Genomic DNA, 1,153,433 nt, shown 5'->3' on the forward strand with positions numbered 1-1,153,433 from the left:
TTTTAATTAAAATATTCTAATTTTCCAATGCTTAATAATCCAAAGAATTGAATAAAAATGTAAACTAATGTAAATACAATATCACTTTCCAGATTTTTATGTGGGTTAGGAGGACTAATCATGGATGGAAGCATAGTACAGTTGTAAATAGCTTGGAAGAATTGTTTCAAGCCAATTTTGCCTTTTGGAAATTCGGAGAGGGGTATTTATCAACAAAGAATTTTAAGAAGACTGAATGGTTGAATATTTGATTAAATTTTAGAGAAATTTGAGATTTTGAAGTGAAAGAAGGAATAAATAACTTGGTATAGAGACCTTGGGAACAGAGAACTGAAAACCAGATGAGGAATTTGGGAGGAAGTAATAGGTACTGGAAGTAATTTAAAAGAAAAATCAAGTGAGAATCATTGGGAATAATTACCTCAGAACTTTAAGAGCAAAGGATGGAGAAGTTTGTTCGTGAAAATTCAGTAGACAGAGTCCCTTAGCCTCTCCAGGTACACTTTAGATACTTCACTTTGAATAAATTTAATGTAAAGGAAAAGGTTAGTTTTGGATTTCAGACATAAAAGTATAGAAGCTGTTAAGGAATAAAAAGCCAGTTTTGAATTGATGGGATGATAGTAGGGTAGGGCAAGGGAATAAGGGGGAAAAATACCCAAAAGATGGATTGCAGGATAAACTGCTCTCTTTGAAATTAGGGTTGAAATCAGTGAAATTTATCAGTGCTTCAAGCCAGCACAAGCAAATTAATATGAAGTTATATGTCTGAAATTTCTTTTATTATGCAACTAGAAATTAGACACTGCCTCAGTCTATGGAAAATAGTGGATTTTAGAAGAAGATGTAAAAAAGATATCAAAAAAAGTAAAAGAATTGTAAGACTTGAGAAAAGATAAAAGGTGACGGGTTTAGGGATATAGTCTTTGGCAGGATGCCGTCCTCATTTCCCAGGTGAAGGCAGTTAGTATTTAATATAACCCAATGAGGAGCTTTATGCTTGGAGCCCACCAGAAAGAGTGTATCTTGTTATTTTTCCAAGTCATGTGCATGCCAGGAGGAGGTTTAGAATGGGACAGGTTTAGGATCTGAAAGTAAATGACGAGAAATAGAACCATGGTTGTGTAGAACAAAATAACTACTGCAGATTGATACAACTGGGTATCCTGAAAGCCTCTGTCCTTTCAACAGAAAGATTTATCCATCATTTCTCCCTGTCTCTTCCTTTTTGAAGACTTAATCACTCCATACTCAGCCAGAAATCAAAAGCAGGTTAATTAGGAAGCTAATGCAATTTAAACTTCACTGTTGCTCGCTTGGATGGGCCATGTGTCACATGGTTGTACATTTGTATAAAACTTAGAATAATAAAATATTTTAGTAGCTACCCATTAAGATTGTTAACTATTTCCACTCAATCTCCCCCTTTGCACCACTTTCTCTCATGTCAAGTTGTGTTGAATAGCCACAGACAGTTTGGGGAACCAGTTAGGAGGACGGTTTGTATTGGTGTTGCTTAGTTGGGTTGAGTGTGATATACTTATGCTGCTTCTAGGGATTTCTATGTAGAGTTAAGTTGCTAGCCTTCCTGAAATAGAAATGGCTTTAAGGAACACAGTGTGCCAACTCTCTGGGCATGTCATTCAGAAGTGCAGGTCTAAAGGTTGAATAACAATATAAATGTGTCCTGAATCACCTGCTACATGAATCACACAGTTGAGATGATGCACAAGGATTGAAATGTATGAATCTAGAAGTGGCAACTGTACAAAATTTTAAATGGGAGAGTCAGCTCTTACTGAAGTCCAACCAAAACCAAAGTTCTTCCCGCCAAGAAAAAATTTGATAATGCCACATAAACAATTATATCATACATACTTTTGTCTTTCGATAGTAATTTTTGAAATAGAATTTCTCAGAATTTTTGTGTTTTTGTACTTGTACTTCTGCCTTACACAGCAAAATACATATTCACATGGAGTCTCATGTTTTTAATCCTCACAGCTCTCAGTAATAAAAACAAATCAATCAACTGTGTTAGAGGAAAGACAATGTTATCTTTCCATTCTCCTTTAAAAAAATCCTTAGAAAAGTCAATGTCATACAAAAAGGCAATCAAATAGTTTGTAGCTAAAAACATAGAAGGCTACAGAAATGTATCAAATTCAAACGTTACATTTTTGAATGTTGTGATGTTCATTGTAGTTATTAATCTTTAAAATACTTAATTTTTGGTTTCTTTCCTTATTCTAAATAAATATTTATTTCATGTTTAACTTGCGTTTCCTTTCTTAATGAAGGCTTTCCAAGTCATACAAGCTTGAGATCCCATATAGAGACCTGCTGGAAATACCAAGAACAAATTTAAAAACCAAGATGTGGTGTTTGCCACCCAGAAATATGCATCTCAGACAAGGCATAGGCTGATAAACACACTGTTACAAGACAGAGTGAGTAACAGAAAAAAGGCTTGTGAAAAATTCTCTAGTTACCATCAATGACCAACTCAAGTAAAATGCTCGGATTTCAGCCTCTGATGGTGTGTTGGTGGTAGAGTCTGGAGTAATTTGATAGAATTTTTCACATCAGCTGCTCAATGCACTAAGTAAGCCCTGAATTACATTTGTTCATCCAGGCAATCGGCAAATTTCCTCTGAAGCTGAGTTGCAAGATAAATCCTAGCTTATGGCTCATGTGCCTTTCCTCTTCTCTTCTAGTATCACCAGCATGTGGTTCCCTCTCTGAGAGTTCCTTGTTCTGGATTATTGGCCATTCAGAGATTCAGATGGCCTCCAGGGTGTGCTGGGAGGGAGAACTCTGAAAGAACCTGAGCCAAGTCTGGAAAAGTAGATTGAGATTTAGAGGGTCTTAAAAACCATCTAGGTTCTGGCTTCAGAAATCCTATCTGACTACAGGAAGCAGAGTGAATCCTGGCAGTGAGACCATTCTGAAATGCTATCAGCTTAATTCATCTGGTGACATCATATTATAGAGGCAGGCCTCTCCTTGGAACCAGATGCAGCCATGCTTGCCTGGAAGCCATTGGCAGACTCAGACTAGCGCAATCATCCAAGACCAGTATTCCAAGGCCAGTCAGAAAATATTTACTGCATACCTAATACATGCCAATCACTGGGCCAAATGCTGAAGGTGAAAGATGAAAAAGAGAAGGATACTCCCTGTAAACAAAGCATTTACATTGGAGTGAGGACAATAGAAAACATATTAAAGTGGTATCAATAAAATACTATACACTGTCTGAGTACTACAGGACCTGGGGAGACAGAATGAGCCTCTTCCAGGGACTCAAGGAAAGCTATTCGGAGAAATTTGCTATGTATCTGGTTAGTGCCTTTTCCGTTTTTAAGATTCAAATTAAGTAGATGGCTTTTTCTAAGTGTATGGAACTGAATGGCTTAAAAATTAAAGCAAGGTGATGTGTTTGTTGGACTACTTATTTTCTTTATTGTAAAGTATATAGTTGGGTGATGTAGAAGGCATAGTTGGAAAAGTAAGAGGAGGCTTGTGAGATTGACTTTGGCTATGGTCCTCAGACCATTGTTTCTTTCTTTGTTTTTTTGGCTGTACTGTGGTATAAACTCAGGGACTCATGCTTCTAGGCAGCCACCATTTGAGCCATACTCCAGCCCTTTTGCTTCAGTTAATTTTGGGATAGTGTCTTGTGTTTTTGCCAGGAGTTGGCCTGGACTACGATCCTCCTACCTACAACCTCCTGCATTGCTGGAATCACAAGTGCATACCACCACACTCTGCTTACAGAGCGAGATGAGGTCTCACTAACATCTTTCCCAGACTAGCCTTGAACCATGATCCTTTTGATCTCTGCCTCCTGAGTAGCTGGAATTACAGGTGTTAGGCAGCACTCCCAGACCATCCACTTTTTCTTTAAGTATGATCCAAGGATGATCTATGTCAAAAGTATCCAAGTATACATATATTTTCAGATTATAAGCCCTACATCATCCTTATTGATGCCAACCTTTTGTTAAAGATGTCCAAAGAATCCCAATGTTAACAAGTTCCTTAGGAGATTCTTATATGTACCCTAAGTTTAAGGGTAACTAGTTATGAAATGGGAATCCACAAAGGGATTTTAGAGAAAGAAGGGATATTATATGATTGTCATTTTACATTGATGCATCTGGATACAATATGGAAGACAGAACTAATTGGTGGGTATTTACCACAGCAAAACCAATTGGGATGCTATTGCATTCAACTTGTCAAGGAATGCTGAAGGCCTGAGCTAGAGGAATGGAATACAAAAAAAGAAGAAAATCATTCAAAAAATACTTTAGACATGAAGATGGGAAGAATATTTCAGAGACTGTGAAAACTGGTTGGTTGTGGAATGGTGGTTGTGATGGAGAAGAAGGAGGTAATGATGGCTTGGATGAATGATGGATGGTGGGGTACTTCTCTAATTCTGTATCTGGAAAAAGAACAAGATGGCAGCTAAGATGCCAGGTTGAGTTTTAGTTGGAGATGCGGTATCTGTCAGCCATTTCTTTGTATTTCAATTAAATGCTTCAATTGAATTCAAGCAATTGAATATTCACTTCTAAAGTTCCAATTTGAGACAGATTTCACTCACCATCAGACAAGTTACACATGAAGAATCCATATTTGTGGATGGTTTGGTGCTAACAAACCTAGAAAAATATGCCTCAAAAAGGGGGCCCTGAATGCTATTAAAAGATATTTATTTGTCCACAGGAGAATTAAAGATTTCTCCATACATTCTTAGATGTATTTAGTGTTGGAACTTGATTTGTAAGGACCAAGGATCTGATGTTGTGATTTATGCTGCTATTGTTTCTTTACCTTGTAAATGTCCACAAAGCATCCATAGGTAGAAAATTCCTCACTGTAGTGATGAAGGTGTGGGAACCAAATGCTTTATTAATTCAAACATTAAGAAGGTAGGATTCTCATTCAAGTTTTTCTTTGTTTTATTATTTTTGATAAAGAAGAGGTTTGCTTATCATTAATTCACCTCCATAGTGTCCTTCTTGGGTCTTGATGGTATATACTTTTCTTATCAAACATTGTTATGGATTTTGAGTTTTAATATTTCCATTCAGAATGTTTGAAAATAACATCTTGAGAAGACACAGTGTAGAATGTTCCCTTCCTCTGGAAAAAGGTTATATGATTCCATGAATGGTTTTAGCCACAGGTACTTATACAATCACACCTAGGAATATGTAAGTATTTAAATAATGACAAACCAATTGAATTTATAAATAAAAACTAGAGGTACACATGCCCAGGGAATGACCACACAACATGAAGAAGCAGCAAGCCCAGGAAAGAGACTTGGAACGGACACTTTTGTCAGTGAAAACCAAGTTTGGTAGTACTTTGATATTGGATTTCTAGCTTTAAAACTATGATAAAGCAAATCTCTCTCTTTTTTTTAAGCTGCTCAGTGTGTAGTACTTTGTTATGGCAGCCCTCAGAAACTAATATAGCAGGTAAAAAGCTAAAACAAAGAGTTAAAAAATTGGAAAGAAAAAGATTAACATAGTTTCTAAGGTGAAACTCTTTTCTCAAGAACTAGCCTTATTTCTAAAATGGTTGAATGTTTGACAGAGCTCTTCATAGAGCCCAGAAACTTCAAGCTTATTATTAAAATAACACCATTTTAGTGTGAAGTTCAAAGAGATCTAAGAGTGGAACTGGAGCATGGCCTTTACCAACTCCTCATCTTTTTCCAAAATGATATTATTGATTATAATCAGGAAGTTAATGGATAGCCTCATGAATTAATCTGCTACTCTAAAACAATAATATTCAATCATGAGGCTTAAGACTATACATCTTCTGGGACTGCTGATAAGGACATAAAGATTCGTGGATATACTGGGTAGTTGTCTTGAAAGGGATTAAGACAACCTGACTTATTTTCCTATAGTGTGTGTGTGTGTGTGTGTGTTGGTTTGGGTTTTTGGGGGGTATTTTTTTTAGGGAGTTGGAAAGGAGTTGTCCAAGATCAGATCAGTGTGTACTTTATGCTTCCTCATTCTTTTGTTACCCCACAACTTCCATTACTTAGAACAAAAAGTAATAATAATGCATTAGAACAGATTCCACATTATTCAAAGTCAGTTTGGAATCTTGAATTCTCTTCCTGGCAAGTAATTTCTAGAGGTTTATTGATAATATGTAGTATGTCCAGAGAAAGTCATGCAAAATGATGAGGAACTGAGGGTAGGTGAAAGCAGCTGATACTTGATTAGAAATATATGGAACACTCTCTAGTGGATGAAGGTATCAGTTTAATTTTTGGCTCTTGAGGAAATTGTTAGGCCCAATAGGTGGACCTTGTAGAATGTTGATTTCATTTTAGCCCAAAAACTTCTAGTGTACTTTTTAAGCACTTAAGGACCAGAAGGCTGATTGATGGGTGAAGTAACTTCATGGTTACAAGGGTTTCTGTTCTCACTTTACCTCTTATTAGCTGTGTGACCTAGTCAAGTCACTTAACTTCTCTTAGCCTTAGTACACCCATCATAATTGCATTAATGCTTGCACCTACTTCACTGCGTATGAGACAAAATTGTGTATGCAAACTGATAAGGAAACTGACGCTAAGATCATGGTTGAACATACTTGGTCTCAAAGTTCATCAATGCTTCTTCCAGGTTTTAATCCTAGTTACTCAGGAGGCAGAGATCAGTAGGACTGTGGTTTGAAGCCAGCTCCAACAAATAGTTTGCAAGACCCTATCTTGAAAGAACCCGTTACAGAAAAAGGCTGGTGGAGTGGCTCAAGGTGTAGGCCCTGAGTTCAAGCCCCAGTACTGCAAAAACAAAAATAAAACAAAACAGAAAAGACCTAGTGTGTATGACTTCATTATGCTGTTGTGTCTAAAGATCTTTCCAATAAAGAAAAAGGGAAAGGAAGTATAAATGGGGGGGGAGTAAGGTGAGCACATTGAAAGAGAAAGACGTTGGTCCCACTGTTTGCCTTGTTTGTCCACATAGTTAATGAAATGATTTTCTCAATCAAGCTATAAGCCTGTTTAAATAGCAAAAGAAGCTAGTTCTTGTCCTTTACCCCCACCCCCTCTGCTTCTTCATTTATCACTTTCCAATCACTAGCAGGGAGTTCCTCATGCACAACTGGAACACTCTGATGGGAGCCATTTCTCATTCATTCTTTGCCCTTCTCTGTCACTTAAACTCATGGAAGGCTATTTTTGAAGGCACAGCTCTGATTGGTCTCATTGCAAAGTTAAAAGAATACTACACTCAGAATCTAATTCTGCTTTTTAATTTTTATGGTAAAATATTAAAACTTAGAAGCAAACTGAAAGGATAAGACCAAGTGGTCTGAATCAAAGCTGATCATTCTCAGAGAGATCCCCAGGGATAATTTAAAATGGTCATCCTCTGATATCACCATCATCCCTGAGTCTTTCTGAGCTAGCCCATTCAGAGAGGGTTGTACTTTGACTTTTTCTAAAATATGTTAAATACCCATTGCTTTCAGTGATCTTGAAATAAACATGATAACAAGCTATCTGTTTCTACTTTTTAAATAGGTTTGTGTCTAGGAGGTACTGGGAACAATATGAGCTCTTTAATTAAAGGTGCTTGTCATCATTAACAAACAATAAGAAAGACTTTGAAAAGTTCTTCCAGATAGTCACTTGAAAATGTCATAAAAGTATAGTCTGGGTAACGCTACTATGCCTTGAGAGTGATTCTGTTGTACTTTGTATACATTACATTATTTCATCCTATGACAAGTCAACAAGGCTGACATTACCATAGCCATTCCAAAGGTGAGGAAATGAGGTACACAGAGCTTCCCAAGCGAATACAGCATGAAACATCTAAAACTTGTTTTATATGTACTTTATGAATCACATGTACCTCCCCAAATGATGAAAGAACATAGAAGAAATTGAAGCAAGGTTCACGATGTATCTCTTCTTATTACATGAGTTTACTTTTATCCATCTTGAGCAAATTGTGAAATGTCACCATCAGTATCGTATAGACTTGTGATTCACAAGAGCTCAGCTTTTTCAGTAAAATTAGAAGAAACCATGATTTTCAAATAAGTGTATGTGCATTAAGAAAAAACTATGAGGTGATTTTAGATGTGGATGCTAATTTCAAAATATTAGTTATTATTTCCAACTCAAGTACTTAAAATGCTTGAATACTATATATTCATATAGATTTTGTCAATGTGTTAGAGCAGAGTTGAGACCTGTTTGTGCATGCTAAGCTTATTACATGTGTGCACTTATCATTCAACTTATATGTACACTGAAAACAGTACATATGTAGTATATTTTTGAAGGAACTGAGCCCCTACAATTGTTAACTGTGCATGAAATGTAATGGGAGATATGAATGGTATAGATCTGACTGCTCCTCTTTAGGAGCTATTCTTTGCTTTTTTGGGGAAGAGAGAAGAATTAGGAAAGAAATACATTCATTCCTCAGGCCTCCCTTCTCCAAACACATTCCATTCAATCTCTTCAACTGGCTGGAATATCCTCTCTGCCCCCACCCTGTAACCTTCCCAATGCAGTGGGAAAGTCGGTGGGTAATTGGGTCCAGATTGAAGGTATTTAAATATTCATGAGGCTGGCAGGGGCCTGGGAGGGGGCGACTGTCTAGATGGGGGTAGGGGCTACAGGAAGTGATTAGTCATTGAGAGCTAGTGAACAATTCTGAGAAAGAGACAGAGAGAGAGAGAAGAAAAAGATAAAGATATAAAGATTGGGAGGGGGTTGGAGAACGAGAAGAGGGACAAGGAGAGAGAAGAGGAGAGGAGAGGAGGATTAGGAGGACGACGAGGAGAGGAGAAGAGAGAGAGAGGAGAGAGACAGGGAGAGAGAGAGAGAGAGAGAGAGAGAGAGAGAGAGAGAGAGAGAGAGAGAGAGCATGTGCGATGAGCAATAGCTGTGGACCTTACAGTTGCTGCTAACTGCCCTGGTGTGTGTGTGTGAGGGAGAGAGAGAGAGGGAGGGAGGGAGAGAGAGTGAGCGCGCTAGCGCGAGAGAGCGAGTGAGCAAGCGAGCAGAAAAGAGGTGGAGAGGGGGGGAATAGAAAGAGAGAGGAGGAAAGGAGAGAAGGCAGGAAGAAGGCAAGGGAGGATACAACCATGCTGTGCTGTATGAGAAGAACCAAACAGGTAGAGCTAAAGATTTTTACTTCTTGCTGTTGTGAAATTTCCAGAGTACAATATTTCCCTGTAAAGGCAGAAAAAAAAATATTTTAACTGCTTCTGCTCTGGCATGGTGCTCGCGTTTCCTTAGCATATGGTAACTGATGGTTGCATCCCAGCTTTTATTCTTTTCTGTCTTTCATGCTTTGGTTTTGGAATGTTGCTACTAATTAGAGTGAGGGTAGAAAAATATGCCCATTTGGCTAGAAATAGGGTTGCTTTTTGCCTATTAGTAAATGCTCAGCGTTAGGTCTCTGCTTTTGAGGGTGTGGATGTGGAAAGGGGTGTGGGGAAGAAGATGTGGGTTCTACCTACAAGATAGGGAAGCGATCCTTTATATTATTTGCAAAAAAGCGTGGTTGAGGGAATAATATTCAGGTTGAGCATTGCCTGTTCTGTCGCACAATTTTCTCACATGTGCTGTGGAAGATGCCTTATTTCTTACATGCATGAGCTCCAAAAAGAGGAACAGGTATTTATAGAAAAACATGTGAAGATTTTCTTCATTTATTTTTTCCACGAATGAATGAAACTGATTTGGAAGAATTTTTTTTTAAGGGATCCTAAAGGCAACTGGGACTGGAGGAGAAATTGAATGTGTAGAAGGGGAAAATTCCCTTCCTAAAATCAGTAGCTGATTGTGCACCAGCTGGTCGGAGGAGAGGGTGGACCACGCCCCTACGAGCTTTGAGCTTGGATGGGATGGGCAAGATGAGCTGGGTATTACCTGTTGGAAACCAGGTCTTTTCTCTTTTTCCCTTTCCCTTGCTTCTTTCCTTGCATTATCCGTGACCAGAGATGTGTTAACATCCTGTATAATAAGCACGGTGACTCATTTTCATCAGGAAGAGGGACACATCCAAGATTAGCAAGAATCAGAATCCCCTCCTTCCCTCCCCTACTGCCTAGATTTTTCTTCCATTTCAAATTGCTCAATTATTTCTTGAAAGACGTTTAGAAACTTGATTGGGGTGAGGATGGGGAGGAATGACGAGTTCGGTATTCCGCAGTAACAGGCAGAACAGTGACAGGCTCCAAACAAGCTTTCAAACATTTCTTGGAACACGTTTGAGTGATTTTGGCAAAGGTTAAGAAGGAAAATGGGTGTGGAAAATAGGTGAGTGAGCTTGTGTGTGTGTGTGTATCCATGGCAGGGTGTGTGTAGGGGGCGATCTTGGTCAAAGAAGCCCTCTGCAGAGTGATTGCCTTAGGGGTGGGGTGCAAGAGATCAGATTTGGGCATTATTCCTGTGCAGGTATTGGAGATTGGGCAATTTGTAATACACTCCCTGCATTCGGAGGGAGTGGAGAAGAGTGGAGAAGAAACAGTCTTCCAGCCTTGCACATTTAGCCAGCGCCCTGGAGGGAGGGGTGGGGAGTGAGGATGGAGGAGAAGGAAGAGGAGGAGGAGGAAGAGAAACAGAAGCAGAATATCAGAGCAGTGGGTGGAGAAGCAAGGCAAAAATGAATGAATGAATGAATAAAGTAGCAGACATCCTTGGTTATGTGGAGATGTTGGAGGAAAGTCAGCAAAGGGGGAGTGGGCAGAGAGGTGGGGGCTATCTGCAGCATTTCTCTAAACTGTTCTTTGGTTCCAGAGATTGATGCTTCCACAGAATCTTTTTTAAAACTAGGACATTTCCTCTCCTTGTCTTCCTTCATTTTAATATATAAATGTAATAGATACAGGTGTCTGCGTCAAGCATACTGTCAAAGAAAGGTTACCCCACTGGTGAGTTGGGGAAATAAAATTTAGGAAGGTGGAGCCCTAAGGAAGCCAATGCTATTCATTTAAAAGGCTTTAATTTTGGAAAGAAAAAAAAAAACTGGTTTACAACTTGTTCCCACCCTATTTATTTATATACATACAAGTCTATACATGTCTCCTTTGATAAAGAAAACTAAACATGCTTTTTGGATAGCAAATGGGGGCTAAAGGAATTCCCTTCCCAAAATGAAGACAGCTGCCTTCACTCTGGCTCTATCTCACTGACAGCCCTAAGCATTCACTGTGATGTGTGAAGTGATGAAGATGAAATTGTGTGTTTAGTGAGTTTAGAAATCTGCACGTCAGTGTGTAGACCATGGCATACTTCATATGCAACAGTCATGCATGTGCTCTGTATGGTTTCCACATGCCTTCCTATGTTTTAGCATCATTCATATGCAAAAGGAGAAAATGAAACATAAAAATGCTTCTTTGGGCCCATATGTTTTATGTGCACTTACGTGTGAAATGGCCATGTGTCCTATATTACACTGCTCTATATCATTCAAATTTTATTTAAGATACAATTAAATCAGGCAGAAGGAGTTGGTGTATTCAGGGCGTGGGCTCACACTGCACTGACTGGCATTTATATAGTGTGAATACTTCAGGCTCACACAGGTTTCCTGCTTGTGGGTGGAATGATCTTCTAATCATTCGTGCAGAATTCCCTGGTGTCCATCCTTCTTCTGACATGTATTTTTTCATCCTAGTCCTTAACCGGGAATAAAATAAGGGCAAATAAAACCTGCAAAGGTCTAAACTCTGCCACACCCATGAAATCCAGCAGAAACGTGGGAAGGGGGTGGAGGGCTTGCACTTCCTTCCTTTTCCACTTGAGCAGCATAAAGAAGCAATCTTGGATTTCTAACTTGTAATACATTGTCAATGGGTGAGAAGAAAGCATAAATGATCTATATTAGCCATTAGTTACCATTATAGGTTATTACATCAGGAAGAAGACAGAAGTGGAATGGAGATGGGAAGATGGGAAGGAGTGAGTAAAGGAGGAATAAAATAAAAGGATCCCTGAGATTTAATTGGTTTATGATTCTCAAATATCTTGGGGCTTGCTTTAAATAGCTCAATTACCACGCATACTGCAGATGATTAAAAACTTGCAAGGTGTGATGTCTACAAAGCTAGAAAACTGTCAGATGTTTCCTTTGTTTAAAAATAATGACTTTAGTTTGTAATTGAAGTGTAAAAAAACACCCTGCAAGTAAGTAGCCCCTGTAGCCTCTAGACACTAACTCTGTTAACATCTGCCTTTTTCTCCATAAACAAATAATTCTTACCTTTGAGAGTGTGATCTGTGGTTTAGAATTCCAAGCCTACTGCCCCTCCCCTTGCAGCATCAGGAAGGTGTGGAAGGATGCAGCCTGCAGCCTTGCTGCTGGGTGCAGGGCATCCTGCCTAGTGAAATATTGGATTCCTCCTTAAATCTCTCTCAGCCACACCCAGTGTCATCCAGGGACTTAGTGAATTAATTAAATGGAAGCATTCTACTTAACATAATTGATGCTGTTCATTTTTTAAATAGTGGTATCCACCACACATTTCCAAATTTAAACAGAAGAAATTACTTAAAGGGCATTTTTTTCCCCTGCCAAATTATTTGGACTTGGGAGAATCTTAGGCAATTCATGGTGAATCTAGAAATGTGTTCATTTCTGGTGACTCTAATGCTTTCTAACCTATGCCAGGGTGCATGCATAATGAGCTCTGATCTCTCATGCTGAGATAGTCTGTGTCACTCTGTTCCCTGCCCCCCAACCCCAACTCATGCTGAGGCAACTGGAATAAGGAAACACAGGGTTAATTTTCTTTCTTGCTGAGCTGGCAAAACTACAGAAACCTCTTTTGATGTTGCCAGCTAAAGGGCAGTGCTCCTGTTCACCAAGAGGGAGAGTGTCTCAGGGTCTCTTCTGCCTCCATCACAGTGAAATTGTCAGTGATGTGCCGGGGGGCTGAATTAATCCACAGACTTCAGAGTTTTACCTGGCCCCATTGGGAAGGGATGGGGATCTTTCAGGCAATAATACAGCATGTATGTTAACCCAATGCTTCCTCCCCTTGCTCATATTGATAAAGTAAGATGTATCTAAAATCTTCCTTTATTAATAGTTCAAAGAATGCATATAGCCAGTTCATCTCAAGAGAAGGTAGAGCATTTAACTCTTTGCTTCCCAATTGCTTACATTTATGATAGAGTTATTCAGCAACCAAGGAGTGTCTGTTGTAAATGAAATAAATTGATTGCATGCCAGAATCTCCCTTTTGGATGTCTGAAGTGTGGTCAGCTTGTTTCTGTGTCATCCTAATCAAATATTCCTAGCATTCTCTAAAGTGCTGGGAAGAGCACTGTGCTATGAGTGCTTAGTCAATGCTACTGACAATGGATTCTGTGATCTTGAATGGATCACATTTCTTGGGCTTCAGTTTCCTCCTATCAACAGGGACTAAAAAACAAACAAACAAACCAAAGAACAGAAACCAACAAAAAGCTCCACCCTGCTTACCTTAAAGGATTTTGTAGGGATTAAACACAATTAAGATAAAAACAAAGATCAATACATTTATGAGAATATTTTTCAACTGTTGCAAGGTGAGGCTTGACAGAATCTCTAGTTTTTCAAAATTGTCACGTATCTACTATATTTGCCTTTTCTCCTTAGAGATTAGTTTCTTCTGATCACATGGAGCATTTGACTGCTGTGCTTGCACTCTTGCTCCTTCCCTGTCTTCTCCAGAGCCTCTCTCACTCATGTCCTACTCTCTTGAGATTTCCTCATTTTATTCATAAACCAGAGCTTATGAATGTGTTCTCATCTTCTCCATCTTCCTCTGTCTCACCCTCCTTTTAGAACAAAATTCCTAAAAGTACTCCACACTCACTTTCTCCTCTTTATCACTCCCTATTCACTATTCCACCTATTTTAAAGTGGCGTCTGTTCCAATCATTTCACTGAAGGTTATTCTGAGAGAGCAAGCACATCCAGTGATCCCCAGTGTACATCCTATTTGATTTCTCTTTGACATTTTGTATTGTCCATTCTTCTTCCTCAAACTCCATCCTCACTGGGCTTCCTCAATAGTTCTCCTCATTCTCTTCCTTCACCATCTCCTTTGCTGACTTCTTTCATTTTCTTCCCCTCACATTATTAATAATCTTCCAGTCCATAATTTTGATCCATTTCTCATCTCTTGACTCACTAGTCCTGGATGTTCTCATCTGGATACTGGATATTCTTATCTAAGACTGTGTGATTTCCAAATCTTGAGTTCCTGATCCAAGAATACTCACTGAAGTATTTCAAAGAAACCAAAGTTCATCCTGTACCCACAAACTCATTCCCTGTTTTGTAAGTACTTTTGTCCTCTTTCTTACCCTTACTGCTGTGATCCTGTCCATCCAGCTTCATTGCTTAGAAACCTGGGACTAATCCCTAATATAGTCCTTTCTTTCAAACCTCACATCCAGTTACTGAATATTTTGATTCTAGTAAAACAGATTTTGGGTATATCCCCTGCTGTTCAACCCTACCTGTTTTTATAAAAAGCCTAGTTCAGATGTTTCCTTATCTCTCATCTGGATGAAGGCAATAACTGCATACATGGACTTCCTGTCTCCACATTATTCTTCTTCCATTCTCCTTGTAAATAATGCTGGAGTTATCTGTACCTAATGTACATACTGTTGTATTATTTTCCTCATTAACATCCCATCATGATTCCCTGTTAACTGTAAGCTGGGATGCAAACACTTCAGCATCGATAGCATGATCTAGTCTTGCTTACCGTCCATAGGCCGTCCTCAAACACCTCTTCCTTCTCACTCCATTACACCATGTCAGTATTTCAGGCCTTTGTGCCTTTGCTCACATCATACTCTCTGCCCACATTACACTTCCCTCATAGTCTGGAAAAATTATATTTCTCCTACTACTCCCCTCCTTCTTCCCAAATAGTCTCTTCTGCTTTCATGTTTTTTGTTTTTTTTTTATGATTCCATATAAGTTTCTCTTTCTATCTCTGGTACCTACCATAATGCTTGAACCCTAAAGTAGATGGTTGTAAATATGAATAATCTGCTTATTAAATGAATACAAACCAGGTTTATAGCCTTCCTACAAGTTCTGGTATATTTAAATGGATAGAATCACCAGTAGATTAGGAAAAACATCTAATTTTAAAGAGGAGCTCATCATCACTGACTCTTGCTATTGACTTAATGGTATGACAACTGTCCATTTTTAACAAAAGCAGACACAAAAAACCAAGACCATTTATAGTCTGTATTTCTCTAGCCTACCATAGCTGGTACTATTTAGTCTTCCCTTCCACTTCCACATCTTTTACTTCCATCAACCAGCATGCCAGTCCTACCCTCCAAAGTTAACACAGTCCAAGTTTAGACACAAGACCACCACATTTTTGGATCTTCATGTGCTCTTCCTTTGGAATCCCAAGTATTTGTGCTCCTTGCTTTGCTCCACGAATTATTAGTCTAAACCAGTCTCCTCCTGTCCTTAGTTGATTTACTTTGGTGAACACACAAACTTCAAAAGGTTAATGTATGTAGTATTAGTCTGTGCTTAAAGGTGTGTGTTCAAGAAGTAGTTTTGCCTTTGTTTGGATTTCTTTCCTTCCCACTGAAGTATTCACATAATATCCACAAATAGACATGTGAAGAATAAAAGGTAAGTAGTCACTCAAATGTCTGTTAAATGTATAGAAATTAGCTCAATTGTGATTTTCTTGGGTTTGAATAGACTGAAGAGAATTGGATTCTGAAGTAGGCCTACTGTGCCCAGTATGGGGCAAATTGTTGCGTGAAAATACTCTTTGCCAGACTTTATTGTAGTTTATTTTCTCTGATTAAACTGGCATATCTTTGAGAAGAGTAGCAAGACAAAATTATTTGTATGTGAAATTTCTTTAACTGCTTATAGTGTTTCTATATGTTATTCTATATGTTGTTCTATGCTCCCAATCTCTTTAGTTTGGTGTTTTGTTATATTTTCCTTTCCCCTGAGGTTCAAAAGTGAAGTTTTTTGATTAATTCCAGTTCATGCTAATGCTTGGTAAGTGAGGCTGTGGAAGGAAAACTTGAAGAAAAAGTGTGTTCCAAATATTCAAATGTATTTTAGACAAAACAGATACTTTAAGTTATTTCTAGTACATGCTAGATTCTCGTAAATATTGGTTTGAGGGAATGAATGTAGGAAGGGAGAGATCCTCATTTTAGGTCATTAAGAGAGATATAATGGAAACAAAAAGACCTATTCAGAGCAGGAGTTGTGTGAATCCATACTCAACCCTACTGTTCCTCACTGGTGCTTGTGGTTGGAGTTCCAGTACCCTTTCCTGTGTGTTTAGATCAAAGTGGCATACTCGAAGTCATTTCAGGTATAGTATGGGAGATTTCCAATCCTTAATGTTTACAGGCTTATTTTCTTAAATGTTGTTTGCTCAATGTCCTGTTTCGTGTCTTTATAGTGGAATAACCCTTCCCTTGAGTTCTAGACCTTGTTCTACCAATTGTTTATCATGATGTTGGGTAAGTAACAATCTCTCTGAGCCTCAGTTTATTCATCTGTATAGTAGGCACAATAAAACCCTCCAAATCTTGACTTGCCTTCTTTAATAGGTTGGTGTGAGGCTCAAATAAAGTGATTTTTAAAAAGTATCTTGCAAACAATGTGTTTTTAAATACAAGGTATTGTTAATTGAGGAATTTCACATATTTATCCTTAAAGTATTTATGGCTCTATTCAAACAAGAGGTATCATTGCTCTCTATATAAAAAATATACATCCTTTATCCCACCCCTCCTCTCCTGTGCTCTACAAAGTAATGAATGCTAATGAATGGGAGCTTACTATACCTTTATCATTCCCTTTGAAAACTTCAGTGACCAAATTTAAACAATGAAATATTTAAATTGTCCTAAGCCCCAAATCTCATTAGGATGAGAAAGGTACCTGTTTTCCTATTTATCTTTTTCTGTTTCAGTCTCTCCTTCACATTCCAATTCTCTTCTGCTGCTGCCTCCCTCCCCACCCCCACTTCACCACCATACTGGGTTCTCAGCACTCAGATTACCAGGCCTGCTGTGCTCACATCCATCACATGAGGATCCAGTCAGGCAGAAGGGTGGAGAGGGAAGATAGAACTGATGGGAGATTGCAAATCTCCTGGTTAGTAGCATACTTCAAAGATTATCAACTGGGCACTATTTCCATAACCTCAGGGCTCCTCAAATGCATCTCAAAGAAATTTTGGTATGAAGAGGAAATAATCCTGAACCTTTTCAAACTCAACTCTAGATGCCAAAAATAATTTTTGAAACTTTTAGGATTTGAACAAAGGACATTTCAATTCTCCTGTGTACCTGGTCATGATTGGGATAAGCTACCAATTTAAGCTGAATATGCCAAATTTTGATACAAGCAATGAAATTTTATAACCCAAAGAAACTGAGTTTTAAATACATGAATACTGTCTAGAAATCTAATAATTGGATCAAGTTAGTGCAAAAATTCTGTTTTTCTTAGAAGCCAAATGTCTAACATAAGAAAATTTGTATCATACGTATTTTGAAAAATACTTTTTATGTAGGTGGCTCATGTAGCCTTATAGAAGAAAAGTATGCTAACTAGAAATTTGGGGATAAATTTGTGTCCAGAAGGAAATAATAATTTATTTAATTATATTTGTAGTTGCTTAATGGTCAAAACCTTTAATCCTTCCTTCTAGCTATCTCTGTCTTTCTCTGTCCATATTTACACTCTATTATTTATGTGTCCTTTGATTAGGCAAAAGTCACAGAAATTGACTATAAGTGTCCATAAATATGATCAATTGAAAGGAAACCAGAGGCCCTATGAAATTAAGAAATTGATCACAGCCAAGCCTAGAAAAACAGGGTAGAATCTGGGAACCTCAACCTCAACAGCAAGAATGCATAAACTTTTTTTCCTGGGGTCTTAAATTTAAAATATTCAGTTACTAATAACCCCAGTTTCTCTGTCTCTCAATTCAAAATCCTAAATGAAAGAGAGAGAGAGAGAGAGAGAGAGAATGAGTGATGATGAATGAATGTGATTGCAGTGTTTGAATCAGCCACCACCACTTGGGCCAGCGCTCTCTGATTAGAAGAACAACAAGGCCATATAGTTTATTGAGTTTAAGGAAGCCTACATCTGTATTTCTAAAGAGAGACATTAAATCGGCTGAGAAAAAGACCCTTGCATATATTCAGCTATATCCATAATAGAGTAGCTACTTAGATCAGAAGAGACTTACTTCAAATGTGTTGGACCACTAATTTTTCCCTTTGATTGTTTTCAATGTGCATATATTACATAGACTTATATTAGTAGGAATCTAAAAGGAAGTAGTAGTTTCACAGATCATTTAGGGTATATACCTAAAAAAGTGTTTATTTCTATGCCTGGAGATTATGAATGCTAGATGTTCACTGCCTTTCTGAAGCCTACCTCTGACAAATACCACCTTTAAAGAAGAGTTCTGGCTATCTAATCTGCTAATTTGGCATGATGTAGCTTTGTTCTAAATTCTCTTTTTTAGTTTGTAAAATCAATTTTTGTAAAAGGATTAGGCGATAATAGATATAAAACTGCTCCACTCAATTTATATCAGAGAAACGCTACTCTTTGACATTAGTCATCTCATTTTGCATGTTCTTGAATTAATTCCAGCAATCATCACCATATTTATCTATTCTTAGCAAATTGGCCCTTTCTAAAATATTGAACTGTTGTCTCCATATGCACTAGTTTGTTCTAAATGTAGAATGCTGGTAATTAGCCTGACATCCATTATTTGTAGTCGCCATTCCAATAACTTTGAAATCTTGTTTTTAAATGAAAATTTTTTAAAAAACCCTAATATCTTCCCATTAATGACTACATAAAAGAGCTACATAAGGCAAAGAAAAAAAATGAATGTAATGATCTCCAAAGGTTAAGCAAACTCAGGAACTGCTTTTTAAAGTGAATTTATAACTTCTTCTTACAACTAGCTTAAGAAGTAGGCTTGACTGGAAGTGCTTAAAGTGCTTAAGTGTTTAGGAACTAGTTCTTGACTGCCCATCGGTACTTTACCTTGGTTGAGAAACCTATTTACTTGATTTGAGCTTCTCTTCATGGCAAAACAGCTGTTTTAAAATGTATATTGTACAGTTCTACTCAAATTTCTCAATTATTTATAAAAAGTAAGTATTTATAAAAATGAGTAGGGAAAGAGGGAGAGAAGGAGAAAAAAGGAAGACGGGAAGAAGAGTTTTCTTAAAAAATCCCTAGTTTCTAAGTAATTAACTTTCAGTTAGCTTAACAGGCTGTTTTGTGTCTAAGAGGAATTATAGCCGTCATATATTCTTGCTAATTGTTCTTCAGATCAGCTCACTGTTGTTATCCAGACTCTTACAAGTATATAATGGGGGGAAGAAGAATATTCATTGAGTGTATTTAGAGTGGGTAATACATTCTAAAGTCCCTTCTCTTTAAATTAATGAAAAAAGTGATATTTTATTTAAGAGATGGAAAGGAATAGTGATTCACTGGAAACTTCCTCCATTTTGTTTTCATTCAGACATTTGGAAAATCTTCCTTCCAAATTCAGTTATTATTAGATAAATATTGCTAAAATTTTCTGAGATTTTTCAAGGAAAATGTCATTGTCTCACTTAAAGAGCACTGACTTTTTCTTTGGTAAAATTTTTTTTTCTGAAAAACACCACTTGCAATATTTCTTTAACTCTCAAGGATTTGTGTAACCTCAATGAAAGAGAAGGGTTTATTTCTTCTATTATTTGAAAAATATACTCTGGAGAATTTAGGTTAGTATTACATATTCGTTTGAATAAATCTTTTATGTTAATCTTCTCAAAGCAGTGTTCTTCAGGGCTTTGATTGCCTTTGGTTGAAAGACACAAGGTGATGGCTACTTGAAAACTCAGCCATTTGTGATTCCATACAGATGGGTGGTACACTGCAGAGTTGTATAGAAAACCCAAGGACTTTTGTGTACATTCTTTTTTCCATCTTGAGCTGCATACTTTATACTTCCTAGGTGAAACCAGAAGAGAGGAGAAACTGAGGATTTCTATAATTGAAAAGAGTAGGCCATAATTCTAAAATAAAACCACTCAGTTTGAAATTTGGCCATAATTCGCTAGTAAAAACTGTTATGGGTACATTAATGACCACAAATGGCTCAGACTTTGCTTCAAAACATCATCTGAAAAATGCCCAGGAGAAATAATATTTAGAAAAGAGTCCAAGAAACTTGAATGCTAATATACTTAAATACACTTAATCATACTTAGGAGGTAAGTTCAGTTATCATCCTCATTTAGTGGGGGAAAAAAAAAACTATTGATTCTTGGCTAAAAAAGGAAAAATGCCAATCTTGCCATCATAGTTATTATTTTATCTTATGCTAGACCATAACTTTCAATACCTTAGTGTTTTCCTATAATCCTCTACTATTTTTCTATATCAGTACAGTACCACTGGAAATTGATTTATTTGTATATATACTAAAGTTTATTTTACTAAACATATCTTCCTCAAATTATTACTTTTACTCAATTTGAAAATACAGTAAAATTCCATCTGTAAATAAGAAAAAGAAAACAAGCAATCAAGTTTCTCATAATCCAAGATTTCTAGATACTAAAAATATTATTTTTTCCTTTTATTTTATCTTGTCATCCCAAAAAATGTTATGTTAAGCTACTTATCTTCTTCCTAGATTGGATCTCTAACTACCCTCCTCTTGACAATGTCTTTTACATATACCAGCACTTTACCAGGTTCCCAGCTCCTACCATAGAAATAACTGGTTATTTTCCTTTCCTTATAAAGGCCATACTATCAGTTACCAAATACTATCTGCAGTGTCTCTCACATACATCTTTCTTATCCTCCGTAAGTCTTTTTTAGTCATTATTCTAGAAGAGAACCAAGCCCCTAAATCCCTAAGGCCCTAATGCCCATAGCTGTCTGTAATGAACTAACCCCTCTCTGGTGCATCTAGATATCATATATCATTCTTGATGTATCATATATGATCCTTGATCTAGATATCATATATCATCCTTGGAGAAAGAGAAAATAGCCATTCAAGCTTTGTGTTTTGCAGTGCAGATGAGAAACCCCAGGTGAAAAAGATCTCTCCCAAAACTCCCTGCTTTCAGCATCACCTCTGTATGCTGTCTGCCAGTTAATCTTACATTTAATTCCCCTTTCCCCCAAACCTCAATGGTTTCTCTTTGTCTAGAGTTAATTCTAATTTATTTATTCATGATTGCTTTTCAAGTTTCCTTAGAATCCTTTACCAACCCCTTATTCTTGCCTTCTCTTCTGCTGGGTCTAGCATTGACTAGGCTTTTGAATTTAAACAAATTTAGTTTTCTGTCATTTCCTTTCACAGAAAACAAAAGTATTGAACAAAGTCATCCTTAAGTCTTTCCAGCTTATAACACAAAATGTTCTATAACAAAATGGGTCTTTTTCTTGGCCATTCTATCCCAGCCAGACTTCATGAATTTAAATATTAGCTTTTCTTTACTTTGGTTCATTGTCATTCTCTTACTTGGAAAGTCCCCCCCCTCTTTTGTTTTTAGCTCAGTCTCATCCAACATCCATGCCTTGAATCAAAAGTTCTCTCATTTGTGAGGGCTTCCTTCACTGCTGCAATTCTCTCTGGCCACTTCCTCTCTTAGATCTTCAGTAGCATATAATATCTTTCTCATTCCCTTACTGTTCATCACAGAGAAACTTTCCTAATCATTTGTGTTTATTTCTACCTGATTCCCACAACTACTTTGTAAACTCTTTGAAGGTAAGGTGTCTAGTTCAGTGTCTGTCTTAAGAAATATTGATCAAAATATTGATTGATAGCAACTCAGTGATGACCTCTGTATTACACTCTGAGGAATCCCTTGGACAAAGAGCTCAGTAAACTCTCAGAAATACAAATGGGAACATCTTACATGACCTCTCTAGGGCATTTGATGTCATATACCATGCCTTCCCTCTTGGATCTCGTAATTTTCTTGGCTTTTATAATAACCATTTCTGCTGGAATTTTCCTCCCATGTTTTTGGTAGATACGTCCTCCCAATTCTATTTTGGCTTTTTTTCTTTTTAACCAATATCTGAAAAATTGGTGTTACCAAGGCTTTTTTCTTTATTATCAAATGCCCTTAACACAAGCTCCATGAGCAACCTAACACATTGCTACAACTCTCACATGGGCTAGCCTGTCTCATAGTCTCCAGGCTCTCAAACCTACTTTCTGAGCTCTAGAGTTTTGTATATAGCTGTCCACTGGAAATACTATTCTGATGACCAACAGGAAATGCAATCTCAAGATGTTCTAAAAATAAGTCATGAGCTCTCACTTCTGAATCTCTTCCTCTTTGTCATCTAGTCATCTAATTTGGAAACAGAACCCTTGACTTTCCTCATATCTTTCATTTATCATTTGATGCTACTATTTCATCCTTAGTTCCTATTAAAAAAAAAAAAGAAAACAAACACAAAAACACTTTCAGTTCTCCTTTTCCCTCACTTACTACCTCAAAACTATGTCTTGCTTCTGTTCACTCTTTTCTGGTCAACTCTGATAAATCATCTCTCATGGAAACCAAAGCAGAAGGATCCTTGTTAGTCCCCCTTCTTCGATTCTGAAGCCTTTAAAATCAGAGTGATCTTTTTAAGTGTTTTTCAAATCATGTCTCCCCTATTTAAAAATCTCTGATGATTTTCCATTCCTCTTAGAATAAATCCAAACTCATAGTTATCAAGGCCTGTAATCTCTCATATATCCAGGCGTTCCCCATTCTCTACCTTCTTCTTAGCACCATGTCTGTCTAGGTCACTGAGTCTCCTGATGTCCTTTTTAGTCAAGCACATTTCTTTCCAAGGCATGTGTTATTCCCTGGGCCCAGAATTCCCTTTTTCTAGCTCTTCACTGGAGAGGATTTCCTGTCTAAACAGTGTCTGACTTTCTTTTTGACATACCACATTTCTTCTTTAGAATTGTTCATGATCTGATTTTTTTAAAAATTTACTTGTTAATCCTCTAGCCTCTACATAACTCTTTAAAGTGAAAAACTACCCCTATTTTCATCCTATATTCTACTGCTATTTTGTTTTTTTCTAGGCATGACCAACAGTATTTTATCCTTTCTCTCTTTCCAAACATTATTTATTTTGTCTGATTACAGTCCTCCTTCTACTTCTTTTCCGCATAGCACATTTCCAGCCATTTCCATTGTATAGTTGGAGTTGTTTTCTTTAGCAATGTTCTCTGATTCTCCAGTTAGGTATGATTATCCTCCCCTTTATGCCATCATTATGTCTAGAACATAACTATACTACAACATGTAACTGGATTTATTATCAATATTCATTTTGCTGCACTAGGAACCCCTTTAGGTAGGAATCAGGTTTCATTTATTGCCTATGTATAGCTTTACAGCTTTTAGTTCAATAACTGCCATGCTGTAGGGTGTCATTAAAAAAGAGTTGAGAAAACAGAGCCCATACACATGAACAAGCATTACTGTCCAGTGAGTAGCACGTGATGGTAAAACTTGGTTAGGACGAATACAAATTTTCCAACTCACACTGATAAATAATGGTAACTGGCCACTTCTGGCACAGTCCAAAATTGGATACCTAATAGATATCTCATACAGACTTAGATTTTACCCAAGTAGTGCCAACTAGTTCCTTCAGAAAATAAGTTATTTTTTTGTAGAGAGATACTTTATCATGGTCAAAAAGATAGCCATACTTGACTCTATGAACTACTATTGTGACTAAGGATAAGCAGTCACTTTATACAGTTTTGTCTTGTTAGGCAATTATTCTGCCTCCTAAGCCAGCTACTGAACATTTAGCCCTTTCATCACACCTACAACTACTTGGGCTACTTCTCCCACAGGAATCCTGATGCAGTTTACTCTTTGTTAATGTGACTTGTGGTTGCATGGACACTCTCACTTGACTTTCACTCTTTAATTTCTAGTTAGAAATGTTATTCACAATAATGCTCAGTTTTTCTTTTTCTTTTCTTTTTTTTTTTGCATTAATTGAAAACTTTTTATTTTATTTTATTATTCATATGTGCATACAAGGCTTGGGTCATTTCTCCCCCCTGCCCCCACCCCCTCCCTTACCACCCACTCCACCCCCTCTCTCTCCCCCCACCCCCTCGATACCCAGCAGAAACTATTTTGCCCTTATTTCTAATTTCGTTGTAGAGAGAGTATAAGCAATAATAGGAAGGAACAAGGGTTTTTGCTGGTTGAGATAAGGATAGCTATACAGGGCATTGGCTCACATTGATTTCCTGTGTGTGTGTGTTACCTTCTAGGTTAATTCTTTTTGATCTCACCTTTTCTCTAGTTCTTGGTCCCCTTCTCCTATTGGCCTCAGTTGCTTTTAAGGTATCTGCTCTAGTTTCTCTGCTTTAAGGGCAACAAATGCTATCTAGTTTTTTAGGTGTTTTACCTATCCTCACCCCTCCCTTGTGTGGTCTCGCTTTTATCATGTGCTCAAAGTCCAATCCCCTTGTTGTGTTTCCCCTTGATCTAAAGTCCACATATGAGGGAGAACATACGATTTTTGGTCTTTTGGGCCAGGCTAACCTCACTCAGAATGATGTTCTCCAAATCCATCCATTTACCAGCGAATGATAACATTTTGTTCTTCTTCATGGCTGCATAGAATTCCATTGTGTATAGATATCACATTTTCTTAATCCATTCGTCAGTGGTGGGGCATCTTGGCTGTTTCCATAACTTGGCTATTGTGAATAGTGCCGCAATAAACATGGGTGTGCAGGTGCCTCCGGAGTAACCTGTGTCACAGTCTTTTGGGTATATCCCCAAGAGTGGTATTGCTGGATCAAATGGTAGATCAATGTTTAGCTTTTTAAGTAGCCTCCAAATTTTTTTTCCAGAGTGGTTGTACTGGTTTACATTCCCACCAACAGTGTAAGAGTGTTCCTTTTTGCCCCCATCCTCGCCAACACCTGTTGTTGGTGGTGGTGCTGATGATGGCTATTCTAACAGGGGTGAGGTAGAATCTTAGCCTGGTTTTAATTTGCATTTCCTAGTTTTGCTTTTTCTGGCTCTGTATACTATGAAAGCATCCTTCTGTCTGATGTTGTTGTACCTGTTCCTCAAACTGACAAACAAAGGAAAAGATATTAGTAGATTTTCCTAGCGGGAATGAAAAGACTTGCTAACAGTTAACTAATATCTCTTACACACAGTGATATGATTCCTAGGAAGTGGAGCTGAGAAGGAATTAGGCTCTCCCGTAGAATTCTGTTGAGGGAGGAATATCCCAATTTAATTTGTTTTCTTTGTAAGAAAAGTTATGAGAATCAAAAGAGGGAAAGAACTGTCCAAGATCATTAGGTAGATAGATCCTTTTGAGCTAAAAGATAAATAACATAGAGATTAAATATGCTTTTTTTGGTCTGGATGAAAAGCTAACACTTTTAAGACTAATTTCTTTAGGAAAAAAAGTGTGAGTTGCAAACTGGTAACTAGCAAGACAAACTTTGGAAATACTTTTCATCTATAGGTTGGGATAATGTTTACTCCAAAATCAAATTTTGGAAAGACCAAAGAAAATATAATTTTCCTGTATATGGAATAGGTGATCATAAGAAAAGCAAGATGAAGCTGACTTCAGCTGAAAAATGAGTCATTTTTCTCAGTTGTACATTTATTTTGGTAATTATGTGGGAGGTGGAGAAGATTCATGAGTAGTTTAGGTTGCCGAGAAGGTAGATTAGAGGGACAAATATGCAACACTGGAGAAACTGATTTAGTGAGATGTGGTGGAACTCTGAGAGACCTACCAGTCATGGGTAAAACCACTTGGAACCATTTGTAAAAGAGAATTCATTTTTCCATCTCACTGATCTATCCATATACTCCTTTGCCTATAGTCTTTACAAACTTTTCCATTAGGCTATTTTCTTATCAGAACCCTTTGATAGAGTGGAAAGCCATTTCCAAACCAAAGCTCTGGACTCCTCAACTGACACACATCTAGAGATTCTGCAATGTCAGGCCACTGTAAATTTTAAGTTGCCAATAATCACATGATCTTCCAAGAATAGCCAATCAATGTGAGTTTTTCGGATTAAGTCACATTTAAGCCCAATACTCTGGAACTAAGAAGAGAGTTTCCTTTGGATTCCAGCATAATGTCAACAGGTCAGATCTCTGTTAGTATAAGAAGATCAGAGATTAGACTATGGGATAGCAAAGTTTTCTAGACACTCTACAAATAAGCAGTTACTACCTCCCAACATTTAACCTGATGCTGTTCCTCCATCTGAAATGCTTGCTTCCTCCATTCTGCCAAAACATGGATCTGTTTCCAAAAATTCTGTTGAAATGTTAGCTCTTTTATAAAATTTTTTCAGATAACTTTCCATTCCCTGTTGTTCCATATGGCATTCACTATAGTAACATACTTAGCAATTTTCCCTCCTTGGACTCTTTGTGTTTCTCTCTGCCTCTGTCTCTCTCAGTCTCTCTCTCTCTCTCTCTCATCCCTCTCTCCATATATTGCAAACATATATGTGAAACATGTATATATGGGTATATAGGCATCATCCTCTCCTGTTTCCTTAGATACAGCTGAAGGAGCATTCCTGCATTTGTCTGTTTTAAACTGCAAGGCACTATATAGTGCTCATGTACTGAGTTTACCATCCAAGCTACTATCTTTTTCTGTTAAGTCTCCCTGGGAGAAGTTACCATTCTCTTCATCTGTATACTTGATGATAATTATTATCATTGAGTAACAGAGCTAAAAAAGCTTAGCTATTATCTATTGTTTCTTTTAATGTCTTTTTAGCCACAAAACTTCTTGACCCAAGTGAAATAGTTCTCAGAATCCAAATATATTAACAGATAAAAGCATCATTATGGTTAAAGCAGAGTTTTGTACACCAGAAATCTGTCTAATCAGCTCCTTCTTCTCTCCCCTGAGACCCTCTGATGAAGCCTAGAGAACAATTTTGAAACAATGATTTCTGACAAATCCTTCACAGTACAGATGATGGAAAGTTCTGTGCCCAAGGTCTTTCAAATTGGAAAGGGAAAACTGGACTCTTGTCTTGTATTAGTGTTATACCTTTGCAGCAGTGGAAGAAATGTGTCTAGCCTAATTTCTGGGGAACATGCCCTTAAATTTTCTAAATTTAACTCAGTATTTATGTGGCTCATCAATAAGCAGGGGTCTTTAACAAACAAAGACTAGAAATTATTTTTCTTGTTCATCTTTTGGCTCTTATTTATATACTAGTCTTTTTCATCAAGACTAATTTCTTGAGACAGTATTTTTATCAAATATTACATAAAATATTCATTCAACAAACATTTATTAAACACTATTTGCCAAAGACTATGCCATATATTGAAAATACAGGAATAATACTATTAAAAAAGAAAAAAAATTACCCCAAAGTAGACCATGATATAGAATGGTAGACTATGTGTGTCAATGTAAAAGTCTGTTTTATAAAATGTGCTCTATCTAGATAATTTTATTAGTCTCAGGTGTTTCTAGTTGTTCAAGGTTGTTTCTCAGTGCAAGAATAATACAGTAGTATTTCTTCTTGTGCAGATGGATTATCCAATCAGCCTTGTACCTATTCTAGATACTTATTTATTATAACCAATTCACACTAGTGATTGTAAATTCTACAAGGACCTCATCACTGTGTTAGTGACTAATTTTTTGTAGAACCTACTACAGTGCCTGACACATATCAGATAGTTAATAAATATTTATTGACTAGCTGAATACATTCATTGAAAGTTTACTCAGGTATAATAAAAATAAACTAAAAATATGCTATAGCTAATAAATCCATTCCACCTTCCCCCATGTCCTTCCTGATTTCTGTCCCTTCATCTTGACCAGGAACATCTCATGTATTTCTTTCAGTCTAGCTGTTCAGTTTTTTTTTCTTTTCTCCTGTTATTTTATTGTTTTTACATTTACTTCCATGTATATACATTGTTTGTGCCACCTCCACCCCACCCCCCTCTTCCAGGTAGAATAGCTGTTCAGTTTAAGATATGAAGTATAGTGGATTTCCAAAGAGTAATGAAAGAGGAATTTGGTCTTGCCTACTACTATAGAGTGCTTATTTATTTCTCCTTTTACATTTTAATTGTTTAAATATTTGGGGAGGATTTCCCTGCTGTGGTAAATTTATACTCATTAAATTGTCAAATGTAACTCTATTATTTATTTATTTATTGCTGGCACTGCTGGGGAAATACTTGCTTCTGCCACCAGCACCATCTGGCTTTGACTGATTATTGTATTTTACCTGATAGTCTTTGGACACGGCTATCAGGGTGATAAATGGGTAAAAGTAGGAGGAGTTCAGACACTGGTTGAGAAAGGATAAAAAACTTGTAGCAATAAGTCAGACACTAATAAGTGTTTGAATAAGACAGAACATCCTTTCCATGTCCTATTTGCATTCCAGGTTAATCTTCAAAGAGTTAACATGGCACAAACATTCTGAGATAAAAGTAGCAAGATCTTCTAGAAAAGATTTAAGTTTCAAAGCCAAAAGAAAAATCCTTCATGGTTAGTGAGTACATTGTGATTCTATTCAGTCATGGTTGCCCCAAGAATTCTGCATATTTCTTAGTATCAGTGATTGATAAATGGAGATTTTTAAAAATGACTCTTTCAGGGCATTTTAAGACAGCCTAAGGGAAAATTTGATTTGTGGGAATTGAAGGATAAAAATATGATGGCAACTGGCACCATGCCAGGCATGGGGTCTCGTGGTTGTAACCTGATTTCACACGAAAAAGCAGCCTCCTTCTCTCCTCTCCCCAACTCCATTCTCAGAGCCTAATCTCCACCAGAGGAGGGTTTATCCCAGGTAGAAGTCAGGTGATCCCTCTATTAATGTATGGTATATTCAGCATGTCTGAATCGGATTTAAGTCTTGTTGAAGAAGAAAGATTAAAGAAGCTATTCAAACTCTCTCCATTTCCCAAAGAAAAACACCTTTAAAATACATGTATGGCTGGCCCCAATTTTATCTTAGTTTATTAATAGATCACTTTCATATTATTTCTGAGTTAGGAGGGATTTTAAAAGTCATCTGTCTATGATTCCTTCATTTATTCACTAGAAAATGTTTATTTAGGCCGACTACAAAGGATGTAAACTAAAAATATGAACCATTTATGGTCAGTCCCTCTACAGGGTATATTAGTTTCTCTTCATGACATCTTTGTTAAGTTGGAGTTCAGCCTTTGATGCACAGACTTCAACATTTCATGTTTTGTTGCTTTTCATTTACTGCAGCATTCTTCAAATGAGGGAAAGTGGGTTACCCTTCACTTAGATTAGTGAGGACCAACCAAATTTTCCTTACCCTCTCCTCCATTATTCAAAATGTCAAGATAAGGGTTCAAAATAGGAAAATTTGTATAGTCTTGTCTTCACCTCTCAAACTTAAGTTATACTTATCCATTCTCCATATTTATCCAGAGATAGGCGCTAAGTACCAAATTTAGATATTTGTAACCCAATGAATATCAGTATATTACCGCCACAATAATATCCCAAAGCCTCTTAGTGTATTTCAGAAACATCATCCACACAGTTCAATTCTCTGGAATAAATCTACAGAGCTAAACTGAAATGAACACATTTGCAAACTGCTTAGAAATAGCTCAAGGAAAATATTTCTTGAATCATTTCAACATTATGCATTATGAAGTGTCACAAAATAAGAAATAAAATGACATGCAATCAAATGCATACACAAAATACAAACTATGGAATTTACAGGTTTTTGAGATTTCTAGATTGGGTTGAAAGCAGTGGTCAATTGTTATTTATCAAAGTCTTGGTTTAGTAATAATTGATAAAAACATGTTAGACTAACTTTAAAAATTTTAAATATGCCACTAAAACCAAAGTTTATTGGATTATGTCTCTTGATAAGATTATTCTTAAGCCATGATCTAAGAATCTCCTATTATTATCTCACTGTCAGGTTCCAGAAACTCAGTGCCAAGGGTAAGTCAGCCTTAGATAAACAGATTGTCTGGGCTAGGCCACCAATCTGTCCAGCATTTGTGACCTATAAAGATTTTTCCTGCAAGCAGCTCTGCTTATGTCAACTGTTTACATGCACAGTGGAAACTTCCAAAGCTGTCATTTCCCAGGTTGGTTTTGCTTATACAACTAATTGCTATTATTGTACTAGGAAATCCATCCTTCCTTCCTTCCTTGTTTCATTTCTCTCCTCCTCCTTCTCCTTCTCCTCCTCCTTCTTCCTCTTCATTTCTTGTCTTTTGTTGATCATTTATTGGATCCAATAAAGCTTTAATGAATCAGTGTCTTTTTGTCAAGCTTAAACACAGGACTCTGCTCTTGCTCTGTTCTCTAGTCTTGGACACCATGTCTAGCACTGGACTCCTGAAGCCCATTTCAAGCACATTGAACATTATAAATCAGGCCAGTCTCTCTACCTTGCCCTTCAATGGGTAGAGAAATTAATATTATTTCTAGCTCAGATTTTATGGACTGGATGTACTATTGGGAGAATTAATAAACTTGAAAAGAAGAGCTGATTTGGTAAGGAAGACAATTATTTTTATTTCTAGTATGGTCAGTATGAGTGAAACATCCAGAAAGAAATGCTTACTTGAAGAATCCTAAGTGAAGACAGTGAAGACAGGGAAGCCAGGGTACAAGTGATTCCAAGAGTGATTAGGACAATTTAATGGCATTACTTGAGGGAAATGCAGAAAAGAGCTGAAAGGAACACTTACTCTGTCTTCAAGTGATAAAAATACTTCATTAAAAGAAACAGAGTTAACAAAAAACTAGCATGTAGAATCAGACAAACCAGCAAGGAGAAAGCTCTATATTAAAGCATTCAACACTATTAAACCACAGTGGTCAAGGAGGATGAGAGTAGAGCTTAGGCCATTGAATATAAGAACCAGGAGACCATTGATAGCCTCTGAGTGGGAAATTCAGTATAGTGGTGAGGATAAAAGCCAGATTTCAGGAGTTTAGAAGAAGATGGAAGGGGAACTACACATCTAGAAATTTGGTGTTTGTCTTGATGATGCTACTATCACAAAACACCACAGATCATTAACTTGTAAATGTTTGAACTTATAAATGTATTTCCCACAGTTATGGAAGCTGGGAACTCCAATATTAAGACACCAGTATCTAGTGAGGCCCTGCTCTCCACTTCTAAGTTGGCACCTTGTTTCTGTTTCCTCACTTGCCACAGAGCAAAAAGGGAAAAACTCATGGCCCCAAACATTTTTATAAGGGCACCGATCCCATTAATAGGGATTGAGCAATCATGATTTAACTATTTCCTAAAAGCTCTAACTCTTAATAATAGTGCATTGCAGATTTAGTTTTGTCAAGCCATAGTAGTGTTAAATGGAGGAAGAGAAATGAGACTATAGAAAAAGTATTGTTCTAAACAACCTAATATCAGTGTATGAAAATCAACTCCAAGTTGTCAAGGAACTGAACAAGAGGCAGAGAAATCTAGGATTGTACAGAATACAATTTATTGGAGACTTGGTGTTAGAAACATGGTTTCAGGAGGCATCACAACCAGGTAGATCCTCATGATTTGGTTCAGAAGCAAGAGACTTAAAATAGTAGTCAGAACACAAGTGACTTCATTCAAGGCAGGATATATCTGGTTGATCTTAAGCTAATAGGAAGGACATGAGGCACATTCCTGGCACTGATGGCACCAGGTTCTGGGTTGTAAAGTTCTACATGCTACTCTCAAGATTTTGTTTATAGTATGCAGGGAAACTATGTATGTGTTGGGGGCAGGGATTCACCTATGGTTAATCAGGAGCAGTCATGGTGGTTACAACTAAAGATGGCAGCAGTCATTTCAAGCTGAATTCTTACAAGGTGCTACTTTCCAAGCTAGGGAGAGACCTGTGTTAAAGAGACAGCAGAGCAGAAAAGAGAAATTTGAAGGCTAAAGGAGGCAGTCAATACAACATCAAAGGAGATAGATTCACATGCTTAGATTTCAAGAGGGTTCCTTGTAGAGAGATTACATAAGGTTGAAACAGAAAGAAAAAAGAGAATAAGAAGAAATGTGTGGAATTGGGATGTATATTTCTGGGGATCCTATCCAAATTCTGAAGCCTCATATTTTATTTTTCAGTGAAGAATTTTGGTCAGCTATTCAGAATAAAAATGGGAAAACAAGAACTTTCAGAGGAGTTTACCAAGTGATGAGTGAGTTAAGCAGTACTTTCCCAAGTGTCTTGTGGATCACTTAACTTAGCATCCTCTGGAGAAGCTTTTAGAAATAATTGGAGGAGGGAGTTCATTTATGAACTCCTCAGATGATTGCCATGTATGCACAGGTCCAGGAGTCAAGACCATGGTTAAGGTGGATCCATTTTGAAAGCACCAACTAATTTAAGAACCTAGCAGGAAACATCACCACCTCTCATCCTGTGGTCGTTTTAATCTTCACATCACTCACAGTATTCTCTTCACTAGGTATATTTCCAAGGGAAAGAATAAAATACGTTCTAGTATGCACTGGCATGGACACCTTGTATCTGGGAGGGCATTAAGGTGCAGCTATAACTAAAAAGGAAATCTCAATACTGATCATGAACACACATGAAGTAGTTACACCACAAATTTTTTTCTTCTGAGTTAATTACTCAGTTTAAGAGTTTTCTTCAGGCAGGCTCCTGGAATCCCCTTCTCTAAATGGATTCCATTTTTTTCTCTTTTCTTCCCATTCCCATTTTCTATCCCTCTGTCCCTCCTCCTTCCAAACCCCAGTTCTATTAGTTCTTTATGGTTCTATGCTCCTAGGTCTGCTTTAGAGAGAAATCAAATATTTGGTTTCTCCGGCTTTCAAAACTATTCATATGTGGAAGATCCCAGATGCTTGCTTGCTAACCTGACTCGCTCTCATAGCATAACTTTGGTATGCTATGATCATTAAAAACTCACGGATTTTAATCTTGTTTTTCTTCTTATAAAGAGTAAACAGGAAAGAAAAGTGGGTAAAAGAAAACAAAATCCATTTCTGTCACATTGGGACACCTTTTATTCTTTGGAACCTATATACCTTGAGGCTCTCACTCATTGAAGGAAGCATAGACATTAGTTGGGATTGTGGAAACTGCAGCATGACCAGTTTTCTGTGAAGTGAGCTCTCTCTCTCCATCCCTTCATCTCTCTCTCTCTCTCTCTCTCTCTCTCTCATATGCTCAATCACACAAGAACAGCAAAAACAAAAGCTGTTGTTTTATTTTGTTTGAAATGTTAGGCTGGTGTTTGAAAAACTGATGAATTTTTTAGTTTGGTTGGTTGCTTAGGATTTTTTGTTTATTTGGCAAGAAAAATTTTACTGCCAGTTACCTAGGATGAGAAAGATCTATAGTTCAATCCCAGAATGTTGAGTTGAATACTATCATCAACAATAAACATTCCTAAATTAATTTCATATGACATTCTTCATTTTCTTTCCTCTATCTGCATTCCATTTTACTGACCAATAGAGAAACAGGAGGTTTTCGTTTCTTTATTTCTCCTCTCAATGAACATCTGAAAAGAGTGCTGCAATCTTCTGTTTCTATTTGACTTATGCTTTTCTTAAATACATGTAACCTGTCCTTCCCTCCCTCCTTCACTGTTCTAACTTTGCTTTTCTCATGGTCCCTAGTGGCCTCTTTATTTCCATTTCCAAAGACATTTTCTCAGCCTTCACTTAACAGTTTTACTTCATTTCACTCAATGTGTACCTCTTCTTGTTATTCTTTCTTCTCTTGGCTCACATTTTGGTCCTTTTCAATTCTTTCTTTCTCTAGGCTGGCTTTTACTGGATCAACTTTCTCCTTTTGGCTTCTAAATATATAAATACTTCCCAGAACAAAATCTTAGTCTTTCTGACCTTTTATTTCTAATTATCTTCACCAGTAATCTCATCTACTTTCATAGTCTTAACATTTTCATAAATACTCTCAACTTTATAGTTCTTATATTAAGATTCTTCTAATTGCACACTTGATGTGAATTTTCAGACATCTTACTCGATGTCTAGGCCTTTCCAAACGTTTATCATTGAAAATGAGTCTATTATCTTTCTCTAAAACCCACATTTTCCTTTGAATTCCTCCCTTTTTTTTCATTTCTTCCACCCACAGTGATGGTCCTCTCTTTTAAACTTATGAACCAGATGTTAACTTTATCACCTACTTAATTTTGAATGTATGCTGTTTTCTTTTACTTACTTAATTCTTTCATTTTATTTATTGCTACCATACCTAAATGTTAACTATTTGTAGGGCAAGAATTACATTTTCTACATCTTTGCACTCCTAATTTCTTTCAAGTGTTCAATAAATTATTTTTTTAAGGTATTTCAACTAAATTGTTACTGTTTTGCATTTTTCTCTCATGATAATTTTCAAAAAGGATTGACAGATTTTGAAGGTTGAATTTTGTTTCAGAATACCATTATTAGCTACAAAATGGTAACTAATAAATTTATCAATAGGAGAATTTGTGCAAGTTATTATTGACAGTGGATGCTCACAATTTTACACACTTATGCACTAAATGTGTTCTGTTACTCAAAACCCTTGAAAGAACCAAAATTTATGAGGCAAGTTGAAAGATATAGAATTGGTTCTGTTAACCCAACATGTACATGAGAGGTAAGACTGAATCCACTTTGTTTTATATCACTAGTTCACCTAGGGTAACCTCTGCCTAATAAACTCCTGTTTTTCTTAGATTCTTAGAGTTAAAAGAGTTGGGACGGACTTGACCACCAAGTTCAAACCTCTTGCTTAGAGTCATGTTATCACCTTTCTAATCCTGGTTGTGTGTTAAGTTTCCCAACATTGCCTCTGGTTTTATCTATGAATCTCCTGCTTGGTAATGGTCCTAGATTTGGATAATTTCATCCAAATATAAATACTGCTGTTATAGTAAAAATAATATTTTGCCTCATTCATATTTAATGGATTTTCTCATAAAAAAATAGACTCACTTCTGATTTTCAAATAGAATTTAAGATGAAAAAACAAGTTTGTACAGAAGACTATTTTGTAACATATGTGTAACAACAAACAGTAGGGAGAAAATACTGGTTTTCTTCTCTCTCCATTCATTCTCCATATATCAAATTTACTGTATATAGGCATTTATGTATTACTTCTGTGGAAAAATAAGTCTGTCTTTAGTTAAAGTTGGAAAACTCATTGATTCTTCCAGGTTTGAATCTTGCTACTTTAGTGTAAAACCATCCATATTTCAAGTATTATACTGAATTCATTTTAATTTATCAGTTGACCACTAGATATATAAATTAGGATTAGTAATCCTGGAGTACAAAGTGATTCAAATATTGACTATCATACTTGTCTTTAGTGTGACCTTAAGCAAGTCACATACTTGTCCACTTAGCTACCTGGAGTAGATGAAACAGCACAGTATAAGAGTTTATCTGAAAAGTTCTTCTCTGGAGGAAGATACTTAAGAAATACAAACTATCTTTACTGAAGAGCCTAGCTCTTTCAGGAAGATGCTAGGAAATGATGAGCAAACCTAATACTGCAGCAGCACACTTCTCAAATAGGCTGCTTTTTAAAAGCCCTATTTTACTTGAACACTGTGTTCCTGGGTCAAGAGTGCTTCAGCAAAATCTGCCTTCCTGGGGGCGAACGCCATTTCATGCAGTCACTTTCAGAAAGGCACATACTGCTAAACATTGACTGGACAGAAGGTTTTTTTTTCCTACTGCAAAAACTGCTCAAATTGCTTGAGAAAGAGACACAATAAGATGTTTATCCCTGTTTACAGATGTTTAACCAGTGCCCCTTCGGAGGGTCATATGACTGCAAACAGCATCATGGTAATTATACCCATTGCTGCAAGGAACAGATGTGTAAATTGGTGGTTTCTTGAGGGAAAATAATAACAAGTCCACTTTCCAGAAATGTACCCAGTGCAGTGCAGCTGTAACACTCTGTGCAGAGGTCTCTTTTCGTGCCTGTAATTGAATGTGTTTTCATTTAAAGAATATGGAAGTTCAGTGGGGCATTTAGCAGGAAAAGTCCAAGGGCAGCTAGCAAATGATGGTTTGATGAGTTAAAAAAAATACTGGTGGTATTCAACAAATCTCCACATTCAAAGAAGGTGGTAACAAATCTTTGATTCTAAAGTTGAGTAGAGGATGGAATTAGAACCTCTGGTGCCCCATACACTTCTGAGGCAGGTGCATCTTAGATATAAACAAGACCTCAGGAGGCCAGATTGCATCAAGATGATCATACTTTTGACCTGTAAACACCAGAATATTGCTAAACTTATTACTGGAGGATCAGAGTTTCTGGAAACTAGAGCCCAATGCCTCCTTATTTAAAAGGCTATCTTACCATGGAGAAAACAAAAAGAATTAGGTTAAATAATTGCTACCAATAATTTTATTGTATTGTAAACACTTGTTTTTCAGGATGTATATTTATATGAGTATATGATAGCCTTGAAAATCAAAATAAAACACCAACTAGCTTATTGTATTAGTTTATTGAACACTTCTGCTAATCACAAATATGTTTATTGCCATAAGCTTCTCTACCTTCTTTTTTGTACAAATTCTCTTTACTTCTTAAACTATGTCAAATAGTGTGCATGGAATGTTATATAGTGATGCAGTGTGTGCCTGGATGAGATTTCTTCTGGACAGGCGCTATCTGTACCTTCACATGTTTGGAAACAATGCAGAAGACCACCAGTATGTACCCAACAACTTAGCAGATGTGGTAAAAGAGTGAAATTTAATTTGCATTTACATTGTATATTTTAATATTCAATGACATTATGCAAAACTTAGGAGTTTTGCTTCTGGGGAAGGAAAGCATAATCGGCTTTTTTTTTTTTTCTGGCTATATTCTATAGCTTTTACGATCCTATGCTACTTCACAGAAGCACCAAACCTTGCTTCTGTGGTTGAAATGTAACAGAGGAACAATCTAGTCTGCTAATATGGATCTTTTAGGCCCAGAATGGATGGATAATAAATCGAGACTTGCCAAATGCCTTAGGCTAAAGCATGTCTTTGACACTAATGATCTAATTCGCTTATCTACCTTGTCTCAAATTCAGCTTTCTCAATCTCTGTGGCCCTGGGGACTCAAGGAAAAACATAGGTGACTAGGGTCAACCCCAGCTCTACCCCTGATTGATTCACTCTCTAGGTCTGTTTCCATAGCTGTGAAATAATATGATGTGATGATTTCCTCTAGGACTCATGTCATATATTAAGAGGGTCTATGCATGTTGGAACTGAGATTAGGGCTTCTTGCTTCTTGGTCACTTGTGTGGCATAGCTGCTGCTGTGTATCCACTGACTCTGAAGTTAGGAGGCAATGGTGACTAGCTCAATGTAAACATTTTCAATAAAATCAATGAAGCTGTACCCAAACAGGAGTATGGCCCAGGTTATTGTCCTCAAGGTGGTCTAAAGACCATTTTCAGCAGCTGTCTAGAGCACCAGTTAAAAATGCATGTGAGTACTTCATACCAAACTCCCTCCATCAGTATCCTTGCAAATGGGGCCAAAGCATCTGTTTTAAAAAAGAATTGCAGGTACCTAATATGCACATTGAGAGTGTGAACACTTGATCTGGATGAAAAAATACTTTTCTTACTAATCTGAAATTTGAGTTAGTGGTGTGGCTCAAGTGGTAGAGCGCCTGCCTTAGCAGGCACAAGGCCCTCAGTTCAACCCCCAGTGCTGCCAATAAATAAATAAATTGGGCAAAAATAATTTAATCTACCTAAACCTAAATTTCTTTTTTAACAGTGGAAACATTATCTGTCTTCCTCCATTTCCCAGAAAGCAAAAATGTTACCATTTTAGTGGCACAGTCTCTTGGCAAACAGCTTCTTAGAAAATCAAGCCATTGCCTAGTTACAAATGGGTTGTATTTAAAAAATAGTTATACTTGAAACTTAAAAGCCTTTTTCCACACAAATAACATAAAATGATGATAAAATTTCTAGACTTGTCTATAAAATTCAAGTTAATCCAGAATGTGGCTGGAGATCTGTACATTTACCATGGACACATAGGAGAAAATAATGTTACTGGGTTTTAGTAATACAGCCATTTCTTTATATCTAATTTTATTTGAAAAAATGTGTGCACACATACACTCTTCCCCTTTCTGATCTAAGGGGTTACAGTAGCCCTACCCAATGGTAGTGAGAATGAAAATTATAACGAAACTCTTACTTATTGGGTATCTTTGTGTCACAATAAGATTCTCAAAGCAATGACATGGAACATGGATAAAAAGGAAATTTTCTTTGATGAATGGGCAAAAGTTAGAAGAAACACTATTAGGTCAGGAGGGAGGGCCAGTAGAAAACAGAAAAAAAAAGAGGATAAAAGGGGAAATGAGCGGTTTATGAGGGCAGGCAATGAGTTGAGCTGGAAGTGTAGGAGAGGTGAATTGCTCATTTATAAGGAGAAAGACTTACTGGGTGTATGTTCACTTCCAGGCAAAAGAAAAAAGCATTGTTAATAGACTTTTCAATTGCCCATAGTTACCACCAACTAATGAAATTAATCTGAAGCCTCTTGGATGCTGGTCAGTTTTAGAGGAGAAGGGGAGAAGAATATGTGAACCTTTGGTAATTTGCTCACTTCTTCCAAATATTGAGTTCCATGAACCATGCAAGGAAATGATGGCTGAATGAGATGCTCATAAATACAAGAATGACTCTAGATACAAATTAAAATGTGTATATAATTAATATCCTTCTTGTGTAGTCAGGTTCAAGCTTGTTCCTTAGTTTACGTTGGCCAGCCCCAGGTACACCCAAATGATAGCCCCAGTAGGTCTTTTACTCTACCACCTCCTGCCCATGTCTTGGTGGCAGGCTGGAAGGGAAGTCTTGTCAATCTTCCCTCAAATAAAAACGCAGTTGAATTTGCCTCTTGCATTCAAAATGTTTATACTGGCTAAGTGCCTGATATCAGTGTGATTAACCAAAGAGAGGTGCTACTAAGTTCCTCACACTGGTATCTTTTGCATTTTAGGTGTTTCTTAAGTTTTTTGTCTTCTTCTTTCCTTTCCATTTTTCTCTTATTTTCTTTTTCCTTTTCCACAATGCTCAAGTATAGTAATATTTAATCCTATTTTTGGGGGTGGGTAAACATCTCTGGTATTCTTACAAAACTTATGGACCCTCAACATAAAAATAATTGTCAACTAAAACATCACATGCTACTTCAAATTAGTGATACCCTGTGACACCCCAGACCTACAAAACTAATACAAATCCCGAGAATTTGGGAGGATGACAGGGTGGGGAGCAGAGAAAAGGGTTTAAGCAAACTCTCTTTTTCCTAAGCTGGGCAAGTTTTGACTAGTCTCCCTTCTGCAAGTTCATCCTTGTTTCTCTGCCTTGGTTTTCTTACCCTGCCCCCTGCATTTGACTCTGCTTTCGGTCCATCAGCCTTCTTGGTGCTTCATTTTCTGTACCTAATACGCTTTTCCCTCCGGCCTGTCTTCTCAGTGATCTCATCCCTTTGTCTCCTCGCACTAGTGCGGGCGTGGCCTGGGCCGCAGGGACCGTGGGGACCGCAGGGCGTGGCGCGGACCATGCGCAGGGCGGGCCCTCCGCCCACTGCCTCCAGAGCCACCAGGAGGCAGGGACCCACGCCGGTGGCCGATAGCCCGCGGAGCCCCTCCTCCAACTCCCCAAGCTTACGCTAGGGCCTCTTGCCTTCTGGAGCACGGGGAATTTGGATTTGTTTTATCGAACCTCCACAAACTCTTTTGTTTGGGATAATTGTTTCTTTCAGTGACTTGGAAAACAAAAGCATCAGCCTATTCCCAAGCCTCTCCCTGGTATAGCAGAGAGGGGCAATGAGAAGGGCTTCCTTTTTGGCCCTTATTAGTCAGTTTGCCTGCTACTCCCTGCATTGTCCCACTGCAACAGTGGCAACCTGGTTCTGGGGACTGAGGCCAGGGTCCTGTCAAGGTTACACAGTGGGTGGGGAAGAAAGAGGCTAGGAAGCTGGGTCACTTGGATGCTGTCTTGTCCTTCCCACCTTTCCTTGCTTTGGAGGCTGCATAGAGCACATTAGCATTCCTCAGGCTATTTGCATCTTTTTTTTGGTTTTGTTTTGGTTTTTTTCTTCATTAGTATGGCATAGGGAGGCCAGAGCCAGGGCAAGAAGGTTTATGTCAGCAGGAGCAGACCTTAGAAAACTAAACAGGAATACCTTGTCAGAGAGGACAGAACAGGAGAGAAAAATCAACTAAGGAAGTCAAGTTCAGAGACTATTTGGAAAACAATGACCCTTCCTAGTTACAATTATTTTAAGATAGCTAGGCTTCTTTATGTGAGCAGTCAACTTTCCACTGTGAAATGCAAGCTTCATAGACAATTGCAAACAAATTTCTTTTGTTTTCTGGGGAGGACAGTAAATGAAGCAGGTGGAAAGAAGTGAAATGACTGTAGATTTAGCCAAATTTAGACTTTGCGTGAGATTTCTCTTAGCCAGGAAATGCATGGCACCAACATGCATTTGTTCAGTTGTTCAATAATATGAATGAACAGTGAACACAATGTTTGTCACAGGCTGCAAGCGACTTCAGGTCCACATGAAAGAGAAGCAAAAGAGAAAGATGTCAGGCGGCAAACTTGGATGGGTCCCCAGTCCTGGAAGCTGATGACTGAAAGGAGCTGGGGTCATAAAGGAGCTGTAAAGGAAGACTACATAATACTGAGTTTGCTAGTAATGAGAGTAGGATGTTGGTGGGAGTTAGAATTTTGCTCTCCTTGTTTTCTGACCTCTTTTATGTGCTTAAATAGGCTGAAATCAATTGTAATAGAGAACAAAATTGCTTTGAATATCTTATTTGTTTATTTTTTGCAGTATTCTCCCTGTCAACTAGTAGGTTTCATTCAGATTTTTCAAACAGACTGACAATGTGGCTTTAAAAAAAGTAAGGCATTCCTTTAGAATCTTTCACCTTTTTCCCATGGAGGGTTTGGGGAAGGGCTAGCATTTTGCTGACTAATGAATAATGTGACCCTGCTTTTGGAGAAGGTTGGAATTAGGTGACTAAAGGGTGGTAGGGTCTCCTTTTCTGATGAGATGGGTCATTTGCCAGTTCATAAGAGCATATGAATAAAGGCATCCTGAACTGTACAGAGTCAAGCATCTTACTGCATGGGAAATTGACCAACAGGCAAGCTTTTGCTCTCTCAGTATGGTGATGTGTTTGGGACTAACATATTTTCTTTTTCATATACATGCATGTAATATAGTATAGTTATATATGTATATACTATACATGTACATGCACATACATATAAAACTGATGTTAGAAGTTAAATGACAATAGAGGCCAAAATCTGTGAACAAGTCCCTGCCCATTCCAAATTCTAGGATTTGCTCTTGGATAACTTCTCAGATTCATTCGTTTTTAAGCAAATAGGAAATTGGAACATAGATATGTGTGCAAGAATTAAAACTTTGATCTTTGAATGCTTATCTTAAATCTTCTATACAATTCTCCTAAGGGACAGACAAAAAAAAAAAAAAAAACCCCGGAAAAGTAAAGAAATTTCCGTAGATGGTAGTCAAGTTGGGATGTGTGAAGTCTCTAGCTTTGGCCTCCTGATTACTAATCCAGGGCTTTTACTACTTACCTGCTGCTTCTTATTTCTCTGCATTTCAGAGACACTTCTGAAATTGTCCTTTCTGTAAAAGAAAGGAAGTGTAGATTTCCAGGAACAGGTATGTTTAGTGTGTGTGATGTGGCCACTATGTTTCATACTTTACTTTGCATAAGACTTATTAAAATGCAGATCTTGATTCAGTATGCCTGGGACTGGGTGAGATTGGCATGCTGAGAGTTGCTAACCTGACTTGCACTTGGTGGTGCAAATGCTGCTGGTCCCATTGGAGAGCTGCAAGGCTGTAGCTTTTCTTCTTGACCTTTCTTTCTTGCTGATATACTAGCCCTGGGGATTTAAGAAGCTTTTTTTGTTACTGTTGCCAGGTCACTGTATTCCTTTAGCTAATCTAGGTGCCTTTTGCTACCTTTTCCTCAGCTACATTTGAGATTGTTAGAAATAGTCTCTAGAGGAGGTGCCTTGAGCTGGAGGGTGTGATGTTTTGTCTAGTGACTTCGCACCATTTAACTTGATTCCACAAACCTTTCGCACATAAGCAATTTCCTCAACTGTGATGTCAAGAAAAGTCTTTTTCTAGTGCACAGGTGTCCTCAGCTGCAGCTCATTTCTTTTCTACTTGGAGTGCAGCTGAGATGCTGCTAGGTCACAGGCCTGGCCCTTCTACTGGTGCCTTTTCCCATCATGCCCTTCTGTCTGTATGTTACTTCCGGAATCAGCTCTAAGTTGTCTCCTGCGTGATCTGAATTGAACATGCCGCCAAGGGATAAAAGGACAAGGCAGGCAATCTTCAGAGTCACCCATTTCTCAGTTCTCTGAAGTTTGCCTGCCTTTGAAGTGCCTCTGCTGTGGCTCTTTAAGTCGCCCTGTAAAGTTCACTTTCAGTCTTTCTGATTATAACCTATTCTCAGGAAAGAAGCAGAGTTTAGTCTATTGCTCAGGCATTTATTAAGGCCTTAACATGTGAAATAGTGACAGAGGTTGGGCTCTGGAGTCAGGCTGCTTCTCTAAATATAGAACCTCTCCAAGAATTAGTTTCTTATGTATAAAAATAAAATAATGCCTACCTTGCACATTATAATTATATTAATCTTACCTCATAAATTTGTTATGAGATTTCCATGTAAAACCTTTAGCTCAGTGCCTGGCACAAAATGATCTATTATTGTTGTTACTATTATCATTACTATAATTTTTTATTATTACTAATAATACAGTTTTCCTTCACTCAAAGATTTTATAGTATAGTAGAGTAGTTGCGATAGAGACCATATAGCTCAGAGAGACAAAAATGTTTACAATTTGGTTCTTTGCAAAAGAATGTTGCTGACTCCTAGATTAATTAGGACAAAACAAGAAAACTCTCCAGTGAAGGAGTGGGGACTGGGATGAGTCATGAAGACTGTGTGGATCTTCAACTGACACACAAGACAGAGGTGTTTGAGGAGGGTCACTTGGCAGTGAGGACAGCAAATCTGGTTGGTGTGGAACAGGTGAACTGTGTGCTTTTACATGACTGAAGTTCAGAAGCGAGACGGGCAGATTGGGTGCCTCCCAGGACTTCTCAAATGCCAAAGCAATGCTTATCATCTTGGCATGATGATATAAAATAAGAATAGAGTTTTGGTTTTTTGAGGGGAGGGAGTAAAGAGTATGCTACGATAAAGCCCTAATTCTATTTTGGCTTAATTTGGTAAGAGTAGGAGACAGACCAAGTGAGAGACCGTCTTCAACTGAGTGTTAACTTTTAGTGCCAATGTCAATTTTATAAATCTTAACATATATGAACAATGTTCCAAGGTAAAATTTCTGACATTTATTAAAAGGCAAATTTATTACTAACATCTCCCTGAATCTCTGCTCCATTCCTGCCACCGTCCACCCCATCATTGCCTTGATTCGACAAAGTAATTAGAACGTTCTGCTGTAAGTTTCTGGGGTGCTTTTATATCATGACACTGTTGAAGCCATTTATAAGGTTGCAGAGCTATCAGACATCTTTGGTTTGTTCAGCTCAATGGCCTCTGATATGACTTTTAATGGAGAGTTTGGTTTAGGGAGAAACTAGGGAACTATTTTAGTTATGAATAATCGTGTTGCTTCAACCAAGGGAAAATAGTCACTGGAGCCCCCTGAGAATCTTTTATTTCTACACCAATGGAGGAAGTAAATCAGAATTGTGGAAAGAATGGTGACATCATTCTACCTTCCCAGAACTCTGGAGCTCAGGAGGGTCTTCAGGCTTTCCAGGTGTAGCATAACTGTGGAGTTTCACTGTGCCAGGCACAGCCTTGTGCATCTCTTTGTGTCATATGACATTGCATATGGTTGTCTATGCATTAAATAGAAAGGAAAGTAATTTTCATTGGTCTTGTGACCTCAGATATTGTCTTGAGACAATATCTCCTGATTTTACCCAATTCAGTCCAATTGTTCTGTTCAAAGACTGGATTATCATAGAATCCCTGGAAGTGAGGTTTATTTGAATTAATTTAGAGCTTGTACAAATTGCCTACACAGTTTCCAAAACAAAGAGGGAATTTTTCTTTCATTGATGACTTCAAGAACCACAAAGTAGGAGGGGTTCTAGTGGCTAATGCCACAATGAAGGGTCACTAAACAGGTATTACATTTCTTCAAGGAGCTGTGTGTCAAAAAGGTATGATACCTTTTGGAGAAAGTAATAATGTAGCATGGCATCCATGAAATAGTTCTAGATTGATTTCCCTATGTGCCTCACTTCCATTGTGAGAAAACAGAAATAGTTGATTCAAGGAAAAGGCGATGTTTAATTCAGGAACTTGGACTGGATTTAAGTCCTCAGACTCAGGAATAAATCACAGAACCTGTTCTTTACTATTTATTCAAACCCTGTCTTCTGATAAGAATGCATAAGGGTGACTTTAGTTCATCCATTTGCTTTTCTCATTTAATTAAATAGCCATAATTCCTGACCTGAGATCTTCTGTCTTCCTCTTCTCCCAGTATTGCTTTCTCTGTTCTCTGGTAATTTCTCTCTCTTGTTTTCAGAATTAATAGGAGAGCTGGACTCTGGGCTATTCTTAACATCTCAAGTGTGACTCTTCCCCATCAAAATCCTCACAAGGAAAATGAATCACAGCGTCACCAGAGTGATGAGGTCATGATGTCACACTGCTTTGGAAATTTATTTCTACTTTTCTATTGCAAAGAGATTTTGAAAGGGGGAGATGAAATTGGGGAGGCATTTCTGACTCCTGTTTCTTTAGATATTCTGAACGAGTCCAGCATTGGCAGGTACTGGCAGTTACAAAGTCCTGCTCTGAATTGTCCCACCCTCCACTCTGCTTTTTACTTTGCTTAGGACTCTTGGAGGGAAATCTGCAAAGATTAGATGTGTCCTGTCCTCAGGTGGTTTCTTGACTTCCTAGACTCATTCTACCGCACATGTAACTTATGAAAAGTATTTCGTTTCAAATTGTATCTCTGCCAGTTATTAGCTGTGCGATTGTAAGCAAGTTACTTAATATACCTGTGCCTTTGTCTCTTCCTCTGTAAAACAATAGTACCTATCACATAGCATTATTGCTAGAATTAAATTAGTTATCATATAAAATGTATTTAATAAATATGCTTGGCATGTATACAATTTAAAATTCTTAGAAGTATACTTGATACACAATGCTGAATAACTTTTCTTTTGGTATTATACTCCCCAAGAATATGAGGATATTTTACAACCTACATTACCTACAACATTTTTAGAGTCACATATCATTTTTTAAGAGTGCATAGTCTTGAAACATCCCTTATGGACCCACAAAAGAGAAGAAAACATAAAATATTTGTAAAATAATTCACCTTCTACCTCATGTCCAAAAAGTAGTAATTTTCATGGCATTTGTATTGTCTTGTTTCAGGCATTTCATAAATGCTAAGAAAATTCTGTAAAATAGATATTAGTATCCTAAACTCATGCTAAAAATCTGAATTTTAAGAAGTTAAGTAATTTGCCCCTGGGCATATATTTAAGCAATGGCTGAGTCCAGATTCAAACTCAAATTGTTTGACTGCAAAGTCATGCCAGAGAACATGTAATCAAGACAGGTGATCACTCAAGAAATGGATTCTAAAAACAAAGGAGGTTCAAGAAAGGAAAAACAACAAGCAAAGTTACATGAGTAACTATAACAAACTTAAATTCAGAGTTATGATTTACAGATTTTTCTAGGGGTGTGTATAGTTGTCCTTAAATTGTCCATCTGCTTAGGGATGGTAATCCCATCCCTAAGCAGCAAAAATTGAAGTCTGCTCATACTTAGGACATTTGTCCTGTACCTGACACTGTACCCTACCTACCACCACCTGCCTCATGACAAAAGTATTGAGCTATTTTTTCTACATACGAAAGAATACAATGACATATCTTCTAGAATCAGAGAAACATGCTTGCTGATTATTTGGTTTTGGTTTCAGATTTCTCAAATGCTGTTCTAAAAGGACAATCACTTACCTTGTGACTGATGTAGAACATTAGGCATGTATAAAATTGTTACGGAGAGGTTACAGTGACCCTATAATATCATCCTACTTCAAATACATAGGCACACTTCAAAAATTATGCTTGCTCCACAAACAGAGTGTCAAGGAAATCACCTGGCTCCTCTTCCAAACATGTTTTTGCCCTTAATCCCTCCTACATAGACTCTGGAGCCACCCCTTTCTTAAGATCTGAAACAGACCAATTCATGTTCCAATAGTCTTGGAGCTCGTATTAGAGTTGCTAGTTATCCGATGATACTTTCTGAATCTTGATTTCTTAGATGGATTCTCTGTTAGGTTCTTTAAAATGTTAAGAGACCAGAAGCCTAGGTTTAAGATCCATTCTACTTGTTGTGGGGATTTCCACCCATCGAATTCCTCATTTTGTAAATGAGACAGCTCACTTGTTCAGTCTATTTCATTAGAATTCCTTGAGATAAAATTTTATTTAGTTGAAAGTACTTTGTAGTGTTTCATATACAAATTGAAGCCACTGTCATCTTAATTCTTTTACAAATGGAATTCTGACTTCTTTTTCATCTTCCACCAAATAGATTTTATAATAACATGTACTCTAATGGCAGATAATATATACCCTTACTGAATATCAGTTACATGACATTTGTGTATTATTAATTATTCCATGGGAGTGTGTTGGATGGAGCTGGAAATCTGAAATCCTAATAACCCTGTCTCCTCAGGAACATTGCTTCTAAGCTTATCCCCTACAAAATGCATGGCATACACATTCATAACTTTTACCAGCTATGAGTATGACCAAATGTAAATACATTTTGTTGGTATTGTGATGAATATAGCTAGATTTATCAATAGAATAAATAAATAATATCTATATGAGATTGTTTTTGGTGGGATGAAGAGGTATAAGGTGAAGGTCATATATTTTGAAAATGAATAAATATCATCACTTTGATGCTGGACCACGTAGAAATTTGGGGGATAAATTTAGAGAACATTGACAGAGATTCAGTTGTCAGGTGAGTGTCATGTAGTAGAAGAGTAGGAATGTGATTTAACCTTGTTAAGAGATATGTAAGATACTCTAAATAGATCTTCTCCTTTCCTAAGGACAGGAAAGAACCAAATTGATTGTTGTGGCACATTTTAGACATTTTTTTGCTGATTTCTTTGAAGACCAGTAGCTTGATACTACCATAATGCTTAAGAATGGTGGGGATGCCAGCAATCATGGGGATGAATAAGATCTAAGGACCAGGTCCCCTTTGGTATTTATCTTCTGGCATGACTTGACTTAGTCTCATGATGATGTAGTAATTACTCTTAAGAGGATAATGATGATAGCAGTGATTATGATGAGGAAATTAGTAGCAGTTACCCCTTAGGGAGTGAATACAATGTGTCAGGGACTGTGCTAAGTACTTTACATAAGTCAACTCATTTAATCTTTATAGCAACCCACTGGGATAAACTTGTTATTCCTCAATCTTACAGATAAGGAGCCTGAATTCAACTAGTCCAAAGTCAAGAGTTGGTGAACATATGGCAGAGCTGAGTTTCAAAACTGCATGCCTAACTCCACAGCCCAGGCTCTCAAACACCAAGGAATGTTGGTTTTCTACATTCTATTTTATAAATTTTTTATTATTTTTATTATTATTACTATTTAGCTTTTGGTGGGACTGGGGTTTGAACTCAGGACTTTGTTCTTGCAAAGCAGGTGCTCTACCACTTGAGCCACACCTCCAGTCCACTTTGCTCTGGTTATTTTGGGAATGGGGTCTTGGGAACTATTTGCCCAGGCTGGCCTCAAATTGCTATCCTCCTGATCTCAGCCAAGTAGCTAGAATTACAGCTGTGGGCCACCAGTGCCCAAGAACATTCTGTTTTTAAAAGTACTGGACAAGAACTAGGACTAGGACCAAGAATGGACTCTTATTTAGAATCTGAATAACACCATATCCTTTTCTGTTTTCTCAGGTGTGTGCATTATACTATAGGCACAGTGATGTTTTCCTCACATGGCTATGATGGCAATTGAATCGCAACATTAAATTTGTATATTATCCACTCATTGCTAATGCCAGAGGATAGAGGAAAATGACTTTGGAGTGTGGCTTGATCAAAGTCCCCAGCATTTGCAATCACAAGCTTCTCCATAGCAGAGCAGGGCCACCCAGCCAGTTGGCTGAGTGCTTCCCATTTACATGCTCTGTGATCACCGCACAGAGTAACATGAATGTTTGACTCATTTCTTCCTTGAACAAATGTATCAAGTACTTACTGATTCAGAATAGAGTTTATGAAGGAGAGCTAATTACCAAAGAAATAAATCAATAGTCACAAGTTTGTATGGTGGGAAGAATAGAGTAATTAAATAAATATTCATTTCATTGTGCTTATTATTCTTGAGTGTCCAGAAAGAGATATTTTTTAATGTATTACCTGGATTATTAATGATAATACTATTCATGGAATATCATACCATACCATACCATTTATCTCCTTGTTGAACTCCTCTCATTCGTTTCTGTAGCTGAAGAAAAACTTACCTCTTTTAGTCAGATGCTTTTGATATCTATTATTAGGAGGTGAAAGATTTTAACAAAAGTCGGCAAAATGAAATCCCAACTTCTTTACCTATCATTGTCTTTCTGAAATAGCACAATTTGAAATGTTGAAGTTTTGGATTTATCAATAAAGTAGTAATTGTGCCACATGCCATTCTATAAACAAATATAGGCAAGGTTTTTCTCAGATACTGAGTTTTGTCTGTTAGAAGCTATCTACTGCAATTTGCTAAAGACCTTTTCTCAGTCTTTGTAGACCAAATAGGGTAACAATTGTGTAAAATAAAAGAACAAATAACTCTTTTGAATTGGAACTGAGTCCTCTTCCAATAGCTTTTTATACTGTATTGAATATGTCCCTTATTTCTTTGGAAGTAGGTGATGTGTACACATTAAGTAAACAGTATGTGAAAGTGAACCAAAACCCTATCTTCTGATCATTGGCTATTGCCTTTTAAGATAACATAACTATTCAATCTCCAATACAGAATATTTGTGTGGTTTTTTTTAAATGTGGTCTACCAATGAACATTTTTTGCCCACTCATTATGACTCTTGAGCTATAGCAATATACTATACCTTTGTTTAAAGGGGAAAAGAGTTTCCCTCATAACCACTCTGCCAGGATCTCCAAGATCCCTCTTCATGTCTCACATTTCCATGGAAAACTGTCAAGATAATCATACTGTCTTGCCTTCTTACTGCTCAGAAACTAAGAAAGATCTTTTTACTGAAGTGAAAACCAGAGTTCTAAACAAGGTATGAAGATTGTTGGAAAACACATAACAATTTCATGGTTTTTATCTACACATCCTACTCTCCATTCCCTTCACACCATTAGTAAGACTTTCAAACCAGGCTTAGTTTTAACTATTCACCTTTTAAATAATACCTTCTTCCCTACATCTATGCAGAAACATGCAGACATTTCTCCCACAGAACTAGAATCAGCTCATTCATTCTTCTTTCTCTCATTTATGAGAGGCATTAACGTATTTCTGATCTTTGACTATGTTTGAAAAAAGTACAGAAGCTGTACTATAAACTAAGTTAATACTTAGATATTTTCTCTAAATTGTATTGACAAAATATCAATGATGTTTAAAAACAGAGTAAAAATTTGTTAGGCAAATTTCACCTCAATAAATTATTAATAAAAATAGAATGAGCAATAACTAGTGAATTGATAGATTTTATATATATATTCAACATACATATATCCATTATATACACATATACCCATTTTATATATATACATCATATTTATACACATCATATATATATCATACATATATATGTCATATATATGTATACACACACACACATATATATCAACACTTTATTCTGGGTGTTTTACAGGCTCTGTAAGGCTTTGATAAGCATAAAAACTATGGTATGCTAAAGAAAACATTGGTTAACATATCTCTGGCCTTTAGATTTTGCTTCTCAAAAATAACTTTTGATCAATTAAATTGATAATGTTTTGGTTTACTAAAGATGTTCCTAGAAAAAGGAACTGGTATACACTGATGATCTTTGAAGTAATTAAAATCAATCTTGTTACCTAGAAAATTTGAAGAATTATATTAGTACTATTTATAGCTGGCAGAAGTACCTATCAGACCAAGGTTTTCTTTGCTTCAAAGGTTGAGTTATTCCTATGATCATTCAAAAAAGTTAAATGCATTGAAGTGTCTCAGAAGAATGTATGATGTTAGTTTTAGTTCTGAAAGTTAGGCATTCATGGAACATACTGATTGTGTGTGAGTGAGTGTGAGTGTGTGTGTGTGTGTGTGTGTATGTGTGTGTGTGCAGTGCATAGCATAGATACTCAGTACTGTTAAATGAATAAGTGAATGAGAATGTTGACTTCATATTTTATGGATTATCTGCTATAAGATACTCCAAGTTATACTGAGTCAGGAATACAATAAAGGTGGATTTGGGGGATGATGAATGTACTTGAAGAAGGAACCTGAGATCAAATACAAGTTGAACCACTGAATCACTCAGGCCACTTAATTTTTCAGAGCCACCATGGCTTTTCCTTTAAGAAACTGAAAGCATTGAGCCAAATATACTGAATGATCTCTGGTTCCTCTGGAATCAAATGTTCTTTGTCTATGTATGTAAGTGCTTCTATTTGTAATTGGGAAAAGTTCTAAATGGGCTGCCCTCAAACTGCCCCAGCAACCGGTATTGGGCAATGTTCTTTTTCTTCTTGTCTTCTCCCTCAACAAAGTACATCATATGTGTGTATGAAAACACAGTAATGAAACCCACTAAAATTGTATGAAATGGATGGGGAGAGAGATAAGAAAGAGTTATAGAGGGTCAATATGGCCAAAATGCATTATGTGCATGCATGGAAATATCACAATGATACCTCTTTGTACAATATATGCTAATATAAAATACATTCTCAGTCCAGTTCTTTAAGTACTGCAAAAGGAGTTTTACCAGAAAATAACCTGTACTTTAAGTCATAGTAATAGAATCAATTATTAATTAAAGGGAAACATATATACACAATCCTGCATTGTCTAGCTTAAAATCCAATTTTTATGGCCTCCTTCTTTCCTCCCTTAACCATTCTCTTCTCATTATTCCCCTTTCCTCCTTTCTCTTCTCTCTGCCTTTTTCCCTTTATCTAAAGTATCTCTGCATTATAGATTGCCTTTTTCCAAACCAACCAAGTTCTAAAATCTCTGAAATCTTAAGAATCTCCAGTGATGTTAATATATCCAGTGCTCCTCCAGAACAAACTGCATGCCTATGGAATACTCTTAGTATCTCTTTAAGTGCATCTAACTGTTTGGGTGCATGGCTTCTCTCCTGATTCTATTCTTTCCTTGCTCTCTTCATCTTGTCCTTCTTCTCTTGCATCCCTTATACTCCTGAATTGTTTGGGTGAGGCTGATCCCATAATTTAGGGACTTGAGTCTTGTTTGAACTTTTCTAGATAGTCATTGTAACATAGATGCTGTGTATAAAAACCAAAATCCTGATCTTTGGAAAATCAAAGTATCAGATGCTCTGAAGAAGAGAGAGAAAGGAAAGAAGGGAGATAGAGAAGGGGGAGAGACAGAGAGAGCGAGAGAGAGAGAGAGAGAGAAAAAGAGAGAGACAGAAGGAACTCTTTTATCCATGTAGTTTCTTTCTTTATATCATAAAGGCTTCAGCTTTCTTATTTTTGTGTTTTCCAACTTTTTAAGAGCTTTAGCTCCTATGCTTTGTATTCTTAAAGGGAAGACAGGACTCTAAAATGGTAGTTTTCTTGAGTTACTAGATGTTCTTTTCTGTACACTCTCCCTCTCCAAAATAACCGTGTTGTTCACTTTCACAAGGAGCAGTATTTTTATTACAGAACTACTTGGCATCAGTGCCCAAGTGCAGATGTCCTATCATGTATGACAGTGCTTCATTCAGAAAACTCAAGATAGAGTAAAATAAAGAGCAACCTCTTCGCTCTGTGCTCCATTCACAACTGTTAATTTTACAGGGTTATGATTCAATCTCTGAGCAGTGAGCTCCTGGCAGGGACAGCTGCTCCTGTGTCCCAGATTGTGCTGTGTGCATCCCAGCAGGAGTCATCAAGAGCAGCAGGATGGCAGGAAGGTGGTAGTGTGAGAGAGAAAGAATCAGTTCCAGCATGGTGCTGGGAGGAGGGAACAGGATGGGTCCCTCCAAAGTGCTTTTCACCTACTCCTTCCTTTTTTGTATGGACACATGCCTGGTTAATTGAGGAAGAAGAAAAACTTGTCTTGAATTTTATTGAAAAACACATGTCCATCCTGCCTTTATTCTCATATGCATCTTGCCTCCTTGTGTTCGCTAGCATGCAAATAGAGCTGAACAGTGACAAGCCTGGATGCTTGTCCAAAGAATGTCATGAAGACTGCACAATGATTGATAAGATCTAGGCCACTGGGGCAGAGCTGGTGTGACAGGTGGAAAACATACTGTGTGTTGGCTGCTGTACTTTCCTTCTTAAATTGGAGCAAAGGCCAAAGTCATGGTCAAGGGCAGACTGGGACCAAGCAGGGGACATAGTACGTGATGACAAATACTATTATTAATTAATGTTTCTTTGAAGGAAAGTTGCTGTGCTCCTTACTGTTCACTACTGTATTTCCCAGTACATAGAACAGAGTTTGCAAAAGTTATATGCTCAAAACTTAAATGAAGGAATGGAAACTATCAGTAGCCAGCCAGGGCATCATGGTGAGCAACGGAGCTATACAGAATTTTGGGTATTTGCCTACCCATTTCATTCTATAACTATACCTTTTATTCTTATTCTTTGAGTTAATTTCCAAGCGGGAAAAAAAGTTATTGGTAGCATTTATAAGCTGGTAAAGATTGTGATCAAAAGTTTTAGCTAGGCGTGGTAGCTCACACTTGTAATCCCAGCTACTCGGGAGGCAGAGATCAGGATTATAGAGTTTTTGAGGCCAGTCAAGGCAAAAAACAAGAGCCCCTCTACATCAATAAGCTGGGTATGGCTGCTTGTGCCTATGATCCCAAGTGGGAGGTCTGAGACAGGACCTGGCAAAAATAGAAGACACTATTTGAAAATATCTAAAGTTAAAAAAGGTCTAGGAGTGTGGCTTAAGTGGTAGTGCATCTGCCTAGCAAGTATGAAGCCCTGAGTTCAAACCGCTGTAATGCCAAAAAAAAAAAAAAAGTCAAAAGTTTGTGTATTCTATTTTCTTGTCTTCAGTACTAGGATGGCATAATTGATGCTGATACATAACTAATTTTAGATTTAAATTGCCACTGTTTTTCAGTCTAATGGCTTTCTCTATTCAAATTTTGAAGACCTGGTTTGTTTATCACTGATGTTGGATCAACACATAGGAGAAAGTGAGATATCATTTTATAACCAACATTCTCAGTTGCTATATTCTGAAAAATTAAAAAATCCCCAAAGCTTTGAGATTTATTTGCAGTTTTCATAAAATCTTGAGGGGATTTATTGTCTAAACCTTCACCCTATTCCTTTCTTGCATGTATTGATTTACTGATAAACCTTAAAATCATGAGGTTGGGGGGTAGGCTCTTGCATAACATTTTTTAAATCATAAAGTTTTACAGAGTCCCACTTGGGAAATCCCGAAAACCCAGAATCTTTCAGAACTCTAATTAAAACTTAGGGTGAATGTGGTTTGATTGTCAAGCTGTATCTTCTTTAAAGCCTGGTGTAACTTTGGTAGCAGAGCAACATGGAGCTGGGGAAAGGCAATACGTTTAAAATAAAGTCAGTAATTCCACAAGTTCCAGGGGCTTTACGTTTCCCATACAACACTGGAGAGAGACGAGACTTCATTCCTCAACTCCAAGTATTAGTGCCTGGCACGGGGTTAGTCAATAAATAGATGCTTTGGAGAACCCTACTTGAGCTTCCTTTTCTGTCCCTTTTTCTCACAAAGGTTGAAAAAAATGATGAGGACCAGAAGATTGAGCAAGATGGTATCAAACCGGAAGATAAAGCTCACAAGGCCGCAACCAAAATTCAGGCTAGCTTCCGTGGACACATAACAAGGAAAAAGCTCAAAGGCGAGAAGAAGGGCGATGCTGCTGAGGCCGAGGCGAACGAGAAGAAGGATGAAGCCCCCATGGCTGATGGCGTGGAGAAGAAGGAGGGAGAAGGCCCGGCCACCACTGACGCGGCCCCCGCCACCAGCCCCAAGGCCGACGACAGCGGCCAGGCTGGAGATGCTCCTTCCGAGGAGAAGAAGGCGGAGGGCGCCGCGGATGCTGCTCCGGAGCCCGCGGCCCCCCAGGCTCCTGCGCCCTCAGAGGAGAAGGCCGGCTCTGCTGACACGGAAAGTGCCACTAAAGCTTCCACTGACAACTCGCCGTCCTCCAAGGCCGAAGATGTCCCAGCCAAGGAGGAGCCTAAACAATCCGACGTGCCTGCTGCTGTCGCCGCTGCCGCTGTCACCACCCCTGCTGCAGAGGACGCTGCTGCCAAGGCGACAGCCCAGCCTCCGGAGACCGCGGAGAGCAGCCAAGCCGAAGAGAAGACAGGTGAGCGCCCAGCCAGGGCGAGGGCGGGCGCAGCGGGGCCAGGCGGCCCTCATTCCAGGCCGCTGGGCCACCAAGGGAGGGGCAGGTGTACGAGGGAGTTTTCTGGAAGTCAAGAGAAGTTGTGCTTTAATTCCAAATTATCTCCAAGCCTGAGAGAGAACTCAGAAAGCGCTGTGTAGCAGCCAGCACCAGAGAGATCAGCAATCTTAATTGGATTGATAGAAACAGTCAAGCTAGATAATCCCCATTGAAAGAAAATATTTTGTGTGCTGATAGTCTTAGTTTAATAAGTAATTACTGACACTACGTGTATTTTACGGATGGGAATTAACTAATGTGATTAGGTGGTTATAGAAAGAGCTGGGTATAAATATAGCCAACTCTAGTGATCCAGATTATTTAGAGTGTGAATTGCCCGCAGCACGAACATAATCTCGGACCACCTTTCCTTATCCCACAATGTGTTTCTGGGCATTCCACCCACCACCAGTTGGTGAGTAGTGTGTGTTTGTGTGTGTATGCTCAGAGGATGTTAATTGTGACACTAATTGGGGTCAAACATAATTAGGAAAATAAGTCTGTTGATGTTGCCAAGAACAAAAGAAAAAAACCTCCAAATACATAAATTATCATTTTATTATTGAAGACACTACTCTCATATGCATAAATAATTAAGGGTTGACTGTGAGTACATTCTCCAGTTTGGAGCTGTAACTTGAAAGTTGGAGTGCTGTCACTGTAATTGCCAAAAGAGCCTGTGCAGAATTAGAAAAGAATGTGTCCAGAGCAAAACAAATCTAACAGACTTTCACCCCTGGAAACTAGATCTGCCCCTCATCCCAACACATCCACAGTGGTGAAGGAAGCCAACAGTCTTTCTCTAGTCTGGTATGGCCTAGTCTAGTGTGACCCTTGAATATCTTCTATGTTAGTCAGACTTTTCTTTGTTGTGACATAACCTAAGAGAAACATTTTAATGGAGGAGTCATTTTTAGCTCCTGGTTCCAGAGGTTTTTCTTCATTGCTGTGGGCCTGTAGTGAGGCAGAATATTATGATGGCAAGAGCATGTGACAGAGAAAAGTTGCTCACCTCATAGCAGCCAGAGCAGAAAGAGAGAGGAAGAGAGAAGGGAACAAGTCCAAGATATACCCTTCAAAGGCATGACTCATTTTGTTCAAGTAGGTCTCATTTTCCACAGTTCAACCATGTCCAAATATTCTATTCTAACTTTGAATTTATCAGTGGATTAATTCATTGGTTAGGTCAGAATCCTCATGATTTAATCATCTCTGAAAATGCCTTTACAGACATACCTAGAGCTGTGCTTTGCTAGTCATTTCCTAATCTAGTCAAGTTGACAATCAGGAGAAACCATCACACCTTCCAATTCCAAAGATCCACAGAGATTAAAGTTTCCTCTGTGCCAGTTTAACACACTGGGTTTGCCCAAGTGGCTTTAACCCATGATATAACCAAGAGTTCAAGTACAAGCTGGACTATGGTGTTCCCAGGAGAGGACTCACTTACTTTATGAGAATGGTCTGGGAAATGTTTTGGCATCTGACCACAAGATTGAGAAACTAATAATTGAACATTTGTCTTAATATCCATTTCTTCAAGTTAGATACTACAGGATGGCAGATGATTACTCTAGATAATCTAGAACTAATTATAGGTCTACTTTTTTCATTTTACCTCTAAAATGCTATAAGAATCTATATTAATTACCATTGTGATTCGCATACTCTCATGCTCTAGCTGCAAATAAATCATATGCTTCTTCCTACCAGTGACTCATTTTAAATCTTTATTCTAACTACATACCTGCCCCAAAGGGGCCTGACTTTGAGGTTAAGAAGATGGGAACTTTTCCCTAGAGAAGGTAAGGTATGTGATAAAGAATGGGGCTTTAGTTTATTCAGCAAAACAAACAGTGTCAATTCCTGTTCTTTGGGTTAAAGTTGGAACTCAGTAAGATGTCTGGAAACCGTTTTGCATGGGACAAACTATCTAGCATGCATTGTATAATCAGGGAAATTAATCATGCTTTGTAAGATGTAACATTTTACATTGCTTAGCTCTTATTTTTTAAACTGGGATTTCTAAAGTTTTGAGTATAGACACAAAGATATGATGTAATTTTAGGTATATACTTGTGATTTAGATTAATAGAAAGGACTTACTGAATAAGCAAAAAGTCTAATAATATTTTTAGGGAAATTCCATTTTGGCTATTTTTCAAGTTATCATTTTAAGTGAATTATTAAAGTATTTTATGTGGTAAGTGCTCAAGAAATGTCAAATGTTGCAATAATAAAACTCGACTAAATTAAATTTATAGATAATATTTTTTTCATCTGTTCACATATTCCTGTCCAACTTTGCTAACTATTTATTTAGTTGATTAAAAGTGTGTCTGGTCACTGAAAGTAAGTAGAGATCAAATTCCAGTGGAAAAAAAAGTCACAGTTAATGAGATTGTATGCACATTGAAAGGTGATTGGAAGTATAGGTGAAGTTCAACTTGAAGGTAATCAATCACCAAAGACAGTTTACTTTATATTGTTTCATAACTTTGGCTAGATAATGTCCTCTTGGTGAGATTCTGAAATGCTGCCTGTAGCTTCTTGCTGGACTGAGTTATCTATCAGCCTTGCCTGCTAAATGTGACAAGCACAAATTACTCCGTTGTGGTGAATCCCGTAGAATCACAGAAACTAAAGGTGACAAGGAGATCTATCACATCAGATCAGCTCCAAATTCCCAGAGGCTCTGTATTACATTTCCTCTGTCTCCCATTGGGTTTCATTCTAACCCAGGTCAAAATAGCAGTATTTTCAGTAGGGCTGTACTATTTGCAAATGGATGACTGCCATGAGTTGATTTAGGATTCTATGGCTGCTTACAGTAGTGTAGAAAGACTAGCTAAGAATGGGTAGTATGGGCAGGGGCATAATAAGTCAAAGGAATGAATCTAAGAAAATAGTTTCTGTTAGTAAAAGGGTCAAAAATTTAGGATCAAATCTGATCACTGCTTTAATACACATGGAAATGATTTGTAAACTATAAATATGCTGTTTATTTTACTATTTATGGTTTTGTTATAATTGGTGGGTGCTGTTTGCTTTACAACCTTTGATATTATTTCACTTTTTTTAGTCCTCCAACTATATCTCCTTCTTCCTGTTTTGCCAGTCTTGCTTACACAGCTCTCAATGTTTGCCTATAATTGAAAGATTTCAGTGTGTCTCTGATGAAAATTCCTTATAGGAAGAAGTCTGTTTATAGCGTCTCTAGGACACTACTTTCTTCATCCATGAGGAAAGAACTGTCGAGCCCCTGCGATTGTGGCCTTGGAGTCTCCTGTTTAGCAGTGTGATCTTTGGCTATCAGCAAAGGAGTTCTCTCCCATGAAACCTGTTTCCAGTGTAGCCTATGGACTTTTCACAATAGAGGACTCCAAAAACTCTATACATTCAATGATATAGTATTTGCAAGGTAAACCACCTAAGTGATACCCATCTAATCAACCAGTCATACTTGACTGGGTGGTTGACACAGGGTTCTTGAGAGGTGCTAGTAGGAAATATAACTCTGAGTCAATATCTGAGTCAGATGTTGACCTTGGCTGCATTTTGTTATCTAGTTCACTATATCTTGCAAATTGGATTCATCAATAATGACCTGTGAAGGAGGGAAGTTTCCATTTCCAATTTTCTTTTACCTTTCCTTCCTTTCTCCTTCTCTTCCTAGTAACTTTCTGCTATACTAGTACTTAGGTCACAAAGATAAGTAAGATGTGGTCCTTTGAACTTAGGGAGCTTAGTGGAAGTGTGATGAAATCCAAAGAGTGTCATTTAAAACTATCATGTTAATAGTCTCAATCAAATTATTTAAACACATATGGAATATTTCAATATGCCAATGCATTTTGGGACAAAATATGAATGAGATAGTACTCCATTGGCCAAATGTTGAAAAAAATTTATATAATATGTATCTCAATAGCAAATTTTAAGCAAAAAGAATAGTTCCAGAATGATAATTATATGTAAGACAATGAAATAGCCCACATTTCTAGATCTAGAGAAATTCTTCATGTTTCCCAGAACAATATTTTTCTGAGTCCCAAGGGAACCATTCACTTTTTAGCTCTTTAAAAGACAGATCCTCTTCCATCAAACTGATTGTTAAATGTGAGATTGCCCAAGGATATTTGCACTTATTTGTCTGGGTGCCTCGCAAGCGGTTTTGATTTGAAATGCGGTTTCAACCACTTCCCAAATTTATACACAATTCATAAAGAGGGAAAAACTGAGTTTTGAAAGTCCATAAATACTGTTTATAAAACATGGGCACCCTATCAGATACTCAGCAGTAGCTGCTTAAATACTGTTGATTATTAAGCTTTTATATAGCACTTTTATATTGTTAAAATAATCATTTTTATTGGCTTTTCTTGTCAACAATCCAGTTGCATTTAATAATATTTTCCTTTCTATTTTTACATTCTGAAAGAAAAAGTAAATAGGTATTCTGCCCACAGACAATTGATGGCAAAACAATGGTCAAATTGATAGACCTCTAAATCCTTATTGTAACTTTGGCCCTACAGTTTTCACTTCTCTTTAAGGTACTACATTTTATCTTAATTTCTACATTTTCTTTTTCCGTATCTTAGCAGTTGTAATAATATCCAGTTATTTTCGGAAAATAGCAACCAGGACAATTATAAGGCATTCTCTGTCCTATATACTGTCCAAGATATTTAGGGGAAAGAATGTTGAACTAGAATAAGAAGACCAAGTTTCTAGGTTCAATATTTCTGCCAACCAACTGTGAGACTTTAGGCAATAATTAGCAATAACTTGCATCTCTGGGCTTCAGTTGTCTCTCTCTAAGAGTATTGACCCAGATAGTTGATTTTTCAAGTTATTTTAAAGATTGAAATTCAAAAGTCCAATAATAAGTAGCACTAATGAGCATTTATTAAATGACAGGCTTTGTGCCAAGTGCTATGTGGGCATTATCCCTTTCGATCATTGAAGCCACTCTCTTGTAAGTAGTGTACTTTCTCTTCCCTCTTTACAGATGAGGATTCTGAGGTTCACAGTTTACAGTACTTAATCATTGTAGACAGCTAGCAAGTGTTGAACCAGAAGCCAAACTCTGACAGCCTGATTGCAGAGATCACATGCTAAACCCTGACATGCAGACAAATACTATTCTGGGAAAAACAAAGAAAGGAGAGATGTCTAGGCACCCCAACATCATGTTTTAATCTAAGAACATTCCCCTTATTTGTATAACTGAATACTATAGCCTCCCATCTGGGAATTATTAGTGATCATACTTTTAGATGGTCATTTAGTAACTGTAACAATCCTTGGTCCTAATTCCATCACCCAGAATTTTAAGAAATATGAAACTAGCTCTTTTCCTTAGGTTTTTATTTCAAAAAATGTTTCAAGTGCTCTTTTATTAGAACCAAGAGCGTTAGAAAGATCAGTTGAACTTGATTATTCTTAACCAGAGTATTATTGACTTCATCAAATATGCCAAGAAGAACTGAAAATAAGAAACTAAAAATTTCAGAACTCAATTGGATATGTCATTTTTTGGTAGACAATTCCCATCTTAAATCTGGCTGACCAGAATTAGTGTGTCTTTTACATTTCTGTTTAGATCCTCCCTGAGCAAGCGTGTTTCCAAAGGATCTGATACCTTTACAGCACCCATAAATAAAATATTAACTAACTCAAAAAAACAAATTGGACAGCAATTTCTGTTTCTTTAGTTAAAAAGGAGGCAGACAAACAATGAAGAAATGGGTTTTAGAGTCAAGAAACTCCTATTGTTGAAGCCTTATATCTGTTCTTCCATTACTTATGTTAAATTATTGCTACCAAGATATTAATGAGGAGGAGGGCATGTAAGTAATCCCCCCCCGCATTTTAAAGTTGTGAAATTACATTTGGCACTGATAGTCAAACAGTATTTTTTAAAATACAGAATATTTTTAGGTATTAATTGACATTCATAAAGTATTTCTTTTTTTTCTGTAAACACATGTACACACATATACACAAATCCAGAAGTATTAGAAAGAGGAAGAGGAAGAAACAAAAGCAGCAAGACTTACACAGTGAGTCTATTTGGCTAACCATGGAAAGAGACCAGAACACTTAATTTAATGGACTAGAAAGCATTGAGTGGCCCTCACTCACATTTTGCTCTTATAAACATAGCTTCATTAAATAAAGAATGAAAACTTTCTAGAACCAGAGATGAATGGAAGGGAAGAAGCAAATAAAACGGTGTAGTGTAGCTTAAAGCTACAAGAACTGTGCCCTTGAAGATTTCTTAGGATTAGATGATTTAGAGCATAAATAAAGAGGTAGGAAAAGTTTGAAAGGATGTGTATCTTTTGTCATCTTTCATAATCGTGTTTGAATTTTATATTGAAAGAAAGTGACTAAGTCAGGTGATAAAACCTCATTCCAATTCATATAATCAAAATACTGAACTATTACCTTTAAAAAATCTTTAACCAGTTATTGATCTCACAGCAAAATATCTTGGCTCTATAAGTAAATATTTATTTGGGGGTTTGCTTAAAAGAGCTGTCATGGGGAGTTTTTCTCATAGGGATGATAAATAATGTCATGTTTTTAATAGACACAATAGCTTACATCATAAAAATGTATATGGTATAATTCCTCAGCATTTTAGCATAATAGACTACACATTACCTAAAATCAAAAGATCAGGGTTCTTGATGAGGTTTTGCTGATGATATCAGGCCAGCCTTTCTAGACGTTTAGGTTTTAATTTTGATATGTGTAAAGTATATATCTGACTAGGTCTTCTCTGCTTTCTGAATTGAAAAGACAAGTTTATGATGGTAGACCAAGAGGTATCTTTGAAGAGTGGGACATTCAGCCTGTTACCTAAACATCTTCACTTCCCTATCATCCCTTATTTTTTTTTAATCTATTAGTTAGTGCATTTGGGGAAAGGGACTGATAGTATGTAAGTTCAGATAGAGTGAAAAATCTAGGCAAAATCAATTCTGAAACTTTATGGTTACACTGGAGGCCCAACAGACAACAAAGAAATATAAATGGAGCATTCTAACTTCATCTTACACTTGAGATTGAATATAGAGTTAAAAATGATGTTTTCTGATATGGGGGAACTCCTACTTTATAGCTCTCCTAATCCTGTGTCTGAAATGGAAGACTATAATTCATCATAATTTACTGTCAATACTTTCACTTTCCTCTTTGACTTAATTCTTTATTAATTTACATTTATACACATCTTATTTCTTTAAGTAATCCTTGAATTTTATGTAAATACATCAGATGTACTTTTTAAAAAATTTTAAGACTCATAAAAACATAAACACTGTATAGACAGGTATAATACAGTTGAGGATTGTGAAAGATAAAATACTTTGTTCGTCATCTCATACCATTCTGTTAGGAAAAAAAACTCTAGTTTATATGTATATTCAAGAAGAAAAGAGTACACTAGAAAGGCTACTTGACTTTCCTTATAAGTCATGTTCAATCTAAGGGTCTTCCCAGGTAGCATGTATACAGTGAAGTAATTTCACTGTGTGGATTAATAGAATCTCTTGGAATTAAGAATAGAAACCAGAAACCAGGAAGTGTTCTCTTAAAATGGTCCCTTCTGTGTGTATCTTTCAGAGAGAATGGACATGAACATTTCTATAGCACTATAAAAATCTTCTTTTTATCCTGGGGTATGAAAAAGTGAAGAATATAATTTAAATATGCTTAAGCACTATATCTATGCCGTAGTATACCTTTTTGCCAACCAACGGACACATATCTAGGTACACACACACACACACACACACACACACACACACACACACACACACACACACATACTCAATATGTAAGAAAATGCTTGCCCAAGAATTTAGGTTGTCAGCAAGTCTGGATGAGCAATGAGCTATGCATTCTCTTTATCCTTAGCCAATAAAAAGTAGTGTTATCTCCAGGAACATCTTTCCTTCTTTTTGAGGGTGTTGTGGAGAGTTAATAGTTCTAGTTTTTGCTTGTTGTATCTTCAATGAGAAGGGGAGAAGTAGGAGTTGGGCCTATGGCTAACTATGGTTGAATTTATATTGTCTAACATTTAAAATTATGTTTAGGATAATTAGAAAGACCATCCAAGAAGACTTCTTGGTGTAGCAGTTACTTCACCTGCATCTTGAAGGACAAGATATGTCCAATGCAAAGGGATATCAGTTATTTGAAAAGCATGAGGTACCCTACTTTTCATTCAAATTAATAAAAATATTCAAAAACTTTATTTTAAGTCATAATTCGACAGCAGCTATTTAAAATAAAGCCTCAGTGGACAAAGTAACTTCATGATTTGTGTTGTTGATTGTTGAATCTCCTTCATCTTACCAATGATTTAAAGACAGAAGGTAGTCAAGATGGATTTGATGAATAAGTTAAAAATTAATGAATAATATCACGTAGTAGAGAAGGTCCTAACATGATCCAGGAGACTGGACTCTAACCTTAAAACTTTGGGCAACGAAACTCCTTAGCTTTTCTGGATGTGAGTTTTCCTTTCATAAAACAAAAATGTTGGACAGAGGATCTCAAAATCACCACTATTCCTCAGCAACACCCATGTGCTGACACATTCACACTGCATGTACAAAATCAAAGGAACAAAAGACGGCAGACACTTGCTCAAACAGAAAACTGTAGTGCCATCAGCCTTTCTGCTATGGAAGCTGACTGGCAAGTATTGTTACTCAGGGCCGTAAGTCTTTCCTGTGGCTGGCAGAGTACTAACCATTTATGGCTTCATAGACAGGGTGAGCATTTTGCATTATGTCTAGAAACATATTGAGAACTAGAGGAAAGCAGGGCCATTCTTTTCTGAAAGCAGATGATTAATTTCATTCCAACCCCATGAGTGACCTGTGGGTGACTCTTGCCAGTGTGTGACAGTACACCTAGGGAAGGAATGATCTGCCAAGTTACTTGGCTCCTTTCCTCATCTGACACATTTAAGTAATCTTTGCAAGGTGTCTCAGAGCCTACTGAACCTGCTGCCGCCCCACTATAGGATGAATTGTTCATGCCTTCCTAAACCAACAGGGTTGGGATAAAGACCAGAAACAGCCTTTCCCACAGTGGTTGCCTAGTCTTCTTTCTCACACAATACAAGGTAATTTGTGCACAGCCTGTGAGCTGTTCAGACTGTAGACTATATGAGAGTGGGAGATTATATAAATTCTTCTACACAAAATGGGAGATTGAGTAGATTCTTCCACACACATAAACTGCAACTTCGAGTAATTCATTTATTTGGTAAGAAGAGTCTCACTTCACAAAACTCTAATTTAAAGGCTAGGAAAGGCCAGCATTTATCAGTGTGGCTACAGCACGCTCTGCATTGGTGCAATCACATCCTTTTAGAAGGAGAAGCACCAGTGGAAGATTTTTGTTTCTCTTCCTCCTCCTCCTCTTTTACTATTGATTCTTTAACTATAGCAGGTTTATAGGCAAACCTGTCCTCTTTGGAAGCCACAAGTCAGCTTTTCTCTCTCCCTCCCTCCCTTTCCTTCTTGATAGTTTAAAAAAAGGAAAACACAGAAGGTAACAAGTGAAGCAAAACTTGTACATTTATTAATGCTTTTTTCCCCATTAGAAAAGTAAACATTTTAAGATGTATGGCTATATTTGTAGCACATTGATGGTGGTCTGAATACAAGTTCAGTGCAGTTGTCAAATTACATAATACTATTGAAAAACTACGAGAAAAGACCCTTCCATTTTCCTTCTATCCTAATAAATGAGGCCTTCCCCCCTAGAATGCCATATAATAAGTAAAAAGAAAATTGTCTCCCATTTTTCTCCGAAGATTAAACTGAGACTTTGGTTTCATACTTATCACCTCAGGAGTCTCCTCCATAGAATTTGTTTGAAATGTGAGTTAAGATGAACATTTATCACATTTTGAGTTTGACAGAATAATATTTCTTTTCCTTACACTTGCTCTACATTTATTTTGGGTATGTTCGGGCATTTTCCCTGAGGTGCATGATGATCACAAATGAGTGTGTACTATAATGTAAAAAAAAAAAAAAAAAAGCCAAACAAACAAAAAAAGGAAGCCAACTAAAACCAAAATCATTTGTGATGATTTTATCAGATATCTTCAGTGACATGCTTGTAAACTGGCTCTCCAAAACACAAAACTAAACTCAAAATGAGTTTATAGAACTGGCCCATTTCTGTGGTATACATATTTCCATCGTGGCTGATACCAGGACCAGTGTTTTGCCACTGCACAAGCAGTTGGGAAGAGGTGTTAACTATACTTTCTCTTAATAGCCTATGTGAGTCTGTACTACTGTATCTCAAATCAATATAATTAACCATTTAATTTTTACTTTTGGTGTCTCTAAAATACTAAAACAATAATTATCAACTCCCAAATGATGTTTCAGTATAGAAGCACATAAATATCCATTTAAAAACCCACATAATTATGTACATATGTATGTGATGCCTAGGAAGCTAATCTTTCTGGTGAGCATTGTGTGTGCATTAAAATAGTTAAAGAAAAAGCTAAAATGTAGAATTGCTCCTGGTATTCAACTAGAAAAAGAATTGCTCCTGAAGGGATGGATACGTTGTCTTCAAAAATGTGATCTGAGCTGCTTCTTTTGAATGAATTGAAAGCTTTTTTATCTTTTTCAGAGATTAATTCAGGCTTCCTACTGAATTGCATCCATTGCTGGCTTTTCTAACCTCGAAGGTGGAGAAAGAGTTACTGCTTCCCTTTCCTAATGTTAATTTTAGTGCTAGGAGAAATATTGCAAAATAGTGTGTTCACAGAGAGTGGGATGAGATTAGTGAACAATTATTCAAGGCAGACGCACTCCAAATTGTTAGTCTGAGCACCATTTGTTAGAATGAGTTTATATACATTTCTATATGCAACATTTATGTATATGTCATATGTATATCATATATAGAAAGCAGAACTGCTGTGGTTGAAGATATGGGAAATGGAGTTCCCCTTTCCTCTGCTGCTGTCTCTCCTCTCTAAATAGATCATCCCTGAGTGCTAAAGTATAGCTCGAAAAACACAAGTTGTTACTACTGTCTGTCTACAAGTGGTCAGAAAAATTCAGTGTCAGTCAGTCCTGTTTACTATAAGCTGATCTTCACAATGTATATGGATAACTGCAGTCATGCTGCTTAGGTAGATTATGTGTATTGTTTAGAGGGTTGACAGAAAATTGATCAATATTAAAGTCCTATTTTCTAGTCACAGATAGGATTGGTTTGAGTCACCTCTAAACATTATATTAGGTATTAAAACAAGGTTCTATTTTATTTTGGTTCCAATAGTATTAAGGTCATGCAATATTTATTTTCTAAATTATAAGTAATCTCGCAAAGCATAATTTAATTTCTAAAACATTATTGTGAAATCCTAAGTTGGTACATTTTGAATTACATTGCTAGAGCCCTTGAGTTCCATGAAGTAGCCCCTTGAGTGGCTTCTGGGAAGTGGGTTGTTTTGGAGGAAGCAGCTTGGCAAGAATCCTACCATACTACAGTCTCCTGTACCCCACACTAAACTATTTCACTAAGCTAAACTATTTTATTTTGGTAAAACTTTGACATTTTTACCAGCAATAATTAAAAATTACTATTCTAAACTTAAGGCCATTTTCAAAAGATCTTTAATTTTGGAATGATTAAATTCAACTGAAAAATTCAGAACTCATTTTTTTTCATGTAGACTTCCACTCTATACTTAGCTTGAATTGTTTGTTTCCCAAACAGATGATCTTCCTAGACATAGTATAGAAATTGTCCAGGTTCTAGGAATTTGTTTACAGTGCAAATCATAAACAATAGGAATTTAAGTGACTAAACAGGGTTATTAACCATGCCTAAATGAAACTAATATATCCATGGCCCCTAATCATGTAAAAGAAACAGAGTAATGATTAAATAATATTTTTTAGTTTTATTACAGTTTGTATAAACAAAACATTCTTTCTGATGCCTCGTGGAAGGAGTTATAGCTGTGATTTTGAAATATCCACAAAAATAAGGATTTCTACATGTTTAAAATCCCAAATATGTCCCCCAAAAGTTTTTAAGAATCTGTTACCTTTCTTTCTTCCACTCCTGAGCCCTGGTGGATGATAGTTGTTTGCCTCACTATCTAAAAGGATGCTCCAAAGGAAAACACTCATGAGCAACAAAGCCAATTCCTATTTAACTACAGGGATTGATATCCTAAATGTCACCTCAATGATTCACAAACAACATGACACAACCTAGCTGGGTAAAAGAAATAGACTCAATAATTTTAGGTTTAGGCTTTGAGGGGTTTGGGCTTCTTGTAATTTTTGATGGACTACTCTGAACACCACTTACCCAACGCTACAAATTTAAGTCTATCTATATTGATACCCTACAAGGCTTACCTTTCTAACCCAAATGACATCTAAATTATTACCATGACCTACAGGCCCTCCTTAGATATGACTTCTGCTCGTCTTTCTGATCTATGTCCTTCTACCCTGCACTTATTCCCTAGCCAGACTAGCTTTCTTAATGTTGCTAATGGGCTCAGCTTACTTCTATTACAGAGCTTTTGGACTCGCTTTCTCTCTTGGTTTTCTCAAGGCTGCCTTAGCCTTCTTACTTGCTCTGAGAAGACTTCCCTGACCTTTTGGTCAGAACAGCACCACACGCCTGCCAGCCTTATCAGTTCTACCACATTAACCAATTTATTTTCTCTGCATCATTCTCAGTGCCTAAAATAACTGTACTTAACACTCTGTTATGTGTTTATTGTCATTCTCTGTCACCAGACTTTCCATTCCCTGAAGGCAGGGATTGGCATTCTTCAACACAGTACTCAGTATCCCAGGGCTCAGAAGACAGCCCAACAAATGGAAGAACCTCAGTGGACATACATTGATTGACTAATATTATGAATTTCACCCATGAAGAGATTTCTCTTCAAAAACAACTTGAAAGGGAAAGAACGATGTCAGTTTTCAAATTTGAATCCCCCCTCCCCTCAAAAAAGCTAAGGATTTTTCAGGCAAGTGTCTATTTTTATTGCTTGCAGCTCATCTCTTTTAAATGTTATAAAGCAGCTACTTCCTTTTCATGACCTATTTCTGAATACCTCCCAGGTACCCAGATACTCTGGGTCTCAAGGTGGATATTTCACTCTGAAGGAAAAATTGACCAGAAAGTAGAAACAAGTGTGGGTCCCCAGGAAGGACCAGGTGGGCCATGGATGGGAATTCTTTTTAATAAGGAGAAAAGGGAAAGCAGAAGGAAGGAAGAACAAAATGCAAAATGGGAAAAAAAGAAGGAGAAGGAAAATAGAAAAGGACCAGCAATGAACATATCAGAGGAAACAAAAGGAATAAGAAAGGGAAAAGTGGGGAAAGAAGAGATGGTGGAAAACAGAAAGTGGGGGGCACAGGGAAGAAAGCACAAGACATAGGAGAAGCAGGTCTGGAGAAGCAGAAAAGCAGGCAAGAGGTAGATGGCATTCTGGGGTAGCTCTGCTGCTTACAAGCTCCCTGACCATAGGCAGGGCAAATTTCCTTTCTTGCTGGTAGCAGGTTTAAAGTATAGTCCATCTCTAGCATTCTCTGTTCTTGGCTCACAAGCAGGCCTTGAAGGACTCCCTGGCAAATGGATTTTGTGTCTCTGAGCAGATCTAAGTGGCAGATGGGACTGGGCTCCCCAAGGAGAGATCACCCCTCCCCAGCTATTGTCTGAACCCTCTGTAGCATCAGAGCCCAGCCAGCCCTGCCTGCCTAAAAAAACCAAGAACCACTGCCTCTGCTTGCTTCCAAGAAGGAAGAGAAAAGAGGAGGTGAGCTTCATTATTTCCTGAGTTTAAATGTAGGCTTATTTTCATTCTAATACATTGTAGATTCTAAGACATAGTTTAGAAATGCTTATTACTTAGAATACCTCATAGAAAAACAGTCTTGGAATTAGGTATTGTTGGGTTCAATTCCAGGTTTCTCATTAAAAGGCTTTAAAGATTTGTTTAAAGGTATTTGTTTAAACCTCCCCGTCTCTTCATCTATACAATGGAAATAAGAATGCCACCTTTATACAGTTATTGTAAAGATTTAATAATGTCACACATCTAAAGAAATGTAGGGCTGGACATGGTGGTGTATGCCTGTTATTCCAGCTATTCAGGAGACCAGAGGATCAAAGTGTTAAGATCAGCCCTGGCAAAAAGTTAGCAAGACCACATCTCAACAAAAAAAGGCAGGCATGGTAATACATGCCTGAAGCAGGAGGATTGTAGTCACAAACTACTCCAGGGCAAAAAAAGCATGAGACTCTATCTGAAAAGTAACTAAAAACAAGGACTGGGAGCATGGCTTACCTGGTAGAGCACCTGCCTAGTAAGCGTGAGAACCTAAGTTCAAAACACTAGTAATGCCTAAAAGAAAGAACTGTGTACAGAGAAGACCCTCAGGCAACATCATTTTGTCTTACCTTTCCTCTGATAATCTAAACTATTCACTTCTCATACTGGTGTTCTTCCCTGCCATGTGGGGACCCTTTGAGCAGATCTTCAGACTGGAAGCAAAGAAACCCGTCGTCTTCTTATAGGTAAAATAGTGGAAGAGATTCTTTCATATCATACAGTAAGTAAAGAGAACATGTTTCTAAAGCAAAGTATTTCAAATAGTATAAAGTATTCATTTCCTATAAAAGCAAAATATGCTTTTCAATGGAAGCTCCAACAGTAAGCAGAGAATTGCAATAGCCATGGGTTTAGCCAAATCGTCTTTGGCTTTAGTGAAGGAGAAAGATCACTGATCTTATATATGTTTGAAGCAAAGGCATGGTTCCTAACCAGCTCTATACCACTAGCTCAAAATCAGTTTCATTATTGTGCAATGATATACTATCCTCTTTGCTGAACTTGGTGGTTATTGGCATTAAATAGATGTGTAAAATGCCCACTGTGGCATATTACTGAACACATACTAAGTGCCTGATAGAAAGTCACCATTGTTTCTGTTCCTTCTAACTGAAGCTATTTGGGAACATTTTTTTTTTCCTCTCCTTGGTAGCTACCCTCTAGTTTTATAAAGGAAATTAATGTGCAAATATGGCTTGGTTTACAGTCAGCAAGAGAGACACAAATAATTTGCAGTCTCTTCTGGGAGCCAGGGACTATTTTATTTGGACTTCTTTGTAGCTCAGCAGCATTACCAAGTCCTTACATTATCAGTAACTACTGAGCCTGGAAGTTATCCAAGGCCACCAGGTAATGCATTAGGATTAACATAGGCTGCAGGTAATTGGTCCCTCAGAAACTGCAATCTAAGGATTCAATAGAAAATGTTGGGGACCCTTAAGGGAAATAGCTAATATACTCTTTCTAGGTAGAGACCAGTAAAAACTATCACATATTGAATTTCAATCTTGTAGTCTTACACCTAAAGGGAAAGTTAGAAATCATTTAGATCTGGGAATTGGAGGGCTTCAGGGGGGGGGTCCTTTAATTTCCTGAAATGATTTGCATACTATGTGTGCATATGAAAGACATTCTTGGGAGAACTTCTTGTATTTCAGCAGCTACTCAGCTGGGGCCACTGCTCAAAAATGTTCAATTCACTATACTTGAACAATCTCCAGGAGAAGTGCATGTGTATATTTTAATGAAAGCTGAAGCACGTTCTAGGATTCAGGTGGCACGGTCTGACCATGGTCAGACAATGAGTGAGTTAATACCAAGTAGAGGAGAAAAATGCCAGAAGGACTGTATTTTCCTGTCATCTAAATAATCGGCATTTACTGATAAGTATAACTGCAGTACTACAGTAGGTAATATAAAGGATATAGATACATGAAAGCAAATCTCTGTTGTGATGGAAGTTACAATCTGGCAGGAGAAAAGAGATAAAACTCTTTTTAAAAAATCCCAAACAAAAAACCTCCAATTCCAGTCACAAGTATGTGCCTCCTTAAAAATTGTAGCCTGTAATTACAAAGAAGGAATTCAAGGCCAGGACTGCAGGTGAGTCCTTAGAGAAAGGAAGGAAAGAAAAGAAAGACCTTAGTCCTTACGGGAACATTGAGAGCAGACTACTGCCCGTGGTAATTTGTGGCAATGAGGGGAAGGTGAAATATGCTGCACATTGGAGTTTTCAAAGCTATGAAATGTTGGAGCCTTCAAACAGAAGGTGGTTGCAGGTTTTACTTTATTATTTTTGCTCCAAGAATGACTCTGTTATCTCTACAAGGTGTGCACAAAGCGCAACCCACATTTACCAGTCCAGTTCAAAGACTAATGATAATTTTATTTGTTCAAGCAACTTTAATAAACAGTATTTCTAAACCTAGTATTTGATAAATTCCAAAATTAAAAAGTTAAAAATTAAACTTAGCACAGCTCAAAAGCAGGACCAGGTCCCAATAGGTCGTTCCTACCCTCTTACATCACTCGACCCTGCGCCTTGAGTTGTTTTGCAGGGTCCGCAGCTGGGAATGGAATTACGCTGGTGCCCTCTACTGGGGTGAGGTAGGAAGTTCACGAGAAACAATGGCGCTCAGGTCCTTCCAACGCATGGACTGAGCAGGTGATTCTGGGCCCACAGCAGCCTCCAGGCAGGATTCATTTAGTACTATTTACAGACCTCCCAGTTAGGTATGCTTTGGCATCGTGCCTGAATTCATTAACTAAAAAGAGTAATTGGATTTTTATTGTAAGGAGGTGGTCATCTAATTTTAAAAAGTGGTCCAGAAAATGGTCTCTTTTTACTCCAGCAGTTTGAACCTAGACACCCTTTCATTGAGCACTGCATGTGACTCATCGTGGGTGGTGGCCATCTTGCTACAGAACAATCCGTTCTCAGGCTGGGGGTGGGGGAAGGCTCTGAGATCATTTTTTAATTTTGTTCAATTATTGTTTTTTTTTTTTAAATGGTGAGGAAAGCACATTGATATTCATTGCTGATTTTCTTGGCTCAAATAATCAGAATTAATGCCCTGGTGTTAAATTAGATTTAAAGTGTCTACTCGGGTGTTCCTTTAGTTCCCTGCTCAGCTGATTTTTCTGCTAGAGGTGAAAAAACATTCAGTTGTAATTAAGAAAGGGGTGGGGAGTGCTGAGAAAGAAACCAAAAGATAGGAGTTGTGAATTCTCATGTGTGCAAATTGGTGACAAACTTCTAAAATAAAATAATGGGAGCTGAAGTGAGGTGGTAGAAAGGGTGGGTTTAAATGACCCTTTCCAACTCTCTACTTTTATTTTATTTTATTTTTAAGGATCAATAATAGGGACATGGAGGTCTGCCTCTGGTTTCCATAACAACCTGGCTTATTGAAAGACTGCAGTCTCTGCAAATCCCCAATTATCAGCCTTCCAGGGCTTATTAATGGAGCTGAGGATCCCAGTGAGGCAGGCAGCTCATTGTTGGCACGTGCCTGGTGGGCTGGTGAGAGGGTGGAGGCAATGGGAAGTGGGTCTGTGTGGTGAGACAGCAGCCATTTGTCCCGTCACTCCAGGGGGGTGCAGTAATTCAGGAGGCTTGAGAGCATCTCTCCTGCAGCCCTGGGTGGCTGTGCCACTATTGCAGGCAGCTAAGAAATCAGAAATGAGCTCAGAATCTCAGAAAATGGAGATTGTTTTTCTAGTCCCACCCCCCAAAAGCTGTCTATCTTCAATAAATCCATAAGAGTACAGTATACCCCCTGTATGTTTATTGAGCTCCTATAATTAATGGAGGCTCTCAAAAACAGTGGTGACTCTGTATTTCTAATGTTAACTCAAGCCTTAATTAAAATGCGAAGCCAACGGAATGCATATTTGATAGCTTTAAATTCTCAGTCTTTGGTCTGATGTACACTTATTAGGTCCTTACATAGAGTAATTACAAAGCAACATTAATACTTACAGTGATAAAAATTCAGTTAATTTTTATTTGTGCCAGGCTTTCTGCTAAATGCTCTACAGAGTTTCTTGTTGAAGCCTCATAATGATCTTATGATGAAGTGTATCATTGTCCCTTTCCACAGATAGGAAAAAAAGAGCAAGAGGCCACAACACTAGTGAGTGTGAATACATCAGGGTGTCAATCTGCTTCTTCTATATAATTAATTTTATTCTCCTATTATTTAACTTGGGTATCCTTAAAATAGCAAAGAACAATATAGGGCTGGGGATATGCTCAGTAGGATGCATTCCTTGCATGAGTAAGGCCCTGGGTTCAATCCCTAGCACCATTTAAAAAAGAGAGAAAGAAGGAAAAGGAGTGACATATTTACAGTAAATCCTTATTATCCAATGTGATTGGGAAAGTGAAACATCCTGGTTAATCTAATGCTTGATTAATAATCACCATTAATGTCATTATTGGATTTCCAGTTGGGAAAGGTGTGGGATATAATAAAACATACACACCACTACAAATATAGTAATCATCATAAAATGCTTCAGGACCATTATACAAATGTCAATTTTTATTGTAATACAGAAGTGTTAGTTGATAAAGACTTCTGTTTGACAGAATACCAGATGAACTGGTTTTGTAGCACGGAAATATCTGCCTTATCATTTTGAATATTACGTATTTTAAAGTATTTTATGTAAACTACCAATGAAGTTCATTGTGATCAGAAAAGAAATCTTTTGGGATCTTTCAGAAGTAGAGACTATTAAAGCTGTGAAAACCTTAAATTCGTTAAATTCTCTGAATCAGTAGACAGTACTTTTAAAACCTGAACCTTATACTATGTGGGAAAATGAAACTTGAGGCAGTTCAATCCAATCTGTCCTAAAGCACTATGACAGTAAGATCAGCCTTGGCAGAATTTTCATTACACTTGCTAAAACAATAATTTTTATGATTTTTTTCTCTAGAACTGACAATAGAACTTCTTTACAATGACCCCATCTTTTGGGAATTAAGATAAGGGAAGATATGGATTGTTTTAGTTATATAGGGAAGTTATATAAAATGCCCAAGGTATTACATTTGTGTGATGGTAGGTTCCAGAATCAAATTTAGACAGCCTAGCTTCTGAGTCTATGTTCCCAACCAGGATTGTCTATATTTAGTCTCCACTTTGGTTCTTTTTAATTCTCTTTTGAAGGGTAGAGGTGTGGCTCAAGCAGTAGCAAGGGCTAAGCCCTGAGTTCAAATCTCAGTATTGCTCCTCGAATCATCACTAATCTTTAGTCTCTCACAACAATCACATAGACCCTCCCACCCTCAACTGAAACAATTTCAGCCAAAGTCACAAATGACCTCCGCATTGCTAAAATCCAAAGGGCAAATTCTTTGTCCAGTATCCGATAGTCATTTTCTTTTTTTTTCTAGGTTAGATTATTTTTAGTGTTTTATTTATTATTTTATTATTATTATTGTTGATAAAGTTTACCAATAGTCTATAAATACAAATATAAATTTATATTAACATACAAATTTAAATTATATTTATATATTAATTCAACTAATGAGAAATTAAATGACTGGATTTTATTTTTTATTATTTTTATTTGCTCTCTTTTTTAGTGTTGTGCTGGGTACATTGTGGCATTTACAAAAGTTCTTACAGTATATCAAATGTATCATACTTGAATTCACCCCCTTCACCATCATCCTTAATTCCCACCCCTATTCTTGGAATAGTTTCAGTAGTTATCATTTTTCCATTTACATACATGTGTACACAGTATTTGCACCATATTCACCCTTTCCCCACATTCTTCCCTGTCCCATTGGTCCCAAGACCCCGCCCCCCCAGGACTTCTTTTCATTACTCCTCTTCCAGCACATTTTTTATTCTTGGTTTTTTTCCTAACCCACAGGCTAATCTCATTTTTCTCTGTCTATCCTTCTTTTCTTTCTAATTTCTAAGTGTTGACTAACTCCACAACTCAGCTCTTGGACTTCCTTTCTTTTCTGTCTATATTTACATTTCTGGATACACCTTCACCTTTAAGACATATAGACTTCTAGGACATTAGCACTTACTGTTCCCTCTGCCTCAAAAACTCTCTCCTCTAGGTGCTCATGTAGTTCACTCTCCAGCCTTTTTCAGCCCTCTGTTCAAATGTGAGCTTTTCAAAGAAGTGTACTCTCTAATATTGTCACCCACCCTCATCCTAGCACTCCTATTCCATCCTCATCCTCATTTGTCACAGATCTTCCTGCCATCTAATATACCGTACATTTTAGGTATTTATTTGTAGTAGAATATAAGCTCCATGAAGATAAGGTGTTTTTTGTTTTATTATTGTGTTGTACACTGCTGTGTGTCCAGTAACTAAAACAGATAGTGAATATACAATGGACATTGGTCATTCAATGAGTGAAGAGGTTACTTGCATGTAACTGATCTTGGTTGTGATCAGTTAGAGTCAAACAAAGTAACAAAACCAGTTCTGATGGTCAGCCCATAGGTGGCAAAGGTGACTCCAAATCATTCTCAAATTCAATTGATTTATTGCTTATTATCACTGAAGTAATTTCCTTTCTTTACAAGGGCAAATGCTCTCTCATCTTCCTTTGCTTCTGCAAACTGTTTGGTGATTCATATCATTCTCACATGTAATGCCATCCTCGTAATGACAGGGAGATGTCAGTGGATGGTGACTATAACTGGATTGTGCTTGTGGCTCCTGAGCACTGGATCTTTGTCCTAGCTTCACTGTTTCACAGTCACTTCCTACTTAGAGGACAAGCCTTGAGAGGAAATTGGTTCATCTCTCCATGCAGAGGTTCTCTAAAAGCAGAGAACCTTTTTTAGTCAAGCCCTGACTGAAAATAGATGGCAAAAACTCTTCTATTCCTAGGAGTGAGCTGCCCTTTTCTCACATTGAATCATCAAATCAAAGTCATGGATGCTCTAATGTCTAATAGAGAGTCTCTGTAAAATTTTCTGTGTATCATAAATTATAGCTAATTCAGAATTACCCATCACTAGTCCTTTTTTTAGTATGTTGAATTTGTTTACATGTTAATTATTATTCAATATGATTGAGACATTTTTTCATAAAGTAACATTTCTTCAAAGGGATTTAGAGAATATATAATTTATTAAGTTAAAATCAACATGTAAGCACATATATAAGTAACATGTAAGCATATATATATCTCTATGTAGATAAATAGATGATAGGTAGAGAGATAGCTAGATAAATGTAGCAGTTATGATCAGAGTTTAAGGATTAAGTCTCATGCCATCTAATAATTTGGCCCATTTGGAAAACAACTTTGTGACCCAGATAATCCCAATAAAGCCAATGGATTTCTCTTGGATTCCAACGGTGATTGACTAAGTTGCCTAAATTTAGAGACAAGCACTAAATCTAGTCCTTATGACTATAGATGAACTTTGGTGAGAAACGGCTGTTCTGCATTATCAAGGAGTCCAGAGGTTCATGTAGACTATGTTTATGTGTGGCAGCCCTTAGGAAGCACAGTGGAGAGATGGAGGTAGGCAGTAGGAATGGACACAAAGCTGAGTGATAAGAGAGGCAAGAGAAAAGGAAGTTAGTCCTACCTTAAAATCCCAACCCCAAAGAAAGGTGTGTTCAGAGAGGACCAGGACCACAGCAAACAATTCAACACCTTTAAAATCTATGAGTTGGAAACTTCTGATGATAGAAGATGCTATAGAGAGCAAAATATGTTTCTGTGCTTAGTGGTTTGGCCCTAAACTGGTAATCCTTCCTTTCCTACTCATTCTCTCAACATTACTACCACCATCCACCTTTGTTTGAACAGCTGCCCAACATGACTTGGGAAAGTGGAAGGAGCAAGAAGGAAGGAAAGAGCTGTGGTTAATCTTCATTGCTGAGTCCTTATAAAAGTGGCAGCCAACCTTGGGAGTTAGAATTTCCTTTTCCTGAGACTTAGATGGCTAACTCTCTACCATGCCTTTGACTGTAGAAAGCTTTGGTTTACAGAGGAAGTAATTTGGTACTGGCAGGAAGTTGATGGTCATGTCATCATTCTAACTTAGCTATTTATCTTTAGCAGCCTGTGTCCTGACACCTGCTGGATGTGGCAGATTTGCACCTTGTCACCACATGTGTAGTTTGCATAAGAGGAACAGTGACAGGGTTAATGCCACCCTTTCACAGAAAGAACTTTGCTTTTTCTTATTGTCTTCCATATTACTCTAATACCCTCTTTGCCATCATTCCAAACCTTCCTTCCTCTTCCCCCACCACTATGCTCCCACCCAGATCTCTTGAGAGTCATTACTACTCAGCCCATCAGCCAAAGTTAGTGGGTTTCTATGGTAACCTGGCAGCTGGTGTCTAGACACTCTGAGAGATGCCTTGCAATTGAGCTGCAAATCTAGCTTCTAACACACACACACCCCTTTCTTCCCTCCTCCTCTTTCCTCCTTTTTATTTACAGCAGGCATTAATGCCAACACTGGATGGAGTTTCCATTTGACAGGCCATTAAGGAAAGGAAAGGAAGAGAGAGAGGGTGAGAAACCCAAACTTACTGTCTTGTCATATCAGTGCAGTAAGAAGACAACTGAGATGACAGACTCTGATCTGGCTTGCTCTTTCTTCCTCACAAAGGATTTTATTTAATTAAAATATTTTAAATTAGAAAACAGGGCCACTAGTCCACTGGGAGTCATGAGCATCTTTAAGATACAATAAAAGCATTTTCATGATAAAGCTTCAACAGATGACACTGGGTTGAGGTAGAATTTTTTCACTTTCTCCAGGCAACCAATGTAATTTCTCTTTCTGTGTTGCTCAAGAATTGCACGTTTTAGTATTACTAGATGGAAAACTCTGGAACAAGACATAGGCAAATATGAGAAAGGGCTTCAAGTGACACTTCAGATCTAGGAAAGTCAAGTTTAAATCTCCTTTATTTCTTCTGAGAAGGAGAAAAGCAACCCTAACAGCCAGACCTGGTCTGGTACTCACACTTTTGTCTCTGAGTTCTCCTGTAAACATAAACAACTTTCTAGAACACCAAGATCAGGCAAGAGCACTTTGTGTGATATATCGTGACAAAATAAGACAACCATAGTCATATCTGAACACAAACTACATACGAACATTGTCCAAACCATGAAATGATTAACTATTTCTTAAGCAAGGCCATATGAATAATGATGTTTGCATCATTTTTCCTTTTTCTAGATTATATTTATTGTAATGTCCAATCATGAAATTAACTATTTCATGACAGTATTCCAATGTTAACAATATTATTATGCTTCCTTGAATTAATCTCAAACCACCAAACACAAGCCCAAGTAAGTCCTTTCTCATTCCCTCTTAGATGTCTTACAGTTCTCCATGGCATACATTATCCGTGCCTGCAACCTGTTGACAATCCCAACTTTGTTCAGCTACATGTATGTTCCTGATAGTCTTTGACTAGAAAATTTCTTATTAGGTATACCTAATTTTAGTGAAAAAAAAAAAAACCTTTTTCTCATTTTCTCCCACATTTAATATTTTCTATATTATTTTTAGTCCCAAAGATACTACCATACCTCCCTGAATTCACTGATTCTTCTAAGCTATTACAAAAACCTCATTTAGAAAGCAAAATGAACTGGGCACAGTAGCTCACGCTTATAATTCCAGCTAATTGAGAGGAAGAGATCAGGGGGATTGTGGTTCAAGGCCAGTACAGGTTAAAAAAAAAAGTGAGTGAGATCCCATCTTAACAAATAAACCAGGTGTGTTGGTACATACCTATAATTCCAGCTACACAGGAGGCAGAGGCAAAAGGATCATAGTCCAAGGGTAGCCAGAGCAAAAAAATAGGAGACCTTTTTGAAAAAGAAAGCAAAAAGGGCTCAAATGTAGAGCATTTGCCTAGCAAGCATAATACCCTGGGTTCAAATCCCTGTACAGCCAAAAGAAAAAAAAAAGCAAAACTAACTCAATTTATTTTCTTGTTTCTATTATTTTCCCATTATTTTTTTGTCTCAGTAGTTAGACATAAGAGCTCAGGATACTAGATGAAATGGAGAGCTCCATGTTGCTCTTTTATGATCCAAGTCAGAGTGATAATAAAGAAATTTGGATCAGAGAGACAACAGACCTGAAACAGGCCCAAGAAAATTCTAATGGAGTCACAAGGGAAACTGTGTCCTCTGTTTCAGGTGCAGTGGTTCAGAGAGTTTGTTGCTGAGGTAACAAGCATCTCCTCTCCCTTTCGTGTTATCACCTGTCAGCTTTAAATGGCCATTTTAGCTACCAGTACCCATGACAGACGACCAGTTTTGAAGAGGGCTCCCCCAGGAGCAGAGAGACAAGTAAAGAAATGACGGCCTTGGTTCAGGGGTTAGTGTCTTCTCCACTGCCCTGGGAAGCCAGCTTCGTATTGACACAAGTCCCTCTAGGCCCTACCGATGAGGTCACTCACCATCCTACCATCTCACCATCTCACCTTTAGCTTTAACTCTGTACCTGGCTTTAGAATTGGGTTCCTAAGCTCGGGCGATTGAAAGAGCTCTACTCAGAACTGCCTTAGCATCAACCCACAGTGTGTTGCTTGTGACTTGTTTTAGTAACTAGACTGTGGCTTAGTTTGTGTTACCTAAGTACCTATCTCATTCATCTCTAAGACTCTGGTTTCTCTGAGACCAAAACCTGTCCTTATTCTCACCTGTACTCTTAGAGCTGGAAATCTTATTCTTATACACTTGATTAAGGGGCCCTCTCGCTTGCTATTAGGTTTTCCCAAATGGCCATGGTCTGTCTGTATTAGCTTCTTCCTTCTTGCTCTGTTTCCCTAGTCTCCAATGCTTATTGTCTCCCTCCTGCTTTTTTCTGCTTTGGATTATTGCCCTTAAGCACAAACCTAGGTTATATGACCTTCACCTACCTTTACTTCCTCCCATTATCTTCAACTGTCTCCAGCCCAAGTATGGCTAATCTGTATTTCCTTTGAAACTGGGATATTGTCATCGACTATATCAATTCTGTTCTTATTTTTCCCATTTTATGGCCTCCATCAGATGTGTCTCTGAGAAAGAAGAATCAACAGACGTAGGTGAATATGGAGCAAAGAGATTTTAAAGTTGGGTCCTTGAAAGAATGACAAGGGCAATCAAGTAATATTTATGGTAATAGTGAGTGGTCAGGTAATGTTTAAATTTAGTGCAGTTCAAAATGGAAGACTGATGCAATCCTTGAGTTAAGGATGCAGAGAAATATTTGGTAGTGGAATCTGGAATTTGATGGCTATAACACAAGGAGTCATTAAAGTTTTATGTAAAGAAAGCAATTTGCTTATGTGGTGTTTAAGGATTAAGATATGGTGGTGATAAAATAAATTTAGTGATTATCTGGTGGAGTTCACAGTTGAAGTCATTAGAGGGAATCAGTTTTTGATCATGTAGAGTTGAATTTTGGGTTATAGTCAAGTTAGAGGACTGAGAGGAAAACTAGTCCCAGAATAACTGAAGGAAACAGGTAAATAAATCCATAGCATAGTCTTTACTGAAGTTAAGGAAGAATATTTTAAGAAGTCAAAGACAAAATATGCCACCAATTAAGGTGATAGCAGTAGGTGCCCTAACATCATAATATCTTGTCAGGGTCATTTTCTATAAGGCTTTTATAGAAAGGAACAGACAAATTATTGATGGGGTAGTTTATAGCTGGGGTTGTTTTGCAATCAGGGAAAGTCTGGTTAACTGAATAGGAATTGTGTGTGTGTGTGTGTGTTCTAGTTCATTTCTAACACATAAACAATTCTGATCTCAGCTAAACATTTTAGAGACAAAGAATTGGAATTTGGAAGCTTTGTGCCAAGTTTTGTCAGCAGTTCAGGCAAAAGAGAAAATATTTGGTCTTGTTACAGGTAAACAGGTTTGTCACCCCTGTGTCTCATGGAAGTCTTGAAAAGAGTAGATAGCAAATTATATGAAGAATGCTTTTTGTGGCAAGCCAATTCCTGGAGTAAAAAGATTGGGGGAATTTCAGGAACCAAAAGAATGAGTGAATTTCTTAACTTGCTGTGTCTGGAGAATAGAGCTCAGTAAAGGTCAATACTCAAAGAACAGCCAAAGAAAGATGCAGAACAATGGTGGATCACAAAAGGTCTTAGAGTTTTGGAGCATGATTTTTAAAATTTTGTTTTGATGAATTCAAGGAGGACACTGTTAGAAAAATGGCATGGATATAAGTCAGATCATAAAGAAATAAGGAAGATGAGAGAGAAAAAGATGGCACAATTAATAGTTTTTTCTTGCATGAAGTCTGCTGAATGAAGAGGAAAAGAACAGGTTTGTAAACTTCATGAAGAAAAAAGAAGCTATGTTTGCATTTTTAAAAGGCTGTCTTATGCAAGGGAGAATATTTTGATATATGTGCCCTATATTATTCCAGAAGACAGAGCTCCATAAGGTATAGAAGAGATATAGTTCAGCTTGCTCTCAGGAATAATTTATAGTTAGAGCAGAATGGTCTGTTGAAGCAGAGGTTGCCCATCTGCTAGAGACTGTCACAAGGGTTTCTGCATTAGAATGGGGGTGCTGGAGCGTCTCCAAGTCCCTCTCTTATGCTAAGGTTTCTGTATATTTACTGATTACTTTTTAAATAAATAGAAATTCATCAGAAGGGAGAGAATAGGGGGTAGTTTCTAGACTTAAGATATGTCTTGGAAAATGGTTTTATTGGAGAAACAAATTGGGTAGACAGATCATTTTTCAAATGTCAATTTTATATGATGAATCTATAGTTCTACTCCAGATGAATCATAAGTCTTTATTCTTTCACTGATTATTGTCTCAGTGTCTCCAAATAGCCAAAGTGGCAATATTCTTTGCCACTATATGTGAGTAACGAGCTTGGAGATCTTGACTAAAAAGAGAAAAGTCAGTACAAATATAAATATTGCTTTTCCAATACAGTTCTGGCTGTGTTCAGTGAGTGCTATTGATTCCTAAGGCAATTTTTTACTCAGAGACAGCACCATAATTTGACAGGCCCCAGGAAGCCAAAGCACACAATGACTGAGAAATGAATTGTCCCAGTAAGAGATAGGGATTATATATATTTACCTACATTCAAACACATAATACAAACACCTTTATAGGGCTTCCCTGTTACAATAGCATTTTTAAAATTAATTTCAAAACTGACTTAAGCCTTCACAGTTGACATTTAAATGCTCTATCACTGAGACATGGGGGGGTAGTATATGGGAGGAATCATATGCACTTTTATTTCCTCTTCTTCAGGATATAGAAATGATCTCTTATGAGTCCCTAGATATGACAGCATTTGTAATAATTTTAGCTTGTTCTGGATTTTGTTTTCCAGTAACTATTTTGTCATTTAATTTGTGAAACCTACCAGAATCAATGATAACTATTTAGCCTAAGTTACTCATTGAGCGGTTCCTATTTTTTTTTCTGTGTGGGATATCCACCTCACTTCTCACAATCTAGATATACCAAGTTGAAGTTTGATAACGCAAATTTCAGCCTGGTTCTGTAGGTCTCCAGAATGTCTAAAATTATTTTTTGGTAGCCTGTAAAGCAAAATTATATCAAATTACCTTATATTTCACAAAGGAAAATGAAAGCAGAGAAAGGGAAGATGGGAAAGGAGGCAAGTGGTGGTTTGCAGTAAATCTAGGACTGCTGGGGAGAGATGCAAGTTAAAATCAACATTCGAGTCTACTCACTCCCAAAGACTGTGAAAGGCACTGTGGTGTTATGGAAGGATCTTGAATTCTAACTTGCTATGTGACTTTGGGCAAGATGCAGAAACTCTGTCTTCAGTTTTTCTCATAGGAAATGAGGAACTGAGATCAGATGATCTAAAAGGTGTCCTTCAGTTTTCACTGATTATGTAGACAGTTTTATGAACAATTACAAACCAAATCTGTGACTATATATATACATTTAGGATTTTTGTCCTGAATTACATAGTTTAGCCATTTGACTCTGGTTTTCTCTGTGCTGTGTAGATACAGTCATAAGGGAGAATCAAACAGCAAAGATAAATAAGTGTTTGCCTAATCTCAAATTCTACCCAAACACATGGTGAGTCATGGCAAGGCACAAGCCGAATATGACTCATGAATGCAGTGCTTTGATTTAAAAATTTAAATGTTACCAACACAATAGATATTCATGTATAGGAAGCATTTTTAGGCAGCTATAACCACTATTGGTGTGACTTTTATGGAGTTAAAGTTATGCTTAGTTTTGGTTTCTGAATTTTAATCCTAGGTTCAGATAATCAAGTTATTTAGTCCAATACCTAATTGTAGAATTTAGCAAAACTGAGTTGCTTTTGCTTTTAAAAATAAATGCTGAGAGTGTCAATGTGTAAGGCATATTAACTCAATACAAATGATTAACTGAATTTTTAAATGGACATCAGTATAACTTGGAAGATAGTTCATTAACTTTCTCAAAGTCTGACAGACACAAATTTCTACATTAACATTTTTGTGACTGATCACTAGATGAAGTATAGTTGACTCATTGAAATACTGATGCAATACTTAAGGAATTTCATTCATTAAATGTAAAAATTTGTGAGAAAGAATGACTAAGAGACTAGGCTCAATGCAAAATGATCAGCATGATTATGTGGTTTCATTTTTCTCTACTAAGTATAAATAACTAGTATCAAATAATTAACATTTTGAAAATTATTAACTTCCTCCAAGATGCAGCAGGAAGGATTACAAAAAAAAAATTTTTGTTGCGGGGGAAGGAAGGTAAGCAAGTCAGGTGTTTTTACTGGGATTCCTTGCTTAAGAAAGCCAAGAAATGGGGGAGTGTTGTGCATAAGTAGAAAGAGTAATGTCCCATCAGTGCAGTCTTCCCCAGGGATTTCTTCAACATATGCCCTCCCTGGATGACTGCAAGATTTCCTGGAAATGAAAAAAGTCTCACAATAAAGCTGGAAAATCTTACTATGTATGATTTTTTTTAAGCTTAAAGGACTAATTATTACCAAGAAGTCTTGCATCTTTTTCAAGTGTAGGATTTTGATGAACTAAGGAATATTTCTTAAAATTGGATATGATAACTTAATTCTGGAGAATTGCCATTCCTTGCCTAACTGCCTATTGGTTGCAAGCTTTATTACACAGCTGGGAGTAGGCGGCAGCTTGGCTCTTTCAGTATGGTAAGCATACTTTTCCTCGAAATGGAGCTAAGCCTACGGATGAGGTTCTTTCCTCTGGAAATCACTGGTTGCTGTTGTTTGAGTATTCTGTCTTTAAGTGGAGGCAATAGCAGAGACATCTTTACCTTTTGCACATTACTGTTTAGCAGCCTTGATTCTTGCACTGAGTGGATCCCGACTTTTCTTCTTTGCTGCCCTTTGAGTTTGGCCAGTGATTCACCTTTGTCTTTGAAATAATTTCTGTACTTTGGTCCTTGACTTCAAAGCAATTTTCAAAGAACTCTTTTTCCTTTTGTTTTTTTTCCCCCTACTTTACAAGTTAAAAAAAAAAGAAACTTCATATCATGGACTTTTCTCTCCTCTTGTCAGGGTACTTTAAGAAAGTTTCTCTCTTGCTGTGGGCTGTGGATGGATAAGCATGAACTAGAGGGAAGAGGATGAGGTTAACATACTTATTAGGTACCCAGGTGAGTCAGGAAGTGACACTATGTTAGGTTTTGGGGTTCTTTTCTCCATTTAACATCCATTTTTCTTCATTAAAGAACATCTTCATGAGATAGATATTACTTCTACTTCAAAAAATGGAAAAGCAGGAAGGTGCATATTGGATGCATACGTATGAAACTCTAGCACAATGATTGGTACATTGTAAACACTAAACCAATGTTAGTTCCCTTCCAGACACTAATACTAAAAGCCAAAACATGAGTATTTGCTTAAGCATGTCATTCATTGCTAAGACTTTTGGGTTTTTTCCCTTTTCTTTTTTGTTTTTTTGAGACAGGATCTCTTAGGTTGGCCTGAAACACAATCCTCCTGCCTCAGCTTCCCAAATGCTGGGATTACAGGTGTGCACCTTCATTTCCTAAAAAGATTTAAATCAACACATTTAATTTTTATAACAACCTCATGAGGTGGGTACCAATATTTTTACCAATAAGAGATAAGGAAAAGAAGGGACGAGAGGTTAGGTGACTTTTCTGAAACCATGGTAATCATCAGAGAGAACTTAAATGCAAAAACAGTCTGACTCTAAAATGGGACCTCTTAACCTGACTGTATGCTGTCTAAAAATAGTTATGCTTAAAGAACATATCTATTTTTTACTTTTTATATCAGAACAATTTATTATAAAATTAGCAGTTATAAAGTTTGATTTAGCAGGAAAAAGTAGCAGTGAAGTGGAGGATGATGGCATAATATGCTTGCCATGGCCATGAACCACAGCAGCCTTTGCTGTTTCCTTTGGTCATAGTGGCATTATAGACTCATACTATTTTCTGTTTATTGAGGTTTAATTTATATGTCAAAGGCATTCTTGAGAGCTGGGGACACAGCTCAAGTGGCAAAGCACTTGCTTAGCAGGCACAAAGCCCTGAGTTCAAACACCAGTACTATCGAACAAACAAAAAAAAACCCAAAGTATTCTGGGATTTTCCCATTTTCTTTCACGACTTTCAATATTTATATGAACATAAATATTAAATGCCCATCTTATAAACATCATGCTAGGAGTTGGGACTAATGTAGATGCACATTTCCAGGAATGTTTTGGGCACTTGAGATTCATCAAGTGAGCAAAACTTAAAATAATTCTGCCTTTGTGGAATTCAGATTCTAGCTAATGTATCCTTTTCTTCTGAGACATTAGTTCAATTGAAGAAGACTAAATTAGCATAGAATGCAAAGGATATTATTTCCATGTGAGAAGAAAAAAGTGATTATTTCTACCCAGGGTAGATACAGAGCTTGGGAACATCATTTGACCTGGGTCATGAGGACGGTTATGCACAAATTCAAAAGGTTTGACTTTGAAGATTTGCTATGTACACTGACTTAAGTAATGGGCTGGTCTGCCTCCTAACTCCAGTCCTTAATTTTTAGTTAAAGAGATATCTTTAGTCCAGATCTCTAGAACCAGAGCCTGAGAAGGGAATTTTTGTGCAAATAATGTATTGGTGTAAAACTTGAAGGAAGGAAGGTAAGAGGACAGGGCACAGGTGAAGATGAGAATTCAGGAGCAGTGTGGTCTTACCTCATCCCACAGAGAGCTCTGAAGCACATAGCTGCACCGGAGCATAAATTGTTTTATGTAAAAGCAAGAGGGTAAAAGGGGAAAAGATCCCTCTGGCACCAAAGACTGAGGTGGTTCCCAATTCGCATTATGTGCCCAAGGGAGCAGGTGTGGGTTGCTGGCTGTGAAGCCTCCAGCATGTGGGTTTTGTGTGCTAAGTGCTAAGGTCTTGTATGATAAGATCTGGAGGGTCACTGGTGGCATCCATTACAAGGAACAGGGGACATCTGGAAGGTATACATAGAGATGTGGAGATGTATAGAATAGTTGAATGGCAAATGAGGGAAGGGATAGTATGGAGAATTGACGTTTTGCTGTCTCTTTTGATTCTGATAAGCCGTTGATAAAATCTAAGTTAGATATTATTTTTTACTCTTTCACTAAAAAAAACTTGAACGTAAGAATAGAAAAGGTAACACCATAATTAAGAGCCTCTGATTGAAGTCAGTTCTTAAAGGCATATATAAGATTACCTTTAATTTTAATTAAAAGGAATCTGCTACATTTTGAAATGGGAGTTCACAAATGTATCCTTCTGGGTAAATTTATGCTTTACTTCAGACACCCTACCTCTTTTTAGTTTTCCAACATGAATTCTATAAAATTTTTTCATGCCTCCAGGCAAAATCTGCATTGTCAAATTTCCAATAGACTTTACCATTAATTATATCTACAGCCAGATTTTCACATTAATGCTTTCTGACAGGCAATTGAGTTTGTAAAGATTTGGAAAGATACTGTTAAGATTTTTCTCCTACCCAGGATTCTAACCTGGACTCCTACAAAGCAAAAAGGGAGAGATGTAGGATTGAAATTACTTATTTGTTGTAAACTTGTTTTCTGAATGTTCATCATATTGGAGTATGTAGAACTGACACTGACCTCCTAGAATTAAATGTTGGTAAATTAATCATTTTCTAAAATAACAAAATAAAATTGCTCTATAATTTCATTATTTCTCCCGAAGGCCTATTTCAAAGAATATGTGGTAATGAATTAAACTACAAAGTACTTTTTCATATTCCAGGTGATAAACAGACATTAATTAACCTTCACAATGTTAATATGGAAAAACAAAGAAAGATGTAGACAGAGATCTAAACATGTGGTTTGCCCTGTGTGGCCCTAAGTTATCCAGGATCCATGATTCTGGGGAATCATGAAAGCCAAAGAGGTTCCTCTTTCCCTGAACCTCCATTTCCAGGTACCTGGGTCCTTGGTACAGACCTCCTTTATCTTCCCATGCGGGTGGAGAACATGGTGGCAGGAAGAATAGAGAAGAGTCATCAGGGAGTAGAAGCATTCCTGCCAGTGGGGAGTGGAAGGAGTCCCTACTGAGACTTCTTTCGTATTCCATTCTAGAGAGCTGTGAGTGAGGTTATCCCTCCCTCAAAGAGAGACTGCTGAGAGGGGAAGTACCTTTTATTTCATTCATTTATTCAACAAAATATTACTGGATAATCAGCTATATTGTAACTATATTTAATACCCAAAAAAGTACCAAACAGAATTCTTACTTTTTACTGTATTTAGCAAGTATATGTGAATATGTGTAACTCAACAATTGGTTTATATATTAATTTTAAACAGAGATTTCCAAACTCAGTTCACGGCTAAGCAATTTATTTTATGGCACCCTTAGGCCAAAAGAAATACTTACCAGTTCTGTTTATTAGGTAGTTAGATCCAAAGAGCTTACTAAGAGTAGAATGAATAGTATCCAACAAAGAATTGCTTTCTTTCAGACTTACAAATATTACTTAAAATTATATATATATATGTTACTTGGCACCTCTGTGAGTTCACTGCAGTGCTGAAAGTTACATCGATTTTATGGTTTGGGAACCATGACTCAAAATGCCAATCTGCTGTAATATGCCAAGCAATGTAGATAACTTATAGTCAGTATATAAAATGCAAATCATTAAAAAGTTTCCTTTCTAGAAACTTAGATTCTAATCAAAGTAGAAAAATTATTAAGCTACTCATTTTTTTCTGCATTTGTTATAGACTATGCCATAACCTAATGTTGTCTGTGAAAATTGAGAAGTTTGAACTGAGTTTGAACTCAGTGTTATCTGTACTTGTCTCCTAGAGAATCAGAATAGTAAGGTGTGGGAAAGAGTATGAGGCAATGTGCATCAGGACTGCCAGGCTCAGTGCTGCCTTTTTTTCTTTTGTGACCATAGACAAATTAACTAACCTCTCACAGTTTCAGTTTCCTCAGCAATACTTTTGGGGATAGGTAGAATATCTCTTATACCTATTCAGTCTCTAGGAGTTCCTGATTCAATCATATCTCAAAGTTCTTAAGTAAAACTATAAAATACCCCATAATATTGTGTGTTCACATGTGTGTGCATATGTTTAAAATTCCTCTGTTATTTCAAAAAGAAAATTTAAGATTGCTGTATAGCACAATGTTATTTTGCAACTGTGATGATTCCATCTAGCAATAAACATGTAATAAGATTATAAGAATTTGCAAATGCTGAGAGAGCAGATCTCCTAGAATGTAGGTCTTTAGAAGTCTGTGATGAAGTTTGGGCACACTTCCTGTCTTGTCAGATGGGATTTTATTTATTTTTTATTTTTTATTGTTGGGCTGGGGGTACATTGTGGCATTTATAAAGGTTCTTATAGTACGTCAAATATATCATAGTTGAATTCACACCCTCCATCAGATGGGCTTTTGAATTTTTAAAAACATACAGATAAGCCTACAGAAAAGAGGAAAAGAAAATTAAGCTGTTTTGGATCATCACTCAATATCACAATGTTATCATTCAAACCTTGACATGATATTTCTCAAAATTCCTGTGTCACAGGATCCATATTGTTTATCATAATGCTGACTCTACATTCCCTTTCCTTCTACATACTAACAGAAGCAATGTCTCCATAGAACTATATTCAGCTGCCAGATCAGAATGCAAATTTGGCTGAGAGGAGGGATGAGAGAACAAATCTACTAGATTATTATGCTAGAGTGGAAATACCTCCAAATTTGGGGTTTAGTTTTAACTTATAAAACTTAATTCATTCATTGTGATCATGGTTAACAGATAAAGTTGGGGATGTAATTCACTGGTAGAATGCTTGCCTAGCATGTGTAGGTCCCAGATTCTATGCCCAGCACCATATATGCACATATATAGCAAAAGAATTAAAGTTAATATCATTTAATTTTATAGATTTACTTCATCTTATTACAGAAATGATTGAGAGCCACTACGAAGTCTATGTAAGTTGTAAGTACTGATCTCTCCATATGTACCTAAGGGAGATGCAGATAGAACACTAATCTTTGGTGATTTTATAGACACTATATAGATGTTTAGGGCATTTTCAAGTCTAGTCAACTTATATCTTCTTTGCCTTTTGTTTTGATGTTTTTCAAAAATTCTCTTGATCGCCCCTTTTCATATAAAACCATTACTTTCTCTGGTAGAATAGAATTTGTGTATTCCATCCTAGTGTGTGTAAGAGTTGCTTTCATTATTTCCTGAATAGTTACTCTTCTGGGTATTTCTGTTTAATTAATAAACCACTCAGATCCACATTTTCAGAGTCAGAGCTTATACAGAAGCATTGTGGAGGAGAAAGTCTCTTAGTCATTTTTCTGGGAGAGAAGTTTTAGCATTTTGTTTTCTTTCCCCATTTGGGAAATTGCCTTTTCCCTCCTGGAATGAAAATGTTAAACCTGATGCTACAATTAGTTGAGTGCATTGCCCAAATCCATTGACTGGAAGAAAGTCCAACAAATCCCAAACCCTTAGGTTGGATTAAAACTGCAACATGTTACATTATGCACTCTAAGTTTTATAAAGTATTTTCAAATAACTTTTTACAACTTCCAAATACTCTGCAATAAGACAGGGTAGGCAACTTTACCCATATTGTTTCCAAATGCGGAAAGTGAAGCAAGGAAGGGAAAACTAATTCATCTGAGTTCAGATGGTAAATTGGTGGAAGAGTCCAGGCTACAGTGTAGTCAAGTCTTGGTCCTAGGCCTAAACTTTTGGGGGAGAAGTAAAAATGTGCATGATACTGCCTGTGACTTTTCTTCTTATAAGATTTCTGTTTGTTATTCTTTGAAAACTTTAAGTGTTTAATGTTAAAAGCAAAGGGCTATTCACTCTCTTTTTCTCTCAAGTCTCAAAAGCAAAGAGTGAGGGCATAGGTATCATTTGGACCACTCTCCTCATATCACAATGAGAATATAGGCTCAGGGTTTTAAATATAATTTACAATATGAAACACAGTGATGGCAAGTAAAATGTGGATCCCAGCAACCACTAAAAGCCACCGTCTAGGCTAATATTGACATCTGGTACACAGCTCAAGAGAAAGACATGTAAGTAACAAAAGGGCCATATGTGAATTAGCTACCAAATGTTTTTCATTGCTTTCCTTTGAGTTTTTGAGGTGATGATACTGAATATTCAAGAAAGCTGAAAACAAACAGGGAAAGGAAGCACACCCCCAGCCCAGCGGTGCTTGGTAGAGTAATTGTGGGCATGGCCCCAGGATGACAGCAGCTTCTATTTAATCAATGTTGACAAGGCTGGGGAGAGCTGGGCAGGTCCCATGAGGCAATGTTTTACTCGGAAATCCACTCAATCTAATTTCAGTAATGTAGGGCTGTGGAGGGGCCTGGATCAGAGCCAGGAAACAGGGCCATTAGAGCTCTGTGTGGGCGATGGCAGTTGGGAGCACCGCCATCCCTCCAGCAGTATTGCAACCAGGCTTCCTGGCTGAGCGCTCAACCAGCCGCTCTTGCATATGCTCCTGGTATTTGCTCACCAACAGAATGCATAGACATGCAGGTCTTACCCTTTCTAGGAAATGAATGGAACACATAAAGGCAAGAACTGTTTCGAGAATCTATTTCAGTGAGAATCAAAGAGCCAGGCTGGCATGCATCTTTCAAGACCACTGTAAAATTGGCCACCCAAATCCTTTTTGCCTTTTAAGACTATTACTGCATGGTTTCAAATGCATGCAGAAATAACTTATATCTTTTGGTCATGATCTTATGTAAGAATGGTAGTTATGGGTCAAGAATGTGAAAACTGTTAGGGTTTTCCATTTTTTCAGAATGTATCAGATTGCTGGGTATAGTGGTGTACACTTATAATCCCAGCACCTGGGAGTCTGAGGCAGGAAGATCATGAATCGAAGATCAGCCTGGGCTACATAGTGAAACCCTGTCTGAAAAAGCCAAAACCAAATATCAAAAAATGCATGATATTCATTTAAAGTACTCAAATTTGCAAATGCAAGAGAAGTGATCGAGGAGAAATTGTGCCCTGTTAGGTTGAGCTTTTCTTTGCCTGGCTATTCTTCTTTCCTTTACCACTCTTTCTCTAACAAACAACACACCATTACAGTAATTACTAGAGTGGAAAGTCCAAGAAGGTGGATTCTTTTTCCTTCTTTTTTCATTATTACCACTGCTGTATTTCCAACTCAAAGGATAGTACGTGACATACTGTAAGGTTTGCTTCTTTACATTGAATGAATAAATGAATGAAGGATCATACTTTCTTCCCATTTTGAAGTATCCTTCAACTCTGGAGCATTAAGAATACATGACTTTATTATCTATGATGTAGACTTCTTTTTTAAGTTCACATGTAAATGATAAAATTCATGTCGACTTCTAGTGAAATGTGATTTCTAAGAGGTCTTTGGGCTTGCAAGAGCAATGTCTTTGCCAAGCCTAAAATGCCATAGCAAAGGCAGGTTACAACTGTGGCAGACACTAACATCATCTGTCCAGATAACCTATATGTATTTTTTGAAACTACATTGTATTCGTACAATTTAAATTATAGCATATCGAGAGGATAGAGTAAACAAGTTTTTGAACCTCTAACTTAAGCTTATTCTATGAATAAAGTTATTTACTCCTTAAAATATGACCTTGTTTCATTTGAAAATTCATTCAAGTTCATTTCTCAAAACAAAACTTTTTGCCTTTTTAGTGCAAATCAGTAAAACACATCACTAATTTTTGTTTGTTTTGGGCTCATACTAGAACTGGATTTGGTATTGCCCTGGTGAAGACTGATTGGGGGAAAAGATATTAGATAGATGATAGTGTTGATTCTTAGTGAAGATAAATTCACTGGCTACATGATATATCATATGGAACACACACACACACACACACACACACACACACACACACACACACACACATACACACAGTGTCTTAGCCTGGCTACTACAATAAAATACTATAAGCTGGTAGCTTTTAAACAATAGAGATTTATTTGTTTATGGTTCTGGAATCTGGAAGTCCAAAGTTAAGGTAGCAGCTGATGCAGTTTGTTGGGTTGAGAGCCTGTTGTTCCATGAATGTGCCTTCTCACAGGGTCCTCACATGGTAGAAGCAACTAGACAACTGCCTGTGATCTCTCTTACAAGGACACTAATCCCAATCATAGATGCTCCATGCTCAGGCTCCATATCCTAATTTCATGACTTTGGAGATTGGGATTTCATCATATGAATTTTGGGGGAGGGGACACAAAAGATTTAGACCATAGCACTGTGATTCTCTTCATCTTGCTTGCAATGTCTTATCCAAAATAACAGTGTTGATAGTAGACTTTTTCATGTTTAATATAAGTAAATGTACTATTCAGAGCTAAACTGAATAAGGAAAAGAATGCTCTAACCACTCTGGAAAACAATATGGAGGTTTCTTAAAAAAGCAAACATAGATCTGCCATATGGTCCAGCAATCCCTCTCCTAGGGATGTACCCGAAGGAATGCGACTCAGGTTACTCTGGAGGCACCTGCACACCATGTTTATTGCAGCACTATTCCCAAAAGCCAAGTTAAGGAAACAGCCAAGATGCCCCGCTACTGATGAATGGATTAAGAAAATGTGGTATTTATACACAATGGAATTTTACTTAGCCATGAAGAAGAACAAAATCTTATCATTCACAAGTAAATGGATGGAACTGGAGAACATCATCTTGAGCAAGGCTAGCCAGGCTCAGATGACCAAAAATCATATGTTCTCCCTCATATATGGACTTTAGAACTAGGGCAAATGCAGTAGTATTGGTGGGCTTAGGTCACAGGCCAAGGGGAGAGCACATACGGGAAGAATGGGGATAGGTAGGAAACCCAAAACTTGAAAGTGTTTGATGTCCCCATTGCAGAGAAGCTAATACAGTAACCTTCAAATGACAGAGGTCACTATGGGAAGGTGACCGGGAAGTAGTGAAGAGGTCAGGTAGAAATGAATCAGTTTGGGTTGTAATATACTTGTGCATGGAAGCAATGCTAGGAATCTCTCTGTATAGCTGTCCTTATCTCAACTAGCAAAACTGCTATGTCTTTCTTATTATTGCTTAGGTCCACTCTTCAACAAAATTGGAGAAAAGGGCAGAACAAGTTCTGCCTGGAAGCGAGGGGGATGGGGGGGAGAAGGAGGGGACGGCGGGGGGGTGGGGGATGGGGGACGGGGAAGAAATGGCCCAAACAATGTATGCACATATGAAAAAATGAATAAAGAAAATAAAAGAATGTTCTACTCTTCAACTTGCTAGATTTGTGCTTTTATATCAACAATTTCAGGTCAGGCTAATTTGTTAGCTTTAGGCCTGATTATTTCTACTCCTTTATTCAATATCACTTGGCACTGAAAATCTCACTTCATTCTTTTAGTTTCTACAGCTTCTGAAGTAACAACTGCCACAGAGGGAGGTTGATCCTCTAGATGAAGAATGTAGTTATTTACTCTAATTGGACCATGGTATTTGGAGTGACCAGCTGGCCTCAGTCACTCATCTATCTTTGCCACTCACCATGATGATCAAAGTTTTTGCACAAAATACTGAAGATTACATATCATATTAACTCATCTGTAGTATTTACAAATTATTTAATTAGTGTCAGAATGGGCCAAGACCAGATTTCATACTATGAAAGACTAATCAGTGTTCTTCTTACCATTTTGAGCTGCTTTTAACAAGACCAATTTTCAGACTTTATAGGCTCCAGGCCTACGTAGATACCTCCTTGACCTAGGTCCCACACTGAAAACATCAATCCTTCCTGGGCTAAGGTCAGAGTAAGGAAAGCAATAAAAAGTAGAAGCTGTCTGGATGAATGACTTTGTCCTAGATTAGAATTTATTGCCATTTACTGTCAGTGTGTATGACTTTAGATAAATTATTTAATCTCCTTCTGCCTCAGCTTCCCTAACTAACTACAAAACAGGGCAAATATGGTAGCTGTGAAGATGAAATGAAATGATACAAGTATACTTAAACTTTTCTGAGCATGTCAGAAGAACTTAGAAATACTAGCTCTAGCTGGTTACTTTACACAAAGGTCCAGAAATATCAAAATTTATTTCTAAGCATTGATGGTGCAGACTTGAAATATTTGAAAGTGTAACAGCTATTGTGGATAACATGATTTATTGCTACAATGGCTTGACTAGGGTTGACATCAGTGGGAGAAGGAGCAAGTCAGCAATATGGAGAAGTTCTTTCATGCATTCTGGCTCAAGTGTACCTATTTATGTATAACTAGGATTCTATTTATAACAAACTCTCCTCTGCATGAGATTAAAACCTTTCCCAAATTCACATTCAGTATCCTAACAAAGCAAATCTAGCTAGAGTAGGTATAAATCCATCCATATGTGACATGTAGAAATTCCTAATTTCTCTCTCAAATCATGCATTATATTTCCTCAATTTTGACTTTAGTAGAGGAAACTTATCTTTTCATATGTTTTCAGGAAGTTTAAATCAATATTATCTTTTGTAGTTTGAAAAAGACACTAAAAATGCTGGGTTTTTTGGAGTTGATAAGGATATTAAAACCACCTCAGGCATACTTGTGGGATCCAAAGGTTTGGACAGGGCCAAGGAACTATACAAATTCTCTGAAAAAAGCAGATTGTTATAGAACTACCTCACTGAAATAAATCTGGAAGCTCTGTTCTGTGAGAAAGTTAAATGATTTACTAGCACAACAAAGACCTATAATCCTGGAAGAACGCCGCTGATAGAATCTAAAGATCTTCAGAAAGGAGTACCTTTCATCCAAGAACACTGGTGCACTGTTCTTTCAGAGCTAATAATTATCAACTTGGGAAGTTACACCTTTAAAAAGTCTTTATGACTAGTAAGAGGTAGCATCACTAACAGCATGCTGCAAAAACAGCTTACAGTGAGATGTGAATCCTACAAACTAAATAAGACTTTAAAATTTTAGTTAAAAATGAGTCAATTTAAGGTAAAATTACCCATCATAAGTACCATACTTACTTTATTTAGCAGTTCAGCCCAGTTTGATTCTAGAAACACTTCAAGAAAATAAACACTTTCTCTTACTGAAGATATTTAAAAGAATGTTATTAGATAGGTATTCCAAAAAAGAAATTCCAAAAATGTGTTTAACAGTGGTGGTCTTATTTGAATATAAATATTTAACTTTATATGAATACACACACACATATAAAATATACATGTATATATAATATATATCTGAGTTATTTGAAAGAGACATTTTTATGAGCTCCTCTAATGGCCTCCTAAATGGATCTCATTCCTCTAATCTCAACATCTTCTCCCAATACCAAATCCATTTTATTTAGCATTGCTAGTTTAATCTCCCTAAAGCATTTATACTTCTTTGCTTCTTTGCTCCAGAGATTTCAAAGCCTACTCATGTTCAAATTAAATATAAATTTGCTAACCTAATAAGATCCCATCAACTGTAGTTTCTCTTTCTAAGAAAAACTAGCAGCTAGTAGGTGTTAAGAGGAGGAAAAGTAATAGCAAGAATTTCATTTTAAAGGACAGATATTTTCAACACCAGGAAGTATGCAGAAAAAAGTTAACATAGTAGGCCTGAGACTGATCCTTACAAAGGTTTGCTTATAAAATTGGCCTGTATCGGGCCCCTGCCAACCGAGATTTTGAGGGGGTTCTCACAGTTCCGAATTTGATAAGAGCGGTTCCCCAAGCCTAAAATTCTTGTACAGAACATCTGTTTTCTTTCTGGGAGCCTGGATTTCTTACATGCTAGGCAAAGGGTGCCTATATGACCAGCCCCCCGCCCAATAAAACTCTGGAATTGTATGCTCAAGTGAGCTGCCCCAGTAGATCATATCTTACACTAGTTGTAATGATTCACTGCTGGAAGAATTCCTTCAATCTTTGCCCCATGCAACTTTTCCTCGTTTGCTTTGTGTACTCCCACTATGATAAATTATAGTCATGAATAGTACTACTTTCTGAGTCCTGTGAGTACTCCTAAGAAATCGTTGAACCTAGGATGGTCTTTGAGGGAAGGATATATTACTAGGTGGTAACAAGTGATTTTAGGGGAAATTAATTTTCTTTAGACAGTCTAGCCTAGTAGTAAATATCTTTCTAAAACATCCAAAGTCTTCCTTGTTAAGCAAGGTAATATTTGCCCCGTGGATCAATATATTCAGTTGGAATGTACTTCACTGTGATAAACTAAAAGCTATTACAGTACTTTAAAAAGGTTAGTAATTGATTTCCCAGTAAGAAATCTAAGGGAAATGTATCTAGGTGTGGTCCAACCATGCAATGGTGATTTTTTTTCTTTCTGTTCCACCATATTTAGAGTATAAATTTTGTCTTTAAAAACATAGCTGCTATATTACCAGATATTATTGTTGTCTCAGTCATTGGGAATAGGAGAAGGCAAAGGGCAAAAACCAACTCTACCATCTCTAGGGAATTCTGTCTCTCTCTAATAGACCAGCACTGTTAAGTGCCTATTTCTATTTCCAACAGGAAGTGGAAATTCAAGTATATCACTTTCCAATCTTTATATGACTAGAAATAAAGGATTAAAGACTTGGAATGGATGCTCAATGATCCACATAATTAACTGGCCTAATTATTCTGACACTAATGCAACAGGAAAATAAGATTATTGTTCATTCTCTATGTGATACATATGTGATTGCACATACTGATATGTGATTGTGGGCTGAGAGACTAAAGACCTCGGTAACTTCTGTTGAGTTACAACATGCCCCTAACATCATAACTCTTCTACATGTGCCAATGAACAGCTGCCCAGGAGTAAACGCTTCTGGGATTATCGGGATAGTAATAATCTTATCTTAAAACTCTTATATAATGGCATGAAAATACCAAATGCTTGTACCATTATACAAACAGATAAGACACAATACTAACTTTTCCTTCCCCCTCTGTCTTGTTTTCTTCCTTAGATGCAGTAGATGAAACCAAACCTAAGGAAAGTGCCCGGCAGGATGAGGGTAAAGAAGAAGAACGCGAGGCTGACCAAGAACATGCCTGAACTTTAAGAAATGGCTTTCCACGTCCCCTCCCCTCTCCTGAACCCTGTCTCTCCTGCCCTCTCTCAATTCCACTCTGAAGTTTCCCTTCCTATCCTGCTCACGTCTGTGAGTCTGTCCTCTCCCACCCACTAGCCCTCTTTCTCTCTGTGTGGCAAACATTTAAAAAAAAAAAAGCAGGAAAGATCCCAAGTCAAACAGTGTGGCTTAAACATTTTTGTTTCTTGGTGTTGTTATGGCGAGTTTTTGGTAATGATGATCCAATCATTTTGGGAAATTCTTGCACTGTATCCCAGTTTTTTGATCTGGTGCGTGTGGCCCTGTGGGAGTTCACTTTCCTCTCTATCTCTCTCTGTTCCAAGTGTGTGTGCAATGTTCCGTTCATCTGAGGAGTCCAAAATATTGAGTGAATTCAAAACCATTTTTGTTTCCTCCTTTTCAATGTGATGGAATGAACAAAAAGGAAAAAAAATAAAAAACCCAGTTTGTTTTAAAAATAAATAAATAAAGCAAATGTGCCAATTAGCGTAACTTGCGGCTCTAAGGCTCCTTTTTCAATCTGAATATTAATAAATCATGAGAGTAATCAAAGTCCAGCGGCTCTGTGGTTCTGTTTCATCTTCTTGTTAATTGGGTTAACACATTAAGATCTTATGTTTTGTCTTTTTCCTGGTTGCTAAGCCTGACACCAACAAGCCTGGTTAAAAAAAAAGAAAACAGAGGCTCTAGTCAGTATTATGGCGCTAATCTTCAGTGAGTTTGCTGGGCACTGTAATAGCTTGCTGCTGTAACAAAAAGTACTACAGACTGAGTAGCTTAAATAACAGACATTCATTATCTCACAGTAATGGAGACTGGAAGTCTGGAATAAAGATGGTGGCAGTGTTGATTCCTTCTGAGGTATATGAAAAAATTATTTGTTACAGGTTTCTCTGCATGGCTTATAGATGATTGTCTTCTCCCTGTGCCTCTTACTATGTTCCCTCTGCATATATTATTGTGCCCAGATTTCTCCTTTTCCTAAGGATACTGGTCATATTGGATTATGGTCCATCCCAGTGACTTCATTTTAGTCTTTAGGGTCTTTAGGTCAGGACCCTATGGCCAAATAAGATCACTTTCTGATACTAGAGGTTAGGACTTCATCATATGAATTTGGCTGAGGGTTACACAAAGTATTTTCATGATTCAGGAGAACTTTGATTTGTCCAATGAAAGGTTATCCAAGGTTTTGCTAGGTTCACTATTATAAAGATGTCTTTATCTTAAACGATTTATTTTTACTCGAATATTGAGCCATCTAATCAATCTTTTTAGCTTATGAACTTCTATTAGAATTATGATCCAAAACAAGACATGTTTCAAATTCTTGATGAGTTATAATCATTGCACCTGCTGATGGCTATAGAATATATAGAAAAGTCACACCTTCAGCAGCCTCTATTGTTACTCATTTTCAAGTTCCAGTTCCAGTTTTTAAAATATCTTCTGTGAGAAAAATAGCAAAAAAGTCCATTAGTATCTATGTTGCTTATTCCTTCCTAAATCAGTTCTGGTGAAATTCATAAGAGGTCATGCTCTCTAATGGCCCTACATTTCCTTCCATAGATAAGCATGGCCAGCTGATGCCTTTCAGCTTCCTACACTTACCTGCACATAAACTTTCTAAGCTCAGAAGAGAAAACAGAGTCAAAGATAAAACCCTCAAAATGGCAAAGATCATGGAAACAAATTATCTTAGGAGATGCAACTTATACCTTGGTAATTCTGATCAGCTCTGCGTGGAGCTAGTGCCACCTTAATGCTTCAAAGAAAGCTGGTGTCACATGAAGAATTGGTCCTCTATGAATCAAGGTCTTTCCTTGGTCACTGATACTGGAATTTTCATTGGAAGAAACTATAATAATGGTTAGAAAGCATCAATACTATATATTCAAACAATTTAAGAGTTTGAGTTCATTGTGAGGTGGAATTTTCATTGGAAGAAACTATAATAATGGTTAGAAAGCATCAATACTATATATTCAAACAATTTAAGAGTTTGAGTTCATTGTGAGGTGATAACATCTACATGGAGGACGTTGGAGCAAGTGCCTGGGAATCTGACTGAATCTCATTAGATGTGGGATAAATGCTAGAAAAGGTCAATTTACCAGAGTGGAAGGCAAGTGACTTCTTTAGGAATTCTCTTTATATCAAAAAACTTTTTTCAGTAAGATAAATGTTTTGTTTTCTTTCCCAAATCTATACCTCTAAGCAACATTGCTATGACTTGGAACAATGTAACTTCTTTAAAGCACAATTCTGAATGTCTTCCACTGAATCCACATCCACACTGAAACAAATAACATAGGATTTTTAAAGTGCATATTAATATACACTGTTTAGTGGTCTTTATCCATGTGTCAAAGTTGAGACTTTATTTTTACTTACAGGTATCTATTTTTATTTGATTTATAAGTAAATCAAATTAGACATCTTAATAAAAATTTGAAGTTGGGGAAGACACATAAGGATCTTAAAAGGCATTTCAAGGTTAATTACAGTCTTCTCTTTGATACAAAAATAATGTGACTCAAACTTATGCACAGCACATATAAAGTAGGGTGATACTGAAAGGCACGGTCGATTCATGACCCACAAGCATAGTCTCTAAATTTATATACTACAACATATAAGTTGTTAACACTAAAATATCTACATTTAGATTACTATAAAAACTAAGAACTAGGTTGAGAACAAGTACAAAAGGCCCCAACATAGAGAGATGATCCTTCTAAATAGCAATAAGATCATATTCTGGGCCCCAGACCCATTTTCACATTGGTAGCAAAACCAGGGCCTTTTCTGCAGGACATAACTCTTTTTGACCAAGCTACATTATTTGGGTCTAAAATGTTCACTCATGCTGTATTACAATTTGAGTCTCTTTGATGATAAAGGGATTTCTAAAATAAAACTCTTTATCCCCACTGTCCTGTCCACACTGCTGATCCATAATCATTTCCCAGGGGCTTAAATTAGAAATCTAGAAAGTAGCCTGATTTCTTTTTTCTTTATATAACATCCAATTCAGAGCAAACCTGCTGCTGTGGCTTCCAGAAGAGAACAAGGTAAAGCTTGTGCCTACTGCTCTGACCAACCCTACACTTTCCATGGTCAGGGTGATCGCAGGGTCTTTTTACATCAGCCTCTTCCCATATTCAGCTCTTAGGAGGAATTAGGGAGCGATCACTAAACTCCCTCTTTCAATATCCTGTGTTAAAGGCACTGGGAGCTCTCAAAAATGCACTATTCTCCACATTGACCAACCCCATGAAAGCCAGTACTGCAGTTGGCATGGGAGAGCCATAGATGAGAAAAAAACCAACTTCATAAATAGTTCCATAGATCATAATTAAGATCATCATGAAATCCATTAACTTAAAAAAAAAAGACCTTCTCATTCATTGTCTGTTGTCATGGAAACATAGCTTCTATTCAGCTGGCTATACAAGTTGATTGGTGATCCTTCTATCTAAATGTAACCTAATGAGGATAATATTAGAAATGTTAATTTTAAATAGAGCTCTTTCCTAACTCATTTTCCTGGAAGGTTAAAACTGATGTCTGCATATCGTATGAGCAAGGCCTGCATCCATGCCTGCCACCACTTTTAGTCACATATTTATCACCATGTAATTAAAATTTCTACTGGAAAACAATTTCCAGTCACCATGAATGTAGACAAGATTATAGCTATGAAAATGATGAGTGATTAAATGCTCTTGGAGAATACTATTAAAGAAGCAAGAACATTCAGAATGTGTATTTTCCTGCTGATTGGTTTTGTGGTTTGTTTTTTTACAGGTATGTGTCATTGTGGGTAATTACAGCATGTTTAGGGTCACAGATGGTACCTTTCTACATGCATTTTCAATCAGTAGATGCCTTGATAACAGAGAAAAACCACTGCTGACTAATAAAACATAAGACCCAGCTATGGAAACACATGGGATTGTCATAAGAGTTTTTAAATAGTTTTGCAGGCATAGTGACAGGCCTGTAATCCCAGCTATTCAGAGACAGAAACCGGAGAGTCATTAGTTTGAGCCCACTCCTCACAAAGTTAGTGAGAACGTATCTCACAAACAAAAATACGGATGAAAGGACTGGAAACATGGTTTAAGTGGTAAAGTGTTTACCTAGCATGTATGAGGCACTGGGTTCAATCCTCAACACTGCATAATAATAATAATAACAATTTTAAAATAGCTTTATTGTTTAATTGACAAATAATACATTTTGTGGTAGAAAGATAAGCTACAAATAAGGAAAAGTAAGATTAGAGATAATCTACAGAGTATCTATTCAAAGGAATGTAACCCAATAACATATACAATTGAGACACTCACACACCCATGTTTACTACAGCACTAGTCTCGATAGCCAAGCTGTAGAATCAGCCTAGGTGCCCAACGACCAATGAATTGATAAAGAATATATGGTACACATATGTCATGGAATATTACTCAACAATAAAGAAGAATGAAAATTATTTCTTTGCAGGAAAACAGATGGGACTGGAGGTCATAGTGTTTTCTGAGCTCAGAAAGACAAAATTTTGCATGTTTTTGCAGAATATAGACCTAAAAATGTAATAATGATATGACATGATTTTAAAAGGGGAACTGTCTTGGGAAGAGAACCAGCGGGAAGAGGGCAGGAGAAAGGCGAGGGTATTGGGAAGGTGAATATGATCGAAGAAGGTTGTATGCGTGTATGTAAATATCACAATGAAACCACTTTGTGCAATTAATCTATGCTAAAAAGATAAGTAATTTAAAGTGAAATATGTAATAAAATAAAAAAACCCACAGATTGCTACCACTGTGCCACTAGTGATGCTAGTTTTTAAGGTACAGCTTTATAGTCAGTCTGCCTGCTTATCTACCTTTGTTGCTCACCACATATCATCCTTTTTATGTTTGCCTTTGTTTATATATGTATGTAGACAGCTGTTTGATATGTATATATTTAAGACAACAATGGGCTCACACTGTGCAAATTATTTTGTAAATTGCTTTAACCATTCAACAGTAAATTACAGGAATCTTTTCATGTGGATAAATATATATTTACAGCAATGCATTTCAATAACTATACTGTGTTATATAAAGTATTTGTAAGAGAATTTTTTTTTTACCAGATCCATAAAGATAGAAAGATCGGGTCAGAGGACATGAGTATTTAAAGGCTTTTGATATAGATTTCCATAATAGAGACGGAGGACTTTAAAATTCATGGCTGCTACTGCTGCCTCCCAGTGCCTGTGGAGCTAGTGCCTGAGACCAAAGGAAAAAGGTACAACCCAATATATATGTATCAAAGTATTGTCCCATATTTTGAAGCAAGTGGGAAAGTTACAAAAGTTCTACCATCAAAAGCAAGACTATATTCAAAGCCCTGTGTTGCTCAATCTGTTGCCATACCACTACAACCTCACAAATCTGCCTCCTGGTGGATATGGGGCTACACTGTCTTGCCAGACCCAGGAAATGAGGGATGATTGAAGGGACTTGAACCCATGGTAAAATAAAGTGCAGTCATAAAACAAACAAATAGCAACCCATCTTTATTTAAAATGTTTAAAGGACTGGGAATGTAGCTCAGTGGTAGAGGGCTTGCTTACTGTGTAGGAGGCCCTTAGTACATTCCTGAGAACTGCTAAATTAACTAACTGACTGACTAATAAAAATGTTTTGCTTTTCTCAGAGATAATTTTACATTAATTTCAATTTTGAAAATATTGTATCCAAATACTATCTTGATTACGAGTATGTTTTGTGCATGTAACCTTAAATTTTGTACTTGAGGCAAATGTGTCACTTACCTCACCTTAATCTTGGCCCTGGCGCCTCTAGAAAAAAATTGTGCTACGATCATTGGTTTCCAGATGCTATGGTTTGGATGTAGTTTGAATGTCCGCCAAGAGCCCATTGTGATTAAAGTCTTGATGCTCTGGGTGACACTGATGGGAGATGGTGGAACCTTTGGGTGTGAGGTCCAGTGAGAAGTCCTCAGGTTCATTTTAGGTATGATATAGTTCCCGTGGGATCCCAATGGTAGTTTTTGTTTGATCCTTTGAGTTCTGGCATATATATAAAAGCAGCAAGCTTGGCCCTGCTCAGCTAGCTCTGCTCCTGGTTTAAGATGTAATCACATTGAATAGATTAAGAAAATGTGTTATTTATATGCAATGATTTTATTCAACCACAAAGAAGAATGAAATTTTGTCACTTTCAGGTAAATGGATGGAACTGGAGAACATTTTAAGTGAAGTTAGCCAAGTTCAAAAGGCCAAAAACCATGTTTTCTCTCATATGTGTACTATAGACCAAATACAAATACAGCAATATTAGAAAAAATAGGTCATGCTAAGAGAAGGTCACATATGAGAAGGGGAGGGTAAACAAAGGAAGTTAAGAAGGTGAATATGGTTGATGCATTCTCTGTAGAAGAATGAATATAGAATTTTTAAACCTGTTGAAGTCACCATAAAAAGGGGACTAAGGTAGAAAGAAGTAAAACAGAGGAGATGAACCAATTCAGGTTATATTGCATATACATGGAAATGTCACAATGAAACTCCCTGTGTAGCTATCTTAAACAAACAAAAATGTCATTTTTTTCACTTACAAAATCAGAGAAGAGGGGGTTGGCACCCATGGGAGGGGGGAGCTGGGGGGAAAGGCAAGGGGTAGGAGGATGAATATGGTGCAAAGAATGTGTACACATGTATGTAAATGCAAAAATGGTAATTGTTGAAATTGTTGCAGGAATGCAAGACAGCAGTGGAGGGAGGAATTCAAGTATGAGATATTAGATACATTGTAATAACCTTTGTAAATGCTACAATATACCCCCATCCAGCACAACAATAAAAAAAGAAAAATTTTTAAAAAAAGATGTAATCGCTTGTTACTGCCATTGTTGTCCATGTCTTTAGGTGATGCAGCTACTGGCCCTCGCCATAGAGCCTGTATTATGTCATTTGGACTTTCAGCCTCAAAACTGTGAGCTGAATAAATCCCTCCTTACTTCACAGTGACCTGTCTCAGGTATTTTGTGATAGGTATGAAAAGATGGCTAATACACCAGTCAAATATTTCTGATGGTTATCAAGCAGCTGTGATTATGTGAGGTATTAATGATAACCAGAAACAGTAAGGCCTGAGAGTGGGTGAGGATACCAGGATCTGGGAATTAAAGGTCTAATATTCCTAGAAATTTAATTGGAAACCTTAGCTCCCCTGCTTTCTATCCATGGATGGAAATGGAGTAGACGTTCCTCTCACATGCTGAAGTCTAATGGCCAATGTGAAGTGGGGCTCTTAGGAGGTAACTAGGTCATGAAGATGGAGCCTTTGAGATGGGATTCATGCTCTTGTTAAAATAGGGGAACCTCTCCCTCCCTCCCTCTCTCTCTCTTTCTCCACCCCCCTACCCCCCACCATGAGTGCTCTCCCATGTGTGAGATGATAACTGTCTACAGCCTGGAGGAGGCCTCTTACCAAAGCCTGATCGTGCTGCCACCCCAATCTCAGATTTCCAGCGTCCAAAACTGTAAGAGATACATTTCTATTGTTTATAAGACACCCAGTCTTGGTAGTTTTGTTATAGAAGCCCAAACTAAGATAGTATGGACTATGAAACAGCTGAATATAGATAATATGGAGTGGTCTGAACTGTGCAGAAGTGAAAAATTCTTGATGAACCTATTAACTCTGAAAATAAATTAAAAACTAAACTAGAATAGCCCCAGGCATGCTAAACCAATACCCCAATTTGAGATACCTGATAGTCATTCACCACTCCTCAGGGCTACATTTGTCGGGGAAGAGTACAGTTATGAAACCAGACTTGGTCATGTAAGAAATCACATTCTTGAAGAAGCTGATTAACCAGGGCCTCTTGTAAGTTGAAACATAAATAGGTGTGCATGCAGGGACTAAGTATTTATGAATTAACACAGCAGGAGTGTGAATTTATGCTTAAACTATAGATAAGAAGATGGATATTTCATTTTATACTAAGGAGTACATTTTTTTAAATTCTCTTGAATTGAGAAAATAGGAGGAAGAATACTTTAGAATAATTTTTCTTTTTAAAAAAAAAAACCCCAGGGTAGAAACAAAAGGAGGACCTTTTGTTTTTGTTCTTTGTTTCCTCTACCTTCCCCTCTCCTTCCCTCTTCTTCCTGTAGTAAGCAAATACAGAGAAGAGGGAGACATGTGGCTTAGAGTCACTGGAGTGCTCATTAGTGAAGGCAAAGCTGAAGATGCAGTCTGAGGTAGGAAGTCCCTGTGTCCCAGCTGCAAGGTTCAGGCAAGGATGGAATCATCACTGCACCCAGGTGAGTGAGAAGCTTCTGCCTTTGATTCAGTGGTCACCTAGAGGATTCTGCATCTCTGCTCACTTTCTGACCTCTGCCTCTGGACCACCCTGCCAGTCTAGAACCAAGGACCCCTTCCTTCCTTTCCCTGCTGCAACCCACTCTGCCCTTTAGATGCTTCCCGCTGGACTACAAAGTCCTTAACTCTGGAATTTTGTCCTGTTTGCCTTTTACTCTAGTTACCTGAAAGCAGCAGGCAAATATGGAGTAAATGAGTGACTGTATGGATGGATAAATGAGTGGACTTTTAATTCCTGTCTATCAGACTCTATCTCCTTTTCCTTTTGATGTTGCAAACAACTTCCCAAGAAGTTCCAAGATACAACTTAGGTCCATTGTCTGAGACATCCCCTTGTCCTAGCGTATTTCCCTGAAAAATCAGAACTGTCACACAGTGTAACTGGTGATTAACTCAGATCAGTAATTCACACAGTTGGAAGATTGGCCACAACAGCTTCTCATTGTCCTTATTTATCCTCATCCTGGCCCTGCATCACTGACTTCCATTGCTTAATCTCACCTGGTTGGTAAAGCTCCTCCCACATAGCCACATGGCATCATCAGGTCCTGCTTCAAAATCACCTGCTTACAGAATGGAAGCCTTGCAGGGTCAGCTCACTCCGCATTTGCCATCACCTTTTCTTGAGGAAAGAATTTCACATTGAGGTGAGCCTTCTTTCCATTTGATATACAATTTCCTTTACTCAATTATTTTGTGCACCTATAAGAACTTTCCCTGCTTTGTTTGTGTCACCAGTTTTTAGGGCAGGGCCTGGAATTCAGCAAGATCTCAGTAAATTGCATAGAAATGATTTTTTCTCAAAAGTCCAACCACAAGTTTTAATTTGATTCTTCTACTTGTCTCTAGAGTTTGGCACATATTTTTTTATGCTGTCATTTAAAATTTATTCTTCAATGCTGGAAGTATCACGATACCTGACTTCAAACTATATTACAAAGCAATAACAATAAAAACAGCATGGTACTGGCACAAAAACAGACATGAAGACCAGTGGAACAGAATAGAGGACCCAGATATGAAGCCACACAGCTATAACCAACTTGTCTTTGACAAAGGAGCTAAAAATATATGATGGAGAAATAGCAGCCTCTTCAACAAAAACTGCTGGGAAAACTGGTTAGCAGCCTGCAAAAAACTGAAACTAGATCCATGTATATCACCCTATACCAAGATTAACTCAAAATGGATCAAGGATCTTAATATCAGACCCCAAACTCTAAAGTTGATACAGGAAAGAGTAGGAAATACTCTGGAGTTAGTAGGTATAGGTAAGAACTTTCTCAACGAAAGCCCAGCAGCACAGCAACTAAGAGATAGCATAGATAAATGGGACCTCATAAAACTAAAAAGCTTCTGTTCATCAAAAGAAATGGTCTCTAACCTAAAGAATACACCCACAGAGTAGGAGAAAATATTTGCCAGCTACACATCAGACAAAGGACTGATAACCAGAATATATAGGGAACTTAAAAAACTAAATACTCCCAAAACTAATGAACCAATAAAGAAGTGGGCAAGTGAACTAAACAGAACTTTCTCAAAAGAAGAAATTCAAATGGCCAAAAAACACATGAAAAAATGCTCACCATCTCTAGCAATAAAGGAAATGCAAATTAAAACCACACTAAGATTCCACCTCACCCCTGTTAGAATAGCCATCATCAGCAACACCACTAACAACAGGTGTTGGCGAGGATGCAGGGAAAAAGGAACCCTCTTACACTGTTGGTGGGAATGTAAACTAGTACAACCACTCTGGAAAAAAATTTGGAGGCTACTTAAAAAGCTAAACATTGATCTACCATTTGATCCAGCAATACCACTCTTGGGGATATACCCAAAAGACTGTGACACAGGTTACTCCAGAGGCACCTGCACACCCATGTTTATTGCAGCACTATTCACAATAGCCAAGTTATGGAAACAGCCAAGATGCCCCACTACTGACGAATGGATTAAGAAAATGTGGTATCTATACACAATGGAATTTTATGCAGCCATGAAGAAGAACGAAATGTTATCATTCGCTGGTAAATGGATGGAATTGGAGAACATCATTCTGAGTGAGGTTAGCCTGGCCCAAAAGACCAAAAATCATATGTTCTCCCTCATATGTGGACATTAGATCAAGGGCAAACACAACAATGGGATTGGACTTTGAGCACATGATAAAAGCGAAAGCACACAAGGGAGGGGTGAGGATAGGTAAGGCACCTAAAAAATTAGCTAGCATTTGTTGCCCTTAACGCAGAGAAACTAAAGCAGATACCTTAAAAGCAACTGAGGCCAATAGGAAAAGGGGACCAGGAACTAGAGAAAAGGTGAGATCAAGAAGAATTAATCTAGAAGGTAACACACATGCACAGGAAATTAATGTGAGTCAATGCCTTGTATAGCTATCCTTATCTCAACTAGCAAAAACCCTTGTTCCTTCCTATTATTGCTTATACTCTCTCTACAACAAAATTAGAAATAAGGGCAAAATAGTTTCTGCTGGGTATTGAGGGGGTTGGGGGTAGAGGGAGGGGGTGGAGTGGGTGGTAAGGGAGGGGGTGGGGGCAGGGGGGAGAAATGACCCAAGCCTTATATGCTCCTATGAACAATAAAATAATAATAAAAAGAATAATAAAATAAAATTTGTTGTTCCTAACTACAGCATTCAGCCATGGACCACATCCCTTAACAGTCTCCTTAGTTGGGGACATTATTCTTGACCACTCAACATCCTTTCACATTCCTCTGCTTATGGATGGCCTCTTTTCTAGTCCACCGAATTTTGATGGAGGTAACCTTAATTCCTCCCTTCTCATCTTCAAAAGAGAACAGGTATAAGAACGAGGTCTAGTCAGGCATGGTGGTTCATGCCCATAATCCCAGCTATTCAGGAGGCAGAGATCTAGAGGACCTCAGTTTGAGACCAGACTGGGCAAAATGTTAGAGAGACCCCTTCTCAACCAACAAACCAGGAGTAATCTCAGTTGCAAAGGAGGCATGGTAGGCAGACTGTACTCTGAGGCTGGCCATGGAAAAAAGTGCAAGACAAAATAACTTAAAAAACAGTCTGGAAGTGTGGCTCAAGTGGAAGCAAGCATGAGGCCCCAAGTTCAAACCCCAGTACTACCAAAATAAAAAAAAGAACCAGGCTTGGCAAATTGGGCAATCACAACCCCTGGCTATGATGAACAGATTAAGTGTGCGCTTTTTTCCCTTTCTCCTTCCTTTTTTCTTTTTGAGATAGGATCACATAAAAACACAATCCTCCTGCCTCCTAGAATTACAGATGTGTACTACTCCCTGCTCTGGTAGGATTTCTTTTTCCCTTCCCTTCTCTTCCCTTCTCTTTTTCTCTTCTCTTCTTTTCTTTTATTGCCAATAATGAGGTTTGAACTAAGGACCTCATGTTTGCTAGGCAAGTGCTATACAACTTGAGCCATGCCCCCAGCCCTTTTAGCTTTAGTTATTTTTCAGATAGTGTCTTATACTTTTTGCCTAGGCTAGCGTCAGACCCTGAACCTCCTACTGATGCCTCTTGCATAGCTAGGATTAGAGATTGCACCACCACACCCAGCTTGTTTGTTGAGATGGGGTCTTGCTAACTTTTTGCCATGGCTAGACTCAGACTACAATCTATCCACCAGTAACTGGGACTACAGGTGTGATCCACTGCATCAGCCCTCAGGTAGGATTTCTAAACAAGTGAATATGAGTCTTCCATAGACAGTGGCTGTTTGTTCACCATGTGAGAGAGCCTGCCCAAGAAACAGAAAGAGAAAAAAACCTCTCTTCTTCTTCTTCTTCCTTCTTCTTCTCCTTCTTCTTCTTCTTCTTCTTCTTCTTCTTCTTCTTCTTCTTCTTCTTCTTCTTCTTCTTCTTCTTCTTCTTCCTTCTTCTTCTTCTTCTTCTTCTTCTTCTTCTTCTTCTTCTTCTTCTTCTTCTTCTTCTTCTTCTTCTTCTTCTTCTTTTTGCTTATACCTCTTTTTGTTCAAGCTTGTTTGAATTATCCTTCTGTAATGCATGATTTAAAAGATCCCTGGCTTGTTTTAAGCCCCTCCAGGCTTGACTTAACCCCAATAACCCACTACACTTAAACCACCCTCTGGGTGATTATCCTACTCATCTGGTCCTGATTTCTTGGACCTTAGATATGCTCACTTTATTTGTGGCATAGATGCAATGATTTATTGTCTAATGTATATAACATATGCTCATCCCCCCCATAGGATAATAAGATATTTTCAAGAATTAATCCACAAACTGAAGGTGCTGAGGGAAACCATCATGTCCACAGAGGAAGGGACACACAAGCATGTACAGTTACATGGTGGGAACTGAAGTGAAGTTATGTGGTACAGACAACACTTTTTTCCATTCCCAAATTTTGACTGAAATTCACAAAGCATATTTTATGCTTAGAAAGACAGGATATTGGATGTGATCTATTCTTGAAATCATAGGTATTTTCTTCAGAAACCTAACCTTAATTTACATCAGAACAGCATATGGTATGAAAGTAATTACACAGTTTAATGAATATGAATCCTTTCCTATTAGCAAACTATGTTGAGCAAATATTTTTCAATATTTACTCTGGGATATAGTACTGTTTTGACACTATAGAGTGGGTGTTTTACAAGTTGAAAATGAGTATAGTTTTGTTGCCTACAGTACAAAACACTATGTAGCTATATACATATATATATATATATACACACATAGATGTGCACAGACATAACTATGCATATACATATATATAATAAATTGATAAGGTATAGAAAATGATATAAGAAATATAAAATTTAAAACAATATAAAAACAAAACCATGGAAGCCTCATTTTAATAGCAATAGCACAGAATCAGGTACCACTGGTACCCATCTTTATCCAAAGAAATTGAAACAAGAAGACATAATTTTACCACCATATCACTGGAAATAGGGATAATAACCCCCCCACACAACCCCCGCCACCGTCACCGTCAAGGCCTGACCTGGAAAGAGGCTTTGTTGTGTTCCTGAATAGGCCAAGTCTGAGTTCTCTCCCCTTTCCTTACATTTTCTTCAAGTAGTCTTCACGAGCTGTCTGTTGGAATTACTGCATCAGACTGCATGCAAGTCCAGGTCTTCATCTACTACTTCATACGTGCTCATTTTTTGTTTTATTACTCTATAAGAAACTGGACTACAGGTTCAAGACATCATGAATTGAGTCCACAAAAATGTACTCAGACCTTGTGCTGCCCCAGACACAGAAGATAATGAAGAAATAAGGCAAGAAACGCAATCAGAATAAGGTCATGATGGCAACTGTAGGAAAATAACAGAGCTGGGAGAAGTAAATAAACAGGGAGCCTAAACTGTGCAGTCAGTAAGGAAGGCTTCTGGGAGAAGCAAAAATCAGAAAATCTTAGTCGTAAGTGATGTGGAAGAGTTTAACAGGTGAAGAAGTAGGAAAAAGATATCCCAGGTAAGGAGGCCTAAAGATATAAAAGAGCCTGATTTGATAAAAAATGATAGGAGATCTGTGTGTCTTCAAGTTAGAGTACAGGCTTTGTTTACAGAGGAAGCTAGAAAAAATGTTAGTGACATCTGTGAAGAATTTAGAAGACCAACTAAAGACTTTGGACTTGTGCATAGCCTGGAATTCAGGGACACAACTACTAGGTTACATATAGGATAGAATTCAAGGTGTTTATAAACGTGGGTGGGAAATAAAATACATCTTCACTTTTACGTGTTATACAAAATTTAGCATTTTCTTCAATTACGAATGTAGCTAAGAAATTAGTGATGTAGGCAGGACCTATGACTTTGTCACCAAAAGAAATCAGATATTTCATTTCATATTACAAATGTCACAGATATATCTTAAAATGTTATGTATTCTATTCCCTCCTTCAAACTTTTGATAATTATAACACCTATTACATTATCTTGCTGTTTAATGGGTTTAAACAGAAGCATATTGATAATTATATTTCAATATGGTAAATGTATTTTGCAAAATGTGTTTATATTGTTATTATAGCCTATTCTATTTGATTTTAGAATAATAGCCTGAGAAGAGTGCATATGCTTTTTCAACTGTAAAAGAAGCTATGATTAAAAAGGTTAAGAATCTTGTATTAGAGATATTTCAGAAACTGCATTTGTGGTTTAGAAAAAATGGCAACACTGCAGGGCACAAAGAAATTGTGAAGATGAAGACTTTAGTTAGGAAGCTAAAGTTATTGTTTGGATGAGAGATGATGAGGAATGAATAGAAACACTGAAAATAAGAGTTGAGAAGAAGAAAGATGTATGGAGAAATGGGAAGGAGAAGCAGAGGCTGTGGAAACAGCAGTACCACACTCTGAAATGGGCAGACATGTTCTAGGGAGCAAAAGCAGGGCAGTATGGCTGGAAAGTGGTGAGTGAAGGGGAAACTGGGATAGTGTGAGCTTGTCAGGGTAGGAAGGGTCAGGTCCTCTGTCACTGTAGCCTTGACAAGGAGTTGACATCTTACGCAAAAGAGAAGAGTAAGCCACTTAAGAACTTTAAGAAGGGGAGGAATATAACTTGATTTATCTTGCATAGAAGGAATGCTTATTGGATAAAGAGAAGACTAATAGAATGGAAGTGGAAGGCCAACTGAGAGATGGTGATGGTAGCTGTGACAGGAGAGATGGTGGTGAAGAAAAGAAGAAGTTAAATATAGTTTATGGTTTATTTGATGTGTCAATTTGACTAGGTTACAGTGTACAGGTAACTGTTCAAACATTCTTTTGGGTTTTTCTATGAGAGTGTTTTGGGTGAGAATAACATTCAGATCAATAGACTTTGAGTAAAGCAGATTGCCCTTTGTCACAATTTGGATGAGTTTCATCCCCCAATACACTGGAGGCTTGATCCTTAGTGTGGCAGTTTTGAGTTGGGGGGAACCTTAAGAGGTAGATGTTAGTGAGAGGCCACTGGGGGATACTGCCCTCTGAAGGGATTACATAGTTCTGGGGAGGAAGGGGCACTTAGTTCTTGAGAGAGAGTGTTGTCATAAGAGACTAAGACTGGATCCTCCTTGGTCTCTTGCTACTTCTAGCCCTGTGATCTCTCCTTTCACATGGGTTCTTCCCATGGTATTATCTGCTATAAGGTCCTCTCCAGAGGTGAGTTACATTATCCATACCATTGATGTTCTTTATAAAAATGCTTTTTTTTCTCACTCTTTGCAACATGGCTAGGCTGAGAATCTTCCAAATGTTTTAAGGTCTGCTTCTCTTTCAATTATAAATTATGTCTTTAAATCATTTCTGTAGTCTTGGATTTTATTATAAGCAGTCAAGAAAAGCCATGTCATACTCTCAACAGTTTTTCTTAGATATTTCTTCCACCAAATATCTAGTTTGAACACACACATGATTCTCATTCCACAAAATACTGGACTACAAACATTTCAGTCAAGTTCTTTGCCACTTAGTAATAAGTACTGCTTTTCCTCCAGTTTTCAATAGCATGTTGTTCATTTCTGTCTAGATTTCTTCAGAATGTATTTTACTATTTTTCTGCCAATACTCTGATCGTGACTGCTTAAGTAATCTCTAAGAAGACAGAGACTTTCTCTACAGCTCTCTTCTGAGCTCTCACCAGAATTGCTCTTTACAGTCTGTTTATGGCAATATACATTTTTTCTAGCACACACCTTAAAACTCTTTTAGTCTCTACACACTTCCAAAGCCAGTTCCACACTTTTACATATTTGCTAAGCAGCACCAGACTCCTGCTGCTGATTTATGTTTTAGTCCATTTGGGCTAGAGGAGCAAAATACATTACAGTGGATAATTTGTGGACAGCAGAAAGTTATTAGAGTTCTAAGTGCTAAGACGTCTACAATCAAGATGCCAACAATCTTGGAGTTTAGTGCGGTCCATCCTTCATCAATGGCACTTTCTTGCTTCATCCTCATATAGCAGAAGAGCTAAACAAACTCCTATGATTCTCTTTGTAAGAGCACTGATCCCATTCATGAGGCTGCAGCTCTGGTGATCTTATCATCTCCCTAAGATCCCACCTGTTAATACCAGTGCACTGGGATTAGATTTTAACATATGAATCTCAGGAGTATGCAAATACTCAGACCATAGCACATATGCTAATTTGAAGATATCTATGATACATTTAATTGGAGATGCTGGGTAGGACAATTTTATGGGTCTCTAAAATAGAAGAAAGATCTGAAGTGATGCTACAATAGTTGACAGGCATTGATGAATATAGAGTATTTAAGTTGACCTAGAGACAGTAAAGAGAAGTGTGTTCAGGACAAGCTCAAAAGCATTCCTGGTTAGGAACCAGTGAGAAATACTAAGAAGCAATAATCAGAAAGGAATAAAATACATCATGAAAGTGTAAAAATTTTGAGAAAGAAGGGAAGGTTTCAAAAAGGAAACAGTGATAGGCTTTATTAAAACTAAAAAATACTTTATTGGTGTATAGTTTATACAAAATTAAATAAACAGTACAGCTTACTGTTCAATAAGCTTTGACAAATGTATATACCCATGTAACCCTTATCACAACTAAAATATAGAACATTTCCATAACCCCTAAAAGATTTCTTTTTTGTCCCTTCCAAATTAATCCCCAACTTCACCCAATCCCTAGGCAACCACTGAGCCCCTACAACTGTACATTTGAATTGTCCTTTTCAGATTTTCAAATAAATGGAATAATAGTGTGCATTGTTTTGTATCTGGCTTCCTTTAAGCAGCATATTTTTGAGACTCATTTATGTTTGTTTAATATACTAGTAGCTAACACCATTTTATTGTTGAATATTATTCTTTCATATGTGGATAAACTATAATTTGTTTATCCAGCTACTTGTTGGATTTGGTATTGTTTACAATTGGAAACTATTGTGAATTAAGTTGCTGTGAACATTTGTGTACTAATCTTCACATTAACATATGTTTTCATTTCTCTTGGTTAAGTAAGAATGAAATTTCTAGACTATATAGTAGGTACTTGATTTTATAAAAAAATGTCAAACTGCTTGCTTTCCAAAGTCATTGTACTACATTTTAAATCAAAAACTTAGGAGGGTTTCACTTGTTCCATAACATCCTTCTTCAACATCAGGTTTACAACTCTATTATTTTAGCCATTTTAGTAGGTATGTTGTATGGTAGGTCATTGTCATTATATTTTGCTTGTCACAGGTGATTAGTGATCAAAATCCCAGAAAGAATTTTTTGGGAAGAAACAGAGAAGCTAATTTTAAATTTACTCAGAAAGGCAAAGGACTTATAATAGACAAATTAATTTTTAAAAGTATAAACTTATGCTACCTGATTTTAAGAGTTACTATAAAAATACTGTAATCAAGACAGAGTGGTAATGTGATGTTTAACAATGGGCCAAAATAGAGAGTTTAGAAATAAATCCATAGTTGTATGTTCAATTGATTTTTGCTAAAGGGCTAAGCTAATTCAGTAGGAAACAATAATTGCTTCAATAAATGTTACTAGAATAATTGGATGTCCATATGGAAAAAATTAAGCTCTAGCTCTAACATCAAACCGTTTGCAAAATAAAACTTAAATTGAATCATAGATTTAAAGGTAAATGCAAAAACTATAAAACTTCTAAAAATTAGGAGAAAATCTTTGCAATATTGGCAGAGCCAAATATTTCTTATTTAAAACACTAAAAACATGATTTACAAAAGAAAAATGGATAAAATGAAAGTCCTCAAAATCTAAAACCTCTGATCTATGAAAGATTCTAGAAGCCTACTAAGCACCAGGCCCTGAATTAAATTTCCCAGTATTGCCAAGAAAGGAAGTAAGGAAAGAAGAAGGGAAAGAATGAAGGAAGGAAGGAAGGAGGGAAGGAAGGAGGGAGGGAAGGAAGGACAGAAGGAAGAACTAGAAAGAAAATGGACAGTCAAGCTATAGGCTGAGGGAAAATATTACAAATGTCCTTTTTATTTATCTCCTTACACTGAATTCTAAGAATTCTTTACAATATTCTGGATATGTAATACATATAGATACACAAAGGCTTATAAAGGATGTTATCCAGAAAATATAAAGGATTGTTCAATAGTAGGAAGATAAATATAAATGACCCAATTAAACAAAGTTTAAAAAATTGTAACAGCTATCTTACAAAAATGGTCTGTGTAAGTTGTAAATAACAAAATTATTTTTAAGAAAAAAATAATAATAAAGAAGACTTATCACATCAGATATATAAATTTTTAAAATATTGTTGAAATGAATATGAGTAATATACATTTTAGGAATCCAGAAAACATATATAATATATATTTGCACATATAATTATGTTTTGCATATATACATATACATTATATACCCTATATATTTATATTTTATATAGCCTACACAAAATTCATACATAGTCTGCAAATGCATTATATAGATAGGCAGGGGCCATCTTCCCACCCACTATATTGTCACTTTCTCAGACACATTAGACAGGACCACTTTTTGTTCATTCTTTTTGTGGGTTCAGAACTGACACTGTTCTTCCCATTGTTCAAGACTTTTAAAAATCTCTTGTGTTTTATTACTGTGATGAATACCTGAGGCAAACAACTTAAAATGAAAAGAAGGTTTATCTTGGCTCATGGTTTCAGAAGTTCAGTTCCTGATCAGTTGTCTCTATGATTTTAGGGTCTGTGGTGAGTCAGAACATCGTGGCAGGGAGCACATGGTACATCAAAGCTTCTCTTCTCATGACAGGAAACAAAGAAGAGAGAAAAGGAGCTGTGGTCTCAATATCCCCTTCAAGGATATACCCCCAATTACCTAACTTCCTTCTACTGTAGTTCACCTCCTGAAGGTTCAACTACTCCCAATAGCACCACAGACTGGTAACCAAGCCTTTACTATGCTAGCCTTTGTGGCATATTCCAGATCCAAACTACAGCATCTCTCATTAGATAGGTAATGGTTTAAATATCCCCAACCTAGTGTAGATAGAAGTTATCTTCCAGGTTTTTTCTTTTTTAACTACTTAACATATAGTTAAAATGCAATTGCTTAGAAAATTAAAGCAAATATAATCTCACATCCAAAATGGCACTCTTGGCCAACATCTCTTTGGTAGTTTGCCTGCTAAATCTTCCTTAACATGGGTTAGACCTTTACCAAGAATATTCCCAAGTTGTGCAAAGTAGTAACAAGCTGAATTGTGCATTGTTGACAAAATTTTCAGATTATTTCCAATTTCTTCATCTATATTTCATACTTCATCGCAGGTAAAAGAAAGGACAGCTAAAGTTCCCATTGACAGATGAAATTTATATTTCCATTCACTGAAGAAAAGAAAAGAGTAAGTTCCAACTGATATGAGCATATTGAGTAGTTAAGAGAATGAAGTAGTGGAGAATAAAGCCAGAGTTTTTATTTGGACTCTTAAACAGATAGAAAGTTCCTGATTACAACAGACAACATTCTTCCACATCAGATAGCCACACTCTTTGGAATGTGGTCATGCAGTGGGATGGCTGAGAAATAATGCTGGGAGGAGTTTGTCAGAATTTGGTGTACATTGGCAAGGGATACAAAGGGTGAAAGAGCAAATGGCTGTTGGGTTATGAGAGTTTAGAAGGATGTCAGTAGCAAGGAAGATGGATGAGAATGTGTGATTGCAGGGATATTTGACATTAGATAAACAACTTGGCCATTTGCCTCTTTAAGCCCCATTTATTACTACTTAGACTGAATTGATTTCTGCATGGCAAATATTGACTCGTCTTTCAAAAGCCTCAGCTAAAAATGTCACCTCTGTGGAGAAGCCTTTCAGGCACTCCCCAGGCATTAAGTTGCCTCTCCAGGGTCCACAGAGCACACAGTGCATACACTGTCCATGCTGCTATGATAAATATTTCCCATGCTGAAGTTTGCTGCTTATTTATTCTCTCTCTTTGACCAATGGATCCATGGGGTGAAAGATCATTGTTTTTGAAGTAAATAGGCTTGATTCCATTTCCAGCCTTGTTACCATAGCACTGGGGCCTTCGAATTGGCTAGGTTTCATGTAACATGAAGACAACAGTAGCAATTTTGTAGGATTGTGGCAGGAATTAAGTCAGAAACATACCTCAGAGCTTGGCTTAGAGGTGGCACTCTATTCATGTTCCTCTTTTTTATGTATCTTGTTAAGATCATGTGCTCCTTGAAGACAGGAGATTAGATTCTTGGAATCCTTGGCTCCTGCTACTATGCAGGTACTCAATACATGTTTCTTTAGTGCATGAATTGGTCCACCATCTATAATCCCTTAGCTCCATGAAGTCACGTCTTGTTACCATCATAGTGTGGTCTTCATTTGTCCATCTCCTTCACTAGACTATGAGCTGCTTACAAGCAGTGATTACTCACACATTACCACTAGAACATTCTCACTACGCACAGTCTTTATGGCTCTCTGCCACAAGAGATCCTATTGGTTCTCTTCAGTCTGTGTGGGGCTATGCAACAAGGTGTAGCTACTGAATTATAAGTAGCAGTGACTTCCTGGCACCATCAAGTAGGTGCCCATGTGAGACCTTCAAATTCTCTTTTTGTCTGGAATGACAACAAGCAGTATTCAACATGGCAGTTGGTTAGTAGCTTGTGTCTTTGAGAAACAAAGCTCTCATTGAGCTCATTGCTCTCAGTGAGCAAAGTTCTCATTTCCTACCCACAATCTATAAGGGACAAGTTAAAGAATCAAGAATTAGCCAGGTATGATGGTACATGCCTCTAATACCAGTACTCCTGAGGCAGAGGTTGGAAGATTACACATTTGGAGCCAGCCTGAACTATACAGGGAGAACCTACTCCTTAAAAAAATATGAAGATTAATTTTTAGTTGGGTTAAGTCACCGAGGTTTGGGGAATGATAATCATCACAGTTTACTCTCACCTATCATGACTGATAAAGGCAGCGATGAGCAGAATGTCTAGCCTTACATTCAATAATGGGCAAACTCAATACACCAATTTTTCAATATTTTTCTATTTAAGAAGCATTTTCATAAATATATTGTTAATATTGCACAGTCTCTTCTGGTGGCTGAAGGAGAAATGTCTCATTTTATAAGATGGGCAAGTGAAAAATGACAATTCTAAATATGAGAATTTCAGCAAGTCATGCAAACATTTCAGGTTAGAAAGAGAATCTATTATTTTTCCTTCCACTCATGCAAATTTCTGATAAAATCACATGAAACATTGGGAATATAAAATTTATATTAATAAAATCTTTGCTCTTAGGAAGTCTATCATCTGTTTGGAAGTGAAAAGACTAGAACTGGTCGTGAAATAGCAATGCTTGGTTTGGTTTGTTTAGGTTCTTTAAACTGTAAGCATTTATTAATGAGCCATAGAAGATCAAAAGCAGGTGAGATTCATTTGTGATAGAATAGTTGGTAGGAGTTTTCTTTAAAAAGATGAGACTTGAGAGCAAGTGGATAGAATGATGTTGGAAAAGTTTGCTCTGATGAAACTAGAATTTGTATATTTGACCAAAAGATTGATTAATTCTTACTGATATTTCCCAGGACTCAGTTGAAATTCCAGTTTCTGAGAAGTAGCTCCTGAATCCTCCATTTGCTTTAGGGAGTCTCCTATGTGCACCCTTGCATTTCACTTCTATATTACCCTATCACTGAATTCTAGTCACCCATTTCTTTTTTTCCCTCCCTATGACACTCAGGGTGAGGACCATGCCTTCTTTTCACAGACAGTATGTAGCTCTATGGCTGACAATGAAATAGGTATGTAGTAATACTTTGAGTAAAACTTTTCAATGGCTCAAAAAAAATTCAGATGAACTGTTTCCAAACTACCTTGATCAGTACCTATGCCATCTCTGCTTTCCAGAAGTTTATACAGAAGTGAGCTCATCAAGGGAAAATATTTCTCACTTTTCCTATTCCACTAGTGGCAGTGTTCAAAAGAGATACCCAGTTGGGCTTTGAGGTGATAATGAAAAAAAAATGAATGTTCTGAAACTCAGAAGTGATTTTTAAATATTTTTTGTGAAGATGACTAAAGAAAGGGAAAGAAAATAAGCATATTTTCCTGCCAGACTGAGAACAGAAGGTACTGCCTGTTACACACCAATTGACTTAACTGGTCCTGACAGTGCACAGGCCATTAATGAAGGTTTCTGGCCTGTATATACATGTGCAGGCTTTTAAAGCCATGCATATTGTCCCAAAGGACAATTAGGAGGAGGACTCAGTCTGCTGCAACATATGTGTCCACTGGTCAGACTTTAGCTGATTACAACTGGAAATGCCATAGGTGGCTACTGACCTGACTAGGAGGGTAGGTACCTTGCACAGCTGTAGTTTAGAAAGAAGTTGAGAGAAGACGGAGGTTTCTATGAAGGTAGAAAAAGAGGAAAGGGAATACATAATAATAAGAAACATTTAAAAGCAACTAGTCTATGCTCTGAGGTTTATGTGCTGTGCTACATTTAATTCTCATATGAAGTGAGCACCATAAATGCAGACAATCAATGCAAGAAAGCAGACTCCAACCAGGACTCTTGTCCTGGATGGGACCTGCCTTTAAGCACTGTACTATTTGTCCTCTTGTGCCTTTTGTTGTGATAGATACAAGGAGGTTGAAAGTCTGAAAAGAACTGGCTAGAGAGAAAGCTGGGAAGGAAATTTGAGATTTCTTTGTGGTGAGAAACATTTTATTTCATATCTGTCTATGTTGCTCTGAAATTGCCTCAGTACCTCTGAGCATTTCATTATGCAGCTTCTTTCTTCATTGACAGGAGAGTAAACAAGGTTTAATGGAGTCTCTTGGCTTTTTCCTTTGAAATATTCATGAACTTTAGTAGTTTGTTTTATGCTCACCTCCTCCTCCATTAGGGTAGAAACCTTGGAGGAGCTGGAGGAGAGGAGCCAGCAAAGCAGACAGATGTGGTGATGCTTACTCACAGCTGGTGGGATGCTCATCCTGAAAGGAGCATGTCTACTTTTTCTAGATCTGAAAGAAATGCAATGTAGGAAGGGCACATTCTGGCAAAGGGAATTTGGCCATGTCACTTTTAAACCTGTGTCTGCCAGATCCATTAGATAAGGGTCTACTGAGGCTCAAAAGAATAATGAGAAATTGTCTCCATGGAAAGGCTTAGTGAAAGGTCAGCCAAAAATTCAGTATTAACTAACCTCACACTTCTCACAATAGCACCTTCCCATTGCCTCCTTCCGGGTCCTGGTCCACCTTAGAGCACTCAGCTGGCTTCTTTCCTTGCTGTCATTTAGCTGTCCTTTCTCAGTAACAGCAATCATGACAATCAATAGTAATATAGCAAGACCCTCCAGTGATGTGAATCCTGCCTGGTTTACTAAAGTGAAAATATACATATATATATATATATATATATATATATAACATATATAATATATAGACACACATTTGCATGTATATATACATCTATACATGCATGTGCATGATAATATAAAACATATAATATATAGATACACATATATACATAAACATATACACATTCAAGTCCCTTATATAAAGTGCCACAGTATTTGCATATAATCTATACACATATTCCCTTACACTATAAATAATATCTGTGTTATTTATAATACTAAACACAATATGCATGATATATGAATAGTTATATACTGCATTGTTTAGGGAATAATAATAAGAATCAAAAGTCTGTAATCAGTACAGACACAATTTTTTTCTGAGTATTTTTTATCTGTGATTAGTTGAATTCACAGATATGGAACCCGTGAGGTCCAAGTTTCATTTAATAGCTTTGACTTACAACTGATTATCCAGGATGAATTCCTTTCTATGAAGTCTGTTTCTTCCAATAGTTACACTATACTGGGTACCTACTATGTGTTGGGTACCATAATAATTTTCTCAAACAAATATAATCATCTTTGAAAATAAATAAACAGATGCCCAGAGATATCTAATTACTTTAAGCTTCTGTTGAAAGACCTAAGAATTGAAACCACTTAGATTCCAAAGCCCAAATTCTCTTCCCATTTTTTCCTTTTCTTTTTTATATATATCTTATTATTTTACTATTTATACTTTATTTTTATTATTGTTGTGCTGGGAGTACATTGTGACATTTACAAACTTTCTTACAATATGTAATAGTTGAATTCACCCCTTCCATCATTCTCCTTTATCCCCTTTCTCCCATTTCTAGAATAGTTTCAATAGGTCTCATTTTTTCCATTTATATACATGTGTACAGAATATTTCCACCATATTCATCCACCAAGCCCCTTTCCTGATATCTTTCCCCTTCTATGGTACCCACCCCCTGATAAGACCTGTTTTGCCTTCCTGTTCTTATTTTTAAAAAGTGGCATTTAGTTTGCTCAAGATAGCTATACAGAGTGTTTCATTGTGACATTTCTATTAATATATGTAATATAACCCGAATTGGTTCATCCCCTCTATTTTTCTCCTATTTACCTTAGTCCATTTTAAATTCTTTTATCAAAGGAAGTTTGAGAGTCCCAAACCTTAATGCATTTAAAAATTAATAAGCAAAAAACCCCATTGCTTTCTATTTCTGCCATTTGTTAAGTGATCTTAGGCAAGTTAAATAAGTTTTCTGTGCCTTTCTTTGCTTATCCATAAATGGTAATAAAATAATATCTATTCCATATCATTCTGAAGATTAAATGTAACATTATTGATGAAATATTTAGAGTAGTGCTTAGAATCCGATAATTAATGAATGGTAGTTATCATTGTTCAATAAATAAACATTCAGTGAAAAGAAATAGATGTCACATTAATATACTGTTACCGACTATAGTTTTTTAAATTAATTAAATGAAATAATTCCTGGGAGAGGGAAGGGCAATTTTTATGATCTTAAAGAATCAGCAGTAATGACTAATCTCATTTTTTTAAGCTACTCCTTTTGTGATTTACTTGCTTATTTGCATCTCTGAGTTTTGCCTAGCTTTTTCATTGTACATATATCTGTGCAGTTTCTTAATTACTCAGAACAGACTCAGGAAGTCTGTTTTCAGATCCTAATCTCTAATCTGCCATTGAATACTACTTCTAAATAAGTTTCATTCTGTAAACTAGGCCACAAAATGGCAAAAATCCATGTCACATTCTCTTAAGGATCTTGAGAAAAAAATCCAGTTTTGAGAAAACAAAACCTGGGACCAGCTCTCTTACCTTTGACCTCTGACTGACTCAAGCCTACCAAATGTCTAGTATTATAATGATATCTTAGTGAATGCAGGCCCTACAAGTCCAGAAAAATAAACTCATTTTCCATAAGGAGCTAATGTTGAATTACTACAGAATTACTTGGGGAAGAAGATGTCAAATAAGTGTAAAAAAGTCGTAAGTCTTTTATATCATTTTTTTAATGATACAATTCCTAAGGTAGAAAAGTGAGAATTGACATTAGGTCTAAAAATAACCTCTGATTTATCTGAAAAACCACTTGGTTCACTTGCCCTGATGTGCTGAAAAGATAATTCTGCCTAGTTCTGTGGAGGAGTGGGTAGGGTCCCTGCATTAACTATGAAGATAAGAAAAGCAGAGCTGAAAAAAGGTGCAGCAAATGAAAGGGGCTGGTGCAGGGTCAGAACCACAGTTCCTACATTCATTGTTATGCCCTTTCCTCCCTTTGTATAAGTTTCCTTTTCCTGCTGAAGCTTTAAAACATGAAATGATTCTACACAATTATCCTAGATGGAATAGGGGTTTAGTAATCTTCCTTGCCACCTCAATTAACTACATCACCAGGCAATTTCTTCCTAAAGGTCAAACAAATATAATCCACCAGTTTTCCATCCATAATGTCTGAGATGGAACCGAACATAAGCACCAGGCATCAACTGCATATACCCCCTGACTGTGTCAGAATCCGATAAAATAAATCAGGATTAGAGACTAAAAGACAGCTGTGAGATCTAAATGTAACAAATTCTTGAATGTCATCTCTTCTTTCATAAAATACTTTTACTTGGCACATTTACACTTGTAATACACCCTCACTGCCAAACTGTAATGACCTCATTTGCTGCTGCTCATTTAGGTTAAAATATATATCTGCAAAGTGTACCTGAAGCCTATTCATATACATCATTAGCAACGGTGTTACCATCTGCTGCAATTGTAGCTAATGCTGCATACTGCATCATATTGTGAAGATGGCATGAAATAATTTATGTTAAATGTTTTTAAAATGTACGCCTGGATGTAATATGCTTTTTACAAAAATGGATTCAGTTCTTGACCCCCCCCTCAGTGCTTGAGCCCTTTGTAGTATGACTTTGGAGCTTCTCCCCTTAAGGTATACAGTCTCTTCTCAGATCTAAGAACCTGGACTGAGCTTGTACCTGTTTTAGCCAATAGGACATGGCAGAAGAGATGGTATGGCTTGTAGGGTTTTGTTCCCTCTATTGCTCTGCTATCTTTGCTGTGAGGAGTGAGTGAATCCACCAACTTCAGCAAAGCTAGTGGCTATCTCACTCTACATGTGTTTGTTAATCTAGTTGAGAACAGAAGAACCACATAATAGCAATAAGAAGCTATTATGTTTTGAGTGATCATTATGAAGCAAGACCCATGGGTGGAACCCAGACTTCTGCAATGCATAGTACCCCATCCCCATGGGATATTTACTTAAAAGTGTTCCATCACAAGCCTAAATCAGAAACCATAGGTAAATTTACCTAGAATTTGCATAATTAACAAGCTTCACAAGTTATTCCTGCATACAGATACAAACCAATGCTCTAAAGCAGCCCTTCTCAAATTTTATAAGTATATAGCATACTTTGAGTGAATTCATCTTTATCTAATTAGGGCCATGAAACTTAGAACCTAAACCTGAACAATAGAGCCTCTTTCTATTGAATCAGGAAGGAAAATCTTCACAGATTTGCAAAGACATACTTTTGTGTATAAAAATTGATGAATCAAATTTTGGAAAGATTGAGTAGCAAGGAGAAAGGGAGGGATAAAGGAGAATGGTGGAAGGTATGAATTCAAGTATGATGTATTTGATATATTGTAAGAACCTTTGTAAATGTCACTATGTACCCTGATCTAGCACAACAAAAAAGAAAATTAAAAAAAAAAAAGATTGAGTAGTAAAATTCTAAGGTCCTGGCTCTTTAGTTGGTTGAATGTTGGAATCACCTGGGAGCCTTTTTTAAAAACTACTAAGCTTGAGTTCAAAATCTCTCATTTAATTGGTATGTGGTGTGAGCTAGACATTTGGATTTTAATTTATTATTTTTTTAACATTTTATAAGCATGTGTTAGTTGTACAGGTTTCGTTGTCACATTCCCATATGTGTTTACAATGCACCTTGGTTAGGTTCACTCCCCCCCGCCCACCTCCAATATTCTCCTTACCCTCCTCATCAATTTCAACAAGTTTCATAGTTCTATTTTCATACATGTATATAAAGTACACCAACCACATTTACCCTCCTTCACCGTTTCCATTTACTCTCCCTCTCACTAGTGCCACTGCCTAACAGGACCTGTTTTACATTCCAGTCTTTCATTTTTCAAGTGTATATTCCTTGTTCAAATGAGTTTCACCATTGTATTTCACTCAGGAATATATCATGTTTTAATCAGATTAACTCCCTCTGTTACTCTTCCTTCCCCTTCCCCTCACTCCTATTAATCAACAGATTTCAATGTGTTTCATTATACCATCTTCCTATATGGATGCAATGTTTTCCAGTATTACTCATTCTTTATCATTCTCTTTTCCTCTCCGTAGTCCAGGCTTACTCCACTTAACATGATGATCTCCAGTTCTATCCATTTATCTGCAAATGACATCATTTCATTTTTCTTTATGGCTGAATAATACTCCATTGAGTATATATGCTGCATTTTCTTAATCTATTGATCAAATATAGGGCATCTGGGCTGTTTCCATAGTTTGACTGTTATGAATAGTGCTGCAATAAACATGGCTGTGCAAGTGTGTGCTTTGATCCTGACTTATATTCCTTCAGATATATGAACATTGAGATTTTTTAAAAGTTCCCCAGATGATCCTAATGCACAGCCAAGTTTGAAAAGCACAACTCTAAATTTTGCTGTGCTGCAAGATTTCAAGCTATGAAGAGGGGAAATTGGCATGGTCATTAAGATTCCCTGCGATGGTCCAAATTACCTGCTCTTCAGGAATATTTGTAGCTCATTTGACATCTGTTATAAGCACTCTGTATCCTGATTTAGATTTAAAATTGACAGACTCATGAGATACACAAGTTTGGACAATCTTTTTAAAATTGCAAATACATTAAATTCTCTACTGGGTTGGATGATTTGGCAGATATACTACACATATATATGCATTTCAATGTGTGCTTCTTCTGGGAGTGTATTTTAGTGTATAGTTTTCTGTTAAGCTTATTGTTAATAACTGGCTGGAAGACAGCTTTGATGACAAATCTTAGTTTGATTGGATGATGAATAATCCTGCCATGGCCTTGAGTGGCTTTGGTCTGGGCTGATGACAGTCCACCTTTACAAACATCATGAATAGAAGCCCGAACTAAACTGCCAGCTCTGACATTAATGCATGTGTTACTGTAATGCATGGTTCCTTGCCACTCCTTTTCTTTCATTATTTGAAATCTGAATAACCCAATTTCCCATCATAAGCAAGAATAGAAGGAGAAAGAGCATAGAAGAAATGTTGATGATTAAAGTTTTTATTGTCTTGTTGGTTGTTACCCACTTTGTTTGATTGTTTGTTTGTTCGAGACAGATTCCTCTATAGTTCAGGCTGGTCTTGAACTCATAAGCCTCCTACATTAGCCTTCCTAGTTCTGGGATTAAAGATGTGCCCATCACGTCTGGCTCTGAGCACTGATGAAGTTAGGATTTTAATTAATCAAGCACAGTCTGAAAAAATTCTTCTACTAGATTTGTTGTTTATTGCTTAGATTTGATTGTGAAATCTGTATTTAAAGACAGTAGTGGTCATAATTACCTTACCTGGGATGAATAAAGCAGCATCACCACTGCCAAGTATGACAATTATTGAGCACTTACTATGTACCAGAAACTGCTAGGTCTGTATAAACATTAGCTTGCATAATTTGGTTCTCAAAATTGTCTTATAAGGTAGTAGCTTTTATTTTTTGTATTCTACACATAAAGAAACTAAAGGAGAGAAAAGCTAAATAGATTCAGAACTGGATCCTTGACTGCTGAACTCGAGAAGTCATACCTTTAACCACTTCTCTATTTAGCATACAGCGTACATAAAGGCACTTCCCAAACTCAGAGTACATAGAGACTTGGAGATTTTTTAAGTCCTCTGCTTTATTTTTGTGAATGAGAAAACTAAATTCCAGACACATGGAATGTTTTGTTCCAGGTCATTGTGAATGTATCTGACGGTGATAAAGTTAGGATCTATGATTCCTCAGAAAATGCACATAGGAATGGGAAAAGGTTGGTCAACAGGTATTAAGTTATAGTTGGAAGAAATGAGTTCTGCTTTTCTATTGTACAGGATGATGACTATGGATAACATTCACGCATTGCACATTTCAAAAGAGCTAGAAAAAAAGATTTAGAATGCATTCCCCACAAAGAAATGATAAATGTTAGAGGAAATAAATATGCTTAATCTGATTTGAAAATTACACAGCATATGCCTGTATAGAAACATCACATGTAAATATGTACCTTTTATGTATCAATTTAAGTAATTAGAAACAAATTTTTAAAGATGAACTAAATTTGTAAGGTTATCTATCAAGACAATTTCATTTCCTCCTATTACATTAAAGTACATGTTGCTTGTAAGAAAAAAATGTAAACATACCAAGACATACATGCCATACATAGCAAGAAATTTTTGAATATATGTTAATGCAGTTCAAATTCAAGATTATATTTGAAAAGATAGATCTTTACATATTTACCACAGAGTATTTTAATTTGGAATTAATACTCCTTAGGGAATATTTTTACAAATATGACTTATTTTGTAGTTTTCAACATACATCATCTTTTGAGCTGCTGTAGGATAAAAACTCATATTTCACTTTATAGCTTATAAACATCAATGAAGAAATCCAGAGAATTTCTCTTATAATAAACACTGAAACCGTATTCTTATTTTATAAAAACATACTATGATAATACTCAGGACTGAATCAATTTGAAGTGGATATCCTTATGGAGGTGGTCATAGTAGGAAATTTTCCCTTTTTCAGATTTCAGAGAACAGAAAGAAGTAGTAAAGTTTATTTTAACAATGTAGAATTCTAATACACGTTCCCATTGGGCTTACTTCAGGAAGAACTGTTTTTTCTCTTATGTCATTACAAACCCAATGCAATGCTCCAATTTCTAAAATACTACTTTTTATTTCATTCACTGTATTATTTAATTACCATCTCCCTAAATTCTTTTAAGGATATAGTAGTATATTCCTTTTCTATCATTAAATTATTCAAGAATTGCTTGACTGAAAAAAGATAGAATTACAAATGAAAATGGCCAGATCAGAAAAACACAGTATATATCCCTCACATTGCAGAATGTAAGATTGGATCTTTGGAAGCTGTTTGAACTCTGGGCTTATCCAGAGAAATTTCACACATTACTTTCTCTTGTCCAGAGCTTCATCTTCTCAGACTTGAGGAGATGCCATCTCACACAGTATAGAACAAAAGCACCAGAAGCAGCACGAGATTATAACCTCTTTACCGTTGTGTTAAAACAAACAAGTGAAATCAGGAGGTCAAGGAGATACAACACGTGTGAACCTAAAAGATATTATTTGAAGTGGAATAAGGCAGATGCAGAAGGACAAATACTGCACGGTCTGACTTACATATAAAATCTTAAGAAGTCACACTTAGAAACAGAATAGAGTGAAAGGTGCTGGTGACCCTCAGGAACTGAGGATGTGATGATCAAAGGATACAAAAGTTCTGTTCTAGAACTTAGATACAAGGATTAAGTTCAAGAGATTTGCTGTGTAGCATGGTTACTATGATTCATTTAACAATGCATAGTATGCTTGAAAACCACTGAAAGTAGATAAAGTTTTCTCATTATGAGAAAAATAATCAGCATATGAGGTAATGCATATGTTAATTAACTCAATTTTGTTTTTTCCAAATGTATACATATTTAAAATATCATTGTATATGCAATAAATGTGTAAAACTTTTATTTGTCAATTAAAATATTAAAAAGCAAAAATTTTTAAATCTTAAAACCCCAAGTTCAGGAATGTTTAATGTTTTATTTTCATATGTAAAATGAGTATCCAGTGGGTGCTCAAATAATATTGGTACTTCTCTTGGCATTTTCATTAAGATTCTTCCTCTCTTTGTTAGTAGAATTAAAAATATACTTAATCTTGCTAGCACACCTTCTAAAACTCTCTCTCTTCTTGGCTTCTCCTGATTGCTTTTCACCTCTGAAAAGTTCATTTTCAGTCTTTGTTTTTTCTTTCTTACTAGGTAGCCTAGGCTGGCTTTGAACTCATAATTCTCCTGCCTAAATCTCCTGAGTACTGAGATTACAGGTGTGAATCACTACACTTGGCTATTTGCAGCCCTTTTTAAGTCTTCTCCTTCACCTGTTCCTTATTGCTAATATTTCCACATTTTGGCCTGAATCTTAATCTCTTCCCAGTCTGTCCATTCTTCCTGAGCACTCTCTTCCTCCTCTGTTGCTTCATCTATGTCTTGGATGCCAATGAATTCAAGAGTGCATCTTGAGGCTAGACTTTCTCCTGAACTATACCCTATGCTTCAGATAGCCCACTACACACCTGGATATTGTCCTTGTTATGTGTTAGGGACAGTCAGATTCAAAGTACAACTTTTGAGGGGTGGAGGTGGCAAGTGATTTTTTGAGAGAAGTAAATCTTCACGCTGGCTTTCTGAAGTGAATCACCTGCCCTCCCCACATTTATCAGCAAAGTGAACTATTTCAAGTTTTCAGAGACATTTCTATGCACATTAGCCTACTCTGCCTATTGGCAGCATTCAGTACTCATCATTTCAAGGACTTTAAGCTTCTACTTTAGATATATCTTTCTTTCTCTTCTTTCTAGGCACAACTCATATTTATATTTATGTGGAACTGTGTGACACACACACACACAAACACACACACACACTTACCTAGACACTCATTCCCTAACATGGTTGGGAGGTAGTGAGGTGACTGGGGTAGGAGCACATTTACATATTTATTCATAACATGAAAATACTCATTTGACCACCTCCACATTCTTCAAGGATGTTCATCAAAGCCTTCATGTATTGTGCTGCACTGCTGTGAAATCATCCAGACACATCCAGAATCCTTCCAGTTGCCAGGTATTCATATGCCTCCCACAGGTCCTTCTACAAGGGCATGTCATTGAGTGATGAAGGAAGTCTCCATCCGTCTGCTTTCCAGAGACACAGCCATCCACAAGCCAAATCACTTGAGCTAAATCGTCTGGCAGAAGTGAACAGCAAGTGGCATGCACTTTGCTGGTGAAGACCCAGTGAACCCTCTTGACCTATCTCTGCTGCAGAGAGCCTTCTCCCACAGGGATGGAGATGCCCTCTCCAGGGCACATTTAACAAATAGATTTAGTTTCTTATTTTATGAGGCTATCATTTCTGAATCAGGTTTTCATTTTCACTCTGTGGAGGGGCATATACCCTACATTTAATTTCCTATAGGCACCAAATATATTGTCACTGTCTTACCATTCTCCACATATGGAAAAATATATACTAAAGGTAGACAATTATTTCTACTTCACACCTCAATTTATCAACTATCTTCCCACCTTAAAATATAGTTGTCTTACCAGTCACATTATTTCAAATGCTTCCTGAACACAGATCACAGCCCATACAATTGAGTGCTTAATTATTGTTATTATTTTATGAAATAAAAAACCCTGCATGTATAAATTCTATAGTCAAATATCTCCATGAACTAGCATTTGTATATATATATACTGTATATCTGTCTATACATATTTATATGTATATATGACTTATCTCTTCATCAGGTTTTTCATTTTTATAGAAAAAAATTACACTAATTTAAAAAACTTGAAATTAGTAGAAAGGGTTGAGTCAGACAGTGCTTGCATTTTAAACTTCTTGCATACTTAAGGGACCTTGGCTGCATTACTTTCCCCCTCTTAGCATTACCTTCCTTATCTGTAAACTGGTAACAGCAATTCTTCATTAAGGGTTACTTCTATGGTTAATTTAGTCACCTCCTAGAGATCCATTCGGTGCCCTTGATCCCAATCCTGGCATGATGTAGGAGGAACGGGGAAGTGAAGCCGGCTCAGCATGGCTGGCTGGTCTTCTGTTAGAGGCAGAGACAGAGGCTAAGGGACTGGGGTGGCCTTTGTGTTGGTTCAGCAGGGGGCTCCACTAATGTTTTCTTGAAGCAGACATAAGAGACATTTGATTCTCCCTCAGCAATTCATGTCTGAGCATTGCTCAGAATTTTCATTTCTAATCTCTGAAATCCTTGTACTTCCTGGATCCTCTGTTAATGCTGTTCCCTACCTTTCTCTGACCCAACAGATTACTAATTTTCACAAATGGTTACTGGATCAAAGTGCAAAGCAGTTCCCACACATACACTTTCTCCTCATGCCATACTCCAGTGAAAAAGATGAGGAAGACAAAAACAATTTATAAGAAACTTCTCTGAACAGAAGATTGTTTTGTGGCGAGAAGAATGTTGTTACTGTAGACACAGTGAAAGCAAACATCTTGCTCTTAGACTACAGAAAGAAGACAGGAAGTAAGAGGTTTAGGTCGAGATTGTATAAAGGTATAACTGAAAAGCTGTCCTGCAGAGGTATTCAGGGAGGGATCCACATTGAGCCTCCACCCTTTCTCAGGTTTTGTTCTTGTAAGATAGAGTTGAAGAGTGATTTACATGGTAACAAAACAAAAGAAGTATAAACAATTCAGTTATGGCTCAGTTCATCTTTCCTCCCTCCCACAGGGAACAAAAACAGCCAGATTCTTAAAAGCCAGAAAGACCAAAGAAGGAAAATCTGCAAAGGAAGGACTCCCTGAAGGAATTTGTTATAGGGCTCCATCTACAAAACTGACTGTCCTTGGTATAAAATCTTCTCATAGCACAGAGCTTTTTATTCTGGTTGAAGTAGGCTACAGAGAGAATGACAGATGACTCATTCACCCAGACAAACCAGATACCATGATTTAATATCTTCAAATTAAACAGAAAAGATAAAAAGATGGAAAAGGTAAGTCTCTGTTAGCTCACTGCAGAGACAGGGGGAGGATGGACAGGGCCAAGATCTCAGCAAATCCTTTTTCTCACGGTAGCCACTTGTGGTCTCATTGAATGCTGAGACCAAGCAGCAGACAGTTCAGAAATGTGATTTCTCACCCTACTCTCTTCAGCATTAATGGCATAAAATTCCATTAGTGCACTCTAGGGGTTGCTTTCAAAACAGACAATGGCTTCTGAATCAGCCTTCCATGCATAATCATCTGGAAATAGGGAAATTACACAATCAAAAATTTAGCAAAGAACCATGAAAGACAGCTATGTGAGGTTATGCCCATTTTTTCTGCAGACAGAAGTGGGTTTCAGATTAAGGCCAGAAAGATCCAGTTTTGTTTCATATCCATATCTGAAATCTTATGATCAAATTGGAAAAGATATCCTAAATTCTTTTGGAAAAAAATAAATGGAAGGAGTCTTATTACTAAATTTATTTTATAAGTAGATAAAAATAATCTTATTCCCTTTAGACACTCCTATGTTGCCTACCAGACATTTTTTAAAAGGACACTCTCCCAAATTACCTTTTATTATGACCCAGATTCAAGTCTGGGGGAATGTTTTACATCCCTGTCTTCAGCCTGCATCCTCTCCTTAGCTTTGGACCTGTTTTGCCAATAGTTTGTCAGATTTTTATCACAGGGATTATCCTTAAGCCCATGTCTAGTGTCAAAAAATCATTATGCTTGTCATCCTTTATTTATTCATCAGGACACTTACACAGTACTCTTCTGTTTTTTTACATGCATTTGCATATATTATTTGGATTCCTACAACCAAGACATAATCAATTCTATCATTGGGATGACTCGCAAATTCTTCTATTGCTATTCTCACGGCCATCATCCAGCTTGAAATCTTATTGTGTGAACCTAAGATTACTGCAATCTTTATTCTGGTCTTGATGTCTTCAGTTATTGCCTTCTTCAGTTGCTTCTGCTTCTATAGTGATCTTATAATATTAAAACTTTTTTTACTCTTTTTAATTTAAATGGCTTAAAGTATTGGCATATGAATTAATAAAATTATCACATAAAATTAAAAGCCCTTCAGTATAACATTTAAGGCCCTCAATTAAAAAAGGCCAAAATTATTTGTTCATTTTATCCACTATTTTCCATCTGTGTCTCTATTTCCATCTGAAGATCTCTAAAGGGTTTGTTCTGCTCTGTTTTCCAGATAGGTTTTCAGGAAACCTATCTGGCCACAGCTGTTTGGACAAGGAGTAGATACCTGGCCCAACTAAACATTAGATCTTCTATCCAAGGAGCTTGTATTTGGGACTCAGTAACTCAGTCCCATAAATTCCCTAATATTAGATGATATTGTAGATGCAAGAGTATGACTGTCATTTTTCCACAGCTATTTGGGGTCTATATATATTGAAAGCTGGATAAAAGAAGCCTCTGCAGAGAGAAGGAGAAGATAAACCAAGGCCAAGAGAGAGAGAGAGAGAAAGAATGAAGGCTGTGGCTCTTGAAGGCAGGCTTGCTTGCAGTCCTGCACAATTATGAAGCCCAGCTGGTCCTCCTTCCCTTGGGTTCCATGAGTTACTCTAGTTCACAGAATCAATCCCTACTAACGTAAGCTTGTTTGAGTGGATTTCTCTTTCTTGCAACTAAACAGCTCCTGGCTAGTATGTTCTCGTTAGGGTCAGCCAGATCAGTTTTCTTTCCAGAAATGCAATACATCTTCCCACTTCTCACACCACGTGTCAGAAAGGCAAGCAACTTTCATTTTCTATACTCTTTAGCACTCACTTCATATGTCATTTCTTTTCAGCTCACTTTCACACTTATCTTCTTTTCAGGGACAATCTACAATCTGGAAGCACAGGAGAATTTTAGGAATTAACTTCTGACCTGTTGAATTTTTAGACAAGTTGGTCGGAAGAAAGAAGGACAACTTTCTGTTTTGTTAATGAAAAAAGCAAACACCCTTTCTCACCTGTACTTTGGTACAGACCAACTCAATGAAATAAGAGAAGTTGGGAAGCATTGTACTAAATCTTTGGTCTTTAGTTTCCATTTGGCAGTGCCTTGCATTTACTCCTTACCTCTCTACCACAGCTTGATTTGTCAAGTTATTTTAATGAAGTAATGGCATGATTGCATTGTAGTGATGCTAAAAGTCTGGAGTGGAACACACTTTCCCAAATATAATTTTCCCAAATAGAATATTCCCTCTCTTCCTGTGTCATGTTTCTCAAACTGTCCCCTTCTGACTGGCAGACTCACAATGCTCACCACAAGGTCTCTTTTTTATCACCACTGTTCAGTGTGCCCCTGCTCCTTGAATATGTGGTAATCTGAATATTTTCCCCAGATGACTTAGTTTGCATTGATTTAAACTAAAGCTCATGTACGCTTATTTTCATGGGTTCTGTTTTGTGCTGCAGAAGATTTTCATTTTCTCTTTTATCTTGCATGCTAGAGAAGTTAGCTGAATTATGTACATCAAGTGTTTGGTTTTAACTTTGCCTTGACAGCTTTACAGTTATATCTTGAACCAATTTTGAAGTTGATTGGTGTAGTCATTCCTCCTTCATCAGAGATTGTTAGTCACTTTTCATTACCATGACATTGTCTGAGGAAATCAACTTAAAGGAGGGACGATTTATTTTAGCTCACTGTTTCAGACATTTTAGTCCATGGTCAGCTGGCTCTATTTTATTTTATGCCTGTGGAAATGTGGACATGAAGATGCCCATCATGTGGTAGTGAGGAAAAGAAGAGAGAGAGGAGAGAGGAGAGATTGACCAGTTACAAAGTACTCCCTTCCAGGTCATGCACCCAGTGATCTACCTCCTCCAACTAGGCTTCACTTCCTAGCTTCCATCACCTCCCAATAATATCAACAGACTATGAAACCATCAATTGATTAATCCACTGAAGAGGTTAGAGCCCTCATGATCCAAGCTCTTCACAAAAGTCCACTGTCTGGTAACCAAGCCTTTAACATATATAGCTTCAGTGGACATTTCAAATTCAAACTGTAACAGACACCTTCTGAAGATATTTTGTTTGATAGAAATATTCTGATTCTGAGATTCACTACAATTGGAAGTTCCTTTTAAAAATGACTTATATTTGTTAATTCAAATTTTCTTGTTTTTCCAAATGTCTTTTTTTCTGCTTTTTTTTTTTTTTTTGAGATGGAGTCTAGCCCAGGCTTGCCTCCAACTCCCTATGTAGCCCAAGTGGGTCTTGAACTCATGATCCTCTGGCCTCAACTGCCCTAGTACTGGGATTACAGGCCTACACCACAATTCCTGACACCAAATATCTTTAAATCTGTAAAACTATGTTTAAATGTCCTGATATGATTCCATGACTTATTCTTCTTAAGGGTATTCCCAGCCCTTACAGATATTTTTGTTGTTGTTTTGTTTATTTATTCACATGAGCATACATTGTTTGGGTCATTTCTCCACCCTGCCCCCCTCCCCCACTCTTTCCCCCCTCCCCTCCTCAGTTTCAGGCAGGTCCCGTTCTGCCCTTAAAGAAAGGACATATGCATAATAAGAAAGACAAAGCATTTTTGCTAGTTGAGTTATCTTGATCCTTGCTAGGCAGTCTGGAATTTGGATGATCATTCCTAAGTACTTCTTTATGACTTCTTAAATTTGAGAACCTACCTTTCTAGACTTGTAGTACATGTTAGACACTTCTATTTATGAAAACTTCTCTACTTTCTGTTATTGATACTGTTGCTGAAATTTCCGTGTTCTATTATGATGAACTCTTTCTGAAAAATAATCATGCCATAGATATAGTAGTATATCTAAGCAAGCCCTTTTTTCTACCCTTTTTTTTTTTTTTTTTTTTTTTGCTTTATGTGTGGCTTGGGGCATGGCTCAAGAGCTAGAGCACCTGCCTAGCAAGTACAAGGCCCTGAGTTCAAACCCCAGTATCAAAAAAACAGCTTTCCACAGTAGGTATGAGATGGGTTCCATCAATGCCTTCATTTCATAGAGAGATGAAGCAGGTTTAGAAACTAGTAGTGGATTTAGGATTCAAATGCAGCAACCAGACTCCAAAACAACTCACTCCCCAGACACAGTCCTGATCAGCTATGTTCAGTGGGGGTCACTTGTTTTCATTCAAAAGAACCAAAGGCCAAGCACTGGTGGCTCACACCTTTAATCCTAGCTACTAGGGAGGCAGAGATCAGGAAGATCGCAGTTCAAAGCCAGCCCTGGCAAATAGTTTGTGAGACCCTATTTTAAAAAAAACCTTCACAAAAATAGGACTGGTGGAGTAGCTCAAGGTGTAGGCCCTGAGTTCAAACCCCAGTACTGCAACAAAAAAGAAAGAACCAAAAGTTGTCACTCAGCAATTATTACTCCATGGCCTTGTTATCTTAGCCACAGATCAACTGTTAACACTTTTTCTTTTGGAAACTTGAACTGAGTGATACACGGTGCACAATTGCATGTAGGTTATGGTAGTGACAGAGATTTCTTAAGGAAGGTCCTCAGCTTCTGCATCTGAGGTCCTGATATAAGTCCCAACTGGGACATCATTGCTAACCTTTCTTAGAGTATATGGGATACACCAATGTCTTTTTACCCATTCAAAATCATCTTAAGAAGACAATTTATAATACTGATACTATAAATCTTATTTCCTTTCCCTCTAAGGACTGACAAATGATGTTAAGAAACATTTTCAGGAAAGTTTAAGTCTTAATAATACTTGTAGTAAGACTACCAAGAATTGAATTCTGACTCTATCAATAACTAGTTCTTTAACCCCTATGGGAAAATGGGATAATAATTATATCTTCTTCCTAGTGTTGCAGTAATAATTATATTAATGAGTAGCATATGTCAAATTATTAGCACATTATTAATGTTCAGTCAATGTTGGCTATATTTTTTATTATTACTATATTAGAATTATTATCTGCTCTGCTTTTTCTCCTATCACCTCTATCCCTATGTAGGTCTCTGGCTAGTATTTGATTACTTCCTAACAGTAGAGCTCTTGTTACTCTATTAGCATTAAAGTGCCTTCCCTAATGTAGCTTCGATAGCTTACATTATATCATTCTGGCAGCTACACTTGTCTGGTTCAAAGATCCCACCATGTTTTTTTAAAAAATTCTACTATTAAACCAAGGAGCAGAATGACTTTAATTTTTCAGTTTCTTACAATGACTTAAATTCACAATATTTTTTATCTCTCAGTTATACTAAATATGAGTGAAAGAGGAAGAATGTTAAGAAAGGCTCAAGGGGTGAAGAAATTGCATCATCGAGGGAAAGGGGAAAGGGGCATTCCTAGATGCACTGATGGTAGATCACTGAAAGCATGCCCTGGAAGAGAATATTTTGTAACTGGTCAAAGTACTGGGATTATGGGTTTGCACCACAATGTCTATCTCCAAATATCTTTTAATCTGTAAAAATCTGTTTCAATTGGTGTAGTAATTTCTCCTTCTTCAGAGTCTGTGTTAGTCACTTTTCATTAACATAACATTACCTGAGGAAATCAACTTAAATGAGGGAAGATTTATCTTGGTCACAGTTTCAAACATTTTAATCAGCTGACAACTTTTGCTAATAAAAATCCAATGAAAAGATTTTAGAAGATTTCAGTTGGAGGTTTGGAGTCATGTTTGATTTATCTATCAACTTGGAGAGTGTGATTGATTCAATCTAATTATTTGTTATTGATCTATTGAGGTTTTTTATATACTCTTCATTTTTGATAGGTAACACATGTCCAGAAATTTGTCCAATTTTTCCAAGTTGTTAGTATAGTTTTTAAAAAGAATCCCTAATTATCACTTCAATTTCTTTGGTATCAGTCATAATATATCCATCTTATCTCCAATTTTATTTTATTTATTTCTGCTCTGATAAGTTTTACTTCTTTCCTTCTACTAATTTTGAATTCATTCTTGTTTTTCCAACATTTTGAGATGAGTCATTGCATTGTTTATTCAGAATTTTTCTATTTTATTGGTTTTTTTATGCTGACATTCATTGTTATAAATTTCCTTCTTAGTCCTTATTTTACTATATTCCACTGTTTGGGGGAGTTATATCTCCATTTTCATTTTTTTCAAGGAATTTTTAAATTTATCTTCTGATTTCCTTAATGACCCACTGTTTGTTCAACAGTGTGTTATTCACTCTCCATGTATTTGTATAATTTCTAAAGTTTCTCTTTTGATTTCTAGTTTCATTCCATTGTGATCAAGAAAAACACAGAGGAGATTCCAAGATGGCAACTAAAGGGAGGAAGCAGAAAGTGTGCTTCCTAAAATAAAAGTCTTGGAGAGACACTGGAGATACACCTTACAGGAAAAACCACCAAGAAGAGGAAAAACTCTGACTCTTCCACACCCCCAGCCCGTGCATAGCATCCCTACTCCATGTTAAATGGAGAAACAAGGAGGGCTCCCATGCTGCCAAACGCCAGCTCCCAGACCACTTGGGAAGATGCAGACCACCAGGTGAGCTAAGTGGCTTACGGTACTCCCACAGAACAGTGGTAGTCTTGCCCAGGAGAACTCTAAGTAAACAAAGCCTGCAGGGCTAGGTGAGTGTTAAGCTCATCCTTGAGATCTGCAATCAACAAAGCCTGCAGCAACAGCTAGCTGACAGTAGCAGGCAGGTAAGCCGCAGCCTCAGATAGACAATCACAAAGCTGTCTCTAGACTTTTTTTTTTTCTCTTCCTTTGATGAGATAACAACTGAACTACACCGGCATGCTGAAAAAATTACTGAAACTGTATTGCATTTGAACTTGGGACACTTTGTGGTGTTTTTTGTTTGTTTGTTTTTTTGGTATTTTTCCCCTTGGATGAGACAATGACAGAACTACTCTGAGACACCATCTCCAGGATTGGAGGCTGAGAGACTAATACCAAAATTATTAAGACTGAAACTATTGCATTTGAACTTGAAGATTTTTTTTTAATCCTCTCTCTGTCTCTCTAATGCCTGTTTAGCTTACCGTTCATTAGAACACTATCTCTCCCTGTTTATATCTTTGACACTGTTTTGTTTGTTTGTTTGGTTTGGTTTTTTTTACTTGTTTGTTTATTTGTTTTTCCCTTTTTGTTTACCTTCTTTGCTTTCTCTCTCCTCTCACCCTTCCATTCTAAATATCACCATTGTTATTATTACAAGCCAGAAAATACTTAACTGCACACAGTACAAGGACAGTAGCAATACAAAGGGCAATGATGGGAAGACAGAAAAACAGGGAAACCAGTTTCCCCACAGCAAAAAATTAGTAAAGGAACCAGAGGGAAATGAAGAAAACAGATACTCAGATCCAGACTCCAAAAAAATGAAGATAAACTATGCCAAAGAACTCAATAAAGCCCACAAGAATATCTGAAAGAAGAAATCCTCCAAGTAATCAATGAGAATTTTATAGAGATGATACTAGAGATGGTCAACCAAAATGTACAGGAGACACTCAAGAAATTCCAAGACAACAAAAAGAGAATTTGAGAAAGCACTAGAAGAAATAAAAGAAACCATAGAAGCACTGTATAAACACCAAAGTGAAACAAAGAACACGATTAATAAAGAGATAAGTGAACTCAGGATGAAACTAGACAACATTAAAGGGGAAAAAGGAACCCTCTTACACTGCTGGTGGGAATGTAAACTAGTACAACCACTCTGGTAAAAAATTTGGAGGCTACTTAAAAAGCTAAACATTGATCTACCATATGATCCAGAAATACCACTCTTGGGGATATACCCAAAAGAATGTGACACAGGTTACTCCAGAGGCACCTGCACACCCATGTTCATTGCAGTAGTATTCACAATAGCCAAGTTATGGAAACAGCCAAGAAGCCCCACCACTGAAGAATGGATTAAGAAAATGTGGTATTTTTACACAATGGAATTTTATGCAGCCATGAAGAAGAACGAAATGTCATCATTTGCTGGTAAATGGATGGAATTGGAGAACATCATTCTGAGTGAGGTTAGCCTGGCCCAAAAGACCAAAAATCATATGTTCTCCCTCATATGTGGACATTAGATCAAGGGCAAACACAACCAGGGGATTGGACTTTGATCACATGATAAAGCGAGAACACACAAGGGAGGTAGGAGGATAGGTAAGACACCCAAAAAAGTAGATAGCATTTGTTGCCCTCAACACAGAGAAACTAAAGCAGATACTTTAAAGCAACTGAGGTCAATAGGAGAAGGGGACCAGGAACTAGAGAAAAGGTTAGTTCGAGAAGAATTAACTTAGAAAGTAACACACACATACAGGAAAGCAATGTGAGTCAACTCCCTGTATAGCTATCCTTATCTCAACTAGCAAAAACCCTTGGTCCTTCCTATTATTGTTTATACTCTCTCTTCAACAAAATTAGAGGTAAGGGCAGAATAGTTTTTGCCTGGTAGAGGGGGGTAAGGGCGGGTAAGGTAAGGGGGGCAAAATGACCCAAACATTGTATGCACATATGAATAAAATAAAATTTTTTTAAAAATCTAATAATAATAATAATAAACCTAAATGTTTGGGGAAAGAAGAGTGCAGATGAAGTACCAATATTTTAAAGGTTTGGAAAAATACTTTTCTCCTTTAAAAGTTGTTTTAACTTAAAAATAAATTTGATTCATCTCATTTCCACAGTTTGTCTATTTACTATTGCAACATGATATTGTTTAGAGGTTTAGCATGTCATACTTCTTATTAAGAAATACACTTTTTGAAAAAGCACTGAAGAGGAAAAGTGATTAAATCTCTGCCATTTGGCTCAATTGCTGTAAGAGAGTTGGAGCTCACATTAACAGATAGGCTATTGTTCCCTTCCTGATACCTGGCTGCTTTCTGAACAGTGGCTACATAGCACAGCCAACACCTGGGATGGATCATTTTTAACATATCCCTCTGTATATAGGTTTCAGTAATAATTGTGAAATGAATGAATAATAATAGCCAAAAAACAGTGAAACATTTCTTTTATTGAGCTTTCTACATATAATCATGTCAGTAAAAAATATAATATGCCTAGTGATGTAGCTCAGTGGTAGAGTGCATGTTTGATTAATTATATTAAATTTATCTTAATTTTAAAATCAGGGTAGCTTAGAACACACACAGAAAGGCTTTCAAATGTTTATCTCCACAAGATCTGATATAAAGGGGTAGAACAAGAATTTTTGTGACTATAGGAGAGTTCTATATCTTGAATGTGATAGTGGTTATTTGAATTACATGTGATAAAACTGTATAGAACTACAGTCCCCGCCCCCCACCACCACCTCGAATGCCTGTGAAACTAGTGAGACCTCAATGAGATTTGTGGGTTGTACCGATGCCAACATCCTACTCTTAATATGATACTAGAGCTATGTAAGTTGTCTGCACTGGGGGTAACTGAGTGAAGAGTACTTGGGTCTCTCTATATCATTTTTGCAACTTTGTATGAATCTATAATTATTTCAAAATTAAAAACTTTTTTAAAAAGTTAAAAAAAAGAAAAACAATACAATTTAAATTTTTTTGAATTTGTTAAGAATATTTTGTGGCTTAATATATAGTCTATTCTAGAGAAATTTCCATATACTGATAAAAAGAATGTGTATTCTGCAGCTGATGGATAGGATGGTCTTTAAATATCTTTACATTATAGTATAATTAAACTCTGATGTTTCCTTATTGAGTTTTTGCTTGGACAGATAATGTATCTATCAATGAAAGTGGAGTATTGAAATATTCATGGCTATTGTATTGGAGCTTATCTCTCCCTTTGGGTCTAATAAAGAGTGCTTTATAAAACTGGATACAAGATGCACAATTTGTGTATTTTCTTTATGACTTGACTCCTTGATTATTGTATTGTGACCTTCTTTGCCTTTTAGTATTTTGTCTTAAAGGCTGTCTTTTCATATATAAGTATACTACTGCTATATGTTTTTGAATTTCACTTTCAGTTTCCATGTATCCTTATTGGTGCAGTGAGTTTCCTGTAGGTGTCATATTGTTGGATCTTGGTTTTTTTTTTTTTTTTTTTTTTAATTCATTCAGCCAGTCTGGACCATTTTTATTGGAGAATGAAGATTATTTACATTTAGAGTTATTAGATTTATTAATAAAAGGTATGAATGCTATGAATGCATAACTGTCATTTGTTGATTTTATTCTAGTTGTTGAATATTCTTGGTTTCCTTCTCTTATTCATCTTTGTTGTTTAATGGCTTAATTTATTGATAATGTTTGATTCTTTTCTATTCCTCATTTGTGTATCTACTCTTCCAGTGGTATCTATACTTCCACATGCTATCATGTTGGTAGTTATCTTTCTTCCACGTTTGAGTATAGGAGTCCCCTAGGCATTGGAAATCTGGTTTGATGGTTATGAATTATTTTAGTTTTTACTTATCTTGGAAGATCTTCAGTTCTCCTTTGATTCTGAAGGTTAGTAATCTGGTTGGCAGTTCTTTTCCTTCAGGACTTTAAGTATTATTCCATGCCCTTCTAGTTGGTAGGGCTCTGCCAAGAAATCTTTTGTTAGTCTAATATAAAGGGGTTACCTTTATATCTAACTTGGTGCTGTTCTCTTTCAGATTTTAAAATGCTTTCTTTGTCCTGTACCTTTGACAATTTGAGTATAATAGGTTGTGTGGAGGATATTTTCTAGTCATATTTATTTGGTGTTCTAAGGGCTCATGCACCTGTGTGTTCATGGTTTTCTCAATATTAGGGTAGTTTTCTCCTAGTATTTTTGAACAAAATTTTAATATCCTTAACTTTTACTTCTTTCCCTTTGGCTATGTCCAAGATGTAGATGTTGTATCATTTAATAGTGCCTCAAAGATCTTGAATGCTTTCTTCATTCTTCTTTTTCTCTTTACCTCTCTCTGAATGTGATATTTTGAAAGACATTTTTTCAAGCTCTGATATTCTTTCTTCCACTTGATCTAGTCTGCTGTTGAAGTTTTTAATTATATTTTTAACTAATTTATTGAGATCCTCATTCCCAAGATTTCTGAGTGGTTTTTTTTTCAAAATCTATACCATTTTGCTAACTTTTTAAATTCATGTTCTGCATTGTCTTCAAAATTTTATTTAATCATTTATTTGTAGTTGCTTGAATCTCGTTGAGCTTTTAAGAAATCATTTCTTTTGAATTCTTTAGCAGTCATTTCATCCACTTTGACCTGTTTGAAATGCATTGCTAGAAATTTATGGTCTTTTTGTAGTGCCATAATATTCTTTTTTTCATATTTCTTGTGTTCCTTTGTTGATTTTTACACATCTGGTAGAATATATATCTCTACTACTTTTATAGGATGGTCTTCTTAGTAAGACACTTTCTCCTGAAAATGTGTTTTGGGGTACCAGCTTTTTAAATGCAATGTTAAGCTTCTTTCCAATTGGTCACTACAGTGTAACCTCCCTGTATCTTTTTTGGATGTGATTAGTGAGTTTTGGCACAGTGTGTACTGTGTTGGAGACAGACAAATCCACTGTCTCTGAAAGTTAAACAAGAACAGGGACACTTTAGCAGTTCAGGCAGGTGTGGAGTAGGTAGCAGAGCATGTGTGGCCCATCCTGTGTGGCTGCTCCTACAATAGGAGTGGTGGACCCTAGTCAGTGATGGGAGTTTCTTCAGACAGTTGACATTGATTCTATTACTTGAAAGTGTCTCTCTGCTACTGGCTATTACAGTAGTGGCAAAGGGCTTAAAGCACTTGTCCTCTGATTCAACACTGGTGAAAGCCCAGGTGCTTCATAGGAAGAAGCAGGGACAGGAGTCATACCCTACAGTTTCTGTGGCATTCATAGCAAGTTTTGTCATCAGTGTGCAATCAGATAATTTGTAGGGACCAACAATGCAGTAGATCTATGTAGGTGTGGTGGCAGCAAAATTATGTTATTTTCCTTTGTTACTACTGTAGGCATTCCTGCCCACAGCATAGCCTCAACCTATCCATCAGCTATGCATGCCATGTCTGAGGGCTTTTATTCTTGCTCTGATTCTTTCAGTTGTAGTACCAACCAAAGATGTAGCAGATGGAGCTGGGTAAAATTCCTCCCAACTGAAATGCTCACAGGAATAAGCAAGAACAGAACATGGTCAGTGCCTAGTAAACTTCTTTATGTTTATAGCTGTCCATCTGCAACTATAGGGGGATTCCGGTCCCCTCCCACACACACATAGTAAAATCTGTGGATACTCAAGGACCTTACATAAAATGGCAGATTATTTACATAGAACCTACACACATCCTCTTGCATACTTTAAATTATCTCTAGGTTCTTATAATACCTAATATAACATAAAAGCAATCTAAATAGATTATACTGTTAAAGGAATAATAACAAGAAAAAATCTGGGCATGTTCAATACTGACACAACTTTTTTTCCCCAGAATATCTTCTGTCTGCAGTTACTTGAACCCATAGGTGCAAAAATCACACATATGGTAGGTTAACTGTGGATATGTATGTATTTGTGTGTGTGTGTGTGTGTGTGTGTGTGTGTATCCTATTGGTTCTGGAAAACCATGGCTAATACAGGTAAGGATGAAAGGAAAAGGACTATATAGGGAGTGTAAAGAATCTTATGTAAATTAGTGCTTACAAGATGAAGGTTGACCTAAGAGAGATGAAGGGCCCAATGCAATTAATCCCAGGGATGTCAGGACTGTATGTTTTGTGGAGTCAAAGACAATATGATTCTGAGGCATACTCTTTAGTCATGATGATGGTGCAAAGATCATAAGTTCACTCTCAATTCATAATTCTTTTCTTAACCTTTGATGCTGAGATGGAAGGCTTTGGAAAGATAAGCTCTCGGATCTATTGTTCAGATTCTTGTTTGTTCTCTTGTTGGTGGAGAGATGATCTTTCTCTGAATGTTCATACCCAACATGAGTCCTATGGATGAACTAAGTGAATTCTGGGGAAAGCTGAGTATAGTACCCACAGAAAAAGTCTTTTTTCATTTAATATGGGAGTAAAAGGCCAGTACGTCACAGTCTCAAACCTTGTACACAGCCAGTGTCTTGGGTTCTGGGAGTAGAATAAGGTAGGTGTCACCCTTGCACTTACAGAGCTTACATTTTCATGGAGAGAGACAAGATGTAAACAAGGAAAACTTAAAAATTAAGAAAATTTCAGATTGTATTAAAAGTTATGAAGTAAATAAACAAGCTGATTTCCTAGTTAGAGGGTAGTTAAGACTCTTTGAATATGGTATTTGACCTAAGACTCTTGGGGGATTCAAACATATTTTTTGCCTCTCTGTAGCAAAATGTAAATGTTAAGTAGAAGAAAAATAACAAAGCTGAGAATTTTATTCACTTGATAGTTCTTGTAAGAAAATCATCCAAAGAAACTAAAAGTATCAGGGATTCCAGTTCCTGTTCTCCTCAAGAAGCAAAGGAGGAATGGGCACATGGAACAATTATGTCTTCACTTCCTGGACTTTGTTGGTATAGGAGGGAATAAAAGTTCTTGAAGTGACTTCCAGCAGAAAGAAAAAGGAAAAGAATGAAAGATGTAGCATGGTGAGAGGCAATTCTTTGGACATGAATAAGAGGAAGCAATAAGTATAGAGCATTGGGGACTTTGAGGAAGTGAATAAAAGTAACTAATTAGAATACTTGAGAAGGGTCTATGTGTTGAATAACATAAAACTAGGATGATCATGGTCTGGGTTTTTCTAGTTTAGCTTTGGCTTATGACTGTTGGTCCTGTATGATTGTTTAAGAGAAAATTTTCTCTTTTAAGATCATTGCACTTTGGACAATGGATTATAAAGCCACATTATTTTATAAAACTCCTCAACTGCTCATGTAAAAACACACTATAAAAACCTACATCACTTTTCAAGGTCTGTGGAGTTAAATGTATGATTCCTTTAAATACTACTGTGTGTAAGACTGGAGTTTTGGGGCCCTGACTAGTATGTGAATTATAAAAGCACTTGCTATGATTTTTAAAATTGAAATTTTCCATGTTTATTTGATTTTTTTTATAGAAATAGTGTGTGGTCTTGCTGAAATGGAGTAAAGGTGATACAGCTTTAAAAATAAATCAAAGCATTTTTATGGTAAACTGAAAGTTGGATATATAGGGAATGGTATTTCTCTTGGTTTTATTTTAGTCTAGGATTTTCTGTTAGAAAGAATTAAAACTCACTCAACTTAGCTTAAGCAAATGAGGGTAATATTCTGAATTTCATTTTATTTTCCTGTATCCTTCTAAGGGGAGGATGTGCCAGACATTAAAAAGGATTTATATCAAGAATTACAAAAGCTTTCTTGATCTCTCTTCTTTTTCTTCTTCTTCTTCTTCTTCTTCTTCTTCTTCTTCTTCTTCTTCTTCTTCTTCTTCTTCTTCTTCTTCTTCTTCTTCTTCTCCTCCTCCTCCTCCTCCTCCTCCTCCTCCTCCCTCATTCTTCTTTTTCTCCCTACTTCTTTTTCTCTGACCTCCTTTCCTCCTCTCCTCTCCTCCCCTCTCCTCTCCTTCTCTCCTCTCCTCTCCCTTCCTCCATTCTGCTTTCCTCTCCTCCACTCTCCTCCTCTCCCCTCCCTTCCCTTCCCTTCCCCTTTCATCTCCTGTCCTCTCCTCTCTTCTTCTCCTCTCTCCTTCCCTTCCCTCCCCTCCCCTCCCCTCAGTTCTCCTCTATTTCCCTTCTTTCTTTTCTTGGAACTCACCGTATTGCTTGTACTTCACACTTGTCTTTCCCTGCAGCCTGGTCCACTTATGACTCATAATGACTGTTAAAAAAGGTACTGTCAATCTCTCAGTAACATGATGTTCCAGTTTCAGCATCTAGGATTAATTGGTCCAGTCTCTTAATTTCTGTATTGTAAATTATTGGGAGAGCTGTCTGGTTGGCTTTCTGTTCTATTTAGGTATACTTATTGCTTGATGTAGAATAGAAATCAAATGATCAGTACAGCTCAAACTTCTGGGGTTGAATGTAACAAATGTATGTCTTGTTTCTAAGAAAAGAATATTGTATCAGGTAAGGAAAAAATATAAATTCTGTTGTACCTATTCATTTCAAAATTTATTTATTTAATATCTACTATTTTCATAGCACTTATTTGCATGAATCCATGTGTGATATTAGCATGGTGTAGATATTGTAAATTATTTGCATGTATACTGGAAGCAAGGGTGCTAAGCGGAATGCGGTCTACTAAGATGAACAAGATGTACTTATAGTTTTCTGGAATGAGGAGAAGTGTGATCATAGCTAATATTTATTCAACACCTATTATGAGTCATTGGGCTTTGCTAGAAATTTCACAAAACCATATGGGCAACATGTTAATACCTATATTTTACAAATATAAATATAAGTATTTATATTTATCTGTATTGTGAAAATTGGCTTAGCAATGTTAAGCAACTTGCTCAAGCTCACGTTCAAGCACAAATATGAGCTTAGGTAAACCTTGTCTCTAAAGTCTGAAATATTCTGCAGTACAAGGCCAATTATGAGTTAAATAATGTGGTTAAGTAAATGGAAGAATGGACAAGGGAACAAATAACCCAAAAAGTGATAAAATAGCCAAGGTATTATATATTGTATTATATATGATATTATATATATTATCAGTTAATTGTCAGACATCATCTTTAGGCACTAATTTGTTTAAACTCACTTCACCCATATTCAAACAAGTTAACTCTAATATTACCCCTGTTTTAAGGACAAAAACCTCAGAAGTCTAATTTTCCCAAGCAGTGAACTAAGATTTAAATACGGGACAACTGGCTATAAGGGATGTTATTTATAAAACAAAAAACAAACTTTTCCTATATTGCCTTTACTTGGCTCACCCTAATGTTAATATGTTGCTTAATGTTAATACACTTACAGAGGCCAGGGAGTGATTATTGGCAAAAGAACAGTAAGTAAACTAAAGACTTTATTATAATTTCACCAATTTTTACCCTAATGCCCCCCCCTTTTTTTTTTTTTTGGAGTCCTGAGGTTTGAACTCAGGGTCTTCACCTTGAGCCACTCCACCAGCCCTTTTTTTGTGATTGTTTTTTTTGAGACAGGGTCTCCTGAATTATTTGCCCATGCTGGCTTTGAACTGCACTACTCCTGATCTCTGCCTCCTGAGTAGCTAGGATTACAGGTGTGAGCTACAGGCTCTCAGTCCCTAATGTCTTTTTTGTAGTCCAAGGTTAAATCTAGGTCCCATCTTGTATTTATTTGTTGTGTCTTCTTAGTCTCCTCCAAGCTGAAAAATTCTTATTCTTCCTTTTTTTCCCCATGAATTTGATACTTTAGAAGCATGTTGGTCAGATACTCTGTAAAATATGTCTCAATTTTGTCTTTTTTGGTGTTTTATCATAATTAGATGAAGGTTATGCATCTTTGCTACATGGACTACAGATGTGATGGCATGTATAATGTTTGTGTTCCCCAAATTTATATTTTAAAACAATCTACAATGTGATAGTATTTGGTAGTGTGGCCTTTGGGAGGTGATAAAGTCATGAGGGTGGGCCCTAGTGAATGGCATTAGTGTCCTTTTATAGAGACCATAAAAAAACTGTCTGGCTCTGTCTGTGAGAAGACAGCTGTCTGTGAACCAAGAAGTAGACTCTCACAAACACTGAGTGTATTTGTACTTTTACCTAAGACCTACCAGCTCTAAAACTGTGAAAAATGCTCTTCTGTTATTTAAGCCACTCTGTTTATGGCATTTTGTTAAAGTAGCCCAAATAAACAAAATAGTGCACTATTTCAGGGAATTCGTTATGTTGTATCTTATCACTGCTGATGTTAACTTTCAGCATGTGATATTGGTTAGATTACTCTACCATAAAATCATTACTGTGTTTCTTTGTAACTGATAAATATCTTGGAGGGTATGCTTTGAGACTATGCAGATCTTCTGTTTCCCCTCGACAAAGAATCTGTTTTTAATTATCATTCTATATATTGCTTCCAGTCAAAATAATTCTTATTGGGGAGTTCATACAAAAGAAGGCCTTTGACTTGAAACTAAAGCTAGATTTTAATAAGTAGAAATGAATGAGTTTTCTAGATTTAGAAACGGAATAAGCAAATGTTTACAAGTCTGAATATGGATATTGCATTTATTGACCCTGGTGTTTATGAGTGGATAATGTGAGAAATTAGGCTTAAAAGATCTCAGGCATAAACGATCCATGAGCTGAATTATCTGCTGGAGTGGTGAGACCTTTTCTTACACCTCATGCTCCTCATGCTCCAAAGAATTGTGATTGGGCCAGGTGCTGGTGGCTCACACTGATAATCCTAGCTACTTGGGAGGTAGCGATCAGGAAGATTGCATTTCGAAGCCAGCCCGGGCAAACAGACCACGAGATTCTGTCTTAAAAATACTCAACACGAAAAAGGGCTGGTGGGGTGGCTCAAATGGTAGAGTACATGCCTAGCAAGTGAAAGGCCCTGAATTCAAATGCTAATACCATCAAAAAAAAATTGTAATTGAGGCAGTGGGAGCTATACTTTTTTGAGCCTATACCTCCTTCTGTAAAATGACTTTAGATAGTTTCTAGAGTCTTTCTCACTCATGAAAACTTTGTGATTTTGTGACTTGGCAAAATATTGACTTTTTCCATACTTGCATGTATAGAAGACTCCAAAGTTCATAGCTTATTGATTTTCAAAAGTTGATTCCAGGAACCTTTTTTCTCTTTTCCTCTCAGGAAGTCGTACGCATAATCTGAGCTGCTTAAACTAAGGAGGAGGTTGAAACCTGATTAGCAAAGATCTTCCTTCTTCCCAGCCCCACAAGCACCTTCTATCAAAAATAGGGAAATGTGAGAAGGAATTTGGTTTATGGGGAGAACAATGGGCTCAACTTTGAAATGGCTTCAATAAAAGGTATGTTCCTTAATCAAATGCAAAATATCAGATTAGATATCAGGATCACTTTGCAACAGTCTGCATGGGTGGGCTGAAAGGAAACCAAAGACCAGGGACATCTTCCTTCTTGTACTATGAGTCTGCATAATTCAGACATAGTGCGGAATAAAAAAGAAAAGAGGACAGTAAATTAAAGGGAAAATATAAAAAGCATTGTTTCTGCCATGAATTTAGAGTCTTCAGAAAGATCAGCTTTATCCTTCCCTTAGGCCCTGGAAAGAAAAATAAGAGAGCTCAGATTAGCAGTTAACAGGGCTTTCTGATCCTGTTAGCAAATGGAGCTTCGTAGACAGACTGTATCGATAAAAATAATTTTACATTGCCTTCTTTTTTATTATTGAATGCCACTAGACTTTATAAGAGAGTCCCAGACTGATGTTAAAATTTCAGATCAATGCAGGACAGACTGTGATGAATTGCTAGTATATTCTTGATTTCTCCCTGAGCTATTCTGTAATTCTCTCTCTCTCTCTCTCTCTCTCTCTCTCTCTCTCTCTCTGTGTGTGTGTGCGTGTGTGTGTGTGTGTGTCTCACTCTTACTCTCTCTCTCTCCCCCAAGTAGTGTCTTTGGTAGTCTCCTGATGTAGACATATACAACATATACAACAATAATTAAAGCTTGTTTACCTTGTTACCTTACACGGATTATTTGATTTTTAAAAACTAGTTAATAGTTTTTCTAAGTCTAACCCTTATGATTTTTAGAAGTTTCTTATCATCAATAGTGTCACAGTTTTTGCCTTCTGGACTGGTAAGATTACTTCAATAGTATATGCCATATAGCAATATAATATAAATTAGAAGGAAATGGAAAAGGAAAAAGTTAAACAGAGGGTCAGAACATAAATTAGAATCAGAAATGAAGATAATGCAAAATAGGTTCCTATTTTGATCTTTCTAACATACATTTATAAAAATTCTAACACGGTAAGATCTTAGCAAAAAAAAAAAAAGGTTTTCTCAGTAAGGAATAAGTTTAATTTTTAGAGTAGAAGGACATGTCTCTTGAGGACTTTTATAAAAAGTATACTAAAAGGTCACAAACAAATTCCTCAAAAAAATTTTTGTATTTGAGGCAATGTCTTTTATAGAACTGCTTCTTTAAGAGTTCCTCAAAAAAATTAGTAACAAAGTAGACATAATGTGGAAGAAGCTACCCTTTGGCGCTTGGAAAAGGGCTGGCAATATAAAATCTGTTCGTTTTGTAGCTTTCTGCTGGTTTGGCTTCATCCAGATGTAGAGCTTTTAGCTTTTATAGCTTTGGAAAAATGGGTATACTCAAGCTTTACCTGCTCCTCAGCTGAGATGTTGATAGATACTGGGAAGGAAAAACGCTTTAGTCAGGGATAGCTTTCGTTGGAGAGAACAGAGACCCAGATAATTTGGTGCAAGGAAAGGATGCAGATACACAGAGAGAACTGCCATCATTCAAGTATAAAGAATAGCCAGACCCCATGGGAAATGTATCTGGGAACTGCAAAGAAACAGGCAGCTACTTTGCCTGTCTCTCTCTGGACTTATTTAGTAATTTCTACCCCTCTCTCTTTTTCATGTCTGCTATTTTCTTCTCTCTAGAGAGGCATCCCATAACCCAAAGCAGTCACTCTAGCTCTCAAAATTAATAATGCCAGTACCCAGAGATAATAGACATTATTTACTTGACTTTTCCAAACCCAAATCTCAGGAAAGGAAGATGCTGGATGCAGTTCTTCTTTTGACTCTCATGGGCATCTCTTCAGGGTTGGAGAGACAACATTTCAATGAGGTGTTCTCTGGTCCAAAGGGTGTTGAGGTGTGGGAACACTTGGTATAGTTCTGAAGTGTGATCTTTCAGTCTAAGGACTACAAGTGAGGGGAGATTCCACCTGTGAACAGACTATCACTAGAAATGTGGCAGGTTACTGAATGAGTTGCCTGCCTGCCTTTAAAAAACAAACAAACAGGAAAAACAAAACCCCATAGCTTATTTCTTGAGTGTGTGTGTATGTCTTCCAGATAAAGCAAGTTAGAGAAAACTAATATGGAATAATCTGTGTGTGGGGGATAGAAAGAAAGAAAGAAGGATTTATCTGACAGTTCCTTTCCCACTTCTTATCAAAATTAGACCAAGAGATTGTTAGTTATTCCACACTACATTCAATAAAGTACAAAAAGAAACTATTATAATTTCTATTTATATATTTTAATCAGCATTTTGAAAGGTTTCTTATTTGAACATTTTTAATTATATACATTTTATTAACATAGAAACACAACTACATTCTTTATAAATAAATATAGAGGTTTGTAGATACATGCTCAAATTAATTTTTTTTGAGTTAGTTCCATAGTCAAAAGTTTGGAGGCCTCTAGAATTGAGATCTCAATGGATGAGTATTATAGTTTTTATTTGTATAGAAAGATTATCCTTTCCCTTTTTGGGCTTGCTGCCAGTTCTGACCCTAACTTCCTCAGAAGGTGCCTATTACAAAAACAGCACATTACATCATTCAGCATATGGGCCTTCAAACCACTTACCTTTTATTTAAACATTTATTTAATAGGGAAGATTAGGAGACATGGTAATTTAGTTATGTGTTTAAACTTGAATCAGAAAAAAATGAAACAAGAAGTCTATGATGAGGGTGAGGACTAGCCTCTTAAAATCAGTGTACACACCTTTACAGAGTTCTCTGGAGTTCCTGTTGAAATAGCGAAGGTTTGAATAGGGAACCAGAAATGCGGGCATCTGTTTCTTGTGGCCACTCCATTCAATTATATGTACCTCCTGCCTTGGAGTTGAGTCACATAGATTCTCCACACATGGTACAATTCTCTACTTAGTAGACGGTCAATGATTACTGAACTGGTGAGGTTGGAGATCAAAGAGGGATCAAGGCCAACTCTGAGTTGTTAAGAAAGGAATGTAGAGTTAAGGCCTGGAAGGCTTGGGATGAAGGAAAGGACACTAGTATTTAGATGGGCAGGTTACAGTTTGTTCTTACAAAAATCTTGTTGAATGGGTGTTATTGTCCCCACTAGACAAGTTACAGCATCCCTAAAATTTCTAGACTTTTCATCTATGTAAGGGCACATTGCAACTTAGTGTTAGAGTTAGTATTTGAACTTATGACTCTGACTCAAAGCCCATGCACTTTCTACTGTGGAGTCTTTTCTCTGATAATTTAACTCACACAGAATTATTAGACATATAAATTGGATCTATTTGCAACTCTGCAGGTGTGCAAAGTGGCCCTGACTTGAGTTTCTGACTTTTCAGCTAAAATGAATCATACTGGATTCTGTGAAGCATGTAGTCAATCATTCAGCACTTATTTTTTTTGAGCATTTATTATGAGCCAGGCACTGTTAGGTGCTTTGTTGACACAATGAAAACAAGAAAATGTTCTTATTCTCAGTCTAGATGGGAAGAAAATCATAAACAAGTAAACAGTTCCATAAGTAATTGTTTTTCATATTCCCAAGTAGAATGAAAAAACAAAATAATATGATATAATGAAGATGCTGAGATGCTATATCTTGGAGGTGGTCAGAGAAGTCAAACTCGAACTTAATCTTTGATGATGAGAAGTTCACAAAGCCCCTAAGGTAGAAACAAACCTGTGTGATTTAGAAAGAAAAGCAATGTAAGTGGAGATCAGAAGACACAGTAGTTAGGTTATAGAAAAGTCAGAGACAAGGTCTTGGGGAATAGGGAGATTTATCTCCTGAGGTATTTGTTTACTTTTCAAGGAAGGTCAGACCCAGAACCAGGAAGACATTGCTGTTGAAAAACCAACCATGGGAGTACAGTTGCTTCTCTGTTCCCTATATAAATTTCCAGATTCATGATTTCACATTCCTTGACTACAATAAATTCCCTGACATGTAGGATGGTGTCTAGTTTTCATCTTGTTGCCTCAGGGTTAGAACTGGGGCAAAGAGGAGCTGGTGTTTTATTCATGCAAATAAATAATAATCTGTTTTTCTTCAGAAACCTCATGTTGGCATCCAGGATCATATTAATCAATACAAATAATATAAACTTAATATACAGTATGCTTTATCTTTTTTACTAGCATTCTGGCTGTCATTTGGAGAATGAATTTGAAAGAGGAAAATGAAAGAAGGAAGCCAATTAGAAAGCTTTAACAGTAGATAAGGCTGGTATTATGACTGTGACAGTAGAGTTTAAAATATTCAAGGTCTATTTTAGTGACAGAATTGATAAAGCTGTTTGATAGGATGAAGGAAAGAGAAATCAAAGTTGACTCTAATTTTTGGCTTGAGAAATTGGGTAAATGGTGGGTCAATTTTAGAAAGAGAAGAACTAGAAGAAGGGCAGGGGTGAGGGATTAGGCTGAGGGGCAGAATGAAAAGTATAGTTCTCAACAGGTTAAACATCAGTTTTCAGCATATTAAGTATCAGCCAGAAACATGCTAACATTTGTTAAAAACAAGTATTGGTGTCTGAGCTCTTAAACATTTGCCACTTAAGCCAGATAATTGGCAATTGGTAGCTTTCTTCATGGGTTTTGTTGTTTCTTTGTTTTTAAGATCTGAAGCTGCCATCCTGTCTGCTTTATAGGACACTAGTATATCCACTTCATCCTAATTTCTTTTTAAAGGACTGAACTATGTGACTCAACTCAAACTGGCCTGTCATCTCCTCTGAAGTCTACCCTCTAAAATCACTGAGTACTTTCCTCCTTCCTGATCATTCTCCATTCCAGAAAATTTGGGAGTTCAATACAAAAACCATTTTCCCCCTGAGCTATTTGAGAATAAGTTAACTGACACAATGCTTTATCATCTCTGAGTCTTTATTTGTATTTCTGAGACAGAGTAGGGAGAGGGAGAGAGAGAGAAAGAGAAATAGAGAGAGACACACACACATAGGCATAGTTCTACATAATCATACTATAACCATCAAAATGAGAAATTAACAATGATAGATTATTTATATCTTATTTCATATCCATTATAATGGATTTTATAGAAAAAGGATCTAGTTCAGAACATGTGTGCATTTAGTGACCATATCCCTCCTAAGTTTCTTTCAATCTGGAACAGTTTCTCAGTCTGTCCGTGTTAGTGATTTTGACAATTTTGAAGATGATAGGCCAAATGTTTTGCAGAGCATTCCTCATTTCTTCATGATTATAACATGTCATACATATCACAGGAGTGACGCTCTGTTCCTTTAACTGCATCCTATCAGGTGGCCCATGATTCTGATTTGTTCCATTACCAATGACATTCACTTTGATCTCTTGAGTAACGTCCTGTCTTCTAGTCATGGACTCTATGGTCCATAAAGCCTAAAATATTTATCATCAGACTTATTTCAGAAAAGCTTGCTGACTCCAGAACTAGAGACAGACACACCCATATTAGAATCTCATCTTCACTATTTATGAATTTTATCTAAGTTAGCTAAGCATTGTTCTCCTAAGCTATAAAATGAGTATAACAATGGTGCCTACTTCAATAAGTAACACAACATTCAAATTTAGCACAAGAAGACATTTGTAAATATGAGTGTTATATTTGGATGTTGAAACAAAACCACATTTCTTTATTTTTCTGTCAAGTTGAATGATGGTTCAGTTCTCACATATCAGGACTGGCAGGTAAACTTAGTCCAGTCACTTTTTAGGGCTCCCTTCTTCTCTCTTGGGATCATATATGAATCCTAGGGGTTCAAGGATATCTCCTGAATGTTCTTTGAGTGAGGGATCCCTAGTTTTCTCCTTGACCAAGTTGACATGACCAACCTCAAGGCAGGGAGCTCTGCTGGTAAGGTGAGTCTCCCTCCTTTGTTGTCATACTAGTGCATGGCACCTTCATCACAGTGTTCATATCTGGGGCTCCAGGTAATATCGTGGAGGCACTGAGTGGAATAAGAGTATAGGTTTATTAGTGCCATCCTTTGTCTAACTATTCTTCCCCATTATGAGCCTAACTCTTTCATTCAAGAAGCCAGCCTCTTTCTCTTCAGCCCTGGAAACTTCCTCTTTTCTGATAGCTCAGTTCCCTGTTTCCATGGGTTCCCAACAGACCAGGGATTTTAGGCTCAAATGCCTATCAGACCAGGCAGGTGAAAAAGCTGGAGCAAAAGATAATAGGGTGAGATAGATACTGTAGCAAACTTGGAGCCATTTTTCCTTTCTGATGGTAGCAACAGCTCCTCAGATCTTACCTTTGGTTGCCATTTAGGTCCAGTGTCTGCAGATGGTGTGCTTATTCAGGGAAGCTACAAATCTGCATAGCAACATGAAAATTCCCATTAAAACAATACCATGGGGGAGTCAGGTGCTGGTGGCTCCTGCCTGTAATCCTAGCTACTTAGGAAGCAGAGACAAGGAGGGTCTCTGTTTGAAGCCAGCCTGAGTAAATAGTTCAGGAGACCCTATCTCAAAAATACCAAACACAAAACAGAGCTGGTGAAGTGGCTTAAGTGGTAGATCTTCTGCCTAGCAAGTGTGAAGTCCTGAGTTCAAGCCCAAGAACTGCCAAAAACAAAAACAAACAACAAAACAAAAGAAAACACTATGGGGGAAAACAGTCCAGAGCCTGAATCCTGCCTAAAGGTAATTGACTAATTCTAGCTTTTCTAAACCTAATAAACAAATAAAGCCTTTTGCTCCTCTGGAGATTGGGAGATTCAGACTTGGCTACCTTCTTAGAAGGGAAGATGTATCTCTGTATTCTCTCAACCTAAAACCAAGGAAATCCGATGCAGTTAGTTTCTCAGTCAACATTACTTACTTTATCATATCGCTGCGATTATCATGATTTCACGACCCATCACGTAAAAGCAGAAATGCCTGACAAATAGCCCTCAGTATAAGCTTACTACTCTTCTTAATGTTGTCACCTTGCTTTATCCTATTTTAGAGTATGTTAGAAGGAGCAGCATCCCAGCGGGACACCAGAACCTCCTCCCCTCCCCGGTGTGTGCGCGTGTTGTGTGTCTGTGTGTCGGGAGGACTGACAGACCCCTTGCCGCGCTCCAATTCCCCAGCCACACGGGGGCCGGGGGTGACAGAAGCATTAGCGCCACCTGTCTGGAGTTCAGCAGATTGTCATTTCTGGAAGATGCTAATCAGCCCTCTACCCCAACACACGCGTGATCTGCGGGCTGTTTCCCCAAATGACCAAACAACGCTTCCTTCTAGATTGCTCTGGACTGGGCGACATGGGTGACGGGTGTGGCTTGCGGGGAAGGGAAAAGATGAGCGCGGGCGGACGCGGGCGGGGAAGGGCACGGCCGCTGGGCTCCGGGGCTGGCGCGGCTTTGCCTCTCCTCGTGGTCCTCTAATCCGAGGCAGCATGACCCCCCCCTTTGTTTCTGGGAAAGATCTGTCTGTACTAGCCTGAGGCAGAATGCGCCCCTCCCGCACTCATCGGAGATTGTCTGCTTACTCGCCGCTCCCGTCCGTGGCAGCCGGGGACGCGGGCAGAATCCTTACGCGGGCTGTCAACCGCTGTGATGGGTGACACCGCAGGAGCAGCCGCCCCCGCCCTCCCGAGCTCCCAGCACTTCCCGCCGTGCGTGACCGTGGCGCGGGCCCGCCAGCGCGCGCCTCTGCCCCCTCGTGGCCGGTGCGAGCATCGCAGCGGCCCGACACCGCCGCCCACCCCGCAGCCTCCGAGCGTCCCTTCTACATGACTTTCATACAGAACATTTTTGCAGCGCCATTCAACCCTTGGGGTTAGGAGATGTGGTTCCCAGGCTTATTACTAATGAATGAGAGAAGTGTGTGTGTCTCTGTGTGTGTGTGTGTGTGTGTGTGTGTGTGTGTGAGAGAGAGAGAGAGAGAGAGAGAGAGAGAGAGGAGGGGGAGAACGACTAACTGTAAAAGCATGTTGTTTGTGGTGACAGGATAATGGAGAGGAAAGAAAGGAAGAGGGAAAATGAAAGAGATTAAAAAGCAGAAGAGGAGGAATGACAGTGATGAGGGGCTGGAGTGACAGCGGAGGATGCAGAGAGAATGCGGGGAGCAACAGTTTGACGGGAAGTGGGAGGGGACTTACGCAAGCACGACGGGGGAGGGTTTGACATCTGTGAGAGATAAAGTTTCATTTTGGTGAAGTGAACCTTGTGAACATTTCAATATACCTGTCTTCTATTTTACATTCCATTTTGTTTGGCAGCTGCTAGAAATGAGTTTCCATTTTTCTGTCTTGTTTTAATATTCTCTTGTCTCCCACATCACTAACATCATTAGAGGAAGAAACAATTATGCCATGCAGTCCCTGCGTCTGACAGAACCTCCTGCATGCTGGCTTATTAACTCCCGCCTTGCCCAGCCGCCATCCGCTACATCTGCTTTTGTTATTCAGGTTCATGTTCCAGTCTCCTCTCTCCCTCTCCCTCCCTCCCTCTCTCTCTCTCTCTCTCTCTCTCTCTCTCTCTCTCTCTCTCTCTCTCCTCTCTCTCTCTCTCTCCCCTCTTCCTCTTCTTTCCTCTCCTCTCCACTGACCTCTGTGGGCTTGTTTGTCCTTTAGGAAACAGACGGGTAGCTGCTTAGAATCCAAATGTATAAGACAAACACTCTTACAAAGGCTACTGTCACCTACTCATCAACAAACAAGCAAAACCAAGCTCCAACAGCAACAAATAGTCACAAAATTGATTCTTTTGAATCACATCTGTAACTCCTGACCTCATCTCTTAAATCATCTCTAAAAGAACAAAAGGAGAGAGATTTTGCTGGGTGTGCATTAGCTTGAGCTCCATACAATCTGTAGAAAGGTGAAAAGAATTTTCTATGCCCCAACCGTAGTCATTATTTTGCCAAGACTACCCAGTTTTCTTCCAGATTTGGAGAGGTGAGGTCACTTTAAAAGCCTGGACAGGATGATAAAAACTGTTCTGGCAGGAGATAAATCATTGCATATGGGTGTGGGCAATAATGCCCAAACTCGTTTACCAAAACAAATGGTTTCATGAAAATGTTTTGGTCAATAGAACTTATTTTGCCATATTGAAGACTGGTTGCCTATCTGTAGGATTGGGGGGGTGGGGGTGGATGGGCATCCCCTCGATTAGCATTATTTAGTTCACTAAGAGGCAGCATGCAGGAAAGTGGCCTTCCTTGGTATTTGATCCTCATTCTGGGACATGCCAGAGATATTTGAAGACAGAAATTCAGCTTGGAGATAAACTGCTTTTCTTTGGGTCAGTGGATTGTGATGATAATCAGCAACAAGAAGAAGAAAAGTACTTTGGGAACTCAAAGTGCAAGACCTTCCTATAAGATAGTTATTATCTCACATGTGCCGTGCTGGTGATGTGCTCAACCACTTCAACTTGAAGAATTTGTAGGTTCCGCGAGTCCATGTCCTTATGGAGTGAGAATGTGATCCCTCTCTAACTGCATCTTCTATTGATAGTAGAAATGCAATTATATGTGTATTATTTATGTACTTATGTAAAATATCACAGTATAGATTCCCCTCGAATAGACAGCTTTCCTACAAGACTTATCACCTTAAAGGACTCAATAGTTTTCCTTCCAACTTGGAGTGAGAATCAAAAAGCATGTCTCTATAGTAACTTATCCTAGAGTTGAAAAGAAAAAAAAAATTTAGAAATACCTCACAAAGACCAGTGACATGCTCTTTATATTAGTTTTCCAGGGCTGCCATCACAAAATACCATAGTTGGGATTATTTGAACAACAGAAATGTATTTCTCACAGTTCTGGAGGCTGGAAGTTGGTGATCAAGATACCAGCAGCAGGCTCAGTTTCTCCTAAGGCCTCTCTCCTGGCTTGAAGAGGGCCACCTGCACGTCACACCCTCACATGACCCTTCTTTAGTGGATGTATATCCTTGATATCTCTTCCTCTCCTTACAAGAATATCAGTCAGATTGGATTAGGGCTCACCCTTATGATTCACTTAACCTTAACTTCCTGTTTCAAGGCCCACCTCTAAATGTAGTCACAAGTATTCTAAAGTATTGGAAGTTAGGATTTTGACATTAATTGTAGGTCTATGACACTTTCCAAGCATACTCACATGAACTTGTGTGGAGAGTTCTCTTTCCAGGTTCCATAGGGATAGAGAAGTCTGTAGTAGAAGCAACCCGCATGTAAGATCTAAAAGGCCCAGTTGGTCTGTGATTCCACCATTCAGCTGGTTGGGTACCCTCAAATGAGAGAGTTAATTTTCTGAGACTCAGTTCCTTATCTGTGAAACATGGACTGTTAGTGCTCTACCTTTAAATATCAGTGCAAGGCTGGTGGAGTGGTTCAAGTGGTAGAGCAATCTGCCTAGCAAGCGTGATGCCTTGCGTTCAAACCCCTGTCCCACCAAAAAACTTAATAATTTTCAGCACATATAGTTATTAGTGTTTGGCTGCCTGAGATAACTAATTAAATAAGTTCTGTAAAGTTTGTGTATTGCTTCAATGCATAGTATTTTTGTAGTTAATCTTCCAAATAGTCACTTTTCTTTGTGTTGAGAGCAAGTGCATTGGTTAAGAGCAAAGTCTGTGAAGGTGACAAATCTAAGTTTGAAGCCCATTCCATCTACTTCCAGTCTTAGTCTATTTTGTGCTATTGCAACAGAATAACACAGACTATGTAATTTATAATGGACAGAAGTTCTTTAGCTCATGGTTCTAGAGGCTGGACAATCCAAGACAGAGGAGTTACTAGAAGACCCTGACAAGGGTTCTTTGTATTATCCCTTTCACAATGAATCCATTTCTTTCATAATGGCTTTAATCCATTCGCTCTGCCCTCATGGTCTAATCTTCTCTGATCAGGCCCCACTTCCCAACAGTGTTTCACTGAAAGTTAGGTTTCTAACCCATGTTTTTTGGGAGACTCATTCAAACCATATTTCTTCTTTTGGGTCATCATTTAATTTTGAAAGATTCAGTTTCCTCTTATATAAAATATGGCTAATAAGAATAAATGACCACACAAAACTCACATGAAATTAAGGAAAAAAATGCAAAGTGTGAGGGTTTCAAAATAGTTTATGATCATCACCAATGTCATCATTATAAATTTATTTCTGTAAACTCATTCCATTGTCTCTTTTCACACACCTTCACTACAAGATGAAGTTCAGCTTGACTTGTGATTTGGCTATACTCCTAAATAATCTTTATGGTATTACTTTGTTCTAATGGCAATGATTTGTTCTTCAGTATATCTTTTTGTCTCTTCCAACTGTTCCACAACCAGCTTCCAATAGCAGAAGAGCATTGTACCTTTGTGAAGATGGAATGAATGTTCATGTACTTTCATTTGCAGATCTATCATCTTCTCTTCATTAGAGCCATCCCTTGGCATGTCACTAACATGAGTCATAAACATTTCTTTCAATAGGAAACGCTGATTGGTTGCCAGGATTTCATCTTGCTTATGCCTTGTCAATCAAATTTTCTCAACCTGAAGTTTGAGTAAGCTAGTATTTACCTTTACTCATTAGAGTATACAGCACCTAACACACTGCCTAGCAAATAATAAGGACCCAGAAACATGTGGGTAATAGATGACTCAATGACCAATCTGTTAAGAAGAGAGTAGTCACAGTATTAAACCCATTTTTCAGTGACAAGAAATAAATGAGAGATAATTCCATTGGGGATAATGATGGAGGACAATGTGTAGCCTAAAGACAAGAAAACACTGACATGAGGTATGTGTGTGTAACATATTCCAAGAGATAGGAACAGGAAGTAAAACTCTAAATCAAATGGTTCAAAGAAAAAGGGGGAATTAGGATATTGTACAAGGTAAAGTGTTCTGAGGAGCTGCCTTTTCCAATCATAAGGGTTTTCAGAACTCCCTGTAGTGACCCCAATTCCACCTAGCCATAGCTCTAGGCAAGTCTGTTTAGACAATGGCAGGACTATGAAATAGTTATTAAGTAGTTTATTTGCATCATGAGAGTACTGACTTATAAAACAATATTAAATGTCTGTCCTCCTAGTCAGACTTATGCTCCATGAGGACAGGCACTCTACTGAGGAGAGGGAGTAAGTAGATTAGCATGGTGTCTGGCTCCCAGGAGTCCTTTCCTAAAGATTTGAAAATGAAGGAGCCAATGATTAAGCAGCATGGTGATTTGGTGATTAGCATCTGGGTAGTCACACCTCTCCAGAGTTCTTTCCACCATTCTCAATGAACAACTTGTTCACTACGGTGAATCAAGCTTATATCCATATAATGCCATACACTTCTGGGCAACCCTTGCTTTTCGAGCTGAATTTCACACACCACAGCAATGAATGGTGCATTTCCATTATCAAATTGTCAGCCCAGGGTTATCAGCATTATGGTCTTTACTTCTTATAACTATGCACACATTCTCATTGTGAATTAGTTCCATTGTTACTTATATGATAATGTTTTAGGTTATACATACTTTTTGCAACATGGAGAATGTATTTAGCAAATATTATATACAGAGAGATATATGTACATCGGAGGTTTAAGAAGGAATAAATGCAGTAATTAATGCTAATGAGTCTGCTTTTAACATGTAATTTTCTTGGTGTTATAATCATGCATGTGGAACCTCAGTTTGTTCAACAAATGCCGATCTTAATGGCTGCATTCTCTTCCCATGAATAAGTTAGCTTTAGTTAAATGTACCATTAAAAATAATCATTTAAAATGGTAATGAAAACTGTGACTGTAGTCAGTAGGAAGTTTTACATTAACCTCTGCTTTATTATTTCTCATTTTCAGAAGGTCTTTGGGAAGGTGAGGAGCCTATACCCTACATGGTGCTTCAAGCCAAGAAAATCTATATAATTGTTGTTCACAGCAGTGCAAGGATCATAGTCCTGTATTCTAACACTAACCGTAGTTGGAAAGTAACTTTCCTTTGCTTTTCTCCCTTCCCTTCTCAGTAGAGATTCAGGTTGTAAAGCAGAATTGAGTAACTAAGACCTTAGTAGTCCAACTAGTTGATAAGCAAGTATCTTCTTTTCCTGATGGTGCCATGATTTTTCTCACAAAAATAGGATTAAAGTGGGAAAAATACTTGAATGTTACTGTTTATGCATACAAAATCTTCTCCTTTTAGAATGACAAGAAGCCTGGGTTATGCTTGAGTTCTAACGGCAAATAGAATTTGTAAAACAAAGGATTAACAGATGCATAGCAAGAAATCAGTGTCTTTCTAGGTTGTACCACTAGTTATGCTCAGAGACAGAACAAAGATGCCTGGTGAGAGTGAGAAGTAGGTAAAGGAGTCCTTGTGTCTTGGCAGATCTCTGGGTATTCAATAGGGATGAACTATGCCTCCTCTTGACCCATTTATTGGCTGGGCTCCATGACTCACCAAGCCTGGCTAATAGGTTCAGGGCAGTGTTGCTGGCTGAGGCTGTGGAAGGCTAACTGGGGAGGGGCTGAGCAGACCTGAGAAGCATGTTTATAAGGAGATTTTTCAACTATACAACATGACTACCTTATACCAGGAAAGGGTCCATCTAGAAGAAGTTCTCTGTCCTTTCCCTCATGTGGGAAATTCTGAGAGTTTTATTTTTGTTTTCCTTTCCTTTCAGAACTTGCTCAAATATTAATGTAAGTATATATATATATATATATATATATATATATGTAATTAAAAGAAATATCTGGGTAAATCAATGTTACTTGAAGTCTCTACCATCTTGTGACTTCTATTATAGAGCCTAGAGGGTTATATATTAAGAAATAAGGACAAAAGCTGGGTACCAGTGGCTGGCACCTATAATTCTAGCTACTTGAGAGGCTGAGATCAGGAAGATTGAAGTTTGAGGACAGCTTGGACAAATGTTAGTGAGATGTCGTCTCAACCGATAGCTGGCCAATCATCCTAAGCTACTTGGGAGGCCAAACATGAAAAGATTGGGGATCCAGGCTAGCCTGGACAAAAAAGTTTGATACCCCATCTTAACAGCAAAAAGCTGGGCTTAGTGGTATGTGCCTGTCATCCCAGCTACAGAAGGATGATATAAAAATAGGATACAGTGAAGGCTGGCCAGGACCAAAAGTGAGACCTTACTCCAAGATAACAAGAAGGAAAAGGGCTGGAGGCAGGGCTCAAGTGATAGAGTGCCTGGCTAATAAGCAAGAAGCCCTGAGTTCAAATCCCAGTACTAAAAAAATCTCAGTAGTGTAGGTTGGGTTAAATATCTAAAAGCCAGAAAATAATGAGAGAAAAGAGAGGTCTGTTCATAGTTCACAGATGTGGAGCCTAAGTGCTCATACAGTAAAGCCTTCTATGGGGACCTGTGGTTAGAATAGCTGAGAATCTGCTTCATTGCTGTTTTCACTGACTATTGCCTGGTGACCTCTGATGACTCACCTGGAGCTGTTCAGCATTTTCCCCATTTCTGAGTTTCTGATCAGAGTCTACCTCTGGTGTTTGTTTTGTTCCCACTGGTAGAAATGTTTGCTTTGGGCCAACAGAAGTAGCCAGAGGTTTTGTTTTTTAAAATTTTCTTTTTTTCCTATTTTTTGAGAAATAGGAGCTTTTGCTAGAAGATCAGTGGGTTTCTTATTTGATTCAAAGGGCCAAATAGGGATAAGGTGAACAGGTAGAATGAAACAAAGTGAAGAAAAGTTAGTTAGTCAAAATTTTACACTGCTTTATATAATAAATTAAAAATTTTTATTTTGAAAGCATGTGACTAGTTAGCAATGCCTTCTCATTGAGAGCAGTTGGGTTCCTTCACAGTTTGAGATCCTTTTAGTCAGGACATGGCTTTGATAGTTGCCATTATACCAATTGTCTAGAAGAGTAGAAAAGAAGAATTCAAGAAAAAAAGTGAAGAAAGGGATTTCCTTCTTCACATCAGTGACCATTAGGATTCCAGTTTGGTGTTCAAACTGTAGAGTGACTACATTGAAAGTGTAAAGCCCTGTGTTCAAACCTAGTCCCACCCCCCACCAACACCAAAAATAAAAGTACTCTTGTCTTGGGTTCATAGGCAACCATGTTTTTCATGCTTGTGTAAGGATTTTCTTTTATTTTTGCATGTGAGGGAAGGATCTATTTTTTGTTTCATAACTTTGCATTCAGAAATTCTCTGTAGTAGTGGGGAGGCTACAGTGAATGATAGATTTCCACATGTTATAGATTTGTTGGAGGAATTGAACACAATTTAATCCTATTTTGACAAATGTTTGCTAAGCCTGTGCTATGAGTATAGCACTGTGAAAAGTATGGGAGGATCACAAGGGTGAAAAACACCAGGCCATTTCCTTAAGAGACTAGAGTAACAGATTTACCTTATTTCAGCTCCCATATGCTATTTCAAACACACTTTAAAATCAAAGGAGTAAAGTGAGTAGAAAATGGGTTACAATAGAATTTCCTCTGAGGCACTAATGGTAGCAATGCCTTCAAGGAGGTGCTGGCTTGCCAATCCTGAAGCTTTTGTAGCTTAAAGGAAATAAAAATTCAGGCCACCTGGAAAAATTTTGAGACTTCAAATATTTTTCACAAGACTGATAATGGAGAGTATATAGTAAAGTCTTTGGCTTTTGTCCCTAGGTCCTGGGAGATAACTTCTAATTCCTTGGGATTTTTCTAAATCATAGACCTTTCTTTGTTATTTATGCAGGACACATGATAATTTATGCTAATGAGGTGACTCAGGATAGGGGCTGGTGTGGCTAAAAGTCCAACCAGGGGTGAACAGAGAATTGGGGCTTTGAATCACATGATAACAACTTGACCTCTGGACAAGAGAGAAAAGTTGGAGATTGTGCTTCCAGCATGTGGTCAATGATTCAATCCAACATGCCTATGTAATGAAACCAAAGCTCAGGTGACCTTCCTCAGTATACAATACTCTGTTGTCACATATCAGTGTGGCTCCTAACCTCATGGGGAGAGGTCAGCAGGAACCTTAGTTTTGGGATACTTCCAGATCTTGACCTTAGTGTCTCTCCCTTTGGCTGGTTTTGATTTGCATTCTTGAGCTATAATAAAAGTAAGTTCTTAAGTGTAATGTTTTCTTGAGTTCTTATGAGTCATTCTAGAAAACTACTGAAACTGAAGGGGCAGTAAGAACCCTACATTTGTAATCAGAAATGAATTTAATAAAGAGTAAAGGTTACCTGAGAGTCCCAAACTTGCAGCTGATGGCTGAAGCTTCATAGATTGGAGAAATAATATGGAGAACTCTAACCAATGGCGATCTTATTTGAGCACCATGTCTTTAACCATCACTGTGGTAAACACACTGCGGAAGGACGTTTTCTGTTTTTTTAAAAATGAAATTCAAAATGTGGGGAGATTGGGTCATTCAGCTGTCTCTTTGAACCTAGGGGAGGATTTTTGTTCTATCTGAAATCCTTTTGTTATTATGGAAAACCATCATGAGTGCTCACCCCCTTATACCCTTCCCCACCACTCCAAGTTGGGATCAGTTCTCTTGGAGGTGTTTCAAACCTGATTTGATTCCTAAGAGTAAAGCTCCAGACCCTCTCAGTCAATTCTGATATCTAAGTAGCTACCCTTACCTTTTTCAAGTATGGATTGCTTATTTCTTGTTTTCTCTTGCCATCTCCTGTCCTGTGCAATGCTATAAAGATTCTATAGAGATTCTGAAAACATTTTGTGAAGATAATGACTCCAGCAAGACTAGAAAACAAAGTGCCTTTTCATAAGTAGAAGTAGTAGGTGACTGAACTTAGATTCTCCTACTGCTATCACATAGGATCTCATTAAAACAAACCTTCAAAGACAACCTCTAAAATGTAGACTTTAAAGAAAGGGTATAATCTCCAATGTTCATGGTATCATATCCCAAGTTCTTACTCAGGGACTTCTTAATGCTTTATGTGCAGCTTTCAAGTGGTAATATGCTCTTATTGCTTAAGATCCCTTAAGGAAATAAATGGAAAAAAAAAATTCAGAGAACAGAGAATCTCTTGTCTTGCTTAGATGAGGACAATTATTATAAATAGCACATTCACTTCTGCAAACGAGGCATTGTTCAAAAGCCTTCAAGTGATTTTTCAGTATTTTGTCTACCTCTCCCTTACATGATATTCATTTATCATCCGCTTCATTTCCTAACTTATTCATAAAAACCTTCAAGAAGCAGTGCAGCCAACCACAACATCACTGACTCAGGTCCATGAAAACGCATCTCCTTTTCACGTTTATTTCATTTTGTTTTAAGAACACAGAAGAGCAGAGCATTCATACGTGTAAATAACAGAAGAGAGAAACAGAATTTAAATACATTTTAAAAGAAAAGAAGAAAAAGCTTTTTTTAAATTTTAATTCTCTCTCTTTTTTTTTTTTAACACACACTGCATTTTTTAGTTTCCTTCACAGAGCTAGTATCCAGGGAAAAAAAATCCACCCAATAAACAAAAAATAAAATACTTTGAGCAACAAAACTTAAACAAAAAATGGTCATGTGTTTTTATCATCAAGGGAAAATCAGTTCATGTCTACAGGGCTGAAAAATGGAATATATTTTATATATATTTATATGTATATAACACTGTTAATAAGAAGAATTCTGAGAGCAGGATTTATACATCCTTCAGTAGAGCAGTGAGAAGGAAGGGCGAAGCGGTGGGAGGGGAAGGAAGTTTGGGGGGTCTCCTGTACTTCTCTCCCCCTGTTATTTCTTTCCTTTAACCGCCCCCCTCCCAGTAGGTACTTAAGGAGCAGACCTTGGTCACAATTCACCAGGATGAATGATTTACATTTTCTGGTGAAGAGCAAAGACAGGGAAATGGGCTCAAAAAGGCTCCCGATAGTTAAGGATTGTTGCTGCGTGCCACAAAGCTAGTAGCTCCATGTGTTTTCATTGGCAAGAAGCAGATTTTTATTGTGCCTGCCTTTATGTAGAGAAGCCTGTGCAGAGAAGAACATAGCTGTAGGAGTGGATTCAGGAGCACACCCAAAAAGAGGTACCTTTGAAATAACCATGGAATGAGGGAGTTGTTCGTAGGTCATTCTTCCGCTTAAAGAGAACTTCATAAATACTCAGACCATTGTGTATTCTGGTCTACACAAACCAATAATAATGCTAGGACATTATGAATATCCCTGCTCTTCAGTGTCTAGGAGACAAATTCCTTCCACTTTTTCATTCAACAAATGAAAAGATAACTTTGGGCAGTTAGTGCATGGGGCAGGTAGACCTGTGCTCAATCCATCCAGAACAAGGCACAAGAAAATAATTCCTCATGAACTGTTCAGAAACCATCCTTACTACCTAAACTTCCTCTCAGAGAGCTTCACTTACACATTTTATTTTAGCTTTTACAACTCTTACTGTCTTTAACTGTGGTCTCCTAAACTGTGTTTATTTTTGTCCTAGTATAGGCTTGTCTTCTTTAATAGTATTAACTTATACTTTTAAAAAATGAAGACTTTTCTCTATATATGCTTGCTTGATTCCATAGTTCATAAGCAAGTTTCAGGATACTTATCTCTTGAGAAATTCCCTCCCAAACAAAATACATTGTTTTGCCTGTTTTGCACGGATCAGCCTTTTGAACTTGCCTGAGACCACATGATCATTGCCATCAGCACAAGCCAAGAGTTTCCAAGGACACACATTTACTATAATGAGGCATTTGGCCCAGGATGAGAGAAAACTGAAGTTTCCTTTCATATGCACAACTTCCTTATTTGTTACACACATAATGTCCAATCTGGCTATTTTCTTTCCTATGAAAGGTTATTAGGATATAGTTCAAAAGTTAGATTTTCTAATATTATAAACAAAGAAACCACCCCAGCTATTTCAATGCCTTCAGTAGAATCTGAATGTGTTCCTTCTCTATGTTGCTAAGAAGTTTGGATAGAAGAGAATTATACTGTCAGTCCAGGGATCCTGTATTCTAGGAAGTTTTAGATTTTGAAATGGAGATAGCAAAATGGTTTTGAGACCGAACTAGAGATTTCAAACATCTGCTTGGAATGATTAGGTGAGCACTAGTGAACATTAAATTTTTATTTAGAATCAGAGAGTTTAGAGGTGAAGGAGATTTTAAAGATGTCATCCAAATTTCTCACTTTCAGGATGTGAAAACTAAGACTGGAGAAGCTTAAATGACTTGTCATTGTCACACAGATTTTTAATGACCAGATCCAGGGCTACAGCCCAATTTTCCTGACTCCTAATCCAATAAATCTTCCATTTCACTTTAAAGTTGTCACTTATCTTAGGAAGAGGAGTATAACTGCAAGTTTCATGTTAATGTGGCATAAATTTTTTTCTATACCAGTCATTGTAGAACATTCATAAGATCCTGAAGTCATCTCTGATGACTCCATCTCCACCAGGTGTTCAGATTGAAGGAAATGAATATATGTCATTCTGTTAAATACATCAGGAACTCCAAAAAGACTCTAATAGATCATGTCTAAGAGAGATACTCCCAATTGGAATGATTCTGTCTCTAATTTGTAATATTCAGAGAGATATATAGAGATGCAGGACTACAAGATAAAATAAAAGCATTATTTTCTAGGGTGACTTGGCAAGATATTTCTTAGGGATATAATATGTTTCTTATATTAGAATTAAGATGACAAAGAAGTTTAACCAATGCTCTTGTTGAATGAAAACAAAAACTGAGTAATATTTTGTTCACTAAACTACAGGAGATTGTCTTGGAGTTACTTAAATAGGATGCTTTAGATGATAAGGAAGAAATAATAAGTCACCTGGGAGTTGATGTATGAACCCCTTCACACTCGCCCTGTCTTTCTCTTTACTTCTCTTGGTTTGGATCAGGCGACACAACTATAGTAACACATAGGAAAATTTCCACTTCTGCCCTGCAGGAACAAAGAGTGACTATTTACTTGTGACTTGAGCAGGAAGGGAACTTTTAAGTGTTCCTGCTTGCTTTGGGTGAGGCAACGTATGTTTAGGCTTTAAGTCCTACTTCTTGTCATTTAACCTGTAAAAAGCTTTGGTTTTTCTTTGATTTTTTTTCTTTAAGATTCATAGACTCAACTGAACTGGGGCTCTGTGTGAAAAGTGAAGTTTACATAGTTTAAGTTATGTACATAAACTAGTGATTTACACTGATTTACATTTGATTGGTGCCTAATTCATTAATCAGCACATGGTATGTAAATGTGAGGAAAAGAAATCAAGATTTTAAAATAAGTTTTCCTCAATATCCATAAACACTTTGCCAGTGTAAATGTTAAACCTAAACCTAATGTTAACACCAGCTTCCTTGCTGGGAGGACAGTGATGTACATTGTGGGTAAAAACATATTCTTTCTTGAATTTCAGTTGGAGACATTTGAACAGCATAGTTAAGTGCAAATCAGCAGTTTACTCCTCTTCCCAATAGCATGCACATAAATGTAAACTCCATTTTGTACTTAGTGAGATGTTTCCAGGTCAACCATGATGGAAAATTCACATCACTGGGGCAAAGGCGGTCTTTGGAGGAGAAATATTTTGAATACTTAGAAGGGGATTCCTAACATGAATTTGTGTTTCTTAACTTGGATCTTATCTCACCATTTTTTGTGTTATGTTTATTTGTCTTCAGATTTTAATACTTTTTAAGATCAGATATAATGTTGCACTTACATTGCTATAAAAACTGATAGTTTGGGGGAACCACGACTAAATCCAGGCTAAAAACTTATGAGGATGAAAAAAAAAATTGTGAGGACATGGTTATTCCCATAGTACATGGTCTAAAAGCAAATAATTATAAAATGGACAAAATGGGGTTCCTTGTGTTTCTAAATGAAGCATATCTCTTTCTTTTTTTAAAAAATAAACCAAATTCAATACTTTTTCCTTTCAAGTTTAAGCCATTATACTAAAATTTTCTTATAATACATACATTATTGTAAATATAGCATCTGCAAAGATAAGATTAAAAAAAATACATACACATATATATTATTTTTCCACAAATAATTCAAAGCCTGCAAAGAACAAAATGAGAAAATTCGGGAAGACTCACTAATAGAAACAGTCAAACCATAAATTATTTGGGGAGGAATCTGTGACTCTGAAGTGAGAAGTTAACAACTCACTCCAGAGGAAATAACTCAAACAATTTCATTCTGAGGAATTTAGTTTCTGTGTGCAAAGGAGGTAAGTCCATCTTTTGGAGGTGAAACACATTTTTGTTTCTGTCCTCCATGAAAATCACGAGTATTTTTACAAGGTCTCTATGAATAGCCCCAGTTGTCTGATTATGTAGTTTTTAAAATTATTATTATTTTAAAAAATGCCCATGGAAAAGAGGGGAAAAGTTCTGTCTGACTTGGAAGAAAGGCAAGATCCAATAGGACAATCCTTTCCCAACAGAAAACTGACTTTCGTATGAGCCTTAGTTCTTTTTGGACAGAAGGATTCTAGGTCTTAAATCAAGAAAAATGTTTCTCCAACCAGGCAAAATCTTGATGAATGATTGCACAGAGAGTATAATTATAACTCTGCATTTGTAAATCCTAGAATAGTTCTCATTCTTTGGAAAGTGTCCTGGGTCAAGGTCATTTCTACTTTTATTAATTGAAAGTCAGGGCTAAGGATTTTGCTTTATAAATGGTGGAGTTTCACTTTTTTATACAAAGGATATGAATTACATTAGTTGTTCAGATTAATTGATGCATTCTACTTCTTTTAGTACATTATTTCCAGCCAGTTGGTGTTTTCTAGTGCTCTGATTACCAATAGACAAGATTCTTGGATGGATTTATAGCAGTACAAACTAAATTTCAAGAACTCTCATGTCAAGTCTCCATGATTTCTTTACGTACGTTTTCTGGCCCTACCTTTCTTCTGACTTTTTTCTAAACTACATAGTCTTCCATTCACTGCATGGCTTAAAGACATTCTCAAATCTATGAGGGTTCTGGGGGCCAATGTTTTCTCTGAAACAGGAGCAAGGAGAAAATATTTTAAAATCCTATATGCTAGAGATATAGGCAAACATCACATTTTAAAAACATACATTTAATTATATTTAATATGTAGTCCATTATATTAAAACCAAGAGCACAAATGGTACTGACCCGGCTATTCTTGCAATGGAGAAACTTCTCTTAATAAAACCAAGACCTTTTCTTATGTTAGGGTGCAGATAATAAGAAGGTCAGGTGTTTAATTAAAACCCATAACATGCCACAGGCATATGTTCCTGAAACTAATGCTAAATGACATCAGAATCAACTTCTGCTTCCTTTCTCTTCTTATATTTTTAAATTAGCATACACTTTTAAAGTTTTAATTTAAGGGTGTGACTGCCTCTTCAACATCTGGGAAACAAGTATCCTCTAATTCTTGTATTAAGAAGATCAGACTGTTAGAGAAATCCCTGATTGTCTATGAATTAATCATGCATAGGAACATGGCTCCCCTTCCCTATATTTTACTAGTCACTTTCTTGGGCTAGTATTTCTGTCCCATCTCAGGATCTGCTATAAATACTCTTACCCATCCCCAACCAAATTTGGAGACTCATGAGAGAAGCATGTGATAAACTTCAAAAACAAACTATAGAATCTCCTAGAAGAGATTTAAAATACTGCTCAAGTCTGTCTCTTCCTCCCTTCCTTTGTTCCTTCGTTCGTTCGTTCCTTCCTTCCTTTCTTCCTTCTTTCCTGTTGTGAATTTTCTCATTTTATATCACTTAATAGTTATTTTCAAAGTTTAAAAACTAGACGAGCTACCGTATTTGGCTCTGTGGGATTACATTCAATTATGACCTCAACAATAATCCTCTGTCCTTTGAAAAGCTTCACCAATTCCAAAGCCTCTATAGTTTGAGCGAGAACAATGCTTGGTTTTCTCGCAAAGATATCTGCGTGCAGACAGCAGCTCTCTCTGCAAGACCTTTCCCAAGAAAACTCTTTAGGTGGTGTGTTGATGCCAAACTTTGTGATACTTATGCAACTTCTGCCTGAAGTAATTACAAGTTGCCAAGGTCTTTTGGTTTTGGAATTAGCTTATATTTCAGTGTTAATGTCACAATGACTCTGATAGATTTAAATTTAGAGCAGGGAAAGTGAATTCCTTGTGTCTGGCTTAGGATAATGATGAACCATTGTGGATACTGGTACTACAAACATCAGCAGAGGAACAGAAAAGGGCTATGTTGGCAACCAAATAAAGTATTAGCCTAGAACACCAGGACAAAAGTCTGCAAAGGAGTCCAAGGTGCGAATTCCCTCTTGTTATGGTCAATGCTTTGTGTTAATACTCGACAGTGTGTTCAGAATATTTTTTCTTTCTTGCTCACTCTCACTGTATTACATCTGAAAGAGGAAACAATCTCTGCTCAGGGAAGTTGATAGGAAAAATGCAGTGTTATTTGAAGATTAGGGAGGAGGCAAAACAGGGCTTCTTGGGATCTCCACGTGGCTAATAATTCCTTCCTTGGGAGTTACCACATGGAGATCTTCCTGTTTTTGGGGATTTGCTCAATGTATGCTGCTCATTCCTTCAGGATTACTTGGCCTGGCCTATAAGGAGCCAGCAAATATATGAGTACCTCAGACTCATGAAATAAGAGTGAAGTCAGAAAACTTCTTTCTCTCCTAGGTCATTTCATCCACATCACTGATTTGTTCCACCACTTGCTCACCCCATTGATAGTAGGCACTTTCATTTACAGTGATATTCTGAGTGACTCCTGACTGGGTTCTGATGATGGGACTAGGAGGAATATGGGGTCCTGCCCATGGAAGGGACACAGCTTGGTTTGAATACACTGATGTCATGTGACAGCCATGAGTGGGGGAGGGACTCTGCTCCTTGCCTCCCTCCCTGCCATCTCCCCCAGCCACTTGTTACAGCCGCATCTCACAATTACAATGCAGGACAGTATCTACAGCACAATGAATCTATGTACACATGGACCATTCCCTTGGCATGCTTTAGAGAGAGACACACACTCTCACACACATGTGCACCCACATGAGAGCGAAAGACGGCCACACACGCACAGTGGAGAAAATTAAAATGGCACTTTCTAGCATTTGCGGCGTGACTAGTGTTCTGAGGGGTGGTGGGGGGGTGAAGAGAGGTGTGTGGGGTAGGTGGATAAAAAGGGAATATTTGGAATGGGTGTGGGGAGACAAAACACACTGGAGGGAAAGGGGTGATCTCAAAAGAGAGAGATGGAGGCTGGAGAGCCTGATAAAGGCTCAACACAGGATTCCATTAATAGTCCAAAATGACTATAAGTCAGCTCAAATGAAAAACAGAATAATAAAAAGATTATGGAAATATAAACACCAAAGGAAAGACCTTGTTTTTTTCCCCACAGATGAAAAAGGATGAAGGAAGGAAGGGTAAAGTGTGTGGGGGGTGTTAATATCCATCTGGTACTTGTCTTATTTTTTACAACATCAGATGTTCTTAACATGGTAGTCTTTACACAGCATTCATTTGCTTGGTAGATACACACACATCCTGGGAGAATTTTTCCCACTCTGAATTATACTCTTTTTTTTTTATTGATGGACTTCGAATTTTTTTTAAGTGTTGTATATCCTTCATTTTTGTATTTCCCCCTCATTTATAAACACACAAAATTGTGAAATAAATGGTCTCCCCCATCTTGCACGCTCTCTCTCTTTCTGTATCCTGTGTGATGCATTTTTGTGTGTTTTTTTAATTATTTTAAATTTTTTATTCTATTAACATTTGCTGAGAAGGCAGAGCAGAGATGCTGCCAGCAGCCACAGTGGTACGGCCAGACTGATGGATCCATTTATTCCTCTCACCGAACCAGGTCCTGCAGAGCAAAAGAGGAGAAACAGAATAATTACATCCTGTTCATTCTATGGGATAGCTGACTTCTTATGTATTAGAGGTAAGACTTGGTCAGGAATTGATCTCCCTATGTCAGTGCTTAAGAAGGGTTCAAAACCGCTCCTAAGTCCTTGTCCTTCATGAAGTGCAACTATCTTACGGGATGCAACTATCACTTGTTGAAATATTTTTAAGTGCAATACTACTGTTGCTAGAGAAGTCCTAAACTGGGTCTCAGGACTGTCTGATAGCCCTGCAGGCTTCTGGTGACCCAGACTCCTCTTGCATGCCTTCCCCACATACCACCATGACTGCAGCATGGTGTAAGATTCCAAGCAGGGACCTTCTGCAGCCCAGAGGGGCTCTCCTTGCCCACTGAACACAGCAACTTCATCAGTAAAACATGGAGCCAGTCTGGGACTCCTTTGTTTCTTAGGGGAGAAGCAGTAATTACTTGTTACTTGGGAAGGAAATTGTTACAAATGTTATAAAAATTGTAACATTTATGGGTGTATGTGCCTTAGCAAGGTAGAAAACAAGTCAACACATTGCAGTCTTAAGAGGAAGCAGGGCTCATTTTTGCCCAAACTCCTCATTTGCCACTTAAAAAAAAATATATATATATATATATATAAAGCAAAGACAACAAAAGCAAACCTGCCAAACTGAGTAGGTTAAAAGCAGGTCCAAACCTGGAGCAGGACTGAGATTTGAATTCACTAAGAATTGATCCTGGCATGATAGTCTGTGTTCCCTAGTGCCACCTAGTATTGCCGATGTAGACACAACTGAGGTGCTCTGGGTACCAGAGGGAGAGTGGGATGTAGATGAGGTGGAGAAAGGGCTGAAATTGTAGGTCTGACTCAAGAGCTTCTCTTCGGTGCTTTGCTTATCCCATTTCTTTCTTATTTATAGCTGTTCATTTTCCATTAAAGGGAAAGAAAAGCATATTTTTGACTGCAGAGAACTTGGCTTTACATTACATAGTTTGACCTCGATGTGCAAGAAAGGAAACTCCTATGACAGTAATTGTAGGTCACTTTGAAATTTAAGGACATTGAAGATCTTCATATGAACACATGTGCAGTACATACATGTGTGTGTGTATGTATGTGTGTGTGTGCGTGTGTGTGTGTGTAAAACCCTGATCGCTTGCACTTGCAATGGAAACATCCTCTGCTATGTGAATTTTTCTAAAACTGCTTGAGGACAGAGTAGACTGGATGTAGGGGAACAGGAAGAAAAGCTTAATGGCCTTCTAACCTATGCTTTATATAAATAATGAAGCAATGATGACAAAAAAAACTCTTACCAATAATTGCATAGCACTTACTACAGTGTATTGTTATAGGTGCCTTATAAATATAACTACACAATTATGCTACGAGGTGAGTACTATAAGGAAACCTGTTTCACAGTGAAATACTAGATACCCAGAGAGATTAAACTCATTCACAAGCTTCTACCACTTGTAAGCAGGGGGTCTGGGGTTTTGTGTCTGACCCCAGAGTCTTTGTCTGCCACCACTACACAGTGAAGTTCAACAGTAAAATGCAGCTGTGAGTGTCTTTGTCAAATATTTGGCAACTGCAACTTGAGTTTGGTTAAAACAATAGACAGTACAAACAAAAACTGCAAGGAGACAGCCATTATCTTCATAAAAATGATTCTGAATTTTTTGCTATAATGCCTTCTTCAGAATATTATTTAATATGAAAATATAAAGATATGAAAACTTTGAGCAGCATAGTTGCTATGTAAGATGAGTTGTGTGTGTGTGTTTTATCATGTATAAAACTACGGAGATACAGAATAAACAAATTAAATATTTAGCCAACTAATTTTTTCATTTTCTGAGTGGCTATGGGATCATATTAATGCAAGATATTTTCACTACCTTCAGGTCTATGCCTTAGGAAGAATTGAGGCTCAAGAAGATTAAGCATCCTGAATAAAGCACATAGCTAATAACTGTTGACTCAACACTAGAGTCCAGGTGTTCTAAGGCATAGCTCAATGTCTTTTCCGCTCGCTCCATACTTTTTGGATTTTGGGACCACCGAGCTCTCTTAATGGAAACTGTTCTGGCCCAGTGGCAATGATTTATTCCCCATCCTTTTAGTTCTTCTCTCTATATTAGAGGGCATGAGCTCCTTCGAACATTTGTTTACATTAATGTATCACTGAGGCTTTCAAACAGAGAAAAACTACACAAAAATTAAGGTCTTACATAGTTAAGCAAAAATGATTTTTGTTTTGTTTCAGGGGAAGTATGAATTGGGCACTCAAAAAAGTCTACTTTGGCTTATTTCTATAATCTTATTTTAGTGTGAGGACAGGCTAGATTGTCTTTCTGACATCCTGGATCTGAGGGGTATCTGGGGAAAGTTGAGAAGATATGCATTTTAGTAAATATTTAAGAAAGCAAAAATTGTGCCATCAAAAATATTATATATGTATATATGAACCCAGATATACATGTTCACGTAAAACATTCTTGCTACTGCATGTGTACATCTATCTATGTATGTATATTTATACACAGAGGAAGTATACCTGTTGTATAGATACTCGTGTGTACACATATAATATGCACACATATTCTTGGTCTTTTAGTACATATAATAAGTGTTAAGTGTTACTTTCACATTCTATTCTATGATATAATAGGGAATTCCCATATGGATATGTTAATATTCTTGAATTTTATCCCTGATAGTATTGTTATACATTTGAAATCATTGTGTGTATCTGTTAAAGATATCTTCATTTCTACCAATTATTTATTTATTAAGTACTCTTGTATAGCTATTTAATGTGCTTATGTGACTTGCTCTTGTCATAATTGGTTTTGAGAGTAAATAAACAGACTTGAGAAATACCAGGGTAATGGGTGAGAGTTGGGGAATCATCACAAGTGTGTATGCAATTACAGATATATATGACTGCATAGGAGACTACTTCAGTTAATGGCTATTTCAAGGAAAAATAATCAGCAAAATCATTAATTATGCTTTAGTTCATAGTTATGAAATTTCTGCTTATTTGTGGAAATGCAAATGGTAAATCTTATTTCTCATGCCAGATGGCCAGGCTTAGCAAGTGCTTTCATATACTGACAGATATAATGAAAGCAAGAGTCTGCAAACATAAATTATCCTTAAGAATAGATTGGCAAATAGAACCCACAACTCAAAAACTTACTACATGTTTCTTATAGAACAGACAATTGTATCTTGGAATTTCACCACATTTTATACGTGTGTTACATGTGTGCACACATAGATATGTGTGAGTAGCTGGTAAATATTCAGTAAATGGCAACATTGTTATTATAAACATAGAAATTTGAAATACACAAACCAATGAAATACCAACCTGAATCCAAGACATTGGGTTGTGAATTTGGTCAAGGCTTTTAATGCTGTAGACAGCTGCAGCCAGACTACAAACCATGAGTGAACAAACCACATCAAGGTTCTCAGCCCCGGGCTGGGTCAGTGAGCATCAGGGTGAATACTGGATTGCACCTCACAGTGACAATTCTTACAGAAGGGCCAACTTGTGAATAAAGGCCAGATTGATTAAAAAAAAAAAATCTAGAAACAGAGGGATATGAGAATGGAGGGTTGGGAAGTGGGTTTGCAGGCAAATCTCTACACTAGAAACTGTGATATAGCAGGATGAACCAATTGGTTTGCCTTTTGTAAAATTTCAAAGAAAGGACAGGGTGGTTTTTTGAGCACCTGTTTGAGAGAGCATGTACTTGGAGATACTTTGCACTTCAAGTCACGCTTCTCCTCAATCCTTAGGGCCATTTCCTGGATTTGGGACTGAATTTATTCAAAGTTGTATTTAATCATGCTCTCGGTGATCTTTGGGGTTTCTTCAAGTTACTAAGGAATCAGAATAACTCATAATTTTATTCCTGTATTTAGTTTAGCTGTACAAGAAGAAAAGTGTCAGAGGAGATAAGTTTGAACTCTTTTTAGAATTGTGAAGGGCTGAAAGAGTGACCAAAAATAAAACAAAAATCTAAACAATTTACTAAAACAATGTTAAACAAAGAAGATTAAAATCTATAGAATTTAAATATCTCTCTTCAGTATGATCTGAATGTGCGGATTACATGCTGGTGTCTGGGGAAGCCATATTGAAAGGGAAGCGTGATAAGATTGACTTTGGCGCCACCTGCCGTCAATTTTCTGCCAGTACAGATTCTTTTGGGTGAATGAATTCGAATGTAAGCCTGAAATCTCCAGGCTGGAGCTGATTAGAGGAGGAAAATACTAATGTTTTCTTTTAATAATGGATTTTAGAATTAAGTGTGGGCTCTTCCTACATAGGTATTCATGCATTATCTTAACCCTCTATAAAGTGAGATTGTGGTAGGCTGAAGTATCCCCACTCTAAATTTGGAATCATCACATCTTTCCCATCAAAACAGCATCAAGAATTTTGACACATAATTAAAATTTTTTTTTAAAAAAGCCGCTACTTCTGTCGACACTGGAAATATTTCTTGATAGTCTTGGAAATTAAAATAATACTAAGCTTATTTGGTCATCCACAAAAGCTCTCAGGTATCACACGCAGCACTAGCCAGTTAAAGATCCTATGTATCATGTGTAATTGGTAATTTGGTGATCAGAGCACTGGGGAGAGAAGAAGGACTGATGATGACAATATTTTATGCCTTCTAACCTCATTTTCAAGTACATATTCCTGTCTTCCACTTTCCTGCTGCTTTTTGTGAGGATCTGCTAGAGTAGGCTGTCAACAAGGTGCTGATCCTTTCTTGGAATAAGCAACAAAGTATCCATGATCTCTGTGGCTGTTGGGTGCTGGTAGGACCTAAGTCCCACAGGAATAACTTTTCACTATTGATAATGATCATGATGTCTCATGCTCTTTGATACTCAGAGAGGAAGACGTCTTTCTATGAGACAATTCCCAATCAAATGGGTGATGACAAGTACTTAAGGAGGACATTGCCTGGCTACATAGGTGCCTCTGTGGTTCTGGTCTGGTGACAGACACTATGAGGGATTATCTCTTGGAAAAGAAGGCAACTTGGAATTAGTTCTTTGCATTTCAGCGTCCATTTTATGAAGCTTTGAGCTGGTTGCACTGTCCTGTGGAGACAAGAATGTGGATATTGTGTCATATGGCTGATGGAAAGCACATGCGGACCTGAAATGTCAGTTCCTATGAGGGCCCAGCAGCTGAGCTCCACTGCAGCAAGTGAGGCTTTAGGAAGACCTGGTAGAATGATGAGGCAGGAAGAAATATATACCATGTTGGTGATTCATTTTAAGAGATGCTGCTCTACTTGCTATGTCTAGTCTAGATGTCATGGTCTAGCAATGGATTTACTTGAATAGTGACTATAAAAAAGGCTCTGTGTATTTTCTGAGATCCCTGTCATTAGACAATGACCCTTCTAAAAATCCATCTCTGTAATAATTAACTGGACACTTAGGATGAAGGACATAGGATGTAGAGGTCAGGGGAAGGGCAGAGCAGAGAATAACTTGCTCAGTCTCAAGGAATTAAAAGCAAATAACTGTCAAAAGCAAAATGAGATCATGGGTTGGATCAGAGGATTTTTGTAAATAAGAAAGTTTACCATTTGGGAAAAATAGTGCCAAATATACTATGGAGATCATCACCACAAATTTAAGACTACAATATATTATTATGAGATCTTAATTAATATATAGAAGGTAATCAAAAATAAGAACCATACCTTTTTGCTTGAAGTGCACGGTGGTGCCAATTTCTAAAAAAGAAACATTTAGCAAAACAAAAACAAATAAAAAAATCAATCTTTATCAATTGAGAGTAAACGTGAAGGCAGTGTGGTACTCTCCACTGAAAGGAGAATGAGAGAAAAGCAGGACAGAGCACTGTGGTAGGAGGAGAGATTGGCAGAGATCGAGCGAAAGGCAAATGGAAAGAGATTGTATTGGAACAAATGTTGTGCAGTTGGAGGCAGCAAAAACGAATTGCAACTACAAATATTCCATGCCACAGGTTATGCACAAAGGATCCTGAAGATGGAATGAAAAAGCACTCTACACTGTGATTTAGTGCAATAGTGTTTGTCTAGTCCCTATCCTACCATTTTGTCCCCAGTTCACTCCACTCAAGACAATTGGCCTCTTGCTCTTCTTCTAACAAGCAAGTTCATTCAACTTTGAAAGTTTTGTTATATACCACTTCATGTCTTTGAAATGTTCTTCCCCCAGATTTTTGTATTTCTGACTCAGTCACTTCATTCAGATTTCTACTGTAATGTCTCCAATTCAGAATACTCTATGGTATTTTCTTTACTCTTTTGCTGGGTACTACTAATCTAAGTGGTACTTAATCTCCACCTGGCATCACATTTTTCTTATTTGCTTACTTATGGTGTGTCTTCTCTACTAGAATATATATTCCATGAGTGCAGGAACAGTGTATGTCTTGTCAATCACTGACTTCCTAGTGCTTAGGTTAGCACCTGAGATATAGAAGATTTCAACAAATACTTTGTGCATGTGTAAATAAATGTCCAGGTTGGAAGAGATAATATAGGTCAAATTTTGGATTTCCTTTTAATTATCCTCATCAAATAATAATGCTCTTGGTGTTTAGAAGGAAATATGCAAAGTTTCCACAGGATACAACTTTGAATCTCAGGACCCACTTAATGCTTGGTTAGATATAGAAGCCTTAACGGGCTCTGGGATACAGATTTTCTTCTCTGTGGTTACCAGAACATAGTCCTGCTTTCCAGAGTAACATGATTTCAATAAACAAATAAAGTGACTAGACTCTTCAGCCAGAGACCTGATCTTTCAAATCAGGTCAACAAGGTTCAGTGCAACTTATTAATCTCCTCCCTTATAGATTTTTCATTTGTCCATGTAAAGTAGGTTATGAGAAGTCCTCAACAGTATAACATTTCCTGGCATTCTTATGATGGTTATAAAGAGGGGCACAATTGTCCTGATGTCTAAAGTCTAAAAACATATGACTACAATTCATCATTCACAAAACCAGTGCTAGCCTAGGTTGTTCCTAAGAGTTAGCCATGTCTGCAGGTTAGGCTGGTGTCCCTAAACTAGTCATATGTGGAAGAAGAGCACAGTCTTCTGGGCTTGCAGTGCACTTCTGATGCTCAAGAATATCCTACCATCCTTGAAAGTGCATTGTTTATAATATTCCAGTTAACCTTCAAGTTCACACAGAAGGATGGAGTAAGTTCTCTACTAGCAGAGCCAGCCACTGATGCCACATTTACACCCAAAGTGAAGCCAGGTTCTCTCAATATACAGAACACTGGTCTCTACCTGTTGACAGCCTTCTCTGTATGTGTCATCATCTGACCACTGATGTTTCAATTGTATATTAAGCGCACTGCCACTAAATTTTTCATAAGACCTGATTTAATATATATTCCTTGAAATTAACATATTGCCTTAAAATTGCAGAGAATGTGATCATTATTATGTGAGGAAACTGAAGCCCAGAGAGGTTCACAGATAGCAAAAGGCAGACCTGAGACTGTAATTCGGGGTTTTCAGGTCTGCACTCAGAACCCACCACATTATTTCCAATATCCTTCAGCTATTATATATTTTGTTTTATTGTCTAGAGATATCACTGGGACATGGAAACATTAAAAAAAAAAAACCTGGCTGGAAAGACTGTTGTTGTGCAAAGTGCAACTTTCCTTCCTTGGGTCAAGAGTCTTGGCTTACTAAGCTTTAGAATTGAAAAGGATCTTTCAGGTCACAGAGTTATGCTCCTATCCAAAGAGATCTAAATCCTGCACCATCATCAGACAAAGAAGCTTAGTTTTCTCCTGTTTCATATCTGGAGAGTGGGAATAATTTCAAGCAAATGTTCAGAGATCTGGGCGGGCAAAAATACCAATGGTTCTGCATGAACCAGAAAGTATTTCTTAACCCCTTTTGGCCTCAGTTTTATCTTCTGTAAAATGAGTTTAATTAACCTGTCCCTTATAATTCTGGGCCAGGGATTAGATAAATTAATCAACATACTGGACCTGAAATGATGTCAGGTATCTAATAAGTGCTTAATTAAGTAAGAGTTGTTGTCAGGTTTGTGGTGAAATCTATTCTAGAGAAGACTATTAGTGCAATATTTGAATTTTACTAAAAATATAGCCTAACAAGTAAGACTTGGCAGTGCAGGTCCAAATATATATATATATAGTAGCAATATGATAAGCAAAACATTAGCAGATTTTGGCACAAAAAGAAGTAATAGGAGAGTATGTTGATTCAGAAGAATTTTGCTCAGGATAAAACTGACAATGTGCCTTCACGAACCATTCACTGCTAAGAACTTGGATAAAAATTTGTGGGTTCTAAATGAATATATTATGGAACAGGCAATTCCTTAATCAATTATAAAAAGTTCATTAAAATAACAATATAAAAACACACCCAAATATTTCACTCTATGAAGAAAATATCAGAAAAACTGAAATATTGCTTGAAATAGTTTTAAAAATCAGGCTAACTTGCCAATTAAATTTCAGATACTCGTTATTTCCACAATAAATCAATTCCTTTGTGAAATACTCAAGATTGTAAAACTTTGGATTCTATTTACCTTCAGGAAACGAGAATAGAATTCTTTTTGTACAGTTATTTCCTACTCATTCGCTCCTGTGACAAAGGAGCGAGGTAAAACACCCTGGTATTTTTGAGCCTTTCTTTGAAACTTGGTTATATGCTGCCATCTTGTGGTCATGCTAAGACATGTTCTTAGTGCTGTCTAAAGGAATCACCTCTGTCCACGAGGTGGCAGTAGTGAGAGGATGCACATTGCTGTCAGTCTCAAAGCAGCAATGAAATGTGACTCTTTAGGAAGAGGTCTCCCTTATTATTACAGGGTTTTTTTGTTCCCTTGACAAATGGAAATTATTCTTTTTCTAAGGAAAAGGTGACTTCACAAAAACTGCATGGCCAGGGATTTTATTCTTGAAGGAAGTCCTTGGATCTACCATGAGAACATAGCTGGTGTGTATGATTTTTATACCATTCATGAAAACGTCTCCCTACATGTGGATCTTGCTTCAGCAAATCTACTTAACAAGTCAGCATGACAGCGGTCACACCAGTTCAGAGTATAATAATATAAAAAGATAAATCTCCTGGACCCAGCACTGAGGGATTCAGGTACAGAGAATGTTCTAGACATTTGCTCAAAGCATTTGTTGTTAAATGCTTAGGTCTTAGTTCCTGGTGAGGTGACAGCAGGGAGAGAATTTAACACGAGGAATGCCTTGGCACATTTATTTATGATGATCTATCTTTGACCTTTGACTTTCAGATTCTTTAAAAAAATTTTTTGCTATCACACATTACTAGAACAAAAGGGGGTTCGTTGTGATATTTCCATATATGTATACAGTGCACTTTGAATAAGGTGCCTATTAAATTGTGCATAGTGAAGAGTTTTGTCATGACATTTCCATACATGTGTAATACTCACTCTTACTCTTTCTCACCGCCTGCTACCAGATTCTTTGTATCCAGCCACACTACACAAAACTGCACTATCACAAACAGTTGCTTCAGCTGCCTTTACTGGCATAGACTCTATGTGTCTCTTGTTTACTACTCTTTCTCAGCTTGCTATTTATCTAGTAGAGATTATGAATCCAGTAGATTGGCTGCACATAAATATGAACGCATAAGTATATATCTGGATGAATGAATGAATGAATGAATATCTCAGGAGCTACCCTAGTTGGGGTTCTAGGAAGGAAAGATTGAATTCTCTTTTTGGAACCACAGGGCCTTAACTCAAAAGCAAAATTATTGATGGAAATTCAGTCATTTGAAGAGCCATAGAGGACCAAGAGGTCTTACCATCAGCTCCCAAATCCTGGAAAGCAGATTTTCTGGAGGGTTGAACTTTACTTAAAAAAATATCCTCATGCTGATGATAGGTGGAGACTTTCAAGAATGCTAAAAATTTTGATGTCTAATGCACTAGATTTCCATTTGTAATGTTCTTGAATTTATTGGATTCAGAAAATGTGCAGAATTACACCATATAATATGGTATGTTATACCAATGTATATAATTTATATAAAGTATATTTTATGTATTTATGTAACAAATATGTAATTATAAATTGAAATACCAAAAGGCTATATTTTCCAAATATTTGAGACATTTAATATAATACATAGTTTATGAAATAAAAAAAATCCTCATGGCTAATTAAAATGTAAGCCTTAAAAAATTAAATAAAAACTTTAAACTACATTTGGTCAAAAGGCAGAAAATTTGGTCTTTCTCATCTCTCTCTCTAAAAATTGAAATGCTTATTGTAAAAATAAAAGATGCTCCATTGGAAGCACCATTGTCTCAGATTCTATATGGAAAAATTTGGCATTTTTGTTTCCTTTGAGTTCTGCCTGGGAGAGGAAATGAGGCCACAGCAAACATATAAGGAGTAGAATTGATTTTCAGTGCTTTGAGTGCTGACAACTTTCTCTAATCCCATGTTCATAAATTCATTCCAGCCCACATGTAGGGATTTTGGAGTAGTTTGGGGGTGTTTACTTGAATACAAATACCTCATTTTCACCTGACACAGCCATTTGAATAAGAAATCATTTTCTTTGTGTGTGTGCCACACAACTCCTTTTATAAGATCAACTGTCTGAAATGCTGAGGGTTTGAAAGTGACATATTAATGGACTTAACATTTTTAATGGCACTTTTGATTGTCTGGGCCAGAGTTAGTAAGCACGAGTGTTTGGTAGGATGGTTAGGTTCCAAACTGAATAGAAACTTCATCATCCAGTTGCCTGGAAATTTTGAGAGGAATGGGTTAAAATCATTAGGACATCTGATAACAGAAACGAAGGAAGGTGTTGGCCTGCCACCTTTCCTCCCTCAACGATGCCAAGGACCGGGAGCATAATGTTTGTAAGGTTCCTCTGCGGAAATTTGTATTTTTGTCCTCTGATTTTGTTTTTTGTTAAGGATTTGAAAAATAAAACCTTTGTTATTATAGTGGCTTTAAAGATAGAGGTTTTTTTATTGATTCAATATTCAAAGCCACACTTTCAAAGTTATTAACTTCTTTTGCATGGGTTTCGCCACTCTACTCAAAGGGTTTAGGAGTTAACGGCTTCTACTTACAAGTATGACTGTTTTTTCTTTTTGTCATAGAAAAAGATATGCCCTGTGATTCCTATTTGTATTGTTAGAGCTTTTGATTTTCTCCCATGTGCAATATTCATTTTGCATAAATCCAAATGCCTGATATTTCTAGAATAATGTTCTCTGAGAATCACAGTGATCATTCTGGTTAAGGGAGGAAAAGTCAAAATAGAGAAACAGATCCAAATCTCAACCTTAAAGTTACCCCATTATTATTATTATTATTCAGTGTTGAGACTCCAGCCCAGGTCCTCATAAACTCTAGGCAAATATCCCACCACTGAGGTGTACTCTCAGTCTGAGGTTACTCTTGGCCCAGTTCTGAAGGTGACTGCTGTCTTAATGACTAAGAGACAATTTCATACCTGCTGAGAAATCATAGCGTGTCATTAATATTTGGGAAAGAAAGTTTTTCTTCGTTAGCTAGACTTGGGCCCAAAAAAGAATTCCACACTTTCAAACACCTCTAAGAGCTTTCCTTGTATAGCTGACTCTGAATGGAAGAGAACTTCAGCTGGTTGGTACTGATTAGGAGTGAATAATGACTTAGACTTACCACCTCCAGGTATAGGTTGAGTGAGTGAATGAATGAACTCGAACTAAAATTAATGCCAGCATAATTTCTTGTCATAAAATGTCAATAAAGTGTTTGAGCCTCATTCATTTTCATCAACTGGATGACCAAAGCTCTGTAAGTCAAATGTTCTATGTAGAATGAGAAGAAAATTGTTCAGAAACAAAAATGAGATAATTTTTATTAATTTATTAACTTTATTATGTTACTGATTTTACTTTTAAAATGTAAGAGAAAAATCTATAAAGGGAAAATGTTAATAATCCAATTTAGATAGAGAATGTAGGTGCTCTCACTTCTGAAAGGGGCTCCTACTGGGAGTTGTGGAGCAGCAGAAGGGAAGCACCTCTGACGGCCATCGGGTTTGACCTACAACCTGAAAGAGCTCAGTGTGCTGTCCCTGTGGAGACAAGGCCGGGGGGCTGCTCATGGACCTGCCTCTGTTACGGCCCTGAGCAAGTCACAGAAACATGCCCAACCTTGGAGAGGACAGGAAATAGGGAGTTTTTTGGCACACTGTCAGCACACACATGCAGACAAAACATTCATTTACATCCTATTAATGATGCTGTCTCTGAGGAGAGGGATTGTATATGATCTTTGTTTTCTTCTTTAGAATCTCATACATTTTCAAATATATTTTCAAATTCTCCCATCATGAGAATACATTGCATTTATTATCGGAATCTAAAACTATGATTGATGTATTAAAAAAAAAAACCCTTCTAAATCTAAGTAAAAGAAGAATAACCACTTTCTGATTATTTGGCTTCAGGCTGACAACATTCCAAAAGATGAAACACTCCAAGAGTAAAAGAGAAGAGAAGCTAAGATGGGTGAGGTCTAATTTCTATAAGGAACGTGGTCTTAACAGCATGAAATGACAATGTAATAAAAATGTCTTCTATAGGTTTATGAGGTCTTTCTGACCAGGCACTTGATGTACTGGCTAATTGTCCTGTACAGGACATATGGATGCATTTCTTGACTGACTACTCGGGCTCTGCTCTGTGGTGTTATGGATTGTTACAGAAAATGCAGTCTCACTAAGCAGTCCCAATCTAAAGAGAAGACTTTACTAAGTGTCTTACACCAAGTCAGCTTTCTCAAATCCTGAGAGTTTCTTATTCAACCTGACAGGTTTAATTTTTAATAATCAATGAATTAAAATATTCAAGAATGCCCAAGGGCTTAAGTTTAATAAAGGTGGTTCCATGGGCTGTGCTGTTTAAAAGTAAGTATAAGACTAGAAAAACCAGAAGTAAATTCATTCAAAGCAGTTATCAGTAAGGGACTCAGGACCAGACATGCAATTTCTGTTTTAAAGAAAAAATAATTGTTTCCACCCATGTGTCTAGAATGTACCCCTTTGCATTTGTGGGTACAATCCTTATCCTTTGCCCCTTGTGCAATGAAGAGATCAGTTAACTCATTCATAACCCCATCCTGGACCCCAACCCACTTAGGTGTTCAAACAGAAAGTAGATTATATTTTCCATGTTTTAAAATACACACTTTATGTATATTTTTTAAAGCCTTTTGTACCTTTATCAATTTGACTTGCTAAAAAGGATTAAAAGCACAAGTTAGGATAGTTCTCTAAAGACTGTCATTTTTGTTTTCACTCCTTGCTTTCTATTTCCCAGTCTTAAATTGTGAACTTCAGATCCATTTTAAAAAATACATTTTAGATTCAAAATACTGAGGGATTCAAGACTGTCTTTAATCCATGTAATGTGAGTTTTCATTTTATATGTTTCAAAATCAAAAACATTCAGATACCATGAAACGAGGGAACTGGCCTGCGGAATTTGAATGCAGAGATAATAAGCGAATTTGTGAGATTTCCTAGGGTTTTAAAGCTTCTGGAAATTAGAAGATAAGGGATTAAAATGTGTCCCTGTGCTCTGAGCTGCCCTTTCTCCCACCTCTGTTAGTGACCACCACAGTCAGAACTTGGTAAGGGCAATTCTGCTTGAGGTTTTCTTCCACTGACCTCATTCCCTGGACTTCCAGGATGACTCAATGACAAGTCTGTTTCTCTACACTTCCTGCTATGTCACAGACTCCCAGATGGCATCCCAGGCAGATTTTGGTGCAAATCCCTGTAAATACTAATGACTCCTTACAACCCCACCATTCTTAAAACTAAAATAAAAATCTACCATGAACTCTGTTTTTTGAAAGACTGCAAATTTTCTCTAGTTGTTTGGCTAGAAAATACTTAGTATACCCCAGAAAATCATCCGAAAATAGTGCAACCTACCACACAGTACAGAGTATCAATATATCCCTGTACAATTAAGCTCACAAATGTGCCTTCTTGAAATGCAAGTAGAAAAGCCTAATATATCTCTAACCTCTTCCTTCCTCCTTCCCTCTCTTCCTCCCTCCCTCCCTTCCTCCGTTCCTCCCTCCCTCCCTTCCTTCCTTCCTTCTTTCTTTCCTTCCTTCCTTCCTAATGCAAAAAAAAAAAAAAATGGAAGGAAGAAATATAGGGGAAATTATTTTTTTTCTAGATTTTAAGAATTAGATTTTTTTGTTTGATTTTATTTTTTATTGTTGTGCTGGGTTGGGGATACATTGTGGCATTTACAAAAGTTCTTACAATATATCAAATCATACTTGAGTTCACCCCCACCATCATTCTCCTTAACTAGAATTTATATCAGTCTTTTCTGGATTCTAGACCTTGCACATACTGGAAAATTCTGCCTGTCTCTCCCTTCTCCTATCTTGTAAATGTCATTTTTTCCCCAGAAGCCTTCATTAATCAGCTTAGCTATAATGCCTCTGCTCTTATGTCCCAAATACCTGCAGGTATCCTAACAAGAATTCAACAAAGTTGATTGTGGTTTTTTTATCATCTTCATTATGTACTTTTCCAACTGGTCTGTGAACTCAACGTACCATAGCTGTACCTGGCTTGTACTCCATAGTAACCCCAAAAACCCAATTCAGAGCCAAGTGTAGGAAAAATTTTCTTTGAGTAATGAATATTGTGTGTTGTCAAAACTAGTTTTAAACTGCTCATTGAGAATGAAGGCTTTTTCTTGTGCTCCTAATGACTAGAAATCAGAAAGAAAAGAGGACATGAAACTCTAAAAGAAATTCTAAAACGCAAAGGCAAAAGCAAGTGGAGAATACACCCAAGAAGTCACAATGTTAGTAAGTTAGAATGGAAGGGCCCAACCTCCAATAAATGCAGTAATTCTATCTCTTTCGGCACAGCTACTCTTAGCAGCTTTCAGCAACGAACTTACCTGTGTTCTGGAACTCCAGAATTAAAAAAAAAATTAAATCTCCCAAGTTACTCTAGCTTGTGGTTCAACAGAAAAGTAAAGTTATTGCTTGATTTCTGTTCTCCAAACAGCTCCTCCTTCTGAATCACACAAAACCCACCCGTATAACTGAGAAAGCACTATCACACAGCCACACAGAACATGGCTGGGATGCCTCGAGCTGCTTAACTTGAAGAGCATGCAGGGTAAACAGAATGAACAGTCATGGCACAGTTACCTTCTGCTGCTTTATACTGCTCACTCCCCACACCCAACCTTAGGATGTTACTCTTGTCCCAATGTCCTCTTGGGTAGTTACAAATGTCATAGTGGAAATACAAGGTTTACAAGGTAGGTGGTTAAGTCAGAATCTTTATTATACGTATGGGACAGATGAAAAGTAAAATGGATTAATGCTACAATTTCTAGTAAAGACAGGATGTTAGTGGTAATGTCTATGTGTTAAATGTACTTATGTGTTACAGAGATGTGGGAAGCATTTTCTTTTGCAATCAGCACAGAGATAAGCAAAACTGTGTAGTAAACTATGGCAGTCTTGGCTCCCCAGTGCCCAATTAGGAAGCATGATAAATGACTTGTAAGGTCTCTCCCCCCAACTGATTTGTGGTGGATATAAGCTGACAATTCTCAGTGGAGTCCTAGTAGGTAGTCTGCCTACTCCTCTCATACATCTGGTACATATGAACACCTTAAATTGGAATTCCAATCTCATTATGTCATGCTGTGTTCTTACTTGGCAGGTGTGTTTCTTCACAGCAGTATACAAGGGGAGATGTAAGGTAGGACGATTTACACTGATTTTTTTTTTCCCCATTGAAGTGCTCATTGAATTTAATACCTACAAATAATTTGTGATGATGAAAGAGCATCATGAGGATAGAGTGTCTGTATAAAGGAGGTTGTTACTAAGGTTAACTTGTATCTTGCCTCTTCAGAAGTTCTTATTTCCTCCAGTTACCTGGCACAATGGCTTTGTGGTGCTTGTACAGCTACTAACTAGTGTCTAGAAGTGAATGCTAATACTACCGAACTTTTTCTTTGGTTTTGCTTGAAGGATGTCAAAGAGAACAGGTATTGGGAATGCAAGGTGAATTGGGGAAAATGTAGAGAAAAAGTCAAGAAATACAGATATGGGGAATAAGAATTACAGGTGACAAAGAAAGAAGGAGATTAATTTAAGGTTTATATTTGGAGGTTTGTGGCATGATATTTGTCAGGGGCTCAGATTGTACTGATGACTCAATACTTAGAAGAATATGTTTTCTTTTTTTGCAGGGAGATAGGAGATGGGGATGGAACCCAGGGCCTTTTGTATGCTGGGCAAGTACTCTCCCACTGAGCACATCTTTAGCCCTTATTTTCTTTTTAACTCTAAGTAGCACCACTTCCTTTAAGGACTCTACATGCATAACAGGTCCTGGGGCCCAACCTAGGCAATTCCCCACAGCATCTACTTTCTGGCTACAACCAACAGTGCTTCTCACAGAAGCCTCATGCTAAATAGCACAGGATGAGAACACCAAGGCAAGCTTCATTGGAGGTGCACTCAAAAGGACAGAGGAGCCCACATCAGCTTCTTCTGTCCAGTCAACATCCCAGTCTTCTCATCCTTCGGGGCAGTATGCCAACATTTTCCACTGCAAAATCTCATTGAGCTCTTCATAGGCAGCTTTATTCCTTTTAATTAAAGAGACAAGGCTGCCAATTACTTAAACTTAATCCCCAAATGTAATTGTTACTTTGAAAGATTTTTTTTCCCATCAAGCTCATACAAGAGCAATATTTCCATCAAATTAAAATTTAGTGGAAGCTTGGATTTTGAAAAAAATATTCATTTTCAAATCCCTGCTGGCTCTAGAACTCTAAATAGCACAGCAAGGCATATGCACAGGGAGATCACCAAGAAAGGCTGACTGGTGCAGGCAAAACCAGACTAGGAAAGGCATTAGACATGAGTCCTAGTATTAAAAATTCTCCTACTTGTAAATTGATGCTGTAGGAATTTTAGCCACTTAGCTTGAAGCTAAATGTAAATTCAGAGAGAAATAACACTTTCAAGCTGATGTAGGACATTTAAATAATGGTGTGAATAAATTTCAGATTGATTCTTGTTAGCAAATTTTAACAAGAACAGTTTAGGAAACAGAGAGAAGGAACAGTAGAAAGGTGAGGAGAGGTAAGACAGAAGTGTGACTAAGTCCTTACTTATTAATTATAGAGGGGCCAAATCACTAGATGGCAATGAGTGAATTACTGATTCCTTATGAAATAGTGGTATGACTATATGTCTTGGTTCCCCACCATTAAAGAAAATCAGGATGAAGTCAGACTATTGTTTCCCATAAAGGAGCCAAGGGATCAGATCTTAAGGTCAACTCTTAATTATTTTCATGTGCATTAATCAAGGTCAATGATATTGCTATAAATTTGTTTTGACATGGCTGCTTAACTTCTGTCAGCAGAAGCCAGACACTTTTTTCTGCCAGCCAATGGCAAGAAAAGAAGTGTACTTAAAAACTGAAGCTCTTCCTAGGACATGCTTTATAACTTTGATCAGTAATCAAGGAAGGTTCTTTGGGTTGATGACTTTCGATTAGTATAATGTGGTAACGTGCATGATGGCTGATCACTGAAAATGTTTATGTGTTACACAAAAGGAACTGTGAAATTTTTCAGGTTCTTATAAGTACAATATTATGGTGTTAGCAAAAATAATGAAAACCTTTTTATTTGGCCTTGAGATGGTTCCATTTGAAAACTTCTTAGCAGTGTGGGCATACATCAAACTATAATGAAGCCACACTGGATTTACATCTGGCTAATGTCCATGCAATATGACACAAGTATACTTCTAATATAGTACTCTTAAAAATCATAGGAAATGTGTGTATCTGAATATGACAATTTTAAATTACTATGCTTTTTTTTCTAGGAAGTTGAAGCTTTCTTTTGTCTATTACTTAAAATACCACTTCGAGTTTGTGGACATGAAAAATATGATTTCTTTCCCATTTCACAGTTGGAAAAACTGAATTATAGGGAACAATGCTAGTAATTATCCATGATTAATAGAGGTGTATATGTAAATCAATGTGAATAAATGTATGAAATTAGATGTGCCAATGCCAGATAGCTCTGCTTATTTTTTTAAAAGATGAATGCTTTCATATAAATCTCTGTGTGAGTCCAGCATATATCTCTCTGTGTGTTGAGTATATTTGGAAATGTACTCTGTAAAATGTATGGATATTGAAGTGACTTATGTATTAAAGCATTTTAATATGTAAAACAAATTATGAGTGCATACATAATGGTTATTTACAATGTGCCATACACTTACATATGTGCCTGAGTACAGCAAGTGGTAGGTTGGAATTTGGATATACTTCGCTCATTAAAAAAAGTGGGAGAAAGTACATGTTACTTTCTTAGGGTTGTGGGATTAATTGAGTTAATACATGAAAAAGACCTTGGAACTCTACTAGTAAATGAGAAACCTACTGAGTATGTTAACTGTTGTTATTATTGTTAATATTACTATTATTATATAACATGAACTGTTACATTAAGGGAGCTGAAAAGAGGCATTTTCTCATGGATTTCTACATGAAATTGAGAGGATTGTCCAGTGAATATATTCAGGAGTTTCCCCCCATTTTTTCCTTCCATCTCTTTGGTGTATGATTTCAAGAACCCATTCCTGAGAGTGCCAGGTGAGGGCAGGGCTGTCCCCTCCTCTACTGCTGATAGCATCTGGCTCTTTTTATGCCAGGCCTGCCCATAACAACACCAATCTCCCTTTGGGAGCAACATACCAGGCTGACTTCAAATTTATGCAAGCCTGGTTTGTTTGTAGGTTGGATTTTAATTTTTTCAAACTTTAATTTTGGGGAGTTTTGTTTTGTTTTCAAAGAGAGCTTTAGACAGCTGTATTAATCATGCAAACCCAGCCATGTGCAATGCGTTTTATCAATGGAAAAACAGGGACTGAATGGCAAGCAGCTGTGAACAAACCCAGTGCAATGCCTGAACCTGGAAGATAATCTCAACATTTCCCAGACCCACATGCCACATGGGGTTAGTGATTGGAAAGGCTGTTCACGCGGGATAAATAATCAGATGGGAGGCAAATAAGTAAGACACATTCCAGGATTTGTTTGTTTTTAAAGAAGCAGTGATTGGAGAAGGAAGGGCTGAGGGAGCCCAGAGAGCCACAAGCTCAAGGGAATTTTTCACTAGAGAGCTGTAAAAACAAAACAGTGATGGTTTGTCCTCGTTCTTTTCCCTTCTTTCACTTGATTTTAACTTTCTAAGGCTGGTTCCGTCACCTCATACTGAAACTGTGGCCCCTTTCAACATGAGGGCATCTTCAGGTGCACTTTCATTATGAAGAAGGGCTACGTACAGGCTTAAGGGAAGAGATGTTACCATCATGCAGAATTCAGAGGTTCCAGGAAATGATTTGAGCTGAACAAAGGGAGAAGAGTTCCCTCAGACATTTAGAGCTGAGACTTTTTTCTCATTTTACAATTCAGTGAATTTTCTGTAGCGATATAGTCAGGGGTATTTATGCAAATATATGCAATTCAGGACTCATTTCAGAATAAATAAATCTAAATTAAAATTAATGGGAAAAACACCTATCAGAAACAGATCAAGGACGGAATACTACTTATTTTCTCTATTTATCTTTATATGTATCATTTAAATTAATGAGCAGGAAAGCATACTGCTTGTGTGTGCGTGTGTGTCTGTGTTTGGCACAGAGAGAAAGGACATTTGAAATTTCTAATTGGCCACAGCCGATACACATTACCCTTTGGTGTAATTCCAGTGTTACTATTATCACTGCAGAAAATCAAGCAATATGATGAAGGAAAACCAGGGGAAATGCATTTGATTTATTGAGTCTTGTTTTGGTTTCATCACAGCTTGAAGGGGTTTAGGATGGCATTCCTGCTGAGGCTCTGAAGTGCATCCCCTCTAGGCCTGCTGAGCCACTCAGAAGGGGGGAAGAGGTCTAACACTCCAATGAGAGGGTCCTGAAGCAGCTGAAGTGAAATGTGTATTCCTTTTCTGTTGTAAATTAGGAGAGAAATTTCTCCTTTTTATCATGGGAGGGTAGAAAGTGATCTTTGTGACCTTCTACTTTCAAAACACCTTAAGGAAATTAGTTCAAAATTATTCAGGACATTTATAATAAACAACTGCTTAGGGACACTTTAATGCTTTGGGGGTGAAATGTAGGATCCCAAATAGATGATGACAATATATAATATTTAATTAAATGAAGGAGTCTTGCACTACAGTTATGACCACAGTAGGGTATGCTTTTCATAAATATTTGAGTACTACCTTGGCAAGCTATAGGATAAGCATTCTATCATTAACTTTTTTTTTTAAGAGAAAGTGAATTTCACATGAGTGGCTCTCTTGATTTGAAAGAGGAGGACTGGGGATTCCTAGAAGTTAGAGTCTTTATGAAGAACAAGAAACTTAAAAGGGACTGTCTTTGCACAGCAACCTCTCACACCAGCTCTCCCAAATCTCTATGAACAGCTTTTCAATTTCTACTAGCAGAAGCCCAAAGTATTAGTAGTAAGATAAACTATATTCTCTAAAAGCTATTGGATCTAAGAAAGCTAACTAAGGTCTACCTACAACAAAAAAATCAAATTAGGGTCATTCTCCAATCAACAATTCAGTTTGTGGGAAACACAAAGTTCAACAAAATTCCACATGCTCCATCCCTAGACAAGACTGTTTCTCAATATCCAACAACTGTCCTTTGTGCAGTGTCTGGTTTCACTTTGTTCAATGTTACATATGTCATAATGCATGATCAGATAAATATATGAGTTTGTGGCTGCAAAACTATTGTCACAAAAGACACATAGAGTCATTGTGATACTGTGCAAAGCTCATCTTGGATGGAGCATGGCCTTTTTGAAAATGTTATCCACTGGGACAAATGTGTATGTGCTTGTTTTCCACATGAAGATATTTGCATGATGGCAACATGATAAAATGGTGTCAATCTTTGCAGCAACACTAGAAGATAAATGTCTTAAAATAATTGTGGCATTCAATAATTCAAGATGGGATATTTTCCATGAGCACTGACTTTTGTGTCAAGTCTGAAAATCAGACACAATTTAACAGTTTTATTTTTAGGGCCTGGGATAAGAAACAGATTTCATTAATGTTTTAGGGAAGTTTTTTATTCGAGTTCTTCTAAACTTTTATATTAAAAATAGTTTGGACTCATCGTCTTAAGATTTAATAATATCTCTGTTATTAAGCTGTCTTGTTATTACTGGAAACTTGCAATACTCATTTCAAATGTAATTAAAATAAGCTTGCATGTATGTGAATGCATATATATGCAAAACATTGCATTATTGACAGTGAATATCTACACCCAATTTTGTTCTAATTTTTAGCTTGGACAAGTATTAATGAAACATGATATCTTCAAACTTATGAAACAGCAGCTTTCTACCATTAATCCTGAACACATTTTCTTTATAGTGTGTATGATAATCTTGTTTAATTGGATTTGTTTATTCTACACCAGGCCCTGCATGCTGCATGGCCTAGTTTCTGTTTTTTTCCTTAGGTCTTTGAGTGCTATTTGCAAATCACTTTTCTGGAATTTAATTTCAATGGTAGGTTGGTTTCATTTCATATTTTTTGTATTATTTTAATTTTATTTGCCAATTTGTCTTTAAATAGCCTTAAGCTAGAAAGCTGTGGCTGTAACTTGCATCTAAATGTGATATAGGAGCCATAATTTAATTTGGATGTGTAGAAAGTTTTATGAAAAGGAATTCAGAATGATTACTTGTTTTTAATTTGTGTTTTCTAAATTAGTTATGTTTAAAAGGAAAACCCATGAACTGGCCAAGAGTTTAAGGCAAAGTAGTGTCCTTGTTGTAATTTGGCTGATTTTAACCTCTGGCAATATATAAATACATTTTTACTGGTAATATAGATGACTTCAAATTCAGATAGTATAAATGTTCAAATGTAAGAGTGGCCAGTAGAAGGATTTGTCATTTTCTGGGCTAAAGAACTAAAGAATGCAAGCAGCTATTTTCTGAATATGTGAGTTCATAGTTAACTATAATACTAATTGAAGAAAAAAATACTGCTTTCTGAATTTAGGATTTTCTTCCCAGATACTGACCGACTTGAAGGTAGGTCAGGCGGCATACCTATCACATGCTTGTTAACTGGTGTGGAGATAGCACATTGAGTATCTTTTGAATGTTTAAAGAAAAAGATTTCTATTGTATATGAATGTGGTATGTTTTTCACACTATATATGTTGGAGAATGACCCAGCAATAGAACTACAGTGATAAAAATCATACTGACCTTGAATGGGGTGGGGGATTGTGGGTAAAACACGCTCTAAAGGGGAAAAAATGGTAAACATCATGGAGAGTTTAAATAGGTAGGTAGATGATAGATGGATAGATAGACAGATAGATAGTATTTCTCATATTTAACTACTCAAACAATTATAAAACAGATGAACTTCTTTGCATATAGGATAATATCTCCCATAAAGTATTTATTTGTTCTTTCTATTAGCACTAAAGTATCAAAGACAGGTATTAGTGAAATTAAAAATACGAAACCTTTTTTAAAAGTCTAGCTAAAGGAGACAATGTCAGACTGTGATAACTCTCTGCATATTATCCTACCCTCAACTGGGAAACGCCCAGTATCAGGACTTTATATCTTTTAGTAGACAGTGTATATAGAAGTGATGCAATTTTAGTCATGCATCTTGTTCCCGTTTCTCCCATTTTTAGTTCATGACAAATGGACCTATGCTAGTGAGTGATTTCTTTCATCTTCCTAATTCTATAGCTCATAACAGCTTTAGCCAAGTCTCTACAAAACTTATTTTGGGAAATACTAACTCAACTTTTCTCTCAGGTTTTTACTTTCATATTAGTGAGGCTACTGCAGGAATAATGCCAAGTAATATGTTTCTTGGAATGATATAATTTTATTTTTAGTCTAATGCCTAATCTTACCCTTTTGTTACAGTATAATCTCACCTGAAATTTGATAACCAATCAAACTTGCTTGATGATACATCCTATTGAATAATAAAAAGTACTTTTTTCTTGAGCAGTGGGGTCTTAAGCTTCTGAGTTTCTCACAGTCCCATAGCTGAGCTACTAAGTATAAATTAAATGAGCTGATGGAATTTGGGCTTTAAGATACCTTCTATATTTCTCATTAAATACCTAGGTTTAGCTCCAAATCCTCCTCTGACACTTTTCCAGGAAGCAGAATGCTGTGTTAGTGATAAGATACATTACTTGTTACTCTTGAGCACTATTGTATAACAAAAGGAGCACACACTTTTCTACATTCCTCCTAGAAGTTTGCTGAAGTAATGACCAATGATAAATGAAAATCAACAAAAACCAAACCATAAAGAAGTAAGCATATGTACACATTCAAATTTGATTTTCCTGCTATCTTATACAATGAGCTTAAAAAAAAGTAGATTTTCCTGGTCTCTGGCCCTCAATACATCTGATCACTGAGAAAAACCAGACTCCTTGCAGAGTGAGTGCTGAAAGTTTCCTAAGTGCATTAAGATGGAGCAGGTCAATAATAGCCCAATGAACAATGGTGTCTTAGTTACATAAGTGTCAAGTAGAAAAATGGTTTAAACCGTCACTGGTTATTTGCTATTAAGTTTCCAGTTTTAAAAATAAATAGCAGAACTGCTTTCAGCATTTATGTAGTGTTGGAGACCACTGTCTCATGTTATACTGTTTCAACTGTATTTTATTTTTATTATTACTATTATTATTCAGACTGTTTAAATGACTCGGCTTAATATTTTCTCATTATACTGTTCACAGCTGGGTGAATGCACTTTGGCCTTATTTCCACAAGGCCATTTATATTGCCAAGCCATCTCACCCACTTTCCTCTGGTTGCCCTTTCAACTGCTTCCCAACTTGTCATTATCATCTTAACTCCACCCTGTTATCATCATTTTAGGCTTATCATGCCCCATTAGTTAGTCTCATTCTCTTTATTCCATCTCTTTAACTTTTCTTTCCCTAAGATGCATTCCAGTTTTTTATGCTATTCTTCTACCATTATTCTGCTGCTCTTTTAGAGTTTATGGCAGGGCTTATGGGTTCACAACAGTGAAGTGTAAAGTGAAGTAAATACCAATTAAAATGAAAAAGAAAATTTCCAGCTATTGGTTTTCAAAACTAAGGGAGGGCAGGAACCTTGGGGGCGGGTGCTTCTCCTTTGGCTGTGAACACCTGAGGAGGTCAACATCTGATTAGAAGGTGTTAGGGACAAAACTTGTTGGCCCCAGGAGTAAGCTGTGGCTTTTAGCAAATCCTTTAACTGCAAGTGTTTTTTATTTGTCAGCTAAATGAGTGGTAGGGGTGTAGGGTGGGATGTTATTTGCTTATTCTGCTGGATACTTTGAGAAACAACTAAAGGAGCATTAACACAGTAGAAGGAAACACTTTGAATTAAAGGCACCTAAATGACAAAAGCTGGAGTTGAGTGTAGGGTTCTTATATTGAGGTAATTTATTGGCTTTGGTATGATTTATTTTCTAATTGGTATTAAAAAGCTTAATGGTCTTTCTGCAAGTCAACCTGTTTGATGCCTACACTTAAAGTGAAAAGGAGTCCAAGTGCCCACCTATTTTCTTCCATAACCACAAAAAGCCTTTTTAAGGAGTTTGCAGCTACTCTTTCAAACTACAGGGGTTAGTGTTCAAATAGTAGCTCAGATTGTTTTATTATGTGACTCTATAAGAAACTGGTTAAGAGGTCTGCCAAGTCATAACTAGCATCACTGAGCGGTGTATGTTTAACATAACCTCTCAAATAATAACTTAGAATGGTTTCTAAAGGAAAGGCGGAAGTAAAAAGACTTGGTATAGTTCTGGGTTTCTTAGGTAGTATTTAAAATCTAGTCAATTATAGATTTACAAGTTAATGATCTTTTAAAATTAAAAAGAAAATGAAAAAATATCTCCTACACACTGATATGGCATGGTCCAGTATTTCTTTGTATTTTTATTCTTTTGCACTCAATAGCCTCAAAATACCTTTCTAATCCACACATTTCTCTAAAGTGCCAGGCAGTCCTTCGGTAAGACTATCCTTTAACATGTAGGACTAACTCCCCGCAAGCCACTAGTCTGGAATACTAGTTGAGAATCTCAACATGTTAAAGATAAGCCCACAGTCAGTAAACTAATGGACCCAGGCTGAAGGGTGTTAAGAGGAATGAAAGTGGGAAGTGGCAGAAGCCACTGTGAGGGAACAGAGCAGAGTTAAGCCAGGGGGAAGTCCCTATTAAGTGAAAGGAGTTAGATGTTTCCTCACTTCCAAACTGCAAGGCATATCTTTTGACATTTTTGTCCACCTATATAACTTGATAATGTATTGGTCTAGAAACTGGACTCTGGAAACAGATTAGTTAAACTTAAATTCCAAGGTCAGCCTTACTCAGTTGCACTAATCACATAACTGCTTTGTATAACAGAGTTGTATAACTATGAGTACATAGTTAGATTGTCCTGACAACTTAGTAAGATAATGTATGTGAACATTTAGTATTAGCATATACTATGTAGTATATTGAGTACTCACGAGAAATAATAACACATAAATCATCACCCCTGTTCTTCCTCCTTTCCCATTCCACTTAAACTCAGCGTAAGAGCTAAAACAAGATAAACCTATCACTTTTGTTGGTATATAGTCCAAGTGTGGAAATGAAATTTGTTATGTTCATATGCAGACATATGAACTTCTTTTGGCCTCACCAGATGTACAAATCTTTATCTACATCACACACACTCTCTGTTTAACAAAGAGTCCTGAATCCCTTTCCATACACATTGTGACACTGAATTAACACATTAAGAAAAAAAATATAAGGTTTAACACTTATCCTAGGGGAGAAGAAAAAGATATGAAAAACACTGTTTGAATACATGGACTGAAGTAATCTTTGACAGAGTGCTAGAATGTGTGAAGAACAAGACAAATGAGAAAGAAATGCTTCCACTACCTTAGGAAGAAATTATTATGAATAGAATTTGTTATTGCAATCTCATTCAATTACTTTGACCCTCTTAGAGATCAATATTTGGATAGAGAGTGGAAAAAATGTGTATGTGTTATGTTGTTGAGGACAAGTGATTGCAAATTGACACCGTAAAAAGTCAGCATGTCGCTGCAGTGGACTAGGCGGAAAATGTGCTGACCCACCAAGGATGAATAATCTTGAACTCTTTAGGGGCTCTGGCTCCGGACTGTACCTGCTGCTGTCTCTGGCTGGCAGCAGCTCACCAGCTGCTGCATCTGCTTTGGACTGGCGTGGCCAGCAGAGCACCCTGCTGCCCACACAGTGCTTCTGTCTGGGCCTCTGGCTGCAGACATCCCCTTCTACTACCGTTCTGTGAAAAAGTACTACCACCAACCCTTGCATGGATCTTCCTTTTTCCCATTAATACCATTTTCTTGAATGTAAGTAATAGACAAGCCATTCACACATGCACTTCAATTTTCCTTTTCTTTCCTTCCCTTATTCTCTTCCTTCATCCCTCACTCCCTTCTTTCCTTGTTCTTTTGCTCTCTCCCCCTCCTTTTCTTCCATTCTCTTTTTTTGGCTCTGTGTGAACTGTGCCACCATAGAGCCCCACCCTTAAGGTTCCAGCTGTGTAGGGCATAACAATGTACGTCCCAAGCCTAATTGATAGAGTTGGGATGGGTGGGGAGGAATACCATTCTCACTGCAAAAGAAGCAGAGCTTCCTCCTTCAAATATTCATAACTAGGCTTTGGGTCTAAGAACAGGGCAGTTGATTCATTAATTTTCTGCAATTTTAATAGCTACTTTTTACTTCAAAACCTACTGACCTTTCAGATTATATTTCTTCAATAAGAATAACACCTCTTAACTTCACCATAATGTGGGAAACCAATTCCAAAGCAAATGCTGATGAATATGCTGCTTGTGCAAGTTGCTAAATGCAGAACTAGTACCCATGTGGACTGCTGTAGAGAGGGCCATGAGGGATGCACCACGAAATACATAATTGAGGATGACTTCTCCCAAATCATCAAGGGCATTCTGATGATGAAACACTTGCCTGATTCCTTGGTTTTCAGTTTACAAACAGAAATTCTGCAAGATTCATGACATTTCTTAGTTTCACTGGGTTAAGTCCTAGTCCAAGTAGTCCATCTTTTCACCCTCCTGTCTCTTTCTTTCTCACTTTCTCAATCTAGAAGCAACCTTTTTTTATTTGAAATATATCATTGGTATTTTTCTCATTCTCATGGAACAAGGAAGTAAGTTCTCAATGCAAATTATTTGTATTAATAGCAAGCAATTGCTTATTTTTTCTAACTAATCCAACTCTTCCATTTTCTCTTTTCCAATCCCTTTAAAACCCTCTTGTTGAGTATATGTTATTTTACCTAATCAGGTCACTTCAGACCTGTTAGAACCTTGAATTCATAGTTGAGGGTGGTTTTTGCCCATACTTTTGGAGTCCCTAATATTGGATATGAATCAGGTAACTACATTTCTTAACACATATCTTCCCAGTGTCTTGTGGATATTGATGTCTCCAGTAGGAGCACAGAACACTGACATTTGGTCTTTGGAGATAAGTGAACAGAGATATTAATTTTATTTTATTTTTTTAAATTTTTATTTTATTTATATGTGCATACAATGTTTGGGTCATTTCTCCTATATTGATATAACATTTGTATAGCTGTGTCCCAGGCTGATGGAGTGGCTCAAGCAGTGTGTACAGCTGTGTTTCATCAAATTGTCACAGACTGAAGTCAATAAGACTTATGGATGAGAAACTGAAGGTCAAATTTTGGGTAATTTGTGGTGATTTTTTTTCATCAGTGGAGTTAGATTTTGAGTGTTTTAACATGGTTTTAGTACCATGTTTTGAGAGCACTCTCACTTACATCGATTTTTCTTCTGAGAACCTGTTTTCTTGAAGGCCCATCTAAACTGAAAAGAACAAGATAGAGGTATCTTCCCTTGCCATAATATTTTTTTTCCAAATGAATGTGTGCAGAAAAGAATTGCTATTCCAACATCGTAACAGCATGTTCTTTAGACTTTGTCGTTGAGTCCAAATGAACTTTGTGGTTCAGCATGTGCCAACTTTTTGTTTAACTTACTCTGGCAAACAACTGACTTCCTGCTTCAAATGCCATTTCCCCCTGTCTATCCAGGGGGATTGCATTTCTTTTCATAGCTACTTGGTTAACAAAGTTGGGTGGGCAGAGACCTGACTGTCAAATGCTGCTAAAGAGCAAGACTCCAAGGTGGGATCTGCTGCTGAAATCAGGAACTTTGAAATGACTGTCCCCTTCTTAGTGAGTTTTATCGATCTTCTTTGATCTTCAGAAATTCTCTTTTTCTTGCCATTTCACCCTCTTGCAAAAAGTATATGGGAAAACTAATGCTTCCTTCTGTCATACGGAAGCCTTTTTGCAACCTTTCTCCCCCTCCTTTCTATTTTATCTTGTATTTTAATCATTCATTCCACCCTTCCTCTTGTGTCATTAAAAATATACTTTCTTTTTCCAGCCTCTCCCCTCTCCCAGCACCTTCTCCATTCTCACTGAATATTTCTTCTTCACCTTAATTACGGATGTTTTCCTAATAGCCATCTATTTCCAGACTCTTACATCACCACTGCTTTTTACAGGGGTCACCATGCAGGACATATGTGTTCTTCAAATGTTCTTGCAGTTTAACTAAACAGGAAAAAATATAACTAAGAAAAGCAAACAAAAACCTAGGCAGTTATCAAAATTAGGGGACCACAGAGAAAATTTCTTCCATTTGTAAATCTCTCTATGTATATGGGGATTAATAACTGTAGTTGTTCGTGTCAGTAAGTATGTTCTTATTTTTATATAAGTTTACCTTTAATACAGAAATAAATGATTTTCAAGTTTCCATGAGAGAAATCTATCACTTTAATTACTCCCACTCAGGTTCTACCTTGGCATACTTACTGAAAAGGACTAGGCTGGCGTTGGTGACCCCCAGCTTGTTAGCGGCCACGCAGGTATAGTTTCCATAATGCTCCTCAGTGACGTTGGTCACCGTCAGGGAGGACTGGCCCTCCGTGCTCTTAATCTCAAGGCCGTTAGCACTGTTTATCCTAAGAGTTTAAAACAAAAGTGTTAAAAGGAAAATTGATGAAAATATTAGCTTAGTAATTCCTTTCTCATCTTTACATCAGAGTTAAAAAAAAAAACAGAGTCTGTCATTCTCTGATCAATTTCTCATTTTAATCGTTCAGTTCCTATGATCAGAACCAATATCCATCTATAGAGAAGACTCTGGAATGGATGAGTTCCGCTGGACTTGGATTTCTGCTATAAGCAACAGACATGCAGATTGAAGCTACCCACAAAACAATGTACTTCACCTCTTATAATTTACCTGAGTACTTTGGGACTTCAGATTAAGAGCTCTAGGCAAAGCACTTCAAAAAGAGATTGAAAAGGAAGAGCTAAATATCTTCTGAGGCCTCCAGGACTTTCAGGGGAGAAGCTGGGGCATGGCAGGTTTGGCACATACCTGGTGTCATCCCGGTACCACTCAAAGTCAGGGGCAGGCACTGCCGATGCCTCGCATTTGAGTGAAGCTTGTCGTCCTGTGGTGGCTTCATTGCTCTTGGACTCTGTGATGGTGGGAGGATCTGTAGGAAGGACAGGTGCATGGGTTTATACGAGATCCAGAGGGCACTTCAGAATTTCCATTCAAGAAGGAATTAAGGAGGACAATCTTCTTGGAAAGAGGCAGAGAAGGGATTGTCTAGAAGCTCCACTTTCATGACTCATGATTGGATGAGTGGGACTGATCACCACAAAGTTAAAAAAAGGGCAGGCACTGTGGCTCATGACTGTAATCCCAGCTATTAAGGAGGCAGGTATCAAGAGGATCATGCTTTGAGGCCATCTTAGGCAAAAAAATTATTGAGAACCCGTCCTAACCAATAAGCTAGGTGTGGTGGTATGCACCTGTCATCCCAGATATGTGGGAGACTTAAATAGGAGGATTTCAGTCCAGGTCAGTCCTGGGCAAAAACATGTCACTCTATCTGAAAAAAACTAAAGCAAAAATGGATGGAGCATGGCTCAAGTGGTAGAGTACTTGCTTAGCAAGCATGAAGCTCTGAGCTCAAATCCTCAGTACTGAAAGAAATAAAAAGACTAAATAAAAATGAATAATGAAAATGGGGACTTGGTTTACCTAAATAAGACACTGCCTAGGATTTTATGGAAATAGAATCTATGATCTCTTTTCCCCTCCACCAATACACCCTTAATTATTCTAACTGAAAATTGTAATATTTGTCATTTTTCCTTCTTAGAAACTAAGCAGTGATACAAAAGGACTTTGAATTGTAACTGTGTAATTTGACAATTTTTCTTTTTCTTCGTTGTCACTATTATTACTCTCGTTAGTGATGGCTTTGAGGAGCCTGATGAAAATAATAGAGGGCTAAAGTCTCCCAGCTGTAGCCTGATGTTGTCAAAGGAATTCAGACACTAACAAAGGAGACTAGTATTAGGAGGTTACTTTACCTTCTTTTCTCTTACATCTGCCTTTATGTTACATTGACCCAGATAAATTTTGCTTCTGTGTGTGGGGTGCAGTTTGACACTCCTCCTGTTGCATGGAAGACTTTCTGGTGCATCAGTTTTCTGCTCTCACTGACTATGACTGGGCCTACAAAATTATAACAGTCTTGAAATGCACTCAGAAATATTTGATATTTTAATTTGATTCTTTCAAACAAATCCTATGAAGGTGGATCAAGTCTTTACAGGTCTCCTAGGCCTGATGCTACTTTGTGCAGATTCTGACCATCAAGAAGAAGAGGACATTTCTGTCCAAAGGTCATTTGCCAGAATACATCAACACATCTTTGTATATGTGGAAAAGATAGAGCTGAGCAATCTGTTTGTAAAGGAAAAAGCTGATTTAAGGCAATGGGTAAAGTGAACTACAGAATGCAAAATTCACTTAAACTCCTGCTCTTTAGCATCTGGTCCATCTTAATTTTGAATTTTTTCTTCATTTTTTGAAACTATTACTTAAATTTTCTGTCTATAGAAGTTTCTGATCATCTGAGTTTTCAAAGATGTACAAAAGCATCAGACTGGTCTGCAGTTTCCTCTCCTATTTCATTTTCCCATCAGCTTGGAAATCTTTGTTACTGTGAGGGAGAGGAGGTGTGAGAACACACTGACAGTGCATATGGAAACAAGCATGTCAGAGCTGGGATTTGTTGTTATGGTTTCACTTTAGACTTACCTGCTTATTTCTTTTTATAGGCACAAAATGGGAAAATGATGTAGTGAAAGAACCTTGGTTTTAGTACCTATAAATAAGGGAACCAAACTTTTAAGATATCTATATTCCTCTCCACTAAATCTCAATTCTAGTAAAAACTGTCTCTTCTTTACAAATCAGTAGTTGATATCACTTCAGTCCATATATTTTCATACTGCAAATTCATATAGCTTTTAAATTGCTAATTTTTACATTATAATTCATTTGTCTATTCCACGAATTAGGATTTAGGATTAGCAGTCATGAATAGGAAACCTGAATTCTGACTTTTGACTCCACTCTTAGTCAGAACTATGTCTGGATGAGCATCTATACTAGTTTAAGTCTTTCTCCCCTTATCTTTTAAAAGAAGGAGCTAGCTTAAAATGATCACTAAGGCTCCATTTAAAAATTGTTCTAAAATTGGCTCTATAGGTCATTAGAGCACACTGGTTGAAAAGATGCAAAAATTGCAGGTATTTTCATTGGTGGGGGAGATATATAAGGGTAGAACATAAAATAGAGGTTATAACCTTAGATTTAAATTTGAGAGACTTACACTCAACTCCAGGCTCTGTCCCTCATTGTTCTTCCTCATTAGGGAGTTTAGTACTTGGCCAGTGTCATACTGCTTCAATTTCCTCACACGCACACAAAATTTTGGAGCTAGCATCAGGGAGACCCCTTAGGAAGCTGATGAAGGAATTTAGAGATATTTTGCACTAGGTTTGTGATAAAGGGATGGAAGGAGGGGAAAGATTTGAAATATACAAGGCCTCAGAATTAATCAAAATTGCAATGGATTAGATGTGAAAGGGAGGCAATGAAGGAGTATCAAAAAGATAGTATCCAGGTTTCTGTCTTGGGCATCAGAAAATGCCATCCACTCAGATAAGGTATACCAAAAAGAGGTATAGATGACCAGCAAGGAAACAATCAATAAATAATTAGTTTTCCATCTTCATTTCTTTTTGCCATATTAGATTTAAAGCTGCCTGGGTCTTCACAATTTGTAGTAGTGGGTTCATTGATGTTAGCTGAAAAGATAATTTTGCTTGGTGAATTTGTAAGTTTTTTTCAATTTTGCCATATTTAAAGTGAATCTTAAACAGTGTTTGTGAATTCTACATCTACATGGTTATGATGGGCAAATTCTTTTTTTATTACATTTTTTATTAGAATATATTTGTTATATGGGGGGGGATTCATAGTAACAATTCAGATTAGGCTCATTTCGTACATTGGGTAGCCCACCCCTATCCTGACAAATTCTTAATGACCAGCCCTAAATTTGGATGCGACTCCAGACTTCCTTTCCCCAGTTGCTCTGTGCTGTGGGGAATGACATCATGTCCTTCTACTGTAGTTTAAGTACATAGGTCTTAGATGTACACTTTTGTAGAGAGTTCTTCCCTGCTTTGGATGTTTACTTCTGTGTATTTATTTAATGTACCTACTGCTTGGGGATCTAAGAGGAAAGAATGATTTTTCTGGTTGGAAAATTTGAGAAGAATAAACTGAGTCTGTTTGGCTCATTGAGAAGAATAATCTTTGCCCTATTTTTTATTTTTGAGACAGTGTCTTACTGTGTTGCCCAGGCCGGCCTCGAACTTATGATTCTCCTGCCTTAGCCTCCTGATCAGCAAGAAGTACGGGTGTGCACCACTACATATGTCTCAGTCCCTTTGTTCTTTTGGAAAAAAGTTTCTTTCAAGAACTGAGGGTTCTTCTCTGTTTCTTCAAACTGGAAATCTCACCTGCTTCTTGCTCTCATGTGGGCAGGTTTCCCCATCCAAGGGCAGCCATGATGGGGAGATAAGTTAGACATACTAAGCAACTACCTCTAACCACTTCGGTCTCTAACCTGGCAGCATTCATGTCTCCCAGACTTCTCATTTACTTCTTTTTGAGTCTATTGGGAACCTGAATGGTTAAGTGGTGAACTATTCATTAGCCCATCAGAGGTTCCAGCCTGGACAAGCTGGCAGGAAACTAGGATTAAGCACTTTTAAGTGCATTAATCTCAACAAAGGATGACACTGGTCAATTACCAAGGCCAACCACTTGTTTCTTTCAAGACCTAAGAAGTTTCTTGTGCCAAAGTAAATTCATGAATATGATAAGTGTGTGAAGAGCTCATTGTTTCTAAAATTTCTCAAATAACACCATTGTGCAGTCTTGTCTTTCATGGCTTATTGGAATGAACATTTCAAAATTCATTTGTAATGAATTCTGTATAGGTGAAGTTAAGAAAGATTATTGCAAATGATATTGGGGCATGCCTAAGGTAGTTAAAATAATAGATGCCCTTGCTCAAAATATGGTTACAATAAAAATGTAGCTTCATAAAAATGCTGCACTGGGAGATCCATTGTTATTTTTGCATGACTTTGGAATACCTTACAATTGTCAAAGGACTCTTCCAATTTTTGTTACTTCAAAATTCAGTTTCTGAAAATTCTAATAAGGGCTTTCTTATCCTTACATCACCAGTAACAAGATTCTTTCCATGACAATGACTATTATAACAATAGCAGTGGTCTAGAAAACAAAATGTTATTCATTTGATCTTCTTAATGTAGGAAATAATTGTATAAAAGAGTAAAATTTGAATAAAGAATACAATTTATAAGCATTACAGGCATGTGTTAGCACTCTTCTAGGTTTTAGATACTCTCTTCATAAACTAATAGTCCTAGGAAGGAAATACTGTTAGTCCCATCTTATGAATGAGAAGACAGAGCTGCAGAGGGTTAGTAACTTGTTCAAATTGCCCTGACCAGTATGGTAGAGTAGGGATTCAGACCCAGGTCCACCATGTTCTGAAACCCATGCTCTGAACTTCACTGCTCGTAAGTCCATTTGAATGAGTTCTTGTAGACAGAAATGGATTCCTAATAAAGAGAAATATCATTTAGGAGTGCAGGCTGATAACTTGAAAGGTAAGTGCTACAGATTTGGAAAAATGGTACAATATGCAGTGACATAGAAGATGTATATAATTCTTACAATAGGATTCAAAAGATGCATGCTCAGTTTCCAACTGGGCCACTTAGGTTATTATCATACATATGTTACTCTCTTACAACTGCTCACCGATGAGTATAGATGATACCTGTCTATTTACCTCATACAGGTTTGAGGTAAATATCAAATGAAATCACACACGAGAGCACTTTGAACATCTGAAGTGATTATATTTATTTATTTTTTGTTACTATTACTCACTTAAAAGGAGAGAATCCTGTTGTAGACAACAAGAGTCTATAGCCCCAGTTGTGTATTCTGTGGTGACCTCAATGTTTTCTAAATAAATGACTCTAACATATAAAGGTAAGCTGTAGAAATGCTGACATCTCATGTTCCCCACCAGCTTTGTTGGTTGGGTTGGTTACTCTGAATTCAGAGTTGAGTACAAAGGAAGACAAAGAGAGGAAAAAGAAGGGAGAAAAGAGTGACCCTGTGAACCTACATGGAGAAACAGTTATGGGAAAGCAGAAGATGGAAAGATGAGCTCATCTATTAGAGAGGGTGAAGGCTTGAGAGCTGAAGGCAGCTTTTGAGAAGAACTTTCTAGGAATAAGAAAAAAAAAACTCCAATGTAAGATGAGTCTAAATAAAATCGACAGCTTGTACTTACTGAGCATTTACTATGTGTTAGTAATTTTCCTAGGGATACTGGGCATTGAAGTGAGACAAACTCATAAGTAGATGGTTTTAATTACATGTGGGACCTGAAATTGAGGGATTATGCCTGAAAGGAGAGACTATCCCTAGGGTTGGTATCTAGAGGAAATTTGCAACTGTACTGTGAGGGAGACATAGGAAGTCCAAAATCTTGCCTATTTCATAAATTTTACTAAGCTTATTTAATGGAAGAGATTTTAAGACACCTTTTTAGCTTTCTATAAATTCCAGGACTTTCTACCACTTAGAAAATAGATCTTGCATGTAAAATGGCTATGCACGATGCCATAGACCTACTGTGGAGAAGGGTTATACAAGAGAAGTAAAATGAAGAGTCTGTAGAATTCAGCTTGTGAGCTCATCAGGAGAGACTTTTGCGTTTCTCATCCTAACTGCATTAGCCTCTTAGTGCCCTGCAACAAACATCTGTTGGCAACTAAGGAAATGAATCAATGAAGTGGTAGATGAAGATTTCTTTTTTTTTTTTTTTTAGTAATACTCAGTGATCTCTTCAGCCAGTAGTTATCATAGCCATTCTCATCCCCTCACCTAATTCCAAATTCTGTGCTTTGAAAAGGAAGAGGAATCAGTTTAAACAATGGAGCATTTTTCATTGTACATAGGCTTACATGAAGTGACAAAAGTGATCTTGAATATTTTTGCATATGCAAGGATCTTGCTAGGCAGATCTACTTCCATATTCAATCTTAAAGACTTCATTTACTCAATGTGACCATATTTAGATAGGATGTCTTGTTTTAATAGGGCAATTGGTGTGGTGACTCATTTTAGCATAAAATAAACATGATTTATGAAGTTTGAGTTAAAAGGGTGATTCCAAAGGAAATTGATATTAGAATACTCTTCCTGATTTGTAACCAGTATCATTTATAAACTTTGGAGAAATGTTAAGAGAACAGAGTTTACCAGTGAGTTTTTCCACCTAATCCTTCAGTAAACATTTACTGAAAAAATTTTATAACACTAGGCATATTTTATCTTCTATTGGTTAGGACATACTGGAAGCTTGATTAAACTAATAGCTTTCTATATGATTTGTTACAAGGTGTCTTTTTAGACTCTTCAGATTCTGTTTATATTCTTCTGTGACTCACTCATCACTAGCAAAAGCTCATATTTTCATAAAAGTCTTTTCTTGAAAATTATCAGTATTTTCTTCTGTTCCAAATTACACTTTGGGGACAGTGAAGAAGGAGCAATGTCAGACTAATTGCTCCAATAATAATAGGGCCCAGGCAGCTAGCTTTGATCTTAGGAACCATCTGCAATTCAGACCACTTTGATGTTTCATACAATGGAAGCATAAATATTTTCTATTTACTCCGTGATTGGACTTTCAAAAATCTAATTAAGTTGAAGGTCAATTAAGAGAAAATGAAATCTTGAATCCAAAAGTTAGGGAAGAGGTGGAATATGATGGCATGGTTATGTGTGCATAAAAGAAGCTAACTAATCTAATTATAAACTTATACAAACACCCAGAGAAATTGCCTTTCATGTGAAAAAAGGACCTAAAGCATTTTATAACATTGAGATCATTAATGTGTCTTTGAAACACACCCAGTACTGGAAAAGAATAGTAATACTGGCATTTCAAAACTCTATTACTTAAAGTTTTGGGGACAGCTAAGGATAAAAGCACTTTACAGCTCATCAAATGCAACCTCTTGCTCTTGTAAATGAGGACCATAAATTTGTGCAGCTTGAGCTATATGTACTGGATTCCCTTAGGTATAGTGTGAAGAGATTGCACTGCATGTTTCAAAGAAGACTGAAGGTTAGAGCAAGTCCCAGGGAACTGCAGCTCAATGCAGGCTAGGCCACCATAAGCAAGATTCTTCAGCAATCTAGGCCTCACTTTCCAAATTTGTAAAGTAAGATGAATGATGCCCATCTGGTAGGTTTCCTGTCGGGGTTAAATAATAAATGTAAATCTCTTAATCCAAGTTGTACACAGTAGGTAGAAAGAGTTGAAAATTCTTCGTTTTCCTTTTATTTCTTTTGTGAGAACATGGGCTTTAGAATTTAATAGACCAGAGACCAAATTACTTGTCTTTCACTTGCTTTCTATGTTGCTGTGGATAAGCAATTTTACTTTCTTATACTTTAGTTTTTTAAACTTTAAAATGAAGTCAATTATATCCACCTTGCCAAAGTTGTTAAGAAAAACAAAGAGTATTTATATAGATTCTTGCACACAGGTGTTTACATGTAGGACATAAAATCACAGAATGTAACTCATCATGGCCTAAAACATACTTTGAAATGTGGGCTAAGATGTTTGTGCATGTATGTCTATGTGCCTATGTGTGTGTACTGTGTGTGTCCATGTATATATATGTGTGTATAGGGAGTGTGTGTGTGCACTTTATATTGCATGTATGATACACATAGAAAAGAACTTTCAAGACATCCCTGCCACTGGCCATGATTGTGTGATATGGAAACTAGAATTTGAATGATATAGAAAGGCATTCCTAACTGAATAAAGTAAACAAATTCTCTTTATTCCTTTGCTGGGTGACACACATCTTATAGATCCTCCCTTCCTCCTCCTTTTGAACTACATCTAAGGATCCTTTCATCTGACAAGTTCAAAGTATGCCCACTTACCTATGCATCTTAGTAAAATCTTTCTTTTTAATTCCCATACTTTGGGACAAATAGATAACCAAAATTAACTTATCAAGCATCCCTTTTAGCCATCAGGGATAGATGATATCTGACCACAGTGGCTTGAATTTGTTCCCAAGGCCAATTTGTTAAATAGAAGATGATAAAATACAGTCTTGGGATATTCCCCTTTGACAACAATGCATTAAGGTAGAAATTCCAGCTAAAACAGATAGGAATTGTTACCTTGCCAGAGTAATATGACCTTGGTGTCCAAAAACACTAAAATAGTGGCTGCAGAAATGCTAGTGTAGTCTGAGCATCTTTCCTTAATTCTGCAGTCCAAGTAAAAGACAGAGGTTATTGCTAAATGTATTATGGGTTATATTTAGAGTTGGTAGAGTTGATTTATCAAATTCAAAGGCCAAGTCCTGCCCTTGGATGTGTCCAACGTATAAATGTGCACCCCTGACTGAAGAACATCTGCTTGATATGTGATGCTCTTTTGCTAATGGAATGTTTAGAGCTCACTGGAGGTAGAGGTGTGCCCCAGGCATGTAGCACCTGCTGCTCCCATACTCACAGTTCACAGTGACCTTGACTTGTTTGACATCGGCTGAGGAGACCTCGTTGGCAGCTTTGCACTCATATTTGCCTGACTGCTCCCTGGTGATGCCAAGAATCTCCAGATATTCTTCTTCTCCTTCAAATTCTCTACCTGCAAAACAGAAGTTTCCATGATTGTTTTTTTAAGTCTAAAATATGCAGCAAATTGCCTCATTTTTCTTTTTAAAGCAATAAATCCACATAGTTTTTCAATAATTTGACAGTATGCTTTGTCTGAGGTCAGATTCTTCAGAAACTGACCCCAAAATAAAAAATTTTGTGAAAGTGATTAAGTACAAAATATTCTCAGGAAAAACTGGTAGAGGACAGGGAAAATGGGACCTGAAAGAGAAAGAAGCCAAACAAGAGTATGATGCCAAGCCAAATCCCACAGAAAACAACACTGCATTAACTCTTCAGGGAGCTCTGGGGATAGCACATGTCCCACTTCCAAGTTGTCCTTATCACAAGGCAAAAGGCTGGGGTGTTTGTAATAACATTCATATCTGTCAGTCATTGGTTGAAACAAAGTATGGAAACAGTGGAGGTGTACTCTGAGGGGTATGGGTGAAGTATTGACATCACTAATTGCATGCTTTACACCAAAGTGACTTTAGAAAGAGAAGTGACTTCCTTTTGAGAAACACTGCTCTTCTTCAAATTATGTGGAATTCTTTTCATAAAGATCGTGTGCTAAATCATGTCATGCATTTATGGTTTTCTTGTTCTATGTCATTAAGGAGGCTTTCAGTCCATCAGGTAGATCTGTAGAATGTGCTGCTGTGGTAGTATTTTGTGATGGATTGTGATCCTTGGTGCTGAAGATTGGGAGCTCAACATCATTGGCTTAACAGTTGGTATTAGAGATATGGAGGCTGTTTTAAAAAAGATCTACAAAGTCAGATATGGCCATTTTAGTAAAGAAATATTAAGACAGAAAAACTTGTTTAAACTCACCTTTTTGGGAGTATAACTGATTAAATGACCTTCTTCCTAAAGAGATTGAGAGAAAGAAGGAAAAAGTACAAGGGAGAGGAGTAAGGAGTTTGAGTAATAGGAAGAGCTTGACTGGAAAGGTTTAAGGACTTCCACTGTAGCAAAACTGAACATTCTTCATCCCCCAAATTTCAGCACTCCATTGCTGATTGGGTAAGGATTGAGCAGCTGGAGATGGTGTTAAAGAACACAGCCTGCAACCATGATGGAATCTTGCTTCTGGTCATCCTACACTAAATGATACCAATTAATAGCTTTGCTCAAATGCCGGGAGCTATTTTCCTTTTCTGGACATTCCCTGATGGCCAAATCAGTGTAACAACCAGCCAGCAGGCCCATGAATTTACTGTCTAAATGTGTCAGATAAGCCGCTTAAGTGGGCTCCCAACAGAACACAGGACCTCTTTGATAATGCTGTATAGCACAAGTGTCAGTAATACTCTAAGCTTCAAATCTCTGTCAATTGTCAGGATCACTACTTTTGAGGAGACTTTTCAATCTCAACAGACAATAAATAGTAATACAAAATTTTTAGTTCTGAAATTCTGCACATTTTTTGCAAATGTTTCTACACAAAATGTTTTAGAATTGACCTATGATATGTAGCTGGAAATTGGTTAAAAAGCATAATTTCCTCCTTTTTTCCTTCCTCATATTCAAGCAAGTAGACAGCTATGATTTTGAGTTATGGAAGTGGAATGTGGTAGGGAAGAAAATAGAACTCTCAGGGTGATAGGGCACTTAAATGGATTAACTGGGCAGGATTTGAATTTGGGAGAAAATCTTTTGTGTGCATCTACATCTATGGACTCAAAGTCATATCATGTAGACTCTTCTAGCTCAAAATAAATACCCTAAAGAAAATGACAATTTGGACAATGGCCAATGACTGAAATAGGTGTAAGCTAATTAAAAACCAGGCATGCAGGGGTGGAATACACAGAAAGGTAGTATTGAGAGTAATGGTGGATTATAATGAGAAGACTTAAAGATGATTGTGAGTATTAGGGTTGCAGGATTCTTCCCATGAATTTATTTCCAGGTACATACAGAGTTTTTAGTAGAAGAAAAAGAGAACAAGTATAACCTTTGAATAATCTTGGAGATGACTGAAATACTGAATTGTTTTCAATTTCTGTGATACCTAGAAATGGGTCCCCCCCCCTTTTTTTTGGTGGTACTGGGGTTTGAACTTAAGGTCTTTTGTTTGCTAGGTATATGATCTACTACTTAAGCCATGCCCTTAGCCCTTTTCCTGCTTTTTAGTTATTTTTCAGGTAGAATCTTGTCTTGCCTAAGGGTGGCTTTAAACAAAGAGCCTCCTGATATTTGCTTTACCAGTAGCTGAAATTACCTGTGTGAGCTACCATGCCCACCCCCTACCTCACATTTTTAACTTGTTAAAGAAATAAACCAGTTATAGGAAAAAGAAATATGACTCTAGCAGCACTGTCTGAGACCCTATGAGTTTGGGAGTATAGCACTTGGGGCTTGAGATTCTTATATACCTGTACATATATATATATATATATATATATATAGTCTCATTTTTTCCTGATAAATGAAGGTAAGTAGCTAATAAAACAGATTCTCATCAGATAAACTTTTAATTTCATGTCTCTAGGAAGAGTTTTCCCCAAACAGTACCTGAAGATGAAAGGGAAGTTTTCCTTTAAGTGACTCACGTGCTAGGTACACATTGGTTTTCCTTCATCTGTGATTGCTGTCTTCTACTCCACGACTGCCTTTGTCTCTAGCACACAACTTCATACTACAGTTGGTGAGTCTCATGGCACAAACTAAATTCAGGTAAGAGAAACTACATGATCTTCTTTCATCCAGCCAGCCTGACAAGCACTGAAAATATTGACTAAGACCTGAGGGCTGTCCTAGTCATTTTTTCTTTGTTTGCTCCTGGGATTCTTCAGCTGGAGCTCTTGCATTTCCTGGCATTTCTTGCTTATTTATTCAACTCAAAGCCACAAGAGACACTCCCTCAATGCAGTATATCTATTACCTCACTTGAGAATTTCTCATTAGTCTGGAGTGATTTGGTAGGAAATGGAAGCTCCTCTATCATGAGAAAGCCAAAGCTGCAGGTTGTATGCTCCTTGGGGACTATGTCTTACTCAGAATATCCCCATGAACTTGCAGAGGGGTTGGCACAGATTAGGCACTCTATAAATGTTTTTTGAGAGCATACTATAGACTGAATGCCTGTGCATCCTGCAATTTATATATTGAAACTTAATCCCCAATGTGATGATATTTATAGGGGAGGCCTTGGAGAGGTGATTAGAACAAAAGAATGGGATTCTCATGAATGAGATTAGTGCCTTATAAAAGAGAACCCAGAGAGCATGTTCCTTCTACCATGTGAGAACACAAGGAAAAGATGACCATGGATGAACTAGGAAGTGGGCCCTCACCAGACACTGAATTTGCAGGTGCTTTTTTACTTTCCAGCCTCCAGAACAGTGAGAAATAAGTTCCTGTTGTTTATTAACCCACAAATCTATGTTATTATTATTATAGTAGTTGAATGGATTGAGACACAGCTGAATTAAATTAAGAAACACAAGTAGATACTGGAGTCAGTTTCAACACTTCATATAGCATAAGAGAATGAGATAAGTATTGAAAGATGGATAAGCATTTCTGCATAAGAAGCTGTCCTAAAAAACCATTCCCTCTAAATGATCCTACTAGAGCACTGTTTTATTGGGGAAGTAAGGGTGTGCAGTAGTCTGCTGCCAAAGGCAGGACAGGGGGCATCTCTGCCCATGTTTGAGAATGGAACTGGAATATGGAGTCATTGTTTCAGAAACCAATGGAGACCCTGTGGACACAGACCTGGTAGGATGTCATTCCTTTCAGCTCAAGAGATGTATTTTCTTATTTTAGAATCAGAAAATTCTAAAAGGCACTCAGATTCTCTTGCTTTTTTTCCCTTTGCCCCACTGTGTCTGTTCCAGAGGGGGGCACTACCTGTTCTTTCAGGTCACTCTGACCAGCTGCCCTCCATTGAAGGATTCAGTCAGCATTTCCTCTACTCTCTTAACCTTAAGGAAATTCTCAGGACACAGTGTTCTTGACTTCCCTCACTGAGTCCAGTTCTTGGAGCATCCTTCTTTTGATGCACTTTGCTTACTACTGACATTCATACACACAGTAGCATAACGCACACATGTTTTTCCATATCTCATTTTTCTTACATTCTCTTGTATTTTGGGAATTATCCATTTTAGTGCTTATGGAAGTGGTTTTTAAAATATACTAGTATGTTGATGGGCTGTAGTTGACAAATATTTTTGATTTACGTTTATGTTGTTTTTAAACATTTTGTTATTGCAAGCAGTGCTTGAAACAAATATCTGTTGACATATGGAAAAAAAAAAAGAAAATTCTCGGGGCAGAAAGTGATCCATAACCTGTTGTTGAAATTCTCCAGAGGACTTGCCTTATGGTTACAACTTAGGTCCTTCTCTTTTCCTATTATTTTCTGCCCTTGTATAAATATTTACTTGAATTGCAAATTTTAGTATTTTGGTATTTTGAACATCTCAACCAATTTCCACAAGCCTGCTCATGTTGCTGAGTCTTACATTTATTCTGATATCGAGTGCTTAGTTTAAATCTCCTTTTTCTTAATGTGCTTTGTGTCTCCTGGCAACAATTCAGCTACCAGGATAAACAATTTCTCCTCCTCAGTGTCTACACCTTTCAAACTCTCACATAAAATCAGTATATTCCCTCTTAGTCACTGTTTACTCCAGTTATGCATATTAGTTCCTTTAATATTTCTTCATAAGTTGGAAGGACTAATGGCAAGAGAAAAGTATTTTCTCTGGTTTTCACAATGTGGAGACAAATTGGCTAGGCATTACTTCAATGAAAGTATGCTAGGTGCTATCTGCTAAGTACAGTGAAGTACTTACTTTGGTGAATTCTGTAGTTCATATCCAAAAATGTTGATTTATTCACATTTCCAAGGTCAATCATGCATTTGCAAGTAAGCAATCATTTGGAATTAAATACATTTCTATGTCGCTTCTCTCCCTCTTTCTCTTTCTTTCTTCTTGCCTTTCCCTTCCTCCTTCTTCCTACTTCCTTATACTTTCTTCCCCACCACCATCTCAGACACACACACACACACACACACACACACACACACACACACACACACAGAGCTACTTATTTATATATAACCTTTCACTCTTAACTTTTAGGAAGCATCATAGAAATTCACTAACCCCCTAATATTTACTCAATAAGCAGAACAGAATATTTAAAAATTTTTCTAGTATTCTATTTGGCATAGAATGAAATTATTTTAAAAAGTCTACTATCTTAATAATCATTATTGGATCTGTCTTTCTTTTGCTTTATTTTAGATGTAAGAAATGCAATTTATGAACCTTGCTAATTTTGAGTATTTCATGAAATTTTAAAATGCAGAATTCCAAGGATTATTGCATGTTAAGAAGTGGGCAAATCATTTTCCCACTGTTTTGTGAAAAATCTTATAAATATAACATCTCAATAGATTAATCTTTTGCTAAAGAGAAGACATGTTTGAAATGGCATTACCATTTCCTTCACTCACCTATTTTGAATATCTACGCATAAGTGGCTATAAACACATTCATTATAAATGCAAACACACATATGGTTTAATGAAAAGCAAAGAACTGCAATTTATCTTGCACTGTATGTGTATTTATATGAGTCTGTGTTTGGAGATGATGGTGAAGGTTAGCACAAGCAAGCTAGGAACTTCTGCCTACAAAAACAAAAGAAAAAAAGAATCACAAATCAATGATGCCATTTGAAGTTTCCTGGGTGAACTTCAAATACTGCAAGAAGTATGCGTTCTTACAGTACATTTTGTGTTTTCTTTTTTTTTTTCCTTCCTAAGGACATGCTTACTTATTCTTGGTTTGATTCCCTTCCCTTCTTCTCTACTTAGCATGCTCCTCACAAAAATGCTAAGGAAAAAGAGAGAGAAAGCACACAATGAATCTAGAAAAAATGTCTCACGAGGGTTCTGTTTATACTGCCAGTAATGTCTCCTTCCAGATCCTCCAAAGTTTTTGTTTCTTGGCTTCATATTCCACTTGAGAGATCCTTTAGTGTTTGACAATGTTGCTGTGCAAAGGTGGACACTATGTTTCATTCCCACTTTTCATTATGGAAAGGGAGGTTGAGGAATGGTCAGTGATCCATGATTGAAAGAAAGCAAGGCAGAAGAAGGAAAGGACCCAGTTTTTAAAAGAAGCAATCAGGGAAGAGTAATATACTAAAGGGACTCAAGGGAAAAAAACAAACAAAAGCCACATAGAAGTACATAGTATGGATAATTTTTAGGAAGTTAGAGGAACAAAGATGAAAGGAGGGAGAGTTCTCTTTTAAGATATTTGAACTGTATGGAAGGGAAGGGTTGGTTTTTCTGATTTGATAATGTTCTCTATTTGAATAGTAAGACACAACAGGGTGTGGATTTTGCAAATGGGCCTCATGCTTTCTGCAACCCCAAAGGATGTAGTTAGTACCCAGAAACCAGTGACAAGCAAAAATGCCAGGGAAGATTCACAACTGGCTTTGGCTCAATGGATGAACATCAGCTAAATGATGAAAAACACCCTGACATTATTTTTCCTGGCATCCAAAGAGATCCAACTCATTCATTTTGCATTTTTTCTTTCACACACAAAAATCAGCTAGCTGACATAGTTTGACTCAGCATCCCACCTGGGGCTGCCGTTTCTACATTCCCTTCAGTCCTGGGCCGTGATATTCTTTACTGTTGTCATGCTAAACAAATACTCCATCTGGTATTAGTGTTAGAAATTGTTTTGCCTTTCTAAACGAGTCAAGATCCCCTATATTTAGTTTTCTGAAGGGAATTGTATTGAAAATAGCTATGGTTACATTATAAAGCTTTACCACTATAGGAAACATCTAATTTTGCTTATCACTATACCACAAGTGTGCAGCACAATGCTGGAACCTACTGAAAGTTCAATAAATTGTGTAGAATGACTTCTAAAAGAGCTGTCACTTAAACAGTGGACACTGTGCAGGGAGTGATAATAGTCAAGATATATTATCTTAATTCCTAATATTGTTAAGTTTGCTTATAGGTTTGGGACACATAGAAACACAGGTTCAGCATAAACCAGGAACATACCCAAGCTTATACTGTTTGTAAGAGCTGAAGTTTAAACCAGGTCTGTGGACATTTGAAGCTCATGTTCCTCAGTAAGCATCTTCTTTTTATCATTAGATTTTTGGGGATGCTAGAGTTCACTGAATTCTTAGTTTTCTGGATTGGTTCTATGTCTTCTGTGCCAGAAATGTGAGGTTGAGAATAAGAACTGTGAATTTTCAAAGCAATGCCACTCAGATAAAGAGGTAAACAGAACAGGCAGACTGGAGGTTTGCCCACTTGACTTAACTTCCTTATTGAAAGAATAAAATAAAACAATAAATGAAAAACAACTAGTATATGAAAATTTAGCCTCCACTCATTTATTTTTAGAAGCTTCTCCATTAACGATATAAACCCATAGGTGAATAAAGTACCAATGTCTAGCAAAAGAGCTATAAAAGAGTACAATGGACTCAGCATAGTTAGGAAAGACTTCCTGGGAGAAATGAGCTTTCAGGAAGCTTTAAAACAGAAGTGGGAGAATCAGAGCTGGCATATTGCAAAAGGGTGTGGCAATCCAAGTAGCCTGCTTGAAATGCAGATCCTAATGCAGAGAAATGAGGATGGTGGTGAGAGGACTCTCAATGGAGCGTGTGTGTGTGTGTGTGTGTGTGTGTGTGTGTGACACACAGACCAGATTTGTTTTGTTAGGTAACTCTCATTTAATTCTTCTTTACCCACAGTGTACTGAGTACAATGGCATTATTTTATAATTTCTCTAATCCCTCCCCATTCCTCCCTTCTTCCCTCCCATCCTTCCTTCTCTCTCCCCTTTCTCCCCTCCTATCTCTCTTCTTTCTTCCTTCTTTTTCTTTTTTGGAAGAAATTTTTTGTACAGTAACATCACTCTTTGTGTCAGTTCCTTGGCATTAAGTTCTAAAATATGTTGTGACAAACCTTCCTGTGATTAATATGAAATTGGAGATGACTTCTTCAACTATGTAAAAAAAAGTCATCATCAGTAACATTGTTCAATTGATAGTGGCTGGCTGGAGTATGATGTTGAGATTCTGAAGCAGAATCTGGGCTCAATGGGAAAGAATGACAATATCCCCTGTGAGGGCAGGAGATGGGCCCTCACATACCTGAACCCTCACCTGCTTTGGGATTTCCTGCAGCCTACCTCTGTTTTCTCAAATGTGAAGAAATGTATGCTAAATGCAGTGCACTGGTTGGAAGCTAGTGGCTTCCTGGTTGCGAATGTAATTAACATCACTTGGGAAACTGAGTCATTATTTTCAAATGAAATAATGACTTCCATTCTTTTCTTTTTGGTGGTACTGAGGTTTGATCTCAGGGCTTCAAACTTGCAAAGCAGACATTCTACCACTCGAGCCACACCTTTAGCCCATTTTGCTGTGGTTATTTTTGGAGATGGAGTCTTGAAAACTATTTGTCCAGGCTGGCCTTGAACTTTGATCTACCTTATCTCAATCTTCCAAGTACCTAGTATTACAGGCATGAGCACAGGTATGACTTACATTGTCGATATGGTTGGTATTAGGTTTTCCTGTGACATCTTGTGGAGTACCTTCCACAGGTGATTGGAAATATGAGATTGATGAGAGATTAGGGCTGACTGTGGATTGGAATCTATATATCCATAGTAATTCAAACTGCTGAGGTGGGGGCTGCGTAACATTCATGGGACGTATTTTTTCTATGGTTTGGATATGGTTTGAGTGTGTCCCTCCAAGGATTCATTTGTTGGAAACTTGGTCTCCTGTATAGTGTTATTGAGAGGTGATGGAACCTTTAAGAGGTGGTGCCTAGTGGGAAGTGATTGGATCTTTGGGGCATTGCCCATGGAAGACATTTATGAATTTGTTATGGGATCCTGGTTCGTTCTCAAGAGAGGTGTTTAAAAAGACCAGATTGGCCCATCCTCTCTTTTTCTATCTTACTACATGATGGCTTCCTTTCATACATGCTCCCACCATGACAGCATCTACCATGATCTGATATAACTGGGGGAGCTCTCACCAGAGTCATTGCAATGTTGTTTGGACTTTCAACCTCCAAAACTGTGATCTAAACAAACTTCTTTCCTTTATACATAAACAAGACTCAGGTATGTTGTTGTAGCAATGAAAAATGGACTAACATAAGCAATATATCATAAACCAAGCAATCAGGTCTTACTTCCCTTTTATTACTTCGAAGATGTAAGGTATAGAGGCAAAGAAGTAAAATCAAATAAAAAGAAGAGAAAAAAAATTACCAAAATACTTAGAAGAATCCTTCAGGAATAAAACAGGAGTAAGAATTCCTGCCAATGTTGATTGTTTTCTAGATTAGTTCCTATTAGGGGAGGTTTGAACTGTTAGACAGAGGCAGCAACAACCAAGCTCTCTCACCATTGTCATCAGAACTGCAGGGGTAATACCCAACCTGTCATTAGTGATTCTGCTGTGGCTGAGGATTATCTATCAGTAGAGATGAGAGCAGCAGTTGCTGTTTTCAAGAGGAACATAAATCAATTGGCATTTTGTAAGTGAGTGTGTTAAACTCAGCAGGGCAATTGCACTGTGGAAGGACTGCTAGGCAGAGTTCTGTGGCTGCCAGTGAAGCTTTTGAAACGTAATTAAAACAAAGCTGAAGATGGTGACCCCATCTGGCCCTCCACTCTTTGTTTTTCTTTTATTTCTTTTCTTTTCTTTTTTTTGGACAGGGTCTTGCTATGGAGCCTTGGTTAACCTTGAATTCATGATTCTTCAGCCTCAGCCTCCCAAGTGCTGGGATTATAGACATGAGCCACCATGTCCAGCTTGCTCCATTCTTTCTTCATAGGTTCTAACGCTGCAGTGACTTCATTTGAGCTCAGTCCTGTTCTTCAGGTGGGCTCAATGCTGAATGAGCTGTTTGGTTCAATTTAGAGTAGTATTCTCACTTAAAATCAATTTATAAGTAATGAAAAGTAAGGAAGAGGGGTGGGAATGGAGGTGGCTTAAGTACAAACTGAAGCAAAGTTCTCCTTATTTTTCCACTTGACATAAAGTAGGCAGCCTTCGTGGGCAGCTCAGTGGCCAGTGCAACAGTAATAAGGGGTCTGGCAACTGCTTTCTTGATTTTAGACCAAAATGTATGAGCTAGGAATTACCTGACATGCTTTCTGGTTGCAGGCCTCTGCTTGCTAGCATCCTTTCATCCTGGCCTAGGATTTTTACTCTTTCTGTGTGGCAGATGGATTACATTCATGGAAGGGACCAGGTGTAGTTTCAGAAGCATCCCTCCAGGCTCCCAGTGGAGGGGGAGCACACAGGAGAGCTCCTGCCTGCTCTTGAAAGCAGTGGCTGTCTCAGGTAGGGCCCAGGCACTCCTGGAAGGCTAGGAGGCCAGTGGGCCAAAGCTTAATAGGAAAACAGCAGCGATTTGTCTCCACTGCTATTTATGCTTCAAGCACTCGACAGGCTGTCATTGCAAGTGAGGGTCGCTAAATTTACTGCCTTTCAGATTACTGCTACATCTCTGACTTGACAAGTCACTTCATTTAAAAAGCGCTGCATGAGAATGTTTCCTTTGCTTCTTTTTAAATGAAAACAAAGGGAGAAGAAAAGGCCACCATAGAGGTTCAAATGGTTGAGAGGAAGAAGCTGTCTCAGTCCCAGGGGTATTCACTAGAGGGAGGGGTCGCTTCCCACAAACTCCACTCTAATTAAAATGGCCAGTGAGGAAGAGATGGTATCTACATTCTCAGTCTGATCTGTGGACTGGGTGATATTTTAATGGGGGAGGAGTAACAGATAAACTGAATCTTTGTAGCTGTTGGATTTGAGTGCTTAGAGAATTTTTCAAATGGAGATTCCTTTGAAACAATGGGATACAAAGGAGGCATAAAATGACTCATTTTTAATTTTTCCATTTTCATTTTATTTTCTTTATCTATTTATTTTATTAATTTTTTTGGTAATTAATCAGTTAATTAGCAAAATTAATTTTCAGAGTTTGAAGTCAGGGCCTCCTGCTTGCTAGGCAGGTGCTCTACCACTTGAGCCACAATTCTAATTCTTTTTGCTTTACTTATTTTTCAGATAGGGTCTCAGGTTTTTGACAGGGACTAGCTTCAGATCACAATCCTCCTACGTCTGCTTTCTATGTGGCTGGGCTTGGAGACATGAGCCACCATGACCAGCTCATTTTTTGAGATAAGTTCTTAGTAACTTTTTTGCCCAGGGTGGCCTTGAACCATGATCCTCCCATTTCTACCTCCCATGTAGCAGAGATTACAGAAGTACACTACCATATTAATTTACTTTTTGAAGTCTTTAAAATCAGGGGAAGATAACTATAAGTAAAAAGAAGAAATTGACTATCCAGAGGGTGAAGAGGATGGAGAGTACATCTTTGAATGCTGAGTAAGATTAACAACTAAAAATATAAATATTTGTTATAGAAAGGCCTAAGTATTTAAAAAATGTGCATGCAAGTTGATTGTGACCTTTATTTATTTATTTATTTATTATTATTTTATTATTCATATGTGCATACAAGGCTTGGGTCATTTCTCCCAAGCCTCTGTGATCTTAATAGCAGAGTATAGCTTGCAAGCATAAATAGTCATTTGACAAAAATCTGTTGCTACCCGTGTACCAGCAAGTCTTTTAAACAGGAAATATCAGAAAGAGAGGAAGTAGAAGATATTATTCCAAACGGTCCTGGAACTTACACTCTCTTCTAATACAAATATAATCAAGCAGCTCTGGAAGACTGCTTTCATATGGAAATAAATAAGGGAAACAGATCAAAGGCCTTGGGGAACAATATTTGAACTGTCTAATTGTTTTAACACTACCAATCATAGTGCTAAACAAACACCATTAATCATAGTGTTAAAACAGTGATTTAAAAATTTTTTTAATACAAATGATGTGATTTTAAGTTCTTCTCCAGCTTACAACTTGATCTATTTCTTTTTTTTTATTTCTTTTATTCATATGTGTATACAATGGGTCATTTCTCCCCCCTTCCCCCACCCCATTCCCCCCTCCCCCTGACCCTCTCACTACCAGGCAGAAACTATTTTGCCCTTATTTCTAATTTTGTTGTAGAGAGAGTATAAGCAATAATTGGAAGGAATAAGGGGTTTTGCTGGTTGAGATAAGGATAGCTATACAGGGAATTGACTCACATTAATTTCCTGTGTGCGTGTTACTTTCTAGGTTAATTCTTTTTGATCTCACCTTTTCTCTAGTTTCTGGTCCCCTTCTCCTATTGGCCTCTGTTGCTTTAAAGTTTCTGCATTAGTTCCTTTGCATTGAGGACATCAAATGCTATCTTTTTTTTTTTTTTGATTTCTTGCCTATCCTCATACCTCCCTTGTGTGCTCTCACCTCATCATGTGATCAAAATCCAATCTCCTTGTTGTGTTTGCCCTTGACCTAATGTCCACATATGAGGGAGATCATAAGATTTTTGGCCTTCTGGGCCTGGCTAACCTCGCCCAGGATGATGTTCTCCAATTCCATCCATCCATTTACCTGCAAATGATAAGATTTCATTCTTCTTCATGGCTGAGTAGTATTCCATTGTGTATAAATACAACATTTTCTTAATACATTGGTCAGTAGTGGGGCATCTTGGCTGTTTCCATAACTTGGCTATTGTGAATAGTGCTGCAATAAACATGGGTGTGCAAGTGCCTTTGGAGTAACCTGTGTCACATTCTTTTGGGTATATCTCCAAGAGAGATATTGCTAGATTATATGGCAGATCTATGTTTAGATTTTTAAGAAGCCTCCAAAGTTTTTTCCAGAGTGGTTATACTAGTTTGCCTTCCCACCAGCAATGTATAAGGGTTCCTATTTCCCCACAACCTTGCCAACATCTGTTGTTGTTGGTGTTTTTGATGATGGCTATTCTGACAGGGGTGAGGTGGAATCTTAGTGTGGTTTTAATTTGCATTTCCTTGATTGCTAGAGATGGTGAGCATTTTTTCATGTGTTTTTTGGCCATTTGAATTTCTTCTTTTGAGAAAGTTCTGTTTAGTTCACTTGCCCTTTTCTTTATTGGTTCATTAATTTCGGGAGAATTTAGTTTTTTGAGTTCCCTATATATTCTGGTTATCAGTCCTTTGTCTGATGTGTAGCTGGCAAATATTTTCTCCCACTCTGTGGGTGGTCTCTTCAGTTTAGAGACCATTTCTTTTGTTGAGCAGAAGCTTTTTAGTTTTATGAGGTCCCATTTATCTATGCTATCTCTTAGTTGCTGAGCTGCTGGGGTTCCATTAAGACCTTGCCTCTACCTATTAGTTCCAAAGTATTTCCTACTCTTTCCTGTACCAACTTTAGAGTTTGGGGTCTGATATAAGGTCCTTGATCCATTTTGAGTTAATTTTGGTATAGAGTGATAAACATGGATCTAGTTTCAGTTTTTTGTAGACTGTTAACCAGTTTTCCCAGCAGTTTTTGTTGAAGAGGCTGTCTTTTCTCCATCGTATATTTTTAGCACCTTTTCAAAGATAAGTTGGTTATAGTTGTGTGACTTCATATCCAGGTCCTCTATTCTGTTCCACTGGTCTTCATGTCTGTTTTTGTGCCAATACGATGCTGCTTTTATTGTTATTGCTTTGTAATATAGTTTGAAGTCAGGTATTGTGATACCTCCAGCGTTGTCCTTTTGACTGAGTATTGCCTTGGCTATTTGTGGTCTCTTGTGTCTCCAAATAAATTTAATGGTAGATTTTTCAATCTCTTTAATGAATGTCATTGGGATTTTGATGGGAATTGCATTAAACATGTAGATTGCTTTTGGGAGTATAGCCATTTTTACTATGTTGATTCTATCAATTCATGAGCATGGGAGATCTCTCCACTTTCTATAGTCTTCCTCAATCTCTTTCTTCAGGAGTTTATAGTTTTCCTTATAGAGGTCATTCACATCCTTTGTTAAATTTACTCCTAGGTATTTGATTTTTGGGGGGGCTATTGTAAATGGAATTGTTTTAATATATTCTTTCACAGTTTGTTCATTATTAGTGTATAAAAATGCTAATGATTTTTCTATGTTGATTCTATATCCTGCTACCTTGCTATAGCTATTGATGATGTCTAGGAGCTTTTGAGTAGAGTGTTTTTGGGTCTTTAAGGTATAGGATCATATCGTCTGCAAATAGGGATATTTTGACAGTTTCTTTACCTATTTGTATTCTTTTTATTCCTTCTTCTTGCCTAATTGCTCTGGCTAGGAATTCCAGTACTATGTTGAATAGGAGTGGAGATAGTGGGCATCCTTGTCTGGTTCCTGATTTTAGAGGGAATGTTTTTCAGTTTTTCACTGTTAAGTGTAATGCTGGCTGTAGGTTTGTTATATATAGCTTTTATAATGTTGAGGTACTTTCCTTTTATTCCTAGTTTTCTTTGAGCTTTTATCATGAAATGATGTTGGATCTTATCAAAGGCTTTTTCTGCATCTATTGAGATGATCAAGTGGTTTTTGTCTTTGCTTCTGTTAATGTGGTTTATTACATTTATTGATTTTCATATGTTGAACCAGCCCTGCATTCCTGGGATGAAGCCTACTTGGTCTTGGTGAATGATCTTTTTGATGCGTTGTTGAATTCGGTTTGCCATTATTTTATTGAGGATTTTTGCATCAATGTTCATTAAAGAGATTGGCCTATAGTTCTCCTTTCTGGAGGTGTCTTTGCCTGGTTTTGAGATAAGTGTAATCCTGGCTCCATAAAATGTGTTAGGCAGTTTTCCTTCCCTTTCTATTTCATGGAACAGTTTAAGGAGGGTTGTTATTATTTCTTCTTTAAAGGTCTGATAGAATTCAGTAGAGAATCCATCAGGTCCCGGATTTTTCTTTTTTGGGAGACTCTTAATTGTTGCTTCAATTTCATTTTGTGTTATATTGATCTATTTCTTGATTTTGTCCTGATTGTTTTTTTTTGAAAAAAATTCTTTTGGTTTATTCTTGTGTCAATATGTTACTATTTTAATTATCATAGCTTTACTATACATTTTAATTATTGATATACATGTTTATTACTCAGAATTTTTCTCATTTGTTTTACATATTTTTTTCTAATGAACTTTAGAATTATTTTATAAAGAAAATAAATATTTGGCATTTTGATTATGTTTATAATGAATTTGTAGATTAAGTTACAGAGCTACAGAGATGGAAAACTGACTGAAAAATCTTGTAACTAGCTATCTATTGAATTATCTTTTTCTCTTATCATGATGAAATGATATTGGAACAATAAGCTACCCATCTTGAAAAAACAAAGTGAACAAATAAACAAGCAAAATTTTCCCCTTATTCACCAAAATACATTCAGTGGATCAAAAGTTGCAAGTTACAAATTAAACTATAATAGTACTAAAGAAAATTTGAAGCAATAACTTTATCATATTGGAGAAAAAGAATGTCTTTCTGAGCAAGGCATAAAATAAGAAACCATAAAGAAAAAGAGATTTACTATTTTGACTAAATAAAGTGTGAAAGTTCTCCACAGTACAAAACCTTTATCAACAAGCTAATATACAAATGACAAAATGAAAAATGCACCAATGGTAGATGTGACTTAAAATGTTCAAAGGCCTAAAAAAGTTGAATTTTCAAAGCCTGGAGGATGGTTGGTTTTCTATTTGGGGAAACAGCTTGGCTCTGTCTAACAAAGGTGAAGATGTACGTATCATACAGTAAGTCCATGGAACATTAGAAGCACCCACATTGTGAATCAAGTAAACAAATTGCTGTGTATTCATATAATGGGTGCATATACTGCCAAGAAAATGAATGAATGCCAGCTCTAACTGTCAGTATACAATCGTGAAACATAATGTTGTGGGAAAGAACTAAAACAGAATAAATGCAGTAAGAATGTCAGTATATGAAAGCTATAGACAGGAAAAACTAATCTATATTTTCCAGAAATGTTATATATTTGGAAAACTTCTGAGGCAAAACAAGGAAAGTATTATTACAAAATAGTTAGCATTGCTTTACCTAGTATTTATTAAGTTCTTACTGTCATGTTGTATATGTAAATTAGCTCACAGAATTTAATACATGTAATGCTATACTGTCTAGTCATGAAAAAGTTGGTGATAGATTACCACATATAATGTATTCTTTGTGTTAGAAAAGTTATGTATACATTTAAATGCATATGTTTAAATATATTATTTTTAAGATATTTGTTCATATATGCACAGTGTATAAAGTGTTATCAACAGTCTGTCTTCTCTGTTAAGGCATCTGTAGTGCCATAAGAGTGTGGTGAGAGAATGTCTCCTTTTTTATGCTACCAAATACTGCTTGAATGTTTGACATAGATCAACTATTATCTTTATAATAAAAGATTTTTTAAACAATGGAAGTGGATTTAATAATTTCAGTAAAGGGGAAAGATATACCCACCCTTGTGGCTGTATCCTAAGGCCAAATTTCTCATAATGAAAAAGAAAACCTCTGAGATTTTTCTATTTCTGCCAAAAGGAAAAACAAATTAATAGGTAAATAAGACAGAAATTCCAAATGACAGGAAAAGTAGTTGATACTACATAAAATTAGAGCATCGTCTTTTCTAACCTGCCAGCACTATCCAACTGTAGTTATTGAAGAATTGAAACTGCAGGCCTTGTCTACTCAGTTCCAACCAGTGAGACTGGAGCCTGGCTGATTGTTAGAAGTTCTTTCTCCGCAAGTGAGACGGGACTGGACAGTGCCTGTATGCACGCTGAAGTGCATTTTCCCTGCCCACTTTCCACCTCTGGCACTATTTTGCATGATAGCTTGTCACTGGCAGTCCACTGGTTCTTGTTACTGGCAGTCAAATTTCACCCCAGTCCCCAGTAAGAGCTAAGGTTGGGCTAAACCAGGAACTAGACCCGTGATCTGGTTACTGCCATCATCTTTCCTACAAGGCTGGGTCTTACTTACTGTATTTCTATCACTAAAGAAGAGCCGCTTTTATTGTCTTATCCTTTTGAATCTGCATATCTTGAAAATCAGCTCAACCTGAGTTTCCTTAATGATACGAACCATGAGCCTTACAGAAAACAGGAGGAGGTCTGATGTAGAAATAATTCATGCTTTGTCTTAGTTCAATTTTTTTCTTTTATACTTCCTCTTCTCAAGAAAAACTCAGATCATCTTCCTGTCTCAACATGAACTTTTAAGTTCCCTAGTGGCTTGCTTAGCAAAGCCCACTTCAGCAGGTAGTGCTAACGGGCATGAATCACAAACTCATTCCCTCAAATATATATAATTAATAGGGTCTATATGGAGAACTTTTAAGACTGGAGAGAGCAGGTGATAACTAGTACCTGCCATGTAAAAATATCACGCTCAGTATTTTTTCCTTTTTATACAGCATAGAACACTGGATCTCAACCAAGCACTTAAATGTACTCAATCATTTATTTACATCAGAGAAAAATGGTGCTGTGTAACTTCTCAGCCCTCACTAGAAGCCATTTCAGCTCGTTCTGGATAGCTGATCAGTCTGCTTGGAAGGTTTTCCACCTTGGCTTCCAACACTATTACATAGGACCTCACCACACACAATACTGTCCTGAGATTGAGTTGCTAATGGATTTCAATCTAGCACCTGTCAGATGCTTGTTTACAATACTTGACAATTGCAAGGCATATCTCCTCAAATGCTCCTATCCATTTAGTTAGGAATCTCTGGATTGTATCCAAGGATCAAATATTTAGAATGCAAGTTATTTGGGCCATAATGATTTCAACATTTCCTAGAAATGGCTTCACTGAAGTGAGACTATAAATTTTCTATAAAGACTATTAAAAACATTATACTTTTGAACACATTTTCTATGCATTTCATAAGACTCAGTCAACTATATTGTCTAGAACATTACTCAATATCCTTTATTAAAGAACTCTGTGCCTCAGATATTTCCAGAAAAAATTCTCTTTGGATGGTTTTATAAACTCTGACTACTTTTTTATTTTAAAAAGTAATTATGTGAATCAATATATTTTTCCTTTTGCTTTCACTTTAGAAAAATTATGGAACTGTACTGCCTAGATGTAGTGATCAATTTATTTCAGTTTCCTTTCAGCATCCTATGCAGTGTTTTTTGAAGTCTGATCCATAAACCACCTATGTAGGAATCATATTGGGAGCTGCTCATGCATGCAGGGGTCCTTCACAGACATGCTGAGTTGTAATCTCTGGGGGTGAGGCTCAGAAATCCATGAGTTTATAAGGCCCCCAGGTGAGGCTCAGGCACTACTACCATTAGTAAATATCTATCTGATCTTAGTAGCTTGATATCCAAACATTCCTTTTCTTCAATTAACTCTAGCTTACAGGAGTCATCTTGGCCTGGGAACAGGGATCAATATATGTTTTTAGATCGGTAGAGACTTAAGGAGAAAAATTAAATTATAATGAGGGGAACTCACCTTCTTTATTGAACTCAATTCTAATTCCTGAGGTACTAATTGAGCTCCATATTTTGGGTAGGACTCTTCATTACAGGGCTGCTTACATATGCTCATTTATTAGTATAAGCTCACTTATCAGTATAAGTTCATTTATCAGTGTAAGTTTATTCTCTCTTTCTCATAAATGAATCAGATAAAGTTTAGTAAAGTTAAGGAACTTTCCCAATATCACACAGTAAAAGATGGTACCATGGTTTAACCCATTATACCATATTGTCAGTGTTTCAGCTCCGCTTTTTGAAACTGTTCTCCATCCCACCTACCACTTCTAGATACCTGATTCATGACAAAAGCCAATGCTAAGTGTTTGCTTGTCTGCCTAGAACTCCAAAAATGCTTGGGTCCCCACTCCCAGTCATCAGGTAATAACTAATAACTAATTCTGTCACACAAAAATATCAGGCTTACTTTTTTTTCCTTGTTATATAACATAGAAAATTGGATCTCAACCAAATACTTAAATGTACTCAATCTTTATATCAGAGAAAAATGTTGCTGTGTAACTTCTCAGCCCCTAGCTGAAGCCATTTCAGCTCATCTGGGTAGCTGACCAGTGTGCTTGGAAGGTTTTCCACTTTGCCTTCCATCACTATCATATAGGACATCACCACATACAATAACTGTCCTGAAATGGGGTCCGCCTTTACTTTCTTGCCCATCTTATGGATTTCTCTGTGTTGACTTCTATGATCACTATGTTTTCATATTGTGAAAGCCATCCAGAATAGGCCATTTACATGCAAAGCAGGGCAAGAAAACATACATCACTTTCCTGTGCTCCATTATGCATGAATTTTGTTACAGAACACCTTTGATGGGTGGAAAAACCTTTGGTGAACTTGAATAATGACAGATGGATGCCTGCTGACTAGCTCAAGTATTAGAAGATCCTCTAGGAAAAATTAACTTGTAAACAGATGAGAGATTTAAAATTTCATTAGATCATGTCATATGGGATTCAGAGCTTGCCCACTCCACCCTCTTGTTCTCTGGTTGCCAAGTTACACTGAGATTACGTTTGTCCTGCCTGAAGTGTAGACTGGGAAGGTGATGCAAAGCAGAGACTGTCTGTGTGGGGAAAATTGACAGATTGCCAGGCAGGATAAATTGCCTCAAAGATATCAATCTTTAAAGCTTAATTATTTTCCCATTAAGACTCCTTTTGCAATGCAAATATTAATGCAAGTGGTTATACCTTTTATCAGCTAATGTCTTAATTCTCAATTAATACCTAAGGGATTTCTCAGCCTGAAGGCAATCAGCATGGATACTTGTGGGAATTAGTTCTGGGAAATTGGAAAGCCTAGAATGGAAGAAGAGGACCCTGCTGCGGCAGCAGGGGGTGGAGGGGGAAGGTCACAAATTCAGTAACACATTTTACACAACTCTGGATTAATTTATATGAATGTTTGGGGTAACTAGGTAGTAAGTAAATACTGAGACAGAAAATCATTCTCACTAATATGTGAAACTTGATATGAAATTAGATGCAGATTTAGATGAAAAGTTAAATATATCTACCAAAAATAATACATATATATGTATATATAAACATTATATATATTTATGTATGTATAATCACTTCCAGAATAGATATAAGGCACAGTAAAATACAAGTCTCTGGGTCTATTTGAGGGAATGCTAAGTGAACTTTTAAACTTGCTGATCCATACTTTGTTGATGACAATAATGGCCCAGTTTTTCAGACCATAATTGGAAAAGTGCTCAGCAGGAGGTCTTGAAATATGTTCAGTAAATTGCTAGGTTTTCAAATCTCCTCATTCTTCCCTTCTTCATGTACTAATTTAAAATAATGTCATTTTCTGGAAGGCTAAACCTAATTATATCAATATCTCAAAACATCATATGCTGATGCAAGGTTAGTTTCCTGGTCTAAAAAATTTTGCAATGTCATGGTGACTAAATTTAAGCAACTAAAATTATCCTTCTTTGGTAAATGACTTCACCTAAAGGTAAGCTTAGCAGAGGCTTTCAGGCAAATCTGTCTGACCTAATGTGTTGAGGGACAGAGGACACCACAAGAAAGCTGTGAAGGCAGGACAGCATGAGGGAGAAGTCCTGAAGCAAACAAAAAGGTAATAGAGTGATGCACAGTGAGATCATAGAGGAAATCAAGTAAATCACGTGGGGAAACAACAAGAGCAGGAAGAAAATTCTACCAGATTTCAACAGCCTAAAGCACAGTCACAAATATCTCCAGAAAAGAAGGTAGTCAGGTCTTGTTGGCAGTCAGGACTGGCCAAGAAATTTGTTTAGCTGGTTAATACTGAAGTGTATTTATTAAATGACTTCATTTTGACATGCCATGTAATGATCACATGAAGGAGAGGTCACCTGGCATTCTACTTATCTCAGAATAAGTGAAAAGATGAGCATATAATTGCAAAAGTAGATGAATATAGAAAAGTTTGTTGTGATAATTCCTGACAATATAGCAATAAACTTTAGTCCACTTTAAAGAACTGAAGAAACAAAACATGTTTGGGGATATTTTTAAACCAAGATTACTGATCCTGATATATAGGTTTAGGCAGTCATCAAAGATAATAAAACCTTTCTTCCCTATGTTCAACTATTTATAATGGATTGTCTACACTGAGAATTGTTGTTTGCTACCAAGGATAAGAGCTACTGGCTATGGAGACCAGGGGTGCTGGCAAGATATTAACTGTGTGTGCTATGGTGAGACTGGGAAACAGTGGCTATAATAAGTCTAGACTGGATCCACACTAATCATAAAAAGATGAAAAGCCAAAAGGATCAGGTGTTTGGTATCCCCTTTCTTCACTTCAAGTTCTGATCATTGACAAGTCTACTCCTAGTCTCTACACCAAGTACTCAAAGTAGGAATATATAAAGTAACATAATGATGAAAAATATTAGGAAAAAAATAGGTGTGTGTGTGTGTATGTGTGTGTGTAGTATGTTCAGGAATAGGTAGAGAAAAGTAATTCGCTAAATTTAGATTAGCAGGAACGTGGAATTATTTCCTAAACTATCACAAATACATCTTTTCCCTAGATTTGAAGATAAGAGACTTGAGACACACATTTAAAATGAGATTTGGTTGAAGGAAGTTTTATTTTCATCAGATTTAATTAGAATCATTCAGACTAAGTCTCCCTTTTCTGGAAATGAAACACTACTAAATTTTCCAAATTATAATCCAGGATACAGACTCCCAAATTATTCAAATGGAACATGCAAATACAAGAAACAAAATATTTGATTATGTGATTTTGTACTTATTCTGCATTTGATTATTAGATTTTTAATTCAGGAAATTGTGCAGACACTGAAAACAGAGAGAATATTTTATAGGGCAACCTTCAGTCAACAAAATTGTACTTAGCAATATTATCCCTCCATAAATCAGGAAAAGAATATTGTTTTAGTAGCTAAACAGCTAAATTCAGTTTCAGCACATAGTTTGAGAACTAGTCACATAGTTTCCAGATGGAAAAAAAATCAATGCAACCATGCTCAGGATATAAATTTAAATTGAATAATTTAAAGGGATGATAAGGGAGTATGGCTGTTGCAGAGACCAGCCATAAGTGAAAAGTCAAATTCTATCAGGAAATCATCAATCATCTGACATCCTTAGGGTCCTTCGTAAAAATCTGGATCTATTGTGCATATGTGTTGTGTGTGTGTGTTTGTGTTTGTGTGTGTGTGTGTGTGTGTGTGTGAGAGAGAGAGAGAGAGAGAGAGAGAGAGAGAAAGAAGAGAGAGAGAGATTGAGAGGGGGAGAGTGAGAGAGAGAGTCTACAAACACAATAAGGGTACCAGCTCCTTGGAATAGACGGCATAATAAAGATTTAGTTTGATAGCAGTTATATGTCCATTTTTGTCTTGGAAGAATGTAACAACACAGAGTAAGTAAATGGGGACTGGGTCGTGGCTCAAGTTGTAAAGCAGGTACTTAACAAGCAAGAAGATCTGAGTTCAAACACCAGTATTGCAAAAGAAAAAAATCAAGTTGATAGCTAATCAGATGTGCTTCTTAATTATCACTTCATATAATCTGAAAACAAAGCACATAGGGGATGTAACTATTTAGGAAACTACTAGTATACTTACAAAAATTATTTAGTGTGATAATAATTTGCTTTTACTGTTAATGCTCATCACTTTTAGATGTTCTAGTTCCCTAATTTTACATATGATGAGCAGCGCCCAAACACAACATGCATTCACTGAGTAGTAATTTCTTTTAGTCTCTCTCTACTACATTTATCTCTAGAGTTTTCACCTCTTAGATTCTGAATAACCTTCATTATATCAGGTGAATAATTTGTAAAATGGAGATTTAGCATAGATGTCTTTTCTCAACAAAAATCTTGGATTGCTGGGCATAGACATTTATAAGAATATATATGTATACACCTGGACACACACACATACACGCACATGCATATATATATAAAATTATTCTGAGGTTGCTGTTCATTCTTTTCCCAATTTAAGTTGGACCCAATAAAGCTATACAGAAAGGACTGGCAATCCATGTTCCTAAGCAAAATTTGACCTACCATCTGGTTTTGTACAATTTATTGCTAAGAATGGATTTTTCATTTTTTAAGTGGTTAAAAGAATTATAGAAGCAATATTATATGACATGGAAATTAGATAAAATTCAAATTTCAATATTCATAATAACATATTATTAGGATGCATGCCTAAGCATTTATTTATTGTCTATGTTTACTTTCTGCTACAATGGCAGAGTTTAATTGCCACAGAGATGATATGAAGTACAAAGTTGAGAATATTTACTACCTGAAATGTATGGAAAAAGTTTGCATATCTTTGGTATAGAGAGACAAAGTCTACAGCATATAAATCTGATGAATTGCATTTTTCATTGGGCTGTTGTGTTTCCCATTTTAAAAATTAGGGCATATAGCAGATGACAACAAAAACATATTTCAGAAGTAGCATTCTATGATCTGGGAACTATTTGATTATTTTCAAATAATTACAGTCTTGTCACCTCTCTGTCCATTCACATTTTTAGGTCATTTCAATACTTTTCTAAAGTAAGTGGTGGCTCCCACACTAGGAAAAAACATTATAGAACTCCTTCAAAAGGAGCTTCACAGCCTCAGCTCCAGAAGTTCTAATGCAGTAGGTTGAGGGTGAGCCCCAGTTAAGCTTCACTTTAACACTCCAGTGATGATTCCCACACCCGCATTCACTGCTGGAGCTTCACAAAGGCAGTCCAGCTCATGCTTCTTTAGTTCTGGCTGCCGGTATGAACTGAGCTATTTTATCTTGTATCCTGAGACTTTCTAGGGAAGAGATTGCTGCACTTGCTGTGGAGCTATTCTCAAGAGAAATGCTGTAAAAGTTAGAATCAGACTAACAGCCTTACACTTGTTTCTTTCTAAGAAAGCTGAAGTGGCCCCAGGCATTTGCTTTGCCTGCTGGAGAGTCAGTGATCATAAAACTGTAAGGTGCACAGCGTTCTGGGTTCCCACAGCAGAGAAAAGCCATTATGTGAAATCACACACAACTGCCCAAAAAAAGACGGGAGAGAAATACATAAGAATCAGTTGGAGGAAATTTCAAATTAAAGAACTAGAAATTATATTTCCAATAGTTGAAATATTTCCCCTCTGACAGCAGTATTATCCCAAATTCACAATAAACCTATTTCTTATTTTATGAGGGCTGGGAGTTCTTAAAATTGAACCATAGGAAAATGGCATGACTTAGAGACTGGCAGCTGTAATGGTCACATGGTTTAGATCCTGAAACAGAGATATTCATTTTCCCACCTCTTTTTTAGATTGTTTTTGCTCTGGGTCAAGGCACAAGACTAAGATAAGTCTGTTAAGCAGGGGCTGAGAAAAAAATGGCTACAGGGAATCAGAAGACAATCATCCTTAGAATGGTGCAGTCCTGGGATATCAACCTTACCACTGAAGGCTCCAAAGGCCCTAGAAGGTCTCCAGAAAGACAGAGACTTAAAGGAAAAAAATTTTAGCAATGCAGTGCTGAAATAAAGAAGGGTACAAAATCAGATATCTTTAAGTTGTTCTGTGTAAAAAGAACAACTCCACCCAAAGACAACCAACAGGAATCTCGTGTGTGTGTGTGTGTGTGTGTGTGTGTGTGTGTGTGTGTGCCAGAGAGAGAGAGAGAGAGAGAGAGAGAGAGAGAGAGAGAGAGAAAGCTCTCCAACTTTCTGTTCCTTTATGCTTTTGTCTAACCTGAGAGTGCCCTATCGCATATCTTTCCTGGGGTACTGTTGAGGCTTTATAAGATTCTAGGAAGAATTAAACATTTATGTGAGTGAGCAGAACAGAAATAGCTCTGCATTATACAAGCTAGAAAAAGTATGGCACACACCATCAATCCTTTTGCCTCAGGATATAAAGTTATAACCAGCTGGACTCAGAAAGATCATGTAGTGGAGGGCCTTGTGGGAAAGAAGAGAGAGTTACGAAGTGCTTAGAATAAGCATAAAGCTTGCTAGTGGAGTTAGGAGAGTATTGGTTCTAAGAGAATTAAAATGTTCATGTCTTGCTGTCATTTATATCTCAGCAGCTCCTTTTTTTAATGTTCTTTTTATCTGCCCCACTTTATGTAGTTTTTCTCTCTTCAAAATCTGTTGCCTTACAGTCAATTATTTTTGATGCTCTGAAAATGAATGAAGAAGAATTAGATATAAATACAAAGATATAAGGATCCACAAGAGTGGGTGAAAAAGTTATCAGATCAGATGTACAATTCTTGGGTAGAGGTGTGTGTATACCTGTGTGTGCAAATAGGGAAGGAGAGGAATACAGAGGACTTGTACTGCTAAATATATTTTGTTAGTACTAAGGACAGAATCCTTGAATATATCCAAGTGAGCACTGTTTGGCTACTGCTTCTGTTTGAAATGATGCTGTGTTTTGATTGCGGTCTCTTGAAGCTTTGATGTGCTACTTGGCTTCTTCTTCTTCCATGAAGCCCTTGCCATTCAAACAAGACAAATTTGGTAAAATACTAGTTAGGTTGAGTCTTGTTTGCCTCCACTCAGTCACCTTTGTATGAATTCAATGGTCTTGGCTTTTTTTTTTTCCTAGCTTAAAAAAAAACCAAAACCTTTTTTTAAAGCTGATGTTTGTGAGGAGAGTGACTTCTTAGAACTGTGCTGCCAATGAAAAGAAATTCTGTCCAAGAAAGTTCATTTTACAGAGCTGTGTCAGACCATCCTTTGGGCCCTCTGCTGGAAAAGTAGAATCAAGTCTCACATAATGCTTTTTAATTGTGTCCTCTAGGATTAGAGATGAAGGAAAGGACTGTGAACACCTCTAAATGAAAAGTGTCTTGTACCTGCTTTATGATATGAAGTAATGACAATGCTTTACCAGAGTTGTTTTTAATGGTATTAGTTTAGATTATTTTCTTTGTAGATGATGATTGAGAAGGTAATGAAAAAATGGTGCCAGGTATGGCAATAACAGAACTTTGTTATTTTCTGTAGGTTTGTCTTTTACTTTCTTTTTTCTTTATTTAAATGGATTATTTTGGAGTCTCTGTTATTTTGTTCAGATGATTGTAGAACCTGGAAAAGCTGTTGCTGCTATTGACATATAGGATACTGCTATTATTGGTCTTTTTATATGTGTATATATGTACACAAAATTTGAATTTTTGTAAGCTTTCACTGTGTGTCACTTTGGAAAAACCTATCCCAGTTTATCATGTTGAGTTGGCATTGTATAAAAATTTATGGCAGTATTACTCTAGAGACATTAAGCTTTTTTTTTTCATTTGTGTAGGGGAAATGCACTGTATTAAAATATAAAATTTTATCTATATGGACTTGATTACAGAAGCTAATAAAGTATCCAAATAATGAAATAATATATTTGTTGTCTCCATTCTCCTAAACCAAAGACATGTCTGTCATTTATTCTTTATTTTCTGGAACAGCTTCAGGAGTCTTCTGAGTAGGTGGGGCTTCTCCATGGGCCACCCCTAGGAACCATCTCAGCCTACACCAGCTCTCTAAGAGTTAGCATGGGCAAGAGAAAAGGTAGTAAGTTATCAGGCCTTACCCTGAACCCACCTGGGCTGGAGCAATGCTCCCAGGCCTCTGAGCCTGGCATCCTCAGACCCTTACTTGTGAGCATGTAGGTGTACTTGTTCACACGGCTCAGCTTCAGAGCTTCCCACAACTTGTGGAGTTCATGTAAATTTAGCACTTGACTCTGCCAGAAGGCACAGTTTTCAGGAACACTGAGAGTCCTGATGTATGGAGCCATGGATATAGAAGGCTGTCTTGGCCTTCCCACAACTGCCAATGTCTCTGCGGATGCCTGGTAGATGGCCTTTTCATGAATGCTGGCCCACGTCTTGAATGAAGTCATCCAGATATGGTGCCTAAGTGGTTCTCCTTCCTGCCTTTCTACCTGGGATGCCTCAATTCTCCCTCCACCTCCAAAGCACCCCTGCTTTTATGCTGTTGGGGATGTCACCATGGATTTCAGTGGTCTCTATCTTTCTACGGCCAGTTCCTGGTGGAATTAATCCAAAGCCACATGCACTCATCACCACAGTCTGGCCTGCAAACACATAGCTGACTGACGTTAGCAGAAGCAAGTTAGCCTTACCAATCCCCTGATAGTCTCTTGTTCCTCAGTCTGTACTGTACATGTTTCCAGTTATGCAAGCAGAGATGCTTCTTCTCTCCTTCTCCTCCCCTACCAATTTATTAAGTTGCAACAAAAGCAAGTCTTAGATCAAATTCTGACTAAGAGAAAGAAGCTTCAGGCCAGGTATAAAATGTGCCCTTATTCCAACATGTGCCCTGGGTGACAGAAGACACTCTGTTTTCTGTGGTCCCTCCTGCAATGGGACAACTACCTAAAGCTCCACATCTGAGAACCAATGACAGGGGGACAGCTGTTCAGCAGGTCAGTGCTGTTCCACATTTTGGAAGGCAGCTATGCTCACCACTATACCATCAACGTGCTGTTCCACATTTGTTAATGAAATTCCTTACACCTGGAATTCCCTGGTATCCACGTGTCATAGGCATTGTTCAGAGCATTGCTCAACAGGGGATCAAGGGAAACACAGATGGAGTAGAAGAGAAAGGAGGAAGTAGGAGTCTAGAAAAGAAAGGTGCAGTTGCCAAAGAAAGGGCAGTAATAGAGGAAGGAAAGAAGACAGAACTGATCCTGGAGAATGGGAGGGTGGAAGGAAGAGTTTGAATGGCACATAGAATGAAAGTAAGAAGAGCAAAAGGAAGAAACACAAGAATCTATTTAGTGAAAGCTCTTATATTATTTAACCATCTTGGAAACTCTGTAAAGCAAGTATTTTTTTTTTTATCACAACAGATGAGGTAACTGAGGCTCAGAGCTATTAATTATCTGGTTTAAAATCACACAGATTGTAGGTCAGCAGAAGAGAATTAATATTCATTCACCAAATAAATATTCATTAAGAGCTTATTGTGAACCAGGCATGTACTAAGCAATTCCATACGTTACTCTGCTTATTCAGCAAATATAACACTACGATGTATATGATATCTCTCTCTCTCTATATATATATATATACCGTTCCCATTTGTAGATATAGGTTAGACACAAAGTTATGAATAATTTTCTAAGCTTATAAAACTTTTAAGTGGGACAATGCCTAGCTCTAAAATCTATGGTTTTATTATTTGTTTGTTTTCCTGACAAGCCAAGGTCCTTGGCTGGTAACCCAACCAAGGACCTTGTGCATGCTAAGCATGCCACACTCCTCTTCACTGAGTTACACCCCCAGCATAGTTCATGCTTTTTAATAACAAGAGTAGAAGTCCTATTTCAGAAATAGCAAAAAATAATAAAATAAAAGGAGATGTTTGTCTCAAGACAGAATAAGTATAGAAAATAAACTAAAGAGGTAAGTATCCTAAAATACAAAATGTTTCATGATTAGATTAAAGCCTTTTTTTTTTTGGTGATATTGGGGTTTGAACTCAGAGCCTCATGCTTATTATTCAGGTACTCCACCACTTCAGCCATGTCCCTAGCTCCCCTTCCTCCCCCTTTTTTGTTGCTTTAGTTATTTTTCAGATAGGGTCTCATGCTTTTTGGGTGGGGCCAAGCTTGGATTACTATGATCCTCCTACCTCTGCTTCCAAAAGGCCATGCCACCATGCCTAGCTTGTTGGTTGAGATGGGAGGTTTATCTAACTTTTTTGTCTAGGCTGGCCTCAAACCATGATCCTCTGGATTTCTGCCTCCAGAGTAGATGGGATTACGCAAGCATGTATCACCATGCCCACCCTTCAAAACTTTTTGATACAGCAAAAGATTCAGAAAATATATTTTAACATTGCTGTTTTGCATTTATGGTAATTCTACTTTAATGTTTTCAATTTACAAATTAATTAAACCTGAATAGTATCACATAGTATTAGAACTGAATTTAGGGAACTGGAATTCAGCTTCTTATTAACTTTGGGCAAGTCATTAAAAATCTCCCCAAATCACTTTCTTCATCTAAAAATTAAAGATATAATACTTGTCTTGATGACCTCATAAGATTACTAAAAGTATATGCAAATTAACAAGCACTTGTATATATGCGAGTAAGTACGCACAGTTAAATTTAGTAGGCCTCTTGTCTTAGGCTGCTGGAGACCTACTAAATTTCTCTGTTCTTTTTGTAGATTATCTTAGGACTTGCCCTTCCATTTGAGAATCAAACCATAAAGATGCATACCTGAAAGAGCTGACCTCCACCCAATGATGGAATTTCAGAGCCCCATATGTACTTAGAAATATTTTACACCTGAGCTGCTGCAATTTCGTAGACTTTGTAAGAATTTGCAATCTTTCAATTTTGTAGGCTTCCTCTTGGAACCTTTCCATAATTTTCATTGTATATTTAAATCCAATCAAGTTTTGAATATTGCAAAACATTGATTTATTGTATTTGACGTGATGGAATTGGAGCATTAAGATTTCAGTGCATAGATCAATTGCAAATAGTACACGGTGACCCCCTTGGTCCAGAAAGGCATTCCCCTATTTGTTTGGGCTACTTCAATCCAACTTTCAAGAACCAGCCCAAATGCCATCTCCTTTATGAAGTCTTTGTCAGCATCTTTCCATTTTCTCCCTTTTTTCTTAACCTCTTCTTTAATTTACTGGTATTTCTAGCCTGCAGTTCTTTGCCTCTTTATATGCTCAAAGTATTTTATGATCTAGGCTGGAGCCCATCTCAGGTTACCGTCATCATTTGAATATGTTTATACACATTTTCTCTCCCCAACTACACTGAGATTCAGGAGGTCACTGCTGCAGGTCTCTTATCTCTATATTTGCTATTCACTCATTGACTTGTGTATTTATTTACACATTCAATGCAATATTCAATGAATGCCTAGATGCTGAGTAAGCACACAGTGGTGAATACACTAGCCCATTTTCTCTTTGATAAAGTTCATATCTCAAACATGTGTATGTGTTATTATCTCATTAAGTATGTTATAACTCTGCTTAGTGCTAAGAAGACAAAATATCTGGTAGAAAGAGTAATTTCACCTAGATAGAGAAAGGTTAAAAAGATCATCTAAGGAAAAAAATCATTTACATTGAAAGCAGAAGGATCAGTGGTTTATTAGTGAATAAGGATTTCTAGCAAATAATAGGTGCTTAATAAAAGAATAAAAGGCCTCCTCAAATAAAACAGATACATTTAATAACATAGCTATTTTTAAAATTTAAGGCTTTTTAAACACATCTCTATCACTTCAAGCAATTCTCACAATTATACGAGAGAATATTATTTCTTTAGTTTCTCTTTTCAACAACCTCAAAAAAGATAGATTAGGAATTGTCTACTACTTTCACACAAACTATTTTAGAGTTTCTTTCTCAAATGCTCTTCTTGGAATCATTGTTCCTTTCTATCCAAGGAAGCAAGCCAAGTACCCTCAATCTAACATTTTAATTTATTTGTTCCAATTTTATTCTTTATCTTCACTTTCCAAATAAGATTTGTTTCAAATCTATACTCATTCTAGTACTGAAATCTTTAATTGAATGAGATATTAGAGTTGAGGTTTGATAAGTGGTTTCAGCATTTCATTTTCACAAATGTAGTAGGTTATCAAAATTGCTGCACTGTAGCCCTGTCTCTATAAATAGAAACCTATTACTTCAGGGTACAGAGTAATTATAATATTATCCCAAATATCACTATGCACTCTGCCTGTCACATAGTAGAAACTCAATAAATGATGACTTCTTAATGATAAATCACAAATGACTTTTCTTTGACAAGCTACTGCTGTTGTGACTGAATATTCATTTGATGGGTCACTGCCAGGGTTAAATTCTGTGACCAAAGGACAAAAGCAAGCTTGCTAGATTATGGAGACTTTCCTTGTTGTTCTGACCCATTAGAATTATTTCCAGGGCTTTTGAGCTCAACACCAAAAATAGGCCTTATGACTATATTAAAGAAAATCATAGTTCTTTTTACGTAAAAACAAACATGCAAGAGGGTAAACATGGATATATTTTGAAGTGACTTTGCAAAATGTGACCTTGGATGAGCTTTATACAATAGTATTTTTCTACTAAAGCAGGGGAACAATATCCCTAATGCATAAAAGCAGGTTGATGGCATATTTACATAAAGGCAAAATTCCTTCCCTGACTTCCAGTAACAGGTAGTTCATTTTTCCTTTCATTTTAATTCTTAGAGCAGAGAGGAATTCCTTTCTGTTCCCAAATATAATGAGAGCCCTTGGAAGATTTGCCTCAGTAACTAATTTTTTATGCTAATCAGTCATATTGTTATCTCTGTTTTAACACCCCTACTGCTCCAGACCTTTTGCATGAGTTATTTGCATTAGCCCTGTAGATGATTTTGAACTTACTCAGTAATGCCTCAAGTTCCTCGTTCACTTTGGGTAAGAGAAATTGTTCTGATAAAGAGAGCTAATTAATTTTCTTAAGGCAACAAATGATACCCATGGTTTGCATAAGGCTCATTAACATTACCTTGATGGAGATTTAACTTCATTCAGATATTTTATACAGACTGACCAGTAATACATTTGGACTTACCAACCAGTACTGCTAAGAAATGAGTGTATATTGGTAGTGGTTAACTATAAAGGAGCCTAAGAAGCCAAATGCTTTTGCCACAGTATGAAGTTTCTATTGATTTTTCTCTTACTCCTTTGCTCTGTTGATTTTATTTTGTTGAAATCCTGCCACATTTTCATCCTCTGGATCAGGACTCTTCCATCACAACTGTGTGTAATGACTTCACCTACCTTTCTGTGACCGTGATATGCTGAAGATATCCTTATCCAGCCCCTCACCCTTAACCTGTACTTCTCATCTCAACCCTCCCCCTTCAACAGGTTTATTTGCTGCTCTCCATTCTACTATTTCTTCCTTTTTCCTTCTTAATATCATTGTCATTGTGATCATAAGTGGGTGAGGAAACACATGCTGGGATTCCATAACACCCGATAAGTCCCCGAGTAATGTTTCTGAGAAGAAATGGATAGTTCTCCATCATCTGAAGAACAATTTTAATGAATTTTTCCTTCTTATAGTCCTTCTCATAAGAACTGTCCACACTTTCTCCCCTCCCTAACTCACTCTTTCATTTTGGAAGACTTCCAGCAATAAAGCAGAAGGAGGCAGTCTGAGAAAGGTTAGGCAAACACAACAATATTACTGGAATAAGTAACATATTGCTCATTAAACATTTAAAATCAACAGTTGCTTGCTCGATCTGCCAATATTTTGAGAAATGCCAGTTTTGCTGCTAGGTGCCACTTGGCTTGAGCTGCTTAATTCATGATTTGCGAACTGACATCCGAAATAACAAAACCATATTCCAGTTAGAATTTTGCCATCAAGAGGAAAGCTGAAATATCACAACACAAAGCTCCCTGACTGTTTCCTTCTCCTTCCTGTCTCCTTTCCTCCCTCCCACCCTTGTGCCTCTGCCTTCATTCCAGAAACAAATGGATGTGTTAAAACAGTGAAATGTGTTTGTGAAAGATAAATAGTTTATCTTAAATATACTGTTGTAGTGTCAAACCGAGTCTCAAATACATGTACATATTTTATTCACAGGCATAACATTTCGAAATGAGTAGGTTTTTTCTTTTTAAAACATTTATACATGAATGCAATGCTTACAAAAAATAAAAACAGAATGTCAACGTCGCTCAGATCTGTGCATTATGTACCGATCTCAACAAGAACATGGTCCCACAGTGAACTATCTCCTTGCATTAAAAAAAAGGCACATTTCCTGACTGGCAGCAGAGGGAAGTCTCTGGATTGTTTAATACACCTCTCCTCTTCCTCCTTTTTTTTTGGGGGGGGGTGAAGTACAACTGGGGTTTGAACTCAGAGCTTTGCACTTGCAAAGCATGCACTCTGTCCCTTGAGCCACATCGCTAGTCCATTTTGCTCTGGTTGCTTTGAAGATGGGGCGTACTGAGAACTATTTGCCTTAGCTGACCTTGAACTGCAATCGTCCCAATTCAGCCTTCTCTTTCTCCTATTTTGAAGTTTTGGTATTTCCCATTTTCTTGACATATATGGGTGACATTCTGGCTAAGGCTTCCAGTCATAAGGGCCTGCTCTTTCTGTAAAATTCAGCAAAGGAATTCTTAGGTCAGAAGGAGTATCAGTAACTATGTGTTAGGTAAGTGATATTTTGGGGAGGGAAATACAAAAATTAAGCAAACATGTCTCCATTCTTCCATTCTAAGGCACATCAGAAGCTACTGGAGGAGTGCAAAGCAAACATATTATGAGTGCAATGATATGCACTATAACAGGTGTTTTGATTTTCTACTATAACTCAGGGTTTTAAACTCTAAGAAAGGATTTATGCCATCAGGGCAATGAACTCCATCTCCATAAGCCATACCAGAGGCAGTGTTGTTCTGCAGCATGTATGAAAATTGTGGCTGCTAGTGCTGATATGCTGAAATGATGATTCTCAATACCTACAGGGCTGTGGAAAGATAGCCAGGACTTGGAAGAAGAAGGACTCCTACAGGAAAGTAATGAGTGTCCTCTCAGACCTATACTGTGTCTCCGTGTGGATCAGTCTAAATGGAAAGGGAGCAAAGGGAAAGTGAAGGAAAAAACTTTTCACTAAACCGATTACTGTTGGTCAGGCATATAATATTGTATTATAAAAGCACAATGATTAAGCATTTTTGTTCTGATTATAAAGATTAATAAGCAAGGGAGAGGGAAAAGAATGCATCTATCTCACACATTATTGACCAATGAAAGGCTTTCCTGGCACTTTGAGAACACACTATTCTGCTATAATAATAATAATAATAATAATAATAATAATAATAATATTGGCATATATTGCCAATTTCAGAAGTAAATGAGTATTGGACATGGAGCTACATGTGTTGCAGCTAAAAAGGATGTATCCATGGATCAAGATTTTGATGAAAGTTGCATGGTAGCAAATTTATGATAGGCCCTACAAAATCAATTTTGTGCCTTTGAGGTTGGAGGTTCATTCAGCTTTGCATCATTATTACCATTCCTTGGGTTTAAAATTTGAGGACAAATTTTATGACCCAAGAAGTATGAGTCCAGCCAAGCAGGTAAATGGGTTTAGATTTATTGTGAAGAAATATTTATCTACCTCCTTTTGTTGCCAAAGACACAGAATTACAATTGTGTGCATTTAACAATATTAATGGAGATTTTCAATTTCAAATTATTCCAGCTATTGGATACTTGGAATATCATAAATACATAAATAACATTCACTCATCCATTCAACAAACATGTTATCAATGCCTATAATCTGCTCCATAAAGCATGGACTATAGAGATGGAGAGCAGGGTTCTTGCCTTTCCAGGCATCACATTTGAGTGATGATTTTAAGACTAAGCAGAAATCCCTGTATTATTGATAATTGGATGATTGGCTAAGCCAATGTGAAGATGAGAAATAATGGTATTTTATTAAGGAAGAACACAACTTTCAACAAGGAAGGCTGGGTAAAATGAAAGTCCATGGAAAATGAACATTGGGTACTACAGATATAGCCTTTCTTTTCTGATTTTACATTCATTTATTTTTATTGACATCCCTGTATCATGATCAAAACTCCTAATTTGACTTGAAAATGCTAGTTTAAAACAGAAATTTAGTGCCTATAAAATCCATTTAATTCCACATTTAAATTTTTTTAATTGGGTATAAGCATTAAGATCTACCAATGAAATATATAAATACAAATAACTTCAAAAACTCTTATGACCCAAGCCTTGTGTGCACATATGAATAATAAAACAATAAAAAAAGCTTTTATGAATTTGGACACCTTTGATGACTCAGGGACAGACTCTAATGTTCAAGCCAGTATAAACTGGGATGGCTGCATGGATATTAGTGATTTCTCTGGCAACCATTTCTGGTTTGTCACTAGTCTCTGTACATGCTGGTTGATTCAAGAAGAAAATGACTTAGGCTAGACTAATAAAACTGTTTCCTGGAAGTCTGAAACTTGGAGAGTCAAGGAATGCGATGAGTTTCACCAGTGGTATCAGGCCATAGAGAAAATCTCCAAACAACTGCTCAAGTGTAGCCCTTTCTTGGCCTTACCAAGAACATATTGTTCAGTTTTTCCTTCAAGTCTCTGATTTACTCCTGCAAATTTCCAATACATTTTCTGTTTTCCCCTATGTTAAATCACTTAAGTTTCTGGTGCTTACAATTAAGGGACCTTAATAAAGATAAATATTTGATAACTGACATTTTTTGCTGAGATGTTTCTGGGAACATTTTAATATCTCAGGGTCTCAACTCTTGGTCTCTATTTTGATAAGGATTATAGTAAAAACTGTGTATCACTGGGAAACTTACAAAACTTGTACATCATTGGGAAAAGTTAAGGACAGAATGATGAGAAAAATTTGTGCAATAAATACTAGCAAGGGGAGAATATATTTTTAATGAGTTAGAAAATCAAATGGAAAGATCAGTTATATTGAGGCTTAAACATTTGAAATCCACTATATCAATATTATGTTCATGGTGCATTATATACTGTTTCCAGTGAGAATCTGTTACTCTAACACCCAAGTTATTAATGTCATACTTGGACTAGTGGCATTTTAATAGTCTTACCACATGCATTCGTAAATGCTGCTGCCAAAGGTGGCTGTATGCCCGTCTTCAGATGAAGAGTTACAACAGTAACCATTGTTCTTTCCTGACTTCGGCTTTCTTGAAAACATTTCTAGCATTTGTAAAGTTGCTATTCCTGTATCTTCTAACATTTGAGACTTAGCACTAGGTCTGTTTGGAAAGAATAATCCATATTTAGGTTATGGTTGTCTGCCCTATATTTTCAAGTATTCTTTTTGCCATAGATGATAGAGCCCATCTGCATTGTTCTGGTTCTTGCTTTAATGTGTCTTGCTAATATTTCTTCTGTCTATCTTAAGGGTCTCAACTCATCCAGTTGCCTATGAATTTTATCTGTACTTTGTCAATAAGAGCCATGTCAAGAGTAAACATTCTCTTACTGCTTCTTGGCTAGTTGTGTTCTTGGACTTGAAACTTAAAATGTGTGTTCTAAAATGGAACTGATTAAATCAGACAGAACATGTGTTGTAATATGTTGAATAAAATTCACTGCCATAAAGAAAATTTGGAAACTATTACCCTTTCTATAAATGTGAATTTAGTTTAAAGACAGATTGTGTCATACCCTTCCCTTCACTTGCCTAATAAACATGTATTTATTATCACAATAGTTGCCACAGCCTACATTCTTTTTCTGGAATCATGACATCTAACTGCACCTGTCTCTCTTCTGTTATGAGCACTGTGGTTAGCAGTTTATACTTACAGCCTTCTCTGGAGAATTATTGGTAGATAGGAACCAACATGTCCAGAAATTCCTGGTTGGTTATAATCTTCCTGCTCTCAAATGACTAATGATTGACTGCCTCTGGGTTTAAAAAGCCCAGTCCTTTTGTCTCAAGGTGGGATAACTCCGCAGTGCTGTTACAATTGAGACCTTACCATACACCATGACAAAGTAAGAATTTCCCTGAGGCAATGTTCTTTATTGGCCCTCCTCTATTTCATTTATTTCCCACTTACAAAATTTTCCCTAGCAATAGTTCTCAATGAATAGCAGACACCCAAATCATTGTCTCAGGCTCTGTGAAGTACGGAATCAGACCTATGATGATTATCTATTTTGTGCTGGCATTAGACTAGGACTGAAATTGTCTCTTTGACATTGATTAAGATATTGACCCTTTGAGAGAAATAGGGTCCTTTGGGAGAAAAATAGAGATGAACCAATTGGGGTTATGATACATATATACATGGAAATGTCACAAGAAAACTCCTGTGTAACTATCTTAAACAAACAAAAATTGTCATTTTTTTTTCTTTTCAAAATCAGAGATCAGAAGGGCAGCATAGGTCCTGTGTGGGGAGTTGGTATCAATGGAAAGGGGGATGATATGGGGAAAGGATGTAGGAGGGTGAATATGGTGAAAATACTGTGTATACATATGTGTAAATGGGAAAATGAGACCTGTTGAAACTATTCCAGGAATGGGGGTAGAAGGGATAAATGAGAATGAAGGAGGGGATGAATTCAAGTATGATATATTTGATATATTGTACCCTTAGAATAACAATAAAAAAAGATATTAACCCTTTGAAGCCCCATGGGTTTGAAGTCTCTTTCCTTTCTGGATTCCTCCAAATAGACTCTGATCTAATAATTGCTGAGTAATGGATAACTTCCTTGGCTCACAACTTCCAATTTCTTTGAATCTACATATTCTTAATATCTTATATTTATTTAAAAGCTTTATCTCTTAAAATGTTAAGTGCTAGAGTTTCTGTAAATTGTGTCATATTTGAAATGGCATAAGAGAGTTTGCTATTAAGAGCACTACTGCTAATACTTTCATAAACAGATTAATAGCTAAACTCACCTATTTTGAAATATGCATTTCTATAGATCACACTAGATATAAAGAAGCTACTGCTTTATTGGCTAATGTATTGCTACTAAAGGAATTTATTGGTAGCTTGCCTCCCCCTCATTCTTATTTTTGGACTGCTATGCCTGTGTGTATGATTGTGACATTCTAACCCCAATGCTTCCATCCTGCTGAGCTTACTTCATGCTGACTGAACTCAACTTCTTTTGCTTGTTTCCTTATGTTGAACATGTGGGTGGAGAGCTATATGAAGAATTTGTGCAGTGGGAATGAATCAGATAGGTTAAATGAGAAAAGGAACTGAGGTCAGTTGATATTATATTAAATTTGAAAGTATTATTTATATATAATTTTCAGTTCCTGAAATCTTTCCATCAATTGCCAGTGGAAATATGTAGGCAACTAGTTAGGATTTGGAAATAACTTAATTAAATAGAGAATTTTATTATAGTGTGATCTGTTAAAAACACATAGGAGCTAAAAAACAGCAAGTGATTAAAAGATGTGAGGAGGTGAGAGGATAAGTAGAAAGACAAGTAGAACAAAAATCAAGTATTGGGGAAAAGGGTGAGAATCAGTAGCAATGTATATATACAGAGGAACCTTATTACTGTACAATGTAGATGCTTTAGTGTGAATCTGCCCTTGGCTTGGAATGGTCTTCAGGGGGGTTGGAACCAGAGTCCTGGTGTGAATTTAGTTTGATGGAGCCAAACCTGGGAAATAGTCAATCATCTGATTGAAGTGTGGGTACTCCACGGATTAGAAGGGATGGGTGTAGTAGTGGGCCTACTGTGTAGATGATGTAGGAAATTTTTGTAGACAGAGTATGCATTGAAATAAGGTTCAAGGTCTACCTTACTGGGACCCCAAGCAAGCTCTGAATCTGCTTCTGGGTCTCTGCAGAAATCCTGAATCTGAATCTAGTATAGGGTAGTAAACCAATTTTCTGTTTATTTACTATTAAGCAAAGCAATGGTAGGGCATTATAAAATAAAGTGAAAAAAAAGAATATTATAAAAGAAGAATGAATCAGTGTTGACACAAATAGTTCAGGTAAAAAGGATTTTTAAAACCTCATGGAGGATACAATGGGAGAGATAAGAACTGAGTGAATGACATGAAAAAAATGAAGGACATGTCATTAATAAGCCAAAGTGGCTAAGAGACTCATCCAAATTCTGAAAAATTTGCTTTAATAAAGACAAAGTTATTAGGTATGATTGTAATATAATTAAGATTCTGAAAAAAATAGCTTTGAAAAGCAGAGAATGGAATAATTGGAAAATCTGAACATCAACAGATCAATGACTCTGGGAATATGATGCCCACAATTGACTTGATAGCTGGGTGTCACAGTGATTGGATTTGATTTTTTTCAAAGGTGTGAAGAAAAAAGAGAGCTCTGTGAATATCTAAAAGATTGTAGTAATAATGGGTGAATGGAACTAATCTTCATAATGGGTAAAGCGAATGATTTTGGAGGCTGACTTAAGCAGTTTTTAAAAGGAACAGATGTTCTTGGAGAACAATCTGTAATATCAAGATGACAGGTGAGCAATATTATCTAAAGAAGAACAAATGGTGGATATCATTTCTGATAGATTTATAGTGAAAAAATTATAAGTAAGTAATAAAGGCAACACAGGACAACTGATAAGAGTTGAGTGAGTTTCAATACATATAAAATAGTAAAGATCCTAATCGAATCTGAAATTAATGCTATTGTTTGGCAATTGGTAGAGTGATGATTAATAATTGAAGATTTACACCTGGTACACTCTTTAGAGGGGTTATTATAAGGTCATCACTGTATAGACAGTAACTATAGAGGGGTTGCATATGGCACTTGATTTAAAGATATCTCAAATGTCAATGAACAGAAAATAATACAAGGATTGTTAACACATTTACAAATGTGAGTAGCAAATGTCTAAAATAGGATTTTACCTGGAAAAAAAATACATTCTTTAGCACAGGATAAAACAGTCTAACACTTACATTCACAAAGAAGATGAATCTAGAGATAAACGACATAAAAAATGAACATAAATGATGATACGAAACACAAATACATTCTACAAAGAGTAAATACAAACAAAAGAGCTAGTTTTAGATGTTGAGTAAGGAAATACTCTTCAAAGTTCAGACAAATTGATTTAAAAAAGAAATGTCACTTAATAGCTAGCATGTGCAAAATATTAAGCAAGGCATGCATAGAAAAAATATATTAAACATGCAAAATTTAACTAAACATATTTATGTGTCCAATATTAAAAATGAGGAAATTTACAGAAAAGAAGGACAAAAACTGATAAAAAGGAGAAGTTGTAAGAATGGTGCAAAGTCATTCAACAGGTATTTGAATTTCACACCTGCAGTGTGCAATGTGATGTGGTTGGATTTTTACGAGAAAAAGAAAAGCAGAATTTACTTCTGTCCATTATTTTTTTCAGTGTCTTATTTTTCTTTGGGAGAGAGGTTTATACACTATAGAATCTAGCTTGTGTTCAATAATTTTAAGAGTTCTAAATATAGTAAGTTTAATAATGACAATAGAGTAAGCAGAGATCCAAGTTTCATTATAATTATGGGATATTTTAAGAGCTTAAAACACGTGATTTCAATACCTTTCAGTATATTACATTTCCATGGTTTTCACTTTTGAAGAAAAACTAAAAAATTAAAGGGAAGCTAGCTTATATTGAATAAGGAATGTAGTTTAAAGAAGAGATTAGAATGGTAGGTTTAACATCAGTTCTAGGTTTCAGCAGTTGGTTGGAATTCAGGCTTAACTCATGCTGCACCCAGCAGAGATCTATTTAGAAGAAAAACGTTTTTGTGGATATAACCATCTACCACATAATGCAAGATAATCTTTATCTAACTTACTTAAAAAAATCAAACAGGATATTGGGAGCTACTTAGAAAAGCAAGGTTTGAATTAGAGCCAATAATCAAGAAAGTTGATGCTGCCAGTATCTAAAAGAGTACCATGGAGAGCTCCCAGGATGCTAGAGATCCTGGAGATCTGGTTGCCCTGTCATTCCAACAACCAGAAAATGAGAATGTGAATTCTTCCAGCACTCTGAAAAGAATAACTTTGGATCATCCGCAACAAGGCTTGGTCTGTTCATGCACAGCCTTGAATGGAAAAATGGTTTCTTTTGGTCTTTGGCAGATACTCTTTGAGACTCCTTGACAGCACAAATTGTCCCCTCTGTGGTTTGGAGAATCAACAGCTCAGCTCAAGAAGAGAGAAAGAATTTGCCCTGCTGCCTTTTTTGCTCCAACTGGGTCCTCAATGTACTGAATTATGCCCACCAACGTTGGTAAGAGAGACTTTTCTTTACTCAGTTTTCTGAGTTAAATGCCTATCTATGCCAGAAATACTCTCATAGACACATAAAGAAATAATGATTTACCATTTATCTGGGCATCCCTTAGCCCAGTCATATTGAAGCATAAAATTTACCATCATACTAGATACTACATTTTTCTCATTGTGTATGATTAAAAGTTCAGCAATTGGCTCTGGAGTTCATGGACCACATTTTGGATAGCAGTGATGTAAATGCCAACATATACTACTTGAAATTTTAGAACAAAATAGGTTATAGAGTGGAAAGGTAACATGTCCTAGTAAATGAAGTGCCAGAATTCAACTCTAAATTTTCCCCTTTCCTCTCTGAATTGAAATACTGTTGGCATTTTGATTCCTGAATTTTTCCTAAACAAAATTGTTAATGCTACTACTTTCAATTCTGACCATTATGCCTATTGTTAATCTAGTTGCATTCCCCTTTTGAGTGTTTTTCAGAAAAAAGTTGGGAAATAGAGCTGGTTGAATAGATTAAAGGTGCATTTCTTATTTATTTATTTATTTATTTGCTGCTCTGGGTTTTTCACTCAGGCAGGGCCTTGGGCTTGCTAGGTAGACACTCTACCCTAAAGCTATACATCTAGACCTTAAAGGTATATTTTTCTAAACTCATTTTGTGACTCAAGATGAAATAGCAATGGTTTTAAGGGTTGGTTGGATATACTTTGAAGGCTAGTCATGTGTTATCTTTTATATTTTGAAAATCATAAACCATATTTAGACAGCAAGTCAAATTTTCTTGTTCAAATGGTTAAATATTTCACTGCTGTCTATATTAATAAAGTTTAGCAATAATTTTCCCTCAGATAAATATACTCAGCTTTAATTATTTTTTTCAAAACCATTCTCTTGTGACAGAAACCTAATATAAAATGTCATTCCAGTATCAGCAAAAATGAACATACAAGGCACTTTATATGTTCTTGATATTAGAACAAGTTTTATTTGAACATTCTTGACCTTAAATCATGGCACAAAGGAATAGTCTACAGAAGTGAGAATGTCTTTCATAAAAGCCCAAATAATTTCTTTCAAGTTGTCAGCAAATTGAATTGTTTTTCATGTTGCCTTTAATATTTTCTAATATTAAATAAATAAATAATAGTTGGATGACTCTGACCAAAAGGGTAACAATATGAAAATTACTTTACTTTTCCCATTATGGATTTTTTATATAACTTTATTACATGTATATTTACTTAAAAGTAAGGAACTATAAGAATACCTTGTGATTTTTATGATAAAATATAAAATCAAAGTAAAGATAGATTTTATTTTGAGAAGTAAAAGAAGCAAAGTTTTGCATATATTAAGACATTTCTCTATACTTGATAAAATGAATGAAATGCTTTAACAAGTGTCTTCCAATTAATACGTTTATCTGACTCAGATATTGTTACTCTTTTGGTTTGTACTAAGTAGAACAGCTATAGTGAATGAATTCATGTAGGAAGATACACACTTTAAATACATTTAACCCATTTCTCCAAACTGCAGTCAATTTTCTCTAAAGTGCAGGATAAGATATGGATTAAACATTTTCTTAAATGTTTTGCATTTTTTCAAAGTGATAGGCATAAGCTGAGGCCTCATTGTCATTTAATGAATCATCAATTCAGCACGTATTTGATATCTACATTTGTGTATCCACTCTATATGTGTATATATGTGTACATGAATACATACATGTATGTTGGTATTGGGGATTGACATATATGCAATATTTTAAGTGACAAAGATGGATGGGTAGAAAGTAGGCAAGACTTCAGAGCAGATATCTTGGGAAGTGAGTGAATTATGCGCTCACTCTGCTTTGCCGGGCTATAGTGAGTGTAATCGTGCTTGGAGGCCACAGAGTAAAGTGTTCATTGCTATTTCTAAAGTAATAAGTACTTTGCTATAGTTTTCCCACGTGAATCCAAAATGTGAACCTACTTAATGAAGTAGTAATGACCAGCCACGTCCTCTTTATCTCAAAACTCTTCATATTGCATAGAGGACATAACTGAGGCACTAAGCCCGTGGATGAAATTTGTCTAGTGACTTTTTTCTTACAGTTAACCATCCAAGGCTAAGGATTTGTGGTGAAATAAAAGAGATTGACTTTTCCTCATTATAGTTGAAAACTTTATCTTAGATGAAGGGCCATAAGTCAGACTCATGGTTTATAAGCTGGGTATACCAAACTCAAAGAAACTCATATCAGACAAGAAATGATGACTATTGGGCATTTTGCTGGGTTAATGAAATTCTATATTTCTTTATTTAGATTGGAAAGTATAAATATGAAATATGTTAGTCAATGGTATTAAGAAACTAGTAAAAAGTATCAAGTACATAGTCCTTGCTTAGCTTCCTCTGTGCTGGAACCTTATTCATGGAGTCCTCGCATATTTAAGTATTTCAGCTCAATCTGTGAGGCTCCCCGTATTTGCCATGAGAACATATCTTTCCTATGAAACCTGGTCTCCAGTACAAACCTATGTAAATCTTACCTGAGCCCATTTGATGTGCAGCCCACAACACAGTCACACAGCTAAGCCTTGCCTCAATCAGCTAAGACATAGTTAGCTTGCAAATCTATGAATAGGAGAGTAAAGGCATGGTGTTGAAAGCACAGAGTTTGGAGGTGATTCGTTATACGACATTAATGTGGCAAAAGTTGACGGATACATATATGAAGCCTGAATTTGCAGAAGCAGTAGTAGTAGTAGTGTACATTTTTAAGAAAAAAATGTCTTGTCATTTGGATTTAGGTTAGGCATTTTGTGTGGAGACACATGAAGATATTTATATACACAGTTCTGTTGATTTAGGAAGCACCATAAATTAGTATTCCATTTTCTTTTAGTAAGTCATGGAATACCACAGAAAGCCTAAAAAACACAATGACAATTATCTTGTCATTGACATAACTATAGTACATAACTCCTAGCACATTTCCGTTGATCTTCCTATCACAAATCCCAGTCTTTTAGGGTGTTTTTATTTTTATCTGATCCAAAACCTAGCTTTTATTTGGAATACAGTCAATTACAACTTTAACATTTCTTTGATACCCTACATACAATGCATCTAACCTCACATCATACTCAGTGTCTTCTGGCATAAACCAACTCTCCTACTGTTCAAAGTTGCAAATCTCCCTGTTTTCTCTTTCGAATCAACATCTTCTAAATGCATTTGAAAAGTCAGGGCTAGAGAGAGGGAATATACTGATCCTAATCCACTCCAATGTAAGCTCCACTATTTCTTTAAGAACCAGTCTTCATCCTTACTGCTTAGTTTCTTGAAGCTCCCAACCTTTCTTAGCAGTGTTTTGAAAAGTCACATAAAGAATGCTTAGTTTGAATGGACTCCAAACTATTTTCTTTTTCGTAGTCCCTTTCCCCTCTAGCCTCTGATCTCAGATTTTTGAAGTATGACAAATGTAGACAAGAAGAAAGTAAACTACATCACAAAATTGGATGGTTGAGAATATTTAGAATGGAGTCCTTGTCTATGCTAAGTCTGTGGTTAGATGAAGTGAATTCTGAGGAATAGAAGATAGCCTCCTCCCCATAGAAGCCTTCAGAACCCTAAAGATCTTAATCTTTCTCAAGGCTAGGTTCTTTCTTCCACCAAACAGAGAATAGGTAGGGAAGACAGGAAATGTAACAAAGAAGCACCATGCCTTGTTTACATCCTATGTTGAGACACCTGGTTACTGTGAATATTCTCACTCCTCTGAAAGTAATCTCACAGCATACATGCTCTAGTTAGGTAGGAGCTTAGTGTCTTTCTCAATCACCCTGGGTATAGCAAGCTGAAATTAAAAGGCTGAGACTGAAGATGGGCGAGGATTCTTGTGCTGAACAACTGGAACACAACTAGCTTTCATTATACTTAATGGAAATACTATTCTTTGAAATTAAATGGAAAATCTGAGGTTGAATATCTATATAATCTAAATACTCTTAATGCTGGACATTGTACTTGATGAATTTTCATAGTATAGTGCACTGGTAGGGTGTGCGTATGTGTGTACTCACTTGTGTGTGGGAGTTGAAGGCTTGGTTTTCAGTGTGCTACTTTGGTACCCAATTAGATATCACTTGTAAATGAAGAAGGTTGCATTGGAGTGTCAATGAAATGACCTTAGAAAGGGAAAACTGGCAATGGGTTTAGAAATTCATATCCTATAATTCTATTTTATAGTCCTGCAAGAAAAATTTTCTTCCTCACTAAATATGAGCTCTCTTTTATGAATATTGTTTATCAATACAGAACTAATATTTCTGTTTAGGCATCTCTGCCAGGTCATTGCCTAAGACATAGTTCTAAAAATTAAAAGCTATGAGGGAAAACCTGCCTGCTAGTTACCCAATAAAAAACATACAAATCATATTAAAAGCATCTTATACATAGTTACAGTGAAGAGATAATTTTAGGTACTTCCTCAGAGCTGGCAGGAACATACTGTTTTGCAACTCTCCCATTTGTTATTATTTGCAGACACAGTGCATACCTAACACTTGTTTTGTGTAAACAAATAAAAAACTCAATAAACAATATATTCCCTCATATTCTACAGCAGTATGCTTCCCTTTTAATGAGAGTTTGATTCAATACAGCAATTTTGATTTATCTTCAAGTTGGGGCTTGAACTTAGGGCCTCATGCTTGCTAGGTAGGCGCTCTACCACTCCAGCCATTTTATTGACTGCTCTTTTTCAGATAGGGTCTCACACTTTTTCTCCAGGCTGGCCATTGACCATGATCCTCCTACCTATGCTTCTTAGATTGTGGGGATTATAGACGTATACCACTGTGCTCAGTTTGTGTGTTGACATGAAGTCTTACTAACTTTTTGCCTAGGCTGTCCTTTAACTGAGACATTGCTGATCTTTGTCTCCCAAGTAGCTGAGATTACAGGTATATACCACCACACAGGGCCAGAAAGTTTGACGTCTTAAGTCCATTCGTTTCTTGTCTACTCTTCCTGTCTGAATATCCAAAGCACATATTTTATTCTTTCCTGATTAAATGTTTGCATATCATTCTTTTCTTTTTCCAAGAAAATAAAGCAAAATATCTGAAAATAAATAAATAAAAAATAAAGCTAGTGTGCCTTAATGTAGTAACATGTAAAAGACTGCTGAGGCTCACATTATATCATTCCAGAAGGCTTCTCCAAGGAAAGCATTTGACAAACCCAAGCTGTGACTATCTAGTGGTGAAAGGCCAAGCAGCCTCAGTCTTTACATGAAGACTTTTCCTTCTAGTGTGCTGAGTTGCAGAGAAATGACAGCAATTATATCCACATTCACAAAGATACTGATCTCCCTTAGGGGAAGCACCCAGTTTGTCCCTCACCGTGAACAGCACGGAAAAGTATGCTGTGAAGATGTCACAGTTTTCCACAAGTGCACTGATGTGAAAAGAGCTTGTGGAAGATTTGGCTAGTAAGAAAGCAGACATTTTGAATGGAGAAGGAATGCTCTCATTATGACAGGAATATACCACAGTGGTACTCTCTGTATACTTTGCTCTCCCAATCCTAGCTTACCCCCAAATGATACTTCCAGTTGTGTGAGGACAGTAGACTGGGAACCAGTGGCAGATGTGCTGGATAACTTATTGTCATGTTATGATGGTAAAAATGGCCTGAATTTTCTCCTTCCTTTTAGACACACTCATGGCTATGGAACTTTGTAGGTCCCTCCCACTTCTGACTGTAGACTCAGCTATATGACTTTTTTGATCATCAAGAAATTAGTAAATGTGATACAACAGAGGGTTAAAATGAGCTTGCAAATTGTAGATTTCTCTGTTCATGATCTTTGCTACTATCTTGAGAATAAATAAACCTGGTTTGTCCTGATGGAAGACAAAGAATATCAAAAAAAGAGCCAGCACACCCCAAGTCCTCCCACTTAAAGCCTTCCTAGATTAGTTGATCTATCCATCCATTACAGCTTATGAGCAATGTCAGGTAAGATTAGCAGAGCTACCTGATCAACCACCCCTGACACAGGAGAAAAATATGCTTAATGTTGAATGTCAAAGAGTGTATGTAGTTTTTATATAGTAGTATTCTTCAAGAAGCATAAAAAGGAGAGTTTAATGAAGCCTGCTTAAACTTCAGTGCCTCTCTCCTACTGAGGCCCCTTTCCAAACTCTTGAGGGAGCCCTTGCTATTTGTTCAATTTGTTTTATAAAATTTGGAAAACTTCTGACATTTTAATCACAATAGATTATTGTCCCCTTCTCCTCCAACATGCTTCTAGTACACTAGATAGCATTTTAGTGGCTTCAGTCATTTTGGGAATACTGAGAGTAGGAAGTTGAGTTGGGACTGCAGAGTTAGGTAGAAAAGAGTAGGATTATGAGGTCTGCAGTTGATTCATTGAATAGGTAAGTTATTACTAGCACCCAGTAGCAAGGCACTTACTTACCACTGTGCTATCTCATTTAGCATTGCAGGGACAAAGGTAGCAATATGATATGAACATGTTTTATATCATCCAGCTCCAGAATTAAGTGAATAGTTAAGGACAAAGCTTCAAAGATACAAAGCCAGAAGCTAGTCAATGGAAAATATTGCCATAAGTCTATTTATGGCAGCATAAATAGGTACTTATGCTACCATAAGTCTATTTATGGTAGTTACAAAAGCAAGAAAATAGTGGCTGATCTTGTGGAAGTAGTGAGTAGAAGGCTTGGCAGAGCTTCTGGAGTGCTAAGACTTGCCCTGGGTGCCAAGTCATAGACATAAGTGTGTGAAAGCACTTTGAGCCACACAGTTGTGAAATGGACACTTTTCAATGTGCATATACTTAAATGAAATGTTTGAAAAATTTTGCTGTCACCAAGATAGAAATATTTTCCTTTCGGAAACATACTTGATGATACAGTGTATATAATTATGCATTTTGTATACATCAATTACATGTGTGTGTCGTTATATATGTTTTACTTGAACTACATGAAAAGGCACTTGTTAGTGTCTTTTTTTAGGGTAGAAGGGTCACCGTACTACAGATATTAGTTATGTGGTTGTTGTGGTTTGGATATGAAGTATCCTCCAAGGCTCATGTGTTGGGGTTTGCTTCCCAGTCAGGGGCATTATTGGTAGGTGATTGGATCATAAGTGCAAACTTCATCAGTGGGTTAATCCATAGACAAGTTTATACTGAATGAGCTGTTGGGAGCTGGGACCTGCTTGGAGGAATAAGTCACTGGGAGTGATCCATTGGAGGGTACATCTTGTCCTCGGCACTTCTCTGTCTCTCTCTGCTTCCTGGCCACTGTGATGTGAACTTTGATGCTCACACGCTCCTAACCATTATATTTTGTCTCAGAATGGTCCAGGAACAACAGAGCCAGGGACTGAAACCTCTGAAACCATGATCCAAAATAAATCTTTCCTCCCTGAAGTTGTCTTTTCAGATATTTGTCACAGCATTGAAAATTTCACACAGTACTTGTGAAATTGTGACATTTTGCTATATTACTCAATCGAGAAATACTTAATTTTCTCTTCAACTTTATACAAAACATTAAGCCAACCAAGATAGTAATCCTTTATTTGCCACTGGAATGAGAAGATTGGTTACAAACTAATTTGTGAGTGTTTTAGACTTAAAGAATATTTAAGAATAATCGCTGTACAAGAAAATTTTGAGTGCTCTTAGCTCCTACAGCTCACAGATAAAAGAATCTCAGTAGAGAATTCTTTTTCCCCAAATTAACAACAATTCTAGACATTTGCATGATATTTCCAATAACATTTGTGAAAATTAGAGGATTTGTAAAACATAAATATTAAAGTAAAAAAAAATTTCACAATACTAGGGGTTGAACTCAGGTCCTCATGCTAGGCAGATAATTTATCACTTGAGCCATTGCCCCAGCTCTTTTTTCATGGATTGTATTTGAGATAGGGTCTTACTTTATTCTTCACTAACCTGGACTGCAGTCCTCCTATTTGTGGTTCCCTGTGTAGCTGAGGATGGTAGGTATGTACCAACTTGTCCAGCCATTGGTTCAGATGGTGTCTTGAAAACCTTTTTCCTGGGCTGCCCTTAAACTCCTGATCTCAGTCTTCTAAATTGTCAGGACTGCAGGCTTGAGTCATCACACTTGGCTAAAATACAATTTTTGATGAACCATATTAAAGAAATAATTGAATTGTCTTTTTATTTGGTCTGCAGAAAATATTGATAAAAGTGTAGTCTTATGAAGCAGCACTCAAAATATATTCAACTTCCCAAAGAGGCAAGGATAAAATTATAGATGCATATTAGGTAGTTAATTCATAAAACAATAATATTATCTTGGTGTATGCTTGTGGTATGAGCCAGTTTTTAATGCTTATAATTTTTGGCAACTTCTAGATTTATTCTAAATAAAAATTAAGCTTCATACTTAATTTGTATCCTTTTTATTCCTAGAGGACTTCTAAAAAAGACGTTTCAGGTTGCACAGAACTTGGATACCCAGGTAAATTACATGCTCTGTACCCACCCCAATTGCAAGACTGTCTCCTGGCAAGCTGTTTATTCATTTCAAATCCCCTCCTACCTTCTGACTGTTCCCTACCCATGTCACAGGCCAGGCCTCATTTTTCTCCTTTTTCATCTTTTAGAAAATCCCATTCTGTAGTACAATTTAAATTAGAGAAATAAGCATGGAGAACACATTATTCATGGGCGCTACACTGAGAATTAAAAGTACTTCTCTTCTGGTCGAGTTGAACAGAGAGTTATGATGTATCTACCTTCATCCAGGGCAAACTTTCCCAGATTTCTGACTCATCTAGTAAAACCTGACTATTTCCCTTGCCACTACAATTCCTTGCTTATACCCACTCCTGCTCCCATTTTTGCCCCTACTTAATATGTCATCTAAGGGCAGAGGTGAGAGGCTAAGAAGTGAACACACATGAGCTTGTTCAATACCCTTTCTGGATTGCTTTCTGGATGAACAAGTACCCTTAAATTGAAATTCTATATGAGTGAGAAAGAAAAACGAGCTCATTCTGAAGTCTGCATTTTTGTGCTACAATTTGGGGGAGATAGAAAACATAAGAAAAACATAAAAAGTTTCTTTGTCAAACCATCTTATTTAAAACTACCATCTTCTAAGTTAGGCCCCCTAACTCAGTATTCAGACTTAATTCTCTGTTCATGAAAAATGAAAAACATTGATACATATTTTTTCTATGAGGTGTTCAGAACAAACTCTCAAGCCAGGGAAAGAAGGATTAATTTGCCTGTAATGAAACTGACACACAGGAAAAATTTAAAATCAATCTCATGCTTAAAAGCAGAACAACACTGATGGTGCACCCATATTTTCTCCCTCTTCCCACTGCCAGCTTGTTACCAGTGAACACATATTATGCATATTACCCACAAATCTCTCCTCTATTTAAATTAAAAAAGAAACATCATGTTTTTAATCAATGTATTTGCACTTGGCTGTCAAAACTCACAAAGCACTTTGATTTCCTTTCATTATTCTCAAAAGCACCAAACACAGATGAATAAATGAGGGAAATGAAAGAAGGGAATATTAAGGGTTAATATACTTTCCTAAATTTAGGCAGAACAGTATTTATTCATGGACAATATAAATCTGTACTATGCTTTCTTCCCATTGACAGTTACTGAAATCATCAGGTATAGATACAGATTTTGTCCTTTAAGTATCAGATTATTCTTCTATGTTTCTTTGTACCGTTTCACTAGTCATAACACTTGTCATCTGAGCAGTCCAATCTCTTGACTATAAGTTATGGGGTCTTTGAGGCTTGATAGAGACATCACTAAGGATTTCAAGAATGTATATTTTAGTATTGTTGATCAAATTATTCTACAGACCAAATGCTCATTAATGGACCAGGCAGATGGTGTCAGATGACTACTTAGTTCAGATATTGGTAGCAAAGGTCTCCCAACTGGATAGCAGAATTTTTTTGGTTACACAAATGAGCAGATCACAGAATGTCTTGAGTATGGTTTCTAGATTAAGTGAACAAAAATGCAGGCTACCCAGGTAATTTTGAAGGTTAGAAAAACAACGAAGAATCTTTCAGAATTAGATACCTTTTGGGGGAGTACAACAGGAGGGGATCTGAATGGATCTGTGTAATGTGAAATGAGTAGCATGGGGAGGGATACATGTGTTTAATATGTAAGAACATGTGACATACTTACAACCATCTTTTAGGGTACCCTTTCCTGGTTGAGTATAAAATCTATCTGAGAGACCACATTAACTCAGGAATCTGCAATTGCTGGAGAGCCAAATTTTTGTTTGTTTATTTTAAAATAGCTGACAGGCTGCTTTCAAGCAGGATGGCATTATAAATTTTAACTTTTGGGGGCAGAAATCTTTCTTATATGTGTTACATATATATTCTTACCATTTCACAAAGACTTCTATTAATTCAACTTCTTCTGATGAAGAGCTAGGGCCATTATTATGACCATGTATTATCATAACACACTGGTATATTTAAAATTTGTTGAAGGTTCTGTTGGACTAGTTGTCCTTTTACTCAGTGTACCTATAGAATTTTTGCATCTCTTTTTGTTGTTTTGCTATCTCTACCTAGTTATGCAACTATTATTCTTGTTCTTTCTCTAAAATTTGTTATCTTTTGTTTCTTTTTATCTGCTAATATTTAAAAGAAATATAGCAAAGCACTAAATCCAGTTCTTAAGACTGTGGGGGAAATTTTAAATAAAGACCCTCATATTAAGTTCCTAAAAGGGTCTCCTATGAAGAAAGTGCATTAGTAGCTAAAAATAATGGTCTTAAGCAGTCACAATAGCCATCACATAGGTATTCCGCTGAAAGTGATTGCTACCTAGTTTCGGTAGATATGTTTGTAAGGTGACCAATACCCAGAGAGATAGGTGAAGTGTAACATACTCCTTAAAGCAGCTAGTAGTCTCTAAGATAAACTTGGTCTATCATCAGATAGAACAAGATGGGAGCAATAGCTGCAAGGCAAGTGGCTCTGGGTCCAAGAGACAATAGAGATGAGGGTGTCCTGCACTGTCAGAAACTGTATAAAGAGACCATCTGGAACCTCTCATGAGGCTGGTATGACCTTATGCCATTCATTTAATCACCTGGGCCTTGCTTTTCTTAGTTGTAAAAAGGTTCTGATCATCAATTCCACCTGTGAGGAAAAAAAATTGCTGCTGGTCTCTGTTTATTTAAATTGTTTTATGGGGTGCAGGATCCTCTCTTTTTTACGTATAGTCCATATACCCATTGAAGTACTTTCTAATTTGATGGACCAGAACCTCACCTTTATAAGAGCAGGATTTCTGTGCCTGAATGTGGGTTTTTAGGTTCTGCAATCTTCCTGGCACTACTGTGCTCATGCATGGAAGGACCTCTTGCACCACCAGAAGCTCCTTAAATAAGACATGCCGTTGGGGCTAGACCTCCATGCCAGTTTCTATTGACACTTCTGCCTCTGCCACTGGTGGGTGGGTAGTGCAGACCTAGGCATTTAGATGAGGAGGGAATAAAAACCTCACTTATGATTCCAAGTCTATTTCTCCCACTGGTACATCTTACTAGAGACTCTAAACTGGATTGCGTTGGGTTATGGTGTGCATATGTGTGCATTGGGTGGGAGAGGATATTTCTTGGATGTTTGCCTGGCTATTATTAAAGCTGATGATTTTTCTCCCTTATTTGGCCAGTTGTTGTTTCTGTGTATAATTTTCTCTGTAGCAAACTGGGAGGAAGGAAGGCAGAGCAGCATGAATCTCACTGAATCTCATCCAGAAATCTTATTACTCTTAGATGATTATGGTAATTACATGATTTTTTAAAAAAAGCTTGACACACAGTAGGCCCTTATTATTTAGTTATTTACTTCTCTGTTCTCTCTATGAAAAGAAAAGGGGAGGAACTGAGTGGCGAGGAAAGAAACATAGAAGTGGTAAATCACAGTGCTTTACCTAATAGGGAAGCCAGGAAGGATAACTAGTAAATAATTGTAAAGCTTGTTGGCAAGATAAGGTCTATAGAAATGCAAAATAATAATATTAGGGAAGTAGAGACATCAGTTGAATCATAAAGGAGACAGCTTTTATTCTCGCACAAATATCATGGTCACACCATCAGCAGCAATGGAGAAGAAAACAGAAAGAAGGAATGTGACAGTTTAATAGTGTTTTGTTAAAAATAGAACATGCTTTAAAAGTGTCTGGACTTTCTTTAAAATAAAAAGATGAACATTGTTTCTCTATCTGCTAGAATAGGTTCAGAAGTGCCTCTGGCAAAAATCACTGGCTTTCCCACTTCCACTCTCTCCTGTTAATTAAGTTGGGAGGGCAGATTTAATGTATGAGAAGAACAACATCAGGAAGCCATGATGGCTGACAAAGTGCCACTTCATGCAGGAGCAATTTGTGAGTTCTGTCCAGGTCAGCCAACCTTCCATTCTGAATTCAGATCCAAAATGCTAGTCCATAATATTCCCTCTGAGAGAGTCCCAGGTGCTTAAGTAGACTTGAGGAAGAGGAAGACTACTGGCTTAAGGACTTACATTCAGGAACCTGGGAAAGGAGGAGCTTTTGGCTTTTTCTCAGAGTTAGTTATCTCCAAATTTTGGATGATGATAAATGCTGTGCAATAAAGTTAGTTTCCATGGCAAAATAAACTTGGGAAATGCTTGGACTGAAAAAAAGTTAACAGATAATTTTTCAACTATAGTTTTTTCTAAAACTTTTAAAATATTGATATGTACTGTAAAGTTCCAAGAGATAAAGCAATGTGTTCTCCAAACTTATTTGACCCTGAGACTGTTTTCCAGAATGTTTAGCAGGTCAATCATAGGCACACTTCAGGTCATTCACAGATTTTCTTTTTTTTTTTGACTTGAGCTTTCTAAGGATTTGTAGGGGGAAATGAATTTTCAGAAAAGATAGAACTGTAGACAGGGATTCAGTTGAAAGCTGAATAAGCTATTTAGTTTGTGTTTCAGACAATTTTAGTAGTAATATATAATTTTCTAAATTTGTCCCAGGGTCTGCATGCAGATACATACACTCAGGCAATGCAAAGAAATTTTTTTGAGCTTAGTAAGATATAAATAGTACCTGGCCAATGGTCATCTTTCCTTCCATCAATTTGGCAGACCTTGCTTAGTAGAAGATGCAAAGACAGGGGTGGGGATAGGGAACACAATGTTTCCTTATTTGAAGTTTGTGGGGAATGTGCAGTGGTCATCACCTTACTAAATAATAAGGGAAACTAGTGCATGGTACATTCTTTTGGACTATGCCTTCAAGTACAGACCACATCAGCCAAGGGGCTGTCAGACAATGATCATCTGAAGCTGTGCATCAGTGTGAACTGTGTTGTGGTCTCAAATGACACCACAGTGTAAATGTAGGCAAATCAATTTAGTGTCTAGAACCCAAAGGAGTTATTGTGCTAAAATCGTGGAAAAGGATAAAGGAGCCTCATTTTAATATGTTAAACACACATGCATAGCTAAGACAGCCAATCTGAAACAGAAGCAGATGTATTCAGGGTACAAAGAATATTTTTTAGCTAGCTTGGTTTCCTTTCAAACAGTTTTTCTTAACAGTGAGAGCTTTCTGAGAAATGCACTTTTATAGGTACAAAGCCTGTGTCTCTGTGGCAATAGGAGTTCTTATTTGCATCTGATTTTCTTTAATACTTGTTTGTTTCCGAGGGTACTGCCTTCCTAGGAAACACTCCAGAAAAGGAATTACATAAAAAAAGGATACCTTACATTGGATAGAAGAGGCAGAACAGAACTTCCATAATCCTTATAAATCACTGAGTCTGCTTCCCTTGGTGAGTAAGAGAAAGGTGCTTTAAAATATTAAAATTATAACAGCCTTGATTACCCTTATTTGCACAACTACTCGTGCCTATTTTTAAACCATGTCCTTGGACACACAATGAGTATTCAATAAAAGATGTAGACTGTAGACTTCTAATAACTCAATCCTGCAAATCCATTGAATCCTATGTGTCAAATTGCCCTGAAATCTAAATGTGATGCTGTTTATTCTGTTGATTAGAATGATTTTGTATCTATCTTTATACATAGTCCAAACATCAACTTTGCACAGTCAGCAACAATCTAGATTCTTAAATATCCTGAGAAGGGGACATGGCATCTGGCTCTACTTTAAATTGTGCTTACTGTTGACAACAGAAATCTCTAAAAACGGCATTGAGGCTATATTTATTCACATCTAATTATTTCAGAGGACAGACCAGTTTCCAAACTGAAAGATGGTCTTCCTGATGACCGTTAGGAATGGCCTGCTTTCTTATGAAGTGAGGCAGAGAGAAGATGAATGCCCTCTATGTATTATAATCCTCCCAGTCCTCACAGTGGTACTCTACACTTGATAAATAATTTGAATATGGAATTATACATTACATTTAATCCTAGTATATTTGTTTCTTACTTATCTTCCTTAACTCAACATATCAGAACTTCAGTTTTGATTGTCACCTTAAAGATTCTACTTTCTAACTTCAGACTCTGCAAATGCAGAAACGAGGCACTTCACTTAAGCTCAAATCATTTGGTAAGACAGTCAGATTTCCTCACAGACTCTGATGATAAGGCTTAAAGGCCTGAGATCATCTAAGATCATCTATATTTGTTATTGATCTGCATCATGGAAGACAGTCAGATTTCCTCACAGACTCTGATGATAAGGCTTAAAGGCCTGAGATCATCTAAGATCATCTATATTTGTTATTGATCTGCATCATGGAAGGTGGTAGTACACTGCAGAGAAGTTGTCTGTCCCATTTATTTGATTCTTGCCTCTTGTCAAGCATCAAAGGAGAAGCAGAAAACAAAAGAATAATGCTGAACTGGATAAAATATTACTCTCTTTCAGATGCCTTCCTGGGTTTATGATGGTGGGTTCTGTATTAGGATGAAATAGCTAATTTGGATTGGTGGTTATAGATTCTTGAGTTTAAAATGTTTAGAGCAGTATGTCTTTTTATCTTATTTATTTGGAAGTATTCCTCTTTGCTGAAGAGTTTTAGTTTCTCCCCCTCTCAATTTTGACATAATAAACAAAGTCCCAACAAAATAAAAATGTCTTTCCTGTTAAAGAAGAAGGAGCATGATTTTAGATATGTCCTTTAATAGCTGTTCTTGACAAGCTCTTAGAGCCTCTGCCACTAGAAAAATTCCAGGTTCTGGACTTAACACGTTAGTAATGGCAGCCAAGAACAACTTACATAATCACTGCCTTTTGCCAATTTAACAGCAAAATACTAACTAGGAAGGCATGTGAGAAGGTAATGCATATAATACATCTTAATGGGTTTCAAAGTGTGTCCTTGGCTGCCCTCTCTTCTTATTCTACCCACTTTTCTTGGTTGCAATTATTCCCTTGATATGGATGAATCCCAAAATACTGTTTCCAAGTGAGGTCTCTTTGCTGAGCTATACATACATATTTTCATCTGTCTCCTACACATATTAACTCAATGTCAAAACAGCATTTCAAAACCAACAATTCAAAACCCAACTTTTCATCCCCCTGTGTTCCCTACCTCAATGTATGTACCTAATCCTACTGAATAACTCATATCAGAATTCTAGATTTTCAATTGCTATCATGTCCATGAAACAATTATGGAGTCAGTTTTATGTATCCACTGCAATTCATTTTTCTCTTTCTTTTTCTACTATAATGGCTTTAGGTTCAACATGTTATCTCACAGACTATAAGATTTAATTCCTGGTTACATACAGAATATCGTATCTTCCAAATGGAGAATAAAAATTTTCTTAATCACGTGTGGATTATTTACAAAAATTAACAATAGTTAAGAATAGAAAAGCAGATCTCAATGAATATGATTATCTACAGACCACAATCTGCTCAAATGTAATTAAATTATAAATCTTTGACAAAATTTAACTAGGAAAAATACCCTGTACATTTAGAAACTCTAAATACTCAACAGAAAGTAGTCATAATAAAATAAGAATGAGTGATGACAAAAGAACTATAAATCACTCTTGTGCGTTTCAGTTAAATTAATTCTTAGTGGGCAATCTGCAGCATAAAATGTTATTTCATAAAGAAATACATGCTGAAAGTTAATGAGCTCAGCATGTATTTTTAAATGTTGTAAAAAAGGCAACTTGAAATATATAATATGTATTTTTCTTCTTTACTAGACTCATAGGAAGGAAGAAATTGGTAATAAAAACAGCAGTTCAAATTATTGGTGAACAAAACAATAGGAAACAAACAGTAGTAAACTCGGTAAATAAAATCTAAAATTTTATCTAAAGATAAAATTTTTATCTTTAAAAAGATAAAATATTTTCTGCCAAGAGTGGGTAGATAAAGAAAAGGAAAAGAGAGAAGGAATAAGCACTAGTGGAATAAAAAAAGGGAAAAGACTACAGAAGCTAGTCAAAATTGAATATCACTATGGATTTAAAGATAAGGATTTATCATATGTATTTTAGGAACTATTTTTGGAAATTACAAATATTTATGTCAAATACTTCTAAAAATTCAGATAAAAATTCAAAAATTTAAAATAACTTAGACAATTTAGTTCATGCGTTTATAGTTATTTAAGAAATTCATTGGGTAATAAAAGAAATAATACACCATGCCAGAAAAAATGGTAGGAAAGGTCTATTTAATACTAAAGAAAAATAATAGCAAAAACAACTAAAATGTACTATATTATTCTTGTTTTTATAAAAATAGGAAGTGCTCCACAATTCATTTTATTACACCATTCAAATCTTAAAATTACCTCCTAACCTGCTTTATCTCCTCTCTTATCTCTCTCCCAAATCTACCCCTCATTATCAGTGTGATCTTTCTAAAATGCAAATCTGATTGCTCCAGTACCTTAGGGACTTCGCACACAGCTGTTACAAACACCAACAGCCTTCCATTCGCCTTCTCCCCCAAATTGGTGGGTTTTAACATGATCTCATATAGTTATATATATTTTTTGGCAGTACTGGGGTTTGAACTCAGGGTTTCAGACCTGCTGGGCAAGCACTCTACTATTTGAGCTACACCAAGGTGAGAGACTATGATTGATGGGCTTTATACAGGTACATGAAATAGAATGATGAAACCTCTAGCAATTGCTTTAAGGACAGGCAGGGAGGCAGTTGCGGGGGGAGGGGGATGGTAGGGGTGATTTAACTAATGTGCATGTAAGTCTCTGGAATTGGCACAGTGAATCTTCCCTGTACAATGAATATATGTTAATAAAAATGAAAGAAAAACAAAAGTAAATATCCAGTCCTTTCACTCATCTTATCTTGTATCTGCCTTTCTGACCTCTTCATTCACCATCCAATCATGCCAGCATGGCACCTTTCCACTTGCATATTCTCTGACTCAGTCGTGTCTTTAAAGTTTAGATATAGTTTGTTCCTCCTTTGGAGCCTCAGTGAACTTTGGTATAACTTCTTCACAGCACCAAACATACCATGCTGAACTCTGACAACTATAATAGTTTGTCCTTATCATGATAGCATGAATTCCTTGAGGGAGTTTATCTCTGGGTCTTCAGGACCCTGTATGTGCCTGGCACATTGTAAGGTACATATTCTAATTCAAAGCATATTGTGGATGAAATGCCTTTTGTACAGCTTGTCCAGTAACCTCATCATCAAATAGAATTCTTTGTATGAAAAATACATTCCAAGTTGTAAAGAATAGCTAAAATTACACTTTTGGAATACAGACCATTTCTAGGTTCAGTTTGGTCTTTATTAGTTATGAAAAGTTTCTTATACATTTGGAATATAGCAGACACTGAAAGTATCACCTGTCACTTCCAGGTACTTCAAAAGATAGGAAGGTCTCAGTTGCTCTAATATAAGGTACTGATGATACTGGGAAGCATTCTTTAGTGCGCGCACACACACACAGACACACACACTCAGCATCCTGAAGAAATCAATGTTTTACCTTCCTCCCTGCTGAGTTTCATTTCACAGTATAGACCTATCACTATAAACCCCAAAATGTACCTGTTCATTTTTCCATCTGTGAACAGCATAACACTGATTTCAATTAAATTCCCAAATAGATACCCCAGAGTTCTCCCTAGAATTTTTTAATATTTGGCCTTTAATATAAATTGATCCTTTGCTATTGAGTCAGTAACACAAAACCAGGAAAAGGCTTTGAGATTTATTAAAGTCACAGGCTGCTCAGCTGCACAGGGGCATACTTGGGAATATGTGCTATAGAAAACACAGACTTACACAAAGAAGTCACTTATTTACACTACATGGTAAGCCTAGCATGTGAGCCTGGAAGAAGGTGCCAATATGTTCATTCCCCTCACCTGCATCAACACCTGCAGTTCCCAATAAAAGCAGAGGTTTCATCCTGGCTGCTCCTCAGGAGCAGCTCCCATTCTACAATGTCAGAAACTCACAAGCCACAGGACGTTTTTGGTAGTGGGATATTACTGGGCATTCATGTCTTTGCAAAACATGAGGGAGATGGGATGAAGTCCTGGAGTAACACAATGCCAAGGTCATGAGGCTAGAGCAGAAGTGGAAATAGCAAACATGACTTTTGGCATCCAGTTTGTTCATCTGTCCACTGGACCCTGGAAACAGGTGCTGGAACCTTATGGAAAAGCAATTAGAGTTCCCATCCAGAATTCAGGCTTTTGCCAATGTCAAGAGAGAGAGGGGGTAAAAAAAAAAAAAGAAGGGGGAGGAGAGGGAGAGAGAGTGAAAGAGGGAGAGATGTAGTTTCTAGCTCAGGGAATTTCACATTGTAGCTCTTTCCTTCATAGTATGCCAGAAATGCATTCAGTGATGGAGTTTTGCCATTTATAACATGTGTCACTTTGTCTTGGGGAAAGGAGAGAACTAACTGAAGTTACTTTTATTTTTGCCATTTCATCTATACAAGGCCAGCATTTATTAAGCATGGTACTGAGATTACTCTTGATTTCCCCTCAGTTTTCTTTTATTGTTTTTGCATGTAAGACTTGGGGAAAATAATATTGCTCTGGAGAACAAATGACTTAAATGAATCAGATGTTGTTTGAGTGTGGTTATTGCTATGAGACCAACCTTATTATTAGTTGTTATCATAGTTATTGTAACATCTAGCTTTCTGCCAACTAGATTTCAAAGAGCAGGCAGTTCATAGCTCTGTAATCCAAAGAGGAAGGCAGCATGGAAGAGCAGAAAGCATTGGCGTTGCAATCCCATTTCACTCTCCTACTAGCTACATATGCAGGCATAAGTTACTTCAGCCATCCAAGCTTTAATGTATTTGTCTTTAAAGCAAAGCTTAAGCCTTGTTTGCAGAAGGCTTTAAATAAATTCCTGTTTAAAGAGTTCAGAATAGTTTTTGGCATATAGCAGGTACCCATTGCATGCTAAGTCCTTTTCCTTATTATGGAGACATATTTTTTAAGAGAATTCAAAGATAAGATGTGATCCAATAGCAAGGAACTACAAGTTAAACTGAAATAGAGGCAGTTAATTATATCTTTGCTAGTTTTATTTCAGAGAATGAACCATATAACCTTTGGGACTTACTTGAAAAGTCAGTTTCTACAAAGACAATCCAAATAAAGATGTAAACACAATAATCCCAATAATTTGATGTTAGCACCATTTTCAAATTGAATATTAAATGAAAAGTCCATTTTGTTTGAAAATGCACAAGTCAGTTGGCTTCCTGTCTTCGTCCTGTGCTGATAAACAACTACAACACATCCAGTGTTATTTGCTACAGTCAATTTCACGAGCTTTGCTTGCTTCTCAACCATTTCCACTTCAATCTAGTTCCTGTGTAGTCTTTGACATTTCCTCTAGTTTTTATTCCTGATTTTTCTTATCTATTGACAAGGTTTTAGCACTTTTGTCTCCCCAAAAATTCCTATGTTGACATCTAATCCCCAATGTGGTGACAGTAAAAGATGGGACCTTTGGGAAGTGATTAACCCTCAAAACTTCCATTAATAGCTTTGTAAAGGGGGCCTGGGAAAGCTTCCTTCCTCCCACATAAGGACATAACAAGAAGGCAGAACCTATGAAGCAGAGAGTGAGTCCTCACCAGACACGGAATCTGCTGGCACCTTGATCTTGGACTTCCCAGACTCTGGAACTGTGAGAAGTAAGTTCCTGTTGCTTACAAATTGTTCAGTCTAAGGTATTTTATTATAGCAGCTGGACTAGCTGGAGACTTTCATCTTTGACGTTTTGTTCTTCCTCTACCTTGCTGGAGGCTCCTTCCCCAGTCAGACCTGCCTGATACCATATGAGAATATTTACTTAGGAGCAGCAAAATAGCAAAAGACAGACCCCAACCAATGGAGAAATGGTTTGTGAGTATACTGAAAACTCAATTATTGAAAATTTTCAGTGAAATGACTTAGCTTGTAATCAAAATCACAGACTTTATATACAGCATTTGCTGAAGATAAAAAAAGGAATAGGTACCCACTATTGCAAAAGACATGAATTATCTTGAAGACCACCATGTTTATGACATGGCTGACTTCAGTTACACATAGATGAATCATTAATGTTCAAAGAATGCTAGTGATCTACAGTTAAGTCATGGGGAGATTTGAGCCCAACATATAAAATCCTGGTTGTTAGCCATAGAGGAAGATAAAAAGTTCTTACAATATTTTCTTAAGAAAAAGATTGCCTAAAAGGTATTCAAAACTTACCCCCATAGCCAAATGAATGATTTTGGTTCACCCCATACCTTATGAAATTATGTAGTAGCAAGATTATTCAGTTTTAGACTTACTGTCTCTTTTCTTGCTGTTGTCTTGCTAATACAATATCTCTAGTATATCTATTTATCTGCAAGGCTCAAAACAAAACATTGTGGATGGCTAGATTTGCAAAAACTAGAATACAAGATCCTGTCTTGATATTTAACAAAGGAAAGCATAAAGTGGATTCCTGTTCAGAGGCTCCAAAAACCTAATTCTGAAGTTGCTTATAGTCTGACCTTCTTTCCTCATGATTTTTCAGATATGCAGCCTCTGATATTTATATAGAACTTATCTCTGCTGTGATCAGAGCACAAAAGAAGAATGTGGGAGGAAAAGCACAAGGAGTACTATTATTCTGGTGCTCTTAGTATTATATCTCTTTTAGTGCAAAAAAGCACTATTTTTGAGTTATCTTAGACATGGAATTTGCGGGAATAAAGTATATATGTCAGGCCCTTTACTGCTTCCTTTCTATAAACCTCTCCACTTGCAGCTTGCCTGTCTTCACCGCAAACCTTCCTAATGATCAACCTTGCCCCTGGCACTGATTGCCTCCTGTCCTCACTTAAGAGTGACACACAAGGTGTTCTAGTTCACTCTTTAGGATTCCAAACCAGGCATACTTGCTGTTTGTCTTGGAACTGATGACCTTGTTGTTAAATTTAAATGCATAACTTTTACCTTTTTCTCAAAGTCTGAACTTAGAGTCAAATTCTAAAATAACTAGATTCCTAGGTTGTTACTGTATACCTCTTCCCTCTCCTGACTGCCTGTTCAGGCTCAATATCTACTAGGCCTGGGGATGCCCTTATTGTAGAGTCCACTCCTTTCTTTAACTCTCTTAGATTTGATCTCCCTTCAGCCATTGCAATGCCACAGATTTCCGGTGTCAATTGCCTTCTGGAATTGCGAGTGTTTTGGTTCTACCCTTTTGCTAACTGCTCAGTCACTACATTTCTGCGAGTGACCTACTTGGCTTCTCTGAATCTGCACGGGGCTGCAAGTGGTCCTCTCGTTCTTTTCTTTGTCATGAGAGATGACTGAGAGTAAGAACCAGCTGAAAGACCTCCAAATGAATGCCATATGCCTGGGTACTTATGCTTGTTTACTTGGTATGATTATTCACCTAGCTTACATTAAGATTTGTCTTTTATTAGTAGATTGCCACCCATGCCTTTCAATGCTTCTCAACTTCATAACTCTAATTCCTAAGTTTTGGATAAATCTGTTGGCTCCTATTTCCTAATTGTTTTTTAAACAATAAATGTTTAGGTAGCTCAGACTAGGTAGCATCATTCAATAGTTTGAAGTCCTTCCCCTGTTTGAGTTTTAAGGGACGGTGCCACAAAGATAAAGTTAAAATGTTAAATGTTGAAATGTTCTAAAAGGTTAAAGTGAGGCCACCAGTGTTCAGTCAGGTCTTGGAGAAACAGTAAGAGGCCGTTCAAGATCAACATACTTTAATGAGAAGTCTGCTTTATTAGTAAGGGGTAATTTTGCTCTAGAGTAGCTCCTTTCACAAAGTTTATAGTACCTATGCTTCACTTTTCTAAAAAAACAAACAAGACCATATTTGTCCTGTTTGCATGAATATGTTTACATTAGTCCATTTTTATCTGTTAAGGTATATCTAACTCCTTAGTACAATCAGTATTGTTTGTCTTAGTAACAGCAATTCTTTCAAGATTATAGATTTTTTTCTTATTTGATTCTTATAATAACCTCTGGAGAAGATAAGAAAACATTTTTTGTTATTCCCAGTTTACAATGGAGGGGGCAGAAGTTCAGAAAATTTAGTAGAAAATTTAAGATCTCCTAGCTAGTAAGGTAGAATCCAGGTATTTCACTAAATTTTCTCTTCTTTCCATCAATCCTTTCTCAAAGTTTTCCACCCAAGTACCCCTGAAAAATTGAGTTATGCAAATTCTTGTTGCTAGGGGTCTGGAATATAGTTTGAAAGATCTGTTGCAAATGTGAAATTTTTTAAATATTTTGATTGTTATTAAAAATCAGGCAAAATTTTCACTCTGCCTCCTCTAACTATTCTGTACCCTTTTGACTTTTTAACTATAAAAAAATTGAGGTTTAAAAAAGAGATAGATTCACATACAGTTAGAAAAAATAACATAGACATCCCTGTGTATCCTCTGCCTAGTTCCCCGAAAGGATAACATGTTGCAAGAACTACATAGTACAGTAGCAAAAACAGGACATTGATACTGATACACTTAAGATATAGACTTTCCATCACCATGAGGCTCCTACATGTTTTTTTTTTTAATAGTAAAACCACTTCCTCCCTGTTCTGATGCCTTCATTTACCCTAATCTGCACATAAGGGGGCGATGTTTGCTCTTTGTGTGTTTTGTTTTAGATGGGATCTTGCTGAGCTGCCCTGGGTGATCAGAACTCAGAGGCTCAGGGCTGGGATGTAGCTCGGTGGTACATCGCTTGCCTAGCATGCGTGAGGCCCCGGGTTCGATCCTAGCACCAAAAAAGAAAAGACAAAAAAAAAAAAAAAAAAGAATTCACAGGCTCAAGTAATCATCCTGCCTCTTTCTCTCAAGTAGCTGAGGATTACAGGTACCCTGCCTGGCCCTAATCTGGTCTTCATTCTGTATTTTTTTTCCTTGCCAAAGTGTTATATAAATGGAATTATAGAGTGTGTAACTTTGGGCTTTTTTTTTTTTTTTTTTCATATAGCTTAAGTCACTGAGAACATCCAGCTTGCCAAGTGGTTTTCTGTTGAATGGATGTGCCACAGTTTATTCACCCATCAAGGACACGTGGGCTGTTCCTGGTCTTCAGCAATTACAAATGAAGGTTCTGTAAACACTTGCATATAGATTTTGTTTGAACATTACTCTTTCATTTTTCTGGGATAAGTGCCCAGGAATACAATTACTAGAGCATATGTTCAATTTTTTAAGCAAATGCCAAACCTTTTTCTTCTGGATGTGGCTAAATCATTTTCCATTCCCAAAGCAATGTGCAAGTCATTCAGTGTCTCCACATCTTTGCCATCATTTGGTGTTGCAATATATTTTTATTTTAACTATTTTGATTGAGTGTGTAATAATAATTGTTGCTAGTAATGTTGACTATCTTTTCATTTGCCTATTTAAAATACATTTAAAATTTTGTCAGTGAAATGTTTGCTCACTTCTTTTGTCCTTTATATAATTGGATGATTTTTAAAAAAAAATATTATTATTGTCACATAGGAGAGTTCTTTATAAATTCTAGATACTAGTCTCTGATCTAATATAGAGTTTCTCCCACTTTGTAACTTGTCTTTTCCTACTTCTCAGTGGCCTTTGGCAAAGCAGAGGGTTTTTTTTTTTCAGTTAACATTGTATTAGTATATACTAATTGTACAGAATAATGGGTTTCACTAGGGCATTTTCATATAGCTATATAATGTCTTTAATTTGATGAAATTTACTGTTTTTACTTTTATGGAACAAATGCTATACCTGGACCCAGATGATGACAATTTCTTTGTTCTAAAAGATTTATAGTTTTAGTTTTTTTGCATTTTACATTTAATTCTTTGATCCATTTTAAGGTGATTTTTGTATAAGGTGTCAGACTTAGGTTGATGTTCATTATTTTCTTTTTGCCTGTACATGTTGAATTGCTATAAAATCTGTCATCTGATATTAATCCAACTAGAGGGTGGTTTGTCAGTGCTCGGTAGGGAGGAGGCCAGGCTCTCTACATGGATGACACTAACATTCAGGGAATGAATGGCGCCTCATTAGTGGCTTAATGATATGAAAATCTTAGTTCCTTACATGGCCTTCTCTGACACACATTGGCAAAGGTATTATGGTGCTTATTATGCTACAAATGTGTAGAAGTCTAGGTTCCATACTAACTCATGCTGGCATGGGTTGGGACAGCAGTCAGTGCTTTCTGTGGTATTTGGCTGGTGTGGTTACTCTCTAAAGGTTTTCTTTCTTGTATTTGGCCACTTTTTTAGCCCTTTAGCTAAAGAGAGCAGGTTTTTGACAGAGCTTCCTTTGGCCATGTCCATTGGCATTTTCAGATTGCTAGCTTCTTTGACTCCAAGTCTGGGGTATATAAGACACATAAAACGAAACAAAACACCCAGGAAACGAATGACTGTGCTGTTCACCACATCCCAAGGTCACCACCTAGTCTGCTCTTCCGTCCAACTTTCAGAGTTTTTTTTAAGTGTTTATCTCATATATAATATGCATGGTTTTCTGTTATATTTCTCTGGAAGAATAGGGACAAATATGCCTAATCCATCTTCCAAGACATGAATTTGTCCCCATTTCATTTTTAAGTAAAACTTGATGGTTTAGAAAATAGGTCATGTTTATTCTGGCAAGCAAGCTATATTATTTTAATCTGCTCTTCAAAGTCCACAGCACAAGGCTATAGGGAGGACAGACACTTGAATATATTTCAGGATTTTCATGTTGATGATTAAAAAGAGGAAAAAAATGATCTTCATCAATTGTGTAATCTGCGCACATGAGGACCCCTAGTGGAGAAAACATAATTGTTGATGCTTTTTTTTCTTCTCTAACTTCATAGTTCTTAAGACTTAATAGCAACTTGCTTTCTAGCCCTTCTTTATCTCACTCAATTGATTGTATTGACATCTCTAGCTCACCTTGGCTGCTTGACAAAGCCACAGCCTTTCTGACCTGCAGGCTTCTGTCAGTCTACAAATATTTATTGAATGGCCCCAGGGGTAGAGACTTGTGCTGAGTGTTTAGCAGACTGGCAGCAGCCAGTGTACTTTGGGACCTCAGCATCCCCAGGGCAAGGACTGTCAGAAATGCCCTGGAAATGGCTTCCTTCAACACAGTTCTTTTGTAGCTTAGTCTGAGGATTGCACTAAGAAAAATAAACAAATATCCAAACTCCCCTTTCCATTGATGAAAAATCTTTCTTTGGCATGAAAATGAAGAGAAAAAATAGTAATGCATGATTTACGGGGACTCTTCCATAAAACATTAGTTTTTCTGTGAGATTTTTCCATTAGGACAGGAGCTATGTCTTTTTCATGCATGTTTCCCATGTGCCTAGCACAATGCAAGGGCTGAAATTTGCTTAATGCCACACAAAGTCACAGTCATGTTTTGAACTCTGTGTAGGCTTTGAGAAGACAATGTCCAGGTAGCTAAATCTAACAAAACAAAAGCATAGTCAAACCTTTCCCCACAAAAGAAAAGATTCAGAGACTAAAGACCACTAAAGCCAGTAAGTTTCTTGACATAGTCATGTGATGTGGCACAACAGATACAAGAGTGAATTTTTGAAAAAAAGAAAGCCCTAAAGACATTGAAGATGCAAACATTGACAAAGACTCTTTCTTTGACCAAACTTTAGTCAAGTTCCTCTGTGTTTGACCTTGCCCCTCCCCCAAATGCCTTCTCTCCACCTTTCTGGATCTGCAGTGCCCAGTTTTAGTAGGAATTCTGATACATCAGTTTAGAGAGAATCTCTTATTTCTGATCCAGCTACTCATTCCTCAGTATCCCAGCCCTGATATCTCTTCAGCTTGCCTCAATAAGAATCCTTTTAAGTCAGGCTAGTAAGAATTCCCCCTATCCCTTAGGACTCCTCTAAGTAATTTTCCATCCATCTACCCTGTTCCCTAATCCCTGCAACCTATTTCTGGGCTATAAATCCCTCTTGTTCTTGCTTTGGGAGTTGGGTCCAATATTTCTCCCAGATTGCTATAGTCTTACCTCTGTTTTAAGTGCCATAATAATTTCTTTTTGTTAACAGAATCTAAAGCTAGAAGACTAGAAAGACAGCTTTTTTTCTCTTTCTCAATATATTTATTTCTTTTAACTCTAAGGAATAGAAAAACTGAGGAGATAAGCATCTTTCTCATAGGCAGGCAGAAGTGCTACCCCAAGATCTGTCCTTTTTACTACATACCACATAAAATCTGATCTACTGTGGCAGGAAGAATAGGATGCTAAGTACTCTCAGGTACATAGATTTCAGAGGCCACTTCATTCTTCCTAACAGTTTAAGATTCTTCTGCACTGCTGAAGATGGAATTGGGCAGTACATTTTTATACTTGAAAGACCTGTATCCTGAAGTTAGACTCCAAAGAGGGTGAGAGAACAATCACTATGAAAGGAACAGGATGGGGGGTACAGAAGGAAGGTGAGGGTTATTTACTTCTTTTATTTACTTGGAAGGCAGAAGGCAGTGAAAGGCTGGAGCCTTGCTGTGATATAGAAACTGACTGAAAGGGATGTCCTCTTACCCTTTCCTTGCTAAGTGTTATGTAAGCTAAGCTGGAATTGGGCCACCTGGGATTTGCTGAATCCTTCCACTCTCTTTGGTTTCTCTTCAACTGTGACCAAACACTCCAGTGAAGTTTGACATTCCTAACTTGACTGAGACAACAGCCTTGCTATTAAATATGGCTAACTCAGCTCGCTTATATTGGGCAATGTCTTGTTGATGACTGCAGTGATAAATTTAGAAATAGAGAAATGAGGCGGGGTTTCTATAGTGTCTGCCTGCCTAGTTGTAAAGGTTTTGCTGACTACAGAGTTTTACTGCTGTAGGAGACCTTAGAGATCAACTAGGTCAACTCCTCCCTTATGTTACAAGTAGGAAAAATATTTTAAGAGGTGAAGCAATATGACTGAAATCTCACAGCTAATGAATGGCCAGGGCAGATCTGTATCTTCTCACTCCTAGATATTTCTTCTCATCACTGTAAATAAAACTCCTGACTTTACTTGCAGTAACCTTTAATGTAAGACTTGGGAAGTAATCTGGGACTGGAAATACCTTAAACAAGACACAATTCCTATAGTACCTAATGTTGGCCTACAAAGGAGAGTAGCAAACATAGAAGTCTCCAGAAATGCCTTTCAAAGACCACCCTGTTTCAAGTCATTCTCATTTGGCAAAGAATGAGTGAGATTTTGTCACATTCTAGATGAATGAGCTTAAGATGCAACACCAATCATCCAACAGAGAAGTAGATACAAGCAGGTCACAAAGGATGTTTGTCTGTGCTTTAGGGTATCTCCAACCTGACTGTTCTCTTCAACATCTATTGTTTAATTAGCTTGGATGTGAACAGTTGAAGAATTCCAAATAAAAAGGATCTATAAAAAGCAGCAAGCAGCTCAGCAACCAACATACAAACAAACAGACATTTGATGCAATGGGATATAAAAGTAAACACAAGCAGAATATACAATAAGCAAGCAAGAATTTAACTTCTATAACATTTGTTGTCAAATATCACCTTCTTTATCACAAGTGTACACTCCCATCATTTAACAGATCACAATTGTCCTCAATACCTCAGATAAAAAGAATAAAGCTTCATTTAATCATCTATAATATTGGTCTATAAGACATAGCAAACTAAGGAAAATCTTTATAATGTGGGTTATATCCTTTAGCATTTTTTACACTAATCTTATTCGTTCATTCATTGAAAAATCCAACTTTGAAGTCCAACTTTCCAGGTATTGTAACCCACAGAAACTTAAAAATAATTCTAGAGTAAGAAAATGGATGAATGCAATTTCATTTATGTTTTAGGACAACAGCCTGATGAAGTAGACACTATTTTCATTTTGCAGATGGGAAAACTAAAGCTATGAAATTTTGTCACTTGCCTAAGGTCAGGAATTACATCAAAGTCTGTTTGTCTCTCATCAAAGTAGTATGCACATGGCACTCGTAGCCTTTATATTCTGGATGCCTGGGGGGATTAGGATTGAAAGTACTGGATAGAAAGTGAGAAGCAATATTTTCCTTATAAAACTAGCTTTGCTTTTCTATGAATGAGTTATCCAATATGTGTATTATTAAAATCTCTAAGTAAAAGACCAATAGTTCTGCAAAATACCAAGTAGAGGAACAAGGGCCTTTGCTAATGATTTTCTGAAACTTGTCTGGAGTTTACAGCTGGGAAGAAGGAAGTGATTTCCTCTCTAGGCACATAGTGACTTACTACAGATGGTTTCAGATTCCTAGGTTGAGAAACTTAAGGGGAAAATAAAATATGAAGGTAAGACTTGAACCAGGACATTAAAAAATGCTCAATAGCCTTGGGCAATCCATAGACACTTGCTTTCATCCTTCTGACTTGCAAGCAACCTTTCCTTTCTACCACTTTAGCTGATTATTTATTACTTGCCTTAGCTACTATGTTTTTGCTGCCTTCTGAAATGAAAAGCTTCAATCCAGGGATATAGAACTTCTGTAGCAATAAGAACCATATCTCAGTGATTTTCTTTTTTATCACTTTTCCAGAAGTAATTCTAAGGTATTAATATTACCACCTTGTCTTCCTTCCTGAAACTTCTAAACATATTTCCCTTGACTTCTTCCCATTCCCAAAAGTCACATAACCCATGTCTTTTTTGTTCTGTATCATCCCTAAAAGTCACTACATTTTCACATGTTCACCTATTTGTTCATTCCATTCTTTCCTGGTATAGTTTAGATCTTAATTGTGTGCCCTTGTGCTGAAGGTTTGGTCTCTAGACTATGGCACTACAGGGAGATGATGGAACTTTTAGGAAGTGGGGTCATTGTGGGTGGATACTTAAAGGGGATATTGGAACCCTGACCTCTCCCTGTCTCTCTCTTTGCCTCTTGGCTGCCATGAGATGAACAGACCTATTGCCATGTGCTCCCATCATGAGGCACTGCCTTGCCACAGGCCCATATAACAGGGTCAAGTGACAGCAGACTGAAACCTTTGAAGCCATAAGCCATAATAAGACTTTCTACTCTTCATAAGTTGATTACCTCTGGTATTCCTCACAGTGATTAAAAAGCTGATTAATGCACTCTTTATTGCATCATTATTATATAAATTAATTTTTAAGTTTATCATAGCCACTAAATACCTGAATGCTTGCTTTAAGGGAGAATAGGACCCCCTGTAGGGAAAAGGATTAATTTGTCTCAGATACTCAAAATGGACTGGAACTTTCTTCACTTTTACAATTTGTCTGAGAAATTATAAAGCACTTTATTTACTTAAGTACAGTACATTAACCTTACAAATATGCTAATGACTAAAAATGTGCTGCCTTGGCAACTTCCTTGAATGTAAAAATTATCTCTGTTCATCAAAGAGATTTAATTATATATATTATTATTTCCTAAAAGCCCTCCTGTTCCAAATTGAAGCAGTATTCAAAATACAAGTACTGTTTAGTAAGAGCTGCATGAGAAGCAGAGCAGTGCTGTGGCTATAGGCGGGGGTCATGTTCAACTGCACATTTTTATCTGCTGACCTTGACCTTGACAGCTCTCTGATCCTTCAGGTCAGTGCTCATTGACTCCTAGCAGGGGCAAAGAAGTTTTATTCTTTGAGTATCATTAAGACCCCAGGTCTATTGGTGGATTCTTACATGGGGGAGATTACTAGCTCATGTCTAGGATAAGATCATGTTATTCCAGGCAAAGCAAAGGTTACAGATTATTTTTCCTGGCCATGGTAGAAAGCAGCCAAGTATAATCAAATTCTCAAGGATTTCTCCTGATGCTGAGAAATGAATGATGTTATCTGATATGGTATTACATGTTTTCAGTAAAACAAATCCAGATTCAATCATTCAAGCAAGACTCTGAAATCATGATAACTTCTTAGATTAGCCTACTAAATTTTGAGAGGGAATGAGCTTTTTATTTTCTCTCTGGTCAAGACTCCTGCCTACATCAGCAGCAATGGAAGGCAAGGGAACTGGCCACACAGTCAGCTCAATTACTCTGGCCCTGACTGTGACTGGCTGAGTGATGATAAACTGATGCTCTTAGCGGTCCCTTGCCTTAAAGTAAATCCCCAGATAGCTTTATTTTTAAATTAGGGACAAGATGCTAAAAGACAAGAGTTTTTTCTTTACTTCTATAGTGCTTATTGCTCAGAGAGATGGGAGCTACTCTTAAATACCTCCAAAGGACTGTGAAATGAGCCAAATTTGACCAGATTAGATCATAGCTATCATTTATTTAATTCTTTTTGTGTGCCAGCCATTGTGCTAGACTCCTTGTGCATTATCTTACAATTCAATAAATAGAGGTTAAATTATTGAGGTTATAAATCTGGCAGAGGGAAAACTGAGATCTAATGGACTCAAGCCTCTATTCTTAATACTATCTACAGGGTCTGTGGAGACAGGCAGTGACAAGTGAATTACTTGCTCTATAAGAGTTGATACTTTCCTGCTTCCTAGAGGGTAGACCACACAGCACTTGAAAATTTCTCCTCCTCATCTTCTGTCCTGCTGGATGTGGGGTTGTCAATAGGACATTCTAAATTTACCTTCCTGAATCTAGAAATTAAATGCCAACATGATCCACTTGAAGTCTGTATACACATGGGCTTGTTTAGCCCCGAGGGAAAAAGTTGCAGGTGACCTTTCCTTCTTGTGCTTGCTAGATTGATAAATACAGGGTCTACAGTTAAGGCATCTGAACCACACAGCTGGGAAAGAAAGAAGGATATAACTGCCTCACAACAGGTCCTGAATTCTGCTGGCCAAGGCTTAATTTCCACTGTAATTCTGGAGGGCTGTTGTAGGCTGAGTGTGTGCGTGTATGAGTTATATGTAGGGTGTTTGTGTGAATAAGTGTGAATGGGAGTCTGGGATGTGAACAGTTAGCATTTCATTTGCTTATTTCACTTTTTCCTGCATCTGAAAGTGCTACAAACAGGTTTTGCTATCTTTTTCTATTCTTTTGATTTCTATGGAATTCCTAGGTTGCAAGAGATTGACTCTGATGTAGACTGAAGTTGGTAGAGTCTCTGGAGTGGTTAATCTGGATTAAAAACTAAGTGTAATACAATCACTTATCCTTGATAAACAAATGTCTATCTTTCATATACATATATATGTGAAGCATAAATGTATATATATATATATATCCTGAATATATATGTGTATATATATATACACACATATGTACATATATCCTGAATATGTATATTTGAGTTTGTAACAATTTAAAGATGCCATAATTCTTAAAAATACAAACTCTTTAGTAAGGTATTGCAATGTATTATCACTTATTTTTTCAAGGAAGGAGAATATTATATATATGACCTAAAGTATGGGTCCCAGATCCATCACTATGAAATCTTCTGAAAGTTAACCTTGGCCTCAGGACATTTATTTGCAAAATTACCAGTAGAAGTAGTTATTGGTAGGGTTATTTTAAGTCATCCTAATCATCATTATTATTAAAAGTAAGATATCTACCCTCTTAATAAGTTTTAAATCTCTAGAAAATATCCATCCTGCATGACTGAAACTCTAATCTCTACAACTATAACTGTTGAAAAGCGTGACCTTATTTTCCTTTTCCACTGCCCCTGGAAATACTCATTACACTTTCTAGTTTGTATGAATTTGACTACTTTAGATATCTCAGTAAGTAGAATAATGCAGCATTTTTTCCTTCTGTGACTGACTTATTTTACCCAGCATAATGTTCTCAAGGTCTAACCCTCTTGTAGCATCTAAAAGGATATCATCCTTTTCCTATGAACAAATAATATTCTAGTGTATGCATATATGCTATATTTTCTTTATGCATTCATCTATCAATGGACATTTGGTTATTTCTGCCTCCTGGATATTATGAATAATGGTACTATGGATATGGAGCTACAGACAGACCTTGAAGATTCTGCTCTCAGTTCTTTTTGGATAAATACACAGTATTGGGATTGCTTGATTATATGGTAGTTTTATTTAAAAAACTCAAAGGAATCTCCATAATGTTTTCCATAGTGGCTGAAATCATTTTACTTACCCGTCAACAGTATACAAAGAGTTTTAATTTCTTTTTTTAATAGCTTATTTTTATTATTGTTGTACTGGGAGTACATTGTGAGTGACATGTATAAAATATGTTACAATGTATCATATTTGAATTCACCCCCTCCATCATTCTCCTTCATCCCACTCTCTTCATTCTTGGAATAGTTTCAACAGGTCTCATTTTTACATTTACATACATGTGTATGGAATATTTCTACCATATTCACTCTCCTATCCCCATTCCTTACATCCTTCACATCCTTCCTCACTACTAGTACACAACCCCCAGACAGGACCTGTTTTGCCTTCCTGTTCTCTGTTTTTGTAAAAAAAAAAGAAGTGACATTTTGTTTGTTTAACATAGCTATACCAGGAGTTTCATTGTGACATTCCCATGTACATATGTATTACAATCGGAATTGATTCATCCACTCTATTTTTATCCTTTCTACCTTAGTCCCCTTCTTATGGTGATTTCAACAGGTTTGAAAAATCTATATTTATTCTTGTATAGGAAGTACATCAACCATATTCACCTTCTTAACTTCCTTCCTTTGCCCTCCCCCTCTGGTATGTGACCTTCCCTTAGTGTGACCCGGTTTTCATAATATTCTTGTATTTGTATTGGGTCTCTATTTCACATACGAGAGAAAACATGTGGCCTTTGCTTTTCTGAGCCTGGCTGACTTCATTTAAGATGATGTTCTCCAGTTCCATCCATTTACCTGCAAACAACAAAATTTCATTCTTCTGTAAGGCTGAATAAAATTTTATTGGATATAGATACCACATTTTCTTAATGCATTTGTCAGTAGTTGGGCATCTTGACTGTTTCTATGGCTTAGCTATTGTGAAGAGTTTCAATTTCTTCATACCATCTCCGATACTTTTTAGTTTTCCTTTGCGGTACTGGGGCTTGAACTCAGGGCCTTCACATTGAGCCATGCCACCAGCTCTTTTTTGTGAAGGGTCTCCTTAAAGTAGAGTCTCATGAACTTTTCCTTCCGAGTGGGCTTCAAACCACAATCCTCCTGATCTCTGTGTTTTGAGTAGCTGGGATTATAGGTGTGAGCCACTGGCACCCAGCATCTTCTTTGCCCATTTTTAATCAATTTATTTATATTTTGGTATTGAGTTTATAGTTACTAACTTGTATATGGAGTCTAAAAAAATTAATTCAGAGATGTAGAAGAGTAGAATGGTGGTTACCAGAGGAGGGGTGGAAAGTGATTGGGAGATAGATATCAATGGATGTAAAAGTTCAGTTAGAGGGGAGGAATAAATTCAAGAGTTAGATTGTACAATGTGGTGACTGGAGTTAATAATTACACATTGTATTCTTGGAAATTGCTAAGAGAGTAGATTTTCAGTGTTCTCACCATAAAAACTAAGCATGTAACATAATGCATATGTTAATAAGTTCAATGTACTCATTCTATAATGTGTACATATTTTCAAACAATTTTTAAATAATAAATATTTATAATTTAAAAAAAAGACTAGTTTGTGACCTGACATGTGATCTATTCCAAATACTGTTCCATGCACACTTTAGAAGAATATGTATTCTGCTACATTTGAACTATAGTGTTTCTTGAGTCCAAGTCCTCTGTCCCTTTACTAATCTGCTGTCCAGGTGCTCTATCTATTACTGTAAGTGGGGTATAGAAATTCCCTACAATTATTAATTTGCCACCTATTTCTCCTTCCTCTTTAGCTAATGTTTGCTTTATATATTTAGGTGCACTGTAGTTGAGTGCCTATATATTTATAATTGTTCTGCCTTTCTGTGACTTGACACTTTTATTATTGCACAATGCCGTCCTTTGTCTCTTTCCAGTTTTAGATTTAAAATGTCTTTTGACTAAGTATGGACATGCCTCTTTCTTTAAGTTACTATTTGCATGCAATATCTGTTTTCATACTTTCATTTTCAGCCTGTGTGTGTTCATAAATCTAAAGTGAGGTTTTTTTCCCCTCTGGTTATTTTACTTTTTCCATTAATTTTTTATTAGAGAATTCATTATGGCAATTTCAGATAGGTTTATATTGTATATCGGTTGGATCACCTCCACTATTTCTCTCCATTTACCTCCTTCCCACCCCACTTAAAACTATTGTAAGATGTTTCTTTGTTCTATTTTGTATAAGTGTATGAAGTCCATTAACTATATTCCCTCAACTTAATCTTCTTCATTCACTCTCCCCTCTCCAACAAGTACCCCCCCATGCATACCGTACTTATTTTACAGTCCTGTCTTTTGTTATTAATATAAAAGTTGATGTTCAGAGGTGTTTCTCAATGTATCCCTGTCATGAGGTGAGTACACTTTACTTTGTTCTGTTCAACCCCTTCCATTACTCTCCCTTACCCTTTTGTCTGCCACCCTCCATTTTTCAACAGCTTTCAATGCATAGCCTTATATCCTCTACCTTCATGGATGTTACATTTTATGATATTGTTGATGCTCTATCATTCTCTTTTCCTTTCCCTCCTTTCCTGAGTTCCATAGAGTAGTTCCACTATCCCACACATGTGTTCAAAGCTACTTGTGCTATGGGACAAAGCCAAGTGTACAAATAAGAGAGTGATCAGCTATGAGCTGGTGCTCAGAATGCGCTGTCAACACCATCGATTCTGGTATTGAACTTGAATGCATCCATTAATTCTGAATTCAAACTTGGTTTCAGGCCATCCTCAAATAACTTGGTAAGTTAGAAGATAGAATATTTTTAAGCTTGATTTTTAGCTTTAAAATAAATAGTTATTTTAATAGTTATTTTCCTTTTGTTGAAAGACTCAAATGTTAGGGGAGGGCCCAACCAACTAAGTATTAAACATTATGAAAAAGATTATGTTTGCTTTGATAATTGCAACCTGTATAACAATAAGAACATCTAAAAATTGTGGATCAGATACATTGCAAAAGTTTTTAGAGTATAGCTAATATGACCTAACCCTAAAACATACCTTGAAAATTCTTTTCTTTTTGGTGGGATTTGGGATTGAACTCAGCTTTGTGTTTTCAAAGCACATGCTCTACCTCTGAGCTATATCTTCAGTCCATTTTGTTCTGGTTATTTTGGAGATGGGGTCTTGCAAACTATTTGCCTAGACTGGCCTTGAACCACTCAGTATCAGCCTCTCAAGTAGCTAGGATTATTGGTGTAAGGCACTGGCACGTAGCTTAAAGTTCTTTTTAATTAAATTCTCAGTTGTTTGTTCATTTATTTAAAATTTCTCATTTATTCAAAATGCTACTGATTGTTTCCATTAATTGGGTCAATCAACATTTTTTTCTGAATAATCTTATTTGTGAGTGGAGAGATGCTGACAAATTTACTATAGAAAAAATAGGAAGAAGATGGGCTCAATCAATGGAATGGGCTTACAGTGTAAATCAGATGCATTTAACCATTCTATTTGGGCAGAACTTTGGGTAGTTTCAAAGAGCAAAACAATGAATGGGAACTGAACAACATAAATGTTGTTATATAAGATACAGAGGAAAGGATCGTAGTACATCCTATAGTACATTAAAAAAGAAACATTGGCAAGGGACTGTGCTGGACTATTATGTGAGATGTATAAGAAAATGCAGAAAACAGGGGTCTGGACATGAACAGATGCCACCTGCATGGTTAGAAAGGGAAGTTTATGTCACTTCTGAGCATTAAACTTAAGAAGGAATGTGGGTACTTGGTGCACATCTAGATGAGGGTGAAGGGGATGGTGAATGGTCTGATGTTGCTCACACAGCAGGATTAGGAGAATTTATTAGACCAAGTTCTGTCCTCAGATACTTGGAGGACTCCCATTTAAAGTGGGATTGAACTTCATAGTACTAGAAGACATAAGAAAAAAGGTCAGGGAGTAAAAGGGAAATGGTTTATACTTAAACAAGTTTCTAGAATTGAGAACTTACTCCCAAAGTCCATGATATCAGAGAAAATATTCCAGAGACAGACAGTTGCCTGTTCACAGCTGAATCACTAGTGCAGTGGTTTTTAAACCTCAATGGACATCTCGTGAAGCTTTTATAGAAAATAGGCACCCATGGCTTGCCTCTGCAGAGATTGGATGTAGGAGGTCTTTTGAGGGTCTTCTGGACTCCTTTGGAATCCTGAAGTTCTGTAAGGATGCTGATGTACATTAGATGTTGAAAACCACAGTTCTTCTATGAAATGCAAGGCCTGGTATACACGTGTTAAGGGCACATTAATTTCTTGACTCTGGACTTTTGAATTTTCTGTTCGCTCGTCCTAGAACATTATTCTCCAGACTTCTGAAAGTTTTGCTACCTGCCTCCACTCAGTTCTTAAGTAGTTCTATCTCTTATCTTTCCTCCTTTCCTTTCTCTGCATTTACCCCTTATCTGAAATTCTGTTTGATTATCTGTTTATTATTCTCTTTGCTCCTACAATATAGGTTCCCTGAGGACTGTGACTTTGTATTTTCCCATGCTGCTTATTCAGTATGGGAAATCATAAATGACCAACACATATAGGTCAGAATACTGAATAAATAAATGCATTAATGAATGAATTAATGCTTACTTGTTGATTGAGGGTTTGAATGACAGATTGAATGGTGTCCCCCTTCACAGGGAATATGTTCAAATCCAGGCTAGATGATCACACCTTTAAATGACATTTGAGGATACATGCATCATTTAGGGGATTGATCTCAAAAATTTCTGTCTAGCCACAAAGATTAGGTACAGAATGGTGAAGAAAAAGATGTGAAGACAACAGAGTTAAAAGGGAGCTAGCAAGCAGTGGAGTGAAACAGTCTGCTGAGAAGCCAGTGATGGTAGCTGACTTCTTGAAATATTCACCACAGTCTGAAATAACAGATGCACATTGAGGGGTCTGTGCGAGCATTTGTAATCTGATGTTTTCTATCCCTTCCTCCTCCTACCTGCCTCCCCTACACATCAGCTTGCCTCCTGGCCATCTACTTCCAGACAGCCTTTCTTCTTTCTTCTCAAAGAAGATAGAAAGGACCTGAATTCCTCCTCTTAATTCACTTTCTTAATTCTCCCCTGGCATTGTCTTTGCTCACTGTACTCAGCCACATTAAACTTTCTGCTCTTCTTTAAACACACCAAGCATATGCCCACCTAAGGATTTTGTTCTGGTTGTAAAACTCTGCCAAGAAAGGCCTTCTTCCAGAAGGCTACTTGCTACTTCTTCCTTCACTGTCCTACTTTAAGTCATTGCTCAAATCTTACCCTCTCAGACAGCCTGACTTTGGCAAACCTATTTAAAACAGCAGCCTTTCTCTTTGCACACACTTCTGAGACAGTTATTGGCTCTATGCTTTTCATTTTTCTGTGTCCTTGTTTCTTGATAATATCCTTTTAAATTTTATTTATTCTGTCTAGTTGATTATTATTCATTTTCCCACAACATCTTCTCCAAGTAGAATGTTCAGGAAAGCAGTGAATATTCTTTGTTTGTTTGAAATTGCATTTTCAGGTGCAGAAAAGTACTTGGCATATAGTACACACTCAATAAATATTCACTGCATTACAAAATGAACGGAAATAATTCATTAAGTCACTCTCATTCCAGTAAAAGAACTTGGGAGTTCCTTTTTCTTTTGACTTTTCTACCTTGCATTCATGTTTGCTTCTCTTCAATGATTAATTATTCAATAATCACCTTACTGAGTTCTTAAAGAAGGCAAAACAAGAGAAGACAGTTCCAAGTTGCTCATGATGCAACTATGAAGACAACACATTAATAAAAATGTCTCCTTCCCAATGATTGTGGTTTGTGAAAAAGGCTCATACCGAATTTCTTTTTATAAAATGTAAATATGAGAAATTGAATAACTTTAACTGCTTAATGGAAATCAGGGATTGGGGGACAAGTGGGGAGCTGCCTTTCAAATGTTAACTGTGTAATGTGACTCTAAAGGTTTACAGAATCTGTGGAATTATATCCAAGTCACAGTGTCATGAATGGTGTGGTGCTGATTTTATCTTATTTTTCCTGTTTGACTTACAGTTAATTGTGCAGGATTTTTTTTCTTTTTTTTTGATATCTATGTTGTAGACTATAGGGAGTTGAACATTGCTACTCAGGTAGTTCTTAGGTATATTAATATTCTATGGGAGTTTGGATTATTATCTGAGTCTGAATATAACTAGATAAGGGGGTGTCCCTAGAGCTTACCAGAAAAGCATCTTAATCTCCTGGTGAAATAAGTAGAGAATTAAATAAAATAAATATAATCAAGTAACTCAGGAATGAAGAGTAGACAGCAGGGTAGACTAGTCAATACCAAACCAAACCAACCAAACAAAAACACCTTATTTCTGAAGAACCAAGAGGAATAGATTATCACAGGCATTTCAAGAGACAGAAGGTTCTGTAAGGACTGATTCTTTAATTTAGGAAACATTAAGGAGGTCACATGGAACTCTACTTGTGACATTATCCCAATTCTCAATCCTCTGATAGTATTTGAACAAACTGTATATTCCACACAGATGTGGAGTGAGTAAGACAATGAAAAAATCATTTTCTATAGTTTCTTGTGGTAGCTCTTAAGAGAAAAAAAATCTGTATGTACCATAAGGCAGGTGAAAATACACACAGAACAGGGAACATGGGATATTTTACAAATGGTGCTGGCAAAGATTGATGTTCCACAGAAGTCTATACATTAATCAGTTGTGTAAACTTAAATAAGTAGATTTTGCCTGTTGAATAGATTATAATTTATTTTCCACCTTAAAATCACATGAAATTCTTACTTGTTTTATAAAGAAATATAGTTCCATGAAGGCAGAAAAGAGCTCCTCCTGAGATGCACAGGAATAGTTCTAATAAAAGTGACAAATGTTGAGATAACTTGGAAGAACTAAGCAGTCCCTTTCTATATATATGTTCTATTTATTTAAAATTCTATGTTTGTTTCAGTGATTAAACATAGTTATATTCTAGTGTTCATTTTAGAAGCACCAGCATTTCTGAAAAGGATGGTATTGAAAATAATAGGTATATACCATAACTGTTGATTATCTAAAACTGTAAGTTTATCAGGTTCTTTTGTTTGAATGACTCATAAAATAGGTTTTGTGACATATTGGGACTGATAAGTACTAAGAATTTAAAAGGGTATCTGTCTGGAGACAGAGTTGCTATGTAGCCCAGGCTCTCTCACACTTGCAATCCTCCTGCAGCCTCCCAAGTCCTGGAATTACAGTCATGTACTACTATGCCCAGCTAGAATGGAGAATGGTAGCTTCTTAATTGGTGGCTTGGTGAGGGACTCTAATCAATTCCTTCCATTTCACAGCTTGATCTGATGCCATAAAAAACAAAACAAAAAACCCAAAAGGTAATGGTGGTCCCTTCTTACCATGTTGAAATAAGAAAGTAACCTCATTTCATTAAAATTACAGATTTGGATTTGGGAGTCACAATGTAGCCTTTTTTTACCTGTGTGTCTACAGCTAAAAGAAAAGATTAGGCAAGATACCTGATAAGCATTTGCTATGAGTCAGGCATGGTGTCAGGTGTTTTTATCTCTATTATCTGAACACTTCCTCTTGGAGGGATATGGAGAGATATGGAAGCAGTGATATGGCTATGATGTCTCTAATTTTCTACTAGGGAAAGGAACACGTTTTCTTAGCTAGGATAGTCTTCTAGTCATTTCATTTCTAAGGGAGATCAGCTGGGGAAACCTCTACTACAGTCAGTAAAAAGAGAGGTATATGAAGGAAGAAAATCTACTCTAATCAAATGGCTTGTTATCTTTACTTCTCGACTTTGGCTCACCCAGCAGTTTACAGCCCAAGCGTACCATGAGGTTCTGTGAATCTTTAGGTCTGAGCAGCTTTAAAGTGTAGCAAAGGATTTCCTTAGCAGTTAGATGCCATTTTTTGCATTTTCCACTTTGAAAGGTGAAAGGGGATTAACCATGACTTCTGTCTTTGGGAGTTTCTCCACCTAACATTCTGATGTCCCAGGGCTTTGCCTTGCTTGTTTCATGAAGGTCATCTGGTCTTGCATGTCTGTATACAAAGGATAAAGAGGTGAACTGATAATCTTAATGGTACATCTGTTTTGTTCTGCTTTCTATTATAGTTTATAAAGAACAATAAAATAAATTTGCTGAATTTGAATTGGCTGAAAAGACATAGTCTCAACTAGAAGCCAGTCCAAGGTTACTTAATGAAAACTTCTGTTCTTGCAGGAAATGTGATCAGGTCATTGTTGACTGTGGATCATGAGCAACCCAGTTGGGTATTTATTCTAAATATATCACTGCCGGTATCACCCTTGGCAGCACCCTGCTTCCTTCTTCCACCTAGGGTTCCCACCAGATGGGAAGGGAGCTCATTACTAACCAGGAGAGGAGAACTGATGCTAACACTGACAGCAGCAGTTCAGTCAACTCCTTCATTACTCTTCCTTCTGCCCAAACTCCCAGCAGCCTCTGGTGAAAACTTCAGCCATGACATGCTGCAAATCCCAGGGCCCTTCACTAATGCTTCACTCTTCACAGAGGTCATGACTAAGCAGAGCAGGACTTTCTTTGCCTGCCCCCAGCTGAGTGACCTGCTTTCTCAGCAGCACGATTTCTCTAATGAGATTGTTTCACAAAGAGAAGAATGATATCAAGTGTCAGGGGGTTGGATCAAAGTGGTTCTTATGCTCTGAGGCATGGGGTCAGACTACAGGTACAAATGAGCCTTTGGACCAGAGATGGTTCTGTTGAGAGCACACCCCATCCCCACCAAGTCTCCTTGTTACAACCCAACTATAAAATTGTGGAAAAGATTTTCTATGCAGATACTGGGATTGATTTCAAGAAAGATTGACAGAGTATCTAACATATATGTATTTTAAACACTGAACTCATTCTACATATGTGCATTCCTAGATTGGTCAGTCCTATACATTTTACCTAACTTGACAACAACTCACGGGGACAATTATTATTACTCCAAGTTTATTGAAAAGGGAACTAACCAAGGTTCAGAAATGTTAAACAACTTGCTCCAAAACAGAGAGCACTGGCAAATAGAAGAATGAACACTTTAACCCAATTTTATCTGTGACTAAAACACATGAAATTCAAACCCTTTGATATAGCAAGTAATTGATGCCTCATATGCACCTAAGCATATCAGGGGCTGAAAGATGACACAGGCCAGATGATGGCATCGAGTGGTTTACAACATAGTTGGTGACATGAACTTACATTACAAAAAGAAAGGTCGTGAAAAAATATTGTATAGTTGTATAGGACTACAAAGCAAACGCTTTAGTAACACTAAGGTGGGACTCAAACGACAATGCAGTTTTATCATTTATTATGTTATTTTAACCCTGAAAACAATTTGTGAGGAAGACATGATTATTCATGTCTTACAGATAATGAAACTGTACCTTAACTCAAATGGGAGAAAGAGAATTTGGGCCTGGGGATTTGAACCACTCTTAACTTTTATATTACATTAAATGTACTGTAAGTTACATTTAGTAAATTAAATTTATTGGCAGGAAATATTTACAGAGAAGGTGTAATTTTAGTGGGGCATGAATCATTACATTTTTATAAGGAGTTATTTGGTAGCAAGTGGGCGAAGGTCATTCCAGGCAGTGAAAAAAACATGTGTGTAAAGGGAGAATAGTGGGGTGAACTCTAGAATCACTAAATAACCAGTTATGGATAGAGAGGAGAAAGCTCATTGCTAAAGCTAAAACCTAAACTATGATTATGTAGATCTTGTTTTGCAATATAGTTTAATTTGTACATTAAAATAATCATAATCTGTTCAATTTAGAGGAAAAAAATACAATGCATTCATGGAATGGTGCTGTAGATCATCTCTAGATTTGGGTTTTTACTAGTTCTTGGTCGTTCCAACATGGCAGAGAATTTTAAAACATCTATCTCCTGACTTCATTTACCACAGAAATATTCATTTAACTGAAAATGTTTTCTAACCAAGTGTGGTGGTGCATGCCTGCAATCCCCTGGCCTAGGGAGGCAGAGGCAGGAGGACTGTGAGACCTTGTCTCACAAAAACAAAAAAATGTTTTCCAATTATTAATGTTCAGGTCATCGAGTAAATAAGAGAGTAGTGACCAAGGAACATACAATTCAAAAGAAGAGACGAGGCACTGGCACAAATAAACCTCTCCATGTTACAGAGTAGATACGTGATGGAATTGGTGCTCACTTAGCTGCTGAAGAATGGAGGCAAAACCAAGTCAACCCTTTAATATTTCTTCTACTGTTAATGAGGTAAGGGTGCTGTTGTTTGAGTGTGTCCTCTAATGTTTATGTGTTGGAAACTTAATCCCCAAGGTAGCAGTATTGAGAGGTGGGACCCTTAAGAGGTTATTAGGTCATGAGGGCTCTGATCGTACGAATGGACTGATGTCATTATTATTGTGTTGGCTTTTGACCATGGGAATGGATATATTATAAAAAGAAGTTTGGCTCTGGCTTTCACTTATTCACACAGTTTCAGCAAGAAACTGTGGGATAATACAGCACTTGGGCCCCTTGACCTTGAGTAACCTTCAGAACTGTGAGAAATAAGCTTGTTTTCTTAGTAAGTTACCCAGTCTGTTGTATTCTATTATAGCAATAGGAAATGGATTAAGGCAAGAGGGAAGAATAAGAAAATAAGGTAGGGAAATGGAGTAAGCAAACTGAGAGGTAGCAGATAAGGAAGTCAAGAGCACAGAAGTCACAAAAGGCAGTCATTTAAGTCTAGATGATTATGGGGAGGATCTGTCAAGGTCATGTATACTAAGCTGAGTTTGAACTCCATTAGGAAGGTGATGGGGAACTACTGAAAGCTGTTCATAGGATAATGACAGCAGCAGAGAAGACCATTAGAATTTAACTCTATAGGGGTAATTTCCAGGAGTGGGAAAGACTCCTGGGAGGTTCAACAGACTGGTTAGACTTTTACAGTTCTTGTTCTGGTAAGTGGTAATCACAGTGACAACACAAATGATGGTATGGGTGGAGAGATATTACAGAAAAAAGATCAATAGGAGTTTTGAATGACTTAATTCATGGTGCAAAAAAGAAAAAGGAGTCAGAATAAAGCTGGATGGGTAGAATAAGAGTTATTAACATTGACAGTGACCAGTTGTCTGAAAAAAAAAAAAAGCTATTAGCTATGTTGATGTTGAAGTACTTGTAGGACATCCAAATCACATGATATACCACCAGGAAAAATCAGGTCTAGAGTACATAACAGCCAGCTTTTAAGCCACAGTCCAAATATGCGTGGGAGTAGTCCTGGGAGAGCATATAGAGATTAGTGGCAGAAATAGAAGTATCTATATTCAAGTGAAAAGGAGATGAACAGTTATCTAAAGCTATAGTAGAAACTTAGTGAAGTGTTGTGGGATCAGGAGGAGAGTTAACAGTGTCAAAGCCATATTGCCATTTCTGAGGATGTGTCATTTGGTGTTGGTAATCTGGAGGAAAAAATAGAAGAGTGCTTGGGACCAAAGTGAGCAAGTAGAATTAATGTGGGCCAGGAAAGCACAGGCAATGAAGGTAATTCATTCTTCTGACAATGTTGGCATTGAAAGGAAAGGAGAAAGATGGAACAGTTGCTTGAAGAACTAGCACTGTTAAAGGAAATTTTTTACTGGGGAACATATAATTCTGTCAATGTCTTTTGGTATAGCTTTGCAACTCAAAAGCATAAATTATTTATCTTAACATAGTTCTTCAAAATGGCTTCCTTAAATGTATGGTTTATATTGTGTTTAAAAAGTATTATTGAAGTGAGTAAAAGTCTGGTACAAAACACAGTATAGCATATTTTATTTGAACTTCTGGGTCATGAGAAATTGGATCCTGTATTGTGTAAGACAGCAGTACTTGATGAACTAATGGTTTGAGCAAATAGACTGTGTTTTGACATTAAGTCAGGAAATTTTGTTTTCCTTTCTGCCCAGATTGCTATGTCTAGCTCTACTTTCATATATAGAAGAATTGTGTAGTAATGGTCCTGGGTTTGTCACTGACCAGCTTTGAAGCATGGATCAAATTAATTGACTTCTCTGGGTCTCTGTGTCATTTTCTGAAATCTCTTAGGCATATTATAGAAAATGTTATATGTCTTCCCTTCATTGCTCCAGTTCTGCTTTAAGGAAGGCTTTGAAATCATTGTGTACATTTGATTGGTAGGCTTAGAATATTGGTCAAGCCTTAAGAAATGTTTTAAGAATTGTGCACAGAATTATTTATTTGTAAACAAGAGAAAGGCATGGATAAGATCAAATACATAAAATTTACCAAATGAGAAAAGTGAGAGAGAATGAAAGTTTCTGAGAATGTTTTATATATAATCTTTAGAAAGAAAATAATCTGAAAGTTAATTTGATGGATAAAATATGGAAGTGCAGTATTGTACATGGTCTTATTGTACTCTTGGATATGAGTTTTCTTTTAGTTTACTAAAAGAGAATCCTCATAGTAGACTCCCAACCCGTTATTATTTTGCCAGACACTCAACACTTTCTTTAACTGTATGCCATTTGGGAAGTGGGAAAGAAGAAGAAAGAGAAGAAAGGGAATAGAATATAGGCAGTTTTGTACCATGCTCAGTTTCAGATGGAAAAAAGGCTTGATGCTGAGGACGATGAATGAACAGGAGGCAGAAGAGACCCGAAGGGATGGATGGCTTTTCTGCTTTCTGAGAAAGTGGTGTGGAATAATGAGCCTCTTGAGAAAGTCAAGTGTATGAACCACTGGTAATGGAAAACCGCAGTCTTACCTTTGTGGTCATCAAGGAGCACGGACAGAGCATTTGTGCCATACTTTTTACCCTTTTGGTCCCAGCAGGGTGGAAGTGTCTTATGCACAGGTGGCTCTGCTGTTTTCTATCAAGTTATCACCTGTTCCTTTCTCTACTGCTCTTGGAAAATGGTTTTAGAAGTCTTAGTTTGTGGAAGTTGATTGGACTGCTGCCACTTTGTTCCTTTCTGGTTTTGAGACACAGCTTTGCCCCTACTGTGTTTTCTATGAGAAGAGACTATCAGAGTGGCAGGGTGGTGATATGTCTTTGGGAGGTGGGGTAGGAGAGGAAGAGACAAAGTTTTTCACATTATGACAATTTCAAGAAATAGCAAAACACTTTAGTGTCTGTAAAAGCTAGAAAGGTGTCATGACACTTCTTGGCTGTAAATAGCACTCTTTCAGAACCTGGAACGTAATTTAGGTGTCCTGCCAATCTCCCCCTCTTCTTTCTCAGCACACATGCTGTAATACCTGTCCTCAGCAATCCTGTCAGCTGTGACTTTGTGATCTGACCAAACTTTCACTATTTTGGTATTAAATTGGATTTGAACTTGGGTCTCAATTCAATTCAGTTCAATTAACATTTATTGAACACCCACGAGGCTGGGGCTTTAACCTTCACTCTAAGTCACATCCAAAGCTCTATCAACAACCAAATTGAGCTGGAAGTCTTAGAGAACCACACTTTCATATAACACTTCAAGCAACTTTCTGGGTTTTGGTACTTACAACACCCTAGGTTTGCTTTAGAGATCCACTATTGTTTGGTAGCTGGGATCACTAAGAGACTAGATTTCATTCAGCTCTTTATTTGAATTAGGAGTATAGGCCCTGCTAACAATTTGATTGGTCGTATTTAAACTGTAAAAATTGGCAGGGATAAAGATTTATGTTGTGGTTACTAACACTTCAGAAATTCAAAACAAATTGCATACTCAGTTTGAGTATGCCATGCCTTTATTAATTTGGTCTGTTTTTTCCTCATACTATATTTTAATCCATTCTGGAAATGCAGAAGGGGTGAGGTGTCACAGAAAGAATCCTGGGTTGGTTATATCATGGTTGTAGGACTCTGGACTAATTAGTTGATACTACATGAGTTGTTTATTTTAGTAGGAACTGTCCCATAGTACCTGGCATGTCTATTGGTCAATTCTTCCTTTTACAGTCATTCATTACTTATTAAATGAGGAACCATATATATGTTATCAGGAAAATAATTAAATGCCAAAACTTGTTTTGATCTTTCTTTTTTTTTTTTTTTTTTTTGTGGTACAGGGGTTTGAATTTAGTGCCTTCACCTTGAGCTACTCCACCAGCCCAATTTTTTATGATAGGATTTTTCGAGATAGGGTCTTGTGAACTATTTGCCTGGGCTTTGAACTACAATCCTCCTGATCTCCACTTTCTAAGTAACTAGCATTACAGGTGTGAGTCACTGGAACCAGGCTGGTTTTGATCTTTCTATTCAAATGTGTTTTTTTTTAATAAAGAATAATTCTTTATTATATTCTTAACATCCTAGGAAATTTTGGTATTCACAATGTTTACATGTCTGAGGCAATAATCAGATACATATAGAATATTAAAGCCTCTAAACACATAAGCTATCATATTGTTCAGTGCTTTCATTTTACAGATGAGAAGACAAGTCTAAAAAGGTTAAGTAAGGAGACCTAGATCATACAGTTAGTTAGTGGGCTCTGCTAGAACTAGTTACCTTGTCTTTTTTCAAGAAGAGACCTATTTCTGCATCACTCTGACTTTCTAATTGGGGTGACATGTTGACCTTTGCAACCTTTCACATATATGCTGAGAAAGTGTGTGGTTTTGTTAGCCATGAAACACTGAAGTTGAAAATAAGAACACAGAATGATGGAGCCAGCTGCCAGGTATTCTGCTTTTATACAGTTGGCACTATAGCTTCTGGGCTTTCGCAAGTTACTTATAAATCAGCTATTTTATACCTTCCAAGCCTACCTATATGATTCAACTGCATAATTCTTTCTGAATATCAAGTCATTGAAAAGAAAAGGAGACACATTTATTGGGTTGCTGTGACACATACATGCATACATTAGAAGAGGCACAAACACTATTTTCTGTTTAGGTCCAAGGTAAAAAAGTGATTGTTATCCAGGTGTTTGTCATTAGATGATGAACTTTTTTTTTATTCATTTATTCACATGTGCATACACTGTTTGGGCCATTTCTCCCCCCTTCCCTCCTCTCCCCCCTACCCCCCTCGCATCCAGGCAGAACCTGTTCTGCCCTTTTCTCCAATTTTGTTGAAGAGAAGACATAAGCAATAATAAGAAAGGCAAAGACTTTTTGCTAGTTAAGGATAGCCATACAGAGAGATTACTAGCATTGGTTCCATGTACAAATGTATTACAACCCGAAATGATTCATCTCTACCAGACTTCTTCACTACTTCCCTGTCACCATCCCATATTGAGCTCTGTCGCTTTAAGGTTTCTGTATTAGTTCTTCTGCAGTGGGGACATCAAAAACTTTCATGTTTTGGGTTTCTTACCTATCCCCATACCTCCCATATGTGCTCTCCCCTTAGCTTGTGACTCAAGTCTTATAAAATTGTTACATTTGCTCTAGATCTAAAGTGCACATATGAGGGAGAACATACAATTTTTGGTCTTCTGAGCCTGGTTAACCTCACTCAAAATGATGCTCTCCAGTTCCATCCATTTACTTGTAAATGATAAGATTTCATTATTCTTCATGGCTGAGTAAAATTCCATTGTGTATAGATACCACATTTTCTTGATCCATTCATCAGTAGTGGGGCATCTTGGCTGTTTCTATAACTTGGCTATTGTGAATAGTGCTGCAATAAACATGGGTGTGCAGGTGCCTCTGGAGTAACCTGTGTCACATTCCTTTGGATATATCCCCAGAAGAGGGATTGCTGGATCATAATGCAGATCTAAGTTTAGATTTTTAAGAAGCCTCTAAATTTTTTTCCAGAGTGGTTGCACTAGCTTGCATTCCCACTAGCAGTGTAGGACATTCCTTTTTCCCCACATCTTTGCCAACACCTATTGTTACCACTAACCTGTTTTTGATGATAGTTATTCTAACAGGGGTGAGGTGGAATCTTAGTGTGGTTTTGATTTGCATTTCCTTCATGGCTAGAGATGGTGAGCATTTTTACATGTGTTTTTTGGCCATTTGAATTTCTTCTTTTGCAAAAGTTCTGTTTAGTTCAGTTGCCCATTTCTTTATTGGTTCATTGATTTTGGGAGAGTTTAGTTTTTTAAGTTCCCTGAGTGGTTATCAATCAGTCCTTTGTCTGATGCATAGCTGGCAAATATTTTCTCCCATTCTGTGGGTGGTCTCTTCAGTATAGAGACCATTTCTTTTGTTGTGCAGAAGTGTTTTAGTTTTATGAAGTTCCATTTGTCCATCCTTTCTCTTAGTTGCTGAGCTGCTAGGGTTCTATTGAGGAAGTCGTTGCCTATACCTATTAGTTCCAGAGTGTTTCCTGCTCTTTCCTGTATTAACTTCAGAGTTTTGGTCTGATATTAAGGTCCTTGATCCATTTTGAACTGATACTAGTGCAGGGTGATAAACATGAATCTAGTTTTCTTTTTGCAGACAGATAACCACTGTTCCCAACAAAATTTGTTGAAGAGGCTATCTTTTCTCCATCATATATTTTTGGCACTTTTGTCAAAATTAAGGTGGCATAGTTGTGTGGATTCATATCCGGGTCCTCTATTCTGTTCCACTGGTCTTCATGTCTGTTTTTGTGACAGTACCATGCTGTTTTTATTGCTGTTGCTTTGTAATATAATTTGAAGTAGGGTATTGTGATACCTCCAGCATTGCTCTTTTTGCTGAGTATTGCTTTGGCTATTTGCGATCTCTTGTGTTTCCAAATGAACTTTAGGGTAGATTTTTCAATCTCTGTGATGAATGTCATTGGGATTTTGATAGAAATTGTGTTAAACATGTAGATTGCTTTTGTTAGTATAGCCATTTTTACTATGTTGATTCTACCAATCCATGAGCATGGGAGATCTCTCCACCTTCTGTAGTCTTTCTCAATCTCTTTCTTCAGAGGTTTGTAATTCTCCTTGTAGAGGCCGTTCACATCCATTGTTAAGTTTACTCCTAAGTATTTGATTTTTTTGAGGCTATTGTAAATGGAATTGTTTCCATATATTCTTTCTCAGTTTGTTTGTTATTGGTGTATAGAAAAGCTAATGATTTTTGTAAGTTTATTTTGTATCCTGCCACCTTGCTGTAGCTGTTTATGGTGTCTAGGAATTTTGGGGCTGAGTTTTTTGGGTCTTTAAGGTATAGGATCATATCATCTGCACATAGCACTATTTTGACAGTTTCTTTACCTATTTGTGTTCCTTTTATTTCTTCTTCTTGCCTTATTGCTCTGGCTAGGAATTTCAGTACTATATTGAATAGGAGTTGGGATAGCTGGCACCCTTGTCTAGTTCATGACTTTAGGGGAAATGGTTTCAGTTTTTCACCATTAAGGATGATGTTGGCTGTAGGTTTGTCATATATAGCCTTTACAATGTTGAGGTACTTTCTTTCCATTCCTAGTTTTCTTAGAGCTTTTATCATGAAGTGGTGTTGGGTCTTGTTGAAGGCTTTTTCTGCATCTATTGAGATGATCAAGTGGTTTTTGTCTTTGGTTCCATTAATGTGCTGTACTACATTTATAGATCTACGTGTGTTGAACCACCTTTGCATCCCTGGGATGAAGCCAACTTGGTAATTGTGAATGATCTATCTGATGTGTTGTTGGATTCAGTTTGCCATTATTTTATTTAGGATTTTTGCATCAAGGTTCATTAAGGAGATTGGCCTATAGTTCTTCTTTTTGGAGGTGTCTTTGCCTGGTTTTGGGATAAGTGTTATACTGGCTTCATAAAATGAGTTAGGCAGTTTTTCTTCCCTTTCTACCTCATGGAACAGTTTAAGGAGGGTTGGTATTAGTTCTTCTTTAAAGTTCTGATAGAATTCAGCAGAGAATCCATCATGTCATAGACTTTTCTTTTTTGGGAGACTCTATTGCTGCTTCAATTTCATTTTGTGTTATAGATCTATTCAGGTGATTAATATCCTCTTGGTCCAATTTTGGATGGTCATAAGTATCTAGAAATCTGTCCATTTCCTCAAGATTTTCAAATTTGTTAGAATATATGCTATCAAAGTAGTCTCTGATGATTCCTGGATTTCTGTGGTGTTTGTTCTTTTCTTCACTTTTGCATTTCTGATTTTACTGATTTGAGTTTTTTCTCTACTCATTTTAGTCAGGTTTGTCAAGGGTCTGTCAATCTTAGTTTTTCAAAAACCAACTTTTTGTTTCATTGATTCTTTATATGTTTTTTCTGTTTCATTGATTTTTGGCTCTTATTTTTATTATTTGTCTCCTTCTGCTTGTTTTGGGGATTTGCTTGTTCTTGTCATTTATTTTGATATCTTTTCTTTTAATATATGCACTCATGGCTATAAACTTTTCTCTTAGGACTGCCTTTACTATATACCATAAGTTCAGGTAGGTCATGTTTTTATTTTCATTGACTTCCAGGAACCTTTTAATTCCTCTTTTATTTCATCAATGACCCATTATAACATTGAGCAATGTGTTATTTGGCTTCCAACTGTTTGCAGGTTTTTTACTGTTTTTGTTGTTGAATTCTAGTTTTAATGCATTGTGATCAGATAGAATGCATGGGATTATTTCTATTTTCTTATATTTGCTAAGGCTTGCTTTGTGCCCTAGGATATGATCAATTTTGGAGAAGGTTCCATGAGCTGCTGAGAAGAATGTATATTGTGCAGAAGTTGGATGAAATATTCTGTAGACATCAGCTAGTTCCATTTGATCTATGGTGTGATTTAGTTCTAGAATTTCTTTATTGATTTTTTGTTTGGATGACCTATCTATTGGTGATAGGGGATATTAAAGTCTCCCACTATCACTGTATTGGAGTCTATATGTGCTTTTAAGTCCTTAAAATAAGTTTGATGAAATTGGGTGCACTGAGATTGGGTACATATAGTTTGATAATTGTTATTTCCTTTTTGTGTATTTCCCCACTTATTAGTATGGAATGTCTTTCTTTATCTCATTTGATCAATGTAGATTTGAAGTCTAGTTTGTCTGAGATAAGTATTGCTACTCCTGCCTGTTTTGGGGCCATTGGCTTGGTAAATCTTCTTCCAGCCTTTCACCCTAAGCCAGTGCTTGTTTCTGTCAATGAGATGGGTCTCCTATAAACAACAGATTGTTGGATCTTCCTTTTTAATCCAGTTTGCCAAACGGTGTCTTTTGATGGGGAAATTAAGTCTGTTAACATTCATTGTTAATATTGATAGGTATGTGGTGATGCCTGTCATTTAACTGTTTTTGTTGTTTAAGGGTTTGATTGTGTGCAGCTGAATCAATGTTACTCTCTACTTTCTTGCCTTTTCTTCTCCTGTGGTTTGGTACTGCCTGTCCTTTCATGGTTTTGTTTGCTTTCATTTTCTGTGTGCAGAATTCCTTGAAGAATCTTTTGTAGTGGTGGCTTGGTAGTCATATATTGTTTTAGTTTTTGCTTATCATGGAAGACATTTATTGATCCATCTATTTTGAATGATAGTTTTGCTGGGTAGAGTATCCTAGGGTTGAAGTTATTGTCATTCAGTGCCTGGAATACCTCACTCCCTGGTCTTCTTGCTTTTAAGGTTTCCGTTGAGAAATCTGCTGTGATTTTGATGGGTTTACATTTGTATGTTATTTGTTTTTTCTCTCTCACAGCCTTCAATATTCTTTCTCTACTCTCTGTGCTTGTTGTTTTAATAATAATAATGATATGTTGTGTGGTAGTTCTATTATGGTCAATTCTGTTTGGTGTCATGGAGGTTTCCTGTACCTGAATGGGCATAGTTTTCTCTAGATTTGGGAAATTTTCTGTTATTATTTTGTTGAATATATTATGAATTCCTTTTGCTTGCACCTCTTCTCCTTCTTCAATGCCCATGATTCTCATGTTTGGTCTTTTGATGGAGTTGGTGAGTTCTTTCATATTCCTTTCACAGGTCTTGAGTTGTTTTAGTAATGGCTCTTCAGTTTTTCCTTTAATTTCAATTTCCTCTTCAAGTTCTGAGATTCTGTCTTCTGCTTGTTCTAGTCTGCTGCTGTGGACTTCCATTGTATTTTGTATTTGTTTTATTTTTTTTTCTGAGGTTTTCCATATTATTGGTCACTTCCTCTTTAATATTGTCAGTTTTAGTCCTTAATTCATTTATCTCTCTATTTATGGTGTTCTCTGTTTCACTTTAGTATTTATTTAGGGCTCCTCTGAGTTCATTTGTTTTTGTGTCTTCTTATATCCTTTACTTTTGTTTTCTTGTAATTTCTTGAGTGCCTCAACACTCAACATTTTGGTTGATCTTGTCTAGTAACATCTCCATGAAATTCTCAGTGATATATTGTAGGATTTCTTCTTTCAGGATGTTTCTGTGGGCTTCATTGGGTTCCTTGGGATAGTTTATCTTTTTTTCATTTGAATCTGGAACTGGGTATTTGTTTTCTTCATTTCCCTTGAATCCTGTACTAATTTATTTTTTGTGGAGGAGAATGGTTTCCATCCCTTTTTCATCTTTCCATCATTCCACTTGGTGCTGTTTCTGTCCCTGGTTTGTGTGTAATTTAGTATTAGATAACTTACAATAATAAAACTAATGAAACCAAGAAAGAAAGAGAAAAAAGAAAAAGGAAGAAAAAAAAAGAGAACCAAAGAAATCAACAAGGAGAGATGGTGGCCAAACAGCAAACAAGAGAAACACTTAGAGAGAAAGAAAATAAAAATTTGAGGTCTAGGAACAATAGAATTTCAGTCTTAGTAGTTCTGGTGTTACTCCTTCAGCATCCAGTCCTGGTGTTCGTATTTAAGCAGAAGCTCTGTCTTAGTCTCACCAGGTGACTGGGGAGACTGGCTAGTTTTTTTTTTTTTTCCTGTCTTTCAGAAGAAGTTGCTTAGTCAGCTCCTCCCTCAGTGAGGTGTGGCTTGTCCTCAGGTTCTGGAGATCAGCTCTGTGGCCCACTAGCCATCCTGCTCTGGAGTTGGGTTCTTGCTGTGTTGGTTTATTTGGGGCTTGTTACTTTGCCTCACACCCTTTCTCTGGGTCAAGTTCAGAGATCTGCCAGCTGGCTCTCTGCTGTCAGCATGTTATGTTGGCTTATTGACTGTTTTTCAATTTTGCAACGTTGTTTGACTTTAGATGTAGCTCACTGGTTCAGGAGATGAGCTTTGTGGACCACTGTCTGCCCTATTTCAGGCATCAGCTCATCACTCGCCTACTGTCAGCCTTTCTGCCTTTCCAGTCTTTGTTTACTGAAAGTTCCCTCAGGGATCACCTGCTTGCTCCTCCCCCCTTCTCTGGTGTGATCAGTGCACCCTGCCCCCTCTGCTGCATGTTCCTTTTCGTTTCATTTATTAAAATGTTATTAGGTTAGGCTGGAGATGTGGTTCAAGTTATAGAGCACTTGTCTAGAAGGATGAAATACTGAGTTCAAACCTCAGACCACCAAAGAAATTTTACTAGGTTAAGGCCCTAAAATATTCTGGAGTGCAATTGTTGGTGTTGGAAATATATATAAATGAACATATAGCAGAGATTCCATGCTAAGGTCAACTAAATTTTGGGAATTCTGACTCCATGAGGGAAAATTTAAGGAACTATGCAAACCAGACCTGGATAACCTCAGGACTTAAGACAGTAGTTAATAGTAGTTATCATTTACAAAGTGCACAAACTACACTTAATATTTAAATTAGTTTAAGCTTTTTCTCACTTTCATACTATCCTGAAATGTACTAAAGATGCTTTTAAAATAATATTCATCTTTAAGATATTTTTGGATCATGAAATACATGCAAATATATGTTTGCACCATCTTTGTTTCTTTTCTATTTTATTTTGCTTTGTATCTAAAATTTTTCTTTGAGGAAAACCTACCATTTTACCTACCAAATCATTAATAGCAGCTTCTTGAATTTCAGACACAATGAATAAAGAGCATTTTCAAAGCACTAGAATTTTATATGGAATTGTAGTTTAAAAATTGAAATATGGTGGCATAAAATGTAATGTCTTGCATCAATTTACACATTTCAAAATACAATAGCAAATCTCTTAGCCAGCCTAGCCTTTATGCATTTATGGTTTGGCAAACATTCTATTTCTCTGTTGGAAGGGATACCATGTGAGCTCTGAAAGGTATTGGCTGGTACTGAATGGCTATCTTTTCTTCTACACAATGTAACCTTGTCTTATGCTTACTATGATGTGGTCATGTATATCACCAAATATCTTTCTCACAGTTGGGCTATTAGTTACAGTTAAGAATTTAAGTTATATTGTGTAGACTGTGGAAATATATATGAAAGGATTCTGTTTAAGCTATATTCAGTACTTTGAGAATTTTAATTAAAGGAAAAATGATTGACAAGTACTTTTGTATTGAACATGGACAAGACAATGGTAAAGGAATGAAAGCAACTAATATAGAGAAAATACTGCATTCAAATTAATATACAGAGCTATTTAGGTTTGCATTGTATTCAAAATAATTCAAAACAGGACATTTAAAAAATTTTATTATAGAAATAGTTTATGAGAGAAAGTGACAGAGAACTCTAATTAGGAAAACTGTACTCATAAAAATTACCTTGATTCTAAATCAAAAGATAAGGGTATGAATGTTCACTGATTTATATACATTGAAAATTGAAATGTTTATGGAATATGTTATGATTTACACATTTGTACAAACTTTTTAAACAACTATTATTTAGTTCTCCTACTACATCCCTCCTATGTCTTCCATTCTGTATTGTGTACTTTCCAGATAATTTAACAAAATATCAAAGATCACATTTATAAGGGAAGACATGTTGAACAAACTATAAAGTGTGTTTAGACTTACATAGCAGGAAGATAACATTTTGGCTAAATAAAAACCCAGTCTTCTTTATTTTGGGCAGAATTAGTTTTCAGTTCTACCAAACATGAGTTTTGAATTACAGAAGATTTTAAGAAAAAGTTCTCTTACATAAAATTCAGTTGTAAAAAAAACACAGAACACAAAAACTGGGTTTACTGAGTGTCAAACCTGAGTTTGGACATGTCTTATTAAATACAGTCATGTCAACACATGAGGACTAGTGGTAAGGTTCAGCTGGCTAACTATTGCAGTCATAGAAGGCTACCAGACTATGTCAAATTGTACAAATCTGCATTCAAAATGAATGCATTTTTATGTAAACATCCTCCTTATGAGACATTAATTAGTCAGCTTCAGACCTATGCCTGATTTTACTTTGGATACCTAACATAAGCAAAACACATATTCAGTAAATATATGTTACAGGAACATAGAACTAAGTCATTTTTATTATGCAAGTTTTATTGGTTTTCAGATTTCTTGGATATTTAGTAACTAAAAAACAAAGGGAAGATCTCTTTGGAAGCAGATATTGAAGGTCCCAAAATGATTTGATGTGTCATAAGATGAGTTTATTGTGTAGGACTAGAGATGTTTCATGAATTAAAATATGGTTCTTTCATATAATAAAATAAATTCAGCATTGCAATGAAGCCCCAGTCTTAGTTCCCCATCTTAAGAAGATGTAAAAAATGAGGGGGAAGTTGAGTGTGATGGCTCACACCTGTAATCTCAGTTACTTTGGAGGTAGAGATAGGCAGGATTGTAGTTCAAGTCAGACACCATCTCAACAGAAAAAGTTGGGTGCAGTGGTGCAATGCTGTCATCCTAGCTGTGCAGTAGATGCAAGTAAAACTATGTTTGCTGATCTAATCCCACTTATTTATTTTTTCCTTTGCTGTCTACAATCATTTCCAAAACCAGTGTCAAGGAACCATTTTCCTGTTTTCTTCTAGCAATTTTGTGGTTTCAGATGTTAAATCTATGTTTTTTAATTCATTTCAAGCTCATTTTTATATGTGGAGTAAAATAAGAGTTCTATTTCATTCTTTTGTATGTGGATATCCAAATTTCTCAACATTATTCATTGAAGATACTACCTATTCTTCATTGTGTATTCTTGTTGCTCTTGTCAAAGATTAGTTAACCACATAAGGGTGGGTTTATTTATAGCCTTTTGCTCTGTTCCGTTGGTATATGTGTGTGTTTTTATATCAGTTGTTATGCTGTTTTGATTACTTTAGCTTTGTAATATAGTTTGACGTTAAGGGGTACGATGGCTCCAGATTTGTTATTCTTTGTCAAGACTATTTTGGTTACTCAGGCTCACTTGTGGTTGTACACAATTTTTTTAGACAAATTATTTTTTTTACTGATATATAAAACTATAACATTTTACATGTCAACGGGGAAACATGTTGTTTTGAAATATGTATTCATTTGTAATGTTTATGTTAGGTTAAACATACGTATTTCTTCATATATTTTATCATTTCTTGATGAAAACTTATAAAGTACTTTCTTCTGAGTTTTTGAATGAACCCAGGATCTTGCAAATGTTAGGCATGAACCATACCCTCTACTACTCTCTTCTGCTCTACTACTTGAACCACACCCTCAGTTCTATTGCTCGCATCTTGTATTGAGATGGGGTCTTACTGTCTTTGCCCTGGCTGACTTCCAGTTCATGGCCTCCTGCTTCTGCATCCCAAGTATCTGGTATTATAATGTGTTCCAACATGCCAACTTTGCTTCTAGCTTTATGAAATGCATAGTTCAGTATTGTTGTCTATGGCCATTCTGCTGTGTAAAAGCATGCTAGAACTTCTTGCTCCTAGCTAACTGTAACTTAGTCTTCAATGGTCAAACTTTTCCTAATTCTACTCTCTGCAGCTACACTCTTCTCTCCAGCCTTTGATAACTATCATGCTACTCCCAGCTTCTATGAATTCATGTGAATTTTAGAATATTTTTCTAAAAAAATTTTGTGCATCAAAGGAAACAGTCAAGAAAATAAAAAATCAGCTTATGGATTTAGGTAAAATATCTGCTGACAATATGCCTGATAAAGGAGCTAATGTTCAAAATGTATAACAAATTCACCACACTTAAAAAAAAAACCCTGAAGAAAACACAGGTTTAAAGTAGGCAATGGATCTTAATAGACATTTTTCCTAAGATGACGTTAAAATAGACATCAAGTATATGAAAACATGCTCAGCAGCAAGTGGTAAAAAGAAAACCCTTGTACATGTTGGTTGGAATATAAATTGGCATAGCTCTTATGGAGAACAATATGTTAAGTCCTCAAAAAATTAAAATAAAAACTATCTCACAATTCAGCAATCCCATGTTTCAATACATTTCCAAAGGAAATGAAATTCTTGTCTTGAAGAGATACCTGCATCTGTGTTCATTGAGTATTCACACTAGTCAAGATATGGAGACAACTTATATGTTCAGCAACAGATGAGTGGTTAATGAAAAACCAAACACTGATATACACATATATATACCAAAACCAGCGTCACATGCATATATTCATATCATATGGTAATGGATGTGTTAATTTGGTTGTGATAATCATTATGAAGCATATACATACATTAAATAAAATTATTTTGTTATATTTTTCCTAGTGTGTAATAATTCAATTATTTGTACTAAGATACATGTAACTACAAAGGAGAACCAGTAATCTGTCTAGTAGATAAAGACAAATATAGTGGGTACATTTCTGTAGAGATAGAAATGTAAGGAGATGTTAAAAAAAAGAAAACAAAGAAATTCTTTTGTGAACAAATTTAGTGCCTCTTTTGAGTTCTTTCATAAATGTAGTCCAGCTTTAAGTGTGTCTTTATTACTTTCTCCTTTTTATGAAAACCTCGACCCCCTATGACAGTCAGAACTCAATCAGTATTCAAAGGAACAAAAAGTGTCTACTTATAAGACTTTGTCATCGAAGTCAGACCATGATGAGTGTGTCAATTTCTTCTCTATAAGATGACAATTTTCTCACACGGTTACAAAATTTGTGAATTGGGGCAATATGAAGTTTAAGAGATTCAACAGTAAAAAAAAAGTTATGTTCTCTTTTGTTCAAAAATTGAACTGCATTGTTTATTATTTCACTTAAATCTTTATTTTTTGCTTCATTTTGCAATTATAAAGAAATAAAATATGTTGATTCTATTGCTTCATGTTTTATTGTGTACTAGAAATCCTTGCTGTGCTAACTTTGTTAAAATGTGTATTTCTTGATCCTGTCTAAAGCTTCTGCTTAAGCAGGTCTGTGGTAAAACCTAGGAGATTTATCAAACTTTTCAGTAAACTTTCATGCAAAATAATCTGTGTACGATCACTTTCTGTATAGGAACAGTTTCCCCTTATTTGGGAAGCTTATAAAGACCCACCTTGAAGGTTTAGGTCCATGTTAAATGTGAAAATAGAATCATACTAGCATCGATTACTTTAGATTGCCCATGCATAATTGCTAACGTTAGTGCTTTATCAATTTTATAGTCTAGTGGAAGGAGAGAAACATGGACTCAAATACAAATAATTTAGTGTGATAATAAGTTCTCTGTAACTGGCATATATGACATAAGTTAAGATTGCTGATAGGAAGAAAATTTCCTTTCAGTTCTAAGTTCCAAGAGATGAGTTCATTTGAATTGAGACTTGAAAGGTGAGCATTTATGAGGGTGGGGGTCAGTAATAGAAGAAGGTAGGAAAGAACACTCGAATGTCCCATCTGTGATGCTACAGGTGAGCTAGTTAGGCAGGAGTACAGGACCCATGTCAGAGAGTACTCGAAAGAGAGTTTAGAGACATCCACTGGGCTAAGAACTAGTTTTTCAGGTCTCCTTCATTCTTGTCTTATTTGGTTCTGATTTCTTTTCAGAATACTTCAGCCAGTCTGGTTCTTCTTCTTGACACACTGTGCACATCTTTCTTGGGAGTTGGGAGTTGGGAGTTGGCAGTTCTTCCTCCCTCTTTAATGAGGAAGTTAAAATGAATTTTTCTTCCCTTATCTGAGGCATCTACAATCAATTAGAGAAGTTGTACACTGGCTTCTCACTGTTCTTCAGTTAGAAGTATCACCGTTACTTAAAATCAGAGACCCTGAGGACATGACTGGCGGTGTTTCCTCCCTGGAATCTTACATCCTTGAGCACCTACTGTGGAGATTTTCCTGAACTAATAGACATCTGCACATCCAGATTAAGCTGTCCTCACTTATGTGGGCACTTGCCCAAAATGCTACTTCACCTTTTCAGGTCTATTCTGAACCCAGAACTAAATTGCACAGATGGAGAGGGAGAGCTTCCTGCTTTATCTGTCCTCACTACTGCCACTGGAGAGCTTCTGGTAGGATCTGGGGTTGTGGATGGTTCTTAGAAGATCCCACTTCATCAAGAGTGTCAGAACCAGTCCTTGAACAAGTCTTTAGGGAAATTCTCAACTGCATTCTAATGGCTTCTCTTTCCCCCTAAGAGAATATACATCTCCTTGTAACAGACTTTTTAAAGAATAAGTTCCCAGTACTTCTGGTGGCTCAAAATCCAGGGTTTCCTTAAGAAGAAAATGAAACATAACTGAATGCACAGGTTTATAGTACAGCTTTAAAAACAATCATTAGTATGGTTTTCCCACAGTACTTAATGAGGGTGACAGCTGGTTGTAATGATAAATTTCTGACTGTACTCTCTTGCCAGGGGCCCTCTGGGGAAGGAAGCTGCTGCTGGCTTAGGCATTTAGAATCTGTGCTAAATTCTTCTCAATGGGAATATGGGAATGTCCTTGCTTGTGTTGCTAAGGAGATGAAGGGCTGAAGGTGAGGTATTAGCTCTCATTGAAAGTAAGAACATATTGACACTAGACAATTAAAGACAATCTCTTTGGATACACGCATTGTTATCAATAACTCGGCAGTTTTGCCTGTTTGAAATTCAGCCTCATGTTTCATAGTGGACCCTTGGGTGATTGTCAATTGAAAACTTTAAAGGAGACTTCATCAGCTAAGTATTTGGTTCCCTTCAACTCCACCCTCTTACAGTGTCTGTGTTTCTGATGGAAACAAAAAATTGGTGGGTTTGAAATCTCTGAAGTCTCAGTGTACCTTGTTTTCCAATACTGAAGTAGTTTTAGCTATCATTTTAGGAGTGCTTAATACTGAGTAAAATGCTTTATAAAGTATCACAGTTTTTAGTGCAATTCCTCTTTGTGTTACATATCATTATTCACATTTTAGAAATAAAGAACTTAAGACCCAGTTTTTGATACTATTCAAAGTCACACATCTTACAAAGTTCAGAGCCTGAATTTGAACCCAAGACCAACTCCACAACAAAAGCTCTTTAATCTTCATTGCATATTGCCTCTCTCTGGTCTACTGAACCTGTTCCCATGCTTTTCCACTGTGCACATCCTCAGATTATTTGTGTGCCCTGGATAGATTCCCCACATACATCCCTTTCCTTCCCTATATCAGCCTACAAGAAGTCTACATATTGCTTTGGGACTGATCTTAAATACCATTTTTTTCTATGAAGCTTTCCTGATTTTCTTTTCCCCTTCTCTATACTCTTCTAACCAGACATGAGTTACCTTTTTTTTTTTCAATTTTTCACATTTTTATTCCTCACTATTAAAAAAACAGACTTCTATATAGAAGTTATATTGAAGATTTTCAATTATACAGTTGTTTTTGGACACATGGACTCAATATAGAGAAATCCCAGCTGAGAAAAATTATAAGGACTAGTTTTTAAAAAATTTTGTATATCCACAATGCTTCATGATCTTACTTATCCATGAAATATAAAAACATTGAAGTCACAGAAGGAAGGTAACCTAGTGGCTGCCAGGGACTCAGTAGAAGGATTAGGAGAGGAACTGGGGAGAAGTTGATCAAAGGGTATAAAATACCAGTTAGGCAAGAGGACTAAATTAAAAAGCTCTATTGTATAATCATTGACTATGTAATTAATGACAATGGATTGCATACTTGAAATTGATGAGAATGTATTTTAAATATTCTTTCCACAAAAAATAGGCATATGAGGCAAAGGATATGTTAATTAGCTTGACCTAGACATCCCACAAAAGATTAAATATTAAAATATTATGTTTACTTCATAAATATGTACAAATAAAAGAATAAATTTAAATTTAAAAAAATTTAAAAGCTATGAAATTCTTGTATCAGAGATCAACCAAGGCAGTTAGACTTGAGAGTGGGCAAGGTCCCAGAAGGGAAGGAAGCTATGGAGGAAGCAGGTACTGATTCACAGTATGGGGAGAAGAGGTTGAGAGAAAGCAGCAATCCAGAACCAAAATGTAAGTGTAGTGCTACTAAGGCAGCCAACGAATGAGGTCATAATTCTGGGATTTGCAATAAATTTTCCTTAAAGGCATATATTATTTTCCAAGATGCATATATGTGGGCAAGATGCCAAGAAACCAGGCAGAAAACACCTGCTAAGAGGCAGGAAAAATCTAAGCAGAGATTCTGTCAGTTTCATAGTTCTGGGAAAAGACAGTCATTTAAGATTCATAAGGGACCCTGTTATATGGTACCCTGATAGAGGTAGGAATTAAGAAAAGTAAGTATATATATATATATATATATATATATATATATATATATATATATATATATATACTTTTGCATATATATATATGCAAATGAGAAAATAGTAATGTGATGCCATATAAATTTCAGCAATCACATTAAATATCAATACATGAAAAATGCAATTAAAAGATCATCAGACTGATTACCAAACTATCCCCCACTATATGCTCTTTCAGAGAGATATTTACAAAAATATTAAAAATCACCATAGCATACAAACATTAAATAAGAGACTATTCATGTAACTAAACTGGAATTAGAATGAAAAATAAGACAGGCTACTATTAGAGGTAAAGAAGAACATTTCATATCAATAAAACAATAAACAGAAGATACACAATACTAAAATGCAATACACCTAGCTGCAGTGCTTCAAAATACATAAAGCAAAATTGTCAGAGCCAAAGAGAGAGAGAAAAAAATCAACTGTTAGAGTGAAACAGGTTAATATACCATTTTTAGTAGTAGATGAAATAAATAAGGATGTAGAAGATTTGGAATACTTAATTACATAGTGACCTACTTGATCTATGTAAACATTCTATACAATGCAGCATAAAACATATTTTTCTTCAAGTACACTTGTGACATTTAAAGAAATTTACCACATCCTGGGTCATAAAACAAGACTCAATAACTTCAAAAGGATTTGGAAAGTATATTTTTTGACCAAAACTACATTAAATTAAGAATCAACAAGTGAAAAAGAAGCTAGGAGAACTCCAAACATTTCAGTTAAGCAACACTTTTCTAAATAAGCCATAGGTCAGAAAAAGAAATTACAATGGAAATCAAGACTATGGAAAATAGTACAACAATAAAAGAAGTTGTGCCAAAGCATGAAAAGTACAAATAATATGTATTTGAATAACATTTGAAGTAAATTTTTATGCTTAAATAAAAACATCAAAAAGGAATGATTGAAATTCCATGATGTAAGATAACTTCAAAGGGATTCAAGACTGTGACTAGGTTATGGAAGCAGATAGCATGAGCTCCATGACTCCAAAACCTCCCTGAGATGTTGGAACCACACTTGGCAGAAATAAAGCACTAACCAGAATCAAACCTTTGACACCCTGAACTCCTAGCTGTGGAAAGCTTCCCCACAACACATTACACTAAGAAAACTTGAGGGCTGACGCTGCTGCCTCAGCTGCCACCACTGGCTCCAAACCTTTCTCCAAGACATTTGACTGACCAAACAGGTTAGCACCACATATCACGTGAAATTACCCTCAGCCATCCCCATGATGAACCAGCACAGTCCCTGGGCAGAGTGACAACTCCCCCCAAAAATAATTCAATAACAAACAGCAAACTGTAATCTATCACAACAGCAGAGCGGGGCACGAATGCTGAAAGTGCCCCAGAGAAAGAGGGAGGAGCAAGGAGCTAATCTCAGCATGAATTATCAGTAAACAAATGCTGGAAAGGCAGGAAGACTGAGAGTGAGTGGGCAATAAGCCACTCCCTGAAGCAGGGCAGGTAGCAGATTAAAGGGCTCATCTCCTGAGCTAGTGAACAGCATCCAAAGTCAAACTGCCCCATAAAATTGAAAAACAAACAGTGAACCATCATAACATACTGACAGCAGGGGGGCTGACAGAACCATTGACCCTGCCCTAGAGAAAGGAGGCGGGGCAAAGAAATAAGCCCCCAGAACAGAAATCCTAGTAAACAAGCACAGCAAAAAGCCACTTCCAAAGCAGGGCAACTAGTGGACTACAGAGCTGATTTCCTGAACCTAACAGCAGCATTCAAACTTAAACTGCCACACCTCACTGCAGGAGAAGCTGACCAAACCACTCTAGCTAAAGGGTAACACAGCTGTCAGCTGAGGAAATCAATATCTCTGACCATCCTGCAAAATCTGGCAAATCTACCTCACCTCACAATTTCAATTTAACTGGGTAGACAGAACAAAACACTACTCACAAGCCAATCACCTGGTGAAACCACGTCAGAGCTTCTGCTTATATGCCAATACCAGGACTGGATATTGGAGGAGTAACTCTAGAACTTAAACTAAGACTGCAATTCTATTATTCCTGAAACTGATGCTTTTCTTTTTTATTATTTTTTGTTTGTTTGATTGTTTGTTTTCTTATTGTGGGTTCTTTATTTTTTATTTCTATTCCTATTATCTTTTTTTCCTTTTTATATTATCAACTTAACCATTATCATCTTCTCATCCTTACTGTCACCCCTTTGACTCTCTGTCCTTCTCCTGTGCAAAAATCCATTTCTTCCCTCCCCAACAATTCATTCTACCCCTTCTCATCCACTCTCTCCCCCAGCCCTCACTTTACCCTCTCATTCTTCCCCCAACCTGTCACCAGACTACCCCTCCCTCTTACACACTCATCACTCACTGACCAACCACTATACCAACTTTACACAACCCCAAATCCCTGCAATCCCTAACACAAGCACCCTCTAAGACAACAACAGAAATACACACAAACACACATAAGGATCACAAAAGCCAGCACCTTCGCACTGCTTTCCCCACTCACCCACCCCACTTCTCACCTCCCCCTTTAGTGCCACCCTATCAAACTCCCCAAATTTCAATAGCTAGCCTTACAAACATTAACCCCTCAACTCCTACTGCTTATAGATAGTACCACCATGGGGTCTTCTACATAACATATAAACTACTGGTTAGGTATTAAGCCTGTGAATTAGTTACTACTAAATCACACCCAGTCCAGGGACAGAAATAGCACATCAACCTAGCTAAGAACCCAAGACAGCCACAAAACAAAAATTAAATCAAGGGAAAGAAAACAGGTGACTAAAACCACCAACTGACCTACCAAGAACATAGTTGCACAGTACCAACGGAGTGATGGGAAGAAGAAAAAGGGATGGAAACCACTCCCCCCAAAATAATTTAATACAGGATTCAGAGGGAAATGAAGAAAACAGATACCAAGTTCTGGACTCCAACAAAACAAATATAAATGACACCAAGGAAACCAGCAATGCCCACAAAAACATGCTCAAGGAAGAAATCTTGCAAGTAATCACAGAGAATTTCATGGAGATGATACTAGACACAGTTAACCAAAAAGTACAAGATGCCCTCAAGAAATTTCAAGACACCAAAAATAAAGAATATGAGAAGACACAAAAACAAATGAACTCATAGGAGCCCTAAATAAACCCAAAGTAAAACAGAGAACACTATGAATAGAGAGATAAATGAATTAAGGATGAAAATAGAAAATATTAAAGAGGAAGTGACACATAATATGGAAGACCTCAGAAAAAAGAATGAAACAGAAACACAAAGCACAATGGAAGGCCACTCCAGCAGACTAGAACAAGCAGAAGAAAGAGTCTCAGAACTCTAAGATAAAATAGAAATTAAAGGAAAAATTGAAAAACTGTTAGTCAAACAACACAAGACCTGGGAAAGGAATATGCAAGAACTCACTGACTCCATCAAAAGACCAAACATGAGAATTATGGGCATTGATGAAGGAGAAGAGGTACAAGCAAAAGGGATTCATAATATATTCAATAAAATAATAACAGAAAATTTCCCAAATCTAGAGAAAGTTATCCCTATTCAGGTACAGGAAACTTCCAGGACATCAAACAGACTTGACCAAAATAGAACTTCCCCATGACATATTAAAATAACAAGCACAGAGAATAGAGAAAGGATATTGAAGACTGTAAGAGAGAAAAAACAACATATAAAGGTAAACCCAACAAAACCCAGTATTTCTCAGCGGAAACCTTAAAAGCAAGAAGGGCATGGAGTGAGTTATTCTGGGCACTGAATGAAAATAATTTCAACCCTAGGATACTCTATCCAACAAAACTATCATTCAAAAGTCTTCCAAGATAAGCAGAAACTAAAACCAAAGCACCACTACAAAAGAGTGTCCAAGGAATTCTACACACAGAAAATGAAAGCAAACAAAACCACAGAAGGAAAGGCAGTACCAAACCACAGGAGAAGAAAAGACAAAGAGTCAGAGAGTAACACTGGTTCAGCTGTACACAATCAAACCCTTAAACAACAAAAACAACTAAATGACAGGAATCACCACATACCTATCAATATTAACATTGAATGTCAACGGACTCAACTTCCCCATCAAAACACATGGTTTGGCAAACTGGATTAAAAAGGAATATCCAACAATCTGTTGTTTATAGGAGACCCATCTCATTGACAGAAACAAACACTGGCTTAGGGTTAAAGGCTGGAAGAAGATTTACCAAGCCAATGGCCCTTGAAAATGGGCAGGAGTAGTGATACTTATCTCAGACAAAGTAAACTTCAAACTTACTTTGATCAAAGGAGATAAAGAAGGATACTCCATACTAATAAAAGGGGAAATATGCCAAAAGGAAATAATGATTATCAATCTGTATGCACCCAATCTCAGTGTACCCAATTTCATCAAACTTACTTTAAAGGACTTAAAAGCACATATAGACTCCAATACAGTGGTAGTGGGAGAATTTAATACCCACCTATCACCAATAGATAGGTCATCCAAACAAAAAATCCATAAAGAAATTCTAGAACTAAATTACATCATAGATCAAATGGACCTAGCTAATGTCTACAGAATATTTTATCCAACATCCTCACAATATACATTCTTCTCAGCAGCCCATGGAACTTTCTCCAAAATTGATCATATCTTAGGGCACAAAGCAAGTCTCAGCAAATATAAGAAAATAGAAATAATCCCATGCATTATACAACAACAAAAACAATTGCAGAAAATATGCAAACAACACATTGCGCAATGATAATTGGGTCATCAATGAAATAAAAGAGTAGTTTAAAAGGTTCCTAGAAGTTAATGAAAATGAAAGCATGACCTACCAGAACCTGTGGAACACAGCAAAGGCAGTCCTAAGAGGAAAGTTTATAGCCATGAGTGCATATATTAAAAGGACAGAAAGATTTCAAATAAATGATCTAATACTACATCTTAAACTCCTAGAAAAACAAGAACAAGCAAAACCCAAAACAAGCAGAAAGAGAGAAGTAATAAAAATAAGGGCCCAAATTAATGAAATAGAAACCAAAAAAAAAAAAAAAAACATAGAATCAACAAAACAAAAAGCTGGTCCTTTGAAAAAATAAACAAGATTGACAGACCCCTGGCAAATCTGACTAAAATGAGTAGAGAAAAAACTCACATCAGTAAAATCAGAAATGCAAAAGGGGAGATAACAACAAACACCATGGAAGTCCAAGGAATCATTAGAGACTACTTTGAGAACCTATATTCCAATAAATTTGAAAATCTTGAAGAAATAGACAAATTTCTAGATTCTTATGACCATCCAAAATTGAACCAAGAGGATATTAACCACCTACATAGATCTATACCACAAAATGAAATTGAAGCAGCAAGAGTCTCCCAAAAAAGAAAAGTCTAGGACATGATGGATTCTCTGCTGAATTATATCAGAACTTTAAAGAAGAAGTAGTACCAAGCCTCCTTAAACTGTTCCCTGAAATAGAAAGGGAAGGAACACTGCCTAACTCATTTTATGAAGCCAGTTTACACTCATCCCCAAACCAGACAAAGACATCTCCAAAAAGGAGAACTATAGGCCAATCTCTTTAATAAACATCAATGCAAAAATCCTAAATAAAATAATGGCAAACTGAATCCAACAACATATCAGAAAGATCATTCACCAGGAAGATCGGCTTCATCCCAGAGATTCATGGATGGTTGAACATATGAAAAATCTTTAAATGTAATACAGCACATTAGTAGAAGCAAAGATAAAAACCACTTGATCATCTCAATAGATGCAGAAAAAACCTTTGATTAGATACAACACCACTTGATTAGATAAAAGCTCTAAGAAAACTAGGAATAGAAGGAATGTATCTCAACATTATAAAGGCTATACATAACAAACCTATAGCCAACATCATATTTAATAGAGAAAAACTGAAATAATTTGTGCTAAAATCAGGAAGAAGACAAGGGTGCTCACTATCCCCACTCCTATTCAACATAGTCCTGGAATTCCTAGTCAGAGCAATAAGGCAAGAAGAAATAAAGGGAATACACATAGGTAAAGAAACTTTCAAAATATCCCTATTTGCAGACAACATGATCCTATAACTCAAAGACCCAAAAAACTCAACTCCCAAACTCCTAAACACCATAAACAGTTACAGCAATGTGGCAGGATACTAAATCAACTTACAAATATCATTAGCTTTTCTATACACCAACAATGAACAAATTGAGAAAGAATATATAAAAACAATTCCATTTACAATAGCCTCAAAAAAAAAATCAAATACCTAGTAGTAAACTTAACAAAGAATGCAAATGACCTCTACAAGGAGAACTGCAAACTTCTGAAGAAAGAAATTGAGGAAGACTACAGAAGGTGGAAAGATCTTCCGTGCTCATGGATTGGTAGAATCAACATAGTGAAAATGGCTATACTACCAAAAGCAATCTACATGTTTAACATAATTCCCATCAAAATCCCAATGACATTCATCACATAGATTGACAAATCTACTAAACTTCATTTGGAAACAAAAGAGAAAACGAATAGCCAAGGCAATGCTCAGCAAAAAGAACAATGCTGGAGGTATCACAATATATGACTTCAAACTATATTACAGAACAATAGCAATAAAACCAGCATGGTACTGGCACAAAAACAGACATGAAGACCAGTGGAACAGAAGAGAGGACCCGGATATAAATCCCCACAGGTATGCCCACCTTATTTTTGACAAAGGCACCAAAAAGATAAGATGGAAAATAGCCTCTTCAACAAATGTTGCTGGGAAAAATGGTTATTTGCTGCAGAAAACTGAAATTAGATCCATGTTTATCACCCTGTACTAGTATCAACTCAAAATAGTTCAAGGACTTTAGTATCAGACCCAAAACTCTGAAGCTAGTACAGAAAAGAGCAGAGAATACTCTGGAAGCAATATAGGTAAGGACTTCCTCAATAGAATCCCAGCAGCTCAGCAACTAAGAGAAAGGATGGACAAATGGGACTATATGAAATTAAAAAGCTTCTGCACAACAAAAGAAATAGTCTCTGTGGGTGGTGAAGAGACCACAGAGTGGGAGAAAATATTTGCCAGCTATACATCAGACAGAGGACTGATAACCAGAATATACAGGGAGCTCAAAAAACTAAACTCCCCAAAAATCAATGAACCAATAAAGAAATGGGCAACTAAACTAAGCAAAACTTTTTCAAAAGAAGAACTCCAACTGGCCCAAAAACACATGAAAAAATGCTCACCATCTCTGGCCATAAAGGAAATGCAAATCAAAACCACACTAAGATTCCACCTCACCCCTGTTAGAACAGCTGTCATTAAAAACACCACCAACAACAAATATTGGTGAGGATGTGAGGAAAAAGGAACCTTCTTACACTGCTGGTGTGAATGTAAGCTCGTATAACCATTCTGGGAAACAATATGGAGGCTCCTTAAAAAACTACACATAGATCCACCATATGAGCCAGCATTGCCACTCCTAGGGATATACTCAAAGGAATGTGCCTCAGGTTACTCCATAGGCACCTGCACACCTATGTTTATTGCAGCACTATTCACAATAGCCAAGTGATAGAAACAGCCAAGATGACCCACTACCAAGGAATAGATTAATAAAATGTGGTATTTATGCACAATGGAATTTTACTCAGCCATGAAGAAGAATGAAATCTTGTCATTCACAAGTAAATGGATGGACATAGATAACATCTCATTTTAAGTGAAGTTAGCCAGGCTCAGAAGGCTCAAAATCATATGTTCTCCCTCATATTCGAACTTCAGACCTAAAACAAATGCAGCAAATATTATTGGACATGGGTCACACACTAAGGGGAGAATACATACAAGAGGAATAGGGAAAGGTAGGAAACCCAAAACTTGAAAGTGTTTGATGTGCCCACTGTAGAGGAGCTAATACAGTAACCTTAATATGACAGAGGTCAGTATGGGAAGGTGACCAGGAAGTAATGACGAGGTCTGGTAGAAATGAATCAATTCAGGTTATAATACAGATGTGCATGGAAGCAATGCTAGGAATCTCTCTGTATACCTATCCTTATCTCAAACTAGCAAAAATGCTATGTCTTTCTTATTATCACTTATGTCTTCTCTTCAACAAAATTGGAGAAGCGGGCAGGACAGTTTCTGCCTTTAAGTGAGGGGGAGGAGAGGGAAAAGGTGGGGGGCAGTGGGGAGAAATGGCACAAACAATGTATGCACATATAAATAAATAAATAAGATAGCTTCTATCTCAAAAAATTATAAAATGAAGAAATAAAGAAATATTACAAGGTAGAAACTGACAAAAAAGAAGGCAGGTGTACTATAAAGAAAATAATAAAGGCTAATATTAGTTGTATGAAAATACTAAAAAAAGTAAAATTGATAAACCCCACGTAAGATAATTAATAAAAAGCCACTATCTAGAAATTCTAAATATCAGAATTCATAGATGTACAGAATTAAATTCTAGTAACAGTATAATAAGTGGACATGATAAACAACTTTGAGCAAGTTAATTTAAAGCCTGAATGAAAATAAGGTATTCATTGAAAAACAATTCACCAAATTTTTACAAGAGATATTTAAAACCTTTAGACCAAATTAGCCCAATATGTATTTTTAAAGGATCATTACATAATTTAAATGTTCTTATAAAATATGAAGTGTCCATTATAAAGATATTTATTATACTTTCTAATATTATACTGAAACTTTCAGATAATGCAATAAGGCAAGAAAAATAATGAAGGCTATGTGACTTGTAAAGGAAGATCTGAAACTGTCAGATCTTGTCTATATCTTTGTAGGTGGCATAATGGTATAAATGGAATATACACATAGTACTGAAGGAAAGATGTCCATCATTACTGGATGCATATTAGGGGGGCCTTCTGTATGCTAAGACAAAAAAAAAGGGAAAACCTATCTCTGGTGAGTAATCAGGCCAGTGGTTACTATGGGAAAGATAATGCTGAGCACAAAGAGGCATCTGCAACGTTTCGTTTCTTGACGTGGGATGGGGTAACATGAATATTTTCACTGTGTAGAAAGTCATTAAAGTGTACATAATTTTCAATCTCTACTATATGCACATTGTAATTTAATCAAAATACAAAAGTATTTTTATAAATTTATTGCCATATGGCTAATGCAGGTTGATTCAAGTTTGCAGGTTGGCAGTGAAATGTGATAGAAGTTTCTGAATGAGCTGGTAGAAGAGTAAGAGAGGAATGACCCTAGAATGAACCAGCTGGCTGTACAAAAAGGTGATGCTCATTTTACACTATTACATGAATGAGAAATAGAAAAAGTCTTGGAACCAGGGAGTCAAACATAAGAGCATTTCAGTCTCTTCTGAATCAGTTCTTTCATTAAATCTTTATTTTATACAGATACCCTAGTTGAAATAATATTAATTCCTAAATGCATCTATCATCTTATGTACTAAATTGTATTACAAAGACAGGATTTTATTGAATGGAGATTTCATTCACTTATCTTCCAGTTTATTTCTGTCTCCCTTCTTTTTTGCTAATTCAAAAAAGTCTCTTGTTCTTTCAATTACAATAAGGTTTTCTAGGATTTTGTATCTTCTGGACTAAATTGGAGAAGTGGTGGAGAACATAACAGGTCATGTAAGAGCAAAGAATAGTTTGAGAAATAAGAAAATTATAATCACAAAACCATTACTGAATATTTGTATAGTGTCTCTGTATGGTACTTCATTATTTAATTTAACTTTACTGAAAACACTATGCAAAAGGCTATTAACCCCATGTTACAGATGAGGAAATTGAGTTTTAGAGAAATAAACTCATTTGCCCCAAATCACAGACTGGTTGGTAATAGATAGATGTGGTAGGTAGCTTTCTGTCTCTGTGAAAAGATACTTAAGAAAATCAACTTACAAGGATGAAAGATTTATTTTGGTTCATGGTTTTGGGTTTCAGTAGATGATCACTTGCCTTTGGACCTGTGACAAGGTGCTACATCATGGCAGGGATTTTGTGACAAAGCTAAAGACTCATCTCATGTTGACCAGGAAGCAAGGTGAGAGAAAGAGGGTTGGGGGGGTACTGGGGTCCCGATATCACCTTCAAAGGGACACCCACAATGACCTTGTTCTCTTCTACAAGGCCCCACATCCTAAAGTTTCCAATATCTTCCAGTATTGTTACAGGGGTTTACCAAGCCTTTAAAATATGGCCTTTGGGAGACATTTATGATCCAAATCCTAGCAGCAGAGCTGGGATTTGAACTTCCTTCAGTCTGATTCAGAGCCTCTTTTCAACCACACCAGCCTTCCAACATTGACTACTATGGGGCGTATCCTTTGTGTTTGCCTTTCAGACACCTCCTCCAATTGCTGTCCATTTTTTCTCTTATATACTTATTTGGTTTACTTAATTTTTGCAGAAGTAGGGTGAATGGCTTTGATTTTGGGATTGATCTTCCATTGCAACTTCTTATTCTGAGCCATTTTTTTTAACACATCCGGGTCATGTATATTTGTATATAGTGAAATCAGAGCAATGTTAAGTAGCAAAGTTGATTATTGAGACAAATTAAATGGGATTAAACATTAATATAGTCTATGTATACATATATATGCAAATATATACATATATACCTCATGCATCTATGACGAACCAAATACAAATTCCTTTAGGGTCAGCAATTTCAGATTTTCTACAATAGTATCTGCAGTCAGGCTTTCTGTTCTCCCAGCTTTTCCTTTATCAAGAAAAACTAAGCCCAGTGACCTACTGAGAAAAATGCTAGTACACAGAAACTACTATAAACATAACCTAAACAGAAATGGAGGTTTAAAAGGAAAAGGTTTTAAAGAATCCTAATAAAATGAGAAGACTTTGAAATAAATATGCAAAATTCCTGACCTTGGATTACAAATCTCTTCTAAATCTGGCACCTGCCTAGCTCTCCAGCATTTTCTAATGGCAGGGGGTCCTTCTCCCACTGATTTAACCTCACTGTCCTCCTTTCTATTTCTTTGATAACTTACTTCTTGTGATCATTGGTTCTCCTGATTCCTCTGCCTGGAATCTTTTGCCCAGTACTTTGCCTTTCAGGTCACATGTCAAATGTCTCCCTAAGTAAATACCCATAGTCCTTGACAATATCTTACATCACTTGTATAACAGATGTATAACATATAACAAGCTAAGAATATCTTTTTCATTTCCTTTGTTAACTTTATTTTCTGCTTTGTTCAACAATTGCTCTTCCTGATTCCCAGTTGGTATGCTATATCCATAAAATACTTGAATATTTCTTTCTTTTTTTTTTTTAATCAAGCATGGTGACATTTACTGAGCACTTAACTAAGCTGCCATGTGGAAAACACTCTGTACCTATTGACTAGCCCAGTTCTGACAGTAGTCTTACTATTTCTGTTACAAAGATGAGGAAACTGAGATGCAGAGAAGTTAAAGATTTGCATAGATCACATACCTAATAAGAAGTAAGGCTCAGGAAGTCAACCTGCAGAGTTGCTTCCAGAATACTCCCTGCTCTTTCCTGTACTAACTTCAAGGTTTTGGGTCTGATATTAAGGTCCTTAATCCCCTTTGAGTTGATACTAGTACAGGGTGATAGGCATAGATCTTATTTCAGTTTTCTACCGGCAGATAGGCACTTTTCCCAGCAACATTTGTTGAAGAGGCTGTCTTTTCTCCATTGTATGTTTTTGGCACCTTTGTCAAAAATAAGGTGGGTGTGGCTGCATGGATTCATATCTGAGTCCTCTATTCTGTTCCACTGGTCTTCATATCTGTTTTTTGCCAGTACCATGCTGTTTTTATTGCTATAGCTCTGTAGTGTAGTTTGAAATTAAGTGTTGTGATACCTCCAGTGTTGCTCTTTTTACTCAGTATTGCCTTGGCTATACGAGGTCTTTTGTGTTTCGAAATGAACTTTAAGGTGGATTTTTCAATCTCTGTGATGAATGTCATTGGGATTTTAATGGGAATTGCATTGAACATGTAGATTGCTTTTGGTAGGACAGCCATTTTTACTATGTTGATTCTGCCAATCCATGAGCACAGGAGATCTTTCATCTTCTGTAGTCTTCTCGGAGCTCTTTCTTCAGTGGTTTGTAATTCTCCTTGTAGAAGTCATTTACATCCTTTTGTTAAGTTTATTGAATATTTCTTGAACGTTTATTTACTCATTTGTTTTTATTTTATTATCTGCCTATGTAAAATGTCTGCAACTCCTCCTCTCCACATCTGGCATCTGGGTTGCCAGGGGCATGCAGCCTGGGGCCACAGATCTATTAAGACCACTCAAATTAGGTATGCTGCTTGATGAAGAACAGTGTCTTTCTTCCTCTTCCTCATTTTCAGGCATTCCTAAGTTAGTTCTGTGAGATCGTGCCAAAGGGATGAAATTGGCCTTCCTGCTCTTCTTATGGACAGGTAGAGGGATACTGCCATGTGAAGCATGGAAAATCAAGTTCTGAATGTGCAGGAACTCTTTTAGTGAGAGGCTAGAGAAGTTGAAATAGACATGGCAAATAGAGTACAAGGGTCTGATACTTTCCTCTTGGACACATCAGCTGGAGCACTGAGATAGAGCACTCATTTGCACTAAAGCCAAGCCCTTTCACTCTTTCAATGTTGGTGCCAAATATAGATGAGAAAAAAAGGGCAATGTGTTTTTAACCAAATGTGATTTTAAGATGGCTGGCAAATAAAAGTCATTCTTTTTCTGAAACCCAGCATTTATTAAATGCTACCTTTATGATAGTCTTTGATCACAAAGGAAGACACTGAACCTACCTTTAGCTTCATAATTGTTTTCTCCTCAATGCATGAAATCCTGTTACCAGATTGGTTTCTGTTGATGTCTGACCCCATGGATCCACTTAGTACTGGGAACTTGTGCTAGCCCTTCCATACTTGACTTTGGCACCACCCTTCTGCCTTTTTGCTTCCTAATGTTTTACTTTGTAACTTAGTGGTAGCTTTGCCTATATACCCAACCCTTGTATCCTAAATAGAATTTCTCTGGTTTCTTAGAATTACAACTAGTTCTACCTATGTTCCTGGCTTAGTCTTGATAATTTCTTTAATAAAGTAAAATATCCTAGTACAACATGTTCACATTTCATAAAAATTATGGTGATATCAAACTATCTTTTTAAACATCTATTGTGTCTAGACACTGAACTAAGTTCAAAGTATACAACCATAAACAAATTCATCATGGTACTTGCTCTCAGGTGACTTAGATGTAGAGTTAAGCATCTAAATAAGCCATCACTTTAACTACCAATGGAAAAGGAGTGTTACTAAGCCAGCAGGTAGCTGTGTTGGTTCATGTGTGTGGTATGTGTGTATGTCTGACCATATCAAACATTCTGGAGAAAATGCTATCTAGGCTGAGATCTGAGGCATGAGAAGGAAACAGCCAGATCATTTTTATGGACAACTGCATAAGTAAGTCACTCTATTTGTTGTTCTTATGGTACACACACTATGTCTGCTTGTCTGATCAGGGAGCTCATGAGACTTCAAAGTTACCTCCCACACAAATCTCCAACATGAACACCACTGGTCCTGAGAAGGTAGTGGTCTCTCTTACTTAACCATTTATCAGGTGAAAGGAATGAGCTGCTGTGAATACCAACCCTCCACCCCAAGCTGTAATTAGGACAGCATCAGACATATTTCTGAGAGCTGGGAATGTAGCTCAGTGGTATAGCACATATCTAACATGTGTGAGGCTCAGGATTCAATCCTCAGCAACACACAAACACACACACACTATAAAGATGAAAGGAGTTTTCATAGAAAATTCAAATTACAAGTTACTGCCAAAGATAAAATACTAAACTAAGTCATACAACACACTCACCAAGTTGTGACCCAATTCAAATGCAGGCTATCATGGTCCACCATCTTGCCCAAAATATCATCTGGAGACACACTACCCTCGATGACTGCTTTTAAGAAGAGCTTGTGATACTCCCGTGATTATTGTTTTCATAGAGTTATACCAGGAGACTTACAATTTACCTAGAGGAAAAGACTAGGCAAAACACAGGGGTGTCTGAGATCAGTGTTTGGTGCTCAAACCTGCACATACAGATTTCTGCAACTGTTCTTGAATTTAAGATCTTCATTGCTTTAGCCCTAATCTCTCCTACCGGCATCTTAAAGCAGTGGTCATTGCATTCTCTTTAGCTGCCAAAGGCTTTCTAGACTTGAAAGCCTACTTTTCTCTAGACCATTGAAAAATCTAGAGAAATGTACCTCCAACAATAAGTTATGGTCAGAATTAATACTTTAAATTTTCACATTTCTCCAGTTTTAAGAGGACCTTCATATTATCCCTATACCTCTTTGTAAATGTGTTATAGTAGTTTAACTCAAATTAAATGAATAATTTATGTGGGGATAAAAGTACCTATGATACATATCAGAGTCTCAGCATTTTTATTTGAAGAAGTCTACTACCTATAAGAGGTCAAAACTTGTATCAGACAACTAGGAAGCTGCACTGATGATAGAGAAAGGGGTTTCTTCCACATCACATCCTCTAATGGCTTATGTTGGAAAGCAGAGCCTGTTTGATTAGAAAACTTTGTATGAGCACTCTGTGGCCCAGATCTAATATTCAATGATACATTGTCAAATCTTCATCCTGAGCATCTGTGAAGCCCCATAACCAGTATATCTGCTTTGTATGTGCAGTCTCTACTTTGAGATAACCTACACCCAAATATATCTATGTCAACATGATGGAACCATTTGACCTTCTAGTGAACACTGAACCAACTCATCACTTTTCTTGTCATTATATGACAAACATGTCATCATTCTTGGGTTCTACACCAGGCCAAAAGTGCTAGGGAATTTGTATTTTACATGTCAGCCTCAAGTGTCTGTGTGGTATATAATGAACGTAATGATTCTCTTGTTTCCATCTCAAAGCCCCAGCATCTTTATTGTTTTGTTGAAAGATCAGGACATTTTGTGTTATTTTTGGGAAAGATATGGTGACCATCTTATTCAGAAGTTTTCAAAAACATATTCTTCTAAACAATATGATTTCCATCTGTAACTAAATTATCATCTCACTAGAGCAGGTATTTATTTACTGCCTTTATGTCACCTCTACATTTTGTACAATATTTCTAGGTATGTACTGCTCAGGTTTCCTAAAAGTGGAGTGAAAGACAGAGGGAAACTACTCTGGTCCCTGAATGGGAGAGAATAGGAAACTTCTACTTTGGCCAGGAATCTATAAGGTAACAACCAGCTCTTAGTCTGTTGTATTTTTTGAAATGAGCATAATTATATTTTTATTTATTTATTAATCTAGGTATATATACACATACATATTTAAGCTAATTTTTGGAGCATTTGGATACACATATTGTTCTAGGAGTTGCAAAGTGTGTCTTCTGATATCTTTTTAATCATATGAGACTAAATAAAATTTTAAGAGGTAATGCTTATCTGTACATAGAATGATGTTGATTTTAACAGTGTTTAATTTTCCAACTATATTACAAATGAGTAAAGGGTAGGGATGATTTATTGATGACACTGTAGAGCAGTTCCCCTCCCCGCCCCATGGTAGATATTTAAAAGTTTCAGAGGTGTTTGTGAAATTCTAAGCTGACATTGTCAGTGTTTCTCTTCAATTTGCTCAGACATTGTAAACCCTGAATGAGAAGTGAGAAGAAAATGGAGGGCGAACTGAGATTGATGTAACTTCCCTGAAGGTCAGCCAGCAAGCTTGGGGGAAGGACGGAATTAGAACTCACACCCCTCAATTTTCTAGATGGCTGCTTGGCCCACTGAACCCCACTGCCTCTGACTCAGTGCATTAATATAGACTGTGGGACACAGATTGCTTGAACATATGGCAGAGAAGATGAGAAGATAATATTCTGTGGCAGATTCGTTTCTGCAGATGGGTGGCTGTGAAGGCTGTTTTTCTGTGCAGGATTCAGCAAGTGAAGCGTTAAGTGCGTTTTCTTATTTTTGTCTGCAAATGATACAACTTTTCCCCTTGAATGAGATCAATTTCTGGGCATTCCTATTGTCAGGGAAGCTGGTAGAAGTGAGGCCAAGAGTGCAGGCCGTCCCAGAGGCTGTGGGGTGGAATAAATATGACACACACAGAGCACCCAGCAGAGCACCTAGAGGGGAGCCTAATGACTGCCAGTTCCTTCTCCTTCCTCTGCAAACCACACCATACAGTTAGGACACAGTTTCTGAAATTTGTCCTTATCTAGATGCTTCTATTCTCCTCAGCTATAATATATAATATACTTTTGCTCTTAAAATGTCCTACTTACTTCTTTTGTCACTATCACTAGATGCCACAAAGAAATGATTCCAAAAGTTTCACACAATGCACTGCACAGATGTGTATTTAGCACAGATTTTTTCTTGTGAGGGATAGCAATGTGAGGTTCACAGGGAAAACAAGGAAATCAGAACAAATGAGACAGTGTTCAGTGTTCATCATATCCAAAGCATGTAGTCTGAAAGTGCAAGGACTTTAGGCATAATTTAGGGTTGTGGTTTTTCAAATTGGTGGGTACACTAAGAAGAGGAAATGGCAGGATTTAGGGTCTGTCTTTTTTATCTAGATGTTGTGCATTGGGGTATTATAATGGAGTTCAATATAGGAGTTTGGTTGGAAAAATAGAGGCTTTGTATCTAAAAAATAGTTTTAAAACCCTGGTGTAGGATTGGCTTATATAATAAAATGCAATAGTTCACAGCATGAGTATTGGCTGTATATACGATATAGCGCTGCCTTAACACATCCTGTGACTGAGCTACTTAGTGTCCCTGGGCCTTGGTTTCTGCATCGATGATGGTGGGGCAATAATTGTGCCCTCATAGGCTTTAAATGAGGGCTATTTCAACACATATAGGGAAATGCTTTGCATTTAAGCTGGCAGGAGATGTTCTCCGCTAAAGAACATCTGCTGTTGTAATGATATCATTACTATGACTTTGTTATTGTAAGATCTATTCCAACAGGTTGGATTGGGATTGCAATGAAGAAAGAACACAAAGCATTCTAGTAACAAAGGGAATAGAGAGAGACTGTCCAAGGTAAATGGTCTCTCAGGGTCTGGGGCATGCTGACTGACTGAATATGACTTGTGCCTACCTGAAGATTTATGTCCATTTCTTTACACGCTGAAATGTACCCTTCTGCCCCCAATTCATGTTTTAAGTTGCAACCTTCAAAATCTCACAATGTGATTACATTTGGGGATGAGGTCTTTTAAGAGGTAATGAAGTTAAAATGAGGTCATTCAGGTGGACTCTTACCTAATGGAACTGTTGTCTTCAGGAGGAAATTGGACACAGATGCCTACAGAGGCAAGGTGAATATGCAGAGAAAAGAGGACCATTTACAAGCCAAGAGAAAAGATGAGAGACAGCTTAGCCTGCAGCACTGGGAGGCAAAAAATTTCTGTTGTTTAACCACCCCAGTTTGTGGTATTATGTTATGACTATCCTAGGAAACCTTGGAGAATTCATATTTTAGTTTAATTTAGACAGGCAGGTTTTCTTTAACAATCCAAATGAAGAAAAAAAGGCGAAGCCTGGCATTCCCCGGGAATTTCAGTCCTACCCCTCCTTCTCCCTAAACGAATTGCTTCTGGCATATGCTAGGATCTCTTAGGTAGTACCCTACTCCCCCCTACCCCCGCAAGCAAGTATTTTCATTTTCTTAGCCAACATAGTTCTGCCAGCTTTTCCTCGGGTGCTGTCCCTACTGCTATTCTTTTGGAGTGCTTGTAATGGCATCTCTAGCATGCTGTCCAGATGCCCCTGAGGCCTGCCCTGTTTACCACATAGAAAAAGGATTTAGAAACTTATCAATCCAAGTTTTTGTCAGACAAAATAATGTCTGCCAAAATGGTATCTCTGGAATACCCTGAAACCAACGGTTAATAAAAGTAAACAAACTAAATCATTATTTCCCCATGAAGAATTACATTTTTTAAAAAATCTAGTTCACTCAAAATGAAACAGCTATCAAAGAAACCTACCCCATTTGTTGTCTGTTCACAGCAACTTCAATCAGCTGATATGCCTGAGCTGGGTGATATCTCCCCAGCAGCCTCCCTCACACACACCAAACTTGTCTGCTCCTTGTGAGCCACATTAAACCTGCCTGCTATCCATCCCTGGGTCTCCTCTGTAGCAGCAGCTTAACAGGTGAGGGAGCTGGCATCACCAAGACGGAAATGCTATTTTAGAGGGACTGGGAGAAGCTGAGAGAGGAGCAGTGGTGGGGAAAAACAAGACATAGGCCATTAAGCAACAGGGTTTTTCTCATAAGCTCTTTTCCTGTTGTCATTTCTATGCAGATGTGTTTTCTAACTTCTTAGCCAGAAGAAGCAGTGGAAGATGAGGGACAATGCACCAAATCACAGCAAGCAGGCCACCCTCCCATAATTTTATCTTACAGAGAAACTGGAGGACACTATGCCTACTCCCATTTCTCTCCTTGCAACAGGATACAGCTTCATGTTTGGGGCTTCCTTTAGAAATCATCATGAGATATACAAAGAAAAACACTAGTTTCTTTTCTTTTTCTTTTTTTTTTCCTTGCTTCATCTCAAACAAGTCTGACCTGGAGAAAATTCACAGTGTATGTTACCACTGACTGGTGACCACAAACCTGATTAAGTTTCTGCCCCATGCCTTACTTGAGGGTGGAGTGGGGAGGGATCTCAACCTTTGGACTAGGACCAGAATAAGAAGCAATTCAATAACTAAAAAATAGTCTTCAAACCTACTCCCCAAGATGACAAGGAGAGCCTGACATGGGGTAACTCAGCCTTTCCGCTCCTCTCCCTTCCTAGAGGCCAGCTTTACAGATTGCAGTTCTGGATCTGGTGGGGCTTCTGGGAATAGAACTTCCATTTGCAATGCTTCCTTCCTGCTGTTTTAAGTAAACACTGACAACAATAATAGGCATTTACACCAAGAGAGTCCTTCAGAAGCTTTATTAAATCCTTTCAAATATACTCTCTTGCTTCCATCCAGCAAGGATAATATGCTTTGTGTCAAGTGTCCAGAAGACGGCTGCATAGCTTTCGGCCTCTGCAACCACCTGTTGTCTAAAATAACTACCTGTTCAGATGCTAACAAATGCCCAGCAAAGACATTGACCTGAAAAATTCTCTGGTCCAGCAAAGTGATTTGCTGTTTTTTTTTTATCACATAAATTCAGCAAAGAAACCTTGATGATTCACTTGCTCAACAACACAACTGATGTTTGAATTAGAATTGAAATCAAGTGACCATCTAGCCTTGCCATGAAATTGTGAAATGCAGAATTATAGAAGTTACTATCCCCTGCATACTGCCTCTCACCGAACACCATGCTTTTGTTTTGTGTGCTAAATAAAGTCCTCTTTTTACTAATTCCATTTAGCTTATCCCTTCTCCCAAAAGCAACCAGTAGAAGTAATTTACACAGAACATGGCCAGTGTTGGAAAAGTAACATTTTTTCCATGTCTTTTATCATATACCATTTGGGATAATTCTTTAATGTCTCAACATGACACAGGGAAGAAAGCTCTGACCTTGGTATAAGAAGATCCAGGTGTAAGTCCCAGCTTGATCAATTACTACCTTCTAAATTGGGAGGCCTATCAATTGCTAGATTGATGGGAATAAAGATGTATGTCCTCAAGAGGGCTGTGAGTTAAATGGGATAATATGTGTGAAAAGAATTTGTAAATGGAAAATTGCTACATATGCATAAGTTGTTTACTCATTTTTTTACTTTTAGGTTACCCCTTGGAAAATTGTACCAAAGTGGGTAAAAAAGGGAAAGGGGCAAAAACATAGTAATTTAATTAGATCCACAGGACATTACCTTCACATGGGTAGATGGGCCCCAGTCCTTCGGATTTCAGCACATTGATATGTGGTAACTTAATATGTAAATGACAGGCCTCTGAGGGCACCCAGTCTCCACATGTGCCAATTAATCAAAGGAAACAGTATCATCCTCTAATTCCACTAATTAGAGGATCATCCATAAGCTACTAGGTTTCTGAGCTACTGAGGTTTAATAAATTTGCAATAAATTATTAGTAATACATGAGCAAGTGACTGAATTACTACTGAGCATTAGAATGAGAGAAGAACTCTGATTATCTTTAAAAGTTTTTCAATTTTCTTCTTACTTTTCATCTTAAAAAGTTCTGAACCCCTTGCTTGTGTGGGTCACAGAATCCCCATGAGTCATTGTAACAAGGGATCTAGAAGCAATATATAAGTGCAACTGTTAAATAATATGATTGGAATTTTAACAAACATACTAGAATTTACTCATCCAAATGGTTGCTTGCTTTTGACATAGTAATTGTGAGAATTTGTACACTTGTTCTAATGATACCATCGTTAAAACGTAGGGAAATCTTTGACAATTGCCTCCATACATGCATTTATTCTTTTGAATTTCCTTAGGCATGACAAAATTGTTCTCAGAGGGTAGATTTGGATTTGGAAGAAGCCAAAAGATGTTTGGAGAGACTCTGGTAAGCAGAAGAAGCCTATTTGTGGTCACTGAAAGGACCCATCTCATTGCTCATATGCTCCTTTGAGGAGAGAGAGAGAGTACTAGAACAAGAGTCTCACTGTTTGATTTAACTCCAGTATAAGATTAAATCTGATTGAGGGCTTAGTGAATAAATCTATTTTAGCTTCACTCAGAGCATAGGTGTGAAAGATACATGCCTTTGATCCTGATGTTCCTATGTCTAGAATAGTTTTTTACTAGCCTAAGCTATACCCATTCTTTAATGCTACTTTTAATGCCATTTTTTGTTTTGCTTTGTTTTGAGACAGGATCCTGCTATTCAAAGCCCAAGCTGGCATTGAACTTACAGTCCTTCCGCCTCCATCTCCCAGGTGCTGTGAGTATAGGAATGGACTGCAAGGTCAGGAAAATGCCATTTTAATTACAAATATTATACTGACAGTTTTTAATTGGTAGACTTGGTTCTAGTTTTTGAGCTTTCATTGTCCCATTACTTCTTGTGCTTTGTTATTATGGTTTTATGTACTTCATATCACTTCTTATAGACAGCAAATTATTTAGGGGTGGGGTTTGTGTCTGGATTATTTTAGAATCTGATATATCAATTAGGGTAGGTTTCAGATGTTATAATTACTTAATTTAAGTTAGTTGAATTAATGAGTTGCGGGGCAGTCCACTTGTCCTTACAGAAATAAACCAAGGGCCATATAAAAGAAGAATGTTTAAAAAAGGAATCTAATTTAATTACATAAAATACACTGTCAGTGGAGAAGCATTTCCTGGAATATTAGGACAGGACAAGAATGGCCTCTATTACTGTGGGTATTCAAAATTATTTTGGAGTTCCCAACCAGTATCATATAACATGAATAGAAAGAAGAATAAGTACTAAAATGAAAGAAACAAAACATTCATTAAGAACAGATAATAAAATTGTCTCTATAGAAACTTAATCTATGTATGTATGTAATACAGGCAGTTAAAAAATGGGGTGGATGCAGAATAAAGACAAAAATCAACTTCCCTTCTACACAGCACAAAAAAGTCAGCTTTAAAAATATTTCTTAAAAGGTAACACTAACAGTATTAACAATGCTATAACACACACAGGGATAAATTCAAAACATTATATGCTAGAACTTTATAGCTGAAATCATAAAACATTGAAAACCATTAAAGAAGATTCCCACAAATGAAAAGTATACCATAGTCATTAATAACAATACCTAATATATACAGATGTCACTTTTCAGATTGATCAATAGATTTAACATAAATTTTTTTCTTCTTGTTGAACTTAGGAAACTGATTTTAAAATTTATGGGCAAGAACAAAGGGCCCAGAGTAACTAAGAAATACCTGATAGAAAATATTGACTTTTGAGCAAGAGTTCTGATTTTGTTCATAGCAGGTCTTCTTAAAAGTAACATGCAAATATATATTTAACAAATACAGAGATTGTGTAAATGGACCAAGGAAGAGACAGCCAGTTCTCAGAAACAGATCATAGATCTTTAAATGTAAGGTAACTTGCATATGTCAGAACTGGCATTTCAGATCAGTGGATAGGTTAAATTATTATAATTGTGTTGAAACTACTGTTTTTAATTTTATAGAAGAAAACAAATGAAATTATAGTCCTTTTGTACCTCAAAAATTCAAAAAAATTAATTCTAATCCATTGAAATGCATATATGCAAAAGAAAAACTTCAAAACTTTTAGAAAAACTTTTAGGAATATCTTATAACTATGGAGGAAGGAAGGATTTCATAATCAGAAAGAATTTAAAATCATAATAGAAAAGACTAATCCAAATGGAAAAATTAAAGAAAATTTTCTATTGGCATGAATTAAATTCTACACAGTAAGGGGTTTCAGCATGACAATTCCCATATATACATAAATATACTTTGAGTGCATTAGCCCGTCGTTATTCGTTCTTCTTTTCTCCTTTTCTGTCTTCCTTTTCCCCTCTACTTCCCCCTCTTCCATAGCATCCCTTTTACTTTTATAACTTCTTTTTTGGTGATTTTGTTTTGCTTTCCTCTAGCTTCCACAAATGAGAGCAAACATGTGATACCTGTCTTTGTGGAGCTGACTTATGTTACTAAACATGATGATCTCCAGTTCCATCTGTTCCCTACCAAATACCTAATTTCATTCTTCTTAGTGGATGAATAAATCCCCATTGTGTATATGTTTTCCTTATCCATTCTTCCATTAATGGGCATCTAGGATGATTCCATAATTTGACCATTGTTAATGGTCTTGTGGTAAACATGGGTATACAGGAACAGTAAGCATGCCTCACTTGTGGATTTATTGAATGTGGTTGTGACGAAGCATGGCTAAAAATAATAATAAATTTTAAAAAATCAAAAGAAATTTCAAAAACAAAAATTTAAGTTGCAGCAAACACATCATACCGCTCAGTTGATGCAGGAAAGCTCTCAGTCAGTCCCACATTATCATCAGTTATGTTTAAATGATCTGCTGAATGTTTCCCTGACCTTAATTTTCTAAAAATAAGCCTCCCCAAAAGCAAGTGGTGCCCAAAAAGCAAGGTAAAAGTTATGGTAATTCTCCGAAGCCAAAAAGGTTAGGTAATGTGCCTAAAACAAGTGATAGAGTGGGGCTGGTAGAGAGGCTCACTGCCTACCAACCCGTAGGCTTTGAGTTCAAACCCCAGAACTAAAAAAAAAAGTATAGACTGAAAATTTTGCATTTGTTGAAAGACGGCATGCCTTTAATGAAAGTTGGATTGTGTTATAGAAAAATGAAACAAGCATCTGCAGTGTGTGAGATAAAGAACATGAAATAAGATCAGATTTAGTTTTTGGTGAGTCGTGTTAATATATACAATAGCAATTTTTGTGACCTACGACATGCAATTGCAGCCTACGACATGCAATTTTAAGTTATGGATGCTCAGACCTACTGTACAGATGTTATAGGCAAATTTAGATAATTTTAGAGCATTAAACTTTAAGAATTCTGAGAATTCTTAATTTATCCTCAATGGTGGTCTCCTTGGAACTATAAGCCTACAGATACCAAGGGCTTATGGTATCTCTAAAGTAAACTGACTTTGATTCTTTTGGGTATATGTCCAGAGGTGGTATGGCCAAATCATAAGGGAGTTCTATTTTTAATTTTTTGAGTGACATACATACTAGCTTCCACTGGACTAATTTATATTCTCACAACACTGTATAAGGGCTTCTTTTACCCTCCCGTCATCACCACCATTTGTTATTATTTGTTTTCTTGATGATAGCCATTCTGTCTGGGATGATGCATAACTTCAATGTAGTTTTGATTCTCATTCCCTTGATAGCTAAGGTTGTTGTTTATTTTTTAATGTGTTATTGGTCATTTGTACTTTTTCATTTGAAAAGTGTTTAGGTTATTTGTCCATTTACTGTTTGAATTATTTGTTATTTTAGTGTTTAAGTTTTTGAGTTCTTTATATCTTCTGGATATTATATCCCCCAATGGATGAAACTTTATCAAAGATTTCTCTCCCATTCTATAGCTATCTCCTCATTCTATTGATTGTTTCTTTTGCCATGCAGAAGCTTTTAATTTGATATAATTCCATTTGTCAATTCTTGCTCCTATTGCCTGAACTATTAGAGTCCTATTCAGAAAGTCCTTACCTATGACTATGTCTTGAAGTGTTTCCCCTGTTTTTATCTAATAGTTTCAAAATTTCAGATCTTATATTAAGATCTTCCATCCATTTCAGGTTAAATTTTTGCATGATTCTCACAGGTAAGGATCTCAGATAGTGAGATAGGGGTCTAGTTTCAGTCTTCTACATGTGCATATCTAGTTTCCCAAGTAACACTTGTTAAAGAGGCTTTTTTCCCCCCAATGTATATTTTTGTCAAGAAGCAGATGACAATATCAGCTTGGGCTTATTTCCATGTCTTTTATTTCTTTGGTCTACATGTTTGTTTTTGTGCAAATATCATGCTATTTTTGTAACTATGGCTCTAGTATAATTTGAAGTCCGGTATTGTGATACCTTCATCATTGTTCTCTTTGCTCAGAATTGCTTTGCTATTTGGGGTCTTTTTTGTTTCCATATGAGTTTTAGGATTGTTTTATCAAATTATATGAAGAATGTCACTGGAATTTTGATGGGGATTGCATTGAATTTGTATATTGCTTTTGGTAGAATGGCTATTTGAACAATATTTATTCTGCCACCCCATGAATATGGGAGGTTTTTCCATATTTCAGTGTTCTCTGCAATTTCTTTCTTCAGTGCTTTATAGCTTTTATTGTAGAGGTATCTAACATCTTTGGTTAAAATTTATTCTCAGTTTTTATTTTCAGAAAGTTCATCATTGGTATGTAGTAGAGACACAGTTCAACAACCTGTTTTTGTTTTTGTTTTTTTCTTTTGTTTGGCTGGTTGATTGTGAAATGGGGGTCTTGCTATGTTGACCATGTTTGTCTAAAACACCTGGGATTAAGAAATTTTTCACCTCAGGTGTTTGGGTGATGGATTAGAAGCTCTTATGCCACAAGAACATATGTAAACAAAAATTTTAAGCAATAAAACCTCAAATAACAGCTAGAAGGATTTTGTACAATTTGTGTAAGAAGGGCTTATTATCCAGAAACTCTTAAAGTCAGGAAGAAGAAGACAATACAGAAAATGGTGGAAAAAGAAAAAGAAAGTTCTTAGAAAAGGAAATCTAAATGACTGATGAACATGAAAAGGTGAAACTGTAGCATTAGTCAGAGGCATATGAAATTTGAATATGGCATAATATTTCAAACTTAATTTCAACTGTTACAAGTATGCAGAGAAACAAAAATTGTCATTGTCTTTATGTGCATATAGATATTAGTACAACCACTGCTGCAAAAACTCCTAATCCTCTTCCAGTATTTTTCTTCCTCAGTAATAAGAACCCTCCATTTTTGATATGGGGCCATGGCCAACTCTAATGAAGACTACATTTCCCAGTGTCCTCTGCATCCATATTTGGCCATGTAAATTCTTGCCAATGGGCTGCAAATAAAAGTTCTGTGTGCATCTTTAAGGATTATAGGTCTATGCACTTATTACTTCCTTCTCTGTGGAAATACAGGGTGGAGTTCCAGAAACCATGTAGGGTCTTGAGAATGAAAATTATACACCCAATGTGACATACACAGTTGAAAGTGAGTGCGTCTCTGACACTGTAGAGTGCATGCTTGTCTGTATACTGCCCACCTCCGGACTTCTTGAGCCAGAGGTAGAAATGTATAGCCTTATTTAAATTACTATTATTGTAGATTCTTTATAGCAGCCTAAGCTAATCCTAATAAATACAAACTCATTACAAAAAGATGTAACATTTCCCCATAATTAGAGATGTGTATATCCTACATTTTAGCGATTTATTCTGCTAATATATAACTTTAAGGACCTTATGTGTATTAGGAAGCTTGTACTGAAGTGTTCATAACAATGTAGTCTTAAGGCCCCAAACTGGAAACAATCCAAAAATCCATAGATAGAAGAGTAGATGGTTTCATTGCAATGTTCTCATTCCTTGAACCTAGGAATATAAACTTAATCTCCAAAGAATCCATGGCACAATATAATCCATAAACATTCTGTTAATTCAACAATAAGGAATATAAATAATGTATTACTTGGAGATACATAGATATATTTAATTTATAAGTAATACTTTTACCATGAGGGACCCAACTTTCTTGATGATGAATCATTGTAGTGCTATAGTGGGGGAAGGGCTGCAATCACAGACTACATGGTGACAGAGTCAAAGATATCAATAAGGTTCTGCTTTTCTAATGACAGGTACTGCATACAACAATATTCATTTTATTTCTTTTATTTTTAACTTACATAATTTGTTATAGATATTCTTTTGAACATATATGAAAAAATTTAAATAATTACAGGAAAAAGAGCAAGCAGAGCAAAGCAGTTCTTGGGAGTTTGTGTGAATATGTGAAGTAAATCTGTCTCTGAGGACATAGAGATTTCAGCATAATACTTATGCTGAAACACAATTGATATAGCAGAACATTTCTTTCTGTGTTTTTAAATATATAAGTGATTATCAATGACTTGCAACCCAAATATATAAAAGTATGCACTCCATCTATTGTCAATAAGATTCTTTGAAAGTTCATATCTATAATTACAGTATTGCAGCTGCCTACAGACTGCTACCCTTTTCTCCACCATCTTCATATCATTTTTACTTAAGTGACATTTTACTAGGTATCTTATATCACTATCTCAATTAATCCCTAAATATCCAGTGATCTAAACATTAGGTTAGTACTTTATAAGATCTATCAGAAATGAGGTTCAGCACTGTGAATGAACTAGACTTCTCCTAGCTAATATATGCCACCCTGTGCCAGGTTCAAATGTAAATCCATCTTTCCAAAATGCAACTTTCCAACCTCTATATCCTACTGCTTTTCAGTAACCCCCATTTCAAATATGACTATTTATACTGTCACCCATTCAATTACAGCAATGGGTACCATGGTTTCTCTGAAGCAATGTGTGAAGGTATGATTTAAAGGAGTAACAGAAAAGGAAGACTATAGTGAATATATATATATATATATATATATATATATATATATATATATATGACTGATTACTGACAATACTTTTGAGAGGTTGGAAGATAAGGCACAGAGGAAAGATGCAGGACACTCTGAAAAGTTGAGGGCAAAAAGACATGTGGAGTAAGACAAATTAAAACCAGGGAAATAGGCAGAAAAGGGGGAAAAAAGATCAGGAGAATGAACAAGAAATAATAAGACCATTCTAAAGAATTTATTTTTTCTTTTCCTCGGAAGCCTCTTTCCTCACCTTGGAATAGGTGTTTCATCTTTTGAAATTAGTTGGATAAATAAGAAGAAAAGGTTGAAAAGTAATTTCAAGTCCACAGTACAAACCCTAGGATAGATTGTTTTTCCCTTGCAAGCCTTTCATCCAGAAAACTTTAAAGTCTCATGATTTGACAATAATTATAGTAACAATAATACTGCCTAGCTAGTGTTTTCCTGTTGGCAGCATGTCTGTACCAATCAGTTTGTCATGATAATATCTTCAAGATCAACCACTAATTTGCAAAAATCCATTTGTTAGTTTATAAAAGTAAAGACTTTCATGCCCTTGGACCTTAGTGTATTTGAGGCTCTCTGTCTTGGACATCTGTATTATTGAGGTAATTTTAGGTCAGAACAAAGAAGCACTTGATTTGACTCATGTATATTTGAATATTTTAGCTGTGCATTTGAATGCATATATCAGAGATCTATGTAGAGATTTCTATGGGGTGTGAAAACTCAGATTATTAGGGTGGGAACATGACACTTCATTCTTGCAAAAATTCCTTAAAAATAGGATATTTCCCTACTCATTAAGAGACAATTTTGATACTGCTGGTTAACAAGTTGGATGGGTGAAAGAATTCTTCTTCCTTTGAATTCAGTGATGTATGTGTTGTCATGAAACTTATTATCTACAGTATTATGTGGTTTTTATAGTAATTCCTGTGCATTATAACTCATTTTATCTTTTTCACTTTAACATGTTATGAAAGTTGAGGAAGGAGACAGACAGAATAATGGGAACAGTTAATTCAGCTCTCAAAGGCATGCCAGGGCCAGAAAAATTCAAGAATCTCTTCAGATCTTTTGGAGGCATGAGAATTACTCCTCTGGTGGATAGATAATGCATGTGATGCTGGAGAACAAACTGTGGAGCATTGATTCTGGAGTGAGCAAGGGTAACGGAAAACTTTCTCATTCTTACACTTTAAAGGTTCAAAATTGTGCCTATAGGACAAATGAGGAATATATTCAGATGATAAATGCCTGTACCTGTTCTTGTTTGTTTTTTCAATAACTTCACAATAAAAAGAGAGGTCAAAACCCAGATGATGTATTTATATTATAATGACAGGAAAAACTAGTTTTAGAATTTCATGATAAAGCTTTTTTAAAGGGCTTATCTTACTTCAAAAGCCCTCAAGGGGAATACTGTCTCTTTTCCTTTCAAGATACTCAAAGGACTCCTATTTTTATATGAAAAATAGTCTTCTTATTTCTAACCTTCTGATTGACCTAATACTACAAAATATTTGAAACCATTTTTGGCATTATGTCTTGTCCTCCTAATTACTATTACTTCATTGCTGCTGAACTTCAATAGTATGCTAGATATGATCTTGTTGGTTCTTCCTCAAAATCAATAAAACACAATCTTCTCTACCATTTTAGTGAGTCTAATACTTAATTAACTTGGCCATTAATTCTTGTTAAAATGATTATCAGCCCGGGAATTTCCTTTACTATTGAAACTAGTCAACTAGAATACTTATTAAATAGAAAGTTTCGTAACACTTCATACAGTAGGTACTCCGTAAATACTTATTCTGTAAAGAAATAAACAAATTAGCTATTTGCTAGGTTTCAAATGTAGATTCTGGAAAATAGATTTCTTTCCCATATTTTCATCTATGTTTGCATTTGGAATTGCACTGAACTATCAGTTGAGAAGGTATATTTTCTGTAATAGGTGTCAGTATATAACAACATATGTCTTGTAAATTCAGTACATCCACTAGGTAAAAATGAGAAAATAAGCTCAAAGAATACAAATTTCATTCAATTTAAGACACTAATAGGAAAAACCAAATGGGAAAATATATATGAGTTCTGGCTATAACTACAGACTTAACTTTTTATTCTCTGAACAACTCCACACTTATTCTATGAACAAATGAGTTCATAAAGAAGATTCAGAGAATTGCCAAAAACAATGTTGACAACATTCAGCACTTGCAAAGAAGTGGTAGGTTAAAAGGAAAGTAAAAATTGTTGAAACTACATCAAATTACTTAGGGGAAATGCAAAAAACAAACCATCTGATTCTAAAAGGAGAGTATAGGAAAAACCAAGAAGTGCCATATTCATAGAGATGTACACCAGAAAAGAGTATATATATGTGTGTGTGTTTGTATATATATATATATATATATACATATTGCTGTAGGTAAATTTTACTTTAATAAGTACACTAAGAAAAAGACATTTTCATTAATGAACAATATATTATTATACAGTAATCCTTACTACTATGGCTTCAGTGAAGCCATGAGACTTATTTTACCTGCAGGAGTGATGATAAAGTTTTAAATATTTGGATTAAAGTTAATAGCATTGACAATGAGATCAGACAATCATAGAAAGCTACTACTTATGTTATTTTGCCCTGACTAGCAAACCCATATAAACACCAGCTTATTCACTGGCAAAATTTTGAAAATATTCTATCTGTAATAGGATTATTATGAGATTTTAATATGATAATGAATGTAATAAACTTTTGCAGCTCAATACATTTTGAATTACATGTTATTTTTCTTCTGGGGGAATAAACACAGGCTTTATAGAGAATGGTGAGAAGAAAGAATATTATTGATAAAGAGGACAGTATGAATAAACGGGTTGAGAGACAGGAGAAGGACATGTTGTAGTCTGAATGCAGTATTAGATGTTTGAAAGAGAGAAATGGCAGATTTGTCTAGGAATGTGGGACATCAGCAGATGGTGGATGGTGTTAATGTTATTTTAAGGAGTTTGGATCTTATTCAATGGATAATAAAAAGCAATTAAACATTTTGGAGTAGTAGAATGACATGATTTAAATTGTACTTTGGGAAGATTAATTCAGCAGCAATCCATAAGGACAAATTAGGTCGGGGAAAGGCTACATGTAGAAAGTCCCTCTAGGAAAATAATTCCACACGTTAAGAAACCATGAAGTCTTGAATTAGACTGATGGTGAGGGTAAAAGGAATAATGCAGAAGGTGTGAATTTGGCATATGTTTTGTAGGTGAGAGACTGGTGGGACTTGGCCTTGGAAATAAAGGATAGTAAGGAGCCAGGGAGAGGAAAAAGTCAATGCTATTTTGGAAGCTTACAACCTGGACATCTTGTGTTCCTGAGTCAGTAAAAGGATTTTATCAGAGGATTATGGGTTCTGTTTAGGATGTTTTGTGTCTGAGATACAAACCTGATAGATATCTAAGCAGACTTTATGACCACACCATTGTCAGTACATGTCTGGAGCTAATGAAAGAAGATGAGATATAGTTTTAGTATTTTTCTAATTTATGTAGATGATTGAAGAAGACAACTGAGGGCAGAACTGGTGTGAGGGGGAATTGTTACATTTAGAAGAAAATGGGACAGAGAGTAAGATTTCTGACCAATCAACTTCATTAAATCAGTAAAGGCAGCAGGCTGATGAATGGAAGGAAGTTCAATGAAGTAACAGAAAGGAGATGATGCTGTGGAGACAGTGGCTGAAATGACTCATTCAAGAATAAATACTCTCTCTAGGCTTCCACACTTCTGTGGTTACCGAGTTATCCTACTTCTCTGACCACAGAAATTTCTAAACCACCAAAGCATCAACATTTTCTTGGTTCTCAGCTCTTAAAATAGTGTATATTATTGACTTCTTGAGACTATTTAAGCAACATCTTAGGTGTAAACAAAACACAAATCTTTGTTTTGAATGCTTATCTCTTTTTTGAGATCCAGCCAACCATTTATAATCATCTACATAGTTATTCATCTCTACATGTCTACTTATCTGACATGCAAATTTACTAGGTCCCAATAGTTCCATATTTCCAAAGCAACTTCTCCCTTTCATTTCATCATTTTATGATGACTTCTATTCGAAGAAAAAGATTTTAGAAGCAAATAGGAAAAGATAATGTCTAAGTGATGAATAGTTTATTATTGTCTTATCCTATTTGGTCAGGATTCACAGTGAAGTGAGTATTTCATTCAGTAGTAGGTCCTACCCTTTAAGGAAGAGAAAATTTGGAGAAGAGGAAACTTGATGTTATGTGAAGGAAAAAGAAACCAATTTCATATTATCTAAAATATTATTGAAAGGACTGGCACTATTTTGCTTGAAAATGAGAACTTAGCATGACCTGAGATTTCTTTTAAATATATAAAGAGTAATGAAGAAGAATGGAATTTCAATTTACTCAGTATGGCTCTGATGAGAACAGTAAGACCATGGAGTGGAAAGAAGATAAATTTGCATTCAAGATAGAAGGGCAGCTTCTTATCATCAGTGCTGTCAAAAGATGATGCTATAATTCACATAAGGCTTGAGTGTCCCAAAAGCTTTTATGTATTGAAATTTCATCCACATTGTGAAATATTAAGAAGGTGGAAACTTAACTGACTATTGTACTTAGAGGTGGAGCCTTTGGGAAGTAATTAGGGTTACATAAGCTCATTGGCGTGAAGTCCCCATGCCTGAAATCTTAGTGGTTTTATAAGAAGAGAGAAGGAGACCAGACAGACACACATCTCTATATGTGCTCTCTGTCTCTGGCCATCTGATACCCTGCACTGCCTCAGGACTCTGTCTGTAAGAGAGCTATTACCAGACTCAGTACCTTGCTCTTGGACCAGAACTGTCAGCTAAAATCATCATCTTTCCTTTATAACTTACCCAGTCCATGGTACTGTATTAGCAACAGAAAATGGGCTAAAAAAGACAGACAACATTGTTTCAGGAAAGAGTGTACTTTCTATAATTTAACTTTCAAATTTATTCTGAGTATTTTCTCTGAAGAAATTATTATAGGATTAATTCAAATATCAAGGAAAGTGTTTGAACCATACGATCTCTGTAGTGTCTTCTAAACAATCCCTTGTAGACTTTTCTAAGGCAGAGTCAGTCCAAACCCTTTAACTTTACCATAGGTTCTTGCCTGACATGGCTACATATTACCCATTGGGTTTACTCTGCACCTCCTCAACTCAATTTCTTAGTTCAGATTTTGTTCCCCTTCCTTCCTTCGTTCCTTCCTTCACTCCTTCCTTTCTTCCCTCCCTCCTTTCTTTCCTTCCTTTCTCTCTCTTTTTTTTTCTAAGATTAAATATGAATAGTTGACTGGGGCAAGTTCCAGTGGTCCCAGTTATGAGGTAAGGAAGGATGTTAAACTAAATTTGAAAGAAGACACTCTTTTTTGGCTTAGAACAGATGAATGAATTAAATTCACTTTGGGTTACTTAAGAAATCAGTCATGATAAGCCTAATACTCATTATTTTTGACTAGTCATAGAAATGAAATCCCTGAAGGCACAGTTTTGGGACTAGAAGGGACATAACCTTCTTTCTTAAGACAAAGAAGTTACAGTTAGGTTCTTTTCAGCAAGGAAAAGGCTATGTTCTCTAAAAAAGAGAAAAGGATAACTTTGTTAATGCTTGGGTCTGTTAAACATTGGTTCCCAGTAAGAAGTTATGATGGATTGAAATCATGCTTTAACATTTACAAGGCATGGTCATATACAAGGTATCATCTATAGTTAAAACAATGAGAGAAGCAAACATTATAATCCTCATTTGCATTTAAGGAAACTTAAGGTTACAGAGGCTAAGTGACTTAGTAAACTTCACAAAGATCTTTAACATTCTGATTCACTAATATTCCTACCATATCAAAAAAATATTTATTATACTTTACTATGAATTTTTGGGAAACAATGGTGTTAAGCAAAAACACTTTTCTTTTTATAATAGTGAGAAAACTACAAAGAGAAAATAAACTCGTAAATGCAGGATTGCTATCCATTGGTAAAAAACAAACAAACAAAAACCTCTTTCTCTGGGGATCATATCCAAAGTAACAAGAAAACAAACAAATGAGAGAGTGAAATTAGTGAAGAAAAAAGTAAAGAGGTATACAAAGGAAAAAAGAAATAAAAAAGAAAAGAAATAGGGCAGGCTTTCATGTATGACCTTATAATGGCCTTACTGACAGAGGTTTGGGTTGTTGAGAAGTTGAAAGCTGCCATGATATAAGAATTAAGATGGCACCAAGAGCATTCTGATTTCTGCAATTAGGAAGAAAGGGATGGTCAAATTTAACTAAAATTAAGGAAGGTAAGCATGGAGATGAAGTCTACTGTTTTAAGAAAACCTGGCACAAAAGGTATAAGAAATGTATTTATTGGTTATAAATAATTGGTCAATATTGTAAAGTAGAAAGCAAATCAATAAATCCAAATTTTACACATTTAAGGCAAAAAAAGATCAACACCTGGGGATTGAAAAAATAGAATATTTAAAAGATAGGAGAAAGAGCCAGTGTGAGCTGCTAGCTGAGGCAGAAGAATCATGAGTTTGAGGCCAGCTTGGGCTACAAAGAGAGACCCTCTGTTAGAACACCTCCAAAAAATATAGGGAAAAGAACACATAGATAATACCTGAGGTAGAAAGGAAAGGAGGAGAGAGAAAGAATAGACTATGTTGATCCTATTTTCAGTCCTACAACAATGCTTAGCTTGAACCAGTATTTGTTTTAGGAAGGACAGTTCGAAGAGAAAGGGGAAAATAAAAATGCTGATGTCCAACAGCTCTTGGCTTATATGACAGAAGGAGGTGAGAAGTCAAGAATATTATAGGATTTATAAATTTGAAGAGAATGGAAAACTCGTGTCATATGAAGTGTATATGAGATATTAAGAAAGTTAGATTTCCTAGCAGCAGTGAGGATTCAGTTGATATGGCAAATGACAGCTTTGAAGGTTCTCTGATTTTCTTTTGAAGTATCTTTGGGCCCAGGAATACAAACAGAAATTAGATATTGGCTATTATCCAACTTGGGGTTTAACACATAGTTTTCTTGATATAATTTTGGAATAAGCTTCCAAAGGAGATGGATAAATCTTCATTTCTTAAAATCTGTAGAACAGAATAAACAAGTCCATTTGAGTGCTATGATTCCATAATAATAATTCTGATTAACCTACATCAAGTTTTTCAAACTGGATAAAAGGCAGAGATTATTTTTTTAAATCATGGTACATTTTTTCCATTGGTGCAAATATTCACCTCTGCATGCCTAAGTGTTTAACAAATGTTTGCTAACTAATTCTAAATGCAAATAGATGTTAGAAAGATTGAAATATCTTTAGTGAGGATTATATTTTTTCTGCTGAAAGATGCCCTTTAATAGTTAGCCCGTTTGTTTCAGTATTTTCTTTACATAATCTATGAAGTTAAATTTACTCAACTCTAATGTCAACTAGGATTTGAACTTCCAATCAGATTTAGGATGTTTAATTCATTGTACCTCTTCATAAATTAAGCTTGTTGTACAAAACACATAAGATGCCCCATTAGACTCTAAGACTTTACTCAAGTATTTGGAGAGGGTTTGACATGTAGAAATATATAATTATTTAGGGTTTTAGATTGCTAATCTTTTGCTAATTCAGTTCCCCCCCATAACATGATCTATTCATTTAAACTATTTTTTTGTTATCTAGAGTTTCATAAAATATTTAAAAATAGACTGTAAGGTTTTTTCTATTAAATTGAAATCTCTTTGTAATTATGAAATTTTCCACAATTCTTGGAACTTCTAAATAGATAATATTTTGAAACTCATCAATATTTTTCTCTGTATGAGAAAAAAATAAGTCCTATAGTGATTTCTTAGTTTGGAGTTTGTCTTTCTATTATTGTAGACAGAAGATAGGCTTACTTTCTCCTTTGAGACTACAGATAGCAGGAAACATGTCTATATTAATTTTCATACAAATTCCCTTCAAGTCTGGTTTTACAGAACCATAATGAAAAACACTGAAATGCATAAAGTTAACTGACCCATTTGGAACCCTCAGAAACCTTGCAAAATTATTGAGATCTTGAGGCTATTATCTGTACCAAGTCTTTTGAGGTTCATCCACATCTATTTTCCATTTAAAGGAGACCGTAGTCCTTGTAACTTCAGAAAGGACAAGCCCCAAGGTCCCAGCTTCGTTCCCCTTTTATCCCCTAATCTGAGTCATCTCACTCACCTCCTAAGGCCACATATCTTTTGCTGTTCTCTGTTGCATGAAGTGGCCTTTATGCTTCAGAAAATTTAAAGGTCATTTTCCTTTCTTGGAAACCTCACTACATTTTGTTACTCACAGTGCCAGTTTCAGTAAAAGAAAACAGAGAGGTGAATTGTTATTTCACTAGTGATAACCAGAGCTTTGAGGAGTACATCCAAGAGTTGCTTTCAACCCTAGGTCACTGATGCCAGATGTCAGTGTCCTAGGCTGAGCTCCTCTCCCAGTTAAACTCCATAAACTATAACCTAACAATGTCATGGTAATTCTGGTGTGAAACGAGTGTTGTGTTTACAAGAAATTGCTGAAGAATAGAAAATACATATTAGAAGAGGAAGGGATGCAAGCTCAGTGGTCAAACAGAATAAAAATTAAGATAAGTCTTTTTGAGAGGCTCAGGACTCCAAAGCTGAGTTCCTGGCAGATGTTAAGGAAACGAATAACCACTAAGTCTTTTTATTAATATTCCTTTTCACATGAGCCATTAGATATTTATGTAAAGTTGGGCCTTTTGCAATAAAAAGACAGCAAAAGGTATTGTAATAAATTCCTTTTTGTTTGTTTGTTTTGAATTTCTGTTTTTTCCACTGCTGACAGTATAATCTTACAAAAAATTGTGTCTTTTCTAAAGGCATGAAATGTATTTTTCCAACCTCATTAGCCTGGTTTTTTGTGGAATTGCCCTCTAATCCATGATTTTATAATCATATTACATACCTCAATGCTGCCTTTCATCCATTCTCTGACATCAGCATGTTAGTACTCATGTGAAATGAATATTGACTGGATGATGTCTACTTGCTATGAATTCTGATTGGCCAGTTGCTCAGAAGCATGAAGGTCATTTGGATTGTTTTGTGCCTTAGCCAATATTTTCCCAAGTTCTCCTGCAGACCTGATTTCTGAAAGCATTATTTAACAACAATGACTACAACAAAATAAAATAAAACAAACTTGCACATCAAAATTCCAACTAAGAGTCCTTGTTTCCTTCCAATTTCCAAGGCAGAACTCCAGCAATGAAAATTACATTATTTTTTTTATGGCATCTTCCTTTGAACAGTCTCACAAGAAAACCTTAGCATAAATATCAAAAGAAACCCTATGTTTGTGTGACTTTGTGTCCAACAGTAAAGGTGACAGAGTCACTAACAAAGGGAAAGTGTGAATTGCAGGTCCAAAGTGCACACGTCTTAATCATTTTCATGCTGTTGGTCAAATATTTTTTCCTCTAGAAATGAAGGCAATTTGGAGACATTGGTGCCTACATATTTTATCCATCTTTGAAAGAAGGAGAAGCTAAAGAATAAAACTTAATCACCATTATTAATCCATTCTATAGATAAAGAAGGGATAGATATGAAATATTCTAAAGCATTCAACTGTTATAGATAAAAGAGAGGCAAGAATGCCTTTATGCAACTGATGGATGTCTGAGGATGAACTGTGTATAAGAAAGGAAACATATAGACAGAAAGTAAGGAACAAAGGGCAATTGCAAGAAAGCCAGTTGTATGACTCTTGTTCATGAGATGTGTTTGCCAAATTCTCTAACTTCATAGTTTAGCAACTGAGCTTCAAATTATCCAGATTCCTCCTATTAGCCCACCCTGATTTTGAACTTTGTCTCATAAGACAAAGGTTATTTATGTCAGTATTTATTTATTTTAAATAAAAAGTGGATAATCCTCTAAATTGCCCATGATTTTTCTGGTGAAGTCAGGGAAACAGCACAGATGTGAGTCCCAAGAGGTTCTTGGTCTCAGTTTCCACTTTTTATAGTCTATTTGCTGAATTTTTAAAACCTTTTCCTGTACCTCTTCTCCCTCCTTTTTATTGTACCCTCTCTCTCTTTGCTCTTCTTCCCTCTCTGAGCTTCCTTTTTCCATTCCTTCAGCCTCTCCAATTATGAGCAGGACTGATTGTATTTCTCTTGTTCTCTTTTTATCCTCCTCACTGTCTCAGCCAGGGCTTTTCAGGTACAGGAGATTTTTTATTTTTAACTGCTTCTTCCTTTTCTGTTTATCTGCCTGTCACTGTCTTTGCTTGCCTCAGGCACCTCCCATGGGTGCATCATTATCTCTTTTCTCTGTCTAAGCCAATCATTGTCCACAGAGACATTTTTTAAAAAAATCCATTCTAAAGCAAAGTATGCATAGCTTGCCAGAGAGGTCAGATGAGATTATATATAAAAGTGATGCTATGAAAAATCAAACTTTTCTATATTCTCCTCCTTCATTGCTTCCTCAACCAACATCAAAATATAATAAAAATTCTAATTAAAACCTGGCTTTCTGAGACACAGAAGGGAAAATAGGGATAGGTCTATGGGAAATTAACATCTAAGGTGGCATTTAGCAGTATCAATAAAGAAATTAATAAAGTACATTCTGCTTTTAGGTTTGGTGCTGTGCAGTGTTATGATTTCTCATAATCAAGCATGCAGTCAACAACTATGTATAGAGAGGGCTGTCCATTGTCCATAGAAAGTTTTCCAGGATAAGTTAACCTATAGCCAGAGCAAGAGACATGGTGGGAGTGGGATCTGGGGAGAAAAAAGCACCTGAAAGGATAGCCTTGCAGAAAATGGAAATTATTAAGGAATTTAACCATGGCTCCTCACATTTGCAATCAATAAGAAGAGGGGCAGGAAAGAATTGTGACTCCAGAGATAGGCAAGGGCAAAACCAGAGTGTCTTCTATGTTGGCACAAAAGTAGTAATGTTAGCATGCAGGCAATGGGAAACCATGGACGGTGTTTAAACAGAAATGACAGATGGCATGTCTGTGTTGTAGAATAATCATTTGACAGCCGTGTGGAAAATAAACTGGAGGAATGTCAGACAGAAATCAGGGAGACCAGTTAGGGGACTCTTACAGTAATCTACATGATGTCTGAGAAAAAGTTTAAAGGAAGCTGAGAAATAAAGACTGTTCAAGAGGTGGTCTAATCACAAGCTTTGAGACAAATTGGGTAAGGGGAGCAAGTAAATAAGAAGAGTCTGGGATGTCTGGTTTATGTGAATGAGGGTGTCATTCACAAAAGATAATTTAGGAGTAAAAATGGGTGCAAACGGAAGGCAGTTTTGTACATGTTGTGTGAAATTAATTTGGGGAGTTATAAGTGTAGATTTCCATGAAAGATGTCGACAATCTATTTCTCACAGTACAGGTCTGAGCTGGATGTGCATTTAAATGAGATCATTCAAGAACAGCTACAATATGAAGAATTAGTTACTTTCATTCATTTTATAATTGTTAAACATAGTTGGGTATTCTATAAGTACAAGAGTTTAGGGGACTGAGTTATCTGTGTATATTAGAAATAAAGATTTTTGCTGATTTGTCTGTGCTTCATTTAAATTAGGAAGATTGATAAAGCCCCTTTGGTAATGGACACTTCTAGTGTAGCTCCTTTGAGGAGTAAACACTGTAGTGGGAGGACATAATTGACTACGGGGGTGGCATGACTGAAGCAGTGACACCAGGCTTCTATGCAGGTTTGAGGGGAAGGCATGTAACTTAGGTAAAGTGGTCAGCATGTGTGAAATGCAAACTGCTTTTTATATTCTATATACAGAAGTCTTGTGTTTAGAGCTAGGAGTATGTATGGGGAGTAATTGGAAGTGAAGCTAAAAATATTTATTAGACTCAGATTGTAAAGGGCTTTGTAAGCAACAATAAAGAGATAAATTTTGTCCTGGAGCCACCAGAATGAGAAAGTTTTCATTCATAGAAATTTCTGGTCACTTAGGGAGGAAGGATTGGTTATTGAGAGCCTGGAAATAAATATTTAGGATAATTTAGGGTTTGTTGTGATGGCTATTATCAAATATCCTATATAATAAAAAATCAGTATCAGGAACAGAATGCTGCTGTAACAAGACTGCAAAGTATCATACTGGACTAGTGGTTAATTGATGATCAAACCAAATGGCTGGTGGCCAATTAAGAGGAAGATATATGATCTCTTATATTTTATAACAAAAAACAGTACCATGTCATTTAACAGAAGAATAAGTTCTAAGAAATGTGTTGTTAGGTGTTTAATTACTATGCAAACATCAGAGAAAGTACTTTACACAAATTAAGACAGATATGACATCACTAAAATATAAGATCTTATGGATCATATAGTCTATCCTAAATTCTGCTTGTCATTTACCAAAACATGGTTAATGTGGCATACGACTGTATTTGGTATAAAATACATCACCCTGTTAACTGTGAAGCACATTGTGTGTTTAACTGGGTGAGTGGACTGAAATTTAAAACCTTTGTGTTTGATACAATTGACTGCCTGTGATAATCAGCCTCAAAGATAGCCCAAGTGCTTTATTTTCTGGTACTCATAGCTTTGTAGCCATACGTACTAGGGCTGGTATGTGTGACCAGTGGCTTATAGCAGAAATTAGGGCATGTCACTCCCAAGCTTAGTTTATAAAAGACTATGGCTTCAGTCTTGGGTACTGTCTTGTTCCCTGACACTCTTTTACTTCTTCAGAGCACATGAGACCAAGGAAGCCATGCTATGAGTGGCTTAATGGAAAGGCTTATGTGGTAAAAAACTTATGACACTTGCTAAACTTCTATAACCACGGAGACTAACTCAGAAAAGTGCACTCTGCAGCCTTAGTTCTTCAGAGACTACAGTCTGTCTGGTTCCACTGTAATCTAATGAGAGACTGACAGAACCACCCAGCTACACTGCTCCTGGAATCTCATTTACTGAAATAATGTTTGTGGTTTTAAGATGCTAAATTCTGGATCAATTTGTTACTCAGTAATATATAACTAATACCATTGACTTTGGGAGAGATGAGTAAACCAAGTTTGCAAGTAGAAACAAAAGAAAATAGGAATTTGGGGCTTTGAAAGTGATAAAAGTCAAGGACATCTTCATTCCAAATGGTAAGAGACAGAATCTTAAATGGCTCAGAGTGAAAAAGAGACAATGAAATCTGTTTGATGATTAAAGAAACTCAAGGAAAATACCATATTATTAGTAGAACCTCAAGGCACCATAATTAAGTTGTTTGGAGAGAGAATATATGAGATAGAAAGCAAAGTAAGTAGTAACTAATAACATAGTTAATAGTACCTCTTCTGATCTATAAGCAAATAGGTCAGAAGTCTAGTAAGATAGTAAAGAAAGTATGCCAACAAAGAAATTATGAACTCAAACTAAAAATGTCCAGAGCATTGGGGAAAATTTGTAATTTTTGAATTTGTGGTTAAGTGAGAAATTGGTTGAAGAATTTCATTGTTAGAGATATATTTTTAAAACCTTGGCCATCATGAGAAAGAGGTGAACAGAAAAATTTGTGCAGCCTCTGAAAAGTGTGTATTTCCACATTCCCACTTGAGATGTGATCAAAGAAATGAGGTGAACAATAATGTCTACCCCTTTGGATGGCAGACCTAGTTGCTGCTGAGATAACAAGGTGGTGAGAACCCAAAATCATGTCTTAATTTTCCAATTATAAGGGAGTCTTTTAGAATGTCCAGTGGAATTTTGGAATAGTTTTGGATCAAGGACCATTCATCCTTTTTCCCAGTGAAATAGTCTGTAGAAATAATCCCATCTCTGTTCCATCAATGTGTATTAAGTGCATATGTGATGGAGAGGGAAGAAGACAGATAACCCATTCTTTTACCACCTTATTTACTGAACCAGGAGGAATTACTTCTGGATGTTGTGGGCAAGGCTTGCATATTGGACATGACTGTGGAATTGAAGGTGCATGCAGTTATTGGATTCCATCCTTTAGAAAGAAAGCGATGCATTCTACTTGAAAAAAAAAGTCTATGGGTCTCTGGAGGCAAAGGGCTACTACAGCAGAGGAAATGCTTTGCAGTTCCCATATATCACTTCATTTTCTTCAACCTGGGCATAAACAAAACCCCATTTTCAAGTCTCCTCTGCCGTTAGGTAAGGCCGTAAGAATGAGTTCTGTCCAATGAATTGTGAGCAGATGTGGAACATTTCTTCTGGCTGAGGTAGCTCAGAATTAGTGCCTTCCCTGCTCTTTCCCTCTTTGTCATCACAATGGCCTTGGAGGCCATGTTTTTCACACCATAACACAAAGATACAGGGTGGGGAAGAATGATGCACATAGGACTATAATGTAAAGGAGGAGTACATTTTTAGCTTAACATGTGTTAAGTGATGCTTATGAAGATTTCAAGGATTAGCATGCAGCTAGGTTCATTTATCCTTTCTACTGTACATTCCCTTCCTTTGTTTCTCCACCCTGCATAAGAACAGTAAAAATATCTAAGTGAATAACATTGAAAAAGTTTAGGAAACACTCATCATAGAATATAGTTTCATTTATAGACTGGTTTCTTGGAAGAATGTAAACTCATACATATGTTATAATATGAGCTATGATCACACCTAAAAAATAATACTTTTGATATAGAATCTTCATTCAGGCATACTGTGCAATCAGTAGAAAATGCTAACTACATAACTTATTTTTATTTAAATAATGTAGAATGATTCTCCTATCATTGCGTTCATAAAATCTTCAAACCGCAAAATATTCCAACAGGACAGATTTTTAATTTTCCTTCTAAAGTTTTCTGTATATATGTGAAATTTAAAATTAAAAATAAAAAACAACTATCCACATGTGATTTGTCTAAAGCCAGATACGTATTTCCTCTCTAATCACTCTCTAATGGGAAGACTTTCTACTTCAATAGCGTCTTCATTGTCCTTTCTCCTCTGCAAATATAAAAAGATTCATTTTATTCCAAAGCACTCTAACTTCAAGAAAATCAGATAAAAGTAAACCATGACAATGAGTACATATTTTATTCATTAATTTTAATAATTAAAATAACATGAGTCTTGGTGAGGTAGCTTATGAAAGGACTGTAATCCTAGTACTTAAGAGGCTGAGGTCGGAAGAAACTAGAGTCCAAAGGTAGCCTGGGCAACAAAGTGAGACCCTGTTTTAAAAAAAAGTCCACTAAAAATGCCCCAAATATTATATAGTAACTTGTTACTTCACTTAAAATTATAGAGTTAACTCTCCTTATAGGGTGGTGTTTAATTTGGTTCAATGTGCACATGGAAAGTACTAAGTGCCAAGGTGACAAACCGCATTTTCTTAAGTTTGCTGCTGGAACAAAATATGAATATTGTATATCAAGGCAGGGAATATAATGCCTGCATGATAAAGTAGACTTGATAATAATTGTGGGTGCATATAGTACGACCCTTTTAGACAGGGCATAATCCTAAAAATCAGAGAAGTACAAGTTTAAACACATATTGATTTGTTTGTGTACTTTCCTGAATGCCTTCATTTTATTAGCAAAGTAGGACTTTCAGTGATGAACATGGCTGATATTTTCTAAGCCATGACTTGATAAAACATCTTGTAGGTGAGTTACAGAAAAAGTCATTCAGATGTCTTTATTTTCATCAACTTCATCTATTTGGTTCTCTTTCCTATGCTGTTATCATACTCTTAAAATGTATTTGAAACCAATTAAAACTCTTTCATCCTCCAGGATGTTTTGACTCTCTCTTATTATTTTCCCTTCTCACCAATAAAGCTAAAACTGTAGTTTTTGTCTAAATAAGAGGAGTACAGTGATATCAAAGACTGACAATTCATTTCTTTAGGGGCATTCAATTTTCACACTAAATGAGTTGCTTGGAAGATGAAAGTACAGTTCAAGTGATGTGGTAAATAGAACAATGAAAGTGAAAGAAATTCATAGAGGGAGAAGAAAACAAAAAGGAGAAAGGAAAAGCAGATACAACACAGAGAAAACAAATGCTACTTGTATTCGTGATGATTTCTATTTTAAGAAAACATCAACCACAACAATTACATTTTATATTGTCCCTCATGCCACATTCCAAGAAGGGATGTCTTTCTAAGAAGATATTTGTAATTAGACAAATATTTGAATTCAATAAATAGTACTTTAGTTTGTACTAATGATAAAGTTTTATACTACAGATGAAGCTTGGTAGCAGAAACAATATTAGATCTGACTATGAACTTTCAAAAGGACAAATAAGGCTTTATTGAATTCTCTTTGTCAGTCTGCCATAATTGACAAGTGTTCTATCAAGAATTTTGAATATAGAATTTTTCAACCTATAGAAATTACCATTGGAAGATGACTAAAGAAGAAAGGAGAAAAGTGAAGGGCATGTACAATTTAAGATAAAATACATATATACTTGGAAATGTCATAATGAAACTCCCTGTATAGTTAGTTATCTTAAGCAAACAAAAATCTCTTTTTTCAAAAATGGAGTACAGGAAAGTAAAACAGGCCCTACCAGTGGGTAGGCACCAGTGGGAGGGGGAGGATATAAGGAAGGGTGCAGGAGGGTGAATATGGCGGAAATACCATGCACTCATGCATGAAAATGGAAAAGTGACACCTGTTGAAACTGTTCTAAGAATGGGGGAGGGAGGACAAAGGAGAATGATGGTGAGGGTGAACTGAATTAAGATAGAGTACAAGCATTTTTGTTAATACCACAATGCACCCCTGGCACAATAATATGATAATAAAAATATATGAAAATAGAAGAATGAAAAAATCTTCATTATAATGTATAATCCGTAATTATGCTGATTTAAAAATGTCTCAACAATTGTTTCTGTAATTCCTTTTTTTGATAATTAAAATAATGTTTAATTACACAAAAATGGAATAAAACATACATCCCAAAAGGGAAAAAAAAGAAACTGAATTTATATGATCTGTCTCTTCTATATTTCTAAATAAAAAAAAATGTCTGGATATATGCTAGACTTTTCTTGTTGCAGTCTAGTATGTCATTATTATTAGTGATCCAATCGTATTTCACAAGGGCTTTTAATGTTTGTTTCTAGCAAGGAACCATTGTCCTTTTAGTAAAGCACTTAGTCTTCAGAGTTACTTTCTTCAAATTTTAGATGAAGAATGGACTGGGCAGGTCCACCTTATCAGTAGACCTCCATTTAACGTTTGTCATTAGTCATGGTAAGTGATCACATGAGCATGTCCAGGCTGAGGACTAGATGTAGAGCAAGTTAGAGTGATTCAGCATAATCCACTCTATGCAGAGACACCCAGCACTTAGCAAATGGTCAAACAGAATGCTCCATGTCAAGAGAGGGCCATGATGTGAATGGAGAGAGTTGCTGCACAGGATAGGCTTTCAGGATGAGGGTTAAGATGTAGAGAGGCTTTGGAACTCAGTGAGTTCAGGTGATGCACCTAAGGGATTTTGCGAAGATCCAGACAACCCAGTTCCTAACAGCCTCCAGCCTTGACAGTAGTTTGAAAAATATTCCTCCATTGATTCCTCCTTGAAATCCAGTCAGTAAGATAGAAATCTCCCTGCACTTGAGTCTTATTTGTCATGATTATGCATCTTTGGGGTTTCATAACGACCAATTTAATCACTTTACTGTTTAGAGGGCTATAACAGCCAATCATGATAATAGGTTTGGTATTTGGTAGGAACCATTTAATGCCCAAGAGCCCTTATTCTGAGCCTCTTGATGCTACTTCAACTTGACAGGCAGGTTCTGATTAGCACACGTTGCAAACCTTTGGTAAGATGCTCGTTTCTTTAAAAAAAAAAAAAAACAACAAAAAAAAACCTCTGTGATCTAGTAGTAGGCATTTTGGCTTGCATACAATGTCCTCATGTAAGAGGAGCTTTCTTCAAAATGCGTATATTCTTCCTAGCCATCACTAAAACTCCCTGAATGTACAAATCAGCTTCTATTTCCCCACAAATTCCAAATATAGCTAGGATCTAACTGACTGTTGATAATGTATCAGCTCTCCCAAAACTAGTTCTGCTAATTTTGTTGAGTGATTTCAGGAAGATTTCTACCTATCTACCTAAAATATACCATTTTTTCTATCAACTGTCTTGCCCAATAACTTTTCACATTATCATGAGGAATGACACAAGATTTAAGGGCATTAGTTCTCAGTCCTTAGTGGGTTTAAGGACCATAGGAAGAGTATGCTTTTAAATATAGATTCCTGGAGCTTATCCTCAATGGTTCTTATTTTTTATGTCTTGAGGGCTCAATAAAATGGCACTTAAGAAGTACCCCAGTGGTTTTGATACAAGAACCAGTGAATCACATTTTGAGAAACATTGCTATGGCCAGTTACTGGTGGATTGGCTACTATAACAACATCCTGGTATTTTATCTAAATGCTTTGATAAAAGGAAAACTGCCTATGCATCTATTTTCTCAAATTCAATATTTCCCTTTTAAAGTGCATTTTGTTAGTAAATATTTGAATACATTTATTTACTTGGAAAATAAGAAGATGAAAAATACAGAGCTTTTGCATTTGTATAGCATAACTTTAATAATGAACAGAGATTAGACTTTGGAATGCTTTGCCAAGGTCAATAACTCACAGTACAGTGGTTTGAGCATGAGATGTGGGTTCAAATACCATCTACAGTACTTATATCATGTTGCAAAACTTTTGGCGAGATTCTCATTGCTTTTAAATAAACTCTGTGATCCCGTAAAGGCACCTTTGCAAATCTTATAGAACTCCGTAAAATTAAATGTTATTAATATGTACATATGTGCACACACACATATAGTTTAGGAAAGTTTCTGACCAAGAGTAATGATGTCTTCTTTGTAATAGTCAAAGGGCTAGAAATAAATGTTAACATCTTTTTCATATGCACACACACACACATATTTAAAAGGAAATGTAGCCTGGAGTTGCTCTCTCTAGACTAGTGTTCCATACAGATGGAGTAAAAGTAGTAGTAAACCAAAGAAGGGAAAAATACCACGTAAAGACAGGTAGGCTGTTACTCTGAAAACAGAACCACAAGACTGCATTGCAGGTGTCGATGCAAGTTCAGATGACAGTAATATGTCAATGTCCTGCTCTAGGGTAACACAGGTAATCTGAGAGGTCTTCTTTTCCTACCCATGCTTGTTCTTGCATATGCTGCTTTATTTTTTCCTCACAAACATCCCAGTGTGCTGTTCTGAAAGGGTACAGGTACATAACATGGCTGCAGGAACTAAGTTATTTTCTTTGCCTATAGAAAAATTTGAGAAAAAATTAGCATCACACACAATTTTGGTGCGATATTCTGTATAAAGCACTTTAATTGAAGAATAATACTTTGGGTTTTTCCCCTCAATTATACATCTACAGACCCCAGAAACAACTCTTTGCCAGCACCAGCCTAGTGTGATACAGAAGGGCCCCTAGTCAAGGGAAAAGCTTAAGACTATATTTCCAATGGCAGTTATAGTTAATAAATGTCTGAGGGTGGAAAAGAGTGATTTGTTGATAATTTCCATAACTCAAACCCTCCCCAAGATCAAAAGAAATCATTCCTTTTTTTTTTTTTTTGCTCCAGTGGATGCTGTTCTGATTGCTTTAATTTTTAAGATACACATTTGGGCTCCTACAAGTGACCAGGATGATCAAAGTCATCCTCCATCCTTCATTACAGAATGAAAATGAGTATGCAAATGAGATGATGCCACTGAGTGGAGCTGGTCATTTAAACCTCAGAGTCAAATCTTCCCATATGACGCAAACAAATATAGAGGCAAAATTCATCTTACATTAATAGAAAAATTTCAAAACTGAATTTGGGTATCAGTAGTTTTCTTCTATTGTGGAGGACTAGGTTATACTGTTGACAAAGTTCATAAACACAACTAAAGAGTAAGAATATAGTAGACTGAAGAAAGGTAAAATTCCAATGACAACAGCAACAAAGCTATCTTAAGATGGATAATTAAGAAGTTGCTTGATGTGACTGCTCATACATCTAGTAGTGGCCCTAATTAATGCTGTCATGATAATGGCGACTTCCCTCAGGCAGCTGGCTCTCTGCCACCTGCATCAGGATTTTGAGGGGTTGAGAGAGCCCTCTTCTCAATTTCCTTTCCTCTCTCTCTACCTGGCTTATACTGGAGGCATGGATGGTAGCATTTTCCCTTGCACTTGTTTTCACGTTTCTAAAGCATAATGTTGCCTATAGACATCTGGCTTTAAATCTCTATGTGCCTCAGTGTTTTACTCTGCAAGCTTGGCATAATTTTATATTTCCTTTATATACTATTCCTACTATTGCTAAGTCATATGTCTATAAAGTACAGAGATTCTTGATAGAAGGTAATAAACACATAGACAAAGAAACAAACAACTGCTCTAAATTTTCCCAATGATAGGTTTGGTAGACCCAAACCTGAGCTCAGCCCCACTGTAAAACCCAGCATATCTTTTTGACAGGCTTGAAAATTCAACATTTGTTTTTCATTCCTACTGCCCTGTTATCTGTGGTGGTGTTTCCCCACTAGTCTTACTGTATTTGGGAAAAAAGAATTTAGTATTTGATAAAGGAATCAATTCCTCAAATTTCTGATGATTTTAGTTTTCTGATTATCTGAATAATGTTTAGAAAATCTTATTAATATTTAATAACTAGGTAAACTAATTTCACCTATTCCTCCTTTGAAACTTGTTCATAACTTGTCTCTTAACAGTTTTTTAAGTCATGACAACTCATACTAATTTGATTTTCTAATTTTTATGATTATTTACTTTGTATTCTTAAAGAAACAGGTTTCATTTCTTATTATAGATATGGACATACTTTTTTTTTTACCTTTTTGGACTCTGGTGTTTTATTTTTTACAATTAATGTAAAAATGGAATATCTGTATAAATCGTAAAATACTTGTTACTCCCATCTTCCTCATAGTCCTAACTCCCTTCCCTTCTTTTATTGATAATGCGATATTTTTATTCCTAATAAATGAATCAGGGTATGAATACTCATTTATCTCAGCACATACATGTTATATCTGAAAATAACGATATTGTGCCATATTAGTATCTATTTGGTACCTACTCTTCAAAAAAAATTGCAGAGTCATCTTTCAAGTTTGAACTCTGTATTGAAAGGTTAAAAATTAGTGGTTCAAATACTATAAGTTTTATATGGTAGAACTTGGGACAAACAAAGTTTGTTGTTTTTTTTCTCCACCCTTGTGATTTAAGCCTACCTTTCTTTAGAAATGACTAGTGACAACCCAACATTGGCAGCAATGACAATAACAATGAAGAGAGTGACTCCTGGATGACAACATGACATCAGCTCCCCAGATCACCTACTCTTAATGGTGACACATTCAGGAAAAAGAAAGAAAAAAAGTCAGCTTCAAGATGAGAGGGAAGAAGCAGGATAGAATTTCATGAGTCTGGGGATTTGTAAGGATTGACTCTAAATGGGAGAAAAGGACAATGTCATTAAAGACAACCACCACTTCCCAAATGCAACTTTATTTGGTGACCTAATCTGGGAAGTGGGTTATATCAGCTGTGAAATTATTTAATTATAAAATGTCAGGATCTCTCCGACTCGGTCATGGTTTACTTTTTCCCAATATATTTCAGTCCTTGTCTGCAGCTGATGTATTGTATGGTTGAATAATCATTACAGTGTTCATGTTTAACTACAGAAAGGTGGCTTCATTTCAATATGGAGTAAGTCATTAGTGGAATGTCTTGGGATCTTGATGGATTAGAGAAACAATTTCAATGTACAGTCATTAAGAATGAATCCTTCCTTTGAGAGGTATATTTTATACTAGAATTTAAATTTAAATTTGGCTAGAGGTGACCCCAGTCTTTCTTTAGTTTCAGTTTGTGGTTCTGAAAGAAATTATAGTTGATTTTAGCAATTATCTTTGCATTCTACATGGATTGGGATTTGCTTAATAACGCGAATTTGTCTTTGGAGATGATGGGGTGATAGCCTATAACAGAATGGCTTTCTTCCCAAGTTTGAGGATATAGATGCCTGGACATGGCATAATGACCATATTTTCAGAGACAGGTGAAAATAAAGTGTCCTGTACAGCATTCCTAGAAGGTTTCCTGTATCTTGCTGGTTTAAGATGTCAATTTTCCCCACATAGAATTTATTAAGGAACTTTTACACAAAATTCTTTTTAAAGACAAGGAAATCAGTTTGTCCAGTGCCCAGGGCCATCAGTTTGTATGTGTGTATGTGTATGTGTGTGTGTGTGTGCATGTGTGTGTGTGTTATGCCAATGTTATTCCTGTCAATAGCCAGATAATTAATTATAAACATGATCAATAGACTTGTCTTCTCTACAGCTTTGTTTTACTTTTCATAATGGAGTATAATGCTGATCCCGAGCACCTGGGCTTTTTTCCTTTGTTCCATTTAGTGCCCTTCCTTCTCCATAACACTCAGGACCTAGTTTTCTGCTCTGCCCTTGATACTGGCAACTCAGGGAGTGTTTGTTGATGATGACGGTGTTAATTATTCCCTATCACAGACCACTGCTGCCTTCTCTGATTAAGAAATACCAAACTCTTTAATTATTGGGTTTATGATTTTGTTGAGTGAATTAGAAGAACTACATAATTAATTAGATTTAAGGGTTTTTGTTGTCCTAACTACAGAGTACTAATGTACTAGGTTTATGGAAGTTGGGAGAAAAATACAAGTTGAACATCCCTAATCCAAAAATATGGAATCCAAAATGTTTCAAAATCTGAAATTTTCTAATTGATGATGTGATGTCACAGATGGGACATACATGTGACATGCCACAGTCAAAACTCAAGTTTATTGCATAAAATTACCTTCAGGTTCTGTGGATATGTGTGAAATACAAGACTTCATGTTTAGACTTGGGTCCCATCCCCAAGATATCTGATCATATATATGCAATAATTCCAAAATCTGAAAAAAATCATCAATCCAAAACAGTTCTGGTATCAAGCATTTGGATAATAAAACCTGCAACATAGTAGGAACTTATGTATTTTAGTCTAACTGATTTTACATGTTACCTAGTAACACAGAAGTGTCATTTAATATAATATGAAATAAGCTTTAGATAATGTACTTGATTCCCTTTTTCTTACTCCCAAGATCAAATTTTCCTAGACAATCAATGGACATTTAATAGGAGCTGGTGGAGAAACATCTACATTTAAATGTTTTCTGGGCAGCATCAATGATTTGTCTCTGGAGACATATGAATAATCTCCAGGGAAAGCTTAGCTTGATACATAGTCTATTCAGTCAGAAACCTCTTAGATAGAGCAAATACCTGGATAAATTTGCTATGATTGCCAACCAACTGATTAAGGGAATATTATAAAATACATTTGATTTTAAATAATGAATTTGTGAGAACCAATTTTTGTAAACAAGATAGATCTGTGGACTGAATTATGATACTGTGGATTCATAACTAAATGAAAATTTTTCTTAAACTACTGGTTAAAGGACTGAAGTGAATTTGAGAGAACTAGAAAAGAACATGAAAATCAAATTTACAGATAACCTACTAAACCAGTTAAAATCTTCAAACCACAGAATAGCAGTAACTATGATGGTCACACATTAAACATCCACAATGTGTTAGGAATTGTTAGATGGTAGAATAGTCTCCAAAGGTGAGTTCTTCTATTTCAAGGGAGGTTTTCTGGGGATTGGTGTTTTGTTTGGGAGTGTTGTAACAAGAATTTCAAAATAATTGCCATATTATAAGACATCAACAAAAACACAAATCTATTAAGATGGCATGTAAGAAGAAAAAATTTAAAGACTTTTACTTACATTGAAAAAACAACAATGTTGTAAATTTAAGATGAGAAATACATGGTTCAGTAGCCTGCATGTGAAATCACTCACAAGTTTTGGTTAACTGTGATTTCATAGCCACTGAGATGGCTGTTGGGAAAAAAATAAGTCCTCATGAAAATCATTATTTGAGGTTAAATTCTTATAATTTTGGCATTTCTTTATTCATTTTTCACTTTATTACTATTTTGCTCAGGAAAGGTCACTCCCTCCCCTCCATTCAGGCTCTCTTTAACCTTCAAGATAAATAGACTAGGTCTATGAGTATGAACTGGATCATGACTAGACTTTCCTACCTGTCCTGTCATTTTTTTCCCAGAAATAAAACCAGAAATCCTGACCTTTTCTGAGCAGGACAGAAGGCAGTGATCTTCTGGTAAGATTCATATGTATGTTGGCTGGGGAATGAGCACATGACTCAACTGCTGTGAGTCACAAGGGTTGCTTGTGTGTTATCTAACCCAGTAGAACTCACATTCCAGTATGTATGGAAAGCATGTTAATATACAGACTTCTGGACCCTACAGCCAAGAGATAGTGTATTAGTAGGTCTAAAGGCTTAGAATTCTTCATTAAAAAATCCCCCAGCTGATTTAATTTATGTTCATTTGTTTGCCAATTAAGTCAACATACACCTGTGAACAGTGACTATGTCTGGTCACCCTTGCAGGATACAGCATTGTCACTGATGGTAGAGCACTGCATATGATGAACAAGTATATTACATCATGATATTATGGCACTTTTATTTTACTGTGGGTCTACAGATAAAAGGTCATAAATAAGCTAATGAACTCAAGTAGTGATAGAGCTCCAAGGAAGTAAAAAAGCACAGTGGGAAAAGAGAAGCAAGGTGATCAGGACAACTTTCTTTAGGATGCCATGTTTTAGCTGAGACTTTAGTGATCTTTATATTTATGTATATATATGTATGTGTATGTGAGTGTGTGTGTGTGTAATCTAGTGTGGTGAGGCACATGAGGTACAGCTCAGGATGTTCAGAAGTTATAGCAAGAGCAAAGGCCCTGAGGTACAAAGGAATTTGGTAATGTTGCATAGTACAAAACAGAACAGTACATGGGAACTATCCACATTTGGGGCTAAAATAGTCTTTGTATAAGGGGCTTTTCTTGCATTGCAGGAATTCAGCAGTATCCCAGGCTTCAACTCACTAGATGTGCGTTATATCCTCCCAGTTGTGACAGCCAAAAATGTCTTTGGACATTGGAAAAATGTCTCTTGGGAGGCAAACTCATCTTTGTTGAGAAACACTCAATTGGAGCACAGAGTAAGAGTGACAGTTATCACTTCCTGTTAGAGGTGGGGGTAAAGCAGTGAGTGGCTAAATCATATGGGGCCCTAATAATCCCTGGAAATTTTTCCATTAGATTCTAGAAGCCACTAAGGGATATTGATTGGGGCTTGAGGTATGCTATGATATGATTTTAAAAGGGCACTCTGATGGCTGGGTAGGGAAGAAAGGGCTTGGAAAGTGGAAACAGGATTACTAGTCTGGTGGATTGGAGAAGTAGAGCACCAGAGCAGATGGAATTGTAGGAATGAAAGTGTTTAGCAGCAAGGATGGTAAGAACATATTAGATTCAGCAAATGCAATGGAAGAGTGATAAGATGATTCTCTGAGCAACAATACTCTTGTCCCTTGGTATACAAAATATGACCCAGGGACTAGAAGCAGTGTCATCAACTGGGAGCTTAGATGCTTATACCAATCACCTCCCAGAGATGCTAAATCAGAATATATATTTTAGTTAGATGTCACACCGATTGCTTTACATGTAAAAGTTTAAGAAACATAAGTCTAGGATGCTTCCATTCTTTTTCTTTTTTGGTAGTACTGGGGTTTTCCAGGCAGGTGCTCTTGCACTTGAGCCACACATCCAGCCCAAGTTTTCCTTTTTAATTATAAGAAAATAGACACTTTGAGAGAAGATGAATATGTCCAATGTCACAGATAATCATGGGCATGGTCAGAATTGGAACTCAGATCACCCATCTCCTGGTTCAACAGCTGATTGGAAGGATGGAAGGATGCCATCTATCTTTTTTACAGTACTTAAGGAGCACGCTAGGAGTTGTAAGTTTGTCCCTTAATTCTCATAGGAGAAGAAAAAGTCACACTTCAAAAAATAAGGATTGACATTCCTCCAGGGAAGAAGAATAAAAGACCCATGGTATCAGTTTAAAGCAAAAGAGCATTTAAAAACCAATTACCAAGCTGTGTTGCTGCTGCTCATAGGGCTGGCATCTTTTCCCACTCAATGTCAATATTGAAAATACAAAACAAATCCCTTGAAAAGTGATGCCAGGATTGGAGTGTGGGAAATGATGATGAGGTTTGGAGATCATCCCCTGCTCAGAGGGTTATTCAGCTGCCTATTCAGTGACAGGAAGCTTCACATCACAAGCAGCAGGATTTGCAATTTGAACAATTTTTTAAAAAATTTTCACCTATATCAAAAAAGAGATTTTGGAAAACCAAGTGCCAGTCTGTATCTCCTTGTTTTTCATCATCTCCATCTCTGGCTAGAACAGACTTGTTGCCTTCTCATCCCCCAGGGACATGGACCATTTGTCAAATTCTTTTCACCTCAAAACCTAAAGCAGGAAATAGCTGCTGTCCTTTTGGCAGCTCCTGTAGCACTAATATGCTGTGCTTATCCCAATATGTGGGTGCCATTACACCATAAGTTAGAAAGCCTGGTTTTAGGATGAGCTTGAGGGGAAAGAAGGATAAGCAAAGTGATTCAAACCCTCAAGTCTGCCTTTCAAATGATAAGACACCGATCTCTTTAAGTGCCAGGACAGCCATATCTCCTTAGAAGCCTGGGAGTGATTTTGTGAGTCACTTCTGCCAAAAGGCTTCTAATTTCCTCAAGTTAGCAGGGCTTATGCAGGGCAGATAAACCAAGATCTAAGTGAGGACAGTGATTGGTGGGGAGGAGACTGCCACAGGCTCACATGAGAAGGAGGATAAAGCCAAATGTCTTCTGGGGGCGGAATGTGAAACTGCTCCTCTCTGTAGGGACTGGCCCCTGAAGCACAATGACAGCTTCTGTCATTGCACAGCTATCATCCGCCATTAGCAAATTTCTGACAGCAGCATGTGGAGCTCTCCAGTGTTTCTCCCCAGCAACCAAAGCCAGGCAGCCACACAGATATATGTGTGTGTGGGGGGGGGGGTGAGAAGGCAGAGAGAGAGAGAGAGAGAGAGAGAGGGAGAGAGAAAGAAAGAGAGAGAGATAAAGACAGAGAGGGAGAAAGAACAAATTAAAAAGAAGAGATATAATAATGGATTATGAACTCAGATACTTATGCAGAATAGATGGAAGAAAGCAGGGTTTGAGCTAGATTTTCCCTCTTGGTTTCAGGGTCTTTGGGTAAGTAGTTTTATACTTCTCATCTTCACTTTCTTTCTCTACCAGCCACTTCTAGTCTACCAGTGACTTCTAGGATCCTTGGTAAGAGCAAGGCCCCATAAACTCATTTGCCGTTCACAACTACTTGATGAGAAAAGAAATATTCTTAATTTTGGTTTTGTTTTGCTATTTTTTGGAGATGAGTAAACTTAAGACTTGTAAAGATTAAGAAAACTTCCCCACGATGCCCAGACAAGTGGGATGAAGGGAGGGTGATGAAGCTAGGATTCCAGCCCAGGCTGTGTGACTGGAGTCATTCGGTGTCAGCAGTGAGCTTCTTCTAATGCTGATTCACAACCACTCTAGCATGGGTCTGAGTGGGCAGGCAAAGGAAAGTGCAGAAAATCACACTGTAAACTAAGGGAAGCACCACTGTCAGATACTGTTGCATATATAAAGAACTTGAACTTAGCCTGTTCGTTCACTGAGGACTGGCTGTGGGCCTGATTCTGGACCTGGTTCTAATCTGCGAAGTTTATTATGGAATTAGGATAAAAGGATGCAAAATACAAAAAAGGTATTTGCTCTTCACTCAAATTACTTGCATTATTGTTGGGAAGAAAGCTATGTATTATTTTTACAGGTTTATAACACTAACAACAATTGCTTACCTAACCCTGTTCTAGTGGAAGCCACTGAGGGTGAGCTCTCATAGAAGCATTTCAATACTCTTGCTTACTAGTGATCATGACCTCCTTTTTATCTCTTTTCTTCTCTCTCCGTGAAATTTCAAGGCAAACACATGAAATGAGTACATTTTAACTCTGAAACAATTATGAAGTTTTCCCAAAGATGCAATTTGATGACAAAGTTTCAGCCATATATCATAGTAAATGATGGTTCATCTAGTGTTCATCACCTAGAAATATTACTACAAGCAGTGCTCAGTGCTTCAATGGTACAATGATAATTGATGTTCTCAATGATTGCCCTGAGGCAGTACAAGTTCCTGAAGTGCTTTGTAGATCATAAAAAACAAAGAAAAAGAAAAGAATGGAAAGCTTCCTTTGGTACATTTTTGTAACATTTGATCATTATACAATTCTTCCAATTTTAGTCAACAGTAATAAAATGTGCTGACATTATTCATCTGGCACCTCAGCTCCCCATTACTCTCCATTGTGATGCCCAAAGAAGTAATTTTGTACAGACATATGTTCAGTAGCCATCCACCCACCCCACAAGAAAGCTCGGATCAATTTTATATATCTGTTGATAAATAACTGAGATATCTTATCTTGAGTTAGTTTCCTGTTGTTGCTATAACAAATTGTCACAAATTTAGTGGTTTACAATAGTAGGAGTTTGATACCTTGTAATTCTAGAAGTGAAAAATCCAAAATGGTTTTTACTGGGATAAAGTCAAAGTGTCAGTAGAGAGGTACTTCTTCTAGAGGCTTTAGGGGAAAATCTGTTTCTTTGTCTTCACCAACTTCTAGAAGTTACCTGCAGTCCTTAGATTATGGCTTCTGTTGTCTAAATGCCAGCAAAATAGAATCTCCAAATCTTTCTCACTGACTGCAATCCTAGTTTATATTCTCTTCCTTGATCTGACCGTCTTGTTTCCTTCTGATATGAATCCTTGTGATTATACTGAGCCAATCCAAAAAATCTAAAATAATCTCTTCATCAAAGAACTTATATATGCAGAATCTGTTTTGCCATATAAGTGGACATAATCACAGTTTCTGGGGATTAGATGTAGATATCTTTGGGGGGGTCTATTTTTTCTGTGCCCTACTCCCTTTACCAGTAACTTTCTCATCAAAAATATTCTCCTTTTCTTTGACTTTTAATTTTTAGAAACACTATCCCCTTACTATAGGTGATGGGTAGGGTGAACCTGAAATATAAGTTGTGAATTTTTATGAGCTTAAGAGAATCAAGCTCATACAAAGTTCTAAAAGTATCTGTCAGATTCTTTTGTTGAGAGGAATTGCTTAGACATTTGCTCCTCAGAGCTTGTACTTAAAAATTAGGAGAATTTGGAGCAACTGTGAAAGAAAAAGGAAAGAAAATGTTGGAGAATATTTGCGTGGTATCAGACACTGGAGAAGTCAAGAGAAGAATGGGCAGGAGAAATGAGGCAAAAAGCCAGGCTGAACAAAATGTTGGTTGCCTTCTGACAGAAAGCCCTTCAAATGTGCTGATCTGGCCACCTTCCCACCTACTTGCACACCTATATCCTACTGTACCCTGAAGGAGGAGTAGAAATGCATTCCTTTGATTAAAAAAAAAAAATCCAATGTTCCCAAAGAATAAGAGAAAGTCATGACTAAGGTTATAAGACGGAACCTCGCTAAGGGGTAGTGGAGGTTACAGCTGTGTGGGGAAAAATGTGCAGACAGGAAGAAAGCACAAACAGGTCAAGCCAGACTAGGCTTCTCTTTTTCAGCTATAGACAAATGTCCTCTCTGCTAACCTTTTGCCCTCAGCTCACTTTGGCTGCTTGCCTCTGAATTATGTTGGATTTTTTTAACCTCATTTTGGGTATTTCATATGCCTTGCGATTTGTGAAACCATTAGGATTTAAATAGGACACCTGACAGATACAGTATAAGCAATGTTGAAAGGAACAAGATCCATCATTTCATTGTGCTCAAGCCTGGTTAAGACAGAAAAAATATCCCTATAACTAAAGTACTGAGGTGAAAGAAAAATGCAAATGTGTCATTATTCACTGTGGTGTTATTTTTGGTTTTTCTTATTATGTCTTTTGAACATAGACCACACATTTGTTTTTCTTTTAGACATTTTAATGGAATGGCAATGATAGCCACTATCTTTATGGAGAGTTTATCAGGTCAGAGACTGTGTGATATATTTCATAACTAGTATCTCTTTAATTCATGCAATAATAATGAGAAAATCCTCATTATAAAGATTATTATTTGGCTGAAAGAAGTCATCTAACCATTATCATATAGTTAGCAAATCATATCTTCATTGTTTTGAGACAGAATGTCACTATTATAGGCCAAGCTGGCCTCAACTCATGATTGTTCTGCTTCAGTCTCCTGAGTGCTGGGTTTATATTGTATACCACCATTCCTGGTTTCCAAATCATATCTAAAATTCAAACACAAGTTAATTTACTCTTAATTTTATTCTCTTAGCCATGCCACATATTTCTTATATGCTTGCCAAAAATTATTTCATCTTTATAGGTATAGTAGGAGAATTATATAGTACATAAATATCATATTTACAGATTAATTGATTAAAGACAGACGTGGTCTAATTGCATTTAATTTTAACACGACAATAGTTGGAGTCCCACACTTTGTCTTTTGAAAGTCATTTGGCTTTGTTTTACTCAAATTCCATTATACTTTGCCTTCTTTACAGAGCAGATTGTAGTCATTTGAATAGTGTCCCTCAAAATAATACATCTAAATCCTTAGTCACAGTATCACTGAAGGTGATCTTATTTGGAAAAGAAGTCTTTGCAGAGGTAATTAATTTAAGGATCTCTAGATGAACCCTAAGTACAGTGAATGTTATGCAATAAAGAATGAATAGAAGGATTTGAAACATACAGATACAAAGACACAGCAGATGCTGCATGAAGATGGAGAGAGATGGGAGATAAGCTACTATAAGCTAACAAAAGCCAGGAGCCACCAGAATGTAGAAGAGGCAAGGATGATTCTCTGCTAGAACCAGCATGGTGAGTGTGCCCAGCCAATCCTTGACTATGGACTTCTGGCATCTAGAACAGTAAGACAATACTGTTTTATTATTTTAAGCTACTAAGCTTGTAATAATTTGTTGAGGTAGCTCTAGGAACTAATATACAGATGTCATTTTGATGGTACAGATACTAAAACAGTTTGATATATTTTACTGAGAAAATTGTGTGACTGTTAGCTATAAAAAGTCTCGGAATGACACTTTGTATCAGTTTCTTTCTGATGCAAACTTGGAAATCATAAGGCATTGCAATATTTATTTTTTAAAAACTAAAAAGTCTAATTGGAACCCAAAGTTTCAACATAATGGTCAGTGTGGTCCTGAATGGTTTCTCTTTAATTTAGGAAAGTAATGAAAACTCAGTCATTAATGGCTCTGAGAGCAAACTATCTGGCCAAGACATATTATATTGTAATTGAATATCCATAGTTATAGTGAAGAGAAAAAAACCATTTTCTTTAAAATGAATAATAAAATAATTCCCAGTTCATACAAATAATTTAAGCAAGTGTATGCATGTATATGTATTTTTTAATCACTTGTTACATGTTTGATTTCTTTTGAATGGTCAACAGGGAGACAAATTCATAGGGAGCCCATACTAGTAACTGGTGATTTTGTGATTTCCCTCAACAACCCTAGGGATTTTCTTTGGCAAACCTTTCTGACCCTCATATGTGATTCATGGCAATGTCTATAGAACTAGGAGCTTGGGTTGGGAATGGATTCTAAAAATTCAAGGAATCACTCTGGGGTTATAGGCTTGTATTTCCTACAGATGTTAGCATTTATTAGTGACAGAGTACCTTGGACATGCCTGGCATGCCATGGGCATTCCATCAAGAGGAAAAGTAGTTGGAACTGGTGTAACTGTTTTTAGTTGTTGTAACAGTAAGAATAATAATGATAACAGTAAAGGTACTGGTAGTGGTAGGTACTATGGTGAAGAAAGACCTGAATAATCTTTGGTTTGTCCAAATTTCATGTAGGCCTCTCACAGAATAAAAAAAAAATAAATAAATAAACTAGCTCCCAAAGAAAGGGAACTAGTTTTTTTAATCTTAATGTTTCTGTGGATATTGAGAATCTGAATTCAGAAAGATAACTTACCTTAGGTAGCTAAGGTCAGAAATAGATTTTCTGGATTTGCTAAAACACCTCTTATCCTATATTCATATGAAGATCAGGTGAGAATCAAGATGTAGTACTTATAGGCCGGCCACAGTGACAGCCTTTCTTATCCCTCCCCAGTCACCACTTACCCATTCTTACACAGCGTGATAGAATAAGATTATGGGTAATTCCTGCTGCCAGACATTTCCTTGGCAGAACCACACCTTTGACAAGGAACAGAGAAGAGTGAAGATTCACATGCATTCTCAAAGGCTTAGCAACATTGCATACAGGCTCAGCAGAGCTCCTGATCCACTCTGACACACAGCAGCTGAGTCAGCCTGCTGTGGATAGTTTAGAATGCTTAAATGTTCCTGGGGGAATTATCTCCTCTAGCAGTAATCAGTAACAACACTGCCAAGGAGAGAGTTACAGCTACCCACACATGCGTAAAACAAATTTTCCTTTCAGCCTGGCCTTGGTGTGTTACAGGAATAACTCCGTCGGATGTGCTTTGGGTCTTTTACTGGTTCTTTACAATTGTAAAGAGATTCAGGATTGACTGTACTGACAGGACATTTGGACTTTGGGAAGGCAGCAAGCAACCATTTGGTTCTGAATTAAGGCTGCATATTCAGAACTTAAGAGATTCAACCTCAGGATATATCCAATACTAAAGGAACATGACAACAAACCATTGAAAATATGTCACCACAGAACACAAAGAAAGATAGATGAGCCAGAAGTTCAACTGCTCAGCACCATATAATTAGTTATTATATGCTATGGACTGAATCTTGTTCCCTATAAATCCATATTGTGATGGAATTAGGAGGTGGGTCCTTTGTAAGGTAATTATATGTAGATGAGGTCATGAGGGTGAGGCCTTCATGAAAGCATTGGATCAATGAAATAATTAGTGCAGTTTTAAGAAGGGACATTAGGCCAGGTGTGGGTTGCGCGTGCCTGTAATCCTAGAGACTTGGGAGGCTGAGATTGGGAGGATTGTGGTTCAAGACAGCCTGGGCAAATAGTTCTAGAGATATCATTTCCAAAATAACCAGAACAAAATTGACTGGCAGTGTGGCTCAAATGGTAGAAGTACCTGCTTTGCAAGCACAAAGCTCTGAGTCAAACCCTAATCCCACCGAGAGTGTGTTTACAATCTCCAAAAACACAAAGAAGAAATCATGAGTTACACAGGGAGATGATAGACAGCTATCTACAAGCCAGGAAAAGAGTCCTGACCAGAATCCAACATTATGGGCATACTAGAAAGCCTCTAGAATCCTAGAGAAAATAAATGTCTGTTATTTAATTCCCCATTCTATGATATTTCATTATGGCAATATATAATAGTGAGTTCATTTTTAAATAAGTGGGCTATTTAAATTATTTTAAATAGGTGGACTATAGAAGTCATTGCATGTGCAGCAAGCACAGTAACCACACACCTCTGTTTTCTTCATGGAACAGTAGGGTTCCACTTATCTTCTCCCAGTTGACTCCAAAAGTAATCCTGGTTACATTCCAGTTACCTAAAGAACTGTTCACTACCTATCTCTGTGTTCATAGCAAGTTACCCTAAATGATGGGCAGCTAACTCCGCAAATTCCATGCGTTTTCACTGCAATGGCTTTTCTTGTAAAGTGAAATTCTGGAATATACACTTTGTTGCAATTTTACGTTTTTTTTTCTTGCAGAGGTAGGTAGAGTGGAGTTTCACAAGTATAAAATGTTTCTAGGCTTGTCCTCTGAAAACTAAGTGGCTGTAACTATTTCCCCATCTGCCTTTCAAATCCCTCATTCCCTGAGCTGGACCTGTCTTCCACAGTCAAAGCATCATAAAGCCTCAGTGACCAGGCCAAGAAAAAAATTAAAAAGAAAGACTGATGTCATTCAAAGACTGACATTTCAGTTTTTATTACTAGAATACCTTGAAGAATTAGATCTGATTTGCATTGATATTTGCCTGTTGAATTATTAAAGTTTTTTTTTTCTTTTTCTCTTCTCTTCATCAGATTTTAACACTTTACTCAACAGCAGACAAAATCACAATTTCCCAATGATGTGACTTCACAGAGCTTTCTATGCTTTTGACTTGTGGACCAACATGAGTAACGGTCCTAATTTGATTCATGAAATGAAGGTAGGTGATACATAAAGGAAATTGCAAAGTATTCCTTTTCTTTTGTTTTTTCTTCTTCCTTTTCATTTCTTTCTTTTTTGCAAAGAAGTCTGCTTCTCAAAGTTTCTTACATGACATGATGATTTTATTGGCATGTCTTTTTTGGGCTGTGTGACACCATTTGAGTTACCTATTGAGGTTTCTCTGTTTCATTAGGATGAATTGCAGCTTTAGTGTCCTGAGAGACTTGCAAATGAATATGCCAAGAAAATGATGAGGATTTCAGAAATGTGTGCACATTTCAAGTGATATTTTAGCCTCAAACATCATTTGAATGTAGATAGAAAAAACTGCACTTGTTACATCCAAACCTCTTCAGCAAAAGTGACAAAAGTTCTAACCAAGGAAATGTGGGCGCTGGTGGCTCATGCCTGTAATCCTAGTTACTCAGGACATAGATCAGGAGGATTGCGGTTTGAAGCCAGTTTGCAAATAGTTTGCAAATAGTTTGCAAGACCCTGCTTCGAAAAAACCCATCACAACAAAAAGAGCTGATGGGGTGACTCAAGGCCCTGAGTTCAAGCCCATTGCTGCAATATATATATATATATATATATATGATAGTACATTTATATATCAAATAGTTTCACACACACAGACACACAAACACACATTCTCTCTCTCTCTCTCTCTCTCTCTTTCTCTGTTTCACAGCAGCAGAAGGAATCCCTAATGGTCCTGTACTCATGCTCAGTAGACATAGCACACAGACCTGGACTATCTCAGAAAGATGCTGAATCATTTAGTACAATGATTCTTTAACTTTATTGAACAAATCACCTGGAGAGTTTGTTAAATGACAAATTGCTGGGCCTCGTCTTGTGCCTACAGTATCTAATTTAAGTGAAGTGTGGTGAGGGCCTGATAACTTGCATTTCAACTAGATCCTAGATGCTGCTGGTTTGGGACTACATGCTAAGAACCACTGTTTTAGGTAATTCTGGTTTGATTCCTTATGTATCCAGTGAGTGCTTCACAATCTTGAAGTTACTTGTTTCTTCTAGTTAACCAAAATAACTGCTGGTCTACATTTTAGACTACAGTTAGGTATACTTTTTGCTTTGCAGAATCCTAAGCAACAGTAACAATGCATAGCAGTTGAATAATGCTTTGTCATTAATAAATCACTTTCACATATATTATTTTTCTTGGGACAACAAAGGAATCCTGGTAGATGAGCAGGCTTTGTATTATTCAGTTTATAGATGAGAAGAAAAGTGTTCAAAGGACTCACTCAAACCCCCCCAAAAAGTATATTATGGAGGAAAGGGACTCGAACCCCTTTTTTTCTGTCTCCAAATTCTGTATTCTTTTTTACCAAATTACTCTTCCTCTTAATCCTTTACATTTGTAGAAAGCTTTACACTTTTCAAACTACTTTCATATTCATTATCTCATTTGATCTCTCAAAGCACCAATGTGAGTCAGACAGGCCACATATTATTGTCTACAATTTGCAGATAAAGTTATTATAAAAAATGATGAGAAAAGTGGCTACTGTCATACAGCCTGCATCTCTTCAAACTGCAATATTTAAAAAGCATCTGCTGTAGCAGTTAGAAGATTAGATATTCTCCTTTCCAGTCATAAATATTCAATAACACAGTCTGGCACCCCACCTCCTCTCTACAACATTTTTCTATATGTTTTTCCCCTTTGGTAAGTAGGGAGGTTAGGATAAAGTTTAAGATTACTCCTTGGCAGGAAAGCATGGAAAAGGCTTTAAAATCTACACTGCAAACACTAAGAATACAGCTTTCTCTGAATTTGAAGACTCTCTACTTCTGGCCCAGGGTTTTTCAAATTTAACAGGCACATGAAGCACCTGGGGATCTTGATAGAATGCATATTCTCATCTAGGGGGTCTGTGCTGAGGAACAATATTCTGCATTTCTGATAAAGCGTCAGGATGATGCCAAGTCTGATGGCAGCAGCTAACCTTACTAGGAAGGAGCAATCCTTTTACTCTAAGATATAATTATTTTTTATTATTTTTGAATATCTCACAGTCTCTTGGTTAGAACAGAGTAATCAAAAATAAGACATGTTATAGTGGCACTTAGTCAATTCTGTGTACGTTGTGGGACTTATCAAGGTGCTCCTTTCACTAGGCTATTTATACATCCCAGTAAAGTCCAACCTATTTTATTCATCAGATCCTGCCTGCTACTCAAACTGTGGTCCATACACCAGCAGCATTACCATTGCTTGAGTGCTTGCTATAAAACAGAATTTCAGGAACCTCTCCAGACCCCCTGAAGCTGAATTCACATTTCACTAAGATTCTCCAGTTAATTTCCAAACATTAAATCTTTAAACGTAGTCCTTTTAATGTTTTCCCTTCCAGTGCTTACATCCTCACACTGTTCTTCACCTGGCTGGTCATCTGACTCATGGGAGGCTTTACCCCAGTGATCCTAGATTTCACTAAAACAGATGATATAGGGTGGGGTGTATGAAGGAATCTGCAAATTAAAAAAAAATTGCTTCTACTTTGGGTAATTCTGATGATTGACTAGATTTGGAAATCTTAGGCTGCAGGTGGCTAAAACCATAAAGGACGTTTTGTAGTAAGTCATAGGAAGTTATAAAATGCTCTACAATGAAGGCTCCTTTTTCAGGTTGACTCAACCTGTGGACTGTGACCTACTGTCAAAACAGATGGTCTTGTAACTTCTCCCCTGCCACATCCCCTCTATAGCACAAGTTTGATGGAATGACAGTGCTGACATCTTGTCAACACACATATAAAGAAAAAAATTCCCTTTTAGATATGGAAATCTGCAGTGGACATATTACAGTGTCTTAAGGAAAGATAATAGCCTATATTTTAGAGATGTATATGATATAGTAAAGCAAAACTAAAGTATATGAACACTCTGTTCTTTAAACCTAAGTAGGCAGTAACAGAGTAGCTGACATTTCTCTACAATAAGTAATTTACTTATTAATTCAACAGCTATTTATTGAGCACTTACTCTCTGTAGGTACTATAATTGGAATTAAGGATATGAAGGAGCCAGCTTTCATGAGGAAAATAGGTAGTGAAAAAGTAAGCAAATGTTTAAGACAATTACTGAGTGTGATATTGCCAAGAAAGAAGACAATTACTGATAACAAGAGAGTGATAAGTGAATATCAAAACATGAGACACAAGAATATGAAGATTTTGAGCATTCTCCATAGTCTAGTAGATAATAATGCGAGTCAGATGAACATAGATTAGCACATCAGAGCAACCCAAGAAGAAAATAATCTAAATAATAGAACCTAGATAGGGAACTTTCAAAAACCTTTCTCAGTAAGAAATTAATGATATTCTTAGTTGGATGGGCTTAGTTCTATAATTTTATTGCATCATTTGTATTTTACTTTGTAGTCATGCATGCTTTAATTGTTTATAAGTATGTATTGAGTTTATACCTCATGAGATATTTCTCAACAACACTTCTAATGTTTGTAAAGTCCTTAACTGAATAACTTAATTGATGAGTGCTTACAATATACCAAGCAATATCCTGAGTATATATACATGAACAGCAGATAGTTTCAAGACTTTTATAAATCTTACAAACTACACAAAAGACAAATAAGCACACCATTTAAGTGAAATATTGTTAATCTATGATATCTCTTCCTGTAGAAAGAATCACCTTGAAGTTCTTGCAGGAAGCTATACTGTCAAAATGATGGTGAAATGGTTGAGTATGGTGGTGCACACCTGTCTTCCCATGTACAGGGGGAGGGGTTGGAGGCAGGAAAATCAAAAGATTGATGGGGACCTGCCTGGGCAAAGTTACTGAGCTCCTATCACAAAAACAAAATAAAACTAAATGGGTTTTTGTGATTGAGCTCTTACTTAACAATCAAGAGGCTCTGGGTTTAAACCCCAGTATGGCAAAAACAAAAATGAATGATGATGGGATGAGCAATCGTGCTTCAAGTATAAATGTAGGAAGTGTCAACAAGGCCTATTGTGAAATACAAGTAGTTTACTGTGAAAATGTGAGTGGTTAGAAATTTAAGGAAAGGAGAATACACTGAATAAGGGCTTTAATGCCTTGCTATGTAGTTTGAGCTTTATCTCAAAGGCATTGAGAAATTAAGCAGGAAAACTAACTTGACCATTTCTATGTTGAGAAATAGTAGCAAGGGGTCCAATTAGAAAGTTATTGAAAATAGAGAAAACATTTTGACAGTGACACTGAAAAAAGGTGAATGGATTTGTAAGTTTTTAAGGGAAGTAATCAGAACAATTTTTCAAATGAATCATTGTTGGATCTAAAGAAGAGAAAGAAGGTAGAATCACTCTCATATTTCTGACTTGGACAGCTTTTATTTTTTATATTAACATCTCTTGGAGCTAATCTGTCCTCTTTGCTTCTGACTCCATGGGCTTTTGATTGTCCCTATTGGCAGGGACTTAAATCAGATCTACCCTGGCATCTCATGGGGATATGAGGATACATCCTAAACAACATCCAAACCAAGATTATAAAGTCCATTGTGGGTAATCCACAAGTGATGCACTCCCGAACTTGACTTTTTCCTGTGTAGGTAAGTTATGTCAACACAATGTGAATCCTGCTGTGTCCTCCTCTTTGGTAAATCAGTATGTATTTATTTTTTATACATTTCATTTTACAAGTATTTCTGCCCATTTCTATTACTGCCTGATCACTTTGCTCTTTTATTTATATATTATTATATGTTATATATTAATATATTTATATGTACATAAAGTTCTCAGTAGAGTCCCTCTATCACTGTTCAGTGACTCATTCCTGAACATGAAAGGTTATACTTCATAGCCAAACTTTAAGGAAAACTGACCCCTAGGAGAAGGATGAACATGGAACAAGCCATGCTAGAAAATCTGTCCTAATAAGGCACTATTGTTGTCATGCCTTTTTGAAAAAGGACATGGACAAAGGACACCTCAAGTGAGTATGTTGAACTCAGTTTAAGATATAAATATTAAGATACAACTTGGTGATAGTATTTTAAAAATCCACCTGGCTTTTGTATTGGAATGAAAAAGATTCTTGGATAAAGAAGAAATTGATGTTGTTTTCAATCAAATTATCAATCTCCTCTCAAATGATCGCAATAGTCAGCTGCTGTATAAATAACTAATAATTATAACAAATATTCATGAGAATATCAATTAGAACTATGACTGTAGTAAAATTTTGACATTTTCTCTTTTAATTCCTATGATACCTTTTGAAGTGGGTTCTATGTTAAGCTTATTTTAAATATGTAGAACCAGAGTATTAGAAATAGTGGCAAGAAAACTAAAGTAGGGAGGGGTAAGTTCTGAGATGAGTAGCAAGAGGTGCAGTCTCTGAATTTCTGCTCCTAAGGTCTCATGCAAAGTTTCTGATGGACACATTGCCTCTCCCCTACCCAGGGTTCTTAAACACGCTGCAGCACTACAGTTCAATACCAACCCCCAATATCACTTCTCAGCTAATTCCTTTCTTTTCAGGCAGAGTCCTCCTGTGATCTGACGACACATCTGGGCAAAAGGGCCTAGGCCATTGCTAGGATGTTTGCCAACACTTGCCAGAATGGCCACCATATTCGGTTGGGGAGATCTTTTCCATGGCTTAAAGGCTGATGATCATCTACTAAATTGGCAGGATTTTTAAGTTTTGGTTAGGCAAAACCAGTAATCACACAGCTAAACTTTATGGTGTTTGTTTTCTAAATTACCCATTTGTTTTAATGATAAAGTTACTGTAAAAGAGTTTGTGTTTAATTGATTAGGCTTTATGTCTGCTGTAGAAGAGAAAATATTTTTGTTGTTGTTTTGTTTTGATACATTGTTTCACTATGTAGCCAAAGCTGGCCTCAAACTTGTGATCCTTGTGTCTTACCCAATGATGGAATTACAGTTGTTTACCACCATGCTAGGCTGAGAATTTCTAACCTGAAGTTAAGATATTTATACACAAAAAGAGCTATCAGATTATCTGGTATACAATAAAAGTATATACCAGTATATAAATATAGTATGTATCCCTACTTATAATCTATCTATCTATCTATCTATCTATCTATCTATCTATCTATCTATCATCTATCTATTTATCATCATCTATCTATCTTATGCAGAATATAGAATATTATATACTATAGTATATATATTGATGTATACTGGTATATTTAAAAATCAATACACAAGTAAGGCTCTGAAAATATGGCACAATTTTATTTATTTTTTCCTGTTATTCGGAAAGAGAAAATTGGAATATTGAAAAGTGAAAACAAATTGTGCGTTTAAAACAAGACACTAAATATGGAAAGGAAAGTAACATAATGAAACAATGACTAGCATCATGGTTACATAATGTTCAACCAGCTTCACAAATGCTTTATTTGTGCTGTTTCTATGCCTAAGATACTCTTTCTTCACCATTTTCTTGGCCAGGTACTATTAATTTTTGAAGTCTTAGCATAATGTCTTCAGCTTTGCTGGCCTTGCAGATTTTGCTATGTGGCCCTGTTTTATGGTCTTATTGAATGCTGTAATTTTTGCTTTATAATGTATGAATCTAATTAAAGGGTTATTCATGCAATTATTAGTTTAATACTCTGCTCTCCTGTTGAGCTATATGCTCCATTTGTGCAGGGACCATGTCTATCTTACTCTTCATTGTGTCTTTTTACAGAGTGAGTACTCTATAAATAATTCTGATGAAATGAAGATTCATGAGATGGAGAGCAAGATTAACCTGAATTTCTTGTCAGTGGATGACATATTTTGATAGTAATATATAAGTAAAATACCAAAAACTCTAACAAAATTTGTCTTTATTTTATATAGGGGAAATGGGAATGTTAAAATAAAATTGCAGGAATAAATACAAGCAGTTTTTAGAGTAAACTGAACCATTAATTTGCAAAGAATCATTACTATGTGGTTAACATCCTTTACTTGCAAAAGCTATTTGACTCTTTCACATCCATATGCTACCAAGATTGACTCACAGAACCTCTGGAAGGTCCATACAAGAAACCCTAGAGAGATAATTTCCTGAAATTTACATTATAGATCATGTGTTTCCTATGTTAAACATAAGGTCGTATTAATTGTAACATACTAACTCAAAAGGACAGATCGTTGCTACTTGTGACATGTACTTTTGGGATTTGGCTTAAAGAAATGAGTTCAGTTTAACATGATGTATTTTCTCAAATCCATGAAGCCAGAGTCTCTGCAGTTCAAGAGTATATCAGTCAAAGGCTCAGACTTAAAAATGCATTGAAAATAAATTCTCAGACCAAGTGATTAAAACCCAATATCTAATGAGAAAATAGAAGTTGAAACTCCTTGAAGTCCTTCTAATTCCTCCCAGAACAATGTTTTCGTACTTGTTACAGCAAATATAAAGTGTTTCTTAAGTAAGATTTCTATACTCTCTGTTGATGTCAAATCTGGCTTCTGGTGGGGCAAGAAAATGACACAGTACATCCTGAGTTGTTCTAAGCCTCAGGGGTGAAATCCTCAGTCAGCCTTTTGAGTTTTCCAGGTATTGAAGGCTACGGAGGTTATGAAAACCTTTGTAGAAACAAAATTGCACAGAAACTCTTTCTGTAACCCTGAGCAATACTGATACTCCATGATGTCCACTTGAGAAAGGGACTCCCTCATGACTGTAAGAAGAAAGACTTAGAAACAAAGTTAAATGAAGATGGGAGCATCTTTGTTAACAGAAAAGAGATCAAACACTTCACAGAAAATACATGGTCTGGTGCAATTACCCTTTGAGAGTCATAGGATTATGAAAATCTAACTTAATTAAGGGAGAAAATAGGTCACATTTATAACCACATATGTGACACATCACTTTGACTACATAAAATAACTGAAGAGGAGAAGAAATTAAGATATCAAAAATATGAGAAAGACATTCATAAAATGGCATCAATCTCTTTTACTCCAAGTCAAGCAAATGTTTTGAATTTGAACATACGAAAATTCACCATTCTTCTCATTTTTCTCTTAGAAGATACTTGCAGTATACTTCAAAAAGAAACTTCCAGTGTCAAAAGAAAGAAAAACAAAATAGCCTAAATGAAAATTTTAAAAAGGAACTGAATTGTAGCAATACATATTCCCTCTCATAAAAATATGCCATGCATCTTTCATATTTTTCTCCATTTCTTGTTGTCAAAGGACAGGTAATCACACATTCGTGATCCCTGTGCAGAATCATCCCCCATTCAGGTCTCCATGTCTCTGAGGGGTCCAGCTAATTGCAGGTACATTTCCTCCTGAAGGCACTCATACTTTGTACTGTGGAAGGCAAAATTAATAATGGAACAAAGCTAGCTGGATTTTTTTTCTTTCTCACATGGCCATGGGTTGCAGGTAGCCTTGCTGTCACACAGGAAGCAAATCTCAGACTTGGGTGTCTCCAGAAAGACTTTGCATGAAAATGTGAAAAGTATCACCCTATTTCCAGATTTTGAAAGGAATAATAACACACACACACAAACCTAGCTTCTTTTATAGCATAGTAATGGCAAGTTGCTTCTCATGTCACTAGGAATATGATTTTGATCAGATGGATTTTAGGCCAGATGTGAAAGGGATGAAAAGAGTAAGCTTGGGAACTGATGCCCATTGTAAGGGAGAATGGTAGTCTGCATTTGAGTCAGCTAGCTTTGCATGTGGCAGAACAGAATTTAACCAACAAAGAGGAAGTAGATAGTTGACTGCAGGATAGCAAATTTTTTTTTTATCTTGAGATGTTTATAAGGAACTTGATAGAAGATACTTCTAAAGCTCTATGTGGCTGTGACTAAGTGCAGAAAATCCTTGTCCTGTGTGCCAAGCCATGGCCTTGAGTTGAGGTCTATAAACCTTTCTTGAAACGGCTAGAGAAAAACTATTTTAAGCTTTGTGGGCCAAGTATTTTTTGTTGCAAATGCTCAACTTTGCTGTTTTACAGCAATAGCATCCACAGACAATATGTAAATGAATGAGCATGACTGTGTTTCATAACTTTATGTATGTACATTGAAATTTGAATTTCATATATATTTGAATGGCAAAAAATAGAATTCTTTTGATTTTCCCAGCCATTTAGCAATTTAAAAACTATCTTTACTTGTAAGAAGTACATAAATAGGGGAGACTGGATTTGGCCCACAGGCTATAGTTTGATGACCTCTGAATTGACTATTGGGAATCCTTGTGAGTACACCAATTTTTGTATTTGATATTAAGCCTCAAAAGTTCTCTCAGTATATGAAAATACCATCTTTACTCTAGAAAATATATCTGTAAAAGTTATACCTTTACTCTAAGAGATGTATCTGGTTCTCTGGTCTTTTATTGACATGAAGCATCATAGAAAATCAGGCTGTTCAGAAAATCAGATGTTCAATGTCATGGGAAAGTTATTAGAGTTAGCCATGAATATCTAAATTTGGAGACAAACTCACAAAGGCTTTGTAGCTTTGGTTCTGTCTCAGACATTTTCTAAACTCAATGAACAAAAAAGAATCTATCTTTGAGCTCTACACAGAAATTGCATTTCTTCCTGAAAATATCATTTACAATATTGCACTAAAAGAAATAATGTAGTGCAATTAATGTAGTTCGTTATTTGACCTCAATATAAATCTATTTTCTTTCCTTTATCCCTCCCATTCTTATCTACTACACTTTCTCATAGGAGAGATTAAGAGATTTGTAAATATATTTTATAAACTTTTAAATTAGTTATAAAAGGTAAGACAAGAAAAAATGATAAGAAAACAGAAATGTGGTATGTATATGAATTTGATGCCATGAACATCAAATGATGGTAGATAGATAGATGATAGATTCTTTACAGGTGGGCTACAAATTTGGTTCTAAGTTTTCTAATAGTCAATACAATGAAGGACTCAATAATTTATTTTAAAAAACCACTGGGTCTATTTACAATGAATAAACCATTGCTTAGGGAAAGAACAGTAGAGATATTGAAAACAAAGAAGAATTTTCTCAGAGACTTTTCAATACAAAATTACATAAGAATTTTAGCAATCTCTCAATTATATTACAGTAAACACAATGATTTTGGAAGTTATCTTGGATAAAATATTGAAATATGGGCCAATAGCATTTATAGCAAATTGACAGTCAGTGAAAGCAATTGCACTTGAAACGGGTAGGTGGTAAGGTTTAGGAGTTAATATGATGTCATCCAAGTAGAATGTTCTCTGTACTTTTAACTTATTTCAGGAGAACCATGTCTGAAATAAGCAAGTTCATATTTCGGATAAAACTTCATATGTGTTTTTCTTTCCATGTGATTACTAAAATGAACTTGTGAGGTAATGATTCTATAAATAAGCACCTCATGTATTACTTTTGTACATTATTAATAAACCATGAACTGCATGCATTAATAATGATGGCTTTTGAGTAACATTTTCTTTGAAAATAGAGATTGCTAGTCAGAATACTTGCCTAAATATAAGGCTATTCCACAGGTTGGCACAGACTTTATTTGGAAATTAATTGGGGTATAATGTCAAAAGGAGGCTCTCATATTCTCACATCACAAAACATAGAGATTTTACTGTGACCAAACATCATTCTGCTCTTTGAGAGTATCTCAGGAAAGCTCTCATTATATGCTCAACTTTTTACAATTTTTAATGGTGTTTGTTCCAAAGTGGATAGGTTGCAAATAAAAGCTCTAGGTACCTTTATGGTGAAATTTTAAGATAACATCACACATGAGCCAGTTAATTTGAGGATTCTCTTATAAAGTAAAAGGTATTTTATAAAGGTAACTGATTCAAACCAAACACTGGGAGGCTGAGATCAGGAGAATTGTGATTGAAGGCCAGTCCACCAAAGAATTTGCGAGGTCTTAGCTCAAACAATTGCTGGGCACAGTGGTGTATACCCATCATTTCAAGCTACCTGAGAAACTAAGATCAAGAGGTTTGTGGTTCATGGCCAGCCTGGGCAAAAATGTTTGTGAGACACCATCTTCATTGAAAAAAGGTGGGCATGGTGATACATATCTGTCATTCCAGCAACTGAAAGAAGCTTAAAAAAGAAGGATCTTGGTCCAGGCTGGTCTGGGTTTAGAGACCCTATCTCTAAAATAACCAGAGCAAAAAGGGTCTGCCTCACAAGCACAAAGTCATGTTCAAACCCCAATTCTGGCAAAAAACAAGAAAATAAAACAAAACAAATTAAATAGTAAGATCCACTCTTCAAGGACTGTGTATTTGAAAAAGCATAATTTTGCAGGTAATAAGTGCAGTTGGTAGAATAGGGGAGTATGCTTCAGTTAATTCTAAATAATTTTGAAAAATACTTTAATATTTAAGAACCTGGGGAGTCTTGGAACCTAGTTATGGTGATGGTGGTAAGAAGCAGAAGGGATAGATGCAGAAGATTTTCCTGGAAAATCATTTTCTGATTTACACTGAATTATTGTCCACAGCTGGGGTTGATGATAAACTCATTCAGCTTTGTCTGTGCCTGACACACATCACAGAACTAGATGCCAAGTACAGGACAGTAGAAATAATAATCCTGTGTTATTGCTAACTAGGTTCTTTACAAGGTGCTATATATTAGGGCACTACAGTTAGTTAAAAGCAAAGCAAACAAACTTACCAAAAAACTGTCTAAATTTAATTCAAGCAAAACATGGCCCCAAGACACTCAAGTACCAAACAGGCATACATTTTAGATAGAATATCAAGTCATCTAAGGCTTCTGTATGTACCGCCTTAGGGGGCATTCTGTTGGGAATGAAATATGATAATATGTATATTCAATACTATGGTTGCAAACTTTAAAGAGATGAACACATTGTCAAAGATGATGAGGACACTAAATAAGACTATGCTGCAATTTTTTAAAGTGCTTAACAAGATGTGTGGTTGCCTTTCTGATTATATGGAATCTTATGTAGTATATGGCATCTTGGAAAATGGAGGGTTGCTTACCAGTTGGTGTAAGGTGCCTCCAGGTGATAACAGGTTCAGGGCGGCCATTGGCCATGCAGACCAGGGTCACATTGCTGCCCTCATTCACAGTGACATCAGAGGAGATGTTAGAGATCTTTGGTGGAACTGTAAAGACAAAAGCAAATGGAATATGCAATCACATGAGCAAAAGCAGGCATGTAGCCCTGGTCCATGCAACTAGAAAAGGAAACTTTGAGTTTTTATTACTTAATTAAAATTTTGTGTAAGTATCCAGAGTACTTTTAAGACTCCTGCTTGTAATCTGTTCACCAAGTCTTTAAGGAGGTCCTAACCCACAAGAATAAGATGAGAATATCTCTCACATTTTAGTGCTGTAGGAAGTTTCTGGAGTTAAGTGATGGAGATGTCTTAGCTCTTTTCTGATCAAAATAGACCTTTTAAAAATATTACAAGGCATGTACATTTATATAAATTAATAGTAAAAATGTATCAATTTATTATCATATATGTATGAAGATTACACTACAAGCTTTTCTCTACATACCAGAAAAGGAAAATATTATTTAGTATAAAGTGACATCATTGTATTAGTAAGGTATGGTACTTGTTATTTGTCTACATGAGGAAGCCACTGGATCATCACTACAAGAATAGAAAGCCTCCAAATATTGTCTTAGTAACAGGCCAGGTAACGTTCTTGAGACCATAAAGACTGAATTAATAAGGCCTATTTAAAGATATGTAGACATTACAAAAAATGCAACCCTAGTATTACTTTTAAAGCTACCATCACCATTACTACTAACAATTTAATAATAGCTGACTTTAATTAAACACTTACCATACTCAAGACTCTGTGTAGGGTATTTTACAAGTGTTATCTCAATAGCTCCTTATAAAAAGGATGATATCCTATGAGAACTTTATTTTCAGGTAGGAAAGTGATGCATAGATGGGACTAACTGGGAAGCAGAAAGGAATTTGAATCTGGGCAGACTCTGGGACCCAGACCATTAAGCAATTCTTGAATGAAATTTTTACTTCACAATCCAGGCTACCAGATGGCCAAAAATGACAGAAATTACTTTTTGGTGATGTGAAAAATGAGTCCCCAAGAGCAAACTGTACTGCCGCCTGACTTCCTTCATTAGTGTTAAGGGTGGCAACATTAGATCTCATATTGGTAGGCTGAAATGGGAAGTGTGGGAAGTGAATTACTCAAAAATTTCATCACAGAGGTTATGCACTGATTACAAACGCAAGGTTTATGGTTGGCTGTGATGTTCTTTCTTCTTCTTTTTTTTTTATCTTACTCAGTTGCCTGAAAAACTATGTTTCTGAGGAAGGAGGACAAGAAAGCATGAAGGACTTCAACAATAAAAGAACCTTATTTTTTCTCAGTCTGTCAGCTCATTCCAGACTCCTCATTCAGCAGGAGCATTTTGTACTTAAAGAGGCACCTGCCTGACAGCCATAAGATTCCTGCAAGTCCCTGTTAGAGACATTGATGGTACTTAGGCAAGTGGCCAGTTCAGAGGTCACCTGAAGGAAGCTGGTAGATGATTCCCACAATCTTAGCCTCCTTCTGACAATGGCATTTTATAAGGCCTCTGGGTAGAAAGTGGTGACTCTGAATCAAACCCAATGGCAGAAGTAGACCATAGTTGTTTCCCATCATTTATCAGTCTCTATTTATAGTTTCTATTCCCCCTTCAGCTATTGGGGTTAAGGTTATTTTCTTTTATTCATATATTGGCTAGCAATGTGTTCTCCCAGAGTTTTGCAATGAGAACCTGAAAGGTCATACTCATTTTATGAGGAAGAACATGAGACTCACAAAGAATAAAGGCTTGCAATGGTGATTCCATTAATAACCATGGCTGGGTTTACAATTTAGAGTTTTTGAATGTACAATTGTTCTATGGTTTAATATTCACATTTCCTAATTTCTAGTTAAGTAAGCCAGTGTTCAGAACATCCCTAAATAAACTACAATAAATTAACATTAGTGTTTGAAATAATAAGATGTAAACATCTTAGGTGTCTTCTTCAACAGGCTGAAACTGTAACAGGAAGCTATTTGGTAATTATAGGAGCCCACATTATTTAAGTTGAAGCTATTTCTGAATTGCAATATGGGGCACAGTAAAAAGAGAGCAAATATAGATGTTTTCTGATCAAAAGAAGGGGTATAAATTCTTACTATAAAACATTCCATTTTACAAAGCAGAAAAAATCATAATTAAGAGAATTATTACCTGTAATGAAATTTATGGTTATCTTTTCTTTTTTTTATAAACAGAAGATATTCTAAGGACTTTTCACTTCCAGGTCATGCTAGTTAAAAGTTGCTGTTCAACCCTACATAGACAGGTAGGAGTAAAACTTGAAATAACATCCAGAGTAATTGACTTCAGACTTCAGTTCTGGTCACCATACCATGTTGACTCTCCTAGTTGAGGGCAAATACTACATATGATGTAGTATTTTTTTTTTCCTCTCAAAAGAAATCTCTCTTTAAGCCGGTAACCAGTGGCTCACCCCTATAATCCTTGCCTACTCGGAAGGCTGAGATCAGGAGGATTGTGGTTCCAGGCCAGCCAAGGAACATAGTTTCTGAGTTCACTTTGTTCTGAACTGCTGGTGTGGCTCAAATGGTAGACTACCTGCTTTGCAATCCTTGAGTTCAACACCAGTTCCACAAAAAGATATCTCTTTAAAACCCATGCCACTCTTTAGCTTTCAACCTTTCTTGCTAAATTTTTTGAAAGAATTATACTTTACTACCTCTTTGTATCCCATTAACTCTTCAACCTTCATGCTATGTGGGCTCTATCCTCACTCAACCTGAATTATTGCAAGAGAATTAAGACTGATTTCTTTCTCTCTAGCCTTCCTTTCCTCCTGCTTACCACCATGCATTCACCATACTACCATAAAAAATTTCTCCTAAATTATGTCAGTATAGTATCCTTAGATTAATCGCATTACCTTCAAGATGAAATGAGAGCCTCTTAATGTAGTTCTCTAAGTAATTTGTGATTTGGCCCCTGCTTATCTCTCCAGCTTTGTCTCCTGCTCTCTTTGCATTGCATTATCCCAATCAGAAGTCAGGTTAAGTAACTTTTGGCTCCAGGGATATGCTTTCCTCACATCCTGACATTTGACAATCTTTTTTTTTCTACATGGAATATACTTCTTTCAGCTTCTTACATGGTTGGTCACTTTCTCCCTTCAGGTTTCAGCTCCTTGTAAGCAAGCTTTCTCTCTAACTGGGGGCGACTGGAGATGCTGAAAGGACAAATGATAGAAGACAGACATGCAGAAAGTTGAGGTCAGGTGCATTGGAAGACGCACAACAGCCTCGTTGCTTTTTTACTCTATTAACTCTTCTTTTACTTTGCTTCTCTTCTCTATCTTTAAAACCTTACTTCTAAAGTCTTCTTTTCTGTTCTTTAAAGTCTCTTTCGTTAGACTTGCTCTGTCCCACATTCCCTTTTAAAGTCTCAGTCCTCAGACTTGCACTGTCCCATGATCTCTCTTTAATTTTCTTAAAGTCTTGGTGCTCAGACTTGCACTGTCCCATGTTTCCTCTAATCTCTAGCTTAACTCAGCAGCAGCAGCAGTAGCAGCCCACCAATCAATCAGCCATCAAAAAACCTCTCCCATTAAAAAACCTCATGTCCTCCTTCAGGGAGTCTTTTATATCCAATGGTAAACAGGAGGTGGAGCAACAGTTCTTGGGGAAGGCATTGACATTGTAATAAGAGAAACTTGCATTCCTACTTCTCTGAACACAACAATTTAGGAAAAGCAGCTCTGCTGCATTTTGCCTCTCCATCTCTTCTGTGCCAAACTCAGTCTGTAGATTATTTGACACAGCTGTGCTATGTCAAGTTCTCATAGGCTTCTCAAAATCCACTCTCCACAACTTATCAGCTTGTCTTCTGACTTTTTTCCAAGAAGACTTTACTACTTTCCTGTCATTCCATTCCTCCATCTACCCAACTCTTCCACTCATGTCCTATTGTCCTCTCACCCTGTGTTCTCCATCCCAACACTTGTTCATAACTCCCATGTTGCCTTCCTGTGTGCTCTTCAATAAATTGTAAGAAGCAGGTAGCAGGCCCTTGTTTTCTTGACACTGAATCTTACACAGATGGTGTTTGGACATGGTAAGTACTCAAAAAGTGATTGGAAAAAATTACTTAAGTCCCCCACCCCATTCTCCATCCTCTTTACTTAGCTCAAAGAAGATATCTCATTGAAATTTTGCTATAAAGGAATGGGCTTTTATTTTTCCCAGTAAAACATAACTTTTTCAATATTTCTTTAGCCACTATCAACTTCTTTGGCATTTTCTTTTTTTTAAAGACAGGTTCTTATTATGTCTATAGCCTATCCTGGCCTTGAACTTGAGATCCTCTTTCCTCAGCCTTCCAGTTGCCGTGATTAAAGGTTTGCACCACCATGCCAAGCTAACTTTTTTGACTCTTAAAGAAAAAAAAAAAACATGGAGCAAATAAATGTATATTTTGGGAACACAGGAAGACAGAAGAACTTGGTGTCTAACTTCCTCAGTTGTAGACTTTTCCAAATTTTAACTTTGTTTGCTCTTTTCTGTGAAGAATCATTGATACAATTTTTTAAAAATTTCTTTATTTTCTTTTAACTAGCATGTAATAGCTTTTCAGGAGGGATACATTGTGACATTTCATATGTGCTTTCAGTATATTTTAATTAGATTCACTCCCTCCATTGTTCTCTCATCTTCCTCCCACCTTTGGACAATTTTAACATGTTTCATTTTTCTATTTTCATACATTAATACAAAATGCATCCACCATAATCACCTTCCTTCACCCTTTCCTCATGCCCAATACCCTCCTACTGTTACCCCCTCAAAAGGATCTGTTTTACCTTCATGTCCTTCATTTTTTAGTGTGTATCCATAGTTCAAGAACTGCTTTAGTCTAATGGTTTACTAGCTTATTCTTACTTTCCTGTAGCAATTTATGAAATTTAAATTTAGAACATCATGGGTAATATTAAGGTATAAAGTCAAGATTTTATTTATTACCTCCTAAAATATTTATAAAAATTCTGGGAAGTAAAACATATTGTTACTATTATGATTTTATACACATAGGGGACAAAAAATGGATAAAAATCACATAGCTGATGAAAGCTACGAATAAAGCCTAGGCTTTATAGAAAGCATTGTTTAACATGATAATGTTGTTTGTATGCAAAAATAAGTTGTTTATTTTTCAAAATCAGTGTAATATCAATTTATGCTCAATTCTTGGGACATCATAATACTCTGAGTAGTTTGTTTCTTTCTGGGCTATCCCTTAACAATTCATACTCATAAAATAGTAATATGACTTATTATATCTTCCTACATGCACTGCCATGAACTGTTGTGTATGTTTTCAACCTATTTGAAACAGTGGTCACTCCAATTTGTCTGGATTATTGTCTTTTCTTAGTGACTAATGAGAGCTACTTACACTGTAAAGATTTGACCTTTTGTTGCTATGATATAGTGTCTCCCAGTTTATTCTTTGCTCTTAATTTCTCTCATGATTATTTTTGTTTTGTGAAAGTTTAAATATCCCTTGTTTCTATATCTATTAATCCTTCTATCTGATTTCCTCCACTTTTTGTGCATAAGATCAGCTAAATACTTAATCTATTTTTTCTTTCTTTTGTTTGTTTTTATATTGAACTCTTTAAATCATCTGAAATTTATTTGTAGTATGAGAGATAATTAGATACTCCTCATCCCCTAATTATTTTACTCAATTTCTAATGACATTTGTTGAGTAATTAACATGCAGGTACTAGCTCAGTTTTCAGAATCATGCACAAAATGCTAACAATTAACCAGCCTAGTATTTCTGGGAAACATGTAAATATAAACCTTACCAAGTAATTTACCAAAACATCTAAAACATATAAGTCATCAATCTTTTTAAACCACAGTATTATTATGTGTTAATTTAAAAGTCTTAATTATTATAGGTGATATTCTTCCATTGAAATACACATAAATTCTGTGTTAAAATGTATTTTTTTCCCTATTTTGTACAAACTTGATGGTGGCTTCTAAAATAATGCTAATATTTAGGTGAGCTTAAATATGTGAGTTCCTTCCACTGTGCACTGAATCAACTTTAAGTAAAATTATGATGTAGTCAATCTTACTCTGCCACCAATAAAATAAATCTGCCATTAACAATAAATCACTCCAAAGATAACTACTACTGCTCCTTATTTTGTATTTTTTTACCCGACCTCTAGAGATGAGGCCGAGTTCAAATTTCAGTACTGCACCTCCAAAAAGTATAGTAGATATCTATTATTTTACTACCCATAATCCATACCTCTTTTTTTGGCAGAATGTGTTGGTTTCTCCTTGGGGAAACCACCACTTACTCAGTCATTGATTTGTTGGGACTTTCAATCAAGTGACCCATTCTCTCTTTGGCCAAAGAATGGGTGCATGACCTAAGGTAGTCCATTCACATTTTCTTTCCCTGGAACATGGCTTTTATCAGGAATTACTTGATGGACACTGAAACTGATCCAATGTTTGGCAAAATGTGTTAATAGCCTCAATTCTGTGCTCTTCCCCATATCCACATCCTTTGCTATGTCTATGCCCTCTGCAATGGGTGGCATACATTTTTCCATTCCTGAACCATGTTACTTGTTTTCACCCATAGAAAACATCTGGACTCATCATCTGGCATCTGGACTCATTCATTCATGTGTGTCTGCCATTGCAATGGAAAGAACATCTTCAGCAGAGCCTCTCACTCCCAGGAGAAGGAGGATGGAGATGGCTGACAGGATATACAGATAAAATACAGAGTGCCTAATTAAATATAACTTTCAGGCACACAAGAACTCTTTTTAATATGACTATGTTCCAAATATTGCATGATACATAATTATACTACAATATTTGATTTTTACTTAAAATTTAAATGTAGCTAGACACCCTATGTTTTTAGGTAGTAAATTTGGTAACTCCAGAAGCAGAGTCTTCAATAGTGCTATCCAGCCTATATGAGCTGGATAACAGTTATGAGAAGTGAAGAGTAACTAGTATTTCATGCTTCTGAATTTTGGAGTGATTTGTTCAGCAACTATAATTAGTTGATGTACATCACAGAAGGGGAACCACCTTGAAGGACTAGTATTCTTTAGTTGTTTCTGCAACCTGGTTCTCTAGAGATGCTTGACTTCTGTGCTTTCCAAGGCCAGACTTTTGTTTTTCCTTTGATTCTATGAGCTACCTCCATATTCTTCCAACTCTTTTTCTCTTTACATCACATTAGCCAATTTCTATTGTTTAAACCAAAGAATCCTAATTTTTACAAACTAGAAAGTAGTCATAAGGGAAAAATTTGAAGAGGGACTTTTCCATGGAGGTGAAATGTTGACACCTCTGCCCTTTGGTTTCCACATAGCTCATTTAGTTCTATATTTAGTGTTGATTTTTATATGTCAGTGGATGTTGCTTTAAATTAACCCTAGACCTGTGATACCATCTAATCCAGCTGTGAATGGTTTAATCTGTTTTTTCTTGGTTCCTAAATAGCCAACCACCAGAAGGAAAATAACTGTTCCAGAGTAGGAAAAAGAGAGTTGTCAGCCGGCTCATTTCCTAACCTCAAATAATTGGTAGTTATTATTTGTATTGAATTTAAAATTCCATTTTTTCCAATATGGGAGAGCAAATCTGGAGGTGTGTGCTGGGCATGTGCTATACCACTGAGCTAAATCCCCAGTCCTTAAAATGGCATTTATAGTGGTACAAATTAACCACAAATTGTCTCATACTTATTATTCATTCAAAGTTGAGGGAAGATGTGTTTATTATTGGGGGGGGTGTTAAAAACACTATCAAGTTTCTTTATTTCTCTATCAGTCAGAGAAGCTTTCAGCTGTGTCATTTGTGCATGTAGTAGGCTACGAGACAGTTTGGCATGTCTGTGTAAGAACTGGGTTCAGAAACCAACAGGATGATTCTTGAGCCACAGTTGGCTATAATAAGCACGATCCTAAGATTCAACAGCAAGAATAAAAATATACAATGTAACACATAAATGCCACCTTGTGAAACATCAAACTTCCATCCAGCCTGGCATTTTACTTCTGAAAATGCCAGGAAAGCATATTTTGCTGCATGGTGTGGGAGTTTCCACAATGGATGACAGGATGGGAAATGCAGCACAGTGTATTAGATTGAACACCAGGGTATTTTGACTCTGCCCTGCCATTTACAATGCCAAAAATATTCTCTGATATTTCATGTTGAATCCCTATCATCAAAAACATTGCAAATACTTCATAATTGTAAATGAACAAATTAATAGCAAGTTATTTAAATCGCTCTGAGACTCATTTTCACTATCTGGTAATTGGAGGTAATGTACAAAGTTGATATTAGGCAATATTACAGGATTGATATGAGACTAAATAAAATAATACATGTGAACTTGACTGGTAAACTGTACGAGGTTCTAAAATTGTAGCTAATATTTATTATGCTAAAATTAATAAATAAATTAGTGTTGACTTAACCCTTCCTAATATAACATGATAAAATGTTTCATCCATTTGTATACTTGTAGAATTCTACTTACATCTTTTCAGAACTTTATTGCCAAAAGGTGTATATAATTACTATAATTAACAATTAATGTAGGCATTAACAATAAATCACTCCAAAGATCAGAATTTAGTTCTCTATTTTTTTGTTTTCAGTGGTATTTGGATTTGAACTCTGGCAATCATTCTTGTTATGCAGGCACAATACCACTTTAGCCACTTTATCAGGCCTTTTTCAGTGTCAGATATTTTTGAGATAGGGTCTTAAAGACTATTTGCCCAGGTTGGTCTCAAATCTCCTGATCTCTGTCTCCATGAATAGGTAGGATTACAGATGTGAGCCACTGACTCTGACTGAGTTCTCAACTTTGTAAAAACATTTTTATTAATGTATATTAGTTGTACAAAGGAATTTTGTACTGTGTCTTCTCTATTAATAGGCCAATATGTACAGCCTTTTAGTCAATGTCTAGACAGTTTATAACAAAAAGTGACAGAGATGGTAAGAATGAACAATCATGAACAATATTAAGTTTTGCCAAAATTTTTAGAAGCAACTAACTCTTGAACTCCCCATAAAATATTCTCTAACTAAAGTTTGTCACCATTACATATTTGCAATATAAATCTCAGTAAAATACAGATCACCTTTAATTTGTTGTTGTAAACAACAGATGTTATCAGGTGTTTTGTGATTGTAATTTCAGGCTATGAAGCTTTAGACCTTGTAGTAAAATAAAATAACCAGCAGTGATCGTTTCCTTTCTATGAGTACTACTTCTCACTGTTATTAGGATCTATTTACAAAGCAAAAAACCATCAGCCTCTGAAGTTGTATTTGAATCATTCTGTAGAGCAACACAATTTCATTTGGACACAACTTTCATGAGTTGGTATGGAAAGTATAGAATCTACAGGTTCTTTTGAGGGTCTGGTGAAGCAGCAAGTAAAAAAAAAAAAACCTCATTATAAGTATTAGTTACTCATATTTTTCTGCCAGGAAGGACTATCAAGGCTGCACTTATGCATAAACCAAATAAGGTAAGAGAGATAATATGCCAATTATTTAGAAAAAGAGATTAATTGTTATGTACAAATTAAAGTAAAACCGTGTTATGTGTGTGATAATGGAGTACAGTCAGAAAAATTTGAGCAGAGAAGGTTATAAAAATGATCTATTCAGAAACTTTGGTCAAAAAAAATAGTCATTTTCTTTTAAATTCTCTTTTAATCAGACAGAAGTTTCTGACTGTACGTGTAAGTAAAAGTTAGTGTCTCAAGCCTCACCTACCACAGTCCTTTGAAATGTAGCTGACAATACACTGCACAGGCTAAAGGCGTAGGCTGAGTAAGACATATTCTTTGGGTCCTCTGAGCCCTACGTTATCACATTCTCAGATAGCTGTCTGAGTACCTGGCCCTCTCCCAGGATGTCAGACGTACAACACAATGTTCCTTAGAAACTTATTCAGACAGTTGCTACCACCAAAACGAGGGTTAATTTGGATTAGATGGTTCCAAATAGCTCAAACACAGTAGCCATGGGACAAAGAAGTGTACGCCGTTCACTTATATGCTATGGTGGTGGATGCATTCTTATGGTAATACTTGTGTGGCAAGGATATCTGAATACTAACAAGGCCCTTAGTCTATAAAAAGAAGGTATATTAAATTAGAGTTTTCCTATATTTATTAAATGCCCATAATCATGATAAAATTGAAGTGAGTAAGCAGGTTTAGAAAGAGGACAGATTACCCAGACTCCAGCATGGGCATTCATGACTAGCCCAGGGTGTTCATAATTGCTGCTTTAGCAATTGGAAAACTCTGTCAAATGTCAAGCGGTTTTTCCCATGGATGGGTCATTGCCTTATTGTACAAGTACAAATGGAACCATTCTGACTACTCATCCCAGGCTGTTGTGGCTTAGCAAGTCAGCAGCTTCTTCAAAATCTCATATTTCTTTATTCTGGCTGTTTGGGCATTTGTTTTTGCTAATCTGGGTAAAGTTCCAGATGTTGACTTAACCAATAGATGGAAGGAATAAAATTGCTGTCTTTCCTTTATGGAGGCAAAATAACTTCCTCATTTCTTGTACTTACAGAGTAGGGTTTAGATACTGTCCAACCAGAGCAGATGGTTATATTTGGCAGAAACAAAGGTATCTAGCAGAGGGAGACTCAAAAATATCAGGTTACCTTGGGTAGTTGGCAAATAGCAACTGGGTGAATTCCAAGGTTTGGAAGTAGCACACTCAGACTTTATCAAAGAAAAGAGAAGTGCATCTTTCCCCCTTTTTGAATACTATTTTTTTATATTAAAGAGAGTTGCTTGGCATAATTCTTCGAGTATATTAAAATTCAGATTTTATTCCTGGCATCTATTAAAAACCCACACTTACTCTAGGATCAGTCTATAAGCTTTAGCTTCAAACCATAACATAACCTTAAAGGTTTCAAAAATAGTTTATGGACAACAGAAATGTTTTTCTCTGTATCATTAATTTTTAAAAAATTTGAATGTAAGAAAAATATTTCTCATACCCTGTGAGTGAATTCTTTACTTATGAAGATAATGTTATGAATGAGAATTCCATTATATCCAGAGAAAAAAGATATTAAATAAAATAGAAAGAAATTATAAGCAAATAAAAGTAGCAGAGTTCAGAGACAAAATATTGTCTATTGTGCAGGTCAATAATACAAACTAATAACACTTTTGAGCACCTATGCTCTGCACAGTATTAGGCATGGGCAGAGTAAGGAGAGGAAAAACAGTGACAACTATGACTTAGATTAGCCACTTTTTATTGCCTCAATAGAGGTGCCATTAGGAAGTTGAGAAAATGACAATAGTTACTCTAACATTTTCAATATGGTTTACTGTTCATCTCATTTTTTCATTTCATTTTGTGAATCAGAAAAATGTAAGATAGCTATGTTGTTTATAAGAACCCCTTAAGCTTAATGATTGCAAACCCACATTACTAACTTAAATTCTATTTTTCTAGTTGCTTAAGGCATAATGTTCTGTGTGAGTAAGGAAGGAGTAGATTCTAATAGAAATCAACCAGGGTGAACTAAAGCATGCCTGGAATACAATGAAAATAATAAAAGTTGTTTCCTGCCACTGCTCAAGGGCCCAGAAAAATAGAATAGGTAGACAAGGAATGGGACCAACAGGAGTGTCTAGAATTTCTTTCTTTGCATTCCCCCTGTTCAGAGCTTAGCAAGATCTATTTTGAACAGAATGTGGAGCATTCATATAATTTCCTTCTAAACAAGCAGTTACCATTATGAATCAATTCTTGCATTCATGCAAATGATAATTTTTCCAAAATTATCCTTTTGTTTATTTGTTTTATTTTTTGAGGCAGCATCTTACTATGTGTCCCAGGCTGGTCTCCAACTCATAATCCTCCTGCTTGAGCTTTCTGAGTGCTGGGATTACAAATGTGTATCACTACTCTAGGCTTGCCCAAATTTTTAATGGTAGAATACACAGTAGTTGTTCCAAAGATTTAATGTATCTAAAGGAGATAGAACCCTTTCTGCAATTCTAAATACATCTGAAAATTCCTGAAAGGTAAATAAATTTCGGCAGGGTTTGACATTAGGGGGGAGTTAAAAATCTTGAATTGATAAATTAGAGCTATATTTCCCCTTTTTATCTTTCTTGCCTTCTGTTGGAGGAGCAAATGAACATTCAAGAATGAAAGAAGAAACAGGCAAGTTGAAAGTGAGAAGAAATACGACTACTACTATTAATAATGCTATGCTTGTTAGCAAAACATCATGTAGTTTAAAAACACTATTATATGCCTTGCCTTATTGGTTCCTACCATTACCCTGTGTGATATCTCAGACAGGTACTAATGTCACCCCCTGGCACTCACTCATTGGTTGGATAACTGAGACTCAGTAAGTTTCATTTCCTTGGCCAGCATAACAAAGCTAGAGAATGAAAGCATTGAGTTGATAACTAGTTCTTCTAGTTGTGTCAAGATTTAAATTAGTCCGTAAAAATACGGACTAATTATTTTTACGGACTAACTATTTTTACGGACTAATTATCTACCACTGACATGTGAGATGTTGCCATATGGACTACATTAAACAGTTACTAAGTTGATCAATGTATAACCAGAGATAAGAAAGTCTGGGTAGATGGACAGTTGTGATGAATGCAGAGGTGAAAAAGCCATTGTGTAGAGATGACCACAGTTTGGTTTATTCAGGTTAGCTTTTTCTAAAATATTCAGTTTCAATATTATATGGTTTAAGAATTTGGTTTTCTTGTTCTGAGGCATTTTTCTAAATAATGGTAACAATATTCTTATAACTTGAAAAACTTGACAATTTTCCACTGGAAACTAGATCCATCTCTACAAGCCTGTTTACTGCTGTTATCACATTTCCTTTTCCTCAATTTGACCATCATGAAGTGGGATTTCTCTTCCCCCTCCCTCTTCTTTGAAACTCAAGAGGGGGCCTGGAGCAGAGAGAGAGGGAATGCGCTCTCTCTATTTCCACAAACCAATCCCAAATGGGGTGAATCTCTCATTAATCTTGAGCTAAATGTGAAGTTAGACATGGAGGGGCCTCAGGTCCCACCTGTTTGTTTAGAGCCCTAGGCATGTTATGGGGAAAATGTCAAAGATTTCTCTTCCCTTGCTTCTGCACCCTGCCGTGATGTTTTATTCAAACCTCCATGTCCTAAGGAAACAAACACTGCCTATCAAAATCTCACCCACCTGGTTCCCAGTCTCACACATAAACATGCACAACACCTGTGTTTAGGAGCGCTGATCAATTCTCACATAAAGCAGTCTCTTGGTAACACGCTGTAGGGCTGGAGCATTCTAGCAAATGATTTCTGAGGCAGGCGTGACCCTCCGTGACTGTGTTTGTATCCATCTCACGATGCTGGTGCTTATATAACACTATGTGTTCACTGACCCTTCCAGAAAGAGATGGGTTTGACTACCACTGGAACTCTGGGCTTACATGAGGGGGCTGTTACTGCTGGGAAAATAGGGTTGAGTGGGGGCGAGGGGAGAAGGTGATGCAGATGCTGCTGGGAAGGGTCAGAATCAGTAACTCTCCTACAATGGAGCAGGGAAGAGATTCTCTTGTGCAACTCTGCATCATTTGTGTTTGATACCATCTTGGTGGTCAGCAAATAGTAGCTTTTCCACCAGGCTCAACGGGAACTCTACAGACCATGGATAAGAGTTTCTTCATGGAAACTGAACCTGAGGGGAGGACAGTGAGCTGTACACCTAGCCTTATTTCATTGCTTATTCTCTATCACAGAAACAAAAGACAGACAGCAGAGCAGGAATCAGGAAGAGGTGGTCATGGAGGTTATGCAAGTGCACACACAGTGGTATAAGTCCTCTTGTTTCCCTATTGTCAAATAATGAAAGGCACCTGACACAATGGTGCCTTTGTTCTCAATAGCATAGACCACATAAGATGGAGACGTACATTGCAGCTGTGAGCAGGATTTCTGAAATTTTTCTCCATTCCAGCAAGCTCCAGATGGATTGAGAACCAGACCTGGTGGACACTGGGAGGTTTCTTCATTCTCAGCCCACATCTCTTCCTTTACCACCCCTAGGGAAGGGGCAAGCTACTTGATCTGTCTGTTGTTCTATCTGCCCTCCTTCTAAGCTAGGGCAGGTCACTACACCTCACCTCTGGAAAATGAATTTGCCCTGAAAGACTGTGGTCATTGAGGGGCCTTTGATTTCCACAAGTCAGATTTTTTCATATCTGTCACACCAGCAAGAAAGGACAGTGCCTAACTTGATAGGGCTTCTCATTACTTGTGCAATAATGGAGTGAATGAATAATTTACTAAATCTTTAGCTTCATGGGTAAAATTACATAGAAACAATAGTCAGCGCCACTTATGATTACCTTGTTCTTTTAGCCTTTTGCTAATGCTTTCTTCCCTTAATTATCAGCCATTACATTCTCCTGATGGTAAAACACCCCAAGTGGCTCAACTCAAAGCTGCAGGTTTTTGTTTGCCCCCATAGTGAATGAGAGAAAATAGTATCAGTCTCTTTTTATGTCATGTACAACAAATATATGCACAGAATCAGGTTTAAGTTTCAAACAAATCTTCTCCAACATATTTAATGTATATAGAGTGCTATCAAAGAAGTATAAAAGAACGCAAAACTTCACCTCTCTGTTACCTTTTCATGAGGCTGCACAATATATTAGGCTCTGCCTTCTGCTGGCCCCTCTGACAGCTTTGGAAGTCAGAGCAGGTTTCAGCTATATGCCAGCTGGTGCCATCCATTTAAAGGAAAACAGCTATGTAAGTGAGCAAGAGTCTAATCACTAAGTCTAATTACAAAGTAGAGTGAATTATTATAAATGCTTTTTAAAGTGTCTTAAAACACTGTAAAAAAGAAAAATTATCAACCAAACGGAAATCTGCTATGCTGCTAACAGTATTTGGTATTAGGACATTCACACGTGTCAGTGCTACATGTTATAGCTGTTGCTGACACCTGAGTCCAGCATTCAGGCATCAAAAACTCTGTGACCTCTTTCTCTCATTCAGTCAGATGACTGCTCCACTAAGACAGTAATAGGCAGAGAAGGGACAGGGATTGGGAAATGGCAATGTGGCCTTTTACATGGATGTGTGTATTTCTTCAGTGAGGCTCTATCCTCTTCTATGTAACGTCCTTCATTACACTGTTTCAAATGCCTCACATTCTCTAAATCAATGCAAACCCAAAGACAAACACATTAACATTTAATCCCTGGCTTCCAAGCTAGCTGTCTGCCCAGAAATTTCTTACATTAGTCCTCTTTGTATTCTGTTTGGGAATTATGGACCTCATCCTTCAGTCCATCTGCTTCCTAGAAAGATGAATGTGTACACTCTTAACTTTTGGTGCACTTCAGAATGGCTTTTCAATTTATTTTCTTCAAGTGAAGAAGGCTCCTGGTGCTCACAAAGCATCCATGTGCCTTTCTACATTTCCCAGCCTCTTGAAGTTAGTCTACAGCCATAAAAATGGGCTTTGGCCAATAAAATGTTGAGCAAAGTAAGGTAAGTAATACGCAGTCCTATTCCTTAAAAAAGTCCATGTACTGATGTGGCCTTGTTCTGCTTATTATGAAACTGCACTGGATAGGTGATACAGATGCCATTGCTGCTACATCACTGAGGACTGCCTCACCTCCCTGGGACTTCATAAGCCATGATTACTCAGCAGTGTTTTCTGTGGCAGCTATCATTAATTACCCTGACCAACACATCATTAAAAAAGAAAACTATACAACTTTTATTTAGAAGTTTGCTTAGGACTGGCAAAATGGCTCAAGTGTTAGAGTACCTGTCTAGCATGTGTGAGACCCTGAGTTCAACACTCAGTACTGCAAAAAAAAAAAAAGATCTAGACGTTCACTTGCCTGAAAGTTGAAAACTGGATCTGATGTCCTCTCAAGGTCCCTTGTGTTTCATGATAATGGGTGTTGAATGAAAATCCTATTCTCCATTCATTGATAATTTTGATTGGTGGTTGCTAATGACTATACAATTCATCTTTCAGTCTATTCATCCATTTCTCTTTTACTTTCTGATGAATTGTAGCTTCCTGCCTGACATTGCCATCATCTATAAGAGGTACAGGAACTTCTCTGTTCTGTGGTACTAAAGCCATAGTGTGGAATCAGACACTAATGTTTTTACCTAATTTGGTATCTCACTTTTGTCTTTGCCATTTTCAGAAGTTACCCTCCTGCATGATTTGCCCTTGACTATAAGCCTTTGCTGTTAAGAGCCTGGAAGTACCTGCTTTCAGATCCCTGATCTGTAAGTCACATGTCCTAGAAACTTGGCATTCTCAAATTTGAATTTTATAACTTTATATGAGATGCATAGTGGAAAAGCAAATACTCTGAAAATCCAACCAAAGGTAGTGTAAAAGAATATTGTTTGGATTAGCAAAATAGCATTTCTTCATCAAGAGAGTCATAACCTGTTTTCACAAGTATAGAGATCATGAAATTGTACCATATATTTCTAGAAATTGCCTGAGGACATATTGTACTAAAATGCTTATTTTGTATTCCAGGTACTATAACCAAGTTTCCGTCCAATTGCAAATGCTTGCTAGTAACTGGCACAGATACTAAAATAAATGAGTCCCAGGTTATATTTTTGGCTCTTTGTCTATCTTGGTATATTTTGTACCTTCAGGGTTTCTTTTTTCTCCCCCCAGCTAGAAAAGGATGACAATGCCTCAAGAAGTACTTAAGGAAAGTATGTTACATAATCAATGCATGGACCTCTGTATAGGGCTCCCTTAATGAAATGCAAAATTGCAATTTATCAGATCAAATAAGGTTTCTAACATGGGTTGAGTACATCCTCAGCATTCCCATGGTGGAATGGTTCTATATTTGGCATTTTACAGGTCTCATTATTACATTATCATTTCTTTACAAGAAAAATAAAGAGTTCACTGCATATATTTCTAGTATATTTAAGGACAACCAGGGAGATTTTCAGTATAATAGTGGGGGGAACAAACTGAAAATGTGTGGCTCTGAATAGAGATCAAGATCTGACCCACATAAGCACACACAGTTATCTAAGAGCAGTCCCATTCACTAAATATAAGGCATCAGAAGACCTAGATTTTGAGTGTTACACTTCTGACTTTTAGATGGGCTCTTTATGTTAGAAAATCTCTCCATACCTTGGTGTCTTTATCTTTAAGAAGATAAATATAACAAATGCCAGTGTTCTAAATTCCAAGATGATAAAGAAATAAAATATATATTATATATTAAATTATATATTTAAAGAATATTAGGTTTGTTTATTTTTCAGGTAATCTTTCTTTGTTTCAGAAAGCACATAAGGAATATAAAATTGAATCGAAATTGTGTGGTATATGATAACTGACTTTGATGTGGAGTTCGTGCAATAGGTCTCATGATTGTGTAGTTACACTTGGCCTAGCAATGCAAAAATACTAATAAATGACTTAGAGATTAAACTTCACAATTTATATGTATATGCCAATAAAGTCCTATGTGATAAGATCCTTCCCAGCCTTGATGAAGTGAGATCATTGTATTGAGAAGAGAATTTTAGAAATTAACCAGGAATTTTCACTCATCTACGCCCCTGTAATGTTATGGTTAATGTCTCCCTGTATCCACAAACATAAGAGGTCAAGGGCCTGGCATCAAAATTGTGAGTGTGATAAATGTCCTGAGCAAAGACACAATTCAGAAATGGCTGAAGATATACAAGAGTTGGAGGCATCTCATTCACTATGTATTTACAGAGTAAACTTTAGTGACTAGACTTTGGGTTTCAGAACCAGGCTTCTATCCTGGTTTCCTAATTTACTAGTTATTTACCCTTTACTTGACTGCTTTTCTATCTGCAGAATGTAAAAAATTAATATAATAGGATTTTCGTGGTACTAAACACAATAATTCTGAGAAATATTTAACATGATGTCTAGAACATAGGAAGCACTTATTAAAAATGTAACTGATCTCTGAACAAACTAGTGTACCTGATTTGGACTGTCAAAGACAATAATTTAAAACATTACACTGAAAACTGTTTAAGAATACAGGATGGGGCAAAGGGTGAGGAAGTTCAATGAAGAGGGGTTACATTGACTTAAGCACAATGCAAGTACAGGTATAATCCCAATGAATAATGAACAGACACCTAAACAACAGACAAGAACAGAAAACAGGTCATGCTTAAGAGGAGAACACTAATGGAAATGAGAGGGTAAAAGGAGGTGGTAAAGAAGGCGAATATGGTTGATGTGCTTTCTATATAAGAATGAGTGTAGAATTTTTTTAAACTTGTTGAAATCACCATAAAAGGGGAACTAAGGTAGAAAGGAGAAAAATAGAGGGGATGAACCAATTTGGGACATAGTACATATATACATGGAAATGTTATAATGAAACTCACTGTGTAGATATCTTAAATAAACAGAAATGTCTTTTTTGCAAAAGAGAAAGAAAGAAAGGTAAAATGGGTCCTGTCTGAGGATTGGTACCAGTGGGACAGGGGAGGATATAAGGAAAATGTGTAGAAGGGTGGAGATGGTGAAAATGGAAAAATGAGACCTGTTGAAACTATTCTAAGACTAGGGGCAAATAGGGGTGAATTTGCCTAAGATATATAACAACTACTTTTGTAAATGTCACAATGTGGCTTCAGTACAACAGTAATATGATAATTTAAAAAAAGAAAATAAAATATTTTTCTGGAACACAAGAAGGAAAAATTGAATGAATGAATGAATCAGTGAAGATAAGAAGAGTTCTCTTTGGAGATAGACTTTTAAGGAGGTGATGGGTGAGCAGCAATTTCCATTTGCTTTTATCTCTGACCTCTCTGTATAGTAGTCTAAACCATCTAAATCATATTTATTCTCCCCCTGCGGACTACCTCGAATGATTTATGTTTCTAATTGATGTGAGGTGAAGCCTGGTTTCCCCTTTCCTGAGATACATACTATATTTGCTTAGCACTTCTACTTCTTTTTTTATTCATTTATTCACATGTGCATACACTGTTTGGGTCATTTCTCCCCCTTGCCCCCCTCCTCCACCCTCTCCCTCCCTCCCCCCTCTCTTCCAGGAAGAACCTGTTCTGCCCTTATCTCTAATTTTCTTGAAGAGGAGACATAAGCATAATAAGGAAGACAAAGCATTTTTGCTAGTTGAGTTAAGGATATCTATACAGAAAGATTCCTAGCATTACTTCCATGTATAAATGTGTTACAACCCAAGTTGATTCATCTCTAACTGATCTTTACACTGGTTCCTGATTTAAGTGAAGGCTATTCATTAGGTAGTCCTAAAGTAAGAGAGTACTGGGAGACAGAAAGGCAAGGGACAGCAGAATAGAAATGTTCAAATGTCTGTCATTTTCTCCCCCTTACCATAAGACTAAAGACAGAATTTTTCCCTTATCCTGGGCTAGAGTTCCAGTTGAATGGGAAACCACAATGAATAATTTCTTTTTTGTGCAATTAATATACAACCTTAAGGCAGCATTAGAATATTTTGCATAACATTTACTTCAGGTTTTTAAGAGAAAGGAGGAAAAAAAGCTACATTTGATGCATTTCCAAGGTCTTTTTTCTTTGCTACCAGTGTTTGAAACAGCCTATATTTAAATGTATATAGGTGTCTTCAGAGAACCACAGGCATGGAGAATTATAAGTCTGTAACTGGAAGCATCTTTTGGGGCTGAGAGATGTAAGCTATTGTGAAAGCTCAACAATACATGTTAAAATAATTAAATCTTTTATAAATGATTGAACTGGATGTTTTCATATAAGCAAATGTACATTTGTCATTCAGAATTCTTTTTTATGGAAAGATGTTTCTTCCTCTTGTTTAGGTAATTAAAAGTAGTCACCTGATGATCATTCATTATAAAACATTTTCACACATGGCAAAAAAATGTTTGGGGGCTGAGACCTTGTTTGCAAAATTTCATCCTTCAAAGTAGCCTTCCTCCAGAAGCTATTATTCACTCTCAGAAAGTAGGTTTAAAAGCATTAATTCACACCTCAGTACTGTGTTCACGGCACAGAGTGTCTCTCCCTTGGTGGCGAGTCTCCAGTGCCTGCATTTCATGGAGATGCCATGCACCATCTTGAAAAGCTGGGCCGTTTCCAGCAATGCTAAGGTTTGGAGGAAGAGCTGGAGCTCCTTAGAACTTTACTTCTCTTATGAATATTATTGTCTCAATTTATTTTAACACAATGAGTGGGAGAGAAGGTGGGAATAAAATGCATACACAGAAACCTCTATCTAACAGTCCTGCTGGTTTGGGCATCACAAAAAGAGGCACAGGAAAACCTTTGAGAGTTTGGAGCCTGCTGTGTGAGGGAGATAAAAGTAGAAACAGAAAATTGGCTGCAATACGAATGGCAGGTGCATTTGTTCACTGGAGGCAAGTTGGCAATTTAGTTTTCAATGACCAGCTTGTCTCTCTAAAGCTCACCTTTCAGAGTCCTCCCTTTAGCTCTCAACTTACACTACCAAAGCCTCTCATCCTGAGTCCTCATGCTCCACGTAACAGCTACTCTTTTTTTTCTTTTATTCAAATGTGCATACAATGTTTGGGTCATTTCTCCCCTCTTCCCCCTGCTCCCTCCCTCTCCCCCCCACCCCCTCTCTACCTGGCAGAAACTATTTTGCCCTTATCTCTAATTTTGTTGAAGACAGAGTATAAGCAATAATAGGAAGGACCAAGGGTTTTTGCTCTTTACATTGCTTCTTTTTGGGAAAAAATGTCCTATTCCCCTTCTCTACTTATTGGAAGTGGAATTAACAGGCAGGAAATGGAAAGCTCACAGAGGAGCAACATACCCAAAGAGAAAGCAAATTTGTGCTGTGCATAGATGGTTTTGTCCTATCTAGATAAACAAAAGAGATGGGAGGGAAACTCTCAGGTAAAGCACTGCAATTTTGACATCACTTCAATATTTCTAGAGATAGTAGAGAATTTAAAGCCTTTCCCCCCGCTATTGCATGGATGGGACTAAAGAGATGCCATTGAAGAAAGAAGAATTCAGAATGGAAATGAGAGCAATCTGTCTTCATTGAAAGGAGATGGAAGGGAGATGATAGTTGTCCAAATTGCTGTCTCAGATGAGCAAGGAGAAATGTCTGATATCTGGGTGCAACTCATCTGGACATAAAGAAAATAAAATTTCCCTCTATCAAAAAGTACACATAACCTTGAAATGCATAGACTGTAAATGATCTACATTAAAACCTTGCTTATTTTGGTAACCTATCATTCTTATTTTATTGGTTGGTTTTTCCTTCTGTATTTCCACCATTATTAATTATCTTAGCAATGATAGTTAGGTAATGGTTACTATCAAATAAAATTATAACAATGGTGTTTTCAACATCTTTGTTATAGACAGAATTGTTTCTGGTAGGATCTTCATGATACATTTATTTTTGACTTTAAAGTATCTAGAATGAACTAGGTATGTGTTTTTAAGGCCTATTCTAGCCAATGAGATGGCAAAATGATCCTGGGAAATAATCAAAAGAAGGGTGTATAAAAAATAAGTGATTTCTAAATTGCACAGTTCCTTACTAATGAATATCAATTTATCAACTATGTCCAAGGTTCAGTTGAAGATTGATGAAACACATCTGGTCAGAGAACATTTCTTCCACCCATAGGAAATCAAATGTCCCTGGTAGACAAAAATGTACTTGTTTGAGAATCATTGCTGTAGGGTGTTGTGTTGGATAAACCAAGAAGGAACATGTTGATCTACCAGGCTCTGTAGATGGATATGGCATCACCAGTCTTTCTTAAGGACAATCACAATTACTGCTTCTACAATACAGCTCTTGACCCTGAAATGTAATTACTCATATTTCTGGTGCAAGAATAAAAACTATCTAAGAAGTCAGATTTTTAACATCTCCAAAAACCATATTAAATTAATTCCTGGCGATGCTGCTTCACTAACCTAAAAAGTGATGAAGGATAGTTTCAGCTATTACTGTTACTTTTTACTTATTAACCATTCATTTCTGGTCATCGTGTTCTTTTAAAAAAAACAAAATATTCAATTGATTTAAAACTTTCCAATTTACGTGCTCACAGAGAGTTCTGAGACAAGCATTCTGTTTATCTTCTATCATGTGCAATGTGGAGCCTGAGAATTCTGGCCAGACAGTACATAATTATTCACATAGGTTTAATGCCAAGAAACAGGACAAGGTTGCCTGTGACTCTCTCCCCTGCTTGGAGAAGGAGAGAAGCGGCAGTGCTGTTTACCTAACTCAGAGCAGATGTCACCTTAGCACAAGGCAAGAAAAAGACAATTCCTGGGTAAGCAAGCAGCGTCTCAATGTGAAATGCTATCCAACAGAACTTACTAGGAGCATCACTACTCCAGTTTGCTATATGTGAGGCAGACCTGCCAATAGCACTTGGCCCTGAGGGTACAAATGGCCCTATATGATTGGAAGGAAGATGTAAGTAATCCACCATTAACATGTTTCTGCTTATACTTTCAAAGGTTCCTATACTCATCCTCCCTGAGGGTTATTATTTTTCTTTTAATTAAGGTATTACCTTGTAAGAATGCTATTGATAGGTGGGCAGAGAGAATGTACTTAGGGAGAATGTTTAGGGTTGATTACGTGACAGTGTGTTGCATACCAAGAGAAATGCTGTTCGCTTTCTGGATGGAAAGCAATGGGAATAATAATATGTAAATTGATGTATCAAGATTTCTGAAAGCTCAGCATTATTTCCCCTTGCCCAAAGATTTCACCTCGCCTTATTAACTATTCTAACAACCCTGCCTTTTTTTTTTTGTTTGTGTAATTCTTGTTTCCTCCCATTTAGCACATAGAAAAAAGCATTAGTAACACTCTTGGTTTTAAATGAACCCTATTAATATTCGTCTCTGCAAGGGACTCTGGGATAATTTTGATAAATGTGGCCATGAAGCTGATCTGACAGAGCTGAGTGTGATGTTTGTGTGTTCATGGGGAACCGCTTCATGCACAAAAGGGGGACAGACTGAAATGGGGAGTCTGGAAGGGTTCTACTTCTGATCTGTAGCTAGCAGCCTAAAACACAAATGTAATTGCACTTGAAAAGACTAAACAAAACAAGCAATCCTTATGAAGACAAAATAAACCCCACTATTTTTCTGATGAGGAGCTTGGTCACATACAACAACCCTCAGCTCTTAGAGCCTCAGTTGGCTAGACCTAGAAGGCTGCTCAGGAGGGTAATGAGAACAAATCTGTGCATGTAGGAGAAGAGGTGTGTGTGCATATGTGTTTGTGTGCGTGCGTGTGTGTGTTTCTCAGCTGGATGCATATACTTCCATTTCTCTGTGTCTCTTGTTTGCCCCTAGCCCTGGAAGTTGGCCCTGAAAGACTAGAAGCCCATTATGGTGGTGATTACATTTCTAGAAAGAAAAAGAAGAGGAAGGAGGCGCAAAAAGGGACAGGCTGCCATTTCTGAAAAAGCTTTGTAGTAAATGTCACAAGTTCTTGAAAATAGGATTATTCCATATACATGGGTTGCCTGAGGTGAGCCTCATGAAGGGTGTTAGCTCTAAAGTGGAATGCATAGATAAGCAGTGAGATATTGAAAGATTATGAGCAGCATAAAGGCAGCTATTCTAAACATTCAAAGGGATCTCTACCCTAAGCAAAATAGAACTCTGAATATGGGTACCTAGGATAAAAGAGAAACAGATTAACTTTTTACAACTGCCTTTAAATATTTCTTTTTATTCTCTGTAGTATTCCTTTATTAATTTTTAAATCAATGTTAGCTCTATTGTGGGAACAAGTATTCATTGCTTAAACATAAAACTGTATAGACAATCACATTGAGTGACTTTGAAGATGATATGGAAGGAAACAAGTAAAGGATAATGGTTGGAAGTTTGGCTATCACATTTTGGAAAGAAATGGCAAACACTGGAAAAGATAATAGTAGGGTAAAAACTGTACGTTTGCAAACAGCTCAGAAAGATTTTCCTTGGGTGGAGGTGTTAAAGAAAAATCAGAACAAAATAAGGCAATTCTTATAAGTTGGTTTTTACTTGATGTTTCTGAGAAGCAGAACGTAAATGTTGGTGTTTGTGTGGATATCATTTATTATGTACTGTACAACAGGGCATGTTTTAAACATGCTTCATTTAATTATTGTTGTAACGTTTATATTATTATAACCACTTTGCACATAAATTGAGAATGAAGAAGATTAACTTTACTTCAAGGTAAATAGCATCACTCTTAAGGTAAATTCCTGGGTTCCAGTTTATGGTTACCCAAGGATCCCACAACCAACAGGATCAATGTCTAAGTTAGTCTAACTTTGGGGCAGCAGTTCTTACTCCATCTGCTCATGTTATTTCTGGCTTGGCCCTTGTTTGGAAGATGGGAAATAAAAATCCCTTTTCCCAGTAAGTGAAATGGCTACTCAAGCTATTCTCCATTCATATAATTTTCAGTGTTTTGTTAAAAAGGCATAAGAGGCAACTCCATTAACATAAGATTTCCTAGAATTTAAAACACATACCAAGGCTATATTTTGAAGCTGATATGAATTTTATTCTGAGCTACCTTGCCTTTGGGGTGATGCAGCCCTCCTGTTCTTAACTTGGTTACTGGGAATGCACCTGGTACAGGCACCTCCATCTGGTGGTCCAATCAAAACCCATTAAGCACAGAGGGAGACTGCCTGGAAGTAGAAAATATGGAGTAGGGAAGTTCAGCCTGGGCTACACAACTTTACCTTTGAAAAAAGAGAAATGGGAAAAAATACAGCCTACATAGCCCACAGAGCAATTGTTCCTGCACAGAACTCTGGTCTAATTGATTTGGACACCATGGCTAATTTTTGCTCAGACATCTGTTAGCACACATTAGTGAGTGTTGTTAGGTAGAGAAGCATACATTAGATGGGGAGCAGAGCTCAAAGGCCCTGGTTTGGGAGGCTGGAACAGACGGGGGAATGACAACAGACAGAGGCTGCCAACACTCCAGCAGCATCAGATACTTCTGTGGGGGCAACCCTGAAAGGCAGTTGTGCATAATAGTCTAATCCTTTCATGCATTTGACCAGATAATAAGTGCTTTTGGAGCTTCCAATGGTAAAACTAGGGTGCTCCAGATAGCAACAGAGCTGAAACACACAAAAAAAGTAAAGACAAGCATTAGCAATGCCTCTTTTCTGCTCTCCCTGGATCTTAATTATTGCTTGGTTGTAGACAGTGTACAGTGGTTATTCTAGGAGCTCACTCATACACAAGTCAGGCAGTTGATCAAATGGCTGTTAGGTCAGAGTTGTCCAAATCATCTTCCATTGCAAATAGCTGAAAAATAACTCCTGTTTTATTTATTCGTTCTTATGTAGCCATGCTCAGATACTTAACTAATGCTGGTATGCTGTCTTCCTTTGGGATATGTTTTTCAGTTGAGCAAGTCAGAAAAATCATCTGATGCCCTCAAGGAAATCCTCCATGAGCTGGTCTATACTTATGACTACTCTCAATGAATACATTTAAAAGATTATGATCCTGTTTCACAGCAGTACAATGTTATGCATTGTAAATGAGTTGGAGAAAGAAAAGGCTGTGTGTCAGCCCAAAACAGAAAAATCCTACATTCTGACAAATATTTCTATAAATGATACAGACTTAATCTTTCTCTCACTGCTCCTTGCAACCTTTATAAAATATACCTCTAATAATCTCACACCCCTTCAGAAATCCTTACTTACCCTAGTCCGTAAAATCAAATATCTTTGTCAGGTTGTTCAAAGTACATTATTCTGTTCTCAATTGATTATTCTAGGTTGATCTCTCTAAATTCCTCTCCATGTTCCTTTTATTCCATTCACAACAGACCATGAGCTGTTTCTCGAACCTCCTAAGCTCTGCTATACCTATGCATCGCTTTCTTCTGATCCTTTTGCCTTTCTGCACAGGTCAGTCTTACCCCTTAAGGCCCTACACCACTCCAAGAAATCCTTCGCATTCCACAGAAATAGCCATTTTCTTTTTGTGTGTCAACTGGGCTTTGTTCACATTTCTATAGTAGTTATTGAATACTTTAATTTTTTGTTTACATTCCTGTCCTTCCCTCCTCTCACCTTGCCTCCTTGGCATTCATGCACATTGAGTCACTGATGGCAGGGCTAATATTTTAGACATCTGAATTTCTGAAATCTGACACAGTGCTTGGCATATGGCAGGCCTTTTATAAATATCTGTGGATGAAATGAGTTTATGAATAAATTTTGCCACTGAATACAAGTGTCTCAGTAGCCAATGACAGAGTGAGTCATTATTAGAAAAAAGGATCAATGACTGGGTTTCTGAATGATCATGTATTTCTCAACTCTTGGTAGAGTTGGCAAATGCATACATCTTGGAAAACTGTCCTGTGTGCTCATTCTTCATATAAGATAAAAAGAATCAGCAAACACAATATCCTGGATTATTACCAGTCTACCAAAGAAGGAACATTTTTTGCAGTTGTGGGGACTACATTATGGTGAATTATATCCAAGACCTTGAGAAATGATGGATCAGAGTGGCATGATAATAATATTGCTTAAAGCACCACCTGAACCATACCTCTGAATAGTGTGACTTAGGTATGGGCTATGAATTAGAACCATCTGAACAAATATAAAATGGAAAGAATCAAATGATTTAAATTATGAGTAAAGTGAGCAAATGGGAATCTAACAACACTTTCTTATGAGCTACTTTTTCATTTTCACTCCTTTAATAAGAAAGAATAGAATTGAAGCACTTATTCAGAACATATATATTAGAAATCATGTGAAATCCTTTCATCTTATTTCTAGCAAAGTATTGCCATTACTCTCATTCTGAAGTCTTGTAACTAAAGTCTAGTGAGACACAAGTCATCTAGTTCATAAAGCTAAAAAGTGCAGTACCAGAGTCAAACTTGTGTTTTAGAGGCCATGCTTCTTTTCCCTACGTAGTGGTTTTCTGTTTGTCTTCACTGTGATGTGAACTAACATGTGATGTAGAGAAGATGTGGAGATTAAAACTAAAGCAGGCCAATGTACTACCAGAAAAGAAAGTGTGGAAGGCAGTGCAGGAATGAATGAGGTGCAGCTCACTACTGCACCTATTTTATTATAGGAGCTGATAGTGTAGAAGCTCCCCTAAGCATAGAACCTTCTCTTGGTACACTCTCAGACAATGATTAAGAGACAGAATATACAGTGTCTGTGTTAGAGAGGATGGAAATGCCCTACTGGAGCTTGAAGCCAGGGGTGTCCATCTGTCCTAGCTTTAATGAGATTGACCAGGCTTTGCTATCTCTGCTTTCTGCCAAACGGAATCAGAAAGCATCAGTGTTAGCAATCTGGGAGCAGCTTTTGGCTACATAAATGGCTGTTAGTAGAATTTATGGACAGTAAAGCTTGATTCAGGGCCACCCTGCAGCAAAACCAGGGAGCAGGCAGTTCATCTTCAGTAGTCTCTATGTTCTTAAGTGTTCCTTTCTTCCCAGTGACCATTAACTGGGAAGGAAAGTATCTGAAACAGTCTAGTAATTTAAAGCAAGTGGTATCTTGCTATAGGGTGGCATCTGCCATAAAACCCTGCTTGTTTTCTTTTTGGTGTTTGGTGGGCTGGCTTCCTTCATTCCTTCCTTCCTTCGTTCCTTCCTTCCTTCCTCCCTCCCTCCTTTCCTCCCTTCCTTCCTTCTTTCCTCCCTTCCTTCCTTCTTTCTTTCTTTTGGCAATACTCGGGATTAAACTCAGGGTCTTGTTCTTGCTAAGAAGGCACTGTACCACTTTGAGCAACTCCACTAGCACCTTTTGTCTCAATTATATCTAAGATAGGGCCTCACTTCATGCCACAGCTGGCCTGGACTATGATCCTCCTATTTGTGCCTTCCCACAGAGCTGGGATGACAATCTCTGCCTCCTGAGTACCAAGGATTACAGATATGGGCCACCATGCCTGGCTTAAACCTGTGACTATTAGGTAGTTATGACAAGAAGGTGATAATAGGGTGGCTACTTTTTCTGAGCACTCACACAGCTGTTATTTTGTTATTTTTGTCTTTTGTTGAATGGAAGGAGAGATCTCTAGCAGACTCATGTGTAATCCGACTCCTATCTTCCTGGATCACTTAACCATTATTTTTCTGAAGAAGGGTAGTTCTGGGTGCATAAAAATCCTTTTGTAAAATCCATTGCCAGCCTTCAGAAACTAGATTAAAATACTAGTGCTTTTGCTTTATATTGCTATTGCACATACATTTTATCCAATACCAAATGCTGAACCAAATATACCAACACACAGAAGGACTGAGTTAGGTACTACTATATATATATTCTCTTTAAAGAACAGTTAAAAGTTTCTCAAAGCCCAGGGATTATTCTTTTGCTATATGTCTTTGATTTTCACACTGTACCCCATCTTCAGGTTCCCTCTGCACTGTGCTCTGGGAGGATGACAATATGAATTCTATCCATGGCATCCTTATCTCTGGCTTTCAGTTGAGGTCATTCAGTGAGGAATATTTCTGAAAGTTGTGAAGGGGAGAGAGGGTGAGAGATATAGATACCTATGCTCCTTGTTCCCACACCACAGCATCTCTGCTGCTTTGCAAGTTCCAGTCTCTAGTAAGAGACTTTCCCTGCACACAGCTCCCTGCTTCTCTGGCTTTTGGTAATTACTTCCTCTCTTTACCACTTCAGACCTACAGAAGTGAACATCTTCTTCTTGTGGCTAACCCCAGGGCACTGCACTGTCCCCTATGATTTCCTTACTCCCTGCCTCCTGCCCAAATATTTAAAATTATTCTCTATTAAATGCCTTTGAAATTATCCAATTTAAGTTTGCCATCTGTTTCCTTCAGGGACTCTGACTGATAAAGCCCTATTAACTCAGATTTACCTTTATTCTGAAGTTTGAATGTAATCCTTGAGGAAGTTAGAAAAAAACACACCACCAAGTCAGAGGGTTGAAAATGAGTTGTTTAGCCTAGAAAATTACCAGGAAACTAGATGAGTTTCCCATGCCAGATACTGGCCATTATGATGAGTGCATATTCCCCCACTAAAGCATTCTTTGCAGCCAAGATTTTAATAGCAAAATAAAAGCTTTGGAGTCAGCTTTCCTTTCCCCAGGCCAAAGGCGTATTTCCCAGTTACTTCTAAATGACTTCTTTTTCAAAAGGTCCAAAATATGAGTTGCTATGAAATGCTGCCTTTTCTTCCAACAGCCATGAAATTCATTTGTATCAGTAGTGTGATCAATGACATCCTGTGAAAGATAAATTGTGTTTCATGAGGCCATAGGGCAGGGCTCACTGTGTCTAGCATTCCAACATGACTCCAGTCAACAATTTCAGAATTCCAGGAAAGTGTTTAGTAAAAAACTAGCACAAAGTGTTTGAAATGGTGATATAATGAAAGTTTCTTCCATGCTTCCAGCTGATACCTCATTTTCCCCTCAAATGCATTGGAATCTGCAATTTAAAAAAAAAAGAAAAGAAAAGAAAGAAAGCACTCTGGTACCTGGCACAACTAAGAGTTGTGAATCATCAAGGATGACTGGTCCAGGAACAGCAAGGTGAATGATGGTGACCTCCCTTGTCAGGTTTTAGCCTCCTATACATTTGGCACACTAAACAGGGATTTAAAATAGCTTTCCTGCAGGTTCCATGTGACTCGTCACTAGACCCAGACAGCAGAAAAGGGCTGATTAGAGAGGCAAAAAAAAAAAAAAAAGGATCTTCTCCTGAGATGACTTCTAAAAGCTGCTTCTTGCAGCACAAATCTCCCTTTGAAAATGCAGAACTTGCTGGGAAAGGCAGTAGCATTCTCCCCTTCACATAGTTGAATTTTGCTTGGAAACCTTTTGTACTTCTTTTTTTTTAAAAAAAATTATTTTGAGAAGATCACCTCTAAACTCTGAAAATCTACTTTTAGGAGATATCAAAAAGTAAGCATTCAAAGGACCATCTTTCCTCAAAGCCATCACCCTCATCTTCTTTCTCACTGGCTTGGGCAGAGAGAATCCAGTCCCCTCTTCACAGAAAGTAGAAAGATCAATGGTTTCTTGACCAGCTCTGGCTGCTAGCAGATTTACTGAGATGTTACTTCCAGTTTGTGTGGCTACACAGAAACTGTGATTTAGGCCCCATTCCTGTCCGGACAGCTAGGTGGGAGCACTGGTAGGTGCCAATTGCTGAATTGGTACAGGGAGTGGAGAGGGGGTAATTCAAGTTTCCTTTCCTGGAGGAGGAGGAGCATTGCTACCCAGGGGAACACAAGTGGAGCAACAGTCCTACAACATCCAAAGAACAGTACTACCCAGTGCTATTCCTTAAATGAGGAATGAAGCAAGAAGTTCAAGAAGTGAAGTAAGAGAAAGAAAATAGAGGGCAGTAGGATTTAAAAGAAGACAACAGAGCGGCAGGTAGAGCAGCCATGACTTGAAGAGCTGCTGCCCTGCAGGTCATTGATGAGTGCTTCACAAGGACCTTCTGCTTGATAGCATGTGATTATGGGCAAACTCCATGTCTAAAGTGAGCAGTAAGGAGAAAGGTGACGAAAAAGAAGGACAAGGAAAGAAGAAGTAGAAATAAAAAGAGAAGGGAGAGGAGAAGGAAAAGAATCAAAAAGAAACACTGAAAAGGGTAGAAAGATAAACATTCCAGTGGAAAATGTAGAGGAAAAAAGTCAGGAGAAACATTGCTTGTGTTATTTATTTTCCTTTAATTCTATCAAACTTCTAAGTTTGTAGCTGTCACATTTATTTTAAATCATATAGAATTGATCTAGTTTGTATCAATGTGCTAGTAATGATTTCTTCCTCCCAACATCTTATACAAAACATTCCTGGCTGACTTTATGCTTTTAGGTCCCTAGTAGGTAGACATTGTTCCATTGAGGACAAGATGTTCAGCAACCAGACAAGACAATCTTAGGTTTAACCATCGTTAAGAGGAAATTATTCACCTGCTAGCTCCTAGTTCCCAGGCATTTGGACTCAATTACCCAAGAAACTTCTTTGGGAAAGTGTCCACACTCATGTATTCTGGTAGCAAACAAGTCACTATGAAGTTGTTTGAGGTGCTCATGTGCTCCCAAAACTATTTCACATCTCATTGCTTAGCTGGATGAGATTTGATTGTTCATGCTCTCCGGACTGTCTAACTTAGTGCACAGAATCAACAAGTTCTGAAGCAAAGCTCAGTTTTATTGAAGAAATAGCATGGAATACAGAGTCAAAAGACTGGAAATGAAATCGGGGCAAAGCATTCCAATTTACACATCAGTTCAACTCTGAGTTAGTGGAGAGGAAAGGAGGATACTAAGCACATGGCAAGAGCAAACATCTGCTGCTCACTGTCACCAAAAGTAGATAGTCTCAATTCAGACCGATTGACCACTATAGTTAAGAACTGTGTGTTCAAGTCATAGATTTGAAGCCCTGACTGAAAACTTTAGCTTTGATCAGTTAGACATAATTATGTAGTTTTAGCTCAAGGCAGTTGTGTGTGTGTGTTGGGGGCAGGAGGAATCATTTACCCATGATTCATTTCAGTATTTTTACCAGGCAGGCTTATGAACAACCATATGTTCACACCATTGTATATGTCACAATGTAAAATACATATGGAAAACTGAAAGAGTTGAGGAAGAAGAAATCATTTATGGATGCTTGACTAAACTCTTTGAGGATATAGCATTTTACTAGGCCTGAGGAGTCAGTAAGCCGAATGTACCTGTTATATTGAAGAGGCAAAGTCGTAAAACCTTCATGGGGAAGATAAATGTCAGGGTAAAATATGGCATGCTTTGTTCAGTAGGTAATGTGGAGTCCTTCAAGTGATTTGCATAGGAAAGTAACAGACACTACTATTTTTTTAAAAGACAACGTAAATAATGAGGTATTGGATGGATTTGATGGTTTTAGATGAAAAGGAATTGGTGAATTTCTTTTTCTTTTGATCATATCATTTGATATCTTAATTTTGAACATTGTGTTAGTTTCCTGTCGCTGCTATAACAAATTAACACAGACTTCGTGGCTTAAAGCAGAACAAATATTTTTCCAGGCAACTTCAGAGTTTTGAAATTCAAAATTGGTCTGAGCTAAAATCAAGGTGTTTGCCTGTCTTTGGTCCTTCTCAGGGTTCTAGGGGAGAACCTATCCACTGTTTTTTTCATCTTTTAAAGTCTGTGTGCATTCTTGAGCTCCCAGACTCCTGTCACTTTCAAAGCCAACAGTGTAACACCATCAGATCTCTCTCTGACTCTGACACTCTGTTTTCGTCATAATCTCCCTTTTGAATCCTCTTAATGACCTTTACGATTAAGTAAAGTCTGAAAGCAGGGCGTGAGTTTCAGGGCTCATAATAGCCATAAGAGCAAATAGATTGATGAACCACAAAGTCCAGCTCAAGTTATCTCTTCTAGATTTCTACTGGTGAAACTGGCACTATTCACAGTTTCTTGTGGGTGAATAAAAATAGTTGGGGAGGAAAAGGCTTCCATTAGCACTTTATTGCCCCATCTACATATTCAACCCACTTTGTATTACTTCTCATCTTATAATGCTAAAGATTATAAGAATTTATTAATTTTGAAGGAAAAGTAAAATATAATTTTTGCATGGTAGATTCAACATTTGAAAGATTTAGGTAATTTTTCTGTAGTTGATGGAAAAATTAGCAGTATGTATTCTGACTCTTATACTCACATTTATTACCATGTATTATGTTCTGCTCTAGAACTGAAAAACAATGATGTCCTTTGTTTGGTGTATTGCTTTCTAGGACTTGATGTTTCAGAAGTTTTCATCTTTTATTCTTTTTTCTATTATATCTTCTATGCTTCCAGTGTATGGAAATATATTCTGAAGTCTGAATATAATGATTCTTGGCCTAGAATTCAGGCAAATGACATGTCAATCCATGGTTTGCTATGCAATTGGGATCAGATTAATAAGCATTATAATACTTCAGTTTTCTTGTGTGTTGCTCAAAATTCATATCACTTATGCTATGGAGATATGAAAAGAAATAATGTACATGAAAATACATTGAAGAAAGTTCAAAAGTAATGGAGGTTACTGTGCATTCATTGCCTGTGTACCATTTGTCAAGCATGATGGTACACTGGGAGTAAAGTAATGATAAGTGGCTTAAAACCAGGAATGAATGGTAGTGACCTGCATAAAGGTGCATTAAGTTGTGACCATTTCCATAAGAGAGGTATGGAAATAGTGTGTTCACTCTACCTTCTTTGGTAGCTGAGTCATCATGAACGAGTGTGATAATTTGAGGGGTCTATTTAAAATGAAGTAAGCAAGTTTTCTCTAAAAGTCAGACTTGAAGGGTGAGATCCTCCTCTACACACTTTGAAACACATTATGCTAACTCAAAAAATAAAAAGGACAGCATCTGGCAGTTGCTCTAGCTCACAGGTAACTCATGGAGAGGAATGGGCTCTTTGGAGCTTGTTGAGGTTGCTTTTCCTGGCTAATCCTGGGCCCCATTCCAGGATGCTATATTTGTAATTCTTCAAATGTGTGTGGAAGAAGTAAAGAGTGACTGAAGAAAAGAGACAGTGAATTCCATATGCTTCCTTTCTAAATCACTTATGTAGCAAATCTGCTTAGTCTATATGTCAAAAGTAGACTTTTTGAGCTAAGGCTGCAAATTTCATGTAGGTTCTGAAAAAATTTCTGCCTGTCTTACATTATCACTATTTTCAAAGAGTTTGTAGTTGGAGTATAACTAACATTGTAACTAAGCAAAAAATGATAGAAAAAATCCCCAACTTGCTTCCTTCTTTCATGAATCTTTTGATTTAAAAGGACTATGGGAGCAACAGCCTCATTAAGCCTGGACACTTGCCTTTTATAAAATAATATTTCTTGTTCCATGGTTATAAACAAAGATGTTTGTTCTCACTCCTCACTGTGTTACTGATTTTATTTATTTCTTTTCATCTCTGGTATGTATATTTGCCACAGAAGAGTACATTGTAGGAGATGGAATTGTCTTGTAATAACAGCATGATGTTCTGCATTTTAAAACAAAGATTATCTACTTGTTTGAGCTATAGTTACCAGGCAGGTCTCTCTTATATTAGAGATTGATCAAACTGAGTCAGCCACACTCTACTGTGATCAAATATGCATGTTGGACTTGCTTGGGCTAAAGAAAAATATGATATAGAGCTAAGTAGCTCACTTTATACCCATGACTAAAAAATGTAACAGATAAGTGGAACTAAGTCAGGTATGTTATAATTATACTTCTTATTAATAAGAAGTAGAAAGCACAATAATTACACAATGATATAGTTAGAAACAGATGTTCTGGGAGGAAGATTAGTACAAATTAACTCTTTGAGCACAAAAAGTATTTTTGATAACTTCTTGCCTCTATATTATATATTTCCTTTGCTGTGTCAGAGCAAAGAGATTCTGAGTATTCACAACAGACCTTTCTTTTCTGTTATGGAAGGAAACATAACCCAGGAAACATAACCCAGAAAAAACTCCTCACTAAGCTATCCACAGAGATACAACATCCCTAAGAAGTTTTTATTCAATGATTTGTGGAAGCATAAACAAATCTTTAGTAAGTACCTACTGTGGTCTGAGCTTCATTCCAGATATGACGTTCATAAAATGAATGACAGAAATGACTTGATGTGCCACATAAAGGGATGCATACTAAAGTAAGCTGTGAAAAACTTTGAGTGTGGCCTCTATGAAGTTACCACACAACATTAGCACTGAAGTTGCCTCTGTCTGTGGCATCTTCAAGGTCATTGACAAGTTTACTTGTGGTTGTTGCAGAGTCACTGGTACCAAGGAACCCTCAGTTTGAATAGTGTGTTTTTTTTTTTTTTTTGGTCCTTTTACCAATGAAGTAAAGAAACTCAAACCTGTCAACCAGGTGCTAAATTGCAGGTAAAAGAAATTTAATATGTAAAATTTTATGTTGGCATTATTAACTATACATGCACATGTAACTTAACTTCTTGTAGAATTGCCTTTTACTTTTTATCTGCCTGGCATCTTTTCTTTAAAGAATTGTTCTCACCTGATGGAGCTGATTATCATACAACTTGACCTCCTTTGATATATCACTGTTCATCTGACTCAAGCTAACTGATCAAATTATTGCCATCTTAGAAAGATGGCTTTACTAATGATTGGGTATATGACTGAAACAGAGTCAGAGTCTTTCTTTTAATAGTCTGCAATGGTTGAAGAAATAGCAAAAGGGAGTGTAAAGATCCAGAGAGAGAGATTGACTCTCCTTTTGAGATCTCAAATACATGTAGTCAGTCTGGAATGTTTGAGGTCACCATTCCCATTGTATGTAGAAACTCTGATGAAGAATAATGTTAGCATAGAAGAAAGCACAACAAAGAGGTGCAAAGAGAAATGGAATTCTTATGACATTATTTGACAATCCAGGTTGGGAAATTAAATTTAAACTTCCATGCCTGAAATTTAATCATCTTTGGATTTTTCAGTTACATGAGCCCTTTCTAGTTAACCTATTTTGATGTGAATTTTTATCATTGATTTAATAACTATAAAAAATTAAAAGTTTGTGGCCTGTGGCTTGAATTCCCTTCACCTTAAAATTTAGCAGCATACAGAACACACATACACAGGTATATGTGTGTATGTATACATATGCACTGTATACATGCATACATATATGTATACATACACACACACATATACACACATATGAGCTTTGTTAAATAAAATTGAATTGATTTTATACCCTTTAAAAAAATGAAGGACAGGAAGGTAAAACAGATCCTGTCCAGGTATGGATACCCATCAGAGCAGGGAGAGCATAAGGAGAAAGTGAAGGAGGGCAAATCTGGTGGATGTAATTTGCATTCATGTATGAAAATATAGCAATAAAACCTGTTGAAACTGTTCTATGTAGGGGGATAGAGGGATGAGGTAGAACAATGGTGAGGGTGAATCTAAGTAAGATGTATTGTAAACACATATGTAAGTATTACAATGTATCCCTCTGTACAATTATTATGTGTTAATTAAAAAGAAAAATGAATAGTAAAAAATAGAATTGATTTGGCCAAAGTAAATCTGTAATGATTTATTGTGTCCATGCTATGTGGCCATGTGTTAGCTCAGGTACATGAGAGAGCATGACATTTATTTTAGTAATAGAGTAGCATTTTAGGTGGGAAGCGGGAAAAATACTCTACCGTGAATTAGAAGGGAGTGTGCTGAAACATCTGCAACAAACATATTACACATTTACTATAATATCAGGAAAAGGAATGAGGGCAGCTTTGTTTTGGAAGTGAAACAGGTAAGGTCTGGTTTTTAGTTTTAATTCTGCCACAGATACCGCTTTCATCATTGGCAAGTTGTTCATAGACACGGCTATCTTTTTAGTTCCTAGTTTTCTCCTTTGTAAAACGAGGGGGTTGGAGCAGTGGCTTTCACACTAGACTGTGATGATCCCTACATGTTTCATGGAGAACTTTAGGGGGTGAAATGCCAGGTGGAGTAACAACGTGGGGTTCTCCTACACTCCTATCCCTACTCTTTAAACCAGAGAAGGTCACAATGTATCTGCTTCATATACTGAGCTTGAATGCTAGCTTCCGACTGAAGGAGTTCTGTGGTGTAAGAATTTGGGGAAAAAGTTTAAAAACATTGGGCTTGAAGATCCCTAAGTCTATTCTGGTTTTAATGGTCTTTGAAGTTAATCCCCAATTCAATTTTTTTTTTTACCAGAAATATAGCCACTCAGAAAAATACCACCTTCTGTGATTGCTTTCCCTTCATCAAAGCCTGTTGATGACATTTGAACATTGAGAATTTTACCTTTGTGAAGTATTCTGAAATAAAAGTTAAATAAGAAACTTAGCTTGGGTATTCAAGTTAGTGTTTTAGACATTCAGAACACTTAAGGAAGACAGAAAGTACAAACCAATTTATATCACTGTATCATAAATGACCAACTAGGAGGCATAATAAAGATGATTAAAGACTAATGGCTTAAGTGTTTCTAAGATATACAAGTTTTCAGCTTTGTAATCACTAGAGAAAGAACTAAACACAAACGAATATTGCTCATAAACCAGTAACAGTCTTTTATTACTTGTTTGTGTTGTTGCCATAATTTCCAACATACTGTAGCTCAAAGCCTATGCTGTGTTGGATACCATGGCTGATACCTGTGATACATTAAGAGCTATAACACGTCCCCTTTCTAGTTAAGTTCAGGCATGAGCTTAAACATTACACAGCTGCAAAGCTGCAAATGAGATTAAAATTTCTATGTCCAAACAAGCGGGCCAGCTGAAGTTTTAAATGGTTTAGTTTTCACCCTAAAATCATATTTTACTTCTTGGTAGATTAGAGAGGTAAATTATGTTTTATTAGATTCTGTTAAGCATGGTGCAGAGATAACGCATCAAAGCCTTTTACCCAACTTTCTCCAGAGATTCATATTTTTGAATGAATTAAAGCAGGAGAAATATAATTAAGAAAAGATGTGTTCCTTTTCCTCTGCTTCATTTGTAACCCTCTTGGTATTTTGCTTATCAAATTGGAAGAGTTGTGAGAAAAGATATCTAGCTCCTGAGCATTCTAAAGATGACATAATTATCACCTTTGTTACATTTTTTGGAGCTATTTTTTTTTTTTCTTCCTCCAGCATTTCCCTCACCAAACACCACAGCTCACCTGGGGGAAAGGTATAGCATTGGTCTGCCAGAGAGGTCACCTGCTGGGACTCTTTTTACCATGCAGAGCTGGTGTCTTTGTACATAGTAGTTGTCACGAAATCTCAAATAACCTCAAGGTCTTGTACACACAATTAGCTAAACAAATGTAAATGAAGTCTTTTAACTAGGTGACTGGATTTTATCAGCTGACTTGGCTGAATCTCAGCTTTAGATGATGAAAAATCAACAGAACCCTCTCTAATGAAATGCCCCTTGCCCTGGCATGTTGGTGCTTGGAAGGGTAATCAGATGCCCTCATGGATCCAGCAGTGCATGCAGCCCTCCTGCTGGAGGAATGGCTGGTTTGCCATGACCACTTGAAGTTCTCTGAGAGACCCCAGTTTCTGGCTGAGCACAGCCATTCTGTGATTTATGTTACACAGCAATGTATCCAGGCAGAAAATGCTGTCAATAATTACTTGCTGTGGAGGACTGGGAAAATGCAAAGGCCTTGTTCAGATTTTTCTTTGCCTCTCTTCCCTCTTTCCTTTTCTCCCTTCTTTCCCTAATGCTTCCCTTCTTAACCTTCCCTTCCTTCCTTCTCTTCTTTTTTTGTCTAAGTTTTTATAGTAGTATATTTGATAGCTAGCAGAGCTCTAAAGGTATCCAAATAAAAGCTGACTGTGAATTTTTCTCCTTTCTTCTTTTCAAGTCAAACTACAGAGCTGGAAAAATACACAAACACATCAAATCTTTGAAGGGGAAAAGCAAACACTCAGTGAAATTTTAATAGCTAAGAAAATCCAAGTGCTAATAAATAGATAGCTTAAAATCTAAGAGATGGGTTCTCTAACATGGATTGTTGTCTTAAGAAAAAACACACTTATTGCACAGAATTTAAGCCTATAATGTCCAAGACACTGGTGTGTGAGAAATGTCCAAATTTACAAACAAACAAATAATACATTTCTAATATTTAGAAGTTTGCTCTCCATAGATAGAAGTCTATCAGGAGATATGCAACGACACAGCCTCTAGTTGCTAGGGAAATGTAAAGACATATAGAATGGAGTCAGGTATAGGAGAGGCCTAGACACTTAATGAAGTGTATTGTATTTCATTTGGGAGCACTGATTATACTCTCACAACAACTTCTTTATGAGACAGGGTCTTGTTATATAGCTAGGGCAAGCCCCGCACTGATGCTCTTCCTGCCTCAAACTTCCCAAGTGCTGGGATTACCATTGTGTACCACCATGCCTGACCTCATAATAACTTTTAAAATACTAGTATTTCTGTTCTGCAAATGAGCTGACAGAAGTCTTCTGTATTTAGTAAATGGTTAGTAACTAACACAGTCAGAATTGGTATCCAGGTTTTTGTGCTCTAAAGCCCATGTTCTTTCTAGCATGGAAAGAGAATTATGTATAGAAGTATGATTTCAAATGGAAATTAAATAACTAACTATGATGAGCTGTTTGAGCCTCTTTTCTTCAGGTGGCTAGGAGAGCAGCCTGACATTCAGGCCTTAATTATCCTCCATGCCTGGACCTGGTGCATTTGTAACACAGCAGGCTTTTGTAAGAAGGAGGCTAGGTGTTGGTGCTCAGTACATCAACACTCATCCTCATCTCCTTCAGGTCTTTGCTTAAATGGAAATTTAGCAGAGAGAATTTCTTGGTCACACCATTGAAATCTGCAATCTCCACCCCAAACTCCAATGCTTCCTATCCTCCTTCCTACTTTTTTTCTCCATAGCAATATCCCAATCAGATACACTGTGTATTGTTTCTTGTTTATTGACTATCTCTTTCTCTGGGATCTTAGTTCCACAAGGGAACAGTTTTTGGTATTGATTTTTGTTTTCTCCTTAATGATTGATATTGAGTGCTCTATCCCCAGCAGCTAGAGAGCATATGGATGATGTTAAACCAATATTTACCGAATGTGCTAATCTTTACTAATTTTTAGTATAAGTAGAAAGAGCTCAAGGATGCCACACCTATTTCCATAGTCCATTTTATTTGTTTTTTAAGAGAAGATGTGACTGTATCAGAGGTACTGAGTCAAATGTGGTGACACCAGAGTCTCCTAAAGAGGAAACTGGGACAATTTAAAGGTAACTTCCAGTTTACCTGTGCTTGAGCTTAAGAAAAATACATGCATAAAGTACTTACAAAGTTTTAAGTAAAATAAGGACAAATAAGGCAGAAAGACAGAATTAGCTTCAGTGTTACCGTTGTTCCCATTTCCCTTTATGAAATTTGCATAGAACTTTCCAACATGCTTTGCCTAAGATTAGTACTTAATCAATTAATGAATAAGTGATTTTTTTCAGTCAATAATAACAAAAGAGTAGTGTGATAAGCACAAAATTATAACTAAAAATATAGCAAGAAACATTGATATGAGGGGTAATTCGCTATTCTTTATTGGGATATAACACATGATTGATAGTCTGTGTCCTTCCCCAAAATTTAAATGACATAAATACAATCTCATTTGTTCTTCAAAGCCCAAGATACAGTAAAAGCTTTGTGTTACTGCTTTCTCCTTTGGGGTATAATAATACGACAAATGCAGCAAGAGCAATAATACCAATAGCTAACTCTTAGTAAGTGTATATATTGTATGATGTACTATGTGAATTATAATTACGATGTGTGTGAATGTATATGTGTGAGCATAAAATTGGATCTCTAAAATAAATCTAGATTTCTTGTACCTGAGTTTCATGTATTCTACTGATTTCAGAAAATCCCAGATGATGAGAACCCATCAAATATTTCTTCTGCCTTTTTCTCTCTCTTTTCTTTTTGGAATTTTACCTTTAATCACCTCTCACAGATATAGGATGCCTACTTTCATGTTTCTCAATTCTTATTTTCTATACATGTTCATCTGATTGGTCAGTTAATTTATCCTGATATGCTTTCCATTTCTCTTTGGTTCTTTTTAATTTTATCTTTTTGTTGAAATTATTTATTTCCTCATATATTTTCTGATCTTTTTCATTAAATCCCTTAAAATATTGATCAGAATAAAGCAGTCTTTTCTGATATTTCTAATATTAGAGTCATTCTGTGTCTTTTTCTACTGACTATGGAATATCTTAAGATATAGTCTATTTTCATGTATGGGAAACAATACAATGCTTGCCATAATATTTGTCAACAGGATAGAAATTGTGTATGAGAGAACAATAGAACCTGAAATAATGTGTTTGTACCAGACAAAGGTTTATCTCCTTTACTTTTTGGATGTTAATATGAATCTAGTCTGTAGTTGGTCTGAATCTAGACTTTGTTGTTTATTTGCCTAGTGTACACCACTGAGTATAAATTCTCCAGCAACAGACTGACACTATCTTAGTCTTAATGTGAGATCTAGAATACAAATAAGCTTTACTCAGTTTTCAGTGACTACCCTCACGTAGGCAGGAATCATCTTGATGTAGCGTGATGGATCTCAGTTCTCCCGCTCTTCCTTCAGTTATAGTCGGCTACTGGCTTAGTGTGAGCTCAAAGTGAAATAGGGCTCTTCTATCTCTCTCTCTCTCCTTTCCTCTTCCTTCACATTTAGACTGGCTGTCTTCAGTTATACAAATATTCATGATCTATGAATTTTTCAGAAAATTTATTTTAGAAATATATATTCTTATTTCAGTAATGTAATTATTGTTTATTTCTAGAACTTATTAAAACTCATTCCTAAAAACTTGGTACTTTGTATCAAGGTAATAAATATTTATTAACTATACCTGCTTCAGATATTAGTAATAAAAGTGTGTATGAGGCCAGGTAACACTTTGTTCAGTAAACAAACATTCACAAAATATTAAAAAATATTTTGTTGTTATTCATAAGTTTATCAGTAAATCAGCAGTTTTCCAAGAGGATGAAAAGACTACATTTAAAGAAGAATATTTGATTTAAGCATTATGAACTCTTTTGAAGATAAAACATTTTTCAATCCATAACCAATTCTTAAATTATTTATGAATTCATTTTTATTTATTATAATTTCTTATATCCATAAATATTTTGTATGTGTATGCACATAACCACCTTGGATTAAGAATGTCAGCTTTCCTGTTTAATTTAAACACAGAATCTGGAGAGCTGTTTATGGTGCCCCGATCTTTCAATTTGACAAACCTCATTAAGCATTTTACAACTGAAATTGCTGCACAGTTTCTAGTACTCCTTCTGAATTAGACACTGAAATTCTTGAGGTACTTTAGCAATTAAGCTGTTGGAACACACGGAAGAAGTAAAACACACAAAATCCACCCTAAGTCTTTTTTAACAAATAGAAAAATATTTATTCTCCTTCACTATCAAAGGCACCTCAATTCATATTCTGTTTCCAAAGGATTGGGCTGTCAGTCTTATAAAAAATAAAAAGAACAGTGTATCCATTCGTCAATGCTCAAAATAACATTGAACATGAATATAAAAATTTAAATCAGAGAACAAAGATACATGAAAACTTTAAATAAATGTTTCGTTTTAACAGGTATAAATCAATAGAAATGCCAATATTGAAAGCTGTTTCAGTGCATTATTATGTATTCAAAATTTTTAATTATTGATCATCATGGTGAAATACAGTGATTATTAAGAACTACTGTCAAATATGTATCAATTAAAATAAAAAATAATAATTTTAGTTTTTGAAAAAAATATTAATTGGCACATAGTCCTTCCTTCAAGTGTGTCTGCTGCAAAACAAGAACAGCATCATCTTCAAAAGGCTTGACACCCTGCCAAAACTGGCACTGCAAACTCTGTTTCCCTCCAAGCATTTGTTTTATCCCTTACACTTTGCCTGTGGTTGCTTTGCTTTTTGCTGTCTCTGGCCAAAGTCTCAATAAACACAATAATCGAGTAGAGATGTAGAACAGTGGGTTAATGGATTATAGTCATTTTTTCTTCCCTCTTAGGGATGTGGTCTCAGGAGAAACAGATTCTAATGAATATCAGTAATTTCTTAAAGCAAACCTCATTTATTTATCAACAGATAACTTCTTCCCCTTCATTGTCATAAACAATTGGAGTTTCCTTTATAAGCTAAAAAGAAAAGTTTCAGCAGCACAGAGATTGAACTTGTAACTTCCTTTCCCTATACAGAGTCGAGGTCTGAAAAAAGCTAGAAGGCATGGTGGACCAGATGTAGTGAACATATTTTTAACAAATAAAATGAAACAAAATTAAAAAATAATAATGCTTAGTAATAATGTTAAATGAGCATCCACAATATGTAAGACTGTAAGTGAGTCTTTAGGGATAGACTTTAAGTTATATTTTCTCTGAATGTCTACATTTGTGCACACACACACAAATCTAAGAATATTGCTATTATATCTTATTTGTATGGAAAAGCGAATTTAAGCACAAGAGATGATGTAATTAACACTGGATCACCTGGCTAGTAAATGAGCCAGAATGGAATATAATTTATGTATTCTGAACTCTGAACCTATGCCCTAAAGCCACTATGTACTAAACCTTAGGTGTCATTTTGGTAGATCTATAGTCTCATGTTCTAAATGTCAAGTTCAGTATAGTGTGAAATAATAATAATTTTTAAATGATTTCCATGTCTGAGCTGGGTTTTGGGATGGACATTGACTTGATTTTTTTTTTTTTTCTGGTGGTACTGGGGTTGAACTGAGGTCGTCAGTGTTTGCTAGGTCAGTGTTCTAGTACTTGAACCCTCCAGCTTTACTTGATGTTTGAGAATGTAATTCGGAAATAGAACTTTGTTAGATATTATTTAGAAGGCATTGCCAAAAAAAGAGAAAGAAATGTCTTCTACAGACATATAGATAGCAATCAGTTGATTTTGTGACTGAGTCAGCAAAAGATTGCATGAACGACTGTTCACTAGGATGATAGAAGCAGAATGCTAAAAAAGGGGTCAAAACAAAACCTTGCTGAAGTCATATAAGAAGAAAGATGATGATTTCAAAGCAATTAGATTTATATGTCATTTATTATACTCACATTTATTAAGATAGTAATATTCAAAGACAGTTATATCTCTACTTTTTTTATAATTATATATTCAGTTTTTTTCTATATTTGGTCAATATTTACTATAGCTGTCTAGACAATTCAAATGCCTTTCCAGTGAACTGTACTGCTCTCCATTGGAAACATCTATCCATTCATTCTTTGTGTTCTATTTGGAATAAGTGCAGACTAGCCACGGTGATCACTTTTACTTTCAGCACTTTTAGCACAGATTAATTATTATCAAGTTATTTATGTACTCCATTTTATTTTTTTAAAAGCAAAAATGAACATATTAAACTTTATTAATCTTTATCCTAGGGAAAAAATGATTTGGAAGTTAGGAAATGCTTATTTCTAATACTTCATAGCAACAAGGAGGAATGTATGTTTCTTCCTTTGTAGATGCTTTCTTTTTTTGTAGATGCTAAGTAAGACACTGTAAGTCTAGGAGGTTGGTAGATCACGGAAACCCAGGTAAGGATGGAGGCTTCTGTGGCTTCCAGTCTGACTAATTGTGGGTAATCTGTTCAGCCTTGTGTGACTCACCTGGATAGCTACCTCATAGCACAAGCTTTCCAGAACCATATAGAAGATGCTAAGATAATATATGTAAAAACCTGAAAGCCCAGTAGAGGAGGTTGTAGCAATTGTGAGGTGTATACTACTAAGGCTTTATCATCTTCACAGATAAATCTTTCCCCACTCCAGGGAACCAACCAAAGACAGGCACCAGCAAGCGTGGAGTCCAGATGCAGCCCTGGACCAAAGCCAAGATGCTTGGAGCCTGTGGTGTTGGACAATCCTCTAGTTTCCTGACTTCAGAACTAAATCCAATGCTTAAAAGATTTGGGTTTTGAAAAATGCAGACATTAAACCTCTCATCCAGTTCATTTTAAATTATAAAATAGAGTGTGGTACCTAACATCACACTTCTCACAGGTATGCAGGGAAAAAACCCATGAAATGCTTTCCCAAAGCAACATCTCCAGATGGCTATTTCCCTGCCAACTCAAATTAAATATCCCCCAGAGAACTGTTCACTACCTTTTATTTACATTCCTCTGTGTCCAAGGAGGTGGCATGTTAGGAAAACAAGCAAGCAAACAAATGAAAATGACTTCTGGAATCAAATAGACCCAAGTTTGAATCATGCACTATCATTATGAATTGTTCAGTGTGGGTGAGTTATTAATTCTATTCTGTCTCCATTTTCTCCTTTGTAATGGCTGATGATATTCACTCTATGTTTGTGTGAAGAGTATTGTAATAGCTGTGAATGTCTAGTAAACACACTAGTGTCTTAGTCCCCTCAGGATACTTATAAATGCCATAGACAGTGCAACTTACAAACAGCAGAAACTTCTCACAGTTCTGGAGAATGGGAGTTCAAGATCAAGGAGAAGGTAGGTTTGATGTCTATGGGGGACCTGTGAGCTAATTCACAAAGGGTTGACTTTTCACTATGTCCTTACATGGTAGAAAGCAGAAAGGATCTGTTTGGGACCTCCTTCACAGGGGCCCTAATCCCATTCATAAGGGCACTGCATACTCACCTTCCAAAGGCTCCATCTCCACATGCTATGACACAGACATTTTGTCTAGAGACTGTAGGTTCTTCAAAATGAGAGCTGTTACATAGCACTTCGTTGTAGTAGAAACATTCTATAGAAAAACCTTCAGTTCACTTTTCAGGCAGAATTTGGATTTTTTTTCAGATATCACAGTCTTTAACTGATGAGTAATTGCCCCATTCTATTCATTCCTTAGAATTCTAGTCTCGCTACCTTTTTTCTGATACCACTCTTTTCCAAAATCTGCCATTGAAAATATTCTATTTGGGGTTATCTGTTCCAACAAAGATTCCACCTATCATTTTTACCAAGTTAACACCCTCTGGTGACCTTAACTTTTTTTTCAATCCCACAGCAAATGATGACTGATTCTCAATTACCTCAAAATTCCTTACAGGACATATTCACCCTAAAACATTGCCTCCTAACCACCTAACACTATCTGCTTTCCTAAGACCACTTCATTTCCACATAAGTTGTTTATCCAACTTCTATTTCCTTCAAGCCACACTCTTTACATCTGAAGCAATCTCCCCATTTTTCTACACAATAAGTATTTTATAGTTGATCTTTCATACAACTGTGAAAACCCCACCTGTTCCAGGATCCCCTTGATATTACTATTTAGAAACAGAAGAGAAGTTCATGTATCTGATTTAGTAGACCAGTTTCTTCCCTCTTAAGTCCTCCCCAGCTTAGGGAGAAAGATCAGAAACTCCCTTTAATGTGCAAATCCCACAGTTCCCACATCAAGCTTCAAATTGACTAAATCTTTTTCTTTAATACTTTCTTTCTATCTTTGTGTGATGCCTTAGTATCAGACCTTGTACCCTCCCAGAGCGTATGCACTGTTCTCCCTCAAATGGTAGTCCATGCTTCATAAGTATTTCTGAAGTAGATGAAGATGGAGACAAACAGAAACATGACATTACTGACTAACCTGCAAAACACAAAAACCTACAATTTTCATTTTACCCACATGAATTCTATGATCATATGCCCAGAGGCACTCAAGCAGCAAGGGTGCACAGCTTATACATAGTGCTGTGAAATGTAGACCTCGTACACAGCCTAAGTATATAAATATGCAAATCATAGATGTATACAGAAAAAGCCTTCCAATTGAGAACACCAGCTGTTACAGGCAGCAAAATCACCCGGAGGAGCTGGCATTGGTGAATTGGCAAATACCCCCTGGTTATTGCTGCCCCATCAATCATGGGCCATTTGGCAAGGCAGCATTCTTAAGCAGATTTTCTTCCCCTTTTAACTCAGTTAAAGAACTTTTTGTAAGGTGATGGAATAAGCAGCTATAAACCTGGACCTGAGTGTCTGATATATGAAGTTTATTGTTTCTCTCTGGACATATACATTGCCATATCTTGCTATTGTTAAAAATAAACTTCAACCTTGCCCCAAAATAAAAACAAATAAAACAAAATAGTTCTTTGAACAACTATTGGGGAAAATTATACTGAGATATGAGTGATGAGCAATGTACAAAATTCAGTAGTTTGTGAATTTCTTTCTCAGAGTCTTTTGAAGATTATTGACCCTAAAATTATTACAAGTGGTTATAAAACAAAGATGGACCAGGGACAGGGAGAAAAGATGGATTGAATACTGACAAACCTGGAATACACTAATATCTACAGAAACTGTAGTTGGACAGAAGAATGAATAAGAAATTTATTTCTCAACAAACAACAAAGAATGGTTTACAACCGTGGAGGCATTCTAAGAGAAGTAAATATGTCTTTGATTTTAAATAGCAGTATTGTCCAGCAGACAGCAGATCAATGAAAGTTGCATAGGTTTTCAGAAGCTTCAGGATATTAAAGAACAATCCATTTCCCTCCTCTATAAACCATTCCATCCAGAAGAGTAATTTAAAATGTGCCATAAATCATTATCTGCTCAGCAACCAATCAACATTCAGGGCAGTTCTATCTCCTCCTATTCTTCCTCTTTGGAATAATCGGCAATCCTCTCAATTTTGCTAACTCGTAGGCCTGCCTAGTACAGCTCTTTTGATAGGGTATGTGCTAGAAAACAATAAGTTTTCCTTCTGATTTAATATAGAAAATGGTAGGAGAGAAAACTGATATTTTCTTTAGAAACTTTTAAGTACTCAATGATTATTAGGTTAACCATGTTGTTTTACACCTTTGAACATGAGTTGGTAATAATTATTGCTGTTTCAAGACAGAGAAAAAAGATATAGATAATTACAAAGATTTGCTCCCTCTATCTAAATGTAGAGGGATAAATCATAATGACAAAAGACTAAGACTATCATCAATGTTCAACATTGTTTTTGTGATCTCACCCTTCCTTGTGAGCCTGGATGGTACTCTAGAAACTATGAATATTTATCCATTACCAAGTATTTTCTGAACTTTTCATTTTCTGAAGGTTTATGTGACTTCATAGGGAAGCATGGCACATTCTTTGTAATCTGGTATCTTGTGTAGTAGAGGAGATATAAAATGTGTAATCAAATAGCTGTGTTATAAGTTTGATTTTAACATGTTTTAAGAGAGAGATAAATGTGCTTATAGTGTTAGAGAGAGAAGAACTTCTTCAATAGCAACTTCAAGTAAGCTGTGATAGAGAAATCACGTCACTTATAGTATATTGGGTGATATTTGAAAATTCCAGTAAGTTTCTGTCTTTCTGTGTCTGACTTATTTCTCTTAACACAGTGCCCTACAGTTCCATACACTCTCATGCAAATGACAGGATTTCATCCTCTATGTCTGAATAATAATCCACTGTATACTCACTGAATGCCTCATTTTCTTTATCCACTCATCTGTTTATGAACACCAAGGTATTCCATAAGTTAGCTATTGTGAATTGGGCTGTAACAATCATAGGAAGACAGGCGTCTCTTTGGTATGCTGACCTCATTTCATTGGGTAAATAATACCCAGAACTGTGATAGCTGGATCATATGGAAGTTGTATTTTTAATGTTTGGAGGAAACTCCATACTGCTCTCCATAATGGCTGCACTAGTTTATGTTCCCACCAGTGGTGTGCAAGAGTTTCTTTTTCTCAATATGCTCCCCCATTTGTGGACTGAAAACAAAAAGTTAATCCAAATAGAGATTACTACAGGATGGGAAGAATGTGGATGGAAGAAGATAGAAAAAGGAAGGTTGGATTTGATCTGTGCATGTTGTATGCATGTGTAGAAAAACTCACCAAAATCATTAATATGTAAAATTAATACATGTTATCAAAATTAAAATGACTTGAAAAAACTCCAATGGGAAACTTTCACTCCCCTGCTTAAAACAGCAGTCAATTTACATCTCACTTTAGACTCTCCACATATTCTGAAGGAAACACAGCGAAACAAAATCCTAACATGCTTGCCAGGCTCTGCATACCTCAGCAGCCTCTTTTGTGTCATCCTCACTCACTGTGTTCCAGCTCACTGCCAGGGTTTGTCCACATGCCCAGTTCTGCCGGAATCCACTTTCCCACACCCATGCCTGGCTCACTTGGCTGTCACAATTTGGGGGAAGAGCTTCAGTATTTGGGATCTGGTGCATGTACATAAAGAGAAATAAGTTTGAAACAATATGTTGGAGAAAAATCACTCAGAGCCGAACTGTTGTATCACGATGTGAGCAGTCTAAAGAGTCAAGACAAGGAATGGTGACATCAGAGCTACAATTCGTAAATATCTAGAAGCTATGTTCACAACACTTTAGAATACAAAAAGGCAAAAGCAAGAGATAGCACTTTTTTGGAAAAAAATGTATGGGAAAGAGGTAATGAAGGCCTAAATTAGAGAATATAAGAAAGCATAGTTTACAATAATGTTATCAGTGATTGAAAAAGGACATAGCTGAACAGGAGTAACTGTTTTCAGGGGGACAAATTGTGCTATTATGAGATATAAAGATATAAGAAGGAAAAGGAAGAGATGTTCTGAAGGCAAAAATTAATTGTGACCCGAGCACAGTAAAAATGAAGTAGTGATGGATAGAACAAAGTGGCGATCAAGTATTTATGGACTAGCATTCAGAAACATAACGGACAATGGAGATTTGCAATCAAACTATACAGATACTATAGTTGATGACAGCATGGATGAAACATAGAAATCTGAAGCTCATGTAGCTAAAAGAGATCAAGTTGACATAGTTTGGGAGATAAAGGGAGAATTATGATAGCGCATTGGTTCTGGAAATAAAGAGAAAGGAGATCCCAAAAGAAAAGGAACTTGATGATAGTGTGCTTTAATAGAGGTCAAGGAGAATGACATGAGAAGGCTGGATCTTTAAAAAAGAGGAGCATTGGGGAGTTGCAAGTAAGAAATATGGAAAAGAGTAAAAAAAGTTATTTTAGGTAATTGAATTGAAAATCAACAAGTAAGCCAGACACTGTGGGCTCAAGCCTACAATCCTAGCTACCTGGGAGGCTGAGATCAGGAGGATCATGGTTCAAGGCCGGCCTAAGTTTATCAGAATCCAATCTTCAAAATAACCAGAGAAAAATGGACTGTAAATATGGCTCAAGTAGTAGAGAATCTGCTTTGTAAGTGTGAAGCCTTGAGTTCAAATTCAAGTCCCATTCCTCCCCAAAAAATTCAATATGTAATGAATGAAGAGATTTACACAAAAAATGAGGACTCAACTGAGGTTAGCATGAGTTTGTAGAATACTCAATAAAATGTTATGATACTCCACTTCCTAGCAACATCTAATACTTTTTGGATTAGAGAAGAAAGTGAATTATAAAAGTCACTCATGTACTTATGGATAGGATCTAGAGAGGTCAAAACAATCTTTGATGAAATGAACTTGAACTTTGGGTGCCAAGATAGGAGCAATTGAAATATCAGACTGCTGGCTCCAGCTTGGGTGTACTGGCACATGAAATCAGTGCATGGTTAAAAGACTGTTCATGAGATCTTGATTGAAAAGTATTTTTAAAAATTCAAATTAGAAATTTTATGCAGGAAATTGCTTACTCTGCAATTCTCCTGGAGTTGAGATCGACAAAGTCCTACCCACACAAAGGAAACAAATGTTCCCTTCTCCCTATGAGTTTGCAGTGCCTGTGTATGCATGGGTGCAGTATTATCTTCATAATGTCACTTCTAAAAGGAATGTGTCTTTGCAAGTCACAGTAACTTAAAACTTAAGACCTTGATAACTAAACAACACTTAGAAGAGATGATGTTGTGTATTTGCTTCCTTAATGAAAAAAAAATAAGAAAGCACATATGAAAGACTGATGGAGGGTTAAAGAAGGAAAAATAAATAAAAAGGAAAACAAATAAAAAGGAAGAAAGGATAAAAAAAAAACTTAGCGGTAAGTTTTTCTGAACATTTAGCCTTTGAACATCATGGATTTATTACATAAACAAACTATTCTCCAGCTGTAATATACACGCATATAAATAATAGAAACCAAATAATATAAAATTTTATGTTAAGGCCAATGCTGTGAAAATCATTTAAAAACTTTTATTATAATATTTTTCTTTCTTTTTTTTTTTTTGAGACAGCATCTCCCTTTGGAACCAAGGCTGTCCTAGATGTCAAAATCCTCTTGCCTCTGCCTTCCAGGTACTGGGATTACAGATGTTTGTCACCTGTCTTATCAGTTTTTTTCCTAAAGGATATATAAGTGCATATGATGTTAGTATGTGTTAGTATTGACAAGAGTTTAGAAAATTGAGGTTATAAATTATATTGCTTATGAAACTGCCACTTCAGTTAACCATATATTGCAAAGAACTTTATCATGTACAAAAATGTTTTCTAATCAATATTTACTGAATGTGTTAATCTTTACTAATTTTTAATATAAGTAGAAAGAGCTCAAGGATGCCACGCTTATTTCCATAGTCCATTTTATTTGTTTTTTGAGAAAAGATGTGACTGAATGAAACAGAGGTACTGAGTCAAATCTGATGACATCAGAGTCTCCTGAAGAGGAAACTGGGACAATTTAAAGGTAGCTTCCAGTTTACCTGTGCTTGATCTTAAGAAAAATACATTCATAAAGTACTTACACAGATACAAGTAAAATAAGTACAAATAAGGCAGGAAGACAGAATTAGTTTCAGTGTTACTGTTGCTCCCATTAACCTTTAGGCTTTTTATGTGGAAGAAACAGAAACCATCACTGGGCTGTGTGATACTTGGGTAGAAAGGGATTCATTGCAACTCCCATCACTGAGAAGGCTGCACAAGGAGAGTTCTGCCAAAACACCACACAAGAAGGGTGTCACTGTCAGTGAATCTGCATGTGAGATGCCAACCTTTCATTACCACCATCACAGCCTGCGATCCAGGCCACCCCACAGACCTAGGGCAGCGGGTGCCACCAGTTACTGGAGTAGACTCTGTTGGATTCTGAGTTTCTTGTATCAATAATGTCTGTTAATAATTCTAACCCTGGCGGGGGTTGGTAGCTCACATCTGTAATCCTAGCTACTCAGGAGACAGAGATCAGGACAATAGTGATTTAAAGCCAGCCTGGGCAAATAGTTCACAAGAGCCTATCTTGAAAAACCCTTCACAAAAAAGGGCTGGTGGAGTTGTCTTGAGTTCAAAACCCAGTTCCACAAAAAAAAAAAAAAAAAAAAAACAAGAAAGAAAAAAAATTCTGAGCCTGGGATGGCTACATTGGAATTGTAAGGACTCGATCTCACAACCAAGCTCTAGTTTTAGGATAGCTAGAAGTTATTTCAGATTTTATGCTGAGTGGTAGTGTCTGCATCCCAACAATCTTGACAAGGAGGGAAATTTCCAAACACAAGGAAGAGGTTTGAATGATAGGCAGTCACTGTAATATCCATATTAATACTACTTCTTATGAAATAACCCCAATGAAACTTCCCAATCCTTACTCTGAATACTTACAGAACTTTCCATAATTTTATTTAAAAAGAATTCAGTAATGGATGACCATTTTGTACAAAAATCTGTATTTGCATTTCAAATGATTTTCTTTATACACATTCATGGACGTGGAGTTACTGGGTCACATGATAGAAATACACTTTAAATCTTTGATAGACATGTCCACTCTACCCTGGGAAAAATTTCCATTAATTTACACTCTCAACAGGGAGACATAAAAGTGTCAGCTTTCCTACTGACTTGCCAATTTTGCCTGTCCTCATTTTGTTAACCCTTTCCCAGTGTTATTAGTTTAAAATAGTAAGTTATTGTTCTTGCACTTTGCATTTCCTTGATTATTAGTGAGGTAATAATAATTTTACAGATTTGTCATTTCCATGTGTCTTTTTATAAATTGGCAGTTTATGTCTTTTACAAAATTTACTCATATTTTCTTCATTGACTTTCCTTTATTTTCTTTCTTTGTTAAAATCTGTTCATGTATCAATGATATTCAACCTTTATCTTTCACCTTCATGTTTCAATCACTTTACTACCTCTCTTAATTTTATAAATTTACATATGCATCATCAAATTTACTCATCTTTTTCTTGTTGCCTTTTTCACTTTTATGCCAAGAAAACTTTATTCACTCTGTTGAGATACACATTTAATGATTCTTCTAGTTTATAAATTTCTTTTGAATCATTAATAAACATGTTACTTTTCACAAGGGATTGTTCAGTAAAAACAAAATAAATAACAATAAGCTATTTTTTAAGTTATTCAACACCATTTGTTAAGAGGGTAGGGGATGTAGCCGAGTGAGAAACAACTTGCCTAGACTGTGTCAGGCCCTAGGTTCAATCCCTGACACCTCCCCAAAAAAAACTATTGAAAAAAAATCATCAATAATAGAAATTGAATGAGTCACATGTTAGTTAATGGGATTAGCTCATGTGTTTTTTTCTTTTTGGCAGAACTTGGGTTTGAACTCAGGGTGTTATGCTTGTCAGGCTGGCGCTTTACCAGTTGAGCTACACCCCTAGTCCTTTTTGCCTTAGGTTACTTTCAGATAGGGTCATAAGCTTTTTGCCCCAACCAACCTTGGCCCATGATCCTCCTACCTATGTCTCCTAAGTAGCTGAGATTATACCTGTGTACTACCACACCCAACTTACTTGTTGAGATGGAATCTTGCTAACTTTTGCCTAGACTGGCCTTAAACTGTGATCCTCTTCATCTCTGTCTCTCTAGTAGCTGGGATCACAGGGCATGAGCCAGTCCACCTAGCACTGCTTTCACTTTTTAATGTTATTTATTTTATTCATATATTTCTTTATATCAAGTTGTGATTGGAAAAATCCTGTTTGTGGTATATTCAATATTTAATATAGCTTTTGATTTTGTTCACTAGTTTTAAATCCTAATTTCTGCCTCAATTATTATTGTGTTTCATTCCATTTTGTAATAATTCAAATTAACAGAAAAATTCTAAGAGTAATACAAAGACACCCACATGCCTCAAAGACTCCAAATTTTATCAATTCCCATCACATATTAGACACAGTAGTCTTGTCTCTCTAGTGTCCTTCAATTCTTCCTATAGAATGTTCTTGAGTCTAAGAGTGCTTAATATTTCTTAACAAGACTCAGGTTGTGCAAGAAATATCATAGAAGTGATGCTGGCCCTGCTCATTGCCTCCTGTTTTCTGGTACATACTACTGGCTGGGATCATTACTCCTAGTGCTAACTTTCATCACTTAATACAATGTTGGCTTGTTTTCTCTATGTTTTTCTGTTCTATTCTTTTTCTACTTTGTACTTAATATTTTTTATGGGGAGCTATTTTGCTATTATGTAAAAATTTCATTCTTTATTTAATACTGACCTGAAAGTTTTATAATCCATTGATATTTTTTTCCTAGTAAATTATTCTGTGATGACTGACAAATGATATTTATCATATTTCATCATTTCTTTTACATTTATTAGTCAGCATTATTTTATGAGAGGAATTTATGTTCTTTATTTAATGACATTTCATTTATATCAGCATAATATACACAATAATTTATTATGATACTCAAATTATCCCAGACTTGGCTGATGGAAGTCTCCTTCAAGCTGACTTCTGTATATTTTTGGCATGCATTACCCTCTGAGTACTCCTTATTTTGTTGCACAAAAGATATTCTGAACCTGTATTGTTCCTTCCTTTCCCCAGCCCTGAATTAGCTCTTTTTCCCAAGCAACCCTGGTTCCCTTTAGTGGACAGAGATATTTTCAAACCACCATCTGGATGTCAGGTACCAGGTGTGCTCAGTGCTACTGAGTGCAGTGCTCCATGGCCTCTCAGTAGACTGGAATATGAAATACATATACCTCTCATTCTCTCTTGCTCTAGCTTTCTATCACTCAAACTCATGAACAAGCACTAACACCTTCAATTTCAATCCCAAGTCGCAATGCTCATTTCAGCTTTCTCCTCCATATTATGTCTGTTCTCCTGATCAGAAGTTAGTTACCACAGTCCTTAATTCATTTATTTACTTGCTCAGCTCTCTTGTCTCTAGCTCAGGCCCTCATCTACTTGGACTTCTTCCCCACTCCAGTGATTTATTGTCTGAGTCTTGGACCCTTCACTATTGCTGCCCCATCAGAACCTTTGTTTACAAAGGCCCTGACCCAGGTGGGGCTGCCTTCCCACAACACTTCAAGTTCCCTAAGAGTTTCTGACTAAAAACAAAGAAGGGAATCTTATTTTGTTTTGTATATTTAATTTGCTTGTCACTTAGGCAGATCTAGGATTGGAAAAAAATTAAGGACATTATCTATTATCCAAGAGATTATAAATGCTACATATATGTAGCAAACTGATGCAAGAAAAGCATCTATCTATTTATCTGCTATCTATCCATTTATATTTTTTGTGTATATGTGTACATATATATACACATATTTCTTTAATTCTAATTTTAAGATATGTGAATTTAAAAAGGTGTTTTTTAATATTTTTGAGAGTTAAGTGTTATTAACTAATACATGGAAAACTTAAGGGTGATAGATTATGATGGTTTACAGTGGCTTCTGGTAATTTTTATGAGTGTTTGAAAGTGTAGATAGTGTAATGGGTAATGTAAACTGTAAAACTAGCCAATCTGGGGCCATGCATGGTGGTGCAAGCCTATAATCCCTGCTATGTGGAAGTAGAGTTAGGAGGATCTCAGTCTGTGGCAAGCCTAGGGAAAAATAAACTAAAAGTTAAAAGGGCTGGAGGCATGGCTCAAGTGGTAGAATACTTGTGAGGCCCTGAGTTCAACCCCCAGCACTGCCAAAAAAAGAAAAACAAACATACAAATACACATCCCCTAGAAAACTAGCAGATATATACGTAGCCACATATGATAGTTTATAAATGTAAGTAAAGATGCTCAGATCGGATGTAGTTACAGTATCTAGCAGATGCAAATACAATATGGAATAATCCTCCACTCCCAAATCTTCCTAGCAATCCTACAAATTCTGACAATAAAGCATTAACATCCTTGCAGTTGCAGCGATTCAAGACATGATTCAAGATGTGTTTATAGCTGGACATTCATTAGTCTCTGTCTTCACATAGCTTCATTTGCTTATGAAGTCTGCATTTTCCTGCTGAGCCAGCTCTAGTGCCAGCAATGTTACCATGAGATTTTTGTCTCTCTTTTCTTATTTTGTCTCATCCTTGGTAAGGCCAATTGCAATTTGGATTGCACAGTGTGTGGATGTAAAGTATTTACTTAATTTAATAACTGATAGGTGGGCTGTGACCACATACAGAGGACTTGAAGATAGTAAATAATTATGACATCACTTAGACAAAACTTGAAGTCCTTCCCTACATGGGGAATATTGAGTTAAAACTGAAAGAAGTAATGGTCTCAAACAATTTCTCCCCCAAATATCACATCTTTCCTTCACATTAGTTGCCTGGCTGTTGAGTGGATAGTGATGTCTCTCAAGTCTGACATACTAACAGCCAATCAAGAGGATATAACCTGAAAAATTAAGATGAAAAGTAGGAAATTTAATAGACTTTAGCATATGAAGCTCATATGATAATTATAGCTGATTATTAAGAATCTCAATAATCAACAGAATTAACCTTCAGAGAAAAGCTAACTAATGAAGATTTTGAATTCTTACTTTACCAGAATTCCCTAAAAATGAGAAGAGCTATAGGCTGAATTCAATTACAACACATTGAAAAAACAATTGTATGAAGTTTTGTGGGAAATTATCAAATGTTGAAAAATAATCAATGCAGCATGATGTTTTTTAAGGAAGGGAAGAAGAATGGGAGGGAAAGGAAAAAGTAAAGAAATAGCAAAAGGAAAGGAGAAGGACAGAGAGAAAAAAGAGGAGAGAGATAGGGAGAAAGAGAGAGAGAGAGAGGACCTTTTTTTTAATCTCAGAAAGAAAAATTGGACCAGCATTAGTAATATTTAATAGAATTGTAAAAGTGGTTTTTAAAAATTTACATTCTAGAAACAATATGTTCTAGACTATTCTTTATGAAAAAATTAGTTTTTCTTAACATTTGAGTTAAAACAATTAAATTAAAAGGGCATCTATAGACATCATAATTATCAGTCAATATGAATATTCTAGGATTAATAAGATAATAAGGGTGTCAATTGAAAAACAAATATTTTGGTATTACCTGACATTTTTCACAATTATATTACTTTAATTAAGGTAGTTATGGAATAAATTTCCTGGAGAGTAAAGTATATAGTTCCACCAGTTGGATGTATGATTTGAATTCCAATGGTGGGATAATTTTTGTATTCTTTTTTAATATTATAGTGAAATGTAAGTATACATTAGAAAGGTAATATATTTTGAGATTCCAAAATGTTAAAAAAAATCTCCAATTTTAATATTTTTAGATTAGGCTATTTTTAAGTGCTAACCAAATCAGAATAATATAAAAGGACAACAAAAGATTCAACAAGGAAAAGATCACTCTAGTATAATACCAAATTAAGAATTATTCTGTACAAGATACATAAATGGGATAATTTAAAATAACATTCATATTTAAAAAAATATTATTAAGTGAGAATTTCCTTTGGATTCACAGCCACATGGAGGTTCTAAAGAAATACTGTCATTTTAGGGGCCACTATTCCTAAGGCTCTAACACCCTGACTAATCACTATTTTTGATGTATGCATAGGTTCATTTTATTTTTAAGATTTACTATTACAATCCTCTAGTACTTGCTCTGTAGAGTTTTGGATACAATTTGATGCAGGGTCATACAGGAAAATGAGCAGGCAGCAGCAGTAAATCCCTCTCATTGATTGTTTAGATTCCAAGAATAGTAGTTCTTGGTGTTTCAGAGCGTAACATATTTGGAGGTTTTGACCCACCAAAACTCTGATTCAGTTGTTCTGGATGTGGGTCTCAGGTACCTGCATTTTTACAAGAATAATAAAGCTAAATGTTGAATTTGCTATACATTATGCAAAGATAATAGTCTAGAGACACATGTGCTTCCATATGCAGTGGGATCAGGAAGACCAGGAAGTCATAGGAGGGTGACTTTTTGAGGTAAAAGAAAATATTATTAGTGGGAAAGATGTCAGGAATATTTATCTTTTCACTTTATTGATTTTAAGGGTGATGTTTTCTCAATTTCATTCTTGGACTTCACTATAAAGTAGCTGGCATAGGAAGCAAAATATCTGGCTTCAGCTATGGGTCCCTTCATTTGTTAGGTGTGAAGTGCATGTTTATACGTGTGCAACATTCACTTTCGCATCTAACGTATTTACTATCAAGTCATCATAAGGGACCCCAAAGGTCAGTATTGGTTTGTACATTTGTGATGTGACACTGTCACCTGCGTACTTTATTAGGAAGGTGTAATATAGCTGTCATTTAGAGGAAGATAGAGTTTATCGAACTGCACAGCATATTTATTTCAACACAGGCTATTTTGTGTGCAATGACCTTCATGAACTGATAAAAACTTAACTTTCTCTGTGAAAAATAATCATGAAACTAGGAGAAAACATTAAAGATATTGAAAAGTCAAGACGTGGAGGGAATACACACACACACACACACACACACACACACACACAAGGAATACAGGCTCCAAGGAAAACAAGATGCAGAAATATAAGGGGTTATAAACACTAACATACTTGTAAAGTTGAGATTTTTTTTTAAAATTCTTGACCAGTATGCCAAAACCATTGCTTTGGTACCTGAAAATGGACAGTTTAGGGTGAGGGAAGATTTTTCTTTCCACAGAGATATGCTATGGGAGCAGCCTTCAAGGACTTAAAACGGGATGGGAAAATTAAGGTATATGTCATCCCATGTGTTGTCTGTTTTGTGTCCAGCTACATCAGTTTTTAGAATATTTGTGGATACAACACTTCCTGCAATCAGTTGAAATCATGCAGTAGTACTTCTACATACAATCTTAAAGTGGATAATCCTTTCGGGATGTGGTTCTCCATAACCCTATACCAGGATCCTCAGCAGTTCTCACTTGGGAACTTGTCATAAATGCAAATTCTCATCAGACACTGCCCACATCTACTGAATCAGGAATTCTGGACTGGTCCTACCAATCTGAATTTGGCAAACCATTTAAGTGCAGTTATGCAAACTGCATTTTGACTTAAACACCTTTGATAAATGTAGGTAAAAACCTAAAAGTGATACTGATCTAAGAAACCTTCTAGAGTCTCAAATGAAGTAAAGCTAAACTAGATCTTAAGGAAAAGGACAACTTAAAAAATGGCCTCAAGGGACCCAAAATAAAAACTGACTGAGCTGATAACAGGCAATCATTCACAGCAGTTGTTAGATGCTGGGCAGCATCCCCAGCACAAGAGTGACCCTTACAGAAATACTGGAGCAGCAAGAGCTTCCTGGTGTTCATATTATCATCGTCTACTGGATAAGAACACATGATGTTAGGCTAGGAGATCAAATACTTTAATAGTTGCAATAAATTTAGAGGGATTTAAGATATTTGTGTTTTCTTTCTATTTCATTTATGACAAAACTGAGCCTTAGGGAAATTAAGTGGTTTGCCACAAAGTGTTTTTAGATGGCATGAAGAAAAATTTAGAATTCAATCAGGCAGTGTGACTGTCGAACCTATCTTCTTAAATGCTATTCATTAACAATATCTTACAATCTTTGAGCTAAGGGTGACCTCTTTGAGTAAAGGTTTCCTTAACTACAATTAAGTAAAAGGAATAGAATAATTATTCAATGACTAGTTGGAATGGAGTTGCAGAAATCATGAAGGATTTCAAAGCAGGGCCTGAAATGTTTGAAAGGCCCTTGGATTCTGAAGGAGAAGCTAGGGAAAAGAAGGATGCAGCCATACCTAGAAATGGAATCTTGGATGTAGTTAAAAGAAGAATGCAGAGATGAGGTGCCACATAGGAATCAGTGGGAAAATATGAATGGATGGAATACCTGATGACCACAAAGCTGAATGCCCTATAGAGAAATGGTTTAGCCATTCGTGCTCAGATCAAATGGCAACATGCATACAATCTTCCAGAAGTTCCTCTCCATGACTCAGACTCAAGAAAGAGACAATCCTTTCTTCATCCCCTTTGTAAGTACAGTCTTTGTTGCTCATCTCCTCTTTCAAGGTAGGTAATATAATAGTACTTTGAATCAGACAGATATAGATTTCAAATCATGTCCTAAGCCAACAGGGAGCCTTGGGCAATTTCCTTATTGTCTCTAATCTTTAATCTTTTGCATATACATAATAAAAATAATCAACATCCACTTGTTAGTAATATTAGAATTAAATAAGACAATGATTAAATAATGTTTGGCAATTAGCAGGTTCTTTTCCATCCTTAAATTTAATTTTACTTTCACTGCCAAGGCATGAAAGTCTACACAATCTGGTCTGAGTTCTGGTTCTAACCTTCTAGGGATGGTCATGTTTGTAGTTCAAAAGTACACAGAACAACAGGAAAAAAAGGGAGTAAGTTTGAGAATTTCACGGAAAGAACTCAGATTTAGAGTCAAAGACAAAACATTTCAATCCAGTAGAAAGTGTTTCAGACTTGATTTCAGGTCAGCTTGTCTCTCAATTGACCTCTAAACTCTGTCTGACCTTCAATAAGTAACCTAAATTTAATGTTCTTCTGTTTCCTCATCCAGAAACCAAGAAATATAACACTCAGGTTGTTCAATTATGTTTAATTTAGGACAATACAGAATATCTATTGTAGTCTCTAAAAGCTTTTGAATAATAAAAACTGTAAAATTGTATAAACATGTCATAATCAAGCAGGATTTTAAAAGTATAATCCATTCTAAAGAAATATAGGGATAAAATAAATCAAAAGTCAAAGGAGAAAATCATGACATAATCTCAACAAGTAATTGTTAGATAAAATTTGTTACAAAGAGCCTTAAGTAAACTGGTTACCATCTCTCCCTCTTCCACAGAATCAGATAGAAATTCTCCTGCGTTGAGCCAGGAGTGTGTGTATGTGCACACTTTATGTGTTTTGAGGGAGCTGGTAAATTAACCTACTGGCATATTTGCATATTTCTAGTTATGCTTATACATTAAACAGTTTGCCTAAGATCTAAACGCCAGCGTCTTATGTCATAAGCTCTCAAATACTATCACTAAAACTACAAAGAAAGCATCCTATGCTTTGACTATGATTGGAACTTTGCAAATCAGTAGACAGGCCTTTTACAGGGAATAAAATGAAGCTGTCAGCCATTGCAAATGGACCAAGATAGAGGTCACATGACAAAACCACCCTTGCACCCGGCAGTCTCTGATGTATTTTATTCTGGTTTCAATCTATTAATCAGAAGATCTGGGAGAGCAAAAATTTAAATGCTGCAATAATCAATTCCAAACACATTAGTAGAAGCTACAGTCAAACTTTGCCACACCACTGACTGCATTGGAATCTAGACAGGCGCCCTAGGGCCATGCCTAATTTGCATTAAATTTACATAAAATTATAAATCAAGAATACACGAACACAACCCTAATTTTGGTAGTGCTTAGATCTTTCCTGTTAGACGCATTAAAACTGCTGGTGGTTTGACTTTGTTTGCAATAAAATTGTGCAGTTGATCAGCTTTGTTTTCATTCTGCGATTATGGGGAAAGGGACCCAAGAGAGCTGTACTATGGGGGCATGTGTATGCCATTTAGGATTTTCATTCTGTAAAACCATGACTCAGATGTGCCCTTGGAAACCCCAATCTAGCAACAAATCGTCCCCAGTGACTTTGCAGATCCTTGTCATTAGACTTGCTCACAGGTAGCTTGTTACTCAGAGAAGATACTAACATGAGGAAGCTGGACGGATGAGAAAATGGTAAGGCTTCAAAGGAATTTTTACTTTTCTGCATGACTTTTTGGTCATAAAACAGGTAATTCATGGCAATCTTTAGGGCAAAGACAGCTAAAACCAAACTTGGATTGAACCCAGAGGCTCTTGCATTCTGAGGCAAAGACTCTATCACTTGGTCCATGCCCCAACCCTTTTGGTTTTATTTTGCTTTCTGAGATAAGAATTTTTATGTCCCTATCCTACTTTGTTCAATAGCTGTGGATGTTCTCTGTATTTTCATAATCAGGACTAGAAGAAAATGTTCTTGCCAAAGGTACTGACTCATAGTGCAAGGGTACTTTTTTATTATTTTCCACGTCCACTTCTCCCTTAGCCATCAGCTTATCCCATCCTTTTCTTACCTTGCACAATCAAGTAAACTTGGGAGGTCTTGGGCTCATGCTGCGTCTGAACCGAGCACGTATAGGAACCCTCATCATAGACATCCACCTTCTGGATTCGGAGGCTGTACTCCAGAGAATGGCGTTTCTCCAGCTCAACCCGGGGGTCCAGAGACCACTTGTCATGTCCAGCGAAAATGATGCCAGAACGGTTCAACCAGGCCACCTTGGAGTTCTTGTCTTCTACAACACATCTGACAGAGAAAAGTAATAATGTTAGTTCCTTAACCACAACTGTATCTGTTTTCATTCTCTGCATCATTGGACTCAACAAGACCAATCAAGAAAAGTAATTGTATGCATAATGACTCATTGCCGTGACATTTCCTGGAGTATTTAGTATTTTCACTATTTCTTTTCAGATCTAATCACCATCCAATGGATCAATGTCATTATATCAGATGCAACTCAGCAATAAACCATCTGAGTATGACTAATACAGACAATAAAGTTAAATGAGTACTGAATTCCCACTGGATTATCTTCTTCTTTAGAGAAAGGTCATTCATACAAATCTCCATCCATTCAAGTATTTTTGAGAATTAGGAAATTGATATTGTGGTGCTTTTACTTCATCTCAAGCTGCATTTGTTCTTTCCTACATATTTCCTATAGTCTTGCATGATGGTGGGTTCAAGTTCTGCTCCACTGCTATAAGAATTTGACTAGATTTCAGAGTTCACTGTGACCCTTAAGAACTCGGAATGAGTAGTGTATAAGCAGGCCCATGGGTAAGGGTATAGAAGTTATATCATGGAAATCAAAGTAAACATCATTGGCTTAAGTCTCATTCTACCTGCCAAGGGCAGCAGGCTGTCTGATGGCAAGATAGGTTGTTATTAGCATTTCTGCTTATATTGAATGAATGCCTCTATTTATAGGTGATGAAGAAACCAGTTTTTAATTTCCTATTTCAAAGAAAGCAAAGGATAAATGCTTTTTTAAATGACCATCTTTTTTAGAAACCTAAAATGATACCTTTCTAAAACTTGGAAGAAGGGGGCAAAGAATATAGGTTTTGTGCAGAAAGGGTAAATGCCACATGGTGAATGAAGTTATTTCCTTCAATTTTCCAGCAAAAGAAACCTGGCAATGAAAAAAAAGTCAAGAAAACAAAAAACACCTTCCTTTTGCAATCCTCTGGCAAGATTTATGTCTGCCCCACAGGGAGATAGTCCTAGATTCTGTTCACAGCTGCAGAGCCAGCTGTTCAAAACTCTGGGGAATGAAAGGGAGAAGAGAAACAGCTAGGACCACTACAGCACAGCAATTAAAATACCACGTCCCCTATATTTTCTAAACCCAATCAAATATGGGTTTCCTTTCAGGTCAACAGAGCCAAGCATAGATGGGAAAATGATGCACAATCCTCCGACTACCCATGCATGGTCTTAGAGGCCAACTTATATCTCTCAAAAGAAGAAGAAAAGATGAGTTTTTAAAAATACCTCAGTTATAATGTAAAGACCTCTTCTCCTATTTTTATTAGGTGAGTTCTATGATTTATTTAGAGTGAGAATTTGACTTGAGTTGGGTGACAAGATGCACAGGTCTTACTTTCTTTTTAGGTATCATCATCTGCATTTCCCAGTATGTATTTCTTTTCATGCAGATATTATTGGGAATCACTCCATGTGTTTGATAATCTAGAGCTTCTCCATGAGGAGTGTGAAGCTCACTTCATGGATGCTTGCTGATTCTTTCTAGGCTGGACTTGACTTTTTCCATTCTATAATTTTGCAGCATTATTTCTCTGTCCTCAGTGATGTTCATAGAAACTCTCAACTTAAAGAATCATTTAGAACTAATCAACAGGCTGTTTTCTGTGTCTTCTTCTAGACTATTAATGGAAATGTGGAAGGTAGACTTGGGATTTTTCACTTTTCTATTAAGAAGAATGAAGCGTGCCTATGTAAGTGTATTTTAAATATTCTAGTACATTTACCTGTACACTCTTCTCACTTGCACAGTTACAGCAACGACCAGACTTGCAGCATCACAGAAAAGTAAACTGAATATTCTTTTGCCTGAAATGTAGCTCTAGTCTTTCCAATTTGGAAAAAAGCTATATATTTTATATAAGTATGTCTCATTCAACTGAATATCTCTAAAAACTAATCTACAATAAAACAGATCCTTGGACCATGCATTTCGTGTGAAATAACAGCGTCATACAGGCAGACGCAGGGCAAACAATTGTCTGTATTCCATGCTCCCAGTCCAAACCTTAGCATTCACATAAATTGGGAAAATTTTCTTATTAGCCAAGACAGAGTTGCTAAGTAAGATCTTTAAGGTCCTTTGACATTTTAACAATTTTTATCCATGGAAAAGTTTAAATCACACACATCATTATTTCAAATTATTCTCTGAAAGTGCTCAGATCTATCTTACCTAAAGAAGTAATTGAGTATTCAGCAAATTTGCCAGAACCATAAAGATGCATTTACTGAAACAATGCATTATGTAGAAATTTTATCATGACAGTCTATATGGCATCTTTATATTTACTTTGCGTTTTATTCTTATTTGTTTTTTAAATTTATCTTTTACTTACAAACAAGTGAAAGATATGTTAGAATTCACATACACTCTCAATTGACTCAGATAGTTAGCCAAATTTTAAGCACTTGAGCACAGTATAGTGTTTTTAAAAAGGAAGCTACTTCTCTAAATATTTAAAGGGTTCTTTTTCATGTGGTCAAAGTTCCAAACTACATATATTGAGCCTAAAATCTAAAAAAAGTCTCATTACTATGTGACTAAAATTTTTCTAATAAAAAATGAGCAAAGGAAAAATGTGATTTCAGAACTATTTTTTTTATTTTTAAAATTCTGATTTAAGGTGTAACTATTTTAAACCATAAATGGTATACATAAGGAAAAAGTGCTAAAAGCCAAAATAATAGACTCAATTTGTAGAACTCTGTGTTTACCAAATGAACATGAGTAGTTACACAAGGAAAAAGTATCATGGGCTTGCCTCTAGGAGGAAAGTTGGCTTAACCACATGATAGGCAGGACTGTAGAGTAAAAGAGGATTACAGGACCAGGTCATTGGACTATGATAATAATGAACTATCACCCACCTAGAATGATGCTTCGACATTAGACATTGTAGTTAAGAATTGTATAGTTAATAAGTCAGGTGATGTGACCCAGTCCTGTAATCTTAGCTACTCTGAAAGTAGAGATCTGCAGCATTGTGGTTCGAGGACATGTGGGGCAAAAAGTTTGTAAGATCACATCTCAACAAATGGCTTGGCACCGTAATGCATGCCAATTTCTCAGCTATGTTAAGAAACAAAAATAGAAGGATCATGGTCCAGATCTAATTGAGAAGGATCATGGTCCCGGCAGAAACTGAGACCTTATCTCAAAAATAACCAAAGCAAAAGAGGACTGGGCACATGGCTGAAGCAGTAGAACAACTGCCTACCCATGCGAGGTCCTGAGTTCAACATCCATTACTGCCAGAAAAAAAAATTGTATAGTTAATGACTTAATCTCCAAAATCAACCTGAACTAAAGCAGGAAAAGTATAAAGAGATATATTTTAAAAATATGTTAAGAGTCATGTGCTGTTTGATTTAACAGAATATTTTCTCAAGGAGTTCATGATGTTTGCAAATAATTTTGGGTTTTAGAAATAACTGCACCCTAAAAGGAACGGACATTCATGTCATAAAGAGGATGAGTATAATTGTTGCATTAAAGTTATTTGCACTTACCTTTATTCATAATTTTAATTATTATGATTCACCTGTATAGCCCTCACAGAGCCTAGCAACATAAATATCATCTACTCAGTAGATGTTTGCTGAAATGTGGAATAAATAAACTGGATACTAATTTAATGAATTGTTATTAGGTCATCTATCAAAACTTTATTAATTATTTAATAAGTGAAGGATTAATGGATAACTATTTAACATTATCTAAGAAATCATTAAAATTATATGATCTAAAGCAAAATTTAAAGAGAATTATTGAAAATAATATTAAAAGGAACATGAAAGAGAGAAAAGTGTACTCCTTATTTCCTCTGCCAAGAGCAATCACCATTGGGAACCAAATAATCTATATAGCACATAAAAAACATGAAAAGAATTATAAAGCACCAAATAAGTATTTAGTAGGCTGCCCACTTTAACCATGAACCCAAGAATACCAGGTGGGTTATCTACCTGGTAGATAAAACTATAATTTTAAAAAAATAATCGACTTTAAAAATACTAGGAAATGTAAGCAAGCAAATTCTCATGTACTCTTTTCAGTATATCTGAACCCACAAAACTGTCATAAAAATCTCAAGCATTTGATCCCTGCAAATACTTTATGCCGGTCTTACAATGCACATTCACATTACCAGGTACTTGGAGAATTTTGCTTACACAAGGCAAAGCTGAGGATTATGCTTCTAAAATGATGAATGCAATTAGAGACAGAAAAGAAATGCTAAATTCAGTTTTACTAAAAAATTATTCAATAGCATATGTATTGACAGGATTTGCATTATGTAAATGATACACAACTTCCAGATGGATACTAGACACGCCTTTTCATATTTAACAAGTATTATTGGCCAAAAAGTACCAATTTAGCATTAGAATTTATCTGAATATAGCTTTATATAAGATGTTCGCTTTATTTTTTCTTTGTGTGTGTGTGTGTGTGTGTGTTCTGGAGATGGAACCTAGGGTCCTGTGCACGTTTGTCAACTTCTTTTTCACTGAACTACATTCCTAGCCCCAGTCTTACCATTTTTATTGATAACAAATAAAAACATTTTAGTCTCTCATCAGTTACATATGTTCTATATTCCTACCTTTAACCTATAGAGTCTCAGAGCAATGAAACTAGATAAAGTTTATTTGTATCTTCAGTTAAGAATGAACACAGAGTAGTTGGATGAGTAGTTCTCAAATGGAGACAGTCTGTGACAATCTCCATTAGATGACACTGACAACATCTGGAGACCTTTTTCATTTTTTATAGCTGGGGAGGGAGATATTGCTACTGGCATCCAGTGAGTAGAGGCCAGTAGTGTTGCTAAACATACAATAATTCACGGGACAGTCTCCATTTAATAAATTATGTATTCTATTCCAAATGTCGACAGGGCCAGGATTGAAAAACCCTGAATGAGAACTTGATCTCTGGACTTAAATATCTGGAATCATAGGACGAACATTTAGAATGCAATGTATTTTTTTTGTTTTCCATAAGAAATATGTTTTTTTAATTTTTAGGTGCTTACCTATCACCAGCAACATCTGAACTATAAGTCAAGTTTGTGATAATGATATTACAATGAGGCCTAGTGATGTGATGTTTTGGTTATAAATTAGTAGATAAGTGGAATATTTTTAAAAGGTGATAGAAACTTGGCATGATGGAATATGCTTGTAATCCCAGTGACTCTGGAGGTTTAGGCAACAGAATTGCAAGTTCAAGGCCAGCTGGGCAATTTAGTAAAATAGTGCCTTAAAATAAAAATTTAAAAAGGTTAGGAGTGTAGCTTAGTTGTAGAGTTATTGCCTAGCATGTTCAAGGCCTTGGGTTCAATCCCCAGAACCTTAAAAAATAAATAAAAATGCTGACAGAAAGGATTTAAAAAACTTTAAATACTCCTAATACATAAGAAATTTGTCTAACATGATTGATAGGACAATTAGTCTGATCTGATCACTACACATTGTATACCTGTGTTGAAATCTCCCACTGAATGCCATAATATATAAAATTATTACGTTAATTAAAACTATAAGTGAATTAAAATAAATTATTAGTTAATGAATCATTATCCTTTTGCTGTCTTATTTTTGCATCACAACTGTATAATGATGTAATCTTATACACCACTGATAGTGAAACAGAAAGCTATAATTTGGTTCCTAATTTAATGCTGGAGAAATAATTTAACCACAGTGGGTTTTTTCCCCCTTGTATAAAAGTAGATCAGTAACACATAGGAGAGGTAAGAGAAAATCAACTCAGTTGGGGAAGTTTTTGGGAAATTCTTAAACTTTTGTTCATCATAAATCGTTTTTATTAAGCTTTTATTATTTTTTCACATTTGTGAATCTTCCTGTTTTTATAAGAAATGGAAAGATTTAAAGATGTGATTGGGAAGGAACTCTTCAAGAATACACTGGCCTTTTATTTTGATACTGTTTGCTTTGTATGTTCAGTCCTACAAATAAAACTCCTAGTGAATCAGCAAAATCATCACAGAATCATTTTACTTTAAAGGAGAGATAATTGGTCTGGGAAGTGATGCTATATATTACCAACATTAAAGTGTGGAATCAGGAAAATTTCTAAGCAGAGGATAGAATAAACTATCATGAAAATATTCCAGACTCTTCTGAGTCAGAAGTCCTTGGTCTGGCTTTACATTATTTTAAGTATAAAGAATTCCAAGAAACATGCAAACATATTTTTAAAAACCCACCAAGTTACTTAAATACCAAATTTAAGGAATATTGAATTATGAATCACTTTGAATCATCTTGGCTTCATAACACGTTCTAAGATTAGACTCAGTAAGGAATGAAAAAGTACCATGGGGATGTGCCTCACCTCTGCTGCAACAAGAAATTTCACCTCCCCAGATTCCTTGCTTCCAGATTTGCTTTCATGTTATTATTTAGCAATAAAGTATTTTTAATTAAGCTATGTACATTGATTGCTTTTTAGACATACTGCTATTGCACACATAATAAACTATAGTTCGGTATAATCATAACTTTTATAAGTACAAGAAAACCCAAAATTTCGTATGACTCACTTTGTCATGATAGTCACTTTATTGCAGTCAGCTGGAACTGACTTCCCCAAAGTCTCTCAGATATGCTTACAATAATGTCTAATGTTCGTGTAATGTTTTACATCATGAAAATTTCAGAAATATTCTAAGACTGTGAAATAACGGGGCAGGAATTTTTATATTGACTGAGAAACTACGGCTAGAAAAGTTAAGTGATTGTGTGATGTGAGAATTTAAGCATACAAGTAGTGTCTGGTTGGAAGATGTCCAATATTGTTGAATAGCTTTAGTATTTTTCTTCTGCAACACAGGAATTTTCACAACCTCCTTAGATGATGGTTATTATTAAATAGATTGATAATTCTTTGGAAGAGCTTAATATTTTTTGTTCCCATATCCTTCCATAATTTGAATCTTGAGAATTCATTCAGTAGAAACCCCACTGTTGAGTTACATGGAGCAACGTCAGGATATCATGGTTTAATCCATTCCTTGTTTAGTAATGACATCTCAAGGACATTCTCCTTTTAGAACTTGGATTCTCTTGCATCTGATTCTTCTTGGTCCTCTCTGGGCAACAACAGCCCCATAAAGCCCATGGTATTTACATTTAAAGCAGGACTATGAAGCATGGTTACAGTACAGCCATGTAAGTTGAGCCACTGATGCCACCTGTGAAACATATTTAAATGACATTTGGGATATTTGGGATAACTCAGACCTTAAATGCTTCACAAAAGTTAGTTGCATAAGAAGCGGAGCCAAAATTTGGCACTCTCTCAGATATGGCCTGAATAGTCTACAAGAATTGGCCCATGCTGTGCTTTGCAGTCTGCAGAGATCTGCTGTCAGAATTGGGGTCCTTCCCGGATTAAATGAGGCATATCATATATTTTGTATGTGTCGTGAACCCTGAGGTTGCAAAAACAAGGCATATTCCTTCCCAAAGAGTGAGTGGCAATTATAGTCTTGCTGAAGTAGCAAGGAGCTCTAGCCCATTCCTCTCCTTTGAACTACATATTCTCCTCTTCCCCATGCAGTTAAGGGATAGTAATTTTAAATCTTGCTTTTGTTTTGATTCTCCCTATGAGTCTCTGTTTTCTGTTAAAAAAAAAATCCCTCTTGCTTACAAGGAGAAAAAAACTTCCTTTAGTTGTATCTTTGAAAGAGTAAAATTAGTCTTGGGATACTCAGATGTGAGGCTAAAATCTTCACTCACTATGGAATTAAAAACAATTCCATAGCTATTTGAGGAAAATTCTGTTACCTTCTGAGTCATTGCAAAGTAAATATCAAAAGTATGCTAAGTTCTAGAAGAAAAAATGTGGTCTATTCCATATAGGGTTTATTCTTTATCTCATTCCAGCAGTAAGGAGAAATAAAAGTGTTTGCAATAAATTATAAAGCACTTAGGATGAGCGTTCTAAAGTATGAGGCGCGGCTATAAAGTCAGAAGGCTGTTTTCCATAAGTCTTACTTGAAAACCCAGCCCCTTACTTTATAGGCTTATCAAATACAGCATTATGCAAATGCCACCATTGGAGAAGAACCATATCATAATATGACTCACCATTGCATTACATGCATTTAGATATAATTCAGATCAAATAGTGCCAAGACATGACAATTAATAGGTACAGCATGCATGCTATTACAAAGTTAACACATAGTAAGTAAGTATGTAAATAAATAAATTAGGAAAGAGACTGCCTATCTGGGCTACAGAAAAGGGCTCTTTTGTCTAGTTTACCTTCACTTGTAGAGGTAGAGATAAAAGAGATAAAGACAGAGGTGGATAACTATAAATAGAAGAAGTCTTTATTTTGTAAAATGTATTTTGTGGATACAAGTGTGAAATCGGGGACTCCAGGAGCTGCAAACTGATGGGGATATTATCAAACAGATCCATCATGGATGAAGGAAATACTGTGGTCCCCTCCCCCAGCTGACAGGAAGCTGATAGATCACTGATGAATGCATATAAATCACAAGGACACTTCTCATGTAGAGAATTATAAGAGTTTTTCTGACTTCCATGTTTGATTTTTCATCACCCACTTTCCACTCCACCTCACCTATATTTCCTAGCTCCAAAGCTTGTTTGTTGTTTTACCCTTAGTATTGTCTTCCAAAGGGCAGTGATGTGAAAAGGACTTCACCCTTGTGTGACAACCTATTTTTATGGGTTTTCTCCTTTCTCTCCCCATCATGTATTTTTTTTCCTCATCTAAACCTTTTGCTGGAAGCTTGTTACTCTTGAACAGATCAACAATCAGGTTGTATATGGAATTGGAGCCAGGTGATAAAAAAAAGAGCTTTAGAAGTTATTGAAAGGGTTGGAATAAAAGCAAGAGCAAGTGTGTTTGAATGAAATTCCATCTCTTGTAATGAACTCGGTCTGCTCCAGACATAGAATAATAGAAGCAACTACAATGACCAACCTACATAAAGCCTAAGCCTGCTAAGGTCTGAGAGGTGAAGGGAGGTACCTGGTATCTGGATTTGGGAGAGAGAGGAAGTCAGAGGCCACTGAACCTTGTACTGCTACATCTACCAAATAAATAAGTTAATTCTGAAATATCACAGCCAGTCAAGTTCAAGAGAGCACTATGAAAGCTCAAGTTGAAGGTCTCGCTATGAGTCCTAAAAAGAACCCTGTGACTCAAAAGCACTAGCTTTTTAGCCTGAGGGCATTTATATCCCCTTGTCTGACTCTCTCTGACCCTCAGCCATCCTAGCTTTGAGACTGTATTATAGAAGGGCATCTTCTTTCACAGTGACTCCCAAAATATGGCAGTTAAATAAAAAGATAAGGAGAGTGAGATAAAGAAGTGAATCTAAGAGGACATTAATCGGGCATTGTTTTGAAATCATTCTTCCATTTCTTCAGGACTAATTATCACCATTTATAGTCAAGACTTCTTCACATGGCACCAGGAACTTGGTTGAAATCTCAATATGTGCTCAGGTCTGGCCTGTCTAACAGCAGGAATTACATTAACTAATGCAGACTGTTTACCATCTCTCATAGACCAGTCACTTTTGCCTGGCTCCAGCAAGGCCAGATCAAATGGGCTAATTTGAAGTATCTGTATTATTTAATCCTTCCAAAGCTCTCAACACTATTCACCACACATCCTTCATTTTCTTGTTTTTCCTCTTAACTCACCTACAATTTCCCAATTTTCACAGTTGTCATTTTAGCTCACTTTTAGTATGCTGTTGTCATTCAGTATTGTACTTTCATCTTTCCTGACCTCATGGAGTTTTCCTAATACATTGCTTCAGTATTTGTCCTTTAATTATACCTATCTGACTGGAAATGAGTTCATCCTGGACTGAAACTATTTCTTATTTTTCAGTTAATAGAACCTAAGTTAATAGCCACAGAGTTGTTCTTGTCTCCTTGGTGTCCTTCATGACACTTATGTAATGGAGTATTATTTTGCATTTTTGTTCCTTAGGGACCCTCTACTCCTAATTATCACTTCTACCATTTTTGATCAGTGCCTTGTCATCTTTTATCAGCATTAGCATATAACCTTTCACCTAGTGTTCTAGCCTGCAATATTGTATCTCTTACCCACAAAAATTCCATTCATCTTTTATAGTGAGCAGAACATACATGAAGTTGACCATGTAATCCTCTTATTTAAATGTTCTGGTCTTTCAACCTATTAAAGTCCAAATAGATCAGTCAACTATACATCAGCTCAATTTATCTTTCCAGTGAGCCTGATCTCTTTTCACTATACTATTTCACTGCTTTGAATTTTATCAGTTATCCAGGCTCTAATATCACTATTGTTAGTGCTTGTTTTTCCTTTTTCTCTAAATGTCTTTTGCATCCTTGCATAGGCCCCTGCTTAGGCTGCAAAATCCATATCAGATATGCCCTCCCTTGGGAGGCATTCTCCAAGCTCCCTGGTTTACAGCTTATGCTAGCATTTTAATTCTTTGTTTTTCTGTCTTTCATCAGTATTTTAAGAATGAGCAGAGCAAAGACTATGTCTCCTCAATCTTTTGCATCTCTATTGACTGATAAATTCATGCACAAAATGTCCCTCACAGTTATTCAATGGGTGAATAATGACACCAAAATCTTTTACCGTCCATCTCATATTTTTTAGGGATGTCTTCTTCCTAAGGTAACCTTGAAAGTGGAAGAAACATAGTATTCCAAGTGGTTTTGGAAATGGAAAATCTGTGATGGAACCTTTTTTTTCCTCTAATTTAAATCAGGTATGTTGTGTCTTTTTGTTTGCTGCCACAAAATTTTCTACTTCATTTTGCCTGGAAAAAAAGATCACATTGTCCATGATATACTTTAATAGATGTACAAAAATAAATTTTTTAAAGAGGAAAATGTGCAGCTGGAACTATGGAATACAAAGAACTTCTGAAAATATGCCATCAAGTGAAAGTAGTTCCTCCTGTTGCCTGGAAGATTCTAGAATTCTTAAATTTAAGTGACTTCCCAGATAATAAAGGATCAGTGGAGAAAATTCCAGTTGATGCAGCTTTTTATCACCCTTTCTGGTATTCTTCTTGACCACACTGTTATCTTGAAGGAAAAAAATAATTGCTAATTTCACAGTGAAATGAAGTGTACAAAGAAAACTTTTAAGTGTTGTGTGAAACCAAATTAACCTATTTCACTATAGATGAGCAGTGAGAAAAATTGATTATGACTAAGTCTCAAAGCTTCTGTAAACACAGAAAGTAGGTTATGTTGTGGAACGTGGTTAGTCCTTAGTGTGACATTGGAGTATGCATTTATGTGTTCATTTAGGTTCTTAAAGGGGAGTCACTAAGGCAAAAGACACCAACAAGAAAATATTAAGGTTCTTAGTAAGAACCTTAAGTTTGCCAAACTCAAGGAAGGACATTGGTATATTTGAAATAGTATCTAGTTTCACTTGAAGGCATACTTTCAGAAAATTCTCTAACAATAAAGGCAGTTTCAAAAATACCATTTCCCATGGATCACTCTACCTGTATATAACACCTGACTCAGACAATGAAGACTGGGGATAATAAAATAGGAGCTTAGTAAATCTGTCCTGAGAAGTCAGAATCAGAGCACAAGAGGTCAAAGTATATACTATTCATTAGGTACAAGGCTTCCTGTAAGTCCCAGATGATTTCTTATCCAATCGCTGAGTTCTATATGGGGCCAATGTGGGTCCACAGGACTTAGCTTGAGCACTGGCCAGAGAGTCCAATTTCAATATTTCAAAACCTTTTGGCAGTTTTCATTTACTAATTTCTCTTAATTATCTGCTCTTAGCAACAAAATGGCAGGAGGAACATAAAGCTAGATCAAAAGACACATTGAATACAAAACAGCCCCAAGCAACAAATAAGAGAAGGGCAGTCTCCATTGTGTAGTAAAGTGTGTTTCTGAGAGGTTAAAGTTGTTAGATGCAAATCTGCCGAAGGCAATAATAAAAAAAAAATTGAAAAAATCAACAAAAGCATAAAAATCTTTCATTTTTATGTTCTATATAGCTCACAAGCTCACTCTGTCTTTGTCCATGATTGATGAAATCTATTTGCTATATAAAGAAGATCAGAAGGGATTATTAACCTTACACCAGATATGAACTCCTTGTGTCATATTGTTTTTATCCCAAATAACCATTTTTTAAATAACACAGAAAATCAGAGACCACAATTTCACAGGATAAAGGTATTGTAGAAAATATTATGATCACTATAGTGGGATCCTTTGAAAACCACCTACCAGTGAACTTCTGCACATTTCTCTAAAATGGAAAAGTAGAATTAATTTTCTTACATTATTCCACAACTCTAAGCTTAATCAACTTTCCTCTTTAGAAGGCAGTGCTAGAATATTTCCATGTCAAAATCTCTCAAAAAGATCTAAGTTCTACCTTTCTTGCCCAATGTAAGATGAACATCTAAGAAGTATACAAACCAGAATCATCCTTGATTTAGCAAACACACTTTTTCTTGCCATCCTCATAAATATACTTACAGCCATAATGGGAGCATAACATCAGCAGGGAACTCTGTTACCTGGGGTGTGCCAGGTACTTCCACTACACTATAAGTAGGGCAGGAAGTACTCTGAACCATCAGCAAGATCTAGCTTATGAGAACAGGCTATTCCCTAAAACTCTTAAAAATTTGACTGGAATACAGAACAGTTATGATGAAGGCATCTATTGATTTCTTGCTTTTGGAAGAGCTATTTTTTAGTTTCACTAGGAAAAAAATGTTGGGCTACAGCTGATGATATATGTCCAGGATAAAGGATCAAGTATTGACAGCCAAACCTTTGAGACCACGTCAGCCACAGTAAAAACATAATGTGAAGGACTAATGACCACAAAGACCCCCCAGCTTCTTATGAAACCTGCTGAATGCTAGACATTGTCACTGTCAGTATAAACAGATTTGGAGTCAACTATAAGAGAGTTGGCTCGGGATTGCTGTACAGCCAAACAGGCACTGTCATTGATAAATGGTAGTACAGGTAGTAAGTGCCTTCCCTTGATCAATGGAAAGTTTTATTCCCTCTGACTTATGCCTAACAGAAGGGACTGGTTGATACTTATGGGTTCATGAATTTTCACTGAGGCAGAAGCTAATTCTTCATTTTCATCAATCCATTAAGAGGGTTCAAAAGGTTTATTTAGAATCATTTAATAAATGTTAATTTCAAAATGTCCCTAGTTAGAAGCTTGGACCTCTAATACTTATGCAAAAGAGTATTTTCACAAAATGATATGTTGATGCATCTCAACAGTCAGTTGTTTTCTCATTTCTCTCTTGCTTCTTCATTTAACACTCATTTTTTTCCATAGGTTATGAAAAATTTTTTGTTATATTATTGTAGACATTTGAAGACTATCTGTTTCTTTTCTGTTTCATTAATTCTGCTAATTTATCAATTAATTTAGCTAATGACATTCATTCCCTTTTCACTATTCTCCTGATAAGAGTTTTTGAATGAAAGTGATACATTGGTCGGCTATTTTAAAATGTGTTTGCAGCAAGGCTAAGGTGGTCCCGTAATGAATGCTAGCACAAAATCAAGTGGACTCCAGCAACAAGTTGGCAGCATGTGAAAGCTACTCAGCCTCTGCTAGACAGCACAGAATTTTCAGAGGCAGAGGTAGGGAGGCAAACAGAATGGTTTAGATAACATAGGGCAGCTCCTCTTCCAAAATGTGAAAGAAAATTTCTCAGTGGGATTTACCTGGACACAAACCATGCACTCCCCATGAGGTCTGCTTTCTTGCAGGGATAAGACTTCCTAGCTGAATAACAACAAAAGAATTTCATTGTAACCTGGAATGCTGAATAGCTATGGAAGAAAAATTGGAGCACTAAATAATATTTTTAATGAGGGAGTTCAAGATCAGTACCAAGATTCCCCTTAGAAATGTGTATCTTGGAACCACAAATGATCAAAAACAACTGTTCTTTTAACGACAGAGAGTATGTAATTATCCCTTGCTTAGAGGACACATATGTATGAAGGAGGGCAGGATAGAAGAGAACAGAATTCAGTGTAGCTACATTGTGAGCATGTAGCCTTCATAGTCAGCACACATAGCCAGCTAGTACTTCCTTTCCTTAGACCTCAAAGAAAGGGGGTGTAGATGGGCAACAAGCTTTCCTACTATTGTAATAAGAGTACTAATAAAATATCTAGAAATTAGAATGACTCATTCTGAAAAAAGTCGTATGTTTAATAATTAAATGTTATAATCCCTATGTGTTGTTATTTTAATAGATGGTTCTTATGATCTACAACTCAACCAAGCTTTAAAGTTTCTAGTAGCATAGGAACTAGCCTAGTAAGTTTGCAATTGGACAGACTGGAACTGGAAGAAGCTACAAGGCAGATTTGGGATATTGTGAGAATTCACAGTAATTAGACAAAGAAAAGAGAAAGTTTGGTTTGAAAAGAGAACCATTAGGGAAGTTAATCATGCTGTCTCTTTAGGGCAACTCCTCACACATCCCTGGGAACTTATACCTAACATGACTATAGCCTTTAACATTTTAAATTTGAGTACAATATTATAGGCATATCCCTTCAAATTCTGTGATTCTAAGAGTAGATTCCAAAATATCCTCCTAAGTACTAGTGAGTTTAAGTTTTCAGAATTCTAGTATGCAGATTTTTTTCTTGGTAGTAGATTCAGGCAAATATAGAAAGATAGAAATGCATCTACAGCAAGTAATATATACAGAAAGTACAAGAAAATATGAGGTTAAAATGTGCATACACAGATGGTGTAAAAGTGAGAAAGGACAGAGAGACGAGAGAGAGTGCATACAGAGCAATTATTAGAGCATCAGATAAAAAGAGATGATATGAAAAGCCAAAGGAAATTCTCCAGTAGAATTTCAGAATAGTTTTTCTTTTTTAATGTAGAAGACACAGAAAAGAGAAATAGATGTTTGTACCCAGAAGTGTTGTCTTGCTCTCTTGCTTCACCTCAAGACACACCCTTCATCTCATCCTCTATAAATCAGCAAATTTGAAGGATCAGTAAATATAGGATAGAGAAGACTCGAGACAGGAATATTTCCATTCAGTGTTTTCTGTTTATAAAATAACATTTACTTTATCAAAAATTCAGAAAAGTATAGATGAAATCAATGATAATATTAACAATGCTTGTCTCTGGTGATTTATATTTTAACCCATACTCATAGTCAAGCTTACATTTCATTGGAATCATAATGACATTTCAATTCATGTGTCTTTGAACTCTGCTTTAACAATGATTATACTTAAGGCATGCTAATGAATGAATACTGTAATTTCCCTCTCACCTACTTATCATTAGCTTTCAAAAGAATTCCCATAAAAAATAAGGATTTGGGGTAACCCACATTCATACCTGTGCAGTAGGTCATGGATAAGGCTAGACTTTGATATTAAATCACTATGCTCAGTAAAATTAAATTCAGCTAAGAAAGTTGTTTCCCTTGTCCATCAGTGACTTTCCCTCCCTATTGTTCTCAGGATTCATAAGTGATTCTCAGGCTGTTCCCAGCTAATGCTTGGCTGTTTTTTCAAGGTATGTTTGCGACTGTGTGAAAGGATTAAGAAGTTGTGTAGTATACTAGGCAAGAGTAGATTAAGGAAGTTCAAACCTCACTTCCACAATGCATCATCTACAGTAAGGCAAACTATTTCACCTCTCTCTTAGCTTTTCCACTGGATTGCTTTGGGGGTTAATGGATCCTTACATTTAAAGATGTTTACTACCTGATCTATAAGAACAAATTGATACTCATTACATATTATTGTTGATACGGTCATCATTATTGTTATTATTAATGTTAATATGTTTATTAGCCACACAAATAGAATTGGGGAAAATAAGAGGTGAGACTTTTATTTTTCCTAAAAGTTTAAGTAATTGCAATCAATAATTGCAAGATACTAGGAGCAATGCAGAGAGTTTCAGGAATGTTCATTCTGAGGAAATCCCTGGTTGTGTATAATTTGCTGAGCTGAATTTCTAAATGAGAGGAAAAGAAGTAGATGACTGCAGTGAAAATGTTAAACTTTAAATCCTGTGTTCCCAGACAGCAAGGATGGTTAAGAAATTCCCCACCTTTCTGTGTTCCAGGAAATGACTAACCACAAAGGACCTCAGTGCCCTCGTAATTTAAGTCCTACCTCCATTCTTCCTCAGACTCCCAGTGATTCAGATGACTCCCTGCCCCATAGTTCCCAGACTTCTTTCCTTTCAGGCATTCCTCATTAATGAACATTATGAATTATTCTTATTGCAGTGGCTGATGTAATATTATTTCTTTAATTCAAGTGTCTGTTCCTTTTTTTTTTTTTAACAATATCTGACACTAAGTTTTCCTTGCCAGGTTACTTTTGGGAACCATGGGCTGGGAACAGTGTCTAAAGGAATCCTAGCTGTGGATCAGTTAGGGGAAGGAACATAGAAAGGGAATTTCCTTTCCTTTTTGAGTAAGGGCTTGTTCATTATATTATCTCTTATTTCATAAAATATATGAATTCCAGAAATGCATTTTTTTCTGGTGCCTAGGGGACTGTTATTAGAAAACCAGAAATCCTTGGGTACAATAAAATCCTAAGATGTAATAAAATCCGACACTTAAAGAAAGCAGTAATACCACTTTTTTACACTCACGTAGTTCAGAGAAATAGTAACTTTGCTTTTATAAAACACTAAAAAATAATACTCCCAACATTTATAATCTTGTGATATCTACCAAATAAATCACACAATGAGAATACTGAAAGTGAACCCCCTGGGTAGATTTTAGACTCTAATAGGTTTGCCTACATTGTGGATCAGTCCTCCTGTGGGTCATAAAGTTAGGAAATTTGCATTCCTTGTCTATTCAGTTTAGCTATCATGTCAGCAGGATGTACAGTCCCCTATGTTTTTATTATGTTTTCATTTTATTTTATGCCAACGGGTTAACAGTCAAGTATCATAGCTCTTAGTATCTAGGATAACTTGCAAATGTAGATGCTTTTCATTAGCATTTTGTGAACTGGAAAGAACTGTTCTGCTTATTATTCATCTCTTTATAATTGTTTGTATGTTTTTTAGGATTTTAGAAGAACTTTGAATGGAATATTTAGTCTAGCTCAGAATTTGTGAAATGATAAATGAATGTGAGTATGGCTTGCATTTAAGAACCCTATTTTTTCTTAAAATAAGCCAATGCATTTGTATTACTTTTAACACAGATTGCATGCCAATGCTGGAAGGGTCCTAAAAATACATGGTATTTATTTATAATGCCCAATATTTATTGAGTGCTTACTATGTACCAGGCCTTGCTCAAATATATTTATATATGTTATCAGATTTAAATATTTTAACAACCTGTGTAAGATAAGTTTTCTGGCTATACTCACTTTCCAGAAGATGGAAGTAAGTCCCAGATATGTTAATCACATTGTGCAAGGATTTCCAATTAATAAATGGCAGCACTGACACTGGGATTCTGCCATTCTCTTGATCTGGACAGGGTTAACATTCTAGGAACTTTCTTTTCCTCTTCTGATAGTCTCCTTTTTCTCTATATCTTTATTTTTTCTGTTTATTTAGCCATTTTTGTAGAAAACATCATCTAGAAACTTCTTGATTAAGATGTGTGGGATGTAAATTATCTTATGAACTTTATGTCTATAAATCAAATGTAAGGGTAAAAAAATTCAGCTTTGTTGAGTAGAGAATTCCAGATTGAAAATCATTTTCCTCCATAATTTGCAAGATATTTTCCCATTGAAGTCTAGATTCTAATGTTGCTTTTTTGATGTTTGCTTACTTGTTTTAGACAAGGTGCCACTATTTAGCTCAGATTGGCCTCAAACTTGTTATTTAGACCTGGCTGGCCTCCTGTCTCTGCCTCCTGAGGGTTAGAATCATAGGTGTGTGCCATCATGCATGGTCCAGTGTTGCTATTGAGAAGTCTAAAATGATTACTGATCCTTTGAATGTGACATCTCTTACTGTTCTTTTCCATATGCTTCTTGATTTTTGTCTTTATCCCTGTTCTGAAATTTCGTGCTCATTTGTCTTATGATGCTGCTACTTTCTTCCATTGCACTTTCAACTCCTTTAAACTGGAATATATGCTTCAGGTCAGGAAATTTTTATTGAACTCTTTCTTTAATTTCTTTTATTTATTTTTCTCTATTTCCCTGTGATTGCTATTATGTGAATGGTAGATCTCCAAAACTGCTTTCATTTTTCTATTTTTCATCTTTTTTTGTCTTTTGCCTCCACTTTCTGATATTTCTCAGTTTTTCATGTCTATTGAGTTTTTCATTTCTACCACCATGCTCTTAGCTCCCAAGACTTTTTTGTTATGGATAAATATCTTCCTTCTCTTATGTAAGACTATTAATTATATTTTAAAGTTTTCTTCTCAAATCTTCTCTCTTCAAGTTGTCTTTATCTGTTCATTTATTATCATCATTATTATTATTAGGTCCCTAGAAATATTAATAAACTATTCATATTTAAAATGGGGGAAAATGTAAGTGGATTCTGGAAGAATCTTTCTAGGAGCCATGTCAGCAGTTTGACTATAATGAGGCCATCTTGCTAGACTGGCCATACACAGGTACTCTGACCAACAATTCCAGCTCAGTCTTGTCTTTTAGCCATCCCTGTCAAGGTACCTGATGAGTGAATCAAGTCACCTGGACCCTCCTTAACAGGCCACTACAGGCCAAACAGCATGAAGTAACCTCAGTCAATACCACAAAAGAATCCCCAAGTCAAGTCTTGTCTAAATTCCTGGATCTTGAGCTATAACAAAATATTTGTCTCTTTAATTCAGTAAGACTTGAATTTTTTTAATACACAAATGACTCATCAACACATTAGATCTATATAAGCTAACATAAAAGGATGATGTCTAAAATAATAGTAAACAAAAGCAAATGCAAGTTGCATAACAATTTCTAAAATGTTCATTGGAAATTCCAAGTGTGTGAGTGGGACTTCTGGGCTTGGGGCTTCACTGCAGGGTGAGCTGGCTGTGCTGTGTATTGAAAAAGCCCTTCAGGAATTTTTCTCTTTCTTTCCTTCCTTTTTAACTTAAAAATAAGCCTTATTTTTATAACAGTTTTAGATTTACAGCAAAATCTCAATGACAGAGCAGAGTTCCCATAAGTCCAAACCAATACGTCCAATTATTAACAATTTGCATTGCTATGGTGTATTTGTCACAATTAGTAAGTAATATTGGTATATTATTCTTAACTAAGTCCATATACTATTTCTATTTATTAGTTTTTGCCCAATACCCTTTTACTATTCTAGGATCCCATCCAGGATTCCATTCTGGTCCTTCTTAGGCTCCTCTAAGCTGAGACATTTCTCTGGCCTTCCATGTTTTTGATGACTGGATGATCATTTTGAAGAGCACTGGTGAGATAATTTGTAGAATGTCCCTCTATCAGAATTTGTCTAAGGTTTTTCTCATGATTAGATTAGGTTTGTAGGTTGAGAGGAAGAACTAAAAAAGTAATATATCATTTTAGTACCTCTATTAAAGAGGACACATCCTACCAGAATAGCTTGTCACTGTGAATCCTGACTTAAATCCCTTAACAGTAGGAAAATTGTGAAGTTATTTTTTTCATCTCTGTTTCCATACTGTCTCATTGGAAGGAAGTCACTGTGTACAGGCCACATAGGACAAAGAAGCCGTGTCTCACTTCCCTGAAGGTGCAGCAGCTACATAGAATTTTTTTTTAATTCCTTACAATGGAGATTTGTCTTTTCCCACATTTATTTTTTTCCTCAAAAAAATATTTATTTATTTGTATCAGCATGGACTTTTGGATATTTATTTATGATGACTTTTTAAAGATATTTTCTTTTAAGTTGGTTATATTCTTCCAGAAAAAGTCTTAAAATATTCTGCAGAGAGGATAAAATCTGACTTCTGATATTCAGAATCTCAGTGGAAAATTAGGAATTAGTTGCAGTGGGTTAGTATTTAATATGATAATATTATGTATCCACTATCAATGATATCTGTGTCTCCCAGTATGGACAGCCTGCTTTCCCTTTACAGAGAATGAACCTTTATCCTTTTGCTTAGTTTAGTGAAGAGGAGTCATCCAGAAGCACTTGTAGAGGATAGGGTCTAGGGCTGTAGTGGATTCTTTTCCTTTTTTCCTTCCTCATTCCTTCCTTCCTTCCTTCCTTCCTTCCTTCCTTCCTTCTTTCCTTCCTCTCTTCCTTCCTTTCTTCCTCTTCTCCCCTCCTGCCCCCCTCCCTTCCTCCCTCCCTCCTTCCCTCCTGTCTTTGCTCCTTCCTTCCTTCTTTTCTTTCTTTCTTTCTTTTTTTTTTAATTTGAACATGGTCTCATTATATAGTTCAGGCTGGCCTCAAACTTCCCATCCTCTGCCTCAATCTCCTCAGTGCTGGGATCATAGGCATGTGCCAGTGTACCTTAAATAACATAAAACCACATTTTCTTATTTTATTTGTTTCTCATTCTTCACTTTCACCTATATGTGGTGCCTCCAGTTCCTGAGATGTCTAGAGAGTCTATAGGATGCACTGCTTTCGTTCTCAGTTTTCCCTATTACTGGTTTAAGCTTCAGCATTTTAACATCTGCTAAATCAGTTTACTCATCAATCTGCTTTACAGTTTCCAAACTTGTTTGTGCTGTGTTCTTCTCTCTTCTTCTCTCTATCCTTGTGTATTTGTCTTTAGAGGAAAAGAAAATCCCTTTATAGAGGTTGAATAGAGTTTGGGGGAAGAAAATTAGATGTGTATTTGATCCCTATTCTTTCCAGAGATTTGTTTAGGATTACAGATTTAGCTCCAGGAGACCAGAGTCTCTGCCTTATTCATCTTTGTGTATCCATCACCCACACACATACCTGATAAAGAATAGTAGGCAAATACTAATTGAGACCCATTTAAATGAAAATAAGAGGCTGAATCAGGATTAGCACAGAACTTTAAATCTGAGTTAATTTTTACTTTGACATTACACTAAACTTCCACACCTCATCAATTATAAAGTTTGCATTTTTAACATCCAAAATAACTCATTATCCATAAGATCATGCAGGTCAGAGCTTTTCAAAGATTTTATGTGATTACAAATACCTTGGGGGCCTCTTAAAATGCAGATTCTTATTCACTAAGTCTAGATAAGGCTCTGTTGGTCCAAGGACCACAAGGTTGTAAAGCATGGCTGTAGATCACTGAAATGTTTAGGAACAGATTTGCTATGCTATATTTTCTGGCATTATAAAATGTCATTTCATATTTTATTTCTGTTACTGAGGTGCTATTTGCATAAAAAATTGTCAAAATCGCGACTTAGATAAGCCACAGGTTGAGTTGTTCCAGGGAAAAGAAGGATGAGTGGAGTAAAGATGTTGGATAAAGATAGATGATAAAAGCTAGGGCTGTGGCTCAAGTGACAGAGTGCTTGCTTCACTAGTGTGAAGCCCTGAGTTCCAAACCCAGTAACAAACACATACACAAACATACAGGAAAACAAGATGTAGGGTGAAATGTTAGAATACAACTAGGTTTAAAGTATATAATCCAATGGAAACTAGATTCTAGTAAGCCTAAGCTTCTTATATGTCTAGGTCTGGCTGGGATAAAGAATTAATGCATGATGATATACACATATGTACTTACATATTTTTATATCATGACTTAGACCAATTGATTGAAGATGACTTAATTATTTATGCAAACAATATTTATTAAAAGTGGTAAAGAAATCAAGGCAAAGAGAAAATTATCATAAAGGTAAAACACATTTTGTGGTTAGTATACAAAATATATACTGTGATTTCTGCAGTTAATGAGAGGGATATTATAAATATAGCTCTGAGCAGTCAGCACAAAAGTGAATGCACAATCATTTACATAAGTCAGTCACTAAAAAGACAATTTCTTTAGTTTACAAAGAGGAAGTCCCATAATGTTCCATAGGATATTTTCAAGGACAATCTTACAATAATGGTTTGTAAGGCAATGCAGATAATGTACACTTGTTCAGACATAAGTTTAGTTGCTGCTGGTGGAGAAATAAAGAAACACAAGCTTTCTCAAGAAGGTCATAGCTAAGAGATATGTAGCTAAGAATTTTCAGGTTTTGATCCCCAGCACTGAAAAAAAAAGAAATTTCAAATAAGATGTATTAAAATGCAATGTATGTTGATGGCTTAAATAAGGAAGAAATCAACTCAGCCAAAAGAATGGAAGGAGGGAAAGGACCAATTTTTGATGAAGTAAAACCATAATTGATCAAATATTATATTTTATCCCAAATTATACATTATCTTAATCTAAATGGGTTCTGCATTGTGATCAGTAGAAGAAAAAGAAATAAAAAGATAAGAAGGAAAAAAGAAAAGAAACTGAGGGAATAAAAGAGAGAGGAATAGAAGGAGAGAAAAATTAGGAATTTCTGACAATAGATAGAATCCCATATTCCTGGAGGCCTAAAGTTAGGGATGAAGGATGGACCTCAAGGACCATACATAGGCCAAGTTGTTCTTTACTTGTAGTGGCTGTCAGAGAAACAAGTTTCTGGTGTCATTGAAGACAGTCCCCCAAACAAAGATCACAGAAGGCTGGCTTCACGTCATTGAGGTAGGCAACCTGCTTTGGTTCCCAGGTAACTTTGAAAATATACTTAGACTATGTTCTTCATATAAAAACTCTAAACATAAACACATGCAAAGTCTGGTCTTGGGTTCAGCATTTTAAGGATATCACAGACCTTTAAAATTTTTCCATAAACCCTGAGTAAAACAAATTACATTCAATGAGTGCCTCAGGTGATCAGCATAACTTGAGGTTGGGAGCCATTTATTTATTCTTGCCTATTCCCTTTCCTTTAATTCTATGCTTATCAAGTGACCTTCTGATTATAGAATGCCAATGATTTCAAGTGGATGACAGATTCAGTGAAGCTTATTATGGAAACCCCAAGTTAAGAACACTCCACGTAAGGGCAAATAATGGCCTAGAGTCAAGAAGGTCACAACTTCTCCAATTTTTTAATAGTAATCATGTTTCATTTCTATACACTTGACCTCCCTGGCCTTTCTACAGACTTTTTACCCAATAATCATTTCAAGGCCTAAAACTAAAATCTAAAATACTGCATTGTTGCTTAGCATTAAGTCCTCAGTGGGCATAAGATAAATATATTATCAATGTGCAAATATGGAGCCCAGTAACAAGTTTCAATTTGCCTGACCTTGCTAAAAAAATACAACCATGAACCTTACAGATCATAAAAATGTGCTTATTCTTGATTGAAATCTTAGGATAAAATAAGGTGTAATTTCAATCACACAATTTTAACTTTACCTTATAGAGTTTTAAAAACAAGTAACAAACTTCTCCCACATTTAGGACAATGACTGGTAACATTTGGTTAGTAAAATATGCTTCATTATCTATAAAGTATTCTATAACTTAATTACTGTAGCTCACATTTAGTGAGATGCTCAGGTGGCAGCAAGCATCCTACTAATGCAAAGAATGTCCTTCCAGCAGCTCTAATACATAGGTATTGATGACATAGGTATAGGGATGACAAAACAGAAGCACAGGAAGGTTAAGCAATTCACCTAAGATCATACAACTAGCAGGTGATAAAGCCAGGTCAAAATTCAGGCAGCATAGCTTCAGAATCTATCTTATTCATTGTTTAGTCACTATATTCCACTCAGAGAAAATCACTATGTGAATGAGTATCAAAATATTGGAGCAAAGATAAATATGGCAGCAATAGGAGAAACAGATGAAATAGGATTTCATTAAATGAAATTCTAGTCTATCTTTAAAATGTAGGTTGTGGAAATAAATTTAGTGAGCTGGTAAAATATTCACAATATACAGCTGAATGAAAAAGCAAGTGTACTCTAGAGTAAAACCAACCTATCCACAAACACACTGGGAAACACTCCCACAAATAAAGGGTTAATGATGTTAATTACCAAGTCAGGTTTAAATCAGTAATTTTCATTTATTTCCTTAAGAACACTCTTCTCCTGATCTCTGCACAGTTCCTTCCCTTTTCTTTTCAGATCTCAGTTTAAATGTCATGTTATCAAAAAGGTCTTTCCTGATCCCTTGTCTAAATTAGACACCCAGTCACTACTTTCATATTCTTTTATAGTACTTATCATACACAATTATTTATCATCACCATTTGTCTCTCTCTATATATATATATGTATATGTATGTACAGTTTTTTGTCATCTTCTTTGCATCTAGCTTTACATCTTCTGAATGTGAAGACTATGTCCATCTCACTTCTGAATTCCCATGACAGAAAGTTCTGTGGGTGATGTGTAAATATTTGTTGAATGCATGGGTAAATGAGTGATAAATGAATAAATAATAGCTGTAGAATGTGAAATGTGTTTAAAACATGTTATTTCACTATAAAAAAATCTTAAGGCCAAAGTAAACCCTAGGTGATTTATAGATTCTCTCCCTAGACTCCACCTACGTATTTGCTCAGGCTGTCATAGGTAAATGTGCATTAAGGATACAATTCTGGGCTTGGAGCTGTGTATCCATGGAGACATGAAGGGGATGTTTCCTACCCTTAGAAGGTTATGTCTGGTGGATTTGAAAGACTTCAGAACAAATAACTGCATAGGAATAAAAGATGCACAAGGGGTGCCATAAATTGAAGGCATTGAGTGGAAAGGTTAACTTTCTCTGAGTTACGTTCCAGTTGAGAAAAGCCAAATAGTTCAATTGTTTTAAAAATTACCAAAAATTTCTTATAGGAAAACAGTAATATTAATGCTTAGTATCGTCTCCCCTGCCCGCTTATAAATAAATACAAACAAAGACAGTCAGCCACCTTCTCATTTAAATTCACAGAGCAGGAGCTTTAGGAAAGGCATCCACTGCACCTCCTGTAGTCATGGGCTAGCTGAAGCATATCTTCCTCAGAGATCTAGTTTATCCTCTGTAGTTGTTCTGAACTTCAGTCTTGCTTTTGACAAGCAAATGCAAGAAATGGTTGAGGAAGCCTAGGTTTTTCATCTTGTTGATATTCTAAAAAGAGGCAATGCTAAACCCCATTAGAAGCATTATGATGTTGAAGAAAGTTAGAAGATGAAAAATAATTATTAATTGACCATGGAACTTGAAAAAAGATCACTTTTTCAAAAATTATTTGAAAAAAGCTTAATTATTATATCCTTTCCTTTTTTTTTAATCAAACCATTGTGAATCAAAAGTATACTATGGCACTTTGTGATGATTATAGACGGTGATAATGTTCTGGGTATTACAAAAAACTAGAAGAAAGGATTTGGAAAGTTTTCACCATAAGCAAATCATAGATGTTTGAGGAGACAGATATATTTAACCTGAAATAAACATTATGCAATGTACACATGCATCAAAACCTCACATAGTACCCCATAAGTATGTACAATTTTCATTCTTTCATGTATCAGTTAAAAATAAAAATATTAAAAGTCAATAAATTTACAGAAAAAAGCCCTCTTACATTATGTTTTTTTTTTTTTTTCAGTACTGGGGATTGAACCCAGGGCTTCACACATGCTAGACCAGCACTCTGCAGCCCTTGGATTACATTTTTATTTAAATGAATAAATTTCCTTTTTTTATTTTATAAAAGCAATTTTACCCATGATTCTAAGTCAAATATAGCTAAACCTTAGAGGAAAATAAAATCAATATCTGCCTTAAGACTTTTGTTAACACGGTAGATATTATTCAAATTTATACAACCTATCTTTGGAGTATATCCTAAGCGTCTTACCTTTCTCCTCCTTCCCCCTCCTCCTCCTCTTCTTCCTTCTTTTCTTCTTGTTCATGTTCTTCTTGTCCTTCTTTCTTTCTTTCTTTCTTCTTCTTTTGTGTTATTGGAATTTTGAACTGAGGGTCTTATGCTTGCTAGGCATAAAACATGCATGCTACCACTTGAGCCATTCCCCCTAACCCTTTTTTGCTTTAGTTCTTTCTTAGATAGCATCTCTCATGTTTTCTCACAGGGCTTGCCTAAGACTACAATCCTCCTACCTGTGCCTCCCACATAGCTGAGATTGCAGACATGCACAACAAGCTCACACTGCTCCTGGTCTTTGATACTGTGCAAAGGGCACATAAATGGTGAACTAACTTAATTCACTGGATTGCAGGTAATACAAGGTATGATTTGGAGAAAAGGTCTATACACAAGGAAATATAGCAATATAACTCAAGAAAAGAGGGCCATATATTTTCCTTATCACCAAGATATGATCAGGACAAAAAGTCTACTCACTAAAGATCTATAAGAATACAGCTTTGGGTCAAAGACCTCCTTACCATTGACATGGTTGACTTGTTAGGCATAACAGAAATAAATATTAAAGTCTTTTCATATGTCTCATCTAGAAAGAACAATGGAATTTCTCAGCTTTGTCCAATGATATGCAAAAATAAGAAACTCCTTAATATCTTGGGGAAAGATACTTAAAACTTACAGATCTTTGTCTGTTGAAATTTGGTCAGTTTGAAGAGAAAATATTACTTTCACATCCTCAGAGAGCCAAACAAATTGTTATGTCTCACTCATTAGAAAAATCTTTGGGCTTTGAGGTCTTTTAAGGTGCTCCTAAGGCATGCACGGTATCACATTCTTGGTTCTGACTGATCTAGTCTTTAGGAAATTATACAGTGTGTGGTCTTTGTTTCAAACCTTGCAAAGTTTATTTGGATTAAATCATTTGGGAAAAAACAAATCTAAATATATGTCCTTGGCATTTAAGAATTTTAAATTCATTAAAATGTAAATAAGTTGGAAACATTTTAGAGCATGATTTTATCATCAACCATATTTATAAAAGTAAATTACAGTTGGGAACATGTTTCTAGCCAGGTGAGATTTAAAAACACAAAATGAAAATGCAAAAATGTGTGAAAAAGCCCAAATATTGTCTAGTAAGTTTTAAAACTGTAAAGTACATGGAATTAAAAGTCAGTTTAAAGAAGGGAAGCTATTATAGTAGTCACGGAGTGCTATAGGTATAGATATGGTCACACACACATGTTCAGAGAAGAAAACACAATGGAGGTCACAAAAACTCAAAGGTTTAAAAATATTTGTTTATACAGATGCAAAGGTAATTGTTTCTATTTGAAAACTCTACAGCATAATCTTGCACAGCAAAGAACTGACTGGCTTTTGCTGACTTGCAGTGAACATCCGATAGCAGTGGCTACAAGGATGTTAACATTTTGAGTTTGGAAGGAAGACAGTTAAAAAGAAATTCCCTTCCTGCAGCCCTTCAGGGTCTTTTCTTTCCAGAGACCTCTGGCTCAGCCTGATGTGGTCCCATTGTGTGTGGAGTCCTACCTCCTGTTGTCTTTCTTCCCCTTGACAATGGGGAATGGCTTATGTTATTTGTGACAAGACAGTAATATATTCATTTCCATGTCAAAAGACAACTCTGAGATGAGCACATGATGATCTCAGCTACTTGGGAGGTAGATATATGAGAATCATTGTTCAAAGCCAGTGGAACAAAAAAGTTATTGAGACCCTATCTCAAAAGTCAGACACAGTGGCCCATGTCTATATTCCCAGCTAAGCAGGGTGCACAGGTAGGATAATTGCAGTCCAAGACTGGTCCTGACAAGAATGTGAAACCCTATCTCATAAACGACCAAAGCAACAAGGCTGGAGATGTGACTCAAGTTGCATACTGCTTGTTTAGCAAGCACAAAACCCTGAGTTCAAAACCCCAGTACCGACCTCCAAAAAGAGTCAGCTCTAAAATAAATGCCATGATGTAATGAATCTTTTTTTTCCTTTTTCTTTTATTATTCATATGTGCATACAAGGCTTGGTTCATTTCTCCCCCCTGCTCCCACCCCCTCCCTTACCACCCACTCCACCCCCTCCCGCTCCCCACCTCAATACCCAGCAGAAACTATTTTGCCCTTATCTCTAATTTTGTTGTAGAGAGAGTATAAGCAATAATAGGAAGGAACAAGGGTTTTTGCTAGTTGAGATAAGGATAGCTATACAGGGAGTTGACTCACATTGATTTCCTGTGCGTGTGTGTTACCTTCTAGGTTAATTCATCTTGAACTAACCTTTTCTCTAGTACCTGTTCCCCTTTTCCTATTGGCCTCAGTTGCTTTTAAGGCATCTGCTTTAGTTTCTCTGCGTTGAGGACAACAAATGCTAGCTAATTTTTTAGGTGTCTTACCTATCCTCACCCCTCCCTTGTGTGCACCCCTGTTAGAATAGCCATCATCAGCAACACCACCAACAACAGGTGTTGGCGAGGATGCGGGGAAAAAGGAACCCTCTTACACTGTTGGTGGGAATGTAGACTAGTACAACCACTCCGGAAAAAAATTTGGAGGCTACTTAAAAAGCTAGACATCGATCTACCATTTGATCCAGCAATACCACTCTTGGGGATATACCCAAAAGACTGTTACTCCAGAGGCACCTGCACATCCATGTTTATTGCGGCACTATTCACAATAGCCAAGTTATGGAAACAGCCAAGATGCCCCAACACTGACGAATGGATTAAGAAAATGTGGTATCTATACACAATGGAATTCTATGCAGCCATGAAGAAGAACGAAATGTCATCATTTGCTGGTAAATGGATGGAATTGGAGAACATCATTCTGAGTGAGGTTAGCCTGGCCCAAAAGACCAAAAATCGTATGTTCTCCCTCATATGTGGACATTAGATCAAGGGCAAACACAACAAGGGGACTGGACTATGAGCACATGGTAATGAATCTTAATAAGAGCATAAAGTTCACCTTTTTCATGCCAATTTCCCCAAGAATAATCCAGAGAGACCATCTTTTGAGATATTTTGTTTGCTTTTTTTTCTCTAATTATTCATAGCTTCAGCCCTATGCACACATATACTTCTTTTCCTTATTTCTTCAGTGCTTTCCCTTGTTTTACAACCTGCAATCCTTTCCTCTTGGTTAAGAAGGAGGGATTCATCCTGTGTCAAGACCCTTCATTTCTTCTCTTTACTTCACTGTCTTACCCTCTTTTCTGATACTCTCCCAACAACTTTCTTTGACTTCCCCCAACTTAACAGTCTTCAGTGCCACTGGAATTGGTTTTCTACAGATTGCTGTTATTTGCTGTCCTATTTCAGTTGGAAAAACAATGAAATGGAAGAGTATTTTGTACACTAGTTACAAGTTTTGTTCTGAGATTACCTTCAATACACTGCTTACAATGGGCTTTACAAACTAGGGTGGTTCAATAAATAAATGAGAAAGAAAAGGAAAAAAAAAACTTTGCAGACTACATTTGATGGTATTTGTTATGGCAATAATGAAAACCAGAAATGCTTTATAATTAGTAACCAGGAGAGAAAAGATAGTAAGCGTTAGGAAATTAGGACCTGTGCTTGTGCCTGGCCCCAATGCTCTTTCATGGTAAATAATTTCCCCAAGCATACTATGGAATATATAGCTATGGAGAAAATTCAGATATTAGAATCTGGATGCTGTTACTATTTCTGTGCCTCAGCATTTCATATCATTTTGCAGACAGAATCATTTTGCAGCACTCAAGAAGGAGGGAAGAGAGTTTTTTTCTTTGGGGGTTTGGTGCAAACATGGTTTTGGACCTCAAATATATTGATCCAAAGCCTCTGAACTTTTGTTTATATGAAACAGAAAAATTATGACAAAAATAAGGAAGCCAAAATATGCTTCTCACACATCTGGAATTCAGACTAATTTTTCTGTTTGGCAATGTTTAAGCTCAATCTGAATCTCAGCTATATCACTATGAGTCATGACCCCCTGTTGCTGCCACAATGTAGCCAGGCAGGGAATCTTGAGAGTATATAGAAACAAAAAGTTGAGAAGACAAGCCCTCTCAAAGTCACTATCAATGGGACATGCCCAAAATGTATCAATCCCCCTGCCAAATTTCTCTTAGAAAGAGAAATTTCTGCCTTAGTTCCAGAACAGAGGGTGGATAGAAAATAACAACATAGGTTTATACCCTTCCTGTTTGTGAAGCACCCAAGCCAGCCAAGGCACTACACCTGCTATTTGCAGTTACAAATAGGAGTATGATCCTATAAGGGGTTAAAAATCTAGCTTGGGAGAAGAGGAAAGTATTTTGATAAATTCTACTATTTCCACATGATATTTGTCTAGTTCCAAATCTTTTTTGTTTTTTTGCTCTGGAGATATTTAAAGCATTATGTAAAATAAAAATCTAGCTAGAATGAGAATTGCTGGTTTAGATCTTAATTATTTATTTCTGCAAAATTCTCAGATGTCTGAATTGATTTAGTGCGATTTATTTATAGGGACAAATCCAAATGATATAGGAGGTATTTCCAGAATTTGCTAGGAATTGTCTATGAATAAAATGTAAGATGCATGGAGTTTTATTACCTAATTTACCATATTAAGGTTCAATTAATTTGGATACCAAACAAGTTTGGTTTATATGCTGAATTATGTAATGGCTGATCTGACTATTTTGAAATTTCTCTGTGAATATTGATAACTACATCCAAGTGACATGTGTGTGCTATGGCCAAGACAAATGGATAGATCCCTCCCATCCCTTTTGCACTGATACAGTCCATCTTAGTCAAATAGTAGGATTCAACTAATATTCTTTCTTTAATGGAGTAGACATTTTGAGTGAAATTACAGAATACCCAACAGGTAGGAGAAAAGACAGGAAAAAGGAGAGAAACATGTTCACATTAGTACTATCAGAGTTCATTTGCAAGTTTTAAATCATTTTCAGGATATGTGCAAATTCACAAGTACAAAAATACTAACATTTAAAAATAAAAGCTGAGAAAGAAAGTTCCTTTTAAATATACCTTCTCTCATAGTGGAAATTTGCATCTCTAGAAGAGGAAAAACCTGAGTATGCAAATGTCAGTGTTTGTAGATGCTTCCTACAGAGATCGTGCTCATGAGGCAAATGGTGAAACCTTTAATTTTCCTTGAGTTTTTTACTTTCATTTCTTTATAATGGGTAAATGTTTTTTAAATGGAATACATCTATAGTTCTGCTTTGTATTCATTAAGAAAGCTAATTTAATTATAAGCAATATACATTTCCTCTAAAACCACTATTTTTAAAGATTGGTTTCATATTTCATACCACTTAATATCTGTACTAGACATATTCACATTTTCCCTGTTAATTGTTCATTAGATTCCTCAAGTCTTAGTTTTATTTTCTTTATCACTACTGGAATAAAAGAGGTGGTTCAGACCCCTGAACTATATTTTAGTGGTTTACTTTAGTTTTTAGTTCAAATCTCCAGTGCTGTCAGCTGTCATTGTCAAATTTTGACATTCACCCATTCATTCAGCTAATGTTAAAGATGGCTTTCTATGTTTCAGAAAATGTCCTAAGTTTGTGGGGTATCAGGGGAAAGACATAATTGTTACCTCAGCAAGATAATGCCCGAGTGCAAAAAGAATTATACTGATTGAACGGTTATGTTTATTTCTTTTCTTATAGACATCATTTCATTTCTTCCAAGAAAACATGGAAGACACTTGGATAACGTATCTGGATTCAAGTACCTGAGTTTCTGACTCCAAAAGCTCATACTTTTTCCTTGCTAACTGGTGTTCCTGGAGAAAATTTGGAGAGTGGTTTTTCCTCTTTATTCTTCGTGAATTCACACATCCTTCCCAGGACCATGGAAGAAAGGTTGACTATATTTGTTCATGCTATTCACCCTCAAAACCAATTCTCATGGTCACGGCTCCCATAATTGCATTATGGTATATATCACATGTTATAATGGACAAAATTATTTAGAAAACAACTACAATACTACCCGTTTTGCTTACATGGTGAAATATTCCAAAGAACAATATCATTGAAGTGATCACTGTCATTATATTTAAAGTATTTCCTATTATCCTAATTGCATAAGCATTTTCCTACTGTTTGATATGAAAGCAAAGAGAAAAGATACTGAAAACATGTTGTTTTAACTAAGAGGAAGAAAGAAAAAAAAAGAACACAATTCAGAAAAAGAGGGAGAATTTTAATTCTCACTTTTGTGTGACCTCTGCAAAGAAAAAGAACATTAGAACAACATGTCACTAATATTTTTGATCAATGCCATTCATATGTCACCTGAGTTAACTAAAGACATTTCAATAATGTGACAACATGCCTAGGTATTTGTCAAAAATAAATGTTCAGGTTAGTGAAAAATATAAAGTCAAAAATAGATTGGACTTGGTGAGTTAGTGTATAAAACTATGAGTATAGTCTATTGATCAATGATAATCCTGAAAAAACTTAATGAAATGTGAATTCATGGACCCTGATATTTGACAATGGGAAGTGTTGATAAAAATGTATTTGGCAATACAAAGGACTGTCAGATAATAGACTTGGTATACAATATAATTAGAAATACCGAAGTTTCTTTCACATACACAACAGCTTGTGCCAAAGCTCTGAGTAAATCATGAACATAAAAGTGGCACTGCACTGCACTTCATAAAACATCCTCAGGCCAAAGAAGACAAATAGAAGGGATTCTGATTAAATATTTGCTCAGAAAATACCCTCTGATAATATACTGCCAATTTTCTACCTTGGGTAAATAGCATCCCCCTCTCCCAAAGTAAGTAGGTCTCTGCTATATTAGATTTTATTTACCAAAAGGAGCTCTGATCACAAAACACACAGCAGTATGTGAAGGGTATGGCCCAGCTTGTCTCAAGACATTGTTAGTGTGACCTTTGGCATGGACCTGATAGGAAAGTGCTTTTCCTAAAGGAAACCAACACCCCCATTCCTATCATCCTGCTAGTAAGACACAGTGTTAATTCAGCAAGTCTTTTTTCCAGTGCCAGTAACACAAATGACATCATTTGGCTTGGTCATTGGAAGGCCAAATGCCAGGTGGTATTTGCACACATGAGCATATAAATGTTTCCATGGAATGCTACTTTTTCTGCCTTGGAGACCCTTCCAACCCTCCTTGGATGTACCATCTCTTCCTGGAGGCCAGTCCAGTGGAAAGGAAGGCCTTAAGAAATGCACTGGACTCTGGATTCTGTGTGTTCATCTGGACGGGGATTAGAGGGACAGTGTTACCAATCCCACTATCAAAATTCATAGTACGCTGGATGCCAACTCCAAAAATATTAGCCCAATATTCTGTTATTGCACAGTTCAAAAATAAAGAAGACAAACGTTCCCAAGCATATCAGGGAACACTCGCAGTAGTTTCAAGGACAATATTTTAAGGAGACAAATGCGCTGGGTAATTGTGCTGAAAACTATGCTTTCTAGCCCATTTCATGGGTGCCCTACCTAGCTGACTTTCTTCTTTTATTTCATACATCTGCCACTGCCTTCCCTGTCCCTCATTACTTTTCTACCTCATGCATTCTCTGGGATCCTTTGGAAGGTCGAGTCCTCCTAATTGGTGAGGGATTTAGTATAAAAGGGCAAAGATTATAAGCAGGTTAATAGAAAGTTTACGCTGATTAAATCTCAAGTATATATGTACAAATGTAGGTAGCAAATTTTCTTGTATGAGATGGCTTGCCCTTTCAAACAAAGCTCAGTTTTCTAATTCCTTGTTGGAAAAACTAATAAACATTCAGTACAAAAACATATACTATAAATGTTGCCATTTGAATATAATTCCTGAGAGCTGCAAGAAGAAATGCTTGTAAGTTTTCTCTACATTGTTGAGTATGTTGAAAATACAATTTGACCTGGGATATCTCCTGGATGATAATGAGGACAATCAGAATGATTAAATTTTATTCTTGTATTTCATTCTTGCCGTCCTTTTAAGCACTTTGTTAATATAACTTTATGTGAAGTATAGGAACTAGAGTTTATTTATAGTTATAAGTGATTCTATAGAAATTAAAATAATACTTATCCAGAAATTCTAAATATTTATCTAGATACAGATTATGTTTGTGTAAATACTTTCCTTCCCCTTCCTTTAATTCTCTCTCTCTCTCTCTCTTTCTCTCTCTCCCTCTCTCTCAGTCCTTCAAATCCTCTGATTTTTTACTCAGCCTTATTTTAATGAAAGTGTATTATACTTTAGTCCCTCAGGATTCATTCAGCTCACTTTAGGTAAAAACCATTTAAGGATCCAAACTTTCATCATGCTCAGACTTTGATAGTTCCCACTTGGTGACTACATGAAAGGTGCCCAAGGATAATCACTTTTTGTGGACAAGGAAACAAAATCAGAGACTGAAATGGAATGATATGGTTCAAAACTTTTCCTGACTTCTGAGGAAGAGGTGTTTTCTTTTCCTTAAGGAATTGGAGTCCCAGAACATGAGTGTTCTGCAGCTGTTACAGCAATCTTATGACCATGAGTACAGAGTCACTCTGCACTATGTAAGGTCAGTGGAGAAAGAAGTAAAGGCATAGAGAAAGGAGTTAACCTCCATTTGCATGCAGATAGCCTGTCCACTTTGGTCTTCACTTGTATGAACCAATATAGTTCCTCATTACCCAGAGGGGAAAGAACAGTCCCAATGGCTAAAATATATATCCCTTGGGGCCTGGAAAAATAAGCATTTTTTTCCTACAGGCCACTGTATATCATATCCTGCATATCATTTCCTACAGGCCACTCAGCACCTGTTATAAGCTTCAACAAGCACTACTTGTCAATACAGACTGGGATGAAGAGAATACAAAAGTTCAGATTGCCCTCATCACACTATTTCACACTTCATGGATTATTTGCACTAAGACATGGCTCTGTCTTATTATGTCATCTTTCCTTTATGAAATAAGGATTGGAAGGACATGAGCACAAATAAAGAGTATACTATTCTGGCACATTGCATGTTTCTCATCAGCTTCTCATGAGTGGAAAATTTCCAAATTTTTGAGGGTGTGTGTGGTAGACATCAGGCTGTATTCTCTAAAACACTGTTTCTCTACAAATGTCCCTATTCTTTCCTTTCTCCCATTAGCTGTCTCTTTTCCATCTCTGTAATAGTATAGCACTTTTATTTCTCTTCAATAACTGGAATACTAAACCAATTTCTATCCATTACATATACTTTAGATGATTTAGTGAGATATGTCATGGTTTGTGTTGGCCTTAGGATATATATCTCCCTAAATACCCCGTTCAAAGTATGCTTTAATGTTCACCTAAACAAACCATCAGCATTCTTATCCATCTACTTCCTATTCTACCATAGCATCACCTCCACCCCCTCCATATTTTTATGAATGCAATATAGGGAAGGGTTTGAGAAAATAGAAAGATATCTTTGCAAGAAAGGTACCTCATATCACTAAACCAAAGTTTTGTGTGAAGCATTGAAATTTTCATAAGAGAAGGCTTCAGAATGGAGATTTCAAAGATTAACTCTTGCCTTCTTATCCAGTCAACTGCAAGCAATGCAGAAAATGAATTTAAATTCTGGCTCAGGTATACAGCCTGTGAAACTGAGTACTTGGCTCAAACTCAGTGGATGTGCTTCTTCATTTGAAAAAATGATACCTACATAATTAGTAAAGCATTCTGAAACAGCTAAGCATTAGTTTAGCTGTCCATGATACACTTTGATTAAAATAGTGAAAAACTTGTTTTCATGAAGTTTATGTTTTACTTAAGAGCATTACTGAATGAATTAAATGATATAATTTTTTTAAATCCACAGCATAATCATTAGCACCAATATGTGGTATCTGAAGTAAGCTCACTTTCCCAATTAGGCATTCCCACCTTTTTTCTTTCTTTCTTTTTTTTTTTTGTGTTACAAATTGTCCTAGTCTCTTAGCAGCTTTTGAAAAGCTGTGACTAGGAGAATCAGGCTTTGGAATGAGCCAGAATACAGTCTAAACAAACTAGCACATTACCTAGAATAAAAGAAGGAGGCTAATTTGAGTTCTTTTGATCCAATATGAATAAGACATTAAGATATTGGTTTTATTTAAAGGTAAGTATTTTGTTAAATATACTATTCCCAAACCACCCTTGATACACACATACATACACACACACACACACACACACACACACACTCATACACACGTATATGTTTTGGTGGTACTGGAGTTTGAACTTAGGACTTCCACCTTGCTAGGCATGTGTGCCCTTTTTGCTTGGGTTATTTTTGAGACAGGGTCTTTGCTTTTTGCCTAGGCCAGTCTGGACCACTATCCTTCTATTTTATGCTTCCTCTATTGCTGGAATGACCACTTCATGCCATCTTGCCCATCTATTAGTTAAGATGAGGTCCTGCTAGTGTTTTGACCAGGCTATCTGGAACTACAATCCACCCAATCTCAGTCTCCCAGCTACATGTGAAACCACTGGTGCTCAGGTGATTTTTCTTTTTTTTTTTAAGACCCTTTTATGAAATCCATCACTAAATCCTACAACCAAAATATATTCCATGCATTCATCTTCATTGCCTTCTTATAAATTACCACAAGCTCTTCCTTTCCAACAGTCAGAATTACCTCTTAAAGAAAGGAAACAGACCATGTGACTACGATTTTCACCAGCTCTAGAAATCTTCCAATGACTACCAGTGTGCACCACTTAAAATAAAATCTAAACTCTCACCATGATCACCTTACATGATCTTTCTTCTCACTCACTCTCAGACCTCATTTTCTGCCATTCTGCCCCTTGCTCACCATGCACTGGGCCCCTTAGCTTTCCTCATCTGGCTGGTTTCTGTCTCTGAGCCTTTGCACTTTCGTTCCCTTTGCCTCATGGGTTTACCCATCCTCTCCCTTTGTATTTGTGTTGCATGTTTGAATTTCCAAGTTCAGTTCCCATCATTTTAGAGGGGCCTCTTCCTAAATTAATCACCCTTTTTCTTATTAGCCTATTTTATTTCCCTTATGATACATGCTCATTTTCCTCATCTTGATCATAAGATCATTGAGCAGAGAACTTGTCGTCCTTATTCTTTACTGCATCCCCAGTGGATGCTAGAGGAGGTATAATTATTTGTTAACAAATATATAAAATCCATGAAATTAATAATTTTCTGGGAGCACACATTGATATTTCTTTCTGAAAATTTGCTAGGCTCTTAATAATTATATAATTGTAATATATAAGGCACTACGGGCAAATACAAAGCACTTAACATAATTACCAACATGGATTTTCCATTTATTTTACGTAACAACTTTGAGAGGTGGCATTCTCATATTAATAATCATTCATAGGTTATGGAACTAAAATTCACAGAAAGTAAATTATTACTTAAGAATTGTAGTTCATAAGTGGCAGAGGTTGGACTCAAATCTAATTCTGACACTGAAATTAGTGTTCTTAATTTGACAAATACCACCATTGACATATCCTTTCATATCAGTTATAGATACCTAATTAGAAGTGAAATCTATTTTAACTAATAATCTTAAGAGAGTATTTACTTTGTGTACTATGCACAAAGCATTGTCTCTATTAATTTTTCAAAAGAGTGCTATGATGTAGGTCTCTTATTTTTCAGATGAGAAAACTTCAGCTAAAAGAGGTCAGATGGAATTTGAACCTAATGTGGTTTGACTCTGGAGACAGAACTGTTAACTACTGTGAGATAGAATTTCCCATACCCAGTCAATGACAGCATTATATGCCAAGTCACAGATGACAGGAACCACCAGTCTCCCTGAGACTCTGCTACAAGCTGGGTGCAGCCTTACTGCATGACCAGTACATTCATCTTGGTCAAATGAAAGATGTATTGTGTCTTTAACTATGGAAAACAGGAATCACTTTGCTGGCTGACCACCAACTCTCTATCATCTAGGGAAAAACAACCAGAAACCCAAACTTTCATTATTACATTAGTGGTACACCTTCATTTATATTATAAGCAATAAACTGTGCTTGTCTATTGTTTCATTCAGGAAGTTTCAAATGAGATTGAAGATAATGCTTTCCATAATTTCTCACCCTTCCCTGTTCCACAGGCTCAGGCAGACTGATTTCAGGGTGAAATCTGCACTCCCTTGATTGATGAGGCTAATAAAATACCTTTATTGTGATATAAATAGCCTTAAAAATGTCCAAGGGAGTCAATATCAGTGCTTGATGGTCTCACACAAGCAAGGTCCTTGTCTTGAGCAGCACTAAAGTTTAATGAGTTATGTTTTTAAAAAAGTTTGTCATGGAATTTGGATATTGATTTGTGAGGTTATAAGTAGCAAGACCCACATTAATGACACAGATGGAGAAAACTATTTTAAAACCACCTATTTCCTTCACATAACTAATATATCAATAATTTTAATACCCTGCTGGATCAAGTAACTTTGGCAAGGGAATGGAACTTGTGTAGAACAAATCACACTGTATTCATTCAACCAGATGGAGTGGGGGTAAGATGGCAGAGGAGTAGTAGCTTTCTCCATCAGGCTCTGTGAAAAAGAGTTTGGATAACAAAGAAGAGACTACATACAGAAGAGTCAAAAAGAGGAGAACATGGAGACTCACAAAAGAGTGATGGGATATCTGAAAATTAGTGCAAATCAAAAAGATGACCATAGAAACAGCCTTTAGTGACCAATGACTCTCTACCTACACGTTGCTGGTACTAGAACACAGTAGACCCTTCCTAGGAGGTAAGAGTGCGCTTCAAAGCTCATCTCTTAGTTACGCATGCACATGCACACAAACCCATACACACAAACCCATGCACACTCACAAAGGTCAGCACAGGTGAGATAACAGAGTATGAGGACACCAGTCACTTCAAACACCCTGGGTTAAACAGTGGTTGTTCACTTAAATTTACCAGTTTTTTTGCATATCAAGACTATCACAAACCAAAGGTCATAGCCCTTTATGAACACACCTATTGTTAAACCTCTACCACTCCAGTTCTAAAAGTTGGTTTAAAACTCTTACTTAGCTTTTCTTTACTGCCAGTTTTCACATTTTAGCAGAATCTTCTCTTCTTATTGATTTCTCTTTTTTTTATGATTTTCTCAATTTTTATTCACATGTGTGCATGCAACTTGCCTTCATGTGTCTCTATACTTGTAGAAGCAGTGTCAGAAGATGACATATGAAATAGGGTAGGGGTGTCCAAATAAAATTATGAATGTATTAGGCTCATTAGTTTCCTAGGGCCTTCCATAGGAAAACTTGCTGGCTTGAAACAACAGAGATTTGCTTTCTTAAAGATTTGAAGGCCAGAAGTCAAAAATCATGGTGGCTGACAAGGCTCTGAAGGTCCTAGGGAAGAATAATTTCTGGCCTTTTCCAACTTCTGGTAGCTGTTGCAAATCCTTGCTATTTCTTTGTTGGCAGACCTATCCCTCCAACCTCTCCCTCCTTCTTCACATGACTTTTTTTCCCCCGGATCTCTCCTCGTCTTTTCTTTTTCTTTCTCACATAGGAACATTTGTCACTGATTTTAGTATCCATCCTAATTCAGAAAGATTGCATCTTGTGATCCCTATTTTAATTATATCAGAAAAAAAACCTTTTTCCAAATAAGATTACATTTTGAGGATCCAGGTGTACTTTAGACAGGAGAGGGGCTATCATCATGTAACTCACTACACCCACTTATAGACTTTCATGTAATTAACTACAGTATACTGAGGATGTTTCTTTTTTTTTTTCTAAATCAGCACTAAATATTTCATTTGGCAGTGATATTTATATTAAGACTGACAAAAATATAAAAATTTAACTAACAAACCAGATATGAAGAAACTACAAATACTAGTTACTTTTTCCTTTATCTTTCCAATGAAGTTATCTATGACATAAATATCCTTTTAGAAATAGTCAAAATAGTCTCCCAGCCTAAAAAAAAAAACAACGTTTATGTTTTTTTTTTGTGATGGCCCCAACTAATCAGTTTATTCTGAAATTATTGACTAATCTTTGGTAGAGTGTGAATGAGAACAGATAAATATTGAATACTCATAAAATATTCTATATTCTAGAGAGGAAGATTATCATGTATTGTGTTATCAAGATCAAGCTGATTTTAACCTAGATAATGATGCCTTATCAAAGGATAATGAAAACCCACAAAAGCAGGAGACGACCTTTTTGCCTGTTGATCATGAATATAAACACATGCTGTCAGCTATTTTCAAATAAAGATCTTACAGGAATCAAGATAAAACTAAGAAATACATTTGTAGGGCAAGAGCTTGGGAAAACAAAGCCTTGACACTCTAATAAAGGAGTAGGGCACATGGAGAACAATGCTTTTCACATGAATCACCTGGGGATCTTGTTACGAAGCAGATTCACTGCAGCAGGTCAGTGGTAAATCCTGAAAGTCCCTATTTCTAACAATCTCTCAAGTAATGGCCAAGGATCGCACTTTGAGTAACAAAATTGAAGAGAATCAAATAATTATTAAGTCACACAGGCTAAAGTTTACATAGCTTTCAGTTACTCAGCAGGAATTTACTGAACTCCTACTTTGTGCCAGTCAATTGTGGTAAGCGCAAAGACAAATGACACATAGTTTATATGTCTCTCTTAGTCAGGTATAGACTGTTTTTCAGTTATAAACTTTGGCATCAATCTTCTGTTTCAAGTAATATTAGGGAAATGACAGATATACAATATTTTATAAATAGGCAAAAATTGATCTACCTTTAATAATTTTTAAAAAATTGCAATTCATCTCTATGCTAAAGGATGCAACCTCTCAGCAGGAAAGACTATATTTCTCAGGGACTGTTCTAAGAGAGACATTATGACAAAACAACTCTTGCTTACATTTAAAGGGGCAACAAATCAGAGTAGTGCTGTGAGTTCCAGTCTGGAAGTCTCAGCAGATGGGGTGACTCCTGAAGAGGAGATGAAACACTCCAGAAGAATGTATTTAATTTATAGAAAAATCCTTAGGTTTATGTTTATAATTTAATTTAATTTCATGCCTTGCCAAAGAGATGCACTAGAGTAATGACTCTAAATGTCAAAGTCTTCACTTATGAAATTGCTATTTTTATGGCTTAGGTTAAGATTGGGGAGTTTCTGGGCAGGTGGTAGCCAAAGTTACAAATGTATGAGAAGAAATACTATGTGGGGGAGGGAGAGAACAAGGATCTTTGAACATAAGGTTGGACTTCTCAGAATGAAAAATAGTCTTAGGTCATAAATTCTTTAAGTCTCGTAGGACAGTGGAAAGGTATTGTGTAGATTAAGATGAGCTGTTTAATGTTTGTAGTTGAATTACTTTCAATGAGGATCCACTGGAGACTTTTCTGATCATGACAGTGATCCAGATGTTTTCACTCTTAACTAAAAAGCACATGAGCATTAGATAGACACACACAGAATAGGTGTGCATTATGCACATTATCAGGAGAGTCCTTACTTAAAGTGTTGCAAAATGTATCCTATGAGGAATCTTCTCCTACTTCCTCAGCAGTCAAAGGTAGCAATGCCTCTTGATCTTTTCAAGGCCTGATGATTCAAAGGAAGCTGTAGTGTCATGACTTTTACCCAGTAAATCACAAAAGAGCAACTACTATGCACAATGGCAAACAAGTATGCTGGTTGATGTAAATGACCGTTTTGAAAGGGTGACTATCCGCATTTAAACTTATCTGATGAGAAGCATTCAAGACCAGAGAATATTCAGTCTCACAACAGCCATTAATCTTCACCAATTAATAGACTGAGAGTTCAGAGGTCAATCTGGAATCTGACATCAATGAAGAAGGAAAATGACTATTATTAGTCCCATAACCAACTCTCATACCACAAAGCAAATATTAAGTTCTGTCTTCAAGTTTTTCAACTATATCTCTTTATCCCTAAAGCATATAAAATGATCTGGTATGTTTGAATTTCCTGTATCTTCACCGATTTGGCTAGCTAGTTGCCAAATAAATGCAGTAGGATTTAATGTACAACTGTCTTGCTCAAGTACTTTATTACCAATGTATAGACTTTTACTTTCCTCCATAAAGGCATAGTCAAATCAATACATTACAGCACATATGGGATCTATTTTTAATCCACAATGCTTCTCATAGTTACTGCACTGACTGAAGAATGGGAAAAGATGCAGCAAGAGAAAACAAACTGCTTTCTGTTCTGCCTATAGCCAGGGACTCAATGATTCATTTCAGAGAGGGGGTGTTGTTTCTGCAGACATAGTTTCTATGAGGATACAGTATCTTGCTTCTGGTTCTGATAAGAGTTTATGTCCTACTTTTCACAAACCAGAAAAAGGGCACAGTGGGAAAGATGTGGTTTTAACAGTCCAAAATATCACCAAGATTCTTTGAAGTTTCTGCAAGTTGCAAATGCATGTGCATCAACACTGGAAGAATGAGACAGAATATCTGTGAACACAAGGCTGGGCTTCTCAGTACGAGAAACTTTCTTTACCTTTAAAGTCTTAAAGTATCATGGACAATGTAAAGGGTTTGTGTGGCTGTAACTCTGAGCTATAGTTGGCAAATTGAGATGCACTGTTTAATTTCTTAGAGGTTGATTTATTTCTCTTATAGTCATGGACATGGAAACAACATAAGCTAAGTGCAGTAATTCTAACGTACCACCAGGTGACAGTGTTTCTAAAACTAATCCAATTTTAGAGGACTCTGACTTGTTTTTGTATTGGGGCCACATTTTAACACATAGCTAAATGGACAATCACATGATTGCTTTTAAACAGTAAATCAAGCTGTTAACAGAACTTCTTTTCATGATTACAGTTGTTCAAAAGACATGAGATCACAAACCCACGTCACAGAGGAAAAGGTTAATCATGTTCCGAGTTGGTAAGAATGACTGGATCATCTCAGAAAAGAAAAGTGGCTAAGCAGTTTGAAAATTGAAATTTAGCAATCCCTTTGAAGTTCTGGATCAGTTAAACTGAATTAGAGAAAGTAGAAAACATAATTCATATTCATTGTTTGATCATAACAAAAGCATTGAGGTTTTAAGGGCAGTAGGTAGTGACCAATTCATAGTAAAATAAGCACGCATGAAATTTTGTCCAGAAGATCTATCAGCTAAAGGGCATACATTAACTATTACAAATAAAAATGACTTCTTGAGATTCATTTGCTGAAATGGTCATAATTTTAAGAAAGTAAAACTATAGAAGGAAAAAAATGTTCATGCTATCCCAAATAGAGTAGGATATTCAAGTTAGTACAAAAGGAAACTAGGAAGAAAAGGAAAGGGACAAGGAAACACAATCAGTAGTATTATCCATATGCTTGGGTTTTGATAACTGAGAGGAATTTACCTGGGCCTAAATGGGAATGTCAAAGATGGCTAACTTTCTTTTCATTTCCACTAAAAATGTCTCACTTGCATTGACTGCCAAGGTGCCTGAGATTTTACTATATAATATAAAAATCCATTTACAGTAAGTGGCAAAGCTGAGGTATGTATACATTCAGATTCCCTGATTATACACAGGGCCTTTTCATTACATGCTATCCAACTGTGTTCTTCTACTTCTATTTTGTGACAGATTGAAGATAGATGCATGGAAGGGGATGGAAAGAAAGGTGAGAAGACACAGAGAAAAGAAGTTCTAGAAAGGTTGCAGGTTAAGATATAATTAGAGCTGGAAAAGTAGTCCTACATTCTTGGCCTTCTATTTCACTTCTCTCTCCTCTGTTTCCATCACATCCTCTTCTTTTCATTACCTCTTCCTCCCCCAAATTCTAAATTAAGTTATAGAACATGGCAGGAAATGAGGCAATTCCTTAATATTGCTGAATGCCTATAGCAGAACATCCATGGCACCTGGGTGTTCTCCTATGATCATGAGAGACAGCCAACTTCAATGGCACAAGAAGGCACCCTCTAGATCCAAGGTATCCCTCCATATTTTAAGTCTAATTCCCAAGGACACAGTCTCTGTGACTCTAAAATTTGCTTGTAAAAGCTCTGGAGCCATAATGGCCTCCAGAGTTGTATAGTCTGTAAGCAAGGGCACCTTTGTACACTTTTATCAACCAGTACTTAGGTGTGGAATGAGCTCCTGGAGAGGATGTGATTTACAATGTGGCCATTTTTGGCTGAAGGTAATTCCCAGAGTAAGAATCTGCAGAGTGTCATAAGTTATCAATATTTACCAAAGCTGGGGCACACAGGGAAAGGGGCACACAGCCATCACTGGGTTCCCCTCAGAGGGACAAATCACCCCCTCCCTGGCATGTGCACTAGTTTGCACTGAATTGATTCTTTGGGATGTAAACACTAATGGCATAGCCACTAATGACTGTAGGAGCTCACTGTATCCACTCTAGACACTGAAAAGTTGTTAATCTCTAGTGTAGCTGAAGATTTATTTTACAGGTACTTATAGAAAATCATGAATTAGCATGTGATGAGTAAAAACTGTTCCCAGGAATGTTCTTCTTAGGCAAACCCAGAAACTAGACATAGATTTTAGGTTCATAAAAACAAATCCCGAAAGATGTTTTGTCCAGATTTTCAGTTGATGCCCTTGTCCCCTCTGCCACATTCTAAGTGGCCATCCAGCCTTTGTGTGCACCTCTAAGTATAAGAAAGGCAATATCTTCAGCAATAAGGCATTCTTTGTTATGACAGATTAAACTGCTAGACTCTTAGGTCAACATAAAGAGAGATTATCTATCCACCTACAATATTTGTATATTGAGTTTAGTTCTGTTTTTAGGGATCAAAATATCTACATTTAACTGTTTTTTCTGCATGACTTATAACATGGTTTAAAGTCCCTCATTATATTAGTCATTTCACTTAGAATATATTCCAGTTTGCAAGTGTGCCATTGATACAATAAAGTTAAAACACCAGGTTTCATTTGAATGACGTGAGATTCAGATGTTACTCTTTCATGAAGAAGTGTGAAGGTGATTTCGGCCCTCTGGGCTGCAACATCTTGGTGGGTGGTACTCAGTCTCTTCATCCAGTTTGTTTGTATCTTCTATCCTACCTTCTACTGTTACTTCAAAATGGGATCCACACAACTAGCTGATCATTTAATTTCATTCCAAAATTTAATTATAGAATTATAATCTATAAAATGTATTTAATCCTTGTCAAGCATGATATGGCATTTCAGCATGGATATCAGATACAATTGGTTCTGCCTCCACATATTCTTTATTTCCTCTTCAGTAAGTTGTAAACTCCTTACAGGCATGGTCCTACTGTACACACTCAATACTGTGCTTTATAAAAAGCAATAATTTCTCATTTCCTCTAAAATCACTTTTGTCATTTAATTTTTTTCTTATGTCAGCATTCAAATGTATTGGCATAAAATTATTTATTTAATGTTCTTATTTTAAAATTTTCTACCATATTTTAATTATGGTCCCTTTTATTTATTAGTGATTTTTCTGCCTTGCCTTTCTTATCTGATCAATCATTGCATAGATTTCCTGTTTTGTTAGGTCTTTTTGGAAAGAATTTGTTTTTATATTTGTTGAACTTCTCTATTGTTTCCTTTCTTTTTATTTAATAAACTTGTTAAATTAACATTGTTCTTCCATTCCTACCACTTATAACCTAAATAACTCAAGAATTTTTATTCTTGTGTCTCTAAAACATATTAAGCTAAAACTTCCTTCAAAAATCACTTTAGGTGAATCTTAGAACATTTGGTATATAATATCTTCATGAAGTTCTGAATATACTAGAATTTCCATTATGAACTTTGTTCATATACATTATTTATGTAGAAGTGTGCTTTGTAGTTTCCATGAAAATCAAATTTGGAAGTGGAAAAGTCATTGTATGGTTATCAGATCTGCTTTTGTGATTTATTATTTTGTCATTTTAAAAAAAATTAGCCATTTTTTGCTTCAAACAAATATGTGTTTTTCAACTGCTCTGTACCTTGGTCTCTGCATTCTTATATTTACAATGATTAATTTTGTTGTTCAAATTCTCTTTATCATCAATGTTTTGGTCTTTTCCTATTTTAAATGAGAGTACAGTAATTTCTTACTATTTTTATACTTGCAATTACCCTTTAGTAATGTGATCAAATTTACCTGAATAAAATCTACAGTTTTCATTTGGGCATATGCCAGTTCAGATTTATTATATTCTGTCGACAAGTATACTTTGTCATATATTACTGCTACTATATCATATTTTCTTTTGTTTGAATTGGCCTCATTTTTATTCATTGTTTGGTTTTTTACTACTTTCTATGTTCTAGGTATGTCCAGGATTTTAAAAAAATGCCAATATCTATTTACAAATGTCTAGCAAAGTGTCTATCAAAGACACTTGCCCAGTGGAAGAAAACATATATAATAACAGCATAGCTGAGTATAGAATTATTAAAAAACTTTTTGTGCCTTATCAATTTGAAGATCATAATCCCTTGTTTTCTGGTCTATATTGTTGCGATAAGAGGTCTGCTTCATTTTATCTGTTCTTTTTTTCTAAAACTCTCATTAGACCAATTTTGGAATTATCCTTCTGTATTAGTAAAGGTAAGAGACAGAGAGAGAGAGAGATTCTTAGAAGCTGGTCTATGCCACAGTGCCACTGTGAGGAGCCTGAAAAGTTTGAAATTTGCAGGGCAGACTAGTAGCTACAAATTTCAACAGGTACCAGTGTTATAGTCAAGAGTCCAAAAGCAGTCTGGGAACAGATTTCCTTCCTTTCTCTTCCTGAATACACTGCAGTCTATTCTCTATTCCTCAATTAATTGGATGAGGCCAAAACATATCATGGAAGGTTATATGTTTCATTAAAAGTCTACTGATTGTAATGTTAATCACCTCTAAAAAACACCTTCACAGCAACATCTAGACTGATGTGTAATCGTGCAACTCGGCATAATAGCCTAGATAAGTTGACAGCATAAAATCAAACAATCACATGTTCTACTTTTTATAGAATAAATAAAATGTATAAAAATATTAACAAATATTTAATATATCTGTTTTGACTTTCTATACTCTAGGTGATTTTACCATGTCATTAATTCTGTCTTTAACTGTTCTTCTAATTTGTAGTTTAATGTATGCATTTTTTTTCAACTGTATTGACTATAGCTGTATTTCAACAAATTTTAATTGTTGCTTTTTCAAATAAACATCTTTTGTTATGATTTCCATTCTTTCTTTTATACCATCCTAATCATCTAAAATATTTATAATATTCAGTATTGCTATATTTTCCATAATTTTTGCTACGAATTACTCAATTTGGTTCCATCTTGGTTTCAATTTTTAACAGCAGTCTTTTTTTCCACTGAGACCTGACTAGGTGGTAAACTTTTGTGTTGCTTTTGTATACAGGTAGCAGGGGTCTTATATCCCCTTTTCACAGGGAGCAGACTGTTTTCAGTCCCAGCTTTATTCAGCAATGAGTCTTGGTGCTTCCTGATTTACATCTTCCCATAAAACCCAGCTCTGTACAAGAGCCTGTGAACTATGTATCTGCCAGATCTTGTCATGTCATGGCCTCAGCTTCAGTGATCCTTCTATTTTAAGACTCCTCCTTATTTCTGTCACCTGATGATCCCCACTTCTTTCTTTTTATTCATCTATTTATTTCTCTTAGAATTGGGCTTAGAATTGAGCTATTTATATGGATAAAGTAAGTATGACATGGCTTAGATTTGGAAAAGTGAAAAAGACCTGAGAGATTTTATCTGATGAAAAGCCCAATATGAGTCAATAATATCTGTTGTTCCCTTTTGGACAAAGTGGCTCCTTGAGTACAGAGGAAAAGTCTCATTTTTCTCACTATCAACTGGAACTTTGTGTTGCGTGAATGAATGGTAACACTAATAAAAGAGAAGATGTTGACATGATAGTATGTACTTCTCAGGGAAATATAAGCTGACAAGGGTAACGAGGGTGGTTCTAAGACACCCAGAGTTGTCAAATGGAAGATAGATTAGGACTTTTCCATGTGGTTCAAGTGAGCAGAATCATATCCGTTTAGTAAAAGCTATGGACAAATCAATTTAAGCCTAACAGAAGACATTTCTCACAATTTTTATGATATAAAAATGGAATAGCCTATTCTTGAGTTGTTTAAAAAGCTGAAATACTATGCATCTAAAGTGGTGTTGAATATGTAAATCATAAAAACGTATGAACAAGATGACTTTCAAGGGTGTTACAAACTGAGGATGCCAGGGTTTCATGCTTGAGCAGGGTCAAGTTGGATCATTAGCTGGGGGTGGTGGCTCAAGCCTATAATCTTAGCTACTTGAGAGGCAGAGATCTGCAGGATCACAGTTTGAGGCCAACATGGGCAAAAAGTTCATGAGAGTCTATGTCAACCAATGGATGGGCATAGAGGCTGCACCTGTCATCCCAGCTATGTGGGGAGGCACAAACAGGAGGAACTTGGCCCAGGCCGGCTGAACATAAAGTGAGACCCTAATCTTAACAATAAACAGTGCAAAAAGGGCTGACAGCATGGCTCAAATGGTAGAGCACCTGCCTAGCAAGCATGAGCTCCTGAATTCAAGCCCTAATAGTTCCCACTCCATTAAAACAGTTGAATCAGTATCTCCCTCAATTTTAACACAGCTTAAGTGTCCCTGTCCTGTATTTTTAATCTAACTATGTCAGAATATTTTGAGTTGAAATTATGTCCACTTGACACACACTTTTTACACAAACTTAGATAGAAAAATGACATATGTTCTTTCTGTCCTGTTGTCTGAGATTGGCATCATTATTCTAGATTCCTGAAAACTTAAAATTCTGGGTGGGATATTTAGCATGCTATGTGATCATATATATTGCTGCTGCATAACTCATCTATGTGTTTTATGTACTCATATAATCCATTGACAGAAACACTGACTCTTACAACATGTCTTAAGAAATTTTCCAGGTAAACTGAGTTTTATTAAGATTCTATTCATTTTCCTCTATTCTGTCATCAGTGATATCAGGATAGATACTCACCAGTGTTTCTTTGCTACATACTCTTTTCTTTTAAGCAACAGTTTTGTAAAATGATCAGAAAAGCATGAATTCATTCTGACCTAATTTAAATTTTACTGACTCCGTCCTGGGCAATAATGATGATAAACACCTCATCTCATAACAAAGTTAGAGCTATGTGTAATAGTCCAGATCTTTAATCCCAGCTACTTGGGATTATAAAGCAGAGGGAGGATGTTTGCTAGCTCAAAGTAAGCATGGGAAAAATTAGCAAGACTATATCTCAAAGACAAAATTCAGAACAAAAGTTTTGGGACATGACTCAAGTGATGAAGAAATTGCATAGCATTCAGGAGGCCCTCCTAGGTTCAATCCCCAGTAATGCAAAAAAAAAAAAAAAAAAAAAAAAAGGAAGCAATTTGTCCATAACATGTCTAGGGCAACCATCTCCTTGTTTTTGTTTTTTAAATCATGGTCTAGTTTTTGTCATCTTTAATCTTCTGGTCAATAGTCCTTGATTTTCCTAAAATTCCAAGTAAATCTGTATGATATTTTTGGTAGGCATTGGAGCATATTTCTCTTGGCCAAGAGCAACTGAACTCACATAAGATAGTTAAGATGATCTCACTCTTTCTATATTTTAAGTTTCATATTTTCCAATCTTAATATTTTCCTTTATCCAGAAGACAATTTTAGTATAGGAAAAATTTAGTTCTACTTGTGCCTTGTTGTTGGAGCCTAATCCCTTTGTGTTCTTGTACTTAGTTTGAAAGAAACACACACACACACACACACACACACACACGGACAAATATATGTGACGTATCTATGGACAAATATATAAATTTTTCCTAGAGTTTAGCTAATTCTGATTTTAAGATTTCTAAATATAATTCTGGAGTTTTTTGCAATTTTAAAATATTTTAATATTTAAATAAAAATGTTTAGTTCTTGATGTGTTTTTTCTAAAAAACATGCACTTCTTCTGTTCAGAAAGGTTGGTATACAATTGAAATCTGTATCTTCTGAGCCTAGTTTGAAAACAATGGACTAGAAATTGTGTTTGATTCACTGATTATTCACACAAATTGTTCAATGTCTTTTGAATATAACAGGGAGCTACTTTACAGACTATAGACATGAAATAAGGCTTAGATAATGTTACACAGGTTATTCCTATTTATTTTCTATGTTTTATGATTACTAGTAAAAACCCTACATAAAGGACATTGGTCATATTGCCTTTATAGCTATATCTAATTCCAAATAAAAAGAGTTGTTTGGGGCACAAACCAGTGATCACAAAAGTATATCTTGAGCCCTTAATAAATTCCAAGTAGTTTCTCACCTTGGAAATTTGTGGATATATAAATCCTAGAGAGTTAGTGACAACAGAAGCTAATGATAAGCCATCCAACATCTTTGTTCCATGTAATCTCAAAGACTAAATTTACTTGCCTTTTAAAAATGCATCTGTCAGAGTAATTTAACATGTGATTGGTAAACAGAGAGTCTATTCCAGACTCAGAATAAATGAGTAATGATATTGGACAATAGTTCCCACTATGTTTCCAAAGAATGTACAGCAAACTACTGATTTTGGACAACAGCACCTACTCTGCTATCTGCAATCACAAAAGTCAATAGAGAAAATGGCACAGCCTATGAAAAGACTAGCTATAATGGAAGGCCCACTGCTATGCTGGGGCAGCCACAGAGCAACTGATTGCATAAGATCATCTATTCAGCCCTTAATGAGCTGTCTTTAATGCTCCCTCAGTTCAGTCTTCCACTAGGCACTGATTATATGTACAGCTAGCAGTTCAAGTACATATTTACTTCTCTAGAGAGTGGGTTCCTGTGCAGAACTGGGATGAACAGATCACAGCATGGCCCTTATGCCCTCCATGTGCAAACTCTAGGACGTCTAATGGAGTTAGATTTTCACTGGAAGCAAAGGGAAAGAAAAGAAAGGAAAAGTGCTATGGGGAAAGGAGCTGGGAAGCAGGGTAGGTTTGAAGTAGTATGAGAATTCTGCCTTTGCTGTCCCTCACAGGAAATTACAACAAATCCAAAAAGCTTGCCCTGTGACTAAAGAAGCATTTGTTCCCGACCATTAAACCTGGCTTGCTCACCAGAAGGATTTTATAGTCCCTTTGACCATGCTGAAAATTTAAGGATGGAGATAATCCCTTTCACTTCTCTTTTTGTTGGTCTGCAAAACTATTTGAGAGATTGAACTTTGGGCATTTGTCAGTGAGGCCTAATGCACATTTTGCTCCCTTTCAATGGGCATTCAGCAGATTTTAGATATATAAAAATTCTACTTAGTTGTTGCCTATTTTCTGATTGAGGGGGGCTGGGCAGCTCAGCGTTATCTGAGAGGTGCCAGCTGTTGCTATTACAGACAGCATTTAATGGTTCATTTATCTGAATATGTACTGTTACTTGGCAAGATCTCAGGAAGGAGACTTTGTTGTAATGGTGATGCACTTCTTTTTGATGGGGCTCTTGAATAAATATCCTTTTAAGAAAAAGGTTCTCTGAGTAACTGGAAACATTTCTTAGACGCATACGGACTTCAGTAGTTGAGAGACATATGAAAATCTCTTGCATATCCACATCCCTACCAAAACATTTATGTTGTTGAAACAGCAAATATCTTCTTAACTATAGCACTGAATATTACTCAGGGTTAATAACTGTAAGTAAAAACCCACAGCTACATTCATTAATCTGATTGCAATTAACATGTTCAATTATTAGATGACTTATAGAAAGTTGAAAGGAATATTGAAGGCTGATTCAAAAGTATGCAGACTTCATTAGCGCCATTTAGTGTGTTTTAATTAGTAAATTACACTCTTCTGACCTCATAAGTGTGTTAGAATTTCACACACTTGCTTTTCACAGCAGGGGCTTGAGCTTAGTCATCAGTTTCATTTAAACTTACAGAAGAAATCAAGGCCTAGAGTTTATTTAAGTAAATAAACAAAAAATTGTTTTAAGTCCTAAAATAAAATAGATCTCTACTTCTCAAAATAGCTAGCATTCTCTCCTATCATGGGTCTAGCTGTTGTTAAATAATTGACTTTAATATCTGTACCTGTTGAGTTAAATACCCTTAGACATGTTAAAGCTTCAGAATAGGCAGTTACGCTTAAGTGCTATAGTAGCATTTCTATTATGAATGAACATTTTAGATAAAATACTTCAAATATCAACTAAGAATGAAACACAAAAATGGTGCTTCTATTACCAAAAAAAGAAAAAAACAAAAAAAAAAACCCACTAGCCAAAGAATGTTTAGAGATAGAAAAATAAAAAAGAATTAAAGCCTTTTCATGGGACTGAGGACCAAGAAAGAAGGGAAGTGACAAATATTAACGGAAGTCAGAATTATCAAGGATACAATGGAATGAGACACAGTTATCTATCTAAAGAGTAGGGAAACACATTCAGGGTAAGAAACATAGTTTCAACTTGACCCAAGAATGGTAGACTCAAATTTCAAAACATAAAACACAAAGGAAAAAGTGTTAGGATGATATAATAAAAGCTACTAATTTGGACTGAATATGCAAAAATCTAAATTGCAAAATATGTTAAATAAATGTACTTTCCATATGTAACATAAACCATTTTTAGCCAGTAACATTTGCAGTAGCTCCCTACTGGATGTAGTCTAGAGAATAATGAGAATCTAAGGTGAAGGAGAAGCCATAGCCTTACATATTTTCCATAGCCCAAGCCCATTTTTAGTCCTATTATTTCAGAATCCTTCTTTACATTAATCAAAATAGGTCCTGAGGAACAGAACTGAAATTCAAAGACATTGACATCAAGAATCTTATAATTTACTGAAGTAGAATTTTAAAATTCTGCATTAGGCTGTGGGAGAGAAATATCACAGGCTGCTGTTGTGTTATAAATAAGGGGCAATTATTTAGCTCAACTGAGTAGAGGTGGAAAAGGTAGAGTGGGAGCGATTTTTCAGGGTTGGCAACAGGTGGACTAAATTTTTAAGGATGTGTAACAATTAACCCAGACAAGAAGTAGGAATGGGTGTTATAAGCTAAGGAAACTGAGAGATTGTTGTGGTTCAGTAATACTGTACTTCAGTATGATTAAACAGGGAAGCCAGAGGTCCTCTTCTTCTTTAAATACTTTTTTGTGGTGTTGTTGTTGTTATCATTTTCATTTCTTTCTTTATTTTTTTTCTTTTATTCATATGTGCATACAACGTTTGGGTCATTTCTCTCCCATGCCACCTCGCTACCAGGCTTAAATACTTCTTTTTAAATACAAAACAAATCTGTTATGCTTATTCTGTGTATGAATTCATTCTCTTTCCTCAAGTTACTTAAAGTTTGGGGTGGATGTGGAATTGAACAGGGAAATCTGAATTTTTTATCTAACCCTTAGTGGACTCAATACTTAGCATTTCTCAGAACTTCATTGGGAAGATCAAACAATCAAATTTCCTGTGAAGGAGCAGGTCCCCCAGTTCTCTTTCATTATTGATTATAATGCAGTCAAGAGAACTTGTTTTGTCTCCTCACTCTACAAACTGCCAGTCACTTGCTTCTAGAAACATGGAGAGTGTAGCATGGGTTCATGCTCCTTTTTAAGTGAAGTACCCAAAAATGACACATGACTCTAGCCAAAGGAGATCAGTAATTAGATAGGGGACAAAAATCATAAAATCTTGCTTGTATTTCCATTCATTGTTTTATTGTTTCCTTTTTAGTTTGTCTGAATTCTCTGGCATTAAATTAAGGCCTACTTACCTTACTTGTCACCTCCAGCCTACAACATTCTTTGACTTTGTGCTTCCTTATCAACATGACTTCCTATCCTTGATCTGGTCTAATATAAACTCTTGTGGCAAAAGTTATTTTAATTTCATAATGTGTTAAAATTTCTAAATGCCAAGTCATTTGAGGCTTATTTTCATTCTCTACACTTGGAATAAACTTTATCAAAAAGAAATAGATATTGAGAGCTTAGTATGTGCCAAGGACCCATCTAAATATTTTACATGTATAAGGTCATTCACTCCTAACAATAACCCTATAATTTATGTGAAATTGGTGCTCATACACTTAAAAAAATAAGCAGCTTTAAAGCTAAAAAATGTATAGAAGTTCACATTGCAAGTAACTGATGGAGTTGGTGCATATCCAGGTACTCCAAATTCACGGTTTGCCCCTCCTCATTGTGGCACTGCACTGGCTCGACCACTTTGCAATATTGTGTCTCAATTGTACTAAATTGAGCTGATACCATTTAGATAGAATGTTGTTTGGGTCTTTACTTTGGTCCTTTATTGTAACAATTAATTGATTAGCAGATATTTAATAAGCAACATTGATGTGTCAGACTTATTACTTTAAGCATTCATGTACACAGGAAGAACATCATGGGGTTAATATTCCAAAGGAGATTAAGTTCTAATGGTGGTAATTGAAATGAGATAAGATCTTGTGAATTGGAATCTATAGAAGATCCATAGATCATCAAGTTCAATGTACTTATTTAATAAAATGGGAAAATAGAACCTAAAATAAAATTCATTATACATATGCATACACATAACTTAACTAAGGTATAAATATATCAGTCAAAATATAATTACTAAAATCTAGTCTCTGTATTACATTTTTTTTTCAGTGCTGGGGTTTGAACTCATGGACTTCACCTTGAGCCACACCATCTGCCCCTTTTTGTGATGGGTTTTATTGTGATATGGTCTTGTGAACTATTTTCCTAGGCTCTGCTTCCTGAGTAGCTAGGATTACAGGTGTGAGCCACCTGCACTAGCATCTATTTTTTTATATACTGCGAAGAACACAAACAATGTCTTTAGTAAAAAGAGCCTCTAGTGTGATCTCAGATCTACAAATAAATAGATAAACAAATATTTAGAAGATAAGAAGTAAGCTTGCCAAAATATTACTGGTATTTACTTTCCTGTGATATTATGGATATTAAAAAATGTTTCCTATTTTATAAAGGATCTACATTAATAATATACTAGTAATATAAGAAAAAAAAGTAGAAACTGAAAAAGAATTCTTTCCTCAATAATAAAATAAACAAGGAGTGGGAGTATTACGCAGTGATAGAGAACATGCTTAGCATTCACAAGGCCCTGGGTTTGATCCCCTCCCCTGCACCACAAATTGATTGTTAATTAATTGGTGTCAATTAACTAATTAGTGGATTAAGTAATTAGTGAATTGATTAATTAGATATAATAAACAAAGCAAAACTAAATGTTTAGTACCCTCTAAGTGCTATGACAAAATCTTTGGGGACTGATTCATGCTCTGCTTGAGTTCCTCCAAAGTCGAAGCTCCTATTACTTTTGGCCCACTGCAGGCCATCTGAGAACTGCAAAAGGGTTTCTCAGATTGTACCTATAAGGCTTAGCTAATGACTCAACCCAACTGTAGGAAAATGCACTCCATATTTAGGAGTGCAGCTTTGCAGGGTTTCTCTTGAGTAATGGCTTTAAATTATGCCACATGCTACTGAGAGCTTGCTTTTTTTATAAGAAAAGATGACTTATCAAACTGTGCTATCTCATTACTAAATAGACTAGGCAAGAGAACTCAACAAGGATGAAAATAGCTTTGGTGCTGGAAAGACCGTACACATCTCTCAAGAATGATTCCAGTGATTATAGAGAAAGAATAAAATCAACCTGGAATCCCCAAATTGTCCCATTTTATTTAACACTAAAGTGCATTTTCTACCATCAATGCGGTAGTATTTATTATTTTGTCATTTTTGCACAGAATCGAGATTATACATAAAGCTAATCATGGACTTACTTCAGACGAATTGGAACTTTTACAGTGTGGCAACCATCATGTATTTCCTAATTCATAGAAAAAGATGTGTGTTACTATGCTAGTTAAAGGAGAATCCACATTGGAGCATTTAATTGCCTGTGTCACACTTTTTGTTTATGATGGAAAATTAGTTTCAGGGGCAAAGGGGCCCTCTACCTAGAAACCTCTTTAAAAAGCCTTGTGAAATATCTTTAAGCATAGTTTAACTCTTTGGCTTTAACTAAAACCTAGTTTATATTCTAACGTCTACAGTGGTTAGCAAAGACAGAATCATTACCAAGGTTAGTGATATCTGGTATATATTTTATGAAAATCAGGGAAAGGAAAAAATCAAACATGATAAATTTTATATAAAATTGTTTTAAATAAAATATTATAAGACCCAAAAAACTCTATCCCAAAACTCCTAGACACCATGAACAGCTACAGCAAGGTGGCAGGATACAAAATCAACTTACAAAAATCATTAGCTTTTCTATACACTAACAATGAGCAAATTGAAAAAGAATATATGGAAACAATTCCATTTACAATAGCCTCAAAAAAAATCAAATACCTAGGAATAAACTTAACAAAGGATGTGAATGATCTCTACAAGGAGAACTACAAACACCTGAAGAAAGAGATTGAGGAAGGTGGAACGATCTCCTGTGCTCATGGATTGGTAGAATCAACACAGTAAAAATGGCTATACTACCAAAAGCAATCTATATGTTTAATGCAAAAAAATCCCAATGACATTCATCATAGAGATTGAAAAATCTACCATAAAGTTCATTTGGAAACACAAGAGACCACAAATAGCCAAGGCAATACTCAGCAAAAAGAGCAATGCTGGAGGTAGCACAGTACTCGACTTCAAACTATATTACAAAGCAATAGCAATAAAAACAACATGGTACTGACACAAAAACAGACATGAAGACCAGTGGAACAGAATAGAGGACCCAGATATGAATCCACACAGCTATGCCCACATTATTTTGGACAAAGGCTCCAAAGACATATGATGGAGAAAAGACAGCCTCTTCAACAAATGTCACTGGGAAAAGTGGTTATTTGCCTGCAAAAAACTGAAACTGCAAAAAACTGGACGTCTATCACCCTGTACTAGTATCAACTCAAAATGGATCAAGGACCTTAACATCAGACCCGAAACTCTGAACTTAGTATAGGAAAGAGCGGGAAATACTCGGGAAGCAATGCGCATAGGCAAGGACTTCCTCAATAGAACCCCACCAGCTCAGCAACTAAGAGAAAGGATGGACAAATGGGACTACATAAAATTGAAAACCTTCTGCACTACAAAAGAAATGGTCTCTAAACTTAAGAGACCACCCACAGAGTGGGAGAAAATATTTGCCAGCTATACATCAGACAAAGGACTGATAACCACAATATACAGGGAACTCAAAAAACTAAAAATCAATGAATCAATAAAGAAATGGGCAACTGAACTAAACAGAAATTTTTCAAAAGAAGAAATTCAAATGGCCAAAAAACATATGTAAAAAATGCTCACCATCTCTAGTCATGAAGCAAATGCAAATCAAAAACACACTAAGACTCTACCTCACCCCTGTTAGAATAGCCATCATCAAAAACAGATTAGTGGTAACAATAGGTGTTGGCGAGAATGTGGGGAAAAAGGAACCCTCTTACACTGCTGGTGGGAATGCAAGCTAGTGCAACCACTCTGGAAAATAATTTGGAGGCTTCTTTAAAAACTAAACATAGATCTGCCATATGATCCAGCAATCAAAGGAATGTGACTCAGGTTACTCCAGAGGAACCTGCACACCCATGTGTATTGCAGCACTATTCACAATAGCCAAATTATGGAAACAGCCAAGATGCTCCACCACTGATGAGTGGATTAAGAAAATGTGGTATTTATACACAATGGAATTTTATGCAGCCACGAAGAAGAATGAAATGCTATCATTCGCTGGTAAATGGATGGAATTGAGAACATCATTCTGAGTGAGGTTAGCCTGGCCCAAAAGACCAAAAATCGTATGTTCTCCCTCATATGTGGACATTAGATCAAGGGCAAACACAACAAGGGGATTGGACTTTGAGCACATGATAAAAGCGAGATCACACAGGGGAGGGGTGAGTATAGGTAAGACACCTAAAAAATTAGCTAGCATTTGTTGCCCTTAACGCAGAGAAACTAAAGCAGATACCTTAAAAGCAACTAAGGCCAATAGGAAAAGGGACCAGGAACTAGAGAAAAGGTTAGATCAAGAAGAATTAACCTAGAAGGTAACACACATGCACAGGAAATCAATGTGAGTCAACTCCCTGTATAGCTATCCTTATCTCAACCCGCAAAAACCCTTCTTCCTTCCTATTATTGCTTATACTCTCTCTACAACAAAATTAGAAATAAGGGCAAAATAGTTTCTGCAGGGTATTGAGGGGGTGCGGGGGAGTAGGAGGGGGTGGGGGCAGGGGGGAGAAATGACCCAAGCCTTGTATGCACATATGAATAATAAAACAATAAAAAAAAATTCGCAAGTAAATGGATGGAACTTGAGAACATCATCCTGAGCGAGGTTACCCAGGCTCAGAAGACCAAAAATTGTATGTTCTCCCTCATATGCAGACTTTAGATTCAGGGCAAATGCAGTAACGTTGTTGTACTTGGGGTCACATGCTAAGGGGAGAGCACATATAGGAGAAATGGGGATAGGTAGGAAACCCAAAACTTGAAAGAGTTTGATGTCCCCACTGCAGAGGAGCTAATACAGTAACCTGAAAGCGACAGAGGTCAATATGGAAAGGTGACCAGAAAGTAGTGAAGAGGTCAGGTAGAGATGAATCAATTTGGGTTGTAATACACTTGTGCATGGAAGCAATGCTAGGAATCTCTCTGTATAGCTATCCTTATCTCAACTAGAAAAAACACTTTGTCTTTCTTATCATTGTTTATGTCTTCTTTTCAATGAAATTGGAGAAAAGAGAAAAACAGGTTCACCTAGAAGTGAGGGGGGTAGGGGGGAGAGGGAGGAAGCAGAGGGCAGGGGAGAGAAATGACTCAAACAATGTATACACATATGAATATATGAATAAAGAAAGAAAAAAAAACCAAATAACCCCTCTCAAAAAAATTATAAAACTTTGGTTTTAGAGCATCAAACCCAACCAAACAATGAGAGTTCTAGTGAACTCTAAAGCATTCTAAATCTGTGTTTACTTATTCAAAAAAAATTGACAAATTTCTCCAAATCACCTATGTGGAATGGCCTGTGATATTAGCATATCATAAGGGTTTTCCTGAGCCAGTATACCTCATAGCCAGTACACCTGTAAACATAGCAGCCTAAGAGTTAACCTGAGGATTAACAGTTATTGCAAGTATAGACAATAAAATAATATTCCTAGAGCAGTATAATTCAGAATGATGACAATTGTGAGCATTGTCAAGATAATCATCCACCCCAAATCTCTATCTATCTAGCCAGCTAGCTAGCTATCATCTATCTATCTATCTGTCCATCTATCTATCTATCTGTTTATCATCTATATCAGCCTAACTTGAAGAACTACAAGATTAAAGATTTAATTATTTTTATTACGCTATTTGATACATTATGTACCTTGACTAATTTAGAAATGACTTTGTAATAGCAGTAAATATTCTCATAATCCCTGATTTTAAACAACCCACTCACTGCCACAATCAGTTTCCTTGGGTTTAATACGTACTCTTAAAATCCACTTTACACAATTAGTTAAAATGATCTTTTCAAAACTAAGAATGAATCTTCTCACTCACTGGTTAGATTTTTCACAGGTACCCATTGGTCCAAGGTTCATGACTGTGGAAGATTCCTAGATGCCCTGAAAAGTCTGGAACCTAAGGTGGTCACTCCCACAAAATGGAAATCCTCTGCCCCAATCCACAGTCAGCTCTGCTGGCTTCTTTCACCTCCTCAAATATACCTTGTTCCCTCTTTCTTCAAAGCCTTGACACATATCCTTCCCTGTCCCTATTAATGTTGCTTAGTCAGGCTATCTACAGTCTCAAAATAGTCTTCAATGGAGCTCCCTTTGAGACTTGCAAGAGTCCTCTGGGGACTGGGAAGGAAAAATAAATAGTTTGGATTTCAACTTACTTTATCTAAACTTCAAAGTAAATTATGCTTTGATATTATTGAAATATCCATTAGTAGGAGTACATGCAATTTATATATAAACATAAGTGTGTTGAGAATCTATTGGACAAAAATGTTTGTGGTCTACTGCCTAAGATCTCAGCTTAACTGGTACTTCCTTATAAATATCTTTATCAATCAGACAAAGACAAAAATCTCACTTCTTGACTCTCATAGCACCATGTACTTCCGTGAACCATTGTGGTTGTTATAATTTCACATTTATTTCTGAAACTACTTGATTAATATCTATTTTCAGTCACTAGATGCTCATGAGGGTTTGTATTGGGGTGTATTTTTATCACCGTTTTCCTTCATAAGCTAGCATTTGTCTGAATTATGGTATGTACTTGATAAATATTTGATGACTAGAGGTTTTCGTGTGTGTGTGTGCGTGTGTATATTTGAAATACATTCACACTCATACATATAGGGATAAGCCAAGAAAAAAGTTCCCTAAATGGAGAGCTGCAGTTTTTTTTCTTCTATGTTTATAACCAGTATTATCTCTGTTCTTCCAGCTCCTTTTCCATTGATATTTTGTGGACTATCTTTGTGTCATAGGTTTATTTGCTACAGACTTGTCAGGACAAAGCTCAAATATCAACTGGGTCCATGATGCCCACCGTAATTGCAAAACTGTTTGCTGTAAAACAGATTAAGAGGCCCTACTCAGCAAGCCCTGAGCCAAGTTCTTCCCTGGTCGCTTCAGGAACATGTGGCAGGGCTCTGTAATGTGATGGATAACATATGAAGTGCAGAGGGCTGCCCATATGCTGCTGTAATTTTCCTGTACAGGATGTGCTCTTTGGACGTAATAATGGTGATTTAGGACTCTGGTGAAAATTCTCATTCTCTTTAGGTCTCATTCTGAATCCCCAGGCAGGGGATGGGAAATCTATAATCCCACACTGCAGGAAAGAAAATGAAAGATGGGAAAAGAGACCTCCATGACTGATTTGTATTTGATATGATCAGATCAGTTTGTACTACTTGTCACAGAAAGGAACAGCTGTCATTGCTGAAATCTTGAATGATGAGTAAAAGAATGCAAAAAGTCACATAAATGCCTTGTAATTTGAGGTGAGGTTGGAGGAAAATACTGGTTATTCTTATTTGAGCACTTATTGATACAAACAACTGACAGTGAGATTAACAAAATATATGTTTGAAATAGGGGGAGGATAGCCTGGTGAGCAGCAAGTGCACATAAGAGAGTACCTAGGTTTTGGAGTTGGGGGAGGCAGGAAGTGTAATGTTATGGAGGTATTGCTACCAAATATTATGAATTAAATCAATGTTTACTGACAGAAAATAAATGATTCACTGTGGCATATTTTTAAAATGACCCAGACAAGCTAGAAACTTTTTGGATGAGACAGAGAAGTATAATGGGATGACAAATATCATATCTAACATAAAATTGTGTCCCTCCCCAAACGACATAATCAGTATGTAACCAAAGGAAAAGAGGTTGTCAAGAGATGTATCAAGTGGTCTCAAGTGGAAAAATATGTTGTGTGACAGACTACCAGGTAGAGAAATAGGTATCTTGTGGAGCCTTAAAGAGTAACACTGGACCTGTGGATAGACACTTCAAAGACAAATGCAATTCCATGTAAGGAAGGATATTCTTAAGAGTCTAGGATGATTGGGTAGGCAATCTCAGGAAAAAAGCTAAAAAGGATCACTATAGGTGATCAATCATAGCCCAGGTTAAATGTGTCCAAATCTTTCAGTTTTTCAGAATCACTGGTGAACTTTCTCACGTCCATGGTGATTCTTTGATTTACCAACCCAGGAGTAGATGATAATTCTGTGATGGCACAGACAAAATTCAAACAGGAAAGCCAAGGTGATTTCTAAGAGTCTCTTCATCCCTGAGACTGTGATTCTACCTTTCTTTATAACTTACAGTGACAGGTATAGTCAAAGAACTGACAAAAGGAAGAAGGGCAACACTGAAGATTTGAAGGGCTTCATGATTTATGAGGCTTACAGTAGAAATTTTATTGATACATATAACCAACAGTGAAGCCTGTTTCCTCAGGCGCTCCTACATTCTGCACTTTATTCTCTGTCTGTTTTTGCTAACACCCCAGTCACTGGCTAAGGGATAAAGATTTTTTGCTGTCACTTTAAACAAACCATTTAGTAATTACTTTCCTTTTGGTAAGCTTTATAACCTCAAAATAAATAGGAAAAACATATCTCAGAGATAAAAGGAAAATACAAAATAGTAAAATAGAAATAAGCAAGAGAAGAACTATTCTAAATAAAACATGTCTAACAACACTTCAGTGACTGCTATGTGAATGTGTAATAGATGTGAAAATGGACTCCTTGAAACACTCTCAAAGTTCATTAGATAAAGAGCATTTGAGGGGTTTGTTAACATACATATTTCAAGGCCACACCCCAGACCTTCTGATTTAGTAGGTCTTGAGTAAGGCCAGAGACTAGCATATTTAATAAGCAGAAGGAGCAGTTCCACGAGCCACATTTAGAGAAATAATTCTTCACAGGGCTCTCCAAAAATACTGATGAAAATGCTGTTCAATGAGGTAGCCACTAGCCACATACAGTTTTTAAGTTACTACTATGAGTGAGGAATTGAATTTACAATTTAATTTAATTTTTTTAAGTTTAAATCATCACAAGTACCTAGTGGTTGCTACATTAAACAGTTCACTTTAGAATATATTTTGTTTTAGGACAAGAAGCATGCAAAGTGTTCTTTTGCCTTTGCATCACAATAGTTGGGAAGTAATAAATACTATACATATCTCAATAAGAATAGCATTTCCTGCAGAATATTTTCATCTAATCTGTAAGTGCTTGCTGCCAAGAAACTCACAAAGGAAGAAACAGAGATTCCAAGCAGTCTCATGGATGGTATTAGTGACAAAAATAACAAAAATAATAGTGAACTAAACAGAACTTTCTCAAAAGAAGAAATTCAAATGGCCAAAAAACACATGAAAAAATGCTCACCATCTCTAGCAATAAAGGAAATGCAAATTAAAACCACGCTAAGATTCCACCTCACCCCTGTTAGAATAGCCATCATCAGCAACACCACCAACAACAGGTGTTGGCGAGGATGCGGGGAAAAAGGAACACTCTTACACTGTTGGTGGGAATGTAGACTAGTACAACCACTCTGGAAAAAAATTTGGAGGCTACTTAAAAAGCTAGACATCGATCTACCATTTGATCCAGCAATACCACTCTTGGGGATATACCCAAAAGACTGTTACTCCAGAGGCACCTGCACACCCATGTTTATTGCGGCACTATTCACAATAGCCAAGTTATGGAAACAGCCAAGATGCCCCAGCACTGACGAATGGATTAAGAAAATGTGGTATCTATACACAATGGAATTCTATGCAGCCATGAAGAAGAACGAAATGTTATCATTCTCTGGTAAATGGATGGAATTGGAGAACATCATTCTGAGTGAGGTTAGCCTGGCCCAAAAGACCAAAAATCATATGTTCTCCCTCATATGTGGACATTAGATCAAGGGTAAACACAACAAGGGGACTGGACTATGAGCACATGATAAAAGCGAGAGCACACAAGGGAGGGGTGAGGATAGGTAAGACACCTAAAAAATTAGCTAGCATTTGTTGCCCTCAACGCAGAGAAACTAAAGCAGATACCTTAAAAGCAACTGAGGACAATAGGAAAAGGGGAACAGGTACTAGAGAAAAGGTTAGATCAAGAAGAATTAACCTAGAAGGTAACACCCACGCACAGGAAATCAATGTGAGTCAATGCCCTGTATAGCTATCCTTATCTCAACCAGCAAAAACCCTTGTCTCTTCCTATTATTGCTTATACTCTCTCTACAACAAAATTAGAAATAAGGGCAAAATAGTTTCTGCTGGGTATTGGGGGGGGAGAGGGAGGGGGCGGAGTGGGTGGTAAGGGAGGGGGTGGGGGCAGGGGGGAAAAATGAACCAAGCCTTGTATGCACATATGAATAATAAAAGAAAAAGGAAAATAAAATAAAGCAAAGAGCACCAAGTGTGTAGTGTCATTGTACCTAACGGAGATGACATCAGTTTTCTTTCAAAAACCAGTTGGATTCCTCTGTCAGGTTTAGCAGGGATGTGAGGCTTTGTCTTTATTGGACCTGTTTTGAGAAGTGTTTAGAGAGAGAAAGTACAAAACGCACACACTCAAACACACATACACACAGAAACTAAATAGATGGAGATTGGCAGGCAGGGATGGGGAATAGTGGATTTGGATGGAAGAATGAGTGTGCATAATCTTGTCAAAATAACTCACTTCCAAGCAGAAAAGAAAATGAAGAGGAAGTAGGGCAGAAAAGAAAGAACATTAATGGATCTGCCGCCTCCTTTGCCCCTAGAGACAAAGGTTCTTTTTGCACATTCACATTAGCATTTTGGCATATGAAAATGAATTTGAGTGCTAGTCTGTAATAAATTACAGCTCTCCTAACTAAAATCTTAGACAACCTCATGTTGCTGGTAATAAGTGGTCTTAGAGAATTATTTTAGAAATTCTGTAATTAGTTGTATACATGTCTTGTGCATGGTTTATTGGCCTTATTTCTTGACTGTGTAGATTGGCAAAGTTGCTTTGTTCCTGACAGAACCAACCCTAGAAAATTGGTCCTGGCTAGAAAACAAGGGGAGAGAGGAAGGGATTCTGGGGCCAACAATCTTAACCCTTTCACTGATGATGTTAGCATTAACGAAGGCTCAGTTGGCTTCCAACTTTGTTCTTTTTTTGTTTTGTTTTCTACAACTTTTTTCTTTTATATTCACTTTGCAATCAGAGTTGGGAAACTATTCCCTAGTATAATGTTTCATAAAGCTGTCCTCCATGTGACATATCTCAGTTTACAAACTTTTAGATTGTCACAATTTTTAATACAAAAATAGGAGCTCTTATTGCTAAAATCATATAATAAATCAACAGTAAATTTAGAATTAAAATTGTGGAGTTTTCTAACGCCTAATACCAGGTATGTTTTACAATACCACTTTACCATAAATCATAATACCATATTACTAAAGAATTCTCCAGAGGCTCACCAATTTTCATTCAAGAAAAATTGGATGGAAAGATGGTCATTTCCTTGCCTTTGTGTTACTTTCCATGTAAAATTTCATCTTTCTGTCTATGTGTGTTTTGTGTGTATATACATATATGTGATTATGGCATCCCAAGGCTATAATTTTGCTAGATGTCCCAACCTTGACAAAGCTCTGTGTCCTCTGCTTCTGGCAGGAATTCTGGCCTTTGCTTTTATTCTCAAGCTGCTCCCTGGACAGGATCAATCGTGGCTGCTGTCAGCCTAAATATTCCCCTATTCCTGGAGTTGTTACTCCCTGGCCCCACTGAGAATAACAGATGAGTGTAAGTTTCTGAGTCTGTGAAAAAAAAGAAAACAAAGATGGAGCTTGGGGAAGAGGAATAACAACAAAATGAAATGGAAAAGCAAGAAGAAAACCTTGTATGTATACTATATAGTCTCCAATATGCTTTCAGATTTGGAAATGAGGATCACACATGTGTCCCAGGGTGTTTCTGAGTTATGTAGAAAGATTTGCTACTGAAGTTAAAGTTTTTTAGAAAAGGATTCCACCTCACCCCTGTTAGAATAGCCATCATCAGCAACACCACCAACAACAGGTGTTGGCGAGGATGCGGGGAAAAAGGAACACTCTTACACTGTTGGTGGGAATGTAAATAGTACAACCACTCTGGAAAAAAATTTGGAGGCTACTTAAAAAGCTGGACATCGATCTACCATTTGATCCAGCAATACCACTCTTGGGGATATACCCAAAAGACTGTTACTCCAGAGGCACCTGCACATCCATGTTTATTGCGGCACTATTCACAATAGCCAAGTTATGGAAACAGCCAAGATGCCCCACCACTGACGAATGGATTAAGAAAATGTGGTATCTATACACAATGGAATTCTATGCAGCCATGAAGAAGAACGAAATGTTATCATTCTCTGGTAAATGGATGGAATTGGAGAACATCATTCTGAGTGAGGTTAGCCTGGCCCAAAAGACCAAAAATCGTATGTTCTCCCTCATATGTGGACATTAGATCAAGGGCAAACACAACAAGGGGATTGGACTATGAGCACATGGTAAAAACGAGAGCACACAAGGAAGGGGTGAGGATAGGTAAGACACCTAAAAAACTAGCTAGAATTTGTTGCCCTTAACGCAGAGAAACTAAAGCAAATACCTTAAAAGCAACTGAGTCCAATAGGAAAAGGGGAACAGGTACTAGAGAAAAGGTTAGATCAAAAAGAATTAACCTAAAAGGTAACACCCACACACAGAAAATCAATGTGAGTCAATGCCCTGTATAGCTATCCTTATCTCAACCAACAAAAACCCTTGTTCCTTCCTATTATTGCTTATACTCTCTCTACAACAAAATTAGACATAAGGGCAAAATAGTTTCTGCTGGGTATTGAGGCGGGGGAGAGGGAGAGGGTGGAATGGGTGGTAAGGGAGGGGGTGGGAGCAGGGGGGAGAAATGAACCAAGCCTTGTATGCACATATGAATAATAAAAGAAAAATGAAAAAAATAAAAATAAAAATAAAAAAAATAAAAACATTTATTAAATCAAAAAAAAAAGAAGAAAAGATTTCTAAGTATTAGTGAGATTTGTTTGTATTTTAACATGTATCTGTTAAATGTTCAGATTCAGTGGGATGCTTTGAATTGTGAATGTGCCAGATATTTGCACGAAAGTTTGATAATGGTGTTTTTTTAACTCAACTACACATTCTACTTTTTAATTCCCTGTCCTACTTACTGATTCAAAATGCAGTTAATGAGTATCATCTGTTTTCCATAGTCAGATTATTTAACAACCACTAACGCACTATCAGAATGGTAGAGCAACCAAGTCTTCAAAATTCTAGCTCTTTCTCCTTTCTTTTGGTTCCTGATTCCATTATATAAGAGTTATGTAAAATATTAAATTAACATAAGTGAGGACAAAGAAGAGGTTTTGCAAGGAAAGGATGGGTGTTGAGAATATACTCTTGTGAACAATCTTGTCCCATTTGAAATCAACCTGGGATCATTAATTCAACCAATGCGTACAAGGAATGTCTTTCTAAGTCAGATTCTCTGCTTGTCCCTTGTGAGCATGATGCATTTTCTGACTGCAAAAAAAGTTTAACTTAGTGATGGTGATAATGAGAAAATGGCATCCATGATGACTTCATGGTGTTAGGAGAGCCTGCAGGGGCACTTCTAACCAATAATGAAGTATCCAGAAAGACTTTCTGTAAGAAGAGGACTGATCCTATTACTTATAAACTAGATAGCCTTTATCAGGCTTTCAACTTCTCAGAGCCTCCCTCCTCCTACAACTTTGTAAAAGCCAGTGTGCCTCTAAGATCCCAGGACATTAGATGTAAACCATCCCTGAATCTACCTTCCATGTAGTGACCACCAATGCTTTGTCCATGTATGAAGTCAGCAGAGGATGATCCTTCTTGACATTTTACACACATCTGACCAAGGCTAGCCTTCCTCACCTGTTGACTGGTCTCTGATGCCTAAGCTGAGGTTGTCTGCAGTTACTCCAGCTCCACAATGCAGTTGTGCCCCATCATTGCAGCTTTCTCCTCTTGTGTTAAATCAATAGTTTATGACACATACAAGGGAAAGCTGTAAATTTAATTTTGTCCCCTGCAGTGAGATTCCTATCTTGTTTGCTGGCAACATAATGAATGTGTTTGCCCTCCAGAGCCCCTACCTAGTGGAGCAATTGGAGGATAAAGAAAGAGAAAATAGCAAAGCACAATTAGGTAGATGGATTAAAACTGGATTAATCAGAAACTCTGCTAAAGACAGGCAGATGTCTTTTGTATATCCATATTTTTTTTTAGAAACTCACTAAAGAGTTGATAAAAAATGGAACTCCATCTGTGCCTACCAAATTAAGAGTAGTCCAGATAGGTTGTATTTAATTATGAGGGAAATGTGACCTGAGCAGGCTGGTTTCAGTGGACTGGCTCTATTATACCCTTATGAGTCTCTTTTGCTGTGAATGTCCCTTTGGTCTTGTCCTATAAACATGCCAAATTCCCTGTCACTAGGGGCATGCACTACTGATCCTAGAATGTCTTCCTCTGGTCCTCAGTTCCTTTCTTACTTCACCCGGGCTCTTCTGATGCCTTTGGATCAGTTGTATACTCTCTAGAGCCCTTATTATCATCTTTTGATAATATCTTTTGATAATATCATCTTTTGAAATATTTTTTAAGTATATATGTAGATACATATATTTATATATATGCACATATATATGTATCCACGTATACATATGTATATGTTTATATACATACTACCTTTTTTTAAAAAGTTGTTTTTCCCAATAGAGGGTAAGTTTGGTAAAGACAGAGAGGAATTCATCAGTTTCATCCCCTGTTCAGGTTCAGTGACTAGCATGATCCTATAATATGGCATTGGTCAATGATATGTTGAATTAATGAAGATGAGATATTGAGGTAGTAGTAAATAGTCTGACACAAACAAAACAAAACCTTATTAGCCTTCTGCTAATAGAATAATACTGCAGTTTATCTTGTAACAGCTGCTCTCTGATACCCCTTGCTACACACTGTTCTTAGTGTTTGCATACTATCATACTTAACCTTTAAAAAACATTTAGAAGGCAGATACTTTCATTGTTCTTTTATATTTTAGATTAGGAAACCAAGGCATGGAGACCTGCAGTGATTTGTCCATGTTCACAAAACCGCAAGTAGAAGAACTTATATTTGGAACCCAGTAGTCTGGATCCAGACTATTATGGTGTTCCAGCTCTCAAAATACAGGATTGTTTTAAGCATCTACAAGCATTCAGCACAAATGGAGCACCACCACCATATGGCTGTGTGTGAGACTGTGTTTATGTGTGTATATTTGCATGCATTTTTTATAATTACACTGGACCAGGGGCTCCAAAAATATATAGTTATTGCTAGCAGAAAAAAAAATCTACATTTAGATTTTTAGACATTTAGAGTTAATTTGCAGAGTTCTGTGACCTGAAATCATCATTAAACCTAACACTCAGTTCAGAACTTAAGCAATTTATATACTTGCATTGCACAAATTAAGACATATTTCTTCATACCATTATTTGGATTCAGAGGTTATTACACAAATTCATTCCTTAGCTAGGGGAAATAAAAAATTAAAGTACCAACGTCATGAAAGTTAAAGGGCAACTAGTAGGAAGGTGAAAAGGGAAGTAAAAGGCAGAGGGAGGAGGAAGGGATAAGAAAGCAATAGATGGGGTGAATGTGATCAAAGTATATTATATGCATGTATGGAAATGTCATGATGAAAACTCTTACAATATGCAATTTAATATATAGCAATAAAAATTTTTAAATGATAGAAGGGTGTATGTGTGTGGGGGGGTGGGTGTAGCACATGGAGGTAAATTGAAGTGAGAAAGGATCCAGGATCTTATGAAGAGTGCATAATGTTTACACCTTGTCCATATTACTCTCCATTTTGCCCATCTGTTTGTTCCCTCACCTATCCATGAATTCATCCATTGACCATCTGCTAGGGCTCATCACTGTGTAAGTCATACAGCAGGGGAAGTAAGCCATGACCAGAGCAGACACTGCTCCTGTCCCCATAGAGATACTTTTGGCATGTTCTATTCTCAACACTCCCTGACCTTGATCCCTGCCCACAGAGTTATTATACAAAACCAATTCATAAAAAGAGCAGGGAGAAATCTGTGTGAATGTGAAGACCAAAAGCAGAGTAGGAACAGAGGCATGACCATCAGGACAAGGAGAACTAGGTATGCATGAAGGAACCATGAGAGTAAAAGAGCAAATACTAAGCCAGGAGATGAAAGCAAGGGGGCTGTGGAAGGGTAGAATCAAAGGAAGAATGACAACTTTGTCCCAGCAGTCTCCACAGGCTGAATCCACATTCTGAGGAAGACTGTTCATCTTCAACTTGTTTTTAAAAAGTATTTCAAGAGATACTGTTGGGAATAAAAAAGTTGTTCAAATAGTTCCTTATTCAAATGAAGACAGAGATTCCTTTCCAGCCCATCACCACTATGTTTCTTGAGGAAGACACCCTGAAAGCTATTATTTCTTAGTGACCAATGGTTTTCTCTCAGGTATAAGGGATGATATCCCTGGAGGGGCAGATCTCTGTGCCATAGAGGGAGGCAGAACTATGGCTGCATTTCCTGAGAACCAAAGAGCCTTCATTTACATTTGAAACAAGAGAGAAAAAAACCCACCATCATTTCATTGTCAGTTATGCTCCAATCAATCCACCCCCTCACCATGACTGCCAAGTTATCCTTCAATAGAAATCTAACCCAGAAATAACATGTAAAATTTTAATGAGATTATTTTGATGTTTACAAGCCCTAAGAATGTCTCCCAAAAGTCTTGTCAAAGAAGGCAGACATTTCCTTCTGCTTTTTCCTTGCACATATCTGATTCTTGAGAATTTACCTTACCAAATCCTGATACAGATTGGAATACCACTGGCTTTGCGATATTGACTTGCCCTATGGTGTATGTTGCCTGGGTTCATGACAGTTTCAATGACCTGGACATCTCTGCCATGGGTGTCTAAACTCCTACCACTGCTAATTAATGCTTAGGGGAAAGAGAGGAGCTACTGTGGATTAGATATTAATAGGTATAGTTTCTTAATTACCAAAAAGGACATTATGTTCACTATGTTTTACATAGATAGATAGATAGATATAGATATAACACTAAGTCTAACTTTTCTGTCATAATGCAGTGCTTTTATAAAAATAGGAATTATTTTGAAAGTCACAGAGATACAATAAATCTTTAAATTGTTGATCAAATAGCTTCATGACCTATACTTTAGTTTTGGGAAACAGCAGAAGAGAAGCAAAGGAAAGACAAGTAATACTAAAACCCAAAACTTAAAATTATTTTTCTATTTTTTTTTTGACAGTACTAAGGTTTGAATTTGCTAGACAGGCATTCTACTGCTTGAGCCATGCTCCCAGCCTTGTTTTTCCAAATAAGGTCTTCCCTTTAATGATAGGGTAGTCTGAATCTCCATTGATTTACATTTTCCAAGTACCTGGGATGACAGGCACATACCACAATCCCAGCTCATTGGTTGAGATGGGGGTTTCCACAATTTTTTGCCTAGGCTGCCCTTGAACCATGATCCTCCTGATCTCCACTTCCTGAGTACAGGCATGAGTCACCACACTCAGCAAGATCCACTTTATTTTCTATTTTACATCCTGAACAGAAAACAAAATGGAAGACACAGACTTAGGCAAGGGTTGAGCACATGTGCTAAGGTGTTCATCATAAACTACCATAGAGCCTTTTTCCATCCCTTCATGCCTTTCTCCTTCCCTTCCTACAAGTGTGAAGAATGTATCAGTGAACAGAACACAGCCCTTGAAACTATGCCCAGGAAGCCTGGAGACTGGTAATACCAAAAGAATAATCCCATTTTTCATGGAGAAAGCCATCATTGTTTATGACAAAATCCCTCAAAGTTAAATTCATTTTTATAATCTTCATCTTCATTTTAAAAGTACATCTCCCAAAGACAACTCAATTTCTTTAAACCCAGTCCATTCATTGTAGGACCAGAAGAATCACTGAAGTTTTCAGCTGAAAAGATTTTAAAAATCTAATTTATTTTCCTCACCACTCAGGATATTGATTACTGACAGAGCATCTTGGGATACTAGACTCATCCATTTTTAATGCCTACCATTCAGTACACTGTTAAAACAAATGGGCATGAGTGAGAGTAAAGCTTGTGACTCTTGTCACGGGTTGTAAACACCAATGGTGGACACTGAAAATTTTTGAGTAAACCACAGTTATTGATAATTAATGGAATCAAACCTCACCTATGAAAAGTTACAACCATACAGCCAGCTCTTTAATTCATGTTGTATTTGTTTGTGTGCTTAAGCATAATATTTAGATTCTCAAAAAACTATATTTAAGTTCCTCTTCAATAAGGCAATGCAATGAAAGCACGCATATATTTAAAGAATAGACATTACTACATAAAACTCAATTTAGAGCTTTTTTCAATCTGTATGAACACCAAGAAAAAAACAACAGAAAAGTCAAAATCTTAGGTTTCAATTTCCTTCATTTGGATTAATCAAAATGTATTAACTGGAGATGGGATCACATTTCATTGACACATGTAGGAGGATGAAAATCTTACAACAAAACTGAGTTAAATTAAGTAGGCAAGCAAGTCTGATCACCACACTCAAAATACAATGTTTGTTATTTCTCCTAATATTTTAAAAACACCACACATATTTCTTTTCTACCCCTTAAAAATCAATTGACTGAACAACAGATGAGCCCTATCTGATGGCTATAATTGTTTTAATCTATCAATTTGAACTAAGAATATACTTTGATCAATAAATATAACTAACTTTTTTGCACTCCTTGTCACTCATGATGTCAAGAAATAGTACTTTCATTTTATCCCAGTGTCATCTCTGAGCCCAAAGGCACCAGAACCTCTGGTCATTTCTGTCCTCTATGGAAACATGATTCATTGTAAGTTTCCAACAAAAGGAAATATGGGAGATGGGAATATAAGGAACTGGTGAAGTAGAGAGAATCATCTCCTAAAGAACAGTGCAGAGATATCTGTGTCTCTTTGGAGCTCAACACAATGCCTACTTCATTGTGGATTTTCAAAAATGAGTGATGCATAAAGGAAAGAATCAATAGGAATGCATGAAACTTTTACTTTGTAAGTGATGAAATCAATTTTTTAGCACAAAGTTCTATTAGTTTTGACTAATACATATAGTCATGTAACCACCAACAAAATAATTCAGAATATTTTTATTACACCTTTCTCCTGAATTCATTCAATAAAGACCAGTTGAGGAACTGTATCATGTACTGTCTGGTGACTAAAGAAGATACATTTTCTGTCCATCCAGTGATTACAGCTGGTTGCCTACGTGTTCACTATCTTCCATAATTTGATGCAAAAAGTATTAAAATTGTACCAGAGAGATTTAATGAGGAAGAAAATTGATGCTAGCACCTGTATTATTTTAAGGCTTTCTTTCAAATTTTATTTTCTGTTTTTTTTTTATTGTTGGGGGAATTTTAAGAAAATTGTTGTGCTAGGTGAGGGTACATGGTGGCATTTACAAATGTTCTTACAATGTATCAAATATATCGTACTTGAATTCACCCCCTCCACCATTCTCCTTTACTGCCTCCTTTTCCTGGAGTACTTTCAATAGGTATCATTTTTACATTTACATACCTTTGTAAACACTATTTGCACCATATTCACCCCTCTGTACCCTTTCCTTGCCACCTCTCCTCTCCCACTGGTACCAACTCCTTCTCCCCACTGCAGGACCTGTTCTGCCTTCTTATTCTTTGATTTTTAGAAGAAAAAAGGAAAAAAAGTAACAATTTTGCTTGTTAATATAGCATAACTACACAGGGAGTTTCCTTGTGACATTTCCATATATATATGTATTATAACCAGAATTGTTTCATCTCCTCTATTTTCCTTCATTCTACCCTAATCCTTTTCTTATTTTCTACTTGAAAGTTTTTAAGCCCTTTGAATCTTATTACCAATGTCTCTGACTTCTTCTAGAAATAACAATATTCATAGGAACTGGATACAAATATCTGGAATTTGTTAATGGGGTTTTCTAAACAAGATTTTTATATGATATTATATATTATATATATTTATATATCTTTAGTTTGTGATAGAGAGTAGAAAATGCAGTAAGGATAAAGGCAACTTCAAACCTAGGCTTAAGAGCATTTGAAAACTCCCAAGGAAGGTGGTAACAATATTGTTGAGAGGATATGGGATAGAAATGTAAGCACCTAGTTGCTCTCAATTACTCTCTCAAGAAGACTTGCTTCCAGAATCATTAGTGTTATCGATGTTGTGTGTCATGATTCAAGCTTTGCTCAATAACCTAAGAGTGAGGATCGGTTTACTTATATTGGCATTACTGAGTGAAGTGTTTTTCTCCCCTTCTTCACGATTAGGGAACGAACAAAGTCTCCACAGTTACAATGACTACTGAAAAAGAGGGAAAGAAATGTTTGAAAGGAGGGAGAAGAGCCTCACCTTCTAAAATAAGGCACCAAGAGTCAAGCAAATTGTAGAGTGCTATTTATTTCAGCACACATAAAATTTATATTATCTAAAAGAGCAGGCAAGTTTTCTTTCAATTATGAAAGTTCTTTAAGATTATGAGAATCATACTCAACACTCCATTCCTATCAGCGAAATAGAGCAGGTTACAGAGCTTTCAATAAATATTGGATGAATAATTCAATAAAAGAGAAGCCACGTTAGCTATTCTGGACCAAGTTTAGAATTCTTGTAACAGAAGATACCTCTATCTGGATAAATCCCACTACATTTCTCTTAATTGCTTCTCCCAAACCCCAGTATCACAGAGTATGATATATGCCACGGCCTTTTCAGTCTGTCAGTTAAATGGCTGAATACTGATGAACTTGCAGATAACAAAGATGGATTAGAAAAACATTAATAGTAACCAGAATTTATAGTCCAATGCCAAATACCCACCAATGATTCAAAAGGTAAAAGATGTATAAATAGTTTGCTGTCTCTTTCTGTGACCACTGCCTTTATAACAGGAATGAGACTAACAAACAGAAAACACACACTGTCCTGTGAAAACACATATGCACTCTATATTTCTATAATATGTATACTTCAAAATCAAATACGCTGAAACAGCAGAAATTTGTCTTAGTGATTTAGGGAAGAATTTCAGAGGCAAGTATTTTAATTGAAAGTAAAAACAAAGATTACCAGTGATGTTATGCCTGGTACAATAGATGAAACAAAGAAAGCTGACAGTTGGGGATGCTATCTCCAGTTTCAGTTGGTTTCTTCCTCTTCTTCCATCTCCCCTTGTTCCGAAGATGCATTTCACACAGTTACATTGTTATTGGACAATCTATTTCTAACCCTTTTGAAAAAGTATCCAGCTCTTTGATTAAACAGTTTTTGGTCCTCATATCCCCATACTTTTCAACTCTGACAGTTTAATTTCCAGACTCAGAATTTTTCCAAATCAGAAAATGCCAGATCTGTGCATTGTCACAGGTAAAAATCAAAGCAGTCTCATTTATTTCTAAGGGCTTTTTAGCTGCCTTTGGACATTTTTAATATTATGACTCAAAGGATTATTTCTTCTAGCTTATGGCTATCATCTGAGTTACTACTGCAATTAGTTCTTATAAATATCCTAAGACAACAATAACAACTAACACTGTTATGACTATTGACAATGACACCTTGCATTTATGTGGGACATTTTATTTGACCTGAACCTAAACATTCTACAAGCCATATTCTTGGGTATCACTTCATTCATCTTTTGGATGTAGCCACCTAAAGGTAAAAAGTAATAGGTGTTTAACATAGCACTGGTCCACAAAACACCATATTAAGACTATCATTCTTTCTTCAACCTCAAAAGGAATATTATAATAATAGCATCATAATCACCATGTCTTTCATTGTGCTTATTCTTTTACCCTACTCATAGAGCAGATGAATTATTCAGTAAAGAAAACAAGACATCTTCACTAAGAAGCACCTAAAGAATTAGCCTATAAAATGATTGGCCATCAAATTTACTCATATGTCGTTTCTACAACCATAATAATGAATAAGCTGCCACACTGTAAGGGGATTTGGAGACCATTTTTCAGATAGTTTCCTTATCTCTACGATCCTCTTCATATATAAGGAGCTCATAGCTAAGTCTATCTCAAAACAGTATTTGCTCAATCCACATAATATACAGTGGGTCTCTGCTGTCTATCAAATCATATATAAGCTCTGCAAATTTCCTTTCAAAATAATCCATCGTCTTGCCCATCCACCACTCTCTTTCCATGCTTGTCTTTGAACTTCACTATGTATGTGTTATCTTTTGCTTCAAACCATTTCCCATCACCTGTTTTTATTCTTTCTTTATCTTCTTTTTGAACTGGATTATGCCAATTTATCTACTATCTACATTCTCAAATGGCCTCTACATCATTATAAGAACAAGATTAAATTATAAGAATTCTTCCTTAATAAATACCTTCTTAAATGGAAGTGTCATTTAATCTCCACAGTCAACCCTTTCTCACATTATCTCATACTAGTCCAAGATAGCTGAAATTAGGATTTCTGTTAGTTTTTCTTCATTTAGGTTATTTTCTGCAAGGCCAAGAGCATACCTACTTATAAAGTCTTGACTCTACCAAAGCTTCCAGAGCAATGCTGGGAAGCTAGGAAGTACTTAATAAATATTAATCAAATGATAGTTTAGAGGTGTATGTATAAGGAAAAGGAAACTGATCTTTGACAGCATATATACATTCCCAACATAGAATCACACACACACACACACACACACACACACACACACACACACACACACACATTTTGAATGACTAAAAGAAATGATGCCTGAATCAACTTGGGTGTCATATTGGTGCAAAGAGACGTATTTTGAAAACTGGTTCATGATAAAGGCATTTCTGTGCTAAGAAGCAGAGCCAGGGTTCCTAGTACTTTTAGGACAACACAGAGAACATTAGGCTAATGGTTACAGTAAATCCAATGAAAACTCACATTGAGGGACATGAAAGCATAACACCCAAAAGTAAACTTATTTTTCTGTTTATAAAATTGCATCCTTATGTAATAACACAGAATCATGAAATTTAAGAGGTAGAAGGAGGATTGGAAGTCAATTTAACCCTTTACTTGATGCGCACATTCCTGTTATAATATCCCCAGTGGCTCAAAACTATGCAATAGCTCAATCATTATCCTTATCTGTAGAGCCAGAAATACAGCAACAGGCATTTTCAGATGTTTTGTTGAGTATGCTGTATGTGCAAAGAATTGCACTAGAAGCAATAGGGAATGGAGAAATTCACCACTCGAAAAGAAATAAACTCTGCACTGAAAAGAGGTAGGAAGAGACTAGTATTCAGAAAAAAAAATACAAAGAGAAAAATGGAAAGGAAATGACGAGTGCAGTATTATGTAAAAGTGATATTCCATGTTCTAAATTAGAACATGATGAATAATTAACAACAGTTGTATGAAAAATAACAATTCATGCTATTTCATTAGCTTGCCAGGTTCAACCACTGTCACGAATTTGTTTTCAGAGTAATGAAAGGTGAACCAATCAAGTAGATAAGCAAATGACTAAGCAAGCAACCAAGCCACCAAATGTTTTTAGCACCAGAAATGATGTTGGGAGACGTATCTAATTTTTATTTGCTTTAACTAGCTCTTGTGGTGAATCTAATACAGAGATACAGATATATCAAATATCTAGCACATAAAGGTAATCAGTAGATACTCAGAGGAAGAATGAATTCTGAGCCATTTTGAAGGAGAAATGGGTGTGATGATTATAACAATTAGGAGCAGAAAAATCACAACATCTTGTGTCCATAAGCCACTTTCAGATAGTGTGGGCACTAAGAAAAATGAGAAATTAGTAAATATTTTCCAATATCCCATTAATAGTTTAAGGTTTGTATCATATTTACATACCTTTGTACTTATATCCTAACCTAGTTGGTTTCACTATTTAAAAGAAAATAAGCTTTGGAAATTTGGTCATTGCGAATGATGTTTTCATTAGCGAAATCTTAATTAGAGCCCAAGTTACATAAAATAGGTAAAATCAAAGTTGATAAAAGTTGTAGCTTTTCTCTTAAGAAACATCTTAAGAAATCTTATGAATGCTTGAAGCCCTTGGGTCATAAACCATTGTCCTGAAAGAGTCAATAGTGCATTACAATTCTAAAGTGTAGTATTTGTGTTCTTATGTTACAGCTTTGTGTGGAACGCTAATTACAGAAAGAAACAGCAATTCCCAAGGCTGACATTTTTAAATTGTAATATGTCCCAAAGATACGGAATATTTGGATTCCACATTCTGTAAGTAACAAGCAGAACAAGTTCAAAATCAAAGGAGAGACACATCTGCATGATGGAAGTTAGTAGGAGTCCATGTGCTATAGAAAATATGAATTCTCTACATAAGAAACCTCCCACAAGGCAAGCACGATATAGACCTCTTGAGATTCAATAAAAGTAAAATAAGTCTGGTTATTTTAATAGTGTGGACAAAGGGGTGTTGCTAGCTTTTTACAATGTGAACATAATCAGGAGTGAATATGAAAAAGGTATAATACAATAAATACTTTCCTTCATCATTACCCAGGGATCGTTATGCATTAAGTTTTTGCACAAAATTTATTTCATGGAGAAAAAAGAGGAAGAGGAATTTTTTATCAGATTTTTCTGTAAGAGGACGCTCTTACAGTCTCTGGAAGCCATCACCTGTTCATTTAGCAAATATTTATTGGGTATCTACTATGTGAATATAACATACTAGTTATTATAAAGATACAGCAACCAATAACATACTGTCTCTGACTTGTGAAAGTTCACAATCTAGGTGTAGAGGATCATGGTTTTATAACTAGCTTCTAGGATATATGCAGCAGATCGTACTCAGTTCTATCTGAGACATCAGAGTTAAATCAATGGGCAGTACTGAATATTAGAAAGAAGAGTTCAGATCTTAAGTGAGAAAAAGAAAACACACTGAAGCAGAACACAATTATAATGATATCTTTCAATCATTCTGGTAGCCCTTGTGCATGTATGGGAATATGTGCTGAAATTTTGCCTGAGCATGCATGCATATCCACATGCAAAAATGAAAGGAGAGATCTTATCACCTAAACTGGGGAAGTGGTAGAGAGTTTAGAAAGGACAGGGAGTAGAAAGAGGAGACTATGCTAGGGTGGAATAGGGTGGGATAAGACATCAGGTAATAGATTTTCAGCTCCAGATGGATGGTTACCAATGGTAAAGAAAATATTCTTGTCACTTGGGAGCCCAAGATAAGCCCAATCCAATTCTCATCTTTTTCTCTACTTTATCCCTTAAAGCTGATAGCAAAAATAAATACATTTTAAAATTAAACAAATAAAAGATATTAAAGGACACTTTTAGATAAACTGCAAGTGCTATCTTGAAAACCCTCCTATCTGTAGTTCCTTTAAATGTTATCTAGTCTCACTGTCTTTTCATCCCATGGTTCCTCTTCTACAGAAGTCTCAGTCTTTAAAATTTTGTCAAATTGTTGTTTAATCACTTTACCTTTCATGAGAAAATGTTCTATTCCTCTTTAAGGGTTTCAATCACCCAATTTTAGTTACTTAAAAAAATACCTGTTGATAGAAGTGGACTCCCATTTCCTGTGTAATGACATCTATGATCATTTAATTTCTCCAAGAGTTTGATTAAACAGTGAAAATCAAGACTTTCAGATGAAAGCTTCTTTCTGCCTGTTGTGTCCTCTGCTACTGCCACAAACCACAAAAACCTTTGCAGACAGCTCCTAGGAACTGTTTCCTCTACCATCACATCCTTAAATAATTCCCTGATTAGCAAATAAATACACAAATGTTGGGTGCATAACTTCCTTACTCAAGCACTCCCATGGGAAAACTCTCTATGCTTAATACCTGAGCACTCAAAGATGAATTTGGATAGAAGGAAGTGGTTACAGAGGGAATAATTGATTAGGTGAACATACTGATATTTCCCAAGAACATGTATGACAGGAAAATGTCAGAAAATTGTACAAATGATGATAGTAAGAAATACTTTTGACCTCCTAGTCTCTTCATTAATTTAATCTTTTATAAAATAGAATGCTTTTATTTGGCCAGAGAGCTAATATTTGTTCTACAAACATATGACATATTTATAATACTATGAAACAATCTGTTTGGGCTTAAATCTGGAGATTTTTTAATTTCAATCATTTTTTAAAAAATATTTTAAGATCATACCAATATCCTTATTGTCTAGGACACCAGAGGAATATATACAATGAATACATGTTAGGTGCCATGTTTTGTCGGGGACTAGATGGACATGACCACTGTCCTTAGGAAACTTAGAGCTCACTTAGGGCAATAAATATATAAATAACTGCTCAAATTAACATATGATTACAAGTATAAAGGAAAGACGGGCTAAGTACAAAATGTTATGATAGTATATTAACAGAATAAGGAAATACAATGATTTGAAGGATTAGATTTCTTATGCAAGGTGTTTTGCATTATCATTTTTCCCTTGAAAAATTATTACCATTAGTAATAGTGTTAAACAAGTTAAGATAGCTGTTATGGTTATGAAAAGAGCTGTTCAGCCGTGTGTAGTGGTACACATCTGCAATCCCAGCACTTGGGAAGCTGAGGCAAGAGGATCAAGAGTTCAATGCTCTATTTCATAAGAAAAAGAGGAAGAAAGGAAGGAAGGGAGGGAAGAAGAAAGGAGGAAAACAAAGAAGAAAAAAATAAAAGAATAATTCTATTCATGGGAATGATTTCTATGACGGTGAACAACATGGATGATGTTATTCAAGACTGGTTTAGGTTTAGAAGGTAGTTTTTGTATATAACCTCAGAAATACAGGCAACAAAGCAAGTATAGACAAGTAAGATTATATTAAGCTAAAATACCTCAATCCTGCATAGGAAATGATCAACAGAGTGAAGAGACAATGTACAGAGAGGGGAGGAACTGTTTGCAAACCACACATCAAATAACAGATGGATTAATATCCAAAATATGCAAGGAACTTTAACAACTCAACAGCAAGAAAACAAATAAGCAGATTAAAAAATGGGGAAAAGGCATGAAAATGGATTTCTCAAAAAAAGCATAAAAATGGCTACTGAATGTATGAAATACATAGTAGCACAGTATCACTAATCACCAATGAAATACAGTGAGGCATCACATCACTCCTGTTAGAAAAAGACAAAAGATAACAAGTGTTAAGGAGGAAATGGAAAAAGGAACCCTTACACACTGTTGGTAGGGATGTAAATTAGAATATCCATTATGAAAATTGGTATAAGAGTTTCCATAAGAATCAAAGTTTCAGCTACCTTATCCTCTAGAAAGCCTGCTTATATTCAAGTAAAATAAAGTGAGTATGTGAAAGAGACATCTGCACTCCTAGGTTTATTTTAGCACTATCCTCCATAATCAAGACTCAGTACCTATACCCAATGGAATACTATTCAGCCATAAAAAAACAAATGAGAACCAATTATTTGTTAAAACATAGATGGATTTGTTACAACATTTGCAGGACATCATGTTAAGTGAAATAAGCTGCAAGACAAAAAATACAATTACTGTATGATGTCACTCCTGTATGGAATATAAAAGTGCTTCTCTCAAAGAAGCAGAGAATAAAATGAACGTTACCACAGGCTGAAGAAATTGGTTGAGGTTGAGGGGACTTGAAGAGTTGCAAAGTTATAATTAAATAGAAGGAATAAAGTCATGAGATATATTATGTTATGTAGCTTGGTAACTACAGCTAATGATGATATATTCTTCAAAAATGCTAAGAGAGTAGATATTAAATGTTACCACCACAAAAATGATAAATATGTGAGATTAGCATACACTATTAGCTATACTGAATCATTCTGAGACATATATATATTTGAAAAATCATAATGTACATGATTAATGCATAACATTTTATCTACTGTCTTAATATTAAAGAAAAATAAAATTCTATTAAAATTAAAATAGGCAAAGAGCCATTTTGTATTATAATAAGTTGCTCATTATCATGGTTAAGGAAGTAAAGGTGTAAATACAAGATATGATAGACTGTGACTAACAGCTTTATGGGTTAATTATTTTGGTACACATAAAAACTATCTTGTCTTTACTGAATCATATCTTTGGTCTATAAATAGGGCAAAACAACTAGAGTAATAAAAGATATAGCTATTATGAGTGTTATTATAAAATCTCTCTAAAGGCCAAAGGGAAATTGTTTCAATGTGTTATTTTGTGGGCAGCAGATATGTTAAGCAGCTATTTTTTTAAACCCCGTAGAGAGTTGCATTCTTAAGATGGATGAAATAATTTGTGGATCTGATTCATGGAATACTGAAGTATCTGTTCCAATGAAAGACAGGAAATAAGCTCTGTTACAAATGAGCACCAAAACCATCCGTGTTAATTTTCATAGCGTTTTGTATTTTAAATAATTCTTTTTAACTACTAGTCTGCCATTTATGTAGAGATTTGCTAGTTATCCTATTTCATCCAATTATAACTTACCAGTAAAAATTAGAATAATGCCCCATAATAATTCAAACACAGTTACTTTATTTAAACTTCTTTGATCCTTCCTTCACTTGAGTTGTGCTAATGTAGTAACAAAAGGACAAGTTTCCATTCCCAAGTGAAAGGTGCTATTTGATATATAATTTCCCAGTTCTCAGTCACAAATCAGAGATGTTAATTCATTTTGAATAAGTGTAATTATTTTTAAAAATAATTGAATCTAAATTTATGCAGAAAGTTTATATCAGTAATGACTTAGTGTCCAAAATGTACCTTGGTTCCCTCAGTACATCCATCTTTCACAGTATTAGAAATTCTTTCAATGGTGCATAATGATCACATCATTGCAGTTGATACAAAGGAAAGCATCAGTATCCTCCCAAATCCTTGCCATTTCTATGCACTCCTTTTATTTTCCCAAAGCAGTTTTGGACCAAATTGTTTTCATACTCTTCACAATATGTTAGGACTGATAGCCATTCCCTGTTTAAACACTGAACTCCCATCTTCATGGCCACTGTGAGCCAAGACTGTGATTTCTTAACAATACATACATCTGATTTCCTTCGAAAGAGGTTTAAAAATTAGATTTACAGGCCCTAGCACAGACTTTTTGAATGAAAACAATCTTGTGTTGGACCCAGGCATCTGTATTCTTATGAAGTCCCCCCAGGTGAGTGTGTTTCAATCTACTGATGATTGCATTTATAAACATTGTTGTGGAGCAGTCCTAGAAGAAAATTTAAAGACAAAAAGGTACACGTTTTATTAAAAATGAGTGAAACGTGTTGTGTTTCAGCTTCCCTGGGAGTTGCTAGCTTGATATGTGCAGGCAAGCCCCAAAAGTGTTATGTTTGAAAAGTTATTTTAAATTAAAGGAATTGGAAATCATTCTCTCATAAAAATAACTTTGTAGGTACTGGCTAAGACTAAGAACTCTCATGAAGCTCATGTAGTGAATGAAGCAGCCAAATGAGACACTATTTCAGTTATTCCTTATGTTCTTTTCCATAAAATGTATTCTCTATAGATAAGTAGTACTGCATTCTAGAAATTACTTCATTTATTTGTTTACTATCACATTTAATTTTCATTAAATACATGTTGGACTTCACATATGGTAAGCAGACAGAAGGAACAGAGCAGCAAACAGAATAAGAATAGTCTATTTTACGTGAAACTTGTAGTTTAATGGAAAGGTCTGAAAATCAAAACAAACAATGAAAATATAAATAGTATGTCAGGATGATATGGAAGTGCTGATCTTGTCAGGGTATGGGCTTACATGAGCTTTCTGAGTAGCTAGAAATAGTGGCATACATCACTGTGCCTGACACTGATATCATTTATAAACAAGGTGGGGATAGCATGTACTAAAGAGTCACCTGACTTTTTGTTAGTTGTTTGTCTTCTTAGAAGAAATGCCTGAGTTCCATACTGGTCTGAATGAATGTGAGTTTTGGGAAGGTGATTGGGTCCAGTAATGTATATTTTTATATATTCTAATAATAAAATACTTTTCCGGAATTTTTATACATTGCTATACATTGATGATACAGAGAGAAAAAGTTCGGACCTTACCATCACAAGGACTGCTATAGATAGACTGAGAGGACTTATGCAAAGAACATAGGATGGGGTCAGAACAGAGTTCTAATTGTTGGTCTCTGCATATTTATACCTGTCTAAAATATAACACCTATTGTGATCAGTATCTCCCTTGAGCATCCAAATGTGACTATAGTGATGGAGTTAGATTGAGGTACATGCAGGCTACAGTTTTGATATATGTATTGACATGGGGACTATCTTTATGGGACTTATAAGAACAAAATTATTAACTAGTGAGTGTAAAACTAAAAGAGAAATGATTCTCTCTTTAAGAAGATTCCCTGAATTTAAGACTGAAGAAACAAAACAAGGTTACATCTCAGTTTTGGTAGTAAATTTTTGGTAGAAAATCAATTTAATTCAGATGATTGCATACTTTGAGTGGAAGGCATAGCACAGAATATGGCAAGATATGTGCAGGTAAGACTTGACCTTGAAGAGATTTTTAGTTTGTTGGAACAGAGGAGCTTATCAAAAGAGAAATAAATGTATACAAATGTGTTAAGGCAGTGTAATGGTGTAGTGAGTGACAGCATATAGGCTCTGGAATGAGATAGAATTGAATCTCTGTATCAGTCTCAATTTTCTGGTTGAATGATTTTATAGCACAAATTTCCTCATCTTTACGTTAGTGATATTGGTAACTTTCACCTCATAAGATAGAATTCCTGTATACTGTTACCATTCAAATAATGACAGCTGCCAATTTTAGTATCAGTATTGAGACCATCTTATACTTTAGTGGATAGACAACATTTCTGTCCAGATGAACTAGAAAAGGTTATAATAGACAAATCTTGGTTAGAAAAGCATTGAGAATAGTAAGAATAGCAAGAAGAAAAAGAAAGAAATAGCAAAATCTAGGACACATTTGGGGAAGAACAAGTAGGACACATCTGGGGTGGAGAGGAAATGGGCATATGAGCAGAAGGCATGTAGTAGGATACTGGGTTGACTGCATTCCTGTAATAGAGGCCCTTAAATACCATCTTCATGGGCATGGGAACCATTCTTAAGCAATACACCTTTTGAATATAACCAGATGGTAGGCATAGAAAGGCTAAACTTAAAAGAACAGAAAGCAGGATAGGAAAGACCCATTACAAGACTAGATCTCACGAAGGAATAGGAGGCTCTGAAATCCACCTCCTCTTCACAACCATTATAATTATCTTCATCATTATTGTCATCAACAGCAATGCAGTGAAATTTATTGAGCATTGCAAGTTTCAAATAATTTAAACTTTCCTACAATATTTTACTACCGAAGCATAAAGTGGCTTGATACGTCTTAGTAAATGGAAAGACAAGGGTGTAAACACTGTCTGCCCATATTAATGCTTACATTCTTGTTCACTATGTCAAACTGAATCTTAGAAGAAAGTAAAAAAAAAATTCATTTCAACATAGAATGAATATGACTAGGTAACTGAATGAGGTTAGAAAACTAGAAAGAAAATGGTTTAAAATCACCCAGACATTTTGACCTGAAGTAACTAGGACTTGGAGTTATCTTTTAAAAATATGAAATTAGGCAGTAATAGCATTTATTTATTAGCAGAGAAATTTGAGAATTATGTTATACGTACCTGAAGGAGCATACATGCAGTTCTAAAGGTGAGGCTTTTGGAAGCATTAGAAAAGGCATGGGGAAAGACAGATGAGAGAGAGAGAGAGAGAGAGAGAGAGGGAGAAAGAAAATATACCAAAACAAAAATAAATCCTACAGAGTTGAACCAATAGACTCCTGGTTTCCAAATCTTTTTTGATAATTATCGTTATTATATCAATTATATTAATTAGGCAAAGTAGGTGTTTCATGGTGATATTCCCATACATGCATGAAACGTACTTTGGTAATATTCATCCCCACTCTCTTACTTTTTTATCCTATATTTTTTATAAGTCATACACATTAATTAGAACACCAATTTGTAATCATATAACTTTATAATCCCATTATTCCAAAATAATTGTCTAAACTTTACTTCATAGTGTAATTTAAAGTTTGAAGACTAGTGAAGCAGAGGTCATGGAACATCAAGATGTAGGTATAAAACATTCTCATTTTTTAATGGAGCCCTCATCCCCTCACTAAATAATATTTTGAAGCTTCCTAGTGTTGATGGTCTGATCTCTTGATACTTTTCCACTACTTCCTTGTGGATTCAATTGCTTATCACAACAAAACAAAAATGATATCCTGAGCCAATAGTACTATTATTCATTTGACAGAAGTACCAAATAATCAAATGTGAGACAGCATGCTTTTCAACCTCACACTGAAATTTGAACATTCATATTGTTTCCACTTACCACTAAAACCCCATTATGTACCTAGTATATTTAAACACATAGAAATCTTTCATTATGCTATGTATATGCTTAACATTTACCACCTTTATATTTAAAAAAATCTACAGATTTAAAATCTACTCTGCAAAGTGGAACTTCTTTGTATTTGTCTTAAGATCATCCTTTTCATATTTGTATAGAGGCCCCACAATGTTACATCATCCTCTATTAAGAAGTAGAATTAACACATCCTTCACAGTTTTATCTCAGTTTGGCTTTGCCTTGTTAAACAAGAGCTTACCTTTTTTCCAGGATATGATGGAATGGACTTCCATTCCTCTCTTCTTTAAGTTACCTATTCTTTACTTTCTTTTGCTCTATTTTGTTACATGCAGTTCTGATGAGAAGAGCAAGGCTATCTTGTGTTTAATTTTGAATTTCTATCTGATAATGTCCAAATTTGGAAAGTTTTACTGATACCCAACTCAAATGTAATCAGTAGAAAGCAGTATGTAATAGGTTCTTGATTGCTTTTAATACTTTTGCTGATTCTTTAATATTTCCCCCATATTGGGCCACCTGCTTTTTCACTGACCAACCATAGCTTCTCCCTGAGAACTTCCTTCCATTTATCCCCATTGAGGAGCATTTCATGGCTTAGGAAAGAATTGAAACCATTGGGGAAAGTTACTAATTATTCCCATTTTTAGATATGTCACAAAAAGTACAGAGTGCACTCATTTGTGTCAAACCAATCTTGTGTTTTGGTCTTTATGTTCTGTTTCTTATTTTTACGATTCTGGCCATTAGGATCAAAATATTTTCCTAGTATCAATTTCCAAAGATTTCTTTAAAACAATCATTGTGGAATGTGGTAAACTTAAAGAAATAGTTTCGTTACAAATTTTTCCATATATGGAAGCTATGCTGCTTTTCCTTCAACAAAGGAAGGCTTATAAGCATTGACTAAGTTCTTTTCTTTATATTTGCCATCAGTAAGAGCAGTATGAGAGTGGAATTGCCAGTGATTTTGTTAATATTTATCTAATCACTCTAAATAAAAAGTGTTCATTTGGTGCTACTCAGAGCTTTATTGACTTATTTAGTACAGAAAGCCAATATTTCAATCAACCTCTCTGATTTTTCCTTTTTCTCCTAAGTTCACTGACCCTTCAATGGTTCTTTAAATTACTAAATAATTTTTCCTTTGATGTGTGAGCTTCGTTGAGATTCAGCTTGAAATTGGTACCTAACAGATTCAGCTACTTGATTAAAAGACACCTTTAGCACCAAACCCTGAATGCTATTCATGGACTCCTAATATGTTTAGGGACCTTCCAGATTTCTGGCTTGGTTGATGCTTGCTCTGTTGATTAATTAGTTTTCCTCTTTCCAACTACAGATTCTTTGACATTGCATGCTATTTAGACAGATTTTGCTGCAAATCTCTAGTACATCCTTATAGATTCTGCAGGGTACACACATTGCATTCTATCCATTGCGTTTCCCCTTAATATTACCTACTTTTAAAACAGCTATCCTAAACAATGTTTAACAGATGTTAAATGTAATGCGATGCTTTAAAACATTCTAATTATCTATTGTCATTGTTTAGCAGTAAATGAATGTTCAGGCTTTCTTATTCACCGCAATGGTAGAAGAGTGCTCTAAGAGACAATTCTTTTTCTAGGTCTTTCCAGCCCTACACCCAGTGCTATTACTGTTGAAATGGTGGAGCTGGGGTGAAAGCTAAGAAGGAAGAAGAGGAAGAGGAAAAATCACTCTAGTTTCTTCTATAAAGAAAAGTAATGATTTTCTCCTGGAAGGAAATCAAAGGCTGCATGAAATGTCTGCCCCTTAAAAAATGTAAGCTGATTTTTTTAATGCCAAGGACTTTTATCCTTGTAGCTTAAAGGCAAAGAATGAATGAAATGTGGAAAATGAAGGACATGTGACAGCATCAAAGAAGCAAAGCAAAGCTGGAGAGTGTGTGTCTGGCTATGTCAGGCCAGGGTAGGCCTTTTTAGGAAGACCATTAAGGCAATCTGGCTGCCAGATGAAGTCTTTATAAAAGGGCAGAAAAGATATATAGTCTTTTTGATGTTTCAAAGGAACCTTTCCTTTATAGCCCCCTCCCTTTTCCCTCCATCATCTTGTCCTGACCAATGCTATCCCACTTGGAAGGCAAACCACACCATCTGCAGAAGTGTTTCATGTTTTAGGGCATTTGGATCTTGGCTTGATCTCTATCTTGAGGGATACTGGTTCATTTTTACTTTGTGCTGGGAGAAAATGGTAAATTGCTGGGGAGAATTGGTAAAAACCTCTAAGACATTTTGAGAGGCAGTGGTTAATCAGAGTGGAATTAATCAAGTCCTATTTACCTAATCAAGATAAGAATTATTTCTTGAATAGACTTAATTACATCATACTGACACCATTAGGGCATCATGACAAATCCCCTCATTTTGTAACAGGAAAGCAAGCTTGAAGGACTCACAATTAGTTCAATGAAATTAAAGGACTGCAATCCAATTCAACACACCCTTGCTTCTTATAGCATATGGTCTCTCTTTTTACTTGCAGAAGATCTAAATTACCATCTCCTCTTGTGCTTTCTCTTCCTTGGTAAATGATATTTGACCAGTCATGTCTGCATTAGGTGAATACATCTCTCAATGTCTTCAGACCTATAGTTTTGAGCATAGCTGGGTCAGCATGGAAGAAAGGCTCTTCTATTTGTGAGAGCATTTCTGGAGGTGATGAGCAGGTGGGAGAGTAGGGAAAACATGGGAAGTTGTAAGTAATAATGAGCATGTTCTCTAAGAGAATAAAAGTCATGACAAAGGTATATCATGTCCTTACTATGACCTCTTTTGTATCCATAGTTCTTCAACTATTTTATCCTCTAGATCTAGATCAACTCCCAGCTTACTTCACTTTTCCATATTCCATCTGATATGTATGTAGTACCACACTAACTTAGCTGAGTATCCTAGTGGAGCTCAAGGCAAGGTAGACTTGGCTTAAGGGGAAATGAAAGACCTCCTGAATTCAAGCCCTAACCCCCAATATCCATCTGTATAGCTTTGAGCAAATTACTAATGGAAATCTGGTTAGGCAAGATGAAGAAACATCAAGGTATTAGACTCCATGACTTTTAAAGTGCTTTTCAGTAAACTTTCTTATAGAACAAGAAAAAAAAAGAAAAGGGAAAAAATGAAGTATTTTCTTCTTTCTTTGTCTAGCCTACACTTCCTACTATTTCTCCTTTATAATGATCTTTATATTGCATCAAAATGTCAGCAGTGCATTTGTTCAAAGTACCAAGGTCTCAGAGAACATGAAAGCTTTGCATTCTTCCATTCCTTTCAGTCTTGAGAGAAAAATCTTTTCCTTCATAGATATTACACAGTAAGTTATCGAGTTACTTCCTTTGACCTATCCTCTGAAACCTTCCCTTTCCAGTACATACTTCTCTCACAGCAAGGTACATTGAACCCAGATCTTTTTACGTAGTTCTTGAAAGCATACTCTAATCTTGCCACGTCCTATCTCAACATATAAAACATAAAAAAAAAATGGTCTTTAGAGATTTGTTGGTATTCCTTGCTAATGTCAAACATCATTACTCTCAGGACCTTAAACTCTCTTCCCGTCCCGAACACTTGTTAGTGAGTGTGCTTTGCCTCATTTTGAGATCCTGTTATGTACAAGAAAAAACAGACATGGAAAAGCTATTTCTTCAGAAGGGCTTCCTGTCAGGCTTATGCCTTTCCTGGCAGTCTCCCAGGAACAGTTAATTCTTAGACTATCATGGCAATTGAATTGATTGCAGGTCTAATAAACACCCTACAACATATTTAGGAACGCCTGGTATCTGCATGCTTTCTGAGAGCATCCCATGGGAACCACTAATCTGTTAAGCATCAGGGTTTTCTGTTCCTTGGCCTAAGACCCCAGAGAGTTCAGCTGCTTTTCAATGTAACTGCCAAAACTCAATTCATCTCCTGACTTTCCAGTCTGCCGCTAGCATGTTGACCCTCAATTTGTTGCTGGTCTTCATAGACACAGGTAAGTTCCTTTTATTCTGACTTAAGGATATATTATAAACCATTTTTGGGAAATATGGCATCAAAAAGTAGGAAAATGTAAGCAGGGTGTGGTGGCACATGCTATAAATCCCAGCACTCAGGTGGCTGAGGCAGGATTGTGAGTTTGAGGACAGCCTGAGTTGTCTCAAAAAACAAAAAAAATACAAATAAAAAAAAAAAGAGAAAGATATAGTGAGTTCATTCACTTGGTCAGTATGTATTAACAGAGCTTTTACTATATTCTAGGTCTAAGGAATTCAGGAGTAAATTAGGAATGATGCCTTTCCCAGTCTGATAGACAAATCTTATATATACTTTACACATATAACAGTTATAATAGAAAGGTAGATGAAGAATGTAAAGGTCATGGACTAGAAAGTTGGTTCTTCTTGTGACATTTAAATTTAAAAACTTCCACAATTGCATAAAGTCTCTGCAGTCTTAACTTCATATTAATAATATATATTTATCCCTTAATTCAACATTAAGGGATATATATTTATCCCTTAATTCAAAAATTGTTTCTGAGCACCTACTATAGTTAACTTTATCACAGGTTCTGGAAACATAGTGAAGAACACCAGTTAATTCCCTAGTTTACATTCTAGTGGGAGGAATGGACAGTGAGTAAGTAAACATATAGTTTCAGGTCATAATAAGCACTATGAAGAAAAAATAGATGAAGATTAATCTACAGTCAGTGAAAGCATCTCTGAGAAGATGACATTTTAGTGGAGTATAAATGAAGTAAGGTAGAGAGAGCCAGAAGGTTGTTGAAATAGAGAATTCTCCCAGCATACAGAGCACCAATAGTAAAGCTTTTGAGATGAGTTATGTTGGCATTTTAATGACCATAAAGAAACACTGAGAAGATGTAGCAGAACCTCTCAATTGACCACAGTGGGAGTATTTACACCATGGAAACTGGCAAGCACTACAAATCAAGCCTTCCATTGCATCTAGGTGACATTCAGAAAACATAGTTAGAGCAATGATATTCATTCCTGAGTAAAAGCCTACTTTTCATACCTCAAAAACCAACTTCCTTAGTTCCAAAGAAGGCCCTCAATAGAAATGAAGTCACAGAACCTCAATCTAATGACAATGCTACCAAGAAATTTCTGAAGCTGCTGGAGTCCTGGGAGGAAGGAACAAATAGAGAAAGTCATCTGAGCATTTTTTTCCCAAGGTTTTAAATAGCAAGTAGCCTATTTTATTGTGGGGGAGTCATAACTCCCCCTTTTTAATAACTCCAGTTTTCTACCTCTACTTTTGTACCATGGTGTAACATCAGATACCTCACATATAAATTCAAGAGAGGTGACATAAAGAAGCTGAACAGAGAGGTGAGACAATTATTTTGTAGTTTAAAAATACTGAGCAAGTTTCTTATTTTTAATAAGCAATGTGATAGTCAAAGAATAAATACCTAGATTTAGTCACTCCACAATGCATATATACTTCAAAGCATAATATTATACATGGTAAATACATACCATTTTGTTAATGTAAAAAATTAGTAAGATTTAAAAATAAGATAAAAACAAGACACCGAGGTTAGCCTCAAGTACTGAAGCAGAAACACATTCAGATGCATTTAGAAATTCTTACACTTATAAATCCTTTTAAATCTTCTGGGTGATATCCCTATCTCAAATCCAAATTCCTAGACTGTGAAATTGCACACAAGAGGCTCAAACCATTAGATGTGGTACTTAATTAAGAACCGGTATTTTTAGTGAATGACAGATTTACCTTCCTACCCCCTTTTTTATATAAGAAGTGGCCCAGAGATATAACCTTCAAGGTATGAGTAATTACACCCCACTGAGAAAAGTGATAGAGTGCTACATTCAGAGGAACATATCAAGCCCTGAAAATGTGGAGTCAACACTGAAGACTTTTTTATTATTATTTTCCCCAACACTAACAGTTTCCCAGCTTGTTCCCAGAGGGAGATAAACAAACTGTACCTGAATTTTAATGGGAATAAACAGGACTGTCTCACTCACATTTTTACTATACTGGCTTTCTATTTCCAAACCAGTGCGATAAAGTGAAAAGTGAATGTGTCATGGACAGTGGAAAGATACAAGGGTGATAATATTTTCTACTCTTATGGGATTATAACATTTTGTTAACAACACTTCTTACAGGTTTAGAATATTCTTTCTCATGATGTTAAGAAATGAAGAATAAACTTAGATGCCTTCTGAGGCTCATGATAAGTCAGATGCTCAGTTATCTCAGGCAATTTAGGTAGAAAAAAGACCACAATAAAAAAGTTAGTTTGTGTAAGAATTAGCTGTATTGATTGTTAAAATATAAATCCATAGTCTCCAGACATTGTTTTCACTGGTTTGGACTGAGTTATGAAACTGCATTTTATAAGCCAGCAATCTAGGAGATTCTGATGGTGGGTCCAATGGGCTCCCATTGAGAAACACAGTTCTAAGGGATTTGTAGATGGATTTGAGGACATCTATGAGCTCCTAATACTGTATGAAGTATTAATTGTGTGATTCCTTATGACTGTACATTTTTCTTGGGATTCTCAAATGTGTTTGAAGTTCAAGGAAGGTTAAGAACCTTGGAAGGGAAGAGCAAGACAATTTTGAGCAGCTGAGAATCTCACTCAACTTTTGGATTCCAGCCAGCCTCACTGAGTCCTATGGCAACATAGCAGTTTGGCTCAGGAAATAGAAATCATTTCCATGGCTCTTTTGATTTCCTGATATAACTCTTCTAAGCTTCAATCTGTCTTTCTGTGCCATTCCATTGTCTCCACATTCCCATATGATATTTCTATAAATAGGCATTATGTTAGCAGTTTAAAGGGACTTCTAGTACAACTACTATAGAGAAAAATATGAAGGTTTTTCAAAACACTAAAAATAGACCTACCATCTGATCTAACTATCCCACTTTGTGGTATATATCAAAAAAGAATGAAGTCAGTATACGATACAGATACCTTAAATTCCATGTTTATTGCAGCACAATTCACAATATAAAAGGTATAGAATCAACCTAGGTGCTCATCAATGGGTGACATACAAAATGTTATATATATATATATATATATATATATAATGTAAAATTATTTAGACATAGAGAAAAATAGATAAAATCCTGTCATTTTTATAATGAAAGCATTATGTTAAGTGATATAAGACAAACACAGAAAGCACCACATGGATCCTACAAAAAAAAAAAGCAAGAAGTAGACTTGAATATAGAATAGTAATCACCTGAAGTCAGAGTGTCCAGAATAAGGGGAAGCTAGATTTGATCACTGCATACTTTATATATGTGTAGAAATATTACACTGAACCCAATTTTTCATGTTCAATGATACATGTAATTCAAAAATAAAATTTAAAGGGTTGGTGGAGAAGCTCAAAGTGGTAGTGCATCTGCCTAGCATATGAGAGACCCTGAGTTCAAACCCTAGTACTACAAATAAATAAATAAATAAATAATCAAATAAAATTTAAACAGGGTCCTGTAAAGCCCATGTTAGCTAACCTGTGAAAGTTTTCTGATTAGTGAATAATGAATGTTAAAAACATACAAATGACATCCTATTCATCCTTATCCTGATTTGGGGGATCAAGGATCACATTTAACTCTTGCATCATTTAGATAAGCATTATTAGTTCGATGTGTACTCTCCAGTAAATTACATAACAGCCACAGCTTCTCAGTTTCTAAGGGAAAGGCACAAATATCTGTCTAAATTTCAGAATTATGGACAGGAAAAATCAGGTAAAGACATGAACTAATCTTAAAACATAGTTTAAAATATTCTATTACAACAAGGTGTTATTTTTGTAAGCCAAACATTATGTGGCTTGATGACTGTTAAATCCATGAAAGCACATGTCATTATACTAGAAATTAATACATTAATTCATGAGGCAAATAAGGGTTCACACACAGGGTTTCTAATTGTTACTGTCTGTGAAAGGTGGGATGAGATCCACCTCTAGCTGTGCTGGTGACACAGGAGTAAATATAAGAATTAGAAGGGAGTGGAACTAGAGCAGGCTCATAAGGAAATGTCAGCCATGGCTTCTAAACCCCTTTTCTTTTATTTATTTATTTATTTATTTATTTATTATTCATACGTGCATACAATGCTTGGGTCATTTCTCCCCCCTGCCCCCACCCCCTCCCTTACCACCCACTCTGCCCCCTCCCTTTCCCCCCACACCCTCAATACCCAGCAGAAACTATTTTGCCCTTATCTCTAATTTTGTTGAAGACAGAGTATAAACAATAATAGGAAGGAACAAGGGTTTTTGCTAATTGAGATAAGGATAGCTATACAGGGAGTTGACTCACATTAATTTCCTGTGCATGTGTGTTACCTTCTAGGTTAATTCTTCTTGATCTAACCTTTTTTTCTCTAGTTCCTGGTCCCCTTCTCCTATTGGCCTCAGTTGCTTTTAAGGTATCTGCTTTAGTTTCTCTGCGTTAAGGGCAACAAATGCTAACTAATTTTTTAGGTGTCTTACCTATCCTCACCCCTCCCTTGTGTGCTCTTGCTTTTATCATGTGCTCAAAGTCCAATCCCCTTGTTGTGTTTACCCTTGATCTAATGTCCGCATATGAGGGAGAACATACGATTTTTGGTCTTTTGGGCCAGGCTAACCTCACTCAGAATGATGTTCTCCAATTCCATCCATTTACCAGAGAATGATAACATTTCGTTCTTCTTCATGGCTGCATAGAATTCCATTGTGTATAGATACCACATTTTCTTAATCCATTCGTCAGTGGTGGGGCATCTTGGCTGTTTCCATAACTTGGCTATTGTGAATAGTGCCGCAATAAACATGGGTGTGAAGGTGCTTCTGGAGTAACCTGTGTCGCAGTCTTTTGGGTATATTCCCAAGAGTTCTACCCCTTTTCTTAAGTCACTTATCTGTTTGGTCAACCTCCCTCACCATCTTTTTATATTCCACCACTCCCTAAATTTCTCCACCTTTTTCACCTTTTCCAGTTAGCCTTTCTTTCTTTCCTTTTCTTTCTCTTTGCCCAGTGTCTTTATCTTTTCCAGTTTCTTTCTTTATTTCTTAATCTTTTATATGTTAGGGAAATGGGATTAGAGGGAATGGGTTGGAAGAAGTAAAGATATATGAAAATATTATTAATATGTGACACATTGAAAGACAAAATATTAAAGAATTATGTAGATGAGTCATCAAATATAGTCAGACTGATAGTTCCTGACCCTCTGCAAATCATATCTGCTACAACCTTGGTAATAGTTGACATTATACTGTTCTCGCTAGGTTTCTAGTGGTTTTCTTCTGAAGCAATTAGGATACTGGAATCAATGATCTCCAAGGACCTTTTCAGCTCTGAAAGGCTGGCTGATGAGCAGGGAGCTGTCCAAGCCGAAGACTAAATTTCCAGGCTAATTTCCTTTACTTGGTAAATGTAATTGGATTACACTGTACCAGAAGTGTTTCAACTACCACTTAATTAGATAACTTTTGCAGAGATATGCCAACCACTGCACTGTAGCAGAACAATCCCATGATAGATAAAGAGTTTCTTATGCAATTAAAAATAAGGATGAGTGTGATGTTAATACTCTTTATTTGTATAAAGTTTCATTGTTTATAAAACACTTTTGCATACATGAACTCATTAAGTCCTCACTAAAATCATGAGCTAAACAGGAAATTTCTTCTACATTTTGCAAATGAGAGTCCCAAAGTAGCAATTATTTGATTTGTTCAAGATTAAAAAGGGACAGTAAAGCAGTCTTTTATTTCCCATAAAAGAAGGTGAACCAATTCCTGATTATCTCAACCTCTACTCTGTTTTTTTAAACAACTGAAGAACTTGAACTAAGGAAGATTTTTCCTCAAGGGTTTCACCTATGGAGTTATTTGTCACAGCAAACATGATCCTCAAGTCTTATAATCATTAATACTTGGTAGAAAATTTCATAAAAGCATTTGTTTTTGGAAAAGTAGGAAGACAATTGTTTTGTAATGTGATGATTTCTCAGATTTAATCAAAATGTGTCCCAACTGAAAGATTTGCTGAGCCTTCTAAAATAAGTATATTTGTAAACAATATATCATATATATTATTGATTATATAATATATATCATATAAAATGTTCACTAGAAGCCAGACACTCAGCTAGACAATGACTGATCCTATTATAAAGCAATTTGCCTCATTTTTGACTTGGAACTAGCTCAAGTTTGTATTAAAAATAAAGTGGAGGAGGGTGAAAGAGAGAGTAGAGAGGGTGAATTCAAGTATGATATATCTGATACATTGTAAGAACCTGTGTAAATACTACAATGTAATCCCACCCAGTACAATAATAAAAAACAAACAAACAAATAAATAAATGAAAAGAAAAAAATTAACTCAAGAAGACCCAAAAGCCTGAGCCCAAAGCATAGGAAATTACACCAAAACCTTTACATTTATCCTCTCATAGCATCTAATTAAGTAAAATATGAGGTGAAATAACAAATACAAATCCATGAAAGCAACCATTAAAAAAAACTACATCTAAAACAAAAACAAATAGTTCCATGTTAAGGCCCAGAACTGGATAAATATCACATTCTGTAGTGATAATAGTGGTCTTTTCTTTGTTGATCCTAATTCAATCCAATACCACTCTTTTAGTGCTTCATAGTTTTATTAAGTCATGCTGAGTTTCTGAAAGAAGGCTGAAAACCTTGTGTAATTCCAGTCAAGGGGGAATTGGCACTGGTCATCCTAAAACTTACCAATTAATCTCCCCACTTCTGCAGGACAGAAGTTAGAATTAAGCACACATTAGGAAGAGGTAGTGAAAATAAGAGAGGTAGGGGTGAGGAAAGTGATAATCATAAGGAATGGACACAAGATTTTTATGCTAACTGGTGACCCAAATGTCCAAGGCTACCACATGAAACCTAGAGAGAAATGCAGAGAAAAGTCTAGGAATGATATAGGCAATGGAAAACACAAAGAGAAAACCCACCTTCCTTTTTCACTTCCCCTGTGGATTTCAAGCACCATACTTCCAGGTATCAAACTGCAGCTTTAATGTGGGCCTTTCTTAAATGACCTCATCCTCACTCTTTCCTATCCTTTCCAGTGCCTGACAATTCAATTGTTCTGGATAAGGTTTTATATGATAAAAGTGGGTGTTATAAAGATTATCACGGACAATCAAAGTTCTTAGCACTAAAGTAGATTTAAAGAAGTCATTAAAGTAGATAGGAGGGAATATGTACTTCTACTCTCATCCTTGATCTACTACTCTAAGAGTTCTCATTTCTCCCCTTTTCTTCTGAATCACTGTAGAGCTGATGGTAGAAGTTGCCTTTCTCAGACTCCCCTATCAACTGGAGTCATTCAATGAAAAGCCCTGAGAGAAAATTAGAGGAGGGGGTAGGTGAGAAGCCAGTGTTAAAATGTCCCCTTTTTTTCAAATGGCCACTGTCTTTGGCAATGGTTCTATCACCTCTGTGGATCTGTGTCTTGGCTCCAGTAACCCTGACTCATGCTCCCTCATGGTCTTTGCAGCCAATGCTACCCCCAGGGCTGCCTCAATGCCCTCTGACTGTTTTCTCAACTTCTATTACCTGTGTAACAAATTATTTGTCTTTAATTTCTCTTATTTAAAAACTTTAAGTGATTTCTGTTCTCCTGTTTTTACATTCACTTGACCCAACTGTCTTTTTCTCAGGCTTTTTATCATTTAAATGTATTTCAATACTTCTGGTTAAATTATTTTGTAAGGTTAATATTAATCCATATGCTACAAATATAATTGAATTAAGTAGCCAATATATACAATCCATGTTTCTAAACAGTTTTATTAAGCTTTCTACCAAAATAACATGACAAAAAAATCAACACCCACTTAATCTAACATAATTACTATTATATAGAGCATGAACAAGGGGTAAATAAATTAGCAGAAAGTTGAAATTGTATACCATCATAGTACATATTTATTTTTAGTAAAGATGGAAGCTCAAAAATAAATGGATGGATTTAAAGAAAACCTTTTGCAAAGAAAAGTGTTCAAGAAAAATTGACACATTTAAAGGAAAATCCCTCCATAATCAGCATTTTTCAAGATGTTTTTCATAGACCAGTTATGCACAATCACTCAGACTTCTTGGTAGATTGTTCCTCCTTGTTACACTAGATCTGTGAATGAGAACCTTTATTATGTGGTTCCAAAAGTATTTTATAAAGACATACTTAGTTATTTTTATGTGTATTATGTTTTGAGAGTCATTGCCTTACAAAGGAAAATATAATTCTACTGGCCATTGAAATGATAGAGCCAGAGGCATACAGATGAAGACAGTATAATGAAACCCACTAAACACTGTCTAAAAAAGGGGAAAGAGAGAAGGAGAATGGAAATATAATGGAGAGGATGAACTTGTTCAAAGTACATTGTATGCACATATGGAATTATGAAAGTAAAATCACCTCTTATGATTAATGTATGATAATTAAAAATAAAATAAAAATTTTAAAGAAAAGAATGTGGTAGAGTCAAGGATAGTTTGATAGTTGGAACAAAATCTGAATTTCAAAGAAAGGTGAATACTTTTCTGTATAGTAGATATAGCCAGAAAGATCAATTCCTTTCAGCTCATCTTCTCACCAATCTTCTAAGGATTACCAGGAACCTTCAGCTAAGTTTTTATATCCAGGGATCATAAGGTAAGTTTTGGTATGATTTTGACTAAGACAAATAAGAACTATTCAAGAGGATGGATTTAATGATTAGTAATATTGGAGTTAGGCTTAATCTTATTATAACAAGTAGACTAATCCCTGGCTCTAGTATAACATTTGTAAATAATATTACATTATTCATCCCTTTATACACAGCACACAATACAATGCCCAACTATCACTATATATTTGTTGTCAAAATTGAATTGATGAGAATTCACTAAACCCAGCAAATTTATGTAAATTTTTGAGCATCTTGTTTCAAGTAGATCATAATAAGGAAAATATTGATTTTTATTTCTTCCCAATACTCTCTGAGATACAGTTTTCATTTTCCAGGGATTTTTATTTGAGTTATTTGGTGTTTTGATATAATTTTAATTTTCCATGAAAAATGTAAGGATAGGGTAGAGGAAAAATTCAGAAAGAAATGTAGCAAGAATTTTTCTTTCTAGAAATTGTTTTATCATATGTAGTCCATATATAAAGCTAGTATTTGCCCTTGGTAAAATTTTAAAGAGGTGAAGTATATCTTTCTCTCATAGTATCAGCTTGCTACTCTTCACTTCCTGTTATTTTTAGAACCCTCTCCTTTGCATTATTCTCTATGCAGGCACTTCCTAATTCAAGATCTCACACTTCGGCTCCCTGCTTTACTGATTAGCTTGAAAGCATTCCATTGCATGGGTTTTTCATTGCCATTGTCTCTCTTCTGTCATTCTCTTCCTCTCCAGGCCAGTCTGTATGCACCTCTCAAGTAGTCCATTAAAGGACAAATGTCAGCCATTCAAAGTCTCTCTTCCAAATAGCAAATATCATTTAGCAGTAGTGTCTGATAAAATGGGGTTCTCTAAAACCAAACAGCTCTAAAACAAAAGTGATGCCCCCTTTCACACACACACACACACACCCCACATCTGGATTGAATCACCCACTCCCTGTTGCCACTCTTCTGTCTCATCTTTCCAAGATGAGTTTGGGAAAAAAGCAAAAGAACTGCATGAATGCAGAGTAGGCAAGGAATTTATACCTTTGTCCTTGTCATTCCTCCTTCCAAATTCTTCACCTCCAAAACTCACTCAGAGCCAGCTGCCTCAAGATGCAGACAACATCATTTAAAAAAAAACCTACAGTGCCAGGCAATCATAGTTTACAAACTAGTTTGAAGTATACAAACTCACCTTACTCAGCTAGATCAGATAAGTTACTACTCTACAAACTCAGCATATTAAGGTAAAGACTGCTGAAAGTTCTATGTCAACTCTTCACAGTCTTCCCGTTTATAATTTCTGGGCAGGGCAACAGATTTTGTAACTCAAATCATTTGGATTGTTCTCTCTTCCTGTCATAATATTAATCTCAATTACTATTTTCTAAAATCAAACTATCTATTTTGGATTGTTTGTCATAATGAGAAAGTCTGGTTCTTCAGGGAAACTGAGAGCCAGCATACCATGCTAACATTCTACAGATGTATTTTATGTGTTTTCTTGGCATTTATTGAACACTGGTACAAGATTCACAATAGTATTCAGTCTAGTGGGCACATACCTGTAGGGCCAACTTCATTACAATATGAGACATGCTACTGTGTATAAAACTATGCATGTACTTTAGGCATGTCTAGCAATTAAACTGGGACATGTTGGATAAATTAAATTTCCCAATCAGAGAGAAGGAGAGCAAGGTATTACACAAGAAGAAACACTGTTAACAACTAGCATTAAGATACAAACAAAAATGTCTTATTTAGATAAGGAGGGGCCATTCAGTGTGGATGAAGTATAAGGAAAAAATAAAGGAATAAGGAAAGATGAGATTGAAAACATACAGATGAGAATGAAATGCTAAAAATGTGTGGACTTTCTTTGTGAGCATTTGTGTGGGGCTAAACTCTGGAAAATCGAATGGCAAGTGACTACTGTTCATAATGAGAAATGGTGATGACCACAGCTGTAGGGATAAAAAAGGAGAAAACAGAGTTGATATTTCCTTGGGAAGCAGAATCTGTTAACATGTTGCACAAGTTAAGGTAGAAAAACGAGAAATCATGACGACTTCTCAGTTTCAGGTGTTAGTAACTGAAAGTGTTTACTATCAACTAAGATTGTATATGCTAATAAAACAGATTTTTAGATGGGGTGATGTTTAGGTGTCCTGTCTAGAGAAGAAAAGTAAAAGAAATTTCCATTAAGATGTTAGAAATTTTGTTGGAAATTTCTATTAAACCATCAGAACTCTAGAAAAGTTAGTGTTGAGATGATTCCTTGAATTTTTTCATAATAACAGCTATAGGATGTATGAAGCTAAGCGGAAAGAGATCCAACAGGAAATGTAGGCAACATTTACTTTTAAGTAATACATGGTTAATTTATTCTTCAAACTACAAAACTCAGCTCAGTTGACACTTCTTCCAGGATGACTTCCCTGATGCTCACTCCCACTCACCAGTTATGGGTCTTTTCTCTCTGCCTCTTATTATAACCCCATTTGCATGAGCATTACACTTAATGCTCTGTATTTTGTCAATTCATTTGCGTTCATTTTATCCCCACTGAAGTTTCTCTAAAGTAAAATTTCCTGTCTATTTCATTTTGTGACATCAACACACATTACAGTTCTTAGCACGGAGTAGAATACATATCTACTAGAAAAATGAAATAACAAGGAGAAAATGGATGAATAAGTAGAATCAGAACAATGAGACAGAGAATTATCCAACAGGTTTTATACAAGTGTGATGTTGAAAAGGAACTTTCAAGAAGGTTAACAATATGAATTGCTGTGCTCCAATCAAGCAGAGCAAGATAAGTAGAAGGACTCTATTAGATTTGACAAATAACATTTAATGGAAGGCTTTTATAAAAACCATTTTAGGGGATTTGGATCAAAGTTTTGATCCTTGATGAATTTACAGAAAGGAGAAAGACATTGCAGTAACCATTGGTCTACTCAAATAATTTACAAGATTGTGGAAGGTAGGTAGAGGTGCATTGGGTGAGATTTGGAAGAAAGAAGCTCGATTATGCTTAGAAAACAAGGTTTGTGTGTGAAAGAAACTGAAAATGAATGTACACAGAACCAGGAGTAAAGGTTATGGTAATAGATAATTGAGAATGGGAACAGAGACACCTTCCATTTTTACTGTTTACAATCTCACCCTCCTTCACTCTCCCCTCCACACACACAGACCTACTTGCATAGCAGGTAGCCCCTAACCATTTGTTGATAACCTAAGGAGAAGTCTAACGGTTACTATTAAATGCCAAACAGGAGAGGATACCATTTTCTACTAATCCTCTGACATTTCAGGAAGCTTCAACCACGTGATGGGGGTGAGGGTTCAACTATGTGCTCAAATTGAGGACAGCATCCTCTGGTGTTGTTTTCCAAGTACAGAGATATGGAATTTGTTATTCCCAACTAAGATCCCAGTGGATCCTATCTGGTTTTCTTACGACAGTGATGCTTTGGAGGAGGGCAGTTGTGACATCCTAATCTACTGTGCAATCCAGTCTGACTTACTGGCCTTGCTTCTCTCTAGCTTTCAGACAGTCAGCTCATGACCCCAAACAGAAGACATACAGTGTCAGTGCCTTCAAAGGTTGTTTGTCATGAAATCACCCAGTCCCCTTTAAAATCCTGCCAGAGAATTGATTCAGTGGCCTTCTGCAGCTGTGAATTCAACAGGTTAAAGCTACATCTTGTGAAAAGTATTCATTTGTGCTAAATTTACCACCATAATGCCATCGAGGGACCCTTTGTCCTCCTCTGAAGCAACCAAGGAAAAGCAAGAGACAGCAGCCACCCAGCTCAGGTAAGCCTGGCTGCAGTGTTTTCCCTTTTCTTGTTCTCTTCTATTTGTAGGTAAATAAGCATCCAAACTCCTGTCTGTGAACTTCGGCCCAAGCTCCCACCACCTTGTCAAACTCTTCAAGGGAAACATCATTGCCTTAATTGCTTAAGCCCAATTTGCATAATACGGAGTTCTGACAGCCACAAAAACAGGGATGCAAAAAGGAGATTAACAAGTGAGGTGCACGCTTAGCCAACCCTGTGCAGTTTGAAAACGAGAGCAGAGAAGAATTCACCGGATGGGTAGGTTCCCTGTTTCATCTGCTCTCTGTCCCTCCCCTCCCCCTCCCCCCCACCCCCCCCCCGCCCCCGTCCCTCCCTCTCTCCATCCCACCTTCAGGTTTGTTTGTTTTTCATTTGCATGCATTAGCTCCTAGTTTGTGCCCAGACTGTTAATTGTCATTTCTAGCAGAATCTTCTTCAGGTCCTGGTGAAATTCAGGCAGCACCAAGCCAGTGCAGATTTAAAAGCAGCCTTGTGTCTTTACACTGAGCGCATCCAAACATTGAAAATGTTAACACTTCTCTGGGAAAAGCAGGGATTGTGTCTTATTCATCTCTGTGCTGTTAGTGTCTTTTCATAAAACTAAATTGGTTTCTCTTTGGAAGAGTCACCTCTTCTCTGGGACTCCCTTCAGGACCCTCCCATGTTTGGCTGAGCCAATGCCCCCAAGCCCCAGCGCTGAAGTCTGTCTGTGATATTTTTCTTGGAATACTTCAGTGGCTCTGTGTTGCCTACAGGTTAACAGACTTCTTAAAAGTCCTCTGATCTAGATCCTGTCATTCTGCCTTATTTATGAAAAGGAAAACTTCCCATTTACTAAGGTTCTTGTCCAGAAGATAGAGGAACTGAATGCTGTGCGTCAGTGACACTCATCTGAGCAGTCCAAGCTGTTCAAGTTCCCTGGGTTTAGAGTGAGTCCCTTTCCCAACATCCAGACCTTGGTTAGACTTAACTGAAGACTTTCCAGACCAGTGAAAAATTGGACTTCTTTTAATCAAATGTAGAAAGACCAGAGGGTTCATCCTGTGTTATCATGGGTGCTGGCTTTTTATCTTTAATTAGTGTAAACACCATGAACATTTTCCATTCAGTACTTAGAAAATCTTAATAGTGCTACTTCATGGTACACACTAGCTAATAAACTCACCTTCTCCCTTGAGGTCTTCCATTTATTCTGTGACACTTGCAACTCCCTTCTTGTTTGCCATAGTCCCATCTCTTTATTACATAGCATTTGGGCCAAGACTTCCTTCATCCCACCCAGCCATTAGCTTTCTTTGTCTCATTCCTATACACAGTCAATACTAGTTCCAGTGATTCCTATTCCAGAAAGCCTTTCCTACTTCCCAGCAAACTGCCTCAGGATCATGCAACTTTTCCCTTTTGTCATGGACAACCCTACTTCTGTCCAAGGGGAATAGCCATGCCTACACCAATTACAAGTAAGCAGCATTCAAGTTACCAGTGCAGAAGACACCTGACATGTTTCTTTATTTGTTGCTGACATACCCCCCAACAATTGATTTTTGTAGATTAATTTTTGTATCCAACCACTTTCCTAAACTATTTTATAGGTTTCAATAGTGTACAAATCTTCTAATTTTATGTACAGTCATATTTTCTAAAAATAACATGAGCATTATTTCTTGCTTTGCAATCTTCAAGTCTTTTATTTCTCTTCCTGCACTGGTCATGACGCTTTCATTGAGATGTGATATAGAACATCTTTGTTTCATTCTTGAATGAATGTCACCATTAAGTATTTTGCTATTTTTCAGATTTTCTCTATGTGATAAGGAAAATCCCTTCAATCCTAATTTATGTAATGTTTATATCATGAATTGATGTAATAATTTATCAAAAGTATTTTCTCAAATATTTTATGTAAATTTCCTCTCAAATTTCTACTCCATTTTTTAAGCATGCAATACTTAAAAATTTGGGATTCTTATGCATATAGTTTTCTAATCATTTTGAAAATGTGTGATTATAGAAGCCAGTAGGGCTCAAAGAGATCTTTTATGTACACTGTGGTTTCAGTTTCTGTGTACTGTGGTTATTTATACCATTATTAAGAGGGTGTTTTGATTTTGAAGAACTAAGAAGTGTTGAAGCAAGCCAAAAGAGAAACAATGAGTGATCAATGAATTTATTGAATTTTGTACTTAATCTCAAGTCTTAAATCAAAAAATACATTTTGGAATTACACAAAACAAGCTATTCACCTAATAAGAAAGCATTTGGCTTTGGTTCCCATGTTTTCTTTGTGATGATGATGATTTGGAAATGCATAATAGCATAAACTGGAAGTTGGAAAAATTTCTAATAGTGATTAATAAAAAAGTCAAAAATAGATAATTAAAATGTAAAAACCACTATGTAAATGAAATCATTTGTCAAAGAGATATCCACACTCTTACATTTATTGCATAATTATTCACAAAAGCCAACCCAAGTATTCATCAACAGGTTGATGAGTATATATGAATAGCACACAACCTTAAAAAGGTACTTCTGTTAATAGTAGCAACATGGATAAACTTGAAGGAAATTATTAAATTAAATGAAATAAACCAGGCATAGGAAGACAAATATCACATGTTCTCAGTCATATATCAAAACGAAAAAAAAATATTGCAAAGAAATAGAGGGTAGAATAGTGGTCACTAGACACTAGGAAGTGTAGGGAGAAGAGGGATGAAAGAAGTTTGGATAATGGGTATCAAAATATAATTATATAAGAGAAGTAAGCTCTAGTAGTCTATAGTACAGGAAGGTGGCTATAGTTGATAATAATTTATCATATATTTTGAAAAGAACCAGAAAAGACTCATTCAAAGCTTCTCAACACAAAGAAATGATACACGTTTAAGCAGAGAAAAATGCTAATCACCCCGATTTGATTATCACACATTGCATAGATGTCTGGAATTGTCACCCTATACCCCACAAATACATAAATTGAAGAATAATATTATGGGGTCAGAATTCATCATAGCGAGAGACTTATGCTGGCATAGATGCCTATGCCATCTTCCCTTCTTTATTTTCAGAAATAAATAAAATGTGAGGGGTGGGTGACAGCAAGATGATAGCAAGGACTCTGGTTCTGTGCAATAAAGCTTGCGTCAGTTCTCTGCCTCTGCTTCCTTACATGTAGTAGAAGAGAGAAGTCAGGTTGCAATCAGGTTCTTATTGTGATAAAGACTATGGAGAGAATGCTAAAGAAGAAGCCTTTTTACCCAATCCAGTGACACAGAATTTTATTGCTTGATACAGTTTGTTGAGCAGCCATGAGGCAACTCATAGTCTAGTACTTCTGGAAAATAATGGACCATGTGTGCTGTGATATCAAATCAATGGAGTTGGAACTGAGAGAATGCTTAGGATCACCCAGTTGGAAAAATGCACAAAGTTCAGTCCTAGGTGCAAAATGATTCAGGAGTGATGAGAATTATCTTCCAAACACATTTAAAGGATGCTAAAGGTGGAAAGATATTTTTCTTTTCGTTTATGGCAATCCTGTAATATTTCCTGATACAGATCAGAATAAAAGTTAAGGCCAATTTTAAAAGGAATAGAGAAGGAATTAATTAAGATGTGAGTCTGCACAGACTGACATTCTTCTGAGCATATTCACTTTGCAATTTCACTTTCTCCATTTACTTTATTAAGGCAGAGATTTAATTTAGAGACTTGTTTAAAGGCACAATAAAACTTCAAAGAAACTGCAAAAGTAAAATGAGCTTCAAAGACAAACTTGGATTAATTAGATGGTACAAATGTTTTCTTAAGCATTTAATGACCATCTAACTAATGTTTAAGACTTATAAGAACATCAACACAGATTTTAGAGTTGCAAGTTTATGTAAGTGCTTGCTCCTTGTAGTATTCTTCCATTCATGGTAGTTGGATGAGTGTTACTCTGTGTGCACGCATTGGGTTGGTGGGCATGGGGGACAGCAGGTCGCAGAGAACTGATTTGTCTCTTGTCAGTACCAAGTTGTATTGCTTTATTTTAGTAGAAGTGGAACCTATGTAAAGAATATTTAGACTGTTAGTCTTGTTGTTGAGAAGTTCCAGCCACAAGAGAATTTGCAACAGGTTACTTTGCAACCTGTCAGCTTTAAACTTTATTCAAACGTACCAGTGCTTCACTGTCTATCACCAATTCTCCTTTTAGAATATCTGGGGATAAATACTTAGAAGTGTGATTGATGGAGTTCTACTTTTAATATTTTTGTGAAAACTCCACACCTTTTTTCATAGCAGTTACATTATTTTGAATTTGAATCAAGACCTAAAAAGAGATATTAGCACTACAATGTTCACTGCAGCACTATTCACAATAACAAAGATATAGAAATAAACTGAATGCCCATCCACAGGTGGATGAATAAATAAAATGTGGTATACACATACAATGTCATATTATTCAGTATTTACAAGGGAAATTCCACAATATGGGCCAACATGGATGAACTTGGAGGACATTTTGCTAGGTGAAATAAGCCAATCATGACTCACTTATGAAAGGTATCTGAAATAATCAAATTCATAGTCAAAAAGTTGAATGGTAGTCTCAGGGGCTGACAGGGATATGGGGAGTTAGTCATCAAAAAGAATAAAGCATCATTTAACAAATCAATGCACTCATATACCCAGTCCCTTGTACATTTAAAATTTTAACAGGATAGATTTCATGCTTAGTGTTCTTACCACAATAAAATAATTTAGAAAAAGATTTGTGTGTTATTTAAAACCATAGAGACTTCACACTGAAAAAAGTATGCTAAAATTATTGATAGATTAAGGGCCACAAATTTTAAATGGACTTTAATGGCAAGTTTGATGTAAAAATAAAGCTGCTTGCTTTCTAAAAAGCTCATCATTGTCCCAGCTAATGTGCAAATTAAATTCAGTTCTGTAGGTCGGGTCCTATTCAAACAGCAGATCATATTACAAAATGCCCTATAACTCAATTCCAGCCCAGAGCAAAAGTGCATTACTGATCTCTATGAGGAAAATGTGTCTCTGCTGAAAAGCCAGAAGACAGGTTATATCGTGTGCTATAGGCCCTGAATTTTCTATTTAGAATGAGTGTTCTTGTTTAAAGAGTAAGCATGTGCCTCTAAAAATACATGAAGGATCCAGTAGGGAAGAAGCATGACAGTCATCACTAAGTGGTGAAATGAGTAATAAAAAGAGGAGAAATATTGAAGCTCAACAGACTGTAACTAAATACTTCTTAAAGTCTTAGAACAGGTAGAAGGTAGTAAAATAACCAAACTCTCCAAGAAATACTAATGGGACTTCAAAATTTTGTTATGGGTTATTCTTATTTATTTGTTCATCTGTTCATTCAGTAAACACTTATTAAAAACTCAGAATGTACAGGGCCTTATACATTGGGATTCATGAGGATGACTGCATCAAGAATAGGGAATATTGCTTCTGTCCTCAAGAAGTTGACAAAATTTAATTTATAAAAAGTAACAAATAAGTACATAAATACTAAAAGGAACAAATAATGGAAAAAACTGGTAAAGGGCTACTCTGATCAGCTGTTGAGATACTAAAACCTTCCTTCTCATCTGTAATGGATTTAGGAATCTAGTCCTTGGTTGCTCAAGAGACTCTATCCTTCAGTCTTCCTTACATATGAGTGTAAACATGAGACCATTTCAGGCAAATTCAATGTAAGTGCAAGTGATAACGTGCATTTGAAGCCTGTTCCTTAAAGTACTGAGCACTATTGCCTTGGTACCTTTCTCATGGTCTGCTGCTTCAAGAAGGTGGGAAGGAAACAGGCTTGATTTTCAGAGATGGAGGCCAGTTATTGAAGATTCAAGAACATTTGCATCAAAATTGCCTTCTTTGGAACCATTGACTCAGAAGAAAATGAACTTGCATTATATTTCAGCTTCTGGTTTTTTTGTTTGTCTTGTTTTGTTTTCCTGGTGCATTTATTACTGACTCCTAGCCTAAACCCTAACTGAGCTGCCAAGCAATCAAACAGGTGAGTATAATTAAAGATTCCTTGAATCAACCTTGAGTAAGATGTTGATCAGGAATTGTCTAGGGGATAGACATGTATGCACAATGGCACAGAAATCAGGAAAAATGACAACAGGTGTGAATAATTGAGTGATTAAGGCAAAAAGTCGGCTTTTCACTGCTGTAACAAAATTCCTAAGATAAATAACTTGATAGAGGAAAGATTGATTTTGGTTACAATTTCAGAGGTTTTAGTCCAGGATAAGCTGGTTCTTAAAGGGGGTCAAGGATGAGATATAACCTTCAAAGGCACACCTACTTGCTTCAGCCAGACACTATCTCCTAGTTTCTACTACTTTCCAGTGACATCAAATTATAAATCCATCAATTGATTAATCCATTTATCAGAGCCCTTATGAGCCAATCATCTTTCAATGATTAGACCCACCTGCTAGGGAAATGCTCCTATCCAAATTATAACAGGGTTTACTAAAAAGTAGTGAATGACAAGGCTCACATGATGGTATAATCACAGTTATCCAGCATTGCAAACAGTTCCAGAGGTCTCATGGTTTATTTTCCATATTTATGCATAGATATAGCCTATAAAATTTGGAATATGCAATTGTAGGGCAGCTGCTTAAACAGAAATTCACTACTTCATAAGCTAGTGAATTCTAGACATCAGGAAATTCTTCCTGATACTTGAGATACCTGAAATCCACCTTTCCCTAGTCTTCCATCAGTGGTTCAAGTTTTATCCATGTAATTGACAGAAAAATGTTTCACTGTCATCATGCTTTCCTTTATTGATTTTTAAATAAATGTCCTCAGGTTTATTTTTTAAATTTATTCCTTATCTCCTATGACTTCCAAGTTCATCTCCATCTGTATCATTCCGTATTGGATCTTCCTCAGTTTGTTGGTGTTTTTTATGTGCCCAGAATTGTACATGCTACTCTAGGTATGCTCTGATGAGGACTCAGAAGAAAAGTGACTCACTGTCCTTCTTTTGGCCACTGTCCATCTAGTAATAGAGCATAGGTCACATTTTTTTTTCTGGCAAAACTGCTTCAATAGTTGGAATTCATCTCTCTTACAGGAGATGAATTAGCATGGAAGAATCTAGAAGCAGTAAAAAAAGATTTTTGTAATAATATAATGCATGAAGTGAAGAGGAAGGGAGAGATGCAAGAAACTGTTTAGGAAAAAACTTAGCAGGCGTAGTAATGAGTTGGATGTGAATCGTAAAAAAAAAGTCACTTTACCGAAATAACTACAAGTTTAAAACAGGAAATTTAAGAAGTGTGGGAGAGGAGGTATTAGAAAAGGTGGAAATTATTCCAGTTCTGTTGAAATATTCACAGCTAGTTTCTGCTTTGCTTGATGGGAATGGGAGAAAAATAAACTACTTTGGAAATAGATCGTGTTCAGATGCAAAATGGGACAGGAAGAGGAATGCCTGTTCTTATGTACTGTTCAGAACCATGATGGAAGAAGAACAGATGGTTTGGTGGTTAAGATAAGCACTTAAAGTGAGGCTGTTCTCATCCTAAGCTTATTCCAAACACCCAAGTTTCTTGAATCTGCAATAGACATTGGAAATATCACAATCAGGAAGCTTTCAAAATGAGATTTCTGGCACTTCCTGAGGCAGTTGTATTCTCCAAAGACTGTTTTAATTAAGACTCAAGAGATTAATTCTCACTGCTGGCAGCTGTTGTGGTGAGAGCCCACACCTTCACCAAACAGATAAATTCATGCAGGTAATTGAGCCAAAACACTTGAACATCAAGTCCTAAGGATTTATGGCTGTTTTCACCACCAAGCCTGGAGAGCTCAAGGAACTGTGCTTGAAAAGGCAAGAACTAACCCTTCACAAGCTAAAGAAACTATAGAAAGCATTCACGTTATAAAAGAGTGACTGGCAATGTTTAATAAAATATATCTGGCCTCAAAATCTAGCTTCCTATTCATAGTTGACTTAAAACAAATTATATAATTCTCTGAACTCCAGTTTTATTTTTTTTTCACAAAATCATGAATCTTATATTTATTTCTTTAAGGTCAATTAATTTTCTACTGTATTCTGCACATACATGAAGCCATAGTCCCACCTCAAGGAGTTTAGAGTCCCATGAGAATATACTAGGTTGTACTTTTCTCTTCATTTATTTTAATGTACTGTCATGTGCTAAGCACTGTACTGGGCAGTTTACATATTATTTGATTATTTACTCATACAAAAATTTTATGAGGATATAAATATCATTGATTAAAATAAGGTGTCTGAGTACTTTTCAGATTAAGTAACTTGCCTAGGTTAACATTTGAAATTGGGGATTTCTAATCCTGGCACTTTTGTTCCCACCTTCTGTACTACACTATTTGTATCTACATTATCTCTGGCACAAAGGATGAACAGGGACCCTGAGAATCTCCCACCTCAGGCCATAACCCAGGGAATGCTTCCTAATGGCTTATCTGAGGCTTTTATTCCAACTGTGGTTCTTATGAAAGGAAAGGATACTTTACAACTTGGTGGTAAATTGTCTAATTTGCAACTATTTCAACATGTGAAGATGCTACTGAGAAATCTGACAATGTAAAAAAGTGGAGGGGATATGGATCAAGTGGTACTGGTACTTCGGAGTGGGAGAAAAATGTGGGGAGTTGGGGAAAGAGGAAGAGCTGTGGGAATCCTTCCTTCCATCAGGTCCTCTTCCAAAAATGGGAGGGCCCATTAGATGTTAGTAAAGACACACTTACAAAGTGGATTTGAGAGAACGAAGATACAGACTAATAACCAACCCTGAAGGAAATAGCATAAGCAATAACAACATGCTACCCATGAAAGCTACTGATGGAATGTAATTGTTACAGCTTTGTCTCATGATCTCTGTTTCAGAAGATACAGTTTTCTCCTGATTATTTGCTGCCAATATATATCTACAATTTTGCTGTATAACTTAAAACACTCCTTATAACCAGGGACTATCTTATCCCTGCCTCCCATTTATCAACAGTTTGGATGGAGATTTGATAAATCACTTCCTAATAGATAGCACAGAGATCTTTGTGCCCAGCAGTGCTGTGTGGAGTTCACTGACAACGTCTCCCCCATCAGGTGCTTTTCCATTGAAGGGCTTCCTCTCTTCTCCACTTTCATTTTTAATATTCCTCCACTTTTTAATTTACCCTTGGTGGGTTCAAATTTGCTATTGGTAAAAATTTAAAACTTTATATATTTTTTTCAAAAATTTAGTTGTAGTTGGAACACTTAGCATGAGATCTACCTTTTAACAGGTTTTAAGTACACAATGCATTATTGCTGACCATAAGTACAATATTGTATGGTAGAATTCTTACTCTTACTATCTTGTTTAACTGAAATTTCATGCTCACTGATTAGTGGTGATCCATTTGTCTGTGGGTCTAGTCTCTGCCAATCACCATTCCACTCTGATTCTTTTGGATACATCCTGAAATTATTCAGTATTTGTCTTTCTGTAACTGGCTTATTTCATTTATCACAATGTCAAGGTCCTTCCATATTGTCTCAAATTGCAGGATTTCTGTCTTTTTAAAGTTGAATAGTATTCCATTTTATGTGTACATATATTTTTTATCCATTCATCTATTGATGGGCATTTAGTGTGTTTCCACATCTTGGGTATTATAATATTGTAACAAATATAGGAGTGCTACTATCTCTTTCAAAGAGATTTCTTAATCTCAGTTATTTAGATATGTATATTTAGATATATATCCAGAAGTGCAATTGATAAATTATATAAAAGGTATATTTTTGCTTTTTTGAGGAATCTCAATACTGTTTCCCATGGTGGCTGCACTATTTTGTATTTCCAACAACAGTATACAGGGGTTCAAGCAACAAAATCAAAAATAAACATGTGACACTATATCAAATTACAAAGGTTCTGCACAGCAAGATCAATCAACAAAACTAAAAGGTAATGTATGGAGTGGGTAAAAGGATTTGCAAACTGTATACCAGGTAAGATGTTAATCTCCTAAATATAAGAAATTCATACAATTCAAAAAATCCTAATAACATAATTTTTAAAAATTATCTAAGGACTGCAGCAGACTTTTCTCCAAAGAAAACATGCAAACAGCCAATAGGTATAAGACAAATGCTGTATACCACTAGTCATCAGAGAAATGCAAGTACAATGAGGTTCACCTAACACCCCTCAGAAGCTCTATTATCATAAGCCAAAAGGCAACAAGTATTGAAGAGGAAGCAGGAAAATTAGAATAACATGCCTTTTAATAAAGTGTCTTGCATTTTACACTACTACCCGCATGTATATATGTGTACATATGTATATGCATATGCATGTTATTTAATGAGTATGTATATACAATATAATGTGTACTGTGTATAAATAATTTGCCCATCACTCACACACACACACACACAGAAAAAATCCTTTTAAAAGGGCAAAATTACAAAGAAATAGTGACAAGTGATGGAAGGAGCTAAGATAGGAACAGAAGCTAAGAATGGGAAAATGTATAACACAGGATAATTTGTTAGTCATTGGAAAAGAGAGTATTGGGACTTGGGGACATTTTGTGTTGCTAAGCATTAGAGAAGTTTGAGGCACCAATTTCTTTTTCCTATCAGGTGTCAGGATTTGCTGTGTTATGGAGCAGCCATTACAGATTCTTGAGCGTCATACCTTTAGGAGTTTCAGAATTTGTATTTATCAAACTGGAACCCGGGAATGAGATGAGGGATTTGGGGGCCACTTATCTACTGCTGTAATCAAGCACGATGGGTAGGAAAACAATTCTGACATAGTCAAAATAAGCAGGCATTCTGTAGTCAAAAGAGCATTAAATAGGATTCAAGAAGCCTGGTTCCAGAAGTGGATCGGAGGCTAAGGAAAAGGAAAACAATGAAAATAATGCAAACATTTATTTCAAATATAGAAGCTACTTGCTTACATATATTGCTTCATTTTATCATAAAACTGCTCTACATAAAAATGAAATCAACCCTATTTTATAAACCAGAAAATGGAGATTCTGCAAGTAAACTCTTCTCCAACTCAACATATCTGATAAATGAATAAGGCAGGTTTTAGGCCAAAACCCTCAGAATTCAAAATTTAATCCCTCCCCACTCAACCACCCTGACAAGCTAAGAAGGTGGTTCATCCATTCCCGCATCTGACACTCACATTTGTCTGCAAATTTCAATAGCTTGTTTACATTTCAAATGTATATGTGTTGATTCATTCCTCCACCTGTGTGTGTGTGTGTGTGTGTGTGAATGCCTAATGTATGAGAGACAGGAATGTCATGGAAGCGAATCTTACACAGACCTGGATAATATGAGATATACAGCAGAGCTCTGCTGATAGAGGCACCCATGAAGGCCTTGGTTCTTACTCCCTCCATTCCCATTCTGACCCTGGATAGATGCCAAGAAACACATAACTTTGCAGAGAACATTCTGAAAACCTCCATTTGTAACATTCCGTAAACATAAGAGTAAGTATATGTGTGTGTATGCATGAGTGAGGGAAACACTTTAACATTGTCTTTTCTTAGTGACCCTCCCATAACCTCTTGATTATAGTGTCACAGTGTGGGAAATCACCCAAAAGATAATTGCTAAGCATTTATTATTTGCTAGCTCTGAGAAGACAACCTTATCCACTGGGCTTATCTCCATCTCTTGGTATGGGGGTTGCTTCTTTTTCCAGGAGTAAGACTTCTAAAGCTAAGATTATACAAAACCACTGCTCTGGGTTCCAGTTCTGACTCTTAACACTAACAGATGTGTGATCTTGGGGATTATGCTCCCTTTCTGGACATGGTTTATCATTGGTAAAATGAGGGTGATCTCTAAGACTTCTTCCTGCTTTGACAGTCTATGATGTTATTGCTATTTTACGACTTCCAAAATAAAAACAATTAGATACTATTTTATTTCCACAGTGCTGGCATCCTATGGGCTGATAGTCACCTGCCACGGATGAAATTACTTTTTAATAACAACTTATTTGGTGCTCATTTCAAATTTTTTACATTTGCCCTTCAGGGCATAAGTGCATTTCGGTATCTAGCTATTTAAATATGTAGTAAGAAAGGGATTAAACATAATTTTCCATACTAATTTTGTTGGTTGCACTTTGGTCTAGTGTAAAGTCTGTTAAGTAAGAGCTATGTTTGAGAGTTTTGTGCTGTGAACAGAAAGTATAAAACAGGCTATGGGAGAGGAAGAAAAGAAAGATCAGTGAACACCACATTGTAGAATCTGGTGGTCAGCTCTGTGGGTAAACTTAGCTCTTCCTTCCTGTGATGCTCTCTTACCTTACCCTTCATATTCTCCCCACATTTAAATAGCATTCAAATGTCTGTGGGTTTTCCACAAAACTCTTTTCAAAATAACCAAACTGCACAAAGGATAAAACATTCTTTACTGTAGAAGACACAACAAAGCAAAGAAACTGTTAGCCCAGATTAATTTATAAATGCTTAAAATAAAATGAATATTTAATTTGATGGAGATTAACGCATATTCATAAAATTTTGTAACACTGTTAAGGCGTAGACTTTTCAGATAAGTAATAAAAATTCCAAAATTAGGATGACATTCCTATCCAAGGGAGAACACTTACATTATATTGGGATCTGTTTTAAATAATCAAAATTAATTTCAAATTTATCTATAGTAATCAAAACTAGGAACAAATTTAAATGTTAAAAAATATTGAGATTGATTTAACGTAGTTTATCAATTCATTCAAATATTATGAAGTTACTTAAAATTAAAATACTTGAAACATGAAGAATATTGAAAATATTTAATTATCATTTTAAGTAGAAAAACAAACTACAAAAGGGTTTCATGTTAATATCTAACCACATAAAATATATATTCATATATACATAGACTTGAAGGAAATATGAAAAGTTAAAACACAGTTTTTATTAAAGTGATGATATTGTGATTTTCTTTGATGATGGTATTTACTACTGACACTATATTTATTTAACAATAAAAGGGGCCAAGTTCCTTCATGATATGTTATTTGAATCTGACAATATTTCATTTTAAAAATATCCATCTTTAAATTTCTTTATTAAATCTTTGACACTATTTTTTGTAATCAGGTCAGTGATGACTATAAATAAAAAATGTTTTTCCCTGAAGAGATGTACATATATATAATTTTATTTATGTATAATTTATGTATATATAATTTATATACACGTACCTTTTTATCACCTTGAAATTACAAAATCTTCTCCATGGATAGATTTATATAGGTCTGTGGAAAACATTACCATTACTTTGATAACAATGACCAGCTTAACACATTTTAGAACACACCAAGTGCTCTAACAGTATTTGTTAAGCATATGAACATGCAGACATGCCTCAAAATAATGTACTAAGCTCTTGGGTATACAGTGTTTCACATCTGTCAGACTTTCCAAGTTTGGTTCTTCCATTTTAAGTATTAATAATGTTTTTATTTTTATTATTATTCTTAAGGAATGACTTTGTGATAACACAACAAATACAAAAGCTATGCCCAAGCTTAAGTCAAAGGAAAAACTATGAATGTATTAATACTATTTTATGGAAAGTATTGTTTGAACAATAACACTACTGACTGCTCCTTGCCATCAAGGGAAAATATGAGACTTTATTAACATTTGTTTGAAAATATATGGATATAACATTAGTGAATGTAACGGTACTTAAGGACACTAGTCTTCTTAACATTCATGGTGATTCCAGTCCCACAATGTTCCTTCCTAAAGGCTGACCCTTTGTGCACACAAACTGTATAGAAAATTGTATAACCCTTTGGTAATTTCAGGTACTTTCACAGCTCTAATTCTTCCTCTAGGGGTATATTGTAAATTGGTTTCTTTGCTGATTTCATAAATTTTCACTTTAGGACTTTCCCCCTCAGTCTCTTTCTAATGAACTTTCTTAAAAAAAAAAAAATCCTTCCTGAAGTTCCATGCTGTAGAACTACCTGTGGGTATGATTCCCTGTGTGAATATGTCAAATTTAATTAGATTGTGCTCTATGTTACTTAATGACTCTACTAGGCTTACATGTCCAAGATCATAGCCTCCCTAGTTGGCTGCTGAGTTAGTTATTTCAAGGAACAACTATTCATGTTATCCAGCCATAATTATTTTACACTATGCCCAGAAAATAATAAAAATAGTAATGCTCACTTAATTAGACCCTTCGCCAAAGGATTCATGAGCATTTTACAAGATTTCTTCACTCAGTCATTTGCATAATACATGCAAGAAACAGTTGAGCAATATTAAAAAATCATACTTCTGAGGACTTCTTTTTTTTTAAGAAAAAAATGCAAGAAAGTTTCTTCCTTTGGTTCCTATAATAAATTTTCAACCCACTGGCATATTCCATTGGAATCTGATAGGAGAATCCCAAACTAATTAACACAACAAACACTTGGTTAAAAAATAAATAATAGCAAACAGATAAAAGTGTTCATTTTTCTGGGTGAAAAAATGTTCCTTTTCTTCTTTATATAGTCTACTCCTTTTGTAGCTCATTATTTATCATTGTAATTTATAAACATGTAGCCAATGAAGTAACACATAACAGAAATTTTGAGACCCAATAATAGGGCTTTTCAATCTCAAACAAGTGAAAAGATAGAATGGGTCAGACAATCTTACATCCCTGTATGACAGCATAGTCCTTGGGCTCATTCATCTCAAGCAGCACTGTGAGGTCATAGTGTCATAGTGTCATAGTGTCATAGTGTCATAGTGTCATAGTGCTGCCAGCCTTGAAATCATCCAAGCCACTCGGCTCTGTTCACCCTACACCCAACACCTACCCAACGCCTCAGACAGTGTATCTTGCCTTCAGTAAATGTTTAGTATTAATAAAGACCTATTAAATCAAAGAATCTATAGTGCTATTAATTTATTTGTCAGGAACTAATTTTCTTAGATTATATTTTGAATACTTTGCCCAGAAAATAGACTTTTACACTAATTTGAGCAACCAGTGATGAAAGTTTTAGGGGGCAATATTTGACGAAAATTTGCATATGGGTGAAGTAGTAGTCTCAATAGTGTCCCCAAATAGATATGTACAAGTTCTAACTCCTAGTACCTGTGAAGGAGACTTTGTTTAGAAGTAGGTTCTTGGCATATGTAATTAAGAATTTTCAAATGAGACCATCCTGGGTTTAGAAGAGACTTTATAGAGAGAGACACACACAGTGAAGACAATGAGAAGGCAGACCAGACACTGAGATGAGAATTATTCTGCCACAAATGCAGGAACTCCAGGAAGTACTAGAACCTGGAGCAGGAAAAAAAGCATTCTTCTCAATAGTCTTCAGAGTACTATCATTGGCACACCTTTATTTTTTACTTAATCCTCTAGTGCTGTTGTTTTAAAGCTACCCAGGGAGGTAATTTGTTATGGTATTTCTAGGAATCTAATACTGGTCTTAGAGTAGGTGATATTAAAGATTATCAGAATTATTGCTATTTTGTCAAATGTGACAATGTTACTGAGACTATGGAAGAAAAGTCATTTGCTTGAATGTCATTATTTAGGAGGCAATATTATATCTTTAATTGATTTTAAACATGCCATCATAATAGAAATTATACGGCAAAATGATACCATCGCACCGAGGAATTGAATATTTTGAATATTGATTATAATATTCTATCCCATGTATTTAAAAAAGTTAAATGCTGAAAGTAAATGCTGCCCTAAGTGCTCTCTTGTATGTTTGCTTCTTACACAAAACTAATAATCAGTTCTCCAAGTAAACACTTAATGTTACAAATAAGCTTCCAGTGCTTAAAAGAAAAATTCTAAACCTCACATTTTTCCCCTGTATGACTTTTCACTGGCTTATGTAAACTTTTTACAAATGTGTTCTATGCATCTCTCTATCCAGTTTTTAAAATCTAATTGAAAACTCTTTATAGCACCTCCTCAAATTTTTCATTTTCTTAGGTGAGAATTATTGATTTAACCAGTGAACAATCAACAGGTTTCTCTCAAACTCTAGCTTTAATTCTCCCCCAAAGTGAGTAAGCAGCTATACAGAAAAATAGCATTCGTGAAGATCTTCCCCCTCCCCACACCCACCTCTGGGTTCCTAGACTTTAGGTACCAGCTGTGGCATTTTCATGCTTCATGTCAAGTCCTCATATAATGTAGTCTGCCTCCTCAGGTTCTGAAAATAGTAGATTGTTTCTCTCAGGGGACCAAGATCAATGCTTGATAATTTGCCATTTATTTCTCTTCTAGTAGAAGGTGATACCAACAATGAAATTTTCTTTTTGATACTTCTCGGTTCCTCTTTGTCCCACTGCTGATCTTTGCTAAAAGAACTGAGCAGTTCATTTTACCTATTTTATCACCAGAAGCTCGTCTCATAATTGTCTCTCTGTGACACCATTTTCTGGCCTACAGGACTTACCTGTGGATCACTAGTATATCACTCTAAACCACTGGAATATGGAAACTTATGTGCCTGGGATCAGTGACATTTACTATTGATTTTTCTTCATGGTTTTATTGCTGACATATATGTAGAATTATTTATTAGTTTAATCACTTAAATGGTTATTATTATTTATTTTTTGTGTGTTAAATAGAGATGTCACAGATAGTATTCATAAAGTATAAGAATGGCATTGTAATATTGGGAAGAGTACCTCCTCCAGCCTCTCTCTTGCAGTGGATTCTGAAGAATTAAGTTCCATGAATTTCCTCTCCCACTCCATCTCCATATATATAACCACTGACTTACCTTTCACAGACCTACTTTCCTTCTCCTTCCAGTATGTAATAAATTGAAATCCAGGGATTTTTTTTTCCAGAAGCATGCAACATGTAGTTGTTCCTGATTCTGTCACTATCATACAAGCAATTAAGGGGGTTATTCTTCAGGGTGAGCCTTGGTTTTGCCACTATCCTCCAAAATTATCCCAAAGCAAGCCTCCTTCATAATGAAACATCTAAACCATTAGGAATACTTATTTAGCATTCATGAAATGCCTCTGCTGCATTATGAATATTTTCAAAGATAACATAGGTATATGCTTGTAAATTCTACCTATTAGCTTCACTTATTGCTCTTTATGTCAGGAGTTTTCTCATTTTTCTGGTCTCAATTTAAGCGGTCTTTGGATTAGTCTTACTAGGCCATGCAGTCTCAGAACTGTATCTCAGCCACAGTCTCACCATAACAGTAATCGCTAGTGTATTTACGCGTGGCCCAAAATTTACTTCCCTGACTTGGCTTAAACCTCCATATTCAATTTTTTTTCATTACTATATACCTAGCACAGTATCAGACACATGGCAGGTGGTTAAATATTTGTTAAACAAATGAGTAAAACTGATGTCTGAAGTCCAAACAACTTGACTTACTGACTTCTGATAAATGTTTTTCAGTCCAACCTTCTTTTCCTCTCAGAATTTTTCCTCCTCTCCTTCGTCATTTTTTTCCTCTCCTATTTCTTATTTCTCCTGTTATCATCTACCCATTCTTTCCTTACTTTCTGCTCTCTGTGCCACTGTATTGATTAATTATATAGTTGGCATGTCCCTATTTGTTGTCAATAAAACATTCTTCATTTAAATAATTCATATCAATCATATATGGAGCTGTAGCTATTTAAATTCATTAATTTAGTTTTGTACACAGTGAGTACAAGCTGGTTTATTATATTTTTTTTTGGAAAGGAAGAGTAAGATAAGCCTAAAAGGGGGGATATGGAAGATGAGTAAACCTTGCTTTCTAAAGAGAGAAAGAGAGAGAGAGAGAGAGAGAGAGAGAAAGAGAGAGAGAACATCATTCTTTTTGGTTTCTATAAGCCTAGTTTGTTAAAGTCCTCCTTATTGTATATGGATCACAGGTTTTCCTAAACTTATCAAAAATCTTCTTGAAGAGATTGCAAAGTATTAGAAAGATCTCCTTTCATAAATTCTTATGTGATGATACTTGATGATAAGTCAAGGGTGCTAAGGTTAAGTACTTTATTCTTAACAGATAAGCCAGTGTAGAAGAGAGCCCCAAATACTTGATGTCATCATCAGTAACACTTCAGTCATTACAACACAGGCTCTGGAATCTGAGAGACTAGATTTGCCTTCAAGTTTCACCGCTACCAATCTTGTCACCTTGAACAAAGCATTAACTCTCTGCATCTCAATACCCTTGTATGTAAAATGAGGGTAATAACAGTGTCTACTTGACAAGAGAGTCAAATAGATCTGAAAATTGATTAATGGAATACAGTAGTGAGTATATAAAGTCCTCAATAAATGATGTTACTGATTATCACTTACTGATAAATGATAGTTGTTGTTACTATGATCCTCATAAATATTGCTTTATTGTTATCATTATAGTAGTAGGAGTCACTTTGTTCTTATTAAATGTGAAAGCAATTTGGTCAAATAAGATAGCCAATTCTAAATATCCTGTGGAAAACATGTCAAATAACTCAAATGTGGATACAATGAATACTAGCTTGAACTTCCAAAGGGAGGTTAGCATTAATCCTTTCTTGGCTCAGGAAGGAACCTGGAGGCATTAGAGAAAGTAGGTGGTATATTCAATATTTCATCCAGCTTTCTCTATAGCTCTTTCAAATAATAGTTTGAGGCACCTCTTGGGAAACATTCATTCTCTCACATTTCCCTGGGGATCAGTGAACCCTCTTGTACTTTAAAAGTGTAATAACATTAGACAAATTCTAATGCAAGTAATTGCTGTATCTCAGGAAAATTGAGATAAATTCAGCAATTAATTTTCTCTGATTGTTTTTCATTGTGGTTTATAAGGCTTTTCAAGGGAATTTCAAAAAAACAAAAGACACTAGAACTTCTCTTGAAAGTGTTTCTTTGGGGAGAATTACAGTCTTATTCTACCAAAGTAAGATATTCAGAGAAAAATGAACAGAAACATTTGTCTTTCTCACTACTCCCCCAAATAGGAATGCAAGATTAATTCACTTACTTAGAAAAACAAAGGGAAATCCAAAAATCATAATATGCTCTTATAGTACTCATGAAAAAACTCTAAATTCAGATCAATGAAAAAGCCATGGAGTTACAACTAGTTGGAAATCTCTGCTTATTGTTAATTTTGATATAAATATGCTGGACATAAATTTAATATTGCATATTACTGAATTGAACTCATGAAGGTAAATACCTCCAGGTAATTATGCAAAATATAATTCCACATGAAATATCCCCAAATTTCATTTTTAATTCAGTCATTTGGAACTGGCAATATATTTTTCTTATAGAAACACCTTTATTATTTGTGTTAAGTTCATTCATTGGACAGAACATAGTTCAGAACATAGTTACTGTTACATATTTTATAGGGTTTAAATGTGCAATGTCCTCCAGTTTGCTTCATGTATTGAAGGCTTGGTTCCCAAGGCAACAATGTTCAGAGGTAGGCCTTCGAGAATTGATTAAATCACTAGTGTTCTGACTTCATCCGTGGGTTATTCCATTGATGAATTCATAATTTTATGTCATTATTGGAAGGAAATTTTAGGAGGTAGGGCTTCATTGGAGGACCACTAGAGTGCATCCTTGAGGTTATATCTTGTGGTAGATACCGTCCTCTTTCTCTTTCTCTCTCTCTCTCTCTCCCTCTCTCTCTCTCTCTCTCTCTCTGTGTGTGTGTATTCTGTCCTCTATGAGGTGAGAAACTTTTCTCTACCACATACTCCTTACCATGATGTTTTTCCTCACAATACATTTGCTCATAAGCAATGAAGCCAACTGAATATAAACATCCTCCCTCCCTTCAGTTATATTCTCAGGTATTTTGTCACAGTGACAAAAACTGACTAACACACTAACTTGATACCAGGAGCAGAGCCATTGCTGTGACAACCTGACTATGTGATTATGAAACTTTTAGAACTAGTTTGGGGAGGACTGGAAAAGTTTAGGGAAGTATGAGACTGAATTTAACAGTAACAGAATAAATTAATCTGGCAGAGGAAATTTCAGCACAACATTCCATCTGTGGCATGGGTATTATTACTGGATGTATTTAGACAGATTTAGAGTGAGAATAAGTAGCAAAAGCTTTCAGTTTGGCTAGAAAGGCAGTTTAAATTTGAGGCCAAGAAAGATGTGGTTGCTTAAAGTTAAGCTAGGTACTTTGCATTTTGACAATAGGAAAAGTGACTTAAGGTCATCTCAGAATTGGCTAGATCTAACCCATCTCAGGCTCAAGGATGCAAAGTTATAAACTGATTTGAAAGATTAGCTTTTGAGAAATTCCAGGGCAACTTGTATACACAAGACTGCCTAGTAAGTTGTTTTTTCAGGATCCATTTCAGCATGCTTAGCAGTCCAGGCTCTCAGAAGCTGCTACAGCTATGTCCAAGGATGTGTGGCTACTGCTTGAGTGGACAGAGGTCCTTAGTATCATGCATGTGGGATTTTCAAGCATGCAGGATATAGGAGTTATGGGGTGATGGAGGCTTGCACTGATACTCAAAAGAAGGTCTGGGAGGCCAGGCAATGTATGGCAGGATATGCACATGGTGGCTGCAGGCAGACCCTGGGAGGGTGATGTATAAACTGTGAGGGTAATGCTTAAGCTTCATTGGAGTCCACAGGAAGTTAGAGATGTTAGGAACATGGACTATTTGTTGAGGAATAGTCTAGGCAGAGAGCAGAGCCAGCCCCAGAAAGTGACTGGTTTCAGCCCACAAGGCTATAGGCTATAGAACTGCACAAGAACATTAGAACTCACATCATGCAACCCTACATGGTAGAGATGGAGCTATAGGATTTAATGTTTGCTCTGCTAGATTTCAATCTTCCTTCAGTTGAATTTCTCCTTGCTATTTTTCTATTCTACCCTTTTGGAACAGGAATGTTTACTGTGTGCCATTGTATCTCAGAAGTATGTAACTTGCTTTCTGTTTTGTTTTGTTTACAAGGGCTCACAGCTAGGTTTGCCTTCTGCCTCAGAGGAGACTGAGTTTGGCCATTGAAAGCTGTTGGAGCCATTCAGACTATGGGGACTTTTAGATATTATACACTCAAAGTAAAGTATTATTCCATATTTTGCTTAACATACTAGCAAAAATAGAGAAACCTGAAAAGGAATCAGAGATATGATGCATTGCAAAAAATTTCTAAAGATCTAGTGAATTTTCAAAACCTCTAGCTATTGCTACGCCAACTTCTCTTTTCACTAAATAATTTCAGAGTTACAGGTGGCACAGGTATGTTTTCAGAAGTATATTTAAAGACTCCTAGGTACTGACTTTAAAAACTAACCAAGAGAAAGTGGGGGTAACTAATTTGAAGTCAATGGGGTGGGTGGTGAGAGTAGAAAGCTTGTAAAATTCTTTGGAAACAAAGAGGAATGCCTGGGAGGAAATTATTGAAAGAAGTGTGGAATTGTGTATAATCCTTTTTCAGAAGAATTAAGTGTTGGATTGGAAATAGGGATCCGTTTGTTCTATGAGGTTTGTGTAAAGTGGCAAGGCTATTTCCTCATGGCAGGCAGTTTGGTTGCCAAATATAAGTTGTGAAAATGCAGAAACTAGGTTCACACAAGTCTCTGTTGGGATTCTCCTTATTGAGACACTCAAGCATGTAGGCAAAATACATTTGTTTGCCTTTGAGTGGTTAATATGGAAACTTTTTGATGTTAAAAACTTTCTACATTTGCCAGTTTTCTCTAGCCATGTATTAGGCATTGGGTTTCAGACTCTTAGTGTAACATGAAGAGTATTTCTTAACACTATTTTTCAACACGAAGTGGATGGTAAAAACAAGGACATTTAACACTATATTCAGGCATAATGTGGTGCAATGGTACTGCAGCTGTTTTTTATATATTTTGCAATTTGTGACACTTCTTGGTTCCTATCTGACAGTTTAACCAGTAGGAAGTCCAGAGAGACTCACTATGAATAACCTTTTCCCTGTAATGCAATAGTACTGTCCCTAGACTGCAGGCTATGTCACCTTCAATTAAGCAGTGGCTCAATCAGTGTGAAGACAGCCATCATACTGTCACCATAAAAGGGTTTCTCCTTTGTGACTAAGTCTTTTCCAGCTGTTGAAACGTTCACCAATTGCTGCTTCAGCTCCTTGGAACACACTTGGCTTTCGTGCACTGATGCATTTACTGTACTAGTAATTAATGCTGTTAGCTTTGTAATTAAAAAAAAACTTTTTGCCTTTATACTCAGGGTGATAATGCTGCAAGTAAAAATTAATTAAAATAAGATGAATCGCCTACAGTTAAACGAAACGGAAAAGGAGAGGGAGGGGTAGAGGGAGGAGGAACCTGTAGCCTTATTAACGAAGTAAACTGGGGAGTCTGTGCTTGAAGTTTCCCCCAACTCTTAGCTTTGCGTTAGGATCAGCGTTACTAGAGCCACAAATGATCAGTTGAGGAAGGCATACAGTGAAGTTACACTTTCCCTTGCTTTGGCTCTGGGTCACTATGAAGCCCACAAACACGAACGCCTGTGTTTATTTAAGCCCCCCTTCAATTTTCATGTATTAAGTTGCTTGAAGTAATGAGTTGTGAAATTGACTTTTATATTATTATTAATTGAATCTGATACCAGATTTTTTCACACATTTTATGCAGTGAAAAGGTATGCTTCTTTATATAGGACACAATCCTGACAAATTCAGTCATTACCTATAACAGAGCTTGAGTGAAAGAATTTGACTCCTTATTCCTTCTTATCCCAAACCAAAGACCTGTGAGAGTCAAGTTCATCATGTTCTATCCTGATTTTTCTGAATTTATCTTCTACTGTTTACTTAAGGGCCACTGCTTCTTTTAAATTACTGTAATATGCTAGTACCCTAAACACATAAAAGAATTGTAATCTATTAATCGATAAGCATGTGGTTAATGAGATCCTAGTATGTACCTTGGTACTGTTAGCTACACCAAGGAGCAGAGAAACAGTGGAAAACATAGCCATTGTCTTCAAGGAATTGATGCACTCACTAGAAAAACCCAAAGTAATGTGAGTTAGGTTACTACAAGGCACCTGCACACCCATGTTTATTTCAGCACTATTCACAATAGCCAAGCTATGGTATTAGCCAAGATGCCCTACTACCAATGAATGGATTAAGAAAACGTGGTATTTATTCACAAAAGAATCTTACACAGCCACAAAGAAGAATGAAATTTTGTCATTTGCAGGTAAATGGATAGAACTGGAGAACATCATCTTAAGCGCAGTGCACATCTAAGTGTCACACTAAGGGAAGGCTGCGCACTGTAGGGATAGGGCAAGGGAAGGAAACCTAAAACTTGCATGTGGCTGATGTGTTCACTGTATAGGAATGAATATAGTAATCTTAAATTGGCCAAGGCCACTATGGGAAGGGGACTAAGGAAGAGTGAAGTGGACTGGTAGAGATGAACCACTTGTGGTTGTAATACATCTATGCATGGAAACAACACAAGGAATCTCCCTGTATAGCTATTTTTATCTCAAATTAGCAAAAACACCATGTTTTTATAATCTTTTATGTTTTTTCTTCTACAAAATTGGAGAACAGGAGGGCAGAACAGGTTCTGCCCATAGGCAGAGGGAGCAGGGAAGTTGCACAAATAATGTGTACACAAGTATGTAAATGCAAAAATGATACCAGTTGACACTGTTCTAAGAATTGGAAGAGTGAGGATGAAAGAGAGCTGTGGAGGGGATGAATTTAAGTATGATATATTTGATACATTGTGAGAACCTTTGTAAATGCCACAATGTACCCCCACCCAGCACAACAATAATAGTAATAAAAAAAAGAAAAGCAAATGCTAAATTACATAAAACACTTAGAAGAGAATAAGGACTGACAGGTTTGGTACTCTGAGTGAAATAACAGTTTTGTCAAAGAAAAGGGACATTGTGGACCAGGGAAGTTAGTAATGACAACATGGAGAGAATGAACCAAAGGAAAGAGAAAGAAAAAAAAAGGACATATTTAAGGAGAAAATAACTTTCTGTACAGCTAAAGAATATAATCTTTATGTGTCTCAGTTACCATTCAAAGGTGCAGAAAATCCTTTAATAGGTAAATAATTGTGGAAATTCTCTAGCAATCTTTTGAATCCTAGCAATATGTGGAAGATTTCTTTGGTTCTGTTTGGTGTTCCACAAATTTTCTCACATTAATAATCTTAGTTGTTAAGCCTGTGTCTCAGAAATGCTTCCATTTAATTTTCAACCAGAAAAATATTTCCACTGATGAGAAAGAGGAATCATTATATGTTCATCTTTCAAAGTTAGGGCTCTGGTCTTTGTGTACAAACCAAGCAAATTTGGAGAAACACGCAGTAAAATAGCAGTTCTCTATATAGGTTTTCATGACAATACAAGAAGAGAGGCTGAGGGGAGGCCTTCAAATAGTCTTTGAAAAACACTTAAATATAGTTCTCCAAACTTCATAGGCATACATAGTTGGGGCCATTTCACCAGCATCACCAGGTAACAGCTTTCCAAGAAAGTGTGACCATATGACTGTGTCTTCTCCTTCTGTTCTCAATTCCACAGATACTAAAATTAGATTCCTTATATTTAACGACTAGATTGACATCCTTTTAGTAAAACCAGCTGTATAGCACCACCCCACAGTCTGCAGTTTCACTTTCTGTGGTTTCAGGTACCCATGATCAGCCATGGTATATCCATACAACATATGCCACTCACCCATTAGTCACCCAGTAGACTTCTCGATTTTGAAACCCACTGCTGCAGCACTGCAGTGCTCGTGTTCAAGTAACAGTTACATGGCATCATGTACAGATCTATCACAGTTCCTGCATCTTTCATTACAGATCATCTCATGGTGCAGGCCCTGTGTCAGTTCACAGTACTGTCAGTTCACAGTACCATGGAATAATCGGTATTTTGAGAAAAATCACATTCACATAACTTTTATTATAGTACATTGTTAAGTTGTTCTGTTTTCTTACTAGGGATTGTTATTAATCTCTTACTGTGCCTAATTTACAGATTAAACTTTACCATTGGTGTATATAAGAAAACATATACAACTAGGATTTAGTACTCCCTGACATTTCTGGCATCCATGTTGTCTCTGTACATGGATAAATTGTAAAAATCCCTTCTACCTAAGATATTTAGACAAAAAAATATTCACTTTGTCCATGCAATATCTAGGTAAAAAGTCCATGGACAGTTGGTTCAGATGATTTAGAAAGGTCTTGGTTTGACTAGATAGAATCTGCAATTTCCAAGTGAAGAAAATCAATCCTAAGTCTAGCTAGTTTGGCCTAAGAAAAGGACAGTTTGAAAAGCCTTTTTTCTTTTTCTTTTTTATAATCAGCAGAGTAAGATTTCTGCCAGAAGCCAGGAAGGACCTAGTCTCAGATGAGCACAGGTCTTAAATACTTAAAAAGTAGAGGTATTAGGTTCAATGAATCTAGCTTGGTTTTGATGGATGTCAGATAGTTTGTGAGCAGCTGTCTAAGTACTTAAATGAAACAGCAGCCTCTACCAATGGGAAGAAATGTTTTGCCACTTTAGTAAGAAATTAGCAAGCAAGGGAAATTTATTTAAACCTCCTCACTTACATTTATTATGCATTTCAATGTACTGCTTAGTCTTGTGGCATTGGCAAAGCTTAAAGGACACAGTTGATTCTTTTTCCAGATGCTCTTAATCGTTCCTTAAAACTTGTAGAAAAGGAAGCTGCCATTAAAAACATCTGAGTGCTTGTAGGAAAAAATATGCAGCCACATTTTAATTAAGAAATGATAGACTATATTATACATATCATATAAGAAAAGATGGCCTTGACGTAATGAAGCAGTGTGGGGAAAAATGGGCCAGAATAGAAATGATAGTAAATTACCAGTTTAAGGTGAATAACTGCTATCCTGTGACCTCTATGCATTCCACATTGCAATTCTACTTTTAAGTCACGTGGTTTACTTGATTCTGTCTTCCTCATTACAGAAGGCATAACAACTTGCTCTGTGAGCAGTAGAAAATTGTCCTGCTGACTGGATTGTAATCTCTCCACTTGAAGTGCTGGACCTACAGTCTGGTTCAGGCAAAGAACTGCTGACTGGCAGGTGACACCTGCACAGCTCCTGGCTTACATTCTTTATAGCTTGGTTCTTAAAAACAAGTCCAGTGGTATCAGGGAGCATGGGGTTGCCTGCACAGGACACAGTCCATCCTGATGCACACTCTTCCTATGATAGCTCAGTCCTCTTCTCTTGTGTGTATGTTGAATGGGGCTTTTCTTTAGGTTTTATGGTTCTGATCAGAGATCCCATGGATTGGAGAATATGAGCTCATTCATTTTTCATTTTAACTTCTCTTGGGATATGAATGATAGTAGAAAGAAGAAAGAATGAAAGGACGTACACAGAGAATAATTCATGAAGTGACCAAATGCTGGCTAAGAGATAAGAAGGTGGAACTTGGCAAAAGAGAAACACAGTGCCACCTCGGAGACTTCATTCGTTTAGCCATCATTTTATTTATTTAAATAAGAAATTCTGTTACAACCAAAGGAAAATTATTCTTATTTAAAATTCAATCATAAAATTAGCATCGAAACTGACTTATTAGAACCTGAAGAGAAAGAAGAATTATTCCCAAAAGTATTGCCTGAAATATAACAAAAAGAAGGCCTTTTTAGAAAAATGACATATACCTTATTCTCTCACTAATTTTTTTTATTTTCTGCTATTAATTGAAGATATAAGTACCTAGATTTTTTGATATTGTGAATGGAAATTTATAATTTTCACAGATTTTTTTATTACTTTGAATTCTGATGCAAAATGTACATTCCAAAGTACTGTTTCATAGAATATGTAGGTTCTTTGAGAAATATGTTTAGCATATTTTAGATAACAATATAGTTTGAGGGACTTATAGCCCATATAGAGATACTAGAGGCTCTGATAAGCCCTGCAAATATTTTTACCACAAATACATAATTTTTAGTATTTCTTCACAACATATATTCTAAGAAACATATTTTTTTATTCATATGTGCATATGAATATATGTGCATATGTCATTTCTCCCCCCTCCCTCATCCCCTCTCTTACCACCCACCCCATCCCCTCTCTCTCCCCCCCACCCACTCAATACCCGGCAGAAACTATTTTGCCCTTATCTCTAATTTTGTTGTAGAGAGAGTATAAGCAATAATAGGAAGGAACAAGGGTTTTTGCTAGTTGAGATAAGGATAGCTATACAGGGAGTTGATTCACATTGATTTCCTGAGCATGTGTGTTACCTTCTAGGTTAATTCTTCTTGATCTAACCTTTCTAAGAAACATAATTTGAGACATACCTTTATAGTATACAATAAATAGAGTAACACTTAAGTAGACCAATTTTCAAATTCTTGTTTTCTTGCTAAAATGTGTTTCTTTTAGCTATAAGAATCATGCTTACTCATGCACAAGTGCACAGAAAGAAAGAATTAGAAGGAAAAAAGGGAAGGAAGAAGGGAGGAAGAGAGAGAAAGAGAGACAGAAAGACAGAGAGAAAGCAGAGACTTTCTATGCTGCAAGCTTTAAAATGTTTTAATATTTTAATATTTGTTTCTTAATATAATGAAAGTAATGCCAAATATTCTAAAGGAACAAATGGTGTTTAAATACTTGCTATGCATAAATTTTAGATACATTACATGTTAGTTCATGAAGTTACCAGAATAATTATTGCAGAAGCATGTTTTACTAGAAGAGATGAGAGTAGGGCCTAGATATGGTCTTACTACACAGAAAATAGTGTATCTCCACAATTCCTGTGACATCCATAGTCTAGTCTTACATTTGATTTGAATGAATCAAATCAAAATCTTTTCTGATATCTTAATCCAGATAGAATAATGGAATTTAGACTAAAGGAAGAGACTTCTTATTTTCCAGATTTTAGATTCTATTCCTAAACCCCACTCTTTTACACATTTGTCAACATATGTGAAAATACCAGCAGGGCATAGTGGGAACAGTAAGTGTCTTTTGTGCCTTATTTTACTAAGATTAATAGTGCATCTGTACACTCCTTGTGTTTCTTCACTCTCTCTATGTTCATAATTATCAAAAAGTGAAGGTTAAGAGACAATGAAACCTGATTCACTGGCAACTAGAAAAAAAAATTTCTTTGTAGTGAAACACTTTTTTTCATTATATTTCTCTCCAAATTATGGCTTATTGTTCTATAGGTATATTTTTCAGATTTAAAAAAATTAATTTAGCTTTAAATTGGCAGTATATATTTTTTAAATACAAAATCCAAAAAGTTGTATTTGTCAGAAAATTAGGCAAAGGATTTAGTTCCAGGTCATTAATGTATTGTAAAAAGGCTCAACTATAGTGTTTCTAATTTCTGATTTGAGATTTCCTTCAAAACTAAAAGGAAAGAATAGCAAATGCCAAAAAGATATCAAGAAAGAAAATTATTCTCTACACTCAATTCTGCACTGTTGACCTTCATCTTGACTCTCATTCACTGCTGGTGCCCACCTTCATTTCACTTCTGAAAGGCTAAACAGCATAGCATTGAGTCAAGGCTTCTTCACAGCTCCAGGCTTTAAAATGTGTGAGATACAAAGTCTCACCCAGGATTACAGAGGACAGCAAATGGGAGATTATAATTGAGCAAGTTATTTACACAATGTAATGCTTAGTTAACAGCTGTGGGGATTATATGTTGCTTCTGTTATGATAGTGCTTGGAAAAGGTACATTGTTTAAGATTCTCTCTAGAGTTATTTGAAGGAAATGTGACACATTAAGTCAAGAAATGTTTAGACAGATTTTTCTTTGAGCTAGATTGTAAGCATGTCTTCTCACTAACATGGATCTGAGAGTCTTTATCTACAAAGCAAAAGAGCTATACTAGATGAATTATAATGTCATTTTCTACTCTAAAAATGCTATGCCCCCATGATCTCCATGATTTAAAGTAAATATATATATATAAGTAATTTATGTTATATTATTATATATTTACTTATATGTAGGTATGTAAGTATATATGCATAAGTATAAATAAGTATATATAAGGTAAATTTTTTCTTTTCCCATTTTTAAGGTAAGCATGAAGCTTCAACAATACACAAAAGGTAATGAAGTGTGGAATGTAATATCAGCACAGTACATGAGTTTCATGCAATGACACAGAGGTACTATTGTTACAGGATAGTGACTTCCATCCTATTTATTTATTTTCACCACCATTTATCGAATACTTATTTTCCTGTTGCATCTTCTCCACAAAATTTAGAGGACAATGTTAGCCCTATTTCATATATGAAAAAGCTGAGATGTAAGGAAGACATGCATGTTTTTAACTAGGATGGAAATCCAAGCCATTGAACTCAGAAGTTCATGCTTTTAATGTGGTTAATTCAACAATACACTAAGCAAAAATCTCTTGTATGATACAGGAATGGCATTTGGAGGGGCAGATATCTCAGGGCAAGTACAAACAACTCTCTCGATTTCTCACTCAGCCTTGGCACTACTGACATTTTTGTATGAATAATTCTTTATTATGAGAGATAGTCCAGTACAGTATAAGACATTTGACAGTATCCTTGGCTCCTATTCTGTAGATGATTATAGCATCCACCCCTTCCCTAATAAGTTGTGATAACCACAAAGGTCTCTAAACATTTCTGAATCGTTATTGGGAATCAGAATCACTCCAGTTTGAGGACTTCTATTCTAGTGAAATTATGCATTTACTGTGTCCACCTGAGTGATCAGTCACCACCCAGGTGCTGATGTTCATCAGCAAGCCTTCTGGGGCTCTCACCTACCAAGTGATTAGGCCCCTCAAAGATGCACAAAACATTTTAGCTTTCAACAGGCTAATCAGACTTTTCCATTCACTTCATCATCATTTTAACCCTGCCTGACATTTTTGAAAAATGGTTGAGATTCTAGAACAGGAGCACATACAGCTGTAATTTTGAAAAAAATTTTCTGACCTTTTTAATATTCCTGTATAATTGTAATTCAAATAAATACCCATCCTGGCTGCCACAGAGGATTACTCATATGGTACTATGGGTTAGGGAGATAGTTACTTGTCTGGAGCACTTGACCTGTAGCCCATGATTGAGGTAGACTATATTATACCAATAAAGGGAGGGTCTAATATCTTTATATAAAACCTATTTCAGTGGGGAGTAGAGTTCCTTACTCACGTTGTCACATCTGTTTGTTAACTCTCTTGCCAGGCCCAATAAAATCAGCCAAGAAGATTTCAGTTCATGTCCTCTTCTTCTAAAATTAACTAAGACAAACCTGAAAAAGCATTTTATTTGTATTGGTATTTTCTGACTTCAGTAAGATATTTACTTTATTAAAAAGTGAACTAGTAAAATGGTCATTTTTTTAAAATTTGCAATACCAAGTCACTCTACCTATAATCTGAGGACCAGACTGGTTTACTTTACTTTTCCCCTTATTCCATACAACATCAACTCCACATCCTACAACCATACTCAACTAACAAGGTCTTCATGATTAAAAGGTGAGAGTGAATTCAGTCTAGTTCTCCCCATGTAGCTAGGCATAACTATGTGTTAGGAACTATAAGAAATAGGCATGCATTTGTACCACATCACCAGTGATAGCCTAAATCTAGCATAAAGGGAATCTATTCCATCTTTTATTCTATGAGGGTTGCTGACCTCACCACAGGTCTATGAAATACATAGAGTCTCCCATGGAGAGAGTAAAAGTGAATGACTTGATGTCTCATCAGTGTACACTGCTGAGTGGTCAAGCAGGAACACCACTCCACACACACATACACACACAGAGAGCCATTATCTCTGCATTCAGAAGGTTCACTTACTAAATTATGAAAAAACTAAAGAGTTTGGGACTAACCAGGCTTTAGAATTACAACTTGAGGTCTAAAATTCCTACTATATACTATCCAGAACCTATGTGGTTTTCACAAAAAAAGAAAAAAAAAGACTAGTGAAATTAAAAAGATCTTTTAAAATTTAGGAATCCTGTTCTTAAAATTATTGATTAACTGTAAGATGAGGTATAATCTTATGGAATGTGTTGATTGATTCAGTAAGAAAATTAACAATTTGTACCCAAAATTCTAAAAACTTTTTTTTTTTTTGAGGTACTGGGGCTTGAACTCAGGGCCTACACCTTGAGCCATTCCACCAGCCTTTTATTTTCTTGTGAAGGGTTTTTTGAGATAGGGTCTTGCGAACTATTTGCCTGGGCTGTTTTTTAACAGTGATCCTCCTGATCTCTGCTGCCTGAGTGTCTAGGATTACAGGTCTGAACCACCAGCGCCCGGCAGACTTAAAGTTTTAATGAATGAAGCATAGCATAAATAAATTTGAAGAAAACTAGGAGGTAACAAAGGATTAAACAGCAACAAAAAATGACCTCCCTTTTTAGTGGTCAAATAAGATACTTAATAATTGTATGAGTCCTAAGTTTTAGATTTAGGATAATTTTTAAAATCTAATTTTTGTTTCACCCAAATACAGAATACATTCAACAGATTTTTCTGACAAATAGACATGTAACCTGTGCTTGGACTCTTCCAGGGACAGACAGTTCACCATTCAGAAGACCCAACGTTGTTCCATTGTACAATTCTATTTGCATTATATCATGTGTTATTAATCTGATGACTTTCTTTACCTTTCCATATATCTCATACTCAATGGCCCTTGTTCTGACATTTGAATTAATGAAGAATAAATGCAGATTTTTTCCCTATGCTAGTTCTTCTGAATTTAGAAGTAGCCATGTCTGTACTTTTTACATCAAACTGGGATTTAATTAGTTAGATTATATTCAATGCATTCCTTGTTTGAACAAATTTATGATCCTTTTTCATAACCTGCCTTAAAGGTTCCCTTTTATTGGACCTACTCTAAATGCAACTGATATTTTTTATATATTTTATATTTTTGTTATCATAATATGTGTACATTAAGTTACATAAAACTACTTAGTATCATAGGATTTCTTCATGTTCTTATGTAAAAATATTCCCAATTGTATGATTTATGGTTATTATGAGGAAACATGATTCTGAGGTTTTAAAGAAATAAGAATCCTTTAACCTTTCCTTTGCAATCCAGACAATATGGAGCTTGGCTGCACAAAAATGATATCTCTTGAATGCCATTTATAATCTATATGAAGATGTCTTCAGGGCTTGCATAAGATGATAAGCTTTAAGGAGAAACTGTGTCATTGGACCTTGATTTTTCTTTGTGGTGTATGAAAATAAAATCTTGGCAATTCAGAGTTCAAAGTGTCACAGAGCAATTCATGCTAGCAAGATTCAAGATGTGTACACTAAGTAAGAATAATATGTTATTGGTTTACATTGAGATCTATGTCTGCCAAGCAAACCAAAGCATTTGTACTAAGTCTGGTTGGCACAATCTCACTGCTTTTAAAGGAGAAGAAAAATTAAAATTAAAGATTCACATGATAGCAATGATATTACAGTAAAGCAAAAGGGAAAAAATGATCCCTATAACTGGTAAGACCATTTAGAGAAGTTGCACAGAGTAATGCAACTCTTGATCTCGTGATCATAGATTACTTATTGCAAGAAAAAAATATGGTTATAGGCAAATATTTCTTTTGCAGAAGTGAGAAAACAATCATTTAATCAGATACTCAATAGGATCCATGAAACAAACAATGTTATGCATTAAATAATACTGTGCTGAGTGAACAGGAAACCTCATGTCATATTCATAGAATTCATTTTCTTTAAATAACTTGCAGATACTTTTTTCTTCTCCTCTTTATCCTCCTTCTTTTCCTCCTCTTCCTCTTGTCCTCCTCCTCCTCCTTCCTCTTCCTTTTTTATTTTCTTTCAATATTGGGATTTGGACAAAGGGCCTTGCCTATGGTAGACAAGTGGTAGGTACCACCAAGGTACATCCTCAACTTCATTTCTTTATTCTTGTTATGGATTTCTAAGGCTACCTGTGTGTTAATATATACTTTATTCAGAAAATTTCTTCATGTAGTCTTTTCTTTTTATTAAAATATCCTGCCCATCAGTGTAAATAAAACTATGACACAGATAACATCGTTCTGGGCCTAATTGTCTCTCAAGTGTTCTAGCCACATACAGAAGGGATATTTCTGAGAATTTTGTGCATCCACAATCAGCCAACTCCATCCACTGCACATCCCACATCCTCTGCTCTAGGGTCATCACAGAGAAGCTTCCAAATGCATGCTCTTATCACTGTCACAGTTACAGAGGGGACATTTCCAGGCATATCTACTGATGCTGGGAATATAGCCCTGATTAGGATTTATTACCTTGTATTAGTGCATATCACTTTTAGAAATTTATGATCCTGAAAATTTAACACAACTATCATAAAATAGGGCTTTTTCTTTAGACCCAATTGAACCACATAAGTAAGTCTTCCATTCCTTGCTCAAATATTCAGACTGCACATTCTCTTCCATGTGTTATTTTGCCGACTTGCTTTTATCTCTGTGGAATAGAGGAACAAGAAACTAACCCAAAGAAAGAAGAGTAAAACATAACAAATTGTCAAGGAAAAATTTCCAAAAAACACATTACAGAGAGAAGGGAAAAATCGAGGTCTCCACAGATGAGTGCTTTTAATTAGGAAGAGGGCTGAACAGCAAAGAGCTTATGCTAATAAGCAGCCTCTTTTAATCAGCTTATTAAAAAGAAACATTTTTAACAGCCAAAATAGTTTCAAAAATGGTAATTATTAGAAAAGCGTTAGCAGGTTGATGGTGGGGGAAGGAAAAGGCTGATCCTGAACTGAAATTACAAAGCTTTCTGGATGCTCAAGGCAGGCCCAATGGTCCTGACAGAGTGGGACAGCATCCATGCGGCATGCTTTATGGCAGTTTACCTGTTTTCTTCTATAAAAGACTCTGTCTTTTCTTTTCCAGGTTCCCTGCTTTTCTATGATTCCCATTCCTTTCAGCATTTTTCTCCACTGTTGCTTAATCATTTCTAACATGTTTTTTCTAAATACTTTTTTCACCTCCTACATTCCTTATGTACTGCTCTTTGTAGCCCAAACATGTTCAACCTATCTAAGTTGAATTTAAACATGGAAAACAAAAATCTCTGAAGGATGGCTTCTAAGGAGTATTTCTAGCACTTTCATTCTGTCCTGCATCATAGACAGAAAAAATCCTCCAAATGGTTATTGAATTCTATTGCAATACGGTTTAAAATATCCTACCCTAAAGTAAACTCCTGACTGTACTCAGTTAGTCAAAGTCAAGTCAAGAGAACATAATCTGTGAGTATTTAAAAGAAAAGGAAATTGATATAAGAACTTGATGATGGAATAAGACAAGAAATCGACCTGGGTATGCTGAGGCAATAAATGCAATAGTCACAGCAGGAAACAACTCCCACTCTCTAGCTGAAGACCCAGAGGAGATGGCATGGCATTGTTTGAACCCAGAAACAAACTGGAGCCACACAGGCTTATCCTGAGATCTGGAGCCACAAATTCAGCAGCTGCTCAAGATACCATCTGAAGTGAAGAGAAAGGAGAAAGAAATAGTCTAGCTGTTCTCTTCCTCCTGTCCTCTAGTTTCTCACCATGACTTCCACTGACTGAGCCCATCATGGAACCAGCCTAACAGAGGAGCCTGGTAAGCTAAACCTGTGAAGGTTAAAATTCTGCCACAAAGAGAGGAGCAAGACGCTGTGAAGATTGATTTTGAGGATCAACCACACAGGGGCCAGCATATGCTAGCTCTGTAGCATTAGAAGAAAGTGGATTAGTTTATTTTTGTTTCATTTTTAACACCTCCCATATTTTAGCACATTGTCAATACCTGAGTTGAGACTGAATTCTGAACTCAAATATTTATGAGATCCAGAAGTTGAAATATTTGGAAATTCCTGAATTCTTAAAGTCTTTAACACTCAATGTATGCTTAAGTCTTGAACTAACTACTGTGAAAAAGTGAGAGGTCAAGATTCACTTGCATATAAACAAAATATTCCCTCCATATCCACACAACTTAAGAAGAGACAAGGCTGAGAAGGGGAATCTGTGCAGCTACAATCTTAATTTATCTCACAAGTCACATGCTGTTACTACATTAAATATTTACAAGTGCGTGGCAAGTAGATTTGATGGAGTAAATAGAAATATCATCGCTAACATTCCATTACTCTAACAATTATTTTTGGTTTAAAAGAAAAATTTAATCTATTAAAGTATTTGGAAGATTCACAATCATGAAATTTGTATTTCTAAATTATCAATCTAATGGTTGTTGAAAAGTGGAACAGTTGAATAGTCTATGCTGCTTGACAAATCATTTACCTCTCCCAAGTAAATTCCCTTGTGTACTCCCTGTGATACATGTGCTAAACTTTTTCTGCCCTGGTTTAAACTCCGTATCCCTATCACTTTCAAAATAAAGGTGTTACGTGAAAGAACTTCCTCATCTTCCATTCCTTCTGCACTTACAAGTTTATTCATGTTTATTTCCTAAGAATGATTCTGTCCCTTTTCTTTAGAATCCTTTGCTACATGCATCTTAGGTCCCATTTTCTTTCAACTTTTGTGGCAATTGTTTAAAATAGTTAGGTTCTTTCTTTGAAATTTTCTACTTTATCTCTTTTTTAAACAATAATATCACTTCAATGTCTATCTATAACATGACTATTCCACAAATTTATATCCATTGATTAAATCCTCAACATGTAGCCAGTTATATTTCCAGCTGCCTACCATGTCCTCCCACCATGTCCTTGATGAAGTCATTATCTTCTCTTCTAAACATCCATTGTTTCTTTTATCTTTACCAATTCATATTTCAACACAAGGAGCCACCTTGTACCTGGAATACACTTACTCACAAACTTAGGGTGCCTGGACCCTTCCTGGTATTTTCCTCTTTGCCTCAGAGAGACTAACCTAACACCACCAACTTAAAACTGATGCTCAGTAGCTCTGACACAGCACTCAATACTAATAATCCACATGGTGTTATCATCAGCAGCTATACATTGGTTTAGTAATGTTACCTATTACCTCTCCATCAGAAAATAAACTCTCCCAAAAAGAAGGACTCACTTTTATTTACTGTTGATACACAGCAGGTATTTAAAATTATTTTTGGATAAATGAATAAGCAATGACCTCTTTATTATAGTAGTCCAAATTATTTAGCTAAATTTTGTTGATCTTACCTCAGAAATACATGTCCCTTGCCTCTCTTTCAGTTTGGGTTCTTAGCATTTCCTTTTGCTAGGGACTGTTTCAAATGGCCCAAACCTCCAGCCTCTTTTCTTCTATATATCCACCAAAATTACTGGACAAATTCTGTCTCTCCAAAAATCCTAAATCCAGGCACCTCAGGATGTGACTATATTTGAGATAAAGTCTTTAAAGAGGCAGTTAAATTAAAATGAGGTTGAGTGGGCTCTACACTAATATAATTGATTATCTTATAAGAAGAGAAGATCAGGACATAAAACACATAGAGAGAATATAATCTGAAGGGAGAAGAAGGCACAGGGGGAAGATAGCATGGAAGGGTCACGGAAAGATGCCTCAGAAGAAATCAACCCCACCTCCACTTTGATCCTGGACATTTAGCCTTTAGAACTGTGAGAAAATAAATTTTCATTGTTTAAGCATCCAGTCTGTGATACTTTGTTAGGCTGCCCTAGCAACTTGATATATATCATAAAACAAATCATCTGATCAAGGTACTTAGTTTTGCACATAAAAATCTCTGTTGTTTTCTCATTGTCTGAAAGGTGAAATCCAAATGTCTTCCACAGGAATACATAGCCCTTCAAAACAATGTCCCTATTTTCCCATTAGCCTCTAATCAGTGCCTTTTGCATCTATACCCTATATTCAAGTCATATAAAGATTTTCCAAACATGTCATACCTTTTGTTGACCCCAAGTCCTAGTGTGTACTATTTACCCTGCAAAAAATTTTGTTTTTTCTTTCTTCATTGGACAAATTACAATGATTTTTCTAAAATCAAACACAATATAACCTCTTTTGTGATGGTTTTCCCATATCCTGTTAACAAAATTGGTTCTGTCCCAGGTGCTTTACTGTACACTACTCAACCACATTTCTTATATGTGTAGGCTGTATGCCTCCTGCTATCAATTCCTGTGGACAGGGAACATATCGTATTCATCACTGTATCCCTATAGCTTACTACCTGCCTAGAACAGAATGTGTTGAATGAATAAAAAAATAAATTAGCTAATCCAAACACTTCAGAGGCCATAACCATTTTCCTGGAAGTTGTCCCATTTCCCCAAAGGAAATCAAGACTGATTCTAGGAGAGAGGAGGAAAAAAAGGAAGGAAGATGGGATATACATCAGAAATGATGTGGACACTGAATCCTCTGACTTTTTTAGTATGTTCCTTATACTCCATGTTTTTTTGTACACTAAAAACTGGTCAAAAGGAAGGTGACCTGCATTTTTGCTTTCTAGTTCTCAGAAAAACAGCAAATCAAAAAAAACATTAGAATTAGAAGAAATGTCAACAATCATCTAATCCAAATTCTTACTTCCACATAAGAAAAACTATAAGGCAAATATGTTTGACTTTCTTAAAATCACCCAGTTAGTAAGTAGTAGAATCTTAATTACCATTTTCTTAACAAAGCCAGACCAATTCTCCTTTATCACATTATATTTCTCTTTCAAACTTGTTAGTTCCCCAAGTTTAAAATACATTCTTATCCTTTTACCATCATTTTTCTATTTTTAACACTGTCTACATGCCTAAATGCAATTTTCTGATCTATCACTGCCCCAGTACATTTTTGGGACTACATAAAAACATAACTAGCTATTAAAAATAAATTCAGAATCTAAGAAATTGTTTGATAGAAATTGTCAGGAATGCAACCATGTTGCATTCACATAACAGGAGCCAACAACACATAAGTGCATGTAATTTAAAACCTCCATACCTTTTCTGCAGAACAATCTTATTTTCACTGCTAGGTTTTAATGTGAATGATTATAGCAGGCAAATGCCAGTATGCACAGCCCTAGTCCTAGTTTATCTGAGAAAATATACCAAGCGTGCAGTGCCATCTGCTCTTGTCGCAATGCCATCCTTCCATTTCTCAGCCCCAGAATAAACAACTCAATGGCATGTCATTCTCTGAGCTCCACAAGTACCTCAGAGCAAGAGAAGGGGGGATGTGGTACCCCTATGTTACATTCAAAGTGATGCATAGGGAAGGGCAGAGATGAGAGTAGCACTAAATGAACATGTGGACCAGTGGTAAATGGCAGGGCAGCTCTAAATATTCATAACATTCTCAGGACAGAGAGATTCCCTCCTACATTACAAATATCTTGATAGTGGTGATGATAATAATTGTCCTGATAGTGGTCAATGATAGGACAGAAAAGAGATGGACAGAGGTGCATTTTAAGAGCCACCATTTTTTTTGGTGGCTATGGCCATCTTCCCACAAATAAAGAAATGATCAAAATAAACGTGGGAGTAGAAAGTAAGCTGATAGAAATTATAGAGCTGTGTGGTGTTAACAACTCATGCAGTAAAGTCATGAAACTCTGATATTGACAATGTAATATGAAAGTTGAGAGAACTGTAACTCTGGGAGTGACCACTGACTAATATTTAAATTTCCTCTGTTAATATGCTTCCATTTGTATTGAACTGGTTTCTGCTTGTCTATAATCAATGAAAAGAAACTCACTATGATATATTCTCAGACCAGGGCCTTTTTATATGCATTCAGACTGGACAGGCTTTTTGCAATATGTATCTGTCCCAGTTTCTTAGCTTTTGAATGAAGCTAATATCATGTCCTATGATGCTAATAAGTAGATTGAAGAAATATTTCAGAATGTTAAGGGCTGGGGGCATGGCTCAAGTGGAAGAGCACCTGCCTAGCAAGTACAAGACCCTAAGATAAAAACCTTAGTACTACAAAAGAAGAAAAAGGAGGAGGAAACATTGGCTTTCCTTGCATGATGGCTCAGGCCTGTATTCCCAGTTACTCAGGAGGCAGAGATCAGGAGGATTAAGTTAGCAATAAAACCAATAAAACTGGGCATGGTGGAACATTAGTCTTATCCTAGCTACAAGAGAGGAATAAACATGAAGCTTGCAGTCCAGGCTGGCCTGTGCAAAAATACAAGATCCTATAATTAGAGCAAAAAGGGCTAGGGGTGTGTGGCCAAGTGGTAAAGCACTTTCTTAGCAAGCTTGAGACCCTGAGTTCAAACTCCAATACTGTCCAAGAAAGATTACTAATATACCAAGAAGGATGTTGCTGATTTGAGAATGAAAGTCCTATAAATGTGATATACAAGAATACAATTTTGAAGATATTTTGAAGAACCTGTGAAAACAAAGTAGATAATATTTTAGAAATGAAGATGTTTCAGGACTAGTGTAAGCTTATGTATGCACTTAGAAGGAAATGTTTCTGTGGGTAGAAACCAGGGAGAATTACCAAGCTGAATTTTGTTCTAGAAATAAGCATGGAAACTAGAAAGAAAAGACTTTAGTAATAAAGGTCTATCCCTAACTTTTGACTACTTAAAATACAAGTAAATTATATAGTTAAACCTAAATGATAGTAAAATCCTGTTAAGACAAATTGGCCCTTCTGAGAGATTGTAATGTGATTTAATTCTCTAAAGTTGTAGTGGAAAGTTGTATGTACCTAGACACTGACTGCACAGGGTGGGATGGAGTCCTCCCAGGTCAGCAGAGAAATCACAGGAGAGTAACAGAGAGGATGGTGACCTCGAGGATGTGTTTGCAGGACATCTTCTTTAAAGTTGATACTGTTAATCATCTGGGTGGTCAGAAACCAAATTTTGTGCCAGATCATGTGTTATAACTGCAGATAACAAAGGCAAAGTAGATGTATTACTCCTGGAAGCTCACAGATTAGAGAGAAAGATTTATGCATATGTAACTAATTCACCTGGGAGCAGAGGAGGCATGTTTACTGTGGAAAGTTAGAAGCAACTTCAGAAAGGAAATAGCATATTAGTTACCAGGCTTTCGAGGTTGGAGGAATGGCTAGGAAAGTACAAAAGAGCATCCCAAGCAGTTGTGCCATGTGGACATGAACCACGGAGCAGAATCACCCTCCAGCTTGCAAGTATCAACTTGGCAAAAATGTCAGGCAAAGGAGACATGGAGGAGTTCTGTGTCCTGGTCCTCCCTCTGTTTCTCCACACTATCCACTTTGGGCCCTTTTAGCCTTTGATTCTTTCTATCCCTACTCATGCCTCATTGGCTTCCTTGAGCACAAAACCAGGCCAAATATTCCTGTGTATGTACATGAAAACACCCACAAGTCTTTGTGGAGTTGTTTGGTCTTCAGATTGAAAACTTAAATGACTTTAAATGGACTAAACTTTAATAACTTTTGATATTGATAGGGTCAGCAGATGTACTGATCTGCAGTGTGTCCAAAATAATATCCCATGACATCAGGATTAACAACTCACTTGTGTCCCTTTACCTGATATTTCTACCTTGGTGGAAACATGACAAGGCAAATTTTCTACCTAATCCTGGGAGCCAGTAGTTCTCACAAGATCCTAGAAAGTAGTAGATTCTTTATTACCTAGTCTTCTGACTGCTGTATATTGGGAAGAGTCCCAGAAAGTTGGTATTTTCGGAAAAGTCAGTAACAGGCCCTTTTGGATTATACTTAATCATAGTTAAGAGTAAATATGACTCTGTAGTATAAGTTTATTGTTAGCATCATGGATATTGCCAATGACCTTTGCCATTAGAATGTTAATTTATAACTGACAAAGTGCATTATCTTATTTAAGTCTCCCAAGAACTCTAGGAAGGGCATGAATATGAATTCCATTTTATTAACAAGGGACCTGAGATAAAGAAATAATCAACTTGTCCAGATTCATTCAGCTATTTAATAGTGCACAGAAACCCCATATGTTCTAATGTCATGCCTTTTATTGTCCCAGAGGGGTGAGTTGTACCATATAGGATCAGATCCAATAAAGTGAATAACAGAGTTTGTGGCAACAAAACTCATGCTGTATTTCCTCCTTAATCTTAGTCGAAATAGTGAAAATCATGATATTGTTATCTTCCCTATAAACACTTATTTCAGGTAATATCTTGGCTGCTTGGGATACTATAATGTCAAATTCAGAATACGAGGAATTTCTGGGACTTTCTATCTACACTAAAAGAATGCATTCTAATGATTGTGCATTTGGTTATACCTCCCTTACTAGAGGGTTGTTTCCTCAACCCTTATTTCTGTTCATTTTCAACTCATCCCTCCATAAAATATATCCAAGAAAGAGTCATTTTGTAAATAAATTAAGCATAAGTTATCACAAGAGTGGAGCTTTTCTTTTTTTGACCCTGTCTTTTTGATGCTTACAGTTATGATTTAAAATAAAAAGCAAAAACTAAAACAAACAAAACCTAAAAGAGAAAAGAAAAAGCCAACATGGTGGAACTAAAAAAGTTGACTTGGTGAGACAAAATGTTCAGAGAATGAATGTACAGGCTCATTCATTGGTTGGAACCAGCTGAAGGGGCAAAAGGCTAACTTGTCCATGTTTCTACATCTGTTTCCATCAATTCAGTCCCCTCCTTGCTAAATGGGTTGTCCCCTTACTAAGACATGTGGCTTCAAGTAATAGCTTTTCTTTAGTACAACACATGTCCCTGCTATTTATACAGATTAACTAAAACAATAAATGATTGGAATAAATTAAGATAGAAACATCTGATTTGAAAATTAATTTAACTTATGATTTCTCTGATGAAATCCTTATTCAAATTTCATAAACTCTGGAATCTGGATTGCTAATTCAACCACAAAATTTAGTGTTGATTTTTTTGAGGAGGCCATGGTTAGTATGAAGAGAGAGAAAGCATCTCAATGCCAAGCAAAAATTCCTAACAAAAGTTGGTCATGGGGACCAAAGTCACCAGGTTTACCTATGTGGTTGATCACACAGAAAGTAAATGAATTCATTAGCACAGGAGAAGTAATGAATGCAGGTATGGGCTAATGAGAAAATATAGTACAGGTTGGTGGCATATTAGTCCATTTTTTTCATTATTACAAGAAAATACCTGAAGCTGGATACTAAAAAGGAAAGAAGTTTGTTTTAGCTCATGGTTCTGGAGGTCTAAGGTCAAGGACTTGCATCTGGTCATGGCTTATTGCCATCAGAGTCCTAGGGTGGTGCAGGGTATCACAAGACAAGAGACAGCGTGTGTGCTTGTACATATGTGTCTACCTTCTGATCTTTCCCTCTTCTCAACTCCATTCTGATAATTTATCTAATCCTAGTCACTGTTCAAAGTGCTCACCTCTATACACCACAGTGATATTAAATTTCTCCACTCTACCTTACAATGGGGTGCCATTTCCACACATGAACCCAGGGCTGGGGTGCTCACTCAAACCAAATACAAAACAGAGAGGTTGGACCATTCCTTTTATTCATGGTGGTAGAGGGAGCTCTTTTAATGGAATTGAAGGCAGTAGGGCAAAATGTTTAAGCGACAATAGATAACTGATACATTTCTTTGGAAAGATTCTTGTAAGGAGGGATAACTTAGCTGGATGACATCTCAGAATGATTCAAGGCCTCGATGATTTCAATATTACAAAGATTTTAATCTAATGTTATGGGAGCCTTGCTTTTTTACACATTATAAAATTCAGCACTTATCACACGTTGTGCCTTTGAATTTATGGTAAATAGCATTATTTGTTAAGCCTTAACTCCTCAAAGCTGAAAAACTCATTCTGCTTCTCATACATTTGACCAATAGTGACAAATTACCAGCTGTAGGCAGCCCAAGCGGCCAATGTTTATTAAACGTCTCACTCAACCCCAAACCTCATGAATTGTTTAACATACAAGAGAGACAAAAAGCTAGTATTTCTCCTTGTGTCAGCTCTTGTTAGGAACGTCTCTGCTCTTCTTGCTGCTGGCATGGAACAACATTAACATTCATTGTTCTTAACCACATAAGGGCTTTGGGGGCCCTATGCATAGCCAGCCTTGTGCCATGTGTGCACAAATGCACACCCAGTCTGCAAGCACAAAGAAGCAAATGTGAGGGCCACACCAATAGTACATGCTTAGGAGGACAGGGCAGATGGCAGAGTATTTGCCACCACGGGGGACCATTCAGATGTACTAAAGAAGAAACTCAGAAATCTCACACCAAGAAGGAGATGCTATAAAATCAATTGTGTACGTAGTCAAAGAGAGACCTTCCGTTTAAATACAGTCATAAGGGAATTGGCTTTAGGTTATCAGAGACCTGAAAGAGGCTGATCCAGCCTTGGAAATAGTTAAAGAATTTTATCATTATTTCTTCTTGTGCTGCCTCCCTCAATGGTTTATGGAAGAAAAAAAAAAAAACAGAAGGCCTGTTATAAAGGTGGTGATGCTGTTCATTTGGAACATCTCTGGAGGTTTTTGCAATCTTATGAGTTCCTGTAATTCTAAGTGACTAGATATTTTTAAGGAATATCTTGAATGCTTTCAAAGATGAAAATATTTTATCATTATGAATGAGAGTAACTCAAGCAAAATTTTATGGCAAGAAATGTCTACTTAACAGGTATTCAGCTCTACATTTCTGTAAATAGCATGGTTTTAGCTGGCCTCACAAATGTCACCATGAACTTGATGTTAAGGGATTTTATTTTTCTTCTTTACAACAACATCCAGCACAGCTGATTTTATGACACCTCTTGTCAAAGATTAGGGCCAGACTAGAGGCTATTGGAAGCCTAAGTCCTGATCAACAAAGAGAGAGGCTTGCTTGTCTACATGCCCTGACCATCTTAAATACTAAATCTATCTATTCTTTTGTAGAGCTCTTTGATCAGCATGACCTTGAACTAAGCTAGCAGTCCCAGATGTGCTCCAGCCTTAGAGAATTACCAGAGATGCAGAGCAGGAGCACGGCACCTAGCTCAACTTTTCTCCCCTCTCTTCCAAAAGAGAGGACTAGAGATCTTCTTGAAGTATTTCTATTGCAAAGGGTCTAAGAAATAGATATATTTCTCAAATTGAATAAGTACAGAAATACAACACTCTTTACCATCTGCACACACCAACCAGCCATATAATGTGATTTGTAGAAATCAGCTGTCACCCACGAAAACACAGAAAACAGGAGGTAGTATTTTCCATTAACAATATCCAATCCCCAAACAAAGAGTTCTGTGATGGTTGTGAACATCAGCTACATTCCCTGGAGAAACACATTTTTTTTTTCTAGAACATTGCATATATGTGATACATGTAGCATGTTTTTATTACTATTATCTGCCTTTTATGTTTCCCATAGCTTTGCAGATGACAATTCACAGCAGCCCAAAATAAGAATACAGAGGCAAGGGAAAGGAGTCCTCAATCATATTAAGTGTGATAAACCTTAATGATGCTTTCTCACCTGTTCACATAGCTGAAGGTACTTTGTAAGAGGGCCTTCCTACAATTTTTTTCCAGGTATGGGAATTTCTCATTTGTTGTTTTACACTGGAAATCAGTAGTATGTCCACTTTAGCTAAATTAGAAGTTTTAAAACAGAAAGAAAAAAATAAAACTAACAAAGTTTGAAATTTATTGTACAGGACAATGACTGGAAAACAGAGCTGAGGATGTAAAAGAATGATAACTCTCCTTTCTCAAAAGTATCCACCAAGATTATTCAGATTCCTTTAATACTCCCAGCATTCTATGACACGCTTCTGTACATCCAAACCAGCAATATCTTCTTGGTTTAAATACCATTTGCTTCTTTACACGGTCCTATACTTCATACAGTCCTTGCATCCTTGATGGGGGAAATTTTTATATAACATTCAGAGGAAATCAAAGTACCCTGAATGTACATGGAATATTGCCTAAGTACAGGGACTATGATATATTATATGGTATCTTTTTTTGGTGCAACTGGGGTTTGAACTTAGGCCTTGTATTTGCTAGGCAGGTACTATTACCACTTTAGCTAAGGCCCCAGGATTTTTTGCTTCAGTTATTTTTCAGATAGAGTCTGGAGTGTTTTGCTTGTGCTGACTTGGATCACGATATTTCTACTTATATCTCCTGAATAGTGGGACCATAGACATGTGGCACCATGCCCAGTTTTTTTGTTGAGATGGAGTTTTGCTAATTTTTGCCACAGCTGGCCTTGGAACCATGGTCCTCCCAATCTCTGCCTAGTGAGATTGGATCACAGGTAAGAGTCAACATGCTGTTGGCTTATATGGTATCTTAAATTCCTCATACTACCCAAGGCAAAGACACAAAAAATTATCTATGATAAAACTTCTGTATTCATTTTAGAACCTATTCTGTCCATAAGTCGGAGGTGTATTTAGTAGCTCATGAATTTATTTGTGAAACACTTAGATTATGGAGAATTTCCCTCATTACTGCCTACCTGCTTTTCAGGAAAGAACTACATAATGCAGCTAGAATAAGAATAGGAAGTGAAACAACCATTAAAGAGAAAGGAAGAGAGGAAGAGAGAGAGAGAGAGAGAGAGAGAGAGAGAGAGAGAGAGAGAGAGAGAGAGAGAAAGAAGGGAGAATACAAGAAAAAGGATGAATTGGAGGAATAGGAGGAATGGAAGAGAAAGAGTGAGGAGGAGAAGAAGAAAGAGGAGAAGCTGGCAAACATGACATGGTAAAGTTAGCTATTAGGGTGCTTTCCTCCATTTCTTCCTCTTCTGGGTAAACAACATCTGTTCTCTGCTTTAACACCTTCTTTTTTCAGTAATGTCACAGTGCCATTCTTTGGGGGCTCTAGCAAGTACCTTGACATCATCAGAACTACAAAAAGCCAGCTTCCACCTGTGGCTTTTTCCAAACTTCTGAGTAGAGTTTGTTTAGTGCTTTGATTACTTAGTTTCAATTTTTTGGAAGAAGCTCCAAAACTTGGCACTATTTCCTCAAGAAATTTTCCAGAATCCCTAGTTGCCCCATGATGTACTTTCCCCAAATCCTGCCTTTATAATGACTCATATTTTGCCAAGAATATTGATTTCCACAGTAAATGTTGTCTAAACTCTCAGACCTCCACTTTCTATTTTCCTGGAGTGGATTTCTGACAGGAAACATCCTTTTGCTTTTTCAGATGGGAGGAAAACTCGTTGCCAATTAGTCAGTTTGCACATCAGGAAGGCAACTTCCTCTGTTGCTCTTTTGACTACATGTATCTTTCTGTGCACTACTTCTGCAGAGACACGAAATTGCATTTCTTTTACATTTCTATATCACTGCTCAGAATTGCTCGATTCTAGATTTTTGAAGGCAACCCTTTTTGATCCACTCACATCCCCATTGGTGATGCTTATTTCAATAACATGCTCATGAACTGACATGACAATTGCTGAGCTAGAAAAGAACTGAAAAGCTGAGTGTACTACTAACTAAAGAAGAAAATCTAAGGGGTAATTATATTTTAAAGCAAGTAAGTTAAGAAAAAGAAGTAATATTGACCAGCAGAATGCAAAAGCGTGCAAGAGAGAAAGAGCGTGTTTTAAACATGAATTTATTGATGAGTTTGCTACAGCATAAAAGTTTTTGCTTAGAGCAGACTCAGTGTGGGAGTCTACAAGCTAGAATGGTTTGATTATGTGCCAGAAGTCTCTTTCAAAAGCCATTTGGAAATATGTATATTTATAGACAAAGAGAACCATAAAATTTGCATATGGTCTTCTGACCACGTGAGCACTTAACTTTAACTAGAGAAGTGAAGTGGAAGCCAATTTAATCTTTTTTTTTTTTTATTTTGTACTTTTTACTTTTTTTTTTTCATTTTTCTTTTACTATTCATATGTGCGTACAAGGCTTGGTTCATTTCTCCCCCCTGCCCCCACCCCCTCCCTTACCACCCACTCCGCCCCCTCCCTCTCCCCCCCAATACCCAGCAGAAACTATTTTGCCCTTATTTCTAATTTTGTTGTAGAGAGAGTATAAGCAATAATAGGAAGGAACAAGGGTTTTTGTGGGTTGAGATAAGGATAGCCATACAGGGCATTGACTCACACTGATTTCCTGTGGGTGGGTGTTACCTTCTAGGTTAATTCTTTTTGATCTAACCTTTTCTCTAGTACCTGTTCCCCTTTTCCTATTGGCCTCAGTTGCTTTTAAGGTATCTGCTTTAGTTTCTCTGCGTTAAGGGCAACAAATGCTAGCTAGTTTTTTAGGTGTCTTACCTATCCTCACCCCTCCCTTGTATGCTCCCACTTTTATCATGTGCTCAAAGTCCAATCCCCTTGTTGTGTTTGCCCTTGATCTAATGTCCACATATGAGGGAGAACATACGATTTGTGGTCTTTTGGGCCAGGCTAACCTCACTCAGAATGATGTTCTCCGATTCCATCCATTTACCAGAGAATGATAACATTTCGTTCTTCTTCATGGCTGCATAAAATTCCATTGTGTATAGATACCACATTTTCTTAATCCATTCGTCAGTGCTGGGAAATATGTATATTTATAGACAAAGAGAACCATAAAATTTGCATATGGTCTTCTGACCACGTGAGCACTTAACTTTAACTAGAGAAGTGAAGTGGAAGCCAATTTAATCTTTTTTCCTCTCATTTTTTAATACTTTGGTAACACAATATCCCACCTACTACTGCAATTTGCTACTCTTAGTTAAATCCCCAAAGGCCATGCACTGAGCTTCTAAGACTAGATGCTGGAGGATGTAAGAAGGGGAAGGATTGAGCTTCTGTGACAGTTAGACAAGGAATCCTTCTAGGAATCCAAATCAGCCTGAGTTTTAGAGGGAAAATTGTATGCTTCCAGGAAAATAAAACTGTGTTATTACTACAGCCCAGAGGTAAAACCACACTTAAATATTAGGTGCCACTATCTGTGAAGTTTGTGTGTTTATTTTATTGTTTTTTTAGGTGACACACTGAGCCATAATGGAAATAGTCAGACACCAACGGGTTGTTTATATTTGACCATTTTCCTTCTTTTCAGATTTTCCTTTTCTTGCTAGTCTTTCCCTGTTTATCCGATCTAATGCAATAAAATGCGTAATTAATTTCTAAACGCTTCCGTTGAGCGGTGCAATTTGTCAAGTCGAGTTGTTAATAGAATTAAGCTTTTTATCAGCGATTAGCAAAAGAAGGTAAAAAAAATTAATTACGGAATTGTATGCCTCTCTGGTTCAAAGCCAGGTTTTGGATTAAATGTTCGATAAAGGTTTCCTGACACGTTATAAAACATTTAGCAAAAGCTGCTTTCCCCTAGTGCATTAAAAACCCGTCTCTGTGCAAAACCAACCAGCAAAGCAAACGTGTCAGGGCAGGCCTTTGTGCTTACCAGCATGGAGAGATGGAAGATCACTTTTACAAAACATTAAGGAAAATACTGTTTTTCTCACTCTGCTCTGGCAAAGGGGCAGGCTGACCTCACAGGTGTTTTGCATCTTTCATTTATGACAGTGTGAGTTGCAGCTTGAATGAAGTTGAAGAATTGGTTGGAGGGAGTAATACAACGGCACATTGATAACGTGGTTAATTTATAACATAACACGGGTTTATCTGTAGTGATATGCAGCATAACCATACAGGTTAGCATGGAAAAGGTAGAAAGTGAGGAGTTGAAAGGCTACTCAAAATAGCTAATTCTCTCTAATATAACTTATCCATTTTTTCCTGTACCTGATACTCTTTTCTTTCTTCTCTGTGTCACCTTGGTTTTCTCTAAAGCGGAATTATTTCAGTCCATTTCATTTCATCACTTTCTCCACTTCAAAAGAGGAAGAGTGAGAGAAAGGAGAAGACTGAGGGCTCGGATTCTGGCATCCATTGAGTCATTTTCATAAGTGGCACAAACTGCTCTTCCACAGCAGGAGGCACCAAGCTGTATAACCTTTATTCAATTGCAGTCCTCAGGAGCCACAAGTGCTTCTTGCCTGCTGCTAACTTCAGGGCCTACAGAACGCAGGACTGTCTGCTTCACACACCATGTTGGGCACACTTCTGGGCAAGGCCCAGGACATGTTTCTATGAGAAGTTTTGTGTTGTTCAAAGAAGGTATACTCTGTAGGTCCCAAGTTGTAAATTTAGGATAAGAATCTGCCCTTTAACCTCAGATTCAAGACTCTATTCCTGTTCTCTAGGCTCCCTTTTATCAGAGAGCCAAGCATTGGAGTTGCAGGAGTTTGAACAGATTAATGAAATCAGTATACATTTCCCAATGGAGTAGTCCCAATCCATGTCTATATAACCTTTACCTCAGAACACTGAGAGGTGAAGGAGTGAATGGAGTCATCAAATGCATAATATATAAAGCATTCTTTTTCTATTTTGTGTGCTCACTCTTTTCTTACGTTTTTCTTAGTCTTATTTCCTTTGTCTTCTGTCTTATCTGCTTTCCAGATTTCTTTATATGTTTTCTTTGACTAGTCATATAGTACTCATTTTGTTAGAAGCATTTAAAGGGTAGTACAATATGACAATGTTCTGTAGAAAATTTTAAGTTTAGGAAACAGGAGTTATTGCCCATTCCCACATAAAATTATAGATTTGTTTGAAATATATAAAACAAACAGCAATAACAACAAAACATAATATAGAATCTGCTTAGACAACTGACTGAGAACTGCAATGAGCAATGTACTTCTCCTACTTGTTTGCATTTCATCCTCATGATCCCTGGGAAAAATTTTGGTTTTCTTATCCTTGTGACCTAATTACTTATAGAATTTCTTATATGTAATAAGTATTCCATAAATATTAGTTAAATCAGTGAACGGTTAAGTAAATGTTATTCTTTGTATCTTAACCTCTGTTCTTAATGACTCATAATTTTGCAATGGCTTCTTAATATAATATCAATTAGCACTGTGAAATTAATAACCTGACAATTATCAGGTAAAACAGGATGATTTAAAGCTGATTTTCATTGAACCTGACTTATCACTCTACTTGCCTCTGACTAATTCTTTCATTCTAGCTTGTTTTATTGCCCTTTATCTTATTCTCATAAGAGAATGAAGAATGTGCAATTCTTTGACCTTTTGAACTAAGTTTAACATGGTTGCCTTTCTACAAAATTAATGAGTGAATCTGAGTGAATCCATCTTTTCCCAAATTGTTTTCCAACCCACATTATAATCTTTCTTTTTGCCATTTGTATCAGTCTGCCTTAAATTTTCATTAGCTTTCAAAATATCTTTTATTGTCTGAGAATTACAAACAACTTATTTAAATATGGAAGCTTCATTCCACTTTCTCTTGCTTTTTAGTTTGGCAAGAATCTTCTCCAGTTAAAAAATTATTAGTAGACTAGTACATTTTCAAATTGTAATCCTGAAAGTACTAGACAGAATGTCAGGAATAATTTTTCCAGGTTTCTCTTGGTTTCTCTTTGCTATTTAAAATTTTACATAATTCTTGAAGAAAGTAACATTTTTAAAAATCATGTTTTATAGCCTGGCACTGTAATCCTAGCTACTCCAGAGGTAGAGATCAGGAGGATCACAGTTCAAAGCCAGCCTAGGCAAAAAATTCACAAGACCCTGTCTTGAAAAAATCTCATCACAAAAAGGGATGGTGGAGTGCTTCAAGGTATAGGCCCTGAGTTCAAACCCCAGGACTGCAACAATAACAACAAAAAGTGTATGATCATATACTATAATTGGGCAATAGAAATATCTTTTAAAGATATGAATCATTTATTAAGTAAATGAGAGAGACAATATCTCTGCATAAGCTTGTAATTTCTTAGTAAATGATTCATGTTAACACTTTTGAAAATTATTGGAAAAAGATTTTCTATTAATAAATCTGTTTTTTTGTTAAGATATACCAAATACAAATGTAGCCAATGTGTCCTTATTTTAACATATCTGTAGATATCAGAATTTGGCCTGATTCTATGCAAGGATTGTCTGTTTTATTAATAAATATCAGCTCCTGGGCACTGGAATGCTATTCAATGTATTCAGTAATTATGACAACAGAATTCTGTAAATTGTTCACTTGTTCTGCAGTGTGCTGAAATGTTTGCAGCATACATTTATCTATCCAAAATCAAGTTAGACTTAAAATGTCAGTGCTATCTTACTAATGATGCATTTATTTAAAAAAATTTTTTTAGGTTATTTATGAAGCATTGGGTCAGAGGTAACAGTTAAAAACAACATATAAAATATGTTTTGTGTGTTCCAATATTGCTCTGTTGGTGTATGACACTGTTCAATGTCTATATTTCGTTTGTTAATGGTGAACAACTTAGACTGGCTCATTTCCTGTCCCGACATGCCTTATGATAAAGCAAAACTAGAAAATTTCACCAAGGCTTATTCTTTACATTCATTATTTCTGCCAGTTTTATGTGTGTAGTTTCCTATTTTGTGGCTTACACCTCTTGGATAGATTGTCTGCCTTTTACAACTAGAAACCAATGCAGCAATGATGTGTAAGAATTTAGTTAATTTAGAAAGTACTCCATAAACATGCACAGTTGGGAGCTGGTGGTGTTGATATGCAATGGTGTGGTAGATTTGCTTGCAATGGTATGTTTATCTACTATTGGTTAAGTGTATAGATGACTGGAGAATACTTTTGGTAACAAATATCCTTAATAAAAAAGAATGTTTGAGTCTCTTATTTTTTAACTCCCTGTTCTCATAGCAATAAGCTTTTCCCTCTTTCACATCATTACTACTTGCTCTCTCCTCTTTTCTGTTTACCTTATTTCACACTTCTTTGATTACCATCCATGCATCTTCATCATTTTCTTCTTTTCTCTTTTTTGTGATCTTTCTTTTCAGTTCTTCACCTGCAATTTCCCAGGTGTGAGTTGTTGCTTAAAATGTTGAATTTCCAAGACTCAGTACTGTCTTTTTTTTAGTTTGTATTTCTGTTTTATCTTTGTTGCCTCATACATAGAAGCAAATGTATCATTTGCATTCAGGAAGATAGTTTTAGGTGATTCTTGCTCCATGGAAAGGCCTGGTAAACTTTCCCTCCCTCTAAAGCTTTCAGTAAGGACCATCCTTCTTTACTTTGTATAAATATTTAACTTTCAATGGGCTTAAACAAACACACTTTATCTCATATGATATTTACTGACACCACCTAGTGATAGGTAGGAGTCCTTAATCTCCAGGAGTCTCCCCTCCTCTATAGTAATATATGGAGTTAAAAAAAAAACGTTTTTGAGCAAGTGACCTCAAATATGCTTTTTTGTTTATTTTCAAATGATATGGATGAACTTCTACACAAGTATGTTATAAACTAGGTTAATACACTATAAATGTAAACTATATATAATAGAAATAAAATGAGAGATAAAATATAGAGTTTCTAGTAATTTCTTTAAGATTTCAGTGCAAAGTCAAGGCCATCTTTGAGACTACTGCATGATCTTCTAGACCTTTGGCAATTGTATTTGGACACCAACAGGGAGCCATGATTACTTGGGAGGCTGAGGGAGTGGGTGGGTTGAGGACTTGAGTGTTAGAAGGCATTTTGATTGCTATAGCAGTGTAAGTGCTAGGTTTTCTTTGACCTGAGGAAGATCAACATATGTGAAACTTAGAGTAATGAAAGCTAATTACTGTGTATCTGTACCTTGGACAGGGAAAAGGAGAACCTAGGCCTGAGATACTAAGTCTAAGGTAGTGTGAGAGATCTGATCTTCAGAGAGGCACTTTTGAAGTATTTATTGATGGGGACAGAGGAGGCAGAGATAGCTCATCACCTGGGGAAAGAGGCAGCTGATTAACATTCTGGGCATGCGAAACCATTTGTGCAAAATTAACTTTTCTAAAGCATATTCCAAAGATTTCAAATTATATTTTGTGAAGTGTAATTCTATCATATTGCCCTTAGCCACATAGTACTGTAAATTATTCCTTTGCCTCCTTAGTGTTTACCACTTTCTGATACAGCACTTGTAGACAGTGATCACGCATATTCTTTCCTAGTTATCACAGGAAACTAGAGCTGGTTTACTCTTCTAATCTTTCTGCATGGGTCCTGAGTTCTTTAAACATTTTTGTTGTTGTTGTTGTTTTCCTCTTCCTTTTGCAGTTATCTGCATCTTTCTGATCCTGGAGTGCTCAGACCTAGCAGCAGATGCCAGATAAAGTCTTACCTTACTGTATAAATTAGAGCTAAACACTACAGCTTTCCTTTCTGGTGATAGCATATATCTGTTTATAAGGCCAGTGCTCTTATGCATTTTTATTATCTTAACATCACATTGAATTCTCAGCATGTCACTTTGCTATTTAGAAAGCTGTCACCTAATGCTCTCTTCTTCATGGAATCCTTCCACTTTATCTCAGGCTTTCTCATAGCTTTGAATCCCATTGCTTTCAGCTTTGCTTTGCTCAAAGTTATCTGTGGTTTGCACCATTTCCTATTTAGGAAGCAATTACTTGTTTGGGAAGTTAGAACAGTGTCCTGTATCCAATCTTTCTGGAGACTATGCTTTTCAAAAAATTCTTGGTCAACTGTAGGTAAGTTCATAGAATTTGGCTGAACTTGAAAATCTCCCTCTCCATTAGAAGTTGCACACACATGCACACATACATACATATGTCTGTGAAAAGAGTTCACATTGTTTTCCTAAGTTAAAGACATCAGCAAATATTTTAATATTCAATGTGGCTGATATATATAAAATAATTGAAGAATGTTATAGGGCCGGAGAAGTTGCTCCAGTAGTAAAGTGCCTGCCAAGCAAGCACAAGGCCCTGAGTTCAAGTCCCAGTTCTTCCACCAATCGTTAAATAAAGAAAACATAGCAGGGCCATAAGAGTGCATATCTATAATCCCAGCTACTTGGGAGGCTGAGATCAGGAGGATTGCGATTCAAAGTCAGCCCAGGCAAATAGTTTGTGAGACCCCATTTCCTAAATAACCAGAGCAAAATAGATTGGAAGTGTGGCCCAAGTGGTAGAGCACCTGCTTTGCATGTAAAGCCCTGAGGTCAAACCTTAGTCCCACCAAAAGGGGGACTAACTCTAATGAGTTAATGTGTCTCCTGCTTTATAATTTTTAAAAACGTTTTTCTAACCTAAATTTAGGAAGATATACTTGCTTTTCTAGGACTTTTGAACCTACATGCAAGGATTATTGTGCAATTTAAAAGACATTCTAAGACAGGCACCAGTGGCTCATGCCTGGAATCCTAGCTACTCAGGAGGCAGAGATCAGGAGGATCATGATTCAAAGCCAGTCCAGGCAAATATAATAGTTCCACAAGACCTATCTCAAAAAAACACTTTGCAAAAAAGGGCTGGCAGAGTGGCTGAAGGTGTAGGCCCTCAGTTCAATCCCCAGTTACACCCCCCCAAAAAAAAGACATTCTAGCCTTTCTTCTATTTCCTATGCAAACAGAATCAATAATTACCACCTGCTGTGCCTGTTGTTGTTATTGACTTGGTAATATTGATCTAACAGCTGACTTTAAATATCAGAGAAGTAGAGTTAACAGTCATGTATCCTACAGTGCCGTGCATAAAGATTTCAGTCTTCTTGGGACTAATAAGTATTGCAGATTTGGGGGGAAAGTGATACAAATACTGATAAATTTATTCCCTGAATGCATATTGCAGTCTTGAATCCTCTCATAAATGCATCTTCCTGTGTCCATGTTTTGTCTTTGTAAGATGTTTGAGCCCTATTTGAGATTCTGGGCTTTGAGTGGGAGGCATCTGACACTCAATTTACTCTGGTGTTCTTGGTGGGCAGAGCACCACCAAGATGGCATGAACCTTTTGGTCTATGCAAAATGAAGTTACTAAACTGGCTTAGACTCTTGTATCAGGAAAGTTACCATCCCAAAGCAAAGAAGTCAGTAAATTTCAGGTCATACATCCTTTAGAATGTTTTTCTAGGGGAGCAGGGAGAGAGTTCAAGATGATATCCTGTGCCTCAGAGTGCAGAGAGAAGGAGGACAAGGTCATTTACAAGGGAAAAATAAAATCGAAATCAAAGAAAGCCACATAACTTGCAATTTTCTGTGTTTGGAATATTCTTCTAGATTCTTCATGTGGCAGGAACAGGGACTGAGGGCTTTAAATGCATTTATTGAAACTGGTTTGCTGAATTTTCAGTGATCTTTTCTAGGCTTTTAAAGTAAAGGGTCTTAAAATTGTCTCTTAATTATATATTATAATGTGTTTCATTGTGATGTTCATATATATAATGTACTTTGATCATATTCACCTCATTTATACTCCATCTTCCTGGTTCTCTTTATTCCTTAATAGTCCCCCTTTCGTTTTCGAGACCTTTTTTCTAGATTCCACTTATGACAGAAAACATGCAAGTACTTGTCTTTCTGAATCTGGCTTATTTTGATCAATATGATGACCTCCAGTTCTTTCCACTTTTCTGAAAATGACATGATCTCATTCTTCTTTATTACTGAATAATACTCCAAAACACAGTGTAGTGTATATACCACATTATCCATTCATCTTTTAATGGACACCTGGGTTGATTCCATAAGTTGGCCATGGTGAACAGGACTGCAGTAGACATGAATGTATAGGTATCTGTAAAGTATGCTGATTTTGATGTCTTCAGGCATATCCCTAGGAATGGCATAGCTGGATCATATTGTCCTTCTATTTTTAGTGTATAACTTTTTTGTGTATAACTTTTTACTTGTAAATATAAATTAAAGATCAATATAATTTCTTTATGTATTTTTTCTTGAATCAATATAAAACCTAAAAACAATTACTAACACAGCACCATGAGTACTAGGTTCAAGGTTGTGGTATATAAGTATCACTTTGCTTAAAGAACCAGGGATGTTTAGGAAATGCTTTCTGGTCTATGATAAATAATATTCAAAATGAGACTAGACCAGTCTCTGGGCAATCAAAAATATATAAATGTATCTATCTCACATTATTTCTAAATTCAATAATGTTTTGCTTTTTATAATAACAAAAAAAGTATTCAACATGGCCATCTTTCTTTTACCTTGAGAAAAATGGCAGCTAGAGAAATGCATCTGCATGGTTTCAAAGTTTCAAGGCAGGAGGTTGAATTCAACTATCATACATTGTAAGAACCTTTGTAAATGACACAATGTACCCCAGTACAACAATCATATGATAACTCGGGCAAAACATCGGGGCTGGGGGTGTAGTTCAGTGGTAGAGAGCTTGTCAAGCATGTATGAGGCCCTGGGGTCAATTCATAGCACTGCAAAAACAAAATCAAAACCAAAAACAAACCATAAGACACTGTTTAAAATATCTACCTTAGCTGGGCACCAGTGGCTCATGCCTATTTGCCTGACAGTAACAAGACTCCCTGCCTTCCTGACAAGGCAGAATCTGAAAGAGCTGCATGAAGGTGGTGCTTTCATCCCTGCTACATAGTAATGGTGACTCCTCACTTAATGTGGATACCACACAAAGCAAAGGAGGTAGTCTGGCTCCTCTCAGTTACATCAGATTGTTAACAGAGAAGGCACCTAATCTGCTATGGAAACCCATTTGTATAGTGTGTTTCATTTTTTAATGTGTGAAATAAAGAAAATTAAAGGATTTCTATACAAGTTGCATTTGGTTTTGTTTTAGGTTTTACTAATTTCTATATGTAAATAAAAGATTTAATGATTGTGCAAATGTATATTCCCAGTGTCTTCCTGTAATCTGAAAGAGCTTCGGATTGAAAAATAAGATCTTAACTTTAAGACCCCCTTAACCCCTCTATTTTTTTTTTAACCTTTTGGGACAGTCTTTCTAAGTATAAGTAGCCCAGGCTGGCTTTGAACTCCCAAGAAGCCCAAACCCCAGGACAAATCAATCCCTCCTCTTGGCCAAGGATGGAAAGTAAGAGGCTTCATACAGATCCACACTGCAGGGACTGAGCAAACACACACAGCTCCACCAGCTCTTTGCTTCAGAAGCTGGCTTTCAGGCCTCTAGTGGCCTTCTCCTCGTCCAGCAAGAATCCACTCAAATTCATTTTTAAAAACTGAGTGGTTTGTATTTTTCTTATTGATTCATAGTTCTTTATTCTGGATAAAAATTCTTTGATGAATACATTCTCAATCTATGGCTTGACTTTTTCCTCTCTTCATGGTGTCTTTAAGAACAGAAATTCTCAATTTTATGGCAGAGCAATTTGTTTGAGGAACTTCCAATATGACTATATTACTAAAAGCAATCGACAGATTCAATGCAATCTTCATCAAAATCTCAATGAAATTCCTCACAGGAATAGAAAAAACAATCATAAAATTCATATGAAAACACAAAAGATTCCAAATACTCAAAGCAATCCTGAGAAAAAAGAGCAATGCTGGAGGTATCACAATACTCAATTTCAAATTATGTTACAGAGCCATGGTAACAAAACAGTATGGCACTGGCACAAAAACAGACACATAGACCAATGGAATAGAATAGTAGAACTAGAAATAAGCCAGTGTAGCTACAACAAAGTGACAAAAATATATGTTAGAGAAATGACACCCTGCTCAACAAATGAATTGGGAAAACTGGCTATTGAGAGGAAGAAGTGTGAAACTAGATTCTTACCTTTATCTTGTAAACAAATCAATTAAAAATTGATCAAAGATCTTAATGCAAGACTTGAAACTTTGTAGCTACTAGAGGAACACATAGGGAAAAACACTTCAAGACATAATCATATACAATTTTCTGAATAGGACTCCAATAGCTCAGAAAGTAATAGCAAGAATTGACAAATGGGATTGCATCGAATTTAAAAGCTTCTGCACAGCAAAGGAAATAATGAACACAGTGAAGAGACTGCCTACAGAATGAGAGAAAAATTTTAATAGGTATTCATCTAAGAAGAAGTTAATATACATAAAATATAAAGATCTGAAAAATTAGACTCTCAATAAACAAATAATACAATCTATAAATGGGCAAACAAACTGAATAGACAGTTTTTCAAGAAATGAAGTAGAAGCGGCCAATAAATACAGAAAAAAACATCCAACTTCCTTAGCCATCAGAGAAATGCAAATGATATTGAAATTTCATTTCACCCCAGGCTGAATAGCTATCATCAAGAAAACAGCAAACAACAAATGCTGGCAAGAATGGGTGTGGTGGGGAGATTTAGGAACTGTTGGTGGAGATGTAAATTAATACAGTAGCAATGGAAAACAAAAGATTTTCTAAGGAACAGCTTCTCTGGGTTGTGCTAGACCACACTTCCTATCCTCACTGGGAAACCCATCTGCTTTGTAATGATCAAAGAGAGGATGATACTATGAGTGACAAAGGCAACAAAGATCGTACTCAGTACAGAATTAGGGCTGTAAACATAATGACCATAATGAACTTGTGTGTTCCCAACTGTGGAAACCGGTGGACATTTTTATAGTAACATATTTGGCAGGAAATTACATTGAGTGGTATGCTTAAATAATATTTCCAGATTTACTTCTATGAATCATGTATCAAGATGAAACCATCTTTTATTTTGCTTCTCATTGGAATAATAGTTTTGCATTTTAAAGTACAGATTTAGAAATATGACCTTGGATTTAAAAGATAAAGCTTAATTTAAACAATGGTTATAATCACTAATATCATTAATATTAATCTGAATAGAAAATGTACTGTTTATTGTATCCCTTGACTTCTAAGAAAATATGGCATCATGGTTTTGAGGCTAGGATTTTTGCTGAAAATCTTAGGGAGTCATCTTTGGTTTCTATTCAGACTGGAAAGGTACACACTCAGTTGCTTCCAAGAATGAGAAACATGAACAGAGGAAAGTACAGATTTTTCGCAAGAGGCTCTGTCTAAAAACGGTGATGTGCTGCTACCAAGCTGACTGGCAAAGAAACAAATCTCCATATCAGCCTGTACTTGTCTGTTACCACCTGCTATACCATTAAAAGTTGAAGGGAAGTATCACCTTTTAATATTATATTGTCTGCTGGTTCAGCAGAATGCTAATTAGGTGCGCGAGCTCATCAAATTAGAGTGGAAGAATCTAAATATATTTTGTTACCTCTCTGGTTTCTTCCTCCGTCTCTGGAAGAACCTTAAAAATTCACTGTTCTGGGACGGGGAGATAAGAAAGCTCTCCCTTTGTTCTTCTTTCAGATTACATTCTTAATCTGGACATTATTTTGTTCCAACTTGGAGAATTGTCTGGATTTGATTGTCTGCCAAACTTGAGTAAAGGAGTGGCCTTGTGATATTTCTCATATGCTGGCGGTGGTTTTCAAGACACCAAGTCATGACTATAGAACAGCCGAATCGATTCCTACACAGCTCACCTTCAAAGGCCAAACTCTCCAGGAGACTCACAGGAGCTTAGAGGGATTTTGCAGGGTTTTCAATTTGGCATGAATATCAAGGAAACCAGAGAGTGAAAGGACAGAGAATTAAAGAAGAGAAGACAGTGGCAGATGGGTAGGTAATAGACTCCCCAGACTCCATTTTCAACCCTTTCATTTTTCCAGGTCTCTATTTTGGAATTACCCATTTCTTTGGCAATACTCTAGTGGCTTGACAATTACTTTCTAATGTCCACAGGCTACATGTATATTGATTTTCAGTTGAGGAAGTTTGGTTTGAGAATAGAATCCCATTTTAAACCTATTTCTAATGTTGTACATATTTTACTAAAAATCAGTTTTGACATGTCTGATGAAATACAATTTTTCCTCTTATTCTCATACAATGCTTGTGACACCAGATGTGTGGGATTTTTTCCTCACCAAGCAATTCTCCAACTCTCTGGCCATCATCTGGGTGTCCCATAATTTATTTAAATTCTGACTCTATCTACCTTGAGCCAGTGTTATATCCCATAAGTTAAGGGCTTAGCCCCACAAGACTGATCTCACTTCAGATGCCAATTGCAAGTCTGGTCTTCTTGTACTTCTGACTGCCCATTTAAGAACAAGGAGTTTCCATGATTTTCTCCTCAGATTCTGTAGCTTGCTAGAATGGCTTACATAACTCAAGTAATTCCCTTCTAGATTATTACAAAACAGGATACAATTCAGAAACAGACAGAGGTAATACAGAGGACAAAGAATAGGAAGCAGAGCTTCTAAGCCCCCTCCAGATGCACCACACTAACAGCTGTTGAATGTGTGTCATCCTGAAACTCATCAAAACTGGTATTTTAATATTTTTGTAGAGCTTAATCTCCAGCACCACCACTTCACCTTCCTTAGGTCAGCATGTGGGGCTGGGAGGTCCCAACTGTTTAAATCACTTGTCTTCTGGTGAGCAGTCTCAGCCTAAATTACCTTGTTATCATAAAGTCAGGTATGCTCAAAGGGGGATTGTTATCAATTTAAAAAGATACTCCTGTCACTGAGAATGTTCAAAAGCTTTTAGGAGTTCTGTGCCAGGATCAAGGAGGACTAAGACCAAGTATGTCTTGTTCTACTACAAAATGAAAGAGCATAGGCTCAAGAGCACCACTGTGGCTAACTGCTCTTTTGAGTATGGGTTGCTTAGAGAAAGGCCAAGGTGTATGTTAAATTCCTTAAATTGGAAAACTTGGCACTGTTTCAAATAGAGATGGTTTCTGAGAGAGCAAACTTTATTACTATTAAGGCTCAATATGGGGCTGCATTTGGTGCTTTATATTATAATAGGCTTACATCTGTCCCTTTGATGATGTAGTAACTTTCAAAGCTGCATACAGAAGGCCCATAACCTGCCATCTGCTTCCCTCTCAGAAGAAACCTGATCTCTTGTATGCTGCCAGAACATGGCTCTGGTATATACGTCTTGCTGCTCTGACCGTAGTTATCTGAATACTCGTGCCAGGGGGATGGACTTCTTGAGAAGGGCAATTTCTCCCCCGATGCCTTGTCTTACACTAATATGTAATACCTATCCATAGAGGTGGCCTGTCATGTTTCCCACAAGTGAGTAGAAAGGATGGGATTTAACCGTGTAAATATCCTGGTCAGCCCTTGGGAATGACAGGCAGGCTGGCTTCCTGAAATGGTCGGTGTTGAAACGTCAAGACCCCATTAGGATTCTTTCATGAATTTATGAGGTTGGCAGTTCTCTTATCCTAATCCTCTTGATCTGGACTAGTCCTATAAACTAAGTCATACCAAAACAAAAGGCAGAATGGCAAAACACAAAATACTTTGGTTCTTATTTATGTTTCTATTTTTGATTTAAATTTAAAAGTATTTTCATTCAAATAACTACCAGCAAGTAGTTTTTATCTTCATTATTTCTTTTAAACATAACTAGAGCATTTTATTTTCTCCCCAGGGTCACAATTACTTAAAACTTTCTGCTTAACTTTAACACCCCTTTTCTGCTCTAGTCAACCTTTTCCCTCCCTTTTTTCCCCCACACAAGGGGAAACTGGAAAAATACTATTTAATTATCACACCACGTAACTAATTAAAAGCAGGATGCTTGTGTATGGTATGCTAATGAGCTATTAGAAATTTAGCATGCTTTAGTGACAAGGGTTGGGCTCCTATTCTAGCTTTCACCTGGCTGTGGATTTCTAGTTGACAGTTAATGATGATGAGATGGGGATTTATTATGCTACTTGAGAGCCAAGAATTTTGAGAGAGGGCAGAAAGGTCAAGCAGGGGAACCACTCTGAGAAAGCTACACCCACGCTGAAATCAAGAGACAAAAAAGCTGAGTATTTGATTTATAAGAGACCCGGGAGTATAAGAGTATATAGCAGATGGTGTTCAATAAGTGGGGGAATTTTGTAATTATTTCCAGTGGACTTCTGGTGAGATTAGGAAATTGGAAGTGAACTATTGAGCTGTTACATGTATGCTACTGTCTAGATTTTGAAGATATTAGTTTAGAAGTCTTCAAAGACAGATTTAAAAACTGACATTGTCTGTAGAATTGAGGTCAAGGTCATGCAGAGAAGTATATAGAGAGAAATAAAGAAAATGCAGGAAAGTTGAAAGCATCAGTATCTATAATTACTTTCAACTGACTGTGAGGGAAAGATGACAAACAGGGGGCACCCTTTCTTGGGACCCCCTCTATTCTTCCACTGTACACTTTCTCAATAAAATTTCCTGCTTTACACTTAAAAAAAGACAAATAGTAAACATGAATGTTAGCAAGAGACAAGAAGATAGCAACACTAATGCTAATAATAATAATTAAACACTAATGTGAACAATAGTGATAGCCAACACTTATCAAGTGTTCATTTTCCATTTTCTTTAACCACTATTTCAAAGTAGGGAGTCAAAACTAAGAACTTGTTAAATATAGCAGGAAGAGTGGACTCCCAACTTCTGAAAAGCAGCATGGTCATAAGAGTTACGAATGCCCCTTGTGCCTGATCAACCCAAAATAATTTTCTTTGCTATGAATGAAGACTGGGCATAAATCCGTACCCTTTCCTTCATGTAAGGCATAGCTTAGTTTGTTGTTATGCTGTTTTCTTCTTTCTCAGCTATACTTGAAGCATAAAGGAAAGTGTGGTAGTTCATGACACCTCTTTTGGAGCACTGAGATTTGAATTCACAGCCTCTCACTTGCTTGGCAGGTGCTTTACTACTTGAGCCACTCCCTCAGTCCTTTTCATTGTAGTTATTTTTCTGATGGAATCTCATGCTTTTTGCTCCACGTTGGCCTTGGGCCACAATCCTCCTACCTCTGCCTCTTATGTAGCTAGGATTGCAGATGTGAATCCCTTTGCCCTGCTTGTTGTTGAGATGTGGGTCTCCTTTCCTTGATTTTTTTTTTTTATGTGATATTGGTGTTTGATCTCAGGGCCTTGTGCTTGCTATGCAAGTGATATACCACTTAAACCATATCTTCAGCACATTTTTTTCTTTAGTTATTTTTAGATAGGGCCTCACATTTTTGCCCAGAGCTAGCCTGGATTACAATCCTCCTACCTATGCCTCCTGCATAGCTGGGATTACAGACATGAGCCACAGTGTCAGGATTTGAATTCTTAAAAAAATAGAAATTTGGAGTGCATATGTCCACTTCAGTAATGATTTTGCCATAACTCCACTGCGAAGAACTGATGTCCAAGAAAGAAATTAGCCAAAGACTTAAGACAATAAAATCAGAGAAATCAGCTTTTCTGATATATCACATAGCTCATTTTTTATTCCACAAATGAAACATATTTTGTTATTATTCCCATACTTTTTTCAGTTTAAAAATTACTTGGAGATAGGTAGATGATAGATAGATAGATAGATAGATAGATGCTCTTTTTCATCTTTTATTTATTTATTTTATTTTTCCTTTTTCTTTTATTATTCATATGTGCATACAAGGCTTGGTTCATTTCTCCCCCTGCCCCCACCCCCTCCCTTACCACCCACTCTGCTCCCTCCCTCTCCCCCCCCAATACCCAGCAGAAACTATTTTGCCCTTATTTCTAATTTTGTTGTAGAGAGAGTATAAGCAATAATAGGAAGGGACAAGGGTTTTTGCTGGTTGAGATAAGGATAGCTATACAGGGCATTGACTCACATTGATTTCCTGTGCGTGGGTGTTACCTTCTAGGTTAATTCTTTTTGATCTAACCTTTTCTCTTGTACCTGTTCCCCTTTTCCTATTGGCCTCAGTCATCTTTTAAAAGAAGAATCAGGCTCTCTGTAGAGATTAAATATCTTCCTTCAGATTATTAGAATGCCAAATAATTCTGATCCTCCTACTAATTAGTTTGTTTCAAGTTTTAGATTTCTTCAAATGGAAACTAACAAGAAAACTGGTTTATGTTAGTAAAGAGTTGGGGCCTAATGCTTAAGAGTATTGAACAAAACCTTTCTACTATGCTAATAGATGGAAACCTTTTTCTTTATAGTCAACTTTGTGGACAGAGCACACAACATGCAGCATGCTGAGGACAATGTGTTAAGTTGTACTTAGCCAAAAGAGAAGCTGGACTTTCACGGCTGCTCTGCTCTAAGAGACATCCAATAATATGCAAGTTTATTCTTGAGCTCTTTCTACTTTTTCATTCTGGGTCTTATAGAAAAGGACAGCTAGAAACTAAGGATAGAAGTGAAGAAAGTAAGTGGACTATTTATGTATGCTATCTGAATTGAATACAGAAGAAAATACAGGCCAGTATGCAATTGTGAAAGGAAAAAAAGATGGTGATGAAATGGAGATTGGATTTGAGAAAATTAAGTAGAAGGAAAGAAGGGTTGGTTGTGAAGGTGGGAAAAGTTGTAAAAACCCTTTTTCTCTCTTTGTCTTTGGAAACATTGACCGCATAGTTTTGCATATTTCTCACAAAATTACAGTCTCACAAATAATAATGTACATAACAAAAACAGACTCAAGAACTGCAGATGTGTGAATAATCCTCTGCTCAGTGATGCATCTGTGTATGAACCAAGACTTATCCAGAGTCTGATTTATGATGGCACTAAAATTAGTAGCTCAGCTTTTGGACAAAAGAAAAATCAACAGTAAACAAGAACAAAACTATAACACCATGGTCCTCTACCACTGGGCAAGATAAGTCTCTATTTTTGATAGAAAGTTTATCTAGTATAACATTATTGCATTCATTGAATTCTTAGTCCCTACTTAATTCTTTGATGATGGCCACAGAGACAGGACTTCTGTACAAAGTCTTAAGTCTGACAGATGATGTCTATTGTCTAATAGGGAGATACAATATCTTTTTTTTCATTATTGTTGTGTTGGGGGTGCATTGTGACATTTACAAAAGTTCTTAAAATATATCATTGTTGAGATACAATTTATTGGTAAGCAATTGACCTAATTTGTTTTGACTCTATAATTTTGAAGCAAAACCTTTGAAACTACATAGGTGTTTTATGTTGCTGTTGGTCATGATGCTTTTTAACATTTGATTTGTTTTTATTCAAAGATAATAAGAATAACTATAAGCCCTCTATTGTTCTTATTTTCTCCAAGGTTTAGGGCCCAAAAGTTTCAAGACACAAAAGTAATGTCCACTTATTTGTGTGATAACCTGTTCTAGATGAGTAGCAAAAAAAAAAAAAAAACCCCTAAAATAATTTTTTTTAAATTTGAATTTTGGTCTGCTAATAGATTTAAATGTCTATAATAGCTATGTTTATTTTTTTTACTCTTTCTTGCAAGTAGTATGTTGGGTATAAATAACTTTGTGGAATCAGATAAATTATTTCTAGGTCTTTATGACATGCTAATTTTGTTCCTTTGGATTCTCTTCTGGTGTTATTATGTGCTGTCATCCATTGTTTAAACACTATTTAAAATTGCTCACTGTTCTCCAAAAGGTCATCAAACATTTTATAATTTCAAAATGAACTAAGCGGGACAGAAGACTGTATCTATACATCAAATATGAGTTCATGTGTGACCTGCTACACCAGACAAACTACTGTGCCTATTAATCTTATCTCTACCTCATCCTATCACTGACTAAAGCAGTGTAGATAAGGATGTCCACAATTTCTCTTTCTAAATTGATTCACTATGTAACCTCTGACCAATCATAGACACTGTCTAGCTTCCCTTTTTTCTATCAAGTAGGGAAACCCCACCTTCATCAAAATAAAAAGAAAACTGAGAGAAGAAGAATATTCTTGTAAGTTGCATTTAAACAGAGTGGGTGCTCATCTAAAAAACAGGAAATAGTAACCCCACATATACTTGTGGGTGTATGGTTTTAGTAGTAGTTAAATAGTTAATTACTACTTTCTTGGAGCAATCTATTTCAGAATATGGAATTACGACCTTCCTATTTTGAATACATACATGTCTCTCATTCTTTCTTCCATTTTCCCCACAGGAGCCTTGATGAATTTGTAGAAGGTGTTTGACCAAGACTAGAAGAGTCAGATAGATGAACACTTAGATTCCAAGTTTCAGATTATCGTCTAACTCCTACAAGTTATTTTCTATCTACTTCCTCTTTGGGTTATTATTAGACATAACCTCCTCATTTTAAATTACCTCAGAAGAGATTTTTTTGCCTGCTCTGGCTCACGTTTTGGATATCATTTTCAAAATTCATATTTCCTTCCTTCTCACTGCCTTTAAACTTCTCTCTAAGTTTCCAGACTTTATTCACATGCCAGAATTTGGAGCACAGGCAGTTTTTATTTGAATATGTTTAAATAAATGTTATTATATTGTGTAGCTTGTACATCTGTTTTAATTATTATCTCACTAAAATAAATGATAAGAACTTTCTAAAATTAAGAGTGGACAGGGAATGATGTTCATAGAAGAGTTACTTTTCTGTGCATTAAATGCTACCTGACTAAAACCAATACCATTTACTTTTTAGTCATTTTATATCATTTTTTCATGTAAAGTATGAGTGCACAAAATAAATGTCTTAACCAGGTATGATAATTTCAGTAAATCATTTGAAACACACTTATTAAGCACATATTAGGTACTGACCTAGTAGATTTTCCTCAACTCCCAGGCAATGTAAAGCCACAGAGTGTAGAAGGTGTAAAATGATGAAGCAGAAGATGTTTGTCACTAGTCTTGTTAAAGAAGGGTTATGGGAAAGGGACTTTTTGTGGTTGTTGTTTCTCCAAGACATTTTCTAATCAAAAAGTTTTTACCTAAATGCTCTAAAAATAAGCTTCAAGAAAAAGATGGAATTTACTTACCCACTGTAGTTTTTTCTCATCATTGACAAATTAAATGTGCCAAAGTCAGTTAATTCATCAGGCACTGACATGATCATAAAAAAAGTAGTTTTTTTATAATTGATAGGAATTATATCAAGTAGAAACAGCCAAGAAAACTGTGCTTCAGGACATAGACTTTTGTTTATTGAACAACTTAAAGTATTTGTTGCCTATCTTATAAACATGGATAGAAAGGAAGTTTTGTTTCTCCTCCTTAAAATAATATCTAAAATAAATCTGGATTTAATCACATTGGTCATTTTTGTAGAAAAGTTCAATGTGTGTTTGTGTGGGTGGAGGAGTCTATAATTTAAAAGAAATGTTAACTAATTATTCAGCATGATAATTATAGAAAAAATCATGAGCACATTATTGCATTCTCCTTTAAAATAATTTTTTAAGGCTTTATAGACCCATGCAGAAAAATTTTCAAGAGAATGTAATAATTTTCTAACTCTTTGGAGGTGGAAATGTAGGTAAAAATTCCAAATATGCTTAAGATAAGCCTGACAACGCTCCCCGCCTCTCATTCCTTATTCCATCTGTTACTTCTACCTCCATTATTCCAATTTAGAATTTATTCACCAATTAATTGTATTTCCATAATGAATAAACTGACAAACTATACTACATGACAGGATCATCCTATACTTGATCAAATGAAACTAAATCAATTAAGGATACAATGGGTAAATTTACATAAACTTTAAGTTCTTTAACTGCATATAAATTGATTCATGGGGGGGATAGAAAGAAAGCCTTGAACAACAAGAGGTTTTAATGACAACAAGACTTAGACTGGCCCCTTAACATTAGCGATAATTGTTGTAATGGATTCAACAGGCTTTTCCTTGGTTATAATTAAGCATATATTTCTCTATAATGGACTACTACACAGTTCCAAGATTTTTATCTTGAGAGACATTAATGCAAAGAGTAAATGATCTATCACTACTGAATGTCTGGATTGGGAAGTGGACAAATGCATAACCTTACATTGTTTCTGTTAAGGGGTGGGCATATGTCTAAAAACTCTCAAAAAGGTACATCTGGAAAAAAATCTGTTGTGAGTATAATTTGTCAAAATACAGAACTAACTATTACTTTCAAGTTAGTTTAGACTGAAAAATAAGTATAGTTCATAAATTTGAAAATTTTACAAAATAACAGGTAAGCTATTACTAGAGAAACAGAGGGTCTTTGTGGTAGATACTTAAGCTTAAAGTTTGAATTCTTTAAGAATTCTGGTAAAGAGAACACAGAAGAAAAGAATATGACTCCAATCATGTAGAGCTGACCTGGTAGGGCAATTCTTATTGAAAGCATCCTAGACAGCCTATCAAGAGAGGAAGCAAGCCAGATCATCCATGGGTGAATGGATGAATCATCAATGGTGACAAAGGAGGAGCTCTCGTATAAATAGAACTCAATACACTCATGTTTTTTGATAGTCATGGATATAACTAACTACCTACAAGTTAGTACACATAGAGTACAGCGTACTGAATTAGATGAATCATGAGTAAAGGCAGCAGTAGAAGGCTTATAGTTTGGGATCTTTAGTTTATGTGTCAATGAACACTTGAGGGATGGTCAGCAAAATAGTCCTGATAAGAGGTCAAACAGTATTAGATTTGTAAACAGAAATGAATTATAATGCTACAGTAGGGAGGTTGCTATGGCTAGCATGGGCTGATGTTGTCAATTATTATCAGTCAATTTATCTTGTTTTGTTTTTGTTCTTTTGAGACAGCCTCACTTAATGACCTTGGGTGGCCTTGAATTCCTAGTCCTCCTGCCTCAGCCTCTCAGGTGCTGGGAATTCAGGTAATGTGTCCTGATTCAAATAATATAAGAAATTATCCAAGTGTGTAGAATTACTCTACGTTCAAAAATTTCCAGGCTACTTTGTGCTGATATATGTTCAACATTTGCTTTTAACATAACAATTCATTTGCTCTTCTTGTTTCTATACACCTGTTAAAGAGAATAACCACAGCCTGCCTACCCATCTAAATTTATTAGCGATGCAAGTCACCTGGTATAAGGGATGCAGCCGATCCAACATACCAATCATTCAGAGAGTCGTGATAGATCTAGCCTATTCTTATGTTCATTATATAAAAGAAGAAAATTATGTTTACTGCTTAATAAAAGACATTGTCCTACCTGTGGACATTTGCAAAGCATTGGGACTGTGATGTAAAAGATGTCACTGCAGTGTTTAATAATTACTGTAATCCTACTTAATGTTATTTATCTGTATGAGATATTGTGCTGACAAAACTGCACATTTAGAGAGAGGGGCTGAAAGCAATAATCCTATAATAAAAGTGAAGTGTATTAAAGATGAAAAGCACTATTACCACAGGTAAAATCCTTGGAGAGAGCTGAACATTTCTCTTATTTATAATTTAGTCCCAGCAGGATAACCCTTCTGTGTGCTGATTATCAGAGCAATTCTAGCTTTGGGGAGCAAAAAAAAAGTCACAAACCACCCAGAAGCTGAAATAAGCTTTTCTTTTTTGTGTGATTTGAAAGCTATTGTCACTCTGTGGAACTCTGAAAATTATTCCATTCGAAAATAATTCAGCTCCTAGATTATATATTGTCTAGGTTTCCTCTTCCTGCTCTTTACTACTAAGGACATTTAAATGAAAATATTAACTGATTTTTTTCCCTGCTTATTCTCCACCTGAAGTTATTATCCTCAATTCATGATATCATACTCATCTGCAAAACAACCAAATAGGAACATGGATTCAGCTGGGGGAAATAAACAAGAGAAATGGAAGACTTTGTAAAGCAGACAGAGACAGGAAGAGAGAGATCTTTGGTGAGATGTGGCCACACTTATGTCTGTTTTCACCTCTCAGGTGCAGACTTTACTTTATTTGTAGGGCTTTGAATTAGCTAACAGTTACTTCTATTGTGAAATAATTGTGGTTGTAGAGAAAGAAAGGAACCTCTTTTTTGTTTCACAAATGTCTAGCATAATTATCTCCTTCAATGATAATGTTATCTGCATTTCATTTCTATCAAGTTAAAACTCAACATTTGGAGCCAGGCATGGTGGTACATACCTGTAATCCCACCATTCAGGAGGTGGAAGCAGGAGCCCACGGTCTGCTAGAGCCCTGGGAGAATGTATGTGAAACTTCATTTGACAAAACTGTCAGCAAATTTTTGCACCTGGTCTTTGTTTTTGTCATAGGAGAGTTTTCATTAAAATTCTTTTTGCTTATGCTTGCCATGAGAATAGAATTTGGACAAGAACCACTGGAATGAATGTGTTCACCAATTTTTAACATATATTTTGAAATTATATTAAATGTTATGTGTTCCTGACAAAAAAAGGTAGAGGGGGAACACCAAGTCAGTGAAGACTGACTGCAGAAGAGTGCCTTGTCTTCCAACAATACATGTCAGCCTTACCATTCACAATAAGTCTCCCTTGCAGTGGAGAAATATAATCACAAGGGAGTGAAGAAGAATGACCTGCTTCTCACTAAAAGGCCTGGTTTCCAACTGGTTCTTCCCCAAATGATGGCCTGACCTAGCACTAGCTTGCCTGGCTATCCAAAAAGTTTATTTCTCTCCTACTATGAGTATCTAGTATTTAACTATAATCTCTGACTAAAACCATACACAGAAGAGCAGGAGGCCTATTAGTAACTTCATCTGTGTTCTGCAAAAGAGTCTCTGCAAGAATTTTTGCTTATTCTAGTCTCAAATCTTGAAAAGTCATATAAATTTTTCATGTCTTTATAAAGAATTATGTGCTTTCCTGAAAAAAAGATATTCTTGGTTATTGTATTTTATTGCTTGTAATTATTATAGAAATAAAATTATGGTCAATAATACTGGTATGTGTAGATTGCTGACTGCAGAATATATAATATCTTTATTAAAGTTTGGAAATCTGTTTTTATATGGTACATGAACATTTAATGTAAAATAGTACACATTTTCCTCAAATTCCGAAAGTTAATGATTATTTGACTCCACTGTAAGTGATTTCTGTGCCTACTATGACAGATTAGCTACACTTACCTATTTTCTAATGTCATCTGTTCCAGTAAATGTCAGGAACACATTCCAAACATTTACAATTATTTAAGGCCAGTCCTGATTAGAATATGATCACTCAGATACATGAGTTTGAGGCCAAGATGAGGCATGTAATCCAGGCATTCACATGGGATCCTTTATATTTAAAGAATGAAACATTGGTAGTGTCAATTAATGATGATCCTTGTAAGCTTTTTGTTTTAGCAGAACTTAAGACAAAGCAGCATCTGACTAGAAACATTCATACCATAGGAGACAAAAGAATAGAAATTATCGTTAGGATTAAATGAATACATAACAGCATGTTAACTATCACATATTACACCTAGATCATATTGGTTCCTACCATGACAACTACATATGGCAGAAAGGGATGAAGACATGGAGGCTCTGAGAAGTGAAACAGCACAGAATCACATGGCCCAGAATGGGACCTGATGGGAACTAGAACCAACTCCTAAGTCCTAGTTTTCTGCTTTCTCTTCTGTACTCAAGTGAGAAAGAGGGGCATTTTCAAGGACTTGGTGACTAGATCTTCCAATTAATATGCATTATATCATTCTCCTGTCCTGAAGTATCTTGGCTGTGGGTCAGGATTCAATTGGCTAAACAGAAACCCAGTATTGGAACAAATTTCCATGGTACTGGCCAGGAAGTTTTTAAAACCATGTGCCATTCAGATACTTAGGGCCTAGCGCTTCTAAGCAAACTTTCATGGACTTGGAAGCAAACATTTTCTGAGAATGTGGTTCATTTGCAGGAGAGGGCAACTGAGGGCATTTGCAAGGTGACTAGCTATTATTCTGTGGCATTTCTTTCTCCAACTTTGTAATATTCTTGCTTCACACTTTCTTGATTGTCTGTTCCACTTTAGCCAGTGGAAGTGATCATTCAGCATAAATTTAAGGAGTGGATTAAGAATGACATACTCCCTTTTGGAAGCTCTGGAAGGTGTGATTTTTTTTTTTCCTTCAAACCCCTGTCTAATGATTCCATCCTCAATTATCTGGAAGACATTGAACACATAAAGGAAAAAAAGAGAAAAAAGAAAGTGAAAAGGGAAGGGAAAGGAGGGGGAGGGAAGGAAAGGGGAGAGAAGGAAATGCTGTAGAATAAACATGGAAGAAAAAGTAGTTCTTGCAACATTTGGATAGGTATAGGCATGAAAGCTATTGGATTGCTAAAAGAAGGACCTTAAAGATGCATAGAGCCAGGTACCAGTAGCTCACACCTGTAATCCTAGCTACTCAGGAGGCAGAGATCAGAAGGATCATGGTTCAAAGCCATTCCAGGCAAATAATTCTGTGAGATCTTATCTTGAAAAGCCCTTCAACAAGATAGGACTGGTGGGGTGGCTCAAGGTGAAGGACCTGAATTCAAGCCCCAGTACTGATGAAAAAAAATTGAGTGATATAAAGGCAGATGGGGGCAAGTTCTGTCTTCTTGGAAACTCTTACATTCTGTTTTTCAAGTTTCATATGGGCTAACAACTTGCAGTTTTCAAAGAGAAGTCTTTAGTAGGAAAGTTGGTGAGGAAGCCCATTTCCTTAACATTCATGACTATTATCCTTTCTGTAATTAGCTGAGAAAGAAGGAAAACTATCATAATTGATAAATGCAAACAGAGGAGAAACAATTTATCTCTTCAATGTTCAGTATTGGCCATGGCAGTTAAGAGTGAACTAAAACATCATCTGAAAAATAGGCATTATAATGCTACCTTCCAGGAAGGACTCTTGTGAGGACTGAATGTGAAAATGGAAACATTTTGCAAAATACAAACTTCTACACAAATCATAAAATACTATTACTGTCACTTTTAGCATGGATGCAAGGCTCTTCATGTTGAATAGAAGAGTTAAATCAAAATCCACTAGTCGTATCCACTTTTGAGAAGAAGATGATTTTATTCAGAGAACCCACAGGACTCTGGCCCTCCATATACTGCTCCTCTCTCATTTAACTATGAGTTTTTTGTGGCTCCTGGGTGTTTCCCCACATTGCCTACGACATTGTTCAGAACTAACCAATAAACGTCAGTTATACTTATGTCTTGAGAGGTGCCAATGTGAAATGAAAACATCCATCTTCTTAATTAACCCTCTGACATTGCCATTAAGAAGGTTCACTATTGTAGAAAGGGATGCCATTTAAGTGATTAAACAAGTGCTGCTGCTTTGTTTATTTTCTATAAGAAAATCAAGGTGCTCTTCAAAAACATCTTCATTCTTTACTAAAAGTGAAAATAATCTTGATAAATCTCCATACTCAGAAAATAGACAGAGCTCATGTTGGGAAATAGTGAAATAGTGACAATTTAGATTGATTTTGCTACAAAGAGAAGATAAGATGCAAAAGAAAGAGGCAAAGAGAACAGGTCAGATCAGTTTCCCCTATACCCAGTTTTACAAGGGCAATACAACCAGGTAAACATTCAAAATATATCTTGGGGAGTCAGTTGCTGAAAACAGCCTACAGTTTGGTGATTTGAAGAAAAAAAAAAGCTGTCTTCTTTTAACCAGAGCTAAATAGGCTTTTTTAAAAAAATAATTCAATTAAAATCTGCTGTCACTGTAACATTCTTTTTTTCTCTTAATATGTTCTTTCCTTGGAATCACCTCTGTGAAATTGTAAGTTCTGAGATAAAGCTTCTACAAATGGTTCCAATAAAACAGTAATGAGGATTACATCATTCATAATCTTAACTTTGCTCTCTCTCTCTCTCTCTCTCTCTTTCTCTTTCTCTCTCACTCTCTCTCTCTCTCTCTCTCACACACACACAGTCTTCAGTCTCTGAAACTTATATTTTGTGGCTTATGGCTTTTAAATATATGCTAAACAGCACAGAACAAGAACAACAAAAATGCTCTTGTATTTTTGTCAAGGCTGTTGTGATGTATCTTTTCTTTTCTTTTTACCAAATAGAAAGTTTCCCATTATTTCAGGAATCCCAATAATATTCCCGTGAATGAAATATGAGGACACATGGCCCTTTTACAGATGCCACTGGACCTAAATTGAAGCCCATATCTTCCAGACAAGACAAAACTGGGACAAACTAATACAATGCTTGATTTTCAGTTCCTTTGTTTCTCTGGACTTTCCTTTGAGCTAACTGGTCATTATTCTCACCTTGATTTTGACTATGCATGATCCCATCACTACTCCACAACTGGCAACCTTCTGGGTAGAACTCTGGCCTTTCCCTCCCATAACTGGAGTACAGTTGTAGCTGTTGTATATGCAACAATAGCAGTGTTATTAGTGATCATAACAACTTATATTTAATGACTTCTTTAAGCTTTGTATTGCTCTTAAGTATTTATCATCTTAATCAATATGACAAACCTATTAATAGGATATTTCTGTCCGCATTTGAATCAAATAAATTAAAATCCAGAAAATTTAGCTGGGCACTGGTAGCTCATTCCTGTAATCCTAACTACTCAGGAGGCAGAGGTCAGGAAGATAGCGGTTCAAAGCCAGCCTGAGCAAAAAATCCGCAAGATCCTATCTCAAAAAAAAAAAACATCACAACGAAGAGCTGGTGGAATGGCTCAAGGTGTAGACCATGAGTTCAAGCCCAGGTACTACCAAAAAAAAAAAAAAAAAAAAACGGAAATTTATATTTTGTACTGTATATATTGAGTCCTACAGGTGTTGAGTGAGGAAATGGATGTGGTACAATATTAGGTTTTCTGACCTGAACTAAAAGTAAATGCTTTTTTGGCTGGGCTATCAAAGAACTTACATGTTATTGGTTGGAGTGAGTGTATAGGAGTACAGATCCCAAAAGGCTTAAAAGTCTTCAGTTATTCAATTATACCACTGAGACAAACTCCTGTGGAGAAAGCTATGCATACTCATGCCTGAGTATGAAATAAAACAAACATTTTCCAATTACATATTTTGGTAGAACTTAAGGCTTATATTAGAACATTTGTAAGAATCTTTAATACATGAAATAATCTGAAGGATAATTTCCTAAGTGATTTTAATTAATAACCAACCAGACATATTTATGAAATATTGACAATATTTAATGGAAGATTGATATCAAATACCAAAGGGTCAATTAAAACTAAAAGTAAACTTTAAAAATAACAAATGTGGTAATGAGATTCATGATTTTTTTTAAAGTAGACTAGAAGACTAAAACCTCTTACTAATAAAAACAAAAGAGCAACAGTAACAACTAGAAGTTTGGAAAGTTAAAAGATATGGAAAGAAAAACTCTTTGGAAGAGGCTGTGCCATGTTTCCTGCTCAGAACAGGAGATGTGATGGCTCCAATCACCCCAAAAGAAGCTTCAACTTCCTCTCTAAAAGCTTCACAAACAATTAGGGACACACCAAAAATGCACATGACTTCTGTCAGTGCATCCATAAGAACAGAGATGAGCTTGTGACAGAGCTATGGTAGATTATATTATGTTATGTTACATTACATTATATTGTATCGTGCTATAATGTATTATATCATATATTAGTTATATCACATAATATTAATTATATAATATCATGTTATATTATATATTATACAATCTTCACTCTCCAGGAGTTTTGAAGATCTCTGGGTATTTCCTGCACAGTAGATATGTTCCACATGGCAGAGAGCAAAATGAGATCTTTTTATATTGTATAATCTGTAGAAGAAAGGAGGATTAAACAAAAAAAAAATCAACTGAAATTATAAAACTGAGTTAGCTGGCTTTCAGAAGAAACCAGTCATCACTGGGAGGATGGAGTACATTCAGTGTGGGCAAAAGAGTTACAGGTGAGTGATTTCCAGAGATAGAAGGAGTCTCCTAAGAACCTCTGGTGGCTTCCCTTACAGAAAGAGTGATCTTAAACTTTTTCTAGGATTAGAGAATGCAAAGCTATTTCCAGTTCTCTTCACCCTTTGTCCCCAACTCTTTCTTTCCAGTCAAAGATTCAAATACAGAAGAGTGAAAAAAAGAAAGTTTTAAAAAAAGAGAGTAGTTTCTTTATTGAGTGGAAAGGATAGGGAGAGGGAAAAGAGAAAAGATGCAGGTACTCTCTTCTCCCTGACTGAAGTAGACTAGCATGAGATAGGAAGAAAACATTGAACAAAGAGAAAACTATTAACCAACTAATAGAGATTGACAATTTACTTTTTAATCAAATTTACGCTTTGTGCTTAAAATTACCTTAACAGTTTTTATTACTAAGAGAGGTTAGAACATTCCTGATCTGAAACAAGGGAAACTATCCCAGTGAGTAATTTTTAAAGAGATTTGGTGAATCAAATCTTAGAAGGAAATCCATAAAATTCATTTTTTCAAGGACTAGATGCTGGATGGTACTGTGCCTAATGGGAATTGATTGGAACTGTCTTCCTCAGTCCGCTCAAGATTTTCTAATTTTTTTTCTCATTGGGATGGTTTCAATTTACTTAAGAGTTATGTGTGTATATGTACGTGTGTGTATGAAGGTATTTGTGTGCATGTGTGTGTATATGTGTATGTATGTGTATGTGTGTATATGGTTTTTATAGGAGGTCATAAGGAGAAGGGGAGAAGAATGGAACAAGTGTGTGGAAAATATTTTCATCATTCGCACTTTCCTAAAATGAAGATGGAAAAAGTGATTGGAATGCTGATTGTTCAGTCCCACCATTCTAAAGGTCAGTTGTTTCATGCCCCAAATTGCTTCTATGCTGCTGTGCTTCCTCTTGTGGGGTAATTTACTACCTGGTTCCTTTAATTCAGAGTTCTGCACCAAAAAAAAAAAAAAAAGGTACTTAAAAAATATGTTGATATAACACACCAGTATGCATTTGAGACTTTCATTTTGTTAAACAAGTTTTTCTAGGAGAAAATGTATACACTTTTTAGACCTCAGGCAAAGGACTTCAGAAGGCTTACAATTTTTTATCAACATATTAACATGATTCCAGTTCAACAATTTAAAATGAAACATTATCTTCTCTAAGGCTATCACGTTACAGAAGCTATAGAGCATTTCTGAGAAATTCAGCCTATCTTCTTCCTTCCCATCAGGTAAAATTATTATATTTCATTCTTGTTTCCAGCGGGACATTCAAACTTTCACTTTGGTACCAAGGGAAGAAAGCCCCCTGTGTTCTGTCACCCTGATGTGTATAACACATCAGCACATCACTTCCATCTCCTAGGTTCCCAATGCAAAGAACCAAAGGGACCATTCCCTTACCTCAGAATCCCTCTAAAATGATCAGTTACATCTGAAATTAAATTAGTTGATCTAAAAAATGATCAAATCCATACAAGATTCCTCAACACCTGGTTGTCTGTTCATCAGTAGTATTTGAAAAATGTAATATTTGATGGAATAATGAAAATGCAATAAGCCATGACAAATATATATCCTAAGTATTCCTTTTACAACAGTAAAGTATCTTTGCTTAGTGAATGGCTCCATAGTGTAGCTTTGTATTTCCAAAACAAATACCAGAAGTCATAAAGAAAGCAAAGATCTTCACCTCAATGTCAAGACTGAAGGCCTCCATTCCTGAGTAGGGCTTAGTTTGAAGCTTTTGTATTAAGGTTTGCTTAGCCCTAAATTGACTGAGTAGTTTGGAGAACTTACTTCTATATCCTCATCTTCACTTGTACCAAGTGACATCCCATCACACATTAGATAAAATTCCTATTTCTAATTTGGCTGTGTAATAGGAGGTGTTGCAGACTGTCTGGGCCATCTCATCTCCCATTAACCTCTGCCTCACTCTGTCTTGGAGAGCTTGCCAGTTCTCAGGCAGTTCAAGCTGATTGGTGACATGGGGCTCTATGATTATCATTTATTTTCCCTGGAATGCTTTGCCTTCAGAATTCTGCATGGTTCATTCCCTCTTCTTTCAGGACTTTGCTCTAATGCAATTTCCTGAAATGTATTTATTTTAAAAGATAGTATATACCTTCCAGAATACCCCTATCCCTTGAGACCTTACACTGCTTCAATTTTCTCCCTAAATTATGTAAAAATCAGGTGATAGTATTTATAGTATTTTCACTCTAACATATAAGAGTCATGAAAATAGTAACTTTGCTTCCATACCATGAAATTCCCTGTATCTAGAATCAGGTCAGGTACACAGCAAGTACTTATTAGATATCAATGGAAGGTAAATATAAAGGTCTTCTCTTTTTTCTTCCACCCTTCCTACCCCCACTTCCACTACACACAAGTATGAACTATAAAATCCTTGAAGAGAGAAGATCTATGCATTGGTTTATCAATAGGAACTGGGGGATAAAGAGGTTATGGGCCATCCCAAAGTAATTCCATTGGGGATAAGAGCTAGAAGGGTAGAGTTCTTTTAAAGAGGAAAGGAAAGCAGGCTTCATCTCTAGGGCTTTCAAAAAGGAGGGCAAAGACTGTGGGGAAGCTAGTCTAGGTCTGAGGCTTGACCCAGAGAGCTTAGCTGCAGAAAGCTTCCTGTGGTTCGCAGCAGTCCTAGCTTAACTTTGAAATTCCAAGAGGAGAAGAGGGGCATTTGAGGCAATGTCCTTTTTATGTCCTAGGAAACAGGGGAGCTTCGCAATGCATATGGAATACACTCAGCAGCCTTGGCAGACATCCTGCTTTGGGAGTGACTTTCTTACTTAAGCCAAAGACCTTGAAATGGAGACCTTATGTGTAAATATGTGCAAATGTTGAACTAAATTTATCCCATAAAATTTTTAGGAAACAACCTTGCCATGGATACAAGCTGTTGAATACATTATCTGCTGGGGTTAGCAGGGTTTCCTTCTGCAGAAATAAATAAATTAAGAGGAAGCACTGAAGGGTTGACTTCTCCAGATTTGTCTTTAATAACATTCTATTAAAAATGATGGAAAGGCACAGCTCTCACAGTAATTTAGGCTCAGAGTGATACTGTTCTCTTTCAGGCTCATGTCCTCAGATGAGGCTTCTGTGCTTTTAATCACTTCTCTTCCTCTAAGTTACCATCCATCCCCCAGCTTTTCTTTTTCTTTCATTTTCTGGTCTGTATTTCCATTTATCTGACTATGGCTCATTTACTTTGATTAGCAAAGGAATCGACATCACATTTTTCAATAAAGATGAGTGATTTTTAAACTATTTAGATCAAAAGTTACATAAATCATCTGTACCATGCAAAACCAGGGACTATGGATTATAAACATTTTATCACGTTTAGCATCTAGCTGGGGTTTTTGTTGTTTTCAGTTTGGGGGATTGAACTCAGGGCCTCCTACTTGCTAGGCAAGTGCTCTACCACTTCAGTCATACTCCTAGCTCTTTTGTTTTTTGTTTGTTTTTCAGGTTGGGTCTCATGCTTTTGCCTAAGCTAGCCTCAGGCCATGATCCTTCTACCTCTGCCTCCTATGTAGCTGAGATTACAAGTATGCACCACCATGCTGGGCTTTCTAGCTAGTCTTTATTAGTACTAGATTCTCATGTTAAATATTAATGCAGAGATTTTTCCCAGTTCTTCATTTCTACCTTCATACCATGTCTGTAATCTCTAAGCTAAAACACAAGGTAAGTAAGACCTGAAATGTTTTTTAAAAGATTGCCATCACCAGTTGTGACTTCCTCATTCTGGACTCTGCTCATCTAGGGATGAGACAGAACATTCTGGTCTCTCATTGCTTGTTTTGTAATACCCACTCACAGCTGTAACAAGAACTGAATGAAAGTCATCATGTTTTATTTATGTGTCATTTGCTTTTAAAAAAGGTAACTGTTTATTTTGTGTGTCATCTGTGTAAAAGGGAGGTCAGGGTACTATAGGCAAGGAGAGTTATGTAAATTTGTGTTTGCAGATAACATGTTGGTGTAGAATGGTTTGCATTAGGAGGTGAGGTCAGAGCTGCTTAGCACTCCCTCCTCTGTGATTTTCTCACTTAAAACTCGTAGGAAGTGACCCTGTAATAAGAGAAGACACACTCTCAAGCAGCAAGCCTTAATTTACAATCCACGCAAATCTCTCTGTGAGAGTGGGTTGAGGGCGTGATAATCAAGCTCTCACAGAAAAGGTGGGCTTGTGTGCATTGGTGAAGAGCAGCTACTTGTGAAGTGTTCATTCCTTTTGCATGTAGTATATTTGGCTCTATCAGTTACTACTGCTTGATAGATTTAACATTTCCAAAGACAGAAAGGTAAAAACTTAAATGATTAAGGACCTCAAAAGCGAAATCCTCTACAAAAAATAAACCTGAAAAAATAAATAAAAAGAAATTTTGAAACATCCCTTCCTTATCAGATGAAAAGGTTAGAATGGAAAGCAATGGCCATTTATTTAACTATGTAATTGTAATCACCAGCATATCACAAAGTTCCATCTGCCATCGATTATTTCATACTCCAGTCACTGCCCTTACATGCAGATTTCACTGCCTATTCTTACAGAGCTCTTAGTTTGCCCTCTACCACAAGTGTGAATGGGCAGCATTCATGGCTAAGAAAACTGTACCAGTCTCAGCCTTTATGTAATTCCAAACCTGCTGGCTTAGACTCAGGAAGCGTGATATTTCCTCTCCATTTCTAATAACTTTGACCTTGAAAGAGAACAGACAGTGCTGCCTCCCCGGGAGACAGAAGAAAATTACTATGACCATGTAAAAGGAGCAGGTATGTTTCTAAGCTTTATTTTAGGGTAGTAGGGGTAGAGTCTAAGATCCTGGTAGTTTCAGTGTTTTTTGTGTGAGGAAGTAGGAACAAAATAAAAAAATGCATGGATTCCTCAAAGAAATTATGGATAACACCGAACAATTTTTGTAGAAATAACAAACTTGCTATTAGGTGCCCTCCCCCACCAGGACATTCACACACAATGGATTAAAACAACAAGTGTTCTTCTTTCCCATGTGCTTACTCTCACATTGCAGATTCTTCACTGAGGACCTGTGGAGTGAAGGGTAGTAAAACTTCTAAATCTTTAAAAGGCACTTTGAAAACTTTACTCCACTATGCTGTTCTCACCCTCACAAAGTCTGAGGGTTTCCTGTGATGAAGCCCTGAAAATACTAAGAGTTTCAGTTTGCTAACTCCCTCCAAAATGCAGTAGCTAAATTTTTTCCAACATACTCTGATCTCTTGGGTCTTCTACACAGCATGATTCATTTTCCTGGCATGAAGCACTGAGAAATTTCTTTTGCTCCCAAACCACCTGGTAGAATATTTTTCATAAGAGGACCTTGAACAATAGCTGCAGTCTTCCATTAACTGTCCTAGTGTTTAAACATGTCAAGACGAAGAAGAGAAAACAAAAAAATAGTATGCCAATTCATTTGAGAATAAATGAAGTGAAGCAAAGTTCAATTTTCTATGAACATTTAAACCATTTCACACATAGTAAAACCAAATCTGTGCTTTCCCTGCCTTAAACCCCCTGGGTTTATTAGGTTGGGTTGAAACAACTTACTTTAAAATACAGTGCACACTTACAGATGGAATGGGAACACATAGAACCATAGGTTTTATTTGTTTATCTATTTTATGACTATGAGAGAAAAATCAGTAGCTTCTAAGGCAATCAGAGAAGCTTAAGTTTAACATAAAAGAGAACACATCAATTTGTAAAAAAGGAGTAAAGCCTGATCCTATACTATGATAGGAATAAGCATTTCTCAAAAATTGAGGGTAAAATTTTTCATTATCTAATATTTAAGAACCACTGAATATGTTAATATTTTTGTAGATATTCAGAAGATAGCATAACATGAAAGGCAATGAAAAGTCTCAGAACCCATTTAATTTGGTTAACTTATTCAAAGAATTCCTACCAGTATTTTACTTGAAAGAGATATTATTTTTGAGGAAACAAGAATGCCCATTAGCATTTATAGGATGCCCCAATTTGTCCCGACATAATTAAGGAAATGCTGATTTAAGTCAATAGCCAAATGATGAAGCAAAGACTGCTGAAGACCTATTGACTCATGATCAATTTCCCTTACCATGATACTGTTCCTTTTATTTATACCACTTCTTAATTGAAAGTTCAGAAAAATGTATTATTTGACTTTATTGAAGTCAAAACGGCTCAATGATAAGATCCTGTAAGTGAGATATATCATCTGGTAGTCATTTGGAGCACATCCTAACAGAAATCTTAGTTTACTATCTCCAACTCAAACTTCACTTATTAAGCTTTAAGTTATCAAATTGGAAATATTAAAACTTTAACTCAACATAGTTAGCAATTTGCCTCTTTCCTCCCTCTTCCCATTCCTCCTGCCCTCCCTTGTATACTGCCTTTTCATTAGCTGTTGGCCCAGCCTATCCTTTTATATTCCTTAGAACAAATAGCAGAGACAGCTCTTTTATTGATTAATAAATCTTTAGTTATCCTATTTGTTTCCATTGATCTCATGGGCTCCACAATGGTACGGTGAAGGTGGGTATACAACTTTTTCTTTAGTCAGAAAGATAGTAAGCAGTTGCTGTGGTGACTTTTATGGGAAGGAATTGGATAAAGGCACTTTAATTCATAGGAAACATTGTGTGCGCCAGGTTTTTTAAATGGCATGTCCCTGTATACTGCCTCTTGTTACAGTAACATGGAAGAAATATTAATTTTTAATGCCTATGCTGTACCACAATCAAGAATAAGTAGATGCTAAAAATTGGGATCTATAAATTGAAGAATCCCTTCTTTTCTTCCCCAAATGTAAAATAATCTAGACATAAAATACTTTCCTGTTTGATTTTTCTGTTTCTAAATTCTTCATGATACAATTAATCCTATTTTTGGCCATTGCATTAACTTAATTAAACAATGACTAGGGCAAGTCTTTTCTCTCTTTAAAAGTCTCTTCTTATACTCAGTGTTACATCTAAACTCTGAAATTCTGCTGAAGACTTCTCATATCTTGACTCTGAATGATGTCTCTAAATTCATGTGCCTCTTTTTTTCCGACAAGAAACTGTTAGTCTTGCCCTGGTTGCTAAGGACACTAGCCAAATTCTCATTCTTAGTCTTTTCTCACTCCATTCTCCCTGCTGAGCATGTCCCTCTGTGCCTCCTTACTCTAATCTAACCTACTCACTCTCCTGCACACACACACATTCTAAATTACAAGTCTGTGCCTTACTAAGTGGTATTGACATACATGCATGTATGGGAAGGTGAATTTGAAACAGAATTGAAAGGTAAACAATGACTAATGTAGATTTTTGGGAGACAGAGCTAGGTCTTTAAAGACTCTGCCATATGGTTTGGCCATACAGACAAGCTATATTGAATTTGACCAAAAGCATTGACTTAGTAGTCACACGATCTGAGCTCTAATTCAAGATAAGCTATGAACAAACTATTTAACCTTGGGCCAGACACTTAGCCTCCCTGGGCTTCAGAATCTTCATTAGCAAAATAAGTGCTTTTATCTAGATGATATTTGGAACACATTCAATTCCTCATTCTATGATTCCATTCTAGATGTTTTTCTAATTACAAGTTGGCCTCAACTAGATTGCTATAACCAATGTTAGGTTGTTAAATGACCTGAGCTATATATAGGAAATGTGATCTATCCAAAGGCTCCCTTCAGATATATAATCAAACCTTGGTAGTTTTTTTTTTCCTCTTTACTCCTCAAGCTTAGGTGTTTCTGATGCTCCACTGCAAGTTCCCATACCCAAAAATTCTTTAGACAGATTCTATGGCACTAGAAGTATTGGCAGAGTTCTTTAGTTATAAACTAGATATATCCATTTGTAGATCGTACTTCGGAAGCTGTATTAATCTAGTTTTCTTGGGAAAAATAGTCTTTAACTCATATATGAAAGTCCCCTGCAGAACTCACCTTGTTATACAGAAACCTGCCAACAACAACACTTTGGACATTTGCCCTTTATCTCTTTTTTTATTTTGCTCCTCATCCTTATATATTTTAAGGCTTTAAGTTCACCACTCAATAATCTATTCAAAGTGAATTCTGTAATAGGGGCTGTAGCTTTTTTTTTAATAAAGTGTGGACAAATAAATTCCTAGAAAGACGTATAAATTGTCACCCTTTAAAAAATACCATTTCTGGGAGCACCATCCTTGTAAAGTGACAGCATTCACAAAATATGTATAAGCGGAGGGATTTTTCTCTCCTGACCTGCAGTGTAGTGAGTTAATTTAAAATTTATCTTTGCTAATCTCCCCTACTTCTCTTATTTATTTCATTTCTGCAGTTTAGATGGAATGTACACTTTATAATTAAATACAAGTAGGAAATAATATCACACTGACAAAAGCTCCTAATCTCCTCAAGATATTAATAGTCAGTGCATCAAGTCAATTCATCTTTAATCCTGGGTCTCGCTATGCAACAGCAGTACATAAAAATGAAAATAAGATGGTGTCACAATCGCTCCTCAAAAGATGATTGTAAGCCACAAAGTGTGTATATGTGTTGTAAACAAATCATTAACACAGATAAAAGATATTGTGTCCATGTGTGTGGCCTACCTCAGAAAATAAGAAAAAAAAAGTCTAATCTCAACCTAGCCATTATTTAAATGTAAGATCTGAGACAAATATACCCATTGTGTTTTCAAGGGTTTTTCTGAGAAATCAATAGGGCAAGAGAACCATTTGAGATTTGAGATTTAAAGTTTTGTTCATAGATCTTTTGCTCTACTTCAGCATTCCTAGTTTAGCCTCTTGACTTTTGATCCACAGGATAAAATTTAACACCAAAAAATGCATTTGCAAATGATCTTGTTTCCTAACCTTTATTTCTAGGGAAGATAACTGAAGATCACAAGGTTAAATTGTTTGCTTACATAGTTACTCTGTTGCCCTGAAAGTGTTCATTTAAAATATAGTGAACCAAAGGCCAAGTAAGTGTAATCTCAGAATAACATAGATGTGCAATAACCCCAAAGCTATCACATTAACCTTTTTAAGTCCATGTCCTATGGGAGGGGTCCCTCTTGAAACCTCTTGTATCAACCTTAACAAAAGGAAGCATAAATTCCTTTTTGCTCCATTTTCTTTCTTTGTTATGAAAGCATATCAGCCCACGAGTTCTCATTTGTAATAGTCTCACCTTGCAAAAGGCACCATCATTTTCTTTAACAAGTACTCATTTTATACCCTTTTGTTTTATTTCATGTGTGGCTAGACTGTCTCTTCTGGATGTCTACTATAAATGGCTCTGCTGCCAATATAACTCTTCTTTCAATGGACCTAATACTGAGCACTGTCTTCACACTATAATCACAGAAGAGAACTTTATGAAAGGTGTAGCTGATGTCTGTATATCTATACTCCTTTGTTTTAAATGCTAGTGAATTTCAAGTGTCCTAAAGATTATGCCCCAACCTGAAAATTTTACAACCATGAAGGCCTATACTAGAATAAGGTTTTAGTTTCTTTTTTCATGAGAAGACATTTTAGGGGGGGAAGCAAGTGAAAGGGACAGAAAGAAATTCAAACGTTCTTAATTTGGAAGATAAAGTTGAAATATTGTTTATGGTTCAGGAAATACAAAAAATAGAACCTCAAATTTGGCTGTGAACTACTTATACACAGTTGATGAGCAAGAGTTTTGAGAATAGATTTATAATCATGTTGAGTTGGGAAAATTAGGGAATTGTTTAAAGAGCAGAATTGTTATCCATTATAATAGGAAATCAACAGTGTATCTAAAGCCGATAAACCTATTAACACCAGTGCAGGCATTATGCTAAGATATATTGAGTGAATTAGCATAATTATTGAAACAGAAACTGTTAAAAGTGAGAAGTAGGAGGATAAGAGTGGTTAGATAAGTCAGGGATCATTCTATATACACACACATATATAGTGTCCCCAGTGTATGTTAGTTGGTTAAATCATTGAATATTTGTCTAGCTGAGGAGCTGATTGAGGGAATAATTAAATATACAATATAATGGAAAATAATGATCATGGTCATGATTTTCAGTCTTGCATACATACCTAATTAACACAATATAAGAACCCAGACCTGTGGAAGATAACTGTGATGCAACCACTTGACACTGATGCCTGCTAGAATCAGTCCATATAAAGAAATTTTTTAAAAAAGCTGTAAGAACACTCTTTAGGGAATAATATTTCTCAGTGATTTTTAGGTCCAGATTTTACTATGATTATTTCAAATGTCTATTGCTGAGGCTCACTAGAGTTTACTAAAGCATTTGGCAATTCTAGAATTCAGAAAAAAGAAGCATAATAAATAACACTTCTGTTTCTGAAAAGTCATTTTATAGAAAATGAATAAAAGCATATGAAAATATCTGAAGTAAAGAAAATCCTTTAACTGACTTTGAAAATAAAGAATAAGATTCTTTTTGGTTACCATAGCAGCACTGATTTTTAAATACTATTAATATAGATTTCAGCATTATAGTAATCAGTGTTTCCTATTGTGTTTTTTTTTTTCATTTTTCTTTTATTATTCATATGTGCATACAAGGCTTGGTTCATTTCTCCCCCCTGCCCCCACCCCCTCGTGTTTTAAGGTATTAAAAGTATCACACAATGTTATAAAGTACAGTTGCCATTTAAATTTAAATATTAAGAAATGTTATGAATCAAAAGTTAATCTATATATTCTCTGGGTAATATCTGATGTGAGATATTATAGGGGCAGCCATTTCACCATTAATGCCAAGTAACATAGTTAACCTGTACTTGAATTTCAAGCCTGCAGTGAGAGGGTGTGGGGGTAGTGAAGCAACAGAGGGTGTTAAAGTTCTTTTTTTCACCAATAAAATTCCAGTACATATGCCAACTGTAGACAGATCAGAGGAGTTTTAAAACTTATGTAGTTCTTCCTGGCATCTTTCCACCAAAGCTCAATTAAAACTCACTGGTAAGAAGTCAGGGAATAGTGAAGTAATAGAATCAGTTTTGTCTCTTGGTATTAGGGAGAATAAGGATGCCCTGTATGAGCACTAATGATTGATAGAATGCTAGAAGAAAGAGAATGATAAACTAGGACATGAAATCATATCTATATAGTTGATGGAAAAAGAAAAAGTGACCAAAATTGACACCATCCATTTGTCCTACTCAGAGAGTCATACATCTGACTAACACTAAGGTAATTTATAATTCTGAAGAGAAGTAATGCTGAGGGGAGCCTCCTTCCCCTGGTTTCTATTTTCCACCTGGAAGAACTTCCAATATAGCAATACTCTGGTGATCTGACTGTCTGAGATTGAGCTGTTTCAATACCAGGTGATATTCATGGATCCATATTTTCTGACTGGATGGAGCTAATCTATTTAAAACTTGTAAGTTGCAGGCACTTAAGTTTTTCCCATCTTGAAAGGCATAAAGCTATACTTCTAGGTAAAATGTTGAAGGGAGACAGAAGGAACAGAAAGTGTTATTGTGTCTGTAAGTCTCAGTTCTAGAATTTCATTCCTTGTTAATAATAAAGAAATAAATATCTCATCATATCATGGGAGATACATGTCTATGTGTCTTATTTCTTAATTGAATCAGGACTCAGGAGGGTAACAAAGAGATATTTTTCATTGACCTTCCAAGCCCCTAAAAGAAGGTATTTTGCTAAGTAAATAGTGCATATATGAGACACCATGTGAGGAAACATAATATGCTCCCAAAGTTTCAGACCTTATTACTGTCAAGGAGACTAGAACATTATTTGTGTCTTCAGAATAACACATTATAAAACCTGCATACTTGCTTATATAGATTATGATGGGACCTTAAGATTCAGTTTAGAATAAAGCATCCACTTCTTTTGGGCTCACAAGGTCCATGACTATGTATGCTAGAGGCATTGAACCATTTAGGACACATAATGCAAAAGTGTGAGTGTCATAATTACAGCAAAACCATGTAGAGATGAACCAAAAGCATTCATAAAGGGCTTCAAATGAATAGGTATTGCAGCTTCTATCTGTTCCCTAAGATAATTCCCTAATAGGCTTTTGAACTTTGAATGTAAAGATGACTTTCCTTTTAGATGTATCAGATTTTGGAATTTGTTAGAAATACAAGTTCTAGGCCCTACCTACTGAATTAGAAACTCTGGTGATAAGGCCCAGCAACCTGTTTTGGTCTGGTGGAGTGCTGGCTCAAGTGATAAGAGTGCTTGCCTGGCAAGTGTGGAGCACTGAATTCAAACCCCAGTTCCACCAAAAAAAAAAAAAAAAAGAGTTGCTTCCTCTTAGGTGTATCAGACAAGACAAAGCTGTATTTTTTGGATTATTTAAAATCTGAAGGCTCTACTTTCCTATGAAAATATGCTACAAAAAATCCACACTAAAAGGTGTTTGAGAATAGCAGCCAAGAACTACAGTGCTTTCTTTTCCTAAGCAAGGTTGTGTTCAGAAAGTTCTTCAAGTGTCAGAAGTGTCAGGCATATACCAGAATAAGGATTTTTTTGTAAAGAAATCCATAAATATCTACTGAGGTTCCATCTCCATAGATGATACATTTATTTCCATCATTAGGGATGAGTCAAAGAAGTTGAAGATACAGCCCTTATACCCAGAGATCCTTGGAATCCGTGATCATGGAAATCTGGAAAAAGTAAAAACTCCTTATTTCACAGATAAGAAAACAGTCCTAGAGAATTTAAATGACAAGCCTAGATCATTATCTCAGGGGAAGACCTAAATTGATAGCCATGGTGGTCTGGTGGGATTTTTTTCCCCCTCATAGCTATTGCCTTTCTTTTGTGGCATAGACAGTACAGGAAGAAAATACCAGAATTTTGAATACCATGTAGAATGCTCTGTCTTCATTTTCTGCAGTGTCTACCAACAAAACAAAACAAAACATTGTGACTAGATTTCTTGTCAATGTAGTGAAAAAAAATAAATCCTAAATCTAAATGGAATATGAGTAAAAGGAAGTTGATATATATGGATAGAAGATGCAAAGGCAAACAAAACTGTAAAACTGTAAAAATTATAACACTAGAAGATGGTAAATTCATAGGAATTATTAATAATCTTCTAACAAGGGTAACTAAAATATTGAGGACACCATTTAATTTCTCCAGGATTGGTATGGTCAACAAAATTTGCCCTAGGTAACAAATTATAGTGAGACCCTTAGCAGATATCAGAAGTATGATAAATTTTGTATCTACTAAAGAAGATATTGTGATTTTGAAAAATAAACTGCATTTGAAACATGAAGCCTTCATTTACTCCTTAGTAAACAAAGTGACAATTTTTTTGCATGAGTGGCAATATACAATATAATATTTTCTATTGCTTTACCTAAAATCTAAGTGCTAATTTGGGGATTTTCATATAGCATGCTATAGTTTACCTATTCACTTTACTCTTTTGGTCCAGAAATACCTCTCTGACTAGATTGAGAAAAAAAAAACATGGGATTATTTTAAGACACTATGAAAAGTCAACTAACTCCTTTGAACACTGGTTTATTTGCATGTAATAGGAATAAAATAGCTGAAAAATAACTTTTTCAGAAGTATGGTTCCTTGGAGCACATAGGAGGGGTGAAAAGCACAGTATTTCAGTTTTGCTTATGTTTTCTAATTTTAAATATATTATTTTTCTTCAGTGATATATTGCTAATCACTACCCTTCTCCTCTTCCGTAATTCACAATTCCATGGTCAGAATAGATTTGTCTCTTCTTGGCTCAGTCTTCTTTATCTTTCTCCTATGTGGCATGACTTGCAGCAAATAACTTCTAAAAAGCATGCTTCTTCAACAATGCTTCCTGAATGCTCTATTTCTCTTTATCATCTACTTAGGGATCTATCTATAAATCCATCTAGTTATCCGCTGTGCTTCTGTTGCAGACACGGATACCTAAAATATAATACAACAATTGACTTACTATCTCTTGGAAGCTAAAGAGCCTTCTGTCTGATTTTTCTTTTCTGGTTCCAATAGAAATCCCTGCAGAGCCATGGGACAGAAGGGAGAGACCCTCCTTCTGTTCCTCTCACTGGTTGTCTGCCCAAAATCATGCCTGGTTTTAGCAAATAAATCATGGACTTAAAACCAGCAGCTTTACATCAGCTGGTTGCAACATGTCTGAACATGTTTGAGAGCTATGCTTTCAATTGTGAAGGAACTGGGAATTAGGTGGTTTTTCTCTGATTTCTGGAGTTTGCTACAGGAAGAGGGTAGAGCTCAGAGCATAAAAGATCTTGGGCAGTATCACTCAGTCAAAATGAATTCATGTGCTCTCAGTCTTTACAAAGGAAGTAATTAATTTTTGCTTTGGGAGAAAAATAGCTCCATAAATTATTTTCTTATCTATCAATTAAAGTATGCTATATATGTTTTGAGAACTAATTTCAAGGCAGAGTCTAAGTTTACTTTCTGTTCTTCTTCATTTTGGTAGTGCAAGTAATTTTCAAGTCAGGGTTAATTAAGCATTTACAATTCTTAAATCCACAAGAGGCTATCCAGAGATACTAGCTTATTTCATGGAATATTAGTTTCCCCTCCTGTACCAGTGCTGGTGGACATGTAACAGTGGCCACTATTTTGCAAGTTGTCCTTTGATTTCCTCTCCTTTTAACTATCACTCTGAATTCTAATGAAAAGATTCACCTAAATGATTAATATGTGAACTACTTAATAAACTTTCTTGAGATTAACAAAGCCTAAAACATTTGATGATCTTCATCAAGTGTTCATCATCTGATGAACTTCAGAATGTGTAACACCCTTCCTTATTTTGGTCCTGTGCATCACAAAGAAAGTAAATTATGTTTGCTTAGATAGCTACAAGAATAGCCAGGCATGGTGGCACACACCCATAATCCTGGCTATTTAAGAGGCAGAGGTCAGAAGGATTGTGGTTCCAGACCAGCCAGGATTAAAAGTTAAGGAGATTAACAAAAAACTCAGTGTGGTGGTACACACCTGTAATCCTAGCTACTTGTGAAGCCCAAGGCAAAAAAAAAAAAAAAAAAAAAAGACATTATCTGAAAAATAACTAAAGCAAAAAAGAGCTGGAGTATGGTTCAAGTGGTGGAGAACCTCCCTTGCAAACATGAGACCTGGAGTTCCAACCCTAATACTATCAAAAAAAAGAACTATTACAGGAACTACCCCAAATATGTCAAACTCAGTTATGATGTTCCAGTCAGAAAAAAAAAGAAAAGAGACACATGCCTTAGAAGAATCTTCCTGACCATTGCCCCTGCACCTTCTTTCCCTCCTTGTAAACTCCCTTTTGTGTAGCTGAGTTCACTAAGATGGACTTTATGGGGAGGACAAGAGCACCTTCAACAAAACTGATTTCCTTCCCAACCATTCCAGTCTCCTGAGTATCAGCTTTTGAGCAGTGACTACATGAATTTGGGTCCAGTGATAGCAAGGAACAGAAACAGACACAGTCTATATAACAGTTTTCAACACTAAGACAATTGAATACTGTCTATCTTTACATATGCATAACTGTCAATTACTTTAGGACTTTGGAAGAAAATGGTACAGGTATGGGAAAAAAGTGGAACTAAACTTTTATGTTTTAAAACGTAAAAACAGCCTTATGGAAATGACTGATCACAGTCTTGCTAACTAACACACTACAGGTTGCCTTTTGTCTTCATTAGCAAGGAATTCGGCCCATTCAATATCACTAGGAAATGACCACCCACAACCCTTGAACTGTGGCATTGGGAGGAGTAGAAATACAATGTCTGACTTCTAACATATCAGTTGGGGTGTGAGAAGGATAACTATCGGCATGCAAAAAGGTTACAGATGCATAATCCATGACGGGTAGAGTTTATAGAAGACAGTGTGCTATCTACTGGGATTAAGATTGATGGACAGCAAATTCTTAGCAAATACTATGAAAACATAGTGAAAGGATTCCATAGAACCACACAACACCATGGTCACTCTTTCAGTATACACTGACTGTGAAAGTGCATAGTGAAAAGAAGTTGCTATAAATTCAGAATATTTTAAATGAATTTAAACCTTACTTAGCATACCATTGGTAAATAATGGTGATACATCAGTTATTTGGGTTTGGGTTTGCTCTTGATTCTACATAGATATTTGTACATGTGTATATGATTTTGAGACTATAGTTTTTCCCTGGCCCTCTAACATCAAACTACTCGACCACTGGACCAGATGAGAGTTGGATCCAGCCTCCAGGTGGAGATTTAGAGATGTTCAAATGTGGCTGGTTGTGCATGAGTAGCCTACAGCTCAGAAGAGAAATTAATGGCCTATGGAGAAGCCAAGCACAGCTCTGGGAAGGCCCAGAGAGACAGGGCCTTAGTCTATCTCAGGAAACCAAAAGCCAGTGGGGAAACCAACAGGTGCCTGCAAGTACAGCCACAGGACAAAAAACCACAGAGCCTGATAGTTCAGGAAAATGATCCGTTTCTTGCCAACTCAGATGAAAAGGCTTCACTTAGGCCTAAGGAAAGTGTCTCTAATAAGGCCATTCCTTAACTGTGTCTCCTGAGCTTCTCTCAGCAATTCCTCATTCTCTTCCTTCTCACCTCCCACCCTGAAGCCAGCCATTAAGGCAGCAGGAGCTGAGGAAAATGAAGCTGTTGGGCTCAGTAAATATTCTTGAGCTCCACAAGGAAATGCAGCCCCATTATTTAGGTTCCTGTGTCCAAGGCACAGTTTGATCACATCCATTTAGCAAAGAGGTGATGAAAGAGAGCAGGCTGCCTGTGCTACAGCAGTCAGTCCTCCATGCCCTTGTCAGGCAAAGCCATCAGGGACAGGAAAAGAAAGAGTATTGCCCACTGTTTCCCAAGAGCTTGAACCTGGAGCACACAGAATGTGAGAAACCACACACCACATGGAGAAAGCACTGGGCAAGTGTTCAGGGGCCTTAGAATTTATTCTCTGCTCTCCAACTGACTTGATTTCTAACATACATAGAATCTCTAAACTTCCAGCGATGATCTGTCATGTCTAAAATGGAGGTAATAGTTTATAATCCCAGCTTCTTGGGAGGTGGGGATTTGAAGGATCAGAGGCCAGTTCTGGCACAAAGCTAGTAAGACCCTATCTCAACAAACAAGCTGAACTTGGTGAATCTATAATTCTAGCTATGTATGAGGCATAGGTAGGAGGATCTCCATCTGGAGTTGGCCACAGTCATAAAAAGCAAGAGGCTACACCCAAAATAACTAAACCAAAATAGGGATGGTAGATTATTTTCCTAGCAACCATGAGGTCCTTAGTTCAAAACCCCAGTTTTGAACTGGGGTTCAAAACTGTTTTTGTTCAAAACAAAAGAACCCCAAATGGAGATAATACTGTTCATCATATCATATAAGCTTATCTGTGATATTCACAGGTAAAAGACAAATCTAACCTCTAGAAACAATATGTTCCTGTTGAGGAAATGAATTTCCTCCTTCTGATCATCAGCATCCAACAAACAAGGAGGATAGATAAATTAAAATTAAATAAATAATACATTTTAATACTTGTTTTTTACCTGATGTTTCAGAATATTACTGCAATCTAAAATGATGAAAGTTAATATACTGAATGTCTCTTCGCATATTTGGGGGATTAAAATAACATTTTTTAATATTTAGAAAAGGAAGGGAAAGAAGGAAATTTCATATCAACTTTAACCAGGCTAGTTTCAATATAAATATGTCTATTGAAATAAAAATTCAAGACTAGAAATATGAAGAAAAGCTACCTTCATATCTGGAGGCATAAGTAAACTTTCACCGAGCCTGAAGGGTAGATCCTCAAATTACTTGTAGGTTGCAGATGAAAATATGACCCTCTGACAACTAAACTGATTGCTAACAATAATTGACACTGAACTCTAGGGAAAAATCAACTCAGTCCTCTGTACATGAGATCCAAAAACAAACAAAAAAATAAAACAGAACCAATGATAAAGACTTAGATCATACATTTATAACACACTGGAATGCGGCAGGGAATAGGTTAGGAGATTGTGGCGATGACATTTTTAAATGTCCTTTTACCCTAGAAAGAGGTAGGCTATCTACTGATTTTCAAGATCCAATCTTTTCCCAAACAGTTTCTTGAGAAAAGCTGTTCACTCTGAAGGAAATGGGAGGTATGTATAGTATCTGTCTGAGATTTGTGCATTTCATTGGATGAGTTAGTATAAATATAACCAAGCCCCATTTCTTATATGTATATTCATAATACAAAATACTCTTGCTAAGCTGAGTACAGTGGCTTATACCTGTAATCCTAGACATTTGGAAGGCTAAGATTGGGAGGATCATGGTTCAAGGCCACCCTGCTCAAAAAGTTCATGAGACAGCATCTCAATCAATACAAATCTGGGTGTATTTGCACATGCCTGTCATCCCAGCAATGCAGGAAGTGTAAAAATAGGAGTATTGTGGTCCAGGCCAACCCAACATAAATGTGATACACTGTTTGAAACATAGCTGAAGCAAAAATGGGTGGGGATGTACCTCAAGTGGTAGAGCACCTGCCTAGGAAGCATAAGGTCCTGAGTTCAAGCACCAGTACCACCAAAAAACTGTACTCCTGCCAAAACACCAAGCAAAGGCTACAGAAAGAGAACAAAAAATTAAAATACATGCAATAATAATTTTAGAAATTATAAAAACAGATCGCAAACCAGCTACTTCCTTAATACAAATCAATCATGACAAAACTGGCAATCTGATTTTAGTTGATGGCTCTCCCTTTCTACTCAGTGAAAATACCCCTTTCCACTGAAAAAAAATTGTTGATAGCTACTGGGAGGACATGATGTAAGATCACCCACATTTCCATCACCTGGAGTAGCTCTATTGGGCAAGGATAGGTAGATTCTCTAGCTCAGGTTCCTTTTGTGTAACAGACGCTACTAAGGGGCTCCAAATATTAAATCAATATTTATTTACTATAGAGACCATGGCAATTTGTCAAGAAGGAAGTAAGTGTTCTGATGAAATGAAGGTACTGGTAATTGTGAGCCAATAATGTAATAGAACAGATTCATTTGCTATCGTAATCACCAGTGGTATTGTAAAAAAGGTGTTCAGTTTGTTTATTGTAGAACATTTTCAGAAAATTTTCTTAGCCAAATAAGCATGACTGGGGTGGCCCTAGGCAAAATTGTATGAAAGTAACTTTTTTCCATATGACTCATTATCCCTCCATAAGTATGCTCATTTTACCTGCTTCTCTTTCCACTCTCCAGTTCTCACTCTTCACCATTCTAAGTCCCTATAATAATTTTTCCAGTTGTTATTTATAATAGCAATCACCTCTCTAAACTCCTTCTATACCACAATTTATATAAAGAATGCCTCCATTCTGTTAACCTTCCAATCCAGCAATAATAGCACATCAATGCTTAATGCAGTCCCTGATATACAGGAGGTACTTCATAACTCTTTTCAGTTTGTTTGATAAATACTTTTCACTAAATATATGAATAGTATTTGATTTAGTTTAAATGACTATGGCGTTTTATCATGTGTTTGCCTTGGCAAAAACATAATAGCCATTCAAACCTACACTTTCTTTTTAAACCATTCTTTTCTAATGCCTTTTGTTCATGGAACACAGTTAGAGATCAGTAACTAGTTGTGAAATACAGAATATTTGGACTGATGGATGGATGAATGGTTGAATGGCTGGATGAATGGATGGACAGATAGAATGCCATTATTACTCTAGGGTGAAAGCTGACATTTTTAATAAAAGTCTAGCATCATTTCCATTAGGATACAAGATAGGAAGGACTAGGTACAAGTTAGTCATATATGTTTTTGTCTGCCTTTCAAATAAGTATATTATTTTCCTAAACCAGAGAATCTAGACATTTAAGTAAAATATTTTGTACCAGTGATTCTAAATTCAAATTACATATATCCCAAGTATGCTTTTGTTTTTCATGAACTCTGAAATTAATGTGTGTCAAATGGATATTGAAAAATGAAACAACCACAGAGGCCTTCTCAATCTCACATAAATGCCTGGCTTCATCCTGAAAGAGGGTAAATAGTAACTGAAATGTCAAGTTGTTTCTGACTTGAAATAAGCAAACTACAGAAGTCATGACTCCTGTAGAAGATATTTGAGAGAAATAAAGATTTTGAGAAAATTGTCATATGTGTTAAAGTTTAGAAAAGTAATTAAAGACAAGCATTATTTTGTTTATTTCAAATTACAAACATGATGAAGCAGATTTAAAAAGAATCGGCTAATGGGGCACCAAAGAATAGAACATGTGGCCATGAGTACACAAATTATGGCATGAGGGTATGACACAAGTCATCTCAAATTATTTTTTGGTTTATAATTCATGTCCATTGTGTCTAAGATATAAACAAATAAAACAAGAAAAGAATATTATTTGATTCTCCTTGAATTTGAAGAGCTCTGAATTATTCCGTACAGTAAAAACTGTGTCAACAGATATTCAGCAACATCTCAGTGATTCCAGGCATCTTCATGATCTGAACACGGCTTAGAGTAAATGCTTGTGAAGTATACAGAGAGGTTAATCAAAAATGTTACAGCCACTAACCCTGAGAGCGAAAAATCTGTACGTGCAGATTGGCACGGGCATACCCAGAGCACAACAGATTTAACAACTGGATGCACAGAACAATCTTTTACATGGTGTGTGATATTTGGGCTGTTATCCCTTATATCATTGGGAGAAACAAGTGTGAGCTGATGGAAGTGTTAAAACAGCCAACGGACTTGATGGGTGGCATCAATTAAATGATGTGGCTGGGGTATCAGCTATAGGGGAGTATGAGAAGGGTATGAGGAGGTATAAAGCCTTCCAAAAAGAATTGTGAAGAGGTGATGAATGTAACATGGCTGATAATATGTGTATTTTCTCATTAGTTGTGCAAAGTCAACTTGATCTGCTTCTCTGGTAGAATGTTCTGTGCAGTTCCACAAAGATACAGAGTAACTGCTATAATGCTACATGCTGAGGATCAGTACCACAATACCCTGAGAGACCTGAGGGTTAATTGAGGAAGAAGCAGACACATAAAAGATTTAATCCAATACACTAATAGTAATAGAAAAGTGGGTAAGATACAGCCGTACACAGAGGACAGAGTACATGATAGTGTAGGACTCGAGTTCACAGGAAGTCCATGATCGGGAGGCTTCTCATAGAAGATGAAAGCCAGACGGACCTTCAGACACAAAGAAGCTGCTCCAGAAGAAGGAGCTACAGAGACTGTGCAGTGAAACAACAAGGCACTCATGAGGAAGGCAATGAGCCAGAGACCTAGGAGTCCAAAGTAAGAAGAATGAATGTGAGAGAGAGGATGGGGAGTATTAGGAAAGGAAATCCAGCAGGGAAGAATGGGCCAGAGCTACAGGTGACTAACCAGTCAAATTGAGGAAAAAACAAAGGATTTTAAGCAGGTGAATGAAAAGGTCACAGGTATAGTTTAGAAACATTTCTCTAGCAACACTAAGGAAAATGAATTTTGGCATGAGCCTCAAGTGTGAAGAACATCAGGTTCTAGATTGTAATAGCTCAAGTGACAGCTGAGGACCTAAAGGTAATGGTTAATGTATCTTACATGCTACACATGAGATGTTGAGGAAGAATGAATGAAAATTTATGCTAGGATGCTATTGATGTAAGTGGAAAATCAAAAGAACAAAATGTCACTTTCCTGCTTCTGAATGATTTTTCTCATGGAAAAAAAGAAGGAAAGTAATGAGCTGAATTATAGATCCCACGGTAAAGAGGGAAAAAGTTAAATATCTCACATAAGATTGTTTTAGGACTTCAAGATGAAGCCAGATATCTACTGCTAATTTAATATACCAACTTTGTCTTTCAATGAAAGATCAAGGGCAGGACAGCCTTCTTTTTAAAGCACAGAGTTTCAATGTCTTTCCCAGTTCTTATGGTAGGCAAATAGAATTGCAGATAGTGATGCAGTTTTGAGCATAATTACATTATAGTTTTCTATAATATACTCTGTTTATAGTTCATAGTATTCATTGGGAAATCAGATTTCTTTTCAGGACCAGCTTTTATACAAATGAGTCAATAAGAGGGAACAGAAAAGTAGTAAGAACAAAAGGACAAGCATAAACTTTCTTTGCATCCAAAATCTTGGACACATTGTGTGATTTCTTCTATCATCTTGAATAGTGAATTCCTAGAAACCCCTACAATCTGAACCAAGACACCCTTGAAACCAATAGAAGCTGACTTAAGCACAAATGATCAGCCCTAGTCTCACTTCCTATTTCCATCCTGTTCAGATTAAGTGAAAGTATGGGCCAGCTTGCAAGGAAAAAAGGTGAAGATAACAGAGAATGGGGGACATTGATATGAAGGACAAATGTCAAAATGCAATAAAAACATGTTCACAAGGTAATAAAAATTATTACAAAAATTATATTATTTGTACTGATCACTATATCATATGTATTTCTAAAGTGTCCTCATGAGATTCATAAGAATATTAAAGAGCAGGATTATATAACCTAACAAGGGTAACAGAAAAAAATGGCTTTTCAAGAGATACTGAAGTTAGAGTATTTGAAATGTGATAACAAATTTGAAATTTTTCTAAATAGTATTTTACTGCTGTAAAATACTGAACTTATTTCTTTGGTATCTTTTAGTAATTTATTTTTTTTCTTCAGTTGATATTTAGAATTTTTACTCTGCCAGTCATATTTTCAAGTTTCTTGATGAGGCTATTATCTCTATTAGAATAAAGTCTATTACTTTATTTATTCATTCAACAGATTTTTATTCAAATACTAATATATATCAGGTGCTGTGCTAACTCTGAGGGGACAAAGATATGTGAAAGCAGGTACAATTGCCTGAATTTGAAGTTGAAGTGTGGGGATGGAATAAAATGAAGCCATTATCATTCTGTAGAAGGCAGCTCACTCCTTTCCCCTCTACTGTAACAGGAGGTAAAGAATGAAGGGATGGATGAAAGTATAGTCAGATTACAATGCTTTAAACCAGGAAGTAGAGATAGCTCCTTTCTGCAAGATTCTACAAAGGATAGTCATTTACTAAGGAGCTGGGAGGACAAGGCCAGAATTTTTCCTTAATGTCTGTATTTTTGGCAGCTTGAAGCCTAATTCTTAGCATATAACTAGTGCTTCTCAAATATCAGTTATGTAAATGGTGTTAAGTGGGAATAAAGGGATAAAGGATTGAATTAAGGATTATTGCTCTTCTACTCAGAAAACTTGATGCTGGCAAAAAGTTAATGAGAACTTCAAAAGTGTTAAATATGTAACTGTGAGTCATCTCTGGACATAGAGGAAGAAACAAAAGGTTTTGCTGTCGAGATTCTATCATTACGGGGAAAAGAGACGAGTTGGAAAAAAGACCTATGAAACAAAAGCCATAATACACAACAATAAGATCACTCTTTTCTGCATGTCTTTTGTTCTATTTTCTGAAAGCAGGCACGTTTTGAGTGAAAACAGGTTTTATGTTCCAGCAATAAAGAGGTAAAACTATAAAAATATATGTCATATCAGCAGGCATGTCTCTAAATAGAATGTTTTACCAAGTTTCCCAAGAGGCATTTGAGGCCCTTTAAATTATAGGGTATATGAGCTTCCCTGCAGGGCAGCCTTTAAACTACAACTCATTGTCAATCCAAAGCAAGTGTGGGAAATGAACCTTTTGGAAATGAACCTTGCTCTCAGCATTTCTAGGTTTCTCCCTTAAGATGGATGCCATCATCAAGTGGCAAAAGAGATGTACAATCAGTATGGGTCAAGCTTCATAATTTTAATTGCATTTAACCTAAACTTTCACATATTTCTCTGTCAAGTTTGACTGAGGGCAAAGCAATCAAAAACTGCCAAGATTCTCTTAAATAGACAGAGCAATATAATAAGTAATTCAGAAGAGCAGATAATCCAAAGATCATCTCTATTCAGATTTGTAATAACATTTTCAGCTGATTTACTTCCTTAATTATATTAAAACTAAATTGTAATCCTTCAGAATATAACACCAAGGTAGCAGAGACCTAGAAGTTTCCAAGCCTTCAGCAGGAGCCAACTTGGGTTGCTCAGTATGCTGGATAATTCCTAAAGTGAAAAGTCCAAAATAGAACACATTAAGTACATGTTCTCAGCCTCTAAGATTGTTCTTGCACTTGATAATTGTAACATGAAAATCTCATAGAGCTTCTTTCTGCTTTGGATCAGGCTTGTAAAGAAAGGCCTGACTCAGTTATGGAAATAGCCAAGATGCCCCACCACTGACGAATGGATTAAGAAAATGTGGTATCTATACACAATGGAATTTTATGCAGCCATGAAGAAGAACGAAATGTTGTCATTCGTTGGTAAATGGATGGAATTGGAGATCATCATTCTGAGTGAGGTTAGCCTGACCCAAAAGACCAAAAATCGTATGTTCTCCCTCATATGTGGACATTAGATCAAGGGCAAACACAACAAGGGGATTGGACTATGAGCACATGATAAAAGCGAGAGCACACAAGGGAGGGGTGAGGATAGGTAAGACACTTAAAAAACTAGCTAGCATTTGTTGCCCTTAACGCAGAGAAACTAAAGCAGATACCTTAAAGCAACTGAGGCCAATAGGAAAAGGGGAACAGGTACTAGAGAAAAGGTTAGATCAAAAAAGAACTAACCTAGAAGGTAACACCCACACACAGGAAATCAATGTGAGTCAATGCCCTGTATAGCTATCCTTATCTCAACCAGCAAAACCCCTTGTTCCTTCCTATTATTGCTTATACTCTCTCTACAACAAAATTAGAAATAAGGACAAAATAGTTTCTGCTGGGTATTGAGGGGGTGGGGGGGAGAGGGAGAGGGGGCTAGTGGGTGGTAAGGGAGGGGGTGGGGGCAGGGGGGAGAAATGAACCAAGCCTTGTATGCACATATGAATAATAAAAGAAAAAGGAAAAGAAAAAAAAATAAATAAGAAAGGCCTGACTCGCAAAAATAGTCTTGTACTGTTATTCAAAATAGTAAAATGTTGGAGACAACTTTTTGCTAACAAAGGGCTAGTTAAACAAATTACAATACATCAGTAAGTTGGGTTCTTGTACTATTAAAATAGCATTTACAGAGAATTTTAATGACTTGGGAAACAACTTATGATATACCATAAAAAGAAAAAAATCAAGTTATAAAATTGACTATACACAATTGCTGGAATCTGGCTATACAAATCTGGATAGCAATTGTGTCAGTTATTAGATATTTGGAATAGATTTTAGATATTGAAACTATGTCACCTTTCAGAGCCTTAGTTTCACTGTTTGTAAAATACATATTATAACTGCATCACTTGCATAGTGTCATGAGGATAAAGAGATGGTTAATGCATTCATAAAATGCCTGGAAAATAAAGCACAATAAATGATGCCATTTTATTTGTTTCAAATCAATATGACTTTGCTAATGCTGTTCCTTCTACCTAGAAATCTTTTTCCATTTTAAAGCCTCTATTTTCCCTACAAGATCTAGTGTACATGTAACCTACATGGGACATGAAGCTTTTTCTCATGGCTGTACCTCCCTAGACAAAATGAATCATTCCTGTTTTTTTGTTATCAAAGTATTTAATAGCAAACCCTATCCTGACATCTATGCTATAGAATACAACCAATGTGTATCTTTTTCCCCATAAGAATGTAGAATCCTCACGATTAGAGGCATGCCTTGATCCTCTAGTGTCCTCACAGCTTAACACGCAGAGTATACAATGACACAGTGCATACTGGATTATTGGCTGAATGAATGAATACAAGCTCAGCTTTATGAGTGGAGCAAGTAGGAAGCAAAGATGAAGCAGCAGTTTCTTTCCCTGTGACTGCCAAATACCTTGGTGTACTTCTTTGGCATAGAAGAAGAAGAATGTGTTAAGTCTGGATTCTCAAAATTTTGATTTTCTTTCTATTGTTGTCTTTCCTAAAATGTAATACTTGTACTGATAACTAACACAGGATCATGTAACAAAAGAAAACATCATTTTAGGAGTTCAAAACTCAGAGTCTATTACTGACACTACCACCGTGACCTTGAACAAGTACTTCACCTCTTTGAACATGCAAAATGTGAATGGTAATACACACTCCATCTCCATATATTTTGCAGGATTATTTTAAGCATCAAATTAGAGAATGTATGTGAGAGCATTTCAAAGTTGAAGCAGAGAAATGTAAGATATCATCATTCTTTGCTCATTTAGAAGTTCATATTTAATAACAGACATTTTACAAATTTACAGTCCCCTATAATTCTTTGACAAGATTAAAGGCATCCTTTCCAAATTTCCATTTGATTCCTTTACAAAGAAGTGGTTGGAAGGATGGAGATGTTTAAAATTGTTTAGTAGAGTTCCTATTGAACACCCTGATAATGGGGAATGTGATTCACATTAATATTCAAATATACAAACACTCTTCTTTGTTCTATTTATAAAGTGTCAATTAGCAATTACATTAAAATGCCCACATAATTCCAATTTTCTTGACAGTACCCTTCTTCAATTCTACAGACACACTGAGCCACAGCTAGATCTAAGTATGTGTTTGCAGATTACCAAGTATTATCTGTTAGAGGAATTGAGAGTTACTTACTAACCCAGAGAATTTTCTGTGATAATAGAAACGTTCAATAAATTTCCCTATTCAGTATAGGAACCACAAGCCATGTGTAGATTTTTTAGGACTTGAAATGCAGTTGGTGAAAGTAAAGAGCTTAACATTTAGTTGAATTTTAGTACACTTAAAGAACTACATTTGTCACTCTATTTACCAGGAAGATTGCCTTCCTCATGCAATCCAAATATAAAATTTATATTTGCTCCTTGGCCAAATCAACACTTAAAAAAATGACACTATTTTTTCATCATGTCAAAGAAAGTCTCCACACCCATACACAGGCTAAAAGGATGACCAATATCTTTTTGCCATGGGAAGAGCATTATGATCAAAGGATGGTTTAGGGGGTACAGAATCAAAACAAAAAAGGTGATTAGATAAGTCAAAATGCTGACTAGTATTGGGTTATAGAAACCTGGCCAAAAATATAGAATTAGTATTATCACAATAATACTAGTCTACTACATTACTTCTCTTGGACATTACTTTGGCAAGCATTGCTGGCTTTCCTTTGGTGTCCAACTTTTTCTGGTGAGCCATTTTTCTGACTGCTACATCCCTCTCTTTCCTCCAAAACTCACATTTGAGATGCACAGACAGAGAGAAAAGTTTGTCTCAACTCTGGATTTTCTTCATTATTTCTCTCAGTCCAACACACACATACACACACACACACACACACACACACACACACACACACACACACACACACATACCCCTCACCTTTTATCAGTTAGAGAAATGCTAGGAAGACATAGAAGAGAAAGAATATTCATTTTATTCATTTTCCTTCTGATAAGGAAAGAACTCAACCTGTCTGGGAACAGCCATTCCTTCTTTTCTTTTAGACATACTGCCAAGAGCACCTTAAGGTCAGACTGTAAATCATGTAAAATATCTCTATCTTTTCAAGGCAGTTTTTTGCCTATATTATAATCAAGGGCAAAAAAAGTCACAAAATTCAGACAATCTGGGTCCTTGCTGTAGCAGGTGGGGGTGAAACTCTTAGCTACTCCAACTGCTGTCATAGAGCTAAGTCAGCTTTGGACAGGGGCTCATTCTCAGTCAAGAGAAGGTCTTCGGGTTCCAACTCGGTATATGGATGACTTTGATGTTCACAAAAACAACAGGCTGACAGAGTATGGCACAAGCAACCTTTACCCAAAATTCAGCTGTGCAGTTCTGAAATGCTCTGGACTATTTCTATCCTCCAGGGTTTCTGTATATATATTCAGATATCAGCCTCAAATCTGTCCAGTTATTCTAGAACTGGCCTTTTATAATTCTATATTTACTGAATTATAAAGAAGTTTCTAACTAAAGACAAATGGTTCAAATCAATTGCATAGCTAAAAATAATAATTATTGTTTAAAATGATGCTGAGGATAAATTGTTTTCTTTTTCATGGATATAATAGCAAAATTATTAGAATGAGATACCTGAAATGCAAGGAAATCAAATAGTAATTTCAAAAGAAGGATACTTTGAAACATAAGATCCATTCAAGTTACCAAGAGTTAAAGATAATTACTTATAGAATTATTAGGAATTGTTATAAAGTAACTGACAATGTTTTTGAGAAATCATAATGTAATTTTTACTACTTAGATAAATTTGAAAATCATAGATAACCTCAAACAATATACTCAATTCTCACTCCCTCTGGTTGAAACTATTTCACACTTTCATACATTGCCATGGCTATTAAGGATTAACATCAGTTCTTGAAGTTGACTGGAATTTGAAAGCAATGGAGAATATCACATGTTTTACATTATAGATTCCTTGGTCCCATCCCAGAATTTCTTGGTTATAGTCTAGTTTAAATAAATTTCCCCAAGTGAAATCATTTGGGAATCACTACTCAGAATATTCACTACTGTTTACACAGAATTAGAGTACTTTGTGTATCTAGCTTTTCATCCACTAAATTTCATATTAGGAAATATAGTTTATTTTTATTCCTACTTTCTTTAGTTGTTCAGGTTTCACCCATATTCCTTGTACAATGATCTACATGTAGGTTTAGATCCAGACAAGCAGACATCTCAGTTTGAATTCCAGCTTTGCCACTATATGACCTGGAGGAAATTATAAAACTCCTGTGAGTCTAGTTGCTTGTATAATTGTGCATACTTCAAAAGTTTGTTGTAAAATATAAATAAGCTTATGCGTCAAGTAGGCAGTCTAATATACCATACGTTTTTGATAAATTATAACTAGTGGTTGCAGTACTAGAGAGAGTGTATTAACAATAACAACAGTAGCAGTGGTAGTATTAATAGATTCACCCAGTGAATACCTTCTGATTTAGCTAAGGAAGAATCTCAAACAATCTATAAAATAATCTGTTTCAATAATCTAGAAGCAATAAGGTGCTGGATGACAATGAACACCTATATGAGGAAAACTCAGTGCCAAAATTAATTTAATTTTCATCTCAGAGTAGCAAGTCATTGAAAAAAATGGAAAAGGCAACAAATGCAATCTATTAATCAATAATATTTTTCAGTTCCATTAGTCATTCACATCAATAAGCTAAAAAGGTAGTTTAGATCTGGGCAACCTAACCTTTTTGCTTCGTCACAATAAACACTCCTCTATATACATTTTAACTTTTTTCTCACCCTGTGTAAGAAAAACCCACCCTGGTTGACCATACAGGATGTGTTTATATGGAAGTTAGGGGTAGATGACAGTGAAGGAGGTAAATTAGACAAAAAAAAGATCCTTAAAAATTTTAGTTCAGCAATCCTGGACTTCTCTTGGATATCTCTAGAGGGTATGGCATAAAATCTGAGCATTAATATTCTAAGATCCAGTCTGGGCATCTTAACAGAGTCAGCCACTATAGAGTTCTAAAAGTATCTGCTAGTGGCATGGTCTCCTCTTTCACTCTGAGCTCTTTACTCTCCCCTTCCTTACACTTTTTCATAATCTGTTTAATTTATCTTATTCTTTTTTGCCTTTTATTTTGGCAGTACTGAAGTTTGAACTCAGGACCTTGCACATATAAGCTAGCACTTGACCAATGGAGCCAAGCCCCCGATCCTTTTGGTTCTAGTTATTTTCCAAATAGGGTTTTGTACTTATGCCCTGGCCAGCCTATACCACAAGTTCCCTGTTTACACTTCTTATAGAGCTGGGATGACAGGCATCTACCACCATGCCCAAGTAGATGGGTTATTGGTGTGAGCTACCGCACCTTAATTTTACCTTTCTTATATTTTTCTTTTATTTGGTATGCTATTCACAATTCTCACCAACATATTTTTATTTACAGTAGAATACACAAAGCTTAATAGCTACCTATACTCCTCTTAAAAAGATATAGGGGTTGCTGGCCTCATACACAGACCAAGGAAAATTCTCAGGTAACTAATGTCAATTAGAGGTTTTTCTATGATCTGGGTGTTGGATGTCCCCTAAACGTCCCCAAGACCATGGTCATGGAATCTATAGGAAGTGGGGCCTCCTGGGAGGTCATTAGGCGATGAGAGAGTGTTGTGGAATTGGATTGTGGGACCCTGACAGTTCTCTTTCTCTCTGCTTCCTGGATGAATAGATGAGCACTTGCCTCAGCATACCCTCCCGCCACAATGTGGCACCATATACCACCATCACCAGAACTGGATTCCTGCAGGCATCATGCCTTCACATCTCCAAAACTGAAGGAATAAAAATGTTCTCCTTTGAAGTTAGTTGCCTAAGGAGTTTCGTAGTAATAATGTAAAGCTGACTAGTAATGCCAGTTGTGAAGGAAATCACAACAACCCAAAACTAAGATATTACTCAGGCTTTTATTCAATTTAAGTTATCTTTTTACAAAAGCAAATACAATGTGTCTTTGCAAGTGTGTGTGCCTGTGTGTGTCTCATCCTGTAAACAGACACCTAACTCACAGAAGTTGTGCACTCTGCTCAGACACTGCTCCTCAGCAGTATGTTTATCTGAAATGTGATTTCCCACTTTACTTTGTCAATATCAATGAATTAGTGACAAAGATACAGAGCTCCAAGTCCATGGAAGAGAAGCATATTCTGGTGAGGACCCCATAGCTAAAGACACCTGTAGAGCATATTTTTTCTGCCAATCTCAGATGCACTCCTCATGTGCTTGCTTTGCTTCATCCAGGGAGCCCTGGTGATGTGGACAGCATAATACTCCATGTCCTCCTCACTTGTCCTTCAGTTAATCACCACAGCTTTGTAGTCAGCACTCTGCTGGAGTCACATGAAACAAAATGTGCCCTTTTGCTGATGAAACTTTGCTCTCTGTGGAGACAGTCTAGCCTGCTGCTTGGATAATTGTATGTGTAGCTCACATAAACAGTACAGACAGCTTGAGATGGATGCACCCATCATGGCCACCTGGGATCCTGCACTGACATCATGGCCTCTTGCCACCACGGGTCACTGAAGTGGCAACTGTAATAACCCTCACCCACGTCTGCCCTCTCCAGTAATCATCTGGAGCAACCCATATGTTTCCTCTTTTAAGTGAAGGCAAGCAACTTCTGCCCCAAGAGGGTTGGCACAGATTGAAAGAGGATGTCATATGCCTTAGAGAAGTCAAGGGTAGTTCATGAACCTTCCAGGGCAGAGAAGGATAAGAAAGAAGGACTAGCATTTATTAAAATATTGGGCTGCACCAGGTCTTATGCTAAGTACTTTTACACAATAACTCAGCAAAAGAAACTTCACATTTGCTCTTTTTCACATGAAGAAATGAAGTAGAGAGTAGTTAATGTGACAGCTTAATATCAACCAGCTAGTTTGTGACCAACTTAGGAGCAGATATCAAGTTTCCCAGGTTCTGATTCAATCTATTTAAGAACTCAGGATTTAGATTTATATTTACTTAAAATCCTGGTTCCAACATCTTCTAATTAAATAATATGGATAATTTTCTTGCTCCATCTATGTATCAGTCCCTTATTTGTAAATGGGATTAATTATAGTACCATAGAATTGTTATGAAGGTGAATAAATTATCCACACAAAAACCTTAGTACAATGCCAGAAACATGGAAAAAACTTTTTAAACTCCTGGTAGAGGTCATAAGCTGATGTGGAAGGCAATTGCATAAACAGATAAACTATAATACAGCATGCCAAATGCTAAAATAAAGTAAAAAAGAAAATGGTGCAATATCTCAGAGGGAAGTTCTTGCATAGCACCTCCCCTCCTATAAAATAGAACGAGTCTGCCTTAATAATATAAAAACAGTACTCACAAGGGCACCTGTGGAAATGGGCTGTGGCAGCACACAGTTATGGGCTTAACTGGTAAAGACAGATAAGGTAGTTCCAGGAACCATTTTTTTATTGCAGGCTTTCCTTCCTGGTTTTTGGAAGCCCTCTGGGGTTGCTCTACCAGTGTTAAGCTGACCATTAGTACTGCTGTTTTTAGAACTGTCAACATTTGTATAAAACTGAACTCATCTGATCCAAAAATACCATATATAGAACCTAGGAATAAACCATTTCTCCATTCAAAAATAAAACACTCAAACTCCAAGAAATTGGGAAGCAATATCAATTTGTTTTTATTGCTGTTTAATAAGCTATGATTGCATTTAAAAAACACAAATTGGATAAAAACATCATTTGCCCTTAAATAGAATAAGCCTTAATTTCAAAATAGAACATCCCTTGAGTTTGGTATATCATCCCAGGTTTCTCTCTATTACTGTGCTAAACGGACGTTACATACCTGCTAAACCATATTTTCAATTTCCCTAAGCATACTTCCAGGCCTTCTAGCCTCCAGACTTTTGCTCACTCCCCCCTTTCTATTTGTATTAATCCTACTCAAATCTCAGTCTCTTCCTCCCAAATTCTACCTGCTAAGCCTCCAAGGTTCACTCGGGGGCCTATTCCCTCCTGAAGCCCGTTTAACAGATGAAAAATTCCCCTTGATGTAATAGGGGTCCAGTTTCCTCTACATTATCTTTCTCAAAGCACTTCACTCCTATTCTAGTTCTAGATATCTTTTCTTTTTGTCTGTTTACTTTTTAAAAATTTGTTTTATTGTTGTGCTGGGTGGGAGTACACTGTGGCATCTATAAAAGTTCTTACAACTTATTAAATATATCATACTTGAATTCAACCCCTCCACCATTCACCTTCATCCTCCCATCCCTCATTTCAGGAATAGTTTCAACAGGTAACATTTTTCCATTTGCATACATGTGTACATAGTATGTTGTGTGCAACAATTTCTGAGTGAGTGAGGGTAATCTACATACCTATGTTGGAAATGGGGAAAAAAGTCAGAAGAAAAATAGTTCAGTAAAGGACTTTAATCAGTCAATTTAGCATACTTTATATGACAAGCACCAGTTTTCCATTGGTTACAAGAGAAATAAAAGACAGTAGCTCTTCCTTTAAAGAATTTATGCTTTAAGAAATGACACATACACCTAGAGAATCATTATTTATGAATATAAATCTGAAATAAAAACATTGAGCATTTTGTTGAGTGTGTGCTGTGTTTTGAGGACTATTCTAAGTAATAAAGTGACATCTTCTTCTATTATTATTCTACCTACTTACCTATTTCCTCATTTTATCCTTTCAATTACATTAGGGGGGGTATTATTTTTGTCTGCATTTTATCATGAAGAAAAGAGAAGCAATTGTAAGGGATGAACACTGACTTCGGAAGCTATGTTCCGAATGCACTGACTTTGGTGTATGATAGTCAATTTTTGGTATTCCAGCTACATATTTGGAAACTAATGAGATCTAGAAGGGAAAAATAAGTTTATTTAAATAAGAATCCAAAAGCTCAAAATGAAGAAAACCCCACAGTTTGACCAGTTGCAACAGATCAAGTGTGATATTTGGGATAGAGATTAAGTGTCATAGAGATTAGAACAGTAACCATTCATGTGGAAGAGACTAGTAAGAAATTATTAACAGATTATGAAAAAGGACACTGATGCAGGGTTTCAGACATACATCTCAGAGTTCAGGTGTAACAACTCAAGTAATCAGGGACCATGATAGGCTCTAGGGAAGCAGCTGGGTGCTGAATTGCAACTACTGATCATTTGGAATTACTGCTGAGTAGGATTGCACATTGTGTCATACAAGCCTATATTCTCTGCAGGGTTCTGTCCTTGGCATGCTTTTTAGGTTGTTTAGGAGTCATTTATTATTCATCAAGTTTTTCTCTATGCTTGCAAAGTATTTGGCAAATAGTAGGTGATCCTAAATGGTAGTTGAATAAATGGACACAAGAAAATAAATTTGGGAGAAAGTGGGGAAGGGCAGTATAAAATAAAAGGCGAAGGAAACAGCATGGTTACATAATGAGGTGAGGAGTGCAGGACTTAATGCCTAAATGAAATAAATGAGGATGAAGACTGAGAAATGATTCACTTTGGCCACAAGGATGGGTGGGTGTTTTTCAAAATCTACTCTTCTGGTCATAGGAAAAGAGTCCAATCTTGTTTGTGTGATGGTAAAGGAGAAACTGAAGGCAGTAGATCTAGCTGATGATCTTCATTCTTAATTAGTAGCAGGAAAAGAGGTTTGTGTGTGACTAGATGAAGAATCTATTTATTTTAAGAGGCCAAAAGTCTCTTCATTTAACCTGTCAATGCAAGTGTCTTCTGTAAATCAGTAATAAAACATTTACTCCTATCTCTGATAAAGGCAAAAGGTGTCAGGTCCTTTGAGTCCTATGCTCAACCTACATTACATTAATGGAAAGTTGGGGTTTTAGTAACATAATATGAGCCAGACACTGAGACATTAAGATATTCATCTAAATATTTCACGCCAAGTCACTTGCAGTTGCTAGTGCTCCATTTAGTCTCCAAACCAAGAGAAGAAAGTAGTGAGCCTACCTCTAAAGTTCTTCTGGTCTGACATTCTCCAAGTTGATGCACTCTCACTGCTCGCTGCAATTCTTTACTCTGGAAACCCTTGCTTCTCCCAAGCCAACTGTCAGTCTGACCTTTACCAACTATCCATAGTCATTTAATTAGCTCCAAGAGAGGTTTCTATCATCCCATGGTTGTAATTTTAACTAGCTTCAAATTGCAAAAAAAGTTAAATAACAAAAGTAATTAAATGCAATGTCAGTTAGCATTCAATGTACACATCTAACTAATGCCAGTACCCACATGAAGACAGAATTCATGAAAACAAAAATCAGTGCAACATATTATATTTGGATACCCTTACAAAGACTTCTTTAAATATTTTCTCTGAAGGCACAGCATTTTAGATGATAAGGATAATTAAATGCCATAAGAGTACCTATCCACTTGACAGAGGGAATTAAAACTATAAGTGATTTCTAATAAGAACATGAACTCCCAACCTTTATCAAGCCTGATGCTCTTTTCATAAGAAGCAGGAGCAGAAAATGGAGAAAGTATAAGGAGTGGAAGGTGAAGTTCAGGAAGCTCAACATTTTATGTCCTGAACAAGTTACAGGTGAGTTCTTTTGCTGAGAAAAATTAGTGCTGTTTACAACTGGGTTGTGTGTGTGTATGTGTGTGTATGAGGGGGACTAATGCAAACAATGTAACTGAATTCAGTTACAATGTAACTGAATTTCTTTAAACATACATTAAATAAATTGTTTTGCAGAAAGTCATACGTAAATTAAACCAAATTTACTATGCTTCCTTTCCTCTATAAAAACAGAATAAAGAATGAGATTTTACTAAAATTTGGACATATATATTCCCAGTTTCAAGCAGCATTTTATCAGTCATGTTGGAGTGATTAGTTTCACTAGGCCTCACTTTGGGTCCACCATGAAACAGAATCTGGTGTAGAGATGGTTATGTGATTATGTTTTCTAGTCTATACCTTAAGTCAGCAGTACATCACTCCCACTCCAGATGAAATCCAACCATTCCAGCCTGTGTACCATGTGGAAGGACTTCTAACCCCCTACTCAATCCATGAAACACAAATATTAATGAATAAAAAACCTTACAAATATCAATTCATTTTCCATTCAAATAAATATATTAAAATAATAGTAGCAGAAGAACGTGTACATGAGAAAAGAAAGGGATGTATGTTAAATTCCTCATCTCCCTCTGGACCGGCACCCTTCTAAAGGTCAGATCACTAGCCTCAGGTTTAATTCCCTTTCTTGCTGCTACTGTTCAGAGGTAAATGCTCGCTTTTTATTAAAAATCAAAAGCACAGGCTCTTGTAATCCTCTAGACTCAAAGTTGTTTGTTTTTTTTTTAATAAAAATGGAAAGTTTAGCTCAAAGCAATAGCAGCTAAAATTAGAGTGAAATCAGCAGCTGCTCCCCAGGGAAGATGGAAAACCAAACAACAGTTTGTTTTTTCTTTGACTACAATTTATGCTGCATTTTTTTCTCTTTAAATTTGGAAGACTTTCCAAACATTTGCATATGTCGGCAAAACAATATATTATGTGTGTACACCCTCTGCCACCACTCCCCTAAATGATGTCAGACATCAGTGTTTCAGGTAAATGTAAATAAAACTGTTATTTCATCCAGTGCTGCAGCCCTGAGAAATAATGCCATAATTAATAGCACTAGTGAGGCATTAATCTGTAACACCAGCTAAGCTTCCTTGTAATTGTCCCTTATTCAGTATGTGAGTACACATGAAAACTGTCACAAGCCAGAAGTGCTGGGTTCTCTTATGGTGCTGTGCCATACAATTGGTGGTACTCCTCAGAAATAGTGATCAGAATAGATTAGAAACCAAATATGAAGACAAAGCTTCACTGTCATTTTCCCTTTAACTGGCCTCTCTCAACCCAGTTGCCTGCTTCCTTCATTCACTGCCTTTTGACATACTTAAGGATCGTCGACGTTTTCTCTCCCTCTCACCATTCATTTCCCAGATCCTACCCTCATTATCATCACAGCACTAGCACAGTGATTGGCATGCTGTGTGTCATGAGTAGAACACAAGGCTTGAGTAACTTTACTCTCTACGTTTTCCCTTCCTTTTCCTTCAGAGTTTCCCTGTCCTGCATTTAGTGCTATTGATCGTTGTGATGGTATTCAGGCTGTGCATTTTTTCCCTGTGTACTTTCATGCAAGTGCTTCCTGCCCCAAACCTGTCTTTTGCCCATTTCAATGACTTCTTTTTGAAGGTCTCTTCAAGCAGAAGATATTTTTAAAAGAAATCTTTTTCTTTTATTCATATGAGCAGGTTTGGTAATTTTGGCTACATAAAGAATAGTCACAATTGTCTTCGGAAATTTGTGCTTATTGGTTCTTACTAGATGCTAAGTGTGATCTTAGGGGCTGGGGCTTTTGGGGCTGTTTCCCTTACTCCTCTCAGCATTTGTGAAGAAAGTACTATAATGTTTCAATGCTGGGGGAACTGAGTTGAGAGGAATTAATTGGCAAAGATCCTGTAGCTTATAAATGGTAGAACCTAGGTTCGAAGTTATGTATTTTGCATTTCAGTTTTCTTTTCTCTCATTGCTAATGTTTTAGAGCTTCTCTCTAACAGACCCACACCACACACACACCAACACACACACACCAACACACACACACTCATCTTAACGTCAAGAGAGAAGAGAGGAAATAGCTTCCAGAAATTTCTTTCTTTTCCAATCCTAACCTATTGGGCAAGATCTGGGGCTTCCTTGCTCTAAAGTGTGGGTCATTTTTAATAGTCCTTCTCCATAATTCATTTATTTTGGATATAATGCAGTGATTTTCATCTAATGTGAAATGACACTAGAAAATAATTTAAGGAATACACATAAGGAAAACAATACTAGTTCAGGGGAAGACCTGGTATTTACAGGACAATGAAAGAGGTCTGTAGTTACATTATCCACTGAAGTAGAACTATGTTGGAAGGGTCATCAACGTATTCAGTTTATAATATAAACTGATCAACAAAAAGGGTCATGGGAAAACGTCCCTTGGGCCTACAGCCAGGGATAATTAGACACATTCCAGAGGTTTTATACCTTCCTCAGTAGCATCCTGTACTAGTCACTGAGAACTGATAAATTGTTGGTGACTTCTGGCATAGTAATTTTATGATACAATAATAAAAATAAATTTTATTATATCATATTATTGAAGTGGCTATAGTCATTCCATTGAGTTTTTATACAGAAATAGCCTGCTTTTTCTAACCAGGGACATGCAGACATTTTTCTTAAGTGCAGTTTTGGGTTCTGCAAGCATGATTGTGTCTTTTTTTCAAAGATAATAGTATCAGTAGATGAATTCTTAAAATATAAGTCACACACAAATATCACCTCTTTCTTTATATGATTTGAATTATGTTTATGGTATATTATACTTGAAGGTATATTATTTACCTGGAAGATATAGGCCTTATACATTTGCACATGCAAAATATTTGAAGTTAACTAACATCTCTTTTGATAATAACTTTTAAAAGTTGACTTACTTATTGTAAGCCAACCAATGTTGAACTCAAAGCACAGAGAAATTTGTTAGTTACTTATTTGATCGTATTCTTCCTACGCAAATCCTGCAATCTTTATTTCTTTCAGTTTTTATTTCCTCCTTTCTCCCTACATCTCTTTCTTTGTCTTTTGTTTACCTACTTTCCTTCCTACTTCCTTCTCTTTTTTCTCTCTGTTCTCTGCAACTGTACTGAGTGAGGTAAAAGCATGAGATTTATATTTTCCAAACCATAAATAAATTTACTAGTTGAATGTGATTGGGTCAGAAAATCTAAGACTGAGAATGGGCTAAAAAAACTTTCTCAATTGTCATACAAGTTTTAACATGGATACTTTCATCTTAAAGTAGACCTATCATGCAGAATAAAGATCTTTTATAAGGATATGCTTTCTGGTGTTTCTGGTGATTTTCTTTTTTTTGATTGAACCCAGGGCTTCTGGCATGTCAGGCGAGCATTCTGACTCTTCAGCTTCATCTCCAGTCATTGTTTTGTTTTTTTTGAGATGGTGTCTGGCTGTGTAGGTCATGCAGGCCTGGAACTTTCTATGTAGTCCAGGCTAGACTTGAACTTGCAATTCCCTTGCCTTAGACTCTCAAGTTCTGGAATTATAGTCATGTACCATGATATCTTGCTTTCTAGTGAGTTTCTTACTTTATATTCAGTAAGAACAGGAATTACAATAGAGCAGAGTTTCATAAAGAGCAGTAATTGATTAATATCTGGCTACCATAAATATGACTTGCTAGTTTCCATGAATCCCCATTCTTAAATGCTCATTTCTCTTCCTTAGTTACAAATAACTATGAATTCTTTCTCCTTACTTTTATATATTAAAAAAAATAACTTCATAGCTTCTGGCTAATCACAAGTCTGTTTTTTTTGTTGTAGTTTTACAATTTGAGTTTCTTACAACTTAATTCATAGGTTCTCTGCATGATTCAACTTCAAATTTCCTTTGCTAATTAAGTCATTTTGTAGTAATAACTCCATTGAAAGTCCAGAGCAAATTTCCTTTGCCCAATTTATCATTTTACATTGGTTGTACCCTAGGACAGGTTATAGATCAACTTTTCTCTTAGCAGATGCTCACTCTGCTGTGGTATGACTGAGGTTAACCTAGTCTGTAAAGAACAGACAAGAGAGCCAAAACATGACAGTTTACATAGTTCCTCATAGAAGCTCCAGAGGTAGTTGGGACAGTTTCCTCAGAGTGGTCTGTGTCTATTTTAGGTATATGGTGGAAATGTCTACTTGAAACATCACAAACCAACTAAGAAAAAAAAGTAACATTTTCTTCTATCACCCTATTCTGTAGATTAACTGATCTGGATATTTCTGTACCTAGATGAATTTTCTTCCTCTTTGATAAGTTTCTGGATTTCTACTATCAGTAGAAGATTTAGTTGTTTATTTAAGATTCATAGGACTCTGGAAAAGCAGTATCATTTTTTTCCAACAAAGGTTAAATTCTATCATCCCCTCTAATTTGATGTTACCTCTCTCAAGCTATGTAGACTCAATTGCAGCCTATGATCATGGCCCTCAGAAATTTTTACAACACTTACTGTCTTGCTTTCTAGTATAAAAACTACTTAGCTACCTTGGATATAGCATTCTCTCAGCATCATCAGGATTCTTTACTTATTGACCATGAAGATGCAAGAAGTGAAGACCCCAAATAATTTTTAGGCCTCCTCTCAGGCTTAAATTGCATTTGTTCAAAGACTCATTGAATGGCCTTTGGGTTGAAACCTTGTTCATTTCTTAGAACACTAACATAGCTCAATCAAAACTGATTTTTCTTCAAGGAGGTGACTTGATACTTGTCAAGATCAGGAGAACTCAACTTATACAAGTGATATTTGGAGAGCCCTTTAGTATTGTTTTTATATTAATCTTGTATATGCCTATCTTGTTTGATATTGCTATTGGAAAGTAAACATAGTACTGGCTCTTTCTGAAGCTCTATTTTGTTTGTTTATTTGATTGTTTTAAGACAGGCTTATTATGTTACCAGGCTGGCCATGAACTAGTGATCTGTCTGCCTCAGCCTCCAAAGTGCTGATTATAATAAGCATGTGCCACCATACCTAGCTTTTCCTGAAGTTCTTTACAAATAAAACAAACAATTTCCTATGTAAGTACGATGTAAGAGTATTTATCTCAGAAGAGTATTTATCTCAGATGAGATAAGATGTAACAGTATTTATCTCAGAATAGTATTTAGCTCAGTATTTTTTTTTTAAAAATTGAGGATGTTATGATGGTGTAGTCCCTATATTCTTCAGTTTTCTGTATATTACTGATTATAAAACATGACACAATGCCATTTTTCACCTTCCTACCCATGCCACATAACCATGCATAATATTCATCTATTTACCTGCTTATCAAGCACTTGTCCAGTGCCTACTCCTAAGTGAAAGAATTGTGGAGATGATGGTCAACAAAGATTTGGAAAGACACAGTTTCCATTCCTGAATTATACATAAACTTAAACAATAGGTAGTAAATTTTTTCATTAATTCTAGTGTTTAAGTCTATTTTGTTCTGAGGTCTTAGACAACTGAATCTAAAAAACAAAGCATCCTCTTAGAGGCCCTTGCATCTCCCAGGTGGTCTTCTCTTGGCTTCTTTGAATTCATCTTCTTGCTAGAAGTCATTCTTAGTATCCATAGCCTCTATAAGGGCAGTATTTTCCAATGAGGTGAGTGAAGTTATTTTTCTCTTCAGAATCTTGTTTTCTCTAAGCTGGCTTACACAAACCAGTGTGTTTTAGCATTCATTACCTGTACCATTAAAATTTTTTTACATCCAATTACTTTTTCTACAAACTATTCCTTTTTAAAAGTTGTGAGGATTATATATTATTTTTAACTCTTTCTGGGTTAGATTGGGTATCTTAGCCTTTCACATGCTCTCTATTGCCTTCCTTTACCATCTTTCATGCTTTCAAGCCTTGATGAATATACTTGTTGATACTGTCACAGACTTCAATTTTTCAAATTTTTATATAGGCTTCTTAGTCATCTCTGACTACAGATGACTCTGTTGTCATGTGATCTTGCTATTTTAAATGTTATTTCTTAAGTTAGGAATCATTACTTATGTCTTACAGCTTCCTTCTTCTCTAATCCAATCACATTTTGGTCATATACTCATGTCCCTGACTTACTGGTGCTCCTGTGATTATGAAGTAAATGGCAAGGTGAACAGAGAGAGTCACAAATATCCCTTAAAAGCCAGCATTCTTAATTTCAATGAGGGCATAGAAGTCTCTCAAACTTTGAGATAATCAAGACTTTATTTCTACTAGAAGGTAGAATTTCTAAAGCTTAAAGGTAGGGACAAACAAAAGATTTCACTATCATATTTCTGTCTCCTTAATCTTATCCCTTGAACATTTTCCTTCTCCTGTGCTGTGTGCTCCCTGATTTTATAGCATATATCTACTCTTCATGTACATTTCAGGTGGAGAGTTTTATGTTCTAATTAATAACCTTTGCTTCTAAGTAGAAGGTATAAAAACTTAGTATAGAGGTATTTTGATCCCTCAATGTTCAAAGTATTATGAGAGGACCACTCCTGGAAGCAGCATCTTTATTTTGATAAAATAAAGCAGAGATGAAAAATCTCTGCTTTCTTTTTACTAGTGAAAGAGATATTTAACACCATAACCCCTCAAAGGAAGTAGAGAGAAAAGAGCAGGAGCATATCCAAAGACACCCATGATTTTATTTCCACAGGTCTCCTCTGTGCATCTTCAATTGATGATCAAAAGCTGAATAATTGTAGAGAGAGAAATTTTACTCTACCCACATTTGGACATAAAGACATTTCTTGGTAAAACATTTATTTGCAACTCAACTACTTAAGTAATGACTGAACTCAATTTGCCCAATCATATCATCTATGTAGGTATTTTGATCTAATCAGTAAGATGAACTCTCAACCTTAGAGTGATTGTGTTTAGTGAAGTATCTGCCTGTGAAGGCATGGTCTTTTGTACTCCTGAGCAGTGAAAAAGGAAAGTAAGGCAACGTTCATTAGGACTTGATCCCCACTCTCAATTAAAATTAATCTAAAAAATAATTATTTTTTCTGACTCTGTTCTGCCTCCCTTCATAACTTCTTAAGGGAAGAAAGAAACATAGTTAACGTTTCACTGAATCCTGATTCCTTTGAACAGGTTGAACATAACCACCCTGACTGACGTTTCTTCTGAGTCTCTCTCACTTTCCAGTGTCCTTGGACCTTCTGTTCCAGAAAAATCCTAGAGGACATTGCACAATGAGGACAGCTTGGGTAGGCATAGGTAGGCACTTCAGTGAGGAGAACAACTGAGGAGAAGGAAACAGGATTTAGCACACTGTGAGAAAATGTGAATTTCAGTCTCTATTTTGCTTCTTCCTGAGAAACATGTATACAAAAATCTTTGACAATCATTAAGAAAGAATATTAAATGTTAATGTTAACCTTCAAGACTTTCCAAATACCTTAGAACCTTCCTTTAACCCTTCTACCTATGGCTGTCTGTACCACGATACTCATGTGATAGGAGGTAGGTGTCATGGAAATCAGGCAACAGAATGCGGGAGTTCAAGGTTCAAATTGAATATGAAAGTATTTTTATGAGCTTAATCTTGGCCAGAAAGGAAAGGAAAAGGGTAGAGACTCGGACTGAGAGAAACTTATGGCCTCTAAGTTTCCAGTTATGGTTTACTTAGATCTGCCTACAACTTATACCTCAGTATTTTTTAAATCTAATGTTCAAGACAACCACCTGGATATCTTATTAAAATTCAGATTTTGATATAGTAGTTCTCACCTGAGGAGATGAATTTCCAGTAAGTTCAGTATTCTGGCTTGGATTTGGTTAAGGATGTGTTTTTAAAGGTTCATTTGCTGGCAGTTTTGTCTCTAGTAGGCTGATGTGGGGCCTAATGAGAGGTCCTTAGGCCACTGAGGGTAATGCCCACTGAAAGGAATATGGTTTTCTGGAGTGAGTTCTCTAAAGAGTTAGATGATATAAATGCTTAACCCTGACCCTTGATGCTCTCTCTGGTTTTCTGTTTCAAGATATAATCTCTTTTTCCCACATGAGCTCCCACCATTGTGATACTACCTATCATTAGGTCATCATCAGAGCTGAACCAATGCCAGTCATTGCCTACAAATCTCCAGAACTGTGTGAGCCAAATAAGCCTCTTTCCTTTATAAAGTTACTCGACTTCAGGTATTTTGTAGTACCAATGAAAGATGAACTATTAAACTGAAGCAGAGCCAGTGTGAGCAGGTATGGATGATACTTTGAACAACATGGACCTTCATACCTCTCAAGATTTCTGCATCTTGTTTTTTTAGGGAGATGAAAGTATTCATAGCTATCAAGAACACTCTAGTGTTTTCAGGTCCTATTTTCCATGTATGTAATAGTCTTACCTTTCTTTTAGATACCTCAAATTATTATATTCTCCAGTATTTTACTTTCTCAACTTTTAACCTTGGTGCTCTCTTTTCTTTCTATTATATTTTATATCATGTTTGAAGTTTATGTGACTATTTCACTCCACCAGACCCCAAAGCTATCAAAGACCAGTACTCTATCTGACTCACTGAACTTCTGAAAAGTTGATCATCAGCAGAATGTCAGTCTCTAATAATGGTTTATTTTTTTTCATTAATAAATAACACTAAATTGGTAATTCTAAAAGAAGTTAAAGAAAAGTGAAAAAATCAGGAAATAAATCTTTGAAAAATTAACTGGCAATGTGGAGCCTATGTGTTATCTCTTGATGACATCAGTGGCTCTTTCTTGTACCCATCCTTTTTGTGCTGAGACATTACACATGGTAAGTACTCCTGATGGATGAATTCTGATCAAGCCTCATAAGTTCCCCAATTTTTTCCCTTATTTTTGGGGTATTGAGTCCTTACCTCCTTCCCAGTGCTTTGCTTTTGGCCCTTCTGATGCTTGTTGGCTGGGATCCTAAGTGTTTATGCTCACTCCCCTACTTTCATCCTCTTTTCCCAAAGCTAAAGAGAGGGAAGACTTGTAATCCATCATGTAAAGGAAGGGTTTTTTTTTTTTTTACCATAGACTCTTGGGCACTAAAGAGATGCCAAGCCCAAAATATCTCCCTTCAACACCTTGTTTCCTTTTCCATTAAGAATTCCTGGTATGCTGCTCTCTTCAGGGCCACAGAGATCTCTCCTGCAAGCCTTACTCTGAAAATGGACAATTGGATTCAAAATTCTTCACTGACTTAAATTAATAGTATAAGATTGAATGGAGGAGGTACAGAAATGCTTGTATGTTCTTACTGTGGTCTTTAGATAACATAGTCTATTATAAACATACAAAGAAATTAACCTTATAGGTAATATATTTTGGCATTATGTGCCTAATATGCTTCTAAAGTCATTAGAATTCATGTGAAATGAGAGCCATTTTTTAACATTTAATGTACTGAACAAGGGGCAATCTGTAGCAATAAATGAAAGTGGTTCAGAGGTAATGAGAAAAGCTAGAAAGTTATAGGATTATTGTCATTACTGCCTTGTCAACAAAGAAGCCATCTCTACTGTGCCACACCAAAGTAAAATGGGAAAGAAATGGCACAATTTTACATGACCAATGTTCTGAAAAAAGATGATAATCATGCATCAAAGATAGGTAATTTTTATTTTATTAAAATTTTTATTTTAAAAGTGAATGTATATTTTTCTATATGCTTATTGTAGGAAAATTAAGAGTAAACTATTGTTATTATTTAATGTGGAATGAATCTCCAATGACTCAACAATAGAAGACTATGACTTGACATATGTAGAAATGAAAGCAAATTAATTTGAATTTCTAGACAGCTAAAGTGCAGAATTTCATTGTCATCAGATGGCTTCATAATTATTAATAATGCTAAATATCATATAGTTCAGAAAAATGGAGGTTAAGGTCCTTTTGGCTTAGTAAAACATACTTTTAAATAAGAAGAGGTTACTACATGCAGGTAGAATTTAACACACCCTATAAACTCACCTACTTAAATAATAATTGGAAACATGTGTTGAGCTTTAATAAGCTCTGTGTCAAGCAATAAATGTACATTTTGTCATTTAGTTCCTACAACAGTCCAATGAACGTGATCCATCTTTTACCTGAATTTTAGAGTTAGAGAAACTAAAGCAGAGAGTAACTAATGCATTCCACCTACCAGTGGAAAAGTTCACATGCAGTTTCTTTTTAAAGTCAGAATTTTTTTCTATGAAAATTGTTAAAACAAAGGAATACCACTTGTTTCTTTCTGGCCTGATGAAAGCCTTTGAAACAAAAGTAGGTGCTTTTAAATAAGAGTAAGACTGAAAATTCTTAGCAGACAAAGCATTCTTCAGTAGTTATGAACAATTGAACAGTGTTTTTTCATCAAAAACGAGTGTTTTAGAAAAATCTAAAATTCTCTAATCTTAGATGTATAGATTCTTAGCTATCAAAAATATAACAAATGGAGTTGGGTCCATAGTTTCAAGATTCAAGAGTAATTCTGTCAACATCAAGTGTACAAACATTTATTCAATATAATGGAAGAGGACTTTTTGATACAACGCAAACTGGATTAGAACAAAGATATCATTTATTAATACCTCAAGTGTTAAATGACAGTGTGTATAAATTATATACTTTCATCTTGTTTTCAGAGATTACAGGGAAACAATTACCACTACAGAGAATCAATAAGGAAAAAGAATGTAGTAACTGTCCATAAAATTATGCTTTCAAAAAGCAAACATTAAGCTTACTTACAATGAATTAAAAGAAGTTTCAGACTTCGCAGTCTAACACAGAGCTTGGCACTTATCAGGTGCTGAATAGTCACTACTTTCCATTCCATGTTTCTGCATAACCCTTCCAAGAACTTTAACCTAGAGAGCAATTGACTTACATGATCTTTGCACATGATCAGTTATTAAAACACATCACACAGGAAAGGACATCATCCCACACATAAGGGAGCGAACAGAACAGGAAGAACAGGAATATACTTCCCCATCTAGACAACAATTGTACTGGCAGAATCTGTCTGTTGTAAATATTTTGGAACTCTAGAGTTTATTGAAAGCTTGTAGTGTGCAGAGAAAGGCTTTGATTATAAAGGGTGTTTAACTTAAACCAATTTTAGCCCTTAGCATAGTAATATTTACCCATTCTGAACCCCTAACAGTGTGGCAACCAGCTGGCAGACGTTAACTGGAGCAAAATACACACAGCTGTGGGAGGCAGGGTGGGCAAAGAATACCTGTCTTATAAATATGGGAGATTAGTGGTTTGATCTCTGAATCAAACCTTCTGATGATCATAGAAATACAGATAGAAGCAGGTGGTTTTTTTGTTGTTCCTGCCTCCCTTTTGGCAAGTCCTATTTCCTTCAACTGAAGAGAGTTCTATGGGCTTTAAATAGCCATGTTTTGCTTTTTTTTTTTTTCCCCCTTCATCCCCATTCATTTTTCTTTTCCTCCTGTTTTGGGAGCAAAACTTTATGAACTAGGACATTCATAAAACAACTGCATATACAGGAAATCTAGAAGTACCGCACATGCCAAAGAAACGTATAGTCTCAGAAAAGACCTTAAGTTTATACCTCAGGCTGATTCTAGGCAGAGAAATAACCCGCAAAAATCAGAAACCAAAAAAAAAAAAAACAATAAACAAAAGACAATGACAAAGAACAGAAAAATCTTTGGAAGAGGGAGAGTGTGACTTCCAGAGTTGTCACATTATTAGATATAAACAAACAAAAATATCACAAGGCATACAAAAACAGAGGAAATCATGGCAAGTCAAAGGGAAAACTGCATTAAGAGAAACTGTCTCTGAAAAAGATATGACTACAGATCTACTGGACAAAGATTACAAAATATTCTAAAGGTGCAAAATGAGAACAAAAAGATGTTAAGAAAGTCAAGAAAATGATGTACAAAAGTTATTTAAATCTCAATAAGCGTATAGAAAAACTTTAAATTTATAGAGCTGAAAGTAACTGAAATGAAAAATTCACTAAAGGGATTCAAAAACCAGATTTGAACAGAAGACAGATTTAGAAGGATCAGTGAACTTAAAGAAAGCACAATGGAAATTTTCAAGACTTATAAGTAGGAAGGAGAATAATGAATGAATAAAACACAGTGTAAAGGACTTATTCAACACCATTAAGGCAATCAATATTCATATTATGGAAGCTCCCATTCTGTGACAGGGCAGCACAGAATATTTGAAGAAATAATTGCCAAAAGCTTCCAAAATTTGATTAATGAAAATAATATAAATACAGAAGAAACTTACCAAATTGCAAATAAAATGAACTCCAAGCTGGGCACCACTTGCTCATGACTATAATCTTAGCTACTCTGGAGGCTGAGATTGGGAGGATAGCAGTTTAAGACCAGGCTGGAAAAATATTCCAGAGACCCCCCATCTCAACCAATAGCTGGGTTCAGTGTTATATTCATCCCAAGCTAGCCAGAGATTAGGATCTTCAGGATCTCAGCCCCAAGATAGTCCAAACAAAACAGTTTGTGAGACCCCATCTCAATGGAAAAAAGAAGTTGGGTGTGTGGTGCATATGCTTGTCATCCCAGCTATGGCAAGAGGCTTAAAATAGGAGGATTGGAGCACAAGACAGCCTGAGAAAAAAGAAAGACTCCATCTCCAAAATAACCAGAGTAAAATGGGCTGGAGGTGTGGCTCAAGTGAAAGTGATAAAGTGTCTGCCTAGCAAGTACAAAGTCATGAGTTCAAAATCCAATATCATCAAGAAAAAAAAGATGAATTTAAAGAGAATCATAATGAGACATATTATAATCAAACTTAGGAAAACCAAAGGTTTTTTTTTAAAGTGTCAAAAAGCAGCAACATAAGTAAAGCAACTCATCCCATGAAATGGATCATCAACAAAATGATTAGATTTTTAGATTTCTCATTTTTTCATGATACTTTGGAATGCAAAAGGCAATAGGCTAAAGAAATCAAGATATTTCCAGATAAGCAAAAGCTCAGAGAGTTCATTACCATCAGGTCTGCATTACAAGAACTGATCAAGAGTGGCCTACAAAGTGAAATGAAAACACTGGACAGTAACTGGAAGGAATATTGAGAAATAATGGTGTGAATAATGGTAGACACGTGGGAAATCATGAGTCTGGAAATCACAAAGAAGATAGCTATAGAAAATGTATAAGTGGAAATAAGAAAGGAATCTAAACATTTCACTACAGAAAAACAACTACTCACAAAAAGAGGGTAATGCAGGAAGTAGAGACAAAAAAAAAGCTGTCAGGGGCTGGTGGAGTGGTTCAAGGGGTAGTCCACCTGCTCAGCAAGCATGAGTCTCTGAGTTTAAACCCCAGTACAGCAAATAAATAAATCAATGAAAATCAATAAATCACAAAACAAATGGCAAAAAAGACAAAAGTAAATCTGTCCCTTTCCGTAACTGTCTTAGATATAAATGAATTAAATTCTCTAAACAAGACACAGATTATCATGATCCAACTATGTGCTATCCATGGATACTTACCTTAGATTTAAAGACAGAAATAGGGTGGAAGTAAAAGAATGAGAAAAGATATTCTATATAAATAGTAACCAAAGGAGAGCAGAGGTGACTATATTAATGCCAGAGAAAATAAACTTTAAATCTGAAAAGCTTACAAAAGACAATAAAGGACATAAGATATTATAATTGTAATCTTTTATGCAAATAATAATTGACTTTCAGAATATAAGGAGCAAAACTGATAGGATTAAAGAGAGAAATAATCCTACAATAATAGTTGGAGACTTCAATAGTCAAATGTCAACAATGAGCAAACCAACCAAATAAGAAAAGTAAGGAAATATAGGGCTTAAGCAGCACAATAACTAACAAGATCTATGAGATATATGCAGACTACTCTGTCCAATACAATACATAACCATTTTTCGCTACTTCAATGAAAAGTTTTCCAGGATCAACCTATATTAGATTACAAATTCTAAATAGACTAAAGAAGATAAATGTACAAAATATCTTTTCTGACCACAATGGCATAGAAATCAATAAAAGAACTAAAACTGGAAAATTCACAATTTGTGTCAGTTAAATAGCAAACTGCTTAATAACAAATGGATCAAGAAATAAACCAAAGGAGAAATTATGACATACTTAGAGATAAATGAGAATAAAATCATAAGATACCATAACACATGAGATACAGTAAAAGTAGTGATGGGGGAAAATATAAGCTATGAACACTTACAAGTAAAAAGCAAGAGGGGTGGTGGGGTGGCTCAAGAAGTAAAGCACCTGCCTAGTTAGCATGAGCCCCTGTATTCCAACCCCAGGACCTCCAAAAAAAAAAAAAAAGAAGAAAGATATCAAATCTAAAACATAATATCACAATTTAAGAAACTATACCCCTTAAAGAAAGTCTAACCCAAAGTAAATAGAAAAAAGAATGTAATAAAGATGAGATAAGAGAAAAAAAGTAGACAATAGAAAACCACAATACAAAATTCAATACAATCTGAAGTTGGTTCTTTGAAAGGATCAACAAAAATTGACCATCCTTTAGCTATAATGACTAAAAAAAATATATCAGAACATTCAATTTGCTAAAATTGGAAATAAAATTAATGACATTAACACTGATTCTACAGAAAAGATGTGTAGGACGGCAATAACAAAAATAGTATGCCAACATATTGGAAAACCTAGGTAAAATGGTAAATTACTTGGAATACAGCACCTACCAAGACCAAATCATGGAGGAACAGAAAATCTGTTCATGTCTATTACTAAAAAGGAAATTGCATCAGTAATGAAAAATCTCCTGGAAAAGAAAAAACTATGGACTAAGTGATTTCACTGATGAATTCTATCATACACTTTAAGAAGAACACTAATCCTTCTCAAGCTTTTCCAACAAAATCCAGAGGGGGAACACCCCTAATTGAGTCTGTGAGATAAGGATTACTTTGACACAAAAACCAGATAAAGATATTACAAGGAAAACAAACTACACATCAATGTCTCTGGTGAGCACTGATGCAAAACTTCTCAAGACAATACCAGAAAATTGAATTTAGAAGCATATTAAAAGCTTAGATATCATGAGAAAGTGGCAGTTACTCCTGAAATGAAAGTGCGGCTTAACACATGACCATCAAGCAATGTAATATGCCACATTAATGGAATGAAACACAGTTCTCCCAATTGATATAGTAGAAGCATTTGACAAAACTCAGTACATTTTTTTTCCAGTGGTGAGGATTGAACCTGAGTCCTCCTGAATGCTAGATAAACATTCTACCACAGATCTAAATCCTATCCCCAAAGTTAACAATTTTTCATGCTGAAGAACACTCAAGAGAAGAGGAACCAAAGAACACTCAGCATAAGAAAAGCGAAATGTTAAAAACACGTACATCAAACAAAATAACCAATGGTGAAGACTGAAAGCTTTTCCTCTAAGTGTTATAATTAGATAAGAATGACTTCCTTTCTCACTTCTCTTCAACATAGTATTGAAAGTTCTATTCACAGCAATAAGGCAAGAAAAAAAATGTATTCAGCTTAGAAATTAAGAAGTAAAAATATCTGTACTTGCATAAAACATGACCTTATATGTAGAAAACCTTAAAAATTCTATAAGAAAAGGAATCATAAGAACAAATAAATTCCACCAAAGCAGCAAGATAAAGTCAGCACTTAAAAATCATTTGTGGCTGGGCACCAGTGGCTCATGCCTGTAATCCTGGCTAATCAGGAAGCAAAGATCAGGAGGATTGAGGTTTAAAGCCAGCCTGGGCAAACAGTTCCATGAGACCCTATATTAAAAAAAAAAAAAACCTATCACAGGAAAGGGTTGTGGAGTGGCTCAAGGTGTAGGCCCTGAGTTCAAGCCCCAGTACCACAAAAAAAAAAAGTCGTTTGTATTTGTACACATGAACAATGAAAAATCTGAAAAGGAATTTATGAAAACAATTTGCAACAGCATATAAAAAATTAAAATATTTATAAAATAACCAAGGAGATGAAAGAATTAGCTGCACAATAGAATTAAAAGTATTGTTTAAGCTAAAGAAGACATAAATGAATGGAAACATATCAGATGTTCATAAATTTTAAGACTTAATATTGTTAAGATGCCAATACTATCAAAGCAATTTACAAAATCAATACACTTCTAGCCAAGACCTCAGTGACATTTTCACAGAAATAGAAAAATACTCCTAAAATTCATATGGAATCTCAAGGGACCACAAATAGTCAAGACAATCCTGAACAACAATCAGACTTCATGATTTTCAAACTTATTATAAAACTACAGTGATGCAAGCAGTGTATTAGCATGAAGAAATACACAAAGACCAATGGAATAGAATAGAAAGTCCAGAAATAAACCTTTGCATATAACGTAAATGATTTTGACGAGGGTGCCAAGATCACTCAATGGGGAAAGGATAATAACCTTAACAAACTGTGCTAGAAAACTGGTATCCACTGGAAAGAATATAACTGAACCCTTATCTAACACCATATAAAAATTATCTCAAAATGAAAATGTGGCCTAAATGAAAGGCCTAAACTTATAAAACTGTTAGAAGAAAACATAGACCAATACTTCAAATTTTGGATTTGGCAATAACTTCTTGGCTATGACAACAAAGGCAGAGGCAACAAAAGGAAGAACAAACACATTGGCTATGAAAATTTTAGGAAAAGTGCATATCAAAAGAAATTATCAATGGAGTAAAAAGGCAACACACTAAATGGTAAAAAATATTGCAAACTGTGCATATTCAGGGATTGATTTCCAGAATATATAAATAACTCTTAATTTCAACAATAAGACAAATAACCCAATTTGAAAATGGTGGTGGACTTAGATAGATATTTTTCCAAAGAAGATATACCAATGGGCTAGGTGCAATGACTCACATCTATAACTCCCGCTACTTGGGAGGCAGAGATTGGAGGATTATGGTTTGAGGCCAGCCTGAGCAAACATGTTGGTGAGACCCTATCTCAAAGAACAAGCTAAGGAGAGGTAGTACTCACTTGTAATCCCACCTATGCAAGAGGCGTGTAGGAGGATCACGTACTAAAGCCAGCCTAGGCAAAAAACAAGACCTGAAAAATAACAAAAGCAAAAGGGCTGGAGGCATGATTCAAGTGGAAGAGCTGTTACCTAGCACGCATGAGGTACAAACCCTAGTACTGAGAGAGAGAGAGAGAGAGAGAAAGAGAAAAGAAGGAATATATAAATGGTCAACAAGTACATGAAAAATGCGAAATGAGCACTAATCATTAAGAAAAAAATCAAATTTTAATGAAATATCTCCTTATACCCATTAGGTTGGCTACTATAAAAAAACAGAATATAACAAGTATCAGTGAGCATACAAAGAAATTGGAACTCTTGTGCACTAATGGCAGAAGCACGAAATGGGATAGCCACTGTGGAAAGCAGTATAGCAATTTTTGAAAAATTTAAAACCAAAATTATCATATAATCCATTAATTCCTCTTATAGATATGTACTCAAAGCTTTGAAAGAAGTGTCTCAAAGAAATATTTGTAAATTTTTATAGCAACATTAATCATAGTAGCTAAAATATAGAAGAAATCCAGTGTCTATTGATAGATGAGTGGATAAACAAAATTTGGTTTATATGTATAATGGAATATTATTTAGCCTTAAGAGGAAGTACTGACATATGTTACAACATGGATAAACCTTGAGGCCTTTGTTAGGTTAAATAAGCCAGTCACAAAATGACAAATCCTGTATGATTCCACTTACATTAGGTACTTAAGAGTACCTAATACTCCTAATACTTAAGAGTACTTAAGAGTAGACAAAATCTTAGACACAGATAGTAGCTTGGTGGTTGCCAGCTGGTGGGGGAACGAAGAAATTGGAAGTTTTTCTAATTGGTTTAGCATTTTAGTTTTACAAGATGAAAGAGTTATGGGGGATGGTTGAGAGTGACAGTTCCACATTTGATACAACACTCCATATTTTCAAAAATGAGTAAGGTGATAAATTTTGTCATATATATTTTAACACAAAAAAAATAGAAAAAAAATCACATAGTTAATTCATATCTTTTGGGACTCTACTTTGAGTCCCAAAATGTTATTCAGCCTCCATTGCTTCTTCCAGTGCTGGGAAGTACAATAGTCATTTGGACAAGTAGTTTTACTCTGTTGAAATGCAGCATAAAATCTCTTAACATTTAACTGCAAAGCGCAAAGGTACTCTTATGGATCTTGCACTCTAGGTAACTATGTCCTTTAGAACGTTTGCTGACCTAATGACTAATTAATATGAAAGAAGACTAACTACCTTATAAAGGTCAACCACTTAACACCACCTAACATCAAATGACCCTTTTAGTGCCCCTGGGTCCCCTTGTGGGGCAAGGACAGAGAAAAGGGATGTGTATGTTAATAGAAACCTTTAGAAAGACCCTTCCCAGCTCCCCAGCACCAGAAGTAGCAGGATATAGGGAAATGCTTTCATAATTTGAGAATGCATCAGAGTCATTGAGCAACCTTTTCTCACAAATTTTGATTCTAGGACCATACCACCAGAGTTGCTGATTCAGTAGATGTAAGGTGGCTTCCACACATTTTCAATTTTCATACAACTCTTAAAATATTTTGATGCTGACTTAAAGAACTAGATAGCTGGACCCAGTCTGAAATCACTAAAGAGGAAAGAAGGAGAGAGAAAATTTGCTTCTTCCCCCTGCCTGCTCTATAATCTTACCTTAGTTTTATTGGTTTTTTTGCTTGTTCTGTCTGTCTACTTTTTCCAAACATATAACCTCATGAAGGATTTAAGAACTACAATTCTTTCTGATCATCATCTCCTAGCCTCTTTCAGACATAGTTATGGGGAAGTACCTGATATTTAGAAGGACTGTGAGCCAGTGAGTTTAGCAAGCCATATTTGACTTTAACCGATAAACACAGCTGCGTTTACATCATGTCCACTCTATTGAATTGTAGTATAGTTTCCTCACTCCAAATAACCTCCAATTCCTTTCCAACCTCTAACCTAGAGAAGGTTTTCCCCACAAAGTCTCAAATCTCTTCATCCTTCCCAGCTGGAACTTTCTTACTCCATGGATGGGTACTTGACATCTCCATCTACATTCCGACTGTGTGAAATTCACATACTCTGAAGACTGGTAACCAGGCAGAAAAAACAGAAGTATCTTTCCTGTTTTATTTTCACTTTAAGTAATGCTCACATTTCCACTAAGGAGATGCATTTCTGCAATAACTGAGAGATGAAGTCTAAGGGAAGAAATAGTTAATAAATTTTATCAGAGATCCTCCTGGGGTGTGGACTGCCACCCTCCTCTAGTTCCAAACCTGAGAAGAATGCAGAGGGAAGCTGATAAGGCCCTTTGAAGATATTTTCACTGGAATGGAGCTGCTGCAGTGACACTCTAAAGAGGCAGGCTATGAATGCATCAAATTATAAATATGCAAATAGAAACACTGGGTGCTACTGGTTTAAACCATTTACAGTAGAGGGATTATCAACCAATCCCCTCCTGTGACAGCTTGAGCAGAGACTTTGCTTAAAATCCTGTCAACCATTCCTGATGACAAGAATCTCAGGGTTCCTCTTGCCAATGTAGAAGTGATATTTTGGAAAGCATCGGGTGCCCTTCCTAGCGAGCACAGGTAAGAATGGTACAAACAGCTTTAACAGCAGAAGTCAGAGGATTAGGCAGGTTCCTGAGAACTTCCCAGTTTAAGTAGAACCCAGTGTGGAGGTCTGGCTAAGACTCAGCAAGAGCTTGGTAAAACCAGATTCCATGCTCCCCTCTGCAGATTTTGGGTCAGTAGGTTTGGAAAAGTGTTCAGGACTGACAGGTTTATCATACTCTCCAGTGATGATGACATACAGCCAAGGCTGAGAACCCCAGTAAATAATTCAAAGCCATAAGAAAGTTCTTCAAGGACACACATCAAAACTTGAGAAAGTGCCCATCAAAGTCACTAATAAGGTGTTTTATAATACTGAATTATAAATGTTCAAATATGTGAAAATTGTTGGACACTTTCCAATGAAGAAGTGTGGTCTGCATCTCCTGCCCTGGATCCTAGGCTAAACACAGCAATGGTTGGCCAATACCTCTCAAAGGAAATGTCAGTACATGATTTGCAAGGCTGGGTCATAACAGGCAAGAGAGTTTCTGCATGACTCCCTTAAGCCCTTGCCTTCAGTGTCTTGAGTCTCCAGGGCAAAAGACTATGCTTCACAAGAGTGCCACAGTTGAGATCACAACCAACAGCCAGCACCAACTGCCATATATCCAGTGATGATGTCTCAGCTATTACAGCTTACAGGGTATTTTACAGGTTCAAGGCAGAAAGCCTTCAAGACATTGCTGTCTGAACAAGGATGATAGAATCTGACAGTTCTGGCTTTGTTTCCTAATTTTCCTTGTGATTGAATTAAAACCTTTATGACTGGGTAATTTAGTTCTCATATATCAAAAACAAGTTTTCTAATATATAAAAAAGAAAATAGTTTATCACAAGATTGTGATAAAGAATAAAAGAGACAATGTTTTAATATGTGACTGACACAAAACCTGTAACATACTGAAAAGTTAGTAAATATTGCTATTTACTCTGTTATTGCTATTGACACTATTCTAAGTATCAAACGTCCCTAATATATCTCAGTGGCAATCAAAGTTACAACCCCTGTGGTTGAGGAACATCAATAAACTGCACCCCAATCAAGTCAAACAAATTTCACAGTGGAAAAAAGAAGACTTCACAATCTGTCTTTTTCTTTTTCTGTTTTTGGTGGACTTAGGGTTTCACACTTGAAAAGCAGGCTTTTTACCACTTGGGCCACAACTCAAGTTCATTTTGTGCTGGTAATTTTGGAGATGGGGTTTAATGAACTGTTTGCCTGGGCTGACTTTGAAATTAATTGCAGTCTCCCAAGTAGCTAGTATTACTGGTGTGAGCCTCCAGCACCTTGCTGGAATCTGTCCTTTTCAACATACTCCTTACACAGAGGAGATACTTTATTTAAATATTTATTACAGATCAATGAATCCAACATTTTCCTACATGAGGATTCTTTTATAAATATTAAAAAATCTCCAGACACTTATACTATAGTAGCATTCACATTAAAAAAATAGATATTTTGTTCTTCCCCATAGACTTCTATATACATATAAAAGTACCAGCAAGTATCTGTCACACAGCCTGCAAACACTGCTCCATACAACACAGATTCAAGGCTCTTTTGAAATAAGCACTTTTACTGCTCAGTAAACCATGGTACCTAGGAATTCTTAGAACCATCTTTTTCTGGTTCCCCCTGTCTAGATGCTCTAAAAATGACATTGTATAAGCACACCCATTAGACACCTTCATAGTAATTTTGTCTGGTCCTTTCAACTTAGGAGAAGGAAAATGTTTCTGATGTGCTGGATACTTCATTATCAGTCCTCCAGCAAGAGAAGTTGATGTGATTACTTGTGTGGCATATGGAGGAAAGAGAAATTAAACGATCCTTTTAGAGATCCAGATGGCCTCCAAGTATTAAGATAATGACATTTAAATACTTTTGACTCTGATTTTTGTCTTAACAACTCCAAGCCATATGTAGGTAACTTGGAATTTCTATGAAAATACATAAATATGAGCAAACATTGGAGACCGCCATTAAGAAAGTAATTTAAGGGCCAGGTACAGTAGCTCTTCTTGTAGTTGATCTATTTGGGAGGTGGCGATCGGAGAGTTGTGGTTCTAGGCCAATCAGAAAATAAGCAGAAGAACTCTTCTCAATAAATAAGTCAGATGTAGCTGAGCATACCTATAATCCAAGCTAAGCAGAAGGTATTGGGAGGAAGACCTCAGTTGGAGGCCAACCAAGGTAAAAATCATGAGATCATTTGACACTATCTGAAAAAAAAAAAAATAAAGCCAAAAGGGCTGGGTGCATGGTTCAAGTGGTAGAGTGTTTGTCTACTATGTGCAAGGCTCTGGGCTTAATCCCTAGTAACTGCGAAAAAAAAGATAATTCAAAGAAGAAAAGAGTAGAAAGGATAGTCTTATTATGTGTGAAAATGGTGCTAAAAGTATTTTTTCTTGACAGGGAAATGTTAGTGTAGGCCCTATGGAATCTTTTTTAAAGTAACCTGGAAGAAGGGTTTTTTTCACAATTTTAATGCCTTCCAAGAAAACAAAAACGAGTGGAATTAACTCATGAATGAATTTTGCAAGTGATGATGAATGGCAGGCACCATTGAAGCTCCTAAGATGTCACATAAATGGAACAAGCGGGTAATGATATGAGTCAAAATAACAAAATGAGATTTGGCTTAGAAAAATGAAAGTCAATACATCTTGAGCAAAATAATTCATTGGACAGAAGAAACCTAGAGAGTGGCAATGCTGTAAGGAGATCTGGAGCTGATAATGGAGAACAAATTAGATCTCAGTTTGCAATATGATATGCTGCCAAAGGGGCTGATGTTATTTTGAACTAAATACAATGGTCCATTATGTTGGAGCAGAGCAGAAATATAGAGAAATGACTCTCACCTTCCTTGACTCTGGTTAGGCTTAAGTATAACATCAGGCCCCTCGACACTCAAAATGTGTTGAGAAATTGGGCTGAGTACAGAAGGATCAGTGCTGAAATGATGAAAGAAATGGCATGATGCATTTAAGAGGAAAGATTAAAGGAGCTAAATGTGCATTGACTGGATCAGCAATGACAAACAGGGCTAGGTAGCACTAAGTCAACATCTGAAAGGTGTGATTTTCCTCAGAGGAAAAGGCTATACAAATGTAAAATAATAGGAATAGTATGAAAATGCCAAAAGAAAGCTTGTACGAGGGGACTGGGTAGACTTAGTACATAGTTAGTGCCTTAAATGACTCCCTGACATCAGCCATACTAACCAGAGTGCTTTATTTGACATGTTGCCATTGGTAAGAATTGGACAGGTCCTGGATGTGATCTCAAGGTAAAGAAACTCGAACAGTTGGGATTTGCTCCTGGGAACAATTAAATTTTGGGCACTGTGGTTTCAGTGTTTTCTTAATACTTGTCTCTACTAGCCCACTTGTCAGTGTAAATTTCATTTCTTCATCCAACATCCACATCAAATCTTTCTTTTGATTATCCATCTCTGGGAACTTTGTACTTCTAAGCGAAACAATTGAGGGAAGAAGATGGAAGATTGGAATCACTGCATATTGAGCCGCTAATATGTGCACTTGTTTAATACTTTTCTCAAACAGATGCATGGAAAATAATAATTTTTTTTCCACAAAGAGGTCTTTGACTGGTAGATGGGAAATATGTTTTGACATGGGTCATCCCCAGGCCCTTCAAATGACATTCCTTAAGTTTTCAGGTGGAAAAGCCTATATTTGGAAATGCCCCTTGTCTGTTTAGAGCTGCCAAAATAGTGCAGTATATTCTTAGAGATGGAGTAAGTTCCATTTTGTATTAAAATCCCAAATATCAAAAGCATGTGACATGCTTTATGACACTTGAAGCTGCACGGGGAAGATTTTCATGCAGTGTCAATGAGCCAAGACATGCTCTACTGGAAGCATGGATGTGAGAGAAATATAACTCAGCTCCTTTCCCACTCTAAAATTCTATGAATCCATAACTCAGAGACTGTAGGATTGTTTTCATGATTCAAGAGTCCATATTGATGGATTCCTTCCAAAGTGAAAATGTGAGAAAGAAAATGAAAGAGATGTAAAGTTTTTTTTTATTGTGCACTAAGTATTTACAATACCAAGGAGATACAATTTGGGAAAAAAGTGAATGATGAAGCATGAAGGATTAGTGAACAAAAGGGGGAATCTTAAGGAAAAAAAATCAAAATGCCATACCAACCACTCATCACTGATCCCTGGAGTGGAAGGAGAAAAATATGAAATTCCTGCACCTACTGATGATGTATTTGAAAAGACAGGATATCTTGCTCAGGGGGAACTTTAAAGAATCAGACATCTGCTGTAGAGCAAACACAGTGAAACATAGGTCACTGAAGAGCCCCTAAGTTACAGAAAAGACAGGTTTGTGACCCTGAAAATAGGCATTTCAAACAGAGGGAGAACCTCACACTAGAACTACCATACACCGTAGGGATGAGTGCAGAATGTGAAAGCAATTTAATAATCACCAATGTCCACTTGTTATTTATATTTTGATGGCAAAGAAAATGGCTTCTTAGGTTTCAGGTAATTTCCTAATACAAGTGCTTTAATGGAAGCAAGATAGTCACTTGAGGCAGCCAGTTTAGCTAAACATGGTCAGTAAAATACATCATACCGTATATAAAATGGTCTGCACTGCTGGCCACAGGCAGTCTTTATGATAGATTCAGGTCACTTGGGGTTTACTGATAGTGTGACTCTCTGTGTTGATTATTAGGGACCAAGCGTAAGAACAATTTCACCCATGTCTCATAAATTTCTTCAGCTTCAAAGAAGCACAGTCCAGGTCAACACAATGCAAGCTGAAGGTAGAATGCAGAACTCTCTGACGTACACAATAACACAGAATGATCCAGCTGGCACACTCTGGTCTTTTTTCTCAATCAGATACAAGTAGAGATTCTTTAGCCATATGAATTTCTTCAAATAATCCAGGTAATTTGTAGTTTACAAATTAAGGCATTACTCTATTGACACTATGGATATAAATTTACTATTCATGAGTAAGAGAAAAGCTAGGTAATATGTGAAAATCTTTTTTGCTGCAGTTTTAAGGTAGTAGTCATGGATTATTTAGCGTGATAAGTTCTCCATGTAGATACCAAAAGCAAACAAACAACACATTAATTGGCTCCTTTGATACCATGCTAGTACTGGTGCCACTGTTCTCATTCAGTGTGGGTAGATCTATCATGAGTTGACTATGTTTTAGGTCAGAAGTGTGCGTAATTTTGCCTTAATGTCCACCTTAACTCCGATTACAAAGATATACAAAAGAGACATATATAAAGATTTGACTGAAAGAAAGAAATTATAGATCAAATAACCCAGAATTTTGATTATTTATGGCTTATAGGATAAATTCAAAGAAAAAGTACAATAGCTGATTAATAGCCAAAGAGGAGTATAGAGAATGGCATGCTGAGAACATTATTATAACTTAACTCTATGCAGACTTGCAAACACATTTCTGAAATTCTTCAGCAGGGAATACTTTATTACACTCAAACCCTAACTTAACCATACAGTATTTACTAAAAGAATCAGCTTCCTCTAGCTTCTTCTACTCTACCTCCTTAAATAATTGTCACATCTCCAGAGAACCTGATGGGAGCACCCAGAAAACTCACTTAAGTGACCCCAATTCTAGTTGTCATACAAGTTCTATAACAACAGTATATACAGGTTAGGTACATCCTATTCTAATTTAAGCACCCAGAGATGTTAAGTGTCATTACCCCTTCTTTAAGAAGAAACTGAGAAGTTAAATAGTGACAAAGTCTAGCACTCAGATTTAAAGCCAACTCTAAGTCCAAAGGTTCCAAGAAGTGAAAAAGAAATAAATAGATTTCCTTAAATTCATTTAGACCCATCTCTGATTTCTATATCATACACTGCAGGCACTTCTTAAAGGTAGATTTAATTTCTTTAAGACTATAAGCAAATATGTTGTGACCCATGAGTGTATATGAGGGTGTATGTGTGACCATGTTACATATTTTATTTGTCTAACAAAATTTTATTGACTACATAATTCTTCACCATCTACTGAATCAAGTACTGTAGATTAAACAATAAACATGGATTCTGCTCTCATGGAAATTGTTGTCTTTCTGCCTTCTCTGCTTGATGAGTCAAGCTTGGTTCTTTATATCCAAAGAGCAGTTAATGTATTCAAGAATGGAGAAAGTTTGATTTTCAGAGATTTATAACAGGAAATATGCAGCTATTTAAGTTATGAACAACATATGAGATATCCACCTGTCCATATCATTGTCTTCATCATGGATACTGTTGTTACATGGTAATTTTCACATTATAAAAATGGAGAAATTAGAATTTTGCATTGCTGTCAACCCTCAATCCTCAGACTAGAAGGTCACCCAGAGAAATGAGAGGGAGTAGAGTCCTACTCCAAGGTTCAAGACTTAGGGTCTATCAGTCTTCTCTTTTCTGTAAATGAACACAGAAATAACTACCTTGTTTGCATGACAATCATTGAAGTGTGATGTCTCCAGTGATTTCCAAGAACTGCACAAGTGGATGGATATTGAGTCACATTCAGTAATGAAACAGTGCTTGTCTTTTCAATGATTTCCACAATATTATTTTTTTAATTTTAATTTTTCCATAGTTTCTATAAACTGTAATGTTATTTTTCACAACTTCTGGTTCTGGTGTGTGTGTGTGTGTGTGTGTGTGTTTTAGTGACTTAACACTAAATATGATAAAGTGTTCACTAGATATGAACACTTTGCTTTATTCATATCTAGCCTAGTAATTTCTACTTTGGAAAGAGCTCATATACTGACTTTTAAGAGGAAATAATTGCACTTGCAGAGTGAAAAAACAGGGAAGCACAGGAGAAACCAAGGTGACAAGACTGCTTGTTCATGGTCCATCCCACTAGTGTCCACAAGAATCCACAACAGACTTCAGATCATCTTTTTCACTAATTTATAATTTCAACAGTATAAGCAGAAGCAATGTATTTTGAGGATGAAGGAATGTAGAAGTGCAAAAAAGTATCAAATGAGGGAGATGAAGAAAAAAGAGGAAAGAAAGATGAAAAGAATGAGTGGTATAGAAAATACCACTATCCCATCAGAAGTGTGACTTTTCCATGTATCAGGCACAAGAATACAAATTCTCCATGTACACATTAAGTTACTGCTTGACATTAGTAAATGAAACCCAAATTCATTTGCCCATGAGTCTGAAGAAAACCAATATTTGTTTTCCAGAGCAATTATTTGACTGACCTACCAACTGTGAAAATTCTTCTTCATGCTATGGGTTAGGAGAAGGAAGAAGAAGCATGTGCACACAGAAAAAGTACTACTTATCTGCAAGTAGACTTTGCGACAAGTATATAAGAAGAGTAGGAAATCCAAGTTTAGAACATAGAAAGGAAACATTCATTTCAGCTTGTTTAGACAGATGTCAGTGTATAGCTGGTACTCTGACATAATTACTGGAAGCAATCTTTCCACTCAAAATTTCTCCATTTGAACAATAAACTACATGGTCACCTTAAGGATAAAAATGATTCACAATAGTTTGACAATAAGACAAGTGAATGAATTTTAGCCCGTTTCTCATTCATAGCTTGTGCTAAACGATCATATGCTCTTCATACCACAACACAATTTGATCCCAGTCAGAATAAACTCAATCATAATTTCATTCTTGGAAACCTCTTATATATTGCACGAAGCAAATTTCTAACCCAGAACAAAATCACCAGTGTCACAGTATGCTGGGCAGTATGATCCCACCTCTATGCGTTCATCTTCTTTTCTCTATCATAAGGCAGCTAACATTCAAGGTTAATTCATTTTATCTTGTGTAAAGGAAAAGATAGGGACAGTTCGAAATAGTTCCATTGGTAAGACTACACTAACTTTTTCTTTTTCGTCTTATTTTGTGAGACAAAGTCTAGTCTCACTAAGTAGCCAAGGCTGGTCTCAAACTTGATCTTCTGGTTCAGCTACCCAAGTTCTGGGATTGCAGGTGTGCACCACCATGGTGGGCTACATTTTTTATCCTTCTAGCCTTAATTGTAAATTAGAGCCACATGTTTATATATAACCACTAACCATTAGCCTTTTTTCCTTTTTCCATACAGACTTGCTGACAGGCATTTTTTTTCTAGTAACACAATAGAAACACGCTAGTATTAATTCCCAAGCACAGGAATGGTCTTCATAGAAGTTGAATTCAAAACAACTTCTTTTTTAACCCATTATTTCTTTTTCTTTTTGGCAGCACTGGGGTTTGAACTCAGGGTCTCACACTTGCAAGGCAAGAGCTATTTCTGCTTGAGAAACTCCACCAGGCTTTAACTCTTAAAAATTGTAAAATTTAATAAAATGACATGGGAACACCCAAAGTTTCCTGAAGAAGCTAAAGGAAAACAGATACACTTATTTATTGATGATAGTATTTTTAAAATTTTATTATTCATATGTGCATACAAGGCTTGGTTCATTTCTCCCCCCTGCCCCCACCCCCTCCCTTACCACCCACTCCGCCCCCTCCCTCTCCCCCCTCCTCAATACCCAGCAGAAACTATTTTGCCCTTATTTCTAATTTTGTTGTAGAGAGAATATAAGCAATAATAGGAAGGAACAAGGGTTTTTGCTGGTTGAGATAAGGATAGCTATACAGGGCACTGACTCACATTGATTTCCTGTGCGTGGGTGTTACCTTCTAGGTTAATTCTTTTTGATCTAACCTTTTCTCTAGTACCTGTTCCCCTTTTCCTATTGGCCTCAGTTGCTTTAAGGTATCTGCTTTAGTTTCTCTGCGTTAAGGGCAACAAATGCTAGCTAGTTTTTTAGGTGTCTTATCTATCCTCACCCCTTCCTTGTGTGCTCTCGCTTTTATCATGTGCTCATAGTCCAATCCCCTTGTTGTGTTTGCCCTTGATCTAATGTCCACATATGAGGGAGAACATACGATTTTTGGTCTTTTGGGTCAGGCTAACCTCACTCAGAATGATGTTCTCCAATTCCATCCATTTACCAGCGAATGATAACATTTCGTTCTTCTTCATGGCTGAATAAAATTCCATTGTGTATAGATAACCACATTTTCTTAATCCATTCGTCTGTGCTGGGGCATCTTGGCTGTTTCCATAACTTGGCTATTGTGAATAGTGCCGCAATAAACATGGATGTGCAGGTGCCTCTGGAGTAACAGTCTTTTGGGTATATCCCCAAGAGTGGTATTGCTGGATCAAATGGTAGATCGATGTCCAGCTTTTTAAGTAACCTCCAAATTTTTTTCCAGAGTGGTTGTACTAGTCTACATTCCCACCAACAGTGTAAGAGGGTTCCTTTTTCCCCACATCCTCGCCAACACCTGTTGTTGGTGGTGTTGCTGATGATGGCTATTCTAACAGGGGTGAGGTGGAATCTTAGTGTGGTTTTAATTTGCATTTCCTTTATTGCTAGAAATGGTGAGCATTTTTTCATGTATTTTCTGGCCATTTGAATTTCTTCTTTTGAGAAAGTTCTGTTTAGTTCACATGCCCATTTCTTTATTGGTTCATTAGTTTGGGAGAATTTAGTTTTTTAAGTTCCCTGTATATTCTAGTTATCAGTCCTTTGTCTGATGTATAGTTGGCAAATATTTTCTCCCACTCTGTGGGTGTTCACTTCAGTTTAGAGACCATTTCTTTTGATGAACAGAAGCTTTTTAGTTTTATGAGGTCCCATTTATCTATGCTATCTCTTAGTTGCTGTGCTGCTGGGGTTTCATTGAGAAAGTTCTTACCTATACCTACTAACTCCAGAGTATTTCCTACTCTTTCTTGTATCAACTTAAGAGTTTGGGGTTTGATATTAAGATCCTTGATCCATTTTGAGTTAATCTTGGTATAGGGTGATATACATGGATCTAGTTTCAGTTTTTTGCAGACTGCTAACCAGTTTTCCCAGCAGTTTTGTTGAAGAGGCTGCTATTTCTCCATCGTACATTTTTAGCTCCTTTGTCAAAGACAAATTCGTTATATTTGTGTGGCTTCATATCTGGGTCCTCTATTCTGTTCCACTGGTCTTCATGTCTGTTTTTGTGCCAGTACCATGCTGTTTTTATTGTTATTGCTTTGTAATATAGTTTGAAGTCGGGTATTGTGATCCCTCCAACATTGTTCTTTTGACTGAGTATTGCCTTGGCTATTCGTGGCCTCTTGTGTTTCCATATAAATTTCACGGTAGATTTTTCAATCTCTTTAATGAATGTCATTGGAATTTTGATGGGAATTGCATTAAACATGTAGATTACTTTTGGGAGTATCGACATTTTTACTATGTTGATTCTACCAATCCATGAGCATGGGAGATCTCTCCACTTTCTGTAGTCTTCCTCAATCTCTTTCTTCAGAAGTGTATAGTTTTCCTTGTAGAGGTCTTTCACATCTTTTGTTAGGTTTACACCTAGGTATTTGATTTTTTTTGAGGCTATTGTAAATGGAATTGTTTTCATACATTCTTTTTCAGTTTGCTCAGTGTTAGTGTATAGAAATCCTAATGATTATTCTATGTTGATTTTATATCCTGCTACGTTGCTATAGCTATTGATGATGTCTAGAAGCTTCTGAGTAGAGTTTTTTGGGTCTTTAAGGTATAGAATCATGTCGTCTGCAAATAGGGATATTTTGACAGTTTCTTTACCTATTTGTATTCCTTTTATTCCTTCTTCTTGCCTAATTGCTCTGGCTAGGAATTCCAGTACTATGTAGAATAGGAGTGGAGATAGTGGGCATCCTTGTCTGGTTCCTGATTTTAGAGGGAATGGTTTCAGTTTTTCTCCATTAAGTATAATGCTGGCTGTAGGTTTGTCATATATAGCTTTTATAATGTTGAGGTACTTTCCTTCTATTCCTAGTTTTCTTAGAGCTTTTATCATGAAATGGTGTTGGATCTTATCGAAGGCTTTTTCTGCATCTATTGAGATGATCAAGTGGTTTTTGTCTTTGCTTCTATTAATGTGGTTTATTACGTTTATTGATTTTCATATGTTGAACCACCCCTGCATCCCTGGGGTCGTGGTGAATAATCTTTTTGATGTGTCGTTGAATTTGGTTTGCCATTATTTTGTTGAGGATTTTTGCATCAATGTTCATTAAGGAGATTGGCCTATAGTTCTCCTTTTTGGAGGTGTCTTTGCCTGGTTTTGGGATAAGTGTAATACTGGCTTCAGAAAATGTGTTAGGCAGTTTTCCTTCTCTTTCTATTTCATGGAACAGTTTAAGGAGGTTTGGTATCAGTTCTTCTTTAAAGGTCTGATAGAATTCAGCAGAGAATCCATCAGGTCCTGGACTTTTCTTTTTGGGGAGACTCTTGATTGCTGCTTCAATTTCATTTTGTATTATAAATCTACTCAAGTGATTAATTTCCTCTTGGTTCAGTTCTGGGTGATCATATGTATCTAGAAATCTGTCCATTTCTTTAAGATTTTCAAATTTATTTGAATATAGGTTCTTGAAGTAGTCTCTGATGATTTCCTGGACTTCCATGATGTTTGTTGTTATCTCCCCTTTTGCATTCCTGATTCTACTAATTTGGGTTTTTTCTCTCCTCATTTTAGTCAGGTTTGCCAGGGGTCTATCAATCTTGTTTATTTTTTCAAAGAACCAACTTTGTTTCATTAATTCTTTGTATGGTTTTTTTGGTTTCTATTTCATTGATTTCAGCTCTTATTTTTATTATTTCTCTCCTTCTATTTGTTTTGGGATTTGCTTGTTCTTGTTTTTCTAGGAGTTTGAGATGTATCATTAGGTCATTGATTTGGGATCTTTCAGTCTTTTTAATATATGCACTCATGGCTATAAACTTTCCTCTCAGGACTGCCTTAGCTGTGTCCCATAGGTTCCGGTAGGTTGTGTTTTCATTGACTTCCAGGAACTTTTTAATTTCCTCTTTTATTTCATCGATGATCCGTTGTTCATTAAGTAATGAGTTATTTAGTTTCCAGCTGTTTGCATGTTTTTTGTCTTTACTTTTGTTGTTGAGCTCTACTTTTACTGCATTGTGATCAGAGTATGCAAGGTCTAATTTCTATTTTCTTATATTTGCTGAGACTTGCTTTGTGCCCTAGGATATGATCTATTTTGAAGAAGGTTCCATGGGCTGCTGAGAAGAATGTATATTGTGTAGAGGTTGGATGAAATGTTCTGTAGACATCAAGTAGGTCCATTTGATCTATGGTATGTTTTAGATCTAGGATTTCTTTATTGATTTTTTGTTTGGATGAACTATCTATTGATGATAGTGGGGTATTAAAGTCTCCCACAACCACTGTGTTGGCGTTAATATATGCTTTTAGATCTTTCAGGGTATGTTTGATGAAATTGGGTGCATTGACATTGGGTGCATACAGGTTGATGATTATTATTTCCTCTTGGTCTATTTCCCCTTTTATTAGTATGGAATGTCCTTCTTTATCTCTTTTGATCAGTGTAGGTTTGAAGTCTACTTTGTCAGAGATAAGTATTGCTACCCCTGCCTGTTTTCGGGGGCCATTGGCTTGGTAAGTCTTCTTCTAGCCTTTCATCCTAAGCCTATGCTTATTTCTGTCAGTGAGATGGGTCTCCTGTAAGCAACAAATTGTTGGATCTTCCCTTTTAATTCACTTCGTCAAACGGTGCCTTTTGATGGGTGAATTAAGTTCGTTAACATTAAGTGTTAGTACTGATAGGTATGTGGTGATTCCTGTCATTTAGTTGTCTTAGTTATTTGAAGGTTTAACTATGTGTACCTAAGCTGAGGTTACTCTCTACTTTCTTGCTTTTTCTTTTCCTGTAGTTTGGTGCTACCTGTCCTTTCATGGTTATGTTGGGTTTCACTTTTTGTGTGCAGAATCCCTTGAAGAATCTTTTGTAGTGGTGGCTTTGTGGTCACGTATTGTTTTAGTTTCTGCTTATCATGGAAGACTTTTATTGCTCCATCTATTTTGAATGAAAGTTTTGCTGGGTAGAGTATCCTGGGGTTGAAGTTATTTTCATTCAGTGCCTAGAAGATCTCACCCCATGCTCTTCTTGCTTTTAATGTTTCTGTTGAGAAGCCTGCTGTGATTTTGATGGGTTTACCTTTGTATGTTACTTGTTTTTTCTCTCTTACAGCCTTCAATATTCTTTCCTTAGTTTCTGAACTTGTTGTTTTAATGATAATATGCCGTGGGGTAGTTCTATTTTGATCTGGTCTGTTTGGTGTCCTGGAGGCCTCTTGCATCTGTATGGGAATATCTTTCTCTAGATTTGGGAAATTTTCCATTATTATTTTGTTGAATATATTACGCATTCCCTTCGCTTGCACTTCTTATCTTTCTTTGATGCCCATGTTTCTCAAGTTTGGTCTTTTGATGGAGTAGGTGAGTTCTTGCATTTTCTTTTCACAGGTCTTGAGTTGTTTAATTAATAGTTCTTCAGTTTTTCCTTTAATTACCATTTCATCTTCAAGTTCTGAGATTCTGTTTTCTGTTTGTTCTATTCTGCTGGATTGGCTTTCTGTTTTGTTTTACAGTTCTGTTTCATTCTTTTTTCTGAGGTTTTCCATATCCTGGCTGGTTTCCTCTTTAATGTTGTCTATTTTTGTCCTGAGTTCATTTATCTCTTTATTCATCGTGTTCTCTCTTTCACTTTGGTGTTTATACAGTGCTTCTATGGTTTCCTTTATTTCTTCTTTTGTTTTTTCAAATTCTCTACTTTTGTTGTCTTGGAATTTCTTGAGTGTCTCCTGTACATTTTGATTGACCCTATCCAGTATCATCTCTATAAAATTCTCATTGAGTACCTGTAGTATGTCTTCTTTTAAATTATTCTTGTGGGCTTCATTGGGTCCTTTGGCATAGCTTATCTTCATTTTGTTGGAGTCTGGATCTGAGTATCTGTTTTCTTCATTCCCCTCTTGTTCTTGTACTAAGTTTTTGCTGTGGGGCAACTGGTTTCCCTGTTTTTCTGTCTTCCCATCACTGTCTTTGGTGTTGTTACTGTCCCTGTACTGTGTGCAATTAAGTATTTTTCTAGCTTGTAATAACAACAATGGTAATATTTAGAATGGAAGGGTGAGTGGAGATGGAAAACAAGAAGTTAAAGAAAAGGGAAAAACAAATAAACAGACAAGAAAGAGAAAACAGAACAAGGAACCAGACAAGAAAGTTTCAAAGGTATAAACAGGGAGCGTTAGTGTACTAATTGACAGTAAGCTTGTCTGCGTCTTCCCAAGCCATCTAGGCGTGGGTGACTAGTGGCCCAGGGACCCTCCTTGATGATAGTATTTTGAACTTTAAAATCTTTTTGGAAATTCATTGCTGTAACTTCATACTTAAGATATGTATTATGCTTGACAAGCCAATCCCAATTTTTAAATCAGTACAGTAGTTAAGAAAGCAGTCTCTGAACCCACCAGAGAGGTACATGCCTATAATCCCAGCTTCTCTTCTCAGTAGGCAGAGGAAGAGAGATCAAGAGTTCAAGGTCTGGGCAAAAAGGTAGTGAGTATCTATCTCAAAAATGCTTTTATAAAATTTTTTTTACAAATTTTTATGACATTTTTATGGAAGTAAAGCTCAAGTGATAGAGTTCTTTTCTAGCAAGCTTGAAACGCTAAGTTCAACTCCCCAGCAGTGAAAAAAAAAAAGCAGTCTCTGGACATACTTGTACACACAGTGGAGTTTGAATCTTGGCTTAGCCTCTTTGCAGACATGTAACTTGAACAAGTTATTTAACCTCCTTTTGTCTCAGTTCCCTCTGTTGCAAGTCTCTGAATGAGAATAAGAACTGCATTTATTGCATAGTACTATTTGGAAAGTTGATTGAGTAAATGGATATTAAATACTTAGGAAAATTTCAGGTGAAGTGAAATTGATAACTGAGCTATTATTACTGTTCCAAAAACAAAAGCATCAGTTCATAAGGAAAATAGGATGTGGAATCTATCTTGCTTTCCTGTGGAATATTTTGTGCCTAATTTTTCTTTTCTTTCCTTTCTTCCTTCCTTCCTTCCTTTCATCTTCCCTTCCTTCCTTCTCTCTTTCTGTGCTAGGTCTCACAAACCCTTTATATGCTAAACCCTTTGCTCTACCTCTGTGCTACATACCCAGCTATATCTATACCTATATCTTTTAAATGAACTGGATATATGACTGTTCTCCTTGGACAATTGTTTAGCATGAAAAGCAAACTATAGACTTACTAACTAAGTATAATTCATTTTTAAAATAAATACTGCATCAGAATTCGTAAGGCAATGGTGGCTAGAAGATCCTAACTTTAAATAGAGTAAAGAAGGTCTCACTGGGAGAGAATAGATGAGAAGGGCTAGGGTGTAGCTCAGTACCTACTTAGCATGCATGAGGCCCTAAGTTCAGTTCCAAGAACTGCAACACAAAACAAAGAGAAACAAACATTTGAGCAGAATCCTGAAAGAGCTGAAGACTTCATGGTCTTCTGACCATGGTCATATGTTTGCATATTTTGTATGAGCATGAAGAAAAGCATAAAAAAGAATATACTAGTGTATTAAATGTATTGTATTGATTGCTTTAGAGAACCTAGACATAGGTGAGTCTTAAGGAGGATATCAATGTTTTCTTTATACATTTTATTGGTGCAAATGTAACTAATGATATTACAAAAATCAATAAAAATAGTGAAAATAAATTTTTAAAAAGTAGTTGAAGGATGGAAAGTAGCCAAAATGTTAGACTCATTGATTTTCTTTCACAGCAGATAGTAGGTTCTCAATAAATCCTTATCAAACTGAATTTTGAACAGATGAGGCTTACAGAGGTGAAAACGCTGGTTGAGGACAAAACTGATTTCTAACACTGTGTACTCCATACCAATTTATGTCAGGATTTGCTGGAAAATATCTTTAAGTACATTTTGTGAAGAAGTTCCATGTTGCTGTCCTGAAGATGTCTGAGAGTTGGGTAAAACCATATGCATGAAGAGGAAGAGATTCAGATGTTTAAATGTGTGGAAGGAGAATAGGGAAGAAGTGTTGCACTGTGTTGCTGAGGATGCAGGCAGTGCACCTGCTGCATACAATACAAATGATTTATTTGAATTTTACCTTTGTTTCTTTACTATACGCTACCTTCCATTGGAGACACTGTTAAACAGAAAAATGATCAAAAGCTAGACACCTGAAGGGAGAAGAAACAGAATGAGGACACCTTAGTCCCTGAATAATGGAGAAGTGGCTTCATCATCTGACAGGGGAGTGCAGGGAAGGTGGGCCTTGGCTGTGCTGGGAAGGGATTCTGAAGAATTTTCTAGAATCAGCTGCATACTCACACACAAACTTCTTCATCCTTAGCTCTCACATTACATGTAATTATTCTCCTCAACTGAATACAGCCAGAGTTCATCTGCGTGGACTAAATGGACTAGTTCCAATAATTGTAGAAATACTCTACTAGAAACCACAGAATGAATGGCAGTGGCAAACTCACTGAATAAATAAAACCGCAGTCCCAGGAGCGGATGTCTGTTATCTGGACTGCTGCTGAAGTAGAAAGAGCTATCTGCTATCCAGTGTTTCCTTTAAATTGGCTACTCTGGCTTACATACGATTTGAGTAAATACATATGAAGCTCTTCAAATGCTTCAGGAAATTCAAGGAAATGTTCAAGTAGAAGACCAACTAAGGCATATCTCATTTCTTCCCAGGGTTAAATACCAATTTGCTCCCTATTTAAATATCCAAATATTGGTAACATGTGAATATCATACTCTTTTGGGTAACAAGATGTCGAAAATGTTAACAAGGATATCAGACAGAACTTCAGCTACCCCTTCAGATATTGTGGCATGATTCTTCATGAGACATTGGGTGCATGATTCTAGTAATTGAACTAGTCTTCACCATTTGCATGAGGAGAGGAAGCAGAGAGCAAATCTACATATTGAATCAGAAACTTCCTCCAATCTTAAAAGTACTCTTTAACTTCTCCGGCATGTCCACCAATAGGGTAAATCATCAATAGAGAGGGACCTTTTAAAATCCACATATCACCCTGTTAATAACTGCTTAATATTGCTGGAGGGTTAGGCTATCATGAGAGGTAGCAGAGATCAGGTTTCTGATGTATATACAACACAAGAGTTGAGTTGAGAAAGAAGGATGAGGTTGAGGACAGAGTGCGGAGACTTGCCAGGCAAGCTGATGACTTGAGGGCACAGGAAAGCCCTCACCTGAAGAGCAGTGCAGAGAAACTGAAGGACAACAAGACCAGACACAGGCAGAAATGGAAGAACTGGAAAGGCCAACCAGCCTTGTTCACATTACAGTGTCAGCTAGGGACAGTGCTGAGACTGGTGATGGGTCATTAAATAAACCTCCTTTGAAGTTCAGTGCTCTAATATGAAAATATTCTTTGTTACATAACTCCAGAGAGTGGGATATACCTCACAGCAAAACATTCAAATAACTGAAAGTTATCTCTTTAATCTCTAAAACATGCTTTCATTTTAAGTTTTTCATGTATATGTAATTGTAAAATATATCAATCACTGTCTTTAATTCATATGTATTTTATTCCAAGCATCAATTGCTCTACTGCATTCTGTAATAATGACTTTCTTAGTATCTCTTGGCATATGTACATAGACTTCTTTGCCTCAATATGGAAAGGCTTAAACACTGTACTAAATTTCTGGCTTTTTAATTTCTGCTTTTGTCATTAGTGGCCTGTACACAGAGAAACTGGCTTTTATTTTTTAGGATTTAAATTTTATACCCAACCTGGTTAAGACCCCAAAGATAGTTCACCTTCCACAACTCATTTAGCTGGGCCCTATACCCTCAGAGTTTTCTCTATTTGTTCTTGTGTTCCAAAATACGTTTTGGATGACAGTGACTAACTGTAGTCTGACCTCTGGTTAATCAAGGGATTATACCTAACAAAAACACAGAAATCATGAGACAGATGCAGTTGCAAGAAAACCAAAAGGAGATGAGGGTTAATGATGCTGCACTCTGAGGAATGTGACTAAGTTATAAAAGGGATTTTGTGACATAACTGGGAAAACTAAGACAAAGATAAATTATATTCCTCTTCTCTTTTAGTGGATTATTCAAAATGATGGATTAACTCACTAGTTCTGCCCATTGGAGTTACCATTTGAAATACACAATTATGGTACTTGGTAATATTTAATTTAGTACTTTATTAGAAACTGTCTTGGTATTTTCATTTAATTACCTCATATACATAAGTTTATTTGTTAGTAAGATTGTACACTCTTTGATGGCAGATATCATGCCTGCCCACCTAATTTTGGTTTCTCCAAATATCCCCACATAATCCAGGACATGCAAAGGGCATTCCAACTGAATCATTATACATGAATCTCTAAAATTAAACTGAAATTAGGATAGTATAAATCTCCTCTGCTACTGTCCAGCTCAGTGACAATATAAAACATAGAAAGAGAGGATAGGCAATGCATGGCTATTATGTAAGAGAAACCATAAAATCCATTTTGGTTCCTATATTTTTATCACAGTGAAATGAATTGATCATATGATAAAAGTTTACATATATGGACATAATCACATAAACACTGAATTAATTATACATTATTGGGCCTGCTTCAGGAAATAATCATTTGAATCTATTAACTTAATGATCCAATAAAGAGAAAATTCATGAAAAGTCATCATAGGAGGACTTATAAGATTTTTCAATTCATTCAATACTTTTTAATAATTTTATTCCCAACTTAACAGTGAGAGTATACTAATAAGTACAGTTTGGCTGAAGAAAATATTAACAAGGTTTACTAGAATTCTCCCAACTCTTTTCTCCAGCAGTTAGCTGGAGTTAACTTAATGCTAAACTTTACCTTTAATTCAATCAGAAGATGTTTAAAGAGCTTTGGGCTGATAAAGGACCTGGCCTTGCTTTTCCTTACACCCAAATCCTGAAATTAAATGATTGTTCTGCCTTTCATTGCTTCAGTCATGCACCTGTGATCCTTTACAGAACCATCCCTGAATTAAAATCCAAAGCAGGCATTCCCAGGAATAGTAACTTCCATGCAAATGCCTGCCTCAATGCCTGTGCTCCCACTCATAACCACCTTCTTAGAAACTCCCAGACCACCAGAGCTAGCCATTCCAACATTGACTGTCTCCACCATTCTCCGAGTTGTGATCATGGCAATTACCAAAAAGAAGTGAGTCTGTTAAACTAATGGAACCATAACTAAGTTGGCTGTCTTTTAGCAATGAGGGATTTTAATATTTCCTTGTGCCTAGAATCATAAAACTTTAAAAGTCAAAAAAGTACAAAGTTTTAGTGCTCAGAGGGATTGAAGAGATCCTTCAGGTTTGAAACTAACTTGACCTCTACATGTACATGTAATGTTTTAAGGTAGTTGGCCTTAAAATCTGCCAAAGATGGAATATATCTATTCCCCAGGCTTTTTTCACCAGGGGAGATGCTGGAAAACATCAATGGCATTGTAATTCTGAAAGAAATATGGAGAAAATCATATCAGACTCCATAGCTGAAGAACAGTCTGTGTGTAAGTTTATATGTGTGTGAATGTGTGTGTATTGTCTGTCTATCTGTCTTTGTTAGATTTTTTATAGGAAGAGGAGATTCAGAAAACTGGATAGATGAACACACTTATGTCAAAATGGATGACTGATTCTCCAGCATGCATTATAGATGTTGTTTGTTGATTGCATATTAACATAAAATTAGCATTGGTATTGATACAAATAAATAGCTTATTCTATTAGTCATTAAATTTACAAAATGAAGTCATCAATAAATATAATTCAGTCTTCAACATATATTTTTGCTTTCTGCATTTTATATTGAATAAATATTCTGAATTTTAAGAGTTGACTAATATCTGAAGGCAAGAAGAAAACAGGCTATCTTCGTCTTACTTGTAATTTCTTTTAAGACAATTCTTTTTCTAAAAAGTAAGCATTCTGGCTAATCATGAATGACTATCACATGAAAACATCTCATTTTTAATTTTTTCTATTGAATGGTAATACCTTATAACTACTGAACTAATATAGATTTATGTTTTTATTTTATCTTAAAGTAAGATCACACAATTGCCAAATTAGATCAATGAGTCAAATACTTTTTATACTCAGTGTTGAGAACTATAATTCTATTATGATAAAAGGAATTCACTTAATTAATCTCTGTAATAAAATGAAAAATTAATTACAGTTTACTCAAACTATAGTAAGCAGTAGTAACCTTTTCAACATTTTTCCTGAAAAGTAAATTATGAGATTTTTTTTGACATATGAAAATCTTTCATGAAATTCTTGATGTCTTTATGGAATCAGACTTTCCATGTTCAAAAAAGACAATAAGAATCATGCTGAGATTAGTCCACAAATTCACAATAGATGGTATCTGTTGGTTTAAAACTAATTAAATAAAGATAAGCCAAAAGTATGCATTTGATAACTTAGTCATTCTCAAAAGACCAGGTCTAGGAGATTTAATGTACTAGTTAATCTAGTACATTATAAGACAGTAAAAACCAATATTCATATAAGAATATACTCCTAAAAGTGATGGTATAACATGCAATTGAAAGCTTTGTTTTAAGACAGATTTTGTGTATATGCTGCATAGGTTTTAGGTAAGGTTTACAACCACTGGGTTCATTTATCTTGTTCTAAAACTAATATAAATAAACAATGAATAAACCCTGAAAACAAAGTCTAAAAAGAATTTATATCAGTTTGTTCTTTGTTGAAATCAGCAGAAAATTTCCACTGGGGTAATATTAGGAAAATAATGGAACAGACTGATTTTACACAGTTAAGACACACATACAGAAACAAATAATAAATACAAAAATTTGGATATCCAGGCCTTAGGAAAGTAAAGCATCAGCAAGCTTCAGGAGCTTGGAATCAGGAAGTGATGGGGGGCCTCCAGAATTTCTTTCCTTAAGATGCAATTCTTACTGCTTTTTATCTTTTCATGAGGGTGCTTCACCCCCAAACTGATTGAAAAGATTGTTTAGTCTAGTTGCTCTAATCAAGGTGAAAAAGCTTCATAGATGACTGTCTGAATGATGCTCGGTAAAAAGTAGGAGTGTCAGTTCCTTGAAGGAAAACCAAGTTGCTTTTATGGCAACGAAGAAAATAGGTTTGAACACACCAACATTTGAGAGCCCTCTCAGAAACTCAGAAATGCAACACAAAAATTTGCTCTCATTTTCCCAGAGTGTTGCTATATGCTGGACCTTGGAGGTAAGCTAATCTGCGAGACCACAAGTACACAAGAGACTTGTTGGATGACGACATCTAGATGCTTGGAGAACAAAACACTACTTCAACTGAGAGGGAACACAAGTTAGTTACAGAATGGAAGTAAGGAAAGCTTTGTTATGCCAAATTATATCAGAATTTTAAAAAATTGAAGCTCATTAGATACACTAATTATTAGAGCTCAATAATAAATTCACCAGTTGGAATATATATATATATCTAACTTTGATATGAGTGGTGAAAGACATTCTATCTTTATGCATAAGTTTCTCAATCAAAGCCTTCCTATGAAACACAAAATGTGAAGCATTCAAATATTATATCCTAATGACAGTGGCACTGACGTCAACGAAAATTTAAAAATAGTAATATGTAAAAAAAAAAGCTAAGAATTGTTAACAAAGCAAATATGGATTGTGTAATGTATTTGGTAATTATTCTTCACCATTAAAAAGTATTTCATTATAATATATAATATAAATAGTTATTTCTATTATAAACTTCAGACTATATTTAAATATCTGCCTATCTGAATTTGATATCTTTACCACATAGAAAATCTTTTAGTTATTTTTTTCATACTAAACTAAAGCAAAGGAAATTATTTCTATTAAAGAAAACTTGATTTATTTTAGCTTTTTAAATGTTACTCTGAAATATCATTTTTCAAATTATGTGTTAAATTTACAAATTTACTGAGAATAGAAACTATGATATATATTACTTTGGGTTGAGCTGTTGTCTAAGATGAGATATATTTTTACTATTATACAATACATATATATTTATACATATGCAATATAGGTATATATATAGTGCTGGGGTTCAAACCTAGGACTTTGTGCATGCTAGACAAGCACTCTTTCATTAATCTACATTCCAAATCCTATGTGAATAATATATTTTAATTAATTAATTAATCCAACTATGTGGAAAGATATTTTCCAAGGAATTAGCAGGTGCTGAGGAAATAGAATGGTCTGTGTGATATAAATCCAAAAATACCCAGGTAGAAGAAAGATGCTGAAGCTTTTCAAATGGTGAGATAACAAAGGTATATCTTAGCCTTTCTTTAATATAGCATCGTGGAATTCTTCTGTATCAGACTCATCATAGTCATCTTGGTAAAGAGACTAGATGTCAGAATTCTTACTGCAAAGAATAAATGCTACATAATCTATGTCCATAAACAGCTTTTTAGGGAATTGACTTAAATTAGCTCTTGCTAGACAATAAAATTCAGTTTAATTGAAGAAAACATTTTTCTGTTTGTTTTCCTAGTCAAGTGGGCATGAAGACACAAGATTACCTAAGACCAATATCTTTAACAAAGGAAACATTTTCTTAGACTCATCAACTTTTCACGAGGTTCAAGACCCAGATAGGCAATGACACTCATTGCATCTTTTCACCCACATATGTAGTCTCTTAATACTGATTACTCAGCTCTTTTGTCAGTGTTTATGCCTTTAATTGGCCATCCATATTTGTCTTTCTTTTTTGTAGTCATATTCTCTTTTTTTTATAGTTTTATTATTCATATGTGCATACACATGTAAACATATGACCCAAGGCTTGTATCCATATTTGTCTTGAGTCATAGAACTGTAATTCAAGACCATCCCCACAGTTATTTTCATATAAATTAATAAAAGGTCTCAAGGAACATGAGGGAAATTTTTCAAAGAATCAAAGGATCCCTGGCATATGGTCTCCAAGGATGTATGAAAATAAGTGCCAGAGAAGAATAAAAGTGCATTTATTCATTTATTAATTTAGAAAACCATTTGTTGACTAGTTGCTTTGTGCATGGTAGATAATGTCTGAGCTCTTAAGGATCACCCTCTCTTCTTTGCCTCAATAACTGTGGCCAGTATTAGAGAGTGATTCTAAATACAAAAGTCAAAGGCCTATTTATTTTGACATTTCACAATCTTTTCTAAATTTTTCTTATCAATGATACATTCATCTTTCTCACTTTGTCTTCCTGAGGCACTTTCTAGTTATCTGCGTTACCTAGCCTTGCTGAAATATGGGTGGTGGAGAGGAGTGAATTTAGTTATCTGTCAAATTTTGATATTAAAACAGCTGGTGCATCTAATATATGACACAATTACTCCTATGCCTCACCTAAAAACTTCCAATTGGCATTTTCGACTTGACTGGCCAGATTACAACTTCTGCAATAGCAATTGATCAGATTAATGCTAAGATAGTGAATCTTTTCATTAAAAGAGTCAAAGTTATAGGCACAGTCTAAATAAGAAATAGATGCATATGAGGACTTAAAGCAGAGAAAGTGCAACCACCATAATGTTCAAAACAGTGTCACTCTTCTAGTTCCTAAGCAAGGTCATGGAGGGTATGTATGCTAGATACTTAATAAAACGCCAAAAGAGACATCTTTTATGTTCATGTATCCATTTTATTTCCTCACCTCTTATCAAGTATACTTTCCTCACCTTTATTCATCTCTGAGTATGGTATTCAATCTGTTCTTCTTTACATGCATTCTTTTTCTTTCGTTTCCTTTTATTTCATGTAAAATCCACAGGTTACAATAAGTATTTAAGGCTTCTCTTGTCTTCATTTCCGCATGCATTCCTTTCAGGTTTAATGACTGTGACTAGGTGCCATCTCTGGATATGCTTCTCTACAGGCACAAACGAGCATCCTCTCAACATAAGGGTGTGAGTGGCAGGTGGGTGGGTGGGAGCAAAATTGCTTCTGCTAAATGTTGGTGGGAAGAAAATGGTAGCTGCCTGATAGGTGTTTTTAAGGCTGTAATAATATTTCTTATTTAATTAATAGTGTGAAAAGAGGACTGGAAAAAGCTCAGAGGAAAGCCCACAGAGCTCCTCTGCAGCCATGCACAGAGGAGGTGGAAATGTTACTTGAGAGGTAAAAACTAGGCTAAAATACAGTGAATTAGGACTGAACCTCATCTTGCAATCATAACTCCAAGAGAGGCAATTACAGAAGGTAAGACAGAACTCATGTGGATTCTTCAGTAAGTCTCCCAAAATGACTTTGTTATTATTTATTATTATTTATGTAATTACTTGTATCTCTACAGAAATGTAATTTTAAATACTGAAGGGGGAAATTATTAACAAATCTCTATTACTGATAGTAATTGTCTAGATATAAGAAACCAGAAAAATCTAGAAAAAAAGTAATGGATAAACTGAAGAAAGAATAATTAAAAACTACATAGTAAAATATTCAGATGCTGTATGAATAGAGAAGTCTGGATATAAATCTATTTCATAAGCTTCCTCTAAATGAAGATGGTTGGAAGAAGCCTCTCAAGTCAAATAGGATTCTTAGCCTCCAAATCCAAGAAAGAACAATGACTACTGTCATGAGAAACTTTCTTGCTGGGGTTTACTTTCTATGAATATGAGATGATGACTGGATGGGTAGTGACTGAATTCTATGTTAATGTAGTCTATAACACAGTGCAGTCTACACTCTAGGGTTGGTTGTAAGTTTTTCCTACTTCAAAAAATAAGCACCATTTTAAAACAATGGAACATAAATTCATGATAAAATAGACTTTTACTTCCATGGAAGAAAAACCTTATTTTTACATATTTTGTTTAATTTTCATAGTGCTGGGGATCATGCCCAGGGCCTTGTGCATGCTAAGTATGCACTCTACCTCTAAGCTGCATCCCCAGCCCCAGAACGATTATTTTTGATAAGCAGCAATGAGACTGACCAACGCTCTGGAAGAGGTATGAGGTAATTTGAAGTACACAGGTACATTTTAAGGGACAATTCAAGGACAAAGCTTAAGGTCTAACATGTAAAATTTAACCCAACAGCTTTAGAAAATAATGTGTTCCATGTATTAAAGGGAATACATAGTTTTTCTATAAACATGAAAAAGAAAGTAACAAAACATACACACATCTTGTGATATGAAAGTTTTTAGCTATGGACAGCAAGGACTATAACAATAAATAAGACATAGCCTCTGCCTGCAAAGGCCTTCTAACCTAGTGTTTTTGACTGACAGATGAGGCAAGTAGCTTTAATAAAAGGATGAGAGCAGTCAGATAAAAAATATTTTTTTGCAACACTGGCTGCAGTTTAAGTCACAAAACAGAAGTATTGATTTTAAGGAGAACACTGCTCTTACCTTCCAGAAACACCTATGTGTAATTCATTTGGTTATGATTCTGGTGAGTCTACCAAAGAGAAAGGAGAGCCAGAGCTAAAAAGCAAAGGAATACACGCTTGCTTTCCAGAACCTCTAGAAAAAAAGTTAGGGAGTGAACCAGGAATCCGGAAAAAAGGAAGAGAAGGGTCACCTGAGAAGCATAAAGGTAGGAGAAAAAGAGGTTTTAGACGAAAGGGAATGTGGTACACTGACTTGAGTCTATCCCTGCAAAATCCATATGTTAAAGTCCCAACTCCTTCATCCTATTGGTGGCTAATGTCTTTAAAGAGATAAATAGTTTAAAATGAAGCCTTTAGTGTGGACTTTTTATTCCTCATAAGAATAGAAAGACACTCCAGTGGAATACACACACACTGGAACAGTCCTGGGAAGATGCAGTAGGAAAGCAGCCATCTGGAAGACCACCAGTAAGGGAGGGCTATTGCCATTTCCATTTTGGACTTCCAATGGCTTCACAAGTGTGAAAAAATAAATTTTTCTCATCTTTAAGTCACCAAATTTACAGTATTTTGTAATGGCAAAATATTGTATTGCTGATTCTGCCTTAAAAAAAAGGTTATTAGCAACTGTACTGCCAAAAATTTAAGTAACATAAACAAATTCCTAAAAACACAAAACCTACAAGACTAAGCCACAGAAATAAGAAATCCAAATAGACTTCTGACTAGTAAGGAGATTGGATAATTACTAAAAAATCTCCTGAAAATAAAACCCTGGACCTGATGGCTTCACTGATGAAGTCTACAAAAAAAACTGAAGAAACAATAACATCAGCCCTTCGTAAGATTTTCAAAAAACTGTAATTGAAGAAGTAGCCCTTACTTCTATTATGAGGTCAACTGATACCAAAGCCAGACAGCAGAGTAAAATATGCAATACACAAAATGATAGAAAATATTTCAAATCATATGCTATAAAAAATTAACAACCAAATTATTTACATCAGAATCTAAAAATGTAACCCCATTCAAAATGAGCAAAGGACATGAATAGCAATTTATCCAAAAATAATCAAATGAACAACAAGCACATAAAAATATACTAAACAATAAAAATAACTAGGACATTAAAAATACCACCAACAACAGGTGTTGGCGAGGATGTGGGGAAAAGGAACACTCATACACTGTTGGTGGGAATGCAAGCTAGTACAACCACTCTGGAAAAAAAATTGGAGGCTTCTTAAAAATCTAAACATAGATCTGCTATATGATCCAGCAATCCCACTCCTGAGGATATACCAAAAGAATGCAACACAGGTTATTCTGCACACCCATGTTTATTGAAGCACTATTCACAAGAGCCAAGTTATAGAAGCAACCAAGATGCCCCACTACTGATGAATGGATCAAGAAAATGTAGTATCTATACACAATGGAATTTTACTCAGCCATGAAGAAGAATGAAATCTTACCATTTGCAAGTAAATGGCTAGAACTCGAGAACATCATTCTGAGCCAGGTTAGCCAGGCTCAGAAGACCAAAAATCATATGTTCTCCCTCATATGCAGACTTTACATCCAGGGCAAATGCAGCAATGTGGTTGGACTTGGATCACATGACAAGAAGAGAGCATATACGGGAGATATAGGAATAGGTAGAAAACCCAAAACATGAAAGCATTTGATGTCCCTACTCCAGAGGTACTAATACAGAAATCTTAAAGTGACAGAGGTCAACATGAGAAAGGAATCAGGAACCAGTGTAAAGATCAGTTAGAGATGGATCAACTTGGGTTGTAACACATGTGTACATGGAAGCAATGCTAGGAATCTCTCTGTATAGCTGTTCTTAAGTCAACTAGTAAAAATACTTTGTCTTCCTTATTATGCTTGTGTCTTCTCTTCAACAAAATTAGAGAAAAGGGCTTAACAGGTTCTGCCTAGAAGCAAGTGGGTGAGGGGGAGAGAGGGGGAGAGAGGGTGGGAGAGGTGGGCAGGGAGGAGAAATGACCCAAACAATGTATGCACATGTGAATAAATGAATAATAAAAAAGAAGAAAGAAAGAAAAGAAAGGACTGCTTTCTCACAATGACAACAGAGTGGAGGAAGGCAAAAAAAATAAATAACCAGGGAAAAGCAAATCAAAACTACAAGATACTACTCACACTCATTGTCATGTCTACTACCAAAAAAAAAAAAAGGAAAGAACAGTTGTTGGTGAGGATGTAGAAAAAATGAATCCTTTAGACAGAATTGGTAGGAATGGAAACTGAAATAGCTTCTATGGAAAATACTGTTAGAATTCATCAAAAGTTCAAGATAGAATTCAGGTATGCTCCAGCCATTCCACCTCTACTATTCACTGAAAAGAGGGAGACAATCCCTTCTGGAGGAATATCATTGACAATCGCTACAAGGTGGAAGCGACCCAAATGTCTACTGACAGGTGAACGGTTAAACAAAAGTGGCATAAACATGCAAAGTCATGTTATTAGCCTTTCTTTTCTACTGTTTTAAAATTTTTACTTTATTGTATTTACATTTCCTTACGTGTGTATGCATTATTAGGACCTCCTCTCCCTCCTCCCCGCCTCTGGGCAGAACCTGTTCCACCAATTCTGTTGAAAAAAAATCATGAAAGATAATAAGAAAAACATGGCATTTTTGCTAGTTGAGATAAGAATAGCTATACAGGGAGATTCCTAGCATTGCTTCCATGCACATGTGTATTGCAACCCGAATTGGTTCATCTCTACCAGACCTCTTCACTACTTCCTAGTCCCCTTCCCATAGTGCCCTCGGCCAGTTTAAGATTGCTATATTTGCTTCTATACAGTGTTAAAAAAGGAAGGAAATTCTAAGATAAATAATACAGCATAGTGAACCAAGAGGACAGACTGCTAAGTGAACTAAACTGGTTACAAAAAGAAAATGTTATATGATTCGACATGTAAGTTCTCACAGCAGTCAAAATTCACAGAGACATAAAATATGATAGTTTCTACGAGTTGGAGGGAAGGAAGAAGAATTATTGTTTGATTATTTTTGGAACATAAAGACTTATGGTGATGGTTGTAAGAACATACTATTACCACTTAACTATATATTTTAAATGGTTGGAATAATTGTATGTTATGTTTATTTTACTACAATCAATAAAAGATTGGAAAAATCTCTCCAACTCCACCCATTCCTATCCCAAATATCACCCTAAATAGTTTCAGAAATGTTGAAGATTCTGAATACCTTCCATTGTACAGAATTGGGACATTTTAAAAAAGATTTTAAATAAGGAATGAAGGTAAATTGGCAGACTTTGGACTATCACATATTCTAAAGTGAGATTCTTATCATCAATATTGAGTTTCATAGGGCAGTTGACTTTTGAGTTTATTTCTCAGCTATTGAAGCAATAGAAAAGAATGTTCTAGATTTCATAGACCAACAGAACAAAAGACACCATGTGCAAATCTTTTAAAGATCCCATAGTGTGATGACACAAAGCAAATGAGAATTCTCCCATTTTATTAGTGAGTTCTACAGGTTCTCTATTTAATATCCAGAGCAATGTTTCTTCATTAATATCCTGTATGAATGAAAATGTTGTCTATATAATTTCAAGTTATGTGGTGAGAAAAGTTAGCAGTAAAGAGATTGGATCATGGAATTCATTTACAATCACATTTTAGAGAAAATATTAAAACAAACAAACATGATTAATGCCTTGCTGCAGGATTTACTTTGCTGAGGATAGCATTGTTTCCATAGACATTTTCAACGAAATCACAGTAGGTTGTCATACAATAGAAAGAAGGTTTTTTTATTAGTGTACATTAATTGTACAAAATAATTCATTACCCCGTTTTCGTACACATACATAATGTACTTTAATCATACCACCTCTCATTGCCTCCTCTTATTCCCCTCTCCTGATTTCTCTTCCCCAACATGCCTATTCTATTTTAATATATTTCGTTTATTTTTTTAGATTCTACAGTAGAGAAAAACCATGAGATACTGACTTTCCAAGTCTGGTTAAGTTTGCTTAACTTGATGAACTGCAGTTCCATCTATTTTTCTGTAAATGACTTTATTTCATTCAAGAAGCTATTCCCATAATGCACGGGGACATTTGATTTTCTTGAAAAGATCTACGAAAACTGGTGGACATTTGCCATTGCCTGAGTACAATGACACTTGACACCTCACACCCTTCTTCTCTGAGTTTTAATAAGTTTTACCAGTACTGTAAACATAAAGTGCATTTTATGGAGATAAATTAAGGAACTAAAAAGAGTCTGATATCAAGTCAATCATAATGATGAAAACCAAGATCTTGGTATCTGGCATCTTAGCTGCTAGATTTCTAATTGTAATTTGCTCTAATATTTCTGAATTTTACAGAATTTCAATGTAAACAAAAAGCCACAACAGAAGGTGACCAGCAAATGACTTCTTTTTCCAAAGCCACTATAAATATGTTTTAGTGACACTCACCCTCTGCAACCATCCTACATATTTCCCTACAGGCTACTCAGCTGACTGTAGAATGAAAACCTGGAATTGAACTCTCCCACATGGTATCCAAGAGCCTGAATTTCTACAAACAGAGGTTCTGAGAACGAGATATTGGCGAGGAACATACTCTCTAGGCGAGTAAGTAAGAGCTCAGTCAACATTCAAGATATCTTTCCTGACAGCTGCAGAGCTCCTTTAATCCTTCTCTTGTCTTGGGCCCAGTCACAAAGAAGAGCTGATTCCATTTTGCAGATATATCATTAGCTTCATAGAGCTGATATTATTTGGAACAAATGAGTAGATATATGTGAAGACCGCTTTGAAATGCATGTTATGCTTTTCAAGGTCATGCTACTTTATTTTCTTTGTCTATAACCACTATTATGATCATAATGGTGTTATTACTCAGAGAAGAAAAAGATGTATTTCAATGACTATTAGGGGAAAAGGACTTCATACTGGGTTCAATGTTGAACATGGGCTCTTGTTTGGTGCTAAGTAAATATTTGAAGAAAATACGTCAACATTAAAAACTAAATAATTTTAAATGTTTTTAAAACAACTCTATTCATAAAATTTAGAAAATTTTTAGAACACCTAAAAAAATAAAAATAAAACTCTTAGTTCCACCATCTGTATCAAATACTACTAAAACTTGGTATTTTTTTCTACAAGAATGTTTTTCTAATGCATAAAATTGGTTTGTTTCTATTGTACATATATCTTAGTATACATAAAATGTTGTGTTCTTCCTTTTTTAAAATTTTTAAAAATTCTGCTATTGATAATAAAATTTCTCTTAATGATAGATGCCACTTGTGCTATATAAATAAAGCATTGTCGGAGTTTTTACAGTTGAGGATCATAAAAAGCATCCAAAAATTAAGTGTTGAAAAGAAACTGACATAATCAATGAATTCACATTGAATAATTTAGTGTATTACTTTATCCACTGTATTCTCTTTAGCATTTTCAAGATTAAAATCCTAACACACTCTGCTAATGCATAGAAATACTTCACAATGTAGACTTTTATGTGAACTGCTTATCATTTATGACAACCTCCTTTGTAAAAAATAACTATTGTGCATATTATTACTATGTATATAATTAACTTTTTATGATTTTTATTTGACTTCAACAATGCAATAACTTCATTAATATTCAGGTAAGATTGCAACTAATGTAAGATGATTGACTCTTCAGAACTTTAAAATAATTAGTTAGAATAATACCTGCCAACAAACTTTCAGAACACAATCTATTTGCAAGTTGGAGAGGTGTTGCAATTAAATGTTGTATATTTTATCAATTCCTTATAAGGAATGCTCTTTGAATTCTAGTAAATACAACCATAATAAGTTAAACACCCACTAGGTAGATTAAATTTAAACACTGATGATGAAGCATTTTTGCATCTAATTATTTATTTCTCAAGTACAAAACTTTCCTTCTCTTATTTTGCATAAAATATTTGATGAAAAGAGGTTCCTTCTTATAAGAACAAAATATTTTGTTTTCACAAGCCACACCAATGCTTGACATGCTGTTTCAAAGACAAGAGACTGAAACAAACAAACAATACCTGTTACATCAGGTAATTATAGTGGGATTTTGGCTTATCTTTGAAACCCCATAGCACTTCAAGAAAGCCATGGTTTAATTTTTGCTGTTGATTGTATTTTGGGTTCATCCAAAGATACAGTAATTGGCACTTTTAACCAATCTGTCTTTAGTATGTTTTCTTACTACAATTTTTGCATTTTACAAGAACACTGTTTTGAATTATGTCTGGCTATCTCCAGGTTAGGTATTTTTACTGATGCCAAAACAAAACTTAAAGGAAGCTAAGAAGGAGAATACATTTCAAAGACACCCTAAGGGGTCAATTAGAACCTATAAATATGTATGTAAGCTGTCATTTAATGCCAAGTTAATCTTCCTAAGATGTTTTTTTGGTCAAATCAATTCATTGTCAATAATCTCTCTACAGATATTAAATAGAATACAATTGTTTTAAGATCATCAAAAGAATTGATCTTATCAATTTTTACTACTACTGACACACATAATTTCAACCTTTTTACCTGTCAGACTCTCCTTTCTTATGTCCTATACCTCACATCACCTCATTATTAAACTGATTGGTTAATATGCTTCATTTTTTCTGTTATACTCCTTTCATTTTCATGCTCTTAATGACTTCTCAGATAGAAATTCTATCCAGCCTTTTATATCATAAATTATATGTGGGTTTATAACAAAAAAACATATAAAGTACAGAATTAAATTAGAAAAAAATCATCTTTAGTCCTTTAGCTGACAAAGGGACAGGAAATTCAGTAGGCTAGAAAAGAATCATGGTTGGGAATTAGGGTTAGAACCAGGAACTAAGTTTAGCCTAGTCCTCTAACAACACTATGCCCCAGGAATCAGTGCTGCCAGTCTACTTTGTACTCCCAAAAGCAGGGTCATGGCTTAGACATGTGTCTCCGGGAGGAGAAGGAAGGAGAAATCACCTTTGGTAAAACATTCTCAAAATTTCTGTCTCCTTCTTGGCCTTAAATCCAGAGAGAATTCTTTCCTCCTTCGCAGTTCCCTCTAGACTGAGTGGGGACAGCCACATATCCACAGAAGCTACAGGCTCATGCAAATGGAAACAACCTAGAGTCTTATGGCCAGGCTAAGTTCCAGGTAGATGGCAGGGTAAATGTATTGCTCCTGGTGGCACATGTAGTAGTGTCTTCTTTCAAAGGATCACATGAAATTGAGTGATCAGAATGGTTCTGAGACACTAATTTGGGGATCACATTGGAAACACATATAGACAGAGAGGCTTCTCAAAAAGTACTTGTACTGAGGGCACTCATCCTAGAACTGGGCCTCTTCCATAGGTATGAAAAGAAAGTGCTAGGCACGGGTGGCTCACACCTGTATTCCTAGCTACTCAGGAGGCAGAGATCAGGAGGGCTGTGATCTGAAGCCAGCTTGAGAGAATAGTTCACAAGACACTATCTCAAAAACACCTTTCACAAAAAAAGAAGGACTAGTGAAGTGGCTCAAGGTATAGGCCCTTCAGGATGTGTTGGCACAAACCTGTAATCTCAGCACTCAGAAGACTGAGGCAGGAGCATCTCAAGTTGAGGTTTAGTCTGAGCTACATAGCTAGACCCTATCTCAGAAAAAAAAAGTATTACAGTCTAGTGGAGAGAATAATTTGATACTTTAAATTAATAAAGAGCTATCCCATATATTATTTTATTTTATATTCCAATAAATTAAACAATTAAATCAATAAACAGTATATTATCTTTATGTTTTATTATTTTATGTGTTGCCATTGACTTAGATGCTAAAAATTCATAGACTTATAAAATAGATACTGTCCCTGATAACATGAGACTTATAGTCAAGTGGTAAAGATAAAAATTAAACTAATTACATAAATATTTTGAAAAATTTTGAAATTGCATTTTTGAAAATTACAATAAGGTTTGCATGAAAACTTTTTTATCCATATCCCTTCTTTTTAATTATTCTTAAACATTTTTATTAATATATGATAGTTATACAGGGGGTTTTATTGTGACATTTCCATTTATACATATATTATACCCCAGTTTGGTTCATCCCTCTTATTATTCCCCTTCTTCACCTTCCTAAAATGACTTTGACAGGTTTCAGTGTTCCATATTCATACATATATAAGAAGTATCTCAACCATATTCACCCTCCTTTAGCCTCTTCATTTACTCTCCCCCTCCTGCTAGTACCCTTCCCTTAACATGACCTGTTTTACATTCCTGTCCTTCAGTGAGGTTTTGCCTTGATATTTTACCTGTAAATATTTTGTACTTTAATCAATCTAACCTCCTGTATTACTCCCCTAGTCTATAAGGTAGATACATGTATAGATTAAATAGTATCAATTTCATTTTACTGCTGATGAGATTGAATTTCTCAGAGATGATTGACCTTGGTCAAGGTCACAAGCATACGATAAATGGTATAAGTAACACATGTCTCCAGGATATATGCTTAATCTGTACATTTTTCCACCAGCAATTGCTCAGAATAGGAACAAAGGAGTGCTATTATAGTAGAAAAAAGCTCATTCTCGTTGAGAAGAGCATTTATTTGCCTGTTTGAAGGCATTCTGAATACTTCTGTCACATAGGGTTAATTTTAAAAACATAGCAATCACTATCAGTGAACAATTTAATATAGTATTGACTATAAATTTTATTGCTAGTTAACTGTAAATCAATCAAACAAAGATGATCACTTTTAATTGCTCTAATTAAGAGGGAGAGACAATGGGATGATGTAACTAATATACAATATAAGCCTATTTGAAATTTTCACAATGAATCCCCCTGAACAACAAACATATCCTAATAAAAAGAAAATAAAAGATTATATCCTCTATATCCTCATATGTTCTCAGTGTCATATTGAGAATTAAATCAGACCACACGAAGACCAGAGCAGCCACTCTGAGGAGATAGGAAAGAAGAGGAAGAACAACTCAGCTCTATGAATCTGCATTTCAGTAAGAGTACAGGTAGTTTGAGAGATGAAGGCAAAGCACACATTATTGGCAATTACAAAAGTGCAAATTATCTTGTGGGCTGGGGTAGAAATTTGGATTTTTTTTAACAGTTATGGGAAGACTTTGAAGAGTTTTAAGTAGGGAAGTGACAGGATCTGACTTACATTGTAAGAAGATGGTTAAGGTCAAAATCTGTTGAGATCAAGTGGGTAAGTGGGATGGAAACAATAATTGGGCCAATCAGAAATGATATTGGAGAATTTTTATAGGAAGCCGGAGGATACAGAAGAAACATGACTCCAGGTGAAAACCAACATGAGTCATCATAATCAAAAAGACTTCCAGTATACAGAAAACCAAGAATTAAGAGAAATATTTCAACAAATTAGGGAAATAGTCATACATGGGCAGCATGATACAATGTCATTACAGAAGACACTCATTTATAGACAAACATGGGATCAAAAGATGGAAACTTAGTCATTATCATAAATCCTTCTGGGTTTAGAATCTCTCATTTGGCAACCTGTATCTTATTTACTGTACTGTATTTTCAGACCATAGCTAGTCAAATATATCTGGAACCATGGAAAGTGAAACAGCAGATAAGGAACCAGGTATTTAGGCTTTCAGTCTTCATTGTCACTCACATGGAAAAGGATGTTCATCGTATTTTAAAAATAGACATCGATTCCTTTTTGTTTGTATGTTATTCCCTTTTGGTTTTATCAGATGTAAATGCATGAAAGATTTAGAATTAACAGTTTGTTAAGCTTTCTCCTAGAAAGTATTTGTACTATTCTTTCTCAAGTAAGAATTATCTATTGCAGATAGATATACAATGAAGCAGTTATTCACTACTGGACAGTTGAACTCTATATTTTTACACATATACATATATATTTGTCTACATTTTAATGTTAATGAAAGATCATGAAGATTGTTTCTGTCTTGATTAACTTTTCTTATTAAGGGTTGTATAGGGAATAAAGTGAATATTGATGATTAATTGCTAAAAATAAAAGTAATGTGGATATTTTAAAAGGCATAAATCTCTGTAGATTTCACAACAATTTTTCTCCAAGGAGAAGCTATCATTGAATTTGTATTTGAAAGACAAAAGAACAATGACTCACTTCACAAATTTCGATTTTTGCTTTCCTTTTCAGAAGCCTATCAGGTATATAAGCTTGAGATAGTCTATACTACAAGCTACACCTTTCTTTTTTTCACTACTGAGGCTTTAACTCAGAACCTTGAGCTAGGTAAGTGCTCTACCACTTGAGCTATACCCTCAGGCCATTTGCTTTTTTTGGTGCTTCTTTGACTTAAGGGCTTCCTGATTTTGCCCAAGCTTACCTCCTACCTTTACTTCCCAAGTAGCTGGAATCATAGGTGTGTGCCACCACACTCAACTCACAAAATACATCTTGAAACCTGATGAACTTTGAACAGAACTTAGAAATTTGCTATTCACAATTTCATGTTATTTATGGGAAAGTTTATAACTTCCAAGAAATTAAAATGGCAGTCAGGCTGACTAGCATAGAGTCCACTTTTAGATGTTAATAAAAAGCATCTGTGTGCATTAGTTTCTCTATGTACATCTTCTTGTAAACTTCAGTGTTTCAGTTAGTCTAAATATCTGTGATGGGTAATTTTGGTTGGATTAAGAAATACTTAAGAGATTGGTAAGTACACCTCTGGGTGGAGGTTAGAGTCAGGTTACGGTAGGGTAATGGTTAGGGTTAGGTTTAAGGTTAGGGTTAGATTTATGGGCAGTGTTAGGACTAGGGCTAGGGTTAGAGTCAATGTTAGTGTTGGATTAGGTTAGTGTCACAGTTAATGTTAGTGTTTGGCCTAGGGCAAGGCCTAGAGAGTTAGGTTTAGGGTTAAAGTTAGGGTTAGGTTCAGGATTTGGGTTAGTTTTATTAATAGTAATAGACCAAGGATTGGGGTAAGGGTTAGGGTTAGTGTTTGGCTAGTGTTAAGGTTAGTGCTAGGGTTAAGATTATGGGTGGTTTTTGACACAATAAACAGCTTAATCCATTGGTGGACTCAAAATCAAGACAGATTATTGGGAAGCAGTGGAATGTCCTTCTTTATTGGAAGAAATAGGTCACTGAGGTATGTCTTTGGTAGGTGTACCTTTTACTGACACCTCCTGTTACCAATGTACGCTTACTATCTTCCATATGAATAACTCTCCTCTGCCACATGGTTCCACCACCATGATGTTCTAAGTGACCATGAAGTGAACCTTCTGAAACCATGAGTCAAAAATAAATATGTCCTCTTTCAAGTTGTTTTCCCAGGTATTTTGATCATAGCTATACAAGAGTAACAAATGCAGTATCCCAAGGCTCTGATTTTAAGGCAGCAGTTGGTAAAATATTACCCACAGGTCAAATCTAGTCCATGACAATTTTGTATACTTTGAGATAAAAATGATTTTTAGATTTGTAAAAGTTCCTCCCCCCAAGAAAGAAAGAAATGTGCAATGATCTTTGTGGACTATGAAGTCCAAAATACTATCCTTGGCCCCTTATAGAAACAGTTTGTTTAATGTTGTTCTGAGGTCATGTTTAAATATTTTTTTTAAATCTCTTGTTTGTTATTTGTACAGCTTTTGTTTATTCTGGCATTAAAAGTGGACTTTTTCTCAATTTAATTCTGAGATGAAGAGCTAAGTGCCTTAGGTCTTGAATTGCATTTGCTGAAAATAGTAAACACACACAGGAGAAAGAACAATCCTCAAGGAAGGATTGCTTTAAAAAAAGAAATGTTCAATGCAAATCTACTCTCCATAAATGTTTAGTTTCCCTTTGCCTATGTCCCATAGGCAATACTTACCATAGGGAGTACTTACCATCTGCCCCAGCATTCTCACAGAGATGTTATAAACCAAGAGGAGAAGAGGTCTGAACTGTCACTAGGTGCTAAATTCATCCGAAACATTGCTATGGGAATTTATTAAGCAATTATAAAGAATTTTTTTGCAAGAATAGCTACGTGGGGAGAAAATTTGGAGGTGGCTATGTTACCTGCCATGTCAAATCTGAAGGCTCTTTTTTTCCTTCCCCTTCTAAATCTCTATTGTAGGTGAGCTCCATTGCCTGCCTGTTCCATTACCTAATAGTAGACACAGAAGTTTGTTTATTCCTTTGCTTGCTGTATGTCCCACAGCTCAAAATAAGTTGCTTTTGTGATAAATAAACTTGAGGTCATAATGGTGCTATGAACACCAGCAGAGTAGACTTGCAAGAAATGCAGAATTCTATAATTTTAAAGCAAAAAAGACATTATAACTTACCCAGTTCCATTATGCCTACAAGGAAACAAATACTGAGAGAGGAAATGATGTGACCTTACAACCAAGACAGGACTAGATATCTCAAGGCTCCAGAGTTCCCATCCAGCATTCTTATCATTACTTTTTGCAATAAAAAGAAATTGGTAATTAGGAGAAAAGCTACATATGCTTGGAAAAAAAAAGAATGGAAATTAAATAAGCCCATATTTAAAAGTATACAGAAAATGACCTAGACGATCCCCAGAAGAGGAAAAACAGGAAATAAGACACCAGTGGGTGACAATCTGGCAATGCATTTTCTTGTTCACCAATGCTGGATTATCTCAGTGAAGTTGAGACAAATTGCCATGACAATAATTAGCTCTAGTACTTTGATGGATCATTATGAGAACATTAGCAGGGCATTAGTGAGAGTTACCCATTTTTCACACATTGATTAAATGCCATAGTTGGCTCATTAGTGTATTGGTGTCTAATAGCTGCACCCTAACTAGCACTTTTCTCCTTCTGCTGAGCTTTAAACCTGCTAACCACACTAAGCCATGTGAAAGGACTTTGTTAAACTAAATAAATATGAATACATTTCACTTGTTTAGGAAGAAATTCTTTAATCAAGCCAGCAAATTATTTGGCTCATCTCTGCTCTGCAAAGCACAGTAATCTACCATCTTCCTCTAATTAAAATGACGTCAAGCAATTTAGAAAGATAAAAGACCATGGCAGTATCCTCCAGACTGTTTTTCTGTTACTTCCTAGCCTGCTACTACCTCACACCTCAACTCAGGATAAAGTTACCTCTCACTTTATTGCCTATATTATGAATAATATTCTTATATTTCATCCATCTCAGTCATAAAATACTTTGTCTTATGGAATCACATCAGTTGTTCTCTATACTCAGTACATTACGATCATTGAAAAATACTCCAAAAACATGCCCGCAACCCATATCAACTGAATCAGAATTTCTGGAAGTAGAACCCCAGTATCTGTGCTGGTTTAGTTTTCTTGAGCTCCCCAAATTAGTCTGATGCATAGTGGGGGTGGAAGTATTGCATGCTCAAACACATATTTGGGCCCATTAACCTATGAGACAGATGAGGTATTATATGGTGACAAAGTTAACACATCATTTAGATTATTCCCAATATTGATGACAGATGGTGCATTGTTCTTTATACCCCTTTTCCTAAGCAGAAAAAAGGTAACTCTGAGGGGGTGTTTTGTGATTTCTTCCCTTTTCTTACATATCACCACCTGTCCACCCACACAGAAAACACATTTAAATTTGAGTTATATATTTTAGCAGGTACAATTCTCTCACAGTATTTATGAGTGATTATATTTCTTAATCCAATGAAGTCCAGGAAAAATACCCAAGGCAAAGCTCTACCCTCCTTTTTCTCACATTCACTTTCAAAAGCTGTATGTCAAAACAACACCAACTAGAATATGGGAAATGAATTATTGAGGTATAAGGAGCTAAGCAGTCACCAAGGCTGGTTTGATTTTAGAACAAGCAGGGGTGCATATAAGTCATTGAGCTTTACTCAGTCACAGAGTCAGAATTCTGCTCTTTTTATTTTCATGGGAAACTCAAGAAGAAGAAGAAGAAAAGACAAAAACCAAAGTGAAAGATGAGTGGGAAATGCCATGTTTGTATGACTTTTTCTTAAGTGTCTAAAAAAAGAAGATGGAAAACAGAGAAAATTGAAATTGGCTGCAGAAACGTGGCCAAGATATTTCCCATCTTCTGGATGCAGTTTCAACATCTGTCACATGAGAAAGTTGGTTAAAATCTTTTTAATCAACTGCAAGATTTAAAGTGTTTTGATTCTATGAGACAACTTCATACAACACAAAGAATAAAATGTATATAAACTGACTTCAGCAAGGTAGGAGAGATCCTTGTCATTAAAAGATTTATTTTTTAATCATTACCAGTACTTGTGAACATCCATAAAAGTGCAAGGAAAATAGTAAATTTTAATTTCACTAGGACTAAGCTCAATTTCAAGTTCAAAGAATCTGCTGTATAGAGAACTTCCAGCCTGCTTAACCTTTGTTATCAGTGAAACGGTCCCATTCACTAATCACCTTTGCAAATTTAAGGGTTCATAAAAGTCTCAGGTTGTATCTGTCATGATTGTTAAAAGTCTTGTAAATCTTCAGGCATTTTATAGGAATGCCTTTCCTCAACATGATTGCCTATGCATTTTAAAATATCTGCCTGTGTAGTTATCTTTTGGGAAACTGAGTGAAACAAGTAATTTGGGTCCTGTGCAAGGTAGGAATTTTATCTAAACAAAGGAAGATTAGCCTTGCTGGATTTAGCAGATATGTGTTTGTTGAAATTCTTGGATTATGAATAAAGAAATAAAGCAAGAAATAATTATTATTAATATTAATAAAAATATTCTATGAATAGCTACCTTTCGCTAAATTCTTAACATGGGCCAAAGACCACAGTAATTATCTTACATGTATTATCTTATTAAATAACAAAGGAGTTTTGAAAATATTTTCTTCATTTGTAGATGAGGAAAACAACTTTGAGGGAGGCTCAAGATCACATGGTGAGTAAAGCAATAGAGGCAGGTGTGTAATCAAAATCAGTTTGGACAGCCTAAAGCTCCTAACACATAATGATTCCAGTAATACAATAGATAATGGGTATCAAGGTACAGATCATAGGATGAGTTTCATGAGAGTAAAAGGGCTATCTGACAATCTCTTTTCAATAGATCTTATACTCAGCTACAGAACTAATTTTTCTAAAATCCAGCTCTGGTTAAATAGAATTTTCATGACTTTATATCGCCTACCTTTTAAGGTCAACTGTTTCAGGCAGACATTCAAGATACCCCACCATCTGGTCATAATCTATGTTGCCAGTCTTATTGCCTACTATTCCTCTATAGTGTTCTCAGCACAGTCATATGCTACACATTTTTTTTCATTTAATGCTATTTTCCATCATGGAGCCTCTGGCTAATGTGATTAGGGAAGTCTTAATGGAAGCAGTGACATTTAAACTGGATCTTGAAGGATGACAGATATAGGTTAAAACTTTGGAGATGGAAAGGTAAGCATCTAAAATTTAGTCAAATAAAGCCATGGGACAAGACACAGAAGAGCTAGAGTATATTTGGGACCCAATAGTTATCTGATACATAAACTGGAGAAGGAAAATTGTAAAAAATACATTAAGACAAGACATTTGGGATCACATGATAGAGGATATGAAACACAGATGAAGGAGTATTAGTTTTCTATAAGCTATGCAAGTTTATAAAATCAATGAAGGTTTCTAACAGTGGAATATTAACAGCAGTAAGACTTAACTAAAACAACACAAAAGTTAACTAAATGAGGTAATGGTTGGCAGAGTGGATGGAGAGGAAAAAGCTGGATTCAGGGTGAGTATCTAAGGAACATAGTAGGAGAAGTTCTAGGAGTAAATGAATAAGGACAAAAAGGAAGTGACTGAAGTAAGTGGCATCACAAATAAGAAATCATGACAATTAGGTAACTAATTACATATCTAAGTTTAGGCAGAGGAAGTTCATAGATATTATTCATAACAGAAGTGCACAGAAAATGTCGGTTTACTGGGTAAATGAGTCTAAATATTTAAGAACCACAGTTCAAAAGTTCCATACTTAGAAACACATAAGTTGGAACAGACAGAAAATTAGCTTTTTCTAACCCTCCATGGAAAATATGATAAATTAGGTTTTAGATGTGAACATCTACTGAGAAGGCAAATAGGCCAATAACATTGAGATTTCCCAACGCAAAAACAAAAATAACATGGAAACTGAGAAAGGATACTGACACATTACGTATAGATATACACATAGGCTTGACATGTTTAGAAATAGTTACTTTGATGAGTTGAAATTTTAAAACGGTAAAAATGGAAAAACAGAGCAACATACCCATATTTAGGGTGGTAGGAGGAGAGTGGAGGGAGAGGCCACTGTAAGGAAAGAAAGAGAAGGAATGACAGAGGGCACAGCATTGAAGCTAATACCATGGAAGCATGGAGAAAAAAGCTGAAACTATTCAACTAAGAAATTTTAAACACATTAGGAGGAAGTATACAATGATTCATTTTTTTAAAGTTTTAAGAAGGCCTTGGTCAATTTACCTGGAGGAAAAGGTGAAAACACAGATGTTGAGTGTTTTTCATTTAGTTTTTGATTCTCAATTACTTTTTACAGCTCTGGAAAATTTACAGTTGCTTCTATCACTTAAAGCACCTTGTACTTCAATTGGCTGGATCTAAGGGACTTTTGTACTTTTATAAATCTTATTTTAAATGGAAATAAGTGTTCTGAGATGCACACACAAAAATCTTTTATGAGATGCCAACAGAAATCTCTGGAGATGAAGAGGCATTTAGATAATATACAACATCTCTTTAACTCTCTTCCAAAGTAGTTACCCAACAATTTGGGAAGGATTTTAATTTTCAGCTTCACTGTCTTCTCTCTTCCCTTGTCCCTGATCCCCAGTGAACAAAGTAAAGAGACTGAAACATCCAAAATTTTCTTTAGAAGATCAGCAAAAGTAATCTGACACAAGACAAGCGTAACTGTTTTCACTAACTCCAACATTCATTGTGACCACACTTTTGAAAGTTCTGAGCACAAGATAATATGACGGTAAACCAAGGCTGACAGTAGGCTTCTTTATTGTGTGGTTTTGCTTTTTTTGAGAAGAAATATAAGTTGAGATAAGAAATAAGAGGACAACCCAGAGAAAGAGGAGGTACATTTGCAAATTTCCAAAAGAAGGTTGCTAAACCAAAGGTCCCAAGTTCTAATTGCAGATGTTATCTTTGTATCTTGGGGGAATAGAAAAGAGGTTTTTAGCAGTCAAATACAATGCTGAAACTTCTTCGCTTACCTTGGGCTAAGACAATCTGCTTTTTAACTGGAAGCAACTGTAATCCATTCTGTAAACAGATGGCATAGAGGGAAAAAAAATGCAAACACAGGATCTCTGGTGTCTCTTCCAAAATTTAGCCAACTTCCAGCTATGGTAGGATAGGCAAGGGATGGTACAGGATCTAGTCAGTATGAAAGAGTTGTGGTAAAAGCAGAAAAGGTTTTCTAACAAGTGGATAGGCTAATAAGCAGAAAGAGCCTGCTGTGCTACAGTGATGCTGGATAAATTTACATTACGATCATTTTTATATGTGTAATGTCTTTTATCTTTTAACTCTTCTAGGTCATTCATGATTTCCCCTTCCAGAACAGACCTCTCGTTCTTCTTGTCTCTCTTTTCCTCTGATGACACAAAAATGGCTTAGGAATGATTTTTTTATTTCCTTCTTACATTGGACTAGTTGAAAGTCAGAAACTGTATTGCTAAATTTGATCACATGATTTGCGAATGTATGGCAGGATCATAGAAAAAGGCTTAGCAAGAACACTTTCCTGTATCTAAATCAGGGGAATGCACACCTGAAGTGTAAATGCCTGTGAAATATCCACAGTGGACAGAGTTGGCTTAAACATGATATTATTATATCTTCTGTGTCAGTTTCTCAACCCCGAAAGTGTTGACCATCAATACAAGTACTGCTAATTCTGGGAAATTATTATTTAATATACTAAGAAAAAATTTAAATACAATATAGGTTAATTGCTAAAAAATGTGTATTTTTCCCAAGAAGCAAACACTCTCACAACTAATTATTATTGTTATATCCTGTCTAGTTAAACAAAAGGTGACATTATTTAAAATGAACAGAGCAAATATCCACTTTTTCTGCATGCTATATGTTGGGTTTTCTAAACTAGATGAGAGCTTGGATTAATTACCTCAAAGGGACCCCCCTAAGTAAAATTTAGTGTATCTCTTACATTCGTATTTTTACAAATATACATTAAGTTCACATTCAGCAACATTCTTTGAAATCAAATATATGTCAGATGTGGTTTGAGGATTTTAGGTTTTTAAAGATAGGCATCATAACCAAGTAAACAGTCACACAAATACAATTTTTCCATCCAATGGAATATTTTTCATGGTAGAGAACCGAAGATTTCATAGTTGCACCATGAAATGACTGTCAATTAGTCCTAGTGCAGTTAAAGAAGACCTTACATAGAAAGCAGAGCTTGAGTCAGGACTTTGTACATGGGTTTGTCAATTAAAGTAAAGGGCTCAGTTAAGGGTATTCTAGAGAGAGAAAGTCATGGTGAAGGAAAGGAAGCATGTAGCAGTACACTGCATTTGAGATAAGGGAAGCAGTTCTGAAAAGTTGGAAGCAAATCGGGGAGGACTATGGAAGCATGCATTGTGTTAAGAAATAACAACGTCCCTATTTCGGCAATAGTAGATTTTGTCTGGTTCTTTTAGATCCTCTCTAATCCCTTACTCTTATGTACATTGACTCGTGGTCACCCAGTAACATTCATCAGAACAGTAGTCACTGAAATCTTTGCCAGTGGACTGTCCATGGGCTGCTAGTTTATAATGCCTAAAATTTCGAGCTCTTGAAGTGCCTGGGATTCACACTGCCCTTAGAATTTCTCTGTGGGGTTGAACCAAAGTTATCCACAGTGGAATTTTTCACTATATGACACTCAGGTGGGTTTCTTTCTACTCCTCTACTGGTTTTTCCTAGGAATGATACCTGATTAATCCCTCTGATTAATCATTCATTCATTTTGAGGTCTATTTTTGGGAGTCCAGTAGAAGTTGTCCTTTTAACTTATAGCTGTGACCTATTAAAGGGAGTCTGTAAAGATAATTTTTTATTTATAAACTAGAGAGAAATCTGTGATGAAATGGAATATGTTTCTAATTAGCTTTTGGTGTACTGCAAGGTTGGTGGCATTAAGAATAGATGAGTTTATACATTTGTGTGGAACAGCAAGGAAGTGAAGCTTTTTCCTACCATTTACATTGAAGTACTATTTCCTGAACATGTCCAGGGTTGGAACTGTTTGTATTATGGCTGGAGGACTAGTGAATGTGGTGATTTAACTCCAGGAGTTAGGACTCTGCTCATATCCACATATCTAAGGCACCTGTTATGCAAATGTTTGTCTTCATTCCCTATTTCCCTCTTTATTGGGAAAAGTTTATTTTAACCCCACATATGTCAGGCCAGAGGACAATAAAGTAATGGGAACCCCGTTACATTGGCAAACATCAAGATCCTATGTTCATCAGCAGCATCTTTCCACTCCCAATCCACCCTCTATCCTACAGGTATTTCACTGAAACTAGAAATCTGAAATTCCTCATTGATGAAAGACAACTAAATGATTAGTTTTTGATAAATGCACATAACATTAGGCATGTTTATAATAATAACACTAAGAATACATTCACAGAGGCCATTGAGGCACTAAAACCTGCCCTAATGGTCCCTCTGCCACTCCTAGCCTGGGCCCATGAAGAATTCTATCAATGTACCATGAGTCCAAGCAAGCTTTAGTAATGTTCTTCCCTGAAAAATGACACCTTGTCCCCCCACTCCTCACACACCGGTGCTTCCATATGACAGATGCCAGCCTGCTGTAATTTTGACTCATTAAAACATGACTCACAGCAGCCCCCTCATTATGTTCACTTTCTAATTACGAGGAGTGGACAATTTTAAACAGAAAGAGAAAACACACACTGAGATCTTTGATGCTTAATAGTGAGGAACTTTTTATTCTGGCAGTGACTCTTTCTCCCATCTACTTACCCCATTCCAGCTTCCCCAATACACTGAACTAACATGCTTTTTTCTTTCTAAAGCCATTACAAGAAGACACGATGTCTCAGCAAGTTTTAATGTGGAATCTTCCCTCCTTATTCCTCATTCTTCCCTTGACCATTAGTTTTTATAAGCCCAAAGACTGCCAGCACATAGTTTTGTATTAATAGTCACTGATAATGACTTAGTGAAGTGATCTCAAATCCACTTATTTTTAAATATTACTGAGAACTGTGCCCTAGCTTCCTACCACACAAGTAATCTTTGTCTTTTCTTCTCATTCTACAGTTCCTTTTACCTTTGTAATCACTGTTCTCCTTCATTTCCCATTCCTTCTATCATTCTGTAACTTTTTTTTTTCCTTTTTATCCTCATCACCTACCCTTTTTCACATGAAGGGACTTGTACAATCATTTCCTTTATTGAAAATAAAATCAAAAGTTCAAAGAGGCATGAATGATCTCTCTTCTTTTAATAATTAAAGATGAATCCACCACAAAGCTCAGTCTGCCATTCCCAGTCTCCACATTAGATCAGGAATGGCATTTATAGCCCCCAAAGAAATGGATCAGAGTAGTTCCCACCCTGAAATGCATGGCTCACAGCCCTACTCTGCCCCAGAACAAGCATATTAACAATGGGTCTATTTCAAGGCAAGTATAGCTGGAATATGGGAAGGGAGAATTTGATAGTGTTTGATAATTCACAGTTTAACAGCCAAAGAAAGATGGTTTATTATTAAATGCAAATAAAACGAAATGAAGTCCGGCTGTCTGGGTGCAGATAGAAATTACACAAAGCCCATAAGCCATTCTAGAGATCTTAACTGCTAGACAGAACAGAGCTCTGGAATCTGCCAGCGAGCACAAAGCCCTTCTTTGAAGAGGCTTGCACCCTGTATTATCTCTGGAGAGAGGCTCAGATTATACAGTCTGCTTGGAAAACTGAGGTTTGGCTAGAAGCAGAACAAGTGCAACCACTTTATGCAAGGAGAACATGTTTTGATTTTTAAAGTATTTTCATGCTCTTTAGTTCCTATTGTTACTTTCCCCTTCTGTAGGATGACTTCTACTGTCCAAAGGAAAACTGTCTATTTTCTTATATGATTAATAGAGAGACTGCTTAGAGCAAAAAGATATGCTGCCTTGGACTATCCAAAGCTATTACATTTATATGACTTTCATAATGGTCAAAAGTATGGGCTTACGAACACGTTGGTAATTTTATGTCAATGATACTTATACATCTCCTTAGTTCTACTGATATTTTTAAACTGAAAAATATTCCAAAATCTATGAAATCAGATTTTTTTTAGTATCTATTGGGCTCAGGGCTCTAATGGACAATATTTTGTAGAAGCACAAAATATAAACATTAATATGTAAAATGTGGCCGTGAGATTCATTTACTGAAAACAACGCATTCAGAGTTATTCACTAACTCTAATGATACCTTTTATCGCTTCTTGCATAATTCTTCTTTCATTGATCTAATTTGAGGTTTCCATATACACATTTTTTGGACAGTCAGAAAGATCTAATCTGTGTTTCAAGAGACATAATCAATTGTTCTCACCATCTTCTGGGTCTGAACTGAAATTTAACACTCTCCTCAAGACCACTTCAAATCCCCTCTTCTCTGTGGATCTTTTTTTGAGTGTTCATTCGTCTTTCTATGGGATGTCATGCTATTTTTTTAGCATTTATTCACATACTCTGTAAAATTACTACATTGATTACTTTGCTTGTTAATTACTTTCACACAACTATTTTAGCCAGCCAATAGATTATGTATTTATTCTAGAAATTCTAATTTTGGGACATTTTCCTTGGTTTCTAAATTTGTTTATCCATTGGTCTGCTTAACAGTTTCTGGGTGAAACTAAGAGGCATATCAAAACTTCCTATATCTAGAACATCACTCTCAACCTTTTTATTTCAAATATACTCATTGTTTTCTCTTTCTCAATTTTTGGAAACTCTATATTTCCAGTTGCTCATGTCAAAATACTTTGCATTTCCTTTGCTGTCATACCTCATGTCTCATCTATCATGTAATAGTCTTATTTCTATCAGCAAAACAAATCTAAAATATGATTACTTCTTCCCCTTCCACTACTATCACTTTTGGGTGAGCCACAATCAGTTTGCAATAATACCACCATGTCTTCTCATTGATTGACTTGCTCTTATTTTTAACACAATACTCAGGCATTTCTTTGAAAACATAAATCAACCATGTCACTCCCCTTCTCAAATGCTACCAAAGGCTTCTCATTTCAGAGTAAGTGTAAAAGTCTTAACAGATAGGTGCTAGTCTTGACAGATGTATGAATTCCTGTAGACCACATTCCATCTTTTCTTGAACCTTATTATCTTTTGCTCTCTCCATCACTTATTCCACTCCAGACACATTGCCCTTCTTGCTAGACTTTGAATTCTTCAGGCAGGCTCCTGCTGGTACAGTCTTTTCATTTGCTATTTAGTCAACCTCTAGTGTTTTTGCTCCTGGCTATCCTATTTAAAATGTACCACCTGTACACACACACATCCCATTTGTAATCTATCTACCTTTTCACATAACTTTTGTTCTCCATGGTAATAACTACTAAAATATTTACCACTACTACTTCCACTATTTAACCTACTAAAATACTTACTTACTTGTCTCTATCATTGACTGTTTCCCTACACTGGTATGCAAACCTTGAGGATAAGAATTTCTTGTGTTTTTCTCATTGATGTAGTATCAAACACTAGACTATTACTTAGCAAAAAGTGCATACTCAGCCATTATTTTGATAAATGCCCAAGTGAATGAATATATGAATAGGTAGACAATACTTCCTTACTAAAATACTTACCAAGTAAACACAGTTGAAAATAAATGGGAGAAAGCACAAGCACATTTCTCTTGTGGCATCCATAGCTATAAGTGCTGCAAATGGTCTGGGAAACAGACTCCAGGCCAAACTCAGTCATAGTTTGCTTATGTAATTCCAGGGAACGCATGAAACTCTTATTCTATTCATTATGATGCTTGTCTTCTTCTTGAGTGCTTTACATATTGTTTTGTAAATTTTTCCCTGTTGCCTTCTGTGTGAATATCTAACTTCCCAAACAGAACTGGGTAACTTTTACATAGCATTCTGTACTTAGTGGTAGATTTATGATACAAGATTGGTAAACAGAATGATCTCTACCATCCCAAAGTTTAACTCAAAGCAAGAAAAACAAATAAACAGCTGAACTATAAATTTAAAACATAAAGACATATTTAGACTTTATAGTGTTATAATATAATCTTGAGTGCCACAGTCCTCCATATATAACACTGATTAATTTATAGTATCTGAACAATCAATGTTTATTGAGTAAAAGATAGTAAAATTACATATATAAATTATTGTTGAGAGTGAATAATCTTCGAGGAGGCAAGAAATGAAAAGAAGGAAGATTATACAAGATGATCTTGCATGATCAGAGACATTGTCTTTCTTACTGCTAAACCCCCAGTACTTAAGAAGATGTCCTGCTCTGTAGGTATCCTAATACTTGAATCTCTGGATAATGTCAACATTAGCTCATTATGTGATAAATTTATATGAAAGACAAAGGATTGTAAACATTTTTGTTTTAATAAAAAAAGAAAGAAAACAGGACTGAGGGATTGGCTCAAGTAGAGAGCTTGCTGGCAAGCATGAGGCCCTGAGTTCAAAACCTGCTACTGCCAAAAAAAACAAGAAAAAAAAAGATCTGGTACTTACTTGGATCATGGTTCTTGGTCTACATAGTTCTTAGACCACATGATATGATCATCAAAAGAATGGATGTTCTTGGAAAATCTTTAGTAAATATTTTTAAGAATAGTAAGGTACTTGGAGCAAGCTCGGTGGATAACACATGGTTAGCATGTGTGAGGTTCTGGGTTCAATCTGTAGCACCAAAAAAAAAGGATGGACACATACAAGCATAGGAAAGATCTTTAATTTAAAGAGTAAGTGTTTTGAATACTATCTCAGTAGAAAAATACTATTCACTTACAAAGACCCTCTGCACTAGATGCTCAAGAGGAATAAGATGTCACTGTTCTCCAGGGGCTTGCAGTCTTGTAGAGTAGATACATAGCAAAATTACCAACCCAACAGGCAGCATTGACAATGGAGAGTTACTTAACCAAGAGGACTGAGGGTCTTGGAAGGCTTCCTAGAGGGTGTGAAAACCAGAAACAAAGGAAAATTTTTGGAGTCAGACGGAAGAACTGTTAGAGAACATTATACAGTTGAAGACACGGAAAAAATTCAGTATGGTGACATTTCATTTTTCTTTTTTATTTTTATTATTATTGTGCTGGGGAAGGTACATTGGAGTATTTACAAAGGTTTTTTACAATGTATTAAATATATCATACTTAAATTCACCTGAAATGGAAAAGAAGAAGAAAGTGAAGGTGGGAAAATAAGATAGGCATAAATTGATTTAGAATGAGACTGGGGAAATAGCTAAATAGGTCCACGATTACAAAGGACTTGTTTGCCTTTGGAAGAAATTTTAATTTTATTCTTAAGAATAATGGGAAGCAATTGAGGCATTAGAAGAAAATATAATGACATAATTAGAGTAGAATCAGCATTTAGAATGCTCTGCCTACAACTCATAGAATAGCTTGGAGGGGCAACACAACACTGAAGCCAGCTGGAGTCTCTTTCAGAGATTCACATGAGAAATGATGCAGGCCTGAGTATGGGTAGTGATGATGGGGAGAAAGAGGAACAGACTTGGAGATGTTCAAGAAGAGAGATGTTAAGTGAGTGAAATTCTGAAAAACACTATAGAAAACATTTGAAAAGAGAGAAAATGCAGTATTGCAAAGTGGTTAAGATCAAATACTCAGAGGTAGTGCTGGAAGTGGACAATCCTGAAATCTACAGTTGAGCCCTGATGGGAGCACAGGAGCTTTACCCACAAGCAGAGCGAAGATTGGGGAAGTGAAGACAGAAGCATTGTAGTTCGAGGCCAGCCAGTCAGAAGTTAAAGAGAACATATCTCAAAAGCAAGTCAGGCATGGTGGCATACACCTATGGTCCCACCTACTTGGTAGGTAGAGGTAAGAGGAGCTTAAGCTAGGAGAATCATAGTTGGAGGCCAGCCCAGGCAAAGTTAGTGCGAGACCCTATATGAAAAACTGCACAAAAAGAACAGGACTGGGTACACGGCTTAAACGGCAGAGCACTAAACACATTAAGGCTTTGTGTTCTATCCCAGTACAAGAAAAGAAAGACAGAAGGGAAGGAAGGAAGGAAGGAAGGAAGGAAGGAAGGAAGGAAGGAAGGAAGGAAGGAAGGAAGGAAAAAAGGATATGGATTATTCTTACTGACCCTACAGATTGAATTCATGAGCTCTGTGGAGACAAGGAAAGAAAGAAATCCTTTTGATCTGCAAATTTACACTTCATTGGGTAAAAGCTAAGGCCCAGCAGTTCAGAGCCTAAATGAACTACCAACTCTGACATGTTATTGCACATATACAAGCACTCACATGTCCAAACTCTGTCCTGGGCTCATTTCTATTGTAAAATATTTGCAAGATATTGTATATTTAGGGTGCTGAGTGCATGTATTCCTTGAACAGGATGATCATAAGTGAAGAAAGGAAATAGAAGAGCAAAGAAAAACTTCAAAACTAGAAGATGAGAACTGCATTCTGGCTTAAATTCTGTTTTTATGCTTCATTCCTTTTGAACTGCTCAGGAAGATCTACAAAGATTAGATATACACTAATACTTTCTACAAATTTCAAAAGAACTCTTGAATTTCTTTGCTTCCTTCTTACATTCCAGGAGAAAGGAGCTTGCTAATTCTTTTACTTGTGAGCATGCATGAGAAGTCCCTTTCTCGCACAGCTTCAGTCCTCTAGATGTGCAGATGTGTCAACACTTAGCATTGTAATAAACATCCAGAAGGTCAGGTACTTCCTATGGCTGGCTTGCCTACATCCACACAATTTGCAGCCACTTTTCATCCTGTTCCCTTTATACACCATTCATTTTATTTACGGCACATTTTTTTTCACTTTTGATTTCTTCTTGGGTATATACTTTCAATTATATCTCTGCAATAGTTTGATCACACTGCTACACTGTGCATAAGTACCATGGAATGGATATACTAACAAATAGTGTCTCATGTCTTTACCCTAATCTTTGGAAAGAAATTCATAAGTACAGCTCTCTACAAGACCCAATAATGGTCTTCAAATGATGTTGTTCGGCTTAGTCTTGTATTTTCCTGGGGGAACCTTGGCCTCTAGAATGTTTGGGACATGAGCAAAGTAAAGACAATAAGGAGCCAGGCATGGTGGTAAATTCCTATAATCCCATCTGTGCAGGAGAACTGTGGTCCAAGGTCATCTCTAAGCAAAAATGTAGGACCCTATCTGAAAAATAGCTAAAGCAAAAAGGTCTGGTGGTGTTGCTCAAGTAATAGAGCACTTGCCTAGCAAGTACAAAGCCCTAAGTTCAAACCCCAGTACCTCTAAAGGAAAAACTTAATAAATTATTGGTCAAGTATCAGAGCTTCCATATAAAATCCAGAAGAAATTAATAAGGAATATAGCCCATTGCCCAGCCTATTCTCTACCTCTGGAGTGATTTCTTCATATCATCCTACATCTTCCTGTGATGACCTAATCATTGCTTCTAATCCTTCAAGACTCAAATGTAATCTCTTTCAAGTCACAGCCAACCAGCCCCTGACTTTTTCCCTGTGCAGAATTGAGAATGAATTTCTCAATTCTTATAGCAGCTCATTCTAATAATTAGTTCACTATCTATGGACTAGAGACCCAGTTAAGACTACAAATATCATATAATATCATCAAATACATATTTGTAGTGATATATACACCTTTATTAAATCATCTAAATTTTTCCATTTTGTAGACTGTGATCACCTTGAAATCTGTCTTGTTATTAATAGTTTTTTAATGCATCCTCTACCTAGTAGAATACTTGGTAAATAGCAAGTAGTCCATAAATTTTTTCAACAAAAAAAATCAGATCACTTGTTACTCCATGAAGAATCTTACTTCATGAATCTATTGCTCAACATAGCAAACCAAAATAGCAAATTTAACAACTGTCATTTCTCTATAACATACTTCACTGTAGTATTGTGGAAAACATTTGGTGACTCACATCCTACATGTACCAAGAACAGCTGATATCACAACCTTAAAGTGCTAATTATGTATTTTATTTGTGATTTCACATTTTAGGACTAAAACTAACTCTAGACTAAAATATTTAAATATCAAACAGACATTAGGGAAAATCCATTCATTAAGGTGCCATTTGCAATTCTGTTCTGATGAATAATCGCATTTCATTTAAGAGAGATCTTGACTCTTCCTGAAAACTGTCATATTGTGAAGTTGGTGACTGAGAATTTCCCTGACTAGGAAAACAAAAGGCATACATGTTGCTTACAACACACTAATTTAAAAATAGCTTATTTAAATATTTCAGTGGCTAGTTGCAAGAAATTTTTTAAATACAAACAAAAGGAGCCCTAAGATCTTCATGTAAGCAAAAATAAATTCATTTTGATTGCAAATACAAACATAATCATGACCCCACATTAGTATGCTAAAATTAGTTCACTGTTGGAATTAAGCCAAGTTGAGATTGTGTGTGAGTATACATTTAGATTATACACACATATACGTACACATCATGAGATATACTTATATGTAAATATATATTAATAATTGTCTGAGTTGAATTATTCACAATATGCTCTGCAAGTATCTTCAGTTTTAAGATAAACCTACTGTGTGTGATACTAGATTATGTAAAACTTCATTCAATCCTAAATGCACCTGTCTTTGTCATTCCTTGTATATATCATGTGCTCTGTAACAAACAGAGACTATTTGTTGTCTCTGAGAGAATGAACATGAGTTAGAAAGCCTTAGGTTCCAGTGTATCCTGGGGCCATTTTTATTTGCAACCTTAGAGACAAATATTTTTCCTAAAGCTAGCAAAAGTTAGGTTTCTATAGCTTACAGAGCTATGACGAAAAGATGTATTATAAAACATCTAGTTCAAATCCCTCAATTGAAATATAAGGATACTAAATCCCAGAGAGCCTAAAGCCTTCTCCAAGGTTTCCAAAGTATTTACAAGTAGGCAAATAACTCAGGATGATATCATCTTTTCACTTACCTTTAAATCATTTTATTTTTTTCTGTATTGTTCTCTATTGTGGTTTTATTGCTTCATATAATGAATATACTCATTCTAATTAAACATGCATCTTCTTTAAAGAAAACATTTGATACACTTACTATGTTCTTCACCCAAATGAAAATTTAATAATTGCTTGTAGAATAAACAACAGATGAATGTAATGCAGTATTCATAGTCTGTGGTAAATGTTTCCTTTTAATGACAAAAATTGATAGAAACCCTCCCCCCAGTAATTTTTATTTCTGTTGATGATGGACAATGGGTAAATTTTCATTTAAAAATATTTAATGCCTTCAAATAGTAGTACTTCTGTCATAAGAATAACCAGTAGAAACAATGATGCTTACTTGAGAAATGAAATATATTTAATCTAACAGATAGATACTTAACTTAAGTTTTAGTGACCTTAAACATCTAATAGAATAGAATCTTGATAAGGATAGACACCATTTCCATCCCCACTACTGCTGTCAGGGAAGGTAGAGATTGCAACTGGAGAGATACCCTTGCCTGGATAGTAACACTAAGGGCAAACAAGTGAGTTAAAATGAGAAGCAAAGATGAAAAACATAAAATAAGTCTAAACCTAAAACAAGCCAGTAACTCAGTGGGGTGGGGGTGGCAGGATTGGTTAAGAATATTCTGAAGAGTTGGAGACAATGTATAATGGATTTCTAGTTCAATAAAAATGATGATAAATGCATTTAGATACCTGGACAAGCAGCACAGAGTTTGATGTTGCACTTTCTGTTTATTAAACACTTAAATACCCACTACTGATTGTAGATTAATCTAGGATACATTTGATTACTTTAAAAGGCTATTCAAAAGAAGATCCCATGATATAAATCTAATCAACCCATAATTTAGAGAGCATGAATTAACCAAGTCCACAATAATGAAACTTGCTAAAAAATCTAATTAAATGACTCTATGTGCTCTCAAAAAATTTGAGTTGAAATACGTGTGTTTATTATTTTCCATATTTTCTCAAGATTGATGCAATAAGTGTCTCTCATAAATGAGTGATTAGTGAAATGAAGAGTTACAAAGTTTAAGTTTAGCTGAAAATCTTTTACATATTAAAAATAAGAGTTATAAGGAAAAGTTTTTCCCCTGAAATTTTAATTCCTAGGTAAAGGAAAAACAGAGAAAGAAATTCATGCTAAAAGAGTTCACTATTTGAAATGTTACTGTGAATTTTTAATATCAAGAATGGAGATGAATATTCTATTTGTTCCATGATTATATTGATTGCAAGTTTCAGACTCAGCTGTAAATATAAAATCAAGTGTAATAGTCTAGTTCTTATGATCTAATGGTGAAATCTGGATTCTCTCTATTTTTTAGTGCCTCAGAAAATATTAACTTCTGTCTCCTTTGGGGAGTTTCTAGTATAGTAAAAAATACTAGAAGTAATTGCCTTGAATAGATAGTCACTATAAACTCCTTGAAAGCAGTTTCTAATTCCTTGCTAGTACATTGCATAGCACTTTACACAGAGTACAGACACAGGAAGAATATGTGAAATTAATAGATGGATAGATGAGTACATGGATGTAAGCATGGATGTGGTGAATGAATGGATGAATGAATGCACAAAAGAATGACTGAAAGAATGGATGAATGAGATGAGTTAATGAGTGGATGTGTGGAAAACTGTTGCTCAGCCATAAAGACATGCTGCCACTATTATTATAATGATGATAGTGTTTACAAACTCCATTTCTATAGTTCATAAAACACTCTAATTGAATAAAAATACTATAATTGAATGAAATAGGTGTTTTTTTTTCCTTCTCTTTTGCTGACATATCACTTGACTCCAAGAAAGGGACAAAATTGAGTTTGTTGGGGGTAAATATCATGCTCAGAATATACCAGAGCGATATGGGTCATACTTTTTCTTCTAGAAATTTTCTTATTCTTGTCTTCTACATTGGTATTCAAACATATGAGAGGGTGTAATAATGCAATTCAAGACTTTAAATGTGTTGACATTTGAAAAAACAGAGAGATTTATTGAAAAGAGGTGAATCAATGGGAAGTGGGACTAAAAAGAAAACTGAAGCATTGAATTTAGAGGCCCAGAATTTCCACTCAAGTTGGAGTATGTACCAGATAAGTAGTCCGAAGTAATGTATTTGCTTCCCAGTGGCAGACAGTTCAGAAAGACTCAAGGAACAAGCATGGATTAGTGGTATCAACCACAATATTTCTCTGACTAGGAAGCTGGGACAATTTACCACTCTCCAAAACAGGGCTGTCTGGGTCGCACTTTAGGGGTGTCTCATATCCTATTATATTACACTATCAAAATTGAGGAATTGTGGTGCTATGCCATTAGCATTTAGACAGACAAGCTACTAAATTATTTGTGTAAGGAACATGAGCCACTTATCTTCCTGATAAGGACAGAAGATAGGTGGGGAGTGTCTGGGAGACAGTGGTGGGGACTGTTCTGTCTGGATTGAAAAGTGCCACTCTTTGAGATGTTCTATCTGACTTCATACTGATAATAACAGACACATCTGCAGGATGAAATGTTTCCAATATGATAAATAGTTGGAGAGGGTGTTCGACATTATGCCTTTAGGTTAACAAGTAAACAAAATGCAAAACCCCAGGCAAATGACCAATATTCCTAAGTGCAAAATAAGAAAGAGGAAAAAAATTAATGACTTTCATAAGCCTTCAGATCTATAAGGCTTATTAGAGGTGGTATACAATAAGCCTCTTTTCCAATTGAAGGGATTGAATTCCTAGGTGATCAAACCTACCCAAGATCATGCAGTTAGCTAATAAAGAAGAAGGGACTGGGGCTCGGGCTGTGTTACAGCACTTTGCTTATTCATCTGATCTTTTGCAAAGAATTTTTAAAGCAACAAGAGCAAGAAAGAACTACATGAATCTAGATGACCAAAAACAGCAAGCAGAGTTTTTCATTCATGTGTGAGCCTAGAAAATTATTGGCCTCTCAGACAAGAGCTTCTTCAGATTTCTGGATTCTCCCGTGTTCACTGTGCTGCAAATCTGAATGATATAATCTTTTCAAGTTAGTTAGATGTCTATCTTTTATTATACTCTCTTTTGGGTTTGGCAAAAATATGGAAGTCTACATCTGCCAAAAGAGGGAAAGGTCAACAAACAACATGATATCCAAAGTTATTTTCTAGTGAGAATAATTATTTACTTGAGGCTTGGGGAACTCTGGTGATGTATTGCATGAAGAGGTACAGGACACAAATGCCAATGTTGAATAAATTAACATACAAACAGGTTTAGCTAAACACCAAATCTCTGTATGCTTGGAAAACACATTATAGAGATAGATTAAAGTTTATAAAGTATAGCCAGTAAGCATTAAAAGATATTAAAAAATTATCAGAATTAAATTCTTGGAGACATGGCTTTTTGTCAGGTGAATAATATTTTTTAGTGATTTCCCTCTTAATTTGTCTCTCTGAAACGCCTCTCCCCATTTTAACATCCTGAGGTTATACATTTGCTTCTTGTCTTTCCTGTTTTTAATTGATACTTGAATAATTTTACTTTACCCTCCAACTCTTTAAGCCTTCCTCTCCATCTTTGATCAGTAGAACCTGGGTAGAGGGCAAATGACAAATCTGAAAAGGCCCTCATATTCCTGTTTAGAAGGTCTACCTCTTCCTGTTTTCCTTCCCTTTTGCATTCTCAGAATGACAAGCAAAAACTGCTTGGTCAGTTAGTAAATGTTTGGTCACTTTTGAAAGAACTCAGTTGAACAACATAAAGGGAAAGAATAGAGAAATTATGAATAAAGATTATCAAAGAGGATATTAGAAAAGGTAAGTGTAAAGAAAAGGAAGATGAAGCCTAGAAAGAGGCAAAAAGGGAAAGTGTAAACAAAGGAGGAAATTATGAGTAGGAAAGGATGCAGAAAAAGAAAAAGACAAATGATAGCTCTTTTTAGTAATTCTTAAGCCTCCTGTCTTAGATTCTCAAAGCATCTGCTATGAGAATATGAAAAATATTTAACTTTCTGCCATCACTAATTGAAGTTTTTCAATTTAAATTTCAGGTTCTTTAAAAAGACTAATAAAAACAAGTTAGTCAAGTATATCTGTCTGTGAAGGGAACACACTGTACATTTTCTACAGCTCATCATCCATTCACTTATCCCTCTACTTATCTTTCATCTCCTTGTCTACATCAGTATATTATTTATGTATGTGTCTTTCAAACCATGCATCCATCAAACACCCATGTGAGGCAGGTACTCAAGGAAATTTAAAAGACTCTTTTGAATAAAGCAGAAATAGCTTTTCTATGAGGTACAGAAATATAGGATAATTAAAAGTCAAATTTAAATCATCTTAGTGGACAGCAACTGATGACCTTTAGTTGATTGTTAATATCAACTATTGCAAATCTTAGATCATATTGATTTTCAATTACTATTGAAAATCACAATACTACAAACTTTTATGTCATCCTCCTATCCTAGAAAGCATACTGTAAGTTTATCTTCATGCCTTTTCATCATTTGCTTTTATTAGGAGAAAGGTTCAAGAAAAATAACCTAATGATTTGCACAAAAACCAATGGTAACTTATGGAGGCAAGCTCAGGCTTGTTCAATCTTAAGATTTTATCATTCGTATAGCACCTTCCATGACTGTGGTGCATGGTTGCATACCTTGTTTACCCTGTCATATAAAATGATGAATTTGTATGCCAGGGTTTTTAAATTGACCATAATAGGAGCAATTCACAGGCCAGCACTTACTAAACCCAGAATTCTACGTGGTGGTTATGGATGGTATTTGTTCTTACCTCCAGGCCCAACTATCACTGGATTGGGTAATCCATTCCACTGGCAGTTTGACAAGATATAAGCTTCTATGAACACAATTAGACTCCAGTTTCACTCTATTTTACATATTATTAAAGTACACTATTACATGAAGCATGGTGGATAAGAAAGTATATCAGAAACTGATGTAAATTTGTTGAGGAGTAGATCTTGAGATGACCATCACACAAATTTTTATCATACTATTTCCTGTAAAATAATTAGAGACAAAACATGGACTCTGACAAATATCTTCTTAGGAAAAAAGTCTTAATGAAAAATGTGCCTAAAACCATTACTGTTTTCCTTTTTTATATATACCCAGTTGTTTAAATTTTATATGAGTATATATTACTTATAATTGGAAAATGTGGTTTAAAGTTAGAGTTGTAAAGCGACAAATGTAACTATAAAGAAATAAATGAATAGATGAATCATTTATCAATAGTATGTGTTTGTTCCACAAATACAGAAAGAATGTTTTCTTCCTTTTTTGAAATTCACTAAAACAGAGTTTATTTGAAATTGGCAAATCTATAATATGTAACTTCTGAATATGAAATCTACATAGAGAAGGATATTTATCATCCTTCTTCTTTAGGCATTTTATTTGGGAAAGAAGCAGTTGTATTAAATTGAGTTTTCCTGCCTAGGAATTTAATCACACCTAACTGCTTAGTACAAATTTCCGTACATGCTCAACTCATTGAGAAACATCCAGTCTTGACTTTGGGCATAATAAAAATAAGTGCATAATCCTTTCATCCATCCTGTATAAGAGATATTATTTCCCCCATTTTATGGGATCAGAAAGGTTAGAGAAATTACACAAATATCCTATAGCTAGTTAAGCAGCAAGTATATCTGACTTCAAAGTCAATGTTCTTTCTGCCATGCCAAGAGCACAGTAACTACATTAAAGGCATAATAATGGCAATTCTAAAATGAAACTTAAGATTCCCAGATACACAAAAACTATGAAGTATAAATTTTTCTTTGCTTTAGTTCTTCATAGAGTCTTTCTCATGCGAAGTGTGTGATCTGGTACCTACCCAGATGGACTGCAGTGAGTGCACATTCTATTCCCAGGGCTGCTGCTGTGCAGAAACAGAAAAATGGACTTGCCCTTCTTCTACATTGGTTTTCCCATCTATACACTAGAGATCCCATTTGCTTCCTGGTTACATGGGAGGGATGCTGAGAGCTCTAATGAGTTATCATGCATAAAACTCTTTAAGTTTCTTGGATGAGAGATACTTTTAGGTACAAACTATTAGGTTATCATTGACATTGATAAGAGACACAGTAAAATCTTTACCACCAGCTGTTTGTTTAAGCATTTGTCCTTTGGAGCTCTCAGGAACAATGTAAGTCAGGTGTGGACAAAGCACAGTTTTCAGGGCAAATTTGGTGTGAATGCACTCTAGGATGACGTCGGCTGTCTTCTTTATTGCTGAGGAACATCTCAGGGAGATGAAACAGCTCTTTATGTAAAGCCTCTTGTTGATCAACAATATGAAACTACTTTGCAAGCTGGGATCTGTAGTTTTCACTCATCATACCTCCCTTTTAAAGATGAAAGTAAAAGTAATCTGTTCTAATTTAAATCTATGGGTAACTGCCCTGGTGACCTGAGGAAGTAAGGACAACTGCTAGAATCAGCACCCTCCATTCTTTCTTTAGAAAGAACACTAATGTAGACTGCAAAGTTAAGCAGTAGATCCGTTATAATACTGATGACATTGGCTAGCTCTGCTGCACTTCTCCTGCCATCATTTAATTACTCTATATTAATGTATAAATACAGGAAGACACAACAGAAGATGAGGTAAGTTGAAAAGGAACTGTGCTTATTTAGTTAATAATTAATTGCTAGGAATTTTCAACAGTGGGACATTAACCACTTGCCCTTTTAAATGGCAATAAATAGCACACATATGTCTAATTAAGGAGCTGTAAATGCTTTGGAGGAGCTAAATAGAAGGAGAAAGATGCTTATTTATGGAGGTATACTGAAGGAAAAGTGAGAATCATTGGCACATTTAAAGCTGGCTCTCCTGGTAGGTGTCTGCTCAGATTCTTATCCCTCCCTGCCTCCTCTGCCAAGGAGTATCTCACAGAGGCTGGTGGGAGGGAGAGGGGGAATTCACAGAGTCCTTAAGTGGTTTCTTTCAAGAACAGTTCTTTGATGAGTCTCAGGGAAATCTCATTTTCCTATCCTTCCTGTGTTTTCATTATTAGAATACAATTTTTACCACATTAAGACAATCTGCTGATTTTGCTATCTAGCACCAAAAGCATAACTCTAATAAAATTCTTAGCATTTTTAATACACAGTTATATTGAACAGGAAGACAAGACCCCTGATTTTTGGTCCCTACCATTTGAAGCTTAGTTAAATATTGAAATGCCAAGAATATTGAATGTTCAAAAAAAGGGAGCTTTGAACAAAGACCTCCAGTGTTATATTCTAAGAGTCTGATGAAGATAGAGGACACTGCAGAGCAAAAGGAATAGCATTAGAAGAAGCTCTTTTAACTTTCTTCCATTACCTGGTAGAATCCACCTTTAAAAGTAACTGCTGATTTGGATAATCTTTGTAGCATTAGTTAGTTTTTCTAGTTCTGGCACAAACTTCTTTTGATTTCTTCTATCTCTAGCTTTAGTATTGAAATATTCTTTAACTGATTTTCTTACCCAAACTTTTCATGGCAAAATTCAAGTCACAGAAAATGGCACATGATCACAGAGGTCCATCCAAGATTTCTGTGCCAATTCCATTCACTTCACTTCTCTTCTCTCCAATCCTATCCCCCCATGATTGATAATCTGCTGGGAGAGATGGATTTCCTCTACATTTCCTTTTATGGTCTAACTTGTGCTTCCAAAGCATGAGCAGCGATTTTTTAAAAATAATTCCCTTCTCAATAATCACAGGGCTTTCCTTCTTCCAGTAGTCATGCCTCCTTTATTGTTGCTCTGTTCTTCCAAGCCATGGGTAGCTGACTATGAGATTATATTATTACAGAAACCATTATTACCACCAAGACTGAACCCCCAACCTGGAGTTATCCCGGATGAGGGACTTAAAGGGCACAGCTCACAATCCTCATTGCTCTCAAATGATTACGTTATCCTATAACCAGAATGGAGATGGGAACGCATGAAATGAACAGATAACACAAGGCAGTAGGTGAGATTAAGTGAATAAGATCCTCTCTCTAGGAAATGTTACAAAGGATTCTCTTAGTTCTGCCAGCCTCTAATACTCTTAGAATATGCAGTCTTAATATTACGGGTTTCTACGTCAAGGATTAACAATACTTATTTTAATGATGACTGTTTCTACATCTCAGGCAACTCATTAGAACTGTCTTCCTCTATTAGAAGTGCTTTTTTTTTTTAAGGAACCAAATATCTAAATCAATGAGAAACGCATATTCAACGAGAACATAAGCCACCTACCAAGCAAGAATTAAACAAGTGCTGACAGCAAGCTCTTAGTTAGAAGTATCTGGTGGGAATGCAAGCTGGTGCAACCACTCTGGAAAAAAATTTGGATGCTTCTTAAAAATCTAAGCATAGATCTGCCATATGATCCAGTAATCCCACTCCTGGGGATATATCCAAAGGAATGCAACACAGGTTACTCCAAAGGCATCTGCACACCCATGTTTATTGCAGCGCTATTCACAATAGGCAAGTTATGGAAACAACCAAGATGCCCCACTACTGATGAATGGATCAAGAAAATGTGGTATTTATACACAATGGAATTTTACTCAGCCATGAAGAAGAATGAAATCTTATCATTTGCAAGTAAATGGATGGAACTTGAGAACATCATTCTAAGTGAGGTTAGCCAGGCTCAGAAGACCAAAAATCATATGTTCTCCCTCATATGCAGACTTTAGATCTAGGGAAAATACAGTACTGTGGTTGGACATGGGTCACATGACAAGGGGAAAGCACTTACAGGAGATATGGGAATAGGTAGAAAACCCAAAACATGAAAGCGTTTGATGTCCCCACTCTAGAGGAACTAATACAGAAACCTTAAAGTGACAGAGGGCAACATGAGAAGAGAATCAGGAACCAGTGTAAAGATCAATTAGAGATGAATCAACTTGGGTTGTAACGCATTTGTACACGAAAGCAATGCTAGGAATCTCTCTGTATAGCTATCCTTAAGTAATCTAGCAAAAACACTTTGTCTTCCTTATTATGCTTATGTCTTCTCTTTAACAAAATTAGAGATAAGGGCAGAACAGGTTCTGCCCGGAAGCGAGAGTGGAAGCGGGGTGGGAGGTGGGGGCGGGGAGGAGGTGGGGGAGGGGAACAGGGGGAAGAAATGACCCAATGTGCGCACGTGTGAATAAATGAATAATAATAAAAAAGAAGTATCTTTAGAAATCACTAATCACATTGCAATGTGTGTGTGTCAGAAGAAGTAGACATGCCAAGAATCTGAAGCATAGGAGACTTTCTTGTTTAATGTTATTATTTAATATTGTATGGTTTGGTGACTTTTTAAGCATCCCAGAACATGAGATAAAGCTAAGAATCAAAGAGAAAATTAGAGACTTTTATATTTTCCAACAGGAAAAAACAAACCTGGGAATAAACCTGAGGCAGTGGCACCCAATATACTATTGGTCTGGAAGTAAAAATTTACTCTCTGAGGTTAGTATTTTACTTTTCCTTTTACAAGGTAGGAAAAATTAAAGAGGTTATACACTTACGGGGTGTTCACGGTCAGGATTTGAGTAGAACAGTAATTTTGCAAATATTTCCCTGAACTAACCATATCAGATTCACTTGGGAACTTTTTGGTAGGCTGGGTATTTGAGCTCCACCCAACACACAGCCTCCAGGTGACACAGTTGCAGGTAATATCTGAGAACCACTATTCCATAATGATTTCAGTAACTATGACAATCCTATAAAATCACTAATTACTACCAAAACTATAAAGGACCTCAAATCAGTCATGCCTTTTGGGGGAAAGCATACATTGGGTAGTATTTTATATACATATTTATGTATGTATATAATATAATGTTAGAGATATGTAAAATTATATTTTTGTTTTTCATTGAAAGAAGTTAGATTTGCTCAGGAACAACTTGAAAACTACTAAAGTACTTTATAAAACATCATTAAAAACTAAAGAAACACCTCACATTTATTGTACACTTACTTAATTTTAGGCACTTTCCTGTTCTTAACAGATATGTTTATATAACCCTAAAATTTTTGTATAAGATATCACATGCTCTCCTAATATGTATATGTCTCCTTAATTGTTTTCCATGAAGGATAGAAGTTTAGTCTGATTATTTATAGAAAAACTTTCATTGAACCAAATGACTCAGTCACCATAAGGAAAATCACTATGCTTTAAATTAGATCAGTGCTAAAACATGCACCTTCTTTTTTTTTTTCTTTTTCTTTTATTATTCATATGTGCATACAAGGCTTGGTTCATTTCTCCCCCCTGCCCCCACCCTCTCCCTTACCACCCACTCCGCCCCCTCCATCTCCCCCCCTCAATACCCAGCAGAAACTATTTTGCCCTTATTTCTAATTTTGTTGTAGAGACAGTATAAGCAATAATAGGAAGGGACAAGGGTTTTTGCTGGTTGAGATAAGGATAGCTATACAGGGCGTTAACTCACATTGATTTCCTGTGCGTGGGTGTTACCTTCTAGGTTAATTCTTCTTGAACTAACCTTTTCTCTAGTACCTGTTCCCCTTTTCCTATTGGCCTCAGTTGCTTTTAAGGTATCTGCTTTAGTTTCTCTGCGTTGAGGGCAACAAATGCTGGCTAATTTTTTAGGTGTTTTACCCATGTTTCATGTACCCTTACAACAATCAGAGAGGCAATTCTGAACCAAAGGGTGTTGGTACAAATACTCCACAAAAGAAGACTCAAATATCAATGGTGGTTCATGGTGTCCTGAATGAGTAAACCCAGAGGAAAATTCAAGTGAAATTATGTCTAGCAAAAAAAATAAAACCCTCTCCAGCACAATGCTCCCATGAGCATGTGGAAAAGACAAGTAGGCTGGGAATGGTCACCTGAAAATCTAAAAATAAAAATTTTAAAAACACAATACTTAAATGATCCTAAAAATTCCACCAACAAACTCTTAAACATCATGAACACTTCCAGCAAGAAACAAGATACAAAATCAATGTATACAAAATCAATGTACAACAACCAGTAGCTTTTCTATAAACCCAGAATGAACAGGATGAAAAAGAAATCAGGAAAACAATCCCATTTACAAGAGACTCAGAAAATAAAATACCTAGAAATAAATTTAATGAGGGAAGTGAAAACCTCTACAATGAAAAGTGTAAGTTACTTAAGAAAGAAATTGAAGAAAACATCAAAAATTGGAAAGATCTACCATGCTTATGGATTGGCAGAATAAATATTGTGAAAATGACTATACTACCAAAAGCAATCTATATGTTCAATGCAATCCCCATCAAAATTCCAATGATTTTCTTCAGAGAGATATATAATCAATCCTAAAGTTCACAGGGAAGTCCAAAAGACTTTGAATAGCCAAAGTAATCCTGAGCAAAAAGAGCAATGCTGGAGGTATCACAATACCTTACTTTAAGTTATACTACAGAGCCATAGCAATAAAATCAGCATGGTCCTGGCACAAAAACAGACGTGATGATAAATAGAATAGAATAGAAGACCCAGATATAAATCCACACAACTACATCCACCTGATTTTTGACAAAGGAGCCTAAAACATATTTTGGAGAAAAGATGGCCTCTTTAACAAATGGTGCTGGAAAAACTTGATTCACCTGTAGAAAGTTGAAATTTCTTTCAACTTTCACTCTGTACTCATTACTAAACTCAAGTGTTACTATCAGATTACTATCAGATTGCCATAGGAAAGAATAGGTGAAACGGTGGAATTTATAGACAAAGACAATAACTTTCTAAATAAAACTCCAATATCTCAGCAATTAAGAGAAAGGACTGACAAATGGGACTTCATCAAGCTAAAAAACTTCTGCACAGCAAAAGAAATGATCACTAGACTGTAGAGAGTGCCTACAGAATGAAAGAAAATTTTTGCTGTTTATTAATATCCAAAATTTACAGGGAGTTCAAAAACTAAAGTCCCAAGGACTCAACACACAATGAAGAAATAGACGATTAACTGAACAGACAACTTTTGAAGGAAGAAGTACAAATGCCAAATAAATACATGAAGAAATGTTCAACATCCCTGGCCACAAAGGAAATGCAAATCAAAACTACACTGGGATTTCACCTCACTCCAATCAGAATGCAAATGAAAACAAATGTTGGCAAGGATGTGGGGAAGAAACAAACACTTATACACATTGGTGGAAATGTAAATGAGTATAGCCACTATAGAAAGCAGTATGGAGTTTCCTCAAAATCTAAAAATAGAACTACCATAAGATCCAGCAATACCACTTATATGTAAACGGAATGCATAGGAATGCAATTGAAACACTGCACACCCATGTTTATTGCAGCTCTATTCATACTAGACACACTATTAGAAAAATGTGGTTATACATACATCAGAGTATTTTTCAGCCATAAAGAAGAATGAAATTATATCATTTGTAGTTAAATTAACGGAACTGGAGATCATCATGTTAAATGAAATAATCCAGTTTCAGAAAAACAAAGGTCATATACTTTCATTTGTGGAATGTAGATCCAAAGGATAAACCTACACACAAATGCAAACATTGTGTGTATACAGAGAGAGAGCAAGAAAGAGAGAGAACATGTTTGTAATAGTGGGACTCCTTGAGGGACCTGGGTGAAAATGGAGGGGAAAAGAGAAGGATAGAGAGTGAATAATATCCAAATTCATTGCATCTGTGTAGAAAAATGGCAGAATGAAATGCACTGAAAGCTATTGAATAACAGGGGGTAGGAGTGAAACAGTAAGGAAGAGTGCAATATATTCATGGGTGAAATACCATGGCAAAACTCCTTTAAGTAGTGAATATATACTTTAAGTACTGAAGAATAAGAATGCAAAACAGGTCCTGTTATGGGGTGAGTATTATTGGGGAGGCTGGAATGGAGAATTGAAGGAGGATGAATATGGTCAATGTAGTTCATATACTTGCATGAAAATAGAATAATAAAACCTGTTGAAACCATGTTAAATAGGGGGGAGGGAAATGAGGTGCAATGATAGTGGAGGTGATACTGTAACCAAGGTACTCTACCAAGCATATATGGAAATGTCACAGTGAACCCCCTGTACAACTAATATATGCTAATAAAATGTTTTTAAAAACCCACGGGAAACTGCTTTTTGGAAATCAGTTCTCTTTGCTCTCTTACACTACATGCATGTTTCTAAGCTTTTAATCCAAATGAAGTGGAAAAGGAAGGAGGCAGGGGAGGGGGATGGGTGACAGTGTCCATCCCATGAATGGAGATGGCTCATTTTTAGAGTATTCTATTCATTTTAAATGGACTGTTGCACACTGTCAGACCACCATAGCACAGTTTTATTTTGGGAACTTTATATTTTTTGGAGGGTGCATTTGAGAACTTAGCTGGGGAGGCTTCATGATCACTGTTACATATAGGAACAGTGAGACCAGAAATAACAGAAACTGTCACTACAGGATAAATGAAGACAGTAGAATTGTTATCTTTTCTCCCAAGCACCCCTTTCTCTTTTAGTAGCAAAAGAGAAAATAGCTCCACATATTCATTCACTGTGGTTTAGTGCACAATTCCTCAGCATATCACTATCCTACCCAGACTCTGCCTTCCTCTTCCTTCCTTCCTTCCTTCCTTCCTTCCTTCCTTCCTTCCTTCCTTCCTTCCTTCCTTCCTTCCATCCTTCCTCCATCCATTTATTCATCAGATATGTATTGAAAACATTGTTCTGATCTCAGAGATCATACATCTCATAGAGTTGAAACAGACAGAGCAATCATAAAACTTTGAATTGCTTTCATCTCAGTGGGAATCATATTTCAGTTAAAACTCATCTAACTCACAAGAAAGAAAGACTAGATTTTCTCATGTGTCTTCAGATTCTAGAAAGAATTACGGTCTAGGAAGAATCAAACAAGTGTCATTGTATCCTTTTTCTATTGAAGCACAGTGAGTTTAGTTCTTCTCTGTGGTCACCAGGATTGACACTTTGTTTATGCCCTGCCATTTAATTCCCATGGGAATCATAAACATTAGTGACCAAGTGGTCACAACTGCCCATTTCTTATCCTCTACTTTATCTTGACTAGTCTTCACTTAGGCTTTTCTCTTTCATACAGATTCCCTAACTGCTTGCTCCCATGTGTGATCAAACACTAAAAAGTAGAACTGTGCCACGTCAGTTTCTCCTGGCAACTGGATAACCACAACAAGGTATTTCGGGGTTTTCTTGCCAGAACTTCACTGATCTTTTCCTCTTGCCAGCTTCCTCTTCAAAGATTCTGCTTATCTCCGCCTGTAATTCTTTACATTAATCAAAATCCTTTATTTACTTGATTTGGAGATGCTAATAGTTTTCTGAGATCAGAAACTGTAGTAGTTTTTCTTTCAATTAAAGCCTCTACCTATCTAAGATTTTTTAAACAATAATTATCATGACCATTTTACAGATGAAGAAATTTTTTAAAAATAGGATGGATTGAAATGGAATGAGGTCATAAATGGTAGAACAGGGATTTGTATATAGATTTTCAAAAAAAAAAAAGATTTCAGGACAATGTAAAGTTTGGCATTTCTTGCTTCACAATATTGTTGAGAGAAGGCATACAGGCATCATAGTCCAAAATGGCAAAATCAAAGGATGGAGTTAAATCTGCTCTAATATAGATCTATTGGATACAAGGCTTGAGACCAAGAAATGGGTTCTTTTTGTCTTATAATGTGCATAACAAAATGATCAGGTATAGAAGGGATTGTTCTCTTTGGTGTTGTGCCATATTGTTGTGGGTTTTCTTATACTCTTTTAGAGCTGACTTATCTTCAAGGTAGGTATATAGATGATTACTACAGACTGTCATGATGTAGGCATTTGAAACTTCTCACAAGTAATATATAAACTTAAAGCATCATAATAAATAATAATATAAATAATAAATAATAATAGTATAAATAATAATAGTGCTTTACCCTTCGTGCTGCATTGTAATGTTGCTGATATTGAATTAACATAGGCCCTTGCAGAGAATGCAAATAAAAGAAATCTAGAATATGTCAACAAGGCTTTGGACAAAGGATCCAGTGAGAAGCTGCCAGGGGGAAGACAGGTGACATAGTTGGGGGCAGGGTGAAGGAGCAGGGCTAGTGAAAATGTATTCTATAAGTTTTATAAATTTTAAAATAAAATGTTTATTCCAGTTCAAACATTTCCCTTAAAGCAATGACATTCACAAAGGCTTTACTGTACATTCTTGAAATTCTAACAGAAATCATACATAAATTCAAAGAAACAGAGTTATAATTCACATGGGTTTTCTTTCCATAGATTTAAAACTTTATCCTGAAAAACTGAGATACTGTGGGAAATGGTTCTGGGCCATTTGCCTTCAATAAGCATTATTGAAATAAATGATCCTACAAATACTAATTGAACAGCTCTGTGTGCAAATTAAGCCAAATTTAACTGCTTACTCTCCAAGTCATTCCTTTTCCCACCTTGGTAGGTGCTTATATGTCTTTTGTCCCAAGACTGAAAAAGGAATAAGGCATTTATTTGCTCACAGTTTTAGAGACATGCATATGTTAAGAATAGAACTTTATGGGTACAACACAAAGTTGGAAAAAACTGGAAAACCTAATTTGTGGTACTGCATTTGGAATGAGAATGTGGATCAGAAATCAAAGGAGTTAGTAAGTGATTGAATGTGACAAGATAAGTCTGGTGAACTGGCTGTAATTTTCAAGCTGGTATACAACTGACATACTCCTTAAACACACCACATTCCTTCTACACTTGCTACCTGTGTAGGAATGCTCTTTTTCTTGCCCTTTTGATGAATTTCTAACCATCCTTCAAGGGCCAGGACTAACCAAGTATCTCACATGAAACTTCCCTTCATGTCTTCCTGCTCCCATAGCATACCACAATCTGTTACAAAGCTTATCATATCCTATTGTGTGTTTGTGATTTATCTACCTCCTGGGTCCCCTGCTGAGAAGAATGCATGTTCATGAGATCTTAACATGCAGTGAATATCTTAATAATAAATAATACATATTGTTCAACATAATAAAAGAAAGAAGTTGGAAGAGAGGGAGGAGAGGCAGGGAGGAAAAGAGAAGGCAAGGTGGAAAAGTTAAAGAATGAAAGAATTGTTTTTCTTCTACCACTTTCATTTAGATTCAGACTTGTAATTGATTGACTTTTCTCTTTTCACTTTTTACAATTTTATTTGTTCTAGTTTCCTATATTTTCCCCTCACAAAAATGAGCATCCAAAATGGGCTGTAACACATGTGTACATGAAAGCAATGCTAGGAATCTCTCTGCATAGCTATCCTTAACTCGACTAGCAAAAATGCTTTGTCTTCCTTTTTATGCTTATATCGTTTCTTCAACGAAATTGGTGATAAAGGCAGAACAGGATCTGCCTGGAAGTAAGGGGGGACAGGGAGGGAAAGGTGAGGGAGTGGGGCAGGGGGAAATGACCTAAATAATGTATGCACATGTGAATAAATGAATAATTTTTAAAAATGAGCATCCTTTCACTCTTGAAGTTCAAGGCAAAAGTGTGTGTGTGCATGTGTGTGCATGTGTGTGTGCGCATGTGTGTGTACATGTGTGTATGTGCATGTGTGTATGCATGTGCTTGCGTGCGTGCATGTTGACTCAACCAAAAACAGAGGAAGGCTGTCTTAATTCTGAGCATCATAAACTAAGCCCAGAATTTAGTTTAATATAGTAGATTTCAAAGCAGAGGTAAGCAAGCTGGGTTTTAATTTTCCCCCCTTCAAAAGAAAGGAATTTAACAGTGTTTTTCCTCTGGATCAACCCCAGCCACATGGAAACCCATTTGGGGCTGTGCTGCCCATGCTGGAGTACAGCTAACCAGAGTGAGAGGAGAGATTAATCAATACAAGACAACATCTGACAGGATATTGAGTTTGGCTCTTGTTATCAGCTGCCTGCACTTCAGGGGCTGTGTAATATTCAATTTGATTATCTTTCACCTGCAAAGAGTAAGTCTCTCCCTTTGCTTAAAAAAATCACTGGTACTAGCTGAAGAGGAATCGATCTTCTAGAGAAAATGCTGACAAGAAAACACAAATCAGAAATAGGATGAAGGGACAATAAAGGAAGGGAAGGCAGTTTGGTTTATATCTTGGACTTTTTTTTTCCATTTAGATCAACTGGTTTGTTTTTCTGTTCCTTTAAAGACATGAATCTCTTCGTTTCATTTGTCAGTCCTGATTATTATAAATAAATTGTAACAAGAGAGCAATACAACTCTTTTGTGTTTCCTTGTGATTCTATTAGTTAGAAAAAAGAAAAAAAGGAAAGAAATTACTCTGTCTCCAAGTGCCAGTGCCCAAGTCCTGCAGATCCAGTGAATTTCTTGCTGGAAGGGTCAGAGAAAGGGCATGCACCACTTCAATACTTTCTTGAGGATAATTTTACATTCTAGAGAGATAGGAGTGGCAGATTTAAGAGTAATTACAGTGGTTTTAGTAGCCTAAACTTCCTTGAGTCACCACTGCTGCAACTTGAAAAGTTATGCCATCCTTAGACCATTTGTTTCATAAATCTATTTATTCTGTCTCTTTCCCTCATGCTGTTTTCTGATTTCCACTTAGTCATTTCTCTGTGCAACCACAGTGAAGCCAATATGCTTTTATATTTTTATGCCATTTATGTTTACTTTAAAGTAATACTCTTTCTTCCACTACCTTGTAAAACTTCTCAGTCCAGTCTTTAGTGTTGATATCATTGATAAGACTTGGCTACTTATCTAAGTCTGCTAGCAGAAAAGGTTTGCCAGCTATCTTAATGTCAATTAAGACTAAAAGGTTTTAGCACTGACTTCATGACCTTTCTCTTCCTCCATATTGTCTGCTCCTTAATTCTTGATTATTTTTAATAACTCTTCATTCATCTTTTCCACATTAAGTCAACCAATGTCAAATTCTTGTTGACCATTCAGAATTTTTCTCCTATCTTTTTATTTGTTGTAAGTAACACATTCACTCCTTGTAGCCATCATGGGTAAACCCTTTCTAGGGTTGAAGTCTCAATATTATCTCCATTTCTAGAAATGTTTTCCTTTGTCTCTCATTTGGGGTAGGTGACTCATAAATATTTTCCTTGTGCTTTCTTCTACTCTTAGCATTGTAGTGAACACATGGATAAATGAAACTCTATTGTCAGAACTCCCTACTTTTATATCTTTGCCACAGTTATAAAAATTAATCTCATTCTCCTTCAAGAATCTTCACTTGTCCACAAAGCTTTGAAGTCATTTCTGACCTTTTCAGTAAAAATTATTTTTCTCTTTTTAAATTCCATAATTTTCTTTAATAAGTCATTTTCTACTTTTATTTGGAAGTTATAATAATTAAATACTGTCTTATCTTTAGAATACGTTAATGAAATATTTAAAAAATATCATTTTTAAATTATTTAAATTTCTTTTTTAGAAAGAGAAATTTGGGGATACTCTGGGTTTAAGGTACCAGAGTGATACTAGGAACCCAAGGAAAAAGAAAAGTAGAGGAGAGTAAGTCAGATTCAAGGTGTGAAGACAAGAACCATCTAAAAGACTCTCATTTCAGGGTAAACTAATAATCTTTAACTACAACATCTAAAGCAGTCATCAACAGGGACAAGGCAGACTAATGGAATTCAGGTGTATAAATTAAGATGGCGGACACCTAAAATATCAAGACAGACTAGGTCTACTTGAGCTAGCAAAGGTAAATTGATAACTTCACAATGGAAAGGGTACATATTTTAGTTTTCATACATATGCACTAGACAATTAAAAATTAGAACACAGCATTTCATACATTCAATTCACTAGTTGTGTAGCTATCATAACATGTTTTATGAAAATAACTTTCATATGTCAGTTTCTTATGACTTGGAAATTATAGCCTTGCTTTAGTTTTCTCTTATATCATCTGCAAATACTATACCTATTCTTATTGAATGTATGGAATATATCTTACTCCCATGTTAAAAAATTTTGAGAGAAAAAGCAGTCTTCATATCTATTTGTGCCTTGTGGAGAACTATCTATCCTTAGTAGATAGATACTCAATAAAAAGGTCATATTTTGTATATCTTTTATAAAACCAAGCCGAATCAAAGAAGGTGTACTATAAATTCCACACATCAGATGGCAATGAGTGATATAAGTACTCATTAATAGAATCAGTTTTCACAGGCCATTCTTTCTTCCTGAAATAGGGCTATTTAAAAATAGTAAACTTACTGTGCCAAAGAAATTCTATAGGTAAAGCACAGCCTTATCAAAAAATGGTACTGAACTTCTTAAATATCCACCTGGAAAAAAATATGAATTTAGATCCTTATACCATACACTGAAATTATTGAAAAATGTATCATAGAATTAAATGTAAGCACTAAAAATTTTTGAAAAAATCTTAAGAGCAAACCTTTATAACTCTTGTTCAGGCAAAAAGTTTTAAATATCAAAAGTATAATGGGTAAAAGGAAAACTTGAGAAATAGGCCTTCATAAATTAAAACTTATCTTTAACACTTCAAAACATGAAAAGATGAGGCACATACTAAGCATAAAGGTCTGTTGTGTGAATAACAGTAAGAGACCAACATCCCAATCAAAAATAAGCAAAATATTTGGACCACAGGTTTCCAAAATGATATATAGATGGCCAAAAAGTATAAGAAAGGATGTTCAACATTCATAATTAGGTAAGTGCAAATTAAAACTACAATGAAATATCCACAAACTTGATGGACATACCAAAAAGATAGATAATAAACATTGACAAAGATATGGAGAACCTGGGAATTGTCATGCATTGCTGGTGGAAATGTAAAATGGTGTAAATACTGCTTTGGAAAGCAATATGGTAAGATCTTTAAAAATTAAAAATAAATTTATGATATAATACAGAAATTCTATTTGCATATATCTATAGAAAAGAGATAAAAATGTATGTTTATACAAAAGACTGACCAAAAGTATTCATAGAAACTTGGTTTGTAACTGTCATCATGTTAATGTAATTCAACTGTTCAGCAACTCTGAATAATTACACCTAATAAGGCATATAGAAAATGGAATTCTGATCAGTTATAAAAGGGAGCAACTTCTGATGGATGCTACAATGTGGATGATCCTAAAAAAAATTCTGTTAAATGGAAGAAGCCTAATGCAAAAGAGCACATATTTTATGATTTCATTTGTTACTAAAAAATGTGTGGGAAAAGCAAACACTTAGAAACAGAAAGTAGACTGGTGGTTGCCCCAGGTATGGGGTAGAAATGTGGTTGACAAAAAATGGATTTACTGGATATTGGGGGGAGGAAGATGATGGAAATTTAAAACTAGATTATGATGATAGTTAAACAACTCTGTATATTTACTAATAATCACTGAAATGAATATCCCCTTCATAAGTTTTATTATATCTTATTTCTTTCAAATTTTGTCACTTACTAAAAGCTATAGCTATTTTATTTATGTATTGACATACTTGCTTACTATCTTTTTCCTCAATTGGAATGAAGGTCCTATGAGAGTAGTTACACTACTTCTCTCATTTAACATTTTTTTCTACAACTTAACATGGCAATTGGCACAAAAATATGTTTAGTAGCTATTTGTTAAATATAAGAATAAACAAATGAATAAATGAGCGTATAAATAGCTTAGAAAATTGTTGAGTCATATTTGCTAAGCAAATTAGGTTCATGTACCTCTAGAAAAAAACAACATAATCTTCCATTTTGACAGGGAAAAAAATGTGAAAGAGAGAAATGGCATTTCCTTATGATCAGGAAAGTGGAATCCCTTCCTCAATCGGGCATCTGAGACTTTTATTCCCAAAGAGCGTAAGTTGCCAGAACTGAACACGGCCAACTTCCACCTCTCATTTTCTTTAACCATCCCATTAACAAAGTTGTTTTCTCTAGGGTCTAGATCCAATTAAGAGCAAGGGCAGTAGAGAGGAGAACACTGAGTGAAGCAATGGTAAAGACTTCATGTACATTCCTCTGGGGGATGCAGAAAGCTTTATTGGCATTCCTACCCCTTCTCCCCCCTCCTCCTTCCTCTACCTCCTAAACTCTTTTGCAGAAGGCATCAGGACAAAGAAGCACCCAGCATTCAGATCAGGAACAGAAAATAAATACACTGGGAATACTCCATGGTCCCTGGCTGAATACAAAGCAGTAATTCAGCAGACAAACTGCAGCCTCAATGAGAACAGAGAGACTGCACTGAACATAGCACCAAGAATGAGAGGGGAGGGAGCAGGAGAGAGAGAGGAGAGGGAGAGATACAGTCAGAGAGAGAGAGAGAGAGAGAGAGAGAGAGAGAAAGACAGAGAGACGGAGAGAAACAGAAATAGAGACAGAGAAACCATCTTAATGTCCTTTCAATTTTTCCTTTTTATGTTGTTTCCCACACTAACTGTTGAATTGTAGTAGTAATTGTAAGCACATAAGAAAAGGGAAGGGGTTTTGGATTGCTAAACAATTCTATTCTGTATGGAGGGAAGAATATAGCACAATCAAAAGCAAAGAATCCACTTTTTGAAAAATTTAAGAATGAACTAGTATTAAAAAAAACAATAGTAGTACTGGGAGTGGAGACCCAGGCCTGTTACTTCAATACGTAGTAAGCTGAGGCAAAAATGGAGAATTTGAGGCCAGCCTGGACTACTTAGCAATCCTGTCTTAAAAAAAAAAAATCAATCACTAAGTAAGTAAATAAATAATAAAACAGGTGGTAGAAACATATGATTAACTCAGGGAATAAGAAGAGATGAGTAACTAAAGTCCTTCATTGGTTGTTTCAGAATGAATCAGGGAATGTGTTTCTTTCATGTCCCATGACCTTTGACTTCAATTATCTTTTTATGAAGTCTGAGCTTTATTATCAGTGTATGTGAGGGGATAATGTTCATGTCCTCTATTCCTTCTTCACTAGAGTCTGGCGAGGTCTAATTAAGCAACGTGTATGACATGTCTTTAGAACTTTAGAGTGCTAGGTAAACAAAACACTTTTTGAAAAGGCTGTACATTGTTGGTGCTGAGTAAACATTAAATCACACTCAAATTTTGAGACTGAAAAAGGGGAAAGAGCTCATAGTTCATTAGGGAAAGATTTAAATTTCATTTCTATGCTTGTGACAAAGGTTTATCTTCTTCAAAGGGCAATAAACCATGGGTAAAAGCATCAGAGAAAGCTCTTACTAATGAAAGTTGGATGTTCTGTAAACAAATGAGGGTCATAGGGCAATGAAGAATAATTGCAGCACATGGGTGAGAGTGAAACTCAGAAAATTGTGGGACAGAAATCACTAAGAGAATTTCTAGGTTTCACATAAAGACTGAGTCTTACACAGGGCAATAGAGGAGACTGTGTAGATTAAATATGATGCTATTTACCCAATACAATCCACAGAACCTAATAAGTCAAATGCTCCAGTAAGCAGTAAGTCTTGGAAAGCCAGGCTACCCATTCTTTTGATTGACGGAGCTTTGAATGGAGCAAATATGGCTGGGTGCCAGGTTAATACTCTACTTATTAAGAAAACTTTGGAGAATATGCCATTTTATTATAATTTCATTTCTCCACTGTGCAGACTTCTATTTTTCCTTCCTTTCAACTAGATTAAATATTGTAAATCACAGCTTTATTGATAAGAAAGGAGGTATCACCATTAATCTTGAAAATGCCATCCACAAGAGGCCAACTTCACTAATGAAAGAAAAGAGTAGCTTGCCAAGCCAAATAAATCCTCTGCTTTGGGGAGGCTCAGCATTTAGACCTCGGGGTGACTCCACATGTCTAAGTCATAAAGCTTTAGCCAGCTCATCAACTCTGGGAATGCAATTATTATCCAAAATTGGCATGAAAGTAATTGTAAAAGAATTGCTTGCCTGATGTTTTCATTGGCCCTATAGGTTTTACCATTGCATATTTACTTATGATGCTCTATTGCAATACCTTATCTTTGACCACATGTGATCCATGGAATGGAACACAGCCACAACTATACTTCATTCTGTGCCTACCATTAACCAAAATTATGAAGCATGTGCTAGCTGTCAGGTCCTGGCTCAAGCAACACGTGGGGCATAGAAGTCAAGGCTTAGTAGAAACAGCACTGATCTAAATGGGGAACTAATAACTAGTTATTTTGGAACATCATTTATTTTCCCTGGAGCTTTATTGCCTCTCTTTTAAAATGCAAAGAATGTGTTATACTTGAGTGAGTATGTTTAATACAAATATTGACAGAGAGGTGACTCAGACCAAAGTCTCTAACCTTCCTTAATACCATGATGAAGGAGTTTGCAATATGACCTTGGATATAGAGTTAAAATGCAGAAAGCTCTGAACATACATATAGGCACTTAATTGTTTGATACTGCCTAGAAATCCATAAATAAATAAATAAATAAAAAGAAGAGAAAATGATAAAGCAAAATATAAATCAAGAATAGTTTCTTAGAGGAGGTGGGACTGAGGATGAGAAATATTTAGGTATGGAGGGGAAGGAAAATAAGACCTTAGTATATATACAAAAAGGGAAAGATAGGTATGGAATATCAAGAAACATTCCTGACATAAAGAGAGATTGAAACAAATTACAATAGCACATACCTATAGTACCAGCTACTTGGGAGGCTGAGGAAGGAGAACCACTTGAGCCTAGGAGTTAAGGACAACATAACAAAACCCTATCTTTAGATAGAAAAGAGAGATGATTAGTATTAGAGAAAGATACTCTAAAACCTGTTGGCACTTTGAAATTGAGACTGATATGACAAAGATTGGTTGCTAATTTTAGTTTTTTGAGCAAGGAAAAGAACGGTTGAACAGCTGTTTGAAGAAAAATCTACAAAGTGGTGACAATGTAAAAAGTTAGACTATAAACTCCATATTATTCACTGTTCATATGCAGTACTCAACCCCTAGCCTAGTAGAAAGTCAGAATTCAATATGTGGAAAGACTGAAGTCAGTAATACTGTCATGCACTGATAAGGATTTAGAATAGAGTAATAGCAGTGGGAATAATGAAGCCCCATTACTTAGAGACAGCTCATTAAATTTACCAACTATAAAGAAAAATAAAAACAAAATAACAGTAATAATAAAATCCTAACCACACTGCAGCACAATTGGCAAACCAAATCTGAAATGTGAATACATCTGTGTGACTGCCTTTGTCTTTCTTTGTCATTAACCCTGGGGTCATCATCTTAACCATATTTCCTATATGAGCAACAGTTACAATGCTGTTAACAGACTGTGTTTTATGGTAAAGAATTATGAGACAAAGTAATCTACAGTGTGACTGGATGTAATTACTAGTTCTAATCTGCCTCTAGGTATAGAAGTGTGCCATGGAGTTGAAAACAAAGGTCTCCTGGGTTTTTTCTGGTAGCAGGCAACCTGAGATTGGCTTACTGTGTTTATTGTGCCCTCTTCTATATTGAAACGCCTGTCTTCCTATTCGTTCTCTCAGTCGCCACTCAAGTTTCACTTCAACACTTAACTTAGCTCTTTCACTAAAAGTGCCCATAATAACACATCTGTCAATAGCAATTTTTGAGTAGCTGTCTGAAGCACAATCATGAACATACTGCTTTCATTGTGAACTAATATTTCATATTTCTTGAGGTACTAGAACAAGAATGATTCAGACTTTTGTGAAGCCTGAAATACTGTGCGGACTCTTTCTTTAATGTAAAAACGAATACAAAATACTAAATTAAAAGTTAATGATACTTAGTGATAAAGCTTTGGAATGACATTTGCAAGTTGGGAACCCCAAAACTTATTTTTAACCTGTAAACTTACTGATGCTGGACATTTATGTAATTCCCACTCTTTCTAGCACAAGGCCATGCACACTAATTGACCATCTTGAACTTTTTCTCCAGTAATTTTATTTAAACTCATAGTTGAAAGTATCCTCCCATAGGAAAACAAGCTACGTTCCCATGTAATTCAGAGCTTTAACTGAACACCAGGTTCTGAGAAACTATCAGTGGGCAACTTTATCTGAGAACCTGATGGTCCCTGCAGTTCAATTCAGCCAATAAAATTAATCTTAATTTACAAATCCAGTATTTTATTTATGTATCATTTTGTAATTCTTCTCTATCCTTTTCATGTCTGTATTTCCATTCATACTATTTACTTAAGTCACCTGCTCTCTCTCCATTCTGTCAAACTTCATATTTCCTGCTTATATTTTAACTGGCCTTCCATTATGTGATCTAAAATGATCTGAAAACTTTTGGACTAAAAAGATGTTTAATCATCCAAATGAATTTTCATAACTTTTTGTAACTGAAGAAATGTACGGTTTAAAAGGTACACTATATTTCAGAAAAAAGTTGATGCTTCTGCCATGATAGAGACCACCAATTGGAAAAACAGTAATTAACTTACAGTTGAGATAGGTAATGTATTCATATAATGCTAAGTAATAATTCTAGAGCTCTCAGAAGCCTATCTCCTGGGAACTGACTAAACTTATTTCTTCAGACTAAAAGGAATTAACTCTGACTTATGTAGAACTTTGTCAAATAATTCTTAGACTCCCATTTTAAGCCCCATTTAATTCTAATATCCAAGTATTTTTTTTAGAAATAGTTAAAAAAATTCCTTAAGTGTCATCATTCAACATGGTAATCATACAGAGAAAATAAATTATTAAAAAATGTTAAGTGACTTTTTAAAATGACATCTTTTTTTAAGGAAAAACACGGAACTTTGTGTGTCAATCTTTAAAATGTCTTCTTTTGATTCAAAGGCTCTGTGGTGCTTATTAGACAGATGACAGTCATGAAATATCTAAGGAAAAAGAGTTACAATTCTTTGTTTTTAATTTTTTAATTTTTGTATTGTTGTGCTGGGTGAGGATACATTGTTGCATTTACAAAAGTTCTTATAATGTATCAAATATACCATACTTGATTTCACCCTCTCCACTGCTCTCCTTTATCCCTCTCTCCCTCCATTCCTGGAATAGTTTCAACAAGTATCATTTTTGCATTTACACACATATTAACACATTTTTTGCACCATAGTCACCCTCCTACACTTTTTCCTCATCACCTCATGTCTACCACTTGGTAACAACACCTTTATACTTTCCATTGGGAGATTATGACATTCTTAGGATTTGTTTTTCTCCTATACACACCCGTGACCCACTTTGGAATGAGGTTGTGTATGTTTTACTGAAATCCTGACACCAGATCCCTCCCTAATTTGCTTCTTTTTAACCTGTCTCTATCTTTTCCCCAGTTTAGTCTGTTTGAACTTTCTCAGTTTTTTCAAAACTATCCCCCCAAATACCACATTATGCACGTCTGGTTCCACAGACAAAGACTTGCATCAATGTATGCTTTGCTGTAAACACTGCTAAGACAAGGAGGAAGCAATTAGCTGAATACCTGTCAGCACAAGAAGAGACTGGTTTCAGACTCTGATGATTGCTATTTATAAGTTTTAACAGTTGCTCTTTTAGGTAAATTAAAGTCACTTTACAAAAAGAGATCAAATAAAGAAACACACAAGCAAAAAAATAAGAAGGCAAAAATGCTGGTGTTGGTTAAAGAATTGGGTTCATCAGGAGCTGGTTGTGATTTATACACTGTATCTGTTAGTTGATCTTATAGTTGATGCTAGGTGAGATTATTTGAATTGTAAGAACAGAAAATAAGAAATTCTTTTCCTTTATTATTCTGGAGAAGTCAATTGATATTCAAAACAAAGGCGTAACCCACAAAAAGTCATCCTTAATTTAGGAGCAGTAGATTTAGCTGTAGGAAGTAGTTCAGGATCACTGCTACTCATTCCCATGGTATTGGAAATCATCTGTGATGACAGGTAGGAACCGGTGAAGAGAGGTGTTATATCATATAGCTGTGACTGTGCTGTCATGATTGGGGGAACCAGGATTGAAGAAGCTTAAGGTCTGGGATGCCTCAGAGGAGAAGGAGGGTCAATATGAAGCAGAGAGCTGGGGTTGAGATCATGTTTTACTCTTTGGAGGGGAACACAACCCAAGCCATATTGACGAAGAGGTTAGCAGAGGGTAAAGATTAGGGAGTTAGCATAAGCAGTCCTGTTTTCATAATTTTCAAGTTCAGATGGCACCAACATGTTCAGTTAGAACTGCTGGGTAGATGTTGGGCAAAATTAGATTACCATGTGTGTCAAAGTAATTGAGGCCATTAGAAGACAAAAGAGATGAGGTCACCATTTGACCTGATTAATCTTATCTATTTCAGTGAAGTGGGCTGACTATAAAAGTAATTTGGTAAGATTGTATTTGTCTAAATATTGTTCTATATAGATAGATGAAAGATCTAAATAGATCTTTAATTTTAATGAGATATTGTCATTATATTTTGATATGTTTGCAAATTCTCCAGTGGGAAGGAATAGTTTAATATTTAACATAAATATTAAAACCCACTGAAAAAACTTTGAGAACATATTTCTAAAGGAAATTCTTCATAAGCAAGCAAAGTTATAATGGAATGCCTATAAAATAAAAAATACACAAAATAAACTAGAGTATATATTCAGAATGTCACAGAATTATAGAAAATAAGTGCTAGTAGAGATCTGGAAAAATCACCCATTTCTGGGAGGAGGATAAAGCAGAATGATGGAGGGGGTAAATTCAACTATTATACATTGTAAGAACTTTTATAAATGTCACAAAGTACCCCTAGTAGAATAATAAAAAGAAAAAAAGAAAAATCACCCATTTCAACTTTCTATTACATAAAAGTCATTTTAAGTAATATATTTCCTAACAATGGTCATCTGGACTCTGTTTGAATGCAGAAATGACCAAAGCTTTAATTCCTTACAAGGAAACTATTTCAGCAGAAGAGAAACTTAGATTTCATAAATATACTTATATCCAAATACATATGCAAAAGTAATTGTGATTCTACCTATTCACTCTTATAAGACCTTGTAAGGTAAGATGGTATATATTATTATCATTTCCATTTTGTATAAAAGGAAGAAACAGAAGCCCAGTAGGGATAAGTGATTGCCCCACATTTACAAAGCCAGAATTGGTAGAAGTGAACCTTGGAGCTGGGTCTTCTGCTCAGAAGCTCTGTTGTTTTCCTTTGTAATTTGAATGGTCACTTTTACAGTCATTCACTTGATTTGCTTATTCAATTAAATCATGTTCAACTTAAATTACAAAGTACCATACATCACTTTCTTTCTGACTTTCTGATTTTTTTATGATGAGATATAGTATACTTACATATGCACACATTCTATTTTATATACAGCTATATTTTTCTTATAGTTTTATTTTACCTTAAAATTCTGTGAACAAACAACTAAGTAATTCCATAGCTTTGTGTTATATACACAATTGAAAGTTTGCTTTCTATATTTTTACCTAAACGTTGCACATGCATAAAGACAAACTGAGAGAATTATCTAACATTATCCATCATTATTTCTTTGGCACAATTGTTCTGTCAATTGAAAAAAAAATCTATCTCCTTTTAGACCCCTAATTTGCTCATAAGTTTATTGCAAGAAATTTGTTGAAATACAGATACTCAAAGTGAATGTCAATTCCCTGGTCCACCAGTTTGGAACTTAATTTGTTCATCTTAAGGGGACCTATTTATTATTTTATATTTTGTTCCCAGAGAATTCATGTTGGCTTCTAAAATGTTTAAAACTACATTCTAGCACTTACATGTTTTTTCTTGGTGGGGGGATTGATTTAATATTAACCATATTTACACTTTTATTAATACCTAGACAATATTGAATGTTACAAATATTACAAAGCCACTTCTGTTTCTATGAGCTTTCAAATGTAGGCAGTCACGTTTCTCCAATAATGTTCTTAAATTGTTTTACTGTCCTGGGCATATGGGTCTTATAGGTAAATTTGTTTATATTTTTCTAATGGTTTCTTCATGTACCTTGTACTTTAAAAATGGAAATGATACAATAGCATAATTTTGATAATTTTAGTTACTAAAAATGGAAATTTAATTACAAAATTTTATTCTTTCAGTGGATACTCTCTCACCTACAGAAATATGATAGTTAATAAATTGTAACATCTTTTAAGGGCTTAAAATGAAAGAAAACAGATATTTAGTTTGGACTTGTGATAAAAAGAATTAATGTTATATTGAACAAATTAAGTTATTTCCCTTTAGCTAAGGCAACATAATTGCTATCTAACAATAGCAAATAGAAAAAACTATATAAGGCTTTATTTTACTCTTTAGGAACTGTGCAATACCCTAGATCTAATAGAAACAAGACATACTGCAATTTCACTTATCTTACAAAATAAATTTAGCACCTTCACCTTGCATAATATTTATTGTTAATTATAACAAATTAAGACAGCCATTGTGTATGAGGTTTCTTATACATTGTTTGCATCCCTGACGAATTTAGTTCACTGCAACAAAGTTCCCCATCATTGGTGCATCAAGTTAAGTAGGTTCCTGTTACAGTGTGCTGTGACTCAAGATCACAATAATATTCAATATTCACATTCATATCTTTGTGGATAATCTTTATATACATATAAAAAGTACAGTTATGCTTTTAGTTTTTAAGTAAAACTGTAAATATGTGCAGACATAACAATAAAATTAAGATCTTGTGTTCAAACACATCTACACAATATGGGTTATACATATTCTTGACACAAATAGTTTCTACCTCATAACAGGTTCTGTACAAATACATAGTCTTAGTTTTAGAAGAACTATGTTTAGAGTTCCATTTTATTTTTCTATAAGGAATAAGGCATTAATGTAAAATATTTTTTGCATTTCCTACATTAGAATATTTGTAAGATAACTTAGGAGATTATTCTTTTCAAATTTGGGTAAATTATCATTACACTTATAATATTGTGCATTCTTTCTTATGAACAACTCAACTATATTCAATGCTATTCTTTCATTTCTGTAAATCAATATCTACTGCTTAAGAATCAAATATGAATTATGGCCATTTGGATTTGCAACAATGGAAGTTAATTCCTAAGTTTACATAGTTAAAGGTTTTTGCAGAATCAAAGCTTAAATTTCCTGATACCCAAACTAGAGGTTTATCTAATCTAGTAATATCTTGTGTAGTTTATGCAGTTCAGTGTTGTGGTGATAATTTGTTCTTCATATTTGAGTCACCCAAGAAAGGCAGAAGATAAGAGGCCAGAATGAAAGGCAATGAAAAAAATCCACTCATCTGCTAAATTAATGACTCAGCTACATAAATTGCTGATCTTCAGGTATGTTCATACACTTACATCATGAACATGAAAAAAATGAAGAATGACAACATTCTTCACTTAATTTAAGACAAAATTAGCCACAAATGGCCACCATTTGCTGCTCAAACTTCAAAAATGACCAGCTTTGATATATAATATATGTATATGCCAGAATGAAGTGTAACTAAAAACACACAGAAATTAGGAGTCAGGACATCAACCATTTGTCCTAATCTATGATGTCACATGTAGACACTTGCTATGCATGATTTAGTATTGCACAACATCATTTTCATTTTTATCTTCTTTTCCTAATATGGTAATATAGGAAGTAGTAGCATCACCAAAGCACAACTTCAGAAATGATATAATTAACTTTAGACAATATACAGAGAATTAAGATAGAAATGAATCATCATACCTTAGAATAAACAATAAGGCATTTTGTAGAGACATTGTTTTACATTTTTCTTCAGAAATACAGACTTTTCCTCTAAGCTCATATAAATAATGTTCTTCTGTGTTATAGTAAGACATACAGAAGGGAACTAGGGATTAATACAAATTTCACTGTAGTTTCCAGTTTCAGTTTCTCCAGAAGTGAGCAATGAGTTCTAAACTGTGAAATCCAAGTAGGCATCATTATTCAGTATGAGTAATTAGCTTGAGTAAAAAGAATATGAGTGATATGTATCATGTCTCATTTGACAAGAAAGTAGAATGGATGGAAATTATTGTCCAAAAATTTGTTACCTTAACTCCCTGAAGTTCACAGCCACCCTTAGAGGGAGAAAGCCTCAGCATCTCTAGCAAGGTATATTCCTTCTTTTAGAGCAGCCAAGAATGCTTAGCTCTTTGCAGATTTTGGATATATTTCACTTCATGGGTGTTAAATGACTTTTCCTTTTCTATGAAGCTCCTATTTTATCAGAGAAACAACACTTTATCTAAACCCTTGTATCTCAAAACTCTAAAGCTTTAGGATCTCCCCCAAATATCCCCATTTGCCCTTCTCATTTTCCAAAAAGTTGTACTTGAAAAAAATGGCTGCAATGGGAAATAGTGAAGGTACTAGTAGTCAAATTCTTTTATCCACCCCACCAATAATCAGAGAATAATTTCTATCTTATTTCACTACTATCCCTTCTTCAATCATACATCCATAATTAATCTAGTAGTGGTTCACTTCACTACAAAAAAAATCTTCCTTCAGCCTTGTCTCCTTTTAATTTGTTTCCTCTTTTATAAATCAAGTTCTAGTCTACTTGATTTATAGTATTACCACTGTTCTCTGTTCAATTCAGGAGGCAAATATTTATTTGAGCACCTACAACTACAAAGCTAAATTCTGGGATGAAATGGCAAAGTAGATGAGATGCCTTTCTTTGAGGCAAGGCACAAATGAGCAGAATGTTTTTTTAAAGTGTAGTAAATGCTAAGCAAAGAGTGGCTATCAGTGATACTAAATATGGCACTTTGCCCAGTTTGGGGGAATTAAGAAAGATTTTTCCAAATGAGAAGCACCAGATTGAGACTTAAGCCTTAAAGGAGGCACAGGCAGGTAATCTAGTAAAGAAGTATGGTGGAGAGTGGGGGTAGGGACAGAGGATGAGACTCCAGTCAGAGAGAACATCATTAACACAGCCAGGAACCAGCACTGGGAATCTATACAACTCACATGCTTGTGAACAGAGGTTACTGGTGGTCCTGAATTGGTGTAGGCAATGAGGTGTTAGGTCACAAAGTTATTCAGCCAAAGGAATATGGACGATGAAGAACTTTTGAGGGATCTGGTGATATTTTTAGACTAATACTGGAAAACAACAGGCTTGGGGTTGTGAGGTGGTGAGCTCAAGTTCATGGTTATTCCAACTACATGGAGACTGGAAATTCTAAATAGATAGAAGATGTATTCTGGTACACTTAGCTAAACTAGGAAGAAGTAAACAGTCTAAGTTGTTACTTCATTTCAGACCTTTGTCTCTATCTTTTTCCACAGTGCTTAATCAAATTTTACAATCCTGAATTTGCATAGTACATTTTGAAAGATGAAGTTCAGTACACTTTAATTCCCCCTTAAGTCAGTCTAGGTTTGTAAAGTTTTTGCTAAAACTTCACTTTTAGGGACTTGATCCCTCTCTTTTAAACCTTGAGCAAGTAACCTGACTTGGTAGTGTGCCTGGGGTTCAAGTCATTCATTGTCAAGGCGTCTGTCTATTCAAGGCACCCCTTGAATAGGAATGAATTCTGTTTCTTCTCTGAGTCCCTGGCCTCATGACTGAGTTTTCACAATGAGTTTAGAGAACTCCCTGTAATCCGTCTGCTTCCCTTTTTGAGCTCACTGGAGGATGCTGACCTATTATTTTCCCTGTACCATGCTTATCTCTTCTCTTGGTAAACCATGTTGACCTTCCCTTGTTCCACTTCTCAGCTGGAAAATCTTACTCTGCATGCCACACAAGAAACTCCAGGAACTTGCAGAAGCAAGTGCTTCTTGCTTCTTGCTTTTTAGTGCAGAAGGTCTTCACCATCAGGAGTCAGGGCTGGATTTATATTCAGTTCTTCCCAGATGAACCAATCATTACCTCTATTGTTAGCCCAAAGTAAATTCTGTATAAATTAGGAAAAGTTAGTTTTCTCTTTCTCAAAATATTTTAACTAAGAAATCTACAATGACTATCATGTATAAAAACTTCTGCTGCTGTGCAAAGGACAGCATACAAACTGAAAGTAGAAACTCAGTCCATAATCTCACTGAGACCACCCTAATCAGGGTTTCTCTGAGAGAGACAGCTAGTAGGAGACTTAACCATGTGGAGGGTTATAGATAACAATAGGAAAGAAGTAGACTTTGAGAGTCCAACTGAAGAAACTAGGTGAAAGGAGATGAAATCAAATAAGAGATCTGAGTAACAGACAGAGGTACCAGAATCAAGAAAGAAAAGGATTTTTTTTAAGGGGGCAGGAGATTGGTGGAATCAATGGATTGCTGTATAGGTCTTACCAAATATAAGAATCATTTTATGAATGTAAGCTGGTGGCTACAACTGGAAGGAAGAAAAACCTCTTGGTTTAGACAGTAGGCATGTCAAAGATGGGGCACTATTGAAAAACTTCTTGCTGGATGAAACTTCACAAGCAAATGCAGATTTGATTTGTAGGATGTGACAGAGGGGAAGAGATAGAGAGGGAAGACAAAGGGAAAGAGAGGAGAGGAAAGATGGAGAGAGGAGGACAAATGAAGAACAAGAGAGGGAGGGATGTTTTCAGCATAATCAGGAACATGAAAATGGCATATCATAAAATGAAATGAAAATCAGGGAGATTATCTTCATGGGACTGTGGAATGAGAATTAAACAACATGAATTCTGGTCCTCAAATAGTCACTCAAACTTTTGAGAAAGCAACTAAATTTAACTCCTCCAAGTTACATTGCCTTAAAAATGAGACATTGGACTACTTAATCTCCAAGGACTTTCCTACTCTAAACTTCTATGCGTTTTTCTGACGGTAATTAACAAAGTCTGAAATGAAGGGTTTTATTTTGTGAAGGTTAATCACACATTAACTTGACATTATGTTTTGATTACAGGTGACTACAAAAAAGCATTCACTTACCCTGCATGCCTAAGAAGAAATGCAGCTATAGTCTAAGATGCTTGTGAGTTTAAAGGGCTTGAAATGAAATAATAAAAGTATATTGGAGTAAATGACCCACATGGATCATGGAAATAACACTAAAGGTCATCTTATTAAATTTTCTAACTTTCTAAAGTTATTTACTGTTGTAAATATAATGACAACACTTTTAAGAGCTTATGGTTTATACCATTTTATAGTCCACAAAACACCTTCATAAATATTATCTTCTGTGATCATAAAAATAGCTTGTGGCTCATAGTTGTCAGTTAACTACATTTAATGAATTAGTATATTTCATACTGTTAAACATTGGTCTTCTGACTTTTTTTGAGCATTCTGAATTTATATCCTCCATGAAAAGTCTTTAACTATGACACAAATATTTGTCTATAAGTTTCAACTAAAAACTGTTCACCAAGTAAAGGAGAGGTGAACGTTTACAAACAAATACAATTATTTTGAAAATTGTATATTTAGGCATATGGAAACATAAGTGAAGGAAATGAAGTCTGTTTGAATAAGTTAACATTGAACATTTTCCTTGTCTATCTACCATCCTTCCGTTCCCTTAGAGATAGCATGAAAAACACAAAACTAATAATGACAAAACCAACTAATCTAAAACTGTTTTGTGTCTTGCCTAACCTACGAGAGGTTGATGTGGTGGTAAACACATGTGGTCCTAGCTACTTAGGATGTGGAGGTAGGAGGATCATGGTCAGAAACATGCCCAGGCAAAAGCACAAGACTCTACCTGAAAAACAAACTAAAAGCAAAGTGACTGGGGTAGAGCACAAGTATGAGTTCCTGAGTTCAATCTCCAGTGCCTCCAAGTAATACTAACACTACTACTAATGATAAAAGTACACAGGGCAATAGCTTTGAAAATCAAAGTACAATGCTATTTCAATCATATTATGTAAATTGATCCATGTTAAAATAAAGTCACCCCTTTTCCTCTACATGGTGTTGATGAAATCATTTTAAAAAGAAATGGACCTATGGCTATTTCTTTCCTCTATTCAAATTAAATTTGAACCTCTTTGGCTATGGCCATATTTCTCAAACCATACAATAAGACTTTAAATTTTTACTGCATGTCTATTAAGTGCTACCTCGAGATTGGTTTGTAAAAGAGATTCCTTATTGAGTAAATTACTGGTTCTCCCTTCTGTGTACGTATCAGAACTATTAAAATACAAAAAGCAATAACCTAAGCCTAGACCCTTCCCCAAACTAATCAAATGAGGATTTGTGAGGGTAACTAATATGTGGCTTCAGTATTTTTAAAAAGCTCTCCAGCTGATGGTAAGATATAGCCATGAGTGGGAACTATCTAAAACAGTGCTTTCTTCTTCAGGTTGAAGGTGCTTATGAGTCAACTGGGAATCTTGTTAGAATGCAGATTTGGATGTAATTAGTCTAGGATAGACCCTGAGATTTTGCTTTTTAACAAGTGATGTTGTGATACTTAAGGTACCTATCTATGTAGACCAGATCTACAATAGCATCATCACCTAAGAAAGAGTTAGAAATGAAAATTCTCAAGCCCTGCTAGAGACCTAGTCAATCTGAAACTTTGGAGGTGGGATCTAGCACTGTAGCTGTTTTAAGAAGTATTTCATGTAAGTAGATATACACTCAAGTTTGAGAAACCATGCCCTTTAAAAAGAGTTCCCTAAAATCTACATGACTAACAGCATGTAGTTGGAAAATCACCAATACTTCATGCTTGTGTAGCACTTTACAATTCAACAAAGTTTTCTACTTTAACTATGTGAGCTTCTTAAAATAACACTGCAGAGTAACTAAAATAGTTTTAGCATTTTGTAAATGAAACTGCAGCTCAAAATAATTCAGAGATTTGCACAATATTATTACATACAGGGATAGATCCAAAATTAGAGCTCAGGTCTTTTGATTTTTATAGACTAACAAGGAAGACATTCCAAGAAGAACAAGGAAAATGGCTGTAAACCATAAGTAACGGCCTGAAGGAGAGGTATCTCTAAGGCTTAGGTGATGACAAGGAGGAGGACCAGCACATTCAGGCAACTTCCTATCAGCTAAGTCACAGCTGTTTGTAGCTGGTGCTCTCAGAGACCACAGCAAAATGCATTAATCCTTTTTGGCCTGAGTTTGCTGTTATGAAGAATCAGCTTTTAGAAACACAAATGCTTAACCCTCACAACTGATGTAGTGGATGAATCATCACCTTTGGTAGTTCTCGCCTGTATTCTACAACTGACTCATTTGAAGTCAAATTATAAAAAACAGAAAAATCCCCCTTACTATGTATTGCATGTGAATATGTACTTATATGTTTAATATTTACAGAGGCACACAGAAAATCACAATGTGCATTTTTCTCATGAGATTTGCCATCTGTGTTTCTTGGCTACAAATGAACATTTTTTTAATAAAATGTACATGAAATGCCATATTCCTAGATGACGTCTAGTATATTATACTACATTGTGTAGCACATATAATTAAAGAAGGAATTTATGGGCAATGGATGCTTCTTAAAGTATTAGTAATAATCAGTAAGTTTTTATTACCGTTAGTGATTTAGCTACAGAGAAAGAAAACCTAATTGTCACAAACTCGCCCTGTGTACCACCAAAGTTTGTTTTCAAATAGCGAATTATAAGTAGGAGAAAATCACATATTGTGTCAGGAGTTTATTTGAGTGTTGACACTTTCTTGGTGAAAGTAGTAGGCGTTCCAGATGCCTTATAGAACAGAAACCATTTTTCTCTTGAGATTTGTACAGAATTTTTACATTTTATTGTCAAATAATCACATTCCCTGTTGTTTCTTTTATCCCCCCTTGGTTTAGAAAAAAATGCAGAAATAAATATCTTTAATTTAGAAAAACTAAAAATTAAGTATCACTTAGATGCTTAGCTTCTTTTGAAATTCCTCATACTTATTAGGTATGCTCACATTTAAATGGGAAAAATGTTGTTATCATAAAAAGTATAATATGCTACAAACATCAAAGAGGGTTAGAACTGTAAAATAAATAAAAGTTCAATACCCCAAATTTTGATTAAAGTAACAATATTTATGGAAAGTGTATTTTATCATACATGCACTTATATGCCCATATATGCATATATATTTAATATTTACAAAGGACCCTTATGAGAAGATATGTAAACCTAATGTATTATGCAACTTGTATCATTGTTTGGAATCAAGAATTTTATGATTATATTTCCACTCACACTGTTGATATTGGAAATATAGTCAGAGGGACCATTAAAAATGAAATTTTAAAGTTTGATTTGGAACAGTACATATTTCTGTCTTTATCAGGATGATTTCAAACCATCATGATTAAGCAGGAGGTAAATTTCTGTGGGTGTCTGTGTGAAATCCTGGAGAGTTGGGAGGACCAGTGCTGGAAACTCGTCCAGTAATTCATGAACTCTTATGCTTGTGGGGATAACAATGAAATAGGTAGTCTCTGTTTAGAAAAACACCTGAGCCTGCACCATGATTAAGTCCTGTGGCTAAGCATTCCACACACTTCTGTGCATGCAAACCTAAATGGAGATTCTGATTCATTCCATCCAGGAAGGAACTCCAGGTGCCGCTGATGCTTCTGGTCTGTGGATTACACTTTAATTTTTTATCCCTAGGATAGAATTTGGTGTTAGGGTTTTCATTAGCTCTTTATACAATTTCTCATAAAGTTCTGGAGTCTCCTCCAAGGCACAACTAGGTTGGCTGTATGTCAGATAATCTATCTCACTTTTCTTCAAGTTTGTCATCATAATTTTATAGTTTTCATTTATTCAAAAAGATATAAATTAGAGACAATATTACAAGACTGATAATATATACTTCCCTATCATTGTGCACAATTATGCCAAAGATCATAATTATATAAAAATGACTATCAATTCTCTAAAGAATCACTTGTTTCATGGAAGTAAGACAGTAAAGGTAAATGCTTTGGAGACAAGTCAACAAAACTCCTGACACTGAACCACCGGAATTACAAACCTTTTTCTTGTTACCTATTGTCATTTCAAATTATTCAGGGACACATACTCCCTAAGAGAGGATTTTTCTTTCCCTGCCATTTCACTTTGTCAGTGCCAAACATCCACTGTGGCTCCCAATGAATCAAGTTCTCCTTCCTCTCCTCCCCTGGAAGCTCACACTCCCAGCAAAATGTCACAAATAAAGTGGAAGCATGCCTTTCCCAGGCTGGACTTACAAACAGAAAGCCAGAGCACCATTCTTCACCAGGAAACTGACCCACAAAGCTTACTGGATTCAGTTAAAGAGATTGAGAAGGTCAGCTGAGAAAACAAAGGGAACTCTCTCCACAGTTACTTCTGATAGAGCTCTACCAACCCCCAAATAAAGCCCCATCCAAGGCTAAGAAAGAGGGCATGTTAGGTGACATCTGGGGAGGCAATGAGCTCTTATAGGCGACTTATTTTCATGCTCTGCTTGTCTGTCTTCTTTTTCACAGGGAATAGCTGATTCTGTGTTTATTCTCTTTCTTCATAAACCCCATTCTACATTGTAATGTCTACTAGAATGCAATGCTTTTAAAATTCCCTTTCTTTTAAGCCACAGACATACAGTGACACACACATATATCATATTAGATATTTATATAGTAAGACCATCTCTTCTAAATATAGTCTTCTATACATTTAGAAGAGATGGTCTTACTATATAAATATACTATACTTCTATGAAAGTATAAGAATACCTTTATTCTTCTGAATTAACACTTACATGCTTATCTAACACTTAGTTACAAGCTTAGGGTACAGGTGATACTGTCTTAGAAGTACCTTACAAAGTTCATAAACATTTAAATAAAAAATTATAGATTCAGAGTATTCATATTTCTCACATTTAATCTTATAATCTGGGAAAAAAAACCTTGTGGGGATAGCATGAGTTTATACAGAGTGCTTCACTAGGAAATGGTTAATGATGTTAGGGAATATGCATGTTAGCAGTTGAGATAGCATGCTTGTGTGTTTGCAAAAATATTTTCTGCATTATGTCCAAATCCCTTTGCAAGCAGATAAATTACTCTATAAATCTTATTACTCCATGTGGATAAGTCACACAAGCAGGTTTACAAGACTGGAGAGCTACAAGGGAATATCTGCTTTGGATAGTAGGATCTTTGGGATTCATAATCACCCAGTGTTCAGGAAATGAAGAAAGGAGTACTTACACATTAACAGTCTCTTACTTTTTATGATCAGGAATAATAAATACACACATAGCACACACACACTCCTGCCACACCACACCACATACACAGTCCTCTCTAACAAGGCTAGAGATCCCAAAGCAGGACAGTCTGTGACAGCCAACCAAATTTATTTCTGAGAAAAGAAAAGAAAACTTTGCTGCTGTCGGCAGCTCTGCTACAGAACTGCTCCCTGATGCCCCAGGGTTTATGCACTATCAGCTCCTTGCACACAGATTAGAGGTTTATTTTCCATCGCATACTGTTTTTTATTGCCACAACCAGAAATATTAGCTAGATAGACCAACACTGGGTCATTTTATTTGGAGGAAATGAGATTTTAAAAGACCTCTAAGGACAGTGTTTTCTTTCTTTCTTTTTATATCATTATTTGCCAGAAATTCAAGTAAAGATGGAAAGGCAAGATCCGAGAGGGGGAAGAGAGAAGAGAAAAACAGGAAAAGAAGCTTGGAGCTTTTTAGAATAATGACTAGGTACCATTGGAGTCTCTCTAGCTCACTGTCCCTTATAGGGGTCAAACTTCCAAGGACTTGGGACTCTTCCTTTCCAAATTTCAGTCCTATATTCTATTTCAGAGTTTGGCAGAGCTGCACAGAGATAGAACTTTGAAGTCAATAATCAATTTGAAATATCCGTGTTATGCCAGGTTAATTCTTTGCCAACCTCTGTGCTTATCTCTTCTATTCTTCAATGCCAGCCATTGGGCAAGATCCTTTTTTCCTTCCTCTCTTCATTCTTGTGTTGATTTCTATCCAAATTCCAGAAAGACTCAGGAACCAAAGTTATAACATTGATTTATTGCTCTTGATGGCAATTAGAAGATCTTTACAGAAAGTCTTCTATCAGAAGTACTGCTAAGGCAGACTAAGAGCCTTGATGTGCGGGAGTGGGAATGCGTACACACACACACACACACACACACACACACAGGATGAGCAAGGAGGAGAATGCAGTACTGTGTGTACCACTCTTTGAGAGCCATAATTCAACCACTCTTCTTTCTGAATTAAGAAACCTCAGCAAAACTGTGAAGTGCAAAGCATCAGCAATTACAAATGAAATAATACAGCTCAAGGCCACTAAAGCAGGCAAAGTTGGACTTCATTGATAAAAGAAACAGCGTCCAAAGGACCAAACAACATTCCACCAGCACCACTGGATCTTGACAAGAACCAGATTCTCTTCAATTTTATTGGCTACTACGTCCACCAGAGAATAAAGGACACACACACACACACACACACACACACACACATACACACACGCCTGTAGTTCAAGGAGATCAGGCGCGCGCGCACACACACACACACACTAACGCGCGCGGCACAAAAGTTGCCCAAAAGCCCTACCTGAGGATGGCCGTGTCCCCCTGCCTCACGGTGATGTTGTCCGTGCCACGATTAAAATCCACGCTGCGAACCGGCAGTCCTGTGGGAAGAAGGCAGAGCAATCTCAGTAGGACCAGCGGCAACTGTTTCCGATCCGGCTGACCTCTCCCCACCATGGTGGCCACGCCGAGGTGCGGGTCCGGCCGCGGGGTACTCCGGAGGGTTGGGGTGTGTGCTCGCTGCTCGCCTGGGAGAGGGCTTTACAAACACCCGGCTTGTATCCACTGAGAAGGCAGCTTGGGCTTTTCCAGTTTGTGGTCCCTTCCACTTTGCCTCTCTCTTTCCCTTCTCAGTCTCTTTCCCCTGTAAGACTTAACAAAGCCCTCCGAAAACCCAAACAGGGAGAGGAAAAAGTCGAAGCAACAAAATTTCAAAAGGAAGAGTACAAATACAAAACCCTCTAGAAAGATGAAGAGAAGACTGTCAAAGGCAGGGTGCTTCCCTGGACTCTGTGGCTGGATGCTCCTCTGCTAGTGTCTGAGCTGAGCTCCTTCCCTCTGTAACCCACTTTCCTAGGCTGGCGGATGAGGGAGCTGCCAGTGAGTGTAAAGAAACAGCCTAGCAGCAGCAGCAGCAGCAACCCAGAGCTCCCTCCCCCTCCTCCCTTTCCTGTTTCTCCCTCCAGTCACTGGCTCTCTCTCTCTCTCTCTCTCTCTCTCACCACTCAGCACCTCCCCCCTACCCTGCTGATTTTCAACAGCCCCACCACTCATCTCCTCCTCTGTCCCCTTGGAGTGGCCCCTCGCCTTGCACAACTGCCCCCTTTAACAGCAGCCAGACTCAATGAAAGCCTGATGCGCCTTTGGGTTGTCAGGACAACAGCTCCATCTGAGGCCTGGCTGATTTCCTTAAGAAGAGGGAATGGAGCTCAGAGGTACTGTTCAAGATAGGGAAGGAGAGGGACTTAAGCTATAAAAGAGCAAGAGAATAAGTCTAGGAAAGGTGAGAGATAGGATGAGGAGAGAAGGAAAAAGAGATAAGAAAGAGACAAACTGTGCCAAATAAAAGGGGTGAAACAGAAGGATAGGAAGGTATTGGGTGTGTGGGGTGGAGGTCCTGAAAGATGGGTAAAAGAATGCAAAACAGAGAAGAAACTTCACAGTGGAGTCTCTGATTAAAAGTCTAAGTTAATTTCATACTTCTTGTTCATCTTTCCTCTTTCCTATACTTTCCATTATAGGACTATAAAGGTTTATTCTCTCTCTCCTTCATCCCCTCCCCCTCGTGGAATCCCCTTATGAAAGATGGATTGGAGACAATGCTGGTATTGAGTGGTCCTTGGTGTGAATGCTTGGCTTGTGTTTTCCAAGTGCCAGCCTCAGCAGCTGATCCCTGATCCCTAAATCAACCTCACTCTCCAGGAAACCCTCAGTCCCACACATGATGAATGGTATTAAGGACAATTGTTTAAATGACACATTGCTGTTACTACACAAGTTCCTATTGGCACTTGCTTCTCAAAATGTTCCTAGGCAAAGAAGTAGATTTGTACATTAGAAAACTTGTCATTTACATGCATCACTCAAGTGAACTCTAAACAGGTTACCATCATTTGTCACTGCTCTACTCCATGAGTCAAGCAAGCAATGAGGGCCATTCTGGGCTGTGAGAGCCCCATACTACCAGACACTGGATGAAAGATGGGGTTGGACCAGCCAAGGACTTCTTTTCCTTCTTTTAAATTGTATTTTCTTGAATAATTAAAGCATTCACATTGTACAAAAATGAAATGGCACAAAATGCTGTAGAGTGAATTACAGTGATCTTCTTATTCTGTCTTTAGATAACTTACTTCTCTAATCTAAGGGCTACAAATATTTCCAGTTTCTCATAGATACAAGAAGGCTAGAAGAAACTGGCAAAAGAGGAAAGATAAGTGATGGGGAATTGAGGCTCCCTTAGGCTTTGAGCAAGAAAACCAACCTCAGACACTCGGAAGAATCACACTTGGTCTCTTTTTTGCTTCTTTGTACCAGCAAGGCATTTTCTTCAGTGATAGCAAAGAAAGACCAAGAAAATTTGCCAAGGCAGCTCCAAAGCCTCAATCAAAGAGTTTGAGTCATCCTAGTGACTCCCTTCCCCATCTGCAAATAGAGAAAACTCCAGGTGGAGAGGTTCCATTTTCTGCCTCTCTATTCTGGGCCATTTTCTGGCCATACATATTCCACATGTACACAAATACATAATACATAATACACACAGACACACACACACACACACACACACAGAGAGAGAGAGAGAGAGAGAGAGAGAGAGAGAGAGAGATTGGTAATCTACTTTGCTTATTTAGACAAATAGCCAAAAACATTTGTAAATAAGTAGAAACTAAAAGAAAAATGTCTCAGAACCCTTGTCAAACCACACCAGAGCACAAGCTCTAAGGAGTATTACCGTGCTGACACCTGCCTTGTCCACAGAATATTCAAAGGATTTCTCTGCAGCATTTTATCAGCTTACAGATACATCTTAAAGATTGTATGAAGAAGGAAAGGAAGACCTTTTGTCTTTGAAGGATTGGAATCTGAATTGTCACAAATTCAAGGTTTGTAAAGACAATTAATTTTATTTGTACTGTGTATCCATTTTTATAAATCAAGATGTCCTGTCAGGTTAATCAGCAGTCCCCAGTGAGGAAGCCTGTGATGTTACATCACTAAATTGTAAATTAGAAGTTGAAACTTGAAGCCTAGTTTTCAATGGGTGGGGAGGAGGGGAAGGAAAGAAGAATTGTTAGATCAAATGGTTGGTTGAATCTAACTACCCATAATCTTATAATTCTCAATGTCAATGAGAAAATGAGTTTTAATTGCCAAGGGGAGGGGGTGGGGGAGAAGTAATGCAAGAATTATATAACTGCCAAGATTTCAGGAAAAAGAGCATCTCATCCTCCCCTACACCATCAGCAGACTCCACTATCTCTATCAGCCTTCTTCTGAGCTCTTAGAAATGAAGGATTAACACAACCAATGGCTTAGACATAAGCATGTGTTCTTTAGTTGGGTGGTGTTTCTCCAATGTCATGGGGAAGAAAAGAAAGAAACAAGGCACAGGGGTTACTAGGATCATCTTTTTCTATTGATGGTACTAGGTAAATGGTGTGAAACTAACTGGAGTCCTAGATACTATAAGGGGAAGAATTTGCCTTATCAAGAGTATGAGTATCTCCTTGTATCAGGCAACTAGATTTTATATGAAGAAAGGAAGAAATTGTTTAAGACAAAAACAAGTATGAATGGGTTAGTAGCATATTATTTGCAGAAAACGCTTAGACATAACAGTTCACTAATATCTATACCAGTAATTTCGAGCTTCTGGTATAACTTGACTGGTGGTGCTCGGAGGACACATAAAATCTAATATATAGGGGACAAAATAATTCACATCAAAGTAGTAGGAATGTGGAATTTATAGTAAATCAATCACATTTGGAATTTGTGTCCACAATCATTCTGAGAAAGAGATATATTACGTCAATCAAGATTGTAATCAGAATTGTAATTGAAATGCTTAACTTACTTAAGAAGATAAAATCATAAGTACATATTTGTACAGACAAAAATCAAAAAAGGGCAATTAAAGGGTTGTTTCTTAAAAAAATATCCTCATTAAACAAAGCCCAGTTCTTGGCAACTTTTGTTAAAGTAATTTAAATTACTAGGAGTACTTTAAGTAAAGCACAATATTTTTTAAAAGAGGGTATTTTAGATGTTCTCTAATTTAGACTGTTCAGTAATTCAGTCTAGTCCAATTAGACTTAATTCTTAAACAATTTCAAAATCATAAAATTTATTACATAAGTTAATAATGTAATAGTATTTCCATCCAGAGATCACATCAAGTACAACTCTTTAACTCAACACTTGGTCCAAAGGGAATATTCTATGATTGGTGAGTATAAGGGTGGTGAAATTATTGAATACCCAAGCCTACTCACATGGTTTACCTCGACATTTACAAAATAATAAATCTATTTGTCGGTGTACCATCTACTTCCATTTTAACAGTACGGTCTCTCAGAGAGCTTCCCTATTTTTTCTCTCATGGGGTCCTTCTGATTCTCTATCCTTTATAACCTTCTACTTTCTAATAAATCCAATAGTCCAAAAAATTGGATAATGCATCTCATTCTTACAGCTTTTCCCCCTAAACTACCCTGATATTAACTTTTCTGCTTGCTTCTCTAAGAAATGTAGAGAGGGAAACAAATAGATGACTTTCTGAAATTTATAAGACCATTTTTCTGGAATTCACTATATACATTCTTCCAAGACAATTGGCAAATTTGAACAACTTTGGGTTATTTGTGAGGCAAGTATGGCTGTTAGCCATGTGAAACAGCCATCATCACCCAAGTAAGATGATTTTAACTACTACTTTAAAATAACATACCGACTTTCTAAAAGAGGCTTTAGAAGATTCTGGCACTCTCTAGGGACAAATGCTGCAAGAAAAACAAAAACTGGCTAACATCTGAGTACCCTAAAAAACATGAAAGATTTATTCCTCTGTTTAACTTTGTAAGGTAATAGAATCACAGGAAATCCAGAGGCAGCCTGGAATGTACAACAAATTTAGCTAAGTTGCTTTCATTTTATGCTAAACATGTCTATAACATTATTAATGCACCACTTTACATTTCTACAGATGCAAGTCTTAATCATAGTAATACCATGCCTGTACTCTGCCTTCATAAGTGGAATTAGCATTTCCATATGAACTAGAAATGTGGAATTGCTAGCACTTCTCCTTAGGATATCTGCTATGACATTCTCAATGATCACATCATAATTTAGCAGTGTTCAAATATTTCAGTTCATGCTCATCAGTGTGGCCCTATCTCGTGTGTTTTCTTTGGAATCTTGGCTCCATTGAATACAACTTCATTCCATGTGTCTCACTGTTTAACAAAATCAGTCATCTTCAAATCAGTTAAATAATGTACAAATTTTTCTTATAGATCATTCAGTGATGTAAAATACTTGACCCAAATTCTGCACAATGAGAATAACTCTTTGGTTTGCTTTTAGTACATGCCTTTATGGTTCATTGTTATCATATCAGTCTGCTGCTTCTGTGTTTTGCTCACTTGTTCTATTTTTGCAAGCGTAAGTGCTTAGATGTGTCCCAGTTTTCACAAGATCTTTGAGATTCCTGAGCTGCTATTTGCATCCTCATATTTTGGTTCGGTTCCTGATTACCCATAAAATACATGTACTTGCATGAATTGATAACATTAGCACACCAATAAACTTATTCTTACATGCCTTCTTTTTATGTCACAGAAATGTACTCACTTGCCTTTGGTTTTCCTCTCTGATACTATAACCACCATATTCAAGGACATAATATTGGCCAAGTAATGCTGCATCTGCATTGCTACTGCTCTTTTTTGATCTACCCCTCACATATGGAAAGAACATTGCAATGTCTGGGAAGATGCTACAAACAGCATCTTCAGGATAGCAAGATGTTAGTACAGGCAGGCAATCAGGCAATTCTACCCTCTACTTGAGGTTGTTGTCGTGACTTGGATTCCAACCATAAAAAGATGGAAGTGTGGAAAAGTGGAGGCAGATGTGTAATTCCATACTCTGACGTGTGAAATAAATATGATTCATTCATTCACTCAATATACTTTTATTGATATGGTAGTGGATAAAGATAGACCAAGACTCTGATCTTAGAGAATTTATGACATAGATACAAAAAATAGATACTAAACAGGTAGATATATATTTACATTATTTTATAGAGTAAATGCCATGGGAAAAAATATGTGTGATAGAGAATAAATGGCCCAGAGGTGTAGTGAGGGGACCATAAAGGAAAATTTTCAAAAATATCACATTTTCTCTCATATGCTGAAACTAGGACATACATGTCACACATTGGGACTATATAGGGGGTGGCGGGTGGGAGGGAGGAGAAGGAAAGGAGAGAGAAATGGGGGGATAAATAACATTAAAGTACATTATGTCTGTGTGTGAAGATAAATAATGAAATACACTAAAAATTTTGACAAAATAGGAGGAATGGGGGATGGGTTTAAGAAAGAGTAATAAAGATGTTTAATTTGACCAAAAAACTGTATATGCACATGTGGAAATACCATGATGAAAGCCCTATGTACAATTAACATATGCTAATAAAATATTCAAAATGAAAAGTTGTTGAGCAAAACTTCTTTGAAGGGGTGACATTTAAACTAAATCTTAAAGTATGAAGAAGTAGTCATGAAAACCTCAGCTATTTCCAAGTGAAGGCAGAGACATTTCAAAGGCCCTAAGATAGGAATGCATGTGTTAAACACTAGGAATCAAAAAACAAGGACAATAAACCTGCAATGTAGGTTGTGTGTCTGCTATGGTGGGAAGCTGATAAAAAAAAAGCAGATATAATTGGAACTAGAAGAGGAATCATAATAAAGAGATTCCATCAGAAGGAATTTGGATTTTATTCAAGGGACTTGAATTTTATTCTGGTAAAAGTTCTTTAGTAAGGGATTGGCATGATCTGATTTACATTTTAGAAAGATTGCTTTGAATTGAATACCATATTGCCAATGGGTTGTAAAAGGACAAATGTAGAAACAAAATGACACATAGAAGAATATCTTAGTCATCCAGTGGTAACTGGCTCAGACTGAGGGGTAGCAGTGGGCACAAAGAGAAGATCAAGTTGACTACTCATGATGACAGGACATTCCCCAATAACTGATATTCTATCCTAAGTGATTCCTATTTTCCATATGCCAGGATTTCTTCTCATTTTTCTCTTCCAGTTTTGGTATACTCTTATTGAAAGCCACCACTCACCAAGTAAGAACTGACAAAATACCAAATAAACTGTCATTGTTTATATCATCTAGTCACAAAAAAATGTTCCTGTTGTTGATTTTCTTCAAGTACAAGTGTTTCTTATCCTTAATGTGGTTATTATATGATAATTGAATATTATATAATAAAAAAAGCTTTGATAAAGATTAAGAAGTGCATAACAAGATAAGCAGATGCTATTTAATGGCTAAACTTTACTAAATATTTTTGGCCATGTCTATATTTATTTTTCAGGCAATAGCTAAAGTGCTAAATCTAAATGGAATGGCTAGTTAAATATCTTGAGGCTATAAGTCATGTAAATAACACTAATAGGTTTTCTCCAGAGTTTACTGACAATATTGAGCTCCAGGGCAAGTCTAGTGTTAGGTCATTATATTGTACAAAAAGCCCCAGAAGTTTGCCTGCTTAAAAGAATCTTCCTTTGCTATCTGGCCTGTAATTTATATTCTCATCCTTCTGTGCTTTCAGTAATGAATGTAGGATCATTGCCTAGACGAGGGGAAGAAGATTCACAAGACCTGTCTCATCAGTCGTATTGCCATATATGAGAACATTCATTAAAATAATCAATATTTTTGAGACTTATAACAGGTGCTATGCTTAGCTCTGAAGAAACAATGATGCACAAAATAGATACCCTGCCCTTGTGCAATTCTAAAAGGGAGTAATACTAAATGCCCATTCTAAAAATGGACAGAATATTATCATCGTACAGTGATAAAGTAGGCCTTTCAAATGTGCACTCCAAGAGAGAAGGGCCAAAATCAAACAACATTTATGCCCAATCTTCTCATTAGGGCTGCAAAATATAAAATTCAGATTCCTTATCCTCGAGAACCCAGGAATTCACATCCAAGATGGAAGTAAGGTAAACATTCAAGAAGTACAGAATAAAATGGATCAGCAAATAGATAAGGACTACTTCATAAGACAGCAGAATCAAAATGCAATAGGAGTTCAGAAAGAAAATCTAGAAGGCCTCTTGGAGAAAATGGTATTTTTGATAGCCCTTAGGAGATTTGTAAGATGAGAGACTAGGACAGTAACACCTTTTGCAAAAGATGTTAATGAAGGATGAATCAGCATGAAGATTTATCAAACTAGATGTGGGACAGCTGCCTAAGGAAAGCCCCAGATGCTTGAATAGGAGAGCCATACTTGATCTTCAGTAGTTAGAAGGCTCTTTTAGATTCTGGAATTGTGAAGTGGCATGTTAGGGAAAATATTTTGACAACTGGAAATTAGAAAGTAGAATAAAGATAGTTAAGAAAATAGTTAGAAGCCTAATAAAGCGATTGAAAAAATAATGAGAAAGACACAAATTGTATAAGTAGTATACATTTTTGCTTCCTAAGAAAGATGAGTTAGGAAGCCCTTCATGGAGAGAGGAAGATAGTATAGGAAAGGGTGGAGGGGTAGAAATGGAAAAACTTAAAGTGAAAAATGACCCTTTCTTAAAGTTGGGGTTGGTGTGGGTTTTGACAGGCATGCTAATGAATTTGGCCTTTATTCTTTATGCAATAAGAGACCACTAAGCTTTTAGAGGAAGAGAGGATATAATTAGACCTACACTCTAAGAAGATGACTAACAGACAATGGAGTGGAAGGTACATTGGAACAAGTCAAAGTCGAGGATACTAGTTGTGAAGTCTCTGAAATAGAAGAGATAAGAGATGTTAAATGTAGGCTATGGAGTAGTGGCATTGGAAATAGAAAAGTGGGGAAAGCTTTTAGAGCAATTTCACAGAAAAGCTGGTGGGACTTGTCAACTGATTGAATGTGGAAGTGGAGAAATAGGAAGTGCAAAGTATTTCCTTTTTTGTTTTTCCTTTAAATCCATGCTGATAAAAACGGGAAAGTTGCATAAACAAGATAGCTTCAGACGGAGTTTAGAAATTCTACTTTTAGAATTTTGGATTGGTTCCTAAATTGGTACCCAAATAGCCTATACTTCCAGATGGACATACTCAGGAAGTTGTTTTAGGAATATGACATTCTTCAGAGAAGGGCTGTCTCTGAGTTCTGTAATAAGCTAATCCCAGAAATCCAGATTTTTTCTCCCCTCCAGTAATTTTCCTTTGTCTTTTCTTTATTCTCTCTCACATACTTTTGCAGCTTCAATATGCTTATATACCATGGGATCAATGAATTAATTTACCAATAATGAATTTTATTTTGACATTTAAAATCACATGTCCATATAGCAACTAATTGATTCTGTTTCAAGAAAAAATATAATCTGAACTTGTCTCCCTCTAGTGGTTAAATTGTGATGCTTATTTAACTGGAAAAATAGAAAACATAAAAATATGTCATAATAAAATGTTTTGTAAAATTACAGGACTTTGAAGTTCACAATGTATAGTGGCACACATAATTTCATGTTATCTTTGTTGCAACTCTGTGAGATAAACAATACAAGTATTACCACCCCACCTGTCAGAAAATTACTCTGAGACTCAAAACCAGTATGCTTTCATATGAAATTAGAGGAAAATAAATAAGCATATGCAATTTTAAAAATTACACAATGTTAAAGCTGGAGGAGATCCAGAAAATCTTTTTCCTTAGTTCCCCTTTTACAGCTGAGACATGGATACTTGGAGTGCATGCAGTTATTTAGGAGCACTGAGATTCGTACTCTAGATCCCAACTCTCAAAATAGGGTTCTTTCTATTGTACCATGCATCCTGCCTAATACTGCCAGGATATTAATCCTTTATAGCATAGATGAAGAATTTATACAGGTAGGCTGGGTTGTAGATTGGAAGTGTTTATTTCACTGAAATAGCATCAGAAAAGCCACAGCTAAATTAAACTTATAAGCAAGTAAGAAATCAAAGGAAGAACAAAGGCAAAATAAAAAGAATGTACATCAGTTAGACAGACAGATAAAAGGCAATCCCCAGTATCCCTAATCACTATTTGAATAGACCAGTGGTTGGTCTAGCCTGAGGCTCTAAACCTTTAGGCAAAACTAGCTTGAGATGATTTTTCAGGAATGTAAGAGTATCACAGGATATGTGAGCAGAACAGCTGGAATGGAACCCCTCACCATCTTGCTGCCTGGGGCACTCTTCTTTTCTTCCCTATGTGCTGTTCATAGTCAGTCTATTACAACTTTCTAGCTAGTCACTACGCATCCTGTTCTCCTAATCCTATTCTTAATGGGTATTCCTATTCTCTCTTGGCAGCAAATAAAAACTGGTTAAAATAATTTATGCTCGTGTGTAAGCAACAGCTAATTCTAACCTCTGTAGTGATATGAATATTATGCAAGAGGAGTTTCTTAAATGAAGTACATAAAATACACAGAGAAGTTATTTTTTATGGAAGAATCCTTTAGGATTCTCCTTTTTTTTCTTTTTGGTGATGCTGGGAACTTAACTCTAATAACTTGTGTTTCTTCCTGACAAGAGATAAAGACATTTGGGCCAACAATTGTAAAGATGTATTAGGAGGCTTAATATATGAAGATAAGATGAAGAAAGATCAACATCATCTTAATTCATTGAAGTATATTATCTATTACCTGGGAAATTTGGTTGAAACCATAAACTCAGCACATTATAACTGTTTAAAAGTTTTTATATAAGGACCATATATAGGCATCAGGTATCTGGTAAAAAGAGAGAAATAAATTAATAATAATAGTGAAATTTTAATATAATATGCACCTACAAATATAAATAAATATAGGCACTATAGACAATTTACAAATATAGACATTTTTGATTACAAGTAGCAGATATTCCCAATATCCAAAATCCAACCCCAATTTGTCAATTGTAATTTTCATGGAGTTTTTTTATCCAGTAGCAAAATTAAAATCCTCTTTCTTCTAGTGCTCTGTTACTATTTCAAGAAAGCATGACAGGGTATTGATCTTAGGACAGAATCAGGGTGATAAATGGCTTTAGAAGACATTGTGATGTTTAGAAGCAAGGGGAATGAACTGATATGAGGGATATTCACTATTTTAGGAGAATTGGGTTGTAGGAAAAGCTTTGTTCAAGGAAGTATCTAGCTTAGATATATGGACTACACTGCTTTGAGAGGTAAGGGGTATGTTAAAGGATAAACAGGTGAGAAATTTGTGTTGTGTCAATACAAAGAGAACAGGAAAGGATGTGAGCAAATCATAAGAGTGAAAGAGGAAAGTATAAGGCACTAAAGAGAAACATGCAGTGTAATCAATTATTTCTTGAGATTGAACACTTTTATTCATCAGGTTATATAAGATAGTCTAATGCTGATACCTACTTTAATGCATATTATTACTGTAAAATTATTTTTCTTGGGACAAAAATGACAATTTTGCTATTAAGAAATCTGCAACTTGCAACTTGTTCCCACTCCTACTGATTTTGGTTACAGTATTTTTGCTCTGTGATATTATTAGCAATAATGCCGGTTATTTCATTAAATTATAAGAATTTATTGGCCACCTCCTATGTAAGTAGTACTCTGAAAGATCTGTCGTAACTATTCACTATGGTCTTTATGAAAAGATTTCTCTATAATAAGAACATTTTAACCTTGTTAGAAAAAGAAGATCAACATATAAATGAGTGTACGATCTGAAAATGGTATAGAATTAAGTCTTACATTTTGAGAAAAGTGTGCTATATACCAAGAAATTTAAACAAGTGGAGATGACTTTAGCCATCTATTGCTGGGTATTGAAATCACAAGGATGAACAAAGAAGGAACCCTGTATTCACAGAGCAAGAGTGAAAAGCTTAGTGCAAGGTAAAGAAGAATAGTTGGGCAATGACAATACAAAGCAGTTCTAGCTATGCAAATATCCTTCTACCACTGTATTCATATAAGGCAGTCACACAATCCAGGCTGGAAGAAAGGTTTTCTGATAGAGGTAATAATTGAGGTATGTCTTATAAGATGTCATCTGAGAAGGTAGGACTGAGAGATGGCTTCCATTAAGGGTTTAAGTGTTGGGAGAAAGTGTTGGTTTAAGAGTGTGCAAGAAAATTTAAGAGTTTCAACAATAGAAATACATGCTTAAAGTTAAGTCCAACACAATGGAGCAAGACAGTGGGCAGAGAAGAAAAGTGCCACAGCCAGACTTGAGGATAAACACTGGGGAGTACTAGGAAATTCATTTAGATAAGGAAGAAAGAAAGAATTAAGGGCCTTAAGAGACAAGGAAGGGAAATCTAAACTTCAACAAACAAATCATTCAATAAGAAGTATTTGTTTTCTAGGGAAAGTTCTTGAAAGTGTGTTTGGTATAAAGGCTGAATAAAACAGAGGCTCCGTATAAGAAATGCTCTCAGTATTGAGAAAAATTGTAGAATACTTGAATTACACTAATGTAGTGTAATGACTTAGCAGAGGAGGTAGAGAAGGATCAGTGAAAGGATTATAAAGGAAGAGTTGAAAGGAATTGTTGACTAAGTGGTCATATGAAATGGATAAGGGGAAGCATCCAAGATGTATACCATGAATCTGCCTGTCCTCAATCCCTGGATTTCTGAAGAATGGAATCATCTTTGCTAGAGATCAGGTAATAGAGAAAGTAAGGAGAGGCTGGAATTGGGTGAGAGGCAACTCCTCCATAAGCATCAGGTTAGCCATTTGGTCAGCTGCTGCTGTGAGATGGGAGTGTGCCTGTTAATGGGTTTGGCTATATTAGTCACTCACTGTGAGTTTCCCAGCTGTGCATAATTAAGAAAGGAAAAATGGAAAAAGAGAAACCATATGGTCATTTCCCTGCTGATGCTTATATTTGTTAGTATTTGTAAATAAAATGTTCTTATTTTCTAATGCTCACTCTCTAAATATGTGATGTGCATTTTGGAGCATACTTTAAAACATACATAATTCTTGGACTTACAATGACAGTTTGACTGTCATTGAGTTTTGTTTACTATAACCTTAGATTTTATTTACTAAGTCTCATCCTCAAACTCTTAGGTAGTTCAAAATATTCTAGGTTGTATTCACTGAATGTGCTTGTTCATCCCCTACTCTTAAGAGTCTAATAACTTTCTTTGTTCTAATCTATTTCTAACTGGGGTCAGACCATTTAAAAATTCTTTACATTTCAAAATACATTTTAAATAACAATAAAGTTATGAAATAGTTTTTCTGAAAATAAATCATGAGCTATATATTGGGAAGTTTAGGTTTAAGTTTAAATATTAAACATGAAATACACAAAAGACAGTTACAAATATGGACCTGGGTTTTATGAATGGATCTTCTGGTAGAAGCCAGTTTGGAAATCATCAGGTGAGAGTGGAAATGCACACAGTGGTGTGTGTGTATGTGTGTGTGTGTTTGTGTGTGTTTCAGAGACTAAGAAAAAGAAGAGTAACAGTAGATTCTAAGAACTACAGCTCAACTAAGCTTTGCCATGTTGGATCAAGCAAACAAAGAAAAAGCAAGAAAAGCTGTGGAAAGCAACAAGGCAAGTGTGTATCTCCTTTCATCTGTAGAGCACAAAATGCTTTCACATTCATTTGTCTTCCTTGACACCTTATAGCACTCCAGAGAGCTCTTTGGAAGAAAGATGTTATAAATGTCAGGTATTAAGATAATAAACATAAAAACAATAATAGTTACTCAAAGCCTTTAAATAGAAGGAGGATGTTGCCTGTATTCATTACTAAGTGGTCTGGATCAATACCAGAGAATGATCAGAACTGAGAGTGGGGAAGACCTGAGGCAGCCCTATGTCTTGCAATAAGGTGATTAACACCCTAAGGAAAGAGTATACCTCTCCGATGTGTCCTTATTCAAAGTTGCATTAGTCCAATCACTAATTCAACAGATGATTGCTACATATGTAGTATAATTTCAAGTATCACAGGTTTCACTTCATCAACATTAACAAAATGGCAGATCATAGAAACAGTTTAAGTGCGTTTGGTGTTTTTTTTTTTTTTTGGTAACCAACTGAAACGGCATGTATATCTTCAAAGATAGTATGACATACTGATTTTACAAAATATATGCTCACCACAAATATACCAACAACTGGACAGGTGGCAATCTATTAGCCAGTTAATAATTGTTCAATGACTCATTTTTAAGTCTAACTACATAACTGGAAAAGTTTAAACTCCCAGACTACTTTTTTTTTCTTGTATTTTTTTTATTTCTTTTATTCATATGTGCATACAATGTTTGGGTCATTTCTCCCCCCTTCCCCCCTGCCCCCTCCCTTTCTCCCTGCCCCCTCTTCCCCCCTCCCCCCCACCTCCCTCTAGCCTCACCCCCTTGCTACCAGGCAGAAACTATTTTGGCCTTATCTCTAATTTTGTTGTAGAGAGAGTATAAGCAATAATAGGAAGGCCCAAGGGTTTATGCTAGTTGAGATAAGGATAGCTATACAGGGAGTTTACTCGCATTGCTTTCCTGTACATATGTGTTACATTCTAAATTAATTCTTCTCGAACAAACCTTTTCTCTAGTTACTGATCCCCTTCTCCTATTGGCCTCTGTCACTTTAAAGTATCTGCATTAGTTCCTTTGCATTGAGGACATCAAATGCTATCTTGTTTTTTGGGGGTTTCTTGCCTATCCTCATACCTCCCTTGTGTGTTCTCGCCTCATCATGTGATCAAAGTCCAATCCCCTTGTTGTGTTTGCCCTTGATCTAAAGTCCTCATATGAGGGAGAACATATGATTTTTGGTCTTCTGGGACTGGCTAACAGCCATGAAGAAGAATGAAATCTTATCATTTGCAGGTAAATGGATGGAACTGGAGAATATCATCGTTAGTGAGGTTAGCCAGGCCCAAAAGACCCAGACTACTTTTGATGGCATTCCAGATTGCTCTTTGGAAGAAAGAGCCATACCCTCATGTTGCTTCTGCATGGGGGCCAAGGACGTACTAGAGAAATGAAGGCTAAAACTTTGGACTCCAAATCTTAGAAAGATGTTTGAAGATGGAAGGATGTGTCTGTGGCTATCTTTAAACATAGTTTCTGAGCTCCAGGTTTCATATTGACAAATGAAAATCCTACAGATACCCAGATATGAGCAGAAGATTTAGTACATCCTCACTGTATTTCCAGCCATTCAATTCTTGCTGTCATCTGGAAATTGGTGCTGCGTATCGCACTGGTTCTTTATCATCTCCACTTGCCTAAGCAGAGCCAGATAGAGTTATAATGTACTATGTGTCATATCCTAACTCTCAGCAATGCCTTTTATCTGAAATTTGGAGGAAAATATGTCCTTAATTTTTATAGAAAAATGTCAAATTTATATCCAAAGACTTCTGTGTTCCCAAACAGCAAAGAAATTTAAAGGCTTTTAATATGCAGTTATTGTTTTCTCTTAATGAGAATTTAAAATGTTTTCATTTACAGGAAATAAAAAAATAAGGTAGTTTAGATGACTTCTCACAAACTATGCTTGTATCCCCTACATCATGAGTCTTAGATCAAATAAGTTTAATTGTGTCTCCCAATTTATTCATTGGATATGGCCATAGACCTCACTATATCCAGCCCTTTTATTTTATAGTTGGAATAACTGAGACTCTTAAGAGTTTAAAGGTCTTGCTTAATATCACACAATAGATGATAGTAGAGCCAGGATGAGATAGCATTTATTCTTATTGTCAGTTAAGGATTATGATCGAAATATGTTGACATGCAGGCAAAAGGGATTATCTGTGACTGTACACACACACACACGCACACATGCACCCACACACACATGCACATCCTTTGTTTACTCTTTTTCCTTGGGTAGAATCTTCCTACCTCCCACCCCACTCTGCCTGACTTTTTCTTATGCATCAAATTCCTACTTCTTAGTCATAACCCATCTCTTCTTGCATTCTACTCCATCTCTGCTGGTGCTTCTTGCTTTGCCCTCCTGGAGAGCATTTGAGTCATTTGGTAGTGCAGTTGTCAAGCACATCAGTGTTCTTGTAAATATGTCTGACTACTCTCATTAGAGTAGGTTATCCACTTTTATCACTACTTCACAAACTTAAGAATAGGCTGGAGCCTGTTTGTCTTTGAATGCATGGGGCCTAGCACAGTGCTTGATAAAGATGCTGAATGTTCCATTGGGTTAGTAGATACAGTTCAATTTAATGAAGGCAAGTTGAAAAAAAATTTTTCATAGTAATTAGTTTAACTAAGAAGTATACCAATGTTGTAGACATCACATTGCATATTATTTTAATTCCTGTATGTGTTTAGAAAGCATATAATATTAAAAATTTTTGTGGTATTTAAGGAGTGGGTTAAGATTATTTTTTAAAAGCAACACTAGCGCCTATATGTTTCATTAATTCTTATTCTGAAGTACCTGTAACTTCCCATGACCTATTGAAATCTTCTGTGTGAAAATGATGTTTTGCATCCATTTATAGCTATTTTGTTAAAAGTCGCCAGAGACAACCTGGAATTTCAGCACTCATTTTAGGCAGGTGATGCTTCAGTTAATGATCTGTTCACTAGCCTGAAGATTTGCTATTGGGGAATTTCTGAATTATCACATCTATTCCTATATGACTAAAAATATATTATTTAGAGAAAGCTACATTTTCAGAATGAGACCTTTGAGGGCAAGACAAAGTAAGGCCAGCCATGTAGCTCAACTGTTTCTCCAATGACATATAGTGAAAAATCATTTCATCTAAGCTGTGTGCCAAGACACCTCTTTGTGGAAATATAAAATTTTGATGAGTGGGAAAATTAAGGGGGTCATTCACACAGGATTTGCCCTGTTTCAGCACACATGTCCCTGCCTTTGCTCTCTGTCTCTACTTTATTTTCTCCCACCTTCCTTACACTTTCAACTGATAGCTAATCTAAGATTTCCCTTCTCTGCACCCTTTTATCTTTTAAAAAACCTGTCTATTTTCTTTCCTTTTCCCTATTCCTTTACCACTTACCACATACTGGAACATTAAAAAAAAAAAGAAGAGTTGAAAGTTTTAAAAGTATCTAATGTGTACTGAAAACATTTCCTGGGTTTTTTGTTGTTCTTAATTTCCTATTCAGTTTTGAGTTACCAACCATTCTTCATTTGTGTTGCTTTAAGATGAAAACAGTAAATTAACCCTGTTAATTAACTTTTGACAAAAGGAATGTAAAAGAAGCCACAGACTATGCTAAGGGCTTAGGAAAATTCTAAAGTCAAAGTCTTGGTACTCAGGAATATCATAGTGGGTAAGACACACACAAAAATCGCTTTCTGCTTATGTGACCTTAAATTAAATTTAAAGTTTTAGTTTTGTAAGTCATTGGCTCCTGGAAATTCAAGGATCTCTTTTCTGAATTTTGATATCTTCAAGCGAGACAAAGAATGGAATTATTAAATAGGAATACTAAATGAAGGAACATAAGGTAAAACTCATAAGTCCGTCATTAAAATTGGCGTAGGCTTTGAAGACTTGAGACTTTAGTGAGAAGGGGGAGATTTGGAGAGGCTCTAAAGCAAAGTCCCAAAAAATGATTAAAGCACTTAGAAAAATTAGCAGATGTTCATCAGTTTGGAGCCAAGCAGATATTGTTGCTGGATCAAATTAGAATCTGCCCAGAGGGTTTAGGAAAATAGTTCTACAAAGTTGATGGTTTTAAACCACAAGTGTTAACCACAGCTTTATTTTCCTGAACCTGCCTTAACTAGGTTCATACATCTCAATCCTTTTCTAGAAGTTGAAGCTGGGCTCATTTCTCACCACTCCCTCAGCAGAGGCAGGCTATGATCAATGTTCCTTCTTGCTGTTCCTTCACAATCTAGACTCAGTTGTCCATCCACAAGCTCTGGTCTCCTGTAGTATCCTCTCTCCTCTTTGGCATTACTTCCCAGCATGCCCTTGACATTTACCCAATCCAGTGTATCAAGAACAAAACTTAAATAAACAGAAAGCAACTACATGCTCTGAGTCTTTTTCAAGACTGGATTTCTCACCATTGTGTATATTTAGTAATATAAAAATATTTCTATGATAATATATAGATAATTTATGTGTTATTGATGTTTAAAACTTGTAGGTTCCAGATTCCTAACCAGACACTAGCGATATAGAGTAACTAGATATATACCTATTCTAAAACTTTAGTTGAACAGGAAACATATCCAAACCAACAAATTAGCACAGTAGATTTTTTTTTATCTTGACTGTGGTGATGATTTCAAGGTATATCCACACATTGAAATGTACCACATTCTATAGTTTAAATTGTCAGAGACAAGGCTTCCTTTGTGAGCCATTTTTATCTTGACCTTGCCCTGGAACATTTGAGGTTACTTATCTTCCTGGAACACCTTCTCGGAACATTTTGCACATCCTGTGCTTATGCAAATATCCTGCGGTGTCGCATCACAACCCTGCAAAAGCACCACCCGCCCAACTTCTCCTTCAGCACAAGATGGCGCCGTCCCTGCTTCTCTTCCGGGAGTTTACCTTGCCGCTGGCGCGAACATACACCTTATCAGAAGTCCTATAGCAATACCAGCCAACCAGCCTGCACCTCGTCATACTCCTCAGTCCCGCAGCACATAAATACCCCTGTGTGAACAGTAAAATTTTGCAGCTTGATCAGATTTCCTGTCTTGCTGTCTCCTTCGTGTCTCTTGTCCTTTCATTCCCCCCTTTTCTAGGTTCGCTACCCACGCTGATGTGTCCTGCTGGACGGGACATCTGGCGCCCAACGTGGGGCTGGCTATTCCTTTGACTGCAGGGAGAACGCGGTCCTCCAGAAAGACTTGGCCAAGCAAAGTTCGCGATCGCCTCAGCAAACGCGACGGAGAGTCAGATCTAGGAGGAGAGTGAGGACGGCGAACAGTGAGTGACCCACCCTGGGACAAGCAGTGTCGTCACATGATTTGTTTCTTTCTGGCCTCAAGGAGGCCCTCAAGACGCGAGGGGCGTGTGTTAAGAAAAAAGACTTGAAGTCATTCTTTTGTTACATAGAAGATTTATGTCCTTGGTTTCCTCTCGAAGGAACCATTGATGGTAAAAGATGGCTCCGGGTCAGAGACTGTTTAAAAGACTATTATGAATCTTTTGGCCCCGAAAAGGTCCCTGTGACCGCCTTTTCTTATTGGAACTTGATTAATGACATTCTCAAAAGTGCACCCTTTGATAGTGGTACTTTAAAACTTGTTAAAATCGGGCAAAATGCTATGCAGACGGCTTCCCGCCCTCCTTCCAGGTGTCCTTCTGTTTCTATTGATATAGATTCTTCACAATCTAGCTCAAAATCTAATAACCCCGCCCCGCCCCAGGACCCAAAAAACAAAAAAACCACCCACCTTTATCCAGTCTTAAACCCTGATGACACCTTAACTCCTGAAGAACAGGCTACCCTTGAGGAAGCAGTTGCCCGTTACCATTCAGAGCAAGACCCGTCCTTGCCGGACCTCCCTTTATACACTCCTCCTGCCTTTTGTACTCCGGCCCTGCAAGGGCCTACTGCCCCCCCATACATTTTCTCTCCGCTTCCTTTACCTAACTTAGCCCCCTTACGCGAGTCCCTCCAACACAGACGAGAGCAAATCCAACTTTTAAAAGTTAGATATTTTGGAAACTACCTTCTCCTTGCTTAACACTTCCAACCCCAGCCTTGCTAATGATTGCTGGCTTTGCATGACCACGGGGGGGGGGGGGGGGGGGGGGGGCCAATAATGCCCACGGCAATTCCCGTCAATTCCACCATAAAAGGTAGTGATACCTGTCAACCTGGATTTCCCTTTAAAGTACAGCCTATGAATACACCTACAGTATGCCTTTTAGGCATGATGCAAAATAACTCTTATGATATTGATGTCGGGTTTAGTTTCTTTGGAAATTGCTCGACAGTTCTAAATTACTCCTCACCTACCCCAGCTCTTTGTCCCCCCAATGGTACAGTTTTTATGTGTGGAGGAAACTCAGCCTTCCCCAGACTTCCAGCAAATTGGACTGGTGGCTGTATTCTTGCCTTACTACTTCCTGATATTACTATTGTCCCAGGGAATGAACCTCTACCCATTCCTAGCCTAGACACCTTAGTTAAAAGACATAGGCCAGCAATACAAGCCCTACCGCTCCTTGTCAGCCTTGGAATAACAGCGGCTGTAGGCACAGGTACAGCTGGCTTAGGCACGGCTATACACTCTTACCGTCGCCTGTCTCAACAGCTTATAGATGATGTACAAACTCTATCAGGAACCATTAAAGATCTACAGGACCAAATAGACTCCCTGGCAGAAGTGGTTCTTCAAAACAGACGAGGCCTAGACCTACTAACAGCCAACCAGGGAGGTATCTGCTTGGCCTTAGGGGAAAGATGCTGTTTTTATGCCAATAAATCAGGCATAGTATGCACTAAAATTAAACAGCTACAAGACAATTTAGAAAAGAGAAGAAGGGAATTATTTGAAAATCCCCTCTGGACTGGGCTTAATGGATTTCTACCCTACCTTCTCCCACTATTAGGCCCCTTGCTAGGTTTACTTTTAATGGTGACCATAGGGCCCTGCATTATAAACAGGCTGATACAATTCATTAAAGAACAAATTAACATCTTAGCCTCTAAGCCTATACAGATTCATTATCATCGCCTGGAAATGGAAGACCACACTCCTGAGACCTACCTTTCAATAGAAACTCGCTAATGTTCCACCTGGGTTTAAAAATTTCTCCCTGCCATCCCCTCTTCTTCTACAACATTCTTGACCAACTCATCTCCCATTGGGCCCTCCTCTGCTGGGCCCCTCTGCTTGGGGGAGGCAGCACCCAGGGAGAGTGATCATAGAGGCCTTCCTAAATGAGGGTGCAGGTAAGACTGCAGGAGGGTGGATCCTAGGATCCCCAAACCCAAGACCTCTGTATGACATGCCCTGGTGCATGGCGGTTGGCATGCTCTTAAAATCCGCCTCCTCAAAAAAAACATGCCGAGGAGACTCTCTTAACAAAACAAAAATGATCTCCATCTTGAGGAACTGGGCCTCTGTCATCCCCTCTCAAAAAGCAGACATACTCTGGTCATGTTTGTATAAGAATAAGGGGGAAATGTCAGAGACAAGGCTTCCTTTGTGAGCCATTTTTATCTTGACCTTGCCCTGGAACATTTGAGGTTACTTATCTTCCTGGAACACCTTCTCAGAACATTTTGCACATCCTGTGCTTATGCAAATATCCTGCGGTGTCGCATCACAACCCTGCAAAAGCACCACCCGCCCAACTTCTCCTTCAGCACAAGATGGCGCCGTCCCTGCTTCTCTTCCGGGAGTTTACCTTGCCGCTGGTGCGAACATACACCCTATCAGAAGTCCTATAGCAATACCAGCCAACCAGCCTGCACCTCGTCATACTCCTCAGTCCCGCAGCACATAAATACCCCTGTGTGAACAATAAAATTTTGCAGCTTGATCAGATTTCCTGTCTTGCTGTCTCCTTCGTGTCTCTTGTCCTTTCATTCCCCCCTTTTCTAGGTTCGCTACCCACGCTGATGTGTCCTGCTGGACGGGACATTAAATAATTTATTGTATGTCACTTATGCCTTAGTCAAGCTGTATTTTAAAAATTAACAGTCTTTCTGGTGCTTTGGGGTGAATTTTTTAACAGAAATTTGAGCCTCTGGGATATATATTTATAAGAGGAAGAGTAAAGTACAAAGGAGGATCATATTGTCAAAATTGCTGAACATGGTAAATAACCTTAAGGAAAACTTTGTGGTAAATGGGAAGCAAAAGCAAACTACTTTGAAAAATTAAGAAAAGGAAGGAGTAAAAAGGGAATTACATTTTTCTACTCAATTGGTACTGCAAACCATTTAGGTTGCCTAGAGTAAGACTATTAGTGGGAGAAGTAGTTTAGAGAGTTACACAGGAATAAAATCATAGAGGACTTGCTCTGATTTTTTTACTAGCAACTAATTGCAACAGAGTGGGAAAAAATATGTAGTTTTATGGGCCATGTTTCCTTTATCATTGTACAGAGACCTATCACACACACACACACACGCACATATACCCACACACACCACATTCATTCTCTTTGAAAATCAGTAAGGTATAGAATCAACTTTATTATCCAAATTACACACTTATTTTAGGGTTTATCTGAGCTTGGTCATAAAAAGGACCTGAAATAATGAAAGGTAGATTATAATTCTTCTTTCTCGTTTCTGTCCAAGAATAGAACTTACTCTTTTCTTCTCTTGAACCTCTTCACGCACACACCCTGCAAACATATCACATACACATTTTGCAAATTTTATGAAAGGCAATGGAAGACCAATAAAAATGATTGAAAGTGGAAGAAAGAAAAGATGATAAGAAGAAATTAGAAGTGAGGTTTTCCTTTAATTAGAAAACAAGGAGATAAATAAATTGCACCTTCTTGCATCCATCCTTTGCCCCTTTGATCCTAGTCATAAAATAGCTCACTTTCCAGAATCTTCAGGCATAAAAAGTAAGAGTTTAGCCAAATGTCTGATTTATAATCTTCAGTGAGGATTATAAATCAACAAAAGTGGGTGCTATAGAAACTTTAAATATTTATATTAGACTTTCAAAATTCAGAATATTTAAAATTCCTTAAAACAATATTTTACCATCAAGATTCAGTGAATTGCTACTGCATCAGCCATGTACAGATGAAGACTGTCAGAAAAGTTCTGGATAAATGTGCTTTCCCACCCTAAGCTGCATTTCTCCATTTTCTCTTGCAACTTTGAAGACCATCTGGTAGCACATATACAGACCAGTGGGAGAACTTAAACTTGGTAAATGAAATTTCAGGTATAAAGAAAAGGAGGTGACAATATTCAGGATTTCCCCAAAGATTTAACATCCCAAACAATAGGAACCCTTCTTTTGAAAGACTTGTGGCAACTTTTCCATTTTGAAAAAAAAACAAAAAACTTTGGTAGAGATTGATGAGTTCATAGAAAAGGCAGGCAAATTCTGTTCCCAGAAACTCTCACATTGTTTTTGTTTGAAAATACTGACTGAATCTAGTCCAGCTGTTTCTTGTCATGAGTGGCCCCTAAATTCAATACATTTCTCTTTAGAAATTTCATTGTATTGGAAAAAAGGTGAAAGAATAAGAAAACAGTATTCTATATGAATAAGAAATGACTGAGATCACATCCCTAAATGTGATACCCTCTCTTGAGGTTTGATGGGGTGTTCACATTTGGGTTGCAAACTTGATTAGGCTACATTGGATATCAATGAATATGAAGAGTTCAGACTTCCAATTCAAGTTATTTTTTATGGAGATTTTCATGACTTGTCTTCTTACTCTGCTTATCTAAATGTTCTTAGAACAGTATTAATTTAGGACCTATTTCCTTATGAACTCCTCTTTTTCTTTGGGTGATTATTGTTTCAAGATGTTTGTTTTTAGGATCAGTTAGTCAATAATAAGATATTCTTTAATCTGAATCATTCTGAGCCTTCATTTTAATATCATTCTCAAAGAATTCAAGCTTGGCTGAGGAGTACTTAAATCTCAGAAGCAGGGAACAATATTGTTAGAACACTATGTACTATCCAGTTCTCTAACTTTCAAACTATGATTTCCAAAATATTTGGATTTTTTTTTTAAATAGTTGATCCATGACCACAGTATGAAGTGGGAACAAAGACAATGCAGGAAAACTTTCAACAAAAGAAACAAGAGTTTAAGCTACTTTCATACACTGAGGTTCCATTTCCAATTTCATTTGATGAAAGATCTTTTTGTTAGTGCATGAAAAATTTCAGTTCAAGAGTAATGTTTTTTGGGTGTCTCACCTAGTGACAGAGCCAGGATTTGAACCAGGTCTCCATGGTCTTCATCAAATAAGCAAATTTTCTACCTATCTATACCCACTCTACAATATCTCCTTCCATCCTGTTGGCCTAAACTTGCTGTCTTTTTAAAGTGTTCCCATTTGCCTTTCTTCTAAACTCTACTTTATAGTTGTGTCTAGAACATCTTGCTTTAGTTTCTTATGTATTTTATTCAATACTCTTCTCTCATAAGATCCACAACTATAGTCTATTCCCAAAAGACAACAATGATTACTATCATCATATTAATATTATTTTCAGCATTGACAATATTGTAGTTACAGACACTCAGCTTACATATATATTATACATTGATTATATTGGTATGAACTCACGCATCTCTATGAAGTTCACAAAGGTGAACTTCAATTCAATTCTACACATCTATGTAGATGAAGATGTAAGGCTATAGTCTTATTTTCCACTATCCACTCCCTCCACTTGACCATTACAAATGAAGAAAAAGTTTGGTGTGGGGAAGGAGCAGTTATGGTTATTTTCCTATGTGCATAGGAGATCAGTCTTTCTGCTTTCATTTGACATTTCAAATGTCTAGGTTCCTTATTAAATCAGCCATGTGTACACTTACAAATTAATAATTCACCTTACCAATCCAAATACCAACCTACTAGAGCAAGACCAAAGGGCTATAAGTTCCTCTATAAACCTTTCTCAACAATCCACATGATTGATTACTCATTTTTTTGTATTTTTCTTCTTAATTGTGTTCATTTTTTCTTTATACATGTTGAGGATACAGTAATAGATCTTTGTTTTTCTCAAAGTATTTTTATCACCATACATTAGTTATAAAAGGGGATTCCTTGTAACATTTCTAATGCTTATATTGCACATTGGTTAGTTTCACCCCCACATCCTCTTCCATTATCAATGTCAGTGTCTCAACATTCTTTATAACCTTTGCATTTGACAAATTTTGAACACAATTGATCCTCATTTGACTTATAATCAGTCCTACATCTTCTCTACCACTAGCTTTTTATTCACATAGTTACTCTACTTATACCCAAATGTCTCATTTGGAGAATAACCCTGTGTGATATGCTGTACAATCTATTGATCCCATATGGACATAGGTAAAAAACCCAGAACATGAAAGCATTTGATGTCCCACTTCAGAGGAACTAATACAGAAACCTTAAAGTGACAGAGGTTAACATGAGAAGGGGAGGAGGAACCAGTGTAAAGATCAGTTAGAGATGAATCAACTTGTGTTGTAACACATATGTACATGGAAACAATGCTAGGAATCTCTCTGTATATCTATCCTTAACTCAACTAGCAAAAACACTTTGTCTTCCTTATTATGCTTATGTCTTCTCTTCAACAAAATTAGAGACAAGAGCAGAACAGTTTCTGCCTGGAAGTGAGGGAGGGAGTGGGGGAGAGGGTGGGGGGAGGAAGGAGAAATGACCCAAACAATGTACACACATGTGAATAAATAAATAATAAATAAATAAAGGCATTCATTAAAAAAGAAATAAATACCTATCTGAATAGTCAGAATAATAAGCATAGGTTATTGTAAGGAGGACTGGTATGAGCCAAATACAGAGTTGATGATCTCTGTGGAAAAAAGCAATGGTAGGGGGAGAACATATTCTTTAGCTCTGGCATATACATAACTCCAGAGGAACACACACACACATATATATATATATATATATATTCAGTTAGATACACATAGAGATAAAGATACATATATATATATATATACACACAAATATACATATGTATATATGCATATATACACCTCTTTCTAGGAAGCTATTAACTACCACCACTAGCATAACTGCCATCATCAGCTAAAGATTTGCAATAATCCCCATTCCTTTCCTCTGTTTTCCAACTAAGATAAGGCATGTAAATGATAGTGATACTAACAAATCCTGAATCAGTTGTTTTTTGTACAAAGCTAAATAGTCTTTTCTCCGTGGTAGGCAGGTTGGATGAATATGTGTTAAAGGGTAAGGAACTTCTTTGTGGAATCAGCAATTCAATTTTGTATTGAATACTAGTATCTTTCACCAGGTATGGCAAAATGTCATAATCAAATTCCTCTATTGCTAGATTCAGTCACTGTTCACTGATGCTGTATGTCCAGGAGTTTTTTTTAAGCTGCCATCTCATACCAGATACCACTTATGATGAATTTCTTTATGTCTAGTTTGGAAAACTAGTTGAAGGCAGAAGGTAGTTTTCTTTCTCTACTATAAAAAGAATTTTTGGGTCATTGGTGGTTGCTTTCTCACTTAGCGTTTAAAAGAAAAGAAAAAAAAACTTTCAGTTTGCTAGAAGCAAAAATATGTTCTTTTTCATCTGAAACCATTACTTGCATCTCACTAAATATTACTGAGCATCCCACAAGTAGATTATCATCATATCTATTTTCAACAGCAAGCTGAATGCATTAAGAAAGCCTCTCAGACCACTGAAGCCTAGCAGCCCAGGAAACTTTGGGGAATAAAATGTCTGACAGCAGGTGGCCTGGGTAGACCAGCTGCGTGGTTGTACATAGGAACTGCCACTTAACAAATTAGGGCAGCCTGTCCCCATAGCTCCTGGGGAGTCAGACACAATTCTATTCCCTTTAGACACCCTGGTTGCAAGTGGGAAAGCAGGCATTTCATCATGTCTTCTGCCTCCTTTTTCAAGTGATTTTAGGCTACACATGGGCAGAACAGTTTCATGTGCAGAAGTAAAAATGACAGTGCCAAGAGATACTGGACGATTGACCCATAGTCTATATAGTCTTATTCCATTGGGGTTACTGTCAGTTACCATGGTAACTAGCAGCCAGGGCTTATTAGTGCTTGTTAGTGTTTAAAAGGTGATTTACAAGCCTATAAATAATTGGCAGCTCATTACAGGTGGGGTTTCTGAACTCAGCAGCCTTTGGCAATTATCTACAGGAGTCAAGAGTTGTGCTGTTGTCCTCTGTAGCTACCTAACTGCCTGTCTGGCTCAAAGAGCATCAACCTTGAAAAAAAGGCAAAGAGGAAACAATCCATTAATGGGTGGGTGGAGCAGAGCCTGAGACCACAGGTGGTCCTTTACCTAGCAAAGTGCACAAGAACAGATGGGAAGGAGCATAGGTTGCCCACTTTCAATTTTCCCTACACAAAATGTGCATAATCTATCCCCTAAACCCTTGTCTCTTGGCAAATTTATTAGGACAGGAGCCAGACTTACATATAACTGGCTGTTTCTACTGGAGGAGCCCTTTGTCCAAAAACACCTCCCTGAACCATCAGTTATAAAACCTGAAAGGGCATCAGAAAAGGTGTATTACATTATTGTCACTTCAGTTGTCACTCTCTCTCACATATACACCCAGATGAGAAGAAGGAGAGAGAGAGAGACAGAGAGAGAGATTGTTTAGAAAAGAATGATAGTAGTAAACACACTCACCTTGCTGTTGATCTTTTTTACTTAATTTTTTTGACACATGATGTTGGGTATAAAATCCAGGCCCCTCTACATACTAAGCTGTCACTCTACCACTGAACTTTGCCCATCCATGTTGATCATATTTTAATAACTGGAGAGATCTAGAACAACATGAGAAGATGTAAGAAGATAGAGATAAATTTTAAGGATTCCAAGTTTGTGGATTAGGACCATAATTTATGCAGATCACAATTTTGACTGGCTAGACCTAACTTAGTTGATTTTTAGATTTTTTTCATTTTGTATGTTAATTTTTAAAGACCTTTTTAAATATCTAATTTTTTTAAATTGATTTGGAGTTCTGGTTACTAAGAAAGTTTATTCATTAGAGAATGATATAAATCCATCTCCCTAATATTTAAGTGAAACTAATTATTATTATCATTATTATCATATTACTTTGGCTTTGGATACATTAGGAGAAAGAGAGAGAATGGGTAAGTAATTGGAAGATAATACTATGTTAGTACGAAGTAAGGAGAGAGACTTTGGAGAAGGAATAACTTAGAAACAGACACTAAGAAGAGAAAAAAATCTGAAGGCTAAAAAGATTTTCCATCTAGTTTCTGGGTCCTATTTCTTTCATCTGTAGAGAATTTCAGGAGTCTGTGACTGGTCACAGTTGGCCAGTGCTGCTTAAGGGATGGCATAAAAGGAAGGTAAGTATACCTGCTCTGCATTATCCTGTAGGGTACTTGGGTATTCTAGCAGCTCCAGAAGACACACATATAGGTAATAGTGATGCATGTCTCTAAGCCAGAGTGTCTGCTTGATGCTTCAGTTACTTTAACTTATATAAAACATATTTTCTTCTCAAACCCACTAAGATGCTAATTCTACTGATGAAACACCTAATTTGCCAACAACTTAAAGTGTTATTTACGTTGACTAAACACTACTCTATTTATGGAAATAAGTTTTGTTTAAATAATTGGTAATGTTTTAAAATGCAACGCTTTACAAAGTGGGAGGGGTGAGTATCTTTTTTCCTTTCTCTGTCTTGAGGTTTTTGAACACATTCTGTGCTTTCTAAAGAAAAACCCTAGTTACATAAAAATAAAAGCAATTAACACTCATATATTTCTTCCTTTATTCCAAGCAGAATTCTAAGTAGTTTGCATACTATAATTTATTTAATTTTCACAAAAGTTTATAAATCATATGTAATTATCAGTACCTGTTCTTAATTAAGGAGATAGAAATGTTAAAAACAAAAGCCTACTGAAGTTTATAACAAAGAGCAAATTAGGGACAGACCTGGATTTGAAAATACTACAGCAGAAAATGCCTTTTCCCAGTATCTAGTGAGATACAAAAATATTTCCTTAACTCATCAGAAAAGTGGCATTGTAAAAGAACTCTGAATAAACTAAACTCCAGTATGGACACTTCATAGGGGAAAAGATTCAAGAAGCTGTTCTCCTCCATGGCTGGTGGTAGGAAAAGAAAAAGTCCCCCATAGACAAGGGTAAGGAGAAATTAACCAAATCGTTAACAAAAATTTAAATACTGTGTGTGTGCTGCTAAGAAAGCATAGGCTTCTGAGCCCCCAACTATAGAGTAAATCTGCATTCATGCCCAACTCTACTATCTAAGTTTCTTCTGAGTGTTAAGTGCACTTTCCAAAAGTCTGAAGACAGGAGGAGAGCTGGGAGGGAGAGATAAATGAGCTGAAAACAGTGGAATTTTAGGACAAGGAAACTATTTTGTATGACAGTGCAATTTTGGATTCCTATCATTTTATATATGTTTGTCATATATATATGACAGTATAATGTGTATGTCATATATGTATGACCCATATAATGTATAACACAAGAATGAGCCCGAATGTAAACTATAGACTTTAAGTAATAATGATGTGTCAATACAGATTCAAATGTAACAAAGTATCATTGTTCTATGGGGTGTCCAAAGTGGGGAGGTTGTGTGTTTGATAGAGGGTGATGGAGGTTATATGGGAACTCTCTGTACTTTCCATTCAATTTTTCTGTGAACCTAAAGCTATTCTAAAAATAAAGTTAATTAAAAATACATGCTCTTTGTGTAAATTATTGCATGTATATATGTATATCACACATGTGTGTATGCATATATAAATATATTACACATATGTATATATGCACATGTTTATACACATGTATATAGGCATACATATTTATAATACATATGTTAGTTGGTGAAGTATCATGCTTTATATGAAGGTGATATTAATGAATTAAAGATTCTAAATTTGTACTTTTCAATAGGATAGTTACAAGCTACCTATTGCTATTTAAACTGAGGGGGAAATTTAAATTGGATAAAAATTAAAAATGCAGTCTTTCAGGTCAAATCCTAAAAATGAGCAACCTGATATAGAATATTTCCATCCCTTGATAATGTGCTAAAATACACCACAAGGCCACATATCTAAATATTAAAAATAGGTGTTAAAATAGAATTTAAAAAAAATCTATGAGTTAGCTCAAAGAAAGCAAGAAAGAGAAACCAAACATATCAATAATTACATTAAATATTAATTTACTAAATACTCCATAAAATATCAGAGACCTTCAGTAATACACATATTAAGTATATAAATATATAAACTGTATGAATAATTACGTTAAATGCTAATGAAATAAACACTTCGTATAAAGACCAGAGATCTTAAGATCATATATATGATGTATTAATATATGTTTGTACTTAATATTTATATAGTACACATATAATATATAAAGAGAATACATATATATTATATATGTATTATATATTATATAATATATAAAGAGTACACATATAATATATAAAGAGAAACATTGCTTGCCATTTAAAAGGCTGAGATAGATCTTAAGCTCTAGAATTAAAACGTCATAGTGTCCAGATTAAGATTTGTAATATTAAATATATAATTTAAATGATAAGATTAAAATTTAAGGTGGTCATTTTAATATTATTTAATATTGACTTCCAGAACAGGACTATTGCTGGAGAAAAAGAAAATTTTCATAATTATAAAGGCAACAATTCATCAGAAATTGTTAACAATTCTAATGTACCCAAAGATATGATTATGTGTGGAAAAAAAACCCCTAATAGACCAAATACAGCAGTAAACAAAATCAACTTTTATAATCATAGATTTTATACAACATATTATCAGAGAATTATGTATGCAACACTCACCAATGCTGCTTAGTCTTTGCATGAGCATGTGGATCACTCACCAAAGTAGACTACATACTAGCCCACAAAGTAGTTTCAAAAATTTCAAGGAAATAAAATCATACAAAATACAAGCTCTAAACTTTTATCAAATTATAAATTCATAACAAAAAATATATAGATAATTCTCAAATATTTGGAATTTAACCAAAAATTCTAAATAACTAAGGGTCAAATAAGACATTATGTTAGAAAATATGAAGTTGCATTACTAAAGGTGTATCAATTTATAGGATTCAGCTAAATATACACAAGAGGGAAGTTTATACTTTTAATTGCTTATATTGAAAAGAAGGATGATTTAATATAAGCAATTAAATCTTCTAATCTAATGAATAAGACAAAAAGCAGTCTAAAGTGAACTGAAGAAAGGAAATGATGAAGACAAAGGCAAAAATCAATGAAATAACTAAAACACCAAAAGTGGATAAGATAGATTAATAAACTTCACAAATTTTATCAAGATTCATCAGTAAAATAGAGAAAATACCTATTACCAACTTTATAAACCAAAAATAGACATCACAGAGATTCTGTGGAAAAATTAATTCTTTAAGTTATAACTGGACATTTTGAGCAACGTTGATCTTGTCGGTTTATTTAACCTGACATCAGAAATAAGACATCTACTTTGTTATTTTGTTGTTATTGTTGGTTTTGGTGATACTGAGGTCTGAACTCTGGGTCTTACACTTGCTAGGCAGGCACTTTACTACTTGAGCCACTCTGCTAGCCCAAAGTAAGACATCTAAATAGCCTCAGAACTACAAATGAAATTGAATTCATAATAAAAACTATTCTTTCAAGACACTCCATGCTGAGATAACTTTACTGAGGTTTTATAAAATTCTAAGTAAAAAAAATTCTAAATCTACATCAATTCTTTCAAAAGACTCAGTCTGTACTGTGAGGCCAATAGACCTCTAATACCAAAATCTGGCAAGAAACTACATTAAAAATATAGACCAAAACCCACAGATGCAAAATCCTTAACAATATAGAGAAAACTTGGGTGTACATGCATGCATATGTGCACACAGTTTTGCACTCACCTAGAGATTCACAGCACGATGAATCACGAATGGGTGGATTTCATCTTAGGGAGGTTGATAGGGTCTGACACTTTAAAAAATCAACTAATGTAATTAATCATATGCTAAAATAAAGGAGAAAGGCTGTATAATTATCTAAATGAATGTCTAAAATAACTTTTGACAAAATTAAATGTACATTCTAAATAAAAATTGAACATATTAAGAATAGAAGGAACCCTTTTCAACCTGGTAAAACACATCTACAAAATCCTATAGCCAATATTCCTAATTAAGAAATATCTGCATCTTCTTTCTACTCTCCCAAACAAGGGAAAAAATGCCCTCTCTCATTATGTCTGTTTAATATTTTCCTGAAGATTTCCTCCTGTACAACAAGTCAGGAAAAATAAATAAAAACTTTGAAGGACTAAATGGAACCATTAGAAAATGCGGCATTTGCAGGTTGAGTGATTGCATGTCTAGAAAATCACATGGTCTACAAAAAAAAACTAGAATTACTAAGTAAATTTAGAGAGATTTCAAGATTCAAAGTCAGCTCATAAAAATCAACCAAATTTTTATCTCTCATTTCAAAAGGAAAGCTTTGCTGATTATAATATTCTTTTCTGTCCTGTAAGGCTTCTTCTGAGAAATCTGTTGTCAGGTGAATTAGGATAACCATATGGGTTGTATATCTCTCTCTTGAGAATGCTCCTTTTTCACTTTATAGATCTGGATAATAAAGTCTTGGAATAGAGTTTATTGAGTTAAATCTAACCATACCTGGATATTTGTATCCCTCTCTAGGACTGGGAAATTTTCTGTTATGATCTCTTCAAATAAACTTTCTCCCCCTTTGGCATTCTCAAGCCCCTCTTGACCCCCAATATCACAAATAATTGTTTCAATGTTGTCCCAAAGTTTCTGTAATCTTTCTTCATTCCTATTCATTCTTTCTTCTCTTCCAACTGTGTGTTTTCCAAAAGGCTATCTTCAAGCTCACTAATTCTCTCTTCTATTTGATCTGTTCTGCTATTGATGCCTTCCACTGTTTTCTTATATCACTTATAATATTTACTATTTCATGGACCTCTATTGCTTGCATTTCTGAATTAGTTTATTATAATATTGAATCATTTCTGTGTTCTCTTGAAGCTTATTTAATTTCCTTAAAATTAAGCTGTTTTAAATTAAAAGTTTATTCATACTTGTTACTGTATGGTCAGAATCTGGCACATTATTTTAAATCCTAAGTAAGATCATAGTTCTCTGAAAATTTTTCAAGCTTGTTGGTGTGAAACGTCATCTGCACATTGAAAGTTTAGGTATTCCAGTTTCTACAGTCTGACTTTGTGTGTGCCTGTATTCTAGAAATTCAAATAGTCTGTGTATTTTCTCTGAGCCTGAAGTCACCTCTGTCATTTTAACATAAGGTGCTGCTCTAAGCCCAGGTTTGCTACAAGTCTCCCATTGGTGTGTTGTCACTGTTTTATAACCAGAAGACAAGTCAAGCTCAAGTTTGTACTTAATCTGCAGTTGGTGTGATGTTCAACATGAAACAAGGGAGCATCTAAAAAGGGTAATCCATCCCTTCTAGCCTACTCCTAGGGACAGCTTGTGGATCAGAACTGTGGGGTTCCATCTGTCTCTGATTAGAATCACAGTGAAGAACTACCTCCTTGTTGACATGAATAGACACATAGACTAAAGGAAAAGAACAGAGATCCAAGAAATAAACCCACACATCTACTGTCAACAGATTTTTGACAATAGTATTAAGAACGTTCAGTAGAAAATTGATAGTCTTTGTAATAAATGGTGCTGGTAAAATTGGATGTCCACAGGCAGAAGAATTGAATGACCCCTGTCTCTCATCAGATACCTGAAGTAACTTAAAATGGATTAAAGATTTAAATGTGAGACATGAAACTATGAAACCATTGGAAGAGAACTTAGAAGAAATGCTTTAAGACATTGGGATAGCCAAGAAATGAGTCCTCCAAAATTCATGAAACAGAAGAAAAATACACAATTGAAATTACATAAAACTAAAAAGCATAAGGAAACAATCTAGAGTGCAAAATAGGAAAAAATATTTGCCAACTAGACTTCTGACAAGGAATCAATATCCAGAATATCTAAGAAACTCAAACGACACAATTGCTTAAGTAAGTAAATAAATAATCAGCCTAATTAATAATGGGGAATAGACCTAAACAGACATTTCTCAAAAGAAGACATACAAATGACCAACAGGTACATGAAAAAATATGCTCAATATCACTAATCAGTAGGGAAATAAAAATGAATCCACAATGAGATATCATCTCACTCCAGGAAGATTTGTGCAATTATCAATAAGAATAAAGATAATAAGTGCTAATGAGAAAGTGGAGAAAAGGGAAACCTTACACATCATTGGTGGGAACGTAAGTTAGTACAGTCATTGAGGAAAACAGTATGGGGCTAGCTCAAAAAAATTTAAAAATATACTACTATAAGGTCTAGCAATCCTATTATTGACTTTTATAGGCAAAGAAAATGAAATCAGTATCTATACTCTCATGTTTATTGTAGCACTGGTCACAGTAGCCAAGTAAGAGAAGTAATGTGATGAATATCTATCAACTGGTGAATGGATAAAAAAATGTAGTACATATGCACCTTGGAATAACAGATATAAAACTAAGGAAATCCTGTCACAACATATTCATTTTAAGATGCATGGAACTGGAGATCATTTAGTTATGGAAAACGAGGCAGGCACAAAAAGATAACTCCATGACATAACTCATATATGGAATATAAAAGGAGATCTCATACCATTTGAGAGTAGAATGGCAGCTACCAGAGGTCAAGGAGATTAGTATGAAAGGGAAGAATTGGGAAAGGCTGATCAATGTGCATTAACTTATTATAGGAGTGAGAAGTTGTGGTGTTCTATTCACAGTAGGATTAGCATAGGTAAGAGTAATATATTATATATTTCTAAAAGATAAGAGTTTGAATGTTTCTATCATAAGAAATGATAAATTTTTAAACAGACAGATTTGTTTAATCTAATTAAACATTATAGAATGTTTACATGCATCAAAATATCACATAGTACCCCATTAATATGTATAAATTTTATGTAGAATATTAAAATAAAGTTAAATTTAAAAAAATAAAGTATATTTTTAAATATAAACAATGAGAAAGAACAAAAATTACAACATTTTTAATGTCAATAAAGAATATTAAATACATAGAAAAAAATCTACTGAAGAATATGCAAGGTCTCCACATTGAACACTATAAACATTGCCAAGAAATTTAGGATTGAAATAGCTGAAAAGCTATATCTATATTCATTGATTCTTCACAAATTGCCCTGTAAATCCAATGCAATGCCTATCTATTTGCCACAAGTGATTCTGAAGATATTGGTAAGGTATACTAAAATTTGGGTGGAAATATGAAGCATCTTGAATGACCAAACAATCATTTTAAAGAAATACAGAACTTAATAACATCTAACTTCACGATTTGCTATAAAGCGAAAGTCATCAAGACAATACCCTAACTAACTTAAAGATATAATAATGGAGGTTTATGGAACACAACAGAGTCCAGAAATAGACTGACAACTGGAATTTCAATTGATCATCAGACAGGGCACTAAATTGATTCAATGGGAAAAAAGAAAGTCTTTTCTATAAATGGAGGTATAAATTAACCCTTATCATTCTCCACATATACAAGATAATCAGTAACTTAAGCTCCATCTTAGACCTAAATTTAAAACACAGAACCATAACACTCAGAAGAAAAATAAAAATAATATCATCGTAACTTTGAAAGTAGTCAAATTGGTTTCAACATGGCACAAGAATCAGTAACTCTAAAAGAGAAAGAAAGATAAGTGGAAATTCAATTTGTTCATTTAATTTGTTCATTAAAGGTAACCTTACCAAGAAAATTAAGGACAAGAAAGAGGTTGGATAACATATATTTGAAAAATAAGTTATATCCTGAATATGTAGGAGAATTCATATAAATTAAAAAATGGATAAAAGTTTTATGCCTATATAAAGGAGAAGTAAAAATGGTCAATAAGTGGGTGCAAATATGTTTAAAATGTCCAAAAAGACATTTTATAAAAAAATGTTTATAATCATGATCATCTGACAATGTAAATAGCATGAGTGTCTCTCAGCAGGAGAATGAAAAAAGAAAATATGCTGTACTTACGCTGGAGAATGTCACTGTATAATACAGAGGAACTTCTGATGTAAGTATCAGGAGGAATGAATTTCAAAAACTTTATGAATGTTTCAAACCATTAGGACTGAAAGAAATAGCTAACAAAAACATATTTGCTCATTTATTTTATTTATACAATTTCTAAGAATAGTCAAAACTGACTTCAGTGATAGAATTCTGGGTGGGCAGAATGAAGGGGTATGAGGGAATTTTCTAGTCTAGTGTGAATGTAGGCATGCAACAGACTGGGAAAACTTTTTCATTTAACATGGGTCTCACAAAGGACTCACATACGGAATATTTGTATTTTGTGTAGGGCTATATGCATGTAAGAATCTCTAAGTTCATCAAACTGAATGCTGGAGACCTGTACATGATACAGTACACAAATTATACCTCATTCAAGATAGGGACACATGTATTGAGCAACTACCAAATGCCAGATTCTATGCAAATAACTAATCATGTAGAGAAGAATAAGATTTTTTTATCATAAAATTAAAATAGCCAACAAATGGACTTTGACCTCCAGAGATTTAGACCTCAATTGTATTCTTCTCTTTATCATCAGCATAACCAACTATCTTCTTTCTTCAGTACATTATGTGGTGAAAATGTATTCCACAAGAAATCAAGAGTCCTGAGTTTTATTTGCATTTCTGCCTGTGAGTGATTTTGTGAACTGAAGCAACACATTTCTCTTCAATATCCATATTTGCAAACAAGGTTATTGGTCCAATAGCCTTTCAAGCCCTTATGTTTTAGGGAGCTTCTATTCTTATTATGTAGTAAGGACAATAGCATCTATATACTGTGAGGTTCTAAACAGGAGAAACTGTTCTTTGTGGAAGGAAAAACTCTGATTCATGGGCCTAACATGACCTGTCACTACTTGATTCTGTACGGTTCTCTCACTGCCAGTTTCCTGTAAGGTAAACCAACAGTTTGACAGGATTTTTGGATTTTGAAGAAACTGAGTTCTGATCATTGTTGCTTTTATTTGAAATCCAATTGACTTTTTAATGGCTTTTTCAATTACTATGTTAATTTCAAGACAGAATGAACAACTCAAAACCCAGAGTCAAATCAAAAAATCCCCAGCTGCAGAAAGACCTTTTTAGTTTTCCAAGTGTAGTAAGTTTTTGGTTTTAAGTGAATTAGTTAAGAGTCAGAAATGGGAAGGGAATTTAAAATCAGCCCATAAAAGATTCTGTCTTGTAAACATGTAGAGCACATGCTAGAGTAAATTGCTGTTTTATGAGGTCCGCAGAGAAACATAATACATAACTTGCTTTTGTTGTGATTTTTGTATTTCGTGTTTCTCCCAAATTGTTTAAGCACCTTTTGGGTAGAGAAAATAAACCCAAACTTAATATACCAAACCTTGACATAAAGACCCTTTCCTGCACCTAGGCTGTTCACTTTCTGTTGGAATCTGTAATCCTTCTTTCTCACCCTTCCTTTGTCAATCGTTTCTTTCTAAGCAGTCTACAATTTACTTCTATCAACCCTTTATCAACATATGCCCATAATTCTTTCGCTTCATTCCTAACAACTCCTTCTAAAAGACTCTTTCACTGACAACTTACTAAAGCACAGCTAGTATGTGCAAGATGTTGGATCAGTACCAAGGATACAGTGAAGAATTTCCTTGATACCTGTAGCACATAGTCTGAGAGGCATTAAAAAGCAAGAATTACAGTTGGAATCGTTCATCTTTGTTAAGTCCCTTTGCAGCTTTTACATATGACATGTGAATGTGTGCTTAGACTTGCTTTTCAGTGGCCTTTGGATTCAAGGTATTTAAGTACACCCAGGCTTTCTCAAAGCTGCCAAGGACTACTACAGTCTTCTAATTGACATAATTCTTCATAAATAATAAATAAATAGCATTTGCATTCTATGTTTTTGGTTTTTCCCCACATTTTTATTACAACATTTTAAATGTACAATGTGAGGGTTTCATTGTGATATTTCCATACGTGCATATAATATTCTCTGATTATATTCACCCCTCTAGTACTCTTTCTTATGCTCCATTGCCACCTCTTTCTTGACATTTGTTAATGCGTTTCACTTATGACTTTGTCATACATACATACAATGTACTTTGAGCTTATGAAAACTTTCCTTCCTACAGTCTCCCTCTCTAACTAGTAAAAGGAAGATAACTGGGAAGGACAGGGTGGTCACTATTCTGTTCATCCTTTGGTTCTCTGCTTCTACTTTTCTGCCTTTCATTCTCCCATTCATGTGCTAACATATTGATGAATTGATTGATTCACATGTTCACTAAGAAATAGGCATTTAGTGCTTGCTATGGACCAGGCAGTATGCTAAGTGAATAACATCTAGTCCTTGTCTTGGAAGAACTCAGAATCAAAACTGCTATCTTAAAAGTAACTGTCTTAGCACAGTAAAGAGATGCCTTTGCCATTCAAAAAACTAACTTTCCTACTCCGTTTATACTTCCAAAAACAGAGTAAATACATCTAAAGATTTCAAACAATACTTTTATAGTGGTGAAATCTCCCCTAGATAATATTTGAGGTGCATTTGAGTGAGAGCATGTGTGTTTGTACATATTTGCTACAAACTTTTGATAGTATCATATTCTTACAGGAACCTTTTCAAAATACCTTTGATATAAACTGCATTCTAAAATAGCTTTTTAAAATACGTAGAAAATGATACTTATAAAATCATTTTAACAAGGTATTGCTTGTGTGGAACTTTAAAAGTATTTAATTTACAATATCTTCACCTCATTCTCCAAAAAAAATTTAAAATAATAAGCATATGCACACACACACAGAGAGAGAGAGAGAGAGAGAGAGAGAGAGAGAGAGAGAGAGAGAGACTTACAGAATTTAGAGAAGGGTGACAATATTTTTTGTCAACTTAATTCATATAAAAATGATTATTTTATTGTTGTGAATAATCACAGCTATTCTCTCAAGCAGTATTTATTATGTTGGAAGCTGTTTTAAGGGCAACAACTCATTTGATCAACACTATTCTAAGAGCTGATTATTAGAATTACCAACATGTTATAGATGAGAAACCTAAAGAAAATAGTCTAATTTTTTTTTGATTTATTGAGTATTGTGCACAAAATGCCATACAAGACAATAAATAAAATTTGATGAAAAGATATAAAACCTGCAAATGTCTTTAAGGACTGACAGCATTTAAACAAAATATATTATATAGAGGTACAAAAGAGTTAGAGAAACTCTTTAAATGGAATGATTTTTTCCTGCCTAAATTTGCTTTGGGGCAGTATTTATCTCCATCTTCCTCTGGGCATTTACCAATTCTGAATTTCTCCTTATTTTGTTTCTTCTTTTTTCAGATTGAAAAAGGTTTAAATGACTTCTGAAGAGCCCATCTATATTCTAGAAAAAAAGTTCTGCTGACATACAGCACTTTAAATTTTAAACCATCCCCTTGCCTCTTGGGAAAAGTACAGAACAATGTACTCTTTCAGGAACAACAACAAAAAAAAATTCCTACTTTACTTTTTTGTAATTATAAATAGTCTCTAATCTTTCATTATTAGTAGAATGCATAAAAAAGTTTAAACATTATTGCAGTCCCAGTTGTTTTTCTGTAGTCTCTTGCTATCTCGTTTTGCATTCCTTCAAGACTCTTGTTCTTTGTTGTTCAGTGGAGAATCCCTCTGCCATTTATCATTTTTCATGATGTCCTTATCTACTTACGCTATACACTCCTTTCTCCTAATCCTCTTCACACACTCATTACTTTTTCAATATTATTAGTCTGTTTTCTTTTGACATAGAGGCTTAAAAGCTACTACCTTTTTCTGTCTGTGTTGCCAACTTTTCATGTCCCTGTCATGGTGACACCTTAAATCTCCGTCAGCAAATGTCAAAATCTCCCAAAGTGCATTGTAGACCAACTTCAAATAAATTTAATAAAGGATTGGGTAACTCTGAATGAAACAATTGGTGTTCTTGGGCTAAAAGGCATTGATGGGGTGTGAGTTCAAGGTATTACTTATCTCAAAATACAGACTTGAGTTTGCCTATTATGTTCACAAGTTAGTTTCTTCTTTGCATTCGACCAAAAACATTAGTGACAGTCTACAGGGAATGGAAAATAGACTTTAGTCTGCTCTCCTGAAAGCTTAAGCATTTTCCATAGTCGTATTGAAGGTGACAGAGCTAGGATATAAAATAGAAAAGGTTAGAAGTTAAAAAGTAGTTAAGAATTTAGTCTTCATTTTCTATCAATTACCTATAAACCTCTCATTTTTACTTTCCAGTATTGACATACTCACTTTGAAGGTAAAGCTCTCCCTCCTATTCTTTTTTAACTCCTTTGGCATTTTAAAGTATTCTCACTCGTTTTTTTGAGGAACTGGGTTTTGAACTCAGGGCCTTCACCTTGAGCCACTCCATCAGCCTCAATTTTTGTGAAGAGTTTGTCAAGATAGGGTCTTGCAAACTATTTGGCTGGGTTGGCTTTGAACCACAATCTTCCTGATCTCTGCCTTCTGAGTAACAAGGATTACAGGTATGAGCCACCAGTGCCAGGATTCTCACTCCTTTTTAATTAATTACTAGTAAATATTGAATGAATTTCCTCTTGGAATAGGGATTACAGAAAATTTGTACAACTTAGTTGCGAACCACAAAACAGTATTTTAAAATGGTTTTTAAACATTGTTTCAAAAAGTGATATTTCTTTTGTTAACCTTTAAAAACTGTTTGAATGTTAAAGGACAAAGTGATTCTTAAACACAGTGACAGTTACAACTGGCGAAAGCTAAAAATACCTGATTGGCTTACTGGGCCAGATTTATATCTACCATAAAGTCATAATGTCATTGTGAATACCCGATGATGGGTTTTGTGGGTAAAGTAATATGTTTGTAGAATTATATAGTAACTCAAAAGAGATAGTGATAAGCTACTTCTTGCACTTTTCTGATGCAAGAAGAAAACATTTAATCCATCCAATTTGTTTCAAAATGCTTACTTAAAAATACTTGTAAGGATTTGATGACATTTGTCTTAGTTCCAGCTCTACTCTTCAGCTATACTTGTCCTGTATGATTAGGCTACATTTGGGAGCATAGCCATGGTGGTCAAATTCATGATTAAAATGCAACATGAAAAGAAGTTAAATTTTGTAAAATATCCCTTTCCCAGTAACTGCGACTACACATTCCCATTCTGCTCCCTGCTGGTCCTTAATCTGTGAAGAAGTAACTTGGATAAGGGCTATCAGACTTCATTTACCCTGGGGATATTCTGTTTTCATCTCCCAACTTCCTGACATGATTCAGAGATTTCCAGATGTCACATAAACAGAGGAATAAGAATGTATGATTCAGTGGTTGCTAAAGAAATCAGAGAGGACAATAAGTAGAGCATGGGAGGCTTAGTGTGATGGCTCACATCTGTAAACCCAGATACCCAGGAGGTGTAGGTAGGAGTGTTGTAGTCTGAAGCCAGTCCTGAGCAAAAACATGAGAACTATACAAAGATAATAAAGCTAAAAAAGAACTGAGGGTATGGTTTAAGTGATAGAATGCCTGGCTAGCAAGCACAAGACTCTGAGTTCAAACTCTAGTATTGCCAAAAAAAAAGCATTGGATAAATAATGGGTAAATTTTATGGGTTGAAAAACTTTACATGATGAAGCTCTAACTTCCAGCACTGTAGATGCAAACTTCTTTGTGATAGGGTCATTTCAGCTGTAATTAGATAAATTAAGATGAGGTTATTAGGGTGGGCCTTAATCCAAGTGCCTTATGTCCTTATAAGAAGAGGACATGTGGACAGGTTAAGTACATATCAAGATGAAGATAATATGAAGGTGATGTTTCTCCAAACCAATGAATGCCAAATTACCAGCCAACCACCAGAAGCAAAAGGATATTCATGGAGCAAATTCTCCTTCACAACTGTCAGAAGGAACTAAGTTTGCTAATACCTTGACCTCAAACTTCCAACCTCTAGAACTATAAGACAATACATTTCTGTTGTTTAAGTCATTCAGTATGTGGTACTTTAAAAATAGCAGGCCTAGGAAACTATTATGCTCAACTGACTTGGGAAGAAGATAATTGTAGATAACTGTAGAATATATGGTTACCAGAGGAGGAGGAGAGCTGGGTACAGGGCAAGAAAATTGTCAGGTGCCATGGAAAAGATTCAGCCAGGATTACTGGTTTTTCACCATGACGGGAAGACCAGGTCCCTACCATCCAGAAATTAAGCAGTTTTTCAGTGGGGTAAAGATTCAGGCATTGGAAATATAATTAACAGTAAGGCTCTGAAACTAGGGTTTCAAATTCAGCTGGAGTTTTGTGGTGATGATTATGGTAGTAGTGGTGTTGGTGATGGTGGTGGTGATGTAGGAAAAGGGTACCATTAAAAACAAATCAGTAAGGAATGAAATAGCAATTAAGAAGGTTTCTCTGGAAGTTGTGCACAAAGACAAACTAGTTTAAAGAGATTAGGTGTAGAAACTGCTTGAGATCATCGCTTAACTGAAGCTACTGAGTCTGTAGAGTAGAATCAGGCTTATAATTATCACATTGAATATTTTGTGAGAATTAAATGAGGTAATCTACACACAGCCACAGGTCAAAGGCTGAGTCAGGTATGTACACAACTCTAATTTGCCTGTTCTTTCCAATGTAGACATTAACATTTCTCTTTGTCCCTTTCTGACTGTATGTTCCTTGGAAGCATTACTTTAATACAGGCTTTATTTTATTCCAAACAACATTTAGCCAAGCATTATGTACAGTAGTAAAAACGGAGATATCTGAAGCATGGGTGAATTACAAACAAGAGGACTTATTTCCTTTTGCTGTCCTCAGTCTCCACCTCTGTCACTTGCTGTACCTAAATCTACCTAAAACTGAATTCAAAGCTCAGTGCATCACAAGAGAGTCAATGTATGCCTATAAATTTGGATCTGATTGTCTCTAATGAGGTCTTGCTTTTCCTCAGTTTCTACAGGTAGAATAAAGTGCTAAATGACATGATTTGGAGGGCAGACCTCTTTAATGTCTCTCCACATGCTGACCTATTTCTATATGTACTGTGCACTTCTCAGGGACAAGAAGTGGTGCAAGTTTGAAATACCTGAGAGTGCCTCCTCCTGGGAACATTTTAGCTTTTCAAGATTCTAGGTCATCTCTCTCCCTGATGATATTCAGAGTTCATCCCCACTGAGAGACCAATCTGTCATACAACCTTTTTTTCCATTAAACAATTATTATTTATACACAATGTAATAGAAATCACATTTTAAAATAAAATCTTATATGGAGGATTTTTTTTTTCTTTTTAAATTTTCTTAAGTAGAAAGAATTAATTTAAGATAATTTGATGATTTTGAGTAAAATTGAGCTACCTCTTGAGGAAGGCATCATTTATCTGTTTACACATGGCCAAATAAAGAAACTGAATGTTGTTGAATGAAATTTGTCAAGGTTGGGTGGTTTAGCGACCGAGAGGTGTTCCATATGGTGGAGAGACTGATCAAGAAGTATTCCTAGCCTCTGATGGCTTCATAGCTTCTTGTAACAAAGATTGTGGCTCCTTGCAATGATTGGACAGTAACTTCATCATGAACTTGAGCCAACTTATTCCTGTAAGGACATCAGTAAACAGATATAGGAAAATATGTTCTCATTAAGATCAGATGCATGTTCCTTCTGTAGAGTTGACAGCAAGTGTGTCTTGATGTGAAATGACTAATTAGTAATGGGCAGGATTTCTGTAGAAAAGAAGCTTTTTCTAAATTATCTTGTCTTGAAGGTACTTTAAGTCATAATCCAGGCAGGTCTTCCTTGATCTCAATCTTACCACATTTCTACAACAAATTCATGCATTTCCTTCCATAAGGGATTATGTACTTCAGGAGATGGTCTTGATTAAAATCACTATCAAGGAGCTATCTTCACAGTTTTAATAGTCTGGAAGAATTAGGACCTTTAGAATATGAAGTGTAAGACTACCCATGAATGCTGTTCCTCTACTTAGTTTTTTTTCCCCTAAATTACTTTTCAATTGGAGTGCATGGATGTGTGATGTATATTTGTATGTAGGATATAGTATATCTTGGTGATATATACATGATGAATGTTACACACTCATGTTTAAAAATAATAGCAATTAGGTTTTTTTCCCTAAACCCTGATGTGACAAAAGTCTTTTCCTGATAGCTGTCTGTATTTATAGTTTTTTCATTTTTAATAATCCAAGTTCTCATCCCCTGTTTTTGTCCATTCAAGCAGACCTATCAAAGGACATTAATTTAAAAGTTGAGGATAGTAGTAACCTCACTTGCTGAGCTTTTAAAACACTTCAAATGACTAGCATTCTAGCCATTTGTATTGGGGCAGTTGAGTTCCTTTAAAACAAGAGAAATCTGACTTCTTTGGTGCAATTAATATAACATGTATCAGTCAGCATATGCAAATATACACAGATGTGAATCCAATCGACAACTTGACCGCAGTTGCTGTGGTCTTCTCTGTATTCCTATTGCCATGTACAGTGCTAGAAAAATACTGAGGGGTATAATCAATGCTGAAGTAAAGCTAGCAGATTTTTCTATTAGAATAGAAAAGTTAACTTCCAGAAAGATCAAATGGCTGGAGGAAGATGGGAAATGGCAGATGGATCTGATGGGAAATGGCAGATGGATCTAATGGGAAAATGTGTAGGTTCAGAAGACTCCACATTGCTTATATCCACAGAGATTTGGAGAAAACATTTTCTTGGTGCTGAGTGCAGGCTCAAGCCTCCCACTGTGATGGGGCTCTCAAGAGGTGAGAGAGATGGAGTAGCCCCTTTACATATGAATCACATCCAGGGACTCTAGAGAATACATATTTTGCAAAGAGCAGATAATAAAATAAAAAATACAAAAAAAACAATGCTTGAAAATTATTGGTAAGTGGCAAAATGGGTATGGAAGATTTAACCAGCATGATAGGGCCTAAGACTTGCCTAAGGGAATTGAGTTCTAGAATGATGTCTTTTCTGGTCTATTGGCTACTTGAAGGAGAGCAACGGCTGATTTAAAATCAGAGGCCACAGTTTAAATGTAAGATTTTCTACATTTATTACTCTGAACTTTTCCCCCACAATTTCTACCCATTCATTGGAGATTTCTCAAGTTGGTTTAAGAAGATAAAAAGAGGAATAAAGTTGCCCTTAACGCAGAGAAACTAAAAGCAGATACCTTAAAAGCAACTGAGGCCAATAGGAAAAGGGGAACAGGAACTAGAGAAAAGGTGAGATCAAAAAGAATTAACCTAGAAGGTAACACACATGCACAGGAAATTAATGTGAGTCAACTCCCTGTGTAGCTATCCTTATCTCAACTAGCAAAAACACTTGTTCCTTCCTATTATTGCTTATATTCTCTCTTCAACAAAATTAGAGATAAGGGCAAAATAGTTTCTGCTGGATATTGAGGGGGTGCGGGGGAGAGGGAAGGGGCGGAGTGGGTGGTAAGGGAGGGGGTGGGGGCATGGGGGAGAAATGACCCAAGCCTTGTATGCACATATGAATAATAAAACAATAAAAAAAAAGAATGTAAGGCTAAATATAGTTTGAAAAATAAGTTTGATGTGTAAGAAGTTAATATTTATGCACGCCTTAATAAAGTATTTGCATTATGTGCTTTTAATGTTATTTGTAACATTACATGCTTCAAATATAATCGGTAGTTGAACAGCTATAATACATCAGGATCCAAGTTTCCTTCAGACTCAGTTTATTTGTTCAAAAAGTTGTATGTACATTGGTGTATTTGTGTCTTCTCTTTCCCAAAGAGATTGGAGAGGAGGTCGGGAAGATAAGGAAACTTTTAATTGGTGCATTCAGCCAAGCAGTTCGGCAACAGAACATTAATTTTTATTTTAATAATGAGATTTTAATTGAATACTTTGCTGGTGCTGCACTAAGTTGGGTCTGTTATTTAAAATTACATTAAGAAAGATCACCCCCCCACACAATAAATGCCACCCACACTCTGAAATAATGTGCTATCCATTTGGGAACAGGCAGAATTTAAATTACTATTCCTTGAGGAATTCTTCAGCAAAATTGGGTATCAATAGACTATTATTGTTTTAAAGTAAACAAAAACACAATTAAAATAATAGCTTCTCCTTCGTAACACTGTGGCGGAGATCTCTCACTATCCATTGAATTTTGTTATGCTTTCTCCTTTAGTAATAAGCTTGGAGCCTCTGCCCTTGTGACATAGATGTGTGATTATGTGTTACCAATGGATGTGAGCACATGTAATATGGATCATTCCCAGATCAAGGCTAATAGAATATGGTATATCTCCTTCACGGTTGTTTTTATTCCTTCTGTGGCTGGATATTATGATAACATGGCTCTATGGGATAGTAAAACAGCTAGATGTAAGGAACCAGAGTCTCTTAATGACCACTTGGAGCAGAATATTTTCTGCTGACCTGAATACCTACCCAAACATGGAAAAAAATAGCTATTGTGTTGAGCTATTGAAAACTGGGTGCCTGTTATTGCAGTCTAACATGGCCTGTCAATTATATAATCCCTTCTAATTGGGTAATGTTTCATAATAAGTGTAGAATAGAAAATACTTATTGGGAGGTTGTTTATTTCTTCTGATATGTCTAAGAATGGCTAGCTTTAATTAAGTGTATAATAGAAACCAAATACTGTGGCAGTGATTGGAAGTCCCAAGATTTTGAAAGCCAGCATCTTTTCTTGCTTTTAAAAAATGTTTTTAAAATGTTAAATATTCGATTGACAAAGAAAGAAGATGCTGAAGAAAGAAGAATGCAACGTAGCTTAGCAAATAGTAAACTGGTAAATGAATAAATGAGTGAATGGATGAGTGGGTGGATGGCTGCACAGGGGAAAGTAGAGAAAGAATCCAGTATCTAGATGAAAATGCAAGAGGACCAGCTCTTTTCTCAGCTTGCAAGGGTAAATGATGAAACAATATTGCACCTTTCCACAGGATAATCAAGAAGAACATGGAATTTAACATCAGACTGATGGAAACTGGCACTTATTGAATAAGTACAACATGTCATGCCCTATACTACATATTTCCACATACAAACTTGGACTTTCATAGACAATTTCATAAAAACATTGCAAAGGAAAAATTATTGCCTTTTCATAGTGAGACTACAGAATCTCAGTTGTAACATCCCTGGGTTGTATGACAAGTTTATGGACAGCCAGAATCAGACATAATTATTTCAAATTTGGGGGTCTAGGTTTTTCCAAATTTTTTACTTTTTAACCTGGAAACTTGGCAGGTAATAAATACTTTGAACATTAGCTATCTATAAAATGCTAATAGCTATCCCCCAAGTTAGCATAATGTTGTATAAATGAACATGTTTACATATATTGTGAAAAATCAAAAAAAATTGTTAATGCATTAAGTAAATTTTAGTGTAATTTAGGAACATCGGCTCATCTGTTTCAAATAAGAGAGTTGAGATTAAACAACACTATCTAGATTTTAGAAGAGCTGGATGGAGTACAAAAAAAAAGAAAGGAAATTCTGCACTGCAGATATCCTGGCCTTCCCGGGTTTCCAGAATTCAGGTGTACTATTTTCTTGCATCCTCACTCTAAGTTCTGGATTTCCTGCAACACTTAACCTTATCTTTTTATCCAAATGTTCTATGATTGCTATTGTACTCATTTTTGAAACTGATGTAGATCAGCTAATCTAACAAATTCAATCACAGTAATTGATTGATGTTGTGTTACTATTCATTGCCTTTCTAGAGACAGCACCTTAAGACTGAGTTTATTATCAAGGAGATATTTCATGTCAAATAGGGCTGTGGGAGGCATATTTTCAAGTATGCAGCTGACTATAAGCAGCAAGGGCACTTATATTGAGTATCTAACATGTACCACACCCTCTACTGAGTATTTTAAAAATATAGTACCTTTTAATATAAACAATAATCCTGTGAGTTTGTGCTAGTGGGGAAAAAAAAACCTGGAGAAGTTAAGTAACTTGTCCATGGTAATCCATATTGTAAAAAGTAATGATGGCTTCTCCATTCAATCTACCTGCCTTCCAAAGCTATGCTGTTAATCACCAGGCACTATTGCAGATTCTTTGGGTAAGTATATGATTTTTTCTAGGTGTTAGAAAGAAAAATGAGCCTTTAAAGCACTCTTCATGCAGCAAAACATTAGTTTTGGGTGAAAAAGAAGGGAACATGGCTAAAAAATTTAAATCCACGAATGAACCAGGAAAAATAATAAATCATTTGATGCTGAAGTATCTTCATACTGAGGATTTCAGTGGAATTCAATATGTTGACCAAAGGGTCTACAGAAAATTTTTATGTTGAGACCTTATTGTAACTAAAGACTCAAATGTTTTTAATATGCCAAAAGAGAAGTGCAAAACTGTGTTCTGAAAGAATGCTATTCTGTAGATGTTTATTGTTCAATAGAAAGAGATATAATTGGAGTGCTTCCTATGGAAAGTAGATGCCTCCTGGAGCAAGGATGCTATGGTCAATGAACTGTACTTTTTAAGCATCTGAAAGTATGACCTGTTTGCAATGGAAACACAGAAGCACATGGGAGTTTATTTTGAAAGTAAAAATAAACCAAATACCTTGCAGATTTCATTTGATTTTCATAAAAGGTATGGCAATACCTTACAGCCTTTCATCACAAATATGAAACAGAAATATATTATCAAGATTAAAATAGAAAAAAAGCAAGACAGGTTTTGAAAAGATAGAATAAAGTACTATCAACTTCTGTGTTGGAAATGACAACCAAAATACGTAACTTTTCATATTTCTAAGGATGACTTGATAGGCAATGAATGAGGATTTTGACTATAGAAGACAGAGAATAATTTAAAATGTTTAGGACAACTAATGTCTTTTTATTACTGGCACCATTTCATATTATGACGTTTTTCCTCTTCCACTGCAGAAGTAGTCAATATTTACTTAGCATATTAAAGTTTGGTTGCTATTTCCATAATTCTTCTTTTTATGATCTCCATCTTCTTCCAATAAAGAAATTTGACTTTCATCGTTCTCTGAGGAACTAGAATGTAGGTGTAAAATAATTTGAATACTGTATATCTATAGTGATGGAATGTTAGACTATCATTGGAGACAATGATATCATTGGAGATCAGATTCAGCAAAGAGAACCAGAAAAAATATGTGGTGCTGGTAACTTGAATGAAGAAAGTCCTATTGATTAACTGGACAAGGAAAATATTGATCATTTCTGTTTTGCAAATAAGAGTATAGAATTTTCTTGAATAGTATAATAAAACATGCTGATCTCCCCCCAAATACATCAACAATGTAAATTCATAGTGAGCTATCCCACTAGACTACAAGCACCTGGATGGCAGGCACCACATATTAGTTATTCATTGGGGATTAGTATCTACTCCTTAGGCTTGAAAAAGTCAAATTTTTCTATTGACTAGGAAGTTGGTAACTGGGAAGATAAGAAGGTAAATATAGGAAGATGAAGAGTGGGTACTCATCCTCAAGAAAATAAATTGATCCATCAGGAAGGCCATAGAGATCTGAGAGATGAAACTGAGGTGAGTACCGCTGACTACACCTTAAGGTAGGACCAGTCCTAACAGCAGGTTAACATGCATTTTAGAAGATAAATAAAATAGAAAAGAACAATGAGTTAGGAAATTAGGTAGCTTGCAATTACAGAAAATGATAGGGGAGCAGATATTTTGTACTAAATAAAGTGCAATAAGGTCAAGGCCAGGCAATAAGCAACCTAACCTGGAGTAAGAAGAGCCCTAGAATCTCTGCCTATAAATAAAAATGCTTAAAATAAGTCGTGAGGGGGCCTGAAGATTAATGTCCTTGCTGTGAAACCAAATGAATCTTCAGATAGCTGCTTTAGTGTCTCAGTTAAATATGTATTCCTTTGCATGGAATTCTTTTTTATTCAATGTGAAGGAAATTACAATGTCTTCAACAAATCAAACTAGATGTATTTGTAGATAATCATTCAGATCAGAAATCCATCCATTGCTCTTTTATTTTGTGACTATTTAAGCATAGTTTTCTATTCAAGTAACCATAATCTTATTTTAAGTAGATGCTAAGAAAACATTACTTTCTAATACACATTTTTAACATATATAGGAGCTCCAGTCAATCAACCAAAAGGCAGATATAGTCATATTCATGGGAAGGAAATGACATATCTGGATAGTGAATGCTGAAAAAATAAAGGATAGAAATGTTTGAATATTTCCAAAACCTCCTGAAAGCAGCTAGGAGCCACCCAAAAGAAGAGTGGAGTCAATGGGATAGAATGTGCAACTAGAGAAGGAAAACAACATTGAGTCACATCCCAGGAAAAAGCATCAATTTCTATTTTTCTCAATTAAAATCTAGGAACTGTGGATGGACACTTCCTCTTTGTACTACACATTAATGTATGCTTCAAATGAACTAACTGTGCTAAAATGGAACAAAGAAGGGTATGGTCCCCAGCAGACACGCATTATGGTTGTGAAGTTCGTGATGGAACAGCAACCTCATTTAGAGGAGTGTCATTCTTATTGAAGAAATAATGTTACCAAACAATCAAGATTGATTCAGAAGCTACTTTATGAAGCCTAACTCTTCTGTAACTAACACACTTTATACACTTTCAATGATCAATTTTAAAAGTTGAAAATCAAGTCATTATCACTTTAATATGAAAGATATCAGACATTATCTAAAAATTTAGAGGAAAAAAATTCTTTATTTCCCTAAAAATTACTTAATAGAAAAAGTCTAAATTCATTACCTCTAAAATTGTAGCTACTTAAAAAATTAACAGTACATTCAAATTCCTAAGAGCCCCAAATATATATATATATATATATATATATATATATATATAATAAGTATATATGTATACATGTACATATGCAAACATTTGGCAATATTAAACTCAACAAATACTCCATTAAGTGTCAAACATTATATCAAAAGACATTTTAAAATTAGAAAAATAAATATTTCTTTTTGGTAAAAAAGAAATAAACTCCCTAACATCTATGGGTATTTTTTCTTACCTCTTGGGCTCTCACGCCAGATTTTCCCTACCATTCCTCACACTGGCCAGCACATTTAAGTGAATATACAATTTAAAGAAGGAGAATTCTTAGTCACTTGCTTGACCCAACTCTTTTCTTTTTTTAATGCCTTGCTCTTTCTTACCATTTCTCCATTGACCTACCTGATCTTATTAACTCTTCTTAGCATAGTTCAAGTGCCACCTCTTTCAGATGGTCTCTGATCCCTATAGTTAGAGGGGATATCTCTCTACTAAGATTTGAAAATTTCATCAATTATATCATTCGAACAATTTTTCTCACTTGCTTTTCCTTTTCACTGAATACTCATAATGATTTGCCTTGTTTCTTCAACTGAACTACAAACTGACAGCAGTGAATTTCATTCCTCATATTTAACCCTTGCAAATTATACATGACAAATACTTAATAAGCCTTCATGGAATGAATGAATACATGGATGTTTGTCATACTATTTAACTGAAAGTTGACATGAATTCTGGGATCCTCTTCAGAAAACAGAAATCTTTATTTATTTTTCTGTTGAGATTCCTTAAAATGAATGTTTCAGTGGAGTGGTTTTTACTGTGTGTGTGGATATAACATCTATGTCTCATATTGCCTCTGTGTTTTTACCTTAGGATGTCTATGAAATGAGTGCTGATGGGACTGGTGTCATTGACACAGAGCCTCATTTTTCTAGTTTTAAGTAGATGTTTATTGTGATTTTAAATAATGTCATGTTCTCATCCTTTATGTAATATTTTTCATGCTCCATGATTGACTTTTACCCATAATGATATATACTTCTTAAAAGTAGGCATATATTCTCAATTTTTAAAAATTTATATCATTAAAGATCAGAAAACTTAGTGATTATTTACATTTTCTTTTAATGAAACAGGCAATACAACTACAGTGGCATAAAAAAGAAGTAACTATAGGCTTAGAGCTAATTTTGGAAGCACCAACAGATTTTAAAACAAAATTTAGTTATTTTAAATAATGTTTAGGAAACACAAAATTTAGTAAGTCTAAAAAGCAATTGATCATATTTGTTTTCATTTCACTACTTTTTAGTGAAATTTCTTTTTTTGCTTGATGCATAAAACATATAAGTGTACATATTAATGGGGTTCAATGAGATTTCTGATGCAGCTATATATTGTGTAGCATTTAAATTTGATTAGATATACCTTTTTCCTCAACCACACTTTGATTTAAATATTCAAAATTCTTTCTTCTAGCTTGTTCCAACCTACAGTACATTATTCCTATCTGTACTCAACCTACTATAGAAGAGCACACCAAAACTTATTCTTATCTAACTGTAACTAAGAACTCATTGATTAGCCTTTCCTCATCACCTTTATGCAACTCAGGCTCTCACAGTCACCATTCTACTCTCAGCTTCCATGAGATCAACATTTCTGGATTCCACCTATCACTGTGATCATGTTATACTTATCTTTCTATGCCTTTCTTGTTTCATTTGGCATGATGCTCTCCAGCTCATCCACACTGTCACAAGTGATGGGACTTTATTTTTTTATGGCTGAACAGTATTTCATTGCCATTATGTACCATATTTTCTTTGTCCATCCATGAGTTGATGGTAGTAGGACATTTACATTTTTTGGCTACTGTGAGTGGTTCTGTGAGAGATGTGGGAGGGCAGAAAGCACTTGGACAGATTAATTTCATTTGAGGATCTACTCGGTGGTGGGGATGGGAGTTGCTGAATCATATGGTACTTCAATTTGTGTGTGTATGCGAGGGACTGTCATGTTATTTTCCACAGTGGCTGAACTTATTTATTCCTACCAAAAGTATTCAGGGCTTCCCTTTGCTCCATACACTTGTACTTTTAGTCATTCAAAGAATAATCATTAGTACGGGGATGAGATTAGGACATTTGTTAATTGAAGACTTTTGTCTCTTGTAAGAAAATGATTTCCATCCAGATGAGTTTTTCATATAATAGTGTCTTATAGAAGGTTGTTAAGACTATTGAACACTTGCTTAGGACTATGACTACTAAGTTGAAAAATTATGGAGAATAAAAGCATGGAAGATGAGCAAGGATAACAAAAAATTATTCCACTTCTCATATTTTTAAATTAACATCATAGTTTGATTAGAAAAAGAGAATGAGTAAGTATTCAACAACACTTACAAAGGACTCAAAATACCACATTTAATTTTTATGGTAAAACTACAGAGAATGGCTTAACTTCTGACAGTATTTCCATGCTATATTAGTCAATTCTTAAGGTTTATTTGATTTTATTTAGTGAATTTAAATGAAAGCCTCACACCTTCAAAAAATTGACAGTCTCTTATTTGTGGGTTTCTGTGTGTGCCTTCCAAATTATTGCTATAGATCGTGCTTCCTCATTTAACATGTATCACATTGAGCAAAACTCCTTTAAGGTAGGTGAGCATGCCCCACTACAATGCTGTTTGGATTATCATTAATGTCAGATTACCCAGTGACAGGTCCAGTTAAAGCTAGCTTGATATTAATAGTGATTAATACTGGTGGATTGCCAACATTGCACTTCTAGATCTGTTTCCAAAGAGATAGTTTGTTTAAAACAGTTAATAAAATACAAAGCTCCAGAGACCAGTTAAGAGAAAAATGTCTCTGAATTCCAAGAGAACTTCCACATCTGGGTTGCTATATGTTATCTCTTCTAATCAAATGGGATTAGGTACTCAAAGGATACATATTGTGCATTGAAGAAGGCCAATTGAGACATGGAAAAAGGAAGTGTCTGTGAATTAAATCGAGGAGTAAAGTAGATGATAACACATAAGGATAGCAGTGAAATCTTGAATGATATCTATTAAAGTTTCCTGCTGAGGATTAAATATAGGGATAGTTGTCAAGAGAAATGAAGAGACCAATGCATTAAAAATTAATGAAGAAAGTATTTTTCTTTTCATGATAAAAGACATTTCATGCACACAATAATCAAGCAAAAATTTTGTTTAAAGAGTATGATAGGAAACAAAAAAAAGGGGAAGAAAAATGTTGCTACAGGTAAATAATTTATCCTAATGAAAATGAAGACAAGAGACACATCAGTAAATCACTTTTTAAAGTAAAAGTTGACCCATGTAATAATGTTGGACTCAAGAGGTAATACTTCATATCAAAATAATGGTATATGGAAGTTTGATATGAATTTCTTAATTCCTCTGTTTATGAAATATCAAGATATCATTTTTGACCAGGATATTTAGTCAGAAAATATTGGGAGAATATATAGAATTTATCTTCCCATCCAATCATACCTAGGTCAGGGGACAAGAAATATTTGTAAAGATTCATTTAATAAGTATTTTAAATTTTGTAATAAAGGGCCCAATTCAAAGGTCTTCTGTGAGAACGAAATGTTATCATTCACTGGTAAATGGATGGAATTGGAGAACATCATTCTGAGTGAGGTTAGCCTGACTGAAAAAACCAAAAATCGCATGTTCTCCCTCATATGTGGACATTAGATCAAGGGCAAACACAACAAGGGGATTGGACTATGAGCACATGATAAAAGCGAGAGCACACAAGGGAGGGGTGAGGAGAGGTAAGACACCTAAAAAACTAGCTAGCATTTGTTGCCCTTAACGCAGAGAAACTAAAGCAGATATTTTAAAGCAACTGAGGCCAATAGGAAAAGGGGAACAGGAACTAGAGAAAAGGTTAGATCAAAAAGAATTAACCTAGAAGGTAACACCCACGCACAGGAAATCAATGTGAGTCAATGCCCTGTATAGCTATCCTTATCTCAACCAGCAAAAACCCTTGTTCCTTCCTATTATTGCTTATACTCTCTCTACAACAAAATTAGAAATAAGGGCAAAATAGTTTCTGCTGGGTATTGAGGGGAGGGGAGAGGGAGGGGGCGGAGTGGGTGGTAAGGGAGGGGGTGGGGGCAGGGGGGAGAAATGAACCAAGCCTTGTATGCACATATGAATAATAAAAGAAAAAAAAAAGGTCTTCTGTGAGAGGAGATATCTAGCCATGAACAAAGTACAGATGAATAAATAGTTCTGTATTCCAAAAAATATTTTTTTACAAAACCAGGTGGCAAGCCAAATATGGCCTATGAGTTATATAATTTTCCTTCCCCTGTTATGAGCAAATAATTGATAATGAAGGAGATTTTAGCAACATCAGAAATTATTTAATTTTCCCTATTCACAAATTCCAAGAGAGTGAATCTTATGCTTTCCGTCACAATGAATTAATAACAAATCAGGTTCACATACATTTGTCTTACAAAAAATGTGTTTGGTTTTATAATTCATTTCAAAGAATGCACTTTAAATGACATGTTTGTGAAATTATTGGCTAACTTTGAAAAAACTCAGCAATCATAAAAACTATGTCTTGATGATATTTTAACTTTTGGCTGTTTCTTAATTTTCCAAGAATTAATGACAAAAATATTTCATTTGTGTCATCAAACTTACAGACTAAAAGTTATGTATTTATCACATAATATGCTTTTCTATCTACCAAACATTTTATTAGTCCATAGACTGTGAGATTCCAAATAATGACAGATTGTTTTGTTAACTAGTTTGGAAGAAACAAATCAGGAATAAAAATTAAAACTTGACAGAAGAAAGTGCTCATATTTTGAATGGCTGCACAGAGTGGACACAGGACTGCAGAGTGGGGTGTGTGCTTAGCACAGAAACTAAGATCCCTTTGGCTAAAGGTCTCTCACTACCACTCGCTTCATCAGAGTCAGGGATTTCCTATGTAGAGAAACTTCCACGTGGGTAAAAGTTCCTCCCAGCTGCTCAGGAGAAATGAGGCAGTAGTGTGCCTGATGCTGTGTGAATGAACTGGCCCCACTGGTCCATGAAGAACCATGTGCAGGCTAGATGAGGCCTGAATTAATACAGCTGTGAGCAAAGAAGTGTGCTTCTCATTATTTCATAAAAAGTCATTTTATAGTTAGGACCCAGAGATCAGCTAAATTTTATGTAATGTGTTGGGCACATCAGAATATACCTTAATCTTGGTAATAAGACATAAAGGATGAAATATTAATTACAGTTGTTTTGTTTTGTTGTTTTAATTTTAGTTTTGAATTGGCATACCTTAATAATACAGGTAATTCCATAAATGCATACAATGTACTTTGAACAAATTCACCCCCTCCATTATATTCCCACATCACCCATAATTTTTTTAATCTAAGATTAGGAAAATTTCTGTTTGATATATGTTAATCTAGACACCACATTTTTTTTGCTAGATGTGGTGGCTCATACCTGTAGCTCTAGTACATGGGAGGTGAAGAGTGAGAGGATAGCAGCTCAAGGCCACCTGGCAAAAAAGTTAGCTAGACCCTCATCTCAACAAATGACATGACCATGGTGGCACACGTCTATAATCCCAGCTACTCAGGAGATCATAGGTAGGAGAATCATGGTGCAAGGCACCATTTTGCCCTGAGCAAAAATGTGAGAACCTATCTAAAAATAATTAAAGTAACAATGACTGGGAGCATGGCTCAAGTGGTAGAGAACTTGCCTAGCAGGACATGAGGCCCTCAGTTCTAACCCCAGCACTGCAAAACAAACAAACAAACAAACAAAAAACCTTTTTTATTTCTAAGTAAAAAAACTGTCCACATCCTCCTGTAGTTATTCTGGTCCTCACAAACAGGTGGAAAAAATTAAAATGAAATTATCTATATTACTTCAGTGACCTTAGTTATTAAGTAACTTTTTCAACTACCTTCTCAAGATCTCTCAATTTATTTTCAAAATATTCTACATGGCAAGCAATAGACCTACAATTGTTGATAAATAAATTTAATTCACTACACTTTCTATTTTAACTTCCTTTACTACCTAAAGTTAAAATTTTGAAATGTGGAAAAAAATAAACAAATTTGATAACATTTCAACTCATACTCGCCCTTCACTTTTCTCTCTTCTAATAGTTTGGCTTTTTAAAGTCACTTATATTTGATTTATGTTTCTCCTAATGGAAGAGGAATTGGTGACTGATAGATGATCAAGGAGTTTGAATATAGGATGCAAACCTGGCTGACAATGGGTAGTGTCACCTAAACTGACCAGGTACTGGGTGTTCTACCTGTAACAGAAGCCATTAGAAAACTCCTAGGAGACTCACACATCACATTGTTCCAATTCTGTGATACTGGAAGCCCCAAAAAAGATGTTGAAGAAAAGCTAAAGGAAGCTAAAGGAATCACTGTCTCTCTCTCTCTGTCTCTCTTTCTCTCTCTCTCTCTGTCTCTCTCTCCTCCCTCTCTCCTCCCTCCTTTCCCTTCCTTTTAGGCAGTTCTCTATTGGTGAGTTACATCCCCTGCACCCCCAGGCATCACGCACACTCACACACATGCATCAGATGCTCACACATATGGGGTCTGCAGAAATTCAATTGCCCTTCCTGTATAGATCTGCATTAAATGCATTTGGCATTTACAAACTTATGTATGTATTCTAAAGGATAGATTGATATTGGAAAGGTAGGCAAGTAGATGGACTGATGGATAGATGAATAGATGATGATGATGATAGATAGATGATAGATAGATAGATAATAGATATGATATGATATGATATGATATGATATGATATGATATGATATTGGTAGAAAACAGGGAAGGTGGAGATATTGGGGAAACTTTAGGTCTTAGACCCTTCTGTCCATAAATTTGCACCTTGACAGTGGTGTGTCTTTTATGATTCCCAGAGGAATCAAAGGCTAGCAGGGCTAGCCTTTCACTAGCCCTGCTAGTTCAGGGCTTGTGAAAGAGAAGTAGACAAAGCTAGAAAGCTAATCCATTACAAAGGCTCTTAACAGCTCTACTCTGTGCCCAGACTAATTTCTGGCTGTGGTGTGGACAGAAAGAAAAGAAGATGCAGGCCATTCTGATGTGTCAGTTAATACTGACAATTCATTGTAGAAAAAGCACAGAATTTCTTGGTACATTTTGCAAATTCTGTGATGTTCCTGACAAAGAGAGTGTTGGGTGATTTATCAAGAAATGTAAACTAAAATCACAATGAGGTACAACAAATATAGTAAATCCATGTTCTTTGTTTGTAGTAAGTCCTTAAGGGGACATAGATGCCATAAGCATTGAGGCAGAAAAAGTGTCTTTGAAACTGTGGAAAAAAAATAATTTTCTTTAAATGAAAAGACCACAGGGTTAGAAGAGATCTTACTTTTTAAACTAATGTGACCAACTGTAAACAGTGGGGATGAGTAACAACAGGAATCTGTCTTTGGTGTACATTTTTTTTTTTGCAAATGAATTTTACAGATATAAGGTGGATTCACAGTATTTGAAATCCTGGAAGCTAAGCCTTGTTTGTCCATTTTCATGGGTCTCATAACACAGAACTTTCTTTGCCTAGGTACACCTTTATGATTCAGGACTGAATATTTCACCAATGATGCTCTGAGTGATATTCTGCTACATTCTATCTGTCTCAGTGTGATTCCAAGCTTTTTCAGTTTGATCCAAGTACCTTAGGAGTGTTCCCTTTACACTGTGATATACCAAAGAAAATGACAAGAATTAATTGTGCCTAGATTTAGAAGACCAACGAATAGGTAATTTCCTGTAGAGATTTCTATGTCTGTATGCACTATGAAAAAGAGATAACTGTTTATTTTTTTTGACATGAAACAAGATTTGTTTAACTTGGTTTATTCTATTGTGTACTTTTCTTTATGTGTTTTCTTCCTTTCTTATTCTTTTTGTTTATATCATGAGTCTTTTCATGTTTGCTCTGTCATTTGGAAAATACGATGAAAAGGTGAACAAAATTATGCCACATCAAAGGTAAATGAAGATAAGCTGCCCATGGAAACAAAATAATAAAACCATGGACTAGATGAGAACTTTGGAAAATATTAATTTAGAATGACCACTGCCCTTCCATCCAAATTATACCTAAAGCTCTTCTAGACTGGAAATACTTGTGATTTCGCAAGCCTTGCAGAAAAAGCAATGGCGTACACAACCTCCTCAAATGCTTTAGAAAATGATAGTGTTCTTCAGTGTGGTCACAGCCTTGTTTTCATGACAAACTTGCTTATGTTGAATTCAGTTCCAACAGCCTTTCTTTGTAACACCAGCAGAGAGTTATGGTAACATTTTGGTGGACTCTAAGTGATTTTCATAGTGTCTCCTTTCCTAAAGAACAGAGGAAAAAAATTAAAATTTTTTTCACCTTTTCAAACAATTAAAGGAAGATGTTTACTACCTTTGGAGGTAGAAGATACTGTAAGGACAGGAATTTTTGGCTATATCTGGTAGTCAGAACTCCACCTTCTCAAGAGGAGGCTGAGCAGCCATGCTTCTCAAACTTAACCACGGTTGACAGGCTGCTTGTTGAAAGCCTACCTCACATCTGATGTTGAACCCAGTAGACTCCAAGACTGCAATGTCTCAAGGGCTCAGATTTCAGCTTTTAACAATTCTTGGGACTCAAATGCAGGGATAAAAAATAAAAGGATCCTGTATGGGTAAAATTTCCAGAAATACATTAATATATAATAATCCAGGTGAGAGCTTGAAAGGTAATGGCTAATTCTAATGCCTTATCACTGGGAAAAATATATTATTAGATTGATTGTGTCTTGGATTTCAAAATACAGTGTTTATGTCTCATTTCTTCCGTGTTGACTTTTATAGTTCTAATTATTTTATGTTAATTAAATTTCATCATTCTATGTATTCTGTGTATAGAATACATTCTATGTATTCTGAGTATTCCTGTTTCTCTGTCTCTGACCCACTTGTGCACTATTTCTTTCCTGTTTCCATAGTTAACTTCCATGTAATAAGGAAATGTGCTACTGGATTCAAATGTGTATCAACACATAACAGCCTTTACTTTGTCCAGAATCTTTCAGCTGCCTAATTGGCATCTTTCCATGGGTTTTTGACAGTATCATGTCCCAAGAAGAAACCCATGCTTCCCCAGTTTCTCCCATCTCAGTGAGTAATATTTCTGTTATACACATTAAAAATCATGCCACCATTTGAAATGCATCTTTTTCTCTGATATGCTACATTCAACTCATGCCTAGATTATGCTATCATCTCTCTTTAAATATACCTAGAAACTAACCACTTCTTACAACCCCATAGCTACAAACATGCTCCAAGCCATAGTCTGTCTTATCTGAACTATAGCAATAACCTTAACCAGCATTTCTGCTTTCACACTGGATTCTCCAGCACAGAGTTCATCCTCCACTTAACAACCAGAGTACTCTTTCAAAACTACATCAAGGCTTGCTATTCTGCTGTTACTTACAGGATTCCAATTTCAGGCCAAGTTCTACATTACTCACTCATGCTACTCCCTGGCTTTAACTTCTTTCACTTCTATCTTCCAAACATACTGACTGTTCGTTAATCTTTCCCTTCTGCCTCAAGGCATTTTTACTTACTGTTTTCTGTTCCTCTTTCTCCCTAGGTGTCTTGAATGGCTTATTCTTGACTTGCTTCAAGTCTCCAGTTAAGAATAACATCAAAAGGTCTTTCCTGAACATAGTACTTTAGATATGCTAACTATTTATTCCTTATCTTCCTTATCGCATTTCATTTTTGTTCATAACAACTGTTTATTATCTGGTTTTTAACTGCAGGACATTTTTTGTTTGTTTACTACTGCATTTACAGAACCTAGAACAATGCTTAAATAAAAGAAAGAATGGTTTGTCAGATATTCTCAGATTGTAAAAACAGGAAAGCATAGCCAAATTCACTAGCTACTATTTTTCCACACCAAGAAATTCTAGTAACAAATGAATCTCATATCCTAAACCTCTAATTCTGAACTTAGGGAAGTTTGGAGAAGGGTTATCAAAGTGGCCAGGATTCTCTGCATTCACTGGTTAAGTTACTTATTTATTTATTTACTCATTTGATAAATATTCATTAAATCCCTTTACACAAAATTCTTATCTCTGGAAGAACATTAAGGTGATTCAAGATTTGTCCCCAGAAGCTTACTCACTTAATGCAAGACTATTTATTTGCTTATTTTAAAAAATTTTTCATTAGTACAAAGGGTTTGTGTGTGTGTGTGTGTGTGTGTGTGTGTGTGTGTGCGCGTGTGTGTGATATTTCTGTGGAGGAGAGCCCACTGCTTATGGAGGCATGGTTGGAACAAAATACGAAGATCCAGGTGGAACGAGGATGGAGGGTACTGGCAAATGTACCTGTATGAATGAAATTCAAAGCATGATCTGAGGAAAAGACAACCAATTAACAAGGCTCATAAGAAAAACAACCAAGTAAACTCTCTAAAAGCCTTTCCCCAACCCAGTATTTGCACAAGAGTAGCGCTATGCTCTTTTGCCTAACCGCCTCACTTTCCTAACCCTTGGCTCCAAAACTCACAACAATCTCCACATATACATATAATGTACTTTGATCAAATTCACCCTATATTTTCTTTTATCACATTCTTAGCGCCACCTGTTTTTGAACAGGCTTTAGTGGGTTTCATTATACTGTTTCTATACATATACAGTGTACTTCAATACTTTTCATTCCCCATAACACTCTCCTAACCCATCTCCAACCTCCTGCTGGTTACTCGCAAAATAGTCCAGATTTTTTCACAATAATCTGGTTTTGCTTCACAAGAGTTTTTCTTCTTTTAGATATTGCTAACATAAAGTCAGTGTTTCACAGATAGTGAAAACCTAATGTAACTCATTATAAAATAAAAATAGCAATAAAATCCTTACTGAGATTGGAATTCAATAATACCTGAGAATCCAAACTATAATATGTGCTTTATTTTGACTCCTAGAATAGTAACATTCCATGAGATGTTTATCATTTTCATTTGTAGTTGATTAATTAACCCCTGGGAATAGTGTCAAATTCACAATAAAAAATATTACTGTTGAATATCTTTTTCTTAATCATTATTTTATATGTTTTTTACATTTAGAAGTAAAATTATCACAAAGTTTCTTCATCTTTAAGAAGAACTTCCAAATCCATCAATAATTAATGCCATGCTTGCAATTCGTTATTGCCCTATAGGACATCAATACCAAAATTTTGTTAGTAACGATTTAATTGTAAAACTGTAGAAATTTATATTTAAATATTAGAGATCAAAACATAATCTTAATTAAATCTTTCAGAAGTAGACAAAGTGAACTTGAATTATAAATATAAAATAAAGATGTATAGATTACTTTAGAAATGGAAATGATAGTTAATAAATATTGAAGTGAACCATTTAGTGAGATGAGACCACTGAAACACACTAAATGGCGATTAAAACAAGATAAATATTTATTAAATGTGGCTGTGATTTATTAAGCTATGCTGGACTAAACAAATGTAATTCGATATTTGAATCATATCTCATTCTGATACAGCCTTCATTAAATCTGAAGTCTCAGCTTTGAAGGGATAGCGTATGTTCCCTTCAGTTTTTAATCTCTTTGAAATATCAGTTTGATTCTTGGAAAGACTCTGAAAGTCATCGACTATAGTCTCCTAATTACCAATGGGGCTGTTCCTGTTCTGCCAGTACTGGGTAAAGAAGGCAACTCATCATGGGGACCATTAGTCTCTGTGAGGGCTGAGGTCTCTGTCTTCATCATGAACTTAGAGCAGGGTAGCCTGGCAAATGGTGAGAGCTCAATAAATATTTCTACTTGTGGTTATGTATGTATTTATAATGAATTCCTTATTTATTTCTTCAATTCTAAAATGAAGTGATTTAATTATAAAAAATTTCCCCAAATTGGGATCCAAAGTGTATCAAATAGTTATCAGCAGGCATTCTCAGAAAAAGAGGTTCTAAGGTCAAATATGTTCGAGAAACAGGGGATTAAACAGAATTAAGAGGAATTCTTTACTGTAGGACTTTTCAGGACCTATATATATGCAATAAGTATATATGTGTATATATGCACATATATATAAGTGTATGTATCATAAATACCCAAGGTAGAAGAAGCACAAGGAACAATTTTTCTCTATAAGTTATCTATAAAAGTGATAATATATAAATGAATCTATTTTTCCCATCTGATAACTTATAAAAATGGTCTCCACTCTTTGGTTCTTATTTGATAGCCCTCTGTATTTTTGCTTTTGTTTTTGGTTTTGGTGCGGTACTAGAGATTAATCATGCTACATGAGTGCTCTATTAGTTGAGCCATGCCCCTGTCCTTTTGTGCATTTTTGCTCTGCAGATTTATTCTCACAAACTTTGTCCACACGGGCCTCTAACTCATGATCCTTTTGCCTCCACCTCCCAAAGAACTGGCATTACAGGTGTTGAGCAGCTATGCCCAACACACTCTACTTAAAAATACCAAGCAAATTCTTCTTCACATCCTCTATAGTTTCTCGGATTGCATAGCAAAGGAAAACTTATTGCTCTATTGTTACACACTTGGGCAAATGAAAATGGAGATTTGAAATAATTTTTAAAGTAAATTTAATGAACAATTCCATGAAAAACCACAGGCTCAGTGTGCCATATTCAGTAAATGTGGTCTAGATGTCTAGTTCCACTCTTTACTTTCCTAGAGCTTCTAGAACTTGGTCTGCAAATCAGAAACAAACCCACATGGAGGAAGTCACAGATTTTATCTTGACAAGGGAGTGCATCTTAAGTTGCTAATAAGAACTAGGAAATCTATTCATAACACACCATTGTGTGCAGATATTTATTTAGTGGACAGATAAGGTTTTCTTGAATATCTGACTTTGATGCCCAGACACAAGCCATTCCAGACCCAATATTCATCTTCCTTGAGTTCTTGAGAAGTCTTTCAGGTAACTTGCAAATTCTGAAAGTGTGGGAAAATAATACCCATCTGTCCTCAGACCTAACTACTATAGAATTCTGGAAATTTGGAAATTTGCTTCTAAAATTATTCTGAGTAATATATTAATTCTATGATTTACTGACATGGAAAAATGCAACTCTTTGTTCTGTTGCAATTCCCTTATTTATTAAGGAAGGACAATCATAGTGCTTATGTAAGGATTAAACAAGGAATGGCATGAAGGGGACTTGGTAGCGAGTTTAGCACTGAATGAATTTTCAGTGTTTGCTATTAATAAATCCTGTATCACAGTCCTCCTACTTCAGACCCTGAATTTATCTACACACTCAGAGACTGATACTCCTTCAAACTACTCTTTTCTGAGACCCAGGATGACATTGCCTTACCTAAGTTGGATAGAGGCACTGTTGTTTCTCCATTATCATTTAGCTGCATTGTCTTCCATATATAAACAAACTAAAAGCTTTGGTATTTACCCAAGAGAGCACATATTAGACTTGTGAAAAGAAGAATTGCTGGGGAAGGGAATAGAGAGAGTGGTAGGTACTGCAAAAGCTGAATTTTTACACACACTGCTGTTTTGCCCTGATTAGTCATGACTTAATTATTCAGCAAACTATTTCACTTTGAGCTTATAAATCCAAGTTTTTCCTTTGTGACTTACCTAATCTACAGCAGCATAGTTGATGCTTTTCTTCTTCTTTTTTTTTATCCTGCCATATTAGCAAGTGATAGCCAAACAATTAATCACAGCTAGACTCTGGTGCTCTGAGCAAGCTGTCAAAGAAACTAAAATAACTACACCAACTATGCTACAATCTGCTTATTTTCAGTTGTCTAAGCATGGCCTGAATCTCTCACTTCATGCAATTCTTTAACTCTTACTTTCCTAGAATTTTATTTTCCTATTTTTATTGAATAATTAGAGAATGGTGGAAGAAGCAGGGGATAAAAATGAGGAACAGCTATTTGAAGGAATGGCATGGGAGATGCTCAGGAGACATGACAACTAGTTGTGTACACAGATAGTAAAGGCAGAATGGACAAGCATAGTCCCTCAGACTCATGATCAAAAACTTTTAGCTCCCTTAACAGACTGCTGGCTTAAGAATTTGAGGTGTCAGCATGTCATCCTTTCCTTTATTATTTCTTTTCTTTCCCTAAGAGAAAACAAAGGAAAGGCTTCTCATCTCCACAGGTATCATGCATGAAAAATTTTATTTTAAAAGGTAAATTTAGAAGGAAAATATGTAACACCAAATATAAGGAGAAACTTGTAAAGTGAGCACGGTGTCAGCCAAAACTGGGACAAATTAGCTAAAGAACAGCAGCTTTCTAATAAGTAAAACTAAAGTGAGAAAAGCAGACTGTGATTGGGCTGAAAATGGAATGCTAGTCAAGTGACCAATCACAGAATACTCATGTCCTAATTTATAAAAAATCCAGAATAAAGCAATGGAAGCTTTACTTTCAACATTCTGCGATTGGAGTAACCAATGTTCTTTTCCTTCCTCAAGCTTTCAGAGTCAGAACCCATGATGGCCACAGGAGACCAAAGCATTGTCTTATTAAATGTCTTCCAAAATGTGGTTTTGCACATCACCCAGCATCCATTTTATGAGTACCCATGAAGAAGGTTTTCTCAAAAAAAAATTTCTTCTCATCAATATTTTTATTTTAGCCTTGTCATATTTAGAATCTCATTTTTATTTATATGTCTACCTTATTCTGACTTTTTTCAGAACCATAATCAGAGACAAAGACAAGAATAAAGTTAGGTTATTGAGAAAAGGCAGAGAACACTAGCAAAGTTAGGGTAAAGAGATAAGAGTGAAAGAAGAATAAAAATAAACTACCAAAATGGGCTATTGACACTTAATCTCACATAGACACTCTGGGACTGGAAATAAAGCACATGCCTTAGAATGGACACTCCTAAGCAGTTGAGAAACAGAGATAATTATGTACCAATTATTGCTAGTACGATTGGGGCTGCCCCAGGATGATAAGGTCCCATCACTCTCATGTTCTTTCTTAAGTTCTGAGGGAAAGAACTTCAGTCACAGATGAAGGTCTAGTCAGCTGAGTGCTGTGTGGGACACATTGAAAGGTGTAGGCAATGTGGCATGGCACTAACAGCATCTGCTAGACTGTTGCTGATCTGTTGTTTTGTTTCTTTTTGTTTTAGCATCTAAAGTACAGAGAGAAAAAAATGCCCATATCTAACCAATAATGTAAACGTGAATTACTGAATGCTTAACTCTTGCTCCAATTTTTTTTCCCTTACCTCATTTTTGATACGATTATTTTCTACTTGTATCTAATTATGTAAGGTTCTCCATATCATTATTACAATGAAAATGGGTGAACGACTCAGAAAATAATTCAACAACCACATATTAAACATTTTCTATGTGGCAGGCACAATTGTTAGCACTGAAGATAAAACGATTAGAAAATGCATATAGTACCTACGCTTGCTGAGATTATCTAGTTAGTGTCTGTCTCCTCAAGGAGTTTAGATAAGTTAAATATTATTCAAGTAAATAAAATCTGCAAAAGAGCTTTATAGTTTTCCTAATATCCTCCAAGAAAGAGAATCCTAAAATTGTGTTGTTTTCATTTTCTTTCTACTTTTTGTTATGCATTAATTAAGTTATGTGAATGAGGATACAGTATAAAAGATAAGCAAAGCATTGTTCTTACCCTCAAGGAATTTACAAACTAGATGGAAGAATGATAAGCAAAGAGACAAAGAGGAGTGTCAGATCTAGAATGTGCAGTAGAATGCCATGTGACCTATGTTGTTGTTTCTATAGCATCAGCTATTGCTTCTGTCAGACCAAAATTTGGAGAGGCAGTAATTTAAAAACAGAAATATTTGCTACCATCCCTGCAGTTGAACTGGGCTAGCTGTGACTGTGTTCAAAATGATATGGTCCTGTCAGAAGAGTAATTGATATCCCCCTTTCAACATCTATCTGCCTGGTACAGATCCAACAACTTTTCTCTGCCCTGTTAGCACAAAAATGGATTCAAAACAACCCCACGCCTGCAGCCTCACCACAAATCATTCTTCTTCACAAGTCTCTGACACAGCACTTAGGTATAGAAAGATTGGGGAAAGCTGTTTGTTACACAATCAACCAAAGCTACCCTATAATCTTTATTTACTGTCTTAACCAAGGCCCAAGAAAGGTCTTAAGTTCATAGGAACTTAAAACCACAGCACAGCATTTTAATGAAAAGGAACAGTCTTACTCCACCTGAATGTGTCTGAGTGTCTTGGAAGATACCATGACCTTCCTGCAGAAATAGGCTCCACTGTGTTTCAGGAAGTTCAATACATGTTCTAAATGTGATACTTTACAAAACAGACAATGGAGCTGGGTTTCAGGCCCACTTGTCAGAGGTTATTTGGCTAAGTATGTTCACATTGGGTGGAACACTGTAGTCTTGGTTTGTCCTTTTCATTTAACTTCTGGAGTCCCTGGATAACATTTAATATGGTGCTCTTAACTTTTTAATACTCTTGAAGGGAAAATGGTTACCTCCATTTAACACCTCAAAATGAGCATGTAAATACTAGTTTCAAAAAAGCAAAGTAGGGTAATAAGGAGAAGGTGACTTCTAGATCTATTTACCAGTTTGTGACGTTGGCCAAATCAAAAAATCGTCCATGAAGACTGAAATAAATTGTCCCAAAGATCTCTTCCAATCTTAGTAATTTATTTCTACTGCTTTTCTTTTGTAGTTTTTTTTTAAGTTTTTTAACTTTTTAATCATCATTTTTATATTTACTCATATGTGTATACATTGTTTGTCCTTTCCTCCCCCTCGACACTTATGGACAGAACCTGTTCTGCCTTCTTGTTCTCCAATTTTGTTGAAGAAAAATAAGAGTGAATAAGAAAGATGAAGTGTTTTTGCTAGTTTGACATAAAGATAGCTATACAGACAGATTCCTAGCATTGCTTCCATGCACATGTGTATTGCAACCCACATTGGTTCATCTCCACCAGACCTCTTCATTACTTCCTGGTCTCCTTCCCATAGTGGTCTCTGCCAGTTTAAGATTACTTTATTCGCTCTTCTACAGTGAGCACATCAATCACATTCAAGTTTTAGGTTTCCTTTCCTTTCGTTATTTCTCCTATGCATGTTCTTCCCTTAGTGTGTGACCCATGTCCAATAATATTACTGCATTTGTTTCAGGTCTATAATCCTCATATGAAGGAGAACATGTGATTTTTGGCCTTCTGAGCCTGATTAAACTTCACTTAAGATGATGATCTCCAGTTTCATGCATTTAACTGCAAATGACCAAATTTCATTCTTCTTTGTGGCTGAGTAAAATTCCATTGTGTATAAATACCGTATTTTTTTAATCCGCTCATGGAAATACTATGGTTGTTTCCATAGCTTGGCTATTGTGAATAGTGCTGCAATAAACATGGGAGTGCAGGTGCCTTTGGAATAACCTGAGTTGCATTACTTTGGGTATATCCCTAGGAGTGGGATTGCTGGATCATATGGCAGATCTTTGTTTAGTTTTTTAAGAATCCTCCATATTGTTTCCAAAGTGGTTGTACTAGCTTGCATTCCCACCAGCAGTACAACCATATCCTTTCCAACGTTTGCTGTTAGTGGTGTTCTTAATGCTAGCTATTCTAACAGGGGTGAGGTGGAATCTTAGTGTGGTTTTGATTGCATTTCCTTTATGGTCAGGGACAGTGAGCATTTTTTCATGTTTTTCTTGGCCATTTGGACTTCTTCCTTTGAAAAATTTCTATTTAGTTCAGTTGTCCACTTCTTTATTGGTTCATTGAAAAGATTAACACTGATCCTGTTTGGAGAGACAATTTACTTAGAAAATCCCAAGAAAACTGTAAAATAGTTCCTAGAACAAACAAATGAGTTTAGCATTATTACCGGATTCAAAGATAATATAAATATATCAATTTTATAATTCTTATAAACTAGTGACAGGACAATTGGAAAATAATTTGTTTTTAAAAATCCCACTTATGTTAGTTCCATAAGATTTAAAAAAAAAGCGTACTTAGGAATAAATATACAAAACTGTCCAACCTTTATTTACATTTGCAGAGTTTTATAGGATGCTACAAAAACATTTCTTGAATAAAGTAAAGAAGATCTAAGTAACAGAAAGCAATGCCATGTTCACTGATTCAAAGACTCAGTATTTTTAGGATGTTGGTTTCCCTCAAACTTTATTTATTTTGGTGGCAGTCTCAGGTTTAAATTCAGGGCCTTGTGCTTGCTGCACAGGCACTCTTCTACTTGAGCCATGCACCCAGTCATTTTTGCTTTAATTATTTTTCAGATAAGATCTTGTGTTTGTATAGGACTGGCTTCAGACCATGATCTTCCTATCTGTCTCTTGCATAGCTACAATTACAGATATGATCCACCATGCCCACCTTCTTGCATCAGGATGATCATGCTCATAACCTCTTGCCTGGTTGACCTTGAGCCATGAACCTCTACACTTCTACCTCCTGAGTAGCTGAGATTACAGGTATGAGCCATCACACCTGACCCAGGTTTACCTTTAGAGTCAACGCCATCTTAATCACAATTTCAACAGATTGTTTTGTAGAAATTGATGAGTCAATTCTGAAATGTGCATGGGAGTGCAACAACTCTAGAAAAGTCAAAGCAATACTTAAAAATGATAACCATGTTAAAATACTTACCTTGATTATAAAGTTAATAGTAATACAAAAGTACAGGCAACTATAAAAAATAAACAAGGAGGGACTATAGCTAATTAAAAAGTTCTGCATGACAAAGGAATCTATAGAACTAAAAGGCAGCTTACAGAATGTTAGAAAATATTTGTAAACCATGTATGCAATAATGGGCTAATATCCAAAGGATATAGGATATCACCCAACTCAATAGCAAACTACATAAATAAATAATCCTATGAAAATGGCAAAAGTACATGAATAGACATAATAAAAAGAAAATAATACAAATGACAATAGGTATATGAAAAGGTGTCACTAATCCTCAGGAAAATGCAAATTAAAATCATAGTGAGGTATCAAAACACAATTGTTGCCAAATAGGTCAAAAGATAATTGGTGGTGAGAATGTAGGAAAAGACAAACCCCTGGTATATTGCTTTTAGGAATGTATGTTGGTACAGACATGTAAAATAGTATGGAGGTTCTTCAAAAAATCAAGAATAGCACTATCGTATGATCTGTGATGCAACAATCTAACTTCTGAGCATATCATCAAAGGGAAAAAATCCCACCGTCTTGAAGAGACAGAAGCACTCCCATATTTACTGAAGCATTATTCACAATTGCTAGCATATGAAAACAACTTTAAGTAGCTGTCAACAAATGGATAAAGATCTTTTTTTTTTAGTGGTGGTGGTACTGGGGTTTGAACCCAGGAAATCTCTCTTGCAAAGCAGGTGCTCTACCACTTGAGTCACACTTCCAAGAACCTGTGATTATATATATGGTATAATGTGATTATAATATGTATATTATTTTATATAATTTGATATATAAATTTGATTACATATGTATATATACATATGTATATGTAGTATACATATATATAAAGATTTATGTGTATATAAATATGTAATATACACATAGACTATTGTGCCTTAAAGAAGAAGAAAGTCCTGCCATTTGCAATGTGAATGAACCTTGAGGAAGTATGCTAAGTGAAGTAAGTCAGACATAGACAATGCATGATCTCACTTGTGGTGTGTAATCTAAAATCAAGTACAACTCAGAATGATGATTATCAGAGATTGAAGCTGGGAATGTGGAGCATAGGGAGATGTTAGTCAAAAGCATAGACCTTCACTTACAAGATAAATTAGTATTGGAGACTTACTGTGTACATCATGGTGACTATCATTAATAACATATTGCTACTTGCAATTTACTAACAGAGTAGCTTTCAAGTGGATTCTCCATATCACAGATACATACCATAGCTATGTGAGATGAAGGACATGTTAATTAGCTGGATTATGGTAATCATTTCCAATGTATACACATATGACAATAGATATTATATTACACACTCTAAATACATACAATTTGTTAAGCATAATTCAGTAAAGCTGTGGAAAAGGCTAATAGTAATAAGGACAGCTTGATATTAGCAAAAACATAGATTTGTATCAGTGGAATCAGATAGTCTAGAAATGGACCTACAGAAACATGATCAATTGGTTTTCCACAAAGATACCTAAGCAGTGCATTAAGAAAAGAAATCATCTCTTCAACAGTGATGGAAATGGCAAAAAATAACCACTAGTCACACAGTGTACAAAAATTTACTTGAAATGTATTAAAATCCTGTGTAAATCCTAAGCCCATTGACTTTTCAAATGAATATACAAGGGATAAAATTTTTGACCTTGAGATAGTTAAAATCATCTTAGATAGCGCACAAAAAGCATGAAGAAGACTTAAAAGTGCTACATTGAACTTCCCTGAAATTAGAAACTCTTACTCTTTAAAAGAGCCCATTAAGAGAAGTAAAATGAAAGATCCAGAGTAAAAGAAAATATACAAGACACAGTTATCAGTCAAAGAACTTATACATGAAATGTATAAAGAATTCATAAACTTTAAAATAAGAAGATAAAGAACAAACATGCTAAGAAAATAGACCAAAGATTTGAACACAAAAATTTTAAAATGTATGGGCAAGACCATTAAGCACATGAATTTGCTAAATATTGTTCATCATCAGAGTAATGTGAATTAAAACCACTAGGAAATATCACTACACACCTATTAGACTGTTCAGAATGTGGAGAACTGGAATTCTTATGAACTACTGTCAGAAATATAGAAGGAAACTATATCTAGCGTTAAAAAAATGTAGCTACATAAGTCTTCACACATGAATGTTAACAGTACATTTATTTGTAAAGCTCAGTAATGAAAGGGAGTAAGTAACTGATACACACAAAAATACAGAGGGATCTCAAAATCATCAATGTGAGTAGATGAAGTCAGACAAAAAAAGAATGCATGCTTGTTATTAAATTCTAAAAATACAAAAATATCTGTAGTAACAAAAGGCAAATGAGTTGCTGTTGAAGGATGTAGGTAGAGGGAGGAAGGCATAAAATTGGCAGGAAAAAAATTTTTCAGTGATAGAAATGCTATTTTTTAATAGCAGTGCTGATTTTTTGGGAGTAGAAATGTATCAAAACCTATAAAATTGTGTACTTTAACTGCATCTATTAAAATCAATTATAATTAAATAAAATTGTCTATGTGAATTTAGAATCAATATTATCTTTCTATTCCACATTTGCTGAAGCTAAAATGTACTCTACATTCTGGTTAAATTCCAGGCTCTTAATAAGTAACTCTTGTAGCAGTGTACCCAAAAGTTGTAACATTGTTTCCAAATGTGTGTTTATTTACAAAAATGCTAGCCAGATTTAGGTTTCCAAATAGATAGTTCTTTATAGATAGCTTCTTAAAGAGAATTCTAATAACAATCTGTAGCTCTTCTCACTGACTGTTTTTCTTTTTATGTGAGAGTACTAGAGAGCTACCCAAGATCTGGCATGTATTAGGCAACTGGTCTACTACAGAGACACATTCCAGTCCTCTTCTCATTAATTGTTAAAATGTGTTTTTAACAATTTTGGACATCCATCCTCTCATAGGTAGATATTGCTGAGTACTAATCCTTCATAATTTACCCAGATATGGGAAGTAGCATCAGCCCCTACCTTGCACATCTTCTGGGCTACATATCTCAAAACTTTAAGTAGCTTTTCTGCTACTGTTGAGTTTTACTTTGTTCTTACAGGGGATTTTTCCTGCTTATCCTGTGATCCATCAAGAGCCAGGTAAGAATGCCAGTCAGCAAGAAACACAGAAAGAGGATAGAGAAATATGAAGACACTTAGAAAATTATTTGAGGAAAGCTGGGAAATGTCAAGCAACTCTAAATCCTAGGAATTTTGACCTGTGCTTTAGAGGTTTTATGGTGTTTTCTTTAATACACACTAGAGACAGTATTGCCACGAACTTCTGCCACACCCAGTAGCTTTAAAAGCTTTGTTTACTCTGCAGCTTTTCCAAAGATGTATCAATTTTTATTATAAAAATATGCACATATAATTAAAAATAAAATAATATAAAAATGAATAGAGTGCAAATTTAAAATTACAATTTCACTAAAAATAGATCTGGCATATACCTTTTCATTTTTTTCTAATGTAATTTCCAGTTTTTATAAACTGTGTATGTACACACACACACTGAATCTTGCTTAATTTTTATAGTGCAAAATAACAACATACCTCCTATTCTTAGTTTGCTGTTTTGTACTGAATATGTTTGGGTTTACCCACATATGGATATAGAACTATCCTATTCATTGTCGCAGTTGGTTAATAGTTTATTATGCACATCCTCCTAAATTTACCTAATCAATTCCTTATTAATTGGATTACTTACAATAATTTTTGCCCATTGTAATGAATGCTGTGATGAATATTTACTATAAATATATATAGTGTGTATATGTGTTTACATATTATATACTTCATATAAGTACATATGTAGTTACATATATGTATTTTTTTTGAGAACAGAAAATTATACATATAAGAATTATCTTTATGCACTTGTATTACTGTCATATGAATATTATATAAAAGAATTGATAATAAAACACATATTTTATATTTTGATAGTATTTAAAAATGTACTAATTTATGTTTGCACTCACAGGAAAAAATAATTCCCCATCTCCCTACATTACTGATTGTTTAGATGTGTATTGAACAACTGAATAAAGTTAACCACGGTATTCCTTTCAGTTTTTCCTCAATGTTTAAGCAAATTCTTCAGATGAAACACCATTTAGACACTTGAACTCCACACAATCCATTCATCGTTATGCTAATATTCAAAGTTTATTACACATGGCCTGAGATATAAGTGGGTCTCTGTACAATCAGTTTTACAAAACCAAATTATCATCATCTTCTTCTTGTTTCTTTTTAAAAAATGTCTTTTTCAAGTTCCAACACATAGAACCCCCAAATTCCATATTTCACACAAAAGTGCATAAGATTATTATATCTTGCATTAAACATTCATCCTTTCACCTTCTGAAACACAAAAAAGAAAGGATTCAAGTAGTGTTATTTCATCAGCGTCACTGCTGGACAAAGATGTCTTTGCTGATGGAGCGGAAACGCTTTGCCAGCCCATATTCCACTGTCTTCAGAAGCTGTTCTGAATGGGAGCCACTGCCATTATGTGAATAAGTCATGCATGATCCCTGGGTATATCATCAGCCCCTTGTGGAACATTTTTACCAATGATGAAATGTTATTGTTGCCAGTGTCAGACATTCAGTCTTTATCAGTTTCCCTCATGACAGCCCTCGTTATTCAGACAGACTTGGGACAACTTCAAGGTGAGAACTTTCAATACAAGGTCAAGTGGACCAAATTTCTTTCCTATCCACTGCTCAACCATTTCCTTTCCCTTTCATCATGACTCACAGAACAGGCCCTCTTCCTGAAAGACTGCAGCAGGAGGAATGCAATGGTCACGTCATTCTGTCTGGACTCTAGAATCATCTAAAGAAAGAAATTTACATAATTTCTCACTTTTGTCTTCCCTAGAGACTTGAATTATGCCATTAAATGCTGACACATATTTTTTTCCACAAAATTCCAGGAGAGACAGCATTATGCATTAAAACATTCATGGACTTTAAAAGCAGATAATTTTTTTCAGATTTCAAGTGTATAGACTTTGGCTAGGTACTTAACTTCTCTGGGGCAGAATTCTTACCTCCAAAAGGAATTAAATGCTATCTACCCTACAAAAGTGCTCAGAATTATAAATGTTATGATACTTATACACATGTGTCTTTTTTATTATCTTGATCACTATAGGAGAACAAGGAATGATTGCTTCTTGCTTTCACTTATTATGCTTTGTAACAAGTAATACCTCAACATTTTTATGATTTTTTGACCCCAAAATTTGTGCAATCTTTGGAAGTAGAAAAAAAACATAATCTTGACCCAGGTAACTTATAGTTGCCTGAAACCAATAGCCTAAATATCAGAGCTAAGAAACTAGGTAATTGCTTCTTTTTCCAATTTCTTTATTCCTTTAGCCTACCTAATTCTCACTTATGGCTCTTTATGGATTACTCAATAGCTGTTCTGAGAGGTGCTGCAGGATTTAGAGAACTGACTAGAATACACACATAAGTATGCCAGAATGTCAGCTCTCCACATTTAGACTGGCAGATTGGACACGTATTATATGTAATTATGCAAGTGTTAGAATGATGATGACAGCCCTTCAATCTCAGAGGAGCAGGGCAGAATTGTGGTTCACACAGTGAGGAGCTGAATAGGAGCAGATCCTCCATGGAAACAGACCTTTCATGGAAAAACCAAGACCCAGGAAAACATCTATTTTCTCTCATAGTGTATGTGCTCCATCATTTCCTACTCTTAATCATGAAACATAGTACAAAATTTTAAAACTGATGGTCCTCAGAACCATAGTCTCACCAAGAAGCTTCTGATCAATGAATACCCGTACCAACAAGTCAATAGCTGAGAAAATGTTTAAGGATAACACTAGGCAAATTTATTTAATATAAATATTAATGAATGCTGGTGTCTTGATCTTAGACTTTACAGCCTCCATAAATGTTAGAACTTAATTTCTTTTGTTTATAAGCTACTCAATCTGCTGTATTTTGTTATAGCAGCACAAATGGACTGAGACAGCAGTTAAAGAAACAAATCAATGGACATTTGGATGAAAAAGTGCAGAGGACTTACCCATTTATTTATCTCTGCTATAGTCTTGTTTTACCTACAGTTATTGAAATCTGGAAGATGAGGTACAGAGTGAAATTTCAGCTTTAAAAGTCAATCTAAGGTAGTCAATTAATACTAAAATGCAGGAATATGTTAAAGTTTCTAAAAATTTCCACATGGATGCATGTACACACACAAAGTGTCTGATAAATGACTTCTAGTTCATCATGTTCACATGCCTTTGTTAAAATAATCTTCAAGAGGATAGTATGAACAAGGGAATGCAGGGGACATTAGTAGGCATGTGTATGCAGTGGGCAACCAAAACTTTGATAACTCTTCAGACTCTGAGAAGAGTATAAAGATATGGTATAATAATGTATAATCAAGCTAGGGTTAATGAGACTGATAAATGGAAAGGAGCTTCTAGGATGTCTGTGTGCAATAGCAAGAGAATTGGCTGATGGTGGACCCAGAACTTGCCACTGTTATTACTCAGCATGAAAACAGGAATAAAATAGCTCACAGCTACTTTATAAAGTCTCAGTGGAGAACCTATTTTAAGGCTCTAATTGAATTCAGGTGTAAATTACTAGACTATATTTTAATTGCAGGAGTAAATGGCATCCATATTCATGACCAATAAGTAGAAAGTAAATGAATGATACAGAACAACATTTGCATATCATAAGTTCTGGCTACAACAATATCTCACTATTTAAAAAATAAATATAGACTCAGAGAACTATGAAAAACTCAACACTCTGAAAGAGAGTTTGCAGAACTTCTGCTTCAGAATTTTTGCTATTACTTTTTGCTTATAATGGAGTTTTCTGCAATGTCAGTTGCTCAAATATCCCTCCAAGTAGAATTACTGGCAACTTCTAAGACTTAATAACTGAGACTCTTAAAGAAGCTTCATGTCTCACAAAAAGAGTGTATTCAATAAATTTAAAAATAGATAAAAAAACTTTAAAAAATATTGTCATAAGTTACTTCTTAGATAGCAAATACTAAATTCACATGAACAAACTTATGACTTTGGAGAGGAATAAAATGACAGATAAAATTAGAGAAAGACCAGATTTTATTTAGTCCACTTTGACATTAATATAAGATGCTTTTATACAAAAGGTTAACTATATAATCTTAAAAATTAACAGAATCATGGGAGCCTAAATATATGTTTGTAGGAAAGATGACAACCAAACACATTAATATAGTTCTAGTAGTTCTCAATATATGGTGATCCCTTGAGGGATACCCATACCACTGTTCTGATCCCTTGAGGATGGCCGGAACCAGACCATAACACTAGGGAGTCACCACTGTTGCTTGTTAATCACACTTGCCAGCCAGCCAGCAGCTGATGGGAGTAAGGGTATTCCTAGATATGGCAAAAAACCCTAGTGGGCAAGTGTTTGATGCTTATGTGGTTCTTTTCTGAAGGACCCAGTATCTGGAAGAACCAAGAAAGGAAAAACAGGTAATAAGGTAATAATAGGAGCTCCACAGGCCTTGACCTGGTGTTCATACTCTGATGAAATTGGTGACACTGAAATGACCGGAAACAAGCTTAGAGGGAGAGGTGAGATGTAACAGTCTATTCCACTGAGAACCAGTGAAAGCCTCATGTGTGACAAGCACATACTATCTCTATTGACTACAAAACCTCATGAGACAGTTTACTTCTATTTAATGGGACACAGATAAAGAAACTGAGGTATAAGTAATTATTTTATTTTATTTTGTGTTAGTACTGGAGTTTGAACTCAGGATTTCATGCTTGCTAGGCAGGAGTTCTTGAGTCACACCTCTAGCCCTTTTTCCTTTTAAGCTATTTTCATACTGGATCATGTGATTTTTGACCAGGGTCTCCTCAGACTGTGATTCTCCTACCCATGGCCTTTCATAAATGACAGGCACATTTTACCATCCCAGGCTTATTGATGGAGATCTGATCTCATTAACTTTGTGCTCAGGCTAGCCTAGAACTGTGATCCTCCCAATCTCTGCCTCTTACGTAGCTGGGATTACATATATGAGATATCACTACCAGGCAAAAATAATTATTTTAAAAATAAGTACCAGAGAAAGAATTTTAATTCAAGAAGCCTAGCAATGAATATCACTTCTTAATGTTCAATTGTGCCACTTCTCGTTTGGACAAAGCAGATTCCATTTATTCAAATATATCTTTCCAATGAATGATATTTTGTATTGAGTCAATAATACAGGTATTTAGATTATATTTAAAATATTAGGCAATATTTTAAGGAATAAAACATTTTTATTGTCATTTCTATTTGCTGAGCAGTAGCTGAAAGTTGATTATATGCCATAGACATTACAATTGATGAGGAAATTTACTAACTATTGGGACAACAATCACTCAATGACTATCATATTAATGGGAACATCTTTGGAGAGTTTGACAGAATTTCTTATGTCAAATTATGATGCAGATTGGAGTACCATTTTAGTGTTGGTAGCAGTGTCAAATCAAAGATCAACTGGGATAGCAGGGGACAGTAGTTATCTCTAAAATCAATCAATTTGGAAACTATGTTGCTTTATAAGTAGATTTGTAATGCATAACAATTTTTAATTGAGATGAAATTTAAGATTTTTGATCTACATGCTAATATATCCTTTTACTTATTACTATAATATTAATATAATATTAATGGTACCATTTCATGCATACATAGAAAACAAAGGTGAGAAACTGTTACCAAAATGTTTGCTTATCTCCAGGTGTTAAGTTAGATCTTTTATACACAAGCCAGTGGACATGTATTATTAGTGTGAACAGTAAAAAATATGCAGAAAGTGTTTTTTTTTTATTGACTTCTATCTGGCCAATAACCTAAAACTCAAATTTCTGTTCCAATGTTAAACTTGTTCTTAAACAGCTCACAGGCCAGAAGGTAACTTCTCTTGTATTTTCTCTAAATAGGCTCTTCAGCCCTCAGTATATCAGGAAAGCCCACTTTTCTTAATCTAATATTGACCTTGGTGATCTTAGTCTCATCTGAATTTTGAACACAGACATGGAACAACTGAGGTGACTTTTCTGAACATTTTTAATACCCTTATTTCCTACTAAGGCTATTTTCCCTAAACCACCCACACAAATAAACAAGAAAATAAAGGGGTTTTGTCTTAGGAATGGTGCTCACCTTGTTGAGAAGATTATTCTTCTGTATTTAAGCCTTGGAAGGACAGAGTCGCCACTTTGGAGAGAGACTCACTCTTTCCAGCAAATTACCATGAAAGAGATCACCTTGGATTCCATTTAACATTTGATTGGTACCAAGTTCTCATTCTCTCCAATTAGAAGCATAAGATAGTCAAATAGTCTGAATTGTCATTCCTGTTTTCCCTAGGAAATTGTGAACTGACCTAAGGAGAAAGGAGTTGTCCTCAAAGGTTATGTTTTATGTCTCCATTCCAACTCAGCAGAACCTGGATCCTCTTCTGCTCTTTTCTGAAGGCTTCTGCTTATTTCCAATAAAGAAAATTCACTTGAAGTCTCCTCATGCCCAGTATACAATAAGAGCTCACATAATTAAAATTGCTAACACTCACTTAGCTTTCATTACTTGTCAGGTACTATTTTAATGGATACGTAGCTGTTCATTCATTTAATCTGCACAGTAAACCCATGATATAGCTGCTATCATTCTTGCCACCTGTGTAACATGCTTAACCACCATGTGGTGGTATTACTGTAATTCAAACCCTAGTCTGTGGCTACTCTGTTATACTAAAGAAGAACTTAAAGAAGGGTCCAAATCATGTAGCAGAACTTAGATCCACTATTTCTTTCCTTGCCTTGTTGTTCCCCAGTGCTTCTAGCTGAAGGAATTATAGCAAATCACAGCATTAACTCAGTTAATTGCTGTTTTCTGCAAACCAAAATCCTACTGTCTTATCAATACTAAGAAACAAATTTCATTATTGGGAAATGTTTTAAAGTTCGGCAACCAAACATTCCCCCCACCTTTTCAATATCCCTAAAAGGAAAGTATTAATAAAACTCCTTTGGTGTTATAGAACTTCACTAAGATCTTAAATATGTGAAATACATATAGCTTGGTATCTGGCTTGAGAAAGGTGTATGTAGATGATTGTCAGACACAAACCCAGCTAAATATGGATAGTGGCACACAGTTAGGCATTTAGGAGCTATGCAATGTGAAATATGGCTTATGCCCTTAAGAAATTCATATTATCACAAATCTGAAAAAAGTAAGGCAGAGAACTAACCTTTTCAAAGCTAAAGAAATAATTGTCAAACAGTATTAAAAGTACAGAGCAACTACCTTGAGCTCAGGCTACTAACCATACTTCCAGATCATCTGTCTCTTCTGTGTTGTTTATAGCCAAGGATTACATTAGCCTATTGATTCCCCTTAGGTTACCATGACATTGAAATGCCATTTTCAGTTTTTGCTCATTGCCATGTATCCTAACTCACTCTTGTTCATGCTTGTACCTTTCTCATTAGTTCAGAGCCATTCTCAGATGGATTTCTTATGCTGACCAGGCCAAATACCTTTTAATTATGCTCGATTCAGATGTAGAGCCTCTCATAAAATTATCCACACACGATGATTATACTAAAGGAATTACAAGTATTGCATTCTGACAGTTCCAAATGGTTTATGTTTGTAAATTCATTCACTCTACAAATATCAGTGTTCAGGTTTACAGATGAATACATTTTCTATTTCCGTGATTTTTTATTGTATACCCTCTCAGATTTCCACTTTGTTTTTCTTCTCTTCAACTATTTTGCACATGTGTGAAACTAGAATATTGAGTGAAAAGAATATCTTAAAATGATTGATGATGAATAATTTCCGGTACCAGCACACTCAAGTTCAAGGAAAATATATCATTTGGGTCTTTAACAGCTAAGGAATTTGCTAGAGAATAAGGTACTCATTCCATTGCTTTTAATGGAAGTATACTTGCTTCCTCCAGGGCTTTTCTTTACATTTTGTAGAACAGGAGTTCTTATTCATGCCCCTTTGTGAAATATACTATATGTACTGATAGATTCCCATGATCAATTTTGCAGTCTTGAGTTTTGAGTGATTTCTAACACTGGGATATGGAAACTAAGAAAGCCAGTGAGGAGGAATTTTGAAAAAAGGTTATGGAAATAGCTGGGAGTCTTCCTGCTGAGCCATCCCAGAACTAGAGTTTTGAATAATGCATGTTCCATAAATCTAAGTGTCCCACTATGCCACATTTTAGAACAGGGAGAGAAAATAATAGCTACTGTCCACACTTATCACCAATAATAAATTGCAGGGCTCCTGTGTGTGGTGGCGATTAATGCAAAATGCAACCCAAAACACATAACTAAATAAATAGATAGTTTGACTTTCTTGGGGTTATCTCTCTTCCTCTTTCTCTCTCTTCTCTAAATAGAAAAATGCATTTTAAAAAATCTCTAGAATTCTTATTCCATTCTCTTTGAGACAGACATATGGGCTCTTTTTTCCCAGGCAAGGGCAGATGAGTGAGTAACGATGCGCATGTGTGCATGAGTGTATGCATGCATTTGTACAAGACAAAAAGAGAGGCAGACAGACAGAGGGACAAACAGAAAGAGACAGAGACAGAGATGGAGACAGAGACAGAAAACTCACTGGCAAGACTGCAATACTGTAAAATTTACTTGCACCACAGGATGTAAAAAGAGAATGGCAATTGGCGGAGTTACTGCACCTCTCTTGGAATCAAACATGAGCACAACAAACAACTTTTTAGAGGATGAATTTTTAGAGGAATGCCAACTTTGAGAAACTTCAGTTACAGTCTGAAACATTTTACATAATAAAGAGTCAAACACATCCTGGATTAGAAACATACTGAAGTTTACATGAAAATTAAATATTTATCACGATCTAGACAATGAAAAGCTTTTAAAGGTTAGAAGATAAATTCCATCAACAATAACTATTACCAGCTTTTCCAGTGCCTGCTCTTCTACCTCAGGTGAAGTTGCGAGCTACTGAAATGCTTTAATTGGCAAGTATTCTACCCAGTTCACATACTAGCTTATTTAATCCTCTCACCAATCCGGTGATAAACATTTGCATTAACTTTGTTGTTAAAGGGAAGAATCAGACTCAGAGAGAATGAGTAATTTCTCTAAAAGCGCACATCTGGTAGGTAGCAGAGCTGGGATATGAATTCCTGTTCTAAAACACTAAGGCCTATGTCCTCTTTCCTCTCTGCCATAGTGTTTTTAGATAAAATACAGGACCTCAAGTTAAATTTGAATTGCAAATTCAAATAAACCATAAATATTTTTAGCATAAGTTGTGTCCCAAATATTGCATGGGATATACTTATAACTCCAAAGAGACATTACTTATCTTAGACTTAAATTTAACTGGGCATCCTTTCTCTTAATTTTATAAATGTGGCAACCTTGCCATTTTTCTTGTTTGGATCCAGCTACCTATCTTTGAGAAGGAGGAAAACAATGAGAGGGAAGCTATTTTTCATGGGAGAGGTGATCTCATCCAGTATGACCATGCTCATGAAAGCTGCACCATGATCTTGGGAAGATTATGAGAATCTGCTTTTGTAGGATGATATCTGGTAGCTGATAGAGTAATAAGCTCCATTAAGGAGCAAAATTTTTGGAGGTGATACCATAAATTGGGGGGAAAACTGAACTGACAAGAACCCTGGATTTCAAACCTGACTCCTAGAAGGAACTGGATAGTCTCTAAACTCTACACATGTTCTGACACTCTCTTTCCTATACACATAATCAGTCAAAGAAGAAATTAGTACCCCCAAATTTGTTTTCTCTCTATCTTGTACCTTTAGGATCTAGAGTATTATTCCAGCTCTTCATTCATGGGAAAGAAAACAAATATTTATTTCCTCCTGGAAATGTATTTCCAATACTCCTAGGTATTTGAGAGCAACATTTGGCTATATAACTGAGACTGCCTTATTGCCCTGCCCTTCCCCCCCCCCCACCCAGTGATTTTCCTATTTGAGCCTTCTGAATTCCCAAGGTGTGATCCATGCTACCCACATTTCTTTTCCTCTGAATTCTACCAGCTATAACCTGTTTGTCCACAGTCAACATTTGCATAGCCTTCAGCCTTCTTGCTCTCTGCTAGAGAAGAGATAAAAGTAATTTGAGCTAATGTGTTAATGACCATCTAAAGGCTTATTCCTTCCAGATAACATCTGCTGCCTTAAGTGCTGTAACACTGAAGCATAAGTAGGCTAGGAGTGGAAATATTACATCAGGTAGATGTTTTCTTGTTACCCCTCTACTATATCAATAAGTGATGCCCTTCTCACCCACCTCCATGCAAATGATCAACCTATTGTTTTTCCTCACTCAATCACACTTGCTAACTTATTGCACATAGTTTATTGAGAAACTATTTTTGGCTTGTTCATGCTTAATGGAAGTACAGTTGATTGAATGGAGAGAATCAAATCTACTATACAGAAGCCTTGTTGGGAAAAATGAAGAAGCATTAGCAAAAATGACTGCCAGGAAAGTAAATCCTGACTGTTTCTCTCCCTTTCTAATAGTCACTCCCACATAGTTTTAAAGACTAAACTCAGATTTATCTCTTTTTTTTTTTTTTTTTGGATGTACTGTGGTTTGAATGCATGGCCTCATGCTTGTTAGGCAGGTGCTCTATCACTTGAGCCATACCTTCAGCCCTAGATATATCTCTCTCTATGCTACCTTTCCATTCCTCCAACAACTTCCCTCATTGTATCCCCACTGTACTCCATATGTTTTTCCATCATAGCATTAAGTTTAAAGTTAAAACTCAGGAGCTTAATCGTCTAGGTGCAAATTCTTACTCTACCATGATGTCAGACAAGTTAATTTAATCTTCATGTATTTTTTTATCTGTGAAATAGAATAAGTTGTTGCCTTCCTCATAGGGGTACTCTGAGGGATAAATGCAATTCATTATATATTTGTAGCATCAGTGACTTACACAGAGTAGGCACTCAATAAATGTTTGTGGAGCAGATATATCCCCATGCACAGGTCCATGAACAATGTGAAATAGGCTCAGTACATGCTTAGAGGACAGAAATGCCATGTAACTAATACATCATAACTCAAATATTTCAGACCTACACTCACACACACACACACACTACTTTGTATGAGAAAATTTCAAAGGTTATTGAAGAACTACATTTTCCCTCCAAACTCCAAACCTGACAGATATTTCTTTGTTTGTCTATATTTCGGTAATTTCTGCCTTGAAACAGCTGAACTTGATTGTTGATTTTGAGTTATTTTGCTTCTATATAGAAATCCTTTTCTAATCAAGATTTGTTACTTTTTGTATTATAATTCATTTTCAGTCAAAATTTCACCTATTCAGAGAACAGGTGAAATATGAGCCACTCATATAGTATGCATGCGTGCTTATATGTATGTGCAAATATGGAAACTCGAATCTCTTATTGCAAAGTTTTTTTTTTTTTTACAGTAAATATTGAGGAATAAGTGACTTAAAGAAAACCTTAATTCTAAAACTAAATTCCAAGGATACCCATGTCTGGTATAATTAATAAGTAGGTAACATCTGTTTTCCTTGCTCCCTTCCAGCCACACTTTGCACCCAAGGCTTTCATATTGCTTCTCTTTCCCCAGCCATTTTGCCTTCTTCCTGACTTAGCTTCTATTCCATGAACCCAGGATCATTGTCTGTTTTTGTTCCATTCTTTGAGGGGGGGTTCTTTTTTATCTAAAACCAAATTGACTGCTGTGAGTTAACATATTTATGGCTTGCCACTAAAATTACCGAGCAAGTCTTCTCAGATAAGAGAACCAATAAAATTTACATAACAACTGTTACATTTCAATCACAAAATGTCAATAGAATTTGATCCTGAGGTGGAAGGAAAAAGAGAATAATACAGGAGATTAAAGACCTCTTAAATTACCTTATATTTCAATAAATCAGTTTATGTTCAACAAACATATTTGTACTATGCATTATGTGAAAGTAAAGGTGATTGCTAGCTTGCTAAGAGTTGGGTAGTACTGGCCTACTCAGGAAGTTACTTGAGTAGCTCTCTCTGTATATTTATCTGGAATCCAGGAATTCACACACATACCTAAGCATTCTACTCCACCCATTATTCTCAGTAGGGTTGACAGATGGCAGAGAGCAAGGAGAAATGTTGGACAAGATATTTAAATGGTATCATGGAGGATTACAATCATTGATATCAAGTATGATCTATATCAGTATTCCTGAAGTTTAGTTTTACCTTTCCAGGTCAAGGAATAGAATAAAATATACTTTTAAGTATTTATATAACCTTCCTAGGAAAGTAGCCAATGGATTAATGATAAAAATCTCATCTTCCTGACCAGTCTCGTAGCAGCAGTCACAACCCGTGATAGTTCTCTTGGTAGGATTACATAATAGAGTGTCATGTTTTGTCCTCTTATAAAACACAGTTTTGTTTATAGTGACTAGGAAAGAAGAATTAATTGACCATTTGAGATTTTGTGGGGTGGAGACTTTGGTGAAATAAAATGCAAGGAATAATATATTTCTTTTTATAAGGAATTTGTGACAGTTTCTTACTCTTGAAAAAATCACCAGAGGTTTCATAGTCAAAACTAATTTTTAGATCTTTTATTCACTTTGATTTTTGTATATGATGAGAGACAGAGATCTAGTTTCATTTTTCTGATATGGATATCCTGTTCCCTACACATTATTCATTGAAAAAACTGTTCTTTTGCTTTTGTATACTTTTGGTGCCTTTGTTAAAAAGCTATTGGTAATAGGTTCATGGATTTGTTTTGGGGTTCTTTATTCTGTTCCATTAGTCTATATGTCAACTTTCATGCCAGTACTGTTTGACTACTACAGCTTTTTAGTATGTTTTGAGGTCAGGTATTTTGACATATTAAGCTTTATTGACTTTGCTCCACATTGCATATGTATACAATTATATATGTATATATGTATATGTATATATATATACACACATACAGAGAGAGAGAGAGAGAGAGAGAGACAGAAACAGAGAGAGATATATTATTCAGCTATAATAAAAGAACTAAATCCTGTTATTTGTGGCAAAAGTGGGTGGAGCACTCAGTGTGATAGCTAGAAAAGCTGATTTCATAAAAGTAGACCATAGAATAAAGATGCCTAGAGAGGATAGGAAGCATAAGGAGTAAAAGGATTAGAAAAAGACTGGGTAATGGTATCAAAATATAGTTACATAGGAGTAATAACTAATGTTCTATAGCACAGTGGGATGAGTATAGTTTACAACAATTTTATGTATTTTATAAAGAACTAGAAGAGAGGAGTTTGAAGCCTCCAAAATAAAGAAATGGAAAATATTTAATGAGATGGAAATGCTGATTTCCTTAAGTTGATCATTATACAATGTACACATATATTGTATCATCATATCATACCTGGTAAACAGGTACAATTATTATATGTCAACATAAGTCAGCAGTGTGAAAAAATCAGCAGTGTGATCCAATACATAACTTTTCAAAACCTAACAATAAGAAGAAAGGTTCTGTATAAAAGAGAAACTGAATAACTCTAAGCCCATTGTCATATTTCTCTATGAACTAACTATAAATACTTACACTGGGTCTTGAACACATTTTAGTCTCAATCTAGTCAAATTTTACCGGTCTTACTTATGATTGCAGAAAACTAGTATTCCCTAGCCCTTACCTTGGGAAATTTAGGAGAATAATTTCAACATTCTTTTTTAATATGGAGATGTCTTAAGCTAATTTCAGATAAGTGAGCAGACAAGCAATTAGTTTTCAGTGGGATTATTTTTTTTTCAGCAACAGTCCCATTCTTTTTTATGGCTCATGCATGCTAATCAGTGACAGCACTCAACAACACATAGTGGGTGGATAAGGAGATCAAACATGGAAGGAGTATGAATGTGGATGCCCAAAATTGTTTCTTTTGCCCAGGAGAAATGTAAAGTCATCAGACCATCAAATTTGCACTTCATAGACAATGTCTGGGAAGAAATCCACACACCGACACAGAGAAATACACATATGGTATAGTCCATAGTGGAGTTTAAGCAGGGATGTGATTGAGCAAATGTAGCAAATCACAAGCATTTTTTTGCACTTACTGTAGCACATTAACATTATATTAAATATATCAAGATCAAAGATGGTGAAACTTATAGGCAAGACAGAGAGAGAGAGAGAGAGAAAACAGGTTTGAAAAGTTTTTGCTGTGCATGCTTGCATATGATAGTAAATAGTTTCTACTTCAAACTGCCTTTATTGAGGAAAGTGTTTAGTGACAACTATTTCCTCCTTTTTTTCTCATTTAAAATAGGCTGATCTGGATAGATTCTATCAGTGATACCAGAAATATAAGATTAGTGTTAATACAAATGCTATATCTTGGTTCCACTATTAAGAAACTTTACTTTTTAAACAGAAAAAAACTAAACATGAATTTAGAAATTCTCTTCTTGTGGTGTCCTAACATTTTTACTCTATATTGGGTGGGTGAAATGACAAGTCATATCACTCATAGGCTATATTGTACTGTCATCATCAGAAAGTTTCATTAACCTTTAGACTAACAATCCAATTTATTTAACAATAGTGGAAATTAGCAGAATTAATCAAAATTTGGAGCTTTTAAAGATCTCCCTTCACTGATTCCTTTAATTTAAAAAATGTCATGTGGAGACTGTTTTTTTCAGAGAAAGCCTCTGGTAGTGGGACAGGATGATTTGCAACTGATGACAGGTGGTGTTTACATTCAAATTTCCTTATTTTTTTTGTGTTTGGGAATGGATTCAAGGAGAAGAAGGATCAGGGAGCAGTTGTAGCCTTGGATATAAGAGATACATTTTCTTGAAAATATGAGATAGATTTGTAGAACAATCAGGCTGAATATCAGTGAAAGTGAGATAATTCAGGACAGAAAACTGGGAATGCATGGGAAGCAGTGCATACTTTAGTCAATACTCCCTGGAACTGGCCCACACTAAGGTCACTTTCTTTGGAAGGATATAGCTCTCTGAGGACTCTTGACTTCCTTAATGTCAGTACACACTGCCAGGACAATACAGAAACTATAATCCTTAATGTAGTCCCCTACTCAGCAACAGGTGTTCACTTCTTTTCCAATGGAACTATGATGTCAAGAAGTAGCATTAAAGCTTGTTTGTTTCTTCATTATTCCTACATCCCCTGAAAGAAAAGCTATAAACCTTAGATAGAAACCTGGCTAATAGAACTTCAGAAAGATTGATTAAAAAACAAAACAAAACAAAACTGTTTTGATGTAATTTAGGTCTTGATTCATTTTAAGAAAAATCAGTGAGTTTTTATCTTAGGGTGTGACAACATTTAGAATCTTGTGAAATAAGTTCTGAGAAACATGTACTGAACCTCCAAATGATTAGAATACTTGAAAGTTAAATGCTCTCTGGCTGATCCTATAAGAAAGAAAGAAATCTAATGATTTCTCTCCAATATGACCTGAAGTATATACGAGCATACATTTAGCCATCCTTACTTACTTAGGGCTTTCTTCTTCCCATCTTTCCTTTGATTTGTGGTGAAAGGATATATCTCTCTGAGGACTCTTGCTTTCCCAATGCTGGTGCATGCAGCTGGGACTACACAGAAACTATAACTCATGGTGTAATCCCTTCTTTCATAACAGCTCTCCCCTTCCTTTCCAATGGAACTTACATATAAAGAGGCAGCAAGGAAACTTATTTGTGTTGTTTTGCTCCTCCTTTATCTAGTAAATGTGTTAGCATAAATGACTATTTATCTAAACAAGATAAGATCTAAACAATAAGATCCATTTAAAATAGATTATTTTGCATACCATGCAATACGTATCATATATTCCACCCAGGAAAAGTGTGTAATTTAATGATGGTTGAATATGTACATAACTATGTGTAACCATCACCACAGTCAATTTTAGAACACTTTATCACTGCAAAGAAAACTCCTTTATAGTATTTTTTATTTTACTATAATCTGTGCCCCATTCCCTGCTTCCAGCACTGATATTTTTGTCTCTATAGATATTCCTATTCTGAATACTTCATATGAACGAAATCACAAAATATATGGTCAATTTGGTGACTAGCTTTTTTCTCCAAGCCAAATGTTTTCAAGGTTGAGCCATGATGTAATGTGTATAAACTGGCATTTCATCCTTTTTTAGCTAAATAATTCATATTATTTGGAAATATCGAATTTTGTTTATTCATCAGTTGATGAACATTTGGGTTTTTTTCTTTTTTGATATTTTGGATATTATGAGTGATGTTTCCATGAACATGCATACATAAGATTTTGTTTGAAAATTTATTTGTTGTAATGTAAAGCACACAATCTGTAGAAGACTCTGCCCAGAAAGAAGGACTCATGTGGAAAACTATCACAATGAAACACTAGGGAAATCAGTGGAGGTCAGATAAATTTGAGCCTTAGATATCAGCTTAAAAAATTTTACCAAAAGAATGGATTTCCCAAAATGTTTTAAGAGATGGTGAATTATCATGAAAATAGGGCTTCAAAAATGTCATTTATCTGTAGGAAACAGTTGATTGAAATTCACGTAAAAAGGAGATGAGGACCACTGCAATAATTCAGGACACTGGTACTGAGTAGCAACCTTATAGAGATAGGTATGAAAAACTTGGAGCAGACAGAGAAATAGCAGTGGTTAGTGGATAAATTAGATACAGTGGATACAAAAGGAAAAGTCAAAATAAGTCAAATTTCAATAATAGTTAATAAGAACAGTATTTTGGTTACCTTGAAAGTGTAATAGACTAGGAGAAGAATGATCACAAGTCACCAAGGAGATAAAATGACCACAAAAGTGTTTCATGAATTAATGGTATGGAAAATTAGTTTTAAAAAGCATCTCTCTGCTACTTATGTTTGAAATGTATAAACTCAAAAGTGCAATGAAGGGAAGGATAAGTTATAAGAACATCCTAGATTAAATTTTCATGCAAAAAGCTGAATTATGCTTTAAATTTTAAATATACAAAATGTGTACATTTCTCTAAGACATAAGGCAAATAATGACTTCAATGTCCTGAAATCGCTAAACAAGCCATATATTATTTCTTTGTAATCGCATTTAGGATATTGTCAATATTCCCTAATAATTCTTTGGTCAATGTTTTGATTTTTTTTCCTGTTCAGTCTTTTTACAATTGTTCAGAAAATACTGAAACATTTAAATTTTCCCATGATCTATGGGTTTGGGATCATTCTTCCTTTACACATTGGCAGTGAACTTTAGTGATGTATAGAGGCCCTGTGTTCAAATTCACTCCAGCTTTTAAGCTAATGGAAAGAGCTATTATTAAGAAGGAGGAGTTAGCAATCATAATAATAATACTAATAAAAGTAATGAAAAAAGCTGGTCATTTTCGAGAACACCATTTCTACATGGGTACTTCCTATGTATTTGTGAACACTCATTCATTGACACAGCAAAATAAAATAAAATAAAATAAAGACAGTAAGTGAATTTCAAAGAGAGGGAAGGAACAAAATTTAAAGACATGCCTTGGAAAACCACACAGTTATGAATACAATTTTAGTCAGTGCCCCATTAAGATGAAACTGGTACAATCATTGCAATACCTGGCAGGGGGTGGAAAGTTGCACTTTTCTCTTTAGCAGAACCCTGGGAGAGGATTTTCTTTTCTTTCTCATAAAGGGCAGAAATAATTTAAATTGATACGTTATACATACCTGCTGCAGAATCAATGAATCCTTACCTCTAGCACAGCAATTGTGTCACTTGAAAATCTTGAATCAAATCTTACAATACAAATGTCACTTAAGAGTTTGAATGCTACTACAAATATCAAGGTTTCTTTGTGTTTTGTTTTTCTGAATTGAAAATAACAAGCGATATAAAATCTACAAATGTCAATGAAAAAATTTGTCCAATTTTCTAATTGAAGTGCTTTGTTAAGGATTTAGATATTTATACTGCCTTCTATATTTTCACATTAAAAATACTTTTATAAATTTAGAAAACAATGCTGAATAGTATATCTAACTGAACATCTGCTCTAAGTGCATGTCAAATTAACCTGCTAATTTTATTTCTCTTGCATTTTCACCTGCCTTTCTTTCCCACTCTCTGTCAGATGCCTGTAAGCTAATTTGAGAAATTTATACCCAGTTACTAAATATGCTATTTCAAAATTATTGTTGTTGTTAAAGGGCATTTTAGCCTGTTTTGGAAATTTAAATTGTATACTATATGACTGTTCTGCTTCAGGACCACGGACAGAGATTTGAAGTGCGATTCTCAGGAATCCTGGAAGGTAAGATTCAGAAACACTTCCATTCTCATTAGGATATGACACATTACCCAAACCAAGGGAACTGTTCTTCTGATTTTCTTCCTCTCTAAGGTCTTTGCTACATGAAAAGTAAATGTTACATGAATAAACCTCAAAACAAGGCCATTATGAGAATTCTGATCTGTTTTGGTCCATCAAGATTATAAAAATGCAGAATAAGCATATATGTATAAGAAATTAAGACTCATATTTACTTTTTGCTAGATTTAAGGGCGCAGTTCATATTGAATCCAGTGGGCCAGATGAGTCCAGCACCAAAAGAACGTGCCCATCCATAGCCTCATCTACCTGAAGGCAGTCAGTTTTTAATGGCCTTTAGCATGGAACATCTCTGACAGGTTAATTTCAGCTCAAAGATAATTAAGACCCTTTCACAGATACTGGAGAAAATTGGAAGCTCATCCTTAACATTCTCATGGGAGAATTTAATTTTTAGTTCCAGGAACTAAAAAGTGAGGTAATAGTATCTTAAGAATATCAGAATAGGAAAAATAAGCACAAGTTCTATTTCAGAATCACAACAGATCATCATACATTAAGTTTATATAGAAGAAGGCAAGTGAAGAATAAATTTTGTTTTTAAATCATTATTTTGATTTTTTTCAGCATGGGCACAGTTTTTATAGAAAAAAAAGATATGACTGAATTATTATTATTTTACATTGGGTATTTTTTATGCCACTTGCAATGTTTTAGTTTGAAATTTTAGCTTATTCTAAGTAAATAAAGGGTACATTAAAAAATCAACTTGCTAAGACATTTTCCTATTTTTCTTCCTCTTTTTATGTATTATTATTTTCTTTTGCCAAGTGAAAGGGCCTTCAGTGCCAGTGCCAGGTGATGATCACTTTAGACATCAAAATAAGACAGACTGTATATGAGCAGGTAATGTGAGGGATACAAACCACCTCTTTAATGAGGGAAATGTTGGAAGCCACGTGTAATAAAGAAAAGGTAGGGAATTGTCTGAAGAAGGAAAATACAGCAATGACTAGGAAGAGGGATATGCCGATAATGAAATTCATTATTAAGGGAACTAAAGCAGATAAATATGTTCTAATCTTTCTCTGTATAGACATAAAATTTCCCATAATGTTCAGCTAATTACTAGGAAACTTGAATATTAGAATGGCTATTCTAAGGTTGTCCTTGGAACCTTGTCTCTACCTCAGCTAACCTGTGACTTTAGAAAAGTTATCAACTTTATTTTGATTTTTAAAAAAAATCTACCACTGATTGGCACTATGAAGAAACACACACTAACAAACTGATATAAAAACTAAATACATCATGGTTAGTATGGACTGTATAAGATTTTAAATCCTACATTTGGTGGAGGAGGGTTCTTAAAACAGATGTGGACTACCTTAGTCAATCAGGTCTCCACAATATACCAGACTTCTTGTTCTAATGGACATTTAAATGATGACAGACATGGGATTTTGTTCTGTTTTTTTCTAGCTTGTCACTCCTTGAATTTACTGGTGGTAAATTAACAAATGCATGGTTCAAAAATAAATGTATTTTAAAAAATAGCCTGGTTATTAAAAGTTGAAGTGCCAATTCTGTTTCTACTAATGATAAAATTATTATTATTTGGATGTTTTTTTCAAAATGTGGATATTTTTTACTGTAAGCAACAGTCCAGGATTAAGAAGTACAACACATTTAAAGATGAAACCTCATGGTCAAGCACCAGAATCATGCACACAGCATCAAGTTAATAAGAAAAATGCTGCTCTGGCAGCTCCTGGATGGAGTAATCATTTGCTTTACCACTGGTTATTCTGGGTAACTTGATTGTACATCTGAGGCCTCTTTCAGCATCAAAACAGTAGGCTTTGCTCATGGTCCAGCAGGTCCTTTTAGTACCTGACTTAGGTCAAAAACAAAAGGCAGATCCTTTGCTTTGCAGGCAGTGAGGCATGAGGAACAGGGCTCTTTATTGTTCTGTATGGCACAGGAAGATGCTTTTAGCAAAAGGCACTGCTACAGTTGGGTAACACTAAAAGTAGTTCTACACAAAGACAACCTGGCCGTGGTGGGGCTGCCAGGGAGGTGCCTGTGGACGGCTAATGGTCCCTCCCATCACAATAAACCAAGTCCAGACAACTCCGAATATTCCCTGGCACCACTAAACTTGGCAACTGTTGACTTGGACCAAGAAAGGGGATTTTCTTCAGGTGTTTCAAAGATGCTGGAGGCCATTTTGTTCTTCCTCATGGGTTGTTCTGTTGGTTCATCAGAGCCTAGTGGAAAATTGGGTCCACCACCTGGAGGCTGCAAAATCCTGTAGCTATTGCTGTTGTTGGGGTCGACACCCTTGAAGGTCGTGGAAGTAGAAATGGTGCCAAGGAGTGAAGGGACTAGTGTGGTTACAAAACATTGAAAGGGAAGGGCGAGAGGGACTCAGACATGTCTAGACCCATAGCCCACCACTGCTGCAGGAACCACCACCCTTATTTGGACTTTTTAAAAGCACATTTTTTAATTCGTTTATTCTTTAGGGGACAGTATGAACAAAGAGAGGAATGCACATATATCTGGAGTATGATATTCCCAAAGCTGTGGTCATAATTCACTAGTTTTATCAAATTTAAGATGGGCATTCCCTGAAGATATCTTGAAATAGGGTTCAAATCTTTAGCAATGTAGAAGAAAGTTGCATATGCACTTTATCACATTTATTCACTAGCAATGAAGAGAACATTTCTTAAATTTGACCTTTTCTTTTAAAATATTGATGAAATATAAACATAGAACCTCATCTAATACTTAACCACTAAAAACTCAAAACAGAAGACATCTATTTCTAAAATTTAATTTCATTGAAAAAATAGCTCATTATTTTATTGTGCCCTTAACTCACTGTACTAAAATAATGTTTTCTGTAATCAAGAAGCTACTTTCTTAAAAGCATAAATTATATAAAGTGACAAAATGGTACACAGTGAAAAAATGAAATGATTCTGTAGTATGTATATGAATATTAAGTAATAATATTTCTAGTAGCACTTTAAATATTTTAAAACAAACTTTTATGAATTTAGTCTTCAGGAATTTTGTTAAATTAAACTGCTAAGATAATTGTCATATTATTATACTGCTCCCATTAATGAACCTGAATCTTACCTGCTCTAATGATGAGAAGTTAAACTCTATCCAGGAGTTACTTATGTCAAATATTTAGTCTTGGGATACTTAAGCTTCATAGCAACCCTCAGAATTAAGTTTATTTTCCACATAAGGAAACTGAGGTTAAGAAAACATTGGTTAACTAATTAACGGCACATGAAAAATTGTTGAACTGGAATTAGAAACTAAATTCTTCTGATAAAGTCACTGTATCATCCCTCAACCTCCACACACTCTTCCCATTCTCTCTGACTTTCTATTATTTCTTCTCTTCATCATTTTTCTATGTACAAAAATAGTTGAGATTTTTCTGGCTTATGTCATTCCAACTCTGCCTAAGTAGACATTATCAAAGAGTTAGTTCTACATATCTCTTCTAGGAGATATATCTCATTTTAAGAATCATTGCTTTGTAGGCTCTCTTTTCTTCTCTAATTTAGAACTTTGTTAGACTTTTTCTTATCATTAATAGATTTATGCTATTGGTACTCTTTATTTGATTGACCATTCAACAATGCTACAAAACTTTATAAATGACTTGAAATTTTGCTAAAAGTCAATAACAAAACAAAAAACTTTCGACAGTCAAAGTGTACTAGAAATGAGACTGGGAACTTGGGATAGAGAATGTATCTATAAAGTAACTAAGCCAATAGAAGACAGGAAAGTGACAAATAAATTGGAACACAGGTAGTAAATAAAATGGAAGGGACATAAATAAGTTGTGGAAGTAGCTTTGAGAACTTATTTAGGGAGGTGGAGCTAGAGGTGGAGGAACATAGAACTAGAAAATGACACCTGAGTTAAGGTTGAAACATGAATTAGAGTTTGGTGGTGGATGAACTGGAAGATTAAGATGGTTATGGGAAGAAGAAGGCATGCTGAGCTAAGGGCAAATATATCATGCTTGATCCAGCTACTCAAGGTATAAGTTCAAATTATAATTTCCTCTAGATAACTCTTAAATTAGCACCTCTCTCCAAAGCCATCATGCTTTGTCATTGCCTCTTTTTACACATCCTTCTTGCCAAGAGCTCAGAATACTGTAGTGACAATTTAGACTCTAGTTATGCTTAGACTTTTAACTTTATATTCTGAGTATTCTCTGAAGATATTACTTGATTATACTACTCATACCGTGTTTTTTATATACTAGCATTCCTGGATCTGCTTATATTAAGAGAATCAATTCCTAATATCATTTTATAGGAAGAGGAGCATAAGGTACTGCTGATGCATCACGTATTTATTTACAGTTTATTCATTGGAAAAGACCCAAAGTAGAGTCTGATTATTTTAGCCATAAAAGATTAAAATAAAGTTGAAAACTACCCCATTGGACAATTATGTTTACGGGCAACAAATGATAACGAATACGTTTTGGCAATGACTGCTCACCTGCTTTGTTTTACCTTAATAAGTGTTTTACATATATTAACCAATTTAATCTTCACAACATCTCCATGAGGTGGATATTACTGTGAATTCCATACTACAAATGCATAGCCTGAGGCAAAGAACCACTTAGACATTTGGCAAATCTCATAGTTTATGGGAAAAGAGTTCTGGTTTAGACTCTAAACAGCTTGGTTCCAAACTACATGCTCCTTACTGTTGCATTAGGCTGCTTACCAAACAAAAGAGTCTTGATTCTTTTTAAGGTTATTCAGCAAATTAATACTTAGGACCTACTACTTTTTCAACTCAACTTTTTCAGTATCTTGTACTATAAAGACACAGGCATAGAAGTTCAAGTTCCTGCCCTAAAAGAGCTTATAACTTTTCTTTAAAGATAATGTTAGTACCCCAAAACAATTGAAAAGTACATCAAGTCAATTTGCAAAAGTACCAAAAATATATAAACATTTCTTATAAAAATGGAAACATAAAAAAGTTAATTTTATTATTTTATTGTAGTACATCAGATAAGTTTGCTTATTCACTGGGTGCAGAACATTATACAAGTTAAAAGTCTGTAATTTCAGGGTTTTTCAAATTTACTACATATATGAGAAGAAAGAGTGACACAAGGAATACATCAATAAAAAAATGAAAGGATTATTAAGCCTTTTGAAATCATCATAAATAGGGTGCTATGGTAGAAAGGAAAAAAAAATAGAAGCAATGAACCAGTTTGGGTTCTAATACATATATACATGAAAATGTCACAAAGAAACTCCCTGTATTGCTAGAATAGACAAACAAAAATGTCTTTTTTCAAAACCAGAGGACAGGAAGGTACAACAGGTCCTATCTGGGGATTAGAAGATATAAGGAAAAGGTGTAGGAGGATTATGGTAGAAATATTATGTACTCATGTATGAAAATGGAAAAATAAGATCTATTGAGACTATTCCAGGAATGGGGAGACAGGGATATGGGAGAATGATACATTGTAAAAACTTTTGTAAATGTCACAATGAACCCCCCAGTACAATAATAATGTGGTAATAGAAAAAGTGAGAGACGTGTTAGTTAATATACATTCATCTATCATTATTATGTATATAATTTTATAACAGGAACAGAAAAATTCAAAACATTTTATAAGCAAGGTCTGTGATAAATATTAGTTAATACTTTTATATAAGAAAAAGAAGACACACATATGGAAGTCCTTGAAAAACAAACATTATCAGGTAACAGCAACAAATGAAAATTGCCTGCCAGCAATGGTGATAATTAAAGTAAAATGATGTAGAGCAGGTACTCATACAGATACAGAGCACTTCCAGGGAGAGTGGTTTGGGCCCTTCTTGAGGCAATGAAACCTATACGTTGAATGGGTGCCAACAGAATAGTCTGTGCACAGTGCTCCAATACACTATGAAGGAAGAAGTCCATAGTTGGATGGGATGCAAGGCATTCAGACTTGGACAGAATAGAGGTATGCAGAGAGTTAGGGAAGCAAGTGATGCTGCTGAGAAAGATGGTGTAGACAGCTAATAGAAGGTCTTGAATTCTGGGCTTCGAATGAAACTGTGACTCATTAAGCATTTAAGAATCTCAGTGGTGGTATGAAGATGGAGAGGAAAGGAGCTATATATGAAAGATAAATTGTACATAGAAGAGGTTGAGAGCAAGTCAACAATTAAAAGTGAATGGGCACCTCCTCAGTAACATAGATGATGTGAAATTTAGAAATAGGGTTTAATTTCAGGGATATAGACATAGAATCAAAGGCAACGATGAATTATAAGTTGGTAAGACAAATTCAACTTTGAAATTATTTTGAATAAATCCTAAAGGACCAAGGGAAATGACAGCCATTAGAAAATATGGTGAAGGAGAATGTGGAAAAGTTGGGGGAAGAGGAAAAAGAAAGAATATAAGGTGGAAAGGAAAAGGATTGTGTCTGTGTATCTATGCTTTTATTCAAAGAATCATCATGCTCATAAGTTGTGTCAGTTATTCAATCCTAAAAAAAATTCTTTTACCTTTCAACTACTGTAGATTAGTGGATTGTTATTAATTGTATACCCACAGTACATTTGGTACGAGATTAATCTTTCTTATTTCTAGAAGAATGACAGGATGAGTAGTGTAAGGACAGACCAACAAAGGTTAATAACCAAACTTTAGGGGGTAAGATAATATTTTTACTGTGTATATTGCATATTTGCCTCCATAATATCAAGAATATGAAGGACTGGGAATATAACTCAGTGGTAGAGCACTTGCCTAGCATGCACAAGGCCTTTGATTAAATCCCAAGCAATGCAAAGAAAAAGAAAAAAAAAAGAACATGGACATAATATTTTGTCCATGGTATTTCTCATGGGTATTTCAGAGTTTTTAAAAAAATATGTTTCCTGCCCATAGCAGTTTTCATTAATATTTCAAGTACTTGGTACCAATGCATGCAAGTGTTAATTATAGCCTAACCAATGCAAAGTTATAAATCATAACCTTTGCAGAAGGCCTACATTTTCCAAGGCCCTGGGGCATTTGATATGACGTTCTGTTCTATCCATCTCTTGACAATACATCTGAGAAAAATAGAAAATGATGGCCTCCCAAATCTACACATTAGTGAACACAAACTCATCCACACGATGACATCTTTCACCTGAAAAATAATGATGCAGGCTGTCTCCATTACTTAAGGAAGCCAGAGCTCACACTGAAAGGTGTCACAAATGCCGCATTATTCCACTTTGCCTGGAGCTGCCTTGACAGCACCTTTCTTGCCATAAGAATGAATTATAGGCAGGGTGGTAATCAGCCAAGAAGTTAGGAAAAATAGGTTCTTTTAAGAGCAGGGTATGAACCTGTGAAGATCAGAAAAAGAGCTTACCACCTGACCTACTAAGGGAATAAAAATAATGTTCAACTAACCAGGAACAGCATGATAGCATACTATAGGTTGGTGAAGGACAGCAGGGAGTTAATTGGTCCTTTGATAGAAACACTGATGAGTATTCTGCAAAGCCCACCAAGTACCAACCATGTTGAGCTTTGAGCATCTCTGGTGAAGGTGCCATAGGAATGTGTAGATATAAAGCAATATCTGGGAAAGTGAGAGACAAGCAGATGGAAAATGAAAGAGAGAAAGACATGAGAGAAACTAGATGATGCTTCAGGCAGGCAACAGAAGGAGAAAGCAAAAGTTAAAGGAGAATGGGAGAGACAACAAACTGAATTCAAAGACTCTAGTTCATCAAATTCAACACGGTCCAACTCATCAGATCTGCTCTGAGATGCCCACCAAAAGTGCACAATTACTCCTCAAGCTGATCCCCAGAAGAGAACAGAAGAGGTCCCTTGAAGGTCCCTCAATATTAAGTGCTTCATTATTCCTCCAGGTTTTCTACCTGCTCACATAATTAACTCAGCAGACTCTCAGTGGCTAACCCTGAAATTATAATAAGAACTAGGACTCAAGGAAGACAGTAGATTAAGGAGATTCAATATTTCCACTCAATTCAACTCCATACAAAGAGTTGGAGGTAGAAGAAAACACAAGTGGGAAAAGAACTACCATTTGAAGTCCTGTTCTTCTTAACCATTTTGATTTAAATTTGTGTATGTGTAGGAGCCTAGCAGATTTTCTTTATTCTTGGACTGAAAAGCATGACTGCTGCCACCATGTTTGCCTCTGGGGTATTATATTCTTTATATACTTTCATAGATGTACACAAACATCCCAAGAGGATGATATTATGATTAGCTTCATTTTTCAGAGGTTGGTGCTGAGAGTTCAGAGAAGTAAGTCAATTTCCAAGGTCTAGGTAAACAAGAGGTTGCATGCAGACCCCAAAGATGAAATTTGTATCACATTTAGTATTACCACTTACTTTTCTGCAATAAAACTGGTAGTTTTCAAAAAAATATCTTTTTAAAGGAAATTATAAAGAGAAATAAATTGGTTGATTTACCAGGTAGAGAGTTTATAAAATAGTGTAAACTGAGATAATCAGCATGTCTGGATGAAAATACTGGCTCACAGATTCTCAGGGTTTTTCCTTATTCAGTTGCAACTAGTTTCATTTTTCTGAAGTACTTTTACTACTTAGGCACACAAGCAGTTCCCACTCTCTAAGGAGATTCTGCTTCACAATTCATAGTTTTAAGCTGCATCTACACCAGATGGGGAATCCCTCAGAGCCTTTCCACTGGAGGTCCTGCACACTGACATCTTGTTTCTAAATTCTACTCTTTCACCAGGACTTTCGATCAACCTCATTTTTCTTATCTAAAAAGTGCCAGCACAATTGTGTAACAGATAGGAGTGACATCCCTAGAGAATAGAACAGACTTTTTAAAAAGTACTGGGTTGCATGCAATTTCTTGCTTTCAAGGATTATAAACTTGAAATACACCAAGAATCTAACTATCTCTCATCAACTTTGCTATAAGCACTCAACCTGTTATAAACCACAGCTTCCATCATGTCTTGTATGGATTATTTCAATAGCTGCCTACCTTCCCAGCTGCTTTGCATGTACCACTTCTCCCCAACTGTCTCTTCTACAGAGCATATTTGTAGATCAAATTCTGTCCATCTTCTGCTCAAAGCACCCACTAGGTTTTCTTCTCACAGAGAGCAAAATCTAAATTTTCTGCCATGGTGTGGAAGGCACAATAGGGTCTTCTCCTTGTCCATTCCCTTCCAGTTACACCTGCTTTTCTACTATTTCTCCAACATGAGCATTCAATTACACTTCTACCTCGAGGACTTTACATCTGCTCATCCTTGTGTTCAAAAGACTTTCCTCCAATAGTAATATAGTATAGACCTTCCATTCCTTTGGCCTCTATGAAATAGCACATTATCAGCAAAATCTTTCTGACAAGTGCATTATACATTCTATTGCTTACAATTTTTTGTTTTTGGTGAGGCTGGAGTTTCTACTCAGGTCTTCCTGTTTGCAAAGCAGGTGTTCTACCATTTGAGCCGCACCTCCAGACCATTTTGCTCTGGTTATTTTGGGGATGGGGTCTCTTACACTTCATGATTGGCCTGATCTCAGTCTCCCAAGTAGCTAGGACTACAGATATAAGTCATGGGCTCTATTTCTTTAAAATGATCTATTTTTATACATCATAGCATATCTGAGAATTAGATGCATCTTACAATTACATTTGGAAGCTTTCTTTCCTTCTGTTAGGTAGTTGTATATTTTTAATTGTTCATGTCTTTGCTTTGATGAAATATAGAAGTATAGCCCTACCTGCTCCTTTCTACATTGTCACTTTCCACATCTCATTTTATTTTTTCTTTATGTCACTTAGGGATATGAGGGGTTTTGAACTGTAACACCCCAAAATATGTCCCTTAGGCAGATGTGTTATTTCAAACTAAAGGCCATTGAAAACCAGCAGACACAGAAAAGTTCTAAAACAGGGTATTCTACATAAAGGAAACTTTATTTACAAAGGAAATTCCCAGTTGTAGAGATGTCTCCTTCCCTTGTGTCAGTACAAAGAGGATATTCAGCTCTTATCAGTAGAGAAAAATCCACATAACAAACCTTACCAAACAAACCTTGTTTACCATATTTTTCCTGGTCACCTTCCCATAACTTGACTACCTGCCCAGATATCCCAAATTCCTGTTCCTTTGTTTTACCTAAGAAGATATATACATACATACATACAAGTTCTAATTACTCTTTGGCATCATCTCTAGGCATGCCCATTTGTAAGTTTTAAAGTTCAAATTAATATAATTTCATTTGTGTCTTTGCTTATTTATTTTGTTTGTTTGTTTTTGATTTGCTGTTGCTGTTTTATCTATATTAGAGTTTGAACTCTGGTTCTTGTACTTGTTAGGCAATTGCTCTACCATTTGAGCCATTCCACTAGTCTTTTTTGATTTAGTTACTTTTTCAAATAGGGTCTCACACTTTTTGCCTGGGCTGGGCTGGGACCTCAATTGTCCTACCTAGCTGGGTAGCTAGGATTATACTTGTGAGCCACCACATCTGGACTGTTTGTTGTGATGATGTCTCATTAACTTTTTGCAGGCTTACCTTGGACCATAATCCTCCTGGTCTCTACCTCCTGGAGTAGTTAGGATTACAGATGTGAACATTTGTACTAGGCCAGTTTTCTTATTAATATGTCTTGGACAAATCTTATTTATAGAGCTCAGATAGAGAACCTAAGGTAGAAGAAGAGATTTATTTTCTTACCCTACAAGTACATCTCATATCTATTAATTGCTTCTTTTTTCATCACATAGCATGTAAGCTCCCTGAGGAGTTGTACCTCCATGTCAGAACTGTGCATGACATGCACTAGACATAGCATTAAATACTTATTGAAAGAGTAATCGAAGGATTCTCTGACATGTCACTCACATATGAGCCTTGCTGATTTTCCACTAAGGGATGGTTAACTGAAAGACACCAGACACTGCCCTGTAGATAGTAACAGAATACAATCTCTCCCAGAGCCATGTACATAAAATGTGGAAGGAAGCCACTAACACTCCAGTGAAATGTCAAGGCAGACTTTAAAACATTGAAAGCTTGGAATGTCTCTACACCCAAATGGAGCAAAAACAATGAAAATGTTAATAACACTGTTAGCTGGTAAACCTTGACTGGACAACAGGCTTTGTCAGATCATGGCAAATCATGTCTAAAAAACCATTTTTAAGGTAATGTAGAAATTTTACCATCAATTCAATTTTGTTGAATTTCTGTTTTCAGTGTGTTTCTGAAAATATCCTGACTTCTCAGGACACCAGTCATAGTAGAGACAAATTCTTCATGAATGTGTGCATCCACCAAGAAGGAGAAAGAGTTGCTAAAACCCTGAAACTGCCTGAGTACATCCATTAGTGAGAATCAAGTCTATGTCCAAATCTCCAAAAGGTGTGAACCATTTTACACTATTCATATTTTATAAGTCCTTAAAAGTTTTTTTGTAGTAAGCCTCTTTAAATAAATGATTTACCAGTGTAGCATTGACCCACGACATTATTCACTTTGTTTCTGTAACTCAGTGGAAACTTTAAAATTGTATGATAGGGACCCCAGGGGGCAGCTCCCAATTTGTTCAGTTGAAGAAATCTACAGCAAATTCCATGAACTCTCTTGCAGGCAGTCTCCAGAATTTGATGCTCAGGCGTTCTTCTGTGGACATAGGCATTTCAATGTTTTATGGATGACAGACTTGCCTGTAGAAAAGCAGTTGCTTTGAGTGGCAGATGGTCTTATGAATGTATCTCCCTTGCTAAGGTTATAGTTTCTGTCTTCAACTTAATAGCCAAGACCAATTTTAAAGAAAATTGGGTTGAGAGAAATATTCTGGGACTGAAGGTTTCTGTCAAACCCTATAGCCTGAGGCCAACTTAAACAGCTGGGAGAGAATGGGCTTGGCATGTAGTGACTGGCGGGCCCTGGGGAATAAAGGGCTTTCAGATGTCACAATCATCTTTATCTATTTTGTCTTGGTTTTGGGGACCCTTAAATGGAAGCTACCCTCTCTCAAAATAATGTACTTATGATGACTCCAGAAAGCACCATTCTCCTTTGAAATAAAAATAAAAACTAAAACAATGCTCCTCTCTTTCTACTCAGGGTCCTAGCTTTTTGGCATTTGCACTTGAAAGTTTTTCAACACCTTTGAAGTGAAAGATGTGATTTTTCTGGCTGCTTAAAGCACATGGTTCAGTAGACCTCAATATTTCTAGGATGGTTGGTTTTTTTCTGTACTTTCAGTCACAGGAAACGCTCCTAAGCTACAACTCAGAACTGTGTCAGAGAAGCTGCTCCAATAACCCCCTTCTGCCTGCTCACTGACTGCTTGGGAATCTGATCAGACCAACAGGAAGTTTTCTTTCATCCTTTTGTCTGTTGTATGGTACATAAGAGAAGCATTGGAAATTTCTAATTCTTAAAATTAATGTCTCTCCATAAGTTATTGAAAAAAGTTACAAATTAAAATTTAAAATACTCACTTGGAACAGTGGCAAATTAATCAACTAGCCTTTGCCTAAGAATGCAGGTAAGAGCAGTAGTTGGGTTTACTACTACTGCTGGTTCATTACTGGTTCATTCCATTAAAGTATTATGAAAACCAACACAAGAAATGTCACTTGATTTGTGACTAGGAAAAGAGCCTTTCTGATGGATAAATCCTCATAGGTCTGTCCCTAACTGAAGTATAGCAAAGTGTTTTCTATGCTTACTCTGTTAATAGTCCCTGGAATACTTAATGTATTTCCTTTTTAGGTTAATGTATTCACAGTTTAAGAGAGATTGCCTGATAGTCCTCCAAAATGACAATTAAAATGGTTTTTACATCAGATACTGTAAGGGAAAGAGAATATTTAAGTGAGTGTATTCTTCTAAAAACTCCTCATGGGGAAGAAAACTCTGTAAGCCAGGGCTTCTCAGGTTATGGCTATGTATTACTCATACCATGTTCATCTTGCATATATAATTGTTAGTCATTTTCTTTCAAATAAATAGGTAGTTGTAATTTTCCTTCAGCTTTGGAATTCCCATTTATCACATGCTACTTATTTGTAAGTCTTTATACCCTGTACTGCTTATAGAAACAATGGTATATGGTTAAATTTTAAACAACCAACTTAAGCAAAACTCTGCAGAAGATCTAATTCCTCAAACTGTATAGTCTTCTAGATAAACACAGAAGCATTTCCTGTCTTGCACCAGGAGACACTGTACGAAAACCCAAGTGACTTTGATGAGTTTCAAGGAGCCACCCAGCTTGTATGTGTGGGAGCTGTAGATTTCTAGATCTATTAAAGGTTCTAACTTTTAAAAACAAATTAACAGAGTGGATGAATTAGTCTTCTATTTTCCTGCAGTTAAAATTTATGAAAATTTGTATGTTAAATGGTAATCAGACGATTCCTTATTTACTGTGGTCTGTTACTGAAGATGGGTTTCTTATTGATAATGTCCTACAGAAATCTCCAAGAATATACCAAACTCCCCCAATTTTCAGTATCAGGTATGATTTCAGTCAAATCAATGCACTTAGCCTAGACAATCACACACTCCTTTGGTTTTGCTGATTAAAATAAAACTATAAAGTTGTTCTAATATTAAATTATTTCAGCTTTTACTTTTTTCCTTTTTATGAGCTAAGTTGCTGAAGATCATTTGATTTTGATAGAGATGGACTCCTAAACATTTAAAGACAGTTAGGGCCATGGTTATTTATGCTGCTTACCAAGAACTCCAAAAGTGACCATGTCAAAGTGCTAACTTCTTTGTCATTCCAAAACTCAAACTGTAATCATGATACTCTTGCATTCTATACCTGGGACTGATGAAGAAGGATACTAAAGGAATACATTTTAGGCATTTGATTATATAAATAGACTTTTATCCTGTTCCAAAGATTTCTTAACATACTACTGTCCCTTAGGATATCCTCTCCTTTGTATACTAGCTCTTCCTCAAATTCATCATTGAAATCATGTAACTGTGCAGACACTAGATACTGACCAGATGGATGCAATTGCATGGACTTCTGTGGATACAGGCAGAAATTGTCCAACTCATGAGGAAATGCAGTGATATATGAAAGACCTGATTCCATTATTGTCATCAGATGAGCAGAAAGTCGTTGTACATACCAGTTAGCATGAATGTTTCTCTGCAAAACTCTAAGAATCACAGCACCAGTCCTTGCCATATTAAGAGATACAACTAAGTTTAGTTGCCTACATGAGAGTCATAGTTGCTAATTTGTAAGCTTTCACCATTTATAATTCATCCAGAAACAACTACTAATTAGCAACTGTTGTTAAACTTAGATGTGCACAAGTCAATGCCTTGCTGATATGGTTCTTTTTATTTGCTGATTTCCATAGTTACAGACATATCAGGAAAAAGAAAGTTATATAGCTTCTTTTCCAAGCAGCTAATGTTCTTCAATTAGAGTAAAAAATAAGCCATTTTAACACTAAATGTAGCCATCCTATTTGAGAACTAGCAAATGTAGATAAATAGAAATGTTCCAAACATCTGTATCTATGCCACTGGAGGTTGGAGATTGAAGTCTCATTGTAATGAAATATTGGTGTCTGACTAAGGAAAATAACTAATTTTAAGTTATCTCCTCGGGACTTTAGTTTGAAGCAGACACTTTGAATCAACTGCCTAATCTTTTTATTCTCCTTTCTTGCTATAAAAGGCCCACATTAGGTTCTGAACAACACTGTGTTTAAGTAAAAATTCGATTATTTTTCAGTCCTCTTTGCACCTAAAGATGGGCACAGTACTTTTTTGTAACCAATGCAGTAGAAGTCAATATCTGCTAAAGTTTTCTGGGAAAGCTTTTGATTTTCTTATGAAAGAGGATGTTTGCGAGCATTGTTTTCCTGCTCTTCTTTCCCTCTTGGATGGAACCCAATATTGGATTCGATCATATAGGAAAGCCCCAAAATATTGCAGATATACTATACCTGTAGCAAGGATATATTGAAATGTGTTGTAGGTTCCCACATCGTACAATCAAACTTCCTGATTTATGAGAAAAATAAGCCCTTTATTTTACTAATTGCTACAAAATGAGTTACTCTGTTACTTGACACTAAATATGTTGAACCAACACGTGGACTTCATTTTTTCCCATACTATTCGAAAGTACTACTCAAGTCACTAGTCACCAGGTGAAAAGCGTCTACATCAGAGAGAATAACCATAAAAACAGTGTCTGAATTCCACTCAACTTAGTCCTGTTACAGTTACATAAACATTTAAGCTATATTTTTCAGTTGAGGCATATTATACACATTTTATACTTACAGATTGTTTAATGTTTACAAGCTATAATCAACCTCTTTTTCTAAATGGAGCAAATTATCAGGGAGGACCAGCAATGCTTTAAAATCCACAATTAATAAATGGCTAGGACTCGAGCTCAAATTTTCTGATGCCAACTAGTTTTTATGACATACTATACCTGTGACCTTTAAAGGAATGACAATGAGAATATAGTCCAGACCTTAGTACTAGAAGTAGAAACTAGACTTTAGTACTCAAAATAGAAAAAAAAATTGCTTGCCCTAAACCCATAACTTAAGTTTCCTGCAAAATAATTCCAAAATAAGAGAATTGGATCTAGGCAAGTGTGTGTGTGTGTGTGTGTGTGTGTGTGTGTGTGTTTGGATGTATGTAAGAGATGAAGGACAGAGGACAGGCTTCTTAAATTAGAGATTTGGGATGTCACTCTGAGTCATGGTTGTTTTATGCTCTAACTTTTCAACAGTATGACCTCCTGTATGTGTGAAGTCTCTGCTCAGTGGATCACTACTGAAAACACTACTGACTTTTTATCTCATTTGTAACTTGAACTGAAAATGTGCTCTATATTTTTATGCTGTCTATGTCATATTTTACTTTCTTTTCTTTTTGGCTTTCATTTGTTAGTGGAGAAGTTAACTATATTATTGAATTCTAGGAAACAGTTTAGAGAGCCAGTTTATATAAATGAGATAAATAAATCAAACGGAGGACCTTGGTAGAATTTTCTCGTATTTGTGTACAAAATCATCAATGAATATTAGAGAGTATTTATCATAAGCATGTCAGGAAGTATAAACTAGACACTTCTGTTATGCCCAGAAGGTGTTTAAATCATGATTTTTGATTTAAAATACCTGCACTTTCCCCAGAGACAAGTGATGTCTTAAGTGGCAGCGTGATGTGTCATCTCAATGGCTCTTCCAAAAATAAATCACTACAGACCATGCCACTTATGGGTATTTTAAAATTTTTTTGTACATCATCTCACTCAGAGGCAGTTTTAGTGGCCTTCGGCTGCATAGAAATTAGAGAAAACCCTCCCATCCCAAACCAGCCCTTCTTAGATGCTATCATGCCAGAAATGTCACCATTAGCTTTTCAGGTCATTACTGTCACCTTCTTTCTCTGTAGAAGGACTGTGTCGTCTTGTAACTCTGTATCTTGGTGTTACTTCCCCACAGTGTCTTATACCATGTAGATTCTGAAAAGTAGGAGAAATTCCAAACAAAAAACTGGAATGTAGAAAGGTGGAAACCAAAGAGTCACTGCAGAGTTCAACTGTTTTAGAGTTTTGCCTAAGGTTAACTCAGACTAAGAAAAAAACACAAAGGCAGTTCACTGAGTCATTCTAGTCCTGTATTTTGCCTGAGGCAGAGCAAGATACAGTTCTTCCCTTTGTAAGTCAGTGACCTCTGTGTGTTTGGCACTGACCTAAAGACCTAATGAGGTGGTCAAGGATGGTACACCTCCTGTAGAGTCATAGTCTTTGAATAAAGAAATTAGTGAATAAAATAAAAAGAAGAACAATGGAGAATGCCCGAAGGAAGTGTGAGGAGACTGAAGATAACAAAGCTCCAACAGCTGGAACGCATCTTGATGGCAGGCTACGCCCTATTCCTGGCTTTAGTGTCACTTCTAATACACTTGGCCCTATTCCTACTATAAGAAAGCATTGTGTCAGAAGAGAAGGAGTGTTCCAGGGAACTAGCCAAATCCCAGTTTGAATGCTTAACCACATATAGGGTTCATTAAAGTACCACTTGTACTTCAAAGAAGCATACTAACTATGTGTTTCTCTTGGTCATATCACTCCCAAACCCCCTGCCATTTGAAGTAGGTGGGAGAGTCTTCTTCATTGTTGTGTGAAACATTTATGTAAGCATATATCTACTGAAGAGAGGTCAGGACACCTCCAGAAGTAGCCACCTGCCAAAGAACGAAATCTGAAGTAGAATATACCAGATCATTTGGATCTGGAGTAGTGTGCGGATCTAGTTTGGAATACAATTTGTCTATGAATCTTCAACATGACTTCTCTCCAACAGAATGAATATTAGTGTATTAATGATATCTTAAATAATGTACAAAATGAATTGACAATGTTGTTATTTTGTATTAAATGTCAGTTTGTAGATTTTATTTAAAAAATGCTACCCCTAGCCCAAATCCTCTTAGCACTTATTTGACCCTTAAGCCATTATTACTGCTTTCCACCTTTTTTTCCATCTAATAAATCTTACTCTTAAGGTGTAGGAATTTCTTTTAAAATCAGTTTTGACTACTTATAGCTACATGGAGTTGTACATGTAAAGTAGCCTCATGGAATTATTGTAAAGCATCAAATGCCATCATGTATGTGAGGTGTTGTGTAAAATGGAAGCATTATGCAAATGGGAGTGGTTATTATTGTTGCTAACTTCTGTCACTGAGTGGAGTGGTCATTAGGTAACAGGCAATGTACTAAGTGCTTTGCATACATTACCTTGTTTAATATAATTTGAAAAACAATCCTCTCAGATGAGTACTATTATTATCCTAGTCATCCAAAAGAGGAAAATGAGACATAGTGAGGTTAAGTAACTTGGCCAGTATTGCATAGCTACTAAATGATAAAGAAGTGAACCTGATGTCAGACCAATATAATATAATTAACAAATATATAGATGACATTTTTCATTAGTTGCTGTTTGGGATTATCATTATCACTGTTCCCTTCCAACAGCATGGCAACTGAAATTATATTTAAGTAAACCCTTTTTACCATAAGAAAGTGTCAGGAGAAGCATTCTGTGCTGTTTTAGCACAGAATGGAATGGATCTGTTTTTGTGTCTCTTTGTAAAATTAGATTTACCAGCATATACTCCTTGAGTATGAGAGTTGAGTAGGTTGTTTAATTCCAACCTGTTGAAGTACTATCCAGAACTAGAAATGGTGACAAGCTATCTCTAACCACAGAACATCTCCCCCAAAAAACAAGGCCCACAATTTCTCATTAGTTGGCTCTAAAAGTTTTAGCTGAAATTCCAGGCAAAAAGTCAGATTTCACTAAGCCTTTAAAGCACAATCTATCATCTTTTTAATATTAGGGGTGGTGGGGAACTGGGGGTTCAATGGTAGAACGCCTGCTTAGTATGTTCAACACCCTAAATCCAATCCCCAGCACTGAACAACAAAAAAGTTTTATACAGTTACATCCCTTCTTACAATGTATTTGCTTGTGATAAATGCAAAATAAATATGAAATCACAAATTGCTAATGCCTCTACATGGCCTACTATATCTAAGACCTACAGCTTGTCTAGTTTGTGACACCATTCCCCACCATTCTTCCTCAGGCTACGTGCTCTCAGTACTTGGCTTTTTTTCTGTTCTTCACATGAACCAATCTCTTTCTGGCTCTAGCAACTTTCTGTCTATAGTCACACCACTTTGATTGATATCAGCCCTGTTATAATACAGGTTTCAATTCAGGTTCTTTCTCTGAGAGGCCCTTTGTGAATGCCCAATATAACCACTGATCCTCTCCATCCCACACGTGACCTTCATACACATTGCCTTATTTTTTGTTGTTTTTCATCACAGACTATATTATTATCTAAAGATCCCTATTTATTCTCTGTTCATCAGTGCATCATTTATCTTTTCCTACAGAGTATAAGCTTTTCAAGAGCAGTATTTCATTGATCACTATCACTGCCACAGCTAGTTTCTAGCCAAAACAATGCTTCAAAATTTAGTACTTAATAAATATTTAGAAAATGAAGTAATAAGCTGGTTCAACTTCTACAGTAAAAGTGTAATAGTTTCCCTGAGATTGGCCATATGTATATTACATTATGTGAGAAAAATTAAGAAGGAAATTGTGGTAAATACTGTCAATCATTTATTCTTGCCTACAAATGCCCAGAGTCCAGGCTTCAGTATTCACTTGGTAGCTGTGTGCAACATTAAGGGGAGATTAGCTTTTGAGCACCATCAGCAAATATCCCATAATAACTCTTTTAGTAAATCTCATTGTAAGAACTCTGGACAACAAAATGAGAAATTAAAAATCAAAGCATGACCTACAGGTAGACTTTTGTTAAGGACTGCAGCAGCAAAGCGCCATTAAAATAATTATGCTTCATAACTTTAGAACTAAAAAAAAGTTACTCCAAGATCACAGCATTCTTGTTATATTTGTCACTGGTAGTTGAGGAAGAAAGAATAGACCTTAGGGTCATATTCAAGTCTTAAGTCTAAAGGAGGAAAGACATTGGTCAGGGTGACATAAAGCTTCAAAAAATATTCAGTGTTTAAGAAAAAAAGTAGATGGAAACTGAAACAAACTAAGGAACAAAAGAAGGTGAAGTCAAAGGGGGCAGAGAGAAAAATCAACACAATCACTAAGATATGATGGAAGTGAAGAAAAAATAATAATGAGTAACAATGCTTAAGGACCCCAACTAGATGTACAGAAAAAAAAAATTGGTTACAACTAACTGCATTAATTGGTGTTAGTGATCACTTCCCTATCTACATTGTGTCCTGAGAATCTTCACAGTCTCTAAATAAAGGCAGCATGGAATCTTTAGGGACTGTTTTTAAAAGGATCCTGCTAGAATGGAATGTATTTGATACAACTGTGTTCAAGGTCCTATTAGTCCTTTGATCTAACAGCATTTGGAAAAATCTAATCTCCACAACCTAAAGTAAAAATGACCTATGTATATTTCATAACCTTGTCATCTTTCTCAAAATATAACCACATTAAAATTATTAATGGACCAATTAAATCATGAATGTGTGCATGACCCTCCCACACACTGACACACCCTGGAAATTACATGTACAGATAAAGATTCCAGTAGACCCTATAGATGACCCCCCCTTGAGGAATGCATGATAATACAACTTCCAATTTCTTTTTTTTTTTTTTTTCATTTTGCTGTGTTTATTTTTTTTTCCTTTTATTATTCATATGTGCATACAAGGCTTGGGTCATTTCTCCCCCCTGCCCCCACTCCCTCCCTTACCACCCACTCCGCCCCCTCCCTCTCCCCCCCACCCCCTCAATACCCAGCAGAAACTATTTTGCCTTATTTCTAATTTTGTTGTAGAGAGAGTATAAGCCATAATAGGAAGGAACAAGGGTTTTTGCTGGTTGAGATAAGGATAGCTATACAGGGCATTGATTCACATTGATTTCCTGTGTATGGGTGTTACCTTCTAGGTTAATTCTTTTTGATCTAACCTTTTCTCTAGTTCCTGTTCCCCTTTTCCTATTGGCCTCAGTTGCTTTTAAGGTATCTGCTTTAGTTTCTCTGCGTTAAGGGCAACAAATGCTAGCTAATTTTTTAGGTGTCTTACCTATCCTCACCCCTCCCTTGTGTGCTCTTGCTTTTATCATGTGCTCATAGTCCAATCCCATTGTTGTGTTTGCCCTTGATCTAATGTCCACATATGAGAGAGAACATACGATGTTTGGTCTTACTTTAAATATGTATTTGTCCTAAAACTTCAAAAGGATTTTCAATGCAAAACGTTACTGTCAAAATGTTCCTTTTCTGAGAAGAAGGGTTTTCTAGATCTGTGAATAGTGGATATAATATACCTGGGTATCAGTTGCTTCTTTTGAAAGATGAGGCTTGTGGTACTTGTCCCTTATCTACCTCTCAAAGACCATGACAGAGTAAAGAAAATGAAGTCCCTAACGTTCTCTTTAGTTACTGGCGGCATTACAAATGTGAGGAAAGATGTAATTTAGCCTCTTAGGATTGTTAATCCTCATTGGCGGTACAAGATGTAAAATGAGTTCCCATTTACATTGGAAGCCCCTGGAGACCCAGAGAGCCATCTGGTTGCTTACCTTGAGTGAAAAATTGGATGCGGATGTGAAAGAGAAAAGGACCCCAGGAGGAAGGAATGGCCTGGGAATCTGCCCAAGCCTGAGAGGCATCTGTACCCTTGTGCTCTACTGGGAGCCTCCTCTGGATTATAAAAATGCAAGAGAAGCAGTTGAGGACTCCCACATTACCCACAGGATCAATATGCTAGAAAGGAAGAAAGAATTGAGACAGGCTCTACAAAAAGCAGCTGGTCAATGTGGAAAGGAAAGATTTCCAGGAGTTCATTCAAACAGGGTTCTTTACAGCAATGAAATTAAAATTTCTCCTTAGCTGTCATAAATCAAGAACTTGGGAGCATATTCCTTAAAAATTCAGCCTTTTTGTATTTTCCTATGACCTTCTCTTCTGTATAAACAATTTGCAAAAATATATTTCTTTTGTAAATTTTAATTTGGGAATTATTTCAAACTTACAACAAGGTGGTTAAGTTAGTAGGTACTTTTATACACCCTTTCCTATTCCATCAACCAACTACTTTGGCACCTTTGTCCACTTTTTCATCAAATTATATAATTTAATGTTGATATATTGTTATATAGGTTATATATATACTTATACATATTAACACATTTTGAAGTCAGGAGATTTAACATTGAATCAATGCCTGTTTAATCTATTGCCCACGTTCCAATTTCATCAAATTATCCAGTTATGCATTCATTTTTCCTCCAGTATAAGATCCAGTAGATCTTGAGCATAAATTACATTTGGTTATTACATGTGATGTTTCCTCTTAGTTGCATTCAGGTATTTCATACCTCGTTGAGTTGATGATGACATGAGTGATGTGTCCTTTTCAGTATGTTCTATCTGAAGGCACCTTGTTCATCTGCCACTCATTAGTGATGTTACTTGGGATTACTAGATCAAAGTGTTTTCCAACTTTTCCACCATGTAGTAACTCTTTTCCCTCTTGAAACTAATAAGCAATCTTTAAGGAAAAAGTTTGGAATCGTGCAAATACTCTGTTTTTCACCCAAACATTTAGATTTAGTATCCGTTGATAACTCTTATCTAAAAATAATCTATGGTGGCTGAAAACAAGTTTTTTTTTCCTTCAAACCCACTAATCTCCCTAAGTTTATTACTTGGAGTTTTGGTATTAGGAAGAACCTTCCTTCTTTGTCATTTGTTTATTTACTTATTGCTCATCAAGAAGCAAGAATGGACCCCTATTTTATTTACTATCTTATACTCTGTCAGCTAACTTTTATGCTAAAGTTGGCCTAAATGCCTATGATGGGATATACTTGAAGCTAGATCCTATGATCAAACCTCTTTTTCTTTTTTCTTTCCTTTATTCTTCTCTCTTTTCTTCTCTTTCTTTTCTTTTGGTTTCAATTTCTTTTGTTTTGTTTTTAATATTTCTAAAACAACAAGATATTCCAGGCTTACCTTTTCCGTTAATGGTGGTTCCTGTTAGTGAGGAACAGCGCTTAGAAACTAACATATAGATTTTAAATATACCCGCTATTCCTGAAATGTCATTGTGTCTTGCCCTTTCAGTGAACATTAGAAGCGTATGTTCCTCTAATTGCAATCTAACCACATAGGGCTTTTCTTTGCCTTCCCTTATTCCAAATTCCCTTTTGCAGTGAAAACCCTGGTTTCCAATAGTTACAACACTGACCTATTTGTTAAGTTCTGCAATACACACAAATAATTTTTTCATAATCACTATACCCCTACAACTACCAAAAACAAACAAAAATCTAAAGCAACAGAAAAATAATTTAGTATTTGTTCATAAATTTTCCCTTGAGATTGAAGATATGGAGCCAAAATGATATATTCAAAACAGTTTAGATATTTATTTTATGAACTAAATGCTTTTACCAAAAAAAAAAAAAATTGTATGCTGAAACTTTAACCTAGCTCCCAATGTGATGGTTTTAGAAAATGGGACCTTTGAGAGTTAAATAGGTTTCAATGACAGCATAAAAGTAGGAAACCCAAAGCAAGAAAGTGTTTGATGTCCCCACTGCAGAGGAACTAATAAAAAAACCTTAAAGCGACAAAGGTCAATGTGGGAAGGGGATCAGGAACTAGTGAAAAGGTCAGGTAGAGATGAATCAACTTGGGATGTAACACATTTGTACATGGACTCAATGCTAAAAATCTCTGTGTATAGTTATCCTTATCTTAGCTAGCAAAAACACTTTGTCTTTCTTATTATTGCTTATGTCTTCTCTTCAACAAAATTAGAGATAAGGGCAGAACAGGTTCCGCCTGGAAGCAAGGGGGGTAGGGGGGAGAAGTAGGGAATGGGAGGGGCAGTGGGGAGGAACGGCCCAAACAATGTATGCATATATGAATAAATGAATAAAAAAATTTAAAAAAAAGAGTAGGGTCAGATCATCATGATAGGATTATTAGTTTTATTAAAAGGAACCAGAGAGCTTGCTCTTTGCTTTTGTCTTTGTCATTTTAGGACCTAGCAAGAAGATGGCTGGCTGCAAGCCAAGAAGACAGTCACAGAAGGAAAGTGTTTGGCACTACAATCTTGAACTTGTAGGACTCCAGAATTGTGAGAAATAACTGTTAAGTCATCCCAATTATGGAATTTTGTTACAGAAGCCTGAGCTGACTAATACTTACAGATGATCAATAATTCAGTTATGGTCCCCAAGACAATTAATCTTACAATTAAAAAAACAAAAGTATGTTTATGTTGGCATTAATGTCCAAGTCCAAACATAGGAAAATAAACTGTAATAGAATACTCAAGGAAAATTTCCATGTGGTAAATAGGAGAAATAATAACATTCCATGCATCATAGAAAAATTAGAGGCAAATTTAATGTGTTACCCTTTGTTATCCTGTTTTTACTAAACTACATCTTTTTGTCACTTTATCTTGTCTATCTTCCACCCTCTCTACAAACTTTGTACAAAGTAAACCATCCTTGGAATAAGTAAAATAGAGAGGGAAAAGCTGGTGAGTTTTATTAAAATAACTGGATTAGTTCTTTGTTTTTCTTCTGTCATTATACCTTTCATTTAAAAGACAGTTGGAATTGTTTCTCTATGTAGCTAGCAATTAGTTTTCTTTTTCTGATTCTTACTGATTTATTAATTCTTTTGAATATATGAAACATGACTTTGACACAGTTCAAATTGTATAAGAAATATAATGAGGGAGTTAACAGTTTTTCCATTATCCCCTACATTCTGCTTCCCTTGCCTATTACTTGCAAATATAAATAATTCTTTGAGCCATTTGAATTAAATCAAGCATATTTCTTTTAGAAAAACATGCATATGCATGTATATTTGCTTATTTCCCATAATTTTTAACATATGATATATGTATACATATGCTCATATATGTATATATGGTTTTACAGTCGCTTACATGCAAATATGATAAAAGTGTCCTACTATAATGCAAGGATTTTTAAATTACCCATTGCCAACATAAAAATACAAGATGCAGAAAGTTTGATTGACTTATTATTTATTTCTACAGTTAGTGGTTTCTCAACTCTAAGATACTTGCATTCTTTCCTTGATAACTGCATATGAAGATTCTTTGTTACTTTTAGTTTTGTCTTTGATTAAACTTGCTCAAAGTCTTAGTTTTGTTAAAACAATAATGCTCTGTTTCTCAGTATTGCCCTTTTCTTTAACCACCATTCAAACCATAAAATGCTAGATTATGTTTCTCTAGTCTATAAGCAGAAAGCCCCTTACCTTCTATAGAAATTTTCTCTGCTCATCACCCTTCCTTTTTTGTTGCAGTACTGGATTTGAACCCAGAACTTTGCACTTGCTAGTCAAGTGCTCTTATCACTTGAGTAATGCTGTCAGTCCTTTTTTGTTTTTAGTTTATTTTTCAAATAGGGTCTTACTAACTTTTGCCTGCGCTGGCCTTGAACTGTGATCCTCCTTCCGTCCCTTCTCAAGCAGCTGGGATTTCAGGCATGCCAATATTCATGGCCTATCTTTTTTCTTTACTAAGAGATTTGTTATGGGGTGGGTCATAATATGCAAATTAAGTCACTCTAAAATTAATAGTCACCCATAATGGCTTTGTACATTTTATAAATAGTGCAGCATTTTGCTGTAACAGCTGCTACAAAATAGGTTTCATATTCTAGTAATTATTAGGAGTAGTAGAAAAAAGAAATTCTCGATGGTGAGCAAGGTGATATTTTTCTGAAATCTAGTTCTTTTACCTAATTTGTTTGAACTCCTTAAACCAAATCAAAGGACTTGAGGCATGGATCAGCAATCTATACGGTGCTTGTATATGTAGTAATTTGGCCTCACTTGTAGACATTGTGCTATCACCTGGGAAGCAACCTTGGAATTTTCGTATTGGTAAGTATACCTTTATTATTGATGCTGTGTTCCTCAAACATATCTGATAGCTTATTTTAACAAGAGGACTTATGGGAGATCTTTAGATAGTTTGTGATAGTGCGATAAGTCAGAATGAGGGCTGACCATGTCAAAGACCAGCTTTCTAATTAAAGAGTTGGAGTTTGGGCTAGAGGTGAGGCTAGTGGTAGAATGATTGCCTGCCAAGTACAATGCCCTGAATTCAAACTCCAATACCATAAAAAAGTGTTAGAGCTCAAGATGTGAAGTTAGGAAACTGGAGACTGAATTCCATAACATAGGCAATAATCTAGTCATGGTTATGTTATGAAGTGGCAATAAATACTGTGGAAACCACAGTTCAGAGGACTTGTTTTGTCGGCAATTGTCCATGAACACTACCACACATATATACTGGAAGGGTCACATGTCTCTGAGGAAAATGTAATCTTTGCATGCTGAACCACTCCAGATTCTGTCCTATACATCTTTCTTTTTGTTTGAAGTTATATTATTTTATAGTAATAAAACCGCAACAATAAATGTAGGACTTTCCTCAGTTCTGTGAGTAATTCTTATGAGTTGTCAAACTAGAGATTGGCCACTGGTCACTGAACTGGTCACTAGCAAATCTAAGGAGAGGATGATGCTTATGCAACACAGATTTGTAGCCAGTGTCTGAGGAGAGGGCAGAATAGTAAGAATTATTCCCACAGATTGTGCAGTCTGTCTTTTTCTAATGCACAAAAATTAATTAAAATATATCACTAAAGCTCATTACAACAGTAAAATTTCAATTACATGATACTGTGCCACTTTCTATGTAGACTTCCATTTTCTCAATTTCTTGATTCATTTATAAACCAAGGAAAACATAATAGAATGTATACGTCCATGCATTTGCAAATAAACAAAGACAATAGACTGCCTTAAAGCATAAACCTGCTCATGAAAATGGAAATGTATCTCCAACAATGAGGCAAAGAATTAGATTAAAGTGACTTTGCTTCCAAATTATGTTGCAAGTTTATGAATGAACTGGAATGGCAAAATACATGACGTTTAAGCCGGTGATTCCTTGCCAGTGTGTCTATTAAATGACATTGCCTTCGCTCTTCCAAGATAATGGGACTTTAATTATTCCTATCCTTAAACCAAGGGTCCATTCACTGTCTAGTTACAACCTGCCTGTGTTAAACATGACCCAAGACCACACTCTGTTCTGCATAATTACCTTACAGTGAAAAGTTAGCAGATAAAAACAGAGATCTGCTTTTTTCTCCAAGCAATTAAAAACCTGAAAATTAGATGTCAACATTCACTCATATCCAGTTCTGTTTGCTTCAGTAATTACCAATGAAAAAAACTTATCCAGTATATGTTTGATTCACTCTCTTGTATCTTTTCTATAGTAGTCCTTTACCCAGGCAAGAGAAATGAAGCCAATATGAGACACTGTACTGGATTGTGGGTGGCACATATGCAACAAAAGTGACCGTTGGTAGTAGCAACTCTACTGTTTTGTCCCTTTCTCAAAGCAACACTTGTTGGGATGCCTCCAGGTGGGCTTCCCCAGGTGAGGCACATGTCAGAGCTTCTAGGACGGCAGAAAACAGAGTGAATAAGGAAATAGCAAAATGTAGGAGAAACAGAATTTTACAGAAAGACTCTTCAAAACCATTTTTTCCTTAACAAGACAATAATTACAGTGAGGTTCATGCAAATTAATTCTAATTACTAACCCTTTACAGACTAATGGCATTTTTTTAGGAATGAGAAATGAAGAAGACCAATTACCAGATAGCATACAACCAGTGCTTTCCTGAAGCTCAATCATTTATTTTTCCTTTCACTTATTGTACAACATTTATTGAATATGCACATGAACCAGGCACTGATTTAGGAATAGAAACACATTGTGGTTAACTAGGTACACATGTTACTACCTTCACGTTATATTAATGGACTACTGAGTTCATACACATTCCACAGGTAAACAGGCCTGGTAGGGGTCACCCCCCTTTTACTTCCCCCCACACACACCAAAAAAAATAAGTAAAAACAGTTGACCCTGAAAATTCACATTGGCAATTTTAAAGGTAGAAAATTTTGGTTCAATTTTTAGTTCAATTATAACAAGAAACTCAACATTTTGATGTCTCAGAGGGTCTCTATCACTTTAGTTTTCTTGCATAAGATATCCTAACTACATGTGGACGTGGTAAAAAAAAGCACAAAGAAAATTCTCTACCCTCACATTCATTTTTAAAACAAAGTATTACCATGCTGTCCACAAGAAACAATACAAGAGGAAAAGACAAATAACATTGCTAGATAGTCCTGAAAGCAGAGATTCGAGGGCAGGGACCAAGTCTATCTTACTCACCATGTATACCCAGTGTTAAGTACAGTGGTTGGAATAAATTCTGAGGTCAGTGATCACTTTTGGAGTGAATGCATGGAAGGGTAAAAGAGATTCAAGGTGTTTTAAAGTAAGGACATAACACAGATGATGGGGAGAAAAACATCTCTGCCTTAGCAATGACAGCTGTTATGGGTAGCTGGAGAAACAGCTACTTCACCTACTTCCCATGAGATACATTGTATTAAGTAAGATTTATTGGCACTAATAAATTTAGGGCATCTTATCACAGACCTTAGGAGGAAGATATGAGGACAGTCACTTACAGAAGGCTGTTTGTGTACATTGAGTTGGCTGATTGACAGGTTTGTTATTTTCCCAGAACACTCACCTAAGAGGAGTGCTATGCCTCCTAAGACTTATCAAACCCACCATTTGCTGCCCACTTCTGTTGATTCAAATGGGAACAAATGATTGAACCAGAAGAAATCTGAAATATATCTTTAAAAACTTTGACACTGGACAAGTCATTTCTTAATTCCAGGCTTTATTTTTCTTATTTTTGAAGGCCAGCATTGGTGCCAAAGATATTTATGGTTCATTTGAAAACATTAATTCTATAATCTTTTAAACCTAAGTAGAAATTACAGGTGCAAGTAAATCTAAATTTAAAGATAATTGTTTGGAAGAGATATTTGAATGCAAGCATTCAAAATGAAGATTACTCTGTGGGTGTTTAAAAAATATCAAACAGCATCTTTTAATACCAAAAGAAAAGAGTACAGTATGTCTCACAGAATGGGAAAGAATGCCTGACAGAAGGCCTGTAGACCTAACTGAGGAGGCTTTACACTGAAGTCTTAAAAGGAATGAATAAGAATGCTTGTACAATATCACATGCAGTATTGACAGGTGAAGGAGAAAAATGGGTGGTGGTAAGACTTTTCACTGACTCTCTAAAAATAAAAATTGGTAAATAATACTAACGACTTATGATTATAAGAAAATAAAATGTGATCTTTGCTTTTTTTAATTTATTTTATTCATATGTGCATAATGCAATGTTTGGGTCATTTCTCCCTGATTTTTTTAATGAAAGAATTTAAATATGATCTTATTGTTCAGGGAGTAAGATCTGAGGTAAGCATATCAAGAGAAATTTTCTGAATTGGTATTAGAAATATAGTAGAAAGTATTAAACAAAAACAATCAGGGTCATCAAAGTAATATTTCTGTATGTGCCTATCTCTGTGACAATGTATATTATATTGTATTGTAGGCACCGATCAAATACCAGTTTTCTCTACTAGATTGCAAATTTTAGTAACTTGTTTCTCAGTATTTCCTATAGTTGCTAGGATATAAAATCTCCATGTAGCTGGGCATTGGTGGCTCACATTTATAATCCCAGCTGCTCAAGAGGCAGAAATCAGGAGGATCGCGGTTTGAAGTCAGCTTGGGCAAATAGTTCGTGAGACCCTATCTCAACAATACTTAACATAAAAAGGGCTGGTGGAGTGGCTCAAGATGTAAGCCCTGAGTTCAAGCCCCAGTACCGCAAAAATAAAAAAAAAAGTCTCCATGCAGAATTAATGTCTAGTTTTGAGTAGTTGCCTTTGAACTGCTTAAATAAAAACAAACAGACAAAACTTCATTCTAATTACATGTGATAATAAAGTATCAAATTAATAGCAATAGAAAGTAGAATGGTGGTTACCAGGGGCTGGGGAGAGGAGATAGAGAGCTGTTGCTCAATAGGTATGGTTTCAGTTTTGTAAAATGAAACAGTTTTAGAGATCTGTGGTTAGCACGACTAAACTGTGAACTGAAAATGGTAAAGATGTCACAGTTTTTTAAAAAATTTAGCATTTTTAAAAACTCACAGAACATTACTAATAAAGTTATTTGTTCAATGATATCTAAGGTTGTTAAGGATCCAGATGCAGTACTGGATTTAGAAACCAAGTAGGAAGCAGACCCTTATACTTTCTTCCTCAAACCACTAGAGGGGAAGTTTTTAAATAATGAGGAGCACTTGGCTGGCTACATTACAACTGCATCCTGGAAGCCTAACTCCAGCGTCTCCTTTTTCAAGGACTCCTGCCATCCGACCCCTTTGAAGACAGCATGGACAATCTCCGTGAATAATGCTCTTCTCATCCTCCACTCCAGTGGCCTCCATAGCCATGAAGGGCAATGTGTCCATTTATAATTCCCTTGTGACAACTGGACTCCCATGTGTGAAACAAGTTGAAACTCAATTAAAGAGGATGTGGTGCCTGCAATCTTTCATTAAGTACTTTGGCAGCAACACAGATGTAGACCTTTCTTCATTTCTGCTCCCTAAGAAGGACCTCATCACTTTTAATTCTAATGAGGAGAAATTTAGGAGTTTCTCTGGGATCCTGTCCTAAAAAATAACTTCATGAATTGAAATTTAGAGACTGTCAATAAGTAACTTGTGCTCTTGTGGGAAGATAAGAGGAATGTATCTGATTGCATTTCCTATCGATACCATAAAGGAGAAGGAGGGGCAAAAGAGAGTCAGTAAGTTTGACAGTAATAGTTTTTAGCAGCTTTGACAAGCCAAGAAATTTCATCTGTTCATCACGCTTTTCCTTCACTGCTGATTTAAAATGCAAGCCCCTTACTTCAGGCCTGACTGACTTCTCTCTTGATTCAGAGTAATTGGAATCCTCAGAGGCTTCTCAAAAGGAAATATTTGCTGGTGTATCATCTCTGGGCGCTATCACCAGGTAGTGGTGTGGCTTATGTTCCATATCTGTGGGTATCACATTGGGAACTGAAAGTGATGGGCTGCTGAAACTAAAGGGGGAAATTGCATTACTAGCTTCTCCTGTTGTACCTAGATCATCACCCATTTCAATTACATTATGTAATAGAAAAGATTATACAGTCTGAAATCCTAGAATTCAAAACAACCTTGAAATATTTCCAACATCTCCACACCATGCTACATGCATGCATGTGTTGATATATGAAAGCATTAAGTACACATTACAATCACATTGATTACTGCTTGTCATGATTACAGATGGCCCGGAGAAGTCTAGGATTTTAATGAGCCACTATGGATTTCATGCTTTACTTTTGGTCTGTGAGACAGTACACCGCCTTTCAGAAGAGATTGAGTCCAACAAGACTGAAATTTTAAAGTCAGATTGTTTCCCTTTGCATAGGACACATCTTATTAAATGGTTAAAACACCAAAATTCAGATCTTTAGGGTAAAGAAGGGAGAAGAAAACAAATAATTTGCTAGGGTATCTGATTTATTAGACTTATCATGGATAAGTCAGATCTTTTTCATCAAGTGTTCAATATCCAGCTTGTTCAGCTCTTCTCTTACATTGCCTATTTAAAATATTGCAAGAAATATTAGTCATAACAATCTTGCAGTTTCCAGAACATACTTTGAGCTTAGCCGAATTCTTTTCTTTTTCTTTTCATCTGTCTGATTGCATATTTCAACCATAATGTTCATCTGATGAAAAAAATTTTTGTAGCTATAAAAAATCATCACTTTTGTGTTTTGCTAGTAACATAAGTCAAGACCCTTTGCACTGTCACACTGGTGTGATTGCACTCTCTCACCACTCCTTCCTCATTTTTTGCAAGTAATTTAGTAGAATTGGCTAACATGTCCTGGTCCCTGACAGTGTTACTCTAAGTCTGAATCTTGAAAACATTTTGGAGACAAGGAAGAAATCTGTGATAAGCTAAAAATCTTAAATTACAGTCACATGACCACATAGACACAGAGTTATATATCTTTCTTCAGAGAAATGAGTGTACAGAGGAGATGGTATAAACTTACATTCTTCCAGAGACTGGGTGTTCAACTTTGACCAGGAGCCAGCAATCCTCAAATCATCTGCATAACCATAACCCCTCTGAGCCCTAATTTGTGAAAGAAGACCTATGTACTTGGGGTGCAATTATCACAACAACCAATCCATCAAGAGGCTGTCCTTTTCCTTCAAGAGAATAAAAAAAAATATGGATGCTTCAGAGAGAAGGAAGAAACAGCCTAGATTTGGAAATAGAAAGCCTGTGTCAGTCAGATTTGTCTTATAGCTGTGGCCAAAGCTTACTTACCTTTGTACTTTATATCCTTCTGTTTTTCCCAATCACCATGTGTTTTGACTTTTACCTCTCCTGCCAAGTTGGTTTCTCTCTGTGTTTTTATTTATTTTCTGACCAGGAACTACTCTTATTTTTTCCTTAATCTTCCTCTCATTTTCTAAGCACGGTTTTAATTAAGTGGAAATATACAGAAAGTTTGTATATGTTATAGAAACTTTGGGAAGAATAAATGCAAAAGACAAGCCCTCAAGACACAAGTGTCCTTGTCAATAAGCTCCAGAAACTGTCAAGAAAAAATGACTAAAGGAAACCAGTTGCATTTATTTCCTCCTTCACCTGTGACTTAAAATAGAAGAAAAAACATTCCATTTATTAGCAGAATTTTCCCTCTCTATTGATGTGCTAGCTTTTGGAATAGAATTTGTAATAAAAGTTCATAAAAAGAATTTGAGATGAGTAATGATGAGAGAAGGGAATCAACGACGTCTATTTTATTGTCTCTTACCATGAAATGAAAGAGCATGTATGTATATCTAAATATCACATGTGTGTAACATATGGATGCTTGTATCTGACACACAGAGAAAGGGATGTATAGAACTTGCAAGAACAAAAAATACTCCTCCCCCCGCCACCAATACATGTTGACTTCCTACATATCAGTGTGTGGTCTCTGATTCTAAAAGGACTTCAGAATTCTAAAGCAGGCAGATTTCTCCTTGCATCACTCCCATACCTCTGTAAGCATTTTCTTCTCCTTATTATCTTCAGAGCTTTCACTTCAGCTTCTCACTCACATCCAATCTTTCCTGGCCATATGAAAATTCTAGAACTTTGAACATTGCATTACAATTTGCCTTTCTACTCTTTCCTATATGATGCCCCCATGTTCTAAGGCAAGCTTATCCAACAACCTGAACTGGATTACAAACTACAAAACATTGCAAGGAAGTAAGTTGGCTCTTGATGGAATTGCTTAAACAATGTCATTTTCACCACCTGCCCAGATGATCACCAGAATTTCACAAAGAGATTTAGAATTTGTACTAAACACCAGCAACTCTAATGATAAGTTGAGTTGAATACAGTGAGTATACAAATAGGCTAAAAATATGTCATGGCTTGCTAGGAAGTGCAATATTACTAATTTGCATATTTTGCAAGTTATCTTTGAGATTTGATGATTTGTCCAAGTAAAGTACTTTGAAAACATGCAAGTTTAATGGGTTCATAGTCCATTGCACTTTCTGGCATTGCCTGTTGACACATTCTGGTACATTTTAATGCTTTTTCACACTTGATATGTCACTTCTGTACAGTAATTAAGTTCCCATAAAATATATTCAGTAATGATTTCTATTTAAACTGATTAGTCATTGATTTGTTCATATCAATTCAATGACAACTCCTCTTCTCCAATTAAACAAGCCGACATGATTACAGCATTTTAACCTAATATCATTTAATTTCAAGACAAAGAATAAGAACATACTAAGATAATATGCTTACCATAGATCACTGAAAATTCATTTTCAGTAACTGTTGACTTTCATACAATGTGTGTACTTAAATTTTCTTAAAAGGATGAAAAAAATCAGGATTTTATGTGAAAAGTATCCAATTTACAAAATGTCCCTGGGAATCCAGAAATAAATTGTAAAATAAATTTGAACAGCATATCACACAGATTTAATTCATTGTAGAATATTTACATTAGCTAAGCAGATTAGATGAATTTATGCTCTTTTATGTGAATATAGCTCAAGATAAAAAATAAAGGTAGTCATTCTGCCTGAAACCATCTCCTAACTGCTTTTCCATTCTTCTAATTTCTCCTGAACACACTGTAGTCTCTCAAGTTTCTACACCACCTATGGATGATAGCGAAACTGTTTTATCTGGCAGTTAGAGACCAACATAAATTTCCCAAATTTTCATCTCCTTTACCCAAATATAAGCTCTTTTTTGAAGAATCTGTTCTAATTTGTTCTACTTGCTTTCCAAGCAAACAAACAAATACTCATAATCTCTACACAACTCTCTCGAGTCACTGTTTCTCTACCCTCATCTCTAGTAAAATAAATACTTTGAGATTTGCCAGTGATTCTGGGTTGTTTTTCATACCTATCTTTCACCCACATTAGAATATAAATAATTCAGACATGATTCCCTTCCACAGTAAATTCCTGCAAATGGTCATGTAGTCACGTGCTGCACAATCCTAGTGGTTCCTATTCCCAATGACCCAATAAAAAGTGATACTTGTTTGACTGTGCTGCTTCACCAACTCATTTTGTATAAACAAAACACTAGGAAATGAACCTTTTTTGCATCATTTTAGACTTCAAATGTCTGATTGCTTTGTATTAATGGTGCAAAAGTAAGCTTGGTTGATGAGCCAAAACACAGAGTCACATGGTTTGATCCAGGGAAAGGATTTTCAAGTGGTAGTTTGGCCTTGATTACCTCCCGTTGCAATTATCACTGACATTTCCCTAGTCTTTTCAGACTGTTCTTCAGCATTCTTGACAACCTATGCCAACCTCTTTTGTTATTATTGTTCTGATGAAATATGATGATTTAATTTCTCCTTTCAGAGGCTCTTGATAAAATAAACTTAGGAAATTTCTTTTTGAGACCCTTTTACTACTTTTCCCTCTTTGCCAACCCCCAATTCCTGGATCTCTTCTGCTCTGTATGTGTCCTTTTCTGTTTGTTTCCCCTTAGGATTCTTCTAGTGATCACCTGTAAAGATTTACATCTCCACCTATGTTTACCTCTCTGTTTCTGTCCCAGACAACTCATACAATTACTTCCCAATCACTTTTATGGAGAATAAGGACAAGGACATGTTTATCCACACAGAGTTCCAATGCCACAAAGAACATGACTGATGGGAAATGCGGCCATCTATTCAAATTTATTATGCTCAAGCAAAGCCTTATCCTAGAGTGAATTTCTCCTTCTTTTTCTCTCTGCCTATGTGTTATTAGTCGCCTCATGATGGATTGAAATCTTAAAGCTGTCTTTTTTCATTATCTTCTACTTATCTTTTCTAATTTCCAAATTTATCAGTAATTAAAACATATTGATTACTCACTCTAAATTACTTTTTGCATTTGACACTTCTTTTTACACATCCATACCATTACTCCAGTGCATGTCCTTATTACCTTGCATCTGGATTCAGATTAAGATTAAAGAACCAGAACTATTTGTTGAGCACTTGCTAGGTTCCAGACACTGGCAGATGCTTTCACAAACATTGAATGTTTCTCTGCATTCCCTTTCTTCCAAACTATGCACAATCCAAGTTTTAGATTATATACACAAAATTCTAATTTAGCTATTACTTCTTTTCCCTAGAAGGATCCTCCAGTGGCTCACTCAACAGTACCCAGCTATATTTTTCCTGATTTTTTTCAACATTAACCCAATTCACTGAAGTTTATCTTAGCCCAGTGCTTTATACACTCTATGCTGCACTGAAAACAATGGCCTTGAATATTTCTCATTCTCACATGAATGTCACATTTCAATATTCATCTGTAATTCCTCCAATCAAAATGTGACATCTATTTCTCTACGTTTTTGTGTAATTCGTTCTCTGATAGCATAATAGCAAACATGACACAAGAAGATACTTGAAAAGGAATTTTGCCATTAGTACTTGTTATACTCTGCTCTTGCAACCTTGAGAACACTGTTAATGAGTACAAGCTAGCATGATGGAGGCATATTCCAGCTGACAGCATAAAACCATCAGACATACAAATAATACCATTCTGAATTATCAATCAGCATCAGCTACCAGATGCCTATACATGCATGAGAGACCCCTGTAGAAATCCACAGAGGCATTCTGGACCAGAAAAGTCATCCAGCTATCTACAAAATCAGAAAGTAAAATGATTAGTGGGGGCTGGAGGAGTGTCTCAAGTGGTAAGAGTGCCCCAATGCTGCCAAAAAAATTATTAAGTGGTAAGTTGGTTTAACCACAAATTTTGTTGTGGTTTGTTATGTAGTAAAAGTTAATCAATACCTATGGTTTAGTTGCAACGTTTTTGATGTCTTTCTTAAATATACTCACTCCACCATGTTCTTTCTCCCTCCCTCTTTTCTGAGATCTTTTGGAATTCTGAAAGTACACGTGTTATTGGAGACTCTATTATGTTTCTCACAAAATGCCACCATGATTCTTCATGGAAACAATAAGTTTATGCCAGTTATCAGTCACTTAATTAAATATTCTCTTGTGAATGTTTTTCTCAGTCTATTTTCTCCAAAAAAATAATAAATCTGATTTATCTCCTTAGAATTTTGATTTCTCTCTAGAATTTATAAACATTCCATAGTCAAAGGAGATTTTCAAGAAGTATTTTTAATTAAAATATCTTTTACAATTACAAGAGAAAACTCTTTTAGTAAAAAATCAAGTTGATAGTTTCTATTACTAAAAAGACACATATTCAAACATTTGTTGTATTTGAGCATACTCATTTTCTCTGCTCTCCTTCTGTGCTCATCTAAGAAATCTGACTTAAGAACTCCCTGCCCAGAGAGACATGCAAGAGAAAACAGAGGAAAGAGTAAGGATCCAAATTGCCCTGAATATGTTTTTCTGGTCCTTCATAATAAGTAGTAGGATGAAAGTGGTTTATCTTATTTATCTTTCGGCTTTATGTCAAATGCACATTGTGATATACCTAGGATACACAATGAAGCTGCGATTTTTCTTCTGCAGGACCATTAAGTTAAAAATTTCAAGCTTTTATTTTCTACAGTGCCTCCAGCATTTTTACTTCAGTGCTGCATTAAAGTAATTTGTGCATTTAATATGGAATAAAGGCAAAGCTGTCTCACAATGCTCTAACCACAGGTACGTGGGCGAAGAGTTGTCTACAGATTACAGCTTGGAAACAGATTCAAAGGAAAGCTAAGAAAGGCAAAACAACTCAATTTGGAATGTGAATCAGCTTGGAATTGGCATGCTTATGGAGGATGGTGCATTTTCTTTCCTGTTTCAGAGATGGTGCTCCAATACAAATTCGCTTCCAAGATGGAAGGGGTGTTACATTCCAATTTGGAGAGATTTTGAGGTTTTTGTGATGGCAGAATTTCCTTAAAAGCATACTATATGGGTTTTCCATAAACCTGCTATTAAAATTAAATATTTGCACATAACTAACATCTCCAGGTATTTTAACTCCTGTCCACATACCAACTTCATTCCTTGAAGTTTTACTTCACAAGAATGCAAAGATAGGTAATGTTATGTTTAGTGTCAGAATAAAAATAAGATACTTGAAATTTGTTGTGATTTTTTTAAATGATGACTGTGTGTTTGGCTTTTTTCTGTTTTGATTATAACCATATATTTTTCTGAGCAAAAAGGACAATCATTCCTTGTTCTTCAATTTCTGATTGAATTCAAGTTATGTATAATAGTTCTGCAAAATTTTCTTTTTGCTTCAAAAGTGTATGCAATTGTATATACAATATAAAACAATTCATCTCTTCACCTTCCTACTAGTTATTCAAGCTAAAAACCTTGAAGCCATTCTGGCTGTACATCCTCAATGTCTCCTTTTCTTTCAGAAAACACAGCTAACCTATTAGGAAATCTTGATTTATCTTCAAATGTCCAAAATTAGACTTTCTGTCACTTTTGTCTAAGCTTATCATTTGGGTTACTTTATTAGGCTTTTTATGGTTATCTCTGCTTTTTTCCCTCTGATATACCAAACCCTACATAGTGTATTGTCAGTATAGCAAACAGTGATCTTTTTAATATTTAAGGCATATATGGTCAATTGATGTTTAACCAAATCACTAAGCCAATATAATGGAGGAAGCAAAATCTGTCTAACATATGAATATCTTTGAAGATAAAATTCCTTAATTCATATCTCACTTAATATAAAAATTAATTCAAGATAAAAGTAAATGTAAAAGATAACATTATTTATCTTCTAGTAGAAGATAAAGAGGAGTAACTGTGCAAACTTGTGACACTTATTAAGCAGAATACATTAAATACTGATCTGAGAAGAAAAAGCATCATAAAATAAATTTTATAACATTTCTGCTTATCCAAAGACTTTATTAAGAAAATAAAATGTGCAAACTGAACACTGGGAAAATGTATTTGTAACACATACATCTGAAAACATATATATGGGATATATAGAACTTTTATAAATCCATAACTAAAAGACCTACCAGTAACTTATAAAATTAGACAAAGCATTTGAACAAATGTATCAGGTAGAAGATACTAAAATAGTCCTTAAGCTCAGGAAACAGTCTCATCAGTATTACCCAACAGACCATGTTTACAACCACTTGTATGCTTAATTTTTTTAAACGACCTGCAATATTAAAAGAGACCAGCTATAGCTCTTACACAATGCTGGTGAATTTAGAAGAGAGTTTGACAGTATTCTATAAAGTTGAACATACAATTATGTATGACCTACCACAATAGTTAGGTGAATACTCAAAGGAATTAAAAACATAGGTCCTCAAAAAGAAATCATCACAGCCTTACTCATAATACCCCCAAACTGCAAACAACTCAAATGTCTACCAGTAAGAAAATTGATATATAAACAGTTTAAACAAACATTAGAATACTGAACAGCAATAAAAAGAAATATACAAGTAATTAATGTAACAAGGATATGTTGAGCTAAAGATACCATGTAGGTACATACTACATGGCTCCACTTACATAAAATTAAAAAACAGAACACTAGCAGGATAGAATAACAAGGGCATAAGAAAATTTTCTGGTGTGTTGGAAATGTGTTATGAGTTGTGGCTGGTGGTTATTATGACAGTTATGGGTTATGTATAAAAAGATAATTATAAAGACACTTAGATCTAGAAATTTAAAACTAGTATATTGTTTCATTTATAATTATACCTCCAAAAGTTAAAAAGAAAGAAAATAAAAATGCAAACCATATAATATCATTCCTATAAGAAATTTGACAATTTTAAAAGGCTTTCAAAGTCTAAATGTGATCTTCCTTTCCTCACCTTCATCCTGCTACTTAAAGATCTTATCTCCTACCATACGTCTTTCCTTCCTTCTGATCCAGCCAAACAGGCCCTACTGCTCCTTGAACATGCCCACCAGTCATTCTTTAGTGTCTTCATACTTGCTACTCTCTTCCCCTGGAAGGCCTTCTCTAGAGAAAGTAGTAGAGTTACACTCTATTACTATAATTAATACCTGCCCTAATGTCATCTTACCATAAAGTCTTTCCTGTCAACCTTATTAAAAACTAACCCTATAAATGCATACACATATGCATGGACACACATACACTTACATATATGCAAAGACACATACATCACACCACCACCATCTGAATATGCATTCTCCCTTAACTTCTTTGTCTCTGTAGTCTTTAATGCTCCTCTGTTACTATACAATTTACCTATTTGGGTTTTTTGTTTGTTTTTACCAAATATTTAGCCCCTAAAGTTAGTGTTTATTAGAACAGAAACTTTGTACTGATACTTCTTATTTCCCAATGTTTGCATCAATGCTGTAATGCTAAGAAATGTCTGTATCCCTTCAAAATTCTTATATTGAAATTCTAACCCTCAATAGCATGGTGTTAGGAGGTGGAGCCTTTTGGAAGATAATTAGACCACTAGGGCAGAATATTTAGGAACAGAATTTGTGCACTTAGAACAGACACAAAGGACCTGCTTTCTCTCTGCTGTCAGCAAAGTGAGACTAAAGTAAAAAGACAGCTATCTGCAAACCAGGGTGGGCCCTCACTAGACATCAGATTTGCTGGCATCTTGCTCTTAGATTTCTCAGCCTCCAGAAATGTGAGAAATGAATTTGTGTTGTTTATAAGCCACACAGTCCATGGTACTTTGTTGTAACTCTGAATTTACTAACACATGGATATAAAAAGATCGTGATATTTATTGAGTGAATGTTATTTCAATGAAGCTAATTCTTAAGTCTTAAATAGGTCACAGAGTCTGAAAAAGTAGAAGTATGTCCACAGAATAATATGGGAAAATGAATATGTAAGTAAAAGTATAAACAGGAAGTTAATAATAAGACAACTAAAATTCTATAAAAGTTGGTGACTCAGGTAGTAGTCACAATTCAAAAGTTTAAGTTGAATTGATGCACTTTTGCAACTATCCTAGTAGGAGAAACATTGCTTCACTGCAATTGCATATGATTAAGTTCAGAGTTATTTAAATATCTGTGAACTGTATCCTAATAAATGGAAAAGTAATAAAACACGGGCTCCTGAGAGAAGGCTTTTTATTATTTAATCCATTCATGTTCACAAAATAATAATATAATAATGCTGATTTTAGTGAAATAAAGCACTTTTGATCTGCATAAATGATACATGTAGTTCTATTTAGCACTTCCTTCATAATTACATATTATTTTAATCATCAAATTAAATTATGACTGTTAGAATATAGCAGTACTTTTTTCTTTGACAATTTAGCAAGAAGTGTATTCCTTCTTTCCAGTTATACTTCATAATGAGCCAAACAATGGGGCAAAGCAAAGATAGAGATTAGGATGAAAGGAAGGTTCTCAAGAAAATGCTACACACCAAAGATGTGAAACTAGAGCTTGAGAAAAATGATGAAGAATATTGTGAAAGAATTTTTTTGAAATACTATGAAAACTATGAAAAAAGCCATTCTTGCGTATCCTATTTTATTCAACCACCAGAAATAAAAGCTAGCCCCCAAATTACAATGTTTGAACTAGAAACCTTGTGGATATTATAGGAGGAAAGAGTAGACACAGAAGCACTCTTTTGAACAGTTTAAATTTAGGATATTTTCCAAAGGAAGAGTGTGTGCTGCCAAGTATTACACTAACAAGTTCTGTGTGGCTGTCCTGGATTCTAAAGTCAGAAAGCACGTAGAGGAAAGATGTCCATTTACTACTTCTGAGGTCAGAATTGCCTCTGGAAATTACTGTGAATAGTAGGATCTGAAAGCATGAAATGTACTTCTCAGAATGTGCTGAATCTCACTTCTAGGTTCAAAATTCATATAGTCATATCTATGCCCTATGTACATTATTAAATGTCAGATTATAAGGACAAGTAATTATGATAGCTTATTTACCAATATTTAAGTACATTTTAAGTATATACATAAAGAATGAAAAGAAATACAAAAATGAGAAAGAAAACTCTCATTTATTGAGGTCTTTTATGTCTCCTACACTGTTCTGACACACAGTTGCAATACTCTACATGATATACCTAAGGCTTTCCCTAGGATTCTGGCCATGAAAATTCCTAACAGAACTTGCACAGGGTTTGTCCTTTTTCACTAAGTTAAAAAGTAGCACGAGTAAGACATCTGATGAGTAGCTTTGCTTTTCCTGTCTTTCCCATCAGAATCACTGAGCTGACAAGGAACACTTAACTTATGGATTTGGGAGACAGGGTAGATTTAGGACTTTAAGAAGCACAGGAATTCTTGTAAAATCTATGGCTAAGGAGAAATTTCAGTTAAAGTAAATGAAAATCGATGCAAAAATCCTCAATAAAATAATGGCAAACTGAATTCAACAACACATCAAAAAGATCATTTACCACGATCAAGTAGGCTTCATCCCAGGAATGCAGGGGTGGTTCAACATATGAAAATCAATAAATGTAATAAACCATAGTAACAGAAGCAAAGATAAAAACCACTTGATTATCTCAATAGATGCAGAAAAAGCCTTTGATAAGATCCAACACCATTTCATGATAAAAACTCTAAGAAAACTAGGAATAGAAGGAAAGTACTTCAACATTATAAAAGCTATATATGACAAGCCTACAGCCAGCATTATACTTAATGGTGAAAAACTGAAACCATTCCCTCTAAAATCAGGAATGAGACAAGGATGCCTACTATCTCCACTCTTATTCAGCATAGTACTGGAATTCCTAGCCAGCACAATTAGGCAAGAAGAAGGAATAAAAGGAATACAAATAGGTAAAGAAACTGTCAAAATACCCCTATTTGCAGACAATATGATCTTATACCTTAAATACCCAAAAAACTCTACTCAAAAGCTCCTAGACACCATCAATAGCTACAGCAAGGTAGCAGAATATAAAATCAACATAGAAAAATCATCAGCATTTCTATACAATAATAATGAACAAACTGAGAAATAATATATGAAAACAATACCATATATAATAGCCTCAAAAAAAATCAAATACCTAGGTGTAAACCTAACAAAGGATGTGAATGACCTCTACAAGGAAAAGTATAAAATTCTGAAGAAAGAGATTGAGGAAGACTACAGAAAGTGGAGAGATCTCCCATGCTCATGGATTGGTAGAATCAACATAGTAAAAATGGCTATACTCCCAAAAGCAATCTATATGTTTAATGCAATTCCCATCAAAATCTCAATGACATTCATCAAAGAGATTGAAAAATCTACCATTAAATTTATATGGAAACACAAGGGGCCATGAATAGCCAAGACAATACTCAATAAAAAGAACAATGTTGGAGATATCACAATACCCAACTTCAAACTATATTACAAAGCAAATATATTACAAAGCAATAGTGATAAAAACAGCATGGTACCGGCACAAAAACAGACATGAAGACCAGTGGAACAGAATAGAGGACTCAGATATGAAGCCACACAACTGTAACCAACTTATCTTTGACAAAGGTGCTAAAAATATACGATGGAGAAAAGACAGTCTCTTCAACAAAAACTGCTGGGAAAACTGGTTAGCAGTCTGCAAAAAACTGAAAATAGATCCATGTTTATTACCCTATACCAATATTAACTCAAAATGGATCAAGGATCTTAATATCAGACCCCAAACTCTAAAGTTGGTACAGGAAAGAGTAGGAAATATTTTGGAACTAATAGGTATAGGCAAAGACTTTCTCAATGGAACCTCAGCAGCTCAGCAACTAAGAGATAGCATAGATAAATGGGACTTCATAAAACTAAAAAGCTTCTGCTCAACAAAAGAAATGGTCTCTAAACTGAAGAGAACACCCACAGAGTGGGAGAAAATATTTGCCAGCTACACATCAGACAAAGGACTGATAACCAGAATATATAGGGAACTCAAAAAACTAAATTCTCCCAAAATTAATGAACCAATAAAGAAATGGGCAAGTGAACTAAACAGAACTTTCTCAAAAGAAGAAATTCAAATGGCCAAAAAACACATGAAAAAATGCTCACCATCTCTAGCAATAAAGGAAATGCAAATTAAAACCACACTAAGATTCCACCTCACCCCTGTTAGAATAGCCATCATTAGCAACACCACTAACAACAGGTGTTGGCGAGGATGCAGGGAAAAAGGAACCCTTTTAAACTGCTGGTGGGAATGCAAACTAGTACAACCACTCTGGAAAAAACTTTGGAGGATTTTTAAAAATCTAAACATAGATCTACCATATGATCCAGCAATACCACTCTTGGCGATATACCCAAAAGAACGTGGCACAGTTTACTCCAGAGGCATTTGCACACCCTTGTTTATTGCAGCACTATTCACAATAGCCAAATTATGGAAATAGCCAAGATGCCCCACTACTGATGAATGGATTAATAAAATGTGGTATTTATACACAATGGAATTTTATGCAGCCATGAAGAAGAATGAAATGTTATCATTCGCAGGTAAATGGAGGGAACTGGAGAACATAATTCTGAGTGAGTTTAGCCTGGCACCAAAGACCAAAAATCGTACGCTGTCCCTCATATGCAGACATTAGATCAAGGACAAACACAACAATGAGATTGGACTTTGATCACATGATAAAGCGACAGCACACAAGGGAGGTATGAGGATAGGTAAGACACCTAAAAAACTAGATAGCATATGTTGCCCTCAATGCAGAGAAACTAATGAAGATACTTTAAAGTGACAGAGGCAAATAGGAGAAGGGAACCAGGAACTAGAGAAAAGGTTAGTTTGAGAAGAATTAATTTAGAAGGTAACACACACGCACAGGAAAGCAACGCAAGTCAACTCCCTGTATAGCTATTCTTATCTCAACTAGTAAAAACCCTTGTTCCTTCCTATTATTGCTTATATTCTCTCTTCAATAAAATTAGAGCTAAGGGCAAAATAGTTACTGCTTGATAGCAAGGGGGTAGGAGGGTTGAGGGGGGGAGGGAGAGGAAGGGGGCAGGAGGAAGGGGGGAGAAATGACCCAAATATTGTATGCATATATGAATAAAAGAAAAGAAAGAAAGAAAGAAATAAAAAATAAATAAAAAATAAACAAATGGCTGGCAAACATGAAAAAATAGAATAAAGTAAATGAAAGAAGCACAGCCCAATCTGAAGAAAAGGGGATGGGGAAAGATTTGAAACAGGAATTTCTGACCTCCTGGGCATCTGAGTCTTGGCCAGGAAAGATGCAAATGTGTACAAGATAATGCCTATATGGTCATGAGGGAAACAAAATGATAATGGTGCAAGGTGGAGGGCAGGTTAAGGAGAGAGGAGAAGTCAGGAAAGTCAGGGTAATAACAGTCTGCATGTGTAGAGAGCAGTGTGCACTTCACTATACTGAAAATGGTAAAGGAAACTTTTAGGACACAAGTGTGTCCTAAAGAACCAAAAAGCATAAACCACCTGCATACAATTTACAATTATTCTGGTATTGAAAACAATCTTTTGGCCATCAATTAAGGATCAAGCATCATTAAAAAATGCTATCAAACATAATTTAAAGGAGAATTATTAAGGCTGGGAGTGTAGCTCAGTGGTATAGACCCTGTTTACCACATGAGAGGCCTTGAGTTCTATCCCTAGTACCATAAAAAAACAAAATAAGCAAACAAATAAAAGAAAAGCCCAGAGGAATTACTCAATAGACACCTCCTCCTCTTAATTATCCCATTATTGGATATGATAAATAGTCTATTCTTGGATCTTCACCTTTTCTCTACTTAAATCTGGTAAACTACAGTTTTGTAGTTTAGCAATGCACAGATACCCACTAGATGCTGAATAAATCCCTGTCTTTTCACATCTAGGTTCTGGAAAAAGGTTCATAGTTCAGTAAAATTATTCTTATTAACATAGTTTAAAAGGCTTTTTTTTCAGATTGTTAGAACATATTAAGAAAAATCACATAAGTTGAAAAAAGAATGTAGAGTTTATGCCAATTAAGAAGCTCTTAAACACTGACAGAGAACTCAAAGATCTCAGAAGTCAATCCTGTTCTATTTTACTCTATCATTATAGATTTCTGTGCATATTCTTAGAGATGGAAAGGAAATATTATCTGCCTTGTAGAATACAAATCATGCTTACTCTGGAATGCTGTCTTAAGAGTAAATCAGTAGAAATTATTGCCTAGAAGAAGATGTTATTCACTTTCAACAAGCTATCAATTGTAGATGAGAACTTATTTATCTTATTAATATGTACAGTACAACTGTAATTCACCTTACAAAAGTATTTATGTCCTGTCCTCAGTAAAATATGTATGCTAATCACTCTCTTTCTGTTTCAGCTACCATTTTGGCACCTTTTTTATCCATAAGTCACCAAACCCATCCAATCTCATTCTAATCAACACTGACTTTGCTTTTCCCAGTTAGGCCTGCTTCCATATCTAAACACATTGGTCCATTTCACCTAAATACGTAACATATAATCTATATTTTCATGTCAACCCACAAAAGTTTACGCCTCCTTTCTCTGTTGGTAAGAAGGAAATCCCAGGTTATGATGACTATATCCAGGCTAGACTGAAAAGTGGATTTATTGCCATCTGTGTCAAACTAGTGTGAAAAATTTTGTTGTAGAAATTTAGGGAAGAATACAGCAATTCTCAAAGGGGGTTCCTAGAGATTTTTAAGTGTATCATAAAGGAAATAAGAGTGCAGTTAAAAATATTAAAATACTTTTAAATGAGAAGTGAAGTCAGTAGTAGTTGTGTCTGAATGTGACATATATTCTGTATCCATTTTCCAAGTAAACCCAATGGTTATTAGCAATATAACAATTTTGAACTGAAATCCCTTTTAAATGTCTGTACTGGCTAAATTACTAACACATTAGTAAAAATATGTTTTTACAGTTTCTTCATTGACACAAGTACAAGTTAGTGCTGCATAGTATGTGCAAAATATAAAACAAGATAAGGAAACTTTTGTAATTCTACGTTTTTACATCTGGCATGCATAGCTATGAGTTTTCATTTGTTCATACTCTAAATCATTCAATGGACACTGAGACCTCCTATATTCAACACAAAGTTTTGGACTTAGAATAGAGATTACTTTTAAGATGGGAGCTATGTTAAAAACTAAAGTTCCATTAAGGACTGAATATGTGCATGGGGGTAGCAATATACTCACATGGGAGAGGAACAGGTAAATGATAGTCAAAAAGGCAATAATTCTTATACATATATTCTTCATATGAATGTCTGCATATATATGTGTGTATATATATATAATTGCTGTACTGATATGTTAATTTTATGTGTCAATTTGACTAAGCTAAGGGATACCCAGGTAGCTGGAAAATAGTTTTGGATTACCACTTGAATTGGTGGATAGAGTAAAGCAGATCACTCTCACCAACTTAGGCAGATATCATTCATTCTATCCAGAGTTCAAATAAAACCAAAAGGCAGAGTAAAGGTGAATTCTCTCTTTTTGAGCTGTTCCCTTTGCCCTGGACTGAGGCTTAAATCATTGGCTTCCTTTGTTCATGGCCCTTTGGACTTAGATTGTACTTACACTACCAGCTGTTTAGGGCTTCCAGGTTGCAGATGGTAGATCATGGGACTTGTTTGTAATCACATAAGTCAGTCTCTCATAATACTTGTCTTTCCATTTATGTATGTATTTCACATGGTTTTGTTTCTCTGGAGAACACTGATTAAAATGGGCCAATATTCATTTCTTATGAGAAGATCTAAATTAGAGTTTCATCTGAAAATCCAAGTATAATTTTGAGGAAGAATGAGTTTTTCCATGATTGTTTATGGAATGTCTAAAAATTATACTAACACAAACATTTTAGAGATGATTCAACAGTGTTTTAATAATTTAATTAAATATTAATAATATTAATTTAATAATTTAATTAAATTATTCTGAACAAATGCTTCTCTTATAGCTAGAGTCTCAGGACAGAGGTTTATGCTTTACTCACTTCACTCTTTATCTTTTTTATTTATTCTTTTTATTAAGCAATCAATTTTAGTCATTTCAGACTCAGTTCAAATACTACTTGCTGGTTAAGCTTTCCATGACACCCCATTCCCTAAATGAGAATTCATTTCTTCCTAAGAATTCCCCTAATACTTGGTTAATTTTTCTCTTCTTTCTACTCTTGACTCCCTCTCACTCTTAGCATCAGGAGGTCACAGATGGTCCATTATTCTATTATTTTATCACAAAGTAACTAGAGAAGGTATAGAAAAGTTGAAGAAGGGACTGAAGAAAACAAGAATGGGCTAAGAAGTAAATATTTATAATATTTGAGATTTTGGTTCATCTGTGTTCAAATATTGTAGTAAATATCTTGCATGTTTATCTCATTTAAACAATTGTGATCCATGTGCCAAGCACCTTATACATATCATTGTTTTATTATCCCTTAAGTTTAGTTATTGACATCATTTTATGGGTAATATATCCAAGGCCACCCAACCAGCATGTTAGAAAAGGAACTGATTCCCAAGCTATGATCTAAACAGCGAGGTGGCACTGTCAATTTGCAGAGATTTGAAGAATTCAGCAGATAAAATCTGACTCTTAGCAATATGCATTCTCAGATTAGATGATTATGGTAGCAGGTAGAATATGCTGGTTGGCCTGGAGACTAGAGGGATGAACTGCAGTGATGAGAAAAATTAGAGATTATCCTCCATAGGCAGCAATAAGATGGAGAGGTTAGTTACATGTGTGATAATAGATAATAACCTTGGACTTACATAGTATGACTCAGAGTTCATTTTGGAGTAAGGCTTAGTTCCAAACCAGTTATTAGTTCACTTTCTCTATTCAGCAACCAGAATGCTGGATAAATCTAGGCCAGGCCTTTTCTCATGTGGAGCAGTAACTATGAAGCAGTGCCAGAATCTCCAGGGGAGCTTGGGAGATACCCTTGGACTTCATCAAGCCAAAAGAAAAGCTCCACACGAGAAGCACTGGAATATCTCTATGTAACTTACTCTACAAATCCTGCCAATACCACCTCAGAACAAAATCCACTTTCCACTGAGTACTTGATCAAAGATTACTAGAAGTTCATACACAATGACCCGCATTCTAAATGTTCTTCAGATCCTTCTCAGAAAGCAGCATCAGAAATTGAGTTGTGAAGATAGGGTAGAAGATACCAGTTCCTGAAGTGAGAGGAAGTGTTCCTGTTTGGGGGAAAGTCAGAGAAGATGTTGTTTGGTGAACAATGCTCCAATCTAAAACTTTCTAATCATGTAGACTCTTGCTTGCTTCAATTTATGGTTTATGCTTTCTTGGGAAGGCAAGTATGTCATATAACAACTACATGAACACAAAATGAAACAACAGTAACTGTGTCAGCTAAAATGTAGTGAGTAGTTGCCATGGGCCAGTTGATAGTAGTCTCTTATCCATGGGATAAATTGTAAGACCTCCAGGAGATGCCTGAAATTTCACATAGTCCCAACTATACACCAACATTTTTTTTTCTACATATGTACCTATAATAAAGTTTAATTTATAAATTAGATGCAGAAGGAGATTAACACCAGTGACTAATAACAAAATAGAACAAATGTAACAATATACCATAATGAAAGTGAATGCAATCTGTCCTTCCTTCCTTCCTTCCTTTCACTCTTTCCTCCTTTTCTCTTTCTTCTTTCTCTCTCTCAAAATATCTTACTGTACTGTACTTATACCACTTCTGTGACAGTGTGAGATAATATAATGCCTATGTAATGATATGAAACAAGGTGAATAATGCAGGCGTTATGACATAGTGTTAGATTACTATTGGACTTCTAAAATTACATTGGGGATTGGAGGCATGGCTCAAGTGGTAGAGTGCCTGGTTTGCATGTGCAGAACGCTGAGTTCAAACCCCGAGTTCAAACCCCAGTCCTACAAAAAAAGTTTTAAGTTTTATAAAAGAGAATGATGAAGGGGATGAATTCAACTGTGATATAGTGCGAGAACTTTTGTAAATGTCACAATGCACCCCCAGTACAAGAAATATAATAAAAAAAGAAAAAAGGTAAGAAAGTAAAATATTGTTAATAAATTAAAAAATAAAAATACATCAGAAGGAGGATCTTCTGCTTCAGGTGATCCTGGATTATCAAGCCATGACAAGGTCAATGGCTGGATGTTATAAACAAATAATGCTGATGGTTGAGGTTCACTATTGAGGTTACAGTTGCCTTTACTAAAACCATTTGAGAGAATATTGTGTCTGACAGTTTTTGTCTATTTATTTTTAATTCATCAAAGTGTTGCAGCAGAAGTTTTAATCCTTCAGTGATCATAGAGGTGACGCTAATGCTGAGTTCCATCTGAACATCATATTCCACATATGTCTTTTAACATCAGAGCAATCTGAAACCCTTGAGCAAAGTTCAGTCATGTGCACATTGCTGGTTCACCTTCAGTTTGCTCCTCTCTCTTTCTCTATAGACAACTTAATAACTCTTCCAATTCCTTTTTTGATAACATTTTGCAATGGCCTATAATATGCTCTCACATTTCTTTATCAAGCATTTTGACAAGTCCTTCTCCACTAACTTGTCCTACTGCATGAATGATTTTTTTAGGTTCTCCCTCAACCTCCAGGAATCAATTAAAATCATTCATGAACTCACTCCATAAGATCTTCCAGCAGACTCTTACAGTTTGTGGTTTTAATTCATCTACTTCATATTTGATTAATGTCATTACATCAGCAATAGTGAGAGATTTCCAGCAACACATTCTATCTAGATTAGGGTCCACACCAATTGCTGATCAAATGAGATCAAATATCAGGTGGGTGTATGTGACAAACCAAGTGCCCTGGTCAAAGGACTGAAGCCATAAAGCCATATTTGGTGGTAAGAAATACAATTTCAATATTTTCAATTTCATTACAAACCCATTCAGGTTTGCCAGTCGTGTATCTTGTACATTAATTACAAGATAGTAATAGAAGCATTAGGGGAAGCAGTGCATAAACAAGATGGCAATCACCCACACTTTCTGATTATGTTGCCAGACACAGGAAAATAACTTTTGTTACACTATGCTCTTCTGTATACACTATGCCTGTCCTTTCTCATGTCTGTAGCATTGCCACTTAGTAATGGGAATATGTTCTTCCATGTTTTGTGCCCTAAGGCTGGAGCACAGTGATAGAATACTTCACTAACATTGTTTGTTCCCTGGTGACTATTTGGCACTTTTATGAATGTAGGTTCACCTGGGAGTCTTCTTATGGCAACTGAAGTCTTGCTTTGCATGGTATCCTTTCTTTAACTCTGCCAGAAATGTGGTAGCAGATTATTAAGAACTGGCAGATGCAGCCTCTCTAGTAATTTTTAGATTGTCCAGTCTAAGCTTCCTGATGAGACTGTGTAACTATCCCTTTGTTACAGTAAACGGCTTTGCTGACAAGATATATACTTTCTGGCACAATATATCACTGTCAGAACAACACATTTTTGTATATGTCTTCCACCCTCAAATTGTATGTCTTTTCCATCTTAACTAAGCACTTATCAAGCACTGTGGATGTAACTTTTGTAGCTTGAGGTGAGACAGCAAAACTAGCATGAATTTCTTTTTCTTTTTTTCCAATTTGATGGATGGAAATTTCTTTCTTACTGTAGATATTATCAACTCCAGCATACAATTTTTTTCTTTCCTTATTGAGTCAAGAATTTTGATCTTTTCACTTAACAAAAGCACTTTATAGACTCTTTTTGGCACATCCAAATTGCTGATATTACTACTCTTACACTTTGGGACTATTCTTAAGTAAAGTCAAGGTTGTTTGAACACAAGCACTGTGATACCATGGCAGTCAACTTGATAAAAATACAGTTTCTAAGTCACTAACAGTTGAGTAGCACATTCATAATGAATATGGTAGACAAAGACAAGACTCACATCCCAAGCAGAACAAAGTGGAATGGCATGGGATTTCATGAATTCATGAGTTGTATATTTTTGAAACTTTTCATTGTTTTTAGACCGTGGTTGACCATCAGAAGCTAATTCAGAGAATGTAAAACTACCCAAAAGCGGACTGCTATATGTGGTTTACATCAAACGAGTCAGGTAATTCAGATAGCTATTTAGCAGTGTGGATATACACATGTAGATATAAGCCATAGTTCAAACTCACTTCAAACTTTGCATATCACTAAGTCTATTTTGATTATTAGACAAAATAGAGGAAAATTGAAACCATGAGATTACAGGTTTCAGAGTTGGGAATATTTATGCCTACAATTCTGTCATGAAAGCTAATGTGGAACTGTAGTGTATCTTTTAGAATTTTCATAATACTGAAATAGGGAATGAATCAGTTCAAAGAACAGACTGGGATTTCACATGTAGACTTTGAGCTCATAAAATTCAAGATTGCTTTTTAAATAAAAGTAAATTTTAAAGAAATTTTAACAACATATTAGGCTTAAATTCATCACTGTATGCTGGGAGGATACTTAGCAGGATTTTAAAATTTAAAAAAAATCCAATAAATGTGTTTGGGAATAATTAAATTACTACAAACAATTTGACAGGCATGGAGAGAGTATTCTGGCAGCTAAATAAAATACTTTGTTGGTCTCTATCTATTCACCAACCAAAATCTCTTCTCCAACCATTCCCCACTTCCAAAGAAACCATTTAAACATGTTGCTTAATTTATATTCAGGTAGGAAAACATGTCACTTAGATTGAGACAAGAAGGTTCCAATGTTTGAGCATATAGCTCAGGAGGAAATTAACCAACACTTACATGTTGCATTGGCAAGGCCTCTTTGCAACCTCAGTAAAAATTCACTTATGCCAATAGCGGTCTTAATTTTCCTATACACAATAGAATGTTTTGCATTTTTTTTATTCTCTTTCCTCTAAATCCTCTCTGGTATCTCCTGATATCCCGTCTATTTATCTTCTGCTTATAAAATTCCAAATAAAATCCTGTTTAAAGATCAGCCACATTCTTTAGACACACTACACAGTCTATGTGTGCCTACTTGCAGTTTGGCCTCTGAACCTCAATAGTTTTTAAGAGGAAAATACAATAAAGCAATACTGAAATGAAGTTAGACTATAAGTCCATATGTATACATGTCAGTTCTGCTGCTACAACCGACCTCTAAATACAAACAAGCCTTAAAAGTGAGAAGACAACACTAGAAATATATTGAAACATATTTCCATAACACACAGAGGACTCTCATCTACTTGGTTTTTGAATGAGAATCTTAAATGGGAATTTTTATTTACCCTATTGTTCATGTACATACATAATATGATCATATGTATTATGTAAATATCATGTAAGTAAATATAGATAAGGTAGATGTGTATATCACTTTTTTTAGCTTAGAAAACTGAATTTGATGGCTACTTAGAAATTGCTATGAAAGGAAGGAATAATTCACTGATTGCAATCCCTGGTTTTAAAGAGTGACTTCTGTAAAAAAAAATCTTAAAGTTTGACCTGAAAAGATGTCACTATCCTACAGTTATATTTTTAGATGTTATGCATTATTTGGAAGAAAAGAGATCTTCAGTGTCTGAATTCACAATGGCAACCTGTCTTCATATATGTACAATAATTCAAGAAGTGTAGGATACCACATGAGTTCAAGCACTAAGCGAGTAGGTGACAGTTGTCATTTCCAGTTGTTACAACCAAAATCCTATTTAAATGTCCATATGCAGCTTAACTTTCCACTTTCTAGTTTTAAATTTGTAAATCAGGATTTAAAGTGTTTAACCTATTGGGGGCAGATTTAACAATTTCCAGTGATATTAGACTACAGTAATTAATATTTGTAAAGAGATTTGGGATTCTGGATTAAAGCAGTTATGAAAGTGCTGAATACTATGTTTTTCTATAACAAGAGTCAATCTTAAACAAAACAGAGAGCAGAACCTAAGATGAATAAAAAATTATAGGAACATAAAACTTTCACCTTAACAACAATAATATTTTTTTTTCTGGTTTTAAAGCAGTTTGCTTTAGCGGATATATATATTTAAAAGTCAAACACATTAAGTCAACACTTTTGTAGATAGATACATGTCGGCTTTTTCTTTTCTTCCCTGAAAGATGAGATTAGGCTGAGCAGCAGTAGCTGTCAGAAGCTCCAACTCCCTGCCTCCCAGAATGGGTACTTGTAATTAAAAGCTTAGCTCACCTTATCCTTCCAGTTTCCCAGGCGAAAAGTCAAAGCCTGCATTTAATTGCATATATATGTGTGCATGTTTCTAAAACCAAAGCTCCAAAGAGAGTCAGTGCTTGGGCTGCACAAAGGCAATGCACAGACAGACATTTGACACAGATTCAAAAATAAAGGAAAACTGAGAAAAGGGGATGATAAGACAACAGAAATGTGACACTTAGCTCCCCTTTGGACTATTACCAAGTAGAATATAGAGTGATTGCTGTTTGGTATTTCTACTTAGATAAGCAGCAAAAATAAACCAAGTATAAAATAAAATAAAATAAGATACAGCATACTTGCTTTAAAAGTATGCTGTATTTGCCTGAAGATTTGCCATAAACATATTCTTTTTTTTTTTTTTTTTTTGGTTCTTGCATTTAATCAGAGCTCTGTCAGAACTGGGATTAAAAAATGGCCGAATCATTCTGTTGACGGAAAGGCAGTGCTAGCTATGCCCAGTGGTGCTGATCCAGGGCCTGAGTGTAAGGCTGGGAGGATTGGAAGGCTGATCATTCAGGGATCAAGACCCTGACCAAACAACCTACAGGGAAGGTAAGATGCAGACCCCAGGAACCCATGGCCAGAAGCCAAGCCAACGTATCTTTTTAAGCAGAAAAAGGTCAGCAAGAGTTTCCAACAGCTAATAAGTAAGACTATGGGTAGGACACAGTTGTATTGATCATGAGGTGACAATCACAGAGAAAAATACAGCCTGTGAGAGGACTGAAGAGTCTACTATACTCACTGGGGAATAAGGAAATTTTGACTGAACACAGAGATTATATCATGATAATCAGAAGCAAATTAGACTCAGTGATAAACCCTGCCCTGGGTTAAGGCTGGAAAACAAAGCCAGAGGATTACAGATGAGAAAGGGAGTTAAAAATTATCTAGATTCACAGTTCCCTATGCACAGTAGGTTCTGAGTCGAGCAGTACTTGATAAGAATAACAAATCTTCCTTGGATAGATGGAGCGATTTAGTCCCAAAAAGAAGTGACCTCCCAAAGTTAAAATATTATACAGAGATGTGACAATGAGAATCCAACTTCCTCTGAAGGCTAAAACAGTAAGCACTACTCTGCTACCTAGACCTGGAGAGCAATGTGGAGATCTTGAAGGTAAAGAAAAGCCTGGGGCTGAGGTCACTGGGAATCAGCAAGTGCAGGCAGGCTTTTATGAACGGACACTAAAAGTACATGAAAAGCAAAACTGTCACCGCCTGTATCTAGATGATCATGAAAAATGCCTTGCTTATCACTATATATATAGAAGTGGGTTTTTTCTCTGTTGATTTAGAAAAGATTCTATTCAAAGGCTAAACTACTGAAAATGCAAAAAATTTTACAAACACTAGAACTAGGTGTCACTGAAATGGAATGTGACTGTGTAGACCATAGTTACAGAACACCAGCTGTGCACTGGAAAAAGGGAGCAGCCCAAATTAGCCTCCTAAATTGGATACTTTAGCTTCCTTTTTGCCCCTCAGAATCATATGTTCCCCAGAAGTTTGGACAAATTGACTTATGCAAAATTGTTAAAATAAGTAACCTATTCCCAAGCTCTCAAGCCTTTCCCATACATTCACCCTACTCAAAATACTGCTCAGACCTCAGTAACTAATTCTTCTAAGGTATCTGCTGATTACACTGAAGTACTACCCTTTAGCGGGGTCAATCCTTCTATCCTTTTCTTTCTCACTTCCAAATGTGTGCTAAGCATATCACAATCTTTTAATAGGAAAATAAATGAATCTAACTTAAGAAAACTGAGGCACAGCCAAAAAAAGAATAAAAGGTAAATGAGGGTATATTCTCTTTATTTTCCTGAAATCACACAATGAAAGCACAATGCTACTTTATCTTAGCTCTAGAATTATGGACCACTAAAAGTGGAACTTTTATTCCAAGCTCCACTGAACAGGTGGCAGGGAAATGAACAAAATTTCATTGGGTTTAAAAATGAGGAAAATGAGGGGACAAAATCACCAAATGAGAAACTCTGGCACCAGAGTTTGGATTGCAAAGTGCTTTGGTAAAATGCCCTGAACCAAAAACCTCACCCAATATGTGGTGAAATTTTTACTTGGTTTTACAGGAACCTATTTCTTTCTTTTAATATCAACTCTCAACTTAAACATAAAATCACAGTTGTCAATATTACCTAAGAACCTCTTTTTTTTTTCAGAATATCATCTTTGTTATTCTGTTCTCTCTGTCTCTCCCATCCTCTGCTAAGAACTGGAAGATCTTACCTTTGAGTAGTTTGCTCAGTTCTCTTCAGCATATTTTCTGCTACAAAAGGACATACTACTCCTGTACTTTCAGGAAACACAAGATCGCAGTTTTATTGATTTATAGTTGTTTATCTACTGTCTCCTAGCAACTGCCTTAAGACCCAGAAAGAAAGAGTTTTTCAAGTTATAGAATCTCTTGGAACACAAAATAATATACAACTTTAAATTCTTTCTTTTAGCAAACATAAAGGAAAACTATCAAAAATTAGAAACGGACTGGGAGAAACAGAAACCAACAGTAGGAATGGAAAGTCTTTCTCACCTAAGCTAGCTCTGTGGCTTATCTCTTTTTGTTGTATGTGGTATGATGACTGTGTAATTTAGAAACAGCTATTTTGCAGGTGTCTGTGTAGAACTAGAGGATTGATTGATAAGTAAGGTCAGGGAAAAAACTGTAAACTTTTGAGCGGGGGGGAACTAATAGTAAGTGTTAGCCTTTCTTGATCTATTCTTTAGAGTCTAGGTATATACAGATCCAATAATGGGTGCTGGCCACTAAGATGAAGAAATATTCAAAACATAACAAATATTTTTAAGAAGTGAACGATAACCCAGGAAAATCTGGGTTTTTCAAATCAGATTTTCTCCAGACGAGATTCCAAGATTGATATTTGTGGTTCGTGTGTGAAGTCTAAGGAGTCCATGAATTACATTAATGTACAAAACTTTTGCATTAGTTTTTTTAATTCAGTTTAATCATTAAGAGAATCCATGATATACATGAGACTTTCAATTATCTATCATAGCACAACAACATGACATGAATCTCCTGGTGATTTCCTTTTAATAGAATGCTGTATGAATATTCCAGACTTATCCCAGCTATACTATAGGTATTAAGTAAAGGGTTAAGCTATGGCTAAAATATTAAATAAGAAATCATGTCTCATGAACCTTACTGAAATGGCAGAATTCTTAGTAAGAAAATCCATGGTGAAGGTGGCCCTCAAAGGAAGAGGGGCATTGCATAGTTTAGATTTTCTTTCCTAGTACATCTTTAACTTTAAAAAAAGAAGTTTTTCTAAATAAGTGGCTAAGATAATTTCTATACATAAAGATATAGAAAGAATTAGATGCAAATGTTATACAAATGAAAGATCGCCTGGCACCTGCTATTCTCTTTTAGCACAGACCACAGATTTTTTAAATAATGCATCTATACTGTAATTATAATAAAAAATTATCACACCTCCATGCTATGTTTCCCCAAATCTATGCATGGAAAACTTAATCTCCAAAGCAATGGTGTGGGGAGGTGGGCCCTCATGAAGGGTAATGAGTACATGAGAGTAGAGAGAATGGATTGATACCATTATCTTTGAAATAGGTTAATTTATGCAAGAATGGGTGTGTTATAAGAGGGTGAAATTGGCCCCCTTTCCTTCCATCTTCCTGAGTCTCTCTTTTTCTCTCACCCTCACTCTTGCCCTTCTGCCTTCTGCCATGGAGTGACACAGCAAGAGGACCCTCACTGGATACCAGCCTCTCAATCTTGGACTTCCCAGCCTCCAAAATTGTAAGAAATAAATGTCTGTTCTTTATTAATTATTCATTCTCAGGTGTTCTGACTCAGCAGAACAAAATAAATGAAGACACTCCATGAAGAGATCATAATGAAAGGACACAGAAAACAGCGCTTATTGGACATCAAGGAAATGCACATACCACTTGATAAAAACTGGGTAGTAGACATGCCCTACCTACTTCACAAAGTTATAAGCAACAAAGGATTCAATGAATGTGAAAGCATTTCATAAACACCAAACAATGTTGGGTTATAGTGTTATTTTTCCATCACTGTGACCAAATTCAACTTAAAGAAAAAAAATGTTTTATTTTGGTTCATGGTTTCAGAGATTTCAGTTCATGGTCACTTAGCACCATTGCTCCTTGACCTGTCGTGAGGTGAAACATAACAGTAGGGTGGGAGGAGTGTGTGGTGAAGGAAAGCTCCTCAACACGTGGCAGTCAAGAAACAAATAGAATGAAGGGAAGGGGCCTGAGTTACAATATTCCCATCAAGGGTACAGTCCTAATTTCCTACTTCCTCCAACTAGGTCCTGTCTGTCTCCTAAACTTTCCATCACCTCTGTAATGTGCCACCAGCTAGGGGCCAAACGTTCAACACGTGAGGCTTTGGGGGATATTCCAGATACAAACTATAATAATTATTACCAAGTGCATACACACAAACACACACACATATATATCATCTTATATATATATATATATATATCTGTACATATATATATATGTGATCCATTAAGAATTCTATTGGAATGAAAAATTGACTCATGACTTAAGTATTGAAAGAACAATTTGGCAAAATGAATAACTGCAGATGAGTACTCCCTATTCAATAATTCAACCAAATACAATTCAAAATTATATATTAGATTATAATTGTATAATCAGATTAATATCAGTGTTGTATTTTTAAGAAAGTCCATGTGTTGTTTGCAAGAATGAAAAACCAGAATCAGCCACAACATTCATTAATAAGGAAATGATTAAAACTTGTGATATTAACATATACTATGATCTGAATATTCCAATAACCATATATTGAAATCCTACACCTCAAAATGATGACATTAGAAAGTGGTTTAATAATGGGAATAGAGTCTTCATAAACAGGAATATTGCCCTTAAATGACAAGCTGTAGGGAAATTCCTCGCCCTTTTCACCATGTGAGGACCCCACAAGAAAGTGCTGTCTACGAACCAGAAAGCAATCCATACTAGATACTACTTGTGCCAATGCATTGTTCTTGGATTTCCCGGCCTCCAGAACCACGAGACATAATTTTCTGTTGTTTATAAACTACCCAATTTATAGAAATCATTATAGCAGTCAGAGTAAGACAACATGCAACAGAATTCTATGCAGCCGTTAAAATGATTATTATATCTTTGACATAGAAATCTCAACATATTGTTTAGTGAGAAAAGAGAGAGCGAAATATCATATGAACACCATTTTCTTTTATGCTGAAAAAGAAAAATATTGAGAAAATATATACTCTACAATATTGAAAGTAGATAGGATGTAATAAGGGATTCTTCTACCTTTCTTTTTCCTATACCTAATCTTTAATGGTATAGAATATGTAGATTGCTTTAATGACCAGAAAAAGTGAATAAAACTATTTTTGTTTTGAATGACAAGGAATGTCCTCTCTAGAAAGCTTCCCTCAATGGCCCAAACAGCTCCCACCAACCGCTGTCAAGTTTCAATAGTTCACCAAAAAGTTTGCTATGTTTCCTAGAAATAATAATGGTGGAAGAAAAATCTTAATTTAATTTGATTAAATCATTGTCTGCTTAAAAGCTTCCCTAGTAGAGAAAAATTCATCGATTCATAAAGAAATCATAGGGGCCTGAAGTAGTGGGTAGGGTTTTCAAAGAAAACAGGAAAAATGAATGTTTGTGCAGAATGTCCCAGAAATTTGTACTGGAAATAACCTGTGGTTCATTGGGAATTCAAGGACTGGACAAATAAAAGTAGAGAACTGTTAGTGCCAGAAGAAGCAGAGTAATAAGGGACAAATGTCACCGGCTTTCCAGCTTTTTCTGATTCCCCTGGTGTTTATCACTGGTATTAAAGCAAGCATCTCCCACATTGGATGGAATTTCCAAAGGCCAAATGAACACTCTTCCTTCTTTCTTCCCTCTCTAGATTCTCACTTTTCCTCCTCTCAGGCAAATTCCTCTTATAGCATTATATTCTAGAAAAGAAGTACTACTTTCTGGAACAATTGGAGAGACAAATATTAAGAAATTTCTCTCATAACTTGAATTCAAATTCATACTATAACAATGTAGAGCATGGGTGGAGAGGATAGTGTTTAAATGATATGAGCCCAGAAGATGTATGAACTCTTCCATTGTAAATTACTCTTATTTAAAAGTCAAAATTTAGCCCAGTGCCAGACTCACACCTATAATCCTAGCTACTCAGGAGACAGAGATCAGGAGGATCATGGGTTTGAAGCCAGCCAGGGCAAATAGTTCACTAGACCCCATCTCAATTAACCCTTTACAAAAACTGGCTGGTGGACTGGATCAAGGTGTAGGCCCTGAGTTCAAATCCCAGTTCCATTTCCTCTTTAACCTTTCTCTTCTCTTCTACTCCTTTCTTTTTCTTAATTGAAGCCAAGGTCCAATGAGGTTGAATAACTTACTGAAGGTCATATGAATGCTATATGGTCTAATTTCTGATCTTAGGTCTATATGACTACAAAGCCAAAAATATTTCATTCATAACTCAATAAAACTAATTTAGTGTCCACTATCTACCACTCACTATGCTTCGTGCAGGGCGCACACACTCATGGTCTTTATCTTCAGGAGACACGCAGACTCAGATTCATAGAAGAGTCAATGAGGAGAGTGCTATGAAATATTTGGAGCAACAATTTAGCCAACTTCTTTACGTAATTTTCTATAATTCAGGGGTAACAGCACTTGTGCTGTCACCAGATATTTAATTTACAAACACACTCAGAGAACCCAAAAAACTGAGAGATCACAAATCAGATCACAGTAGACTCAAAATTATGACAAGCGATTTTCAGTTCTGTAACATTGTATTTCCTGCCATTTGTGAATAATATGCAAATTATCAAATGTACTGAAGCCCAGGTTATTTGAACAGATTTATATTGCATATGCTAATTATGTTTTGTTTTTTAAGGTAAATGCTCATATACTTTATATTACTCTATATTTCTATAAATTCACAGCTTTATCTAAGAAGCTAGTTTGAAGTACGTTTGACAGTTTAAAAAATCAACCCTTAATTAGGAAAATTTGAAAATCCAAGGAATGTATTTCAACAGAGGAAGTAAGATATTAACTAGCAATTAAAAATATCCACAATTTTCAGGCAGGATCACTGCAGTATGAACCATGCTCACTACACTGAATTATAGATTAGACAGAATATGTTCTCATTGCAAACCTGTAGCTTAGATTTTTCAATATTCATAACATGTTAGAAAAAAACAATACCAGTTAGAGATGACTTGCTCAAACAATAGAGTAAAATAAAAGGAATGAATATTTAGGTCACATTTAGATGCCTTCTATATTTGGTGCTACTTTACTTCTTTTGGTTTTGTAGTTGCTTATTTCTTTTTGTGTTTTGAGAAGATGTGTGATTTTCAAACAAAAGAAGGGCATCCATTATAATCTCTGCATAAATGAGCAACTAAACAGAGATGAAACATGAAAGTGAAAGTCTAGAGGTACTTACCATTTTCTCCTTTGCAAGGGCTATGTACAAAGATGAAATATAAATGAAGGTGGGGACCTGGGTAACATCCTCTCCTCCTGAATTTGTAGCTGCCCGGCACATCTGTCTGTCATGTTGGCCAAGGGTCCCCAATGCCAAAGCTCTGGTTTGAATATTAATGGTATTCAAAACCCAGGTCTATTTCTTTTTCTTTTTCTTCTAAGTTGTAAATTGATTAGCACCTGGGGCTGACTTACATTTCAGACACCACTGCACAATGTATCCAAGTTAAAAAGTAAAATATGGGAGAAGTCCCTTGAAGGGTCAAGTCAACGATGGGGCCTGTGTATTTGGACCATTAGAAATTGCACCAAGAAATACTATTCACTATTTCCATTCCCTTTAAACGTAGCATCTGCCAGAATGAAAGCTGCTGACTTTTGCTTTGAATTCTCACCATTGACCAAGGGCCTGCACAGGATAGCAACACAGATCTGGAAAGCACTAAAAAGTGCAGGAGAACTTCCTAGGGGCTAAGTGTTTACTTACTGAGAGCACTCCTTAAGCCCAAACTGATAGCATGATGTCTCTAACTGCTCAGTGTCAATACATTGTCAAAATGACTGCTTGATATCTTTTTAATTTGCAGTTAGTTTTCTAGTGCTATGTGGGAATCGGAATGCCATTTAAAATTATACAGTCATTTTCCCACAACAAATGAGTTTTAATTGCATCCAGAGTGTGCATAGATTACACGGGAGAAATGTGCATTTTGGTGCTCACAGGTTAGTGTGGGGTATTCCACAAAGGAGCATTTTTATCACCAGCCTCCACTTGAGGACTTTACTAAGATTGCAGCTTTTCAAGTTCTAGCCATCTACCAGACTGAACAACTTTTGCAAAGGCAGAAAGGAAGAGGAGATACATGCTGCAAAATGATTTATTAGAATTGTAATGCTGGAATAGCACAAAAACTCATAAATATTCTTCTTAATGTTTTACTTTATATGACAGCCTTCACATGATATATTGTCTGACAACTTTCAAAATGGCTATATAAACATACATTTTTTCTCACTACAGCTTAATATATGATCAAGTCTCTGCAGGATAGTATATGGAGCCAGGGTGTGTTCTAGTGTTGGCAGTCCTGATAATAAATATTTTGATATCTTAAAAATATTTTTTGACTTTGTACAGTGGATTTCTTCTTGGCATGGAGAAAACAAAAAAATATGAAAGCAAAAGAAGAAAATAGGGGTAGGGGTGTGGCTCAGTGGTAGAGTGCTTGCCTAGCAATTGTGAGGACTTGGGTTTGATCTCTAGAACCTCAAAAAAAAAGGAAGAAAGGAAGAGAAAAACAGTCAATGTTACTACTATATGGCATGAATTTCCATTCTTACTCAACTAATTCAAGTATCTTTGATTTTCTCTATCAATAGAACTCAACAACATTAAAACCTTCCTTCCCCATTTTTATGAGACATTACACTATGCCAAATTTTGATAGTGCCTGTTAAACTATATGTTTAAAATTATACACAGATGTTTAATTTTTTTCTTTGTTAGACAGCCATCAAAGATACTAAAATTCTATTAACTTCACAGAAATACTCCTAGGGACCATTGTAATAAGATGCTATATTAGAATGCAAACAAGTATTTCTATTTCTGCTTCTGAACATTGGCCAGAATCTGATACTCTGCATAATTTCATCCTCAGCCATGCTCTACCCTGAACACGAGTAGTGTAGAGTAGGATGCTATCTGGAACCAAAGAAATCAAAGTAACAAGAAATAATCCTAGGCTAGATGTGATAAACCAGGGGAAAAGAGCCTAAAATCCAATCACGAGGGTAACATGGTGACTCCTCCAGGTGGGCCAGGTTTCTAAAATGAATAGAAACAAGAGAGGCCCAGCAGGGGTTGGTTTGTTACATTGGGTGAGAAAACTGAGCCATGATTTCATGGAGTTCCATTGGGTTTAAGCAGGGCAGCATACAGGGACTAACAATGCAGAGAACAGGATCTAGATGCCCTGAGGAAGGAGTCTGCAGGAGTTAGAAGGACTGTCAGAATCTTAGACAGCTGGGCTTGGGGTTAAGGTGTGTTGCAAGGGTTCCGGGAGGGCAGGCAGCTCAGTAGAATGAATGAAAATGTAGAGAGAAGAGGGTGGTTAGAGAAAGAAAGCTCAGCTTGAAGCTGATTCAGTCCTTGGGAGAAAAGGGACACCTGCATAGGGCTACAGACTAATTTTCTTATTCCTGCTGGTGGAGAATTAGTTTCTAATATACCACCAGGCTGGAATCTTAATGACTCAGGAATTAGGAAAAGCAGAACAATCTGTTGGGAGCTCTTCAGTAGCCACAGCTGGGAGTATAGTGGCAGGAATTGACAAAGAAGACCATACATAGCAGGGATCTTTTTTATTTTAAGAACATTCAAATAAACGGGAGAATCCATTTAAAGGGACATGTTTGATGCTTCTGGAATACATAAAGTTTTAACTATTTAGAGAAAGAGAATCTTGGCAGAGTGATATTTTTCATCAGTTGCAAATATATAAGCCACATGTGGCAGAATTATTCTGCAGGAAATAGCAAGTATTAAGTCTGGTCTGACCATACTTTTAAAGAAAACATGCTCAGGGAAAGTCTTATACCAGCTCTCAATTCTGCTTTTAGTATAAGAAGAATGTAATACTATGACTACTCCTTTAGTTGCAAAATAAGAATTTGGGCAAAGGAGGGTATATGAGTAAGACAAGCTTCACGGTCCCTTGTAACTAACATTCTGTGATTCCATGCTGCCTTCATTTATGTAGCACATGAAAACTACCAGAGGATCTATGTGCAAGCAAAATCTATTATCTGCAAAAGGCTGATTCTGAGAGGAAGTGTTGATATGTATTTGGTTCCTGATTGATTGACCATTGGTAAACTTCCCGCAATCTTCTAGGTCTTCCTCTAATCCAGATGACCCCTCTATCAGGGACATGCTACAGTTAATAAAAGAAGATAAACCAAATCACATGAATTCTGCATTAATTTACATTTGTTGAGTCAGAACTCTTCTGAAAAGGCAGAAGTTAGAAAGCCTGAGCTAGATTACTTCTAAAGCCCAAACTCAAATTAGCCTAATCTACTCCATTTTGTACCCATTTTGTCTGGCAGGAAAGCTTTTTTTGTTTTGTGGACACTGTTCTTCTGAAATGGAGCTCCACTGGCATCTTGTTGATAATATATTCTGACACATAATGTTATAAAAAAATTGAACATGCTAACAAACAAGTACCTTGGCAAAACATCAAGGAAATGACTACCCCAGCCACTTCCAGAAACAGCAGAACCTAAAAGAACCAAAATATCAGCAGTACATTCCTTCTACATCTTTAATGCTTATAAACTCTAGCCCTAACCTCATTCTGGGCTGATGCTTCTCTTAGTATCTGGCCCCTTTCTTCTCCTGGAAACTGAATAAAATTTTGCTTCTACCTCAATTCCTGTATTTTCTGTGAAATCTTTCATATCCGAAGCATCAGCCTCATGAACTTATCATACTGATTGTGGTTTGGTCAGGGTGCTTTCTAATCTCATCTATACTGCTCATATTAATGTAGAATTGCTTTTGTTTATGAAAATGAGTTCAGTTCCCTAAAGGTTTTAAGAGAAAAAAAAATAGAACATTTCTAGTAGCAAAGCCGACAAACATTGTGTAGATATTGCTGACTTTCATTTGTTGAAACAATTATTTTTACTTTGAAAAGTTATTGCTACTTGGGAGACTGAGAGGTGAAAGAGCATGATTAGAGGCCAGATTGGGCAAAAGTTTTTAAGACCCCATTTCAATGGGCATGGTGGCACATACCTATCATTCCAGCTATGGCAGAAAATGTAAATTAGGATCAGGGTCCAAACCAGGGTAGGCAAAATGCAAGACCCTATCTCAAAAATAACCAGAGAAGCTAAGTGCCAGAGGCTCACACCTATAATCCTAGCTACTCAGGAGGCAGAAATCAGGAAGTCATGGTTCAATGCCAGCCCAGGCAAATAGTTCTCAAGACCCTGTCTTGAAAATACCCATCACAAAAAAGGGCTGGTGTAGTGGCTCAAGGTATAGGCTCTGAGTTCAAGCCCCAATGTCACAAAAACAAAAATAAAATAACCAGAGGAAAAAAAAGGGCTGGAGACATGGTTCAAGTGGCAGATTACCTGCTTAATGAGTACAAAACCCTAGGTATAAACTTCTGAACCACCCAACAACAACAAAAAAATTGTAGAATGTTCTATAATTTCTTTAGTAGATGTTTCATTTTATGTTAGTTCAATTCAGCAAGTGTTGAATAAGTAAAAGAGATTAAAAGTAAAGGAAAAAATAGTATAGTATCTCACGGTTCTTATCATCTTGTTGATAATACACTAGCTTAATGTGGTTACTGAGCAGTTGAAATGTGACTGGTATACACTGAGATCTATTGTAAGTGTGAAGTACACATCTGGTTTCAACAATTTATTACAAAGAAAAAGCAACGTGAAATAAATTATTAATTTTAATGTTGAAATGACATTTGGGGCATGTTGTTTAAATTAGATATATTATTAGAATTAATTTACTCTTTTTAAATTCTTTCTTGATGGGGCTATTTGTAAATTTAAAATTAAAATATACGACTCACATTTGTAGCTTTTATATTTTTATTGGACGACACTGATTCAGATAGTCAGGTTGAGGTAGAAAAAGTAATTCAAAAACTTTTGACAATGTGGGTAAGTGGTCAAAGAAACCACACATAAAATACAATGGCAATTTGGAGAGAGTGTAAGTCATGGCACAGAAAGTTAAGAGAAATCCAAACCTGCACATTACTGGGAATCCACATCTAATTCTCTGAACTTTGTATTGCCACTAAATGTAATTAGCTTTTGTCTAAAGCTAATCCCTTGTTGTGTTTTGCTTTCTTTATGAACGACTTAATAAGAATTTTCTCTTTTGCTGTGTTTGTAATTTTGATGTTTCTACTGGACTTTTCTTTATATTGCATATACATTTCTTTCATAATTTAAAACATCCCTTGTCACCCACATTTATCTTTAACTACCAATGTCCTGTCCTTTATTTCACCCCTCACAGTCCATCTTCTTGGAATGGTTTTCACTCACAGTGACACTGTCATACCTCCTGCTTATATCTCAACCGAGGCAGTCATTCTGTGCCCCACCAGTCCACCAAAGATGACTTTTCTGGGCTGCCAATGATCTCATGTTCACTAAATTCACTTGGCATGTCTTATTCTTATCTCACATCACTTCTTTGGAGTCTTGGACTTTATTGATCAGCCTCGTGTTGTTCTGGGTTGTCTCATTTCTGTGTCCATTCCTTCTTAGGCTGCTTGACCTAAATAGCAGTGTATTTTTCAAGATTGTTCTAGTTACTCTCTTCTGCATACTCATATTGCATGATACCATACTCTGTTATTAAGTTAGTGATCATTATGTTGAAGTTTCTCAAATATGAATTTTTAACTAAATCTCACATTTTTTTTTGCGATGCTGGGGTTGGAACTCAGGACATCACACTTGTTAGGCAGGTGCTCTACCACTTGAGCCATGCCTCCAGCTTAAATCTCTCCTTTCTTCATCTGTAAATCCAATTTCTATTGGATAAGCTTCCTTTCTATAGTTCAATAACAACTGAAATAAGTTTTTACTTTCATCTCAGTGTCAACTTTCAAACTTCTTTGATTTTTTTTCTAAGGCTCAGATTATGTGGAAATTCTTGTATTCCTCAAATATACTGTGACTTTTCTTACCTTTGGGCCCTAACACATGTTTTCCATCTGCATGGAACCCTTTTCCCTCTTTCTAATTCTTCATACTGAAGAAATTCTTATTCTAGCTTTGGTACTTTTTCTTAAAATCCCTCTTTCATTGCTCAAGATTAGGCCAAGTTCTCTTTTTATGTGTCCCTAAGAACCCTGTATCTCCTATATTATACAGTTTATGCTGATTTATACTTCTCTATCTCCCCTCACTGGGCTTTGACACTTCTGAAGGCAGAAGGGTCTTCTTGCTATAGCATTCACTACTACATGTCCAGAAACTAATACTGTGCTTAATTATGCTGATTCTTCAGTGGAAGTCTTCTGTCCAAGGAAGGAAGAAAGGAAGGTCAGGTGACAGAATGAATGATTTCTGGCAGAGACAACATTTAAGCTAGATTTTGAAGATGACAAAATTTTATCAGCTGAGGAGATGTTGTTTTAGAAATAGCAAAATCAATTGGCAGAACACTGAAAAGGGTATGGAAAACACTTTATAGGTCTGAAAGAGATCATATATATATGTATGGAACAACATATGATAATATTAGAAAAAATTTTATGAGGGAATTTGAATGCTCAGAAAAATTTATTTAAAATGTTATGTTAATGGAGGACAATGGAAGGTCATAAAAGATTTTTCAAAAGGAATGACATGATCCATATTGTTTATGAAAAATTAAGTTAGTGGTATTATGTAGAATGAGTAAGAATGAAGATTTTGATGTTTAAAAATAAAAAAACTAAAATCTCTCACTATACTTTAAATACATGGTATGATGAAAGATAGAAGATAAAGGAAAAATGAGTGGGTAATAAAGGAAAATAACAAGGCTTACTGTCTGAATGAGGGCAGGCAAGTAGAAACAAATGAAATCAAGCTAAAATAGTTGTTTCTTTTTTTGAGAGTACTAGGGTTTGAACTCAGGGCCTTGTGTTTGCTAGACAAGCAGTCTACCTTTTTAGCCACTCTGTTGGCTCTTTTTTTTTTTTCATTTTTCTTTTATTATTCATATGTGCATACAAGGCTTGGTTCATTTCTCCCCCCTGCCCCCACCCCCTCCCTTACCACCCACTCCGCCCCCTCCCTCTCCCCCCAATACCCAGCAGAAACTATTTTGCCCTTATTTCTAATTTTGTTGTAGAGAGAGTATAAGCAATAATAGGAAGGAACAAGGGTTTTTGCTGGTTGAGATTAGGATAGCTATACAGGGCATTGACTCACATTGATTTCCTGTGCTTGGGTGTTACCTTTGTTGGATATTTTCAAGGTAGGGTCTTGTGGATTGTTTACCCAGGCTGGCTTTGAACTGCTATCCTCCTGATCTCTGCCTCCCTTGGCTTGGATTACAGGTATAAGACACAGGCACCCAGCCAAAACAGATCTTGGATATAAGCCACAATTATCTGTAAGCACAAACGATCACTAGGAATTTTATAATCTTCTAATGTGTGAATAAGCCCAGATGTGTTTGCTAAAGAAGAAAGGCTTATAAGTATATTCCTGCTGATAAATCAACACAGAGAAAAAGAACCTTTTCTTATTTAGAACAAGAGAGATAGGTCTAGAAGGGCAAGCTAAGTATCATTTCCATCTAAGCATTTGGATTGTAGATCGATGAATTCTCAGAAAAGGGAAGGTGTTGGTCTTTATCCTTTGAAGAATGAAGGGAACAACAACAAAAATGGCTCTGAGTAATGCATCATCAAGAAAAAGCCATTTTCTATATTCTTCTTAAAATCAAACCATTAGGAGCGATTGTTCACATGAATTACTGACTTGAATAAGAACAGCATATAATTGGAAATGGCAACAACAATCAAGGTTCGTTAAAATTTTTTTCATTTCTTTTATTCATATGTGCATACAATGTTTGGGTCATTTCTTCCCCCTTTCCCCCCTCCCCCTCCCTTTCTCCTGCCCCCTCCCTCTCTTCCCCTACCCCCTTGCTACAGGGCAGAAGCTATTTTGCCCTTATCTCTAATTTTGTTGAAGAGAGAGTATAAGCAATAATAAGAAAGACCAAGGGTTTTTGCTAGTTGAGATAAAGATAGCTATACAGGGAGTTGACTCTCATTGCTTACTTTTCTCCACAAAAAGTTGTGATACACTTTTCCAAAAGACATGTGTTACATATAACATCAAAAGCCCTATTCCCTCAAAATATTTATCCTTAAGAAGCCATTTTTCCATTTTGATGACATAAAGGGCTTTGTTCTGCTCCAAAGGAAGAGAGAGAAGATTGAAAGACCTGTCCTATATTGAATAATTTTGTGCTTAATTTCAAATGCAGCAGTCTCAAAATGCCCAAGACAAAGCTGACTCCAGGAAGCGCATTACACTTCAAGCAACTGTGGTAAGAGTCAGAAGTGAAAGACAGAGGAGCCAGCCAGTTTTGTAACCAAGCATGAGCTAAGTAGGATATCTTAGCCTCCATTTTCTCATTTAGAGCAATAACACTCTTATAACTGCACAAAGTTGAAGATTCATCTAGATCTAACATTATATTTAAAAATTTGTCTAGTTTTTGTTCTGGGTTCCTAGTGGAGGACTTCTATAACAATTGAATTTCTTGAGAGGTAAAAGTGTTTTTGCTATTTGCCAGCCCTTTGCCTTACGTTTGACTTTACACTGAGAGTCATGGCGGGGCCTGATCACCAAAAGACTTGGGTCTTTGAGCCAACTTGAGCTATGCAAAAGGAAAAGGGGGTGAGATTGAGATCAATTAATCATGTCTATGTAATGAAACCCCAATATGAATTCTAGACACTGAAGCTTGGTGGAGTTTGTCGTTGGTATACACACTGATTTTCCAGAAGGTGATATGTATCCTGATCCCACAAGGAAATGTCATAAAAGCTCTGCATTTTAGGACCATCCAAACCTTGCCTTATGTTTGTCTTCATTTGTCTGACCCTGATTTATATTGTTTATAATAGAACTCTTGAGTATAGTACTTTCTTGAGCCCTGTGTGATGTGATATGTACTGTCAAATTTGAATGGGAGGTAAATGGGAAGCCCAATATTTGTAGCCAGTCAATCAGAAGAGTGGCCTTGGGACTCCCAATAGTCATGCAAATCTAAAATAAAGATAGTCTTCTTAGTGATCATGTCTTTAAACTGTAGAGTCTACTGATAATTCTGTTTATTGCCAGAATTAAATTGCAGTATGCCAGTTATTGTCAGAATAAACATCATTGCTCTGTAAAATAAGAAGTAATTAAGGCCAAGAAGGGAACAAGGAAGAGCATTTTTTTCACTGAACTTTTAGCACCTATGCTTGAAGCAAGTCATGGTTGAGATGAGACTGGCAATTCCTAACAAGTTTGAGTTAAAGGTACTTGTATTTATAAATCCTGTGATTTTGCTTTCCATAAGGAATCTTAAGGAAAAAGGGTTACCACATCAGCCTGTAACCCTTAAAATGGGCATCTATCCTTAGGATCAGCATTATGAGTATGTTGAGCACATTCTGGGCCAAAGTGTGTTCAGTATAACATTCCATTTGTGTCTCACAGAGAAGCCAAGGCCTGTGGCATGAAACTATAATTGTCATCTGATGCCTACCTCCATTGTCTCCCTCATGTAAAACCTGCTGAATTATATTCCAAATTCACAAGGCCTCATTTTCATTCTTCTCATAGAGTTTAGGGGGAGGGAGGGAAAGAAAGGGGGAGGTGTGGATGGATGTGGTATTAGGTTCCCAGTCTCATGCTACCTACCTCTCAAAAGGCTCATAGATCAAACGACAGTGAGTGATGAGAGCCAAAAAAAAAAAAAAAAAAAAAAAAAATGCCATCAGGTCTCCCTCTTACTAAAAGAGTTTAGACTTTCAACATGATGAATTCTCTTTGATAAAAGAATAGAGAGTTGTGTTGTCTCCAGAGGAAGCTGCTGGGGTTCCCATGGTCTTCACAATAGGTAAAGTGCCAGCTATCCATATCGCCTGTCTCCTCCTTATTTTGTCTCTGCCTCATTGCTACAATGAAAGACACAGATGTCCAATTCTACTTAAATATTTTCTTTTAAGCTACAGAGATAGACTGCTATGTCTCTCCATTTGAAGGATTGAACATTTGTGAAAAAAGAGACCACAAAAAGACAATTTTCATCCGAAGCTGCTGCATAATTAGGCCATGAGGTATAAATGAGAATGCGGTCCTTTAAACATCATCAGAGATAGCAGTGCTGTAGTTATTTTGCCATTTGCCCAGAAGAGCAAACATCAGCTCCTTCAGCCATACCATGTTCTTTCTTTCTCTTTCTCTACAGTTATAATTAAATATTTAATCGTTAAGTAATACCAGGAGCTTGAGAAAATTTAATCCTCAGTAAAGATTGACTACTAAGATTGAAATGCATGGGAGCAGAAGTGTTTTCAATATTGGATTTTTAAAAAATTTTGGAATGTTTGCATTTATATACATGTATATACAATGAGATAGCTTATTGATGGAACCACAGTCTAAACATTAAATTCATTTATGCTCCATATTCACCTTCTATACAAGGTAATTTTATACAATATGTACAATATTTTTGGTGTATCTGTGTTTTGACTGTGACTTATCACATTGGGTCAATCGCACTCAAATATTTTAGATTTTGGATAATTTCAGATTTCAGATTTCCGGATGAAAGATGCTCAAGATGGATTAGCATTACTGGTGAGAAAATGAGTTCCCATGCCTCTCTACTTGTGGACCCAGCAAGGGTTGCATGTGACCCAGTGCCTCACAGGGAGTTTGCTAGTATTCTGGTGCTGAATTGTTCTTAAAATTCCAGTGAGAATCACTTTAAGACTACATGTATTCTAAAAATGGGAATTTAGCATTTGAATAGTCTAGCTGCTTTCTCACTCAACATATATAGCTGTTATTTGAACTTTTTATCTATTCCAGGTTTCCAGTTCTTCATTTATTTTCTTTTTGTGCAGAAAAACATACTTCTAGATACATGCAAATTCACACATGACATTCAGTCAAGGTCTGTAGTAAACTACATTTACACTCCTTTACCTATTACAAGTTTCAAAACATTCACAGTATTTGTGAAGTCATACTTCCTAGATCTTATTTACACTAGAAGAGCCCAATTTATGATCTATATACATATAAAAACTTATGACTGCATCAGTTTATTGGGTGACAGATTAGATTGACTGTAACTCTTAATATGTTAGAGTACATGATGGAAATTTAAAGTTCAGCCTGAAATTCCATGAAATATTCACAGTGTCTCTGTGCAGGCCAGTTAGAAGCTATCTGCATGCTCCCTTTAGTCTCTGTACCATATTTGTACACCTTCTGAACAACAACATTGTGGATCACTGGGAGCTACTAAAACAGACCTGGCGAATCCAGCTATGCTCAGACAGACACAAGCTCATGCACAAAGATGACAGACACTTTAGATTCTACCCTGGACATATCTGTCTGTTTTCTTAGTGGTGGAAGCCATATATTATTTAGTATCAAACAGATCCAGTCCTGCAACTCTCACTTTCTAGTCAGTGATCTTGGATGTGGCTTCAGAAACCTATCATCACATTACACTTTCTTCGTGTGTGAAAGTGAGGATAATGATTCTTGCTTTGGAGAATTATTCTATGGTTTACATGAAAACATTTAGCAGCTTAGCATAAAGATCAGTCCTTACCAAGTACATGTGATTTAAATCACAAAACCTAAAGTATCATCTGAACAAAGAAGGGACACTTAGAATATTTAAACCAAGGTCAGGAATAATTTCTTTCCAGGGTCGAAAAGTAGTGTGTAGGTGTGTAGAAACTTTTCCTTAAACACTTATCCAAAGTGTTGAAAACTGTTCCCTAGATAGCCATGCAAAAGAGAAAGGTAGGAAGAAAGGGAATGAATGTGCCCCTTCCTCTTCTACTACACTCTCATTTTGATTTAAATATCATCATTTGCATATTTTTTATCTGAACTGAGAAAGGCCAACCTTCTCACACCTAATCACCAGGAAGCAGCAGGCAGCAATCTTGGAAGCTTTTATCAATCTGCCAATTTTTATTTTAGTTTATAATTTAAAAAGTGAGAGTGTAGTGACAGAGCAGGTATCATTTCAAAGGATTTTTTAACATATTAAAAAGCTTTCACCTTTTTTTTTTTGACACAGTAGTAGGAGGAAAAACAGAAATGCAGTGGAAAAATAAAATGAGAAGTAATCAGGATCCATAGAAAGGAAAAGTAGTAATGCCACCCACCTCACCTCCTTCTGCATGTACACAAACTATCAGAATGAATAAGGAACACGAGAGTAGATGAAGCAAAAATGAAAAAAACAGGGGAGCATAGAACTGGAAAGATGGAACATCAACAGTCCCATTGCTGTAGTTAAAATCATCACTGTGTAAAAGGTTTGTAAAGGTGAGTGCTTCTAAAGTTAAACCGAAAGTTGCACAATCTTTTTCTCTTGGGAGCAAAATTTTCCAGTGCAAATATAATAATAATATGTTTCCTTTAATTTAAAATTTAATAATTTTAATATTTATTTTAAAACAGAATTTGAAGTTAGCACCTAAAAATTAAAGAAGATTAGATAAAACCATGATAACATTCATGAGCTCTGTTGTGTTGTATGTGTAAAGTAAGCATATCAGTCACAATGTCCATTTCCTCCACAGTCTCCTCAAGTGTATTCAGAACGAGAAGACAGAATTTTCTTTTTATTAATTTCCTTTCATCCTTCCTTCTTCATTTTTTTTCTTGTTGTACTGGGTGTACATTGTGACATTTGCCAAAGTTCTTACAACATATCATAGTTGAATTCACCTTTCATGAGAAAGCATCTTTGGTAAGGCAGACAAAAAAACCAGACACCTTTTTTGGTATAGCAACACATCAAAGTAATGCTCTTTGAGTTGGCCAGTATTAACAGGAAAAGGTGCATTTTTATTCCTAAAGATGTACTGTTTTGAAGATTACATCTTGCAGAAACATCTATCAAAGACACACAATAAAGATGTGCCACTCCCTTCAAGAAAGATCTCGTCACCTCAATGACCTTGGGATGTACTTTGTTGGACAGAGCCAGCACCTATTGGCAGAACTGGAGATATAGACAATGACTAAGGAAAACATGAAGAGGTATTAAAGGGGAAGGAGATCCATGAAGAGATTGTAGAAAAAGAAGGGAATATTTTACAGCATCCTTGGGTTTCTTTATCAAATCTGATGGCACTCTGCATTCTTATCTGGCTTCATGTCTAAATCTGAGCCTCCCTTGTCCTTCCCTGGCATTGCCTTTTCCTTTTCTGCTGTTCATCCTTAGTCTCCTATGTGTCCTCAACTTCCTGACTTTTTCCTTTAAATATCAGTGTTTCTCAAAGTGTGCTCCTGGTTCTTCCGTTTTCCTTACTTTAAAAACTTTACAGGACAGGCTCTAGTCCTGTGGCATCAACTAACAAATATATGTAGATCTGTAAAACACATACACACACACACACACACACACACACACACCCCAAATGTCTCTTGAGCTTGAGCTTCAGGAATAAAGATCCAACTGCCTAATTAAAACCATGCAGGCAATTCTAAGGTAGAACATGACCAAAGCTAAAATCCATTCCCCCAACAAATTTACTCCTACTTTTCACCATCCCAACAATAGTTCAAATCTGATATTTAACTATTATTTTTGACTCCACTCACTCTATCACCCTTTAATCCAAGCAATAACTGAACCCCGTGGTATCTAGTTCATGAATCTCTCAAATCCATCTACTTTCCTCCATTGTTACTGCCACCGCTATCATTCAAGACAATATAATCTTCTCCTAGAGTACTCTATGATATTCTCCTAATTGGTCTTCTTATAATTGCTGTTGCTGTCCTCAAATCCACTTTTTATAGTCAGTGCAGGTATTTCAAAAGTACACAATTTTACACAACATTCTTTTCTGTAAGACTTCAATACCATTTTTATATTTTATTTGCAAGGTAGCCCACTATCTTCCATTTCACATGCTTGAGCAAGCACGTGTACACACATGCCCATTCACTACTGCCCCATCACTTCTCCAGCTTTACTTCTACCTTCCTGCTCACTCGTGATATACTTGATCAATAATAAATGCATTTATATCTTCAAACTTACCAGAAGTTCTTTCTGCTTAGAACATGCATCTCTCAGCTTCTGGAACTGAGTATAGCACTCAAAAAAATGACACTTAGAGACAATCTTGGCTCTACCATTTACTAAGTACATGACCTCTGAAAATGCATTAACTTCCTGGATTTCACTTTCCTCATTGGTTACTTAGGATACTGGTAGCTAACTTAATACTATCTATTTCATGACATAAAAATATAAATTAATTATTAATATTATAAATGCCAATGAATATTGCTGAGATTCAATTTTCAGTATGTATACATGGAAAAGTTATCTTATATAGTATGTGAAGATAAAAACATAATATGCATAAAAGTGCTCTATAAATTTCATGTAATGTGATTATTACTAATTATCTTTTACTGATGAGTATGTGCAATATATAACAGTCATGATTATTTACTTTGTTCCAAATAATATGCACTTGATGAATAGTCATGAACAGATCTATGAATGAAAGAAAAATATATGACTTATGAATGTTCCCTAGTCCAAAATACCAGAAACACTTACAAGAGAAAAACATGGAGTTTGCTGGTTTATTGCAATAAAAGACTACAACTAGAAGAAATTGTGAGGTATCATTAAGAGCATAGTGAAGGAACTTTTAAAAATCTGGTTTCTGTTAGATGTTTGATGAAAAATTTAAATAGTATCCTTACAATTGGATACTTTTAGGAAGCATTCATTTTCTAATCAAATGTTCTTTTAGAGCTTATTAAAAGTATATACAGAAATTCATGTTGTACTATGGTTTTACCCATTCACAAAAAGTTACAGTAAGACAGGAAGAGACAGAGAGATCTTGTCACTAAATGAAAATGTAACAGATAGAGACACGATCTATCTTTTAATATCACTCACTTACAATAATTATGTTTTGTTTCTTGGTAAAGAAATAGTATTAAAAATCACTTGTAAAGTTACATAGATCAACAGTCTGATTGAACATGGCAGACTAGGAACTACTAGCTGTTCTTCATAGAGCTAACGCTAAGCTATATGAGACAAATGAAAAAGCACAGAAGGAAGCCCATCTCCTGTGAGACAAGCAGATGACCACAATTTCAATGCCAAACCTATGGATAATATTTCATAGAAGTAGGCTAGGGGCCTGCTATGCTTTAAATGTTTTTGTCTCCTCCAAAATTCATGTTTAAATTCAGTGGCCAACATTGAGTACTACTAAATGGAGTCTTTAAGAGATCGTCAGCACAAGAGAGTGCCTTCTGTGCAAATGACATTAAGCCTTGATACAGGAGCTTGATGAGGGAGTTCTTTGCCCTCCCATTTTATGCCAGGTGGGGACGCAATTTGCCCCCTCTCTGGAGGACATAACATCCAAGGTACCATCTTGTCAGCAGAGAGCCGTCCTTCTTTCCCAGACAACAGAATCAGCCTGAGGCATGACCTCAGACTTCCCATATTCTAGAATTGTGAGAATGTTAATCTGTTTTCTTTATAAATTATCCAGCATTCGGTATTATGGTGTAGCAATACAAACAGACTAACATAGTAACAAGACAAGAAAGGTTTATTACAACTGATCCAGATTTTCACAGAACTCATGGGGGTACAGAATCCTTCAAAGCAAATGGCATGACCCCAAACATTAAAACAGCAGTCCATCACCTGGAATTACCATGTGGGAGAATCATCTCAGGGTCCCTTTTCCTGGGGAAGAGGAAAGTAAACACCACTCCAGTGGTTGGTATATTCCAACTCTTCAAGAGATAGGTAAGAAGGGTTTCAAGGTTGAAACTGGACAAACAAAAGATGAATCCAAGGCAACAAAACATAGGTGGGTAAATGCCAAAACACCACACAGAACTGCTGTGCATTTGCCAAGCTTAATTGGAAGTAATGTGTACCTCCTGCTGATCAAAGAGACAGAACTAAATGAAAGAAGACATGCCACGGTGGCTGAGGATTTGGTGAATTTGATGAGAAAAATCTTATGAGACAACTACAGAACTGATGATTTTGTTTTCCTATGTCAATTTTCACAGTATTTCTAAACAAATAGTTACTTTGTAAAATAATAATCAAACTATAATGTATCCTATATAAGGGATATGGAGAAAGCCATGATTGAAAAAATAATTGTATAATTAAATTTCTGCATCTCTTAAAAAAACAATAAAATACATAGATTAATTGTTCAATTGAAGAAATTAGAGCAACAAAATATGACTAAGAAAATCAAAAGGAATGTATTAATAAAAGATAAAAACCATGATTAATATATTAAAAACTATAAAACAAATAAATCAAATGACTTATTTTTGGGGGGGAAATCACTGATTCAGTGGTACTTAACCTACAAAACCTAGCCAGTAAAATAAGACAAAAAAATGCAAAACTCAAAATTCAAAATAAGAGTGGGGACATAGTCACAGATGTATAAGACACTGAAAAAAAATATACAGGAAGCACAATAAGAGACATTTATGCTTCAATCTACACTGATGTATCCAAAACTTAGATAAAATACAAAACTGAACCAGACCAAAAGCATTAATAGAAAGGATAGTACTATCAAAAACAAGATAAAGTGGTAACCCATAGAGTATGAGACTATATTTGTAATTACTTTATAACAAGGATTCAGAAAATATAATCAAAACATACCAACATGAAAAAAGAAAATCCAATAGAAAATTTGTCCAAATGTTCTAATAGGACTTCATAGAAAAGGCTATCCAAATGACTCATACATATATAAAATGTATCCAGTATCATTAGTCGTGCCAGAAATACAAGTTAAAACCACAATGCATAGCAATATACATTCAACAGGAGTAAAAATTAAAAAGAATTACCAAGGTTGATAAGGAACTAGGCCAATTGGAGCTCCCATACACTGTTGGTAAGAATACAAATTTGTATAACATTTGGAAACTGCAATAGCCACTACACCCAAATAAACATACAATATGACTCAGTAATTCTACTTCTAAATATAGACTCAATGAAATGCATTCACAGCTGAAAGACAGACATGTACTAGAATGTAAAGAACACAGCTATTGGTAATAGCCTTGTCTAGCTGAAAACTACCAAAAATGTTTATCATCAGAGCTATGTGGGTTTTTTCACAATTCACAAAATGGAAAACTACACAGCAGTAAGAATCAATAAACACATTAACATGAATGAATTTCTCAACTACAATGTTCAAAGAACTTAGATATAAAGAGTATTTAGTTTATGATTTCATTTATATGAAGTATGAAGACAAGCAAACTACTTACTTGTTCTAATAGTTTCAGTTGTTTTTTTCAGCTTTTCCAAGCACATATAGGATTTCTAAATAGTGACAATGTTGCTTTCACTTACTATTAGTACGCAGAACTTATTTCTTTATCTTGTCTATTTATGATGGTCATTACTTTCAGAACAACATTAGATAATATTTGTGACACTGTATATTGTTTACTTGGTACTAACTTAAGTGGGTATAAATCAAAATGTTTCATCACTGAACATGACACTGGCTTTTTAGTTGGAGCACTTACTTAGCAAATGTAAGGCCATGAGTTCAATCACCAGTCATGCCAAGCAAAAAACAAAACAAAACAAAAAACCAACCCAATACCCATAAATGTATATAGTGCAATAATTACAAATATCCAACTCTTACAACCCAACAACTAAAATTTAAAATTAAAATGGGCAAAGTACTTTAGTAGACATTTCTCCAAAGAAGACACAAAAATTTGAGATTCATATATAAAATAAAATAAAAATATTAAAGCATTATTAGTCATTATTAGTGTTAAGCCAAGACACAATGCCATGCCAATTCATACCCAACAGGATAGTGTAATTTAAGAACAAAATGAAATAAAAATTGATGGGAAGAAGCACTGATGAGGACGTGGAGAAAGTGTAGTCCTCACATGTTGCTGGTGAAAGTGTCAAGTGGTACAGTCACTGTGAAAAAACAATCTGGCCATTCCTCAGAGAGTGAATCATAGAAAGAAAAAAAAAGAATGGAAGCATAGAATCAACACAAAGTTAACATAGAAAAACCAGTACCTTTGTTACATATAAACATTTGCCAGTATGAATATCCTAGGAACAGAAGCATCATAATGCAGATAACAATACAGTAAAATTTTACTTGAAAAACCACTGACTACCATTGAAGTTTAGTGTTTCTTCATCTGTAAAATGGGTATAACAATCTCCACCCTTTCCTACCTACAGAGTTATAATGAGGAAGTGCTTACTTGGTAACGTAAGAAAAATTATAAGAACAACATTGCTGGAACTAGCACACAGAACTGTACTGGTCTTTCTCTAAAACCCGTTTCACTGGACAGTCTTAGATGAATTTGACATTTTTCAAAGCCTTCAGAAGCTCCTGACACAAGAGGTATTTTGAACTCTGGTTTGATTTCCTCATCAATTACATTGTTTTCTTTTCTAGTAATCATGCAGTCATCAAAAAGAACTAAGGGCAAGATTAACAGCTAAGGCAAATTTAAAATAACTTGGAATTGTATCAGTTGTTAGAAAACAAAGGAACTACAGTACAGAAACAATTTAAGATTATTGGTTATTATACATATAAAATGAAGGTAAGAATTCTTTGAAGAAACAGAATGGTGATGAATTTTTGGTAGGTTTAATTGTACAGTTTTCATGTTCAATTTAAGACATTTTATGATCTAAAGCTAACATGGAAGGTATAAAGTGATATTTATAATTGAGACACATGAAAAAGGACTTCAAAGTTTTTATTGAATCTGGTTATGGGCTAGAATTACCCACGAATCTATTTTAAAATATCGATGCTTGGGTTTCACCCCTTACTGAGTCAGGATACCCACTTAGATGATACAGGCAAGGGTCAGAATACTGGTTGTTTTTAACACATCAGAGGTGATGCTAAGGTATAGAAAAACATGTAGACAAGGAACCTAATGACATATCTTTTCCATTGTTTTTCTTCTTAACTTCCCTTCCAAATCAAATCTAATATTTTTTCACTTGAGTCAAATTGATGTTTGGCTCAAACATCTTCATTTTAGCATGAATTATCTAAGTTTCATAGAACTTTGATTAGATGAGTGGGTAATGGTGAAAATCTGTTCACTCCTCATAATAGGCTCTAGCAGAAGCTTAAAACCAGTGACAACCACCACTAGGAGGAAGGTAGAGAACTATAGTCTAATGAAATGCTTGGAGAGAATTTAGAGAAGCATACAATAATTAACTCAAATTTGCATTTGACCAAGTGGTCTTGAGTTAAGACCTGAAAATTATATGGATAAAATAGATCTTTAATATAGATAAGCCACCTGGATTTTGACTTTATGTATAATCTTAAAATCATCACACCATAAGTAGACAAAATATCCCTGTAAATGAGTCTCAAGTGTGCTACTTACACTGGAAAAATAATAAAATATAGATCTATGCAGAGAGAGATCTTCTAAAGGCACTAATTGCTGGGAAATCAAATATTCTTTAGTCATGTCCCGGTTAAATTTAGAAGAATTTTAATTTAATGTTATCATGAACCAAAACAAACTTACCACACACACATACCTCTTTGTTCTTCTCAAATAGCAAATAAATCCAAAACTTGAAGTTTCTCCTAAGAAAATACTAATTCAGGTTTCTTTCTTTCTCTTTCTTTCTTCTTTCTTTTTATTTCTCTCCCTCCCTTTCTTTCTTTCAATCTCTCCTTCCCTCTTTCCTTTCTTTCTATCTGTGTTGGGAACTCAAACGTGCACTATCCTAATTTTTCATGGTACAAATTTGCATCAGGAAGGAAAGAAGGAAAGGAAGGAAGGAAAAAACAAAGAAGAAAGAAAGGAAGGAAGGAAGAAAGAAAATTCCTTATAGAATCTTTATCTCTGTATTTCACTCAGGGACTAGAGCTTGATGATTTTTCAAAGGTAAAGGTTTAGGGTCCTTAGTCACAAATCCACATTAACTATTATATTAAATGGAGGCACAGCTTACCTGCTCTACCATGGCCTTACTTGGCACTTAGTATTTAAAATAAGAATTTCTATTTTTCCTCATCATCAAACACAGTCAACTCAGACTACTTAGGGCTTACAGTTGGCAATCCATCTCTCAATTCCAGTGTCCTTAAAATATGGGTATCTAATAGGGCTAGAAGGCTCAGGAAATCCTTATCATCTAAAAATGTCCTTCAGAATCTACTCCAGGCCTACTGACCTGTGACTCAGGGGTTTCCATTTATGAATACATCAGCCTATGGCCAACCTTTTAAAAATGGCAGGTTTCCCAGAGGAAGACAGCTGTGCCTAATGAGGTCTGCAAGAGTCACCACCTCACTTGAGACTGCCTGTGTCCCAGGAGTGAGTCATCACCTACTTTTATTCAGTCTTGCCATTTTGGCCCCAGAGAGTAGTTATGTTCAATCTTGTCTCTTTGAGATCTAATGGGAATCAAAATCCTGGGGAAATAGAAAGTGGGCATTGCATTAGTCATATTCTCTGGATTATAAAAAGCAAAACATTTCTTTAGTATCTTTTATGAAGAAATCACTTTGAAGCAAGTATTTTGAGTAGTTTGTATGAACATGACTCAGAAAAGCCAGAAACATGGGCATCCCCTGGGATCTGATTGGGAGAAACTTTCAGGTGATATCATCAGGACCTTACTACCCAAACCATTGACCGTAAGTCATTTTTCTACCTCTGGTTCCATCAAATTGCACACGGACACCAGAAAACCATATCTTCAGACAGTCTCATTTGAAGCTCTCCATAGCCAGAAGATACTACATATACTGTCACTTCACACTCACCCAAATCACTTGACTAGTTGGTGTCAGAACTATATCTAAGATCAAAGTTACCTATAACCCCAGCTATTTAAGAGGAAGAGGCAGAAAGATCTCAAATTTGAAAACAACATGAATAAGGTTAAGAGGACACTGTCTCAAAAACAAAACTAAAATAAAAACAAAAGGGCTGGGGCATTGCTCAAGATTGGAGAACACTCGTGTAGCATTTGTGAAGCTCTAGGTTCAATCACCAGCTCTGGGAAAAAAATCTTTGTAGTTCAGATGTTGCATTTCATCTTTATCTTTCCATGGTGCTGTCATGACTTATAAGAAAATTGCTGGAAAGACACTAAAGTGAATATTGCAGTGCTGTTCTCTTCTCCCAAGAGAGTTTGCTATGAAATGTTGGGTATACTGGAGTAAGATATGGAAGAATGAAGAGAAATGCATGGCTTTTCTAGGAGACAGTATTAGCTATAACAAAGCATGGCCTTTGGGCTCCTATCATCTCAACTTGAATTCTGGGTATTTTCCTATTACCTTCTTGACCTTGGGCAACCTTCTTACTCCTATATAAGCAGAAATACTGAGTTGAAAGAATTAAACGTGATGACATAAGTAATTCTCCTACTAGAGTACACCTTTATGACTTTAATAAAATAGTGGAAGAAAGATAAGTAGGAAATAACAGAAACTCGTGAAAGAAGAATAGAAATAGGGAAAATTAGTTGGAAATATAATAAGCCCATCTAGAGATTATGTGCATCAAAACCTGAGGCTGCTGTTGTAGAAAGATGTTGCAAAATGGAGAAAATTAGCTAGTCTGCTAGAGTTGGGCCATGGTGTCATCTTTCGACTGGCCTTCTAAGAAGTAGATGATATATAACTTAGAGACCACTTCAAGAAGTAAAAGGTAGCTGATGGGGGATTGGGCACTGTGATTATTCACCAAGGAGAAGATGAGATTCCATGCTACGCCAGAGATGGAAATATCATCTTAACAAGCATGGACAGCCCCCAATGGACTATAAAATTCATTTGGTGTCTGCAATAATTCAAAAGAGCCAAGTGGTACATGAGTAACAACGGAAGACATAAATTTTAATTCACAAGGCTCATCAGTGTCCTGGTCAGAAAGGGACAAACCTGCCACTTTCTGGCTTAGTAATTCAATCTAATGGGGAGAGAAAGTATTATGAAGTGACAGTTATAAGTACTACAGAATATTTTTTAAAAAATTAGTTCATGTGAGTATGTGCCATGTGGGCATGTCTATATTCAATTGGCAGCTAAATTCTTGAAGGGGTAGTGCAGGTGGGAAATAATCAGTAAATTTTTGAATTATTTGTAAGCTCACACTTTTCATCCTCATGGCAATAGTTTCTTTACTGGAAGTCTGACGGCTTTATTACTGACTTCAGAAAATGTAAGGATGACCAGACTTGGTGGCCTGTGGGGAACAGAAAACTAGTTTATGTAATATGAACATGACTCTAAAATGAAAACACATTTTCCTTTGCTAACATCCTCCAAAAAGTAATTACCTTTTTTTTTTTTGAGAAGATACATAGAATGTGGCAGGCGCAATCCACGAATTTGTTAAGTATTCTCTGCAGCAGACCAAGTCTTTGCTACTTCATACATAGCAGATCTTCCTATGTGAAATACTGTGCAACTACACACATGTTCTGTGTGTCTGAGTGTCCATTACATTCCTGGAATTGAGCATCTATCTGCTCAATAAAGACTGAATGAATGACTGAGTCCTGTCTATTCTGCATTTTCCTTGTGGTTGTCTATTTCACTGAAAAAAATGATTTAGAACTTCTCTACATTTTTTCTTTCTCCTTCCTTCCTTCCTTCTTTCCTTCTTTCCTTCCTTCCTCCCTCCGTCCCTCCCTCCATCTCTTCCTTCCTTCCTTCCTTCCTTCTTTCTTTCCTTCCTTTTCCTCCTCCTTCCCTGTTCCCCACTCTCTTTCTTCCAGTTTCCCCTTCTCTCTTTTTCTCCATATATAATATATATATATATATATGGGGTAAAGAAAGGTATAAGTGTACATATTGAATATATATGCTTCCTGCATACACATTCCTACTATAGAAAGCACACATACATGTAAGTGTGTACATATATATATTTACACTCTTCTCTGTCACTAGTATCCCCTTAGCTCAGCTATTGCTATCACTGACCATTTAACTGCAATGACATCTAACCATCAGTCCCCAGAGTTACTGTCATCCAGACTTGCCCTTTCAAGCTATGTTTTCCAAGGTCAAAACCACTAAAAGTAACATCTGCATTTGTTTCATCACAGATTCATGTCTATGCTCGTACTTGTTCCCTTTCCACTTTCTCTGCCCAGTCTCCATCATAACATTTGCCAGCACCTGATGGTATTTGTTCATGTCTTTGTTTTTGATTTGGGTTTCCTTGTTTATTGTCATTCTGCCCTTCATATAATGTGAGCTCAGGGTGATGCTTTCATGTCTCTGTAAGGCATGCTTAAAATAGTGCCTGGCACTAGTGGGGGAGGGGTGCAATACAGATTTTTTTCAGTAACAAATGAATCTATATGTAACTTCAGTTGAGCACAGTGACTGACATGGCACAGCACTTAAAAGCTGTTTGTTGTGTACATGGAAGAATGCATAAACATATTAAAGTTGAAACCATGTTTGAGAGTTTTGGATTTGCAAGGAAGTAAAAGCTGGACTTTGGGCCCCTAAATCTCCTCTCTATTATTTCCCTTCCCCTCACTCAGATTTATAGTTTTACAGTTAGTGATAAAGTATCATGAATTGCCAGCAAGACACAGTACGGATGAATAGGGAGAGGGCAGAATATGGGATTTCTTAATAAACCCATCCTGGTTGTAGCATGCTTTTACTCTCTTCTTTCTAAAAAACCTGGCATGTGCCAGAAATTGATAATTTGATGTTATTCTGCTTATATGTACAATCAATTATCACTCTGCATACTAATTCATTTCTTTTTGGGCTTCCTCCAAAAGCTCTGAATCTATCAGATAATGAGGAGCAACTGTGAGACTATTTTTCAAACCTTTAAAATGAGAATAAAAAGCTTCGAAAAACACAAAGAAAATGCTCACCAAATTTCCCTCCCCCTTTTCTGCCATTATATATGTATTGCCACAGCACAATTCACAAGAAATCTCAATAAGAAACTTTATAAAAATCATTTAAAAAGATTTACCTTAAATCTATGTTGTTGGAAACAGATTTCTCTCCCCATCCCACTTTTTCTGGAAGTATCAGTGGAAATTCTCCAGATTAAGCTGTTTATTTCTCATTTTTGTATCTACAATAGTCCTCTGTTCACAATTTTAAGGTTATGTAACTGTTTTAGTGCCTTTTGTTCCTTGCTTGCTTGTTTGTTCTTATGGTACTTGTTTGTTTTGTAGTATTGAACCCAGAGCCCTAGCAAGGGCTCTAGAATTTGAACCATAACCTCAGTCCTTCTTTTCTTTGTAGTACTGAAGTTTGAATTCAGGTCTTTGCTTTTTTTTTCCCCTTTATTATTGTGATGGGTTGGGCTACGTTGTGGCATTTACACAGGTCCTTACAGTGCGTCAAATATGTAATACATGAATTCATCTCAACAATTCTAGGCAGGCACTTTACTACTTGAGCTATGCCTCCAGACTCTTTTGCTTTATTTTTTGCTGTTGTTGTTATTTTTGTTTTTGTTTTTTGAGACAGGGTCTTGGCTTTTGCCCTGGCAATCCTCCTGTTTTACACTACACTCTATACCTGGTATGACAGGTGTGCCCAACCACACATAGCTCTTTTTTGTTGAGATGGGTTTTTCAGGAGCTGTTTGTCCAAGGTAGGCTTGATACCATGATCCTCCTGATCCCAGCCTCCCACATAGCTGAGACGGCAGGTGTGCACCACTATGCCTAGCTATTGGTTGAAATGGGATCTTGTGAACTTTTTGCCCAGGCTGGCCTCAAACTGCAATCCTGATCTCAGCCTCCTTAGTAGCTAGGATTACAGATATGAGGCACCAGCACAAGCTACCTGGATCCTTTTAACTTTTTCTTTCATTCTGTTTTTGACTTAAGGTCTCCACTTATTTTTATTTAATGGATAGATTCAAATATTGGATATATATTTTATTTGTCATAAAATTGGTTCCCCTATATAACTTGCCCTGGCTGTTCTCATGACCCTCCTGCTTCCCCCTCTCAAGTAGCTGGGATATAAAGGTATATGCCACCATACTTGGCTGGTATACTTTGTAAGTGCGTAAAATTGATGTAAACAAATTCCTTAGGAAAAATTGCTAAATGATGCAAATAGCTCAAAAACAATTGATCGTTGACTCCATGAACTTATTCAGCAAATATTTATTAAACATTCATCACTGTTCTAGGGATAACAGATACAGCAGTGAGTAAAAGAGACACATGCATGCTTTATTATAGCAATATATCTATCTATGCCTCTATCTGTCTATCCATCTGTCTGCCTATCTATCTAACACATAAACCCTATAGGTATGTACATTTCAGTCTGGCAGTCGGAATTGAACATGAATATTAAACCAAAAAATTTAAAGGTAAACATATAGTGTGTTGAATTAATTTAAGTGTATAGAGCATAAAGCAGGGAAAGAAATTAGTGTTGAGTAGGAGATAGAACAATTTTATATAAGGTGACCAGGGAAATGTTAAATAAAAATATTATCTAAAAAATGACTGCAACAAATAAGGGAAGGAGACTGGTAGATATATGGAAGAGAGACTCAGATGCCATACCTCAAGTCTGATTCCATCAGTGCATTTAAAAAGCACATCTGTGCCTGCTTTGTTTCTTATGGATATGTTTGTTTTTATTTTAGAGATGGAGGTTCCTCTATCTTGCCCAGGCTGGCCTCAAACTCTTAGGCTAACACTATTCTCACGGAAGAGTTTTCTGATGGAGGAGCAAACTGATCTATTTTAATATCTTTAGCTGTAATTTGGAAGTTCACTTTCACCTCTCAAAACTTATTGTCTCCTTTTCTGTTTCTGGACATTTCTCTATTACTTCTTATTTTTATCTAATGAAGAGATTAAAATATTGGGATATATCTGACATAAAATTGATTTCCCTGTATAATGACCAAGGCATTTATTGCATAATTATTAGAAAATCATTACTTTCTGTACAATTAAAAATGCTCATATTACTTAATCCAAAAATAGGCAGTAAGTGTAAACAGTACCTACTCTTTCTTTCGCTAGGCTCACTCAGTTTAGGAGTGCATAGAAAATACATAGGTAGAGTTTAGAATTAGTTAGCTTTAGGCAACTCTTTCAGACTCAAGTGGTCCCAGGTGGGGCCCTTCCAAAAGCAAACTTGATACTGGCCAAGGCATACCAGGTCATTAGCAAAGAGATGGTTTGATATGAGTAAGCTGTAACTTCCATCTGGACTCACAGAACATAAGACCACTTGAGTTGGAAGGGGTTATAGGTGATGGCTAATGCTAAAATTTAGTCTTGCAAAATAGATAAGGGATGACAGGACAAGAGAGGCATGCCAGAATTATACCACAGAGGAAAGTGAAAGTATGGGAATAAGAAACAAGTGGGGAATGTGGTAAAAGTTTGAATGACATGGGCCATAACAGAAAAATGTATGGTTGTTGATGACATTAGAATAGTGCAGATAAAGTAGAGTTCATTTAGAAAGAAAGAATGGAAAGGAGTGATCTGCTGAAAGAAAAAGGTGATACAACATTCAAGAATATTCTCTTTACCATGCTCTTTCTATGTATCATCCTAACCTAAATGATACTCCTCAGCTCTTTTCTAAGCACTACTTCTCCACTATTTTTTCTCTTGGTAAGCATCTCTGCATTCACTGAGTTGCCCAAGCAAGAAACAAAATCTGTACTTCACACCTCCTCTTTCCTCCCATTCCCCATTTCTACCAATCTTACTTAACATTAGGTACCAATTTCTGTAATTTTGAAACATCTCTTTATTGATCACTTTCCTTCCCATTTTGCACTATTCCTAGAGCCAATCTATTTACTATAAGACACCTAAAAAACCAGCTAGCATTTGTTGCCCTTAACGCAGAGAAACTAAAGCAGATACCTTAAAGCAACTGAGGCCAATAGGAAAAGGGGACCAGGAACTAGAGAAAAGATGAGATCAAAAAGAATTAACCTAGAAGGTAACACCCACGCACAGGAAATCAATGTGAGTCAATGCCCTGTATAGCTATCCTTATCTCAACCAGCAAAACCCCTTGTTCCTTCCTATTATTGCTTATACTCTCTCTACAACAAAATTAGAGATAAGGGCAAAATAGTTTCTGCTGGGTATTGAGGGGGGGGAGAGGGAGGGGGCGGAGTGGGTGGTAAGGGAGGGGGTGGGGGCAGGGGGGAGAAATGACCCAAGCCTTGTATGCACACATGAATAATAAAAGAAAAATGAAAAATAAAATAAAATAAAATAAAAAAATTTAAAAAAAGAATGCAATGAGTCATATTAAATGTCATAGAAAAAACGGAATGTGGTGGTGCACACCTGTAATACCAGCACTAAAGAGGTTGAGGTAGGAGAATCATGAGTTTGAGGACAGCCTGAGCTACATAGCAAGAATCTGGCAGAAAGACAGAAAAAGAAAGAGAGAGAGAAAGAAATTAAGAAAGAAAGAAAGAAAGAAAGAAAGAAAGAAAGAAAGAAAGAAAGAAAGAAAGAAAGAAAGAAAGAAAGAAAGAAAGAAAGAAAGAAAGAAGGAAAGAAAGAAAGAAAGAAAAGAAGGAAGGAAGGAAGGAAGGAAGGAAGGAAGGAAGGAAGGAAGGAAGGAAGGAAGGAAGGAAGGAAGCAGGGAGAGAGGGAGGAAAGAAAAAAAAATGTTGTCATTCATCTTTCTAAACTCAAATCCGGATCACATTCTGCTAATTCTTAAAACTTTCTAACAGCTACCTGTGAATTTTGGATTAAACTCACTTTTGGTGTGGAATATCAGGCTTTTCTCCATTGCCTTTGTACAAACCCTTAAAACTACTCCCATTCCATACCCTCAACACTCCATTCTTGTTAAACTTTCTCTTTTCTCAGAATGGCTATGCATTAACCCAAGATCCTGCCCTTCAAAATTCAATTCAAGAGTCTTTTAGAAGTTCTTTATCCCTAGGCTAGATAAAGTGACTGTCTTATATTCTCCCACAGAACTTTCTACAGATTTCTCTTCAGAGAAAGAACTGTGATATTTATTCTTGAGTCTCCTGGCTCTATGATAATTCTGAAATATAGTAGCCATAAATTGATATTGTTGTATGATTACATAAATGCATATTAGATAATAGGATGGGTGATGAAAAATAAATTCGGTGACTATTTACTATCTTCAAAGACCTAACGGTTTAGTCTACTTAGCTGTAGGTTTCTTTAATAGTTTGTAAAGTGTTTTAATCTCCTTGAATTAAGATGCTTTTGAGTTAAGATTTGAACACCCCAAATGCTTCATTTGCATCTTAGTTTTAGAAGGTTGTTTATTTCTGAGTTGGATCTGCACTACATTTCATACTGTATTACCAGATTTAAACCATCCAACCCTCCTTTCAATTAAATGAAAGGAGCAATGACTTACAGGAACTATAAACGTATTAAAAATGTCACAATCACTTTATTTATAGAGCAACATAAAAATGCAATTCTGGTACTTTTTAAAAATTGACACGGACTAAGCAGAGAAGATGAGCCAGAGGGGATTACTTAGTGATCTAAAACTTAGCTCTGCAATATCTTGAACCTCAGCTTCAAATCCAGCCTGGGTCAAGACAACCTGTCATTCTCCAGAGACTGAGCACTGCCTACCTTGAAGTTCACTGTGTGTGTTTTTTTTTCATATTGCTTGAGGACTCCATGTACTTTAAACACCTCATGGAATTTTCTCATAAATGATAATGCTGTCTCTAATAAGCTTAGCCAAATTCAGAGAACTCCTTGATATAGAACTGTCAGATCTGGTTAATGCCTTTGGGTTGTTAGCCATTCTATAAAAATCAAATTCCCTCAATGGCTCAGAATTTGAATTTGGCAAAAATTACCTCAGGCCACTTTCTTCACCTCACCCAATGTCCCATAATAAAACAAGTGCCTAATTATTATTAACAGACCTTGCAGGAATAACAATATATTATTTGAAACCACAGAGAAAAATATTTTGAATTCAAGTTTATGGAGGAAGTGAATCAATAATATTCTCACTTTTATGCTTCAAACATCTGGTTTTTTCATCATCCACAAATGAAAATACAAAAGGAATAGGAAACATCTGCATAACTTGGAAAATATGATTGATAAGACATTATCCTGTCACTTGAAGACCTGAGCATGACAAGTATTTATGATATAAGGATGTTTCTAGTTAGAGAGAAATAGAGTTTAGTTCTTTAAAGGACTTCCAGGGTTTCTAACATCATTCACTTCCAGCAAGAGGATTAGTACTGATATTTCAGAAACCAATGCACCCTGAATTCAGTTACAACAAAAGAAAAAAGACATTTAGCCCTTAATATACCAACAGACACAGACACAGACACACACACACACACACACACACTCAGAGAAGTTAACAGTGAGGCGTAAACAGTTCATACAAGATTGTTGTTAGAACAGAAGACTGGGTCATTCACTCTCAAGAAAATAGAGTCATAAAAATTAAATAGTGATTGGACTAACTCACAAGTGTATACCATTGAAGATGATGAAGGTTTGCTTCAACCTTGAAGGAGCTTTTAGCCACACAAAAACAACACTGTATTTAAAGTGATGCCATGCAACACATGCCCTTACAGGAGAGATGGAGAATCTTAAAAATAGGTAATCTCATTGGGAAAATTGCAGGCTAGGAGCGTGCTTGGAATCAGTCTGACAGAGTTTTCCTGAGGCTTTTCAAAGGAATAACAAAAGAACAACCCACCTAAAACTAAAGATATTCACATTCTTTCCTCAAATGCTGCAATCAATTTCTGAAGGTGCTTTTGCATAATAGAAATCTGAGTGTCACTTGCTATGCCATGAAGACTGACGTGAAGGTGCAAAACAGAGCCTGTTACCTACTCAGGCATTTTTTAGGCAGAAGGTGGCTGAGTTAAACCACTCTGCCTTCCTTGGGCACCATCACACATGCAATGACGCTAAGATTCATTCTCAGAAGATATCTTTTAGAAAAAGTGCCAGGGCAAAGTGAAGTCCAGGGAGAATGACAGAAATCCTTGACCTGCAGATGCTTCAGGAAAGATGGTATGATGAGTATATATAGTGGGTAAGTGTACCAACTTGTGAATTTGACTGCAGCCCTTAGGTAGCATTTTTTATTCTGATTTTTTTTAAGATTTAGTGCCAGCCACCTCCTCTCTGATATGCTACTTTTCATCTTTTCAGTGCAATAGGCCTGATCAGTATTTGTAATTTGTAATATGCAAGAAAAGGCTTGACCTATTGTAATAAGCAGAACAATGGCCCTCCAGAGAGAGCTACATACTAACCCCCTTGGAACTTGTGACTATGTTACTTTACATGACAACAGAGATTTTGCAGATATAATTAATTAAGGACTGCAATAAACTAGGATTATTCTAGTTTATCCAAAATTACACCAGTTGACAAAATGCAGTCACAAGATTCCTTAAACAATGGAAGAAGAGGTAGAAGAGTCAACAGATGGAGAAGAGAACTAGAGGTCATAGTGATATGGAGCTTTGGGCCAACGAAAGCAGGCAGCCACTAGAAGTTAGAAAAGAAAGGATACAGATTCACTGTTGAGCCTTCAAAAGCAATGCACTTCTACTGAACAAGTTTTGACTTCTGACTTGAAATGCAAGATTATAAATTTATATCATCTGAAGACACAATGTTATAGTAATATATTACACAAACAATAAAAAACTAATATCCTGGTGAGCCTTTTCTTGGCTATTGTTCCACATTTGGACCACTCTTTTTCTTCATACTCATTTGTTCATTTAGTCGCTCATTTTTCTTGTGGTAAGCACCTTCCATCATTCTTTGAGTTGCAGAGGGTACAACGATCCTGTTTTTAAGGAGCTGACAACTGAATGGGAGTACACAGAATATTCTAATAATCAGAATAAACATCTCCCCAGACTATAGGATGAGACCCAAGGCAGGAGAAAGTCAATCACACTAGGAAGACGATTTTAAGAAACTTCTTTAAGTGGAAAAATTAAAAGACGTTTTTCCTAGTTGTCAAGTGGAAAGGGGGTAGGAATGAAGGAAAGAGACAAAACTGGAAGCTTGGGTATAAAATTTTCTCCATTGTGAGCAATGGAGAAAATAAACTTTGTTTCAAGAAGCTGGCTAGATGGAAAATTAGGGTCAGGGAGATGAGTTTAAAAATGTAACAGGATATTATAGCTGTACAAGCCAATTAAAGTCATTATAATGAAGCAGCATAAAAGGTGGAGAGAAAGATATGAAGAAATATGAAGAAGGTAGAATCTACAACTCAAAGATAAAGGGAGGGATTTGAATTTATCTGAGGTTAAAGCTTGGTGACTAGTGCACTGCATTCTAGAAGAGGAGCTGCAGGAGGAGATATATCATTGTAAACACCAAGATTTAATTCACAGATGACATTTTCTGTTTTCCATATACTTTGAGATTCTATTTCATGAAATAAAATACATATGTTGTGTAGAGAGGAGGAGTATATTTTCTATATCTTTATCATTTTCCTGGCCTATGATAATGCTGGCTGCAAGATAAATTCTTGTTGAGTTGAAAAGAATATTGTGCTCAGCAAGAAAGATGTGTAGTTTGATTCCAATTCAGACGTGGTGCTTGGGGTTTAAAATTACCCTGAAGGTCAATCAATGTAGCTCTAGGCAAAGGCATATCTCTTAGAAATGGATTAAAGAACGATTGATGATAGAATTTTTCTTCTAGCATGATGTATTATCTTCAATAATAGGGAAAAGAAGCAAGTCTCCTCATGTTCTCTTTCTTTGATTTTAGGTATAACAGCTGAATAGGGTGGAATTTCACCAACTTCATTGATAATATAAGAAATAAGACAAGTATTTTTGACCACCTACTGTGTTCATGGAATTTACCCGCCACAAAGATGGAGGTTTTTCATTTTAATTCTATTAAAATCTGATTCTGGGCTGGGGTTCAGTGATAGAGTGTTTGCCTGGCATGAATACGGCCCTAGGTTGAATCCCCAGCACTGTAAAACAAAAACAAACAAACAAGCAAAGAAAAAAGGATTTGAATTTCTACCAAGTTGATTGAATACTCTCTGCTATAGAATTAATGACTAAATGTGAAAAACACCGAATTAGGGATGCCACAGCTAATTTAGTCACAATGGTAGACATGTTAAAATGAGAGAAAATTTAATGTAGTTGAATCTACTCAGCCAAAATGGACTTTTGTTGTGATTTGAATCATAGCTTGTCCTAATTTACTGGTTAATATACATTATTTTATGTCTGTAGTCAACCATAAAGGGAAAAAGCACATGGAGTTTTTCCTATTCTAATATAAGATAGGGGTAAGACCTCTAACGAGCAAGCACCCGTTACCAAATACTGCAGCTAATATACTAGGAAGACCTTTGCACCACAGCAACCCCTAAGGGGCCAGTACAGGTTTGAGTCTTAATTATATGGTAATGTGTAGAACAAACCAGTACCATGGCCCTTGAAGAGAACAGCTGGTGAATATTTTCTGGATGCTTTCCTGGTGTTTCCTTGGCAAAAAAGCAAGAACAAACAATAGGTCAGATTGTAGGGATTCGCTATTAACCCATGGTAACTGGCAAAGAAAATGGTGATATTTCTAGCAAATATGATTTTCAGGTTTTAGTCTTAAGGCCAAAATCATCAATTTGCTACTCCTTGAGCATGAAGAACCCAGATAGTATTTGAAAAAAAATTGAGATCTTTAATCCTGGCATGTGTTACTCTTAAACCTGAGGAAATGAAGAAACACTGGTCTAATTTCTGCATTGCAAAAATAAAATTCTATATTAACCACAGAGCACCCAGCAGCATGCACAGCCTGCACAGCCTTCACAGCCTGAGATAGTTAGCCTGATATCAAGACTGTGTTTTGCAAATCGCTCTGTGGTTTTATGCAGTTTATTACAAACCAGCAGTCTTGATCCAGCAGCCAAGAAGTCAGATTAGAATCCTTATGAAGACCTGCTGAAATAAAAGGGCAGGTAGAGGCAAGGGGGCAGACAAAGAAAATGCAGAAACAGAAAGGAAAGGAAGTGCCAATTGCCTTTGGCAGCCCTGAGTCACCAGGAATCTCATCAAAAGCAGATTATGATTCAGTATCTCTGAGGTGGGGCTGAAGATTCTGCATTTCCATCAATCTCCCAGAGAATGCTTTTTGTACCAGAAAACAGGCTACCAAAGAGGGGATGAACCTAAACAAGGAACATTGTAAGCATGTATGGAACTGTCACAATAACACTATCCTAAACAACTAGTATATCTAATAAAATTTTTTTTTTAAAAAAAGGAATACCAAGAGTACCAAGAATAGCACTTTTCATCATTTAAGAAAGCTCTAACCACCCAAATATTCCCTTCATGGCATATGTGCTCCTTCATATTCTCTTCTGTGGGCTATAGTTTTGTTCCTCACTAATGTCACTTTATTTGTTCTTTTTTCAGTTCCTATATTATCTGCTATCTTACACAATGATCTGCTTTTTGAGTGAAGAATAAACTCTGCCCTGAAAGCATAACTTCTTTCAGTACTACTTCTCAGTCAGAGTGTGAGCAGGCATTTCACATTGCCACTGTTTGTTTTAAAAAAAAAAAAACTCCTGGTATGGTAACCTACAGCAGGATTCCATACTTAATTTAAAAAAAAAAAATACAAAAGAAAATGGCAGAATCCTGGAAATTTTAAGCTAGCAAAGACAAAAAAAAAAATCTCCAAGCTGCCAGTCTCTGAGGAAGAGACTATTATGATTATTAAAAATAATTTTAAAACTTTTGAAAAACACCCTCATGCTTCAGTTTTCTTGTGAAAGCCTGGATCAGACCAGAAGGTCTGGTGTGGGTGGTGATTCAAGTCTGTCTATGCTGCTGTCTAAATATTTCTTCAGCCGAGGAAGAAACATTTCCTGTAAGTCTTATGCATAAAAGCCAAGCTCTCTTGCCAATTAGAAAGACAGGGGAAAGAAAATAAGGAGTAGGGTAAAGGATAAAGAAGAGAAGAAGCTCTCCCCAACACCTGTTTCCTCCTTGAAGAGGGATTCTGCCTACTGGAAGAGAAATATCTAAGCAAGATATCCTCCTTTAAACCACTTCTGCCAGAGAAGTACACAAGTTAAAAAGTAAAAGAATATATATATATATATATATATATATATATATATATATATATGTCACAGAATAGAATGTGAGATTCGTGGCAAGGGCAATATTGGCAGAAGTGGTTTTGTTGTTTTCTGACTCATGGTCCACATCTGTGAAATGGGTATCCTAACAATAAAAAATCCATAATCCTTTGTTGGAATTCAGATGGTGAAATTTATGAACAAGTAAAGCACTATCACCGTTATCATTATAAGTACCACTTATACATCTTTAGACATGAAAAAGATAAATTTTATTCAAAAGGATAAATGTTTTTTGAACTCAATAAAAATCCTTATTTAGTAAGTATGAGTTTAATACTTAGAAAGTCAATGAGAAACAAGACATGTGTAAGACAAAACTCCCTTTCCCCATGTGGCCACCAATCATATTACATTGAAGAAACTAATGTATGTGAAGTGATTTATGAACTAATTTTAGAATAGCTCTGGCTAGTATATAATTAAATATTAAATTACACGGAGTCCTTTCTAAGGGCTGAAATAAATCAGTGAAGAGAAAGATCAATAGAGGCTGAAATGGAAAGACAGTACAATTCTGTGCACGGGGCACATTGTCAGAAATCAGAACACCTAGTAGTTCCATGTAATGTAGGGCTCGGTGTTCTTACCCACAAAATGGGACTGATAGCAATATGTACCTCATGGGCTTGTTTCAAGAACAGGATAAAATGTGAAAATGAAAAAACAATCTTACCTTGAAAAGTAATAAACAATCCCTATTTTATTAATGTTGATAATTAGCAACATTTTATAACAGGAGGTAGATTTACATTGCTCCTGAAAGGAGTATGAAGTAGAGAAGAGGGAGGATAGTTATATAGAAAAGAGACACTGTGAGAAAGAGTAGAGGGTGAATGAGCACTGGGTCAGAATGAAAAAGACCTAGGGAGGAGAGCAATAAAGCCACGGGTAGTTGACTATATTTTGAGGAAAAATAAGTAAATTAACATTTCATTTAAATGGAAGAATGCCAGGGTACGCATGAATGCTGTGAGTCTCCTCCATATTCACTCAGGCCTTCACTGTTTTCTTCCTTTCATATTATCAGGCATTCTCATCATACACCCCTGTTTCGCAGCCTTCCATAAGCTGACAGAAAGCAAAATAAAATAAAACAAGTGGGAGGAAAAGAAAGCAGTGAAAAAAAAAAAAAGTTTGCCTGACTTCCTTTGATATGAAGGAAAACAGAGGAGGGGCATGGGGGAAAAAGAGATTAGAAAATGTATTAAATCCTCACCTTGCCTCAGGTAGGGTGTTTCTGTACATTTACTAAGCTTTCTCTTAGCCAGAGAATATACCATACCCCATGGCCACAAGCAAGGTGGGATGGATAACAGGATATTAGGTGATAGCAATTCTGCAGATATAAAAGGAACAAAGCCAAAGGAAGGCATGAGAGAAAACACAAGAATGAAGAATAAAATAAAGAAGATCTATGGAAAGACAAAAGAAAGGGCAAGGGAAAATGGATCACTTGTAGAACTAATACATTGTCCCAGATTTCAAAGACATCAAGGGGATCTTGAAAGAGAACAAGATTTCCAGGAATCTGAGTAGATTATATAACATGCAAGGCTGAATTGTGAAATGAGGATAATAAGATGGACAATTTTGTTAAATTCCTACTATGTGCTAGACATTCTGGGTGTGGCTTTCCATTCAGAAGCTCTGTCTTTATTTATTACTATCATCTGTATTGATACTGTTTTCTCAGAAAGCTTTAATTTCTGAAATTATTTCCCATCCTCTCCACAAAAATTACTTCTATAATCTGAAAGCAATTGACAGTTGATACCTACTATTAGAACATTAGAATGTAAAGAACAATACCACATTATTGAGAAATGGTCTATTTTTGGTTAGTAAACAATTAGCTGAAAAGGGGTAGGATCAGTGATGAATGGAGAAGGAAGGAGAGGAAGAGGAGGTACCAAAGAATAGGCAGTAATTTGTAGTGCAGAAGCCAGAGTAGAATCCTGTTTTTGTGATAAATCATAATATTTCCAGTATTGTGAAAATGCAGGACCACCAGATATAATAAAACTAGCTAAAACACACACACACACACACACACACACACACACGGAGGATATAGGTTTGTTGAGTTACACGGGTGTCACAGGTAATTTAATTCAACTTCAGCTTATTTTATAGATGAGGAGAGCAAAGCCCTTAGATATCAAGTGACTTGCTCATTCCATGTCAAGCAGCTGGTTAGTGGCAGGTCTGAAGCAGACATTGTGATGATATGCCCCAGTATCCTCTTTATTACCTCATGATACTATCTGGGGAGTGTCACCATATCAAATAGCTCTGAATAATAACAAATAAGGTATACTTGTGGTTGAAATGAAACAGTGCTCAGGCAACATTTTCAGAGCCATAAGACAATGGCCAATGGGATATGATGATTCTTATGATTAAGTGGAAGAACATGGTGCTTCCTAGTAAAATAAGGGTAAACTATTTATAATCTAAAGCTATCCTTACTTCGTGTGATATTTTTGCCAATTTTCTGTTATTTACATTTTGTATTATTAGATTGGATATTGTGAGAATTAAACAACACATGTAAGAGACATAGCACAATGTTGATTCTCATCCCTTCTCCCAGTTACCAGCAGATCATTCTCTTTGGTGTAGTGGAGAGCCTAAGCAAGTTTCTTGGTAGTTCTCCTAAATGACCTCAAGGTCTTACAGCAGCCTGAATCAGGCTTAACTTTTTTTTCTTTCAGAGATGATGATCAAAAGAAGATGTAAGAACTTTTTCTTAATTAATCACCCACTCCCACCCCCACTCCTTATATGCAGAGATTTAGAGAAGTGGAAATCTTATTCTGTCTTGCAACTTTTATGTCCAGAAACAAAGACAAAGAAAAATGTTCGTGATACTGCACCAGGAGTCTTAGAAAATTCTATACACAAATAATTATACAAGTAATTCAGGGACTGCTATTATCTTTTACAAAGAATGTATTTTGTCTGTTGTCCTAGGCAAGTGTATGGCTGAAGATGATCACGCACTTACCCTTCTTGTTGCATATGTATAACCTATCTCATTCTGATTGGGTACAGGAAAAGCAATACTTCGGATTTTGGCTAATTATTTAAAAATTCACAGGTTCCTATTCCTGACAGTCCTCACTGAAATTTGGGAACAGAGATTCTCTTTATTATAAAGACTCAGCTTTGGAAAAGAATAGTGTAGAAAATGAAAAATGAGGGTATCCCTGAGCATGCTTTCTGGGTCAGGAACCACTGGAGATGTTCATTTAACACTTAAAACTATCTTGCCCTAAGTAAGGTACAATCTTTGCATTCTTGTTCTCATTCAGCATCAAGAAGAATGCATAACACACAGTAGGTCTTTCACATGAACTTTTACAATGAACAAATAAACAGTTTCCAAACTAGGTCACATTATTTTCATTATTCTGATGAGAAAGCTGAATTTTGTCCGGTATTAAAATTAAACACTAGGCAGAGCCAAAAAAGTAAATCGCAGCTGTTTACCTTCATGATTAGGGCTCTTCTCATCCTGGTATTTTAAGTTGGTGAGAAGAGCAATGAATTACATCCAGTTTCTTGACACAGAGATATAGAAATGAAACATTCTACAGGAATGAAAATAATGTTAATTTGATTCTCCCTAACCCATGATGTGATTGTCTTCTCTGCTCACTGACCAACTTAAGACATATTGAAAAATAATAAAGATACATCTTGAAGATTGAGAACATAAAAGATCAATGCCAATTCCACATTTTGAGGTAATTTCTAGATATCAAGCCAATCCCTTGGGGGCTAATCCCAGGTTCCAGCAATGTGGTGATTATTCAGTAGTGCCACTCCTCGACTTCATGAATGATGCAAATGATGGCTGGAAGTTAAGTATTAGCAATGGTCATCTAATGTCTTGTATGCTGTGATTCCTTCTCCTTCAATTCTAACCAGGCAGCTAACGGTTTAAGAACTGAGAAAAATATGAATTTTGCTTTCTTTTCCTTCTCCTGAAAGAATTCCATTTATTTAAATAATTTATAATTTATCTGTGGTTCCATATTTGTGTGAATAGTTTACTCATAGACATTGGGAATTGAGAATGGGATTTGCCTTTACCATGTTTTGCCAGATGAACAGTTAAAATTGTTTTCAGTGGTGGTCATCTCTGTAATAAATATGTCTTTCTACATCTTGCCCCATGTTTATTATTATGACTATTATTTTGATCAAGTAGACTTTTAGAGTTTTACTCCTTGCTTATCTTTTCTACTTATGATCACTAAATGCAAGTTTTTATGAATGAGAACACGATAATATTGACCTGCAGTTTATTACCACTGAGTAGGTGTAGCAAAGAATTAAAACATTTAATTGATTTTGACCAGGATCTAAAAGCAAGAAGTAGATAAGGTTAATAAGTAAAGTCAATGTGGAATAAGAAAAGTAATATGATAATCACTGACAACTGCGTGACCTCCATGTTGAGAGAATAATAGGAACTGGTAGAAACTGTGGTCAAAAGAAAACCTACAGGGGGCAACCTCTACATAGTTTAGTCAAATTTTACCTTGTAGAATTCTAAGTGTAGTTCACATAGATCTTGCTATGTTTTTAAGAAAAGCCAGAGAAATGAATTTTTACATAAAATTTTAATGTTGGATCAATTTCTAAAAATAAGCAAACACTATATGGGCAAAATAAAATGTATTTGTGGGCTGAATTTGGCTAAGGGATTACTAGTTTCAGATTCTCTTAGAAAGAGAATTAGTGTTTCCTTCTTGAGCAAGCAGACTGTATATCTGTGTGTATATGTTTCTGTGTATGTGATATAGCAGTTAGCTACTAAGTGCTAAAAACAAAACAAAATACCAGAATAGTGCTGGAGAACTAACTGTTACTACATGGAAATAAAAAATGGAGTCCCCATGACACCGTAGATTGTTCTTTTAGACAAAGAACAATATCCACCTTCAGCTGTCCTTTTAGAAACAGAGTTTGGATTGCTGCAATGTAAGAACTTGGAGATTGACACTGCTAGAAGTAGAAAGACAGTAAATTCAACTACTATAAGGAGAGGATGAAATGTCCCAAAATTTGGATGGAGACATGTTTGACAGTGGTTTAAAGAAGAAAGGTCCTCTCCCAAAGGTAGAGAGATCAAGGAAGTTAGAAGATATACTATGAACAAATCTTTACCCACAGACCTTTCCCAAGAAGACTCTTAACTTCTTGAGCAAATTTCCATTAGTCAGTAAGTACTTTTTTATGTGAACTGAAATTTTTTACACAATTCTAATTTTAAAATAATTTTCTAATTAATATGGTATAGATGGTCATGTACTTTTTGGAGTACTATTTCCACAAGGGCAAATTAAAAGAAGATATACCTTGTATTTTCCTAAAAAGAAGCCTGCAACCACACCCTCTCCCCTCAATGCTTGAGCAACAAGTGTGCAATGCAACACTGTAATGACACAGACAGAGAAAGTAATACAGAAGAAACAGTCAAGATAAAGACACAGGAAAGGACATGGAAAAATTCCCTCCATATCCTGAATATTTAAAAGGAAGTAGCCAGAAAAGTGAATAACCATACACTTGGATTATAATCATCTAAGATAGTAGAATCCCAGGTGGGACCAGAATAACTTTCTGTTTCTTATTTCTCTACTTAAGATTTTTTAAATCCTAAATATAAAATTTAACATGAAAGAAAATTCCAAATATAAGCACTATTTTTCATGCATTTCAAGTTATTATCTCATTCTCCATTCTGAAAGTTATTAGTAAAACTGGCATGTTTGCATAGTTGAATCTAACCTAACATTATTGTAGGAATGAACCTATAGTGAAGAAGAACTGTAAAGTGACATGGTTATCTTTACTACCTAATGGAAAACAGTAAGAAGCTATTGTGCTTTTCTTTATAGCACTTCCCTTACTATTACCTCATGGTGTTATCCTCTTGGATATTCTGAACTACCCCAGCAGTTAAAAGAACATGGATAATTACTAAACTTACAGACTCACAGACTCAAAGGTGTTTCCCCAGAACACATGCATGGATAAGCCTGAAACCCCATACTTCATTTCCATGAATCCAGTTATGTAGTTTTGTTAATTGTGTCTATATATCTGAATTTTACTTTCCAGTCTTCAAAATGTACATTTTAGAATAAAGGTAACAAAGTTAAGGTATGGCTTCATAATTAACCATAGCACTCTTAGTAGGCCAATATCTAAAGAATCACCATTGGTGTAAGTGTGGGAAGTATGAACGCTAACACCACATCAGAAATGTTGTTAGGGTTCTCAGAACTGAGAGCAGGTGCACTTTCTTCTCCATAGCACTCTTAGTAGGCCAATATCTAAAGAATCACCATTGGTGTAAGTGTGGGAAGTATGAACGCTAACACCACATCAGAAATGTTGTTAGGGTTCTCAGAACTGAGAGCAGGTGCACTTTTTCTCTGGCAGCTTTAACACCAGCAAACATGCATGCATTGTAGTAATTCTGCCTCCCTCTCTCCCCCTTCCAAGACAAACTAACAGATGGGCTACCTCAACAAAAAATGTCAGCATTTTATTGACAGAGCTTCTGCTGGATTCCATAATAGCAGTATGTGAAGTATGATTTCTCCTTTCAGGGACTAAGGGGATGTGATTATTATTCAGAAAAACCTGGTTTGTTTGTTTGTTTCATTCTCTCATTTCAAAGGTTATTCCATTTTTAAGATACTTATAGCTTTCTCTTTCTACAATACAGTCCCATGTATGAAATATTTTCTTTCTAAGTCATAATTCAATGCTCAGACTATTAGACCATACCACCTGCTAGAGGGTGACATGCATCTCATTAAAGATAGCTGCCATTATTAATGATCAAGCACAGTTCAATGAGTACAGTAAAACTTTAAACATAAGCATAAAGCAAAACGCTAAAGATAAATTAGGGCTGCAGTGAAACTCAGCTTTAATAAAGCATCTGGTTGAAATATCTATATTCAGCCTTAGTCTAATACACTAGAAAATACTGGCTTCAGAATATTAGCTATGGGCACCCTACATAGCAAATATTCATATTTTAATCTCTCATTCATTCTGCAAGTAAACCTAAACCTAAACCTAAATCTTGAAACATAGCCTAAAAACCTTTAATGGAAACACTACATAAATATAAATTTACAGATTTCATCTCTTTTGTGGGGCATATTTTATGAATTGGGTGTTAGGTGCATTAGCACAGTATAAGGAATATGTTGAAGGTTTTAAATTACTTGAACTAAATTTCCCTTCTGCTTTCATATGAGTAAAATAACTAAAAGCAATTTTAAGGATAATTTTGCTCATAGTTTGCCACTGTTTCCCCCAAATGGGGGTCTGATTTATGGCATTATACTGTTGCATTTTCTTATCTTATAAAATAGTGTCGTTTTCTGCCTTTCTCACTCCAAAAGCATCTGCTTGTTAGTAAAAAAACTAGACACACATATTTTAATTAAATGCTTATTTTATTTTCCCTAAGGACAATGAATTATAGAACTCCTTTCTCAAGATTTACTATTTTCTTTCCCTTTATCTCTGCCCCCAATATACATTCCACACATCCTCTGAAGTAACAACTGTCCCATCTGGCTGAGAAGTGATGGACACGGCTTCTTAATCACACTGTGCACTCTGTTCTTGGCACCTACATCCAGGAAGATATCAACAAATTGGATGGAATTTGGAGAAGAGCAAGAAAAATGATTAAAGAGATGGAGGCAGTGGCTTATGAAGAAAGATGAAAAGGACCAAATCTGTATAGCTTGGCAAAGCAACAACTGAGGTGGCATATGATAACTATCTACAAGTGTTTGAAGAATGTAAACAGTGAGAGAAGAGATGGAACTTTTTAGAATAGTCTGGGGAGTAAGTAGAACAGAGGATAGGATTGAAGAATGGGGGGATGTTTGCTCATCTATTATAGATTCTGGTGAATAACAGAGTGAAGTACAAAGAGAAGGACTTTCATCTCATGCTTTTAGATTATAATCAGGGCTGTCCTGTATTGAGAAAATGACCAGTGAAAGAATGGTAATGTATGTGTACATATGTGTACATGTAAAATTTGAGCTGTCCTTTTCAGTTTACCAAGTGTTTCCACATGTATTGTATTACCAAATCATTAAAAATGACCTTTTGCTGTTATTTCATTTTAAACAGTAAAAAAATAGACTCTGAAGCAAAACAATTGAGACAAACAGGAAAAACAAAAAAACCCTCGCTAACCCTGAGTTTATAATCCTTTTGTTCTCATATAAACTGATACTCTAGAATTTTACTAAAATTTAATCTGTGTTCACTTACCATATGAATAAAGAACTCAAGGTTATTATTTAAGCGTTGTATCTACATTCTACCTGTTGTCTTGCTGGATGTTTCTTGGAGAAGATTAGATATGAAATGCTTTCAAGGTAAAACCTATTGATGATCCAGAGTGAGAATGATTTCTTCTTCAGTTCTCTGGTTGCCATTTTCTCTTGGGTGATGGTTTTTACCATGTCTTCCCTTCCTGACTCTGTTAACAGATTACCTGCTAATGCAATATGTTGAGATCCACTTGCTTTACCTTTTGCAAAGATACTTACTGTACAATTTAATCAAATTCTTAAAAGATGGATCTTAATTTGCCAAGAGAAATCATTTGTATTTTGTCACCTGGTTTCTGGCTCAGAAAATATCTTCAACCACCTACCACACTATAATTCCAACAGAAAACTACATGGAGAATAAACCAGGCATAAGGACTGTTTTTTGCAACTAGAGTTTTGGGCCCAAATTCATAGAAGGTTTCTAAACCTGATGAACTGATAAAGTATGCATATTTTTTTCAGGTTGTCTTTCTTCACATACTAATATATATTTAAGATTCTTCCATGCTTGCTTAAGGCTTCAAAGTCCATTTATTTTTAGCATTGAGTAATCTTTTTTCTGGGTGTATCACAGATTAGTTATCCTTTCACTAACTGAATAAAGGACATGTTGTGGAGATTATGTGTGGATCAACTGTAAACATTTATGTGGAAGTTTTCATGAGAACATACATTTTCTATTCCTTTAGGTAGATATCAAGAAGCATAATTGATAAATAGAATGGTATGCGTATATTTGGTTTTTGTAAGAAACTGTCAAACTGTCTTTCAAAGTGGCTGTGGCATTTTGCAATACCACCAGCAATGACTGAGAGTTCCTTTTTTCCCATAGTGTCCCAGCATCTGGTATTGTTGGTGTTCTAGATTTTGCCCATTCTAAAAGGTGTGATGGTAACTCATTTTTTTTAGTGTGCATTTCCATAAAGGAGTATTAAGTGAAATATCTTTTTCAAAAGCATATTTGCCATCCATATATCTTCTTTGGCAAGATATTTGTTAGGGCTTCAGCCCAATTTTTTAAAATGTTGTTTCTTACTATTGAGCTTTAGCTATCTTTGTATACTTGAACAGTCCTTTATCAGATGTTTCACTTGCAGATATTTTTTCCTAGTCTCTGGTTGTGTTCTTATTCTGATTAGACACATACTTTTCAGGATAACCTTGAATTTGATTGAAATTCTCCATTTTATATGGTATTAAGAGAATGCATTTAGGTAATAAAGTAACCATGTATATTTGTAGACTTATTTACATTGAGCTTTCAAGACAGTTTCCTTTATTTAATGCAAGCTTATTTTTTATAAGTGTATTTCTAAGTTCATGCCTTCTGAATAATCCTGTTTTGAAAAAGGACCCTGTGGAAGTATGGCCAGAAGGTCAACTTGCCATGACCCTAAAATGGCAAAAGATCATGAATGTAGTTATTAATGACTTTAGCAAGTGAAGGTAATATAGAGTTGTAATATTTATTTCTGATCAAAGCATTGATTTCAAGAAATATAAACTTAAATTATACTTCTTTGCAAATATATGTGTATATACATATATTGCACAAAAGAAAAAAGAAAGGTAGAGAGAAAGAAAGGAAGAGAAGGAGAAAAGGAAAAAGGAAGGAAGGAAGGAAGAGAGGGAGGGAGATAGGGGAGATGGAGGGAGTAAGGAAGGAAGGAAGGAAGGAAAGAAGGAAATGAAAATGGTTCTGCCTGTTTTAATAATCGAAAGGTACTTTTTGCAAAAAAATAAAATAAAAATAAATTTGGGAGCCAAAAAGTGGTCTTTTGTCTTGCATTATGGAGGTCAAAATGCAAACCAGGATGTAGTAACCATCACTGGCTGTTTGTGGAGGTGGAGGAGGGACTATCCAGATGCAGTAAATCACCAAGGAAACATGAGGCCTATTTCTCTGTGAAGCTAAACTTCAAAAAACAAGCTAAGAGATACAAAGAGAAAAGTGTGACTGCTCTGACAGCAAAAACAAGCAAATATCTCCAGAGGGGATTAATCCCTCTGCTTCAAAGTAACCAAAACAAAGAAAGCTGAGCCAGCTTGGGAACAACACCTGTCCATCAGACAAGGATGAGCTAATCAAAGAGAAACCAGTGCATATGTGCACAACTGAGCTGCCTTGGGGGCTAATACCAAGTAACACATTGTTACTCTAAAGATTTAGCATTCCGAATCCATCTCTCACATGGAGTCACAGGGTTAGAAAGGACCTAAAGATAATCTACACCTAGGTCCAGGTCCACTGAATACCAAGGTGCCCCTCTGGTCCATTTTACCAGCTGTTCCTCAGGCTCCAATCTAGCAGGGTGCTCCATGTTGCACAAAACAGCATTAATTCGTGAACAGCTTTAATTGCTTAAAAAATACTAAATTTCACTCCAAATTTGAATCTAATTTATGAAAAACCTGTTGGTCTTTAGAGAATACATCAAATTTTGCTCCTATATGAGAGCTATTTGAATCAAAGGACACTATTGTATTCCTGTGAAATATCCTCCCCTCTCCCAGTTGAATCATATCCTCTGGTGGTGAACAGATGTTTTCACCATCCAATTACCACCTAGTTTTTCAATGTTTCTTTTAAAATATATTGGCTATTGCTAAACGGCAAGACTCCAGATGTAATCTAATCACTGCAGAGTATGTTTGGATTTTGGCCTCCCTCAATCTGGAGGCTATATTTTCTATTAACTCAGTGTAAGATCACTCTATATTTTGTCATAAATTGTACCAACAATCAATGTTTGCTTTTATATAAACTGCAATTAAGTTACATTTCCCCCAACCTGTCTTGTGCAATGGATGTTTTAATCTAAGTGTAGGATTTCACATTTATTTCCATTGATTTTCAGTTTGTTAACTTCAGTTCATTGTGCAAGCTGACAGTCTTGAATTTTTATTTTGCTATTCAGAATATTTGATATCCCTCATAAGATAGTCTTTTGAAAATTTGATAAGTAGGCCCTCTACTTTGTTACCAAAGTCACTGCCAAAAATAGAACAAGACTCAAAGCAAATATAAATGCTTCTTTTTAAGAGGCTTTTCAGGATATTTCATCAGCTAAATACAGATTTGCTTAAATGCTCAATCCTGTTTTATCACTCTTCTACTTATGGGCCTTAAGCCAGGCTCTTGTGTCTGGGAAGAGACACCAGACCTAAAAGAACCCTTCTACTTTGACTACTGGCTTCTTGCACCTCTTTTCAGTGTCCTTCTTCCTACAGATAAAATCATACTCAGGACCAAAGATAATTATTCAATAAGATTAGACTCCAGCCTAAGTGGGACTTGCTCTAAATTCCATGGTTTTAAGGACTACACTCTCTGGTTTCCTTGGATATGGAGGATTCCATAGGATAGTCAAGGTCACATTAGAGAGCTCAAAGACTCAGACTTTCAAAATTTGTGACCAGCTATCACAGAGAAAAATACTCTCATGAGTGGCTTTATAAGTGTGTGTTATTTAGCTAAATGAGAAATAAAAGCAAGTCAAACTTATGGAGTTGGTAACTTTATAAGAAAATGTGGTATCACAATAAGTCAGCATTTTAGTCTTTCACTCTGCCCACAGAGTTAGACTTTGTTGAAGGCAAAATGCTCAACATGGTGACTGATCAGCTTACTCTCCAAACATCCCCTGCCTTTATTTTCAGTTGCTTGTTACTACTTCAATTTACACCGATTTATCCTCCCTCACAACTCAACCCACAACTTTCTCATTGCCTGATCTGAGGTATGGATAGCAATTTTCAGTGTAATCAGCCAGAGGGTGTAATCAGTGCAATTAACAGATGGATTGGGAATACTACATAAAGCCTAAATTAAAATCCCACTAAAATTACTGTACTGTATCTATAAACATTCACACTAAACAAATATTTCTTGGGATAAGTTTCTGGAAGTAGGATAATAATTTTAGTCTAAAACTTCTGAAGGAGTTCAGCCCCCATGACCATCTCCAATTCACTGATTCAGTGTACTCACTGAGAATCTCCTGTATGCCTATTCTTATGATGAAGCAAAAGTAAAACAGGATGTGGTGTCTTTCTGCAAGGAAGAATACTGTGTTAAATAAATAAGTCTTGAAGTCAGACAAAGATCTCACAAACAGTAAGTGATAGTTCTGGGCTAACACTGGAAATAGAAAGAATTTTAGATTGAGAAGGTGATGAACTGAGTTTTACATTTGGCTCTGCTAGCAATCTGTCTTGAATTCCATGGATAATCACTATAATCATCTACATATCCCATACCTCTCTTCTTTTTGTCACACTTATTTGACATCCTTTACAACTGCTTTGCTTTGCTGTGCAGGGGCAGCTAAATGGTGCCGGGCAGTGAGGGAGAAGTGTGCAAAAAACATATGGCCAGCCTGACTGATTTCATAAACTCATTTGGACTCTGATAACTGCCACTATTCTATTGCTGTTCTTTAGTAAATTTGCTTTTTACCTCTCTGGATATATTATTTCATCTTTTAACCTTCCTCCAATTTCCCATTCCTACTCTTCTCCTCACTATAAGTTGATACCTACCTTGTATTTTCTTTATAAAGTGAGCTATAAGAGGGAACTCTTTTAACACTCTCAGCAACACTTGGGAAAAACCAAATTGCATCTCTGGCCCTTCTAATTCAGAATAAAAACCTTCTTTCTCTCAGAAAAGAAAAATAATTCTCTACCTGTGTAGTGAAGTCTGTCCTCAAGTGATTTCTCTGGGACTTTTGCTCCTTCATTTCCCCTCCCTCTACTGCAGTGTAAATCCTTTCTTTGTCACTAGATCATTCACAATCCCTTAAAAATACTCAAGCATAATCTATAACTCCCATCTTCAAAGAAGAAGAAAAAAGGAAAGGAAGGGAAGAATAAAGAAAGGAAGAAAAAAAGAAACCAAACAAAATCACCTAATCTGCCATTTATCTGTGCTCTTTCATTAGTTTTTTATTCTCCTTTATAGTTTGACTTCATTCCCCTTTAGTCCCTCCTTTGCTTTGTGTATTCCTGGCTGTTTTTCAACTTTATATTCTACCAAAATGGTTTTCTGTACTGAATTCCATGCTTCATTCTCTTATTCTATGATAGATGGCAATCCTCTATATACTATACTCTGCTCCCTCAAATACTTTCCTCTCCTAAATTCCATGATACCAACATTCTCTGGTTTTCCCCCATCCCACTGACTGCTTCTCAGATTCCTATACTGGCTTCGCCTCACCCAGACTTGTATATATTGAAGCATTTTAATACTTCTTCTGTTATTGTTTGAATTTGAAATGTGGCCCATAGGCACACCTGTTGAATGTTTAGTCCCCTACTAGTGATGCTATTATGGAAAGATCTGGTAATTTTACTGGGTAGGGTCTACTTGGAGGAAGCAGGTCACTGGGTACATTCCCTTGAAGATTGTACCTAATCCCCAGTAACTTTTTTGCTCTCTGCTTCCTCTCTTCCAGGAGGTAAACAATCTCTCTCCTCTACACACTCCCCCTGGCATAATGATCTGTCCATAAGGCCAAGCAACCATGGACTGAGGCCTCTGAAACCATGAGTCAAAATAAATAATTCTTCTCTTTAAGTTGTTTTCTCAGGTGTTTAGTCAAAGTGATGCAAAAGAACCTAACATAATTTCTAAATCCACCTTCTCTATCAGTAACTTCTTCTTGTTGATCTCATCCAGTCTTATCTTTAAATGACATATCTCTGCTGAATATTCCTAAATGATGTTTTTAGTCCAGACTTTTCTTGTGATTTCTGAACTGTTAAGTATATCTGTATGTGGTTTTCTACCAAGAATTTCTCAGTATTGACATATTTACTTTGAAATTCTTGATTTCCTTCCCCCCTTTCCTAAAACAGAAGACAGCAATAGAAAACAATGCAGTAATGAAGGACCATGGGGTAAAATCAGACCAAAGATAATGAACTGGGAGAAAGGAGATAAGAGAGTTCACAGATTTTAATTGCTACTGTATTTAGAAATGGGATTTTGAAGTGTAATGTAAGAAAGAAACACTTTAAGAGTTGGTCAAGCTGAATATATTGTTAATAAGAGTATTATAACTAAAGTTGAGTTGACACTTGTCACTGTCAAAGAAAGCAAAATATTATGAAATCAAACTGTTCTGCTGGTTTGCCACATAAAATCTAAAATCAAATAGAATAATGAGGGGATTTGTGGTCAGCAGTGTAACGGAAACTAGCTAGGAGGATAATGAAGAATGATACACACACACACACACACACATTCATGAGCCTTGAAAAAAAGTCTCATTTTGCTTTCTTTTTCTTAGATGGCAAGAATCCTGGACTAGAATAAGCAATGGTGATCAGACATAATCTGAATACATTTGCAAAAGGATCATTCTCTACTTCTTGAAGGGTTTTCTAGTGAGTATTATCCTCGAGAATGAATCAGGCTTCAATTAAGGTAAATGGTACAGAGAAGGAGTTTAGGATGTGTGAGAACTAAATTGTCATTGGTCAGACTTTCCAGAATACACAGAGGAAAACATTGTGACTTATAGTAAAATAGATTACATGAAAAGAATTAGATCATCAGAATATAAAGAAAAGAAATGGAGGGAAAAGATGACCTGAGGACTTGACCATCAATGATTAAAAATAACAAAGACATAAGACAAAGAACATTAAATTCACAAATAATTTCTATATGGAAATTTAAAGTTATTGCCTCTATGATGTAAGTACAGGTTTTTCTAATGGTTATATTACAGACTGGTTCAGACTTCAACAATGAAAATCATCCTGTTAACTTATTTTCTTGCTTCATTTTGTAAAACATTTAAGCAATAAACATGATACAGATAAATCTGGTGAGTTACATTCTCAGATTACTTTTTAATTTTATTTTTAGTGGACAAGTTGTCTTGTGGTATCTGTAAGTATGTCATATACTCATGGAAACTATAGATAGAAGAAACATACATAGACTGTGTGACACTTGATCCATTGTTTATAATCTAAACTATCATTCAAACTGATCTACTAAATGCAAATCAATGTTCTAAGACATACTCTTTTCTATTCCCAAATTCTTTGCCTTTAGCTAGTCAGGGTAAGAATATAATTGAGCATCTCTGACCACAGTTGATTTGGAACATATAAAATTCCTTTTCAACTAAAAAGTTAGGATTTTCTTAGGATTTATTCTAGAATGTAATTTTGGTAAAGATTAATTTGACTGAATGCTTCCATATTCATCTAGTGAGGTTAATTCTCTCTAGAATAAGATGAAAGAGACAACACATTCTCGTACGAAGTAGGGGCAGCTTCTGAGATTTCTTGTCATTCCTAGATGTCATGACTTTAAAGGCTCCATCACCAATTCAAATCCCTAAATGATCAGGTTAAAGAGGTCTAAATTCAAATATCTAGCATCCATTCCTCTGTCCCCTTGATTTCTCATCCCTTTCCCAGTATGATGGGACTCCCTGCTCTCCAAGATCATCAGAAGATTGAGCTGTTTTTGGATGATTAACCTCCTATTTTATGAACTCACACATCAGGGGTTGTGTTTTGCCTTTTAAAATATTGTATACATGAAATTACACAGGTTTTGTGCACATTATTGAACAACTAGTTCTAATTGTGCTGAGGAATGTCAATTAGAAATTACAAAAATATGTTAGCCAAATTTCACTATGGAAATGCCAAGAAAATGTCTGCTTTGATTTCTTGCAATGAAAAAAATTTTCAGCTAAAAGCAGATAGCAGTATTTTAGGAGAAGGGATATATCATATTAGTCGGGGCACAGGTAAGGCTGCTATGACAAAAAAATTTGAAAAATGTATAATGATGTGAACAACAGAGAAATGTATTTCTTTCTCACATGAAAGTCCAAGCTGATGGTTTGGGCATGATGGTTTGATGAGACTTGGGTCAGTTTGCCATTTTCAACATGTGACTTCATTGTCATGGTTCACCATGATTTTTAAGACCTGCTATTATGGGTATATTTCAGCTAGAAATGAAGAAAGAAGGAAGGAGAAGGGAATGGAATCTCTTCTTTAAAAAAAAAAAAAGAAACAGCCTAAAACTTGAACCCAATTTTCCTGATCACCCTAACCAAAACATTGTCACTGGGTCATACTTTTCCACAAAGGTCATTTGGAATTTGTTTGTTTATTACCAGGCAATCATGTGTCCAGTTAAAAGCTCCATTACTGAAAACCAAGAGAAAAATAGACATTGAAAAAGAAACAAAAGTACCACATATATCCATTTTAGCCCTGAAAGATAATTATAGAATTTTTCCATAGTACTTTAAAATTGTATTATTGTGCAACTGATACAAATTTACACTTTGTGCAGATAGATGATATAATTGATAATTATATATTTAGTTTGTGTATTGCTTTGTTTAGTATCTATTCTGTTCAATAGATCTAGGCTTCAAGAAGGTATAACTGATTTCTTTTTATTAACCACTTGGTAACCCTCTTTATACCACATATTGAATACATAAATTCAAGAGGAACTCTAGTGTTATATATCTCACCTTCTTCACCAAGATTCGTGGATGGCCAAACTCATTGGTTATTAAAAGTGTCTACACAGTAAAGCTAGCATCATAAGAAAACTTTTACTGTCTCAGGTCTATAACAAAGTATGCACAAGGCACTCAGAAAAAACCTGGCTCAATCAGATTGCAGGGAAGATTGTGACTTTGTGTGAAGCTTGGTTCTTATTACACAGTTGTTTCTACTTGTTTCAGTTTCCTTTCAACTGAATATGACATTTGCCTAAGGAACCATTCTGAGAATGGAAATACCTCTTTGCATATGTGTGCAAGCTGCAATGTTTTATGTACTCTTCCTCAAAGCAGAAAATAAGCCAACAGTTTTGTGCACATTGAAATCTTAAAACAATCAAGCACACATGCTTAGAGTAAGTAGTACATGTGGGGTCATCTTTTGTATTAAATTTGTCATAATTTTTCAAGATACACTACCTGGGTGAGGAAAACAATAGGAAAATCTACCTAGTATATTTTCTTTATTCACTTCTATTAACAGTATAATCTCATTTGGTTTAGAAATCATTCTGAGATGCCATCCAGGAAGAGGCTGAAGCATTGTCAAGTGGAACAGAGAGAGAATGAAAAGAAAGCTGTGTTACTACATGCAATGGACCAGGGTCAGATTGTGCCCATTTATTTACGGGGATACCGTGCTTCTTCATCAGCCTCTTCAGTGCTCAGGAACACAGAGAAGTGAAGCAGTAGGATTCCAGACAGAATAGGGGCAGTGTTTCAGTCACAGTCCTTGGCCTAAATAGTTTCCTGTTCTATTTCAATGCCTAAAAAAAAAAAAAGTAAATGCCTTTCCTAGTCCCGAGCATCCATTTGGTTCCTTCACTGAGGTCCCAGGTAAGATGGTGGAAGCACTGCAACATTCACAGCCACAGCTGGCAGCTTGGTTTCTGGATCCATAATCATGCCAATCAGTGCTTCCTACATAAAACCTTTTCAACAACCCTAGAGTCAAAGGCTCCAGTTGATGTCGTCAGATTTCTCTTTCAATTCAAGTCTTACAATTAGGCAGCTTTGTGTTTTTTCCACATTTATGCATTATGATGGTTATTTAGGCTGTGCACAATAGTCTCCAAGAATATTCTTTCTTAATCCATGTCTTCCTCCTACTCAGCAATGTTGCTAAAAAATGCAGAGGAATTCAGAGAAGGTCATAAGCAATGTTGCTCATTAAGGCAACAGGCAACAGTTTCTTCACTGCAAGGAGCACCATGTAGAAACTTTCTTGGAGACTCATGCCTTCTCCTGCCTTTATAGCTTGGTGCTTTCATCCTGACACACACACAAACATACATACAACCAAATATGCACAAAATCTTAGCAGTTTGCTCATTTAGGTGTGCCTTCATAGAAACTGTGTGATCAAACTCACCCGTAAAAATGATACATGCCCACTCACTTTGTATGGTTAAAAAAAAAGTCTCCTAAAAAGAAGTGGTCATTTCTGTTGCAACTAGGAAATAGAAATTTTATTATACCATCTGACAGCTATACAAGAAATGGGTAAGAACATTTTAGAAATAACTAAAAGCTATGATCATCTTTTTTTCCCATACAAAGCAGTTCTCAAAAGCACCAAATGCCCAATAGTCACAGTGAAAATAGAAACTCAAAACTGAGCATGAAATTATAAATCACTCACCGTTGATGGAGGAATGACATTTAAACATTTAATATAATAAGTATTCCTTGTATACACATTTCTACTCTGTGAGGGGAGGTGCGAGGGGACAATAGAAGGATTTAAATTTATTTTACACTTAATTAAGAAATGAAGGGATTAATTTTGCTTGTTTATTTTTGTGGTGGGTATGGGTGTTGCAGCAAGGTACAATACAGATAGAAAGTCAAGATAAAGGTTGCATATCATACAGCACATAAATAGAATCAAGGACAAAAATCACATGATAGTCTCATTAAATTTAGAGAAAGCTTTGGAGGAACTAATAATAGAAGGATCATAACTCAACATAATACAGGCTTTATATGACAAACCTATGTATAACATTATATTGATCGAGGAAAAACTGAAAGAATTTCCTTTAAAACCAGAAATGAAAGAAGGGTGTCTACTCTTTCCATTATTATTCAATGTAGTACTTGAATTCTTAGCCAAAGCAGTAATGCAAGAGAAAGTCATAAAATGATTGCAAGTAGAAAAGTAAAAAATCAAATCATCCTATTTGCTGATAATATGATCATATACTTAAATGACCCTAAAGACTTCACCAATATAAGCATGCTGGGAAAGAAATCAGGAAAACATTCCAATTCAAAACAGTATCATAAAATACCTAAGAGTAAACCTAACCAAGGAGGTAAAAGATCTCTACAATGAAAACTATAAAAAAAAGAAATAAATTGAAGACAATACTAGAAGATGGAAAGATGTCCCATGTTCATTGATCAGAAGAATTAATATTGTGAAAATGGCTATTTTACCAAAAGTTATGTATAGATTCAATACAGTTAACATTAACAATCAATATCAATGCAATTTCAATGATATCCCTTACAAAAATAGAAAAAGAAAACCCTAGAATTCATGTGGCAGCACAGAAGACCTCAAAAGTCATAGAAATCCTAAGCAAACGGAGTAATAAGTATCACAATACCTGACTTCACATTGTACTGCAGGGCGATAGTAACAAAGACAACTTGATAGTGGGCATAAAAACAGATCCATAGAACTATTGAATAGAATAGAGGATCTAGAAATAAGCCATCTAGGTACAGTCACCTGGTTCTTGATAAAATTACCAAAAATATATGTAGGAGAAAACAGCTTCTTCAACAAATGGTGCTGGGAAAACTGGCTATATAACATGTAGAAGACTATTACTAGATAGTTATCTCTCACCCTACACAACAATCAATTCAAAATGGGTTAAATAACTTAATATAAGACCTAAAATGTTGAAACTAATAGAGGAAAACACTTCAAGATACAGGCATAAGCAACGACTTTCTGAATAGGACTCTACTAGCTCAGGAAATACCAGCAAGAACTGACAAATAGAATTGCATCAAGTACAAATCTTCTGCACAGCAAAGCAGACAATAATTACAGGGAAGAGAAAGAATACAGAATGGGACAAAATAGTTCCCAGACATTCATCTCACAGGAGATTAATATCAGAATATACAAAGAACTCAAAAAATTAAACACCAAAAGAACAAACTGTCTAATCAGTAAAAGGCGAGAACTGAACAAACAGTTCTCAAAAGAAATACCAACGAAAATAAACACATGAAAAAATGTTCAACACCTTCAACCATCAGGGAAATGCAAATCAAAATGAAATTGAGATTCCATTTCACTCCAACCAGAATGGCTATCACCAAGGAAACAAATAGCAACAAATGCTGGGGAAGATGGTAGGGGGAACCCTTGTACACTTCCAAGGGAAGTTCTTCAAAAATGTAATAATAGAACTATCATATGATCTAGCTATAGCATTCCTGGGTGTATACCTAAAGCAATTTAAGTCAGCATACAATGGAGATGCCTGAACTCCAGGGTTTATTATATGACTATTCACAGCAGCTAAGTTATGGAATCAGCCTAGGTGCCCATCAATAGATAAATGGATAAAGAAAATGTGGTATGTATGGAGTATTATTCCATCATAAAGAAGAATGAAATTATATCATGTCCAAGAAAATGGATGCAACTGGACTGGAGGTGTAGCACAGGCAGTAGAGCACCTGCCTAGCAAGTGTGAAGCCCTGAATTCAAACCCCAGTACCACCAAAAATAAAATGGATGCAACTGGAGATTATCATGTTAAATGAAATAAGACAGACTCAAAACAAATATTGCATATTTTCTTTCATGTGTGAAATCTAGGTTATTTTAAAAAAAAGACATGAGCATGGTAGTACACATCTGTAATCCAAATAATCCCAACTGGTAAGTAGAGACTGGGAGGATTATGGTTCATGATCAGCCATGGCAAAAAGTTAGTGAGACCATCTCAACAAAACAAGATAGTTGTGGTGGTGTACATTCCTAGGTAGAGTTCTGTGATCCAGCTCTAGACCTAGGCAAAAGCAAGAATCTATCTGACAAATAACTAAAACCAAAATGGGCTGGGGTGTGGCTCATGTGGTAGAGCACCTGCCTAGCAGTGTGAGATCTTTAATTCTGATTCCAGAATCACCAAAGAGAGAAGAAAAAAAAGACACAAGGGCTAGGGTTACACCTGAAGTGGTAGAACACCTGCAGAAGGTCCTGAGTTCAAACTCCAAAGCTCAGAACAGCAGAAAAAAGACATGAAAGTAGGAGGGAGACAATTTGCCTCCAGAAAAAGGGACCAGCAGCAAGGGAGAGGGGTGAAAGAAAGAATTGAGGGCTGACTATAATCAAAGAATATTATTTACATGTATGAAAATGTCATGTAGAAACCCATTATTTTGTATAATACTGATAAACAAAATGAATGGGAAAAATAAACAAAAAGAAAGCATTCTAAGAACACCAACTATTGAGATAATCAACATTCTTTAGAATATTAGACAGTGTAAGTGTCCATAAATATCAACAAAAAATAATTCTCCTTAAAGTGAGCTTTCAGCATTTGAAGGCACAATGGTTGAGAATATTCTTTATGTCATTAAAAAGGACCATAAAAGGAATCATTACCTCCCAATCCACAAAGACGGGGCTCAAGGACAATATGGGACACTCAGGATGCTGTAAGAATTGCTCACATTGGACTGGAATATACTAGATGCTTGGACATAGTAATGAAAATTCTCACCACTTGCTTTAGTTAAATTATTACCTTATTTTCATGGTTTGCTGATGTAATCCAGTATTGAATTCATCATCTAAATAAGATTAGCTCCGAGCCCATCCTATCATATTTGAATGTTCTCCAAATTAATGTTGATGGTTTCTAAGTTCTGTGTGAGTCCATGGGCCTTGTAGTCTCATGGTCAGAACTGTTCCTCTGACTTGAGTTCATCTGGTTTCCTTTGACTCATCCTTCCTCTCTGTTCTCACACAGAATGAAACATGGAAACTACACCTTTTACCATGATAGCACAGACATAATTTTCATGAAATAGTAAGGTACTAGATCCACAGGAAACAAAGTGGGAGAAGATGTCAGTTTGCTTCACATTGCTGTATGTAACTTCACTCTTTCTAAATGCTTCTTGCTGATAATCACCACACTTAATTTCTCATTGATCTGTTTTTTCTCTAAAGTTACTTGATCCTTCCATGGACATTAATTCCTTAGGTATTTTAGGAAAGCAGCAAGGATTACAGAGTTTTGCTCATGTCTAGATGGCATGTGGTACTAGCAGATTCCTCTGGTTTTCACTTTCAGCTATACCTGCCAAATACTGGGCATGAAGGCAGAAATCTCCTTTGTCAAGCTGCACACCAATACTGGCAGGATAAGTTGTCTTTCTACATCTTTGTTCTCCTGTCTTGGAAATGTGACACTGAGAATTCAGAGAATCTATGAAATCTTAAAGCAACTCTTGTCCTTTCTTCCAGAGTAGATAATAAAAGACCAATTCTGACTATGCTGCTGTGCACTATTATGGACTCAGAAATTGAATAAATTATTTCTAATAATCCTTCTGACAGATTGATCTTCACAAAAGCTTAGCAAACAGGGAGAGGTAATGTAAAATGCCTCCAAGAATATGGAAATTGGTTTATCCACTAAGAGTGAAATTAGCAAGAAGCAACATAGACTACAGGAGATTAGTCATCTGTAGAAGTTTCAAGAAGGTTTCATAATATGTGAACCTAAGCAGATTTGGAAATATCCAAGTTTAAGTAAGACGACTTGGGCAAGAAATTTACCAGCAGTAGGACTGGAAAATGAAAGCTGAACCTAAATCATTTTATTTTAACCAACCCGAAGGGAAAAAGAATGGTTTGAAGAAAGAGGAAAAAGGAAGCCAAGGGTCGAGGAAATTGTAGCACTGTATCTTCAGCATACTCCAGGGTGGAAGCCTCCTTGATTAGCAAACATGGATCTCTGGTTTGCGCATTGTGTCTACTGACGGAATGGAATGCAAATATCACTATGTCTTAATATACTTCCTCATCGGGAAAGTCTACATATGTTGAATTGTTCTTGGTCCATGCACACCAGGCAAACTTTGGATCAAAATAACTAGATCTTTATGCAGATTGTCTATCAGCAGAGAGAATATGACACAAGCTGTCATAAATTTTTGACATGGCCTGGGACTTCAAGGAACTTCTTTATGCCTTAGTTTTCGCCTTTAATAACAGTTAATGTAGCTAGTAACAGTGTATGAAAAAACATGTTAAGTATTTACAGCGGGGCTAACAATATACTCCAATTTCAATTACATGTTAAATCTTATCACAACTGCTTCAAATTGTTATACTGGTGAAAAGCTGAGATAGAGGGGTATGTTTTGGTTCAGCAGCTTGATCTTTTTTTGAGTTTAGAGGCTAAGTCAAGGATGTAGAAACATGGAGATCTGAGCAGTTAACCTTTGCAAATTTTGTTCACTTTGTGAAGACCTAGTCAAGTCATCTACCTTTCTCCAAAAGAGTTTGCAGATAGAAATTTGTTAAAATGAAGTTTGCCATTCTGTTTTGAGAAAAACAAAAAAGGAGGAGGCAATCTTTTACAGTCAGACTTGGTGCTCAAAACGTGTAGGACACATGCTGACTGATTTTATAGTTTGAATCAGATGAAAATAAGTGTGTATGTGTGTGTGGGGAGAACCTACAGCTCAGGAATCAGCAAGCAGGGCAAGATAGTAAATATTTTCAGCTTTTTGAGGCATACAATGTTCATCACAACTTCATGATGTTGCAGGTACAGTGTGAAAACAGCAATAGACATCATGTGAACTCATGAGAAGGATACGTTTCAATACAACCTTATTTGCAGAAGCAGGCTATGATACGACCCAGGAGCTATTTATAGTCTGCTGAATTTTAAAAGACACTAAAAAGGTATTATGAACCAATCACAATGAGGTTTTCTTTTCAATAACAATGGAAATTGCAATGATGCAGAATTTGTGTCATCAAATTCTCTATATACATGCTGATCTACCTATCTGTGAATTAGCAAAATGGGAATGCTTACTGCATATTTGATACTAAGGAATTATTATTAACTTTCAAAATGATAATGGTATTCTACTTATGTTTTAAGGTATTCCCAGTTAAGGTCTGAGGGTGTGGCTCAAGTAGTTGAACAACTACCTAGCAAGTGCAAGACTATGAGATCAAACTCCATTATACACACACACATGTGCGTGTTTATATATACGTATCTATATATATGTATATATAGATACATATATACATATATATATGTAATATGTATATATCTTTGAGGGTTTGGTTTTCAGATAAAATGATTCAGTGTCTGAGATTTACTTCAACATTATTGGATATGAGATGTGGTGGGACTCTGGATGAAATAAAATTAGTTATGAATTGATAATTGCTCAGATTTGTTGATGAATAGTGTTTATTAAACTATTCTCTCTATATTTGTATATGCATAAAATTTTTCATAGTAAAAGGAATTTTTAAGTACAATGCATATTGAAGAATATCTCTATCCTTCCCATGCTCCCCCACTGAAATACAGTATGACAGACCAAAGAAACAAAATTATAGTTGGGAATTTAAATAAATGGACAGAATATATAACATGGAATGCATGATGTCAATTTCATAACTGTTGTTTTAAATAGCATAAAATTATAGTGTGCTGACAAGAGTGATGGAATACAATTTGGTTAAATGTTGAACTTTCTTATCAGAGACCTAATAGACAGAATGCCATTTTCCAATTTGGGGCAAAAGGATTCAACCAAGAGAGGAACAACATGCATAATTTTCTCTCAGAAACCTTCAAGGCAGAAACCATCTCATGAAAAGAAAACCAACAATGGTAGTTGGATATAGGAAGTGGAAGCAACTCTAAGTATAGTTTTCAAAACAAGACTCCCAGCTCTGTCTTACGCTATTCTCTCACCCTTGAATGTTTTCCTTACTCTACCAAACTTCCCTCACATGTCACCTCTAGATAGAGTTTGTACTCTCACAATTCTCTAACTACTTTTATCAGGCATAACTGTTTGTATCATAATTTCTTTTTGCTAGTCTAATATCCTACCCCAACTCTGCTTAGAAACCTTTAAAACAGACAGCATCTTCCTTTCTTGGTGTCCAAAGAAGTCTATATACAATCTATCATAAAAAGTCATCTTGAGAGATTGCATAGGACTTGACAGAAGCAAGAACAGAAGCAGAAATTGGCACTATTGATTTTGTACCTACCTATGTGGATGCAACTGTTCTTCATTTGGTTGTGTTAAACTCTTGTACCTGTAGTATTATGCATACTTGAGCTTGGTCCAATGTACCTCTACCATTAAGTCTTTCTCAGTCCCATTTATGTGTGGGGGTATGGTTACGGGTGGTAATTCCAATGTAGCAATATTAGAATACGCCTAGATAAGGACATGTCTCTTTTCCTTCTGCAACTCTGACCTTTGAGGGGAGGGTACTCTGGTTTGAACTCAGGTCCTCATGCTTGATAGGCAGGCACTGTACCACTTGAGTAATGGTCCCAGTCCTTTTTGCTTTGGTTATTTTTGAGAAATGGTAGGGCTTTATGCCTAGGCTGGCCTGGATCACAGTCTTCCTATTTATGCTTCCCTGTGTAGCTGGGATAACAGACATGCCACTGCAAGCAGTCATTGGTTGAGATTGGGTCTCACGAACTTTTTGCCTGGGTTGGCCTCAAACTGAGATCATACTGATTTTTACTTTCCCAGTAGCTAGAGTTACAGGCTTGAGCCACTATGCTCAGCCCAAATATTTTTTTTTAATTTTTAATCTTTTTATGGATTACTTAATTAAAACTGATAGAAAGCCAGTATTAGGACATAGGCACATCACCCTCCTTCTTTCAGGTATTCACATTCTTTTTATTTTTTTTCTCCACCCTGCCTCCCTTCCCCACCATACCCTCCCTCCCCCACCATACCCCCCCTCCCCACCTCAGTTCCAGGCAGGTCCCATTATGTATGCCCTTATCACTGATTTTGTTGAAGAAAAGACATAAACATAATACAGAAGACAAAGCGTTTTTGCTAGCTACAAAGAGATTCCTACTGCTGCTTACGTGTACCCATGTGTTATGACCCATGTTGATTCAACTCTAACTGATCTTTACCTTGGTTCCTTGTCCCCTGCTCATGATAACCTGTCATTTTAAGGTTTCTGTATTAGTTCCTCTGGAGTGGGGACATCAAATGCCTTCATATTTTGGGTTTTCTACCTAGTTCTATATCTCCCATTTGTGCTCTACCCTTGTCACATGATTCAAGTCCAACCACATTGCTGCATTTGCCCTAGATCTAAAGACCGCATATGAGGGAGAACATATGATTTTTGGTCTTCTGAGCCTGGCTGACCTCCCTTAGAATGATGTTCTCCAGTTCCATCCATTTACCTGCAATGTTAAGATTTCATTCTTCTTCATGGCTGAGTAAAATTCCATCGTGTTCAAGTACCACATTTTCTTGATCCATTCATCAGTAGCGAGGCATCTTGGTTGTTTCCATAACTTGGCTATTGTGAATAGCACTGCAATAAACATGGATGTGCAGATGCCTCTGGTGTAACCTGTGTTGCATTCCTTTGGGTATATCCCCAGGAGTGGGATTGTTGGATCATATAGCAGGTCTATGCTTTGATTAAGAAGTCTCCAAATTTTTTTTCAGAGTGGTTGCATCAGCATGCATTCCCACCAGCAGTGGATTAGGGTTCTTTTTTCCCCACATCCTTGCCAACACACGTTGTTGGTGGTGTTTTTGATGATGGCTATTCTAACAGGGGTGAGGTGGAATCTTAGTGTGGTTTTGATTTGCATTTCCTTTATGGCCAGAGATGGGGAGCATTTTTTCATGTGCTTTTTGGCCATTTGAATTTCTTCTTTTGAAAAAGTTCTGCTTAGTTCAGTTGCCCATTTCTTAATTGGCTCATTGATTTTAGGAGAGTTTAGTTTCTTAAGTTCCCTGTATATTCTGGTTATCAGTCCCTTGTCTGATGTATAACTGGCAAATATTTTCTCCCACTCTGTGGGAGGTCTCTTCAGTTTAGAGATCATTTCTTTTGTTGTGCAAAAGCTTTTTAATTTTATGAAGTCCTATTTATTCATCCTTTCTCTTATCCAAATAAATTTTTGAGTAAATGAGTTAAATGGCTTTATCTGGATACCTCTATATAGATACCTTTATCTATACAGCATGAGCCAGTCATGGTAGCATAAGCCTATACTCCTATCTACATGGGAGGTAGAGGTAGGAGGATTGCAGTTCAAGTCCAGTCTAGGCAACATTTTCATGAGACCTTTTCTAAAAAATAAACTAAAAGAGCAAAAGAACTGGGATGGGGCTCAAGTGGTGGAGTCCTAGCCTAGCAATTGCAAGGCCTTGAGTTCAATCCCCAATACCACACACACAAAAAAAAAAACTTTCAATTTGATGTCAAGACTTTTTCAGTAAACATTTTAATTGGTATATCAAGTCTCTATTTTTAGGCCAGCCTTCTTCAAAACTTCCTGCACTATTTTAAAACATGAGCAATTTACCTGGATCTTGGCAGCAAGTTTCTTCCTCTGTTGTTATCTCAATAATTAAAATGTTATTTGATTTAACATTTCCTGGAATTCCTAATTTTCTGCTTTTCTAATAACTAGATCATTTTTCAAATTGCTTCTGTCCCTGTTTTTTTCCTCTGAAAATACATCTGTAGTCACCACCCTATCTTGGATAAATCCAGTCTACTCTGACTCAATAAACATATTTATGTTCCTAAAATCAAATGGGCCTTATTAATATATTTACCAAAAGCAGACGAGTAAGAGCAAATTCATCTGGAAGAGGAATGTTTTTATTTCCTTGCTGCTGATGAAGTTTTTGTTATTTAAACTTTTCTAAGTGTCTCTGTTCCCAGAGTTTACCTTCATTTTCTCCATTTTTATGTTCCAGGATTTTTGCAATGCTTCTGCATTAAATTTACTTTCAAGCCTTTATAAATAGTTTCTTACTTTTCAGCTTAGGATTGTTGCCTCTTTAGGCTGGGGAAGAAAATTCCTAATGTCTGGAATTTGACTCTAGTTCTTAATGTACCTAAGGTCCATGATTTTTACTTTATTTTTTAAAAGGTAAACAAAGGAGAGAAGAAAAAGACAAAAGAAGAGGCAGGAAATTGATACAGCCAAATGTAGAAAACCATACTGCCAGTGTTACCTGATGGCCTGTTCACTAAATTACCAATGAGTGACACTGCCAGCTCAGCATCCCCTGATCTGTTTTGTTATAGCACACAACAGTTACAGCAGGTTCAAGCCATCATGGAATAAAACTTGAGAGGTTGAAGGCTTTCCTGCTCAGTTTCACAAATGACAGCTCTGCAACAGCTCTGGCAGAAAAAATATGACTTCGAGATTAAATGCATTGAGAAGCAACCTATGATTAAAATACATAACATAACTTTAACCAGGGCACATTTTTAGATGTCAAAGAGAGGCTTCTATAGTATAGTACTTGAAGTCATGCTACCTTGGTTGAGAAGCCAGTTCTGCCATTTAGTAGTCGTGAGCCAGTTACATAAAAGTTGTATGCTTAGTTTCCTTATCTATGAAGTAGAGTGGTGACAGGTATCACATGGAGTTATTATGAAGATTGACAGGGTTATGTTACATAAGTGAAACACTTAGAAAAGTGCCTGGCTCACAGTCAATGTTTAACAAATGTCCTCATAGAGTGTAAACATGTGCAGATTTACATATTTGGATCATATGTAGATGGAGGGGCACAGATAGCTTACAGCCTGAGGTTGCTTCCATATGAGCTGCTGAAGGTTCCCTATTTCAACCAGTAATAATGGTTACTGGCAGGTCTTGTGATTCAAATTATTTCCTTCAATGTAAGACTATGTATAATTTACTATAATTCAGTTGCATGACATTCTCTCCCTAGCCAGCTATTGTTCTCAAATTATTCTCATATTGGTTTAGAATAATCCGATTTGACCCTTATTTTCTGTTGCCAGGAAGATTAAACTAAAGTCTTTGGCAGCCAAAAATGCAACAGCTCAGACCAGTAGTCCTGGACTAATCCTTGTCATTCACAGCTTTAGGGTAGTTCTGTACTGTGCCCAAAGAACACCTTGGTAGGCATTTGGCTCAATTCTTTGAACACTGTGCAATTGTGCTGTAAAAGGTCTTGCTCAGGAAGACAGATGTTGAATGTGCCACTAAAGCTTCACAACAAACAAATACTTGGCAAGATAAGTTTATTCGTGCTTTAACCCCCCTGGAGTGTGTGCATGCTGGGGCTCCAAGAATAGTAGTGATTAAATCATGACTTTTAGACCAGTAAAACCCAGATGGAATATCCAAAGCAAGCATAAAGTCATGGTAGTGGAAGAAAATTGTGAAATTATAAAAGTTTTTGTTGTTGTTGTTTTTGTAAAATATGAGGAAAATACAATGTTCACAACTCTGCAGTTTGATACTTTAAGGAAAGCACTTGAAAAACATGCACACCTGTGAACTCTGAAACATTCTATACCACACATAATGTTTGATTAATCATCAAAGTGATTATACTAAGTGGCATCCACAGTAATTTAAACAGATATATAAATGGTTTGTAATTACAGGATATTGGGCTCTATAATTCATTGCTTAGCAAAGAAGAATTTGTTGTGTAATTACTGTATCTTTGTGAGATATTTGCTCTGCATTTATGGTGTAGTTTATCCCAAGCTTGCAGGCTACTGACTAGCATTGGTTCCCTTATATCTAAACCCAAGAAGTCTTTAATAAAGGATAAAGCCACAATCACCTTAGCAGATGCTTTACTCAACAACACTTGGGAAGGCCAAGAATGTGGAAAGATTTATGGCAACAATATTAAAAAGCAAATACATTAACACTTGATTTTTTCCCACAACACTGAAGAGTCACATTGGTCTGGCTAATAGTGTAGTTCAAAAACTATGTTCAGTATAATTACAATCCTGGCCCACAATAGACGCAGTTTGTGATTCTAGGAGTACACATCTAATACAGCTTGATAGCAAGAAAAGATGCTCAATGTTCACCAGAAACACACGTACATCACACACAGATAATAATGCAAAGTACAAGGAAAAGCTAAAAGGGAAGAATAAGAGATTTTTTAAACTACCATTTACCTATATCTTCTGTAGATAATGAATGGATTTAGTCATGCCTATAAAGCTGACTGCTATGTAATTGCATCCAATTGTCCATTTCAATGAAGTGGAAATCAAAATTGTGTATGTATGTGTGTGTGTGTGTGTGTGTGTGTGTGTGTGTTAAATTCAGATTAAAAACAATAAATAACCGGGATACAGACCCAAATAAATCAGTTTATGGAAAGAAATATATAGCTAAGTAAGATATTTATATCTGATGTGAAATAAAAATTTTGAGATCTTTGGGCATCCATAATAATAGCAGTCCTATAAAGAACAAAAACAGAAGAAACAGAAAAAAATAGAAGAATATTAGGCTTCAGGTAGCACAGTTGGTTGCCTGGGACTATCTCGTATTGTCTGTGGGGTTCAGGAGACTGTGAGTAACTAATCACTTTAAAATATAAGAATGCATAAGATATTAAAAGTCATGCATGGACTCATAGTTAGTGCTTTGATTGCATTGAGAACTTTGAGTGAATGATGGCCACAAGCGAAATAATAGTCTAGATGTTAGTAAGAAAGGAATGCAGTTAATGGGAATAAATGGCATATAATGAATGCATTATGCAAGAAAGGCAAAGGTAGCTGGATGCATTGCTCTTAAATTGAGAAAATGAATTTGTTTATGACAGGACATATCTAGACATATTATAATAATGCTATTCTGGGTATTCAGTCATATTGTTTAGTTAAATATATGCAAAAAGATAAATAAAAAGAAAGCATTGACACATTCTTCAAGACAAGTTATAGAAATGAAAAGACATAAAAGAAGAGAAGAGAAGGATTTAGCAACAAGAATTTGTAAATCCAAGATTTCATGTGATGTCTGGATAGGCCCATGATAGTTACCACAGGAGCATATCATATGAGATTAAAGAAGGTAGAGTCGGTGGTGTAGACATGTTAGTTAGGAAGAAAATGAATTCAGTCTTAAGTATCTAAATTAGAGATGTCTTGGAATGATTCAAGCTCAGTTACATCTATCGATTTTAAACCTAGGAAAGAAATGGAAGTCAGTTAAACAAATTTGGAAACATAAAAATTGCAATTCAAATTACTAAGTGAATCCATTTATGCAACAAATACTTAATGGAAGCTAATTATATACCATGGTCTCCTAGATGCTGAAGATTTAGAAGTTAACAAAATTAAAAATACTTGTAGTCCCTTGTAGAACTTGCCTTTCTGTATGGGAGACAGAAAACAAATAAATGTGAAAACACATCACTAGTAACCAAAATTTTTGTTTTCCTATTTTGTCAGAAGGAAAAATAATGAAACCATGTCCAAACAATTTTTAGTAGGTGTAAAAAATCTAAAGCGAGTGACAATAACAATTAAAAGATACACAGATGTAGATGATATATACGCTTTACATGTTTCTAGGCATTTCTTTTGTGATTGTTTCATCACAATTCTTATGCATACAGAGTCTAGCATGGGAATGATGAAGAATTACCAAAGGGTTGTTTTGAGAATGAACTCAATGACAGTATTTGGAGTTGATGATATAGTTCAGTGATACAGTGCTTACCTAGCATGCCTGAGACCCTAAATTCCACCACAGCACCAAAAAAACCAAAGTTACGTGAAGATGTTCACAGGTGGAAAGATACATATTTAAACAGATAGAAAGCAAGCACATGCTAGAATGATTTTCTTTTTTTTAAGGTTAATGAGTGCAACATTTATATACTAATCACGTTTATCAGATCACGTTCCAGAATTTTCTCCACAAACATTTATCAAGCAACTGCTAATTGAGATGCAGTGTGTTTGGTGCTCTGTAGGATCCAGGCATGCGTCGACTGTGGACTGTGGCCCCTGCTTCAAGGAATTTACAATCTTGTTGGAGATTGAAACAAACTTACTGACTATGACCAAGATAGAACACAGAAGTGCCATGTCACAGCACAAAGTGCTGTCAAGTATGAGATGGAAATCAAGGACCATGCCTGGGGCACTTGGATGATGCTGAGATTGGTGGTTCTCAAAGTATGTCCCCCAACCAGCAGCATCAGCAATACCCAGAATCTGTTAGAGATGCAAACTTGTCAAGTGAGCTCCAGGTGATACACATGAAAGCTTGAGAACCACCACTTCAAGGAGAAATTATTGTGGGATAGAAAGAGGGCTCCAAAATTTTTTATGATCAAAGGATGTTAGGAAGACATTACACTATAGTGTCTTACTTTTGTGTTGTGATTTAAACCCTGTTAACTCCTTTCACTTTCCCTAGGACAGCAGTTGAGACTGAGAAGAAAGTGGGTAAAGTTTAGGTTTGTAGGCAAATAGGAATTGCTATAAACCGCCCTCTGCCATACAGCTGTATAAGTAGGGGCAAGTCCTTTAGCTCTTAGAACCCACTTTCTCATTTGTACATTGTACCAGTAATGTTTACTATGAGGATTTTGGATGACTCAATATAATACAGAGAGTTGGTGTTCACTAGATGGCTATCCATTATACGTACAGTTTTCATTTTTATAAGCTCCTATTGCTCATGGAAAACCCAGGTTTGATGGTGGACTTGAGACTGCCACTTGGATTCTTCTTGATCCTGGGTTGGTTTCCTTCCCCTGTACTTTTCACTACAAATGGGACCTTTACAAAGGTCTTCATGCTGCTTATGACGTTGTTAGTATGCATGGGTGTACCATGCCTGAGACTATGGTGGGCTCCACTAGCCAGATCTGAAAATGGCAGCCCCTCCCCGCCCCAGGCAGAGCTGAAATAGCAATGATTGTAAGTTGAGAAGTATCCATAAAACTGAGTTGTGGGAAAGAGACACACACAAGCCCTCTTGTGTTTTTCTCAAGTTTAAAGGCAAAAGTGGGCAACCTTTTATAACCTAGTTATTGGATAGACTTGCACTCTAAGAAATTAGCATGGTTTTTCCTTATATGTATAGCATACAAACTTCAGGGTGGAGTGGTGCTACTGCATGCAGTGGACCAAAACCAAGGATGCTACCAAATATCTAAAATGTACAGGACAGTCACCTTCCAATCCCTAGTAAAAAATAATCTATTCCTAATGTCGATAGTGCCAAGGTTAAGAAACCTTACCCTAAAATAGTTCACCTTAAAGTCAACGTGTTGAAATTCAAGACGAGTTCTCCCTGGGTTTGTCTGTTTCTACAATTATTTCCTCCTTGTTCTCCTAACTCCTTTAGGCTAATATCTTTACTGTTACCTTGAACCCTTCCTGAGTCTTGCTCCCTAAGTCCTAGAATGATTTTCTAAAACACCCCAATTTCAAATATTTTGTCTCTCTAATTGTTGAGTAAACCTCCATATGCCAAAGATATCCGTTACTCCACCAAACAATATATATTTTACAATAAAACAATAAAAATGTGTTCAGATGACTTTTGTTTGTTTGTCTTTGAATTTCCTTTTTTTATTATTGTTGTGCTGGGTGGGGGTGCATTGTGGCAGTTACAAAGAGTCTCACAGTGTATCAAATATATCATACTTGAATTCACCCCCTCTACTGCTCTCTTTCAGTCCCCTCCCCCGATTGGAACAGTTTCAACAGGTATCATTTTTGCATTTACATACATGTATATACATTATTTGCATCATATTCATCCTCCTACCCCTTTCCCCACCACCTCCTCCCCCCCACCAGTGCCAACCCCTCCCTCACAAGAAATCTCCCTGTATAGCTATCTTTATCTCAAACTAGCAAAAGAGCCATGTTTCTGTTATTATCTTTTTTTTTCTTCTACAAAATCAGATGACATTTTAAGCTTGAAATATCACCAAACATATATTACAAATATATTAAAGCTTTTAAAATTGTTTTTGAGTTCAAGAGTCTTGAAGCTTGCGTACCTTTCTGTCCATGTCTGTATGAGCTAATGCCTCCCTCTCATTTTAGATTAAACTAGAACCTCTCAAGCAGCCCTCCTTGATCATACTCTTAAAATATGTGAACTTTTCCTTGATTTTAACTCTTGCAGCCTATGAGTCCCATTTTGCTAACTTCCAAAGTCTTCAGCATCTGGGAGACTATGGTATATAATTAGCTTCCATTAAATATTTGTTGCATAAATGGATTCACTTCCATAATGGAGAGAGAGAGAGAGAGAGAGAGAGAGAGAGAGAGAGAGAGAGAGAGTTCAGTTCCTACTTCAACTAGTAGGTCCATTTTTTTGGTGCAAGTAGACTTCACAGCTTTTCATTTATATTATGTCCTACATACATGCCATAATAGCTTCATTTTGCTCATTTTTATATATTTCCACCCTGCATTATTAGGCCATAAACTCTTAGAAGACAGGAATCCCGTTCTAACTCAGTTTTGCAACTTTTGGACTTTAGGACCTCTCAGAATGGGTTACATAAATACCTAAATAAATGAATGGATAAAGAACAAATGTTTGTTCATGAATACAAAATAATGAGACTGTGAAAGGACCTTAACTGTTTATAATATGCACAGGAGGAAATATGGAGTTATTATAACTTCATCAAAAAAGAAGCAGCAATGGAATTCTGGATCATTTAAATCTAATGTAAGTGTTAAGATACTGTGGAGGATAGATCTAACAATTAGTAAGGCAGTAAAGGAACCTAAAAGTAAGATAGAAAAACTGTCTACAACTGTTCCAATCTACTCATGTGAATTAGTTTTCCCACTGCATGTCTCCATTGCATTGAATTTAAAAATGCATGAAAACTTCCTACCTACTTTTCTAACTGTCCCACCAGACTACAACTTTCAAAGGACTGGTTTGCATACTATTCATCACCATGATGTAAATAATTGTCATAGTGTCTGACAAATGGTACATAGCTAACATTTTTGTATGAATGATAAAAGAAGCAAAATAATAGCTCAGATCAGTGTATGGTATTAGGAAAGAAAAAAAGGCCGTGCAAAATGTCGGTGTGTTCTAGGCAGGGACTCATGCTCATTCATTATACACTATCTCTTCATTTCATCAAGATGTCTTCCTTTTTCTTGCTCTTGATTGCTAAATCTCTTTAGTGCTTGGCTGGCTTTTTGGTAAATAAGCATTCAATAAATTCTGACTGAACTATATTCTAAAGCTAGGCTTTTGACAGGCACTGTTGCTGCTAATCAATCCAAAAATGTGTCTTTAAAATGTACACTTTTTTCCCACCATATCTATGTTCCTCTAAAATGCTTCCTGCCACTCATCTCTTACCCATTCATTTGCACCTGCTTTGATATCAGCATCTACCACCACAGGCTCCTTTCATTCAGGTGCTGAAATAATACTCAGACTCTTTAGGTTTGAGGAGGTCTGCTCAACCTCCTTTAAAAATGCAACTTATCTTAAAAAGATGGTCCTAATATGTAAAAGCCCAGACCCCCACCTATCACTTTGGATAAGATTTTAGTTATAGTTGAGGCCAACTAAGGGTCATGACTTCTCCAGAAAGGAAAGACATCAGTGCTGAATCTTGTGGGCTTTGACCATGACAGTCTGTAATTGCTGTGTATTTTAGTGCAGGGAAAGGCATCAAATGGCACCTTCATAATTAAGTATGCATAATAATGTTTAAAGTGAAACACATAGTTGCTTTAACATGGCAATGTATTTTTATTATAGTGAAAGTGATAATTATTAGAAAAAAATCAAACAACAGATAAAGTAAATGAGAAAAATAAATATAATCTGAAATTCATTAAGAGAGAATCATTGTCAACATTTCATAGACTTCTTTCTAGAAATTTTCAAGTTCTATATAATTGTGAGCATATACATATGTGTACATATATGTGCATATCCCCAAATTAGATAATGTTATATATTCAGGCTTTGAAATTGGTATTTTATATTTAACATTGTATTATGGAATTATTTGTGTGTATCTCATAATTGTTTAATGCTGTTTGGTACGGTGTTTTACTAATATCTAGTTTACTAATGCTTAATAGCTTAATATTTTTGTTAGCATCTCTCTCTGTCTCTGTCTCTCTCTCTAAAATTACAGACTACATTATGGTGCTGGTTTCTGCACGCACATATTGGTGTCCTTTGTGATTGATGCTTTGGACAAATTCCATGAAGCAGACCTTCTAATCCAGTGATCCCTAAGATTTTTAGATTCTAAGTGCCTGCTTATTTTAGTAAGTTCCTTTCCTTCCAGATCCCTTGATAATGGCAGACTAAGGCAAAGCTCTCTAGTCTAGGGAACTTACATGGAATAACATCTTAAAACTAGAATTTGATATTTATATTGAGTCATGCTACTTATTACAACATTCTTTTAATTTCATGAACTGAAAAGAGGTTAGAATAATTGAAAAGTATTTCCTTAAATAATTTAATACCAGATAGCTTTGCTTAATGAAGCTAAGTACATTAGGATAGGGGACAGATTGAGAACATAATGATAGCAAGCTCCAGGTTGATTCTTTCTGAATACCACCTTCAAACAGAGATAGTAATTATGGTGCTGAGGTTGGTCACTAACTCTTACTTGATGGTGTCTAGGACCAAGCGGGAAGCTTGGGTCCAAGAAGAACCCTAGCACTAGGCACAAATCTTCAATCAAAGAGCACAGACATGTCACCAAAGCATGCACAGATGGAATTAATTTTAGCCTTTCTGAGACATCTATTTCATCATTTACTGAAACTCAAGGTTGAAAGCAGGGACTTTTTCAATATTTCAAAAGGGGATTCTAAATACTAATATGTAATAAAGTAAGAAGAAAGAAAGGAAAGGAAAGCACCACTGAAATTTAAGTTCTCAAGTATACGAATATCAGGAATTTCAAATTTTTGGTGCCAATGGAGGCTCTAATTTGGTTCCATTATTAATGTATAATAATCTAGAGTTAAGTGCATATTTGGTAATATGAAATGTTACATATGCTCAAGGGGAGAAGAGTTCTGTTGCTGTGGGAAACAGAACTCTGAATTTTCTGAGTTTTGTGTTGTGAAATCTCAGCCATCAGGTTGCATTTGCATCATTTTTCACATTTAATAATATATTGCTCCATGGTTGCTTTCAAGAGAGAAAAGCTCCTCCTTTCTCCTAATATATTTAAAGTGATGGAATTTATTTGAAATTGAATTAACCAGAAAACACAGGTTCTTTACCAGATATAAGTGACAAGCAATAAGCTCACATTCTGCCTCCAATTAAACAATTTAATGGAAATAGTAGTTAAAGCATTCTTAATTTTTAAAATGTGAAATATATATTAAGCAGGTTGACAGATGTAACACCTATAAATTATCTTATTCAGAAGATATTTTTAAGCATATTATTTTAAAACTCTTTCACTCAAAACCCTCTCCCTTAATGGCTACCAGACTGCAGTAACAAGAAGACTTTTCCTGATTCTTTGTATTAGGGAATCTGCTATGGCTGTGACTGCATTTTTAATCATCATCCTCTTCTTTATTCTCAACAGAGTTGATCTAAGTTGAGGAAATAGGCACAAAAAGTTAAGAAAATTGCTCTCAGAGAGAAAAAAATCTGTAAATGAAGACAGTCATGTTATTGAACCCCACCTCTCCCTCTTTATATTATGACCTATAGCTCCTAGCCTGCCTTGCTGCATAGCCTAACTCAAGCGTCCATACCTGCTAACAAGTGATAATAGTAACAATGATCCTCCTCATCATTACTCTTGGCAGTTTTAGTACCACTGATATGGTGAATTGGCAACAAAATCTATGCAAGAAAGAAGAAATGTGGGCCACTGTGTTGAACTGGACTGAGGAAGAGCTAGTCTGCTCTGCACTATTACAATGGATTGAAAGAGCAAAGGAATAACTTGACTCAAAATGGCTTAGTTTCTGCAAGCTGCTATTTCAATATTAACACATCTGATTCTCATCACAGCACTGTGATGTAGTTATCATAATTATTCTAGTTTTACACATTAGACTCTGAAGCACAGATAAATTATATAACATGTTTAAGTCACCATACCTATTATATGGTAGAACCAAGGTAAGATCCAGGTGGCTTAGCTTCCAAGTCTGTGCCCTTAACCACTATGTAAATAAGATTAGTGTGACATACAAAGGATTGTGCATAGACAAGTATATATCTTTCCTCTGTTTATATACCCCCATGAAAAAAACTATTGTGCCTCCTTAAGATAATGCAAGATTTCACGTTTGAACTCAGGGCCTCACACTTGCTAATCAGGCACTGTATCATTTGAGCCACTTCACCAGCCATGTTTTTTGTTGGACATTTTTGAGATAGGGTCTGGAGACCTAATTGCCCATGGCTGGTTTGTAATCCTCCTGATTTCTGCCTCTCAAATAGCTAGGATTATAGGTGCGAGCCACCAGTGCCTGGCTAAGATCAATTTTTACAATTCCTTTTTCAGTCCTGTATATGGCAATTCCACAATCTGTTCCTAAATCATTTTAGCACACCATTTGTTTTCAGTCTCTATCTGACCACTACCTCTTTCTGTCACAATGAACTTGACTCTTATCTTGCTTTTTTTTTTTTTTTTTTTGGTACTAGGGCTTGAACTCAGGGCCTATATCTTGAGCCCTCCACCAGTCCTTTTTTGTGAAGGGTTATTTCAAGATAGGATCTTGAGACCTTCTTACCTAAGCTGGCTTTGAATCCTGATCCTTCTGATTTCTGCCTACTGAGTAGCTAGGATTACATTTGTGAGCCACCAGCACCTGGCATTATCTTGCCTTTTTAGAGATGTCTTATCTCTTCGAATCAACCTACAACATGCCTTAACTGCAATATTTAATTGTACCTCTGCCTTCTCTTGTGCAAATTTAAATGCTCCATGGATTTTTGGCTTCTTCAATGAGGTTTTGCAGATACTCTCTGATAATAGAAAAGGATCATGATATATCAAACTATATATTCTAATTCATATTATCATTTTAAAACTAAGAAAGAAGTCATTTTCCCCTTAACTATACAAATATATTAGTTAATATATTTTCAAGTTCTGGAAAGGGGGATGGCAGGAATAAGACTTCATTTTAAAAACTCTTAATGATTCTGAAAATTCTACAAAACAACCCCTGTCCCCTTTCTCCCCCACTCTCTTCCAAATTTTTCAATTCATCACTTGAATTAACCTCCTAAGTGCTGAAGCCATCAGATAGCTGAGGCACTATCTGGTCCATCAGTGGAGCCCAGCCACTTTGAAAAGCAGCACTGAGCAGTGAGCGCAGGCCTCAGCTGTGCGAGCTTTGATAAGCTCAGCCAGCGCCTCACGCGTGTACTGCAAAGCAATTAAAACCGCAAAAGGGCTTCTCCCACCTCCCCATATTCCTCTTTCTTCTTCCTCCAAAGTTGAATAAAAATGATTTGATAAATTATTCTTTTCAGAGCTAACCACTCAGGAAAAAAAAAAGAGAGAGAGAGAGAAGGAAAGGGGAAAAAAAAGTCACTCATGAGAACTTATTGTTAGTTAGCACGAATTCCCAGCACTCCAGCAATCATTACAGATCCACACAAGGGGGAAGGCAATGAAATAAAAGGACAGAGGGAGTTTTATCTCAAGACATGCAGAAAAGGGAAATGTTCTCCATAGGCTTAGAGCCTAGTAGGCACCAGAGGCCCTTATGACTTGCAGCTTTGAAAGGCAAACCTCCAACACTGTAAGTTAACTCAAACCTTGAATGGAAAGAATAAGCCTCTCAATTCTCCACTAGGGCAAGAAATGTTCCCAGGGAGGGCAATACAGTTATAGCAAGTCAGAGCTGCATGCAGCAAGTCAAAAGTGGAGGCCACCCTCTCCCCTGCCCCATGAGTATAAGGAGAGAGACATCAGGAGAGTTTAACAGGGGACTCTGAGAAGGGCTATCTATTGCCAGATAAGAATGATTTTAAAAATTTGAGAAAAGAAATAAATAATAACCGAAGGCACAAATGCACAGGGTGAACAATTCATATGCATTGCATATGAGAAAGTTAGGTGTTTGCAGTCACTATCGTGTGAAGATGAAATAGATAAGTATTAAATTACTGAAGTTAGAATAACAACTACTAAACCACCAAACATATTTGGGAAGATGATAAAGAAATTTAAGAATTTAAACTCCTTTGTCTGTGATCAGGAACGTGGAAGAAAACCTGTGAACTTTAACCTTAAACCAGTGAGCAGGAAAAATGATGGACTACTAACATTTGAAAAGTCTTCCCCCAAAAATTTCTTCTTCTTTGTCCCTAACCACATTTATTATAGCCAATGCCAGCACTCTTCTGTGCTTTTTGAAAATAAAAATTAAAATTATTTTGTTTTCTGTGACCCAGTGGATTGTGACATCGTGATGAGAAAACGTACCACATATAACCAACTTTGAAGTGTGAGAGCAGCATGCTCTGTGAAAGGCAGAATAAAGCAAGAGAATGTAAAGAAAGAGAAGTAGAAATAAGAAACAGATGACAGAATGCAACTGGGGAGGTCAAGTGCAGAGCTGACTGGAGACCCATAATCCTTTTCTATGGAAAATAACTTATTCTAGATCTCTAACTTAAGTATATCACAGATGCCTCCTTGGCAATTTCAATCTCTCCAACTTCCAACCATATGCATTTTAACCAAGCATGGCACTTTAAGGCTCTTCACCAATGAATACTTGCAGTGCCAGTCAATAAAAGAAGCAGTTCAATTTAGAATGGAGTAAGTGATAAGCAACTTGCAAGGTATTAAATTTATAGGTATGGCTACAAAGCAGTAACTTTCTTAGTGAACATTTTATCTAGTTGAAAAGCTAGTACATAGATAGAAATTCCAAGATACCTTGTTATGGTGGAAATTCATAAGGGTGACATCTGTCCCAGAGTAGAACAAAAGTAGGAAGGGAAGACAAGACTTCTTAAAGGAGCAGGAGTTGTGAAAGTTGAAGATGAAGAATGTCATAAAGGGTACTTAAGAGAAGTACTCAGTTCTTCTAAGGGTACTTAGTAGAAGGAACAAAAGCTCATAAGCATACAATGACAACACAACACAGTATAAGGAACTTGTTATTTTTAGAGTGTGAAGTTTCAGAAACTGCAAGATATAATAATAGAGAGGTAAGCAAGGGCCTGATTACAGAGCAAGATCTCTGTACTTTGTGATAATATTGACTTGCACACATTGCTTCCACTTACCATCTCATAAACTTGAATTTAGTGAAAGAGCCAGCTCTAAACTGAAAGGAGGCTAGGAAACATAGTCTGTAGTTAAATATCCAATGGTCAGGAAACAAAGGAAAGGTGGATCTTGAAATGGATCTTGAGAGAAAAACTGGCAGTGACCAACATATTTTATTCTATTGATCACAGATAGTGGTTGAAGGATCTGAAACAGGAGAATGTCATATTCTATGTTAGAAACCTAGAAATGTGCTCTTGTAAAAGTATAAAGAATGTAATATATGGTATAATGGAATCAAGGAGGTGAGCTAGCAGAATGGCTGAAGTGCTCATAGAACCCTGGTCTACCTGGCAGGGCGATAGCCTATAGATGAGATTAAGTTCATTTATCTGAAAGAAAAAAACAGGTCATCTTTTGTATGCTTTGATGACTAAGGATTACCCTTGCCATATATCTCTCCATCATTTCAAATTCTTTTTGACAAAGCAAACTCCCTTGGCATTATCAGTCTGGGTTGCAGGCAAAGGAATAGTTTGTGAGAAACCCTAGACAAAAGCAAAGAGAATTGTTACTGTCAAAAACTGAAGATTTTGACCAGCTGCAGTGGCTCAAGTCTACAATCCTAGCTACTTGGAAGGCAGAGATTGGGAGGATCATGGTTCAGGACAGACCCAGCAAAAAGTTTATAAGACCTCCATCTCAACTAATGGCTGGGCATGGTGGCATGCACCTGTCATCCCAGGTACTTGGAGAAGCACACATAGAAGGATCACAGTCCAGGATGGCCCAGGTATAAAGTGAGACTCTGCCTTAAAAATAACCAATGCAAAAAGTTCTGGTGGATGGCTCAAGTAGTAGAGCTGCTGCCTAGCAAGTGAAAGGTCCTGAGTTCAACTCAGAATTGCCAAGAAAAAAAAAAAAAAAAACTAAAGATCTCACAGCCTGTTGTAGGCATAAGTGAGAAAGAAGACAGGAGGAACATGCAGATTACAGATCACACAGCAGCACTCAGGCTGTGCTAAAATCTTGGGGCATTAGCAGGTAACGTAGAATGATTGAGGCAGGGTAAACTGGAAAGTTGCAATACTAACATTTTTATTGCTGAAATATTACCTTGTGTTGGAGGCCAGGGGAGCAAAATTAGAAGCAGAAGCTAGTTAGGAGTTTGCTGAAGTTTTCCAGAGATGGGTGGAAGATGACTGAAATTAGAATGCCTGTGAGAACATTACCTGATAGAAGTCCACAGATCAAAAACTGGGAAGAGTTATAGCTCCTGACTATATTTTATAGTCAAGGTGTGAAAGTTTACTGAGGGAAGCAGATGTCCTACACTGACTCAGGAGCCAGCAGAAGGAAGATGATCAAGAATAGTGCACAAAGGGAATAGTCAAAAAGGGGTGAACCAAGGGTACTGTTTTAAGACAGACTCTGAAGGGCCATCCATCAAAAGTAGTTCAGGCTTTCAGTCCCACTGCTAACAAGTGATGAAACTTGATCCATAAAACATTCCCAAGGTGTCACTGAATTGGGGCATTAGAGGATTTTACTTACTTTGAATAAGAAATCACTTCCAGTGTTTGGTGTTTGACAGATGATCTCCCATTTTTCTACAACACACAAGCACATGCACACATCCCTTTGAAAGTGTATAGCTGCGTTAGTTATAGACAGAGTGGAAAGGTAAGATATCACAGTAGCATGTTTGTTGCTATGATTTGCTTATTTACTTATACATTTATCTATACATTCATTCCCAGTATCCATAGAGCCCATGTAGGTGGCTTTAGATATTGCAATTAAAGTGAAGTAAGCAGAGATATGGGATCTGTTTCCAACAATTGTCGAGCTTAAAAAATGGTAAAAATCCCAAACTTGAGAACATATTTCAGAAGTTATCACATTTAACTCCAAATCATGCATGACAGTCCATCACAATATTCAGTTATGTGGGTGGAACATCCCCTGAGCAATTCCTGTGACAATGGCTTTTCAAATACCAAGTAGCTTATTAGTCATTATTTATTTCTCAACCCAAAATGTAGCTTCTAAATTTTATCAAGTAAACTATTCTTTGCCATTTGGAATAACAAAGAGTAAGTTCAATCTCTCATTCTAGAGCACCTCAAAAATTTCAAGAGTTTTTGGCCCCCACCTCAACCCTAATTCTAATTTTTAACTTAAATAATCAAGTTAGTTCAGCATTTTTCTTTTAGGTCATGAATTTCCAAGGATGCATCACCCTGTATACTTTTGGCTGTGCACATCTTACATTTGTTAAAGTAACTTTTAGATTACATAAAGAGAATTAAATGTGATACTTCAAGTGTGGTTAGAGCCACTAAAAGACAGATTTTTTTTCTGCCTCCATTGCTAAAGAAATATTACTATCAGGACTTCCATTTGGGCAATATACTAAACTAGACATTTTGCCACACCCACTGCCTATAACACAACTAAGTACGTGCTCAGCCACTTGAGCCATGCCTCCAGCCCTTTTTGCTCAGGTTATTTGGGAGATAGGGTTTTGTATTTTGCCCTGGCAGGCTTCAACTGCTATCTTCCTATTTATACTTCCCTCATAACTGGGATGACGGGCATGTACTACTATACTCAGTTATTGATTGAGATGAGTCTCACAAACATCCCTCCCCTCTTCTCCCTCCAATCACCATCTTCTTGATTTCAGCTCCCAGGTAGCTAGAATGTGGACGTGAACCACTGGCACTTGGTTTAAATAAACATTTTCTAACTCTTGCCCTCTCTCATGGGAATTTTTGCCTCTAACTAGTCACAAATTTACAGCTTTTTCCAGATTACTAAAAATAATGGACAAAGTCAGTTAATCCCAATTCACTGACCACTCCTATAGAACTGTAGCTAAGGTGATGTTAATAAGGAAGTCATAGGCCTTGCTTGAAATAGGAAAGTGAGAATTGAAGGGCAGTCATGAGAAAGAAATGTAATAAAAATTTCTACAAATAAAATTCAGCAATGGAAATCTTCATGTCTGCCTTTAAAGAAATTTTCTATTTTTCTTTAAAATTTTCAAGCATTGCTTTCATATCTATATTAAAAACTGTGTTTCCATACCCAAAAGACTATGACACAGGTTACTCCAGAGGCACCTGCACACCCATGTTTATTGCAGCACTATTCACAATAGCCAAGTTATGGAAACAGCCAAGATGTCCCACCACCAACGAATGGATTAAGAAAATGTGGTGTCTATACACAATGGAATTTTATGCAGCCATGAAGAAGAATGAAATGTTATCATTCGCTGGTAAATGGATGGAATTGGAGAACATCATTCTGAGTGAGGTTAGCCTGGCCCAAAAGACCAAAAATCGTATGTTTTCCCTCATATGTGGACATTAGATCAAGGGCAAACACAACAATGGGATTGGACTTTGAGCACATGATAAAAGCGAGAGCACACAAGGGAGGGGTGAGGATAGGTAAGACACCTAAAAAATTAGCTAGCATTTGTTGCCCTTAACGCAGAGAAACTAAAGCAGATACCTTAAAAGCAACTGAGGCCAATAGGAAAAGGAGACCAGGAACTAGAGAAAAGGTGAGATCAAGAAAAATTAACCTAGAAGGTAACACACACGCACAGGAAATTAATGTGAGTCAACTCCCTACATAGCTATCCTTATCTCAACTAGCAAAAACCCTTGTTCCTTCCTATTATAGCTTATACTCTCTCTACAACAAAATTAGAAACAAGGGCAAAATAGTTTCTGCTGGGTATTGAGGAGGTGGGGGTAGAGGGAGGGGGAGGAGTGGGTGGTAAGGGAGGGGGTAGGGGCAGGGGGGAGAAATGACCCAAGCCTTGTATGCACATATGAATAATAAAATTAAAAAAATAAATAAATAAATAAACTGTGTTACCTTCTACAAACTCCAAATATTCATTTTATCCTTTAATTTTTAAGACAAACAGCTGATCTTTTTAAAAGACACACTGACTGAGGCCAATAGGAAAAGGGTTACAGGTACTAGAGAAAAGGTTAGATCAAAAAGAATTAACCTAGAAGGTAACACCCACGCACAGGAAATCAATGTGAGTCAATGCCCTGTATAGCTATCCTTATCTCAACCAGCAAAAACCCTTGTTCCTTCCTATTATTGCTTATACTCTCTCTACAACAAAATTAGAAATAAGGGCAAAATAGTTTCTGCTGGGTATTGAGGGGAGGGGAGAGGGAGGGGGCGGAGTGGGTGGTAAGGGAGGGGGTGGGGGCAGGGGGGAGAAATGAACCAAGCCTTGTATGCACATATGAACAATAAAAGAAAAATGAAAAAAAAAATAAAAGACACACTGAAAAATTAACCAGTTTGTTTGAGCACTCAAGGACTCATGAATTGGGCACCAAACACAAGACTGCCAGTATCTCAGAGCTACACTGGGAGAAGGTGGTAGAGATGGGAGACGTCTTTTATAAGATGTGTGGAAACAAGCAAAAAAAAACTTATTCCAGTGGCTGAACTAGATCCCAAGTAGAAGTTAGTTTGTGGTTTCTGAGTGGTTAAACTTCGGAATTGTTTTCCAGTTTCCACTGGACTTCAATTTTCTTATGTAAGACTCGAGGTATTAGAGCCATCTTAGCCTAAATAGACTCCCAATGAAAAAAAATTAATTAAGTCTTAATATGAGAAATGAAATGAATAAAAGAAAACACCATAACTATATAATTGCCTACACTTATTAATGTCTTTCAAATTTACGTATGGTAGACTTGGATGAATTCCCACCTACATAAAAGGAAAACAGCTATATCAAACTCCTCCAATTCTGATGAAGGTGCATGCATTCTCATAGGTGTAATGTGGACATATTTGAGATTTTCTTTTTCTTATGTGTACCTCACTCAATCAGTCAGCAAATCTTTCCAGGTCTTCTCTCATGTTCCCTCTATTTGTCCTCCTACATGTCAGAATTCCTATCTTGATTTTTGCAGCCCTTTTCTGATTTTTTCTCCCTGGGGTCTCACTCATCCCAACTTTGGATAACAGAAGGATAACTAGATTGTGTTTTTTAATTCACATTTTCATTAACTAATTTATGTCCCTTCTAAAGCCTTCTCACAAATAATTTTTTAATCTATCCAACATAACTCCTGTTTTGTTCCTCAGAAGGCTGTTTCCATTGCAGAAAACTTCAATCTGCTAGTGCTCTTGACTTGTATACCCACATAGCTGTACCTTCCCCCCTCATGAGGGCACCTTCTTTAATTTTAGCCAATCCCTCCTCATGACAGGATCTTCTCTACTTTTAGCCAGTATATTTTCATCTTCCTTCAAAACTCATGCCCAGAGAAAATTTTCTGACCTATTCTGCATTAACTAAACATTCTTTATTCCTGTGTGTCTGTGTTAAGTTTTTTAAATCTTTCAATAAATCTTTTGTCAACATTTTTAATTTCAAGAAATCTTTTGTTAATGTTTTCATGAGCAGTTTCATTCAATGAAAGCTCAAAACAAATGAATAGTTAGTAATATACATATAAGACTCATGATGGAATATAATTTTAGCAGAATAAAAAATGGCAAGTCTTTTAGAGAGAAGTTATTGGGAATAGGTGGAAGTACCAGCATTTGGTAAGTAGTGGAAAAAGGACTGGTGTTGGCAGTAAATAGCTTGTCACCCTGGCAGGTTTATACAACTGGACCTGTCTTCCTTTGTTTGGAAAATACAGAGATTGGTCCACATGTTCTGTAATATTCCCTTTGGCATTATTATACTATGTAAAGATGGGAAATATGTCTTCAGTGATGTTTCTGGTAGGAAGAATTATGGCCCTCAATAAGATTCCACACTCTAATCTGAAGGATTGTGACTTGTATTACTTTATATGACAAAAGGGACTTTGAAAATGTAATTAACATTACTAATAAATTGGCTTTAAAATGGGAGATTATCATGGATTATCTGGCTTGGCAAAGGTAATCACATGAATCTTAAAAAACAAAACAGAACTCAGAGAAACCACAAATAGAAGGAGTGTTATAACCCACATTGCTGATAAGAGGAAGACTCAGATAGCATGAGAAAAAAAGAATTCTTTCATAACTAGTGATCTTGAGGTTCTGTATGAGTTCCACAGCCCAACAAATACCTCGATTATAGTCTGGTAAGACAGTTGGTAAAGAGCCTAGGCATACCATGCTGAATTTCTTACCTAAAGAGCTGTGAGGTAATATATTTGTATTTTTTTAAGCAACACTGAAAAAATAATACACTCCCTAAAAATGAAGCAAAATGTTTCTTGCTTTCTGTACTATGCTCTAAGCAACAAAGAGTAATTTAGAACTATTCAGAGAGCAGCTGGACATTAAAAATCAGAGCTCATGAGACAGAGCAAAAGTGGAGACACTGCCTTAAGTCATCTGGACAATGTGATTGTCGACTCACAAGAACAGATGCATTTACTAAAGCAAGGCGTACAGCAAGGGAACTGGAAGCTCTCATGACTAAGAGTTTTAGGAATGCCCACATGACAAAGATGGCAAAGAACAAATGTCCAGGCATTAGGACAAGAACAGAAAAGTGTATTTTTGGCATCAAAACAGAAGGTTTTAGGATGTAGTGGTATTAAGTGGCTTTTATTGTTTCAATGAAGTGGAAGCAGCATCATTTAAAAATGGTGTTGAGACATTGAGAAGAAAGGTCCACAGCAGTCTTTGCAGTGAGGATTTTACAGCATTTACTAGAGATAAAATAAGGGCATCTCTTTGGCAATGGGGCCAGAATGATTTTGAGGTGAGCTGGGAGTACGATAGTCTTTGCGTTTTCTCCCAGAGTGTACCATAATTCAAAATCAGGAGTGCTATGACTGACAGGTGATCGTGTTCCAGACTTGGGCACTGGCACATCGCATGCAGCAGAAGATCAGTGAAGGGACATTAAAGTAAACAGTGGCTAGAACCAAGAGTAGATTTTCTAGAGGTCTTATTATGATAAGAAGCTGAATGAGTGCTTAATTGAAGTTAGAGTTAAATCAACTGAGATCCTAGTGAGATGGGTAAAAAGCCTCCATGTTGGTGGGAGAATGGAAGTGGTGAGGAGCAGCACTGTTCCAATCAAGTCATCATATACAATTTTGTTGACTTTATGTGCCTTTTCCAAATACAGAAGTAGAAATTCAGAAGTTTGTATGGCTTACTCAAAATTATGCAGCAAGTCAGAAGCTTTGCATCTTCCTCTGTGATTTGCTGGAGGTCAAGTGTGTGGGAAATGCTACAGCAGGGCCCAGAACTTCTCATTACCATTGCAGATAAAAAGCCTGTATCCTTTCTACCTCATTGTATCATTTTCTTCAAAACATACTCTTGCATGCAAGTTTTTCTTTCTTTCGTTTCTTTCTTTATTTCAGGACTGGAGTTTGAATTCTGAGTCTCTGCTTGGTAGGGAAACACTTGAGCCACACTCTCAGCCTTTTTGCCTTAGATTTTGTTTTTTGTTTTTTCGGATAAGGGTTTATGATTTTGTCCAGGCCAGTTTTGGTCTTGGATCCCCTCCCCCTCCAGTAGTTGGATTTATAGATGTGTACCACCACACCCAGCCATGTATACAAGTTCTTCAAAATCATCTTTGCATTCACTGATCATGAGGTGAACATATTATTCTCATCATATAGATAAGGAAACTGAGGCTGAGAGAATGCACTCAAGATCTAACTGAAATAGCACAGTGAGTCAAAGAGAGTTAGCAGCTCTCTCACATATGAGCTTTAAAGAAACCACCACCATTTTTCCAGTAAATACCAGAATTACATTCTTATTCCTTTTCTACTTAATTGTTTTAACCTCTCTTCTTGTCGTAGCTCACATACATGAAATCCCATCATCAATGTGTCTTGTTTCCCACTTTGCACCATCAGAATCAAGATGAATGACCCTGCCATATTGTGACCTCCCACGTGGGCCAGAATCTTCGGGCGACTTCTCCCTTTTGGACAATATCTCCTGCTTTAGAAGGAGAAATTGAGGAGTAGGACTTGGGCATGTCTTTTGCTAGCACAAGTCACATGGCAATGATGCAGCATAGTGAAGATACTTTTAGAAGATGGTGGCTTGTCTGAAAAGCTAACTAGTTTAATTTGTCTGTGAAAAGACAGCCATTAGAAAAAGAAGAGAAGGAGTAATACATGCCATGGAGGATAAGAGAAAAGAAAGTGGAAGAGAGGAAAAAGTGGGCTAGAGGAATACAGAGAAAACAGAAAGAACATTGAGAAGAAAGATGGGAACTTGTAATAAGGGAATGGATTTTATGAGAATAACTAATAATAAAATAAATACCTTTATATGCAGGCTAAAACAATGCAGTCCCCCCCCTTCCCTAATTTTCCTTACCACGGAATTTCTTTTATAAAATGTATCTAAGAAAATAAACTAAGATTTGCTTTTTCCATCTGACCTTGAGATTTTTTTTTATTTCCAAGTTTTCACAGAATGGTCATATAACTACATAACTAGGCATATTTGTTATTTCTCTTTTTATCCCCTTTTCTAATCTATTCCACCCTCTCTTTCAGAAATCTGATGAAATGAGAATAGCAGAGGAGACACACTGAAGGTTAGTATGAACCATTGGTCACTGTATTAACGAGGCCAGGAGATGCCACAACACTGCCTGTGGGAATAAAGTGTCCCAGCAATGGCCACAACAACACTGGGCATTTTTGCCTTTGAAAAATACAGTGAATCAAAGGTACATCTAACACTCCAGAGGATTTCTCTAAGTTTAATTCAGATAAAAGCAAGTAATTTCATGTATTCCTCCTTCATATATGCAGTGAAATGCTCTCAAATATGAGCAGTTCTTCCTGCAAATACTACACTTTAAGATAATTTGTTTTCCTGGACCTCTCTGGGCTTCCTTCAAAAACAGGATTTTGCAGTTGATGGTAAGGCCTTCAATTGTGAGGTTGAGGCTCCCTCTACTGGACACATTGTTTGTTGCCGTATGTGTAAATGTAACCTGCTTTGAGTTGCTAATTCCTTGTGACTTATGTTTATGGCTAATAAAGTGAGTACCAAAGATAATACCTAATGAAAGTGCACCGCACACACACACACACACACACACACACACACATACACTCCATTCTTCTAAAGTCTGTAACCCACTTGCCTATTAACATCCTTTATTTTCTTTTTTCTTCCTCACTACAGATATGTAGAATTTTTTTCCTTCTTTCTGTAACTAGACTACAATTTAAGTGCTGGATTTTCATATCATATTGATTCAGGTTCAAATCACAATTCTCCACCTACTAGCTGAAAGTGCAATTTTTCTACTTTGTTATTACTTGCATAATTTAATTTTTTTCTCAGAATCTTGGACTCTACATTTTGGAAAATGAAGAAAATGATAGGCCTTCTTAGACTTATTGTGAGAAGTTAAATAAAAATATCTGCAAGTTATACATAATATTTTGGCATAGTACAATGTAATTCTCTAAGTAGTGAATAAATGATAATTTCTGCCTCATTTCTTTACCTCTGCTTTTGGCCAGGTTAATGAATTTAACTAGAACTTTGGGACTTAGCAATAACTAAAATAAGGAGAGTTGAAATTATTTTAATTAAAATTATCTCCTAAATTAATAAATATTTTTCTAGCCAGGAAATATGCTAGGAGAATAGGCTATAAAAATGACTAAGGCAACATTGCTGTTTTCTCTTTTTCCCTCTGGGAACACATGTGGAACAGAAAGTCTGTTTCTTGCCTTTTTCTCAGTTCCTGCTCTTTAGAACCCCTGGCGGTCCATGTAACTGCTTGCTACATACTTATTGAAAGACTCTTTAAGTCATTTGTCTTGTTTTCCTTCTGTCTCTTTCATGGACTTGTAATTCAGGACAGTCCATCAGTGAACACATACTTATTTTTCTACTATACCTCTCTTTCTTCCACTCTCTTCTCTCAACTCTTTGAATACATTTTAATGGTACTGCTGTCTCATTTGTTACCCTTCATGCTGGGAGCTCCACACAAGAGATGAGGCAAATATCCTGCTTCATGTATACCATACTATATTAGAGTGTGATCTATATACTCTATTGTCAATAGTCCTACTTCTGATTTTTCTTATTCCATAACAATGTCCACTAAATACCAAAATAGAGAAATAAAATTCAAACCTAGAGAACACAGTCCATTCTCTTAACCTTCCTCTAACAGATAGTACAAAACTAATTTAGATACTTTAAAGTGACAGAGGCCAATACGAGAATGGACCAGGAACTACACAAAAGGTTAGTTTGAGAAGAACTAATTTAGAAGGTAACACACATGCACAGGAAAGCAATGCGAGTCAATTCCCTGTATAACTATCCTTATCTCAACTAGCAAAAACCCTTGGTCCTTCCTATTATTGCTTATACTCTCTCTTTAACAAAATTAGAGATAAGGGCAAAATAGTTTCTGCCTGGTAGTGAGGGGGGATTGGGGGTGGGATAGGGGAGGGGGCAGGGAGAAGGGGGGAAAAATGAACCAAGCATTGTATGCACATATGAATAAAAGAAAAAAAGTTACTGAAAAAAAAAAAAGACAGTACAAGATACAACTAAATCCAGGAGAAAGGAACAAGAAGTCTGTGGATTAGTGTGTTGCTACCTGGACCCAGGAGTTTGTAATATCTGGGGTGACCAAAAGCATAATATGAAAATCTGATGTACATTTCATTTCTAGTAACTTCTTTAAAGTTATAACACAAACTACCCCATAGAAATGCATTCCTTTTCATTGTGCTAAAAAACAAAACAAAACATATCAAAAACTAAATAAAGTATGCCTGTCATACATCAGAAAAATACTTGCCCACAAAAGCCCTTACTAAATCTAAGAGTTTTTCTTCTTTGACTTTCCAAGATGGTAATCTAAAACAAGATTCTCCAGGGCAAAGCAAAAATATATAAAATAATTATTAATTTAATAAGTCCCAGAGCCATTTTTATTTTATAGCACATTTCACTTGAGTTGAATTTTAATATTTTGATTAAATATTTCTAGAAATTCCATATTAACTGCCATTTTACAGATTGGACTTTCAGTTAACAAGGGCAGGAATGGCGTTGTTCTTGATCTCTGAGACATCCCCAGCATGCACCACAATGGCTGATACAGCAGGCACACAATCCACATTTGCTGAATTCAATTTTTCTAAGCTGAGCATCTTTCCTTAACATAACTTTTAATTCAGTTATAATAACATATTATGTTAATGATAAGATTCTTACCTAAACCAGCAGAAGTCCTTAGGGCTTCAACATAATTTAAGTCTATGGAAAGTTACTAACATTTGCTTTTAAAATGGCCAGGGTGCATGGAGTGGAATTCACCACTGTAATGATTTTCTGTCATTGTCTTCCTAATGTCTTTCTCCTTGCAGCCCTTTGAGTTTTTATACTTGTTTTCTTTAGTCACATCTAATAAGTAAAAGAGAACAATTGAGCCAGACATCCTCTGCCACAGTTAGAATTTCAGCATAGACATGCTTTTATATATAGATCCCAAAGAAGAGGGAAACAAGTCCAACCTACAGTCACTCTTAGTATCCATCTAAGTCTTCAGATAGTTATACTTCCATAGATTGACTATGTGTCTGTTCTGATATATCTACCAACTAACCTTGCCTGCTATATTTCCTTGCATCTCAGCACTGCACAGAAACCACATATCTTTTCTACTTCCCCTTCTTCCTAAGGAGGATAAGAATTGGAACCAGAAGAATCAGGAAGGGGCCAGGCTTCCCTACAAAAATATCTGCGATGAGAAATTGAGAATCAATTCAGAGATCTGGGCAAGATGAGGGATACTGCTGACATAGCAAAGTCAGGAATCCTAAACCAAACTCACAGCTTTGCCAAGAACCAATCTTAGTATTAACACATCAAGATAAGATGGCTACCACAAAGCAGCAAATCAGATCTGCTCTTAGGCCAAGGAGCAAAAGCTGGAGCACAGAGAACAGAATTGAGAATGGCATGTCACAATCATTAATTCCCATTGATACTTTATTTGTCTTCTTCCTGATACTGATACGTTACTTTTCTTTTTCTGATTTCTTCCTCCAAACCTCCTCATGTAATTTTTAAATTTCATCTCTCTCTCTCTCTCATCTACATTTGGTGTATGAGGCATTTTTTCTCAGCTGTTCTAGTTGTATTCTCTTTCTTGAAGAAGGAGAGGTACCACTACTAGTTTATTAACTGTTAAAAATCCAATAAAATTATGTCTGAATATTGTGAAAAGGAAGAAAGAAAATGAGTTTTCCTGAGTTGCACTGAGGAAAAAAATATTCTCCCTTGATTCCTTATGAAAGTTACTGTTATTTGGTCTCAAACTTGTACATTCCTTCTGGCTCTCTGTCTCTCTGTCTTGCTATGGAAATCTGATTGCCCAAACGGACTGAGCATTGAGACTCATGCAGTTCATGTGCTTGATGATGGAGGCAGATGTTAAAGGGTTTAACCTGTGATCCATTGCATCCAAGTGGATATGTCACATAAACAATTGGAAATATGAACTAGAAGTCAGGGAGAGCAAAGAAGAAAGTTCTGTGTCTTGGCATTATAGGTGAGGCAGCCTAATAAGACAATATGATTTTAAAGGCAAGAGGACCCTGAGTTGAGAGAAACTCCAACATTAAAAGTTGGGAAGAGATAATGAAGCCAAAAAAGGAAACTGAGGAACAAAAAGATAGGAATAAAATCGTAAAAATATGGTGCCATGGAAGATGGCAAGGAAAATATTCTAAGAAGAGGGGCAAAACAACTCTGCTGAAATCTGCTCTGAACAAAAATAAAAGGATTAGAATTTATTTGTTGAATTTGTCAAGATTTTGGTCACTGGTGAATTTAGAAAAAAACATGTCAATGGAATGGTGGTGGGTAGAAGGCAAGTTAGAGTGGGACAAATAATGGAAGGGAGGAAATCTTTTATAATTCAAATTTAAAATGATAAAAAACCATTTATAATCTTGAATGGGAAGTGAGAGAGTCTGGGGCAGCATTGCCTTTTGTGAAGGGTAATAAAAAGTTTGAATTACAGCTGTAGGGTATCACAGAATCAGGGTGTCTTTTTGCTTGTCTCCTTTGTTAGTTTGTTTAAATGCCTATTGCTAAGCCATAATAAAAAGAAAACAAATGAAGATGTAGACTATGCACCTGTCTCTGGGTATAATAATTGATGGCATTATGGCATTATAATAACTCATCTCCATAGAGGAGAGAATTACGATTTAGAAATTTTGGAGAGATGCACCTTTGGAAGGAGAGATTCTTCCTTTATAGTGGACTAGAGGGAAGAGAAGTAATACAGTTGTAGATGAAGATGGGTTCATAGATTAGGCAATGGGGAGGCAGACAAGAGAGCTGTCCCATTTGCTAGCCTGCATTTTCCTATGGAAGAAGCTGTTTGCTATAACCCTGTATTTTCCCAAGAAAGCTTAAGTTGATATCTCCCATATATGTTACAATGCCTTAGGAATAAGCAAAATAACTTATTGGAAATTTTAATTGACTGAGATGTATTTAATTTCAGTGTTGGGGCTTTAGAACATTATCAAAAGATATAACACTAGAAAGGGAGGTATAGTAAATGCAGATATTTAGCAGCTATATTACAGGACAGTTTTCTGAACTTTTCCAGAATATTTATCTTTGAGCCCACTCTGACCCCTGAAAAGTTTCACAGCACTATGTCAGGTTCTCTATTGGTGCTATTGTTAAATGCTATTCTAATAGGTGTCAATTAAACACTGCTGCATGGCTTAAGCAAAATAATAGTACACTGCATGAGTATGAGCATGTATGGGTATTTCAATTAAGTGCTGACATGCCAACAAACAAAAATTCAGTATATGGCAAATGTACTCATAATGTACTCATGTCTGCTTATAGGTATACTTATAGACAGACAATATGTATTTTTGTTTTGATTAGTTTTCTTTAAAAAGTTGATTATCATCAATTTATTCAAAAAAGAGCAGTCATGCTATTGCTCATAACACAATGTGGAAGCAAAGCTAGTCATTGTGTTTTCATATCTTTATTTTTGATGATATTACTTGCCTAAATTTTTCTGAGGCCCAAAGTTATTATTCAAACTGTCTAATATTTTTATAAACACTGTTTCATAATACATGAGTTATTGTGTCATTGAAGATGCAACTATGTTGCTTAATGTGCCAGTGTTCTATTTAAAATTGAACCTTCAGAAAGAGTACCCAGATCTCATGTTACAGATAACTTTGATGAAGGTGGTAATAACAGTGGTGCTGGAGAGGCCATCGCTGGTGATGATTATGAATATGCATAGATGTGTAGGTATTTACAGGTATGTATTTACACAATTACATATGTTACAAGCTTGGAATTCTTTTTATTCTTTTTCTCTAAAGAATTCCCATAAAAATGACCAACATACTAAAGGGTGCTTCTATTTCACATCCAATCCATAATCCCAAGCAAATAAGAAAGGAGGAAGCTAAGACCCTCTTTGTGCACTAGAGACGTACAGACAATAGAAATATTTTCATGTGGCTAACAAAGGATGATTGCTGACAACCAATGAGAAGAAGAGTGTCTTCTCTACGTCATAAAATACTTCTGGAAAGAAAGATACATCTTTGGACAATTTAATACATGGTCCTCTAAAAAGTCTGTCCTGTGTATTATTCCAAGAGGAGGTCTTTACCTAGCAAACATGTGAAATAGGTGACATGTGAAATAGTTAGTGGACAGGAAGAGAGCATTTCAGTAAAGATTGTAAGAGATCAGAACTTTGGATCAGCTCTGAGATAAGTTATCAATACTTGTACCTTACAGTTTCAGAGCATTGATACCATCATTTTTAGATGATGTGATTAATAGATGATCTGCAAAAATCATAATATATATATACTGGGAAAATTTTTCATGATATATGTACTGGGAAGAGTAGAATTTTATTATCCACTGACAAAAGAATGAAAAAATACATTGTGGTATATTCACCCACAGGAATATTACACACTGATGTAAGTAAGAAAACTCATTGATGAGAGAAACATTAAATAATATACTTAGTACAATTGTATAAAGCTCAAAACAAAGAAGACAAAGTAATTTATTGATTCAATATATATGACTTAACTATTTTATTAAAAGCAAGTAAAATGGCAAGATTCTTCTTGCCATACATAGAATAATGGTTCTTGCTGCAGACAAAAGGGGATGGGAAAGGTATAAAAGGCAGATGCAAACTTGGGTAAATAATTCAGTCCTCTGGTTGGATATTCACTATAAAATTTTGCTTTTATAATTTATATGATATACTACATGTGTGTGACGTAAACATATCTATGCATATAAATTATTTCAGCAAAAATGAAGTGAAATAAAAATAAAGTCACAGCATTGATACATAATAGTTCCTCAAAATACGAAAGCAAGTTTTGTTTCTGACACTACAGTCACAGTGTAGTGCTCAATAACCAAGGATTTATTACATAGGAAGCAGTCAATAAGCACCTAACATCTGGGAGGCAGCATTTATGCCCCACTAGGCATTTTGTATCACTAAGTTGGCATCTTTTCCTAAATGTCTTCATTGGTGTACGCAACACTTAGTACTACCCACCAACAGCAAGGAAATTAACATTCCATTGCTTTTTCTAATTAAAGATCAGGCAATCTAGACGCTGACAGAGAATGTGCCTACCAGTTTATATTATAAGCCATTTTATGCAGAAATATATAAAAGATATAGTTTTGAGACTATTGACTTTCTTTACTGCTTTCCAAACATATGGCATTCTGGGTTCTCACAATTAAAAAGTTAGAGAATTGTAGGTTACATCTCAATAATCTAAACCCAGAGTTAAGACAAAACTGGATTCTGTTACTATGCTGTGTCTCAGAAATTCCAGCAAAACCTGATGATAGATATCAAGGGGTGTGGATGAAATGTTCAAATTTCGACACTTTCTCACCTCCAACACCAAAAGACTACTTCTCTAAAATTTTATGAATTGCTGCTTAAATTATTCTGGGAGAATCATGACAATTACCACTGCTTCTGCAGAGTTACAAATCTACTACATCGATTTCAGCCAAACGATACATGTCTCAAAAAATCATTTCTCTTCTATATGAAAACCTGATGCAGTTATCTGGGCAGGCAGGGTTTCCTAGGCGGGGAGTGAGACACTGAGGACCCTGCCTCCATTCTTTCAGACTTTTGCTGCAGTAACTGTTAAAAATTTGGGGATATCCCTCTCTGAGAATAAGATGTGACTGTCTCATCAGAACACACATACACAACTGCATCACGTTTCACTTTCTCGGGTTTGTGTATTTTTGAAGCTCATTCATAGACTAAGGAGCTGTAGACTGGACTGCTGTGGATTGTATGCCTGACGCCCACATTTTCTTAGGCCAACATGCGTCATGAGGTAAAGTTCAGACCAGACGGTTATCATCATTTGTTTGAATTATAACCAGCTTCTATCTGGTTTCATTAACCTCTGTCCTCTACACTGTTGCAATAACAATGTCTCTAAAACAAACATTTAATCATTGAACACATATATATCCATCTTCTACTCCCTACTGGAAATTTTTCAAAAGCTCTTCATCACTGTTAGTTGAAAACCAAAATTTCTTTGCAAAACAACCAGGAACTTTGAAGATCTAGCCCACTCCCCGCCCTTTCCTACATTTTAAACCTCATCCTTCACTATGCCCTTGGGAACCCGTGTCCTGTGCAATTTGCCATGCAAACTCATACTCTGCCCCTAAGCTTTGCACATTTCTCCCCTCTATCTGGAATGCCATGTTTTGGCTTTATTCTTATGTTAGTAATTATTACTTGTCTGATGTTTTGAAAACTCAGAATGGGCTTCACCTCAGGAAGACTTATCTGTCCCACTCCCACTGTAAAAAACAGTGTGGGATGAATGAACAAATGAACAAAAAATTCAGGTGTCAGAAACAATGCAGTTTAGAGAAAAAATGAACTGAAATGGTGGTCTGAAGATCTTTTCTCATCTAGACTCTTATTAATTCCCTGAAACTCTTGTGAAAGTCATTTTCTCTCTGTTTTCATTTCTTTTGTGGAAAAATGAAGTGGTTGGTCTAGATTCTTTTAAGAGGTCTCTTAACTCTAAAATCAGTTTTGAAAAAGCTTCCTGTATAGTTTCTCCACTTGCCCAGGATGCTCCTTGTTGGTATGTTACATAATGAAGAGAGGGAGAGAGAAAGAAGAAAGATTGGATGCTCATGAACTCAACCAGAATGTATCAGTAATGCCTTTTGGTACCATTGATAAAGAGCTTTCTTTTCAGTTACTCTTTTCCAATACGAAGTAAAGTAAAAATGCATTGCAATTTTCATTGCATTGTTTGCTGTCATCTTAAAGTTGGATGGAGCAAGCAATGAAGGTAATTGTTGCTTAGCAGCTTATGTTCCTCAGTTCTTCTTAGAAATTATTACTCAGTCTCCTAAAGAGGTATTTCTGACAGAAAATGGGCTACAGAAAGCATATTCCTACCATAAAGCTTAAAAATAAGTACAAGGACCTTGTCTATTTTGCCAACTTCTGTTTCCCCTGTGCCAGACACTCATTGGTTGCTCAGTGAATATTTATTAAATATTTTATTCTAAAGTCTCAAGGAGACCACAGTTCAGCTGGGATAAGTAACGCAGAAGGGTTTTGTTAATTTGATCTCTGATTTTATAAAAATGTGTATTTGGATTTGGTCTGGATGATTTATAAAGGATGAATATTTAAGCTTTCTTAGCTGTTCTCAGTAAGCTTCAGAATGCAAGTTTAAAAACAAAGAAGGGTTGGCCACGTGGCTCAAGGGGCAAAGACCCTGCCTAGCAGTTCAAACCACAGTGCCACCAAAACAAAACAATCAAGGAAAAAATATCAATTATTACTTTTTTAATTAACTAATTACTTGTAAGTGATCAATATGTTAATTACATTTGATTTTAACCTATTCATTAAAGAAATCACCCCACACTTAGGTGATTTCCTTAGGTGGGAAATCACCTAGACTTAGTGTGCCTTATAGCATACTTTAAAACCTTTTTCTACATAAAATTCTTGTATATTTTTCTCTAAGCAAGCTATTTAGATGGAACTCTTGATTTGTATAAAGGATAAAGTATGACTATTTGCTTTGTAAATGCATTTTTCTTTATAAACATTTTCAGAATAGTCATAGAAATAGCGTTTTCAGATGTACAGAGTGCTAATTGCTTAGGTTCTTGATGAATGATAAGGATGAAAAAGTTATTGTCTCTGTCATCCAGCACCATGCAAACACATAAAATAAGTGATAGAAAATGCTCAAGAATAGTGTACCCCATAGCATAGCAAATATTACTGTTTTATGTATAGAAGGCTGAATGCAGAGAGAATGAGGTTTTTTTTCTTGACATGGTAATCAGAGAATTTATCACTAAATAAGTAGGATGTAAGCTTGTCCTTGAGAGAGTGACCTAGTTTTCATCACAAAGAGAAGAAGGTGTCTGTTGTAGCAAGAACTGTATGAGAATGCATGGACTTTGGCTGCCACAGAACCGGCAGAAGGAATAATCTCTTGTATTTAGTAGGATTATGGAGCAGGAACTTCAACAACAAAGACCGATGTCAGATCCTAGACTACAATAAAAGCCAGATTAAGGATACTGACTTCCACTCAGGACTCAGTGAGCATCCAGTGAGGATGCAGACTATAGAAGGAGAGACCAGAAGCAGAAAATGGAGTGGTGAGGCTATTGCTTTACTCAGTTATGAATCAGGATGGAAATATGTTGGTACTGTGGATGGAAGAATACAAGAATACTGAATAAAATTTTAGAAAGTGTCAGTGTACTTTGTAGCTCTATTTGGAAAAGCATGAGAAAATAGTAAAAAATGAAGCTAAATTTCTAAGAAAATAATGCTGCCACCAAGAGAAAAGGTAAGTCAGAAGGGAAAGAAAGTGGATTCACTATGAAGATGTTAAAGTTGTTTGCTTTTTTTTTTTTTGCTTTTGTGAGACAGGGTCTATGTAGCCCATTTTGGCCTCACACTTGTGATCTTCCTGCCTCAGTCTCTCAAGTGCTGGGTTTACAGGTGTATACAACCATGCCTAACTTACTTACTTTCTTAATATTCCCTTTCAAAATGCTGAATTTAAGACAACAGAAGGTCAATAAAAAATATGCCCATTTGGTGATTGAGTTTGAGTTTAGAGCTCAAGAAAAAGAACTTGATTCTTCAGAGATTTCTGACAATACACTTATACTTACAACCACAGGACCAATGACACTATGCCACAAAAATACATGTCTTGCTAGAAAAACATCTATTTGAGGACTGAATCCCCACTGCCTTATATCTGCTACCCCTTTGTCACTAGATTTTTGTCTAACTAGTTGAAAACACTGCAAGCCCAAATTAGTGTATCATAATTCTGTAGTCTCAATTAAGGTATAAGGGCAACATTTGAAAAGTGAAATTGCAAACAGCTTTAAAGCATTTTTAGCAGGTGATAGATAACTTTGTGTGAGTAATTAGAACTCTAAATGTCTGCCTGCTCTTAGTGACAGCCCAGTCATACCCAGTTAACCCAGAAAGAAAATGCCCACAGCTCACTGAGGCCACAGGCAGTTCTGCTTTCTGTCACTGTGACTCACTTTTAAGTCCTCTTAGAAAAAAATGCTGCTCTCACCAGTGGAATGGGTGACAGGATTGTTTAGGGTCCCTTAGGCAGCAGGGAGGATGCTTACTTTCCTGCTTCAGTGTGCTCACTATCCCCATGCGTCATGAGAAAATATTTCCTTTCTGTTCCTTGGATCCCTTCTTGGATTTAAAAAGTAAGTGCTAAATCAGTTTAATGCTGATTTCCTCCTAAAAAGCAGACAGGTGAGTTAGAGAGACAAATAAAAAATAGTTATGAGGCATTCGCTTATCCTTTCAGAGATTTTTATCACAGACCAGCAATATGCCTATTAAGAACTTAAACCTTTGTTGACTCCATTTAGCTGGCAATCTGGAAAATGCCAGTGATAAGTAGTATTCCTTGAGGAGCTCAGCATGAATTCTTCTCTTATTTGGTAATTCAAGAAATACCACAGAAGTAGTAATAATACCTACAATAATGACTGTACCTTGGGAAATTGCTAAACTTTAGAATTCACAAAAAAGCACATCTTTATGTCTCAAAATAGATTCTGCAGTCTCTCCTTTGCTGCTATCATGTTCAGGGAATCCCAAATGCAATAATTTCTCCAACCAGATGAGGGAGCGATTGTCCTGCTTTTTGCACACACGTCTCATTGAAATCCTTTGGAAAAGGTAAACTAGCCAGCCATCTGTAGGGGGGGCAGGCAGCTATGGGAAACAGGGGAGAGTGGGCAGGCAATTCTAAAAGCTGCAACACAGAGCAGCCCCAAACAGTTCTGTGAAGAATGAAAAGAAAATGACATTTCGTACATAGCCATGTAGAGCTATTGTGTGATAGAGCATATTGGGTTTACAGAATAAACAGGTAACTTTCTGATTTTGGCAATGTGTGGGTTTAATAAGCATTCTTTTCCATAATTTCTAATACCTAGAAAAAATTTCAAATTCCTGCAGTTAAAAAAAGAAGGCTGAGTTTCTCAGCCTACTAGCTCATTGATAGGGGCTGTAGTTTTCAGCAGTTCAGCTACATAAAACCATGAAAGGAAAATGATATTATTTTCTGGGAGCACATAGGTTTTCTTAGTTTGAATGTACACCCCGATTAAACATAATTTAAAACAGCAACTTTCTAGAGCTCATCAAATAACTTTGTAACACAAGGCACCTAAAATATTTATATTCTGGACATCTTTTTTGTAGGAGCACCTTAGGTAACATGAAGAATGTCAATATTTGCCCCCCACTCATGGCTCCTTTAATTTTCAGATTCAACTCCATACTGCAATCTGGAGCAAATGGGATGATCATTGTTCCTGGAAACTATGAATTTACACAGAGTGATGCCCCCTCTTAATTCTTTCACCGCTAATTAAAAGTCCAGGTCTAACCATTCATTGAATCATAAAGCATACTTTTATTAAAAAAATTAAAAACACAGCTGGGCTAGGGATGAGCATGTTTGATGTCTAGGGATCAATTCCCAGCCCTACAAAATGAGTAAGTAAAGTATACATACAACTGAATCAGAGTCCTTCTTCCAAAAGGTTTATCTGTTTAATATTTGTAATTCTCTAGGCAATTCCTTTTACTAAGATGGCCATGAGCCCAGGACCCCCTCTGAAAAGCCACACTATTCAAGAATTTCCTGCAAGTCTCAATGTCTCATAGGGAGAAAGACACATTGATGTGAGGGACTGAGAACGTATCTTAGTGATAGAGAGAGCCTGGCTACATTTGCTTTCCAGCACAAGAAAAAAAAAATAATTGAAATGAAATGTTAGTAAGATTCTAGACAATTCTAATGGTATTTTATTGCTTGACTGACCTTGTTAAGGCACAGATAGATCCATTTCACCTTCTTTCCCATGATATGTAGACTAAACCCCATTGTCCTTGGCCTGGTATTGACAGCTCCCTTTACTGACACCAGCTAGCTCTTCTAGCCTTCCTCCTACTGCCCCCTGAGCTCAGTCAAAGTGAAGCAAGGAGGTTCCACATTTACATTGCTCCACTCTGATCACTGGGAAGGTTCCTGTCTCTAGAATTCAACTGTTGTGAAGAGTGAACAGGTTAGTAAGAACACTTCATCTCCTTAACTTCCCATGTCTCATGCATCCTTGCTGACCCAACCTAAAAACAGTTTCTGTTATCAAGTCTCCCCTAATGCTGTTAGAGAGCCTTGGTCTCTCTATGATGTTTGATCATCTCTATTTCAAAACTCAGTTCTTTATGTACATATATCTTCTATAGCCATAAACTAATGGAAGGTATCCATATCTCACACATTTTTTTAGTCTATAAAATACTAAGTACCATTCCCAGAACACACAGGGTCTAATAAATGTTCACCAAATGAGTGAAATTAATGAATTACTTCACTCTCCGCTAAACCAGTTATTTCCTAGAGAGTTGGTTGTTATCATTGTTTCTTTGGTTTGGTTTCGGTGGGCTCATCGCCTTGCTCTTGCTAAGCAGACACTCCACCTCACTGAACCCTGGCTTTCAGTGTCGTCTATGATCTAGCGCCACATTTTGTGGTTGAAGTTCCTATTCTGTGATCCCACTAAATACATGAGCTTATTCCTTCTGCCTGTTCTGTGGCAACCAAAGTCATGCATCCTCATACAGTTCTTGCTATAATAGACACCTTCTTCTCTTTATGGTGGAAACTAGTTCCATCTTTTAAGGACAAGCTTGCATCCTACTCATTTTGTGATAAATTCTCTGGTTATCATGCCAAGGAAAAAAAATCTCATGCTTGCTTCATCCAGCCTTTATTGGATTGAGTTTTTTTCAGGTAGGATCTCATGTTTTTGCCTGGGTTTGTCCTTGGACTACAATTCTTCCCTCTATGGCCTCCTGCATAGCTGGAAGAAAAGGCAAAAGTACCACCACACCCAGCCTATTGATTGGGATAAAGTCTCACTAACTTTTTGCCCTGTCCCTTAAGGTTTTCTAAAAAATAAAGAGATTTAGCAGATCATGGAGGTCCATGCTGTGGATATTGTTTATTCTCTTGGGATCTGCATTGTCTGGTCCTTCAGTCTAGATTACAAATTGAAGTCTACCATTATTTGTAGATTCTATAATTTGCAAATTCTACTGCCTAAAATATACTTGTAATCCCTGGACCAATACTCTCTGCGTGTTTGTGGACATGTCATGTCCATGTCCATGTGTAACTGAATCTTCCTGGATTCAGCTCTCAGATTGGGAAGCATTCTCCTTTCCATGGTCTCTTTAGTCCCACAGTTTTCAACTCTGTGGTTTTGTTGGTGATTTCACTGCTGAAAATGGCCCAAGGTACTGGTGAGGTGCTGTCTAGTATTCATGAGCACAAGAAGGCTGTGCTGAGCAAATGTGTTAAAAAAGCTTCATTCAAGGCCTGGGGCATGGGTCCAGTGACCTGGACCCTGCCTAGCAAGCTAGAGGCCCTCAGTTCAAACCCTAACATCAAGAACAAAAAAAATTCAGAGTTTCATTCTGGCTTGACTTATAATGCTGCTGGTAAGAGTTCAATGCTAATAAATCAATAATATGTATTCAGGAAAGTGTCTTGAAACAGAAACATACATAAAACAAGGCTATCAATTGACAAAAAATGTGACCTGAAGCTTGAAAGAACTGAACCCTGCATTTACCACAGGTGCAATGGCTCACTACTTGCTAAGTTTGTCTAAGTGGCAGCTTTATAAAATATAATCATTAAGGAGTGGTGCTTTGCTATTGTGATTGGGATGGTCATGGAAATGCAAATTATGATTTCAAATACATCTTTTTGTATAATTAACATTTTGGAGCTTAAACCAAATATTAGTAAAGAGGAACCTCTGGGGATTTCCTGCTAAGGAAAGAAACAAAACTTTGACAGCTCACTGTCCAGAAGGTAAAATTAACCATATTATTTTACCTTCAATACCATCAATACCATCAATACCACAGTAATTGTAAGAAGAACACCTGTAAATGTCTGAACCACATCTTGTAGATTGGCTTTTGTACCTAACAAATACAGAGGAAAGTAAGCCCTGTTCCAGCATGAAGAACTGCAATGACCAAATGCAAACAGCCTCGTTTTGCATCAGACATGCAGAATGTTCATCAGCATTTGAGCAAAACAGAGCATGGCATCAGGCTGGTACCCCATGGCTCATGCACTGCCTATAATGTTGAGGCCTTGCAACACAGACCAAAGCAAGTTGATTGAAAAGCTTGGCAGCGGGGGGTTGGGGGGTGTCATAGGAAAAAGGAAAACAAAGAAAACAAAATAAAATTATGACATGTGTCTGTGATGTAGGTCATTCTCCCGTCCATGACAAGTATGAAACTTTAAAATTTAATTTTATCCTTCCTGCTGTCCTACTTCCTTGCCTCCATGTAAACATATTTCAAATAAGTGACAGTGCAATAATACAAATTGTATTTCTGTGTCCAGACCTTCTAGACTTTCTAAAGGCCTGGAGAACTGGAAATTGGTGACACAGGTCTCTGGATGTGTATATAATGTATATGTGTGCAAACATCAATGTCTTTTCTGCCTTCTGCTTTCCCCTTCTTTCTCTTCTCTTCTCTTCTCCTCTCCTTCTTTGCGTGCTCTCTTTCTCTCCCTCCCTCATTTTCTCTTTATCTTTCTCCTCTCTCCTTCCCTACTTCACATCATTTTTGCAAACAGAACCACAGCCCAGCATGGTGACATTAAGAATCTGGTTCAGTTAATGTTTTGATTTAGAGCATGTGTGGGGACTATTGTTACCATTTTTGTTTTGCTCAGAATTTACTCTAAAAGAAAAAATTAAGCCATAAAATCAAAGGGCTCCTTCACATTCCTTACATTTGGAGAGTAAAGGATGGTGGTGAGAGATGGGGGCAGGGTTACTTATATTCTTCCTCCTGTTACTCCATTCTGCCTTAAGGATTCTGAAACAGAAGGACTTAGGGCTCATTTCATGTACTGATGATTCAATGTTGGGGGATTAGAAGAGTGACATGGATAAGTGTACAGGACTTAGGGCATTTATTTAGTTGACTAGGTCACTTTGTGTTGGGCTGAAATTGTTAGCATGAAAATAGACATTTGAAATGATTAAAAGAGGGTTTATTTCCACTGAAAACATTTCTACTCACGGGATTGCTAGATTCTGTTGTCTATCCTATTCGTACCTGATGTGCTACTGGAATTTTTCAGGCCAGAAAGCCAACCTAACAAGTAACCAGGAAGACAAGAGGAGGGATTCCTACTTTGTCAGTTAGTGCCAGCGTCTAAGGACACAGCTACCACTCTTAGAGACAGAGAGAGCCATATGAACTGCCGGAAAGCTGAAGCTCAGAGAGTAATTTGGCCCCACAGGAGGTAGAAGTACCACCCTAATGGAAAAAATGATATCCAGAAAGCCATTCCCCACTGTGGCCCAGAGGGAGTGAGCCTTTGAGGAGTCCCAGATAAAGGGAAGAAATGAGCTCATTAGAGGTAAGTTGGGGACAGATGAAGCCCTGCCAGAACCCTTGGGTCCCTGCAGAGGAAACCAGGCTGCCTCTTGGGGACACAGGAGCTTATTAAGAAAGATGTGTCCAATCAGAGGACTTGGCTGCCTACACCTGCATCAGAACTTTTGCCAATGTTTTTTAAGCTAAAGGAAAAGACCAGGATTTGAGGGGGAGTGGTAAATGTCTTGGAGACAGATTTTTTTTAATATCTTGGAAGCTTTCAACAATGACAAAAGAACAAAGGAAATGACAGAAGTGATGTTTCCTTCTGTTCCACAAACTGCCTTTCATATTTCAGGATATGAAATATGAGACTACATACTGATAGTCACAAAATTACAGGGATTCTACTTTATAGGAAAAGTGATATCACAGAAAAACAGATGCTAATATCTGAGAATTAATTTTAAGTTATATTGTTCTTTCAAAGCATCTGTGATTCAATTCCAAAAACCTCCAAGCCCTTTTAGTTTAAATCTGCATTTTGATAGACACAGGATGCTTGTAAATGCACATATTCACATAGGTTGTTTCCTGTGTGCTTTTAAGTAAGAAGAATAGATATAAATTTTTCCTTAAAATTTTTTGTCTAGGATCAGTAATAATCTACATAATAACTAGATTCTGTTCCATGAAAATTAAATTCTAACAAATATATGTATATACATTTTATATTAATGAAGTCTATCATGACATGTGTTTTGGCTTATGTACAAAACAAAAATGAAGTAAAATTGTTCCTTAACTAGTCAGATACAATTGATTTCATGGACCATGTATAATTTATAATCATTTAAAATAAAATCAAATAAAGTAAAAAGCAGAGTTCACAGGTCTAAGAGAATAAAAAACAAAGAAAGTAGAAGCTACTGTTGATATCAAAGAGTATGTAACAAATGGCCTTAAAATGAACCAACAAAATAAAAAAGTTGGAAGGAATGGTGACCCATGTTAGAGGTTTTGAAGTTAAAAAAAGGAAATCATTTAATATAATACATAGTGTGTGTTAATAAAGAATGTTTAAGGTACCATCTCTGTTAGCAAAGTAGTAGAGAAAACTAGGAAATTTTTGACTACAGTGTTTGAAATAAGAGAATTTTTAGATTTTTTAGATGTAATAAAAAAGGACAGTGCTCTAGGATCACAGAGGACATACTTCACAAATTAAGATATTGGTCCTCAGATATAAGTGGTTAATGTGAGTTCATAAGGACAGGTAAAGGCAGAAGCAAGTCTAGAACTCAAATTTGCTCATTTATAAACTGGTTTTCTTATTTATTTATTTGTTTATGGCAGTACTGGGGTTTGAACTCAGGGCTTTGTGCTTGCTAGGTAGTCACTCTCACACTTGAGTCACATCTCCAGCCCAGCTCTCTTCTTTTCAAAAGACTATAAAATATTTTAGAACCACCGAATTCTTCCTATTAAACAAGCTTATTCTAGAACTCAGGATACTATACATGGAAACTTATTTTGATAAAAATGGTAAGGTTAGTATGAGGGAGTAGGGGGCATTTTGAAGGAGGAGAGCCCCCCAACCTCTCTACCTGTTCCAGGGACTGACAGAGGGCTCCGTAGGCCCCTAGGACAATTGAAAGCTCCTTGAGTAGAAGAACTTTTCTTTGTCTTCTGTCCAAGTGAAGAATAAGCCACTATAGCTTAAGCAATGATAGCTTCTGAAAAGTATACAGTCTTTGGGAAAATAATTCTGTTAATAATAAAATAACACTTTGTCTTCTTGAAGAAGACTTGTAGCATGCAAATTTGTCTGTTCATTCTTTGTATTTTCAATGAGTATGGTGTACTCAATCATTCATTCATTCTGCTGACTTAACAATCACATACTTAGTATTTACTATGTGTCAGATCTTAGACACTCTTGCCACTAGGGTTATCACAGTAAAACAGGGCTATAATACAAGATTGTAAGGGGTGGCTAGAGGTCAGAGGATGTATTATGGTGGCACAAAGGAAAGGAAACTTTCTGGAGTGGTTGATGCTTAGATAAGGATTTGAAGCACCTAAGGACAAATTAACAAGTCAAAGAAGGAGGTGGCACATTCTAGAGAGTCAGAACAGAAAGTGCCAAGATGTAGGGGTGGAGACAGCCCAGTGTACTGAGGGAGCTTGTGCATGGCAGGAGCACTGGAGGACATGTGGTGACCTGGGATACAATACATAGGCATTGAAATTGATTAATGATAGAGGTTGAATAATTAAGCCTAAGAGCGTCTTGACCTACTTTCTTTCCTATAAAGTGGAAATTAAAGCACCTATCTCCCCATTGTTCTGGGAGACCATTGACCAGATTCCCCTTTCATATAACCTCCTTCTGTTAATGAGATATGCTAATTGAAACTGCAAGGTGATATTAACTTTGGTCAGGAAAAAGCAAAGAGTTTATGCAGACACAGAGGTAAGTACTTGGCTGTTATAAATATAAACTAAACAACCTTTATGGAAACTGCCAATATATTTTCTTATTTGTATGTCTATATAACCCTTTGAGCAATTTCCCTTAGGAATTTAGTCCATGAATAAACCCATAAATGGAATCTGTGATGTAAGTCTCAAACAGTTACACTGGTAATATCTTGATATTGTTTTATAGTTTTGAATTGAAATTAAAACCCTAGAATACTATTTGGCTGATTTTTGTCTCTTGGTGTTCTCACTTTTACAACTCATCCCTTACGTTATAGAACACAAAATAGTCTTAGCATCAAAAACAAGGAAATGGTGAGAAACCATGTGAAAAATGCTTAGTACAGTGTCTACCACATGAAAAACGTTATCGTTAGATAATATTAAGATTTAGATAAAGCTATTTGGGGCCACTTAGTGATTCTAAATGGAAAGTGATTCTCTTTGCTCCCAGCATTCCAGATCTGAGTTTTAGAATATTCACTTGAGTAGCAGTAGGACAAGGTGGATAGAGGCTATGGAGGTGGTAAGGAAATTAGTTGGAAAGCTATTAAAATTGTCTAGATAAGAAACTGAAAGATTTGAACAAAAGCATTGGAGAAGGCAACAGACTGGAAGATGTTAAAGATAAAATTCTTCAATATATGGACCTGACTGAATGGAAGAGACAGTAACTATGAAAGGCATTCTTAGATCCTATAGGCAATTTTAATATTAAAGAAAATCATGGGGATTGTTGAGTACAATTGAACCAAGACAATGCAGGGATGTATTTTTGCCTGGACAGGAATTTTTAGTGAGATCTCTATTCAGACTCTTTCTAAAGACCATGAAGCACAGATGTACACCTACACACACACCTACAAACACAACAAACATGCATCAGTCAGAAAACAGATTTTCTCCTCAAAGATAGGAAGGGCCTAGTGTCAAAGCACCCGAGGGTCAGAACTCTTGCCAAGAAGAGTCACCTCTTCTCCAGCTACAGCTGTGATAGGAGATCCCTGTTTTTAAGAAGCACTTTACTGTGAAGTTAACCCGCAAACCTAACAGTTTGAGGTTTTCCCTGGTAATATCATCATGGATTCTTAAGCAATGCTTTTTGAGTCTCCCCTATTCCTGGTATACATCCGATGACAGGTAAAAGCTGAATCCATATATAGTGAGGAAAACATTTAAAAAAATATAAAACATATGACTTTTGACATAGTGATACAACTGTCACACCCCCAAAATCATACCAGATAAGCAAGCAATTGTATTGATCATTTTGTGAGGAAAAAGGGAGACTGATTCATATTTGTATCCATTCCCAATCTTGATTTTAACACTAGTCTCAGAAAAATGTATCCTTGATTGCTCACTACCTCTTAAATTTCCACATGCCTCTTCAAGCAATTTTTCCGGTCTTTAACTGGCTCCACATTGAGTATGTGTGACAAGAAGGCAGTGCTGGTCTCCCATCCAGCCTGCCCCAGGGACACTTAAATAAGCTTTTAACCCATAAACATTTGCATTCAGAATGAAAATCTCCCTGAGCTAAGTCACGTCAGGAAAAGTATGGCTCACAGAAAAGTAGAAGCTGCTACCAGACTAGACTAAAAGAGGGCCATTCACCCGGGGTGTTTAAAGGATATTTGCCAGCTGACTGACTGCTGGACATTTTCCAGTGCTGAGGCACTGCTATTATCTCCATGCACACAAACAAGAAGAGAAAGCCTCACATCTAGAGCCCTGAACAGCAGGGCTGGCCTTCCAGGCATATGGAGCAGCCTTCAGCGCTGCAATCCGATGAGAAGATGGCTGCTCCAAAGAGCACTGCACCCAAATCGCCTGTCCTTAATCTCTCTCGCCACTAGATGCCTCTACTTGTTAGTTCGAGGATCCATGCTCAACGAGTCCCCTGACACAAAGCAAAAACCTTTGCTAGTGACATTGTAGGCTACAAATATTCCTTAGTAGTTTTATACCAGGACGCTTTTTAATGTGACCATTGTTTATGTAGAGTGAGACACTGAAGGTATAAGCTTCATGTTGGAGGATTATATAAGATGAAAACTGGATTGCCGGCTGTTGCACGGAATAGGCTTGGGACATATTGTCCCAGGAATTTTCATTTGCTTCATGATTTTGCTTGGGCAGTATAGTTTTGCAAGCTGTGCCTACTGGCAAACATATCTGTCATATGAAGATTTGTTTATATTTAAGTCAGAGACTTTATCTCTCCTGTTATCTTTCCTAGTATAGTAGGGCAACTACTTTATTTTCTAGATTAAGATGCTATGTTGGGAGAGATTAATTTTTTTTTGCTCTGTTTCATCTAATGTCATATAAGTAAGAAATATTATTTATAAAGAAATAGCCACAGAGAAAATCAACAACTATATTCCTCTCCTCCAACCCTAGCCCAGATACATACAGATATGTATGTATATATTATATCTATACCTATATCTATCTATCTACCTATGTATGTATATATGTATCTATCTATCTATGTGTTTCTTTGAAAAGCAAGCAAGGTTGTCTCTAATGGAAAGGAAGTCACAGAGTCCATGCCACCTGAGAGAATGACGCAATGGCATACTAATTTTGTCCTGGTGAAGGTGGGACCTGACCACTCACAGGCAGACAATGGTGTGATTATAGTTGTCTTAGATTTTTTCTCCATCACCAGGTATAGGTGTCAGGTATCTGTTCCCACAGCACTCATTGAAGATCAGGCCTTGAATGATCAGTCCCATTTCTTTTGGCTGCCATCCTAGCCTAGTCAAACAATACTGAGTCTGGACGCTGCAATGGAAACTTTCGATGCTGCAGTTGCTTCCTTTTCCCTATTAATCAACCAAAGTGATCTTTCAAATATGTAAATCAGATCTTGCCATCCTTCATCTCAAAACCTTTTAAAGGTTTGCTACAGCTCTTAAAATAAGATCCTATCCCTCTATCATGGTCATTGTGGCCTGTATGAGTTGGTTTTCCTCAAATCTCTATGTTCTAGTAAGGAATCTCTAGCTATTTTCCCTTTGCTCACAGTATTCCTGAAACTTTTTTCCTTAAATATGAAAAGTCCATTTCTTCTGCAAAGCATATTTCTTCCTTCAACCTACAAGACAAAATTGTTTTTTTCTCATGACTTACTGCTCATTCACAATTTAGGTCCATATCCAGAAAACTAATGTTGACTCTTAAAATGCTTTCACTATCATCACCCCTATTATCTAAGAAAACCTGGTCCTTTTATTGAAATATTTATCAAAATTTTAAGTAGACATTTATTTGTCTCTTATTTAATTTGTGTCTTTTTGACCTAGACTGTAGCTCCTTGACAGAGGGATTTTTGTCTAATTAATATACTCCTACATAGTCAGCATCTAGGAAAGCCTAGCACATCTTTCTTGTAATGGTTAATTTTGACTGTCCTCTTGATTGCATTGAGAGACACTTAGTAGATTAGTAAAGTACACTTCTGGGTATGTCTGTGAAGGTGCTTCCAGAGAAGACTGACATGTGGGACAGCAACTAAAGGATGGGAAAGACCCGCCTTCAATGTGTGCTGCACCATCTAATAAGCTGGAGCTCCATCCAATAGGCAGACAGAAACAAAACCAAAAGGAGGAAGCCTTTTACCTCATGCTTACTGTTGCTGTATGCTTCCTGGCTGCCATGATTTGAGCAACTTTCCTCTCTCACATCCTTCTGCCACAATGATTCTCCCTTGCCATGGGCCTAAAAGCAGGAAAGCCAACCAACCATAGACTGAAACTTCTGAAACCATGGGTCAAAATAAATCTTCCATCCTTTTTAAATTGTATCTCTCAAGTATTTGTCACAGTGAAGAAAAACTGACTAACACACTTATTTATTATTTTCCAAATGAATAAATCAATCCTACTTTGCAAACAGCTATTGTTCATGCTGCTTTGTTAGGATACAAAGAGTTAAGGAAAAACTAAGGTTAGCACTGTTTCTCTAGACTGCACAATGAGCAGAAATGCTTAGAATTATTTTCCCCCAAATTTGCATGTTATAGTCAATTTAAGACAGATCCTTATTAGATAAGATCCCATACCCAAGCATAGTAATTTACGTTCCACTCTTTGTTCTGAGTTTTGATCTGTGACAGTTTTAGATTTAGGAAAATAAAATTAATAGAACAAAAGAGGCTTGGTGAGAAAATGCAAAATCATCTTTCTTTTTCAGGGAGCTCCTCATTGATACTTTTAAAAAGCATTGATTTTTTGGTGTACTTTTTCTAGTGTTTTTTTTTTTTTTTTGCATGTAACACAATGCATCTTTATGTGTCTTATTTGCATAAAGTGTAGAATAACTAAAACTAAAAGCAAAGTGATATCTGGAATTTAACTGAAACATGTTTGGTCTTGGCTCTTTACTCTGCCACTTGACAGTTGTGTGATCTTCAGCAAATTTTGAATGTCTGTGTTGGTCTTCAGTTTACTAGGCTGTAAAAAGTAAAAGTTTCCATCTGCCCCACAGAGTTATTGCAAAGCTTAGATATATGATAATGTGAAAACCTTCAAACCAATATCTGGTGACTAGTGTGTACTTAAGAAAGGCTAATTCAATTTAAATCTAAATCTCGTCCCACTTTTCAGGAGTTTTTAATTGGTCCCTCTGCTAAAAACTACCTCATGTTTGTCAGTAAATACAGTGAAGTGTTCAGATTCCTTTGAGCGCTTATATTGTTAATTGGGTAGTTCAGCTTATGTTTTATTATAAAAGTCTGGAATCTACAATCAAACTACAGATCAATCAACAATTACAGGAAGAACAATTAATCTCTGGCAATGGTTTTGATTATATAACCACAACCCTGCATGCTTTGCTTCCCCTAATATCAGACTTTCCCATCTGAAAAGTCAGCCAGTGTTCAGAATGCTCTAAATTATCCTTTTCTTCACTTAATTGATCCACTGATCTACTGTGGATATTCATCAATGAGATTTTTCCATAATATATTTAATCTTCATGGTGAGTAGGAAGGAGAAAAAGAAGACTGTTACTCCTGTTAGGAGTCTTTGAATGAAAGGAGGGCTTCTTGAGAGCATAGATTCTCATCAGGGGCAAACAAATCACCAGGGATTGTAAAATACCTAGATGCTACAATGGTCTGTGGTCCCCTAGATGGTCACAGTGTACAAGAAGATATACAGTGTATTATTGTATTAAATATTCAGGTATGGGGTAATTAGAAAAAATTATGTTTAAAAAGGCTCTTTGGATATGGTAATATTTTTAAAAGTTGAGAAATATTGCTCAAGAACAACTCCTATCCTCCTCTTAAGATTTTCTATCTTTACATAGTATACATATAGAGCATAACTACTTACAGAGAGTAGAAAGTCACTGAAGACCTGTGAGTAGGCACCCCTCTCATTTTCAGTAGCACCAAGAGCAGAACCATTGCAGTTGGGATAGCTTACATTTGAATCTACACTTCTACCCATGTGTCTTTGGGCATGTTAGTTTAATGTCCCTGCAAAATGGGAAATGTTGTACCAACTTTGAAGAATCAAAAGAGGAATTAGTGCTAACAGTATCCCATGCCTGAATGCCTGACACATGTTAGGCATTCAGTAATCAGTTGCCATTATTATTTTCATGATTCTTGTGGCCAGGGGGTAATGAGATGCTAGAAAGCATTAGTTCAGGGTCCTGTAGAGGGAGTAGTCTTGGGCAATACAACATGGGAAACCATGGGCCTGCCTTGTCTCCTTGATCCTTTCCCTTGTGATTTAGTCTTAGCATAATTCTACAGCCTTAGGCCATGGAATTACTTCATTACTCAAATAATTATGTCTTACCATTTTTTCCCTCTGGACCTATAACCTTGCCACTGTGTTAGTGCTTATAATTGTGGTGTTGCTGGATATTGCATGAAGAAATTATTTGAAGAGCTTGTTCTTACCCAAGGCTGTATCAAAACAGTATTGCAGCCAGAGAAAAGTCATCATAGTAAATGAGGGGGGGCTGCTGCAAGTGATCCCCAAGTAGTCACCTGAGGATTGGAGCAGTGTAGATCTTCCAGACTTCTCCCACAGAATGATTTATAGAGGACATGCCTAGCATAGCAAAAAGATATATTTCATGCTTAAAAGGTTAATTCTTGATTTGATTTGTTTTAGTTCTGGAGATTCAGTGGAGGACAAGAAAGACAAAGAGAAGAATTATAGGGCCTACGCTCTTCAAAGAGAATAATGGGGAGAGATAAAGAAATGCATGGAAAGAATTATTTGGTGTTTCTGTGAATTTATCTGTTTAATTTTCTCTCAGTCTTCCTCCAATACAGTTTCTCTTTTGCATATGTTTTCTGTTCAGGCAGTAGGTATTCTTCCTTTCCACAGTCCTTGCTTTCAAAATTTTTCCATTTTCACAAGTAGATCTTGTACATGGGGTGGTGTGGGGGAGGGAGAAGAGGAAGATAGGAATAGGAAAGTCAGGAAGAGTGAGTTTTTTAAATGAAGTCAAAGTAACATACTCCATAATGATAGCCAGATATAATTCAAATATTTCCTTTTAAGGAAACATTTTAAGATTCAATTAAGGTTGATGAGTACAAATTTCCTGAAAAAAGAAGCTTGCAAAATGCCTTTTGAGTTCCAGGATGCATTTTTCAAGCTACTTTAAAGTGATAAAAGACTTTAAAAATAGAACATGTGGGTACCATCACCACTAACATTTCATTTATGCTTTTACTTCCTTGTGTTGGGAGTAATGGCACTACTGGATATTTTGATTGCAGGAAGAGCACTTTTTCCCATTAAAGGCTAGAGGTTGAACTATGGATTTTCACAGAAATATGGCAGGAACCTCAAATCTCTACAGAATCTTTCAACCATTGGCTGTCAAATACATGTCTCAACAAGTGCATTTATGCCTCCATGAATCCAAATGAAGATAGTTGGGCATACAGTCACACTTTCTTAAAGGGGGAGAGAAGGAAGAATTTCTTACCTAATTGAAAGTTTTGGAGAAATCCATTTTGGAGTCTTAGTAGAATTTCCTGGCTTGGATTTAAGGCAAGATATTGATGCAGCTTTCTTCCTGCATCATAAATCTTAGGTAAAGGAGTACTAGGGGAAGGAATACAGCATGTAGTTTTGCATCATCCTTGAAAGTTCGCAGTCCAGTTTGATTTTAAGAAAGAGGTTCATTTAAAAGCCTATTTTCCACTATTAGTGAAACCAAGGTTCAAAAACATGCTATTTCTTCTACTGCCCTTTATGTCCTTTATAAGTTAGCAGGCACTATCCTACCATTTCCTTTTTTTGAGGAAAGCCAATGTGAATGTCCATCCAGCTTTGGGGTCTGTGTACTAGCATGTCAGTAGTGAGGTCTGTGGAAACAGTATTGAGTCTACTGTTAGGTACATCTGCAGTGTTCAAGCACAGACATCAGGAGGCCCCACTGAATCACGTGAGCTGTTTTCTTAGAGATTGCTTCAAGAGTGGTTCCATTCCCAACTACTAAGGCATACCCTCTTATAGGCTGTGATAGAATATATGGTAGATATGGTGTCAGTAGTTTTTAAGAACTAAAATTCTCTCTGGCTGTTTCCTTCTTGCTATTCAATTCAATTCTCTCTCTATCTATTCAATTGTCATTACAAATACTCTCACTGGCCTAATATATGTAGACTTCTTTAAAAAAATGACAATTAGTCTTCTTGCCTCAGAGATTCACCATGACATGCTGGCAGATGCTTTATAAATTATTGATATGCAAATAGGCCTCATACATCTACAGCATTCCTTTGTTTTAGCAAGCTTGGGTCTGAGTCCTGCTTACACTGCCTACCAATGTGAGACCCTGGACAGCCATATTACCTTACTACTCTTGATTTTTCTCTGATAAAATGATAATCATACTACTTTCCTCCTGGGGTTGTGAAGATTAAATGAGATAATGTAAGTAATGTGATTAACACAGGTTTGGTAGCATAGTATATTTCATTATCATTATCACTTATTATGTTATTGATATTTATTTATAAATTATTTTATTAGTAATATAAACTTAAGGATTCCCTTTCTCTTGTTCCCACAATGCTGTCTACATACAATTCTAAGTAACTTACTTTATATATTAAGTTAACTAGGGCCTATTTAAGAATGCTACTGAAGTAACAGTCTTTCAAAATGTACTACAAACCCTACTCTCAAAACATCAAAGACAATTAGTAGCTTTGAGTTATATGTGAGCCACCAACTTAAGTTGAATATGAAACTCTAAGCTGTTTCTCCTTTGCCACAATTTTTCCACATGCTTTTATAAAGTGAAAATGTTATCATTTCCCTTATAGTATTATTACAGTTCTCAGAATAATCATCCAATCATTCACTCTTAACTCTGTTCACTGGGTCCTTGTCAAGATCCTTCCATGTCTCCTCCCATCCCATTTCCCTTTTGTAACCCTACTGGGATGGCCTTACTCTACCTAGTGAGTAAGGTCTTTAAAGATTATGTAGTGCTTTTGTATATTTTGGCACTTTGTTGAACTTACCCATTTTTCCCAGAGACAGAGATGAACTGTATCTATACTGACCAGGCTGTGAAAATAGAGAGTTTTACATCAGCTTAAGTAAGAAGCAAATGGAGGGAAGAGACATTTATCATCTGCTAGTAACATTCATCAGAAGCTAGAACAGTGTAGTTTTTGATATTTCCTCAACCTAGAATCTTATCCAGATCACCTCTCATCACAACTGAATTAAAAACTCCTCCACAAAATATCTGAGAACTTGAAAATCTACCTTTCTATAGTTCTTGGAAGAATTTTTGCTACTGCCTTAAGTATACAATGTGTTAATTGCATCAAACTATTTGCCTTGTAAAGAGCATGCGTCCTCACACTTTTCATGAATTTCATGAATTGTGTATTTTAAAATTTAGAATGGCTCCTTGCCTTAATTCTACCATACAAGTTTATTGTCTGATACTCTTCTCAGGTGTCACCATCTCCGAAGAAAAATTTCAATGGTCCCAGACACAGATAATCAAAATTACATCTTCTCTGCACTGAAAGCACTTGGACTTTTATCTACACAGAGTTCATCTTCTTATTGCTTATATGTCTTCCTTGAAAGTCTGAGAGTTACTAGAAGTGTTCAAAGTTCAATATTTTATTTTCATTATATATTGAATTTAAAAATGAAATATGGAATGGTGTTTTCTTTCAAAGGTATCCTGACAATTCTACTCTCTTGATGTTGCATTCTCTACAAATCATCCTGACATGGAATGCATTTATGACTCAACCAAACACATAACCAAGCCAATATATTCCTACAACATCAACCTACCCATCTTACTGCTTACCAGGAGAGAATGATACTTGGACAGGATAGATAACTGAAACACAAAACTGAGAAGGACATTCAGATGGATTAAGTTTACCCTTCCACTTCACGTCAGTATAGGCAAACAGCAAGACAGTCTCAGCAGCTCTCAGCCTACAAGTAGTACTCATATCTAATTAAAGTCTTCGTTTTTGCAACCTTGGAAAGATGTGATGATGGGCAAATTCAATGTCTCTGTTAGTTGGTGATGTTTATCCTATTTTTAAGAAAGCAGATCAAGTATTTCTTAGAGTAAATGGAAAAATACAGTGTGAATTAAGCTTAAAAAAGAAAAAAAAATGTCTGAACTGATCCAAACTAGTTGGAAACTGATAGCTCTCCTTGTGATGTGCACCAGAAATGAGGAGTTATGGTGGGAGGAACACAGCTCTATAAACATTCTGCTTGACTATTAAACACCCTCGGCATTTTTCTCTTTATTCTCATTGTGACAGTGAATTATAGCAAGGTAGGAGCCCATTCTCAGCCTTGTAGAATTGGCTTCCTGCTACCGTCCAGTCACAGCAATCCCAATAAGTCACCAGCTGAATGCCTACATAACCACAGATTTAAATTAAAAAGCAGTGTTCAGTTCAAGAGTAATTTACAGCAAGAAATGTTCCCCCCTCACCCCATGACCTTTCAGAATTTTATTGCTGCACAGAGAATAACAAAGGATGGTACCTGCTTTGGTATTCTTCTTATTCTGAATGCCAGAACAAAATCTGGAGGTGAATGAGGTTAGGTCATGGGGTAAAGAGGCAATATGTTTTTTCTCAATTGTGAATCTCACTCAATGTCTTCCACCAGTGCACATGGGCAATGCAATATTGTGTTTTGTGGATATAACAGAAATTGAGTAAACAATGGGAGCACAAAGAAAAATTCCAAGAAGGAGTATGAATTTTTAAGTGTTTTTTTAAAATGCTGCCCATCACAAAAAATAGAAACACAAATGACTATACATGATGCAAAATGCAGGAACACAAAAGTGGAAAAACAGAGTGTGAGTTCTTATATAACTTATAACTTTGAGGAAGTTACTTCTGTGATGCTCAATATTTCCCCATTTATAAAATGAAGACAATTGCACCACTCCTGTCTTCTTCACTAGGCTATTGTATGGAAAACATCCTTCAGAACAATGTCTTACTGCTTACTGCTACTTGAACTATCAGAATTGTAGGAAGCCCCAAAGACCATTTGGCTACCACATACACCCAATGCATGGTCCCTCTAATAAATGTCAATGATGGATATCAACCTCTGCATAGGCCCTCTTACTGATGTGGAAATAGCACTTCTATTATTAGACACCTTTACTAAAGTAGCTTCGTGCCATTTAATTTACTAAGAACTGCTTCCATTTTCTTATACTTACTATGAACCAGGAAAGGATCCTACTAAGCAGTTACAAGTAGGATCCAATTCAGTCCTTTAATCAATACCATATGATTCTTTTACATATGAAGAAACTGATGTTTGGGATTAGAATCTTTCAACCAAGACTCTATATTATATCGAGAGATGATGTGGGTGAGCTTTATTAGATTGTGACAAGTTCAAAAAATGAAATAATTCTGTGGTTCTAATGAAATGTTTTAGACGTTCTTTTCTTCTCCCTGTCATCCTGTTTGTAGTGTGAATTTGGGTGAATGTGTCAGTATTTTTCTTTCTTTCCTTGTAAACTGAGAACAATAATCCTTTCTAGGAGCTATAGATAAATGCCTGGTCAAATTAATGAGTTCGTATTTGTAAAGAACATTGAGACTGTTTAATAAAATGATATCCTAACTGAAAATTAGGTCCTCCACTACTTGAGTGGATAGGTAGGTAGCTTAATTCTAAGAATATAGTCTGATTTTAAGTTTTTCTTTAATAATAGCATTGAACTAGGTTAGCAGAGAACAGAGGACCCACAGGAGGAAAATCAAAGCAATTAGTTAAAAGATCTTTGGAAAACTGAAATAATAGAACTGCTGTATGCAGTTGTGTTGTTTTCAGGCTCTGCTGATGCTTACACCATAAATGGCTTTTCAGTTCTGTCAATACCTTGAGTTGTGTATTAACTGGGGAGTAGGTAGAATATATGTAAACACATGTGCTGTTTGACCTTTCAATAACAGAGTAGACCAAATGCCTGTGTCCTGCTGTGGCTTTCCAGCTTCCTGCTGGCCTTTGGAGATGCCATGAGGCCAGCCCATGACAGTCATAAAACAGTAGGCTAAAAAAGTGTGGATAACTAGGACATGATCTATATTCAAGAACCGGGCTTACATTTCATGTCAAACTGAGATTAGACCATCTTCTAGCTTTTAATGTCCTCTAGTTGGAAGGAAGTCATTGAATTATTTTCTTTCTATCTGCTACAACCTTAAAAATCAGAGCTTGTCTATTTCAACAGTGGCAAAAAAAAAAAAATATGTCAGGGGAGATTGTCCCATACATTGTTCTCCATGATTCGTACTATTTTTCTGTTCACTTGTCCCTAAAACTGAGTATACAACATTCACTTTAAGGTTATATTTTCTCTGCTTCAGAAAAATGTAGAACTAAGGAGCTATCTAATTGAATAAGACATCACTAACATAATTCAGGCTTCATATCTAGGTCTTACTCTCTTGTTTTCTCTTCAAATTCCCTGAAATGTTCTGAGTATGACAAGCATAGAAGTAACAACAATAAAAAGAATCAACTAAGGGTTGTATAAGAATTAATTACAATAATAAGGTTTGAGAAAAAGGAAAAGGGGAGATATTTAAGTGAGAATATGTCAAATATGGAAAACACTTTATCTTCCATGCCTCTTTAATTTTATTCCTCTTTCTCAATATTATTTAGAATCCTAGATTTTAAGAGTTAGATGACAAAATAAAATTGAAATAAATCAAAAATGACATAATTTTTAAAGCACTAGGAAATAAAATGTTCTTTCAAATTAGAATCAAGAAGCCAGTTAAGCATCTATTGCATACTTAGCAAACAAACAATAAATGTTTAGATTTATACAAATAGGCATGGGGCTACAAATAAATTTTTTGAAAGGGGGCTAGGAAAAAGATGTTACTCAATTTGTAAAACTTAGAAATTGAAAATAAGTATGACTATCATTCACTAATTCTGGATTATGGTGGGAATTTGTGATTTAAATTTAGCAATTCCTCATACATAACTGGAGACAGAGAACTGGAGTTTAGTTGGAAATAGGGTGAGATACTGAGTTTGGAGAAATCATTCAATTTCCTATTCACCTAATTTCTCTATCAAATTGGTACTTGGCAGTGTATAATTATGAGGATTTCCCAGCCAATGAAAAAGCTGTTTATGATTACAAGTCACACATTGTGCCTACCTTTGAATTTCCTCAAACCCAACATATGATTGTCCTCTCATTCTAGTGCTTTACATACACTGAGCTTTCTCAGAACTCAACACTATTCTCTCTAGCATCTCTGACCTATTTTTTCCTAATAGGCCTTGGAAAGGCTTTAGAAGAGGGCAAATCCTTCTCAGTAAGCCTTGCAACAAAGGGCCATTAGGCTTATTATTATTAGGCTTAGTCTTCTTCTTTTCATCTATGTCCTTTTTTCTTTCATTACATTAGCTGCAAAATTCCCACATAAGAGAGTATAGCAAAATATGGCTTAACAAAGTTTGGCAGAAATAAAAATAAAATGAGTATTCCTATCAATATTTCTTTGCTTGGAAAATAAGGAACAGAATTCTATTCCTGACTCATCTACTACTTTGTTGAGTGCTGTGGACATTTCATCATCTGTTATACTAAAGCTTCTATTGCTTCTGTTATACTGAAGATATTGGAATAAAATATTACATAATACTCAAATTACACTTGGCTGAACAGTTAAAATGCAAGCCCAGTTCCAAAGACAAGTGATGACCTCAGAAAATCTTATTTCTAAACCAATTTATTTTGTTTGGAAAAAAATGACTTGTTCAATGCAATTTTTAAGGTTGGAAGACATGTTCTATTTATTTTTTACCTCCCCTGCCAGACACTAGCCCAGAATTTTTATATACATATTTTTAAATAAACTGTAACATTAATATATTACTCCCAAGTTTATAAAACAGTTTTATCTGAGGTATTAATCTACATTTAATCCTCCTATAACCAGACTGAACCCTGGTATTACTGATAGCTTGATGTCCTCTCAGCTTTGTTTGCCTAAAGATGCTTCTTGCTTGCAAAAGTAAAAGCTGGATGTGTGTATAACCACACACTTCCTACTGCTGACTATGGAGTTATCATGTGCTGGCAAAGGGCAATTCCATTTGGGCTCAATCTAGTTCTGGCATTATATTGACACTCCAGAAGGTCTTGGATTCAATATAATTATAGAAACACACTCACCAGTGCCATAACAGATCTGGTGATGCCCAAACTAGGACAGGAAGAAGGTGGCACCCAATCTCCTTCCTTCTCCATGGAGCGCTCTCATGAGAAAAGACAGCACAATACCTCATAACCCAGTCCTAATAAAAATACAGATTCCAGGTCTGCTAGAGGAGAAGGTGCCCTTGGAGCACAAGCTCCCTTCATTGGAAACTGAAAAAATTTCCTACCTGCTCTCTAACTCTTTGGTCACTAAGTAAGAAACAACCTATTAATTTGGTAACACTCAAGCAAACCTCCAAAGTAAGATAATACCTTACTTGTATCACATTTCAGACCACTTAATTCACCAAAAGTCATGACCTGCCTAAAATCCCATATTTGATAAATGGCACTTCCAGGGTTTGAGCTTGTATTTTAATTTTTATTAAATGGATGGATGGATGGGTGGATGGATGGATGGATGGATAAATGGATGGATGAGTTATTGAATGAATGGATAAATAAGATACACTTTTAGGGCTAAAGTTTTTCTACTATTATTCTAAAGCAATTTTTTAGCATGTGAAAGAAGAAGACACAAATGCACAGATAATCCCTAACATCTATCACTTAAAAATGGTTAGCTTTGAAACTATTTGCTTGAAGACTAAGCTAAAGAAGTCAAAGAAAGTGCAGAGACCATCAAATGCCTAAACATTATCTTTATATTACTATACTTTTTGCATTGGGTTAAAGAGATTTTATCAAGTATATTTGCTTATAAAATTAAATACTTGATACAAATGAAGAAATTAGCCCTTTCACTTGGTTTTTAAGATACAGTGTATATTTCTAAAAGAGAAATGACTCAAACAATGTATGCACATGTGAATAAAAAAAAAAAATTTTGGTCCCAACCTTAGCTTTCTAGTGTTTCTAAACCTCAGCATCCATTATAATTCAATTTGAAAAGAGTGGTAAATTGAGAGTATCATTGCTTGTTTTAAATTTGAATTTCTCTTGGCTACTTCCCAAAACTACTCAGAAGTCTATCCAAATCTTTCCAATTTGTGACAAATGTTTCCAGAATACACTCACCAAGAATGTGTTTCATAATCAGAGACTCTAAAGAAACATAGTGTTTATAGTCAAAATTAGATTTTTAGGAAAAATAAGACTGCAAATGGTTGTTATTTAGTAAAAATCATAATCTCTAACACCTGCTATACAATACCTAAGCTGATCATTCAAAATGAACTGTAAGTGTCGAATATGTCAAAAATCTGAAAAACTGACATTTGTTCATCTTTTGATCAATTGATATTTACCATGTGAATACTATTATAATATATATATTTTTTCCAAAACTTATATTTGCTCCTGGGTGTATATAAGAGTATAAGATACAGTGTAACACATCAAATTCATTTTTAGAGGAAAATGCAGTCTACTTTACCCAACTAGGGTTAATTTTTTACCATACACTCTCTTTCAGTGTGTCAACTCTATGGTTCATCACCTAACGTTCACCTCTTTGTCAACAGTCAATTAAAAACTTCCTCCTCATTCCATGAATTTTCAATTGCCCGATATTTTAGTCATTTATTTTTCATTTGACCTCCTCTACTTTTTTATAATAAGTTGGAAGCCAGCTTCTGAACTGCAGTACTTGCTTCAGGGTTTTGCTTTATTATTTGCCTAAGCTTCCCATACTCACAGCCTGTTCTAATCAGTTTCTGACGTTTATAGCTTTCTGTGTTTATTACTATATCCATTTGCTGATGTCCTCTTCTACTCCGAAGACTGTTTCCAACCCATACTCTGCCAACTCTTCAGGTATTACTCAGGCTTGCCATTCTTCATATTAATTCAAAAAATTATGCCAAGCCAGTGTGCTGGTGCCTGCCTGTGATCTCAACACTTCAGATGTTGAGTCAGGAGAATAGTGAGTTTGAGGCTAGCCTGGAACAAAACCCTACTGAAAAAAAAGATATGTCAAATCCACTACTCCCATCTGAACCCCCTCTTTTAAACTCCCGTTGGAATCTAAACCATTAATATATCATTTAGCACATTTTTTCCTTTCTTTTTTGTTTAATTGAAGCACAATAGCGATTGTTTTCCAATCAGATATGGAATACAAGAAAAAGCAATTCTAGGTGTATTTGAAAGGTATAAAATTGATATAGAAGCATCAGAAGTAGAGCAGTGCCTTGGGATAGAAAGGTCTAGGAAAGATGAGTTGGTTATGCTGACACCTGTCTAGTAGTTTAGTCTCTATTTAGTTTGTGGAATGTCTACATTCTAAGTTCATAGAATCATATTTGTATAGTGAGGAAAACAAAATTCATGTCACATGTTTTATTAGAGAGAAGATGTTATAATGATATGGAATGAGCTAAAAACAAAACAGGAGAGAATGAAGTAAACTATGGTTAGAAATAGCATAAAAATATTGCTATCCTTTGAATCCAAGAAAGATGCTACTATGGCCCAGAGATAGGTCACCTAAGAGGAATTAAAACCTAGTGGAAGTTGTGCTTTGGGTACTGGGACCATAGAAGAAATAAAGAAGAAGGAGGAAAATGAAGAGAAATAAGCTGACTTGATTGTTCTCAATGCTAATCACCCACTAGTGACTCTCATTGGCTAAACATTAGAGCACTATAGTTGCCAATTAGACAGAAAAATGGGGATTGTACCCACCTGTTATACAGAGCAGAGCAAGAGAAGTGTGGAGAATGAATTTGAGATTTAAATAGCAATTGATTTCTATATTATGTAGAAATATAGATATATCTACCTACTGGCTTGTTATAAGTACATATATACATATACACACTGCATACTTTGGAATATAGTCAGAATATAATCTTCTAAGGTCTATAACACTTCATAAATGGCAAACTTTGGTGAATGTCACCATTACACACAAAAAATAAACTGCAAAATATTTTATGTATATATGCATAATTTTTTATAACCCAGAAATATTTTTATAGCTGTTTTCCTTGGGCAGATAAAATCACAAGTTTGAAGTATCTTTATCAAACTCTGCCTCTATACATTACTCAATCAGGGACTCTGAACAAAATGAGTTCTGTATTTATATTTTGCTATCATGCCCTTGTCCTCTGTGACTGTCTCACTCACACTGACATCCAGAATTCATCTATGTTAGCCTTTACAGTTGTTTCTAAACAATAGTCTGCAATTTTACTTATCAGTTTTTCTTCAAGCAAATTCTACATCAAAAACATTCTTCCTTTACTCTCCAAAGTAAAGAGAAAAGCACTTCAAACTTCATTAAATACAATTACTCTGTGTACTTTATCTCTGGTTTAGAATTTGATTTTTTACACCCTGAATTGTAAGTGGCAGTTACTGTACCATTTCTTATACATTTAAAGTATTCTGGTACAAGCCAAAGACTAATCATAATGCTACTTAAAAAATGCCAGTTCTTCTGATTAAATTCTTTATAAAATATATGAACCTCTACTAAATTGCATTATTCAGTATGTTCCTGATGTTACATGCTGGAGTATGAAAAGTCTTCCCATTAGAGTCCTTATTTCTTCTAGAGAAGCTTGTCCTAAAGGAAAAGCTCACACCTTCACATTTCTCATTGGATCAGCCTTCTTTATCATTTAAGTGTTGCCTACTCCACAGCTCACCCAAGAATACTGTCAAGGCTTGGATCATTAAACTGCAATAGATGACAATAAAAATAGCACTTGAGATAAATGAAAACAGCAATACCTGTTATTACCAAATAGACTTTTCAGTTATCATCACAGAATGAAATACCAAAAGAGCTGAGCAACACAGGACTATTTGTTAGCAACAGCAATATAAATATAAATTGGAGGACTCAGAAAAGGATTAGAGATGATAAGTCTGACCTCTTTAGTAAAGTTTCTGGTCAGAGAAACAAATATGCAGCATGTTTGCTAAGAATAAGACACTAAATTATAGGCAAAGGCATTTTGCATAAAGTACAGCATGTAACATTTCCCCAGTTTCAGTTTTATTCGTTTTCAAACAACCTCAGATGCAATTCTATATGAAAAGACACACGCACATGCTCAGTGATTCTTAAATCAGGAACATGGTATATATTAGAATTTTCATTAATAAACAAATTCTAGGAAATTATTATAGCTATTTATTTGTATTTAATGTTAAAGAGTGAACCTTGGTTTGTGTATATATGAACAGAAGATATTTTTTATTTTCTAATAATTTATTTTTATTAGCACACATTAATAGCACAAAGGTGTTTCATTGTGATAATTCCATAGATGTGTGCAATGTATTTTGGACAAATTCATCTCCTCACTTATACTCATTCCCTTGACCCAAATACTTTAGAATTAAAAGACAGAAGAAGCAAGAACTTATACATCCATTATAAGCCAGGCATGTTTCTATCTACTTAGCTATATAATCTCTTTCTGTCTTCAAAATAACTTGGAATTTTTATTCTCATTTTATAAATAAGGGAACTGAAGCACAAAGTGAAAAGTTTCTGTGAAGTTACATTTCAAGAGAGTAATGAAACAGATGCATCTTAGGAAACGTTCAGGTTTTCCGCTCTTAACTCCATTGCCTGTAGTTAGGTATCTTTAAGGCCCAGGTGCTTTGCCATAAGCACCTGGTCAAAGAATTTGGGCAGGTAAGTATGGAATAGACGTGACTTAGAATAAGAAGTTAAGATACTGAAAAATTGTCTTAAGACAAAAAAAAACTTTATTTCAGGCAAAGTGTTTGCTAAGAACTTGTCTAAAAACTGAATATATTAAAATGAATTGATTTTTCATTGACTATAATACATTGTAAGACAAATTAAAAACCAGAGAAGAAACATACACTGTACTAGGAACAATTTACTTATTGTAAATCTAATTGTTAAATTCCTATGAAGAGTATACTATTAAAAGAAAATAATCCCATGAAATCAAGATACAATCTTCTTAAGACCATATACATAAAAATATCTTATTAATACTGAATAACTAAAAGTTATTTGGTCAAATGTCATGGCTTTATAGACAATTACATGTCTTCATTTTTTCCTAAGTTTCTGGGTTCCTCCAAGATGGCCTTTCTTCTTCTGGATCGTATTCATGGGTTGTCCATTCTAGTTTGCTTCCAAAGCTACCTTCTATGAAATTTCTATCCATTCTATAACACTAGCTTATTTTTTAGTAATCATTTTTCACTTGTAGTCATTTTTTAATGTTTTCTCTTATTTCCATGAATTTCTTTCATTACTTTTCTCATGTACTCACAACACTCTTCTTGTGCTTTGTTTATAGGTAGTTATATATTTTACATTATATCCTGTTGGCATATACTTGGAACAAAATCTTTACTTTGTTCATCTATTTTCAAAAGTATTTATTATAGGTCTCAATAATATTTAGCAGAGTTCCCAATATTATACAATAAATGTTTATTAAGTGACTGCTGAATTGCATTTTCCTCATATCCTAATGGTCTCTAGAAAAGTTTATCTTTAATGTATAACTTCACCAGTACTATACAAAGATCAATGGTCATTGTATTTGTTTGCTTACAAATAATTGAAACAATGTTAAGCATTAAACATTTTAGCTATTCTATCTTATATGTGTGCCCGTAAGTGTAGGTGAATACAGATAGCAATGCATTGCATTCTTCTTTCAAGACATTTTATGTTTAGGAATTACCTAACTTCTATGGTTTCAAATTTGCCACTTAACACTGAATTATTATAGAAGTTTGCATTTGTTTATAAAACTGGATGTCAAAATATGCTAATGTATCATTAAGATGGAAATTATAATTACATGAGTCAGAAAACTCTCTGTTAAAGTTCCCAAAACAACCATAATTTTTTTCTTGAAAATAGCAATGAAAAAACATACATTTTAAATTTGTTGTCCCGTGGTATTCAAAACTCAAACACAAAAGAAATTTGGGGTGGTAGCTGAGAAACAGGAAATCAAGAGAAAAATCTAAACATGGAGAAATTTCATTATCTTAAATTATTAAAACTTTTTAAGAAAGAAAACAAATTATCAGTTGATGAAAAGTCCATTTGATTGTAAAATACCTTTAAGTTTCAATAAAGTAAGGTATTAATAACTGAGGAAAGAATTTCTATGATATATAATTTGGAACTTGTCTGGACCCTCTAGCTACAGAGTTGCTATAGCAATGCTACTAAAGAAAATTAATGTTTGTAATTAGACCAAAGCTGTAATACCATAAATCCCAGTGCAGCTATTTATTTTCAAACTTTTAAGGGTCTGTGGCTATTTTCAGGACTTACTGATTTACATTTGAATTTCCTTTGTTTCAGGCCCATTATTTTGGCATTCTAGAAAATGTCCAGTTAACTTCATTTAAAATTCTGATTTGCTTGGATCTAGTCTAAATAAACACATACATGCACACATACACACACACACACACACACACACACACACTCATAACAAAATGTGTTTGAGGGTTTGTATTTATAAAACTGCAGTGTATGTTTTGGTTTGTTGAGGGTATGGCAAATTATAACAGTGACGTTAACTATCTCCACTGGGGAAAACAAACATAATTATATTTCTTACAATTATAAATCTCCATCCCTTATTGTGTATAATTTTCTATGATATTTTCATAATAGCCACTGTTTTATTCCTTGGTAATTATTCAAGAAAATGTTTTCCTTCCTTCCTTCCTTCCTCTCTTCCTCCCTTCCTTACTTTTTTTTCTTTTAGCTACTTCAACCTTTAACCTTATGTTTATTAGAAGAAATGAAATAGGAAACAAGAGACTACCTAAAAGATGAAATTAACTGAACAATTGGAAAGAAATTTCTGAAGCTTGTCACCCATATTTGTGCCAGACTGTGATAACCTCCAAAAATTCTTGATCAATCAATATTTCACTACTCTGATAAATGAAAACATAACTAACTTTGGTGTTAGAAAGGAACAATGTTGCTTTACTTTAAAATTTTCATTCCACCATCTCTCAAGGCTTGGCGAGATCAGGAATATCATTCACTTTTGGAAACCTCATCAAGATCTGTCAGCCAACCTCCAGTGAGAAATTTACAAGAAACTTGATAATAAATGCAAACATGCAAACAAACACTGTTGTACTCCTGCATCAGTCTCCACATGACCATTTACCTTATGTAAGGAAATCTTCAGACCTATGAACTCTAAGTAAATGAAAATTGTATACCACTAAATGTCCAGTTATGGTAAAATAGGACAAACATGAGTTATTCAAACATGGAAAATAGTTACAGAGTGGTTACTTGCCTCATACACAGGATTTTTTCCAGGACAATATGTTTTTTAAAAGCAGGAACAGCAACTTACCTAAAGAGAGAGTAAGAAAAAAAATAGATTACTTTAAAAGAATTGGAAAAACATCTTAAGGGAAGCATAACATGCTGGCGGGCAGAATCAAATCTACACATGTGAAAAAAATCACTTCAGTAAGTACTCTCAATATAATTTTTTACATCCCACATACCTTTAAATGCTTATTGTTCTCTTGTCTCTAGCTTCTTTCTGTTACCTCCCCTCCCTTCTCCTTCACTTCTAAGGTTGGTATGGCTCTACTAATACTCAACTCTTTCTCAAAAAAAATGGCTAATTTCATCTGAAAATGAAGCAGAAAAATCTGACCAGATTTCAGACTTTACCTCTTTCTAGAGTGATACCTTGATGGAGATAATTTGTGAATGGAAGGTGATTGAATAATTGGGCATAAATCTGCTTCTAGTCTCAGATTTCCAAATTGTTTTGAGAAGGCAGCTGCAACAGCCAAAAGAAATAGTTCCTAAACAACATTTTTGATTTAGTGGCTCTCCATTGGTATAAAATTTAGAGGGTCGAGTCCTTCTCATGCCACTTGCTGTATTTTATTCCCTGCTAAAGTTAGGTTATTCTGTGCATGACCAAGACTGATTGGCAGCCAAACTTCTGGGTTTATAAAAGGCTTATAGAGAGTTGTACATTGTGATTGATGCCATTGTAATATCATCTGTGGAAGATACCAGAATGGGATTGGTGGAAAAAGATGAGATAGTGAGAATGAGTTGACGTGGTAGCATAGATCTAATTGCCCCAAGATCATTTTAAGACTTCCGTTTAAGGCCAGTACTGCTTAGTGCATTTGTCATATGGAATTGATCAGCACATACAAGGAATCTGTGTGGCCACAAGGATCCTTGAGCAACTGAGGCAAGATTAAGACACAAACTATGTTACAGGGAGCAGACAAAGGTCTGGTTCTCTGACACAAGTGTTGAAATGTTTACAGAGCACCTAGTGCAAACCAGCCTCCATTATTGTGGGAACCAGTTTGGAAAACAGGCTATGTGCACAGCCTTAATTTTTCTTCTGCTGGAAGCTGAAGTATTCACTTTATGCATTGACTAATTTATGAGTTTAGTGAAAAATTCTTTGTAAAATAAATTCTAGAAAAGAGAGAGAACCTGAAAACGAATTCCCTCTGCACAACATGTGTGTATAGTCCCATTAGCAGTTGCACAGTGGGCAATCGATTAGGGAGGGAAAAATGGCTTTTTTTATGGTAATGGATTTTGAGCCTCCTGGTGGTAATTTATTTACTAGAAATTTTGCAGAGCTGGCTAACACACTGATGAAAACCCTCTGAATATGTTCACTTAAAAAGAAGGAAAAAGTAGTTTGGCTTATTTTTGAGAAATATTATTATTAAATCATTGGGAACATATTGATAAAATATGCCTGAAAGCTACAGTCCTGTAGTTTATAATACAAATTACATTGCTATTGACAAATGGCAATTTAATCCTGCAATTAACTTTAACAATTTGAGTTTCTGTGTTGCACTTTTTTTTTTTCTTAGAAAACCTTGACAGACACTCTGAAATGTTGTGCTATGTTAGTGAACATTGCTGGCGTTCTTTAAAAGTATCCTTTTCTCCTTTGTATCTTTGGATAGAGTTCTGCTATCCGTCTGTGGAGCAAAGTGTAAAACCAATGTCTTTTCTCTTTGACTTCCAAACTCTGCAGATTCATGAGTTAAAATGGATTCTCCTACCTCAAATTTCCTTAATACAGGAAGAGAAAAAAGTAGCTTGGCTTAATTCAAAGTCAGTGAGCTTTAGAATCAGAACGATTCATTTGTCTGTTTGACTGCCATCATGTATTGACTCTGTGGCATTGGGGAAATACAATTTTTTCACTGAACCTTAAAAAGACCCCAGAAACATCTATTTCAGGAAGGGTGTGGAACAATGAAGTTAACACACCTATTGTCTTATGTGCCTACTTCAGATCCCCTTCAAATGACATATTCCAGATGTTGCCATCCTTTATCTTCCTTTTCTTATTCTTGCTGTGTACTGGTATTCAAACTCAGGACTTTGTGTTTGCAAGTCAATTGCTCTGCCATTTGTGTCATAACTTCAGACCTTTTTGCTTATAGGCTATTTTTTAGATAGGGTCTGGCATTTTTGCCCAGGTCAGCCCAGACAGCAATCCATCTATCTACAGCTTCCCATGTAGTTAGGACCACAAGCAAGTTCCACAGTGATCAGCTTTTGTTTGTTTGTTTGTTTGTTTTTGCAGTACTGGGGCTTGACCTCAGGGCCTACACCTTGAGCCACTCTACCAGCTTTGTGAATGGTTTTTTGAGATAGGGTCTTGTGAACAATTTGCCCTGGGTGGCTTCTAATTGTGATCCTCCTGATCTCTGCCTCTTGAGTAAGTGACCAGCTTATTGATAACTATTTAGTAACTATTTGCCTAGGCTGCCCTCCAACTGTGTTTGCCCCAGTGGATCTCTCCCTTCTGAGTAGCTGTGATTATAGATGTAAGCCACTGAACTTGACCTCTTTATCCTTTTTTATTAAGGGAAAACCTTTCTTTTCCACTTATTTAGAGCATGAGAATGAATTTCTCACCAGCAAGACAAGGTAGTATGCATTTCCACACACTGACATACATAATCTACTCTTTAATTTGGGAAACATGTGAATACTGGGCAGTAGGAGGAAAGAAATTAGGAGTAGTTATTTACAAATGTTTTTTTCTGGTTGACCTTATTAACATCTGGCTATGATAAAATTACAAAAATATAGCTAGGCAAGAATGAAAGGATACTAAAAGCTTCAAACTTTAGAGATGTTTAAGTTTCATGCAAAAGAATAAATGAGTAATTAAAAAGTCAGAGAGACAACATTATTATATAAATATATATTTTATATACATATATATGAGATGAAACAAGTATGAACATAGAGGTGCTTGACCATATAGCTCCCAAATACTTAAACCAACTAAATTAATAAGAGAAATAACTGATTCAACTATACACTTAAGAGTTTCAATCCCAGAAACTGAAAATATAATAAGACCAATAAATGGAAATACATAAAATATTTTAAAAATGTGATTCAACAAATATCTCATATAATCAATGTATATATATAAATATATATATATTCCTTAAAAGAATATATGAAAGTCACAGAATTCTTACAAACTAATTGAAAGAGAAAACATAAATTCCAAAACTTCTTTGAAAAAATACAATAAAATCAGATACTATGCATAAAATGATCCAAAATACCACAATTTATCTAGAAATGATAAAAAATCCTATTTCTAAAAAATTATTTGACTAGAGAGAAAACTTTCAGAAAAATTATAAATTATAAAATACTCAAATGACATTTAAAACAGTATACTAAACAATGTGTAGCTGGTGCTAGTGGTTCATATCTGTAACTGTACTCAGGAAGCAGAGATCAGGAAGATCGTGGCTCAAAGCAAGCCAGGGCAAATAGTTTGCAAGACTCTATCTTGAAAAAACCCAATAGAGAAAAGGGCTGGTGGAGTGGCTCAAGTGGTAGAGTCCTTGTTTATCAAGCATAAGGCTCTGAGTTCAATCCCCAGTACTGTCAAAAAAAAAAAATGTGTGAGGCACACATATATTATTATATAGAGGGGAATTTGTAGCTTTAAATGTTTCTATCTAAAAACAAACTTACTGGACAACAAACAAGATAAACACTGAGTTAAAGAATTTGTTAAATCCCAAAATATGAAAATGGAAAAAAAATAAGGATAAATTAGAAATCATTTAAGTGAAAAGATAGAACTAATAAAATTAAATTAATAGAAGTGCAACATTGATTTTCTGAGAAAAATTAAAAGTTTGAGCTATCAATTTATGCCTATGATATTGGAAAAATTTAAATTTGACTAATTTGCAATAATGGACCAGATGTGGGAAATAGGACATCTCAAACATTGCTTGTAGGAGTATTAGCTAGTATAATGTAGTAAAGAACAGGTTGGCAATACATGGTGCAATGAAATACAAAGCCTCTGACGCAGCAACTCCCTGGATATACATCTGGACAAACTCTTTGAACTATCTAGGAGGGGATCTGAACAGAAACATTTCTTTCAGTGCTATTTACATTAGCATAAACTTGAAGTCAATATATCCATAGTCTTGGGAACAGATAAGTGAATTGTATTGGAGTCATCTTAAAGGGTTCTGTGGAGTTATTAGGAGAAACATATTACATGACATGTACTGGAATAAATAGATCTTAAAATTATTCTCAGAATAAAAATGAGAAATGAAGACTTTCACGCACAACCTCACATGATACAGCACTATTTATTATATAAAAATAGACACACATTTAAGACTATATTTATCACTAACATGAGTGAGTATCTCTGGGTTAGAATAAAGGACATGATTTAGGAAAATACAAAGTTTTACTAATTTTTAAGTTAGAAAAAAACCAAGTCAGAAAAAGGTCATGCATAGACCAAATCCAAAGATGGGTTCTGACATGAGAAATATTATGAAGTCAATATTCTGCTCCATTGAAAAAAAGAAAATTATAGAGGGTGAAAGAAAAGGAGAAAGAGAAGGTATACGAAAAGAAAGAAGCTGAAGAAGTATTTGGCAGTGTTATTTTAAAATGCTAAAATATGATTATACATGTGTAAGTATTTCTTATATGTTAGCTAAGTTAAAAATAAGGCCTGGACATGGCTCAACAAACCCAAGATTTCTAGCTAGTGTTACCATGGTCAGGTAAGAGGGTTCTCAAGATTATGGAAACAGGGGTGGCCCATCTCTGACTCCACAGAAACCCATTGTGCAACACTTCCATGTATTTGGGGCTAGAAACATTCTCAGGCTGGGTTAATCCATTGAGACAGAGATAAAGCCTAAATATTGTTACTGCTCCTTTGGAAGCAGATGTCAAGACAAATCCTGGAAATGTCTGAAAGACCTCCTATGTTCATCTGTTTAATGTTCTCAACCCTGTTTCTGCTTCAGAATTAGCTAAGGACATGTTTGCAACTGTGCATGCCAATTCCTGCATCAGTTCTATTGATAGAGAATTTACAAGGATAGAGACTCAAATTTGTTCTTTGATAAGCTCTTTGGATGATCCCAATGTGGTCAGACTGGCCTTTGGGAACCAACATCTGTCTTCACAGCACCTAACAGCTTCTTTAGCAGATCAGTACCTTCTAGAGCAATTCAAGGAACAATGAAAATGTGAGGTGTGCACAATTTGGAGAAGAGTGCAATCTTATGTTTTCCAAATGAGCAAGCCTTTTCTTGCTCCTGGTTATTACTAAACCTAACTGACACTAACTGGGTGGTGACGGGAGATACAGAAAGGACAAAGGGTAAACAGACAGACAAAGTGGGATCAGATGTGTTGGGCACTCAGGTGGAGACACACAACTTCCTCATTGCTTCTTATCGTTATTAATCTCTTCTTTTTACTCTGCTTCAGGTCTTACTCCATTACTATTCTTTAAAACCTTGCTTCACTATTCTTTAAAACCTCTTTCCTTAGAGTCTCATTGTCCTTGTTTTCTCTTAGCTTTTCTTTAGCATAGTCTCTCTTAAAGTCTTTGCCCCCAGACATGCACTGTCCCATGTTCTCTCTAGCTTTCTTAAAGCCTTGGTGCTCAGACTTGCAAATGGCAACAGTCATGCCTAAAAACTGCATTAGCATAACTCTTAAAGTCCCAGTCCTTAGACTTGCACTGACCCATATTCTCTTTAGCTTTTCTTTAGCTTAGCTTTTCTAAAGCCTGTGTATAAAGTTCTCAGAGCAGACTCCCACTGTCCCATGTTCTTTTTTTAGCTTTCTTAAAGTCTCAGCCCTCAGACTTGCTAGCAATTCCCCTTTAACAATTCTCCTTCAGCAATTCTTTTTCCCCCTTCAGCAATCTCCCTCCAGCAATCTTCCCTTCCAAAAGCCTCCCACAACCAAAAAGCCAAAAGCCAAAATCCCAAAGCCCAAAGCCCAAAAGCCCAAAGCAAAAGCCAAAGGCAAAAGCCAAAAGCAAATCCTTGCATCCTCCTTCAGCGAGTCTTTTACACCCAGTGGTAAACAAGGAGGTGGAGCAACAGCTCTGGGAGGGGCCTGACATTGTAACAATAGAAACCTGTGATCTACCTCTCTGAAGGTAAACAACTTAGGAAAAGCAGCTATTTTTCATTTTCCCTTCCTGTGGCTGAGGCTGTGTCAATCTTAGCCTACAGATAAACATCTTAGGAAAAGCAGCTGCTTTGCATCTTATTCTTGCCTTATTCTGTGGCTGGGGATGTGCAGACCTCAGCCTACAGAACACTGGGCACAGCTGTGCTAATGTCCAGTTCTCATAGGCTTCTCATAATCTGCTGTTCACATCCATATTGAGGTTGTCAGAAGCAGAACTTTATTAACTGCAATTTCTGTAGATGATTGAGGTTGTCTGAGGCACAAAAGAGAGAGTTTTGCCAAGTGATAATTAAGCTCCAGCCAGTGGTGTATTAATTACAAATTTAACAAATAGCCATTAGGAGGAGAAGAATGAAGTCTTTTGGGGGCATTTGGATGTGAATAAATAGGTAATAGTTTTGCTCCTTCTTGTCCTTTGCCTGCTATTACTATTTTGTCTAGAATATGTATTGGTTCCTTTAAAATATATCAATAATAGATTGTGAATATTTAAAGTTCACATGAAAAAATGGAACTATTTTGACAGATTTACTTACATTGTATGCAAATTTAATGCATATTTAATGCAAATCTACATGTGGTTCTCTTAACTATTTCCTTTGCTTCACTGTGTCCCTCAGTAAAATGCTAATGGCTCAACTGTGCCCTTTTTTCACTCAGCAATTAATTGTTCATATAACTTATGGATGTCACAAATAAGTTAAAATAAAGAAAGGAAAGGAAAGGTCTCTGACCTCAAAATTGCAATCTAGATGGAGACAAGAAATTCATGCTCCGACAGCCCCCACACACTCATGCTCCTGAATTACCTGTTTTGCTTACTGGCATCACTTATAGCCTCTGAGAATCAAAGTGAGACATTTTGAAACTATTTCAGAATTAAGAGAAGGGGAGGATGAAGGAGAATGATGGAGGGATGAATTTGACTATGACATATTGTTAGAACTTTCATAAATGTCACAATGTACCCCCAGTACAACAATTGCATGATAATAAAAAAAAGAAGCAACTCTGAATGTACTCCAGACACTTTTCTCACCCCATGCCATGCTCAGTAAGAAAGACACTAGTTATCTTTTAATGCTTCACCCCTCTTTCTATTCCATGATTTCTACCTTAGCTCAGCCATTTAGAAAATAATGGGATAACTGCAAAAGCATGTCATCTAATCCATGCTCTATTTTTCTGTCTGAATGATCTTCCTAAAACTCATGGCTGACCAATACTTGATTCTTTAATGACCTTCCAAATGCTCCAAATGTTTGCATAACTTCTAAGCCTTCTATAATTTGTTCCCTGACTAATTGGATATTCTGTCACTGTTTAACTTGCATTGTGTTCTTAGGCCACAAGCAAAGATTTGTAATCCCTTTATGCACAAATAAGCATCCATTAATGGAGATTTTTCCACCCGTAATTGTTGTCTTAGTGTCTCCCTCCCTTCCATTTACCTATTTGGTGGACTCCTTTTCATTCTTCAGGATTCCATTCAAATGACCAGTCTTCCCCAGTCTCTTGCCATACTACTTCTATCAGCTGAAACAGACACTTAAATATGTGTCCAAGAGTTCTACAAATATCTCATGTCATTTTAATTTTGTTACAGTTGGCATCAAAAGGAAGTCATATGTAACTCTGATAAAATGTACCTCTGTATGGATGACCCTTCTTTTAGAAACATTCCTTATCTAACCCACATATTTATTCATAATATGAGGAGGTGGCTTAAGCCATGCTATATCCCCAAACCTTAGTCTAATAAAATTTTGCTAATTCCCCTATTATTCTACAACCTCAGTAATCAGGACTATGGGGAAGGAGACAATACAGTTTTCAGTTTTTTTTTAAGCCTCTATCCGTGGACCATAACTCAAACTAGCACTGTCACCTCCACCACCACTGCCACCAATATCACAATTTGAAGAGCTTTACCACAGAAAGCCAGTGTTGCTGATGGACTTGTGTGTTCAATCCCTTGAGGGCACTGGGGGCTGAGGAGGGAAGGCTGTGAATATTTCTTCTTCCATGTCCTTGGTTAGACTATATAGTTCTCTAAAAACAAGGTTTTATGTTTTTTCCTATTTCCCCCAAAGTTAGTAGATAACCTGGCACATGCTAGTGGATGTTTGGTGGATAGATGGATAGGTGGATGGATGAATGAGTGAGTGAATGAATGAATGAATGGGAATAAAATACAAAGCAATAGTTTTTCCTGATAAGTGTTTTTTTCCTGATTGGGGAGGTCAAACTACTGACAGAATTGATTATAGGGGAAGCATCACTGTGGAGTAAGATAATTGAGGAAAAGTCTCTTAGAATTGATGAGATTTGAGCTGGATCTGACAAAAAATGTAAAAAATTAAATAGGCAAGAAAAATGAAAGAGAGCATTTCGGGATGATGTGCAGATGAATATAGTACAGTGAAATTCAAGATGCCAGACTCTGTTACAGAGACTACACAGAACCAAGAGAAGCCATGGGTAAGAAACTTGACCACTTAGTTGAGGTATTTATGTTGACTTAGAATGGTTTCTTATAATAAACTCCTGCAATGGTATCAGTGCTTAAAGACTCAAAGCAAAAACCTTGAATGCCATTTATTTCTACAGTCAGGGGAGAGTTTGCTACTGAATCCGTTGTGCAAGTGGAAGATTGTGGTTATGCCCTAGCTCATCATAACTGATATAACAGTAGATACCCAAATATCCCGAGAAGCACTTCTTGGATTTTATATAGTAGGGTGCCTTTACCAGTAACTGAACTGTGGCTATTATGGGCCCATTATGTTTGTTTAACAGACAACAGAAGCAATACTTTCTGAAAGTGAAGAGTAGAAACTGAAGGTTGTCAAATACATTGAATTTGCAAGAAAATATAGAAAGGAGAAATATTATTTCCCAAAGGCAATTGGCAGGGTCCTAATAGTTCAAAGTCAAATATTGTGAAATCTTATATGGCAACAAATGATTACCTTGATTTTCATTTTATTTTTCATTTAAAGGAAAAGTACCTTGAATTACCCTTTCATGAAGTATCTGAGACCTAGTTGAGAAATAATTCATGAAAAATAATTATTGCTTATGGGTTTACTTTAACATCTCATAGGAAAAGCTTTGCTTTTGTTAAAGTGATGATCTTCTAAAGTACCAACATCAAGCAAGATGTGAAATATACTGATAATATAACTGATAATAATGATTATTCTTTATTTTCTTGGACCATTATTTCATAACATTTACTAGGCATAGAATGAATATTTGCTAAATGGGTAAATGAATAAATTGGTTGTAAGAGAGCAATTAGGATTCCAACAGATCACTGAAGGAATGTAAAGCTTAATATTTATTGACCTATTAACCATAAGTTTAGTTATTAAAAAATTTGAAACAAACCAAACTATGAAATATTAAGTCTCTTTAAATGCAATTTACCTATAAGTATAAAGAATATTAAGTGACCTATTAGCCATTAGTGAAGATAAAAAATTAGGAATAAAATTATCTATGAAATAGAGTATTTTTTAGTACAATTATGTTTAATTACAGTCAGCCGAACAGTCTAGAAAGGAAGAGAAATTCCTTTCACAATTCAAATATTTATCATTTTCAGGATCTTCAAAATTCAAATAAAGACAAACTATATTTGGAACATCCCTACCTTATCACAGAATGACCTGTTAATTGCTCATAACAAACATCTGCCTCATATCCACTTTGATCTTGCAATTTAGACCAAGTCTTTGTAGAAAATGACAGCAAAGTAAAATATGCAGGGAACATACATATCCCTTCAGGCCCAGGATGAACTGAGCATCTCTGAAAATATTATGCAAACAGAAGAATATTTGTAGGCTATTTAGCTGGGACTTTTGACACCTTGAGATCTTAGAGAAAGTCAGGAGATTAACAGTCAAATCAGTTTATTTTCACAACGTATCCAGGGAGGGTATAGATAACTCTACCAAAGTCACCTCCCATGCTCCCATTGGCTGCTCAGATACTCAATTTTAGTTACTAAAGGAATGTTCACATTGTACTGGACATTTTCCTAGACCCTCCACTGAAGAGAACACTGGGCTGGGACATAGCTAATCAATTAACCTCAGTTGTTTCCACAATCAATCCTGGTCACTACAGACCAATTGATCATTTTATGAAATATATTGATTGGTAAGATTAGGTAGACTTTCATTTTTGTAAAAAAAAAGAGCCACAGGCTCCCTGTTGGTTTATGAAAGCTGTGAATATAGCACTCTTCCCAGAAGAAATGTTTTTCTTATTTCTAAAATTATTTTATTTATTTATTTATTCATATGTGCATACATTGTTTGGGCCAGAAGGAATGTTTTTTGAACTTATTTTACTGAATTGCATAATTGCCATTGGGCTCACTAAGGTACATAAACATCTCATTTTGTCAGATAATCATGATTGTTCAGGGTTATTTAAGTCTCTTAAAGACAGGTTAACTATCTCACTACCTCTGTGATATGAGAAAATCTGTTCCAATTTCCTCTCTACCAGTGGAAAGAGAGGAGCTGCAGAGAAAGAGCTGGTGATTCATTTTTCTTATACCCCTTATTAATCAGGAAGTGGAAAAATTCACAACAAGCTTAGCAGAGTCAACTGCATCTTCTGAGGTGTCTACTTTTACAACTTACTTTAGTCCACTTTGGATGCTTATAATAACTAACTAGTTGGTGTTTGTGCTGGAGCATCACTGTACAAATTCGGAGTCTAAAATTTGAAGAGGTACGGACTAGTTTTTATTATGCCGAAAAGAACTTTATGATAGTAGTGGCATTTCCCTTTATTTGTCCCTTAGGTGAAACTGTTCCCAAATCAGATTTAATATTAGTCCCTAAATGACCTCTACCATAGACTATGAGAAACCCCACCTCACTCCATTAGCAGCTAATAGCTTTCCTTATACACTTCTCTTATACAGCTAAAGTACACTAATAACTTTTCTGAAAAAGAAAATAATAATCAAGTATTTTTTATCTTTTCCTTGGATATAATTTCTTCTAGGGAGATAAATTTATTAGAAATTACAATTACTTTATCATAGTGTTTTAGATTTTTAAAAAATGACTTACTCTAAATTGTATCTTGTAAAGACTACTTAATACAATTAATCATTTGTTTCCAAGAACTATTTACTTAAAACTAGAATTTGCTGAAAAGCATCACATCATTTTTTACTTGTGCCACCAAAGGTGATTGTGTAATTAGTAACTGATTTACAGAGGCATGTTTTTCACATAATGCTGATAACCCAGGTCTAAATTGCCCTTTCCATTCAGGATCCCAAGGCATTTCATAAATCATCATATTTAAGTTGCTATTCACACCTGCTTGCACCCACACATAAGCTGTAAATGGGGTATATTTAAAGAGGCCATTTAATACTAGGATAACTACTGTGAAGAATTCTCCACTGGAGTGAAATGCAGCAGTTTTTACAGATGCTCAAGAACAATAGATACCAGTTGAGGTAAAGAAATGAAGAATGTCATCCCATATTAAAACTACAGGAAAGATTTCACAGGAAACAATGTAATTACTCATTTGGACTTTGGCCAAAGCTAAAACCTTTCCATTGGAGAAACTTTTGCTAAACCTTTAAGAACTCACTCGTATTAGAACTGTACTTTAATCTCTCAGCTAAAGTAGAATTTTCAGAAACTAAAAGACTATAGAAAAATGGCTCTTATTACCAAATCAATTCTCATTATGGTGTAATCTATGCCTCAATCAAAAACACATAACATGCTTTCATAAGTGAAGAATGCGAAGGATCAGAAAGTCTAAGCTATTAGCAGTAAATTAAAAGATGGAAAAAGAAAAGGCACACATGTATGAAAATGTCACTGTGAAAGCCATTGTGTTGGACAATTAATATATGACAGTAAAAAGAAAAGGTATTTGAAGATTAGTGGACACACAGAATAGAGGCTACAGGAAAATCACAGAACTTAAACAAATCAAATATTCTTTTCTTGTCTGGTCCTTTACTTTATTCCCATCTCAAGCATTTTTGTAAAGATGGTCTGCTGCTAAAATAATAATGACATACCTGGAGAGAATCTTCGGAATTACTCCTCTTATGTTGAAGGAGGAACAGAGGGCCCAGAGAAGGGAAGCAAATGCCTAAGATCACGCAGGCATAGAGAATTTATGTGCACAGACATTGAGATTTAGAAAACTACATGATGTGACCAGGGTCTTCTCATATTCCAGATAATTCTAACTTTTGTCAAATGTCCACAATCAGTTAGCCCTGCGGGGCAGAAGCCAGGGAAGATTTATGTGCGTGTGTTTACATGGTTTAAAAGTTGTCACATTTCCTGCCTTATTATTTCTCAGCTCAAAAACCATTCTGATAGATACCCTTGACTAGCAGATGGTGGCGAGAATGTGAAAGCACAAAATGACAATGGGAATAAATTGGAAGGAAACATTCATAATAACTATGATTAGAAGAATTGAGCATCGTTCCCAGGAAAATGCATGCCTGCCAAATCCAATTCCACTTTTACTTCCACCTCCCCTTCTACCTCCCTAACTATAACACCCAAGGTCCTTAAACACTGACTTGGAATTAAAATGGATTGTTTGCAGCTGCTCACATGCAGGCTCATTCTGCTGGTCCTGCCCAGTGTTTACAGGTGGCTTCCCTTACCAGCCTCAGTTCTTGCCAGGGAAGGCCATTTGAAAAACAACAGGATCGCAAAACGAACAGAATGCATTTTCTGAGTCAGCTTGATCCTTAACTGTGGGCTGAGAGTTCTTAGTGTTATGCTATTAGCCCTAGTGCCTGGGTTTAAAAGAAACTTGCTATCTTTGGTTATCCCCCTAATTGTAGTAGCTACAGGGTCCAGGCCATTTGCTGCTTTGATTTAGCTTCTGTCAAGTTCCCCTTTCCTTCTGCCCATCATCTATAAACTCTGTGATGGCTGTGTAGAAATTTAAGCTGAATATGTATAAAGTGCTACATTATATCTGATTGTAGCAGCAACGAGTACTTTTCAAATCCTTATTTTTTAAGCAAGTGGGATTGAAATTTTTCCTGCATCTGGCTGAGTGCAGCCATTAGGAGAGTGAATGTCACTTGGTAGGAATACATCAGACACATGGACACTGAGGTGCCCCATCAGATGCTGACCAAAACAGGGAAGAAAAAACAGTACGTGTCTGAAGGTAGAAGAGGCTCCATCTCTCCAAAGACTAAGATCCACATCCGCCTACCTGACACTTTGCTTAGCACAATTCCACCAGCAGGTGAGAGCTTAATTAACATATCTCTGGTTGAAAGTTAAAAATCATTTTGCCTCTAGTTGGAAGAAAAAAGGCATTAATTAAATAAAATTTATGCCTGGTTTTAGAGGCATTTGCTATGTAATGAGATGTAGACAAGAATACTGATATTGTTGCAAATACAGGAAGCATACTCAATGCTCTGCTTATAAAATTTTATTCTAGGACCATTTCAACATTTCCCTAAACATACTCCATTAAATAGGAGAAAAATATTCCTAGTTTTTCTGACTCGGAATTGTGGGGCTAAAAAATATATTTGTGTATAACAAAGTGTGTTTTGTTTCGTAACTGTTAATGTGCCTTATTCTTTCAAGAATGGACATTATTCCATTCTAGGATCAACTGTAGCACTGGGAAAAGCTGAACAAAGAGCAATATTTTGTTTCTTCCCTTTTGAATTTGTACTTTGAAGGACTTATTTGCACAGTCATACCAGTAATTAAAAGATAGAAGTTAAATTCATCCTGCAGAGAATGAGTCAGACCCTCCTCAGTTTCCAAGGTCCCAAATGTATACTTTTCTCACAGACATATCCCTTAACACACTGCACTGTCATTGTCTTATAATTCCTTGATGGCATCATGACCTCTTTCATATTTGTTTCTGTAGAATTTGCTGTGATGCTCACACACCAAATTGGGGATATTCCAAAATTAAAGTGTGTTGAACACATAAGTATGGGGTGGAAGCTGGGTAGCAATGATCTTCAGGGATCCTCTTAGTCCCAGATATTGAGTGAGAATGCAATATGTAATAAGGACTATTCTCTGAAGAAGATTGTAAGGAGAACAATTACCTGAATAGGAGACAAAATAGACAAAATTCACTCCAATGTTTAGCGAGCCTTTTCTACCGCAGGTATTGGGCCAGGTGCCGGGCAATGCAAGGCTATACTAGGAACTGCCTTTGGCATTTTGCAGTCTAATGGAGGAAATATGCAATAATGGCCAAACCTTTCACCCCAAGGAAGCACAGGATTACAGCAGTGGTGTTCTGGAGTCTCTCTAACTGAAATGACTCCTTCAAGCTGTTTGCTGTAAATATGCAGGTACTTTGCAAGCTGGTTGTTAAACCATTGGTTGCTTGAAATTGGTCACAGTGTGAGGAAAATCAGCAAACACTGCAAACCTAGGACTTTTAGTTTTTAAATAAAGGTGAACCGGATTAGTAGTCCGCCACTATTATCAATAGTAAGTTTGCAAACCATATCTCTTTACCTCCCTTTCTTGTATTTGTCTGCCTTTATCCTTTAGGAGATGACAAAATTAAACTCAGGCATATTTCTAAGATATTCTATTTTAAAATATCTATTTCTAAGAGGTTCTATTTATCTCTAAGATATTCTATTTAAATATTTTAGATTTGGACAATGTATGATTAGACATTTTAATGCTTTTTAGAAAATAATACAAAATTATTTATTCTTTGCCTTTACCTATGCCTTATCCTTACACAGTTAGCAACTGAGGCCAATAGGAAAAGGGGACCAGGAACTAGAGAAAAGGTTAGATCAAAAAGAATTAACCTAGAAGGTAACACCCACGCACAGAAATCAATGTGAGTCAATGCCCTGTATAGCTATCCTTATCTCAACCAGCAAAACCCCTTGTTCCTTCCTATTATTGCTTATACTCTCTCTACAACAAAATTAGAGATAAGGGCAAAATAGTTTCTGCTGGGTATTGAGGGGGGGAGCGGGAGGGGGTGGAGTGGGTGGTAAGGGAGGGGGTGGGGGCAGAGGGGAGAAATGAACCAAGCCTTGTATGCACATATGAATAATAAAAGAAAAATGGAAAAAAAAAAAGCTAATTCTGTCTAACCTGTGCATATTGCCATATGTGTAATAGTACTCCACAAATGAGCATTGACTTGAATTGAGTCAAATAGAATTGAAACAAATAAAATTGAATAGAATTAAATTGAATTGAAATGAAGGCTGGACTAATTCAGGGTCTGCAATAATGCACAATAATCTTTATTTTTTGTATCAAATTCAAATTACCTTTAGCACTAAAAATAAAATTTCTTTTATGAAAAAAAGCCATGTGTTTACTGCTTATAAAGATATGTAGGTCTGTTGTAAATGGTATACTTTTCATGAATTGGCACTATTTTGATAATGTGTGTCAATTTATATCTTAGATTACAATATTTATAATGTTAGAAAGCATGAAACTACAATTCAAAATGAATTCTCAGTCTGGACTTTACACTCACTTGAATATCACCTTGCTTTAATTCACTGAAGTTCATCTGCAATTCTTAATTCATATGCACAACCAAGGTCTCTAATTCTTCTACATTTGGAGTCATTCTAACTTCACATTATTATCTTCTGTGTGTGAAGGATCCTCTGAACATTCTTCCACAATGTGATAAGTGAGAACACATACCATTGCTTCTGAAAATCTTGGGCATGAATTCTACATGAGAGTTTGAACAATTTTTTTGTGTTTTCTAAGCTATAAATTTTTTATCAGTTAAGCAAAAACAAGGAAGTACGTACATCACAAAGATGTTCACTGATGACATGAGTCAATGGGAACAGAAGTCCAGTACAGGGTGCCACTGTAAGAATGTTAGCTTTTTAAACACACTAATGTGCACTTTACAGATGGCAGTGATTAAAACACATGGACAAGCAAAGAATAAAAGGAAAATCAGAAGTTCAAATACCCTCCAGATCTACAAAATGTCTAGTGAAATAGCATAAGGATTAGATGGGATTAGTGGATATGTTCAAAACTCTCTGAAATAAGAGAGGATAAACACTGACAAAATGTTTATACATATACTACAGGGAGAGAATTACAATGGTGACTTATGTATGGACAGCTATCCTGTGTCAGGCACTTTTCTATTATTTCATATGCACTAACACATTGAATCTCAAAAATAATTCTCTAAGGTAGATACTTTTGCTCATATTCTCCTTTAGAAATGTTAAAATTGTAAAGATGCTTGCACACCCATGTTTATTGCAGCATTATTCATAACAGCCAAGCTATGGTAGCACCCCAGATGCCATATACAACTGATGTGTAAACAGAATATGATACATCTACATATATATGTATATATGTGTGTATATGTGATATCTGTGTGTATATATATATATATATATATCACATTCTGTTTATCCACTCATGATGGAATATTATTTAGTTACAAAGAAGAATGAAATTTTGTAGTTCACAGGGAAATGGATGAAACTGAAGAACATCATGCTAAGTGAAATAAGCCAGGATCAGAAAGATAGAGATCACATTATTTTCTCTCTTATGTAGAAAATAGATCTAAATACAAATACAAGAATTATCATGTATACATATACCTAAGAACACGTTTCTAATAGTTGAGCTATTAGAGGAGATCAGGGAAGAGAGAAAGAAGAAGAAAATGATAGAGAATGAACAATAAAGAAATATACAAATACATAATATCTGTGTGAGAATAAGACACTGAAAACTGCTGAATAATACAAGGTAGGGGGGAAAGAGTAAGGAAAAATAATAGAAGAGGGTTGACTGATTGACGTACAATATATTTCAGGTAAAATACCAAAGGAAAACCTAATGAACAATAAACAGACACTTAATAAAGAAGGACAGGCTTCTAAAACAGGTCTTGTTACAGGGAGGTACCAGTGTGGAGAGGCAGAAATAAAAAGGTTAAAGGAGGGTGAATATGGTTGATGTACTTTCTATAAAAACTATAGATATGGAGCATTGAAACCTGTCAAAGTCATTTTAAGAAGGGAGGGAGGAAGATGAACCAAATCAGGGTGTATTATAAGCACATACAGAACTGTCACAATAACCCTCCCTGTACAACTATTACAAATAAATAAAATGTTACAAAAAAAAAGAAATATGAAATCTGGCCTAGAGAGAAAATTGAAACAAAGATATGAACCTCGAGCTCAGACAATTATCTTTAGGATTCTCAGCCTACCAAATGCACAGTAAAGTTTTATGGGTTTCTCATTAGAGTATATTTTATATACATACACCACACAAAAATAACCTGAAGTATATATAAATATATATTTAACAGATACATAGTTTACATGTTGAATTGTAGACTTTTTCAGAAACAATTAGTTCATTTAGTATTTGTGCTTATCCTGGGTGTGATGGGGGCAATATGACCTTCCCCATTTTATAAATGAGGCAGCTCCTAGGTGAGCCACAGAGAGGTTAAATGACTTGCCTAGGATCACAAAGCTAGCAAAAGGCAGAGTTGAACTCAAACCCAGGCAGTCTGACTCTAGAACCAGCTAGCTACATGGCTGCTACAAGTCCTAGGAAAAGCAATTCTAACAGTTCAGCTGCATCAGCAAACCCATTCTATTGTGGAAATAACTATGATGTTTACTCAACAAACTAAGAGAGGCTTCCATGGCACAGAATCATTTCACTGAGTAGAAATCTTCTGAACTTGTTATAACCTGGTTATAATTTATTTTTCCATACTAATCTCCACACATAGATATATTTAAGTATCTGAATATTTTATTTCTTAGGATACAACTGCATTTATCAAACAAAATGTAACAAACTAAAACTCTGGAGTTACAGATCTTTCTCTTGTGAGTCTGATTAATGTGGGTCATCTCGTGGGAATCAGGTTTCTGAGTCTGTTAGACTTTGGTCATACTATATATAGTGGTGAATTCCCTAAAGAAATACCAATCTGTGAGGCTTTTATGAAGTGTCCAATATCTTTTTTCATGTTCTGGTGCTCTTCTAGTTCTGCATTAGCTATAAAAATGCAAATCCCTTTTCTTATTTGCATTGTTACTGCTAGGAGAAGATTTAAAGGGAAAGTTTTAAAAAGATTTTGAAGAAAAGCTAAAATTCAGCTTGTAAGGTTTCATTAATTCTTGGTGGATAAGCTGAAACCAGTGGTCAGAACATGTTTCTTGGTTGGTTGACTGCTTTTAATTATGTACATTGTCCTTGTGTTTAGGCATAGGGATTTAATCTCTCCAGTTCTAGGGATTTGTTTTGAAGTGACACAACCTTTTGCTAACTCTAGAATAATCCTCTCTCTGAAGTCTGCTCTCCATCTGTGTCCCCAAGTTTAAAATTCTCCTCCTCCATCTGCTAAATTCAATACTGACTGTAGCACTGAGCAGCAGGTAGAACCAATATGCTGGCTCAGAACTGAGTCCTGAAAATGAATCTGGCATCCCTGCTGTAGAGTCATCTGTGTTTGCTGATCTGCCCCTATTAATCTCCAGGGAATAGGAGAGAGAAACAGTGCAAGGGACAAAGGGAGGGGATTTTTCTAATTAATTCAAAGCAATAACAACATCAAAGCCATCAGCCTTTTGCCTGCACCAGGATAGCTTTGCAAAATGAGGAAATGAAAATGCCCTAGCTCCAGCTCTCTTTCAAACACAAGTTGGATGAAAAGAGTCACAAATGCACACGTATACACCTCCCCCATCATGCAGCCCTAGAAACCCAGCACAGAAACTTATCCTAAAGGACACAATTCTGCTCTGCCAATTGATTTGAGTACATGGAAAAAAAGGGCATAGTCACAAATACATAGAAAGGAAAAATCAAGAGATCATTCAAATATGGTAATACTGAAATTTTGTTTCTATTAAAAATCATTTTCCTCAGAACAACAATTTGAAACACCATATTTTATTCCTGAAATACCTGAATCACTCATTAATTAGAAGCTCAGGATGTGACAGCACATTCATGCTGTCTCTTCCAGCTGTTTGACTTTTTAAAGTCATAACTTGTTCTTGTGGTCTTATGTTGAATAAAGAAATTGCTTCTGAATACCTCAGGGGCATAAATAAAGCACGAATATTCTCTTGCCTGCATTCCCACTGTAGCACATTTTCCCACACTGTGTGTGTTTTCAAAAAGAACCGTTTTGCTATAAGTTCTTCAAGTGAAAGATCAGTAGATTGAAAACAAAGTAGGAAAGAACCTGAGGAGAAAAGGAAATTCTTTTGCTTTCCTATACAATTTCCTTTGAACTTAGCCATTATTCAGAAAATCACAGGCTTAACAACTATTTACTGGTCATTCAAATTTTCCCTCTTAGAGACTTGATTCCTTCCTGCATACTTTACACCTATCTCACCTTCACCTATCATCTAGCTTATTTACATTTTTCTTTCCTCATTTGGCTTCCTCCTGTCTGTACTCAATGTCTTGGGTTGCCCTGGACAACGTAGACTTCTTATTTTCAGTTGACTTCTTCCATCTGTTTTCCTGCATGCATTCAGCTCTCACTCCTTTCTCGCCTCCAAACTTCAGCTCTACGTTATTAACATATTCTTTCACCTACATCCTCTTCATTCCTCTTATTGCATTTCTTCAACTCTTTTTTTACTTCTTTTTATTTTTTCTTTATAGTTCTGGGTGGGGGTACATTGGGGCATTTACAAAGGTTCTTACAATGTATCATAGTAGCATTTCAAAGACCAATAGGTAATAAGGTACATATTAATCACATTTAAACCATTATCTACATAAAATGTAGAAATATTTTAAATATGCTATTTGGTTTGTAAATTCCAAGAGAAAACCAGTATAATTAGTTAATATAAGACAAAGCACTATGTCTATATTTCTAAGAGTATCTTTTGGTAGCAGTGAGACTGGGCAAAGTAAATGAGGTGTGGAAACATTGCCTCACATCAGGCAATTGAGCATATCTTAAAAAATTTAGACAAATCCAAAATTAATAAACTTAAAAAAAGAGACAAGAAGAATTAAAAAAATCCTGATTTACAAACAAATTAGTTGCATATGAAGAAGATCAAAAGCATGTTGAACTAAGTATTATTTCAAATACATGCTTATAGCAAGGTCAAGGTATACAAGGTTAAAACCCACAAATATGCACAAAATATTTACATGAAAAATATAAGATGAAATGTCTTTTAAGAAGGGGAAAATATAAACTATATAGGACTTCATCTATAGAGAACATGGAGTACTTCTACACAGAAGAGTCAACAACACTATTGAGAGAAACTAAAAATAGCCAAATGTAGGAATAAACTTTCTTTATGAATAAAATCAAAACAAAATAAAGATGCAAATTTCCCCATAGTGGCCCCATATTTTCAATGCAGCAGCAATTAAAATCATGGCAGGGGTGTGTGTGTATGTGTATAAATTGAAAATCTGGTTTAAATTTTCATATGGAAACACAAAGTTCCTCAAATAGTAAATAATTTTTGAGGAAAAACTAATTAAAGAATCTATGCAATCATATAAAAAGATTTATAAAGATAGTAATTAAGACATAGTATTGTGCAAAGAAAGATAAATAAACCAAGGGTTTGGGAGTAAAGATGATCCAGAAATAGACCTTAATACATTTCACCAATTATATACTCACAAATAAAAAGAAATGAACCTGATCTCTGACATAACATATAAAATGTTAATTGCAATTGGCTTGTACATTAAAATAAAAGTAAGAATAAACTTCTAAAAGTTAACACAGGAAAATATCTTCTTGACTTTCAGGTAGAAAAGCACTTATCAAACAGAACCACTGAAAGCATGAATCATGGAGAATAAGATTGAAAATTGAACTTCATTTTTATCACAAACTATCATTAAGAAAATAAAAAAACAAGCTACAAAGTGGGAGAATTCATATAACTGCCAAAGAACACTCTCACAGTTGCAATTGCTATGTAACAAATTACCCCATCATCTAATGGAAAAAAAGTCTTTTAATATACTATACTCATGTATTTTGTTGGGCAGACATTTAGAAATGGCACAGTGGGGTTTCTTGATCCCCTCTGCCTCAGATCTCCACTAAAAAGACTCAGAGACCTAAAGAGTTGAATTCCTGTATCAAGCTGGTAATGCCTAAGTGGGACCCCACCATGTTTACAGATAGCTTCTATAGCCTTCTCTGGGGAAAAAGAATATCTTACATGGAGGCTCAGGACTTCACAAATATTCCACCAAATGAAAGTGATGGAGACTGTACTGTCACTTAAAACTTAAGTCACAGAAGTCACACGAAATTACTTTTACCATATTATACATTGGCAATTATAATCATAAGCTGTCTAAGAATCAAGGCAAGAAGACAAAGAGCTTATCTCAAAATAGGAAGAAAGCCAAGGAATTCATGGTCATTAGTAAGTCACCACAGACTCATGTAGAACATATAAAATACTTCTTATATATAATTTTGACAAAGAAAATATAAATCAAATAGCCCAAAATCTTGAATTTATGAGAGTAAATTAGTGATATACTTTGTATGAACTCTATTTAGCTACTTCTATACTCAGAGATTATTTTAAAGGTACTAGACAATAAATAATTTAAAAAGTGTTTATTGGGGAGATTGTTAAGTAAGCTGGATCTTAAGAACAGATAGAAACTGTAGAGTTAGAAAAAGCAAAATAACTCAATATCTAACCTTTCTTCCTAGATAAGTACAGCCTTTGAAGCTATGAGCTGTCCTTAAGAGTGAAGGTTGAGCAAGTGTTAACAACAGCAGAGCACTTCTGCTGAGTCACATCCCCCAACTTCCTTATTTTCTTTTTAATCAAGGAAAATTAAATCTTTCCCTAGGTGGACCAACTAGCTATTTTGAATTGGGCTTGTATATCATTATTGTTGTTGGGTTGCCACATTTAGAACCAGGAACCTCAAGCCATGGTCAGTATATATATATTTTTTTCATTTATTTATTTTATTTCACACTGTGTGGACTTATAAAGAGAGAAAATCAGCCTATAGCAATAAAGACTAATGGAGAGGCCCGCAACAGGGCAAAAGTGAAAGATATGTAAAGAAAACTGACACATCCTTGGGTCACATCCTTGGGTGTATTTTTTCCTCCAGCACAGGATTCTTTCATGCTTTGTCAAACAAGTTATTCTCATATTTGTTCTCATGGGTTTCTGAATCTATAAGCCAAATAAATTTAATTAATTCATAACAAGAGGTAGCTGAATACTTAATAACAGGCAATGACAGGGTCAATAGGAAAGTGACATTGAAAGACTACCAATAACTAATATTTATTGAGGACTTACTTCATGTGACACATTTCATCATGTACTCTTCCTACTAATTGTACATATAACTAATAACCCGTGTTAGACATGAGAAATCAAAAGCTTAGGAAACTTAGGTAAAATACTCAATTTCATGCTAAACATTATACGATGAGAACCATGAAGCTAGGTTGAGCTTGGTTAGTCTGAAACCTTAGCTTTTGGCTTGTTTTTTTGATAAACTTTCCTTCATTCAATTCAAGACTAAATAATAGACGAGAAATAGATTAGAAATGAAAGGCAAGCAAGATACAGCCTGGAGAGTTACTTGGATCCAAATACTCATTTCATAGCAGAGCTGTGAACAAGCCTTGGGGGAAAATAGCTATTATCAAACTAAACCTGATTAGATCCTTTAGAACAATGCTCCTGAAATTATTCTTAGGGAGAGCATACAATCCACCTAGCTTGTTTCCACTTTCTTAGGGGAAAATAATCCTATGTCAATGTATTAATTTAAAATTTTTATGCATTTAGGTAAGCCTAGAGGTATGGCAGATTCATATTTTAAGTACAATCCATGTGTGTTTTCAAGTCTCATAATAAGATAATTACAAGTCAACATTTTGATGATACTAATACTCATCATTACACAGTCTAGGATTAATGAGTCTACTCAAAACCAACTAAATCAAACATGAGGAAATAATTTACTAGCACTTATTTAGAAGTAAAAGCAAAAATTTCTGCAATAGAAAATTTAGACCATGAGAAAAATGACACGAATGTTATGCTTATAACCATCACCACCAAATCCTACTGTTCTTATTGCCAGAATGCCAACTCTCTGTTTCATATAAAAAGGGAGCTTCACTTATTGTTCCATGTTGCAAAGAAGGTAGTAGCATTCTGAATAAAATAATTTACAAGTATGCCCACCAAACTATAGAACATACTAATTTGTTAGAAATAAGAAAAACAGTAAATCTAAATAGATTAATGTTCTGTAGTGATTTTTAGTAAGTTAAAAAATTAAAGAATAAATTGTTTATAGAATTTGGCATTATTCTTTTAAAAGAAAAAAGGAAGAAATTAGATTTTGGGAATAATTCACAGGTTACGAGGAACTTACAAGTAAATTTTGGTCTACAATTGATTGCTATTTCAAATATAACGATCATCACAAGTAAGGTGCAAAGTGGAAATAAAGATGAAGATGTCCTAACTAAAGTAGACTGCTATGCTGCAAATGAGAAGAAATTACTCAGGTAAAAGGAGATAGACTGTGAAAACCTGGGTTACAGGCACAGGGACTTTTATATGACACATTAGCTCTTGGGGCTCATGGAAAGTTTTTCATCAGAAAAATATGATGAGTTAATGTTGAGAACATTTGTCAAGAAACAAAGCACAGGCTATATGGAGGTTGGGCCCAGTAAAGGTATGGACACCATGTTGAAATTCTTCATAGCAATTGAATTGGGCACTGTGTTCAAAATTCTGAGACCACAATGATCACACAAACCTGGAGAGGGATGCTGTGATAGAATTAAATGACCCAAAAGGAAAATAGAAGTATTAAAATTTAGCACAGAGGAAATATGATTTATCTACCCATGTTAATGAACAAGAAAATAGTTACAAATGGAATCCCTCTTTGCAAAAATGTTAACATTGCAGTGACTTTGCTATCTATTTTAAACTAGTGGAATAAGTAATGGAGTAAGGATCAAGTAATAGGTCAAAACTGAAGATGTGGATTAGAGAATTGGATAACAATATTGATTGAATCCATGATAAGTAGTTAAATATATCCAGAGATAGACAATAGAGAGAAAATATGAGAATTGAGCACGGAATTTAGATTTGTTAGCATGCAGAAAACCAGAACAGGCCCCTGAAAAAGAGAGAAAAAGGGAGAGGCCAGAGTTGGGACAAGTAAGGAGCAAGGACATAGATGCTGAAGTTCAAAGAGAAAAACATTTCAAAAGAGAAGCAGACAGTCTTTCATGCTAAATGCCAGCATTCAAAGAAAAGTCAAGCTGGGGCCAGGGGTATCAGTGCATTGATGGGAGGATGTCTTCAAATATCTTGTAAGTAGAAACATTTGAGAAAATGTGAAAACTGGGGTTTGATTATTGAAAACTCAGAAAATAGATAAGTAGGAAATGGAGGCAGAAGTACAGATGGAAGGTTGAAGAGGTTGTCAACAAAAAAAGAAGCAGTCTAAAGAGGAGGTAGAAACATGCATTAGCAGTACCAAACAAGAACTGTATTAAGAGGTATATCCTCTAAATGCAAAGGGTGCCTAAGTAAGAAGCCATTCTTTATTAATTATGCTGTGTAATGTCCTATTTTGTCAGAGAGAGTTTTAAAAATAATTGATGGTAGGCTGGCAGAATGGTTTAAGCAGTAGGGTACCTGCCTAGCAAGCATAAAGTCCTGAGTTCAAATCCCAGGTCCTGACATTTTAGAGTTTGTGAACTTATGATTTTCTCTTAAGGGTAAATAAGAATATTAACTGCTGCATGAGATGTTCTTTCAAGATATTTTCAGTAAAATGTTATCCTATTAACAGCTTCATTAATCCATGCAACCAACCATTCTACAGAGTCTGTCTCCGATTTTGTCATTCTGAATGAGGGCATCTGTTAATTCCTGCCATCATTGAGTCATTTTACATTAGTACTAAATAGATTTCCTCTTATTGGTTTCAACCAATTTGTCAATTTTAATCAGGGTATAATGTGTGTGGATCCAAACCCACACAATGCACTTAGAATTATTACATTCTTAAATCATCCTTTTCCCGCTCCCGTACTTCATTCTATAAGTTGTTAACAATAGTATTCATTAATATCATTTTTAGAGGTGTCTTATTAGAGATTTAACCTAACATATCCATTCAGATCAATAATAGTCTGCCAATGCTTCCTAGGAGAGCTGTGTTCAATTATTTGCCAGTGGTACAATTTAAATGGTTTCTACGTCTTTCCCATCAGCCTCGTTACTTTCCTTCTGCTAACTGTTAGACCTGCATCTTTCTTGTTCATTAGATTTCCATTATTGCACTGGGAAAAAATGAACTTACTCAGCCTGATTTGTTTGCTTCAAACATATTTGGCTTCACTGTGATAGCAGATGGGTATAAAAATACATGAATGTATGTACTTCACCTCTCATTCTGTCAAGCGAGTTGGTCTATAACGTTCTCTGTAGCCAATCTTACATTTAATGTCACAGGAGGGATTCATCTTTTGGCAATGAACATTAGTAGCCTGAAAAAAGGGGGTCATAAATCTAATTCTCATTTTTTATTAAAATCACACTATGTCAGGGTGTAATTTTCTTTTTCTGATACAGTGTAATTTATTCAGTGTCCTTGGACTATGTTCCTTTGCTAATCTGAGAGGTTGAATCAGTGTACTAATGATTTCTGCAACTTCACACAGTTTCCTTTAATATAAGGCCTTAAAAAGCTCAGCTTTAGCTGAATATTCATTGATGGAAGGAATGGTGTTTGTGAATTTTAATGGGAAAAGCTGAGTCCAGGGCACAAGAATTTGAAAATAAAATGCAGCAAATATACAAATACATACATATATATGCATATGTATATGTATTACTAAGAAACATATTATCTCCAGACTGAGTATCATTCTGGTACAAACTCATTTAATATCTTTAGACTCTTAAGTTTCAATCATCTATTATCTTACTATACCTAATTCTTGAACAAATATGAAAACAGAGTAAGGACAAAGCATGAATAAATAAAATGGTTAAATCTAATAGTTTTAGGTATTAATGTCATTCTTCTTTTCTCCTTTCTAAATCGGTTTAATCATTACTAAGATATTTTTCTTCTGTTTTCTAAACCCATCAATTTAGTGCACAATAATTTGAAAAGGAAAGAAAAGAAGCAGACCCTTTGGTAGCTGAGACCGATAGTTGCAAATCATCTCCAAGCTGTGGCCAGTTTGTTTCACCTTCCAAGACAGGGTTCCTACAACACTTTCCACCATAAGCAACCCTGGTTCCATTCAAAGCTCCACCAACTGCTAGCAGTCTCCTGCCTTGTTTGATGTCAGCCTCATCTGTTTTTCAAATTAATCCTTCAGTTTTCTGTCCCTTCTAATCTTAGGCAACTGATCCTTGGTAGAGACAATAATACATATAATAATATACAGTCATGTATTCAGAAAAATAAGTTAACAACCTGAAATTAGAAACTTGTGTGGCTATGTATATGTTTGTTAAAATTTTGAGTTATGCCATTTAAATGACAGGTCAAACCATTAGTAAGTTGCAAATTTAGTTTGGTAAAGACATGCATGTTTATTTATTTAGCAAAATATAAGTGAGCAAACAATTAAAACAGACTGCTTTTCTTATAGTAAACCAAAAGTATTATTTCCTAAAATGTTTCATCTATGAGTGTGCGTAATGGCTGGGTATACTGTAAAACAAAATTCTTTCTGTGGTTTGTAGTCCAAATAGTTCATTGCTCTAGAACTATACAGGATGTCGAGAAGGACAGGGAGCAACTGGAATGCATAGGTGCTAATAAAGGAAATGTAAAGTGGATTTGCCATGGTGAAAGATACACTTATGAGCCAACAATTGCTCTCTTAAGTACTTATAAAAGACAAATGAAAATATGACACAAAAATGTTTTTTATTTTGCAATGCTGGGAACTGAGCCCAGAGTCTCATGTATGGCAGACAAGTGCTTTACCACTGAACCACGCTTCTAGCTTATGACACAACAGTATTTGAACTTGAGTTACTTGATAGGTGCTTTAATCATAATAGCCAACATACAGGCCAAATATCAACCAGCTCACAAATTGATAGATCATTTGAAGCGTAGACTGCATATACATGCAACAGCAATCCACAAATCATTATGCTGTATTAAAAAAGATAGCCAAAAATGCAATATGCTATACTATTTCACTAATATAAAATTCTAGAAAAATCAAAATCCATATAGACAGAAGATCAGTGGTTGCCAGGAGCTTGGGATGAGAAAACAGTATTGATTATAAGTGATCATAAGGTAATACTTAAGTTAATGGAAATGTTCTATATCATGACTGCATTTGAGAATATACAACTGCATATGTTTCTCAGCATTGTCCAAAATTTGTAGTTAAGAGTAGTAAATGTCAGTCTGTATAAAGTATCTCTCAATAAGCCCAAGTTCATCAACACTAAGCAAAAGTGTTTCAATAGATATTTTAGAAGCCTTAATTTGTCAAAAATATATTCCCTGATAACTAAAATGTTGCTAGATTTCTTAATTCTTATTATTAATAAATATAACTAATATATAGTAACTTATGACTGCACTTTAAATTTTTCCTTTGTTTTACCTTAATTCTTCCATTTACACAAATATAAATATATCATTACATGTGGAGATGATTTTAACTTTTCCTATTGGGTATATATTTTTTCCAAAAACCAAAAAGAATGTTGTTTTCCTTTCTTCTTGTAGTGATGTTTTGTGGACTCCCTTTTTTTCCTTTTCCTTTTTCTTTTTTTTTTTTTTTTGGACTCCTTTTCATGCATGTAAAAAAGTTATAGTAGACAATATAAAGCTTATTTAAAAATTAGTCTTCTAGAGAGAAAACATTGTAAAGTAGATTTTCTATGGCAATGAGTCATTTTCTAGTTACTGATCTTTTCCAGAATTTCTTTGTAGTTATTTCTCTCCTTTTCCCACTTAAAATTGCTTCAGTCTTTTCTTGAAAGAGTTTCTTTGAGTCTATCCATCTTCCTCCCACTCTTCTTCCCATAATCACTGATTCCATTAGAATCGGTACATATGAGTAACCAACAATCATCCTGGAACAGAAGAGACTCTCCAGGAGAAGATCAGATTGTACCAGGAGCTGCACATTCAAATAAGTAGGTAAAACAGAGCAGTATCTGTTTCTTGAACAAAAAAATTTCAGTGAAAACAAATTAGCTAAGATTCATAATTACACAACTTACCAAAAACCTGCATGTACTAAAATTAAACAGCCTAACTATGTAATGATTTTTTTTTGTCTCCAAGTTAAATATAAAACAATACATGTGTATCTTATAGCTTTCCTTTTCTTAGTCTTTGGTGTAGAATCCAATAGAGATAGACTGTGATGTTGACCGCTGTTGTACAAAAGTTCGTACACTGTGGGCTTTCACCTGTCATCATAATACATAACACCAGTGGCAGGGAGTCTTATTTTAGTACATAGTTCATTTTTTCAGAGCTATTTATGTCTGTAAGTATATATATGTTCACAAAGTACGGAAAAAGAATTTTATGTTTCTTCTAATTGATTAATTAACCCTTAAAGTATCAGATGACCTAAAATTGTTGAGTTATGATATTGGTTACAAACAGTTGCATTGGGATGCCTTGCATGGATGCCTTCTAATATTGGGCATCTGTCTGAATGAGTAAAGCATCTTTGCTTAGTGTCTGATAAATATGCCCGAATATTTGTATGAAACAGGATCATGTTTGTTGTAGGAGTTACTTCCTAAAATAGGCCACCAAATTCTTGTAAATTCAAAAATAATTCATCCAAAAAGTATATGTATGCTTGAGGGAACACAATTGAGTATTGTCTTTTTTTTGTGAAAGAAAATAATAAAAGTGTGAACAGATATCTAGTCATTTCTATTATTTATGCCAATAAGATAAAATCATATCCTTAGGAGAAAACAATAGAGAGACTATCAAAGGGTTTATGGCATTTTCTTTAACTATTATGTTTCCTTAACTCTAGTATATTTTAATAAGATATGTTTGCTGCTTCAAAGATTAAATGAAGCATAAAGTTCCATTTTATAAGAAGTTAGATTCTCTAGATAATCTAAGAAAAATGGTTATACTTCTTACATTTCTCTTTTTTCAGATTTATTAAGATATAATTGGAAAAACATGAATTGCACACATCTATAGAAAAACCTAATGTTTTGATATATGTATATGTTGTGAAATTAAGAATCAAGCTAATTAATATATCTGTCATGTCACATCCTCATTGCTTTTTTTAGTTGAGAGCACTTCAGATCTACTCTCTTAGCAATTTTCAAGTTCTGCAGTTTTCTTTAATTATAGGGAAGTGAAAGTAGTTTGTATAAGAATAAGAACCTCAAAGGATTTGTATCTTATGCTCTTCCAGTCATGAACACAGTCTTAGTCAAGCTGACCTAAAGATAAATAAGTCTAAAAATCCAGGGATTTTTGTGAATCAAGAATCTAATACACAATCAAAACATTTCAAAAATTCAGAAATACAATCTGGAGCCAATAATTTATCAATAATTATTGTCAAGATAATTTGGCTTGGCTGAGGGAATGGATCAAGTGGTAAATCTCCTGCCTAGCAAGTGTGAGAGGCCCTGAGTTCAAACTTTAGTACCACAAAAAAAAAAATCTAATTTGGCTATACATTTCTCAACAACCATAGTCAAAATGATCACAACTGACCTCCACTGTGTTTTATTGAATTTTTATAGATTTTCTGAAATCTCAAGCTTCAGAGTTTTTTAAGAAACTCTGTTTGTGGGTTGTGAGAAAATAGACATGATACTGCATAAATGTGTTTCTAAGTAAAAACAATAGATGTCAATGGAAAGGGTAAGCAAAACGGGGAAAAATGGCAGGCATACTGTTTTCCAATTTCATCTGTCTCTTGTCATTCCTCATTTGTCCCAGAAGCCCCAACAGTTGAAAACACACATCGTAAGTCCATTTGGTTGTTGTGGCATTAAATCCTAGAAAAAGCACTGAGTTTTTTAAACTGGTCTTATGTCAGCTTTGGAGAAGACAGTTTAAAGAACTCTTTTCTAGAGCACTAAAATTTGCATGGTTGTATCTAAATGAGCTGTGAGAGCATCATCTGCCACCCCGTTGATAGATATGTTATTCCGTCATTATTCCCAAACTCATGCTATTCTCCTGCCGCCTTTCCTTGTGTCTCCCAGAGTCTTCCTAAAATAACTCAATGTTAATTATATTCAAAAATATTTTAAGACATGGCTTATGAACACCCTTAGACAGATACATATACTCTGAGTAAAATTTCTTATACGAGACCATAAATTATTGTTTGTATGAAAATACATCAACAAAAATTAGTTATGAAAAATTGGACTTATATTTTTAGCATATTTTGAACATGAACCATTTCATGTGGCTAAATTTCTCACATTAAAAAATTGCATTTAGGGGAGGGGGACACAAAAGTAACGGGGGGGTCAATATGATCAAACTCCCACATGTGAAATCACCAAAGTGAAATCCATTATTTTGTGGAATAATTTTTGGGTGGTCTTGAGGTTTTTATTCAGGGCTAGGTACTACGTTACTTTGGCTACCTGCCAGTCCAATAATTTTTTTTGAAAAAAGAAAAAAAGTTATTTTCCTTTGTGTCATATTCCTGTACTTGTAGACCTCCTCTCAGTCTCTACCACATATTAGTATCCACCATTATTAACTTGTTGGGCAACATGCCAGAGTTCACCCAAGAAAATATAAGCACATTTGAATATATTTGTACACCATCCCATTTAACACAAACATAAAACATTGTTCTAGTCCCATCTGTTTCCATTGTTCTATGCATTTTAATTTTATTTTCTTATGAGATTCTTTTTTTTTTTTCCAAATCAGTACAGTGGTCCCCCGTTATCTATGATTTGGCTTTCTGCACTTTCAGTTTCTAATGTCAACAGCAGTTAAAAACTACTAAACTAATTCAATAAAGAAACAATTCATAAGTTGTAAATTCTGAGTAGTGTGTTGAAATTTTGCCCTAACTTACTCTGTCCAGACTGAAACATGTTTAAGTGTGGGTTAGGGTGAGTGATATAGTTCCAAATTTCTTCAATGTATCCATGCTAGTCACCCTACCCATCCATTAGTCACTTAGATTCAATTATTAGATCAACTGTTATGATATCACATCATTTTATTTATATTCAACTAATGGCACAAGAGTAGTGAGGCTGGCAAATCATATATACCAAAAGAGAAGCTGTAAAGTCCTTTCTTTTAGTGAAAAGGCAAAAGTTCTACACATAAGCACAAAAGAAAAAGTGCTGACATTACTGAGATCTATGGCAGAAATTAATCTTCCATTCATGCAGTTTTGAGGAAGGAAAATGAAATTCACTCTAGTGTTTTTGTCACACCTATAACTGCAAAAGTTATCAGGTTCTTAGTCGTTTACCTCATTTTGTCTCATCACATAAGTATTTTATCATTTCAAATCATCACAAGAAGGGTGAGGATGGTACAGTAAGATATTTTGAGAAAGAAAGAGAAACAGAGAGAGCACATTCACATAACTTTTATTGTCATATATTGTTATAATTATTCTACTGTACTATTAGTTATTATTAATATCTTATTGTGCCTAATATATAAGTTAAACTTTATCACAAGTATGCATATAGAGTTAAAAAACATAGCAGTGCAGCATCCAGTGCTATCTGCAGTTTGAAGCTCCCACTGGGGGAGTCTTCTACCATATTCCCTGTGATGAGAGGAGACTACTATACATAAAGAGCACCTTCAATATATAGAATACTATGAAATGGTCATCCATTATTGTTATTATAAATGATATCACATCACTTCATGTTTGTATACCTACATTTGTGAAATGAATAATCAAAAATGTAATTTCTGAACAAATAAATATATAAATTATTAATATTGATAAATGTTGCCAAATTTCTTTCATAGGAGTTATGTTGATTTATTCTCCCTGCAGCAACATAAAAGAGAGGGTCAGTCTTGCTTCCTATGGCAACAAAATATAGTGAAAAGAGTACTAGGCTTTTATTTTAACCAACTCGGCCATTTATAGGCTGTGTTTTGCACAGTAAGTTTCTATAAGTTTACTCATCTACAATACCAAGATAATAATGACCTTGCAAATGTGAAAGATTTTAAGACCCTTGTATAATGTACTGTGTACTTACCACATAGTTAATGACAAACAGAAACAATTGCTATAACCCCAAATTTTCAAATGATGATGTAGATTGTAATTTTTGCCCTTAATTAACAACCAATTAGAAAGGCTTTTCATTTTCATTAATTATATAATCAAACATAATGATTACATATTAAAAATTAACATTTAATAATAAATTATAATGATGAATTAGCATCACTGACAATAGGGTATGTATTATTATTATTGATAACTCTACAAGTATAAAAACAATGACAATAATTTTTACAATAGTACTCATTATTAATGATAGTAGTGTTTTGAAGCTAGGAAGCAGAGAGTTAAATTATTTAGCGGGGGGGCAGACTAAAACTGATGGTGGCAAAGGTAAGAGCAGAAGCAAGCTGATTTGCCACACAGAACTGCAGAAAGGACCTTTCTTTTTTTTTAATTTTCTTCTGTACAGCTTTATTTATTTTTATTTTTTTAAATTATCACATTATTGCAGTACTCAGGGTACATGGTGCATTTATAAAAGTTCTTACAATATATCATAGTTGAATTCACACCACCCTCCATCATTCTCCTTTATCCTCCCTCTCCCATTCCTGGAACAGTTTTAACAGGTTTTATTTTCCATTTTCATACATGAGTCAAGAAAGGACCTTCCTAAAACAACAAGATAGGAAATGAAATACAAATTAGATGGATCAACCATGAGTGGCTACTAAGTCAAAATAATGCATACAGAGTATTACATGAATGAACTGAGTATTGATCTAATCCCAATTTATATTGTAATTACATTGGATGTTGGCAAATGTGCATGATTTGAGACACTGTTGATAGCAGGGGATCAATCAGTAATATAAAAAGTTGAAAAAATGAATAGAATAAGCATATCATTAGAAATATGGAGATAATTACAAAATTACACAGCTGACCATATTGAAAGAGGAATTCTTCTGAGGAATGTAAATAAAGAGAGTTTGGGGAGAAGAGATGGTACTATTTTTTTTGGTCTTCAGGTTCACAGTAATAAAGGCATTGTCAAATTATACACATGAGTCATGTTGAAGACAAAAATAAACAGAAAAAAGGAAAAGATTGCAAGACTACTCAGCTATATATGGGGAGGGGGGATAGGGAGAGGGAAAGAGAAAGGGAAGAAGCACAAAGAATGAAACTTTCCTTTAAGTGAAATTAGAGGTACGAACAGACTTTTGTAGAGGAATTTGCTGATAAACAAGTAAAATACTTAGCATAAGCTTGTGTGCTTTGATTGTTTTTAAAAATGCTAATTTTTGAGTTTAACAGTTGGTGGCTGCTAGGATACTTCTCTATCCATCCTTTACCCCAGTATAAAAATGACTTATCATAGCATTTTCTCAGATATTTTAGATTAAAGGAGGGAAAGAAGATTGCAGAAAGGCTGGCATCTAAAATCTGAGAAGCAATTTCCTCACAGTCCATTCCTTCACACACAGAAACACTCTCACATAGCACTCCACTACCTCTGCCCTCCACCTTCCTCCTCTAAACAAAATGGGGCCTCACAATTGATTTTAAGCACCCTGAATCCAGCACAATCCCAGGTCATCATTTTGAAGTCAAAATTGTCTATTATTTGAGAGAGTGTTTATATATAATATAGTCAATTATAGTCTATACTGAGCCCCAGAAGGCAGTTAGAATCAATACAACGTTACACATTCTTAACCTTTAAAAATGTGTTCTTATCTCTTAATTTTTGTCTTGGCTTCTTGAACATTCACTTGGAAGAAACTGTTTGTAAATCAATATTAAGTATCATCCAGGGAACTCTTTTCCACTTTCTGATGAATAATCATATGTTTCAATTAGAAAGTAGCTGAGTAATGACTTAAAAATATTGCAGCTTGAGCATCATCAAAGAATCTTATACATTGTAGAACCTTGAGAATTGGTCATGGTCACATGGATAATTAGTAGTAATACTCAGGCATGGAACTAAGGCTGAGATTTCTGTTCCTGTATTTGCTGCCTATCAAGAGAGAATTTTAAACTTGAACTCCATATAGGTGATATGCTCAAATAAGAATAGCAAACAGGATCTATCTCACTCATTATTTCATACTGCTGCTTAAAAGGAATATTCTCTTTCACTTTCCTCTGTTTCCTTCTGGGACAGTTTACCTTGATTCAACATTCTTTTCCTTCTCAAATGCTCATATTTTGTTTTGTGGATGGTGTCTCTCTCTTTAGTTCTACCCAACCTAAATCTCTACATCCCTCTAGTTCTGGGTACAAGCTTTCTCTTCTCTTTACTTTTCTGCTTTCAACAGTTCTAAAATTCCTACAAGAAAATTTGATTTTCTTTTGATCTTTTCTCACACCTATATTTCCTTCCTAGTAATTTTTTTCTCCAAAAATTATAATAGGAGGATCCAAGATGGCAATGAGAGGGCGGAAGCAGACAGTGTGCACTCCATAAATCAAAAATTTTGCTGAGATGCTGGAGTCACACTTGGCAGAAAAAAACCACTGAGAAGAATCAAAACAATGACACCCTGAACCCCCAGCTTGTACAAAGCTTCTCCACACCATGTTATACTGAGAAAACAGGAGGGCTCCCATGCCGCCAGACTCCAGCTCCAAACCTGCTTGGGAGACACAGACCCACAGGAGGCTAGTGGACCACAGAGCTGATCTCCAACCTGAGGAAAATACACACCTCACTGAGGGAGGAGTGACTAAGCAGCTGCCTCTGAATGACAGAAAAAAAACCTGGCGAGTCCCCCCCAACCACCTGGTGAGACTAAGACAGAGCTTCTGCTTAAATACCAACACCAGGACTGGATGCTGAAAGAGTAACACCAGAACTACTAAGACTGAAATTCTATGTTCTTGAACCTGGAATTTTCTTTTTTATGCATTTGTTTGGCCACCACCTTTCTCTGTTGATTTCTTTGGTTTTCTCTCTCTTTTTCTTCTTTTTTTTTTGTCTTTCTTTGTTTTGTTAGTTTTACTATTGTAAGTTAGCTAATACTAAATTACACACAGACCAGGGAAAGAAACAGCACCAAGTGGAGTGATGGGAAGATGAAAAAGGGATGGAAACCATTCTCCCTCCAAAAGTAAATTAATATAAGATTCAGAGAGAAATGAAGAAAATGGATACCCCAACAAATCAAAAGGTAAACTATCCCAAGGAACCCAATTATGCCCACAAGAATACCCTGAAACAAGAAATCCTGCAAGTAATCACTGAGAATTTCATGGAGATGTTACTAGACATGGTCAACCAAAATGTACAAGAAGCATTCAAGAAATTCCAAAACAACAAAAATAAAGAATATGAGAAGACACAAAAACAAATAAATGAACTCATAGGAGCCCTAAATAAATACCAAAGTGAAACAGAGAACACCATAAATAGAGAGATAAATTAATTAAGGACCAAAACTGACAATATTAAAGAGGAAGTGACCAATGATATGGAAAACCTCAAAAAAAAAAGAATGAAACAGAAAAATGAAACACAGTGGAAGTCTACAGCAGCAGACTAGAACAAGCAGAAGACAGAATCTCAGAACTTGAAGATGAAATGGAAATTAAAGGAAAAACTGAAGAGCTATTAGTCAAACAACTCAAGACCTCTGAAAGGAATATGCAAGAACTCACTAACTCCATCAAAAGACCAAACTTGGGAATCATGGGCATTGAAGAAGGAGAAGAGGTGCAAGCAAAAGGAATTCATAATATATTCAACAAAATAACAGATAATTTCCCAAATCTAGAGAAAACTATGCCCATACAGGCAAAGGACTTGATTCCCCCATCAAATAGACTTGACCAAAATAGAACTACCCCATGACGTATTACCATTAAAACAACTAGTGTAAAGAATAGAGAAAGAATATTAAAGTCTGTAAAAGAGAAAAAACAAATAACATACAAAGGTAAACCCATCAAAATCACAGCAGATTTCTCAACAGAAACCTTAAAAGGAAGAAGAACAAGGAATGAGGTCCTCGGGCACTGAATGAAGATAATTTCAACCCTAGGATACTCTACCCAGCAAAACCATCATTCAAAATAGATGGAGCAATAAAAGTCTTCCATGATATGCAGAAACTAAAACAATACATGACCACCAAGTCACCACTACAAAAGATTCTTCAAGGAATTCTGCACACAGAAAATGAGAGCAAACAAAACCATGAAAGGACAGGCAGTACCATACCACAGAAGAAGAAAAGGCAAGAAAGTAGAGAGCAACATTGATTCAGCTGCACACAATCAAACCCTTAAACAACAAAGCAACTAAATGACAGGAATTAACACACACCTATCAATACTAACACTGAATGTTAATGGACTTAATTCCCCCATCAAAAGGCACTGTTTGGCAAAGTGGATTAAAAAGGAAGAGCCAACAATCTGTTGCTTACAGGAGACCCATCTCATTGACAGAAACAAGCACTGGCTTAAGGTGAAAGGCTGGAAGATTTACCAAGCCAATGGCCCCAGAAAAAGGCAGGAGTGTCAATACTTAGACAAAGTACGTTCAAACTTACATTGATCAAACAAGATTTACATTAGTAAATTTAGTATTTACTAATAAATACTAATATTTATTAGTATTTTATTCCCATGCTAATAAATGGGGAAATACACCAAAAGGAAATAACAATTATCAGCCTATATGCTCCCAACATCAATGCACCCAATTCCATCAATCATACTCTGAAGAACCTAAAAGCATATATAGACTCCAACACAGTGGTAGTGGGAGATTTTAATACCCCCATATTGCCAATAGATAGGTCATCCAAACAAAAAATCAATAAAGAAATTCTAGAAATAAATCACACCATAGATCAAATGGACCTAGCTGATGTCTACAGAATATTTCATCCAACCTCTGAACAATATACAGTCTTCTCAGCAGCTGATGGAACCTTCTCCAAAACTGATCATATCTTAGGGCACAAAACAAGCCTCAGCAAATATAAGAAGACAGAAATAATCCCATTCATTCTATCTGATCACAATGCATTAAAACTAGAACTCAACAACAAAAAAATAGTAAAAAACATGCAAAAAATTGGAAGCTGAACAACACATTGCTCAGTGATCAATGGGTCATTGATGAAATAAAAGAGGAAATCAAAAGATTCCTGGAAGTTAATGAAAATGAAAACATGACCTACCAGAATCCATGGGCCATAGCAAAGGCAGTCCTAAAAGGAAAATTTAAAGGCATGAGTGCATATATTAAAAGGACAGAAAGATCTGAAATCAATGACCTAATGCTGCATCACAAACTTGTAGAAAAACAAGAAGAAGCAAATCCCAAAACAAGCAGGAGAGAAATAAGAAAAATAAGGGCCAAAATCAATGAAATAGAAAGAAACAAACAAAAAAAAATACAAAGAGTGAATGAAATATAAAGCTGGTTCTTTGAAAAAATAAGATTGACAGACTCTTGACAAACCTGACTAAAATGAGGAGAGAAAAAACACAAATCAGTAAAATCAGAAATGCAAAAGGGGAGATGACAACAAACACCATGGAAATCCAGGGAATCATCAGAGACTACTTTGAAAGCCTATATTCTAATAAATTTGAAAATCTTGAAGAAATGGATAGATTTCTAGATACTTATGACCATCCAAAATTGAAACAAAAGGATATTAATCACCTGAATAGATCTATAACACAACATGAAATTGAAGCAGCAATAAAGAATCTCCCAAAAAAAGAAAAGTCCAGGACCTGATGGATTCTCTATTGAATTCTATCAGACCTTTAAAGTTCCATGAAATAGAAAGGAAAGGAACACTGCCTAACTCATTTTATGAAGCCAGTATTACACTCATCCCAAAATCAGACAAACACACCTCCAAAAAGGAGAACTATATACCAATCTCCTTAATGAACATTGATGCAAAAATCCTCAATAAAATAATGGCAAACAGAATTCAACAACACATCGGAAAGATCATTCATCATGACCAAGTTGGCTTCATCCCAGGGATACAGGAGTGGTTCAACATATGCAAATCTATAAATGAAATACAGTATATTAATAGAAACAAAGGCATCTCAATAGATGCAGAAAAAGCCTTCAACAAGATCCAACACCACTTCATGATAAAAGCTCTAAGAAATCTAGGAATAGAAGGAAAGTACCTCAACATTATAAAGGCAATATATGACAAAACTACAGCCAACATCATCCTTAATGGTGAAAAACTGAAACCATTCCCCCTAAAATCAGGAATGAAACAAGGGTGCGCACTATTCCCACTCCTATTCAACATAGTCCTGGAATTCCTAGCCAGAGCAAGTAGGCAAGAAGAAGAAATAAAAGGAATACAAATAGGTAAAGAAACTGTCAAAATATCCCTATTTGCAGATGATATGCTCCTATACCTTAAAGACCCAAAAAACTCTACCCAAAAACTCTTAGACACCATAAACAGCTATAGCAAGGCAGCAGGATACAAAAACAACTTACAAAAATCCTTAGCTTTTCTATACACCAATAACAAACAAACTGAGAAAGAATATATGGAAACAATTCCATTTACAATAGCATCAAAAAAAAAATCAAATACCTAGGAGTAAACTTAACAAAGGATTGTGAATGACCTCTACAAGGAGAATTACAAACCCCTGAAGAAAGAGATCGAGGAAGACTACAGAAGATGGAAAGATCTCCTGTGCTCATGGATGGGTAGAATCAACACAGTAAAAATGGCTATACTAACAAAAGCAATCTACATGTTTAACACAATTCCTATCAAAATCCTAATGACATTTATCTCAGAGAATGAAAAATCTACCCTAAAGTTCATTTGGAAACACAAGAGACTGTGAATAGCCAAGGCAATACTCAGCAAAAAGAGCAATGCTGGAGATATCACAATACCCGACTTCAATCTATATTACAAAGCAATAGCCATAAAAACAGCTTGGTACTAGCACAAAAACAGATATGAAGACCAGTGGAACAGAATAGAGGACCCGGATATGAATCCATACAGCTATGCCCACCTTATTTTGGACAAAGGTGCCAAAAATATGCAATGGAGAAAAGACAGCCTCTTCAACAAATGTTGTTGGGAAAAGTGGTTATCAGTCTGCAAGAAATTGAAACTAGATCCATTATTATCACCCTGTACTAGTATCAACTCAAAATGGATCAAGGATCTTAATATCAGACCTGAAACTCTGAAGCTAGTACAGGAAAGAGCAAGGAATACCCTGGAACTAATAGGTAAAGGCAAGGACTTTCTCAATAAAACTCCAGCAGCCCAGCAACTAAGAGAAAGGATGGACAAATAGGACTTCTTAAAATTAAAACGCTTCTGCACAACAAAAGAAATGATCTCTAAACTGAAGAGACCACCCACAGAGTGGGAGAAAATATTTGCCAGCTATACATCGGACAAAGGACTGATAACCAGAATATACAGGGAGCTCAAAAAACTAAAATCAATGAAGCAATAAAGAAATGGGCAACTGAACTAAAAAGAACTTTTTCAAAAGAAGAAATTCAAATGGCCAAAAAACACATGAAAAAATGCTCACCATCTCTGTCCATAAAGGAAATGCAAATCAAAGCCACACTAAGATTCCACCTCACCCCTGTTGGAATAGCTGTCATCAAAACACCACCAACAACAGGTGTTGGTAAGGATGTGGGGAAAAAGGAACCCTCATACACTGCTGGTGGGAATGCAAGCTAGTGCAACCACTCTGGAAAAAAATATAGAGGCATCTTAAAACTCTAAACAGATCTGCCATATGGTCCAGCAATCCCACTCCTGGGGATATACCCAAAGGGAATGTGACACAGGTTACACCAGAGGCACCTGCACACCCATGTTTATAGCAGCGCTATTCACAATAGCCAAGTTATAGAAACAGCCAAGATGTCCCACTTCAGACGAATGGATTAAGTAAATGCGGTACTTATACCCAATGGAATTTTGCTCAGCCATGAAGGAGAAAACGAAATCTTATTATTCTCTAGTAAATGTATGGAACTGGAGAACATCATTCTGAGTGAGGTCAGCCAGGCTCAGAAGACCAAAAATCGTATGTTCTCCCTCATATGCGGACTTTAGTTCTAGGGCAAATGCAGCAATGTTGTTGCACTTGGGCCACATGCTAAGGGGAAAGCATATATGGAGGGATGGAGATAGGTAGGAAACCAAAAATGAAAGTGTTTGATGTCCCTACTGCAGAGGAACTAATACAGAAACCTTAAAGCAACAGAGGTAAATATGGGAAGGGGATCCGGAACTAATGAAAAGGTCAGGTAGAGATGAATCAACTTGGGTTGTAACACATTTGTACATGGAAGCAATGCTAGGAATCTCTCTGTATAGCTATCCTGTCTCAACTAGCAATAACACTTTGTCTTTCTTATTATGCTTGTGTCTTGTCTTCAACAAAATTAGAGATAAGGGCAGAACAGGTTCTGCCTGGAAGCAAAAGGGTGTGTGAGGGAGAGGGAGGGGGAGGGGGCAGAGGGGAGAGATGGCCCAAACAATGTATGCACATGTGGATAAATGAATAAAAAAATTTTTAAAAAAGAAAAAAAATTATAATAGGTATCTTTTGCATTTTGTTTCCATTGGACATACATTATTACTACTAATTTTAAAGCAAATAAATTCAAATTAGATATTGAACAGTTTTTGTTACGAATCTCTTTCCTGACCTACACCAATAATATCCCATAAAGTTGTATCTTCCAGGAATAGGAGTGATAACTTTCAAACCTGCCAGAGGAATTTAATAAATATTTTTCTCCCATATCTGGGGATCCTATTATTCCATCTCACTTAATTCATGTGATGGTGACAGTTATGATGATGAAACAAGGATGTTAGCAGTGATTGGTGATAGTCACAATTATGAAGATTAACAAGCAGCAGTAACAGTTCTGGTAGCAGTGGTAGCAGTTGGTGGCAGCAGTAGTAGGAATAGTAGTATTTACGGAATCAGCTATAACCCCAAAGAAGAGGAAAATACTGAACTATCTGGCATTTTTTCACACCATTCTATTATATTATATTTGGTTTAATTGTGCCTGTAGTCAATAATCAACAATTTTGGAAATATAAAATGGAATTTTGTACACAAATGAGAAAAGTGAAGTTCAAGATAGTAAATAGCTTACCTAGAATTATCTGGAAAACTAAGTGACAGTATTCAGACTGCACATATCTGATTTAAAAATCCATGCTCTTATATAAATGCATGGAAATATCATAATGAATCATTTTGTACAACATCATGTTCAATCCAGTAATAAAAAATTAAATGATAATGGAAAAAAAACTAAGAATAAAATCTGTTCTTTCTGACATGGTGGCACATACTTATCATCCCAACACTAGGGAGGCAGATGTGGAAGAATCACAAACTGGAGGCCAGCCTGGGCTATACAGCAAGTTCATGGCCAGTTCTTTTTTGCTTGTTTGATATCTACTTTATTATCAGGGATGAGAGCAGAGGTTTAGAGACTTTCACAGGAAAGAAACTAGACTGACATTTAGTTTAAGCAAAGTAAGAGAGATGAAGTCCATCTGTCCACAGCACAGGGTGCAGAACTACGCTTATTTCCCCCTGCTGTTAAAGGCAAATTAACCTTTGCAACAGCAATCTCTGGGCCTTGCATGCCTTTGTCAAGAGATGTTAATATGTTGACCAAGTACTGATCACTTACACATCATAGCAGCATCCAAAGATGCACATGAAGGGGGCAGTATAACTCAGTGGAAAGATGCTTGTCTAGGTCTCATGAGACCTTGGGTCTATCTCCAGCACTGCCAAAAAAAAAAAAAAAAAAAAACCAAAAACGAAGAACAAAACCAAAAAACATGATGTCTCCTACCCATTTTACATATTAGAAAACTAATACAATATAAACGAAACCACCAAATGCTACACCAAGCCAGGAGAGAAGTCAAGATCTAGAAGAGCTCCTGGTTATTAAATCAGATTACAACACGTGCACACATCCCACTCTTCACTAAAATTGTGTTTAATACACACTATCTGGTATGAGATGGAACAGAAAAGAAGTAGAGAAGATTCCAACTTGGTCATATTTTCTTTAAAAGAGCAATAACAAACAAACTTTAAAAAATACAAACACACACACACACACTTATTTTCAATATCACTTCTGTTATTTGAATACAGGAGTTAGAAAACAACTTCTTTCCTTACTCCTTCCTTTCGTTTTGAGCTGGATACTAAGTTCAAGGTGTACTGATGTAGAAGATAGGAGAATCTACTGTTATAAAAAAAATAGCATGTGTTCCTAAACATCTACTTTTGAATCACCAGGTAAACACATGCAAAGAGTGAACTCCTTTCTTTCAAATAATCTAGTCTTTGGACTTCAATTTATAGGTGATGGAATTGAAAGCTAGATGGGTACTGCTCATATTGCAAGCTACTGAAAATTGTCCTAAAGAAATAATGAATGCCATGTGTCTTAAAAGGACACAGGGACACAATGATACACCAGTCTGTGCAGTTTTGCTGTGACAGAGGAATCAACAATAGTTTTAGCAACACATGGAAATCCTAACAGTGACCAGAAGTCTATGCTCTCTTCTTGAGTACAGGTAAATCAGCATATTTTGAGCCTAATTAGATTTTGACTTCTTTATCTACTGAGATAATCAAATGTTTATGGCAGGCTTCCTAGAATGACAAACTAGGTGAACAAAGATGAGTTAATCAATCCACAGCCCTTCCTCTCAAGGGATTAATGCTGCTATCTGGAAGACAGGTTGTTATGATTCAGTTAACTATGGGAGTTTAAAAGAGCCTGGGGGGAGGAGGCAGATTGGAAAAGCTGCAGCAGAGTCTTTCCTTTGTCCTAATTTAAACTTTAAGCAGCAGGTTTCAGCATTGGCTAGTTTGGACAGATTCATGTTTTCCCTAACTAAAGCCCTCACTTAAAAGATGAAAATAATTTTATGATTTACTAGCTTAATAATTCTCCTAGTCTTTTAAAGCAATTTTCACATATCTGAGGTTGTCAATTCTGGGGAGGCAAAGCTTCCCTTTCTGAATGCATGCCTGTTCTCTGAATGGGTCTTGCTGAGGTACTAATAGGCTGATTCTCTTCCTTTAAAGCAAAGACCTGCATCCTTTTTCAAGGATTGATTCACATTGATTCACAGGGTCATTAATCTTACCCTTAATAAATTGGAAGATTTTTCTAATATATTAATAGTTTGTGTATGTCAGACGTAATTATGCAGAAATTTGACCATTTTTAACCAGTATTTTAAGGCTTGTTTCTTCTCCTTCACTGTACCCTCAGATTAAGCTGCACTGTCAGCATGGGACACAATACATTCTCAAATTATAGTCCCAGTATTTTAGATGTGCTCTAAGAAGAAGAACGAAGACTAGAACAACAAATTCCACAACTGATTCATTCAGACATTTAAATATTGAATACACTGTGATTGACATTTTATCTAGTCTAAAGACTTTTAGTCTCAAATTCCAGTGCCTTTTATCAAAAGGGATCAATTCATAAGATGTTCAATGAGTTCCCAGAAAGCCTGCAACTCCATCACAAAGCCCCATCTGCAGAAAGGTCACCCACTACAGGCAATGTGCAATAGTCTGCTTTTGTTACAGGGTTAAGTTTGAATATTTGAAAACATCTCTTTTAAAGAAATAAAAAGAAACTCCCTATTGATTGAGATTTCATCAAGTATGGCCTAAATGCTGCACAGTATTATGCATTCCTTCATTGGCTTTTCTTTGTGAAAAAATTACTTATAAATCTCTTCTAACCTTTGGGTATGTATATATAACTACATGAGAGCTTAATATGCAAAGGTACTGTGCAAAGCACTTCATATGCTTTTTCATTTAATTTTCTATAATATTATGAGGTAAAGTTTGATGGTCTCTACTTTATAAATGAAGAAATCAAAGTGAAGTGAAAGTTTAATCAACTTGTCCCAGGTCAGATAATTGATGATAGAAGATGATTTAAAGCAAGTCATCTTATTCCATAGACAGTGCTTGCAATTTGCTCGAACAGTCATGAAAATAAGGTGGAAAATAATCTCCCTCATGAAAATATTGTCATAAATGATCAAAGAGATTTGGAGATCATTTTAACCAATGCCTTCATTTTGCAGCTGACAAAAGAAACTACTTTTTAAATATCTCTTTTTATTTCAACTGATATAACAAACTAGAAGAGTCTATATGACTGAACAATTTATAGCTTTTCCAATAGGTATTATTTAAATACTCTCACTTTAAAAAAACACTTAAATATATAAAATATAAAATATCTTTCTATGAAAACATGTTTACATTTATATTGTTCTGTGGCCACTTCCAGACTTTCTGTACAACAAATAATGTACCCAGTATAGATGATCATATCATCAGTGTGTATTACTTTTCTCACAATATATAGCTCTGCATGTATCTTAATAGTCTGTACAGTCACCATTTTAATGGCTATGTATTATTCCATCAGATTGATGTACCATAAAACTAATTCACTGTTTTATAAAACATCTGACATTATTTACTAAATGAAAACTAGGTTTGTGTGAGCATGTATTAGAAATTGTTAGGCATATTTGCAATGAAAAAAAGTCATTCCAGAAATAGGTATATTGTTATCTATGTTCCACAAACCAGATTTGAGAGAAATGCCCTAATGAAATGCATACAGCCTTATTTATTCTGATTTGCAATTTTGAGGCCTGGAATAGTGATTCTGTATCTGTCATCTGGAATACATATTATTGTCATTATGAGTGTGTATGAAGCCATGTGGCTGCATCCTGCACTTTATGAATACATCGTAGTGATAAAGTGGGTCTCTGCCCCCCAATGCTTATGAACTCGAAGAAAAAATGAGTTCACAGATAATTGTGAACATTGAGCAGAGATGCATTTGAGTAGATGAAGACTTCATGGGAAGTGTAAGTTTGGAGAATGATTTTAAATGGGAAAGGAAAGCTTATAGATAAAGAATAAATTTATAGTGATGGCATCTTTGGTTTATTTTTAACTAACTGATGGGGTTGATTGAGTGCTTTTCTAAAGCACATGACTTAATTTCTGCAGTTCTGTATTATCTGAGAGGAGCTTATCTGCCTGTTGTGAATAATTTAACCCTCGTAGGGCCGGCTTCTCTGTTTATTTATCCACAATCAGACGTGTGTCTACCTCCTCTGAAATATTAGCACCTGTGATGCTGAAGTCAGCTTTGTTCAGTGTATGTATCAGGAACTGCAGAAGCTGTTAATTGTCTAGGAGAGGTTTCAGTTTCCACTCACTCAATTTCTAAAGGTCAAGAAAATGAGTGGGAGAATGATGACACTGTAGTCACTGAGTGTGAGTAATAAGGAAGTGCTTTGTAAAGAAATTAATGTTTGATCTAAATACCGAAGGATAATAGGTATAAACAAGCCATAAGAGAAGTTGGAACACATCACACAGGGAAGCATGGTGGCATGAAAATTCATGGCATTATATAAGGGGTCTGGAAACACAGATTAAAATACAAGTAAATGTTTATAAATGGATTATTGATATGACATTTAAATACATGACATGTTTAAAACATCACGTGAGATTATCAATGTGTAACTCCTTATTAATGGTACCTAGCTGGAAGGGCTGGACAAAATTGCAATGAATGTGGTGCATTAATGAAGCATTTCCATCAATCTTTACACACAAATCTGTAGTGTATTGCTTTAGATAAATTATGCCTCTGTTTTACATTGAATAAACCTGGGCATTTAACATATATCATAGAAGAAAGCCAGATGGTCAAATAATAAATACCAACAATAAAATTACTATTGTCTACATTTTAAGACTTTAGAGCAATATTATAGGATCCATTAGCAGTTCAGTATGATAAGAGAAGAAATGATGAGAAAAGGAAAGAAGCAAGGGAGGAATGAAAGGACAGAGGGAGGAAAGTATGGAGGGAGGGAGGGAAGGAGGAGGCAGGGATCTTAGTTTTAAGGGTCTAGTCTCTCATCAGTACCTATCCAAGAGTCTTTCTCTTACTGATTTTTAAAAAAATCACTGAAAGGTCATGAGCAATATGAGTTTCGTGATACAGTTCACCAGGCACAAAGCTCACTCCAGTGTTAGAGTAGTAGAGTTGGAGTGGATGTGGGGAAAAACAAAGATAGGGAAATGAAGGGACTTAAAAAGCACAAGTAAGTGATGCTGAGAGGTTAAGTATTGAGGCTTTGAAGTGTGATGGGGTGGAGGAAAGGAAGAGATTTGAGAATTGTTTTTAAGCTCCAATAAATCTACCTATTTATGTGGAAGAGGTCAGAGAGAGGCAAAGTGAAGAGTGGTTTACTTTCTTATTTTGAAAGTGGTATTCCTCGCTCAGAAAGAAATACTGCAAAGACAGGTTTAGAGGAAGAGGAAGATTGATGAAAGAGTGGCCATGATACTTTACTCCATCTTCTATCCGTATATTTTGCGAGGTGACATTGTAATCTGACATTTTTCTCCCCCTTGTAATTGGGCTGCCTTTATGATGATTTCCTTTGGCCAGAAAAATATAGTACCTATTCTCAGCTTATGCTTTGGGAATCCTTGTGACCCTTCTGCATTTTTCCTCGAGATTCTCTCTCTCTTTCTCTCTCTCATTTCCCATCCCTTTATGTCTCTCTGAGAACTGTTCCAATGCCATGTCAACAATGTCAGACTACTGACCTGCTAGAGGGATGCAAAGACATATTTGGAAACCAACCCAGTCATCTCAGTCATCCCAGCCATATGCATACCTTTTACTGCTATAACAAATTAATGGTTTTAAATAATAAAAAAATTTTTCTCTTACAATTCTGAAACTCAGAAATCCAAAACCATTCACTAAGATAGAACTAAGGTATCAATAAGTCTTGTTCTTTTTGTATGCTCTGAAGGAAACGTCCATGGAAGAATCCATTTCCTGGTCTTTTTCAACTTCTAACATCTGCCTGTATTCCTTAGCTTATGACCCCTCACTTACTTTCCACAATGTAGCATTCCCTCTGCTCTTGTTATCATACAACCTTTCCTTCTTTAGTAGAATATCTTCTGCTTCCCCTTTAAATGGTCAGTTGTGATACATCATTGGGGGGATCTACATTGGGATAATGCAGGGTAAACTTCCGCCATGTTCAAACCTTTAATCTAGTCATGTATGCAATGTCCCTTTTGATATGTAAAGTTAATGTGTACACAGGTTCTAGATAAGAGGGTACAGTTATCTTAAGGAACAGGGAGGGAAATTTCTGTCTATCACACCAATTCAAATCATTCTAGAATGAGCAGGTCTTAGCCATTTGCCAATTGACTTCAATCACATGAGCGAGATTAACTGAGCCCAGTCCAAATCAGTGCTACCTAGTTGAGCCCAAGATAAATTATTGACCCATAGGATATTAAGTTAAAATTGATTAATGTTTAAAGCTACTAAGTTTAGGGGTGATTTGTTGTGCAACAAAATTAAATGCCACAGGGAAAAATTTAATGTTCAAAATCTGTCTGAGAAAACTGTACAAACATCCTAGTGACCAAAATGGCAGGTAAAATTATGGATTTTGACTTAAACAAGAAATCCAAGGTTAACCAATTGAACTTTGAACTAATAAGGAAATGCATGAATCTGATTCCTGTAATATAAGTTCACACCATAATAAGCATTATGCTTACCACCATATGGGAAGTTTGAAATCCTCCTATTCCTCACTACTTAATGATATTTTTTCTCTCATTATAAGATACATTTAATATTTTTTAGAGGAATGAACTCCTTTAAGATATAGGTTTTAATTTCTTCCAATTCAGAATCATAACTATGACAGTTGTAAGGACATAATGATCTACAGCATATAAAAACTTACAAAAGGGCCAGGTGGATAAAAGTGCACACTAAGGATTGTGTTTTCTTATCATCGCCTCTTCATGGGGCCTGTACACAGTCAAGGACTCATTGTCACCTAGGAAGTCTCAGGTCATTTCTTCTCTGTAAGCCTTCTGAGTGTTAGATGCACAAACCATGATAGTAACTTCTTTGACTTTCTAAAATTACCAGTCTTCTCTCATATTTTCTATAAGAACTTCCTTGTACTCTGCCCATTCTGCAAAGAATAGAATAGTTGAAAAGAAAAGAATGAGAACTCTAGTCTTACACCTACTGCAAACAAGCTTTGTAATTTGAAAGAAGTCAACTTCTTTGTGCTTCAGTTTCAATGGATTCTAATACATTTTGGTCTTTACAGGACAGTTTTAAGGTTCAAGTGAATCAGGTATTCAATCTAACAGAATGAGCGCATCACTAATGATGATTTAGGATTGTTCTGGTTGTTCTGCAAACTGAGAGACACAATGTTGCCAGACTCATCTTTGTGAGCTACTTCCTGCTCATGCCCACCAGCTGGATTTCTTTTTGTGGACTAGCAATGATATCCTAGGAAAAATAAAATGTGCCTTCCATGTTCTTTAGGTTCTGCCCCAAGTAGCCAACCACTAACATGGCTTGTTGAACATTATTTTGAGGTTGTCATTTAGAATTGAAAAATCCATAGAAAAGCATGACAGAACATTAATTTATCATTTCTTTCTTAAATTCATAAAAAATAAGAGCAAAGGAGTTAAAAGGGGGAAACAGTCTTCTCAACTCTTAAAGAAAAGACAAAGAAAGCAGAAGAGAAATTAACTGCAGTTAAGACAGACAGAGAGGGCTGCCAGAGTGGCTCAGGCGGTAGACCACCTGCCTAGCAAATGTGAGGCCCTGAGTTGAAATGCCAGTACTGCAAAAAAAAATTTTTAAGGAAAACAAAAAAGACCAAGAAGGCCAAATGTGGCATCTCACCCCCATAATTCCAGTTATTCAGGAGGTGGAAATCAAGAAAATCACAGTTCAAGGCTAGCCCAGGCAAAGAGTTAAATATTGAGTCCATCTCAACAAACAAATCCAACCTGGTGTCACAAGCCTGTAATCCCATCTGTACAAGAGGCATAGGTATGAAGACTGCAATCCAAGGCTGGCTCAGGAAAAAAAGTCATGAGACCCTGTCTGAAAAATAACTAAAGAAAAAAAAAAAAGTCTAGAGACCAGACTCAGTAGAAGAACACCTGCCCTAAAAAGCACAAGGCTCGGAGTCCAACCCCAGTACTGACAAAAAAAAAAAAAAAAGAGCCCAGTAAAATCTTGGAAGATAGAATCAGATAAACCTTACTGGTTTTACAGATCAATGAAAAATAATAATCTTCAGGTAGAAAGCAAATAAAGAACATGATTCCTGACACAGAAGTCAGGAAAGATTCTGGAATTGTGGGCAAAACATACCTCTAAAATTCAATGGGAATAAAGTTGCAAAGATTGGTTGACAGCCTGTATATAGTTAGATCCCTTGAATGATTCCTACATAGCTTGACAGTTATACTTCTTCCCTCAATCTTCCCCACACATGAATAGATATATATCAGAAAGCAACAAGGCACTTATTCTCTAGAAAGCTTGAATAAGAGATTTCCTTAGAATAGTGGTTCTCTACCAGGTTCTAGTTTGCCTCCCACTGGAAATTTGGCAATGGCCCCTATATACAGCTTTGGTTGTCCCAACTTGGGGTTGGGTACTTTTGGCATCTAGTGGATAGAGGTAAAGGAAATGTTCTGCTAACACCACACAATGCAAAGATCAGATGCCACCCCAAAAAATCATTTGCCCCCAAACACTGGTAGTACAGATGTTGAGAAACCCTGCCCTAGAACATCAGAAAAAGTTGAGAGTGAGAATGAATCACTAACACTAGGACGCAGTGCTTAGCTACACACTCAGCTATGAGATTTACTCTTTGAATTCAGAGACCTCTCTTTCTCCCTTACTCACCCAGATCAATCCCTAAGAAACCTGATAATTTGCCTCATGTCTACATGCAAGAGAGCAGAGGCCTCCTTCCTGGGGGAAATCACTGGCCAAGAGGAAAACCTGTAGGTGTAGATGCAACAGTTGCGAGGCAGAATCTCTCTTTAACTGACTACTCTGCCAATCAGTCTCCAGACACAATTGTGGAGTTCTGATAGCTTTTGCTTAAATATGAATGGAGAGCAAAGGATCAGTAGACATTGAAGAAGACTTACAACATGAAATCTATAAATCAAAACAAAAAGATAAAGGAGCTCTAAACATTTATAGATAATATGAAGTTTCTCAGAAAGATTAACTAAAGAAGAGTGATATTTTTGACAATGAAACAAATTCACCAGGTTATGCTCTTGGCAGCTACTGGTTTCTTCTTACTCCTTGACATAAATATTATTTATAATACAGTAACTTTGTTATCCACAAGTATATGGTTCCAAAGAGATCACAGTGAGGAAAAAGCACCAATGACCCAGATATATAGAGTTCAGTGCTAGACCGCAGATGCTGGATTTGTTTCTTTCACAATGTCCCTCCATTTACACTATAAATGTGTCATCTTTCAACAAGTCAGAAATTTTCACTTGATTGCTAATTAAGCACATTCACTTTTACCTTGCTTTTGGGGCACCATTTGCTTTTGGGAAGGCATATTTTTCACAAAATTAAGGGCAGGGAAACACTCAGCAGATCACACATCAATTTAAACACAACTGATGATAACACAGGACTGACTGAGCTTCTCTTCATCAACTGAGCTGCTCAATTGTGGGTGGGAACTTAAAACTTTTGTTTTCGAAATTTTGTATTCATTATGTCTTTTGACCATGCTTAGTCAAAACCCTGTGTCATAAATGTGTGAATAAAGCAGATTTACTGTACACTTATTTATATGCCTTCTCATTCAAGAAAGAATTTCAAACAAGTAGTTCACATAATATTTTATACAAATAATTACCAAAATCCACATACAATATAGATGGGCCAAAATACAAAGAAGGAAAATAATAGTTTGTCAACAGATCATTCTCAGAGAAGATATAAAGTTTAAATATACTTCAGACTTTTAAAAAAATTCTTCAATAAATTTGTTAGAAATGAATGAAAGGATATTGCTATCAATCATCCTTATTTGTGAAAATACTGCAACATGGACTTTCTCTTTTATAAATTCTTATTATACTTACATTGAAAAATATGAGAAATCCTGGATTTTGGATTTTGATTGGTATTAGACTAAATAACATAAACTTCCTTCGGGCTTTTAAAATGTGATTCACTTTACATTGATTCTCCTCTTAAGCAACTTTCCAACACAACTCTGACATATCACTAACTACGCCTGTACCAACATATTTTCTTTAGTTGGATCTTACAAAGCTCTCATAAAAGGGTTAAGATATATACAAACCTCCATTTGTCTGATGCTTTTATTAGATGAAGGCCATCTCTCTCTAACCTTAGGCATTCTTAAGGAGCCAATCATTTCAAAGAAGACTGTGCTATGATGGACTGATTTTATTAATAATGAACCTGAGCTTTGTACTTCAATAATACTTTTCATCTAAGAGTTCTGAAATGCTTTACAATTTAAATGAATTAAGCCCCATAACACCTTTTCAGCTACAGAACACTTATTTTAGAAAAAAGAAAATCTAAGGAAGAAAGTTTTAAGCTTAAAAAGTGAAATAAAACCCCCCTTCACACTCCTTTCCTCATTTTCTGTATTGTGTCCCACCTCATTTTCTATACCCTATCTCCCTCTTCCTTTGCTATCTCTTCCCTTGTTTCTTCTGAGATATTTTTTGTCTCCTACTTATCAACATTCTTATTTGCTCAGCCCTCTACCCAAACAAAATGGTTTTTCCATATGAACTTGAACATACCACTGAGTCAATCTGTGGGTGAAATTTAGAAGTCTTCATCTTCCTCATGATTTTTCTTAGTCTTCTTGAGATAGTTGCAAAATATTCCTTTACTTCTGCCCACCTCCTTCCTCTTCCCACAGCCCTGTTTGTTAGGGACATTTTGAGTCCAGGCTTTTCTTTTATTCCCAGTGTCTCCTGTTTAGATAGGATGCTCCCATTCTCAGGGATGTTCCATAGAAGAGTTTGTCTGGGGACACCCAATCCCAATCTCAGATCCCTCTAACCACTTTGTTCTGCTCCTTAAACCTTAGGATCTGGTTCAATGTTCTGTGACTAATTTACAGCAATTTGGGATTACAGTTCTATTGTGTTGTGAAAAAGAAACTCTGTCCACTTCTGACTGAGCAAATAGGGTTCTATTCTCAGCTCAGGGAATGTTATACCAGGGAAAATCAGGTTGAAGCCTATGATGGCTAATTTTACGTGTCAATTTAGGGAGTGTTCTCGGATGAGATGAACATTTAAATCAATGGGCTTTTTCTAAAGCATATTGCCCTCTAAAAAGTAGTAAGTGCTCAAAATCATACTACTCTGAATGGAACAAAGGCTGACCTTCCTTGAGCAAGAAAGAATTCTGTGGCAGCCAACCTTTAGACTGTGGCACCGGCTTCTTTCCAGGCCTCCAGCCTGCTGGTCCACTCTCAGATTTTGAATTTGCCAGCCTCTGTAGTCATGTGAACTAATTTCTTAAAACAAATTTACACACACACACACACACACACACACACACACACACACATTTCTATTCTCTGGAGAACCTTGACTCCAGCTTCTTTCCTGTGAATAGAATTTTGTTGCAATACAGCCATGCTCATTCATACGTGAATGGTTTATAACTGCTTTCTCACTATAGTGGCAGAGTTGAGTAGCTACAACAGACATTGAATGACATGTAAGGCTAAATATATTTACTATCTTTCCCTTTAAGGAAAAGTTTGCCACCTTCTGTTATAGCTGATTCCCTGTTTCTCCCACTAAGAAAACCTTGAATGATTAGAAGCTTCCCCTGCCACCCTGGAGACTTTCTCTTACTTATTTTGCCTCAGTATTCCTCTATCTGAGCACTGAGGATCTAAGCATACCCATCTTATCTCTTGCTCATGAGGATGAGCTGGCTCCCTGAAGTCAAAGACTGTGGCAATATTTTCTTTGTTTTGGCCCTGAATTTTATTTATATATGAAATACAACAAATATCTTTTTGAGGAAATCAATGATTAAAATAGAGCAACTGTCATTGACTGAGTCCCTGTAAAACGCATGTCTCTTGTTAAACTATTTACATCATTATCTTATTACATTCAGACAACAGCTCTGTAATTATCCCCATTTTGCACATGATGGGGGGGGTGTTTGTGACTTGCTCCTAGTAACACAGCCAGGAAAATGCAGAGCTGGGATCTGAGCCCAGACAATCTGCCTCCTGAGCCCACAATGACCTACTAAACTCTTCTTTCTGAAAATGAATGAAGCTGTAGCTGAGAAGCTACAGGTAGACTTTCAACTGCATCAAGTTATTTTTGTGATATTCAAAAGCTATTATTTTAACAAGATCAGCATAAAATATATTTTAAAGAGTCAGAGTGCCTGATTAGTCCCATTAATATTGTATTGAAAGAGCCAACCTACTAGCTTTCATCCTTACAAGAAACTACAGTAAAAGCAGTTTTTAAAGGAAATCAAAAACACATCTGCTTTGATGCTGTTGCTAGGATCTCCTTTTTATTATGCTGTGCGATTTGTGCCCTGTGCTCTGAGGACTGACTATGTCTCTCAGGCATAGCAGATGATCACAGGTACCTCATGAATGGAAAATATCCAGCACAATAAAAATTATCACAAGCCTCATTCTTACTCTCTGTTCTTTATGACACCACAGTGCTACAAACAATGCACAGGAAGAATTATTTATTTTTTGGTTCAAGTAGTTCCAAGTTGTATTCAATTGATTTCAGCACATCAGAAAAATCTTCTGGTCACCTGAGTTATCAGGCATAGACAAAGACATTTACTGTACCATGTGAGCCTGCTGATGGTCCTGAAATTTCTAGGGATGTTCTTGCAGTGATAATGAATTACTGGATCACATAAAAGTACTTATATTGATACATGTAAGGATTATAAGATAAGACAAGTTCTGCTGTGTGGTCCTTGATCTACCACTGTTATTATGGCAAGAGAAGGGTTGTGAGAAGATGTAATGGGCAGGAACTTGGGAAATGCATACAAACACCTTGAACAAGGCGATTGTATCTAATGCTAATTCTTGTTCACTTTTAGTGCTGGTTCTTAAAAAGCCAGCAGTAACAGTCTGAATTTCTAAGACCTATAGCAGAAATAGCAGTAGTAACTACTTCTTCTGACATTCTATGATTGTCTCTTAACATATATTAGCTGTAATCTAAGAGGAGGGATCTTTAGTTCAAGAAAATTCTTATCATCTATTATACAAATAAGAAATTCAGGATCAATGATTGAATTTTTTTAAGTCTATACAGCTAACAAAAGGAGGAAGAAGGATGTGAGTTAATCTTATCTATTTTTTAAGCTTGTATTCATTTCACTAATGATAATATTCCACAAAGTGCAGAATTATAAACTTCCTGGAAATTATAAGTCTCCTGGAAAAATAAGACACCATAGGATTAAGAAAGGAATATGTTTGATGGCTGATGGTTCATCTGTGCTCCAAGCTTAGCAGCTTTGTATGAATTGAAAACATGTCTACTCTATATTTCCCTAAATATTTCAAAAAGCAAAAGGTTGCTGATTACTAGAGAATCAAAGACTTACTGCTTTTTCTTCTGGTGACAATTTATAGCTCGGATAAAGAGAAATTGTTTACTGCCTGGACAATCAAAAGAGAGAAACTAAAGTATCCAATTTTGTGGTATAATTGTGAACAGATAAGAGAGGAAATAGAGAAAAAGCATGTAATTGTAGCCAGAAAGTATACAGTCTTGATTGTGTGATTGCTATATATTTCTGGTAATTCTATAGTTTGTGAACCTTCATATTGTACAATTTAAATGCAAATAATAATAATGATTTACAGGATAGTTGAAGAGTGACATGTAATAGTAAAATTCAGTACCTGCAAAGTATAATACAAATGTTAGTTATTTGTTATTTTAATTTTAATATCATTTTATTGTGTTAATTTCACATTCATCTTTTGGCTAGGTATGAAAGTGTCAAGGAGACCATAGAAACTGGGAGGTAACAGTGAAAAAAATACCAGAGAGAGAGGTATAAAATTCTAGCTCAATTCATCAAAAACTTAAATAATACAATTTATTATTAACATTCTGTGTATGTTACAGTGACATGAATGTTCAGCATTTCTAGGGTCATGTGGAAAAGTCTGTCATGTATGAATACTCTTCTAGTGGAGAGGAGAACCACCAGCATTTTTACACCTGGGCTTCTTGCTCCTTTCAAAAGAGCATACCTCCAATGTAAATATGATCTTAGATTTGTTTCTCTTTAACACCCTTTTCTAGTATTCTCTCATGGAAAGTCTTAAAAAGATGATAATTCCAAATAGAGAAAAAGATATTCCCCTAGATTTTTATAGTAAAAGCTTTAGTTTAAGATTTGAGAAACTGCTGTTTTCCAAGTTAAATTTTAGAGGACATACTCCTTTGAGAACCGGACATGCTTTTCAATATTTGAGGTCTTTTTCTCAGAAAGTATACTTGGGCTGGCCTTGATTTATTAATTCTTACATTCTGAGTAGCTCAGAATTTTAGTGTCTACTGCTCAAGAGATTTAGAGAGTACATTGTGCTTTCTTACATCCAGTTTCCAAATTCCTTCCATAATGTCTGGCCAGTGATTGGTCAGTCTATGCTTGAATTTATCCACAAATAGAACATTGCCCCATGGCTGTATTCATTTGTGAACACTAGAGACATTATTTGCCATGCAACTAACGTTAACATGAGGCTCATAGGAAGTACTAAAAGAAGGAGAGGATATAACCTTTGACTATAAATGGATGGAAGAAAACAGAGTCAAGTTTGCTTTCCATGTGTGTAATTAAAAACTACTCAGTCAAAAACTTTCAACTTCCTGTGATTTGAAGTTCATATCGATGAGTTCATTTTATTCTTTTGAATTCAGCATCTATTTAAACATATCCTTAATTGCCTACTTGCCAAAATCCATGCTTTAAGTTCTCCCCTTGAATTACCTCAATTAAGTTTATCTTTTATCAGAACTCATTCTGTCTGAATAAACAGAATTCTTCTGTCACTTCTTCTACTGTGTTCTCAAAACATTTCATCACCCACGTGGTTGATCATGTGGTAATGTTGTCTCATGGTTTCTTATACTCACTGATTTCTGCTAAGGGTTTTCACATAATTATTATCCTCATTTCTCTAACTATAATTCTCATCCACAGTACACAGGCCTACAAGTCCTCCCAAGCCAGAAAGTGTTCCTTTTTTGCTGTTCTTACTATCTAATTCATGGTTTCTAGTCTGTATTACCCTTTTTCCACCACCTGGAAGTTTTTTGTCTTCCCATATTTCCATGACATTCAATTCTCATACCATTCCTGTCATCCATGTGGCCATCTTTACTATCAGTGTGAAGACAAATCACCTATCAGGAAATGAGTCCTGAGTTGTTCTCAGAGGGAGGAACTCTTGACACTTTTGTTAGTGAAATATTTCATATCAATTAAATCAGATATAAGGTATAGTATCTTTAATATAAATCTCTCCTTTAAATTAGCTCTTTCCCTTGGCTAATATACACAAGTCTCTTGTTGCCTAAAGCAATCTTCACTTGAACTGCCCCATACCCTTTCTAAGAGCTACTCATATCCTCTCTTGACATGTTTAATTCATGTCCCTGTGGCAAAGAAGTCCTGTGGCATGAATTTGCAACCAAATTCAGTGGATATATGTTAGTGCTCATCCTTGATTTTTCCTAATATGTATTTTTAAGAGTTAATTACCTACCTCTACCAGGCAATGGTGGTTCATGCCTATAATCTTGGTTAATTGGGAGACTGAGATCAGGAGAATCACAGTTCCAGGCCAGTCTGGGAAAATAGTTCATGAGACCTCATCACCAAAATAACCATACCAAAAATGGACTGGAGGTATAGCTCAAGCACAGTAATACCTGCTCTGCCAGTGTGAAATCCTGAGTTCAAGACCCAGTCCCACTAAAGGAAAAAAAAAAGTTAATTACTCTTATTTCTTGAACATTCCACTTGAATTCCAAATGCCACTTCTCCATTTTTCTATCACCTATTTTCATCTTTTCTGTCTCTTTAGCACAAATAGTAATGTCTCTTCAGTACAAAGCATTCACTCCTTTAGATTTGCACTGCATTTTACAGATGGACATGGTTTCATTTATACTTCTACTTTATTAATACAATTCCCATTTATAGATGATAGAATTAAGTTTCAAAGAAGTGAAGAGATTTACCTAATATCTACTTTAAGGATTGGGAATGCATTCTCTCTTCATTCTCTAGACATTCATATATAGTACCATTTATAGGCTGATAAGAACATATTCTTATCTCTATCTTCTACCTCTACATCGAAGACAAAACTCATATAACATCTGTTCACTTTACATTTTCATTGGATGTCTCAAGGAATCTCAGCTTTAAAATACTAATTTTTAAATTTTTCTCCTCAGCCTCATCTCAACTATCTTTACATACTAGAATATAGCTTCCTTCTTCCTAATGGCTAATCACCTACCCAACTATATGCTCAAGCCACCAAACAGGAAATCATCTTGATTGTTTTCATCTCTTTTACTTCCCTAACACAAATCATTGTGTAATTCTATTGGTTCTTTCAAATTATATCTCCAAATTGTCTGTTTTGCCCTATCTCATGCCTTTACCTTAGCAAAAGTTACCTGAATTTCTCTTTATAACAGTAGGTTATATTTTAATTGACATACCCTTATCTCTTGCCTATATTCTCTATCTATTTTCTGCATAAAAGTCAGAATGAAGTTTTACATGTTCAGTGAATCCTGTCACTCCCTTTAATGGTGGGGTCCTACTGGACATGTACATGGCATGACCTCTGAGTACTTCTCCTACATTGCCTCTTGCTGTTTCCCCCTGACTCACTACTTTCTGGTACTTTCTCAGTTTCATTCATCACACATACTACCTCTTCCTCTTCAGCCTCCCAAACCTAAATCTCTTTGGATGGAGGAATTTCAGGGCTCAGCTTGAAGGATGAATCATGAGACTTTCTGATCTAATGCAGTTACTGATCTGTAGCACCACCTTCTTTTCACAGCATACTCTCTGCTAATTTCATAACATCTTACAACTTACAGTGACATTTTTTAAAATTTGTCTATCCATGGCTCAAGACTCTTTATGACCTATGGCTACAAGGGACCTTCATCAACTTCAGGGAAGAGGAAATCTTCATTTTCAGAGCCTGGGTGTACGCCATTATGAGACTCAGCACCCCAACATTGTTTGCCAACTAACCCTCCCTTCCCCACGCCGCCCCTTGCCAGCTCCGAGAAACCAGAGTGAACACAACGCCCCACTTCCTTAACAAACAAAAAAGGGAGGAATGTTGGCAATGATGGCGCCAATAGGTTTCAGTTCTTACTGCACCCTTAAGCTTCTGTTTTCCAGGGTCACGGTCCTGCCTCAAGTCTAGCTTGAATCCTCCTTCTGCCCCAACCTCCAATCAGCATGAACCATAAGATCCTAACCAATCAGATCATGCTGAGTCCCACTGAGGGGTATTTAAGCCCCTGCCCTTCTCTCCCTCTTTCTCTTGTCTCTCTCTGCTCTCTCCCTCTCCCACCCCGCAATAAAGAATCTCTTGGCCAGAAAATAAAAATTTGTCCATCCATTATTTCATATTAGTTTTTAAATTTGAAGAGCAGGCATTCTGTCATTATTTTCTTCATTTCTATGCCTAGCCATTTGTTAGTGGTGCACAACACATGGTTTAGTTTGCTTGAGCTACTGTAATAAAGTATCACAAAGTGGGAAGCTTACAAAACTTTTTACTATTTTATATTTCTTGGGTGTATAAATCAGAGATAAAAGTGTTGGAAAATTGGGTTTCTTTTCAAGAATGTGCAGAAGGATCTGTTCTACACTTCCCATAGCTTCTGGCAATCTCACTTTCCTTGACTTGTCGAAACATTCTGGTCCTTGCCCTCCACCTCATATGGTGTTCTCCCTGTGTGCATATCTTGTCCATGTTTCTTCTTTTTATAAGCACACTGGGGCAACGGCAGACCCGCAAAGCTTGGAAATCCCTTCTGGCATCTTCCATCTGTTGTCCCCACCATGCATGCATCTGAGATTGACTGAGCTAGAGATCTGGAGAGAAGATCCAAACACCTACAAGCCCTCTTCTTTCACCTAAAGCACCTTCCCCCATCCTCCAAAAGCCAGATGTCACCCGTGGTTAGGGTCCTAGCATCTGAAGCCCCCCTATCTTCTAACAACATGTTCTTCTGCACCTTCCCCTTTATTCCATCTGGACTTGGATTAGGATCATGCAGAGGAGCCCCACTATGAGAGAGATATGGCCCTTTATCTCTCCCAGGGTTCAGCTCTGTGTCAAACTGTAGGGTGAAGAGGAAAGGAAAGGCCTCTGGGGAGTCTGTCACCAAGCACTGCAGAAGCAGCAGAGTGTCTTCTGTCTCAAAGTTGAGGACAGTGGGTTCTCCCTGCTGTTTCCCAAATCTGTATCTCTGTCAGCTGATGGTGGCTGAGGCGACTATGTGTATTGGCCCTGCCCTGCCCTGCAAAGTGCAGCTCTGTGCCTGCCTCTGGCAAGCCAGTAACATAGAACCCTTAACTCACCTAAGAAAAGAAGTCCCCATCAGAATAAAGCCTGAGCACCATAAGCAAGAATGAAAAGTTGCCCTCATTGGCGAGATGGACGCCCCCATTTCATGGACAGAGGAAGAAAATGAATGTTCCCTGTTAACTCTGCCTCCACCACATGTAAATGTATTTACCACGCAAACTTGAAAGCAACATGCATTGTTAATTTAAGTTTTTTTTGATGGCACTGAGGTTTGAACTCAGGACCTACACCTTGAGTCACTCAACCAATCCATTTTTGTGAAGGTTTTTTTTTTTTTTTGAGATAGAGTCTCAAGAACTATTTGTCTGGGCTGGCTTTGAACCTCAATCCTCCTACTCACTGCCTCTTCAGTAGCTAGGATTACAGGCATGAGCAACTGGTACCCTGCTAATTTAAAATGTTTTAAAGAAAATAAAAGGATGCCTAATTATATTGAATTAGGGTTCACCACAATGAGCTCACATATTCTAGCTATTTACACCTGAAATGACCTTGTTTCTAAATGAGATAACATTCTGAGTTATTAAAGATTAAGATTTCAACATATAAGTCATTGGAGCATAAATTATAGCTCATAACAACACAAAAAATGTTTTAATCAATACCAACAGACAGCTTGTAAGTGGTAAAAACAGCATTTGAACCCTTGCCTCCCAAACATCAAGTCTGTCTTTTAACCCACGGTATAGATCCTCACTTCCTTCATCATATGGTCTGTGTCTGGGGCATCAAGTCTCAAATCTTGATGTCAAAGATGATGTGAAGACATCCTAAACCCTGCTACCTGGATCTGCCTGGAATTCAGAGCCAATAATTTCCTCTAAGTTAGTCAGCAGCTTATACTTATCTCTATATCTCACTTGTCACACTCTTGGGAAAAAAGTGACAGCAGTAATAGTAATAATATCCTATCTCAAGTCTTGATTTCTTAAGCCACAGAAAATCATCAGCTAGGAATATTATTTGGCAGTGCTCTATTCCAGGGAGACTAACCTAAGACTTCATGTTATGGCTGGTCCCGCTGTTGAGCTAGGAAGGCAATATGGAGAGCTGTGTCTGCCAGAGTTCTCAAGTTTAAAGGACTTACTTTAGGAAGAGCGAACCAACTTGCATTGTTGCTTTCTGTTAATAGAACTCTGTTTCATAGCTACTTTAATTACAATGCTCCAGGCAATAATGTACAGTGTCCTAAACTTCTGTTTTAACAAGTGTTCTTAGAAATTGGAGCATGAGACAAACCTTATATCCTACTAGCTGTTGAGTAGTCTATTCCCACGGATGCAGAAATGAAAGGAAAGGACAAGGGAGAAAAGGAAGAACAAATATAAAGAATGACTAGTAAGGTGACTATATGAACAATCCTCAGAACAGTGGTAAGGAGAGTGCATCTCAGAAGAATATCTTGAGACAGGAAGATGAGATTACCTAAAGATTCTCTCTGTGGGTCCTCTTTCCCTCTTTTTTTTTTTTTTGACAGTATTAGGGTTTGACCTGAGGGTCTCCTACTTGCCAGGCTCTACTACTTGAGCCTCACCCCCAGCCCTTTTATGCCTAGCTATTTTTCAGGTAGGTTCTTGTATTTTGTGCCCTAAGCTGGCCTCACACCATGATCCTCCTGATCTCTGCTTCCTAAGTCCTTGGAATTTATGGGCAAGAGCTACTATAACTGACTCTTCTCTCCCTTCTGACAAGGCTCATCTCATAGGGCAATAACTTTCTTGTACTTTTCCATTGTTTCACCTGATTTTTCTAAGCAGTTACCTCTCCGGGTCCATTTTAGATGGTAAGCTGGCAAAAGGTGCTCTCTTAGTCAATACCTCTCAGAACTCATCAATCCATAATGCTGAGGGAATGAGGACTAAGAGAAAAGTGTAAACTGGCACCTATCAAGAATTGTAGAAGGTCTAAAATTGTATTCTACTTGTCAGCTAATACATCCGCCTGCCTCAGTTTCCTGGATGTTGGTAGATAACATGAGGCTCCTGAATGAGAAAGAAAGACTTATTATTAATAGTGAAAGTATCACCCAGGATATTATCATTTGTGAAATTCCCTGAGCCCCAGTTTCCATAGGATAACATGACAAAAGTCAAATTATACTTGAATATACAGTAGGTTGTATTTTAGGAGGTTAACTTGAAACATAGGTAACTCAAATCTTCTATAATGACCTACCTGAACTTTTTCCTGAAGCAAGACATTGTCTTTTTTATATTGGAAACTTAAGAAATCTGTCTTTTGCTGTAGAGATAGTGTCAATATTCCTGAACCAAAAACAGTGGCACTGCACACAGCACTTACAGAAATGTGAGACCCATGGATAAAACTCTTCTGATTCTACTCCAATCAGAAGGCAATACAGACATATATCCAAAGTGATTAATAAAGTACTTTTAATACATCTTCCTATTTTCAGAAAATCACCTTTTGCATATGTCATGGCAAAGGACTAAAACATGTACAAGATATTTTATCCCCAGTTTTTGATGGCCTTAGCATAAATAATTGAAGGTTTGTTAATATAATTTCTGAAATTTTAATACACAGTACTAACTATGAGAATATCTTCCTTAGTTACTGTTTTTTCTTAGCTCAATTTTTCTATTAGTGTATTTAGGTAATCAAAGCTATAGAAATTCTGAGATAAATACTACCTTCATTCTATAACTCTAGAGACTGTGTCATCTGCATTTAAAAAGTGCTATGTGTGCATATGTTATACAGGATAAGGTTGATGTGAAAAACATAACTAAGCTTCAGAAAAGGGCATAAATATATATAATTTCATTTGTAACTGAGGATTTATAAGCACACTGATTCCATTTCATAAATTTGGAAAAGAAAGTTCAGGAACATTAACAGGCTTAAAGAAAGAGCCCACTATTAAACTCTGCTGTTTAAATTAGACCAAATTTTTACAGCTACCCTCTTTAAAGAATATAACAAATAATTGAGAAAAGATTGTACTCTAAAACAAATAGCGTAAATCTTCCCCATTGTAATGTTTGAGAATAGACCCTGATAATCTGGATGAGGTTGGGGATGGGGTAAGGAATTAACTGTAGGTTTTAGTATCATGTATAAAACAATCTTTGAAACCCTTTTCTGGAGATTCTGTGTTGGCTTCAAGTTCTGATCATTCTCAATGGCTTATTGGAGTAATTCAATATGGAATGTTCTATGTCCTAGATTCACACCAGCGTGCCTTCCTGCTGGAGTCTGTTGTAAATTTCCAGCTTCATGTAGTGATTTTTTTTTCCATAGCAGATACAGACTTCACTGAGTGGAGCTGAACTATAAACATTTTATTGTCTGAGCATATCATAGGCACTGAGACAAGTAACATTTAGAATTCTAAGACTGTTGGGAGTGAGGGATAAGAAAAAGACTTAACTAGTCACTTTCATTCCAACTAGTCTCTTTAACCTTAATTTTTTTTCTTCCTAAAATTCAAAATGTTAAATTTCTAAAACTGTAATTAAAATCAACAAATTTCACAAAGGAAACAAACCATTTAAAATGTACTCCATAAAATCGTCCTTAAGCCACCAGATTCTATCAATATAAAAAAGAGTCCAAGTCATTTGATAAAGTGTTAAATCTTCATAGCACTGTTCAGAAAGCAAGTTGCTTTAATTTCATAGTGAAGGCAATGAACTCACTAATCTGAATGAATAAATTAGACAAGTGCAGAATTGCTATGCAAAAAGTTTTGGACCCCTGACCCCCATCATAACCCCATGTCACTACATCTGTACTTCTCTAAATCCCCAACCTTTCTTTTCTTTGTGGTTGCCTTAGAAATGCTGCAATTCATAACCTTCCCACCCAGTTTCCCCTTGGCTGCCAATGGAGAAAAAAAAGATGAATGATTTTAATTCTTACTGCTGTGCTGCCCAACTCTACTCTGCTGCCAGCTGATCTGGCTATAGCTCTAGTTATAGGAGGATGAGTTCATGTGAAATTTTCTCTTGGAGATCACAGGGATGGAAGGAAGGCCACTGTTGAGAAAGACTGGCTTCTCATGCACTAAGATTAAGGTCACAGAATCCAGAAATAAGCACTTCCACTTCTGAGTTGTTCCTCAGTCACAAAGACGGATGAGTTGATCCTTGTCCAAGACAGAAGCCTGACTAAGTGCTATATTAAAAAGTCAACCTAAATACAGAGTCCTATTTAAAGCAGAAAACAATGAAAAGGATTGTTCTGGACTTTATTTTGTTAATGGCTTTCTCAGTCTTTAGGTGGGTGAATCAAGTACTTAGTTTGGTGGGAAACTATACAAAAAGTGTCCCCTGGGGACAGATGAAAGTTCCAGAAAGAGGTATAGGAGGAGAAGGTGAAGTAAAGGTCAATGTGCCACTGAACAAAATAGACACTGCTGTTCTGTTTACCCTGAAGGAAGTGCAGAAAGGAGAAAAGCAAAAAATGGAAAAAAGCAATCACCCAAGAAGGAAAAGTTAAACAGTAATATTAGGAATTTGGTATAGAGATGTTACTGGTAACAAAACAACAATAAAGCATCATAGGAGTCAGACATGGGCACTTTCCTTCAGATGTATAAACATTTCCCTAAAGCAAATCTTTTATAACATCAAAGTGGTATGGCAGAGAGCAATGGGGAGAAATAGTGTTCTCAAATCCAGCCCAAAGTATGGTGTTTTTTGAAAAGTCTTTGCAAAACACTTAGATGCACTAGAGGCACATTTCTGTGATCTCTGTAAAATCCTAAGAGCAGGTACTTGCAGCATGGAGTCTTTTAGACATGTTTAATAACAGAGGCTGAGTTCCTATATCTTCCATTTATGCTTTATACACACAAAAACTAATGAAGCACACAAACTCTGTGTTCAAACCCAAGAAATGCTATCAGGAAAAAGAACATCATGTCTTGACCCCCAAATGTTGATCTCAGCAGGAAAACTAGCAAGTTTACAGTGATAACATCCAACATTCAGAAAGAGAGAGAGAGAGAAAGAGAGAAAGAAGCAAGTATGGGAATCAGGGGAAAGAGGAAGAAGAGAAAGAAGAAGAGGAAAGATGTGGAAAAGATTCTGAAAATGTTTGTCTCCCTTGGGTGACTCAAATACTTATACTTTCCTCACCTCTACCTGTCTATGTCATTTCCCCTTTTGGCCTTTCCTTTCATTTTCTATACTCTCTCTGTCCCTACCACTCCCATTCTTGCCAACTATTCCATTCTTCTTGCTGTGCAGGTCCAGCTGCATGTTTTTCCTTTCCTCTGAAGGCTCCCTCCCTCCTTTTCTGTTTTTCTCCCCATCTGTGAAGTAGAACATACGTGTATACTCAGCATACATGCAAACACACAGCTGTCCTGGCTTCTCTCTGGCACTTTCCAGTGATGGACATTCCAAACAATTAGCACAGCATGCTGCAATGTTGATGTAGAAATGAGAAGCTCTTCACCTGCAATGCTAATTAATTGTAAATAAGCTTTTTTCAAGGTGGGAGTTCTGGCACTGAAGCCTGGAAAGGAGAGAGTGGGATTCTTTCTAGAAGGCAAAGGAAGATCCCCTTCAGATGCTAGGTGGCAGTGCTAACTCACTAACAGGCACACACCTAAGACTTGCCAAGTCACACATATAATTTGTTTTGAGTGAGATGCACATAAAAGTGGAGGACTCGTAGAGATGGGTTGAAGCCAGAAAAATAAGTTGCCGTGACTGTCCATGAAGGAGTTCATAAACATGGAAAGCCGGGAGTCATTTCTTTAAAAGAATTCAGTCAAAGACAGCTAATAGTTTAAGACTCTGCTTTGTGATTTCAGCAACAAAATTTCAAAGCCATACTGTCTTTTTAAAATATGACATCGGTACAGAGATATCCCAGATGTTCAATATTTTTCCTGCTCCACCTGAATTTCTTATCTGAATAAATGTAATCAGTATTCACAGCAGCCAGAAGAGAGTCTGAACACCAAGCCTTGCTCTGATCATGAAGGGAGCTCATGAGGGGAAGGTGTCTTTCTCTTCCCTCACTCGGTTGCTGCCTCAACACTTCCTCCATTCTCAAATTGCCTAAGGTAGGATCTTCAGGGATATCTTTCATGCTTTCTCTTTTACATACTAGTCAATCACCTAGACTTGTAGAGTCTCCCATGTAACTATTACTGAAAATCACACTTATCTCACAATGCCCATTGCTCCTGGGCATCCTTTCTCAGATGTTTATAATAGACTATTAATGCAACAGTTTTAATTTTGTGTTTTCCCTACCATTTGTGAATCAAGGAGATGAAGAGTGGTCTTCCTATATATGTGTCTGACTGTGTAGCTCTCTTTCCTACAAAACTGGGATGGCTATAGTTCATATATAGGATAAAGAACAGTTTATAAATTTTTTTATTTATTTTTTATTATTTGTAGTACTGGAGATTGAATGCAGAGCTTCATGGTTGCTAGGCAGGTACTCTATCATTTAAGCCATGCCCTCAGCCCTTTTGCTTTTATTTCGTTTTTGAGATAATGTCTTTCTGTAACTTTGCCTGGGTTGGCTTACAGCTTGCAATCCTTCTGCCTCTACCTCTTGAGAAACTGGAATTACAGTTGAGACCACAACACCCAGCTTGAGTACATACATTTTAATGGGAATTATAAGGGCTTTTGTGACCTATCTCATTTAACTCATCTTTGTGAATAGTCTTCATTCCTTTATATACCTACTCATCAATTACTATTCACTGTGCAAAACTTCAGGGTAAATGCCACCTCTCTGAACATGCCTCTTCAGCTTGACAAGTATAGTTGACTGTTTTGTCCTCTGTGCTTACAGTTATAGAGAGGTATAAAGGTGCACATATAGACACACATCTTTATGTGAAACATCTCCACCATTTATTATAGCTATCTCTTTTCAATAAACTATGTGTCTCTTTCAATAAACTATGAACATCTCAAAAGCAAAGTTGCTAACCTAATCATGTATGTATCCCCAAAAGACATTGCAGGACTGTGCTATATCAGTATTTTAATGAAAGGTTAGAGAATACTTGAAAAATGGACTATTTTTCAGTATGTTTGTGCTCAAAGAGTGTCTGATTAATAACTGCAAAAAGAATTTTACTTAGGAAAGTGTAATGAGTGACATTTCTGATCAACACCTTACACATTGGAGAATCTGCTCCTTTAATTACAAAATATCTTCTCTTTTGCACATTTTTTCCTACAACCACATTTATTGTGGTTGCAGTAACATAACAGTCTAACTATTTTAAATGAATGATCTTTGTTATCTTGAAAATTTACTTCCTTATATGACTATACATTTTCCTTTCTTTTTATATTTCCAAATATCTTGACAAATCTTTCATTTGGAATCAGTGGTCATGGGTTTCTCTTTTGAAGAATCTGTAGTAAATATGCTAATAATTGGAGGTGCTGTAAAATTAGTCTTTTTTGCCTTGGCTTTAAGATGGAGGACATTACTATGGATGCTAGTAGGGATAGCTACCCTAATGGGAGTGCACAAAGGGGGAACTGGTGAAGCAGAACACTAGACCTGGTATAATTGAGGTTTCAGCTTCTTGAAACCTCATACTGCCTACCTTTCATTGCTGCTCATCCCTGTCGGGCTTCACGGGTATATCAGTTATGGATTCACATCCTCCTTATAAGCTTGGTATAGAGAGAAATTTCTTCTCCTAACATTTGTCTATCATTTCCAGAAGAAATTATGACAGGTCTTGCTTGAATAATAATCATTGTTTGGCAAACCTAAGCTTCATGTCTACACTTGTGGCCGGAAAATGGCATCTATTAAACAGAATATATCATGAGTTCAGCAGCCGAATATAATAAATCAACACAGTCCAGTATAATCATGAATGAGTTCCCAAACCAAAACTTTTGAAAATACTACATTATAGTAACAGATGTAGGTAGAAAAATGAGGAATGAATTAGGTCTGTTCTTGATAGTACATAGCATTTTCTACCTCCCAAAGTTTGGACAGTGGACTTTCATTTTCCAGAATGGATTCTGCTTCTTTGTATTCAACCAACTGAAACTGAAAACATTTGATGACAAGAATCTTTCTTGATGGTACTTGAGTTTGAATTTGGGTTCTTGAACTTAGTAGGCAATCTCTTTGCCTCTAACACTAGCAACTGAAAATATTTGAAAAAATCATGTCTGCTCTGAACTTGTGCAGACTTTTTCTCTTATCATTATTTCCTAAACAATACAACTACATACCCAGTGTCTGCATTGTATTAGATAAAAGTAATCTAGAGATGACTTAAATTATATGAGTGGATATATAGATAATCTATGCAAATACTTATGCCATATTATGTAAGGAACTTGAGCATCCATGGATACCAAAATCCTGGATTGCCTGGGGAATCTTAAACCCAAAGCTACACAGATACTGCAGGATAGCCATGTTCTATGTCTTTTAGATTTTTTCCTCACTTAAGAGAACAGGAAATAGGTACAAAGGTTCTTTTTTTGTCATTGGAAACTTTGGTTAATGTAAGGACATTTAACAGATAAAGCCATGCTTTTCAAAGAATAGTAGAGCAATAGGAAAGCTATTTAGGAACTTGGATATCTCTAGAGAATGACAAAGATGCTTTGAGAGATGCCAGAGTTTATTTTGGGCCAAGTATAGAGAAGTAAAGCTATTTCAATGGCTATGTGTAGTAGTCTCTTGGAATCTTGATGCTATTACTTAGAAAAGAAAAGAAGTATGCATACATGTACTTACGTATGTGTACATGCATGTAAATAATGAAGAAATAATTTTATTCAGCATCATTTTTGATCTGAGAGTTTTTAATGCCATATGAATTCTGATTAATTATTGGCATAAGAGTAAAAAAGATTTTCCTTTTGAAACAGGTCATATGTAAGCATCTTGGGAAGTTCTCTATGAGCCAAATGATATCTTTTTTTCTAACACTGCACTTTAAGATTAGCACAGATTTATAGAGTTGGCACAGGAAATGTGTCTGATTCTTGTTTGTAAGCTTTACCTTCAGGTCTTAGTGTCCACTTCCCAAATGCTACTGGAAACTTGCTGTAATTATTTTGCATTTGAAAAGACACCCACTCTGCCTACTTTTTATCTTTGTAATTTGCTGGCTTTGCAACAGCTATAATTGGCCTGAAGATGCCTGCTGGCACTTCCTTTACTCTGGCACACACTCTTTATCCTGCTTTTCCTCCCTTCATCTACCCCTTTTCTCCCAATCCCACTTTCTCCCTTAGTTTGTTCATACTAACACATTACGACTTGTCAAAACTTTAAGAAGCTGCAGCCAGCAGCAAAGGGCCTAATGGAGTGAGTGGACACATGGCTGAAGTAACTTAAAGGAGAAAAGGAAGCCAAAGCACCCATGGCAATGGTCTGGTGAAATAAAACTGGAACCATGTTTGGACTGCAAAAAATGTGAAATTACCCACATAACATAATTTTAAATTGCGAATAGAAATCACTAGGTTTATTCTAAGATCTGTAAATTGGATCCATGATAGAAATGATATAGACAGAAAATGGATAAAACAGTCAAGCACCTTCTGTTTGAGCAATGTTTTATGGCCAGGCACACACACTACAGGTGATCTTTCCGAAAACGAGCTGATGGCTCTGCAGCTTGCACTGTAAACAATTATTACAGAACCTTCTTTTAGTTTTCCTCAACTCTTCATGTGCTCCTCTCTGTGAATACCTTCATTAAATGCCAAAGGCTATAAGCTAATATACCTGGTTCCCGTCCTTTGCAAAAATTCTTCTGTTTATTTTTCCAGTAGTGCTACTTTTCTATAATAACACCAGACTAGGAAATGTTGGTTGGGGAGGAGGAGAAGGAAAAAGAAAGGTCACAATTTTTAAGCCATGTGGGGTTTTTTATTGTTATTTTTGAAGTGTGTTTAGCACAGAGACAAATTGTACATTTACCGCAAGTCACCAGGACCTAACGAGCTCCTAATGTGTCCCATACTTCAAGGCTTTTCAGAACAGGCCAGTAACTTAGCAACCACAGCTAAACCTTGACAGGAATAATCATTATTTGTGTTGCAGCTTCAGGCTTTCCCACTGTAGGTTTCTTTTTTATTTTTTTTTCTTTCCTGTTGTTTTTAAAAAAAAGAATCCCAGAACAAGGAAAACCAGCTAAGTTTGGGAAGGGAGAATTTTCTTCCTGTTGCTTTAGGTCAAAAATGGATGACTGGAACATAGGCGTGGAGTTTTGAGTTACTTTTTTGTCAGTCACTAATGAAAGAAACAGGAAAAGTCCAGATGCCATCGTGTCAGGTGAATATCATGATATGTTTGGCACATGCTCAAAACCAATGTATTGCTGAATTTATGAATTCAACCTTTACAATTTTGACAATTCACAAATCAACATAAAATTCTTTGATGTACAAAATCCCTTCATATTGCTGAAGCCTTATTTATGATATAAATGGAGCCACAGTACTAAGCTGCATGGCTAGTGAGTGAACATAGTTCTCTGTTCAGCATCATTATTACAGCCTGCCTTAATTATCTTCTACTGAAGTTATTAGAAGTGTAATCACTTTGTTATGGATGGTCTTTACCCCATTTCCTCAAAAAAACACTAAACAAAACTTCTCATAAAGATGATGGATATAAGTGAAAATATCTAAGACAGTATTCGTGCCCTGTCAGAGGGCAACATTTATACTAGATAGTCATACCAAGAATGGAGATTTCTAAAAAATTCTGTGGGTATTGCTGATAAGATTTAGGACTCCACCAGTTTTTATAATCCCTGAAGACTGAAGATGTTGAATCACCAGTAAAAAGTTTGAGCAGACCATTATTTTCAGGGATATTGTTACAATGGCGAGAAGGTATACTAAGTAGACCTTTTTCTGATTCCACAAGTTGATTCATGGCCCATACAAGTACCAGTCAATAAAGTACTCAAAACATGAGGAAGAAAACAGAAGAGAAAATGTATTCTTATTATAAGTCTCTGTTTCATTGGGTTTTTTTCAGGTCGGGAAACTAAAAGGAACACTTCAAAGTTTACATCTATTTTGATAAGGTAAATATCAATGATTCAGAATCATTGAGCAATGGACCTCACTCTGCTATTAACTACTTATGTGACTATGAGTTACAGTGAACCATTCTAGACTTAAGTACCTTCCTTACATTGGGGTAGGTCAAGATTTCCTATTACTCTATGATCTTAGTGGAAAGTCAGACTGAAAGGCAAGATAATGAATAACACTGTGAAAAGTTCTGAATGAACCATCTCAGAGATAAATGCTAGTTATTTCTTTTCTTTTTTCTGAAAAGAGAATAATTATAATTGTTTTCAGTGCACGATCATGGGATCTTTCAAGTTAATGCATTCTAAATTCTTTATTAATAATTTAAATGATAGATACTTTATAAATTTGATTCATAAAAATTTCTCCTGTAGAGTCTCATGAAAAATAAGCTTTCGTGAAGAGTAGTGCCTGTTTTTCACAGAATACATGTATTTGTCGGTGATCTCCTTACTTTCGTTTAATTATTGGAGCAATGGGTAATAGGTGATAAGAGAAACTTACCTCATCTATATAGTGGGAATAATGGGCAGATGGTGAGCTCAGTGGGAGGTGGAAGACAGACCAGGTGAAGACTCTAAGAGGCTTAGGACTAGCTATAAGCAGAGGATCTAAATCTTGGATGAAACAGGAGAGAGAAGCTGGATAAAGTGATAAACTGTAGACTTTCCACGCAGCCTGGTGAAAGGGAACTGGACCTTTGCATTATTTCAAGATCAGCCATTGGTACATAGACATATGGGCTTCAACCAGAACTGTTTTATCATCTGAACCAAACTTAACTGAATCTGGGTCATATCCCCTCTTAATTGGTTCAAACTAAATTGTTTGTATCTTTGCAAAGTAGTCCTTTTGCACCACTCTGGGGAGTGGACATTGTCATTGTAGTAAACACAAATGGTTGTAAACCACGTAAGTCTATGGAGGTGCCGTTCACATAAATCATGCTGTGACCACTGGAGTGTGCACCATGGGGGAGTAATAGACTTTCTCTCTGTAGGTATGTCTTTCTGTCTCAGCATGTAAATGCAGTGTTGCCACTCTGAAAAAGGGTTGGAGAGTTTAGTGCACGTATCTGATTGGGGAGAGTAAGTGGAAACACTCATATCCCTACAGCCATGAATAATAGAGTCACCAGTTCTTTGTCAGAGACAGGAATGATGCTTTGCTGCTACAGAGGAAGGAAGAGAAGAATTAAAAGCATAGAGGAGAGTTTACTGGAAGGAACGAGAGGCTGGAAACTTACAATAAAGTTGCATAATGAACTTGGCATGATTGCTTCTCAAGATTATCTATACTCTAAATTATAACTTGAGAACAGAATTGGTAGCAATACACAAAGCCAGAGGAGACAGAGAGAGGTTGGAAGTTTTTAAAAGATTGGAGTTTATTTTAATGTACCCAGTTTTAACTCAGAATAAAAAAATGTTTACAATCTCATAGCTAAGAAAATTGACATTCTCTAATTTGGGATATTGTGTCCTGGAAAGCAAGGAGAACAGAAAGAAAAGGATCAGAATAAACTTTCATCTACTTTCCTTTCCTTTCCTTTGTTCAGAGAAAATTCTAAGAAAATAGAAATACTTTCTTCTTTTGTATTTATTGAGAAATATAACAAGAATGTGACAAGAAAGCACTATGAATTTTTATGAGGCAAAATAAATACCTTTATCCCCTGGGTTAAAAAGATTTTCTTTGGTTACCACTCCTAAATTATCAGAGAAGACAGGATTAGTCTCAGGTGATGACCCTTGAAGGACAATGCTCAAATCATATTATTTAAGAAAAAAAAGCCCACTAAATGCTTTTTGTACTGGTAGTCTTTATGTTCACTATTTTTACAACAGATATATGTAAGCACATCAGGCAATAATTCAAAATAAGGTGAAGATAATTATAGTTTTTCCATTGATGGTAAGAGAAAATTTGAAATATCTGTAGAAAAACAAAAACAAAAAAACCCCTAGAGCTAAGCAGTAATTCCTAGAACAGTTTAACCTAGTGACTTGACTAGCACTACTTGGTGGTACTGTACCAAGAACATGTCCTGGACTTTCTCCCATTTGCCATTTCTCTCAGTTGAATCTATTCAGTTCAATTTAATTTGTAAAATGAAAATAAAACACTATGACAAAATAGGAAGCACATTGTACTTGGTTTCAGAAAGCCTGGATTTGGTCATGGCTCTGCTATATAAAATACATCCAATGAAATTCTAAGCAAGTAGTGAGGTACTTTCAGGGGTAAGGCACACTTTCCAAAATACATTCAGGACCCGAGGGTTGCTGTCACTTAGATGGCAAAATGGCACAGTCTACCCCAGCCACTTGCTTATTTGTTCTCAGATCCAGTACTTGCTCTTTTTTCTGACCTGTTCCATATCATGTTTTCTGAGGCCCTTTCTGGATTCCTGGAGGTTTAGCAAATGAAAAGTACTGATTCACCGAATCTATAAGTCAGGAGAAGAGAAGAATCTGAGTAGTTTCTTAAGTCATTTTAAGGAATTTGCTTTGAGCAGTGTCCAGAGCAGCAGCTCTAACAATTGTGAGAAAAACTTCTCTTCCTTGATCCCACCTGCCATGGAACAGGTAAGGATAAATTTAAACTTCCACTAGGAGTTAAACTCTTGGGTCCCATGAAATATCATCTACTCTGCTAGTCAGTCCAGCTCAAAGGCAGTACTTGATGGAAGTACTTTCTAGGCAGTTTCCTCATCTTCTGGTTGGCCCTTCAGGTCTTTTATTCTAGTGTAAACTGTTCTCTCCATTTGAAATACCAGAGTGGTTCTGTTTTCAGATTGAACCCAAAGAGGTTCTTCTTTGAAGAAAGAAGAAAAACAGATAGATTTGAATTTCAAATTTGCAAGTAACTAGCTAAGTGATTGTGGGGGTAAGTTATTTCACCTCTGTAACTAAGATTATTGGAATAATAATGTTTACATTGCAAGACTTTTGTAAGGATTAAATGAGAACACACATGTGAAATGGTGCCTGGAACATGTTAAGTGCCCAATAAATGTCAATTTCTTTCTTTTCATTCATTACTCAGGAAGAAAAAAAAGGCCCTCTTAAAGCAATTTAAAAACAGTATAAAACTACATATGGGCAATATACATGAATATGCAGAAGTACCAAATATAACACAATTGCTTAATTTATGTAACCACAGTCCTAACCCACACAATAGAATCTCCTCTCTTTTATAAAACTTCCTAAATTAGTCTGCTAGAGTTCCCTTAAAAAAATACAAATGACTGTGTGGCTTAAATCACAGACATTTATTTTAGAATTCCATGTTCCAGGTGCCAAGTAATTTGGTTTTAGGTAAGGGTTATCGTCCTAGTGCATAGTCGTCCTTTTTAGACATGTCTTCACGTGGCTTTTCCTCAGTGTGTGTGTGTGTGTGTCTATGTGTGTGTAAAGAGGGATTGGGTGAAAACTCTCTATTATCTTTTCTAATAAAGATATTAATCTTATCAGAGAGACCCCCAGCCTCGTGAGCTAATTTAACCTTCATTATTTTCTTATAGGCATCATCTCCAAATACAACCACAGTGAAGTTAAGGCTCCCAGATATAATTTGGAGGCACTTATAAACATTCAATCCATCATGCCTCCTATGTGTACTTTAATGACATTAGAAATTGAGGTATCCTTACTGATTCAAAGCACCCAACAGATGCAGTATCATTTTGGCAGTTTTCTACTATCTAATATTTTCATACTTTTTAAAAATTTTTCAGATTCCATAAAACCAATGTGTTAATAAATCTTGAAAGTTCAAGTCTATAGTAATATAATTTCACTCCAGTGAAATGTTAGTGTTGCATTTGAATTTGAACAAGGAAGAGCTGTTTTGACTTTTGGGTCAAGTTTAACTTCCTGCTTTATAACAACATACAGATGAATCAACAAAAACTAAGCTATCTTTCTTTAAAAAGGATTTCTTAGTTTCAGAGAAAATTGTACTTCCCTTTGGACATGAAATTTAATTTGGTTTTAGTTCACATAGTTACTGAAAGAGGAATTCTGGGATTAGTGATTATATTTAAAAATTGACCACACATAAACCAAATGCTGAGATATAGCAGAACTTGGAACAATTAAGTCACGTCACTTAGGCATGGAAAGCTAAGATTCATGTGTTTCAAAAATGAGGACTATAAAATCATCTAACAGTATGCACCAGTGGCTCACGCCTATAATCCTACCTGCTCAGGAGGCAGAGATCAGGAGGATCACAGCTCGAAGCCAGCCCAGGGCAAATTATTTGCAACACCTTACCTCAAAGGAAACCATCAAAAAAAATGGTGGGGGGGGTGACTTATGAAATAACTCAAGTGGTAAGAGTACCTGCCTAGCAAGCATCAGGCCCTGAGTTTAAACCCCAGTGGCACCAAATCATAATAATAATAATCTAACATTTTAGGAATATTATCATTAAATTTATAAACCATTTAAATATCTATTGTCTTTATACAAAGTAGCAATAAATGACAGTTCTGGTAGTCTAATTCATTATTTCATTTATAATCTATGAAATAACATAACTTCATTCAACTATAAATGCTTATGTATAAGATATGATAGGATCCACAGTCTGAGGTTCCTAAAAATGTCAAAAAGAATATTGTGCAGTGTTGACACAAATTACTTTCCGTATTTACTCAGAGGCTATGAAATTCTTGGTCAAATTTCCAGTGGATACCTAAAGAAAAAGTTTAAGTAATTCCTATATCAAACAATCTAAGAAATGATGTCAGTGGTTAGCCAGGAATAATAGGTTTCTCAGATATTTGTTTAAAGTTTTGTATTGGATTTCTACAGGTAATCTTCCTTAAAAAAAAAATCAGAATACTACCCATTGAATCTCACTTTGAAAAGTCAGTGGGAAATTTAACATTCTTATTCTAAGTCAGATTTGAAAATCATCATAGGGTTCTAGAATCTAGTCTGCTGCTAATGCTACACTCATTGCCTTATTTCATTTTTAGAAGGAAAAAAATGAACCTAGTGCTGTAAAACTGTGTATTTTAAAATGTTTCAGAGCCCTAGAAAGGGTCACTGTGTGTAATTAAATAAATGGATTTCTATGTATCAAATTAAAGGATCTATAGATTAAGATCCATATGTAAAGATGTTCATTATCTCATTATCTATAGTGATGAAAAATTAGTAGAATGTAAAAATCCTACAGAAGTGGAGCTGTTTAACTGGTGTATGTCTGTTCATCTTAGTCCATTTGAGCAGCTATAGCAAAGAACCATGCCTTTGGTGGCTAACAGATAACAGCTGGGTGCCAGATCTCAGTGAGAGCCAATTGCAGTTACATAATGACCTCTTCTTATGGTGAGAGGAACAAGGGAGCTAGCTAGGTTCTGTTTTATAACACTGTTTTATAACAACACTAATCCCATTTATGAGAACTTCATCCTATTACCAAATTTCTTCCCATAAGTCCCCACCTCTGAATACCATCAAACAAAAGGTGAGGATTTCAAAATATTTATTTTTGGGGGACAAAAATATTCAGTCCATCATACCACTCAATGATAATTTAATTTACGTTTAAATTTAAATCAAGAAGACTTTAAAATTATACTTAATAAAATAACAGAGGAGCAGGTATTCTCACTTCTTCCTAAGGATAATCTATATTTCTTCCATTTTCTTTCATTTATGTCCTTTTTCGCTGTGCCTAAGATACCACACAGATATTTTCAAAACCCAGATGTAACTTATTGGAATCATGAAACAACAACTTCATACCCATTGCCATTTGCACATAGTGTTGTGCCTCCTAAGGATATGAGTATAAACACCACTCCCTGGATACTTCCAGTCTGTCCTACCTCCAATGTTCCTCCTTTTACCTACAAACTTTAATGTAATGCCTGCCCATTTAGACTGAAATGATGAAAGCATTTGCTTAAGCTCTGTATTCTCTCAACTTGAAGATAAAAGAAAGTGCCTTCCCCAGGTTAGGGTACACAGCCTACTACATTAAAAGATGGAGAATGCGTGTAGCTTCTGCTGGTGAGATTAGCCCTTAACTCTGTCACCTATTTACTGAAAAAAATCCTTTTGCCTTTCTCTACTCAGTGTTATGTCCTGCAAACTAGGTTTACTGTCATCATTAAACAAAAATGGGCATCACTTAAAGCAATATCTGGCAGATAACATTTAATGCATGTTAGCCATTGCAAGAATTTTTATCTGAAAGATTAATATATTAGACTTCATATACATTCTTTCTGGATATTGAGCAGTATTCTGATTGTATTTCATGTGTTGATGACTAATACTTTATTGTATTTTTATAAGTAGTATAATGATTAGTTATTAATTTATCAAGGAACTTATTTCATGAGCAAAAGAATACTTAGAAAATGTTAGAACATTTGCTTCATTAAAAGGAGATATTCAGAGATTTCAATTTGAACCAGTTTGAACAAATTCTATAGTCAGTTTTTAGCCAACTGGAAATAACGATCAGGAATCTTGGTATCACATGACTTACTTCTTTCAGAAGAAGAAAACAGACCCTGATAACTAGATAACTCCTGAAAAAGCTTTGAATTACACTAATGGAAGAAGTACGGAAATAAGTGTTTTTGTAGCAGAAGAGGCAAAAGTGAGGAAAAAAATCTCTCAGCATATCACTATGATTTGAGGTGAATGAGGCAATCTTCCTTTTGATTTAAAAATGTTGTCAGATTCAACAAATGGAACTGCTAGCCTGAGTGCAATGGACACCTGTTCCTCATTGAGAAAACATTTTAAACATCAGATGTAAATTAAAATGTTTCACATATTTCAAGCATGGTTTAAGTCATAAAACTGTTTACGTGTTATAATAAAGTAAAATCTTCACTTGGCAATTTTGATTTGTTACTTAACAAATATCTCTGAGTAAATCTGGTTTGAAAGTACAGTTCTACTCTTATTACCTAATTGTAAAATTATTCCTTTCTCACCTTGGATTTATAAACAATAACAGTGAGATTTTGCTTTGGATTTGGGTATCATAATATTTTCTAGCAGTGTGTAAGTAATCACTTATAGAATATCAAAGCCTGATGTCTTAATGTAAAATACAAATTCTAAACCTTAAGTCATAAGAACACTATGGTTTTGTTTATTCTTAATGTTTGTGAAGCCTTGGGATTATTTAGGGAATCTTATTATGCACTTCAAATTGCATACTTAATATTTCCAACTATGAAGTAGTAACAGAGAGTTCATTCCCACTTCTTGCAAAGGAAGCCCAGGAAAGTTCAGGAAGGGCAGTACACTGGAGGATGCTATTGGAATTCAAAATGACTTTGCTAAATTGGAGAAGTAATCAGAAATCAAACAAAGTGAAGCTGTATGGGGACCAGGGGAAGTCATGAAGAAGAAAACTGAGTGGCACAATTGCAGGTATGGGAATTTTCCAGAAAAATGTGCTGAACTGGATTCAGCAAATCACAATAGAAGCATAAATTAGACCAAATACTAACTAGGTCCTTTTTTCTTTGTCTTTTGTTTTATTCCCTATATTATACTATTAGAATGAATGAATAGCTACCTGTAAGACCATTTTTGTCTTTTCTTTTACCCTTTTTCTTTGTTATTCTCCTGGTCCTCCTTCTACCTGCATCTTCAACATTTTTTAGGTCATTCTCTTGCCTTTCATGGTAACTTATTTGGTCCTTGCCTTCATGGCAAAAGCGGTAAATGAAGAACAAAATTCCTCCTTTCGCTGGAGCTTGAAATGTTCAGGGGGCCAGTCTAACACAAGTGATTTTGGAACAGGAAGCCAGGCCTCTTTAACATGGGTCTTAAGGTCAGTACTAATGTCTACTTGCAGAATCTTAACAGAAGGGTTAGGACTACAAAATGAGAAGCACATTAATCAGTTTCTGATAATAAAAGATAAACTCAGCTTTATCTATAGCCTGGAATAAGGCCCTGGGTTGCTTGGATAACAGTAGGAGACAGAGATAAGAATTAAAGCTACATTCAAGGGTAGAGTAACATTTCACTTTACAAAAAACAACCAAACAGTTTTCAGAAATGGTTGTTCCATTTTACATACTCCTAGTAAACTTCATATTAGTTACTCTATATTGCTTTTTTCTCTTCTTAAATCTTAACCATTGTAGTAGGTGTAAAATGGCATCTCACCGAGGTTTCAATTTATATTCTTCATTTGGTTTTTTACTTGCATTTCCAGGATAACTAATGATGTTAGGCACCTATCCACATGCTAACTGGCCAATCATATACCTTCCTTTGTAAATTGAGTGCTCAATACTTATATTAATTTTAAATTAGATTGTTTGATTTTTTATTATTGACTTTAGGAGCCCTTTCTATATTCTTGCTAAAATTTATCTGTCAGATGTGCATTTTTAATATTTCCTTCCAAGCTTTGGCTTGCCCATTCATTTTCTTAATCATATCTTTTGACAAGCAAATGTTTTTAATTTTCATAAGATTATTATTTTCTGTAAGTACGTTGAAGCGTCAATGTAAAAAATCTTTGCCTCCTACAAATTTAAATTTTTACTCTTATATTTTTCTCAAAAGCTTTTTGGTAATTTAACGTTTAAAAACATGATCATTTCAAGTTAATTTTAGGATATGAAATAAGGTTAAAAATAGAATTAATCTTTCTTCCTTGTGCAAATTATGATCAGAAATCTTGGTATCACAACTCATTTCTTCTACTAGAAGACATCAGACTCTCATAATGACAAGATAGACCTTGAAAAAGTTCTGAATTACTGTGAAGGTAAGACGTGGGAAAATGTTATTTGTTTTCATAGAAAATGAGGCAAAACTGGGGAGGGGAAAACTCGTGTAAATATCCAATTGTTCCAGAATCTTTGTTAGAACACTTTTTTCTATCACCTAGTTAACTCAGTGGTTTTGTCAAAAGTTAATTGACCAGTCTCAAAATTAATATTACCATGACAGTTATTCCCAGACTAATGTGTTCATTCAATGTAAAAACTATAAAAATCAGAGCAGGTTTTTTGGTAGAAATTGAAGTCAATTTTAAAATCTATAAGGAAATGCAAAGTATCAAGAATTACCAAAGAAATTGAAATTGTAGAAAAATAAAATTAGGTTTATTCTGACTTTCAAACTTGCTATAAAACCACAGTAATGAAGGTAGTTTGAATATCTGAAGAAAGATGGGCATAGATCAAAGGAACAGAAGTGAAAGTCCAGAAATAGGCAAATATATATGTATGAATTGAGTCTTGCCATTTGTGTCAATAGGATTCAATGAAAAAAGGACTTTTCAACATATTAGTGCAAATATGAAACATGTGAACATCTATTACTACCTTGTGCTATGCTCAAAAATGAACTCAAGTTAGATGACAGACATAAATTCAAACCCCCAAAATAAAACTTGTAGAAGGAAATATTTGCAATTGTATAATAAGCAAAATTTTTAGAACAGAATAGCATAAAATACATGAGAAAAAAATGATAAATTTGACTTCATAAAAATTAAAAGCTTCTGCTCTCCAGAGACATCATTAAATTAACAAATAAACAAGCCTCATTTTAGAGCATATTCCAAGTCAATGTATTAGTCAAGGAAGTTGTGTTCAGAATAATTGAAGAATTTTCAGAACTCAATTGTAAGAAGACAGCTCAATAAGAAATTGGATAAAATATTTGAAATATATAAATGGCCAATAGGCACAGGAAATAATTTTCAACAGCATTAGCTATTTGGAAAATAAAAATTAAAACCCAAGTAGCACATTAGCATGGCTAAAATTGAAAATAATTGCCACCACCACAAATCCTGGCCATTCTAAGTATTGTGGTGATATAAACCAAATGCAGCTCTTTTCTGCTCTTGACAGTTATGCTATAACCACTTTGTGAAAAGTGTTTGGGAAAGTTTGTTATTTTCAAAAAAATTTAAACATGTGCCTATCATATAGACAGTCATTGTACAATTAGGTGTGTACCCAACAGAAAATAAATGAATGTATACACAAAGCCTTTTATACAAATACTCATTTCAACTTTATTTGTAATAGACAAGAACTGGGGCAAACTTACATTCATCAACAGGTGAACAAATAAGCAAAAAGTGGTATAAACATACATAACTACATGGACTGTTCTAAAAATCATTACGCTGAGTATAAGAAGCCAGGCAAAGTTCATACTGGGTAATTCCATTTACATAAAAAAAACTGAACAGTGAAAACCAATCTACAGGGTCATAAAGCAGGTTCACTGGTTTTTGGGAATGGGCTGTTGAGGTATGAATGGATTAGAGATTGGGACAGGATACTTTTGGGAAGTGATGGGAATTTGATTTTTGTTATGATTTCAGAGAGAAATCCATATGTTCAACTGACTAAATTATATACTTTAAAGATATGCAGTTTAGAGTACTTTAAGTATTCGATAAAAGTATAATTACTACTTCAACAAGGTATAATTAATCCATTAGTGGTCTAGAAGTTTCTTTCCTCAGGATATATTCAAGAGAAATGAAAATATAGGTGCATGTAATCAATTTATTTAAAAACATTCAAGAAAAACTTACTTAGAATCAAAAGGTAGAAACAAGTCAAATGTCCCTCACGAGAATAATGAATGAGAAAATTACAGCGTGCTCACATAACATAATAATTACTAATAGTCAAGAATGAACTTCTGCTACATGTAATAATATGGATGACCCTCACATACATTGTGTTAAGCAAAAGTAATCAGATATCTAACACTCTCACACCTCAAAAATCCCCTTTTTTCCTGATTTTTGTATGATTTATTAATGTATATATTATTTCAAGGCACTATTTCTTTTTCTCAAGAATAATATAATAAAAAAACTTTGCCGCATGAAAAAATCCCCTTCTTGTATGATTTAATTTATAAAAGCCCTAAGAAAGAATGGAACCAATCTTTAGAGATGCAAATCAGATATCCAAAAGCATTACCCCTTGGAAGAGGGGTAGGATTGACAAGAAAGCATGGGAAATCTTTGTAGTGACATTAATGTTGATCTATATAAGGTTTTGGTGACGCTTACATCTGTATATATAACTGATAAAATTTGGGCAACTGTACACATTAGAACTGTGAACTTTATCAAATGTAGGGAAAAAAGAGAGAGATGGGGGATGGAAGGACGGTAGGAAGAAAAGGAAGGAAGGAAGGAAGGAAGATAGAAAGAAAGAAAGAAAATTGTTTGATCAACTCAAACACCAGATTGTCTGCAAAGGCTCCCTGGGAACTTACCCGGATATAGCATCTTAAAACATGATAGATAGATAGATAAATTGCTCTATCTCTAACACACTGCTCATCTGTCTTCTTTTCCATAAATGATAGTATAGACAGTTAAATGTGATTCAGAGTACACACATAGTTGAAGAAAATTTCTTCTTTATGAAAGAATTATAGGTAAAAAAATAGAATAATAGAATTCAAAATTACTGTTTTATAATCCTTACTGAAATAATGGTTCTAGGCAAGGCTCCTCAGTAGGTGCTAAGAGTAATAGGTGGATGAGGAATTGATGAGGAAGTTTATAACAGATGGGGCCAGGCTGACAGAACCTAAGCCATTGATCTGCCATAGATAGCTTAAAGTGTGATCGTCAGCTATTTGATGCTTGCCTTCTTATATGATATATAGAAAATGTGACAGAAATTGCCCATAAATATTTTTGAAAAAATAATTGACTTTGAATCTTAACAAGTTCCAACTAAGGAAATATGTAGACTAAAGGAACAGCTTCAACAATGAAAAAAAAAAAAGAACCAATCATGGTCTGGGGTATAGCTCAGTGTTGAGGACTTACCTAGCATATACAAGGTCTTGGGTTTCACTGCTGGCACTTCAAAAAGGAAGGAAGGGAAGAGGGAGGGAGGGGTGAGGAAGAGGAAGAGAAGCAAAGAAAAGAGAAGAGAAAGGAAAGGAAAAGAGAAGAAAAGGAAAAGAGGAAAGGAAAAGAAATACAACAATCACAGAATATGTAGGCTTAGGTTATATTTCATAAGAAAGATGACCCAATTTCCTAAAAAATGAAAAGTTTAGAGTGGGAGGGCTATTATAGAATAGAAATATAAGAAACTTCAATTTATATACCCCTTTTGGATTAGGATTTGAACAAATCAACTGTAAAAAATACTGCCTAAGAAATGCCTAGGAATTTGAGTAGAGCCTGGTTATTAAATGTCTTGAATTTTGTTGATGATAATGTCTTTGTGGTAATACTTTTTGAAGTGTATCACTGTGTCTGTTAATGAGTCATGTTGATATATTTATGGATGGAATAAAGTGATAAGCAGGATTTGCTTAGAAGTTGAAGGAGTGACTGTGAGGTGAAACAACAAAGGCAAACCTCATAACTGTTGAAACTGCTGGTGGTCCATCCAGGTTCATTACACCTCTTTTTCCTTTCTAGTGTTTTTAAAATTTTTCATAATAAGCATAAATGCTTACTGAAAACCCACATTTCTTGTTTATCTCCTTAATGCTTTAGTCAGCATGTAGTGAGATATATGGATCTACCTCCATCTCCTTTTCTGATGGAGTTAATTGCAATTATTCTGATCTCTAACAATACTTTATGACAAGCAAGCATGTGTTAGAACACTGCACTGATGTGCTCAGTCTGTTTCCTTATTGCTAATTTCTTCTTCCGTGCAATTTTTCTTTTACAGTGGAAGAAAAAGCACAAAAGTCACGGAAAACTCAGTCTTTTCTCTACAGAATTCCTGCTGGGCAAGCTAGAACATGTTCATGTCTTTCCCTGCTAATGGAATACTGACCACTGCTGAGTATGAGTGGCCTCATGATGTTCCAGTGCACCCAACAAGTGGACAATGTACTGCAAATCTATTCTGAAACTCAGAAACTTAGCATACTTATCTATTTCTAAGCCCTTGTCATTATGGATTTTATTTAATTCCTTATTATCTGTATTTATGTGAACTATACATGTCTCAACTAGAATATAAGTTCAATAAATCTAAGGATCTTGTTTATCTGATTTATTGTTATATCCATGGTGAATCAAAAACCAATTGATATGCAGTGGTATTTAACACATTTGTGGCTGGAGTGGCTGGAGTATTTTTTATGTTCATATATACATATATATATACATACACACATACACATATATATATACGTATATATGAATTTATTACATGATTTAATAGTGACAAAAATACTACTAAACCTATTATTTTAATGTTTTTCAAAACATTCTGCTGAGTTATCTGATTGAAATTGAAGATGGCAGTGTGATACAGAAGTCAGATACAAAAACTGAGAAACAGTGGTAATTGCAGATTGCTTAACAATATTTATTGAATTAATAACATGCTTTGGATCAGTGCCATGTTAGTTTTCATAACAATCAGAGGGACTCAAGAGGAAGAAGCTACACAAAGGCATTAAATACTTTGAATAAAACCATTCAGCACTTTTATGTCAAAATTCAAGCCTCCTGTCCAAAGATCAATTACTCATTCATTCATTCACTCACTTAGCAACCATATATGGAGAACCCATTTTTGGTGAAGTATAACACTAGGAGCTGCCACAAAGCAAGCCAGACAAGAAGTTGGCCTTCATGAGCTATTTAAAAAATCATATCTTCTTCCCAATTTACAGGAGAAAAAAACCACTATGACTTATGAAGGTCTTCAACACCCCCACCCCCCAAAAAAGGTATAGGCATCAAAGCCACATTCTTTGATGACATTCATTAGAAGCTAATATTATCAATGATACTATTGAACAGTCACATGAAATTTCTAGACAATGGGCATCTACTTACAACTTCTGAATTAAATCACTTGTATAAAAATGTTATTCCACAGCTACATCCTCTGCTTCCCTTCTTGATCTTTCTTTAGAAAAATAGCTTTCAAATCTTTGGCTTCAACTCTCTTAGAGGTTAAAATGAGTAGCTTCTTTTTCTTTCTTTTTTTAAAACAAATTTGAGGTCAAAGAAATCCATAGTTTTAAGCTTTAATTGTGCATGCTAACAAGGGAAGTGGGCCAACCTCCCAGGGGATTCCATCTGTCCCCATTCTAGTGACCGACTCAGCTGTAATTTGACATTTCAGGGAATTGGGATATGTTCTTAACTGGAGAAATCCCAAACTGCCTGACAAAACCTGAAGCATTTGACCTTTCCAGCCATCTCTCTTTCATTATTTAAAATGAAAGTGAAAAAGAAAAATGAGAGTGCAAGTGGAACTATACAAAATTTGCTTATCAGACTCTATTTTCAACAGTACCTAAACCCTTTTGACATGTGAACACAGAATTGTTATGTGAAAGTGAGACTGGGCCAAATTGAAAGGTCATCTTGGAATGGATCTCTGGTAGTCTTCTGAATCTCCAAAGCCTATACCTGTGTGTATATATGTGTGTATGTGTGTGTGTTGGGGGGTGGTAAACATGTATTTCTGTATGAATGTTACTCTGAGTGAGAGAGCTCATTTTAACCTTTCTATAGCTGATACTGTTCTAAAGGAGAAAATTAAGTTGTACTGTACCTGAAGAAATACGCACAACTGGACAAAATTAGTGCTATGAGATTTTAAGAAAATTAAAAAATCTAATATGTTACATCTGGCTATTTTGTGATTCCGGGAAGATACAATAATGCTAGGAAATCTAGTCAAAATTCCATCATGCATGCATGCACACACACATTTAATATATTTTGTATATTACACGTGTATTGTATGTAGCACTATGTGATTATTATTTTGTACTGCAAATATTTTTTATAGGTAGAGATATGGGAAGACAAAGACAAGAAAGATTATCCAGTGATGTATCTAAATTCTCTTTTACTTGGCAATGGAGACCAAATACCAGTTGTCACTTGAGGTGTTTATGCTTATTTAGATATTTTATGGGCGGAAGCATCAAATCTGCTTCAGAAATTATAATAATTTTCTTTGAAATATATAAAACCATACTAACTAAAATTCTGAGTTTTAATATATCACACAAACGGAAAGAAAAATAATAGATAAGTTATTCTTTGAGGGTGGCATTCTCTATGCAACGTAACTCCGGGGAATGTATTCATCACCAGTTTTTGAATAATAATGTCAACACTAAGCCACCTATTTTAACCTGTCTTTTTCTTTTATTTAGGAAGATCTGCTGCAGATTCATGAGCCCTATCAAGCTTTAAAGTCAAATCTGATATTTTCTTGAAGTCAAAATTGTTATTTTCTGATATATCGTAATCAAAAGACCCAGAAGAAAAGGAAGAGGGAGATGAGAAAGGAAATCAGGAAGGAGGAGGAGGATAAATGGATGAAGAAGAGGAAGAGAGAAATGTATAAAAATTATAAATATTTTCTATTTACACTAACTAGACATATTTACCATGTCTTCTGCAATTCTTAACTTGTACTTCCTTCTTTTCTTGTCTGGGATTATGACCATCCCTACTCAGGTAACACACTGTTTTTTATCTGTCCCTGTCAAATGATCTTGTTTCCCTGATATCTGAATTTCTTTCAACCCTCTCTACTTTAGTATGTCATGCATGTCACTCATATAGTACCACCCTGGACTGTCTCACCATCTCCATCTACTCTTTTATTTTCCTTCACCATTCTTCTTTAAAGTCATGCGTTTCGTTGCCTTGTTCCAATTACATGCACCTAGTTTTTATACATTCCCTTGACTTTTCCTCAACCTCATTAGACCTCTTATTTGATCTCATGGATACTTCTAGTCCTTTGACACTACAACTTTCTTTCAGCTTTTTCCCAATTTCATTTCCTTTCACCAACAACCTGGATCCATTCCTTGGATCACTTTATATCCTTTGGCCCCATTTTACTTGCTCCTCAGTTTTTATCTCCATGTAAACTTTCATTTGTGTATCAATTCTTCCATATACTTTCTATTTCCACATCAGAGCTTTTAAGTCCTACTAAGGAAAATCACATAACCATGCAGGTGTGTGACACCATATATTTTGGTTTTCCTCTAGTTTCCAATAACGTATTCCTCATTTCTGTCTAAAACCTTATTAGAATGGCCCTGATCATTCTTATTTCTATGAACATTATGTGGAGGATAGAAGTTCCCTAAGATGTTTGATATTTTCTCTATAGTTCTTTTTTTTAAGGGGCACTCAACAGAATTCCCCTTAACAGTCCATTCATAACAATGTAGGCTTTTTCTAGCATGCACTTTGAAATCTTTCACCCTCTACCCATTTTCTAGTTCCAAAGCCACTTTCACATTTAGATATGTGTCATAGCAGCGTCCTTCCTTTGCAGTACCAAGTTTCTGTCTTAGTTTGTTTGGATTGCTATAACAAAATTAGACTAGGGTGACAACTAATAAACAGAAATTTACTTTTTAGAGTTCGGGAAGCTGGGAAATCCAAGATCCAAGCACTGGCAGACCTGGTGATATTTGATCTCACAAATCAGAATGTTTTTCAATATGTAAGGGGCTGCTAAGAGGAAATCCATTGTAATTTATAATGTATTCTCAGAAACAACATAACATAGATTCTCTTGGATAGGCACTTTGAGGGTTAGACATTTTTAAAAAGTAATATTAATAGATAACTATTATGTGACCATACATACACCACACAACTTTTATGATTACAATTTATTTTGTTTTTCAACTAAGGCTATTTCATAGATCAAGTTGAATGTCTAAAGAATCAATGTTTGAAAACTAATAAATGGAAATGATGTCTGGTCCATGGATATGTTCCAGCTGGGCTCTGAGACTGCTAAACAAAAATACCATAGGGGGATTTGATTCTGGGTCCAACTGGTCCCCTCAATATCATAAGATATAACTGCTACCAAATAAGCGGCCTAATTCACCCTTTCTAGGTTGGCTATATGCTTATAATAAGATCTTCCATCTAAAAAGCATTCAGATATTTTCTCTTTTTATTTAGAACTCAGTAATAAACTGTGAAACTGGGGAAAGATCAAACAAATATATAAACCTTTTCTTGCTTCCTTCTAAAAGAAAGACAAAAGATAGTTTGTACTATGCACATAAATAAAAGAACCAGAGAAATGTATTAATAAATCAAATTTTCAATCAAAGACAAACAAAATTTAAAATACTGCAGTCATACCCTTGGGGTCCATGCCTTGTTTAAATGAATTCATTTGAATCCTTTTTATAAGGAGATTTAACAAGATTCTTTTGGAACATTTTATAAGGAACTGAGGCAGTTCAATATTATAAATAATTTTATTTAGTGATATACCATTGTATAAGTTCAACTCACAGAATCTCAGAAACTCTATTTTATACTTACCTGAATAACTCAGAGAATCAAAGTGCAATGATTCCAGTGGCTTTAATTAGCTTACATATAACCGTCTAATTGTCAAAGAAAAAGAAATTTAGGTGAGCTTGAAACACTATCCTGCATTTAATGAAGTATCAATTTCTTCTCATTACTTCTACTATTGGCCATCTTGGGGTAAATTCGCGGCTATTATCGTTATGTATTGATCATCAGGTATGACGCAAAATAAAAGTATTGCCTCAAAAAGTGTTACAAGGATAGTCATTTTATTTAACTCATTAGTTTCACTCCTAGGATTTTTCTTAAGAAAATTAAGCATCTATTAAAAAGATCATTGAAATCATCAATAATGGAATAAAGATGTTATTGAAAACAACAGTAATTGGGAGTAAAGTATTTCACATTTGTGAAATATTTCACATAACTATTTCATATTAGTTAATACTTTAATAAATTAGAAGTCGTTAGGTTGTTAAATTAAATTTTATACAGCCAAGAAATTGATCAATATTTGGACAAATAAAAAATGCTACATTTGGTATGTTAAGGAAATTTTACACGATAAATGCTGGTATTCACCTTTTATGCATAAAAAATATTTCTCTATAGGAGAAATAGATGGAGATTTTTAGTACTGATTAAATGATTAACTTATTTTTATAACTTAATTGTTAAGAAATCACTATTTCAACAAAAAAATAACAATAGATCTGAAATTGGAAAAAGATATAAATTATGCGGATGAAGCTGCCAATCAGGTGACAGATTTTCTCTCTATTCTCACACAATGTGAAATTCCATATTCTTTGTCCTTTTATCCTCCTGAATTATAGCTTCCCTCTTTGTTTTTTATACTTTATTAAAGATAAGGTGCTATGATCAAAAATGTTTTTACTGTAAGATTTAAGATTTCAAAGTACTATGTAAAGAAAATACCTAATTGAATACTCATGAAAAAATTATCTGGAGAAGAACAAAGATTTCCAGGCAAGACAAGATTTTTCAGAGTGTTAGATAAAGCTTGTGTATTAGGAAGAAAGTGTTATTTCCCCCTGTGACTCCTAAAATAAGTGAGACAAACTTCTTGCTTACAGTGGTTAATTAGAATTACCTGGTACTATATGCTGATGGATCTTTATTCAGTCCCTTGGTTCTTAACAAATAAAAATCCATTTCCCTAGGCTGACCCATTAATTGAAGTCATTCTTTTGGTTTTGTTTTGCTTTTTTTTTAACATATGCAATTTTGTCACTGTAAATTTTAATTTCCCAAGTGGCAAAACATTTCAGAGTATCTCTAAGGCTCTTGGAACTCAGGCTCAGCCACAGAGGTATTGGGCGTGTGGCCAGACGTCCCTCTGAAGTCTATCAAGGCCATTCTAATTAGCCTTTTGCCACATGACATGCTACCAGTGTCAATTGATTTAGGGTGGCTAATCCCCCATCAGCAATTGCATTATTAAGATGATTGAGTTTGGAGGCTATAGATAAATAAGGCAGACATTACAAGTCACTCTTTGGGTTATGTTTAATGGAGATGAAAGTGGGTTGTTTGGTGGATTATGCCACAGTTAGAGTTGAGTTTTTTAGATTTTATTTAGACTTTGTCAGTCAACTTTGTTATATCTCCACTTCTTCCTAAATATCTAAATATCATCTACTTCTTTTTCTCCATAGATAAGGGAGATTTGGAAATGTTTTGTGATATCAAATTCCTTCTAGGAATACTTGACATATAATCAGTCAAAGAAGTCATCCTACCTCGCTGGACAAAGGTAAAACACAAATGTGTAAACTCACACATCTTATCGTTGTCTGATTATTTTCCTATATACGTTGTCTACTATTTGAACTCAGAGATGTGATTCCTTATCTAAATCATTTGCTGCCCCAATTTGTGAACTCTTTATTTTATTTGCAATGGCAAATTACACATTACATACTAATCTCTCTTGCATACTAAACTAAAAATATGACATAATAACAAGGCCTTTATATACCTAAAAACCTTTACAGATGGAAATTGATTACTTCTTTTTGCATTAAAATATAGTCTTTTCTCACCAATGTTCAAATAATTCTGTATTTTTGAAGGTATGCTGAAACTATACCAATATCTGAACTAGGAATATCATTGTTCCAACAAAACCTAAAGTGAACAAACTTCTTAATGTCTCTAGAAAGTAAGCTACATTGTTCTTATTTTATTGCATCAAAAGAATTTGAAATAGCTCTGCCTTTTTAAAATTCTCAGTACTTATTCCTACTCCTAAAAATAATAATAAGTAAGTCACTTTATTGAGAAAGCAAAATAGTGCACACACTGCACTGTTATTGAATTGATATATTTTGCCTTTCACATTTATTAGTTTAATTTTCCTGTCAGTTTTCCTACTATCACATTATATTTCCCATGAGATTTTACTATCATTTGTTTAGTCTATTTATTACTAGGTATTTCCTTCTTATCAGCTATTTACTTAATGTTTTCATCATATTCATTTGATCTGAATAAATTGGTTGGATAGGTGTTTTCTCTTTATAACCCTTCTTAGTCTTTTATGGTGTATTTACATCACATTTTATGTAATATCAAAGAGGTCTATAATTTAGAGAATGACCTTGATTTGCTTTTTCTGATTTTTTGTAGCTGGATACAGTGCAAAGTAAAAAGAGGGACAATTGCATGTAATTCCCCTCTAATAGTTGCTATCTTTCTTCAAAGAAATCCTGAAATAAAGATTCCTTTTAAAAATAAGGTGTAATCCAGGTAAATCACTGGATTTTACTACTTTTAGTACAATTTAGAGATATGGAATGCCAGAATTTGGGCTTCCTGAATTAGAATCCTAAAGAATTTCTAAGTTCTTAGCATAGTTTTTCCTATAGTTACAGCAACCTGCTTCACTATAAAGGCAAATCATATTATTGCCTATTTGTACTTAGAAAAACTTTCCTACTAGGACCCCCCTCCTTATGGGAGAATTTCCCCTTTTGTTGAAGTAAGACATACTCACATGATTTGGCTTTCTCAACTGATGATAATGCTCTAGACAGAAAGCACTCCATCAGCTGGAATCTTCAGATAAAGATAAAAATTGAACAGAATCCCAACTAACCAATGTTACACATGTTTTGTGAGTTGAAATGATACTTTAATTCTATAAGAAATTCAGATTAGGGGAATCATTTGTTACTAAAGCACAACCTAGTCTCTCATAAATAATACAAATATTAATGTTGACATACTTAGAGAAATCAGGGTAAAAGAAATGCCACATTCCTATAAATGGCAGCAACAAATAAATAGTAAGTGGCACTACAGAACATGTACAAGTAGGAAGGAACTTGAATTGGCATAAAATTTAGGCATAGACTAAAGAACTTCTACAAAGAACTTGGCAAACCCATATGAATATTATAATATCTTAACCCATACACTGTTAAGAAATCAAAACAAACTCAAAGGGAATGGTTAGGGTTGGGTAGGGACAGTAATAGACCAGAATAATAAGTTTACCAACCAGGTTTCAAACAGTGAGTCTACATGGAGAATTTACACCATTGGGAGGAGGGAAATAAGTACATAGGTAGGGAAGCAATGACAAAGTATGAAGTAAGTGAAGGGCAATGGGAGAATAAATACTGGATCAAGAGGTGTACATGATGAGAAAGATGTGGAATTAGATTGTTGTATGGTTCAGAGTGAGGGATAAAACATTAATGACTATTCAGCATTATAACTATTGTACTATGACTAACAGGGTCATTGCCTAGAAGGGGCTACAGTGCAATGTAGGATATCATCTAAAGAAATGCACTGAAGTGAGCAGTGCTACTTTCTTCTATGCCTCAGGAGCTCCACAGTCCTCTGCCTACTAACCAAGGGTTCCCTAGGGCAGTTGCCTAGAGACAACTCAAGACATATGGACCTTGAGTTAAACATTATATGACTGGCATTTATATTACTAACAAAAGTACAGGATGCCCTTGCTTGTAATGTTGGTGCCCTTGGGTTCATAGATCACTTCGTCTTAAGTAGGAATGCTAATTGCAGTACCCTCAAGTTTGTACTGTGAAATTTTCAATCACGTGGGAATAGATCCTTAGACCATGTATTTCTCTTTAATTAGAGATCACATCAACAGAAAAACCCAGTGAATGAACCAGCACTGGCCACTGCAGTTGGATATATTGTCACATGCTCACAGCAACCATCCTACTGAGGTACTGTTATTATCTTTATTTTGCAAATGAGGAATGTAGGGAAAGTTACTTGCTTAAGACTGAATAGCTAAAAATGATGAGGACTTGTTTTGAATCCATATGATCTGTCTCAGAGCCTTGATTTCAAATCAAAAGCTAAACTGCAGTCCACATTACTATTAAATCTATTTCATGATGGATTTGGGATTCAATAGAAATTATGCTCAAAATAAGGAAATACACTTCAAATATTTCTCATAGTCCTCCAATGACCTTTAAATCATTTCTTGACATACTGTCAGGTCAGGGGAGATGTTGCCTGATTGTATAATGAAAGAATCCCTTGCTCTTATTCTGGACATAGAACTCCTGCCAACATTCAAACTTAGCCAAAATATTATCCTCAATTTACTTAAAGTTATATAAAAATTTTAGGCTATATTTCTCTGAAAGAAGTCAAGACCAGAGTCAACCACTTGAATAATTTGCAGGCAAAATGTATTTCTTCTCCTTCCTTAATTTATCCAGGTAGCTGACAGCAATTCAGATGCTATACCTACATAATTTGAGAAAATGTGCCCATTCTTGTCTGTCTGTGGGCTGATGAGAGCAGATTCTCTTTGATCTTTGTCTCATTATTCAAGGGTAGTGCACAGCAGTGCTGGTCAGCAGTCAGCAGCAGTCTGAAGACTAGGGTGAATGGCTGGCCCGTTACTACTGATCAGCTTTTACTGAAGACAGCTCACACTGAGAAGCAAGAGCAAGGCTCCAACTGGCTACAAAGTGGGCTTCAAATAAAAATTCATTACTCTCCAAAATCTAGCTCAAAGACCAGAGAGTTATCTTGAAGAGGCTACAGTGAAGTTCATCTAATTATCAATTACATTGTATCTTCCTTTCTCCCCTTTTTAATTTAATCTCTTAAATTCATCATTTGAAATGATGAAAGCTGGAATATTTTTGATCAGAAACACAATCAACCCTAGGATTTTAAAAGACAGAGGTAAAAGATCAACTGTCATAGAGAAATCTTCATTATGGAAAATTATATATGATCCGTAATCTATAGAGTCTGGAGATTACCAGAAAAGGAAAATGAAAACACAGCAGTGAGGTCTGTCTGCAGTCAGACCCTGCAGTGAGGCTCCATTATCTCGCAAGCCACATAAGCTTCAAATGATGAACCATAGTTTGAAAAAAAGTAAATATCTGGAATAGGAGGATGGGTGGGAAGAAAGGGAAGAGAACAGACTTTATGCTTCTCCAGCCTGATGATAATCCTTTGTGATGGGGTGGACGGCTGTGTGTGATTTTCAGAACTGAAGAGTAGATTTTACCATTCTTAGCAATAGCAGTCCTTCTCTTTAGTATTTTTAAGGCTTTGAAAGAAGTAGTATTGTAAAATCCCCTCAATAATTCCTGTGTCTTTCACCTTTTTGAAATTTTCACAGCATGTGTTGATCAATATTTCAAAGTTTTGAGATGGAAAGATTTTCTGGGATTGAGAATAAGTTTCAGAATCTTTCCCAAGAGTCTTGAGAAGCACATTTTTCTCCCTTAGAAATTATTATTTCCCTGACACCCTTTCACCTACTCAACTACCACATCCAGGGAAAAGGAAGTGTCTAGACTGTCCCTCTAGGTGGTCCTATTATAGAAAAAAAAAAATCCCATTGCATCCATCTAAGAGAGAAACCCAGGTCAGCCCTCTGTTGTCTGATTAGTTTATGAAAGGAGAAACCCTCACCAAGGGTACTTGCTGACCCTTTCCCCACCCCAGAGCCACTGCAAAGTTTTGGAGGGCTTCAAAACTTGTTTGGGGTCAGGGAGAAACTGGAGGTAGCTGAAAGAAAAAGTACATCTGTGGCATTTTCCACAACTAATAAAAATCCATCCCAGATCAGAGGGTATCATTACCTGCCTATAACAATTTAGATGTATCAAACAGACTGATTTTCACTATATAGAATCAGAGACACCTGATTATTTGCTTTGTAGTTACTGCATATGTAGCATAGTAAGTCAGCATGCTCTGAAGGCAGAGGCAGTAATGTGTCTTGTGTATATTTCAACAATCCAAGATCAAGGCTGTAGCACTGGGATCAAGAATTCAAGGCACTCTAGGTAAAATTGGTGACACTCTAGTTTTGATTTTATTTTTTCTGGCTCTGTGTTAAAGGTAATTGCAATACATACTGGGAAGTTGAGATATAGCTTGGGTACATAGAAAACAGCCTGTACTATAAAGTTTGTGTGCAATATCTCCAACAGCCCTATTATAGACATCTTAAATTGCTTCTACTATATCCCTAGCTGCTGAAGAGTAAAAGGAAGCCTTTGGGCTATCTAGACCATATTACCATTGGATAATTTTCAATTTGCCACCTCTGAAACACATATCTCTGTGTGGATAGGAATAAGACTTCTGAAAAAAAAAAAAAACTTGAAAAGCAACCATTGCCCAAATCATAAGCAGATTGTAACACATGCACAAGTCATGCCAAGATGCACTCAAAAACAAAGAGACTTTGAGATGGCTAAATAAAATGGCTGGAAATATTTGTTGAAATTAACTGAAAAGTAGGTGACTGCTAGTGGCAATTGCTAATAAAAGCAAGAAAAGATGATATGTTTTGAGTGGTCACACCTCTAGTTGCATCCCTCTTCTTAGTGAATGTCCTTGTCCTCGTCCTTATGTAAAATGAGGACAATGTTTTTGGCTCAAATTATTTCAGAGTTCTTTTGAGACTTGACCAAGATATTGTAAAAACCCTTTCCAAACTGTAAAGCAGCAAAAGCAAATCTACTTGGTGTTAATTTATATATGAACATTGTTCATTTGTCTTCCCTTATATGGAAATTAACACCAAATAAGTTGTCATTTTAGTTTATCTGTGGAGAAAAGCATTCAGGATAACTGCCCAAAGGGATGATATCAACTGGTTTCACAGATCATTTGAGTAATTATGTGACCAACAGAAAAGGTCTTCTACTTATTTGCATTTTCAGTGACAAACTCAAGATTTATCCTCCCCAAAGACAAGCACACACTATTCAAATAAAAGGGTTCCCCAATTTTTTTCATTTGCTTTCCTCCATGGTCTTTGTTCAATAATATAATTCAGGCATTGTTAGTCAGTCAATACTCCTAAGTTACTGTACATGCAGGGTTATTTAGAATAAATTTGAGGAGCAGATCTTCACAAGATTAAAGAAAATATAATTGTACTTATCTTCTTTTTTCTGTTTTGTTGAGGCTGTTGTAGCTTTTGTGGAGAATTACAACTGTATTTTGAGTGTCAACTTCAATTTCATCTCTTCCATTGAAACTTCTCTGATTTCTCCTCAGCAAAAATTGATCTTGCTTGCTTCTGAATTTCCTTGTAACCTTGATCCAATACTCTCATGGTACTAAAAATGCAATCTAATATTATAGGTCTTCTTTAAGAACTATAAATCAGATGCACTCTTCTGTCTCTTGTCTGCTCTGTGGTGACCTTAGTTTAACATATAGTAGTTGTTCAGTAATTATTGGTTACTATATACATGAATATGAAGATAAAAATATAAATGCATGTGCACTTTGCTTTTACACAGGGGACCAAGAGTTACTAGGTATCAGAAGATGAGAACGATAAAAACTCTGCCTTAGGTTGGCTGTTTGCCTGGCTGCAGCAACCCAGGTCCTTGGAGTGTGGCAACCAATCCTTGCCACGTCAAACCTCCAAGCTCTGAAGATGGAGTATTGAAGAAAAGAGAACATTAACAATGCTTTATGGGTAAGATGAATTTCCACTCCACCAGGCTCTCCAGAATCCTGAAAAGTCAAATATTTAGGTATCTGACATTCTCATTTACTGGCAACTGGATTTTGAGCTTCGTTCTCCTTTTCTCTCTCTCTTGCATTATCCTTAGCTCAGTAAATTATTCCTTTGTGTTGTACTGTGGCTGTTGCCTTCATACAGGGAATTTTTTGCTTTGATTAATTATTGTGCCTTTAGTGTTGAGGGTTCTCCACTCTCTGGTTCTCATTACCAAGGTTTTCAGCTTGCTAGTTCTGCTGGTCCTGAGGCAAGATTTGACCAATGCTCTTTTCTCAGATTTTGTGTGCTCAAACCAACAGCTTTTCCAGTGCACTCTTTAGGTGAACATAACTAGGACTGAATTTTGTACATATTTACTATAAATAGAAGCAATAAATCACTAATGGGGTGTGTGTGTTTGTGTCTGTGTGTGTATAACCCTGAAAGTGGTCTGCTATATGTGTTCAAAATACATCAAAGTACAGTTTGACAGAAATACTGGCGCTCATATTTTCTTGAATAATATTTGCTAAGCATTTTTTCTATTTTAATGACATGACCATTTCATCTTTAGAAGAGAATTTTTTTATTTATCTAGATTTCACCTACAGCTTCTCATCAACTGTTTGTATCCACCTATACATTCTTCTGGATTTCCTTGAGCTAGCAACCCACTTATGCTACAAATCTCCCCTTTTATGT

General features: G+C 36.0%; 2 protein-coding genes and 1 long non-coding RNA gene across 4 annotated transcripts; 1 reads left to right on the plus strand and 2 right to left on the minus strand.

The window, feature by feature from the left end:
* Positions 1-8,862: 8,862 nt before the first annotated feature.
* Gap43 (growth associated protein 43) lies at positions 8,863-98,109 on the plus strand. Its single transcript, XM_020183385.2, has 3 exons — positions 8,863-9,180; positions 54,298-54,898; positions 97,427-98,109. The coding sequence occupies exons 1-3, from the start codon at positions 9,151-9,153 to the stop codon at positions 97,513-97,515; spliced, it is 720 nt and encodes a 239-aa protein (XP_020038974.1). The 5' UTR covers positions 8,863-9,150; the 3' UTR covers positions 97,516-98,109.
* A 54,403-nt stretch (positions 98,110-152,512) lies between these two features.
* On the minus strand, positions 152,513-157,711 carry LOC141423064 (uncharacterized). Its single transcript, XR_012447721.1, has 3 exons — positions 157,590-157,711; positions 156,364-156,425; positions 152,513-153,782 (listed from the first exon to the last, which is right to left on the minus strand). It is a non-coding gene; the product is annotated as an uncharacterized lncRNA (long non-coding RNA).
* A 16,431-nt stretch (positions 157,712-174,142) lies between these two features.
* On the minus strand, positions 174,143-780,809 carry Lsamp (limbic system associated membrane protein). Of its 2 annotated transcripts, XM_074073203.1 has the most exons (9): positions 780,182-780,809; positions 452,172-452,404; positions 390,036-390,161; positions 213,299-213,433; positions 204,634-204,754; positions 204,063-204,211; positions 197,363-197,398; positions 180,655-180,687; positions 174,143-174,888 (listed from the first exon to the last, which is right to left on the minus strand). In XM_074073203.1, exons 1-9 carry the CDS (start codon positions 780,334-780,336, stop codon positions 174,791-174,793), a joined length of 1,086 nt encoding a protein of 361 aa, XP_073929304.1. In that variant the 5' UTR covers positions 780,337-780,809; the 3' UTR covers positions 174,143-174,790. The 2 variants fall into 2 exon arrangements, with proteins under 2 accessions (XP_073929304.1, XP_073929305.1); XM_074073204.1 differs by lacking the exons at positions 180,655-180,687; positions 197,363-197,398 and having other exon boundaries at positions 780,182-780,804.
* Positions 780,810-1,153,433: the final 372,624 nt, after the last annotated feature.

This window comes from Castor canadensis, chromosome 5, assembly GCF_047511655.1.
Source record: "Castor canadensis chromosome 5, mCasCan1.hap1v2, whole genome shotgun sequence".
In the NCBI taxonomy this organism is placed as follows: domain Eukaryota; kingdom Metazoa; phylum Chordata; class Mammalia; order Rodentia; family Castoridae; genus Castor; species Castor canadensis.

Coding starts and splice junctions, on each gene's coding strand:
- Gap43 (XM_020183385.2), top strand. CDS start 9,151: ATGCTGTGCTGTATGAGAAGAACCAAACAG. Junction 9,181..54,297: donor GTATGAGAAGAACCAAACAG/GTAGAGCTAAAG, acceptor TTTCTCACAAAG/GTTGAAAAAAATGATGAGGA. Junction 54,899..97,426: donor CCAAGCCGAAGAGAAGACAG/GTGAGCGCCCAG, acceptor TTTCTTCCTTAG/ATGCAGTAGATGAAACCAAA.
- Lsamp (XM_074073203.1), bottom strand. CDS start 780,336: ATGGTGGGGAGAGGTCAGCCGGATCGGAAACAGTTGCCGCTGGTCCTA. Junction 452,405..780,181: donor GGGGACACGGCCATCCTCAG/GTAGGGCTTTTG, acceptor TTTCTCTGTCAG/ATGTGTTGTAGAAGACAAGA. Junction 174,889..180,654: donor CGTGCACTTCAAGCAAAAAG/GTATGGTTCTTA, acceptor TTTGCTCTGCAG/GACCTGGTTCGGTGAGAGGA.